General features: G+C 38.0%; 1 protein-coding gene, 2 long non-coding RNA genes and 1 pseudogene across 9 annotated transcripts; 2 read left to right on the top strand and 2 right to left on the bottom strand.

The window, feature by feature from the left end:
* Positions 1-20,198: 20,198 nt before the first annotated feature.
* LOC102127351 (large ribosomal subunit protein uL29 pseudogene) lies at positions 20,199-24,613 on the bottom strand (annotated as a pseudogene).
* Positions 23,049-925,683, top strand: GRM7 (glutamate metabotropic receptor 7). 7 transcript variants are annotated; one of them, XM_045384769.3, is made up of 11 exons: positions 23,049-23,841; positions 299,728-299,944; positions 461,725-461,866; positions 468,856-469,010; positions 580,568-580,708; positions 630,353-630,553; positions 639,301-639,440; positions 760,831-761,766; positions 864,836-865,082; positions 871,130-871,221; positions 924,518-925,683. In XM_045384769.3, exons 1-10 carry the CDS (start codon positions 23,323-23,325, stop codon positions 871,198-871,200), a joined length of 2,769 nt encoding a protein of 922 aa, XP_045240704.1. In that variant the 5' UTR covers positions 23,049-23,322; the 3' UTR covers positions 871,201-871,221; positions 924,518-925,683. The 7 variants fall into 7 exon arrangements, 6 of the variants coding, with proteins under 6 accessions (XP_045240704.1, XP_073888865.1, XP_045240705.1 ...); XM_074032764.1 differs by lacking the exon at positions 924,518-925,683 and adding an exon at positions 875,967-876,010; XM_045384770.3 differs by lacking the exon at positions 924,518-925,683 and adding an exon at positions 874,357-874,682.
* Positions 877,880-879,217, top strand: LOC141409703 (uncharacterized). The gene is made up of 3 exons (XR_012431375.1): positions 877,880-878,009; positions 878,384-878,443; positions 879,113-879,217. It is a non-coding gene; the product is annotated as an uncharacterized lncRNA (long non-coding RNA).
* Positions 925,684-1,105,147: 179,464 nt separating the features above from the next.
* On the bottom strand, positions 1,105,148-1,109,299 carry LOC123571648 (uncharacterized). Its single transcript, XR_006695829.3, has 2 exons — positions 1,109,028-1,109,299; positions 1,105,148-1,107,530 (listed from the first exon to the last, which is right to left on the bottom strand). It is a non-coding gene; the product is annotated as an uncharacterized lncRNA (long non-coding RNA).
* Between the last annotated feature and the right edge of the window lie 44,134 nt (positions 1,109,300-1,153,433).

Genomic DNA, 1,153,433 nt, shown 5'->3' on the forward strand with positions numbered 1-1,153,433 from the left:
CTTATGGAAGCTGTGGACTACATTTGGGGTGAGGGACTTGAAACTGCTACTTGAAAATATCAAGTGGCAGTTTATTTCCAAAATGTCTCCCTTCTTTCTCCATTTGAGTTGAATGCAAGAGTTATCTTCTTGGAAGTTTGCATTTCCAAAGAGATGGTAAGATTTGTATCTCCAAGTGAAACAGAAATGATGTAGGTTTTCTCCAAGAAGGAATTAAGAAACATGTTTGCTTATTATAGTGTCAGAAATCTAGGGTAATTATAAGATTTTTTCCCCCCATTGAGTAAATTTTTATGATTGAGGTCCAAAATACATTGGCAAAGTAATTTGAATGGGAAGGCCTAGAGCTGAAAAGGTTTGGTTATAGAGTCTCATGAAATAAGTGGACTTTATAAGGGACTGTAAAACAGCCTTGCTGGGTTCCTTGGGGCCTTTTTCAAAGCTATTTGCTGGCTATCCATTGTAACCTATGTCTCAGCCTGTCTGAATGCCTTTTGCAATTCATAACTTTTGTTCTAAGTCTGAGCTCTACCTCCTAATCTTTTTAAGGGAGTTTTTTGGCGTTTTCGTGTGTTTTTCTTAGACCAGTCAAGAAATTGTTTCTTTTTCATTTTTCCTTTCTTTCAACTTGATGTTTCTATAGATACTTAAGGGACATTTGTTTAGAATGAGAGCCCTCAAGAAAGAAAAATCCTTTGGATGTAAAAGTCCAAATCTTCAAAGTATACCTATTCCAATTGTGAATCAAATTCAAGCCCAATAAACCCTTTAAAGAATGTTTACCTTTGACCAACTTTGTCAAAGTTCCAGACCTCTTCTCTTCTCTTCTCTTCTCTTCTCTTCTCTTCTCTTCTCTTCTCTTCTCCTCTTTTTTTGAATTTTGCTTTGTCTCGCCCAGACTGGAGTGCAGTGGTGTGATCTCTGCTCACTGCATCCTCTGCCTCCTGGGTTCAAGTGATTCTCCTGTGTCAGCCTCCCAAGTAGCTTGGACCACAGGCATGTGCCCCCACACCCAGCTAATTTTGTGTTTTTAGTAGAGATAGGGTTTCACTATGTTGGCCAGGCTCTTCTTGAACTCCTGACCTCAGGTGATCCTCCTGCCTCCACCTCCCAAAGTGCTGGGATTATAGGCGTGAGCCACTGAACCTAGGCAAGTTTCCAGATTTCAGCTGCAGCTTCTGGACTGAGAAAGATGTCCTGGACAATGGTATCTTATCCTTATTACCAGAAACTGTAGGAAGAAAAATATTTTCCTTCAAACCTTCTTGGTTCTCCTCTGGGGACTGTAACAAAAGATGTATTAATGAAAAAAAGGCGTACAAATTTATTTAATATAGGTTTTATGTAACACTGGAGCTTCAAAAAGAAATGATGACCCAAATAAACAGCTAAACCTGAGTGTTTTTATACTAGGTTTGAAAAGCAAAGTAGTAAAACGACCTTTTCACAAATTATATCAGTGAGAAAATTATGGCAGTGGGGGAGATCTGATCTGGTCAATCCTCATCTTGCCTTTGGTCTTCAAGATACCTTTAATTATTTCTGAGATTAAGCCAAGCAAACTAATGAGAGACATCTAGTTTGTAGTTTAAATGATAATAGCCCTTCCCCAAAACTTAACTGCCTTTGTAAAGCTAATGAGAGACCTCCAGGCTAGGTGAATAGAGGAGCCTCAATTCCACTGAGGGGTAGACATAAACAATTGCCAGTCATTATTTTGTAGGTCACAAGATAGGCAATTTCCCTAATTACTCAAGCAGATAACATTACTATTGTAGAACCTAAGATTGGCCTTTTGAAACATCTTTTCAGGTTTTTGTTTGTTTGTTTTTTGCAAATCCTTCTACCAGTGGCTCCACCTGGACCCTGGACCTGCCAACTGCTCCTGAGTGGCCCAATCCAGAAGCCACTCAATGCACAAGAAGACCACTTCCTACCTGCACCCCTGCCCCTTCCCCCCAGCTACCTTTGAAACCTAGCCTCCAAATGATTGGAGAGGCTGATTTGAGTAACAATAAAACTCCAGCCTTCCATTTGGTCTGCTCAATGTGTGTAAAATTCTTTCTCTGTTGGAATTCTCCTGCCTTGGTAAATTGGCTCTATCTGGGCAATGGGCAATGAAAAACTCTTTGGGCAGTTACAGTAGAAAGCCATGAAAAAATGTGGTTGGACAAAGTGGTGGAAGCCATGAGTAGTGAGTTAGGGCTACATCCTCTGTCTTAAGGAGGGCACTTCTCAAATGAGGGTCTTCCAACTTCCTCCATGGGAAGGTGTAAAGGTCCTTACTGCACCTCTTGTTTCTCAAATTCCTTCAGCTTAAAACATTCAATATGCCAAAGCACCATGTTTTGGGTGTAGCATGTTGTGAACCCTATCACTTTTAATTCAGTCTAAATAAAGCACTTCTGAAGCCATACATACAGTCAAATGCTGCCAGGGCCATGCCACAGAATTTCTATTGATTTTCATTTTCCTCACCAAGACATCAAGGAAAGATGCAACAAAGGGAAAATCTAACAGGCACCCTTAAGTCAGATGTAATTGCTAAGGCTGATTAAGAGAAGAGAAAACATGGACAAAAAAAAACTTAGTAAATACTCTTGCTGGTCTTATACTGTTGCTCATTTTCTGGCATTCCAGAATCTCTGTTGCAGATTTTTGTGCAAACATTGTTAAAAGGATCCATTGGTTAACAAAGAAAATTTTGTTTTGTAATTTTAATTTTATTATTTTAGAATTTAGAAGGATTTTGTTTGATTTGCCAAATACATTTTTTCCTGTATCAAGTGATTACTGTTGGGAAAGATCTTCCATCTCTTTTCCCTGTCTCTGGAACCTGGTTTTCTCTGTGGCTTGGCATATTAGAACTGTCCCTTTTAGGCAAATCTTGAATAAGCCTTCTTCTCAAACAATTTGACAGAAGCAAAATGGTGCTCTCACCTAAAATCTCACTGTACTATATTGGCATTGTGCATGAGACTATAGGTCTTAGAATAATTTCTGAAGAAGCCCTTATGTATTTATCTCAGAAATGTAACCATATTATGGTATCTAAGACCATTTAGTTATTTTATTAGGTAAGACTTAGTTCTAAATAGAGAGCAAAGCATTATTGATAGAGACAGGAGGCAGGAAAATTCTGGGCAGAAGAGGGCAGGTCCCTGGTGAAGATCCCATGCTCAAGCCTGGAGCCACAGCCCAAAGCGAGAACAGGCATTCCTGTTTTCCTACTAGAACGTTGCCTTTTCTAAAACCGCCCATGCCCACCCCCCCCCCCCCCCCCAAATCTTGTAACCATAAAATCTCCAGGCTCCGTCAGCAGAGAAAAAGAGGCAGAGAAGAGGAGAAGCAGCTAGACGTTAGAAACTACAGTTTGACGTCAGAGACAAGCAGCTTGATTTCAGAGGGATGGCTTGATGGTGTTGCTTTGGAGAGGAGTCCAGCCAAGGACAGCTGGATGCTAGGGGAAGATCACCTTGCTGCTTCATTCCCTCTCCAGCTACTCTTCCCGCTGAGAGTCACTTTCATCAGCAATAAAATCCTCCACATTAACAACCCTTCGTTTCTTTTGTGTGACCTTATTTTTCTTGGACACCCAATAAGAGCTCGGGTGTCACGGACATGGACACTAAAGGCTGTTATCCGGACCCTCTGTCCTCATTGGTGGAGAACCACCACCTCACTTGAAAAGCCAGAGGGCCCGCTGAGTTGTTTAGCACCTAAGCCGTTGTGGATGGCAGAACTAAAAGAGCATTTTAACATATGCCCTCTGGGGCTTTGAGGATTGTGGGTATTCCCTGCTAGACACTGCCACAGGGCTTACATGGAATTTTTGCTCCTGCCGGTGCCTAAAAGCACTTGCCCTGGATCCTGCACCCCCTCACCTGCATGCTCTCTCCTGCAAGGGGTTGAGCGCAATGGGGCAATGGGTTCAAGTGAGTGGAGTTTGCCCCTGCTGGCACCAAAGCAGTCAGCTAGCCCCATTGCCGGCACTCCACTTCCCATCCACGAAGGGTTCAGGGGAAATTTCCTGCTTCATTATAAAAATGGAACCTACAATGAATGAATTTTGCTTTATTCATCAAACACTAGAACTCAAAGCAAAATAGAAGTCAATGAATTCGGTGATTAACAAAATGAATTCAGAAGAATCTCCCTTTTGGTGCCATTGCTGGGAAAGAGAGACAAGCTGAATCAGTAAAGGGTCCTGGCTTCTTGAATTTTTTTTTTTTTTTTCACCATTGTGTTTCTGTAGGTTTCTTTTCCCATTTTGTTCTTCTTTATTACATGAAAAAGTACTTAAAATAACGATTTAATCTAAATATTTTATTTTAAACAAGTGAAAACCATGTTTCTAAGGGAGTAAATTATTTTACCAAGTCATAACTCTAATACAAGATATAATTGGAACTAGTACCAGGGTTTCTTGAATTTTAGTGCACCATGTTTTTTATTTCACTTTTCTATTCTGTTGAAGATCTAAGAGCTCAACTGGAATGCTGTAATAGAACATGAAGGCTTGACAAAAATAGAAAAAATGAAAGAAATGAGCTATAAGGAAGGTTGAGATCATTAATGGTTATTATTTTCTACTGCATTTTGCCTTCATGTAATTATTCATCCACCTATTTGAGTATATTGTGCATATTAAATGAAGTGATAGAGATGTGATAATTTTGTTCATAATCCCTGGACAGTTATTAATCTAGACCAGGGTTTGTCAAACTCAGCACCAATAAAATTTGGGGCTGAATAATTTTTTGTTGTTGCTGTCCTTTGCTTTATAAGATGTTTAGCACCATCTCAGCCCTCAACCCACTAGAAAACAGGAAAGATATCAGTCATGACAATCAAAAATGTCTCCAGATAATGCCAGCTATCCTTGGGGGGGTGACATCATCTTAGCTGAGAATCACTAATCTTGATAATGTAAGATATAAATTAGAATTGAGAGACCTAACTGAAGGTATCTGACCATATGATAATTTTCGTTTATGGCCATTTGTTCCAGGGTTTAAGCAATACAGTGAGCTATTTTAGGAATTCTAAGGATTATAATTGGGACTGTAAGAAGTGAGGAAAGTGTGAGATCATAGTTTAATGCAAAGAGGTAAAGCAGGCTGAATGTGAGTTGACTATATGCCTAGTGGGTGTGGTGAGTCAAGAAAAATGTTTAATACTGTAATTTAATAGAACTCAGCTCTTGCTAATTTCTATATGTGACCCTAGAAATGTTGGGCAGAAAATAATTTTTTTTTTTTTTTTTTTTTTTTTTTTTTTTTTTTTTTGAGACGGAGTCTCGCTCTGCCGCCCAGGCTGGAGTGCAGTGGCCGGATCTCAGCTCACTGCAAGCTCCGCCTCCCGGGTTCACGCCATTCTCCTGCCTCAGCCTCCCGAGTAGTTGGGACTACAGGCGCCCGCCACCGCGCCTGGCTAGTTTTTTGTATTTTTTAGTAGAGACGGGGTTTCACCGTGTTAGCCAGGATGGTCTCGATCTCCTGACCTCGTGATCCGCCCGTCTCGGCCTCCCAAAGTGCTGGGATTACAGGCTTGAGCCACCGCGCCCGGCCAATAATTAAATATTTATCTTTGATGGTTTGGCAAGACATGTTTTATAGTGAAAAATGGAAAACGTCATGAAGAAAAGACTATTGTACAGAACGCTGTAGCATTCTATGTAGCTTCTGTCTCAAATCTATTCTTTTCCTACCTAAAACCAAAGAAATTCATGAGTTTCCCATAGTTATAATAAAAATGTTATTTGGCTTATTTATTTATTTTTAGTCACATTTTACTTTATATTGAGTAAACACCTGCTATTTTCAGTGTGGAATTGCTCCTCTATCGTGAGCATAGTTCTGGTGAGTGTCTCAACCACAATGGCTGATCACTGCCTGAAAGAAAACATGACTCAGTTTTGCCCAGTCAGATTATGTTTATGATATTTTTAATACTTGTTCTATGGACATTGGCATAGAGATCTCTATTACTTTGTATTTTAACTTTTAAGGATTCTGTAAGGCAGTTGGTACTATGCTTGTCTGTCTTGCGTGCAGGTGCAGAGAGCCTGGCCACACAGCAAGAAGGAATAAAGTGAACAAGCAAAGAAATGCAAAGGTAAGAGGACTCTGAAAGAAAAAAAGTCTCATGACTTTTTCAAGCACCTAGATCTAGCCATATCTGAAGCTGGATTTTTCCCTTGGCTATCTGGTAACATGAGTCAACAACATTCCATTTTTGTTTCATCTAGTTTGCACTAGGTTTCCATCACTTGCAGAGGAAAGAGATCTGCTGATTAAAGTGAATATTCTCATTGAGCAAGTGTGGACAAGAAATGAGAAATGCAAAGAGACAGCAAAGTGACAGATACACAGATAAAAGACAAACAGGTATAACAAGGAGGGGTAGAAAGCCCCTTGAATTTTAATGCAGGAATAAGGAACAAATAAAGAGGGAGTGTATGGTTTACCTTGCAAACTTTTTCTTCAAGGACAAACAAGGCATCAGAGAAAAATGACCTCATAGCAGATTGAAATAGAGACGATAATGGAGGAGGAAAATGTCCAGAATCAAACCGAAGACTTTGTCCTTCTGTTCACCTACTGTTTGCACATTCTTTTTTTTTTTTTTTTGAGATGGAGTCTTGCTCTGTCACCAGGCTGGAGTGCAGTGATGCCATCTCGGCTCACTGCAACCTCTGCCTCCTGGGTTCAAGCGATTCTCCTGCCTCAGCCTCCTGAGTAGCTGAGACTACAGGCACACGCCACCACGCCCAGCTAATTTTTGTATTTTTAGTAGAGACAGGGTTTCACCATGTTGACCAGGATGGTCTCGATTTGCTGACCTCGTGATCCGCCCGCCTCGGCCTCCCGAAGTGCTTGGCATTACCGGCATGAGTCACCGTGCCCGGCCCAACTCTATCTAATTCTCTTAACCTCTTAGTTTTACTTACTTCTGAATTGACTTCCTCCTCAGGAAATGTCTCTTCATACTGTGGCAAAGAAGACTATTGTCAGCCTGGGGTTAACATCATTACCAGTCATGAATCCAATCACAAGCGTTACCTCTCTTCCCTACATGAGTCTGACTGACTCTACTGTAGTCTTAGATCTATTTCTGAACCAATAATTTTATCTAAGAGGATGTGCTTCAGTCACATCCATGTGCTACATCTGCATCTAGGTGCTGGAACTCAGACTGTCAGACCCAGCAAGATCAGAAGACGTAACATAGGGAGAGTTACTCCAAGGAAAAAAGGCCATGTAACCAATATTATTTACTATTATTATTTTTTGTCTTAATTAGCATTATTGCAAATGTCCTTCAATCTCCTAACAAATACTGGGTGGAACATGTATGTTGTTGGTGACATCTATGCTAACTATTAAAGAGTAAGTGTTGGTATGACCACTGTTGGGTTAGGATGAAAATCAAGAGGATACATTAGTGTAGAATTCTGTGTAACTATGTAGGTACATTTTAACAAAATGTACTAAGGTCTAGATATGCATAAATGTCATCTATGATTTATTGAGCATTTATTATGTGCCAGTAATTGTGTTAACTAAACACTTTAATTATCTTATGTAATCCTCCCAAACTTTGTAAGGAAAGTATTACTGTCCTTCCCAAATTGGAAATAATGTTCAGTAAAGTAATTTATAAAAACAAGCAAGTGGCAGAGACTGGACTGAAACACAGGAAGTGTAAAACCAAAACTTGAATATTTAATATGCTTTTCACTTAGGGGGACCTATACTTTATCTTCCTATCCGTAAATGGTTATTAACAGCATCCACTTTAAAACATGTCTGGGTTTGGACAATAAATTATATGATCACCCTAATACTGCCTCCTCCATATACATATATGAATTTCCATATGTTTTACATATGTCTTATTCAAGTCAATTTTAATAAACTTTCTTTTTTTTTACTTTAAGAGAAGAGCTTAAGATTTATGGAGAAGTTGCAAAGATAGCACTGAGTTCCAATATACCCCACATTTAGATTTTTCTATTATTAACATTTTTATTAATGAATCATAATTAATGAACTAATATTGATACATTATTGTTAACTAAATTTTATATTTTATTCAAATTTTCTTGATTTTTCCCTAAGGAAATCAAAATCCTACCCAAACTATAACATTCCATTTAGTCGTCATGTCTCAGACTCCTCTTGACTGTGACAAATTATCAGGCTTTCCTTGTTTCTGGTGACATGAGCTCTTTTTATTTTTACTATTCTTTTTGAGACAGAATCTCACTCTGTCACCCAGGCTGGAGTAAAGTGGTGCGGTGGTAGAATTTTGGCTCACTGCTACCTCCACCTTCCAGGTTCAAGCTAGCCTCCTGCCTCAGCCCCTCAAATAGCTGGAATTACAGATGTGCACCAGCACGCCCCCAGCTAATTTTTGCATTTTTAGTAGAGATAGTGTTATGCCATGTTGCCCAGGCTGGTCTCAAACTCCTGGCCTCATTTGATCCACTTGCCTCGACCTCCCAAAGTGCTGAGGTTATAGGCGTAAGCCACTGCACCCAGCCGACATGGGCTCTTTTGAGAAGTACTGATCAGGTATTTTATAGAGCGTCCCTCAATTTGTATTTCACTGATGTTTTTTCTCATAATTAAAATAGCATTATGGTCTTGTAGGGGGAAGACCACAGAAGTAATGTGCCAATTTTATCACATTATATCAAGGATATGTACTATTGACCTGGTTTACCACTGTTGATGTTAACTTTAGTCACCTGATTGAGGTAAGTAGTATTTGACATGTTTCTCCACTGTTACTGTTTTAAAATGGTTACTAACCTATTCAAAGTGTAGTTTATATGAAGAAAATGCATACATTTTAAGTGTATGAAGACATTACTTTTGACAGATGGATTTACCCACGTAGCCACTATCCCAGTCAAAACGTAGAACATGTCTATCAACCCTCTAAAGTTGTTTTAACTCCCCTTAATTCAATCTTTTGATTTCATGAAGTCTCTAAAGAACCCTTTTAGTTATAATTGAGTCATAAGTGCCCAAACTCTGTCAGGCATATCACACATTTTGAGTTGCTCTGGAAATAAGTATTCTGGTTAACTACCTGATTCTGTTGGGTTACTTTCAACAGATTTATTGTTTCTCCATCTATTTTTCCTGCTTGGATTAACTAGGAAACTAGGAAATTAACCATCTCAGGGACTTCAAACTTTGTCCCATGTGTAAAAACTTGAGGATGGGCCAGGTGCAGTGACTTATGCCTCTAATCCCAGCACTGTGGGAGGCTTAGGTGAGAGGGTTGCTTGAGGTCAGGCATTCGAGTCCCGCATGGGCAACATAGACAGACACCATCTCTACAAAAAATTAAAAGAAATAAAAAAAGAAAAGAAAAATCAATTGATGATAAACAAAAGTTTAACTCTACTCAAAAAAAAAAAAAAAAAAAAAAAAAGATTAACCAAAGATGTTACAGGGACCAATAGCTTACCTCATAACTTCTGAGTGTGTGGCAAGATGTGAAGAAGCTGGCATGACTTTGGCAAATATGGCATAAAGCAAGCGATTTGGGATAGAATTATGGAATGTTACCTTTTAAAGAGTAAGGAAGGAGAATCGAATGATATTTTATATTCAAGGATTTCTGAGGTGTGCTCTTTACTGCAGCCACTCAAGTAGGAGCAAGACATATATGATCCTAACTTCCTAAGTAAGACTTTATCAATGTTGGAAAGAGATTTCTAAGCAGTTTTTATCAATGCCTTGTTGCAAGTTGTAGTTATAACATTAATCACTGTTAGATTTATGGGAAAATAATGTGTTTTACAAGAAGCAACACGAATACAAGTATAAAAGTTCATGAGGAGACATTATACAAGTTTATATTTTATCAATAGTTATAGAAGCATTGCATGTAATTAGAGCAGAAAGAGATGTTAAAACTCAGAAAAGTCCCTTTAGTTTATAGATGAGAGAAATGTATAAGACTACAAGATTTTTTAGCCTTTCGTATCAATTTTATTGAGGTATAATTTAGATAAACAAAAATGCACTTGTTAAGAATATAGGTTGATGAGTTTATAAATATATAAAGTAAACATAAAACTATATATCATAACAACTACCACAAACAAGGTACAGAATAATTCCTATAGAGGTATCTTATATCCTTATTTACTCATTCCACTTCTTAACCCCAGACCTGGGCTGATCAGCTATTATTTAACATTAATTTTGACTTTTATAATATTTCATATAAAAGGTGTCATATGGCATATACTCCTTTTTGTCTGTGTTCTTTTACTTGCTATAACATTTTTGAGATTTACCTATATTGTGTGAATCAATAGTTTGTTCCTTTCTTGTAGCTGAGTAATATGCCATTGTCAGGATATAACACAACATATTTATACTGTTGATGGCCATTTCGTTGTTTCCATTTTGTGGCTATTTCGAATAACATTACTATAAGCATTCAAATAGAAACCTGTGTGGACACACATTTTTATGTCCTTGAGTAAAATCAAAAATGTTGAGTTGTATAGCAAGTGTATGTTTAACCTTATAAGAAACTGATAAAAGGTTTTCTGAAGCGGTAATACCCTTTTACATTCTGACTAGTAGTATATAAAACTACCATTGCTTCCAAGTTCTGGCCAACTCTTGGAATGCTGAGTCCTTTTTTTCTAGATTTTGGCTATTCTAACTGGTAGCGATATCTCTTCATGGTTTTAATGTGCGTATCCCTGATAACTAATGATGTTGAACATCTCTTTGTGTGCCTATTATTATCTGCAAAGTAAACATATACATTCTTTTTCTCTGCATGTGTGCCTGTGTGTTATATAACTTAACTGTACACAATAATGAACAAATATATGTTTTGTGAAATGTTCTCTGTTCCTGCTCTCCGCTCTTCTATTTTTTTCTAAGAGTCTTGAGGATGGGCCAGGTGCAATAACTTACACCTGTAATGCCAGCACTGTGGGAGGCCCAGGTGGGAGGATTGCTTGAGGTCAGGCATTCAAGTCCAGGATTGATATTTTTTCCTTAAATGTTTGATGAAATTTATCCAGACCTGAAATTTTCTTTGTGGAACCAATATATATATATATTTATAATTTTACTTATCTTATTTTAAACAGTTTTTTTTTTAGATCTATTTCACTTATCATAAGCCCATCCATTTAAACAGTACAATTTAATTTTTACTAATGTTACCAAGTTGTGAAACCATCACCATAGTTCGTTTTAGAACATTTTCCTTTCCCTCATAAGATCTCTCATGCTCATTTACAGTTAATTCTAATTCCCACCGTCAGCCCCAGGCAACAGTGGGAAAAGGTTTCTCGTTTTAATGTACTTTATGATTACAAACAGTGGGTTTGTAATTAAGAGACATAAACATTTTCAGATTTGGTTTTTTTGGTGGCAGTTTTAACAAATTATGCCTTTTAATAAATTTGCTCATTTCATTTAGTTATCCATTTTTTGAACATAAAATTGCTTATAACATTTTCTTATTTATTTAGAGACAGAGTCTCGCTGTCACCCGGGCTGGTGTGTGGTGTTGTAATCTCGGCTCACTGCAACCTCCACCTCCCAGGTTCAAGTGAACCTCCCGCCTCAGCCCACCAAATAGTTGGGACTGCAGGCATGCACCACTATGCCTGGCTAGTTTTCGTATTTTTAGTAGAGATGGGGTTTTTCCATGTTGCCCAGGCTGGTCTCGAACTCCTGGCTTCATTTGATCTGCTCTCCTCGGCCCCAGCAAAGCGCTGAGATTACAGGCATGAGCCACCACACCTGCCTTCTTATGTTTTTAATGAGTATAGGGTCTAGAGTGATGTTCACTCATTTTATATCAGTCATTTCTCTCTTCTCTCTTTTCTTAATATGTCCAGCTATACATTGTCACTTTTACTAGTCTTTTCAAATAACAGCTTTGGTATTATTGATTTTTTTCTCTATTTTTACATGTTTTCTCTGATTGAGTTATGCTTTTTATTATTTATTTTTTCTACTTTGGGTTAAATTCATTATATTTTTCTAGTTCTTAATGCACAGGTTAGATAATCAAATTTAAATTTGTTTTTCTAATATAAGGATTTAAGCTTTCAATATCTTCCAAAGACCTATATTAGGCTACACACTATAAATTTCAACAGGTTGCTTTTGTTGCCAGTCATTTAAAATATTTTCTAGTATTTTTTAATAAAGTTTTTGTTTAGACTGTAGGTAATTTGAAAGTGTACTGTTTGATGTATAAATGCAAGGTGATTTTCAGACATTTTGTTATTTTTAATTTAATGTCCTCATTGTCAAAATGAGTTCAATATATTTTAATGTATTCAGACTTATTTTATGGAATACTATGAAGTCGATTTTGATCAGTGTTCCACGTATCTTCAAGTTCTTTGATGTTTTCTTTTGCAATGTGCAACTGTTGTTACATATAGGCAATGAATTTCAGATATTTTATTTCCTATATTGTATTTTTCAGCTCTAGACATTGCAATTGGTTCTTTTTTATGTTTTCCACTTTTCTCCTCATTATGCTCGTTTTCCTCAAATTCTTGAGAATATTTACATTAGCTGTTTATATTAGTTTTAGTGGCTTAAAACAATAGTCATTTATCTTACCATTCTGTAGGCTGAACTTACAGAGTGAAATCTCTCTCACGCTTCGAATTTCTCTGACTTCCTCTTTTGCAACCAACCAAAGAAAAGCCTCTACATTTAAAGGATTCATGTGATTAGGTTAGGCTCATCTGGAAAATCTCTCTATCTAAATCAACTGATTAATAACCTTAATTATGTCTGTACAAGCCCTATCATCATGTAATATAATAGAACCATTGGGGTTATTTTAGTATTCTGTCTGCCTTGCTGTTTTATTGTATTTGTCTGCTGATTCAAAAATATATAATTTGTTTTTATTCTTAAATAAAAATAAATAAATTAATAAATTTTATCCAAAATTTGTTTTTATTCTTCTCCTGCATTTTACATGCCTTATAATTTTCACTGGATTCTTCTGCCCAATGTAAATGTAACAGGGTTAAGTGTCAGTATTACACTGTCTACCTTTAAAAATTGTTATATTTTGTTTTAGCAGGCTTAAGTTACTTGCAGATCAGCGTGAAGCTTTCCAGACTTGTTTCTAAGATGTTTTAGGGTGGGTGTTTAGCCCTGCTATTAAAGTGTAATCTTTCTAGAGTCTCTACTAAATGCTCTGAGAGTTCAACAAGGGCTCTGCAAATGTCTCCTGGTCAACAAGGGTCAGAGCACAAATGTCTCCTGCCAATGCATGAGCTCTGATGCAGTTCCCAAAAAGTTGTTGTTTTCCTGGTGTCCCAGCTCCTCATCCTATGTTTTCACAGTTTAGTGTTCAGATAAACTTCAAGGGAACCTCATACAGGTTTCTGGTCCTCTTTTTGTGTGCAGCCTTCATCTTGTGTGTGTAGCCTTCATCAAGATGCAGGTGATAGCCTCCTTAACCTCTCTGAACTCTGATCTCTATCTCCTCAAATGTATCAATCTGTCATGGTCAGCTTGGGTCTGAATAGTGGCATGAAGCAGAAAGTCATGACATTCATAGAGCTCTCCTAATTTGTTCCCCTTCTTTGGGAATCATGGTCTGGAGCTGCTAATTACCCACTGGCTTAAACAAGTTCTTTCATATGTTCTGTCTGATTTTCTAATGATTGGGAGTAAGTGAGAGGGAAAGCCTGGGACCAATTAGTTCATCATGAGGAAGCAGAAGTTCTCAATCGAGATTGATTGGCTGAATGAATGTGCACAAGAGCTTACCTTCTACCATCTCCCACAGAAATGAGGCTAGATCCCAATTTTTGTGGTTTATAAGTACCCGTTTTTTGTTTTTTTTTCTTTTTTTGTGTGTGTGTGGGGTATCTGAGGGACTGAACAATCAAAGTTGTAAAATAAAGAACTGGTATGGCTAAGATACTAGCATCAACTTGTCTTACACAATTTCTATGTAGAAAGGATAATGAGAAATGGGCCAAAATCACAAAGAATCAATACTTGTAAGGAACATATATGAATAACTACAGAGATATTGTTTGACTCTTAAATGAGGTGAATATTAAACAATATAGTAGATGGTCTCATAAGACATATTAAAACATATTAAGACATTTCCCAGAGGGAATCGCCCAATATTTTGAACATTTTAGAAATAGATCTATAATATCCAAATTGACTACCCTGAAAGACACAAAACTTACTTGGATGGCCAAGTTTTGGTATTGTGAAAACAATGTTATTGTACTCAGTTAATATTTATTGAATCAAGTAATAGCCAGAAAGGAAAACATACCATCAACTCCCTTCAAGTAAGGCACTGAACTTGAGCTTGTTTCAGGTAGGCTTTGAACTTGGCAGTTTCAGGGTTTTAGGGGTGGTTGACAGTAGCATCTCAATAAGCTACAGCAGGACGTCACACAGAGAGAGGGTCCTAACAAAGCAAAGAAGCTTGTCCAGGACCTTAAGATACAGTAGAGGTATTCATAGCCATATGCAGGCCTAGAAGACAGATAGAGAACAGACATTCTCTGCCTCTTATATGGACCATGCATATGATGGTGGGAAGAGGAAAAAAAACAAAAACAGCAATTGAACAAGTGGGTGCCAGTGGTTCACTAGACATGCTGTGAAGGTGTCTTCCCAAAGAGTAAAAATTCAGGAACCCCCCCTGCTGATATAAATCAGTATCTACTAATAAACAGACAAGCAATAGAGTACAGTAGTTAAAAGCACGTCTGGGGAACACAGACGCAAGTGTGCTATGCTTCCGTACCCACAAGCTAGGAAGTATAGTGACTGAAACACAGACCTTGGAGATAGATTTTCTGGGTTCAAATCTGAGCTCTGGCACTTACTATATTTATGAGATTGGCAAGATTTTTAGTAACTTTGCAGCTCAATTTCTTTATCTGAAAAATAGAGGTAATTATAAAAGTACTTACCTTATGTATTTGAGGAATTAAATAAATCCCTAATTTACTATGAGGATTAAATATATCAGCATGTGTACATCATTGGAACAGTACCTGGATCAATGAAAGTACCAGAAAAGTGTTATTTACTATCAGTATTTCTGTTTAAATTAGGATAATATCAATAATAGCAAACACTTTCATAGATTCATTGCAGAGATTAAATGATGCATTGCATATAAACTGCCCATTTCAGTACCTAATACAGAGTAGGTCTTCAATAAACAGAATAAGCCTCACACATTAGTCAGAGTTGATTCAAGAAATACATGAGGTTCAACCAGCATATTCAAATGCCTCCATTTCCCATAGATAAGCAGGTCTTTAGAATGCAAGGGCTGTGTGGTTTGATTCTTACAATAAAGCAAACTGTACTACTTTACAATTACTACCAACTTTAAATAGGCAAAATATCATATCCTATATATCTAACACACACATATAAAAATCTACACTATTGCTGCCCCTCTCCTCCTCTCCTCCCCTCTCCTCCCCTCCCCTTCTCTCCTCTCCTCTTCTTTTATTTTGGCAGGGTCTGGCTCTTTCTCCCAGGTGAGAGTGCAGTGGCACAATCATGGCTCACTGCAACCTCTGCCTCCAGGGCTCAAGCCCTCCTCCTACTTCAGCATCTTGAGTAGCTGGGACTAAAGATACATGCCACTACATCTGGCTAATTTCGTATTGTTTTGTAGTATTGCTACATTTCTTATCATGAGACTAACATAAATTGTATTTTTAAGACAATTTAAAGGTCCATCAGTTATACTCAATCCTTTTTAAGTTTGAATTTTACTTCCCACTCAACTGGTCATTTAAAACCAGTATAGTGTGGAGTTTGATAGTATATCCACAAGGTCTGGAGTCAAATCAAGAACTGACTCCAGGGCTACTATGCTCTTATGTCATAGAGTTCTAAACTTTCCATAGTTCATTCTCAGAGGAGTATAAGAATCAGTAGCTACAAATTAATAGCTGCTTGTCTTGAAACAGTAACCATCTAAATTAGTACCCTCAATTTTGAGAGACTGGAGTCAAACTAGCTTAAGCAAAGCATAAAATATATTGGGTGACAAAAGGAAATGTTTGAAGGCAAGTACAGTTAGAGACATTACTGGATCCACTGTCTTGGGAGACTTTGTCAGAGCTTTTCTTTTCATATCGTGGATTTGCTTCCTTGTGTGGGTTGATTTATTTTTATTTTTTTTTTTTTTGAGATGGAGTCTCACTCCATTGCCCACGCTGGAGTGCAGTGGCACAATCTTGGCTCATTGCAACCTCTGCCTCCCTGGTTCAAACGATTCTCCTGCCTCAGTCTCCCAAGTAGCTGGGATTACAGGCATGCGCCATGACACCCAGCTAATTATTGCATTTTTAGTAGAGATGAGGTTTCACCATATTGGCCAGGCTGGTCTCAAACTCTTGACCTTAAGTGATCCACCCGACTCAGTCTCCCAAAGTGCTTGGATTACAGGCGTGAGCCACTGTGCCCCGCCGTGTAGGTTGTTTTTATTCTCAGACAAACTTTCTTCATGTTGTGGAAACAACACTTGCTAGAAGCACCAGGTCTCTGTCTTCATATATATTTAGCTAGGAGAAGAACATCTGACTTCCAGTATTCATACATAACATTTCAAGTTCTTTACCTATCTTTGGACTCATCAGCTCCACCAGGGGAAGAAAGAGCTCAGTTCAGCCAACCCTAGATGTGTGCCCATATCTGAATTTGGGTAGATGGAGCATTAGGATCCATCTCAACTCCTAAAAAAGGAGAAGGGTGCTTTCCCAAAGGAATGGCTGATGATGTTACCAAAAGGAGGGAAGGGATATTCATGCTCTACACACCTAAGAGGCACTGTAGGAAGATTGAAAGAATTATAGGGGTAGGGTGAGGTACAAGACCTTCTAGACAGGCCTTGTCCAGCAATTTTAAAGCAGAGAACAGTTTTTGCCTATTAAGTCAAAGCCATTTTGTTCTCTGAGTCACAGCTCTGGAAGGAACAATTGGTTTTTTTAAATTGTAGTACAAAATATGATGGAGAGAGATTTGTACCTGGAGAATCACTTACTGTATGAATGACTTGCCCCAAAGCTGTTGTTTCATATACCTACCCAAATGGCAGGACAAAACAGTCCTCCCTATGTACTGAGAGAATAAATGAGTGGAAACATTCAGACCTGAGAAGAAAGAAAACTGGGGAGTGAAGTTTCCTTTGGCCCTTAGGTGAGACTCTCCTTGTGGCTTCCCAGATACTACATCCAAAGGCCAATGAGATCTGAGGGATGTAACAAGTAAGGTCTTTCTGAATTGAGTGCAATTGATGAGACAGAGCACTCATAGAGCAGCTGGAGTCTGGACTTAAGATATGTAAGCTTCAACGCAACAAGATGGTAAGGAAGAGAAACTAAAGAGGCAGTAACAAATGGCAGCATATTGATTAAACTATACTTTTTACTTTCCTGGGCCTCGATTTTCAGATCTATGAAATAACAATAATAATGATGATATATATCAAATGAGATTATCTTGAGAATTGATATATATTGTGCCTGGTACCTAGTAAACGTGAAAAATATAAGCTCTTGGTAATATTCATTATTCATATAAAATGTACAACATTAATGTAAATTTATTCATATACTATTAATAATAATATAAATACTTTTAGTAACACTTAGCATTGCATTTGGCTGCAAGTAACAGAAAACGCAACTAATACTTTCCTATGCAATGAGCAGATTTCTTGGCTTATATAACTGGAAATCAAAAGAGGAAGCATTGGGGATAATTTGATCTAGTGGTGCCGGGACTCTGTGTATTGAACTCATCTTCAGGCAGCTAGTGAAAGAATTACAATAATCCTGGGTCTCATATCTACACACAATCATGCCAGACACAAGAAATGCTTTCAGAAACCCCCATCAAACCTTTCCCTAGGTGTCACTGCCTTGAATTCCTAAATGAACTACTAGAAAGGAAGATAGGATTACCAGTAGGGATCAATTTCAATCCACCCATTGAAAACTCTCTGGAGTGAATTTTTCTGTACAATACCAAGGTTTCTTAACAAAATGGGATCAGAAAATGGATGAACGGATGCTAGTTAAGTGACAAAAGGTGTCTATTACAAATAGATACAGCAAAAAAGTGGAACAGACAAAAATGGAATATTCTCTCTCTCTCTCTCTCCAAGATAAAGTGAACACCCATTCAAAAGTACAATAAAATGTGAAATTGTGTTTTGAAAAGTTACAGATGAAGAACTATATAAAGGATAGAAGAATAGCCAAAGTGCATTCGTGGCCATAGCAGAAGTAGCAGTGGTTAAGGAAAACACACTTGTAGATTACAAATTGGATTTAAATAAATATAGTGGGAACTGGAAGTGCAAATATTATTTCCTGCAGAAGATGTTGAAGAGTAGAACATCTTCTGGCAGCAAAACAACAAATAAAATAAGTAAAATTAAGATATTCAAGAAAACAAACAAATATAAAGTAAGACTGAGACCTTAAGTTTAGTTAGTTACTTTTCATTAACCCCTCAGTGAGGACAGATTGATTACTAAATAGAACCAAGCCTGTGAATACATTTTACAGCTTACAATCTTTGTACCTAAAACTAGGTTCTCCTCCAATTAAATCAGACATTAGAACACTGGCCCAATTTTACATAAACCTGTCTTTTTTTTTTTTTTTTTTTTTTTTTTTGAGACGGAGTCTCGCTCTGTCGCCCAGGCTGGAGTGCAGTGGCGCGATCTCGGCTCACTGCAAGCTCCACCTCCCGGGTTCACGCCATTCTCCTGCCTCAGCCTCCCGAGTAGCTGGGACTACAGGCGCCCACAACCGCGCCCGGCTAATTTTTTGTATTTTTAGTAGAGACGGGGTTTCACCGTGGTCTCGATCTCCTGACCTTGTGATCCGCCCGCCTCGGCCTCCCAAAGTGCTGGGATTACAGGCGTGAGCCACCGCGCCCGGCCTAAACCTGTCTTACACAGAGATTTTCTGTCTGTATAATCTCAGAAAACCAAACAAAACAAATACTGTGTTCATAATCAAGTGCCAGATCCTTTGCCACGGTTAAAGGTATAAAGGTGAATTATAAATCATATGTACTAGATATGTAGTGATTTTGCAAGCTCAGCATCACTTTCCAGTTTCTCTGGTAGCGGACTTCTCTTTCCATGTAGTAAGTGGTGCTGGTGCCTGGCTAGAAAAATAGGTCTATGCTTCTGAGCTCCTCTAACCAGCCTATGGGCATGGCCACAATTATTAATTTCTAAATGAGCATTTGACTCAGGAAGGACCAATCAAAGCTTTACCTGAGAGTTAAGTTCTTTAAAGTTAGAATATTTTAGTCCTGCACATTTTTTAAAAAACAAAATTACTTCAAAATTTACTAATTATCTTTTAAGTTCTAGAAACTGTCTATAGCGACTGAGAGGAAAATGATTTATCTGTCAGCATTCCTGCCCTGCCCACTTTAAGTTTTGGTCACTGTCAAATAAAGGCAGTGGAGAATGGCAAAACCAGTTCTGAATCATTCAACACCTGAGTGCTTCTTAGGCACAAAACATCATTTGAAACATGGTCCTGGATAAAAAGATAAATAATATCCAGCCCTTACCCTCAAGGATCTTACAACTTGGCAAGGGAAATATGACATGCACACAGATGACGGCAATAAAGGAAAGATAATGATTACTGCCAGATGTTTGGGGAGAAGGAGCAGAGCAAAGAGAAAATGCAGAATAAGGCAGCATTCAACAGTCAGCCAAGAAATATTTATTGAGCAATCATTGGATGGGAAATGAAAATGGAAGCACAGGGCATGAACCGAGACATGTGCAGGTGAAAAATCAAGTGACATTACTTGTTACTCCAACTCTCCAAATATTTTTGTCAACAAGTTTGTAATAAATAGCCTGAACTTAAAAATGAAATAAGGATATAGTAGTCTCTGTCAAAGACAACCTGAGGTGCTAATGCTTAAACACTAGGATCGTAGTATGTGTGTTCCTAAGTATGCCTCTCTATTACTTTATTTATATCTTGTTCCAAATGAGTTGATGCTGCTCTAACGGAGTATCTGTTCAGCTATTTCACCTTTTCGGTCTTGTGTACTAGAACAGGTGAATTAGAAGAGGATTCTTTTGTCTTCAAACAGAAAGAAAGTGCTATATAATTTATTTTTTATTTATTTTTTTTTTTCTCAGCCAGCTGTGCTTTATTGACAACGCGCCACTCAGGCCTTGACCGCGTACTTCCGCAGCGGGTACAGCCGCTCCTTCCGCTGCTGCTTCTTGGTCTTCAAGTTCTCCTCGTGCTTGTTGAGCCGGCGGCGCATGGCGCGTGTCTTCTTAGGCCGCAGGTCCAGGGGCTTGTACTTCTTGCCCTTGTAGAATTTCCTGAGGTTTTCTTTCTGAGTCTGGTTAATGACTGTGAGAACACGGGCGATGGATTTGCGGACGACTCGTATCTTAGAGAGCTTGGAGGTCGCACCGCCTGTCACTTTGGCGACGCGCAGCTGGGACAGTTCCACCTTCAGGTCGTCCAGCTGTTTCAGCAGCTCCTCCTTCTTCTTCCCGCGAAGATCTCGAGCCTTGATCTTGGCCATTGCTGCACAGGCCGCCGATGCCGATGCCGCCGCCGCCGCCCGCTCCGAGGGAAAGAGAGCAAGTGCTATATAATTTAAAAAGTCCAGAGGCAATTCTTCAAGCATGCTTGGATCCAGGAATGCAAATGTTTTAATTAAGCCTCAATCTCTCTCTCTCGTTCTTTATTTATCTATATCTCTATCTCTATGTATTTGTCTCTCTTACTTTGGGGTTCAAATATCTCCCTGTTCTTGTGGAAGTCCCTGGCACAGCTTTAGGCTTATATTCTCATAGCTCCACAACTTGCAGGAAGGAACAGGGGCCATCATGGCATTCGGTAATTCAACTTGTGCATTTGTGTAGCAAGGCATTGAGTCTGAAGGTGATTCACAGGCACATTGTGCACAGAGTAGATTTGTATATTAATTACAGCACTGTTTTCTGGAAGGTGACAGAAAATATCTTCTTTTGACAAACTCAGAATAGCACGACAATTTTCCAAAAGAGAAACAAAGTATTTTGTGGAAGGGGCCCCTTTTTATCTGACTTATACAGAGATTGCCTGTGTGATAGTGATAACCCTATGTCTCCATCCTGGCTGCCCCAGCAAAAGTCCAGGGATTATCCCTGAATGGCTCTGGTTGGACTTTCTGCCCATCCTGGAACAGCACTACAGCCAGAAGGATCTGATGTTCTGATTAGCCAAGACTTGATCACAGGCAGTGGGATCAGTTCTCCTGAAACCATAAACACTGAAACAAGCAAGAGGGGCATATCCAAAAAAAAAAAAAAAAAAAAAAAAATTGATGGGATGTCCCTGACAGGAAATAACAACAACAACAAAAACCCTCTATATCAGGAAACCTTCGTAGTGTTCTTTGGATATACAAAAACTGGTGTGCACATAATACAATAGAAAATATTGGCCTAAAAAGAGCACCATGGCCAAAGGGACATGACCTATTTTAACAGATGATTTGAGAGTTAAAAGATAACTTGGAGGGCATCCAATTCAATCTCATCATTTTCCAGATGGGGAAACTAAAACCCAGACAGAGGAACAGAAGTGCTGAGAGCACACAAGTATTTGGTGGCAGAGACAACCAACTAGGTGCCTTTTGACTTTTTTTTTCCCCCTACAATGATAAGTTTCTTCATTACATCATCAACAAAAACAATAAGTATAGTCTTGTTTCTGGTTTTCTCTCCACCCTCAAATCTGTATAATATGATTTTGCTGCACTCCAACAGAAAGCCTCAGGAAGAGTTGGTTTAACCTCCTTAAGTTCACTCCCATCCCCAAGGACAGACATTCGCTTTCCTTGAATTGGAAGTAGAGCCACTTGTTGCTTTAATGGGCCAAACGTGGTCTGGACCTGCAGGAGGAGACACCGTTCATAAAGAGGTTCTCAATTGCACTGCAACCTGTTCTGGCATCCTGACTTTGCCCCCTAACCCCAGCCAGAGAAAGAGAAAGGCATTCCCAATCAATGGGGACACTTCTGCCTGCCCCCTCTTTTTTCTTCCTGCCATCACCTCTTTCCTGCTGTTTCTTACTGGCAAAAACTATCACCAGGTGCACCAGATGCATCTCTGGAAATAGGTAGGAGGGAGACTTACACCTGTCAGTGCTAGAGAAGAAAGTGCTGTCTGCGGAGTTCTCAGTTGTTACATCTCCGCAGCGAAGTAAAGAGAAGGGATGCGTCCGAGGTTTTTGACACAGACGTGCTGGGGAAACGCGTCAGTTCACGGAGCTCTGACTCTAGTGACTACTGAAGACCAAGGATGCACTCCTATGCCTAGCGTCTCCTCTTGACTTCTGTTTCCCTTCAGCCAAGCTCAGCGCCTGGCCCTGGAGACCCCTTTGGGTAAAGCGTCTTTAAGTCATGAATCAGGCTCCTGTGTGCATGTGTGGCTTTCTTAGCAAGAACTAGCACAGGCGGCTCAGGAGTAGAGTCTAGCTAGGGTCTTCCCGCGCCCCTCCCTCACTGGTTTCTCTGCCTCTCCCTCGTGTTCTCCCAGGTCTAAGAGCCTAGGCTCCGGACCTAGGGTTTGGGAGCAGTCAGCACGACGTCCTCGCCCCATCCCGCGGCTGATGACTCCCGTGCCCAGAACGTGGGTGTGGGTAGGGAGGCTTCCACAGTGAGTTGGGGGCGAGGGCTAGGCTCTTGCTTGCTCCGCGCAATCCCTAGATTCCCTGGGGACCACGAAACTCCCATTCTGAGGAAACCTCCCCCGATTCCCCAGCCGCCCACCCATTTCCCCCCCTTACCTCAGCACGCAGCCCCTCCCTGCGTGATGATGCAAACCAGTGGGGAGGGCTGGCGCTGGGAAGGGTAGGGAGAGAAGGAGAGCCAGCGAGGGAGGGAGGGAGTGGGAGGAGGAGGAGAGGGAGCCGAACGACCATTTAAAGCGATAGCAATCCCTGCCCTCTCCCCAGTGCTGGGCTGTTGGAGAGAGCGAGCGGCAAGCCGGTGAGCGCGAGCGCGGCGCGCCGGCCGGCTAACCCGAGAGCGCGAGGCGCCCCAGGCTGGCAGGCAGCGCGGGACCCCTCACCCACTCTGGTCGCCCCTCCCCGGACTCCCCCACCCTCCGTGCCTGCAGGAGCCCCTGGGCTTTCCCGGAGGAGCTCGCCCTGAGGGGCCCGGACCTCGGCGAGCCCACCACCGTCCCTTCCAGCGCTGCCGCCGCCACCGCAGCAGCCGGAGCAGCATGGTCCAGCTGAGGAAGCTGCTCCGCGTCCTGACTTTGATGAAGTTCCCCTGCTGCGTGCTGGAGGTGCTCCTGTGCGCGCTGGCGGCGGCGGCGCGCGGCCAGGAGATGTACGCCCCGCACTCAATCCGGATCGAGGGGGACGTCACCCTCGGGGGGCTGTTCCCAGTGCACGCCAAGGGTCCCAGCGGAATGCCCTGCGGTGACATCAAGAGGGAGAACGGGATCCACAGGCTGGAAGCGATGCTTTACGCCCTGGACCAGATCAACAGTGATCCCAACCTACTGCCCAACGTGACGCTGGGCGCGCGGATCCTGGACACTTGTTCCAGGGACACTTACGCGCTCGAACAGTCGCTCACTTTCGTCCAGGCGCTCATCCAGAAGGACACCTCCGACGTGCGCTGCACCAACGGCGAACCCCCGGTTTTCGTCAAGCCGGAGAAAGTAGTTGGAGTGATTGGGGCTTCGGGGAGTTCGGTCTCCATCATGGTAGCCAACATCCTGAGGCTCTTCCAGGTAGGGGGGCGCTCCCTCCGGGGCGGAGCACACCGTGGCTACCTGAGCCCTTAACCCTAAAAGCTGGCTTGGACTCCGGTGGTTCGGGTCAGGTCAGCCTTCTCTCATTTCCACCCTGGAGATCCTGCCGAATCCCTCCCACCCCGCCCGAGGAGATACCTTCCCTGCTTGATTTATTTCCCTTCCATCTCCCCCCTGTCCACGCTCCACTCCATGCGGCTTGACATCCTGGATTTATGGCCCCATTTACAAGAAGCAATCTGCGAAAAACAAGGCGATGATTTAAATGGGTTTGCATTAGGGTGAAATATGGTCCGAAAACAGGCTCGTAAAAGTGCCGGGCTCCTAGGAGAGCTGGTTAGGCGAATGGAATAGGAAAGATGAGACGATGCCTCGAAACCGGGCATTTCCCAACTCCCCAGCTTCCCACCCCCAAGCCAGCCTGCCAACCTGCACTCCCTTGGAAAATTTGGAGACAACCTTAAGGAGGCACTTCTTAAATCGAGGGCTCGGTCTTAACCTAGATATGGATGTTAAGTCCCCATCTCCCTCGGGTCGATTTCCCGACCTGTAGCCAGCCTCCGCAAGAGCCCAGGGCGCGAGGTACTGGGACCTTCCTCAGGTGGAGAGATGCTGCCTGCAGACGTGACCCCCAGTTGGTTTGCTCCAGGCAATATTTTGCACCGTCTAAATTACATTTGCGATCCTGCCACTGGCCGGAGCTGGGCGATCAGCTTTCCACTCCTGCCACTTCAGACCTCAGCCCAGGGATGAGCTCATGCTAACTGCGAAACAAAATCGCTCTCCCTGCCTCCTCCCTCCTCCCCCCCATCACCCACTATCTCCCTGACGCAGACCCCAAGCCAAATCCTCGGCTTGGAGGACGATTCCCGGAGCGAGGCATGAAGGCGCCCGTTGGGAGGCAGAGGGGTGCGTGGAGCAGGGCTCCGTGGTCCTCCTGCTCCGGTGCCCGGAGGGAGACAGAGAAAAAATGGGAGGAAGGCGGATCCGGGGCCGCTGAGCGGTGGGTTCTACCGCAGTGTTCTCTCGCCTCCTGCTCCAGCAGTCTCTGCCCCATGGCTCCTGAGCTGCATTGGGTAGGAATTAGTGGCTTTGGGGTTTGGAAATTGAGTTTCAGGGTCTCTGTGATTGTAGGTTCCCTCCTGTCTGTCTTTCCCTATATGTGCATCACTCTCTCTTTCTGTCTCTGTCTCCTTGCTGGTTTTTTTGTTTTTTTTTTTTCTCTCTCTCTCTCTCTATTTTTTCTCTCCCTTTCAACCTCTGTCTCCTTTCCTCCTCTGTCTTCACTCCCAAGTTCTTGGTTCATCTCAGTATTAAAATGACCCTTTCCCAATGCATAGCGGCTCTCTACCTGGCTAGTGGTACCCAAACCCAGCTAATCTCTTCCGCAGATGTACATGCCGATCCTGGCACCTTTATGCTCCTCATATCTAGAGAACTGGCCCCTCTCAAGTGCTTACCCTAAAGGTGTTGGGCTTCAGAAGGGGACTCTGTGAGACCCAGGCTGTCACCACATCACCTCCAGGAGTGTGAAGTTTGCATTCAGGAAAGAGGAGTGCCCATCCAAGGCTGCAGCTTGCATAGCCCCTCTGACACTTCCTGAGTGCCATCATGGAAATCCTTGGAGGCTTGCAAACCCAAAAGTGTTCTGGGGCTAGCCATCACTCTGAGTTCCTTGCTTTTGGGAAGAACCTGGCTTGTAGCTGAAACCCAGAGTGCTTCCTTCATCATTGAGCTTAAAGCTAGACAAGTTGCAGTAGCAGTGCAGGTGGGAAAGGATGTCAGAGACATTACCTGAGAACCACTGGGAGCTGGGGGAGGTGACAGTGTTTTCCCTGTTAGCCCCTGGGATTAAAGGCACAAAATATTTTGTGTTTAGCATTGTAAAATTATTTTGCCTGTTTGTTCACTCACCTGGGCAGTACTGCAGATGAGCCTGTCTCTGTCTGAAAAAAGAGTGAAATGTTAAAGTCAAGAAAGGGATTACAGACTAGGCTAAGGGACTGTGTTTCCTGAAAAAGATTCCAGGGGGAGCTGATTCCTCCTCTGGTGTGTGAACCTGAGGCAACTTGCTAGGGGTTAAAAAGTTGGCGGGGGAGGCGGAGGGCTGGTCTTACATTATTTTTCTCCATTCCCTGAGCTGAGGAGGAAGGAACCCAATGTTAGCGTTAGCATTATGGCTTGGGAGTAAAACCATTCGGAGAAAATACTGTCATTTGCCTCTAATTTGTAAATTGCAGCTATTCATGTTGGATTGAATAGCTGAGGGAGAAAGAGCCCCTGGTTTTCACCTGCACTTATTGAGAAGAGGCTGGTAGTCTGAGGAATGCACCAACTTGTAGCTTGGGATGCGTGCAAGCTAGATAAAACAGTTGATTTGTATGTGTCCTGGTTAATCACTGCCCATGTTGGAATATGTATTTCATATACCAACAATCTCTTCCAGTAACCCTTTTTGCGTGTGATCTTAGAAGCTCCTGTCGTGTAATTCCAGTCCCCAGTTTTCTAGTTTCTATAAGCCTGCAAAATGAGTAAGAGAGAATAATGATACACATACCCATTGTTCAAAGCACACTTAGAGGGAGAGAAAAAGGACATAGTGAATCTCCTGTGAGATCGCAAGGTTCAGTTCAATTAAGATTGTCCTATTTAAAAGAAACTCCTCCAAATGATTGAATTCCTAGCTTTCCGGTGGTTTGAGTTTTCTTTTTTCCTCTGGTCCCTGCAGGTTGCTGTAGGGACCATGCCAAACTGATCACTTGAGATATACATTTATAGTGAGATAAGCCTGTAGGCTAGGAGAGGGAATACTTAGGGACTTAAATGGGAGGTGCTGAGCACTGCAGAGAAGGAGCGAGAAATGAAATGGTCATAGATGTAACAAATGCTGCTGCCCCCAGCAAAGTCAGGAATAAAGTTCCTTCCTGAAAATTTGGACCTGGGCAAGAATGGACTACTCAAATGTAAATGGTGTCTCTGACTTCGAATTTTCATTTGACTGCTGGGGTACCAGATTGAAGATATGAGCTTAGCAAGTCCTCTTTCTCTCCTCTCTTTACACACTGAGTGGGTTAGTAAATGACATGTCTGAGGACGGGAATCACATCCAGTGGGTCTTCAAATCAATCCAGGAATTCGAGGCTAATGAAATTAGTGTGTGGCCAGGGCTCTGCCAACTAGAATTAAATCACTGCAACTGCCCTGCAATGCATTTTCAGCCTCAAAGAAACATCAGGGAGGAATTTCTGGAGATTTGTTCCTAAGCTTGTGCAAAATAATACTTTTCTAAAGCTAAGAAAGATTAAAGATAAATTAATATTGACTATAAGTAACATATTTTTAAAAAATCATCACAGAGTTGGGATGGCTTAAAGTGGAGAGGTTATATAATATGGTGACCAATAGATAAATCTCCTCTGACCACTGTTTTATGGGCAATAAGTAAGATATATTATAGCAGAAAGTAATGGGAACACTTTTATTCAAGGCTTCTCTGTTATTGACTTGAGAGCAAACACTCCCAGAGTATAAATTACTCTTGCTACATCCTAACTCTGAATGAATAATATTTCATGTGTAGTGACATGGCCTATGCTGTAGACTTGGAATTGAATGGCATCTGATTCAGGCAGGTGGATTTTTTTTTCTCCCAAAGCAAGTAGCTGGAAAAAGTGGTCAACTCTACCCTTGTTGGAGCATAACGCAAATCTAAGTCTGTGGACCTTATACCATAAATGAAATGCTTTAGTAAATGTGTCAATGTTTTCCTTCTGTTAATTGAAATTTGAATGTAATATCAAACTTTTGGGATAATATTTTATACATAAATACCTAGATTTTTTTTTTCATTTTCTCTCTCTCCATCTTATGTAATCCCATCGCGCTGAGCACATAGGGTGGTGTGGTATTACTACAGTGGTGAAATTTATTAAAAAAACAACTTTAACCTACGCTTTTTTATAATTTCCTAAGTATAGGTGTCACTGCCGTTTGAAATAGTCTCTATAACAATCTCTGCCTCCACATTTACTGTGTTTTAGGAAATTTACCTAACAGATGGTGAGTGGGAAACTTTTAAAGGGGCATTTTTTAAAAGAGCAGAGGGAAGGAATGAAGACATGCACATATTATATTTGAAGACATCTCCACGTGTATTTCGTGTATACACACCCATGCAATTAAGATGTCTTCGGGCATTCTTCTCTTTAAGAATACTTGAAACAGTAAATACATTTGCTTCAACTTCATGAACATTTGGAGATTAACAAATGACAAGTGCTGTATTTCTTACATATATACAGGTTATATCATAGGTTTAAAAGACCATACTTGGATTATACGGTGTGTTTTAGTCTCAATCCTGCCGTTAACTGGCTAAGTTACCCTAAATAAATCTCTTACTTTTTCTAGGCCTCATTTTCCTTATCTGATTTTTTTTTTTCTTTAAAAATGTGGTTTCTAAAAGTCTGTAATCTTTTTTGTTTAGCTTGGAAAAAAACTTTCTCTTGTCAAAACTGTCTTTGCATTTCCAGCTCCCACTTTTGGTGAGTTTGTAGGAACTTTTAAAATATATTTTCATACAGCTGTCTTGGTCATTACTAGTCAAGTTAATTTCTATATTCAGACTGCTTCTATATTATTTTACAATTAACTTCTCAATAATATATATCAAGGCTGCTGGTAGGGAAAATGATCTCTCAGGTCAGCTTACTGCATGTTCATAAGACACAAGGCAGGGAGTGAGAACTGTGGAATTTACAGTAGCAGCAAGCTACAGCTTTTGTATCTCCATGTAGTATTCTCATTCATCTTGGAAAAATATCAGACCTTTCTCTCCCCAAACTGAGAAATGATGACATCCCGCCTATCTTCCTGGTCCCAGGGATGAAGTATGTGGCCCAGGTCAAGCAAAGCAGGTGATTGGTTCCTTTGTCATCATTTGACCTCATCCAGGCCAATTAGAATCTTCCCCAAGATGTTTCTCTCAGAGATGAACGAGAACATTATCTCCTCTCTCTGGAATTTTTAAGCTGGGGAGATGTGATTCTGGGGCTCCCAGTGGCCATCCAACACAAGGAGCAACTTTCTGTAGCGTATAGTCAAGGAGACGTGAGTAGGGCTGAGTGGTGGGAGAGAGGGGGAGCCCTGATGATATTCTGGAACTCCTACATTCAACTATATCCAAATCTAGATGTGTCTGTGAGTTTCTAGGACGTGTTATTCTTTGAAATACATTTCTTTTTACTATTTTGAGTTTGATTTTAGCCATGTGCAGTTGAAAGCATTATAGCAAAAACAGCTGATTTTCTACATTAATGTAAGGTTCACTGACTGGCATTCATTGAGTGAAAAACCTTGCTGTAGATAACACTTTCTTTACTTTAAACATAATTCTTTTAGCTCAGCTTTGGGACATTCAAAACTCGATGTCCTTCTCTTCCCAACATTTACTGTAATTGCTTTCAGCCTTTGTGATCACATCTTCCCTGTCTTGATGCAGTTGAGAGAGAAGGCGGACACTTCTTATGTAAACTGCAGGATATATAGGCCTCCTATTTGAAAGCTTTGGACCCATACTTGGTTCCTTTCATTAAAGCAAATCTTTTGTTGATATCCCTAGGGCACAGAAACATTTTCATAGTATAATGGAATACAAAGTACATTAAACTCCTGGGTCACTCTACAGTAAGCAACAAGCCTAACTCTGCTTCTTGTTCCTTTTTACATTAAGTAGACAATTAAAAACAGCTGCAAACATTTCCCAACCACTAAAATGCATATATGATCTCTATGTAAAATGATATTTATGCAACATATAGTCAGTCTGGTTAATTAATGGACCTTTTGTGAATTGACATAGTCAATATATATGTTTTCTGCAATTAAAAAATCAAAACAATAAAATCTATGTACAGGTAAATATCTGTCTGAAAGAGTGTTGAGTCAACCTTCTTCATATTATATTTCCATGTTTGACAAGTAACCTGCTTTCAACTATATTTACGACTAAATGTTTTCTGAATCACATTATTAGATTATAAAGTCAAAAATCAAATATATGAAATTTCAATGATATAGGATATATATCACATTTTATGCAAACAGACTTTCTAATCTTTTTTCAATAAAAGTAGTAGTAACCATAATAATAATTTGAGTCCTTACTATGAGCCACTGTGCCATGTGCTAAAAGTACTTCATTTCATTTAGTTCTCACAGTAGTCCTGCAATGTACATATTCTTATCCCTGTTGTTCAGCTAAGAAAAGTTATTTTCGTAGCCTGAAGTCACATAGCTGGTAAGTGGCAAAGTCTGGATTCAAACTTAATTTTGTCTGACAACAAACCACTATGTATACTGCTCAATTGTTGCACAAATGCATAAATGCTTAAAGTAATTGCAGATATTCCTATCCTGAATTTATAGTGGTTTAAAGACATTACAGTTGCTGATTGCTTAACCGTATCTATTTACAGAAATGTATGTTTTATTTTAATCCTAAAACAAGATTAACTTTGTAGGCCCATAGAAACTTGAGCACACAAACCCTTACCTCCAAATAAAAAAATGCTTGTTCTCCATTATGCAACAAGTAGCCCCGTAGGCAGGAAATAAATATACAGTAGACTTTTCATTCAAATAAATGAGAAAAGATGTTTCATTTTGTCTTGATTCAGTACCCACCATTACAGATCATGATGGCTCTTTCTAAACTTTATTTCATTCACTCCACTCTTTCTACAAACCTCAAGTGAGGAAATCCATCATTCAGATATATGTGCAGAGTGAGAGGACTGTATTAATACAATTGCTAAAAGTCAGCTTGATAGAGCACAGGAAATACATCCTAATAAATGCAACGTTAATGTTTGTGTGGCCCGTGGAGGGAAGGGTAGGAGAGTTTTCAGTTTAATGGGTTATTTTGCCTCTTGCTGTAAAAGAGCTGAAGCTTAATAGTTTTATAATTGGTCATTTGCAGAATTCTCCATCTTTGGGTGTTGTGCTTTTGTCATTCCATGGCTGCTGACTCTTTCTTTTATTCTTGATGGAAAGTAGCAAGAAAGTCACTTAAAGGGCTCAGTGTAGTCTTCTGCATTATTGTGTAAATAAAAATATTTCCATTTTTAAAGTGCTCTTTAGTTCATGGTTTAAACTTGACTATGTTCTGAAGGTGCTAGCTCATGCAGACATCGGGGGAAGGTTTCCCAGGAGAAAACACACACTCTATCAAAGGAATTATCAGAGTTTCCATGTAGGGGTTAAGAATCAAATTCTGAAGTAAGACAGGCCCGGATTGAAATCCATAGCCTCCACTTACTGCCTGTCTGACGTTGATCAAAAAGGTACCACATCTTTCACCAATTTTCTTACCTTTGGAATGGGTATAAGAAAAATGTACCTGTCTGATAGAGTAATTGCAAGGATTGCATGAAATATGCATGGAAATATTTTAGCACTGAGATTAGCATGTTTAATAAATTTACAAGCTATGTTAAAGTTACTAGATGGACATCAAGTGTCAATATTGCTTAAATAATCATTATTGCTAATTTTGAATTTTGCTGTTAAATTACCAAAATAGTTATGCTGTATTACACTCTTCTCTGTTTCTTCTGCTAAATTGAAAATTTACATATATATATAATTTACATCTATATATATAGAGAGAGAGAGAAAGAGCAAAAAAGAACAGTGACAGAGATAGAGAGTGAGAGATACACACACACACACACACAGAACATTTTAGTGACATTGCTCAGTGGAGTTAAAATTTTTATAGAACTAATTAAAGGAAATAACGAATTCCATGGACTTCACAGAAAGGCTAAGAGCAGTGGAAGTCTGGCAGCCTCAAGCCTGAATTCCATTGCGGACCCTTTCTATCTGCAGAGCTTTGGGAAAGTTACTTACACTTACAAGCTTTCCTCCTTCTTTCCTTATCTTTATTTTTCTTAGAAATATTTATTAAGCACCTTCCATGTGCACTTTTCTAAGTGCTTGGACACCTCAGTAAAAAAGTGAAAGCTTTCTCTGTCTCTCCTTTCCTCTTTTTTTTTTCCTTCTCCCTCTCTTCTCTCCCTTTTCCCCCCCTTCCTCCCTCCTCTCTGTCTCAGCTTACACTGTCATGTGTGAAAACAGATGGATGTTATAAATACATCCTATAGATGTTACAAGTTGGTGAACATTATGGGATAAGGAAAAGAGTGTGGAACTTGCTGAAGATTGTTGGGTTGGTAGTGCTAGGGGCTGTAAATGTGACCTCTACTTTTAAGTACGGTAATAGGGTAGATTTGATGAGGTGACAATTGAGCAAAGACCTGAAGTGAGGGAGTTGGCACAGTGTATTTAGGGGAAGACCACTCCCTGGGAGTAGGAATGACCAGTGCCAAAACTCCAAGGCAAAAAATGGGCCTGGCATGTTTGAGGAATATTGTGGAAGCCATTGTGGCTGAGTAGAGTCAAGGAGGAAGAAGGGACAGCAGGAGGTCTTGAGGTCACAGATGTGATGGGGCTAGTTCACGCAGGGCTGTCGCAGGCATTTTGTCATTTACTCTGTAGGCAGCTAGTGGTAGGATTTTAGCAGAGGTATGAGATGAACTATCTCTTGTTTGAAAAGGATAACCCTCTGTGGTATTGACGGTAAGGGCAAAGAGTAGAATCACAGAGAACAGAGAGGAGGCATTTCCAGGTAGGATCGATGGTTTGGTGGCTTGAGCTTCTAAGAAGGAGTACATTTTGAAGGTTGAAACAGGATTTCCAGGCAGACAGAATGTGGGCTGTGAAAGAAAGAATGAGATCGCGACCCCTTAACCCAAGATTTTGGGCCTGGGCAACTGGAAAGGTGAGATTATTATCATCTGAAATTGAAAAGATTGAGGTGGAACAGGGTTAGGGGTTAAGGATGAGTTTTGGAGACAGAAGTTTCCAGAAGTCTGCAGGTCTGAAGAAAGATCTGAACTAGAGCTACATTGTGTAAAATGGAGATATTAAGAATAATGATCAGAAAGGGTTATTTTAAAGATTAAATGAGGAAATGGAATTAGCACTGTAGGTTCTAAAAACACTGAGCAATTAGTGAAAAATAATTATCTGAAATGAAAAGAAATTCCTGTCGTTTGTTTCTGCAGTAAAGCTGAACAAAACGATATCTTATTATTTTAATAATATTTGTGACACAATTATTCTGGTCACACACCATAACTATAAACATTTAGAAGAAACATTTCAGTTTCCTATGTTTCTCCCTCATGTTGTAATTGCAACCATATTTTGTAAGGTTTAAGTTAGTTGTGATAGGGTGGCTCTTTAATGAGAATCAATTCTGAACTACTTAGTTAATGCAATAATACACTATTATTATTATTTTATGCTCTTCATTAAACTTAGTTGAAAATTTGTCATCACTGATACACATGATGAAATTTAGGTAGTTACACAGGTATTTAAGAAAAAAATAAGGGGCTTATCTTAAAATGTGCATATGCATACTTACTTTCAACAATTTCTCCAGGTATTTCATGTATTTCCTTGAATTTTTTTTTTTTTTTTTGTTCTCACTGCAAGCTCCGCCTCTCGGGTTTACGCCATTCTCCTGCCTCAGCCTCCCAAGTAGCTGGGACTACAGGCGCCCGCCACCTCGCCCGGCTAGTTTTTTGTATTTTTTAGTAGAGACGGGGTTTCACCATGTTAGCCAGGATGGTCTCGATCTCCTGACCTCGTGATCCGCCCGTCTCGGCCTCCCAAAGTGCTGGGATTACAGGCTTGAGCCACCGCGCCCGGCCTCCTTGAATTTTTAAATTAAAAATATGATGGGGAAATTTTATCTCATAGATTGTAAGCTCCCTTTAGTTATTTGAAAACCATTAAACAGCTTTTGTGGCTTAACCAAAATTCTGTTCCCTTTTCCTTTGGTTACCAGATATTGGTCTAAGCATGTACTTACAATAAAAATGCATGACCATGTTGTCTCGACACATCTATAATTTTATTTTAACACTATCATTATGTAAGCTATATTTTAATTGTAATTATAACACATTTTATATCAACACACATCCATTTCTAGTGTTCAGGGGGAAAGCAGCGTGTAGTAAATTTTATCAAAATATAGCTTCTGAAGAACGGAACAGAGGGTAATTGTGTAATTCTGTATTTACCATAATTAAGTTCAGTAGAGTTGGCATAATAAAATTAAGACTAAAAAAACAAATCCCCAAACCATTGAGGCACCATAGCTCCCACTCCTCCACCCCTTTCCATATCAGAGAACCCAGACTTAGCATCTTTCTGTATAGAAATCAAGAAAAAACAGGCAGGTAAATGAATGATAGGCATGAGAAGAGTGGAACTATAGAAAGAGACATGGAAATGAAATGTTACTTTTGGATTTGGGAGGCGTGAAAGACCCACTAGTTTGTATGTCTACTGGGACCACACTTTCTGAAACAGTTGAGCTAAAGGTAAAAAATGCTGTCCTGCCATCCTTATGAGGAGGGACATACTTAGATGCTAATCATTGCAACCTGTTTCATTGAGAAGATTATCACAAAAACTCTATTATATGAGGCAAAGTACATTGTTTTGAAATGATGCCATTTCCTCAACTTCCACTCTCCAAGCTTGCATGCTCACATTCTCTCTCTCTCTCTCTCTCTCTCATTCTCAATCTTGCTCTTTGTCTGCCTTGATCTCACTCTCTCTCTGTTTCATGGATTATTTAAGTCTGGAGTGCCAGAATGGCTTATGGGAAAAGATCGTTGTAATTTTTTAAAAAATTATACTTTAAATGCTGGGATACATGTGCAGAATGTTCAGGTTTGTTACAAAGGTATACACGTGCCATGGTGGTTTGCCGCATCCATCAGCTCTTCATCTACATTAGGTATTTCTCCTAATGCTATCCCTCCCCTAGGCCCCCCACCCCCTAACAGGCCCCAGTGTGTGATGTTCCCCTCCCTGTGTCCCTATGTTCTTATTGTTCAACTCCCACTTATGAGTGAGAACATGTGGTGTTTGGTTTCCTGTTCCTGTGTTAGTTTGCTGAGAATGATGGTTTCCAACTTCATCCATGTCCCTGCAAAGGACATGAACTCATCCTTTTTTATGGCTATATAGTGTTCTATGGTGTATATGTGGCACATTTTCTTTATCCAGTCTATCATTGATGGGCATTTGGGTTGTTGCAAGTCTTTGCTATTGTAAACAGTGCTGCAATAAACATATGTGTGCATGTGTCTTTACAGTAGAATGATTTATAATCCTTTGTGTATATACCCAGTAATGGGATTGCTGGGTCAGATGGTATTTCTGCTTCTAGATCCTTGAGGAATCACCTTGCTGTCTTCCACAATGGTTGAACTAATTTATACTCCCACCAACATTTTTTTGAGATGACGGAGTCTTGCTGCGTCATACCCTAGAGTGCAGTGGTGCAATCTCAGCTCACTGCAACCTCCACTTCCCAGGTTCAAGCGATTCTCCCACCTCAGTCTCCTGAGTAGCTGGGATTACAGGCACCCACCACCAGGCCTGGCTAATTTTTTGTATTTTTAGTGGAGATGGGATTTCACCATATTGGCCAGGCTGGTCCCGAACTCCCAACCTCAGGTGATACATCGGTCTTGGCCTCCCAAAGTGCTGGGATTACAGGCTTGAGCCACCGTGACTGGCCGGTAATATAACTATATATACAATATAGCATAGTGGTTAAGAGTGCAGGTGCTGAACATAGTTCAAATTCCTGCTTTCCACTTGCTAACCATGTGAGCTTGAGCAATTTACCTGATTATCAGGACCTCACTATCCCCAATAGTGAAATAATGATAACAATAGATTCGTCCGCATAGGCCTGTTTTCAGTGTTAAATGAGGTTCTTCATGTCAAGCGCTTAATACAATGCCTACAGCACAGTGAGTTCTGTTATTTATTATTAATAGTATTAGTGTCAGTATTTTTGGCATGTCAGGTACTGTCTTTCCTAGCCTTATTCCATTATCCCCTAACTCCCATTCCTGTCATGCACCCTGTACAAGGGCAGGGTTGTCACAGAGCTTTTGCCTATGGTAGTACCTGACCCCTAGTCATCTCTGAGGTTGGTCCAGTCCCTGGCATTTGTTGCTGCCCATTGAAACAATTCCTGTTTGGAGAAGGGAAGTTGGATGTTAAGGCAAAGCAGGGTGAAAGAGAGATTATTTTATCTCTTGTTCACCTAGGGGATTGAGTGAAATAGTCACACATCAGAAGGAAAATCAGGCAATGGCAAAATGCTTAATTACATAGTTTAGTAATTGAGACCAAGCTGGACAGACTGAATTTTAACTCCTTTCCAGCACATACTGACAGGGAAACTTAGGTGTTTATTGTAACCTCTCTAAGCTTGTGTCTACCTCTGAAAGAAAGAAATAAAGATATTAGGACATACTGCATACTGTTGTTGTGAACAATGAATAAGTCCTTCTAAAGTACTAGGCACATGCAAGTGCTCAATAAATGTGAGCTGCCATAACTGCTTATAATAACTCATATTATTAGTAAGTAGTTGAACAACTCTGAGATCCTTCCTTTTCTTAAATTGCACATGAACTTTTGGACAACCTGTTTACATTTGTCAAGTGTCACTTATATGAAAAGCCTCAGGAGCCCAGAAGTCTTTAATCTGTCCTCCCAGTCAGAGCTAGCTCTGGGCAGGCCACATCAATACCAACACTACCACCATCATCATTGCCATCATCATTGACCAACTGGTCATATTCAGTACTTTCTGTGTGCCAGATACCAAGCGTGTCCCTATAAATGGATTACGTCATTTTCTTCTCCCACTCAGGTAGGAAAAATTCTTATCATTTTACTGATAGAGACACTGAGGTGTTAAAAGGATAAGCAACTTGACCCTTAGTGAGAGAGACGGAGCTGGGATATTCAAGCCTTTGTCTCTCTGACTTCATGAACCCTTAAATGTTATTATATTACATCCTGGTAAGAAAATCTTCTTTCAGCCAATCCTATAAGAGTAGAGAAGATTCTTGATCTCCATATCTTTCTATTTCCTGTGACACCCTAGCCTCAGTACTAGGACGTAGTGAAGGGAACTCTTCAAAGACCATTCAAGGAAAACTTACTCCTTTCAGCCTTTCCTGAGTCAACTAATATTTTATTTCCTTCTTAAGAATCCCCACATGTTCCTTTTTGTTAGTTACCTTGACCTTTTAGCATTCTTACATTCTGCACGTGACTCATCCACTCTATTTAAAGTTAATTTATTTGAGGTCAAGTGTGGGTCCTTACTCATCCTGAAGTACAATTATCCTCTATAGCATCTAACTCTATGCTTTTCATCTTGCAGGACTTCTGCAAATATTTATCTCAGTTTTGTTGAATTGTGCTCATCAACAGTACATTAAAAGTTATGCAGAAAATGCTTTCTCAAAAGGGAAACATTGTAACTAAAATTGTAACTGTTTTTTAAAATAGGATTATCACAGAGGTCTTGGTGCTGCATTTTTTTTTAAGATTGAGTATTTCATATTACCTTATTTTAACATGTACTGATGAGCCTGATGATGTGGTTTGGCTGTATCCCCACCACCCAAATCTCACCTTGAATTATAATCCCCATGTGCCGAGGGCGGGGCCAGGTAGAGGTAAATTGAATCATGGGGATGGTTTCCCCATACTGTTCTCATGGTAGAGAATAAGTCTCAGGAGATCTGATGCTTTTATAAACGAGAGTTTCTCTGCACAAGCTCTCTTGCCTGCTGTCATGTAAGGTGTGGCTTTGCTCTTCATTCGCCTTCTGCCATGATTGTGAGGTCTCCCCAGCCATGTGGAACTGTGAGTCCATTAAACCTCTTTTCTTTATAAATTACCCAGTCTTGGGTATGTCTTTATTAGCAGTGTGAGAACAGATCAATCACCTGAGATTTTTTTATCAAGCCTACAAATTTTCACCTGCTTATAACTTAGCTTATTGATTATGTCGTTGACTTATCCATTTACAAAAATATTATTTGATCATGCCAGGGGAGAATTAGGGTGGAGGGGTACATCTTAGAACCATAACTTGGTTTTCTAGAAGAGTAACATGAAGAACTGGAGTTCTCTCATATTTCTGCAGAACTTATTAATTGCTAAATTTTTATAATTTTCTTCATTCAGGAATTACAAAACTATCTTAAAAGGGTTTAATCTCAATTTGTTCATCTTTCTCTACTCAGTCTTGATGGAAAGCTAGTAGGATGAATGGAAGAAAGTTATGGCATGGCCGGGCGTGGTGGCTCACGCATGTAACCACAGCACTTTGGGAGGCCAAGGCAGGTGGATCACCTGAGGTCAGGAGTTCAAAACCAGCCTGACCAACATGGTGAAACCCTGTCTCTACTAAAAATACAAAAATTATCTGGCTGTGGTGGTGGTTACCTGTAATCCCAGCTACTTAGGAGGCTGAAACACAAGAATTACTTGAACCCAGGAGGTGGAGGTTGCAGTGAGCTGAGATCGCTCCACTGCACTCCAGTCTGGGTGACAGAGCGAGGCTCCATATCAAAAAAAAAAAAAGAGTTATTATGGCATGAATCAAGGGCCACTGAGTAGGAGTCAGGGCTTTGGGCTTTCCTGCTTGTTTGTTTCTCCCCTGTTAATATTAGCTAATGCCTTGAGTGCTTGTTAGCTGCAAGACACTTTGCTGGCCATGGCAAATGGATTGTTTCATCCAAGTTTTTTGAGAGTCATACAGTGAAAATGCATGTTATTATGACCCCCACACTGCACACATGGAGCAGAGTCTTTGAAATGTATATATACTCATGTTAAAATATGATGATGGTGGAACTTGAACTCAGGTCCATGTGACGTACAAGTCAGAGGTCTTTACTAGTAAATTTTCTTTTTCTTTCTTTCTTTTTTTTTTTTGAGAAGGAGTCTCGCTCTATCGCCCAGGCTGGAATGCAGTGGCACCATCTCAGCTCACTGCAACCTCTGCCTCCCGGGTTCAAGCAATTCTCCTGCCTCAGCCTCTGGAGAAGCTGGAATTACAGGCACCCATCACCACGCCCAGCTAATTTTTGTTCTTTTAATGGAGACAGAGTTTCGCCATGTTGGCCAGGCTGATCTCAAACTCCTGACCTCAGGTGATCCACCAGCTTCAGCCTTCCCAAGTGCTGAGATTACAGGCCTGAGGCACTCACCCCGGCCTACCACTAAATTAAAGTTGTGTAATCCTATGAAGGTAACACAATTTTAGGTAGCTTCTATAATTTCCTCAGCTCTTTTTTGTAATTAAGTCTTTGTCTGATTGCAAGCTTACAGGAGGTGAGGAGTGTGCGGAGGAATTTCAGCCACTTGAATGGAATTTTCCACAATATGGGTGAGGGCTGTTTTATGACATTAATAAATAAATCCATTTATTCAAAATATATTGAGTATCTATTCTACCCACTTCTCAGGTGCTGCTGATGTGACTGTTCCAATGACCATACTTTAAAAACGCATTGCTTACAGAAAATACCTTCAGTATGGGATGTGTGTTTCATGAAAGATGAGTTTACAGAGACCCATAGGAGTACAAAGGGCCTCTACCCTAAATTGGCCAAAGGTAATCTAAAAACTAGCTAGATTTTTATTGAACCAAGCAAGATTATAAGAACTTTAATTGAATTACCTCATTTAATATTTTCAATAAGATATGTAAGTCCTACTTAATGTCCCCAATTTACAGATAAATTTATTTACCAAAGTCATATAACCAGTAGGTAGTAGATTAAAAATTCAAATCTAGAAAGTCTGATTCCAGAGCCCACACACTTTTTAATACTTGTATTATTTTCAATTGACAAATTATAATTGTATTACATTTATAGAATACAGTGTGATGTTTTTGATACATGAACACAGTGGAGTGATTAGATCTAGCGAATCACACTTACTTGACATTGTTTTGTGGCGATACATTTGAAATTTATTGTCTTAGTTGTTTTGAAAGATATAACACAGTACACACTTACCCGTTCTGTTTTATTTATTTTGCTTAATCATTCTGCTTATATACAGGGGTAAAATGTTGTCAGCCACGGCTTTCTGGAGGAACTGACCTCTGAGTGTAATTAGAAAGATGAGTGGACATAAAAGTTTTACCATTTTTTAAAAAAGATGTTGTGAATAGTATCAGGACTTCTAAAAGAGCCAGACCTCGCCACACAGTTACCTCAAGCAAGTCTGACAATTAATAGTCTAGAATAGGAGGATAACTATTAGATGCTAGGAAGAATTCTGGAAAACTGAGGTTAGAATTCAGTATCTATTTGTAATGAGTTTGGCTGAAATAATAGAACCTGAATAAGAGTTACTTACCTAACTCTGTTTCCTCATGTAACAGTTTGGAGATTGTTTTTGTGTTAATTCAGCCCCTAAGTGGTGTCCATAAGGGACTAGGTTCTTTTATCTTCCTGTCCTGTCACCTCTGGTGTGTCACTGTGTTGCAAGATAGTTGCAAGATGGCTACTGAATCTGCAGCTGCATTCACAATGTTTAACGCAGAAGAAAGAACATTTAAAAGGGGATCAGCATCTAAATCCTGGAGCAAAGAAGTATTTACCAAAACTCATCATCAGACTTTCACTTAGATCTCATTAGCTGGGGCTTTAAACTGGACACCTTAGTTTTGAGGATGTTAGGGATTTGGCAATCAGGGTTTTGATAGCAGGAAATGAGGGGAGCGTGGGTTATTAATCAGATGGCTCACAGAGTCTGCGCAGACTTCCTTCCCAGTCTCCCCGACAAATAACCCCAAATTCTACTTTATTTTATGCATTTTACTTTGAAGAATAGTGGGGAAAAATTACTTATCTGTAAATAGCCTCCTACAAAGGGTACAATTATATAATTATACAACCCCCTAGAGAGCCTCTTTCTTCTAAAAACTCTTTGAAAAATGTTCAAGGTTGAGGATATTTTGATCTTAATTTAGTAACTTGCAGTTGATTATCCTGGAATGACATTCTCTTTCTCTGCAGATGTCCTGGCGGGCTTTAGAAAATTCTGGAAGAAGTGGACAGAGAATTCTTATGGTTTACATATAAACAATATGAATCTTTTGGAAGAAAAATTCATTTAGGGACCAAAATGCCCTCTATGTCTGATTTTTTTTTTTCTCTCACCAAATTTTCACAAATTTTCTTTTCCGAAATGCCTTTGGGCAAATCTTTTTGATATCATCCCATCCACTTCTCCTGTCTGAATTCTTTATTACTAAGAATTCCTCAGCATTCCATCTCTCATTCCTCTTTGTCAAAAGCATTTCTCAGTGTCTTTATTCCTTCTCATCTCATATTTGGACTCATCTCTCAAACTGAAAAAGGAGATTGCTATGGTTTCTCCAGAAGCTTGGAGAACTTCCCTTTGCAAAAAAAGGTAGAGTTGTTAATTAACTTGAAAGGTAAGCAATGTGCGTAATGCTTCTAATTATTTATTAAAAGTTTATTATATTTAGTATAAGTTATTATAATTTATTTTAAGTTTGTATCTCAGTTACTCTGTAGTTCAGTTTGGACTTCGCTGGCTTGGCAGTCACTTTTCTGCTCAGTGATTCAAGAGCCTACCATTTCCATTATGTGCCTATACATTGTCTCAAAAGGGAAAGGAGAGAGGAAATTGCAAGCTCAATTATAAACTCATTATTCCTCAAATATACGTTCTTTTTTTCTTTTAATTTTTATTTTTAGTTCTGGGGTACATGTGCAGAATGTGCAGGTTTCTTACATGGGTAAACATGTGCCATAGTGGTTTGCTGCACCTATTAACCCATCACATAGGTATCAAGCCCAGCATGCATTAGCTATGTTTCCTAATGTTCTCCCTTTCCCCACTCCACCCCCTGACAGTCCCCAGTGTGTGTTGTTTCCCTCCCTGTGTCCATGTGTTCTCATTGTTCAGCTCCCGTATATAAGTGAGAACATGTGGTGTTTGGTTCTGTTTCTGCATTAGTTTGCTGAGGATAATGTCTTCCAGTTTTATCCACATCCCTGCAAAGGACATTATGTCATTCATTTTATGGCTGCATAGTATTCCATGGTTTGTATGTACCACATTTTCTTTATCCAGTCTATTATTGATGGGTATTTGGTCTAATACTCAGAATCTACAAGGAACTCAAACAAATTTACAAGAAAAAATAAAAAAAAAAAACCAACCTCATTAAAGATGGGCAAAGGACATGAACAGATACTTCTCAAAAGAAGACATTCATGCAGCCAGCAAGCATGAAAAAAAAAAAAAAAAAAAACTCAACATCACTGATCATTAGAGAAATGCAAATCAAATATTCATTCTTATAAAATTTCTGGTAGCACTCTGTGGGCCAGTAAGCAGTAATGTGGCAACACTCAGATGCATGGAGATGGGGAATACTATCCTAGGCCTTATTGCAACACCTCTACAATCTGGAGTGGTTAAAAATTTTTAGTCGGCCGGGCGCGTTGGCTCAAGCCTGTAATCCCAGCACTTTGGGAGGCCGAGACGGGCGGATCACGAGGTCAGGAGATCGAGACCATACTGGCTAACCCAGTGAAACCCCGTCTCTACTAAAAAATACAAAAAACTAGCCGCATGTGGTGGCGGGCACCTGTAGTCCCAGCTACTCGGGAGGCTGAGGCAGGAGCCTGCAGTGAGCTGAGTCTGGCCACTGCACTCCAGCCTGGGAGACAGAGTGAGACTCCATCTCAAAAAAAAAAAAAATTTTTTTTAGTCAATAGGTGGCCATTTCTGCCACAATTATCGATTAGTCTAAGACAATTGAATTGTGTGTGTGTGTGTGTGTGTGTGTGTATTAGTATGAGCTGAAACTTGTGGAAGTACCCATTAAAAATATATATAAATCCAATTGTCATTCACTGTTATCTTTCCTGGTCGCAGATGAGTTCTGTTTTCCTTCATCCTCTACCTCCCATCCACCTTAGTATCACTGTGGTAAAAAATGAAAGAAATTATTCTAAGATCTCCAATTCTTTGAAAGGTATAGCATACCCAGACCATAACAGTTTTACTCTGTACAACTTTTACCAATTCCAAATGATTATTTGTGGAAAATTAATGCAGAAAAAAAGACTGATTTTCTTTTGCACAAACACTGTGAGCCATGGTGCAGGGTAATTGGAAAATTTGGGAAATCTAAAGCTTCTTGTTGAAAATTAAAATACTTTTAATTATAAAAGTAGCATAAACTCATTGTGGAAACTACAAAAATTAGAAAGGCATAAAGAAAAAAATGTAAGCCAGGCATGGTAGCATTAGCCTGTAGTCCCAGCTACTCCAGAGCCTAAGGCTGGATGTATGCTTGAGCCCACAAGTTCCAGACTGCAGTGGGCTATAGTTGCACCACTGCCCTCCAGCCTGGGCAACACAGCAAGACCCTATTTCCAAAAAAAATAAAAAGTATAAATAAGTTAAAATCTCATTATCCCATTTCCAATAAATGATCTTCATAACATTCCTGAGATATTTTTGTTTGTGGGGGTTCACACAGACACAATGCAAGCAAATACATATGACTTTTAATTATTAGGTCAAACGATAAAAATGTTTTGTATCATTTTTTCCTTATTAGTATATAATGAGCATGATTCCATGTCATTTAATAAGGCTATATCACAAATTTCAATAGTTCAGCAGAATTTCATTCTTAATGTAACCAGTTTTCTACCACTCAAAATTTAGGTTTGCCTCTCTCTTTTCTTTGGTACTTCAGAAACATGAGAAAAACATCTTTTTTTCATGTGCCTTCCTCCGTTTATTCATTTTCTTAGAATGAATTTTTAGAAATTGAGTGGACACTTTTCAGTTTGGATACATATTGACATATGAGCTTACAGAAGAGTTGCACTACCCTACCTTTCTATCAGCAATTTAACATCATGTGTAGATTCTCACACCCTCTCCAGTACCAGCATTAGCCATTTATTTCATTTGTGCCACTCTGATGAGTAAAACATGAGACCTACATGATTCTAACTATATTTCTTTGGCTAATAAGAGTAAGATTAAACTTATTTTAATATATGTATTGGCTGTTTATATTTCTTCTTTTGTGACTTTATGACCTTTATCCATTTATTCACATTGATTTACAATAACTTTTTATATATTATAATGTTTGTTATTTTGTTACAGTTTTCAATGTAATTTTTCTTTTTAATTTATAAATTGTAGTCTTATGTTTATAGAAATTCTTTAATATTGTCCAGTTTATTCAAACACACTTTAATAGTGCAGATACAGGGAGAAATCATCAGTCACTCTTTTACATTTTATAATCAATTTTTTTCCTTTGCCAGTATGTGAATATAACTCCCTATTTTATATTATGGTTCAAAATGATTTATTCCCTCTGAAAGGGATTATAGCCTCTATGAAGCTGTAAAGCCAGATTTTATAGGGCACATAGGGCGTATAGGAAAAATGAAAGGCCATAAATCACACTCCATTGATGATTGCCTTATTTATAAAGATGGCATTTTAGGTTGTATACTTGTCATCAGATAAGCATAATTAATTTTGTTAGTATTAGCAAGAACAGCCTAGGAAAGCTTCGAGGTAAGAAGTGAGTGGTTATGGGAGCAAGAAATAGCCTCTGTCTCATCCAAAACAGCAAGGACTTTAAACCATGAGGATCCTGCTTATAGAATCTTGATCCAGGCAGCCCAGCCAACATGTGTTGTCAAGTAGGGCAAGTAGATTTGAGAAGTCTGAAAAGTTATCCTTGGTCTCCTTTGGAAATGAGCAGAAAAGTACTGTGTAGGGCAGAGATGATCAACACAAGGTCTGGAGACTTGGAGCTCCCCCTGTAGCCCTTAAAGTCAGTGTGAGACAAAAATGCCAATGTAAGTTATATTGATGACAGTATCAGTGAGATGACATTTAGTCCTCTAAAATTCCAACATGTTTTTGCAGTTTGCTATCCATTGGTAAATGGGCAAAGCCATTTGACAGATCTATTCAGTACAGTGAATGAATCTGGCACTCACATTTGGAAAAAATGAAATTATATCCATTTGTCAAGAACAGTGGCCACTTGTTCTGTTTTATTTCTCCAGGTAGAACTAGATGACATTGCAGGCACTGAAATGTTATCATATTTGATCCCTGGAGCTGTCCAAAAATGGAAGAAGCTGCCTCATCAGGTAGTTAATTCCTTGTCATTGGGAGTATTAAGTAGGTTTGTATGATCAGCAAGTTAAAGAACTATTTATCATCTCTAAAATATTGTACTCACTGGTGCATTGAGGTTAGTATAAAGAATTCCTCACAATGTATTAGGACAGTTTTAAATATTTTTATTTGGTTAGATACAGTCTTTTAGTTATAAATACATCATCATTTTGACCATTTAAATATACCTTTTCTCTTGTAACCTAGCTGTATAGTCTTCGGTAAGTCACTAAACTGCCTTGTACACATTTTTCTTTTCTTCTTTGTTTTTTTTCCAAGACAGAGTCTTGCTCTGTCACCCAGGCTGGAGTGCAGTGTCACAATCTCGGCTCACTGCAACACTCGCCTTTGGGGTTCAAGCAATTCTGCTGCCTCAGCCTTCTGAGTAGCTGGGATTACAGATACCTGCCACCACACCTGGCTAATTTTTGTATTTTTAGTAGAGACGGGGTTTCATCATGTTATCTAGGCTGGTGTCAAACTCCTGACCTCGTGATCCACCCACCTCAGCCTCCCAAAGTGCTGGGATTACAGGCGTGAGCCACCATGCCCTTTGTGTGAGTAGAAATAACACATGCCTTTGAGGACTATACAATGATAAGTGGTGATGTTCTTGAACTCCTCCAATACTCTACATATATACCTTATTTCTATCCCTGGACAATTTGCATTAATGGAATAAAGCATTCTTAGTATAATAAGTCTGAGTAGATGAGAATTTAAGTGAAGATTCTATACACACCTGATGCAGGACAGGCAAATCCCCAAATTGAGGCTTAGCTCAAGAGGGTTCTTAGCTTCACCCAGGAAAGAATTTCAAAGGCAACTTTGAAATATATAATTTGAAATTTAAATTTTTAAATTTTTAAATTTAATTTAATTTTAAATTTTTAAATTTTTAAATTTTAATTTATATATTTTGAAATATATAATTTGAAATATATAATTTCAAAGGCAACTTTTATTGAAGCAGTAGCCTACAGCAGCTGCAGAGGTACTGCTTCTTGCAGAGCAGGGCTGCCCCATAGGCAGTGTGCCCAGCTTAGGTACCTTAGAAGCAGTTCTGCAGTCATACTTAGACCCACTTTTAATTATATGCAAATTAAGGGGCAACTTATGCAGACATTTCTAGGATGAAGGTGGTAACTTCTGGGTTGTCCAGGTTGTTGCCATGAAAAAGGGCAGTAATTTGCGGGTATTGCCATGGCAATGATAAACCAAGATGGCATACTGGTGGGAGTGTCTTACGCAGAGGTGTTTCCACCCTGACCTGTTTTAGCTAGTCTTTCATTTGGTCAGGTATCCAAGCCCCACCCCCAAAACCTAGTCCTGCCTTCTACCTCGCACCCAGAAATATGGATCGATTCCCATGCCCAGTGCAAATGTAGGAAAAGCATTATTTTCTTATTATAAAGGAGGTATTATGAAGACCAACCAACTTAGAATTTCTGTGTCGGAAATTGAGAGACCTCATTTCCTGCTGTGTTTACCCCACAAATGCCCACAGGGGCTCTGAAGTTATATAGCAGCAACCCCTATCTTATATCCTTGTCATTAGAAGTAGACTATGGCACACAACTAGTAACTAATAGTAGTTATAGTTAAAAGAAATATCACTTATTGAAGGTCTCCAATCTATTAAGTATTTTATAATTATTAACACATTGAGGGATGCTATATTTTGTTTTCAAGTTAGTTTGAGTTTCTTTCCGGCTTTATTGACATATAATTGACAGTTAAAATTTATATATATTCAACATGTACCACAAGATGATTTGATATATATATACATTGTGGAATGTTTACCACAAACTAAGTAATTAGCACATCTATTGCCACACATAGTTACCATTGTGTGTGTGTGTGTGTGTGTGTGTGTGTGTGTGTATGGTGAGGACACTAAGATTTTCTGTCTTGGCAAATTTCAAGTAAACAGTGCTGTATTATTAACTATAGTCACAATGTTGTACATTCGATCTGAAGGGTACTACATTGTTATAGTTAAGAGTGTAGTCCCACATGTTGTCACCATAAGTGAGAGTTAAACAATGAGAACACATGGACACAGGGAGGGGAGTATCACACACCCACACACCGGGGCCTATTCGGGAGTGAGGGGCTGGGGTAGGGATAGCATTAGGAGAAATACCTAATATAAATGGCGAGTTGATAGGTGCAGAAAACCAACATGGCACATGTAACAAACTTGCACATTATGCACATATACCCTAGAACTTAAAGTATAATCATAATTTAAAAAAGAGTGGAGTTTCTCAAGCTCAATAATTCTGGGTTGGAATCTCACCTCTATTATGTCTTAATTGAGTGACTTTAGGTCCATTGTTTATGCTTCATATTCCTCATGATTTTTTTTCTGTAAAAAAAATACTAATGAATTATTGTCTGATATATAGAATATTTGTTGAATCAACACATGCTTAGCTGAGATGGTAAATGTGATGTTTAGCACTGTGTTACATATATCATGACTCTGTTAATTCTTGCACTCATTTAAGTGGTCAGTAACAACAATAAGAAGAATAATACACAGTTTAGTAAAGTGCTTAGGATGTGCTAAGCACTTTGTATGTATAATCTCATTTAATCTATACTACACTATTTTATATAGATATTATCTTCCAAATTCTTTTTCAGAGGACATTGAGGATCAGCAAGATTGAGTACTTTGCTTAACATATGAACGCAGGTCAGAATTACTCCAAACATATTTTTTAATTACAAAATGTCTATAATTCTACCTCTGAATTTGTTGTTGTTTTTAACTTCCAAACATCTGATTTGAAATTCCTTTATATATTTGGGGAACTTTTCACTTTATGGGTCTTGATAAGGGACAGTGCCTTTCTCCCACTGTGTAAACTGAAAATACCAGACACGTGTATATGTAAACAATGTAAAGTAAACTTGACTTTTTTTATCAGTCTTCCTTACAACTGGAAGACAGTCAGATGACCTAGGATTGGCCAATTACACTCACGTCCTAGATTTTGAATTAGAGACGAATGATATGAGGAAGGAAGGACCTCGGAGAAGCCCTTCCAGGAGTAATAGAGGAGGCAGCAGTGCCTGGGTCAGCATCCCGTATCCTGCTCCTGTGGGGTCAGCGAGGCAGGCCTGCACATACACTTCAATTTTACATGATTCTATAATTTTGATAGTGTGCCCTTGGGTCCGGTTCTTTAGTCTGCTTCCGGTTACTGAAACTTAATCAATAACCTTTCAAAAATTATTTTCTGCTCAAATCAGCTATATCTGGCTCCTATTGCTTGCAAATAAGCACTTTCTTGATATCCACCTACATATCCAGGAAGGTATAATATATTCCTGTCAGGGACAAGAGTAGGAAAACTTCCTGAGCATCTGAGAGTGGGGAAAAAGAAGGAAGAATTGAAGCCAATTCTGCTTGTTTTAGAATTGTATTTGTAGCTACCCGTTTTACATATCACACGGTAAGCTTCACCTCTCTTTACCCAATTACAGACACATGAGGAGTAAACTCTGTGTTGGCAACTCAGCAGCCCTCTGTGCTGGGCCACAGGCATCCCAGGATGTGAAAGACTTCACTCAGTGTCTTTGTCACTTGAGGCTACATCATTCTTCTTTTTGGAGATCAGCTTCTGTTGTGTGGGACAAAACTATGCTAAACCGGAACTCAAATGGAAAGATGCAAAAATTAGCTACAGAACAAAGCATAAAGACTTATATTTTCTGTCATCTGACAGTGTTAGAATCTGGCATATAAGTCTTTGAAGAGAAAGGTGTGCATGGCCCAGGGACGAAGTTGAGATTTCATGTGGTAATGTGTCCTCTTTCTGGCATGACCTTGACGATGATGATAATGATGATGATGATGACAATAGCATCAGTAACATTTATTGATGTTTCCTAGATGAAAGGCATATCATCTTAATAACATTTAATCTCCACTATGACCAAATGAAGTAAGCATTATCATTATTCCAATATCTTCGAGGGACCAAAAATTAAGGAATTTATTCTAGCTCACAACTGAGTGGTAGAACAGCAATGACTGGACACTGGATCAGCCTGAATTATATTGTATGAGCAGAGCCATTTACCTAATTCTGGCATATTGTAACTCAGAAGCCCTGGGGTTATTGCAGAGCAGCTGAGTGTGGTTGAACTAAGATGTCTTAATAGATAATATTAATATAAAGTAAATTACTTTAAAGTATCTTGGCATATATTGCACTACACTCTCGTATCTGTCATTGGTTCTATTGATAACTGTTGAGAAACTCATAACGTGAATCCTAATTCAGCCTCTAACTCATCTCTTATATAACATTTGACCTGATTGAGGCAATTATCTTTGTGTTGTTTTCTTTCCTCCAGACATAAACTGAGCATCCAAAACATGCCCACCATCCTGTAAATATATGCCTTTAGTTATATAGGTGCTGAATAAGATTGAGAAAGAGAAAAAGACACACAAATACACCTCTTAGCATTTGAAATACAATCATCAATTTTTGTGCCTTTTTTTTTTTTTTTTTTTTTTGAGACGGAGTCTCCCTGTGTCGCCCAGGCTGGAGTGCAGTGGCTGGATCTCAGCTCAGGGCAAGCTCTGCCTCCCGGGTTTTTACGCCGTTCTCCTGCCTCAGCCTCCCGAGTAGCTGGGACTACAGGCGCCCACCACCTCGCCCGGCTAGTTTTTTGTATTTTTTAGTAGAGACGGGGTTTCACCGTGTTAGCCAGGATGGTCTCGAACTCCTGACCTCGTGATCTGCCCGTCTCGGCCTCCCAAAGTGCTGGGATTACAGGTTTAAGCCACTGCGCCTGGCAATTTTTGTGCCTTTTATATTGTCAATTCCTTTTAACATTTACTAACATCCACCCAATTTATATTTTTAATAAAGCAATTTCATCAACAAACATTTTACATTTGGTTGTTAGTTATACTCTGATATTCTAACAATAGCACTAATAATTATAAGCTGTTGAAAAGTTCATTAGACCCTACATTTTTTATCCCCACATCCTGAAAATGAGGTGGGAAATAAGGTAGAGAGTAGAAAATCTGCATATGTTTTTCTTCGGATGATATGAGATGCTAACCTAATATCACTCCTTTAGCATTTTCTATCAAATTGTTCATTCTTTCCTGGGGGCACCTGAACAGCTTCCATTAAGGTAAATGGCAGTCTTGAGTGCAAACCTAGAAGAGGACAAATGGAACACTTTTAGACAATAGGTCAAATTTTCTTCAAAAGTTCAACCACTATACGTTCCATGGTGAAAATATTTCTATGTAAAGATGAAACCTCTCAGATTTGGGGAAATTTCAACAGCAGAGAGTGATCCTGAGTACACCTAGTTCATTTGTCTCTGCTTTCCCCCCTTGTTACATTGAGATTAAAATCTGTAGCAGAATTACATATTAAGCAGTCTAGGAAATTGATAATGACATTTGGTCTGAATCTCTAAAGTAAATTTTAGATGAAGATGCTATGAAATTCACATAAGAAAAAATAATCAGAAATATTTTTATATTATCAAATGTACTGCAATAATGAAAGCAAATCCTATTTCTAGCTAATAAAACACGATTCTTTAGGTGGTATTATATTGTGGCAGAAAAGGGATTTATGTCATCTATTGTTTCTAGCCTAAAAATACTAGAATGGGAACAAACGAGCCAAATTAATTGCAGTATATACATTGTAACTGTAATATATACATACACCTCTATAGGTGTATGTGTATATATATGTGTATATTTGTATATACAAATATGTACACATATACATTGCATATACACATATACACATGTCTAAGTAAAATTTCAACTTGCATCCTCAGAGCAGAGTTTGAAGAGAAGATAGGATGTAAACTGGGTAGGCTTTCAGCAACTTTACTTGATTCTGACTTTAGGATAAAATCAAGCATTTCAACTGGTCAATCTGATCTTGATGGGAAAACATTCATCTGAATGGAACAGTATAATTAAACATGCACTTTTATCACTCTTGGTCTAGCAGGGAAGGGAAAGAAAGGCATTGCTGGAGTGTGGGGGCCTCCCCATAGAAGCTGTGGCCTTAAGTTGAGAGATGCAGCCATCCATCCCTCAGCAACTTGGCAGGGAGGAAACCAATCATGTAGAGATGCCCTGGCTGTATTATTCCAGTGCCTGGAAGGTGTTGAAACATCTGTTTTCTTTAAGGGATGGAAAGGTATCTCAAGTGAAATCTAAGTGTAATAAACAGAGGCCAATGCTCTTTTTTGGGACATTGCTTTGGTCCTATAACAAGCAGCAATCTCATAATCTGTTTAAGATTGTCTTTATCCAAGAGAGTTCTTAGCAATAGGAGTAGAAAAGAAAGGCCTCTCTTTCTGGATTCCTGCTCTTTTCCTATGAACCACAGAAGGTGCCAATAGTTGAACCAGGTCACAGCTATCCACAGCGGGAGACAGGATGATTATTAACACTCAATCTACTGGAAAGTAAATAGAAGTCTAAAGAAAGACTCCAAAGATTTCTATGCCTTATATACTTGATACACCAAAAGTGTCACCTCAGTAGATCCCTTCCCCAAAAATGCCAGTGTGTTTTTGCCAGTGTGTGACAGAATCTTAGGGGTGAAATCAAGGAAAAGAATGGAAAGCTGCCTTAAAATTCTAGGTCTTTGAACAGGGAGCAAACAATAGGTTGTCAGTAATCTTAGCAACCACACTTGTAATAATGACCATCAGAACAACTGCTCTTTTCTGCCATACAGTAAACACATTACAAAACTTTTTTTCCTCAACTTTACAACTAGAATTCTATTATTATTTTCATTTTACAAATTAGGAAAGTGAAGCTCAAAGATACTGTCATTTGACCAAGGTCACACAGCTAGAAGAGAGAAGTCTGAACCCTTTCTGTTGGATACCAAAGACCACAATTTTAGTCCTTCAGAATCTACCTTAGAGCATTTGAGTAAATTAATTTTAAAAAGTCTTCCTAATCAGATTGATCAGGCCATTATATTAGGTTAAGCAAAGTGGGAAAATGGCATAAGAATATTTGAATTGTAAATACAAGAATTTGCTTGCATCTAAGTTATCCAAATAATATTTAGCTGATAGCTTCATGATTACAACAACTGAGTGGAAATGAACATGTTTTGCTGTTTGGAATAAAATTGCCCATTGAGTAAAAATATATATTTATTCCTAGCCCAATATGACATGAGGCGCAGACGACATTGAGATGCCATCTAGTAGTACTCTTATGTAGTTCATTATGTCAGCCCAGCCAATAATTTTAAAATGTTTTGAGTCTATAATGAATGCACCCATAAAGCATATTTCTAATCAATGCAAATAATATTTTCCTATGCTAAACCCGAGTTAAATTATAACATGCAGCATGAGATTAATGGGCCATTTTTTCTTCATCAGTTTGTTAAATTACTTAGTTTGGAAGCCATTCCGAAGGATGTGAATTGGAGCTGTGCTGAGCCGTTGCATTGAGGTTCTGCTTTTTTAATGAAAGTATTCCCATGCCTGCCCTTTACTTCTAGCTTATTAGGAAGGAAGGGAAAGTTTCTTCTGGTAAAAAGTAACATGTTTATGGGCTGGATCAGATAGTATGAATGGAAGAATTGTGTGTCTTCTATGTCAAGCCTGTTTTGGCATATAAAATAATTTTTACCTACCATTTCATAAAACGAACATATGATTTTCAGGTGAAGTCTTAGGTCATTTGACTCCTGGATCACTTTCATGAATAGATTTTGCTTGAGATAAATTGTAACTCAATATATTAACTGCCATTCAGTCTGCCTAGTTGATATGCGTCATCTAAAATGCAAGTACCTGCAGGGCAAGCATGGCACCTGCGTCATCAACGTGGCCTGATTTTGAGCTCAACGTCTAGCATTTAGGAGATGTTCAATAAGTAGTAGGGAGGTTTGCTTTCCACTTTAGAGAGGGGCAGGGTATTCACTCACCCTTGTAGCTGGTGAACACTGGATACAAGAATCTTGCTACATTATTTTTCATTTCCCTTTGTGTGCAGGCTGAAGGGTTTTTTTTTCCTCCTTAAAATGCCTATCTCCACTTGTTTTCCTAGAAAATAACTCTTCTTTCTTGAATTCTTAGTCCCATTATTGACTGCTTGCGATTGCATTTATTACCTCCTCACAAAGAATTTATTTCCTCTTCAACTGCGCTCCACCGATTGTGTGTGCATGTAAATGTATGTATGTGCTCTATTACAACAGCTATCATATTGTATCATGGTTATTTGTTTGCCTAAGTGTTTGGATGATAAGAAAGAATTCTTGAGTGCGGTGTATTTCTGTTTGACAGTTATCCTGAGCAAATTACTCCAACACATAGTCGTTGCTCCTAGGACACTGGCTGAATTGAATTACATTTTATTGCCTACATATAGACAATAATATCTCATTGTTCTTTTGACTTCCAGCTGGGAAATCAGCTGGAAATGAGCCCTAAAAGTTTTGTTCCTTATACTGTTGAGCGGCTTCTTTAGTTATTGTGTATGGGAAGCAGTACTGCTTGTTCTATTAGTTCTCAAAGTGTAGTACCCAGACCAGCACCTCAGCCTCACCAGGGAATTACAAATTCTTGGGCCTTGCCCTAGACGGAAAGAGTCAGGGACTCTGGGATTGAGCTCCAATGTCTGTGTTTTAACAAATGCTTCAGGTGACTTCAATGCCTACTCAAGTTTAAGAATCGCCAGTTTAGATCTAAAGCTTAAGCTTTAAGCTTGGAGCAGACCTGACCCTTAAACTCCACTCAGCCCCTAGAGTGACCTTGAGCAAGTTACTTCTGGTACCTTCTCACCATTTTTGTGCCTTGCTTAGCTTATAGGGATAATTACATTAGATTAGTGCATTCAGGAGAGTACCTGAAACATAGTACGTGTTCAGCAAATGCTAGCTGTTACCATTATCATCATTCAGAATGTATTAACTCATCCTGAAGACACATTTCACATAAAGGTAATAATGTCATTTGTAAAATTAGCAGCTTAGAAGAAATATATTAAGAAGTTCATCAAACAAGATTTTGGCAGGAAGTCTGTAGTACCCTGAAAAGGACAATTTGAGCAGGATGTAGGGAAACAGAGATAGTGTAGCATTAGTGGGTCAGTAAAAGCTTGGCCACTTTTTATCACTCTTGGACTAGCAGGGAAGGAGAAGAAAGGCATTACTGGAGAGTGGGGGCCTCCCCATAGAGGCTGTGGCCTTAAGTTGAGAGATGCAGCCATCCATCCCTCAGCAACTTGGCAGGCAGGAAACCAAAGGAATAAACACCCTGATCTCACTCTTCTTTCACCTTTTCTCTAATCTCCCATGGGTGTTCTCCATTAGTGAACCCAATGAGAAGCTAGAAGGCAAGGACATTCATCAAGTTAGGCCATGTGAGAGACATCCAGGGCAAAAGATGGATGGAGAAAGAATTTGGAAGGGCTGATAAGATATATATTGTCAGCTGTAAAATCACTTGTCATTCTCGTGGGATGGCCATTATAGAAGCATAGAGAGACCAGTAGTTAGTGCTTATTTGGTAGACCCAGAAAGCTTCAGGGTAGAACTGGCATTTGAATTGGGCATCAAAGGGAGATTTGGATTTTAATGATGACTATGAAATAGGGATTGGTGAGAGACCGAGGACGAAAGAGTGTCATTCCAATTAGAGATAAAGCAATGGCACAAAGACAAAGAAAAGGCAGGGCAGAGCACGTGGTAGAAACAGTGAATGTTCTGTGTGTGACTGAGCAGAAATGGAGCAGGCAGAGGCTGGAAGTTAAGATAAAGTCAATATTTGAATAACATCAGAGTTCCCTCCTTTAACCTCAATTTCCACCTTCTCCTCTCTTCACTAAGACTAGGAAAATAGAAGTGAACTTAAATTGGGGGCCAAGGATGGCAGAGTCAAGAAAAAGATACCCTCAAAAAATAGGTTGGCTGAGGTTATCTATTTTGGCTATTTTTTTTTTTTGGAGGGGTACCAGGTGTGGTGGTACCAACTTCCCAGCTACTCTGGAGGTAAAGGCAGGAAGATCACTTGGGCCCAGGAGCTATGATTGCACCTCTGCACTACAGGGCAGCAGTATGAGATTCTATCTCAAAACAAAACAAAAATGAAGAAAGAAAAGAAAAGAGAGCACTGGAGCACTGATAAGATCTTGGTGAAACTGGGTGCATGACCAGTGGTATTGCCACAGTAGAGTATGGGCAAGTGGTTGTGACAAATTCAGGCTGGGTTCTTGACTCTTGACTTCCGTCAATTTACTTAAATGCTCTAGGCTTCCATATCACAATCAGTAAAATAGGGACAAACTCAATTTTCCTCAAGTGTTGCTGTGAGGATCTAATAAGAAATAGAGGTAAGAGTAGAGTCCAGTATGAAGTCAGAAAACACATGAGCTAAGGTGATGATCATAATAAGAATAACAGCTATCATCCATTGAATGCTTGTTATATCTGTGATACTGTGCTAGTTCTTTTACGTATCTTTTCTCACTTAGTTTTATCTATTTCTATAGGCAAGACACAACTGATGACTCATTAATGAGGAAAGTATCAAAGTGAAAATGTACTAGGAAATTAATTCTTAATGAATCTCTCAGCTTTTTATTACAGGGCATGTAAAATATCTGACACAGAGCTGGGCATAAAATACTCAGTTGGACAACTTTTGATAAAATATTAACTTAATAAATAGGCAGAAATAGGTTGAAGGTTTTTGGAGGGCATGTGATAATAATAACATTAGTATGATGTCTTTTGGAAGTGCTAAGTTCTCTAGAGGTCAAAAGGAGAACCAGGAAAAGGTGAAAAGTTTTCTCTGTTATGGGGAAACCAGGTTGTTAAGATAACAAAATGGGAAGTCGTAAAAGGTCAAGTTACTCATAGGCCTTCTTAAAATAGATCCATGAGAAATGTTTCCAGTGATTGGATGCCAGAGAAAAAGAAAATCTCTGGCTTCATAAACCGTAATTTATTTTAAACAAACTGACTAATGATACAAATAAAGACAGGATGATGGACTTTTGAGAGTTTCATTGACCATACTAAGACTGAAAAGCCTAAACATCAAGATGTTCATACTTTTAATCAACTTTGGAGGTGAGCAAAGAGAGCATCTGGAAAGTTATGGTGCTTTTATCCAAGGTCACACATTTAATTAGAGGTGTGTGTGACACACACCCATTTCTAAAATTCTCAAATCGGTATCTTTACAGAAGTCAAATATGTCCTTGTCAAAAATAGCATGAACTTACTTCCAGGAAAAAGGCAAAACAAAATAATTGGAGCAATAATGGATACAGATAGAAGAGCTAATTCAAGAATGCCAAAATAGAGGTTGAAAAGTAAGGCAATTATTGGTTAAGATAATCTGAAAGTCTACTAGAAGGGGAATATTGTTAGAGATGGCAATTTGGAAACAATGTGTCCTCAAAAGTAAAAGATCAAATTACAAGCAGTTTGGGGACCTTTAAGAGAGATTTTATAGATTAAACAACAACAACAGTTTAAGAATGAAACACGGGACTGACGTGTGAACAGCAGCCTGGAAAGTGTTGCAGAAAAGTCACATCACTCTAAAGTTCTCTTTCTGTATATTTGGACTGATTGGAGGGCATGAAATCAGTTGTTTTAAAAGCATGAGAATTTCCAACCGTCTGGCAAATAATACAAGCTATTCTTTGCACAGACATTAATTTATGCACTTAGACACCACTTAAAACTAAAATTGAACAAAGTACATAATCTTGATATTATTATATAAAAAAAGGAAAGATAACCTTTGCCCTGAATAGGCAGGATAAAGATGAGGGCATAGATATTCAGAAGGAGAGTATTCTTGAAAAAAATTATATTAATATCTGTTAGCTACATCAGATTTGAAATGTGATGATATAAAGAAAGAGAAGTCTACTATTGATTTTTAAAAGGTAATGTGTTCGCTGAAAGAGAGAAGAAGCTTATAGAGAGACTGAAAGTGTTCTTTTAAGGATATATTTGAATGTCATTTCAAAAAATAAACACATTTCCCATAACAATGCAGTGAGGTTAAAAGAATAGTGCAGGTGAAAGCTTTTTGGCCCAAATAAGTTCCATCAAGGCTAGGTATTATTGTTTAACACACCACGACCCAGCCCTGCAAGCGCCAGGCTGTGGCTATTTTTACAAGATCCAGTGCAACATTCACAGTATTTCTGGCATTAGAACCTGGCAAAGATCATTTTGTTTACATTTTTGTGATGCCTGCTCTACTCAGATCAAATAACCCCTCATTTAAAAAGCTGGAAAATAGTTTTCTTCATTTAGTAAAACTAAAGTTTATTCTCCAGGTTGAGTTTTCCTAAGTCTTAGAGCTCTAAAATTAATGATGGGATGTATATTACATTTACATTTGTTTTTATTTAGGAGTTAGCCAGGGGTGCAATGTAATTAAATAAGAGTTAATGACAGATGCTAAAATATGAATAATTAACAGACAAGTTATTTTAATCATACATATTAGACAACAAGATCCATCTGAGAAGTACAAATATTAATAGGTATAACTCGGTTGTTTAAAGAGAATTTTTCTTCCTACTAGTTTAGCAATAAGATGTATGTAGGCTGGGCACAATGGCTCACGCCTGTAATCCCAGCACTCTGGGAGGCCGAGGTGGGCGGATCATGAGGTCAAGAGATCAAGACCATCCTGGCCAACATGGTGAAACCCCATCTCTACTAAAAGTACAAAAATTAGCTGGGTGTGGTGGTGCACACCTGTAGTCCCAGCTACTCAGGAGGCTGAGGCAGGAGAATCGCTTCAACCTGGTAGGTGGAGGTTGCAGTGAGTCGAGATTGCACCACTGCACTTCAGCCTGGTGAAAGAGCAAGACTCAGTCTAAACAAAAAAAGAAAAAGAAAAAAAAGAAGATATATGTAGAATAATTTGAAGAGAGAAATCTTTTTGTTTTTGTTTCTTTGTTTTGTTTTGTAATATATGTGAAGTATTTTATGAGGCTTTTGGTAATATACCAAAATTAATGAGTTTTTAATTTTGTGTTAACTAGTATTTTTGTTATTTTTAAATTTTTATTTTAGCTTTGATCTTTTTTGCTTCCGTTTATCTTTTTATTTAGGAATAATGTATTTTTCTAAGCTTTGTAATATCAGTGAAGGCCTCTTAAGTTTCTATTTGTTGAACTTTCCTTAGACTATACATTTGTGTGTGTTTTTAATTTTCTACATGTTTCATAAGAACTTGTCTAAGAACTTTTTTTTATTTGCCCTGTGGAGATAAAATGTATGGGAATTTCCTTGAGCTTAAACTGAGAAAAACAAAAAACTAATTTTTATATGAAACGACAAAGACTTTATTACGAAGTGAGTTAATGTTATATGTACATTTGAAATAATTTATTCACTTCAACCAGACCACCCTGTTCTTAACCTAACCTCCAGATTATTGTCTACCATGAAGCACATACTTCCAATACATGGCATTGCCTTGTTATTACTTCAAGTCCACGGGAATTTGTTTTGTCTTTTGGTAAAAAAGCATTAGCTTTTTGCACAATTTAAAAAAATGACAGTTATCCAAATTGCAAGCTGGAAGATTGTGTATGAATACAGAAAATGAAAAATTTTAGGCAACCCTAACGTCTGGGTTAAAACTTTTTATCATTTGGAGAAAGAATTTGGAACCCAAAGTCCAAATTTGTAGATTTTTTTATGTTATTGAAGTATATACCTCCATTTTATAGATAGAAATTTGAGTTACAGAAAATCTAAGTTAAATAAGTTTAATATTTAGAACTAACAGTCAACTTGCCCCAGACACCTGAATGAACTTGTTCTATAAACTCTTAGATTACTATTGTGTCATGTAGTCTATTAATTACAAATGCTTCTAAGATTTAGTCTTTCAACAACTTTTATGAGAAAATAAACATATATTATTTCTGAAAGCAAAACATGATTGTCTAGCCAGATCTGCAGACTATTAAGATAATTTGGAGTGTCATTTAAGCAGCATCTACCTGTTTATTCTTGACCTTCAGTTTGACTTGCTCAAGAGTTGTTAAGACTGTAGTAAGGTATAGTATGTACCTGTGAGTTTATTAAACAACACCCTCACAAACACACTCCTACACACACACACACACACACACACACACACACACCCCTACTCTAGAGCCTAGAATTTTAAGGGTTAGAACTTTTTATGTGTTTTGGATACAGATGGACTATTATTTACTTGGCATGCTAACTAAATGATTCTAAAACAATTAAAAAACCAGTCTCTATCTTAAAAGCTGATTTCTATTTGCTTTCTTTGCATGGGTGACATGAGAACAATGATGATATATTTAATCAGTATTGCAGCAGTTTAAATTGAGAGGTTATATATTACGCATTTCTCCTGTGTTCTGCAATCATGTTAAACATTTTTATAAAGCTTTTAAGTCTTAACATATTGTGTATCTTTCGTTTGTTTTTAGGATACTTAGCCAAATTGGATTACGTACCATATACCTTAGTTAATGTACCCTAAAAACAATGTATATGATCCCTCTATTCCCAATATTTTATAGGTTTTTTTTCTTTTTTTTTGGTCTTCACATTCCTCTGCCAGCTTAATTCCTTTTTTCTCTGCTATGTAGTTATTGCATTCTTTGAGTCATTTGACATGCAATCTCCCAACTCATCTTTAATAGTTATTTTGTATAGATTTTTGAAAAACTAACTGGATTGTTTTGTGATTACTAATTTGTACCAAATAGTATTGACTACAAATCACATCCTAGGTCTTAATTTTTCATGACATAATTATAGTTTTAAGATATATCTCTGTTGCTCCATATGAATTTAATTTATTGCTTCTGGCACCATCTCACATTTTCACATAAGTTAATACCAAGTTTTACTTATCCATTACCCTAATGATGAGAACGTAGGCCAATCTCAACACTTCATTTCCATTATAAAGCAATAATCAACTCTTTTTACATGTCCCCTTGAGGAACAGGGCATAGTTTCTCTCTAGTTTATACTCAGATATAGAATGGCTAAGGTGGAAGTTGTATATGTACTTTAATTCACAGATTATTCCCCAGAATAGCTTCACCATTTATCTCTCACCAGCAGTTTCTCTTTAACTGTATCCTTAACCAGTGAATAATATTAGTTCACGTTTTAACCTTTGGAAATCTGGCATATAGAAATTCACAGGTAATTTTTGTTTTAATTCCACATTTTTGTGATTCTAATGAGATTGAGTCTTTTTATACAATATTGCCATTTGTGTTTTCCCATCTATGAACTGCTCATCCATGACCTGTGCCCATTTTTCTAATAAATGTTCTGTGTTTTCAATTAGATTTGTAGGTGTTCATTTATGTTCAGATATAAATCCATTATTGATTTTTAGATTTTGTATATATCGTCTACAGGTCATGTCTTTTTAAATCTGACTTTGGCTCCATTTGTTGTACATAAATCCATAATTTTAATGTAGCCAAATTCATCCATTTTGCTTATACATGTTTTTGTTTGTTTTTTAAAAATCTATTTTATTCCTTACTCTGAAGTCACAAAGATGTTCTTTTGTAGTTTTTTATTCTCTCTAAATTTTGTCTTTGACATTTAGATATTAAACTCATTGAATTTTAGTTTTGGACAGTGTGCAGGATTGTATTTATAGTATTTAGTAGAATGATAAACTGTATGGGTTTAAGTCTCAGCTCTGCCACATATTTCTTAGGTTAGTCATTCTACTGTCATACTTCAGTTTTCTCACCTGTAAACTAGGATATTAGTTTATGTCTCATAAGATTTCTTGGTGAAAATTCAGCAAGCTTTATAAGACAGCGCAATATAAGTTATATCGTTAGGTTAGGATTCAGTTGTGTCTCTTTGTATAATGAACCTCTTTCCCCAAAGTTGATAATTCAACGTTCTCAACAGGACTATGATGCTACCTCTTTCGTGTACTTCCTATCTTTATATGGTTCTACTTCTAGACCATCTGTTTAGTTGCATTTTCCATTTCTCACAACAGCATCGCAATGTTTTTAATCATCGTGACTTCCTTATGTGTGTTTTTTCTTTTGAGATTAGGTCTCACTATGTTGCCCAGGCTGTAGTGCAGTAATACCATCTTGGTTCACTGCAGCCTTTATCTTCTGAGCTCAAGTTATCCTCCACCCTCAGTCTCCCAAGTAGTTGGGACTACAGGCCCACACAACACCCTGCCTGGATAATTTGTGTATTTTTTTTTCTGTAGAGACTGGGTCTTGCTATGCTGCCCGGGCTGTTCTTCAACTCCTGGCCTGAATTCTCCTGTCCTGGATGCCCAAATTGCTGGGACTACAGGCACAAGCCATCACACTTGGCTCCTAATATATTTTAATATCCGGCAGGGCAAGTTCTCCCTCTTGGTTTTGCTTTCCCAAACTGCCTTAGTTGTATGGAGAACTTCATTCTTCCAGAATTAATTTCAAAATCGCTTTTTCATGCTGTCCTGAAAAAAAGGTTGGATTTGTATTGGAATTGCATTTAACTTATAGATTAATATAAGGAGATTCATATTATTAGTGTTACATCATCTCATCCATAACTAGTGTATATTTCCTTTACGCGTGTGTCCTTTCATAGAGAGTTAAAGTTTTTGCTAGGAAGATGTTCTGTACTATTTGTTATAGGAAGCTCTATATTCTCTATAGTTTTTGTTGATATTACAAATGTATCTTATATTCTATCTGGTTATTGATGCTATTGGAAAATATTATTGATTTCAGTATATGGATCTTTAGTCACCATGTTAAGATTTTTTTTAATCAGATTTAATAGCTTGTTTTCTTGGGTTTCCAAATAAATGAATGATCAAACATCTATAAAATGACATTTTAATGTATATTCTTTGATATCTTATCCCTCCCTCTTTCTCTGTCTCTCCCTCTCTATCTTATGTTGGCCAACTCCAACAGATAATGTTAAACAGAGACAGTATTTTGAAAATCTTTATTTTGTTTCTCCCCTTCAGGGAAGTAATAAGATTTTAAAAAAATATTAGCATGGTAATTTTAGTTAGTGTTGTACATATGCCACATAATTTTGGTATATGGCTTTTGTCAAAAAAGATAATTTTTATCTGGATCTATGTTTATAAAATGTATCCTGTCCAAAACGTTTTGAGCTTCATTGGATGGTTCTTATTCCCTATATCTAATAAAATGATGGTATGATTTTCTTCCTTGATTTAACCAATGTAGTGAATCATAGTAATGATTTCCTGATATTGAACTGAACTTGCATTCTGAGGGATAAACCTAAGTGGCCATACTGTTTTATTGTGTAAGTTAGCTTTTGTTGCATTATAAGCCACCTCTCCTTTATTTGGCTTAAGATAGCAATCACTTGACATTTTGGGGTGGGTTTAACTGGGAACGTTTTTGTCCTGGTTTCTCCCAGGTTCATTCATACAGCTTCAGTTAACTGATGAATCAGCAGGGTGGGGTCTTGTCAGCTGAAGCCTCACTTACATCTTTGGTGGTTGACTTGCGCGATGGGGGCCCTTGGTTCATGTATAATATCATTAGGATCTGACAGGCTAGTCCAGGGCAACTGGGTTCCAACAGCAGCAAGACAGGTCAAGCTCCTTTGCTGTTATCTCACTGGGCAGCTGGAACAAGTTAAGTTACAGGGTGAAGCTGAGTCAGTACTGAAGTGGCTGACCCAGGGACGAGGATGCAGGAGGGGGGGATTATGCCATTATTTTTGAAACATCCTATCACATTATATTTAATATTCTTCAAAATTCTTTGAAATAATATTATACTCAGATTTTTGGCTTCTATCTTATAAGAAAAATTTGACTTTAAAGAAATATTATTCTTATTGAGTTTGATGCCCTTCTTCCACCTCCAATTCTCTCATTCCAGCCTGGGGGCATTTAAAATAATTGAAGGGAATAGAAATGAGTATTACATCTTATATCACATAGACTTAGACAAATGGGTCCCATCATGCACTGAGGATGTTCAGAAGGCTCTGACCTCCCAGTTGACTCTTGAACCCATATGTGCATGAAGCATTTTCAAGGAGCATAATTCACAATGTGTCTCATTTATACCATGACAGCAGTTTTCTTATGATTTTAGCTGCTCTACAAATAATTAAATTTGAAAGTATCTCCAGGGTTGAAAAAAAAAAGTTTCTGTAAATACGAATTAAATTTTTACCTTGATGCATTTTTTTTTTAACATCCTTACTTAGGTATAATTGATATACAAAGAACTGCATATATTTAGCATGTGCAATCTGATGAATTTGGACATATGCAAACACACATTATACCATCACCACAATCAAGGTAATAGATAAATTCTACACCTCCCAATATTCCCTTAATGCATTTTTTATAATTAATAGTATGAAAAGTAAACTAAAGATGGTACATTTCTTGAGATGTATTCTTTTATTATTATTATAGGTACAGTGTCTTGCCATATTTCCTAGGCTGTCTTGAACTCCTGGGCTCAAGCGATGCACCCACCTCAGCCTTTCAATGTGCTAGAAATACAGGCATGAGCCACTATGCCCAGGCTGTTTTTTAATTAAAAAATATTAAATTCTTGAAAAAATAAAAATACAAAATAAAAAGGCGAAATTTTTCATTGTTCCTGTCTCGCACCTTCACAGGTGAAAGTACTGAAAAGTTAGGATATCAACTGTAAAACGTACATGAGATGAAAATGGTTTGAAAAAGGACCATGGAGAAGTGTGATCATTAAAGGGTTATACTGAACAAGATAAGTAACAGTCTGATCTCTAGTTCAAAAATTATTGGCAAGAAGCTGTGCTCTAACAGCAAGGTCTAAAATCAAAGAACTGTAGTTAAAACTAAAGAAAAAGAGATTATTGGTTCTAAATTCACATTTTTCATACTGGGAACCTGAAAATCATAAATCATCAAGTGATTTCTACTTATTTCTAAGTAATTACACAATGCTATTTTCCCCTAGGTTGGCCATGATAAAGAGTGGAGGTAGAGAGAAGAATGAAAAGAAATAAGGCCATTTTTATTTTAAGGAACTATGGAGAGAGAAAAATTATTGATTTTATCATTTCTGGGAGATAAAGCTCTTTTAGAAATAAATGTCTCATTGGAGTAGGGAAATACAGGACATTATCTAGAAAACCACAACAGTCCTCTTTCATTCAATCTTCTTTAGGGCAAACTCACTTTTAAGTTTATTTGTATTATATAATATTTTAGGTTATAAAATTGCTTTGTCTTTAGAAATCAGTTCTTTTAGCCATATGGGTTTATTCTTAATATATTGGTCTCTCTCTCCCTCTCTGCTTTCCCTCCCTTACTCTCTTACTATTAGCCAAAAGGAAAGAAGGTTACATATACCATACATACACTAAACTATGCAATAACAAAACCCAAAAAACAGCTGATATCATTTTGTTAAAGAAGACAAAGAAAATAAAAAGACAAAGTGACCAAGAAAATATTCCAGCTAAGGAACTTTGAGAAAGTAGAAAGAATGTCTGGGTCCTTTCTGTCTTTGAGCAGATGTGAAAAGTAGATACCAAGGTGGCAGCTCTCTTTCTAATGTAGGGATGCTGGTTGAGCCTTTATTTTGATTCCAAGACAACAGTCTGTTTCCGTGGTTCTTTCACAGTTATCTTCACCTTTGAAAATTAATAATGATGAAAAGAATACTGTGTACTTAGATGACGTCTTCTTTCCTTTTCGTCTCATGGACTCAATGCACTTAAGCTTGCAGCAATGATCTGTTTAATTCTCCAGCAATCCTGAGAAAGTGTCCTGAAAGGGCAGATATGTTTTTCCCTCATTTCACAGATGAAAAAACTGAGGTTCAGAGAGACTAAATGACTCAGTCAAGGTCATTCATTGTGGTGATGCCAACACCAGAAATAACTCCCCTATTCACTTGCCTTTTCACAGGTGATTATCCACTGGTTCACTCTGACTGCTAAAATTCACTGTACCTGTCCTTGCATAGAGTCCTTGAAGTGTCCCTTTATGAGGACACTAAGACTATGGCAAGAGTAATCAGACACAAAGAATACTATATAAAAAGAGTGGTCTTTTTTATTGACTCTATCTCATAAAATTTCTCAACCACACTGTATGAGAAACATGAAATATCCATTAAGATCACGTTCCTATTAGAACTAGCAAAAACTAGATTGTGCAGAAATTAAAGATATGTCTTGTGGCCTGACTGCCGAAATGAGTGCTTTGGGAGTCAGAGATGGATTTTTGGTTAGGTAAGTTCAAGAATGCCCTTTTGCTAATTGTTTCTCCCCATTTCTTAGAGACTTTAAATTCATGATCGACATCATATATTATAATTCAGTACCATTCATCATCCATCTTGCGTGTATTTCCAGGAAAGAAAGTTGCCTAAGTCATTAAATCCTTCCCTGGGTTCAAAAACTTACGACCTTAGGTTTTGCTTAGCAGGTAGTTTACTAGAATTATTAAATTATCCCTGTTATGAATGTACAAGAACATGTTATCTGATTAACCTGTCTCTTCATAAAATGAAAATAGAACTGAGAGGTTAGGGAAAACTTTTGCATCCAACTCTTGTAGTCATCTAAGGAGGTGATCATTTATGACTGCTAAGCCTGCCCTTTGATTGGTGGTTACTCCAAAATCAATAATAATAAAACTGTCCAACTCTTTGAAGATGTTTTTCTCTCTGCCTTCTATCCCTCAAGTATACAATAAAGCAAACGACCCATTTGCCTTTCCAATTATCTGGTGTCAGTTACTAATTGGAGTAAGCTAAGTCTTCCTCTATAAACTCCTTCAGGACAGACTGAGACCTTATTTTTCACTATCTTTCCAGCAGACAGCATATTCCTTGGCTCAGATTAAGATCTCAGATTAAGATCTCAGAAATGTTAGTTAGATGGGTGGATCAATTGTTGGTGTCTCAAAGCATAGAAATTAACTAAAAGTACTGAGATTGCCACTGTATATAAAAAAGAAATGATTTAAGTCAGGGAAATATGCAACTACTTTTCCTTCCCATGTTCATTACAGTAATTACCCCAATCTATCATGACGTTATTTCCCTTTGGGTCTAGGCTTGATATCAGGATCCTTCTGCACAATATAAATCACATATTCCAGTTTGATTTTGAATTAAAAAATCTTGTTTTCCATCCATGACATATAAATTAAGGAAAATAGTAAATTTTTATGTAAAAATTTAGATTTATAGAATAGAAAAAGTAGTTTTCAAGAACTGACCTAATACAGACTTTAGGGGGCAAATGTATGTCTAAATGAGAGCCCTTCTAGATATGATTCCTTCATGGACAGATCCTCCATATATAGAAATTCTATATTAAGTCCTTATGTGGGATTTTATCTATATAAGATACATGATGTCAGCTTCCTCATTGGGAAGTTGGGCTGAAGGAAAAAATCAAGAGGTACATGGGATAATTAAAAACTGGTGTTGTCATCAATAAATAGTATGTGAAAAATAATACTTAGTAGGTAGGGTAAATAGACAACGAGAAATGGAGAGGGCTCACATTGAGTAGACTCATCACTAATCCATAGGTATCACCAGTGTGCCAATGTAGCAATGAATTAGGGTATTCATTGCTAGATACTGTAACAAACCCTCCTTAAATCCAGGTGATATAACTTAATACATGTTTATTTCACATGGTGGAGGCAAATGTGGTTCAGGCAATTATTTCTTAACAGATCATCTTCAAGTAGTCAATCAGGAACCTATGTCTTTTCCATCTTGGAATGTTGATGTCTTAAACGCATGGCCTCCTGAGTTACAACAGAAGGGGACACAGGCAGTGTGCAAGGTTTCCTGACCAAGTCTGGAAGTGGAGGACCTATATCCTTTTGGCGAGAATGCAAAATCATGACCTCCACCTAAATACAGTGAGCCTGTAAAAGGAGTGTTCTCTTTAGTTGGGCTTAGCGTTCTGTTTTGTTTGCATACATGTAGCCCTGGCTTCATGGAGGCTGAGGCAAGAGAATTGCTTGAGGCCAGCCTGGGGGCAACATAGCAAGAACCCACCTCTTAACAAACAAAAGGATTGTTCTCTGCCCAGGAGGAGGAAAATAAAGCATTTCATTCTCTAGGACACAGGTGAAGATGGGTAATCTGTGACAGAGAAGAGCAATGTTTGCAGATGGTGATGAGTGAAAATTGAGAAAGACTGATTTCTTATTCATGGAGGAGCACTGTCCCATCGAACAGAGTTCTATATTGCAATAAATTAAGTCATCCACTAGAAACCACCAATCCAGTACAAGTATTTGTATCTACCAAGCACTGTAATAGCAACTGCAGCCTACCACTATTTTTTTCCTGGGCCCTGGGTGATTTCTAGTATTTGATATCAAGACATGAGCAATTAACTTGATGTGGGCATTAGCCCCTTCATAGGAGCTTCTAATCATTCTTAACCAAAAACAACAGGAAAGAGGGCAGATTTATTTCTCTGCTTGTGAGAAAGCACCTTCTATAATCTGGCACTTTTTTTTGCCACATTCAAATAGTGTTTTTCTTCATGTTTCTTGGCCTACTTAACACTATTATCAAATTCTCCCTCAGCCTTTATTTGGCCAAAATATATAACCACATTTTATTTTGCCATTCCCTTAAAAGAATCTTTTTGCTTATTTACTTTTTAGAATATCTAATGAGAATTTGAAAATCATGTAATATAAAAAGATAAATAGTAGAAATTTCTTCTGGGATTTCTGTTCCTTCATCCAACCATTTTAAGAGCCCTTCCCCTTGACAACTGTTATTAATTTCTTACGTGTCCATCAGAGATTTTTTGTGTATATATGCAAATACACATATATATGTTTCAGAGGTTATTATATAATAAAATTCCAGAAGCGGGAAACGGGAACAAGTCATCTCAGTAAATGTTTGTACTATAAGACAAGTGGTAGGCACTAGGGAAAGTAACCAAATAACCCATCTTTGCTATTTATTTTTCAAATCGGATTTAAGAAGGGATTTTTCATGGCTAATGAAAACTTCTACTTTAGCTCTTGCTTATTTCCACTCATTTATGTTTTAAAAGTTTTTTGTTTAGTTTTGAAAATTTTTTTTAGTTTTATTTAAGAGAAGACTAAATCTTCCAAAGTTAAAAAATATGATTCTTAAAAGGGAGATTATTTTAGGCTTAGTGGAGTTGATATGAAGCTAGGAACATATGATAATCATATACATTAGACCTTTTTAAAATGGTTTGCATCATGTCAGCCACATTCAAGTCCATCAACTGTAAGAAAAATAATCCAGTAAGTAAGTTGGTTTTGAAGATTGATTACACTTGGTTACTAAATAAGATCTCAGTATTAACCCAGATTCTCCCTCTCCCAACTATGTTCCAAAGAACACTAGTTGTATCAGACAAGCCATCTGATTGTTTAGTGTTTTCTTCTTAAGGTTATTAAATATTTTGAATATCACCTATGCTTCCACAGGATATTAATTGATATCAAGTAAAGGAAAGTAATAAAAAAGAATTCTATAATTAGTGAAATATGTTTGGGAAATGCTGCGTTAGATAAAATTAAATACATTTCTTCACTACAGGATGTCTAAGATTTAGAATGAGCTATAATATGCCCTGTGAATTTCCATGTGAAGTAGGTGTTGGTGTGAAGAATTTTTAAACTTCATTTGGCTGTGCAAACCTTTGTTGGTGGAACATTTTAAAGGACTCTTGTTTCTAGCAACTTTGGGAAATGCTGTCCTACTTTCAGTTGTGCCATTGAAATCTTAGCAGTTGGAGGGAGGCCCACCAACAAGCTCATCCAATTTCCAATATAGAAATCTTCACTATATCCATGCTATCCTCTCATTTGGCTGTGGATGAATATTTTGATAACAGAATGTTCAATGCCATACAGATCAGCTGATTCTATAGTTGGAATGCTTCTCTGTTAGGAAGCTTTAACTTCAATGTCTTTTTTACAGTTAGAAAATTTTAACTTTTAAGAGTTCACTTATTGGACATAGATCTGATCTCTGGATTTAAAAAATCCCACTTAAGGAATCTATATTAATCATAGACAGATTCTACCTAGAAAAAATGCTAAAATAAGTTATAAATAGTGCTCAAAGATTGATTTAAAACAATTTTTAAAAATAAATTGTGATTTGAAATTTATGTAAAAATTGGTTGTTATTAAGTGAATAAAACCAGCACATTTTCTCTTGTGTTTCATAAATTCAAGCTAAATAGCACTTATGCACAATTGTAATAATTTAAAAAAGAATTGCATGTTGTTTTGAGTGATTATTCCAACAAAATTGGATTATAGCATTATTCACTTCCATCTTCTGAATATTCAACATTAGTAGTTCAAATCAAAGAGAACTCTTCTGGTAAAAATTCACTGAAGGAGTTCATCAGTTTTCCTAAGCCCTCTTCTAATCATTTGATACTCAAAGAAATATCTTTTGTAACCCCTATTATGTCCATATATCTTTTAAAATACGTAGCTATATATCTTTGCCAGACCCCCATTTAGCAATGGCTTTGTTTATTTATTCTGGAAGATTTTTGATATTATTTACATTGGCTTTATCAGTGTAAATAGATAGATGATATCCAATCTGCAAAAGTTAGGATTTCACATTGCACTTGATTTGCATTTTATTTCTTTTGTGTGATATGATGTTCATATCTTGCATTCATCAATGAGTAATCAACTAAAAGTAAATGGGTAGGTTATCAAATTAGAAAATTTGAAATTTTGGGGCAATTTAAAATTGCGAGCATGTGAATAATGAACATTTGAATGACAAGACATCCGTTATGTGAAAATACTTACCAATGAACTTTGCCAATTTGATATACTCTATTCTTATCTTTTTCTAGTTCTTGGTTACGAAGTTCTTAACTTTCCAGTAACACTGAATTTCTGACTATTTGCAGAACTCCTTATTTCTGGTTCTAGTTATAATAAACCTTTTGTTTTCATTCTTTATTTATAAAGTGATGTTTCTAGTCCAGAGGTTGTTCTGTTCAAGGTTTACAGTACTCACAGTTTTAGTAGCAAGAGTAGGTATGGGTTGTTTGCAACCACTCAGTCTTCCATTTAACCCTACTTCTGATCAGCTTGATGCAACAGATAGATAGATAACCAGACTGAATGATAGAGTCCATAACTTCGACTAACAATTTGTGGCCTTGGCCTTCTTGGCATGCCATCCCTTCTCACAAGCAGTCTGCCAGATAAAATACCAATTTTTCTTGATATTCAAGATACGGCATACTCCTGTCTTAAAAAACTCCCTCCCATTCTTACTCCTCATTTATTTCTTTCACACACTGAACATCCATTCACCTGAACTACAGTTAATTACCTGGGGTATGAATTGTTTTCTTCTTTTGTGTTCCAATGTATCCCTGTTTCTCTGCCTAGAAAATTCCTTCATGTTATTCACAGGACTGAGTCCTCCTTTGCCTTCAAGTACTTTAGAAAATGCTATTCTTTCCAGGATCAACACGTCAATTAATCAATAAACCATTAGTAGGTTCATAAGTTGCTTCAATAAAGTTCCTCACCCACTAAAAATAAAGTTGCCAATCTTTACTAGTGATGGTTGTATTGCTTCCACAGTCATGTATTCTAAAAATAACTTGACTTTATGCTATCTAAAATGTTATTACAATATTCTTCATTGTTTTAGCTATTTTCAAAGCTATTTTAGCTTTCAAAATAGCTATTTAGCTTTTTTTTTTTTTTTTTTTTTTGAGACCAAGTCTCACTCTGTCACCCAGGCTGGAGTGAAATGGCACTATCTCAGCTCACTGCAACCTTGCAACCTCTGCCTCCCAAGTTCAAGTGATTCTCCTGTCTCAGCCTCCTGGGTAGCTGGGATTATAGGCGTGCACCACCACAACTGGCTAATTTTTGTATTTTTAGTATAGACAGGGTTTCACCATGTTGGTCAGGCTGTTCTCGAACTCCTGACCTTGTGATCCGCCTGCCTCAGTCTCCCAAAGTACTGAGATAACAGGTGTGAGCCACCGTGCCTGGCCTTATTTTCATATTTTGATATGTCTATGATACCAGTTTCTTGAAGACATAAAGTATTTATTAACAAGTTTTTTCAGTCTTGTAGTATCTTGCCATGTTTTTCACTTAGTGGATGTTCGATAAAGTTGACTTTAAAATTTTAGAAAGCAAAGACAATTTCCCTCAATCCTCCCCATCTCTATTCAAGACCAGTGTGGCCCCTATCATTCTTTGCACAACATTATTTGGTTATAACAGCTAGGAAAATATTTTTGACAGGAACTCAAGAGGACAAAAAAAAATTCTTCGTGTGTTGAGACTGAAGCCAATGTATGCATTTGCTTCAAGACTTACTCCTTATTGCTCCAGGACTAAATATTCCTTACTTAGGACTTACTGCTTCAGGTCCTTATTGCTCCCAGACTGCGTGGTCCTTATTCATCATTATAAATGTATTCTTAAACATATGTAATGAAGAATCATGCTTTTATGATTTTTTTTTTTTTTTTTTTTGAGACGGAGTCTCACGCTGTTGCCCAGGCTGGAGTGCAGTGGCGCGATCTCGGCTCACTGCAAGCTCCGCTTCCTGGGTTCACGCCATTCTCCTGCCTCAGCCTCCTGAGTAGCTAGGACTACAGGCTCCCGCCACCGCGCCCAGCTAATTTTTTGTATTTTTAGTAGAGACGGGGTTTCACTGTGGTCTCGATCTCCTGACCTTGTGATCCGCCCGCCTCGGCCTCCCAAAGTGCTGGGATTACAGGCTTGAGCCACCGCGCCCGGCCTGCTTTTATGATTTTTTGATGAATCACATATAAAATAGTCATCCATATTTACAAATGCTTTTCAGAGTACAATTCTTTTGAAAGTTTTATTTTTACCCCTCTGTATACAACAATCATTTCACCATTAAAAAGAGCCAAAATGTAACAGTTTTTGGTTGTTGTTGTTGTTGCTGTTGTGCTCTGTTATGTTTTTGTTTTATCCCATATTGTACCTTGGAGATGATGGGCTTTTAAAATCTCACGTATAAATATTGATTTTTTATAGTCACTTGGATGGCAGATATAAAGAAGTGTGAATCCTTAAACTATTTCTAAATTCTTGATTTTAAAATAGGAAGCACATTCATTCTCAACGTTCATCTTTTCATACTGTCATCAGATTTCTTACTTTAACAAAAATCACTTGGTTCTATGCATACCAATGAGCCTACGTGTTACATTTTCAAGCTCATGCTAATATGTTCTTTGCAAAATATGGAAACTTTCTTTCTCTGTATTCATTAATATTTCACTATTCATCAAGGTGTTATAAATGCTTAGGTGAGATTGACCAAAAGGCATCCAAATTCATGGAAATGAATGTGAAAATGGAACAACAGAATTCAATATCACAACTAATGGGCTTGATACTCTTATTTTATCTTTCACCCAAACATAGTAACAGTAAATTTTTTTTTACCAAAGACTGAGTTCTATGTGTAGTTCCAAGAAGAAATAGTATGGTGAATCTATCTTTTGTTTCCTAGCCCATGAGCTTCAGCCTCTGTGGATAATGACAAAGTCAGAGTTTGATTGTTTTTTGTCTGTTCTAATCAGTGGTATAGACAACAAATAAGAACTCAGTTTGAGAAGAATTCTGGGAGTAGACTCAGAGTAAACTTTCAGCAAGGCACTGTCTTTGTTGATGTTACAGCCAACCAAAATCATTGATCTGGTTACATATTTATTTGGTTTTACAAAGTCCTGTTTTTGTCCATTCAGCAAATTTCCTGAAGGCTACTGTGTGTCAGATACTAAAGATACAATAATGGGCAAAACAGACAGACCTCATGTAGTCATGAATCTTATATTTTGGAAAGCTTGATGGTGCTGCAGGTACCCACAGGAAGGAGGGATTCAGACATTAATGAAACAGTCACACAAATATATATAAAATGTACAATAAATGTGTGATGCCATAAAAGCAAGTGAAAGGAGAACCAACATTATCAGGCGTTCCAAGAAAGACTTTTCTAAGTGCTATTTGAACTGAGAGCAGAGGAATGCATTAATTAAGCTGTGGCAGTACAGGGGGAGTCACAGAAATGAGCAATAAAGGGATACCTTTGACTAAATAACTTATAAACAACAAAAAGTCTTTTCTTAGAGTTCCAGAGGCTGGGAAGTCCACGATCAAGGCGCCAGCAGATTCAGTGTCTGGTGAGGGCTCTCAGCGTCTTGGGCACCTTCTATGTGTCTTCACATGGAAGGGGGGACAAGCTCCCTCAGTCCTCTTATAAGGACACTAATCCCATTCATGAGAACTCTGCCCTGATTGTTTAATTACATCCTAAAGACCCTACCTATTGGACTGGTGATTCGATTTCGACATATAAATCTTGGGGAGACACAAGCATTCAGATCATAGCACAGGTAAAACTTTATTAATTCATTTTTTTTTTCATTCGGAACCTACAATGTGTCTATACTATTCTCAATCCTGATATGTAAGAAGAAAAGAATGTTTCTAAAACACTGAAGTGGTAGCTGGGTGGGGACAGAAAATGTTGCAGGTTGAGATGGATTCAAAACAATCACTGTTAAGTAACCCTTAGGAGTTTCCCAAATTCAGTTATAGATGTTTCCTTTCTCTTTGGAGGGGGAGGTGCAGATACCTCCTATCAATTCTATTCAGAAGAATCCCAGCCATGTGGGCCACTACTTGTGTGACCTCAGGCAAGTTACTTAAACTCTTTGTGCCTCAGTTTCCTCAACAGTCCACTGATAATGTTGATAATACCTACATTATAGATTTGGGTGAGGATTTGATAAGAGGTTAGAACTATACCCAGCATTTAGCCTCTATATAAATATTATATATTGTAGTTATGTGGTATTTTTGCTCAGTTTGCTAAACTAGATGTAGATTGAGAAAAATAAATGTAATTAAATAATGGTGAATGTTGACTGTAGATTTACTTAAGTAAATTGTAAGTGATAAAACTTTTCATATAAGGTTAAAATAAAATTTAGATGGGGAGACAAGAAAAATGTTGAAAGAGGTAAAATGATGATGCAAATTTATTGAAATACGTGTATTAAAAAATGGCACCTAGGGAAACTGGAAATCAATGAAGTTTTGTTAATTGCTTTTTTTTTTTTTTTTGGGAAGAGAAGATGGATGTTTGTAATACACTTAAATGAAAGAGTTTTAAAAATGGTTCCCTGGGAACGCAGAGGCACAAACAAATGCTCATAATTTTGTGGCTTGGGCTAAAGCATTTCTCAAATGTCCTTGAAAGTTCCCAAAGACAATCTTTCCTCAGGAAAGTATTTCTCCTGTGAGTAAATAATGTTCTTGCCTAGAAATGAAATGCGGTAATATATTACATTGCGACTGAACTGATAGCAAGACTGGCAGATGAAGTTCAGAAAAAAATGTCACATTGCAAACTAGAGTTTGAGGCTCATATCTATATTTTCATAACTCCTTAAGGGGCTCCCTCCAAAGTAAATCAAAATAGTACAGAAAGAAGTTTTGACTGCTCTTTACCTATTCATTAAAGGCATCAATTTGGAATTATTATTGCACCAATACCATCCTGCCTTAAATTTTGTATGGTTTAGCTGCACAATTGGTAAGCTAAGGTTTCTTTCCACCATATAAAAGGTTCCTTTTAAGCAGTCATATAACAATGACATTTAAAATATTTGCTTGCTTTTAATGAAAGCTTCGTACGTTCCAAAGTGCTTTCTAAATGCATCTTTATGAGTCAGGTAAAACAAGTCGTGTCAATAGTATTTTGCAGAAGAGGAAACAAAGGCTGTAAAAGACAGCTGCTTGCTCAAGGTCATTCTGTGAGCTAGACAAGGATTTCATCACAGCAATGACTCAAAGTTCAGGAGGGAATACGGCAGGGAAAGCTTAAGCCTTCAGTTCATTTTTACACGAGAATTTTTGCCTATCACCTTGTAGGACGACATAGGGAATAAAGTGTATTAGGTACCCATTGCCTGCTTCATGTTACTTAGAGTTTTGTGAGGTATTTAGGTTGGACATATTCTGTTCTAATGAAGATAAATTTGATATCCTGATGACTGATCCCATGTGCTTTAGAATTTGAATTCCAGCTCCATCACTTACTAGTTGTGTATCTTTGGAGAAAGTTTCTTAACCTCTTGATGCCTATTTCCCCTTCCATTAAGTGTTAATTTTAATATTATCTTCTATGTTTATTATTTTCATTCATCCAACAAATGTTGGTTAAGAGCTCACTACATGTCAAGTACTCTGCCAAGAATAGTTAAGTTCCCTAGAGTGCCAGAAACACTTTTCAGTGGATAGCAGAAGTCAGTAGAGGTGAGAAGTAAGATTGAAACTGACTTCAGGAGAAGGTGAAAGGCTCAGATAATAGGAGAAATGACTCTCACACACTTCCAAGAGGTAGACCTCGAGGTATCTGGCGCCAAAGTGTGTTGTGATTTTGGACATAGTGCACTTCCAGTCTCAGTTTCCAAATCTGGAGAATGGATTGATTAAACATATCTCACAGAGTTCATTTGGTAGGGATTAAATGAGGGAACATATGGCATGTGACACAGGAAGCAGTGGATAAATTACTACATATGAGTATGTTTGTAAACAAAATCAATCTTTATGACATAGCAAGTGATCACAGCACTCTAATCTTCTGGTTGAGCCTGACATTGATGTATCGGGCAGATCTTACTTTTGGAATCAATGGAGAATTCTTGCCTCCATGGTCTAATATCACTTAATTTTGATTCTTTATGTATGGAGACATAAATAAAGGAAATCTTAAAATTAATGTATTTTATTTTATTATTTTATTTTATTTTTTTGAGACAGAGTCTCACTCTGTCACCCTGGCTGGAGTGCAGTGGTGCTATCTCAGCTCACTATAACCTCTAACTCCTGGGTTCAAGCAATTCTTCTGCCCCAGCCTCCTAAGCAACTGGGATTACAAGTTCCCACCACCACGCCCAGTTATTTTATTTTTAATTTTTTTTGTAGAGACGGGGTTTCCATCATGTTGACCAGGCTGCTCTCGAACTCCTGACCTCAGGTGATCCACCCGCATTGGCCTCCCAAAGTGTTGGGATTACAGGCGTGAGCCACCATGCTCGGTCAGAAATATATTTTAAATCTTATACTTCAAAACGTAAAAAAACATTGTATTATTCATCTTTTTTTTTGATATGCTGATCAAAGCAGAGTCTGAATAAAACGCTTTAAAATTTTGATTTCAGGTATAAGATCATGGGGTGCTCTCCCTACTCAACTTAGATTAATGGTAATCATCAACTTTAGGGTTTTAACATGGATAAAGGTAACTATCGAAGTTTCTAAATTATTTAATTTTTGCTATTATATTTAACCATGGTAGGAAATTAGGATTTAACTAAAACATCCTCCTTCTTTTGCCTGTACCTTAGCTTTTTCATACAGGAATGTGCCTGTTCCATTTTGAGATGCTCAACCAGTTGAGGTGCTAAAACCAAAGGTGAAGCTTAGTTTCTGCTTATTCATTCTATCTGAATTAGATGGCAATTATTAAGCAAATGTTTGCCATAACAATTTTTATAGAGTTGAGTATAACACAATGGTTAAGACTTAGGGAGACAAAGCTATCTTTTATTCTTTTGCTCTGCCAATTGATTAATATATAATACATATAGCCAGCAGAAGCTGTAAAATATGATTTAAATGTAAGGCATAGTTTTCTCATTTATTTCATCTTAAATACATGTATACTTTTTGTTATTTATAGAAGAGTTTTGAGATTGCTAAGCTTTAATTAGTGACATAGCAATAATAAATTTTTATCAATCCCTAAATTAACAAAAATGATGATTGATGGACCAGGCACAGTGGCCCACGCTCATAATCCCACCACTTTGGGAGGCCGAGATGGGAGGATTACTTGAGGTCAGAAGTTCAAGACAACCTGGCCAATATGGTGAAACCCCATCTCTACAAAAATACAAAAAATTAGCTGGGCATGGTGGCATGCACATATAATCCCAGCTGCTCAGGAGGCTGAGGCACAAGAATCACTTGAACCTGGGAGGCGGAGGCTGCATGAGCTGAGATTGTGCCACTGCACTGCAGCCTGGGCAAGAGAGCAAGACTCTATCTCAAAAAAAAAAAAAAAAAAAAAAAAAAAGATGATTGATAACTTGTCCCACAAATTTTGGATAATACCTCTGTAGATCAAGTCAAATTAGTTTAGTGTCTATATTTTGCTCTCATGAGTTGTCCACTTTAATCCCCAGCCTGTTTTCATTCACTCTAATACCCATGATTTCCACTGCTTGAGGCTGGGTCTACTTCTCCTTTTGGATGGCTGGATCTGACTGAGTTGTACTTCATGAGCTGTTCATAGTTATCTGAGCAGTGGCTTCTATCTGAGCTTCTTGTATTTCATATATTATTTCATTTTGCTTCAGTGGACCCAGACATGCTCTCAGAATTGTATATTTCCAAAAATATCACCAGCATGTCTCTAGCCAATAGGAAGATAATGATCTAAAGATACATCTTAGATGATCAGAACCTTAGAAAAATCTAAAGAGGCAAATAATTTTAAAATAGCAGCATATGGCCCTGGAGACTGGCTGACACTGTTATGTGAACCAGCATGAAAATGACTTCCGAAGGCATCCGTCACATTGGCTTAGAGAAGTCTGTTCCTTCAGCAAATGTATGAGTCCATGCTGCATCCCTACACTCGCTTATCTGCGCGGTTTGGTTCTAGCTCCCGGCAGGAACAAAAGCTGCCGAGAGGCAACTTGTTTGGCTTGGGAGCATGCCCAATGTGAAAAGTTTGCAGGCAGAATCCGAAAGAGCAGCTGCAAGAGGAGAAATGGGGGTAGGTGACAGCTAATGATTCAGAAAGCAATTTCCATGAGAGCCTTCTGCTGAACAGGAGGCAGCAGTGCCCGGGAGATAGTTTACCATCTAATGCTGGGCTGGTTTCAATAAGCCGAGCCCTTCTTCTGTCAGTGCCAGTGTCCCGAGGGAATACCCAGCCAACAGTTTCTACTTACCTGAAATAGTAGGACAGACTAATTAGAATTTCAAAGAGCTCATGTCTATTAAAACATGTGGATCCATTTTATCCTAAGGCTCAGGATGCCTAACCTCATATAAACTGATTTAACAACAAACGTTTAAGTACAAATCCAAAGCCATCTATCTAGTATTCCTTCACAGCTTATTGTGTACCAGGCTCTGCACTGTGTTGCTTTCTATACTGTTTCTTATTGAGTAACAGACCTCTGAAATGGGTGTTGAAGGTTCCTGCCAAGAGATCTGTGTACAAGAAACCATAGCCAGAGAAGACCAAATTATTATTTGTTAAAAGTGAGCATGGCCCTGTTACCTCATTTTGGAATTCAGAACAGCTTCTCTCTCTCTCCTCTCCCCCTGAATCACGGATGACTGGAACACAGGACAAGTCTAAGCTAGTATGATTTACTCTGAATCACAGACTGAGATGCTGGGACTGACTGTGTAACACACTTGCCACTTTCTAATACAGTAACTCCTCTCACTGCTCAATAGATAATCATGGTTGTTGGCCAATAAAGTTCACCATTCTTCTTCCAGTAACAGGAGGGAGGGCAATGGGGTTGGGTTTTCTATTCCCTCACACAAATATGATGACTAAGCTGGTCTGAGCACATCTCTTTCTGACATGTTTTATTCCTTTTTTTATAGATGTGCAACTAAAGCAGAAGCTGAGTAACATCCCCAGATCACAGAGCCCATGCTTTTAACCTAGTATACTACTTAAACTTCCTCACCTGCCAGTTTACTTTTTCTCCTGCAGTCTGAGAAACTGACCACAGTTCCAGATAGAAATGAACAACCGTGAAGACACTTGAAATGCACTTATATTACTTATATTTCCATTACTGAAGATATTCACTTCTTTAAGCAAAGTCTTCTACCTTTTTAGTGGCCATAAGTAACTAATGATGTGCTTCAATGGATTAAAATGGCCAAGCGTTCTCCAACTGTAATACTCCATAGAAAGTTGACTGTTATATTTCCCTAAGCCCTATGCATGTTTCTGGAGTTTAGATTCTGTCAAATAGCTTTCTTGAAATGAATACAAAAGATTTTGGTTTTTAAATTTATCACCTTTTTTACTCTTGTAGTGGCTTTTTTTGAATTGTTGGACGTGATAGATATGGGAAATACTTCATTAGATCACAAGTTTTAGAAACTGTAACATGCATGTAGATCAGAACTTTAAACAGAGATTAGAGGAAGCTAAGGTACTAGAAAATGTAGTATAAATCAATATTGAAACAGAGCTTAACACATTATAATTCATCTGAAAAGAAGCTCAGATTATGATTGTCAGTTATTTAATGTTCTGTTCAAACACTGTTAAAGGTATGGTATTTTGACTGCTGTTGGAATGGTCTGATTTCAAACAGCAGTGCATTAGTTGTGCTTAAATGGATAAAGAATGTTGAATAATTAAGTAAAGAGAAAACAGGAGAACTGCATTCTAATCTTATCTTGGCCACTGACAGGAATAAAGTTGACTTTTAGATTATCAAACATTTTCTTTTCTTTTCTTCTATTTTCTTTTTCTTTTTTTGAAACGGAGTCTTGCTCTGTTGCTCAGGCTGAAGTACAGTCGCGTGATCTCGGCTCACTGCAACCTCTGCCTCCAGGATTCAAGCGATTCTCCTGCCTCAGCCTGCTGAGTAGCTGGGACTACTGGTGTGTGCCATCATACCCGGCTAATTTTTGTATTTTTAGTAGAGACGGGGTTTCACTGTGTTGGCCAGGCTGGTCTCAAACTCCTGACATCAGATGATCCACCTGTCTCGGTCTCCCAAAGTGCTGGAATTACAGGTGTGAGCTACCACGCCTAGCCACATGAACATTTTCTAGCCCAGTTTTCTCACCTGTAACATGAAGAAGTGGTCATTTAAAAAATAATACTTGATTATCTTTAGTTCTATAATTCTAGAAGCATCTTGGTTTGATTTATGCATAAACTCTAGCAAGAAAAAAAGTTATTTTATTTCAAAAATGCCTGTAACATTGGATTAACATAGCAAATGAAATCTTTCAGGATTGTTCAAAGGATCACCAATTTAGAATTCATCTCCTCTGTTGGTTTTTATTTTTTGTTTTAACTTTTACTAGATCTATGATAGTTTTTTTCCCCCCTGCACCTGGACTGGCAGATAGAGTGGTTAAATAAGCATATCAACACTTATTTTAGATACTTTGTTATCAGACCCATTCTGTGAACTTTGCTCTATCCATGAATTAATTATTTCATTTGGTGTGTTTTTCCCTGGATTCATAAAATTTCCTTTTGTCATGATGTTTCTTCCCGTTTATGGGACTACAAATGCAGCTGACTAAAACTCTTTAATGTCTGAACACATATATGTCTTTTGAATGAAGGATGTGATTTCTCTTTCTGTTCACAGGCCTGTTCACATTTTCATTTATTTGCTTTTCTTCTGTTCACTCATGACAATACTGTCAGTGGAGAAATAAAATGATGACATCTGATACTTATTTAAGTTGGAGTCAGAAGACTTGACCTTTCTCTAACTTTTTACATTTGCTAGCTTTATAGCAATGTGTACTTCACTTATTTTCTCTGAAACTCAGTTCCTCTTCTATAAAATGTGAGTAATTATGCCTATAACACAATGTAGTTAGAATGGTAAACAGAAAAGAAATTCTTCCCATCTGCTCTCATGTTGGAGAAAAATAATTGAATTGACTTTCATCATATTTGGAAGTTTGCAATGGTCCGTCTGAAAATATTAGCTAAATGGGATACTAAGAAGACCCTCTGAAGGCACTTCAAAGAGATAGACAAATATCTCCAAGATCATCAAAGGCAAAGATAAAATGAGAAGCATTTTGACCTTCCATCAGGAGACAGGCGATCTATAATTTCAGTGGTTCTTAACTTTGGCTATAGATGGAGAATCTCTTGGGGAACTTTTAAAAATCTTAAAGCCCAGACAGTTACTTACACCAATTAAATATGAATTTCTGGGGCTAGAGAGTTACACCAAGACACTGGTGTATTTTAAGACGCACAACATGGTTCCTATATGCAGTAAAGATTGAGAACTACTACATATGTTAAGAGACTGTGGTCAAAGTATCACAAACGTGGATGTTGTGACAGGGTAGTTCTGCTTCTTTCGTGGGCAACTCTATGCCAATGAGCAGCAACATGAATTATTTAAAAATTTTAAATAGAAGCCAATTTTATAGATATATATAAACACTGTAAGAGGCTACGAGACATTAAAGAAGCTCAGAGTATGTTAACATTAAAAGCACATCTCCAACACAATGTTAGTAGAAGGAATTCTAGGGCTGTGATATGGATGCCTCCATACCTGGATCATTGAGAGAGAGAGACAGCAAATACCCCCGAATCACTGAAATTTTCAGAAAAGCCTGTGATTCTTTTGGGAGTCATGATATTAGGGCTCATGACCCTTGACTGTTGTTTCATAATATAGGGACCCACAGTTACATAAGAAATCTATACCTGAGGCTTCTTATATGATAGAAGTGGAAAGGACAAATATTTTCTACTGAAGAAGGAAATAGAGGAAATAGAGGTATGAGTGGGGAGAATGGAGTAAAGAAAGAGAAAAGCAAAAATAATCCATCTAGAGAAGGCTTACTCTTGGGCAAGCCCTCATCATGTAATCATCTGTATTTCTTCCTTCCATTTCATGCTTTACTCTATATATGCATTAATAGTTTGTCTTCCACATATTTTAAGTTCCATTAAGGAGATTGATGACTGCTGGCATTTTGTTTTCTGGATTCCAGGCACTTAGCAAAGTCCCTTAATAAGCGTTTGTTGAATGAATGCATGAATTAATGAATCAATCAATCGATTTAACATCAAACTCAGCACCCTTCTCAAATGAGTTACCTGCTTTATACCATACTTGAGAAGGTTATGTTGTCGTATCATTAGGCCAAAATCGAATCAATCAATCGATTTAACTTCAAACTCAGCACTCTTCTCAAATGAGTTACCTGCTTTATACCATACTTGAGAAGGTTACGTTGTCATATCATTAGATCTAAAAGAGAAACCATAATCTTGATTTTAGAACTTGAAGTCATCTCTTCTATCATCTCATTCAATGTAGGAATTTATTCTATAAATCAGGTAGTGGTCATCTAGTCTCATTTTGAGAGCTCTTATGATCTGAATGCTCTATTTGATGATTTAACTCATCCTATATATAAATAGCTATAGCTGCTATGAAGTCCTTCCTTATATCTGCCTCCCTGAAGCATCTCACCCATTGATCCTACCTTGTCCTGGAGGAACTGGAATGAAAAATATTCCAGTCTCACATACACACATTTGCACTTCAGATATTTGTAGCCCACAATGCATCCCTAAAGTCTTCTCTTCAGGTCAGATATTCTGGTGTTTTTCCTATAAATCATGTGAGAGTATGTCTAGGCTCCTTACCATCTTGTTTACCCCTGTTTTCACTTGCTTTTGTTTTCTAAAGTTACTTACCCCAAATTGTGCTCAGACTGGGCTTTTGTGCTTCAAATGTGGTTCATCTGAGACAGAGGGACCCTCCAAAACCTTCCCCACACAGGCACGTACACCCAAGGAAAACCATATTTCTATTAAATGTAATTCTTATATCATAAAATCTATATATGTTTGTTTCAAAAATAAAAACGATATAGAATAGCATAAAGAAAAACACAAAAATCATTCTGAATAGCTCATTATCTTAAGATAAGCCCTTTCAGATTCTTTCAATATCTTTCAGATCAATACCCATTGATCTATCTGCTTTTTTCTACCTATGTCATGTGTGCATTCATTTGTGTAAACATCACATAAACGCACATGCAAACATATACACATAATTTTACCTAAGTAAAAATATAGTGCTTTAGTCCTGTTTTAAGACTGATTTTAAGTACTGAGCATTATTACCTGGCAATAATTTTAGTTCCACATTAAAATTTGCAAAGTCATGAATGTTAGCTAAAATGCAGCCCACAGGTATTTTCTTTCCACCCCCCCCAAGACCTGCACAACATTTTAGAAGCCAGGACATTTTGCAGCTTCTCCTGCAAAGAGGAAAATGTGGTGATATTGAGTCTGTAGTCTTACAAGGATGTGATGGAAATTGAAAGGCAGGTGTCTCCTCTACAATGAGCAGGTGCTCTCCAAACAGCTTAGCCATTAACTTGGCCTGTTTCTTGCAAAAAGCCAACGCAAATCCCCGTAGGGTTGAGTAGTGTCCCCTGAACATCACCACTTCATTAACTGTAGAACTACAGTTAAACCAGGATTCATGTCATAATCTCCTTTTGACAGGCATTAATGTTGGTTCCATAGTTTTCCTTTTGTAAACAGAGTTGCAGCAAACATGTTTGTACAACATATTCACCGAGATATCTGATAATTTCTTATAATGAAATTCTAAACCGGATGTGAAATCATTGAGCCAAAGTAGACTTTTAGAACTACTTTTATTCTTTTTATCACAGTCAGGCCCACAAAAGCAGCCTGCATCTTTCACTTGCACTGTGTTAAGCAAACTTTGCCCACTGTATATGTAGACATAGGTAAAACATAGAATTGCTCAAACTTCATGTTATACAATTTAAATATGTACAATAAAATAAGTAAATAGAATTGTCAGAAAAATGAAGCTGGGTGTGGTGGCTCATTCCTGTCATCCCAGCACTTTGGGAGGCTGAGGTAGATGGATCACTTGAGGCCAGGAGTTTGAGACCACCTTGGCCAACATGGTGAAACCTTGTCTTTACTGAAAACACAAAAATTAGCCAGGTGTGGTGGCGCATGCTTGTAATCCCAGCTATTCCGGAGGCAGAGGCATGAGAAGTGCTTAAGCTCAGGAGGCAGAGGTTACAGGGAGCCGAGATCATGCCACTATACTTCAGCCTGGGTGACAGAGCTAGACTCTTGTCAAAAAGAAAGAAGAAAGAAAGAGAAAGAGAAAAAGGAAGGAAGGAAGGAAGGAAGGAAGGAAGGAAGGAAGGAAGGAAGGAAGGAAGGAAGGAAGGAAGGAAGGAAGGAAGGAAGGAAGGAAGGAAGGAAAAAAAAAACAGGAAAGCAAAAAAGCAAGAAAGAAAGAAAGAGAAAAGAAAAGAAGGAAAGAGAGAAAAGAAGGAAGGAAGGAGAGAAAAAGAGAAAGAAAGAAATCTAGTAGTTAAATTAGGAAAATTATTAAATACAGAAAAATTTAGAGAAAAATATACTTTAGAGAGAATAAATACCATCATTTCTATTTTTCCACTATTACATGCATTTATGTTCATATGCATATGCAAATGTACTCATTTTATACACAATTTAATAATGTTAAGGTATGCTGTTTATGTCATTTTTATCTATATTACATTTTCATTTAACATCATAACATGGCTGTTTCCCATGTGATCTAGTGTTCTTCATTTAGATAATTTGTAAGTTGCTGAATATTCCAATATATGGGATAACTTATTTAAATAATCTCCTATTATTGGGCACTTAAGTTGTTTCCAAGTTTTTCCTTTTACAAACAATGCTCCAGTTAGTGCCATTGTACATGGATTTCTGTTACTTCTTCTAGTTGCACACTTAGAACACATTTCTAAATATGTAATCACTAGGTCACAAGTCCACTTGTAACTCACATACACAATTTTTCAAAAATCTAAATCTGGACCTTCACATTTGAAATTATTTCAGTTATATTCCTTTTATCTGTTTTGCTCCTTTTTTTTCTACACTGCTGAGGTAGGTATTTCAACACATCCCTCATTGATCCTGTTGCCTCTTCCAAGCACTTTGTATGGTTTGCATTAACTGGGCATTTTCCCAAAATGTCCCTTGGAATTCCCCCAAAGATAGTTGCTCAATACCACTCTCTCTCTCAGGTACTAAAAAATGCAGTTGTAATGATTTGTTAATGTATAGATATGATTAAGTCCCACAGTTTTCCCATGAAAGCTTACTATTTGGCACTGGTCCTGCAGGAAGATGGCAATGTTACTTACATAGTGAATTTGCATTGATATTCGATATATGCATCATGGCATATGAGGAAGCAAAATCTGTGAAAGGATTTAAATGTGAAAATCATTATGCAAATGATACATATTATTTATTATTAAGTGTAATTAATAGTTGCCAAGCAGATGTTTTTTCTAACAAAGTGCCATATACCTTTTAAAATAAATGTTTGTAATTAATAATATTTAGATAGGGGGAAAATGAGTTTTTCTCAACTTTTTCATTATAGCCCAGATTTTGCCAGGCAAACAACTTGATAGAATCAATGGAAACTTACTTAAGCAGGTGATAATCTTCTCTTGCCCTCCAATTTATCACTAAATGGCTTTTCCATGGATTGCAATCATTGAAAGGTTGTAATTGTAGCCTTCTGCTATATTTACTGTTAGAAAATGTTCTTTTAAATTGAGCATGCTGTGCTAATAAGTAGTGGGTTTGTGAACACTTGTTTGTCATTCACAATGATTAGGTTCTCCCATATTTGCACTGGTACATAAAATGCCAGTCATAGTGTTTTAAAGTGATTTTTCTCTCTGCAGTTTTGATTAGATGCCTTGGGTTGGTGCTTAGTTAATATCTTGCACCACTTAGCTTCTGCAAGCAAATGAGAGAGCTGAACATTCCACCCACGACCTGCTTGGAAAGCTGATGAATAATTGGACAAGGACAGTAATATCTGTAAGACTTTCAATCTGTTCCATTCAGTGTGATATTGGCATTATAACACATGCCGAGTTGTCAGTAAAAAATCACAGTCAAAGCATCCTGAGTAGTTAAGGGAGGTGTGAGAAAGGAGTATTTCAGTTTTATAAAGATGGTGTCTCTAGCTGGCAAGAGGGCACATATTCATTTTTAATAATACACAGAGCATCCACCTCTGCTCCTTGTCCCCATGACTATTCTGTTTAGACCTCCATGGCTTCCTGACTGCCTAAACCTTCTTAGCAACTGCTCATCTCAGGACTTGCTTTGGAATATCTACTGGAGACAGCACTGAGATGCCCAAAATGAACTGAGAATCCAGAAACTAGTGAAAGGTATGGGAGCTAAAATTGAATAGTTATGAGGTGGTACCTTGTTCATTAAGACGATACAGTAGCAGACTGCCTGCTGTGTATCACACAATAGGTGTGCTGTCTTTTTATTTTATTTTTTATTTTTTCCCAAGGAAAAGAGAATAGAATTATGACTATCTGCTTATGCTTGGGATTACCAGTGCATATTGTCTACAATTGTAAGATAAAACTAGGGGACAGGTATTGATGCAGTCTTTGACTGCCAATAAGGTGGATATAAGAGAAAAATTGGGCCCTACACCCAGCCCTTTTACAATAACAGACTTGTTAAAATGAGCTTCTGTCAGAACATTAAAAATTGATTACAATCCAAGGTGGCCTGAAGGTGTGTAAGGAAGGTGAAAGATGCTGACGGCACACACTGTCCAGGTGCTGTCAGAATATTTAGGGGCTGATAGAGAGTACATACCCTGCCATGGATCTTTTCCACATCAGATGGGAACAACGCTTCTCTTTCCCAGAGATCAATACCTCATACAAATTTTTACGAGGCAGGCCCCACAAATGTGGTGTCTGGAGTAATCATCTGATTTTCCCCAACCCATATGTGGCTGTGGAATGAAATAAAGCTAAGGTTCAGGCAAAGGGTAGTGAAAATGATACATGCTGTGGAGTGAGACACACTGTGTGGCAATCCCAACCCTACTGTTGACTTAGTTAAGTAAATTGAACAAGCTCTTTAAATTCTCTGAACTGCAGTTGCATTGTCTATAGGTGGAAATAGGGTCAGTCCTTGCTGGGTTAATATAGTATTAGAGATAATATATGTAAAAAGCCAAGCATAGCACTGATATCTAAAAAGACAGTAAAAGTGCTAGCTATTTCTATAATTCTGGAAAAATATTATATCTAACATAGACCATCCTAAAGTGAAACAATATTTAATAAAACTTACCGGAATAACATAGAGTAGGCAAGAGGTCAAATGATTGTATGTCTATATCCTGTGATTATAACACATCAAATTATAATGCATCTAATTATATCCAAATAGGTTCTCAATATATAGTATAGGCAACACATTTCCAATTAATTATAAGAACTAAGCCTTTATAATTTTTCAGTGTCTTAGTATTTGGTTTTTTAATCTTAGTAATGTATTAGAGTAACCCTGAATTTAGCTCTTACTAAATTATAAAGGCACTCATTTTATACCTAAATATATGGTTTACCCAATGCAGGTGGGGAAAAAAACAAACTTTTTTGACAGATTTACTCTGGCTTGCTGGGGTTCTGTTCTCAGTTCAGAGATCAAGGAGTGTAGTCAGCTAAACTGATAGGTTGATCATTTCTAAGTATACTTGGGTTAGATCAAGATGCCAATTTCCAACAGCAATAGGCACTTGCAGGTAGTCTCATTTTCTTGAGTATAAGCATGCTTCTTTTCCTATATTTTTGATAATATACTAGCTGCTGGCCCATGTAAAAACTATGAATTCATTAAAGGACACTCAATACTTCCCACCTGGTCATTTTTCTCACCTTCAGGAGTAGCCTCAAATGTGAACTGCCACCAGTTACTGGGATGCCCCATGCTTTTCCACCATCATTACCTTCACACTCATAATCGCTTCTATCAACTCCAGCACCTAAACGGAGCCAGGCTTGGTATCCATTTATATTGTTCACTTTATATTAGCTGAAATTTCACTAGCTCTTGTCTTGTCAAACAGATATCAATCTTTCATTCATTAGTTAAAAATATGAACCACTTAAGTAGGAAGTGCAAGACAGTATCATCTTGAGGGGCCTTTTTGAATGATTAGTGGTGGCTGCCCAGAAACACTCATAAGAGAAGAGTTCAGAAGATGTCAAGGCTTTGTCTAGCCATAGTGGAGAATGCCATGACTTATTAGCAATGTCTGCCCTGAGTGACAGAGAAAATAATAGAAATAGGAAGAGTGACATAGAGGACTGAAAGGATGGCCACTATCGGGCTTCTCATCTTTGTTCTTAGCGCCCTTCTTGGAGACTGGGATCATGCTCCCACCTTCCATTATGTTGCTGTACAGTTCATTTCCAAACTATTCATTTCTTCTTTCAATTCCCCGTTAATTCCTGCCCATCCTCCTGACTCAGAAACTTCATGCATGCTGTTCCCTCAGCCTGGATGCTTTGCTGAGGATCCCTTGCTCCAAAGTGCCCCCTGCAAGAAGGCTCTACCCTATTTACTCTAAGAAACGACACCAAGTTGTTGTATGTTGTAGCACTCCCCTCTTTTGTGCCTTAGAAATTATGTACATTTTTAATTATTCCTTGATATGTTTATTTGTGTATTTATTATCCCCTGCACCAAATGCTAAACTCAGTGAGCTCAAGAACTCTGTCTCTCTTTTTCACTATTCCCTTATACTCAGCACAGATGCCTGGAAGGGAGCAGGCATTTGAAACACTGGAAAAAATGAATGCACTCAAGTTTAGGGACTCTAACATAATAAAATAAGGTTCTTGACTTCACAGATCTCATATTCTAGTGAAGAAGAAAGTTGATTAAGTTAATTATTATGATGCAATGAGACAAAAGCAATCCAGGCATAAGGGAATATTGCTGCATGTGTAGGGTGACAGGTGTAAAGGTAGCATCACAGATGTAATATAGGGTTGGGTTTTGAAGAGTAAGAATTAGAAATAAACCTCAATAAAATTTCTATGTAAGAGAAGTTAAACACTGCAACAACTGCTCTCTATTTGAATGTTATGTTCTACCATTGAAGTTTTATTTGTGAATCGAATGACTAGATATTTTAACATGTACCTATAGTATCATCCTAAACGCATTTTAAAATAAATATAATGGGGACTTTGCCTACCAAGGGCCCACAACTAGGCTTTTTCTTTAAGGATATTCTTAGTCTAAACCCTTTATCCTGCTTTGTACTTGATATATCCCCATTTGTTCTGATCGAGTAGCCCAGATGGAAGCTTTTTGTCCATTTGCAAAGGTCTGTGGGGGTTATGTGAGCATGAGTCTGCTGAAATTTTAAGCAAAAAATGGCCTAAGCATCTCTTACAGTTTGGGGACATGTAGTTATAGTGAAATAATTTAGATAAATAAAATTGGACTTGTCTTTTAGATTTAAAAACATAATTTGGGGATAAGAAAGGACACATCATTACTAGTCTAGCAAGGGATATTTAAAATAAAAGGTGGTTTTATGTATGCCACTAACTTTCTTACAGCTTCAATGATAAATTATTAGATATTATATTCATCATAGCAGGAGGTCACATATAACTTTCCAGTTGAAGTTTTTTAGAAATTGGCTGGAATTTTTTGGTTTATTTATTTATTTATTTATTTATTTTTTATTTTTCGAGATGGAGTCTCGCCCTGTCACCCAGGCTGGAGTGCAGTGGCGTGATCTTGGCTCACCACAACCTTCGACTCCTGGGTTCATTTGATTCTCTTGCCTCAGCCTCCTGAGTAGTGGGATCACAGGTGCCTACCACCACGCCTAGCTAATTTTTGTATTTTTAATAGAGATGGAGTTTCACCATGTTGGCCAGGCTGGTCTCAGACTCCTGGCCTCAGGTAATCCATCCGCCTTGACCTTCCAAAGTGCAGGGATTACAGGCGTGAGCCACCGTGCCTAGCCTTTGACGTTTTTATAAGTTAGAAAGAAAGAGAGGAAGGGATGAATGAAGAAAGAATAAAGCAAAACATTTCCTTAAATCACATTTAAAATCAGGTGGAGTTTAATAAAATGCAGGAAGGAAGGCTGAAAGACAATAGCTATTATAAGCCAAAAGCTTTTACAATTATATTATATCACTTGAGAGAGATGTAGTGCTTTGTGTAGGACCCTATCATTTCCCCAAAACATGTTCATTCTCCTTGATTCAATCATGTTCAAAGGAGAGTTTCCTTGTTAGGTTGGTAAAACAGGATCATATCCAGGCTTAATTGGACTCTAAACTGATTGTAGTTCTGTATAAACCTACACATCGTGTATACATAGAAGCAGAAACAGTATTTAAATCCAATAGATGCTACTTACTTTAAGATGAAAGCCATCTAGTGAATTTTAAAGTGGAAAAATTTATGCAAAGTCAACCCCTATTTTATTTGAAATACAGGCGAACATTGATATGAAATGCATCTTGCAACTTGTTTAAGATAAAACTAAAATAGAAGCAAGGGTAACTGCAAACCATGACTTGCAAGATCAAACCAGAAGTTTTAAGTCCTCTTCTTGAAAGAATAAAGATCAATTATGTGCCTAATACTTGTTTTGTAATCAGGCCACATTTTACCAAATCTGGCAAGAAAATAAAACGAAAACAAAAACAAAAACAAAAACAGAAAACATTGCCAGTTATTCTGAGTTAGGTACAAAACTGTGCTGGAATGGTAATCAGGGCTTGATCCTTCTATTCAGAAAAGAATAAACCAGAATAGTAACTTTCTTTCTTTTTTAGTTAGCTATACAAATAGTAGGAATTATTGACTTACAAACTTTTGTTCAACTAAGTGATTCTCTAGAGAAGGAACCTCCAGGATCAGGAGGTTGGAAAGTTAAATGAGGACAAGGTTGGGCTAAGTGAGGGAAAGGAAGGAGCTTTCCGAGCTAAGCCAGTTCCGATGTGTAACTGGCAAACTCACTCGTGAGTATGGGGAGGATCATTCTTCATATCTACCAGTATATACCATGGGTCCATTAAAGAAAACCAGGGCAGAATTGACCACTGAGTATGTCTAGCCTAATTATAATCTATTGTTCATGCATTCACTAGGGATTGAAGGCCTTGAAAATTCTAGCGTGGTATTTAGGTACACTGTAAATATCTCTTGCATGAATAGATGAACCATAAGAAAATCTGTTTACTGGGAGACGCAGAGTGGTATTTTCTATTTATTTTCTTCATTCATCTTTTTTTTTATCATTTCTGTACCAGGGCTGTACTGGGCACAGATACAATAGTAAGGTACCATGGAAACTGCCCCCCACCCCGCCCCATCTCTTCATAACATTAGGAAAGAACAATATTGGAAAACAAAACCCACTAGAGAATATATCATTACGAGTCAAAGTTAGTTTATCTTAAAGATTTGGGTGCTCAAAGTTACCATGAAGACATTAGAATGAGTGTACATGAATATTTGTATGTCTCTATAGGAGGGTATAACTGCATATATTTTTGGAAGAGATTTGACAGACCATAGTAGTGGAGAACAGATATAGAGGAGAGAAGAGTAGAGGTGGAGATCACTAGGTAGTCATAGTGCAGGTGAAACATGATCTACTTTAAATGAGGATGGTGGCAGGGCAAAGTGAGATACTTTTCAGTTCAGAAACAGATTTAGGATGGAAATATCAATAGAACTAGATGAAGTTTGGATTGGTAGGGGAATTTTGAGAAGGACTCCTAGATTTTTGCCTCACATGATGTTTACATTATGCCCTGAGAAAAAAAATAATAATATTGGAAGATGACAGTCTTCCCCCAAACAGAATTATGTTGCAAAAACAATAATGGGCTAATCATCCCTCTTCAAGGTTCTCAGTGAACACCAGCATTTTAGAAGTTCTGAGAAACTCAGTAACATTTAATTTGTTCCCTTTTGGTTCACCAATCATTACCAAAACTTATTTCATCTTGCATCCCTTGCCCCCAGCACCAACCCTAGAACAAACATTAAAACACAGTTGATGTGGAGAACTAGACATGATTCATATTATGCCTTTAGTTAGGGGGAGAGTTTTATGTAGTAGGATGAAAGAGAAATTGTTAGGGACAATTAAATGATTCCTTCTACTTGATTCCACAAAATGAGTAAGACTTATTGATTATGCCTTAAATGTGTAGTATCCACATTGTACTTATGTTTACTTTATGACTAATTAAATGTAAAATAAAATTCACTGAATGAAAATTAAGTTTATTGTAAAGCTGCTAGGTTTTTTTTTCTTTACAAAGAAAGTCTATTTTTTAACATTTACATTGTAGAAATACGGCAAAGCTCAAAGAATAATGTAAAATTAACCTGAAATCTCCCACCCTAAGAGAAACATTGATAGCATTTTAATATATATTATTTGTGACAGTTTGTTTTATTGCCCTTCAAGCTCTAAATTCACCCTTTTTACCTGCTCTGTGAAAACAGATCTGAGCCTTTTACAGTGTTTCCTTTGCCAGCTGACATGATATTATGGTTTGCCAACAGATGGCACTGGAGAGGCATTGCAGAAGGAAAGGCTTTGATTTCTGTCTAGTATTATTATTATTATTATTATTATTATTATTAAGACAGAGTCCTGCTCTGTCACCCAGGCTGGAGGGCAATGGTGCGATCTTGGCTCACTGCAACCTCCACCTCCTGAGTTCAAGTGATTCTCCTGCCTCAGCCTCCCAAGTAGCTTGGATTACAGGAGTGTGCCACCATGCCCAGCTAATTTTTGTATTTTTAGTAGAGACGGGGTTTCACCATGTTGGCCAGCCATGTTGACCAGGCTGTTCTCGAACTCCTGACCTCAGGTGATCCACCCACCTCGGACTCCCTGATTGCTGGAATTACAGGTGTGAGCCACCACACCCAGCCTTTGCTTTCTGTTTCTAATGTGCTTGATTGGAAGTCTCTCGGAGGCCTCTCGAGTGTCCAGCTCATAAAGCCCGGTCACTTTCCCAGCACCCAGCTCTGCAACACGTGCAATTTCTCTAGCATTCAAGGTTCCTCCAGCACCCAGCTGTCCCAACTCTGAGGTCTCTCCCTCAGTGTTCTACTCTTGCAGTGCACACAGCTCTCATCGCTGGCTTCAGCAGTACAGGGCAGCCAGCAGCTTCTCTCACAGGTCCCATCAAGAGGTTCTGTAATAGAGTGTCTTTGGTAAGACACCTCCCCATAAATAGCTTTTCCTGGAAGCCTAAGGGTGGTTTTCCAATAATTTCCAAAGAGCCTATTTCTGGATCCCAGTTTTACCGGTGTGGCACCACAGGAACTTCTGTGTTATCCAAGGAGCCACAGTCATGCTCTCTCCAACCAGGTCTGGATTTCTTCTTAGCCTGAGGGGAACTTGTTATTCTTCATATCTGCTACTCCTCTACTTTTTTGAGTTCTCTTTACTCATCATCATTCATTCTCTCATTACTCTAATTCCTGGCTGTACTTAAGAATTCTTTTTTATTAAATTTTTATGCTGGAGTTATTATGTGGTTTTTCTCTCCTGATTGGACCCAGAATGATAATTAGTCTTCTAATCTTTGTGTGTGTTATTTTAATGTTTGAAAGAATCACAAGCCCACTTTCCATGACATTCTGTGAGTTTCTACATTATTATTTTAATGACAGCATAGTAATCCATGATAGTAGTAGACACTTCATCATTTGTTCCATCCCTTATTATTAGACATATAAAATGTGTTATTTTTATTTTATATATATATATATATATATATATATATATATATATATATACTGTTTTCAAATTGTGAACAATGCTCGGGTGTACACCCTTGAACCTAAATCTTTGTTGACATCCGTAATGATTTCCTTGCAATTAACTCTTAGTCATTTGGACATTTTAGTCAATGGCAAATGATGAACACACTATGTAAAGTGCTTTATGTAATTCCAGGAGAATTTTGAACATATTATTTAGTGGTATAATATAACATCAGACAGAAGTATAAGAAGAAAGAAAGTCATGGTATTTATTCTGTCCTACCAAACTTTCATAGCAGGAATTAGAAAAATCTCTCCTGTAACACAAGAACTGAAACAAAATTTGAGATTGAGCCATTAAATATCAATTATCATAAATCACTTCTTGCTGCTTCTTTGATTAAATGTTTTCGTTGTGTTTTACAATTGGGAAATCCATCTCATCAGAAGAATGGAAAATGGGAAAGGATTAAATGATTTAGCGTATCTTGGTTATTCTTAGAAGCAAGTGCTTTGAGAAAGAAAACAAATTGTTCACCTCAACATCTTAAACAAATTGAGTGGCTGATTTCCTGTGCTTAGAGAAAAGATCCCCATAGCTTCATCTGGAAGGCCTAATCCACTGGCCCATTTGTTGTTTTCTTGACATGAATGCATCCCTAGTATAAATAATCTTGAATATTGAGTTAAACATTTCTGAATTGCTGAGGATGTTTCAGGTTAATTTGAACAAATGAGGAAATGATTCTGATTGGTAACCACTGAAAATTCTTTCCCACTGGGAAGGAACCCAACAGCTTTAGAGACTCTTCCTGAAAGTGGTCATCTTAATTCAACAATGTTTGTGATTTGTTTACAGGGGTTTTCTGAATGAGCTGGTAGAAACACCAGTCTTTAGTGAGCCTCTGGAAGATTTGCAAGAAATGCTGTTCTAATCTCAGAACAAGGAGGTGTAACTTCTATTATCTATTATCATGATATAATCATAAAAACAGGCACGTGGCAAGCTTGTTGTTGTGGTCATGATCATTATCATCAATTACACGCTGCCACTTACTGAGCACTTACCTCTTGTCTATGATTAATTTAGTTAATCTCACAAGTCTCTTAATAAGTAAATACCAATGACATCCCCATTTTACAGACAAAGACGCTGAGAGGGGAAAAGTTAAGAATTTGGCTATGATGACACAATTACCCATCTGTTCAGCCAGTGAACAAGTTAGGTTGTCTGACTCGAATGACGTTAGTCTGACTCCAATGACAGCAGCCTGAGCACCTTCATTCAACTTCTTTAGGCCTTTGTTCCAATAGAGTCTCTAAGAAACAATGTATTATGGATTATTATCAAGTCAAATGATTAGATTGTTCACCTTAATTCACTATTTTGAACGGAAATTGCTTGGATTTCTCAGATGTATTATAGTTCTATATGGTCTAACATTGTTATTATCAACTTCTTTCCCATCATAAACACATTTGACAAATAAAATTCATTTGTATCATATTCTACCATGTGCTTTTCCAGATTATTTTACAAAGTCAAAGTCTGTAGTTTTTGCATAGTGTCTTCCAGGCCAGCTGTAACTCCACTCCTCTGTCTCTCACTGATCCTAGAGTCTTCAGTTGAGGAGCTACAGTCTGGTAAAATTGAGAAAGACGTGCTGGCTTGACTAATGTATCTTGAGCACCATTAACGTGCAAAAGGCTGGATCACTGCGGTAGGCTTAGAGGGGGTTTAAAAATAATAAGACAGCCTAAGAGAGACAGGCATTGACACCATTGACAAAATCACTTCAATCTTAAGGCAGTGAAGAAAGGAGGGGAGCGAGGAGAGGGACGTGTTAGCAGGGCCCATTCTCACGTTTCTTAATTGGAATTTTGCTCTTAAAAGGTGAGCCACTTCTGGGAAATTCTGGACCATGAAGGTTTTGTTCAGAGCTTAAAAAGTCTGACAAAAAAATGAAGGAGACTGGATGTAATGAAGGTAGACAGGTGGAAAATCATGAAGTTGTATCTCATCAGCAAGGGAAGGTCAGTCTCACATCTGAACCCCCAAACTTGGGATATCTATTGATATTCCTTCATATTATAAAATCCCTGTTAAGGCACTTGCTGTTTATTTATTAGTAGACATTGTGGCATAAAATCAAATTAATTCAGTGCATAAACTAACCCCTTTCGATCTCTTGCTTAAATGTATAAGCGGAATACCTACTGCTAGAGTTTTATATATTTCATTTTGTTTTTTCTGCACAAGTTATACAGGATAACAAAATCACAAGATGTTCAACAGAACTCAATAAATATTTAATGTAACCTTTTTTTAGATATGAGAAAACTCCAGCTCAGTTAAGAAAAGTTGCTTGATCTATACATACACAACCAAAAAAAGAATCTGTTAAGGCTTTAGGCTTTAGTTGTAATAAGAAATATCCAGTTGTACTCCCTCCCAATTTTGTGAGTTATGTGATAGTGATTCACCTCATTATCAATCAATAAATCCAATTCTTCAAATACAGAATACTTTGTCTTGACATCATAGGATAACACCTCCTACCACCCCCAAACCTGTGGGTGAGGGAAAAGACAATCAAAGATTTTAAATAAATCTGGATTAAAAAATAAAACAGTTATTCACATTGTTATTTTGGGCACAGAGGAATAGTTAAATGCCACATTTAAATAGAAAGCATATATATTTCACATTTATAAATCTTTAGATTCTGTATGTGTCATGAAAAACGTAAGTTTTAGATAGTGAGACGTATGAAATTAATTTCAACTCTGTGTCAAAAAGCTTGACAGTAGGCAATTAATGCATAAAATACCAGGGATTGCTGCCTTAAAGTCTCCATTGCCAGATGAAATGACAGACCTCAAATCCCATCATTATCCTGGTATTTATTTTTTGTTTGTGTGGTCTAGGGAAGACACAATCTTAAATTGAATATTTACATGATCAGCAGGCTAAGGATGTTTTCTGGTTTCTATCCCCTTCAAATCTAGAGCAAAGTTTCTGGCCGTGAGTGTTAACACATTACTCATATTCTGGGCTACTTCTGCTTACTGTTTTCATTTTGTGGCATAGAAAATGATAATATTTATATGCCACACTGGGGTAAACCAGAGGGGATTTAAATGAAGCTTGGTGAAAATCTTATTATACCTTTTAAAGTTAAACAACTATAATAAGAATACAATTAGGGTATTTGGAAATATATTAAATATTTAATTTACATAGAACTTTTGAAATATATTTTAAATTTTATTTATTTATTTATTTATTTATTTATTTATTTATTGAGATGGAGTCTCCCTCTGTCACCAGGCTGAAGTGCAGTGGTGCAATCTTGGCTCACTGCAGACTCTGCCTCCTGGGTTCAAGCAATACTCCTGCCTCAGCCTCCCAAGTAGCTGAGACTACAGGTGCCCACCACCATGCCCAACTAATTTTTATATTTTTAGTAGAGATGGGGTTTCACCATGTTGGCCAGGATGGTCTCGGTCTCTTGACCTCATGTTCTGCCCATCTCGGCCTCCCAAAGTGCTGGGATTACAGGAGTGAGCCACCACACCTGGCCCGTTTTTAATTTTTTAAGTGAGAAATTTGTTCTTACTCAACAAACATGTTTTTCTCTCAGATCTTATGCTTTAACTCTCATATATAATTCTGGTCAATATGCTTCAATAGTGCTATTTTCCAATTTTTGATACTCATATTCAATAAGAAATTTTTTATCATTTTTACAACCATTGAGAAATGTATGAGTTCATTTTTTCAAAAGAACCTACAATTTAGTCTTTCTTTCACATACATAGACAATTGAAATATCTTCTGATAATGTGTATGAAATTAAATTCAATCCAAGTTTGTTTTTACAATTATGTCACAATAATGATGGTGCTCTATTTTGTAGAAGGAACAAGGCTATGTTTGAACCCCCATTTCCTATGTAGCTTAGACATCCATTTAACAGTCATGTCATCTTCATGTGAAGATAGAGTTATGGAATAACCACCTAAGTTCTCCCTCACCTACTCTACCTGCAATATGAGTTTTCCTAGAAATTCCTGCAGTCACTTCTTCACAGTGAGCATTGGCACACACTGTAGCTGGTTGCTGGAGAAATTGATGTCCACATGGTTGAACGTTGAGCAAATTATGGTAAACCCATGGGTGTAGATGTTGCTCATTGTGTTTGCCATCTGTGGCTACTTAAGCCTCCATCAGTCCCTACCTCTCTTGAGTCACCTTCCCAGAAGACTCTGGAGTTGCTACTCATGGCTGGATGTTAATAGCGCCAGGATTCCAGGTAAACTAGCCTCCCTGCCTGAGAGCCCCGGAGGCTAAGGGAGTCATTATCTTATGTACCACTTACACACATTAGTTTCCAAACTGTGTACCTCAGCAGACTGGCTGGAACCCTCTGCTCTAGGTATATGACTTAGAACTGTCTTGAAGAATGTTTAAAGTAATACGAAATGGCGAACTTCTGTTTTTATCCTTATCTTTATCTACACTGAACCTGAAGTCTTTGGGAGCTGAAAACATTGACTTTTTTATATTGAATAGATATTTATTGTCTTTTATTCAAAACAATCAGCAGGAAGGTAACAAACTTTGGATGAAAAGGTCAAGTTAGGTTGGTGCTTTGCCTTAGTCAGAAAGGTTTATGAAGAGAAACTGAGGATGAAGAACAAAATAGATGAGCTTTATCTCCTAGATCTAACTTCTAATCTTGTGACTTAATCCTACTATTTGAATGATTTTCAACTGATTTAGACACAACCACATTTAAATATAGATCAAAAAGGCATTCTAAAGTCAAATGGAAATTATTTTATTTTGAGTGGTCTTGATGTAGAAATAATGGTTTTATTCTTTGTATATTTCAGTCTTCATTCATTAATTCATTTGTACTTGCATTCATATATTCATTCATTTAAGTATTAATTCATATATTCATGAAGCATTTGTTGGTGTGGACTCTATACCTGGTATTGATCTAGGTGCTGGGCTAGATAGGTGAATGAGTCATTACCTTTACTTTGGAGCCCCGTCAGTCTTGTGCGGAATCCTGTAGGTTAACACATAACTATTGTAAAATTTGACAAATACCATTTTAGTCATATGAACAGAATAGAATATCAGCAACAACAATTTCATTCAGACTTGTTATATATTTGACTATTTACTTGCTAAACATGCAAAACTTTCCAATAAAGGTTGTGATATTGAGGGGTAAATCCAAGTGTTAATCACTTTTATTTCAAGCATGTTGTATTATCACATGCTTTGGATACAAGTCACTATACCTTATTGAATGTATTTTCAGCTATTTTTTTTATTATCCCTCCCTACCTTCCCCTTCCCTGTAAGTATGCATTTTGTTTTTGTAAAGTGGCAATACTACTATAATTACTACCAGTAAGATTATGAGGATTAAAATATATATCTAAAAGCCTTATTTTTAACACCTTTTTGAGGTATAATTGACATGAAATAAGCTGCATGTAATTAAAATGCAAAATATAAGTTTTGACTTACGTGTAAATCTGTAAAACCCATCACCACAATATGTGATGTACACAAAAACTTCCTCCTGTGACTTATTTTTGTTAATTAAGCTTCCATCAGATTTGTTTACATTCTCTAAAATGTTATTGAAAAGAGCTCAGATAGTTACTATTGGCTTCCATTATTCAGCATAATGATTTTGAGATTTATCCATGTTATTGACTATATTAATAGTGTATTCCTTTTAACTGCTAAATGCTATTCCATTGTATAGTTCGTACGACGGTTTGTTCCATATACTTGTTGATGGGAATTTAGGTTATTGCTAATTACTTTAGCTATTAAAAAATTAAAGCTACTATGAATATTTGTGTACAAGCTTTTGTGTGGGTGCCTGCTTTTATTTCTCTTCAGTAATATACCTGGATGGATCATATGGTAAGGATACGCTTAATTTTTTAAGAAATTGCCAAACTGTTTTCCAAAGCGGTTGTACCAGTCTACATTTTCATCAACATTGTATGAGATTTCCAGTTATTCTTTATCTCCAACCAACTGTATAGGCAATCTGTTTAAAGTTTAGCCATTTGAATATGCATGGAGTGATATCTCATTGTGATTTTGATTTGAATTTTCTGGTGATTAATGATTTTTATTATATCATTAGATTATTTTGCCATCTTTATGCTTTTGTTGATAAAGTGTCTGTTCAAATCCACTTTTTGGTAAGTTGGTTCCTTATTGTCAAGTTTTAAAAAATACTTCATATATTTTAGAGACAAGTTCTTTTTTTTTTTTTTTTTTTTTTTTTTTTTTTTGAGACAGAGTCTTGCTCTGTCGCCCAGGCTGGAGTGCAGTGGCCGGATCTCAGCTCACTGCAAGCTCCGCCTCCCAGGTTTACGCCATTCTCCTGCCTCAGCCTCCCGAGTAGCTGGAACTACAGGCGCCCGCCACCTCGCCCGGCTAGTTTTTTGTATTTTTTTTAGTAGAGACGGGGTTTCACCGTGTTAGCCAGGATGCTCTCGATCTCCTGACCTCGTGATCCGCCCGTCTCGGCCTCCCAAAGTGCTGGGATTACAGGCTTGAGCCACCGCGCCCGGCCCAGAGACAAGTTCTTTATCAGACACATACATTGAAGTTGTTTTTCAGATGGCAGCATATCTTTTTGTTTTCTTACCAGAGTCTTTCAGAAAACTGAAGGTTTTAATTTTGATAAAGTCCAATTTATATATATTTTTTCCTTTATGGACCATAAAAGAAAATATTTTTGTGTGGTATCTAAAAATTCTTTGCCCAATATTTTCTTCTATGTTTTGATTTAGATGTTTTGTAGTTTTATACAATTTACGGTTAGGTCTATATTCTGTTTTTGATTACTTTTTGTATACAGTGTGTGTTGTGAATTAAAGTTGATTATTTGCATATGAAAATCCAATTTTTTCAGCCCCAACATCTCCATTGAATTGCCTTTGTTAAAAATCTTCTGCCAAAAAAATAAAATCTGTTGCCATTGTATGTATAGGTCAATTTATAGATTCTATTCTGCTTCATTTGTACATTTATGCTGATACCCTACTTTGTCAATTAGTGTAGCCTTCTAACACATATTGAAGTTGAGTAATATGAATCATTTAGCTTTGTTTGTTAAAGTTTTGTTGCCTCGTCTAAATACTTTGCATGTCCACATTCATTTTAGACGCAGCTTGTCAATTTTAACAAAATAACCTGCTGGGTTATGTTTGGGGTTTCATTGAATGTATTGATCAATTTGACCAAAATTGTCTTTTAAACAGTTCTGAGCTTACTGATTAATGAAAAAGATAACTCTATTTATTTAGGTAATTTTTAATTTCCTCAGCAATATTTGTTCATTAAGTACAGGTGTTGTACATCTTTTGTTGCTTTTTGTATCTAAATATTTTAAATTTCTGATGCTATAGGAAATGGTATTTTTGAAAAATTATTTCAACTCTTTATTTCTAGCATATAGAAATATTGTACATTTGGTTTTGTATATTGACCTTTTGCAATTCTCATAAACTCATTTTTTAGTTTATAATTTTTGTTTGTGAATTCCATCTAATTTTCCGTATATGTGACTATACCATCTTCAAATAAAGACAAATTAATATCTGTTTTTCATTTGCATGCTTTTCTTTCTTCTTTTAGCTGCATTGCATGGGCTAGAATCTCTAGTACAAGAATGAATAGAAGTGGCAAGAAAAGATATTCTTGTATTGTTCCTGGTCTTAGAGAAAAGACTTTCAATCTTTCATTACTAAATATGCTGTTAACCAGAGATTTTTCATAGATACCCTTTATGAGACTGAGGAAGTTCCCTTTTTCTTCTGGTTTTCTGGTAAATTTTATCAGAAAGGGATGTTGGTTTTAACTGATTTTCTGCATCTACAGAGATGACTTATATGGCTTTTCTTTTTAAAGTTTGTCAATATGTTCAATTATCTTGATTGCTTTTCAAATGCTAAGCCAGCCTTACATTCTTAGGGTGAACCTACTTGGTCATGACAAATGATCATTTTTATATGTTGCTGGATTTGGTTTCCTTAAATTTTGTTGAGTTTTTGCATATATATTCCTGAGAGGTATTGTTCTGTTCTTTTCTTTTCTTATAATGTCTTTCCCCCTCTAATTTTGGTATCTGGGTAAATTTAGCCTCATGGAATGAGCTGGGAAGCATTTGCCCCTCCTCAAGTTTTTGAACTTTTTGTTGAATTGGTATTATTTCTGTCTTAACATTTGGTAGAATTTACTAGTAAATATATCTGGGCCTGGAGTTTTCATTGTGAGAAGGTTTTGCGTCACAAATTCAATTTCAGCCTACTCAGATTCTCTATTTATTAAGTGAGCCCTTTTAACATGTCTTTGATCTAAAATACCAATTTGTTGACACAAAGTGTTTATAAGTGTCTTATCATCCTTTTAATGTCTGCAGAATCTGTAGTTATGTTGCTTCTTTCATTTCTGATATTGGTAATTTGTGTCTTTCTTGTTTTTCTTGATCAGTCTGACTAGAAGTTTATGAATGTTATTAATTTTTTGAAAAAACAGCTTTGTGCCTGAATTATTTTCTTCTTTTTTAAATTTTTATACTATCATTTCAGGCTGATTTTTATTATATTTTTCTTCAGCTTACTTTGGATATAGTTTTCTCTTTTTATTCTAGTCTTTCAGTGTGAAATCTGGGGTCATTGTTTTGAGGTCTTTCTTCTTTTTCTAATATAGGCATTTAATGCTATAAATTTCCCCTTAAGTACTGCTTTAGTGGTATTCTACAAATACTGATGTGTTGTGTTTTCATTAACATTTAGTTTAAAACGGTTTTAATTTCCCTTGTGATTTCTTCTTTGATTCCTGGGTTATTTTGCAGTACATTATTTAGTTTACAAGTATTTGGGATATTTCAAGAGATCTTTCTGTTATTGATTTCTAATTTGCTGAACTTGCATCTTTTAAAGTTTATTGAGGCTTATTTTATGGTCCAGAGCATGCCCTATCTTTGTAAAGGTTCCAAGTGCCCTTTCAGAAACAAATATATGTGTGTTCCATTATTGTTCCGTGGAAGGTTCTATAAATGTCAGTTAGGTCAAGTTAGTTGATAGTGGGGTAAAAGTCCAGTGTACCCTTACTGACTTTTCTATCTACTTATTCTCTTAATTATTGTGCTTCATATATTTTTAGCTCTGTTATTTTTTGCCTAGAGATTGAGAGCTATTACGTCCTCTCGATAAATTGTCCCCTTTATCATTATGAAATGATTTTTTTTTTTTTTTTTATCCCTGGTAGTATTTTGTTTTCTGAAATCCACTTTGCCTGATTTCAATGTAACCACTTAGCTTTTTTTAGAAAAACTGGTGATTATTGATACTGTTAGGTTTACATCTATCATCTTACCATTTGTTTTCTATTTGTTTCAGATTTCAAATATTCATGAGCTTTGTTTGAGGATGTAGTGATATTACTTGGGAAATGGTTTCATTCATTCTGGTGTTGCTTCTAAGAGTTGTTAGGAAGGAACAGAATCGTATTTAGTCTAAGGTTATGTCCTACAACCTAGGCCAGACCCTTCTGAGTCCTCCACCCACTATCCCATGAATTATGAGGTTTTCCTGTCTGGGTAGTGGAAACAGGCACAATTTCAGGGCCTGTGTGCGCCTGGCTCTGTTACCTCTAAACCTTGTTTTTCTGATTTCTGATCCAGGAATTTATTTACCTGCATGCACCAAGCAGCACTCTGCCACATGCTTGAGGGAGAACCCCTTTGTAGATCTCTGGAGGTCTCTCTGTGTGCAGCTCTATTCTTTCTGGTATTCTGTCCTATTAACTCTGGCTACAGTAATCTCTCCAGTCTCCACTGTGACTCTTCAACTCAAGAAGTCTGCTGGGCTCTTCCTTATTTCCCCTCCTGCATTTTGGCTTAAAATCTCTATGAATGCAATAAGCTGGGGCAGTCATAGGACTCATTTTGTTTGTTTCCAATCTCTCAGGGGAAAACTGACCTTAAATATCTAATTTCTTTTTTTTCTTTTTTTTCTTTTTTTTTTTTTTTTTTGAGACAGAGTCTCGCTCTGTCGCCCAGGCTGGAGTGCAGTGGCCGCATCTCAGCTCACTGCAAGCTCCGCCTCCCGGGTCTACGCCATTCTCCTGCCTCAGCCTCCCGAGTAGCTGGGACTACAGGCGCCCGCCAACTCACCCGGCTAGTTTTTTGTATTTTTTTAGTAGAGACGGGGTTTCACCGTATTAGCCAGTCTGGTCTCGATCTCCTGACCTTGTGATCCGCCCGTCTCGGCCTCCCAAAGTGCTGGGATTACAGGCTTGAGCCACCGCACCCGGCCAATATCTAATTTCTTAAACATTTGTTTCATATATATGTTTGCTTATTGTTTTGTTTTTTTGTTTTGTTTTGTTTTTGAGCGTTTCAGGTAAGAAGGTAAATCCAGCCCGTATTACTCTAATTTAGCTAGAATAGGGAGTACCAGAGGAGGCAAAATTGAATTAATAGTACCATATGACTTTCTTTCCTATATTAGTTTGTTACCAACATCCTCACGGTTAAAATGAAGCTTTAGGTTTCCCTGTGGATTTTTCTAATGTAGTAATGAAGCAAAATTCCAATGACAATGGATAATTGACTGCACAATACAACATCTGTTCTTAATGAAATAAAGAAGATTCACATTCCTACATTATATTAGTGAGGGCAATACGAGCTGGTGTAACAACAATTCTCTATATTTTAGTGACTGAACATGAAGAAAAGTTTCATTTCTTGTTCACATTAGAGTAGAACATGGTGTTTCCAATTTGCTGCAGACTTTTTTTTTAATCAAATAACTTGGGGACCCAGATTCTTTCATCCCCTGGCTCTGTCATTTCCCAGTGTCTCAGAGTTTTTGTTTTGTTTTTGTTTTAAATATAGTTAGAAGACAGAGAAGAGGGTGCAGAAGCCACAATGTTCTCAGTCACCTAAATCCAGGTATGATACTCATTACTTCAACTCACATGCCTTGGCAAGATCTAAATGCAGGAGGTTCTGGCAACTGTAGCCCTGACAAGCCAACACACAGCAACAGATGTACCCCAAAAAGGCAAGCAAGCTCTTTGCTGAATTGCTCACCATCTCTTGACAAACATAAGGAACTCTGTGGTCTTTTAACCCCTTCTAAAATATATGCTTCATTTTTTACCCCGTGCCTCCAACTCTGATGCTGTGCAGTAGCCTCAATGTCTCTTTCATCCACTCATGCTCTTAAAGGAGCCTTCTTCTTTTATATAACTAAAAAAGCACACTAGGTTTCTTTTCATAGCACATTCCCCACATTTGTATCAAAACCACACATCACATCTCACCAGGAGATTGCTAAATAATCTCAAGGACTGTGGAGTCCATACAAAAGGAAGCCATGATTAGCTTCAAAGCATTTGTGAAGTAGACTTGCTTGGCTCCTTTTTAGCCAGGTAGGCTAGTACCTGTTGGACTTCTTTGGGATTAGTAGGCCGCTCCCTCCAGTGACATAAAAAAATCATAAGCCAAATAGGGAGGTTATGAGAATTAAATGAGATAATTCATGTGAGGTGCTAAACATGGTCCCAGGCACATATAGAAAGCAATTCATAATCAAAGCTCTTGTAATTATTAGTTAATGGTAGGATTTTAAGGAAATATTTAAGTGCCCTTCTTGTAGATGGCGATAATATATTGGAAAAGTTAAGCTTGTATTGTTTTCTTCAATGAAAACGTTTTGATATATTATGTTTGTAAGTATTTGTGGGGTACATTCTATGCATATTATATAATATATATAATATAATATATATAATATAATATATTATATATAATATATAATATAATACAATATATTATGCATATTATATGCATTATATTATGCATATACATTCTATGCATATTATATAATATATTTACAAACATAATATATGCATATTTGTTATGTGTATAGAATGTGTAATGATCAAGTCAGGGTATTCAGGGTATACATCACTAAAGTATTTATCCTATTTATGTGTTATATATTTGTCAAGTCCTTTATTCTAGCTATTTTGAAAGATACAGTACCTGGTTGTTAACTATAGTCACCCTACTCTTCTATTAACCAGTAGAACTTATGCTGCAGTGAAAGCACAATAAGCTTTCATTGTATGCTTGCTGTCTGATTCTTCAGGAAAATGGGTTATCCCGCTTGACTTCTCATATATCCCTAAAATAAGGTCTGAACAGCTGTAACTGAATCCCCTTATAAGTTTTCACCACCCAGAAAGAGGCAACAAAGAATACCAATAGCTTTGGTTCTGAATTCTGAATTCAAGGCCCAGCTCCACTACTTACTATCCCTGTGAGCTCTAATTCAGAATTCAAGGCCCAAGTCTATTACTTACTATCTATGTGAGCTCCAGCAACCTCTTTGCAGGTCTGAAATTTACTCAATGATATTCCTTCATAGAAATGTTATCATGGGAGTGAGATAATATATGTAAAGTACTTAGCAGAGAAGATGGCGTATAGTAAGTGCCTAATAAATGTTATTATAATGAATATGATTATAAAGAAGAGGCAGTAAAATGTAGTAGATAGAATATTGGGATTGGAGGGAGATGACTCAAATTTATGTCCAGGTTTTGTTGCTTTTAACTGCTGAACCTCAGTATTCTCACCAATAAAATGGGGTTAATAATATTCCCGTCAAGGGGTTGAAAGAGCAATTGTATTATAAAGTATGTGAAAGTAAATAAAACCTTGCCTCAAACCTATAAAAAGTTAATTGCATGTAAAAATTCTTTACTTCATTTATAGTATCTGTCACCCTTGGCAAGTTGACCTTTCTTTCACATAAATTATGCCTTTTATTTGGCCTTCTGTAGTTAGTATTAAAACAAGATAAAACAAAACAAGATTTTAAACAATTGTAAAGAATAATACTGCATACAGCATCATTATTTAAGAATAGAATGACGGCTGGGGCCGGTGGCTCACGCCTGTAATCCCAGCACTTTAGGATACTGAGATGGGCAGATTGTGAGGTCAGGAGTTTGAGACCAGCCTGGCCAACATGGTGAAACTCCTTCTTTACTAAAAAATACGAAAGTATCCGGGTGTCATGGAACATGGCTGTAATCCCAGCCACCTGGGAGACTAACACATGAGAATCACATGAACTCATGAGGCAGAGGTTGCAGTGAGTTGAGATCGTGCCACTGCACTCTAGCCTGGGCGACAGAGTAAGACTCTGTCTAAAAAAAAAAAAAAGGAAGAAAATGAAATCACATTCTTTTTCTGAAAGAATATGACCATCAAAATTATGAAGAAAGACAATTGCTGGATTTGTACAGTGACATTTCTGAAACACATTGTATATGGCATAAATTGTTTTAATCACAAAGGAGAGAAATATTAATATCTATGCTCCTGTAAGCCCTACCCCAAGTTAATTTTAAAGTTATTAGTAAAGACAAATTCCACTGGGATATTTAGAGCCTTGCTAGAGAATCTCAACACAGAGGTTTAGAGAAGTATACCCATGAATTCAGTAACACATACAACTAGTTTATGCCATGAAACACAATTATTTCCAGGCAGTTCAGCAGGGAAAGTGACTCTCTAAGACAGGGATCACACGAGTTTTGCCATATGGGCCAACTCTCATGCATCGCATTGTGGTGGGGAAGATTCTGAGGTCAAGTCTGAAGTCAACAGTAGAAACGGGTTTTGATCTACAAATAATATTCTTCTATGGGTGTTAGTGGGGAGAGATGACAGTGTGCTGCCTGTTCACCCTCCCTCTGCTCTGATGTGGTTTCTGATTCACATTAGAGGATTGCATCATTACAGAGAAGCCCTGCTCCTCTCAGACCTTTCCCTCTAAGACTTTGGGCAAACGCGGGCACCATGTTTTTCATTCATTTTTTTATTTTATTTTGTTATTGTATGAGAAGAAAACCAGAGAGTTTTCTGTGGCAAAATTTTCACACTCTCTCTTCTATTCTCCCAGGTAGATGCCCTTCTATCCTGTCTCACTTTCCCAATCCTAAACGTCTTTCCAAAGTAAGCTCAAGCTCATCTTGTCTGTGCATGTTCACCTGCCCAGTGCTGCTCACATGAATCTCTCTCATCTCCAAATGCCTGAAAAAAAGTTTATATCTCACAGTTGAGTGTTCCATTGTAGAATGTCTTTCATATACCTTTAGAGTGTTACTATGTCTTGTTCAAGTAGCACAGGGACCAGGAAATGCAATCTGAAGGGAGAGGCTAATCTTTGAGGGCAGTCATTGATTGTATTTTAAATTACAATTTACAACCCCATGGTAATGAACACATAGGCTAAACAAATATAAACTCAGTTAAAATAACATGCAATGATACTTCACAAAAATGCTGCTGAGAACATCAAGTTTACATCACGCTGAATATCTAAAAATAGCTAGATGACTATTTAACCTTCTATTTATATGTATATATATAGCATAATAATTTTCCCACTAGAATTTAATTTTATATGATAGACCCTTTCAGTGCCTTCAGTGACCCTATGAGTGTCTTTTTAAGATTGCCTTTGGACCCTGGTGTTGTTTTGGGACTGCCACTAAGTGCAATCCTAAAATTTTCCATATTCACTCTTGCTTTTATTTCACAAGCTGTTTCCATTTAGTTAAAATTAATCTCTCTGTTGGAGGAATTTCCCCCAGGACTCAGAGCTTTCCATTCTTGATTAGGTGTCTCACTTCTGAGCTTGCTGAGGGCAGGGAGCTCAGAGCATAGCTCAATGGCAGCCGAAGCCATGGTGTGATGTGTGGCATTGCTTCCTTCCAGAACGAGTGTTCCCTGAAGGCTGCATTTGACATTTGCAAAACTCTCCCTCTGCACTTGCACTCTCAACACTGATACAAAAATGTAAGCCTTGATTTTTAGTGTCCCACAGGCAACACATCTTGCATAAAATATTTTAAATTGTATTTCACCTTCCTGTAGGTTTGTTACTGGTTTCTGCATATGTCCCAAGTTAAAGCATTGCTGCAGACCTGTCTCATTCCCACTCTGACTTACCCTCCTCTCATTTGCACATTGTAACACAGCAAGGGGATACCTTTCCTCATATCCACCATCAACCCATCCCCTACTGCTCTATTCTCAAAGATCTTTACTTGAAAAGAAAGATTAATTCCAAGATATTTACCAGCACGAGTAATACTTTCAATGTTTCATCCATTCATTCAATGTGCTAAGTGGTGAGAAAGCACAATGAAAAAGAGAGACATATTTCTGGTCCACTTGGCGTTGACAATCCAGAGAGGAAGGACATTATATAAACAGGTATTCCACTAACTCTAAAAGACAATTGGATGCATTTTACAAACATGAAGTATAGACTGTTATAATATGACATAGAATGGCAAACAAGAACTCACCTAGTTTGGAAGCAGGTGATCGGGGAGCACAGAAGCATGTTTTAAATAACTCTGTTGTGGTAAAATTTACATGCAATACTCTGCACACATGTACACAAACTATTTGATTATATGTATATACGTGTGTGTGTGTATGTGTATATATACATATATACATATATGTATATATACACATACACACACACACGTATATACACATACATATACACACATATACACATACACACACACACATATATATATATATACGCCTAATTGCCAATACCCACTAGCCATCATCGTAATCAAAACATCAAATTTGCCACCCGCAAAGTTTTCTTGTGCCCCTGTGCAATCTTTCTTCCTCTCTATATATTAGTTTACATTTTCTAGAATTTTATACAAATGGCATCAGGCTTTTTTTTTGAAGGAGTGTGACTTATTTTACTCAGCATAATGATTTGAGATACATCTGTACTATTTCGTGTTATCAATAGTTTACTCTTCTTATTGGTTGATTCATTGACGAATTATTTACTTGTTTGTTGCTGAATAGTAATCCACTCTGAGGATGTACTACAATTTATTTATCTGTTCACCTGCTGATGGACATTTGATAAATTTTCAGACTTGTCTTTTGTAAATAAAGCTGTTATGAATATTTGTCTGCAAATATTTGTGTGGACGTTATTCTTTCATTTTCCCTGGGTAAATATCTAGGAGTGGAATTTCTAGGACATAATTTCATTTTCTAAGACATTTGGTCATTGAATAAATGGCAGTGACAGTGGTCTAGACCTTACATAACAGATGTCTGACATGTATCTGAGAGTTGAAGCTGAGTTAGACTAAATACAAAAAAGCTTTCCCAAGAACTAATATGGATGTTACCAATTTCATACCCTAAAATCCATGACTTTGGATTATAAGAGAGTCCTTCTAGCTCTCATTCGAAAATCTATTTTATACCTATTTTATACAATTCAAGTAAATCCCGGTACCAAGTTTCTCATACCAGAGGATATTAGAAGCAGAAAATCCTGTGGTTGAAGAGAAGAATTAATGCAGATAAGTGAAAGCACATACCACAGCAAAAAAAGTGATAAGATTGAAAAACAAAATTATAACTCAAAACCCATAAATCAAAATGGTACTTTAGGGCCATCATGTCCAGGGGCATATGGCCCTGTAGACATCATTTGATTAAAGTGGAGGAAATTTTTGATGGTGAAAATTAAAATGCTTATCTGATCATGATAGCTATGCTTGATTGTGTAGTATGTGTCAGAATTAAGGCTAAGCTCTCTCTATGCGCGATCTCATTTCATTCACGTTAATGACCCTATGAAGTAGGTATTGATACATTTTACAGAGGAAGAAAGGAAAGCTTAGAGAACTTAAGTATCTTTGCTTTGGTTATATGGCTCATGGCTATGACTCTAGCCTGCCTACTCTAAGTAATCAAGAAAAGATTAAATTATGTTATTTTTTCCTATGTAAAAAAACAATAAATTTTAAAAGAATTCCATCAAAACTAGATTTTTTTCCTTCAAATTTCAAATTCTCCAGGAAGATGGTTAAGGTATGTAAAATAGCAGTTAAAGTAGAAACATCTATTCCACAATCATGGAAAATAAATGAGGTTTTTCTATAAATGCTTTCTAATAATTACATTACCCTTTGTGATGCTCTGTGAGGCTATGAAAAGACTCTAGGAAAGGGGGCTTCCTGAAAAGTGGCAAGAGTTTAATGCTAATACCAGACAATATATTACCCCATCTGAGCTCATTGAGGGTTGCAGTTAGCATCTTTAGTTACAAAGCACATGTATCCCTCAAATGAGTCCATAGTTTTTTGAAATAGGAAGTACCAGACATGTAAATAGCATCTATCACCAGATTCATTTAGAATCCATTTATCTTTATGACTATATGTATTATGGATCATCAGCCCATGATCATGCAGACTCTATTAACACTCATTGTCCGTATGGTGAGTTTAAAATGTGGTGTCTCTACTGGCAGGTTAATTTTCTCACATTTGTGAGTAACAAATGAAAACTCATGGAGAGGTATGGTTTCTCTCTGTCTCTTGGACTCTTAATCTGAAGCTGTTTCATTCAGTAGCACCAGAAAAGAGGCTGAGCATCTAAAAACTGGAGGAGGTCACACTAATAGAAGATTAGATTTAGGAAGTTTCTGCTTGTATCAGTAGGTTCCCCAAACTAATGACTACTACAATCCTAAACATCTACTTTGCTTAAAGACTAATTCTAGTGTTAAATCAGGCAAACATCAACTAACCAGACCTCTCTTTTAAGGGATGCCTCCAGCACCAATGTGTATTCCAGGCAATGACTCAAGCTGAGCCACCGCCAATCCATTCCTCTGCTCTTCCCAACCTCTTTCCCGTGTGCCTACTCTTTTGTATTTCACTGTCTTGGATTTAAGGAATGTGCAAAGAATTCTCTGTGGTACTAATAAAGATTCTCTCTTTTCCAGTTATGACATCACTTTAGCACTTTTGAAGCCCACTAATCAATGCTCACCAACCCCCAACCCAATCCAAATCGCCATCTCTCCACACTTCCTATGCTTCTGCCACTAATTTATCTCCCACCAAAAATACTGCCAGTCTAATCCCATCATACCTTTATTCTCATTTTCCTCTGTAACCACCAAAAATCTAAGCATCCCATGGTTTTTAAATACCCAGAGTTTATCCCTATAACCCATTACATCCCTTAACTAACATAATCTTCCATTTCTTTCCAATTCCTCACTCCCCAAAAACCTTTCAATGTTATTCCCCGGAACATGCAGTCTGTCATTAGCAAAATTCCCAATCTCTAATATTTTCTCTTATTGCTTCCTTCCTCTTCTGACTTGAATAGAAAGCTGACGTCCCTTGATGACCCAGGTTCCCTTATTGTCCCCTAAGAGGAGAACGCCTTTTTCTGCTCCTTCTACCTATGGTGGGGCCCGGGGGCTGGATTGTCATTCTCTTTCTCTCTTATTGCTGTTTCTGAGACATTTCTAATTCAAAAAACTCACTGTGTTAAAAGCACAGGCCAACAAAATGTACTATCCTGGTTGTCATAGTTGTCTGCTAAATTTTACTCATTTCTCCTTATTTTCTGAATATTTTTGCTTGCAGCCTTCTGTTTTTCTCTCACTATGTTTGCCATTATTTCTGGTGATTTCAAAATTTACACTGATCATCTGCCCAAAATCACAGTCTCTCTCACTTCCTTGACCTGTGTACATATGAGATCTTCTTTTCCATCTGACTTCAGCCACTCATTCCTTTCGACATATCCTATAACTTGTTATCAGTAAGAGTGCAATTTGTCAAATCTCAATCACTAGCATCTCATGTTCTCACAGTCACCTCCTTCTCTCTATAATATCACACTAAAGATCCCAGTCTGACAGTTTGCAGGCCTCTTTCAGATCTCTGAAAACCCTGTCAATTCCACCTTACCCAGTTTAACTGCTACTCTTCTTGTCATCATCATTCCCTTGCTCATACCTTCAACTCCTTTGCCTCTTCTTCATTTGTTGACTTTCCTGGCAAACTCTCTCATAACTCTCCACCCATTAGACCACTGAATTCAGGAGGTAGAATATGGCTTGAGAAAAATGCACAAGCAGTACTGACTGGTCATTCCTGAGTGTCTCCGTGGTCCTTCACACCGACCAGAAATTCTACTCCATACCCTCCATCAATCATACTTTCTCCTCTCCACTTAACCATTCATCCTATCTGTCTTCTTTTTACTCCCATTGATTCTACTTATTTCATTTAAAAGTAGCATAAACACAATCAAAAAAAAAATGCCTTACCTTCCTACAACCAAATCTACTGACCCAGCTGCATTTTCCCATGGATAATACCTGCTTGTTCTTAACTAGGGCAAAACCATCCACTCATGTCCTGTAGACCCTCCCTTCTGTCCCACTGGAGCCCTGTCCTCATGCACTTATTTCTTCTGTTTTCTGTATGCTCAATGTATGCATCTATACTAGATTATCCCTGCTGAGGTATAAACATACTACTCTACACCATCCCATCTCAAAACAATAAACTAACTACAAACTTCCTGCAGTCAGGCTTCCATATCTCTTTTCTCTCTTTATAGAAAAACTCCTTGAAAAAAATTGTCCAAACTACTTCAAGTTTTTCCTTAATTCATTGCAATTGAGGTTCCATCTCCACATCTTCCATCTTGCTAAATTTTATGGATCATCCTCATTCATTACCTTATGCATACTTTTGATACCATATGAGCTAGATATCCCTTAGCATTTATTTTACTGTATTGTAATTCTTTGTCTACTCCCACCTAAATTTAGGAAACATGAACACTATCATTTTTGTCTCTGCACTTGCATAGCCTTGAATAATCCTGGTATATAGTAGAAGCTGAATAATTTTTTTGTTGAATAATTGCATGACAAAATTCATCATGGTTAGTGATATCTGAGGAAATTATATCTACTGACACTAGAGCTATGAATCCAGGGAACAGAGAATATAGCAAAATGAAGAAAGCTAAGCAGAAACAGTATGTTAGAATCAGTCAAAAGGAGAAAAAAAGGTGGTCCACATAAAGAAACAGAAAGGAAAACTCACTAGCATTACAAAGATAAAACCTGAGGAACATGAATATAATGAGCTATTCTTCAACAGTCAATGAGGACAAAAATGATATGAAAGTGACTAATAATGATGACGTACACTTATTCCTATTAGTGACACAAATAATGCAGGTGAGAAGTGGTCAAACATGACAAGGTTCAGTTAGTGTCAGAAGTTTGTCAAAGTCACACAACTAGTAGTGTCAAGAGTGGGATTCAAACCCAGAACTGACTAAAACTCTTGCTCTTAACTACTATGCTACATTGCAGTGTGAATTTTATCACCAAAGTAGGGAAGGAGGGGGATAGTTCCAGGTTTCATCAAGAAGACTAATAGCCCAATAGGAGAAAAGTGGAGATAATTTTTCTTAAAAAAGAAAAGGAACAAATGCTGTAATCATGTTACATTTCAAGTTTTAAGCTGTTTACTTGTCTCTGGCTATCATCAATCACGAAGTGATTGTGAGGAAGTACACTTCAAGGTTAAATGCAAGGGGAAACTGCCTTCATTTCTGGAAAACTGCCAAAGGGCCCGTGTATAGTTCATTTCTCTGCAGAGTGTAATTGCAGCTTTTATAAATAAGATTAAAAAAGAGCCTTGATAGTCTCTGGGAACCCTTATTTTCTTTGGAGATGTTTTTCAGGTGGCCAGTGTTCTGCAAAGTGGGTATAACTGCTGCTTCAGCATAAACACAAAGCTCTGCAATTTTGCCAGGAGAGAGGTGAATTATTTGCCAAAATAGAACCATGTGGAAAACTCAGAAGTTGTAGGTTCTTAAGAACTTTTACGGGCTGATTTTTCTGCATTCTTTAGCTCAGCAATCCCAAATATCTACTATATAATTAAAAACATTTGAGTAATACTGCTGCCAGAATCTGGATGTTTATGGAGTTCTATCATGGACAGAGATGTATAGATTACTGCATAAACAATATATCTCTGCTCATGATGTAAACCAACCCTAACTGAAGAAAAGAATGCACTAATAACCTGAGCATGGTGGTGCAACCTGTAGTCCCAGCAACTCTGGGGGCTGAAACAGGAGAATTGCTTGAGCCCAGGAGTTTCAGTTTACAGTGAGTACTCCAGCCTGGGTGACAGAGCAAGACCTTCCCTCTAAATAAATAAAGAAAATTTTATCCCAATACATATCATTCATTTCAAAATGTGTGTGTATGTTTAGCATTTTTACAATCATGGTACAGTTTGCAATGAATATGGGTCCTAGTTTAATTGGTAACCTTTTATTCCTTTCTTACGTAAAATAATGGTGTGACTTACATGAATGGCATCCTAGCTTCAAAGAAATAAACACAAATATTAAGGGTACTCAGTATGAGTACAAAATATATGCTTTTTTTTCATCTCTACTCTGCACATCAGATTTGCCACGCTGAAGTTTTGTTGGAATTTTCTCTACTTGATAAAAGCTTGTTTTTGACACTTTAATGCCTTCAAGCTACTGCCTTCATTTCACCACTTAATTTCCATACAAGACCATCTACATTTGCTGCCTCCATATTCTCACCGCTGATTCACCACCACCCACCACCCCTATTTCCTTACACAATGCTTAATTGAAATTGTTCTTTTGAAGATCAGCAGTAGCCCCTTAATCAACAAATTTAAAGGCCTCTTGATAGCTTTTGACCCTGTTAAACATCCCTCCTGTCTCAGTCAGCGGGGCTGCTCTAACAAAGTACTATTGACTGGGTGGCTTATAAACAACAGAAATTTTCTCACAGTTCTGTAGTCTAGAAGTCCCAGATTAGACTGCCAATCTGGTTGGGGTTCTGGTGAGGGCCCTTTTCTGAGTTGCAAACTGTGAACTTATCATTGTATCCTCACTTGGTGGAAAGAGAGTTAGTTAGGGAGCTCTCTGGGGTCCCTTTTATGAGGGCACTAATCTCATTCATGAGGATTATGCATTGTGTAGGGACTTAAACAGTAAGTCCATAACACTGCTCCTCTTCAAACTCTCTTGCCTCCCATGGTGACTTGTCCTACTTCTCAAACATATCCAGTCCCTTTCTTGCTCACTCTACTTCTTCCACATGCCTTCATAATATAAACATTGTTTAAGATTCAGCCTTCAATTCTTTGCACTTCCTCCAGTAATCAACAAATCTCCCATCTGCAATTATAGTCTCTATGTATGTAAGTAATCCTAAAAGGTTAATTTCTATCAGTTTCCTCTCCTCAAAGATAGTTTCTCTCAGACCACCATTTTGACATGTTTGCAATTTTTTTTTTCTACTGTCACATCAGCAGAAAACGAAACTCATGATTGTTCTTTGGTACCAGCTGCCCCTCCAGACTTCTTGGTATCCGAAAGCAATGCTGTTAGCCTTCTCCCTGTCTTCTGTGTTCAGTATCTCAGTGTCACTTTTGCTTGTCTCTTTTTTCTGTCCCTTGAATTTATGTTTGATAATTGACTGGGTACTTTCTTCCAAATGTCTGTTTTATCCGGCCTTCATTTTCTACTTTCCTTGCCACCACTCTGGCCCAGATCCATGCTTCTCACCAATTAACCATTGTGGGAAATGTGGGTACCAGGGAAGCAGCAAGTAAAGGTCAAGAGCTGGGTGACATCATGCTGCTTCCCTGGTACTCAAAAATAAATGATGAGCAAAAAGACCCTAGGTGGGAGAAAGCCTGCCACATCCCCCTGGAGAGGAACTGCTGGAAAACTAGTGTAGCTGAAGCACAGAGAGGACAGAGAAAAGTTATTCAAAAACAATCCAGTCTTCTGTGTTGGATGACATTCGCTTAACAATGTCACCTTCTCTCCTTTCATTTTTCCTCGTTTTTTATTTTTTATTTTTTGGAGACAGAGTTTTGCTCTGTCACCCAGGCTGGAGTGCAGTGATGTGATCATGGCTCACTGTAGCCTCAACCTCCCAGGCTCAAGCAATCCTCCTACCTTAGCCTCCCCAGTAGCTAGGACCTGTGGAAGTATGGGCATGTGCCACCATGCCTGGCTAATTTTTTTATTTTTGTAGAGATGGGGGTCTCACTATGTTGCCCAGGCTGGTCTTGCAGTTCTGGACTCAAGTGATCTTCCTGCCTCAGCCTCCCAAAGTGCTAGGATTACAAGTGTGAGCCACCATACCTGGTCTCTCCTCTTAATTGTCTCCAACTCAATTTCTGCCTACAGATGAATAAATGACTTTTCGATGCTCTCCAGGGAATAAATGAGCAAGGTTCTGCTTGCATCCATCTGAGTGGTGCTACCGAGGGGTCTGCTGATTACAGATAGGCAGGAGAAGAAAGTTCAGCAACCTCCCAACAGTTCCACAAACAAGGCACACTCAACTTGAGAAATATCCACACCAAAAAGAAACAGTGTTTTGGTTATCCCTGTCACCACACCCTATCCTTTGCACCAAGGTGATCTGAAAGATTTTTAGATCTGGGGTGGATAATTACTTTGCAGGAATGTTTCAGAGGGAATGCACATATCACGAGTGGTATATGAAATGCCCTTGGGGCTCTCTCCCAGCCCAGGTCCTTGCCATGTTAACAATGAATTTACTGTGACTCCATCAGTATGAGCTAGATTCATGGAATTTTTTTAAATTTCTAGAATTCATTTTATGTATTTTGGTGGCATCATTTTAATTTCCTTCCTTATCAGTCCACATAATTGGTGTAGGCAGGAGGTGAGAGAGTTGTGACAATATAATCGTTCTTCACATTTGGTTGTTCTCTTTTGGAGATGAAAACAGGATAATCTTAAGTAGGAGTAGAAAAATGTAAGGATGCAAGGTTGGACTAGTACTTCTGAGACCTTCTAAGCTGAGGATTTTCTGGGGTCTCCAGCTAACAAACAGAAGGTGTTATATTTTTGCAGTTTATATTTCTTGCAATGAATACATATTCTTAGAGAGCAGAAACAGTGTTTACCAAAAGGTGAACTTTCCTAAGATTGCCCATTAACTCTCATTCAGGCATGAATTCCTATAACCATTTCCTTGTCTTCTTATCCTTACCTTGCAAATACACTTTAAAAAATGGAAAGCCCTATGTTTAATATATATGATGAATCAGTATATCTTTTAGAAAGTTCCAAATGTTCCATAATGAAAAATACGTCAAAGAGGACGGAGGCTTCAAGTCAGTTGCTTAACGTCAGCTATAAAAACTTTGGCAATAAATGACTAGTAAAACAAAAGGGTTTCTGTAATTGCTAATAAACTCAATTTATTGAGCCCAGATGTGGAGGTAAGAACAAGAGTTTTGGATTAGATATCTGGGAGTATAAATCTTGGCCCTACCATTTAAAATGTATGTAATCTCTGGCCATGATGAGGCTTAACCTCTTTCATCTTCAGGTATTTCTCCTATAAGGGGGAATAATAATAATATCTTACAAAATGATGATGAGGATTAGAGTTGATTAAATAATATCAGGTATGTGACTCTATTACAGCATAGTGACTGCTGAAGTATTTTATTGACTTTCAAACTCCTGGCCTCAAACTTTCAAACTTCCCACTTCAGTATTTTATTGGCTTTCAACCAGTGTCGATAAGCATTATGGAATTTGCTTTGAGTTGCCAAACTATAATAAGGCCTTAATAAGACTTCCTTTTTTATTTTTAATTATTTTTTGGAGACAGAGTCTTGCTCTGCCGCCCAGGTTGGAATGCAGTGGCACAATCACAGCTCACTCACTGCAGCCTCAGTCTCCTGGGCACAGGTGATCCTTCCAGCTCAGCCTCCCGAGCAGCTGGGACTACAGGCATGCCCCGCCAAGCCTAGCTACTCCTTTTTGTGTGTTTTGTAGAGACAGGATTTTGCCATGTTGCCCAGGCTGATCTCCAACTCCTGGACTCAAATGATTGGCTCACTTTGGCCTCCTAAAGTGTTGGGATACAGGCGTGAGCCACCACACCTGGCTAGGCCTTACTGATTTACCCTAATCAGCTCTATTGTTTCACACAATATCTTCTCACTGTATCATTAAAGTTGGGATGAGTTTATGTAATATACATCATAAGTTATCATATATTTTCAGTCTTTATGAAGAAGAATACAGTGTTTGGAGGGTATTTTACCTATACAGTCAATAAGGATGAACAACATTATATATTGTTATAGAACAAATGTAAAACAAAAACTCATGTGAAATGCTGAACCTCAGTGCTTTATTTCAATACAGGGCTGGGAACCAGGCACACATGAGCTGGAATCCTCATTCTGCCACTTGACACAGTGGTTCTCAAACCTGGCTTCCCATCAAAATGCCCTGTGGCTGTCCTTCCAATTAAATCAGCCTCTGGGGTATGGAGAGGAGGAGGGCAAGGAGATCTGGGCATTGATATTTGTTAAAAACAAAAACAAACAAGCTTGTTGCAACCAAGTTGAGAGTTTAGTAGCTGTGTGAATGAGGGACATTGATTTACCCTGAGACTTGTGTATTCGGTTCCTAGGGCTGCCATAACAAAGCACTACAAACTGGGTGGGCTTGAACAAAAACAAACATATTGTCTGCACATATCTGGAGGCTAGAAGTTCAAAATCAAGGTGCCAGTAGGGCCTTTCTCCTTTTGAAGACTCTAGGGAAAGTATCTGTTTCATGCCTATCTCTTAGCTTGTGATAGTCTCATGGATTCCTTGGTTTTTAGATGGTCACGTCTTCTCCATTGTTTCTTCACATCATCTTCCCTCTGTGCATGTCTGTCTCTGTGTCCAAATTTCTTCTTCTTATAAGAACACTAGTCTCATTAGAGTCCACCCTAATGAACTCATTTATTTTGATTACCTCTGTAAGGACTGCATTCTTAAGAAAAGTCGCATTCTGAGATATTGGTGCTTAGGACTTCAAATATATTTTCGGAAGGACATAATTCAACCCATAACACTTACTATATGCATCTGGAAAATGGGAATAATAATCACACCTCTTTCATTTTATTGAGAGAATGAAGTGGGATCATTTACTTAAAATGCTTATTGCAATATTAAGTTGGAAATAAGCTATTTTAATATTTGCTGTGTATCAGGATCATTTATTTTAATATTTTGTTCTCATTATCATTATTTATTTTATGATCTTTTATTTTTCCCATCCTTTTCAGAGAAATACCCAAGACTTTTGTGCTCCTTTGGCTCAGGAGAGGTTTTTATTGTAGGGTCAAGAAGTAGAAGCTGACTCAAAACAGTTCCCCTCCATATCTTTCAAGACATCATGAAAAGCGTCTCAAAGCAAGGCACTTAACCATTGTTACCCATTCCATACATTTACCAGAATTACCACATATGTGCCACTCTGTAGAATATGAGCCCAGGGTTGTCAGATTTTCTAATTCTTTGAGTACACCAGAAATTCAATTTGTGTGTGAAATCTACCAAAAATTGAATGTTGACAACTAATTTCATTCCTGCCTAATTCACTCTAATTTCAATGATGTCATGTTAGTAGCACAAAATTGGTTATATGGGGAGTAGTTACACTACCAAAATCAGGAAGCTCTACAAACCAGGGTGTTTTCTTTCTTTTCTTTCTTGTGAGGCAGTAACTTAAAAATTACCATCACATCTTTTTTTTTTTCCTTGCTTTTTTTGTTAATTTTTGTAATTTATAGTTTTAAAAGTTGGCCCCATCAGGGCAGGTTAGGTAGTATGACTTAATAATGTCCTGAAAATTATATATCTTTGCCTGACTAATATAGGTCGTTTTACATACATAAGTTGTTTTTTTACATTTCAAAGAAATATGTTTAGCTATAATATCTGTTTCCATCTTCAAAATAGCAATGGAAGGTACTTATCATTACCCCCATTACATAAATGAAGACACTAACTACTCAGAGAAGCTAATTAAACTTTCTGAGGTCACATAGTGAATCAGTGAATGGTTAATGAATCAGTCAATAGATTTGAATCCAACTCCACTAATGCTCAGTTCACTATTTGCCCCCACTGTGGCTCCTTCATATTTAGGGCACTATAAAGAACTCTGTCATAGGTTGCAAAATCTGTTTCGTGACCTAGCACAGTAGAACCTTAATGAATAGTTAATGAATGAATGGGTCAGGATAAAGCAAATCCATCAGTTCTTGAGAGTTCATGGGAAATTTCCATCACACGATCTCCACGGTTTTGCCCTGCCTACTCCTTCTCTTAGGAAGGTAACAATTCCACCCATATCCAAGGCCCAGCCCTTTGAAGACAGGGAGTGGTGCCAGTTTGGTAAGGGGTACAAGGAATCTCCATCCCCAGACAGACTTGACACACATTGTATGTTCCCAGAGTACAGGGGACTCACCAGGAAAAGCAGAGTACTGGGTGTGACTGGAATTGTCAACTCTTGTTTCCCCACTGCCACCTTCAGAGTGCGTAAAGCAGAAGTGCATGTGCCTTCTCCTATGACCTAGAGGCAATTTTCTCCGGCCTGAGGTGTGAAAGAGCACAAGAAACATTTAACCCCACACACCACCCGACTGCCTGCACTAAGTGAACTGGGCCACAGGGTACACCTTTTTTGTAAAATTACATTTCTAGGTACACCTTTCAAAAAAGAAGTGTACTCTGATTAACCTGGTTCCCAGCCAAGAGTGACTCGAGACATCTTCCGGTACAAAAAGTTGGCCTCTCCTGAAAACTGCTCCAAGATTTTCCTTTCCGATCTACAGGTTGCAGCTAATGTTTCAGTGTCTGCAGTATAATTAGAGGCTGCTAACCTATCAACCCACAGCTTGCCAGGCCTCTCAGCTAAATCACTGTGTTCAAACTTACTATTGTGTCTTTAGAGCTAATTGATGTGTTTAAATGGTTCAGGAAGAAAAGTTCTTTGGACTGTGCTTACAACATTTGTATAAGGTTGTAAATGTTTCAAAATAATTTTAAAAAGTTGAAATACTCACCTAGTTGTTGACTTTTTAAAAATTAAAATATTTTAAACATTAAAATATACACCTAGCCTTAGCGGTTGTGGTAAAGACTTGGATTTTGGTTGGTAAGAGGGAAAGCCATGGTAGGAATTTGAGCGTAGCTGGACATTATCTGATAGGCTGGTGTGTTAAGAGTTGATTGTATGAAAGGGAAAACTGAACAGAGAGACCAGTTACGCAGCTCCTACAAAAAACCAAGAGAGAGGCCGGGTGCTGTGGCTCAGTCTTGTAATCCCAGCACTTTGGGAGGCCGAGGCAGGCGGATCATGAGGTCAGGAAATCGAGACCATCCTGGCTAACACGGTGAAACCTTGTCTCTACTAAACAAAATACAAAAAATTAGCTGGGCTTGGTGGTTGGCGCCTATAGTCCCAGCTACTCGGAAAGCTGAGGCAGGAGAATGGCGTGAACCCTGGAGGGAGAGGTTGCAGTGAGCTGAGATCGCACCACTGCTCTCCAGCCTGGGTGACAGAGCAAGACTCCGTCTCAAAAAAAAAAAAAAACAAAACAAAAAAAAAAAAGAGAGAGATGATGGCAACTCAGACCACAGTGCAAACTTTAAATTTGAAATGAAGTGATTGGACATTGGACTCTGGAGACATGTTTAAGGTAAGGCTTACAGTATTTACCGAAGGAAAGGATGCAAAACATGAAAGTAAAACAGCAGCAAAGATAGTTCCACAAAAAAAAAAAAAGAAAAATAACAACAAAGCACTTTACTAATTGATTCTAATCAGAATGCATATTTTAAAACCAGTAGCTTAAAAGCCATACATACCAATAAAAGTCAACAACTAGGTGACTATTTTAACTTTCAAAAATTATTTGGAAACAATTACAACCTCACAGAAATGTTGCAAGTACAGTCCAAAGAACTTTTCTTCCTGAACAATTTCCCAATGAGTTGCCTACCTAATACCCATCACCCCCTGCATATTTTAGAGCGCAGCTCTTATGAACATGGATAGTGCTCCTACAAAACTCCAATATAACCATCAAAATCAGGAAACTAATATTGCTAGATTACTACTGTCTAAATCCCAGACCCAATTCCAGTTTCACCAATTGTTCCAAAGGTGTTTTTTATAGTAAAAGAGTGTAATTTAGGATAATGCGTTGCTAAATGTTTGACATTGACACCCTTTATCCAGATGAATATCAACTACTATTCGGGTTTGTATGGGTTTATATTTAGCCTCAAATTTTTCCTTTTTTTCTTCCTATACAGTTTATTTATATTCATTGTTTTATTTACTCTATCGAGGTAGATAATGTGGGTTAAGAAATTCCTTGTAAGCAATGGAGAAAGTCACATTGACTAAAATAAAAGAAGTGGTACTTAACTAATTTTTTGCAGAGCTCATCACAGTTGTTTTATTAAAACTAAAAGTAAAGCTTAGAAATAAATATGACTTTTAAAAGGTAATATTTATTGCATTTCTTTTAAAGAAATGATTAATAATAGCATTTTAGAAATGATTAATAATAGCAAATAATATTAATTGAGCATTTTACTCTTTATAATGTATCTAACTTAATTTTCACACAACTTAGCAGACATCATTATTATTTTCTCTGTTTTGCAGTTGCGATACCTGAATGTCTATCATGATTTCCAGTTAAATATGTGAAAAGGGGATTTGTAGTATCAGCACAAATTTCTGAGAGATATATGAGTTGTGTTGTGGCATTTTCTCACTTCATTGATGTCAGAACACACAGTGCCATTCACTTTTGAAATGCAGGACAGGAAGGCACTCAATTTATTAAAAAAGACTCCTGTGACTTTTCTTGGAGTTAGATTTTGAATACACAGGCCCTTCCTCAAACCTTGGCAGTACTGGGTTTTCCATTGAGAGAGTTCTGATTGTCCGTGTTTCTTCATCTTCTGATAGAGTACAGAAGGTAAGGGTAAAGGATGAGAAAATGTCTTTCTTGCGGGGTGGCTCAGAAATACATAATGATACAAATCATGTGAGGTTCCTTGCTTTTACTTTCTTTTCATCCAGGGCCATCTCTAGTGTGCCTTGTGTATCATCCATTGCTGGTTTGGATTTTCTGGAGGGTGAAAGCTGAAACTTATATAATACTGTCAGAAGTCCTATTGGCGAGAACCTGTAAAAGGAAAAGAAAGGAAGCAGGACTGGGGTGAATAGGGCATTAGACTGTGCTTTAGGACTGACAGAGTCTCTGCCAGGCCAATGGAGAGCTCTGCAGCAAGGATGGTCCCTTAGAATCATCTTGTGTCAGGCACAGATGGTTAGGCAAGGTAGGTGCCACTATCTCGCTCAGTTATGGACCCCTAAAATCACTTGACTTTATCTCAAACGCTGAGGGGAATCCTGCTAGGGCTAACAGCTGAGGCCACTAGCAAACTACACTCTTGCAGCTGCGCAGCAAGGCATTTCTTGAGGAATCTCAGTGGCACATTTCTGTGTCTGATACGGAATGATATATTCATGGAATATTTCACGGGGACATGAGAACTGGAATTAGAGTCAAGTAATATGAGTATCAGTTTTGATTTCTCTGTTTACTAGGTATGGCACTTTGGGCATTTTAAGGCTTACTGTCTTCCTCTGTAAACAGGGAACAAAATGTATATCAACCATAAAGACTGGTGGTAAGGCAAAAAAATAAGGTATTGTGTATGCAGATGTTTTGATCGGTTTTACAAGTACTTTGAGTTTTTATTATGATTTTGTTATTATTATTATCACCATCATCATCATTATTAATGTTATTATGCCCTAACGGCACTCATTAATTAATTCATTCCTTCTTTCTTTCATTGAACAACTCTTAATTGAACATCTACTATGTACCATGTTCCTTTTTAGTACCGATCTCAGTACTAAAGATTAGTGAAATAATTGGCATCCCTATTTACAAGGAGCTGGCATGCCAGTAGTAGGGAAAATATATACGCACACACACATACAAACACACACATATAAATGTGTATATATGTGTACACATATATGTATATGTGTGTATTTATATATATAGTAAAATAATAAACTTATGCTATATCAAGCGATGATAAGTGCCTGGAAAGAAATAAAGCAAGATAAAGGCGGAATGCGGGTTTCATGATCAAGGCAAAACTCACTGGTAGGGTTATAGTTTGGTCAGATAGGAAGAAAGTAAAAGTGATTCATGAGACTTACTGGAGGAGGAACCATTAGGCAGAGAGACTAGCAGGTGCAAAGGCCCTGAGTGTGAATGTGCCTAGAATATTCAAGGAGCAGCAAGGAATAAAATGTGGTTTGAGTGCTTGAGCAAAGGGAATGTGAAAGGGGATGGAGTCAGAGAGGCAGTCAAGGTGCAGTTCACATGGGGCCTTAGCAGCTATGGTAAGGACTTGAGTTTTGTTTGACAAGAGGGAAAGCCGTGGTAGAAATTTGAGCATAGCTGGGCATTATCTGATAGGCTGGTGTGTTAAGAGTTGATTGTACGAGAGGGAAAACTGAACAGAGAGACCAGCTACCGAGCTCCTACAAAAAGCCAGGAGAGAAATGATTGTAGCTCAGACCAGAGTACAGACTTTAAATTTGAAATGAAGTGATTGGATTCTGGACACATGTTTGAGGTAAGGTTTACAGTACTTACCAAAGGAGAAGATGCAAAGCATGAAAGTAAAAGAGCAGCAAAGATGATTCCACAAAGCCGTAAGCCTGAACAACAGAAAGAAAGCCACTAGCATATATGGAGAAAGCCGAAATGTATAGCATGTTGAGGGGCCAGTTGGGGTAGCACTGAGGAAAGATCAGGGTCTGAGTTTTGAAGAAAAAATCTTGACATGTTCTGTTTGACATCCTAGTGCTGATGTTGAGTAGACAGTTGAGAGAAACGGCTCTGGGGGTCCAGTTGAGGATATCAGTTTGGGAGCTGTCAGCCTAGAAATAACATTTAATGACTAGAGAATGCTTTTGTTGAGATGTTGTTGAGATTATCAAGGGAGTGAGTCTGGGGTGAAAATAGAAGACACCTGAGAACTGAACTTAGGCACTCAACGTTTAGCAGCCTGTAGAATGTGAGGGTATCAGGGAAGGCTGCTGAAGAGGAGCCTCTGGTGAGGTAGGAAGATAGAAAAGAGAAAGTAGTCTCCTGGAGTCCAGCTGCATGAGATGTTTCAAGGAAGAGGCTGTGATCAACTGTGATAACAGCTGCTGCCCAATGGGGTAAGATAAGGACTGAGGATGGCCCATCAGACATATCAAGGGAAAATTATTTTGTGACCATAGCAAGGGCTGCTGGGGAGAAGTGTAAGGCAGAGGTGGAAACCTGATTGAACTGTGATTTTTAGAAAAGTAGAAGAAAAATTTGGGAATCGTGTAGAAAAATTATTCACAGAGTTTTTCTGGAAAGAGGGTGGAATGAAAGCATGGTGCATGAGATATAGAATAAATAGATTGTGCTTTGGGGGTATATTGGGAAATATGAGAATATTCTTAGGTATTGATGTGTTTGATCCAGTGGAGGCAGATACCATGATTCAGGAGAGACTGGGCACAGTTTTAGCAGAGGAATTACTGAACAAGCAAAGGGTGTGGGATAGAATATACAGAGAAGGGTTGGCATTAGGAGCAAGGGTAGAACATCTGTAGAAACACATGCTTTGAGCATGCAGATGCGTGGGGGTAAGTAGATGCAATGGGAAAATATGTGGAGAATCTCCTGAGGTCTGCTGTGTGTGTGTGTTTTGTTTTTTTTTTTTTTTTTTTTTTTTAGTAAAAATTCACCATCGGATCATGAGGTTTTAGAAGAGGAACTTGGGGTTAAAGAAGAAGTGAGAAATGGTCAGATTAAAATCTACCAGGAGTTGTCAAATCCTTCCCTGAAAGATCACAAAGCAACTGCTCTTATTATAATTCCTTTCCAAAGGAAGGCTCTATCTAATAAGAAAATTTTAACAAGGGAAACCTGAATTTTAACTTGAGTTTCAAGTTTCCTACTTTCTACTTGTACAAGATTTGGAAAAACATTTCACTTCTCTAGGTTTCCATTTACTTGTCTTATAGGAATTAGACAAAATCAGGGCATGCACATTTATTTGAGAATGAGTCTCCTTAAAACATTTTATATCATGACCCACCAAACACACAGAATGAAGTACACACCTATGTATTTGCAAACTTGAAGTTTAAAAAACAATGCTTATCTTTATTTTATATGTACTTATGATGCTGTCTGACGTTTTCTATTCTAGGCGAATACATTTATTCTAATATATTTTATTTTGTTGTTGTTTATTTACTTGTTTGTTTTAAGCCTGGCTGATCTGATTATGAAGAAGGTTCACAACCCACAAATAGGTCATGATCTACAATTTGAAAAGCACTCACAGTTTGAAAAGTCACTTCCTTAAGTGCCTCTTATTATTTAATTATGAGATTCTGTGAACTCTTAGCAAGCACATTAGGGATAAAATGACCTCAGTCACAGAAGGCACATTATGAACATGTGACCAGAATCAAGAGCTGGACCATACACTGATTTTGTTTAAAAAAATAAACAGGCTAGTTACCAAGATTTTAAGATGGAGTGATTCCACAATTTGGATTTCTAGTGCCTCTGAAAAAAATCGGAAGAATTGGCATGGTTGGCCTGGTCTCTCACTGAGCTTTCCAGTTTATTTACTCTCCCCATACCTGGCCCACTTCATTCATTTTGGTCACCAGCTCTGCCCCTATAGCCATAGGAGTTAGGAACCCATGCTGTAGTTTAAGAACAATACCAATTTTGAGGCACCTCCTTAACCAAATTACGATATGTAAATGTTTATTGAGCATTTGCAAAAGTCCCAACATTTTACTAGATGTTGTAGAGAAAATAAACATTTTTAGTGACTTCATTCTGCAAGATTCCAGTTCATTTAGAATATTTTAATAAAAGCATAGACTTCTCACAGATGACTGGAAATCAGACACGCATGTACAAGTCTAATGTCAGAAAAAGAAAGCTGTCTATAAGTGGGGAGGCCCTGCATCTACTTTTCCAGGGACAGTGTCAGTTTGCACTTTATTGTCAAGTGTTACCTGGTTTCTGCAATAACTTATACAGGCATTGTAACTAAGGATTAATTAATCTTTTTATTTATTTTTTGTTTGTTTGAGCGCCAATTCTGAAAACAGCATTTGTGGCTTTAGTCCCTCTATTATGCAGTTGGCCATAGGAGCTTCCATCATGCTTACCACCATTTCTCTATTTACAGCCTAACTGAAAAAAAAAAAAAAAATGGGGTCCTAATTTGATTATTTGACCAGAATTTTTGTCTTTATAACCGATGAGTTCACTTTTTCTTACAAGTGTGCTGAAATAAAATCTACTATCTGCACTGACAAATACTTAAATAAGATATGTTACAACACTATTTAAAAAGACATTCTTGACAGCAGGAAAAAAATCCAGCCTGGGACAGCCTCAGGGTCTCAGGGTCCTCTCCTTTTAACTCATACTTCTACCCCATTGTTGCTTTCAAAGGTAAATAATCCAGTCCCTAGAATGCAGTGAAGAGAATCAATGCAGAGGCTCGGGTTATGATATGAAGTGATCAGAATTGATGGTTACTGACTGGGCAACTGCTACTCAGAATGACTGCTGGCCATTTATTGATTAATCTGTCCAAGCAACATGACATATTTCCTCCTCTAATTGCTGGCAAGCCAGGAAGTTGTGGTGAAACCAAGTGTTGGCCAGATATGAAGCTACAGGGAGGATTGGGGGTTAGTTGATGCCATTTGCCACTTTAGTTGGCATCACAAGCAAGCACGGCAGATTAGATGTTATCTTTACCAAAAACGAGAGTGCTTAAGTGTACAATTTATCCTTGTTTTTAATATCCTGTACTGAGACACTTAGTATTCCCATATCTATAATGGCAGATGTTAAGCTGGTGTGTGTGTGTGTGTGTGTGTGTGTGTGTTGGTGTGTTGTTTTGTTTTAGATCCACGATTGAAATAAGTCATTATCCCCTAGGGTATTAGTATAACTCCCTAAACTGTTCTTTTCTTCAGTGTCAGAGGTCACAAAAGATGGGACATCTAAATTTAGATTCAGCAATGCCAACCCACCACTAAGTGGCGGGACCCTGCCATCCCTATAACCGAAAACAAAACAAGCAAGAAAGCTAACTCTCCAATCAGAAATATTATTTAAAACAATCTAAGTTGTATCCCTTATATTGTGGATCAGTACCTTGTGGATTTTACTAGAATGGGCCAATGTGTACACTGACAGAGGAGACATTAATAGCACTGAAATATATGGGTATTGCCAAATGTTGGGCTTAACATGACTTCAGTGGGTTCAGGAGCCATCATAAATTCTGGGAAAAGTGTTTCTTAAAGTAGTCCTACCTGATAGTATTTTGGCCGATCGTGGAGTGATTCCAGAAAAATAAGAACGTTTCTCTAAAAATGAACTGGGAAAATAAAATTCGTTTTTGCCCTATGTTAATACATTTATTACATTTTACTTTAAAGATCTCAAGTGAGCAAGAGTAGTGGACTGAATGGTGGTCCCTCAAAATCTCTGTTCATGTCTTAACCCCCAGAACCTGTAAATGTGAGCTTATTTGACTCACAGAAGAGTTTTTGCAGAAATAATTAAGGATTTTGAAATGAGAACATCATAGTTTATATGGATAGACTCTTAAGTCCAATGACGAGTGTACCTGGAAGAGAAAATCAAGGAGAAATATTTACAGCAGAAGATACACAGAGAAAAGGAGAAGGCGATGTGTAAATGGAGGCAAGATGGTGTAGTTATGCAGCGGAAGCCGGGGAACTCCTGGAGCCGCCAGAAACTGGAAGAGTCAAGGAAGAACCTCCCTTAGAGATTCTGGAGGGAGTGATGCCCCCAACACCTTGATTATAAACTTCCAGCTTGTAGACCTATTGGAGAACACATCTCTGTTGTCTTAAGCCACTAAGTTTATGGTAATTTTTTAAATGGCTGCAACAGTAAGAAATGAATACAGCAAGGGCACTGGAAATTATTGTTTTAGTACTTCCCCCCCATTTGATCCAAACAATTAAATTGCTTTGGGCACTGATCGCCATTATTTTCCAGAATAATTTACTATAAAAAGAGAAATTATTTAGTCAAATGAATGCTGGGTTAGGCAAAATTGCACTGCAAAATGAGGATTTGTTTTATCCTACCACTTTTCTTGATGGGAGTGAGTGGGGGAGAGGGTGACCTATCTACATTATTTCTATTAAAGGAGAACATAGTGGCATAACAGGAAAGGAAAGGACCTCTTAGAACATTTTTCCTTACTAAGAATAATGGGGAAGACTTTGTTAACAAGTGGAGACATATTAACCCGGGGACGTGTGTCTGCTCTTCCAAGTTGAGAAGGCAGACTTCCAAATACTTCCAGAATAATCATTCATCCTTGATAGTGGTTTAAAATAAAGGTGGCCCTAGAGAGAAGAGATATGGACATTCATACAATTGTTTTTCATTCTTTCCAAGTTGTAATAGAAAGAAGTGGCTGGAAGAGTATATACATGTTTCAGAGTAACCCTCAGCCAAATAGTGAGTAAGGAGATAAAGACAAAATCAGATCCTTCCAAAAAACCTATTGTGTTCTTGAAAAACCTCTTTCATTGGTTAGTAAGTATCAGCACTAAAATACTTCCCAGTAAAATTAATTGAAAGACCCACCATTTGATTTAAGATTTTCTAGCTTCAACAAATTCTCTCTTTTCAGATAATAAGGAAATTAATCTAAACATTAACAAGGGAGTAATTTCTACAGCAGGGTAGATCAGCCATGATCATCTCAAGCCACCCTACATTCAGTAAAATCTTCAAGGGAAGAAGAATGCCCTGGACTATCCTGCAAGCCAAGGTCTTTCTGCCAATGGGTAGAGGAGGACATTTGGTATCTCTGGTGTTCACCATGACCCTTAGAAACATAGAAACAAACATACCCATAGACATGTGCTTTGCAGACATTTTGACCCAACAACCACATCTCTAGTACTCATGGCAATCATAGTAATGCATGTAGATTTATCTATGAGGATGTTCATCTCAGTGGTATTTATTAATAGCTAAAAAAGTCAAACAATATCCAAATGTATAAATTAATTAAAATTGCCCATGGGGATCACAGAATAACAGTACTTTTACAAGATTACAAAGATCTATTATTGATATATCAAAAGGACAGATTACAACTCATTATTTATTGCATTATCTTATTTTGTAAAAAATTAAAAAAAAAAAAAGGTTGGTGCAAAAGTAATTGTGGTTTTCACCATTACTTTTAATTGCAAATCTGCAATCACTTTTGCATCAACATAATACATGCAGAGAAAATTTAAAAAGTTATATAATAGGTTACTATATGTGATTATCAATCTGGCCAATTTCAGGTGATTGCCATTTTCTTCTTTTTATCCAATATATATTGATGTGAATGTCATTCTGTGAGGGGTAACATTCCACTTTAAAAAGACATATGAATAAAACATGTAATTGTTAATTCTTGTTGAAAAATCCCCAAATCTCAACTGGAATTTTTTTTGTTTACCATCTGCCTTCTAATATGTTATAATCAATGGCCTTTAAGGTTAAATGTTTAAAAAGCATATATTTTTCTAACTTCAACTTCATATATTTCCTTCCTTTCTTCCTTCCATTCTTTTGTTCTTTCATTATTTCTTTCTTGAGCTCTAATGAAGAGGCCTTGGGAAGGAAAAGCAAATAAAACTTACCTGAATAATCAGAGCATAATGTTAATGATTACACAATGCTTAGTGATTATATAATACTTAATATTTTTGAGGTCATAGACCTTTACAGAATTTGCTGAAAACTGTTGATCTTCTCTCCAAAAAATCTACATATGCAACATTTTGTATATAATTTTGGGGAGAAGGTGCTAATGGAGCCATGGGTGAATTTGTTCTTTGTATTCCCAACAATTTTTTATAATGAATGAAAGACTCCAGTGATAAGTTTCGCTGTTTACTGCATACTTGGGAAGCCTAGATCTCTAGCTCTCCTCTGTGAAATCCAATTAAACTAGTTTGTTAAAGAGATCAGATCTTTATACTTGAGAACTTCTATTGTTTTCTTATAAAGATATGTATTAAATTAATTTTATAACTGCAGTATGAACACATAACTTTGAATACCATAAGTGGTAAGCAAATACACACCTGATATACATGTAATGAGATGTTAACAGGTCTCTTAGCCACTCGTGTGCAAGTTCTTACTAGAGTGAAATTAGGAAAACTATTTACTCACTGGAACTTGAGTGAGCTTCCCTGCTAGATAAAGAAGAAAATAACTTGCTTATTAACCCAACGAGAAGATGACAGAAGATGGAGAGTAAAATGTGAAGCTAGAGAAATAGGAAAAGGCTATAGAATAGGTAAGAGGAACCCTCCTCATGACCCATCCAATGTAAATTGGTGAAATTACTGAAGTTACAAAATGCTAAACTAGAAGGGATGTTTGTTTTTTTTTTTTTTTTTTTTTTTTTTTTTTTTTTTTTTCCCCAGTACAAAGCCTTGAAGGAACTAAACTTTATCTTTAACCTACCTTGGGGAAGAACCAAGATAGAGGAAATGGATGAAGAGGTGAAAACAAGGGTTCTGCCAAGAATTTTCAGACGTTTGTAAAATTCGCAAAGGCCGTGGGAGTGAAGTTCAGATAAAGTTTAACCAAAACCCTGAATGATGTTGAAACACAACTGATTTCTGGGTTTCATATTTTTGATATTTAAATTATAAATGTTTGATTCATTTATAATTTAGATGTGCTCTTTTAAAGAAAAAAATATCTTGGCTTTAAGAACTCTACTATAGTTATATACACTGTCTAAAATTAGACGTATTATATAATTCACCATGACTTGTGGGCTTTCTTTGGTGTAGATGTTTTTCACCAGCAGTTGAAGGTGAACAAAGGACTTTGAAAAGGACAATGGAATCTTCGACCCCTACTAAAAAATACTGAAATGAGGCTCCATGAGTATCTTTGTTTCATTTTCTGAATAATTGTCTTCTATCCAGAGGCTATTGTTGGCATAGGTTGTCTACCTTGAGCACAAAACTTGTATTGCAGGATACTAACTTAGTGTCCTACCATTCCTCTTAATGGAGGGAAGGCATCTTCCTCACAGGCGAAGCTCTGGCTGCATGATCATCCTCAAATTGATAGCCTCTGAGTCTGAGTTTTCTAGCTTGAGGGAGACAACTGCTTGGTTTCTATTGAAATCACTATTTGCTCAACATTATTAATTATCAGAGAAATGCAAATCAAAATCATAATGAGATACCCTCTTATACCAATCAGAATGGCTATTATTAAAAATCAAAAAACAACAGATGCTGTCGAGGCTGCAGGAAAAAAAAAAAAAAAAAAGAACACTTATACACTACCGGTTGGAATGTAAATTAGTTCAGCCACCGTGGAAAGCAATTTGTAGATTTCTCAAAGAACTCAGAACTACCGTTTAATCCAGTAGTCTCTTTACTGGGTGTGTAAACAAAGGAATATAAATCATTCTGTTAAAAACACACATGCACTTGTATGCCCATCCCAACACTATTCACAATAGCAGAGACATGGACTGAACCCAGATACCCATCAACAGTGGAGTGGATAAAGAAAATGTGGTACATATACACCATGGAATACTACACAGCCATAAAAAAGAACAAAATCATGTGCTTTGTGGCAACACAGCTTCAGCTGGAGGTCATTGTCCTAAGCAAATTAATGCAGGAACAGAAAACCAAATACTTCATGCTCTCATTTGTAAGTGGGAGCTAAACATTGGGTATAATGGCTATAAAGATGACAACAGTAGACACTGAGGACCACAAGAGGGAGAAGGGTAGGAGGGGTGCAAGAGTTGTAAAAGTACCTGTGCAAAACTATGCTCAGCAACTGGGTGACAGGATTATTGCTACAGCAAACCTCAGTGACATTTTGATCAGTCATAATATATGTTACAAAGAAGCCAGTGGGGAGAAAATAGAAGATAGAATTTAAAAATCAACTATGAGACACATAGGATTTTTTTCTAATTTTACTTTTTAAGTTGCCTTTAAAGCATACAGTTCTATAAGTTTTAATACATGTATAGATCCATGTAAACATCACCAGAATCAGGATACAGAGCAGTTTCATCGACTCAAAAGAAAAAATAACCTCCCTTATGTTATTACTCTATAGTCAGAGTCTCCCCCAGCTGGTAATTTCTACAAACCACTGATCTGTTCACCCTCACTATAGTCTTGTCCTTTTGAGACTATCATGTAAATGGAAGCATATAGTATAAAACTAGCTTTTTTTACTCGGCTTAATACCTTTGAGATTTATTCAAATTGTCATGTATATTAATACCTTATTTTTTATTATTGTCAAATGGTATTTTATTTTAAAGATACATCAGTTTTTGTTTATTCATTTTCCTAGAGAAGGACATTTGGGCTGGTCCCAGTTTTTGGATATCACAAATGCAACTATTAAAAGCATTCATGTAGAGAATTTTGTATGAACATAGATTTTCATTTTTTAGAGTAAATGCCAAATAATGGAATTGCTTACCATGGCTTTTGAAGAAAAAAATATGTAGTAGGTGAAGATATTTTTGAATTATCTATAATTATAAAATCCTCTCTGCTTTTCCTTTAGAAACATAATTTTTATTGATTTTTTGTATTCAATAAGCAAAATGAAGGATTGCAAAAGCAAGATAGGCCGGAAAATTTAGGCACAACCACAAATCACTAAAAGGCCACACATCTCTGACTATCCAAGATTGTTTGGAGTGAAAATTTGCCAAGTTAGTTAATGCAGGGAAGCTAAATAGAAAGGAAGCAATGGCAATAATTGGTAAACAGTTCATATGCAGGAAAAATTAGGCCTGGTATTTTCAGCCTGGAGGTAGAGTAGGAACTGTCATAAACCCACTGAGGAAAGCTCAGGTCTCTGTGGAAAGGAAACTGTAAGGGATGAATGGGAAAAATGGTCACTATCCTTAATGATTTCAGGAAGTTAATTGATTTTTTTAAGGGTCAGAAAGGGATACATCAATGACATTGGGTGAATTATATGTTTACTGAGGGTCTAGTTACTGTTCCTCATAATTTTCTTTCTTTTTTTTTGAGACGGAGTCTCGCTCTGCCGCCCAGGCTAGAGTGCAGTGGCCGGATCTCAGCTCACTGCAAGCTCCGCCTCCCGGGTTTACGCCATTCTCCTGCCTCAGCTCCGGAGTGGCTGGGACTACAGGCGCCCGCCACCTCGCCCGGCTAGTTTTTTTTTTTTTTTTTTTTGTATTTTTTTAGTAGAGACGGGGTTTCCCCGTGTTAGCCAGGATGGTCTCGATCTCCTGACCTCGTGATCCGCCCGTCTCGGCCTCCCGAAGTGCTGGGATTACAGGCTTGAGCCACCGCGCCCGGCCGTTCCTCATAATTTTCATACATAAAATGAACTCAAGGTTAATTAAGAAACATAAACTTTCATGCTTTGCCAGAGCCCTACAAACTTATAAGTTATTATGAGATATTTCTGTTTTCTGGCTCGACATTGAACCATGCAGTTCATCTATAAGTTAAACATTATAGTAGAACCCGGCTTTTGTAATAATATTATTTACAAACTTAAGCACATTGTTTTTTTTCTACAATCCAACCTCAGATGACCTTTTGTTTTGGTATTTTTTTGTTTTCAGTTTTTTGAGTGCCAGAATATTGATAGATTTTGCTAAAGACATCTAACAATATCTTTATAGCTAACAATTAGCTATTTAACAATATCTAACAATCTTTCTATGTTTTTAAGCCACAAAACAATCAAAATAACCCTCCATGTGGTATGTTTTCTTCTGTCATCATAAAACAAAGAGCTTATGCCAGTCATAGGACTTTGGTAGGTGGCCACTTCCATGGAATGACTTGAAGAACAAATCAAAGGTCACCTACTCAAAAACATTTTTTTCACTACCCTGCCACTTTTAATATTTGAGGACTTTTACGTATTCCCTGAATTAAGACATTTTCAGTTAGCCCTGCTTAAATATACCTAAATTTATTGGCACATCATCTTGGAGGTAGTAGAACCTTGTGGTTAAGAAGATGAGCTGTAAAGTCATGAGTTCAATGAATGTTGTTTATTATTATTATCTGTATTATTTTACTAGCCAGCACCTATCTTGTGAGAAAAAGTAGAGTGCAAAAGTGTTGGGGAGAAGAAATAATATTTCATCAAACTCTCTCCAATTGCTGTTTAATATGTCAACCCCAACTCTTGAAAGCTGATGCATTACCATAGCAGACCTTAGTAATAATTACATAGACTTTATTCCATCAATGGTTACTGGATTTATGCATTATCTATTTTTGTCAATAATTATTCATTGGCAGGCATTTAATAGTAATCACAGCAAAAGGTGATATACATTTGCTACCAGAAATTAATTTTTATTATGAATCCCTTTTTTTCTCTACCCTGTGAACATTGTAGAGTTTATCTGAACATGACTGACATCTACATGTGTCTTTTAGTGATACAAATATTTTTCTGGATCTTGCACTCACCCTGAATGTTTTCTTTAGCCTTTATGAAGGGGAATTGACTGACTATCCTTCAGTTACACTGATACATCCAATGATACGAGGTCAAAGTTTCCTGAAAAATTAGGTTTAAGGAAAGTAAGGTCCAAGATTGTAAAGGAAGCATTCTTGAGGTAGAATAAAGCCTTTCCCATTGGAACTGAGAGAGGAGGGTGCTGACTTATTCCAATGGGGTATGCGTATGCCAAAACAGTTTGTGTATCAGTGCAGATCGAAAAAGCAGTCCATTTCAGTTCCTCAGCTTTTTCTTTGGCATCAGACAGAGCACCGAGGCTGAGATCACCTTTATAAACAAGGCTCACACCTCCAGGTGTTTCCACCATTTATCACATTTTCTTTCTTTTTTTTCATTTTTTAATTTTTTGTGGGTACATAGTAGGCATATATACTTATGAGGTATGTGAGATGTCTTGATACACACATGAACTGTGAAATAAACATATCATAGAGAATGGAGTATGCATCCCTCAAGCATTTATCCTTTGGGTTACAAACGATCCAATTATACTATTTTAAAATATATAATTATTAATTGTAGTCACTCTGTTTTACTATCAAGTAGTAGGTCTTATTCATTCTTTCTATTTTTTTTTTTTTTTTGTACCCATTAACCATCTCCACCCACCCTCCACTACCCATCGCAGCTTCTGGTAATCATTCTATTCTCTGTATCAATGAGTTCATTGTTTTGATTTTCAGGTCCCACAAATATGTGAGAACGTGTGATATTTGTCTCTCGGTGCCATTTATCACATTTTCAATGTGTGGTTATCAAGCCATTTTCACAAATATGTTGTTTCATTGCTGCCACAGGCTTACAGGTATGCCTGATGGATCTCGTGTTATAGATGAAGAAACTGAAGCTCAAAGTGGCCAAATAGCCCAATGTCACATGGCTGATATGAGATAGACACTGGATGCGAATCCATATTTTCCAAATAAGCTCCTATTCTCTTTTCGCTATTCCACATCTGCTGGTGCTGAGGTGGTAAGAAAAGGATGATAATACTGGCTGAAGCAGTTGGGCGTAGCAGGAACAAAGACATGTTACTAAATCTGGAAACGGGCTTGACTGGAAACTATAGAGACCTATATTAAGGTATTAATGTTTGTCTAACATAATGTATAAAAAGACCCCCCGAGGATGTTTTCAAGACTTAAATTCACTTATTCGAAGTCTTTAAAAATTCCCGCTAATATTTTTGGGTTTTTTGAGAATAACCATCCTAACACATGTGAGGTGACAGCTCATTGTCGTTTTGATTTGCCTTTCCCTGGTGATTAGTGATGACGAGCACCTTTGCATGTACCTGGTGGCCACAATGGGTGTGATGATTCAGTTATGAAGGACAAGTACGTTCTAGAGATCTGCTGTGCAATATAGTACCTATTCTTAGTAACACAGTATTATGCACTTACAAATTTGCTAAGAGGATAAATCAGTCATTAAGTGTTCTTACCACAAAAACAAAAATGAAAATGAAAAAACCCGAAAAACATAAATGGACCTTTGGAAGTGATGGATATGTTTATCACCTTTATTATGGTGATGGTATAACAAGTACATGCATATGTCCAAACTCATCAAATTGTGCAAATTAAATATGTGCAGTGTTTTTGGTATATCAATTATGCCTCAATAAAACGGTTGAAAAAACTTCACCTCCTAGTAATTCCACTGTAAACATTCATTTAGTTCCAGTTCCACATCTTGAAATGGATTGTTTGTTTTCCTAACTTCTAATGCTCACTCTGTTAATGCTCATACCTGGTCTTCTGCCTCACACCCCCATGTATTTCATAATCTTGGAATTAACTGTGATGATTTTCTAAGCTCTCTCTACTTCTCTCCCTTTTAGCTCTCTATATGGAATAGGCTGCTGTGTTTTTTGACTTAGCTAACTTCTACCTGATCATTTGAATGCCATTGTTTTAATTCTGCCCTGGCTTCCCCTGTATCTAAGCAGTGGCTTCTCATTCTAAGTTCCACAGCCATCCTTTCATGTTTCTGTCTTAGCACCACCAGCACTCTGCCACTCACTTTTTCTTCTCTCCTCTGAGCAAGCGAGCTGCATGAAAGGAGGTATGAACCTTGTCATCTCCATACCTTCAGCTATCAACATAGCACCTGATACTTAGTAAGCACGTAAATGCTAAATGAATGAATGAAGGAAGGAAGAAATGATGCATTTTTTTCCAAAATTGGATCTTGCCCTCTGTTACTCAGTTAATTCATACTATTCAAAAATAGTTCTACCTACTGCTCTTCTATCCTAATCCCTTTCTTTCCTAGTTTCTTTTCTCCTCTGTTCTTTCCTTTCCTTCTAATCCCCTTCCCCTTTACCTCCCTCCTTGTTTACCTTTTCTCTTTTTTCTTCTAGCCTTCTGTGTTGCTTTATTGACCACTGTTTCTTGTGCACTTACTGTGGCTCAAGATACAGGCATGCACTTCTTGGCATGTACTGCTATCTTGGCAGAGACTATTAAGTGTTGCAAGAATAAAATAATGAAAAAATGCAGACAATTTTCCTGCTTTCAGAGCACCTAACATTCTTGTGGTGGGGAAAGAAAGATAACAAACAAGTAGTAAATTTAGAAATTATTAGTGCTGAAGATTTAGAAATTATTAGTGCTGAAGGAAAAAAAAAAAACACCTGATAAACTTACAGAAAATATCTGGTACTGCTCTAAACAAAGTGGTCAGAGAAGACCTCTCGAAGACATGAGTTGTGACATCAGTAATGAGAGGAAACAGTATTGCCTGGCACAGGTAAGAGCAAGTGCAAAACACTTCAAAGCAGGAGTGAACGTGAGCATTCAAGGAGCAGATAGGAAGGAAATGTGCTGAGGTGGAGGTTGAGAGCTATTCAAGCTAGATCATGCTAGCTCCTTGTAGGCCACTAGTTCCTGAGTCACATGGAAGCTAGCAGAAAGATTTTGACTGGAAAGTTACATGACCTGGTTACTATATGTAAGAGGTCACAGTGGCTGCTGTATGAAGAGAGGAGTATCGAGGACCAAGATTCCTGGAAACAGAGAGACCAGGAAGGTGGCTCTGGACCTAGCCCAGGGGAAATCTGACAGTCGTCTAGGCCGGGATGGTAGCCACGGAGGCAGAGATTATCTCTTTGATAATGTTACTCTCATTCCAGAAGAAGAGCAAATTCTTTAAAAAGAAACTCAGGCCCATGGAGCTAGACTCTCTCTGTATGAAATGTCCCTGAAAATCAGTATGACATCTAGGGAGGTCACATCACCTCCAGCTTTTGCAGGTCATCATGGACCGCTCCTTTGGGACTTCACAGCTCATCTATTGGGTGTCTCTCAGGAGTTCCAGCAGATACCAGATGCATCCAGTGTTCTTCAAGAATGCTGCTCAGTCACTAAGGGCATTACCTTTCTCAGCCTAATGCATTTGTTTTTCTACTGATGGTCCCATAGTGGCAGGTCTTAATGTTATCCTTGTGATTACTAACACTGCAAGTTGTATCAGTGCTTCTCAGCTCTGAAGTATCCACTGTGAACCAAGCTTACTGGTTATTGTTGTTTCCCCCTATTAAAATTGTGTGATATTTCACATCGTTGTTTTCTCTTGTTTCACACCACAGCAATAGAAATTGAAGTCTTCAAATTTACTTTTCATTTGCAAATATTCAGAAGTACATGTACTCTGACTATGCCAAAATTTTCATAAGGAGTATAATTTCCAAATCATTTTTATTTTATATTTTTGAATTTCAAACCCTTATGAAAGTTGGCTATTTCTTCACTCCATATACACCAAAGGTAGCATTATTTGTAGGCCACATAAATTAATATTCTTAAGGTGATGTTTCTCAAAGTCTCATTTTGATTTGTGAGAAATTAGTCGGTATTATTGCCAGAAAAAAAAAAAAAAAAAAAAAAAAAAACCCTCCTATTTTCTATCACTTTTAAATGCTAGGTCAAACAAAATCAGTTTTCTTTAGGGTAGGATTTCTTAAATCTTTCAGCATAAAAATGTGCCATCAAGCTCTTTAAGTGGCCAAGGGTGAGCAGGATATATCACATTTCTGAAAGCAACTGTAAACTGACAACAGAACCTTTTTACACAGAGCATTTAGAAGTAGTGTTCTGTGGAATACATATCAAGAGATTTCCTTTAAAGGTATTTTGGTGTTCATACAGCAGTCTGGAACGCCATTCTTTCATCTGAAAGAAATAATGTACTTTTTTCCTTTCATATATTTTATGTATGTCAACACTTTAGCTAATGCTATTAGGAAAACACAGATCAACAAAGAATAGAAGATTTATAAAATCTGCATTTTTTTTAAAGGTTATCCTCAGCTTATACATGAGAAAACTCAGAGGCTTTAGGACAGTGAATTCCTTAAGATGACATAGTTAGGGGATGGATCCAGTCTTTTTTGTATTCTGTATTTTTACCATATATGTTTATGGCTATCACATATAAATAGAAAACTTAGTCTTATCTCAGACTTTCTTCCTTCACAATCTTTCCTTCTTTTTCCAAATTATCAATCCTGATCATACCACTATGAGCAATCATAATGACAAATATATAAGATATCTGAATCCAGATTGAAAGAGTGTCGTAAAATAAACTGATAAACCTAAGAAGCCAAGACTACATGGGAGTAACGGGAAAATACAACCTTTGGGGCCAAAGAGCTGATAATTCACATGACTTGAGCAGTGTTATTGGTTAGAGGGTTGTAGTGTCTTCATTGATCTCTCAGTGTGAATCATCAGTATAACATCTGTGTGAAAAGAGCTAGTGTTATCTTGGGATCCATGAAGAGAAATATAATCTCCAGAGTGAAAGAGGCAGCAGCCTCTCTCTACTATGTGCTAACGGTTCTTTTCTTGGATGTTGACAAAACATTCAGAAATGTGAACAGCTGTTGCTTCCCTTTATCTTCAGGGCTCCTCTTTCCTCAGTTGCTTTGGTGACTTTCAAGAACAGGGGATGCTAGCTGACTCTGCATTTTCTTTCTGAGTTACCTATATTCCTCCCTTCCTGAAGGGCTGTGCCTAAGAGGGCTGCTTACTATTTGTGCCAGCCAGGGCTCCCTGTGGATATTAGAGACAGGCAGCCCTTCCCAACTTCCTCCTTTTATCTTGAATTATATGAAAATGGAATTCCAAGTATGATAGCTATTTTTTCCCAAATCTCAGAAAGATGTTGGTCCTCCAGTCTTGTATTTTAGTCCATTGCTTCCTTAATATTTGAAAATTCCATGAGAAGAAAATAAAAACTTTGAAAGGAAGCAAATAAACAAATCTGATGGCAGTACTTCATGGACTCTTAAAGGGGAGTTAGAAAATGGTATCTTTTTATTTCTCTAAGTCCATTAATACTGGGTTGGGAGATGGGTGTTAGAAATCACATGTAAATACAAAATAAACCTTTTTCATTCATTTTCCTTCTCCTTAGCGAATCACCAGGCATCCAGGCTTTTTAGTTATTATTATTGACATGGTTCCGTGGAGGGAGAGGGTTTCATGGAAGGGGGCAGAGTTGGCTTGGGGTGAGATGTCTGACTATGAATTTTTAACAAATGCTGGGTTTTCAATATCTGTCAATCCCGATTTTTCATTTTTCTTTACATAGATGTATTCATTCTCTTCACACTCTCCAGTCGTACCTCGTTCTCTTCATGATCTGCCATAAAATACGGGTTCTTTCTGTGGGATTTCCTTATTTCTCCCCAACATTCCTCTTTTCCTGGAGAGATGGGCTTTCTCTTTAGTTTTTAATGTTCAACAAAGCTAATGAACTCCAAAGTCTTCATTGAATCTCCTTGAGCGACTGATTGGGATTCTTCCTTGGAGCTTTATATTCCTGTGGCCCAGGACTGTTTAAAGTTCACAAGAGGCCAGGAGTGGTGGCAGGAGCCTATAGTCCCAGCACTTTGAGAGGCAGAGATAGGAGGATTGCTTTAGCCCAGTAGTTCCAGGCTGCAGTGAGACATGATCACACCACTGCACTCCAGCCTGGTTGACAGAGCCAGACTCTGTCTTAATACATGCATGCATATATGCGCGCGCACACACACACACACACACACAGATACACACACACAAATGGCCTTTTACCAACCTGCACCCTTAGTTAACTCCCATTGTGCAAGAGATTACTTATTCCCTGCCTGCTACTCTAGATTTGAAATTCCATAAGAGCAGCCAATGTGTAAGTGCTGATAAAGAATGAGTGAACCTATGAATGAGACTTTCACAGCACCTAAACTTGCTCTTCCTCTTTACTTGCAGATGGGTTGGGGGAACCTCTTTTCCCACCCTTTCCTGCCAGACTAATTGCTTTCAGGAACCTTTGGACCTAATCGCTAGAGCTAAGGAGAAATGCTTGACTGCAAGCAAAACAATGTAAAGGTTGCAAGAACAAATTTAATATTCGAACCAAATGAGGACATAAGATTGTAGGGGGGGTGATATGTAAGGTGAGGAGAGAAGACTAAAAATCACTGAAATACAGCTAAAGTTAAGAGTCAGTGAAGAAGAGGCACAAACAAGATTTGAGAAAGAGGAAGAAAAGAGGGTCATATCCCACAAGCCAGAGAATGGAGTTAAAAAATTATTTTTCCAACTTTATTGAGGAATAATTGACAAAAATTATCTTTATTTAAGATATAGAAAGTGATGATTTGATATAAATATATATCATGAAATGATTATCACAACCAAGCTAATTAACACATCCATTCTGTTAGTTACCATTTGTGCGTGCACATGTGTGTGTGGTGAAAATACTTAAAATCTATTCTCAGAAATTTCAAGTATATAATACAGAATTACTAATTATAGTCACTATGCTGTACATTAGGTCTCTAGAACATATTCCTCTTTTAACCAAAATTTTGTACCCTTTGACCAATATTTCCCTATTCCCTACCTCCCAGCTCCTCACAACCAGTTTGTTTTATGTTCAAAAAAGAAAAAAAAAAAAAAACTATCAATGCCATCTGCCACAGACAAGTCACGTAAGGACAGAAAAGACTAATTTACACGTTACAGTCACAGAAAGAAAGGCAGAAGTGGAAAGAGAAAGAGAGGATGAGGTGTAGCTGTAGGCTGAGGGTGCTGTAATCTCAAAAGCGGGCGTTTGTCCAGGAAAACGACTCTTAGTATTCATTTCTTTCCCTGTCTATTGTGCTACATGCTCTTTGACATGATTTACTACTATTCAATACACTCAATTCAACAAGTACTTATTGCATCTCTACATAAGCCAGCCTGTGCTTTGATTTTCTGAAGTCCTCAAAGATGAATATTTAACCTGAAATCACTTACAGTCAAGTAGAAGAGATAATATGCACATACATTTAACTGAAATGTAATGCAGAATTGGACACAAATCACAAAAACAAGAACAAATTCCCTTTGTGAGCTGATAAGTGGGTGAGGCCACTCCTTCATATCAATAATGCTGCCTGCAGGGAACAGAATCCAATTTAGATGATTCAGAAAATGTTAATAAAGGAACTATTTACAGAGCTGTGGATAGGTTCAAGGGAGATAACATGGAATGAGGTTGATGAGACTAGCAATTTAAGAAAGCTGTTAGCAACCTTGGCTTTACAGGGGCCAGAAGAGGAAATAGGGTGCCTGAAATCCAGTAAGGGATAGAGACATGGAAGAGTGCTGCCCCACAGGAGCTGTAACCATGAAGAAAAGCAGCCACTGCCAGAAAAAAATGGCTTAGAACAACAGATGGAGGAAGCGTTACCTCCAGTTATTTCTCCTCCCACCCTCTCATCTCTTACTGCTAGGTCCCATTGGTCAAGCCAAATGTGAAGTCAGCTCCTTTGAGAAGCTGGATAGCCCAGTCAAGGAGATAATGCAGCACCCTGCAACACAGATCAGGGCAGAGAAAGATAGGAGGGAGACTTGAGGATAAGCCAGTAGAGACCCTGTATTGGTCCTTTTTCATGCTGTTAATAAATACATAACAAAGACTGGGTAATTTGTAAAGGAAAGAGGTTTAATTGACTCAGTTCAGCCTGGCTAGGGAAGCCTCAGGAAACTTACAATCATGGCAGAAGGGGAAGCAAACATGTCTTTCTTCAGATGGCAGCAGGAAGGAAAACAAGAATGAGAACTGAGTGAAGGAGAAGCCCCTTATAAAAGCATCAGATCTTGTAAGAACTTACTCTCATGAGAATCGCATGGGGGAAACTGCCCTCATGATTCAATTACCTCCCACCAGGTCCCTCCACAACATGTGGGAATTATGGGAACTACAATTCAAGATGAGATTTGGGTGGGGACAGAGCCAAACCATATTAGACCCCTTCTTGGAGATATCAAAAAGGAGCAGGTATGATACAAACCTTGGAACAAGCATAACATACCATGTTATGGCATTCCCAGAGGTGTAGACAGATTGAGGAAAAGCAATGAAGTAGAAACTCAAAGACAGTATTTCAGATTAGCTCAAATACATGGTGTGGGTCTGATAAGTGGTCTTAAGAGAGAGCAGAAGAAAGCATTAGATGCCCAGTTGGGTGGCTTGTACTGTAGTTGGTGATTTAATGGTCTTAACTTGAAAAGAAAAGCATATTGAAACAACTAATCTGGGTGTCAGAAGAGACAGCCTGGAGGTGGTAGAGACTCTATGCAGAGAAGCCAGTCAGGAGCATATTGCAGCATTCAAGCTAAGCAACTATGTTGGTCTGAAAAGGATGTTGGCAATGGAAAGAAATCATGAAATTATGGTTTTAAAGCAAACAGGGCTTAACGGTGGATTACATATAGAAAGAGATGTAAAAATAAGGGCTTTAATTTGTGTTCTTCCATGGCACACAGAAGGAAGTCAGCAAAAAATAGAACTGAGGGAAGAAGGGATGAATTCATTTTCAGCTACTTGTGCTGGGAGGTGCAGGGTTTGGGAATGGAGCATGGGCTGAAGTTGTACATTTGGGACTCAATGGCATAGAGATGACAGCTGCCTAAAAGAGATTACAGTTGCCAAAAATAGAAAACAATAAGTGACTTATTAGTGGAAATTTGGCAAATAACATCTTAGTAATGTGATTATATAAAGGGATCGATTCAATATATAAAAAACGGATACTGAAGTGGGAGAAGAAAGTAAGAAAATATTGAGCCAATAGAGGCCATCGAAAGAGGCAGTTTCAAGGTAAAATATTTCTAAAAAGAATCACAACAGAGAAAGATCATTGGATTGTGCAATTATGTAAATTACTATTTCAGAGACTTTGATGGTGAAGGAACAATGTGAGTAGAGACCTACAGTCCCTATGCAGGGACGTGACAGGGGAAGGGATGTGGTTTTGTTTCTCTGATAAAGGAAACCTGAGCATGTCAGCTGGGAGAGGGGAAACAATTCTCTTACTGTCATATTTTCTCCCTGTTTTCCTTTTAATGAAACATAGTCTTAGTTGTCCTTAATAAACTGTAGTAACAATGTTCTAAGAGTCCACAGGAGGGAGACACTACTTTCTAAACTGACCCAGTGAGTAGTTAAATTGCCATAATACCTCAACGCTTAAGGCAGAAAGCTGAAGCTCTTTTTTGTTGTTGAATTTTTTTAAAAAGAACATTGGTCAGATGTTTATTCTGGACAAGGTGATTCCTTAAACTATTACAGCTTTTTTTTTTCTTAGAGACAATTTATTGCTTGATGAACAGGTTTTATTTTTCCTTTGTGGACTTTAGCCAGTGATATAAATAAAATCTTTTCCAATACCTTTTTAGTAATTGTAGCACCTGACCATATAGTAGGTGCTTTAAAAATAATTGTTATTGTTTTTCTGAAGTCTTTCATGATGAAATTGTGCATTTGGATGATTAGGTCAAATTGGGTTTTGTATTTCTTTGTTGAAAGGGAGATTTTATTTATGGATATACCACAGCTATTTCCAGTTCTTCACAGGCTACGCTTTCACATCACAGGTTACTCTTTACTATCCTGCAATTAGTCAGAATTACATGACTGGCTTTGACTAGCAAAAAGTAAGTGGAAGAGATGCATTTCAGAGTTGGTACACTACTTTCCACGTGCTCTTATTCATTGGTAAATGCTTGCTGGCATCATAAAAGGATGGTGACTCATTTATCCCTGATCCCTAAGGAACATAATCTTTCTCAGCCAATCTATGTTTGTCACGAGACATGAGCGATAAATACGTTTTATTTGTATAAGCAATAGTCACCAGACTTTTTTTGTAAAAGGCAGGATATTAAACATTTTTGGCTTTGTAGGCAACATGATCTCTATTATAACTACTCAATTTTGTCATTTTAGCTAGGATAACACAAATAATGGTCATAGACAAAAATTAAATTAATTAAATTAAATTAAATTAACGGACATGTCTGTGTTGCAATAATACTTTTCTTATAAAAGCAGACAGCAGTCAGATGGAGCCCATGAGCCACAATGTATTGACACCTGTGTTAAACCTCTGAGGTATTGAGATTGTTACAGCAGTATAACCTAGACTATACTGCCTACCTACTATTACATTTTACAAAGGAAATTTATTGTAGTACTGAATGGATACAATGGCAATTTTGTACTTTACTATGAAAATATTTGTTAAAATAGGACGATGTGAAATTGATTTGGTTTTGGAGCTTTATTTAATCTAACTGAATCATATCAAGAATCAAAGAAATAATCACATAAAATTGAATTGGAACAGCTATTTTTAAAGCAGGATGAACATTTAGAAATTTTCCCAAAATTGAACACAGAAAAAAGAAAAGAAATTATTTTTGAAAGGCTATAGTGATCATCACAGAAGTAGTACCAAGAGAACACATAAAAGCAAGGGACCATGGGAAGAAGTTTCCTGACTTCTTATCACTTAAACCGTAATTTTAATAATAATTGAGTTCAAATTTTAATTATAGAGGTTTAAAAAATGTGAAAGGCAAGCTTCTATACACTACTGATTTTCTATTTTTTGAATTTGGTACTGTTGCATAGGTATGCTAACTTCATGAAAACGCATCCAGCCATACGCCTGATGACATGTCCTTTTCTGTGTATATAATTCTACAGTTTTTTTTTTTGAGACAGAGTCTTGCTCTGTCACCCAGGCTGGAGTGCAGTGGTGCAATCTCGGCTCACTGCAACCTCTGCCTCCTGGGTTCAAGCAATTCTCCTGCCTCAGCCTCCCAAGTAGCTGGGACTACAGGCACATGCCACCACTCCTGGCTAATGTTTTGTATTTTTAGTAGAGATGGGGTTTCACTGTGTTAGCCAGGATGATCTTGATTTCCTGACCTCATGATCCACCCGCGTTGACCTCCCAAAGTGCTGGGATTACAGGCATGAGCCACCGCCTAATTCTATAAATTTTTAATAGAATTCTCTCAAAAACCAAAATGAAGGAAATCATTTCTGAAATGTTCATAATAAATGAATGATTTGGTTTTAAGAGTAATTTGGAAAGTGCAATTGTTATGCCAATAAACTCCAGCATCCTGTGATCCAGCCAGGAGTTCTCTGGGCAATGTCATACTATTGGGAGTTTGCTCCTGGGCTCTGTTTTCTAGAAACATGCTTCTTTTGGGTAAAACCTCACAACTCATGGGTATCTCTTTGAAGATAAAATGCCCCAACTTCTCCCATGAGTAGTGAGAGCCATCTCAGCCAAATTTATTGCATCCCTCAAATTTTCTGTCACAAAAGCAAAGGGTATCTTCCTTTCCTTCAGTCTTTATTTCTTATCTGCCTTCTGTCATTCATGTTGCTGATTTCTTTCTTCCTGCAAACGGAAGGAAACCTGAGCCAAGGATTCCTTATGGGAGCTTGAGGGTCTTACTCACTAGAATCAAAATCCCTGACAAACCAATCCCTGCAGCTCAACAAAAAGCTAGGGAATTGACAAGCACAAAAGGAAGTCTGGAAGGAAAAACATCCATGTAATTCCCTGTCCTACCTACAAACATATGGAATCCAGATGAAATGCTGCAGAATGGAAAAGTATCAGGTACTTGCACGGTAGTAAGAAGTTATGATTAAAAAGCAAGAAAAATGTTAAGAATCTTAGAATCCTGTTTTTATTTTTTCTCTCTGTGAGAGAAGATAAACATTTAATATGGATACACTGAATTAATTGTTCCATAGCTCGTTTGGCCTCATTTCTTTTTTTTTTTTTTTTCATTTTTAAGCTGGTTTTTAACTACACTCAATAATTAATATTTTCTTGGTCAGGTGCCATTACAGAGGCCACTTTTCTAAATGATAATTTATTTTATTATCTTTAATAGAAACTTTGGCTTAATACTTGTGTTAATCTATTTTCACCCTTCTGTAAGGACATACCCGACTAGCTAATTTATAAAGGAAAGAGGTTTATTTGACTCACAGTTCTACAGGGCCGGGGACACCTTAGGAAGCTTACAATCTCAGTAGAAGTGGAAGCAACACGTCCTTCTTCACATCACAGTAGCAAGGAAAAGTGCAGAGCGAAATGGGAGAAAGCCCCTTATAAAACCATCAGATCTTGTGAGAACTTACTCACTATCATGAGAATAGCATGGAGGTAACTGCCCCCATGATTCAATTACCTCTCACCTGGTCCTTCCCACAACAAGTGGGGATTATGGGAACTACAATTCAAGATGAGAGGTGGGTGGGGACACCACCAAACCATATAATTCTGCTCTTGGCCCCTCCTAAATATCATGTCCTCATGTTTCAAAACACAAATACACCTTCCCAACAGTCCCCCAAAGACTTAATTCATTCCAGGATTAGTCTAAAAGTTCAAGTCCAAAGTCTAATCTGCGACAAGGCAAGTTCTTTCATCTCATGAGTCTATAAAACCAAAAGCAAGTTAGGGCCAGGCATCTGTAATCCCAGCTCTTTGGGAAGCTGAGGAGGGCAGATCACCTGAGGTCAGGAGTAGGAGACCATCCTGGCCAACATGGTGAAACCCCATCTCTACTAAAAATATAAAATTAGCTGGGCGTGGTGGCCTGCACCTGTAATACCAGCTATTGAGGTTGAGGCAGAAGAATAACTTGAACCCGCAAGGTGGAGGTTGCAGTGAGCCAAGATTGCATCATTGCTCTCCAGCCTGGGCAAAAAGAGCAAATCTCCATCTCAAAAGAAAAAAAGCAAGTTAGTTACCTCCTAGATACAATAAGGGTACAGGCATTGGTTAAATACACCCATTCCAAATGGGAGAAATTGACCAAAACAAAGGGGCTACAGGCCCCATTCAAGTCTGAAATCCAGTAGGGCAGTAATTAAATCTTAAAGCTTAGAAATAATCTCCTTTAACTTGATCATGCTGATGCAAGAGGTGGGCTCTCATGACCTTGGGCAGCTCTGACCCTGTGGCTTGGCAGGGTACAGTCCCCCTGCCCCAGTTGCTTTCATGGGCTGGTGCTGAATTTCTGTGACTTTTCCAAGCACACAGTGCAAGCTGTCAGTGGATCTACCATTCTGAGGTCTGGAAAATGGTGATCCTCTTCTCAGAGTTCCACTAGGCAGTGCCCCAGTGGGGACTCAGTTTGGGGGCTCCAACTAAACATTTTCCTTCTGCACTGCCCCAGCATAGGTTCTGCATGAGGGCTCTGCTCCTGCACCAAACTTCTGCGTGGACATCCAGGTGTTTCCATACATCCTCTGAAATCTAGGTGGAGGTTTCCAAACCTCGATTGTTTGCTTCTGTGTACCCGCAGTCTCAACACCACATGGAAGCTGCCAAGGCTTGTGGCTTGCACCCTCTGAAGCCATGGCCTGAGCTGTACATTGGCCCCTTTTAGCCAGAGGTAGAGCAGCTAGGATGCAGGGCACTATATCCCTAGGGTGCACAAAGCAGCAAGGCCCTGGACCCAGGCCATGAAACCACTTTTTCCTCCTAGGCTCTTGGCCTGTGATGGAGAAGCTGCCATGAAGGTCTCTGACATGCCCTAGAGACATTCTCCTCATTGCTTTGGTGATTAACATTTGGCTCCATGTTACTTATGCAAATTTAACAGGCTTGAAATTCTCCCCAGAAAATGCGTTTTCTTTTCTATTGCATTGTCAGGCTGCAAACTTTACAAATTTTTTGCTCTGCTTGCTCTTAAACACTTTGCCACTTAGAAATTTCTTCCACCAGATACCCTAAATCATCTCTCTCAAGTTCAAAGTTCCACAAATCTCTAGGGCAGGGGCAAAATGCTGCCAGTTTCTTTGCTAAATCATAGCAAGAATCACCTTCATTGCAGTCCCAACAAGTTCCTCATCTCCATGTGAGACCACCTCAGCATGAACTTCGTTGTCTATATCACTATCAGCATTTTGGCCAAAGTCATTCAAGAAGTCTCTAAGAAGTTTCAAACGTTCCCACATCTTCCTGTCTTCTGAGCCTTCCATGTCTCTAGGAAGTTCCAAACTTTCCATTTTCCTGTCTTATTTGGAGCCATCTAAACTGTTCCAACCTCTGCCTGTTTCCCAGTTCCAAAGGCGCTTCCACAATCAGGTATCTTTATAGGAGCAACACACTCTCTGCAGTACTAATTTACTTTATTAGTCCATTCGCATGGTGCTATAAGCACACACCAGAGACTGGGTAATTTATAAAGGAAAAAGGTTTAATTGACTCACAGTTTTGCAGGACTGGGAATGCCTCCAGAAACTTACAATCATGGTTGAAAGGGAAGCAAACACATCCTTCTTCACATGGCAGCAGCAAGGAGAAGTTCAGAGTGAAGGAGGGGAAAAGCCCCTTATAAAACCGTCAGATCTCATGAGAACTCACTCACTATCACGAGAACAGCATGGAGGTCACTGCCCCCATGATTCAATTACCTCCCATTGGATCCCTCTCAAGACAATTGGGGACTATGGGGACTATGGGAACTGCAATTCAAGATGAGATTTGTGTGGGGACATAGCCAAACCATACCAATATTTTAGTAAGTTAAGTGAATATAATTATTACATTTTAAATAAAAGATGTATTAATTTCATTTTCAAATTAAGATTTAGAACATAATATGTACTTTCAGTAATAAGTTGTATTGGATTCATTATATACTGCATGACTATAACGCAGGAGTTTACGTAATGTTTTTCAAGATTTGTTCTCTCATGCTAAAGTTTTTTGTAACTTTTTTTCATCAGTATAAATGCAACAACAGTAATGTCAGAGGATGTGACTCTTTTTTTGTTTGTTTTTTGAGACAGAATCCCACTCTGTCACCCAGGCTGGAGTGCAGTGGCACAGTCTTGGCTCACTGCAACCTCTGACTCCCAGGTTCAAGCAGTTCTCTTTCCTCAGCCTACTGAGTAGCTGGGATTACAGGCACCTGCAATTGCACCCAGCTAATTTATTTTATTTTATCTTATTTTATTTTATTTTAGTAGAGACAGGATTTCACCATGTTGGCCAGGCTGGTCTCGAACTCCTGACCTCAGGTGATCCACCTGCCTTGACCTCCCAAAGTGCTGGTATTACAGGCATAGCTACCTTGCCCGGGTGAGCATGTGGCATTTTTTAAAAGCACATTCTGAGGTTTCAAAGTGTGATAGGAAAAACATGAACTACAAGTAGAGTCCATTATAACTGATTTTAAATTCCATCTCTGTCTCTCATTTCCTCTGTGATTTGGGGAAACTCAATTCCTCTGAGACTTAGTTTTCTCATCTGTGTAGCAGGTATACAAATTCTTATGTGACTACTGTCTGTATTAAATGGGACAGTAGACCATTAATAAATGGTAACTTCCCTTTCAGAAACATTATCTTATTTACATTGTACAACATTCTTATTAAAGGATGGTTGTATCTGAAACAGCTTTAATGAAGAATCCCCAGATCTTAGTGTCTTACAACCACAAGCCTTTGTGAAATATGTCAGGATATCTGGACTGACTGATGCATTTTGGCATTTCTTTTCTTTCTGGGACTCAGGCTAAAGGAGTGGCTACTCTTTAGGACAGCCATTACTTTGGAGTGGGAAAAAGCAAGAGACATTATGGTGTATGTTACCTCTGCTCACATTCCATTGGCCAGAGCAAGTCAGAGGATAGAGCCAGACAATGGGACAGAGACGTGAATGAATTCTGACTATTGGAATCCTTCAAGGCATACATCAGTAAACAGAAAAAGGAGGAAACAAAGATTGGAAAAAATATAATATGCTTGAATGATATTGCCAATTGGAGGGTTACTCAGTAGTGTAAATAGCCTTTTGCTGAAAGTCATAGTCAGGGAATGGTGATAGCTGCTAACCTAGCCATCCAACATAACCCAAAATGAAGAAAACAATTTGAGAATTTATAATCATGCAAAGCCTTTTTAAATACAATAAGCCTGTGCAACATAGTGAGACCCCATATGCACAAAAATATAGTTTAAAAATTGTCTAGACAAGGTAGTAAATGCCTATTGTCCCAGCTACTTGGAAGGCTGAGGCAGGACGACCACTTGAGCCTGGAAGGTTGAGGCTACAGTGAGCTGTGATTTTGTCACTGCACTCCAACCTGGGTGATAGAGTGAGACCCTGTCTGCAAAATTTAAAAAAAAAAATTAAAAATAAAGGCTATCTTTTTGTGCATGTGAATATGCTGTAGTTGGTGGGAAACATAAATGTTAACTGTATTGTGTGGGTAATTTATAGATGAGCTACTTAATTATGAGCTTATTTGTAGATCTGTTAAAACCAAATGGAAAACACACCTATTTGTAAACTGGCAAATAAGCTCTTCCACATATGAATAACAGCTTGTTTCAGGGTTTAAAATATAGTACGATTAACTTTTAAATTGAGTTGAAAAAACAGCAAGTTACAGATAAATTGAGTTACTAAGGAAAGTGATTTCACTTTTAAAAACTGAATTAAGGGCGTTGAAATTAATTTATTTTTGAATGGAATATGCTCAATGTAAGTTTTGTTTATTAATTTGCCTTTGGACAAACTCTTTGGAATGAAAACCAAATCTATAATAAAACTTTGTTTTTCATATTGGCAGCCCTGCATCAAATTTTTATCTACAATAAACATGAATTATATACCACTTGCAGGTGGAAGTCCCATCTGCCCATCGATTCACTTCAGCAATGAGATGTGTGTGCATGGACTCTTACTGTAGTATGCATTAAGTCCCCTAAGCCAATTACTTAGTGGAGACATTTAATTCATTTTAATCTTTCATTATATGCTTTTGATTAATGGTTAAAATAACGATAAGTTATAGCTGCAACATTCCGTGTTAATTAGTGGGAAACTTTCTACACAATTTGGAAGAGTTTCTTATATCTCTCATTTTAGTTTTAAAAAATTGGGAAGTAGGAAAGAGACAAATAATCCTCTTGGAAGATTGAATTATTAGGAATTATTAAGGGAAGGTATTATCTAAGGGTATAGTGGTTAGCTACACAGGCTCTGAATCAAACAGACCTGCCACATTTTAAATCTCACTGCTAAGCTTTTTAGATTTGTGTTTGAGGAATTTTGTGTAATATTTATTAGACTTGGGTTCCTCAATTAAAAAACAGGATAACCATAGGGCTTCTCTGGTAATTAAACTAGAACTATGTGCCTAAGAGATAATACTATTCATTAAAGAATAGCTCTTATGTACCATTTAATAGATTGGATGATTTTCAAACATACATGTTACTGACAAAGAATCACTAATATATACATATGAAAAACTTAAATGCATATTAGAATACATAAATGAAAGGATATTATTGAATACCTGTTTTATCCTGAGCACTCTGCTAGCCCCTGGGGATATAGACATATGTAAAAATAGGGATGGTCCCTAGCCTAATGTAAGAGGCATTAAGAGTTATAATGCTACAGTACATTGTTGGTGAGAATGTAAATAGTATAGGATTTTTGGAAAATAGTATAGATAATCTTTTAAAAAATTTAAAAATAGAACAACACAATGATGCAGCAATCTCATTTCTGGGTATATATCCAGAGGAATTGAAAGCAGTATGCTGAAGAGTTGTCTCCACTCCCATGTTCATTTAAGTACTATTGATAATAGCCAAGGTATAGAATTAACCTAATTGTTTATCAACAGATGAGTAGGTAAAGAAAATGTGGTATATTACACAATGGAATACTATACAGCCTTTAAAAAGAAGAAAATTCTATCATTTGTGACAACATGGATAAACCTAGAAGATATTATGCTAAGTGAAATGAGCCAGGCACAGAAAGACAAATATCATATGATATCATTTATATGTTGAAGCTGAAAAAAGTAGATCTCAACAAAACTCAGAGCAGAAAGTGTTTACAGAGGCTGTGAGTTGAGGGGAAGTGGGATGGGGAATCTGGAGATGTCGATGAAAGAGTACTCGGTTAGACTAAAGGAACACAATTTAGTGATCTATTGCACTGCATGTTGACCACAGTTAATAATAACATATTGCATATTTCAAAATTGTTAAGAATAGATTTCTAATGTTCTGGCTGCAAAAAATAAAGGATAAGTCAGTGAGGTAAAGGATATGCTAATTCGCTTCATTTACTCTTTCTACAATATATGCAAATATCAAAACATCACATTGTGCCCCATAAATATATGCAATTAATGTTTGTCATTTTAAGAAAAATAAATATATATTTTTTTAAAACAAAAAAAGTTATAATGCTCTACAAGGAGCACATGCAATAGATTATCACAGCATAATGATTTAACATATTTGGGTGGTGCTCAAAGATTATACCATACAAAATTTGATGAGATGATGAGATGCTGCCGGTCTATAACTATGACTTTTGTCCACTCTAAGAGTGATAGGTGGAAATGAGTCACTGAGCTAGTGGATGAGTCTAGGTCTATGTTAAGCATATGCTTTAATTTTGTTTTACATTGCAATTTTAGCTAAGTGCAGAGTGGTTGCTGCTATCGTCGTAAGTAATGCAATGTATTACTATAATAGTGATATAATCCAAGGGTACATGCATCTATTCCTATGTAATAAGTTCCCTTTATAGGTAGCAGCTTAAAGCAACAATAAACACTTACTTCATATACTTTGTTTGAGTTAGGAATGATTAGAGCAGCCTAGCTAAATCAGGGTATCTCATGAGATTTTATTCAAGATGCCAGCTAGAGATGAAGTAATCAGAAGGCTTGTCTGGCATTGGAGGGTCTGCTTCCAAGATGATGCACTCACATATCTAGCAAGTTAGCTGTGGTTGCAGGAGGGAGGCCTCAGTTCCTTGCAATGTGAAACTTCTCATAGGGAAACTTGAGGGTTTTTGCATAATGGCTGCAGGCTTCCCCCAGAATAAGTGACCCCAAAGGGCTCAGAACAGAAGCCGTATGGTCTTTAATTATCTAACCTGATAAGGCATACTCCACCATTTATGCAGTATCTCATGATTATACATGTAAGCCAAACTCAGTGTGGTAAAGGAATAAATAATTAGCATGAATAACAGGAGGCAAGAATAATTTGAACCCATTTTAGGGACTGGCTACCATAGTAAAAATGTTTTAAACATAAGAATTACATGTATATGATGTATTGGGATGAACTGGAAAAATGTGGAAGTATACAAATGAGGTTTGGTGAAAACAATCTTTTTTATATATTATATAACTTTGGTTATAATTATATAAGTATTAGGACAAATATGAATTGGATAAAACTTTCAATTACAATCTATTTGGTTATGATTAGTGAGAAACGTGAACTTCCTATTGAGAACGAAACTATTTTTAAGAACTCATCTTATGCTTGAAAGGGTTACAATGAAATGTCTGATCAATACTTTTTTAATGACGATCTCTTCAAATTCTTGATAAACATCTTTAACAAGAAACTTCACTCACACAAGTAGATAATAAAATAATTTGAATCATTTTATAACAATTTAAAACATATACCAAATTATGTTCAAAGATTGTAACAGCTCTTTTCAATTTATTGTGAAAATGTGAATGGATTAAAAATTCAATCCATGCTTTTCCCGTCAAGTGTTTCAAAATAATAATGAAGCCCTAATTTACAAAATGCACTGCCTTATTGGATTAGAGGCCCTACAAGAAGCTTGGATGACTCCAAAAAAGCACATCCGACAAGTGCCTCAAAAAAAACCGCAGACAATAGGCAGGCAAATCAATATATGAGACTTAGATTTCAGGCTGCTGGCTGAACTTGTGCATGTCAGGAGTCCTTGCTTGTCATCGCCAGGCACAGCGCCCTCTACAAATTGCACCTTAGCTCTACATCACACACTGTAGGAAGCTCACTGGTGCACCTTATGAACAATGGGAAGGTCTGTATTTGGTTGCTGGCTCTTGAGACAGAAGGCCAGATGGTAGTTTTTGTCTTTGAACAAGTCAGGCGTCAAGGTGGAGTAGCAGATGCTGGGTACTGATCATCATTTTCACGGCCAGTAAGGACTGTGGGACTACTCAGTAGTTCCTCTTAGGGCTTGACTACCTTTTATGAAATCCCAGAGACTCTGCTCATAACTGGATGTGGCCATGCGGGGACTCTGGCCAATTAAGCATTGATTGGCTCTATCTCTATCCCCAACTACAAGGGATTCATATTTTTTGTCAAATCTCTAACTCATTCATATCATGAGTAACATTTTATTTTATATTTATTTATTTTTATTTTTATATTTATTTATTTATTTTGGTGAGACGGAGTCTCGCTCTGTCGCCCAGGCTGGAGTGCAGTGGCGCGATCTCAGCTCACTGCAAGCTCCGCCTCCTGGGTTCACATCTCCTCAGCCTCCTGAGTAGCTGGGACTACAGGCGCCTGCCACCATGCCTGGCTAATTTTTTTTTTTTTTTTTTGTATTTTTTAGTAGAGATGGGATTTCACCGTGTTAGCCAGGATGGTCTTGATCTCCTGACCTCGTGATCCACCCTCCTCTGGCCTCCTGAAGTGCTGGGATTACAGGCATGAGCCACTGTGCCCGGCCAACATTTTATTTTAAGAGTCTGATAAATCAATTTTAACCTATAATCCTGGCACCTTTAAAGTTCTGAAAGCATCTCAAAGTTTTCAGTAATACTGAATTCTATGAATAAACTTATGTGTTTTCATAGTACCATATGTTAATTTAGGTATTTGCAGATGTATTTTAAAACATACTTCATAAGAACATTTCATGCAGTGGTTTTCTAACTTGGCTCATCATGAAACTCCTCTGGGCAGAATTGTATGATTTTAAATACTGATAGTTAGCCGTTGTTAGTATGCCTCTTGCAATAGCAAGTATCAAAATTTTAATTTAAATTCAAAAATCCAGGCTTACCTCAGATACAGAAAAATCTAGATGCACCAAAAATGAGATCAAGTTATTTGCTGGCACTCTCTATATATTTCTGCTGCCTCTTTTTATAGGGAGTCAAAGCTGACTACCTATTTTTACACTATGTTTAGCATGGAGAGATTGCCTCTTTTTTCAATAGCTTCAACAAAAGGCTCAGTGTTGAGTCTCGTTGCCCTGTTGCTGAGGAATGCTCAGACTGGCCAGAACTGTGTCACATCCCTACTCAGGTAACAAAGGGGATATAGCCAACCTCATTCAAACCATATGGCTAAAATAGAGGAGAGGTATAATACCTCAAAAGAAAAATGGGATGCTGTAATCAAAAGGGAAATGGTTACTTAACACCCTTCCCTGCTCCTGGCTCTCCTCCAAATCCATTATGTTTGTTAATCTGAATTTCAAAGGAGTAGGACTTTCCATCTATATTTTGAAAGAGTCCCCCAGAAATTGAAGGACCGCTGGTCTACTTTATATCATAACCTTATCATTTTTAGATACATAGGAAAATGGATAGAAAACTAATTAGAATTCTATGCTTACTGAAACTCAGTTGATATTCTGAGCTTCATAGTCATACCACCAAGATTACTAGCAGAAAGTGTGTGAAAAACTGTCTTTACGTGAAGGGAGCTATAATCTAAGAAATGTAGTGTCACTCAATGGGAATGCCCACAGAATAAATTCTTGTTAATGTCATTTCTTAATAAGTTAATGTGCTTCCTTCCATCAGATTGTAAAGATTGTTAATCTAATTATCTTTCCTTTTTTACTCTGCTGCAGGGAAGCCCAGAGAAAAAGTTATTGTTTTGCCATAGTAACAACGTAAATGTCTGTGGCTATTAAATCCTTTTTGCCCTTTCTTATGACAGTTATTCAGTGTGTAACTTTGCAGTAGTAGTGTAAGCCACACTACATCATATTGGGAGGAGAAATCAGAAAATTTTAATGAGTTTTCATAATTGAAAAACAAATTCATACAAATAAAATATCATTACACATAGCTATGTGTATAACTGAAAAGGCAAAAGGAACACTGATTTCATTTTACAATCTTGAAGTATTTCTGATGAATTAAGTTAAACAAATCTTGCTAAGCACCTACTCTGTGTTAGAATCTGAAGGAAATATAGGAATGAAAAAGGTGACTTCCCTTCAAAGGGATTGACAAATAATAGCGATAAATAAAGCATATGAAAATAACTTCAAACAGTACGAAATATCTCAATGAGTATAAAATGATATGTTTATTAGACAAAACAACAAACGTTGGTAGACAACTTCCTAGAGATAATTTGGTTATGATTTCTGGATAGACTGAATATGTTGGTATTTCTACTTGGGTCTCCAGCTTCAATTAGCATTCTCAAATGATTAGTGATGGTGTGGCTAATGAAGAAAAAGCTCAGGATGTGGCATGGGCCCTACTCTTGATTTTTGGCCCTGCCATTTAACAACTGCTGTAGGTCATTCAGCAGTTCCTTTGGCCCTTCGAGCCTCTTTTTCCATCATTCAAATGGAGATGATGGCCACACCTAACCTGTATTGCAATGATAAAGATTAAGTGGAACAGTTTCTATAAAACAGTTTCTATAAAGGCATCAATAAGAATGTTTGTTATTCATATTTTTTTAGCCTCCAGGATCTTCCCTATAACTCTCCTGTAGCAGGTATTATATCGCAAAAGATAGAAATATTATGTTATCTCACTCTTTCTCAGAGATTTGGGGAAGCCTATGAGCAAATATCTCTCAATATCTGGAATAGCTCAGAGTCTCTGAGATCATATTATCTTACATTCCCTTTTCTTTCTCCATTCCCAGACACTGCACCAATGCCTGGATGTAGCCTCATGGCCTAAGATGGAAAGTTCTCAATTGCCAACTCCTGTCTGAGTTTGCTCTGCCCTGGAATATCTGGCTTGTATTTTCCTCTTATTATAAACTTTGATTTATTTATGAAAGAGTTTTAAATGATCTGATGCCCCACAAAATGTTCAAGTTCATCTATAGATTGTTTCTTGAAGAAGAAAATGCTAAATATGTGGCTTAAAATAGTCAGCAGTAGCTTCCAGTTTATCCCAAATTCTGAAACTGCACAGAGATTTGAGAGATTCCAGTACTGGGAAACAGGCCATTCGCCCATTAACTGACTGTTGACACCAAGGACATTTGGTTCTTGGCCCAACTGTACCTGCAGAACTAGCAACACAAGAAATGTTCAAAACATTCCCTCTCATTCTGTCTTATATTGAAATTAAGGTAAATTATACTCTTTTCTAAAGCAAATGTCTTAACATCTAACAAGCAAATAAAAGATGGTATAGACTTGCTATAGTGTTTTTTTGGATGCTGCCTGTAGATAACAATGAGAAAATGTACTCCTCTGTTGGTGTCCTTCGGCCTTTTTAACAGGGTCACCTACAATGGCTGAATTTTCTCATTGTGACAGTGCCTGTCTCTGACCTAGAAGGAGTTATAGAGCTAATTGGCTGTGCAGCATTTATGCGGCATCCTGGTGCATCAGTAGAAATTGTCAAGAATCGCCTTCTTAGTTTGTTGTTGATTCAAGCTCATCTTTTGTTTAGGACCTGGTTCTTAAGGAAATTATTTGGCATTCAAATCAAACACTCATAACTGATGGAAGAGTCTGATGACAATTCACATCATCCTAGGAGGCCTTTAGACACTTACTACACTGATTTGCTAAACGGGTTTACATTTAATTAAAGAAAACTCTCTTCAAGCAGGAGAAAGTTGCTGAGTGGGAAACTCAATTGTTTGGAAATTTGCATCTCTTCCAACAAACAAAAAGAAACAAAATTTAAATGCCATCTTCTTAAAAGAAAATTGGTTTGCAAAGAAAGAAAAAAACTACTTGATCATGATTTTGTGTCCCTCTCAAATTCAAGTTTATATCTACAATTCCAAATGAAGTACTCAGTTGTTTTTACCTCATTTTGCAGCCAGAAGTGGCTTTCAGAGCCTGAGTAGACTCACACAATAATCTTCTCTGTGGTTTTCTTCTTCCTTTCCTCCTCTTCTTTCTCCTTCCTTCTTTCTTTCTTGGAATGAGCTTAGAGCCAGTGAACGAGACTCGAATTCTGTTTGTGCTGCATATTAATAGCACAAATTTAAAACACTCCACTCCTGGCAAACTGTTTTTTTTTTTTTAATCTGAAAAATGCAGGTGATAATGACTATCTCATAAAAATGTATGTGAGGCTTAGATGAAATAATGAATATAAAAAGATCTTCTCCGAAAAGTTGACTCTTTATGATTAGAAACTAGTGACTTCCTTAAAGAAATAATTTCAAAATTATCAATTCTTGCTGTCATGGAGGCCTTTCTTTATCTCAAGACAAATAGATCCGCTTTATTCATTTAAGTCAGTTTCTACCAGTCTGTCCTCAGATATAAAACAACTGGTGCCTAAACTTCTTCTCATCTTTGCCTTGGATTTAGTAAGTTTTTTGTTGTTGTTGTCTCTTTTTTTCATATCACAGTGATAATAAGGATATCTGCATCACTGTATCTTCACATCAATACATTTTGAAAACATGTACTGAGTACATGTGCTAAATATTGCACTACTTCATATAATTAACTCCTCCAACAATTATAATACAAGAACTATTCATAAACCCATTTTAAAAATGAGGAAATTGGAGTTTGTAGCACTGACCAAGGTCACACAGCTGGTAAGTGAGACTGAGTTTCAGTAAGAATAGGATTCTAATTAGTTTTCTATCCATTTTTTATGTATCTAAAAAATGATAAGGCTATGATATAAAGTAGACCAGTGGTTCTTCCATTTCTGGGGGACTCTTTCAAAATATAGGTAGAAAGTCCTACTCCTATGAAATTCAGCTTAACAAACATAATGGATTTGGAGGAGAGCCAGGAGGGAGGAAGGTTGTTAAGGGCCCAGGTCAATATGCAGTTTTATTTGTCTGATTCTGTGCGCACTGCCTGCCTTCAGTTGCTAGAAATAGCTGTCACCTTTCGGATGCTTGTCTATTGGATAGTTATCACAGAAAGAGACCTTAACGAGGGTCCATTAGCCTCCAGGAGATCCTTGAGTTGGGCTTTGGGAGTCTGAGAAAGCCCTGGAATTGAGTGCAATACATTGTAGTAGGTGAGTATCTTTTACAGATTCTCAAATCAGACTCCAAAATGTTAAGACCCAAGAAGATACTCTGAAGTACATTTAGCAACTTTGATCTTTATCAAAAGCAACCTTTTCCTTAAATTGGGCTTTAATAACAATTGGCTTTTCAGCTATACCTTCAAACTCAGACCTTATACCTTATACCTGTTAATATATTACAGGTATAACAAGAAAGCTGGAAATGTGCAGCTAAGGAGCAGAGTGTGGGCCAGTAGATAGAAAATTACTAAAAGGAAACATCACAGATAAAGGGAGATTCTGGGCCGGGCCAGTGGCTCAGAACGGGCATGGTGGCTTACGACTGTAATCCTAGCACTTTGGGAGGCCAAGGCGGGCGGATTGCCTGAGCTCTGGAGTTGGAACCCAGCCTGGGCAACATGGTGAAACCCCATGTCTACTAAAACTACAAAAAAAAAAAAAAAAAAAAAAAAAGAAAGAAAAAATTAGCCAGGCATGGCAGTGTGTGCCTGTAGTCCCAGCTACTCAGGAGGCCGGGGCACAAGAATTGCTTGAACCCGAGAGGCAGAGGTTGCAGTGAACCGAGATCACACTACTGCACTCCAGCCTCCTTTTAGAGAGAGACTCCCTCTCTCTAAAAAGAAAAGGGGGAGGGGGTGATTCTGGCTAAACTGATCTAATAGGATTCTTGCTGAAGGCAAGTCCAAGGTGATCAGACATTGCCTGGGGACAGTGAAAGATAAACAACCCAATGAGTTACTGAGGGTGATAAGACATAGAAGATGGGAGATCAAGGCTAAACTGATTTAGCAGGATTTTTGCTTAAGTAGGATAAGTTAGAGACAAACACAGAAACCTAAAAATCAGGGGTTAGTTGAGAAGAGTGTTCAGAGGAGGCCGATGAGGATTTGGTCCAGGAGAGGATCTTTGTCACTTGCAGCATGGGGTGGAGAGCCAGAGTGTAGAAACTATCCTCCAAGGTTCAGTCCCTTTTGTGGGAAACTTTCTGGACAAGATCAGGGATAGCTTGATACCATGGAACTGCCAGAAAATGGGAAAAAAGCAAACAAAGCATTTTTCTCCTGTAGCATTGACCAGTCCAGAAAAGAACTGCAGAGGCAGAGTCAGGGGGAAGAGTAGGGACTTCCAGGTCCCTCAAATGAGTTGAGAGCTAGCTTGAGAAACAGTGGATCCAGGCCAAGACGCTGCTAACTCTACAACATATGAAGGTTTTGTCCTCTCATAGCCTTTGATCTCTTACCTGATAAAAATGCTGGGGGACAGGGGACAAAAATCATAACTAATGTTTAAAATTGTTATGTAAATTAAATGAGCTGACTCATATACACATCAGAATGGCACCTGGCACATACATTAATGTTACCAATAATAATGACAATCAATATTATTAATGTAGACATAAATTGAAACTTTATATGTGGAAGAGCTCTCTGTAAATAAAAGAAAATAACCTTTATTACCATTAGTGACTTGGTAAATCTCTGCCTTGATGTTTTTAATGCCAACTTTTATTTTTAATAACATTTTTAAGTTTATATGCTCGTGTTTCACCAAATGCCTTAACTTTAAATGAGCGTTTTATGTCTTTGGTGGTATCTTACCATCAGGAGGCAATTATGGGGGCCGTTTTTTATTCTTGACATACATTTTTTATACTCAGTTTAATGCAGAGAACAGAGCCAGAGTAATTATCTACTATTTTTCATTTACATAGCTATCACTCAATGCCAGTGGTTTTAGCAGTACAAAATCTGTTTTATCTGAAATGGAATCCATTTAATAACACCAAGAACTTATTTGTATAATTGACTAACAATTGAAAGCAAACCTGGGAAGAGAAAGAGGCAGAGTTACCTATACCGAGAGCCATGTGTATGATAATGGAAGTCTCTTTTTTTCAGTCTTGAAGGATTAAAAAGAGATTTTAAAATGTTAAGTGAATTTGTAATAGAAACAGTGGGAAAGGTATCATTTTATATTTGAGCTCCCACAAAAGCCTTAGGAAATAGCAAATCAGCCATTTGGGTTTAGGTGGTTCATTTTTATTCTGTTCTTTGTCTTGCAAATGAAGGTTCCTAGAAGAGAACGTTCTTCTAAAATAAAATAAGCTTTGGAATTAACCTCACAAAGAGGTTAAACTGCTGAATCAGATTAACCCTGCCTTTGAGCTGTTTCTTGGGCTCCATTTTCTTTCCCTGTCACTAGAGTACCCTGACTCTTGGTTTTCTAGTTGGTACTTGGGAAAAGTCTGTTTCCCTAGAGATCAAATGTATTGAGTGCCCAGGAGAATCCTGTACATAAGTGACACCAGCCAAGTAAAGAGGATAGGAAGGAGTGAGGATCCTAGTTCACCCAAGACAGCATGGTTTATCCGAAGGAGACAATCTTGGCTCTCAGCTCCAAATCCTTCTCTGATACTTTGGTTTTTAAAACACATTTGAAAACCTGGAAATCTTTTTTCAATTATGTAAAGTCTTCGACTTTTAAAAACTGTTCTTTAGAATTTCAAACATATTTAAAAGCAGAAAACAGTGTTCAATGAAACCTCACATACCTATGATGGGGCTCAGGAAACCCTACCCCAAAATAGCCCTCTTTGACATATTTAATATTTTAAACTGAAACTATTTGAGAAAAAGGCAGAAGCAGGAAGGCCTTTCTGACCTTCCCCCATCCTTGTCCCCTGAAGAGGTCCTAGAAACTAGGAAGAATTTTCTGACCTTTCCCTGGAGGACCACAGGACTCCTATTAAGTAAGAGGTGCCTTCCCAGAGAAAAGGAATGTCCTTAGCTCCAAAGATGCAGAGACACAGACAAAGAAGAATCTGAGCAAACAGGCCTTGCTAAGTTTCCCCAGTTTATTTGTGTGTTTGTTTACTGAGACAGGTTCTCACTCTCTCACCCAGGTGGAGTGCAGTGTCACTATCAAAGCTTACAGCAGCCTCAACTTTCTGGGCTCAAGTGATCATCCTATCTCAGCCCCTTGAGTAACTAGGACTGCAGGTGCACATCACCATACCCAGCTAATTTGTTATTTTTTGTAGAGACAGGGTCTCCGTATGTTGTCCAGGCTAGTCTTGAACTTCTGGCTTTGAGCAATTTTCCTGCGTCTTCCTTCCAATACGTTGGGATTACAGGTATGAGCAATGGCACCTGACCTTCCTGACAACCCCCAGTTTTTTACCATTAGACCACACCTCTTTTGCCCTACCATATTTCTGGATGACAATCTATTCTTTATCAACCCTACCATTACAAAAAAAATGTTCAGAAACAGTAAGAAAAAGAAACTTAAATAAATGTCCTTATAAAGGCCCCTGTGACATGTCAAAATTATATTGCAAAAAGCAACCGTGTATGCTCTTCTCTTGTTAATCTGTCATTTTTTATAAGGACCTTAGCCATGAGGTAAGGGTGTAAGAAAAAATATTTTTTCTCCCCATCCCTCATCACCCAGCTTCAAAACTTGTTAACTCGTGGTTTTTCCTGTCTCCCTCCTCCCCTCTGCCTTGATTATTTTGAAGCAAACTCCAGATATCATATTATTTTATCCATAATAATTTCAGTAGATTTCTCTAAATGTCAGAGACTCTCTTCATGAAAAAACAACAATCAAAACACTGTATTTTTTAATTATTAAATTTTTAGTCAATGTTTACATTTTCTTAATACTTTCATAATGTTCTTTAAGTACATATCTATTTCTCCCTTTATCCTCTCTCTTATATGAGTTTGTTTGAATTAAGATCCAAATAAACTAGTGTGGTGGTGCATGCCTATGAGTGCCTGCAGTCCCAGCGACTCAGGAGGCTGAAGCAGGAGGATTGCTTGAGCCTAGGAGTTCTTCCAGTCTAGCCTGAGCAAAATAGTGAGAACCCTATCTCTTACAATTTTTTGAAAAATTCAAATGGAAGCAATTGCAATTGTTTGCTATATCTTTTGGGTCTTTTATTTTTAATCTATTAATATGTCCTATGTTTTCTCATTTATTTCTCTTTTTTTTTGGTAATTAATTTGTTAAAGAATCTGCATCATTTTGTGTATATATTTTCACAACTTGGATTTTGCTTCTTCTGGTGTTAGCTGACGTATCTGCCCCTCCCTTGATTTGCAATATATAAAAACAATTAGATATAAAGGCTTAATTAATTCTGGTAGATTTTTTGGTGGGGGGCAAGAATATGTGTATAGCTGTCAGTGCTTTTGTATACTTCTATCTGGATGCATGTGGGCTGTGGATACCTGTCTTAAAGTAATGTTACCTCTACTGATGATCATTGTCTGTTAATTTACTAGGGAATGAAAAACCAAACCAAAACAAATGTCTGTGGATAGCATCATCACAAGCTTATGACTCTATCCTAGACTTTCTTGCTTTGAGCTCAGGGAGGGAGTAGGCAAAGTTTGATTCAGTGGCATTAAATCAGCAAAATTAGTAATATTTTATTTATTTATTCATTTTATTTATTTTTTAATAATTTTTTGAGATAGAGCTTTACTCTGTCACCCAGGCCAAAGTTCAGTGGTGCAATATCAGCTCACTGCAACCTCCGCCTCCAGAATTCAAGGGATTCTTCTGCCTCGGCCTCAGAGAGTAGCTACGATTACAGATGTGCACCACCATACTCGGCTAATTTTTGTATTTTTAGTAGGCTGGTCTTGAACTCCTGGCCTCAAGTGATTTGCCCACCTCAGCTTCCCAAAATGCTGGGATTACAGATGTAAGCCACTACACCTGGCCAAAATTAGCATATTTTGAAAATAATAATAATTAAGATTTCACCGTATTTACTGTGTTCTGCCTCAAGTCATTTGTCATTTATTGACTATGTATTTGTCTCCTTGATTGTAAATTTCTTAAGAATAGAGACTGTATCATGTTTCACCATTGTATCCCCAACATCTAGAAGCATCAGCTGAGATATTGTAGTGAGAGGTGAAGCCAGCTGAACTTCTGGGTTGGGTGGGGACTTGGAGAACTTTTCTGTCTCACAAGAGGATTGTAAAATGCACCAATCACACGCTGTAGCTAGGATTGTAAAACACACCAATCAGTGCTCCGTGGCTAGCTAGAGGTTTGTAAAATGCACCAATCAGTGCTCTGTAAAAACACACCAATCAGCGCTCTGTGGCTGGCTAGAGGTTTGTAAAGTGGACCAATCAGCACTCTGTAGAATGGACCAATCAGCACTCTGTAAAATGGACCAATCAATGCTCTGTAAAATGGACCAATCAGTGCACTGTAAAATGGACCAACCAGCAGGATGTGGGCGGGGACAAATAAGGGAATAAAAGCTCCCCCCACTCCGGTAACAGTCAGCAGTGGCACCCTGCTTGGGTATGTTTCCATGTGGTGGAAGCTTTGTTCTTTCGTAGTAAATCTTGCTGCTGCTCACTGTTTGGGTCCCTGCCACTTTTAAGAGCTGTAACACTGACGGTGAAGGTCCATGGCTTCATTCTTGAATTCAGCGAGACCAAGAATGCACCGGAAGGAACCAACTCCGGAAACAGTAGGATATCAATAGATGCTTGATGGGTAGATGAATGAATGTGAGAGTGAATGAGTAATTTAATGAGTAAATGGATTAATACATGCTATGACAGATGTTGTGCTTTCAATCTTTTGGAGTACAGAGATAAGTAAATAACACACTAGTCACCTCTTGCTGCATAACAAATTAACACAAAAATTAGCAGCTTAAAACAATGAAAACTTATTGTCTCAGTTTCTACGGACAAGAAATTCAGGAGAAGCTTAACTAGCTGGTTCTGGCTTAAGGTTCATCAGGTGGCAGTTGAGATGTCTGCTGGGTTTGTCGTGATTTTCAGGCTTCAGTAGAGCAAGAGAATAGATTTCCAACATTCCTCCTTCTTGTGGCTACTGGCAGAAAGCCCCCTTTCCCTGCCAGCCGTTCTTTGACAGGTCAACCGCTGCATAGGCATACTTGAATGTCCTTAAAACATGGCTTCTCCCATTGTAAGTGATGTAAGAGAGAGCAAGGAGGCCAAAGTGTCTTTGATGACTGAGTCTCAGAAGTCATGCATCGTTACTCCTACCTTACTGTGTTCATTAGAAATGAGTCACTAATTCCAGCCTACACTCAATGGGAGGGTAGTCAGGCTACACCCTTTGAAGGGAGTTCTAAAGGATTTTTTGATATATTTTAAAACACCACAGGTAATAATTACCACAAAGTACAACAAAGATTACAGTAAAGAATTGTACAAAGTTATTTTGCTGTAAATGGAATGCTACTGTAGAGGAATATGCAGTTTATTAAGGGTTTTGAAACCTGGGCTGAAATCCTGACTAGCTCTATTGTTAGCTAAACGCATGGCCTTAAGTAAATTATTTTCTTTCTTTGGGTCACATTTTTGACAACTGAAAAAGTGTTACCAAAACACCAGGAAGGCTGTCAAGGTTCCCTTGCTCACTACACAGAAAACTAATTACTGAGACAATAAGTATTGCCAGAGAAGAAGGCTTTTTATTCAGGTGAAGTCACACACACAGACAGGAGATCAGTTTCAAATCCGTCTTTCCCAGCTGACTGAAATTCGCGGTTTATATAACTAGGGAAGGGATGTAGCTGCGTGCGGGGAAGACAGAAATTGAGGAATCAATCATGATGGATGAGGGGTCTGCCTCTTGCTGTCTGTGTGCTGTGATCTGGTGAGTTTCAGCAGCTCCTTGCCTGAGGAAGGAGCTCAGATAAGGCAAGTGTAAGTTGCAAATTGTAAGATTATGGAGGGTCAATTTCTTGTTTATTTAAAACACTGTAAATATTGAGTCTATGGAACAGTTGGGCCAGTTTTAAAGGTAAAGGATTAAACTTGTCCGTGATGGTAGTAATAATAAAATAAAACCACCTTTATTAAATACATGCTATAGCACCAACATTCGAAGTACAATATATGAAGTATTCATTTTAATCCTCATCATGGCCACTATGGTATTGTTTTAGAGACAAAGAAACTGAGACCTAAGGAGATTAAGTAACTTGCCCAACGTCACCCACTGGTGGCGACAGAATCTAGACTCTGGCAGTTGCAATTTCATTTTATAGTTCAGTTTTAAACCTTTGCTCCTTAATTTGTTGTTTGGGGCTGGTAGCATGAGCATCGCCTGGGAGCCTGGAGGGAAAACAGACTCTTAGGTCACACTCCAGGCCTCTTGAAGCAGAGTCTGTATTTTAACATGAGCCCCAGCTGATTCAGAGGCACTTAAAACCTGGGATCCATTGCTCTAATGAAACATGCTATTGCTGTCTCTTAACGAGCCTTCCAGTCATAGAATAATTCTAAATTCTGTACATTTAATTACCACGTGCAAGCTATGCACATAAAAGACAAGGGAACTTTGGGCTCATTAATATAATGAGATTGTTGGTGTTTCCACACCTCCCTTTTCCTGACAATTTTCAACAAAATTAAGAACCAGTCAGACTTTAAAAAGGAAACGGTTTTATATTGTGCTTTTAATAATTATACTAATAAGCAACTAAGCTGGGCCACAAGGACCGAGATTTGGGAAGAGTTGTCTTCTCCACATGCAGAAGAAAACAAGTTTCATTGTTAAAACTGACAGAATATCAATAAGCTATAAGCTGGGCAAGCGAGCCAATTTTGCTAATCAGTATTGAACAGAATAATGCAGAAACTGAGGTAAAGTTTATAGTCTTAGATGCTCAACAGCAAGTATGTAAAAAGTAATGCTATGGCCATCATTTTTCATTAATAGATATATTTTCCCAAATCTGAGGTTGAGAAGATGTGCTAATAATTCTCCACCTGCTGTACATTATTATCACCTGGGAAGGTCCTAAAATATACTGACACCTGGGCCTAACCCCCTAGAGATCCTGATTTCATGGTACGCAGTGAAGCCCCATCCTCACAAGCTTTTAAAAAGCTGCCCCTATGGTTCTCGTTTACAACTGGAGTTGAGAACCACTGACCTAGAGAATTACTGTGAGCTGTGGTTTGTCTTTGTACTTCTTGATTTCTCAGTTAATGTGAACTGAATGAGCATAGTGACGATAAAATGAGACATTATATATAATCACCTGTTACCTATTGTCCTGGTAGACTTACTGGTTAGGTCCTTTAGTTCCGAGCACCTAATTACTTGTAAGTCAAATAAAAGGGAAAGATAATTTATTGCAAGAATGTATGCTATTCCATAAAGTTGAAGAAAATACTATCCCATAGAAATGTGAACCATTGATCTAATTTTAAATTTCTAGTAACCATGATAAGAAAAAAGGTACCAAGAAACAGGTGAAATTTTAATTTTAATAGTACATTTTATTTGAATGTATCCTTATATTTAACGTGTTCAATATAACAAATAAGTACTGTATTTACATTCTTTTTTTCATACAAAGTCTTTGAAATCTGGTGAATGCTTTGTTTACAGCACAATTAAATTCAGACTAGCCAATTTCATGCCAGTTTACTTTGGAAGTGATTCCAGAGATTTGGAATGAAGAGTAGAATTACAGAGAAGTGGGCAGAGATGTGTTGTCACATTGTCCACACCTGCAGGTGTCTGGTGTTTGACCCCATGGAACCTTCTAAGTATGTCTGAGAACATACCTAGGGATGAACAGAGAAAACTTTTATCTGTCACTCTTTGTGCAAAGGTGGCCCTACGGCCCTAACTGCCCCATACTGCACTTTTTGTTGCTCATTCTAAGGACCAAACAAGTCCCATGGGGGTCCCTTGTAGAGGCATCAAAGAAGTCTGAGGGTAGGAAGTGAGTGGGGAAATATTGCAGCCACAAATCTCGGAGCTGTTAACGTGCACCTGAGGAAAGCTAGTCAGAGCAAAGGGGAAATACTTGCTGCCGCAGTAACTGGAATAGGAGTGGAACTGTGAGGATCTGAGTGGCACAAGAGACGTCCTATATACTAGGCAATGCCAATTCTGTAGGAAGCTAATAGCGTTGCTTAAAAAGTAAGTTTTGTGGGCCAGCCGCGGTGTCTCACACCTATAATCTTAGCATTTTGGGAGGCCAAGGCTGGTGGATCACTTGAGGTCAGAAGTTCGAGACCAGCGTGGCCAATATGGTGAAACCCCATCTCTACTAAAAATACAAAAATTAGCAAGGCGTCATGGCTCTTGCCTGTAATCCCAGCTACACTTGGTAGGCTGAGGCAGGAGAATTGCTTGAACCCTGGAGGCGGAGGTTGGAGTGAGCTGAGACTGTGCCACTGCACTCCAGCCTCCCTCTCCAGAGGGAGACTCCGTCTCAGAGAAACAGAAAAGAAAGTTTTGTTTGTGAAAATGTATAGTTTCTTTATTTCATGAGTTGTCACAATTTTTTGAAGACTTTACTTTTGAGAACAATTTCGTTTCTCAGCAAAATACATGTACAGCCTCCCCCACTATCATCATCCCTCATCAGAGTCGCACAATGTATGAACCTGTATCAACAAACCATTATCACCCAAAGTCAATACTTGACGTTAGGGTTCGCTCTTGGTGTCATACATTCTATGGGTTTAGACAAATGTATGATGACGTGTCCGCCATTGTAGTCTCATACAGAGTATTTTCACTGCTGTAAAAATCCCCCATGCTCTGTCTATCCATCCCTCTCTCTCCCCTAATTCCAAGCAATCCTTGATCTTTTTACTGTCTTTGTAGCATTGCCTTTTCTAAAATGTCATATAGTTGGAATCATACAGTATACAGCCGTTTCAGATTAGCTTCTTTCACTTAGTCATATGCATTTTCATCCCACCTTTTAATATATTATCCTATAGGGCATTGGGAGATTTGCAAGAGTGAACTGTAACATGTAGTCTTGAAAATGTTTATTTGTTCAAGGGATACTTTTGGCGAGTTATACCTTGTAAGACTTGTGTATCAGAATTTGGGAAGAGATGTGGTATATTATTGTTATGCAGTTCAAAGTGTTTTCTGTGGACTAGCAGCATCAGCATCAAAATGTAGAGTCACAGGCCTACTTCAGATTTACAGGGTGAGAATCTGCATTTTAACAAGATCCCTAGTGATTCATATGTACACCGATGTTTCAGAAGTACTCCACTACACCGTAATTTATTCAATTAAGTTGTTTATTTAAGATGCTCTGGTGATCATTTGTTGCTCTCTCTATATATATTATTTAATGTGTGTGTGTGTGTGTGTATATATGTATATATATATTTATTTGAGATGGAATCACACTCTGTCACCCAGTCTGAGTGCAGTGGCGTGATCTTGGCTCACTGCAACCTCCGCTTCCCAGGTTCAAGCAATTCTTCTGCCTCAGTCTCCTGAGTAGCTGGGACTACAGGCACATGCTGCCACACCCAGCTAATTTTTGTAGTTTTTTTAGTAGAGATGGGTTTCACCGTATGGGCCAGGATGGTCTCAATATCTTGACCTCATGATCCTCCTGCCTCAGTATCCCAAAGTGCTGGGATTACAGGCATGAGCCTCTGAGCCTGGCCAAAGTAGATTTTTTTCTAAAAAATGTGCAAATCTCCCAAAGCCCTGTAGGATACTATATTAAAAGGTGGGATGAAAATGCATATGACTAAGCAAAAGAAGCCAATCTGAAAGGGCTGTATACTGTATGATTCTAACTATGTGACATTCTGGAAAAGGCAACGCTATAGAGACAGTAAAAAGATCAAGGATTGTTTAGAGTTAGAGGGGAGAGAGGGACAAATAGGCAGAGCATGGGGGATTTTTATAGCGGTGAAAAGGTAAATCATAACCCAGATGTTCAATCAAATGCACAATAGCGGAACCTGCTATTTACAGCAGTGTTTCTCAATCGTTCATCAAACATTGGGCTTCATTGTTCAAATGCAGATTCCTGGAGTCCAACCCATACCTACTGACATAATGTTTGAGAATCTGGGAGTCTTAATTTTATACAAGGTACCCACACAATTAGTGTACTTAATAAAGATTGAATACCACAATTCAAAGGAATATAATTGCAAAATCTGTTGCAGAAGAGCTCTTTTTATAGGGTAACTACAACACTATAAATATCATCTTAGTAATATGTATATTTGCAATTTTAATTTATGATTCATTTATGCATTTATTTTTTAGAGTGCCTACTGTGCACAATCTTCTGCTTAGATACTGGGCAATTCATTATAAAATAAGATGCAATTTCTTATCTTAAGAATGCTCAGTCCAGTTGAGAGAATGTAGTTATAAGTCAGCTTGATGACAGTCAAGTTACATAACGTAAAACAGTTGAGGAGGACATCCCTAACTATGACTGTACATAGGATCTCTTAGGAAGGAAGTAGGCCAAATCTATTTTTAATATAATACATGCAAAGAAGTTAGATCACCTTAATAAACTCTGCCAGATTGTTTCCTATACACATTATTTTTAATGATTCATGATACTTTATTATTTTTGAGCTATTAAATGTACTTTCTCTCTCCTCCCCAGCAAATGATGCCCCTTAAATTGATCAAGCCTTTATTTCCCTTGTGTGTTCCCAGTGACATTCAGGCAACATATATAAATGCAGTAATTGTTCAACTGACTCAAGTATGTGATCCTGTATATGCAGTAGAACCGTTTTATCTTAATGGAGCAGAAACAATTGATTTGAATTGATTCTATACCCTCCCCTCACCCTGCCCTAGGGTGAGAAAAGATGTAACTTGCTCATAACTGTCCACTTAATACATGGAAGAGAAGGTTACGTGAAAGAACTTTAAGTTATACTGGACTTTGAGGGATTTAAGTGCTTTCCTCACCTAGAAAAGGTCACTTATGTGTAATTGCTAGAGGAATGTGAAACTGAACATCTAGAAACTGTGGTTCATAATTCTCACATCTCAGTTCGCCAAGGACTCACTTGAGAAAAGAACATTTCTGATGAACGAGCTAAAGAGGTGAACCCTACCTAGAATATCTTAGAGCACACCTTGCTTTAAAAACGATACTAATAAAAAGTAGTTTTTAATTGTACAGTAGTCTTATCTTTGCTTCTTCATATGGTTAGCAATGACCATTTGTTGATGGTCTTGTCTATAAATTAGGAATGTTTATTCATGCTCCATTTATGCATTTGCTTATTTATCTGACATTTTCCAAATGTTTACTATGTACAAGACTGCTTAGCTACTGAGCAATTCATATAAAATAAGATTTATGGCATTTATTGTTTCAGTAGCACATAGCACAGCTTGACACTCGGTGTGAAAGTGTTGCCTAATGCGTTACTACACTAAGGGCTTTTTCATATAGAAATAAATTACACACAGTATGAACTGCATAATCACTAAAGATGATATAAAAGAAGACTAAAATAGACATACAAACATATATGCACTCTAGGCCGGGGACAGTGGCTCACACCTATAATCCCAGCACTTTGGAAGCTGAGTTGGGAGAATTGCTTGAGCACAGGAGTTTGAGCCCAGCCTGTACAACATGGTGATACCCAGTCTCTACAGAAAATACAAAAATTAGCTGGGTATGGTGCTGTGCACCTGTAGTTCCAGCTACTCAGGAGCTGAGCTGGGATGATTGCTTGAGCCTGGGAGTTGGAGGTTGCAGTGAGCTGAGATCGTGCCACTGTACCGCACCTGGGTGACAGAGTGAGACTGTTTCAGAAAAAAAAATACACACACACACACACACACACCCCCCATATCCTAGTGGTCAATGGTATCTCCATATAGTGTCTATGTATATCCACCTCAGGGAGCTTCAGTCTTTCTGCCTCTGTAGCAGCCAGTACTGACTAACTCATAGGGTATAGAGGCCCCCTATGTACAGCCTGCAATACTTCTAGTACCCCTCAAAATATTTTAATTTCTTTAAAAATCAGCAAAAAACTGATCTTTTAGGTTCGATAAAATGTTTATAGATACTAATATGTACATTCTTATATTTATACTGTTGTAAATGCATTGTAAATGCAACTGTAAAATGTAATTTTTAACTTTTTTTATGGAAGAAGAGGCCCATGAAAGCAAGTGTCTTGAGCCCATGAGGGTCCTGTTATAGCCAGGGCACCAGACACGGGGATCTTCTTGGTCTCTGTTGTAGGGGTGAAGGAAAACTTCCCCTTTGTCCTATGAAGGTTTGCTGAAAAATCCGCTGACAAAAGTTAGATTAATAGGAGAAAAAGCATACAAAATGTATTAATGTACATGGAGGGAGCGGGTAGTGGTCAGAGTAATTATACAATAACCCAGTGTATTATAGAAGGTAGCTTATATACCCTTTTTCATAGGGGAGAGTGGAGATGGGGAGTGTAGAAAATTCTTTTAGGGGCAGTAAGTAATGAGGGAGAATGGATGAATATGGGAGGTGGGAGGCAGGTATCATGGGAAGGTGAAGGGTGGAGTCCCATAGAAGCAAAAGTTGTCTCATTATGCAGATAGAGTCCTCCAGGTCATCTCTTGTAGTTGCCCTCAGAAAAATAAATGAAAAGTCTGTCTGGGCCTGGTGATGACTAATCCTAGTCTCTTCTCTAGTGATTGATCTTTCCTGGTTATTTGATGAGACCCCAAGGGAAGAGATCTTAAGACAATTGCATTTCTTTTGGAAAGAAGATTTGCTGGTCAGATAAAAAGAATTCCAGAGAGTCCCTCCTGATGCTTCTGGAAAGATCAGAGAGTCAGGTAGAGGGGAATAGGTCAGAAAGAGACCTTGGTTCTGAGGCTTATTTCTTAAAGGCTTTCGATTTTCAAAGGTACTTAGCATGCCCAGGTGCCTTGTGTCGGGGCATCGTTTTCTGTGCCCCCATATAAGGGGCAACTGTGTGAGTCTTCTAGGACTGCAGTAACAAAGTACCATACACTGGTAGCTTACAACAGTGGAAGTTTATTTCCTTACAGTTCTGGAGGTTAAAAGTCCAGATTCAAGGAGTAAACCATGCTGGTTCCTTCTGAGGGAGGGTCAGCTTTCTGGGATGGCCAGAGGCCCTTGGTGTTCCTGGGCTTGCACCTGTACCTTTGCAGTCCTGCCTGTCATCACACGGTGTTCTCCGTCTGTCTCTAAAGACCCATCTTGATTACCTCTGTAAAGACCCTATTTCCAAGTAAGGTCACATTCACAGGTCCTGGGGCTTAAGATTTCAACTTATCTTGGAGTTGGGGGGACATCATGCAATTTACAACAGATTGTTTACGTAAGGTCATCAGGAGAGGACTAAACAAAGTGTGATGGCATGGAACTATCGCTCTTGAGGGCAGATAGCGCGCGATGCTAATGCAAGTCTTCCTAGGTGGGTGATGGAGACCAGGCCTGTTCTCTCCAGGCAGGCTCTGAAATCTTACGGAAGAGGCACAAACCAGGGCAGCACACCCACTCCCTTACAGGACAACTCCGTTCAAGTGGCTCCGGTAACTTCTCTATCTCTTCCAGTCTCCTCAGTTTTGGGGAAATCTCATCTCCCGCCTTGTTTCTTTCAGGCAGCGTTTCTTTCAGGCAGCGGTGGTTTCTCTTCAAATCCTCCTTTCATCTTATTTACAACAGACCTATTTAACTCAAAGCCAGAATCTTTAACAGAGAAACTAATTTCCTCTTATCTAGGTCAGGGAAGGCTTAATGTCTAAACCTTCTGCAAGAGGGAGGGGTGACATATGCCATCCCACTATGCAGTGAAGGAAAGGAAATCAGACCAAACCCAGTCAAACCAACCAAAGGCAGTTGCTACATCCAAGTGAAGCAAATGGATGACGTATACTTTGACATTTGCATCATGCCATAGAGGAAAGAAAGTTAATTTTTTTCCAAGATGAAAAATGGTAAACATAGTGGGAGGTGGTGTTTGAACTGGGCCTTCAAGAACAAATAGAAGATTGCTGGGCACAGAGAGGTAACTGCTGGGGCAGGTGCGTGAGGAGAGCCTTCCAGGCAGACTGCAGCATGCACGGAGATGCCGAGTGTGACAACACATGACTTGGTCACAAAATTGCAGTCTAGTGTAGCCATAGGACTAGGGTGTGTGGGACAGCAGAACAAGAGTTGAGCCTAGAAGGGACTGTTTGTTAGAGATCATTTTCCTGTGACTCTATACAAGGGCTTACTGAAAATCTTCTAGAACTGTCTCTGTCCCAGAAAACTCACCAGGTTAAATTGATATTATAATGCAGATTTTTCACAGGTGAAAGTAGGAGCCTATTAGTTTTCTATGACTGTTGTAACAAATCACCACAACCTTAGTGGCCTAAAACGACGTAAATGTATTATCTCACTGGAGGTTAGAAGTTGAAATGGTTCTCATTGTGCTAAATCAACATGATGGCAGGGCAGTGTTTCAATCTGGACACTCTAGAGGAGAATCTGTTTTCTTGCCCTTTTCAAGTTTTAGAGACTGCTCCATTCCTTAGCTCATGGGCCCCTGTTTGTCATCAAAACCAGCAATGGATGGTTCATTCTTCCTCTCTTTGCATCACTCAGACGCTCTCTCCTGCCTCACTTTTCCACTTAAGGGAATCCGTATTATTTCACCGAGTCTGGCTGCATCATCTAGAATAATCTCTCCATCTCAAGGTGAGCTAAGTAGCAATCGTACCTCCACCTATACCTAGTTCTCCCTTGCCATATAATGAACAAACTCATGGGTTCCAGGAATTAGGATGTGGACATCTCTGGGGATGAAGCATTACTCTGTCTGCCAGGAAGAGATAGTAAAATAGAGACTCCAGGCCAATGCATATCTGCCATGTGAAGATGTTAAGGGGTAGTTTGTTTTAGGATTTAATATATAGTGTGAGTAGGTGACTATAGAAATTTCATTATACAGATCTGGGAACAGATCTGCAGAAGTGTCTTCAAAGTATAACTTCTCAGCTTTCCCAGAATTCTTCTCAGTCATCTCTGTAAAGGCTGGGACATCAAATCCCTGAGTCATGCATGCAGACATGTGCAGGTTTTTAAAGAACAGGATTATTGGTGCACTCCTCTACCCTATCTTTCTTGTGTCTTCCCTGGTATTTTCTGTTAATAGCCTTCTGACATGTGTGTTTTGCTTTGCCTACATCTTACTCTAACACTGGCCTCCTGTGTTCTTTTAGAAGCCTCATTACCCAAAGATCTCAGAGGGGAGTAGCGAGTGACCACAATTGAGAGAATGACACTGGCAGCATCTTGATTTGAAAGGTAAATTCCACTGTGCATGGGGAGCTACCATTTAGTTACAAGTAGTAGGAGTGTCTGGCATCAGAAGCAATGCACCAATATATTTATAGCCTTTATGGCTCATGACACCTACCCAGCAAAGCCATACATGGCTAATAGAATGCAGCTAGGTGACTACCTGTGACTGTCATCCCCCAACACCCCCGACAGTGACTCAATTGCAGCTTCTCAGAGCCAGTCACTTAATTTACATCCTAAGCAAGGGGTTCAGGGAAGAGGAGTGGATTGTGGCAGTGTCATACCAGTCATATTGGAGAGCATGGTGGGACCTGACATAACCCAGCGGTTTTGGAACCATGACTCATGCAGCCTCACTGTCTAGGACAAACTGGGTTGTACCTTAGGCAGCAGTCAAGGTTGTTAATGATCGGTGCCACCTACAAGTTGTCCAGCACCCTGTGGGCACTAGGACCAGTAGTAAGGATTCTGCTCAACAGATCTATGCCGTTTAGAAGAAATGCCATCATATGAATAGCTTTCATCATCACATTCAAGGGAGAATGACCGAATCGTTAATAAAATGCCTCTATGAGGTCCCCATCACTTACTCTTGCTTATAAATGCTGCGGGGATAAGAGAATTTGCCGTGTTGAAGATTCAAGGACTTTTCTATCCCTGGGAGTTTTCTCTGCTGTGTTTGTAAAAAGAGGATTAAATTTGTCTTTAATAAAGCACTCTGGAATACTTATCACGGCACCAACATAAAAGAGAAACATCTTCCTGGCACACGAGAGAGGGGAAAATGCTCAATTATGTAAATACATGCCCAGAAATTTTGCCCGTGTAAGAATAATATCTGATGATGTCAACTCAATTTTTCTACAGTCTTAGGTTCTCTCTTACTCTTCACTCTGCTAGTGTAAATACCTAATGTACTGACTCACAATAAAACAGTTGTTGAGCCACTTCTCCCTGACTGTTTCACACCAGAAAATATGGGGTTTTTAGTGCAGTAATTCTGAACTGAATTTCAAAGCTACCTAAATTAACATAGTTGACCACAGTGACCTTTCCGTCTTGATTTTCTTCTGTTCCATTACCAAATTTCTGGCGCTGGCCAATCAACTCATCTTCTCCCATCTCTTGAGCTTTCGAGCCTCATTGCTTTGGCTCATGCCGTCCTCTTGCCCTAAAATGCCCTTCCCACTGCGTTCTGCCTGTATAGATCACATAGCTTTCAAGGGTCACCACAAATTCCACCTCTTATTGAAGTAATTCTTGACGCCTGTCTTCTTGTGGCAAGTTTTTAATCTGTGAAAATCACAACACTTCACGTCCAGTCTTTTTCCAGGTACCTACATCCTGCATTCAACCTCTTTTGTATTGTTAGCTGTTGCTAGGGACCACAAACTGCTGGCTCACAGATTAAACCTATCTCAGACGTTTTGAGGCATCCCATGCAGGACTGTAAAATTAGAATATCTTAAAAATCTAAACATCTAGACCTTTGAAAGATGACAACAGCTAGCAAAATTGTGTGTATGATTAATGGGGTAACAATTGGCTAAAACTGAGTAGTAGCCATTTCTATATTTAGGAAATATATTCTGCAGTTTGCTAACAATCTCATTGTGCCTTTTGATTGCATCCAACAAGCTTTACTCATATATGTCATTTTGTTATTGTTTCTTGGGGGACACTGCAATTACTTACAAATTTGCCTTTACCTTTTTTGTTTTACTTATTAGTTTTGCCTCTCTTCTGCTGGCTCTCTATATGTATGCTGGAATGATCTTAAATAAAGAAATCAAGAAGGGCAAAAAACCTTATAAGAGGTTTTTGTCACTTCATTGGTTAAAACTCTCTAAATACTTTTTCTTGAATTTAGAGAAATTCCATATTTCTATGCTAGCCTCCCTCATCTGAGACTTCTCTCCCAGTTATGTGTTGTATTTCAACCATTGTTCTTTTTCTTGATCATGCCAAGTTTTCCACTTCTTAGTCATTCATTTTTTTTTGTTAGACATTAGTTTTCTTTCTGAATCTTCATGTGGCTAGTTCTTTCCATCATTTAGGTCTTAGGACTTATTTGACCACCCCATATAAAATCACCAGATACTTAGACTCAAAAAAATTTTTTTGTCCCATCAGCCTAATTACACACCTAATGTAATGACTGATAGTAAATCTTATTTTCTTCTACTGCTTATCTAACATGATTCTATTTATGTATTTGACTACCTGTTTTTCCTATTTCCTTCCACTAGAGTGGAAGCTCCACGATGGCAGAAACATTGTCTTTTTCACCAGTTTCCCAGTGCTCAGCCTGGTGCAGAACAACCCTAAGTGGACACGTACAAAGTCAGCTTACTATTTAATAAATGTGTGCATCTCCCTGACTATTGGTTTATAATGTCATATAATAGACATTTGTACTTTTTCGCCCAATGAGTTTATAAGCATGTTGTAAATCAATACCTGGATTTGCACATTTAAATAAACCCATTTACAGTACAAAACAGTTAGCTTTTTATAGGTGTATAGTAGAGATCTGACAATATCTTTATTGGATGGTTCAAGAGTGGATTTAAAAAGCCAGGATAAGGGAATCTGTGTTTTAAAACTTTCAGATAATAACCTTGGCTCAAAAACAGGAAATCTAAACTCACTTCTAGCCAAGATACAGTAACCAATACCAGATTTGTCCTCTTGCCTAAAACTGTCATTTTTTAAAAAACAGATAAACTATGTGAAACAATGATTTTCAGTACACTGGATATAAGGCAATTAAGGACATAAGTTTCTGAGGGATGGGAAACAGTGTGATCCCTATGATTCTGTGAGTTTACTACACAAATAAATGCATGAAAAGATGATCAACATGTTCAGTCACTAGGAAATAATTAAAACCACCCTGAAATACCACTATGGACCTATTAGAATTGCTGAAATAAAAAGACTGACCACACCAAGTGTTTACATTGACACAAACAAATTAAGATGTGCTAAGAAAAATGTATAATACAACCACTTTAGAAAACAGCTTGACAGTTCCTTTGAAGTGAGACATTTAGGAAAAACTGGAACCCTGTGTGCTGCTGGTGGGAATGTAAAATGGTACAGCTGCTGTGGAAAACAGTGTGTTGCTTCCTCTAAAAGTAAACATCAAATTACCACATGATTAGGGTTGGGCACGGTGGTGGCTCACGCCTGTAATCCCAGTATTTTGGGAGGCCAAGGAGGGCGGATCACCTGAGGTTGGGAGTTCAAGACAAGCCTGGCTAACATGGTGAAACCCTGTCTCAACTGAAAATACAAAAATTAGTTTGTTGTGGTGGCACATGCTTGTAATTCTAGCTACTTGGGAGGCTGAGGCAGGAGAATCGCTTGAACCTGGGAGGCAGAGGTTGCAGTGAGCTGGGATCTCGCCATTGCACTCCAGCCTGGGCAACAGTGAGACTCTGTCTCAAAAAAAGAAAAAACAAAACAAAACAAAAAACCATGATTAAGCAGTTACACTTCTGGATACATATCCAAAAGAATTGATGGCAGGGACTCAAGCAGGTATTTGTACAACAGTGTTGATGGCAGCAATATTCACAATAGTCAAAGGATAAAAACAATAAAAATGTCAATTGATGGATAGACAAAATGTGTTCTATGCAATGAAATATTCTTCAGTCTAAAAAGGAATGAAATTCAGAGACATGCTACAACACAAATGAACCTTGAAATACCCTGCAAAGGGAAATAAGCCAGCTACAAAAGGACAAATGTTGTATGATTCCACTTATATGTAATACCTAGAGTGGTCAAATTCATAGTGACAGAAAGTTGAATGATAGTTGCCAGAGGCTGGAGGTAGGAAGAGAGGAATGAGGAGTTATTTTTAATGAGCACAGCATTTCAGTTCAGGAAGATGAAAAAGTTATGTAGATAGATGCTGTGATGGTTACACAATAGTGCTAACATGCTTAATACTACTGAACTATACTCTTTAAGGAATTACAATTATAAATGTTATATATATTTTACTGCAATTAGAAAACATTATACCTTTACATATAATGATATCCAAGCATTCATTCCACTTCTAGGTTTTTATCCTAGAGGAAAGAAAGTATACATGTAAATAAAAACTTGTACACAAATCTCATAGCAGTTTTACTTGCAGTAGCCAAATACTGGAGACAATCGAAATATCCACCAACGGGTAAATGAATAAACATATGGTGGTGTGTCCATAGATAAAATATACCCAGCAATGAAAAAGAATAGACTCTCAAGGCAAACATCAGCATTGAGGAATATTAAGATAATACTGAATGAAAAAAAATACATATGAAAAAGGAGTACACTCTATCATGCCATTTCTATAAAACTTTAGAAAATGCAATCTAATCTATAGTGACAGAAAGCAGATTAATGGTGGCTTATGGGTTTGTATGTGTGTGTCAGAAGGTTGCAGGAAGTGATGACGTAAGACATGGTGGGATGTGAGTATTCCAAAGAGCCCCTAGAAACCTTTGGGGGTGGGAGATATATTCATTATCTTGATTTTGGTGATTTTCTCACAGATATTCATATAAATCAAAATTCACTGGATTGAATAGTTTAAATATGTGAAGTTTGTTGGATTTCAATTATACCTGAGTAACAGTGTTTAAAAATAGTGAACTAACAGAGTACCAATGTAACAATGTAAGTATAGGCTGGCCTTCTGATCCAAAAGCTGTTATTTATGAAGGGCACAATCTGAGACCTGGCTCGTTATTCACAGTAATTTGATCAAGTGGATCCTGGAAATCGCTGGCTTTAGGAGATGGAATGCATTTATTTGGTGTCCATGTATCTTAATGAAAATGAATGATAATGATTTGGAATTTAATGGATTCCTTGCGGTCTTATTGAAATGTAATAGAAAATTATATAGTATAACTTTTCATTTAAATTATCTGAATGAATAATTAATATGTCTGTCATAAAATTTTCTAACATCTATTATTTAAAAGCAAATGATTCAGAATTAAGTTTACTAAAACTTTGGCTCTCTGAAGTGTAATGTTAAAGCATCCTCCTGTCTTGCTCCTCCTTAGACAAATCTTGGAATAGCTGAGAGAATAAAGTATGTGCTCTACTTATTGAAAAAATACGTTTGTAGCAAGAAATACTTTGACAATTGTATAAATCATATTCATAAACACTGTCACATTATTCCTTAGGTAGAAAAAAGTGTGAAATAAATACCGCTCTCCTCATTTTACAAATGTAAAGCTTTCAATATTTGCCAATTATAACTCAGGATAAAATCCAGTCCCTTCATCTCATGCCTTTCTCTCCTTGTTTTATACTCAGTATGTTTGCTGTCTTTTACTACAATCAAAATACTAAGTCTCTTCACACCTAAAATTCCCTTGAAATTCTCTTTTGTGGGCTTAGGGTTCATTTCCCTTGATTTAGTTCAGATGCTGCCTTCATGTCCCCACAGTGACCTTCCTTGAATCTCATTAAAACCTGGCCTGCAAATACTTTTTCATGACGTTACTCCAGATACATTTTTTTATTACACTTGTCATTGCTACTGTTGTGTGTTGATTGTATGTTCAGGTGTTAACAACATATTCGTAGATGACTTGTGTAATTTCTATGTCCCATGTAGAACATATGCTGTGATTTGATTTTGTTCACTACTTTGTCTCTGCTATGTAGCACAAGGCCAAGCACAAACAGGCATTTAGTAAATATATATGAAAATAAATCACACCAACACAGAGAACTTCGTGACTTGGCCAAGAAAACTCAACTATGAATGCTAACACAGTCTTCTGACCTGTGCCCTATTCATTAACCTACCTGTCCTCTAACATTGATCAGGCATTAAGGGAAATGACAGTCAATGCTTTTATGTCCAAGGGAAGGATTTGTAGATTAATATTACATTTGAAGTGCCTAATATCCTAAAACATGTCAAAGACATCTCACACAGATATCAGCCCCTATGGAAGTTAATTTGGTAAGCCAGCTTGTGGAACAATATGCTGTCATACTTTCAGTGATGATTTTGCTATCTAAAACGTATGTAAGCCTTCTGCTGGAGAGGAACGTAGAATCTATACTTCTTCCCCAAATGCATAACTGATTAAGTAGCTGTGGGAAAGTGTGGCTTTCAGCCCGAACTGTTCTTATATGCTCTGAAATTTATCCTGTGAGTAATTTGGCTAGATGTGAGAAGTATAGGTAGACAACTTTATATTTAACTATAATTTCATAAGGTTATGTGAGGATTAAAGGAAATAATATATAAAAAGCACTTAGCGTAGGACCTAATACGTGTCCAATAAATGTTAGTTGTTATTGTTTTTGTGCTTAGGAGAAAATCAGCCAGAAGTATACTTGGAGACAGATCCTCTCTTCACATCAAGCAAAGATAATTTCCTTAACCATGTTTTACATCTAATTTCCCGGGGTATTTTTTTTTCCCCCCCAGATAGGATCTAATAAGTCTTTAGGGCCTCAAATTGCTGGAAGATACTATGGCATGAGTTTGTCCTAGGAAGTGACTAGTAAAACAATACACACAATGATAATACACAAATAAGAAAAGTACATTAATTTTTACTCAGACCATAGATTATGGGAGGGAAGGGGATTCTCTGACAATCTTCTAGTTCTAGTTCATTCTCTAACTTCTCAAGGAAATTAGAATCTACTATGTAACATATTCCAAGACACCAATTGAGTCAAAGACAAACCTGGGATTAGAATTTAGACTTCTGACCTCTTACTCCAGGAGCCTTTCTAATGTCCTTTAACTTACCCAATTCTAAGGTTTATTAGTGCTCAAGGACTGCCATAACAAATCACCAAAAACTGAGTGGAACTGTATTTTCTGTAAATTCTTGAGGCTGGAAGTCTGAAATCAAGTCACCAATAGGGATGGGTCCTTTGGAGGCTCTCAGGGAGAATCTGTTTCATACCTCTCCTTGGCTTCTGGAGGTTGCCACAGTCTTTGGTGTTCCTTGATTTGTAAATGCATCGCTCCAATTTCTGCCTCTGTCTTCACTTCACTTTCACCCTTCAGTGTGTCTATATATCTGTGTCTTCTCTTCTAAGGACAGCAGTGCTTGAATTTAAGGCCCACCTTAATTTAGTATAACCTCATCATAACGGATTATATCTGCAAAGACCCAATATTCAAATAGGGTCACAATCTAAATGGAGTCCAGGTGGACATGAATTCAGGATTATGCTATTCAACTCACAATATATAGAAAATTATTTTGATTTATTAAAATATAATATGAAAAACCTAAAATCAAGTTTTCTCTGTTTTGTGTTACTATTAAGGGATAAACATCAAAAACATTTATAAAAACACGTTCAAAATATAACTGTAAAACTTCTTCTCATGCTCAACATCTATATTCCCAAGTTCATTCTTCTTGAAACCTGCTTCCTTCCAAACCTAGCCACTTACAAAATGTTTATGAAAGGTGTTTTCCCCCTAAAGCTGCAAGTGGCCTTCTTATGGTCAAACTAATTTCTTCTTACTTTCCCAAGTCTCTTAGTCTCCTTTCTCTATGCCTAAAAAACAATAAGCAGAATAGGGTGGCTAACCATCCCAGTTTGAACAGGATGTCTTGACTTTATCATTCAAAATCCCACATCCTGGGAAACTCCCCAATTCCAGGAAACTGGGGACAGTTGGTCACCCTAGTAGAAGGTCTCAGGGGAAAGTGACTCAAGGGTGTGAAAGTGAAGAAGAGGACTAAGGTAGTATTCATTTGCTGATTTATTATGTTTCTGGGATTCTTTCCTTCTGGGAATTGCCTTATGTTACAGGTACAATAGAACATTAGTTCAAATATTGAAGTGCAATTGCCTGCAGCTGTGCCTGAGCACCAATTACAGGTCTTGTGGTATGAATCTTTCGTTTAATGGCCATCATGGAACTGATTATAGACACCTTTCAAATCTGAAGAGCCATACAAAGAATATAGAAACTGGTCAAGAGTAGGCTAAGGGAAAAAATATCCTCTGGGTAAGATTATACTAGGTTCCTTGAATGATCTCATTCCATCATTAATCTTTTGTTCCTAAATTGCTCTCATTGCCCAAGTCACTTTAAACATTTTGAGGAAACACAGCTTTTCTGATCCCATCCCTAGAAGTTTAATAGGTCTCTGATGGGGATTAAAAAATCTGTGTTTATCAGAAGCTACCCCAGGTGATTCTGATAATTAACCAACTTTGGGAGGAACAGTTTTAAACTACTGAAATATTTGGGCTACATCTGAATTATCAAAAAGAACCACTCCTCCCAAAGCATTTACTAGAGGGTAACTCCCACCAATAGAAGTATTGCTACTTGATTTACAGCTACCTTATGATAAAGCAATTTCATACATATGTTTGTGTATATATACATACATACATATATACATGTACACATATACATGTGAACTTCATTATTACTTTTTTCCAGACTGTAGTAGTCATGTAATTTGAGAACTATAAGTCACATCAAAAATTATGATTTTTTCTCAGCTTTGGCAAGTAGAGACTCAGGAACCAAGAACAGATATTTGTGATAAAGATCAGTAAGGCGTCACATGAGCTGTGTATTGTTACTGGAACCCAAAGCAATTAAAGAGTGACTGGTGCAATCTATGTCAGCTGGACACAGTTAGAGTTGTGTCAATTCCCTGTCCTTCCAGGCTCCACTAGCTCAGGAGGGAAAGTGTTGCAATGGTAGTTCCAGGACAGGGTGGCAGTGTGGAGAAGGATGTCTCAGACTTTCAGAAAGGGTCAGACCCTAGAGAAAGAAGAAGGATCCCGAAATGAAGGCCTAGATGAGTCAGGCTTGCACAAAGAACATGGCTTCATGAGATTTGACCTTTTCTAGGTTCTTGGGGAAGCCTGTGGATATGGGGTGGGCCAGGTCTGGAAGAACAGGTGGAGGTATACATCTTTGCACTGGCTACCTCTTTGGGACTAAGCAGCTGCACCCCCAAGCACTGTTGGTTTACCCTGTGGTAGGAAAGGGAGGGCTGCTTCTTGACAAAGTATTTCTCTGTGAAATCAGAGATGTGCACTGCCTGAGACACCAGCGCTCTTGTCTACTGAAATGGCTGCAGCAAAAATGGAAGCAAAGAAGCCAAATTAGGGTTTCTTGCTGCTCAATTAGGAAAGAGAATATTTCAGGTGATTTAGTCAGTACTTTAGAATTTTTTTGCTGAAATAAAATATAGTCATGTGAGAGTAGGGAAAGTATAAAAGGCACAAGGGAAAATAGAGAATAGAGAATGCTATTTCAATACAGAAGGAGCAAGACTGAAATTTTAAAAAGTGAGAATACTATTTTGAGGTCTCTACAAAGAGCTGCACATGAGGGGTGGCTATCTGAAATAAACAATTTGAATGACATACTTCCTTTTACATACAATTTAAAGAGATATCAGACCATAATGATGATCTGTCTTCCATTGAGCCTATAGACAAGTGAAAATGGGAATGTATCAAAGATTTGGGTACATTTCAGAGACAAGTCCCAGAGTTACCTTCTCAGCCCCCATGTCTTAGAAATATTCATGGGCACGTTTAGCCCAGCTAAGACACAAATGTGGCTTATATGAGAATGTATCAAAGATTTGGGAACATCTCAAAGACAAATCCCAGAGTTACCTTCTCAGCCCCCACGTTTTCTAAATATTAACAGGCACTTTTAACCCAGCTAAGACACAAATGTGGCTTATATGAGAATGTATCAAAGATTTGGGGACATCTCAGAGACAAGTCTCAGAGTTACCTTCCCTTCTCAGCCCCTACATCTTAGAAATATTTATGGGCACCTTTAGCGCAGCTAAGACACAAATGCGGCTTAAACTTAAATTGGTATTTTATCTTTGCTAACCTTTATTGAGCATATACTATGTGCCAGGCTCTGTTGCTAAAGTTATGGCATGCAGCATTTTGTTTATTATTGACAACAAATGATAGTGTTTGTATTACTCCCATTTTGCCAATGAGAATAAGACTGAGACTGAGAGAGATAAATTAACTTGCTTAAGGTCAGGGAACTGGAGAAGGACAAAGCAGAGACATAAATGTATATCTTGCAGACTTCAAACCAATTGTTCTTACAGCCTACACTATAGAGGTTATGACATTATGAGTCATTAATTGTATAATAAAAATTCTGTAAAGGAGAGATAAAAGAGAGGCTGATAAATGAATCATGGCCAATAATTTGAAGTAGACAGAAGAAAAGAGGAAAGAATAAGAAACATCCTACAGAATAAGGAAATTAAAATATAACTTCTACAGCTAATTTGACTTACGGGAGTGAGCTTACTCTACTGGCTTTGTGGGGTGGGGATGTGCCTCATATGTCTCTGTTTGACGATGGCATGAACAGTAATTTTGAAAATGGAGAAAGATATGGAGGGTCATCATCTTGAGAATCACATCTAGACAACCAAGCTCACATGGGATTATAGAATCTCCAGTACTTACATCTGATTCATTAAAAATATCGTCTAAGGAGGGGGAAAGATGGTGTATGATGCAACTATAATTCAATGAATAGCTAATTTAACTGTGAAATTGACATTTTATTTGGTGTGGGTTTTTTTGGTTAAAATTATATATGCTTCAGTTTCACTGATTGAATAGAAAGGGTCCCCAGTTTAACACAGAAATTATATAAAATTTTATTTTCTTTGCTAGTGCATGACAGTTTTGCAGTTTTAAAGCACTGGTTTTCTAAAAACTTAGGAATGTCTTTCTTGCTTTATATCCCCCTAACTATTGTAGCAGTTAGAAACTCAGTCACAACTTCTGAATAAGATTCAAGCAAATCATGAACTATTAGCCTGTGTTTCAAGTTGCTCCATCTTCAAAATGGTTCTGGCCACCCTGTCCCGGCAATTTGTGCAAAGAAGAGGGCATGACATAATGAGTGATTAATGGATGAGTAGTCTGTCTTGAATCTTCGATTTCTCCATTTGTGTCAAGAGATGAGTGTCTTAGGACATTGAAATATTTATTAATGTTTCTAATAATACTTCATCAAATACTTAGGAATACCTTTGGCCTTGGGTTAATTTTTAGAAATATTTAAACAGCTATATGAGTTTTTCAGTGATTTTATTTGTAGTATACCAGCTGACCCAACCGACTGACTGCCTGCTAATGGGCTTTCCATTAGCTTCATTTAGAAAAAAGACATGTTTGTCAGTTTGGAAGAAATACACATTATATTAGGTCAGTGCAAAAGTAATTTTGGCTTTTGTTGTTACTTTTAATACATTAAATACATTCCAAAGTTAGGAAAGAATCAGGATGCTAGATTACATAGGATTAGAACCTAGCTGTATCACTTATTAGCAGTATACCTGTGGACACAGTACTTAATCTGCTTGTGGCTCTGTTTCCTCATCTTAAAAACAAGAATAATGACACTGCATCCAGAATTGTTTTAAGAATTAAGTGAGTGAATGTATGTAAAGGGCACATAGGAAGTGCTCCTCGAACATTAGTCATTACTTTTCTCACTTTAATTGGACTGAGGTGCTTTTCTACAGAGATACAAAATATTTTTCCACACCTCTTGAGGAACTGCAAAGAACTTTAAATATACCATGTCTGATTGAAGGAAGGAACCAACAAGCATGTGATGGATTTGATAGTGTGCTAAATGCCTGTAGGAACAAGGAAAATGTATTTGGTACAAATATTTTAATTTCCTCAAGAAATAGAACCTGTTACTGCAGCAACAGACACACATCTGACTACAATGTGTTCATAAAATAAAAGGAGAGAGTAGTCATAGAAACCACAAAGGGGAAATTATACTCTGAGCAGATTTCCAAGTCTCTAGTTATTAAATAATAAGCTGAGAGCTCATAAACATGGAAATGTATTCTAAACATAAAGTACTCAACTTCTATAATAATTTAAATAGTCTAATTGCTTTCCATATTAAAGAGGTAGCTTTTTTCTTCTGATGAATTATAATAAATAGCATCATTTCAGTCAATAAAAAGGACATTCAAATGAATAAAAGTTTTCTTCTCATGTATAGAGACCCCTCTATTGACTGAAGAAAGGTTAGTCCATTGCAGTGGAATCGTAGCTCCAACCTCAGAGACCAAGCTGATGCCTAGTACCCTTACAAAGTGATTGAAGGTATTCTTTTTAAAGTCGTAAACTCTCTTGAAGTATATTCAGGAAAGATCTCTGTTCAAGCACCTTCTCTTCTACAGCTAACCAAGAAGGCAGCTTCCAAGATACTCATTAACACATAGCCTTATTAACCAGACTTCTTAAGAATCAGGATTCTTGCTCTACCCTGAAAATCCCTGGTATCCTACAAATTATCCACAGACTTGCCTGATTCCACTTTCCCTTTCTCTTGGATCCGAACTCAGGCAGATTTTATCAACAGATGAGAGACAGCAAAGGCAAAGTTCATTGACTTAGCGGCTGCCCACGAAAATCCTTAGCTTTAAGGATCAGAGGTCATGGATAAGGAAGGAAGAGCCAGGAAAATACTCACTGGATAACAAGACCTAGGATACCCTTTCCAAAAGGATGCTACCTACATGAGTCTATTACTGCAATTACTTTCATGATGATGTGTTCGGCAATGTTTATTTGGTGCCTGGAGCCTGCCACACAAATGGTACATTTGTTACAAGCATTGTTCTAATGCTGTGAATGGTAAAAAGAGATTGATACAATTATTTTATTTTACCGATGAGAAAGCTGAGGCAGGTGAGACTTAGAATTTTAATAAGTTTTTCAAGGGGCTTGTAAACAACTCATAAGTTAGTAAATAAAGATTCCAACCCTTTTTAAAAAAAATTATAATACCCGTGTACTTAACCTTTATGCTGATGGGTTTTTCAAAGTGGGGTCATCAGAGGGCAGCAACGTAATTATCTCCTGGAAACTACATATGCAAATTCTCAGGCTCCATCCCAGACCTACTGAATTTGAAACTTGGGGAGTGGAACCCTGGGGTTCAATAAGTTATTCAGGCCATCCTGATGGATGGTCAAGTTTGAGGACCACTCTTTTATACCTACTACCTCATGTTTAAAAAATAATAATAAAGCAAAAACTTTTAGTTTGAGACTCAGAAAATGATCTCAAACAACCTAGCTGAGCTTGCTGAGTTTCTTACAAGCCTGTGATTGTGGAGTGTGCACGGTTCCTTTCAAGAAAGAATAAGTTGTCAAGAAAAACTTGGAGAAAACCTGACTTCTGAATTCCTGTCACTAGCCTAACCATATAGCAAGGCAGATGATATGGAGAAAATTGGCTTAGTCTTAAATGAGAAAGTTTAAAAAAAATTTTTAATGTTTTGTGGCAGGTATCACGGATTAAGAAATTCTATTTATGTCTTTATTCTTCTAATGAAGTGCACAGGGGTAAAAAGTAACCTCCCTTATCCTGAGCATTTGTGACAGCTTATTCCCTTTCAAGGGATTAGAGCAATGCATATGCTAATAAGCCTGTAGTGGCATCATTTTGCTTATGAATATGACAGTGTATCAAATGCATGTTACATGTACAATATTGGATGTGCCCTGATAAGAAAAATCAAAGGACCCATAATTTCCATCTAGGGAGTGTCAATCAATACAAAGCTAAAATGCGGTTCAGGGAAAATATCATTCTTACAATATTCTGGCAGAGTAACTGAGAAAAAAAAAAGTCTCTCAGAATCCCTAGATTAATGAGACTCTGCTCCACCAACGATGGATTTGATCTGTTATTGCCGATCAGTTTTTTGTAGCTATGTGGCTCTTGTGAATGGTAGACTGGTTATTTCCCATTTCAATGTTTTAGAATGTTTATGAGTAGGAGCACGTATCTAATTTCCTTAGCATTTTTAAAACAAAACAATGGCATTTTAAAAATGATGACTTTTGCCGAGTTCAAAACTGTATCTTTTGTACCCCGCACCTAGCAATTGCTTGACAATTATCTGTTGGAGAAATGGTCAGTATTTTTCTCATTAGTTAGGTTATACCATAGCCCACAGCCTTTGTGTAGTTCTCGCTAAGCCAGCATACCCTTTGCAGGGCCCCATTCCAAGACTGCCAGTTTATATAACACATTTACTTGAAGTTCAAATTTAGTGAATCATCAGATTTTAGCTTAGAAATGTTCTAGTTCCAGCCCCTCTACAACATAGCTGAACACTGATAACACCTCTTGTTAACAGAAACCTCACTGCTCCATGGCGGAGTGTGTTTCATGATGAGACCCTTGCCTATCTCTGTAAACCTTTTTTTTTTTTTTTTTTTTTTTTTTTTTTTTTTGAGATGGAGTCTCACTCTGTCCCTCAGGCTGGAGTGCAGTGGCACGATATCAGCTCACTACGACCTCTGCCTCCTGGGTTCAAACGATTCTCCTACCTCAGCCTCCCGAGTAGGTGAGACTACAGGTGCCTGCCACCACGCCCGGCTAATTTTTTTGTATTTTTAGTAGAGATGGAGTTTTACCGTGTTAGCCAGGATGGTCTCCATCTCCTGACTTCGTGATCCGCTCGCCTCAGCCTCCCCAAGTGCTAGGATTACAGGCGTGAGCCACCACGCCTGGCCTGTCTCTGTAAATTCTTAAATGTATTGCCTACTCCTGTTGTCTAGGAGTCCAAGTACGAATCTGGTCCTTTGCTACTTACAGGTATGTCTTGGGACCAGCAGGATGGGCCTTGCTGGCAGCATGTTAGAAATGTAGATCCTTAAGTGCCACTCCAAGTTCCTGACTCAGAATATTCATTTAAAAAAATGATGAGGTCAGGCCAGGTGCAGAGGCTCATGCCTGTAATCCCAGCACTTTGGGAGGCCAAGGTCGGTGGATTACATGAGCTCAGGACTTCAAGAACAGCCTGGGCAAAACGGTGAAACCCAGTATCTACAAAAACAAACAAACAAAATTACCTAGGTGTGGTGGTGTGCACCTGTAGTCCCAGCTACTCAAGACGCTGATGTGGGAGGATCAGCTGTACCTGAGAGGTTAAGGCTGAGAGCCATGATCCAGCCACTGCACTTCAGCCTGGGTGACAGAGTAAGACCCTGTCTCAAAAAACAAACAAACAAAAAATTGATGTAGTGATTGCATGTTAAAAATTTTCAACCAGTTTTATCAAGTCCATGTAAAATTAAGCACAAATAAAGTTAACACTTTAATAAAGGTTTATCTTGATTCTTAGGTGTATGCATATCACCACAATCAAGATAACAAGCATATCATCACTGCCAAGTGCTTCCTCCTGTCTCCCTCTAATTCTCCTGACTCCTTCCACCTTCCCATTCCCAGGCAACCACTGATCCATATTCTGCTACAAATTAATTTGCATCTTCTAGTTTTAAAAATAAATGAAATTACACAACACGTACTTTCAAAAAATAATGTTGGTTCTTTCGCTTTTGAGTGTGACCTTTGCTGATGCATGTATTAATAGCTAATTTCTTTTTATTGTTAATAGTATTCCATTGTATGAACATACCACGATATGTTTATTCTTTCAGTGCTTGCTGAACATTTGTATTGTTTGTATATTTCTATTACAAGTGAAGCTGTTATAAATATTTATGTCCAGGTCTTCTTAAGAACATATGTTTTCATTTCTTTTGTGGAAACAACTACAGTAGAATACTCAATTGTGATATTGTGAAATATATATTTGGTCTTCCTCCCTGATTCCTGGAATATAACACTTAAAATCCTCAGAATCTCCAAAGTGCTTTTTTGGAATGCTAATGTGTTGACTGATGGCTGGCAGTCCCTAGGTAGATTGAGGTGGGGGCTGGTCACCATGGAAAACACAAGACAAGTGGAACTTTAAACCCCTTCCGCTAGCCTCTAAGGAGGGGGCAGAAGGGTTAGCTGATTACCAGTGGCCGATGACTTAACCAATCTTGCCTACATAATGAAGCTTCCATGAAAAACACAAAAGGACTGCATTCAGAGAGCTTTCAGACAGCTGAGCCCATGGAGTTTCCTGAAGGGTGGTATGCCTGGAAAGAATGTGGAAACTGCCCTTCCCTACCTCCCATACCTCGCCCTATGCATCCCTTGATCTGTATCCTTTGTAATATCTTTTATAATAAACCAGCAAATGAAACTGTTTCCCTGACTTCTGTGAGCTGCTCCAGAAAATTAATCCAATCCAAGGAGGGGGTTGTGGGAGCTCTGATTTATAGCCAGTCAGTCAGAAACACAGGTAAAAGCACGGGAATTGAATTGGAGGAGGGGTGGGAGCAACAAGCTTGTGTCCACTGCAGAATTAAAGGCTTGCTTGCTAGTGGGGAGAAATCCCCACACACTTCGTGGTGATCACACGTATACTTTGTTGATTGATGTTGAATGAGAGAATAGAAAATAAGCTTTGGTTTTATTCCGACGTCATCAGACCAGACCATATAATAGTCTTAGCTTTATAAGAGGCTGCCTGACCTTTGTTCCATACCTCACTCATTCCGTTTGCTTATTTCCCCCATTCTTTCTTTTTCTCTGTGTTTTCTTGGACCGTTTCTAGAGTTATATCTTCAAATTCAGCAATATTCTCTTCTGGAATGCCTAATACACTTTTAATCTGGAGTATTTTTTTTTTCCTTTGGCATTTTAGTTCTGCTCTCTAAAAGTTATATTTTCATCTTTTAAACACTTTTTTGTATCTCTCCTTAACATAATTTTGTTTCTAGCTTCTTGATCATATGGAATGCAGTTCTGACTGTTCTAATATCTATATTTCTCCTGGATTTATTTCAAATGATTTATTTTCCTCCCAAATATTGGTCATTTTTTATGTCTGATAATTTTTTTTTGTTGAGCATTATGAGTTTTACCTTGTTGATTACTAAATATTTTTATATTTTTGCAAGTATTTTTGAGCTTTATTCTAGGATATACTTAAGTTACTTAAAGACAGTTTCATCCTTTTTCATCTTTTAAGATTTGACGGGTGAACTAGATCAGTGTTAAACAAAGAACTAAGTTTTGCTCCACTTCAGAGGAAAACAGTTTCGAGTACTATCTCCAATGCTCCGTACATTATGAGGTTTTCCACTTGGGCTATGGGGAACAGGAACTAGTTTCAGCTTTGTGAGACCTGCTATTGTTCTCTCAAATACTTTCAAGTGATTCTTTCTTGGCTTCAGGCAGTTACCCCACACTCAGGAGCTGACCAGTGCTCAACCATATATTGAAGTGGGGGGCATCCTAATGAAGATCTTCAGAGTTCTCTCTTGGACTTCCCTTTGTGTATGGCATTCTGCCCTGTGAACTCTAGCTGCCTTGGTCTTTGTGAACTTTCAGCTCTGTCTCCCCAATGCATGTAGTTTCTGAGCTCCACCTGCGTTTCCTCTTTGTGTCACAGCTCAGACAGTCTTTCCATGTAGCAAACTGGGGACAACCATAGGACTCACCCCATTCATTCTTGACTTTTAGAGTTCACTGTCCTTCATTGCCTGATATCTAAAGTCTTGAAAATGTTCTCTCAGATATTTTTTCCAGCTTTTAATTGTTTCATTTGAAAGTGTAACTAGTATAGTCTGGTGTTTGTTGCTCCACCTTGGCCAGAAGCAGAAATAGTGCATATTAAAATGTTAGAAGCAGTGCTCTGCCATGGAGCATCTCTCCTGACCTCTCTGAATCTTTTTGTCTTCAGACTGATCATCCCCCAGATAATGCACCTGATGTTCTCTTGGCATGATTCCTATGCCTTTGTGCATCAATTTTTAAAAAATGAATGAATGCTTAACCACATCCCCTCTTCAGTAGTTCTGCAGTTGGTTTTCAGAATTCAAATATAAGCCTTTGCTCCCTAGCCACCACCCTGCTCCACCTCCCAGAGGAGTCTTACTGTGTTGCCCAGGCAGGTCTCAAAATCCAGGGCTCAAGTGATCTTCCCGCCTCAGTCTCCTGAGTAGCTGGGAATACAGGCATGCACCACCACCCTGGATCAAGCTTTTGCATTTTATATGTTGATTAACTGTCATCTCATTTACTTTAGCTCATCACTCAAAGCAGTCAATACATTTTGGAAAAATATGACATCATCTTATTTTAGAAATTACTTATAAGCAGCCACCAATTCATATCATCATCCAAGTCACTGATAAAAATACTGATCACAGTGATACAGGGGACATTCTTCTCAGTTTTTCTTCCAGACTGACATGGATCCATGAATCAATATTTTGCAGAGAGTCATTTAACCAAATCATGCATCCACTTACTGTATGACCATTCAATTTGTATTTGTATGGAGAGATACCTAAACTCTGTACCAAAAGCTTTCGTGATATTCAGAAATGCTTTGTGTTTCACATGCTGAAAAATATGGATTGAAGGAAAATGCTAATGGAATTGTTCCCTGGTGGTGGAATGAGAGATGATCTTTATGTTTTATTATTGCTTATCATTGAGATTATTTTTACATCAGATTATATTTTTATAATATGAGAAAATAAGTTTAAATATTGTGTCTCAGCTTTCAACACTTCCCAATCTACTTATTAGATGGTTCTTTCAGAATAATAGAAAAGAAAGCCACAGTGACGATTTATTAGTTACTTCTTGCTAATTCCAAATGATCATATTTTCAATTTAAGAGACTTACAACTTAGCTCTTAGCCATTTCAGTATCTTTTCTATGGCTTTTTTCCTCCTATGGAAATTTTTGCCAATTTTTCATCTCTTCATTTAGTATTCTTTCTTAAGTTGCACTGACTGAGGCTGGGCAATTTCAACAGTAAGTTCCAAATATTCTCAGAGTGGACTTCACCTGGTAAAGTTTACCCACACTCACAGAGATCCTTATTTCTTCCCACTTAGTCCCTGAACTTTCTTTGGTGTTTATTTTATCCTGCTCAATTTGCAGGTCATTTTTAAAATCGCTATTTTTTGACAGAAACTTTACAGGTGAAATTAGTTAAAGCATTTCATTTCTATTCTGTTGATAGGTACTGCTGAATGATTGGCACAGAGACCTGTTTCTATTGCTGTTTCTTGCTTTTACCGTAGAAGATTCTGTGTTAATGTGAGGAAAGGTGGTGTGCTTTTGAACTGTAGCCTGACGTTGCTCATGACTATGAAATGTTACAAGGTTGAATTTCGTAAGTTGACATGTTAGGGCTGTTAGTATCAGCTGTAATAAATTGTACAAAATCTCCATGGTATAACATTAAAGTGTATGTAGTCTAATCAGATGTTTGGCAGACAGCCTTCCATTGGAAGTTCCGTTTATGTTGTGGTATGGGCACTTAATAAGACCTGTTGCTGAATCCTCTGCATTTGCCTGGGCCACAGACAAAGATAGAATAGGTCAAATTGCAAGGTCTCACTTTGCATAGAAGAGCATCTAGTATTTCTTTCTTTAAGGATAAGAAGAGGAAAGAGGAAGCAATGACCCTAAAGTATTTTTAACTGTGGTAATAATGCTGTGCATTAAATCTCCAGGACTCATTGTATTGTAAAACTAAGCCTTTGTACCCTTTGACTAATATCTTCCAATTTCCTTCTCCAAACCTCTGTTAAGCACGATTTTACTCTTGGCTTCTATGAGCTTTACTATTTTACATTTGGCATATAAGTGATACCACAAACTATTTGTCTTTCTGTGTCTAGTTTATTTCACTCAACATAATGTCTCTAGGTTTATCCATGTTGTCACAGATAGCAAGATCTCCATTTTTAAGGTTGAATAATATTCCATTATTTGTGTATGTCACATATTCATTATTCATCTGTCAGTGGACATTTAGGTTGTTTCCATATTTTGGTTATTATGAATAATGCTACAATGCACACAGAATCATAGATATTTCTTTGAATTTCAGATTTCATTTTCTATGGATATATACCCAGAAGTGGATTTGCTGGATCACATGATAGTTCTATATGTCATTTTTTGGGAGAAACTTTGCTATTTTCTACCATAACTTTACCAATTTGCATTTTTATCAACAGTGTACAAGGGTTCTCTTTTCTTCATATCTTTGCCAGCACTTAACCTTTTGTTGATAATAGTCATTCTAATAGGTATGAGGTAATATCTCATATTGGCTTGGATTGACTTTCCCTGATAAGTGATGATGTTGAATGCCTTTTCATATTCTGTTGTCCATTGTTATGCTTTTTTGGGAAATGTTCATTCAGGTTCTGTGTCCATTCAGTAATCAGATTATTTGTGTGTTTTTGTTTGTTTGCTGTTGAGTCAAATGAGTGTTTTATATATTTCTAAACAGGGCTGTCAGGTATGTGTAAAGTAACAAATGTGAGTAGTTGGCAAGGTTAAAGAGTCTGCTGAGCTTCAGCTAGACTTGTGCCAAAGTCTTACATATTGTTTATGGCTTCTAAACAAAATACCAACATTTCTTCAATATGGGAAACCACACAAAGTTGTTAGCATTTGGCTTGCAATTGAATGTTACGATAGTGAGACAATGAACTCATCATTTTCAGAACTTCCTTTTGTTTCCTGTCTTTTTGAGAATTTGGCAACAGCCAGTTGTGTTGTATTTTCTGGTTTGTAGTTTTGTTACTTCCAGGCTATTTACAGGAGGCATCCCCCTTCAAGAGGCATTAGACAGTTCATGTGGATAACTAGCTGTCGTCTCTGAGAGGTTTACTCTGAGAGTTAAGTGAGTGAGTGGTACTAGAAGCAGTGAGATAAATGAAGAGAAGAAGAATGGATGCAATTTTGAGGGTCCAGAGGGTCTTCTCTGATGGATAACACTTTAGTTTCTGGAAAAGAGAATCTCACATGAAAGCCTTGGCATCAGCCCTTCTCAACAAGTATTACATTTTTGCCATGAACTGTGTTCTAAATAGATTCTGGAGAGTCAAAGCTGAAGATCAATAGAGTAGTTCTTATAAAGAAAGAAGGCAGAGCTGTACATGAATAAAGAATAAATGAAGGATAAGAAAATAAACACTGAAAACAGGAAGGGGGTTATTTGTTAAATACACGTGAGCCATTTAGCCAGGTCCAGGGATGGAGTTGGGAGGTTTCTTATCCAAAATCTATAGTCATAGTTGCAATGGTATATGCCAACGGTCAGAAGAATTTAGTGTATGAGTCAAATCTGGCCCATGACCTGTTTTTTCTTTTTTAAATAAAGTTTGTTGGAAAATAGTTTATTGTTGTATTGTCTATGTCTGCTTTTGCTGTGTAGTGACAGAATTGAGCTGTTGTAATGCAGACTGTATGGCCTGAAAGCTGAAAATATTTTGCAATCTTACAATCTGGCTTTTCTACAGAAAAAGTTTGTCAACGCTTGCTATACATAGTAAACATATTACTAGACTAGAATTGTTACCCAAATGCAGTGTGAATGGTTAGAGCTACCATGCCACTAGGAAATATGTGTTTGCTTTCAAAATTGAGCTTAATGGTTTAATGGAGTCATATAGTCCAACTGCCATCTCTCTCACCAGTGGGAACCAAGAGAAAGAGGTGAAGTGACTTGCCCCAGGCCACGCAGCAAATTAATGACAAAGTCAAAATAAAATTCTAGGACTCTGTAGTTCCAGCCAGTCCTATTTTCAGAATTGGATTTAAAAAGGCTTATGTTATAAATGGATAAGTGGTCCCTGTTGTCTAGTGTTTGACATGAATTCCTTACACTCCAGGAAGCTGCTGCACTGTGGAATGTTCAAATGTCCTGGATTCTACTCAGAGTTAAATCCCTACTAGTAACATAAAGACCTCAATAGAACATTCACTCATTGTTTAATGCAGATCCTAGCAGAGATTTTTGGGTCAGCATTATCCTAAAGCTTGAGTAATCTTTCAAAGAGTTTTGTTACTGATTCCAAGAATGGTTTTGCCCTCAAAAATCTCTTTATTTTGAAAATTACTGTGAGACCTCAACTTCACAATTCTACTAATGTCATTAGATGCCTGGTGCTTTATTATAATTCTGTTTAGCTACACTTTTGTAATGTTAGGTATTGACAATGTGAAGATTTTGGTGTTAAATAACTTCCTCTGACATGCATATAATTAATAATTCTTAGTTTCAGTTCAACATTGTGATGAAATGGAACAGGTCAAATTTGCACATTGAATTTTTAAAACATTACAGTTCTCTAAAAGTTTGATTTCCTATATTTTTAATTATTTCTGACATACATTGGAAAGCATAGGAGATAAGCAAAGTAACAGATTGTATTCAAAATTGTCTTTGTCCTTATCCAAGCATAACTGAGTCATGGCCTTTTAATAAGTTGGAGTACCTAGTTCAGAGTTGGGTTATCATCTGACATTGGAGAATTAAATATTTAGATTTTTTATTTTTTCTTGTTTGTTGCAATTCTGTCTGTTAATACAATGTACACAAGCAGTACTTTGTCATTAAAATTAGTGTCTGAAGTGTTCATATTAAATAATAGTAAATTAAAATGTATGCTAAATTGATATTTATATTTTTGCTTTGCTGACCAAAGAAAGTGTACGTTGTCATGTTTAAAGAAAAAAAAAAAAAAGAAGCATTACTGGGGCCTATTAGCTTAATTCAAAGTAATAGATTTATAGCTTTAGAGAGACAAGCTTTACTTCCCCATTTTTCCCATAATTTATTTTTAATTGACAAGAATTATTTATATTGTGCAACACGAATGTTTTGATATGTTATATACGGACACATATATGCATTGTGGAATGGTTAAATCAAGCTAAAAACATACGCACTACCTGACATACTTATTGTTTATGGTATGAAGGCTTAAAATCTGTCTTGGCAATTTTCAAGATTATAATACCTTAACTATAGTCACCATGCTGTACAATAGATCTTTTGAACTTATTCTTCCTACGTGAAATTTCATATGTTTTTGATGAACACTTCCTTAGCCCCTGGTAACCACCATTCTATTCTCTGCTTCAATCAATTCTGCTTCTATTTTCTTGTGTTTATGCCATCTCTTTCCTTTAAGAATTTGTTCCTTGGTTAAAAATAAAGCATTTCTAGAAGTTACATAAGTGAATTGTCATAGTGTTATTTATCATTCAGAGATTAAATGAATTATATTCAATCAATATTAAAATGTTGAAACAAAACATCTCACTCACGTCCATTCTTTCCTCTCACGTTAGTTCATTAAGCAAATGTTTACTGAGTGTTCACTATATTCCTGTGCTCTCCTTGAAATAAATGTAGAGCCAAACCACATACTATAATTGGGCTCATGTAGCACGTTGTACGAGTCTATTATGCTGCTGCTGAATACCCAAGACTGAGTCATTTATAAAGGAAAGAATTTAATGGACTCACAATTCTGCATGATTGGGGAAGCCTCACAATCATGGCAGAAGTCAAATGAGGAGCAAAGTCACATCTTACATGGCAGGCAAGAGACCTTGTGCAGGGAAACTCCCATTTATAAAACCATCAGATCTTGTAAGATTTATTCACTACCACGAGAGCAGTATGGTGGAGACTGCCCCTATGAATCAATTATTTCCACCTGGCCCTACCCTTGACATGTGGAGATTATTAGAATTCAAGGTGAGATTTGGGTGGGGAGACAAATCCAAACCATATCACATGCAGTATATATAATGAGGGAGGCAGCTATTAATAAAATAATTCCACAAAAATAAAACTAGAATTGTATCCTGAGAAAAGTGTTCATGAGGAAGGAATCATGGTTCTATGGTTCTATGAAAAATTATGCAAAAGAAGGCCAACATAGACACAGGATTCAGGGTAAATTTATGTTTTCAGAGTGTATTTGAGCTGAGACCTAACAGATTAACAGTAAAGAGTTAATTAGGGATGGATCGGGGAGAAGATGGAGAGTACCCAAACAAAGTAAACTGCTAGTACAAAGATCCTGTCATGGAGGGGTGGAGAGCAAGGCTTATTCAAGGAACTGGAACCTAGTTTATTATCAGAGGAAGTTGACAGACAAAGCAAAAACCATGCCGTATTAAAGAGTTTTGTTTCTACTCCAGGAGCAATAGACAGCCATTGTAAAGTTCTAATCAGGAAAGTGTCATGGCTATATTTGAGAACAGAAAATACCACGCCTGTTGCTGGGGCAGTAATGAATGGAGGGGTAAGACTGGAAGGATACAAGGCTACAAGGAGGTCTGTGGAAAGTCACATATTCAATGGAATATGTACAAATTACATGTTCCACACATTCATAATTTTGAGATTTCCCATTGAGCTCATGAACTTTTGTAAAATAGAAGACTTGTTTTAATGGAGGGGGAATAAAATCACTAACATGAAAGTCTGTTCTGAAGCAAAAGCTTTACAGACATCAAACTGTTCAGTGTTGACTTCGTAAACACCCTATAAGAATCTCATTTTTGCAGGTGAAGAAATCAGGCTTTGCAAAGCTTGAGTGACTCTCCAAGTCATACAGCTTCCTAGCATAGAAACAAAATTTAAATCTGTGACAGTTTCACTTCTAAACCATGTTATATCAACTGTAGTCACCCTAGACTTGGGGTTACTTCTCTTGATGTAAACAATTTAATTATGTAATTGATCAAGTAGATTGCATATTTAATAAAATCTAAAGTGCTGAAAAATAAATCCATGCATTTACTTTCAAAGGTCACAATCCTCAGTTAAACCATAATTACACAAATGCTACAAAAGCAGGGAAGTGGGAGCCACAAAAGTTTACTCCAATTGACAATACAGGTAATTTTACAGGAATGTTTCTGCATTGAATACTGTTGGTTGATGTGGTCATCAGTCAGGATTTGGAAATGCACATATTGAGAAGTACTTGCAATGTCTTGATGTAATAGTTAGGTTCAACTTTTAAATTATTCCTCCTTTCCCCACAGTGTTTGATTCAAAACCAATTAGATGCCAGTTGAATAAAATTTGTGGTTGTCTTGAAATCAGAAGTCTACTTGTTTTATACTTGGTTAAATATGCTTACATTGTGTAAGCTCCACAGGACTGTGGGTAACAGTATTATAATTTTAGTTTGCTCATGATTTTTAATTTATATTTTAAAATAGGTATTATAATATATTTAATACATTAATTAAACACACACACATTTTCTTTAGAGTTTGGAGATCGCTGCTTGAATTAAACGTAAAAATCCTAGAGATATTTGCAATTGAGGAAACCAGGATTTACAATATAAGCTGTGCAGAATCAAATGCTTCATCTTGTAAAGAAAGGTCTCTTAGGAATGGCGCTTTAATTTTACAAAAATGCTCGAACTCTTTTCTCGTTTGATCCTCACCACAACCTGTGAGAATAATTGGTTGGTTGAAAATAATGGTTGGCCTGAGGTGGTGGGTGTCTAATGAATAGAAGAATAACAATTCCTGCTCAACTAGGCAGGACAGCAGAGTTCCTCACAAACTGTAAGAAAAAAAAATTGTGAAACTGAATCCAAATGACAATCTATGAGAACCATCACTTCTGTCTTTCTGTTTCTTAGGTAGCTTTTTCTCCAGCCTAAAGAGAATCCAGCTGTGGAACATATGTTATCAATTGAATCTTGAACTGCCTTTTCTTTTTAACTCAAATTACTGATGAAGGAATCCTTAGGAAAAGTTGACTTGATTATAAAGTGTCCAAAGGAATTGGGTAACCAGGATGTTTTCTTCTTTTCTCCCACCTCCCCATGTTTGTAATTTAAAATATTGGTTTTAGGGTTTTAGAGATCTAAATGAAGTCAGCAACTTAAAATGCCTTTTAAAGTGCAAAATATTTCTTGTATTCTGCAGTAGTACCTATTGATTTTAGACAGAACAATATTTTTAAATGATTTCCACATAGATAAAGAAAATGGGAAGAGAAGCTGACCTAGTAGATCAACCTATAATCTCTACATCAATGGGTGACTTTAATAGTTTAAAAACTAAAGCTAATCTAATTAATTATCTTAGCTGTAAAATATATTTACATTAATTAATTTTTAATTGTGCCATAAGATAAGATGATGCCTGTCTTCACAGAACTGGGGAGTCATAACATAATAAAATAACAAATTATGTTAGGAAAAAGTCATCTCATTGGTTCAGAAATTCTCATTTTGCTTATACTTTGTTCCAGGAGTTTAATTGTAAAGCTTTCGAATGACAGAGAAGTAACATTTGATGTTTGGACTGAAAATGTATTTATGAATCAGTGATTATTTGTCTTTGAGCTTGATCATTTTCGTTTTTTAAAGATGCCATGCTGGTAAAAACTATTTTTCCCTTCTCCCCTGTCCTCTGCTTCACAGTAGTATCAGAAAAAGTTCCATACAATAGTTTGTTGATTGAACTCCTTGAGAATTGCCCAAATGTAAGCATTTCAGAACAATTAACTTTTAGGCATTGATTTTTTTTCTTCTGTTTTTGTTAGAGGTATAATTTATATATAAAATTTATCAATTTAAGTGTACAATCCTCTTGTTTTAAAAATCTAATTTACCACTCACCAAAATCAAGATAGAGAACTCTTACGTTATACCCCAATTTTATTTGTGTTGTACCTCTTTGAATTTAATCCTCCCACCTCCATATATACACACAGACCTTTGTGACCACTAGTTAACTTTCTATTGCTATAGTTTTGCCTTCTCAATGAATAGATTTTAAAAGAGTATGTAATCTTTGTGTCTGGCTTCTTTTATTCAGTTTATTGCTCTTGATATGTATGCATGTGATTGCAGGTATCAGTAGTTTTTTGTTTTTTTTTTATTGTTGAGTAGTATGTTTTTGTTTGGATACATCACAGTTTGTCTGTTTCCTAGATTATGGGCATTTGGGTTCTTCCCACTGAGGGTTATTAAGAATAAAACGGTTATAAACACTTACGAACAAGGCTTTCAGTGGGCATAAGCCTTAAATTTCTCTTGGGTAACTGCTAGTAGTGTGTTACTGGGTTTTATGGTAAATGTGTATTTAACTTCATAAGAAACTGCTGAATTCTTTTCCAAAGTGACTGTATTATTTTATATATTTCAACCAGTGTATTTTAGCATTCCAATTGGTCAGTATTCTCAAAGACACTTAATCTTTTGTTTTTCTTGTTTTTATTTTTATTTTTATTTTTATTTTTTTTAATGATTCTAGTTGGAGTGTATTGCTATTTCATTGTCATTTTAATTTACATTTTTCTTAGACTTAATGTTAAAAATATTTTCATGCATTTACATTTATGTATTTTTTTGGTAAAATGTCTATTCAAATCCTTTTGTTTTACTTTAGTTATCTTATTATTGAATTATAAGAGCTCTTTATATTAATATATTCTCCATATAAATCATTTATTGGTTAAATATTTTACAAAATGTTTTCTGCCAGGGTGTAGCTGTTATTTTCAGTTTTTCAATGCTGTACAAAAAGCATTTTTAAAAATGCTGAAGTCTAATTTATCCCTGTTTGTCTTTTATTCTTTTTTGTCCTATTTAGGAAATCATTATCTAGCTTAATGTTCTTCTTTTCTCTAGAAATTTTCTGTTTAAATTTTACATTAATGTCTATAATTCAGTATGTCAATTTTTATGTATGTTGTACAGTGAGGGCTGAAGTTAATTTTTTTCTATATTGATACCAAGTTGTTTCAGCATCATTTGTTACAAATGTTATCCTTGTTTTGCTTTATTGCCTTCTTTTAAAATGAATTGACCTCGTATAAAGGCTTTATTTGTGTATTGTCTTGTTCCTTTGATCTATATGTCTGTTTCTACATGAATATCACATTGTCTTGATTACTACATCTTTAAAATAAGTTTTGAAGTAAGCTAATGTAAGTCCTTCAATTTTATTTTTCTTTTTCAAAATTGTTATGGCTATTATAGGCCCTTCACTTTCCCATATACATTTTAGAATGAGCTTTTCAATTTCTATAGAATTCTTTCTTAAATTTTGATTGGGATTACAATGAACGTGTAAATCATTTAAGCAAACTCTTATTGTGACAATATTGAGCATGGTATATTGGATTTATGTAATTTTATCTATATTTTATAACTTACTCTATAGTTCTTTCATATACTTCAAGCTACAACTATCTTATATTTTGCTGCTATTATAATTATTTTCATTTTAATTTTCAATTTTTTAATTACTAGCATGTATAAGTTCATTTGATTTTTCTATATGATCTTATATCATTTGCTATAATAAACTTATAGTTTTTTTTCTAGGTTTCTTAAGATTTTCAAAACAGACCATCTTCAAATAAAGCCATTTTAATCTTATCTTTTATGATATATATGATTTATGATATGTATATATCATAAAAGACAAAACTCATATCTTTTATGATATATACTATATATCTTTTATGATATATATGCTATATATATTTTTATGATATATATGTTATATATCGTAAAAGATAAAATTAAAATGGCTATATATGTATCTCTAATTTTTTTGTTTACTTGTCCGAGTGCACTGGGATACAATGGTAAGTACAACGTTAAACTGAAATAATGACAGTAGTCATCCTTGCCTTGGTCCCTATCTAAGTGGGAGAGATTTTAGTCTTTCACCATTAACTATTATTATTTCTTACAAGTCCTTTATTAGGTTGACGAAATTCACTTCTGTTCCTTCTATTTTTAGTCATAATTGAATATTAAATTTTCGTCAAAAACTTTTCTGCATATATGGAATTAATCAAGTATTTTTCTTACTGGTTTTCTCTCATCTCTCTCTCTCTCTCTCTCTGTCTGCCTCTCTCTTTCTCTCTCTCTCTCCCTGCCATTCTTCTTCTCTTAACAGCAAAGCTGCTGTTTTCTGTCCTCAAAATTAGGGTCACCTTGGGTTCCCTGAAACTCAAATTCTGACTCTTCATTTCAACAAGATCACCAGGCTCTGCTTAGTTTTCTCTTACTTGTGGTATGCCCTAGAATCTCTCCAGGCAGTGGCAATGAACTGGGGAAATTGCAAGGCTCATCTAATTTGTTTTCCTAGAATATATATATGTTCCAGTTTTCCTGTTTATTAAGATGAGTGTGTAAATCTTATCATAACCCCAAAGTACAAGTTCAGTTATTGGTTTTTGTATCCGTCTTTTTTTGTGTGTCCTTTTGCTATTTATTTGTTTTTGCTTAGATAAAATGCAAATGTATTGCCTTTGGGTGATGTCTTAATTTACTTTCTAGGGTTCTAGTTAATGTACCGAACAATCTATTGGGATTTTCTTCCTTCATTTTCTTCTTCTTCTTCTCTCTCTCTCTCTTTTATTATTTATTTTAAAGTAGGACAGGGCTGCTGCTTGAAATCAGCTTTTTCAAGACTGTTAATACCAATAACTACTCTTAAGTTTCCAAACAAGCTGGGTGAGGAAAAGTTGCTACAGCATCCTTCTTCAAATAAGTTCTTTTTCAAATCAGTTCTTTCATAGGTGGAAGACCATTTTGTGGGACTCAGGCTAACAATTTTCTCTCTTATGAAAATCAAGAATTAAAACATTTTGCGCATATATATATTTAAAATATGTATATTTAAGACAGAGTCTCACTCTGTCACCCAGGCTGGAGTGTAGTGGCATGCTCTTGGCTCACTGCAACCTCTGCCTCCCGGGATCAAGCACTTCTTGTGCCTCAGCCTCTCAAGAAGCTGGGATTACAGGCATGCACCACCACACCCAGCAAATTTTTGTATTTCTGGTAGAGACAGGATTTCGCCATGTTGACCAGGCTGATCTCAAACTCCTGGCCTCAAACAATCTGCCTACCTTGTCCTCCCAAAGTGCTGAGATTACAGGCATGAACCACTGCACTCAGCCTAAAGATAAATATTTTAAATATATACTGAATATATACACACTCATGGCCCTCTCAGTATTGATCAGAAGAAATATTAGGCTTTTCCTATGTCAAGTTTGAGTCAACCTAGTTGTGCTAACTCCACAGGGTTAGTAGAAGATATGGGGACATGGGAGGTTTCCCTATGACTCAGTAGCCAATTAAATGCTTCCAAATTCACAGTTTATTGTGAGGCCTTCACACATCAACAATCATGCAAATATATTCAATAACACAGGCAGTAATAAGATAGAGGGAGAAAAAAAACACAGCAAGTAGTTTAGGAGACCAACACACTGACTGAAAAACCAGCAGGTCTGATTTTCCATTGGAACTCCAGCCAGGGCGGAGGTCCCTTCTCTTCTCCCCAAGCACGGCTTCTGGCAGCAACAGTTTCTGGAAAGGAGGCCTCGGAGTTCTCAGTGGCAGAGCTTCTACAATCGTCGTGGCCATGGTCAGTTTCTTTGCAGTTTTTAATGGCTGGGAGTGTCCATAGCTATTATCCTCAGCTGCCTCTTAGCTTCACTTTCTCATCAGGTTTCAGGGTGCCTAGCCACAGCCGGTGTTGGCTTATCACCTTAGTCCACCATATATACGCTTCTCACTCTGAGGTCAACAATTTCACTGTAAGCTGAATTACCTGTCATAAGTGACTCCATTTTGAGACATTTAGGACCACGAAACATTATATATCATCTTTGTTAAATAAAGTTCCACTTTGTGGAATAAGTATATGCAGTTGTGCAAGCGAGAAGCAGCTCAGAGGTGAATCAGGTGTTGTAGCTACTGTGGAAGATAACTACTCATTTCTCTGAGGTCTGTTTACCATCGTGATCATTATGAGGTCTTCAAAAACTCTAGGTACCGTATTACCTATATTTATTATACCATCCAAATTTGGTTAAACTCTTGTACCCATTTTCAAATAGCGGAATAACAGAAAAATCTTAAGTATTTCCTTTTTAATAGTAGTATAATATTTTGTCACATTATTAACTTGAATTTGGATTGTAATATTAATGTAACTTAGTGCTTGATTTTGCTGTAGTCCTCATAGATGTCCTCATTAATTTTACAGATTTTAAAAATCTCATTTTCTTTTTCTTATTTGCTTTAATTTTCTAAATCATTCTGCAGTACAACTAAACATACTAATTTGGACTTTGTAGGGGAAGTCTGTATATGTATGTGGTGTGAATTAATGCAAATATTGAAAGAAATTAAATTAGGTTCATTTCAAGAGAATTTAGTATGAAAAGCTAGGCTAACAAAGCAAGTGTTATCTGTGATAGATTCCTAGGAAACTTATTGAAATTAGTAGATTGTAATGGTTTCAATTAACATATGGGTTGTTTCTATGCAAATAAAGGTTTCCAGAGTGCTTAAGGGAATGTTTGAGAAGTTAGTTCATTTAATTACAATAGTTATGAGTATTACCTCTGAAATCTGTTTACCCCTGTATTTATACATATCTTTTGTTTTATAGATGATCCTTTTTTTCAACTAACCTATTCTAAATTAGTAGATACAAAGTAATGCAATGGTGATCTCTAGGTTGTAAAAATATGAGACATTTAAGTTTTCATCTTCATATGTTACTTCACTTTTTTTATGCATCTAGTAGTATTTTCCCAAACAAATAATTTTCATGTGAATCTCAGATAAAAATACCCAACAGCTGCCTTTTCAACAAATCAATGTTTTTTCTTCAAAATTGAATTGTGGCAAATCATTGCATTTAAAAAATAAAAAAAATCCATACTTCTAAAAAATGAAAGATCTAGAGTATATCTACTTTAGAATATCTTAATGTTTGAGTTAGATGAGCTAAGCTCTGAAATATTTTCCAAATCTTATTTTCCAGCTGGAGAAATGGAGGCTCAATGTTTTAGGATGATCGATGTAGTTTAATGCTTTACTATCTTGGGACTTGACACCTCTTCATATGTCAGGATGATCTCTTGATCTAGAGCACACTCTATCTCTATTGTTTATTTGCAAATTACAAATCTACTTAGGCAAATGATCTACTTAGGCAAATGAAGCATATATAGCAAGAAGATGGATTCATCAAGTATCTATAGACAGGTTATATTTTGTATAATATGTAGCTTTCAGTTCTTAGGCATTCAGTTAGTCTTTGGTCAGTTTTCTCTCTCTGATCCAATAAAATTTCTTGGAGCTATCTTTGACAATCTCTAACTTACACGTGTATAAACACGTGCAGAATTTTATCATTTATAAATTCAGATGCCTTTTTATTGAAATCCAGAAACAGCCTTTTGGCCTATGTGAGATGATTGGTCATATTACATTTTCTTTTCCTAGGCTATCTATAGTTCTAGGAAACTAGCTCCATAAAGTTCTATAAAATGACCAAATAATTAGATAGAATTCCCTCTCTAAGTCAACCAAATATGAAGTCTCAAACAAATATTTTTAATTTACATATTTATGCTCTGTGTATTCAAAATTGAAAGTATTTAACACAAATATTGTTCTAAAGTTTTTTTTTACTATGTTAATTGGTTAATATGGAATATCACGTTGATTATGTTTAGGTTTGGAAGAGTTAGCTCAATTTTTTCTACAGAGAGGAACAAATTACTTATGCTTCTAGATGTTGATGTCAATTTTTGATTGTTGGCAATATTGTCATTCATCTGGTTCGAGTTTGTGTTCATGAATATATTAATGGTGTTTATTTTATATAATAAGTAATTGTGTTTTATTTATATATGTTAGAAATGCTTGTTCCTTAGTGCCATAAAAAATAGCACTTGAACATAAATTTAATTTCCTCAGCAAGGCCATTTTTACTTTCTGCAGAAATGGTACTCTTGCCAGCCGTTTTGCCACGAGACTACACCGAACAAAGGAGACAGGGTCATTTATAACCTGGCCTGTCACCTTACTGCTGTGTCAGATTTCCATTGACTGGAATGGGACTTCACATTCTGTCCTTGTTCTGACTAGCAACTTAGAACTTTCTTTTTTCTTTTTTTTAAATTATACTTTAAGTTCTAGGGTACATGTGTACAACGTGCAGGTTTGTTACATATGTATACATGTGCCATGTTGGTGTTCTGCACCCATTAACTCGTCATTTACATTAGGTATATCTCCTAATGCTATCCCTCCCCACTCCCCCCACCCCATGACAGGCCCCGGTGTGCGATGTTCCCCTTCCTGTGTCCAAGTGTTCTTTGAATACATTTTGCTTCTAAGAGAAGTTACTATTTATTCCTAATTAGATGGGGAGGAAAGTCTTTGAAGAGGAACCTCTACTTTACTTTTTACATATATATACGTATATGTAGTAGTGTTTCATCAATATACTTTTTCAGTAGGACAAAGTAAACCTACACAGGACTGAGAAACTGATTTACTTTTTGAAAGTTCCAAAGCAAAATTATCTTTTTCTATCAATGAACCACATCTAAAGAGCCAATATTTACTACTTGTTTATACACTGTCTCTCCTTCTCCTTTCCCCCTACCATTGTTTAAGTCACAGATTTTTTTAACTAGAAAGGTCTTTATAAAAGTTTCTATTCAATACTTCATTGTATATAAAATCAAAAAGGTATCTGAACACATTAAAAGATTTGCTCGTATTTGTTCTATTGATCATTATTAGTCTAAATCTTCCAAAGAAAATTGCTAGAGGTCTTGAAAGGTAACCTAACTCTTTCTAAAATCATTTTTTAAAAATCTCATTTCCTATGGTCTGCATGCTTGCATCTCCCCCAAATTTGTATGTTACTATCTTAACCCTACATAGGACCTAAAATACCTAGGTGATAGTATTAAGAGGTTTGATTTTTGGGAGGTAATTGAGTCATAAGGATGAGACCCTCATGAATGGGATTAGTGCCCTTATAAAAGTGACCCTAGAGAGTTACCTAACCTCTTCTGCCACGTGAGAACTCAGCATTAAGATGTCTTCTAAGAACCAAAACATTGGCCTTCTCCAGACACAGAATCTGCTAGTTCTTTGATCTTGAACTTCCCAGCCTCCAGAACTATGAGAAAGATATTTCTGTTGTTTATAAGCTACCCAGTTTATGGTATTTTGTTACAGCAGCCCAGCTGGACTGCAGCATGATTCTTAGAATGGAGTAGAGTATACATATTCCAGGTGAAGTCCAAAGGCTATTCCCTCTCTGTATCCTATAATGATGTGGGGTGGAGTACAGAGGAGCAGAAGTTTTTGGAAGATAGACCAAAGTTTTTTAGGGGATTCCATCTACTTGCTCTTTGTTTCTGTCCATTAGAACTAATATCTTTAAATAATTGGCAAGGCCCTTGAGTTCATTTTGCAGGTATCTCCTTCAGTGTATCCAGTCAAATTAAATATGACAGAAGGAGCCCAGATCCCACCTATCTTTGCATTCCGTTTGCTGTGGTTTGGTATAAAGCTATTGGAAATAGCTTTCTAAGAGGATATTGAATTCATAGCATCCACCACCACCTCCTTGCATTTGGGTGGGGCTATATGACTAGTTTTCACTGAGTGAGTAGGGGCAGAAAGATTAAACCATTGTAGGAACAAGATGGTGAAGAAAAGATGTGCTGTCTCTACCATTCTCTACGTTCCCTTTTTCTCTTTATTGAAGGCAGTGCAGGGAAATCTGTGGCTATGGGGATACCATCATACAGTAGAAGGAAACATCGGGGAAGAGAGCTGATCATGAGTCAGGAACATCATTAATGAACTATTACAAGAATGGTGAATTAACTACTGTTATGTTAAGCCACCCAAGTTTGGGCATTTATTTTATATAGCTACCAACATTATGCTGACTCAAATAGCTTTTTGGATTAATCATGTCTAATAAAAATAAATGCTTATTTCTTTAACTGCCTAGAAATGTTTTCTTGTGCCTATAAATGAAGAAATAGTCTTATTTTTGTTGAGAAAGGTATGAAATAATAAAATATCATGGGGAAAGGAAAGACAATGTCTTTGAAGCATATGTTGATATTTATGTGGCCTATCATTGTTTATCTCTCAGATAGTTTTCCTACCTCACATTAGATGCATCTTCCGCTTTCACAGTCATACTGGGTGATTGATTTATAGAACACACTGCCATTGAATCCGTAAGCCTTTTCCCAAGCTATTTCTGTGAATGTAGTTTAATGCCCTTTTAGGTTTATTTGCAATTACTCTCATGTTAGTACAGGCATTTTGTGATGTGCTTTCATAAAATGATTAAGATTTATATGTGGGCAGACTCTTGACGATCATACTCCTTGTGTTTACATTTGGGATATGTAAGATAAATCTCAATAAGGCTGTTCATACAATTCAGCATAACATGCATGCATTTCTTTTATATTGGTTGAATTGTTCTTATGTAGTTGCAGTGTAACTGTTGGTTATAAACATGGCTGGAATAGTATTACTAACAATGACAATGGTAATAGCCAGCATATTTTTTAGACTTTACTATGTGCTGGATAATGTTAAAGTTCATAACTCATTTTATCTTCACAGAAAACATATGAGTTAGGATATTAACTTTGCCCTCATTTACAGATGAGTAAAAGAGACACAGGCGAGTTAAGAACCATGCCTAAGTTTCCATGGTAGTAGCTGCTATTCAAACCCGGAGTTGACTGTTCGTAGCCATTGTACCTAGCAATTAATATCTGGAAATTGTAATAGGAAAGAATGAAATGTTCTTATATTGCCCTTTGTTTTTGGAAACAACTAGGCATATACATGAAATAAATTTCTCAACAAAGAAAATAATGAAAGAGCAAATTAAGGAGAAATAGTGACACTTGACCTGGGTACCAGAGAGGATAAGAAAGGACTCACAGGAAAGTAAGAACAGAAGCTTGCATATTGAGTCCTTTTCGTACACGACCTCATTTAATAACCTCCAAGCCATCCAGCAAAATTGTTTCTATCATTGAGTTTTAAAGCAAGGCAGATAAAGTTCAAGGAATTTAAGTAACTTTCTCCAAAAAAGTAGATGTAAGCACTGGGAATTGAACCACGTCTTTAAAATACAAAATAGCATATTCCCTGCCCCTAACTTGTTATCTAACCAACATGCTAAAAGAACCTTCCAGGAGAGAGAGTAATATGGGAATATGGGAGAGATTTTGCTTGTGTTTCACCATGAGAAAATCAGCTTCCTGTTTGGATACCCACTAGACATTTCAAGTTCTACAATGAACTCATTGGAGACACAAAGTAAGCCCACTCCTCTAGAAACTGTTAAAAAATTTTCAAGAAAAGAAAAATAAAAGGGAATACCTACAGAAATTGGCATGGTAAGCGTTAAGCATCTTGGATTGTTTGGAGTACAAGGATCATAGGAGATGAAGCGAGAGACAAATGGGAGTAAGGAGATGAGTAGTGAATGGAAGGGATAAAGCATTACACTGAGGAGTTTGTATCTGTTCAAAGAACATGAAGGAGATGGTGGACAATCGTAGTGTGTGGAACTGAGTTTTGTAAAAGGAGCACCCATCTGCAACTGAAGGAAGAAACAAGGAGCCAAGACAAAAGGGGGAGTTGCATTCCAGGAATTAAGAATATAAAAAATATAGCGCCTAATATATGTGTAGTTAGCTATAAGGGAACAGTAAATACAAATAAATATAAGAAGTGGTCACTGCAATTTAATACCTTTAATTTTGCCAATAACCTCCAGGGAGTTTGCCATTTTGAAAAACTGTGACTCTCAAAATGGGTCAACCCAAGGCATAATTTGACAGTGATAATGAGCAGTGGAAACTTCCATGTAAAAGTTGACTTTTAGCATATTTGTCCAACCCTCTCTGTCCACATCTGTACTCTATTAAATTGTTAATTCATGCAAAAATGGTGATAACCCATTATCAATATTAGATGGTTGTCATCAACACACTTAAAAATTTGGGCAATTCTGGCCAAATATAGTGCACAAGAGACTGAATTTTACACAGTATTTATCTTAGCTGTGCCTGTTCATAGAATAGCTATATCAGAGAAGTAGCTTATCCTTGGCTGGCTATGTTCCTAGAAGAACTACAATAAAACTCCTAGTTGAAGGATATAATAATGTTCCAAGGGACTGTCTTATTCCCATTGGTGTTTGAGGGAACTTTGGTAGAAACCAGAAAGTCATACTGTAAGAAAACCATTTAGCAGCATTTGTTTCCTGTCTTTCCTTCCCCAAGTAGCACAAGCCAAAGGTTAACTCAGCTGAATGTCATATTTCTAAACATGCCCAATGTTGCCTAATGTTAAAGATATACTCCCCGATGCATGAGTATGGGTCTTGTGATACAGCCTTCTCTAGCCCAAACTCATCAGCCTAGAAGATACGACAACAGCAATCCAAAGACAATCAAGACACAAGTAAGGGTTGGTATACAAGGCTCCAGTGAATCAGCAGTTACCTTAATTTTATCAGATTCATTCATTTTCATTCTATCTAGAATTTGAGCTCAGAGACTGCTGTTCCCTGATGGTGACTGTTGAGTTATTGGACCATGAAGACTAAGCAGGTGAAGCTGGGGTGAGAGAGAGGATAAGCTGGACATGCAGAAACAACATACTAGCTACACCTCTACACTTCAGAGGCGGCAGCTTAATTTTTTATTTAACTAACTTTCAATTAATTTCCCAGTTCTTGAAGGATCCTAATTACTTTGTACAAAGCTCATTTTCTTGCCCAAGAATTTGATGAAAATCTATAAGCTCTCAGATAATTACTTTTTTTACATGAAACAATTTGGCTAGGTTTATAATCCTCACACCTGAAAGTATCTTGGCTAACACATTCACTAACTGGAAAAAGAAACTAGTTGACTCCTAGGTGAAACTCCCAGTTGGGACATACCCAAGGTCACCCCCTATTCCAACGGAGTATTGTATTACTTGGTAAAGTAACACAAGAAAAATTATTAAATAGCCCTTTTCTCCCCATCTGAGTCTGCACATTTTTCATAAGATCCTATGTGTGTAATATCCAACAAAACCTGTCCATAGTGGTTAAGGCAACACAAGCTAATATAATAGGCAAATCTAGAAATCTCTGTAGGTTAACACAATGAAAATTTAATTCACATAGAGAAAAAGGTGGTGGGCATGCAGCATGGGATCTTCTGATCCACACAGTCATTTAGGGATCTAAACTGACAAGAGGATTTACTGTTTTTATTTATTTACTTATTTTACTTTATAATTTATTTTATGCTTTTTTTTCGTAAGTTATTGGGGGCACAGCTGGTGTCTGGTTACATGTGTAAGTTCTTTAGTGGTGATTCGTGAGACTTTGGTGCACCTATCACCCATGTATACACTATACTATATTTATAGTCTTTTATTGCTCGCCCCTTCCCACTCTTCTCTCCAAGTCCCCAAAGTCCATTGTATTATTCTTATGCCTTTGTGTACTCATAACTTAGCTCCCACATATCAGTGTGAACATATGATGTTTTGTTTTCCATTCCTGAGTTATATCACTTAGAATAATAGTCTACAGTTGCATCCAGATCACTGCAAATGCTGTTAAATCACTCTTTTTTATGGCTGAATAGTATTCCATCATGTATATACACACCACAGTTTCTTTATCCACTCATTGATTGATGGGCATTTGGGTTGGTTCCATGATTTTGCAATTGTGAATTGTGTTGCTATAAACATGTGTGTGCAAGTATCTTTTTTGAAATAATGTCTTCTTTTCTTCTTGGTAGATACCCAGTAGTGTGATTGCTGGATCAAATGGTAGTTATACTTTTCATCCTTTAAGGAATCTCCACACTGTTTTCCATAGTGGCTGTACTAGTTTACATTCCCACCAGCAGTGTAGAAGTGTTCCGTGTTCACTGCATCCACGCCAACATCTACTGTTTTTTGATTATGGCCATTTTTGCAGGAGTAAGGTGGTATTACATTGTGGTTTTGATTTACATTTCCCTGATCGCTAATGATGTTGAACATTTTTTTATATGCTCATTGGCCATTTGTATATCTTCTTTTGAGAGTTGTCTGTTCATGTCCTTAGCCCTCTTTTTGATAGGATTGATTGGTTTTTCCTTACTGATTGAGGTGGTTGTAGATTCTGGTTATTAGTCCTTTGTCAGATGTACAGATTGTGAAGATTTTCTCCTACTCTGTGGGTTGTCTATTTACTCTGCTGACTGTTACTTTTGCTGTGCAAAAACTCTTTAGTTTAATTAGGTCCCAGCTATTTATCTTTGTTTTTATTGCATTTGCTTTTGGGTTCTTGGTCATGAAGTCCTTGCCTAAGCCAATGTCTAAAAGGGTTTTTTCAATGTTATCTTCTAGAATTTTTGTAGTTTCAGATCTTAGGTTTAAGTACTTAATCCAGCTTGAATTGATTTTTGTATAAGGTGAGAGATGAGGATCCAGTTTCATTTTGCTACATGTAGCTAGCTAATTATCCCAGCACCATTTGTTGAAAGGGTATCCTTTCCCCACTTTATGTTTTTGTTTGCTTTGTCAAAGATCAGTTGGCTGTAAATATTTCGGATTATTTCTGGGTTCTCTATTCTGTTCCATTGGTCTATGTGCTTATTTTTATACCAGAACCACACCATTTTGGTGACTATAGCCTTATAGTATAGTTTGAAACAGGTAGTGTGATGCCTCCAGATTTGTTCTGTTTCCTTAGTCTTGCTTTGGCTATGTGGGCTCCTTTTTGGTTCCATATGAATTTTAGAATTGTTTTTTCTAATTCTTTGAAGAATGATGGTGGTATTCTGATGGAGATTGCATTGAATTTGTAGATTCCTTTTGGCAGTATGGTCATTTTCACAATATTGATTCTACCCATCTATGTATCAGCACTCTCTCAGACCACAGTGTAATAAAACTGGAAATCAACTCTGAAATGAACCTTCAAAATCATGTAAATACATAGAAATTAAATAACCTGCTCCTGAATGAGCACTGGATCAAAAATGAAATCAAGATGGAAATTTAAACATTCTTTGAACTGAATGACAATAATGACACAACCTATCAAAACGTCTGGGATACAGCAAAGGTGGTGCTAACAGGAAAGTTCATAGCCCTAAATGCCTAAATCAAAAAGTCTGAAAGAGCACAAACAGACAATCTAAGGTCACACTTCAAGAAACTAGAGAAATAAGAGCAAACCAAACCCAGACCCAGCAGAAGAAAGGAAATAACCAAGATGAGAGCAGAACTAAATGAAATGGAAACAAACAAAATTGACAAAAGATAAATGAAACAAAAAGCTGGTTCCTTGAAAAGATAAAATTGATAGACCATTAGCAAGATTAACTAAGAAAAGAAGAGAGAAAATCCAACCTCACTAAGAAATGAAACAGGAGATATTACAACTGACACCACTGAAATACAAAAGATAATTCCAGGCTAGTATGAATACGTTTATGCACATAAATAAGAAAACCTAGAGGAGATCGATAAATTCCTGGAAAAATACAACACTCTTAGCTTAAATCAGGAAGAATTAGATACCCTGAATGGACCAATAACAAGCAGCGAGGCATTAAAAAATTACCAACAAAAAAAGTCCAGGACCAGATGGATTCACAACAGCATGCTACCAGACATTCAAAGAACTGATACCAATCCTTTTGACACTATTCCACAAGATAGAGAAAGAAGGAACTCTTCCTAATTCATTCTATGGAGCCAGCATCACCCTAATACCAAAAACCTGGAAAGGACACAACCAAAAAAGAAAACTACAGACCGATACCCTTGGTGAACATAGATGCTAAAATCCTTAACAAAATACTAGCTAACTGAATACAAAGCATATCAAAAAGATAATCCACCATGATCAAGTGGGTTTCATACCAGGGATGCAGGGATAGTTTAACATATGCAAGTCAGTAAATATGATACACCACATAAATAGAATTAAAAACAAAAATCACATGATCATCTCAATAGATGCAGAAAAAGCTTTCAACAAAATCTAGCATTTCTTTATGATTGAAACTCTCAGCAAAACTGGCATACAAGGGACATACTTTAATGTAATGAAAGCCATCTGTGATAAACCCAGAGCCAACATAATACCAAATGGGGAAAAGTTAAAAGCATCCCCTCTGAGAACTGAAACAAGACAAGGAGGCCCACTCTCACCACTCCTCTTCAGCATAGTACTAGAAGTCCTAGCCATAGCAATCAGACAGGAGAAAGAAATAAAGGGTATCCAAATTAGTAAAGGGGAAGTCAAACTGTCACTGTTTGCCAATGATATGATCGTTTACCTTGTAAACCCTAAGGACTCCCCCAGAAAGCTCCTAGAACTGATCAAGGAATTCAGCAAAGTTCCTGGATACAAGAATAATGTACACAAATCAGTAGCTCTTCTATTACATCAACAGTGACCAAGCAGAGAATCAAATCAAGAACTCAACCCTTTTTACAATGGCTGCAAAAAATAAAAATAAAATACTTAGGAATATACCTAACAAAGGAGTCAAAAGATCTCTACAAGGAAAACTACAAAGCACTGCTGAAAGAAATTATAGCTGACACTAACAAATGGAAACACATCCCATGCTCATGGATTTGCTGTTTTTAATGCACGATTCCCAGGAATTCTCTGGTTGTTGGCAGGCAGCCAAGAGTCAAGGGGAGGAGAGAACTGGGATACTACAAAGAAGGCTCCATGGGTCAAGTCTGGGAAGACTGTAAACCAATTATGTCTAAAGACTGTTGGCCAGAATTTAGTTGTAAAGTCATCCTGACTTGAATAAGGCTGGGGAATATAGTCTAGCTATGTGCCCATGAGGAAGGAAAAAATGTTTGGAGAACAGCTAGCCAATTTGTTCCATAATACCTCAACTTTTAGTATTGGATTACCTTAAAATATCCTCTCTGTTAACCTGAACTATATTGCTGCCCATATAAATATATTATTCATGCATTCTCTTTCAATTAAACATAAAGAACTCACCTTGCATCCCAGCCAAATATTCAGAACAACTATTCAGAACAACTGCCATCCTGTAATGTAGTTATTACAAGAAATGAAAACATTTTAGATAATTCATGGTGTTTAAAGATATTCCATCATGATGCTGGAACAAGAAGTCTTTAGGTCAAACCATCTGAGACTGGGAGATTGCATGGAAATGAAAAATAGACTTAGATGTGTTTTAAAATACTTAAAAGTGATTAGTAGTAGAATAAATGCAACATGTACACCTTTCTAAATCACCAGTGGAACAACTGAGCAAAGGAAGAATGATAGCTGTATAGGACTACAGTCTGTTTTAGTACAATGCATACTTCTACGATGTGAATTAACTCACAGGTTATTTATAAATAGGGTAATGATGTCAGCATAATGTGGGCATCACATCGGTTTAAGCATTGTTTTTCTCAGGTCAATAAAGGCCCACACCATCAAGTAATAGTTACACACAAAGTACGCTACCCAGCTAATTTCAACCAACTGTTATTCTACTGTCTGCAATACCCATGTACTTCATGATCTTATACAAGAACCAGTTTTGATTTTAAACTCTATCTTGAGCGTGCTGTGTATAACATTGTTTACCGTGGTTGATTTCCACTGGAGATGTAAAGTTTTGGCTTGTGCGTTAAACTGAGATAGTATATTAGGATTATTTTTGCTAGTAAGATGCAGAGTTGAATAGGGTTTGCATGTTCTGTTCTCAATCCTAGTTTTCTCCTAAACCTATTATTTTTAATATTGTTTCAGAATTTGAAATTCTTAGCAATGCATATATTTCATTCAATAAGGTATGCCTTTCTTTTCAGTTTCAACTGTTAAAAACCCAATACAAGTTGCCTCAAAAAAACTCCTGAAATATATTGAATTATATAACTAGAATGTCTAGTGGCTTCATTGGCATCAGCATAGTTTTACTCATGAATAAAAGACAGTGTTTATGTAACTATTTCTTTTCTTTTAGTTATGCTTTTCTTAATGGACTTCAGTTTGAATTGCAGGCTCTCTCTATGAGGTAGGTAAGTGGGTAATATCAGCCTAAGGCCTTTTCTCATTATATATATGATGATATATATATAATGATATATATATGTATATATATAATATATCGATCTGGAATACATTGCAAGAAAAAAGCATAATCAAAAAGGATAATTAAAGAACCCTTAATATTGAAACTATTTGCAAGTTTCAGGTAGGTTGAAACAGCTACATGGGGTGATGAAGCACTCTCGGCTAGTTGAAGGGAGATTGTTTGCACTCCTAGGCTGAAGGAGTAAGTGGATTGACAGGTTACCAGAACCAATGAGTAGTGCAGTTGAGCTGTGGCCTTCAGTAGAAAAACATAGCTACTGCCAACCTGGAGCCCAGAAGGGAGAGAACTGGGAGAATAAATACTCTGCCCTTTCTTCTTTTGCTTTGATCTTAATAGTGCCTCCCATGGGCCAAACCTAATTGAATGTAAGAGAATTGAGTTCAGGCAGTCCATAGAGGTTAGCTTCAACAGAGCAAAGTCAGAATTAAGGATGGAGGGGAAAAGGGAGAATATCCAATGCCGTCAACATATCCACTTCCAATGGCCTCTTTTTTTTTTTTTTTTTTTTTTGAGACAGAGTCTCGCTCTGCCGCCCAGGCTAGAGTGCAGTGGCCGGATCTCAGCTCACTGCAAGCTCCGCCTCCGGGGTTCACGCCATTCTCCTGCCTCAGCCTCCCGAGTAGCTGAGACTACAGGCACCCGCCACCTCGCCCGGCTAGTTTTTTGTATTTTTTAGTAGAGACGGGGTTTCACCGTGTTAGCCAGGATGGTCTCGATCTCCTGACCTCGTGATCCGCCCGTCTCGGCCTCCCAAAGTGCTGGGATTACAGGCTTGAGCCACCGCGCCCGGCCCCAATGGCCCCTTAACGATTTTTAGAGAAAGTGTTCATTGGCTTGGATCGTATGTCCATACACAGTAGGCAGGGAAAGTTGGTGTTCTGGTTGTGTAACTCTGGTTGTACAGTGTGGATGTCTGAATAGCGTGATTAACAACCCTGACCAGGAGCACATGGGTTGGGGAGTAGTCAAACAAAATACTTTTATAAATGTGTGTGGCTGACAAAGTGAAGAGCAACATGGTGTACTCTGGTCTTTCAGGCACAAATTTTCTCCTAGTGGTGACTTAACCCAGTAGATTTTTAAGTGCTTTACACTCATCCCAGTCAAGTGATTCACTTTCCACAGAGTTGGAGGAGGAATAAATAGTGAGGGTGCAACTACCTATTTACTATAGTATTTTCCTTTGAGAAAATAAACCAAGTCCCCTTTTAGGGAAGCAGATGGATAAGGTGAAGGAGGAGAATTCATCCTCATCCTTTGACAAATATTTATATCCTCTAAGTCTAACCCCAAATCTGGAAAAGGATGGCTGCTCAGTAGATATTTAATGGAATGGATAATTATCAGAATAACAGTTTTCAAAGTGTATTTTATTTAGAATATTTAAGGAAGTGAATATCAGAATAACAGTTTCCAAAGTGTATTTTATTTAGAATATTTAATGAAATGGATAATTATCAGAATAACAGTTTCCAAAGTGTGTTTTGTTTAAAATTTTCCAGGTAGCTGAGGAAAATAAAAAAATAACCTGCTCTCAATGTTGTAGTCTCATAATCCATACTCCATATGCTTAACACTTTTCTTCCGATTGAATGATTTGCATTAATTACAAATGAAGGCTAAAAACAAAATTTTTTCATTCCTAATAAACTTATTTTTATTTAATGGATTTTGCTTTGGAAATATGTAATGGCAGTTTTCAAATACTATTCTAATGTGAGTGCATTACACACTATTGTTCACGTAGGATTTGTTCCTTTGATTTGATGGAAATAGCCACATGGTAATTTTTTTTAAGTCACTACAGGAATATAATGGATGTCAAGCTCATTCCTCTTCCTGTCCCTTCCCTTTTCCCACAAGAATTTGTACTGTGAGAGGGTTTTGAATATCTTAGTACAGTTGGTTGCTCATATGACTTTTTTTTCTTTATCTTTGTGACAATGCAAGTTGAAATGATTGAGGGGCGGAATAACTGAGAACTATAGACAGAACTAATGCAAATTTAGCACATCAAATAGAAGCTAGAAGCTTATTCATTTAAGAAGCATTTCTAAGAGTTCTCTAACAACTGGCTCATGAGTGGTCAACTGGTTCAAATTCACTAAGAAGAGTTCTTTTTACTTTAATTTGCTTTTTAAAATTGTTATGTAAGACTTTTCAAGAGCACACTGGGGGTTTTCCATTTCAGATCCTCTGGAGAGACACAATGTTTATTTTCCATAAAAGAAGTGAACACAGTGTGTTCCTTTGAAAAGCTCAGCCTCCCTTTCTGAGGTGAACAAAACTCCTTTAGTAGGTTTCACTAGAGTCAAGCTCATCAGGGGATGGTGGCTTTCTTCTGTTTGATTCTAACCTAACCCAGTTTTTCTGTGAATAGGTGGTATTGGTTTTTTAGTTGCTTTCTACTTTGGAGTAGACTATTTCAGTCATAGAAAGGGTGTAGAAAGAGTTGATGGGAATGAAATAGGTAGCATTTTTTGGTCACTCTTAGAATAACTTTTGACTTCTTTCAAAGGAACTTCTGAGCCTGAGGGATTCAACTAGTTTTATTGGGACAAAACTTCCAGGCTTCATCCCTGTTATCAAGAAGGAAAAATATTCTAGCCATTCCAGAGGTGAAGAAACGCTGTCCTCCACTTTCTAAACATTCTGACCCAGCTTCCTTCATGTTTTCTCCTCACTGTTGACATGCTTTAAGAACTTGCTGTCTGCATTCTCAAGTGAGCCATGTCTAAGAGATAGATTAACAGCTACTGTCCCCCAAACTGAGGATAGAAAGATGTGTCACCAAAGGAACCTAAAACAAGAAAGAATCTTTTAGTGAGGCTAATTTGAGTGAGGCTAAATTATTTTCAGTAAGTATATAGAATATTTATTGATTCAGAGTCACTGCAAATTTACTTTCTTCACAATCACTGTGTAAAATATTATTTTTGGTATTAATCAATATTTTTAAAAGATATAATAAGCTCATCGGTGAAGTTATTGTTGAAGCCCTATAAAAATAGAACTTGTTTTGTCTATACTAGCATTAAGCCTTCACTAGTAGTATTACTGATTTACAATAATATCTAATATTTACTCAATTTTTCTTAATCTCAGAGAACTGTCTACCTTTCTTAATCTCAGAGAACTGTCTACCAAAAAAATAAATGCTTGAGTAAAATGTTAAATTCAGTTTCCTTATTACCATGGCAATGGCAAGGAAGCAGAGAAATCTGTCTTCCCTTTCGTGGATGGATTCACATTATCTCTTAGCATTTGTCCCCCTGGTAGTCCTGGATTACTCCAGGTGACCGTAATATGCCCAGTCCATACTTAGGAGGGATTTTTACTATGGGCATAACCTGCAGCATCTCTTGTAGCTGAGTATGGTGTAGGTGTATAATCCCTTCCCCTCACGCTGCATTAGTTATCCCAAACTCTTGATGGTGTAACTAGAAAGGACATCTGTCATACATGGGGTTCTGCGAACCTCTGAGCCCTTAAATACTTTTGGTAAGTTATTCTGTTTAAATAGTTGAGTAAGGTATTGTCAGTGTGCTCATTTATCTGCTGTATATGTCATATCTAAACTTCTCACTTTGGCCATGTGTGGTGGCTCATGCCTGTTATCCCAGCACTTTAGGAGGCTGAGGCAGGAGGATTGCTTGAGCCCAGGAGTTTGAGACTAGCCTTGGCAACATAGTGAGACCCTGTCTCTACAAAAAAAAAAAGATAATAAAATTAACTGGGTGTGTGGTGGTGCATACCTGCAGTCCCAGCTATTCAGAGGCTGAGGTGAGAGAATGACTTGAGAGTGGGAGACTGAGGCTGCAGTGAGCTGTGAGCACACTGCTGTACTCCAGACTGTAAGACAGACTGAGACCCTGTCTCAAAAATAATAAATAATAAGATAAAGGTCTCACTTCAAGGTATTGAAGTTGTGTAATATCCCTCAACATTGCAGATCATTACAGAACACAGTAATGTGTTTGCAAAAGGGTATTGATAGAAAGGATATTGATGTTTGCTGTAGGATTTTAAAATGCATTTCTTTGTTTGAGGGGCTGCTGTCTTTCTGAATCATAGCACCCAGGCTAAAGCCTGAGTACACTGAGATCATGATATTGAGCACTCCTCAAGCTCCATGCCATCTTACTGCTTTTGTGGACAATCTGTAAGGATTTGTGGGTTAAAAAGTGGAAATTAGTGGACCCTATATTAAGTAACCTTTAAGGAAGTTAGCCTAGTGAAATGAGATGTATTTTCATGTGATACCAGGGCTACAGAAAATCTTTTCATTTTTTATGTTTCATTTTTTTTTCCTGCAACAAATGGTCAAGTAGTACTAATTTAATTTTAAGGGCAAATATTCAAAATTCATTGCCAGGGAGGTAGAGATCCTTTCAGATTGATATGGTGATAAAATAGTTGAATACATCCAAGATACAAAAAAAAAAAAAAAGCAGTTTGAATACCTTACTTCTAATATCTCAACATAATTCCTCTTTGTGCCATACCCGTTGCCTTGTTAAAATGGATGTGATTAGCTAATGGCAGTATAACTTGAAAATAATGGTTCACGTACTCCCTGAAATCCTTCAAGCTGGAAGACACTCAGTGTCTGATTAGGTCCCTTGTTTCAAGGCAGCACTGTTCCTTAGTATTATATTACAGACAAGCAGACAGTCTGCTTTATATTTGAAGGAAAAACATGTCAGGGAAGGTACTCTTTCCCTGATAGGTTGATTTTCAGATCAGATTTCAAAATTCTTTGATTCCTAAATGACTATTGGAGTTAGGGTTCATTTTAGAAAAAGAAACACTACATCTGTCAAACATAGAAATACTGTTGCTGTCAATGAGTACTGTTGATAATTTATGCTAAAAATTTTAGTTTTGATTTTTATTGGGACTTTACCGGGTATTTATAGAGATCTGACTATGTTTATAATATGGTACTTCTGATTAAGGTGAAGAAGTTGCAGTCAGAGTTTCTGGTCCTCATGTACAAAGAACTGGAGAAATAGATAATGTTTATGGTCTTAGAGTAGAGCTACCGAGGCATCCTGAGGGAGGTGGAAACAAATATCATGGAGATTGATCATTTCGTAAATATTCCCTTATTGCTGGATTTTTAAAATCACAAAGATATAAATGAGGATACTAATTGTGGGGAGGGTGAAATAAAAAACATCACTGAATATAATTTACTTGCAAAACATTGCTGAAAATCTTTCAAGCAATGCACATTATAGTAAGAGGATAAGAAAAGAGATATGAACAAGAATAAAATGTTAATGATTTATAAATATTAATATTAACAAGAGTAGCAAAAACAAATATCTAAATATTTTTCATGTGTTCTCAGGAGTTTACATGTGTTGTCTTATTCAGTCCTCAAAATAACACTGTGGAGTTGGTCCTGTCATTATTCTAGTTGTGTAGCCAAGGAAAATAAGGCTTAGATGTTGCACTAGTGGTGAGTGATAGAGTTCAGTTTCCAACTCAGTAAATCCTGTAAGCATCAACACAGAGTTAAGTTCATTTAGCTTGAACCATGAGACATTGCAAGATTACCAACAGGAGGTAGGAATGGAAACATTCTGTGTGGTCTGTGCTCTGTGCAACACTGCTCTCAGAAGACTTGTGTGTATAGAAGGGCATTACTTAAAGTGTGGTCCATGAATTTCTTGTAGTCTGTGAATTATTTATGTTACTGTTTTGCAACTTTATAAATACAAAATTTAAGAATCGGCACCACAAAATTCTTACAGCAATTTGATAGTGTTTTTTTTTTTTTCTGTTGAAACTAATAACCACAAAAAAGGGACTGTATTTTGTATGTTTTACATTTAGTATTTTTAGAATTGTATTTTTACCTTATTCTATAGTAATTAGTGATAGGCTGGAGAATTTAAAACAAGAACAAAAATCTGGTGTTTTCCAACAAAGAGTTTGAGAAATACCGATGTAGAATAAAGACCATCCTGATTCTATTAGTTGCAGTTACTATTTTTGGAATGGTTTTAATATCTACCTAGTAGGATGGTTGCCAAGTTTAAATGTAGGAACATATTATCTAGCATCTCCCACTGTGCTTAGCACATGGTAGATTTTTCAATCAAAGCTAGCTGAACTTGTAACCATGAGAATAAAAACCAAGAGTAGGTTAATAGCATTTTCACTGCATCTCACTTCAGTGATCACTTTAGTCTGAGGAACAGTACTGAAGTCGAACCTTCTCTTCTGTCAGGGTCTCTTTCGGTCAGTCTGTCTTTGTAATTCAATTCTAGAATAAGGAGGCCAAGTTAGATGAAAAAAGGTGCAGGTCAGGGGATTTATGCAAAAAAGAATTTGCTGAGAAGGTCTTGGAGTCTATATGGACTCAGATGAATCTTCTGCAGTAGTTTGCAGTGAAAACTAATGCTTTAGAATGATGATTCAGACACTCAGAGGGTTACAACTGTCAAAGTAAAGACCTTGGTGCTGAACACCCAGAGGGGGGATTTGAACAACTGGGAAGCAGCCTGAGCTGCTGCCTGATGCTTGCAGCTGTGTGCTGCTTTCAGCTTGCTGTGTGGCTTTGCCAGGCTCTTCTCTGGAGCCTTTCTTCCTTCTCTCTAACATCTGTACCTCCCAGACTTCTTCACTGCCTTCCTTCAACTCCACGTGGATAAGTACCTCTTCAACTCTTTTCACTATCCAAAACTTCTTGCTTCTCAGACGTGTGTGTGTGTCTGTCTGTGTGTGTGTGTGTGTGTGTGTGTGTGTGTTTGGAGATGGAGTCTCGCTCTGTCGCCCAGGCTAGAGTGCCGTGATCGCAGCTTACTGCAACCTCCAGCTCCTGGGTTCAAGTGATTCCTGTGCCTCAGCCTCCTGAGTAGCTGGGATTACAGGTGCCCACTACCACGCCCAGCCAATTTTTGTATTTTTAGTAGAGACAGTGTTTCACCATGTTGGCCAGGCTGGTTTCGAACTCCTGACCTCAGGTGATCTGCCTGCCTCAGCCTGCCAAAGTCCTGGGATTACAGGCCTGAGCCACTGTGCCTGGCAAGATGTACATATATTTGTCGTAGAATATTCTAGAAGGAATCTTTCATAGAATATTCTGGTTCAGATGCCAGCCTATTCAGCAATCCTCTGTGCCACAAAACTGACGTTTAATTTCTTTTTTTTTTTTTTTTTTTTTACTGTATCCCTCCATCCCAAATTCTGAAACCTTATTGAAAGTTATCTTATCTAGGTTTTTGGGGGGAAAAAAGAAGAAAACATTTTTACTAAATGAACAAATACTTTGTAAAGATTTACTGTGTTCCTGCCATGTATGGGCCCTCTGCTGGGCATGGGGAGAGTGCAAACATGGGTTATTTCCTCATTCAATATTTATTGGGGAGGTCACTATAATACACGTTAAGAATAATCCTAGAGCACATACAAATACACAATTTAAACAGACTAATGTAAAGTTAAATAAAAATAGTAGTTCCATTGTTTTCTTCCTGCACCTGATATGATTTGGCTCTGTGTCTCCACCTGAATCTCATCTTGAATTGTAATCCGAATTGTAATCCCCACATGTTGAGGGAAGGGCCTTGGGGGGAGGTGATTGGATGATGAGGACGGTTTCCCCTATGCTGTTCTTGTGAAAGTGAGTTCTCAGCAGAGCTGATGTGTTTATAAGTAGAAGTTTTTTCCCTGCTCTCCTGTCTCTTGCCTGCTGCCCTGTAAGATGTGCTTGCTTCTCCTTCACCTTCCATCATGGCTGTCAGTTTCCTGAGGCCTCCTAGCTATGCCGAACTTTGAGTCAATTAAACTTCTTTCCTTTGTAAATTCCTCAGTCTTGGGTATCCTTATAGCACTGTGACAAACTAATACAGCACCCCAATGGAGCACTGTAAACATTCCTTAGGCAAGTATGTTCCACTCTAAAGATCACTGTTCAAAGGTGAGATCATAAAGATATTAGGTAAATATATCATAAATAGAAAATTGTGTTATATAGCAAAAGAAACTATCATCAGAGTGAATAGGCAACTTACAGAATGGGAGAAAATTTTTGCAATCTATCCATCTGACAAAGGGCTAATATGCAGAATCTACAAGGGACTTAAACAAATTTACAAGAAAAAGCAACCCCCTCAAAAAGTGGGAGAAGGATATGGACAGACACTTCTCAAAAGAAGACATTTATGTGGCCAAAAAACATATGAAAAAAAGCTCATCATCACTGGTCATTAGAGAAATGCAAATCAAAACCACAATGAGATACCATCTCATGACAATTAGAATTGGGATCATTAAAAAGTCAGGAAACAACAGATGGCTGGAGAGTCTGTGAAGAAATAGGAACGCTTTTACACTGTTGGTGGGAGTGTAAATTAGTTCAACTATTGTAGAAGACATTGTGGCGATTCCTCAAAGATCTGGAACCAGAAATACCATTTGACCTGCAATCCCATTACTGGGAATATACCCAAAGGATCATAAATCATTCTACCATAAAGACACATGTGTCCACATATGTTTACTGCAGCACTGTTCACAATAGCAAAGACTTGGAACCAACCCAAATGCCCATCAATGATAGACTGGATAAAGAAAATATGGCATATATATACCATGGAATATTATGCAGCCACAAAAAAGGATGAGTTCATGTCCTTTGCAGGGACGTGGATGAAGCTGGAAACCATCATTCTCAGCAAACTAACAAAGTAACAAAAGCAAACACCGCGTGTTCTCACTCATAAGTGGGAGTTGAACAATGAGAACACATTGACACAGGGAGAGGAACATCACACACTGGGGGCTGTCAGGGCAGGGGACTAGGGAAGGGAGAGCATTAAGAGAAATACCTAGTGTAGGTGATGGGTTGATGGGTGCACCAAACCACCATGACACGTGTATACCTATGTGACAAATCTGCATGTTCTGCACATGTACCCCAGAACTTAAAGTATAATAATAAAAAAATGATTTTATGCATCAAAAAGAAAATTGTGTTATAAAAGTTGTAGATGAAATGACAGGAAGTGACAAATGGGAGCTATTATTTTAAACATTTGTTCCATACCACTTTATATATGGCTCTGGGGATTTAAAACAAATTAATATGACAATACAGTGCTGTGATTTAAAGCAGAGTTTGGCAAATTTTTCTGCAAAGAACCAGATAATAAATATATTAGGCTTTTCTGGTCACATTGTTTCTGTGGTAATCAACTCAACTCTGCCCTCAGGTAGCGTGAACAAATAACAGCACAGGCATTGGGTAAATGAATGGGCCTGACAGTGTTTCTGTGTTGTCTGCAGGCCCTAGCTTGCTGAACCCTGATGAAAAGTGAAGACTTTGCAATTAAAGCTGGTGATGAATTCTGGTATTGATATCAGTTCTGTGGTCAGCCATGTACCAGGTATACAAACTCTCCTAGCCTTGATTTCCTCAGTGACGCCTACATAGACCAAGTGCACTTTGTGGTCTACACATCATCATCACCCAGAAACTTGTTAGAAATGCAGAACCACAGGCCCTGCCTTAGGCCTATTGATTCAAGAATCTGCATTCTAACAAGCCCCTTGGGGTATTTGCATATTATAGTTGGAGAAGCATGGGACAGATGCTGCTGCTGCTGCTGCTGATGTTGTTAGTACATCAGTGTATAGGGTTACTGAATTGTGTGATTAATTGAGATGCTGTCCTCAAAGCACTTACGTACTGGAACTATAATAATCACTCCCTCATGTTTTGGCTCACCCATGTCTGTATTAGGATTTGTCAGAAAACTCAGAATTTAGTGGAATCTAGGAAGGTTTTACATGAAATTAAAACCAAACCACATCATATTTAATTAAAATTAAAGCCAAACCATATGGAATGATGAATAGGATTTATTCATGGAGTGACAGGAGCTACGGCATACTAGGGTCATTGCAAATTGTTTAACTTGTAAGGTGTAGCCACATTCTGAATAATGAATGACTTAGTAAAGGAATTTTGTGAAATCAAATAGGGAGGAAATGTAGGCTTCTCTCATATATAGGCATTTTCTGAGTCCTTTTGGAGCTCCGAGATTTTTTTTTTTTTTTTTTTTTCATTTCTTGGCTGTGATAAGTAGAGTAAATAGATGCTATTAGAATGAAGTAGTGACTAGCTTCGCAGTGAGAAAGGTATAAGAAATACCATATCATTTTTGAGAAAATTTCATTTTAAAGACCTAAGGCACAAAAACATATTCTTTGTTAATCAGAAATTTAAGAAAACATAAATGCTGCATTCTTTTAATATTTGTTATATAATGTATAATATTAATAGTAAACTGAATTATGTTCTCTATGTTCATTTACCCTTCCCTTTTATGTTAAAGCGATGGCCAGACCCCAAGGTTTTGGTTGTTAACCATAATTAGAACACCTCTTTTCCCTAAAAGGCGCATATTGTGTAAAGAATTTTACAGTGTAAGGTCACTGCTTAGCAAGAGTAAAGGAACACATTCTAACAGAGTCATTTCATCTTCTGTATCTATTTTGTCAGCTGTTAAATGAGAATAATGCTGGTTCTTCTACAGATATTGTAAGGACAGACGACAAAGGTCACTGCGCTCTTTAGAAGAATGATACTTAATAAGTCCAAGATAGGATTAAAATCAAAATATCTTATTTCAACCTTGTAAGCAGGTAGCAATGACTGTTAGAATAAAAAATGGAGAACTGTACAAATGATTGGTAGGTTTGAAACAGTTCATTTTTTTTTTAATCTAAAAATAATTCAAATTGACTCTGGAGTACTTTGAATCAGAGATGGGTAACTAAACACCATGCCTACTAGGCAGACAGTAGTTGAATAGAAGTATCAAGGAAAGGACTGGAATGGGCAGAAAAATTTAACTGGAATAGAGAACTGGATAAGGATGAGTTAACCTGTGATGGTGGGATATTTAGCAGGGTTGATTGAATAGACTGAATAGGAATTTTGAGATATATGTTGAATTGAGGCCCTGGACCATAATTTCTAGAAAAGTGATTTTAGTTACGTTATTTAATGGTTTTGATAACTGCACACATGTTGGTGTCTTGTGTGAATCTCAGGTGGTCATGCCTAAGACAGAGCCTTGTATAATTCCTGACATGGAGCAAGTGCTCAAAAAGTGTTTATTCATTTGTTTTTCTAGCTGGAAATTCCGATGCCAGAGTTTACTTAATGAATGACATTTACGTGAAACAAAGAGTTAATGGTTTTCCTTGATATAGTCACCTCAATTCTTTTGCTCATTACCATTCTAAAAAGAATTTATCTGCAACTTCCTTGAGCTGTCCCTTTATCATCTTTTTTGTAGTGTCTTTATTTCTCTCCTTCCCTCTCACTCCACAAACCTCTCTGAACTGTCTTTCCCCCAGAAAACTCCTCCCAAAATATGTGGTCATCAATTGCTGAAGGGTTTTTAAGTTTCCAAAGTCTCAATCTTATTATTAAGCACTTCTAAGACTGTTACATACTTTTCATGAAACACATTTCCTTTGGACTCTATATCCCTAGAGTTTCCCTTTGCCACATTTGGTCCAGTCTCCTCACTGTGTACACTTCGCTTTGGTGAGGTGATTCATAGTCATGAAATTATTGACCAGCTCTCCTACCACAAGCCCAAAATGTGGACCTTCAAGTGAGTTTTTCATTCTGAGCTTCAAAGTGGTAGGAAAAGTGCTTTACTCAGCATATTTTCTTAGATGTTCCATAGTCAGCCAATAGGAAAGAAGTCCAAACTGAATTTCCCAATCTAGCATGATGCCCTTTCTTATACACTGTATTCTTCTAGGACTGTTATATCTAAGCTTCACCTCATCTCATAAGTAGACATATATGTATATATGTGTGTATGCATATATATAAACACATATATGTGTATTTGTATATATAAACAATGTATATATTTATTTATGTATACATACATGTTATGTATACATAAATTAAAAAGACAATACAATTGCCACACATGTATTTTTCCTTTTTCCTCTGCCAGATTATAGATAAGGACTTTTTAAAAAAAATTATCCTTGTGTGTCCTATACTTGGATCTTGATATGTCATGCTCAAAATATTTAGCAAATGAATTAATCTAGTTTAATTCATTCATTCATTGTGTAATGGAGTAAGAAACAACATAGGCTTAAGCTACACAATCACAAAGACTTCAGGTGGTTTCCTATGCATCTCCTTATACCTGTGTTGTTTAAAGTTACTTTGTTTAGCTTTTCCCCCCTTGTTGTTTCCCCTTGTCACCACACCATTTATAAAAAGTTATGGTACAAAGTCCTTGTAGGATATAAGTACAAGCATACCTTGTTTTATTAGGCTTCACTTTATTGCATTTTCTGATACTATTTTTTATAAATTGAAGGTCTCTGGCAACCCTGTGTCAAGCAAGTCCATTTCCTAACACCATTTTTATAATAGCACATGCTCATTTCATGTCTCTATGTCACACTTTGGTAATTGTCACAATATTTAACATTTTCTCATTTTTATTATACCTGTTATGATTCTCCACGAACAGTGTCCATGTGAGACAACAAACTTAATCAATCAATCTTGTTTGTGTTCTGACTATTACATTGACTGGTTTTGCCTGTATTTCTCCCCATCCTTGGGCCTTCCTGTTTTCGAGACACAACAATAATGCAGACAGACCAGTTAATAACCCTACAATGACCTCTAATTGTTCAATTGAAAGGAAGAATCACACTTCTCTCACTTTAAATCAAAAACTAGAAATGATTAAGCTTAGTGAGGAAGACATGTCAAAAGCTGAGATAGGCCAAAAGCTAGGTCTCTTGTACTAAACAGTCAAGTAATGAATGCAAAGGAAAAGTTCTTGAGGGAAATTAAAACTACTACTGCAGCGAACACACAAATGATATATAAGTGAAACTGCTTTATTGCTGAAATGGAGAATATTTGAGTGGTGTGGATAGAAGATCCAACCAGCCACAACACTCTCTTAAGCCAAAGCCTAATTCAGAGCAAGTTCCTAATTCTCTTCAGTTCTACAAAGGCTGAATAGTGAGAGAGCTGTGGAAGAGAAGTTTGGAGCTAGCAGGAGTTGGTTCCTAAAGTTTAAGAAAAAAATCTTGGCCGGGCGCGGTGGCTCACGCCTGTAATCCCAGCACTTTGGGAGGCCGAGACGGGCGGATCACGAGGTCAGGAGATTGAGACCATCCTGGCTAACACGGTGAAACCCCGTCTCTACTAAAAAATACAAAAAACTAGCCGGGCGAGGTGGCGGGCGCCTATAGTCCCAGCTACTCGGGAGGCTGAGGCAGGAGAATGGCGTGAACCCGGGAGGCGGAGCTTGCAGTGAGCTGAGATCCGGCCACTGCACTCCAACCTGGGTGACAGAGCGAGACTCCGTCTCAAAAAAAAAAAAAAAAAAAAAAGAAAAAAGAAAAAAATCTTAAAAATGTGTCGCCATCACATAAAAATGCAAGGTGAAACAGCAAGTACTGATACAGAAGCAGTAGCAATTTATCCCGAAAACCTAAGATAATAAAGGAAGATGACTACACTAAACAACATATTTTCAATGTAGATAAAAGAGCCTCCTGTTGGAAGAAGATTTCATCTAGGACTTTCATAGGTATAGAGAAATCAATGCCTGACTTCAAAGCTTCAAAAGACAGGTTGACTCTTGTTAGGAGCTAATACAGCTGCTGACTTTAAGTTGAAGACAATGCTCATTTACCATTTTGAAAATCTTTAGGTCCTTAAGAATTATGATAAATCTACTGTGTCTGTGCTCTAGAAATAAAACAACAAAACCTAGATGACAGCACAATTGTTTACAGCATTTTAAGCCCACTATTGAGACCTACTACTCAGTAAAAAAAGATTACCTTCAAGACATTATTGCTGACAATGCACTTGTTACCCAAAAGCTCTCATGAAGATGTACAAGAAAATTCATGTTTTCATGGCTGCTAACACAGCATCCATTTTGCAGCCTATGGACCAAGGAGTAATTTTGACTTTGAAATCTTATTATTTAAGACTTATATTTAAGAAGTGCATACAGCTATAGCTGCCATAGGTAGTGCTTCCTTCAATGGATCTAGGCAAGGTAAATTGAAAACCCTCTAGAAATAAATTTGTCATTCTAGATGCCATTAAGAACATTCATACTTCATGAGAGGAAGTCAAAATATCAACACGAACAGGAATTTGGAAGAAATTGATACCAACCCTCATGCATGACTTTGAGGGGTTCAAAACACCAATGGAAAAAGTTAACTGCAGATGTGGTGGAAATTGCAAGAGAGCTAGAATTAAAAGTGGAGCCTGAAGATGTGGCTGATCTTCTTTGCTGCAATCTCATAATAAACTTGAATGAATGAAGAATTGCTTCTTACGGATGAGCAAAAAAAGTGATTTTTTGAGATGGAATGCTGTGAACATTGTTGAAATGACAACAAAGGATTTAGAATAGGTCATAAACTTAGCAAAACAGTGACAGGGTTTGAGAGGATTGACTCCACTTTTGAAAGAAATTCTGATGATAAAATGCTATTAAACAGCATTGCATGCTACAGAGAAATCTTTTGTGAAAGGAAGACTTCATTGTTGCCTTAATTTAAGAAACTGGCATTACCACCCCAACCTTCAGCAACCACCACCCTGATCAGTCAGCAAAAAGATTACAACTTGCTAAAGGCTCAGATGATTGTTAGCATTATTTAGCAATAAAGTATTTTTAAATTAAGGTATGCACATTTTTTAATATATTGTACTATTGCACACTTAATATACTACAATACAGTGTAAACACAATTTTCCTGTGCACTGGGAAACCAAAAAAAAAACTCATGTGACTCACTTTACAGTGGTGATCTGGAGCCAAACCTGCGATATCTCGTAGGCATGCTTACAATGCCATATAGTAAGTATCTAACAGAGTTGTTGATACATAAACACAGTAGGTACTCTTGCTAAATCATCACTCTTTCTGTAGGCCTACATTCATTTATTTTTTCACTGATTCATCCAATAATGTATAAACAGCTGCTTTGTGTGAAATCCTGTTCCAGGTGCTGAGAATCTAGTGATGATCAAACAGGGCCAAGTCTCTGTTCTTGGGATGAGTTATATTTTCATAGGAGGAGACAAGCAAGAAATAAATAGCACATACATTTATTAAAGTTTAAATGTATTCTCTGTGAGTGCTGTGAAGAAAATCAAAGGTCTTTCTGATGAGATGTCACTTGAGCATGCTGAGGGAATGCACCCTTCCGAAATCTGGAGGCTGAGTGTTACGAGGTAGAAGCACCAGCAACCTGAGCAGCAGTGAAGTGGGAATGTGTTTGAATGCTCACGAAGCATCCTTCATTGTAGCTAGAGAAAAATGAGAAATTTTAGAGAAATAAAAGTTGAAGTTGATTTTGTCAGGTCATGTAGATGGTTATATAGACTTCAGTTTCTTCTCTGGGTAAGATGGGAACCATAAGGGCAGGGGGCAGGGGCCTGAGCAGAGGAGTAACAAAATTTAACTTAGATTTAAAGCAAATCATTTGGGCTACTCTCTGGAAAACAGACTCCAAGGGAGCAAGGGCTGAAAAAGAGAAGTCGGAAAGACATATGTGAAATAGTATAGGCAACAGGCAATGGTGACTTAGTATAGGATAGCAGTTCTCAAGCATGGTTCCTGGGGCAGCTATAGCAACATCACCTGGACTCTACCTTAGACCTGAATCAGAGACTGTAGAGGTAGGTAGGGCCCAGGAATCTGTGTTGCAACAAGCCTCCCAGAAAGTTCTGATGCCCATCAAAGTTTGAGAATCATGCCTTGGGTCATCAATAGCTTGGAAGGCAATAAGAAGTAGTCGTATTAGGGACATATGTTGAAGTTAGAACTCATCGGATTGACCAATGGTTATGTGTGAGTATGTGTGAGAAAAGGGATAACAGGGAGGATTTTGAACTAAGAAACTGGTGGAATCCAGTTGCTGTGTGCTGAGAGAAGATCCTGGGAGGAGCTGCTGAAATGGGAACCAGGTTAGTTCTAGGTGTACTTATTGTGATGTGTGTATTAGTCACTCAAGTAGAGCTGTTGGGTAGGTGATTGGATATTTAAGTCTGGAGTCACTCGTTAATAAATCTGTTTCAGTTATTGTATGTAGACTTACATATTGTTTTTCAAGATTTCTTTATTCAGGAAATGAAATTAGAAGAGATTAAGGAACTATTTAGGACAGCATTTAAAAAATTAGCTCAAGAAGAAAAGTGAATTGTTAATTTTTTCCCAAGACTAAATCCTTCAACTTGTCATATGCTGTGGATCACCTAATAGAATCTCTTAAATGACTAAGTGTATTTTAATGAGCCCAGAAATTAAAAATCATTCCATTATTACCTTGAAAGACAAAGGTGTCATGAGCATTTCATATCCTCAGGTAGTATTCCATATCTGATTTAATAGCTTGCTGAGGGACTGGGTTGCTTTAGAAGTCCATTGAGTGGCATTTTAATGGCAATGGTACCAAGGATCCTCATAGTCTGTGAAATCTGTTTCATATCAGACCTTTTTGGAATTGGCTCAGCCTAATTTGCACCAATTAATTTAATTTTGAACAGCCTAGGCTGAAAGTTATATTGGCTGCTGACATATAACTTCATCTTTTATAAAAATCCAGATACGCGAGTTATATATCATGTTATCTATTTCTCCATTGTTTGAAATATAATACATCTTTCTATTTAAAGAATCAAAATGTTCTTTATTTTTCAAATAACAATATGCCTGAATTTATAATGGGATAAGTAGTTTTATTCGACTTGGTATAGAATTAAGAATGTAAGTAATGACATTATTCTCTACCTAATTATTAACAATTGTAGTTGTATAGCTCTGTCTTGAATTATGGTTTTGGTATGTTTTGATGATCTAGAGCTTCCATACTGGCAAACTAAGAAGGAAGACTTGGAAACTGGAATAACTTTAGAGATAATTACTCTTAGTATCTTCAAAAGTGAACAAAGATCTGTTCAGTTCAATTAACTTTTACTCGAAAGTTAAGAAGGAATTGAGTGGTTGGCATAGTAGGTAACTATCAAGTTAAACATACCTGGAGGGCTTCAGTGGCTCCTTCAGCCTCTTACTGGGGAAATGTAGCTAGAAAAATATGCATACCCTTTCAGCTAGATGTGGAACCTACCCCCATCCTCTTGGAATATGGATCTTATTCAGTTATTGGAAAATATGGGCTATTCAAACCCAATAGAAATGTCAACATATTTTAAAGAGGAAAAGTTGTGAATAGCTATAAAAACAATTGGTGATATATAGTTAATAAAATAAAATGTGGTATAAATAATTATGGCAAACTTTGAGTACTAATGACTTGGCTTTGAATTGATAAGGACAGTAAAAGTTCTTTCCTGGTTTAAAATTTGAAAAAAAATTATTTTCTTTGAAGAAAAATTCAGTGGTACTAATATGTCTAATGATTGCTAGGCACACCCACAGACACTAGCAGTCATTAGACACATTAGTATCACTGGATTGATTCTAGTTATGTTCACTGGAGCTATATTGAGTCTATAGAATCACTGTCTTATATTTGCAGTTGCTTGTGTTTTGAATTTATCTAGCATGACCATGTCAAATAACCCTTTATCATAATAAATAAATATGCATGAGGGTATATATGTGCATAAATCTGTATCTGCTTATAAATACATATTTTAAAATAAAATCCTATAGAAATACAAGTTAGTATTTCTTTTAAACATACTTTTTTGTTGTTGTTAAACCACAGGTCAGTCAAGTTTAGTTAAATTTGAGTATTCAGAAGTTTTGTTATATTAAAGTAGTAAGTGAGAACGTTGGGTTTCTAGAAGGCAAAAGTGAAGAATGTATGAAAAAGAAAAATATTTCCAAAGATATCTTTCACATACTTTGTGATAGTTGCTTAATACCCTGGTGACTTCTGTGCAACTTGATGTTTGCCAGCCCCTAGAGCTCCACATCTATGTAACCTGCTCAGTGCTTTGTTCGTTTTTTTTCCCAAGAGGAGCTCTGAAAGATTCCAGCGAGTTGGAAGAGCAGAAAGCAGCAAGACTTTAGCACGTGTCCATGAAATGAAGAAAATAAAGGGCTAGTCTCATTTTTGTCCTTTCTTGTTACAGTTGTTTAAGACAAAGATAACAGATTAAAAAGAGTAGAGATCCAGACTCAAAATCTCAGGAGTGGAAATTTTGATTTCACTTAGAGGTCACTCTTTGGCTGTTGGCTATAGTCAAATGGAGAAGCCAATGCTATTGTTTCTGTGGCTAATTTGGATTTCAGTTTGTGTAGCTGTCATTCTCATACTTCCTTCCAGCAGTAAATAAGGACGTGGAACTGATACATTTCCTGGATAAGGCTAGGAATGCCAAATAAAAGAAGACATTTCAGGGGGCCACAATAAAAATAAACAGAAGAAAGTGAAAAACTCTCACTTTTTTTAGGGGTAAATTTTCAAAAAAACCTCCAAATGATTGATAAGCATGCCCTTTCTTCTTATGATTAAGAAATTTATTTGGTGGTTAAGATATTTGGTTATTATTCTTGGATTGCTAGATTAAGTAATATTCCTGGAATATTAAACTTAGTGGAACATATCACTCCCCTCCTGCAAATAAATGTTTATCTTAATTATATTATAGTACTTAAAGTTTTTGGATGCAACTAATGATTATGTCTGATTATATTTGATTTGTGCCAAGTTCTCTGCTAAGTTATTGTGTATCTTCTATTGTAGAATGTGCTCATTTTTTTTTTTTACCCCAACTGAAAAATTACTTACAGGTCTCATGGCCTTTGTTTAGGGGATAGCTAGGGAAAAGACAAGTTTATTTATAGCTGAAAGAAAGTAACTTTCAGGATCTAGGGACTTGAGAGGCAGTTGAAGGAAAAGAAAGACATAGACTTTTAAATATCTTTATTCCCTGATAAAATTGCTCCCCAGAACTAACATTTTAAGCACTATTACAAGTCAATACTCTGTGTTCTAAAGTCTTCAGTACAGAGATGAAAGAGAGGAAGTAAATGAGTACATGTTCTGAGAGCTGAAGCTCTCTAGGGCAGGTGTTTTATAGTTGTGGTACAATGACTCTGTAGCACAAGGGTTTATACAATTAATTCCTTTATCTATAACATACCAATGATACCTTGCTACCTATCTCAAAGGTAGTGAGAATTAAGTCATTATGTAGATGTGTAACAACTTTATTAGTTTTGTTATGAAAACACCAGCATTGCCAACTTTGTCTAATACTTAGAAGAGAGACAATGTGGGTTAGAGGGCAAAACAATGGAATAAACAAGTAAGTTTTGCAGCCAGACAGGCCTGGGTTCTCTACTGCTTATAAATGTGTCATTGGGCAAAGTAGCCAACATTTCTGAACCTCACTTTTCGTATCCATAAAATGACAATGACCATCCTTAGTTAACAGTTATACCAAGAAAATTACTGTGAAGTATTTAGCAATGAACCTGTGGATGATCCATAGGTGTTAGTTGTTAACTAATGTCCAGTCCAGCCGTCCAGGCTTCAGCACCTTTTCTCCATTCCTAGAGCATGTGATTGAGCTGTCCCACAGAGGACACTCCTGCTGGAAGAAAAAGTCAGTCCTTCCTTTCTTCATGGTTGCCAGAATCAGGGAAGTAAATGTGAAACCGATTGCAAAAAGGGGCAGTGAACTCAAATATGCCTTGAAGGAGGAGCTAAGAGAATCTACCAATCAAAACATCTGTAAGCAAGAATCTAAAATAGACTATGAAGTTAAGAATTTGGGTTGTAAGTGGAATTTTTAAATAACAAAAATAGTGTATCAACTGTAAATGGGATATTATCTAAAACATTTTTTTTTCTTCTAAAATGGCTATATTTGTAGTGCCAGGGATGAGAAATAGGGGCCAGAGATCACCTAAATGTGTGGCCTCAGGAAACACTTGGTTACAACCTCTCCACTTTAAAAACAAACATGGACTGTTGAATGAATCCTTTTATTCATTCTTGCTACCTCTAAAATTATCTGAAGCCACAAGGACCCTGGAGATTCACTGAGTTCTCATTCATCGAAGCACCAGTGGTGCGAGTTGGAACAGCAGGAGTAAGAGGCTTGTGTGACAGTGCCCTCCACCTCTTGACCCAAAGATTTAAGGATTGAAAACTACTACATGGAGGAACGCATAAAGCATGACACAGGAATTTGTAAGAAGAATTGAGTTATAATTTTTCTAAATAGTCTAAACTGACTACTTTGGCAAAGAGGACATCCTGTGAGGGTATACGTACAGCTGTCCTCTTAAAAACACAGATCTCTTCAGTTCCCAATTTGTTATTGCTCAAGCTGAGAAGAGAAAAGCCCAGTTTCGTCCAACCAAAAGCAAATGTCGATTACCAAACAACAACAACAAAAGGTCTGGACACTTCCCATTACTTTTGTTTTAATCTCTCTGTTTTCTAATCATTTTTGTTAAAAGTATCTCTTCTGGAAAATTCCAACTTTATTGGGTAGAGTTTATTTTATTTAAAAGAGCATGCACCCAGTGCCTTACAGAATTCAGTAGCACCAGGGATAGCATAAAATCTATAGGAGAGAAAATAGGATAAAGAAATGTTATAAATAAAATATCAAGTCATAAAATCAATGAGAAAGGTATAAAAGTAGAGACAATAATATTATGTAATTTTCTTGCATCAGCTGTAGTTCCATATAATAGAGTTGTTTTGTATATCCAGTTTCTTTTAGGGCTGCTTGTGTTTCTTCCATAATTCTCCAAACATACTGTAAAGGGATATTGTTTCTCATTTAATTGTGTTCATTCAGCCAAAATGCTGACTATGAGCTGTGGGAGAAGCAGAAGGATTGTATATATTTCATCTGCTGCTCTTCAAGCAGAAATGTGGCAGAACATGCATTGGAAAATTAAAATTGAAGGCAGTAAGTGACTAAGCACCATGACAGTTAACATAAGCATGGAATTATATAGACATTCAGGAAAAACAGTAACATGTGAATTGTCTTAAAAATGTTGTTCAAGAGTTTGTAAACTAAGCTACAATCTTTGACAATCTTACATTTTTAGTTGTCAGAGAAAGAGAAAGATACCAAGAAGGCAGGAGCTTGTAGTTAGGGAATAACTACATTTCAAGAGAAGTTGTAAGATAGCCCTGACTAGAATAATGCTAGAGGACCACATTAAATTCTCAAATTGTTATTATTCTTATTATTTTGAGATGGAGTCTCCCTCTGTCACCCAGGTTGGAATGCAGTGGCACGATCTCGACTCACTGCAACCTCTGCTCCCTGGCTTCAAGTAATTCTCCTGCCTCAGCCTCCCAGGTAGCTGGGATTACAGGCACATACCACCACGTCTGGGTAATTTTTGTATTTTTAGCAGAGACATGGTTTCACCATGTTGGCCAGGCCAGTCTTGAACTCCTGACCTCAGGTGATCCACCAGCCTCAGCCTCCTAAAATACGGGGATTACAGGCATGAGCCACTGTGCCCAGCCTTAAATTAATACTTGATTAAAAATAGATGGATTAAAAGAAGGGTAAAATATTTTTAAAATGAATAAGCATGTGGTAAGTAGAATTTGAGAACAGTGATGTGAAAGTGAGGATTTGGGTGTGTGTTTGTGACAATGGGAAGCCACTGAGAAAGATTAGTGTGAAAAATATGAACTGGGGGAAACACCTTTCTGTAGATAGACACCTATTAGGAGGCTGTAAGTGTGTGATCTTGTCTAGAATAAGTGACATTGAGAATGAGATAGTGGGATGAATGGATGAAAGAAGGAAGAGTTTCTTATGCATAGCATTCTTTCAACATGCAAGAATATTCCCACACAGTGATGCCACTAGAGGCCTCCAAACCCCCTCCCCAAATTGAAGATTTCTTACCTAACACTCAGCCCTGATAACTGCCTAATTCATTGTTATTGCGTGAGTTATTCTTAAAATGTCAATAGACAAAACTTCTGATTAGTTGATAGTATAGAGATAGATAGTATAGAGATAGCCATAGAGAGTTGATAGTATTCCTGGCCAAAGAAAAAGAATTAGATTCTGTGAGCATATATACAGAAAACTCTGTTTCTGCCATTGATTATATTTAAGGAACTCAAACAAGAAACCAAAGATAGGTAATAAAATTAAAAAGATACAGAAGAGAGAGCAGAAACTCAAAGATTTAGAAAGTGATCCTCCATCATACATTGGTTGGTAACTCAAGGTCAGCCACGAGTCTTTGAAGTGCTTAAGAAAATGAATTTAGCCTCTTAAAAAATATCTTAAACTGTTAGGGAATTCTATTACAGAGCTTTTTAAAAACAGCCATTTAAGAAAATTACATAAAGAGAAAGAAATAGAATAGAGAAGACATGCTGTGATGAACATTAGAAATTTATTTCTAAATAATTAACATATTAAATGTATCTGTCATGATTTATTTGTCCCAACAAACTGATATCGTATACTTTCTACTTTGGAACATTGTTTCGAATTTGCATTCTGTACAAATTGAGTGATATAAATTCTTCAGCTCTGCAGAAGAATAGAGGAATTTTATAGGTTAATAGGTGTCGAAAGGATTGATTTGTAGGCCTGGCTGTGAAGTACCAAAAAAAAAAAAAAAAAGAAAAATTTTATGCAAAGCAACCCATGAATTTGCCAAATGTTGATAACTAAAGGCCTTCTTTTGGGACTTAAATATCCTCTAGGTTTCTCCAGTGACTTAAAGTGATGCCACAGCAGGTAGCAGAACCATAAGACATCATTTCTACCATTTGATATAAGATGTTTATTGTTTTCATCAAGCACAACACATAAAATACCTTGTAAATGGCTGCAAAGCACATTATGAAGTGCCTCCTGGTGTGTTTATGCTAGTCCATTTTGAACATTTCCCTTTGCTACAGGCATCAAGAAATGACCTTTTTGGCAGTGTCTACTCCCTTTTGGATTTGTACTCCCTTCCAGAGTCCCATTATCTCATTAAATCATTTATGTGCAGGAGGAGAGATGCTGTAGTGAATAGCAAAATCCCACAATTTGTTTTTGATATGCTTTACCTTTTCTACAAATACATTTGGAGTAAAATCTATATAAATAACTTAATTAAAGCCAGACATTGAATGTCAGAAATGAGTGTTTTTGACAGTGTGGTGCAGACTGAGTTTTAAAACTCCAGATAATTTTAGAAGCCCTGAATTATACAGTAGCTACTTTATGCTACATAGTACCTTATGTGAAGTTTTTGCCTTAGCACAATGTAGGACAGTTCTTTCCTGAGTGATACTACAATTATCAGACTGTAAGTAATCACATGGTATCACTTAGCTGCTTGCAACCTCAGTTTTCTCATTTGTAAAATGGAAGGATGTATTCAGTTTTAATTTTATTTATTTATTGTTTGTTTGTTTATTTATTTTGAGACAGAATCTCACTCTGTCACCCAGGCTGGAATGAAGTGGCATGATCTCAGCTCCCTGCAACTTCCACTTTCAGGATTCAAGCCATTCTCCTGCCTCAGCCTCTGGAGTAGCTGGGACTATAAACATTCACCATTTTTAAAGTTTCTAATAATCCATGAAATAAAGAAATTAATGGTGTGTCAGAACAGAATGTAGTTAGAAGCCCCTGAATTAACTTTTTCCATGCCTGACTAGCTATCTTCAGGATAGAACTTCTAAATAGAGATAGTTCCTTATTTGATCATAATTCTGACACATTTCTTATTTTATCTATTATATTAAGAGCAAACATTTTAGTTACCACTTCTTGGTTTAATCCATGAAACCGTACTTGGTACTTTAATGAGTCTTGGGCAATTGACAATCATTTTGTACCTCAGTTTGCTTTTCTACGAAATGGTTTATTGGAAGGTTTAAATAAGCGAATCGATGTTAAATCATCAAATGCTGACTGACAGTGAGTATTCAGAGTTAGGTCTTAGTGTTTGTTCTTTATGTTGATGTTTTCAGTTGTAAAAATGTTCTTTGAATGTGGGTGTCTAATTAGATTAAAAGTCACTTGAGATCCTGAAGCAGTATTGGGCTCTGGTATGCTCAGGTCAGAAGACCTGATGCTATTTTTGAGAAGGAGGAGGTCATATTTATTAGAATCTCACTGAGATATTTGGGGTTGGTCAGAAGGTGGACCCTCCCCCACTCTCTGCCAATGTTAGACTTCAGAGAGATTACCAACTGGGCACCTTGGCTCATGCCTCTAATCCCAGCACTTTGGGAAGCCAAGGCAGAAGGATTGCTTGAGGCCAAGAGGTCAGGCCAGTCTGGGCACCATAGTGATGCCCCATCTCTACATGTAATACAAAATTTAGCTAGGCGTGGTGGTATGCACCTGTAGTCCTAGCTGCTTTGGAGGCTGAGGTAGGAGGATTCCTTGAGCCCAGGAAGTTAAGGCTGCAGTGAGCCATGATTGGGTAACAGAACAAGACCCTGTCTCAATTAAAACAACAACAACAATAAAAGGAAATTATTGAATCATTAAACTCTGATTTAGGAAAGATGCAGAGACCTTTGCTATTCACTCTTTTCCACTTGGAGACCTCAGGGAATTAAAATATGTACTTTAAATTTTCCAGTGAGGCAACTAAGGCCCAGTTTGATTAACTGACTTTTCAAAGTCATACTGGCTGACTGTGATGGAGGGGGCAGGTATTACTGGCTTCATGATGTGTACTTGTGAGTGTGTGTGTGTGCTGGAGGGAAAGAGGGAATTTTTATACTATTCAATAAAAGTAGTTAGTAGCTGGCCAGCCGTGGTGGCTCATACCTGTAATCGCAGCACTTTGGGAGGCCGAGGTGGGTGGATCAGGAGGTCAGGAGTTCGAGACCAGCCTTGCCAGTATGGTGAAACCCCGTCTCTACTAAAAATACAAAAATTAGTTGGGCATGGTAATACATGCCCGTAGTTCCAGCTACTTGGGAGGCTGAGGGAGAAGAATTGCTTGAACCTGGGAGGCGGAGGTTGCAGTGAGCCGAGATCAATATCGCACCACTGCACTCCAGCCTGGGCAATAGAGTGAGACTCTGTCTCAAAAAAAAAAAAAAAAAAAAAAAAAAAGGGTAGTTAATGACCTTTGCTCTTTTACATTTAAGATATTGGAAGCAAGCAGAGAGTTCTGTTAAACTTCAATTGAGTACTTAAGCTTCCCTATTGATTCAACAACTATTTATTGAACATCTAGTGGGCACCATTCTAGGTAGTAGAAATACAGCAGAAAATAATGTAAATATGTCGTTTGTTCTCAAAGAGTTTATATTTCAGTGGAAGAGACAGACAATAAACAGAGAACTGATTTAATTTTAGGTAGTGGGAATGTCTCTGAAGCTGAGCGAAGCAAGCTAAAAATAAACCACAATTTTATAAAAACAGAGAATGAGTATAAGAGATTATCTTGTTTAATTTTGTACATCCAACCTACATAATTGGCCGTAATAAATTAGTTCATGCATTCCAGGATTTTGTCAGATTATGGCACAATATCATTTCACATGGGAACTGGCTATTGACCTCTAGAAGAATGAGGCCAGAACAAAGAATAACAGTAAGTTTTCCAGGCCATTCTTCTTAGTTTGCACACAGAAAGCTAAGAATAACTTGATCAAAACCAGAAATGTAAAAAACAGCAGAACTGGGCTTGAGATACGTTACCTGCTGCCAGATTTAATACTCTTTTCCCTGTATAGTTGCACTCCCAATGGGCAATACTTTTGCCTAAAATTTACTTATAACATGAAAATATATAGCATTCATAGGCAATATAACTATGATGATAGGCTACAGAGTTTGTATTTTGGCTTGGCTACCCCTTAGTTATATAACCTGGGGAAAAGTAATTAAACTTGCTGAGTCTCCATTTCCTAATTTGCAAAATGTGAATAATAAAATGTATTCAATAATTATAACTTTAGAAATTAAGTTAATGCATGTAAGTCACTTAGCATATAGCCTAGTATAAAGTAAATGCTAAAAAAATTACATCTTTATTTAATCAAGGACATTTAACTAATACATTACAGTATTGAGCACATAGAAGACATTCATTAGTGTTTGATGAAAAATATATAAAAGTACTACTTGAACTGGGGACTGATAGACTTTTTTTTTTTTTTAATCTGGGGAGTCTGGTGACCCATCCCTGTTGCGTTAATTTCTTATCCATCTCCTACAACATGTTTTTGGGTTGCTGTAATAGAATCTCTTGGTCTCTGGTGTTGATTTACAGCAATGCCCAACCTAGTAAATGTAAGAAAGAGACTTGGTGAAAGTAAAAGGACTTTTCACTTTCAACATACTTCAGGAAATCAACTAATCTTCCCTAAACCTCTGAAAAGAAGGTAAATAGCTTTCAATATCTGACAGATGGAGAAACGGAAGCAATGAGTCTCCAGTTCCACTCGTTTGCTCAGATTACTAAGTGGCTTGACTATATCTGTAAATTCATTAACTTGATACTTCCTACTTTCTTTTTCAAGCATCCCTCTATGGAATGACTCAGTGAGCAATTCATCACCGAATTAATGCCCTTTCTTTAAGGAATGATTGGGTTTCGTGTGTCATGTTGCTTTTCCTTCCGTTGCTTTGAATGTTTATTCTGTACAAGAAAAACCCATTGACATTGATATTACACATTCTGGAGGACCTGGAGCTGTGGAATATGAGAACAACATTCTTTCCCAACGATTGCTTAAAAAAATAAGTCAATGTTTTCTGTTATATCAGGGATAGACATTTTCATATTTTATAACTATAGTTTTTTGGGTAAAATATTGTGTGTTATCTTCATGGAATACAGAGATGACATAAAACATCATAGAGAATGGGATCAGTATTTTGTTTTTAAAAAATTATGACTTCTGTGCCCATGGAGCCATATTTTTTCTAGTCTGCTGGTTAAGTTTCTTCAGCTCTTATTTTGATTCTCTAAGATACTCAATTTCTCAAGAAAAAGTAGCAGCCTTGTTGAAAATGCAAATTACTAGTCAAAGAAGCCTATGAGAAAAAAGTGCACACACTTTACACACATACATAATATGTAAAATATATATCATATATATTTTAGATATACATTGTGTGTGTAGATACACATATTCACACAGTTTACTGCTTTTATTGTTTAAAGCTGAAAATATTGAATATACAAGATTAACTTTACAGTTATGTGAATCAATTGTTTTATGTATATATATTTCAAATATCTTCTCTGTGAAGTTCTATCATGCCAATAAAAATATTCTGCTCTCCCCTATCCTAAAGCTAATGCAAGCCAGTTGGCTCCTTAAAGCCTTACCCTGTCCAAACTCCACTAATCTGACACCAGCTGGGTGTACGGTAGTACACCCAGTGATGCTAACCACCTGGAGTTAGTGCAGACCCCACAAGTTAAGGACTGAGTCTTCTACAAGACTGTCTTGAATTCAGACAATAGCCATACTTTGAGGGTCCCCAGGACACCGGTACTTCCGATAGACTGGCTATAAGTTTTGAGGTTCTTATAATCTCACCAGGTTTGACAATCCTCTGGAATGATTCCAGAACTCAAGAAAGTGCTACCCTTGTAATTTTAGTATAAAGGATTTACTTACGGTGAAGTCTAAGAGGGATCACAGAACTTCCATGCCCTCTCCCCACATTGTGATGATGCGTCACTCTCCAGTGCATCAATGTGTTCACCAAGTAGGAACTTCACTGAGCCTTAGTGTCCAGAGTTTTTATGGGGGTTTTAATACATAGACATGGCTGGTGAAATCATTGGCCGCATGCTTCAACTCAACTTCCAGCCCTGGTCCCCTCTGAGGAGGTCCGAATGGCTCAAAATTCCAGTGCTCTATTCATGGTTGTTCTTTCTGTTGACCAATCCCATATGAAAGCTGTTTAGAGGCCTATCAGAAGTTACTTCATTAAGATAACAGACACTCCTATCAATCAGGAAATTCCAGTGGTTTTTGAAGCTCTGTGGTAGGAACCAAGGACAAAAACCAGATATATTCTTTATTTTGCTATAGATACTCATCATCAAAATCATTATGTCATTGTGAAATGAAGGAAAAAACAAGTGAACATTAATAGTAGAAACGTGAAACATCAGTCTCTCACTTTTTCTTCCAACTGAATTGTAACTGATTAACAATAAACAGAAAATGCCTAAATATGAAACAGTTGAGGATACAATATGAGTCTGGGGCCCAATTTAATTTCCCACACTTTTCTGTTGACACTGAAGTTACCCATGCATGCTGATCAACACTGAATTGATCACTTACCCAGGAGCAGGTAAAGCAGATGGAGAGTGGTAGACTGACCTCACCCAGATGGGGAGCCCTATCCCCCTCACCACTTAAATTGATAATCTAGGTGAATATTGTGCCTACACATAGGTGTGTGTAAGAGGATGTGAGACAACCAGCAAATGGCTAGTGCTGTGTTTTTTAATACAATAACTATCCACTCAGGAACAAAAAATATGAGTCCATGGATACTAGTTTCTTGTAACAGTTAGCTGAATTGATTATAGACAATTAGGTGAATTGATTATAAACCTTGGCCTGAAAGAAGTATTATATGGAGATCCATAAATAGTACCTGAAACATTTTATTCTGTGGGGTGGAATCTAAATGTCTCGTCTCTATTAAAACTTGAAGATAGCATTGAACTTTTCCACTAACAGAATAATATAAAATATAAAAGAATTAGAATTTCCAAAATGAATGCTGGAATAAAGAATCTTTAATTTTACTAAATGTGACTAATAAATAGAACTCTCTCTACTGTCTCCATTTTTCCATCACTCTTACAAGTTTGGTCTATCTACTCTTGACACTACTGAAAACTTCGCTGTGAGGTCACCAGAACTTCCAGATTGGCAAATTCAATAGTTTTGTCTCACATATCAAAATTCTTGACTCCTTTATCTCATTTAACATTCGAAGCCATGCTTTTTTAATTGGAACGTTTCCTCTTTTAATTATTAACCAACAATGTTTACATTTGCCATGACTTTGACTTGCAGAAAGCAATAGGAATCCCCTGAATCTTGTTGAGGAGATGGGTATCTAAAAAAATCCAATATACTATGTATTTTCAGCTGATGACAAACCCTAAAATGACAAAGGGACAAAAGTAAAATAAATCCTAAAACATATGGATTTTATGTTTTCAAAGCAGCTGTTAATTTCTAAAATTGAAACTGATTACCCAGAATGGTTTTTAAATTCCTTACAGTGTTCCCTTATTTCCCTAGTAACAGCTGTTTCTCTCTTCCAATCATTCAACTTTGTGTGTTATGAATGTTGAAATAATCGGCCAGGAAATGTAATCTGTAGCATTTTGAATAACTTGATAAATGAATTAACCATTTGAAATCCAGTAGACAGTTATTTGTTGGGTCCTTGCATGTTAAAGTATTTACAATAAACCTAGATCTAGGAATCCAGAAATAGGGGTTAGGGTAGCTTGATAGCATTTTAATTCACTACAATTATATGACACAATTCCATGGATAAACTGGTGGCTTGTAGGGTCACTTTGGAGTTATCAAACAAATGAAAATAATGCTATTAAGAAATGTCCAACATCAGCAAACTATAGAATCAGATTATGAGATTTTTTTTCCTCATCTGTGGATTCGTTTCATATATTACATGTCCCACATATTTATGTGTTCTACCAAACAGTAAGGAAGACATTATCTTAAATAAAAAAAAAACAAAAAAAACAAAAAAAACAACTTCAGGGTGAAAATATATGTCCTTAATTTTTTATTTTACTCTTCAGTAGGACTATAATTATAGCTCAAGCAGAGAAAGCTGTTAAGAAATATTTTTAGGTGCCATTTATAAAAAACATCGATGATGGATAATAACCATACGAGGGACTCCATTTGTTTCTGCTGCAAGGTGGTGTCACAATCTGTTCTGGTTCATTAGAATGTCAGGCTACGCATCTGATGCATTTTCCATTTAAGGATGAGATGAGACTTGGTGTGCATATGTATTAGATAAATAATTCTTTTTCCCATTGAGAAATAATATATATGCATAAGCATACTTCAGTGGCTATCAAATATACTCTTTGATGCCTGGGGGTTTTTCTTTATTTCAGCACTTAGGAAGTTTTAACATTATCTTTTTAATTATTCTTAACCACTGTTAGATTAAGTTCCTTAAAGCCAAGACCTGTATCTTACTTGTGCTTGAACTTGTTTCAGGCATAATGTTCTTTAACTGTTAATGATTGAATCAATGATTGAATGACTGCACAAGAAATGAAGGAAAACATTAGACCTAAAGAAGTTCACTGGTTTAATTGCATATATATAAATATTATACATATGTAATTGCATATATACATGTATACACATATAATTGCATATACACATATATGTAGTATACATGTAATATACATATATATGGAGATATATATTACATATATATGTAATTTACTTTCCCCACAGAAGATCATAGGCACTGACGCACCTCTTAAATCTTCGAAGTAGATATGAAAGTGCAATAGAAAAATGGCACAGAAACAAAGAGCCTAAATTTTTATAACATGCTGACTTCATGAACTTTTATGTTTTTTGTGCACTTCTCATTTGTTTTAGATGACTGTTGAAATGTAGCCTTTATGAAACAACATGGTGTTTCATGGGCTGTGTACTTGGTAATGTAGGATTGTCTCTCTGGGATTTCAGTTTAGGCACTTCCTGAAACTGTGTTAATTGGCACCCCTGCAGTTTTAAAGAGTTTGCTGCAATGCCCCAAGAGGCTCACTTATTTTTCCCCCACAGAAAGAAAATGGTACAAAGGGAAGATGTTGCTATTAGAAAAACAAAAATTGGGTAGTTTTCATAGGCAAAATACCAGCCTAAATCATAGACTAAAATCCCTGCCACAGTTTAATGTTAATGAGTGTACTGTGGAATACCGCAAAAGTACGGGGCTTGAATTTTTATGAGCTTTAAAATTTCAGTCATTTATTTGGAAATGCAACTTCTCTTAATTGAAGAAAAATTTACATACAGTGAAATGCTCAGATTTTAAGAGAGGAATTTTATGAGTTTTGGTAAATGTATACACCTGTATAATCATTACTCTATCAGGCTATAGAATTATTTCCATCTATACAAAAAAGCTTTCCTGTGTGTCCCTTCTGATCACCCCTTTCTCCTAAAAAGGCCAATCGTGTTCTGACACTTCCTGTGATAGATTTTGTTTGCCTAGTCTTGCAATCTATACTATAAAGAGAATAATGTATACTGTACTCTTGTATCTGGCTTCTTTTGCTTAACATGTTTTCGAGATTAATCTATGTTGTTGTGTGCGTTAGTAGTTTGTTTCCTCCATTGCTGAATCACATTCTGTCTTATTAATACACCACAGAATTTTTATCCATTCTCCAGTTGATGAACATTTGTGTGGTTGACAGTTTTTGTTTATTGTGAATAAAGCCATTGTGAATATCCCTTTACAACTCTTTTTGTAGAGATATGTTTTCATTTTTCTTGGAAAATTCTTAGACGTGAAATTGCTGGGTTATAGGGTAGCTTTTATGTTTAACTTTATTAAAAACTCCCACACTGTTATTCAAAGTAGTTGTACCATGTTGTATTCCCGCAAACAATCCATGACAGTTTCGTTTGCACCAGATTATCCAACTTTTGATGTTGCCAGTATTTTTTGACATTTAGCCTTTTCAGTGGATGGATAATTGTATTTCATTTGGGTGTGTATTTTTATCTCATTTTTGTTATAACTTGCATTTCTCTGTTTGAAGACTTGGTTGTCATATATCAATATATTGCTACCAGCTTTCTTACGCTTATTGGTTGTGTGCTATATCTTTTTCCACTTTTTTTACTGTTTTTATATTTAAAGTGCATATCTTGTAAATGGGATATAATTATGTATTTCTTTTGTACTCAGTTCATTTGAACGTCTTGTAGATTTACATGTAATACAATCATGGTTAGGTCTGCCATTTTCTTATTAGTATATTTATTCTATTTGACTTTTAAAAATTCCACTTTCCTCCTTCTTATCCCTTCTTTTGGATCAATTAGATATTTAACTGTTTTCATGGCTTTTGACTAAATTGTTTTCATAGTTTTTGCTTTATATATCTATAGAGAACTTTATATGTACATGTAAATGTATAATTAATTAAAATATATAAATATATGTCAAGCTTTATATATAAATGCATATTTATATTTGCTTTATATATAAAGGTATATGTATATGTACACATTTTAGTGGTGTTTCCAAAGATGACAGTCGGCATCCTTAATTTATCACAGTTCATTCATAAACGGCATTGTACTACCTCCCTTTAAATGTAAGAGAATTGCAAAATTATAAATTCATTTAATTTACTCCTGTCCTTTGTGATATTGTTGTCACTATTTTACATTTATGTATATTATACATCCCATAATATAATGTTAAAATTTTTTCTTTCAAAATTTTAGTTGTGTTTTACAGCAACTAAGATAAAAGAACAGTTTACCTACTTTTTTTTTTTTTTTTTACCATTTCCACTTCTGTTCAGTCCTCACATTGTCTTCAGCCTAAAAAACTGGTTTTAGCATTTCTTGCATACAGTTCTGCTGCCAGCCTTCTCAGCTTTTGTCTGATGATATTTTATTTTCAGTGTTGTTGTTTGTGTGATTATTTTGCCTTTGTGTATTTTTCCCTAGATGTGGGATTTTGGTTAATAATTTAGTAACAACATTGCTCTATTGTATGCTGGCTGCCATCGCTTCTGAAGAGAAGTCAGTGTATCTACAAATCATTGTTAATTGGTATAGACAGTGCTGTTTTTCTCTGGCTGCTTCCAAGGTTTTCTCTTTGTCTTTGGTTTTCAGGAGTTCGGCTATGATGTGCCCTCATACCTAAGGTATGATGTGCCTAAGTGTGGTTTTCTTTGTATTTATCCGGCTTAGAGTTTGTTGAGCTCCCTGGATCTGCAAGTTGAGCTATTGTCCTTGAATTGGATAATATTTATCTAGTTTTTCTTCACTTTTTTTTTCTATACCATTCTGTTTCTCCTCCATCTGAAACTTCAATTAAACACATACTTGACTGTTTTAGATTGTCCCATGGGTCACTAAGGCTCTGCTCAGTCATTCTTCTCTCTTTTGGTCTTGTTTTACATTGAATAAAGTCTATTTATCTGCCTTTCATTTCAATGGCCCTTTCTTTGGCTATCTGCAATGTTCTGTTAAGCCAGTCCAGTAAATTTGTTTATTTTGGTTTTGTTTTGTTTTCAGTTCTAAAATTTTTGTTCCATTCTTTTATTCTTTTACATAGTTTCATCTGCTGATATTCTCCATCTCTTCTCTTATTTGACCATCTTTTCCTTTAAGGCTTCAGTATACACTTTTCTTGCTAATGCCAACGACTGGGTAATTTAGAAGCCTGTTTCCATTGATTTTCTTTCCCTCTTGATAATGTAACCGTTTTCATCTTATATGTCTCATATTTTATTATGCTAAAAACTAAGAGTAATATGCTGTAGGGGTTCCAGATTCTATTATCTTTCTTTTAAGAATGTTGGTTTTTGTCCTGGTATGCTCTTAAAAATCCTGGGTGATTAGATTAGAATTGTGGAGACTTTATTTCATGCATTGTTTCTGTATTTTAGTTTGAGAGTGAGACCTTAGTATTTGTTTCTAAAGTCTGGTCCAAAAGTGGCTACCAAGCCTCTCTAATTTGGTAGGATTCAGATTCTAAATTCTGCCTCCCTGGTAGTGGGCAGAAGCTGAAATCTCTGCTCAGCTTTTTCAGACTTCGAGCTGTTGCTTTCTGCTGGAATCATTGGCGTTCCCCCCACACAAATTTAGGTTAGGAATCAGCCAGGATTTGAGATTGCCAAAATAAAATTGTTTTGGGCCAATGTTTCCATTGCACTCACACGTTGCATCATTCTGTTCTGATTGCTGTAGGCTTTTAATTTCAACATTGGGTCTTATGTTTGTCTAACAGCTTCTTATATTTTCCTCTCTCTTCCATAATTAATTATATACTAACATGTAATTGCATGACCCTTTACAGTGTTACTGTGTACTGATCCTTAGTCTTGTTTTGTTTTGTTTTCTGTCTCTTTCTTCCTTCCTTTTCTGAGAAGTGACCATCATTATATTTAGGTCTGTAAATCCAGAACCCAGCAATTAAGAATGTTTGTAGACAATATTTTTAATCATTCATTCATTGCATCATTGTGAATTTGTCCCCACCAGATTTTTATGTTGAAGCCCTAACCCCCAATGTGAAGACATTTGGAGATAGAGTCTTTGGGAGATAATTAGGTTTGAATGAGGTCATGAGGGTAGTCCTTTTATGATGGGATTAGCGCCCTTATAAGAAGGTATATGAGAAATTTCTCTCTCTCTCTCTGTCTCTCTTTCTCTCTCTCTCTCTCTCTCTCTCACTTTCCATGTGAAGACACACCAAGTGTTTATTGGGAAAAGAAGACACACCAAAAAGTGCCTCTTTTCTGTTCCGTTCTGTTCTTTTTTTTTTTTTTGAGACGGAGTCTTGCTCTGTCGCCTAGGCTGGAGTAGAGTGGCGCAATCTCGGCTCACTGCAAGCTCCGCCTCCTGGGTTCACGGCATTCTCCTGCCTCAGTCTCCTCAGTAGCTGGGACTACAGGCGCCCGCCACCTCGCCCGGCTAATTTTTTTTGTATTTTTAGTAGAGACGGGGTTTCACCGTGTAAGCCAGGATGGTCTCAATCTCCTGACCTTGTGATCCGCCCGCCTTGGCCTTCCAAAGTGCTGGGATTACAGGTGTGAGCCACCACACCCGGCCTCTGTTCTCTTTTATGTGAGTAAAGACCAAAAAGGTTGACCTCTGCACACCAAGCGGAGGCCTTAACAGAACCTGACCATGTTGGCACCATGATCTCAGTGTTTTAGTTTCTAGACTGTGAAAAAATAAATTTTTGATTTGTAAGTCACCAATTTTAGGGTATTTTGTCTTAGACTGAACTAAGACACTCCACTTCCACAATCTGGTTGCTTATGAATATTTTCTTTTTATAAAATATTACTCTATCAATCAGGATCCATTATCTGCACTACAGAAACGACTCTCAAATCTTGGTGACTTCACATCATAAGGTGGTACAATTTATCTCTAGCAAAAGTGATTGCTAGTCTTTTTTGTTAAACATTTTTGATGTTTGTTTTGTATTATGCCTGGAACTCATCAAACATCTCATATTGTTAGCTGTTACCATCATTATCATTTTTATCAGTCATCAAGCTCTGAAAAACATTAATTAATTTAATTCTTCTACAACCCCAGGAGGTAAGAGCTAGTGTTATCCCTGTTTTACAGAGAAAACTTCTCAGGCTTACAAAATAAAGCAACTTTTACAAAAATACATAGATAAAAATTGGCATATCTAAGATTCAAAGTCATGTCTCTCTGGTCCAGCATCCAGGATGTTAATCAACATAATACAATAAAAAATATATATATTAATATATACATGGCATTAATTATGTTTTAAACACTGTTGTAAATATTTAACATATTTTCATTTAGTAATACATGGTTGAATAGTGCCCTGAGCCTGAAGGCATTATCTTATTCTCCTTTACTAGTGGGTACAAAATATTCCCAATAAATACTTACATATTTCATTTTAGGCCCATATCTGAAATATTCCGATGGCAAATCCTATTACATTCTTGACTTCATTCCTAATATTCTTTGTCATAATGTGGTAATGAAATTTTTTTAAAAACATAAAGTGTAGAAAGTGAAGACTTTTCCTGTTTTAAGATGACCAAAAAATGTTGACCAGGAACAATCCAGCAAACGTGTTCCAGAGGTTGTTTATCCAAAATGAATGAAAAATAACTCATGTTCTTTGCCTACAATCATCTATCCAGGGATCCAGCTGCAAAGTTGCAAGACATCAGAAGCTTTGCCTGTTGTTAAGTACAATGGTAGCAAGTTCTTTAAGTCTTTCCTATAGAAGTTTTTGTTTTAGCAGTGTTAGATCTCATGAATTTTGGTGTTCTTTCCTGCCTACCTTAGTAGACTAAGTTGATCAGACACTACAGTGCTGGGGAACAATAGCTTCACTCTTAAATCTTTCTAAGATTAATATTGTATAAACTATTCCCTTGCTTACTTATTTAACAATTGTTGTGGGATGTTGGAAATTTTAATGATTCTTATTTATTGTTTTTGTTAGTTACCATACTCACTTTCCCTTCATTTCCTTTCTTTGTTTTGAGTTCTTTCAGGTATTTTGTGAGATAGGTAGAATTATTAATATATAGTTATGTCCAAAAATTAAAATTAAGTGGAAAAGATAAATTAAAATTATTTTCTATATATAGTATTTGAGATTTTTAAGATGAAAGAGTTGGGCTATTATTGAATATACACAATAATATGCAAATTCTTTCCTATTTAGAAAAATAATTTAAATTTTGAATAATTTAAACTTTCTTTCAAATATCCCCATTTGGAATTTATATTGGTATTTATTGATACTTGCTTCCTCACAATTCAAATTAAATAGTATAATATAATCTCACCTGGAGAAGTATTAACTTCTCAAAAACCCTGTTTAAAAAATGTACATAGACTTTATTTAACCATTCAACTTCAGTCCATTTTCTTCTTTGTTTATTCATTCACTTAACTAATGTTTACAAAGTAGCAAGCTTTTAAATTGCTAATAGTGTCAATTTCTATCTAAAATAAAAATATTAGATATTTTCTTTAAAACGAAAATTTCTGAGAAATTTAAATTAGAAGCAAAATTGGAAAAGGTCAGGAACAACTTCAATAAGGCAATTCATTTTGTTTTTTTTCTTCTTCTTCTTTTCTGGGACCATTCTGCTTCCTTATAGACCCAATTCATGTTCCAGTCCCCCCTATATTTTAATCACATGCCGGGTTTTTAAACATCTTGGATTGCTATCTTGGGCAGCCAAAAAGGAAAAAAAAAAATCAAATGTGAATGATAATTTTTAAGAAAACAGCTTCAAATGAATGGGATGCCTATGCACTTCCAAGAATGGGGCAGCAATCAACAAATGAATAATGACAACAGCTGAGCTCTAACAAACACGGGATGATCCAGCTGAAGCAAAGGCTACAATTGGACTAATTTGGCAGTAGGTCCATTTTAGTCCTGGCATTAGGACCACATTTTATTTCTGCTAGTGACCTAGTTCCACCTGCATTTGTCACTGCTGCTTTCAGTTGCTGGACAAACTGTTTGTGGGATAAACTTGGAACAGTGATCTGAACTAAGGCAAATGCATATTGTGTTTTCTATTTACAATGGCTATGAGGAGACAGATCATCTGACAGGTGAGGAAGCCCTGCCCAGTTTTGCCTGCCCAAAATAACATCTAGCAAATGAGAAAAACAAATCATGCCATTCACTATACAAATGTATTGAGTGCATAGTGCCATGCCAGGTGATATGCTAGTGATACAATGATGACCAAAACATTGTAAGATACTGACTTAGAAAAAACATACCTTTTTAAACATACATGAAACCTATGGGGCTATGATACATGAGGGACAGGATAGCCTGACTTGAGATTAACAGGCTAGCAAAGACTCAAAACATGTAGCATTTATTTTCTTTCATCCAACAAACTGTAACTGAGCACTCGTTAGGATAGAGATACTCGGCCAAGCCTTGGGAAAACAGTGGAGAGCAAAACAGACATGCATGGTTTCTGTTCACCTCTGGAGTATACCGTCTAGTTTTTTTTTTTCCCAGTTAAATAGGTGCCTGATGCCTAGTAGTAGCCTAATGTTTGCTGAGTGGATATTTATGTAATACATTCTACAGTAAAGTCTAGACTGATTTTCTCAAGTGGTCCTGTCCCATAAATCTATTATATGGATGAACATTCTTTAAGGGGGAATCTTCTTAAGAATCACAAAGTTGACAATCACCATGTGCTTTTCTATGAGTAATATAACAAAGATGTGTACCAGATAGGACATGAGCCCCAGCAGAATCCAACCCTGGAAAAACACAAAGTAAAATAGCACCGATCACAACTAAATATTACAAAACAGATGCTGGGATAAAAGTTCCAGTAGAGCCAGTGGTTTTGAGGATTTATATTTCAAGAAGAGACACCTGTAAAATTAGTTGCTGGTAAAGTTTAGTTCATAATGTACTTGATTAAAAATAGATTGGCAAGAGGTGTTTTTCAAGAAGTTAACTATTATTTAAAGAGCTTTAGAGAAGAAAGAGTAGTCATTTTCACCATGCTACATAAAGGTCAGGTAAGATGGAAACTAAAGAAAGGAAAATTAGATTTGTTAATTAGAAGTTACTTGGCCTTTTACTATCCTGGTTTAAGGCGTAGGACATTGCCAAAGACCCAATTTCAGATAACTGGAAAAAAAGACAAAAAAGGAGACAGGCCGATGTTGGAGCATTCATAAAATGTTTGAGAGTAAAAGCAAGATGGGGAGAGAGAGCAGCAGTTTGAGTGTAAGTAGAAAAGGGTAGTATGTGAGCCTTTACAGAGTAGTACTAACTGTAATTCGCTGTACTAAGCAATGGGGTTGTTTGCCTATGTTGTGCCATTTTTAGTGAAAATGGTGTCTGTGCTATGATTGGAGATCATTTAACTTCGTAAGTGCTGCACGATAGAGTGTTCAAGTATTTAACAAACCATAGAGCCTTCTACATTACATATTTGAGAGTCAAAATGAACACCATCATCCATGTAAGGGAACTATGTTAGGCTCTGTGTGATTGCAAGAAGAAGTGATATGGTTGCATGGCCTTAGGCAAGACAGATGTTGAAAGAGTCTGGGCACACGTATGGACAGGTTTTGTGGAGAATTGGAATGGTACTGATTTGTTACTGAACACAGGTCTGCTACCATGTCTCTGAAGAACCAGTGATCTTGTATTTCCTTAAAAGCAGGTGCTTGTTTCTACTGTGACTTTACCGTACCTTGGACTCACCCATTTTTATTTGCTGCTTTTCTCTTTGATTCTTGCCCTCTTGAGTTTTCTGCTGCTCTGTCATCGTACAGTCTTTTCTCTGTGTCTCATGTTCAAGACCACGTGAGAGGAAAGAATGGTTCAGTCAGTCCCCATTCATTATGGACCATCTCATTTGACATCTTAACACCACATCATATTAGAGGCCACTGGTTACTGACAGCTACTTTGGGGAAGTAAGTAGCCTCCTGGATCAACCCATGAGAGCCAAAATAATAAATCACATAACATACAAAAAGACCACTTATGTGAAAGAAACAACCAGGAGTGGTTTTTACAGAAGGAGGTTGCAGTCATAGAGGCACTTGGTTTCAATGCAGATAAAGTTTCCAGTTTTCTCCTGTGTGATAAGATTCAGCATACCAGCAGGATTTATAAGCAGATATGTCTCAGAGATAGCATGCAATTGGAGGTTTCAAAATGTATTTTTTCCCAGAGTAACGTTAAGTTTTTATTTTTATTTTTTCTTAATTTAGAGAATTCTTTCGGGATGGAGTAAGTAATGAAAATCTGAGTAGACAGAATCCTCAGGGAAGTGTCCATGGCCGAGTGCTGAGCATAAAAGAGGCTGATACGAAATAAGAAGAAAGATACACTCCTTCTTTTCCCTCATTCCTTTTGTTTTAGCTGAGCTACAGTTCATTTTTTGGTTGATCATTATGTCTAATTGGAACCATAACTCAGATGAAAGGTTGAATTCAAGGAAGAGGGTATTGTGAACTTGATCATCAAGAAATCTACAAAGATAAATAAGTATAAAAAGAATCAGAAGCCAAAAGATTAGTCTTTGTTTTAATTTTTACAGGTTATTTTAATGTTGCTATAAGACTATAGCTTTTACCAAATTCTGTGTCAACTCTGACAAATGTTTTGTGCTCCTCCCTCCACCCTTTACCAATCCATTGTTCTCAGTATGGGCTTAAATTAATTCTCACCATTTTTACCCTTTGCTGTTTTGTGCTAAGACATGCGATACCTGTAGGAAAAGTAATCATTGCCAGCAGACTTACTGTCCAGGAATGGGTAAATGATGGCCCAAAATGGTACAGCTTAATTAGGAGATTCTCTAGCATTTTCCTCCATTGTTCAAGTTCAGCATGGAAGAAGCTGGACTCCTTTTCATTTAATCCTCCATAGTGAGTTCTGTGTGCTAAAAATAAAAGATGGTATCAAATGAATCACCTCACTTGCCAGTAAAAGAAAATTTCCATCTGTATATTTCTTTTTAAAAAATTATGTGCAGGTAATAAATTTAGAGAACAGCAATACCACTGCAAGTAATTATTACAGTTTCTCCATTATATCCATTGTTGTGAAGAGTACGTTCATGATTCTGTCATAAATCCAATCTTCTCATTTAGAATTGATTTTTCTTTTTATATGTTTTAATCTTATATTTTTAAATTAAATATGTTTAGCTTCCCTTAAATTACATGAACACAAATCAAAGCCAAATCATTTTAACCTACAAATGTACTTCAGTACATTTCTAACTATAAATAACAATTTTAAAAATATATATATACACAACATGAAATTTTGCCTCAAAATACAATTTCATTATTTATTTTAAAAATTGAAGATATAAAACCTCGATCTGCCTATTATGGAAAATCATTTAGCAGCCAAGTGATTTAATATACCACCTAAATCTTCAAGAAGTTTTAATTTCTGTGAAAACTTTTTAAAGTCTTTAATGCCACATGTCTAACCCAATCATGTTGTATAAACATTGATTATGTATCTTTCCTTATAGGAAACTATAATGTAAAATATAATACGGATTCAGGCCAGGCATACTGGTGCATGCCAGCAACCCCAGCACTTTGGGAGGCCAAGGTGGGCGTATCACTTGAGGTTAGAAGTTTGAGACCAGCCTGGCCAACGTGGTGAAAACCCATTTCTACTAAAAATAAAAAAAAACTAGGCACGTGTGATGGCTAGTAATCCCAGCTACTCAGGAGGCTGAGACAGGAGAATCACTTGAACTTGAGAGGTGGAGATTGCAGTGAGCCAAGATTGCACCACTGTACTCCAGCCTGGACAAGAGAGCGATACTCTGTCTCAAAAAAAAAAAAAAAAAAAATATATATATATATATATACACATATATATACATATATATGTATATATGTGTGTGTATAACTAATTCATAGAAATAAAAGGAAAATATGCCAAAAATCTCACACACAGATGCAGTGAAATTAACTGTATTAGCTTACTTAGCCTCAGGTTAAATACTACAATTAGGTTTTTGCTAGAGGTGCCTTCCCATTCCGAGTCCTTTGGCATTCATTTCCATTCATAAAACTTTAATGGATTACCTACTAAGTTCCAGATGCTAGGTTGAAAGGGTCAGAATGGATAAAGCATAGAGAAATATTTGATGAGTGGTCTGGGAGGGGAGAAGAATGTGTAAATTAGCAACATCAAGATTTGACAAGATCTGCAGTGGAGGTGTGTATACCAAGCAGATGAACACAGATGAGGAATGTTCAACACAACATGCATGCAGGGAGTCCTGGAAAGATTGTTGCAGAAGATGATGTCTGAGATACAAGTGGAAGTACAAGTTGTGAGCCAGGGGAAGATGGAATGGGTGGAGGAGATATAGCACAAGGGAAAGAGCTGTGTTTCAAGTCATTATGACAACTTGGACAGAGGCACAGAATGGAGAAATGGACTGATGTGGGGTCAACCACAGGTGTCAGAGTTTAAACCCTGAAGCGGGAAGTGACGAGAGATAGGCTGCAGGGGTTGATCATAGCCCCTCATGGAGGGTGCTGGTATGTGCATACTCAGGTGCAGAGCCTGCCACGAGGATGGATTCCTAAATTAGAATGTTAAGCAGGATGATATATGGCCTCACATGCATTTGAATTGGTTAGTTGAGGATGTACATGATGAAGAAATGAATTGAAATTAGGCATGGCTACAGGCCAGCATCGTTCTTAATGGTATTATACCGCAGAGGTTCAGATAAGGATTTGTGAGGGCCTTCTACTAGGAGTATGTTACATGTAAGAGGACCAGGTCAAGAGGCATTTAGGAAGTAAAATCAGTAAGCCTTCGTATTTTATTCAAATTAGGGAGAGGCAGGAGAATGGAAGAAAGCATCAGGAACCCATTTCTAGCATGAGAGGTTAAGAGACCGTCTTGCCTCTGTTTCTGAGGAGCAGAGGTCCAGCTGAATAACTTGAGCTGTGATTCTGTGATTAAAACATGGGATAATTGGATAAACTCATTATCTGATTATTGCCATTTGTTTTCAACTGCATTTTCTTCACATTTTATTTTTAACTATTAATTGAATTATAGTATGCTTGCAGTAAAGTACATGTATCATAGCTTAGCTACATGGTTGTTTTCATTTTGGGAAAAAAATAATTTCTCTGTAAACTTAAGATTTGTACATAGCCTCATTTTTTTTCTCCAAAGTGAACATACCTATATAACCAACACCCCCCGCCATATTATTAGCACCCCCCTCACCCCCAGAGAGTCCCATTTCAGGGGCTTGTAAAATTAAGCCTGAGATTGACTATGAAAATTATATTCCTCAGCTGCCCATTATTTTGGCAAAAGGCAATAATTAATGAAGTTGGAATTTAAGTTGGTTGAAGTAGAAAAGGCAGGAGATTTTTCGGAGCTGTTAACACTGCACGTGGTAAACATTGCTTCTCAAAGAAAGCAGGGGTTATGCATTAATTCGTGAATTCCTACCAGAAGGGACCTGGTTAGCTATTTTTATGAAAGAGGGTATGTTTTTCCTTAATAATTAGTCAATTGAGATTTCATATTTTATGATTCTTTTTTTTTTTTTGAGATGGAGTCTCACTCTGTCATCCAGGCTGGAGTACAATGGCGCGATCTCGGCTCACTGCAACCTCCACCTCCCAGGTTCCAGCGATTCTCCTACCTCAGCCTCCCGAGTAGCTGGGACTACAGGCGCCCACCACCACGCCTGGCTTTTTTTTTTTGTTTTTTCAGTAGAAACTGGGTTTCACCATGTTAGTCAGGGTGGTCTCAATCTCCTGACCTCGTAATCCGCCTGCCTCAGCCTCTCAAAGTGCTGGGATTACAGGCGTGAGCCACTGCACCCAGCCTTATGATTCTTAAAATGCATTTGCTTCACATTTTTATATCTGACTTAGAGAATTATCTTGCGATGGATGCTGATCTGCAGTTGCGATCAGCCTGGTGTGTGGCAGCCCTCACTCAGCCGTTTTTGTCCTCACTTGGCTTGCACTCGATCATGGCCATGACTGTCATCACTTCAATTAAGCCATGTGCATGACTGGTGGTAAATGCATTGATGCCACATGCCAAGCCTTGCTCCCAACGGCAGGAGAAAATTTTCCTATCCCTCAGAATAGAAGAAAGGAATTTCAAAGTCATGAGTGACTGGTATGACTGATTCAGCAGAGGTATTGACCACACATCAAGCAATAGGAATACCGCTTCCTGTTAACTTTGAACGGAAGCTCCTTCCCTCTCAGCAGCCTGTGACTCCACAGAGAAAGAAACAAAACTGAGTTGGTTCAGGTAAGACGGCACTAGCATCAAACCTTTCAAAATGAGCTTAGATGAAAACTCTGTAGAAAAATAATGAAACATAGACTGATGATTCTAAGGGAAAAAAAGTGATTGAGAAGAGTTGGGTCCTGAATGTGATGAAGTTTTAGGAATACCATTACTGCTTCTTTTTTTTTAACACTATAAAACACACTTAAAAATCATTGTGTAACTGAAATGTTTCTTTCAAAATACATGAAAAAATTAAAAAATATGTACAAAACAATTCTAAGTGGTAAGCATGCATTGTCATAGTAACTTTATTTATTTTATTTTTATTAATACTTTGTTTTAGAGCAGGTTTGGGTTCACAGAAAAATTGAGCAGGAAGTATAGAGAATTATCATATATCCCCTGCTTCAACAAATATGTAGCCCCCTTCCTCATCTACATCCTGCACCTCAGTGATATATTTGTTCCAATGTATTATTTTTTCTAGAAACAAGGTTTGCACAAATTGCCCAGGCTGGTCTCCAACTCCTAGGCTCAATTAATTCTCCTGCCTGAGCATCCCAAAGAGCTGGGATTACAGGCGTGACTGTTGATGAACCTACAATGACACATCACCATCACCCAGAATTCATAGTTTATTTTAGGGTTTGCTCTTGGTGTTGCCTATTCTATGGCTTTGGGCAAATTTATATTTGCAGTGTTTTTTATTTTTATGTTTTGTCATTGTCATTCTTCATGGCATATTAAATAATGGTGCATCTTGTAGTAGATGGTGTAAGATATGATGAAATATGGTATCTGTCTCCACTCCCAACTAATGAGCCGTCACCAGAATTCTGGTGCAAGCCCTCAACAGTACGGTTTTCTATGGCCATAGCTAAAGTGAAAATAGCAATTGTCATTTGAGTATTTAGTGTGTATCTGGTATTCTGATAAGTGATTTACTTGTATTGTTGTTAGTGCTAATATCTCTATAAATTATCTCATTTTGTAGATTAAGTTTTTAAAGATGACACAAGACTTCAGTGACAAAGTTAGATTTTTGAACACATATTTATCTGGTTTCAAATACCCTAAATATAGCTCCTACGCATTTTGCCTCTCAGATAATAGATAATGAAATTTTTAAAATCAGCTGTGTCCTGGCAAGTAAAGATGTGTGACTTAATGGAAATAAAGCTTAACATTTTTGGGAAAATGTATAAGTTCAATGACTTTTATAATGCTTGGGTACTCTAGCACAGATATGAGCAGTAGCACATACTTACTATAAGTGGAACTTGCTGTCAGGCTGCTTAACGTTTTAATGGTTTAATGAACAATGAGGTTATTACACAAATGCAACCCATTCTGAAGATGCTCAGTCCTTTTATATACCTTACTTCAAAGCCTACTTTGTTAAAAAAATAATAATCATTATAAAATAGAGTCAACATTTCAGTAAAGTCTATTCTCCAACTATTTAACTCTGGTTTATACATTCACATCTGGTGACCCCCTGATAAACTTAGGAGCTTTGTTCTAAAACAACAGAATACATTTTTTAATACATAAAATTTACTAAGGATTAAACATGCACATCTAGAAAATGCAGTCTCCTCTTTCCTCTAATACAGCCACAAAAGGATCAATAAAGCTAATGAATCTGCTGCTTTGAAATAAACACACAGATCCAATTGAGAAAACTTTTCCCCCCTACATACCTGGTTCTGTTGAAATCACCACAAAACTTGTGTTTCTTAGCACTATCCAAATGCTGCACTTTTGGAAAGCTTGGAGTATACAGCTAATTAGAGTAAATTGGGAGTATAACAGAGTAGGTCTGGGATAAAAGTCAGAAACAGGTTTGGACCAAGTTTTTCCAGTTTCTAATGACCAGTTTCCTGGTGTTTTCCTTTCATTGCTGAACTCAGGACCAATTGGAGATCATCACAGATGCCCACCCCATGTTTTGCCCTCTCCTGGTGGCAGCATGGCATGCTGTCACCCCTTGCTCCTCTGCAAGTGGCTGTCATGAGAAGGAGCTCGGATGAGGTAGTGAAAGCTACTATTTGATGAAGACTTGCTGTGTGCCGATCCCTGAATGAAGATCATTTTCATGCGTCATTTTTGCTATTCTGTGATTCAATCTTTTCACTTCAATCCACAGATATAGATTCTAAGTCACAGAGAAGCTATGCCACTTATCTAAGGTCAGAAGGCTCAATACTTGGGTAGGAGATGCCTTAAATCTAATGATTTTAGATTCCAGAGCACATGATCTGAACCACAATGCTGTATTTTAATAAGTACAAACTTTCGGACAATGTTGGTTCTTCATCTGCTTAAACTCACTCTGCTTCTGTGTGCGATTTTCCTAGCTTCTATTTGCCAGTGATAACAGACTTGCTGAAGGTGTCTCAGCAAGACGCAAAATAACATATGCCAAGCAACTGAACCAGCACCTGAAAAAATCCTAGGTGCTCTGAACATGCTGATTTCTTTTTCAAATTCCCCTTTTCCTGTGTTGCTGTGAGTGCCAGTATCTCCTTGCTGCTCCTGCCAATGAGATAGATATACAGATAGATGCTATAAGAATATTGACAAGAGCCTTTTTCTCAAGTTAAGGTCTATAAAAGGCTGATGGGTGATAACTCCATCTTTGCTTTCCAAATCAAGGGAAGGGCTAATCTATTACAAATGTTAGTCTTCCCTGGAGACTTCTATGGGAAGTCATTCAGGACAGGTAGCTGTAATGGTGTCACTCAGATCATCTAATTAAATGCCTGCCCTCACTAATCATGGAGAGGGCCTAGAGGGGAAGGCAATACATTATTCCAGATTAATTCCTGATTATTCTGTACAAATAGAAGATTTAGTAAGAGAGAACGTGAATCAGCACATATGTGTCAGAGCACATATGCACAGATGAAATGAATGTTTCATCCTCCTAGAACAGTCTAGCTTTCACAAATCAGCAACCTGGAAGTACTGCATTTGGGTACAAAACAAGGACCAGAAAATTACCTTTTCTAGACATTTGCCTTTCAGATGTCTCATTACTGTCACTCTCAATACTTAGATTCTTCCAGAAGGCTGTTATGCAAAGACCCTGGCAATACAACTGCAAACTTTACAAGGAAGATGCCATAAATTGGGAGGTTTGTTTTCCTGGATTCATTATCAGCATATTTCAGGGGTGCATACCTGTTGTGTTTGATGGGGATACTCAGACTGTACCAACAGAGTCTGATGATGGTGGCAAAAATAATTTCTTCCTTTGAGAGTTGGTAATTTGGCTTGGTGACCACAGAAACAATTGTCTAATGCCATTTCTCTCCAGGCATTACTGGTTTTACCATAAGCTGAAAGTCATAAATTATAACAACTGAGGTGCAGCTAACATGGATCCAAGTGTATTACTTCCAAGCACCACTGTAGACACTTCTATTTGCATATTGAATATATAAAACCATCTGTCATTATGCCCACAGATGAGGAAACTGATGCCCAGAGAAATCTGGTTGATCAGTAAGTCACATATTTTCATCCAAGTGGTTTGCCTCTGGGACTTCAGTCCCCTCACCAGAGTCACATACTGTCTGTCTCTACTGATGCCCTTATTAAAAAGTGTACTGTTATTATAGTTGTAAAAAAAAAAAAAAACCCATACGATTACTTTACTGTTATAAGAAGGCAGCAGGTTCTGTACCAAACAAATAAATGACTGGAGTGGTGCCATGAAGAAATAATTCTCCCACAGTTATTGTACTATGAAGATTTTGCTCAAAATCTAAACCTTCCCTTTTTAGATGATGCTCTATTTTATTTCTTCCTTTAAAAAACTTCAAGGTTTATTTTGTTGCAAAATAACTTCATCCACATAACTTAATACTCATATTTGTTGGTGTGTTTTGAGAAAGGAATCAGGCATTAGATGAGTTCTCTCTCAGTGTTCAAGTTTCAGTTGCTATAGATTGTGGAAATGAATCCTTTGCTCTACTTGGCAATATTTGACCACTTAATGTATAAAATTTGAGCTTAAACTTGGATTACAGGTGTAAGCCTGTAATCTTTGGGAGGGCTTTGTGGGAGGGCTTTGGGAGGGCAAGGTGGGAGGATCACTTGAGCCCAGGAGTTAGAGAGCAACCTGGGCATCATAGTGAGAAAAAAACTTTGACTTAGGCAGTTTGATTTTGTGTTTTAAAGGTGAAAGTATATGAAAGAATTAGGAGTAGATTGGTAAGTGTTCGGGGTAAGCACTGACTTCATCCAGGAATACATAGAGAAATAAACTCCAGTCCTCAAAGAGTGGAGGAGCTGGGAAAACCCCACAGTGGCAGCCTTGCAAGGAAAAGAGCCAGGCTGTTTAATCTGGTGCTGTGTTGTGTCCTGGCAGTAAGATTCCCACCACCTCATGAGTCAGATGTTGAAGAAAAAAAGTCCAAGTCAAGATACCCAATCTTTCTCCTTTCCCTTTCTTTTCTGAAAAGAATCTGAAAAGAACAAATAATACAGGTTTGCCTAAGTAGGCCCTTGGCCTCCGCAACATTCTAAACCAAGACTTTCACCTTGTGTTCTTCCCCTTGGAACCATAGACTAACCCACATGTATCTCTGAAGCTGTGGATGACTTAAGTGATCATCTTTTCCTTGTGCAACGTGCTCCAGTTGGAAGGGGACATTGGATTCCTGCATCAAGTGGTCTAAGCTATCCCCTGACTCTGGGGCCCTCCTGGGCATCAGAAGACTTGCACTTGAGTTCAATGCCTACTATCAGTTATCCTCATGCTCTCCCAGTCAGTTCTTCAGTTATCTCAGAGTGCAAAGAAGAAAGAACATGACAGTTTAGATAAAAAGTCTCATTTAAAATCCAGAATGCTACCCTTATGGGCTATGTGAGGTTGAGCAAATCCTTAGTCAATCGAGGCCTCCGTGTAATCGTTGTAAGATGTGGCAGTAACTACTTACACGTTTGTGGTAAAGATTAAATGATGTTTCTCAAAATTCCAGCCTCATAGAAGTTCCTCAGCAATGAATGCTTCCCTTGTTTTATTCGTAAAATGAAAATCCCAGTTTCTTGCCATCTAAAGATCTATAGGACCATTTTGGTTTATCTTTTATCAAGTTCCAGGGGAGCGGTGGGGGTGGGGGGGGCGTGGGCCTTGTAAAAAATTATTTATGGAGTACAGAAAACTCCTCAACTATTATTGGGAATTACAAAAATAGAATAATAATTTATGTCAAAGGGAAAAATATTTTTCATATGCGTGATTATTTATAAAAACCCGTAAGAAGGCTGGGTGTGGTGGCCTATACCTGTAATCCGAGTACTTTGGGAGGGCAAAGTGGGAGGATCACTTGAGCCCAGGAGTTAGAGACCAATCTGGGCATCATAGTGAGACCCTGTCTCTACAAAAAATAAAAAATAAAAATTAGCTGGGCATGGTGGTATGCATCTGTAGTCCCAGTTACTCCAGAGGCTGAGGTAGGAAGATCCTTTTGGCCGGGAGGTTGAGTCTATAGTGAGCTGTGGTCATACCACTACCCTTCAGCCTGGGCAACAACATGAGACCCTGTCCCCGAAATAAATAAGTATTAATGGAAAAATTAAAAAAAGTAAGAAACTTCACCATCATCTAAAATCCTTTTTAGATAAAGAATAAAATTTAGTATGTCCTTTAGTACTTTCCTCTAAAAAAAAAGTTACAGAAAGTAATAGTTTGCTGTTGATACAGCAGAAAGTAGCATTATATGTGGTTAATTTGAAAATTGGAGGCTCAATCTTTCCAATTTCTGCCAAAAAAAGACCCAAAGAAAGTAATTAAAAACTGATCTGCTTCCTCCTTTCTAGTAGTGAGATAAAATTCACCCCTTTTCACATGGTTTTGATGTTATCTTAGAAGACAATGAGCTGGTGCCTTTGGAAACTTCCTACAGAATGTTTTTTGTCTTTTTAGATCTGAAAACACTGAGAATCAAAAAACTGAATGAGGTTTTATTTTGTTTTTTCAATCACAAGAATGTCAATATCCTCACCTTCCAAAATCTTTCCACATTTACACTGTGTCCTACCTAGGTGGTTCCACTTACATTTTGGAAATGTGACGTTTATAAAGCATATCTTGACTTGCCTTAAAATAGTAATTAATCTCTATTTTCTCTCTTTTAATTAACTAGGAGCATTCTAATTTCTTGGGTTTAAAACGTAGCAACAAATTTCCTACAGAATTCTCATTTTCAAAATCAGTTAAATTTTCCAGTTCTTTTCTTTCCTTTATTCCTTTTACCCCTTTTTAGAAACTATGAGTGCATGTGTGTGTGTGTGTGACCAATCAGATTATTCTGGCATTCCAATACTCTGTTTGCTTTTCCTTCCAGATTTTATTGAACGTTCATCAGTATTGTTTTCCCATATGATACATTCGTATTTTTATGAGATGGGTTTTTGTCTGCAATTTCTTTTTACCTCCCTGGGCCTTTTCAAAACTGATCCCTTGAAAAAAAATTGCATGATGATTTTACTGAACATGCTGTACTGGAAATTGTATACCTGCTGGGTATCAATGATCTATTCTTTCTGGGTCATTGCAGTTCATGATGCCTTCTTGAGATTTCACATACATGACTAGACTCGTAGTCCATGTACCTTGTAAACCTCACAAAGTGCTTGTGATAACATTAGCAGAACAAACAAACTTAACACAATTACACTCTCAAATATATGACTTGACACTTTTCATCATTAGATGTTTAAGCTGTAAAGTGAGTACTTTGAATGAATTGTTTGAAATGTGCTCTAACATTCATAATCTAGGACTGGATATTTCCTTGTAGTAACTCACATTATGCCAAATCCTGTATATTAAAGGATTAACCTAATTGTTTCTGTGAGCTCTTCCTCTGTTCCAGTTAGAATTGGAAATTAGGCATCTATATACAAACCCTGTTGATTATTTTATAGATGAATTCATATTAGGTTTATTCAACATAGAACAAAATCAGGTCAATATCTTAGAAGATGACTTCAGCTCATATTTCAAAATTGAGGGTGCTTCTGATTTACATAGCTCATTTCCTCCCATTGTAATATGTGTTTGCATGGTATTTGTCTTGCTTTGATTTAATATGGCTTTTCCTTGTAAGGTTTTCTAGAGATGACAATCTTTCATTAATGTAGCAGATGATGACTTTTTTTTTCTCGCAGTCCTACAAATAAATCCTAGGAGATTGAGAGATAAAATAAACAAGCACAAAAAGTCTCAGAATATTAAGAAAACTGAAGACATTTGAGACATTTGTCTTCAGGAGGAAAATTAGAAAAATGAGGCAATCCTGAGTATTACAAAAAGCTGGTTTACACAGTGACTGAAATATTCATGTACCAGAAAGCCTAAAACAAAAGCAAAAACTTATTAGTGAAGTATGGAAAAATAGAGATGTATAGGAGACTAAAGTTTCCTATCTAAAATTTGTCTCCCAAATCCACATTAGATGTAATTGTGTAACTCTACCTTAATTTACATAATATTTTTGGGGAGTGAGAAGCTGGGAAAATTTGGGGTACCCGCTGTTTATCCTAAGTGTAGCCAATGTTAATTTTAATGTTTTCTAAAGGATTGAACAATAAACTTGTTATAGAAATAATCCCTTTAGGTAGATACAAAAACATTTTGTATCAGGCATTTATACTTTCTTGTGAACATGGTAAGATCTATGTAATAATCAGCTCCATGAACAAATTATACAAGATTATACCCCAATTTTACTGCATATAGTTATATATATTGCCAAAAATATATTCTACATTAAATATGCAGTCATTTTAAATAACAAATGTGGATCAAAGGCCATTTCCCATTTGTGAAACCAATAAAAATCACAAATCCTTAAATTACTTGGATTGAAAGTGACCCATAACAATTTTAAAAATCTCATAACATTCTGCCTGTCTGGAGACAGTTTTACACATGGAACATAGCAAGGTTACTTTATAATTTTCTAGAGAAGAGTTTTTATTTGTTAGAGGGGTTGGAATTATGAAATTCAAGTTAAAGGGAATCCTAAGTTGTCACCAAGCTCTGTCACAGCTTACACATGTCCCCACTAGCATCCTGCACTTATCTGTATCCCATCACTTACCGCACTTCATTATTGTGGGTTTTTTTTTTTTCTTCTAACTTCTTTCTCCAAATCCAGTCAATAATCTCCTTATTCATCATGGTGCCACTGGCCCTAGCAGGATTCTTGACATATATAGATTTCAATAATTGTTTGTTGAACTATAATTGAAAGAGTATTCTCATGAGAACTTTCTGTGACTGCCAGGAACACTCATTTAAAGTTGGTCCAATAACTCAATGTATCCTCCTATGACAGATTCCATTAAAAGAAAGTGACTAATTGACCATGAGTCCCATATTCACTGATAGAGAGCAGAACCATTGACTTTTGCTGTGGTTTTAGATTCTCTGAGATGTTTTTTCAGCCATCCTTCCATCCATCCATTCATCCATCCATCCATCCATTCATCCATCCATCCATCCATCTACCCCTTTATTCATTGTAAGGCATTGTATTTATGGTACTTTACCTGCCACATGAATTTGTTAATGAATGTATAAATACATTCATAACTCATGAACTTATGAGATATCTATGCTTCAGTGAAACTTATGCCCCATTCTAATGTATTCATGAACCAAATTCCACCATAGATTCTTACAACCAAGGTTTCAACATTATCCCCCCTTCCTCCTAATTTAGATTTTCTATCTCCCTCTTGGTCTAACTGAAAGATTAACTCATTCTCAAAGAAGAACTGAACATATATTACACATATGTAGATGTAAAGCCACTGGGGGTTACTATAGTGCAAATATCAATGAGGAAGCAGAGATGGATATTAGGGATAAAGCTGAAAACAGTGCCAATACATAGTGACGGCTATGGTTTGAATGTGGACCCCAAATCCATGTGTTGGAAACTTAATCCCCAATGCAACATATTGCAAGGCGAGGCCTCATAAGAGGTGATTAGGTCATGAGAGCAGAGCTCTCGTGAATGCGGGAAAGTCATTATGGAAGGAGTGGGCTAGTTATCATGAGAACATATTACAAAAGAGAGTTCACCCCTCGTGCTCTCTCTGTCTCACATGCTCACTTTCACCGTCCATCGTTTTGCCAAGGGTTGCCGTGACCAAATGCTGGCACTATGCTGTGTTACTTTCTAGCCTCCAAAACTGAGGACCAAATAAATCTATTTTCTTTATAAATTACTCAGTCTGTGGTGTTCTGTTAATAGCAGCAGAAGATGGACTAAGACAGTGACCAAACCTAAGCTTGATAAGCAGTGGTTCACCTGTAGCTGTGGCTGTGCCTGGCTGGAAAGGTGGCTGATAGCAGCCTATTTGCAGACGTCTTGGCAGGCATCCTGATGTATTTACTGCATTTTGCCCAAAACCTGTGTTTATTTGTCATGACAAAAGAGGTAAAAAGCTCTAAGAATGAATGTATTACATACATTTTGAAGATTAATGATTAGAAATGCCATGAAAACTGTATGTAATAAAGTTATAGGTTGTCAAAAAAAGATTTTTAAGAAACCCTAATTCTGAAAGATAAAATGACTGCTAAGACAAATATTAAAATTAATTAAAATATTTTTATCTGTGTTTTAATATGATGAGCTCTTCAAATGGTATGAACTAATTTTATAAAACTGTGGCTTTTACCAGGTTGGCTCTCTTTTGCAAAAAATGGTGATAAAATGCTCTGAAAAATTTGGCTGACTTACCTACACAGTAATTACCTAAGTTTATTCTACTTTGAAAATACTTGTTAGCAAAAGATATTTCAGTGCTAACATTTGAAATTGTTGAAAATAGGAAAAGAACATTTTCTGCCTCTAGCACATATTATTTAACAAACATCTGTCGGGGTAGATACCTCCCATCAGACACAAGTAACTTTTCAAAAAGAATAGTTCGCTTTTATGTCTAAGAAAAAGCAAATGGTGAAAGCAACTAATAAGCTCTTAACAGGCACTTTATTATGGGGAGGGGAATCTATTTAACCTTGAATATCAGGGTAGGAACAACCTGGCAGCTATAAAATAAGCATTCCCGAGAATTTTTGAAAAGGTCTCCTTTTCCCTGTTGAGACACATATGGAAATTATGCACCCTTACTTACAGTGAAATTGGTAAATTAGAATCACTATAATCAGAAACATTTCATCTTTGAACATGTCAGTAGTAAATGCATGGTTCATGCAAATAATGTATCCATCTTCTGCTCCTTTCATTTCTTCCCTTCTCCATTAAAATTCACCTCTATTTTCACAGTAATGTGTGTTGAGAATGTTTAAATGCATTCTGCAGTTCTTTAAGTTGCCTTGATTAGGATGACCAATGACAGGGTGGTCAGAGTACTGGAATCGTGGCTTGCAATTGACTACCCATCCTGACTGGCTTCTGTGTACTCTCTTTAAGAAAGTGGGGCCGGGCACGGTGGCTCACGCCTGTAATCTCAGCACTTTGGGAGGCCGAGGTGGGTGGATCACCAATGTGGTGAAACCCCGTCTCTACTAAAAATACAAAAATTAGACGGGCATGGTGGCTCGCGCTTGTAATCCCAGCTACTCAGGAAGTTGAGGCAGGAGAATCGCTTGAACCCGGGAGGCAGAGGTTGCAGTGAACCGAGATTGCCCCACTACAGTACAGCCTGGGCAAGAGCGTAGCTCTGTCTCAGAAAAAAATAAAAATAAAAATGTGGGATGCATTGTTCAGGAATGCACTGCAGCAGAGATTACCTTCCTAACTCATTCCCTGCTTGCTCCAGTGGGGGCTTCTCAATTATTTCTATCATCAGCCTTGGAGGTCAACACTTCCTGGATTTGCCTGCACTTCTAAAAGAACAATATAAGTGTGCTTGTGTTGAAGTCTCACTTTGCCTCATTGGTGAAATCTTTCTTGACCTGCAGATCAATTTGCTCTGCTGCTTCTCCACTCCTGAGTTTGGGGTCTCCATTGTGTTCAGTTGTATTTTGAATACATGTCTGGCCCTTTCAAAATAAATTTTGTTCTTTGCCTAATTATATTCCCTTGCCAGCCTGCCCTTATCTTGATCTAGTGCCTGTTCTAGTCTAGAAATTTTAAGTCCCTTTCTTCCCTTTCTTCATACTCCTTACCTTGCTTAGACTTCGGTGTGATCCAGAATCATCTTTGATGGAACTGTAACTGCTATGTTTATTTTTATTTTTATTTTTTTTTAAGGATACAGTCAAAGCAAAAGACATTAAATCAGAAGTTCTATATTCTGACCAATAATGGTACTCGCTGATTCTGATACTTTAGTTGAAGAAACATCCCAGTTTCAGGAAAGTTCAAATGTGGAGCATAGCATGCTTAGATTTAAAGATACTGTTAGAGCAGGTCCTTTTCTCTCACAGAGTAGAGCTACTAAAAATACAAAAATTAGATAGGCGTGGTGGCTCACACTTGTAATCCCAGCTACTGAGGAGGCTGAGGCAAGAGAATCGCTTAAACCCAGGAGGCGGAGGTTGCAGTGAACGGAGATTGCCCCACTGCACTCCAGCCTGGAGTGATATCCAGAGTGATATAGAAAATATCACTTAGGTGGTGGGAATGATTGAAAACCAGATGTGGAACCTGGCAAACCCAGAATATAAAGTTTCCTAATAATTGGTAAAATATTCATTGTTTTGCCAGGATAGATACAAAATTTAGCTTTTCAAGAAATTTCTCAGATTATAACAATGATCCTGTGTTTTTTTTTTTTTTTTTTTTTTTTAATTAACAGAGAGGTGATTCAGTTGTTTATTAATAGACCTACTTCTATCCAGAGCTTTTTCCCCATCACAATGAGAACTTTTTGTGGAGAGAAAGAAAATGGACCCAAGAAAGAGATATCGTGAAATATAATGTCTTCTATTCATAATATATTTCATGATTTAAAACATTAATGAAATATAGCCATATTCCAGTCCCACATACTCATCTAATGTTGCCTTTTGCATCTGAAACATTACTATGCTAGTCTAAGATTAATAGTTTTTTGGTTTTTTTTTTAGGCAGAGTCTCACTCTGTTACCCAGGCTAGAGTGCAGTAGCGCAGATCTCAGCTCACTGCAACCTCCGCCACCTGGGTTCAAGTGATTCTCCTGCCTCAGTCTCCTGAGTAGCTGGGATTACAGGCACCCGCCACCATGCCCAGCTAAGTTTTGTATTTTTAGTAGATACGGGCTTTTGCCGTGTTGGCCAGGCTGGTCTTGAACTCCTGACCTCAGGTGTTCCACCTGTCTTGGCCTCCTAAGTGCTGGGATTACAGGCGTGAGTCATCGCGCCCAGCCTAATAGTTTTTGATTAGCTGCACATGGAGGCTAAACACAATCACTCAGTAGGCTGAAGCAGGAGGATCACCTAAGCCCAAGAGATGGAGGCCAGTTTGGGAAACATAGCAAGAAGAGTCTCAAAAACAAAACAAAAACAAACCAAAACAAAACTTAGAACATTTTCCTTATTTTTGGTTTCATCCCACTCCCCTCATATGTCTTTTATAGAGGTATGCATAAAATCAAGATTGCTTGTTTGGGGAAAAAATAATCTGAGATTTAAAAACATCCTTTTGCATAACAAATTTTTAGAGCTTGCATCCAAATGACGAAAGATAAGGTTATAATGTCTTCTTAATCCATTCTGAGTTAATCCGTTCTCACCACAAGCTGCACATTTATTTATTTTCTACCTTTTGAACACTTACACTCATTTATCTCTGGGTACCCTGTTGGGCTACATTCCATATTGTGACATGACAGCTTTTCATCAGCTTTAGAAGGGATATTTTGCAAAATGACTGTTTCACATCACTCTATACCCATATTAAAGACCTGTTGGCAGTAAAAATATTTACAGTGAGAGGGCTCTCTTTTTTGTTCACATTTTCTGTTGTAGTTGCTGTCATCTTTGTGATTGCTTTTCTTCTCAGGGCAGTGAACCAGCTAACTACAGCATCTCCTGAGTGTCTATTTTGAGGGTGAGAGGCTTGCTTTGCTTCTGTTGATAGAAATGGGATTTATCCATGAAAATTGACAACTGAATTGTCACCTTCCCCTCAGGTGGTTTCCTAATTATAATTTGTTCTGTGCGGTGTCAGGAAACAGAATAGAGAATCAGAATCTTTTTTACTGCTGCAAAGCAAACAGGAGCAGGACAGCCCGGGAGCTAAGGAAAATCACACTGGAAATAGCTCAGAGGTACTGGTGGGTTGTGAAGATGGGCTATTTGGGAAGGTTACTCAGGTGGTTCAAACAGCCTAGGGCCTTAAGTGAACTTGAATAATAATAGGCCCAGTGACTTCTCTCCCAAAATAGGCTGCTGCTCTGGTACTTTGTTAAGATTCAAAATTACCTTTCTGAAAGTACCATCTATTACCATAACTCTGCACAGAAACACCGATTTGTAAGTAGATCAACAGAGGTCAAATGTGTGGCACTCAGGCATAGAGCAGTACATTGAAAATCCCCCCTATTGTGTTAATTGCCATGCTCCAGAAAGCATGCTGCGATAAACCCTACTCATGTATGAAACCCCGAAGGTTTGTCAACTTCCATGGGAGTATGAACTGGTGGTTGAATGAATGATAATGCTTGGAAATGCCTGGGCATTTTGCTTCTCATTGTGTTGTTTTATGTATGAGCTTTTACTATTTCCTGGGCTATGTGGGGTGAGGGAAAGGACTGAGTTAGCTACTACCACTCATATTATGAGGAATTTTAAGTGTTCTTATTAACAAAAATTTAAATATCTCAAGATAAACGTGTTGTTGTTGTGAGAAACCATTTGGGTTGCCCCCTCTTCTCTGCTTCTCCTTCCTCCTCTTTAGTCTCTTTTGCTTCTACTTCTTTCACTTTGTTAATCTCTTCATGGCCCATCATATATCTCTATCTCCCTGTCTCACTGCTGTGATGTTTCTCCATTTATTCTCATAGCCAATGAACTACATTTGTTAAGAAATCATTCGGACACCATGTCCCTGAGATATTGAGAACAAGGTACACACAAATCTATTTTTAAAAGTTGAGTAAATTTCAATTATTTAAATGTTCTACTTTATGGAAATTCTGCAAAGGTGGCCAGTGGCCAGAATCATGAGCTCTTGACTAGTAGCTGAAAATGTCCCCAAACTGGCATGATGTCTTTCTTAAAAACAGCTCATTCTACTAAAAAGTAATGTCTAACACTTCTTCCAGAAAGGTGGAAGGATATATATGGAGAGAGAGTCTTCCATTCACAGTTCTAGACAGCAACCTCATTTACTCTGTATTGACAGGGTCACACCTTTCTCTCCCCTAAACACCTGGAGAAGAGAGATTACATCTCTTAGAGTTTCTAACATCTTCCACAAGATGACTCCAACGAAGTGTTCAGGAAACAGACTGATCAGAGAAAAGATCAGACGAGTGAATGTGGATAGATTCCCCACCACTACAAAGAAAATGATTGATAGCATCTAACCCTAATAACCCGAATGACAGAGCTGTATCTTATGTAAATTCAAGTTAATAGTTGAGCATCCACTTTTCTATTTAGCAATATCTGCTAAATTCAAAGTAGCTGCTTTCTACTCCTTGTTAGTATTTAGCAAAACTTCTAGTTAGGATAGTCCTTAGGATATATAAACGTTTTGGTTTTATTTTTTCTCTTAATACTAACTGGGAAGGTGCGTTTTAAAAGTTATACATAACATATACAATATTTTTGTAATTAGTAATACACAGAGTATAACTGTAAATTTTATGTGTATACTGCACGCCCATAAATGAGACATGTACAAATGCATTGGTTTCAAATCTAAAAGAAACTAGTTTGGGATCTTTTGACTTTTTTTGTTTGTTTTACTTTCAATACTCTTTGCCTAACCCCAATGATCAATTTTCAAATTTGGAAAATTTTAAGTGAATTATCTATGAGAAGTGAAGTCAAAGCTTTTTAATATGCTTATTGATTTGTTTGGTAATAGATTAAGATCAGAATGAAAAGTAGACCTTTTCTGTGGCATAATACTGCCAGCCTGGGGAAATTATTTCAAGCAGGAAACACACACTATAATTTTAGAGAGATAAAGGGAAAAGATGGCCAATAAAAGACTAGAAGAGTTCAAAATTAAATATATATGTATTATATATATTACTCATAATATATATAATACTTATAATAATATTTATATGGGTCCCTTTACTTTAAAAAACTGGTGGATATAAAGTATTGATCTTCCAGAGTCCATTTAAAATTTGATTGCAACGCTTGTTTTTCAGAATGTAGCCATTCATGTAAAAAATAAAATGCATCTCATCATTTTGCTTGATATTTTAGCTGGGAAATTATCTTTTTATTCTTCCTATTCATTTTCTATGCATGAACATAAACATGACTCAAGTTTGACTGCTGGAAGCCAGATACCTAACACACTTAGTTCATTGCTCCAGGATGCAAGGTCTGATCATGATGACATTTAGAATCTCATGGGTTCTTATTTGAGATTATGCTTTACAGCTCTAGGTATTTTTCTGCCCTTAGTAGCAGAAAAATTTTAAAAATCAGACTTCCTTTTTCTTTTTTTTTTTTTTTCTGAGATGGAATCTTGCTCTGTCACCTAGGCTAGACTGCAGTGGCGTGATCTGTGTTCACTGCAACCTCTGCCTCCCATGTTCAGTGATTCTCTTGCCTCAGCCTCCCAATTAGCTGGGATTATAGGCACCCACCACCACGCCCAGCTAATTTTTTCATGTTTTAGTAAAGATGGGGTTTTGCCATGTTGGCCAGGCTGGTCTTGAACTCCTGACCTTAGGTGATCTGCCTGCCTTCACCTCCCAAAGTGCTGGGATTACAGGCGTGAGCCACCACACCTGACCCAGACTTCTTAATTGCTCAAACTGGAGCAGGTTAAGGGATCTATCTTTCCAATCCATGGAGAAACATATGGCAGAAAAGAGCATAGGAACCTCAATAAACTATCATAGAGTTGCTTTTAAGCTGAAGTTGGGAGAAAATGTTGCTTTCTGAAAGATTCTTAAACTTGCTTATGTTAAAAATTCAAGTGAGTCTTTGGTAGGAGAAAGTTGAACATGTTTAGTACGTGTTCACGGATGTTCATAGCAGAGTTGGTATGTTATAAAGACAGTACCATTAGGAGTGTACCAGTTTAGTAGCTGGGATGCTTTCATGGAAACAGAAGCAGTTTTTGGGGTCATTGCTAGGTGACCCTAACGGAATTGTATTTTTGACATCATTTGCTGCCTGTGGTCAACATAAAATTGATATCCTACTAGAGAATTATTGCCTGCTTACTTTGTCTTCTTTGCCTTCTACACAAGTACTTCAAAAATTGATTTAGCCACACACAAATGGTCAGCTATATCTGTTTACAAGTTCTGTAGCCTAGAGCTGCACATGATCAACTCTTATCCATCCTTCATGATTGTGGCAGATAGTGTCCATTCCTTTTCTATCCCTTAGTCTTTCTTAGTCAAAGAACTAAGCTTGATTCAAGGTAACAATATACTGGCTAAAAAATTACATTTTTCAAAAATCTGTTCTTGCAACTAGGTGTGATTCATGAGACTATTTTGGACAATGATATATAGGTGGAAGTGTTGTATGCCAAGCTGGGAAGGTAACATGGAAAGACTTCACCCAACAAAAACAACTGCCCATTTGTCTTTTTCCATATCCCCTTTCTTTCTGCTTGAGATGAGCTCATGATTGCTGGAGCTTCAGCAGACATCTGAAACTATGAACAACATTGATAATGGAATTGACATTCTAGGACAGTGCTGCAGAAGTAGCCTGGGTCCTTGGTGGCTGGAACTTCCATACCAGCTCTGAATTCTTTATTTGTCAACTTACTTTATGTGAGAAAGACAAAAACATATTTTCAAGCAATTGTTATTTTTATTTTCTATTTTTGCAATCAAACCAGTAAATAATTGGTATAGCTTAATCATCAAAATGAGTCATTTTAAAATTTTGAAATCGAATATACAGAGGGGCAAAACATTTTGGCAGAGCAGTGTAGATTTTTGGTAACATCACACGACCTAGTAAAGAGATGTGATTCGAGTTGTTTCTCATTAACTCTATGGCAATGTGGCTTTTGGTAAATTACTTTTCCTCTCTGAGCATTGTTTTCTTCCATAAAAGTAGAGCTCTGACTCTGTTATGTTAGCGTTACCATTCCATCTTTGACCCATTGAGATACCTTGTCCTGACTAAAACATCCCTCATAACCTTGAGTCTAAAGGCCACAATCAGGAAGAGAACAAAATTCCCAAGTCCAGTCAAGATTTACCGTTAATAAGAACTCATGGCTTATGGGCTGGACATGGTGGCTCACGCCTGTAATCCCAGCACTTTGGGAGGCTGAGGCAGGCGAATCATGAGGTCAGGAGTTTGAGACCAGCCTGGCCAACATAGTGAAACCCCGTCTCTACTAAAAATACAGAATATTAGCCGGGTGTGGTGGTGTGCACCTGTAATCCCAGCTACTTGGGAGGCTGAGGCAGGAGAGTCACGTAAACCTGGGAGGCAGAGGTTGCAGTGAGCTGAGATTGCGCCATTGCACTCCAGCCCGGGTGACAGTGTGAGCCTCTGTCTCAAAAGATTAATGGCCAATGGAGAGGATTAGTAGCTCTATCTCAAAATCTTCCCTGAAGCAAACTTGTTAAAATACAGCTAGTAGTGTTGGCATTGATGACATTCTCTCTCTCTCCCTCAATCTCCCCAGGAAGCAGTCAACCTAAAATGCAATTACATGCAAAAAAGATTCAATCATGGTAATTGGAAGATGATATGGTGGCAGGTGATGTGATAGCAAAAGTCAGTTTCTGGATGTAGGGAAGGAATATTGAAAATGTTAGATTCTAGAACAAATCAGTATTTCCAACAATGTGCAATGAAGGGAACCTACCAGGCTACCCCAGCCTGAACATACCTTGGAAATTTTACAGGAAGTATTTCTTCATACACACACATGCGCGCACATGGAATTATATCAAGATCTATTAGTCCTGAGTAAACTTCACTAGCATTGTGAATCTAAGGCTAAGACTTTCCCTTCCAAAGCTTTATTATTTATTTTCCATTTTCTATTCTCATATATTCATCCAGGAGCTAGTAAGAAGGACTGAGAAAAAAATATAGAAAGACAAATGCTCAGCTTTGCTTCTTCCACCAAGATCTGTGATCTGTAGGCAGGAGTGATTTTTATTACCAAAGTGAGCAAAGCTCTTACTCCCTCTAACAGCAGGGAGTGAACTGCTTCAAATGTCAGATGGAACCATGAAAACCTTTTGTCAAAAGGCCCTTGTTGAACAATCAACGACACTTTGTCTGATAGAATCCTTGGGGAGTGATGCCAGTATCCTCATCGAAGGGCCTCTTAGATATTACGTTAGAGGTATTTGGGTCTCAGTAGTTGTTGAGGTGTCTGTGCATCTCCTATCTGTTCTTCTAAGAGTGCAGTAACATATGTTATAAATATTCTGTATATTTTATTTATTTTTTGAGATGGAGACTTGCTGTGTCGCCCAGGCTGGAGTGCAGTGGCCCGATCTCAGCTCACTGCAAGCTCTGCCTCCCGGGTTTACGCCATTCTCAGCCTCCCCAGTAGCTGGGACTACTGGTGTGTGCCACCATGCCCAGCTAATTTTTGTATTTTTAGTAAAGACGGGGTTTTACCATGTTGACCAGGATGGTCTTGATCTCTTGACCTCATGATCCACCCATCTCAGCCCCCTGACATGCTGGGATTACAGGTGTGAGCCACTGCGCCTGGCCTATTCTGTATATTTTATTAGTCCAGAAAAGTAATTAGTATAATAGGAGAAGAACCAAAGTAAATTTAGACGGGGATTAATTTTGTTTATCATGTTGCCACATCCTTTTCTCCAGCTATAAATCAGGTGGGACAATGGACTCTACCCTCAAGCTAAGAAAGTGTCCCTCATTTCTGCAAAGGACGCCTACTTCATTACTTTATGAATTTGCTTTTACCATCTCTCTTCATTGGGAAAGGCTTTCATTTGCTCTTTTGCTAAAGGAAATCAGCCTCCTCTCTCCTAATTAGCTTAAACAACACCTCTTGCTCACAAGTTTCCTAAACTTCCCAGTTTTAAAGAGCTGTTCTTTCTTCAATGACCTTTTAGTGTTTTATTTAGACTGGTGCCCCTCCAACAATGTGTTTACTGAGAAACAATAACCATATGAAATTAAAATATATATTCTGGGGGAAAGGGATTATGCGCCAAATAAGCTTTGTTCACGCTAATATTGTATTCCTTACTTGGTGAGTAACAAAACATAAATACACTCATGAAGTTATTGATTCATTATTTAAATATTTCCTGGGTACCCACAAGCATGTGTAGAGCTGGCCTAACTCATTAATTACTGTATCTGCAGTGCCTCAAATATATAAATTTTAAAAAGAAAAAAAAGGTTATCATATGCTACTGATGGGGTATTGTATTATCTGAATTAAATGGTAAGGAATTATTTACCATGCAGAAATCATATAAATCTTTGATAGTAAGAAACGCTAAATGCTCATTTTCTTAGACTATGAGGCATATCAAAGGTTGAAAAAAGCATAGCTTACCTCCTTTTTATACGAATAAAAGAACTAAATAAAAATGTTTTGTCAAGTAAGCCTCTTTCAGGGAATCAAAGGATCAACACAGATTTAATTTCACCTTCTGGAACATCTACATCTGTGGTCTTTTACAATGAGAATGAACGTGTCCAAGGCTCGCTTGATGCTGAAAGTGGCTTCTGAATCATTAAGTGAAGATTTCATCATGTTCTGTAGCACTTCTGTGAAGTGCACTTTATTGTTCACTAACTTGTTGAAAATTGGAACTGCCATACAGCATACCATGTAGTTTACTTGAATATTCAATAAACCATAACTCTCCATTTTCAACCTTTCTGAATAATCAATTTTTTTTTTTTTTTAACTAAACATACAAGTGGTGAAGGTTCTCAGAAAATCAGGTGGATTTAATTTCATTCTCTCCTGGAAAAGTGCCTTTTCACTTTAAGAAGTTCCTGGCTGTATCCATGTAATGGACTCAGCACTGCAGCGGTGTTGTCATTGTGCATTCTACTGAGACAGCAGATGATTGAAGGTGGCTAGGAAACACAGGGAGCTCTGATAATGGGGAAAGTTTGGCAAGTAGAAAGTAAAATGTGAAAAGTATAGAGAGAATACAAAATGTTAAAAATAGCTTTTTCTTTTATTTTCATTTTGTGACTACAGAGTGATGGTTGAGATTCCCCTTTTGCACAGACAGACCTCCAGTCTGGTAGTCCCCAACTGTGACAATGTTCCTCCACCCCCAATACCATGCGCACATGAGGTGATATTTTGCCTTGCTGGGAGAACTATTTGGTTTTGACAACTGGGGAATATGCTACTGGCATCTAGTAGACAGAGGCCAGGGTACTGCTTCAGAGCCTACATTGCCCTGGATGGCTCTTGTAGCCCCCACAACAAAGCATTACCTAGCCCAAAGGTCAACATCACCGAGTTTGAGAAATCCTGCTCTACAGAGATTTGACATTTATATTGCTAGCAAAATGCCTCAAAATTCAACCTTTAGTGTTTGGTAAGCCAAACTTCTATGTATGAGATGCTGGCCCTTGAGGCCTGGAAGTCTAGGATCGTATTTAATCAATATAAAAAATATTAATAGAAATCTTTAGTCTGTTTGGTTTTTGTTTCATAATATATGGTTATCTATAGGGATTAATCCTAGGTTACTGACCAGTGAGAGGTCATAGACAATTAAGCTTAGGAAGGAGGCTGAGAGGTCGTAAAATTTACATTTCTCCTTTGCTTTTCTCTGCTTCTTTAGGTAAGTGTATGCTGATGGTTTCTGGGATACCATCTTGGGATGGAAAGGCCTCCATTGTACTGTGTCATTGAATGCTGTGGGAATACAGAAGAAAGTATTTCTCTAATCTACAGTTGGTCTCAGAAAGCCTCGTTACATACCGCACACACACACACAACCCCTCCCGTACTTATAACTAGGATTTCTATTTAAGCAAATAGCACCAGACAAAATAGCAATGTATATCAGTATGGCATATGCAACGTGTATATTAGTATGGCATGTGCAATGTTCATTTTGTAGGTATTTCATCTTAACCCTGTGATGTATCTTGGGATCATAAGATTAGCCTCATTTTTCTGGTTAAAGAAACAGTCCTGGGGAGTTTGTCTAGCTTGATGAGATCCACATGTTATTGCTATTTTAGCAGCTATTAACCATAAGACAAAAGTTGCAGCTTTTTCCTTATTTTCTATGTTCCATAAAAAAACAGGATGAGACAAGTTCTAAGTGATATTCTCTCTCTAATCCTGAGCCTAATATTTTCAAACTATGAGGTGTGTAAGATAACTAGGTTTCCCCACTGTCACTTGGCAAAATCATCATCATGATCATCATCATCATCAACCGTAGACTTATATGGTTTTCTCTCAGACATTTTATTTTTAAAAAAGTTTCTTTCATCTAGAAATTCTGACCACACCTTGATATTGCAATTCACTTGTTCATATTGGTCTGGATCAGGCCATATAACTTCTCTTGAGGCTAAAGGAATCCTGTGTTCTGATTGGTCAACTTTGTGTCACATGGACCAACATCTGGATTCTGAAGTACAACCATGTCTCCCTAAACCACAGGAATTCAGGGATGAGAAAAGATTTCTCCTCAGGCAAACGTAATAACTGTAACCAAGAGAAAAGTACATGTATGCTAGATAGGCACAAACAGTGAATATGAAAATAATATTTCTACCTATAACAGGTTGTTGCAAAAATTTGATATTGTATATATAAAATACCACATATAACAATACCTACTACATATAAAGATTTAGTAAAGCAATAAGCATTCTTTTTTGGATTTCAAGAAAATGGTTACAAACCACTCACAGAATGTTTGAAGGTGTTTGGCGTTATGTAATTAGATGAAAAGTGAAGGAAAAAAGAAGTTGCAATAATTGATGATAATTTCCATCATGAGTAAGTTAAAGTTGTGTAAAACTCCAGATTTTAAGCTAATTCAAGCTTATTAGTTATCCCTCAGTAGTTTGGAATAAATTAATAAAAATTAAATTACCCCCAAATTAGAATTGCTGCCCAACCATCCTATGTGAACAGAGATGATATCTAGAGAGGAGATAAGTATAAATTGAAGGGAGTGATGTTTCAAAGAATGAGCCTGAAATGGTTCTTCAATGATTTTCCCTTTTGGGGATCCATATCAATAAAGCTTAATAAGAACTAAGAGTGAAATTATTGCTAACTGTGAACTTAATAATGCCCCACTGGGAGTTCATTAATATCTCAACAGGTACACTGAAGCATTATCTTAATTGCACATGATACTTTCAAAAATTCGCCTTTTACAAGTTTTGTGGAAACTACCCTCTCGAACTAACATTAAGGAATTTTGTTTTGCCTTTCTATATTTGCAGTTTTGTACTGCCCACATATGCAAATCCCCCAGGAAAAAATGAACCACATTTGCCTTCCAGAAAGTAAGATACTCCTTAGGTGACTGTCCTTGCTACAGGCACTGCGCTTATAATGCAAAGCAGAATACAATAAAGAGAGGAAGAATATAATATAAGAAAGAATAATACACTAAGAAAGAATGTAATATAGAGAAAAAATATAATATACAGAGGAATAATACAAAAAGGAAAAAAATTAACATGCATGAAAACAATTTCCGAACTTTCATTGTGTTCTAAATAAAATAATTTCCTTTATGTAAATATTTAGAAATTTATTTTTATGAGAAGTTAGCTTGCAATGGAGCAGTGGTAGAAATTTGGATTTTTAAACATTTGTATTAATGTCTTCTAGAAGACATCTGTACTTTGAGTCTTCAGTGACAAATATTGACAGTAAGATGCCTAAGGGAGTATGTTTCCAAGCCTAGGAGATCCTTCTGCCTAGTAGCAGTTTACTGGTTCCTGAGGGGAGAGGAGCTAAGGAAAATGCAGGGCAGAATCTGCCTCTTTAAAATGACAAATCCTAGTTGTGTCTTGCAAAGTTTGAATCCTGGGGCATCATAGTTTATGTTGCCTAGGTTGTCAGGAACTAAGGCCTAAGGAAAAAAAAAACACAGCAGCTTCCTAAATGACTTTCTTGGTCCCTTTACCTTTGATTTTCCATCCAAATGATAGCTTGCTTTCTCCTACATTCCAGTATTGAGGAAAGAAATCCCCAAAAAAATGTGCCAAGGAAAAGAAAAGGTGAGAAAAAGTATTTACCCTGGTGCTTAAAGCAGCCCATCACAGACCTACCCAAGACAAGAAAAACTCCCAAATACTGTGAATCTCTCTGGCCACACTAACTTTGTGGATGAGGAGCGGGTCAAATAAATCTGTTCACTTAGTTTATTCCATTTTATCCATTTCCTGGCATCCCCATTTCTTCAGTGAATACTGATGAGTTCCTGTTCTGTTCCCAATAGAGTGGTATCCAGTGGTGAAACAATGATGAGCAAGGTCTTTGTCTTCCATAAGGGTAAATAATCATAAGGAATGGGGAGAACAAGAAACAGATAATGATTCAGATAATTGTTTAATTAGAACTGTGGCACTTGTTACGAAAGAAAACTACCGTGTTCTGGAAGTACCCATCAATTGACCTTCCTATAAGTTCACTGTACTTTCTAGGGCAAGCATTGTAGAGGTTAGGGCAGAGCCTTAAGTACCTTTTAGAGATTAATGTGTGCTGTTTATTGAATGTATCTTAACTTTTGATCATTCTTTCAGTCTACCAAAATAATTCAACCACCACAACACATTTTATTGATGAGACATGAATATTTGTGTCTCAAAAGTATGTATAGGGTGTATATGATATAAGTTATTTATGTGTCCATTTCAACTATTCTTGAAATTGTTTTTTCCCCTAGCATTGTTTCTCTTAGATTTACAGGAATTCTTAGAACCCTAAATTTACATAAATATTTTAAAGGTAAAATTAGAAACAGAGAATTGGGCATTATTTTTTTTCTATCTTGAGAGTAAAATCTGAATTTGGGAAACATCACATCTGATGACTTGAAAGACTATGATTTTTATTGCTGTTTTTATTCCTTGTTTGCTTGTTTATTTTTAACAATGGCCAGGAAAGTTGACTTCAACATAAAATTTATATGATAATTTTGAGGCATGAGAATTGCTCTCAAACCTTGATTACTTGAAATGACTTTTCTGTCTTGTCATCAGTGTCACCTGACTAGTGTCTTGAGAGAAATAATTGGAGACATTGAGATTTGAGTTGAGAAAAAAACTTGGAGAAGAGAGGTTCTTTACAACTAGTTGGAGACCCACATAGAGAAGTGAAATTAGTCCTGCATATAACTGTGAAAGGCAGAAAACGCATAGAGGATTATGGGCATGCAGGTGTTGGTGGCCCAATATTTGGAACGGTGGCCATTCGGGACCAGAAAAATCCACATAATGTCTACTCTTCATTGGAACATCATTAAGAGGGAGTGTGAATGCCCTATAGTCTCCTGGAGAAACAAATACGTGCCATTTTATCTAATAAGACAAATTATTGTCAGTTCATTCAAACTGAGAAATAGCATAGTAACTTGAAGACAAATCAGAGAAGACTGAGCTTTTTTAAGAAATGGAAATGTATTATTTCTGAGGACTCTGTTCTGTTCTATTGCTCTATATCTCTGTTTTGGTACCAGTACCATGCTGTTTTGGTTACTATAGCCTTGTAGTATAGTTTGAAGTCAGGTAGCGTGATGCCTCCAGCTTTGTTCTTTTGACTTAGGATTGTCTTGGCAATGCGGGCTCTTTTTTGGTTCCATATGAACTTTAAAGCAGTTTTTTCCAATTCTGTGATGAAACTCACTGGTAGCTTGATGGGGATGGCAATGAATCTATAAATTGCCTTGGGCAGTATGGCCATTTTCACGATATTGATTCTTCCTATCCATGAGCATGGTATGTTCTTCTATTTGTTTATGTCCTCTTTTATTTCACTGAGCATTGGTTTGTAGTTCTCCTTGAAGAGGTCCTTTACATACCTTGTAAGTTGGATTCCTAGGTATTTTATTCTCTTTGAAGCGATTGTGAATGGAAGTTCATTCATGATTTGGCTGTCTGTTACTGCTGTATAAGAATGCTTGTGATTTTTGCACATTAATTTTGTATCCTGAGACTTTGCTGAAGTTTCTTATCAGCTTAAGGAGATTTTGGGCTGAGACAATGGGGTTTTCTAAATATACAATCATGTCATCTGCAAACAGGGACAATTTGACTTCTTCTTTTCCTAACTGAATACCCTTGATTTCTTTCTCTTGACTGATTGCCCTAGCCAGAACTTCCAACACTATGTTGAATAGGAGTGGTGAGAGAGGGCATCCCTGTCTAGTGCCAGTTTCCAAAGGGAATTTTTCCAGTTTTTGCCCATTCAGTATGATATTGGCTGTGGGTTTGTCATAAATAGCTCTTATGATTTTGAGATATGTTCCATCAATACCGAATTTATTGAGAGTTTTTAGCATGAAGGGCTGTTGAATTTTGTCAAAAGCCTTTTCTACATCTATTGAGATAATCATGTGGTTTTTGTCTTTGGTTCTGTTTATATGCTGGATTACGTTTATTGATTTGCGTATGTTGAACCAGCCTTGCATCCCAGGGATGAAGCCAACTTGATCATGGTGGATACGCTTTTTGATGTGCTGCTGGATCTGGTATACCACACATCTACAGCCGTCTGATCTTTGATAAACCTGAGAAAAACAAGAAATGGGGAAAGGATTCCCTATTTAATAAATCGTGCTGGGAAAATTGGCTAGCCATTAAGTAGAAAGCTGAAACTGGATCCTTTCCTTACTCCTTATACGACAATTAATTCAAGATGGATTAGAGACTTAAATGTTAGACCTAATACCGTAAAAACCCTAGAAGAAAACCTAGGGAATACCATTCAGGACATAGGCATGGGCAAGGACTTCATGTCTAAAACACCAAAGGCAATGGCAACAAAAGCCAAAATGGACAAATGGGATCTAATTAAACTAAAGAGCTTCTGCACAGCAAAAGAAACTACCATCAGAGTGAACAGGCAACCTACAGAATGGGAGAAAATGTTTGCAATCTACTCATCAGACAAAGGGCTAGTATCCAGAACCTACAAAGAACTTAAACAAATTTACAAGAAAAAAACAACCCCATCAAAAAGTGGGCAAAGGATATGAACAGACATTTCTCAAAAGAAGACATTCATACAGCCAACAGACACATGAAAAAATGCTCATCATCACTGGCCATCAGAGAAATGCAAATCAAAACCACAATGAGATACCATCTCACACCAGTTAGAATGGCGATCATTAAAAAGTCAGGAAACAACCGGTGCTGGAGAGGATGTGGAGAAATAGGAACACTTTTACACTGTTGGTGGGATTGTAAACTAGTTCAACCATTATGGAAAACAGTATGGCGATTCCTCAAGGATCTAGAACTAGAAGTACCATATGACCCAGCCATCCCATTACTGGGGATATACCCAAAGGATTATAAATCATGCTGCTATAAAGACACATGCACACATATGTTTATTGCGGCACTATTCACAGTAGCAAAGACTTGGAATCAACCCAAATGTCCATCAGTGACAGACTGGATTAAGAAAATGTGGCACATATACACCATGGAATACTATGCAGCCATAAAAAGGGATGAGTGTGTGTCCTTTGTAGGGAAATGGATGCAGCTGGAAACCATCATTCTCAGCAAACTATCACAAGAACAGAAAACCAAACACCGCATGTTCTCACTCATAGGTGGGAACTGAACAATGAGATCACTTGGACTCGGGAAGGGGAACATCACACACCGGGGCCTATCACGGGGAGGGGGGATGGGGGAGGAATTATATTGGGAGTTATACCTGATGTAAATGACGAGTTGATGGGTGCTGACGAGTTGATGGGTGCAGCACACCAACATGGCACAAGTATACATATGTAACAAACCTGCACGTTATGCACATGTACCCTAGAACTTAAAGTATAATAACAAAAAATTTAAAAAAGAAATGGAAATGTAAATATTTTATACATTAATAGTGAATTTCATAAGACATCCAAGAGCATGAGATAACATCTATGTAGTGCTTTAATTTTAAATATTTCTGTTTGTATAGATATAAATTTATATAAAAATGCATAAAAGTGATAATGACATGCAAGTAAATATTTTTTGTTCTTAAAACACTGGCTATTCACTTGGCTATCCACTCAAAAACAAAAAACAAAATTGAAGTCCTAGTCTATAATAGATAATATATATTAAATAGATCCTGGATGCATTAAAATGTTTAAATGTAAAAATCAGTTATGTAAATATGTAATCATAAACTGTAGGTGACAATATGTCCAATCAATATGACATTAGACCAGTTTTATCACTGAGAGCTAAGAAGCTGTAAAATAAAATATAGATATAGTAGATCAGAAGAAAATGTTTTTGTATATCAAAGATACCACGAATAATACTAATAGTTACATATTCCTCTTTCACATTAAACTAAATACATAATCCCTCTATAGGCATACTGGTAGACATGAAAAGAAGGTTCTTTGTACTTTATTTAAGCAAATAAGAGTGAGAAGTTAAAATGTTAAGTAAATAATGGATTCAGTAGTATGAATATATTGTCATGTTCATGAATGTGGTATAGCATGTGGGTAGAAAACATGAGACACATTTGCAGATGACCGAAGATTGAAAAATACTGGTATAAAATTTAGGGTTTTTTTTTTTGACAATTTCTTTAAATCAGCAAAAGGAAAATTAATTTAGATATACACTACATTAGTAGTAAACTGTAAATATATGTTACCATATATCTATATGGAAAGCCTTCATTTATAAAAGCAATGGAGACATTTATTAAATTCAGTGAAAAAAATCATGGGATGTGCAGAATAGATTCCTAAGATGTGTTCTGTGGTTCATACACATTTAGACTTGCCTGCTTGTTAAGACCCAAAAAGTTATTAAAGGCATGCAATGACAAGTGTAGGCACGTTATAGAGAATCAACTACTACTGTTAAGTTTGACCAAAATTTCACCTTTACTATATTTTTTAGGTGTGTGTGTATATACCTAAATACATATGTATGTGTATATATATGTATAAATAATATATATATTATTTTTAACCTCTTAAAGGATTAAGGGCTACAGGTATTTGATTTTCTTAATTGGCGAAGAGATAAAGAATACCACAGATATTTGGGCATTTTGTCATATTTTCTTTTTACTGTACTGAACACCTCAAGCATGCTAGAAATAGTTGGTCCCACAGTGATATTAGAATGATCATAACATCTAGCATAACACAGCAATGTGCAGCATTCAGAATTTTAAGTTAATCTGAAGCATCAATATAAAAATGAAAAACTTAGTTTTAATTACTGCTTAAAGTTATTTAGTTACAGAAGCAAAAAAGGTCTGTAGCATTTCCAAAAGTACTGATTTAAAAAACGCCTAGGGGAAAATTTGATTTTTGTAGAGGAGACACCTTGGATGTTTGGAAATGTATTGCAGATATGAGAGCATGAATTCATGCATAGATCTTTACTCTGAAAGAATGGAATACCTTATAATAAAGTATCTTCAAGGAAATAAATACATTTTCTTCTCCAAAAAGGATTCTAGATCAATGTATAGTTTAGAGTGATGTGTCGATATAGCTGATTATAAAGATACTTTCATAGGTGATGAGTCAGCAGAGATTTAGAAAAGAAAAAGCTCCTTGATACTGGCCCTGGGAATGATTTTTTTGGACATCACACCAAAAGCTCAGGCTACAAAAGCAAAAGAAAAATGAAGCTACATTAAGCTAAAAAGTTTCTGTATAGCAAAGAAAACAATCGATGTAAAGAGACACCTCCTAAATAAAAGAAAATATTTGGAAACCAATATCTGATAAGGAGATAATATCCAAAATATATAAAGAACTCACTCAAATCAAAAGCAGAAAGATAACTCAATTTAAAAATGGGGAAAGGACCTGAATATACATTCCCTCAAAGGAGATTTACAAATGGCCAACAGGTACATGGAAAGGTGCATAACACCAAGGAAATGCAAATCAAGACCACAACGTGATAGCACCCCACATCTGTTATGATGGCTATTATCAAAAAGACAAAATATGACAAGCCTTGGTGAGGATGTGGAGAGAAGGTTCCTCATGAATAGGTGAAAAAGGGTTTTGGGTGTCTCATTATCTTTCTCATGAGAGAGAATGAGAAGTTATAAGACTAAAGGTAGGTAGTATGTCAGAAAGAACATGAAGTGGTTGACTATTCCAAGTAAGGGGAGAGAAAGGCTTAACTAGTATCACACAATACCAGAGGAAGAACGTGTTATAAAGGAAGGGAAAAAAATGAATTGTAAGCCATTCTAACCGGAATGATGTTCTCTTAAAGGGGAATTGTAGCACAGGGCTTAGGAGTAAAGGATTTAGAGATGTGCTTAAAATGAATTCCAGATCTGCCACTTACTTATATGTAACCTTCAGAGTGGTTCTTGATCTCTCTGTGTCATAGGTTCTTTATTTGTAAAATCAGAAAAACAGAAATTGTGTAAATGTGCTGTTGTGAGGATTAAAATAATGTATTACAGCTCTTAGCATGATGTGTCACACATGGGAAGACACTAAATGATAATGTATAATGTTATCATTTTGTTACTGTTCATAAATAGTTTTACCTAGATATCCTGATGAAGTACAGTTCTGTGTCCCAAGTAAAAATAAGAGCATCCTGTATCAATAGCAAATATAAAGAAAATGCTTTCAAGAAATGTGGCGGTAGATGGTGGCACAGATTGTGTGAGGGTCTCCGCAGTATTTTTGAAGCGAGTCATAAACTTACAGAGAGAGGGAGACTTTGGGCCATATGATCTAGGAGTTCCCTTTCAATTCTAAAAGTGTCTTTCTAAATCTAAAGAAATGTCCGACAAATTCTAGCTAAGACTTTATATTGACAAAATAAAAAATTTAAATATAAACTTCTTAATTTAACTGTACATATTTTTTCAAGGTAAGACATCAGAATAATTCTAGTTGGTTTTTAACTGCTCACTGTTCAGAAATAACAAAAGGGAAAGGAATTTTTCCCATTATCACTCTTGTTTTTCTGGAAACTCTAACTGATGTAATTAGACAACTAACTGAATCATTATAACTTGCCTACATGGAAATCCCAAGAAAATAAACTGACAGCTATTAGAACTAATAAGAATTATAACAAGGGTAGAAGACACAAAGAAAATCTACAGAAATTAATAGATTCCTATATGGCAACAATAAATAGATAACAAAATGAATATTTTGTCTCATACATAATGCAATGAAAATAATTATTTAGAAACAAAGTTAAGGAATGTGCAAGTTTTAATGGAGACAATTTTAAGATTTTAGGAAGAGCAAGAATGAACAACCAAATAGATAAAAATAGATAATTTCCCCTGGGGGGAGATAAAATGTTGTAAATATTTAAATTCTACCCAAATTTATTTATAGCTATAGTATAATTCTCATCAAAATCTTAATGGAATTTTATTGTTAACCTAAAAATAATTATCCTAAGGCTTATAAAGAAAATTAAAAACGTGATTATCCATGATCATTTTTAAAAGAACAGCTATGAAGAGTATGTTGCAACTAAGATAGCCTCAAAGTACTCTAAGTTCATAACAGCTAAAATAGTAAAACACTATTTTCAAGCCCAAAACTTGAAAAAAAAAATGAAATAGTAGAAGATACACCCTGAAGACCTAAGAATGTTTAAGAATTTAATATAGAACAAAAGGTGTGCTTTTCTGTCATTAAAGAATGATTAATTCATAAATGGTGCTAAATCAAGTAGTTAACCATTTGGAAGGGAAAAAAGTATAGATTACTGTTCCTCTGTATTTAACAGCCCAAAGTAATTTCCATGTAGAGAAAGATGTAAATGCAAACCTCAAATATTTCTGTTATGTTGAGGTAGAGTGACTTAAACATTATTGTGAGGAAATACTCATGAGTATGTATAAAGACTTGCATTAGCTCTGAGGATTTTGTTTTGACTTATAATGACAGTGAAAACTTGAAAAGGTTTAAATTATTTAACAATGAATGTTAAGTTTAGGTTAGGTCAAATATTCATACAGCAGAATATTATGCAACCAGAAAGAAAGAGAAAAAAAGAAGGGAGGATGGAAGGAAGGGAAGGGGAGACTAAGGTCCATATTTTAATAATAAATAATATTTATAAGCTCATAACAATAATTATATATGTGTAGTAGTCTCTTTTCACACTGCTATAAAGACTGCTTGAGACTGGGTAATTTATAAAGGAAAGAGGTTTAATTGACTCACAGTTCAGCATGGTTGGGGAGGTCTCAGGAAACTTACAATCATGGTGGAAGGAGAATGCGAAGCAAGGCACCTTCTTCACAAGGCGGCAGGAAGAAGTGCCAAGCAAAGGAGGAGGAGCCCCTTATAAAACCATCAGATCTTGTGAGAACTCAATCACTATCATGAGAAGAGCATGAGGGAAACTGCTCTCATGATCCAATTACCTCCACCTAGTCTCTGGACATGTGGAAATTACGGGGATTATGTAGATTATAATTCTTGATGAAATTTGGGTGGGGACACAAAGCCTAACTATATCAGTATGTGTGCATAACGAAATATACACACAAAACAGTAAAGAGATACAGCAAAATGTTGACAGGGATCAAGGCATTAAAATTAACCTGCTTTCTTGTGTTTATTTCTCTAATATATGTTGTTAATTTTCATTAAAAAGCATACACTTATTTTAAATAGAATATAGGTGTTTTAAAATCCTATTTGATACTCATAACAAAACCATTCCTGTGCAACAGGCAAATTTTTATGAAGAGAAAATAATAATAAGATGACAGTGTGGTCCTGTGATAAAAATTAAAAGTATTTTAGTTTTCTAAGTTCAAGAAAAAAGGCCTAAGAAGAGATGGAATATCTCGTTTTATATAGCTGGAATGTTATCGCACTAAATTGTCTTTGTCAAAAGATCAAGTCTCCATTTCCAAAGAACACTGGCAAGAGAGAAAAGGTCCAACAGCAGCAAGAGAAAGTATATCTAGATATTTGGGTGAAAATAGAAATTAATTGCTAAAGATGCCTAATTATCATTTGATCAGTTGTAGGTACCAGTAGTAGCACTCAACATAATTACTATGTAGGCTTTAACGTTAACTTGAAAGCAAGTAACTAAACATGAAGCATAATAGCTAGGAAAATAGGCAACATCATATTTCATAGGTTACATAAATTCTTCCAGTCCTTCATCTCTATTGCTACAAGGGATATCCTTATAAAGCTACATTTTTATCTCAGAATAAAATCCATTTTGTATTTCATTCCTTATGCTTGCATCATTATATTCATAGTGTCAAAATAAGTACCATTGGATAGAGGGTATATGCATGATCCTAAAGAAAAATATGGGTCTTAAGCCAGGAGATATTCCTTATTTACACTGGAAGGGATAGACCACAGATACTGACCATTTTCAAAGGTGCACAGTAATGAGGAAAGAAATCTGTTTCCTCAGGATTTTCGTTAGTAAAATTTGGGGCACAGTGTAGAAAATGCATTGCATTGGGGCACCTCACAATTCTGAGGTTTTACAGCAGCTACATAAATGAAAATTCAAGTAGAGGGCTGGATGTATCTTTATTAGCACCCTTTCAAAGGTACAGAGGGATTTTGGCAGGAAAGACATCTGTGCAACAGCATGAAGCTTTTACATTCCCACAAGTTGAAATTGATGGAAATGTATTGACATGCCTGGCTTCTTTCCTTTTTATTTCTTGTGAGGGAAAGTCTCTCTCTTTCTCCCTCTTTTCCTCCCTCTTCTCTATTTCTGTCCAAAGCCTTTATTCAGTTGATATTTTTGTTACCTAAAACTTATAACCTCCAAACTACAATCGACACATAGGTAACTCATTCTATTAAGATATTTGTGTAAGCTTTGCTGAGGCACTTATATAAGGAGTTTGAACAGCAGTCTAAGAGTGACCAGTAAAATAACTTTTAGTGGCTATGTAGTCAGTGATGTGAACAGAAGTCAGCCTGGATTCCATTAATCTACTGGCCTTCCTATTTAATGCTTATTTAAAAAATATTTTAGTAATAATTCATCAAAGCATCATAGTTGTGAGTGTTTTATAGCTTTGTGACCTGAGGCAAGGTAATATTCTTCCAAGCCTCAATTTTCTCCCTTGTAAAACAAGTTATAATACTATAATATAGTCTCATGTAATATTGTATAGTACGGGTCACAGAATTTGCTGACGATTAGATAAAGCAATGCATATAAAACTTTTAGAACATGACTGGTACAAAATAAAGAGTTGGATAAACAGTACATATTATTTTGAAATCAGTAATGATAGGAATATGTAAAAATATTTTATTGCCATGGGCAATGTGAAGAATGTTCGTGATGACGTACAGCAGAGAACTTGGAAGTCAAATTGGGGAATCGATAACTTTAGTAAGGAAAAATATACCATTCTTTATTTTGGATGATTATAACCCCATATATTAAGCACCCACTCTGTTGCAGGCATCATGCAAAGCAATGCACATTCATTTTCCCTGTTTCTCAGAACAACTTGTTATTAGTGATGTCACCAACTCATTCAAGTGAAATAGCTTCATCAAATTAAACACTAGCAAACAGAAATGCCAAACTCTGATCCTATGTCTTGTCAATACCAAATCCTATTTTACTTTGCACTAAACCTCACTGTAATTGAGAAGTTGGTCAGGTAAAAAGACCCATCAGGAGACATGCAGGCTTTCTCTCACTGGCTTTGAATTAAGTCAGGGCAGAAAGCCTGCCCTCCAATGGTCATAGAGCAGAACTGCATCATGAAAAGGCTGCATGGAAAATGGCGGGTCGTCTGATTTCAGGGCCACAGGACTTAACTCTAATGCTGACCTAGAAATGTTGGTGGAGAAACGATCTTTACGGAGGCGATAACTAGCCTTAAATGATGGCAAATGGGTACACTTTAGGCAAACTACAAAGGAAGGAAATAAATAGGTTAATAGTAGAATTTTCAGGGCTCGATGAATCAACTTGAGCGTGGCTTTACCATATTTGAGCTACACTGGACTTTTGGGCTTGGTCTGAGAAAGGATCAACTGGCCTTTGGACACCCGAGAAACCTTTTGTGATAATGCAGGGATAAGTCCTGGGAGAGTTTGTAAGCAGAATGTCGTCAGAGTTGATCATTCTTACGTGAAAATTAATTGTGCCACTCATTATCTATTGCTTGATAGAATTAAGACAAAGAAGGGGACAAATGTTACCATGCTTTGAAGAGGTAACTAGCATAAGAGTTCTGAAGTTAGGATCTTAGCCAGATTTCTCATCTGTGATTACTTTGGGCTGGCCTTAGGCTACCTGAGACCCCAGGTAGACATGTTTTTGCAGCTCTTTTCATATATATAATTTAATTTAGCAAAGTAGATGTGTTAGGACTATTCACATAGCCCAATTTCCAATGATCCTAAGAAATAAATACTACAGCAGCTGAGGGAGATAATTTGATTTTTTTCAAGGGGTCTGTGGAGTCCTAAGATGATCCTTATAGGCAAAAGTTCTAGAGCTCTTCAGGACATTTGGTGAATGCCATGTGGGGTAGAGGTCAGAGAGTCCTCTGAAGGAAAAAGATAGAAATCAGAGGCCCTTGTGGACTCTACTCAGACAGTACTGCCAGCTCTCTCCCAGAATCCAATAGAAAATTCGGAAAATTTTGAGGAAAGCCTGTCAATGTGCAAAGACCACTAGAGTAAATGCCTCGGGGGTGGGGAATTTCCCTTGCCTGGGGCCAAGGGTATTACTGAGCTACTTTAAAATGTTCTTGTGAAGAATAAATTAGATAATGCTTGTGACTTACTTAGATATTTCCTTGGAGACCACCGCAATCAATCAATGTTAGATGACTAATGATATCCACCCAGTATTCACAAGCTGTGTCAACTATACCAATCTTTATATACACTCCAGCCAGGTTGTTGTATTTTTATTTCCATTGGTGTATAAGTAGTAAAGCATGATTCACCATGTTTGGTACAATGGTCATAAATCTTTTTCTTCTCAACAACCATGACCCGGACCTTGGAATTCCCATGCTAACCTCCTTCCCTTATTCCTAAGAGAAGGAAATAAAAAGGCAAGACGCTAAAGTCAATATCAATACTTTCGTGCTGCTAAGAAGTAGATGATTGCATTTAGGTGGTCTAAAATTACATGGTGGTGTTTGGCAATACATATATCCCCTTTGCAGCCCTGTATTTTAAGTAAATTGTCAAAATATAAGTGAGTCTCTTATATCCTGATGGCGTACTCTCATGTGGTGCTTTCTTGTCTTTACAGATCCCCCAGATTAGTTATGCATCAACGGCACCTGAGCTAAGTGATGACCGGCGCTACGACTTCTTCTCTCGCGTGGTGCCACCCGATTCCTTCCAAGCCCAGGCCATGGTAGACATTGTAAAGGCCCTAGGCTGGAATTATGTGTCTACTCTCGCATCTGAAGGAAGTTATGGAGAGAAAGGTGTGGAGTCCTTCACGCAGATTTCCAAAGAGGCAGGTAGGATGAGATTGCTCTGATCAAGTTGGCTCTCTTCAAATGTCTGTGGCTTGTAGAGTTCTCTTCAGACTTTATTAAATGAACACTACAGACTCTTACATTCCCAGAGTCCTGTGAGTTACACCTGTAACGTCTTCATTTGTAAGACTTTGTTGTTTTTGGAGAGATTTTCGAAGTTGTGAAACTGAGATCCCTTGAGTACTAATAGAATAAATGAAGAAAAAAAGTGTATATCTTACTTCTGCCTAATGGGTAATAGGGTGGATTCTAGCCTGTGTATGAAAACATGGGAAAATGTGGCTGGATGTACCTCCCCATGAAGACTCTTCCTCTCTGCCTCTCTCCAAAATGGAGAGAATAATTTAGAATTATGTGAATGCAATCACGGTGCCACTTTGATTTGAAGAATACCTGCAATTCCTCTGAATGACTTGGCCAAAACAAAAGTAAATAAGTTATCCAGGCAGTAGAATGTATTTAGACAAACAGTCTTTCAAACTTGAGATTATTTTGAGACAGTTCTCTTTAGCAGCACTTGGAGAGGATTCTCTTAACGTTTGTTTATTTAGCTCAGATTGGAGGTAATGGGTTCAAATATTTGGCCAGCTGTCTTCCAGTGGGCAGATTTTGAAAAATGAGACAAAATTCTCTCACTTAAAAATTTTGACAGTAAGTATTTGGGTTTCCCCATATGGATGTATTGGATATGGTAAATACATACAAATATGTATGCTTAGATATTCCCATACTGTTCTTATGTTAAAATTTGGGGTGCTCAGTGTTGTAAGCATTTCATGCAATTTAAATTGTTATTTACCAGAACAGTTTACTGACCATAAAAGCAAACAAACAAGCAAAGAAATAGAAAGAGAGCTCCATGTTAGGAGGAAAGATGTCATAAATTGTGAAGATACAGCTTTGAGTATTTGACTGTCAGATTACAGATATACTCTGAAATATAGTGCTTCCGGATATGGATGATGCTAAAATAAAGAAACTAGGGCTTGTTTGTAAATCTCATGTTTTTAATTCAGTGCATTGTTAGCTGTAATTTCAGAACTTCACAGGAGATCTGGGAAGATCTGTGAGATTCTTATTCTCTTCCTTCTGACTTAACACAGCTGACTAGATAGCTTCTAATCATTGTCAAGTCTCGCTCTAACCACCATTTCTGGGTTCAGATGCAACACTCACAAAAACTTCCTTTGCTTTGCTGGGTTGGTCTTACATTTCTAGTGTCTTCTCCCACAGCACCTATCACAGGTTAGTATAATTTCTTGTTTGTTAGTTTGTTTGTTTTTCTATCTAATCTTCATGACTATAGGAGACCATGTCTGTCTCATTTTCTACTATGGCCCCAGGTGCTACATTCCTAAGGGACACATTTATGCTACAATTCAGTTAGAAACTTTCTGATTAGGAAAGAAATCTTAACTCTGGCCTTGTGGTATGCTGTGATTTATAGGACTCATTAACAATTGACTTCATAAATCCCCAAAGAGGTATCTAATCATTTTTGATGCCTATGTTTTTCTTTCTTTCTTTGTTTTTCTGAATCCTGCCTTGATCAAACTAAGGCTGGAGGCTGACTTAGAAAAATATCTAAAATATCAGGATAGAATAAAATAGACAAAATAAGATGAAAAGAAAATATGGGTAAAATAGTAAGATAAAGCTTAGAGATAAAGGGCAGATGCCATTTTGCACTATATCGTTGTTAAAAGTGAGCCTCAAATTTAACACTCAAGTTTAAAGTGGATGAAGCAAAGGAAGAACACTGCCCATTCTGTTACAGGATTTACAGTGTTCGTGAGGTCAAAATCATGTTGATTATTCCTTGCCTTGGGATCAAGACAGATGTCTGCTCTGGGTCTGTATAAAAAACTATATTCTATAGATAGGTCAACAGTGACTTTCACATGGTTGTTTATTCCTGGTGTCATTTGGTGGAAACTTAAGACATTAATATCTGAGTTTGCTATTATATATAATGACTCTTCTAAAAGGAGAAGCTCTTATAATATGATCTGAACTCCCTAGCTCATCTTTTTCGCTAATCTTATGTTGAAAAGCCCCAGCTAAAAAATAAAGATTCTATCAGTGGCAGCCATTTTGGATGAAATCTTTCCATCCTAGAGCCTTTCCCCTTGAGGATGGGAGTAGCTAAAAAGCCAGCTGGTGCTACAGAAATGCAAGGAAACAGTGAATGTTTAGGTGATGTCTTGAAAATTAATACCTCTTCAAGGTATTAATAATAAGTAGTATGGTATTTGTTGTGTATATATAGTAAGTATTTAATAAGTATTCTTCTTTTATACATATTATAGTATTTGGCATGTATTTATAAAAAGTATTTAATAAGTATCCTTTTATATGTATTATGATATCTGGTATGTATTTATAATAAAATGCATTGGAACTATATCACATGTGCAAGTGATTTAGACATATGAACTTATGTGCTTAGCAAATACCCCTCCTTTTCAATTAGAAGAAAGGAAGAAAGAAAGGAAAGAAAGAGAGGAAATTAGTTTAAATGATGTGGAGTAAGTCTACTCAGTGTTTGTATGGCCTAGAGCAAACATGAAATACATTCAGTGAGTTTCATTTCTGTGGGCCTCTCGTAATGCGTGCATCTTGCTGCTGCAAGGGTGATTCTGGTATTTAAAGACACACATCCCATGACCTCTAAAAAGAATCCATCTCCTTCTTCTGATGTTCACTTGAAGAAATAATCTATATTCCAGTTCCAAAAAAATAACAATATAAAAGAAAAACTTATCTATTGGAATTTCTGGACAGTATACATGGTTAGGGAATTCTCCAGGGTAATTTTGAATGTTCACTTTTTTCTTTACCTGCAAACTCACCCTCACAAAAGATACAAACCCAATGTTTATGGGTACGTGAGGTGATGTGGCACAAAAATAAATAAGCACACTGGTTATGGTGTCAGAAAGACCTGGATTTGAATAATGGACTCCATCACTCTCTTATTTTAGCTATTTTGACACAGGTTTTAACTTTTCAAGCCTAAACTTCCTCATAGAAAGAATGAAATTAATGATTTCTGCTTCACCAGGTTGGTAGAATATATAAGATGGTGCATGGGGAAGCATTTAATACCCAGCAATATCTGATTACAGTGCATCACACTGGCTCCCTATAAATAAGGAGACTGGTTGGTTGAGTCTGAAAACTTTGAAAACAATTTGAGTAATAGATGTTATCTGCCTTGAGTTGTAATTAGAGGGTTATTTTTAAAGCTCTTTCTATTCTTATTAACATGCTGTCACGATGTAAGATGGATATGAAGAAAAGGAAGTGAGCTATTTGCATTGTCCTATGTATGTAGAATATGTGTATGTGTGTGTATATGTGTGTGTGTGTGTGTGAGAGAGAGAGCAAAAAGAGAGAGAGGGTGCATAGACTCAGTGGTGTTGTTTCTGTGTACTGCTGGCAGGTTGGAAGCATTTACTTCCATTGTTTCTGAACAGTTTGACTTTGCAGATTGTGATTCTTTTCCTCTATAAAGGGCCTCACCCTTTTAAAAGGCTTTAGCTTCAAAATGTACTTTAGACTTAAATCCTGAGGCAGAGGCTACTTATAAACCAGAGCCTAAAGCATCTCCACCATGCACACAGTCACAGTGCACGGATGAGCGCCTCTTCATTATTTACTGGTAGAACAAACCAAGACAATGATGTCAGAGAAAATAAGCCATCCTTTAACAGAGGCCATGTAATTGTTTAAAACATGGAAGTCTAGGCACATTTTCACTAAGCTGTGAAAGAAAACCTCAATACTTATTCTTTCAAGTATAGTCCGGCAGATTTAAATATGCATGGATGCTGTTCCTTGTTGAACTTTCAAAGAGAACTGTAACATGATTTTCTCAGATGATGAGGTTTTGTAAAACAGTTATATTTGCATAAATTGCCCTGTTTATTTGAATGAATGCACATGCAATAGCAACAAAGGCAATTTATTTTTTAATATTGCAGGGAATGAAGGAAAATCCACTCTCAATGAGCTTTAAAATTCAAGTCAACAAAAACGACCTAAATTAGACATTAAAAACTCCTTTATCTAAGTGAGGGTCAAGGTAAATGTTTATGATAGCATGTGGCACTAATAAATTCCAGATTCTTTTAACCAAATCTGATTCAAACACTGTAAAACTAAGGACTACATATGTGACTCTTACAGTCCATCAGACTATTTCCAGGAAAATCTCGTGAATACTGCTTGACAATATAGCACAAATAGTAACAATTGTTACTGCTATGCTGCCATCATACATGTCGATTTCTCAAAACCTGAAAGAACTATCTTTTTGGTATTTTACGGTGATCACTTGACATAGTTAGTTGTATTTCAATTGTTCTTATAAAGTGGTTATTATTATTCAGGTAAATTCTAGAATTTATTTTTAATTAATACTTTATCATAGCCTAGCATATTCTTTCCCAAAATACTTAGAGGAAGATTTGATTAACTGTTATTAACTATTATTCAGTCTTCAGTTCTTTAGATCTCAAGCTCTATTAAAAATACAAAAATTATTTTTTTTTTTTTGTATTTTTACGCCAGACGTGATGGCGTGCGCCTGTAATCCCAGCTACTGGGGAAGCCAAGGCAGGGGAACTGCTTGAACCCAGGAGGCGGAGGTTGTAGTGAGTCGAAATTGCGCCACTGCACTTCAGCCTGGGAGACAGAGCAAGACTCCACCTCTAAAAAAAAAAAAAAAAAAAAAGAGCTAGATGGATTTTCCTACTATGGAATTTCAGAGCACTGTATGCCTCTCTCTTTCACAGATACAATGTTCTATGTTGTTGTGTGCATTTGCCCATTGTCAGTCTTTGCCAATTTACTTTAAGCTCCATGAGGGCAAGGACATTTTCCTGTGTTTCATTATCAAAGATAATTTCTAGTACATAGAAGGCAGTCAGTTATTATTTCTTAACGGAAGGAATAATTGTATTTTTCCCCTTTGCCCTTTAGGAAAAAAGGAAGCATGTAGAGAAAGAGCTTATGATATGTAATTTTGCTAGAAGGCCATAAAATATTATATCCTAGATCTGAATTCACACCATTATTTCTTCTCACTATTCCTATATAAAACTGATAGCAGTATGGGGCAACCAGGCTGTAATTCCTAATACCATCATCTATATTGAATTCTGGTTTTGTTTTTTTTTTTTCCTTTCTGTCTATGTCAGGGTGATTATGGAAAACTGACACATTTTAAAACTAGGTAGATTATTTTCCTAATGAGGTGTTTGGTTAATTCAGCTTAAATATAGATATTAAACATTTGAGAACTCAATTTTAAGACACAAAATCACAAAATTCTTATAATGTCATTTATCTTTAGGTACATTTAAAACTAAACTGTAAGTTCCTCAAGAAAGACTGCATTTTATTTGTTTTGGGAACCTCAGTGGTTAGCACAACATTTTAGCTTTTAACTCGTGCTTCATTTGTTAGCACCTCTTGAGTATGTCCCCTTCCCCCATCATTACAGTGACCTCTGAGACCCTCTTAATTCACCTTGATTTATAGCTATTATTATCCATTCTTCCAGAATAATCCCTCCAAGACCTTGGTGTAAGAATGTCTCGTTTCTTTCAAAGAAAGTATCTCATTATGTGGAATAATTTAGTTGAAGTCATGCTTATGCCCCATTCTTTAAAAAGTTTCTTTGATCCCTTTTTAAAATGTGTTTTGAATCTTTGAAAGAAAATGCTAATTCCTGAGGTACTAATCTAACCTCATTTCCAGTGTTCAAGTCATCTTGCCATCATCCCTATCAGAGAACTTTTGTAAAGCCCCTGTGATAAGTATGCAAGTGGCCATCTCACAGATTATTCCATCCATGGTTTCTAGGTTTATCAAAAATTAAAATCATAGCCATGCGCACTGGCTCACAACTGTAATCCCAGCACTTTGGGAGGCTGAGGTGGGCAGAACACTTGAGGCCAGGAATTCGAGACCAGCCTGACCAACATGGTGAAACCCCGTCCCTACTAAAAATATAAAAATCAGGCAGGTGTGATGGCATGAGCCTGTGGTCCCAGCGACTTGGAAGTCTTCCCTCTTTTAGAAGAAACTGCCGCAGTTCCCAGTAAGCTTTGTACTGTGGAATTTTTTTTTTTTGACTTTGATTCTGACAACTGAGCCCCGTTTGTTTCTGCTTATTTTCTGATTTTGTTTCCCTTTCCTTCCAACGGATTCTGTTTATTATCCCTTATAAATTAAATTATTTTTTCTGCTTAATCTAGACATTATTGACTTCTGTTGTCTGCCTTCAACCTTCATGAATATAACCAGGGGTGTCTGTGAGTTCCACAGCACCCTATTTAAACTCTTATCATGGACTTTGTTGTATTTCATTGTAATCATCTGCCTAGTTATCCTCTCTCATTAGAGAGTAAAATTCTTGAGGCTAGATGGTATGCTACATTTGATTTTCAGCACTCGATATCCAGAGCCGTGCCCAACAGAGACTGGGTTCAATAAATGCATGTTGAATTTAAAAATAATGTGTTAGTCATATAAGTGGTGATATCTTTGAGGCTGTAGTGGGTACAGTAAAGCTGTTGAAAGTTTTTCTAATTTGAATTTTCTGAAGTGATCATCGATCTGCTATAATTAACTTTATAGGAGGGAAAAATGGGAGAAGAAATCTGGTGACATGACTTGTACTTATGCAATATGTATCAGAATACCTTCTTTATGGTAGGTACTATTTCAGGGTAATAATGATAAATAATAATTCTAGTAGAGACAACAACAGGACAAAAACCTCTCTGTTTTCAAATAGTAGAATTACATATTTAGAGCAATGAACACAGCCTGGTTAGGGCATACTACAAGGAAAGATTCTGAAAGAAGGTAGATCTTAACTAAATCCCAAAGGTAAGTAGATGTTAACCAGTCAAAGCTGACCTAAAGAGGTTTGTGGATGACATGCTTGGAAGAGAGAAGCGTGTTAAAAGTCCAAAATAAAATTGCTTGATAATATTTAAATACTTGAATGTTGTAAAAGAAATACTATTGCTTTGAAAAATTGTGTGAATCTTGAATTAATATGATGGAAAACTCTCTTCCAAGCAATGTAGCCATTCCAAAAAAATTTCTGGCTTTTGAACCAAGAGCATCGGGTTGTGGCCCTAATGCCTCCAGTAACGCATTGGGAACTACCATATTGTTTCTCTGGGTTGGAAAGTCATCACATATTAATTGAGAAAACTAGTCTTTCTTGGGTCAGACAATTCTCACATGTTTATCTTCCTAATTAGAAAGGATGGGTTTCTCCCAAGCTATGGATTGTCATTGTTGCCATGGGACTAGAAATAGATAGTGACAGGGTATTTTTGCTAGATGAGAAAATAGACAGTGAAAACTCATATCTCAGCAATTCCTTCTCATCTCCTCTGCCTGCCATCATTGCACTTGATACATTTGAGGGGATATGAAAAGATCTGGAGGTGAAGTGAACTCTTCCTTTACTTGCCTATTTTAAGCACTGCCATCGGATGCATGTGCTAAGGAGAAAAAGGTGATGGGATTCTGGCAGAGAGGTTAAAGATGCAGTGTAAGGTAACATAGGTCATCTTTATATAGAGGGGTAGAGACTCAAATATGGAGAATTTTATTAAGCCATGGAATTTCTTGGTTAATTGGCTGAGGGGGAAGAGCACTATTGTTCTATGACAGTTTACATTGGGAAGTAGTCACACTTTTGTAATAATATCATTATAATCAATAAACTTTAGGGGCAAAATGTTGAGTCTTCCCTATTTAAGGAAGATGCATTCAGCCTTCAAGGTGAAGCTTTCTCTTCCTAGTCTTCACAAAAATATTCATTGAGGCCGGGCGCGGTGGCTCACGCCTGTAATCCCAGCACTTTGGGAGGCCGAGGCGGGCGGATCATGAGGTCAGGAGATCGAGACCACGGTGAAACCCCGTCTCTACTAAAAATACAAAAAATTAGCCGGGCGCGGTTGTGGGCGCCTGTAGTCCCAGCTACTCGGGAGGCTGAGGCAGGAGAATGGCGTGAACCCGGGAGGCGGAGCTTGCAGTGAGCCGAGATCGCGCCACTGCACTCCAGCCTGGGCTGGGCGACAGAGCGAGACTCCGTCTCAAAAAAAAAAAAAAAAAAAAAAAATATTCATTGAAAGAGATTGCTACTTCTGTATCTCATAGGTTTTGGGAGATGTCAGCAAGAAAGAGAAATTTCAGTAGGAAAATTTTATATGTATATTGGAAGGATACTGATTAGTTTATAGAACTGGAGGAAAGTACCCAGAAAAAGTTTCAAGGATAGCCAGATCTAGAGTAGCTAAAAATTTCAGAGTAGTAAAATTTACTTAAATGCTTAGTGTCATTACTGAAGTTTAGCATATCCAATATGTCCTCGACTCATATCATGGTGCTCAAATTTCAGTATCTTATCAGAGAAAGTGGACTAGTGACTCATGGAACTTGCCTATGTTTGAGTTTTGGGAAAATAGGACGCCTTGGTTTTGAGTCTCTCCAAGGCCATAAACAATAGGGAAAATATATTTCCCAATGTAATTTTAGTGTTGTAACCAAAAGTTGGGTAGTCACAGTGTAAAAAAAATGCTATCTTTTTGGTTGCCCTTACCAAAGGCTCCCCACTGTTCCACCCCCACCCCTGGAATACACAAGTAAAAAGGAGTAGCCCTAAACTGGCCACACACACAAAAAGAAGTATTCATTAAAACCGAGGCATGAAAGTGGGCACCGGAATTAGTCAAATGGAGAGTTCTGAAAAACAAGTAAATACTCCAATCCAAGAAACATTAAATTAATAAATGGTTGCTTGCAAAATATCTATTTATTGGACTTCAACTGCTTCCTAAATTGTTTTGTATTTTGAACAACCTGATATGTGTAAATGCAGCCTGTTTGAGACCTGCACAAAGGGATCTGTTTTCCTTTAATTTGGCAAATGGATTCCTGCTGTTAAATCTTTCAAGAGATTATAGAAAATTCTACAAAGCTCCACATCAATTGCATTAGCACTCTCAGTCAAGCTGAAGGGGAGCAGATGATAAACATTTCTGGGAGTAATGGTAGCCATTCCAAACACACTGCATTGACTGACTTTGAAATAATAGTTTGACCTTATGTAGCTCCAAGTTTGTCTATTTCCAGTTATTCATATTGCTTGTTACTCTTTTGCCTAGATTACTTAAAAGCAAACACTTACACCATATTGTCCATAATCACTGGACAGTATTATTCCATTGCATTAATATTTTTACATTTGGCATTAGTTGTCAAACAAGCTCCTGTTTAAATAGGCAATCCTCAAGTATCATTACACTCTAAAAGCAATGATATTAGGATGTACCTTTGAGGAACTAGTATATAGGTTGTGAGAAGGCAGAAGAGCAGACAGAAGATGCTGGTAGGAGACTAAGTATTACAAAAAGATCATGAGAGTAGAGTCTCAATCACAGGATGCTAAGTATGGGGGGAAAGCCATGGGGCAAAGGTACAGTCAGGAGAGGATGGCCCTGGTAATCAGTTGCTTTATGTGTTTTCTTTATATTGCAATGTTTTCAATATTTTCTGGAATATTCCCTTAATGTTACTGAACAAAAAGTTTCCATTTCCTCATGCAATGTGGGTAAAGTTTAGATGGAGCTTATTTTCTCTGAACAAATTCACTCAGCCTTAGATGATTGCATTCAGATAGAGTAATGGCTTTGGGTGGCAACCGGATCAATAGCATAAGACACTTCTATTGAGCTGTCTGATTCCCACTTTGACTGGCTTTTGACTGATAATTATTATTTGCTCCCTGGCTTGTGTTCGCTTCCTTCACAGGGAAAACACATCCCCATATCTATTATATGAAAACATAAAAACTTGTTTACAGTTGACTGTGTATAAAAAAACAACTTCAGCCTTGAAGTCAGCCTCCTAAGTGTAAACTGCATGGATTAGTTCCCAGTGAAATAATGAGGACCTGACCATTTATATCATGACCTTGTCTTATGCTCCAGAAGGGAAGAACTGGTACCATGCATCATGACAATAAAATTTCTAGTTATTTGGAAAGTTCTTTTTAATCTATGTGAGTTTTTTTTTCCCATTGTTGTTTTCACTTGTTTATTTAGTCTTCATTGGATATTGAAATCACTTTTTCAAAACATTTTTGAGAATTAACCTCTCCCCCAAAAGTGTAAGTGAGATATACCAACATGGGATACTTAAGCAGAAAAAAAAAAAAAAAGTCAGAATTCTTTGAAAGAGTATTAGGCAATGCAAAAAACCTGAGGAAGATGTAAGGAATCAAGAAGCTTGGAATGGATGGGAAAAGAGACTACTCTAGTGATGCAAGCAGCAGAAGATGACAGACTGTGTCTTCAAGGTATCACCAGAGGGATGAGTCAGCTCCAACTCCACAGAGGCCTTCAATTCTGGGCTTCAAACTCAGCATCAAGTAAGAAAGCACCCCATTGTCTGCTGTTGATCATGTGGTCATCCATTGGCTATAGGAAGGTGGGGTGGTTGACTGACGACAATTCCATAGAATGGTGATTTTAGGTATCTCAGGATAAACATAGAATCTTGATACCCAAAGAGTAAATAGTAAGGGAGAAATGATAAACGCAAAGGATGAAATGTGATAAAATAGATTTTCTTCTCTGTTCTTGTAGAGCACATTTGGAAAAAAAGAAAAAAATTAATAGTGATATAAATTTTTCTACTTAAAGTTGTTCTGTTAAAATTTTGAAATTTGAAATGAAGGGATTTTTTTTCCTTCTTCTTTTATTTTTCCCCTCTAACTAGATCCTCAAAAGAAACCATCACAACTTAAAATGCATGTAGAGGATTGTTCAAGCTACTAGCTTTCTAAAAAGATACAAAATGTAATTTTCCAAGGTTTACATCTGTGATACCGTTAAGAGTTTTTTACAGGATAAGAATGACTTTTGCTTCTTTGTGCTGGACAGTTTGTATAAACAAATGCTATTTCTTTTTTTTTTTTTTTTTTTTTTTTTTACAATCCCTGAATTCCTCCAAGCAACCTGTGGAGTTTTGATAATGGCAGTAAACAAACATTCCTTGAAATGTAGAAGAGTCAGAAGACAGGCCTTGTTACTGCACTCTTCCCTACAGGGACATGGACTTAATAAGGTGGCTGAACAATCAGTGCTGAAGCCCAGGAGAACCAAGACTCCTTAAGAAAGAAAATGACAGGGGCTCGTCACATGCCGGGAAAAGGATGAGAATCTCCTGGTGGTGCTTGCCGTGCAGTCTAATAAAACTCTTTTCAAAAACTGGGTGGGAGAGCATTGCAGAAAGAGAAGTTTTTAGTAAAAATAGCTTTATAGAGCCTACCATTTGTTGTTCAGTTGGGAAAATGCAAACTGTAGGAAGAGGAGTTATTTAACACACATCTTCATTGTTCTGAGATGTGAATAGGTAAAAGAATGCAAAGGATAGAATTGAAATGCAAACTTAGGTAAGGGTTGGTATTCTGTCGTAAAACACACTTCCACAAATAGGCTGACACAGAGAAAGAGGATTGAAGACCTCTGCTTTAAATCTCTTCCCCCCTCTCTCAGCTTCTGTTTGGCCATTTAGTTATTCTCCTTTGTCTTTTATTTTTCCTGGACAAGCCAATCCCCACCCAACAAACTTTGCATCTCTATAGGCTTTTACTCAAGCAGTGTCTTCTGCTTAGAACATCCCCTCTGAAGCTCAGTTGCCTGGTAAACCCTCCCCTTAGTGAAGTTTCTCCAATGTGTCCCCTTCTCCCCACCCTACTCCTTGTAGTGTTCCTGCCATCAATACATGTATCCATGGCCATGCATTTAATTTTGTCACTGTTATAATATTAAAGATTATGCACTCCTTCAGGGTAACTACAGGTATTAAAAATAGGGAAGATGAACTAAACATTATCGGGCATCTCTCCCAGTCCAGGTGCTGATCAGAGCTTATAACACAGTCCCCTGGAAATATTAAATACTAAATAAACATTTGTTGATGTAGTAAAATTCTGGCATCTCCAGTCCCTAAATCTACTTGCCTTTTTAATTTAAATTTTATTGTAAATCTCACCTCTCTAGGGAGTCTTTTAGTCTACCCTGTGTTATATTAGAGACAAACTGCTATAGTAACCTGGTAGAGAAACATGTATTTCCCAATTCCTTAAAGGTAGTTTAGCTACCAGTTTATGACAGATTATAAATGTATATAATGTTAATGCTAGGTTTCAGATTGCAATAGTAGTGATTTTCTTGTTGTCAGTGCTGTTGAGCTTGTTAAAGAAAGACCTAATGTAATTATGTTTTAAAATTGAAGCTTACACTAATTCTGCCCATATATTAAAGGGTTTCTTTTATGTGTCCAATACATGAAGTAGATTTTTAAGATTAGTTATGTGTGTATGAGAAAGATTAAGATTAAAATAGAGAGATGAGACATAGTTTGAACCACAACATAATGAAATGTTGATTTTAATGAATTGGGAGATGAAAAATGAGTATTTTCCCCCTAAATTTTAAAGATCTGTTAACATGAAGTACAATAAAACATGAAGATTCAGGTGAGATATATATTCTAAAGGGCAAGAATATTACCTGGCTCAAGATCAATTTGCTTTATTTAGCTTTTGCAGCATTCAAGGACTAAGTTCATCAGATAGGGAAAGAGGGTGAGACTAACTTCCTTATTCTTATTTTCCTCAAAAGTGAAAGAGATGAGTCTGGGAGGGAGCTCAAGCTTCATTCGGTTTTATGGAGAAAGACAGAGATTGCTAGCAGGAGGTGGATAGATGTTCAATACCTGTTATTCATTCTCTCCACCTTCCCTCTCTTTCATTCTTCAGCCCATTTTCATCATCTCGACAAACATCAATCGAACATCTGAATATGACTATTTCCTAATGGTTGGTAAACATAATTGAAGCCAGATATACCTAGGTTTAAATACTAGCTCTACTCACATTAGAAATGTATGAGTCACTTACTCTAATCTAGTTTCCATTTTCGTGTTTATACTACAGAAATAAAACCAGTTCCTTCCTTAGAAGGCTTTTTTGACAAATAAGTAAGATACCTAATGCATGCAAATGCTCAACATGGTACCCATCGTAGATTAAATCTATAAACATTAGCTACTGTGATGATTATTATAATGATTACTATTACCCTAATTATGTGAATATATTAGTAACAATATTAATAGTCCTTCCTTGCTCATTACTTCTATTATTTATTCAACAAATATCTGTTCAGTGCCTACTGGTGTCAAGCACAATTCTAGATCCTAGGGGTGAACAAAATAGGCCCAGACATTGCCTGTGAATTTAGGTGAGATGAACGGAGAGTAAACGAGAGTAAACAAATAACCATATAGTGTTAGGTATATATCTGTGCCCAATAAAAACGATGTCCTTTTATTTGTGTTGCTTACATTATATTGGCAGATCCAGATGGCTTAGAAACAGGGCGAATGGAGCTGAGATGGCAACAAGCATTTGATGATATTGCCAACATAATGCCAACAGAGCTTGCTAATTACTTGGCTGCAGAGGTTGAAGGAGATGTATAGATTTATGTTGGATGGTGATGGCTGTTACGAGCAGATTTGAAGAATGGGGTAGGGATTGAGAGCCCTATTTTAGACTTGTGAAGCCTGAAATGCCTACAGTATATCCAAGTGAAGCTGTTGAGCAGGTAGTAAGATGTATAAATCTAAAGTTAAGAGGGGAAGGCCACAATAGAGACCTAAATTTGAGATCTGTGACAAAAATGCTGTGAGATGGAATGTGATCACTTCATTGGAGAAGATGCCTGGGAACTGAACCAACAGAGTTTTTCAAACTCTAAAATTGATGATCTAGTGAGATGAACTAAGGCATGCCTGAAGAGGTAGAAAGAAAACCAGGAGTTGAGGTGTTCCAGAGACCAAGTGAAAAAGTGTTTAAAAAAGCAGGGAAGATGAAATGAAGGTCCAGTGAGGCCTGAGAACTAATTATTGAGTTTTGCAACATGGAGATGATCAATGGCTTTGACAGATAATTTTCGGGGGAATGTTAAGGCCAAAAACCTCAATAGAGTAGGCTTAAGAAAGAATGGGAGGTGAGAAATTGGTCATAGTGAATAGACAATTTAATAGGAGAATATACTTATAGAGATAAGAGAAATGGAACTGTCAGAGATGTGAGGGCCTTAAAAAGGCAATTTGAGGATGTTTGTTTGTTTTCTACATCTACTTCCAGTCTCCCATTACTCCCATTTTTCATCTTCTCACTCTTCTAACTTTTTCTCTTTTTTTTTTTTTTGAGATGGAGTCTCACTCTGTCGCCCAGGCTGGAGTGCAGTGGTGTGATCTCAGCTCACTGCAACCTCCACCTCCTGGGTTCAAGCAATTCTCCCACCTCAGCCTCCCAAGTAGCGGAGATTACAGGAGGGCACCACGGTACCGGACCAATTTTTGTATTTTTAGTAGAGACAGGGTTTCACCATGTTGGCCAGGCTGATCTTTAACGCCTGACCTTTGGTGGTCCTCCCACCTTGGCCTCTCAAAGTGCTGAGATTACAGGTGTGAGCCACCATGCCCAACTTACTCTTCTAGTTTTTTCTATTCCTTTCATGCCTATTCTTCATCTTCCTCCTCCTCCAAACTTCCGTTGCTCTGGACTATATCAGACTAAGAATACAAACATGCAAAGACTCAGGCCTATCTTGCACAGAGCTCATTGTCTAGAGCCAGACCATGTGAATGGTATAACAACATATTGTGCTTTCGAAAACACAGAAATATCAGAAGAGGTAGCAAGACTGGGTCCCCCAAATGACATCCAGGGTGTTTGTCTCAGTGAATTCTGAGGAATGCTAGCTTCCTGATACCAATTCAATGGAAAAGGGAAAGAATCTTGCTCAGTGGGTGTAACCAGAAGCGCTGCCTTTCTCTTGAAGAAAACATGTGCACAACCCTAAAAAGAGAGAAATTTGTATTGATTCATTCATCAAGTACTTCGTGAGTACCTACTCTGTCTTCATCGCAGCTAGCGGTTTTGAGTAATCAATAGTGAATAGTTTGTATCCTCTTGGAGTTTATACTAACAGGCAAAGACAATAAACAAGTAAATTAATAAAGCAGGTTAAGGGGAAACTGTAGAAGTGCTGTGTGTTGGATGTTATTTTAGACAGGGTGGTTGGGAACACCTCTTTGAGGAGGGAATATTTAAATAAAGAGATGAATTAAATGAGGAACTGAACTATGTGAAGAACTGGGAGAAGTTACTCCAGATAGAAGGAAAAGCAATGTTCCAAGACCTTAATATAAGAATGTCTTGTTACTTTCAAAGAAAGTATCTCATTGTGTGGAATGATTTAGTTGAAGTCATGCTTATGCCCCATTCTTTAAAAAGTTTCTTTGATCCCTTTTTAAAATGTGTTTTGAATCTTTGAAAGAAAATGCTAATTCCTGAGGTACTAATCTAACCTCATTTTCAGTGTTCAAGTCATCTTGCCATCATCCCTATCAGAGAACTTTTGTAAAGCCCCTGTGATAAGTATGCAAGTGGCCATCTCACAGATTATTCCATCCATGGTTTCTATGTTTATCAAAAATTGAAATCATAGCCACGTGCAGTGGCTCACAGCTGTAATCCCAGCACTTTGAAAGGCTGAGGTGTGCAGAACACTTGAGGCCAGGAATTTGAGACCAGCCTGACCAACATGGTGAAACCCCGTCCCTACTAAAAATATAAAAATTAGGCAGGTGTGATGACATGAGTCTGTAGTCCCAGCTACTTGGGAGGCTGAGGCAGGAGAATCCCTTGAACCCGGGAGGCAGATGTTGCAGTGAGCCAAGATCATATCACTGCACTCCAGCCTGGACGACAGAGCGAGGCTCCCTCTCAAAAAATTTAAAAAAAAAAACATAAAAATCACAACCTAGAGTCAAACTTAGCCTATTTCTAGCTGTGGACACTTGCATTGGTGAAGGAACAAAGAATGCTAAGACTTCTCAAAGTTGCACTTCTTCAGAGTTGTCACTCATACCTTGAACCATCTGTCCCACATGACATCCCCCCTATGTCTCTAACTTCACCATTAACTTGGAGTCACATTCACTTCTCCCTTTCAAGTCCAGTGAGTTGCTGGATTATCCTATCTTCTTTTCTCTGATGCTTCCATAAGAATCAGAGAGTATATTCTGGTGGTAAGTAACAGAAACCAAATAACTTAAATATAAAGTAATGAACTGGAAATTAAAAGAGTGAAATAGCTGAAAGAATCAGATAGCTCCTGAAAGATTTCGTAAGTCACCCACTTCCTGCTGACCTTGCATTTGGGATGAATAAATTCAAGCATTTCTTCAGTTCCTGTAATGATAGACTCAAAGGCAGAGTCTAGGAAAGAAGATCTGCTTAGGTCCACCAGATCCCTTGCCCATCTCTGGGTTGACACTGGTGTGATATATGAAGACGTTGAGAACAGAAACTGAAAAGGAGTCTTTGGGGTTCATACAGCTTCCATAGTGGAAAAATCAACATCTATGTTTACTGCCCAGCAGTACTGTAGATTTCACCATGAAGAGAGAAGAATGCTATGAGATATGGAATGAATCCAGAAAGCCACACATAACTGATACCCATTTTAGACCTTTATTATTCCTCACTTGAGATATTGTGGGAGCATTTTCCAAGATTGTCTATTTTCACTCCTCTTAACTTCCTTACCACCCACAACTCTGTTTCTGGTTAACCACCCCATGGTGCATCCCAGTGACTGCATTTCTTGTGTAGACACCTTCAATTATTCCAGAATTAAAGTATACAGTACAGGACAATCACAAGCTAGATTTGCTCATACAAGGCCAGCCTCTGGTCCCCTGGTGGGCTATGTGTGATACAGGAAGAAAAAAATTGAAGAAAAATTAAACTATCAGAGTAATTTAGAATAAAATGTTTTATCACTTGGTGTCTATTCACTTTACTGTTTGAAAATATATTTTATGTAGTTGGGTCAGGTTTGGTTTAAATGTTTGGTTCAAATTTCTATATGGTTTTCTCCTTTCTGTTAGAAAAGAAGAAAAATTTCCACTAACAAAATGTAACATTGGTATTGCCATATATTTGGAATAATCCCAGTGGGGTACACTTAGCCATTTCAATATCTATACTGCTAATCAAAATATTAGGACTTAAATACTTACTATAATGACATTAGGGAAAAAATTTTAGCTAGGACAAGACTCTTCAGGAGATTTTATTTGAAAACATTTACCTTTTAACCATATATTGCTGATGCACTTTTTTAAAGCTCTATTTACATATTTGTAATTTCAGTTGTACTATCTGGCTTTCATCATTTACATTCTAATAACAATACTTATATTATTTATTTGGCATTGACAATCCATTTTTTATTCTCAATAAATTAGTTCAGCAATTCTAAATTAAATTTTGCTTTTAAAATAGTTTTAAATTCTCAAGTACTTCAAAATATATTATTTAATGTTAAAGAGAAAAACTTGACTTTCATCAATATGAATGTCATCTTTTCTTTATCTTACTATTACTCATAATATGTTATCCTGAAAGTTCACTGATTTTGCTAAGGGTTATAGTGTCAGTCTCAGAATTAAAGAAACTGGGACAGAGAGATATGTATAATTTTATAACTAGTAGTCTCTCCTCTTTGCACTGAGGGCAAAGTATTTGAGCCGGTATTTAAATTATGAACTTTCTTTAGGAAAATGAGCTATTTCCAGGTTTAAATAAAGTTTTTTTTGAATTTCTGATAGTGGCATCTATGAATTCTTTTCCCTAATCTTATACCTGTAACATTGTGATATTTTTCAGAACAGAAAAATTATGTACCAAATTTAGCCAATAGGCTAAATACACATTTTGGATAATAGCTGTTGACCTTTATCCCTGATAGAATTGTTTCCCTCTGTCCCAATAAGCTGATGAATCAATAATCCACTCGTTAAAAGGAGATATTCTCTCTGAGATGTCAAACTCATGTGAACCCTCCCTCACCCTTCCCCAGCCATTGCCTCTACCGCAATTGGGAGATTGTTTTGGTGTCATATAGACTGAACTTCATTCCAAGACAGGAGTGACAGACCTGGGACTCTAGCCCAGAAATGTGGATGCTCAGTCTGCTGTTCTAACCACTAGACCATGTACATCAAATCCCTGCATTGTCTAAGCCAATTCCAGGGCAGCTGCTTATTAACGAACAGATGTCACTTGATGGCACTGACATCCGTCAGAGAAAATGATTCTGCTTGAATCAGTCCCTGGGCAGAGCAGAAGTCACCACTGTAAGCCTTGTCCCAGGATTCCTGCTTACTTCTTTATTAATAATAAATTCCCATGTTGCCTTAGCATTTATCTGGCTTTAGTAAATGAATAAAATTTGACTATTTGTGTTTAAATAAAATGTCTTGTAAATCATGACAACCTTTGTATTTTATTATATTTCAGTTATTATGAAATAGGGTAAGCTTTGCCCAGCTGAATGAAATGGAAACTCATTATACCTCAAATGAGGTGATAAAAGATAGAATAGTATTTTAATAACATAGACCACATGGCTTTTTGTATTTTAATATTCACTGTTCTATTGGTAATGGAGCCTTAACAAAGTGATTTTGTTTTCAATCAATCAAATATTTCCTCATCAGCACTCTAAGCAAAAATACTATGGCAGCTTCTCTTGTTTTTATTATTGCCAAAATAAGAAGCACCATCTCTAATAAGTGTAATTTGCATTAGGCACACGCTGTAAGCATTCAATTTGGAAGCTTGCTGGTTTATTATGGAGCCTGTGACACAGGGTCCTCATCAGTATGTTGTGACAATAGCCTCACTTTTCCCAGCCCTACTCTAGATTGACAGTTGACGTGCATGTCCACACATCCCTGTATGTGCCATTGCAGAGGGCCATTTTGTAGTTAGGCTAGAGTCATTTGGTTGCCAAATAAGAGATTAATTCTTCCTAGCTTAAGGGAAACATTGAATTTATTTAAAAGGTGTTGGCCTGTGTCAGTGTTCAAGGCAGACTAGAACAAGTAAGCCTCGGAAAATGCAAAACACATCAGATCCTTTAGCAATGGGTCCTTAGGAATCTTCTTTCTAGGTTCCAGTCATTAAATGGCTTAACTCCAATGACTCCAAAAGTCAATTTGTCTCTTTAAAAAAAAGAATCCAAATTTCTGAGAAAATCTGTCCCAATTAAAGTCTGAGACTCAGTCTTTCATGAGTTCATAGTGGCAGTTCTCAGAGAAAGGGGATCACTGTGTGCTGAGCAGTCAACCCAAGAGCTGCCTCCCACATTCCACCCCTTTAGGTTCTCAGCATTTACAAGCACTGCCTTTTCGTAGAAAACACCGAGCACAGTGCCTGGTACTTTGCAAATGTGCAATTGTGTTTCAACTATTATTTCAGTGATTGCAAATATAATTCCCATTTTTGAGGTTCTTCATGCCTTCTGTGGACTGAATTCTTTCCCCTCCAATTTCATGTGGAAATTCTTGTCCCAGTGTGGTGGTATTTGAAGGTGAGGCATTTGGGAAATGATTAAGTTTAGATGAGGTCATGAAGGTGGGACTTCCTGATGACATTAATGCCCTGATCACAAGAAACAGCAGAGATCTGTCTTTCCACCATGCGAAGCCACACCAAGAAGGTGGGACCTGAAAACCAGGAAAAGAGTCCTCACAGGACACTGAATCTGCCAGCACTTTGATCTGACACTCTCCAGCCTCCAGAACTATGAGAAATAAATAGCAGTTCTTTAAGCCCTTCAAGGTATGACGTTTTGTTATAGCAGCCCAAGCAGAGATGACCCCATTCAAATATATTTCTGTTAATATAATCTAAATATCCCATACAACACTAACAATTTAGCTGCCATTTTCCAGTGGAAGAAAATACATAGTTATACCCAGAGACTGCATTCAGCATTCAGAAGTGTTGTTGAGTAACTAGCAAGACTAGTCCCAGGGTAATGGCCAGCTTCTCTATGAAAGGATTTCACCTTGTCTTGATATTCATCATATAGTGGATAAATCTCCAATTTAATCACCTCTACATTACTCATATAAAGGAAGAAAAGAATGAGAACAGACCAGAAAAAGTATCTGCATACTTATATGTGCATAAATATGCACACATACTATTTTTGTCTAAATGTATGTATGCATTTAGAAACTTTATAAACTGTTCATAAACCATAAAGTCAAACTTGTATTTAGCCTCCCTCACCTGACACAATCTATGTGTCCTTTGCTGTTAATTAATATTCCAGCTGTTTCAATATTTTTGCCTGGAATTGCTTTCATTCAAAGCTTCCTAGACTGAAATCATCTTGTCTGTGGTCATCAAATGTATAGGGGTGCATTTTTTTTGGAATTTTTCATCTCTGAAGATGGAAACAAGAGAATATCAAAGGTTTCCCTAATTTCATTCTATACCACAGTGTATCCATTTTGTAGAAATATCATTTGTCCCCCTGTTAATAAAGGTTACTCTCTCCAGTCAACACTATGGCTCTGACTATTTGCCCAGCTAATCCTGTAGTGCTAAGAGGAGCTGGGGTAGCCAGTTAACACTCTAATCTTCAATTCAGAGGTGCCATCATGGGACTCACATAAATTTTAAATGTCAAGACCATGTAAAAACACAGAAGGGATGTGGGATAGTGGGAAACACTGTGAAAATTATATCATTGAATGAAATGTATAATTTTATCTGAAATGGGATAAAAGGGTAGCACATAGTGATGAAGGAAGCTAGAATCCCAGGTAAGATGATAAGTTAGCTTCATCTTATGAATACTCCTTGGGGAGAGAGCTTCTTTGTTTTCATCCCCTTATGACATAAACATGGTAGACAAGGTTTGGGGGCAATGGTTTGCTTATTTTGATAAATAGGAGACATTATTATTTTGATAAATAGGAGATAGAGAAATATTTTTGCCAATAATTAAGCAATTGTACCAGCCTGAGCTGAGCATTGAAGATCTAAATAAGATATAATAGTTCCCATAAGAAGCCTCAGGAGAGGTCTTGTAGGGAGACAAACATTTTTAACACCTGTTAAAATATTAACAGTAGAGGTATATATAGATCAATGGTTCTCAAACTTTAATCTGCATCAGAGTCACCTAAAGAACTTGCCAAAAGATTCCTGGGCCTCATCTCGAGAGTTTCTGATTCAGTTAGTTTGAGGCAGAGCCTAATAATTGGCTTTTCTAACTCATTCCTGGGTGTTGCTGAGGCTGATGTTCTGGGGACCACACTTTGAGAGCCACTGACATAGCAACCTGTGAAGTCATGACAGAAGCGTGTACTCTCCATCCAGGGTAGAATTGGGGAAGTAAATTGACTGTTAGGGCTCTTAATTACAAAAGGCAGCTCTTAGCCATTTAAGAAGAATGGGAATATATTAAGTGGGGTAGAATGGGGAAATCATGGAGGTCTGTTTTCCAGAAACAGTGCAGAAAGCCACGTACAAGTGGCCTGATGGCTAAAGGGCCACCAAGACTTGAGTAAGGCATACTTAGCACAGTTTCAGAGCTGCCAGGGACATAACTTTGCTGCAGTTGTGATTGTGCCAATATTGATGCCACTTCATAGGATGACTATCTTCCCTGAATACCAGATTGTTTTTCTCCACTCTTGGGTTCGATCTGGAGCCTTCTACTTCAAGTGGTTTAATTTTGAAGCAAATTGTCATATGGTGAAATTTGGTGGGTGGATTCCTATCACATAAATTAGATGTGAAGGAAGCTGGGGAAGTGATACTAAAAGACTTAACATATCCTTATACATAGCGAGATTATTCAAAAGGGACTGTGCATGCAGGAGATGTGCCTGTTGCAGGAGGTTTTACACATATTTGAATGCTTCCATTCAGAACAAAAGGGTAAGGGTGGTCTGTCCGATTAGGAGAAGATATGAGAAGAAGATTGAGTTACAAAGGAAATACTCGATGAAACCTGCATGATTCTATATGACCTGGCTTCGCTACAAAATCTCTTTCCAGCCTCATCTTGCCCTTCATTTCCTCCTGGTCCTTCAACTCCGGATGTGCAGGCCATCTTTCAAAGCATCATACATGCAGACACATGTCTTGTATACATGCTGCTTACCACATCTGGAGCTCTTATCCTCCTTTTTTTCTAGGTTAATTCTCAGCTCAATTTTTACCTCCTCCTCCAGACGTTCCCTTACCTACCTCACTGCTATCACAAAGTACTGTAGACTGCAAGGCTTAGAAAACAGAAATTTATTGACTCACATTCCTGAAGTCTGGAAGTCTGAGATCAAGGTGTCTGCAGAATTGGTTCCTTCTGAGGACCAAGACGGGAGGATCTGCTCTGGGCCTCTTCTTAGCTTCTAGATGGCCTTCATCTCCCTGTGTTTCTTCACTTATCTTCCCTCTGCTTGTCTGTGTTTGTGTCCAAATGTGCCCCTTTTTATAAGGATATCATGCATACCGGATTAGAGCCCAGTCTAATAATCTTATGTTAACTTACCTCTCCAAAGATGCTATCTCTAAATAAGATCACATTCGGAGATATTGGGGGTTAGGACTTCAATGTATCTTTATTTAGGAGTCACAATTCAACTCACAGCTATAGATTTTATAGCACCACACACTTCGACTTTCAGAATATACTACAGCTATAACTTTACTCTTATTTATGCAGTGATGTCTATCTGCGTAAATAAATATGGAAGGATATCTTCCTCTGTTAAATCACTCTCTAAGAAGGCAAGGTCAGCATCTTAGAGGTGCCACTGTATGTGTATTAAGCAAACAAAAGGTAAACCATCCTGCATACCTGCCTAAGTTGTTTGGTCTTTGTCATGTGGGCCATGAGACATACAGGCATGACTTGATGAGAAAACCGATTTAGAAAATGAGAACACCACCTCCTCCCTAAACATCAGCACCAAGTAAATGCCAAGTGCATCACATGCTGTTGGGTGAGGGTTATGTGCAGTCAAGAAAGCTTCACAGTTTAAAGCGTTTTCTCTACAGCTTCCCCTAGGAAAATAATACATCGGCAGTGAAATGAAAACAGCATGCAGTTTCCCAGTGCATTTATTCTCTGGCTGCAGAAGTAGGTTTAGAACATAATCTCACTAGAAATATGTGTGTCTGTCAGTGCTTATGTGGGAAAAGGACTTCCATGCTGGTATTTGAAATTGTCAGTGTGTTCTATTTCCATGTACATTGTTTTAGCACATGATTTTCAAAATAATACAGTGTCAGTAAGACATGAGCTGTTAAACACCCAAAGGATTTGCCAAAAGACTATATGAGATGCCCTCTGGGGTTTTATATGATAATTTTTTTTTTTTAAAGTAACAAAATTGAGAGCTAAATCTGGGAGGCAGGGAATTAGCAAAGTGATTTGGTGAACACTTAAAATTGTTAAATAAAATAGCTGGATTCACATTCCTCTAGGTTTTATATGATTGCAACAGTTCTAAAGATAAGGAAGTGAACTGGATGATTTTCTAGCCATGTATCTATGACACTGTGGCCTTAAATCTGACATTAGCAATCCCAATCATTGCCCATTTTCAAGAGCTGGACTCGTCTATTTCTTTTTGCTAGAAGCTTCCCAGACAGTGTTCATATCTTTTAGAGCTCACCAACCCCAGGACATCCATGAAAGACCATATGTAATCTTCCACCATACACACACACACACACACACACACACACACACACACACACATAAAATTATATATAAACATTACATATTTGTCCTAAAAATTACATCTGTGTACATTGTGTCAATGGCTATAAACTCAAATTCTGATGTTGAATTTCGGAAAAGAAGAATTTTTGAGTATTTGTTGGCAAGATAAAAAACTTTGGAGTTCTACTTGAAAACTGATACTTTCTTTGAAGGATGACATCCAGTGGTACCATGAAACTGAACCTTTAAAAATTGATGAATGATGTAAGTAGTGAACTATGGATGTTTAATAGACATATATTGAGTCTCTAATGGATATAGATACTATGCTCTATGTCAGTCCCACTGTTAAGAATATTATTTACCAGAGGAGGATACATATATACATATCTATGCTATTATAATAATAACAGATGCATATAATTCATTATATGTATGTGTATGTGTATATACAGATATACATCTATATATTACTGTTTATGTGTATTTAACTTCAGAAGAATCTTGTAGGGTAAGTACTATTAATTTCTCCATTGTCCAGATAAGGACATTGAGGTATAGGGACTTGTCCAAGGTCACCAAGCTGGAAAGCAACAGAGCCAGTATTTAAACACTGGCAGATAATTTGACTTCATAATTCATGTTTTAATCACAATGCCCCTCTAAGGCATGACTAAACTCCTTGAGAATGAAGTTAACTACATTCAAATTCATCACTAAGTTCTCTCATCTTTACTACTTACAATCCTGAATTTCACCACTTCTCTCCATTTCTGCTGCCACTCCGCTTGTCCAGACCAATGTAATGTCTTACAGGGATAAAAGCAAAAGCTCACCAACTGCTCTCCCCACCTCTCTCCGACTCCACCTCATCCTCCTTTTGATGGCCCTCACAGTCTTATAAAATGCATTTCATATGTTACATTTTTCTAAAGTTGTCCAATGGTTTGTCATTTATCACTGGATGAGGAACAAGATCTTGAATATTTCTTCAAGGTTTTAAGTAAACTGGCCCTGCTTGGATCAACATTGCTTCTTAGAAGGCCACTCTCCACATTGCCTATTTTGGGTCCCACACATACTGTTCTTTGCTGTTCCTCAAATACATGCTGATGTTGTAGACTCATGGTTCAAACACATCCTATTCCTTCTGCCTAAAATATTATCCTAGGTGTCCCCAGCCCCACCCTACATTCATTGATTCAGGTAACTCCTGGACCTCAGAGCTTGGCTCAGATTTCACTGCTTCATAGAAGCCTAACCTCCTCCATCAGAGTGAGATAGTTTCCTCTTTAATAGCTTATTTTAACAGCTTATACTTTTCTGTGTAGTCTTTATCCCAATTACCATTAAGGCATTATTTATTTTGCTTTTGATTATCTATCTCCTCTAAATTGCAAGCTCATTAGAGTAGGAATTTTATTTCATTTTTTTCCCACATAAAATCATGCATGGTTAAATTGCTGAATTTCTATTGAATGCCCAGAATAAGAGAAATATTTCTTTTGAAGCAGAAAGTGAGGCCACCTTGAGAAGGTGGTATTTAATCTCTATTTTGAAGAGTGGCTAGTTACTAAATAAGACTAGGGGTGGGAGTATGGACAACATCTTTCCAGGTAGCAGAAATCACTTAAAAAACTTAGTGATGGAAAAAAATAATGTTTGTAGCTGGTGAAGAGTGTGGATTCATTTGAATACAGATTAGAGGATGGGGAGTTTCAGAAGATAATTTTGAATAATTATGCTTAGATAAAACTGGAGAGCCAGGAGTCATATTTTTATTCCATAAAGAAATATAAACCACTAAAAACATATTAAAGATAAGAGTGACATCATAGTGATTTAGAATTATTTGACAGAGACACATTTAAAATAGAATTTTTTTTTAGAATCAACATGTTAGGTTTCAATCCCAGCTCTCATCTTTAATTGCTGTTTGTCCTTGTACATTTTATTTAAGCACTGTATTATTTAGGGCAGTCCTTTTTATAACAAACAAATCCTGAAGTTTCAGTGGCTCACTACAATAAAAGTTTATTTCTAGTTGTTGTCCAATATGGGAGGCCTTGGTCAGTAGTCCTTGGTCTTTATTCCCTGTATCTTGTTCTACAGTCACCCTAAAGCTTCAGAGTCCACTGTGTTTGACTGGCAAATAGGAGAGGAGGTAGGGAGGTGCTACCTGCTTCACAAAAACTCCAATTTCATCTTCTATGGGTGAAAACTAGTCATGTGGCTTTGCCTAGAGGCAAAGGGTGCTGATATAATTTTTGGCTGGGTAGCTGACTTCCAGGGCAACTTTACTCAATGGAAAGAGAAGTTTGAATTTCTGGTAGGTAGTCAGCCAATTTTGTGACATACTCTAAGCTTTAATTTATTTTTCAGTAAAATGAGAATGACAATAGCAGCTAATATATGGACTGATTATGATGAATAATGGTGTAATACATTAAATGTCCCAGCACAATGTCAAGAATATAAGAGATCCCTCCTTGGGATTAAGGAGCGAGATCAGACCCAAACTCCATTGAGGGTAATAGAAAAGGAGATGGATGGAGAAAAACCAAGAAAAGTATGTGTTATACTTGGTTCTAAATTGATGTTTTCAGTTTTGCTTTTGGAACATGTATTTAAACTCTTGAAGACTTGAATGGAAATGATAACTTTCCTATATTCAGCTAGAGACAGCTCTCTGCAATGCAGCCAGCAGCTGCTCCCAGCAGTCCTGTTCTGTGCAAATACCATACTCTCCATCCATCAACTGAGCACCGTCAAGTTATCAAAGCTTGCCTTGATTTTATAATCTTTAACAATTTTACATTGAGTTATTTATTCATGTTTTAAGGTTGGCTGACTCCATTGTCATGTCTCCATGAAACAAAGAAAAATATCAGACTTTGTTTAGAATGTGGAAGAGATTATTGTGTCACTTCTTCATCTGGTACCTAAAACAGAGTATAGAGCATGTATGAAAACTATTTAATGATGAATAACAACTGAATCAACTTGAAAATTTGCTTTTTGTTTTGTCTTTTTTGAGACAAAGTGTCACTCTACTGCCCAGGCTTGAGTGCAGTGGTGTGATCTCAGCTCACTACAACCTCTGCCTCCAGAGTTCAAGCGATTCTTCTGCCTCAGCTTCCTAGGTAGCTGGGACTACAGGCACGCGCCATTACCCCCAGCTAATTTTTGTATTTTTCGTAGAGACTTAGTTTCACAATGTTGGCCAGGCTGATCTTGAACTCCTGACCTCAACTGATCTGCCTGCCTCAGCCTCCCAAAGTACTGTGATTATAGGTGTGAGCCACGGCACCCATCCAAAATTTTGCATTTTATCAATAAGCATCATCAAAAGTAAGACAAAAATTCTGCTAGAGGAGTCAGTACAAACCCACCAAATCTGAGGTGATATCTTCATTGTTGGCTAATCTTTATCTATCTGCGTGTGGGTGGGTATATAAATGTTAAAGAGCTCAAACCACCTGCATCATGACATACAATAGTTTCATGTGATTTCTAACTTTGACTACTTTGTCCAGATCAAAATAATACTGTGTGATATAGAACTGTAAAGAGAGCTACACTTATATTTGTAGAACAGGCCAAGGAAGCATGCTCGTGCCTATAAGGCAGAGGTGGGAGGATCTCTTGAGCCCTCGGTTTCAGAACCAGTCTGGGCAACATAAGGAGACCTCATCTCTACAAAAAGTAAAAAAAAATTAGCTGGGTGTGGTGGTGCCAAGGTGGGAGGATTGATTGAGCCTGCCAGGAGGTCGATGCTGCAGTGACCTGTGGTGATTGCGCCACTTCCCTTTGGTCTAGGTGACAGAGGAAGACCCTGTCTAAAAAAAAAAAAAAGCAAATAAATCCCAAGATGTGACACTTTATATTATGATTTTGCAAACTCATCCTTTCATTTTTATTCTTTCAAAGCAGAAAATATATGCAATTGACCTGCTACATTTATCTGCAAAAACTGAATAATCTGATCCTCTTTTTTAAAGAGTTGGCATATATTAAGTAATTTTTAATATTGCCTAGAAAGGTAAACTAAGTAGATGAATTTTACCCTTCCAGGCACCCATACTGGAAACTTTGTGGTGGCTTTTTCATTCATGTCTCTTCCTTGTCTCTTAGAAGTCTTGTTGGACATGGCTTTGAGTTAATTACATCTTGGTTACATTCCATTCTTCCATCCTCTTAGTTTCTATCTTGACTTAGGTCACACCTGAACTATTATTATAGCCAGAAAACTCATCCATCTTCTATTTTATACCTGTGACTTCATGAATCAGCTTTATTCATGTCACACAAAGTCTTAGGAGTCACCATTACCTGTAAAAGAGTGTAAGTTAACCTTCATGTGAAGGGGAATTGAAGAACCGCAAGATACAAGTAGTATAATCAGTGCCATTCGGTACAAGCTAAGTTCCAGCCAGAGTGAGCTTGTCACTCTTTTCACATGGACTCCAATTTTTTCTGAATCCTTCTCTTTGCTCATTTTGTTCCCATTCTCTATCACTTTTACAGAATTCTGATCCTAACTCTGCATTTTTGTTTTAAACCAAAGTATTAAGCAAGTGATTTAAACTCTGGAGCCTCAGTCTTCTAATTATCAAAAAAGGCTCCAAAATTCAGAGCCTTTATGACTCTTAGAGGTTGAAATATCAAAGTGAAAATAACATCTTTTTGCTCCATGCAACCATGGCACTTATTCTGTTTGTCTAGTATGACAGGCACCACTTTATACTTATTTTACACACTGGTGTTATTTCTACTACCTGAACATGAGCTCTTCGAGGAATTAGTAATTATGTTGAAGTCATCTTCTATCTCTTTTGCTGCTGCACTTAATGATGAAAGAGCAGTGTTTGATTCATCCAGGTAACCAGTTGATATCTTGTAGTTATTAGCCACAATAAACTTAAGAAGAAAAGGAAGGAATGAAGGAGGGAAATAAGGAGGGAGGAAGGGAGGAAGGGAGGAAAGGAAGGAAGACGGGTGACAGAGTGAGACATGGAGGAGACAGGGAAGTTAGATGGGGAGGGAGAAAAGAAGGATATAGAAAGAAGGGAACAAAATGCAGGGAGGAAGGGAGGGAGGGAGGAAAGAAGGAAGGGAGGGAGGACATAATTTTTATTTGGTTTTTAAATATCAAGAATCATGACATATAATTTGTTTTTAATGCTATAACTGATTAAACCTCTTTCTTTATGTGCTTAGGACGAAGAGTAACACTTTCTTATCATTACTTATAACTTGCTATTTCTTAATTAAGACCTCAAGTCTGATAAAATCCTATCACAAGTGAAAATACTTTTATAATAAATTTGTAAAATGTCAATCCAGAAATAACTCCTCTTATATTTTGTTCAAAATACCCAGTCCTATGTTAGATGTTTGGAGAGCTTGTTTTCTTGCTTATTTTTCTTCTTGCTTTTGCTCAGATTTGTTGATTAATAGACTTTTATATCAGCAGATGACTCCTTAATGAATTTAAAGTGTTGGGTAAGCACATCTATTGGCCAATATGAAAGCAAGACTCCTTAAAGAATCATTTCTCCATGTTTTATTAAAGCCAAGGTCTTATCATGGCTTGAGAAAGTCTAGACAAAACATCTAAGAATATATACACATTAATTAAATTACTCTGAAAGCAACATCTCCAATATATTAGGCATAAGACATGAGATAAAAATTGACTTAGAATTTTTTTTAGGTCTTCTTCATTGCCTTGTTTCTGCCACTCTCTTCCTGACTTATATTTCATTATTCATTTTACATTGTATAATCAGATTTTTTTTCCCACTCTGTATTATAAATGACCCAATGAGTTGCTCTTCTATTAAACACTTGGCATCCGTGTAGATCCCTGTCAATACTGTGTGATTAGCAGAGGTCACTGCTTAGATTCTTGCACACCTCATCTCAGCTCTAATTTCTGTCTTCTAGGCTGTTTGGTTTGTATAGGTTTATAAGCTGGATGTGATGGCTGGGTTCATGAATTGACCCATAAAGCAGAAATTGAACAGCATCAAAATTAATCTTGAAAATTGTAGGAAAGGCAAAGTTGCAGATGGATGTCCCTCTCAACGGGCCTACCACAGTTGGGTTTTCTCCCCAATATTGATGTAGATCTACTTATTCAGTAGTGATAAACCAGATAAATGTGTTGAGTTTATATGTCAATTATATCATATGAAAAAAAAAAGTTAGGCTGGACACGATGGCTCATGCCTGTAATCCCAGCACGTTGGGAGGCCGAGGTGGGTGGATCACTTGAGGTCAGGAGTTTTGAGACCAGTCTGGCCAATATGGTGAAACCCCATCTCTACTAAAAATACGAAAATACAAAAAAAATACAAAAAAAATTAAAATAAAATAAAATACAAGCTGGGTGTGGTGGCCTGTGCCTGTAATCCCAGTTACTTGGGAGGCCGAGGCAGAAGAATTGCTTGAGCCCGGGAGGTGGAAGTTGCAGTGAGCAGATATTGCACCACTGCACTCTAGCCTGAGTGACAGAGCAAGACTCTGTTAAAAAAAAAAAAAATGTTATCTTACTACTCTAGAAACATAGTACAGTGCAAACTTCACTATGAGCAGAGATCCTTGCTATCTAAAATCTCTGTAGGTATTGTCAGGTCCCTGTCTCCTTGACTCCTTAATTCCCAACTGCACTGACTCAAAACACCACAGGGCATGAGCAAGTGGAAGCATCTAAAATATTTAATTTTTCCCCTCCCAATCATTTCTGTTTGTTTCCAAAAATAAACCTTTAATATATGCAAGTGACTCTACTACTGCATATTTGTAAAGGAAAACAACATCCAGGATTTCTCTCGATAGTCACAACTTGCTTTGGTGTTGATTTTTTTTCAATGTTTTCTCATTTAGATTATAGACATCAACCACTGGTTCACTTTTCTACTCTATATTTTAGATTCAAAATAGTCACATATGCAGCAGAAGGAGCCACATATGCGTTCCTTAAAAAAGGTGGTTGATTTGATCCACCTACTGGTTTATACTGGAGTGACTTGTTTGAACTAACAGGAGTCAGTTGACCTCTCCTACCCTGTAGACACATAGTAACTTGCCTCCTACCTGATTCATTCAGCTTGTTGATGTGGGAGTTGTAATATATATAGCGTTGAGTAAGAAGCTCAATGCTTGTCTTAAACTTTGTACATGCCACTGTGTCATATTTAAGGGAGAGCAATCTGGCCAGGAATTAAGTGCATTTGATATAGGAATAATTGAAAAATAGTGTAGAGGAAACACTCAATTTACCTTGGCTTGTAAAATTTTACACAAAAGTGAAAGTTTGAGAAATCTCCCAGACTTCTTTCCCTTTCCAGAGATTTACTTCCATTAGCATATCAATGTCCTTAAGAAGTCCAGAGTTAGAAACCCTTTAAACTGGTTAACAAGGAATTTCCAAATTTAATTGACCTTAGAATCTGCCACCTTCCAATTTTCTTTTAACTTTCTTTTATTAGCATCTGACATTCACAGAACATTGTTTGAAAAGTGATGATATAGAAACAGTGAAAATAACATCAATCAATTTAAGACAAATTATCACAGAAATTAGTTGGTACAACTTGCTAAGTAACAAGCCACACTAGAATCTGGTGGCCACCACTTTCTTTTTGGACTGTTGACAAATCATCCTCTTGTTAATTTGTGCTAAAATTTTGGCTGGGATTGATATTAATAGCTACTGTGTTGCTGTCTGCAAAGAATATGGTAGAATCACTGTGCGTTGCATTGTTTGGTGCAAGAGGCTCATACTTCTTACATCTTTTACTTTTCATGAGAGCCTAGCACCCCCCAAACAGCAATCTGTGGACCTGCAGTATTAGACTGGCTGCTTAAGAGTACAGACTAGGGTGGTGCTCAGAAAGACCTACTTTTTAATATCCCTGGCAACTGCAGCAGTCACCTTTAATGGGTGTCATTGACTCATATCACAGCTTCTAACTTGAAGAGCTGGGTTCGAATCTAGTGTGTTTTAACCTCAAAATTCATACTATTTTTTGAATAGACCCCAAGTTAAGGAAGAATTTACCAGATACGCTTTTTAGCAAAGAAGCACTTTAGCAGATGATTGACAAACTTACATCTTTCCTCTCTCTTAAGTCCCAAAATCTTGTCTCTATGCCGATTATAAAGACCTCTGTAAATTAAATGCAGCAAAGAAATGTTCCATCTGACCGGTAAGTTGCTGCTAACACCTACCATTGTATTCCTTTTGTTCCTACTTTTTATTTCTAGTGAGCTCTTCTATCATAGTTTGCAATCCTTGAGTTTTCAAATTTTAAGCCAGTCCTTTTTATCCTTAATGCACACACCAATTTACCTCCCTTTCTAGAAAGTCATTTTACTTTGGAATTAGGTAAAACATCCCATGATCATTTTTGCAATAATGACTTTCACTCAACTAAATCTTGGTGACTTCTGAGATTATTTCCCTCTCTGCTACAGGCTCAGTGTCCACTCATTAACCGTGTTTTTATCATAGATATACAGATGGAGAAGATTTCAAATGCTTCTCCCAGTTCTCCCCAATCTTCTGTTATATGTTACAATTAAGCTCTTAAACCATTACCCTTCTCTTCTTTCCATACCCAATGGCCTTCATAATGAGGGAACACATGGCATCCCATCACTTATAATGCCATATCTCCCATACTGTTTTTTAGGTTTCTATTAGAGGTCTTTCAGTTAGATGTGTCTCCCTTCAATGCAGATTCATTCTTACCAGTCTATAAGGGTTCTCTTTTCCTCTCTGTAGTCTACTATTTTGGAACCTTCCCTAGGGTTTAAAAATCCAGGCACCATCTCTTGACATTAACTTGTTGGTCAATTGTTAGTATTCTATATTCTCATTTTCTTTAAGGCATTAAAAGTAACAAAGAAAACAAATCTCCATATTTTACAAGCTGTGCCATTTATTAAAGAAGAAGTATCCTTTCCTCCAGCTTTCAAAATAATATTTGAGAAACATTATTGAATAATGTTTTAAAATATTTATTTATTTATTTTTGAGACAGCGTCTTGCTGTGACACCCAGGCTGGAGTGCAGTGGTGTGATATCGGCTCACTGCAGCCCTGATCTCCCAGGCTCAAGTCATCCTCTTGTCTCAGCCTCCCCAGTAGCTGGAACCACAGGCATGCACCAGCACACCCAATTATTTTATTTTTTTTGTGGAGATGAGGTGACAGTGTTGGCCAGGCTGGTCTCAAACTTCTGAGCTCAAGTGATCCTCCCTCCCCGGCCTCCTGAAGTGCTGGGATTACAGGTTTGAGCCACCTTTCTCAGCTAAAATAATATGAAATCACATAGAACTTGAAAACGAAGTAGAATTTTAGTTTAATGCCTAAAAGTGTACATAAATCTAATTAACAATGGCCTTGGTACAATATCAGTCTCTTACTTTCTTTTTCAAGTTCAAGGCTAAAGAATAGTACAAACCAAAAGTAGTGTGATCTTGTTCCTCTTATAACTGGTTTCTTTTTTGACTCCTTTTCTCACTTACTTCATTGTCCTTGTTCTTACCTACCTGCAACATTCAAGTTCAGAGAATTGTGCAGGTTATTAAAAAAATCTTTCCTCAGAATTTACTGATAATGCAAAAAATTACTATTAAAAGAGTATCCTAATATCTTTTAACCTTGAGATAGCCTTAAGCATTTCACTCACTAATATGCCAGTATTCAAGCATTTTGTAATATCAGCTGCCCTGTAATTAGCTATTTTGAATAGTTTGCAAATTTTTCTCCCTCTGATATCTTTTGCATATTTTTAAAACATTATTGCTTCAATAAAAATCTTTGGGAGAGGATTACTTTTCATTCTCCTTAGTTTCTTTTTTTAACCGTTCCTTTCTCTCAATAATAAAGGAAGAAAGATCTCAGTTAAAAAAAAAAAAAAAAAGATGAAGTTACAACGCAGTAAATCTGGCAGTTTATGTTTCTGCACTTAGTTCTTGTTAAACATTAGGTTCAAAAATCACAACAACTCCATCAAAGTGGCTTTGTGTGTTTTATTTCTTCTCCCAAGTCTTCAAGTAGGAAAGGTTCAATTAATCATAACAAGAATTTCTTCTGAAGAAAAACCTTTCCTAATCTCACCAATAGTAACAAGCCATGTCTAGGGTAAACAAATTCTCCTTGAAGTTGGTTGGAAGTCTTTCTTTGATGATTTCTCCCATTACTGAAGTCCACAAAGGAAATAGACTATTTCATGAATTCATATACAGTTTTATCTTGAAGATTTTCTTGTGACCTTATGTGCTAAGTCTTAGGCGTAACGTGAAAGGGATTTTTTTTTTTTTTTTTTTAATGAAAGAGACAGTAGACTGGAATTTTTAGTAGTTTTTGAGCAGACGATACTCATAATGCAACTCATCACAGCATAGTGGGGTGGCTTTTAAACAGGCTGGGCATCAAAATGAATTATGAACACTTCATAAAGTATATCCTTGCCCTTGTCTTGTTTCAAGATATTCTGATTTTCTATTTCCAGGTTGTGCCTAAGTATACGTATTTTTCAAAGTTTCACATATATAACAAATTACAAAAGATAAATTTCCATATCATGGGCATTAACTTTAAAGACTAGGAAGTTAAGGAAGAACCCACAATTGTGTCCTAACTATTACACTAGATATTACATTATCTAACTGTGTACAGGGGAGCAAAATAACTCATGCCTCTAGCACTTGGTCACTTATATTTAATAAGGATAGAAAAAATAATGAGGCCGGGCATGGTGGTTCACGCCTGTAATCCCAGCACTTTGGGAGACTGAGGCGGGTGGATTGCTGGAGGTCAGCAGTTTGAGACCAGCTTGGATAACATGGTGAAACCCTGTCTCTACTAAAAATACAAAAATTAGCTGGGTGTGGTGGCACATGCCTATAGTCCCAGCTACTCGGGAGGCTGAGGCAGGAGAATTGCTTGAATCTAGGAGGTAGAGGTTGCAGTGGGCTGAGATCATGCCACTGCACTCCAGCCTATGTGACAGAGCAAGACTCCATCTCCAATAAATAAATAAATAAATAAATAATAAAATGAAAAAATAATGATGCATTAAGAGCTCTTTCCATGGGCCTGGTAAGTAAGTGCTCAGTAAATATTCATTTATGTTTGTACTGTTGGTTTCACTGTGGTTGCTGTTGGAGCAATTAGCAAAGCAGACAATCATAAATACTATACCAGATATATGCATACACAGTGTTGTAAAACTCAAAGAAACAAAACATATCAACGTGAAAAAATTGAGGAAATCTTCAGAGAAGAAGAGAGATTTAAGGTGGAACATTAGGGTGCATTAGAAGTTGAACAAATAGAAAAATGACACTTTGAAGACAAAGTCATCCTGAATGCCATGTTCATATATGTAGTAGCCCTGGTGGAAGATGCCATTTCAGAAAGGTGACATGAAATGTATGTTTTGGAATTCTTTGGTCTTATGACAAAGGAGAAGATGATTAAAGAGGAGAAAGAGAGAATGTAAATGGGGGAAGAAAGAGAGAGAGAATGAGAAGACTGGAGAGAGCTGTTTTATTAGGTACATAATATACTACGTGGCATACTTTTATAGCAGAAAATGCAGCTTATATGAAAGATAAGCTATTCCCTTCTCTGAAAAAGTAAAAAATTTGTGAGATTAGTCTCCATTTATCCTTTCCTAGACAATTGCCCCTACTGTGATCTGGTTTTAAATATAGCTCCTTGCATTAAGTGTATTAATCAAATTTATTTATCAATTTTTAAAGTAGTACTAGTTTTATATTTCTAAATAAAGACAAATATGTTAAAATTTTTCCATATATATGAGACAAATATATACAAAATATATTGATAAAATATATTAACTATTCCACTGCTTAATGATAAATACTATTAACATTGTGGTATGTAGATCTATTCAGATATAATTCTCTGTTCTCTATCCCTCAACTTGTATCTTTTCCTCTATTTTATAAACTGCTTTCTCTTTCCACGAGTGTATCATGGTATCTTCCATGTACATGAATTAGAACTATATTATTATTTTTAAGGACCAGACGATATTCTGTCACATGAACTCTTAACGTATTTAAGCAGTCTGCTTATAATAAATATTTATATATTCAAATGTGTTTTACTGTTATGAACCATGTTGTGGCGGATACTCCTTACATTACTCATGTGACATCCGTTTGCTGACTTCATATCACTATTGTTGATATATTTCCATTTCACTCTTGCGTTTATAATGATTGTTGTTCTATGCTCACCTAATTGCCAGTAATAGTAATACTGATCAGAAGAAAAAGAAAATATTAACATTATTAGTGGCAAATTTTATTATTTACTGTGTATTAGCCACTATGCCGAGTATTTTTACACATTATGTAACTATCTCAAAAGTGATATAAGTTAAGTGGCATTACTAGCATTTTATAGGTAAGAAAACAGAGGTTTGAAAAGTCAAAATGGCTTGCTCCAGGTAATATATATAGTAAATGCAGAAGCCAATATTTAAACCCTAATCTCTGTAAATGCAACCACTATGGCCTTAATTACTAGGTCATGTTATATGAGGGCAGAGAAAGCAGCTTATACTTGTGACCCCCGACATTCACCTCTTCCAGAAAAGACCTCAACACCTTCGTAGGGAGTTTGGAAGAACTGGTTGTGTGCTCCAGTGCCACTGTCAGTGGGAGTTGAGAAGTGATGAGTTTTTGTTGGCTTTGGTTGTGTTATTTATTATTTATTATTATGTCCAGAGGTTCACGTGCACCTATTGACTTATTACAAACCTCAAAGAGCAACTCGAGACAATCTATGCCCAAGTCTAAATAACCATTTTGGCCAAGTTTTCTCAATTCTCAGATGGACCCCACTATGTAACTTTATGTGGACCTATTACTTAGATTTATAAGGCCATTTTGCTGCCAACCAGTGATGGTGAACCCATTAGAAAGTAGTGACGTTCAATATTAGGTGTTGTCTAGGCACCCTCCTCTTCCATTATTGAAGTAGTTCTTAAGATGTGATGCCCAGAGCATCTGCATCACCTGAGATCCTATAAGTGATGCAAATGCTTGAGCCTCCCATCCTGTGCACTAACTCAGAAACTCTGGGAAGGGGATCCAGCAGTCTGTTTCAAAAAACTGTTGAGGAGATTCTGGTACTGGTCAACATGTGAGAACTAATACCTGATGCTTTGCATAGCTAATTGGGAACTCTTGCCCTTCAAAGTCTCCAAATCATGCCCAGGTTTAAATATCTGTGGTTAGATCCAAATACTTTACCCAGAAATTGAGCAGATTTTGTTTGTAAGGCCCATTTTACTCCTGCTTTCTCTAAGCCATCTTCAGGTGGAAATTATATGGCCTCCTGCTTAACTAAAATTGCATGTCAAGATCTTCAGTCTTCATAACAAAATGTCAGATTCACCATGGGCATGTCTGGCTGCTTAGCATGGATGTCTTCCATCATCAGCAGACAAAGCCTACTCTCCCAACACTCTACTATAGTAAGCTGACTGTCTGAACACTGGCTACTTAGCACCTGCTTCTTATATCCATTGCCATTAAAGGGAAACAGTGCAATGAACTAAGTAATCACCCATATTTCAAGTTTTGTGTATTTTTTTTCTTTTGGTTGTAACCCTGTATCAACATAAATCAATAAAATTTGAGTGCTTAGCACAAGTGCATAGTTCTTCTTTCTTCTCCCCTTAAGATGTTAAAATATAGACCTATACTTTAAATTTGTTTTTTCATAGAGTGGATTAAAAAGTGTTACAAATGAACATTTTATATTTCCTGTACAAGAACTCAGGAAATAAATTATGTTTAAAGTTTACTGCTGGGAAAAAAAATTGTTTGCACTGATTACCCTGGCTTTAATCCTGATTGTTCATTAGCACGAGTAAGGCCAGGGTATAATTATTTGTCAAAATAACTATCTCACCAGATAATTCAACTGTGCTGGTTAACTGATTCCCTGTTTTTATCAGACAATAATGTCTATCTGTCTATCTATATGTCAATATAATCTATCCATCTTGTATGATTTTGTGTTATCATGTAGCTCTGAGACACAGTTAATGTGTCATTGTCATGACCATCTTTAGCTTGTCTTTGTGGTATAATTATAGTCTCCCTTGTACTATATTACTTTTCAATTTTTATTTTTATCTTAATGATCCCAATGTTAATGAGTCTTCTTTTGTCAGTAATTTCAAAGTTCTCTTGGGACTAGTATAATTACAAATAAGGTTTTATTTTTGTTTAGTAACTCTAAGTATCTAAGACAATACCTTTCATATATGTATGTCAAAGTTAATAATCGGAGTCTGATGTGGTGGCACATGGCTGTAGTCTCAGCTGTTTGGGAGGCTGAGGCAGGAGGATAGCTGGAGCCCAGGCAGAGGACTCCAGAGGTTGGAGAGCTCTTTGATCATGCCAATGTGAATAGCCACTATGCTACAGCCTGGGCAACGTAGTGAGACCCTTGTCTCTTAAAAAAATTAACAATTGATTTGATCTGAATTTTCACATCTTCATCAATTAAATGCTTTTCTGAAATATGCTCATACTGCTGCAGGAGGTGAGAACACACACATACACACACAAAATCTTGTCCTTTTCTCTAGTTAGCAACAAGATGTGCCTTTGAAACAAAATTTAAAATGTCATGAGACACAATATTCCCTATTACTTCTCATTCCTGTCTCGTATTTCCATAAGTAGCACATGTAACCTTATATTATCATCACTTGTTTGTCTCTCTCACCCTCCATAAGTTAGGTAAGGACTAGGACATATTTATTGTAGTTGTGATGCAGGACAGGTGAGCCCCAAAGGAGGGCTTAGCCTTTGAGGGTTCTTGGCTTTGCCTGGGAAAGAATTCAAGGGCAAGTCAGTGGTAGAATAGCAGAAAACATCTTTATTGAAGCAACAGTGTTAAAGCTCGGATGGCGCTGCAGCTCCATGACTGCTCCTGCAGAGCAGGGCTACCCCATAGACAGAGAGTAGCAGCTCAGGTCAATTGCAATCATATTTAAGCCCACTGTTAATTACATGCAGATTAAGGGGCAGTTTATGCAGAACTTTCTAGGGAAGGAGTAGTAATTTTGGGGTCATTGAGTCATTGACATGGAAAAGGGCAGTAACTCCCAAGTGGTGTCATGACAATGGTAAACTGACATGGCACACTGGTAGGTGTGTCTTATGGAAATCTTCCTTCCCAGCCCTGTTTTAGCTGGTCTTCAGTGTGGTCCGGTGTCAAAGCCCCAGCTTCGGAGCTGAGTCCCACCTCCTACCTCAGTTGTCTCAATGCCTAGTACTGTAGCTGGGAGTTGATGTCAAAGGATATCATTAAAAGCCAAATAATGTGATTTAAAAATTCCCTTTGGGAGCTCAAAAGAAAGGCAAACCTAGAAGGATTCGAGTTCCCTGGTGAGTTTAATAGAGGAGGAATGATGTGGGGTGGGTATTGGCTGACTGGCCTTATACTTAGCATTATGCTTGGGCAAGAGGATAGAGAAGGGCTATGACGTGAGAAAGGGACATGTGGGAAGTGAGGAATGAAGAGATGCTCTTATTTTAGAGAATCACTGGCAGCAAGGGGAAGATCAGCATTATCAGCCTGCAGAAGAGCCAAAACTCCAGGCAGAGAACTTTACAGCTTATAAAGTAGAAATTATGGATCCAAAGAGCTTTGTAGGTAGGTATGTGATATAATATAATCTGTAATTAAAACTTTAGTCTGACAATAAGATTCTAGGTGTTGGCAAACTATGATCTACATGGCATATCCAGCTCATATCTTGTTTTTCTACAGTGCTCCAGTGAAAATATTTTTAAAGCATTTTAAAGAAAGTAATTTGAAAAGTAAAGTAAAATACACATCGGAGGCCTCAAAACCTAAAATATTTACTATCTAGAAATTTACAGAAAAAGTTGCCTGATCCCTGCAGGTGAAAGATGTGGGGAATAATGAGAAAAGATATTGGAATAAAGGATCTACTTGAGTGTATAAGGGTAGAGGAGACAGTGGTGACACATAGATCTCTCAGTTTCAACAGTTTAGCAGAGGAGTTTATTTCTCATTCCTGTACTGTTCAAGGCATCTGTTTTCTGTTGGTGGACAGCTTTCTCCCACGTGGCAATTTTGAGATTCAGGCTCCTTCTCTCCTGTGGCCTTGACGTTCCGTAGTGACTCATCATCATTGCATCCAAGCAGTGAAGGGAGAGACAGAGTAAAAGACACACCTGCTTCTTAACATGTATGGTTTAAAGAAATGCACAAATCCTCTGTTCACTTTCTATTGGCAATAGCTGGATGGATGAATGTGGCCTCATCTAGGAACAAAGAGCCTAGGAGCTGTACTTTCTGACTGAGTGGTCTCTGACCTGTTGCAGCCTTACTGTATGGCCACCAGTTCTACGCAAGCCATTGCTGCCAGAGTGAGAGGTAGTTGTGGCAATTAACTCAGCTGGTAGCAGATTGCTTCCCATAGCAGAGACAGGAGAAGCCATGTATTTATGTATTGACATATAAATGTATGTATGCATGTGGACATGTATGCATGTATCTCAATATATCCTGTATATGTATACATATATGCATATGTGTATATACACACATAAACGCCTATACCATGCGCACACAAATGCACATGAGAAAGCAATAAATCAAGATAATTTATGGACCGAGAGCTTGGGTACAACTCCTGGGTCTCTTATCTTCTAGCTATGATATTGAACAAATAATTATCCTTTCCAACGAATGTACTTTTGTTTTTCTCATCTATCAAATGAAGATGATCTGGCTTTGGGTTTATAATGAAGATTAATGCTGTAAATATTTTAGGTCATTGCCTGGCATATAGCAAATGCTCAATAAAAAGTGTCAGCTACAGCTGCTGTTATCACTATTACTGTTGTTATACTCTTAAAATATTGTAAGAGATATTTATGGGGCTTAGCAACAGCTGATTATAGATAGAAAGAAGAGAGACCCAAAGCAAGGTGACCTCAACCTTTTGTCTTACATGATGGGATAATAGACCCAGGGAAGATGGGAAGAGCTGGTTTGCAGGAAAAATTTAAAATACGTACCTATAAGCAAGGAGCAACAATAATAAAAATTATTCTTGTCACCTATATTTTTTTCAGAGACTTGGCAATTTAATGGTGACAGATCATCTTGCAAACATAGAGCATCACAGAGATGTCACATTGCAACATGAGGAATAGTGATTCTTCCAGCACTATATTAGAATGACTAAACATTGCCTCTTTTGCTGAGACTATTGCATGATCTACACACTCAGAACTATACACACATATATAAAAGCAATGTAGGCACACACACACACAGACCCACACAGAGAAACATACACACGTACATATTCCACAAACAACTTTCATGATAAGCAAATTGTTCTTTTCTGCAAGGTGGTTGAACAATTATAAAGTTCTCCTATCTGTGTTGATTCTGTCTCGTGTCCTAAACCAGGAGTCATGGTGAAGGTGGTGATTATGCGCTAGTCAAGTAACACATCCGTTGACTGTCTGTAAATATCCTCTCTCTGTACTTTCTTACTGGTCTTATTTAGTATGCACAGTTTCAGAAGCACGGTGATCAGAATAAGGCAGGCATTTGGCATTCGTTTTATATTAGTAAGTCTAGTTATTCCTTAAACAACTTAAACTTATCTGTTAGTTATTCTCAGCATACAGTGTTTCTTCTGGTAATGTGCCCAAACGGATGTTGTCTTAGTCAAAAATAAGACTCAGAGGCAGATTTCAAAACAGATGTGTGTTGATTTTAGACTCATGGGCTTTCTGACCTATTTTTAAAGCTAAGGGAGATTCTAAAGTCCTCTGTTTGAAGATTAGACAAATCTTGATCTTTTATTCTTTCTTTAGCTTTATTCTGTCAAGTTGTTCATGGACACTTCAACTCCTACTAATGAGGCACTTTGCTTTTTCCAATTCTTTTGATTTCTGACTTGGAACAAGGTTCTAGGGGCCATCATTTTGCAAGCACATTACTGTTTTCAGACTGTCCTTCCTACAAGCAGTTTAATACTTTTTATTTCTTAAAATCATGGGGTCCTTAAGCAGAGAGCCCCCAGTGTAGCTGAACCCTCAATTAATTCACACCATTGAGTTGAGTTGTTAGACATGGAGAACAGCAGGTGCCCCTCCAGGCATTCTCTAGCCAGAGACAAGGTAGGCATCAGATAAAAGCTGTCCCAGGTATGAGAAATCCGTTTTCCATCATCTAAAACCATTTCCTATGGTACTACTAACCACCAACCCTTTGGCCCCCACCTTACATAAATATATATAGATAATTCTTCCTTTATTTCTTCACCAAGCATTTATTGACTACATAATATATGCTACTCTTTGAATGTAACAGGGGACAATAATATCAATATAAGCTTTTAAAAATTTTATTTAGATTGCCCATTGCTTTTGAGTCCACAGGATTCTATAATATTAGCCATTGCAATGAGAGGAGAATTGAAATTGAAGATGTTAATATTCAAGCTGCAATCAGTGCTTCCTCCATGAGTCTCTGCCTTTTACCTCATCCTTCACTCCTTTGTAATAACTGTGAATACGTCCATCTCTTGTACTTCATGTTGAAACCCATTATGCATCTTATTCAATTTTGTGACAATTCCTTTATACCGAGACAACCAAAACTCCCCTTTATATCCAATGGCTGATCAATAACTATTTGTTAATGAATTAAGAAATCATAGTTTGTAGAAATCCCACTCTTGGGTGTTTATGCTAAAGAAATGAAGGCTTATGTTTATACAAAATTCTATGCACATATTTATTGCAGTGTTTTTATAATAGTAAAAACTGGAAATAACCCATGTGTTTTTCAATGGATAAATGAACAAGCAAACTTGGAATACTGCTGGCAATAAAGAGGAACACAATATTGGTACAAGCTACAACTTGGATAAATCACAAATGCATTATGCTGAATGAAACAAGCCAGTCTCAGAAGGTTGCACACTACATGAATCCATTTATATGACATTCTTGAAAGGACAAGGCATGATGGAAAATAGATCAGATGTGGCCAGAATTTACTGATCGGAGTAAAGTAGACTTTAAAGGACACAGGAGTTTTTCTGGATGAGGAACTGTGCTGATTGTGGTAGTGATTCTACAAATCTTTCTGTGTACTAAAATTCATACAACTATACATGCACAAATAAGTGTGACTATATATTTAAAAATAAATTTTATAAACCTATCTCTGGTGAACTCATATACCCCTATTAATATTTCTTACCAGGTACATCCGAATTTTACATCAGTATTCTTAAACTTTACTGATCACCAGATACACCCAGGCCTCTTATGAACACAGTACAGATTCTCAGAACTCTCTACTGAGGATGTTCATTTCATAGATTGGCTGAAGTTTAACAATATAAATTGTAACGCGAGCTAGGGCTGGATGATGTGGGGGATAGAGAAAGTTTGAGAAACTGCTCTGGGTCAGTAGTTTCAGACTTCAGCGTGAGCCAGAATCAGTTGAGAAGACCTGGTAAGGCCTGGGATGGGGTCCAGAAATTGGCATTATTACCAAGGACCCGAAGAACATCTAATTCAGGTGGTACAAGGAATAAATTTTGAGAAATGCCACTCTACCTCATCAAATAAAGAGCAGAGTCAGTTTGCTCTTTGTATCCACCCAGTAATTCTACATGTCCTGGATTAGCTTCCTCTCCAATTCTCCAACATCGGTTTTATCCCTGAACCAACTTCCTCAAATTTTCTACTGCACTCCCCTAGAAGTTGGTTGACCTCGACTTTGTCACCTAGAAAAATAGCATTTTTAGATGTACTTACCTTCAACTTGCTGTTCTTATACTTTAAAAATATGGCATTGCCTTGAGTTTTGTTCTCTTTTTCCAGCTTCTGAGGAAGAAGCTACGCCTAAGTGGCTGTTGATACTCTATTCTTTCCTTCATTTCTGATTTCTCCCTCTATCTTGGTTCCTTCCACGCATCCTGTAAATGTGTTCCAGCCACCTCCATCTTATGCTATCAACTCTCCTTTAACTTACAATATTCTTTTATTTCTCACCTTTTCTGCTTTTCTTCACAGCCAGATTCCTGAAGTAGGTAATCTTTGATGACATCTTGTACCTAGTGCCTATTTTTCACTTTTCAATCCAATGTAGTGAGGCCTGTACCTCTGACCCTGCAATGAGATGTAACTGGTGAATCTTGCCAGTTGGGTACTAATCCCCTGGATCCATCCAAATTTTCTGATCATTTCTTCTAAGTTTCCATTTTCTACGTTACATTCCTCCCCTTCAATGCCTGCATTCTCCATGGGTTTATCCTTGGCCTTCATTTCTTTTTACTTTTTTTGTTGTTGTTGGTTTGGTGGGGGGAATCTCTTTCATGTCTATGACTTGAACTACTACCTTTAGACTCATAATTCCTATACCTGTGCCTCTGGTTAGAGTTATAGGCCTCAAATAAGATCATAGGTGCTCAGTAGCTGTTTCTTTAAAGGATACATGGGTGGGTGCGTGGATAGGTAGATAGCTGAATGAATGGCAGTGAACTAGAAAAACACCACAGCAAAAGGAAATAGATTGTTGATTTCTGATTGTATGGATTAATTTATAGGTAGAGACATCTATATAGTTGCTTATTGGATTTCATTTTTTCATCTTCTACCAAGCACTTAGGGGTAATCAGAATACTCAATTGTGTTTAGCTTAGAAATTCCGGGATGAAACATGGAACCTTATTGGCCATTGGACCTCTGTGGGAGGCCTAAGAATTTCATGAACCTCTCACTCCCTCTGTTTCTTGTGAGAATCTGATTTCCATTGTGCAAGTTCAAAACAATAAAGCTCAAAATTAATGGGATAATAAATAGTAATCATTAATGCATGAGTATCACATCCTTTAAAACATCTACAATGTCTAAGATGTTTCATGATATACTCATTCATGGTCGTATCTCTGTTTCCCAACCCCCCCCTCTGTTTCTCCCTCCCTCCCTTTTCCCATCTTTCACTCACGTACACATAAGGACAGATATTAGGGTAATTTATTAAATTACAAACAGTATTTTCAGAAGCACTTTAAAATATAAGCTCAAGCTACAACATATAGAAAATTTTTCACACAAATAAACCACCAGAGACAACACCAACAACTGGAAGAAACCTTGTAGCACCAGAGGTCAGTGAGATGACATCCATTAGTGTGGCTACCACCTCCAGACCTGGAGCTGCCAACAGATATCTTGATTACTTCAAGATTAAAAATTATAATCCACTGACTCTAAAATTACTGATGACAGTGCCTAATACGTAATAGACAATAAATGTCAGTTATTTTCTCATTACTTTTCAAAGAGACACGTTCTCTCTGCTTTACACATCCTCTAGTAAGCCAAATATTTTATCTCCATTAATTAATAGAAAAAAAATTATTGTATAAAATGCATTTTCTCTTATATGACTCACCTTCCCTCCTCCAGTTTGTAGTTTCCAGTTTACTCACCTAAACAGTCACCAAACTTTCCCAGAGATCTGTGCGCAGAGTCAATCCTTTCTTCTGCTGATCCAAGGCAAGGACTCTATTACCTCCAAGTTCCTAATTTCCCCTCATTGAAATAGAGATCTATGGCATGATCTCATGGGAATGTTGTGATAACTAAATGAGGTGAAGCATAAACAGTGTGTTAACACAGTGTTTGACATACAGGAGTCATTACTAAAACATTAAATGATACATGATTGTTGTTGTTTTTGTTTCAAGTATCTTATTCCTACCTACAGTTTAAGTCTTTGGAGTTTGGGAATATTTTAAATCCTTGTCTCCCCTGTATTAGTCATGTCTCAGATCTAATGTTAATACTTAGAAAGGTCTTTCTCACAGTCTCATCTAAAGTGGACCCTTCACGCCTTCCTCTCACAGCAACCAGTATAGCACGGGAAGTAAGAAGCAGAGACACTGCAGTCAGGATGCCTTAAGGCAATCCTGACTCTACCGACTTTCAGCCAAGTTACTTAACCTCTTGGTGACTCAATGTCTTGATCTATTAAACAGAGGTAATGTTAGTAACTGTCTTACAGGGTTGTTGTAAGGGTAAAATGAGTTAATATGAGTAAAATACTTAGTAGAGTTTCTGGCACAAAATATATATTAAGCATTTGTTTTTTTCATGATTACAGTCACAGCACTTACTCCTTTGTGAAATTGTCTTGCTACTATGATAGTCTGTCTTACCTCAACGGAATGGAAGATGGTCTGAGGAAAGAGGGAAGGATTCTTCCTTCTTGGTTCCTAATTCGCTGCTATATCCCAGAGGCCAGAACAGGGCTTGACGTTTATCATGTTATTGTTAAATAAGTGATTGATGTATGCAATCAGTCATTCGGTCCCTAATACCTGGCCTAGTACATTATGCATAGTAGGTTACCAAAATATATGTGATGATGATAAAACCCCAATATTGTTCATGCTATTTTTAAACAAAAGTCTTGCAGGCATTGCATAGTGAGAAAAATGAGCACTTACAATTGCTCTCTGAATTGTGTAAATTTCTTGAGAAGGATTCTGACTTCCCTTCATGCTTCAGTAGGCCAGCAAGACTGCCTCTGTCTCACTTGATTTAGTTTGGTGGCTTCTCGTGGATGGGAGCCATGAAAACAAATTGCAACAAAACTCCTTATCGTGCACCCCAATTCAAAGAAAGGTTGACACAGATTTATTTCTGAAAAGGGAAAGGAAGAGAAATGAATGATTTTCCTAACTTCAGAATCTGGACTGAATTTTTCTTGTCATTCAACTCTACTCTTCATGCAAGTTCTAAAGTAAGAGAAAATTGGGATTTTGGACTATATGTAGTTGGTATGCTGGTAGCAATGGAATTAAATTGGCTTGAAAGGTGTTTTATTTTAGTGATTTCTCCAGTAAAATCTTTAAAGCAGGAGTCTGTTGAACTTTTGAGATTGAAATTGAATAAATAATGGGAGGAAAAGATCTAAAATATATAACAGAGAATATTAAAGAGATAGACTTTGGGGAAGCTGTGAATCTGATAGTCCATTTTAGAAGTCTATACTGAGATACAAGGGTTTAAAAAAGTATAAGAACTAAATACATAATAATTAATATTTGCTAAAGGCACTTACCTGCAGTAGCTTCCCATTTTAACCTTGGGAAAAATAAAATGTATAAACTTTCTAAGGTCTGTTGTATTAGTCAGGGTTCTCCAGAGAACAGAACCGATAGGATGTGTAGACATAAAGATAAATACACAGGTACACTTGTATATCTATCTCTATGGCTATCTCTTATCTAGCTAGCTAGTTAACTATCTACCTACCTACCTACGTACCTACCTACTTACCCACCTACAGACAAAAAGATATTTATTTTAATGAATTAGCTCATGCATTGTGGAGACTAACAAGTTCAAACCTGTAGAGTGGGTCAGCCAATTATAGATCCAGAGAAAGGCTATGTTGCAGTTCAAAGGTGAAGGCCATCTTCTAGCAGAATTCCCTTTTGCTCCAGAGAAGCGTTTTTTTGTGCTATTCAGGTCTTTAACTGATTAGGCAAGCCACACCCCATTGTGGAGGAGAGTTTGCTCTACTCAAAATCCACCTATTTAAATGTTAATCTCATCCAAAGACACCCCCATAAAAAACATCCAGAGTAATGTTTGGCCACTCATCTGGACATCATGGCCCAGCCAACTTGACACATAAAGTGAGCTATGCCACTGGGCATAGTCTGGCCCCTGCCTAACTCTCAACTTCATCTTGGACCACTTACCTGCTTCAAACACAGGGACTGTCTTTCCAGTCCTAACAAACACGAATTTCTGCTTCCTACTTTTAGACCTTTAAAGATACTGTTCCCTCTACCCGAAATGGCCTTTTTCCTACTGCTGGCCTGGAAAGTTTCTTCTCATCCTTCAATCTTAGCTTAGATGGCATTTCTTTAGTGAAGATGTTCCTGATTTCCAGTCTTGATCAGGCCCCCTTAGCATTTTTGCATCAAGTACCATTATTTCTCTCATAGTACTTGTCACAATTATATGGCTTGGCATATTTATAATTTCAAATTTGTCTTCTGTCTTTATTAGTTTAATATCTGCATTCTTTTTTAATGTGAATACTCCATGAGTTCAGGGACCTGACTCACTGTGTTCACTTTACGTCAGTACACATGAAAGTTACCCAATGAATACTGAATAAATAAACAAATAAACAAATGAAGCTTACGATAATTGAAAACATTCTTTTTAGTCAGGGGCAATTTGAAACACTTTAATACATGGTTTTCTACCAAAGGTAGACTTTTCTTGAATTAAAGGAGGTCTTAGAGCTTGACCAGGCACTTCTTACAAATGTACATTCTTAGCCACAATGTCCCATAAGATTCAGCAGATTAGGAAGTAGGACAAGATGATTTTGCTTTGTATTAATAACAAGTGCTCTGGTGACACTGATGCTTTTGGTTAATCAACCAATAGCTGGAAACCACTTATATTAGCCCACACTTTTGCTTAAGACCGAATTCCCAACTCCAGTGATATTGTCATTGGGTGCTCATTGTATATTGATGTTGTTTATGCCCCTTGGACACTCACCAGTTAGATGCAGTAAAGATGCAAATAACATTGTTTTCAATATTTAAAGACATCTTTTATTCTCACTATTCTTTCGTGTTCAAAATAATTCCAATTCTCTCAATGTTACTTATTTGTAGACCTTTATCCTTCTCTGCTGCCTTTAGGTCCTTAATAGATGGTTTCTCCAAAGCTGTGATCATTGGATTCAAGCAATACTCTTTATCCTGACATATTCCTAATGCTAAAAGATTGTTAATTGTTCCAGATAATATAGTCTATTCATACACACCTCTGTTCAATTGTTTTTCTACTCCCTTTATCTTACTTTTTTCTAATCAGTTTGTGTTTTAGAGAGTTCAATTAGATTTCTCCTAAGTGAATTAACATCCCATGGAAAAAAATACTTTTTACCACAAGTTTCTTCTTTCTTTTTTTTCTAGTTTAGCCAGAAACAACTTCAAGTTTGTGGTGTTAGAGAATATCTTATAGGCCAGTTAGTGGTGTATATAGTTACTGTTGTGCTTAACAATTCGTAATTAAAAGTCCAGCCAACTCATGTCAGCAAGTAAAACAAAAAACAAAACATAGTACCTTGGAATAAGACGCATTTCTTCATTCCAGGGCCCCAGTAAAGTTGATTGAAAATATAGTGGAAGTTAAAGATTAAGTGGGACCCAGTTGGGTACTCTGGATGGAGAATAATTTAAGATTTGAAGATAGATTTGTATCAGATTGTGGAGGCTATCCATTTAGGTTTTGTTTTGAAAGTGCTGGAGAACCAAGAGCTGATGATGAGTTTTAATCAAAAATGCTGTAGAATCAGCTTTTAAAGAAGATTAATGAAGTTAAGGAATAAAGGATAAAATGTTAAAAAAAAAAAAAAAGAGAGAGAGAGAGAGATGGAAAACAGGCACACCAGTTAAAGGGAGAAATAATGGGTCTGGCTATATATGAAACAGCACATATGAATCTTCCAGACATGATGGTGTGCAAAATAAGCCATACACAAAGGGGTAATATTCCGATTTCATTTATGTGAAATTGAAAAGTGGGAAAATCTAATTTATAGTGATAGAATGCAGTGTGATTACTTTTGGAGAGATTTAATGACTGGGAGGCTTCTAGCATACTGATAACCTTCTATATCCTGATTCAGGATGTAAAAACTCAGATAGCTTTACAATTGAGACATGCACAGATGCTCCTTGACTTAAAATGGGGTTATGTCATGATAAATCCATTATAAGTTTGAAAATATCTTAAGTCAAAATACATTTAATAAACCTTACCTACTGGACATCATAGTTTAGCCTAGCCTACCTTAAACATGCACAGAACACTTACATTAGCCTATGTTGGGCAAAATTATGGAACACAAAACCTATTGTGTAATAAAGTGTTGAATACCTTGTAATTTATTAAATACTGTACACAAAGTGAAAAACAGAATGGTCGTATGGGTAGTTGGAGTACAGTTTTTACAGACTGCATAAGGCTTTCACACCATCATAAAGTCGAAAATTATAAGTTGAGCCATCATAAGTTGGGAACTGCCTGTACATTTAGATTGTTATGTTTAACTCAAAAAGTTTACTCCTCAAAAGGGTGGTGAGGTTGAATAGAGGCCATGAAATCAGAAAGACAGAAAAAATGATTTCCATGATGTGTCTTTAAAAATTTTTTAATGGGATTCTTAAACAAGGTATGGCCCTTTCTGTTATTAAGGTGGACTATATCTGCAAGGCTCATTGTTATAAGTAGTCTTCAAAAGCTACTGCTATCAATTTCTCCCTTCCTGTAAGTGGGTAGTGTCCATTGATATGCTCCTTAAATTTAGGCTGACCTTAGACTTCCTTTGATTCATAGAAGGTTGTGGAAATAGCACTGATATTTCCAGGTCTAGCCATTAAGAGGCCTGGTAGCCTCTGCTTCCTCTCTTGGGAATCTGTTCACCATGCCATAAAGAATCTTGAGATGGATGCCAAATGCTGAGACATGACGTGGATGAAGAGAGATCTGGGTGACCAGATATATGAGTGAGGTCTTCATGGGCCTTCCAGCTCGGTTGCTAATGGAAGAAAACAGAGTGAGTGTTGAGGGCTGATGCTACTTGAAGCAGAAGAACTGCTTAGCCAGTCTTTCCCTGAATCCCTGACCCACAAAAAAATTCCGTAAGATTATTTATTTAAACTGCTAAGCTCTGGAGTACCATGTTACGCAGCAATCAATCACTGCAACAGTTGTCTTCTAGAACAGTGGATTTTATGGAGGATGAAGAGATTTTGCTGACTCCCACCAGCCCAGGGTCTTTGTTAATGTCTGGAGACATTTTTAATTGTCACTACTGGAGAGGCTTCCACTGGCATCTAGTTGGAAGAGGCCAGAGATATTAGTAAACATCCTACACTGTACCTCCATGAATAATTTCTGGCCTAAAATGTTAATAGTCCCAAGGTTGAGGAACCCTGACATAGAGCAATGATTTATAACTTAGGTGGTACCCAAGAATTTTTTGCTAAAGCCATATTTCCTAAACTTTCCTGATCATATTAGTCACCTAGGATTCATGTCATATATATGGAATCTTAACATCTTGCCAAACATTCTGTCTTGGTCCATTTTGTATTGCTATAACAAAATACTTGAGGCTGAGTAATTTATAAAAAGGAAAGAGGTTTATTTAGCTCACAATTCTACAGGCTCTGAAGTTCAAGTGCATAGTGCTGCACCTGGTTGGTTCCTGGTGAGGGCACATGCTGGGTCACAACATGGTAAAATGGAAAAGTGAATGGGCATATGCCAAGGGATCACATGATGAGAGGGGTGGCAGAGAAACTGAGGAAGCCACATTCTTTTTAACAACATGCTCTTGGAAAATCAAGAAATCACTCACCCTGGCAGGAGGGCATTAATATATTCTTGAGGGATTTTCCCCCATGATGCAAACACCTCCCACTGGGTCCTACCTCCTAACACTGCCACATCAAATTTCAGCATGACTTTTGGTGGGAACAAACCACATTCAAATCATAGCAGTTTTAAAGAAATCAGAATATCCAGGGAAGGGGGTTGGGAGGTTATGTTTTTACTCTCATGAAAGTTTGGAAAACTGCGTCCTACCCAGGGTTTCTCAGATTTTAATGTGCATAGTAATAATGTGGGCATCTTGATAAAGTCTGTAGAATGTGATTCACTTAGATTGGGGTGAAGCCCAAGTTTCTGGTTTCTGATAGCTCCCAGATGATGCCAAAGCATTGCTCCTTGGATCATTCTTGGCTCTTGAGCAGTAGTTCTCAAGTTTTAGCATGCATCTGTATCACCTGAAAAGGACAGATTGCTGCACTCACCCTCAGAATTGGAGTCTGTGGGTCTGAGGTGGAGCATGAGAATTCATATTTCCAATAAGTTCACAGGTGATACTGCTGCTACTAGTTTAGAGGCCACACTTTGTGGATCACTGCCTTAGATTATGATTTTGTACATCTAAATGCACATAGAAATGCATCTCAAGTGATTGCAACAATTGCAGGTTCTCAAACCTCTCCCTCCTCCTCACCGTATTTCTTCCTTTAGTCTGGTCTGGGAACCTAGCAGTTTTTATTTTGATAAATTGCCTCACCTGAGGTGGTTCTTTTATCAGGGGCCCAGGACTGCACTTTAGGAAACACCATCCTGGAGGAAACATTTTAGAATATTGAGTTTCAGGGAGGACCTTCCGTCATTTAGAAAAAAACACATTTAATTTTTTCATCAGTTTAATTTGCTTCTAATGGTCATCTGAATTTATTTTCAAATATCATATAACATGAAAATAGTGGAAGAGAGTTTTACGCTTATCAAAGGTGTTGATGGGTTATCTAATAGAATCAGAAGTACTGTTTTTAAAAGTGGTGTTTTCTTCCTGGGCCAGTCACTCAGTTCTTTTTGAGTTTGTGTTATTACATTCTCTATAGAAGCCACAAGTTGGATTCTGTTGCCAATTTAGACAAAACATTGATAGTAATGGCCATTGCTATACTGTCTTGAAGGTTTGCTATGTACCAGGTATTATGTAAATATTTTCCCAATTCAATCTCCTGTAATACACTAAGTAATCCCTTCAGAAGCAGGTAGTATTATCCTCAACACATAGATGAGGAAATTATGGCATACTCCATTTAAGATACTTAACCAAGACCATATAGCTAGTTAATATCACAGCCAGAATTTTCACGCTGTCTGATTAGATGAGCAATTGATTCCTCAGAAATAGGATGTGGGCATCTGTATATAATTAAGCTTTATAAAACTAATTCTTAGCAAAATCAATAGTTCAAATGGAGTGCCCTCTTTATATAGTGAATAAAGGGAATGTGGGAATGTTTTGAAACAAGATTTAATGTATTGCCTTGACAGGAAGTGGCCATGACTGACCGTTTTTGCTATCTGTCTAGTATTAATTACATCACCAACTTTTTTTTTAACCTTACTGGAACTTTAATGCATTATTTTTATCCTTGTATTAGGATCTGGTGCTCTTGATGCTGCTATCTATTTTCCAGTAGCATTTTTGGCTAGCCAAAAAAGTCTACAGTTATCTTGTCTCAAGTCAACTATTTTCAGGGTTATCTGGTTTTCTGTTCCATGGTATATGTAGAAGATAAGCATTTTCCCTATTATCTATTATCTAGTGTCATTAAAAACTACATTTAAGTAAAGTTTCAAGTGGCCTGTTTATTGCCATTCCTCAATTTCCTATTCCTAAGTCACAGCACAAAATCTTTTTTTTTTTTTTTTTTTTTTTTTTTTGAGACAGTTTCACTCTGTTGCCCAGACTGGAGTACAGTGGTGCAATCTCAGCTTACTGCAACAACTGCCTCCTGGGTTCAAGTGATTCTCCTGCCTCAGCCTTCCAAGTGGCTGGGATTACAGGCGCCTGCCACCACACCCAGCTAATTTTTGTAATTTTAGTGGAGGTGGGGTTTCACCATGTTAGCTGGGCTGGTCTGGAACTCCTGACATCAAGTGATCTGCCTGCCTCAGCCTCCCAAAGTGGGAGCACCTGGCCAGCACAAAATCTTCAAAAACAAATAGCATTCATGCAAAAATTTGCTGATTTAAAAATTTCATCGTTTATTTTCAACTTTATTGAAGATATAATCATTAACTCAAACACATCCTAGATCTTCAGAGCCAAAATCTCCAGAGAAGGGGTATAGAAAACTGTCTTTTTACCTTTATGAAACTTTGAGCCTCTACATTCACCTCTGCTTTCACAATCTGGACTTTGAGCTACAATTGTCTAAAAGCCCACCGGCATTTTTCAAAATGATTCTTATTGAAGTCTTCTTTCAAAATATATTCCTTCATTGACACATAACATTTTATATATTTATGGCGTACATATGAGCGTGTGTTAGATGCATAGAATGTGTTACAGCCAAGTCAGGGTACTGGGGTTATCCATCGCCTTTTATGATTTCTGTGTGTTGGTATCATTTCAAGTCCCCTCTTAGAGTTACTTTGAAATACACAAAATATCATTGCTAAGTATCATCACGCTATTCTGTTGTCAGACCTTGGAACTTATTTCTTCTATCTGACTGTATGTTTGTACCCATTAACCAGCCTCTCTTCATGTCTCCTTCCATTTACACATCCTTCCTAGCCTTTGGTATCCATCATTCTATTCTCTATGTCCATGAGAAAAAGTTTAGCTCTCACATATGCATGAGAATATGTAGTATTTGTCTTTCTGTATCTGACTCATTTCACTTAACATAATGACCTACAGTTTAATCCATGTGGCTACAAATGACATGTATGCATTGTTTTTTTATGGCTGAATAGTATTCCATATTGTGTGTGTGTTTGTATGTGTGTGTATATAGATATATATTCATAGAGAGAGAGATCTCATATTTTCTTTGTCCTTTTACCCACCCATTGATGGGCATTTAGCTCTTAGGTTGATTCCATATCTTGGCTATTGTGAATAATGCTGCTCTAAACATGTGAGTGTGGGCATCACTTTTATATACAGCTTTTTTTTTTTTTCTTGGAATAAATATGCAGTAGTGGGATTTCTGGATCGTATGTTAGTTCTATTTATAGTTTTTTGAGAAATCTGCATACTGTTTTCCATAGTGGTTGCACTAATTTATATTCCCACCAAATGTGTGTATGTGTGTTTTGCCTTGACTTTAATAAGATTATGAAACTTCTGAATATATTGAACATCTTATGCTATATAAAACATTTTGTTCTCAGAGACACAGCAAATAAATATTCCTTTGTGTTCATATTCTTATCACTACAAATTTAGATATTTGATGTCAAATTGATTCCAGGCTAACCAGGAAAGACTCTCTAGAGAATATGAAAATTTAGCTATGTTAAGAGCACAGAAATAGTCAGTTATAAGGGAACAGGTTTTTTAATGTCTAGAGGAAGCTGTGATAGCTGAGATATAATATTTGTGATTGGAAACATTTCAAATATCATTTTCTATAAATATTAGAAAAGTAAATTCAAACTCAAGCAATATAGGCATAGTATTGCTTCAGTTAAAAGAAAAAGCTCAGGTGTGGACAGAAGTCAGACCTGTTTTGACAAGGACTCTGGCCCTGTCCACCTGCGTCACCACTCGAACATGTGGCAGCTTAATCATCATACAGAAAGACAGTGGTTGTGGGAAATCTAGGCCTCGTGTCAGTATTTAAAGTTCCGAGGAGGAGAGATGATCTCTTCCCGTGGTTCTCTCTTAGGAACTGAGATTATCTCTTCCAGAGATTCTCTTTTAGGAGGAAGAATATCTCTTTTTCATGCCCAGAGCAAAAAATCTACTGAGTTTTATCAGCTAATATTGGGTTATCCATCAATTATTTAACCAGTCTCTTTGGTCAAGAAAATGTCATGAAATCTATTGGCTTAGCCTTGCATTCCTGAATCCATTGTGGACAAAGGGAAAATGATTCCCTTAGCCTAGTCAGGTCCGGAGGTTAGGCTGGTTCTCCCTGAAGCACACAGGCTACCTTGTGGGGAAGGATGCGTACATACATGAAAACATAGCGGAAATGAATGCTGGGTGGGCAAATAACCACTGCAGAAATAGGAAGACGTGGGTAAAGTGTTAGAAGTGTTCTCTGCAGTACCATCACATTCTGACTTCCCCATTGGGACTGCCAGACAGACCTTTGTTTTTGACGGAAGTGGAAAAATACTGGATCGAGTACTGTATTAATTTGTAGAACAATTTTTTTTGCCTCCATGCATTTCTGATTACTCATATTAAAAATAACTTTGTAAGAGAAAAAAGATGTGAAATTTATGTTCTAGGTCTGTCTCTTGGGATTTCCAAGCTGATTTTCATTTGTAAGTAAGTAATTCAATGAAAACTAAAAAGGGTTGGCTCCAGATATGTAAATAATTAATCACTAGCTTGCTTTATGGGTGATTTATTTAAATATTGTCTCTAAAAATAACTATAGAAGGAGGGTAGCAGTGCGAAAGAATGACTGTTCTGTACATTGGGATTGAAGCATGAGCATATGAAGACTATGAAGCATATGAAGCATGAGCATATGAAGGCTTCGGACAGCGTCAGTTTTCTTTTGTTCTTTCATAATTTAAGATAGGTGTTTCCAAACATCATGTGCAGTCTGCAGAAGTTAACAGCAGCATTCATATGAACTGGGTAAATTGGTCTTGGCTTTCAGAAACTTACTGAAAATCTTAACTGCTAAAGGCTGAAGATCTGGTCATGGAAGGTGCATTGGATTTAATGTCACATTGTCTAGTGCAATTTATAACTGTGAATTAATTTGGGAAAGATCTTTAGGTGGGACCATGAAATTGTTTACTTCAACTCAGTCAACCGAGTAACATAGGCTTCTGGTGGTGCCAGGGAACAGAGTCTGCCTTCAAGGGCTGGCCTTAATTCAGAAGCACATAATTCATTCAGAACCATACACAAAGTGTGATTATTAGGCTGTGCCATTTTTGTTTAATACTCTTATATAATGTTTCCTTTTGATATTGCTTTCCAATAATAAGAATCACTGATTTCAGTGTTTCTCTGAGATGGCAAGTCTCTATTTGAGGATGAATTTAGCATTTGAAAGTACAACAGAGCTGTTCAGTATAGTGTCTGGGTAATTATGTGGTATGGTGATTCACCGCGGGGAAGTAGGGAAGGTAACACCCAGACATGAGTGCAGCATAATAAAACTCATTTTCACGTGTGACTGATAAACTGGCCATAAAGGGGATTTCAAAAGAGAAATGTATATTGGTAATATGCTAATCGTAACCACATGGAGGGAAGACTCCTTTGAACCATCTAAGTGTTAACGTTTATTTAAACACCCTGGCTACAATTAGAAATTAATAGAATTGAGCTATGTGTCTTTAAGTCATTCTTAAAATTTCCCTCAAGTACCTCAGTGTATTAGACATAATTCTTTTTGTTCATGACATTGTATCAATACTCTGGTTGTAACTCAAATATACACTAAAGTCTTATATTCAGGAGAGGAGCCTCTGTCATGCCATTACTGTTGTGTTGTGGTAAGACGGGATGAAAATGCACTTGCTTCTATGTTCGTTAGTCTTTTTGCTTTCATTTCCTCTTTCTCTTTTTCACTGCCTGCTCCTGGCTACTTCCTTGCTTATTAGATCGTTCATTAGAAGGCAGATAGGGAAATCAGAAGGTAATGAAACTTAAATCTGCTAATTCTGCAACTTGTTAGCAGTTCCTATTAAATGTTCAGTGGGAGGAGGAGCTATTACTACTAACTAAAATGAAGCTGAGGGATAATCTATGGAATTTATTTAACTGTTGCTAATTCATTAATAATTGATAATTAGGCAAACCAATTTATTGCACAACTAAATTATGTCAGAGGTTCCTTTTTTGGAGATACTGATGGTTAAAAAATTTCTGGAAAGGAAATCAAGTATTGTATGTTTGATAAACCTCAGATTTAATAAAGAAATGTCCATGATCTCACAAAGCCAACCTCCTTTATTCCCTGGGACATTTGACAGTGCTTGCAATGGCTACATTGTGTCATCTTGGACCAGGGAAAAATAACCCTGTTGTTTCTGAGGTGCAAGACAGGAAAGTCTATGTTTATATCTGCTAAATCTTTGCAAGGAAAGCAAAAAAAGAGATGGCACCTGAGAAAAGTTAGAGGTGTTGGTAGCATTCAGGGCCCAGCTCATTATCGTGTGACTATAATTGGTCTTAAGAACAAGGTGATGTAAAGGAAACGAGAAGCCACTTCAGTCTTCCCTCATTATTCGATGGGTTCTAATGGATGCTTTCTTCTGAAGAGCTGGCTTTACGATAGACTCAGAACCCCCAGGTGTTGGGGGATGCTTGTGTGGATGGAGTGTCAGAGTTTTTGTTGAAAATATGGATAAGATATATATGTAAAATGAAGTCAGAGTGATGGTTAAAGATGATTTGCATACAGCCAGTTTGGATAGAAATAAGTAACAATAAAGAAAGCTAGCATGAGAAGTTGAATGTAATCTGAAAGAGAAATAGAAGAAAACAGAAGGGAAACAATGTTCGCTGGGAAGCATGCAAAAGATGAAGGAATGCATTCACTACTGCCCAAGTGAGCTTCTGTAATGCTTTCTAACAGCCTTCTGCATTAGAGACATGGGGACAGTGGCTCTTTTCCTTGACTGAGTGTTGGCAATGCCTGAGGAGTTTGGAAATATACTCGTGCCTGCATCCCATTCCTGGAGATTCTGAGTTGACGGAGACAGGGCGGGGCTTCTTCATCAGGAGCTTGCAAAATGGCCCAGGTGGCTCTCAAAAACGACTGAGCTTGCCAACTGTTTCTGTGAAATATGCAAATTTCATTTAATGCCATCTTCTCTCACTGTGTCTTACTTTCCTTTTCATCTATAGGCTGACTTTTCCTATCCTTCCCAACACCTTATCCCCTTCACATACGCTGTCTTAACCTCAACAGAAACCTGAATAGCATGATATAATACCCTAACACCCAATACTCACCCTAACATGTATCTCCTCTCTCAGATACAAGCGGAGACAGAAGTGAAGGGCTAGAAGCAAATTCCTAATAGTAGTGCCTTCATAAACTGAGATTTCTATATCAAGTGGAGGATTCTCTCTCCTGAGCTTCGGCTTAGGACACTAATTGTGTAGGATGTTAGACTCTGGAATAAGAAATAGTAGAACGATAGTAGATATATCAGATTTTTAAAGCACTATTAGCACAACTTTCAGAATCATTTTACTTTCTTTCCAAATCATACTAGTTTTGCTACATCTGTTCAAAAGCAAAATGAAAATGGCACATTTTATCTTTCACATGCCTCTGTAATTATAACCATGAAAGTGGAATATATTTATTCAAACTTGTTTCTTTTCAAAAGAAATGTTGGAGGCACAAAGGAGAAATGCTATTAAATAGGTCATTTAGAGATACCAGGCCTTCTATATTTAGTACAGCTGCCTTAAGATTGAATGTGGCAAGATAAATTGAAAAAGTGCTTTGAAAAAGACATTAGTACTTTTTACAGCAGCATATTCAGCCATTGTTATTCTTCAAAATCAGAGAGGATAAACATTTCAGACACCCATTTGATCCCTCTCCAAAAGTCTCATTCATTTATTCATTCATTCATTCACTCATTTATTTAATCAAACAATTTTTTGAGTAGCAATAATACTAAAAGAGAGTGCAGAATAGATATGGCCCTGGCCTTCACTGACCTCAATATCTTCTTTAGCAAGGACTGGCCATAAGGAGACAGAAAAGTGAGCTCAGTGCAGTGTGCTTGGGGCTAGATAGCCTGGAGCTACAGTTCTCAGTTTGGTAATGCTGCTGTTCTCCTTGCTGGTGCGTGACCTTAGTCAAGTTATCTCGCTTCTCTCAGTCTTGGTTTTCTCGTCTGTGGGATACAGATTTATTTTAAAAAATCTATATTGAGTCCCTTCTGCATATCAGGTACTGTGCTGAGTGGCTGAGGTAAAGAAGCAAGCAAGATGGGAGGGAGGTTTGCTTAGAGGGCATATATATATTCCCAGTACCAGGTATAGTAAACACTAGCTGATAACATAGTATTATCACGGGACTGTGTTGGGTCCTGTGGAGGTTCAGACCATCATGGGTGCTTACTAATACATCTGATTGTAGTTCCATAAAACACAATCTTTCATTTAACCAAATCGTGGTATTACTCCACACTGCTCTACAATTTACTTTCTCTAGCAAGTATCTGAGTGTAAGAGCAAAGGTGGTGAACATCTAATATGATCCTGGATAGAATTTTTCCGAGAGGGTATAATAGATAAGCAATCATGTGATTTCAGGGTTCAGCAAGAGCACACACGGTTGAATGTACCTTCCACAAGTTCAGTAATATTGTCTGTGCAGATGCTCCTTGACTCACGATGGGATTATGTCCTCATAAAACCATCATAAGTTGAAAATATCATGAATTAAAAATGCATACATCTAACTTACTGAATCGCATAGCCTTGCCTAGTCTACTTTACACATGTTAGTACACTTGCATTAGCCTACAGTTGAGCAGAATTATCTAACACAAACCCTATTGTAAAATGAAGTATTGAATATCTCATGTAATTTATTGAATGCTGTACTGAAAGTACAAATTAGAATGGTTTTAGGGTGACTCAAAGTGTAGTTTCTCCTGAATATGTCATGCTTTCACATCATCATAAAGTTGACAAATCCTAAGTCAAAATATTGTAACTCAAATACTGTTTGTATTGTTTATCGCTGTATTTCCAAGGACAACCAATGCTTGGAAAAACCCTAGGAACTTGAGATATATTTGAGTGGAGAAACGAATGAAGTGGAGGATCTAAGTTTGATAGATAAGTGAATAAGGACATAAGAGAAGAAGACCCACAGAGAGAGAAAATAGAGAAGTTAAACATCCAGAGACAATGTGCTCTGAGTAATGGAGGTCATTGCCAGAAGATCAGGCCTTTGATTGAAAGCTTTAAAAGAAGATGCAATTCAGAAAACGTTAAGAGCCAGGTAGAGACTGCACTATGGCAGGCATAGAGAATGTGGAATGTATGAGAAAAACGTGTGGAACTAAAAAGCTGTCTGTTGACGAGGTAGCTCAAAGGCATATGGAGGAAGGGCTTAAGATTGAAGAGAAGGCATACAAACCGGATACAAGGTATTCAACAAAAGTAGAGCGGACCAGATTAGCCAAGAGCCATAAGAAAGGATGAGAGATGAGGTGGGTAGAAGTGGAGAAGGCCTTAAAGGGTAATTTTTATTTATTTTGTTTTTTTACATGAGGATAAAGGATCAACAGTCTTGGCCGGAGAGAGGCCTATGTCACCTCTCAGATACAATGGGAGATGGAAGTAAAGGCAAGAAGTGAAAAGACGCAGGCAGTAAAACATTTAAGCAGGATTATCTGGCAGCATGTACTAACTCATTACCATTCTAGCAGAGAGGATCCTTTAGGCATGATAATAAAATGTTTCTGTTCAGTCTATCTAGGAGCCTCATCTTCATCAGCTGTTCACAGTTCAATCCCATAAAGTATCTCTTTGTGTTCAACTACTGCCACATTCTTCATGGTAATGGGTAATGGCTTGGATGCTGAGTTAAGAAATCTTAGCTAAGAAACTTCACACACAGCATTTGTTTCACAAAGCTGGCAAAAATATTATCAGCTTAAACAAATGGAGGATTTACTCAGTTCTCACCTATTAGCTACTGTGGCTTCACAGCCATTAGAAACATACCCTAAGAAGCTTTCCTACCACTTTCTTATAAAGCCTTAGTCTTCCATTCAGCATACTGATAAGGCTTGGAATATCTTTGAAAGATTTTTTTATCCTTAAAGAAAACCCTTAATATTAGTTCAAACAAATCTGATAAACTCTAGGGAGAAGAGGGATGTGAAAGTATAAGGCCAGGTGTTACAGAAGGTATGTGTTTTTAAGAATCAAGTGAAGAACAGAAATGCCAAAAGCACCACAGATGGCATTCTAATGGAATTTTTTTTAAATATAATTTAAGATCCTGCACCCTTCAAAAATAAAAGAAATGTTCAAGAAATATATAAAAGAAAATATCTGACTGTGTCAACATCTAACCTGTTCACCAAGAAAGCCTCTGTGACTACCCTGTCCTTTCCTCACATGCTCTGGGCATGTGATAGGGAAGACAGAAAGATACAGCAATAAAGACAATTATGAACATGCTGTGTATTGGGTTTTTTTTTTTTGAGGAATTGCAATGTTGTGTTTCGTGCCTTGTAAATTTTAAACTGATGTTACTCTGGTGGAAGGCTGGCATGATGAATAATTCATAAAATGGGGACTACCCAATATTAGAAATGAAAATCACTTATTAAATGAAGAAGTCTTTATCCCTGGTGGTGCTAAGTCATGGGAAGTAATATTATCCACCAGTTTCATCCCCAGGTGAAAAGGCAAGTCCATAAATAAAAAACCAACCAATCAGGTTTTTATTATTGTCTTTATTACTGACATATTCAGACCTCTTGACAGTATGATATTTGGCATATCTTTAAAAAGTAGACTTTTCTTCTTCACCTTTGACTAAAGTACCCCACCTTTGATTAAAATATATGTATCATTTAAACAAGTCTTCTAAATGCCAAGTGCAAAAAGATGAATTCTGCATAAACTCTAAGAGAATTTTGAAAACTACAATGTGCATCCAGAACACCTGAGCTGCTTATTAAATTTGTAGAAACTCCTCTTGGACTTCAAATCAGATTTCTTACAGGTAAGACACCAAAATGTGTACTTTTAATAGTACCCTCTGGGATTCTGATGCAGGCAGGAAGAGAGCCAGATGATGATAAACATGGGATTTATTGATGGATCATCTAGGGTTCCCAAGTGGGAGTGTTGTAGCCTGAAACTCTGATTGGTAAAGCCTTGCTCTGGTTTTTACCAGGTAAAATAAAGTAAACCCATTATCTTTTGAGTATCAGCAGATAAGATCTATTTTGGGGATTGAATTTTATATAAACCTATTAAAAAGGGCCAAATAGTTCCCAGCTTTCAAAATTAGCTTTCTGTACTCCCAAACAAACAAACAAACAAAAAAACAGTTCACCCTGAAGAGAAAAAATTCTTTGTTGTAGATGTCAACAGGAATAGCTATAAAAGGCAAGCACAAGAAGAAATTCATTTTGCACTTCAGGTTTCACATCGGACTTAATAGCTCAAATTATTAATGAGCAATGTAAGGGAGCCAGCTCTTTTTCCTGACCCCTCTGCTGCGGCTGACAGTACTAATCGCAGCCACCTTCATTAAACTTTTTCAGTTTTGACTTCCCTGACTTAGTATTCTTCAGTCACCCTAACTCCATGGCCATTTCTGGCTGGCACCTTTTTTTCCCCCAATTAACTGATGCAATTCCCTCAGGCTTAGCTCTTTCTTTAAATAGGATCAACTAGCATAGGCCTGTACATCCCTTACCAAACCACCTCCTCAGCCTTTACTTCGCTGACACCAAAATTCTACACAATTTCCAGTTGAAGTACCACATTCATATGTCAAAAAAGTATTAATCCCGCTTCTAAATGAGGCATAGTTTTTCAAGCTTTTTGGTTTCTGTCATTCCTTTGAGTCTTTTTTTTTTTTTTCTTTTTCTTTTTTGACTGAGATTTAGATCCAGTCCTCGTATTTCATTTCCACTGAATGGTAAGGAAACGAAAAAATCTACCTGGCTTTCCTAATTCTTCTCTCACTCTCATTTATCTCTTTTTCTCCATTCATCCATTCATTCATTCAATATCCATTCATTCATCCATCAATTCATCAATCCAATAAATGGATATTAAGTGCAAGCTGTGTGTCAGGCATTGTACTAAAGTCCAGTGGTAATTAAAACAAAACAAAATAGCAAGAGTCCAGCCTGTGGGAAACTTTGAAGAGACATTAGTGAAATAATCACAAAAAAAATGTGTAGTTGCAAACTGATATGAGCCCTGAGAAAGAAATGTCCAGGATATTGCAGAATAAATAACCGGAAAACCTGGTCTCTTGGGAATACAGGAAGAGATGAAGGAAGGTGATTTTGTACAATGTAGCTTCCAGCTGAAAGAGAAAGAAAACTTTATCTGGCTAAAGCTGAGTGGAGCAAGAAAATAACAAAGTTTTATTTATGTTTTTATTCATTCATCCATTCATCCACTACCCAATCAGCAAATATTTGAGTGATTACTTTGTGCCTGGTACTGTACTAAAAAGGAGACTTTATGGTAAACAATACCTTCAACAAATATTTATCGCATCCTCATCACCTGTCAGGCACTGAGAAGATACTGCATGCTGAGTTTCCATTGCTCAAGTACACCTGTGTGCCCCAGTAAAGCCCAGTGAATAGTGGTTGGGGTGGAGGGGGGTGTTAATAGCATTATTGTAGCTGCAGCTGTTACTGCATGTTGTTTTGGTTTTGTAAAACGTGGTTCGAAATGCACAACTGTTTGGAGGCCCTTTTGGATTTTTACCATCCTGATTCTGTTCTATTTTTATGCGTTTACCTCCCCCATGCTATCACTGAGCTCCAAGTTAAATACTACTGTTTCCTTCAATCCCTGCTCAAGGCAACAGAGACTGTACTTTAGATACCAACTCAACCAGTCAAAAACAAAATTCTCAGACAATTCTTTTCCAGAGGTCTAAGAAAGAAGGTATTGTTTTATCATCTTGATATGAAAATTGGATTTGAACAGTATTATCCAAATCCTTCTCTTCAAGATTGATGATTATCATGCCTTTCTTTCTTTCAAGTATCTAAGGAATATACCACCTATTTATCTCATAATAAGATTATTGAGTAGCAAATCATACAACTTAAGAGGTAGTAAGGCCCTTGGAAATCACCCACTTTAATCTCTTAATGTTACAGATTGAATGAAAATGAAGCTCGGGGATGTTAATTGACTTGATCATAGTTATGCAAATACAGCATAGGCATTCATATAGGGTGTCTGAAGTTAGGTTCTCTGGAGAACAGGCTATGAGACAGATGTATATACAGGAGGTTTACTGGGGAGAACTCTGGAAAACATTTGTGAGGGAATGGCAGGAACAGGAGGATAGAGGAAGACGATGAACTTCTATGCAGTCACAACACAGGCCTCAAATGAACCCATAGTGGATTTTGGATTGGGTTCATTTCCCCAGAGCTGCTCTGCCTTGAGGCACTTGGACAAGTCACTAGATATGGACTGCCCCTGGAGAAGGAGCATGGCTTTGGACAGGGGCAATTCTAGGAGAAACACCAGCTGCCAGTACTCCCAGCAGCTGGGAGAGTTAGGGCCTTGGTGCTGAAGGGGGTCTGGGCAGCTCACCACAGCATCTACCATATCAGATGAGGATACTTTCGTAAAAAGCGTGTCCCAGTAAAGAAAAGCAAAGGGCTTTATATTTGACTTCTTGCTAAGTATCTTATTACTGGATTTTTAAAAATTCTCTTATTCTAAACAAAAAGTGTTACTTGAAAAAGATACATTTGCCTGAAAATTTTTATTTAATGTTACTTTCAGATGCTCACAGAGCTCATCTGAACTAATCAACCAAAAAAAAAAAAAAAGAAAAAGACAACACAGTGACGATTCTTGGGGATAAGAACTCATAAACGAAGCATCTTATATTGCCGTTTTGGAAGGTCACCTATGATGCAATATAATGAATGTAGAAGTTGCGAATATGCATCTACAGGAAAGTGAGAAAACAACATTTCTAGAACGAGCCTGTTAATTGGATTAACAAAAACCTAGTTTCTCAAATTCTTAATTTACCAAATGTTTATTGAGCTTCTCATGTGTTCCAAACAATGTTCTGGGTGTTCGAGATTCAGAATCTAACAAGACAAAGTCCCTAAGGCTTGACCCCTTAGAGTTCATTCTGTTGGTTTTCTTCACATATTTAGCATCTTATTGTGGATTTCTGGAGAATGGAGCTATGTTCTATTTTTCTTTATATCTCTAGTGCTTTGCTTCATGCCTGGCATATAAATGTTTGTTGAATGAAAAACGTAATAAACTCTTTTACACATGTAGACAAGAACTTGAGCTACAGCCATCACACCTCTAAATATTTAATTGCTGAACAAATGTTTGTTTTGTCTCCAGCCAGATTTCAGAGATGTCATAAATCTTCCTGAGGTAGACTATAAGGGAAGGACAATGCTGGCAGGTTTGAAAAATATGTACAGAAAAAAGAATACAATTGGGTAGTGAATGGAAGAAATAATACTGGGTTTGATATTTTGTTGTTGTTCTCATTATCTGTGCATGGTTATTCAGACACCTAGAGATGTTTCCTAAGAAGGCTGTAGAGTTTGTAACATTGGATTCTTTATATATTCCAGGGTTTTTCCAAGGTTAGTATTTAGAAAGACCTAAAAGACTCATTTGCAAATAATGGCATGTCTTTATTTAAACCTCTTTCAAATTGAGAAATATATTTTATTTCTGTTTAATGAAATTATATACTTGTTACATATTTGAAAAAGTGACCTCTACAACACTGGGTGAATGATATGACAAGGTGGTGACATACTTAGTTGTGTACAAGCATCACATAAGGAGTTTGCTATAACATATATTTCCCTAAAAGTTATCCCCTGGAACTCTGCTTTAGAAAATATGGGGCAAGACCTAGTAATGTATCATTTCCAATCATTACAAATTGGTTAATATGTTGGAAAGAATAGATATTTAGGAGGTAAAAGATAAATTTCTGTTCTGATGCTGGCCCTTACTTTGTGACTTGGGTAAATTCCATAGCTTATCTGTGACTCTGTTTCTTCACATGTTTGAAGTGATATTAAAAACAAATTTCTTAGAGGCTGGGCACAGTGGCTCAAGCCTGCAATCCCAGCACTTTGGGAGGCTGAGGCGGGTGGATCACGAGGTCAGGAGATCGAGACCATCCTGGCTAACATGGTGAAACCCCATCTCTACTAAAAATACAAAAAAATTTGCCAGGCATGGTGGCGGGCGCCTGTAGTCCCAGCTACTCGGGAGGGTGAGGCAGGAGAATGGCGTGAACCCGGGAGGCGGAGCTTACAGTGACCTGAGATCACGCCACTGCACTCCAGTCTGAGCGACAGAGCGAGACTCTGTCTCAAAATAAATAAATAAATAAATAAATAAATAAATAAATAAATAAATAAAATAAATACAATAAAAAATAAATGAATAAATTTCTTTTCTTCTCTGAAAGGTTGTAATGTTTATTTTAAAAGTGAATATGCACAAAAATGTCTTATAGGTCTTAAAGGCTAGACAAATGTATTGTGAATGAAATTTTTAAGAACTAAACATTACATTCTCCCTCTTAGTCACTATCTTCAACACTGCCTCTTAGAAAATTGGACAAAACTCAACTTTCCCACCAAGTGAATACTTGGCATCTCCTGAGGGATTCCCATCCAGTCGTCTCTATTTGGGAAACCTTCCTGGCAAAGATATCCCAAGTCAGAGGACAGGAATAAGAATTGTAAAATATTCACTATTTTCAAAAGCAATATATAGTCTCATCTTTATGTAAAAGTTTCAATTTTTCTAATGTTTTAAAAATAATAAAGTGAGTTTATTTTCTAGCTCTGATTCTATTTTTATTTCCAAATGCTTTTGAAAATGCCTCAGAAAGTTATGTCTGTCTGCTATTTCTGTCACTTCAGTAGGAGTATGCCTAATTGAACAGGTGATTTTATGCCTGTATTTTTGGAATTTAGAAGCTGCAGAAAGCAAAATATGTAAATATCTCATGTCTTTGTTACATCCTCATCATCATCAGCATCATGTTAGTATAATTACATAAACAATGAGAGAACTCTACTGATAATTGATGAAAGGCAAGTATATGTACCTATATGTATTCGTGTTTATGTATCTGTGATAGGCTTTGAGGGGAGATTTTTTAAAACATATTTTGTAATTCTCATTTCCTCAAAATAAAGTAGTACATTCCCAAACTGATGACTGAATATTTTAATGGTGATTTGCCATCAAGTGAAGATATGAGATTTTATATGATCCACAACAATTTGAGATTGCTTTAGAGATTTATTCAAAACTGGAAAATAACACATCTTTTGTGGCCACATCTTTCAATATGTAGGTTACTAGTACTGCCACCCTCACTCTCCCTAAAAATTCCCCAAATAAACTGTTCTCTATTGTTGCCTACATGTATTATTTAGCAAATGTTTCTGTTATTCAAATTGACAATATTTCATATACATCTGAAGCCTGTTTGGGGTTTGTTTTTGCTTGTTTGTTTTTGCTCTCCCTGTTGATGTTGCTCTCATTAGAAACATAGTGACCCAAATGATTGTTTAATGGATGGTGTTGGATGTGCCTACATTAAATTCTGCTGTGTCAACATGTTTGCGTGTATTTGTGTAATGACAGACATCCATCTTTAATGTGATGTTATGCAGGCATTCCTGTAACCAGCTAAAGGGAAGTTTTGTAGTAATTTAAGTAATCACATCATTTAGTTTTTTTCATCCCAAGGAAATGGTTTTCTTCCTTTAGGTGAGCTGGCATACCTTGAAGGTAGTTTGCCTGCTTGCCTTTTGCTGAAATTGAAAGACGGGGAAAATAAGCAAAAAAAACCAAAATGCCTTTCTAAATAAAAAAAGGAGCTAATGTGAAAGAGGAGTGAGGGATTAGGATGCCCATATTCAGAGAGGAAGTGACAAAACTTTACGATTTACAAATGGGCCACCAGTGAGTCTGCTGATGTGATTCAGGCAAATTATAATTTTGCCCCAAGTGGCACGTTCACTAAAGTGTGTACTGACTGACCTAATTCCCACTCAAGTACAGAGTTGTTATAGTTTCCCTATGGCATGTTGATGTCTTCTTCAACTTTATTACCTACAACTGATTTTCCATTCTGGTTCAGATTCTTACTATGGACTTTTAAAATAGAAGTGATTATCCAAATCTGGAGTCTAAAGGAAAAAAAAATTACCAAGGTTCTTATACCTTCTATTTCACTTAGAATGCATTTCAATAATAATTTTTAAAATCGTGAAAATAGTAGTTACCTAAAATTCTTTTTTCATGTTTTATTGTGTTTTTCTCATCTGTCCACACACATCCATGTGCTAATTGCAAAAGTAGTAAAAATGCATTATAAAATATTTCCAATTTCTGTAAGAAGGCATTTATAAAATAAAATATTGTATTTACTAATTATCATAATATAAAATTATTTTAAAACATTTAAAAAATCTTACGCTGAAAAACAACCATTGTTCATATTTACATAGGGATAGGCATATAGTTATAGATGTATAGATGTGTGTATATAGTGTTTAAAAAATAAATTCTACCTTTTACAATTTTGTTATTTTCTTGTAACACTGTGGTTGTCCTCCCATATCCTTATTAGTCAAGATGTTGATTTCTCTCAATATTATGATTTCAGTATATGAGAGTGTTACATGTATTATATGGCTGTGTCAAAATATATTTAGCCAACCCTGTTAAATAACAAGGTTATCTTTTATTGTGAGTCTGTAGTGACTGAGATATAACTAACACTGTAGCAATCAATCTTACGGTTAAACCAAAAATCCTAGATTATTTCTTTAGCTTCAGTTGTTAGAACTTCCATTGTTGACTAAAAAATATGCATGTGTAAATATTTCATACATATTTGAAAGTTACTATAAAAAGCTTCTACTAACTTACTGACTAAATGGTATAGGTCACATCTGTTTACTATTTTCAATATTTTTCAGAACTGAAAACCTGTTAGGCAATAAAGGGCATTGCCTTAATTTATAGTGCCTTTATCTCAGGTAAAATTAAAAATGTTTTATATATTTATTTTCAATTTGTGTTTTTCTTTTTTGAATTACAGGTGCCCATGTTTTATTTTTATTTCTAATTTTTTAAATAAAAATAACTCTGCTTGTCTGATATGTAAATAATACATGTTTATTGTGGGGTGGGAACAGATGACACATAAAATCTTAAGAGGAATGGTAAAATTTACCCATAATTTCGCAGAATAAGATAGTTGTATAAATATTTCAATTTCTGCCCATTCTTTTAGTGTAAAGTGATAATTCATTTTAATGCATTTTTCTGATTAATTGGGAAGGTTGATGTTTTCCGATGTTTATTAGCTACTTGAATGTGCCCTTCCTTTAATATTCTGTTCATAATTTCTACATTTCTATTTCATCGTCTTTTCATATCAATTTATTAGCTTTATTTTAATATTATAGATATTGATATGTCATGTGCATTACAAATATATATATTTTCTTTTAACGTTAATTTTATTTATTATTATTTTTAGCATTTTTCTTTCAATAGCTTTTGGGGTACAAGTAGTTCATGATTACATGGATAAATTTAAATACGCATTTTTCAAAACTACCCATCATTTATTGATAATATATTGGTTATTTTTGCCACTGAATGAAATTAATGGTGTTTATGCTATTGATTGTATGGTGTTTTGCCACTAGTGGTATGAATTATGTTTTATTTTGATCATTAAACATATGTATAAGGTCACGCAGGTTTTTTCCCATTTAGTCTTTAACTCCTCTGAAGTTAATTGTTGCATACAGTGTGAGGAGATGCTTTATTTTTTTCCCAACTGCTAAATTTCCTACCTTAGTTAAAAGGTCTTTCTAAATCTAGATTTTTCACATAATGTTCTATATTTTTTCTTTGATTTCTGTTATTCGTCTTTGGTTCACATGTCTAGCTATTCATTCATTTACTGAATGCTACACCTGGGAGATCTTTTCCAAACAGACTAGACAGAGCTTATATTATGGCTGCATCTGGAATAAATTTATTTAGTTAGTCACCTATTGATGATAACGTTATTTTTGTATCTTGACTTTTCATTCACGTTACTACAGTGAATACCCTTGTATATGTATAAATATGTCTGTTAGGTGAAAGTGTTGAGTGTATTCTTTATTTAAAAGACATTGCCTTCACTGTTGGAGTGGGAATTTACAGGTAAGTAATGGGAGGCACCTTCATGATCTATGTGGTTATGGATTGGAATTAGGGACATTAATATGAGCTCAAGTTCAGTTTAATATACCTACAGATAGATACATATAGAAATATTTATAGGTACTTTTGTGTGCATGGATTAGTGTTCACCTGTTTCCTTGCCGTTCGTGTCAGCTTAGCAGGCCTAAAGCAGGTATACATCAGTAGCAGCAAGCACACCTGGCATGCAGGTCTTGGTTTCTAATACCATTATCCAATGAGTGGAACTCCTTGAAGATCTCCTTGAAGAAATGGCTGATTTTATGGATTGGCGCAGGAAATACTCAAGATGATTCTGGAGTATCTTATGGTGCTAGAAAGTTAAAAAGTGCTTAACAAAAACCCATGATGGTAAAAGTATGTCAAAGGGATGCAGGGCCAACTAAAGGTTCTTAATGTCCAAAGCAGAGCTAATATGAACCAAAAATAAATAAAGTAGTATTGGACTATAATTTAAACTATAACATGGATATCCATAAGACCCTGCTGATATAAATAAATGACTTAATAAATAAATGAAAGCTAGACAAATCTCTTATACAGAAGAATTTCAAATGCTTGATATATATACTCTTCTCTCACAAAGTTATAGCATCATTCCTCAATTCCTTAATTGTGGGCTATACACGATGACTTCTTTTCAAAGAAGACTGCCTGGAAAAAGTGGATAAAGTAACTTTACAGTGGAGAAACCTGACAAACACTATCTCAGTGAGGTGAATGAGGTTAATATCCATATGATAAGTTATGTTCATACTACATTCTCTTGATATGTTGTAATGAGAATGGCACTTTATTCTGTGTCCTTTCTCCTCAAAATGCCAGACCAGGCAAATCATGAGAAATATATCAGACAAATCCTAATTGAAGGACTTCTCCAAAATACCTGGCCAGTACTCCTCAAAGCTACCAAAGGCATAGAAAACAAGGAAAGTTGGAAAACTGTCATAGCCAAGAGGAGCCTAAGGAGACAAGATCTCTAACTGTAACCTTTTTACCTGGATGGATCTTGGATTAGAAACAGGGTATTAGGTAAAAAAAAAAAAAAAGAAATACCAATCAAGTATGAATTTAGTTAATGATACATCAACATTGGTTCATTAATTGTGACAAATGCTGCATATTAATACATGTTAGATGTTAATAGTAGGGGAGACTGGTTGGTGTGATGTACCTGTAATTGTGTTCATAATTTTTCTTTAATCCCAAAACTTCTAAAATATAGTTTATTTAAAAAAAGAGACTTTTGCAGCTGGACACAGTGGCTCACACTTGTAATCCCAGCATTTTCCACCTCAGGCTCATTGCATGAGCTCAGGAGTTTGACACCAGTCTGGGTAACATGGTGAAACCCCGTCTCTACCAAAGCAAAAAAAAATTAGCAGGGAATGCTGGCGCACACCTGTGTTCCCAGCTACTTAGGAGGTTAAGGTGGGAGAAGGATGGCTGGAGCCCAGGACACAGAGGTGGCAATGAGCTGAGATCACACCACTGCACTCCAGCCTGGGTGAAAGAGTGAGACTCTGTCAAAAAAAAAAAACAAAAAACTTTTCTACATCACCCTCCAGTGAGGTTATGTGCATCTTTACTCTCATCTGCAGTGTAAGAAATGTTTTCTTTACCAAATGTTTATTAAACATTTGGTTTTTTGCTACTCTGATAGGTTAAAATAAGATTTTTAGTGTAATTTTTATTCTTATTTTTCTTGCTATGAGTTGAGCAGCTGTTCAGATATTTTTAAAAATTATTTGTGTGTTTTTCTTTCAATTCTCAATCCTGATTGTTTGCTATTTTTCCATTGGATTGTTTTTCTTCCATTTATAGCAGCCATGCAGCACATAGTTTTCTACTTTATTTATATTCTGACTTTGTTGTTTTTTGATATGTAAAAATATTTGCTTTTTGTTTAGTTGACTTAGTCAATCTCTTCTATGGATTCTGAATTTTATATTGTAAGGGTGTTATCCTGCTTTTATTTTTTAATCTCAGATTGTATAGTTTCTTTTTTATACTTCTTTTCATTTATTGTCTCTACTGATATAATTATTAATTTTAAATTTAGCTATTTCCTTCTGTTTTATGTTTCCTTCCATTTTCCTTTTCTGTATATCTTTTGCTACATCGTTTGTTTTATTTTCTCTTTTGAGGTACTTAGAAATGACACATTGTATTTTTAAATTTCTTTTTTTTAATTATACTTTATGTTCTAGGGTACATGTGCACAACGTGCAGGTTTGTTACATATTTATACATGTGCCATGTTGGCCAGGCTGGTCTCAAACTCCGGACCTCAAGTGATCCACCCACCTCAGCCTCCCAAAGTGCTGGGATTACAGGCGTGAGCCACTGCATCCAGCCAATATTATATATCTTTTTTCTTTTTTATTATACTTTATGTTCTAGGGTACATGTGCACAATGTGCAGGTTTGTTACATATGTATACATGTGCCATGTTGGTGTGCTGCACCCATTAACTCATAATTTACATTAGGTGTATCTCCTAATGCTATCCCTCCCCCCTCCCCCACCCCACAACAGGCCCCAGTGTGTGATGTTCCCCTTCCTGTGTCCAAGTGATATCATTGTTCAGTTCCCACCTATGAGTGAGAACATGCGGTGTTTGGTTTTCTGTTCTTGGGAGAGTTTGCTGAGAATGATGGTTTCCAGCTGCATCCATGTCCCTGCAAAGGACACGAACTCATCCTTTTTTGTGGCTGTGTAGTAGTCAATGATGTATATGTGCCACATTTGCTTAATCCAGTCTGTCATTGATGGACTTTTGGGTTGGTTCCAAGTCTTTGCTATTGTGAATAGTGCTGCAATAAACATACGTGTGCATGTGTCTTTATAGCAGCATGATTTATAATCCTTTGGGTATATACCCAGTAATGGGATGGCTGGGTCAAATGGTATTTCTAGTTCTAGATCCTTGAGGAATCACCACACTGTCTTCCACATTGGCTGAGCTAGCTTACAGTCCCACCAACAGTGTAAAAGTATTCCTATTTTTCCACATCCTCTCCAGCACCTGTTGTTTCCTGACTCTTTAATGATCGCCATTCTGACTGGTGTGAGATGGTATCTCATTGTGGTTTTAATTTGCATTTCTCCAGTGGCTAGTGATGACGAACATTTTTTCATGTGTCTGTTGGCTGTGTAAATGTATTCTTTTGAGAAGTGTCTGTTCATATGCTTTGCCCATTTTTTGATGGGATTGTTCGTTATTTTCATGTAAATCTGTTTGAGTTCTTTGTAGGTTCTGGATATTAGCCCTTTGTCAGCTCCAGCCTCCAGCTCCCAGCATGAGTGACACAGAAGATGGGTGATTTCTGCATTTCCAACTGAGGTACCGGGTTCATCTCACTGGGGCACGTTGGACAGTGGGTGCAGGACAGTGGATGCTGCACAACGATTGAGAGATGAAGCAGGGAGAGGCATTGCCTCACTTGGGAAGCGCAAGGGGGAAGGGAATTCCCTTTCCTAGCCAAGGAAAATCATGACACACAACAACTGGAAAATAGGGTCACTCCCACCCTTTACTGGTAAAGTAAAATACTGCACTTTACCAAGGGTCTTAGCAAATGGCATACCAGGAGATTATATCCTGTGCCTGACTTGGAGGGTCCCACACCCACGGGGCCTCCCTCATTGCTAGCACAGCAGTCTGAGATTGACCTGCAAGGTGGCAGTGACGCTGGGGGAGAGGCGCCCGCCATTGCTGAGGCTTACGTAGGTAAGCAAAGTGGCTGGCAAGCTTGAACTGGGTGGAGCCCACTGCAGCTCAAGGAGGCCTGCCTGCCTCTGTAGACTCCTCCTCTGAGGACAGGGCATAGCCAAACAAAAGGCAGCAGAAATCTCTGCAGATGTAAATGTCCCTGTCTGACAGCTTTGAAGAGAGTAGTGGTTCTCCCAACATGGAGTTTGAGATCTGAGAACGGACAGACTGCCTACTCAAATGGGTCCCTGACCCCCGAGAAGCCTAACTGGGAGACATCGCCCACTAGGGGCAGACTGACACCTCACACCTCACAGGGCAGGGTACACGTCTGAGATGAAGCTTCCAGAGGAACGATCAGACAGCAACATTTACCGTTCAGCAATATTCACTCTTCTGCAGCCTCCGCTGTTGATACCCAGGGAAACAGGGTCTGGAGTGGACCTCAAGCAAACTCCAAAAGTCCTGCAGCTGAGGGTCCTGACTGTTAGAAAGAAAACTGACAAACAGAAAGGACATGCACACCAAAACCCCATCTGTATGTCACCGTCATCAAAGACCAAAGGTAGATAAAACCACGAAGATGGGGAAAAGCAGTGCAGAAAAGCTGAAAATTCTAAAAATCAGAGTGCCTCTGCCCCTCCAAAGTAATGCAGCTCCTCACCAGCAACAGAATAAAGCTAGATGGAGAATGACTTTGATGAATTGAGAGAAGAAGGCTTCAGACGATCAAACTTCTCTGAGCTAAAGGAGGAAGTATGAACCCAGTGCAAAGAAGCTAAAAACCTTGAAAAAAGATTTGATGAATGACTAACTAGAATAGCCAATGTAGAGAAGTGCTTAAATGGTCTGATAGAGATGAAAACCATGACAAGAAAACTACGTGGCAAATGCACAAGCTTCAGTAACCGACTCGATCAACTAGAAGAAAGGGCATCAGTGATTCAAGATCAAATGAATGAAATGAAGCGAGAAGAGAAGTTTAGAGAAAAAAGAGTAAAAAAGAAATGAACAAAGCCTCGAAGAAATATGGAACTATGTGAAAAGACCAAATCTATGTCTGATTGGCATACCTGAAAGTGATGGGGAGAATGGAACGAAGTTGGAAAACACTCCGCAGGATATAATCCAGGAGAACTTCCCCAACCTAGCAAGGCAGGCCAACATTCAAATTCAGGAAATACGGAGAATGCCACAAAGATACTCCTGGAGAAGAGAAACTCCAAGAGACATAATCTTCAGATTCACCAAAGTTGAAATGAAGGAAAAAATGTTAAGGGCAGCCAGAGAGAAAGGTCGGGTTACCCACAAAGGGAAGCCCATCAGACTAACAGCGGTTCTCTTGGCAGAAACTCTACGAGCCAGAAGAGAGTGGGGGCTAATATTCAACATTCTTAAAGAAAAGAATTTTCAACCCAGAATTTCATATCCAGCCAAGCTAAGTTTCATAAGTGAAGGAGAAATAAAATCCTTTACAGACAAGCAAATGCTGAGAGATTTTGTCACCACTGGGCCTGCCCTACAAGAGCTCCTGAAGGAAGCACTAAACATGGAGAGGAACAACTGGTACCAGCCACTGCAAAAACATGCCAAAATGTAAAGACCCAATGGATGCTAGGAAGAAACTGTATCAACTAACAAGCAAAATAACCAGCTAATATCATAATGACAGGATCAAGTTCACATAGAACAATATTAACCTTAAATGTAAATGGGTTAAATGTTCCAATTAAAAGACACAGACTGGCAAATTGGATAAAGAGTCAAGACCCATTAGTTTAGTGTATTCAGGAGACCCATCTCACATGCAAAGACACACACAGGCTCAAAATAAAGGGATGGAGGAGGATCTACCAAGCAAATGGAAAACAAAAAAAAGGCAGGGGTTGCAATCCTAGTCTCTGATAAAACAGACTTTAAACCAACAAAGATCAAAAGAGACAAAGAAGGCCATTACATAATGGTAAAGGGATCAATTCAACAAGAAGAGCTAACTATACTAAATATGTATGCATCCAATACAGGAGCACCCAGATTCATAAAGCAAGTCCTCAGAGAAACACAAAGAGACTTAGACTCCCACACAATAATCATGGGAGACTTTAACACCCCACTGGCAACATTAAGACAGATCAACAAGACAGAAAATTAGCAAGGATATCCAGGAATTGAGCTCAACTCTGCACCAAGCAGACCTAATAGACATCTACAGAACTCTCCACCCCAGATCAACAGAATATACATTCTTCTCAGCACCACATCACACTTAGTCCAAAATTGACCACATAGTTGGAAGTAAAGCACTCCTCAGCAAATGTACAAGAACAGAAATTATAACAAACTGTCTCTCAGACCACAGTGCAATCAAACTAGAACTCAGGATTAAGAAACTCACTCAAAACCGCTCAACTACATCAAAACTGAACAACCTGCTCCTAAATGACTACTGGTACATAATGAAATGAAGGCAGAAATAAAGATGTTCTTTGAAACCAATGAGAACAAAGATACAACATACCAGAATCTCTGGGACACATTTAAAGCAGTGTGTAGAGGGAAATTTATAGCACTAAATTCCCACAAGAGAAAGCAGGAAAGATCTAAAATTGATACCCTAACATCACAATTAAAAGAACTAGAGAAGCAAGAGCAAACACATTTAAATTTCTTAATAATTAACTGGTTTTTTTCTTCGAGACAGAGTCTTGCCCTGTCTCCCAGCCTGAAGTACAGTGGCGCAATCTCGGCTCACTGCAACATCCACCTCCCGGGTTCAAGCAATTCTCCTGGCTCAGCCTCCCAAGTAGCTGGGATTACAGGCACCCGCTACCACACCTGGCTAATTTTTTTTTTTTAATGTTTTTAGTAGACACAGAGTTTCACCATGTTGGCCAAGCTGGTTTTGAACTCCCGACCTCAAGTGATCCACCTACCTCAGCCTCCCAAAGTGCTAGGATTACTGGCACCCAGCAAGTAATTACCTTTAAGTCTTAAAATAACAGCCCTCTTCCTTGAAAATATATTTGTGAATCATCATCAACAAAATGACAATATGTCTGAATGCTTTCTTTGCCAGGTGTGGTGGGCTGGATTCTCAATATGTCACCCCAAGATTCCATCCACTGATCATTCAATCAAACACTACCTAGAATGAGGTAGTGCTGCGAAGAAAATTTTCAGATTATGGGAAGATATTAAAATAATCCCTATATTATCTGAGGAGGCCCTATGCAATCAGAAGAGCTCATGTAAGTGGAAGAAGAAAGCAGAAGCATTAATCAAAGAGATAGGATGACAAGAGAAGGCATAGGAGAGATGAGGCAGAAGGGAGATCAGAGAGATTTGAAGGGTGAAAAGGACCTGACCCTAGTAACTGGCTTTGAGGATGGAAGGAGGGTTCCATGTACCAAGGAATGCTGGTTGCTCCAGAGACTGAGAATATCCCCCAGTTGACATCAGCAAGGAAATGGAGCCTCAGTCCTACAACCACAGAGAACTGAAGTCAGCCAATGGCCTGAATGAGTTTAGAAGTAAATTCATTTTCAGAGCCTTCAGAAGGGAAAACTGCCCTGCTGACAACTTGATTTCAGCCTTGTGCAATCCCTCAGCAGAGAAAGTAGCTGAGTCTGACAGCCTTCTGACCTACAGAACTATGAAATAATAAATGTTTGGTTTTTTAAGCTTCTAAATTTGTGATGGTTTGTGGCAGCAGGAAATTAATTTAAAAGGCAATGAAATTAGCTCAGTCTCGGTTTCCCTTATACACAATCCTAGATTTGTTGGTTTAATCTTGAGATTTGCATTACATTTCAAGTGTTAGTTTGGAATAATTGTATCTTTAAATTGTTTCTTTTTTAATGCCAGTCTTTTCAGTATTTCCAGTTTGTTTTTTTTCAATGTCAGTGTTTTCAGCAATTCCAGTTTATTTTCCTAACACTTGACTGTATAAGAATATTTATCTCTTGCCATCAACATAAATGACAGCATATCTGGATAGTGAGTTTTGAAATTATACATTTTCTTTCCCATAATTTGATTCATGTTGCTAAACTAATGTTGGAGGGAAAAGATATTTTTCCCTTATATATAGGTGCTTTTTTCCCCTATTAACCTTGCCAATCATTTAGTAAGATCTTTGCATGAGCATTCAGGAAATTTTCTTATATTAGACTTTAAATATTTGGTTTCCTTTCATTCTGGTCTTTGGGGATTACAAATTATCTGGTTTTGTTTTGTCTTATTATACATCCTATAATTTCATAACTTTGATTTTTTTTTTAATCTTTGTCTTTTCTCCCCTGAATGCTGAAACAGGTTTTCAGCAGCCTCAATCTCTTACTACTACAATATTATTTTTTTCTTCAGTTTCTGAGGCTACTTTTAGTTCTGCAATGTCATCAGTAGATTTCGTCTTCTAGTTCATCTCTCATTTTATACCTATATTTAATTTTATGGAAATCACCAGAAATAACTTCTCTAATATTTTTTTTTCTTTGCCTAAAGAGTTATTTATGAAAAAAGCTTCTCTTTCCTCTCCTGAATTATGTGTTCTCATTTTTCCTTTTTTATAGAAATGTTTTATGTTTTATTTTGGGTATTTTCTATATACTCATCTGTATATGTGAGAGTCTACCCTTGGCCTGATCTTGTCTACAAACATGACAATAAAAACCTCCTATATATCCTTCTCACAGGGATACTCTTAAAATTATCTTAAAATCTCAAATCTTAATCTGGAGAGCTGAATAATAGAAATAGATATGGCCAGTCTAGAGATTTTCTAGATGGAAAACTGTGGGGCAGAAGGTATAGTTGCAGGCTGCTATACAAAGCAACTTGATCTCTTTGTGGTTTCTTAATGTTGGTGAAGCTCTTCTATCACTTACTTTTCTTGTCCACTTGGTCTCTGTTTCTGAATATACAGCATTGCTATTTATGGACTCTTTCTTGTTGCTTTTATCTGTTGACTAAGGGATTATCTAAAATACCTATTGGAAGTCTCTCTGATGTCTTTCTTGCCATTAATCATCCTAGAGAAGCTATATCCAACTTCGTATTAGTCCATTCTCACACTCCTATAAAGAAATACATGACACCTGGCAGTTTATAAGGAAAAAAGGTTTATTGACTCACAGTTCTGCAGGCTGTACAGGAAGCACAGGAGCATCTGCTCACTTCTGGGGAAGCCTCAGGAAACGTACAGTCATGGCAGAAAGGAAAGGGGAGCATATATGTCACATGACCAGAGTCAGGAAAAGAGAGAGGAGGGAGGTACTATACACTTTTAAACAACCAGATCTCATAAGAACTTGCTTATTATCATGAGGATAGAATCAAAGAGGGATGGTGCTAACCCATTCATGAGAAACTGCCCCCAGGATTCAATTACCTCCCGCAGGCCCCACTTCCAGCTTTGAGGATTACAATTGAACATAAGATTTGGGTGACGACACAGGTCCAAACCATATTATTGTTGTTCTAGAATAGAACACAGTTCCACAGTCATGGCCCTTGTAGATGCCACTGCTAACTGCTGACCCATGTTTTATGTCCTATTTAAGAAATGTAAGAGAAATGAGGAACTTAGTGGATGGTGTTCACTGAGAAAATTGTATTCTTTCAAATTAATCTTCCAAACCACTACGCATAGCAAAATATCTTAAACTTTGGGGATAATCGTGGCATATGCTTTCATTTCAAGAAATTATGGAGAACAGTTCTGTCTCTTTATAGTCTTTTGATTGTGTTGGTAAAGACTGACAGATTGGTGGATGTGTGTTTGATGGGTCATGTGTAATGGGAAGGGTGCAAGGTCATACAAAAAGTTGGATGTTTGCACCTAAGTCACTATCCACCCCCAATATGAAGCATTTCATGAATCTCATGACCAAGAGTTTTGCTTATGCTGCATGTACCCTTGTGTCATGCCTTGTGTCTTTTCATATTTTTGATAGTAAGAATTGTTAATATTTTTCTTTAGTTTTTACAGCTCTAGTTTTATAGCTATTTAATATAATATTTAGTTTGTGCAGCATAATATACTAAACTACTTCCTTGCTGACTCCATTTTGATTGTTTACTCTCTTTGATGCTACAAAGGATATTAAAATATATGTCTTACTTTTAATATCTCCTGACTTTTAAAAATTCATATCTATTCCTAGAAGGAGTAGGATTAATGCATTATAGATTATGGATGTATCCTTCACTCATACTTTTCAAATTGCTTTTTTAAAGACTGATACCAATTTATAATATTTTAGCAATATGTGACTATATCATTTTCACCTCAAACTTAGCAGCATTGGGTTATAATATATAATTTATTATATATATACTTTCTTAGTATATGTATAATTTCTTAAAATATTATAGATATTTATATATGTATAATAAATACATATAAATATAGTTATATCTGTAATTTTTGATATATGAAAGAAATTATATAATTATAATAAATATAAATAATTTATTTGGCATTTTAAGAAACTAGATATAATAAATTACATATGATATATAAATATATTTATATATATAATATTAAAGAAATTAATATGTACTTTCTAAATTAACATACAATTTTTAAAATATTTTAAATGAACTAAATTAATTGGAAATGGGCATCTCCAAGTTGCCAAGGTGATTATTTTTATCAGGTGTTGTGAGTTTGCTTGAACATTAAGTAGAAGTACATTAAGTAAAACAATAGTTTTAATAAATCAATACATATATTTTATCTCTCAATTACAAGTTAATAATGTGCCCTAAACTATTTCAGCGGTGATTCTGAATCTTTGAAATTCAAATGCTAGTGTGCAAATGGTACCTGAAATATCAACCTCATTTAATAATCTACTTATAATGACTTTTGATCTGGATTTTTATGAGAATAGCAAAACCAGTTGTGAACAGTTAAATATTTTTATATTATATCCTCAGATCATCATGGTCTTCTGTGAAATAAAGAACATTAGTCCCTTTCATTGCTAAGGGAGTATTCACAATTCTGTCTTTATAAAAAATGATTTTCACTTATTTTAGTTAATTAATATTTACTATATGCCTATTCTCTGATAGGTCCTGAGTCTCATCAAGTATATAGCAGAACATGAATTTTAGAGCAGAAAGTCTATTCATTTTCTATTGCTGTGTAACAAATCACTGCACATTTAGCAACTTAAAACAACACATATGGATTATCTAACAGTTATAGGTCAGAATTCTAGGCAAAACTGTAAGTTTGCTGTCATGGTGTCAGCCTGAGCTGGGATCTCATCTGAGATTTGACTGAGGAAGAATTCACTTTCAGGCTTGTCCAGGTTGCTGGCAAAATTTATTTCCTTGTGACTGTTTGACTAAGGGCTCTGGCTTTTTACTGCATGTTGACTGGAGTTCCTATACGTCCTAGAGGCCCTGACAGTTCCCTATCATGTTGTCTTCCCACTGGTTTTTGCTTCTCAAAGCCAGCAGAAAGTGTCTAACTCCAGTCAAAGACAGAGTTCTGTATAAAATAACACAATCATAGGAGTGACAGCACATTCACTTTGCCACATTCTATTGGTTAGAAGCAAGTCACCTACCTGCACAACAGGAAGAGATTATACTAGGGTGGGACTTATTGGGCCACCTTAGGTGTGTCCACCACAAAAGATAAGGAGAAAAGTCTAAATTTCCTTTTCGAAACTGTATAAATCAAGCTTCCTTCTCTATTCTTTCTTATGTTTAGTTGCTTTCCCCATTTAGTTACTTTGTTATTTTGAATGTACTCATGCTGTGTTGCACTCCATAGTCGGCTCCTGGTGAATTTGCATAAAAATAAAACTCTATTTTAGGAGTTTTTATTATTTCGTTACAAACATTTGTTTCAGAATTGAACCATACAGAGCCTAAGAATGGCATTGCTCTGATTTGCTCCCATAAATAAATGTCACTTATCATTAAGCATATTTAAAGGGCATTTCCAAGGACATTCTGATTTTGCTAAGACTTACTGGAGGTTAAAAAAATTATCTAGAGATTAGAAGAAAAGAGAATTCAACTGGAATACCTGGTTGTAATTTTTATTTAAATTATTTTAATATGAATTAAGGTACCTCTCTTGCAATATTCAGCCTGTTAAACTGTAGAAGTCTTAACTTGAATGTAATATAGTAACCATTTTCTATAGTAGATATAATTTCTTTTTGGATTACCATTGACCATTTATGATTTCATCATTTATATAAATCAATGGCAAATTGCAAGACGTTCATAGTTTAGGCATTTAGAAAATAAAGGACAATCTATTCTAGAAGAAATTGGCATCTGTATACTATATGTTTATTAGAGGTCTAGCAGATAGTGGAGTAACTGTTGCCTTGGGAGTGTCTACCCTACCCCACTGTGTTTAATGTTTTTATTCCAGTTTATTCACCATATTGTTCCATAGAAGGTAGCCACAGTGAGTTCACAGAGACCTAGTATTGTATCTGTTTCTTTTTTCAGTACATCTTTGTACAAACACTTGACCATTTTCTTTTTATTCATCTGCAAAATGGAAATAAAAACACTACCTACCTCATGTGGCTGTTACTGTTGAAATGGTAAACATAAAGTGCTTGTCATCGTAAAAATCACATAATAAGAAATCAACAAATGAAAGGTTTCTTCTAAAAAATATATTACAGCTATTCTTTTAAAGCATAAAAGGGCAGCATTATCTCCACATGTTGGTTAGTGCTAGAACCAAATTGTGAGAGGATTTTCACTGGGTATGATATTGACTAAGACTTCTCTGGCTGCAAGTGACAGGAATAAAACATAAAAAAGAGAGAGGAAGGCAACATAATGGCTTAGATTATTGTAATTCCAGGGGTAGTTCCTAGGTTAGGGATAGTTGGATCCCTGGGCCCAAACACTTGTCAGAATTAGGTCTCTTCCATTGTCATATGTCTATTTTAATGGTTTTTGTTCAAGTACTCTTCTCTCTGAATATAATCAGAATGTTATTTCTTTTCAATTAGTTCTAATAAAATATCTGTGATTAGCTCTAATGTTATCAATGTATGTCACATACCCATTACTGAGCCCATAAATCTGGCGAGTGAAGTTTCCTGCTAGGATTGCCCAACATTCAGACCTGTGGGTAAGGTGAATCCAAATTGAGGCACATGAACTGAGAATGGATAAGGGAAAGTGCTGATGTCATAGGGACTGGGCAAAGCTAGGCATTGCATCAATAAATAAAACAGCACATTTTCAGTACTGATATGTTTAAGGTAAATGGCCATGCATTTTTTTAGTTATAGTTCATTGGTAGTAAGAAATAGATATCAATTCTGAATAGCATTAATAAAAATCAAATTTATCAGAAGAATAAAGGATTGGAAACAAAATCCGATAAAACAGGTGGAGAAACAGGATTCAGGAATTTCAGTACACAACATCTTCTGAAATCCAAGAAGATGCTCCTGGGTCCTTGCTTAAAGAACCTTTGAGAATCTGTTCCAGATCTTGTATTGTTTGAATGAAAAATCACATCCTAAAAGAGTGAATGATTATCCTTGCTTGGATCATGTTTATATCCCTTGCATATGGGTAAAGAGAATCGTGGGGTTATCTTCTGTGACAGTCCTACTAAGAATAAAAGTCTCCTTCACAAGAGACTCTACTATGAGATTTGGTAGAGATTCACAAGATTTGGAATCAAGTGTTGTGGGTTTTAATTATAGTTCTACTACCAGATGTGTGATATTAGGCACATTACCAAACATTTCCATTTATGTGCTTTTCAATGTGGATAAAATTGGTTCCTATATTTTAGGTATCTCAAATGGGAAAGAAGAATAGCTTTGATAATGATGTGATGAAGATGTGGTCAACCACCAGTTGATTGGGTGAAACATTAATAGTCTTATTAAATAACCTGAGAAATGTTGACATAGTAATGAATGTATGTTTTTACACAAAATAAAAATATCAAGCTTTTTCTTTCAAGACTTCATATTATCACAAAGTGGAAAGAATCATAAAGTGAAATCAGTAGACTTCAGTGCTTATTTCTAATGTCCATTGTGATCAACTATATGACAAATTAGAAGGGGTCACTTAATCTTCTTAATGTTAGCTATTTATTTGAGGGGTAGGGGTGGAGGTAGTTGTTGGAGTAACTTTACAATTAACATTTCCAGTGTTAACATTCATGACAATAAAACAGAAGAAACAAAAACAAAATACTTGCGCTATAGAAATATTCTTATCATTCGATGACTTTTTCAGCATTTACCATTTAACAAGCACCAAGTTATTTCCACATATTAATTAATTTAATCCTCACAATGACCCTATGAGGCTCTGTTATTATTTCCTCATTATAGCTGAGGAAGATGAGGCACAGAGAGTTAAATAACAGGTCCAATGCCTCACCTAGAAGTAGCAGAAGGGGGCCTCAAACCCAAGCACTTTATGAGTATTATGTTAAATTACCTCTCATCTGCATATGAAGATATTAGTCATTTATCCATTATTTGTTTAGAAGGCTCAACAGGAGTTTGCAAACGTTGAGCCAGTTTAACTATTCTGCAAGAATAATTGAAGGGTAAATGGATTTCCCTAGGAAATACTCTCTGGAGAGGAAAACAATGGTAGGAGAGACAGAAAACAAATGAGCTGTTTTCCTTCCCCAACCTGCTCACCATAGACACATTTTTTTTTTTTGGTTGACAGGTGTTGAGTGTTTTCATATGTTTCCAGACTTTATGGGTCATCTATCTTCCATCTTCTAATTGAACTCTTATATCAGAGAGAAATTACCTCCTCAAACAGATTCAATTAATAGTGAAATAAACACATCTTATGTTTACAACCATTTTAGAATTAAAACAGACAAAATTGTATACCCTACACTTGGAAGGAGTGAAAAACTCTAATATACTAGACATCATGGAGATGCTTATTGTTTTGTAGGAATGTGAATATCAAGAGCAAGCAAGGTCACATACTACTGAGTTTTCATCTCATCTTTCAAGGAGCTGCAGATTGCTATTGAGTAGAAAGTGCCTTGAATTCTCGTCATCTGATTAGGAATATGCCCATAACTGTTTCTTAGTGTTCAGCTCTGAGTGAAGGTTCATTTTTTAAAGAAAGTGGCATTGGGTATAGCTTTAATTCTTCTCTTGCAAATGTCTAAGATTCCTTGGACGTCAAAGAGAACAGTGTAAAAAGTAAGTAGAAACTAGGGCATAGATTAGAAGTTGGGTATGGGTCAGTGGCTTAACGCAGCTTTCAAAGAGATTTTGTTCGTATCAGAATGAATTTTCTTGTGAGGAGCATTTGTGAATTGACCATGATCTGGAAAGACTTTAAAATCTGATGCAGTAAGACATTTTTGCAAACAGCATTAAGCGTGCCTTAGGGAAGAAATAATGGAGCGAACCAGGGTTGTGAAGATACGGGTAATTCTGGGAAGCAACTATTGCATAAAACCCTTTTAGTATATTTATGAATCTTGATGGATTGAGGGGGAAGATAATGTTATAGGTCATTACCATCTCAATTGGACCACCAGAAACAGCATTCATACTCACCCATCCAGCCACTTTTTCACAGGAGCACTGAAAAACCACCTGCCCAATAGGGTTACATTTGGAGCTATTATTGCTTGTGTGTGTTCGTGTTATGGGGAAGGAATTGGGTGGTAGGGAGTTAGCTAGAGAAAGAGAAGAGGGCTCTGTCTGGCAAAACTACAGAAAAACAGTTTAGGTGTCACTCCTCTCTTAGAAGGCTCTGGGAGTGAGCTGTGTACACTGAATTAGGCATTTGACATATGAGATTGTGATTCCTGGACTTCAATCAGTTTTCCTGTTGCACATGTAACCCAACCAAAGAACATGTGCCCTACAAAAACGATTTGAATAAACTCAGTACCCAATCACAACGTGTCTTTGATAGTGAGATGTTGGCATTTACATATGTTTCTTTGAAATTTAATCAAACTGGCCACCTCCAACAGATGAACATATGGCATACTAAAATATTTTTATCTGAAATCATTATTTTTAAAATTTGGAGCATATATATACACATACATAATCTCCAGAAACACAATCTATATTGGTCAAGTCTCGAAGGTAGCCAACAAATGCATCTCTGCTAGAATGTCCTTGAACTATGTCTTGACAGTTGTGTGAAGGAAAACCACTTCAACAGTAACAACAATTATCAAAACAGCTGACCTTTACTGGCTTACACTGTCTGAGGCGTTGATCTAAGGACTTTGCATGCAGTGATTTAATTAATTCTCACAACATCTCTATGAGATGGATAAGATTGCCCATAAATGTACAGATGAGGAAACCAAGGCATTTAGTGTTTAGGTGATTGTCCGGTCTCTAAATTGGGAAGAGGCAGAACTAGGTTTAAAACGTAAGCAGTCCAGCTGCAAAGGTGTTCCCTCACTGCCCTCCAGCTGGTCAGTTTTTCATTTCAACATTTATCCAGACCCAGTCTATGCTGGACACTGTGCTAGGTGCTGGAGATACAAAAGAATCCAATTTCAGCCCATGGGAAGCTGCTGAGGGAGAGAGATGTGAACAGATAACTGTAGCAGTATGCTGAACCGAAGTACGCAGATCATTGAGAAGAACATTGAAATAAGTGATTAATTCCCGGTGGAGAAGCAGGAAGTAGAAGACTTCCTGGATGCAGTTATATCTGAGATGACTTTTGATGCATTAGTAGGAGTTTTGACAAATGATGGGAAGAAATATTCCAAGTGAGAGAAATAGCACACGTGTATGCTAGGGGCCTGACACAGTTCTGTCCTATGTATACGGGTGAACTCTCTTCCAAAAATTTTTTGCTCACTCATATCTTGTAAAAACAAAAAAGCTGAATTCACTCTGTTGGTTCTATGTTGAATCAAAATATAGATTAACTTTTGACAAAACATAGGTCAATGTTTCAAAGTGGAAATGAGACTGTTGTCATGGGAGTTGAGATACCATAAACAGCTGGAGAGACCCTAATCATTTATATTCCATTTTGCCCATCAAAGGCTCCCTTCTGGATCAGATCAAGTTAGAAAAATCTAGATGGAAGTGGGAGAAAATGGGCTGAAGTATCAGACGATAGGAGAAATGTGAAAGAGAGGAAACTGTTTCTTAAGGTCAATTTGTGTGATAGGGATGCAAGTCAATCAACATCATTTTGAACTTCTGAGAGACAGAAGAGGACTCCTGCAGTTTGTAATGAAAGGCTATTTCACATTTTGGGACATTATCATGTGTCGAGCACTGTGTCTGGTGCTTTACAAGCTTTGATTTAACTTATTGATTCAATAGCCTGGTTGCAATAGTTACTTTTATTAGCGATATCTTGCAGATGAAATTCACACAGCTAGTAAGTAGCAGAGCTAAGATTCTAACTCAGATCCAATGCACTAAATTTAGGGTTGCTTAAGATGAGCTTGCAGGTCTACTAACATAGTCTTCTTAGGATTTTTTCCAGGTGACTTCTTTCTTCGAATCGTTAGATGTTAATGAAATGTAGACTTATGGGTACCCTGAAGGGAACACTTAGTAGAGAGCTTGTCTGAATACAGACTTTTTAATATTTGCATGACCATATGAAGAGTGGTATTAAAATAGTTATTTGTGTTGAATACATTTAAAGCTATTACCAAGTTTTATTTGGACCATTATATCAAATACTTTTTTTCTAAACTTCAAAAACTGATTATATGTTCTCGAAATAGAGAATAGAATATATATGTCCTAGTTTAGAATTCTGGGCAACTTTGTAATTGAAGTTACAGAATCACATTTTGAACAGAGGAAGCCCAATTTATGTAATCTGCTTATTGCAGCTTTCCAAGATAAGAATTGTCAGAAGGCTAAAAAGACTTCTTGATCACTGGTAAGTTTTTCTAAATGGGCATTTTGATTAATTATGATCCTTTCACTGATTAAATATCAATGACTAATCCTCTAACAGAGTGAGAAGTAACCACTGCTATAATTGGTTGAAAATAAAGGGATAAGAATGCAGAGATTAATTTGAATCATATAAAGTTATGATTATGATATCAGATTGTACCAGCTATTGTAACTTTGAGGTTTCTTAAAGCCTTGCAGCTTATTTAATCTGAGGAGATATAATAAAAGTCTATAACAGCTATTTTGAAAGACTATATAGGTTTTTTTGTAATTGCACCATCTATGAATGATATAGAAATAGTCATTTATTCAATACCTGCTCTGTGCAAGACCCCTTGTTTGAGTGAAGAAAAGTGTCAGATGACTAGAACTGCTCTATTTAGTTTGCACAGAGTGTGACTTTTGAACAGCTAAAAATTTTTCTTTTACAAAATGGCTCCAAACTGCAAATAAATAAACCCAATTTTTGGATACCCATGGAATGTCCAGGTTGGAAAAGAGGACATCTGATCCACCCCCTCCCCAAGTTTTGCTTTAAGACCTCTAATCTAAAGCACTATTTCAGAGTGGCAACCTAGGCTTTTCTTGAATGCATTCCATAATGAGTAACTTCTTATATCCTAAAGCAGTTCATGGCATTTTTAAATCATTTGGAACATTAAAAACTTCCTTCCTATAATTGCTACTCATTGGTCCTAATTTTATTGCCCTAGGCTTTAATGTTTTTAATATAGCTTTAAATGAATAAAATGTAAATCTTTATAATAACCCAAAAAGGAATGCTCAAGGAATTGTAATAGGATTTAAGAAAACAAAATTATGTTTCATATTTACCTAGAAACAATGTTTTAATAAAATGCTTAAAAAATAAGGTGACTTTTGGAATTAAAAAACAAACTTGACTTTTTAATGTAGTTTCTGAGGTTCATTAGAAAACAGGTACCTGTCTCTTTAGTGTTAATTATTAGATTCAATTAGGTAAAGGAAGATAGTGGTTAATTCACAGATGTGGATTCTGATTGCGTTGTTTGGATTTCCATTTATTTCTATTAGCACTGTGACTCTGTCAAGTTAGTTCCCTCTCCTAGGCTTCTGATTCCTAACCAGTAATAAAGTATCTGCCTCATAGAATTGTGTGATTGTAATAAGATAATGTTTATGAAGTACTTAGCCCTGGATCTGGTCCATAAAATACCTTCAATAAAATCTCCATTCAACAAATATTTATTGATAGCACATGTATCGTCTATCTTACGTAAGAAGTGGTTCTAGAGGTCATACTGCATGGTTAAACGTTTTGAGAAAATAAAAAAGTTGCATTTTTTTCACATATTTTTGTGGCAATACCCAAAGGTAATTATTTCTTTATGTTTTGAGAGAGTGATCATTAGTTTAAAAAAAGACTTAATTGCAAAACACTGTTATGGAGAGATAATTTGTTAATGTAATGGTCAAGATATGGAAAAGATTTCTGATATTTTCCAGAATATACTCTCCATTAGAGATTATGTTTTGCTTTACTATTTAATATTCTTGAAAGGTGCCAGATCAAAAAGTCCTTCACTCAACTCATTAAAGTTTTTCCTTTGACCCATTTTACAACAGGCTTCTGCAAAATAATGTTCATCCATCATTTTCTTGCCTGTACTGGAACTTAATTCTTCATAATATTTATGTTTGTCATCCCTCTGTACATCCCTTTTGATACCTCATTATTATCTAAGCATCTCCCTCATTAGAATAAAAAGGTAAACTACCTATCTTGAACTTAGAAACCAAGTTTTACAGCTTTTCACATTAAACCTATGTTATCTTACTAGTTATTGTGCATCAACTAGACAGTAAAGTGCAGGATCTGCCAGTGCTTTCCTTCCTTTGTATTTCCATGTGGATGTCCTGAGTGTTTGTACAGAACCCTTCATGCATTGTGCCTCTGCAATTTTCTGCTCCTGTAAATAGCATTTTTCAGCTCTTGATATGTATGCTGAGTCATTCCTTGTATTTGGTACAGCATTTTCTATACATGGGTGAGTACAGAGTCTTTCACTTCTTAAGCATCTCAGAAACGATCTATTTCTCCTAGTAACTTGGCCACCACCAATAAGGAATTTTCTATGGTACATGATAAGCACCCCTGAGTTCCCCATTATGCCCACGTATTGATTGGGCATTGTCTCGAAACTTTAAGGAGCTATGATAGAGCTGAGTTACTCCAACACCTCCTGACAATTTGATCTAAGCCACCAAGGCTTTTACAGAGAGTGGCAGCACATTCCTCATCCATCATACATTTATATCTTGCCTCTCTATTTAACACATTGCAGAATAAATGCAAATGCATTCAACTCACAACGGAAACACATCTTATTTTTGAGCTGCCTACATGGATAATATTCATCATTTCTAAACGAGATGTGAGGAATATAACGTACATATAATTTTTTCTTTATCCAGAATTAAGTCTATCTGTTTTTCACTTTTCTTGTGAGAGAAATAAAACAAGCTTTGAAGAAAATGTTTGGTTAAATGATAGTATGTACAGTAGATCAATACAGCAAAGGTACTCTCTTGGTTTGTGTCTGCTGCTATAACTAAATACCTTAGACTAGGTAATTTATGAACATCAGGCATTTATTTCTCACAGTTCTGGAGGCTGGGAAGTTCAAGATCAAGGTGCTTATCGATTCTGCATCTGGTGGGAGTTGCTATCTGCTTCCAAGATGGTGCCTTCTTGCTGCATCCTCACATGGTAGAAGGGGCAAGGGGACTAATTGGTTCCCTCAAGTCCTTTTATAAGGTCACTAATACCATTTATAAAACAGAGGCCTCATGACCTGATCATCTCCCCAAAACCCCATCTATTAATACTATTGCATTGAGGGTTAAATTTCAACATGAATGTTAGAGAGAAACATACATTCAAACCATAGCAGGCGGTAACATTTGCCTGGTGCCTAAGGTGTGCCAAACAATATTCTAAATCTTTTCAGTGCTTTGTCTTATTTTATGTTTACCACAAACCCGAAAAAAATGTTCCTATTTTCTCCTATTTTTTAGAAAAGGGAAGTAGCAGATTGGTTATGGTCCTAATTTTGCATAGCTTCCTATATCCATGCCTTATGCAATGTGACTTGACAGCTCCTCCCATCAAAAGCTGAAGTTTTTCCCTTCATCAAAAGCTGAAGTTTCCCTCCCATCAAAAGCTGAAGTTTTTCACATTGTGAATGTGGGCTGGCCTTGTGACTTACTAGGCCAATAGAATGTGGTTGAAGTAGACAACAGGCCAGTTTCCAATCTAGCCCTCCAGTGATCTTGCCCTCTTTTATTTTCTGTCTTTGAATCCTGCCCAAAGCAACAAGCTTAGGCTAGCAGGTAGATAATAAGTGATCCCGGGCCAGGTTAATACCCTCACCACAGCCAAGAGCCATCCAATCACAAGATATGTGAGTGATATCTTTTCCAGAACACCCAGCCCCCAGCCTCTGTGCCCGCTGACCACAGACATACGCTTTAGCCCTAAAAGATCAACCAAACCTGGTTCAGATCAGCAAAACCACCCATGGATTCCTGAGCAACAATAAATGTATACCGAGTTTGGAGTCATTTGTTATGTAGCAATAGCTCTCAGATATAGGAGGAATTCTTCCTTTTATTTACTCGTTCTTTCTCAGTCATCCTGCGTACTGATGTGGTTATTGAAAAAAGGAAATAAATTATTAATACTAAATACTTCTGTGTGTACAGCCCTGTCATCAGTACTTGTATATATGTAAACCCATTTTGTCCTCAGTGAATTTCAGGGGGAATTTCTTATCTCCATTCACAGGTAAGAAAACTGAAGCTCAGAAGAGGTGCCTGCCAGTGAGCCAGTCAGTCATTGTGGAAGTGCCAGAATTTGAGCACAAGTCAAAAGTCTATGTTCTTTCCCTTTTTCCATTTCTCTTACCTCTACCCTTTCTGATGTTGAATTTCTGATGTTGCCTTGAGAAGCCCCTCAACTTTAAGCAGTCTTTCTATTAGGTGTTCTTGGAAATCCTATAGAATAGCTAGTGAATAATCATTATGTTTTATATCCCTTGCATTTGGACCTATCCCAGATGGTAGAAAGAACACTAAACCCCATGTCTTCCCTTTATAATCAAAGTGTGTCTGGAATTGGTTCCTTTCAGTGGGTTCTTGGTCTTGCTGACTTCAAGCATGAAGCCACAGACCCTTGTGGTGAGTGTTACAGTTCTTAAAGATGGTGTGTCTGGAGTTTGTCCCTTCTGATGTTCAGATGTGTCCAAAGTTTCTTCCTTCTGGTGGGTTCAGGGTCTTGCTGACTTCAGGAGTGAAGCCGCAGACCTTCGCAGTGAGTGTTACAGCTCTCGAAGGTGGTATGTCCAGAGTTGTTTCTTCCTTCTGGTGGGTTTGTGGTCTCGCTGACTTCAGGAATGAAACTGCAGACCCTCGCAGTCAGTGTTACAGCTCATTAAGGTAGTGTGGACCCAAAGAGTGAGTAGCAGCAAGATTTATTGTGAAGAGCGAAAGAAGAAAGCTTCCACAGAAGGGGACCTGAGTGGGTTGCTGCTGCTGGCTTGGGTGGCCAGCTTTTATCCCCTTATTTGGTCCTGCACATGTCCTGCTGATTGTTACATTTTACAGAGCACTGATTGGTCCATTTTACAGAGTGCTGATTGGTCCATTTTTACAGTGCTGATTGGTGCGTTTACAAACCTTTAGCTAGACACAGAGTGCTGATTGGTGTGTGTTCAATCCTTTAGCTAGACAGACAGGTTCTCCAAGTCCCCACCCAACCCAGAGGCCCAGCCTGCTTCACCTCTCAAAAGCCCATAGCATTAAGGGATATATTGCATGCACCATAGTATTGAATCAAAATTATATCAGCAACAGTACTTTTCAAATTATGTGACCACCATTGTAAATAGCACTTCTCATTACAGCTCATATCTTATCCAAACTCCTTGGTTGTCCTCTCCAGCATCAACTCCACCTCTTCCTCCCCTGTCCAACAAGCCCAGGCCACACTGATTCATTGCTTTCCTCAGATATTTCTGTTTTAGGTTCATCACATTTGCTTCTGCTCTGCATGTCATTTTCTAATGCCAGATCCTTGCAGAGCTAATGCTTCCAGTTACTCAGGACCAGTCTGAATCCACCTTTTCAGAGAAGGTTTCTCTCTTTAAAATTGAGCCTACAAAGATATTTTTCACCACTCCCCACTGTTTTATTTTCTTTGTATTAGTTCTCATGTTTTCTAATAAGCCCTTTTTTTTTTTTGTCTTCTGCCACTAACATGTAAACTCCTTTAGGATGAGGACCTTTTCTCCTTTCAAGGCTGTGTCCTCAGGCTTAGCATGCAGAAGAAACTCAATAAATATTTGTTAAAGGAATTGTCTAAAGGCATTTAACATATTCTAAAGTAAGGTGGGACTTTGGCCAGCATTGCTCACACTCCCCTTCTCCCTGACCCTTCACAACACACATCTAGCTTTTTCTTTTCTTTTCTTTTTTTCTCTCCTCTTCTCTCCTCTCTTCTCCTCTCCCCTCCCTTCCCCTTCTCTCCCCTCCCTTCCCCTTCTTTCTCCTCCCTTCCCCTCTTCCCCCTCCCCTCTCCTCTTTCCCCTCCCCTCTCCTCCCCCTCCCCTCTGCTCCCCCTCCCCTCCCCTCTTCCCTTCACTTTTTCTCTTCTCTTCCCCTCTCTTCTCCTTTCCTTTCCTTTTTCTTTTTTTCTTTTCCTTTTCCTTTACTTTTTCTTTTTCTCTTTTCCTTTTCCTTTCTTTTTCTTTTATTATCCTTTCCTTTTCTTTTTTTTTTTTTTTTTCTTGACACAGGGTCTCATTCTGTAACGCAGGCTGGAGAACACAGGCTCACTGAAGCCTGCAGCCTTGACCCCTGTGGGCTCAAGTGATCTTTCTGCCTCAGCCTCCTGGATAACTGGGACTACAGGCATGTGCCACCATGTGCAGTTTAATTTTGTATTTTTTGGTAGAGATGGTGTTTTACCATATTGCCCAGGCTGGTCTCTAACTGCTGGGTTCCAGATATTCACTCATCTTGGCTTCCCAAAGTGCTGGGTTTATATACATGAGCCACTGAGCCCGGTCTCACATCCACATTTCCAATGCAGAGTCCAAATGTGATGTAGTAAAAGCACCGTGGGCTTTGAGGAAAGACCAAACTGGCCTTATCAGTCACTATCCTGGAGGCTCTGGGATCATAGTTTGCTCATCTATATCACTAATCCTACCTACTTTATGGACTAACCATGAACATAAAATGGGTATATAGCACCGTACCCAGCTGTGAGGCTTAGTTTTGTGTGACTGACCATGGAGTGCCCAGACTGAACATTTTTTCTCAGTGCGTCTGTGAATGTTTCCGGATGGGATTAGGATTTGGATTGGTGGACTCAGTAAAGCAGATGGCTCTCCTCAATGTGGGTGGGCATCATCCAGTCTATTGAAGGCCTAGAGGGGGACATTTTTGATCTGGGAAAATTTTCTGAAGACTCTCAAACATTCTGTTTGGTTAACCAGCTTTCTGAAAGCAGACGTCTGCAAACAAGAAGCATTAAGAGTTAAGGCCTTGTGCTCCTTCTTTGAGCATCAGAGTTTTTCTATGAAGGCTTTGATTCTTCACAAGTTAGTTCTGCCCTTCTCCTGAAATCAGAGAATCACACACTGTACCAAGTGGTCTGGCTGTAACTTTTGATCATATTTTTAATTACTTTTGACTGCTAGCATTACTCTGCATTTTAAAAAGCATCCTAAGAGTAAAAGGACTCTATCATTTTATCAATTAATTCTCTATACCCTTCTAGAGATAATGTCCAACAAAAGCAGATATCCATTTTCCCCTGTGGAATACCATCAAATGTGCCATGAGTAAGGAGTACCAGTAATCTTTTAGCATGTGAGGTGTTTTTTGTTTTTTTTTTTTTTCCAGTGGCTTAATTTCATTCTGGTTTGGCAATCTGATGGAGAAAGCAGAGGTCTATCTAGGTGGTGTGGGGTTGAAACACACTGTGCAGTGGTGAAGCCTCTTGAAAAATAAGAATATAAAAATTTAAAATTAAGTACAGGGCTTGCATGGAGTTGTGATAGTGAGGGGCCCTGAACTTAAGCTTCATCATCTCTGCAGCACATCCTAATCAAGCAGGGATATATTAGAACTCTATGGATTTAGGGCAGAAGTCATGCATTCCAATGCCTCAAGGGGCTAAGCATGTGATTTGGGAAGTGAAAGGAACTAAGTGCATGCACATTCATAGGGTGAGAGGAGGGATCCTGAAACCATGGAGAGGTCAAACTTTTCCTAAAGAAAGCAGCTGCTATTTCTCTCCAGCCTCCAGCTGACTGTGGTCATGCAAGAATGAGGGCACCACATTGCCACATGTTGCAGTATTTTAAATCCTCTAGATATATGGAATTGTTGTCTTTTTTAAATCAGAAATCTCCTAATTTTAAAATACACCAAATAAACTTGTAGTATTCGACATAAATATGTCTGTTGGGCATAATTTTAGCCAAATGACTTACAGTTTGTGACCTCTAAGATAGTTTTTATTTTTGCAATATGTTTAGAGTAATTTAAAATATGAATGAGGAAATTATACAACTACTAAGATACAGTTGAATATTGGCATATATCAAAGATCTAACTTGTTGGAAGAGGCATGTGTCTCAGGCTTCAAACCTGAAATATTCATCTCCCACTTTTAATACAGATGTAGGATTTTAAAATCTGTTTCTTTTTTCCATTGCTTTTCAGGAAGATTTCAGTCTCTCTCCTAACTGTCAATCCCTTCCCTCCCCCTCTTCCACATGAAGGTAGCATGGTTTTTAGCATAGTGCCTGGCACATAAATAAGCACAAATGTAGTCACGTGTAGCATAACAATGTTTCAGTCATCTGCAGACCTCAAATACAATGGTGGTCCCATAAAATTATAATATTGTATTTTTACCGTACATTTTCTATGTTTAGATACACAAATACCTACCGCTGTGTTTTAATTGCCTACAGTATTCAGGACAGTAGCATGCTGTATGGGTTTGTAGCCTTGGAGTAATAGGCTATACTATGTAGCCTATGTCTATAATAGACTGTGCCATCTAGGGTTGTGTAACTGTACTCTGTGATGTTTGACAAAATCACCTCATGGTGCGGCACTCAGAACATAACTCCATTGTTAAGGCATGCGTTGACTGTGTGTGGTTGCTGAATTAATTAAAATATGACTAAGCCAAAGTTTATTTTAAAGTTAACCTCTCTTTGCTTGATCTCCAATTTGAGGCAGCCTTATTCAATGGATCAAACATAACTTCCTTTGATCGAAAGTATTTGATGTAAATTTCTGTATGGAATGTTAGTAAGGGTGTCTATATGGACTACAAACGTCTGTATAGTAGTAGTGGTGGTGGTCACTATCTGCGTCATCTTCATCATCATCATCATAGTTAATGCTATGTACATGCCATACACTGCTTTGAATGTTTTATACATATTAATATAATAGTCATCATTAGCATTATTTTTTATCCTTAGAACTTACTTTTTTAAAGTTTAAATTAGGAATTGAAAATATATAACATAATTAAGACCATCTCATCAATCTGAGGTCACACCAGGAAAAGTCTAATTTAAACAAAGATGATTTACTTCTGTATTAAATAAATTAAATCAAGAAATATCAGATATGACCCTATGCTAGATACTCTGCTAAATGCTAGGCTACCTGCTTGGGTGGGCTAATGAGTACAGAAGTGAACAGAAGAGAGGCTGACCATTGATTTCCAAAGCCGTTCCAATATTCTATCAGCATAAAAAATAGGAGAATTAGGAAGCTGGTGCATACTTCAGGTTTGCCAGCAAAGTCCCGTGATTTCTCCAACCAACTTTCCAGGGCACATCTCCAGGTTTTTATTTATGCACAGATGTGTGTGTTGGTTGATCAAACATTTCAGAGATCTGCCAGCTTTCAAGGGTCCCAGTTCTGTTATCATGCCCCAGGAGCAAGTTTCTCAGCAGAGCTGGCACAGAGGGACCACAGCTACAGCTGTTTTTTTAAATATCCCCTGCTGAAATTCTTGGTTTTTACCTATAGAACTTCTTTTATAGCTTCAATGAAATGGGATGGAAACAACATCTTTATCTCTGAGGAAACTGAACAGTCACTGTTACCACCAACTGAGGCGTTAACTTATAACCCCTTTTTGTGCCAGATCTTTTTATCTGATTCTCTGCAGGATAGATCTAGGCATCAGGACAAGATTAAACAAAGATGTCAACTTAAATAATGATTCTGTGACTGGCTAGAGTTAAATGGTCCAGAGAAATAGCACATGCTGTTTACTTCCCAGGGAGCCGATGGATTCATAATATGAGATCTTTTACAGGGTATGTACCTTAAATTAGATGATTGTGGTTGAGTGTAATGTAGCAAAATAGCCCGTTTGGTTCATCAGAAAATGATCATATTTGGAATGGTCTTTCTCATCTTTAAATTGGCAGAGTTGGACTAGAGGTTGTGCAAGATCTCTTGCAGTGTAGTGCATCTTGCTTTGAAAAATATGGCCTGCCCACATTCAACTATGCTTTGTCTTATGCAATAGACTGGACAGCATTGTCTTTTTAACTTTGGACAATTATGTTGTACATATGAATATAATTGTTGAAATTGATGGGTATCAGTCAAGTGATGGAGATTTTAATATTGTTAGGGCGTTTAGGCTCAATCTCTCTATCAATTGTGGCATGTGTGGAGTTTTGAGTGTAAGATTTTCTTAAAGTTTTGTGCTTCCACAGACCACACAGATTTCAGATGAAGAGACATAGTCAATTTTCAGATTATTTGCCTCTGATCTATTCCAGGGCTATGTGTTAAGTGTCTCTCCGTTTGTTAATTATGCCTTTCCATTTGTTTCTTTCAGCACTGACACAGCCCGTTTCCCCTCCTGGCTGAACAGTATGGTTTTGAACTTTGTTATTGTAATTCTGAAGCCAAAATTGACAATGTGGAGCCATAAAATAGTGTAGATTAAAAATCCCTTAGGGGTAACCTATTATAGCTTTCTCATTTTTCAAATGATAAAAACGAAGTCCAGAAATATTAAGTGGTGTGCTGAAGGCAATGCTTTCCAAATGTTTTCATGTCATGGCAAAGATAGAAGGTGATGATCATTCTAAGACACACTGGGCTAACATTTTGAGGTTGTTAGTGGCTACAGCTGAACAGCCCAAGGGCTCCAGTGGCTGTAGACCTTTTCCTAGCCCTTCTACACGCTAAAAAAAATTAAGATTTAAGCACACATTTTAACTCATTTATAGTACATTCTATAATATGCCATTTGCGAAGCTCTGACCTAAATTCAACTGGTGGCAGAGCTACCAGTAGCCCAGTCTCTACTGGCTTAAGGTAAAACAGTATTTATTGCCTTATACGATATAGGTAGGGTTGAGGCTTCATTCAGTGGATCAAACTTCACCTTGAACTTTATTTCCTAGCTCAAATTGGTTCTCATCTCTCACATATGTTGGCTTCATTCTCAGGAAGATGACGATCTCCTGCTGGCAAAATGGTTTCAGCAGTTCCAGACTGTTCAGCCTTCTGGGTTAAAATCCTACAGTAATGAGAGAGTTTTTATAAAACTTTCCTAGAGTTTCTATAAAAATTCTTCTGACATCTCATTGATTCTGAATGGGACATGAATCCATTCTAAACTCATCACTATTCTCAGGAGAATGTAGTTCATTGCCTTAGATTAAGGTCATGTGCTCTACCTTTGTGTCAGTGTAAGCCCAAATAACACTCATATATCACTTCGTGACAGGAATACATTCGTTCTAAGAGACACATCATTAGACAATGTCATCATTGTGTGAACATCATACTGTGTGCTTACATACCCCTAGATGACATGCCTACTATAGGCTATATGGTATAGCCCATTCCACTGCTCCTAGGCTACAAACCTCTGTTGCATGTTATTGTACTGAATACTGTAGGCAATTGTAATTCAATGTTAAGCATTTTTGTATTTAAACAAAAGTAAGCATGGGAAAGGTACAGCGAAAATATAACATAAAAAATAACAGTACACCTGTATGGGGCACTTACCATACATGGAGTTTCAGGATTGGAAGTTGCTCTGGGTGAGTCAGTGAGTGGTGAGTGAATGTGAAGGCTTAGGATGTTACTGTACACCACTGTAGACTTTATAAATATTGTACACTTAGGCTACACTAAATTTATGAAAATTATGTTTTCTTCACTAATAAGTTTACCTTAGCTTACAATAACTTTCTTATTTTATAAACTTTTAACTTTTTGATTTCTGGGTAATAACACTTTATCTTAAAACACAGACATACTGTACAGCTATGTACAACTCTGTCAACATTTCTCAAATTACTTCATAAAACTGTTGATACTTCACCCAATCAACTGGTGGTGACCTCATCTTCATGACATTATTATTAGAACATGGAGCAACAAAAATCTTTCTAAATTACATGCTGATCACTAAAATGTAATGTTTGAGACAAGATCCTAAAATGTTCAATAGAAAACAACAGCTGAAAAACTTCAAAGTCTCAGCAGATATTTCAGAAACTGTCCACTTTTTTTTGAAGACAGGGCTTAGAGCTCAAATCCCACCAAGTTAGAAGGATTTGGTAAACACCTTATCTTAAACTCCAGAAGTAACATCATGCCTTAGAACTAATATGCCCAGAAATAAGGGTAAAATGAACTCTGAACCAAGCTCCCACAAGATTAAGATGATCTGTTAATTATTTCACCACTGCTGGAACAAAACAATAGTCTTCAAAAAAATACAAATGATTTGCCGGCTTTGACAACATATTATTCATAATTTCCAGTAGATAATCAAAAAATATCCATCATTAGAAGTGAGAAAAATTCGACTCGAAAACAAATGAAGGAACAGTCAATAGAAGCAAACCGAGACATACTGCACATGTTAGAATGAGCTTTAAATGACTTAAACATAATCATAATAACTATGTTTAAGAACTTACAGGGGAAGAAAGTATACAATGAATTAAGGGGTACAAATTTCAGTAGGTATGTAAAAAGCAACTTAAAATGACTAAATGTAAATGTAGACCTAAAACATGTAGTATTTAATATCATAAATTTATTGGATTCCATTAATGGCATACTGGATATAACATCTTTTGATCAGTGAGTTTGAGGAAGGGTAAACAGAAATCTCAACTGAAACCCAAATTGATTGAAAAATTTTAAAAAAACAAATAACCTGTGAGATAATATCAAGTAGCATGACATACCTAGACTCCCTAAAGGGTAGGAAAGATAAAAGGGACAGAAAATCTATTAAAATAAATAATAACAAAATGTTTTAAAATGACAAAAAACAAGAACTTGTAGATCAAAGAAGCCGAACGAATCTCAGGCAAGATAATAAAAATAAAATCATATCTAGGGACATCATGGTCAAACTAGGGGAAAGCTATGAAAATGAAACTTATTGAAGGTAGGCAAGAAAAGAGACAGAAAAATGAAAAAGAGTTGACGACAACAAGCAATGCTGGACTTCATATGAGAAACAAAGCCATAAGATAAAGATACATCCTTAAAATGGAAAATTATGGAGAAAAAAGGGAAGGAAACAGAAAGTAAAAGTAAAATCATCGATCTAGAGTTCTATATCCACAGAGAATATCCTTCAAAAATAAAGTTGAAATGAAGACACTGTCAAATATGAAAGTTGGAAGAATTAATCTCAACAAACCTACACTAAAACATGACAAATGGAATTTGATAAACATAAGGGGAATGGTGCCTAATGATGACTTGGATCCATGAAAAGGAATGGAGTTTAGAAATGTAAGTATACGGTCAAATAGAAATCCTTGTCTATTTTTTTCTATTCGTATATTATTTAAATTACAACTGACTGCATAAATAATAGTAATGCATTTTGGGGCTTATATGAAGAAATTGTTCATTTGTAGGATTTTTTATATGCCATTTGAAATAGCATCAAATTAGTAAATCATTTAGTAATAAATGAGCAAAATATGAACTTGATTATTACCCTAAACATTTCAAAACATTAATTAGAGGAATTTAAAATAATGTAAATAACTGAAGAAATAGAATACATTCATAGTTTGAAAAGCATAATATTACTAATTTTTCTTTGCATCTTTAACGAAATTTTTTTTCTTTGACATGAGAAGCTGAACTTCATCTAAACACAGAGTATGGTATCTTATTACAATGGAACTTTGGTAGAAGTCACAATTACTAAATTTTTATAATCCTTTTCTAAGTCTTTTCCCCTGGAAATGTAAAGACAGATAAAACATCAGCTATATGGCAAATGTGGATCCAGATTAGCCTATTGCATCTACTTAGGAAGTACTATAAGTGCCTGGTGGGGAGCCTTAAATTTAGACTTTCCTTAGTGAATGAGTTCTGTACATTGGCACATCTTTTACAGGAGCCCTGGAAACTTTGTCTGTGAAGTTTTTACAAGAGAGATTGGCTCCTGTGTGCATAGGGCTTCTAAAGAGGGTAGACCTCATATTCACAGTGGGGATCTTGTCCTTTTTCACCTCAGTTGTCATCACTTGGTAGATCAAAGATGAAAATTCCTGGATGGTTCTCAGATGTATGTAAGTACTACTTTGAGCAGAAACACCTGATTCTACCCTGTTGCCAAGTTCTTGCCTGGATCTAAATCCTTCTAAATAGACTGGCACTGGGTGTCATCCATATGGGCCTTGTGTGTCTGAGTGAGACATGAATAGACCTGAGAAGTCTCTCTAGTAGGCATTGCTATGCCAGTTCTCTCCCAATTAATCTGTAGATTTAATGAAATCTCCAAACTTCCATCCGAATTTTCTTTGTGAAGATTGTAAAGCTGATTCTGAAATGTATATGGAAATGGAAATGAGCTATAACAGCCACCAGCCAAAAGAGTATTGAAAAGGACAAACACTATTGTAGGATTTACAGTAATAGATTTCAAAACTTAACATAAATCTATAGTAATCAAAAGAGTATTACGTTGGCGTAAGGATGAAAAAAAGATCAATGCACCACGGTAGAATTCAGAAATAGACCAATATATATCAACTGATCTGCTGCAAAGGCACCAAGATAATCCAATAGGGTTAGAAAAATCTTTTCAATCTATATTGCTTGAACAATGGCATACTACATATTTAAAAAAATAAATCTTAAACCTTACCTCTGTACATATTAACCAGAGTCATAATTTAAATTTGAGTTCAACCTATGAAGTTTTAGGAAAAAAACACATAAGAGTATATATTCATGACTTTGGATAAGCAAAAAATTTTCAAGACACAAATAGCACAAAGTACAAATGAAAAAATTCGTAGGCTAGACACCATAGCTCACGCCTGTGATCCCAGCACTTTGAGAGGCCGAGGCACAAAGATTGCTTGAGCTCAGGAGTTTGAGACCAGCTTGGGCAAAAGTGTGAGACCTCCATCTCTACAAAATATTTAAAACAATTTGTTGGGCAAAATATTTAAAACAATTAGGACTACAGGTGGCTCACCTGTAGTTTTTTTTTTTTTTTTCTTAAAAAGAAGAAAGAAAAAATAATAGTAAAAAAAACAAACAAACAAACAAACAAGAAAACACTTTGCCAAAACTAAAAGTTCTGCTTTTCAGAAAGGCAAGCCACACATTAGGAGGAAAAAATATGTATTCCCATCTCCATAATGTTTTATATATTAAAATACCTACAAATAAAAACTACAAACACAAATCAGTAAGGAAAGGTCAAAGACCTTGTGAACACTTCACACAAGAAAAGATACAAAAAGTAAATAAGCATTTCAAAAAGTGATAAAGTGCCAAATAAAATGATAATGAGATACCACATTATACTCACTAGAATGGCTAAAACTACAACTACAGACAACAGCTACAGAAGCAACAATAACGAGAAACCAAGAATAGTATTGTTGTTCACAGATCAGAACTCTTACACTTTACTGGTAAGAGTGTAAATTGTGCAGCCATTTTAGAAATATGTTTGATAGTTTTTATAAAGTTAATCATATATCTGGTTGGTAACCCAGCAAATTATACTGCTAGTATTTATTTTAAAATAATGAAAGCATGTCCACTTACAGACTTGTACTCAACGCTTATAGCAGCTCTATTTATTATGGCGCAAACTAAGAAGAGCCTCAAATGTTTATTAAGAGGAGGAAGGCTCTACCTCAAACAAAGCTGGAGGCATCACGCTACCTGACTTCAAACTATACTACAAGGCTACAGTAACCAAAACAGCATGGTACTGGTACCAAAACAGAGATATAGACCAATGGAACAGAACAGAGTCCTCAGAAATAATACCACACATCTACAGCCATTTGATCTTTGACAAACCTGAGAGAAACAAGAAATGGGGAAAGGATTCCCTATTTAATAAATGGTGCTGGGAAAATTGGCTAGCCATAAGTAGAAAGCTGAAACTGGATCCTTTCCTTACTCCTTATACGAAAATTAATTCAAGATGGATTAGAGACTTAAATGTTAGACCTAATACCATAAAAATCCTAGAGGAAAACCTAGGTAGTACCATTCAGGACATAGGCATGGGCAAAGATTTCATGTCTAAAACACCAAAAGCAACGGCAGCAAAAGCCAAAATTGACAAATGGGATCTCATTAAACTAAAGAGCTTCTGCACAGCAAAAGACACTACCATCAGAGTGAACAGGCAACCTACAGAATGGGAGAAAATTTTTGCAATCTACTCATCTGACAATGGGCTAATATCCAGAACCTACAAAGAACTCAAACAAATTTACAAGAAAAAAACAAACAACCCCATCAAAAAGTGGGCAAAGGACATGAACAGACATTTCTCAAAAGAAGACATTCATACAGCCAACAGACACATGAAAAAATGCTCATCATCACTGGCCATCAGAGAAATGCAAATCAAAACCACAATGAGATACCATCTCACACCAGTTAGAATGGCGATCATTAAAAAGTCAGGAAACAACAGGTGCTGGAGAGGATGTGGAGAAATAGGAACACTTTTACACTGTTGGTGGGATTGTAAACTAGTTCAACCATTATGGAAAACAGTATGGCGATTCCTCAAGGATCTAGAACTAGATGTACCATATGACCCAGCCATCCCATTACTGGGTATATACCCAAAGGATTATAAATTATGCTGCTATAAAGACACATGCACACGTATGTTTATTGCAGCACTATTCACAATAGCAAAGACTTGGAATCAACCCAAATGTCCATCAGTGACAGATTGGATTAAGAAAATGTGGCACATATACACCATGGAATACTATGCAGCCATAAAAAAGGATGAGTTTGAGTCCTTTGTAGGGACTTGGATGCAGCTGGAATCCATCATTCTTAGCAAACTATCACAAGAACAGAAAACCAAACACCGCATGTTCTCACTCATAGGTGGGAACTGAACAATGAGATCACTCGGACTCAGGAAGGGGAACATCACACACCGGGGCCTATCATGGGGAGGGGGGAGGGGGGAGGGATTGCATTGGGAGTTATACCTGATGTAAATGACGAGTTGATGGGTGCAGCACAGCAACATGGCACAAGTATACATATGTAACAAACCTGCACGTTATGCACATGTACCCTACAACTTAAAGTATAATAATAATAAATAAATTAAAAAAAAAAAAAAAAAAAAAAAAAAAAAAAAGAGGAGGAAGGCTAATACGATTGTGCTGTGTTCATACAAGGGAATACTACCCAACAGTAGAAAGGAATGAACTACTAATGCACACAACTGTATAGATGAATCTTAAACATATGTCGGATATAGGAAGCCAAATGCAAAAGAGAACATAGTTAATAATTTCATTTCTATGACATTCTTGAGCAGCTAAAGCTAATATGTATGATGAGTATCAGAATAATACTTGCCTTTGGAAGGGGTGGGTTAACTAAGAAAGGAACTTTTAGGATGACAGAAATGCTTTTTGTCTTGATTATGTTGGTGATTTCACATTTGTCAAAGCTTATTGAACATTTTACTTAAAATGTGTGCATTTTATGACACGCAAATTTTTCTTTTATTTGAAAGAAAAGAGTGTTGGGATTGAAATTAGATTGTAAGGATTCATTTCTTTCCAGCATAATAATGTGGCTTTGAGTTCTGGCTCCATATTTTAAAATATTATTGCCACATAATGGCCCTGTTACTTTCTGTGGGGATACAAACTCTCTATGCTTCAGATATGCCACTTGCAAATCACCTATATAAGAGACTTATTTAGAAGACTAACTGAGACAATAAGCATGTGGTACCAGGGCAATAGCAGGTCATCAGTACAGGTAGCTGCTCCTGTGATTGTTCTTATTATCACTTTTATCATCACTCATACTGAGATCAGTTAGAGAACAGAATAGTTTGTTAAAGAATAAACATATTTAAAATCCAGGAGAAAATATAGATCAGTAGATAGCCATAGATATGAACATGGATATAGATATTTACATTAACTCGAGGTTTTTACCCTGAAATTCACATATAATCCTCTAGAAGTTTCTGTGAAGTGACCTTGTTGAATTATATGTTAAATGTATATGTATATTTATATGCTAATTGTTTGGGATAAAACTTCCATGGCTTTCTTGAGAATGTCAAAGAGGTTTTGTGACCTCCCCCAAAAGATTAATTATACCTCTTCAGGGATTACCTTTCACAATTTACTTATATTCCAAGTAGTTTACTTAGCTATTGAAAATAAAGCCAAAAGCACCCTAGAGTATATACGTAAATGCTAGTGTACCATCTGCAAATTTCTTTGCATTTTTTATTGTGCTTTCTTTGGCCTTTATAATTTCTTCACCATTTCTTGTTGAAAGTAAATAAGAAGGAAGAGTTGAAGATTTCTCAGTGTTACTTTGGACAGAGTAATTCTTTGTGTTATCAGCCACAAACTTAGAGACAACATGGAAATGTGGGTAGGAAATATTTTGAATGCTTATATTAAAAGCTATAGTGGTATATGATTTTTTGAAAATTCATATAGTTTAATGACAGAAACTGTCTCTGATAAGGGAAACAAAATTGGATGTAGAAGTAAAAAGAGCATGACTAAACAAATGACTGAATCAGCAAAATGAAATGTATTGAAGCAGACAAATCATCACATCAGAATGAAGTTGCTTCCTGAATTTACCACATGAAAAAAACCTGTGGAAATTAACAAGAAATTAGCCATCTGTATTTGTTACAATATAGATATAGCTGCATGTGAGAGAGACCATAAATAGCTTGATAAACTGGCTTATCTGTCTTGTCTGAGTGGCTCTGCCTGCAAATCATCAGGGGCCTGCATTAACACTATCTTCTCTGCAATCTCCAGGGTGTTCCCTGGAGATTGGTACCAGGTGTTATCAGGCCTGCATTCAAACAAGAAAAGACAAAATGAGAAGGGAGGAGAATATACTTTCCTTTCAAGCACATGGTCAGAGGACATGGGCATCCTTATTCTCCATCTCTTGGCTAGAAGTTAGTCACATGGTCCCCACCCCTCATGTGAGGCTAGGAAATGTAGGCTTTATTATTTTGGCCAGGTGCTTATCTAAATATTCTGCTGAGAAAGAGAAGAGTGGATATTGGCAGAACAACATATTTTAAACCATATATCCCTAAATAATCAGAGCTGCAAAAATCCAGAAATAAAAAATAAAAAACCAAAATGCCTCAGAAGATTTCTTGTCCTGTATGCAATTTCCTTGAAAGGATTACATCATTCCTTATAATTAGTAATAATCATTATTGGAAGCCAGAGGTTATAATTGTTCTCTTCAATTTTGGCTGGAAGTATGTGAAAGTAGTTTAAAGTAGAGTAAAGTGGACTTTGCCATGTTGGCCAGGCTGGTCTCAAACTCCTAAGCTCAAGTGATCCACCCACCTCAGCCTCTCAAAGTGCTGGGATTACAGGCATGAGCCACTGCATCCAGCCAAATTATATATATTTTTCTTTTTTATAATATTTTGTGTTCTAGGGTACATGTGCACAACGTGCAGGTTTGTTGCATATGTATACATGTGCCATGTTGGTGTGCTGCACCCATTAACTCGCCATTTACATTAGGTATATCTCCTAATGCCACCCCTCCCCCCTCCCCCCTCACCCCACCCATAACAGGCCCTGGTGTGTTGTTCCCCACCCTGTGTCCAAGTGATCTCGTTGTTCAATTCGCACTTATGAGTGAGAACATGTGGTGTTTGGTTTTCTGTTCTTGCGATAGTTTGCTGAGAATGATGGTTTCCAGCTGCATCCATGTCCCTACAAAGGACATGAACTCATTCTTTTTTATGGCTGTATAGTGTTCCATGGTGTATATGTGCCACATTTTCTTAATTCAGTCTGTCATTGATGGACATTTGGGTTGGTTCCAAGTCTTTGCTATTGTGAATAGTGCCACAATAAACATACGTGTGCATGTGTCTTTATAGCAGCATGATTTATAATCCTTTGGGTATATACCCAGTAATGGGATGGCTGGGTCAAATGGTATTTCTAATCCTAGATCCTTGAGGAATCACCACACTGTCTTCCACAATGGTTGAACTAGTTTACAGTGCCACCAACAGTGTAAAAGTATTCCTATTTCTCCACATCCTCTCCAGCACCTGTTGTTTCCTGACTTTTTAATGATCGCCATTCTAACTGGTATGAGATGGTATCTCATTGTGGTTTTGATTTGCATTTTTCTGATGGCCAGTGATGATGAGCATTTTTTCATGTGTCTGTTGGCTACATAAATGTCTTCTTTTGAGAAGTGACTGTTCATATCCTTTGCCCACTTTTTGATGGGGTTGTTTTTTTCTTGTAAATTTGTTTGAGTTCTTTGTAGGTTCTGGATATTAGCCCTTTGTCAGATGAGTAGATTGCAAAAATTTTCTCCCATTCTGTAGGTTTCCCGTTTACTCTGATGGTAGTTTCTTTTGCTGTGCAGAAGCTCTTTAGTTTAATTAGATTATATATATATTTTTTAATGGCCAACTGGTGAGAATTTTTAAAGCCTTTGCATGGTAGGTACTTGAAAAGTTGAGAGTAGAGCTTGTTCACCTGAGTGCATTGGATAAGGTACTTGATTATTAGCTAGAGAAACCAAGTAGGAAAGCTTAAGGAAAGGAAAGATGGAGAAAAGATCAATATGACTAGAATGGAGGTACAGAGTGAAAGGTGGAAGATTCTAACAGTGGAGGGGTTGACTTGGTTAGATTGTGAAGTGTCTTCTAAGACTTAGTAAGGCATTGGACTATTATTCTGTGGGCAATTGGGAGATACAATATGAATGAATATTACATGGTTAGGTATTCACTAATGAGCACCAAAGGGGATGTAGCCAGGGTTGATGCAGTTCAACAAGAGGCTCTTAAAAGTGTGAATAACCAGAAAGAATTTTAATGCTTTCAATGCAGGGCAACGGGAAGTGGTTCGGTTACTTAAAAAAAAAAAAAAAAAAAAAAAAAGTAATGGGCTAAGAGTGAAGATGATTAAGTTATTCTCCTAAGTGACTAACCTTAAATTATTTTAGGTTTCATAGTTTCAGTATGACTGTGAAGGTATTGTTCTTTTTTTCACAAAAAGTAGTATTGGAATATAATGAAAATATGCATAAAAATACAAAATGCCATTCAAATTTCATATGCATGAATCATTTGAATTAGTTCTATGATATCACTATAATAGAATAGATAGTAGACCATTACATTAAAGTACTATGTTGGGCTATTATGATCCTTGTATTTTTACTGCGATGCTTGTGAGACAGATCTGTCATAGACCACTGACTATTTGGTTCAGATGGTGGCAGTGCAAAAACACCCAAAGCACATTAGCTACCAGTCGGTTCAGTTCCAAGACATTCAGTCCGCTCTGTGAAGTCAGTCTGTGTGCCCAACCCTGTGACAGATCCTGCAGACACAGTGACTCCCCCAAAATGTTCTCTGGCAACTGGGATTTAAGGTATGTAAATCTCTTGTATGAATTAAAAATCATAAGTATAATCTGATGTTGAGAGCAAACTATCAAAGATAGTTATTACTATTCCATTTTTGTTACTGGAAATGAGGCCAGAAATGGGTAAGTCAACTCCATTAGCCAGAAAACAAAGCCTTTTTTCCAATTATTAGAAGTAATATTTAAAGTGGGGATTGGGACATAGGGAATCCATTCTCTGTCTCCCTCACCCACCTTCCCCCACTAAACAAAAAATCCTCGTGAAGTAGAATTTATCCAACTTCCATTCACATTAAATTATAACTCTTCCCTGGGGTAGTTTTTGATAGTGCAAGAAGGAGGAGAAGATCCCAATAGAAAGGCAGACAGAGAGAATAGAATTTGTTACTGAGAGGCAAGTGCTTTAATTCTAAGCTCATTGCGCTGTAAGGTGGTCGGAAAAGGCTCTGATATGGGGAATTAAGAGGCTGCCTTGAGGAGGACAAGTTTTATTTCCCTGTCTGCCTGTTCCCCCCATAGCCCTCAAGCCCTTCCAGATGCAGAGCCCCAAAACTTCTTAGAAAACCATCCAAAATAGAATGGTCTGCACATGGTCTGGGGATGTTGATGGCCTATTGATTCTCTAAAGTGGAAGTTTCCACCCTTTTCTGATGCTCATGGTCCTTTGAGAATCTGATGGGTGCCACAGAGCAAAGCTTATAATATGCTTGATTGGAGGATTTAGTTAGGGATTGTTTGACCAGACAGAATATTTATTTTTTTATGTTGTTTTTGCATTTTATATTTTTATGTATTTGTTTTACATTTTATTTTATTTTATTTTATTTTAATTTAATTTTATTTTATTTTATTGTATTTTTGAGACACAGTCACACTCTGTCACCCAGGCTAGAGTGCAGTGGCACTATCTCAGCTCACTGCAAGCTCCACCTCCCGAGTTCACGCCATTCTCCCGCCTCAGCCTCCCGAGTAGCTGGGACTACAGGTGCCCACCACCACTCTGGGCTAATTTTGTATTTTCAGTAGAGATGGCGTTTCAACCAGGATGGTCTCGATCTCCTGACCTCGTGATCCACCCACCTCGACCTCCCAAAGTGTGGGGATTACAGGCGTGAGCCACTAGGCCAGGACTTTTTTTTTTTTTCCCCAATACTTTAAGTTCTAGGGTATATATACACAACGTGCAGGTATATTACATACGTATATGTGTGCCATGTTGTTTTGCTGCATCCATTAACTCGTCATTTACATTAGGTATATCTCCTAATGCCACCCCTCCCCCCTCGCCCCTCACCCCACCCATAACAGGCCCTGGTGTGTTGTTCCCCACCCTGTGTCCAAGTGTTCTCATTGTTCATTTCCCACCTATGAGTGAGAACATGTGGTGTTTGGTTTTCCAGACAGAATATTTAAAGAAAGTTTGAATTAGTTGTCGACATAGAAAACTTGGGAGATTTCCTACCAAAATCTAGATTTCTGGCTTTCCTTTTCTCTTTCCCTCTCCTTCCCTCCCCTCCCCTCCCTTCCCCTCCCTTTTCTTTTCTTTTCTTTTTTCTTTTCTTTTCTTTTCTTTTTTCTTCTTTTTTCTTTTCTTTTCTTTTCTTTTCTTTTCGTGAGATGGAGTTTCATTCTGGCTGGCATGCAGTGGCATGATCTTGGCTCACAGCAACCTCTGTCTCCCAGATTCAACTGTTTCTCCTGCCTCAGCCTCCGGAGTAGCTGCGACTATAGGTGACCGCCACCATGCCCAGCAATTTTTTTTTGTATTTTTAGTAGAGATGGGGTTTTACCATGTAGTCCAATATGGTCTTAATCTCTTGACCTTGTGATTCACCTGCCTCAGCCTCCCAAAGTGCTGGGATTACAGACATGAGCCACTGCCCCCGGCCAATTTCTGGCTCTAATTAAACAAACAAACAAACAAAAAACGGAAGAGAGTTGATTTCACAGGAATAATGGTGGACATGGCAGCAAGGAGCTAAAGTTGAGGGGTAGATAGCTGTATGGATACACCATGCACTCCTCAGTTCACATGCTCCCCAGCACTCTCTATTTTAAAATACCAACTTCGTTCATTTACATCAACCCCTTGTCAACTTACATTGTTTTCAGTAGTTTACCATCTCTTCCTTATACCCTCTCCACATAATAAAAATACTAACAATGATAATATTCCAATGTATGCCTTTAACATTTTCCAGACATTATTCTAAGCATTTTACACATTTAAATTCACTTAATTCTCACCTGTAATCGCAGTACTTTGGGAGGCCGAGGTGGGCAGATCATCTGAGGTCAGGACTTTGAGACCAGCCTGGCCAATATGGTGAAACCCCGTCTCTACTAAAAATACGAAAAAAATTAGCTGGGCGTGGTGGTGGGCTCCTGTAATCCCAGCTACTGGGGCGGCTGAGGCAGGAGAATTGCTTGAACTCAGGAGGCGGAGGTTGTAGTGAGCCAAGATCATGCCATTGCACTCCAGCCTGGGCAACAAAAGTGAAACTCCGTCTCAAAAAAATAAATAAATAAAAATAAAAATCACTAAATTCTCACAGCATCCTTATGAGGTAGGTACTATTTCTTTTCCCACTTTACAGCTCAGGAAACTGAGGCACAGAGAAATTTAAGAGCTTTCCCAAGCTCACAGTGCTAGAGTATGGCGTAGGAAGTCTTCTGATGCAAGCATGTAGAATGCAGAGGTGGGGCTTTTAAACTGTATGCATATATGCATGGATTTTGCCCATCATTTCAGAGTTAATTGATGAGACATCCCCTTTCCTGAAGCCTTGACAGGAGAGTTAGTGCTGCCAAGTGTAAGGAGCACAGCTTTGAGTATTGAGTATTGTGAGTCCCTGTGGGATGTATTCCAGGTGGATGGCTTCACAGCCTTCCCCCTCCAACCCTGGAGGTCACCCAGGACTAGAAGTACAAGGAGAGGTAGGGTGTCCTCTTTATACATCAGGATTACCATTTCAGGCTTTCTTGGACACTATTGTTTCACAGCCAACTTCAGCAAGGTCATATCAGAAGCAGAGCAAGTTTCATGGGTTTGCAGCCTGTCCAGTTAAACAGGCCCTGTGTTTTAAAAAGGCCCTGTGCTTAGTTTAGGCTCTGCTCTTACCACCTTGAAAGTATCAATATTTTTTTCAAACAAACAGCCCCCATTTTCACTTTGCACTGGGTCCCACCAATTTTGTAACCAGTCCTAATCAGGAAGCAACATGTCTTAGTGTATTGTTTCAGAAAGGCAGAGAACTTTACCTCTTCTGTTTACTGAACGCTCATAACTGTGGCTCCCACATTGTAAGCATTCAGTAAACATTTGTTAAAGAATGTTCAGCATACAAGCTGTAGGTCAGCAAAGTTTCCCGTACAGGGCCATGTAGCAAATATTTCCTCTTGGCTGGTAGGTGTCTGTTGTAATTACCCGACTCTATCATTGAAGCTCAAAAACAGCAATAACTGTAGAGAAAGGAATGAGTGTCACTTTGTTCTGATAAAACTTTATTGATATACATAGGTAGTGGTCTGGATCTGGCCAACATGCTGAAGTTTGCTCACCTCTGCTGTAGAGTCATACTGCTGAGATTCAACCCTGGCTCTACCATTTTCTTTGACTTCAGGCAAGTTGCTTAACTTCTCTGAGCTTCAGTTTATTTTTCTGGAAAACTGGGATAATAGAAGTGCTTTCCTAATAGGGCAATGGTGGCGATTAAATGAGATAATACATAAAAGACATCTAGAACAGCTGAACACATTATAACCCTTTCAACTGCCGTTGGTACTACTTCTATAATCACTAAGAACGGCTTGACTTTCAGAGGTCTGCAGATAATAAACATATACAAGACAATTTCATCAGCTCTTTTGCTAGACAGGTTTTGAGGGATGAGCAAAGATTTTGTTAAGTATCCCAAATGACTTTTTTATTTTCCTTTGCAAATATTTCATGGTAAGGAAGTACTGGTTTTTTTTCTGTATACAGGATCTATATTCACTGAAATTAATCAACAAGGAGTCAAAAGATCCAGTAGATTCTCTTCAAGGAATCTATCATCTTTGACCTCAGTTTCCCATCTATAAAATAAAGAGGTTGTACTAGAATAATGATCAAGTCCTTTTACAAATTGGAAAGGCCACATATAGTGTAAATGTTGTGCTGTTAGACTCTGGAACTGCATTTGGTTTTAAATCTCATCTCGAGTAGTCAATAGCTTTGTGACGCTCAGTGGATCTCACAAAGGTTGTTGTCTTTCTACATTTTAAAGTAAATGGACTCTCCACTTCCATTTCAGTTGTTGGATCCTTCATGCATAAAATAAGGAATGAGCACATTGCTTTGACAATCCAAACATGACTTTGAATTAAAGCTGATGTGTTACAAAAGACTGCTCAGAAATATTCCCATTTTAATCATATGCTTTGGCAACAACATTTATTTGCTTCCAAATTTTCAGATAAGAACAAAATCCAAAATGACCTAAAAACAATCATTCTGCTCATTCAAGGTGTTTAAACCATGTTCCTATTTATAGAAGGGATGGAGGAGAGAAGTGAGTTGGGTGAAATTTCTAGTGGCAACAGCTTGCTTTCTGCTTTTGAAGACAATGTTGATGAGAACTGTGTAATTTCCTTATAATTGACACGAGTTCTATCTGGATTCCACAAAGCACACTAACCAGCAATAACATGTCATACCCAAATGGATTACTGTAATAGCCTCCTCAGGGGTTTCTGTGCCTCTACTCTTGAATATCCAATACAGTCTTTCTCCATGAAGCAGCACAGCTTATACAACTATTCATCAAACCATGCCACTCTCTGCTTAAATTGCTCCATTAACACTTAGATAAAATACATGCCTTTCACCAGCCCACAGTCCTGATGCAGATGTCCCTGCCTGACTCTCGTAGGACCTCTTACCCCTCTGCCCCTTATTTATAATGCTGGCCTTTTGGTCCACACACCACACTTACCTTCTTCCAGAGCCCTTGTCTGGCGTTTCCTCTGGGAATGCAATGAACTTTCCCCAGAGCTTTGCTTACTTGTCTCCTTCTTCTTCAGGGCTCTGCTCAACTATGACATAGCACTTACTACTCTAGGAAATTCTCTATTTTATTTATAAGTTCATAGTTTCCCCTACTTGAAGGAAATCACTATAGAGGATTGTCTTTTTCATTCTGACATCTAGAACATTGTCTAACGTCTGTTAGGTGTTCAATAAGTAAACATTGATTGAATAAATAAGTGAATGAATGAAATTAATTTTTGGTTTGTAGTTTGTTTGAAGGAACATATTTAAACAAGCAGCATAGCATGGCAGCCCACAATTTTATCACTTACGTATTAGAATAATTTTGTATGGATGCTGACTGGAATATCTGTGTAGCTGTCTGTTATGCTCCAGTAAGACATTCAGGGAGTTGATATAGTGAAGGAACCACTTCGAAGTAGTAGTACGTCTGTTTTATCTGTGAAACTGTAGACTTCCTAACTGCATATGCACACACACACACATACACACACACACATAATGAGACCAAGTCCCTAAAGGGAAATGCTCAAGGCACTATTTATTGAACATCTGCTATATTCTAGGCCTTGGAAATGCAAAGATGAATAAGTATGGTGTATATCCTGTAGGAATTTTATCATCTAGTAGGGAAACAGAGATAGTTTAATAAAGAAGCTGTAATTTAATCCACTTTCCAATAGAGACTGTTAAAAATTGCTGAGTGAACCTAAGATAAAGTGACTCAATTTTTCAGAGGTATTTGAGAAGCCTTGGCTAAGTAGCCAGGTCTCAAAAGATTACTAGAATTTGCTAGGTAGAAAAGATGAGAATTTCATTTCAGACAGAGGTATCTGCTTAAGTAAAGGCTTAGAAATGAAAGTGGGGGTTATATATGGGATTCTGTCTCCCATTTCCTGCCTCCAATTTTAAGGTTCAGTCCACTGACTAAAGTAGGTCAACCCTTAGTTAATCCTCAGAGTCTCCCTTTTTAGGGAGCACTAATCCTAGGAGGCTTTTCAAGTAAAGGTAAGTTAGGTGAGGGACCTTATAGGAAGGGTGTTTTCTATGGAAGACTTCCCTGCTCATAGGTGTGTGTTTCTAGAAGGAAGTATCCTTTTTATGACATCATTGTCTACATGTTGTCCATTATATCCTCCAACATCACCCAGAAAAGTATTCTTGGAGGATATCGTGATCATTCAAGATCAAAAGAGTTATTTTAATAAAAAGCAATTTAGAGTTTTAAGAAGCAGGCCAAATCTTTCTGAATAGCCATTACAATCTGCTCACCCCATACTAAATTCCTTAAGAAGCTCAATTTCTCACCAGATGGCAGTATTCAGAGATGGAAGCTGATTTTGCTCTGATTTGGCTTCTGTTCCCTTCTCTTTCTCCCCACAAGTGTATTGTAAGGGCAAAACCATGAATATGAATATAAACTCTTCAAATCTATCACAGGATGCAATTTATTCATATCCAACTAACCTTGGATAGAAACCCAGCAGTAGCAAGTAAATTTTATTTCCACCTCATAATGAACAAAATAATTATTGCTTTTGCTAAGCCTTTCCTAACAGTATGGATCAGACGTTGAGCATCTTACTTTTCCACCTGTAGCATCTTCCAGTTTACACATTATCTTGTGAATCTTAACTTTTATTCCTTGGTCCTTCTGAGATATTCCCACACTGAGCAAATAATGTTTGTAAAATTTTTATTCCTTGTTTTATAGGAACAAGGGTGATTAGCCTCAAGAAATTCCAGGGAGTATTTCCCAGTCACTTTCATGTTACTTATATGTATGAGTTTTGATTGATTGAGCCATCCATGCATGGGCCACAATGCTAAGCACTTATTCTCATCCTTATACCCCAGCTCCAAAAGTGAGGTAGTATTTGCGTCATATTTTTTTCAGTTCAGGCTACTCAGGCCCAGGGAAGTACAATAGCACCCAGTGACACAGCCTGATTTCAAAGTCTGTGATTTAACTGTCACACTATAGTGTTTCCTTACAGCTTTTTTTCTTTAAGTTTAAACCTTATTTTCTCTCTTGATCTTTCAGTGTTCTATCACTGCCCCATTTCTTGGCTAGTTCCTTTTTTCTCACTTCGTTTGTATCATGTCTTCTAGAGTGATTGGAGACTAGACAGAAGCATTCTTAAATCTAGAGTGTAGGGGTCTATGGAATGGGTGATCAGGTTGAGAAAGTAGGCTTTATGCCAACGTTTGAAAATCCTAAGGCTTGGGATGTAAAGAGGTAACATTACTGAAGAAAACATATAGGCTATAAGACGGGAAGGGAGTGGTAGGAATAAGGGTACCAGAGAGCACACATCTTTGTTAAAGAGATATACAGCCTTCTGAAAGTGGTAGCCGCAGACATATGGTTTCATTGGGGTTATATTTGATCCTCCGAGGTAAGCCAGAAATCTTGATTCTTATGAGGTATTTCCAATTTTAAAACAGTAGATACTAATTTAAATCTTTTTAAACAAAGTATAAAAAAGATTCCTGAAGGCTGAGTTTGGACCATGGGCCACAAGTTTATGCCTTTGGTTTAAATAGTAGGCCTAGGAATATTTTCCACAATCCATCATCTCCTTCTGATTTGGTTCAAGGAAAGCTGTGTTGTGAACTCTGAGGACACTGATGCCACCCTAATAACTTGTGAGGAATCAGAAGGAAAGGAAGATAGCAAAGGTGAGGACCTTGAGCAGGCATACAAATCTTCAAGGAAAGGACAGGTAAATGTGGCAATCCAAGATGAGCTTGGAAAACAGCAAGGGTTTTGTAAACTACTTTACAAGACTAACTTAAGATGCATGTGATAATCAAGGTGTGCATTCTGCAGTATGTTCCAAATTAATACACTGGCATTGCCCTACTGCTAGACTGGAGCCAGGCAGAGCACGTAAAGGCTGGTATAAATGATCCTTTTGTAATCACAGCCTTTCATAGACTCATTTGGAATCTCTTTTCTATCCATTTTGATAGACCATTTGGCCAGCATGCCAAACACTGGTAAATTGGCATTCCAAAGCTCACATTGGCTGCTTGATAAATCCACTCCTTTGGGCCCAGTTTTCCCATCTGTAAAGTGATGGTGATCAAATGAGCAAATATATTTATTTATTTATTTTAAAAATACTTTTATTTTAGATTTTGGGATACATGTGCAAGTTTGTTATATAGGTAAACTCATGTCCTGGGAGTTTATTGTAAAGATTATTTCATCATCCAGGTACTAAGCCTAGTATATAATAGTTATTTTTTTCTGATTATTTTCCTCCTCCCAACTTCAACCCAGTGGAGGTAGGTCCCAGTGTCTGTTGTTCCCCTCTTTGTGTCCATGTGTTTCTGTCATTTAGCTCCCACTTATAAGTAAGAATATGTGGTATTTGGTTTTCTATTTCTATGTTAGTTTGCTAAGAATAATGACCTCCAGCTCCATCCATGTTCCTGCAAAGGACATGATCCCATTCTTTTTATGGCTGCACAATATTAGATGGTGTATATGTACAACAGTTTCTTTATTCAGTATACCATCAATGGGCATATAAGTTGATTCCATGTCTTTGCTATTGTGAATAGTGCTGCAGTGAACATATGCAGCATGCTTGTGCCTTTATGATAGAATGATTTATGTATTTTTTGGATATATACCCAGTAATGGGATTTTTGGATTGAATGGTAGTTCTGTTTTAGCTCTTGGAGGAATCACCACAGTGCTTTCCATAATGGTTGAACTAACTTACATGCCCACCAACAGTGTATAAGCATTCCCTTTTCTCTGCAACTTTACCAGCATCTGTTGTTTTTTTTGACATTTTAATAATAGCCATCTGGACCGGTGTGAGATGGTATCTCATTGTGGTTTTTATTTGCATTTCTCCAGTGATCAGTGATATTGAGCTTTGTTCCATGTGCTTGTTGGCCACATGTATGTCTTCTTTTGAAAAGTGTCTGTTCATGTCCTCTGCCCACTTTTTAATGTTTTTTTCCTTGTAAAATTATGTACGTTCCTTATAGATGCTGGATATTAGACCTTTGTCAAGTGCATAGTTTGCACATATTTTCTCCCATTCTGTAGGTCTGTTCACTCTGTTGATAGTTCATTTTGCTGTGTAAGCTCTTTCATTTAATTAGATTCAATTTGTCAATTTTTGCTTTTGTTGCAATTGTTTTTGGGGTCTTTGTCATGAAATCTTCGTCAATTCCTATGTCCAGAACGGTATTACCTAGGTTGCCTTCCAGGGATTCGATTTCTTACAGGTTCAGTCTTGGGAGGATGTGCGTGTACAGGAATTTACCCATTTTTTCTAGGTTTTCTAGTTTGTGTGCATAAAGGTGTTCACAGTAGTCTCTGATGACTATTTGTATTTCTGGGGTCAGTAGTAACATCCCCTTTCTTATTTCTAATTGTGTTTATTTAGATCTTTTCTGTTTTCTTCTGTATTAGTCTAGCTAGTGGTCTATTTTATAAATTTTTCAAAAAACAAACTCCTGGATTTGTTGATCTTTTGAGTGTGTGTGTGTGTGTGTGTGTGTGTGTGTGTGTCTCAGTCTCATTCAGTTCAGCTCTGATTTTTGTTATTTCTTGTCTTCTGCTAGCTTTGCGGTTGGTTTGCTCTTGCTTCTCTAGTTCTTTTTGTTGTGATGGTAGGTTGCTAATTTGAGATCTTTCTAACTTTTTAATGTGGGTGTTTAATGCTATAATGCTTGGTAGATTTTTCTCCATCCCTTTACTCTCAACCTATGGGTGTCATTGCATGTGAGATGGGTCTCTTGAGGACAGCATACTATGGAGTTTTGCTTCCTTATTCAGCTTGCCACTGTGTGTCTTTGAATTGGGGCATTTAGGCTATTTACATTCAAGGTTATTATTGATATCTGTGGATTTGATCCTGTCATTATGTTAGCTGGTTAGTATACAGACTTGTTTGTGTAGTTGCTTTATAGTGTCACTGGTCTGTGTACCTAAGTGTGTCTTGCAGTTGTTGGTAATGGTCTTTCCTTTCCATACTTAGTAGTTCTTTCAGGATCTCTTTCAAGGCAAGTCTTTGGTAACAAATTCCCTCAGCATTTGCTTGTCAGAAAAGGATCTTATTTCTCCTTCATTTATGAAGGTTAGTTTGGCCAGATACAAAGTTATCTGTCAGAATTTCTTTCTTTCTTTCTTTCTTTCTTTCTTTCTTTCTTTCTTTCTTTCTTTCTTTCTTTCTTTCTTTCTTTCCTTCTTTCTTTCTTTCATTCTTTCTTTCTTTTCCTTCTTTCTTTCTTTTCTTTTTCCTCCCTTCCTTCCTTCCTTCTTTCCTTCCTTCCCTTCCTTCCTTCCTTCCTTCCTTCTTTCCTTCCTTCCCTCCCTCCCTCCATTCTTTCCTTCCCTCTTTTTTTTTCTCTGAATATAGGCCCCCAATCCCTTGTGGCTTGTAGGGTTTCTGTTGAGAGGTCCACTGTTAGTCTGATGGGCTTCCCTTTGTAGTTTACTTGACCTTTCTCTCTTATTGCCTTTGACTTTTTTTTTTTCTCATTTTGATCTTAGAGAATCTGATGGTTATGTGTCTTAGGGATCATCTTGTAAAATAATGTTGGGAAAGTTCTCATGAATGATATCCTGAAAGATATTTTCCAAGTTGATTCATTCTCCCCATTTCTTTCAGTGACATAATTACATAATCCCACATTTCTCAGAAGTTTTCTTTGTTCCTTTTCATTCTTTTTTTTTTTTTTTTTAATTCTTGTCTGACTGTCTTATTTCAGAAACCCAGTCTTCAAGCTTTGAGATTATTTCCTCAGCTTGGTCTATTCTATTGTTAATACTTGTGATCGCATTATGAAATTCTTGTAGTGTGTTTTTCAGCTCTATCAGGTCAGTTACATTCCTTTCTGTACTGGCTTTTTTGTCTGTCAGTTTCTGTATCATTTTATTGCAATTCTTAGCTCCCCTGGATTGAGTTTCAGTGTTCTCCTGAATCTCAGTGATCTTTGTACATAATCACATTCTGAATTCTATTTCTGTCATGTCAGCCATCTGAGCCTGGTTAAGAATGCTTACTAACGAACTGGTGTAGTTGTTTGAAGGAAAGATGGCATTCTGGCTTTTTGGTTTGTTCGTTTGTTTTTTTTTGAGATGGAGTCTTGCTTTGTCGCCCAGGCTGGAGTGCAGTGGCACGGCCTTGGCTCACTGCAGCCTCCACCTCCTGGGTTCAAGCAACTGTCCTGCCTCGGCCTCCTGAGTAGCTGGGACTACAGGTTTGTGCCACTGCACCCAGCTAATTTTTGTATTTTTAGTAGAGATGGGGTTTCACCATGTTGGCCAGACTGGTCTTGAACTCCTGGCCTCAGGTGATCCACCCGCCTTGGCCTCTCAAAGTGCTGGAATTACAGGCCTGAGCCACTGCACCTGGCCTGGGCTTTTTGAGTTGTCAGAGTTCTTGTTCTAGTTATTTCTCGTTTTTGTGGGATGATTTTCCATCAATGTTTGAAGTTGCTGTCTTTTAGATGGGCTATTTTATTTTATTCTATTTTATGTCCTTGGAGGTTAGTTGTATAAGGTGGGTTCAGTCAACTGGCTCTGTTTCTGGAAGATTTTAGGAGACCGAGCCTCAGCTCAGAGCTCCTGGACTGCCTGTTCTAACTCTGTCGGACTGGAATTGGGCCCTGGCTTTGTTTTTTGATTCCTCAAGGTTGGTAACCTGCTGCACTGGAGAGGGAGAGGTGCAACAGGACCACTAGTCACAACACTCAGATGGGTGGTGCCAGACAAAGCACTTCATAGGGCAGTAGCAGTGGGATATGTCATTTTTCACACGTGCCAGCAGCAGTGGCAGCAGCAGCATGGCAGGGTGCACCCTCATTGGCTGTGACAGGGTGCTAGCAGGTGATGTGGTACCAGCCTCTATGTGGGCATTTGCAGCAGCGTTGGTGGCAATATGGGTCAGGGGTGGCGCCACCTCCACCTCACCAGCTACTGTGCATGGTCATGTTAGCATGAGGGTGGGGCGCTGGGGGGCACAGGCCTGTGTGTGACCTCTGCTGTGCACCCTCTGTGTGCCTTCATGTGGGTAGTAGTGGCTGCTCAGAGCAGGGTAGGGTCTGCTGTTCTCCATGCCTAGTTTCATGCTGGTAGTAGTGTGATGGCAGGGGTGGGGCACTGCCAGGGACAGGGCTGGTGCTCTCCATGCCCACCAATAGTCCCACAGCAATGGCGGTAGGGTGGGTTGGGGGGTTCACTCGTGCTGGCAGCAGTGGCACAGCAGGATGCATGCTACAGGCATGTTGGTGGGGAAGGTAAGGCAAGGTCTGCCTGCATACACATGTGCCAGCAAAGTGATGTAGGGGGTGGCCCTGGGCGAGTGCATGCAGGCAAAATGGCATGAGAAAGGCTGCATTATGGGGAGGTCACAGGCAGGCTGGTGTGTCTGGGGGGCTGCTCTACTGGAGCTGTCCACAGTTTAGCCATAATTCACCAGCGCAGGAGCTATGATGCAGGCCCTCAGGAGTTGACCCCTCTGAGTACCCCAGGCTGCACTGCAAGCAGGTGCAGCCAGGCTGGGGTCCTGGAAAAGGCCAACATACCGAGGGGTGTTCAGGCCAGACCAGTCCCGTCTCATGGGCAAGACCGCCCTGCAGAATTCAGATCCAACACCTTCCCTAGGGCTAAAGTCTCCTATGGGAGCAAGTGGAACCAAGGGGATGTGATTTCCTGGCTGTGCTCCACTACAGACACTCCTATGCCAAATCCTCTGGGCTCCATACCAGCCTGAAGTTCTGCCCCTACCACTTCTCTAAGCAGTTCTCCCTGCCAACTCAAGTGTCTGTGGTAGTCATGGGGTCTCCTCCTGCCAGGATTCCAGAGGCCTGTAGTAACAGCAGGTTGCTTCTTGCCTGTTCAACTCACCCTTTCCCCAACAGTCATTCGGGGCCAGGAACAAGACCCCATACATGGTAGCCCCATGCAGAGTTCCCAGCTTCTTCCCCTTCAGCCCAGCATCTGTATCTTCCCTCCATCTACTCTCAGTGTCTTCCCTCTGAATATCTGCTAGGAGTGCACCAGTCTTCCATACATCCCAGTCCCTTGGTGCCAGATGTTCCTCCTGGTTGTGTCTAGTTGGCCATCTTGCCTACCTCTCCACATCTGCTTTCATTTCCTAGCTTCCAGCGTGTCCTGGCATCTCCCTATGGATATTCCAGTACCTGCGGTACTTCCAGTACAGGGCCACAAAGACTACAGCAGAGTTACCTCGGGTCTGCTAGAGAGAGCAAATATGTTTAAAGCAGCTTGCATTACACCTTCCTGCTACAGATTTGAGAGTCAATGATTGTTGCATTACTAGTTTGCTTTGAATAAGTCTATTTTCATTGGATCTATATGCATCTTTCTCAATAAAGGTTGTATTTACTGGTTGGTGGAAGAACAGATATTCAAAGTTAAATTTCAAATCACTCATATACCCCTTAGCTGGCACATTTTCTGTTCAAAGAGGGCAGCTAGATTTTTGTGAATTCTTCCCGAAGGACTAGGGACACATTCAAATACATACTATGTTAGCAGGGTTTCAGAAATTATACAGCCCCGCAACCTCCCTACTTCCATCTAATGTTCTAGCTATCTCTGGACATATTTGGAATGGAAAACTTTCAGTTCAGACTTTTGATCTGACTTGACTTTAAAGTAATTGTAGAAATCTGAAGAACGTCTTTATGTAATTTTCTTACTTGAAAATGCATATATTGCCTACCATATGTCAGGTTCATTTCTAAGAGCTTTATTCATTATAATTCATAATAATTCTGTAAGTTGGATAATATTATTATCCACATCTTGCCCCGAGTGGTGGTGACAAATGTTAAATAACTTTGTTTTCTGTCGTAGAGAAAGCAATTCTGTCTCATGACCTTGAGAGAGGGCTATAAGTGATGTCACAATTCTGTCATCCAGAGGTATTTAGTCCCAAGAGAAAGCAGCAATCCGTAACTTAAAATTTCATCCACAAAAATGCAAGTAAAGGAAATGGAGAGAGAATAGTTTGAGCTGAAGATTCTACCAAGTCTGGTGCTGTGCAGAATGAATGTGGGGAGGGTGGACAGAGATGAAAGAGTACGAGGGGAGCCTGTGCTCTAATCTGTTTCCTGTCCTGTTAGGGCTGCACTTTGCTCTCCTATTGCAGTGCAAAACATGACAGGCCACCTCTCTTTGTTCCTTTCTAAGTAGCCTCAACCCTCTCCTTTTTCAGTTTCCACAAATGGCCTTGCTGAGAAGATTCAAGTCTTTTGATGGCATTATCCTCCTAATCCTCCTAAATGTCCTGGGAGGCCTGGTGGGGTTACATGGAAGGGTATCCAGCCATCTAATGCTTCTTTGGGAGCTCAGCAAGACTGTGGTTAGTGCTGGGCACAGGCAGTGTCTTAATCCTGATTTCAGGGGAGATGTATGAGCCTGTAAGTCCCCGGTGCATCTCTACAACAATGAAGGAGGAAAGTGATTTAAAGGAACAAAAGAGAGTGAGAGAGAAAACCTCTGATATTTTCTCACCGTGATGAAATGAACAAATGAAGGTACAATAATACAGTAGGGGAAAAAATACTAGTTCATTGTTCAAGAGAAAAAATATCCCAAGTACAGGTTCAAGTCAGTGCTATTAAAACCCACTTTTTATTGCTAGAAATTGAAGGATTCAGTCTAGTAAAGTGTTACTGTTCAAAAGAAAGCATTTAGTTTGAATATACCATGCTTGACAATCACCTAAATTACTGCATGAAATTACAAGAGCTGGTCCTGAAAAGTAAAATCAACATCATGGTATGTGGAGTTACTCAGTGTAGGTAGAGGTTGCTAGAAATTACTTTTTGCAAGGCCACCCAAGTGACATCTGAAAGAATTGTTTGTGTGTGACTAGAGTTGTACCCAGAAATTACGTGCAACAAACAAATCTCTGTGAATTAGCAGTGCTTGAATACTGTTATTACTCACCCTTGAAAACCTTATATAGGGAAAACAAAATGCCGTTTTTTAACCAAACAAAATGTTTTCTCTTTTATTTTTCAACTCAAAGCATTCAGCTCACAATTTTTGATATAAATTTAACATAACCCAGAAAAACATTTATTTTATGGCAATCCAAACAGAAACTGGGCATTGTATCAAATTTTGAGTTGCTGAATGTACTTGAACCTAAACTTACAAAATCACATTTGCTTTTTAAATTTGGATAATTAATATTTTTCAACAGGTTTCTGGTTTTCTCCCAAGTATTCTAAAATAAGTTTTACTCTATATTTAAACGTAACTTTAACTTATTTTACATCCACTGAACTTGCCCTTTGACTTCAGGGTTGGAAGGAGACCCCTTTACTGTCTTAAAGTGCCCTTTATCTTAATTTGCAACAGTGGGTGGCAGTTTCCTTACAGAGTAAAGATAATTGCTGATCTTCCTATCTGGTGCTTTTGTATGTTGCTTTGAAGAAACTTGCCATAACTATTACTGTATATTTGGAATTTGTAGTTAACTGTTTTTTTGAGTCAAAAAAACAAAAGAATGTGGAAATTGCTTCTCTGTAGGAAACTGAAGTTCACTGATTGATACTGATTACAGGAAATCAAAAGCTCCAAATAGAAAGTGTTATATATTTTGGCAACTATTGATTAGGCCCAACTTACTGTCTTTGGTTTGCAAGAACAGAAAGCTGAAGATATGTGAATGAGGATCTCCAATAACAAAAAAGCTCATAAGAAAAACAGTATTTTTCCTAGTGAAATCACATAATTTTTACCCCAAGACCCTCTTGAACTGTTGTTTTATTGGAATGGATTAATGAGAAAGTTGTAGCGATTGGTATTCTAATCAGGAGTTGGGAAGCAGGGATTAGAATTGTACCTTTGTGAGGTCTTAGTTTTGGAGATTCAGGGAAAGAATAGAGAATAGAATAGAGGTTTTACTGAAACACCAGGGGTTGGGTCTAGGTCCTGCTCCTTGCAGCCCGGAGTGCCAGTCACTGAGATGAGCATAACCAGGGAAGAAGGCTGATGCTAAGGAGGATAGGAGATAAAGTCTCGAATTCGTCTTTCCCACTGACTGAAATTGGGGATTTCATATAGTGGGGAAAGAGGGAAAACAGGCACTAGGGAGGAATAAGAAAGCAATCATGAGGGATGAGGGGCTGGTGTCTCATTGTCTGGATGCAACAACATGGTGAGTTTTGGCTCTTTGCCTGAGGGTTGGTTTCCTGAGGAGGAACTCAGATGTGACAAATCTAAGTTTCAAGTTTTAAGACAGAGGATCAAGTTTCATTTAACAGATGTAGAATTGTTTTGGGGAGGGAGAGAGTAGTCAGTCGACCCTTCATCAGAAAGAATGTGTTTACATGTCTTTAGACAAGAATAATTTCCCTTTGCTGTCCATGATCTACAATTAGAGAGTTATAAAATAGCTCAAAGGCAATAAAAAAAAAAGAGACCCACAGAATCAGAACCACATGACCTGGAAGGCTGTGCTCAAAGCAAGGCATCTTTTCCATCAAAGCACATTGCTTTGCCCATCATTATGTGGTGGGAATCCATAATTCGTTCTACCCATGAAAACACATATGTAATTTAACAGATACCCTTTCCAGGGTGAACAGAAGAAATTTAAACAAGAAAGCCAAAATAATCACTCTCTTGTTCTTTCCTGCCTGAAACATCATCAGAGAAATTCCACCTGAACTATGACCTCACTATACCTTATTTTCCAAACTGAGTGGTGCTCAAGCAACCCTTGCTACACATTAGAATCGCCTGGAGAGGTTTAAAAAATTTTGATGCCGGAACCCCACACCAGAGAGCATGTTTAATTGCTCTGGGTTGGCTTCCTGCATCTTAAGTTTTCAGAGCTCTCCAGATGATTCTAATATGCAGCCAAGGGTGAGAACTATTGCTGTAAAGAGCTGTGTACTACCTCCCAGCTACGTCTCCTCTGATGATTTAGCAAAGGATGCAAAACCAAAGGACTTAGGGTGCCGGGCTGGTGATGTAAATGCATGAAGATTCTGCTCCTTCTACTCATTCAAATTAAAGTTTATTTTTCTGCTGGCTAAGGAAGACGGGACTATGAGCAAATCCAGTCTTTGGACTTTCATTTGGCAACTGTCATTTTGAAGGCTATCTGGTGTTACTTTCTTCTTTTATATTTGTCTCACCCTTTGACTCTGAGGGTTTCTGCAACTCCCTCTTTCCCTACTGGCGTTTTTACTCCTGCTGTTTTCTTAACTAGAAACACTTTTTCACCTCTGTCATTCTAACCCTCCCTGTCCCCTAATCTTTTGTGTTTTAACTCCAACACTTCCTTTAAATTAATATTTCTCAAACTTTAGCATGCATCAGAATCATATGTAAGGCTTGTTAACACACCCATTGCTAGGTCCCACGCCCAGAGTTTCTGACTCAGTAGATGTTGCAGAAAGGCCATAGCACTTACATTTCTAAGATGTTCTCATGGGATGCTGATGTTGCTGATCTGAGAAAGCCACACTTTGAGAATCAATGCTTTAAATCTCAGCATGTTGTCATTTCTTTTTTGAAGCATGTCTGTGTTCTCTTTACAGTTTTTTATCGCACCAGGGACCTTTGATCTGTGCACTTACAATTATGCTACCACTTACATGTTTGATGGTTTTGATAACTGACTAGTGCTACACTAGCGTCTAGCTAGACTGTAACTTCATTGACGACAAAGATTTTCTGTCTTTTGTATACCGTAGTATCTTTAGTATATGGTATTGATGATGGGCCATAAGTATTGAATCGTCAATAAACTTTTTCTTGTTAAGCATTCATCTTAAAATGTATAATTTTTTAGCCTTTCCCCCTTTTCTTTGAATTACTAATTTTTTTCCTCAATATTCAATGTATTCTTTTGCTTCTTACTATCCAGGGATCTTCTCCATGATACCTTCGATTGGCTTTAAAAATGGCTTCCTGTCCCAGTTACATATTCTCATCCTCAAAGTGTAGTTTGAAGACCAGCAGCTTTAGCATAACTGTAAACAAACGAAGGTACAGATGCTCACTACTTGCAGAACCCATTAACAAGAGTGAGATTTAGCAGAAAGAAAATGACTTTATTAATCAAAAGAAGTGAAGAGGAAATGGTCAATTTGTATCCAAAGTAAGGGCTTCAGTTTTGGAGGGGGAAGGCAGTGGTTTAAAAAGGGAAAAGTTGATGAGAAAGGCATACGACAATCAGGCTGAATACAATGTGTGTTCTGATAGCTATTTTGGTTCCAGTCCACCTGGATCTTGGGCTGGTGTCATCTCAACAATGGCCTACTTGTTAACTAGCTGCCTTGAAGTAATCTCTGGAATTTTGCAGCTAGGTCTCTAGACTTGGCTGTCTGTCTCAAGATTAGCCCCTGAAACTTCTAAGAGGACACATAATTAGATACTAGTATACAGTTAAAGAAATGTGAAGGCAGTATGTACGGTGAGAAAGGGAGGGACATGAAGTCTCTTTTAGGCTAACAATAGAGGCTTCTGCAGTTTGCCTCAAGGTTATGTGTTGAAACCCAATAGGACGAGGAAAAAAAAGGTTTTAAAATGCATTTTGAAGTTAAGCTGCTTGGTTACATAACCTGGAACTTGTTAAGAAATGCAGAATGTCAGCCGGGCGCGGTGGCTCACACCTGTAATCCCAGCACTTTGAGAGGTGGAGGCAGGCAGACCACGAGGTCAGGAGATCGAGACCATCCTGGCTAACATGGTGAAACCCCGTCCCTACTAAAAATACATTAAAAAGAAAAATTAGCCAGGCGTGGTGGCGGGCACCTGTAGTCCCAGCTACTTGGGAGGCTGAGGCAGGATAATGGTGTGAACCCAGGAGGCAGAGCTTGCAGTGTACCGAGATCGTGCCACTGCACTCCAGCCTCTGTGACAGAGTGACTCCATCACAAAAAACAAAAAAAAAGAAATGCAGAATCTCAGGTCCTACTCCAGACTCACTGGATCAGAACTTAGATTTTAACACGGTCCCTAGCTGATTCCTGTGCATTTTAAAGTTCAATAAAAACTCTTCTCTTCATCAGCCTAAGTGGGTCCTCAGGCTGATATCTTTGGATTTAAAAACAATTGTAGGAAGAAAAGACAAAATACAAACAAAAGCCACTTGAGAAAGCTACTTCCTGTTTCCTCAAGCAAGGTCTTCTCAGCTGAGTGACTATTGAATCTATCAACACATTTGTGTCGCACACTTGACAGCTGATAACTGCTTAGTGCGCCCTTTCTCCAAGATCCGTGTTTCTGTTTTAACAGGGTCTTTCTAAGACCAATCTGAAAGAATTAAGGAAACAGAAATCTGAAACATTGTGACAGATTCTTGGAGGAAAAGACCTATCAGGGAGCTTTAAATCATACACATATTTTATTGAAAATAATCCATTTCTGTGTGGTTAAGATACAATTATATTTTTACTTTTCAACTTCATCTTATTTCTCAGTTGCTATCTTTTGGGTCCATCTATTATATGTTTTTCCTCTCTCCCCTCCGTATCTCCATTCCTTTATGTCATATTCTTCGACATTTTTACAGCCTTATTTTGTAATACACACTATCTCCTTTGGGATCTCACCTGCCATGCAATGCAGATAAAAGAATATGCATGCTCATTTTCCACAAGAGTAACTGAGGCTTCTAACGCTCAATTTAGTGATCTTTTCTCTATAAATAAAGAGTTTATCTAACCTCCCTATGAGTCAGTGCTGAGGATGTGTCATGAGTTAGTACATGGAACACATGGGAAACAGGAATACGTGTTTTAGGTGATTGCAGAAAATTACACATCATTGGTAAACCCATCTAGGCTTGGTGCTTTCTGTTTTGTAAGGCTATTAATTATTGTTTCAATTTCCTTAATGTATACATATTCAAATTGTCTATTTCCTCTTGTGGGAGTTTTGGCAGATTGTGTCTTCCAAGGAATTGGTAGATTCCCCTTATATTATTAAATTTGTAGAAACAAACTTGTTCATAGAATTTCTCTATTACTATTTTAATGTTCTTGGGATTCGTAGTAATGTGCTCTTTTTTATTTCGGATGCTAGCAATTTCTGTTCTTTGTCTTTTTTTTTTCTTAGTCAATTAGAGGTTAATTAATTTTGTTTGTCTTTTCAAAGAACCACGTTTTGGTTTTGTTGATTTTTCTCTAGCTATGATACGTTTTCAATGTCATTGATTTCTGCTCTAATTTTTATTATTTTCCTTCTTCTATGTACTTTGGAATTAATTGCCTCTTTTTTCCAGTTTCCTAGGATACGATTTTAGATAATTGCTTTTAGATATTTATTTTTTAATACATGCATTAAATGCTGTTAATGTTCCTCTATATACTGTGTTAGCTTCATCCCACAAGTTTTGATAAGTTGTGTTTTCATTTTCATTTATGTCAAAATATGTTTAAGTTTCTCCTGAGATTTCTCCTTTGACCCACGTGTTATTTGGAGTGTGTTATATGATAGGCATGCATGTTGGTATTTTCCAGCTATTTTTCTGTTATTGATTTCAAGTTTGATTCTATTGTGGTCTAAAAGCAGACATCGTATGATTTCTATTTTAAAATAACATGTTGAGATGTGTTTTATAGCCAAGAATATGATCTATTTTAGTAAAAGTCCTTTGTGAGCTTGAGAAGAATGTATATTTTGCTCGTAATGAATAAAGTAGCCCAAAGATGCCTATTCTATTTAGTTGACTGATGGCATTGTTGAGTTCAACTATGTCCTTACTAATTTTCTGCCTGCTAGATATGTCCATTTCTAATAGACAGTTCTTGAGATCTTCAACTATAATTGTGAATTTACCTATCCATACTTGTAGTTTTATCAATTTTTGCCTCACATGAATTGATACTCTGTTATTAGGTACATACACATTAAGGATTATTATGTCTTTATGGAGAGCTGATTCCTTTATCATGAAATATCCTTTTTATCCTTGATAACTTTCCTTGCTCTGAAGTCTTTTCTGTCTGAAATTAATATAACTACTTCTTTTTTTTGATTAGTGTTAGTATGGTGTATCTTTCTTCATGGACTTTTTAATCTATATGAGTCTTTAAAGTGGGGGTGTGTGTGTGTGTGTGTATGTGTGTGGACAACATATAGTTGAATCTTGCTTTTGATCTATTCTGACAACCTCTGGCTTTTAGTTGGTACACTTAGACCATTGATGTTTAAAGTGAATATTGATATAATTGGAGTAATAGCTACCATATTTGCCCCTGTTTTTTATTTGTTGCCCTTGTTTTTTATTCCTATTTTTGTCTTCTTTTTTTTTTTGTCTTTTGTGGCGTTAATTGAATGTTTTATATTATTCCATTTTCTTTCTTAGTATATTGATTATATTATTTTTGACTTTTACTTGGTTTTAGTCATTGCCCTAGAATTTTCAAAATACATTTTCGACTAATCCAAGTTGATTTTCAAATAACACTATTACTATCAATATTTCTTCATAGGTAGTGCAAGTACCTCATAGTATCACAATAATTCTAATTCCTTCTTGTAGTCCCTTGTATCATTTTTGTCATTCATTTTACTTATACAAAACCATAAATAAATATTTGAATACATTGTTGCTATTATTTTGAACTGTCATCTGTTAGATCAATAAAGAATAAGAAAAATAAAAGTTTTTATTTTAACTTCAATTAGTCCTTCTCCAGTGCTCTTTTTTCCTCCATGTAGATCTGAGTTTCTGACCTATATCACCTTTATTCTCTCTAAAAAAAACTTTTTAACATTTTTTACAAGGCAGGCCTACTGGCAGTAAATTCCCTTTGTTTTTATCTGAGAAAGTCTTCATTTGCCCCTCACTTTTGAAGAGTAATTTCACAGGTTATAGAGTTCTAGGTTGATGGTTGATGTTTTATTTTTGTTTTTATCTCAACAAATTAAGTACTTAACTCTGTTCTTCTTGCTTATATGGTTTCTGAGGAGAGACTGTAATCCTTATCATTATTTCTCTACAGGTAAAGTGTTTTCACCGATGGATTCTTTCATAATTTGTTATTTATTTTTAATTTTTTGTGGTTTGAAAATAGTATGTTTAGTTGTAGTTTTGTTGTTGTTGTTGTTGTTGTTTCTATTGTCATTTTTTCTGGTTGGTGTTTAAGCTTCCTGAATCTGTGGTTTTGTGTCTGATATTAAATTGAGGAAATTCTCAATAGTTATATATTGTTTTAAATATTTCTTGTGTTCCTGTTTCTCTTTCTTCTTTTGGTATTTGCATTGTGTGTATATCATATCTCATGTAGTTTTCCTGTGATTCCTGGATATTCTATTTTGTTCTTTTCAGTCTATTTTTTCTGTTTGCTTTTCCATTTTGGAAGTCTCTGTTGAGATATGCTCACACTCAAAGATTCTTTCCTCAGCCACTTCCAGTCTACTAGTGAGCCCATCAAAGGTATTCTTCATATCCTATATAGTGTTTTTGATCTCTAACATAAAAGTTCTTAAAATTCCCATCTATTTACATTACCCATCTGTTATATATGCTGTTTAAATTATCCATTAGTACCTTTAGTTAATTATAGTTGTTTTAAATATGTGCTTCAATAATTCCAATGTCAGTGAAATACCTGAGTCTTGTTCTGATAGTTACTCTGTGTCTCCAGACTGTGCTTTTTGTTTTTCAGTATGTATTATAATTCTTTCTCCTGATCGCCAGGCATGATGTACCTGGTAAGAGAAACAGCTGTAAATAGGCCTTTACTATTATGTTGGTAAGCTGTGAGGGGAGGGAAAGAATTTTATAATCCTATGATTATGTCTCAATTTTTCAGGAAGCCTGTGCTTCTGCACTGTGAACTTCACACGTGCATCTCCATCATCTCCTGCCCTTCCTCATTAAGTAGAAGAAGACTAGCATGAGCTACAGTTGGGTATTTCCCAAGGCTAGAGCTGGTGGTAGTTGGGGATTTTCCTTCCCCAACTAGGTGAGTTAGGTTCTAATAAAACCTAACTTCTAATAAAACAGAGGTTCTAATAAAACAGAGTTAGGTTCTGTTTAGCTAGTTTCTTTTGAGAATAGATTTAAGAGTAACAGAATGCTCTGTGGGTATTTCCAAATACCCACAGTGGGGTATTTCCTTTCCCCCACTCCTGGATGGAGACATGAGGGGATTTTTCTGACAGATATTCACTGGAAGAACCAAACAGCTCCAGAAGGTAAAACCCACAAAGGTAGGGGCTGTGTGGGTAGATAGCAAGGCCCCCCTGAGTGTCTGTCTCTAGATTTATCCACACTGACCCTCCAGCAGTTCAGTAACTACACTTTAGGTTTTCCTACCCCAGCATCGATTCCCTCAGAAGGTTTAGCTCATGAGTTTTCACTCTGGTAAGCTGTGATTCTCTGTATTCACCTGTTGGTCCCCCCATGTCCCCATGTTAGGGGCAGTGGTTTGTCCCATGACCTTACTTCTCTATGGATCTAAAAACAGTCAGTGGTATTTCTTTTTTTTTTTTTTAAACTTGTTATTAGGGTAGAATGAATGCCGGAGAAGAAATCAGAAATCTTAATCACTATTTTTTATATATATATATATATATATATATATATATATATATATATATATTCTTTCAATGTAGACACATTGCTTTGATCTAAGAGAAAATCAATGTTTTGATTTTAGTATTCCAAAATCATGAGTTCCATCCCCAATCTAGTTAATTGCAAAAGGCTAATTTGTTTTCTTTATCCCTTGATACCCTGCCAAAATTTGAAGAGGCATTGCATGGCAGTCCCCACTACCCTAGGAACTCTATACGGTACAAATTAGGAATTATTCTTTAGGTTACTTTCATTTCTAGCCTAGGATTTAGTACTATAGCATTTTTCATGATCTTAGATGAAAATGGCTGTGGTGTCAATGGCTAATAAAAAAAATAAGGGATATACTTTCAAAATACTAATTGTGAGATTCTTTGTGGGTTATTTCTCAGACCATCCCAAACCAAGAGTGATGTCAAATGATTACTAACTCATGTTTTTACCTAAGTGAAATATAGCCTTAGCATTTAGGGATCAGCAACTCCTGTTTCTTTCTCTGTTTCTTTCTTTCTTTCTCTCTTTCTCTCTTGCTTTCTTCCTTTCTTGCTTTCTTGCCTGCCTGCTTTCTTGCTTTCTTGCTTTCTTGCTTTCTTTCTTTCTTTCTTTCTTTCTTTCTTTCTTTCTTTCTTTCTTTCTTTCTTTCTTTCTGGTGGTGGCATTGCTTGTTGTACAGTAAGACATATTAGTCTTATTACAACCACATGCCAATAAGACATATTAGTTGTTATTACTATCATTTTGCTTAACAAAAGTTGATTTGTTGTGAAAGTCCAAGTGTTTTCCACCTTATAGTCAGATACAGCATTGAGGGTTGGTTGTTTTCAACCAATTAAAAGCAGTGTTATAATTGGTAGTTAGTTCAGTCAAAGCAAGTATTCTATTCATCACATGATCAAACTATTGCACATAGCCACCATTTAAATGGTTTCAGCATGGAAGAATTTGGAGGTACTTAGGAACTCATCTCTGATCTACTTTACCCTGGAGTCCAGTTTTAACTTCAGATTGCTTTCTCACAAAGACTTTATCCTTTCACACTAAACTGGGTAAGTTATTTCTAGACTTTTGAATTTCATGGACCAAAAAATCTTCTAAGAAAATGAAAATATATGGACTAACATAAGATTAATAATGCTTTTTTTTTTTTTTTTTTTTTTACCAAGTAAGACAGTTTTTGAAAAAAACAATTTTATCCTCATTATTTCATAAAAGGGGACTGTCTCTTAATGACTAAACTTTATCAAGAGGTCTATTTTGAACCAATCAGTAGTGGCATGGGGTACAGCTTCAGATGATGTAAATCTGGTTGTTTGGAGCTACCACACTATACATTAAGAAGAAACAGTTTCACCATGTTAGCCAGGATAGTCTCGATCTCCTGACCTCGTGATCCACCCGCCTCGGGAGAATGGCGTGAACCCGGGAGGCGGAGCTTGCAGTGAGCCGAGATCGCGCCACTGCACTCCAGCCTGGGAGACACAGTGAGACTCTGTCTCAAAAAAAAAAAAAAAAAAAAAAAAAAAAGAAGAAACAGTTGTTCCTGTACATTTTGAATATTTTATTGCATTATCTGTGTTTGTACAGGTTGCTTTTGGATTATGGTATGTTAAAATGGAAACAGAAGATAGAGAATAAAGTGAAGACAAAGGAAAAACAAACAGGAAAGTGTACTATGGCACGTTTAACTTTTTTTTATAGGTATTAGCTAAGAAAGATGTTTATTGTACCTATTTATATTTTGAATATATTTCTTCCTTAGGCCACTATGAGACTAAATAATAGTTGATAATTTTCTAAGATGCTAAGAATTCTAAAGTCATACATTATTGCCGAGGACAAATACTTACTGAATTGATATGCTCTCTTTTCAATATTGGCTTTCCAATTGCTGTTGAATATTATATTAATTCTTATTTTAAGTCTACAGTAGCATTTCTTCTATTTTACGGGGAGTTTGATTTAGTTAGCATAATAAAAATACTCTTAGCAGTGATAAGATGCACAAAGACTTTACCTAAGCTATACTCAAAACTAAAGACATGTTTAATAGAAGATGCCTTGAAGCAATTTCTGAACTCAAAAATCTTAATTTATTAAGCATTAGTATTAGGTCCTAAGTTTTATTTTGTCCTTGAGTTTATCATTGTTAAATTGAATCTAATATAAAAATAAAAAATTTAGAAAACCCAAACTCTAGAATCTGTTTTATTTATTTATTTGTTATTTATTTTTATTTTTATTTTTTATTTTGTTTGAAACGGAGTCTCACTCTGTCGCCCGGGCTGGAGTGCAGTGGCCAGATCTCAGCTCACTGCAAGCTCTGCCTCCTGGGTTTACACCATTCTCCTGCCTCAGCCTCCCGAGTAGCTGGGACTACAGGCACTCACCACCTCGCCCAGCTAGTTTTTTGTATTTTTTTTTTCTCTCTCTCTTTTTTTTTTTTTAATTATACTTTAAGTTCTAGGGTACATGTGCATAACGTGCAGGTTTGTTACATATGTATACTTGTGCCATGTTGGTGTGCTGCACCCATCAACTCGTCAGCACCCATCAACTCGTCATTTACATCAGGTATAACTCCCAATGCAATCCCTCCCCCCTCCCCCCTACCCATGATAAGCCCCGGTGTGTGATGTTCCCCTTCCCGAGTCCAAGTGATCTCATTGCTCAGTTCCCACCTATGAGTGAGAACATGTGGTGTTTGGTTTTCTGTTCTTGTGATAGTTTGCTAAGAAAGATGGTTTCCAGCTGCATCCATGTCCCTACAAAGGACACAAACTCATCCTTTTTTATGGCTGCATAGTATTCCATGGTGTATATGTGCCACATTTTCTTAATCCAATCTGTCACTGATGGACATTTGGGTTGATTCCAAGTCTTTGCTATTGTGAATAGTGCCGCAATAAATATACGTGTGCATGTGTCTTTATAGCAGCATGATTTATAATCCTTTGGGTATATACCCAGTAATGGGATGGCTGGGTCATATGGTACTTCTAGTTCTAGATCCTTGAGGAATCGCCATACTGTTTTCCATAATGGTTGAACTAGTTTACAATCCCACCAACAGTGTAAAAGTGTTCCTATTTCTCCACATCCTCTCCAGCACCTGTTGTTTCCTGACTTTTTAATGATCGCCATTCTAACTGCTGTGAGATGGTATCTCATTGTGGTTTTGATTTGCATTTCTCTGATGGCCAGTGATGATGAGCATTTTTTCATGTGTCTGTTGGCTGTATGAATGTCTTCTTTTGAGAAATGTCGGTTCATATCCTTTGCCCACTTTTTGATGGGGTGGTTTGTTTTTTTCTTGTAAATTTGTTTGAATTCTTTGTAGGTTCTGGATATTAGCCCTTTGTCAGATGAGTAGATTGCAAAAATGTTCTCCCATTCTGTAGGTTGCCTGTTCACTCTGACAATAGTTGCTTTTGCTGTGCAGAAGCTCTTTAGTTTAATGAGATCCCATTTGTCAATTTTGGCTTTTGCTGCCGTTGCTTTTGGTGTTTTAGACATGAAGTCTTTGCCCATGCCTGTGTCCTGAATGGTACTACCTAGGTTTTCCTCTAGGGTTTTTATGGTATTAGGTCTAACATTTAAGTCTCTAATCCATCTTGAATTAATTTTCGTATAAGGAGTAAGGAAAGGATCCAGTTTCAGCTTTCTACTTATGGCTAGCCAATTTTCCCAGCACCATTTATTAAATAGGGAATCCTTCCCCCATTTCTTGTTTCTCTCAGGTTTGTCAAAGATCAGATGGCTGTAGATGTGTGGTATTATTTCTGAGGAGTCTGTTTTGTTCCATTGGTCTATATCTCTGTTTTGGTACCAGTACCATGCTGTTTTGGTTACTGTAGCCTTGTAGTATAGTTTGAAGTCAGGTAGCGTGATGCCTCCAGCTTTGTTCTTTTGACTTAGGATTGTCTTGGAGATGCGGGCTCTTTTTTGGTTCCATATGAACTTTAAAGCAGTTTTTTCCAATTCTGTGAAGAAACTCATTGGTAGCTTGATGGGGATGGCATTGAATCTATAAATAACCTTGGGCAGTATGGCCATTTTCACGATATTGATTCTTCCTATCCATGAGCATGGTATGTTCTTCCATTTGTTTGTGTCCTCTTTTATTTCACTGAGCAAGGTTTGTAGTTCTCCTTGAAGAGGTCCTTTACATCCCTTGTAAGTTGGATTCCTAGGTATTTTATTCTCTTTGAAGCGATTGTGAATGGAAGTTCATTCATGATTTGGCTCTCTGTTTGTCTGTTACTGGTGTATAAGAATGCTTGTGATTTTTGCACATTAATTTTGTATCCTGAGACTTTGCTGAAGTTTCTTATCAGCTTAAGGAGATTTTGGGCTGAGAAAATGGGGTTTTCTAAATATACAATCATGTCATCTGCAAACAGGGACAATTTGACTTCTTCTTTTCCTAACTGAATACCCTTGATTTCTTTCTCTTGCCTAATTGCCCTAGCCAGAACTTCCAACACTATGGTGAATAAGAGTGGTGAGAGAGGGCATCCCTGTCTTGTGCCAGTTTTCAAAGGGAATTTTTCCAGTTTTTGCCCATTCAGTATGATATTGGCTGTGGATTTGTCATAAATAGCTCTTACTATTTTGAGGTACGTTCCATCAATACCGAATTTATTGAGCGTTTTTAGCATGAAGGGCTGTTGAATTTTGTCAAAAGCCTTTTCTGCATCTATTGAGATAATCATGTGGTTCTTGTCTTTGGTTCTGTTTATATGCTGGATTACGTTTATTGATTTGCGAATGTTGAACCAGCCTTGCATCCCAGGGATGAAGCCCACTTGATCATGGTGGATAAGCTTTTTGATGTGCTGCTGAATCCAGTTTACCAGTATTTTACTGAGGATTTTTGCATCGATGTTCATCAGGGATATTGGTCTAAAATTCTCTTTTTTTGTTGTGTCTCTGCCAGGCTTTGGTATCAGGGTGATGTTGGCCTCATAAAATGAGTTAGGGAGGAGTCCCTCTTTTTCTATTGATTGGAATAGTTTCAGAAGGAATGGTACCAGCTCCTCCTTGTACCTCTGGTAGAATTCAGCTGTGAATCCATCTGGTCCTGGACTTTTTTTCATTGGTAGGCTATTAATTATTGCCTCAATTTCAGAGCCTGCTATTGGTCTATTCAGGGATTCAACTTCTTCCTGGTTCAGTCTTGGAAGAGTGTAAGTGTCCAGGAAATTATCCATTTCTTCTAGATTTCTAGTATATTTGCGTAGAGGTGTTTATAGTATTCTCTGATGGTAGTTTGTATTTCTGTGGGGTCGGTGGTGATATCCCCTTTATCATTTTTTATTGCATCGATTTGATTCTTCCCTCTTTTCCTCTTTATTAGTCTTGCTAGCGGTCTGTCAATTTTGTTGATCTTTTCAAAAAACCAACTCCTGTATTCTTTGATTTTTTGGAGGGATTTTTGTGTCTCTATCTCCTTCAGTTCTGCTCTGATCTTAGTTATTTCTTGCCTTCTGCTAGCTTTCGAATGTGTTTGCTCTTGCTCCTCTAGTTCTTTTAATTGCGATGTTAGAGTGTCAATTTTAGATCTTTCCTGCTTTCTCTTGTGGGCATTTAGTGCTATAAATTTCCCTCTACACACTGCTTTAAATGTGTCCCAGAGATTCTGGTATGTTGTATCTTTGTTCTCATTGGTTTCAAAGAACATCTTTATTTCTGCCTTCATTTCGTTATGTACCCAGTAGTCATTCAGGAGCAGGTTGTTCAGTTTCCATGTAGTTGAGCAGTTTTGATTGAGTTTCTTAGTCCTGAGTTCTAGTTTGATTGCACTGTGGTCTGAGAGACAGTTTGTTATAATTTCTGTTCTTGTACATTTGCTGAGGAGTGCTTTACTTCCAATTATGTGGGCAATTTTGGAATAAGTGCAATGTGGTGCTGAGAAAAATGTATATTCTGTTGATTTGGGGTGGAGAGTTCTATAGATGTCTATTAGGTCTGCTTGCTGCAGAGATGAGTTCAATTCCTGGATATCCTTGTTAACTTTCTGTCTCGTTGATCTGTCTAATGTTGACAGTGGAGTGTTGAAGTCTCCCATGATTATTGTATTGGAGTCTAAGTCTCTTTGTAAGTCTCTAAGGACTTGCTTTATGAATCTGGGTGCTCCTGTATTGGGTGCATATATATTTAGGATAGTTAGCTCTTCCTGTTGAATTGATACCTTTACCATTATGTAATGGCCTTCTTTGTCTCTTTTGATCTTTGATGGTTTAAAGTCTATTTTATCAGAGACTAGGATTGCAACCCCCGCTTTTTTTTGTTCTCCATTTGCTTGGTAAATCTTCCTCCATCCCTTTATTTTGAGCCTATGTATGTCTCTGCATGTGAGATGGGTCTCCTGAATACAGCAGACTGATGGGTCTTGTCTCTTTATCCAGTTTGCCAGTCTGTGTCTTTTAATTGGAGCATTTAGTCCATTTACATTGAAGGTTAAGATTGTTATGTGTGAACTTGATCCTGCCATTATGATATTAACTGGTTATTTTGCTCGTTAGTTGATGCAGTTTCTTCCTAGCCTCGATGGTCTTTACATTTTTGCATGTTTTTGTAATGGCTGGTACCGGTTGTTCCTTTCCAGGTTTAGTGCTTCTGTTAGGGTCTCTTGTAAGGCAGGCCTAGTGGTGACAAAATCTCTAAGCATTTGCTTATCTGTAAAGGATTTTATTTCTCCTTCACTTATGAAACAGTTTGGCTGGATATGAAATTCTGGGTTTAAAATTCTTTTCTTTAAGAATGTTGAATATTGGCCCCCACTCTCTTCTGGCTTGGAGAGTTTCTGCCGAGAGATCTGCTGTTAGTCTGATGGGCTTCCCTTTGTGGGTAACCCGACCTTTCTCTCTGGCTGCCCTTAAGATTTTTTCCTTCATTTCAACTTTGGTGAATCTGGCAATTATGTGTCTTGGAGTTGCTCTTCTCGAGGAGTATCTTTGTGGCATTCTCTGTATTTCCTGGATTTGAATGTTGGCCTGCCCTACTAGGTTGGGGAAGTTCTCCTGGATGATATCCTGAAGAGTGTTTTCCAACTTGCTTCCATTTTCCCCCTCACTTTCAGGCACCCCAATCAGACATAGATTTGGTCTTTTTACATAATCTCATACTTCTTGCAGGCTTTGTTCATTTCTTTTTCTTCTTTTTTCTTTTGGTTTCTCTTCTCGCTTCATTTCATTCATTTGATCCTCAATCGCTGATACTCTTTCTTCCAGTTGATCGAGTCAGTTACTGAAGCTTGTGCATTTGTCACGTATTTCTCGTGTCATGGTTTTCATCTCTTTCATTTTGTTTATGACCTTCTCTGCGTTAATTACTCTAGCTATCAATTCTTCCACTTTTTTTTTCAAGATTTTTAGTTTGTTTGCCCTGGGTACGTAATTCCTCTTTTAGCTCTGAGAAGTTTGATGGACTGAAGCCTTCTTCTCTCAACTTATCAAAGTCATTCTCCATCCAGCTTTGTTCCGTTGCTGGCGAAGAGCTGCGCTCCTTTGCCGGGGGAGATGCGCTCTTATTTTTTGAATTTCCAGCTTTTCTGCCCTGCTTTCTCCCCATCTTTGTGATTTTATCTGCCTCTGGTCTTTGATGATGGTGACGTAGTGATGGGGTTTTGGTGTAGGTGTCCTTCCTGTTTGATAGTTCTCCTTCTAACAGTCAGGACCCTCAGCTGTAGGTCTGTTGGAGATTGCTTGAGGTCCACTCCAGACCCTGTTTGCCTGGGTATCAGCAGCAGAGGCTGCAGAAGATAGAATATTGCTGAACAGCGAGTGTACCTGTCTGATTCTTACTTTGGAAGCTTCCTCTCAGGGGTGTACTCCACCCTGTGAGGTGTGGGGTGTCAGACTGCCCCTAGTGGGGGATGCCTCCCAGTTAGGCTACTCAGGGGTCAGGGACCCACTTGAGCAGGGAGTCTGTCCCTTCTCAGATCTCAACCTCCGTGTTGGGAGATCCACTGCTCTCTTCAAAGCTGTCAGACAGAGTCGTTTGCGTCTGCAGAGGTTTCTGCTGCTTTTTTTGTTGTTTAGTTGTGCCCTGTCCCCAGAGGTGGAGTCTACAGAGACAGGCAGGTTTCCTTGAGCTGCTGTGAGCTCCACCCAGTTCGAGCTTCCCAGCAGCTTTGTTTACCTACTGAAGCCTCAGCAATGGCGGGTGCCCCTCCCCCAGCCTCACTGCTGCCTTGCGGTTAGATGGCAGACTGCTGTGCTAGCAATGAGGGAGGCTCCGTGGGCGTGGGACCCTCCCGGCCAGGTGTGGGATACAATCTCCTGGTGTGCCCATTTGCTTAAAGCGCAGTATTGGGGTGGGAGTTACCCGATTTTCCAGGTGTTGTGTGTCTCAGTTCCCCTGGCTAGGAAAGGGGATTCCCTTCCCCCTTGCGCTTCCCAGGTGAGGCGATGCCTCACCCTGCTTCAGCTCTCGCTGGTCGGGCTGCAGCAGCTGACCAGCACCAATTGTCCGGCACTCCCCAGTGAGATGAACCCAGTACCTCAGTTGAAAATGCAGAAATCACCGGTCTTCTGTGTCGCTCGCGCTGGGAGTTGGAGACTGGAGCTGTTCCTATTCGGCCATCTTGCTCTGCCCCCCGTATTTTTTTTTTTTTAGTAGAGACGGGGTTTCACCGTGTTACCCAGGATGGTCTAGATCTCCTGACCTTGTGATCCGCCCGTCTTGGCCTCCCAAAGTGCTGGGATTACAGGCTTGAGCCACCGGGCCCGGCCTAGAATCTGTTTTATTTGAGCAAATCACTGCTCAGACAAATGAAAGAAAACATGTTATTAAATTAATAACTGTGCAGCATACCCATGTTTTTTAAAAGATGTCATTGTTTTATTAATTCATGTTGTTATCCTTAAGAGCAAAGACCATCTTGTTTCCTTTCTTATACATTTTCTTCTTTTTAATTTATTCATTCATCATTTAATTAATAGATGTTGAAATTGATCCATTGATCTAAAAAACATATGTTGAGTATCTGTTTATGCTTGGTATTTACCTTGTGTTAAGGCAATAATCATGCATAAGATGTGATTCTTAGAATCAGGTACTCAATGTCAAGAAGCAAGCATATGAGCAAGTTCAGAAATTATGATAAGAACCATGATCAAGTATAGGAGTGAATCTGCAACAACATTGAAGACCTGAGTTCTAACATTGTGCTTGGAATACAGAGACTTCTCAGGTCTTCACTGAATGGTTAAATACAAAGTAAGTCATTTGAAAGTGGAGAAGAAACATCAAACACAATCATCATTTAGCTTTTTGGTAGGTTGGAGATTATAAATTTAAATGTTATTGAAATCTTATTGCTTTGTTCTCAGGGGAAAACAGTGACAGGTCCAATATAGATGATTTCTGTAATTCCTTTTCAACCTTGAGAATTTATGACTCTAATATCCACTTTGGGATGAATATTAAATAAAATATAAGATAATGCAAAATATAAGATAATGCTTTAGTTTTTCGACATAGGTACGAAAACGGTATATTACAGATTTACTCACAGTTGACATAAGGGATGTGTTGATGTTCACCAAATACTGGAGTGATTTGTTAAGTAGAGGTATCAAAATCTTATTCTCTGAAAGCCTTAAAATCTAAGCAAACCTCCATTTATTTTACATAATAAAGGTGTGAACATGCGTGGATGCATTTCAGCGTGGTGGGGGTAATTTCAGCATGACTGTACTCCTCACATCTCCTCTCGCTTCATCCGTAATTCCAACTATAGAAAGTCAAGATACCAATATCTATTGAAAATAATGTGTACAGAGAGGAAATGATCTCTGTACAACTGATTGCATGAAGACTGGACATTTGACCAAACCATATGGAGAAGATGAGAACCTGAGCCAGTTAGCCATGGAGTCAGCTCTGAGAGTTGGCACCGCATCCACCAGTAGATGTGGGCAAGCTAAGGTTATGAGGGAGCAGAATCCATGAGTAACCAGAGGAAGTTATCTGTGGATAGTAGAATTCAATAGATGTGTGCAAGTAAGCAGAGGCAAGAGACCAAAGAGCCCTACAATAAAAGAGTCGGTGAAGAGCTACCTGAGACTTTCATGCCTTCTCAGCTCTACTTCCGTAAGACACAGCTGAACTCTGTTTCCATTCATTGCATGCTCTTCAAGGACTCATATCTATTTTGTGTGTGTGCTTGTGGACATGGTCGTGTTTAAGTCTGTGTGTGTGAGAAAGAGATACTTATAGTCGTTGAAACCAAAAGAACTGCTATTCTGAAATGCCAGTCCAGTTATGGTTAAGATTTTTCCTGCTGTGGTCATATTCAGCTATTGCCTGGTTTTGAAAACAGTAGCCTATGCATTTTCCTTACAAAACTTTGCCATGTGTGCTGGGTGTCAGGAAGGGAGACTGGTGACCACAGGAGAGTCTTTCTAGCCAGTGTGATTTCCAATGTCTAGATTCATTACTATCAGAAACAGGCGTATTTGCCTTGTTATAATTAAAGTGACATTACTGCTTAATTGAAAAGCCAGGGATATTTAGCATTTCATACCCTCATTCATCATAAAAAGGCCTTACCCCTTCTTTATATTTGGGGGCAAAGTTTAATTTATCTACATTAGCAAAACTCAGTAAAAGGTAGCATGCTGAGCTGGAATACCAGAACCAGTTGGAAAGTCCTTGGTCTCTGAAAACAGTACAGCTGAGTTACAATATGACTTCTTGTCATACTTTTTGTGTGACATTTGGCATATCACGTTCCCTGGTAACAGTTTTCTCATTTGGTAAATGCAGTTTTCAACTTCTTAAAATTATGATGAGAAATGTGTCACACAATTTTTAGAGCGAGTTCTGGAACCAGGGTTGTGATTCAAATCCCAGCTCCTCTACTTATTAGCCGTGTGACCCTAGGCAACATGTGCAATGTATGTGACGACTTTGCACTTTAGCTCATGCATCTGCAAGACTGAAATCACAGTACTACCTATTTCATAGGCTGTCACGGGAAGTAAATATCATTAAACACATAAAGCACTGGATACAAAGCCCAGTAGTGCTGGCATGTAGTACAAGCTCAGAAAAGTGTTTGCAATAAGTGTTTGCAATCATAAAGTGCTTTGTAAAATTCTGTAGCACTATACACGCATGATCCTGTTTAAACAAAAGTTTCTTGAGGCACAAAATGATGTTTCAAGTTAATCCTCAAAGTGCTTACAAATGATAACTTGCTAATGGCTTAGTCTGTAATTTGTATCTCCTTCTATAAAGACCAGATAAGTAGAAATGGTGGAGAAAAATGCTGTCCTGTGGCACTGAACAGGTATATGAAAAAGCTTTTATCATCATCCCCAGACTTTCTGGTCAGGAGAAATGCATGTATTTCTAGGGATTTTAACTTGACACCTTCCACGGACACTAAATTTACTCTGAAAAGAAAAAAAATAAAAAGTGTCTGTTCTTTTTGTGCTGGCAGAGGTAATTAGGAATGGTTCTCTTTGGCATTCTCAAGTTTTCTTAAGCTTTTTCTCCTTCTCCAAGCAGGTAAGAAATAAGATAATTGATGAGGCTTTCTGATTCCATGCACTCAGGTATTTCTAAAATAAGTATGAAACATAGGAAATAAAGTATATTTTAAAATATCATTTGAAAGAGAGAACAAGGCAGAAATTTCCAGATTCTTTTTTTAAATCTTGTATTTTAATCTATGTAAATCTAATTTATTTTGCAGTGCTAAAACAGGTATTTTACATGACTTCGTGATTATATTGAAAATATTTCATAAAATCTCCATTTGTGTTTCATATGTCTTCTGTCTTATTAGTGAGGGAGATTGTGCCTAAAATGTTAGAGATGGAAGATCTCAATAAATTGTGAATTTTCCTTCTATTCTCGTTTCCCTAGAAATTTATCTGTGTCACATTGACAGATGGGACGATACTTGCTAATCTATTTCAATGATCATTTATCTGCAGCTAATTCTTTTCCTTTTGTAACTTCATGGGATTCCTTTTACCAAAGTTTTCCTAAGAAAGCAGATTTTTTAAAAAAATATTCCCTTTAAATTTTGTCATACTAAATATAAACATCAGACCAGCAGCATCAGCATCTTCTAGGAGGTTGTTAGAAATGTAAATTTCAGCCCCCACCCCAGACCTACTGAATCAGAGTCTGTACTTTAAAAACAGTGGGGTGTGGTGGCTCACACCTGTAATCTTAGCACTCTGGGAGGCCGAATCAGGCGGATTGCCTGAGCTCAGGAGTTCGAGAGAAGCCTGGGCAACAGGGTGAAACCCCGTCTCTACTGTCTCTACTAAAATACAAAAGAAATTAGCCGGGCATGGCAGCGTATGCCTGTAGTCCCAGCTACTTGGGAGGCTGAGACAGGATAATTGCTTGAACTCGGGAGATGGGGGTTGCAGTGAGCAGAGATTGCGCCACTGCTCTCCAGCCTAGGCAACAGAGTGAGACTCCAACTCTACGAAAAAAAAAAAAAAGGTACTTACATAATTCCTATGCACATTACAATCTCAGAAATGCTATGTTAAAACATTAGAATTCCATGTTCTTCAAACTGTCAAGATGTATCTTGAAATAACAGATTAATTTATGGTCAATGGATTAAAATAATACAGATCCATTATCTTACTGTACTGGAGGTCAAAAGTCTAAAATATGCCTCAGTGGTCTAAAATCAACATGTTGGTGGAGATACATTCCTCCTGGAAACTCTTGAGAATTATGATTTTTTGCCTTTTCCAGATTGTAGAAGCTGCTGCTATGCCTTGGCTCATGGCTCTCGTCTATCCACAAAGTTGGCAGTGCAGCATCTTCAAATCTGTCTCTCCGATTGTGACTCTCTTGCTTCTGTCTTTCACTTGTAATGACCCTCATCATCACTAGATCATCCAGAATACTCTCCTGTGTCAAAGTAGGCTGATTAGCAACCTTAATTTCATTTGCAACCTTATTTCCCCTTTGTCATGTAAGGTAACACACTTATAGATTCTGAGGAGTAAGGGGCAGGCATCATTAGGGTGCCATTATTCTGCCTACCACAAATAGGATCTGTGACTTAATAAATGTAGGTATTGTTGATTAGACCTAATTAAGATTGTGTCTTTTTTGCAGTGCTTCTCAAAATGTTTAATATATTAAAAATGTTTTATGAAACGTCAACAGTGATATATATTGTGGGATGTTCCCCAGATGTGTTTGATCACAGTACCTTTCTATTAAGATCTCCCAGAAGAGGGAAACTCATTTGAAAAATGTGGACCAGAGGAATTTACATTTATCCTTTCCATTCTATCCAAGGATTAACCAACAATGTAGACCCGGGCTTTGAGATTTATGACTAAGTTTTTATCATTGGACCTAATACTAAGTAACTTTAATTTAGGCAGATCAGATTACTCTTCTGTTTCAGTTCTGCTTGGTTTAGTGGGAAACCTACTTTCACATCTTGAGTCTACTGCTAGTTACATGACCTTGATTTTAATCTCTCCAACATTACTTTCGAAGTTCTGAGTTGTAGGGAATGGTGAAGACCATGGGTCTAGAGTCAGACAGTCTAGGTTAGAATGCGGGTGCTGGAAACTTCCTAGCTGTGTGGCTCAGAGAGAAAGGTATTTAACCTCCTTGTGCGTGGGTTTTCTCATTCTTAAAATGAAGGCAAGAGTAGTTTCAACCTTGTAAATATTTTTGTGAGTTTAAGTTAAATAATGCTTATAAAGTAGCTGATGCAAAGCCTGGCACACCCTAAATGCTCATTAAAGGTTTTGATGCAGGTTGCTGTTATTATTATTATTATTATTATTATTATTATTATTATTAAAAATAACTGCAAGCACCAAAGCTCTGTTCAAACAAATAAGTAGTATAAAAAGATAGGACCTCTCATGGGAATGTTGATTTAATGGATATGAAAGACTGCTTTTGAAATAGACTCTAAACAATTAATTATAAGTTAAGATTTTCTGTTCAATGTAAACCAAGGAGAAAGATTTGGAGAGGGATTTGGTTGGATAAAGAAGAGCTGAATTTAAAGACTTTGGAGGCATTATATAGCACAAAACTGCTTTCATCAAGAATATCATTTCAGAGGAATCACTATACAATTATTATCTACTTGAGCCAAATCATTGAAAAATTCTTTAAAGTTCTACACATGGACTTTACGGGCAGTTAAAAAATTCACAAAGAAGAATTATTGACATACATAAAACACTTAAGCAGGCTTTGAAAAAGAAAATAAATGGAGTTTCTGGCCCGATATTTTATTTTAAAATTCTAATAAATCCAATTTCATTTGAAAGCTGATTCAAGCAACATATAAATCAAACCAATTCAGAAGATTAGGTGTTTTAATTAAAAGTGCTGTCTATAACTTTGCAAAGTGACTGTTCAAATATAACTGGAACAGCAGTGTCAATATCTTTACTGAGAGAGGAAAACATCATCAAGAATCTTAATTTGTCTCGATTGCAGCCTAATAACTCAATTAAATTGTGATAGAAAAATAAGCTTTGAAGGAAATTGAGAGAAACACACTAATTTTTCAGATTTAATTAGCTAAGTAGAAATTACAATACTCATAATCACAGATACATGCATAGTTACAAATGCTGATTACCAAAGTACCAGAGTGTTTGGCTTCAGGAGTTAGGGGTGTGTGGGGTGTGCATGCTCACCCGTGTATGTGTGTGTGTGTGTATATACATGAGCTCTCTTGGATCTGCACACTAGTACAATCAATACTAACAATCAAGATAAATAGATCAATTCAAAATGTCAACAGAATATCACATAATTAATAGGATGAAATATGTAATCTGCTTTGAATGGAGAGATCTATTAATAGTTTGGGAAATTTAGATGGGATGAATTATAGATTTATCTTGCCTCTTTATCACAATGTAGATTTAATCAACGTTCAATAGAGCACTGGGTAAGAAACTGAAGGCTAAATTTTCATTCTCTGACTCGGGTTTACTCCAAGCCATGGCTGTTGTGACATCTTGTTTATCTGAGGGAGTTAAATATTTTTGTTTCATTATTGAAACTAGTTTTGAAATTGGGCTTAATTTATCTACTGGTTGGTCTTGGCAAATCATTTTTCACTTTACTATGTTCATTTATAAAACAAAACTGTTGTTTACTTAGGGGCATACTATGAACTAAAATCATTTTATATCAGCTTCCTCCTCTGTATTACAAAAGTATTTTCAATAATAATCATGAAATGGAACAGTTTTGAGTTCTCTGAGTTCACTTCCTTATAAAATATAATGCTTATTAAAGGATACCCAATAAAAATGATGGTAATTTGAAGCTTATGCATATATTACTAAGACGTAATAGTTATGGCAGCAGTTATTTAGAACTTGTATTAGAGATGAGCAGACTTTGACCAGCAAGTTACATGTGTCCGGCTACTTATCATTGTAAATTTTATTTTTTTGAAATGACCATTTGCTTCTGTGTTGTCAAGAGCAGTTGGCTGATTTGGGCTACAACAGAGTTCAGTAGCTGTGAGAGAGACCATATAACCTGCAAAGTCTCAAATATTCAGTATCTGGCACTTTACAGAAAAAGTTTGCTGACTCCTAACTTAGACCAACAAAAGATTTTTAGAAGAATAGTATTTTTCCCTGACTTTGTTTAGAATTATTATTATATGATTAAGATAAAAGGCAGGTGGCTTTTAGTTGTTTCTTTTTAAAACCCCCTATGGAGAGTGCACTTCATATTGCCTGGTCATTCTAACCACCCCCATCCTAGTGTGTCTCCCATCAAACCTGTGGTGTTATTGTGTGTTTTATTGAATGAAGATCATACATGACAATCAAATAGGGCCTAATACATAGTAAACATCCCATAGTTATTATTAGTGTGCCTTCTCTTTCAAGAGCACAAAACGGTAAATTATAAGGGGTTGTTGTCCAAAAAAATACAAGTAAGAGAGGAACTCCAGACTGGGGATAAAATATTGTATGTTACAGTGTGCATATACTCTCAACATCCATGTAAACTCCTCTGTTCCTTGAGGGCCAGGCCAGACTGTATGCTTTCTAGGATGCCTCCACCTACGAAATAGTTTTTTGTCCTCTTTGTTGCACTGTGATGCCAATTGTCTATTGGTAAGTCACCTCTAACCTTAGTTTGAGAGGAAAAGAAGGTTCTTGGTTCTTTATGCCTTTCCACTGTTTTACTTATCATATTTATTTATGATTTTTTCCTTCTAATTTATCTCTTAATTTCTGAAGCCCAACGTGATTTTAGTGTGGATGGATAGAGTTTTTGGAGCTGAAGTTCATGGGGCATCATTAGCAGACAATGTGGGTTGAGTCCACACACCACATATGAATATAGCAAATCACTTTAAATCTGGATGATTATGTACATTCCTTTGATTTCTTTAACTCACAGCATTGTCAAACAGGTAGTAACCCAGCTGTGATCCTAGTCTCTAATTAAGATATTTGAATGAGAAGAAACCTGTACTTTCATTCATGGGAAGGAAATTTGCCAGAGCTCGCTTAATGCTCAAAACTCATAATCATAAAGGTGATTGCTTAGTGTAACCTAAATTAAAACCCATATTCATTGTTACAAGATTACATGTTTTTCTTAATATTTTGCATTAAACATTTAACATACGGTTTTGAGTAATTACATTTCAAAATGTAATTTGGTATTTGTCAGGCCAATTGGTAAACCTGAGGTTCATGCAATTTCTGACTTGTTATACTCTGGAGATAAATTATATGATATCCACAAATATTTACCTCTCACATTCTTTTCTTGTGGGTGTTGCTCTGATGCTAATGTGAAATGCTGTTTATCAAAATGATTTGCAGATTCAGCTGCTTCAAAAGCTTTGATTTCATTTTTATGCATAGAACATAGCCTTCTCATTAATTTTTTATTTCATTTACTAAATTTCAATAACCCTTTGAATATGTAATGACAGAGGTGAAAATAATCTCTTATCCTCTCTTATTCTTTCTTTTTGAATTTTTTTGTGACCCCAAACATAAGGCCTTAAAAACTGGTCGTGTTTTATTCGATCACTTGTGTCTCTTTCTAGAATTTAAGGATATCTGCATGCATGTCTCTTCCTCTCTTTTTTTAAGACTGTCGCAAATGGTTGATCAAATTTATATTGAGGTCATTAAAGGTAGGATTTTATTTATTCCTCTTTTGAGTACACTCTGTTTTTCAGAATGAAAAATCTTTCATTTCTATTATCAAAACATAATATCATTGAATATGCCACAAAAGACAAATGTATTTGCAAATCCTGTGGCAAAAATAATGTTACATTGGCTTAAAATGAACAGTTAGCATCATCTTAGATAGGACTTTGGCTTTGTCGGGCACAGTTTTGGGTAAATTACTTGGGCAATGGCTGTAGCTGAATCTGTTTCCTGATTCCTGGACAGAAAAATTGCTCCCCTTCTACCCCTAAAACTGGCGTGGTTGATCCCATAGATAGAGATAAATAAAGCTATTTTCAGAATAATTCTGCCAGTAAGCTCACATCTATTTTGCAAATAAGTATACTGATATCATCTGGAGACATTCACTGCAGAAAAATCTTTCAAACTCTTAGGTGTGACCTAAGAACCTAAGTATTGAATTCTTAAGCTTGGGTAGCCCCTTTTGTGACTTGACTTCTGTTGGAATTCTCTAAAGAAAATAAAGAGGGTGAGCAAGACTTCAAGAGAAGGCCAGTAAATTGGAAGATGGAAAATCGGCTTCAAATGTCTTGTTTTATTTCATACACTGAGAAAACTCAATGAACTCTTTGCCTTCTCTTGTTAACAAGTCAATCGATCTTCTGGGACTTGGGAAGCTTTTACCCAAAGTCATCTGCTTTGATCACAAAGATGAAGAATGTGATGTTAACTAGCATCTTTGTTTACCTATTGTACTTAAGAAGCATAACTGATAAAAATCTTAAATATTTCACTCCTAAGTAAGAAGGGGAATAATTTTCTCTGGGCTTTCTGAAAAATGATAAGAGTGACACATTTTTTTAAGCCACTAAAAGCTGGATTTATTTGTTTCCACTTATTTGCTTTGGGACATACATCCTGATAAATAGCAAGGTTTCCTTACAATGATAAATCTCACATTAAAAAAGTGCTCTAATTGATATGTGTACTCTTTCAAGTCTTAAGAGAGGTGATAGTTTGCTGCAGGACTAATATATCTTAGCAGAGACACTAAAGGTAAGGGGAACAAGAGCTGCAGATAAAGATGCTGAAAAATAGCACAATTCTTAAAGCTCAATTTATCATTTAGCATTCAGAGGTCCCCAAATCAATGAAGACTAATCATATTTTATAACTCTAATTTTGATATCTAATGTGGCAAGCTGTTATCCTAATTGATAGTATAATCTATGACAGTAGTGTTTTCTTTATATTTCTTTACAAAGTTAAATTCTGTGTATTTAAACATTACATTTACCATATGTAACAAGCCTAGAGATCTGAATATATGTTATGCCCATTCCTATTGACAGGACAAAGACTCAATCGTTCTCCTTTAAGGATACACAAAGGGAGATGTATTTGTTTGTCTGGATGAGTTGGGGTAAAATATCTGGCACTAATTCACCAAATGAAAAGATGCTATTACAAAAGAGTTATTTATTTATTTATTTTTTTTTACCATTTACATGACTTTGATAGCCTAGAAGACCACACTGGAGTTACAAGCTTTCCATTTATTCTGTTTTATTGACTCATTGATAGGAATGTGATGCAGGAAAGAGTGAGGGGTAGGAAGTGAAGGAAATCCTATCAGAATGTATAAGAACTGGTAGGAACATAGCTCTAGTCAAGGGTCATGTTTCTCAATTTTTGCCCTGGTCCTGCGTTTAGCTATATAGCATTGGACAAACCTATGTTCCAAGCTCCAGTCATCTCATCTGTAAAGTGGACCCATAACCCCACTTCTGTCCATCTCTGGTATTATGTGGCAGTGTTCAAAAAAGAATGGAGGCATTAAAAATGCTTTGGAACCAATAAAAGCAGTTATTATTGGGGAGAGATATGACTTTAGTGAAAGAAGCAACAAAGAATGACACAAGTACTTATTACATTATTAATGGAAAGTAGTAGTATATAGATAATTTTAAAAACTACTATAGTATAGTACTGTAAGAAATGTACACACAGATTACTAGAAAATTCACAAAGGTCCGATAATATCCTGAGAACCACTGTCTTAGAAGTGTAATGAAATAGTGTACATATATGCCTGCTCTAAAATCCCATTGATTTGAAGTTTTCTAGATGAATCCCACATGGACAAGTTATTCTATTATCCCCTACTTTTCGTGACTTAAAATGAATAACAAAAATGCCTGCTTCTTTTTCCCCATATACATCCAGGTGAGACTGAAGAAATGAGAACTGTCACTTGTAAATACCTGCCATGTTTTAACCTCATGAATTGACCTTCTTTTTATTGTCCAGGGATGAATAGTGGGACATTCTTACAGAGAATCTGCGTGGAGACCAGTGACAATTGATTCTGACTGCCAAGCCTGTTCAAATCACAGGGAAAACCAGTGACTGTAAAAAATCAACCAATTTTTAGTTCTGTTCAGGGAAAGGAACAGCTTGCTTTCCAAAGACTTCTTGAATTGGAGCACAAACTTGATTAACCCGCTCATGACCTGCCAAGATACCAGCTGTTGAAAAAAATGTGGTGTTCCTTATTGGGATTTTGTTTGTCATCTAAGCTTAGATCATTTGCAGAGGTCATTATAGTCTTGAGAGGGAATTAAAAAGAAAAGTAAACTGGTTCAACCATTGTGGAAGACAGTGTGGTGATTCCTCAAGGATCTAGAACTAGAAATACCATTTGACTCAGCCATCCCATTACTGGGTATATACCCAAAAGATTATAAACCATGCTGCTATAAAGACACATGCACACATATGTTTATTGCAGCACTATTCACAATAGTGACTTGGAACCAACCCAAAGACTTGGAACCAACCCAGATGTCCATCAGTGGTAGATTGGATTAAGAAAATGTGGCACACATACACCATGGAATACTATGCAGCCATAAAAAAGATGAGTTCATGTCCTTTGTAGGGACATGGATGAAGCTGGAAATCATCATTCTCAGCAAACTGTCGCAGGGACAAAAACCCAATTATCGCATGTTCTCACTCATAAGTGGAAATTGAACAATGAGAACACTTGGACACAGGAAGGGGAACATCACACACGGTGGCCTGTCGTGGGGTTGGAGGAGGGGGGAGGGATAGCATTAGGAGATATACCTAATGTAAATGAGGAGTTAATGGGTGCAGTACACCAACATGGCACATGTATACATATGTAACAAACCTGCACATTGTGCACATGTACCCTAGAACTTAAAGTATAATAAAAAAATAAAAATAATAAAAAAAGAAAAGTTGTCTTATTAGTATATATTCCTGTGAGAGCAAGATCTTTGTATCTTATGTTAATTTCTATATTCCCCTCATAGTAACTAAAAGAATGCCTGAAATATGAAAGTTGGTTAATAAATATTTTTAAATGAATACATGAATCTAAAAATGGCAAAGAAAGTATCACAAAGTATCAACACAAAGGAAAGGAATATGACATCAGAAATCTGTAAAACTTAATTGCAGCCTCAGCTGTGATGCAGAGTTTCTCAATCATTTCCCCTTTCTGGAACAATTTCACCATCTGTAAAATGGAAGCGTTGTTCTAAGTGTTGTTTTAGTTCCTAGATTTTAAGGTTAAGTCAGCTAGCGTACATATAGCTGTGTCCAAGATTGCTTTAAACCTCAGCATGTCCTCAAGTATAATGCAAATGTTTCTCAGGCAATATTTTGCCTGAGATAAAATGATAAAATTCCTGAATACATTTTATAGAGACTTGCTGTTCAACATTTCTTGGCTGAAAGATATGATGGATTCATTCCTCATTAGCATGTGCAGATAAAACATGCATTCTGCTCAGAATGAGAGGTGTGGTCCTCACTGGCAGGGAACAGAGAGTTTTTTATCTAAGCGTTCAGTTTCCTGTGGTTTGTCTTAGGAAGTCTTGTGTACTTCCACCCCAACCCCACCAGCCTAACCTCTGCTTTTTATTATACTTTACTGCAACCATGCTTATCTATCTGTTCCTCAAAATGTTCCCTAGATTCTGGCTGCTGAAGGCTTTTGGGGGTGTTCATCTGTCCTTGCTTCCTGTCTTCTTTCTTTCCTCTCTCTCCCTTGGCAATCCAGAAAGGGGTATGGACGTGTCAAAGATCACACAGAGAGCTAGAGGCTAAGAAAGATCAAGAACCCTGTACTCTTAACTCTCAATGCCTCTATCACCAAAATCTTTGTCCACCCCTCCCCACCCCCAGGTGCTCTTTCCAGTTTCTTTGTGGCCATTTACACTGTTCCACTGTCTCCCTCTCTCACCTAACAATCTTGTCCACAAATCCATGCAGGTGCCAGCCACACCCTCTTCCCAGCATCCTCACTGCCGCAGTGATTCCTTGGGACTCTTAACTTTGTAATTTTCTTGACTTTTTTTTTTTTTATATTCAAGAATTTTCTTTTCTATACTGAGCTTGGAATGTTTTGAGGTAAAGATCATTTAGGACTGTGTTCAGTTGCAAATAAGAGAAAACTGACTGCTGTGAGTTGACACGAAAAGGTGTTTCATTTTCTCTCATATCAGGAAGTAGGTGGGTGCTAACAGTATTTATTCTGTTCAATGGTGCATGATGTTAGGGACTCTGGTTCTCTCTCTTTTTCTGGTTTACCAGTTTTAAGGAATTGGTCATCCTTTTGCTGTGTCCTAGTGGTGCCAAGAGGACAGTAATAGTGCAGACATCATAATATATAGAGGGTTAGAGGAAAAGTCATGCCAGCTTTCTCTCTCTCTCTCTCTCTTTCCCCCTCCCTCTGTTTTTACCATGGGAGTAAAACTTTTCCCAGAACTGACTCTAGGAAATTTCTCCCTCTTTTGTGGGTCACGTGATTATTTGTAGTTGAAAAGAGGCTGGGAGATTGGGAAACATACTTGACCCCTTTTGACTGTGATCAGTGATGAGCGGTTGTGTGGGACTGGATGCCTCACCACCCTAAAACCAGGAATCTCTCAGCAAAGATGGGAGGGGAAATGGAGGTGATATGATTTGACTGTGTTCCCACCCAAATCTCCTCTTGAATTGTAGCTCCCATAATTCCCACATGCTGTGGGAGGGCCCCAGTGGGGGATAACTGAATCATGAGGGCAGTTCCCCCATACTGTTCTGGTGGTGGTGAATAAGTCTCAGGAGATCTGATGGTTTTTTAAAGGGAAACCCATTTCGCTTGGTTCTCATGTTTTCTCTTGTGTGCTGCCATGTAATATGTGCTTTCTGCCTTCTGCCATGATCGTGAGGTCTCCCCAGCCATGTGGAACTGTGAGTTCATTAAAGCTCTTTTTCTTTATAAATTACCCAGTCTTGGGTATGTTTTTATCAGCAGCATGAAAACACACTAATGCGGGAGGGTTGGACTGTCTTATTCACAATGACCTTGACCTTTCAAAGTTAACCCCTCTCTTCCCTCCATTAAGTATCCTACCTTTCACAGACATGTAACATCTCATTTGAAATTGAATTTCTTTTATAAAACCTTTGGTGATTCCTCTAACAAGACGTGTTCTATGTATGTTTATCTCCTTTTATAATATGTATTCTCTTCTCCTCTTAATCTGTGGAGTATGTGAGGACAGATCACTGTCTTGTCATTTAGCTTAAAGTATTGAAAGATTAAAACCTCAGTACTACTCTGCCATTCAGTTGTGATTTGAGGTGAGTTATTTTATTTCAGAATGCCTCTTTTTTTCTCCCCACTCATAAGGTGGTATAATCATTGAATGTGTTAATAGATAAGAAGTACTTAGAATAGCATCAGCACACAGACAGAACTCATGGGACCCAGTCCTTCAACTATGATTAATTTTATCTCTGTTAAACTCTTTGGATCTCAGTTTCTCCATGTGTAATGGAGATTTGGATGTGGGTATTCTAAGGCTTCTTCTGCTTCCATGTATTACTTCTTTAAAAACAAACAAACACCATTGAGGCTGGGCATGGTGGCTCACGCCTGTAATCCCAGCACTTTTGGGAGGCCAAGGTGGGCGGATCACCTGAGGTCAGGGGTCCTAGACCAGTCTGGCCAACATAGTGAAACCCCATCTCTACTAAAAATGCAAGAATTAGCCGGGCATGGTGGTGTGCACCTGTAATCCCAGCTACTCAGGGGGCGGAGGCAGGAGAATTGCTTGAACCCAGGAGGCGGAGTTTGCAGTGAGCTGAGATCGCGCCATTGCACTCCAGCCTGGGGGACAAGGGCGAGACTTGGTCTCAAAAAAAAAAAAAAAAAAAAAAAAATGAGCTTTTCTTATAATAGTCTCAATAAATATTTACTAAATTAAATTGGGATATCTAAATAATAGATCATCAATAGAACTGTATTGTATATCAGCTCTCTCAGGATTGAGTTGCAGGCTTTAAATTGTTTTCTGTTATTTCTGCTTATTAGATCAAAAATAATTCATAATCATTTGGGAGAGAAAAGTATTTTATTGGAAAGCATCTGTGGTGTGATTCCTGAGATTCTTCTTGCTGTTAAAGATTGCTAGCTACCAAGTGTAGACAGAAAACTGACCAGTTTTCAGCTCTGAATCAAGAAGCAGATTGATTTCTGGGACTCTGAAATTCTTTTCATTACTTCAGTGGCTTGTATGTATCTCTCTTGTATGTATCACTCTCTTAAGGTTTTGACAGTGGACTTTCTCAGTGAAAGCTGAGGTGCTATGAATGGAGTTGTCCTATCTCTCATGGCTCTTCAATTGCCACATTTACGATGAAACTTTCCAGTTCTCCCTACTTGTTGGCTCCCCACAGAAGTGTGAATTAATTTGACAATTGCAATACCAACTGGCAGCATCAAACTCTGATTATATTTTTTGTGTGTCCGAGGAGAATGTAGTGTGCTGACTTATCACCATTACTGAGAAATAAGCTAAGTGATATTCAGATACCAGATATATGTGTGTGTGTGTGTGTGTGTGTGTGTGTGTGTGTGTGTGTGTATGCAATGCACGATTCCATTTTTTGCTGGTAGGTACATGGGACCATCATTGTTGTCTCACAGTGACATTCTTGGTATGGCTTCAATGTTTGTGTTGATGTCATCTACTCACAATATAAGTGTATTTTTAAACCTACCACATTCTCTTATGGATCTGAGGCAAATAAGGGGTGGATTGTCTTTCCAGCAGGTACAATTCAAGCCTTCCAAGAACTGATTTTCAAAACAGTATGTTTATTTCTCTTTCTCTGTTTTCCAGTTTTCTTTCGTTTTTACATTTTAGCTTTGCGAACAGGTTTATTCCCATTACCATGTTAATAGCCAATCTCTTCTGTTGAGGTGTTTAATTTTGCTCACCTGCGGGCAATTCCCTGTAAGAGGGGATGAGCATCTCAATTCTGCAATCATGAAACTCTGCACATCAGTTCCCCCAGTGTACACCGGGTGAGCCCTCAATCTATGTGTGCAGACTGCTCCTCTACTAGACATGTTGCCAAATGGAGTTTGCTCCAATTTGCTTAATCATTCAGCTGTAATTGAATCCTGATGGGAAGCTGGGTTTCCGTACAAAATTATACCCCTTCTCTTGCTGAGAAGGTGGTAAAGTAACCATTTCTTCTCCCCAGGAAGTTTGCAGATGGTTTCATCCCACCATTCTCCATAATGCTTTCCAGACTTGGAGGAATCATGGTATTGAGACTGTAGTCGCCATTGCCCAGGGATATATCTGTTGCTGGCTCTCTGTACCATTGTAAGCTTTATAACAAAGCACAATGATTTACCCTTTCCTTCCTTTTCGCTATGCCACCTTCCTAAGAGCTCCTCAAAAAATGTTTGGCAAAAATATCATTGAACAAATTTTACTTCTACCCAAGTAGGCTACAACCAGTATGGAGACACCCAGGTGAACATGTCTCAAAATCTGACCACCTGCAGCAGTTTCACGTAGAGCAGTGTGGGCCCAAAGCTAGCGGCATCAGCATCACCTGGGAAGCTGTTCCAACTACAAATTCACAGGCTTTACTCAAACTGACTAAGAATCTCTAGAAGTGGGGATCAGAAATGTGCTTCACAAGCTCTTCTGTAAGTGTGAATTCTGGTATTTTGTTTGATTGTTTGTGTTTTTATTGCTGAGTGTAAGAGTTATTTATATATTCTGGATACATTCTTTTATCAAACATATACTTTTAACCAAGTCTCTGACTTGTGCTTTCGTTTTCTCAATGCTGTCTTTCACGGAACAAAAGATTTAAATTTTCATAAAATCCAATTTATCATGTTTTTCTTTGTAGATTGTGCTTTGGATGTTATGTTCAAAAACTCATTGGCAAAATCCAAGGTCATATTGATTTTCCCTTTGTTTTATTCTAAAAGTTTTCTAGCTTTATATTTTACACTTGAGTCTATTATCCATTTAGAGTTAATTTCTGTATAAGATATAAGGCAAGGTTTATTATTTCTGCATAAGAAAATCCAATTATTTTGGCATCATTTGTTGAAAAGACTATTCTTTTTCCTTTGATTGCCTTTGCATGTTAGCCAACAATCAGTTGACTATATTTGTGTTGGCGTACTTCTGAGGCTGTATTTTCTTCCCTTTGTTCAACTATCAATACTTTTTACCAACATTATACACTGCTTGATTCCTGTAGCTTCAAAGTAAGTCTTAAACTTAGGTGGTGTGAGTCTCCAATTTTTTTATTTTTCAGAATTGTTTTGACTATTCCATTTCCTTTGCCCTTCCATATAAATGTTGTTAGATGTTGAAATCTACAAAAATAAAAAAAAATATTTACGGAAAGTTTGATATAGATAGCATTGAATCTATAGATAGATTTGGGAAGAATTTACTTACATGTTTAAAAATATATTTTAGCCATGTTTTATAGTTTTCAGCACACGGACCTTGTACATATTTTGTTGCCTAAGTAGGACTTGTTTTTTGGTGATACTATTAAATGGCATTGTGTTTCAATGTAAAATTCCAGTAGTTCCTTGCTGATACATGATTCACTGTTGCTTATTGAGTTTCATATCCTGCAACCTCGTTTAAGGAACTTATTCCAGGAGATTTTTTGATAGTTTTTTTTTGGGGAGTGGGGGATTTCTATGTCATATGTAAATAGAACTGATTTTACTTTTTCCTTTGAAACATGTATATAGTTTGTTTCTTTTTCCCCCCTCATTTTGGCAAGAGTTTATAGTACAGTATTGAACAGGATAGGGCAACTTGCCTTGTGGTGTCTTACTATTAAATGTGACGCTAGCTGTAGGCTTTTTGTAGATGCCTATTCTTGGGCTAAAGAAATTATCTTCTAATTCTAGTTTACAGAGTTTATTATTGTTATTATAAATATATATAGAGATAATTTTGTTAAGTACTTTCTCTGCATGTATTAAGGTGCTCATGTTTTTTCTTAGTCTGACAATATGTAAATAATGATTGATTTTTCAAATAATTAATTAGCCTTTTGTTCTTTGAATAAAACCCACTCAGTCTTAATCTTTTTAAAAATGTGTTGGATTTGTTTAGTTAAAATATTTTTAAGAATATTTGCAAATATGTTCCAAGTAATATTGTCTGTATTGCTTTTTTTTTGGTAATTTTTGTTTAGTAATGTCTTTTCCTGGTTTAGGTATTAGGTAATACTGATCTCATAAAATGAGTTATGTTCTCTCTTCTTCCATTCTCTGGAAGAGATTGTGTAGATTATGTTTTATGTATTCATTCACTGATAGAATTCATCAGTTAAACCATCTGAGCCTGAATCTTTATTTTCTGAAAGATTTTTAAATGACGAATTTGGCATTTTTAATTTACATAGGACTATTCAGATTATTATGCATTCAGTTTTGGTACTTTGTATCTTTCAAGGAATTCTTTCATATCATTTACATAGCTGAACTTATTGATGTAGAGTTATTACTAATATCCTCATATTGTGTTTGGATATCCATGAGATCATCAGGGTTACCCTTCTTTCATTCCTAAATAGGGTCATTTGTTAGTTCTCCATTTTTGTCTCAGTCTGCATTTCATATCTATCAATTTTATTTATATTTTGAAAAAAAGCAACTTAAAAAATAATAATAAAAGAGCTGGGATCTTGCTATGTTGCCCAGACTGGTCTCCAACTCCTGGGCTTAAGTGACTCTCCCTCCTCAGTCTCCTGAGTAGCGAATCTGTAGGTTTTCACAATCATGCTCTGCTAAAAATGCAGCTTTTGATTTCATTGTTTTTCTCTGTTATATTTCTGTTTTTAAACTCATTGATTTTTTTGCTTTACCTTTTATTATGTCCTTTCTGTTTTTTTTTTTTTTTTCCTTTGGTATTTACTCAGTTATTTTCTCTTAAAGTGAAAGTTTAGGTTGCTGATTTTAGATGTTTCTTCTTTTCTAATATAAACATAATGCCATGTTTCTATCTAAACACTGCTTTAGCTGTAACTTACAAATTTTGATATATTGTACTTTCATTTATATTTAGCTCAAAATATTTTTAAATTTACCTTGACACTTCTCTTTGACCCATGGGTTATTTTGTAGTATATTGTTTAATTTCCAAGTGTTTGGAGATATTCCTGTTATCTTTCTGTTATTGATTTCTACTTTGATTCTGTTATACTCTGAGAAAATACTTTGTATTATTTCTATGCTTTAAAAATGTTTTTTGTATGGCTCAAAGTATGGTCTGTCTTAATAAATGTTGCATTTGTGCTTGAAAAGAATAAGTGCGTTTCTGTTGTGTGGGTTGTCAGTTAGGTCAAGATGATTGATAGTTTTGTTGGGTGTTTATATGTTAAAGAAGGACCACAGGTGATTCCATGTATGCTGAAAGTTGAGAGCCGCTTGGAGTGAGCTAACACTAATTGGGATTCCAGTGTAATGAAGGCTTAATTTTGTATTTGATTTTATATTTGTCCATGTTTGTGGAAGTCTAGAAGCTTCCACCCAGTTGTCCATGTTCTAGGTTTGAGCTTATTGATTACAAATATCTCCTAAACACATTACACATTAGAGTAAGGTTTTTTACCTGTCTCTGTCCCTGGATCTTGTGCCCCTTGCATGGCCATTAGGGTTTTTCTATAAATATTTCCTCCATCCTTTTCATCGATACTGGCTTTTAAGTGTGTTTTATAAAATGCTAGATTGAGGAGCAGCTGCTAAGCAAGAAGCAGGGAAGTAAGATGTACACACATTGCTTAGTAAACTGATGAGTATTTCTCCATCTTGAAATTCATAATGCCAGTGAATACCATACTGGCTCTGACAAGTTTGGAGTTAACACATCTCTATTCCTCCCTTTCCCTAACATAAAATGAGCAATATTAAATACTTTATCAGATTTTTGAGAAGACTAAATGAGATAACATCTGTAAAACACTTGATGACTTGGGCACATAGTATGTTGTCAATAAGTGTTTGTTACCATGATTTACTGTAGTTGGTGTTCTTGATTTTAGTTTATTCCATTTATTCCACTGGAATTGATCTTTAAAAATAGAGATGGGTGAAAAGGGAAAAAAAATTCTGGGAATGCAAACACCACAAAAGTCACAGATACACAGAACTTTACCTGTTCCAATTTCTTTATTGTAGTTTCCTTTTTGTAGTGTTAGTAAGGGGTATTGCATTCAATTCAAAAACCTTCTTCAACCTAGCCACTTTTTCTTCCTACCTAAACCTGCCTCCTCTGAAGTAATATCATTGGTATTGCTGGGAATCATTAGATATTTGTAAGTGTACTATAAGGAGAATGTCATGCAATACCATGGAAAGTGCATTAGGTATGAACAACATCTCAGGACTCAGCATGATGTCTTATGCCATCCTCGCTTAGCAACAGCATCAAGGAAGTATTGTGTATCCAGGATTCAGAATCTCCTCATCTACCTTCCTTGGCTGCTTTGACATCCCTGTGGAAGCATTCTTGACACTATGTTTTCTTTTCTTAAACAGGTGGACTCTGCATTGCCCAGTCCGTGAGAATCCCCCAGGAACGCAAAGACAGGACCATTGACTTTGATAGAATTATCAAACAACTCCTGGACACCCCCAACTCCAGGGCCGTCGTGATTTTTGCCAACGACGAGGATATAAAGTAAGAATAACTGGTGACATTTGTTAATATGCATGTTGCAACTTTAGGATAAAGATGAGGCTGCTGGCTGTGACAGGAAAAGATAGCATAAGATCAAAGCTGTAATCATACAGCGGCAAAGTCTGTGCTTGCCTCTACCCCGACACATATAGTAGTAGCATGGTATGGTCACGTATTTTCCCTCTGTTAGCAAAATAAGTATTCAATTATTTGTAAAAACAGAAAACTCTAGATGTTTTAAAGGTGTTTTATTTAACATTTTTTCCAAATATATTAATAACAGACTTTTATCCAAAGAATGGTTCTCTTAATGTAAAAGAAAATGTCTTAACATTCTGGTTTTATCGCTAGTGCTTTAACTTCACTATGTTCAAATCAAAAATTTGTCCTACCTCTACATTCTCCAATCCACTTTTTCTTTTTTCTTTTCAGACCTTGATCCTTCTTGGACTCAAAAATCTGCTTGTAATCTTGACTTTCCTTTTGTCCTGGTTCCTTGTATTTTTGGCCAAGCCACGTACAAGCAAGCTTTGACTTGTTTCCACAATGTAAATGTCTCTTGCTTTTTTTTCTGATCACGAACCAACCTGGTCCACAGTCCTCATTTTTAGAATTTTTAGAATATTTGCTTTTATAATCTTTATTTTTAGAATAAACAGTAAACAAACCTGATTAGAAAATTTAAAATAAAGGTATAATTTCCATCTTGTCCCACAGCTAACAAGTTCTCTCCAGGTACAATAGCTAATTAAAAGTTTCTTATATATCCTTGTGGAGACATTCTGTATATATGCTAGAGGGATGTGCTGCTTGTTTTTACACAAATGGTAGCATATTATGTGTATTCCTGTTCAGTATTTTGTTTATCGTTTTATCATGGAGATCACTGAATATCAGTACCTATACATCTATTCAGTCTTTTCAATAGCCAGGCAGAATTTCATTTTACATAGGTACTGTAATTTATCTAACTGCTCCCTGATTGACATTTAATTTGGATTACAGACTATTGAAATTATAAATAATGCTGCAATTAACTTCCTTTTGCACAAATCTGTGTGTATAAATATAAATAGAAAAATATGTTAATCTAGAATGTATTATGCAATATATAAATTTGTAATGCAATAAAACATAACATGCAAATATGCTTTATGTAGATATCATAAATATTTATAAAATACATTTCTATTAAAAAATTTCTAAGACAAAGGTATGTCCCTTCTTAAAAATATATAAATATTGTCTCCCAGAGGAGTCATGCCAATTTATATGTCCATTGATGTGAAAGAGTTATTTGTGTGTGTTTTAAATCTTCGTCTATCTAATAGTTCAAAATAATATATCATTGACTTTGAGGTGAATATCTTTTATTCAGGGTAAAGGTTTAATGGCCTGGACCCTTAAATTCCTGCTTGGATTTTTCAGTGTCTTTACCACCAGTGTCTCCAACCTGTCTCTCTCCCTGCTTTGTGTATTCTGGACCCTGCCCCTGAATCCATCCATCTCCTAGTATAAAGCTCTGACCACAGGTGTGGTGGCAGGGCTGTTAAATGGAAAGAGTTTTGAAGTTTCAAATGAGGTTTATTTGCTCCTTAGATAATGAGCACTGTCTGACCTTGGGCAAGTTCCTCCCACTGCCTTCCAGGTTATTTGGGCCTCAAGTCTCCTACCAATAAAATCAACATCCTTTTAGAGTTCTTTTTCGGGTGATCTGGCTATTTCACCTTTCTAGTCTTATTCTACTCCAAATTCCCTCACATTTTGCTACTGAAGGCACATTGCTGTGGTATGATCTCCCTCCCAATTCTGCATGCATTCTTTCACCCTCTCTGGCCCATGTTTCCTTCCCTGCTTCATCAACTCAATGTTATCTCTAGTGCTGTCCTCTCAGGGAAGATTTATCTGATCAGTATCACTTTGGAAAATTCTTCGTACTAACTCAGTTTCATTGTTATGTGAATGGTGTCATTTTTATTGTTGGATTAATTAATGTCTGTATTCTTCACTAGTTTGTAAACATTTGGGCAGAAATGATGCCTCTTTCAACTTGCTTTTGTATTCTCAATAACTCAGAGGCTCAGGACATAGTAGAAGCTCAATAAATGGCGTTGAACAAGTGAGTGAAATTCCTAACCTAATGCTTCATATTTAATAATTTAACAGTAAGCTTCTTTTTTTCCTGAACTTCGTGGTGATTTAATATGTGAGCTTATTTTCACAGTTTAGGACTCATCAACATTCATCCAGTTCTCCATCCAAAATGCATAACTCTGACCCTCCGATTTGTTCTGATTACTTCTCCATCATGGTCTTTGCTCATGATGTTTTTTCTCTCTTTATCTGTCTAACTTATGTCTCTTCTTCAAGGTCTATTTCAAGCATTCCATTCTCCAGTTTGGGAGAACTGATCCCGATTCTGATCATCCCTTAAATGTATTATTTCTCTCCTTACAAAATTATCTTATGGCATTTTTCGCTCACTTTGTATTTTAGGTATCTATGAGATTTTGTTTTCATAATATTAGTCTTTCTGTTCCGGTACTTAAAAAAAAAATCTGCTAATACCCTTCTTATTAATCTTATAAGTCCTTTTAACACCTATTTGACACTTTTGCTAAATATGTAATACATTGGTAAGATACGGCCTCATGTTTATTTTTAAATAGATTGCACAAGGCACATAAAAGATGTACGGCAAATAGTTCTGGTAACTAATTGGTTATAATACTCTTGACTTGCAAGTAGTGTGAGTTTTTCATATTTGGATGTAAACTGTATATAAGATATTCAATAATTATGCCCATTCTTTTTGCATTAGACTTGTGTGTTAAACATTATTATATATTGTCATTCATAATAGGGATGACAATAATTATTCTTGAGCACAGTACTAAAAGCCAACAGCATATAAAAATTTCTTCTAAAACGTCATCTTAAACACAGTGTCTGAATTGTACTGATAACCCGTAATGTTACATTATTTCTTTCTTCAGAAGATTTACATTGTAGATGGGAAAATTTGAGGTTTCTTGGAACATTAACTTCAAATACTTTGTCAGAGGGATAGCAGTGAGAAGATATTAATATCTAGATTTTAAAGCTAAGTGCTAAATCAGTCATGGTTATTGATAATTTGGATTTTAGACAAGAGTGGATTCTTTTTCTGAAATAATTTATTCTGATTATAAAAGGAACACATGCTCACTGTAAATCCACTGGGAAATAAAGATTTTATTTATTTATTTATTTATTTTATAAAAGGAACTGTTACATTTTACTTTGCCCCCAATCTGCTAGAAAAATTAAAGGTTAAGGAGAATAATCACAAACAATAATTTTAAATAATCTTCTATAAAATCTGCAATTCCAACACTCAGAGATAATTACAAATAAATTTCTAGTTTAATTTTTGCAATAAGTTTTTTTATACATACACAAATTTTCTCCAACAGAATAAAGATCACATAGAATTTTGTCATTTTTTGCAATTCATATTATAGATTAATCATTTCATATCACAAGTACTTTTAAATGCTTTAATTATATTCTTATAACCTCCACATTTTATGTTAATATATTAAACTGAACATACTTTTGTGTTTGTATCAGTTTTGACTTTCTTTTCCTGTTTTACTTGGCTTATCCCTACCTTTCTTATCCTCTTCAAACTTCATCAGCACCTCCCCAAACTTGTTAATAAAAATTGTATGTCATTCTATATTTTTTGTGCCTTGATATGATTCTATGCTTTTAACTATGCATATATACACACATACAAGCAATTTTTGGCCAGCTTTTATTTTGTGAGAATTAGATATTTTATCATGTGTTTCATTTTAATTTTCTTTTTTAATGTGTAGTATCTAGTTTGATACCTTGTGGAAATCAAACTAAGTACATTTGTAATTGCTCTAGAATTCATCCTTTTTTTTTTTTTAAACCAGTTTCCCATTGCTCTGTATGTAGGTTAACCCAGTAATGAACAAACATTTTGACAGCATATTTGATCATTTTGGATACGTTATCAAAGTGGTATCTCTAGGCCAAAAGCATAAATATTTGATCTATTTTTATGAAAATAATACATTAAAAAACCAAACTATGACTAAAGTACTTTTGATGCAAAATATTAGTCTCCTGTTCCGTCTCACTATACTTTCTGGTTCTGTTCTCTTTTGGCAGTTACTTTAACTCTTTGAACTGTTTCTTCTGGTTTTATCTGCATAATGTGTACATGTTGCAATTTTTGAATTATTAATTTTAAATATCTAATTCTTATGTTAAATATAACTTATTTCTATAGTCAATATTCTATCAGGTTTTAATTTAACAAAAATCAGTATTTACATTACTGTGATGATATAAATATGATGCACTACAGCATCAAGTATGTTTTCTATGGTAGTTGTTTTTCTGGAAAACATTTTGTTGTTTTTTGAAGTTAATATGACAATCTTCATACTTTGATGGTTATCTTTAATATTTTTTCTATTGTTGTTTTAGGCCTTTCACTTTTCTCCGTATATTCATATATAAGATTATCTGAGTTGCCTTGTTTTTCCTGAATACTTCCTTCCTGAAATCTCCATCATTCTGTTTCAATCTTGATCAGTTATTATCATTTGAAGAGTTTCTTCTTCTCAATCTCTTTGTTTTACCACTTCCTTTTTTTCTGGACCCTAACTGAATTTTATTCTTGATTTATTTCCTCATTTTGCTGAAGCATATCCTGTAGCTTTTTTTTTTTTTTTTTAAAAAAAGAGTAAGGGAAAACTTGTTCATGTTTTTTATGTATAAAAATGTTCTCATTCTGCCTCTACCCTTAATTAGTAGTTAGGGTGGTAGCGTGTGGCGTCATATTTATTTTTATTAATAAATGCATCATACCTAGTAAAGAAGTGATTTACCACAAATAGCTGTGGTGACTAATGAGTTGCAGAACTCTTAACTTATAGGGAATTTAGGGTTCTAATTGTGGATGGAAAAATCTAAAAGAGCTACTGAACAAATATGCAAATTCTATTTGTGTTGGGATTCTTTGTGTGTTAAATATTAACATTTTAAAGTCTTTTTGTCAGAATTTTGAAGCCATTGTGCCATCATCCATCTTTTTTTTTTTTTTTTTTTTTTTTTTTCCGGCCTCTTGAGAGGTTAATAATATCATTTCTTATTTTTTTTCATGTCTTCTCATTTTCTCTTGAAGAGCTTTTAAAACATTCTCATTATTTCCAGGGATCTTATATTTCATGACATGCTTGATTTTCCTCCCATTATGCAGCTGGGTTTTTAAATTTGAAAACTTGTATTTTCAATTTTTTGGATTTTTATTTATTAAAAATTATATTTAAAGATTTTCTCTATTTTCTCTGTACATTTTTTGTTCTCTAAATGTTAGCTGGATATAGGTCTTCCTGGGTTGATTATTGATAAGAGGAAAAATAATTTTATTTCTTCTTATTTATTTTCCAACTTTTTGTTGTTTTGCTTTCTAGAGAATTTTCTGCACTTTATGCTAATGTAATTTTCATTTCATATTTTTAATAAGAGCTGTTTCTTGTTTTTTTTTCCTTATTATCTTGTTCTTGATTACAGATATGATCATTCTCATTTAAATGTGTTTATTACTTTGGTTTTTTTCCGTATGTTATCTCTGCTCCACCCGACACATTTCCTTTTCCTTGTTAATTTTTCTATTTGACCATGGAGATTTTCCTCAATAATGAGTGTCTTCTGGCAATTCACATATGAGTAAGGCAGTAAAAAGTTCTGTGCCCATGGGCAGTGCATGACAACTGATGGGGTTGCCAGGGAGTCAGACTGACCATTCCATTAGAGGACTTCTTTATAACAATATCGAGAGTCTACTTTCTGATACGCATCAGATTTTTACAGAAAAATTGTTTTCTATTTGGGGTAACATACCCCTAGTTCCCAGCATTTTGTGAGCAGAAGTTTAAGATTCCTAGAGTGTCTTAACATTTCAATTTCTATTATACTGACTTAGTCATTTCCCTCCCAGCCCCATCTCCAGGTTTAACACACCATCTCTTATCCACTTTTTACCATTTTGGTGTTTACAATATCAGAACCTATTCCCTATGCTGCCTTTTTTTTTTTTTTTTTTTTTTTTAAGAAAACTGTCATTTCCTGCCTGGAAGAAAAAGAAATAGAACTGGCCTTTGTCACCTTATTTACAATCTTTCACCCAATGTTCCTGCATTTTGCCCTGTAGCTCTGTAGTACCTGATACTCCCAAGTCTCGAGAGACAGACAAACCCCTTACCCTGCGGTCTTACCCACCAAAGGGGCTTCATTTGTAGCTTTTTCTGTTCTACAAATGGAATTACATCTCATTAATCCTCAATCCCCTCTTCCAAAAATACTATTGCAATAACTTTTTCATTAATAACTATTTCCCTTTTTTCTTTTATTTGCCCTCATTGTCCTGATATGTATATATAATATTTTCAATCATACACAAGTTATAAATTTTTCATGTTTAACATGGAGTTCTGTTTATTTAAATAAATAACGTGTTTAATTCATAATCATATTGATTTTCAGAGATAATATATACCATCAGCAGTAAATGAGAGTGCTCATTTCTCCAGTCCCAAGCCAAAACTCTTAAAGCAAACATTTTGGCCAATATGAGAAATGAATTTGGTACCTTGGTCTAACTTGCATTTCCATCATTTCTAACATATGTAAATATGTGTCTTTACCTTACTGGACATTTGTAGTTCTCTTTTTATCTTTTAACGTTTACTATTACTTGATCATGTTTCTCAAGATGCTTTATCTTTTTTTATTATTGATTTACAAAATATCTTTATATATTAGGGATATAAATTCTTTATCATGTCTTTTGCAATTATTTACTTTTTGAGAAATAATAGTACCTTTCTTTTTGCTGACTGTTAATATACATGGATTCAGCTGATGTTCTTTATCATTAACATAACCTTCCATATTTCTTTCCACAGGCAGATCCTTGCAGCAGCCAAAAGAGCTGACCAAGTTGGCCATTTTCTTTGGGTGGGATCAGACAGCTGGGGATCCAAAATAAACCCACTGCACCAGCATGAAGATATCGCAGAAGGAGCCATCACCATTCAGCCCAAGCGAGCCACGGTGGAAGGTATGGGTTTAATCAGCAGTAGGTTTGCTGAGAGAGGTTCTGGTGCCATGCTGAAGGTCCAAGCATGTGATTTTTTGAGGGTTTGGGTTTTTTACCAAACTCATGTGGGGTTGTTTCAAACTTATAGCCATGAAATACAAATGAGGCCACACACCTGGTTTGTTCTTTTAGTTGAAATTCCTCTTTTGAGGAGATCATATTATTTTCATAATATCATGATTAGCAAACATTCTTTCTTTTTCATTCATGCCACGGGAGCTTTCTGAGAGGAGAGCGTTATCGTTAATAAGTAAAATAATAACACATCCAAGTGTGTATAAGTGAGCTACGTTTTCCAAGAGAACACTTTCTCTTTGCAATGCATCCATTATTTCCTTAGCAGAAGAACAACAGAATCCTTTTCCCCCCTTAACTGTCAGGGTCCCTTCCAGCTCAGGGAGGCTGTAATGCAGTACACCACCTCTCTCAGGCACCAGCCTCCCCTCACCTTCCTAGGTCGCTTTTGTTTTCATTCTGTCTTCTTGCCTTTCTAAATTTATGCCTCTTTCTATGCCTTCCTTGCTACTGCAAAGATACTTAGAGAGACAGAAGTAGGAAAGGGTGTCTGTTGCCACCCTGTAATCTAACAAAATTTGCTGATTGTTATTCTTTAATTTGGAAAGAAAAGTTATTTCTAAAAGTAGACACTGTGTAAAGAAAAAGGGACTCCTCTGCTGATAGCCTGCTTTGTGTTGCTTTTCTGATGCGCCATGTCTCCAAAGATTCTCCAAAACATGCTTTGCACATTAAAAAGAACTCTATCCTCTCACTCAAAAAGGGATCAAATATTTGCATTTTCTATTCTCTCTCCACTGAAATCTAATTAATTATTCTTCTCAGAAGGCTGCATGTTCTGTGTAGGCTTTTTAGACAAATCAGGTTGTGGTTGTCACTGTTTCCTTTCTGTTATCTGGAGAAGATAAAGATCCCATGAGTCACCCATGTTTTCACTGGGAGGCTTTGAATTAATTTCATTCCCCAATACATATCCAGAAAAGGTTGCCTATCTTACAACCCAGAGCAATGCATTTGCAGATGAGTTGCAAGAATAAAGGACAATATTTTAACCTTCTCCACTCCTTGCTGTGGAAAAGCTGTGTATTTTCTCTGTGCCTTGCTCAGTGCTAGGAGTCAGGAAAACAAAAGATGAGGACTCAAAATTCTCACCCTCAAAGCACACAGACCTGAGTGCAGGTGTCAGAACAAGCAGAGACTACATGGGAACCATTGTGAGTACAGTATGGAGGGCACAAAGAGAGAGTTACCATGGAGGCTTTCCTAGGGTGGTGATGTAGTTGGGGAAGATATCCTTGGATGCAAGAAGTGATAACTGGGACAAAAGTTCCGTGGGAGATGCAGAGAAATGAAGGAACAGAACACATTGGGGAATATACAAATAATTCATTCTGCAGCACTATCCTGCACTCCTGCCTTCTTGAAATCCTTCCAGTTCTTTAAGAATGTTCCTATTTACAAGACACTGGGGAGACCTTTTCCTCTTTTAGAGTACTAATCGTTGCTACACTGTTGGGCTGATTGACTTCTATTTATTTTGGGGATCTCATCTTAGATGTTAATTTTTCATGGGAGTGATCTGTGACCATCTCACCCCAACCAAGCCTGGGTTAGAAGCCCCTTCCATTCCTTCTATGGCATCCCACAAATCTCCTACTGTTGGAACTCCTACTGTTGACTTGTCTCTGTCTAGAAATGTCTCTATTATGCACCATCTTACCCCAGCACGTGGCTCTTTGCTGAAAGTTGTAGGTGCTCAAACACATTCTTAAGTGATTATGTATCTGGAGGGATGGAGGAATCCCAGATCTTATAAGGACCTGGCACAAAATCTATTTGAAAGTGGGCCAGAAGTTGCATTGCAAAGGGTCTTGAAAACTATACTAAGGAGTTTGTGCTTTATGCTGAAAATCTGAAGAGCATCTGAGTGTGTCAGATGTGATTGTGGGGGCGTTGGAAGGATTACAAGCTCACTCGGGTGACTGTAAGGAGGGGTGAAGGGCAAGCGTTGGGTGATATTCAAGGCAAAGGAAGAACTTTCAGGGCTTCAACTGAAGTCCTCTCTTCCTAGGCTGTAGATGCCATGTAGACACAATGCACATATTCCATGACCATTAACCCCTGATGCCTGACATTTTGGAGAACTTACTGGGTTATCTCAAAGGTTTTATAAATTATTGAGAGAAAATACTATTTTCATGTAGATATAGAAATAAACAACTTTACAAAATCAAGGAACAGCATCATGAACTAGCAAAATAAAAATTAAGATTCCAAACAATGAAATTAGAGAGCAATGTTAAGAAAAACAATATTAGAATGTGATGGAATCGCAACAGTTCATATGAAATTTTCTAATCTCACCCAGAGAAGAGTGAAGATTTTTTTGTGGCCATGTACAAAAATGGTGTGGCTTCCATCTGGCCATATTGCCTAGGTGCATTTCTTACAAAGAGCAACCAAGTTTTGTTCACTTTCATAGCAGACAGAACATTAAGATAGTGGCTATGCATTTACAGTGTCACTTCTATGAAAGTAAAAATAAAAAAATAAAAAGAAGAAGAAATGCATTCAGTTGTGCTAAAGCTTCTGGACAAAACTGTGAAATATCTAAAATAAAACTATAAATGGAGTATAGCCTGTGTGGGCAAGTAAGTTTTCCTATCCTTCCCTACAGTCATTTGCTTGTTTTCTTGTCTGTTTCTTTTTATCTTTTTCCTGTTTTGCAGATGTTTACATGGAATTATGCTGGGCTTATTTTTCAAATATTCATGATACTGCTACATTCCTATATCTTTGACTGTATTGTATAATGCTATACCCTCAGATGTAAGGGAAAAGCTGATCAGCAATCTACCTTTTTTTTCCCCCTTTAGATCCATGTCATGACTATGTTCAGCAAACATCTGGATTTTTGGCTGGCATTTTTCTGAGTATGCATCAAAATAACCAGAAATTGTGTGAGACCAAAATGTTGGCAGATTTATTGCGTCTTTGAAAGTGGCCTTTCTCTTCTATCTGTACTTATTCTCCATTTATGGAAAAAGGGAACTTCAATGTTTCTTAAACAAAGGTGTAATTTTCCCCCTTTCGATTTAATGATGAAAAGATCCAGTTTCCTGGAGGGGTGGCTGCGGTCCCGCTGGCTGCCCAGTGTTTATGGGAAATCTGGGGAATGTCTCTAGAACTTGGCAGCACTCCTCCAGCTCCTGAGCCAAAACACTTCTGTAATTTTTAGTTTGTCTGCATTGTCTGATGAGCCAAGGAATCCCTGGCATTTCCTCACTCATGTGTTGCCCCATTAACTAGACTCTTAATAATCCTCTCCAGCCTCCAAGGAATCTGCAGAGTACTAATGGCCCACATCGCCTTCAACTCTTCATCCTCCAAAGTGCTCTGCTTCTCTGAGAGTAGGCTGTCCTAGGCATCCTCTAATTATGGCCAACAAGGGTCATGGACCAGCATCTTTTCATTTCTTCCATACTCATTAACACTAGGAAGCTAGTATAATGAAGGGTAGATTTTCAAAGCTAACTATAATGACTCTTACAATTGGTGATGATTTTCAAATGGGACTGTAGAACAGCTTGGTTCATGAGTTAAATCTGCAATGTATATAGGAGTAGACAAAAAATACCCTGGACCCAGCATTAAAGAGCTAGCTTTTTTTAAAATAGTAATGATTTTTACTTTATGATTGAATGAATTTTTTATTTTTCCTAAAACTGGAAAGATCAAAGCTGTGAAGATCTGAACTAAAATATTTCTGGCTCCAATTTAGATATGCCCTACTTTAGCTTCCCTTGATTACCTGCAATGGTCCACCTGTGTCACAGGGTTTTTCTGGGTGAATGAGAAAAAAAAAAGAAAATATTGCCTTGAACCACAGTGTTGCTTCTAAACAATGCATATGCCTTTTGGCCCTATCACCTTGTTTGATAAGAGAGTGGTGAGATACTACATGACAAACCTACACTCCTGCTATTTGTGGCAGAGTGAATTTCTGTCTCGTGCAACTACTTGAAAAAATATGGTTGAACCAAAACTACTTGAAAACATGGCTGAAGACTTCTTCAGGGCCTTTTGTTCAACTTTTTATGGTTTCTGAGTTATATCCTATCCAAGTGCCATTGATTCTGCATCATTGCCACTCTCTTTTTTCTCCCTTCCCTTATCCCTCTCTCATGAGATCTCTGCATTCTCCGAGCCTCATTATACATCTCATCTACCCTTCCCTGCTTTCCTTCCCTCATCATGTCAGCCTTGTTCCACATCTCATCCCTTCAGGCATGCTGTGTCGATTCCACTTGGAAGCATCTGTCACATATAATTAGTAACTCTTTGTATACATCAAGGTTATTAAGTAGGATCTAAATGATATATTTATCCTTTATGAACAAGTCCTAGGGGTCAAGAATAAAATAGTAAAGAGAAAAAGCTTTTTAAAAAAGATAGATTCAAATATACCTGGGAAATGTTGATGAACTATGTGGTCATTCTCCAGAAATCTAATTGAGAATTGAGAAGAGCTTTGAGAGAGAACTTCTTCTACAGGAAGAATGATAAAATGAGCCAGACCCAATAAGTAAGTTTTCATTGTCAAAAGGAAAAGACAAACTTCCCTCTTCCAAGGCCAGCATCCATTGGACTCACAAGTGAAATCCCACAGGGAACAGGCAGACAGACCATACATAAGAAAGGATCTCAGTCTGACAGGCTAAGCTACATGGTGGCAACAGATAGGCTCTCAATGGACTAACAGAATGCGTGAATATTTCTCACCCAGGTAAAGTCTTCTGTGGTTCTAGGAGACTTCCCAGGGCATTTATCCTCCCTGTATTTGTTCCAAAATCTAGGCCATCTCAATCTTATGGCACTTGTGTTTCAATATTTTTTTTTTTTTTTTTTGAGATGGAGTCTCGCTCTGTCACCCAAGCTGGAATGCAGTGGTGCAGTCTTGGCTCATTGCAACTTCCGCCTCTCGAGTTTAAGTGATTCTCCTGCCTCAGCCTCCATGAGTAGCTGGAACTGCAGGCATGTCACGACACTTGGCTAATTTTTGTATTTTTAGAAGAGACAGGATTTTACCATGTTGGCCAGGCTATGCTTGAACTCCTGACCTCAAGTCATCCACCCACCTCAGCTTCCCAAATTGTTAGGATTACAGGCATGTGCCACTGCACCCAGCTTCAACACATTCTTCTTTCACCACTGTACAGCTTTGGAAAGAGAATAGTAGATTCACATACACTACTCACAAATGCCTTTGCCTATAAGAAATGTCCATGATTTCTCCTCCTCTATCATTAACCAATAACAAAGTCATAGCAAATTTTCTTTTCAAGGAGTTTGTTTATGAAAATAAAGGAGAGCTGAATATTGATAAATCTCAAGTCCTATCTCCCTCCAGCTCTGTTTAATGGAAATCTTTGGTAGCATTTAGGACACTAGTAGCAGTGCTTTGGAACTTTCTAACAGAGGGCAATCAATGATGAGAGATGCCCTGTCCCCTACCTTGCCACAGATGTCTGAACAGCTTTGACACCATATGTGGTGTCTTGGCAGCAGTGCAAAGGAGGGGCTTCCAGGTTCAGTAGAAAACATGCTACTTGGCAATGTCTTGGCAGTGCTACTGTGGCCAGAAGATCCCAGGGGAAGAAAGCAGTTCCTCAAAAGGAAGGGAGATAACCAGTGGACTCATTCGAGAGAAGTATGTGGACACCCTTTGGGGACATACTGCAAGAGCCATGTGGGAAAGTGTCCCTGGGGCTTGGTAGGGTATAGTGATATTATTAGATTATTCCTGCAGAGTGTGGCTTGGTGAAATTCCAGTTACCTCAAGGAGGCTGTGGATTTGTCATTTGTGACTGATGTTCTTGACATTCTCTTGGCCTTTTTGATAAGCAGAAAACTTCTCCCAATATGTTGGTTTAAAATGTCAAATGCTGACTTACCCAGCCTTCCCTGCAGTTAGAGGATGAACAGGTGACTTAATCCTGACTATTGGGATGCATGATGACATTATCTGAGGGAACTTCATAGAGATATTTCCCTCCCTTAGAAAAAAAAAAAGTCATGTTAATAGGACAACTATATAACATTTTATACAAACCAGAACACCTTAGAAGTAAAAGGGCCATAAACTGTGATTGTCCCAGCCAAACCAGGGCATGCAGTGACCCTTCTCACATGGGAAACTCCTGCCTTCTCCTCCTGTTTTTTTGTTTTTGTTTTTGTTTTGCTTTATTTTTTATTTATTATTATTATTATTATTTTATTTTCTGAGTCTCTGTCACCCAGGCTGGAATGCAGTGATGTGATCTCGGCTCACTGCAACCTCCATCTCCCGGGTTCAAACAATTCTTCTCCCTCAGCCTCCCCAAGTAACTGGGATTGTAGGCGCCTGCCACCACGCCCAGCTAGTTTTTGTATTTTTAGTAGAAATGGGGTTTCACCATGTTGGTCAGGCTGGTCTCGAACTCCTGACCTCAGGCAATCCACCCTCCTCAGCCCCCCAAAGTGCTGGGATTACAGGTGTGAGCCCCCCAAAGTGCTGGGATTACAGGTGTGAGCCACCGCACCCCGCCTGTCCTCCTATTTTTAATGTTATCACGTGAGGACAGGACACTTGGAGCTTCTGTAGCCATCTTCACAGAAAGGAAATATTAATACCGGAGGAAGGCAGAAAAGACAGACGGAAAAAGCAAAAAGCCTAAGCCCATGATGGCTTACTTAAGCTATTGAACCAATCCTGGAATTCTCTACATTAGTATTTGTTCTTATGTTAGAAAAATCACTGTTATCTTTAAGGCACTTTTAAGCTATTTTGTTATATGTAACCTAAGGTATTCTTAATAAAATACCCGTCTTATTCACCTCTGTATACCCAGCACTTGAATAATACCTGTAAATTAATGAACTCTCACAAAATAGCTGTTGAATAAATGGGCTTTACAAAATAATGATTTTTTAAAAATATGAACTATAAGTCTTATTACTATAGAGTGAAAGTTCAGATAGCTTCAAGATAGATTGTTACCTTTATTATTAATATATATCCCTATATTTATCACCACAGGAAATATTATTTTGGTAAATTTCTATTATAAAGTGAAGCTATTTCACATGCCTTTTTTATAGAAATTATGAACTATGTGAAAATATCCATGCAAGAGTTGTCCCTAAGGGAAAATATAAACTAATGAATGCTCTTAAAATCATGAAGTCAGTATAGCTTGTAGTTCATGAGTGGCAACAAAGTTGTAAAATGGAGAGAGAGAGGCAGAGAGATTTAATATTTTAAACAAATACCCTTTGTATTGAAATTAGAAATGTATAAATATTGATATCCTAAATTTTAATTCTAAAGAAGAAAAGCAGAATGCCAGTGTCTTGATAAAACATTTCTCAGGTCTAGGAAATTTGACACCAATAATATTATTGGAGGATTTCATTGAATAAGCACATCTGACACTGAGTAGATTTTTCCCATAAAATCATTTAATACCTCGCAGCTTAAAACCATGAGTTTCATGTGACCCTTGCCCAATTGAGAACTGATTGTGTGGATAATGTGTGCTCAAGAGTTCAACTATGTCAGCAGCAACTTTCTCCCTAAGTTATCATATCCACATTGTAATATTGTATCCCTCGTCTTTCTCCCTCCCCCTAAAAATTGATTTCACTGTCATCACATCATCATTAGCATCTCTATATATTGCAAAGTTATAAGTAATGGGCTGTCGGATAGGGAAGATAACATTCATCCAGCTTTCAAATGTTAACTGTCAGACCTGACTATAGTCAATTGCTGGTGACCATAAAACAGAGATCTTTGCTAAGTTATAAATTTACACTCTAGCAGAAGTAGACAGATGATAATCAATAGGTACAATAAATAAGTAAATTATGTACAATAATAGGAGGTGGTAAAAGCTATAATTTCTATTCTTTATTGATATTTTTTATTTTGGTCATATCTTTTTTTCCTGTTTTCCCTTAGTTCTTTGTCCATGGTTTCCTGTTGCTCTTTGAGATATTTAAGATAATTGATTGAAATTCTTTGTTTAGTAAGTCCAGTGTCTGGGCTTCTTAATGAACAGTTTCTGTCCATTTTTCCTCCCTTTTAATAAGTTGTATCTTCCTATTTATTTGTGTTTTTAAATTTTTCTGTTGTGAAATCCTTGGCATTGGAATCTTACGATGTGTAGCTCTAGAAATAGGATTTTCCACCTTCCCTTTAGTGTAATGTTCTTGATTGTTGAAGGCTACATTCATGTTTGTTTAGTGACTTTTCCAAATTATTTCTGCAAAGATTTTATTCTTTGTCATGTGTGATTACTGAAATCTGTTTTTTTACCTTATACTCAACCAGTGTCTCGTCAGAGATTTCTCTAAATGTCAGGACTATTAGAAAGAAAACAAAACAACAACAACAACAACAACAAAACAAAACAAATCATTCCCAGTTTTTGCTGATTGGCCTTGTGCTGGGACACTCCATCAACCCTTAGTTAGGCCCCTCATAACTCTGCCTTATCTTTCACTTCCTGCTTGCACTGACCTAGGTCAAGCTTAAGGTCTTCTCAGGTCTTTTCTGAGTGCACATCCTGCCCTGGACATGCACATGGGTTTCTAAATTCTCTATTATATGTAGGTAATTTTCAATGCCCTCATTTTTCAAAAGAACTCTTTCCAGCTTTTTCTCCTAGGCTTAATGCTGTACATTGCATGCGTCAACTCTAATTCTTTGCACCAGGTGGCTATGGGTTTTTCATTCACCTCACAGTGTTTTCAAGCAATGCCTCCCTATTCTCCAACCTGGGAAGTTCTGAGTTAGATGAAAAAGAAACAAATAAACTTTGTCCAGCCTTCAGGTATCCCCCAGACAAATTAGAACAGACAAATAGAATAATTTGTGAATAAATTCATCTTTATTCCCTCTGGAACCCTATATGAGGATCCCACAATGGACACATTGACCTCTGTTCTCAGGGCTACTGCTAAGCCTTGGTAGGAGGTGGGATAAAGACAAGTAAAAATGTCACAAAGCTTTCCCATCCTATTTGTCTTTTTCTTGATTTAATGTTCACTTGGTTGCTGTAAACCTTTGACTTTTCAGCATTCTGACAAAATTGGTTTTGACACTTTCTACTTGTTTTTCAATATTTCTGTGGCAGGACAGGAGCTTAGAGCTGCCTACTCTGCCATTTTGCTAACATTACACCTGACAAGTGCTATAAAGTAAGAAAAAATAGAGCAGGAAAAGGGAAATCATCAGTGGTCAGGGGTGCTGCAATTTTAAATGCAGTGATCAAGATACTCTCATCAAGATGTCTTTTGATAAGTGATTTGAATAAATAAAGGAATTATCCAAGTATCTATCAGGGAAAGAGTGTATTGGGCATAGAAAATAGTGCAAGGGTCCTAATGAAGGAGTATACTAGGCATGGGTGAGAAACAGAACAGAAACTGATGAGCTGGAGCAGAGTGAGGAAGAGGGAGACGAAGTCAGGATATAATAGGAGGGTCAGATCTCATGGACCATGCAGGCAATTGCATGTACTTTGCTATTCCATTAGGAGACCATTGTAGGGTTTGAGCACAGGAATAACCTGATCTGTCTTATGTACTTAAAGGATCATATTGGCAGTTAGGCTGAATATACAACATAGGGTAAGAAGGATAATATCTAGGAGACTGGTATGAGGTTATTGCCCCCAAAACAAAGAAACAACAACAACCACAACAAAAAACAAATGAGAGATGATCGTAGGGTGAACCAGGGTGGTAATGCTGAAGATAAAGAGATATGTATGGATTTAAAATATAGTTTGAAGCTAAAGTCAGCAGAAGTTTAGAGCAGGAAAAAACATATAAGAATGATTGCAAGGTTTTTTACTTGCATAACTAGAGAGATGGAATTATGATCAACTGAGATGGAGAATACTATCATTAGAGCAGGTTTTAAGGGAACAAACAGCAATGCCAATTTTGAATATGTTGAGTTTGAGATACTTATTAGACATCCAAGTATCTATCCAAGTATCTCAATATCTGAAGGTAGGCAAATAAGTAAGCAACTGGGTACATAAGTCTGGAATTTATGGGAGACATCTGGAAACAAAATTCAATTTTATGGAGTCATTGAAATGTAGATGGTATTTAAGTAATATAGAAAATAGGGGACCAAAGGACACTTGCTAGAATATTCTGTCATCACGAGGAGAAGAAAAAGAGAAGCCAAACTGGCCAGTAAGGGAAAACAAAAATAACATGAGTATAATTTATTGGAAACCAGGTGATGTAACTCTTTTTAGACTGGAGCGATTTCATCAACTTCGTCATGTACTGCTGTGAAGTCAGGTAGAAGTAGTGAGAAATGACCATTCAACTTGACAATGTCTCTACATCATTGGTGATTTTTAATGTAGGCTTATTACATCTTAGTGATTGGAAAAAGTCTGGTGAAGTGGATATAAAAACGAATGGGGTGATGTGTCTATAGTGAATATCATCCTCTAGAACTCCCACCAACCTCTTCCCAATTTTTATATGAGCACACCACAGACCTTAAGGAAGGAGAACTACAGTCATATAGAACTTTTGAGTATCTCTGAAGAATAGGCCATTGTCAATGACAAAAGTCATAATTACATAGAATAAATAATAATACTGCCCTCTAGAATACCAAGTTAATTTTGCATATGAGGTCATGTTGAGACATACAGATTGAGCAAAAACTTAAGAGAAACTTAAATGAGGCAGGTATTTTGCTATCTTAACAGCATGATTCAGTTTACTTGTAGTCCTATAATCACCACCAATTACTCTGTATTGCTAAGAACAGAGAAAACAGATTGGTTCTGGAGTTAACCCACATCAGTTCCAGTGTTGGTTGTGACAAGAAGTAGCTAGAGTGCTAAGTAGGCATGGATAGATGTTTTGGACAGTCTATTCTAGTGCTGTCAAATAGAAAACGAGTGGACAGGATTAAGAGGTTATTGAGAATGTTTTTAGCCCTAGAATTCTCTGATTTTCTACGGAAAAAAACAACTGTGCAAGGTAGATAAAAAGAACTTGAAAGACTGCTGTCAAGAAGAGGTGAGGGAATAAAGAGAAGGGATTACGGCTTCTTGAAGTTATGGGTACAAAAGTTAAAATGATTAAACAACAAATTTAAGATCTTAAAATACCTCTCTTGATTTTATTCATGTAGAGGATAAACAACAATGGCATTATTAGAGGAGAGGTTGAAGAAGAACAAGAAAGGGAGCCAACTAAAGGTAAAGTCTAAAATCTAAATCTGAAAAGAAGAAATCTACAAACCAAGTAAGAAAAAGGGGAAAAATATCACAGGCATCTTAACATTTTGAAATGTCCTATCTTTGGAATCAGCTGCTGCTAAAACGAATTGTTGTGAAACTTGTCCACAATGTACCTTTTTCCCCTTTTAAGGACATCAGCAATTTGTTTGTTTGTTTGTTTTTTTAATCACAAGGACAAGAAAACAGTTTTTATCTGTTTTTACCATTTAGGAAAGCAGGAACTTGGTCCGTCACTGAGGAGAAGGAATTAAATAAAGACTGGGGCTAAGACTTCTCTTCCTTGCATGGTCATGCCATGAGCTCACAAACTTACCTATGGGCTGTGAAGAACTGTACCTAGTGCAGCAAGAAAGTATAATTAGTTTGGATTGAGTGACAACAATAAGAAAGAAGTGCTTGAAACTATTAAATCCAGGGCTTAATATGAAAGCAAATCAGTAGAGGGAATTGAAAGGGCCATTAAGTTAGCCAAATGGACAGCTGGAAGAAAAGTCATTTATAAATTCGGGAGGTTGAAGGGGTTTTTTAATGTTCTTTAACAAAAATTAGATGCTGGTTAATCTCTTCTCATTTGGAAAAGGGAAGAAAAAAAACATCTAAATAAGGTGAGTGTCTTTTAGGCTCAGTATGTTCCCGATATTAGGTGTGTGCTATAGGTTAATTGAAATTTTAAAGTTAAAATGACCTTCTTCTAACTTTAAGTAGAAACTGTTTTTTACTTAGTCAATTGTCAAAGGGGGATGTTTTGCAGACTGTTTCCAAAGACTAAATTTACTGTACTATTTGTAATTTGTCTGAGAAAATTACTTTGCTAACCTCTTAATACTCCATCCTCTTTCATATTGCAAAAAGAGCTGACTGCTTTTTTCTTTGAATTCACATTTCAGACAAAAGTGCCAAATTGTCTTGTTGGATTTTAGGAGGTTTTGGCAAGAGACATAGGGTGGTCCAACTTGTGAGTTTTTGAGGTTGTTTCATTGAACGTGTCTTCAATAAACTTTAATTGAGTTCAACCTAGACATACCAGTAGGTCCTAGCAATAAAGAAATAAGATACTGTCCCTATTTTAAAGGAACCCATGATTAATTTGGGAAGTCAAACAAAAATAATCAAACTATTATAATGTCAAGGGATGGATTGTGATAATAGAGATAAGCTTAGGGGGTTGTGTGTACACCAGTAGATAGAGGGGGTATTAGCTGAAAAAAGTAGGCAACATCAGAGTGACGCCTTAAAGAACACATACTAGTTGAACTAAGAAATAAGGGCGGAAGGGTTCATTTAAGGGGGACAGAATTTACAAAGAGCCAAAAGTATCAGTGTGTCAACATGTTTGTTAGGATAAGCTGGAGAACATGAAAGACTTCAGATATGTGATGGAGATATTGACAGAAACCACATCATGGTCTGTATTCATGCCCTCTTGAGACCTATAGCAAAATGGACCACTCTGAGTCTTTGGGATATGGGTTCTAGCATTTGATATCAACCTAGAGCTGAGACTAGTCTTTCTGAGATATCTAGTGGAGTTGAGAATTTATCCTAGACTGCCTAGAAACCAGAATGTCTACAGTATGGCAAAAGAGTCTAGGACTTATTTACCGTTTGAATGTATCTACTTAGGTTCAGCCTGCCTGATGCCATTAGTAAACTTTACACAAAAGCCAACAAGTTCCTTAACTTATTAGGACTAAAGAAAAAAACTGACAAAAGATACCATTTGTTTTTCTTAACTGTTCTTAGACACATTTCTTTATTAAAGACACTTATTTTTGTATGTTGTTGCCTTTGATTATTGTTATTGTTAAACTTTTTCTTGGAGTGTAATTAGCATAGACTAAGATAAGCAAGTCTTAAGTGTACCACTCGATGACATTTGATGTACGTATTTGCCAAGGTAACCACTACACAAAGCAAGACATAAAGTATTTCTATCACACCAGATAGATTCTCAGGGTTCCATTTCCTGTCACTGATAGAGGTTACTGTTGACTTATCTTTCACTTTATATAAATATAATTATTTATATATCATACAGTAAATACATTTTTTTTCTATTGCACTTCAAATAATTATGTATGCATGGAATTTTACAGTATCTCTCTCTCTCTCTCTGTGTGTGTGCGTGTGTGTGTGTGTGTGTGTGTATGTGTGTATCTATGTGCATAGTAGGGGAGTAAAGACTTTTTTCTCATCTATTGCTGGACTCATGGCTGAAACTCCAATAACAACAGACAAATTAACAAGAGAAAAGCATACACATATATTTAATACAAGTTTTATGTGACACACAAGCCTTTAGCAATAAAAACCAAAAGAAAAAGGGAAACCTGTATATTTTATGCTCAGTATGATGAAGAGGTGGACAGTTGTGGAGAAGTATGACTGGACAAAGGGGGTATGATCTAATAGTAATAAACTGGGAAAACATAGCAAGGTCTGTTTGTTCAGATTCTTCTCTCTATCCCTGTCTTTGGAGATAAGGGCAGTTGTGTCCTCCAGATATAGGGAGGATCCTTCTTGAGTGAGAGTTGTGTGACATGTTTCAGAGCAGAAGAACAGGAAAAGGCCAGAGAGTAACCTTCCTGCTTCTTCTGTTTCCTCAAATGACAAGGTGCCATATTTTGGGGTAGCATGTCCTGAACCTCATCAGTGCATGATCAGTGCATGTGTGTGTGTGTGCATGCAACTTCTTTCACCCAACATAATGTTTTGGAAATGGATCCTTACTGTTGCATATAATAGTAGTTCTTTTTATTGCTGTGTAATATTCCATTGTACAAATATACCACGATGCATTTATCCATTGATACATCATAAACATTTGTTTTATGAGAGCTCTCTAGATGTAATTTCTGATACTTTCTATTTTAAACTGAAAGATTGTATTAAGACACAAATACTCCTATCTGATGTCTTACTGAGTAAATTCACATTTTTGCACATATTTTTCAGCTAATGTACAATTGTGGCAAAGTACCCTAGTGCTTTTTTCCATCTTCTTTAAGCCTCACTGCTGTTGAGTCCCCTAGATGAGCTTTTCATACAGACATACAGAAAAGTAACAAAGAAAAATAATATATATGGATAAAAGGCAGTGGAAAAGTTAGATAATGCAGAAAGATATAGCTATATAATGCAGCCAGTGTTAGAAATGAATTATTTTTGTTCTGAGTTGTCACACAAATACAGAGTTCATAAGGTTCTGATACTAATAATGATACTAGCAAGTTTTAAATTTAGATGAGAATCTTATTTGTACTTCTACCTATAAACTTAAATGCCTTACGACCTATGTGTAGACATGGCATTATGTGTAAGCAAAGAGTTCAATTATTTGATGAATTTAATGAATATAGAAACTAACCTCTGATCAGTCCCAAAAAGTAGTGTAATTAATCATATAAATTTCCTCTTAAGGAAATAGTGTCTTAGCTATTTCTGATCTCTCTGCTACGTGTTTTTTCCCTGTTCTTATACAACAAATCACAGTGGAACAAAATTTCTCTTTTTCTATTTTAGCTCATAGTTTAACACTCTTGGGTTTGTGGCAGTTGTGTTTTTTTTTTTTCTCCTAGTCAAATACCAGTTTTCCTAAAGTCAGTCACTCTGACACTGACATTTGGAGCACTAATTCATTCTAACCTCAGGGAATTTGCTTTTTAGGAATAAATTGAGCATTAAACATTTCTGTCTGATGATTTTAAAAAAGTTTAACAGAATTTATTCTACATAGGCCAAGTGAAGCATAGCATATTGGCACTTACTTTTAAGTACCATGAAATTCTAAAAAATGTTCTTGTCTCAAATTGATTATTTCAGCTATCAACATCATTCATGCAGATGCTTGTGACTTATGCTATGATGCTATGGTTGGGTTATATCTGGCCTCCATATGTCAACATCAATGTGAATGGCCTCTGGCAAATTAGTGTGTGATTCCAAGAAAAACCCCAGAATATCATGAACATAGTCAATGGTAAAATAAAAACAGGATTCCCTTGAAATTAGTTGTGAAAAAATAAAAATGGAACATATGAAGTTTTTAATTATTTTTCCTCCATGAGTAGAGTTGTTGGATATCTACATGGAGACATTTCCATAAAATGTTAATGATGACAATAGCAATGATATTAGTAGTGAACTTCTAGTGGATACTTATGATATGCCAGATATAATAAATACCATCTTTAAAGTAAAAACTACTTTATTGATATTCTTTAGATTAAAAAATGAATACTTGGGTTAAACAATTTGCCCAAAGTTACATAAGAATATATTTGCTGAAATTTGGATTTCATTATAAGAGCTATCTGATCTCTACCACTTTTTTATTTTTAAAAACGTTTATGTGTGTATTTATCTTATTTCAGTAGTTTTTGGGGAACAGGTGTTTTTGTTGTTGTTACATGGATACATCCTTTAGTGGTAATTTCTGAGATTTTGGTGTACCCATCACACCAACAGTGTACACTGTACCCAATGTGTATTCTTTTATCCCTTAGCCCTCACCCCTCTTCCCCCACCCAGTCCCCAAAGTCCATTAAATCATTCCTATGTCTTTGTGTCCTCATAGCTTAGCTCTCACAAGTGAGAACGTATGATGTTTGCTTTTCCATTCCTGAGTTGCTTCACTTAGAATAATGGTCTTCAACTCCATTCAGGTTGCTGCCAATGATATTATTTCATTCCTTTTTATGGCTGAATTGTATGCCACCTACCACTACATTCTTAACTACTACTTTGTGCTCTATTTAGAGAGTGGGAGATTTACGAGTAGAAGCGCAAAATTCGTTATCCTCTTTTGAAAATGAGCTAGAGAAAGTACTGGAAGTGGTATATGGTCATTAGAAATGTACCTTTTGTAATGGCATCAATGTCTCTGATTGACTTCCTTAGAAGCAGAGTTGAACTCAGGGATTCTGGGCCATACCTTATTGAGGCATTGCTTATGGGACAAAGGAAACAAGTAAGCAAGAACATGTTTGCCACTGGAGTCTCACTTCCCCCTGAACACATCGTGATCTCTGGAGCATGAACTGCACAAGAGAATTGGTCACCGAAAGGCAAGAGGGATGGATATGTGTATTCCAGAGTCAATCATTCATTAGCCACAGGCTGTCTCTAGGAATGAGATATAAATAATTCTGGAGTCAGCTCCTGTTTGGCCAAAGGAGAGGGAGATAGTTATGAATCATTAGCAGCCTATCACACATAGTGCATCTTTTTTAGGAGTAAGAGGGGAAAGGCACAATAACTACTTTTACTTTGAAAAGTTAGTCTTGACATGTCCCAGGCTAGCAGTCCCTCTCCACCCCATAACTCCACCAAAAACTAAAAACAAACTGTGACTGACATAGCAGGATCCTAAATCTTTGTAATGTGTATTTCTCACCTTCTGGTGCACATCTGTCTTACAAAGACATCTGGAGAACTTGCTGTTTATCGTTCAACATGTCTGATTAATATGATATCATCAATATAGTGGTTTCATCTGATTTTCTGCCGAATTGCCACAATGTTAAAATATACTGTAGCTTACATATACTGTTGTTCCTCTCATATGAAAGCAAGCTGCTTCTTAAACCCTTTTCTTTTAGATATTAGAAAAATCCAAAAAACTAATTTGCCAAGTCAGTGTTCACATAACATGTAATGGTTTTGTTAATATTCTCTATAAAATGTAATCACATTGTTATGGAAATATTTCTGTAACAATGTTAATGATTATAACAACAGTAACAGTAGTGAACTTCTAGTGGGCACTTATACTATGCCTGGTGTTATGAAATATAATCTTGAAAGTAAGAACTACTTTATAGCTATAATTTGATCTACTACTTGGTTTAGTTTGCAGCAGTCCACTATAATCTACCAAAATTAAGCTTTTTTTTTTTTGTAAGGATCAAGCTAGTAAGATCGTGGATATGATGGGGTGTCACCACCCTTGCTTCCTTTACATCTTTATGGGTGACACCAATTCATCATGCCTTCCCTCAAAGGTGTAATATAGTTCATTCTAATTATATACCAGGGCCCAAGGAAACCAGTAGTGTGTGAATCCATGGACCACCTGTGAAACAAACCTGGACCAGGACTCCATTTATTTTCTGATCCAGAGCTTCCATTCTCATGCATGTTTTCAGGCAATGGTGGTCAGCATCATGATTTTCATCCCTGTGTGTGAGCTTCAACTCAGGTGTATGAGAGTCCTTGAAAAATCTAGTTACTCTCCTTTCCTTAGTGTATAGTTTTCAAAATTAATGTCATAGGTACATTTAAGGAAGAAGTGAAGGAATCACTTCTCTATTTACTTATAATGTTGCAAGATCCTACCTCATGGGGAACTTCAGTCAATGCGTTCTGAATCTGGAAACTGGACAGAGAATTGTAACTTTTCCCTGGAACTGCTGACCTCAGCCCAGTTCTATAATAGTATCTTCTGTTAGTCACAACTTACAAAGAACAGCCTCCCCTGGCCTTTTCAGTGAGTATGGATTCCCCTTATGCCAGAGTAAAAGGTGTGCCTACAGGTCCCCTCAAGTGATCTAGTTTGCCTCTGTTTTCCTTTCTCACATAATAGTCACATACCATCAATTTTTTTTTCTTTTTAACTCTTGAGCACTTTTATTTCTTCCTTCACTTTCTGCTAGGCAATTTTGGCATCTCTACTTCATTTAAAGCCATTGCTTTTTTTCAAGTCCCGAGGAAGCATCTCAACCCTTCATAGAGGGGCCCTCAGAATCCTTGTCAAAGTGTTGAGTCATAGACGAATCTCCAATATCAGCAAATTCTCTTGTATCCAGCTTTATAGTCTGGCCTCTCCTAACCTTGGCCCAGCCCTGTAGAATCTATTTTATTTTTATTTATTTATTTATTAGACGGAGTTTTGCTCTTTCACCCAGGCTGGAGTGCAGTCATGCCATCTCGGCTCACTGCAAGCTCCACCTCTTGGGTTCACACCATTCTCCTGCCTCAGCCTCCCAAGTAGCTGGAACTACAGGCGCCCGCCACCACGCCCTGCTAATTTTTTGTATTTTTAGTAGAGATGGGGTTTCACTGTGTTATCCAGGATGGTCTTGATCTCCTGACCTCGTGATCCATGCACCTCACCCTCCCAAAGTGCTGGGATTACAGGCGTGAGCCATCGCACCTGGCCTATAGAATATATTTTTAAACACACTCTCCTAGTATATGTCAGCCAGGTCCTGCAGCTTTTCCAATGTATAATTTATCTCCTCACTTGGCAGGCCAGCACTTTCTCAGTTGGGCCACACAGAGATTTAAACCCAGTGGATTTTTTCAGTTGCCAGGATGGGAGAAGAGGCAGAGCCTCACTGCCTTGTAGACCACCGGCTTCCTTCTGAGGTGTTCCAGTATCTTCAAGCAAGAGCCCCCGAACTGTCTTTTAACATGGACAGTGGGCCAGAGGTTTCAGGGGAATCTGGGTATTGAAAGTTCTCAAATATATTTACCAAGCTGTCACCATGCTAAGTGAGGTGAGGGGAAATGGTTACTTCCTTTGTTAGGTCTTGTTTTACCTAAAGGGAATTCTTTTGTGAACAAAAATACAAAGACATTTTGAGCAAAGGACCAAAGATTCTCTAGAGCAAAGTTTCTCAAATGTTTGCATTTATCGAATCACTTGCTGGGTGAGTTTACTAAAACACAGATTGCTAGGCCTCAATCCAGAGTTTCTGATTTGGTATGTCTGGAGTGGGATGAAACTCTTGCATTCAAGTTCCCAGGTGATGCTGATGCAGCTGGCTCAGGGACCACACTTTGAGAACCTCTGCTCTGGAGAAAGGGGCAGCCCTGAGCCATTTAGCAGCCAACATACTCAGCAACTGAGGGATAGATATCCCAGTTGGGAAAGGAGAACAGTGGAGTACCAAACTCTCCAGCACAATCAGTGCCACATAAATCTAAATGGTGTTGACATAACCATTCTGATCAAATGTAATTCATTTCAGAACAGCATGTTTATATGCATCTCTATCTATTGAGTCTTTTAAATATTTGTAATGTTAACAAAATTAATATGAATAATTGTATTCTTCCAATTGATGTACCAGTTGAAACATTGGGTATTTATGAGCTTCCTCCCAAATTCATTAGTTTACAGTTTTGTTTTCTGTCTCTTGACAATGAAGAAATACATGCCTACATCACATCATGAGCGAGAAACAGCACCAAAGCCAGACCTGAATGTGTGTTTCATTGTAATGAGTAACTGCTTAAAGAAACATCTATAGTAAAAATAAATCTAACTTGTCTAAGAAAATAAACTACCCCTTCTACATGCCCGCCCCCCACCTCCGGCCCCAAAGCATGAACACTACTTGATTCTTGGCAAAGTGAAAAGAGCTTTGAAATTAGATTTAAGTGACAACCACAGTAATTAAAGGTATCAACATCTGTTGAACAACAGTAGGCAATAAAAGAAAAAAAAAAACACACCTTATTTTGAGAGAAAAACAACACCCTAATTGTGGTTATCCAAGGAGGCCTCTTTAAAGTTCAAATTATAATTATTGAATAGGTGTCTCACTTCTGTCAGTGTTGGGCTAATTTTGTCTTGAGAACATCTTAGGTGGGACGGCAGGTGAGTTACTATTATGTTCTTTTAAACTGCAGATGGTGACGCATCATAGTAAGTGATTATAGCATTTTTTCTTTAAAGAACTGTAAGTTAAAAGTGTTCCCAGGTGGTATTTGTTGCTAATGGCCATATCATTAGTTAATGGGGTTTAATTAAGCACCCTGTGTATCAAGAGAAAGGAAAAGACATGGAGCAGAAGCAAAGGACATTTAGAAAAGGAGATTGGGGGCTGGGCCCAGTAGCTCACACCTGTAATCCCAGCACTTTGGGGGGCCGAGGCAGGTGGATCATCTGAGGTCAGGAGTTTGAGACCAGCCTGACCAACATGGCAAAACCCCATCTCTACTAAAAATATAAAATTAGCCAGGTGTGGTGGCACATGCCTGTAATTCCAGCTACTCAGAAGGCTGAGGCAGGAGAATCACCCATTGCACTCCAGCCTGAGCAACACAGTGAAACTCCATCTCAAAAAAAAAAAAAGTTTCTCCCAATTATTTTGCCACCAGTCCACCCTCACCACTATAATTCCTTAAAGATACTTGTATTTTCTCCTCACTACACTTATCAAAATTATATTTAAACACATAAATATTTGTTTAACATCTGTGTTCCTAGAATATAAGCTTTATGAGAACACAGATGGCATCTCTCTTGTTCATCACTAGCATGGTGCCTGGCACATAACAGCTGCTTGAAGAAACTATTGAAGACATTAATTGGTTAATTAATTAAAGTGCTTCTCTGCATTGCCCAATATCTCTGGAGCCAAAACTCATCCTGAGCATGTCTGCAAAGTTATTGTTTATTGCTCAAATTGCATTTTATCAAACAATTATAACTCATTGAGGAAAAAATATTCTTATATTGAGTATTTTAGACATGGACTCCAACTGAATATTCATGAATTTCCTTCTTCATTGCCAGATCTCAGGGTGTACCTTTCCAAGTTATTATTCTACGAATCTAAAATATTGCGACTCCCCTCTGCCTCCTATCGGAAGGAAGGAAAAGGAGAGGAGGAGAGAAGAAATAAAGCATAAGAAAGAAAATAACTATTGCTATTTTTTTCCTCAATTTAAATTCTATTATGTAATCCAGTTGGGGTCAACGAAGAAATACTGGTTCTAAACTCCAGTTAACATATTCATATTTATGTATTTGTATTTATTCATATATTTAACATTTTGACCTTTATAGTGTTATCTAAGTGCAAAATTATCTTTCCACATTTGCCTTCAAAAATTCCATTGCTACTCCCTACTATAAAGTATTCCTAAAATTGGAAGGCAGTTGGGCCTCTTGATTTTCACACCAGGTTTTGCTCTTTAATCTCTAATGAAGCTTGTTAAGAAATAAGCATTCCTGAGCCCTAGTATGTGAGGTGGACCAGGTGGGAAGAGATAGCATAATATTTGCGTTGTTAACAAATCCTTCAGGTGATCCTGATGTATAATCAAAGCTGACCTTAAACTCACCTAATTTCAAAAGCAACCATTTATTGAACATCTGTGTTGAGCAGGATGCTATTCTAAATAATGTGTAAGAACACTATAAGTCCTACAAAAAACTTACGAAAATATAAGTGTTATTTATTCTTTGTGTAGATGAGGAAAACAACACTTCGAGAGTTGATGATTTTGGTCAGGGCTACTAGCTTCCATGTCCAAAGCCAGGAATTGAACACAGGGCCCTCTAATGCTGAAATTCCTGCTTTTTTCATTCCACTGCAAAACCAACTGTGGCACTAAAATTCAGTGACTGCAGCTTATCTCAACTTTAGAATTAGCAAAGATTTTTCCCATGACAAGACATATTGTAAAAGGCTGATTTACCAAGGTAACAGATTAGGAAAAATTTTCTAACTCATCGTCATGGCTTTTGTGTCCTATACCATTTGATTAAAAAGTTTTTGACACTGTGGATACCCTGATAATGTAGTCTGGTTTAGAATCTTTGAAGAAAGGTTTGATGTAAGAGAAACTATTGATTTGTGTGCTCCCAAACCATTTCTGACCAATTCGTCACTGCTGGGTACCTAACAATTAGTATTTTAACTTTCCTGCTGCTTTGAGATGGCCAGGTCACTGAGTTCTGGCCCATAGGATGCTAGCAATAGCACAGTCCTTTGAACCTCGAACCCTTCTCTGTACCTTACTGGTAGATATGATGCCTGGAGCTGCTTTGCCTGTGAGTCACTAAGTCAACCTGGCAAGGACGATAGAGCAGAAACTCAGAATGCGCCTGTGTCTCCGGTAACTGCTGAACCTTGGTGCCAGACCTAGACTTTGTGTTTTCAGAATACTTGTTGGGCAAGACAGATGTACCTCTTTAAGTTTAAGGTCTATGACTCACTAATTCTATTTCTTGTAGCAAAATGCATTCCTCTCTGACATGAACTTTGCTAGATATAGCAAACTGCGCTATAAACCCCTCACAGGTGATTTTTTTCCTTTATTTCTGTGGTACCTAGGACCGAGTTTTGCAGACAGTAGAAAGCCTGGGAAGTTTGTATGGTGATGAGTATATGTGGGATGGATCTTGATGGATTTCGGTATGTCTACCTTTTGCTCTATGAGACTTATTAGTCTCTTTGCAGGTGCTCTTCCTTTCCAACATAACTTAAAGTTTTCTAAGAGTTAGCTTTTATAAAGAACTGTAAGTGAAAGCAAATCTCAGCCCCCACCCCCACCGGCCCTTATGTTTAAAACCTGGACTGTGTTAAGGATATTCGTTCTCTGACGTTAGTATTAATCATAACCTGCCTTCTGCTCTATGAGACTTGTTAGTCTCTTTGCAGGTGCTCTTCCTTTCCAACATAACTTAAAGTTTTCTGAGAGTTAGCTTTGATAAAGAGCCGTAAGTAAAAGCAAATCTCAGCCCCCACCCCCACCCCCACCGCCTCTTATATTTAAAACCTGGCCTGTGTTAAGGATGTTAGTTCTGTGACGTTAGTATTAATCATAACCTGCCTTCTGCCATGAAAGACATCATCAAAGTATTTGAACCAAGGCCACAAAATCACTAGAGGAACATTATGATGACAAATTTGCTCCTAAACCTTGTTACTTCTCTACTGCTTCCAGGAGGAGAGAGACAGGTTCCCAAGTTGCTCATTCTAGTAGGACAGCTAGACTGAAAACTGTTCTATCCATCATTTAACAAGCAGGGTCCTTTCAATCATGCCTCACCATAAATTACTTCACTCTTCCACCTACTTACATGGGTCCTTGGATAAGCTACTTAGTCCACAATGAGCAAGACTGCATTGCCAGTTATTGAGAAGTTGTAGCCTGGTTTATTCTTTGTGAATGGGTGCGTGGAGCTGCCCAGTAATGGGCTGCACTTCTCCTTGCCCTGCTTTGAGGAGTGGAGACTCACCCTTTTCAGAGCAAAGCCAGGTGAATGGATTCGACTGGAGTTTCTGAAAGAGTGATACGTGTACTATAAATGAGCTGATTTTTAGGTATACATATATGAATATTTAAAAATTTTTAATAGTCTTATATTTTTGTGTGTAACTTAAAAGTATACCTAGTATGTCACATCTATGATTTCATGGGTGTTCAGTAGCATTGTGTGTGCATACGTGTGTGTGTTTATATTTCCTTTTAACTTATATATCTGTGAGTAGGGGTATATATGCATGCATGTATGTATACTTATGCATAATATGTAAGCATCTATTTCCTTTTAAAATATACTTATTTGAGTAAACAGTGTTTTATTATAGAGAAATACATTATCCAGTCATATAGATGGCATATGGATTGAACAAACATTTTGAGGATGTTACATGAATAACTAGTGTTTGGGAGTCACTCAATAGTATCATTTGCTCAACTCTTAAGAATGCCACTGAGAAGAAGGAAGGTAATTAAACAACACAGAAGGTAATATTCATGTTACCTAATCACTGAGGTTGAAGCATGGGGTATCCACTTCAAAAGATAAAAGAAATTCTCCCTAAATGAACCCAAAAGATCTCATAAAAGCACACTTCAGTCAGTTTGTCAAGTATATATTGAATTCCTACTGTTTTTAAGGCATCATCTTGATATGTTAGAGGCACAGACATGTTCAAGATACACTTGATGTTTTCAGTGATTCTATGATGATATAAGGAAGAACCTCTCACAAAACGCTCCGGTGACTTTCTGTCCCACCTAGAAGAAAATCTGTTTCTGTGTTGATTTACAGGGGATGCAAGCTGACCTCCATCCTCAAGCCTTAGCCCTCTTCTATCTGTCCCTCTTGCACCAACCACACAGGCTTTCTTCCTTTCTTTTCCCTTCTAATATGGTTTGGCTGTGTCCCCACTCAAATCTCATCTTGAATTGTAGCTCCCATAATTCCCACATGTTGGGTGAGGGGCCTGGTGGGAGATAATTGAATCATGGGGCCAGTTCCCCCATACTGTTCTCGTGGTAGTGAATAAGTATCACAAGATCTGAAGGGCTTTCCCCTTTCACTTGGCTGTCATTATCTCCTGTCCGCTGCCATGCAAGATGTGCATTTCACCTTCCACCATGATTGTGAGGCCTCCCCAGCCACGTGGAACTGTGAGTTCATTAAACCTCTTTTTCTTTATAAATTACCCAGTCTTGGGTATGTCTTTACCAGCAGTGTGAAAACAGACTAATACCCCTTCTTTCAGGGCACCATGTTTGTTCCTACTTTCAGACCTAGAGACAAGATGGTCTTTCTATCTGGAATCTTCTTTCTCTTTATTTTCATAGGGCTGATTTCTTCCAATTATCCTTATCTTACCTGAATTGTCACCCTTCTGAGAGGCATCTCATGAACACCACATCCTCTCACCCTGAGCCCCTGTAAAAGCTTGCTGTCTTATTTATTTTGTTGATTTTTATTTACAACACTTATGAATATCTGAAAATAACCTTATATATTACCTGTGTTCCCCAGGAGAACAAAACCTCCACAAGATCGGGGATCCATGTCTCTTTTAGTTAATACTATATTCCCTCTATACTAAAGTTTATCAGATAAAGCCTGGCATACACTAGATACTAAATAAATATGTTTAAATGAATGAATAAAGAGGAGGCATGAAGGTTTATGGCCAAATCTCAAAAACAGTATAGAGTAGAGTGAGTGTGTCTGAAGGGGCAATCAAAAGAGTGTCATGATAGAGAAGGAACTTGGTGGAATCCTGACAGACAGAGCTGGAAGATGGGATAATTTCCTTGAAGAGTAGAGTTAAATGATCAAAAGCTTAGATAAAATAATCTGACAATTTGAGAGATATTTTTAAAATGCAACAGAAGCAGAGACTCCAACTGGACATACCACAGCTCAAATTATTGTGTAAGACACAAAATATTCCTCTCTGAAAGCATAATTCAATTTTTCTTCTCTAGTCATCTAGCTAATCTCTGTGAGATAGCAGCATGGATCCTATAGCCAAAAGCACCTGAACACCTGAAGTTTGAGTCATGGACATGCAGTCCTCATTATTCCACATCTTTCCAGGAGCTTTTGGGAAAACCTGTACCATAGCACAGCAACCCATGTGTTGGGGCCCTGTCTTCTGCTTCATAATTGTTGTATGGCATAAAAGGAGTCTCTTTTCTTTCTGAGCCTCAGTTTCCCCATAGGTAAACAGCACAGAGGTAGCTCTCTAAGGGCTCTACCATTATTACATAATTAGAGAAGAATCAAGGGATTCAATGTCAATGATACTTTTTAAAGATTCCCATGCAATTTGACACTGAGAAGTAGAAAAACATGAAGCAATTCTATTGAGTGTGTCTGGAAAAGGATGTTGAAACTTGAAGGAGGTGAGAGAGGATTGTGACTCATACTATGGTGGGAGAAGAAGTAATAGTAGGAAATGGTCAAGTTGTAGGTATATTTTACAGGTGTATACAAGAGGAATTTTCCTTTTGTCTAGAGTAGACTTGACATCCTTGTAGCACTAAGTAAAATAACAGTGCCACCACACCTGAGCAGGATATTCAGTGAGGAAAGTAAACATCAGCCTAGCATCCCATGGGTTACTGCTTTTCTGAGTTTGCACAAATGTTTGGAACTTACGTAACTAATTCCCCCTCATTATCTAATATGATTCTCCCAACAACTTTGTGTGGGAAGAGGAGGAGAATAGACGGTCTATCTTAGGGAAAGAAATAGAACTAAGATTATATACCTGGTTAATAATGAGGGTTGGACTTTGGCTGCAGCCTTCTGTTTCCATACAGCTATGGTCAAAGAAAATTTGTGTTGCGCAAGGCAATGAACTATATTCACTGTATCAAATTGTCTTTCCAAGTAGCATGCATACATAAGCTTTGAAATCATGGAGTATGTCTTTGCCTAATTCTCCTCTGGTATATATATATGAATCAGTATCAGAATCGATGGCCAGGCGTGGTAGCTAATGCCTGTAATCCCAGCACTTTGGGAGGCTGAGGCGGGCGGATCACAAGGTCAGGAGATCGAGAACATCTTGGCTAACACGGTGAAACCCTGCCTCTACTAAAAAAAAAAAAAAAAAAAAAAATTAGCCAGGCATGGTGACGGGCACCTGTAGTCCCAGCTACTCGGGAGGCTGAGGCAGGAGAATGGCATGAACCCAGGAGGCGGAGCTTGCAGTGAGCCCAGATCATGCCACTGCACTCCAGCCTGGATGACAGAGCGAGACTCTGTCTCAAAAAAAAAAAAAAAAAAAAAAAAAAAAAAAAAAAAAAATCAGAATCAATAACAAGTCTTGAAAGATCTTTTCCTTCCATTAAAGTCATGTTCCTCTAAGGGGGAAAATGGTGGATAAGAGATAGGGCTAACATGCAGCTCCCACTTGGATGAATAGAAACAGCATGTGGAGACTCACATTGTGAACTTTTACTCCAAGAACCACCACAGGAACATACCAGGAAAACTGAAAAGAATTCACAGACCTTTTGAAAGAAGCGGCTTACTGCTGCAGACTATGAGACAGTTGAAAAACTTGACCTCAGCAAGCCCTACCCAATGAGAGTCTGAGCTCAGAACTGCCTAACCCTGCCCCCACCGGATGGTTTATTCTACCAGCCCTGGTAGCCAAAGACAACAGACATAAACTCTTGGAAGCTCTCTGGCTCTTCCCATCACTTGAGAAACACAGGTGCTTATCCTAGCCAATGCAGGGCAAGCTTATAACCCCCTTATACTACCATAGCTGGTGCTTTCTTGAAAGTGCCACCTCCTGGTTGGAGGCCAATCAAGTCAAGCCATTATAGCAACTCATAACAAAACAGCCCTGCTCCAAAGAATGAAAAAAAAAAAAAAAAAAAAAAAAAAAACAGCTAATTCCACTGCCTGCAACACCCTGGCTAACCAGAGTTCCTGAGTCTGCCCACATGACAACTTCGCTGCTATGATAACCAGCATTTGAGACAACCAGTGCACTAAGCAAAACTACACCCAAAGACTCCCACAGAGTCCACTTCATTCCCCTGCTACCTCCACCTGAGCAGGTGCTGGTATCCACAGCAGGAAGACCTGAAGATGGATCACGTTACAAGTCTCTTTGCAGACATTCGCCAGCACCAGCCCAGAGCCCAGTAGTCCCACTGTAGGGCTAGCCCCCAGAAGGGCAATAACAATCACCGCAGTCTGCCTCTTAAGAAGCACCATTCCTAGGGGAAGGAGCACCACATCAATGGATCGCCCCATGGGGCTAAAGAATCTGAACAGCAGTCCTTGAGTTACAGAACTTACCACCAAAACAAAGGAACCAGAAAAGTAATTCTGTTAATATGACAAAATAAGGTTCTGTAACACCCCCAAAAGATCACACTAGCTCTCTAGCAGTGGATCCAAACCAAGAAGAAATGTCAGATAAAGAATTCAGAAGGTTGATTATTAAGCTACTCAAGGATATACCAGAGCAAGTTGAAAACCAACATAAAGAAATTTTTAAAAATACAGGATATGGATGAAAAAGTCTCCAGAGAAATAGATATTATAAAGAAAAAACAATCAAAACTTCTGGAAAATAAAGACAAACTTAGAGAAATGCAAAATACACTGGAAAGTTTCAACCATAGAATTGAACAGCCAGAAGAAAGAACTTCAGAGCTCAAAGACAAGGCTTTCAAATTAAGCCAATCAGACAAAGACAAAGAAAAAAGCATTTAAAAAGTGAACAAAGCCGCTAAGAAGTTTGGGATTATGTTAAATGACAAAACATAAGAATAATTGTGTTCCTTAAGAAGAAGAGAAATCTGCAAGTTTGGAAAATTTATTTAAGGGAATAATCAAGGAAAACTTCCTTGGTCTTGCTAGAGATCTGGACATCCAAATACAAGTAGCTCAAACACCACCCAGGAAATTCACTGCAAAAAGATAATTACCTAGGCACATAGTCAATAGTCACAGGATTATCTAAATTCAAGGTAAAAGAAAGCATCTTAAGGACTGTTATAAAAAAGTGTCACCTACAAAACAAAACCTATCAGATTAACAGAAGATTTCTAGGCAGAAACCCTCCAGGTAAGAAGGGATTGGGGTCCTATCTTTAGCCTCCTTAAACAAAGTAATTATCAGCCTGTCAGCTCAGACAAACAAATACTGAAAGATTTTACCCACTACCAAGCCAGCACTACAAGATTTACTAAAAAGAGTTCTAAATCTTAAAACAAAACCTTGAAATGCACCAAAGTAGAACCCCCATAAAGCATAAAACTCACAGGGCCTATAAAACAATAGAAAAATGAAAAAAAAAAAAAAAAAAAGAAAAACACAAGGTACATAAGCAACAACTAGCATGATGAACAGAACAGTACCTCATATCTCAATACTAACATCGAATGTAAATGGCCTAAATGCTCCACTTAAAAGAGATACAGAATGGCAGAACAGGTAATAATCTACCAACCAAGTATCTGCTGTCTTCAAGAGACTTACTGAGCACATAAGGACTCACATAAACTTAAGATAAATGGGTTAAAAAAAGATATTCCATGCAAATGGAAACCAAAAGCAAGCAAAAGTAGCTATTCTTATATCAGACAAAACAGACTTTAAAGCAACAAGAGTTAAAGAGCAACATTATTTAATGACAAAGGGACTAGTCTAACAGGAAAATATCACAATAATAAATATATATGCACCTAACACTAGAGCGCCCAAATTTTTGAAAATATTACTACTAGACCTAAGAAATGAGATAGACAGCAACACAGTAATAGTGGAGGACTTCAATACATCATTGACAGCACTAGACAGGTCATCAAGATAGAAAGTCAACAAAGAAACAATGGGCTTAAACTGTATACTAGAATGAATGGACTTAACAGATGTTTACAGAACATTCTACCTGACAACTACAGAATATACATTCTTTTCATCAGCACATGAAACATTCTCCAAGATAGACCATCTCATAGGCCACAAAACAAGTCTCAATAAGTGTAAGATATTCTAAATTTTATCGAGTACTCTCTCAGACCACAGTGAAATAAAATTGGAAATTAACTCCAAGAGGAACCCTTAAAACTATGCAAATTATGAAAATTAAATAATCTGCTCCTGAATGATCTTTGAGTAAACAGTGAAATTAAGATGGAAATTTAAAAATTATTTGAACTGAGTGACAATAATGATACAACCTATCAAAACCTCTGGGATATAGTAAAAGCAGTGCTAACAAGAAAGTTTATAGCATTAAATACTTACATTGAAAGAGTACAAATAGACAATCTAAGTTCATACCTCAAGGAACTAGAGAAACAAGAAAAAACCAAAACCCAACCCAGCAGAAGAAAAGAAATAACAAAGATCAAAGCAGAACTAAATGAAATTGAAACAAAAAAATACAAAAGATAAATGAAACAAAAACCTATTTCTTTGAAAAGATAAGCAAAATCAATAGACCATTAGTGAAATCAACCACAAAAAGAGAGAGGATCCAAAGAAGCTCAATTAGAAATGAAATGGGAGATATTACAACAAATACTGCAGAAATACTAAAGATCATTCAAGGCTACTATGAACACCTTTATGCACACAAACTAGAAAACCTAGAGGGCATTCGATACATTCCTAGAAATATACAACCCTCCAAGATTAAATCAGAAGGAAAAAGAAACTGAGCAGACCAATAACAAGCAGCGAGATTGAAATGGTAATTTAAAAATTGCCTCCAAAAAAAGCCTAGGACCACATGGATTCACTGCTGAATTCTATCTGACATTCAAAGATGAATTGGTACCAATCCTATTGAAACTATTCCAAATGATAAAGAGGAAATTCTCCTAAATCATTCTATGAAACCAGTATCACCATAAAACCAAAACCAGGAAAGAACATAACAAAAACAAATACAGACCAATATCCCTGATGAAGGTAGATGCAAAAATTATCAACAAAATACTTGCGAACTGAATCCAACAGCATCTCAAAAAGATAATGCCCCATGATCAAATGGGTTTTATACCTGGGATGCAGGGTTGGTTTAACATACACAAGTCAATAAATTTGATATACCACATAAACAGAATTAAAAACAAAATTTATAAGGTCATCTCAATTGCAGAAGAAGCATTTGGCAAAATCCAGTATTTCTTTATAACTAAAACCCTCAGCAAAATTGGCATAGAAGGGACATCCCTTAAGGTAATAAAAGCCATCTGTGATGAACCCACAGCCAGCAGTATATGGAATGGGGAAAAGTTGAAACCATTTCCCCTGAGAACTGAAACAAGACAAGGATGTCCACTTTCACCACTTCTATTCAACTTAATACTGGAAGTCCTCACCAGAGCAATCAGACAAGAGAAGGAAATAAAGGGCATCCAAGTCAGTAAAGAGGAAGTCAAACTGTCTCCGTTCACTGATGATATGATTGTATACCTAGAAAACCCTAAAGACTCATCCAAAAATCTCCTAGATCTGATAAATGAATTCAGTAAAGTTTCGGGATACAAAATCAATGTACACAAATCAGTAGCACTGCTATATAACAACAGCGACCAAGCTGAGAATGAAATCAAGAACTGAACCCCTTTCACAACAGCTGCAAATACACACACACATATATATATATATTTATTTATTTATTTATAAATATATATGTATATAATATTTAGGAATATGCCTAACCAAGGAGGCGAAAAATCTCTGCAAGAAAAACTACAAAACAGTGCTGAAAAAAATCATAGACAACACACATAAATGGAAACATATTCCATGATAATGAATGGGTAGAATCAATATTGTGAAAATGACCAAACTGCCAAAAGCAATCTATAAATTCAATGCAATTCCCATCAAAATGCCATCATCATTATTCACAGAACTAGAAAAAACAATAGCATGATACTGGTATAAAAAAAAGGCACATAGACCAATGGAACAGAATAGAGAATTAAGAAATAAACCCACTTACTTACAGCTGACTGATATTTGACAAAGCAAACAAACATATGAAATGGGGAAAGGACACCCTATTCAACAAATGGTGCTGGGATAATTGGCAAGCCACATGTAGAAGAATAAAGCTGAATCCTTCTCTCTTGCCTTATACAAAAATCAAGATGAATCAAAGACTTAAATCTAAGACTTCTAATAGTAAAATTATAGAAGATAACATAAGAAAAACTCTTCTAGATATTAACTTAGGCAAATAGTTCATGATCAAGAACCCAAAACCAAATGCAACAAAGACAAAGATAAATAGATGGGACTTAATTTAGCTAAAAAGCTTCTGCACAGCAAAAGAAATAATCACCAGAGTAAACAGACACCTCACAGAGTGGGAGAAAATACTTGCAAACTATGCATCCAACAAAGGAGTAATATCCAAAAATCTATAAGGAACTCAAATCAACAAGAAAAAAAAATCCCATTAAAAAGTGGGCTAAGGACATGAACAAATAATTCTCAAAAGAAGATACACAAATGGCCAATAAACATGAAAAAAATGCTAAACATCATTAATTATCAGGGAAATGCAAATCAAAACCACAATGCGATACCACCTTACTCCTACGAAAATGACCATAATTAAAAAAAAAAAAAAAAGATACTGACATGGATGTGGTGAAAAGGGAACACATTTACACTGCTGGTGGGAATGTAAATTAGTACAACCAGTATAGAAAACTGTATGGAGATTTCTTAAAGGACTAAAAGTAGAACTATCATTTGATCCAGCAATCCCACTACTGGGTGTCTACTCAGAAGAAAGAAGTCATTATATGAAAAAGACAGTTACACATGCATGTTTATAGTAGCACAATTTGCAATTGCAAAAATATGAAACCAGTTTAAATGTCCATCAACCAATGAGAAAATAAAGAAAATGTGGGATATATATAAATATATATCCCCCTTAAAACATAAATTTATATAAATTTATATATTATAGGTCATACATGTATACACACACACACACACACACACACTCACCATGGAATATTATTCAGCCATTAAGATGAATAATGGCATTTGCAACAAATGGAGTCGGAGACCATTATTCTACGTGAAGTAACTCAGAAATGGAAAACCAAACATTATATGCTCTCACCTATAAGAGGGAACTAAGTTATGAGGACACAAAGGCCTAAGAATGATATAACGGACTCTGGACTTGGAGGGAAGTGTGAGAGGGTAGTGAGGGGTAAAGACTACACATTGGGTGCAGTGTACACTGTTGGAGTGATAGGTGCATCAAAATCTTAGAAATTACCACTAAAGAACTTATCCATGTAGCTGAACACCACCTGTTCCCCCAAAACTATTGAAATAAACAAAAATAAAAATATACTAACCTTAAAAAAAGTTCCTCTTACATGAATCTTTAAGTACAATAAGCAACTGTACCTGGTTCTCAGGAAGTCCAAACAGCATTTCATGATCACATGGGGGACATTTGCCCTTTGAATTTCACTACCATGGATGCTCTGTGAAAATGTCTGTATTGAGATCATTGGCCCACTGGTATTGAAACTGGAAAATTCTCTTCATTTGATGTCATGATTGTAGAAATGAAGGTAGCTTATTGTCTCCTAAACAAGCATATAAATTTGGGGTTTACTAGTATTGAAACCAGCCAATTATCTCCCTTTGGTTTCATGATAATAGAAATAAATTGAGGCCTATAAACTTGGCCTTTCATCATGTAAATTCTGGGATAGCTGTAATTTGATAAACAGAGACTACTTTCTAGGCTGGGAAAAAAGAAAAAAAAAAAAAAACTCCTACCTGGCATCAGCACCTGACAAGATCACCTTTTCATATCTGTGTCTTTCATAAAAATGTCAGACTTTTAAAACCAGGAATCATCAAGTCACAAAGTATTATATTTAGCAATAGTTTGATAATTCAAATTGGATTAAAGGGTCATGTCTCAAATATGTTCCAGGGAGGGATATGATTGCATACTTAGAATCTCTTTGAAGAAAATCTCTAGAGAAATCTATTTTATCCTCTATAAATTGCTGAAGTAGCAGTGGCCATTCAAAGTCCGCTTGGATGAAATATATACCTGCAAGAGACTGGAAAGCAAAAAAAAAAAAATAATAAATAAATAAAAAAGTTAGTAGGTGCCAGCTCTTTTGTTTCATTGCTGGTTTGCACCCCTTTTTCTTTCTCAAGCAAGCTGGAGACATGGGCAAATACATCTTGTTGACTAATACAGCAATTGGCCACAGGGTTCAAACTTTCACTTTAACATAATGGGCATCCTATGTTAATTCAGCAGTTGAGTTTCTGCTCTCTGATAGAGTCTATAACACTCCCTGTGGAGTATGGACAGTGTTCCTTTGCACAGGGCATTGACACAATTTTGGGGTAGCCTCCTAGGATCTCTGAGCTCCACCGTCCATTAAAATTGGCTTAGAGCAATAGTTAAGCAGAAGTTACTAGGAAGATCAGCATGCCTGGTGTGTAGGTTCCCTGTTTCAAAGGAATTGATCCAAGGCAAATCCCGTTTCTTCATGGCAAGGAACAAAGTTAATCATATCTAAGTATGGAAGAGGTGAATTGAAGAGCTTTGCTGAATGCTCTCTGTGTGTTTGGAGGAATGAACTTTGTGATTTTTTCCTAAATGGATGGTCAAATTGTTTCAACTACTGCAAAAAACACATTCGACCAAGTATAAAAGGATTCTAGTGACTGCTGACTGTCCATTTAGAGAGCAGAAGAAGAAAAACACAACTAATCCAGGTAACAATAAATTCTTGGCTTTAAATATAATTATCTAGGAGTCTGAATCCTTGCAGAGCCGAGAAATAACTTTCCTAAAAATCATTTTAAATATTCAGGGTATGGTAATATTATTATATTTCTTCTAACACTCAAAAGTTCAAGTGATCTTGTATGTTGAATATTTGATCTCATATCACAGTCGCTAGGATAGTTTATTTAATATTTCTGTGAAATAATAAGGTTCTTTTGAACAAGAATTGTGTCATATTTATCTTCTTTGAATGTCTTATGGTGTCCAGGGTCAGTGTGTCCATGAATATAGTACATTTTCCATAAACATTGTGTATTAGTTCATTCTCACACTGCTATAAAGAACTGCTTGAGACTGGGTAATTTATAAAGAAAAGAGGTTTAATTGATTCACAGTTCCACATGGCCAGTAAGGCCTCAGGAAACTTACAATCATGGCAGAATGGGAAGCAGATACATCTTACATGGCAGCAGGTGAGAGAGGGTGTATGGGAAGCAAGAGAGGAGAGCACATTATAAAACCATCAGATCTTGTGAGAACACACACCCTACCATGAGAACAGCATGGGAGAAACAGCCTTTGTGATCTAATCACCTCCCAACACGTGTCTCCTTCAACACCTGGGGATTACAATTCAAGATGAGATTTGGGTGAAGACACGAAGCCTAACCATATCACAACTATTACTGGGTTTCCATGATATCCAGTCTTGCTTAGACAGAGGGCATCCCCAGAAGAAAGTGCCCTTGCCTTCAACCATTATCTCAGCTTTGCATTAATCACTCATGCCACTTTATTCTAGAGAAAGGAACAAATATCCATGAGAAGCAAAAGAATTAGAAATTGTAAATCTCTGACCAGGAGCCTTAAGTAAAATCAATGTTCTTTCACAAAAGCCAGTCTGAATTATCTTTGCAATGTGTTCTGGCAGTGCAAGGGTAGGAGTTATGTGTCTGCATCAAGTCTAGAACTGGTAGTGAGGGCTGGTATTTATTGCTTCCCCTGCTTGTATCTGGGACCTGCAGAAAGACAGGCTCTGCCTCTCACAGCATCCTGTAGCTAAGAGGAAACATGATCAAACACATCTTAAGGCTGTAAGTGAAGAAAGGCCATCCAGACGGTGCTTCTCTTTGTTCTTTAGCATTGTTAATTTTCGCACAACTTTTGGCTCAGAGAAGAGAAGAGAGCTTAGAGAAGAATCACTTACCCAAAAGATATGAAATATTTCTGAGTGAAAGTCAAAGGCCACAGTCAACTGATGCTGTGGAAAAGAATAATTCTCAGATTTCAGAGTACTTTCTAGAGATTGTGTGAGGATGAAAATTCAACAAATGTAACTTTAAGCAATGACAGGCGACTATTATTTCAAGGAGATTGTGTGTGTGTGTGTGTGTGTGTGTGTGTGTGTGTGTGTGTGCAGAGATTGAGAAGATAATATTACAAATAACGGTAAAACTCAACTCATGTTTTCTTGTTTAACAAACACCTGTTCAATGTTTGTTGAATAAATGCTTGTTAAATAAAGAAGAAATCATGTACTGCTAGATTGAGTACTACTATATTATGAGCGTTTGCAATCCCAGCACATGGCCTGACTCAGTACCACTGAGAAAATTGTCCTTCTCTTACAAGATCTTGCAATCTGGTAGATAGAGGTAAACTTTGTAAGCGGTGCACTCTGCATGTTGATTAGATAAGCAAAAACTGCCTTTACCAAAATCTTTTTGTCTTTTATAAACTGTTCTTTTCCAATAGCACTTAGCAAGTTACAGAAGATACTTACAGTTTGTCCCAGTAATGAACTATTATTGGATATTTACTATGTGTTTTACATGTGTTTAATTCTAGACAAAACTATTTGGATAGGACCCCACATTAAGGAAACTAAAACTTAGAAGAAGTTTAATAACTTGCTCAAGTTTGCATGCTAAGTTGAAAAACGAGCTGGAACCTGAACTCAGTCTGAGTTCAGAACCAGTGGTCTGAACCATTAATGTATTGCTGCTGTCGTTCATAAGACAAGGCTATACCAATTATAGATCATATAATAGGATAATTTTAGGAAAGGTAAATGATACCAGACAAGTTCTCCTAAAAAATAAGTATTCATGAGTATATGATGTAACAGACACAGCATTCCATTCATGTACCCCATTCTCCATAATTCATAGCTCCCAAGTGAATTCCCTGCTAAGTCTGTGCCTTACTTTCTTGAGGGACACTGGAATTAATTGTTTTATGTCCCAGTGACTCAAGGACCCAGAGATAATATTTTCCCTGACTCCACTGCATGGTGATTTTCAAGACAAAACTATGAGTTTTACTCAGTCTGGCTTCAACTGCCTTTCCTAGCTGTACCCTCATCTCAATCCAGACCTCAAAACTTGCCAAGAAACATCAAATAGGTCTAGGTTTTAGATTCTGTGATGTCTCTACAGGGTGGAAAGCATGCAGTTGGCACACTACCCATTCATTCTTCCAAGCCCATGCTAGACATGACCAATCGATTACTGTGCTGTTTCCTGCTGCATCTAGATTTGGCCTCAGGATTCCTCTCAACACAATTTTTACCATCAGCATAAAAAATGAAACTTATTTTTTATCTCCAGAGCACACCGAGGGAAGAACCTATCCTATTCAAATCTGTCTACGATCATTTCCAAACTTTAGCATACTTCAAAATCACCCACAGAATGTTAAGTTAAAGCAGATTGCTAGGTTCCGTCCCAGAGAATCTGACTCAACATATCTGGGCTGGAGCCATGGAATTTTTGTTTCTAAAGTGTTTCTAGGTGATGCTGATTTGACTGGACCAGGTACCATACTTTGAGAACCACTGCTGTTTGATTAGTACTATTGTGGTTGAGATAATAGAATCAGGATCCAGGCAGCCTGCTGACATACCAGCTCTACCACCCATGAGGTCTGTGGCTTTGGACAAGTTATTGAAATTTTGGGTGACTGCAATCCCTCATCTGTAAACTGTGGTATAGTTAACCTCTCTCAGGAGATCCTTGTGAGGACCAAGTGAGTTCATAGATGTTAAATACTGTAAAAAGGACCTAGAACTTAGAAGGTTCACCCAAAAATGTTTACTAATATTACTTATTTAACTAATATTACTTATTGACTCAGTTTAGAGCTATGTACATGGCAGCTACCCAAATGCTCAGTGTATTGGAATTCAACTTGCAGTATTGGAATTCAACATTAGAATAACATGTCTGACATGTGGCCCCCTTTAGCAGCAGAAGAGGATAAGATTAAAGAGGTTATAGCAGTTTACAGCCCTTTTAAGAGGCTTTTTTTCCCCTTTCTTTCTGAGACAGTGTCTCACTCTGTTGCCCAGACTGGAGTGCGGTAGCACAGTCATGGCTCACTGCAGCCTTAACCTCCTGGGCTTAAGCAATCCTCCTGCCTCAATCTCCTGAGTAGCTGGGACTACAGGGATGTATTTTTATTTTTGTGTGCCCAGGCTGGTCTCAAACTCCTGAGCTCAAGCAATCCTCACACCTTGGCATCCCAAAGTGCTGGGATTACTGGCATAAGCCACTGCACCTGGCCTATAAAAATATTTATTTGCATACTATGGTACAATTTGCTTGATTTTTTATTATCAAATTAATGCACAAACAGAGGTCGACTGTTACACAGTTATTGATGCTGAGAAAAGCCAACACTTGTCATAGAGAAGAAAGACTAAACAGCTGAATCTCCTTCAGCAAGGTTTTTTTAACTTTGCAATAAAATGGTTCCTTTTAGAAATACTGAGAAAGCTTTGAATTAATTGTGTTGTCACCAGATAGTGGCTTGGTTTTATGACTGGTGTTTCTCCTGATGATGATTGAAATCTGTCATTTGAATTACTTTGCTCTTTTTATTGTTCTTTCACGTGTCCACAGTCATGCAGTTGCCACGATATTCCTTCACATTTCTTCTGAGCCCTTCAGCTAGCAACTCCTTGCAGCAAGCAGGGAATGAGTCCCAGGAATTTGGTGCCTGGATGTAGCGGCTAGAGCTAAAAGGTTGACTATTTGTCTGAATTTAAAATCAGAACTCTCAAATCAGCAAAAACTTCTTTTATCTGACTTGTAAAATTATTCATATAAAAAGATATACATACCTTTAATTGTATATTTATCAAATCATGTGGTTTTTTTTTTTTTTTTTAACTTATAAGTTCAGGGGTACCAGTACAGGTTTATTACATAGGTAAACTTGTGACATGGGGGCTTGTTATATAGATTATTCCATCACCTAGTATCCATTAGTTATTTTTTCTGATGTTCTCCCTCTTCCCACCCTCCACCCTCTGACAGGACGCAGTGTATGTTGTTACCCTCTATGTGTCCATGCGTTCTCATTGTTTAGTTCCCACATATAAGCGAGAATATGTGGTATTTGGTTTTCTGTTCCCGTGTTAGTTTGCTAAAGATAATGGTCTCCAGCTACATCCATGTCTCAGCAAAGGACATGATCTCATTTTTTATGGTTGCAGAGTATTCCATGGTGTGTATGTACCACATTTTCTTTGTCTAGTCTATTATTGATGGGTATTTAATTTTTAAAAAAATAATAAAAATTCATGAAAAGAGTAATGTCTGCTTTTCAGAAATGTCTATTCAGATAATTTGCCCATTTAGTTGTAAAAAATATATAAAAGCCTGTTATTCGTGCAACATGAAAGAGCCTGGAGTGCATTATGTTAAGTGAAATGAGCCAGATACAGAAAGATAAATATCACATGTCCTCACTCATATGTGAAACCTAAACATGTTGATTTGACTGAAGGGAGTAGAATAGTGGTTACTTGAGGCTGAGAAGTTTAGGGGAGGATAGAATAGGGAAGAGGATGGTTAATGGATTCAAAATTAAAGCTAGAGAGGAGGAACAAGTTCTGTTGTTCTGTTGCACTGTAGGGTTATTATAGTTAAGAATTCATTGTATATTTTCAAAAACAACTAGACGAGAGGATTTTGAATGTTCCCAATACAAATGATAAATGTTTGAGGTGATGGGTATGCTAATTATTCTGATTTGATCATTACACATTATATACATGTATTAAAGTATAGTGTACCCCATAAATATGTGCAGTTATGTATCAATTAAAACTAATTTTTAAATGTTTTTTTTTTTAAAGGTAAGATGAAAAATCTAAAATGTGTGATTTTTGTAGAAAGAAGTTGACCTGTTACAGAAATGACATTTGAATTTTACATTATAAATATCCTGGTCTGAACTTGATCTGAACTCACATTATATGGGTTTGTTTATAAATACTGTTAATGATTTTAACTCTGTCTCATATCTTTAACAATTATTCTTTTTTTTTTTTTTTTTTTTTTTTTTTTGAGACAGAGTCTCACTCTGTCACCCAGGCTGGAGTGCAATGGTGGGATCTTGGCTCACTGCAACCTCCACCTCCTGGGTGTTTAAGTAATTCTCCTGTCTTAACCTCCCAAATAGTAGCTGAGATTACAGGCACCCATCACCATGCCTGACTTATTTATTTATTTGTTTGTTTGTTTGTTTTTAGTAGAGACAGGGTTTCACCATGTTGGCCAGGCTGGTCTCAAACTCCTGACCTCAAGTGATATGCCAACCTCGGCCTCCCAAAGTGCTGGGATGACAGGCATGAGACACTGTGCCCAGCCCTCTTAACAATTATTCTGACTTTCTGATGCCTGGCAGAAATTGTTTGCTGCCTGTTTTAGTCACCTATAATAAATACATATTTGAATAAATGTCAACTGTCTGATTATCGTGTGCTTGGCCAGTCACTAGAACGGGTGGAGATTAACCCTGTTTTCAGATGCTCCCCATTTTTCATTCCTGTAGTCTTCGAGTAAACTTGAGACCTGTAGGGAGCTGAGGTTAAAATGTGTTCATGCTCAAAGAGCCTCAAAAAAAAAAAAAAAAAAATCAAAATCAATTTGGAAGATGTTTTTAAGCTTTAAAAATGTGGATGTAGTAACATAAGTTAGGTATGGTTGCAGCTTTCAAGCAGAGTATAAGGACATTATGATTAACAATATCAATACAGAAAAGTAATTATAAACTATGAATCAAACTATATTTCTTTCCCCCAAATATATTGACTTCAAATTGTAAATGATACAAATTAAGAGTGAGCCTCTAATTAAGCTATTTATATATTTAGGAGACCTGTGCTAAATACTGTCATTGTGTTTTATTTGAATTAGGCAATGGCAACCATAGTTGAGAAGGAAAATGCTTCTTATATGGTTTCATTATTTATGGGCACTTGTCTACTGTGTACCTAGGTAATTTTAATACTGTAAAAGTACTGATCTCAGATTTTAACAACATTAGCCAAGTGGTTACCAGCACATCAATTTGATGTGTTCCATTAGGACTTATATCGATTTTAATAACCCACCTCAGTTTTCCAAATGCTGGAATTTGTGATTTTCAAAAGTCATTCGAAGGTCTTCATGTTTTCAGTCTGCTTACAAAGCTGATGGCATGAATTTCTTCTTCTTCTTCAGAGTTAACCTAGCTATTGAAATACAGAGGAAAACCCAATGAATTTCATTGGGATCAATCACTTCTGTGATTTTTCCAGTGACTCATTTCCCTTTTGAGAAGAATCATATTCCAGGGAGATGCAAAGAGAACAATTACTCCCAGGGATGGCTAGCTATAACTGCAATGGTGTGGGAGAAATGAGAGAACCATGTTTTCATGTGTGTTTCCTCTGGAAATGACTAATTATAAGATTCATGTTTTCTTTGTTCTGTTGTTGTACAATTAAGTGAAAAATTAAAGCACCCACTGGAAAATGTACTACCAGTGAACTCAGGTCACAGAATATACATGTTTTTAAAAAATATTTTACCAATTCTTTGTGATCTCATCATTTGAAGTGCACCCATTAGATCTACTCTGATCCTTTATGATAAGATGAGAATTCTAAGTGAGCCAAGAAATACCATAAGTCTATAACACGAGATTATGTATCTATAAGACAGCTTCTAATACTTACTTTGGGACTTCTGACTTAACTTCAGATCAAGTGAGATCATGTGCTATACCTACACTTTCTAAAAGAAGTCAGACAGGTAAAATGGTAAGGAATATTGCTTATGGAGTGAAAATGCTGTATTAAAAATAAACAGAACGTCCACCAAGAAAAAAATGCCCTTGAGGAACTTTTAGTGTTTTAAGCTTCTCCAAGTTTTCAATCAATCCAGGTCACTTAGTGAAATCGATAAAATATCATCACAGTTCCAAAGAGGCCCTCAAGCATGTTTAGAGAGAAAGATGGCTCTGAAATTTTTTAGAGTGTTGTTACTACAGTGCTTACACAACATGCTTAAAACAATTTCAAGGCTACTCCTTATAATGCCTTAGAGTTTGAGAAAACGTGCTTAAACCTCGGTTATATGTTTTATGTTCTTGAGCAAAAGGGTATTTGGAACTTACTCTCCAGCCATAGATAAATCCAACAAGATCAACTTTCTGAATGCTTCTTAGTTCACCTGTGGTATTTGCAGATACACCAATAAGATTTTCCTGAGAGTGAGCCATTTTAACTAGAAAATTGTATTTTCAGTGCTGCAAATTAAATTTAGGGTAAAATGTTTCTATCATAGGACCCGTGCAGATTGTCAGGCTGTGAGGTTTTTCAAATAAGTATGCCGACCATAGCATATTTTTGCCATAATTGTTTGGAGATCTGCAGTAATCAGTATCTCAATACTCCATTTTGTTCTAAGGCTTTCCCAAGTCTGCCTTTGACCAAATGTAAGGCACACATAAATTAAAAAGAAAAACTTTATTGTCTTCATTATTCTTTCCATGTTCACCATTTCTCTCTCCTATTCCAATCTTTTTAGGCATCCTAGGTTAGAAATATAATTTTAGTTCCTTGTTTCTTCTCTAGCACATGTAATTGTTCTTCAAAGTGCTTTTTGACATTGTCCCTTGGACTTTAGTTGGTTCTCTGGATTCCCTCCACCTCAATTCTGATCTTTTAGCTAATAGTTACTATGAGTTTACAGCAAATCATTGTGCTGAATGCACCCTTGTGTTTAATTATTACACTAACTCTGAAAGGCCATTATTTATAGAAGGGGAAACTGAGGCTCTGATCAGATGACTTGTCCCAAGGCCAGCCTAGTGGTAAAATCTGTGTGCTTCTGAGTTATGGTAATGGACTTCTTCCATATCCTTAGCCCTCAAACATAAGCAGTGACTTTTATCAGCCTGGGTCATCTGTTGCTTAGAAACTGCCTTTTTGGTTAAATTTTCTACTCAATCGGGCATTCCAGGCCATATATCTATGGACTTCACTTTATATCTTGACACTTTGATCTCCCTTATTTGCTAATACAATTTTTTTTTCTCGCACTAAGTCTGTTTCTGTATTGGCATGCCCCAACAGCTCCAGCATCCTCATTTCCATTGTCACATCTCATTTACTCCTTTTCCCGCTTCCTACTGATTCCCTGCTTATATTTGTTCCTCTACATCACCAGGAAAATTTCTTTTATTTTTCTCTCAAGTACCAGTTAAATGCTCATATTATCCCAGAATATTCTTTATTCACTTTCTCTCTTATTTGGAGCAATGATAGATGCTTTACCAAGTAGACCCCAAAATGCATAAAGTTGCAGTATAGTAGAAGTGTACATCCATGATTAGCAGGTGGTATTTGTCCACGCAAATGATTCAAGGACCCAGACTCATCTGATCACATGGCTCCTCCATCCCTCAAAGAGTGGTTCAGTCTCATATCAGCAACATCAGGATCACCTGGGAACTTATCAGATCAAGAGATGCAAATTTTGAGGCTACATCTCAGATCTACTGAATCAGAAACTATAATAATAGGGCCTGGCAGTCTGTGTTTGCACAAGCCCTCCAAGTGATTCTGATGCACACTAAAGTTTAAGAGTTGCTATTCTGTTGCCTCCTAGTCCCCTATATCCAACCTATAGAAATTCAAAAAGAACATGAACAACATACATGTAATTCTTTAAGCATTGATCAAGAGGGATGTACATCATTTTCATTCATAATTTATTGATGCATACTAATTAGATGGGCCATGACTTCATGCAAGGGAGGGGTTGTAAAACACAGTCCCTGTGGTCCTGCTTTCAATAATATATAGATACACAAATGTGAGCATTGTCCTCTTAAACTGTCTTCCATCCCTAGTTTTCGTAAAGTTCTTTAGAGTGCAGTCTGACAGGCTCTTACAGTCTATTTCTGTGTTTCTGTCAGCTTAGTTCTTCACAATGAACATTTTTATTCCTTTTCCCTCCTCGTTCTAGTATGATTTTCCTCATCCTTTTAACTTATTTACAGCTTGACATATATTTCTTTCTCTGTTGATTAAGAGGCTGGCCACTGCAAACTTTCCATTTCAGGTTGCTGTAACATGTCAGCTTATTTTCTATTAGCAGGAAGCGGCCCAGCTGATGGGCTTGTCATGCAGAACTCAAGATATGATGGCTAGCTGTTCCTCAAGCACAGTATGAGTATTTCTAATTTGGAATTTGTCTTCTCCACATGTATTTTTCCCTGATATTCACTGGTACTCAATCTCGAAGGTACTCATAGATGGAAGAGAATATATATATATATTTTTTAATTTATTTATTTATTATTATTATTATACTTTAAGTTCTAGGGTACATGTGCATAATGTGGTTTGTTACATATGTATACTTGTGCCATGTTGCTGTGCTGCACCCATCAACTCGTCAGCACCCATCAACTGGTCATTTACATCAGGTATAACTCCCAATGCAATCCCTCCCCCCTCCCCCCTCCCCATGATAGGCCCCGGTGTGTGATGTTCCCCTTCCCGAGTCCAAGTGATCTCATTGTTCAGTTCCCACCTATGAGTGAGAACATGCGGTGTTTGGTTTTCTGTTCTTGTGATAGTTTGCTAAGAATGATGGTTTCCAGCTGCATCCATGTCCCTACAAAGGACACAAACTCATCCTTTTTGATGGCTGCATAGTATTCCATGGTGTATATGTGCCACATTTTCTTAATCCAGTCTGTCACTGATGGACATTTGGGTTGATTCCAAGTCTTTGCTATTGTGAATAGTGCCGCAATAAACATACGTGTGCATGTGTCTTTATAGCAGCATGATTTATAATCCTTTGGGTATATACCCAGTAATGGGATGGCTGGGTCATATGGTACATCTAGTTCTAGATCCTTGAGGAATCGCCATACTGTTTTCCATAATGGTTGAACTAGTTTACAATCCCACCAACAGTGTAAAAGTGTTCCTGTTTCTCCACATCCTCTCCAGCACCTGTTGTTTCCTGACTTTTTAATGATCGCCATTCTAACTGGTGTGAGATGGTATCTCCTTGTGGTTTTGATTTGCATTGGAAGAGAATATATTTTAACTTGTGGTGTTGAAGTAGATAAAGTACAACATCCCTGGGTGTCCTAGTCCTGTAAAATTGTAAAGTTAAGTTCATTACCATGACTGGGCCCAGCCCCTGGGGAACTTCAGATAGTACAAGGCATGGCCAAATCATTCTGGAACCATGTGTATTATTTATTACATGATATAAAGCAATCTTCCCTTTTACTGATAACAAGATTCAAATAAGTTTATATTTGAGCAATTTCTTATGTAATTGTCAAGGGTATAGATGAAATGATTAAATATCTATTGATGAAGTTTAAACTACTGTTTATTCCATATATGTATTTACTCATATATGGAATCGTATATTTGGTTAGATTCCTCCTCTTTTTTCTTTTCATGAAGTAATTATATGCAAATGCTTCATAAGCATCTTTAAGCCCAATTCCTTTGTTTTTCTCTAGCACCAGTTTTGAATCATCTTGTAGTTTTCCAGAGCATATTTTCTTTTTTTTTTTTTTTTTTTTTTTAGACGGAGTCTCGCTCTGCCGCCCGGGCTGGAGTGCAGTGGCCAGATCTCAGCTCACTGCAAGCTCCGCCTCCCGGGTTCCCGCCATTCTCCTGCCTCAGCCTCCCGAGTAGCTGGGACTACAGGCGCCGCCACCTCGCCCGGCTAGTTTTTTTGTATTTTTAGTAGAGACGGGGTTTCACCGTGTTAGCCAGGATGGTCTCGATCTCCTGACCTCGTGATCCGCCCGTCTCGGCCTCCCAAAGTGCTGGGATTACAGGCTTGAGCCACCGCGCCCGGCCCCAGAGCATATTTTCTTTACTTTCACCTGTGTTGTTGGAAATACAGGTCTCACTTGATCTGTGTAGGAGGTCATTGCTGGGGTTATTGACACTTGTGTACAAAACATAAGGACAATGTTGTTTTGTATTGTTTGAAGTTTTACTTCATCCTTTAAGTATTTAGGGTGATTCTCCACAATATGACCATGTACTGCATTGTTTTCTAAAATTACTGAGAAAAAGTTTTTGAGCTTGTTAATTGATATGGTTTGGATCTGTGTCCCCACCCAAATTTCATGATCAATTGTAATTCCTAATATTGGAGGTGGGGCCTGGTAGGAGGTGATTGGATCATGATGGTGGTTTCTCATGATTTAACACCATCCTTCTTGGTGCTATCATAGTGATAGTGAGTTCTTGTGAGATTTGGTTGTTTAATAATGTGTGGTACCTCTCACTTCTCTTCCTCCTGGTCTGGCCATGTAAAACGTGCCTGCTTCCCCTTTGCCTTCTGCCATGATTGTAAGTTTCCTGAGTCCTCCCCAGAAGCAGAAGCCACTATACTTCTTGTACAGCCTGCAAAACTGTGAGCCAATTAAACCTCTTTTCTTTATAATGTACCCATTCTTAGTTATTTCTTTATAGCAGTGTGAGAATAGACTAATGCACTAATACTTATAAAATTTAGGTCATACCACCAAGGATAATCCCTAACTATATATTTCTTTGGCTCTTTTTTTCTCCTTCTTTTAATGAAACTTGATAATACCCCAAACCAGTATTGAGGTTGTTTTGGGTTACAGTCTTCTCCGATGGTGCTCTGATATTCCAAACAAAGTAAACCAGAGAATGTCCTGTCACATGGACAGTTTCATGAGGATTAAATCATAACAAGCTTTCTCTATTATGAGGCATAAAAGAGCAACACAATTTGACCAAATGTTACAACTGGAGGGGTGATCTCAGGTCTATAGAAGATCAGAGTAAATGTCCTTTCATCATTGAAACTTGTTTATTCTTAGATCAAAACTTCTGTGAGAAGGGCATTTGTTGAGGATGCTAAAACCCTAAAACATTAGTGAGTTTCCCAGAGTGCTTTGCCAGTAAAGGATACAGTCAGGTCTCACTCTAAAGCCAGTTATATTTGTCTTTTCTCATAGAAAGGAGATCTTCATGCAAACAGGTTCTTTGTTTCCATCAGACAAAAGTGATGTGCCCTCCAATTGCCAATGGATATCAGAGTAGATAGAAGACATGCATCTTGTGTCCCAGAGAACACAGACATAGCAGGGGCTACATGCTGCCCTCTCTCCACTTTCAGGCTATTTTCTCCCAATGTTTATTCAGTTGTCTTACTCCCACAGGCAAAAATACTGATTTATAAACTGACCCAACCCTCCTCCATCATTGTAAAACTATCATCTTCATATCCTTGCAGCCTTATAAAAGCTGTAAGTCGCATTGTCTGTGATGGTTAATTTCAGGTATCAACTTGACTGGATTGAAGGTTGCATGGAGCATTGCTTTTGGGTATGTCTGTGAGGGTGTCTCCAGAGGAGATTGACTTATGAATCAGTGGACCAAGAAAGGAAGACATGACCTCAATATGAGTGGATACCATCCTATGGGCTGTGGGTATGGCTAGAACAAAGCAGGCAGAAGAAGTGGGGCATTCAGCTTTCTTGGCTTTCTATTTTGCACTACTATTCTCTCTTCAGGAGCAGAATACCTTTTTTTTTTTTCTCCTTCTTAGTCATCAGACTCTTTCATGTTGCTTTTTGGTGTTTGGACTCTGAGACTTGCACCAGCAGACTCCCAGGGACTCTCAGGTCTTTGGCCTCAGACTGAGGGCTGGGTTCCTTGGTTTTGAGGCTTTCAAACTTGGATTGAGTTGTATTAACAGCTTTCCAGGGAGACACATTACTGGCTTCTCATTCTGTAGCTTGTGAATGGCCTACCATGAGACTTTGCTTTTGCGATTATGTGAGTCAATTCCCCCAATAAATGTATTCATTCTTATTCTCTCTCTCTGTCTCCTCTGTCTCTCTCTCTCTCTCTCTCACACACACACACACACACACACAATTGATTTTGTCTGTCTGAAGAACCCTGACTAATATTTGGGGTTTCTGGAATTGGTTTTATAATCTGATTAGACCTAACATGCAAAACGTTCTACTCTTTATAGTACTGAGAGCACTGATAGTTCTTGTTATGAACTCTTTATAGAAATACACAAAACAAATGCAGTTGATATTCCTAATCATCACTTAGTAAGGAGTTCAGTGACTCTATACACGGTATTTTTAAACATTTGTAGAAAACCAAGGAATATAATGAAATTAGTTGGTTGCTTCTAACATCACTGGACAAAGTAATAAAATAAAACGGTAAGCTCTGGGATTTGAACTCCAGGCTCCAGATGCACATACATAGCCTAAATGTTTCTACGTATGCTCTGAAGGAGAGACTTTGCTCCTGTAACTATATGGTTGAAATTACTGAAAATCAGACATAAGCCTTATCATGCAATTGGCTGATTACAAGGAAAGGTGAACTCTTTGCCCCAAAGGGTGTCTGCTGTTAAAGAGAGGACATTGATTGGGAAAGAATGAACTCTTCTAAGAGAATAGAGATGTATGTGAGGACCTTGATGAAGCCATGAATACTGAGCTCTTAAATTCTGATAAGTCGTTTTTGCCTGGGGAAGTGACTTCCCCACCCCTAATAGCAGCAGCACCTCCACCCACATGATATCAGTCTTTTCACCTCTGTCTGAGGGGATTAACTTTGTGTTGCCTGAACCTAATATTCCTGGCTTCATCAGGGTCCTCCCACATGTCCCTATCCTAACTTATAGGATCCCATCCTTTCTCAATATCCTCACTTTAACAGTAGACACCCTGCAGGGCTGAGAGTTCACCTTTTGTTGTAAGCCAGCCAATGGCATGATAAAGACTTGTGTTTGATTTTCAGAAATTTCCATCATATGGCTACAGGAGAGAAGGTCATCTTCAGCACATACTTAGCAGCTTTTAGGTTGTGTATGTGCAGTAGTGGTTGCCTCTGAGGCAGTCACTAGGCAAGACACTGCTGATTCTTCCCTGCAGCCACCTCCACCAGCCTTTTTTCCTTCCAGACCTGTAACTAGACTCAAGATGCAGTGGGTCCCTAAAGGTAAGACACCAAGAGTGACTCATGAGGAAGTGCACTATACTGTAATAGAACTACTTGATTTTTCTAATTTATACAGGTAGAAATCCAGGAAACATGTAACCTGTGTGGGAATGGTAGGAATGAATATTAAGGGTGTGGGATAATAGTGGAAGGAACAAAAGTTGGATCAGGCAAAATTTATTGGTATGGGCTCACTAAACAGAGATTCTGGATCAGTGTTACAGCTGGGGAAGTTAAAGAAAACTTAGTTTATTTAATGGGTTGGCTGAAACATGGATCAAAAGATGTCCCACCATGAATGAGCTGGGGATGCCTGATCTCCCTTGGTTTACTGTAGAAAAAGGGATTCACAGGCTTACGAAGATTGGAATTACAGTGTTGATATGTAACATAAAACCACACATACTAGGAGGCTCCAGAAAACATACCTTTCACCAATACATTGAGAAATAGATTTGAATAGGGAGCACAAACATTCTCGAAGAGCTCTGTGATTGCTCTTGTCTGCATTCCAGACCTTATGCTGGGAACCACAGTCACTCAATTGGAAAACATAAATGCGATAAAAATAATTGGATCCTGGGGTGACAGGCACCAAGTGGTGGCACTCCACCACCAAAAGCAAGGTGTACGTAGTTATTATAATGGACAGCAGAGACAAAGCAACAATCAGAATAGTGTGACTTGTGTAGACCTATGGCATTGGCTAATTAATCATGGTGTTTCTCTAAGTGAAAAAGATAGGAAGCCTATTATGTTATTTCTTGATCTATATATGCAGAAAACTTCCAGGTCAAGTGAACAAAAGTCTAATTGAAATCATAAAAACAGAGAATGATGGCCCCTCAATCAATTTTTAGTCTTGAGTCAGCTTACAGACCCAGAATCCCTGGAACAAAAGAGAAGCTGGTTTCCCTTGAGAAAAGTCCTTTGTATAATATTAAAAAGTTGTACTGTTAATCCTCCTGTCATCGTTCCTCAAAGGACCCCCTTGCCTTTTACCAGGATAGCTGTACTGGGGAAAGGAAATAATCAGACATTTGGGGACTACCAGACACTGGATCTGAACTGACATTGATTTCAGGAGACCTGAAAAGTCAGTATGGCAATCTAATTAGTGTAGAGCTTATGGGGTTCAGGTGATTAATGAAGTGTTACCTCATATCTGACTTACAATGGGCCCATGGGTCCCTAAATCCACCCTATGTTTATTCTCCCGGGTCCAGATGCATAATTGGAATAGGCGTTCTTAGCTGCTGGCAGCATCCCCACATTGGTCACCTAACAGTGAGGGCTGTTATAATGGGAAAGGCCAAATGAAAGTCATTAGAGCTGCTTCTACTTAGGAAAATCATAAGACAAAAACAATATTGTACCCCTGGAGGGATAGTAGAGATTAGTGTCACCATCAAGGACTTGACAGATGTAGGGGTGGTGATTCCCACATCCCCATTCTATTTTCCTATTTGGCCTGTGAAGAAGACAGATGGATCCTGAAGAATGGCAGTGAATTGTCAAAGCTTTACCACATGGCAACTCCAATTGCAACTTCTGTACCAGATGTGGTTTTATGGCTTGAAAAAATTAACACATCTTCTGGTACCTGGTATGCAGCTATTGATTTAACAAATGCCTTTTGCTCCATATCTGCCTATAAGGCCCATCAGGAGAAGTTTCCTTTAAACTGACAAGACCAGCAATATGCTTTCACTGTCCTGCATAGGGGTATGTCAACTCTTCAGCTCTCTGTCGTAGTCCAGTTTTCAGGGATTGCTTTTTCCTTCCACAAGATATCTCAACAGTCTATTACATTGATGGCATGCTGACTGGACCCAGTGAGTAAGAAGTAGCAGCCACTCTGGACTTATTGGTAAAACATTTGCTTATGAGAAGGTGGTAAATAAATCAGGCTAAAAATCAGGGGTTTTTTACTGAAATTTCTAGGGGTCCGGTTGTGTGGAGCCTGCCTAGATATTTCCTATAAAGTGAAGAATAAAGTGTTGTATTTGGCCCCTCCTACACACAAGACAGAGGCACAACGCCTAGTAGGCCTATTTGGATTTTAGAGGAAACACATTGCTTTTTTGAGGGTGTCACTTAAGCCTATTTATTGAGTGACCTGAAAAGCTGCTAGTTTATAGTGGGGCCCAGAACAGAAAAATCTCTGCAATAGGTCCGGGCTCCTGTGCAAACTGTTCTGCCCCTTGGTCCATATGATTCACCAGACTCCATGGTGCTTGCAGTGTCAGTGCCAGATAGACGTGCTGCTTGGAGCATTTGGAAGGCTTCTATAGGTGAATCAAAGCAGAGGCTGTTATAATTTTGTAGCAAACAACTTCCGTCATTTGCACATAACTACTCTCCTTTTGAGAGACACCTTTCTGCACACTACTAAGTCTTAGTATAGACTGAACTCATGACTGTGGGCCAACAAGTTACCATGACACCTGAGCTGTCTGTTATGAGCTGAGTGTTATCTGACCCACCCAAGACATAAAGTTGGGTGTGTACAGCAGGACTCCATCATCAAATGGAAGTGGTGTATTTGTGATCAGGCCTGAGCAGGTTCTGAAGGCACAAGCAAGTTATATGAAGAAGTGGCCCAAATGCCCATAGTTCCTATTCCTGTTATGTTGCCTTCTCTCTCCCCATCTGCACCTGTGGCTTCATGGGGATTCCTAGATCGGCTGACAGGGAAAGAGAAGACTCAGTTCTTGTTTACTCGGGATGGTTCTGCATGTGAAGCAGGTGCCACCCAGCAGTCAATGCTGCAGCACTATAGCCCCTTTCTGTGGCATCCCCTAAGGATGTTGGTGAAGGGAAATCTTCACCATAGGCAGAACTTCAGCCAGTGCACCTGGCTGTGCACTTTTCTTAGCAGGAGAAATGATCAGACATGTGACTTTGTACTGATTTATGGACTGTAGCTAATGCTTTAGCTGGATGGTCAGGGACTTGCAAGGAGCACGATGGGCAAATTGGTGACAAGGAAATTGGGGGAAGAAGTATATGAATAAACTTCTCTGAATGGACAAAAGATGTGAAGGTATTTGTGTCCACATGAATGTTCATCAAAAGGTGACATCAGCAGAGGAGGAATTTTTTTTTTTTTTTTTTTTTTTTTAGACAGGGTCTTACTCTGTTGCCTAGTCTGGTGTACAGTGGTGTGATCTCATCTCACTGCAGCCTCCACCTCCCAAATTCAAGCGGTTCTCCTGCCTCAGCCTTCCGAGTATCTGGGATTACAGGCATGCGCCACCACACCTGGCTAATTTTTGCATTTTTAGTAGAGATGAGGTTTCACTATGTTGCCCAGGCTGGTCTCAAACTCCTGAGCTCAAAACCATCTGCCCACTTCAGCCTCCCAAAGTGCTAGGATTACATGCATGAGCCACCACTCCCAGCCAGCAGAGGAAGATTTTAATAATCAAGTAGATAGGCTGACCCTTTTTTAGATGCCACTCAGCTTCTTTCCCCAGCCACCTGTGTTATCAGAGTCTTTGACATTGTTCTTTGGCCTTCAGAATCTGGAATTTGTGCCAGCAGCTTTTTGGAGGCTTTGAGGTCTTTGGCCTCACACTAGAGGCTGTATTGTCAGCTTTCCTGGTTTTAAGGCTTTAGAACTTACATTTAGCTATGCCACTGACTTTCCCAAAACTGCCCTCCTGGCTTCTCTCATCCTCCAGCTTGCAGACAGCCTATCATGGAACTTTGTCTTTTTGATCTCACACACACACACTCACACAATTATATGTAATATACTTCAAATGTAACATTTTATATATTATATAAATATATGTTTGATATAATATAAGTTATATGATATACATGTTCATTTTCATATGTATAATATTGTTTCTATCCCTCTAGAGAACCCTGACTTATACACTGTCCAAGGAAGCAAAAATAAATAACAAAAAAATTTGTTTTTTGCTCTGACCTTAAAGGATATACAAGGAAAAGCAGCTTGTAAGGCTCCATGACACCACTCTCTCTCCCTTCTTGCCAATTTTGTTTCTGCCCAATAATTCAGAACCTCTTAATTACAATCACTTTTCCAGGAATGTCCTGCCTACCCAACACCATAAAACTCATTTCTCCTGTTACCCCCTTCAGTTGTCATGCCTGTGTCTCAAGCTTGCAGTTCCTACAGACATATTTTTCCCCAGGTTGTTATAAAAATATTGAGACAATATTTAAAAGTAAGAGATACCCTGTATAATCTAAATAGCTGGGCTATTTTAAAACAAAATCAGAATGTCTTACTACACTGCCACCTTCCTAGCTGGTGACACACCTGAATAGCTTCCTTCATCAGGGATTACCCTGCTTAGCCAGGGCATGCCCCTTGCAGCTCATCACAGTCCCTGTCCTTTATGGCCTCCCTGATGCTCAGGCTGACAGGTCACCCTGTGTCATAGCTTTTGCATTCTCTATTTCCACTGTAATTTTCTTTAAAAAAAAAAAAAAAAGCTTTCTCTGTGTTCATGTCTTTATCAAAAGTGGGAAATGGAAAGACTGGCCAAGAAGATTGCCTGTAATAAATAAGCAATTATTTGTAGCTATGAAAAAAAAAAAAAAAAAAACACTTCCAATCCGATAGCCCAAAACTCAGACCTCATGAGCTTAACTCATGTCAGTTACCTGCCTGGTCTCTGCAGGCATGTGACATTATGACCCTGAATATAGAGCAACATAACATTTTGCTACTATCCTGTCATCCCCTCTTTTCCTCCATTGTTCCATTCTTCGTCCAACCCATTCTAAGAATACACATGACAACTTTCCTGAGGGGTTGGAAGTTGAAAATTAGGTTAGCAATGTAGGGATGCTATGTGGAGGCTGGAGGAAGGAAGCAAGTCTATAGAGATCTCAGACGTAAGAATAGGAGACCTTTAATATGTGGAAAATTATAATTGTAGAGTCCAAGTTATGTGGAGAAGGCAAGAAAAGGCAGACTTTAGATTAATACAAAAATCCAGTTAATTAGGTCCAGCAAACGTCAAGGCGTGGACTGAGTACTGGGAGATCATCAACCATAGTCATTTGACAAATAACAATATTCATAAAAGTTGAAAAAATTCAATGGTCATGTGAAACAGAATTTCCTAAGAATGTTTCATGGAACACTAATGTTAAAATGCTTGCGTTAAAAGTATCACATGGCCAAATATATTTGGGAACTGTATTCTATCATTTTTTCTGAAAAATTCACAATATATTTTAATATTATAAAGGTTCTGAGAAGTCCTGAAATAAGTAAACCAATTTAACTTTATTTTTATTATTTATATATATATATTTTTTATTATACTTGATGTTCTAGGGTACATGTGCACAATATGCAGGTTTGTTACATATGTATACATGTGCCATGTTGGTGTGCTGCACCCATTAACTCGTCATTTACATTATATATATCTCCTAATGCTATCCTTCCCCACTCCCCTGACCCCACAACAGGCCCTGGTGTGTGATGTTCTCCTTCCTGTGTCCAAGTGTTTTCATTGTTCAATTTCCACCTATGAGTGAGAACATACAAACTAATTTAACTTTAATCCAGTGCTTCCAAACTTTATTTTACTGTCAGTTACAAATAAAACTGTTTAACTTCCTGTGGAATTAATATTCCACTGAATGCCTTTTGGGATAAGCTTCTCTATTGAATACATATTATTTTTTATAGGTGACTGCCCCTTTTTATAATTTATTTTTTAGGATCCTGTGCCTCACTATAGTGTATAAGTATTTTATAAACTTAGAGAATTTCCTGGATGGGTTATAGTGGCTCACGCCTGTAATCCCAGCACTTTGGGAAGCTGAGGCAGGCAGATAAATTGAGGTCAGGGGTTTGAGACCAGCCTGGGCAACATGGTGAAACCCCGTCTCTACTAAAAATACCAAAAATTACCTGGCGAGGTGGCACAGGCCTGTAATCCCAGCTACTATGGAAGCTGAGACAGGAGAATTGCTTGAACCAGGAAGTTGTGGTGAACTGAGATCATGCCACTGCACTCCAGCCTGAGTGAATCTCACTGAGCGGTACAGTGAGATTCCATCTCCAAAAAAAAAAAAAAAAAAAAAAAAAAATTGCCTTAGGTCTATGTATTTTATTTTAAAATAACTTCTTTGCCTTTACCATTTGGTAGGGTGTGTGTGGGGGTGTGTGTGTGTGTGTGTGTGTGTGTGGTGGTGTGGTTTTATACTCAGGTTTTCCCTTTCATTAGGCACTTCACAAAAAATAACTGAATTCTATTCCCCCCGCCCTTTTTTTTTTTTTTTTGAGACAGTTTCGCTCTGTTGCCCATGGCTGGAGTGCAGTGGCACAATTTTGGCTCACTGCAGCCTCTGCCTCCTGGGTTCAAGCGATTCTCCTGCCTCAGTCTCCTGAATATCTGGGATTACAGGTGTGCGCCAGAATGTCCGGATAAATTTTGTATTTTCAGTAGAGATGGGGTTTCACCATGTTGGCCAGGCTGGTCTCGAACTCCTGACCTCAAGTGATCCACCTGCTTGGACTCCCAAAGTGCTGGGATTACCCAAAGTGCTGAGCCACCATGCCAGGTCAATTCTATTCCCTTTAAATGTCTCTATCTAGGGAACAGAGATTTCTGTTCTCTTTCATTTTTGTAATCCAATTATTAAAAGTTTACTCTGTGTTATTGTAAATGAGTATAGCACATGGCACATGATAGGTGTGCAGAAAACGTTTGTGGAATTGTATTGAGCAAAGTATAAACTTAATGTTAAGCAAAGTACTTACCCCAACAATTCTTATTTTCTCATTATTGGTCGTTTCATTTTAGGAATTGGGTCTCAAACAGATTGTTCTTGAGGTTTCTAATTACTGAGAAGCAAATTAGTCAGCAGGATAAGTAAAGACTATTAGTTACTAAGCTTTTTAGCAGACATAAGTTACCAGCAAAAGTTTGCTATTGATAGAGAAATGCTTTACCATTATTGTTTCACTCTGATTTTAGGGAAAACTCATTTTTATACTGAAATCTCAAATTTGTAATTTGGCAAGCATGAGGTTATCTCTTTCTCTTTTTTTTTTTTTTTTTAATCTCTCTGTGTGTGTGTGTGTGTGTAAGAGAGAATGTGTGTAGAGAGAATAGATTAATGACTAAATATGTCTTTGGATAAACCTAAATTTGTTTATTTGCAAGTCATTTTTAGGAAATAGAGTATCAGCAAATATTCAGAAAATAAAGTCTGAAATATATAAAAGGTCTTTTTTATTTGGACTTTTAAAGAAGAAAGACAATTCAAATTAGCAAAAAGTCATAAAAACATATACTCTAAGGAAATGAAATTTGACAGATAATTGCCTTTTGAACTATAATGCATCAGGTAAAAAATAATTGGGGTTACCATAACAATTAAGATTATGTGGATTATCCGCAAGGTTCTATAACACAGTATTTTTTGGTTATAGATGGAAAATATTTTTCTAGTATTGTTCTCATCAATGTCTTTATTATTCATTTCTCAACTTCAGGAATTCCAGTCCAGCTGTGACCAATAATATTCTAGCCAAATAAGTGAAGTTTGTTTAACCATTTCTCCACAGAAATGAGCAAGATTTGGACTGTATTTCAGGCTGATTTTATCAATTTGTGAGGTTTCCTGTTGGGAAACATGTCATGGCTAGATGATGTAGCCTGATTACGGGCAAATAATCATCAAAATGTGATAAAGAATGTTCAAGCAGAGTATACTGAGTTGAACTAAATCGTTAGTCCCCACAAGTTTGATTTTCTTTTCCTCCTTTCTTCCTTTGTTCTCTTTTTCTCCAGTCCCACGAAATCTTGTGTTTTGAAAGATCAGGTCTTCCTGCATTCATGTTTAATGACAGTCCCATCTTGGACATGCTTTTTCAGGGGTTCTGAAATTCTCTGCCTAATCTGAGGCTCTTGTCCTGATGCCTAATTCCAAAAATTATCTCCTGAAAAGAAAATCCCTTTGAATTATTGTAGTGATTAATTAGGACTTCTAAGTGCCATTATCTAACCAGTGTTAATGATTATTTATGTTTGTGTTTCTTTTCTTATTCATTTATTTATTTATTTATTTATTTTTATTTTTATTTTTTTTGAGACGGAGTCTCGCTGTGTCGCCCAGGCTGGAGTGCAGTGGCCGGATCTCAGCTCACTGCGAGTTCTGCCTCCCGGGTTTTTACGCCATTCTCCTGCCTCAGCCTCCCGAGTAGCCGGGACTACAGGCGCCCGCCACCTCGCCCGGCTAGTTTTTTGTATTTTTTAGTAGAGACGGGGTTTCACCGTGTTAGCCAGGATGGTCTCGAACTCCTGACCTCGTGATCCGCCCGTCTCGGCCTCCCAAAGTGCTGGGATTACAGGCTTGAGCCACCGCGCCCGGCCTATTCATTTATTTATTATCTGTCTTCTGGATCCAAGAAGAGAGTTGACATTCCAAAAAGCCACATTAGATTTTTAAACAATAAGTGTTTTTTTTTTTTTAAACTAGATTAACGTTGAAACTAGCTTCTCAGAATTTTATCTGTAGTCACCTCTACCCTATGCATTTACATTATCCTGAATTCTGAACACCAGCCTGCAAAAAAGAACAAAGCAAGTCTAGACACAAGGTCACTCAGGATCATCTTTGCTTTACATCCTAACCATATTTTGTTGCAAACTAGTGTCCTCATGAGCCTACTGCCTATTTTCTGCACATAGTTTCATTCCTGTTCTTTTTACATGGCATAGTATTTGCTTTTCCAGTTTCCTGAACGGTTCTTGCTAAGACTCACATTTCTGTTTTGTTACTTGTGTTTTCCTGTGGTTCAGAAGACCCCCTGTAGGTTACCTTGTCCTGTTTCTGGAAGTTGGAGCCACTTCAGGAATACTATATCATTCAGGATTCTTTGGTTGAAAGCAACAGAAACAAGTACATGCTAATTTAAGGAAATGAATTATATAGAAAATATATGGCTCACAGAAGTGAGAGAAAAACTCCACAAACACAGAAAGCGAAGCAGCTCTTGAATTTAGGAACTAATGGATATTTTCTCCTGGCTGCTGACACATTCCTGGCCCCAAGGTGCTCCTCAAAACCTTTTGTCTAAGGAAGTAGAAAAGAGTTAGATAGCTCTTACTTAGGTGCAGTCTTAGAAGTGTACAATTAATTCAAGATTGGGAACCACAGAACTGGAGGCTCTCTAGGGATAATTTCTGCTGATTCTAAAGGATAAGAAAGCTTTGATCAATGTCGATTCATCAGGCACATCTTAGACCAATGTTTAATAACTGGATTATTCAAGTCTTAAGTCTCAGCCTTGTCAGTACTATTGTGTTCAACACTTTTGTGCCTCATAGTGACCTGGGAAATGAAAAGTGGAAACCAGAAATGAAGAGTTATATCATGTCATTGTGATTGAAATGCTGCTTTATAATAGTCATTTTTTGAGTCATTTGTAACAGCATAATTAATGTACATGGGAACATGGATGAGTGAAAGTTGAACTACATCATCAGCACTCCAGTAAGAGAGGAGAAACAAAGTAATGATAGTGTGAACATTTTAAAGCACAGCATAGCAGATTTCCATCATTAAAACTGTATTCATGTTTTAAAGAATACACACACACACACACATATACTTTTGTCAAAATTCAAAATGAGACAAAATGATCATGCTTGAAAATAATTATTATTTGGTCAATATCTCAGCAGAATTCAAAAGTAATATTAATATGAGATGTAAATTTTTAAAGATACATTAGAAAAATCTTTTCTTTTTTTTCCCACAGCCAATTATTTTAAATTAAGTATGATTCCTACATGCACTGCCTTTCATGTGTAGCTTATGCATCTGGTCTACTTGATAGGTGTTGGTGAGATCCACAGCTACTGATCTGTCACAACTGCTCTTTGGCTGTACAATTCATTAAAAACATAGCTTATGTGTGTTTCTTTTGAAACTGTGTGTAATAAGCATAACAACTTAGACTTATACTTTCAAGTTTATGTGTGGTGTAGTGCAAAGAAGTGTTAGTTCAGATATCAGTCCTACTGCTTGATACTTGAGTAATATTATGCCACTTCATTCCAAGCTTTAGTTCCTGTACTTAAAAGTAGGGATAACAGTTGGGCATGATGGCTCACAGCTCTAATCCCAGCAATTTGGGAGGGCAGGGTGGAAGGATTGTTTGAAGCCAGAGTCTGGGCAACATAGCAAGACCTCGTGTCTGCAAAAAAATAAAAATGAAAAATTACCCAGGCATGGTGGTACATGCCTATAGTCCCAGCTATTCAGAAGGCTGAGGCAGGGATGATCTCTTGAGCCCAGGCATTTGAGGCAGTGAGCTATATGATTATGCCACTGCACTTCAACCTGGGCTATAGAGTAAGATTCTGTCTCTAAAATAAATAAAATATAATAAATAATACATAATTTTAAAATAAAGTATATAAATATAAATATAAAAATTAAGTATAGTGATAAAATGTATCATTCAGAATTTTGTGGTATTTACTAACAGTCTAAGTGAATCACAAAAGCCATGGTTGCTATGTTTTAAGATGATTTGTTCTGCATTAACCGTTGAAAAGATCATGAGCTCACAAGAAGTCACCTGACAATAGTCAATCTAGAGATCAAGACAAAACAAAGTTAGAGAAAAATCTATGTTATTTACCATTTGACTCAGCACCACCAAAAGAGCAGGCCATGCAGTATAACGAACACTATTTAATAACCAAAATCATGGTAGACCTTAGGAAACCTGACCATTTATTTTATTTTACTCATTTTAATTATTGCTCATGATTATATACAAGTTTATATCCTTAATGGAAGAATATTTAATGTATTCCCCAATATTTCATTTTAACACTTATAAAGATGATGAACATCGGTGTATATACATGTGACAGTTTCTCTAGGGTAAGTCTCATAAAAGGGGAATTACTGGGTCTCATCCAATACAAGCGTTTTCACCAATATGAGCATCTTCAACTTAATTGACCCTGTCAGATGATTCACTCCACTGGCAGTTAACAAGAGCTCCTCGAATTCTACATCTTCAACACTTGATATCGTTAGATTTTTACATTTTTACCATTCTGATGGGTAAAATTATTACTATTTTAGTTTGTATTGCTTGATCAGTTTCCATCTTCATTTGTTATTCTAGTTTTCTCTTCTGCAAACTTACTGTTTACATTCTTTGTCAATTTTTCTGTTGATGGATCAGCTATTCCTGATTTAAAAGAAAGTTTATTCTCCAACTGTTAAAAGTTTGGTGCTGTGTATATTATGGATAAATCCTGTAAACTGTGCCACTTTTTTACCCTTAATAGATATAACTCTATTTAATCTGCATGTTTTTAAGAAAGGTGTATTAAAATGTTCTAACTTGATTCTGTTTGTTTTGTGTTTTGTTTCTCTATGTAATTTTATCAAGTTTTGATAAAAAGAATTTCCTTGTTAGATGTATGTATCACATTCAGAACTGATATCTTTCTTCCTGAATTTTCCCTTTCTTAACGTTTCAATGACTCCTTTACCCCATTAACAACTTTTGTTTTAAATTTCATTTTGTTTTATATACAGACTCTCACAGTTTTGGTCTGAGGCATTTACAAATATGTTTGTTTTTTTTTAAGTTTATGATGAGTGTCTTATAAGCAATGCCTATCTGGATGTCTAGAAATGTATTTGAGAATCTCCGTTCTTTTAGTAGTGAGTTTAATCATGTTCTCTTTGTTACAAAACTTGAGATATTCTTATTTATTTATATGATTTGCTTTTGTTTTTTCTATATTTTAATATTTTGATTTAGCTTGTTACTCCTTCCTCCTCCTATCACACTGACTTTTTGTTTTTATTCCTTTTCTTCTCTGTACCTGGAAGCTATACGTTTTATTTCCTCTTTTTTACTGATAATTATGAAATTTTAATATCCGTGTTTGACTTAAAAATTAAAAGTTGTTTGGTGTTATTCTCCTTTCAGAGAATACCAGATTTTGTGGAACGCTGTAACCCTGCTCACTAAATTCCAAATTCCACAGTTTTATCTACTTATTTTTAATGCAAGTGCTTATAAATCCCTTACTATTTGTCCTTATTGTGGTTAGCGTTTATAGCCGTGTTAATTTAAATTAACCCACATGATAATAAATTTCCTTGCTGATGATACCTTTTTGCATCCTATTCACTCACATGGTTTACTCTCTTTTCTCCTGAAGTAAAACTTTTAGCATCAATTTAAATAAGGGTACATAGGTGGCAACTTTTGTTTAAAATTGCTCTTGTTTTGCCCTTACTCTTGATTGTCAGTTAAGTTAGACATATAAATTAGTATTAACAGATGACAGCATTTGCCTCTCAATACCTTTCAAGATACTTTTCCACAGTTTTCTGGTTCTTCTGTTGCCAATAATTGATTTGCTGTCAAACAATTTTTTTTAAGATTTATTTTAGAGTAACTTGCTCTTCTTTCTGATTTTTGAAGGCACTCCCTCTTCCCCTTTTGTTCTTTGTGATTTCTCTATAAGAAAGACACATATAGTTGAAATTGAAATTGGCATGTTGTGTAAATTTAACAGTAAGGCTCAACTATGTTCTCTTTGAATGTTAATTCACACTCTTCTCTTTCATCTGTTCTTCAGGAAGTCCTCACAGGCTCTCCATCTCCATGCCTAGTTACATAACTTTCATTTTCTCTTCTGTTTGCCACCTTGTGCTAAATTCTACGAAGTGTTCTCAAATGGTCTTCTAGTTCACTGATTGTCTCTTTATGTATATCCAATCTGATTTTTAATTCTCTTTAATAGATTCTTTCATTCAAATAAACTTTATTTCCTATATTTGTCATTTCAGATAATCAAAAAAATCTGTATTTCATGGTCCGTACAGTAGTCTGATTTAATATGTGTGTGTTTGTGTATATATAGATAATGTGTGTGTGTGTGTATAATTTATACTTTATCTCTTTAATCATTTTAGTTCAATAATTTATAGCCTCTTTCACAATATTTTATAGCTTCTTTCACACTCACGGTTTATAATCTGGCTTGCAAACTTCTCTTTGGAGGAGGTAGCTCTTTCTGTAAAGGATCTGGATGCCCTTCTTATGGAATTGGAATTGTGGCTACAGAGCAGATTAATATCTGATTTTCTAAGAGACTGGAAGTTTCACCATTCTGGGGTCAGCTTTATGTTAAATTTTCAGTGAGACCCTCCCATACTATACTAATAGAGTGCATTTAGGCTATAAAACCATGTATGGTCCATTTTTCCATTCCTACTTTTGTGGACTGTGAGATCAAATTGTTTTTGTTTCATTGGAATGGAGGGAGCTAGCTTTCCTGAGTCCTAGGTTTATGCAGAGATCTCCTTACTTCCTATAGATCTAAAGTCATATCTTCCATCCCCAAAAGGATTTTAACAGCCAACGCTCACCTATTATAGCCTAGATCTGGATTCTGCTATCTTCTGTAACTCTTTTCTGTCCTCTGCAGAATTACAAGCCTCTCTTTAATTTTCCTCTTTATTTTTAACACCTTGACACTTTCCATTTATTCTCTGAAGATTATGTATGTATTTAAAGAATGTTAAATTTTTTGTCATCCACACTTTCCAAGTTTTTAAAATTATAATCATTGGAAAGTTTGCATTTCCTCAGTCCACCATGTTGCTGCAAATAGAAGCAGAGGTCCTTTCAATGTCTTTATACTTTTTGAGTGAAGTATATTAGTACCTTTAATTAAGATTTAAGCAATAAATTGGAAATTGATATTTTCCTATTAATTTCTACTACTTAATATGGTTGGAAATTATTTAAATGATTCTCTTTATTTTTCTCTAAGTGCATACCATTTAATAACATGACTCTTTCTCTGATATTGAAAGTTCTTACAGTGTCTCATATACACCATTTGCAATATCTCACTGTATTAAAAGAAAGAAGAGATTGAGAAAACTGTGTGAGAGATGGCTGTATGAATTCTGAATTACAGAAACCAGGATTTTTGTATGTTAATTATCACTCTACTCTTATTTAGTTTTTCTTATAAAAGTAATATGAAAAGGCACGGGTCATTGAAATTTCTATTTAATAAAAATAAATTTTAATAGGAACTGGTAAGATAAATTATAATTCTTGGTTATGTTATACTTTTTAATGAATTATTTAATGAATCTTAAAATTATCTTGGAAGTGCTTTTTCTTACTCTTACTATAAATTACCCTAAGGATTCTTGTTGGAATATAATAAAGTTCTGTTCTCAATGGCTTACAGGTCTTCTCTGCAGTTGTGCTCCTTAAGGTTTTTTTGGAGTTGGTTTGTCAATTTTTACATCATATTTATCTCTTTACTTCAAAATGTTGATACTTGTTTTCCATATTCTTTCTAGATGAGAATCCTAAAATCATCTAAAATTGTGTTAGAGAAGGATCAAGAATAAAATGTAGTGGTTTTTTTTCCTTCACACTTTTTTTCTCAACCTACTTATTCTGTATGTATGACACCATTGCTGTATTTCCAGTGATTTTTTTGCCCTTAGTTTATGTTGGAAATGGATTTTAATAATCATTGAATTCTTTTTGTCGAGGGTATTTTGTTTGTAAGAATGGTAATGGTCTAAAACCTAAATAAATCCAACAAGAAGCAATATTTCTTTTATTCCAACTCCCTTGATAAACAAAATATAGTTAGAATTATTGACAAGATATTAGAAAGGAAATTTTTGGATTTTTAGTAAAATATGAATATTATTTGTTATTTCCCTTTTCCTCTTATTTTCTTTACACCAAGTTGAACTGCTGTATGAGAATAAATGTGGGAGGGATGAGGACCCTGCATAATAATAATATCTGACCTTCCAAAAATAATTCTTCCAATATCTTATTAAGAAACTCATATGTTTTAACAATGTAGTATGGAATGGTAGTTCTAGGAGAGAAGGAGAAAAAAAAAGGAAAAACTAGTACTCACCATTGAAAAATGTTCTGGAAAGAGTCCAGAGAATAAAATTCCCTTGTGATCTTGCTGTCAACCATCTAGATGGGGTCCTGTGGACTGCTGATCCAAGCATTCATCTGAAACCTTACATTCCACATTCTTCCCTTTGCCATAAGTATTCCCCAAACCTGACTATTCTGACTATTAAGGGAAAAGAAACATTAATCCAAAACAAACAAACAAACAAACAAAAAAACAGAGAAATGAAAAATACAATGATACAAATCCTTAAGAAAAACTTATAAGAAGTCTTGGCCCGGAGCGGTGGCTCACGCCTGTAATCCCAGCACTTTGGGAGGCTGAGGCGGGTGGATCACGAGGTCAGGAAATCGAGACCATCCTGGCTAACACGGTGAAACCCCGTCTCTACTAAAAATACAAAAAATTAGCCGGGCGTGGTGGCGGGTGCCTGTAGTCTCAGCTACTCCGGAGGCTGAGGCAGGAGAATGGCGTGAACCAGGGAGATGGAGCTTGCAGTGAGCCGAGATCGCGCCACTGCACTCCAGCCTGGATGAGAGCGAGACTCCGTCTCAAAAAAAAAAAGAAGTCTTAGGAGAAGAATCCAAGAAATGTCTATTTGGATGACATAGAAGAAGTGTAACAGATGCATATAAAGTGTAAGACCATCACACCTTAAGAAAATATTTAAGCTGTGTGGGCTTCTTATCTGCCCGGGAGATTGGTTTACAAAGACTACGAAGGCATTTCTGGAACTTGTTTCCTGGGTTACAGAGGTGAGATCGTGAAGCTAGAACTGATAATTGTGCCACTAATTAAAAAATGAAGATAATTTGAAAAACTGGAATGATATGTTATTATCTTTCCTCACCACATCACAAAATGTGTCATTTTTTTCTTTAAACACCGTTTAAATATCAAGTTTATTTTTTATTGTAAGTATTTTTCAGTAGTAAAATTCTTAGAGATTATGCCTTAGGCAATAGGTAAAATGAGACCCACATAATAATTTCATTGATGGTAATGGATAATTTACTTTATATAATTCATTTTTTTTCTACTTAAAATGTAATTCATGCCTTGGGATTGTTTTAGCATTCACTGTTGAAAATAGGAAGTATGTGTTTTATTTGTTTTATGTTATTCCCCAGAGAGCTGCATGATTTAGTTGAGAGAGCATGAGTTTTAACAACAGACAAGCCAGATTTAGATCAAGTTACTTATAATTATCTGAGCCTTGGTCTCCTAATATGTAAATGTGTTATTGCAGTGAACACTACTGTTTGGTTGTGGTGAAGATCAGACAGACAGTGCAGAGGGCCGAACTGTTAGTGGTGTAGTAGTCCCTTAATCTCCTAGCCTATATCATCAGGGACTACATCTGTTCTTGATCCCCACTGTATCTCTAACATCAAATATAGTGCTTAGCACATAATAGTGGCCTATTACAAACATGTTGAATTTTTTAAAATGAGTGATGGTAATCAGTGTTGTTCATGTACACTCTAACTCCAACTATTTGATCTCATTACTTTTCAAAAATTTTATTAAGTTCCATTCACCTTTAATTCTTCAGTTTGTTGTTGCTATCACACCGTTCTCCCTCCCTATGGCACATCACAACCTATAAATCTTTATTTTTCTTTTTTAAGAGACAGGCTCTTTCTCTGTCACCCTGGAGTATGGTGGCATGATCATAGTTCACTACAACCTTGAACTCCTGGGCTCAAGTGATCCTACTGACGCAGCCTCTGGAGTAGCCAGGACTACAGGTGCATGCTACTACGCCACCTACTTTTTAAATTTTTCATACAGACAGGGTCTCATTATGTTTCCCAAGCTGTTCTTGAACTCGTGGCCTCAAGCGATCCTAAAGAGAATGACTCTGATGTTGTCACCGTGTGTCTTCCATATCTAGGCAGGTCTCATGGTGAGTCAGGAGGAGGGAGAACAGAGGCCTAGGCCAGGGAGGTGTGGGCACACATGCTTTTTTTCCTCCCAAAAAGATGAGTCACACTTCTCCTCATGTTCCTTTGGCTATAACTTTGGCAAGTGGACACAATCAGTTCCAACGGAAGCTGAGAACTGTAACTTTTAGCAGGTTAGACATGTCTCTAGCTAAAACTTTGGAGTTCTATTATGAAAGAAGGGGAATCGGTAGTAGAGAACAATTAGCAATTATTGTCATATGAGTTTTCATAATTTTTCCTTGTAAAACTGTTCTCCCAGAAGAGTCATTGTCAATTTCTTTTGTTCTCTTTTTCCAACTAAAGTCTGAAGTTTTTGAAGGCAGTAAATATGTTTCATTCATCATTCTATTACTAATGCTGATCATACTCCCTGACACAGAGCAGGTTTTCAGTTAATAATTGTTAAATGCATGAAAAACCCCAGAATCCATGTGGATCACTTGGAAATACATGGCAAAGTAAGATTTTTTTGAATAGCATAACAGTATTCTGGTTTACAATATTTTTCTTTTTTTTTTCTTCTATTGATTCCGATCTAGTCAAGGATCCCACAGATAACAGAAATAGCTAAGAAGAGGCAAGCATGCCTCATGGGAAATTTCTCTGGGAAAAAAGTAACAGCAAGGCAAGTGTTAATTCCAGCCACTTTGCCTCACCCAGGTCATTGGGTAACTGCATAATGTATGAAATGAATCCTGTCAAAAGCACCTACTTTCCAGGGTTAAAAATTAAAATTTCCAATTAACTTTCTCAGAATACTAAAAGTTTTTTTTTTTTTTTTTTGGTATCTGAAGCCAAGACTTAAATAAATGATACTGAGAATATTGTTAATACAAACTAGTAAATTAAGTATTTTCATAAGATTCCCAATGCCCATGAGTATCAAGTGTTGATGGAATTCCTCCTTAGACCCTTTTCTCTTATCCATGTACCCCACGGGCTTGGATGATATGGATCCAGGTTGGAGAAAAGGTGATATGATTTGGTTGTGTCTCCACCCAAATCTCATCTTGAATTGTAGCTCCTGTAATTCCCACATGTTGTGTGAGGGACTTGGCTGTCATTCTGTGTTGTCTGCTGCCATGTAAGACGTGCCTTTCACCTTCTGCCATGATTGTGAGGCCTCCACAGCCATGCGGAACTATGAGTCCATTAAACCTCTTTTTCTTTATAAAGTACCCAGGAAGGTTCAAGTATGTCTTTATCAGCAGCATGAAAATGGACTAATACAAAAGGAAATGGACAAAGATGTCTCTAGAAATGTCCAGAAACTGAAGGACAAAAAGAAGAATGTCTAAAAACTATGACTAGAAATGACTCCCCTCCTTCCCTGCCTTCAACCCTCACCCTCTCTCATAGAAGAAATCGTGTGCATCAGTGTCAGGGTTGGTACTTTAATATGTTTGGTGCAAGAGAAATTAAAAATCAGAACTTACGTTTCCTCTTCCATTCCTCAGGCAGCAGTGTGATAATGTGTCTGAACTGTGGTAGATAATGTTTTAAAACTACTTAACATTTTCTGAAATTCAGGATTCAGTAATTTAATCTATGCTTACATTTCCTCAAGTCTTGAATTTGATTTTAGGAGCCTGATTTGTTGGTTATCTATATATGTTGCTAACTTGAACAAGTGCAAAAGTTCCCAGTAAAACACTATTTTCATTATTTTTTCTTTGTACAGAGACTATTGAATATTCAGTGGGCATCTACTGTAGATCACTGCACAGGCTATATATTCTAGGATAGTGTAACTCAAATTCTGTAGTAAGGGACTATTTTAAAAAAACAGTTTAATAGATTGCAGACCGAAATAAAGTGACATAGAAGAAAAATGTTGTAGCCATGGCAGATTGCTATGGAAGCTTCTGAAAACTGACCCAAATTCTGAAGTGACCTGGTCATGGACACTTGTAGCAGGCAGTTTGCAGACAGGACACACTTAGAAAGCACTAACCTAGGAGATGTAAAAAGTAAAATATTTCACCTCTCGAATAGATTATAGTTTGGTGAGAGACTTAGGCATAATTAATTCATAGCCAAAATAGATAATAATCGTAATAGATAGTTTACAACACTTAAGATAAAAGAAGCATGAGGATGAAAAAAGGCAACAAAATGGAGGTTGGTTAATCTAGATATTATTAATAGTTATAGCTAATAATTCTTGATTTTATAATGTGCTAGGGTCAATACTGAGTGCTTTCTATGTGTATAAAGTAATTTAATTCTGAGCAATGCACAATGATGTACGTTCTGTGAATAGACACTTTGCTCAGTCTCTCTTTTCTGTTTCTGTCTCTCTTACACCCGCTTTGTCCTCCTCTATGGATGTGTTAATTAGGTAGTAGAGCTGGGATTTGCACCCAGGTTTGTGACTTGAACAGCCCCAGCCCATGAGTTTAATCCCTTTCTTTGCTATAATGATTTGAAAGAAGAATCCAATCGTAAAAAGAGGAAACTTTTCTAACAGGGACAGCAAACAGAATGAGCAGAGGTGTGAGTCAGTGAGTGGGTGGGCTTGGTGGGTGTAGACTAGTGTTCCGGAACAGAGGACCCTAAAGACACAGTTGCAGATAATCTTAAAGCGGTAAAAGATTCTCAAAGGGAGAGAGATGGATTAAGTTTGCTGGAGGAGGAGCTGTGTGCAGAGACAGCAGGGCCTTATAGAAGAGAGGTCCAGTCAGACATTCTGTACCTACAGATGAAAGCGTCAACTATTGCTACATTCTAAGTTATGGAAGTAGGGCAGGAGAGATGGGTGGAAGTCTGGGCACTGTGGGAAGGAGCTCCTGCCAACTAGTTAAGAAATAGCTAGGGAAGGAGGAATGGTTTGTGGCAGAAGATGGCGTTCACATTGGGATTTCTTGAGTTTTAGATGTTAGCAAAACAATCATGTAAAGAAGTTTGTGTGTGTTTTCTGGAACCCTTAATTGTGGCAAACAGTGCTAGGTGCTGGCAGTACCCATTTTGTGTCCTCAGGTTGTGTACAATCTTATAACACTGAGCAAACACTGGAAAACTCAGGTGTGAAGTCTTAAGGGAAGAACACTTAAGACATGCCGGATTTTAGAACCAGAATTGTAGAGAGCAGTCTGTATGCATAAAATATTCTCCCAATTAGCCTTGGGTCTACAGATGTACAGACAACTTTGTAGGCCTTAATCGTACGCCATTCACTTTGGCCACAGTTTAAACTCTGTGATATTTCAACATCTGATCATCTTTATAGTCTGTTGCAGGAGGACTCGGAATAAAAGATCCCTAGAAGTAGCAGGTGTTTTAGAATTTTGCACTTTAGCACCAAACAAGTGACAGACTGAAACTTATCATCTTTGTCAAGGACAATGAAGAATTCATCATTTTATTTTAAGCCATGTTATATCTTATCACAGGAATTTGAACAACATCACATTTTATATGTGGTGTATGTGACAGGGGTGTGTCAAGGGAGAGAAAAGAGGGGGTAAGGGAAGAAAAAAGCAGAAAGCTTTTTTTAAAAAATTTTTTACAGGAATGTCATGCTCATTAAAATAGCTCACACCGGCCGGGCATGGTGGCTCAAACCTGTAATCTCAGCACTTTGGTAGGTCGAGGCAGGCCTCCCAATTTCAATTTCAATTTAAATTTTTTACAGGAATCTTACCTTTGGTAGTGGAAAGCAATATACTTTCTCTTTTATTTATTTTTTCTTGAAAAATGAGAAACCTCATATAATATACCACTAAGCCAGCATAGTTCAAGTTACCACTTAGAAAGCATAATTAGAACAGCATATTTGAAATCTTTTTGAAATTTGGAATTATGATCCACTTACTGAAAATTTTGAAGGCACTCAAACTGTTTTATTCTCTTTCAAGGACACTCGGCATGACGTTACATAGTTCAGAGGAAAGCTACCACTATCTGCTTAATACCTTAATTATTTGTGGTACCTTATCTTGGTTACCACTGATACACGCTGCTCTCTAATTCCTATTTACTAAGTTTTTCTTTTAGAATCACAAGTTTATTTTATAATCAGTACCCAATAGTTGGGTTAGTAATTTTCTAGAACTGCCTAATTGAGTTAGCCCAAGTTTATTTGTGATATTATTCCAAATGATTTTAATCTTGGCTAATTTTATTTCTGTACATGTGGACATATAAATAAATCAGATTATGTGGATGCTTAGGCTAAGTTTTAATCCCCCTTCTGGTGCCTGCTAGGTCTAGCTTCTTTATCAGTCTTCTCCAGTTAATCTCCAGTTAAACTACATTAATAAACACAGCACCAAGAAGCCAGTCCTCCACAAGGAAAAGCAAGCCCTTATTTATTTCTCCCATGCTTTCTCCTTGTTTTAAGGTGGAACTTTTGTATCCACAATGGTTCCTTATGCCACTGGGGCACAAAGAGAAAGAAAATAAAATGACAGCTGATCTCCATTGCTCTGCGCTTGTGATAGAAAATCCTGCCGCAGGTTTCTACTTTGATAGTTTTGGAATGTGGCCAGCATCTCTGGGGTTTAATATTCTGAAGTAGCCACACTGTTCAATAGACCTTTCTGTGATGATGAATAGTCAATATCTGTGCTGCGCAATATGGTAGCTACCAGCCATGTGTAGCTATCAAACCTTGGAAATGTCGCTTGTATGATAGAGGAGCTGCATTTTTATTTAACCTTAATTTTAATTAGATTTAAATAACCATCTGTGTGACTAGTGGCTACCATGTTGGGGAAATACAGTTCTGAATAGTGATTATGTCAAGTTCATGTTCCATGAGGAGAGGCAGCATAGTGTCATGGAAATCCAACCTCTTCCATTATGATCTCTGGGACCTTAAGTATGTTAGATAAGTCTCTGTGCCTCAGTTTCCACACAAAACGAAGTCCAAGTAACAAAACTTACTTGCATGAAATATTAGTAAGATATAACATGAGTGAAACCGGCTTTGTTAAGGTCTAGCATTTACAGATACTCTATGAATATTAGTTAAACTTATATATGTACATATATATTTTATTAATTAATATGTTTTATGCTGTTCAAGCGATTCTCCCACCGCAGTCTCTACTCTAGCTGGATCTACAGGCCCATGCACCATCCCTGGCTAATATTAGTATTTTTATTGAGACCGTACCTCGCTTTGATGCCCAGGCTATTCTAGAACTCCTGGCCTCTGGCAGTTGTCCCACCTCAGCCTCCCAGAGTGCTGGGAGTACAGATGTGAGCTTTATTATTATTGTTATTATTATTATCATTATTATTATTTTGAGATGGAATTTTGTTCTTGTTGCCCAGGCTAGAGTACAATGGCATGATCTCGGCTCACTGCAACCTCTGCCTCCGGGGTTCAAGCGATTCTCCTGCCTCAGTCTCCCAAGTAGCTACGATTACAGGTGCCTACCACCATACCTGATTACTTTTTTGTTTGTTTGTTTTTCCCAGTAGAGACGGGGTTTCACCATATTGGCCAGGGTGGTCTCGAACTCCTAACCCCAGGTGATCTGCCTGCCTTGGCCTCCCGAAGTGCTGGGATTACAGGCTTGAGCCACCATGCCCGGCCGGTGTGAGCTATTTTAATGAGCATGACATAGAGAATTGGGAGTAAACGTAAGATTCATTAAGTGAGATAGTGAACTAATGATTTCAGCTTTCTGAGTTTCTGGCCTCATTTGTAAAATGGAGATTATAATTCCTGTCCTGCCTATTTTAGAAAGTTGCCAAACTCTGAAACCATGACCTCCTAAGTGTTTCTTGAGTTCATTTCCTCTTCTTCACCCACAATGACTGCCTCATCTTTCACGTGGATGATACATCAGCTTCCTAGCTGATCTCCTTGCCTTCACTCTTCTCAAATATGAACTTTGCATCTTGACTTGAATTTGAAATTTGACTTCCATATTCTCTGTCACTAAACAATCAAATCCATACTGCTCAGAATGATAACCAAGGCCAAACCATAAACTGGCTCTCATTTAAACATCCCCTCCACCCCGTTTATTTATTTATTTATTTGAGATGAAGTCTCACTCTGGTCGCCCAGGCCAAACTGCAGTGGTACGATCTCGGCTCACTGAAACCTCTGTCTCCCAGGTTCAAGCTATTCTCCTGCCACAGCCTCCCGAGTGACTGGGACTACAGGCATGCCCCTCCATGCCCCACTAATTTTTGTGTTTTTTAGTAGAGACAGGGTTTTACCATATTGGCCAGGCTGGTCTCGAACTCCTGACCTTGTGATCCACCCACCTCAGCCTCCCAAAGTGCTGGGATTACAGGCGTGAGCCACCGTGCCTGGCCTCTTCTTTACATATGTTTCCTTCTCTGAATTTACTCTTGGGCTTCCCCAGACTTCATGTCATTCCCCTGTCACATGCCCATGCCCTGCTATTTCTCACCTCCATGGGCTTTGCTGTTCCTGTGCCTGCACTTTTCTCTTTCTCTCCACCTCCATCCAACCCCATCTCTCGATTGACTAATTCTTCATATGCCCCTCCCTGCAAAACTACACCCTTGCCCCTAATTCTACGTTCATCCTCCTCTATTTTAACACTCACTCAAGCAAAATAACCTCAGAAAAATGTCCTTGCCTATGACTTCCTTTAGCCTAATTCCCAAACCAGGGTGAGTCTCCAACCTCTTCCAGGTGCAGCTCTTTTACTGAACACATGCTGATGTTGGGCTTTTCTGCTTCCTTATATCTGTGTTCCCCACTAGACCAACATCTCCCTGAGAGGAAGGCATATATTTCACTTGCTTTATAACCCAAGCGCCTATGAGTTATAGCTCAGAGAGGCTTATTGAGTAGACGATATTGTCCCAGGTATACCATCAAATCATGTAGGTGAAAGCATTTTCAAAATGGCAAAGTACTCCCAAGATGTAAGGTGACGATGTTTTAATTAAATTTTTCTGCTGACTTAGTGTCTGCATCATGCTGACCAACTTTATGACAAGCAGTGTTCTTACACCCCTGGTTCTTGCTGCATGTTTCTCACCATGTGGGCCAGACATCTTCATTTCAAGCTGGATGTTGCCTCTCCTCTCTGTATTCTCACTTGCTAGTTTCTGCTCTGTGGCTGCAGGTACTCTGCTGACTGTCCACTCTTATAGATGCTATAATCCTCACATCGAGCTGTTCTCCTAGTTAATGCTATGCACCTACCCCACACCCATGCAAAATAGCTTTGAGTTCCTTAAGGAAAGCAGTTGAGGAACAAGCTAGGAGCCCTGCTCCATAGAGACTATCTGGTTATTTACCACAAAATGTAAGTCTTCCTGAGAACACATATATAGAGCCTTCAACAACCTGTGGTTGAGGTTAAGCAACTTCAGGGGCACTCTAGACCAGAAGTTTGCAGTGTACAGCTCTCAGGATGGATGTGACCCACTGCCCTGCATGCATGTGTATGTCAGTAAAGTTTTATTGAACCATGCTCATTTGTTTATGTATTGCTTATGGCTGCTTTTGCCCTGCAATCTTGTACAAGAGATTGTGTGGCTTGTAACACCTAAAATATTTACTATGCGGCTCTTTACAGAAAAAAAATTGCTGACCTCTGTTCTGAGGCAGAACCGTTGCCATTAGGAGCAGGAGAATTCTTTGCTGGGTAAGGGGGCAAAGAGGGTTTTTCTGTACAATATGGGATATCTGGCAGCATCCCTTGCCTCTGCCCACTACTGCATCTACAGCAGTACCATCTCCCCGTTTGTGACAACCAAAAATGTCACTAGACATTGCCAAGTGTCCCCTAGGGGACAAAATCACTTTCAGTTGAGAAGCACTACTCGAGACAAAGTAGACCCAAATACATTTTAGAAGAAAGTGAGGAAAAAAAAAAAAAAAACAATTATTGAGAAGCATGAAGATGTCAGATGCACCAACTACTTATTTTCCTTTGGCAAACTCATTGCACACATTTCACTGACCTCAATGCAGTACTGTTCAATCTGTCTGGTCAGGAGGGGAGAACATATTGAGATTTGCTGGCTGGGTTCCTAATATTTTTTTCCCACCATAAATTCAAGTCAAATATGTATAGTGGCAGTGTGACCACAGGGGTGTTGAGCACAGCCTGTGTGACACCTGCCTGAACTAAGCTTAAGTCTGAGCCTTGTCAACATTACTACTCTATAAATGTGGGCACATTATTTTGTGTCTTTGAACCTGAATCTTTTTTAAAATGTTAGAATTAAGTGAGAGCATGTTCTTCTAAACTACTTAAGACAGCGTCTGGCATCAATAGTGAGTGCTTATGGGATAGCAGTGATGAGAGTGGTGGTAATGGAGGTGGGAAGGAAGAAAAAAGAGGAGAGAAATAAGAAACTGATATTCATAAGCACCCTGTGGAGTGATAGAAAGAAACATTAAAATAATAATGTGTTAAGGTTGACAAAACATTGAGGGGACCTCAGATGTTGATATCTTTGCTGTCTTCTGTAGGGATTGCTGGGCTTCTATTCCCACCAAGATGTGAACTAGATCTATTAGTAAAAGACACCACTTCTTCAAGTAGCAACGTGAAGAGAACAAATAAAAATATTTACAAAACAGGAAATTATATGAGTTCAAAATACTGAATACTAGTGTTCATAGAACATAAAAATCATGTATTTAGTCTTAAAGTTATTGGAGGTTGCCACTTAGTTAACTAAGCAATGCTAAAAGGTCTTTGCATAAAGATCCTTGATCTTTCCATGTATCTGTGGAAGCTGACACAGTGGTTCTCAGTCACATGAAACTACTGTGCCTTTCATTTCCCAGAAGCTAGTCACCAACATCTGTCTTCTGCTAGGAAGTCCCCCCGACCCCATCCCAATTCATGTAGTTTTATTGGAGCTGACTGTAATCTCAATTATAGACAAAATCATATGACTTCAAAGCTAAGCCATTCCACACAGCCTCTTGGTGACCGGGTGTGGGATGGCTGCACAACCCAGGAAGAGACAATACACTCCTAGATTTCTAGAAAAAAATACTCTTATCTTCTAATCCTCAAACAAGAAGTTGTAGGGGCTGGAATGGCTACCTTGATTTTGGTACCACATGATGTCTGAGTCTGAAATTCCAAAGCAAAAGGCAGAGATAAAAAATCAACACTGATTTTTTATGATATTTTGTGTCTGGAATCTACCAAGCCTGAAAATAATTGGACATCTAGATATATGTACTAATACGAAGTAATATTTTTCTATTTGTATAAGCTAAACTGGGTCAGATTTTCTACTACTTGAAAGAAAGAAGTCCTAAGCACTACAACAGTCTTGGGAGTTAAGGGAGTCCTCTGTCATTCAAAGGGATCAACTACTAAGATGGCCTCTTCTTGAACTTCTCTTTACACAAAATGCCATGAGAAAATTCATTTATGTTAGAATACTTTTTGTGACAAGAGAGTTTATATTTTAGTGACTTTTAAAAACCAGTTGTATGTTTGGATAATGTATTAATTAACATTAAATATTAATAGAAAATATTAAAATATACATTAATATCTAAACTTCTGATTTTTATTATGAAGACTTATGAAGACCCCCATGTATACAATGCCTGCTTTCAACACTTACCAGGATTTTGCCACATTTGATTCATCTATCTTTTAAAATTTTCTTCAGGTATTTGAAGGAGAATCCCAGATATCCTACTTTTTCTCCCACACATGTTTCAGTCAGCTTCTCCAAGAATTAGCAAGGTCATGCAATGCATGACTGCAATGCCATTATCACATCCAACAGAAACACTATCCTGTCCATTATCAAATTTCCTTGATTGGCTAGAAAATATCTTTATAATATCAGCTTTAAATAATGCATATTATGTACCAGGCACCTTCTGGGCATTTTATTTTATTTTTTCTTTTTCTTTTTACATTTTTTGGAGACAGAGTCTCGCTCTGTTGCTCAGGCTGGAGTGCAGTGGCACGATCTCGGCTGACTGAAACCTCCGCCTCTCAGGTTCAAGCAGTTCTTCTGCCTCAGCCTCCCAAGTAGCTGGAACTACAGGCACCTGCTGCCACGCCCAACTAATTTTTTGTATTTTAGTAGAGACTGGGTTTCACCATGTTGCCCAGGCTGGTCTCAAACTCCTGAACTCTGACAATTTGACCTCCTTGGCCTCCCAAAGTGCTAGGATTACAGGTGCGAGCCACCACGCCCAGCCTCTTCTGTGAATTTTACAAGTGACATCATAACAAACTCTAAAGATCAGAGATGTTTAATGACTTGCTTAAGACTTACCAAACTCAATATCCTGAGCCTTAGTATGCTAAAAATAACATCTCATTTCTTCCTAAATCTTTATTAGTAAAATCTTTATTCTTTAATTTCTTAAATATTATGAAACAGAATATTCTGTTTTCCTTATATATTTTTTTCATATCTTTTTGGTGTAAAATTGACAGATGTTTTTATAAATATGTAAATAATGCAAGTATGTTAATTTTCAAGGGAAAAAATATACCCTTAGTGGAGATTTTAAATATAAAACCAACCACTTTTGGGAACATGTTTTACATATGTTCCTTCTGTATGTAGGAATATGAGGTTGTCCTACATCTTTGCTTGACTCCTTCTTGCCATCTGTATTTTTAGTTGCACAGGGTGCAGTATTCCCACAGAGGCTGAAGCCGATTCTTCTTCCTTACCTGCTTGCTCAGGATCACCTCAAACTCTGCGGCCTTCCCTCCATCATCACCCTGGGTCTCCAATTCTCCAAACCTTCTTACTACCTTTATTTTCCACTGACAGATAACCCTGTACCAAGGCAACTTGGATGTGTTTTTGTTGGTTCTACTCCATCTCTAAATGATATTTCAAAACTATTCAAAGCCACTGGAACAAGGAGCAGTTGTAGAATGGCTTGGCTTGACTTGAAATATGGGAGGTCCATATTTACTTAGTAGAAAAAAAATGCTGGTGACATTTCAGGAGAAATAAAGAATTGTTCAGAGAAGTCTTGAATGTGTCTTTCAGGAATGCATAAAACGGTTTAAGTGACCTAGTTTGGCCATGCCCTCAAGAAGTTTTAACATTCCATTTTGGAATATCTGTGTTATTAAAGCAATGAGATTAATTTGGCACAATAAGAAAACACAGAAGTTGTCCTCTGCACATTATATTTAGTTCAAAGGGCATTGTTTTCTGTTCATAAGATATTTTGTGACACAAATATATTGTGTCACCACAGTATTTCAACTAGAGTTGAAATGTTGCGTTTCCTGGTGGAGAATGAATGAGTGCATCATTGGTTGATTCTGTGCATATTTATTCTCTCTCAACCTTAGTCTTTGGCTTGAGATTGAGCACATATTGGAAGCATAAACAACTTCTTTGGAAATCAATGAATTAACTGTTTGGCTAAGACAGACTGAAGCAAGGTGAGCAAGAAGGAGGTGATGAGGGTTCCAGCCTCTCCTAACCTACCAGGTGGTAAAATACAACCTTTTAAGACGTGCCCAATTTTGAACATACTAACTATCCTGAAGGTAGCAAAGTTAAAACTAAATGAAGATATCCTCTGCACTCTTCCAGGCCATGAAGATTCAGCACTGAGAAAAGAATTCCCTAAACCCCATTAGAACTGCTTAGCCAAATCAATTTCTCCTTCTCTGTTTACATATTCCTTCCAGTATATAATCCTGGGGAAACTGGTGTTTTTCCATTGTAACATCCATGTCTCTGAAAAATTTATATTAAAATGGAGACTATAAAAGGAAGACCGTCTGCTTTGAAGTCATAAGACGAGCAAAAATAAAGAATTGTGATAAGAGAGGCATTATGGGGTGGAGGAACTCAAATTTGGAAGCAGAAGAAATTTATCATTTTTCTCTTAGTTTGGTCAGTAGAGGGCTCGAAGCCAATGCTACCTTTCGCAAGTACATTTGAGTATCATCTACTTCCTTGACTTCATGCTATTATTTAGGTTTTTTTTTGATGTTCAACTTTATTACTTTTAAAATATTTTTGTTGTTTTTATTTGTTTTGTAACTTCATTTGCAGTGTGTGGGGCTCTGAAGGCATGCAAATCTAGATAAAAATCCAGGCTTTTCTACTCAAAAGCCACACAATTTTGCACAGTTTATTCATAATTCATTCATTCTTTCCCCTACTCATTAATATATTCTGCCAGTATTTATTGAGTGAAAACTAAGTCCTATATCATGTGCAGGTAATAGGGGTTACATTGGTGAATGAAACTCATTAAGGTCTCTATTCTTGGGGTTTATGGATCTTTGGGGAGGCAAGCATTAAACACTTATACTAAGGTGTATATAAATACAAACTGAGATAAGTTTTCTAGAAAAAAGCAAAATATGATACATCAGTTGGTTGTACGAAAAGACATATATCCAAAGAGCCTGACCATACTGAAGTATGGGATTACTTGACCTCTTTGAGCCTCCATTTCCTCATCTATACAGTGAGAATAATAATAGTGACTACACTATTAGTTTGTTGTGAACATTAAATGTGATAATGTAAATAACGTGCTTAGCAGAGTGCCTTGAAAATTGTAGGATCTCATTAATTTCAACATTTATTATTTTGGTTTTGATTATATCCTACCAATGTGATCTTAAAGTGATAATAATGGGAGAATCAATCATTTTAGAGTTGAAGGCACATTTAAGGTTATCTAGCTCAGGGTAAGTGGGTTTCGTGTGTTAGGCAACCACTCATACACCACAGTATTTTATGCGTGTGTTTATTTCTAGGATAATGACCCATGGGTTGCATAAAAATCATGTTTATTTTATTTGAAGTCCATGACCCAAAATGAGTTAAGTCACTATCAAATGCTGCACCAGACAAGAAAACCAACAGCCATTCATCAATAATGTTTTATGCAATTCTTTATAATGATTCTTCTTTTCTCTCTCTCTTAAAAAAAAAAATTCTGGTTAACTTACGGCTTTTTTATTGGATCTTTTGGCTGATTTAGAGTGTTCTTACTACGAGTGAAAGCTGTTTATTTCTGCACCAAGTTGATGATAATTATCAAGTAATCTTATGAGCTCTGATTGCCTTTAGATTATCAAAGATTTTCTATGTATATAGGCTTGTTAAATGTGAAGCATGAAGATTTTGTATCTTCATTTCTATTCCATGTCTCTTGTTACCTTTTCTTCTTTTGTTTTGATAGAGAAGCTCTTCATCATTGCGCAGAACAGGGCTGTGATGGTGTGTATCTTGGCTTTATTCCTGAAATTTACTGGGAATGCTCCTAAAGCATCAGAGTTTTATTATAGCAAGTAACAAAACCCGTTTCTGGCTCATTATGGAAATGTAAACTCTGCAAGACATAAATGTTCAAGTTCTCTTCACTCATATTTGAGTTCACTCTGAACAATAACTGGAACATTCAAGACACTTCATAAAAGCTTGTTGAATAAAAAGGGGAAACAATAGAATAAATAGAAAGGAAGAGTAGAGATTGAAAGGAAAAAAATAAATTAGTCTGATAGTGTGTTTATATATCTTGTTTAATTAGTTTAGATATGGGTAACCTAAAACAACATTTGAAGAAACTTGGGCAAACTACCCTCTTAGTTATATTAAGGAAGCAGACCTTGGAGATGGCAGAAATTAATGAATCTGCGTGTGAAACTACAACGCACAATCTCAGTTGGCTCTGGATTTTGGAGAAGATCATTTACATCTCACTTCACACATACTTTGCCTTAATACACTGGATGCCGTAGCCTTGCTATCCACAGACTGTGACTTCAAGGAGAGAAAATTGAGATTTTTTCCAACCATTCCAAGTGGGCAATGTGTTTGTATTGATTTTTCTTGTGCTACTTACTGAGTGATCTTGAATATCAGTACAACCCAGATCCATCCTGTAGCCCCCACCTCCAAATTTCAGAGTGAAGCTGTTGGGTGTCAAGACACTGATCCTGCAGGAAATATCATATTCTCTTCTTTTTTGTAGGTTCTCATGGAAAATGATTTAAGATGTTTCATTTAGGTATAATAAATATCTGGATCCCTACAATTGCTGTTGCAGTTCCTTACACCTAAGAAGTGCTCAGACTATTGAGTAGGTACCTGTGTTTCATCTTTTATGTGTTTCATCTTTTATTCTGGCTTTTTGGTTTATAGAACTGTGGTATCTGAGAGGAGATAATGAAAGTGGGGATTGACATAAAGATGGTTTATGGTGGGATAGAAATTAAGCTTTGTGATCCAAACAGATTTTTTAAAATGAACTTGAAGAGCATTTTCATGTTATTAGGAAATAATACCTTGTATACCTAGTCATGCCAAAAAATGACACAAAATCAGTTCTGATTATATACATACTTCTCTATTGAATTATTACAGAGTAATATTTACCTATCAAATAAGATGCTCTAAAGACTAACAAACTTTAGTATATAACATTGAGATACACCATTAAGTGGTCCTTCAATGTGAAATGTCATAGATTCCCCCTGACAGTCCACTTAAACTAATCTCCTGACTTTCCCTACTACACTGGAAGGCAAAGATATAAAAACAGAAACATCTGCATTCAAGTCATCCAAATATTAACCCAATGAAATATATAAAAATTTATCCATACCACCCTGGGATATATGAAATCTATCTTAAGGTTTATTTTAATTAACTTTAATGTTTACCTTTTTAAGTAGAATTATAATTTCTCTCGTCCCTCTTTACCTTCGTGGAGTTTACCTTTTTAACTTAAGTATATTTAAAATTCTCGCTAGGTATAAACAAGCCATCTAAGTCATCTGGACCCTACTTTAAGGGTAATATGAAATTTTAATGATATTTTAGGCCAAAAATAAGTAATACATTTATTTATTTATTTATTTGTTTAGGAGACAGAGTCTCACTCTGTTGCCCAGGTTGGAGTGCAGTGGCACAATTTTGGCTCACTACAACCTCCGCCTCCTGGGTTCTAGTGATTCTCATGCTTCAGCCTCTGAGTAGCTGGAACAGTAGGCACATGCCACTGCACCTGGATAATTTTTACATTTTTAGTAGAGACAGGATTTCGCCATGTCAGCCAGGCTGGTCTCGAACTTCTGACCTCTGGTGACCTGCCCACTTCGACCTCCCAAAGTGCTGGGATTACAGACATGAGGTATTGCACCTGGCCATATAATACATTTATATCAATTTTTGGAGTAATATAAATTAAATATTTGGATAACTGAAAAAACATCCACCAACATTTGGAATATTTTAATTGTTAAAGTTTGTGCCAATGCTGTCCAATAGAAATGTAATCCAATAATACATGCAAATTAGTATTTTCTAGTAGCCATATTTTAAAAAGATAAAAATAAATAGGTGAAATTAAGTTTATAATACATTTTATTTAACCAAATGTATCCAAAATATTATCATCTCAACGTATAATCAAATAAAATTATGAATGAGATATTTTGCATTCTTTTTTTCATACTAAGTCTTCAAAATCTTGGATGTCTTCGACATTTAGAGCACCTTAAGTTGATCAAGACACATTTCAGTTGTTCAGTAGCCACACGGGGCTGGTGGCTATCAAGTCGAATACAGTAGGTGTACACAGAGTCACAAAACAGTTTAGCTCTACCTGGCTACAGAGAGATTGGGGAGCTTTTACAAAGGAATCTATCAGCTTTGCCTGATCAAAAAAACTGCTTGGCCACACTTCCCTTCTCTCTTTCCTCCAATAAGTGACAGAAACTTAAGAAATATGCTATGGAGATCAAATATCTTACAAATACATTTTAAACAATAGATGTAATACTGGAAAATAGATAACATTTTTACTTTCCTTTGTAAACTGACTTTAAATGAAATGTATTTCATGTGAAAAAGCTCCGAATAATATCCAGTGTTCACATTTCCCCTTGTGGCTAAAGAGGGAAATTAAAGCCTCCTTTTAAAATATGCAAACAATACCTTGATAAACCTTTCTCATCAAGATAAGGGAAAATGCATTTCCAGGAAATTAAATCATTATATTTGACCATATAGAATGTGACTTATTTCTTTTAATATAATTTATATTTATTAAAAGGAATATTTTAGACATATTGATAAAAAGCACTTATTTGTGGAATCTTATTTCTATATGGACATATATATATATATATATATATATTTTTTTTTTTTTTTTTTTTGAGACGGAGTCTCGCTCTGTCGCACAGGCTGGAGTGCAGTGGTGTGATCTCGGCTCACCGCAAACTCCGCCTCCTGGGTTCACTCCATTCTCCTGCCTCAGCCTCCCGAGTAGCTGGGATTACAGGTGCTCACCACCACGCCCAGCTAATTTTTTGTATTTTTAGTAGAAACAAGGTTTCACCATGTTAGCCAGGATGGTCTCCATCTCCTGACCTTGTGATCCGCATACCTTGGCCTCCCAAAGTGCTGGGGTTACAGACGTGAGCCATGGCGCCCGACACCTCTATGTGGATTTTTAAATACAGAAGTATCAAAGCAATAGATTTAACTTGTATAAATTAAATTATATGTTCTTGGCAAAGTGAAATATAGAAAAATAAGTAGTAACTTTAATATATTTTGAGAATACTCTTCCATGTGTACACAAATGCATTACAAGACATGAATAAAGACATAAATAAAGCATTCTTGTTGGCAGAAGCCACACATTAACAATAACCTAATATTTTATCAGTGAAAGCATGGGTAAAGACATTGTGGTATATTCATATCTTGCAAACTACCAGCAATGACAATGAATGAATTCTAATGGAATGCATTCATAGGAATGATGCTTCATAGTGAAACAAAATGTTGACCAAAAGATACAAAGCAAAATGTGCATACAGTCTGATTGCATTTACACTAAGTCAACAAAATGTATTATACTGTTTAGCAATGTATACAATGGGCTTAAAGTATAAACGAAAAAACAAAACGAAACAAAATGTGGAGCTGATTACGATGCAAGTCAAAATAATGATTGAGGCAGGAATTTGATGGTAAAGGGGATAGCTCTTGTGTGGAAATCTATTTTTTGATCAGATGTTTGTTACATGGATGCTTTTAAAAATGTATTAATTATACCAGCAACTAAGTTCTCTGAAATTTTCAATTTTTAAAGTTCTTTTTAAATTTTTTTTAAATTTTATATTCAGGAGTACTGCCTGTGCAGGTTTGTTGCATGGGTATATTACGTGATGCTTAGGTTTGGGCTTCTAATGTACCTATTGCCAAAGTAGCAAACATAGTAGACAGTTGTTAGATTTTCAACCCTTTTCCCGTTTCCATCCTCCCCGCTTTTGGAATCTCCAGTGTCCATTGTTCTTGTCTTTCTGTTCATGTTTACCCAATGTTTAACTCCCACTTATATGTGAGAATATGTGGTATTTGGTTTTCTGTTCCTGTATTAATTTGCTTAGGATACTAGCCTCCAACTGCATCCATGTTACTGCAAAGGACATGATTCCATTCTTCTTTATGGCTACATAGTATTCCATAGTGTATATGTACCACATTATCCAATTCACCATTAATGGGGACCTATACTGATTTCATAACTCTGCTGTTGTTAATAATGCTGTAATAAACATTCAAGTGCAGGTGTCTTTTGGGTAGAATGATTTATTTTCCTTTGGGCATACATCCAGTAATTGGGACTGTTTGGTCAAATGGTAACTATTTCTTGTTCTTTGAGACTTTCAAGCTACTTTCCACAGTGGCTGAACTAATTTACATTCCCACTAATGGTGTGTAAATGTTCCCTTTTCTCTGCAACCTTGCTAACATGTGTTATGTTTTGATTTTTCAACAATAGTCATTCTGATGGGTGTGAGATTGTATTTCATTGTGGTTTTTATTTGCATTTATCTAATGATTAGTGATTTTCAGCATTTTTTATTAGTTTGTTGGCCATGTTTATATCTTCTTTGGAGAAATAGAGATTTCTCCAAAGAAGTCCTCTGACTTCTTTTTAATGGTCACCATTTAATGGTTATTTGTTTTTTTCTTGTTGATTTAAGTTCCTCATACATTCTGGATATTAGTCTTTTGTTGGATGCATAGTTTGCAAATAATTTCTCCCATTTTGTAGGTTGCCTGTTGACTCTGTTCATAGTTTCTTTTGTGGGGCAGAAGCTCTTCAGTTTAATTAAGTCTCATTTGTCTATTTTTAAATTTCGTTCCATTTCATTTTGGGGTTTTCATAATGAATTCTTGGCCTAGGCCAATGCCAGAAGAGTTTTCCCTAGGTTACTGTCTAAGATTTTTATAGATTTAGGTCTTACTTTTAAGTCTTTAATTCATCTTGAGTTAATTTTTGTGATGGTGAGAGATAGGGATCAAGTTTCATTCTGCTACATATGGTTATCTACTTTCCCTTGTACCATTAATTGACTAGGATATATTTTCTATATTGTTTATTTGCTGACGTTGTCAAAGATCACTTAGTTGTAGGTGTGTAGCTTTATTTCAGGGGTCTGTATTCTGTTCCATTGGTCTATGTGTTTAGTTTTGTACCAGTTCCATGCTGTTTTGGTTACTGTAGCCTTGTAGTATAGCTTGAAGCCAGTTAAGGTGATGCCTACAACTTTATTCTTTTTGCTTAGCATTGCCTTAGCTATTCAGGCTCTTTTTTGGTTTTATATGAATTTTAGGATAGTTTTTTTCCTAATTCTGTGAAAAATTAAGGTTGATATATTGGTAGGAATGATGGTTAATTTGTAGATTGCTTTGGGCAATTAGGAGATTTTAACAATATTGATTCTTACAACCTATGAGCATGGAATGATTTTCCATTTGTGTCATCTATGATTTCTTTAAGCAGTGTTTTATAGTTTTCCTCATATAGATATTTTATCTCCTTTCTTAGATATATTCCTAGGTATCTTATTGTTTGTGGCCATTATAAATGGAATTGTGTTCTTGATGTCTTTCTCAGCTTGAATGTTATTGGTGGATAGAGATTCTACTTTTTGTATGTTGATGTTGTATTCTGAGAGATTGCTGAAATCATTTATCAGGTCTAAGAGCCTTTTGGCAGAGTCTTTAAGGTTTTCTAGGCATAGAATCATATCAGTCAACAGAAAGAGTTTGACTCCCTCTTTTCCTACTTGGATGCCTTTTATTTCTTTCTCTTACCTGATCGCTCTGGCTAGGACTTCCAGATGTGCTGCTGGGTTCAGTTTGCTAGTATTTTGTTAAGGATTTTGGGGTTTATGTTCATCAGTGATATTGGCCTGTAGTTTAACTTTTTGTTGTTTCTTTGTCAAATTTTGGTATCAGGATGACACCAGTTTTGTAGAATGAGTTAGGGAGAAGTCTCTCCTCCTCAATTTTTTGGAGTATTTTCAGTAGTACTAACTCTTCTATGGACATCTCATAGAATTTGTCTATGGATCTGTCTGGTTCAGGGCTTTTTTTGGTTCATGGATTTTTCAGTACTGTTTCAATTTTATTACTTGTTGTTGATCTGTTCAGGATTTCTGTTTATTCCTGGTTCAATTTTAGGAAGTTGTATGTTTCCAGATATTTACCTATTTCCTTTATATTTCCTACTTTGTGTACATAGAGATGTTCACAGTAGTCTTTAATGACCTTTTATATTTGGGATTCGTTGTAATGTTACCTTTGTCATTTCTGACTGTGCTCTTTGGGTATTCTTTTTTTCTTTGTTAATCTAGCCAGCAGTCTATCAATCTTGTTTATACTTTTAAAGAAGCAATTTTTCATTTTTTTGATCCTGTGTATGGTCACAATTCCATTTAGTTCTCTTCTGATTGTAGTTATTTCTTGTCTTCTGCTAGCTTTGAGATTAGTTTGTTATTTTTCTAGTTCCTTTAAGTGTGAATTTAGGTTGTCAATTTGAGATCTTTCTATATTCTTAATGTAGGCTTTTAGTGCTGTAAACTTTCCTCTTAATGCCACTTTTGCCATATACCAGAGGTTTCGGTGTGTTGTGTCTCTGTTTTCATTTGTTACAAACAATTTTTATCTCTGCCTTAATTTCCTTATTTACCAATAAGTCATTTAGTAGCAATCTATTTAGTTTCCATTAATTTGTGTGGTTTTTGAGAGTTCCTCTTGGCGTCGATTTTGATATTTATTGCATTGTGGTCTGAGAAGATGCTTGATATGACTTTGATTTTTTTGAACTTATTGAGAATTGCTTTATGATTGAGAAAATGGTCAATATTAGAATATGTTTTGTGTGTGGATGAGAAGGTATATTCTGGTCGTTGGGTGGAATATTCTGTAGGTATTTATTAGGTTCAATTGGTCAAGTGAGGAATTTAAGTCCAGAATTTGTTAGTTCTCTGCTTTGATTATTTGTCTAATGCTTTCATGGGTGTGCTGAAGTTTCCTACTCTTATTTTGTGGCTATGGAAGTCTTTTCTTAGGTATAGACATAATTGTTTTATAAATCCAGGTGCTCCAATGTTGGATGTGTGTACATTTTGGATAGTTAACTCTTCTTGTTGAATTACAGAGTTTATTATAATATAATGCCCTTCTTTGTCCTTTTTCTGTTATTGGTTTAAAGTCTATTTTATATGATACAAGAATAACAACCCTACTGTTTTTGTTTTATATTTGCATGATAAATCTTCATCCCTTTGCTTTGAGCATATGAGTGTCATTATATGTGAGATGGATGTCTTGAAGAAGCATGAATCTTGTTTTTTAATACAATTTGCCACTCTATTTTTTAAGGGGAGTGTTTTGACCATTTACATTTAAGATTAATATTGATATGTGAGGCCTTTGTTCTTGTCATGGTGTTGTTAGTACTTGTTTCATAATATTGATTGTGTAGTTACATTTTAGTATTGATTGCTCATGCAATTGGGTTCCATGAGCTATGTGCTTGCATGTAGCTAGTACTGTTTTTATATTTTCATGTTTATAAGTTCCTTAAGCATCTCTTGTTGGATGGGTCTAGTAGTGATTAATTCCCCTAGTGATTGCTTGTCTGGGAAATATTTTATTTCTCCTTCATTTATGAAGCTTTATTTGGTGGGATATTAAATTCTTGGCTGACATTTTTTTCTTTAAGAATGCTGAAAATGGGCCCCCAGTCTCTTCTGGATTGTAAGGTTTCTGTTGAGAAGTTTACCGTTATTCTGATGTGTTTATGTTTATAGGTAACATGACCATTTTCTCCAGCTGCTTTAAGATTTTTCTGTGTTGACCTTGGATAGTTTGATGATTATGTGCCTTGGTGTTGATTGTCTTGTGTCTCACAGGGGTTCTCTGGATATTTTATATCTGCATATTGACTTCTATAGCAAGATTGGAGAAATTTTCTTAAATTATATCCTCACATATGGCTTCTAAGTTGTTTCTCTTCTCTCTCAGGAATGCCAGTAAATCATAGATTTGGTCATCTTATATAATCTCATATTTCTTGAAGGCTTTACTCATCTTTTAAAATTCTTTTCTCTTTTTCTTTTTTTAAATTTTTTAATTTTTATTTTTCGGTCTAATTGGGTTCATTTGAATGACTGGTCTTTGCGCTCTAAAATTCTTTCTTCTGCTTCACTTAGTCTGTTAAGGCGTCCGATTGTATTTTTAAATTCCTGTAGTGAATTTTTTAATTCCAGAAGTTCTGTTTAGCTCTTTCTTAATATAGCTATGTCATCTCAAATCTTGGATCTTTTTCTGTCCTCTTTGTGTTAGATTTCAACTTTTTCTTGGGTCTGGTTGATTTTTTTTTTGCCTTCCAAATTCTAAGTTCTATATCTGTCATTCCAGACATTTTATTTTGATTAGGATCCATTACTTGAGAGCTACTGGGATCCTTTGGAGGTGACAAAACACTGTTTTTTTTTTAAATGCCAGCATTCTTGTGCTGGTTTCTTTTCATCTGAGTGAGCTGACACTTTTTGTTATTGTTGTTTTGAATTGGCTATCATTTGGATGGGGCTTCTTGATTTTTTATTCTTTTTTTTTCCCTTGGAGGTATGATTGTGGTGTATGTTGTATATGATCTATTGGCTTCAATTCTGGGTGCTTTCAGGGTGCCAAGACTCTGTATAGGTTCCTTGCTTGCAGATAGGTTTGGCAGTGGCTTTCTCAGGTGTTGCTTGTTGTGATTTAATTTTGTTTGGTGATATAATTCAGGCTGCAGTCCAGTAGATGGCACGTAAGTGTAAGAGCTGGCAGCTAGGGGTCAGGGGAGAGGTAATGAAGAAAGGTGAAAAGCACCCTCCCCCAGAGCATGCTCACCTTCATTGGGGGTGGAGTCTCTGGAGAAGCTGGAAAAGCAAACTCAACCATCTTAGCCCAGGCTCCCCAGGCCCTGATGGGAAGAGACACTACTAAGTCTGTGACAATGCACTGAGGGGGATAGGCAAGAGATGACCCCCTCTCTACATCTATTCTTGAGTTTTGATGGTGCCACCTTCATGAGCTGGGGCAGGTTCACATTTTCTTTGACCCAGGAGGGCCTTTAGTAGACTGTGCTCTCCCCTCCTTTGGGGTGGTTTGCACTGAGGATTAGATCTCCAGGTGAGTGAACTGTCTTTGCCTTCTCCCCCTCAGAGCTGGTGGGCATTGTCCCTCAACTGACCAAGGGAGAAGACTACAGCACTGAGCAATGACACTCACAGACCAGTTCCAGGTCCCAAAGCTGTCTGGCTGCATGTCTGGCCACACAGAAGGAACCTTGGCTTCAGCAACTCTCCTCCCACTCTAGTCCTGAGACAGGGAAGAGTCTAATTCCAGCACCTACTGCTGTGGGTGTTCTCCATACTTGCTGCTCAGTTTTGGCTATGGGGGCCCTTCCCACGCTCCAGAGCAAGCCCTTCAATATCTGATCTAAGACTAAAATGCCTGCTGTGGCCTCTGCTGCCAGTTTTCTAAATAATGTCTCTAAACTCCCAAAATGGTGCCAGTTGTGGGCTTGTGACCAGAGGTGGGTGGAATCCCTCTCAGGTGAGAAACATGGGCAAGTCACTGTGACGAGTACATTCTGCCTGACTCTTGGTCTCCCAGCAGCTGGTAGCAAGATGTCAGGTATTGTCCTAGATATGTTTAGAAAAGCCTGGTTTCTCCACTCCTTTTTGGTTGAGTGGTGGCTGCATCTGTATCAGTCTGACTCAGGCCAAGGATAAGAGGAACTTAGCATTAAACTATATGAGCTTTAGGTGGCTCTGTATACCAGGCATGAGTCCCTAGTGAGTCGAGGGTTTCTCCCATTGCCAAGATCGTAAAAGCCCATGTTGGAGTTCTGGATGTTTCTCTCTTACTGTTTCCCTATGTCTAGGGGTCTCTCCCAGCTTTCAGATCAGTTTCTGACTGGACAAGCTGCCTGGAACCTCTCGTTACTTATTTCTGGTGCTTTCTGTCTTTTCTCTGGTGAATCTGAGCATTCTCTCCTATATAACGTGTTCGAAATATGAGTATCTACTTACATTCTGGCTCTTTTCTGTGGAGGAGGCACATACTACTTGCGTGTAGTCGGCCATCTTGATTGTCTCTTTACTTCACAATAAAAATGGTTTTATGTATGTACACAGTTGCTCCAATAAATTTCATCTCATTTATTTCAGACTGTTATGTGTCTCTTATCACACTAGTAGCTTTCTTCCCAAATTTTGAGTTGTGTAGGAAACTAGTAAGTATATCAACTAAGTCTTCATTCAATAAGCTGTTGATTAGCATCTTGAAGAGACTAGCACCACTGTGGTCCTTGTAGCGACTTCCTATCAGATTCTTGTTGAAGTGGTAGTGTTACCAGTAGTAATTATAACAATTAGGTAGTACAATTTTCTCACCTTAGGCACTCTGTATGTATTTTACCTATGTCATCTTTTATAATCTTTACCATAGCATTATTATGTTAAATTCTTTTAAAGTGATTATCATTCTTCACATCTTAGAAATTAACCTCAGCTTAGAAAATTTGAATAACATGCCCAAGTACACAGCTATAAGAGACTAGAACCTGAAAGTGAACCCAGATATGTCTGATTCCAAAAACTGTTCTCCTTCCTCTCTCTTGTCCTAACTTCTTGCTCTGTTTTGAACCATTATTCAGCAATCTTCAGTTAGGTCTGCTATAAATCCACCTACTCACATATCTCCAAATGGTAGATTCACACAACATTTCTTCTGCTCGTTCACAAAAATACTGTAAAAGTTTGCAGAGAAGTAAACATACAGAGGGACAAGTAAAGTGTTCTAAATCTTTTGTGAGATGATCTGGCCTGGCCACTGAAAGAGAAACTTGATGTCACCTTGTTTTTCTAAAGACATATAGTTCTCTCTGAGTGATTATTACATACTTTACTTGTGCTCATATACTAATTGTCACACAAATATATATAGAAATTTTTTGAGGGTGATATAAAGATTTTTCCATATTTCATCTTCTTTATTCCTCCCCTTTTTAAACTAGGGAAAATACTCTTCCACGTGGGATCTTGCAGCCTCACTCAAATTCTTAAGATTTTCAGCAACGTCTTATTGTCTTGTTCATAGTATAATTAGTCTGTACCTGAGTTTGAACTCATTAAAAATTATAAGGATAGCAGGCATGGTGGCTCATGGTTGTAATCCCAGCACTTTGAGAGGCCAAGGTGGGCGGATCACCTGAGGTCAGGAGTTCAAGACCAGTCTGACCAATCTTGTGCCACCCTGTCTCTACTAAAAATACAAAAATTAGCTGGGCATGGTGTTGGGCACCCATAATCCCAGCTACTCAGGAGGCTGAGGCAGGAGAGTCGCTTGAACCCAGGAGGTGGAGGTTGCAGTGAGCTGAAATTGTGCCATTGCACTCCAGCCTGAGCAACAAGAGTGAAACTCCATCTCAAAAAAAAAAAAAAAAAAAAGTTATAAGGGCGTCTTATGACTTACAAATTATAGCTGGAGATTCAGTTCCCATGTTATGATTATTTTCTTCTTTTCCACTTTAAATATGTTTATTGAGCCAAAATATGGAGCCAAAATAGACTTTGAACAGCTCCATTTACTCTGTCATCCATTTGAGTTACAATTTGGTGAACACATCGTAGATGTATCTATGTATTCACATGTATCTATGATGATGTATCTATGATGATTCACATGTATCTACATTCACATGTATCTATGATCATGTATTCAAATTGGATAGGCATTTTTTCTCATAATAAATTTAGCATAACTGTTTTACTTTAATAGTTTGCTTTTCCAAATCTAGTATGGAGTTCCACTTCAGATAATATGTCATCTCACCATTTCTACTAGAGAGGAGGAATAATTTCTAGTGTTGTATAATAATACAGTTTGACTGTGTCCCCACCCAAATCTCACCTTGAATTGTAATAATCCCCACATGTCAAAGGTAGGGCCAGGTGGAGATAATTGAATCCTAGGGGCAATTTTCTTCATACTGTTCTCATGGTAATGAATAAGTCTCACAGGATCTGATGGTTTTATAAATGGGAATTCCCTTTACAAGCTCTCTTGCCTGCTGCCATGTAAGATATGACTTTGCTTCTTATTCGCTTTCCACCATGATTATGAGGCCTCCCCAGCCATATGGAATTGTGAGTCAATTAAACTTCTTTCCTTTATTAATTACCTACTCTCAGGTATGTTTTTATCAGCAGCACGAAAATGATATACATATCATTGATATGTATGATATACATATGGTATAATACATATGGTATAATACATATACCATTGTAGGATGACTGTAGTTAACGTTAATATATTTTCACAGTTTCAAATAGCTAGGAGGAGGATATTCAATCTTCTCACACAGATAAATGATACATGTTTGGGATGATGGATATGCCAATTACCCTGATCTGATGATTATATATTACATGTATCAAAACATCACTATGGGCCCCGTGAATCTGTATAATTATTATTTGCCGATTTTTTAAATTGAAAAAAATAAAATCAATATTTTATATTTTCTCTTAATTCATTATTTTTATCTCCGAGAAGGTTCATTTTGTCAAATTTATATCAAAATCATCAATGAGACCCAAGTACACCTGGGAGAAAATTTTGGACAAAACGAAAAATTTCCCAGTAAGAACCTTTAAAAAATCCTCATAATGACATCTTGGGTTTAACATGACCTATATTTTCAAGCTGTAATAAATAAAGTGAAAGTGCAACTACACACACTAAAAAGGTGAATCTGAAGAGAGATTTCTGAGGTAGCAAAAAAAAAAAAAAAAAAAAAAAGTGTCCCTTTAACTCCCTTGCTGTTTTATTTTTACTTCCTTTTTAAGAAATACTTTACAAACTAAAAAAGACATCTGTTAAATCCTCTCCAGTTAGCCTACCCTAAAATTCAGTAAGTTTTCATTTTCTGCATCTTAAATTAACATATGTTGGAAACATTGTGATTCGCCCATATTTTATATTTTTATTGCTATTATTTTAGTATGAATGCCTATAGGAAGCTTTGGGATGTGCATGAATAGTATTTCATTCAATTTTTCTCTTCTTTGTATCATTAAGACTGGAAATAATAGTTATTTAAAAATTGCATTTGGGATGGATGGGTAGCTGGGAGTATAAAATGAGCTCAGTCTGGTGGTCTGTTTCATGAGGAATGCATAAACCCTCTTTGTGCGTGTTATCTGATGCAAGTGGTGCCATCATTATTCTTCCTTAGGAATAACTGTGCTTGGTTTTAGCCATTTCATTTTAAAGTTCTACCTCTAGCTTATGTGGTGTATTAAAATAGTTTTTTATCATAAAATAGAAGAACTTTATGGCATCTAATATTATTCTCCTTTCCTATAAATTATAAGATATGGGTTTTTGAGGAAGAAAACAAAAGTACCCTAAGAGCCTTTCTTGTGAATCTTTCGTGAATGTGTCCATGCCCATGGGTTCCATTTCCTTACCACTCACATGTGCATTGTTTGATTTCAGAATGAAAGCACCATTTTACTCTGATTATAAAAATACTCATTCTGATTGTTGATAATGGAAAGAGTTGGAAAAGTGTGAATGAGTAACTAAGTAAACAAAACAAGATAAAGAAGAAACAAACTTATCCCCCAGGGAAGTTTATCATATTGAAATTTTGGTGACTCGTCATCCAGACATCTTAATACTGTGTCGTACAATATACATGAATTTTTGCATTAATTTTTCACCATTGGAAGAAAGTTCTATAATTCAGTAAAGGAAACATCATCCCTTGACTTAAAGCCATTATGTAGAGTTGCTTTACTAGAGGATGAGAAGGATAGTGGGGAAGGGGAGATGAAGTGGGGATCATTATGGGTATAAAAATACAAATAAAACGAACAAGACCTGATTTTCAGTAGCATAATAGAGTGACCATAGTTAATAATTTGTTGTGTATTTTGAAATAACTAAAACAGTAGAATTTAGTGTTCTTAATATGCACCAAAAATGATAAATGCTTAAAATAATGGACATTCCAATTACCCTAATTTGATCATTACATATTGCATGCCCATATCACAATCACATGTACCCCATAAATATATTCAACTATTATGCACTCATAATAATTAAAGATTTAAAAACATTAAATCAGTTGTTCTCACTTAAGGGAGATTTTCCTCTAAGTAGACACTTGGCAGTGTATGAAGATATTTTTTCATTGTCAAAACTTGGGGGCCGGTGGTGGTACAGTTAGGGAATTTTGTGGGTGGAGGCCAGCAATGCTACTAAGCATCCTTAATGCATCCCCAGAACATAGTTTTCTGGCCACAATGTTAATAGTGCTGAGGTTGAGAAACACTGCTTTAAAGGGAGCCAAAACGTGGATGCACCCGAGTTACAATTGACCCATGTGATATAAACCAAAAACAACCCCCCCCCACAAAGAAAACTTATAATTTTAGGAAAAGATGAAAAGAAAGAAGGTTCAGTGTAGGCATAACTTCTAAAAGTTTTCATGGTTGCCATGTGGGAATGACTTTAAAAATGACTACATAGACAGAATTATTGAGTTGAGGGACTTAGACTATAAATAAATTTTAAAATGTCTTTTCTGAAAGTGAGAAAGAACTTAGGAAATATGGTTCAGAATTGCTTCAACACATCAGTATTTACTGACTGCCTACTATGTGCTAACCACATTTTTGGCAGTTGGCGGTGAAGACTTTATCAGTTCCATGGAATGAAAAGTTTGAAATCAGATAATTTATGGAAGTTGTAGAGAACATAGCAGTACAATTATACTTAGCTCTTTTTTATCATCAAGAGGGGAACCAGGATGAATGCACAGAAATTACAGAGAAACAAATCTTAGCTTACTATAGAAAGAGCTTCCTAAAGTTTAGATCTGATAATGCAATGGGCTATCCCTAAGATATGGCAAGTTTCTTGTAATAGATACACATATAGAGAAATTTGGTAGGCTATGTATGGAAAAATTTTAAAGACAATTGGAAAAAAGGTGACTCCTAAATCTTGCCAGGACTGGCTATACACACACACACACACACACACACACACACACACACACACTCTTTTGTATATGTGTGTGTGTGTGTATATATACACACTTGTTTTTGTGTCGGGGGGACCAGTGCAAGAGAAAAGCATGAGGGTATTTGATTTGTTCAAAAATTAAGAGTTTCAAGAGTGACATAAAAGCCTTAAACCTACATCCAGGAAATTTTCTGAACTTGGGGCCCTGTGTGAGTGCTCAGGTCCCGTGACCATGAAGCCAACCCTGGTTGTTACTAAGTTCTGAGATTCTACAATTCTGTATCCTCTACCCTTTCTACTTCTCTGACAATTCCTTTCTGTCTCCATTAATAGCTCCTTTGTTTGTCTTTGACATCCTCAAATGTGGGCATTTCTCAATAGCTCTTCCTTTCACACACCATTCTTTCTTTATACATTTTCCATTGATGATTTCATCCTTTTAATACCCAGCATCATAGGCATTTGCTTGACTTCTGAATCTGCAGCTTTACCCTTCAGAGCATTTTCCTTCATGCTCCACCTTCCACTTAAGCTTAGTGAGTTGGAAATCACACATCTTCCTATTTAAACAACAACAACAATAATAAAAATAATAATAATAAATGTCCTCAACTTTTTCTAGAATCCACCCTCTACCTTGTTCTCTAAGCTCTAGATCCAATCACCCCATCTTACTTTTTTTCTTTATCAAGGTTCTTGTTTTTGGTCTGTTCTGTAAAACTTTCAACTAGACTGTAGATGTCACACTTACTACTACTTTGTCAACTGCTGCTATAATTGAGGGCCTCACAGCAGAACCATGAGCCCAGGCTCTGGAGCCAAAGATCTGAATGAAATCTCATTTCCTCTGGTAATGAGCAAATGACCCATACTGTTTCTGCCTCATTTTTCTCATCTGTGAAATGGGGATAAGATAGTACTGCTATAGTTTGGATATGGTTTGTTTGGCTCCACCAAGTCTCATGTTGAAATTTGATCCTCAGTGTTGGAGATGGGGCCTAATGGGAGGTGTTTAGGTCACAGAGGCGGGTCCCCCATGAGTGGCTTAGTATCGTTCTTACTGTAATGAATGAATTCTTGCTCTATTAGTTCCCTCAGAATTCTCACAAGAGCTGGTTGTTAAAAAGAGCCAGGCACCTTCCACTGCCCCTCCCCTCAACTTGCTCTCACCGTGCGATCTCTGCATACCAGCTTCCCCTCCCTTTCTGCTGTGAGTAGAAGCAGACCAAAGCCATCACCAGTAGTAAATGGTGTGAGCCATGCTTTTTGTACAGGCTGAAGAACCATGAGCCAAATAAACCTTTATTATTTTCTATTTATTTTTTATTGTTTATTTATTTATTTATTTTTTGAGATGGAGTCTCTCTATGTCGCCCAGGCTGGAGTGCAGTGATGGCGATCTCTGCTTACTGCAAGCTCTGCCTCCTGGGTTCACACCATTCTCCTGCCTCAGTCTCCCGAGTAGCTGGGACTACAGGTGCCTGCTACCATGCCCGGCTAATTTTTTTGTTTTTGTTTTTGTTTTTGTTTTAATAGAGACAGGGTTTCACCATGTTAGCCAGGATGGTCTCAATCTCCTGACCTCATGATCTGCCCGCCTCGGCCTCCCAACGTGCTGGGATTACAGGCGTGAGCCACAGTGCCCAGCCCACCTTTTTTCTTTATAACTTACACAGCCTCAGGTGTTCCTTTATAGCAACACAAAAACACACAAAGACAAGTACCTATCTCAGGGGTTATTAGAAGGTTTACATAAGTTATTGCATGCAGATTACTTAGAACTAGAAATAGTTAAGGCTCAATATTTGCAACATCTGTTTACTGCTTTTGTTTTTCACATTGAATTGTTAAGAGCGTGGGCTTTGAAGTAAACAGACTAGGACAAAATATTGTGTCCATCTTTTCCATATGGTGAACTTGAGACAGGCATCTTCCCTGACAGAACCTTAGCTCCTTCATCTAAGCATGGACATGGTAGTTCTACATTTCCAAGTGTCGTAAGGATTATGAAAAGCTTCATTCATAAACACTTCTATAGCAATGTCACTCAACAAATAGGAACCTTCCTCCCAGTCTTGCTAGTATATTCTTCCTCAAATGCAGCTATTATCACAGTTTCCATTCTAAGAACCAACCCTCAATTATTTCACAATGCCTGTTAGATAACATCCTGACCCTTTATACTGCAGACCCTCTACAGTCTGGTTCCATTATACCTTTCCATAAAGATGTTCTGTATCAGACATAAGGTGAGTTCAGAAATCAAACATCCATTGTAGTCAAATCAGTCTGTTCATCACCTGGAAACACAAGTGATACAACCACCTCACCCTTTGTGCTTGCTATCATGCTCCACTCTCTCCAATCCTTCCTATCTGTATGAACTCTGCATTTTCTAGGTTGAACTCAAATCACAGCCCTTCAGTGGCATAAATGCATATCATTCTATCCTGGTATTTTTCTTCATCCCTGAAATCCTGTAACATTCATAGGCTACCTTTGAATTTTTAAATGGCTTTGTTATTTATTCTTGCATTGTGGTTTACCATTTGGAATCAGGTAGACTGTGTTCAGATTCTGCTTTTTAGCTATGAGCCCTTGGGCAAATTACTTATTCTATATGAGTTTCAGTGTGCACATTCACCAAATGTGGATAATAATAATGGTCAACTCCTAGGATGTTTGTGAGAATTGAAATAACATATCATTCTTAGCCCAGTATAATCATTTAATTTTTTTTTTAGTAAGCATTAGCCAGAATCATTGGTATTGTTTTTGTTTTTCTTATCTAACCTCAAATATTGAAAGTGTCTTGGAGCAGAAGTTGTATATTATATACTTTCAGAATCTCTCTACCATGGAGCCTTTCGCTTTAATTAATTTCTGCTATAATTAATTGCTCTATTGTGCCATTTTCTGATTTCATCCAATCAGATGCAATCTGATTACTTCTTTTGTGTATGACAAAGAAGTAATCCCTGGTGACTAAAATGAGACTGCATTTTCTTTCTATATTGTTGCTAACCCAGGTAGCAAGCACAGGCCCTGCCAGTAACTGTCATAAAACTCTCATCTGGGACTCAGTGCGCTGCCTGCTCCTTAGAGGAACAGAAAGTTGTCAGTAGGGCTATAGTGCAAACAGTGTTGACCGCTTTTTGTTATTGGAAACATCATGTCCGCGGCAAGACCATATTTATGATGTTGCCATATGGCTTGAATTCCAAGTCCATCCCATTGCTCTCTCTAAAATACAGAGCATGAAGCACTCCTACTAATAACACTCCCCATTGAGATAAAAGCAAGGATTTCTGTGTCTGAACCAATCTGGCAGCAGATTGAAGTTATAGTTCTGTAACACCAATTACCTAGAAAAAAACTTTGAAAGAAAGAAAAAGTGTTAGTCATCATTTTAAACATTTCCAAATATACTGAATATCACTGCCTCCAGAAGCTTTCTGAACTCACCTTATTCAGAGTCAGGAATGTTTGCTTCTTAATATGAAACTTCCATCATTGCATCTCTATAACTTCTGAATCTCTTCCCTCTCTTAAAATTATATGTGTATGTCCTACTTCTTGGCCATCTCCCTGAGAGCAGGATCCATATTTGACTTATCCCCACATCAGTATTAGTTATGACCCTTACAGTTGCCAATGACAGACAAACATTGGGATTTGCCTAAGGTAAAAACGGAGGGGTGTTGATTTATTATAAGAATAAGTAGATGTCTTATAGAATCCAAAAGCAAGGAATATATCAGGGCCTTAGAAACAGATTGGAACCAGGTACTTGAACATTGTTAAAAATGTAAGACTCCTTTTTCCCTCCATGTCTTTTCATTCTAGGATTCTAATTGACTCATCTCTCCATGCAAACTGAATTTTTCTACTTCTCAGTCTATGTGGCTGCTATCAGCAACTCCTGAGTTTAATAACTCTTCTATTAAAGTGGGCAGTCCTGGTTGATAGGAATTCACTATTTTTAGTTTCAGGTTACCAAGGAAGAGAATCTGTTGGCACAGATAAGCTTAGGTGCTCACTCCCAACCCAGTCAGTTGGTACCCATTACAAGCCTATAAACGTGTAAGTGATTTCCTAGAAAACAAGATGTAGTTGTCTAAAAGTGTAAGAGGTCAGAGGTGAGGGCAATTCACCTTTCCTATTATTGCACCTAATGCAATGTCTCCCTCTCAGAAATGTCTTAGTAACTCAGGTGGTGAGAGAATGAATATAATCTGAGTTTGCTGCTTGAACTTGATCCTGCATGAAGATATTTACATGAGCCATCTATTCTCATCTTATTTTTACACTTCTGCAAATATGATGTCTTAATCAATATGCCAGAAAGACATGGAGAAATAACATACACCAAAATAGCATGTTTTAGAATGTTGGACAGTTCTTCTCAAACCTGAAAATACCTGCAAATAAAAGTGACCTTTGACGTGAAATTGTAAAATATTGTAAACATGAAGTTTTTCTAGGTGTCCGAAACATTTCTTTTGATTTATATTTTCATGGGAATTCAAATACTAAGTGGTCACGCATTTGGGACACTGGTGTCATTTTCTTTGAGTTTTATTTTCCTTTTTTTTTTTCTTTAAGATTCTTTTTCCCCTCTCAGACCTGCATAGGAAAAGTCTTTCCTTCAAAAACTTGCTTTATTTTCCCCTCAATCATTAGGTGCTAGCTGAATCTGTGATTAGGAAGAAAATGAAATATCATTTTGATAAAATTCCTTCTGAATTGTTATAGAGGTTTGATTATATAAGTTTAGATGTCGAGCTCACTGAAAACTTCTGGCTGCTGAGACATTTTTAGATCAGAGTACAAAATGAAGACGGTAACCAGGCAACATGGCCCTTCTATAGTTATTAAAAATAAAATGTGAAGCTTCCACGATGCAGAATAATTCTCTGACAAGTTTGTCTGGCTTTCTTTCTGTCATTGCCTGGAAAAATGGGTAGGTCCCATTTGCTGAATTGATTGATAATTTGTATGCATTAAATACATTATTCTGTAAGATTATGATTCTTGGACAGTTATATACACATGAAAGTGATTAGGATAATTTATTATAATTCCTAAAAATATTCCTCCTTAGACATTTCTAAAAAAATTATATATTACAAATGTATAATTGTATGTATTGTAATAGACACAATATCCACAATCTATGGAAACATAAATTTCACCCTACATTCATTAGGATGACATCAAGCTGAAATAATCATATGTATAATCTCTATATAGCAGAATATTACTCATTAAATCTTGGAAAGCTTTCATATAATAAATGGCGATATTCAAAGATTGGCAACAAGATTCAGCCAACTGTGGCAAATATATGTCCATTATTTGATGTTTTCAAAGACATCTGAACGTGTGATATTATCTGAGTAATTCCGATATATATAGACACACACATTTTTACATATATCACACATATAAGAATGCATAGATGAGATTATATGTGTATATATGTGTGTTATATATGGGTATATATGTGAATATATTTGTAAATATAAGAATATACATATGTGTATATATGTGAATATATGTGTATATATATAAGAATATGTGTGTATGTGTAGATAGATACATACATAGATAGATAGATACACTCAAATTAAGGGGACTTTGTCTCTCATGTTTCTGGTACTCCTCAGATGGCTCTTCCAAGGCTGTGTGTAAAATGGATATATGAGTGATGAAATTGCATAATCATATACAGTAGATATTCTTAACCCTAACAGCGTGTCTGAATCACCTGGGAAGCTAAAAACATGGATGCTCAGGCCCAGCAGTAGAATCTTTGATTTAGCTGGTCTGGTTTGGAGTCCAAGCAAAAGTAATTTAAAAAATTCTATACCTAATTCCAGTGTGTAGACCAGGGTGTATAACTGTTGTGGACATAAGTATTCAGGGTGTATAACTGTTGTGGACATAGAGTATACTTCCTCTATGTCAGGGATAAGTTCCTGGAAAGAGAGGCTCTATACAAATCAGTAGTTGTGGATTGTTATAGCACTCTCCTGGAGGGGAGCATTTGTAGGTAGGCATCAGGTCTTGGCAAGCACTCCTCTTGTAATCTGAACGCTGTCTTCTAAGAAAGGCAGATCTCACTTGGGAATTTTCTGGTATATTCTTGGTGATTGGTTTAGATTTCCCATGATTTTCTCCAACTAGTTAATTAGGCTGACAGCCTTTCTGGGAACTAACCATCAGGCTTCTTCCTGGAAGTTGAGAAAGAAATAGAAATTAAGATGAGGCATTGGAGTTCAGGGAACAGAGAAAAGAAATTCTAGTGGATGACTGATCCTTTGAGGTGTGGCTTTTATAAAAAGTATTTAAAAAATATAGTGCCTTGGAATCTACCAATCCTACTGTAAGTTTTCAACCATCGTTGGCAGCAGGAGTACAATACCAAGATGTGTGCTCCGTGGAATTTAGCATAGAGAAATAACTCTTTGTTCCAGATACTCTCCCTTTAAGATCTTGTCCATCTCTTCCACCAGGAAGCCTCTTGTTGGCCCAGTTAGAGATCATAGAAAGTTCTGAACTCTTTTGAGTCCTACATAAAACAAAAAATTAATGCGAACAAGATTAAGCCAAAGACACTCTATATATAATCAATAAAAAATGTTCGCAACACACGCTGTTGGTCTTGGTTTTCTTGATAGACAATCTCTAACACCTACCATATTTCTTTTATGAAGATACTGAACATATGATATCAAGCTAAAGCACCATGTGTTTTTCTTTGGTGTCTTCCAAGAGAGCATATTGAACTGGAACTTCTACGAGAGCCAGAGAACGGTACATTTATGTTCAATAGCTAAAATCCATGCGAAGCATTTAGACCGAAGCTCTGGGCATAGTAGTCACCTACACGGTAGGAGATTGTGTTGCCATTAATTAATTTAAATGTTTCGATCTGAAAATACCACTTTATATGTAGTAAATTTTCAGGAATAATTTCTTGAAAATATGTTATATCAAGGATAGTATATAAGTAGTATATTTTAAAAAGTCAGAAGAATATTAGCTTTTTAAGACACTAAGCTAGAAAGAGGCTGAAGACTAGGTTTGTTAAGACTGATTATCATGATTGATTGTTATTATTTATTTGTATAATTGACACATAATACTTGTACATATTTTGGGGTACATAGTGATATTTTGGTACACATTATATTTAGTGATCAATCTGTAATTAGCATATTCATCAACTCAAACATGTATCATTTCTTTGTATTGGGAAGATTCAAAATTGATTATTGATGTCTGCTATGGTTGTAGATGTAGGGGGTGGTGACATGAGTATATTTACTATACCTTTCATGCACGTCCATGTGAAAAGACCACCAAACAGACTTTGTGTGAGCAGTAAAGCTTTTTAATCACCTGGGTGCAGGCGAGCTGAGTCTGAAAAGAGAGTCTGCAAAGGGAGATAGGGGTGGGGCCGTTTTAAAGGATTTGGGTGGAGAGTGGAAAATTACAGTCAAAGGGGGTTGTTCTCTAGGTGGCAGGGGCGGGGAGTCACAAGGTGCTCAGTGGGGGAGCTTCTGAGCCAGGAGAAGGAATTTCACAAGGTTAATCGCTCAGGTAAGGTGGGGTAGGAACAAATCACAGTGGTGGAATGTCATCAGTTAAGCCAGGAAACAGCCATTTTCACTTCCTTTGTGATTCTTCACTTGCTTCAGGCCATCTGGATGTATACATGCAGGTCATGGGGGATATGACGGTTTAGCTTGGGCTCCGAGGCCTGACATCCCTGCCTTCTTATATTAATAAGAAAAATAACATAAACTAGTATTGAAGTGTTGGGGCAGCGAAACTTTTTGGGGAGTGGCATGGATTGATAATGGACGATATTTCTCAGGGCTGCTTCGAGCAGGATTAGGGGCGGCGTGGGAACCTAGAGTGGGAGAGATTAAACTGAAGGAAGATTTTGTGGTAAGGGGTGATATTGTAGGGTTGTTAGAAGGAGCATTTGTCACATAGAATGATTGGTGATGGCCTGGATATGGTTTTGGATGAATTGAGAAACTAAACGGAAGACCCAAGGTCCAAATAAGAGAAGGAGAAAAACAGGTATTAAAGGACTAAGAATTGGGAGGACCCAGGACATCCAACTAGAGGGTTCCCAAGGGGATTCAGCATAATTACTTGCTTGGTTGGTGAGTTTTGGGGCTCTATCCTTGAGTTTTTTTATGTTGTCATACACCAGGCCAGATTGATTTAGGTAAAAATAACGCTCTTCATTTAAAAATATACAGAGTCCTCCTTTTCCAGCAGTGAGTAACTCAAGGCCTTGGCGGTTTTGGAGGACAACTGCAGCTTAAAGAGTCAACTTGGGCCTGGAGGACAGATAAAGTTTGTGATATGTCTGTGATGCTAGCAGAGAAGTCATTAGAGAGGCTATGGAAGGTCGTGACAGAGGTTGAAATGCCTGCTATTCCTGTACGGAGAGCAATAGTGGAGGCAGAAAGTCCTAAACTGACAAGCAAGGGAATTAGTGGAATAACTTTTTTTGTTGCATCAGTGTCATGAGAGGAACAGGAAGCTCTTCGGTCCCATTTGCAAATTGAATTTTGGGAGTAAGGAAAACTAGTGTGCATGTGCCTGTCCAATTAGCAGGTAGACACACATAGGTAGAGGATCCACAGAGGAAGAATAGACCTTGTGCGAGACAAAACTGGAAATGCAAAGTAAAAAGATGAGAAGGAGTGCTGAAAGGGGTGTCCTGTACCTAGACTCCTAGGGATCCAGCTAGGGTGGCAGCCGTCAGAGGTTGTAATGGGGACTGATGGGGTAACCGCGCAGAGGGGGAGGTTCAGTTTTCATGGTGTATGAGGAGACGTTGAGTGAGTACAAGCAACCTTTCAGTGTTATTTACAGGGCTGGGTATAAGTAAACAAGAAGAGGGCCTGGGAGGAGAGTCTGATGAGCAAGGGGAAACTAGCCAAGGATGGAGTGAAATACAGGGTAAGTGTCTTCCTAAGCAATAATTCTAATGTTTTTAAGTTTGCCTGTATTGATAAAGGGTTTATCTGTAATACGGAGCTGGAAGTCTCCAATTGTTTCAGTGATGTGTATAGTCGGGCTTTGGAGATGAAGAGTGAAGGAACATCAAGAAGGTGAAAGGTTACCTAGGGGAATTCCAGTGGGTCTTTGCCAAGAGATACATAAAGGAGCGGCCACAGGAATAGTAGTTTGTGTTGTGAGGGATCCAACTATGGGGGGAGTAGAGTTGATATAAGGAGAAAGGTTTTTTAAGTAAGTGTGGAGAAGGGCGGCAGCTTGCTGATGTGAAATGTCTGGGGAGGTCTTGCTGGACCTGTCTAGAAAGTAAAGAAGGTCTTCAGGAGGGTAAAGGTGAAGGCTGTTAGAGGAAGTTCGGAGGTGTAGGGAGACAGGAGATGTTGCCCAGTCTGCATGTAAGGCAGGGACAGCTGCTTAGGCACAGGAAGAAAGGGAAATACAAAGCCAGCAATTGTTCACTAAGGAGGGCTTAGAAACGGCTAGGAGAGAGTGAGTAAGGTTGATAGTGTGGCAGAGATAACTGGGGAGAGGTAGAGGGTAGCATAAGAATGGGAATGAGAATAAGTGTGAGTATAAAAGTAAACAATAGAACTTCATCAGGGTGCAAGTATTGGAGGGTGCCCTGCCAGCAAAGATCATCTATCCACGCTAAGAGGGAGTTAAGAGTGGCAGTTTGGGGATAGCACCAGGAGATATCAGCTGTGATGGCTTGGAGAAACAGTGTAAACTGGCAGTGTAAACAACAGCAGGGCATTTATGAGTAGTTGAGAACGGCGAATAGGAGTATGACTAGACAGAAGACAGTAGGGATGACAAGTTTTTTGGGGCACAGTCCAAGTTGGTCTGTTGTCTGGAATGAGACTGGGGCCTAATAAAAAGGAGCGTCCATACAGGAGCTCAAATGGGCTATACCCTGTAACATTCTGAGGACACGTCCGATAGATTACATTTGTAAAAATTAGATTTGTTTAGAAATAGGAATTAACTTATCTTGGAGAATAATTGCTCTTCTACAAAATTTTACTATTTACAAAAGACTGAATATTGTATCAAATGGGCATTTATTTTGGAGAGATATATATTTCATATACATATTTTTTGTTTTATGTTGCATGTGTCTGTGTTTTGCTTTATAGATGTATAAGGAATTAAAAAACATGAAGGAGCTAAAAATAAAATATCACTCATCATTTATTCATCACATCATCTAATATCAACAGTAGGTTATCACATCATCTAATATGTCAACAATGGGTTATTACTATTGACATATTGACATTATTGACATTCATTGTTACTATTGACTTTGGTATTAGATAATGTAATGAATATTATATATGTAATATTATAATAGTCATACTATCAAAGTATTTTTAATTTTTAAAATATAACATACAAACATAAATTATTTTGGCTCCTAGCATACACTTTTGAAAACTTTCTGTAGTCTGATGGCTGCATACTACCTCAAAACGTGTATTAAATCTTGTGTTTTGGGGACATTTGCAGTGGTTTTACATTTTCATTGTTCTAAAAAGTGCTCAAATGATTATCCTTATAACTACTTTTGAAAGAATATATCATAAAAATTACTAAACATACATAAAAATAGAATCATATAATCAACTCATGTGAATTGAAAACCCAGTTTCAAGCATTATCAATATTTTGCTATCAGGCTTTAACTTTCTCTCCTGATTTTTTGTTGTGATGGGGCATTTTAGATCAAATCTGAGACATTATGTCTTCTTAACTAAAATATTTTAGAATGTATCTCTAACTGATGGGAACCTATTCTTTACATCACCATGCTATTCCCATATCTGGTAAACTTAATGATTTTTAAAATCCCCATTTTATCAGTTGAGGAACTTAGACTGGTTAGCCCATTTGCTCAAGGTCGTCTAGCTAGCAAGTGTTGAAGCTTGGAATTGAACCCTAGAATTCTAGTTTCAGAATCTGCTTTTAGCCATTAAACTATCAATTTAATAGGTATTATTTATATCTATATTTATTCCCATATAAGTATATTCAGATTACATAAATATCCTTCTGTTTCCCAAGCAGTTTAAAGGAATAAAAAATGACAGGCACTCTGATATTATATAATATGCAACAGCCCTTTGGAGACATTTTGTGCAATAACATTGCAGACATTATTTCCTGTACCTCATCCATAAACACTTCCCGTGAGATTTTTGTTCTTTGTGGAATAATTTTTGTTGCAATAATTCTTATTTGTTTTCTCAAAAATAATGGCTGGTTTCCACCTCTCTCATCAATAGACACACCAAATAATTTGTGAGTGCATCTGAGAGCCTAGACTCCTCTCATTAGATCAGTAATGATCTTCTAGCCAAGCTGATTTACATGTCTTTAACTTCCATTTACATCAGTTAATATTGATAGGAACTGGAATGGGGAAGGAGAGCTGAGTGACACACAGTCTCTGGCCTCCAGGACCTCAAAGATTCTCAAGAGAGGCAGACAAAAAACTAACACCTGTAACACTGCACAAATGCTAGCGGGGCTACCTGTGGAACATGTCCTGAGAACACAGCACATGGCATAGAGTCAAGGGTGCAGAACAGCCAATTTCTACAATCATACAAAACTCCCCATTTTGCAGACAGAAAATCCAAATGCGCTTGCTGTGGTTGAATCCATGCAATGCTTCCTCATATTTCTTGTGGGATTATATGTTAAATTCCTAGCTAAGATTCAACTTGATCATTTTCTAAATATCCAACTGGTTGCTGTTTATTAGACGATTATTAAAAGCTCATTGTTTCGCTAATTATTTGAAATACTACCTTTACTCTGCACTACATTAAATTCCCATGTGTAATTGGGTCTAGTTCTGGACTTTCTGTTCTGTTCCAATGATAAATTTATCTCTTTATGTGCCAGGACTACTCTTTTTCAATAATAGTGAATTTAAATCTGAATTTAAAATCATCTGGAGCTTGCTCTCCTTTTTTTCACTTCCTTCCCCCAAACTACTTGCTTTTCTTTTTCAGCATTCTCTTGGTTCTGATATTTTTCCATATGAACTTTAAAAGCAACTTGTCTATCTCTAGGCAAGAAAAGTTTGTATTTTTATTGAGATCACATAAAATCTATAAATTAACTTGAAGGGAATTGACATATGTGAAACCTTCAACTTTTCCTGAAAGACAAAAGCCCTGATAAATGGAAAGGTATCACTTGTTCTTGGATAGATATTGGGCTAACCAGTATAAGTTTCTCAAAATTTACACAGAGAGATCGTCTGTCTTTATATACACCAACAATAACCACTTAGAGACACAGTGAAAAAGCGCAAAATTAAATAGCTAACCGCACCTCTCCCCAAAAAAGAGAGAGAATATCCTGCTACTTTCCTAACTTCTCTGTTTTTGTTTGTTTGTTTGTTTTGTTCTGTTTTTTTTGTTTTTATTAAGATGGAGTTTTGCTCTGTTGCCCAGGCTAGAGTGCAATGGCAGGATCTCGGCTCACTGCAACCTCTGCCTCCTGGGTTCAAGCAATTCTCCTCCCAAGTAGCTGGGATTACAGGCACATGCCCCCATGCCTGGCTAATTTTTTCTATTTTTAGTAGAGACAGGGTTTCACCATGTTGGATAGGATGATCTCGATCTCCTGACCTTGTGATCTGCCCACCTCAGCCTCCCAAAGTGTTGGGATTACAGGCATGAGCCACCGCGCCTGGCCAACTTCTCTGTTTTTAGTAGCTTTTTCAAGGATATATTCTTATGGGCCTGAAATAGTATTTCTCATTTCAGTGAAGTTTTTAGATTACTCAAATTGCAGCAAAGGAACATTAGAGAGATGCGTTTCTCAGTGGTGGGAAGCTCGTGTCTACCCTGACAACTACGTACATCTCAAAAATGAGAAATGTAGCCCAGGTTAAAGGCAGTCGGATGGTGAGGAAATAGTGTAAGCAGAAGAGCTCAGGCCTACCTAAAGGGAATAGCTATTTTTTGAACACATGGAGTTGGGGGACAGTGTTACTAAATCTTCTAACTTCATAAGCAAAACTAGGAATCTGGATTTTCAAGTAAAATCTTCTGGCTTTAAAGTTGGTTTTAAAAATATTTTGGGGCTGGACATGGTGGCTCACACCTGTAATCCCAATACTTTGGGAGGCTGAAACAGGTGGATCGTTTGAGCCCAAGGATGTGAAACTAGCCTGCAAAACATAGTGAGACCTTATATCTACAAAAAAACAAAAATTACAAAAATTATCCAGGCATGGTGGTGCCTACCTGTGGTCCCGGCTACCCAGGAGGCTGAGGTGGGAGGATCACTTGAGCCTGGCGGATTGAAGCTGCAGTGTACCATGTTTGAGCCATTGCACTCCAGCCTGGGGACAGAAAAAGACCCTGCCTCAAAAAAAAAAAAAAAAAAAAAAAGTATATATACACACACACACACACAAATACACACACATAAAATCACCACACACACACACACACATTTTGTGGCAAAACAGAAAGGACAAGTCTATATGTTAAATATGCCCTATAAACCACCACTTTGTGACCTCTGAGAACAGTGTTATCATTTGGACCAAAGAGAAGCTAGTAAGGTATACCACAACAGGATATTTTATTTACTAAGGTGTATTCCTTTCCTAAGGATAACATGAAAAATGACTACAAATTTGGTTCTTTAAAACAACAGAAATGTATTATCTTATGGTTCTGGGGGCCAGAAATCCAAAGTCAAAGTTTCAACTGGGGCCACCACCCTCTGAAGATTCTAGGCGGAGTAGCGTTTCCTGGTTCCAAGCATTCCTGGGCTTGTGGCTGCAATACTCCATCTGTGTTCATCTTCACATCTCCTTCTCACATTCTGTGTGTCTCTCTTCTGTATGTATCTTATAAGGATTCTTGTCATTGGATTTACAGCCCTCATGAATAATCCAGGATCATCCCATCAAGAAATCCCTAAATTAATTTTATTTGTGATGTAACTTATTGCTATACAATATTAATATATTTTCCAAATAATGTCATATTCACAAGTTTGGGGGGTTAGGACATGGACTTTTTTTAAGAGCCAAATTTAAATCACTGCCACAGGTTATGTTATAGAAATATATAAGGGCATGAAACAACTATGTAGGGTTTAAAAATAGTTATAACGTTACCACCCAGTCAAGAATACTAGCAGAATGATAGATGCCCCAGCACTGTTTCTGTCCACCATATGTCTGTCTCCTCTCTTGTACCTCCAGAAATAATCTATTTTTTTTAGAATATCCTACTTTTACTGTAATAGTTTCAATGTTTCTCTTTGTAGTTGAACCACATATGACTGCCTCATTAAACAATGTAGCTTATTTTTGCCCAATTTTGAACTTTATGTGACATAAATGATACTGAATGCATTCTTTCGTTCCTGGTTTGTACATTTGTTATGAGATTCATACGTGTTTTTGTGAACAGCACTTTTTTTCCTGTGTATTTCATAGGCATTTGGGTTGTTTCGGATTTAGTTATTACAGATATTACCACGCTACACATTCTTGAATGTATATTGTGGTGCATGTGTGTGAACTTTCTAGTGCATGTACCTAGCAGTAGAATGGCTGGTCTTTAAGAATGCATATTAATAATGTTAATAGATAATGCTGACCTATTTTTCAAAATTTTTCTAGTTATTTGCACTCTCAGCAACAGGGAATTCCCTGTTTCTCACCCTAATCAATGCCTCTTTCTTCTCTCTTCTCTCCCCTCCTCTCCCCTTCCCTCCCTTTCCCTACATCACCTCTTTTCCTTTTCTTTTTCTCCCTCTCTCTCCCCCGTTGTCATTTCCTTTTGTTCTTTTTATTAATTGCTTCATTCACTGATTCTATTAGTGTCATATGCCTATGATGTGGTAGAAGCTTTATTTTTCTGAATCATTGGGCCATTCTTCCTAAGAAGAAAGCAGACTTTCTGTTTATAGGCTGGTAAAATGAAGCCTTGGGTACCCCCTGGCACCTACGCTAACAGGGGTGTTCTAATCTCCAACACATGAATAGTGTTGAGAAGGCAGCCGTCAGAACTCCTGGTCACTTTCTGATGTCACAGGAAGCGCCATCAGTATCTCTCAGCTCCCATTATCCTGGCAGAGCAGGCAACTGGGTCCTCTGACCCCCTCTTGACATTCTGATAGGCTTCCCTTCATACCACACACTTGCAAGAGCTTTTTCTCTCTCTCACCTGGAAAGGTCACTTACCAAACACGATGCCTGGGATAAATGATGTTTCGATTGTTTTGTACTCTCTTGTCTCAACCACCAATTTCAAGGGTTGTTTGAGGGCAGCAACCCAGTTAAAAGAGGAAAGAACCAGACTGGTATGGTCCTAACACCAGCTAAAATCCATTTCATTTTCTCTGTGTTGTTCTAAGTTTACTTTCAAGATTACAGGAATATTGCTCAACATGTAACCGATGGGGCATTTGCTTCAGAGGCACCTGGAGATTAATTTTTGAAATTAAATTTATCTGTCTAATAAAAGGAACAATTTCATAATAAAAATACCATCTGCCCTGCATAAAAGAATGATCTCCTTTTACATGACTCTGATTCTCTTTCCAGTGACCTAAAACTCTGGTCTTGGTGCCTTGGTTTATATTTAAATACTCTGACAATTTAATAGTAATGGGATATGTGTTCAGATTACTTTTCTTCTTGGCTCTAGTAGAAAGTTTGGAAGAAAATATCAATTCACTATGACACACACACACACATATATAATAATATTAATAGAGTCATTCTAATTTTTGCTTCTACCCCTGACATTCCCTCTGCTCCACCTTGGTAACTGTATATCTTGTATTGGACAGTCTATTCCTCAAACAAGATAGGTAGAATCTTTAGGTTGCAGGAACTATAATGACAGACCAAGAGTGATGGCTTGGTGACTTCAGCCAGAGGGAAAACTTTAAACCATTCTGTATCAGAAGCTCCATAACCATTAGTAAAGAAAAGCTATAGTGTATGCCTAACCCAGAGAGCTGCCAAGTATATTCCAAGGCATTGTAAATACATGGCTACAACAAGATCTCTCTTAAAACTTAAGTCTCTCGTGGACAATTTTATTCTTTGTGAGCAAAATTGAATAGAAGCAAACTTCAAGACTTAATTTATGTTTTTCCCTAGCTAGAAGAATAAACAGACTCTTAGATCCTGAAAGAATCTGACTCAGCTAAGAAGAGGCAAGTCAGCAAGAAGTAACTAAATGGAATAATATCCATTTGACCTCTGCTTCTGCTGCTTTGAATTGTCTGAAAGGAGCTTCATTTTTTGAAAGTGGCTTTGGCTCAGGACTGTCAGACTGTGTAGTGGGTTTTGCCGTTTTGATTGACTTATCCATTCCAATAGCTGAACACATGATTGTTTTTGCTCTTCTACCTGTCGAACCACCCAGTTGCCCTATGGAATCAATAGCTGATACAGTAAGTTGGTGATGGGGCATCTAGTAGAGAAAGAGAGGAAGTGGCTTGGTAAGTGGGCCATGGAAGAGCTTCATAGCAGTAGTTGTTGACCATTGGTGGCTAAGAGAATTTGCGGGGGAACTTGAAAAAAAAAAATAACAAGACTCAGATACTGCCTACCTCAATGAGCTGGACTCTGTATTCTTTATCAGCTCTCCAAATGATTGCAATGCCCACCAAAATGTGAGACTCACTGCCCCATAGCATGGGTGTCAGAAACCAGGGTCTGGAATTAGGCAGATGTGGGTCTAAATTCTTCTCTAAGCCTTCATTTTAAACTTTAGAGTATGGATCTGAGACTACCACTTCCTTTGGCTGATGTGACATTTTATGAGAAAATGTACATAAAATACTTCTTATTTTTGTAATTGTAATTATTCCTTTTTTATGGCCTTACAGGTAAGGGAAAACTTTGAATAATTTAAGTGTTCTGAAAGTAGGTCCATTTTTTTCCCTATGGTTCTTGATCATAGAACTCAACTTTGTAAGTTTCCAAAGTTTTTCCATGGCCACAAACAAGATGCTGTGGGGGAAGGAGATGGTGTAGTCTTCATTGCTGCTAGTGGATTGAAGGAAAATCAGATAGGTTAAGTGTGTACCCGCTCATGGGTCCATGACTCAGTGAGATTCATAGATTTGGGATTTGAGCCTAGGGACACTGAATCCAATCTCTTTTTCCACTATGACTCTTGCAAGATCTTGTGACCCCATACGAATATTTAAAGTCACACTGTCCTAAAGAGGAAGCTAGAGAGTTCCCTGGCCTCCTCATTCCTGCTTATCTGGATACTCTTTATACATTGGATTGAGATTTATATTGGAGTCAGTTCACCTACAACCTCTTCAAAAACTTTTCCTTCTAATTTGACTAGAAAGTCAATTACATAATGGGATATTGCTAAGTGAAAGGAGGTTCTTAAAATAATATTCATGGATCAGGAGCTAACACGATTAGGGATGCAGAATGTGGCATAATGGTTGACTTTAGGCATGTTACTATTTCTTATAACTCTCTGTTTTCTCACCTACAAATGGAAATTATGCTAGTAACTACCTACCTGTCAGATTGAACTAGGAATTTAGTCATAGATTAATGCAATTAGAATATTTTTCCTCCTTCTGTTAATTTTTTTTTTTTTTTTGGTTGGCACACAAGAGGATCCAGTTCACTAAAACAAAGAGAAAAAGTCACTTTTATTTTTATTTCTGAATGTGCCAGCAGTGCCCTGCAAGCACTGACCTTTTCATTTAACTCTGTTTAGGGTTTGATGCCTACTTTACATCCCGTACACTTGAAAATAACAGAAGAAATGTATGGTTTGCTGAATACTGGGAGGAAAACTTCAACTGCAAGTTGACGATTAGTGGGTCAAAAAAAGAAGACACAGATCGCAAATGCACAGGTAATTTAATTCTCATTGTCCTTCTCCTATTACTCTACGTGGCTAGCCCCGAAATGTCTGCATAGCTGACAGAAGGAAGCTTGGCTGGAGACAAATTGAAAAAGTAAATTAAATTTTACTAGACTGTTCAGAAAATGGAACAGGAGCATACATCTTGCAGGACAAAAGATGTACAGACAAGAATGTATTCTTTTCTGCCTGTCTATCTAGCAGTAATTGACATTTTCAGTGATTCCTTGAATTCAGAAGGGGTCATGTTGCTTTGAATTCTCTTGTTCAGTTTCAGCCAGGGGTATGAAGTAATTTTCACATAGACAAAAATCTCTGACAAATCCCATACCATTGCCAGATTTAACTGTTACCATGGACAGTATACTTGATTAAGGAAACAGAGTGATTGGGTTTAGAATAATGAAAATCCCAAATGATTTTCATTAATGTCTAAGTTAATGAGTTACCCACTGTTTAAAATATTCACAGCTCCTTATATATAACCTTGCAAATGAAAAATATCTGTGAATAAGTCAGAGGAAAAATCACACATTCATTTGTTTATTCACTCACTAATATTTACTGAGTGACTCCTTTCTGCTATGCACTGTGCTAGACACTGGGGATCCGGTGGTGAGCAAACTAAGTGAGAATCCTCCTTCTATGTCGTCCAGAGTCTGGTGGAAGGAATTTGACTTTATTCAGTGATCTCGCGAACGAATTCTTAATTACAAACTGCAATCCATGTTCTGAGTGTTATGAGGGCCTGTACCTAAGTAAGTTTACTCATGTTGAAGGTAGAAGCTGTCTCAAAAGACCCTTTTGAGAGAATGATGCTTGAGTCAAGATAAAATGAAGTAATGGACATTGGCTGGTTAGGGAAGGAAAATAAGTTGGAGAATTCTGATTAAACATGGCAAATGGCTTGCAGGAGGAGGAATTTTTGTGTTTCTGAGGATGTGAAAAACAGAAAAAAACATGACTGAAGTACATGGAACAGAGAGAATGTGTGAGCCAAGGCTGCAGGTATAGAGAGATGGTCCAGAACTAAGTCATTTTAGGATGTATGTGGGACTTGACTTTTATCCTTAGAGCAGTGGTAACCATGGAAGGGTGTTACACAAGGGTATGACATGATCTACTGTCTTATCAACTAGACCTCTTTAAATAGCAGCTTTTACAATTCGTAATGATGACCTTCAAGTATAATAAGGTAATAAGGCTAAAATATCTTATGCATGATCAAGAAGGACACATTCATGTGGGACACAGTTCTGTCTCTAGTCTGTCTTTATAACATAGCTGTTTGAATACCGGTCACCCACATGTTGTAGATTAATCCACTCAACAAGCATCTATTAATCATGTAATACATAGTATCAGGAACATCATGAAGTCTTTGAGGGTGCTTAAATGTAGTTGCAAGGAGTTTTCTGTGAAAAAGGAGAAATGAACAAGATATGACCAGAAACATGAATAAAAATAACACTACAAAATCGGTATGATGCATATATTAAAGGCATCATTCAGTCAACTGGAATATCAGATTAACCATGTTCTCCAGATCATGCTGTATAACAATAATCCAGAAATATGGTCCCTAGAATAGTGGGGGAAAAGGGAAAATATTAATTTAATATTGACTCGACCTAGGCAACACAAAGCTTTCAAGTGGAAACTGAAAAAATTAGCTTGACATCTGGGTAATTTATCTATATGACAGGGTACATTCAAGTGCACCAGAAGTATGCAGATGATTGATGAAAGTTTTCCCGGGTTCTTTCTGATGTTTGATGTTCTGTAGAGTGTCTGGAAGGTGGAATCGATTGATGGACGTTAGGATTGTCCCAATCTGAGGCCATACCTCTGACTTTTATGAGCTTAAACACAGGCTGTTTTATCTGGAGCCATGCTTCAGGCTGATCATTCAGAATCTGGGTTTATACAAACTAGTAAGGTCATTATGCAAGCCTCTACCTTACAAAAATGGAAATAGAAGTGTTTGTGTCTTCCTAACTAACATGCTTCTTCCATGTGAGTATTTGTAATCACATTAACTAAATTATCAGTGTACCCAAATTATTTGTATATTCTCACCTTCCTTTTCCTTCCTCGTCACTTTTCTTTGTGATGATCTGTACCATACGGGACACAGGTAGATATTGTTACCATTATCATATCTGTTACTCTTCCACCTATTGATATGGTGGTCATATTTTGTTTGTTTTTCTTGTCCTTCCTTTTTCCAAATCCAACCATACGTACATCTTTCTTTGATAGTATTCCAAAAAATACTATTTAAAAAATCTTTACATTTAAGTATTCTTCAATTTGGAAGTGAAGAATCAGTGGGAAAGGTAACCTGGTTACATGCTTTGGTAACTAGATTTTAAAACACTAGGACAGGCGTGTTAGAAAGGGCACCCAGATGAGCAGAATGTCTGAGTAGTCTGGCACTGAAGATCTGCGCTGTGAATACAATGAGTGTTTTTATCTGAGGACTGTAGAACATAGCCCCCTTCACAGAGCTCTCTCTGTGACTTGGCTCTGCTAAGGAAAAAGGAAGTCTTATTCATATAACATTCACTCTTAAGATGTGAGCAGGGGGCGGAGCAAGATGGCCGAATAGGAACAGCTCCAGTCTCCAACTCCCAGCGCGAGCGACACAGAAGACCGGTGATTTCTGCATTTTCAACTGAGGTACTGGGTTCATCTCACTGGGGAGTGCCGGACGATCGGTGCTGGTCAGCTGCTGCAGCCCCACCAGCGAGAGCTGAAGCAGGGCAAGGCATTGCCTCACCTGGGAAGCGCAAGGGGGAAGGGAATCCCTTTTCCTAGCCAGGGGAACTGAGACACACAACACCTGGAAAATCGGGTAACTCCCACCCCAATACTGCGCTTTAAGCAAACAGGCACACCAGGAGACCATATCCCACACCTGGCCAGGAGGGTCCCACACCCACGGAGCCTTCCTCATTGCTAGCACAGCAGTCTGCCATCTAACCGCAAGGCAGCAGTGAGGCTGGGGGAGGGGCGCCCACCATTGCTGAGGCTTAAGTAGGTAAACAAAGCTGCTGGGAAGCTCGAACTGGGTGGAGCTCACAGCAGCTCAAGGAAACCTGCCTGTCTCTGTAGACTCCACCTCTGGGGACAGGGCAATAACAAACACAGCCGAAACCTCTGCAGACGCAAACGACTCTGTCTGACAGCTTTGAAGAGAGCAGTGGATCTCCCAACACGGAGGTTGAGATCTGAGAAGGGACAGACTCCCTGCTCAAGTGGGTCCCTGACCCCTGAGTAGCCTAACTGGGAGACATCCCCCACTAGGGGCAGTCTGACACCCCACACCTCACAGGGTGGAGTACACCCCTGAGAGGAAGCTTCCAAAGCAAGAATCAGACAGGTACACTCGCTGTTCAGAAATATTCTATCTTCTGCAACCTCTGCTGCGGATACCCAGGCAAACAGGGTCTGGAGTGGACCTCAAGCAATCTCCAACAGACCTACAGCTGAGGGTCCTGACTGTTAGAAGGAAAACTATCAAACAGGAAGGACACCTACACCAAAACCCCATCAGTACATCACCATCATCAAAGACCAGAGGCAGATAAAACCACAAAGATGGGGAAAAAGCAGGGCAGAAAAGCTGGAAATTCCAAAAATAAGAGCGCATCTCCCCCGGCAAAGGAGCGCAGCTCATCGCCAGCAACGGATCAAAGCTGGACGGAGAATGACTTTGACGAGATGAGAGAAGAAGGCTTCAGTCCATCAAATTTCTCAGAGCTAAAGGAGGAATTATGTACCCAGCGCAAAGAAATTAAAATCTTGAAAAAAAAGTGGAAGAATTGATGGCTAGAGTAATTAATGCAGAGAAGGTCATAAACGAAATGAAAGAGATGAAAACCATGACACGAGAAATACGTGACAAATGCACAAGCTTCAGTAACCGACTCAATCAACTGGAAGAAAGAGTATCTGCGATTGAGGATCAAATGAATGAAATGAAGCGAGAAGAGAAACCAAAAGAAAAAAGAAGAAAAAGAAATGAACAAAGCCTGCAAGAAGTATGGGATGATGTAAAAAGACCAAATCTACGTCTGATTGGGGTGCCTGAAAGTGAGGGGGAAAATGGAACCAAGTTGGAAAACACTCTTCAGGATATCATCCAGGAGAACTTCCCCAACCTAGTAGGGCAGGCCAACATTCAAATCCAGGAAATACAGAGAACGCCACAAAGATACTCCTCGAGAAGAGCAACGCCAAGACACATAATTGCCAGATTCACCAAAGTGGAAATGAAGGAAAAAATCTTAAGGGCAGCCAGAGAGAAAGGTCGGGTTACCCACAAAGGGAAGCCCATCAGACTAACAGCAGATCTCTCGGCAGAAACTCTCCAAGCCAGAAGAGAGTGGGGGCCAATATTCAACATTCTTAAAGAAAAGAATTTTAAACCCAGAATTTCATATCCAGCCAAACTAAGTTTCATAAGTGAAGGAGAAATAAAATCCTTTACAGATAAGCAAATGCTTAGAGATTTTGTCACCACTAGGCCTCCCTTACAAGAGACCCTGAAGGAAGCACTAAACATGGAAAGGAACAACCGGTACCAGCCATTGCAAAAACATGCCAAAATGTAAAGACCATCGAGGCTAGGAAGAAACAGCATCAACTAACGAGCAAAATAACCAGTTAATATCATAATGGCAGGATCAAGTTCACACATAACAATCTTAACCTTAAATGTAAATGGACTAAATGCTCCAATTAAAAGACACAGACTGGCAAACTGGATAAAGAGTCAAGACCCATCAGTCTGCTGTATTCAGGAGACCCATCTCACACGCAGAGACATACATAGGCTCAAAATAAAGGGATGGAGGAAGATTTACCAAGCAAATGGAGAACAAAAAAAAGCGGGGGTTGCAATCCTAGTCTCTGATAAAACAGACTTTAAACCATCAAAGATCAAAAGAGACAAAGAAGGCCATTACACAATGGTAAAGGGATCAACGCAGTAAGAAGAGCTAACTATCCTAAATATATATGCACCCAATACAGGAGCACCCAGATTCATCAAGCAAGTCCTTAGAGACTTACAAAGAGACTTAGACTCCCATACAATAATCATGGGAGACTTCAACACTCCACTGTCAACATTAGACAGATCAACGAGACAGAAAGTTAACAAGGATATCCAGGAATTGAACTCATCTCTGCAGCAAGCAGACCTAATAGACATCTATAGAACTCTCCACCCCAAATCAACAGAATATACATTCTTCTCAGCACCACATCGTACTTACTCCAAAATCGACCACGTAATTGGAAGTAAAGCACTCCTCAGCAAATGTACAAGAACAGAAATTATAACAAACTGTCTCTCAGACCACAGTGCAATCAAACTAGAACTCAGGACTAAGAAACTCAATCAAAACCACTCAACTACATGGAAACTGAACAACCTGCTCCTGAATGACTACTGGGTACATAACGAAATGAAGGCAGAAATAAAGATGTTCTTTGAAACCAATGAGAACAAAGATACAACATACCAGAATCTCTGGGATACATTTAAAGCAGTGTGTAGAGGGAAATTTATAGCACTAAATGCCCACAAGAGAAAGCAGGAAAGATCTAAAATTGACACTCTAACATCGCAATTAAAAGAACTAGAGAAGCAAGAGCAAACACATTCGAAAGCTAGCAGAAGGCAAGAAATAACTAAGATCAGAGCAGAACTGAAGGAGATAGAGACACAAAAAACTCTCCAAGCAATCAATGAATCCAGGAGTTGGTTTTTTGAAAAGATCAACAAAATTGACAGACCACTAACAAGAATAATAAAGAAGAAAAGAGAGAAGAATCAAATCGACGCAATTAAAAATGATAAAGGGGATATCACCACCGACCCCACAGAAATACAAACTACCATCAGAGAATACTATAAACACCTGTACGCAAATAAACTGGAAAATCTAGAAGAAATGGATAATTTCCTGGACACTTACACTCTTCCAAGACTAAACCAGGAAGAAGTTGAATCCCTGAATAGACCAATAGCAGGCTCTGAAATTGAGGCAATAATTAATAGCCTACCAACCAAAAAAAGTGCAGGACCAGATGGATTCACAGCTGAATTCTACCAGAGGTACAAGGAGGAGTTGGTACCATTCCTTCTGAAACTATTCCAATCAATAGAAAAAGAGGGAATCCTCCCTAACTCATTTTATGAGGCCAACATCATCCTGATACCAAAGCCTGGCAGAGACACAACAAAAAAAGAGAATTTTAGACCAATATCCCTGATGAACATCGATGCAAAAATCCTCAATAAAATACTGGTAAACCGGATTCAGCAGCACATCAAAAAGCTTATCCACCATGATCAAGTGGGCTTCATCCCTGGGATGCAAGGCTGGTTCAACATTCGCAAATCAATAAACATAATCCAGCATATAAACAGAACCAAAGACAAGAACCACATGATTATCTCAATAGATGCAGAAAAGGCTTTTGACAAAATTCAACAGCCCTTCATGCTAAAAACGCTCAATAAATTCGGTATTGATGGAACGTACCTCAAAATAATAAGAGCTATTTATGACAAACCCACAGCCAATATCATACTGAATGGGCAAAAACTGGAAATATTCCCTTTGAAAACTGGCACAAGACAGGGATGCCCTATCTCACCACTCCTATTCAACATAGTGTTGGAAGTTCTGGCTAGGGCAATTAGGCAAGAGAAAAAAATCAAGGGTATTCAGTTAGGAAAAGAAGAAGTCAAATTGTCCCTGTTTGCAGATGACATGATTGTATATTTAGAAAACCCCATTGTCTCAGCCCAAAATCTCCTTAAGCTGATAAGCAACTTCAGCAAAGTCTCAGGATACAAAATTAATGTGCAAAAATCACAAGCATTCTTACACACCAGTAACAGACAAACAGAGAGCCAAATCAGGAATGAACTTCCATTCACAATTGCTTCAAAGAGAATAAAATACCTAGGAATCCAACTTACAAGGGATGTAAAGGACCTCTTCAAGGAGAACTACAAACCACTGCTCAGTGAAATCAAAGAGGACACAAACAAATGGAAGAACATACCATGCTCATGGATAGGAAGAATGAATATAGTGAAAATGGCCATACTGCCCAAGGTAATTTATAGATTCAATGCCATCCCCATTAAGCTACCAAAGAGTTTCTTCACAGAATTGGAAAAAACTGCTTTAAAGTTCATATGGAACCAAAAAAGAGCCCGCATCTCCAAGACAATCCTAAGTCAAAAGAACAAAGCTGGAGGCATCACGCTACCTGACTTCAAACTATACTACAAGGCTACAGTAACCAAAACAGCATGGTACTGGTACCAAAACAGAGATATAGACCAATGGAACAGAACAGAGTCCTCAGAAATAATACCACACATCTACAGCCATCTGGTCTTTGACAAACCTGAGAGAAACAAGAAATGGGGAAAGGATTCCCTATTTAATAAATGGTGCTGGGAAAATTGGCTAGCCATAAGTAGAAAGCTGAAACTGGATCCTTTCCTTACTCCTTATACGAAAATTAATTCAAGATGGATTAGAGACTTAAATGTTAGACCTAGTACCATAAAAATCCTAGAGGAAAACCTAGGTAGTACCATTCAGGACATAGGCATGGGCAAAGACTTCATGTCTAAAACACCAAAAGCAACGGCAGCAAAGGCTAAAATTGACAAATGGGATCTCATTAAACTAAAGAGCTTCTGCACAGCAAAAGCAACTATTGTCAGAGTGAACAGGCAACCTACAGAATGGGAGAACATTTTTGCAATCTACTCATCTGACAAAGGGCTAATATCCAGAACCTACAAAGAACTCCAACAAATTTACAAGAAAAAAACAAACCACCCCATCAAAAAGTGGGCAAAGGATATGAACCGACATTTCTCAAAAGAAGACATTCATACAGCCAACAGACACATGAAAAAATGCTCATCATCACTGGCCATCAGAGAAATGCAAATCAAAACCACAATGAGATACCATCTCACACCAGTTAGAATGGCGATCATTAAAAAGTCAGGAAACAACAGGTGCTGGAGAGGATGTGGAGAAATAGGAACATTTTTACACTGTTGGTGGGATTGTAAACTAGTTCAACCATTATGGAAAACAGTATGGCGATTCCTCAAGGATCTAGAACTAGATGTACCATATGACCCAGCCATCCCATTACTGGGTATATACCCAAAGGATTATAAATTATGCTGCTATAAAGACACATGCACATGTATGTTTATTGCAGCAGTATTCACAATAGCAAAGACTTGGAATCAACCCAAATGTCCATCAGTGACAGAGTGGATTAAGAAAATGTGGCACATATACACCATGGAATACTATGCAGCCATCAAAAAGGATGAGTTTGTTTCCTTTGTAGAGACATGGATGCAGCTGGAAACCATCATTCTTAGCAAACTATCACAAGAACAGAAAACCAAACATCGCATGTTCTCACTCATAGGTGGGAACTGAACAATGAGATCATTTGGACTCAGAAAGGGGAACATCACACACCGGGGCCTATCATGGGGAGGGGGGCGGGGGGAGGGATTGCACTGGGAGTTATACCTGATGTAAATGACGAGTTGATGGGTGCAGCACACCAACATGGCAGAAGTATACATATGTAACAAACCTGCACGTTATGCACATGTACCCTACAACTTAAAGTATAATAATAATAAATAAATTTTTTAAAAAAAGGAGGAACAAGAAAAAAAAAATACTCGGTTTTCCGCCATGAAAAAAAAAAAAAAATGTGAGCACAAATTAAAATGTAAACCTTTTTTTTTCTTTTGGACTGGGTAGCCTCCTTAGCCATACTAAAGTATATTTGTTATATATTAGCTGCAAGTACACCAACACCGAATCAGCCTTTTGACAAATTTTAAAGATGAGGAATGAGACCCATACTATTTGGAGAGAGCAAATTCCTGAGGTCAGAGTATAACCATGAGTTCTAAAATCACAAGAAAATGCAAAGTCGTGAGAGGAATAGTAATTATTGAAAAATATTCATTAAGAAACATGAGATAGGCTGTTCATACTTCATAATTTTACTTGGGGCTAGATGTGCATGAATTCTTACAGAAAATGACCTGAACAACTATGTAATCTTTATTTCTGTAAATTATCCATGTTCACTTAAAGTCTCCTCCAAGCAAGGGATTTTATCACATTCTTTAGTATTTCAAGATCATCCCCACTTTCCTTGATACCAAATCCCAGGATGTGACAATCAGAGAGCTAGACATTCTTCCTCTTACCTTCCTTCAGAGTAGCCTAATAACCATTGATATAGATCAAGTATTCACAGTGAGCCATCCTGCTCATGGGATATGTTGGCTGTCACCACTCAGTGCAAAAGCAGTTCAGTAAGTATGTGGTTGTCCAAGCTATCACAGAAAACACAACTTCCATTTGACAGGCATTAATGCTGTTCATACTACTTCATAGAAGAGCTACGTTTTCTCATGGAGACAGTGCTAGCTATACACACAGTCATCTCTGCTGGAGAGTTTGCCATGTACCATTTATCATTTGCAGGCAGAAGGATCAGATGTGATTTTTTTTCTGGGTTGTATTTATGTTCTCGTACCCACAGCCCACCAGCTGACTGTGTTCACCCTTGAGACTTGCCAGGATGCTGCTGGCACAAATACCAGTTTAGAGTATGACCTCTTTGTGAATAATAAGTTTCAGTGGAAATACTAAGGGTCAACGAAATAAGGAACATTACACAAATGAAGTGATATCGCTGCAAAAAGAGATTGAGGCCATCTCGGGGTCAGGAACATTATACCACAGTGGTTAAGGAACCATTGGTTTTGGAATCAAAAAGGTCTAAGCTTCTTTTCTAAGGACATCCCTAACCACACATGCCTGTGATAGCTTAGATAACGTGTTTCTAACCTCTCAAAGTCATTTCTTATTTTTGAAGTGAGACTAGTAAAACTTTACATTCAAAATTGTTGAGTGGATTAAATGAGATAATTTAAATGAAGGGTCTGAAATTTTACTAGCACATAGTAGTAGCTAACAATGGAAATTTTCTGCTGTTCTGGGTTGAATTCAGTGACCTGTGAGGAATACATGAAGATCTTTTTGTCTGTGTCACTCCTTAGAGATCAGGATATATATCAACTCCAATAAGAAAACAAGTACATAAATATAGACAAGAATTTTTACTGGGGTGCACACTATAGAGTGGAGTATTGAGTATCAAAGAGTTTGCAGACAGGCATCATACCATGTTATGCTATGAGTGAAACATGAAACTCAAGGCTTAAGGAATTTCGGTGCTTTAACACAGAGTGTGTGTCCAAGGCACAGTGACACTTGGACACACGCTGCATTATAGAGAGCATCATATCCCAAAGTTTGCTCATTTTCTTCTGAAGAGCTGTATCCTTACATAGCTCATGGCACCCCCAAGATTGTAACACTCAACATCTCATATCCCAAAGTTTGCTCATCTTCTGGGAAGCTGTATTCTTACATGTCTAATAGCATCGAATATTTTAGCTCCCAAATTCATGTTTTAAACTCAGAAGGAGGTTCTGAGAACCTGAATGTTTGCCTATGACTGAGCAACATCTTATGACTTATCAGTCATAACTCATGACTTACCCAGAATATTTGTCTAACTAATATCACCGTTCTATGAAATGCCACTTGGTGAATAGTGATTCATTAGAGTTACCTCCTTGCTGAAAAGCAGGAACTCAGCATTTACAAATCCATCATCTGATGATGGGACAATTTAACGTTCAGAGATTTGTTTTTCTTTTGAGATGACAGAAGATGAATAAATTGGTGACATACATTTTTTGTAACAAGCCTTCATATTTCATTGCTACTGCTTTCACGTCACACAATAAGCAAATTCAGTTTTGATTTGTGTCCCTAATCAACCCCTGCTTACTGTGGAAAGATATCAAGGGCTAAAGAGCATACTCTGATAAATGTCTGCATTTCGGAAGGTCAGAATTCTTAAGCTGTGTTTTTCTTTACACTTCACTTCTCAGAGCTAATAGTTTAAGTCCTCTTTTCAGTGGAGCTACCAAAAAGCCTGTTGATAAATGCTGTTAATGAATAAACCACGTATTTCTTAAGTCTTTCATTTTCACCAGGACCCAGGCTCATTAGAGCCTATATAATTCGTTAACAACACTATCAAGACAAAGGAATTACACTTAAAGTGCTCAGAATATATGTGCAGAAATAATTGATGATTATGTGATTCGTTTTTATGCTCACTGTCATTTTATTATTCTATTCTGAGTTGACCTTTAATTGTCACAAAGATGTTTTATTGCAGCACCTAATTTACTTAACATGATTGAGGAATCCACAACACAATGTTATAGATAACTAATGTCTAACCCTTTGGTACTCAAAGACTTTTTTGAAACATTTTTGATGAGAAGCAATGTCAAATGTATTTTTACACCTTTGTGCTTTCTTAAATAGAGGCTTGCCACAGATTAATTATGATTTAATCTCTGTGAGCATGCATAGGATGATGTGTTTTTTTTTTAATTTATTATTATTATTATCCTTTAAGTTCTAGGGTACATGTGCATAACATGCAGGTTTGTTACATATGTATACTTGTGCCATGTTGGTGTGCTGCACCCATCAACTCATCAGCACCCATCAACTCGTTAGCACCCATCAACTTGTCCTTTACATCAGGTATAACTCCCAATGCAGTCCCTCCCCCCTCCACCCTCCCCATAATAAGCCCCGATGTGTGATGTCCCCCTTCCCGAGTCCAAGTGACTCATTGTTCAGTTCCCACCTATGAGTGAGAACATGCGGTGTTTGGTTTTCTGTTGCGATAGTTTGCTGAGAATGATGGTTTCCAGCTGCATCCATGTCCCTGCAAAGGACACGAATTCATCCTTTTTTATGGTGTTAATGTGGTTCTTTGTTAAATTTTTGGTTCTCTGACTCATCTCCAAATATCGGAGTCTTGGTTGACATCTCTCTTGCTACCATCACCCTTAAATCTTCCCCTACCTACCTCCATAAATGGCTTCTTTCTAATTGTGGGAACTGGAAATGTGTCAAATTATTAAGAATTTTTGCTTGTTAATTAATTTATTTAAAAATGAGTGTTAAATAATAAATCCTCACAGAAAGGCTAAGGTCTATAGCTTTGAGGATTTAGTAAGGCATTCTACAGCAACTGATTGGGTAAGTTTGTTAATAACATTTAGATACATGGAATACCAATTAACATAGGATTCTTCAAGTTAAAATGGTCTGAATGTCACATCTACAATCCTCATTGTTTTTGGGAAACCTCTTTAAATCCTTTTTGTAATGTAAGGTATTGAATAAAAATTCCATGCCCATAAAAGGTAATTATATTTCTAGACTTTAATTTTTCATGTGTAATTGTTAAAAATAGACTTTAGTGTAACATTAAGTCATAGTAAGTGTCATGCTAACTCTCTGGGTTTGCTTTTAAGTCACTAAAATATGAAAGTTTATCTTCTTGTATTATTTAAAAATCAATAAATTTTTTAAAGGCATTTAAGAACAAAAATGTAACCTCTTTTCAAGGGAAGCATATCGCCACCTATGTTAATTGCCAATTATTCCACTGGATAATTCTGAGCGAAGATAAGCAAGATGATTAGACAATGCTTGATTCTGAGGGCAGTAATTAGCATAGCCTTCTGTATGGCTTTGTATTGTAATAGGTACAAATATCAAATCATAAAATTACTAGTGCAAAAAATTGAACTTTTGGTTATTTTCTATAACTTCACGTTGTTTTTTGAATCTCCATCCCAGTGTTTTGTAGAAATTTAATCTTTTTAAAACCCCTTATTCCACATGGTCCACAGGCCTAGACCTTAGTTACAAAGAGATTCTTTTAAAGTCCAGGACTTGAAAATTATTTGTGAGGCTTTGCTCTGAGCCTTTGGCATGCATGATTTTTCACTAGCCATGAATCCATCTCCGGGAATGCACCTTGTCCACTCCTGCCCTTAGGAGTGAAGATGTGAGGGCTACTGCCACATGGATTCTTGGTCCTGACCTCAGGGCTTCTCCAGGTACAACCATGGTTTCGATGACCTCCAGGTCGTTCCTGTGACAATGGTTACTGGAGGTTCTAGAGCCTAGGAGCTCTTCAGTTTTTTGTTTTTGTTTTAAAGGAGTAAAATACATTTTTTAATACTGTATTTTTAAAAAATAAGGCCAAATCCTGGGCAACATAGCAAGACTCTGTCTCTACAGACAGTAAAAAAAATAGCCAGAAGTGGTGACACATATCTGTGGTCCCAGCTACTTACATTGGGAGGCTGAGATGGAAGGATCACTTGAGCCTACGTAGTTGAGGCTGCAGTGAGCTGTGATCACGCCACTGCCTGCACTCTAGCCTGGGTGACAGAGTGAGACCTTGTCTCAACCTCCCCCCCAAAATAGGGCCATAGCAGTACAACTTTTGCTCAGTAACTATCCCTTTAGATCAGGTCAGTGAACTTTCCCTCTCAAGGGCAGGTAGTAAATATTTGAGGCATTATGGGTCAGGCTATTTCTGACACAACTACTCTGTTCCCATAACCCAAGGCAACCACAATATATAAACAAATGGACAGTAAACAAATGGTCCCTTGCTTTAGACCAGCCTTACCCAACAGAACCTTTTACAATGACAGAAATATTTTATTATCCAACTACTGAGCATTTGAAACATGACTAATGCAATTAAGGAACAGACTTTTTAAATTATTTAAAATGTAAACAGCCACATGTGCCTAGTGGCAACTGTACTGACTGGCTCTGCAGAGCCTAGGAGCTCTTCAGGAGCTTATACCAGCATTTAACTTTTACATACCCTGTTAGTTTCTCCCTTCTCATCTGTCGCTCCTGAATGTCTTGTTAATAGGCTGGGAGAGGAGACTAATTTAGATCCATTCAAATCCTTCCATTTTTTTTTTTTTTTTTTTGTATATGGCATACACTTCATGTCCTGAATACTTCAGTATTTTTGAAGCAGAGAGCCAAGTACTGACCATGTAACAATGGCTTTTAGAGCACAAATGTCAGTCGTTTATTTATTATTATTATTTTCTTTTTGCTTCCATTGTTCTTCTGTGTTTTATTGTAACCATCCTTCCCAAAAGCAATGAAGAAGAGTTCTGAAACTACCATGGTTAGAAAATAAATGGTGGGGGAGAAATAAAAGGCACATTTGTTGATATATTAATATGTTAGAATATTACCATATGACACTAACCGAAGTACAAGCAAAGTAGATGGATGGCAAGCCAGATCGTTGATTTTACTCACAAACCTCATTTTCCCAAATCTTGACCAGATGCCCAAATGGAGACTGGATATCTTCAGCCTTATGAAATAGAGGTTTGTAGATGGACCCTGCAGTAAATAAATTTTTCCTTCAGCCACCAACTCTTCAAAGCATAAAAAGGGGTCTCTACTGAATGCCATTTTAATTCAGAGCGCATTCCCTCAGTTTGTTTCTTGCCACACAGCTCTTTACGTCACCCACGGCAACTGTGTTTAATTCTGTGCCGAAGCAAGCCAAGCAGTGGAACACCAACTAGAAAGCCCGGGAGTATTCAGGCAAAGCTCTTTCCATAAATGCTAGAAGCCATAATTATTTGAGCTGTGTGTCATTTCTTTCTCAGTAACTCCAACAGGCAACATCTTTAAAATTGGGAGTTATGGCCTTTCCATATTCAGAAAGTCTGTCAGGCTTGGCTGTTAATGAGAAGGAATTCCTGAACTAGGGAAATTAATGCATATGCGTCTTCTCGGCAACAGTTCTTGTAAACAAAGTGCCTCTTATAAGCAATAGAAGTATTATAAATTGGATGCTTAGAGTCATTTTATTAGATATAAGAAAGGGTTGTGGAATGACTTATCAAGTATCATCAAGCAAGTTAGAGTAGAATATAGCCTTCCTTAGAAGAGTTTCTAGCAATGGAGGCTTTCTCCCCACCACCACCACCCACCAAAGAGAAATATGGATACTAAAAGCATTTTAGGTTTTTATGGTATATGCAGCATCATATTTATTTTTCTACAGAATAAAATGTTATCACAAAATAAATATCAAATATATATATATACATACAGATAAAACTTTCTAGAGCTATTCTAACTTTGTCTCCCTGATTCTGTGAAGAGGAGATCCAGGTATGTGGGCGAACACATATGGAGGCTGCTAATTTTTGCATTCTCGTCCTCAAATAGTATTTATTGTTTACCATCCTGGGCACTGAAAGCTGGGTGCTGGCTTTAAATACAGCCTCACTGGTGTAGAAACACAGTATTCAAGCTGCCTGCTTCAGTCTCACTAGTTTGTTCATGAAAGAAGTTAAGACTTGAGTCAGATTCCCTGGGTTTGAATCCCAGCTGTTTCTGTTACTGTGTCACCATGGGCAAGTTACTCAGACATTCCCAATGGTCTTTCCCATCCCCTCATCTGTAAAGCAGGGTCCCTACTATATGGGCTCATTCACAAGAATTAAATAGAGCAATACCTGGTAGGGATAGAGGGCGCCCAATGCGTTTAGGTGCCATTGTTGTGGTTGTCTTTGTTGATAGTGGTGACTGATCCTACTTTTGGCCTTCGTTTAAAAAAAAAGAAAAAAGAAAGAAAAGTCAGGCTCCTCCATGATTTAAATAGTCCATCTTTCCTTTATTTTCATACAAAGCATTATTCTTCCTTTACCTTAAATACCTATTGCCTTATATCATGCTAGGCACATAACAAAACACTTGTATATGTTTATGTTATTCTACTTGATCCCCATATCAGCCTTGTGAGATAGTCAGGGTAAGTAATGCCCTCTTTTTACAGGTTAATAAAAAAGATAACAACCTTGGAGATACTTTGTGACTTCTCTAAGAGTGTAGCTACCAACGAGAAAAATTTAATAATGCCAACAACTAAGTGCATGCACTCATGTACTCATGTACTCTGTCACTCATTTATTTACTCAACAAGTGAATGACAAGTGAGCTGCACTGGGCCAGTGTCTGTGCTGAGCCAGAGAACACAGGCAAGGTCTTTGCTTTCAGGGAGCTTTTATTCCAGTACAGGAGGCAGAAAGAAAAACCAAAAGCAGATATGGAAAATAATCACAAGTTGTGATTAGTGCTGTGAAAGAAACAAGAGGCTGAGCTAGAACATAACAGTAGACAATTTTTCCAGGAATATATAGTCAGCAGAGATGATCACAGCAGCCCTGACTGTCCATGAGAGGTTATTATTTCCATTATACACATGATGAAATTGTGCTTCAGATGGATCAACCCAGTGGTACATAGAGCTTATTTATCCCTATGCTGTTTCTCCTCTCATGCCTAGTTGTCTCCCAAGACCCTTGGAAAACTGAACACAAATAGATACTTTGTCATTTTTTGATAACTTCGTAGTTTTGCTTCTATAGCAATTTCCTCAGTCTGTGACACCCAGGCACACAAGGGCTCGTAGTAGAACATGTTTGATAATGATCCTGGATTGATCCCTTTTGGTCCGCACTGATAAACAGCTATAGTGGAGAAGTGAGCTGACCTTGTTTCTTTTCTCCTTTCTTGAAATTAAAATAGGGCAGTATTTTCCAGTTTATGTTCAAACTTTGTTATAATGATAAAAAGCTAGCCGTTTGTACAAAGAGAAAAGAGAGCTCAAACCCGTTGTCTCAAAGGCAGCATGGTTATACAAGAGGGAACTGTAGCCCTGACTATAAAATTCTCTCTGAATATATCTCATTTGCTTGGGACCTTCTGTCCATTTAGGGTAGGGCAGACACAAGCCGGCAGTCTTGTTAAAGCAGATGGTGGAGACTGAAATTGTGTGAAACCAAGGTGGTACAAAATAATACCTTTAAGAAACTCAAAGGACTTTTGGAGCAGCAGTTGTAAATTGAGCTACCAAAGTGGTCCAATGCACTGACAGAAGTGGGCAATTTACTATGGAAGGAAAATGTTGGATTACAAGATGTGATTGCTTTTATATTAGAGAAAAAATGGAACTATTACACACAGGTTCTGGTCAAGTTTATAATAAATAGTTAACGTTTTAAAATTAAATTTAAAAAAAAAAAGGAATACAAAGAAAAAGATGCCAAGAACCAAGCTGAAACAGTTCTCTTTTTGTGCTGAAGTGTACAGAAATCACTACGACAAGCAGTTATTGGACTTCTAATGTCTGCCTGTGTGGCTGTTAACGTGACTATAAATCATGCTTCCAGCACACACTTTATATCAATAGATTCTTTCTTTCCTTGGATGGGTTTTGAGATTGCCAAATAAGTGTTAGTGAGTTTTAAGAAGCACAAAATGTCTAGATTGGTGCTATTTTTAACATGTAAAACTAATTCCTCAATATTTAAGACATTTCTTTGGCTATACCATACGTTGTTTCTTTCTTTTCTTTTCTTTTTTTTTAAATTGAGATGGAGTTTTGCTCTTGTTGCCCAGGCTGGAGTGCAATGGTGCGATCACGGCTCATCACAACCTACATCTCCTGGGTTCAAGCAAATCTCCTGCCTCAGCCTCCCGAGTAGCTGGGATTACAGGCATGTGCCACCATGCCCGGTTAATTTTGTATTTTTAGTAGAGACAGGGTTTCTCCATGTTGGTCAGGTTTCTACAAGACTAAAACCTCAGCATGGTCTGTGGGGCACCTGGTAGCAAGGCCCTATCTCATACTCCTGGGACTCTGATGTTCTAGTTCTCTAGAGGTGTCTGCATTTTTCTTGCTACAGGGCCTTCGTATATGCTATTTCTCTGCCTATATTTTTTTCTTCCCAATACAACTTTTGACAGTCACTCATCCTTCACATCTCAGTGTCAACTCTTTAAGGAAGTCTCCAATGAAGTTCCCACCACGATCTAGGGCAGGTTCCTTGCCATCTGCTCTGCCACCTTCCTGTCCTGAGAAACACACGCCTGTTTGTGACACTGTGCTCCTCAGTGTGCATATGAGGTGAACGTCTCTCTCATACTCGGCTTCAAGCTCCATCAAGCAAGCTGCTCACATATCTGTTGATCCCCATCTTCACATCCCCAGCCCTAGGCCAGTATCAGGCTTAGAGTAGGAGTTTAACAAGTAGTTGTTGAGGAACTACTTGTTTTGGAACTACAAGTGGTTGTTGAGAAACCACTAATTTTACTTTCCAGGCTTAAAAACAAAAATCTGCTTTGCATAAAACATTTCAATGCAATTGATCAGACTGGAGGAGGAGGAGGAGACGATTTGTGCTTGTGTTTTCCTAAAGGTGCTCAGCTTGCTACACTTACAACACTGAAGCAGCGTCTTTTGTTGCAAGACTATTCCGCACAAATAGATTGAATCGCAGGCTGTGTAGGATCTTTTGGGCTGCATGTGATAAATGTTTCAGAAGCCCATTATGTTGTTTTCCACAAGACACAAAAAGAAATTAGCAACATCTGCATATATTTGAGTTGACAAGTGCTCTCACTTTAAGGGAAAATGTGAAAATCACAAAATTCAATAAACCGTAATATATTAGCCATTTGTTCCTTTAAAATGAATTTACAGGAATAGAGGACTAAGAAATGTTATCAGCCTCTCAGCTTTGACCACATCTTTTCTGCATTGGTCATCGTTACGTTCAATTCTCTTCTATGATGCTCTTATGCTCTTATGTTATGAAGAATTATTGTATTTCATGTGTTATGAAGAAGAAATTACATAAATAGTTAAAACCCTAATAGTAAAAAAAATAAAATAACCCATGCTGACTGGGTACTTTCTTAAATGATGATGTCTCTTCCTGCAAACGCCTATTCCTGTAGGTGAATTCAAATCGACAAATGAAAAAATGTTATGTTTTTGGAAGTTTTACCCTGAAGATTTTAATTTTGTGCATCTTTTGAAAAATAAGTACAGTAAGCAATATTGAACACTTTGCTGTGCGTTGGTCACTCACTTAAGCACTTTGCACAGATGATAGTGATCTTCAAAAGTCCCATTTTTATCCACAGTTTTTAGTTGAGAAGGGTTGATCTGTTTTACTCCCCTCTGAGATTATTTTTGCTATTTTATAAATGAGTAAATGGAAGCGCAGGAAGACAGCAATCTGCACAAGGTCACACAGCAGAAAATGGCAGCTCAGGCTCAGCGAGGTTAATGACATGACATGCTCATGATCAGTCGCCGGTTAGAAAGTGGCAGAGCCAGAATCCAAAACAAGGTCTGGCAGGCTTCAAAGCCTTATGTTTTTTTTTCTTTGTTTTTGTTTTGAGACAAGAGTCTCGCTCTGTCGCACAGGTTGGAGTGCAGTGGGGCAATCTCGGCTCACTGCAAGCTCTGCCTCCCGGGTTCATGTCATTCTCCTGCCTCAGCCTCCCAGGTAGCTGGGACTACAGCTGCCACCATGCCTGGCTAATTTTTGTATTTTTAGTAGAGACAGTGTTTCACCGTGTTAGCCAGGATGGTCTTGATCTCCTGACCTCATGATCCACCTGCCTTGGCCTCCCAAAGTGCTGGGATTACAGACCCGCTCCTGGCCGTTTCTTTTTGTTTCTTTTGTTCCGAGCTGTCCACCTGGGTTGAGATCTCTCATAGGGAAAATGATGTGCAAAACATTTAGTACCCAGCTTCAGCCACTACAGCAGCAAAGAAAAGATACGGAGTGACATATATGTCTACAGGCTTCTGTGTTTTGGGACAGAAAACACGGGTTTCTGAAAGGAGCTCATACCATCATTTCTAAAAGGAGCTCATTACTCTAGGCTTTGTGCTCTTTTGAGTTGGTCCACCAAGGAGTGCGTCTCTGCCATTCAATGGCTAGTTATTTTGTTATCCAAGAGTAGGGAAAGAATATGGGCAAAGAAAAGACTGTCCTTGAAAAAGAGCTGTCACTTCTCTGATGGAGAAAATCTACAGAGGTCATAAGTCTGGGAGAGTGCCTAACTCTGGCTCAACTTTTTTTCTCCTGGGACAGCCTGTGTGATTGTTACCTGTTTTTAATGTTCTTGTGATTTTAACACAATAGTGTGTGTTCTTTCATTAAAATGGTGAATGATATCTCATTCGCTCTGTACTATTAACGAGTACTTACTCATGAAAAGTGTGCATTCATGAGTGCTTGCTCATGAAAAGACAGAACTGCTCATGATAACACTCGAGTTTGTGGCTGGTCTTGTCACTCATGGGAAGATGTTTGCCTACCACTTATGGTCCTGTGTGGTCCCTAACAGCCACACAGTCAGACATTAGGTGTCTAGTAACTACTTGTCCTAATGATTTCTATATAGCTCAGCACAAAAGGGGGAAACTTACAATGCTAGCACAGGCAAAACCCCCAACTCTGGTAATTCTGTGACCCCAGAATAATAATAAGAAATTCGGGTACCTTTAAAATGTATTTTTAATTTTATAAAACATACATATTATATCTGTTGTTAATTTTCTTGATTAAAGTGTTATATAATAACCCAGTGACTTCATATACTATCGTTTGCAGAAATTGCACTAAAATTATTTACGAAGTTTGCAGGTATGTTTAAAACACATCAGGATATAACTCAACTCTTGCTTCTTCTTTTTGAGGGAGATTGCTTTCTTGGGATGCATTTCTAGAAGTGTTTTTTTTTTTTTTTTGAGATGGAGTCTCGCTGTGTCACCCAGGCTGGAGTGCAGTGGCGCGATCTCGACTCACTGTAAGCTCCGCTGTCTCCGAGGTTCATGCCATTCTTCTGCCTCAGCCTCCCGAGAAGCTGGGACTACAGGCGCCCGCCACCACGCCCGGCTAATTTTTTTTGTATTTTTAGTAGAGACGGGGTTTACACCGTGTTTGCCAGGATGGTCTCGATCTCCTGACCTCGTGATCCACCCGCCTCCGCCTCCCAAAGTGCTGGGATTACAGACGTGAGCCACCGCGCCCGGCCCATTTCTAGAAGTTGTTAAATGGAGTAGTAAAGAACAAAGACTTGGAAGCTAAATTGCCTTAAATCAATTTCAGTTCCTGCCTCATTAGCTATGAAGCCTAACACAAGTGACTTTGCATCTCTGTGCCTGTTTTCTAATTTCTAAAACGTTGATGATAATAATTATCTGATAGGGTTTTATTTTGTTTTGTTTTGTGTTTTAAATAGAAGCACTAAATGAGTTAATACATGTGAAGTGCTTGGTCCAATGCCTGACATAGGAAGCCTGTGGTAAATGACAATAAAATGCACATTACCTATTTTTATCATTACTGATTCAGAGTACAAACGTTTTTGGACAATTGAAATATATTGCTAAGCCGTTTTCTGAAAGCACTCTACTAATTTATTCAGCCATTGGCAAAACTACTAAAACGTTATCTCTATTTTGATTTGTATTTCTTGGAAAACTTGCAAGGTTGAATATTTTTCCATATGTTTGGGTACAGATTTGTCTTTTTTATGAGATGCACTTTAGAGACTTTAAATTGTTTTAATACTCCTGTGTCATTTGATCCTCCCTACAACTCAGTAGAGTTGACAGAGCTGGTAATATTTACAATCTACTACAGAGAAAGATAAAAGCAAAGTTCTCAGAGGTTTGTTAAGTGGCTTGCTGAAAAGTCACTTGGCTAGCATCTGGCAGCGCTGGAATTTGAACCAAAGTATTTTGCTCTACTCTTGTAAACCATAAACAATGATACAAAGAAGTGGTATCTCCCTGGCATTAAAGAGTTAACACAATTTAAAAATAAAACATAAGCAATGCCTAATTTTTCCATGTAAAAAGTTTAAACCCTTAGGGAAATATAATTTAAACATCTTACAAGCTGTTTCCTTTAGCTCATTTGGAAACCACAAACGAAAAAGTGTGCTCTAACTGGCTCCTTAAAGTATGTATTAAATGGCACAGAATTAGCTGCAGTTTACAACTTGGAAGTAGTGAGATGGGCATGATGATGCATGTCTGTAGTTGCAGCTACTCAAAGGCTGAGGCAGGATTACTTTGAGCCCAGAAATTCAAGGCCAGCCTGGATGCTATAGAGAGACCTCATCTCAAATAAATAAGTAAATATAAAATTAAGAATGAAAAACTACTTGGAAGTAGTTGTGATCTTATAAAGTATAGTTTAATGGTTGCAGCCTATATAATCTTTTCTTAATAAATAATTAAATTTTGGCCCTATTCCTGTGGCCTTCTGAACTACTGTGTTCTTCCAGTAGAAAATTTAGGTAATCTGGGATGTTTAGCTTCTAAGATGTTTGGCAAGGAAAGTTGTTAGATTTCATACAGTGGGCCAGTAGGCATACAAGAAAAATTCTCTTTGTCATAATTCACCAGAGAAATGCAAATTAAACCATAATGAAATTCTACTACACAGAAATAAAATGAAAAAGATTGATAAGATCTAACATCAGAGAAGATATGGAGGAGCCGGCACTTTCTGTGTTGCTGTTAGAATGCAAATGCTACAACTACTTTAGAACACTTCTTTAAAAGTTAAGCACATACCGACCTGTCCTGTACAACTCTACTCCTAAGCATTTATCCAAGAGAAATGAAAACATATGTCTACAAAACTCTGGTGCAGAAATATTCACATCGACTTATTCATGATAGCCCAGTTGGGGGGCAGTTCTCCATTGGCCTCTCTTGTTTCTGCTTATTTTGCAAATAGAAGCACTGATTACCTTTTCAAGATGTTTCCATAGCAAATAGTCCCAGATGATACAGATACGGTATCCCCTTGGAGTATAGGGAACTTTGCTTACTGGCAAATATAATATAGATAATATCTCTCTCTGGAGTGAAGGTCAGATCGGCTTGCTTAAAGTCCTTTATAAAAGATTTGAGTTCCTAAAGCTCAGAGTTTGACTGATGTAACACAAACCCATTGTGCCTTCTGCATCCACATAGACCACTCTGCATTACCCCCACTGGATTTCAGGGGGTTGTGGGGAGGGGCCCAGTGCAAACATAATGATTGTGCTTGTTGCCATGCCTTGGCTCTGAACCAGGGGTTCCACATCTTCAGCCAGCACTCATGAAACTATGTCGGACTAACTTGACACACGTACCCCAAACTGGAAATCACCCAGATGTGCATCTAAAAGTGAATTATCAAACTCTGGTCTATACAATCAGTCAAATAATGTCTATCATTTGAAAATAGAATGGATTGTGATATATGCAGCAAAATGAATCTCAAAATTTTGTGTCTGAGTGAAAGAACCCAGACCCCCAAACTACATATTGTATGATCCTATTTATTTGAAAGCCTTGAATAGACAAAACTAATTTATGGTGCTAGATTACAAAGCAATAGTTCCTTCTTAGTCGGGGGAGATTTCTGGGGGATGAAATATTCTTCATATTGATATGTATTTATCAAAACTGATTAAACAGTTCACTTACAACTGTATGCAGAATGTATTTCTATTAAAAATATTCACACATTGGACCGAGAGCCAAACAGCTGGAGTTCGGTAACTTGACTAGCCACTTGTTATCTGTATAACTTTGGGTAAGTTATTTAAGTTAAGTCTCAGTTTTCTTGCCCATAAAGTGTCAATAATAATAATAGCAAACACCTCATTGGATGGTTATTTCATTAAGTGAGATAATGAATGTAAAGTGCTGAGGACAGTTTTGGGAGTGTAGAAAACATTGCATGAATGTTAACTGTTGTTCACCGCAGTACACTCTATGAATATTGGACAACCTGAATTTGGTAGTTATGGGAGTAACAACAGATGTATGTGGAGCAATAGACTCCATTTTAGAGAAATAAATATGCATCCAAATGTTAATTGTTAAGGTTTAAATACCTGGCACAATGTTTTTTATTCTTTAGTCCTGAGAAGAAGCCTGATGGGCCATAAAGTTAGGTTAGGGACTAACTTTACTTTGAGCAGTGCGGCTTCCCAGGTACTCCAAAGGGCCCCAAACAAGCTACAAAGGTAGAGCTGCTAAATCTGAGACTCAAGCATGAAGCTGGAACTGCTTTGGGAGGAATAAAGTAGTAGCAGGTAGGTTTTGCCTTGGATTCCAGCAGGAATTATTTTCAAGAAAAGTATGTCTTCTTTAGGCCTGTCAAAATTTTAAATTAAAATTAATTAACCATTATTATCTGATAATTAAAGCTGATAAATCACAAAGAAAACACTAGTAGTGAAAGCCAACATAAACAAAGATAATATATATATGTAAGTAAACCAAGGCATCTAGTTTTTATTTTTTTCCCCCCTTTGGAATGGAGTCTTGCTCTGTTGCCCAGACTGGAGTGCAGTGGCACAATCTCGGCTCACTGCAACCTCTGCCTCCTGGGTTCAAGCGATTCTCCTGCCTCAGCCTTCCAAGTAGCTGGGACTACAGGCATGGGCCACCACACTCTGCTAACTTTTTGTATTTTTAGTAGAGATGAGGTTTTACCATGTTAGCCAGGCTGGTCTCAAACTCCTGACCTCAGGCAATCTGCTCGCCTCTGCCTCCCAAAGTGCTGGGACTACAGGCGTGAGACACCACACCCAGACCGGCATCTAGTTTTTTTTTTTTGTTTTTTTTTTTTTCTAATTAGAAATAATAGATTTAGAATAAAACCATGCATAAAATAGATGAATAAATGTGGAATCCTGCCAATGTGTACTATCAACCAAAGGCTATCAAAAATGATAAAACACTGAATGGATTGGTTAAAAAAGATTAGACACAGTCAAAGAGAGAATGCTTGAGCTAGAACATACATCTGAAAGAAAATGCAGCACAGGACAATGAAGGATAGCAAATATGGAAGTGTATGGAGGAACACTAATCAGCCCTGGGTCCCAGAAGTGAATAATGAGAATGGAAAAGAGGGAATTTATAAACAGATAATGACTGAAGAATTGTCACAGCTGAAGAAAAACAATAATCTGTAGATCAAGGAAATCTAGACTATGCCAACCAGAATAAAAAAATAAAGAAGGAAAGTAGAGAGTAAAAGAAGAGATCAAGGAAGGAAGAAACCTTCCATGGATACAATAATGGTGAAAATGCATGATTTCGAAGACAAAGAGAATATTTTATGATGGCCAGGTGGCAGTCTCAGCTTCCAGTTCACTGGAATCATTTTCATGTACCCTGGTGCAAACATTCTTATTTCTACATAAACAGAGATCAAATGTGCACCCATGGAAAACATTGTGTTTGCACATGAGTTATTTGGCATAATAGTGATGCACGTGTTTACACTTCCATTCCTTCCTAGAGCTCAGTGTTCTGATGGAGAAACAGCACTATATATTGGTTCCTGTTAAAAGCATATACCAAGTCTTGTGGGATGTTGTCCCCACCTTGCAATGTGTTGTCTACAAGCTGGCACAATAACTGAGTCTTCAGTAAGCTATTCTGTCATTTTTGTTAGGCCAAGTAGAAGGGTATGTGGTAAGACAGACCAGTGAATCCTGTCATATTGCCTTACTGTGTTTCAGTATGAAGGGTTATGTGGTGAAAAATAATGTGAGTGATGCCATGGAAGTGAATGAGGCATAAGTAATTCTACAGGTCATGGTCCAAGTATCTTTTCAAATCTCTTCTGATGAGCAGTTTTCTTCCAGGACTATTCTAGATAAAAGATACTCATGCCAAATTCATTGACATAACTAAAATATATTCCCTAAGGAATGTTGAATATTTGTAGAAGGCTTATGAAAAATGGGATTGAAAATAGAATTTTGTCTTTATCATGATAAAAATGCTCTCATCCTGTCTCATCTGTGAATTCTTTAGTACACACCCAAATGAGAGAAGCAGCAGTTTTATTTCAATTGCATCCAATCTGTATACCAATATGGAGAAAATGGACATCTCAATATTGAGCGTTTAAATTCATCAACATTGTATACCACTCTGTTTATTTAAATCTTTGATTTCTCTCTTGTTTTGTTATTTTCATTATATAGATTTTGTATATATTTTTGTTAAATTCAACCCTCAGTTTTTCATATTGTCATGCCATTAAAAAATAGTATCTTTGTAATTCCTTTTCAAGTGTTAATGCTACCATTACTGAAATAGAATTAACTCTGTATGTAGACGTTGAATATTATACATTTTCATTGTTTATTACTTATAGTTGCTCATTTGTAGATTTTTAGGATTTTTTATATAGATGATCACATCATCTGTGACACAATGCTTTCTTATTTCAATGCATTTTGTCTTGCTTTATTGCACTGATCAGGACTTCCTAATACAATATTGAGTAGAAGTAATAATGGGAGTACCTTACCTTGTTCCCAATCTCAGGGTAAATCAGCCTGGCATCAGTGAATATGATCACAGCTGCGGAGAATTTTTTTTTTTTGTATTTTTAGTAGAGACAGGGTTTTGCCGTGTTAGCCAGGATGGTCTCGATCTCCTGACATTGTGATCCACCCGCCTCAGCATCCTAAAGTGCTGGGATTACAGGCGTGAGCCACCGCGCCCAGCCACGCCTGGCTAATTTTTTTATTTTTAGTAGAGACAAAGTTTCACCATGTTTGCCAGGCTGGTCTCGAACTCCTGACCTCAGGTGATCCACCTGCCTTGGCCTCCCAAAGTGCTGGGATTACAGGCGTGAGCCACTGAGTCTGGCCTTATCAATTTTATTAACCTTATAAAAATAACTTTTGTTTTCTTTATTGTCTCTGTTGTTTTCTATTTCATCTATTTCTACTGTTGTCTTTATATCCCTCTTTCTGGTAACTTTTTGTTTAGTTTTTTTCTCCTCCTTTTCTTTCTTCTTTTCTAGGTTGTTAAGAAGAGGCTTAGATTAGGGTTCAGCAACGTTTTTCTGAAGTAGATAATAAATATTTTAAGATTAGGGTCACATAGAGTCTGTGTCTTACATTATTTTCTTTTTCTTCTATTTTTTTAACCATATTGTTTAAAATTTAAAAGCCATTATTAGTTTGTGGGACATAGAAAAACATGTCATGGGTCATACTTTGTCTACCCCTGGCTTAGCTCATTGATTTACAGCCTTCATTTTTTCATTATGTAACAACTAATGCTACAAATTTTCCTGTTTTCATTATCAAAAGATATGGGATGTGGCTAAAGCAACTCTGAGTTCTGTCATGCTCCTCTGAAGATTGTGCTGTTTTCTAAAAGATGGTTACCTACAGTCAAACTGCAAACTTGCCTCTCCTGCAGTCTACAGCTACTTATATCTCTCTCCAACTCTTGCCATTTTGCACTTCTGCTTTTTTCAGCCTGGACTTCTCTGGGCCTCCCCTGTGCCTATGAACTTTGCAGTCAGTCAAGTATTTGGGCACACGTGGGACTCACCTTCTGTGTTGTTTCCTTGCTTGCAGAAATACCCCTTATTTCTAGTTTCTCTATTGACTTTGGAATCTATATTCTGGCCTCAGGTCTTTTATCATCATCATCATTTCACTCTTTATATGTGTCATTTGCTTTAGTTTTTGGAGATCACTTAATGGTTTCATTGGATACAACAGAGATCAAGTCCAATGTATACTCCTTACAACTGTTATTTCCTTTCACACCAACCCTGTAGCATGACTTTTATTATTCATTTTTGTTTCCTAGCATAACTAGTCACACAGCTGGTAAGTGGCAGAACCAAGATTTGAGACTAACTGCAAAGCCTATCTCTTCTGCTTTAAGCTTTTATCTTCTATTTTTAAAAGAGTGAAGTAATGCAGTCTATTTCATAGTGCTGTTGTATGAGTTAAGTGAGTTCAGTTTTAAAGTTCCAAATCTGGTGACTTCTCTTAGTAGAGTTTTAAAAATGTTTTTGCACCTTCCTTTTTTCCCATGCTTTCTCTATCCACTTCTCTCCCTTATCCACTCAGTCACTAAGTCCTACTTAGCTTTCTACAAAATAAACTAACTCATAAATCAATTATTTATTGTGCTAGACTCTGTGGGGAACAGATAATCCTCACTGCTACCACTGCAGTCCAAGACATCCTTACCACGTGCCTCAGTTTTGTAAATAGTCCTAACTGGAGTCATTGCCTCCAGTCCTAGACCCTAAATTAATTGACTATGTAAATTTATGGTATTCTTCCTCTCTTAATTCATAATGTTTATTGTCTCTATTATTTTTTCTAAAATTGCATCTTGCCTGGCTTTATGTTCTTATTTATAACTGATTCATGTCTGCCTGGTTTCCTTCTTTTACTTTTTCTTTCCTTTTCTTTCTTTTCCTGTATTCCCCACCCTACACCCTGCCCACCTCTCTCAACATCCATAATATAACTATAATTTTTGTGTCTTTGCATAGCCTAATGCCAGGCTAGGGGCACGTAGGGAAACTGTACAGAGAGACCAAACTTTGAGAATTAGTAGAAGTCTCTTAAATATAACATTTAAACTAGAATCTGAGAGTAGTAGTTATCCAGAATGAGAATTTTTCAAATAGAAGAAAGAGGAAATTAGAATGTGCTTGAAATTTGTTTAAAAAAAAAAAAGGTAACAGAACGTGAAATATAATGAGAAGGAATGTGGCTCTAAGATGTGACTGGAGGGAGTCAGATCACACTGAGCCTCGTAGACTATGTTGAGGTTCTGATTTCCAAGTAAATGAAGTGGGGAACAGGTGAGGGGTTTCAATTGGGAGTGGCATGGCCTAGTTTGCAATTTAATGGTAAGTTGACTACTGTATGAAAATTGTGTTAAAGAGGTGCCAGGATAGACATTGTGAGACCAGTGAGGAGGCCATACAGCAGTCCAGGTGAGATAGGATGATGACTTGGAGAAGGGCAGTGGTTGTGGAGATGGAGGGAAGGAGACAATTGTGCTAAGTATTTGGGAATCCAAATCTCTGTAATTTGGTCATGGATGAGATATGGGGAAATGAGAGCAATCATGACACCCCCATTTCTGGCATACTCAGCTGAATGTATCAGTGAGAATCCAAGCAGAAACGATGAGTCATTCAAAGGGAATTACTTAAACAGAGTCTCACAAAGGCATAATGTCCAAAAGTGCCAGAAGAGTTTCTTAAGAAGGCAGCGAAGGACAATGCAGTACCTCTGGGCGAATAACATAGAGAAACACCACTCCAAACCAGAAAGGGCAAGCAGACAGAGTGGTTACCAGAAGCCTGGGAGAACAAATGTAAGGACAGGCTACCTGACAGGGAGGTAGCCAGACCAATAAACAGCAACATCAAACCACCCTCCTGCCCTTTAGTCTTCTGCCTGCGGCTCCCATTGACCAAATTAACCAGATGTCAAAAGGTAAGAGAGCTCTGTATTTGTTCATCAAAGAAAGTTTCTCAAGGTGTAGAGAATGGTACCAGGTTCATCTGGGGAACACACAGAATATATACAGCACAGAAGCTGTCATGTATGTACGTGACCAAGAGCTGGCGGGTAGAAGGGGCAAGAGTTTAATTGTAGACATGTTGAATCCAAGACACCCATAAGACATACAACTAGAAGGGTTATGAAGACAACTCAATGTATAGGTGTAGAACTCAGGAGTCTACACCACAGATACAAAGTATAACTTCATCAGTGGTTCATAGTTAATGTCATTAAAATGAATAAAATTGTCCAGGAAGGAGTGAGTGTGAGGAGAAGGAAAAGATGGATACCAAACCCTGAGACTCATATTATAAGGAGGGACATGAACACTGTTGGAAGAAAATTGTCCATTGGTCTCTCATGTTTCTGCACATGTTGTGGGCAGGGACAGCGACCACTTTTGTTCCAGACTACTTTTCCAACAGCACTTGTATAGCAAACAACTTTGGAAGTTGGAGATAGTGTTTCTTTTCAGAGCAAAGGTCAGCAATATTTACTGTCTGGGATCAAAGACCAGGCTCTCTAAGCTCAGAGTCCTCTCCTGTAATGTAGTCCATGGTGTCACCTGGCTCTTTTTCTGTCAGCCTATGTGAATTGGGGCTCGAGGAACCAGAGCCAGAAAAGGCTGATACTCTGGCTACTACTGTTTCTGTGAAAAATAACACCTTTCATCCCTGCCCTTTGATTCTTATGTCTTCCGCCAGCACCCAAAACTGTGGCAGGCTAACTTGTAGGCTTGCAGATATGGTGAAATCCCAGACCCTTCACAGTTTGTGACAAACAAGTCAAGACGCACAGGGGTTAGGAAAAAAAGGAACAGGAGTTTTTTTCTGTCGTACACAGGGAGAAACAAATTTGAGAATGCAAGTGGCATTGGGAAATAAGAAGGACATTGAGATACATGGGGCTATGCAAGGGAGAAAAATACTTCTACTTAATAGAGCCCTAGGGGAAGCAGTGTTCTCAGCAAACCTCCAGGTTTTAGTTAAGGAACTACTTGAAAACTAGGATAAGGTTGCATTGAGGAGTGCTCAGTGTGGATTTGGAGTTCCAGAGAGCACAAAATATTTGGAAAGATGGAGGGAGCTGGTTGTTAAACAATAGAGAATTGGCATACAGGGATGAGAGCTTAGCAGACGTATGATCAGAGAGGCATGTCCAGTGGGCAGTAAAGCTTCAAAGGGAGGCATGAACGATTTATTTCTGAGAATGTTCTAGAGGAGGGCAGTCACTTGAGCCTAGGAAAATGCAGGTGAACTTTGGAAATGAAATTTAAGTGTAAAGCAATCAACGGTAGCAATACTGAGATACATTCTGGCCCTTATTTTGGTAATTTATTTCTGACTGTGGGCTTGGAGACATTGGAAGTAACACAATGTTCCTTACAGCATCTAGCCACACAAAGAATATAATGTTTCTCTTTGGGGATGACTACCTTTTATACATGAAGAAATGATGAGCTTGGGGATGCTATATAACTTGATTTTAGTCACAAATATAATACATGCAGAGGTAGAGTTTCAACCCAGGTTTCTCTCTACCAGCCTGCAAGCTCCTAACTCTTTTACAATGGTTGGATTGATTATAAGAAAGATGGAAGTACCATCACACTAGTTTCAAAATGTTAAGATTTTTGAAGGACTCCTTCCCCATTAAACCATAGTAGTGACATGAAAGTATTTTAAACTGAGCCTGGATTTTAAGACAGTGTTCTCAATACTGCTCTACTGAGCATGGCCTTTACATTGCTATTAAATGACTTTCCTTCTGTGGGTAGCAGGGAGTGGTTAGTTGCTCGTCAAGCAAATCGTCAAGTTTGTTCTAATGGTGAACGGTCCATTTCAACCTTCTGGTTAGCAGATGGTTACAAATATTTCCTTGTCAGGTCAGCTGTTCTGTTTTTCTTGGGACAAGTGAAATATGACATACATAATTAGCTCAGAGCCCTCAGAACCTCTGTGTTGGGAAATATACAGACTCTTTTTCCTCAGTTATGAATATCGTTAGGACTCATGATGAAGAAACCCATCTATTTCATTCTTGAATGATCATGACTACATGGTCAAAAGTATATGTGAAGAGGTAAATGTTTATATGTAATTGTCTTAATATAAAATTAATCATTAAAAAAAGCTCACAGGGTATTTATATCATCTTTACTTGAATAAATTAATTGAAAAAAGTGAAAGCAGTGACAGGTAGAGAAGTAGGGTCTTTAGCCATTTGAGAAGCCAATTCATGATAAAGAGCTCAAATATCAAGGCTTAATGTACTGCTATTTTTTTCTTCATCTTTGTCGGAAATTCCCTGGTCTCTGGAATTATATTCTTCATCCAAACTATCAGCTATCTAAGGTGAAGCATTGTAACTTTCCTTTTTCACATTTTTACAGATGTTACTTTCTCATTATTTTATTTCCCTTTTCAGTGCATTCACTTATTCCTTTATCCTCTATTAAACATACCTTTACTGGATGTCCACTGTATGCCAGACCTGGTTTTAGATTCTGGGTATGTAGAAATTTTAAAGACCTAGACTTGCCTTTAGGGTGTTCAGTGTATGTGCATGTATATTTTTCTTTCCTATTTACAGTTGCAATCACTAGAGGTAATCCAATATACCCATAAGACATAACAACTAGAGATTAAATGGGTGAAATCATGGCTTTTTAATTTTAATTTTAGCTTAGTTTCAAGTGTACATATGCAGCTTGGTTCTATAGATAAACTGAGTGTCGTGGGGGTTTGGTGTACATATTATGTTGTCATGCAAGTAATAAGCATAGTGTCCAATAGATAGTTTTTCAGTTCTTATCCTCTAGCCTCAAATAGGCCCCAACCTGTACTGTCCCCTTCTTTGTGTCTATGTGTGCTCAATGTGTAGCTCCCCATTGTAAGTGAGAAAGTTTAATGTTTGGCTTTCTGTTCCTGCATTAGTGTGCTTAGAATAGTGGCCTTTGGTTCCATCCATGTTGCTGCTAAAGGACGTTATCTCATTCTTGTTTTTATGGATGTACAGTATTCCATGGTGTATATGTACCACATTTTCTTTATCCAGTCTACCATTGATGAGAATCCAGGTCAATGCCATGTCTTTACTATTGGGAATAGTGCTGCCATGAACATGTATGTGCATGTATCTTTATGTTAGAACAATTTATGTTCCTTTGGGTATATACCCGGTAATGGGATTATTCGGTCAAATGGTAATTCTGTTTTAAGCTCTTTGAGAAATGACCAAACTGCTTTCCACAGTGGCTGAACTAATTTACATTCACACCAGAAGTGTGTAAACATTACCTTTTTTTCTGCAACCTCACCAGCATCTGGCCATTTAATAATAGCCATTCTGACTGGTATGAGATGGTATCTAATTGTGGTTTTGATTTACATTTCTCTAATGATTAGTGATGTTGAGCATTTTTTCATGTGTTTTGACCACGAATATGTCTTCTTTCGAAAAGTGTCTGTTCATGTCCTTTGCCCACTTTTTAATAAGATTATTTGGTTTTTGCTTGTTAATTTGTTTAAGTTCATTATAGATTCTGGATATTAGATCTTTATTGGATGTGTACATTGAAAATATTTTCTCCAATTTTTTGGGTTGTCTGTTTACTCCATTGATGGTTTCTTTTGCTGTGCAGAAGCTCTTTAGTTTAAATAGGTCACATTTGTCAATTTTTGTTGCAATTACGTTTGTTATCTTCATAAAATTTTTGACAGGGCCTATATCTAGAATGGCATTTCCAAATTTTCTTAAAGAGCTTTTATAGTTTTAAGTTTTACATTTAAGTTTTTATATATCTTGGGTTAATTTTTGTATATAGTATAAGGAGGTGGTACAATTTCAATCTTCTGCAATCTTCTGCAGTTATCCCAGCACCATTTATTGAATGAATCCTTTCCCCATTGGTCATTTTTGTCACCTTTGTCAAAGATCAGATGTCTGTAAGTGTGCAGCTTTATTTTTGGGCTCTCTATGCTATTCCATTGGTCTATGTGTCTGTTTTGTGCCAGTACCATGCTGTTTGGTTTACTGTAGCCTTATAGTATAGCTTGAAGTTGTGTAATGTAATGTGTTCAGTTTTGTTCTTTTTGCTTAGGATTGCCTTGGCTATTTGGGCTCTTTTTGGTTCCATATGATTTTTAGATTAGTTTTGTTTTTTTTTTTCTAATTCTGTGAAGAATATTGATTATTCCTATTCATGGACATAGAATGTTTTTCTATTTGTTTGTGTCATCTTTCATTTCTTTCAGCAGTGTTTTGTAATTGTTGTTTTAGAGATCTTTCACCTGGTTAGCTATATTCCTCAGTACTTTTTGTGACTATTGTGAATGAGATTACATTCTTCATTTGGTACTGAGCTTGGATGCTATTGGCATATAGAAATGCTACTAATTTTTGTATATTGATTTTGTATCCAGAAACGTTGCTGAAATTGTTCTGGAAGCTTTTGGGCTGAGACTATAGAGTCTTGTAGGAATGAATTCACAGCATCTTCAAACAAAGATAGTTTGACTTCGTTTCCTTTAAATGCCTTTTGTATCTTTCTCTTGCCTGGTTGCTCTAACTAGGACTTTCAAGTATGACTTTTCTAAAAATAAACTTTGATGAAACTGATGATTCTGAAATATCCTTTCAAATTCTGAAGTGAGATGAATTCCCTTGTGTTTTATCTGTGTGCTTAAGGAGGTGAAGGGGCATGCTACCAGTGAGATGCAATCATTCTATCCCCACAACATGCCTAGGTTTCATCCAGGAAGGGGCTTAGAGTTAGATGAACCTTCCCATATGCCATAGCTTCTGCAATATGTGTGCCCCTTAATTAGATACATGGGAAGCACATTAATCCAAGAGCATCTGTAAGACCTGACATGAGAGTGGAAACCCTGGTTTTCAGCAGAAGTATTTGAGTAGAACTGTGAAAGCTGACAACATGTTGTATTATTATTTATATCTGTATCCCTCATCTTTAGGAGAGTGTCTGGTACATGGTAGATATCCTTAGATGCAACTAACTTCATCTCCTCTCTTGCCTCCTCCGCACACCCTCCCTATTTCCCCCTTATGTCATCTTGATCTTCTTTTTTTTTCTTCCTCCTTTTCATTTCTGTCCTCCTCCTCCTCCTCCTCTTCTTTTTATTCTACTTCCTCCTCCTCTTTTTCTGGTCTTCTCCGTCTTTTATTTTTATTTTCATGAGCATCATCTGATCCTTCAGACCAACACAAAAGCAGAAAGAGTAGTGTAATGAATCACCATGTATCCATCACTGAACCCCAACAGCTGTCAATATCTGGCCAATTTATTTTTACATATACCCTATACATATTTTTTCCCTCACCATTGGCCAGTTCATAGTAAACCTTTACATATGATTTTATTTTAAATACTACAGCATGCAACTTTAAGAGATAATTGCTCTCAAAAAATGTATAATACACACAAAAGACAATAGTTCATTATCATCATTGAATAGCTAGTCTCTCCCTTCTCTCATAAATGTCTTTATAAAATTGTTTTTTTCACATCAGGATCTAAATACATTGTACATCTCACATTTATTTGATACGTTTCTCAATTTTTTCTGTAATCTAAATATGTTTCCTTCTTTTCTTTTTACTTCTTGCCATTTGTCAGAACAGTCCTGTGAGAATTGAATTTTACTTTTGATGTATATTTTCTTTATTTTCTGTAAATTAATGCATAGATCCAGAGCTTAATCAGGTTTATATCTCTTGCTTTCTTTCTTTCTGTGTTTATATGGTTATGTATTTGACAGAATTTCTACAAGGTGGTGGTATACATTTAGTATTGCATCACATTAGAAAACACATAAAATCTGTTTCTTAATTTTGTGTGTCATTAACATAAGGAATGAGAGTAGTTATATTTAGAAAAGGGAATATCCTAGGCACAAGACGACAAGGTGACATTTTCCTTTCTACTCTGAAAATTTATGTTTTTGTGAAGGTTTTTTGTTGTTGTTGGTTTACATGGCTACATATGTATATAATGCCGTTTTCCAAACTAACAAACAAAAAAACTGGCTAATGTCAAGAACAAAACAGGAGGAGGAAAAAAGATTAAGCTAGGATTCCAGGGTTGTCACCCTGATCTATTCACTGCAAAGTTCCCATCATCCTTTTATCTCATGCTTTTAGCAACTATTGGTGATAATTGAACAGATCCACTATTTCATCTGGCTTCTTAATGCTTTTGTGAATAAACAGATACATGAATGTCCTAAAAGTTCAACCTGAATACAACTCCTGGGATGGCATAAACAGAGTTTCAGAGTGATACAACCTCCTTATTGAAGGAGGTTTGGTTGAGGAATGAGTTAAGAGGACAGGCATCTATAGAGACGTTTCTTTAAGTCAATTCTAGAAAGAATACTTTTTCAATGATTCTATGGCTTGTAGAAGAGGAACAATCAAAATTGTTGAAGTAGAAAATTGGCTTAAGAAAGCTTAGGAGAAGGAAATCTATGTAAGACATTGAAACTGAATCTATATGCTTCTTTAGGAAACCATATCGTTTTGTTTGTTTGTCTGGTAACAATGTATATTAAGTTTTCTTATGTTAGTTTTAGTAGCAAACAGTGTTTTTACCTTTACTGAACTGATTAGCATTACCCACAACAAATTGCTCTTGGCCATAAAGTCCTTGGTGGAGTCTCTCAGGACATCTTTCACATGTTTGGAGTGTGTAAACATGAGATGGAAACATTCCTCCATTCAACCTCAGTCTCTGTGTGCATTGTACCTAAACACATCCTCATTATCCACCCCCTACTCCCAACACACGTTTATTCACTGCATGTATCTTTTCTTGTACTTACCTGGAAATTGAAAACGGAATTGCAGAAGAAAACACAGTTTTAAGTGAAAATGAATAGCTCTCAAGGAAGCATCCTAGTTGAAAAATGCTTAGAAATAATGGGTTTTAGCTAGACTTTTTTTTTCCTTTGCTGTAATTCTTTTTGAATCTTTAGCAGAGCACTCAGTACTTCTACTGTAGAACATTAGGATGTTAATGGTTCAATTGCAATCGAATTTTGGTCATTTAAGCTGGAAGATCAATGAGTAAGTCATCTGGCCTTTTTGCGCTGTTTTCTTCATTTCTCTGCCAGCCTTTTGTCAGTTGTTCTGGGCATTAACTTTTCCACCCAAAGAGAAGTCAAGCAAGAATACAGTGGTGGTTGTCAAAACCATCCTCCTTGCAGGAAATTCTGCTGAAACATTCAGTAGGTATAAGAGGATGTAAATAAAAATAGTGGCCAGCATGAACTTTTAGATTACTTATGACCCTAAACTAATATTGAAAATGAAAAGAATTAAAGGGGGGTGGGGGTGGGAGGACAAGTGTGTCGCTTTTTCCTGTGTGGATAGGGAAGAAACCATTTGGCTCTTTTTTTATAATGTGCAACGAAGTAACACAGAGGCAAGAAATGGAAGGCAAATGGAGAAAATATTATTAATAGTACTTGTCTCAGAAGGGTGCTGTGAGGGTTAAAAAGTCAAACCATGAAAAGTGCTTCCACAGAGCCTGGTGCACCGAAAGTTCTCAATGAACACGTGCTGCCGGTGGTGCTATGACCCACTGTGAACCCCAGCATTCTTTTCAGGAGTCGTTCATCACATTCAATTCTCACTCATCTTCACCTGCAAATAGAGGCACAGCAATACTGCAGACATTTTGTCTCATTCCAGACCTTTTGACTTTGCTTCTATTGATAATTCTCACAAGGCCATAGGATTTTACTCTGGGATTCTCTAAATGTGGATACTATGAAAGATGGCACTAAAGTAAACTTCAATATAACACAGAATCTTAGTTTTCCATTAATATTCATTTTATAAAGAGAAATGCCTACCCTTGAGGAGGAATAGTACCCAGTCGACAGAGTTATTTATCTATTTATCTTTAAATTTATTTTTAAATATTACAAAGCTGCAGCAGCTTTGTAATGAGACTTGCTAGGTTACTGTAGCACTTTTAGAACCCAGCAACATTCTGTAACACTCCAGGATATCCACCCTGCTGTCCCTGTGTCCCCTTCATCCAGAATATAGCAGTTTGTCGCAAATGAAATATGCCCTGGATGGGGGGCGGAGCGAGATGGCTGAATAGGAACAGCTCCAGTCTCCAACTCCCAGCGCGAGCGACACAGAAGACCTGTGATTTCTGCATTTTCAACTGAGGTACTGGGTTCATCTCACTGGGGAGTGCCGGACGATCTGTGCTGGTCAGCTGCTGCAGCCCCACCAGCGAGAGCTGAAGCAGGGCGAGGCATTGCCTCACCTGGGAAGCGCAAGGGGGAAGGGAATCCCTTTTCCTAGCCAGGGGAACTGAGACACACAACACCTGGAAAATCGGGTAACTCCCACCCCAATACTGCGCTTTAAGCAAACAGGCACACCAGGAGATCATATCCCACACCTGGCCAGGAGGGTCCCACACCCACGGAGCCTCCCTCATTGCTAGCACAGCAGTCTGTGATCTACCGGCAAGGCAGCAGCAAGGCTGGGGGAGGGGCGCCTGCCATTGCTGAGGCTTAAGTAGGTAAACAAAGCTGCTGGGAAGCTCGAACTGGGTGGAGTTCACAGCAGCTCAAGGAAACCTGCCTGTCTCTGTAGACTCCACCTCTGGGGACAGGGCACAGTAAACAATAACAAACCAACAAGAAACGCAGCCGAAACCTCTGCAGATGCAAACGACTCTGTCTGACAGCTTTGAAGAGAGCAGTGGATCTCCCAACACGGAGGTTGCGATCTGAGAAGGGACAGACTCCCTGCTCAAGTGGGTCCCTGACCCCTGAGTAGCCTAACTGGGAGACATCCCCCACTAGGGGCAGTCTGACACCCCACACCTCACAGGGTGGAGTACACCCCTGAGAGGAAGCTTCCAAAGCAAGAATCAGACAGGTACACTCGCTGTTCAGAAATATTCTATCTTCTGCAGCCTCTGCTGCTGATACCCAGGCAAACAGGGTCTGGAGTGGACCTCAAGCAATTTCAAACAGACCTACAGCTGAGAGTCCTGACTGTTAGAAGGAAAACTATCAAGCAGGAAGGACACCTACACCAAAACCCCATCAGTACATCACCATCATCAAAGACCAGAGGCAGATAAAACCACAAAGATGGGGAAAAAGCAGGGCAGAAAAGCTGGAAATTCCAAAAATAAGAGCGCATCTCCCCCGGCAAAGGAGCGCAGCTCATCGCCAGCAATGGATCAAAGCTGGACGGGGAATGACTTTGACGAGATGAGAGAAGAAGGCTTCAGTCCATCAAATTTCTCAGAGCTAAAGGAGGAATTACATACCCAGCGCAAAGAAACTAAAAATCTTGAAAAAAAAGTGGAAGAATTGATGGCTAGAGTAATTAATGCAGAGAAGGTCATAAACGAAATGAAAGAGATGAAAACCATGACACGAGAAATACGTGACAAATGCACAAGCTTCAGTAACCGACTCCATCAACTGGAAGAAAGAGTATCTGCGATTGAGGATCAAATGAATGAAATGAAGCGAGAAGAGAAACCAAAAGAAAAAAGAAGAAAAAGAAATGAACAAAGCCTGCAAGAAGTATGGGATTATGTAAAAAGACCAAATCTGCGTCTGATTGGGGTGCCTGAAAGTGAGGGGGAAAATGGAACCAAGTTGGAAAACACTCTTCAGGATATCATCCAGGAGAACTTCCCCAACCTAGTAGGGCAGGCCAACATTCAAATCCAGGAAATACAGAGAACGCCACAAAGATACTCCTCGAGAAGAGCAACTCCAAGACACATAATTGCCAGATTCACCAAAGTGGAAATGAAGGAAAAAATCTTAAAGGCAGTCAGAGAGAAAGGTCGGGTTACCCACAAAGGGAAGCCCATCAGACTAACAGCAGATCTCTCGGCAGAAACTCTCCAAGCCAGAAGAGAGTGGGGGCCAATATTCAACATTCTTAAAGAAAAGAATTTTAAACCCAGAATTTCATATCCAGCCAAACTAAGTTTCATAAGTGAAGGAGAAATAAAATCCTTTACAGATAAGCAAATGCTTAGAGATTTTGTCACCACCAGGCCTGCCTTACAAGAGACCCTGAAGGAAGCACTAAACATGGAAAGGAACAACCGGTACCAGCCATTGCAAAAACATGCCAAAATGTAAAGACCATCGAGGCTAGGAAGAAACTGCATCAACTAACGAGCAAAATAACCAGTTAATATCATAATGGCAGGATCAAGTTCACACATAACAATCTTAACCTTCAATGTAAATGGACTAAATGCTCCAATTAAAAGACACAGACTGGCAAACTGGATAAAGAGTCAAGACCCATCAGTCTGCTGTATTCAGGAGACCCATCTCACACGCAGAGACATACATAGGCTCAAAATAAAGGGATGGAGGAAGATTTACCAAGCAAATGGAGAACAAAAAAAAGCGGGGGTTGCAATCCTAGTCTCTGATAAAATAGACTTTAAACCATCAAAGATCAAAAGAGACAAAGAAGGCCATTACATAATGGTAAAGGGATCAATTCAACAGGAAGAGCTAACTATCCTAAATATATATGCACCCAATACAGGAGCACCCAGATTCATCAAGCAAGTCCTTAGAGACTTACAAAGAGACTTAGACTCCAATACAATAATAATGGGAGACTTCAACACTCCACTGTCAACATTAGACAGATCAACGAGACAGAAAGTTAACAAGGATATCCAGGAATTGAACTCATCTCTGCAGCAAGCAGACCTAATAGACATCTATAGAACTCTTCACCCCAAATCAACAGAATATACATTCTTCTCAGCACCACATCGTATTTACTCCAAAATCAACCACGTAATTGGAAGTAAAGCACTCCTCAGCAAATGTACAAGAACAGAAATTATAACAAACTGTCTCTCAGACCACAGTGCAATCAAACTAGAACTCAGGACTAAGAAACTCAATCAAAACCGCTCAACTACATGGAAACTGAACAACCTGCTCCTGAATGACTACTGGGTACATAACGAAATGAAGGCAGAAATAAAGATGTTCTTTGAAACCAATGAGAACAAAGATACAACATACCAGAATCTCTGGGACACATTTAAAGCAGTGTGTAGAGGGAAATTTATAGCACTAAATGCCCACAAGAGAAAGCATGAAAGATCTAAATTGACACTCTAACATCGCAATTAAAAGAACTAGAGAAGCAAGAGCAAACACATTCGAAAGCTAGCAGAAGGCAAGAAATAACTAAGATCAGAGCAGAACTGAAGGAGATAGAGACACAAAAAACTCTCCAAACAATCAATGAATCCAGGAGTTGGTTTTTTGAAAAGATCAACAAAATTGACAGACCACTAACAAGAATAATAAAGAAGAAAAGAGAGAAGAATCAAATCGACGCAATTAAAAATGATAAAGGGGATATCACCACCGACCCCACAGAAATACAAACTACCATCAGAGAATACTATAAACACCTCTACGCAAATAAACTGGAAAATCTAGAAAATGGATAATTTCCTGGACACTTACACTCTTCCAAAACTAAACCAGGAAGAAGTTGAATCCCTGAATAGACCAATAGCAGGCTCTGAAATTGAGGCAATAATTAATAGCCTACCAACCAAAAAAAGTCCAGGACCAGATGCATTCACAGCTGAATTCTACCAGAGGTACAAGGAGGAGTTGGTATCATTCCTTCTGAAACTATTCCAATCAATAGAAAAAGAGGGAATCCTCCCTAACTCATTGTATGAGGCCAACATCATCCTGATACCAAAGCCTGGCAGAGACACAACAAAAAAAGAGAATTTTAGACCAATATCCCTGATGAACATCGATGCAAAAATCCTCAATAAAATACTGGCAAACCGGATTCAGCATCACATCAAAAAGCTTATCCACCATGATCAAGTGGGCTTCATCCCTGGGATGCAAGGCTGGTTCAACATTCGCAAATCAATAAACATAATCCAGCATATAAACAGAACCAAAGACAAGAACCACATGATTATCTCAATAGATGCAGAAAAGGCTTTTGACAAAATTCAACAGCCCTTCATGCTAAAAACGCTCAATAAATTCGGTATTGATGGAACGTACCTCAAAATAATAAGAGCTATTTATGACAAACCCACAGCCAATATCATACTGAATGGGCAAAAACTGGAAAAATTCCCTTTGAAAACTGGCACAAGACAGGGATGCCCTCTCTCACCACTCTTATTCAACATAGTGTTGGAAGTTCTGGCTAGGGCAATTAGGCAAGAGAAGGAAATCAAGGGTATTCAGTTAGGAAAAGAAGAAGTCAAATTGTCCCTGTTTGCAGATGACATGATTGTATATTTAGAAAACCCCATTGTCTCAGCCCAAAATCTCCTTAAGCTGATAAGCAACTTCAGCAAAGTCTCAGGATACAGAATTAATGTGCAAAAATCACAAGCATTCTTACACACCAGTAACAGACAAACAGAGAGCCAAATCAGGAATGAACTTCCATTCACAATTGCTTCAAAGAGAATAAAATACCTAGGAATCCAACTTACAAGGGATGTAAAGGACCTCTTCAAGGAGAACTACAAACCACTGCTCAGTGAAATCAAAGAGGACACAAACAAATGGAAGAACATACCATGCTCATGGATAGGAAGAATCAATATCGTGAAAATGGCCATACTGCCCAAGGTAATTTATAGATTCAATGCCATCCCCATCAAGCTACCAATGAGTTTCTTCACAGAATTGGAAAAAACTGCTTTAAAGTTCATATGGAACCAAAAAAGAGCCCGCATCTCCAAGACAATCCTAAGTCAAAAGAACAAAGCTGGAGGCATCACGCTACCTGACTTCAAACTATACTACAAGGCTACAGTAACCAAAACAGCATGGTACTGGTACCAAAACAGAGATATAGACCAATGGAACAGAACAGAGTCCTCAGAAATAATACCACACATCTACAGCCATCTGATCTTTGACAAACCTGAGAGAAACAAGAAATGGGGAAAGGATTCCCTATTTAATAAATGGTGCTGGGAAAATTGGCTAGCCATAAGTAGAAAGCTGAAACTGGATCCTTTCCTTACTCCTTACACGAAAATTAATTCAAGATGGATTAGAGACTTAAATGTTAGACCTAGTACCATAAAAATCCTAGAGGAAAACCTAGGTAGTACCATTCAGGACATAGGCATGGGCAAAGACTTCATGTCTAAAACACCAAAAGCAATGGCAACAAAAGCCAAAATTGACAAATGGGATCTCATTAAACTAAAGAGCTTCTGCACAGCAAAAGAAACTACCATCAGAGTGAACAGGCAACCTACAGAATGGGAGAAAATTTTTGCAATCTACTCATCTGACAAAGGGCTAATATCCAGAACCTACAAAGAACTCCAACAAATTTACAAGAAAAAAACAAACAACCCCATCAAAAAGTGGGCAAAGGATATGAACAGACATTTCTCAAAAGAAGACATTCATACAGCCAACAGACACATGAAAAAATGCTCATCATCACTGGCCATCAGAGAAATGCAAATCAAAACCACAATGAGATACCATCTCACACCAGTTAGAATGGCGATCATTAAAAAGTCAGGAAACAACAGGTGCTGGAGAGGATGTGGAGAAATAGGAACACTTTTACACTGTTGGTGGGATTGTAAACTAGTTCAACCATTATGGAAAACAGTATGGCGATTCCTCAAGGATCTAGAACTAGATGTACCATATGACCCAGCCATCCCATTACTGGGTATATACCCAAAGGATTATAAATTATGCTGCTATAAAGACACATGCGCACGTATGTTTATTGCAGCAGTATTCACAATAGCAAAGACTTGGAATCAACCCAAATGTCCATCAGTGACAGACTGGATTAAGAAAATGTGGCACATATACACCATGGAATAGTATGCAGCCATCAAAAAGGATGAGTTTGTGTCCTTTGTAGGGACGTGGATGCAGCTGGAAACCATCATTCTTAGCAAACTATCACAACAACAGAAAACCAAACACCGCATGTTCTCACTCATAGGTGGGGACTGAACAATGAGATCACTTGGACTCAGGAAGGGGAACATCACACACTGGGGCCTATCATGGGGAGGGGGGAGGGGGGAGGGATTGCATTGGGAGTTATACCTGATGTAAATGATGAGTTGATGGGTGCAGCACACCAACATGGCACAAGTATACATATGTAACAAACCTGCACGTTATGCACATGTACCCTACAACTTAAAGTATAATAATAATAAATAAATTAAAAAAAAATGAAATATGCCCTGACTTTCTTTTCAAAGCTCTTGTAATATATTCATTTACTATTTATTAAGGCATTTATCATTTACAATAGATCCAAACGGTAATATTTAAGTTAATTATATGCTGTTACTACTCAGGACTTCATCCTCAAGAAATATTTAAGTTTGAGGCTTTACATTCAATAAAATTATGTAATGCAAAGTCTAAAAGCACTGCCAGCACAAGGGTACACAGCTTCAGATCAGAGTTTCCAAAGAAATCACTTCAATTAATATTTGAAATAAAAATTTCAATTATTCATTGCCTTAAAAACACATGAGGAGCCTTATGCCAGTTTTTCAAATCTGCTGAATCTTTCTAGCATCTGTGTGTCTCAGTGTACATTAGTAAACATCTTTGATTTGTTTTCTCACCTAACAATAACTCCATCTCTCTTTCTTTTGGTTTTCCTTTTGAAACACGACTTTTTTTTTTTTTTTTTTGAGACGGAATCTCATTCTGTAGCCCAGGCTGAAGTGCAGTGGCACAATCTCAGCTCACTGCAGCCTCTGCCTCCTGGGTTCAAGGCAATTCTCCTGTTTCAGCCTCTTGAGTAGCTGTGATTTCAGGCACGCGCCACCAGCCCGGCTAATTTTTGTATTTTTGGCACAGATGGGGTTTTGCCATGTTGGCCAGGCTGGTCTCGAACTCCTGACCTCAGGTGATCCACCCACTTCAGCCTCCCAAAGTGCTGGGATTACTGGCTACCGTGCCCGGCCAGGATTTTTTTTTTTTTAATTAACAATTTCAAATCCATTATATCTTTCATTTTCCATATCTTTTTTATCTTAATAATTTGCTGATACATTTTATCTAAGGCATATATTCTGAGGAAGCAGTAAGCTGAAATGGGCAAATTAAACAGGTATTTCAAAGAAAAGATCTTCCCCATGGCGTGACCATTAGAAATTCTGAAAGTGAAAGAATTTATGGGTTATTCTTATGTAATGCAACTGACAATTAATTCAACAGAAGGTTAAAAGAGTGTGCCTTTTAAAGATAAATACTGGACTCTTTGGGCAAAAGTAATAACAGAGGAGAAAATCAGGAGACTTGAAAAGGTAAGCTTTGCATACCAGAGAGGAAAAGGATAATGCTTCAGAGTTCTCATTTTATCTAAACTGCAGACTCTTTCCTAGAAAACGTGATGAAAAGGACGAACTTCCTCCAAATAAAGAATATAATAATGTCTCATTAAATCACAGAGATCAAAACAATGTCCTGTTAATGGAGCATTAATTGAAAAAAAGCTGCTTTTTCTTTGGTCCACTTCAAGCTATGTTTTTGAAAATATTTCTTAACACTGTATTTCAGTGTGTGTGTGGGTGTGTTTAATGCTAGTCCCTTAGAATTTTGTAAATGGATATATGAATAAGAAGTGTTGTAGTTAAATAAACCTGGAAAATATTGACGATCAAGCTTTAGTAAGTGGCTGAACCATTTCATGTATTACTTGGAAGACCTAGTGGAGGGTGATTTCAAGCTTGGCTAACTCACAGTTCAGTTGCATTTTCACTTCCCTATCAAGTATTTACCCTGTTGTCGTGGTTTGCTATCATTTCTTCAGGACAACAAAATAACTAGAGTAGTTGCAGGGTGTGTGGACAGGGTGTGGTGTGGGAGATTTTTGATACAATTGACTAATCTCTTCATAAGAATAAATAAACTTTCTCAGAAGTTCTCCAGCAAACTCTTTCTTTATATCTCATTGGCTAGAATTGTATCCTATCCCATGTTCCTACAACAGTCCTTGCAGAGGAGATTGGATTGGCTTCGACAAATCAGGATTAACTCAGTGAAAAGTCCAGAAATCCTCACTCCCATTGGTGGCCTCCGATATCTGAACAGAATCAGATTTCAGTTGGGAGACAAGGAGTAGGGATGGTATATGAGCAGTCAAAGACTCTGAGATTGGCAAATAATTGTGACTGCCATACTAAGGAAAATAAAGCTTAAATCCTTTTTATGAAACATAAACTTGTCACTTCTGATTTTGTTGATATAAGGCTACATTTTCAAGTCCTATTAGCTCCAAAGACAAATTTAATGCATAAGTCTTCTCAGAGCCTTTAATACGTTAACATACCTGGAGACTCTCTGAGAAAGGGATAAAGCCTGCAATGTTTCACAGATAATAAAATATTTTATTATGTAAAATAATGCAATTATTTTTCAAGGCATTCTTTCCAGGATGATTGTCTTTATTAGTATAGTTTGGAAATGGCTCCCCTCAATTATTAGTCTGAACCTATTTCATAGTGTATATTTTATAATGGTCAAAATGCCTCCAAGATTGCCTTTTCTAAGTTCTATAAAAAATAAGAGAAATTTATAAAGTAGCAGGTTATAAAATTAATACTAAAAATGAATAGCCTTATAAAATAAATATAGTAAAATGGTAATATTAGAATTTAGTTAGTGGGTTCACTCTAAAGTTCTTTTAACCTTGCTCTATGTTTGAAATTTTTCATAACAGAAGGTTGGAAAACAGTAAAACAGCCACAACGTAGCAAAGAGTAGCTTTTATATATACGATGAAATACCAATAAAACGATTCATGAAAAATAACACCACACTTATAATAGCAAAAATGAATAAAACATCGTGGCTAACTTTGCAAGAAACATTCAAAACCTGTATGAGAAAACTTTAAACACTATTGGGAGAAGCAAAACTAGACTTGAGCAAATGAAGGTACAGATAGGAAGATTCAACCTCAGCAAGGCTTCTGTTCTAGGCGAGTTTATTTTTAAATACAACGAAAACCCGATAAATGGACCACCACGTTGCTAGATTTTCTTTCTGAAGATAATGGTTAATAAATTTTATTGGAGGAAATAAATTATTCAGAAAAATCTTTAAAAATCAACAAATCTGGCACAGAGGGGCTTGCTGTATCAGTTATTAAAATATGTTATAAAGCCTTTATAAGTGAAACTCTGGTTTGGTGCATGGATTGAGAAAGTAAACCATGAAGCAGATTTTAAAAATCCGTAAAGGGACCCAGTCACATGGAAATTTAACATATAGTAAAGGCAGAACCTCAAATCAGCAAGAGAAGGTGAACTGTCATATATTGCAATAACTGCATAGCTATATGGTAAAAGATAAAATTTTGATTAGTTTCTCACATTGCATAACAAAATACATTCCAAGTGTGTCAAATATTTAACTTAAAAAATTATATGAGTACTAAGAGAAAACGTGGATGAAAACTTCTGTACTCTGGAAGTGGGCTCACTTTTTCTAACCATGATTCAAAATCCAGATGTATTAAGAGAAAACTAAATCAATACATTTTATTAGAAAAAAAGAATAAATTTTTTTTTGAAAAAAGATACCTAATAGAGGTAAAAGAATAATGACAAACTGGGAAAAATATTTGCAACTTAATCTCAAAGAGTTAATATATCTAATTAATTTTAAATACAGAAGAAAATGGCCAGTAATTTTTTATCAGAATTGACTTGTTTATGAACAGTTTACAAAAACAAGAAACAAGTTGCATCTTTCCTTATGAAAGAAACTCAATTTCCTTTATAACAAGAAAAATGCAAATAAAAACACAATGGGGTAGCATTTCTCACGTACCTGATTGACGCAAATTAAAGTTCAACAGCATACTCTGTTGCTGAGGTTGCAGAGAAACAAATATTTTCATCCATTGCTGGTGGGACGGCAAAATGATGCAATCCTTTTAGAGTGCAATTTGCCAATATATATATAAAAAAAATACACATGAATTTACCCTTTGACAAAGCTCCTCTACTTCTCAAAATTCTTCCCCAAAATACTCAGGCAAAAACTGAAAAACACATACAGGTATATGCAGAAGGCTGTTCTATACTTTTCAGACTATTAGTTAGACATGATTGTTATTCTAAGAGTGTTATCTGTATATTATGGGATAAAGCAAATGAATAATCGTAGCGATATCATTGAGAACCAAGATTTTCCTTATGAGAGAAAGGAAGTAGAGATTTAAGAGTGTCAAGGTTAAGCAAAAACTCTGTAGTCCTGAATATGAATGGGAAGTAGCTGCATAAATTCATGATAAATTTTATCTTTTTTTAAAAAAAAATCCTATACTATATACACTGAAAAACCCTAGATCCGGTGACAGGCAGTGAGCATAAAGTTGATTTGGTATTTAAATGAGATACATATAAAACACAGCTCTCTGGCATATGAGATATTAATGGTGCTCTGAAATGGAAAAATACAAATTCAAGTAAATTTGGGAAATTCTAAATTTCCCTCTTGGAGACTACATTTTATGTATAATGTTAAATGTTCTGGAAAAGTCTCTCCGTGAAGAAACCTAAAACTTTTTAGCACAGTGGCTGTTGGGAAACCTTCGTGTGTTTTGCAGGAAAAGGGGTTGAGGTTGTAGAGCTCTTATTGTTTCTTCACTACACAAATGTGCCATAGAAAACAATTTGGAAAATACTGATGTGAAAGTGAAATGCAATTTGTGGATAATTATTCTTCATAGAGGGACAGAGGTCTGGAGAGAGCTGCTGGTGTCATGTACTTAATGAATGCATGATTTAATGCAACAAGTGTTATTTAATATCTGCTAGATGCTAAATGCTATGTTCAATGGTGGGGATCCAAGGGTAAAAACAAGAAAAATGTCTTGGACACCTGGTAGAGCATTAAAATATGATTCTATTGACAATGCTATAAGCAAGTTTTGAAATGTTTTATGGGAATGTTGAATTGCAATTGAGTGCCTCAGTGTGACAAACAGTTGGGAATTAAGTATGATGGTGGAAGCAAAGAGGAAGGATCTCCCTGGCAAAGTAAACAGCATGAGGAAAGATAGTTTAACAGCAACAATAGTCACACCTATGTGGAAGAATAAAGGAAAATACCCGGGAGGCAGAGCTTGCAGTGAGCTGAGATCTGGCCACTGCACTCCAGCCTGGGCGACAGAGCGAGACTACGTCTCAAAAAAAAATAAAAAAATAAAAGAAAAGGAAAATAAATGTGAGAGGGTAGGCAGGGCCCAGGTAATGAGAAGAATGTGGGCTTTGGGGTCTGACAAGTCTGGGCCATCATCATTGCTCTACTTGTAAATGACCTTTGGAAGGTGATTTAATCTCTATAAGGCTCAGCTTTCCCATCAGTATCATAAGGATAAAAAAAATTACCTCACAAAGTGATGATGACATAAAAATCCCACATCCACAGCTTTCAACACAGTGTGGGGACTTAGTCAATATCAGTTGTTACCATTATTAGGCAGATGGGAGCAAAATGATAAATATCCGCTGTTACCAGTAAAAGGGATCTGGATTTAATCTGTAGGCAGTAGAGAGCCATTGAAGGATTATTAGTGTGGGAATGGTGGGACTAACTTGATCGTTTGTAAAGGTGAATATGGAGGAATGAATGGATGAAAGGAGACATGAGCTTTGCACCTGATGGAAAATGGTAGGAGGCATAAATAGGCCATTGGTGGAGTGTTTGAAACTCTTCAGTATTTCACAGGTAGAACTGCTAGAATTTATTAGACTTACATATGTGAGAGCAGGGATTGTGAAAGAGAAGAGAAAGAAAACTGACATCAGTGTTTCTAGCCTGAGCATCTGAATCTCCAGTAATATTAACAATTGAGACAGGCGACAGTTGAGACGGTACAATAGGTATGTAGAAAGTAATGAGTTCAGGTGTGGAATTTAGTTTGTTTTCTGTCATTATCCATTTGGTCTTTCTAGAATAAGCAAGCTTTTCAGACTTGAGTGTGGCAACCCAGCTTCTAATCTCAAAGATCCTTTTATTCTAAGTGACCACTATATTTTGAATAGCAGGTAAGGTGTCACAAAGTACAATACTACAAACTATTAGAGAAATCTAACGTGGTAGCTGGATATGGATACCAGCTGGCTATCACATGGTAGGCAAATGTGGCTTGAATTACTGTAGTTGTCGAAGCAGTGTTTTCTTTAAGCATAATTGAAAATTTACTTTTAAATTTAGACATTCTACTCAATGCCAATTTGTGTGTGTGTGTTTCTTGTTTTAATGTGCAGGACAGGAGAGAATTGGAAAAGATTCCAACTATGAGCAGGAGGGTAAAGTCCAGTTTGTGATTGACGCGGTCTATGCTATGGCTCATGCCCTTCACCACATGAACAAGGATCTCTGTGCTGACTACCGGGGTGTCTGTCCAGAGATGGAGCAAGCTGGAGGCAAGAAGTTGCTGAAGTATATCCGCAATGTTAACTTCAATGGTGAGTCTCCAAAAATCCATCCTTTTTGGAATCCTAAGTGTTGGCATTCTGTTTCATAAGTTTTAAATTTTTATTATGATTTGCTTTAAAATATGTGTCAAAACTTGCTTGATTATAAAACTTTAAATGACTGAATCAATGCATGAATGAGCAAATGAATGGAAGAATGAATTACAATATATTTGGGGGTTTATGGTTTGGTCTCGTTTTCTTGAAATAGAGATTTTTTTTTTTTTGCACACAGCCAAATTCTTCTTTGGTGAATTCAGGTGGGTATGGGATGGAAGAGGAAGGGAAAGGAGCAGTTGCTGTAGGTACCTCTGAATATGGAAAAACTGAAGCCATTTTTCCTCTGCTCACATACCACAACAAGAATTCACATAGAAGACTTCCATGACCAAATGTCAGGGGAGAGGTTTCCCCCACACACCAAGCTAGCAATACATTCTGCAATGGACATAAGCTGAGTGTCCTCTACTTCAATTCCTACATGATGTATCTGGCATGCTGTCAAGCCCCACAAGTTGGAGGCTTGGTTCCCAAGACTCCTCCCCTTGCCACTTCCAATGACAGTGGCAAACCCTAGGTTGCTTTGTCTGTGCTTCCAATGGGCTGGCTATAAACTGGAGTTTTGACAATCCTCTCATCAGGTTTGATTAATTTCCTAGAGCAACTCACAGAACTCAGTAAAACACTTACTTAAATCTATGACAAAGGGTATTTTAAAGGATACAAATAAACCTCCAGATGAAGAGATCCATAGGACAAGGTCTGAAGGGGTCCTGAGAGTGGGAGCTTCTGTCCCCATGGAGTTGGGGTGTGCTGGCCTCCCCTGCACGCGGATGAGTTATTGCTTACCTTCCTGTCAGGCTCCCTGTGTTCAGCTCTCTGAACTTTGTCCTCTTGGGCCTTTTATGAAGATTTCATTGAATAGGCATGATCGACAACCGTGAAGAAATGTGATTGGACACAAAGGATATACTCTAATACTAATAGGCTAAGCAGTGATACCCAGCAAGGCCTGTCTGTCCACATCTTTCTTGGTCTATCTGTGCAGCATTTTTTCCTCCAGGATATGGGACAGGACCGTTCTAAAATGAGGGTCTGATGGCCTGTTAACAGAAAGGTGGAGGAAGGTTAGTATCCTACCTTAGGTTGGTAGAAGGAGGGCAGGAGAAATTCGGAAAGAGAAATTGTTTTCTGAGGCCTAAAGTGCACCAACATTATAACAAAGGTTATGGTAATTATGAGCCGAGAACCGTAAATGAAAAGCTACGCACACACACACACACTTATAAAGTAACATCAGAATACTCAAGTTAATAGAAGTAATGTTTGTAATTTGCCACATCAACCATGTTTCAAGTTCTAAACTTATTTCTCAAAGTACAAAACTCTTTTATAAATTAATAGGTTACCTAAAATATGTGGGTAGAGATAGGTGAAAAAATGCGCCAGTAGGATAAAAGGAATAGGAGGAAGCACATTCCGATAATATCTATTTGAATAGTCTCGACTCTTACATCTTAATGTTTCACATGCCAAGAATTAAATAAGTATACTTGAATGTATGAGCAATGCAACATTCAACACAGACAGTAACAAATTATCTTATAAATTACATAACTAAAGTGAAGGAGGGTGAGGAATAAATCATGAATGCAAGTAATTTTGGAAAATAGTATTTGACTATATAAGGCTGAAGACAAAAATAGCTGTACACGTTCATTGGACAATATCTAGTAAATCTGTGTTTTTTTCACAATTCTGAAGCTAATCTATGTATATAATAAGACTGAGAAAATAATTATATATATTGTGAATAATGAGAGCCAGTTTTCTCATTATCTAAGATAGAAACCACCAATAAGGATTGAGGGAAATCTAGAATGAACCCTGTTGTGTTGGATTATAATATGTATGGTTTTTAATAAACATGCAATGGGTGAATATAGAAGTAAATTTTATATGTGTATTATATATACCAATTCTGCCTGGCTCTGTTCCCTGAGAGGGCCTGAGAGCAATGATACACAGGTAAAAATGAACACATCTAGCACACAGATATTATTTATAAATACCATTGTTAAATTAAAAAGGTAGAAGAACCCTTAAAGAATGGTTGGGACCATTCTTTAAGGTCCTGGGTCAGGGAAAACCCAAAATAAGCTTGAAGCATGCTGTGCCAGAATACAAGAAAATTCTCAAAAACTGAAGGGGTCATGTTGAAAGGGCACAGAAACCAAATTGGAAGAGATCCCATTGGCCAACTCTGGGATCCCAGTGGATTATAACTCATAAAATAACATAAGTAACCATGAGTCCATACTGATATCAATAAACTTGAACTAATTAAACAAATGCAAGAGAATAGGCAGCATGATGGAATAAAGTTAAGATGGAAATACAGAGTGGCCTTTTAGTAGAGACCTAAGTAGTAATTTTTTTAGGCAAGAATCATGGGATGCTAAAAGTATGGGGTTACGGTATGATGAGAAACAAGATATTTGCATAGCGTCAAAAGTACCTTCCATCAAGATATATATGAATAACCAAAAAGAAAATAGTAGCTCTGTAGTGAAGAAAACTGGGAGATAGCACGTAAAACAGGTGATCAAGGTGGACATCATCACTAATGAGACTTACGAACATTGTGTGTCTTTTGATACGATACAGTGGCACGATTACAGCATCACTTCTGAGGTTTTACTGTCAAAGTATACCTTAAACCTAATTTTAAGGAAACATCAAACAAATCCAAATTAAAAGATGTTTTATGAAATCACTGGCAAGTACTTTTCTAAAGTGCCCAGGAGAATAATAGATAAATGAACTGTTTCTGACTCAAAGAGACCAAGGAAGTATTACTATCAAATGTAATGTGGAAATATTGATTAATCCTATGCTAGAAAAAAACACTAATGGGAAGGTGGAGGAATTTTAATAACATTTGCAGATTAGTTTTAATAGTATTCTATCAGTGTTAATTTCCTGGTTTGGATATAGTATGGTTTTAAAAAACTCTTTACTTTTTTTCTCTTAATAACAACTCATTTAAAACCACAACATGGTATCAATCTTTCAGGAGTTACCTAGTATCTGAATGAAGAGGAGCCACATTCAATATGGGGATCAATAGTTTCCTAGTTTAGATAGAGAGAAAGAAGATCAACTACAAGTTATGTTCTTTCTGTATTTTTTTCTTGATGTTACAGAATCTCCTAATATTTGTATAACCAATTTTCCCAGAGTCAAACAAATATAAATTTTATTTTTTTCAATCATCATATTTTATATGCTGAGGTCAATTTCTGGATTTTTTATTCTGGTTCATGGATATGTGTGACCATTCTTACACTAGCGACAAAAATAAAATTTGTTTGGTAAGTTTTCTTGATGGTTCTTCCCTGATTCTTCTTTTAGAGAATGATTATAGACCCATTTTGTCAAGAGGGGATTGTCTATTGACAAGCCAAAATAGCTGAGCTATTCATAGGGCTTATGTGTATTAAGTGGTTATTGTGTGCCCGAAACTGCTAAACGTTTTATGCATTGGCTTATTTTATCTTTAAAACATCATAATGGTTTAGGATGCTATTTTTTTCTTTTTCTTTTTTTCTTTTTTTTTTTTTTTTTTTTTTACAGATAAGGAAACTGATTCATGGGGAACTTAAGAATTACGATGTTCAAATCCATACAGCTAGGTAGCGATGATGTTATACTTGAGACACAGGACGACTAAGTCCACAATCTGCTTCCTTGAATGTTATTCAAGTTGCTGAGAGCAAGGGCTTCCTGCATCATTCCTGCTGCCTCCTCTTAGATCTGAGGTCGCATGGGAATTTCAGGAAGGGCTAATTTTTTCTCTTTTGGTTTTTTTTTTTTTTTTTTTTTTTGGTCATCATTGTAATCATACTCTATGGTCAACAAAATCTTCTTTCTCTGAGGATATCTTTTTCTTCCATATGATAGCTAAGAGACTTCTGGCTCCTAAGACACTGCAGTACTCATGGATGACAAGGCTCAAAAGTTTTGTAAAGCAAAGAAACTGAGCTAAATTTAATCAGTGGGTCCTGTGTCACTTTAAGTGAGCAAAGATTAGAGGGGAAAAGAACTTGACATGTTTTACTCATTCAATTTTCTGACTTTTGGTTAAAAAATCAAATCTTAGAGAAAAAATATTTGTCCAAGACTCCATAGCTAGCAAAGGACAGAGACAGATCTAGAACTCAAGTCTTTTTCCAATCCATTGTGAAAAATTTAAACTTTATTTTGAATATTTTAGGAGGATTTTGATTTTTCTTTGTCTCAGGAAGCTTGAGATTATGTTTCACGGTTACTTTAGTACAAAGTTTGCTGTATAGATACGAGTTTTGTTAACAGCAGAGTATAATTTAACAGTTCTGGTCTTCGTATTTGCCAAAGTAGCAATTTAAAAAATGATAATATCGTACCCTAAAGGTGTTTGATACAGTTTCATCAAGTATTTAGCCTCCTCTTACGCATTGAGGAAAGAAATGGGTAATTTATCATGCCTAGATATTTTTCCTGCAACCCAAATCCATGCAAAGTCCCAAGCCTAAATTCATTTTAGTTACCTTTATGTTGGCCCATCCAACCATATGGCAATACTTACAAATATAAACTTAACAAATTTGATGTCTTGATTATAAAAATCTCAAATAATAGCTATAGAATGAAGGATTTCATCTGAAGCATGTCTGTACTTCAATTTACTAGTTTCTAGAAAACAAATTGGAGTAGGTTATATTTTGTAGACATGGCAGATCTCACATGCTCTTTTTGCAATATGATGTTAGCTTTCCTTCATCAAGAGGTGAGATCTATTTTTCCTCCCTTTGAGTGAGCCTGTGATTAATTTGGAAGTAGCACTGCGACTTCTAAGGCAAAATAGTTCTGTCTAGTTTTTTTGGAACATTTGGACTATGAGCATGGGTACCATGCTGGGAGGAAGCCTAGATGCCCCACTGACAGGCCACGTGTAGCCACATGTTCTAGCTACAACCCCAGCTGAGGGTCCCACCTGTTAGCTAATATCAACTGTCAGACATGAGAGCCTCAAGTTGCCCCAGCTGACATGAGTGGACCAGAGAGCTGCTGTCCCCACAGAGCTCTGACCAAATTACGAAATAAGTGTTGTCACTGTTTTGAGTACTAATATTCAGAGTGGTTTCTTGGGCAGAAAGAGATAACAGGAACCCCGAACGAATGTCACGTTCCTGGAATCTGTGCATGGTTTGGTAAAATGAGAACAGAAAATGTGTCAGGTAAATACGTTGACGCAGAAGACTGTTTTATTATCTGGGCTATCTGAGTCTCTATTCCTTCTCTGTCCAAGAAGAAAGAAATTCAGAGACTCTCATCCAGTAGGGGAGATTTCAGACTTCAGTACAATCCGTTATCTGTCCTTTACTGTCTGTTACCCATCTTGTCAGGTGACTCTATTTCTTTTGCCCTGGTGTACCTGCATCTTGGCTCTAATGCCTTGTGGGCATCTCTGTGGGGAATCATTTCCCCATTGGTGAATTCTTTATCTCCTCTGGACCTTTTTAAAATATAGAGTTCATTGAACACAATGCTTCTTATTCTCTTTTGAGAAGTTCATGGATGCTGTTAAAAAGGAGATGTGGGGATTAAAAAACTGGAAATAATAAGACAGCTGCATTAGGGAATCCATCAAAAAGGTCAAAGCCACACAATGTGCTATTACAAGTCATCACTTAGATAAAGTATTCAGCTCTTCTGCCTTATTTTTTTTAAACCGGAACTTTAATGAGAATGGAAAGGGCATGACAAGACCATTTCTTCTAACAAAAGATTGCAAGAAGGGAGAAAGATTCGGTGATGGGGCCCATTCTGATGAATATGTAGCTGGTGCACTTGAGTTCCTCTGGAGCCCCACACCTGCAATATTCTTCCTCTCTCTTCTCAAAGACTATGAAAAACTCAAATCGTACTGTTTAATGAATAGAAGCTGTAGAATTACAGCAAAGCACAACATGAATCCTACTATCCAATGTGAAAGAAAAAGGTGAGTATCTGAATAATAATGTCTTCGTGCAAACTGACAGGATTCTCATTTCTTTGCTAACAACATGTGAAATCCAGATTTTATTTCTTTTTCTTAGATACTCGCAAGGCTTGTTGAAATCAGAAATCCATTATTAAAAATCTTTTGTTGTTATTGATGTTTTTGTTGTCATTATTTTCTCCCTATATTGGAAAGACTAGTGTAGGTTCTTACACACAGCAGGTTTAAGGGATCCCTATTATGATAAAGTGGGTGTCGTTGTGGTCTATGGGGGTAGTGTCTAGGTAAAAGACAGAAAAAAAATTGAAATGGTGATTTGGCCACACACAGATTCAGCTGTTGACTCAAATTGGCTGGACCAAAGCAGTGTTGCTCATAGGAGATCAGTGTCCACTCCCAGAGCTCCAGCTTGCTGTTTGGAAAATAAAAAATGTTTATAGTGATGGAGAAATTTAAATTAGATGCCAGTTAGGTATGAGCACTTAGCCAGCAGGTGGGGAGCAGCGAGGGAGGAAGGAGCTAGTGTGCCAAAGTCTTTGTTGGGGTTCAGGGCTTGTATTAATCCAAGACATGCCCAATACTGTGTAATTTATAAAGAAAAAGAAGTTTAATGTACTCACAGTCCCATGAAGCTGGGGAAGCCTCACAATTATGGTGGAAGACGAAAGGCATGTCTTTACATGGTGGCAGGCAAGAGAGAATGAGAGCCAAGCAAAAGGGGAACCCCTCTTAGAGTCATCAGATCTGATGAGACTCATTCACCACCACAAGAACAGTACGGGCGAAACTGCCCGCATGATTCAATTATGTCCCACTGAGTCCCTCCCACAACACATGAGAATTATGGGAGCTACTTGTCAAGATGAGATTTGAGTGGGGACACAGCCAAACCATATCAGGGAATTACCTAGGTATGTTTCCTGTGACAGAGTTGGATTTGTTAACTTGAAGAGTGTGTGAGTATAAGCAAGGGAACTCTGTAAGCTCATTCTTGGTAGTTCCAGGAGCAGAGTAAGCCACTCAAGTTGTTCAGGTTATAGAGCCTTGTTTGTCTAGAACACAAAAACAGGAAATGAGTGAAGACTATCTTCAAATATGTGGAGCAAGGGTGACAAGACAGAGACAGGATGAGATAGATACCGAGGCAATTTGAATATTCATATTCAAATGAGAGTTATGACAGCATCTTAACCAGATAGGGAAAAATACGCTTAAAATAGTAAAAAAAAAAAAAAAAAAAAAAAGCCAAACCTTGAGGAAGCAGCCATGATGTTGAGAATATCCCCACACAAACAACTAACTCAACACAAGAATGACACTAAAATATGTGTTCAATAGATGGTAATGATTTTTAATAGTTTTTATAATTGTTTCATTTGCTTATGCCTCAAAACCAGACATAACAATACTTTCAGCTCCCCAGACAAATGTATTTTTCATTGCACCAAAGTTGCCCTCTTCTAACTGGTGTCTAATTTTAATTTCTCTGTCACTATAATTTTTTTTTTTTTTCCCCCAAACAGCAAGCTGGGTCTCACATTGGGAGAGGACACTGATATTCTCGGAGCAGCATTGCTTTGGTGCCGCCAAATTTGGGTCAATGGCTGAAACTGTGTGTGGCCAAAGAACCGTTTCAGTTTGTACATGGCAGGAAATAGAGCATTGTTTTCTGCTGGGAATATTGGTCCAGTATTAGCCTATAGACAGATAGCAGTCATGTATCATGTTATCATGTGGCCAGTGGTATTTTTTCCCAGTTCCAGAGGATCAGGAAAGAAGCAGAACTCAGTTACTGAATGTTTTGTGATTCTTTTGTAACTATTGCTGAAACTAACCAAAACTCATGTCTTGCATTATTTGTATACTGTTTTCCAGTTGTTCTATGTGGTTAATATTAAGTAATCTTTACTCATCCAACCATATACACTTATATATTGAGTATGGATGGATAGATACAGATGTAGATATAGGTATATATGCTTAATAAATATATTGGTTCTTTAAAATTAACTCCAAAGTCTAATTCTGCCAAAATAATTGATTGTGTCTTTTAGACATTTTAAGAAGATCCAAATGAGAAATTGAGAAAGAAACCAATATTTATTTTAAATAAATAAACATGGCCTGCCAAACACACTGCTAGACGTTTTACCCTGTTAATTATATAAATTAGAAATAACCAGCAAAAATATTTAAAATAGAATGTGTAGAAAAATACATTTAAATATATTTTTCTGATTTACTTCTTGTTTTCTAAATAGCATTTCTCTTTTAATATTAATTTGTTATTTTTGAAATTGTTTGACCACAATTTAGTGTTAGATGGAAACTAAAATAATAGTCAAAATCATCATCATCAGAAGCATAGTAAACTTAAGGCTGTCTCTTAAAAATAATGCATATAGTTTTTATTCCTCAGAAAGGGGAAAATACTAGAATAAAATTTTAAGAAATATTGAGAAACAGTGAAACTATTCAAAAGGGGAAGTAGTCTTTCACCTTCTATAATTAAAATTCATAGGCCATAGTGATAAATTGCCTATGAATTCCAGGCGCCGTTTTGGGGGACCTATTAAAGGGGATATCTACTAACTACCTTGCTCCTCAGCAAGTCTCTAGCCTGTCACCCATAGTACAAGAGATATAAGGAACCTTGTTTAACTTTAGAATCTTTCATTTTTTCTGTCTTCCTTAGGTAGTGCTGGCACTCCAGTGATGTTTAACAAGAACGGGGATGCACCTGGCCGTTATGACATCTTTCAGTACCAGACCACAAACACCAGCAACCCGGGTTACCGTCTGATCGGGCAGTGGACAGACGAACTTCAGCTCAATGTGAGTTCTGCCTGCTTCCCTTCTTCCCTTGTTGAGATGAATGAACAGACTTTTAATTTGCTCAGTTATACAAATGATTCTTGTTTAATGGTTGTGTGCATATACAAGTGGGCATGCAATTTGTTGTGGGCATCAAGAGGAACTGATATCCAATAATAATGATGGTGATGATGATGATGGGAAATGTGCACTGAGTTTTGTGTATTATATTCATCACTTGTGCGAATTATCTCATTTAATCTGAGATGGAGTTATTTAGCAAACAGGTTACTACTTAACAATTTCACAAGATCTTTCTCTTGGTTAAACTTTTTATTTCTTCTGCCTCCCCCAATTCCTTGCTTGCTTTTTCTTCTTTATTTGGTGGTACTGATTTTTTAAATAGTATTTTGAGTCATTTGAGTGTATCACTTTATGTGAGATTTATAATGGGATTATCTGAGTAATTGCAGTGCTTCCCTTTTCTGTAACCTCTCCCACTTTCTTTAAAACGTGACCTTAAGTAAGCAGCCACTTCCTTTCACGAGATTATATCAAATCCATCAGCCAATGCCCCAGCTCCAAAACAATAAAAAAATTCTCTCTTAGCCTTTTTGTTCTATTCAGACCTTGAAATAATTGGATAAGACTCATCCACATTGGGGAGGGTAATTTGCTTTACTCACCTCCTGATTCAAATCTTCATCTAATCCAGAAACCTCACAGACACACTTAGAATGTTTGACCAACTATCAGGGCACTCCATGGCAAAGTAGAACATAAGATTAACCATCACAGTCTCTATCCTAGAAAATTCCTTTAATGTCTTTTGTAAAGCAATAAATTATGCCATTAGCCTTTATTAGTCTATAACTCAGGAAGTACTTTTTGAATTATTGAGAACAAGGCTTCTTGGGTGTGGAAAGCAAACCCATTTCTTGGGAAGTGGAAGGTTATGTCGTGGTTTCTAAGAAGAAAGGGTTGTTCACATAGGGAGGGCTGAAGCCACTACAGGTCAATGACCTCATTTACACATAGCCTTAGCCTAGACCTGCTTTTGCACCTGTCCGGTTCTCCCCATCGTGAGGTGCACCATACACATGAACTGGCACTACAATTGGGTCCAAAGGATTATGCTCTGCCATCCAGGAATGGTTGGAATCAACAGGTACCATCCATGGCTTACATAAATGCAAATGGCCAAGATCAAAAGAGAAGCTAAGGTTATTCTGAATCCAAGGCACACTAAATTTGCAAGTAAAAGGAGAAAATAAAAACAACACAAACAAAAACCTAAAAGGCAAACTCAAGGGGTAGTTATCAAAAGTAGAATTAAAACAGTATAACCTGGATGACACACTCAAAGTGTGTTTTTTTGGGTGCTGCCATGTGATATGAAGATGGTTCTGCCAAAACTAAAGGTAGAGAATCAAGGTCTTTGGTGCATAGGTGAAGTGCTCAGGGCTTATTATAAGACCCAGTGGATTAAATAGGTTCATTAATCTTTGCCAGCATAAACCCTGCACTCTTGTTAAATTTCTGGCACATATAATTTGTCCAATATCCATAAGAGTTCCCAAGTAGCATTCACCAACTTCAGATGGGATCTTACATGGGTGTTCTTAAGCACACTATTTTAAGAACAAACATTAACACTGGTTTATTTTTATTTGTTTGGTTTGTATTTTATCCTTTATAAGAATTGCATTTGATTAGCTATTCAGCAAGTTTTTGTTGCTTCTTTGGTTTTGGTTTTAAATAGCTATCAAGTTAGAAGCACTGCACGAGTCATATGCGTAGGTACACAGTGAAGATGAAACAAATGTGGTCCCTGTTCTTGCACAATTCAGCATCTAGGATGGAGTTACATGGTATACAGCAAGCAGATATGTACATGGAAATACTGAAGTATGATAATGGAAAAGGTGGTAGATAGGATAATGGAGGTAGAAAAGGAAGGACCTACTACAAGAGAAGCCAGCAATGTGAAAACTAGAGTGACCAGCAGGTCAGATGGCTGATGTGGTGATGATTTAATCAGCAAGGGAAATGAGAGGAAGGGGAAGAGGAGATGATAGAGCAATAGGTAAGAGCCATATTCATGCAACCCCTTGTGTGTCATGATACATTTTAAACATTTTATTCTGAGTGCATTTAAAAGCCACTAAGAAGTACTAAGCAAGGAAGTGAGGGAGTGGCTGCATCAAATTTAGGAATAAAATTACTTTGGCTGCTGGGAAGATAATGGAGGGGGCAAAAGTAGCAGCAGAAAGACCAATTATGAGTGTATTGCAGGTGTCTAGCTAGAATAGGGTGGCTAAGTGAGGTGGTTCTCAAACTTGAGTGTGCATCAGAGCCATCTGGAAGGCTTGCACCAGCACATATTACCCAGCCCTGCTCTCAGGTAACTTGATTCAGAAGAACTAGAGGTGTGGGAAACCTCAATATTTGCTTTTTATCAGAAGTCATTGGGCAATGTTGATGTCCCTTTGAGGACCCCTGGCTCAGGGACATGTGTGATAGTGAAGATGAAGCCAAATGAACGGGATACGTATGTAACATGAGGCACTGTGTGGATGAAGGCAACACATGAGATGAGGGAGGCTGCTGGGAGTAGAAGGGAGAAAATCAAGCATCCCAATTGGGATTCTTATATATATGAGACTTCTTAAATATACTACAGCCAAAATGAAATTGATATAGGTCTGAAGCTCAGACAACAGTTGTGAGTCATAATTATAAAACAATGTAAACTGTTAACCTATAAATGGTCTTTAAATCCATTACGAAGAGAGTAAGAAAAAAACAGAGACCCCAAGCCTTTGAAAACCTCATAGAAAATGACACAATTCCAGCCAGGCACAGTGGCTCATGCCTGTAATGCCAACACTTTGGGAGGCTGAGGTGGGCAGATCATGAGGTCAGGAGTTTGAGACCAGCCTGGTCAACATAATGAAATCCCGTCTCTACTAAAAATACAAAAAAAAAATTAACTGAGCGTGGTGGTGCACGCCTGTAATCCCAGCTACTTGGGAGACTGAGGCAGGAGAATCGCTTGAACCCAGGAAGCAGAGGTTGCAGTGAGCCGAGGTCATGCCACTGCACTCCAGCCCTGGCAAGAGTGTGAGACTCCATCTCAAAAAAAAAGGAAGAAAGAAAAGAAAAGAAAATGACACAATTCCATTCCAACTGCTCTAAATACTCAGTTTAAAATATTCTGTTTAATTGGCCCAGAGATTTGGACTAACCATATATTTTCGATTTTTGTTTGGGTTTATGCTAGCTAAAACAGGGGTTCGTTCTTGGCTTGGAACTAAGTGAGAGCATTCTTTATTCTACTTTGTCATGCTAAGAGTGTTGTGTTAGGAAAAACAGGCACCCTCAGGTGGATGCAGTAGTTTATACTTGGTATTGCATGGGACCTAAAGGAGTGAATGACAACCATGAAGGGGGTCACTTTTAGGGGGATAAGAGGCTGGGTTTAATTCAACTAATGTGGCTACTAAGATAACTGGACTTGGTAGGATGTCACCCTGTTGATACCTTTTATTGTGAAATTTAATTTAAATTGTGTTCAGGGGGATAAGAAAATAAAAGTTAAGTAGAGTACCCAGAGGGCGCCCTACCCCTCTCACCTGGGGACCCAGAATCACAGCCCAGTTGTCGTATCCAATGGTTGGTTCCTCTCCGACATCATCCTGCCCTTGATGTTCCTTTTTCTGTAATTATTCTATTAAAGATTCTGTGAGAGTGGAATTTGGGCAAACAGTTTTGTAGGTTTGCTTTCCTCTAGTCAACAGAACAAAATAAAGTATTTCAAGTAAAAAGTGTATGTCTCCTCACAAAGATTCATGGGTACTTTTTCAATTCTCAGTTTCATCATCCCAAGCAAATGAAATTTTCAAGGGCGGCTTTCTCTGTGGTCAGTAATTGCAAATGAATTTCTGAGCCAAGAAATCAGAGTTTTAGGTTCTTAGAATCTCAGCTCTGTAGATCAGACTGCTCTGCTGTTCCGTATGCAATTTCTGGAATTTAAGTGCTTAGCAGTGTGCTGTCTGCTGTAAAATGTCTCATGTACCCTCACTATACTCTGTCTCCTATGTGGCCCAAGAGATGAATGCATGGTTAGCCACCAGGATATTTCTGCTGAACAAGAATTCTGTGGAAGGGAATCATAACCAACAAAACCATTCACTCTTCTGATTGTAACCTCTGTAGAAACAACCCTAATTTAATTTCTTAAGTTTGTATTCTGCTCTCTAGAGATTGTATAAAATACTCTTCGTGGGGGAAAGAAGAAGGGACAATGCAACAAACGTGATTGCTTATCTGCAGTGTGTCAGGAGAGATGATAGCTCATGGAGATGTTAGAATAAATAAGGGGCAGATCCATGCACTCCAAGTTCACAGTCTAGGGTAAGGACTCTGTAGTAGATATATGGCATTTTAGGGCCACAGACAGGCACTGGTTTAGAGACACCCACCACAAAGTTATGTTTGAACTGGATCTTTTGAAGGTTAAGTAGTAGTTCCTCAGATGAAGTAGAAAAAAAATTGCTTTATAATAAATAATGCGGTAATATTTAAAAATTAGGGTAGGGAAATATTTCTGAAAAAAGGCAAGAAATGGAATGTGGATGCTTAAAAAAATTCTAAATTTATGTTGTAAGTAAAATATATTATGTGTGATAGAAACCATGATGGTTACTTTGTTGTCTTTTATTTATCTGAAATTAGGAAGTTCAGATATGTTAAAAATCTTAATTTTCCAAATAACTAAAATTGTCTAATATACCAAAATGTTAAAACATTTTTAGAAAGGAACTATTCTTAATAGTAGCTTCCTGCAGTGAACTGCATATTCTCTTAAATAGAAGACTGAATGAATGCTGCTTCCTCTTTTCTGGATAACTGAAGTTCTACAAACCTCAATTTTCTGCCATTTGTTAAGATAGACCAACCTTCTGATCTTCTGAGGTATATGGGGTTTCTTAACTTTTTCTGGTGATTTTGTTTTCTCTGTCGAACTTACACTTCATACCTAGAGACTAAAAGCTCCTTGAAGGTAGAATTCATGTTTTAGTGATGCTTGGGTGCCTGTAAACACAGTACCTAGCACACAGTAGGCATTTGTTAGTTTTTGTTAATATATTTTTTGTTTATATATTAACAGAAATATATAAAATCACATATAATGAACATGTACTTTTTAAAATGATGGACATTATCTGCAGCCACTCTTCCTCCTTCTGAGAAGAGCACCCAAGTTTCTCTCTGTCACCTGGGCTGGAGTGCAGTGGTGCGATATTGGCTCACTGCAACCTCCGCATCCCTCCTGCCTCAGCCTCCTGATTATCTGGGACTACAGGCGTGCGCCGCTACACCCAGCTAAATTTTTGTATTTTTAGTAGAGATGGGGTTTCACTGTGTTAGGCAGGATGGTCTTGATCTCCTGACCTCGTGATCAGTCCTCCTTGGCCTCCCAAAGTGCTGTGATTACAGGCGTGAGCCACTGTGCCTGGCCCCAAGTTTCTCTTTTCAGCCATGTGGTTTGCCCTGGGTGTTTCCCAAGTCCAGGGGAATCAACTAATTCAGTCTAAGCCAATCACTGTGGCCATAGTGATGGGGATGGGCACCCATACTACGGCTCTCTAATCAAGACATCACTGGATGTCTGCTGGCCAATCTGAGACACCAACATGCTCTTCTTGGAGGCGAGACCACCATGTAGGAACTTCAGGGAAGAGAAGTCAAAACTTGAAAACAAAAACTAGATTTAGGTCGTATTGTTTGTGCCCTAGGAAATCCTTACCAGAAGCCATTCATAATGTTCTCTGGATTGTTTAGTTATCAATAAATTAAGACAATTTATGTGAGATACTCTTTGTTTACAATCTGATTCACCATAGTAATGAAAAATGGAAAAAATAAAATAGAATTGTTTTTTGTTTTAGTGTGCCTGGGATGGAAAAGAAAAAAAAAAAAAAAACTATCTGCCACCCCTTATTAAGCAGAAATGTTTCAGTTTTTATTAAACTGAGGTGATTAAATTAATTTCAAAAGTTGTAATGTTCGTTCCATATTGAATTTTTCACGCTCGCTAGAATTTTGGCTGTCACAGACACTTAGGACATAAGACAAATAGTTGATTGCCGAAATCTGTTTAATACAATTAAATATTTCCAAATCAATATGGACTTATACCTGCACCTGCCTATAAAACTGCTAATTGCTCTATTGTTTCATAATTGCAACAGTAAAAATCTTACTGTACTCATAATTTACAATGTATTAGATGAGGTATGTAATAGCAGTAATCAAGGCAATGTTGACAAAGAGAAAAATATGTAAGGTGTCAAAATCTAGCACTTCCTCAGCTTCAATTTGAAGTCTTCTTTTATGGAACCACCTTTTTGCCCATCATAATTAACAGCTCTTTTCTTGTAATTTATAGTTCTATTGTTAGTAATTAGGACAATAGGCTTTAAAGCTGAACTGATTAAATGGATCTGAGTCTCAGTTCCACCATTACTGGCTGTAAAGCAGGCTTATGGTAGTACCTATTTCACTGAGTTATGGTCAGCATTACATGTAATAAAAAATATATGTAACATGCTAAAAACAGTGCCTGGCACGTGGTAAATGTTCAACAAATGTTAGCCACAATAGCAACAAAAATAACAATAATTCCACGTCCTTAGTTTGTCACATGATGATATGGTTTGCCTGTGTCCCCACTCAAATCTCATGGGGGAGGGACCTGTAATACCCACATGTTGAGGGAGGGAGGTGACTGGGTCATTGGGGTGGTTTCCCACATGCTGTTCTCATGGCAGTCAGTTTTCATGAGATCTGATAGTTTTATACGTGTCTGGCATTTCCGCTGCTTTCACTTCTCTCTCCTGCCACCATGCAAAGAAGGTCCTTGCTACCCTTTCATGACTGTAAATTTTCTGAGGCATCTCTAGCCATGTGGAACTGTGAGTCCATTAAGCCTCTTTCCCTTATAAATTACCCAGTGTCAGGTATTTCTTTATAGCAGTGTGAAAACAGGCTAATACACATGATCCATAATTGCTCAAAACATCAATTACTAGCATTTAGCTGGGTTATTTTTCTGTATCCCCCAGCACCAAGCATAGTGCTGAGCATATAGAAACGGCTTGTTAAATATTAAATGTATAACTAGATAAACAGACAAACAGTTGAATTATACAAATTACTTAATGACAAGGACTAGGTCATTGTTGACTTAGCATCCCAGTGCCTATTGGATGAATGGATCAGAGGATTCAACCAGACTTCTACCCGAGTCAGCAATTCTACATGATTCAGGGATTCATTTGAGAACTTGGTTTACCAAATAGGTTCCTCAAGGGTTCCCTAAGTGCTCTGTAAGCTTGTTCCAAGTGCAAAGATGAACAATTTTGGTTTTAAATTTTAAAGTCATTCAGAAGAAAAGGAGGGAAAGAGATAGAAGAATTAGTTTTTGTTTTGTAACAATTGATTTTTGTTTGTTTGTTTTTAGACACCTATCAGTGGCTATTTGAGGGCATGAGGTGAAATTGCTGCTCTTGAGGAATCAAGTTGAGGAGACATTGGCCATTTGTTTTGCTAAAGTTAACTAATCATCAAACCATTGAAGCTGGTTGCATCTGCCACTTGCTTCTCTACACTTTAATGCTACATTACAGGAAGCATCAAAACAGGAAAGTATTTAGGATCTGGTCTCTTAATCATGCTCTGCCTGATACTGATCATATCTGTGAACCAGGACAAGGAAGGTCTGTCTGAAAAGATAGCATTTAACCTGACACCACAGTAACAAGAATTATTTTTATTTGTCAGCATCTCTGAATCTGTGATATTTTATAAAATATATTTATAAATCAAAAATAGTACTGTTATTTTGATTTATAAGTCAAAATTAAGTACTGCTTCCCATTTGTTAGTTAACTTTAGATGAGAGACCCCAAATTGATTACAGACAGCAGGTGTGGTTCAAAAATTAATTACTTGCCAATATTTTAAGTGTCAGGAAATGACATAAGAATGTTTTTGACTTCTCTTTAAAAGATCGGATCTGGGAGTGATGTGCCCTTACTTCTCATGCAACAAAAGCTGGCTAAATCAAAGGAACAGCTTTCCACTTGATACAAGGTGTGTGCTCTCTACATTACAACAGACCCCCGGCCTCCTACCACTCCACTCTCTTACATAATCCCCCTAACTTCCACTAGCATTTTATTTCATTCACCTAATCTAGACTTAGAGTAGATTCTAACTTATTTTCACTAATTCAGAAATTAGTTTGAATGTATGCTTAACTTTTTATTGATAGTCTCTGGAAATTGGTTTCTAAAAATCAATAATATATCAATACTGTTAATATCCAAAAACATTCCATAATATGTAATAGTACTTTCTTAAAAGGGTTGACAAATGCAGTCTGAGAGGACTGCCTTAGTAAAGAAAATGCTTTTGTTTGGAAACATGTATTTGTGTGTATTCAGAAACATATTGGAAATGAAAGAAACAGATACTCCTTCTTTTGTCAGCATCTCTCCTAGGAATCAATGGTGTATAACTGTGTTCTTTCTATGAATGTCTGGAAGATTAATAATATTTATAATTTTCAATATGGTTCCACAAACATGTACATTAGAGAGCCTAAACCCCCATAAATTCTTGTTTGCATTCTAGGCATTCAAGCAAATCACTTTATGTTTATTAATAGACTTCAGATTCTCTGTGGAAATTGTTGAATGCCATTACTATCTGCGTTTTGGGCTCAGGCAAAATATATATGAAAAAAGAAATACAACAAGATGAATGAGTTTAGAGAGCTAGACTCTTATAACAGGGACTCAACTCGTTATCACCAACCCAAAATTATGAAAGGAAAGAAAGTCAACAAATGTATGGTCTGCCTCACTTTTTTGCTTTGGGAAGCCAAAAAATTCTAGAACGACCTGGTTATGTTCAAATGAATATACAGGAAGTAGATTTAAAGTGCTTCCCTCCAACTGGGAGAAACTCTCATAAAATGAGGCATCATCAGAAGGCCCCCGTTTGAGTCCTGCCTTTTCTGCTTGTTGCTTGAGGAAATCATTTAACATTCCTGAACGACAATTCTCTTTTGTATTTAAAGAAAGTAAAATAAAATAAAGTCAAATCAAGCAAAATACGCACCTCATAAGAACACTTTGAAAATGAATAGTGAAAACTTCCCTGATGCAAGAATGCATATGAGATTTGTGGTCGTGTTTCTTGTATTAGTTTTTTATTGCTGCTGTACAAAAAATTACCACCAATTTTGTGGCTTAAAATGGTACACGTTTATTATCTCATAGTAAAGAAGTCCAACATAGGTCTCACAGGACTAATATCAAGGCAGAACCAGGGCTATGCTTCTTTCTTTGTTTCCCTTTTCTTAGGAAGAATCTATTTCTGCTCATTCAGGTTGTTGGAAAAATTTAGTCCCTTTTGGTTTCAGGACTGAGGTCCCTGTTTCTCTGCTGGCAGTGGTGGGTGGACCCCAGCTTCTGGCACCTTGACTTGTGACCCCTTTCCTCTATCCTCAAAGCTGGCAATGGCAGGTCAAGTTTCTCTGAGCATCCAGTCTCTTCTGCCTCTTTTTCTGTCAATGCATTTCTTTCATTGATTCTCCTGTCTTCCTCTTCCACTTTGAAAGGCCCATTTGATTGTATTGGGTCCACCCAGATAATTCAAGATAATCTCTCTACTTTAAGGTAGGTAACCATATTCCAACTGCAAAGTCCTTTTTGCCATGTAATGTAACATATTTACAGGTTCCAAAAATTAGAACATAGACATCTTTGTGGGGAGTTGAGAGGAATGGATTATTTTGCCTACCATAGTTCTTTACTGTACTTAATAACTTTGTTTTTCTGGGAAGTCTGTAACATCCATATTAAATTCCCATTTTTCTTAAATGGAGAGTGCTGTAGTTTGAATGCTTGCCCCCTCTAAACCTCATGTTGCTATTTAATTCCCTGTGTGGTGGTGTTGGGAGAGGGACCTAAAGGTGAGGTCTTTGAGTCATGGGTGCAAACCCCTCATGAATAGATTCATGCCCTACCTCGGAGGTGAGTGAGTTTTTACTCTGTTAGTTCCCAAAAGAGCTGGGTGTTAAAAAGCCTAACACCTCCCTCCCCTCTCCCTCTCTCTTGCTTCCTCTCTCACTGTGTGATCTCCGCACACACTGTCTTCTCTTCACCTTCTGCCATTAGTGGAAGTAGCCTGAGGCTCTTGCCACATGCCCAATCTTGATTTTTTCCATATATCAGAATCATGAGCCAAATCTTTCTTCTTTATAAATTACTCAGTCTCAGGTATTCCTGTATAGAAACATAAAACGGACTAAGAGAGTTCACATAATTGTGTAAATAGAAATGTTATGAAGCTTTTATACTTAAACATTTTTGATCTGTAATTGAGCTAGTCTGTTTGATAAATGTGTCACTCACATTTCTGGGAAGCTTGGAAAGAACCCTAGATTTAATGATAAACATATAGAACCCCCTTAAGTAGCAGGGCAAGATTGAAGATTAATAGGAAGGGTAAGTGATGCCAACATCATAGGCGAGTTAGATGAGCTCAAGGAGAGAGGACTGTTGACTCCAGCTGTTTTTCAGGGTCCCTGCAGATGGCATAGCCCCATCCACTGAAACAGAGTAGAACTCCCAACAGGGGAGTGAGACATGAGGCAACAAAGTCACCACTTCCAGAAACCTGGTCAAAATCAGGAAGACAGTGTAACACTACTCACTCATCTCTCTTCCTGATCCCACCTTAATGTTAACTCATTTCCTTCTTCCATTTAAAGTAGAATAATAACTTAGTCATGCCAACTAATGTTTTTCAATCGCCCTGCCCCCAGTTAAGATCTTTTATTTCTGTTTTAGTCCCTAGATTTCTCAATATTTTATTTTTGTTGCATTAGATCTCTTTCGATGACAAAGCATACATGCAGACCGTTTTCTCAAAAAGGTAAACATAAAGTGACCATATGAGTTAGCAGTTCCACTTCTAAGTATATACCCAGCTCTCATATTCTCTGGCTGCAAAGGCAATGAAGCAGTAACACACAGTAGTTAATAGCTTGGGATGTGGAGTTTCAATTACTGACTCCCTGAGAAAGCTACCAAAATATCCTATTGATAAAACAAAGTCACATTTATTGCTTACTTCAATAAAAGAGACCACTAGGCCCAGGGAAGTGGCTCACACCTGTAATCCTAGGACTTTGGGAGGCCAAGACAGGAAGATCACTTGAGGCCAGGAGTACGAGACCAGCCTGAACAACAAAGCAAGACCCCATCTATACAAAAATTTTAAAAACTAAAAATATAGACGGGTGTGATGGCACATGTTTGTAGTCCTAGCTACTCCGGAGGCTGAGGCAGGAGGATTATTTGAGCCCAGGAGTTCAAGAAAGCAATGAGCTATGACTGCACTGCTGCACTCCAACCTACGTAACAGAGCAAGACCCTGTCTCTTAAAAACAAAAGAGAGAGAGAGAGAGAGAAAACCACCTTGACAGAGTTTTTGTAACATCTCAGAAAAGGGAGATCAAGGACAGATATTTTTTAAGATTTGGGGATTTAAATTAAGGCACTTCTTTCAGTGAGGGAATCTTGATCAGAATTGTGCAAAGCATGTGATCTTATAGTTTTGTATTGGTGAATACAGCAAAGAGGATTTTGAAACAAGTCGTTTTGAGTAAACCATTGTTTGATTAGAGGGCTTGGCCCAGTTGTGTGGTCTGTATTTCAGAAAAGAGACTATTTATCCCTATGGTAACTTATTTTCCTGGCTGATTATTCAAATAGATGGATTTTCAGGAAGTTCCAACAACAAACCATACAACTATTTGTAACTTTATCTTCCTGGGTAAGAATTTCTTGCAATAGTAAAATCCTATTAGTGCAGACAGTTTTAGTTTCCTTGATCCTAGTTAGCTGGGTGATTGCAGGGGATTTGTTCTGAGGATAAGGACCAAGTTAGAATCTTTTAATCTATGATATCAGCTCTGTGCAGGGTCAGCTTCTACAGAGTTCTCTGACACCTAACGAGGGGCTGTTTGGTGTCATCGTTTATGGCCATGATAAAAAGTCAAATTTATCTATCTTTTCTACTATAACTTTTAGAACCAAAATAGTATGGCCACTGAGCTGCATGTCATCCTAATATACTGTTGTTACTTAAGCAAGACAATTCCATAATTGGTGCTATCAGCATTCTTCTGTTGAAATTACAGTGTTCATATCCTAAGTGGGGGCTTTAGTCTGAAAGAATTCATTTTTCTGATTACTGTTGCTGGAATCCCCTACCCTATACCCTGTGCTCTCAAGTAGACCCTCCTATTCTTAGGAATGTTTGATCAGCCCACCTTTCTTTCTACCATTTTATGGTAGAAAGAAACCCAGGCTGCCTGGGTTTAAATCCATGATGCCTGGGTAGCATCATGTGTACAAATAGCTTCTCAAAAAAAAATCGACAGTTGAGAGTAGTAACCCCCGACCAAAAACAACTGAAATGAGAAAAGCCCCCCTTGATCCCTCAGTTGTGCACATACATAAATGAGTCTCCCATTCCTGGAAACAAGTTCCAGCTAATCTTTGCACAGCTGTACAGCTAACTTCCCTTTGCTAAGCATAAAAGTGGTATCAGAGTTTTTTTAAGCTAAATCTTAAACTCTTACATTTAACTGATTGTGGATCCCAAGATGTAATATCTGTCCTGCTTGGAAAATGGGTTCACATATACTTTTGAGTGCTATGATGTCACATTTACAGTGTTCTAGGGACATGAGTAGGGACCAATTGGGAATCTGGAAAGATTTTACAGAGTAAGTGAAATAAGGGCTGCTCCTTAAAAGATGTATAGACAATTATATGCCTGCAGGAAAGCAGGCAGAGATAGAACTGATAACCAGTCATATACTTAGGAATGATTTTGTAAATTGTTAAATGCAAAGTGGTGACTTGGTCTTGTATGTTGAAGTTAGTCCCACATTTAAACACAGCTCTTTGGCCAATAGGTGTGGATGCCTTACAAACTCCTCAACAAACACACAACTATTCAGTTGTAGGGACCTGTTTTCAATTGCTCTACTTGAAAGTCTTCCTGAGGATGACAATGAGAAAGAAGTAACAAGCTCAGAACAATGAAGACAGAAAGGATGTGGTGGGAAAATACAAAGAAGTCTACGTTTCTCATCAATAACAAATGTGTTCTTGATTTATTGTGTGGTGATACTGTAAGGGAGCCTTCACAATGACTGAATAGGAGACCAGCACCTTTATCTTAGCAGGGAGCTTGATGCCTGCCATTTGAAATCACACTCTGAAAGCGAGCTTCAACACATTGATGGATATGCATTGGAAAGGTAAGTGGCTTTTGGAAATTGCCCTGAAATCATTTATGCTTCAGTAAGAAGTTATCACTGATGTTGGTAAAGAGTCGGTTACATGATTCGTGTGCATATTTCTTGATAGTTAATTTTTTTTTCATTAACAGTATAGATCACCTTGGCTGTTAGTGCCAGTTTACAGGATTCAATCAAGGATGGCAGATTACAATGTCAGGAGTCTGGGAAGAAGGGGTGGAATTCACAGCTCTTCACTTTCTCATCACTGTTATTGTTACACAAATGACTGTCATCACCACTTGAGGTGATTGTCTATAATGAAAGGAGGCTTGAGCAGAAGACTAACTGATTTGCTTTATAGTCATTACCTGACAACATTATGGCAAAACCATTGAAGATTTTCTGAATGCCTTGCGAATTTCACTGTCAAGCATCTTATTAGGCATATCCAGTATTGTGGGCATTTCTATCATGGAGTATTCAAGATTTAGGCACCCTGTTGAAATGCCTTCTTTCACTGGTCTCTGCTCTATATTTAAATTGGTTTTTAAACCATCTGGAGCTACTATGGGGCTGGCAGGATTATTTTAAAACAGACAATACTATTGATCCCTCTGTGAAAATGTCCCGAGTCAAATCTGCTTTCTTTGCCTACATTTTACTTTCTGAGAAATGGAGAGGAATTAGTAGATCAGTATTCACAGGTGTGGACTGACACTTATTTCAGAAGAGGTGATATGGGGGTATTACAAAGCATGGGCTGTGGAGGCAGGCTGCCTGTGTTTAAATCCTGTGTTTCACTGCCTATTGGTTCTACCACTTAACTTGCTTCCCTTCTCCATGCCTCATTCCCCTATCTGCAAAATGGGACTAATATTGGGAACTAACCCACAGGATTGTTGTGAGAGTTAATGACATGAAAAGTGACTGGGGGCTGAGCACCATGGCTCACACCTGTAATCCCAGCATTTCGGGAGGCTGAAGCGGGAGGATCACAAGGTCAGGAGATCGACACCATCCTGGCTAACACAATGAAACCCCATCTCTACTCAAAATACAAAAAATTAGCCGGTGTGGTGGCACACACCTGTAGTCCCAGCTACTTGGGAAGCTGAGGCAGGAGAATCACTTGAACCCAGGAGGCAGAGGTTGCAGTGATATGAGATCACGCCACTGCACTCTAGCCTGGGTGATAGAGTGAGACTCTATCTCAAAAAAATAAGAAAAATTTAAAAAAAAGAAAAGTGGCTAAGACAGTGGCTGGTACAATAAATATTTGCCAGGACTACTATTATTGTTGTTGCTACTTTTTCTGAAACACAAATAAGACCATGTCACTCTTCTATGTCAAAACTTCCCAGCAGTTTTCCCTCCTTCCAGGATCAGATGGTTACTCCCAGCTCCTGCTTCTCATACCTCTCTGCCCTTGTTCTGCCACTCACACCCACACTTCTGTCTCAAAGACCTCTCTGACGGTCTTGAATCTGTCACATTCTCTCTGACATTTCTGTGTCTTGTACACACCGTCTGAAATGCCATATTCCACCACCAAACTGAACATTGGCCACTGGACACATTTCACCTTACTTGTGAAGACTCACATAAAGCATTGCCTCTTCCTTAACCCCTCTAGTGGAAATTTCTATCTTGCTAGGTCAACATTATTTTTTAACCACTTCCATGAAGCGCTTCAGAGCACTGTCTCTTCCAGGGCCTAGCAAAGTGTTAGACATCAAACTGATGCTTGAAAATGAAAGTGTAAAGTGGTAAAAACTTGAATCTCTTATTTGGTACTAACTTTCCTTTTCCAGAGAGCTCTGCAACTACAATTTAGAAAGAAAGAGACATTATTGGAGATTTCAAAAGCGTCTCTGGTGGAAATTTTTTTCAAATGCACTCAAAAGAGCAAGATACTCAGCTGCCTAGGGTGCATTCATTCATCAGGACCTCACAGCTAAATCTTACTAAAGTCTTACTAAATCTTACTATATCTTACGAAAGCTCAATCTTGTCTAAAGTCTTCTTTAGACAGATACTAAGGAAGCACTAACCACACCTCTCTCACCCTTCCCAACTCTGGTGTATACTTAAGAAATCTTAGCTCTTCAACGCTGATGCAAACTGGCTTCCAGAATGAATAGGTAAAGATCAATTACTACCCAAGATAATTGTTTTCAAAAAGACATTCATGAGTATGTGACCAGAGGTAACACATTTAGCTGTGTGAGGTAACCTTCAAGAGTGAGGCCTCCACCAAGTACCAGACTTTGGGGCTGCATCTCACTTTGATTGTTTCTGAGATATACGTCTTTATTCCCTTGTTTCTCTTCGCTGTCATCAACACAAAGAAACATCACCATAGGTTTCTTTTTAAAATGTCTTTTGAAATATCATTTGAATGTTTTTGTACCCTTTCTTTTAGCCATTTCTCATGGGATTGCTAATTTCCCTCTCTCCTTGCGAAGCCTGCATCTCCAGTTAAAAAGTAAAATCACACACAAATGTATTCAGCATACCTTGGTCCATGTCAATTTCTGTTCTAAAGCACGGTATCAAAGACCCTTTGAAATTGGCATGTTATAAGGACCAGTTATAAGTGGCACTGTCTTTGTCCTTTGTCATGATCCAATGTTCCTGCCCTTCCTGAAGAGCAAGTTCAATAAGATAACTTTATTAATTAATGTGAGTGGGTTTTTAAAAAATTTCTACCAGAGGTGCTTTTGAAAGCTCTAATAATGACCCTTCTGTCTCCCAGCTTGAAATATGAACTTGGCTGTCCTTGATTCTCTGTGGTGACTGTGCCTGCCTTATAGGGATTTTTCTTTCTTTTGCTCATTGAACCTCACGCTGACAGCACATCTCAGGAACCATGAATTTACAGGCTTAGGCTTTCTCATGCCAACTGGAGGGAAATCTGGGGACCCACTGACCTGTTGAAAAACCATATGTTTCTGCCGTCTTAGGTGGAAGTCTTTCTCACTAAGCACTGGAATCTGTTTTAACACTTCTTATGATATGGCAAGGTCCTCACTGGGTAATTGCTTATGCCATTAAAAATTTATATTGGCCCACGTATCAAGTAGACATTTATTTTTCAGCTGAGAGATGACTGGGGCATTTTGCAAAGAAAGGGGGGAGAAAAAAGCATGGAATTTAATCAGCAAATATTTTTGCTAGTCCTCTTTCTTTTTGCCAAGAGCATTACATTTCAAATATTTAATAATCAGTCAGATCTGGGGAGCAATCAGTGAGTATAGTCAACACCTCTTGCTGAAATAGGGTCCTGAAGCCTCCTATCTTATTAACACATAAGTTACTGGATCATGAGCAGGCCATGGGCATCCCTGGGAAATTTTGGGAATGTAGAACAGTAGGGAACACTGGAGAGGGATGAGAAGTCCTACTTATCAACTAGTGTGATGGCATTTTAGTACTCAAAGGTCATTCTTGTGTACATGACTAGTTACTATTCCTGTCTTGGCCCATCTCCCCGCAGGCGTGCAGTCACCTGCACATCTTTGACAGGTTAGCTTTTGTTTTACTCCATAAAACCTCCCCTCATTCTCAATTGGTCTCTATGCAGTGTGCCCAGAGCACTCTAAACATGACTTTATAGTACTCAAGAGTACAAGCTGAGAACCAGAAGACAATTATAGTACAGAGATGGAAAGAGTGTGGCCTCAGAAGTCCAGCTTGGAAGTCTCTGGACCTCAGTGTACCCATATGTAAAGTGGGGACATTTATACTGTCCTAGTCTGCTTTTCCCCAAAAGAAGATTCCAAGGCAAGAATTTGGGAGATGGTCCTGCCAAACATGTAAGGGAGTAGGCAAGTCAGGCAAGGAAGGCCAGGACAGAGTGTGGGGATGAGGAGGCTATCACTCTGTGCGCCTCAAGCTACATCTCACTGGTGACTCACAGGGAATGGCTAGAAAAACCTCAAAATGGTGGTGAGGAAGCTGGGGTACTTATCTACAACTCTCATGCCTCACTGTTTGACGGATACTCCTTGGAGGTTATCTCCCACCACTTATACCTAACAATAGCCAGAGACCACTCTCAAGCAGAGAGGCAAAGAGTGTGCCACGGTAGCAAGTATGCTGAGTATGTTGACCTGTACGGAAAATGCCTGCCAGATGACAGCACCTGCTACAGATACCTCCCTCCCAGAATTTCTGTATTAATCTATGCAAAGGAGCTAGCTGAATGTCTAACCTATAGGGCCTTCTAAATATATATTGATGAACAATAAATGAAAAGAGTTAACTTTTTAATCACCCACTATATGCCAGTCACTATGCTATCTCACAGCTTACTTATTAGGTCACTCTCACAGCTCACTTATTAGTAGGTGCTGTTGTTATTCCCATTTTACAGATGATAAACCTGAGGCCCCCAACTATGCTATTGGTCAAGGTTTATAGGCAATAAATAAGTGGAGTGGTGAATAAACCCAGGTTGTCTAGCTCTGTAGTTCACAGTTGTAACTGATATGTATGCTGACTCTCCATCTGTAACAGAAAAAAAAAAAAAAAAAGGCTGGAAATATTTTTAAATTCACATAAAAGTTAACTAACTAACTCTTGTTTTTACCCTGCTACTGCGGCAACTTATATGACCCCAGGAACAACCTGACACTTTTCTTAATTTAAATCAACTCATTCATTTTTAGTGCACAATGGATACCGTACTTGTCAGACACAGATGCAGTCATTAGTCAAGAACAGTTAGTGAAGATCTCCTGTGTGCACTGCTTTGTTCTCAGAGCTGTTGAGAGACGCAGAAGTGGGGGAGACAGTCCTATCCATCACAGAGTCTAACCAGACAAGAAAGATGCTCACAATTATCTACCTAGGTGGCAAAAATGAGAAATAAGCATACACAACTCAGCTAGGCCCCTCAAGATAGAGGAGTTGGGGACTTCCTTCTCTCCGGCAATGTATTTTCCAGGTTCTAGCTGGTAGAAATGCAGATTTAGAGCAACATCTTAGGAAAAAGAAGTCTTAAGGGGAGTGGTATATAGAAAAAGGAAGGGACCAAGCTCCCCACTTACAGAAGGGAAAGTTAGTTATATGTAAACTAGCCTCAAAGCAATTGGAATAAAATTGAGACTTTGGGTTTAGAACTGTGTTAAAGTTGACTTAAGCACTCTGAGATTTACTGTCAAAGTCTGGAATCGGTCCCATAATATCCATCCCACCAATGTGTTGCAACATTAAATAAAAAGCAAATGAGTAAAATGGTATACAATATTTATACATATTATATCTCTGCATGCACTTAGGAGTAGTAATTCATCGTGAGTATTGCAGAGTGAAATTGTTGAGTATTACTATTACAGATTCGAATTGTGGGTATTGGTAGTGTTTAATGTAGGGCTCGAACTATGGGTTTCAAACTTTGCTGTGCATTCAGATCATTGGGATATGTGTTGAAATGGAAGTTACCAGAGCCTAGCATCACCACTAAAATTCTGATTCTGTTGAAACCTTGTTCAGATGAGTTGTGGACCATGCTTTGAGAATTAAGCTACACACAGCTAATAATCATGAAATAAGTGTTTGTCCATGGAAAAACAAAATATATTTAAAAGGAGACATTTAAAAATGGGAGTATATTAGAGTCCAACATGACTACCCGGAGAAGAGTAATATGAAAGTATGCAAGTGGGTAGGCAAACATGGGCAGGGCCATTGGGCTACAAGATTTTATTGCAAATACAAAGTCTTTAATGTTTGTTTCTTTTTTGAGATGGGATCTTGCTCTATTACCCAGGCTGGAATGCAGTGGTATAGTCACAGCTCATTGCAGCTTCAATCTCCCAGGCTGAAGTGATCCTCCTGCCTCAACCCCTTAAGTAGCTGGGACTACAGGCATGTGCCACCATGCCTGATTTTTTAATTTTTTGTAGAGACAGTATCTCCCTATGTTGCCCAGGCTAGTCTTGAACTCCCGTGCTCAAGTGGGCTCTTGAACTCCTGGGGTCCTGCCTCAGCCTCCCAAAGGGCTGGGATTATATGCATGAAACACTGCACCTGGCCAACGAAGTCTTTATATATCAGCATCTGTAATTCTCAAAGCAAGTTCAATGCATCCTTTAATCTGAAGCAAATGGTAGGCAGCAAGTAAGATAAGCTTGAGTTGAATTCCAGGTTTGTCAAACAATGACTATTAGACCTTGAGCAAATTATGTGGCCTCTCTGGGCCTCAGTTTCCTCTGTTGAGAAAGGAGAAATAAGACCTAGCTGGCAGGATTGTTTTAAGGATTAATTTAAGGATTGTTTTAAGGATTAATGATAACTCTTATTGCTATGTGTGGCCAAGCCCTCAGTACATTTTATGATAATTTGGGGGAAGAATCCTGTCTCAGGAAAGGAAAAGAACTCTTGCCTATTAATGTGGATATTAAATGTACACAATGCCTATGGAAAGTTCTTAGTGAACATGGAGGAGATATTCTCACTGTAGCTGGGCATCTATCCTCAACAAGGCATACTGTCCTGCTGTGCGCTGCAGAAAGCATAGAAAGTGCAAATGCACTTCAGAAGTCAAAGCATTTTGCTAATTAGAAATGACTATTCTGGCCAGGCGCAGTGACTCACGCCTGTAATCCCAGCATTTTGGGAGGTGGATCACGAGGTCAGGAGATAGAGACCATCCTGGCTAACACAGTGAAACCCCGTCTCTATTAAAAATACAAAAAATCAGCCAGGCATGATGGTGGGCACCTGTAATCTCAGCTACTTGGGAGACTGAGGCAGGAGAATGGCATGAACTCGGGAGGCGGAGGTTGCAGTGAGCCAAGATTGCACCACTGTACTCCAGCCTGGGCAATAGAGCAAGACTCCATCTCAAAAAAAAAAAACAAAAAACAAACAACAAGAAATGAATATTTCACACCATGATAGGCAAGTCAGATTCTATAAACCCTGTAAGTTTGATTACATGTATCTCAATCCCATAGACACTAACCCTACTCTAGACAAAGAATCTGCCACTTGATTGCTTCCAAATAAACTCACATAACCTGAAGAAAGGTACCTACCTCAGTGTAGCTGTAGATAGTAGGAAAAATTGATATGTAGGTAACCATGTCCCATTAAGGTACCAGTAATTTAACTCTGGTGGACCTAGGGGAGGTTCATAGCAAGTCAATGTGAGAGATATTTTTGAAGGGAGACAATGCCAGGGGCCATGTCCTTAGAGAGGGAGTTATAAAGCACCCCCGGATTGTGGCAAAGCCAGTGGTATGAGAGGCTAGAAGATATAAAGGAGGCAATGCTATGTATAGGCCAGCTCTGAGCCCAAGTGTGAAAGACCCTCTAGAGCAAATGTGGTTGCCTGTTCTTTCCTGGAAGAAAGTTGATCTAGAGATAAAGGTTTTTTAAGAAAAATTTTAAGTAGGAAAAGTGAGAGAATGAGCTGCCTTTACTAGTGTGAAGTTAAGCAAGTATCCTTCAGAAGTGTTCTAAAGACCGAGGATGGGGTTCTTCTGATTCTGAGGATTCATGTGCTGTGTTGCGTCATTTGGTGAATTTTAAAATAAGTGACATTAAATAAATTCCACATTCCTTGGGGAGAGAAAAGAAAGTGCTAACATTTATTTTCCTACTATTTAAAATTACTTATATCATCTTGTTCAATATTCCTAACAATTCTAAGCAGTATGTTTTTCTGGAATTCTCATTTTGCAAATAAGGAAAGAAGCAACAAGAGGTAAAGAATGAGTCTCTTTTCAGCATATCCAATGAGTCATCCATTCACCCAACGGACATTAATTGAATAACTACTCTATGCCAAGTCATATTGTAAATACTGATGATGCAACCTTGGACATGAGGGAGAAGGTTTCTGATCATATGGAGGATAATATTTGAGTGTACAAAACAGTGATAAACTAACAAATAAATAAAGAGATAGCCATAGCTGCTATGAGGAAAATAAAATAAGGTGATGTGTTACCAAAGGATACTTTGGATTGGAAGGCTTCTTTATGAACATGACAGTTGAGTTGACATGTGGGTAACAAGAAGCAATATTGATCTGGGGACAGAATGGACTTGTTGGAAGGAACAGAAAACAACAGAGGAGCAGAGCCCTCGGGGCCTGGCATGTCCTGGGAAGTGGAAGTGAAAGAAGCCAATGTGATTGACAGTAGAAGGTGAATAGGAGGTAGGAGGACAGGTCACAAATTCAGAGATAGACAAAGGCCGGTCTGTCTTGGGCCTGGAGAAGAGTTTGCGTTTTCTTAAAAGTACACTAGAAAGCCATGTAATGATTGTAATTAGGGAAGCAATATGATCTCAGTTAAATCTGTGGTTTGAGGATGGAGGTTGAGCTGTGGGGGTAAAAGCAACTGCAAGTTAGGCCAGTTAGTTTTATTATTCCAGATGAGAGATAGATATAGATAGATATGCTTATGTGTCTATATCTATGTATATATGTTATATATCTTATTATATATCATATATGGAATACTATATTATTTCGGAATATTATAAAACATGCAAAATGGACATTAAAAATTGTCAACTAAAGAGAAAACACACTCTACGTGATTAATCATATTAAAAGAAAAAAGTGTGCTTAATGTGTTACTATTGTAAGTGCTATTAATATTTTAGTGAGATTAATATAATTGAATATACTTTTGTTAAAAAAAAAAAACATTTGGCTTCACACTTTTTGATGCAAAGATTCAAAGATCTGATTCTATAATTGGTTTATTTCCAGAATAGTTTTGAATAGTTGTCACAACTGAGAAAGCACCTCCTAAGGAAACAATCTGTAAATATTAAATAAAGACGTATGGTAAGGTGCATTTAACAAGAGTGGAGCAATCTGTATTTCCCATTTCTGATACATAGATGGGTTTGTTTTCTGATAGACTTTGTCCGGTCTTGTTAGACGGAAAATACTCTTCAATGAGGCTAGAGAAGAAATGAGAGAAGTGGAGACTCTGCCACTTCTAATTGTTCACTTGTGCCAGTAGTAATATTTTCTTATTTCCAAGGTTCCATTGTGGCTATCTTCTAAAAATTCATTCCTTCATACTGTGGGGATTAATTTATACTGGATAATATCAATACTGTGAGTAGAATATGTGTTAATACCCATAAAGTGTGAGAGTATGTTTCTTCCAATGCTCAGAGCTGTAAGAACCATGGAGTAGAAATTACATCACTTCAAATCCCTGACTATAAAGATAATCAAAGAAAGGGAGGCTAGATAGGGGATATGGCTTGGTACATCTTCCATGCATTCCTTTATTCAGTTATGTGCCAGGCACAGTTCTTAGAACTGGAACGCAAGAGTAAATAAAACAGAAAATAAAATATGCCTGGTATTAGTATGTGTGTATAATTTCCTCATTAAACTCCTTTTCTGATTTAGCCTCTAAAATGGTGTTGAGTGCTCTTACCTGCTGGGATCCATGCCCATGTGCATTCCCTTCTTTTTGTGTGTCTGCCAAAGCTAGTGACTCATTCTTAACAAATGAAATAGACAAATGTGGTAGGATGTTCCTTTCTGAAATTAGGTTACAAAAAGACTGTGGTGTCTGTCTTTGGTGTTTTCTCTTAAACTGTTTCTTGCTTGCTTTGAAAGAAGTTAGCTGCCAGATTGTGAATTGCCCTATGGAGAGACCCACATGGCAAGAAACTGAGGCACTTATTCCAATAGACGTGGGAAACTATATCCTGCCAACAACCACACGGTGAGCTTGCAAGTGAATTTTTCCCCATTTGTTCCATGAAATGAAACTTAGACCTCACTGACACCTTGACTATAGCTGTAAAAGAGACTCTGAACCAGAGAACCCAACTAAGATGTGTCCAGATTTTTAATCTACAGAAAATGAGAGAAGATAAGTGCTTGTTGGTTTGAGTCACTAAGTTGTTGGGGTAATTTGTTACACAGCAGCCAATAACTAATATGCCTTCATTTAAGTTAACTGTCTTTAATTCATATACTCTCAGGAGAATTGGACCTTATCAGTGAAATGTTCCTTAAGGAGTTTCTTGACTCATGTACTGAAAACACCTGGCCATATGTAACAGAGTCATCAAGTTGGAGAAGTATGCGGTGTAAATAGGTTAAGGGACCTCATCAGTTCTAATACCACAAGTCCCTGAGTTTCTCGGAGATAGATCTGTTCATAATAGCTTTACTCTGTCATTCATGTTATACATACCTTTTCCCTTTCAAATAAGTTGGAAAAAATAATTTCAAGAAATTTAAACACAGAAGATTTAAATTCAAGCTCAAAGGCAAGATAAACATCAGATCCTCCCAAAATATCAGAAGGTACTTAAGGAAGTTCAGGAATTTCTGATTCTTCCAATAGATATGGCAGTAGCCCTTGTTTTCTCAGAGGGCCTTTCTGCTGTCTTAATTTTTGCCTTTACAGAGATCATAGAAAACATTTATATTGCTTGTCTTTTGGAGCAAACCAAGAGAATCACTGATGCCACTGCATGGCAGTTAATGGCACGGATTATTAACTCATGTTCACAAACTCTGTTCACATGTAAGAGTCAAGCTGAAAAGTTGAAGTACTTAAATACTGAATTTTTCCCCAGCAATTAAAAAATAGCTGACAGAAGCTATAACTTAAGGTGCCTTTAACATATTAAGACATAAATGAATGTGTAAGGGCACATATATAAACAAATATGGTAAATGTGATAAAATCCTCCAGAAATAGGCACCACATCTTATAGAAGTTGAGATAAACTTTAAAGTTCTGCAAAGAGTCAAAGGATGAGATAAAATACGGATTTTAAATACTGCTTCTTGAACTGACTCTGATCTTAGAATATATTTCATTTTGCTCTAAAAATAGAAAAGAACAAGTAAAATATCATGAGTTTTCATACTTTTTTGGTTCCTTCTATTTGCCCTTGTTTTATTTGTATTTAAGTGTCTATGCTTCCCAAGAAATGATGGTAATAATAATGGTGATGATAGTGATAAAGGGTAGGGAGACTTTTTTTATTTGTTTCTATCTCTGCTATGATTTGAATATGACTTGTCCTCAGCAAAACTTGTGTTGAGGCTTGGTCCCCAATGTGGCAGTGTTGGGAGATGATACCATTGAAAGTCAATTGGGTTATAAAGGGTCCTCCTTTATGAAGGGATTAATGCAGTCACTGGGAGAGTGAATGAGTTTTTTCTTTGCTGGACTGGATTATTTGCCAGAAAAGTGGGGTGCTATACAGCAAGGCTGCCTCACAAGTTTGGTCTCTTTGCACACGCCTGCTTCTTTCACTTCTTTGCCATGTTGACACAGCACAAGACCCTCCCCAGAAGCAGAGCAGATGTTAGCATCATGCTTCTTGGACTTCCCAGCCACCAGGATCATGAGACAAATAAGGCTGTTTTTAAAAATAACTTACACAGCCCCGGGTATTCTACTACAGCAACACCAAACACACTAAGATGGAAAATGGCTGCTGGGAAGTGGAGTTGTTGCTATACCTGAAAATGTAGAAGTAGCTCTGGAACTGGGTAACTGGCAGATATTTAAAGAGTTTGAAGGAGCAGACTAGAAAAAGCCTGGATTCTTGTGAGGACATAGAAGATGAGAATACTAGGGAAAGTTTGGAATTTCTTAGAGATTAGTTAAGTCGTGGTGACTGAAATGTAGATAGAAATATAGACAGAGAAGGCCATTCTGATGAAGTCTCAGATAAAAATAAGGAGTATTTTATTGGGATTTGAAGTAAAATACACTTGTAAATAACTTGGCACCATTGTCTCCCTGTCCTAGGGCTTTACGGGAGGCAGAATGTAAGAGTGATGAATTAGGATTTCTGGAAGAGATTTCTAAGCAAAATATAGAAGGAACTGTGTGGTTACTTTTGGCTGCTTAAACTGAGATTCAGGAGCAAAAGAGTAATTTAAAGACAAAGTTTATGATTAAAAGGAAAGCAGAGTGTGCAAATTTGGAAAATTTGCAGAGTTACCATGTAAATAGTAAAAAGGCTTGTTATGAAGAGAATGCTGAGGGTGGGTGTGGCCCACCAAAAAGTTGCTAGATATTAACATGGATAAAAGGGATTCAAGTGTTGTGCATCAGTACAATGGGGAAAAGCCCCAGAGTCCTAGGAGAACAAAATGGTTTCAGAGGACAGGTTTGGAATATTCTCCATGAATTTGTTACCCAGGGCTACCTCTAGTTGCTGCTCCTCATATCCAACTCACATCCAAGACACTTCAGTCTTGGCTCAAGTGGTCACAGGTGTGACTCAGGCCACTGCTCCAGAGGGCACAAGTGTAGGCCTTGTTGCCATTAGCTACCAGCTGGTGCTAACTCTGCACATGTGCAGAATGCAAGAGAAGTAGAGGCATAGCACTTCCATCCAAATTTCAAAGGATGTATCCAGAAGACTGGGGGCCCAGGCAGAGACTTGTGGCTGGGGCAGAGCCACCCCAGAGAGCCTTCACTAAAGCAATACTGAGTGCATATGCGAGGCTGGAGCCAGAGGCACCCTCACTACCCCAGAGTTGTAGAGCTCTTAACAGCCTGTAATACTAGTCTGAGAAAAACCACAGGCTCCAGTGTACAATCCTAACCTTTGAGAGCAGCCATGTGGGCTGCACCCAGCAAAGCCACAGGGGAGGAACTGTCTGATTCCTAGGGGGTCCACACTTGTAGCAATGTGTCCAGAAGGTGGCATATGGAGTGAAAGATTATTCTGGAGCTTTAAGAGCTAATGTTCGCCCTGCTGGGTTTCGAACTTACTATGTTCTAGTTGCTCCTTTCTTTATTCCTATCTTTCCCTTTTGAAATGGGAATATTTACCCTATGCCTGTCTCATTATCATATTTTGGAATTAGATACTTTATTTTTTATTTCACAGGCCCACACCTGGACTTTGGACCCTTTGGGTTGATGCTAGACCATGTTAAGACTTTGAGGACTATTAAGATGGAATAACGTATTTTGCACTATGAGGAGAATGAATTTCCTCAGAGTGGAGGGCAAAGGGCAGAATGCAGTGGTTTGGATATGGTTTGTCTTCATCAAAACTCATGCTAAAGTTTGCTCCCCAATGTGACAGTGTTGAGAGGTGGTGCCTTTAAAAGATGTTTGAGTCATGAGGGATCTACTCTCATGAAGGGATTAACAGTCTCACAGGAGTGAGCGAGTCCTCACTTTTACAGGACTGAACTCATTTCTGCAGAGAAAATTGAGGCTGGCCCTCATACTTGCTCTCTTTACACATTCCTGCTTCACCTTCCACTTCTCCATGATATTGTAATGCAGCATGAGGCCCCCGCCAACAGGCAATCTGGTGCTGGTGTGTTACTTCCAGAATCATGACAGAAATTATCTCTTTTCTTTATGAATTACCCAGCCTCAGATATTCTGTTATTACAACATTAAGCAGACTAAGACAGTGTTCTTGGCCAGATAAAAAGTTGGTTGTCTTATTTCAGATGCTCTTCCTCACTTTTTGTTTTTTCTTTTTTTTTTTTTTTAATTTATTTATTATTATTATACTTTAAGTTGTAGGGTACATGTGCATAACGTGCACGTTTGTTACATATGTATACTTGTGCCATGTTGGTGTGCTGCACCCATCAACTCGTCATTTACATCAGGTATAACTCCCAGTGTAATCCCTCCCCCCCCCCCCCTCCCCATGATAGGCCCTGGTGTGTGATGTTCCCCTTCCTGAGTCCAAGTGATCTCATTGTTCAGTTCCCACCTATGAGTGAGAACATGCGGTGTTTGGTTTTCTGTTCTTATGATAGTTTGCTAAGAATGATGGTTTCCAGCTGCATCCATGTCCCTACAAAGGAAACAAACTCATCCTTTTTGATGGCTGCATAGTATTCCATGGTGTATATGTGCCACATTTTCTTAATCCAATCTGTCACTGATGGACATTTGGGTTGATTCCAAGTCTTTGCTATTGTGAATAGTGCTGCAATAAACATACGTGTACATGTGTCTTTATAGCAGCATAATTTATAATCCTTTGGGTATATACCCAGTAATGGGATGGCTGGGTCATATGGTACATCTAGTTCTAGATCCTTGAGGAATCGCCATACGGTTTTCCATAATGGTTGAACTAGTTTACAATCCCACCAACAGTGTAAAAGTGTTCCTATTTCTCCACATCCTCTCCAGCACCTGTTACTTCCTGACTTTTTAATGATCGCCATTCTAACTGGTGTGAGATGGTATCTCATTGTGGTTTGGATTTGCATTTCTCTGATGGTCAGTGATGATGAGCATTTTTTCATGTGTCTGTTGGCTGTATGAATGTCTTCTTTTGAGAAATGTCTGTTCATATCCTTTGCCCACTTTTTGATGGGGTGGTTTGTTTTTTTCTTGTAAATTTGTTGGAGTTCTTTGTAGGTTCTGGATATTAGCCCTTTGTCAGATGAGTAGATTGCAAAAATTTTCTCCCATTCTGTAGGTTGCCTGTTCACTCTGATGGTAGTTTCTTTTGCTGTGCAGAAGCTCTTTAGTTTAATGAGATCCCATTTGTCAATTTTGGCTTTTGCTGCCGTTGCTTTTGGTGTTTTAGACATGAAGTCTTTGCCCATGCCTATGTCCTGAATGGTACTACCTAGGTTTTCCTCTAGGATTTTTATGGTACTAGGTCTAACATTTAAGTCTCTAATCCATCTTGAATTAATTTTCGTATAAGGAGTAAGGAAAGGATCCAGTTTCAGCTTTCTACTTATGGCTAGCCAATTTTCCCAGCACCATTTATTAAATAGGGAATCCTTTCCCCTTTTCTTGTTTCTCTCAGGTTTGTCAAAGATCAGGTGGCTGTAGATGTGTGGTATTATTTCTGAGGACTCTGTTCTGTTCCATTGGTCTATATCTCTGTTTTGGTACCAGTACCATGCTGTTTTGGTTACTGTAGCCTTGTAGTATAGTTTGAAGTCAGATAGCGTGATGCCTCCAGGTTTGTTCTTTTGACTTAGGATTGTCTTGGAGATGCGGGCTCTTTTTTGGTTCCATATGAACTTTAAAGCAGTTTTTTCCAATTCTGTGAAGAAACTCATTGGTAGCTTGATGGGGATGGCATTGAATCTATAAATTACCTTGGGCAGTATGGCCATTTTCACGATATTGATTCTTCCTATCCATGAGCATGGTATGTTCTTCCATTTGTTTGTGTCCTCTTTGATTTCACTGAGCAGTGGTTTGTAGTTCTCCTTGAAGAGGTCCTTTACATCCCTTGTAAGTTGGATTCCTAGGTATTTTATTCTCTTTGAAGCAATTGTGAATGGAAGTTCATTCCTGATTTGGCTCTCTGTTTGTCTGTTACTGGTGTATAAGAATGCTTGTGATTTTTGCACATTAATTTTGTATCCTGAGACTTTGCTGAAGTTGCTTATCAGCTTAAGGAGATTTTGGGCTGAGACAATGGGGTTTTCTAAATATACAATCATGTCATCTGCAAACAGGGACAATTTGACTTCTTCTTTTCCTAACTGAATACCCTTGATTTCTTTCTCTTGCCTAATTGCCCTAGCCAGAACTTCCAACACTATGTTGAATAGGAGTGGTGAGAGAGGGCATCCCTGTCTTGTGCCAGTTTTCAAAGGGAATTTTTCCAGTTTTTGCCCATTCATTATGATATTGGCTGTGGGTTTGTCATAAATAGCTCTTATTATTTTGAAGTACGTTCCATCAATACCGAATTTATTGAGCGTTTTTAGCATGAAGGGCTGTTGATTTTGTCAAAAGCCTTTTCTGCATCTATTGAGATAATCATGTGGTTCTTGTCTTTGGTTCTGTTTATATGCTGGATTATGTTTATTGATTTGCGAATGTTGAACCAGCCTTGCATCCCAGGGATGAAGCCCACTTGATCATGGTGGATAAGCTTTTTGATGTGCTGCTGAATCCAGTTTGCCAGTATTTTATTGAGGATTTTTGCATCGATGTTCATCAGGGATATTGGTCTAAAATTCTCTTTTTTTGTTGTGTCTCTGCCAGGCTTTGGTATCAGGATGATGTTGGCCTCATAAAATGAGTTAGGGAGGATTCCCTCTTTTTCTATTGATTGGAATAGTTTCAGAAGGAATGGTACCAACTCCTCCTTGTACCTCTGGTAGAATTCAGCTGTGAATCCATCTGGTCCTGCACTTTTTTTGGTTGGTAGGCTATTAATTATTGCCTCAATTTCAGAGCCTGCTATTGGTCTATTCAGGGATTCAACTTCTTCCTGGTTTAGTCTTGGAAGAGTGTAAGTGTCCAGGAAATTATCCATTTCTTCTAGATTTTCCAGTTTATTTGCGTACAGGTGTTTATAGTATTCTCTGATGGTAGTTTGTATTTCTGTGGGGTCGGTGGTGATATCCCCTTTATCATTTTTAATTGCGTCGATTTGATTCTTCTCTCTTTTCTTCTTTATTAGTCTTGCTAGTGGTCTGTCAATTTTGTTGATCTTTTCAAAAAACCAACTCCTGGATTCATTGATTTTTTGGAGAGTTTTTTGTGTCTCTATCTCCTTCAGTTCTGCTCTGATCTTAGTTATTTCCTGCCTTCTGCTAGCTTTCGAATGTGTTTGCTCTTGCTTCTCTAGTTCTTTTAATTGCGATGTTAGAGTGTCAATTTTAGATCTTTCCTGCTTTCTCTTGTGGGCATTTAGTGCTATAAATTTCCCTCTACACACTGCTTTAAATGTGTCCCAGAGATTCTGGTATGTTGTATCTTTGTTCTCATTGGTTTCAAAGAACATCTTTATTTCTGCCTTCATTTCGTTATGTACCCAGTAGTCATTCAGGAGCAGGTTGTTCAGTTTCCATGTAGTTGAGCGGTTTTGATTGAGTTTCTTAGTCCTGAGTTCTAGTTTGATTGCACTGTGGTCTGAGAGACAGTTTGTTATAATTTCTGTTCTTGTACATTTGCTGAGGAGTGCTTTACTTCCAATTACGTGGTCGATTTTGGAGTAAGTACGATGTGGTGCTGAGAAGAATGGATATTCTGTTGATTTGGGGTGGAGAGTTCTATAGATGTCTATTAGGTCTGCTTGCTGCAGAGATGAGTTCAATTCCTGGATATCCTTGTTAACTTTCTGTCTCGTTGATCTGTCTAATGTTGACAGTGGAGTGTTGAAGTCTCCCATTATTATTGTATGGGAGTCTAAGTCTCTTTGTAAGTCTCTAAGGACTTGCTTGATGAATCTGGGTGCTCCTGTATTGGGTGCATATATATTTAGGATAGTTAGCTCTTCCTGTTGAATTGATCCCTTTACCATTATGTAATGGCCTTCTTTGTCTCTTTTGATCTTTGATGGTTTAAAGTCTGTTTTATCAGAGACTAGGATTGCAACCCCCGCTTTTTTTTGTTCTCCATTTGCTTGGTAAATCTTCCTCCATCCCTTTATTTTGAGCCTATGTATGTCTCTGCGTGTGAGATGGGTCTCCTGAATACAGCAGACTGATGGGTCTTGACTCTTTATCCAGTTTGCCAGTCTGTGTCTTTTAATTGGAGCATTTAGTCCATTTACATTGAAGGTTAAGATTGTTATGTGTGAACTTGATCATGCCATTATGATATTAACTGGTTATTTTGCTCGTTAGTTGATGCAGTTTCTTCCTAGCCTCGATAGTCTTTACATTTTGGCATGTTTTTGCAATGGCTGGTACCGGTTGTTCCTTTCCATGTTTAGTGCTTCCTTCAGGGTCTCTTGTAAGGCAGGCCTAGTGGTGACAAAATCTCTAAGCATTTGCTTATCTGTAAAGGATTTTATTTCTCCTTCACTTATGAAACTTAGTTTGGCTGGATATGAAATTCTGGGTTTAAAATTCTTTTCTTTAAGAATGTTGAATATTGGCCCCCACTCTCTTCTGGCTTGGAGAGTTTCTGCCGAGAGATCTGCTGTTAGTCTGATGGGCTTCCCTTTGTGGGTAACCCGACCTTTCTCTCTGACTGCCCTTAAGATTTTTTCCTTCATTTCCACTTTGGTGAATCTGGCAATTATGTGTCTTGGAGTTGCTCTTCTCGAGGAGTATCTTTGTGGCGTTCTCTGTATTTCCTGGATTTGAATGTTGGCCTGCCCTACTAGGTTGGGGAAGTTCTCCTGGATGATATCCTGAAGAGTGTTTTCCAACTTGGTTCCATTTTCCCCCTCACTTTCAGGCACCCCAATCAGACGTAGATTTGGTCTTTTTACATAATCCCATACTTCTTGCAGGCTTTGTTCATTTCTTTTTCTTCTTTTTTCTTTTGGTTTCTCTTCTCGCTTCATTTCATTCATTTGATCCTCAATCGCAGATACTCTTTCTTCCAGTTGATCGAGTCGGTTACTGAAGCTTGTGCATTTGTCACGTATTTCTCGTGTCATGGTTTTCATTTCTTTCATTTCGTTTATGACCGTCTCTGCATTAATTACTCTAGCCATCAATTCTTCCCCTTTTTTTTCAAGATTTTTAGTTTCTTTGCGCTGGGTACGTAATTCCTCCTTTAGCTCTGAGAAATTTGATGGACTGAAGCCTTCTTCTCTCATCTCGTCAAAGTCATTCTCCGTCCAGCTTTGATCCGTTGCTGGCGATGAGCTGCGCTCCTTTGCCGGGGGAGATGCACTCTTATTTTTTGAATTTCCAGCTTTTCTGCCCTGCTTTTTCCCCATCTTTGTGGTTTTATCTGCCTCTGGTCTTTGATGATGGTGATGTACTGATGGGGTTTTGGTGTAGGTGTCCTTCCTGCTTGATAATTTTCCTTCTAACAGTCAGGACCCTCAGCTGTAGGTCTGTTGGAGATTGCTTGAGGTCCACTCCAGACCCTGTTTGCCTGGGTATCAGCAGCAGAGGCTGCAGAAGGTAGAATATTTCTGAACAGCGAGTGTACCTGTCTGATTCTTGCTTTGGAAGCTTCCTCTCAGGGGTGTACTCCACCCTGTGAGGTGTGGGGTGTCAGACTGCCCCTAGTGGGGGATGTCTCCCAGTTAGGCTACTCAGGGGTCAGGGACCCACTTGAGCAGGGAGTCTGTCCCTTCTCAGATCTCAACCTCCGTGTTGGGAGATCCACTGCTCTCTTCAAAGCTGTCAGACAGAGTCGTTTGAGTCTGCAGAGGTTTCGGCTGCGTTTGTTATTGCCCTGTCCCCAGAGGTGGAGTCTACAGAGACAGGCAGGTTTCCTTGAGCTGCTGTGAGCTCCACCCAGTTCGAGCTTCCCAGCAGCTTTGTTTACCTACTTAAGCCTCAGCAATGGTGGGCGCCCCTCCCCCAGCCTCGTTGCTGCCTTGCCGGTAGATCACAGACTGCTGTGCTAGCAATGAGGAAGGCTCCGTGGGTGTGGGACCCTCCCGCCCAGGTGTGGGATATGATCTCCTGGTGTGCCTGTTTGCTTAAAGCGCAGTATTGGGGTGGGAGTTACCCGATTTTCCAGGTGTTGTGTGTCTCAATTCCCCTGGCTAGGAAAAGGGATTCCCTTCCCCCTTGCGCTTCCCAGGTGAGGCAATGCCTTGCCCTGCTTCAGCTCTCGCTGGTCGGGCTGCAGCAGCTGACCAGCACCGATCGTCCGGCACTCCCCAGTGAGATGAACCCAGTACCTCAGTTGAAAATGCAGAAATCACCGGTCTTCTGTGTCGTTCGCGCTGGGAGTTGGAGACTGGAGCTGTTCCTATTCGGCCATCTTGCTCCGAAGCCTCTTCCTCACTTTTTATTGTTCCACATTCTGGAAACCTCTGATCTAGAAAGGTATTTATTTATTTATTTATTTTTGGAAGAAGGCATCTACTACATAGAGTGTGTATCAAATGACACTTTTTACATAGATGGTGACAGGGTGATAGATGTCACTAATACCAACAGTGTCCACAACAAGTAGTAATACTTACTTCACTCTTTTTGGTTGTCTGCCCTGTGCAGGTGTTGCTTTGAATACTTTAACTGGTTAAATTCATTTACTAACCACTCTTTGAGGGAGATACATCTACCATCCTCAGAGTATTAAAGTGCCTCCATGGATATATATTTTTAAAAAGGTATCTGACTGTGGTTCACCATAAGAAATATATTTTACAACATGACCCAAATACACACATCAGAAGAAAAGTATTTTCTGTTCTTTTTCATTTAAAAAAAAATTGGTTATGAACTAGAAAATGTTATCCCTTTCTTCTCCTTCCGTTTCCTCCCCCTCCACAGATACCACCATATGTTGAAACCACTTTACATCATCTAATTTAGTATCCACAGTATCCTTGGGATACACATGTTGTTATTCCCATTTTACAAGTGTAGCTGTGAAAACTAATTTAAATCACACTCAAGTGCTGACCAGCTAATAGGAGGCAGTGTTAGGATTTGGACCCAGTTTCAAAACTGTCAATTTCAAAACACTGGTTCTTTCACCCTGCATTTTAAAGCCATGATGGACATGACATCTGTCTGTAAGGGTGGTGCTTCAGGTGACTATGTAGCTTGCTGTGTAATGTTCCTGTGATTTAGTCAGATTGTTTAAGTAGAAGATATGGATGCACAGTAGCATGAATCATAATTTCATGTGTATGCATAATATTGCCTACAATGCAATATTATAAGTGGATTAATTTATTAGATATTATAATATATAGTATGAATATATTTAGGTCATAGCTTTCTTAAATTTAAGCTTTACTTAAAGTTAAGCAAAAATATACAACCTTCAGGACAAAACACAGGCAGCACAAAAAAGCATATTATAAATAATAAATATATGACATATAACAGATTCATTAATTTATTATATATGCCATATAATAGTAAATGGAGCATAACACTCAATACTGTATATTATTACTTAAAATATGTATATACCCTATAATATTAACAGATGAAAGTCTGACAAAAATTGCTGAAATCCATCCTAACTAAAAATTCTCAAACGCTTATACAATTATAACAGAAAATGATATCAACTGAATTTTAAAAACCAAGTTTATATAACTGATAAACTGCCAATTGGTATTTAGTTTACAAAAGTTATACATAAAATATAATATAATACAAATTGATTATGTTTCTTTCTTCTGAACCATTTTATTTTCCAGTGTTTTTTTACTTTTGGGGTAACATAGCCATCTTGCACTTAAACTTCACTTAAAAATAAAGTTATAGCACAAAATGTATAGGCTTTAGGGCAAAATACAAGCTACACACAAGAACAGTCTGAAATATATGAACTGAAGAGGCACACATTATTCTCCTTTAAACCTCCCCCGGGGCATACATAAGCAAAGCACCATTTCAGATTCATCCAGAACGGGATGCAATTCAAATGTTCTCCATGTGATATTCTGTAACTGGAAACTGACTTTTTGAGTAAATGGTTGCACTTGTGTTAGCCTGAAACTATAATGTTGAAATATCACTTGTGGTAGCATATTTATTGTGATTCGAGTGGGGAAAATGGTATCCCCCTAGTGCCCCTCAATATAAAAGAAATCGTTCAAAAAGTGCTATTAATCGTATAAGGAGTAAGGAAAGGACCCAGTTTCAGCTTTCTGCTTATGGCTAGCCAATTTTCTCAGCACCGTTTATTAAATAGGGAATGCTTTCCCCATTTCTTGTTTTTCTCAGGTTTGTCAAAGATCAGATGGCTGTAGATGTGTGGTATTATTTCTGAGGGCTCTGTTCTGTTCCATTGGTCTATATCTCTGTTTTGGTACCAGTACCATGCTGTTTTGGTTACTGTAGCCTTGTAGTATACTTTGAAGTCAGGTAGCATGATGCCTCCAGCTTTGTTCTTTTGACTTATGATTGTCTTGGCAATGTGGACTCTAGAGACTTAAATGTTAGACCTAATACCATAAAAACCCTAGAAGAAAACCTAGGTAGTACCATTCAGGACAAAGGCATGGGTAAGGACTTCATGTCTAAAACACCAAAAGCAACGGCAACAAAAGCCAAAATTGACAAATGGGATCTCATTAAACTAAAGAGCTTCTGCACAGCAAAAGAAACTACCATCAGAGTGAACAGGCAACCTACAGAATGGGAGAAAATTTTTGCAATCTACTCATCTGACAAAGGTCTAATATCCAGAACCTTCAAAGAACTGAAACAAATTTACGAGAAAAAAACAACCCCATCAAAAAGTGGGCAAAGGATATGAGGAGACATTTCTCAAAAGAAGACATTCATACAGCCAACAGACACATGAAAAAATGCTCATCATCACTGGCCATCAGAGAAATGCAAATCAAAACCACAATGAGATACCATCTCACACCAGTTAGAATGGCAATCATTAAAAAGTCAGGAAACAACAGGTGCTGGAGAGGATGTGGAGAAATAGGAACACTTTTACACTGTTTGTGGGATTGTAAACTAGTTCAACCATTGTGGAAAACAGTATGGTGATTCCTCAAGGAACTAGAACTAGAAATACCATATGACCCAGTCATCGCATTACTGGGTATATACCCAAAGGATTATAAATCATGCTGCTATAAAGACACATGCACACGTATGTTTATTGCAGCACTATTCACAATAGCAAAGACTTGGAATCAACCCAAATGTCCATCAGTGACAGACTGGATTAAGAAAATGTGGCACATATATACCATGGAATACTATGCAGCCGTAAAAAAGGATGAGTTTGTGTCCTTTGTAGGGACATGGGTGCAGCTGGAAACCATCATTCTCAGCAAACTATCGCAAGAACAGAAAGCCAAACACTGCATGTTCTCACTCATAGGTGGGAATTGAACAATGAGATCACTTGGACATGGGAAGGGGAACATCACACACTGGGGCCTATTTTAGGGATGGGGGGAGGGATGGCATTGGGAGTTATACCTGATGTAAATGACGAGTTGATGGGTGCAGCACACCAACATGGCACATGTATACATATGTAACAAACCTGCACGTTGTGCACATGTACCCTAGAACTTAAAGTAAAATAAAAATATGTATATATATAAATTTTTTAAAAAGTACTGTTATTCATTGTGGAAGTTGAATGTCTTATACATGAGGATCTATTAGATGATCTATTTTTGTTTATGTTTTAAAAAGTACTGTTAAAAAAGTTTTGAAAAATTTCAAAACTACCAAAAGTTGCTACAGATATTATAAGACTCGATGTATCTTCCTGGTAGCTGTGTGAAGTATGAACAAGTATTGCAGAAATAAACTTGGCAATATATGTAAATGCCATAAAGATACTGCTAGTCTTGAAATTCCACAGCCTTACTCCTTGGAGTCTAAGGTAAATAAATAATGTAAAACAAAAGAAAAACAAGCAAAAACTTGCATGATCTAAAGTAGAAAATATCTGAAAATAATTAAAATATTTTATGTTACAAATAAGTAAGAAAATTGTTTTACCTGAATGGAATATGTTTTGATGCTTCAAAATTAATCATGTATACAAATAAAAACATTTCTATAATATAATAGTAAAAATCTACTTATCACTAAGCTTCATGAGGGTAGAGGTTATCTAGTTTTGCTTTTTATTATATTCCCAAAGTCCAGCAAATTATTTGCTTATAATAGGTATTCAATTAAAATGTATCAAATGAGCAAAAATTTTTATAAAAATGGTACAGTTAGGTAAATCATGAGTGGAAATAAACATAAAAAAGAGAGATGATTTGTTAGCTGTTTGTTGGAGCTCTCAACGGATGGATTATTTCATATTTTTCAATTTATCTAGTTCTTATGGTTCTATTTGCATAATAAAATATTAAAGAAAATGATTTAGATGGGAAATATATAGTGAGATTATTAGGACATTGGCCTTTAAAAGTAAGTCCCTCTGGTTTGTAATTTGCATAAAATATTTGTTCATTCTGTGTGTATGGCATTGCCCTGGGCTCCCAGGAAGGAAGCCATGGGACTTTGCTTCCGCCTCTCATAGACAAGGTGAGGGAGGTGGGCTTCTTAAACTCTACATGTCCTTTCAGCTTTTAAACTTACCAGATGATGTGTTAGCTTGTGATTCGTGTGGCAGTTGGAGATGGATGCCAGCTCCTCTACACAACAGCTGTATGTCCTTAGGCAAATCATTTTCTCCTCTTTGAATTGTTTTCTTCACTTGAAAAGACAGTAGGAAGGATTAAATAAGATGAAGCATGGAAACACTGGATATGGTGCTTAGTACATGGGAAGTATATAATAAATGCCTGAAGGAGAAGCAGCATTTCACAGATTCTGGTACATATATAAGAGAACATGCCCTTTTCCAGCAAGTCTCTTGAGTTGCCCTGTTTTACCTGGCAAGGACCCAGGCACCAAGAAGTGACAATGAAATCATATGGTTTTTCTTCTGTGGATTATTGATATGGTAGATTGCATTGATTGATTTTTTAAAGCTGAACCAGCCTTGCATACCTAGAAGGAATCCCACATAGTCATGGTGTAGAATTCTTTTTGTATATTGTTAGATTTCATTTATAAATATGTACTGAGGATTTTTTATGTAAACTAATAAGAGATACTTGTCTGTGGTTATTGTTTTGTGTACTCTCTTTGCTGGGTTTTAGTATCAGAGTAAAACTAGCTTTCATAAAATGAGGTAGGGAGTGCTTCCCTGTCTTCCACTTTCTAAAACAGACAAAATTGGTATTAATTCTTATTTATATCTTTGGTAGAATTTCCCCATGAAGCCATCTGTGCCTAAAAGTTTACTTTTTGTGTGGTTTTTAATTGCATATTTAATTTATTTGATAGTTATAGAACTGTTCAGTTTGTCTACTTAATCTTGATTGAGTTTAGGCTGTCTATGACTTTCAGGGAATTGGTGTGTTTCTTTTCAGTTGCTGTATTTATGAGTATAAAGTTGTTGGTTGGTTCCATTCACCTATCTTTTAATGACTGCAGAGTCTATAGCAATATATTAAATTATTGATGTTGGTGATTTGGTGTGTCTTTTCTATATGAGTTTTGTGATAATTTTATCTATTTTTTTTTAAGAGTCAACTTTTTATTTCATTGATTTTTTTCCTATAGATATTTATTTTCAGCTGATTTGATTTTTGCTCTTAATATTTCTTATGTTTGCTTTAGGTTTATTCTCTTCTTCCTTTTCCCATTTCTTGAGGTAGCAACTCAGAGTGTTATTTTGACAACTTTCCTCATTTTAATGTAGTCATTTAATCATGTAAATATCCCTCTCAGCTGGGCTTTAGCTGCATCCCACAAATTTTGATATGCCATTTGTTTTCAGTCACTTCCATGATATTTTATTTTTTTCTTTAAGAATCTTCTTTAATTCATTATTGATAAGTGTATTTTTTTAATTTCTACACATTGATTTTCCTGTTTCCTTTTTGTTATCGATTTTTCTGTTTGATTTTGTTGCTATTCTAGAGCACTCTGCATGATGTTATTTCTTTTAAATTTGATGAAGTATGTTTATGACAAACATATTCTGTCATGGTGAATGTTCTATGAGCACTTGGGTAAAAATGTGTATGTTTCTCTTATTGGGTGAAGTGTCAATTAGATGTCAATTAGATCTTTTTGGTTGACTATATTGTTCATATTGTTTATATTCTTGCTGAATTCTGTCTAGTTGTTTAATACTGATCAGGGAATGTTGAACTCTTCAGCTGTAATCGTGGATTTGTCTATTATTGTTTTCAGTTCCATTGGTGTTTGTTTCATGTATTCTGAGGTTCTGTGTTTTAGTGCATACACATTTAAGATCATAATGTTTCCTGGTTGATTCTTTTTTTCCCTCATTATTGTAACATTTTTCTGTGTCTCTAGTAATTGTCTTTGCTCTGAAGTCTATTTTATCAAATATTAATATACCCACTCTTGCTGTTTTTAAAAAATAATATTTACATGGTATATCTTTTTGCATCTTGTTTACTTTCAACCTAACTAGTAAGTTGAATTTGAAGTGAGTTTCCATTTTTTTAAGAAGCATATAAGTGGGTCATATTTTTTATCCACTTTACTAAGCTCTGTCTTTTGATTGGCATATTTAGACCTTTTAAATTTCAGGTAATTAATATATTAGTGCTTTATTCTGCCATTTTATTATGAATTTATATTGTTTTCTCTGGTACTTGCTCTTGTGTTTCTTTTATGTCATCCTTTGTGTTACTTGAACATTTTTTAGGATTCCTTCTTGATTTATTTATAGTGTTTGTGAGTGTATCTGTGTTTTTCATAATAGTTGTTCTGGGTATTAAAATGTATGTACATGACCTATAATAGTCCACTAAAGTCTACATTTTATTATTTTTGCGAAACTTGGAAACCTTCCATTTAGATCCCTTTCTTTTCTCCACTTTATAAGTATCATTATCTTGGGTGTCAGATGGTGTTATAATTTTGTCTCAGTCATCAAATGTGATTTAGAAACTTATGAGAAAAACGATAGACTATTTTATGTGCCCATATTTCTACTTTGTTGTTACTTATTTCCTGATGCTCCAAGATTCCTTCTTTTGTCATTTCCTTTCTGTTTAAAGAGGTCTCTTTCAGAGATATACCAGCAGGACGTTATTATTATTATTTATCTTAAAAGGTTTCCATGTCTCCTTTATCCTTGGAGGGTAGTTGCACTGGATATAGAATTTACAGTGAGCAGTTATCTTCTTTCAGAATTTGAAAAGTGTTGTCCTTCTAGCCTGTGTGGTTTCAATGAGAAATATACTGTCAAGAAAATAGATATTCCCTACAGGTTGCATCATTTCTCTTTGCTTTCAAGATACTTCCTTTATTAGTTTTCTGAAGTTTAATTGTGATATGTCTTGACGTGTTTCTTTAGATTTATCCTTCTGGAGATTGGTTCAGCTTCTTAGTCTATAGGTTTGTGTCTGTCAAATTTGGAAAGTGTCCAGCCATTATTTCTTCCAATACCCTTTAGCTTCACTCCCTTTCTCTTCTCCTTCTGGGATTCCAATAATACAAATATTGAATCTTTTGTTATTACACAGGTGACTGAAGCTGTGTTCATTTTTTTCAGTCTTTTGTCTGTTTTTACACTGGGTAAGTTCTACTGATGTGTCTTCTAGTTTACAGATTCTAATCTCTGTCATCTCTACTCTTGAGCCCATCCAGTCAGTATTTTTATTGTTATCATTGTAATTTTAAGCAATATTGTTTTCATTGGGTTCTTTTTTATAACATTATATCCCTTGATGAAAGTTTGCAATTTGTTCATTTGTACAAGAGAACTCATAATTGTTGAATCATTTTTATGATGGCTGTTTTAAAACCTTGGTCAAATAATTCCAACATCTGATTTGTTTTGTATTGGCATCAGTTGGTTATCTGTTCTCAATCAAGTTGTGATTTTCTTGGTTATTAGTATGACAGGTGATTTTCACTTGTATTCTTGAAATTTTATTTATTGTGTTGGGAGGCACTGTGTCTTATATGTATGTTTTATTTTAGCAGCAGGTAGCCACTGTTAAAATTTGTCATGTGGATGTTGGCTTGCTTCTGTGGACTGCCATTCCAATGGCAGTTTAATTTCTGGAGTCTTTGCAGAGCTATTTTTGCTGGCTTTGTTTATAAGTTGCTGCTCAGGCTCCCATGGGTTCCTGATGGTGCTACCCGAGACAAAAGAAGAGCAGTTTCCCAGGTCAGCCTGCTTGGTGGAAGAGCACTGTTATGGTATCTTCCTATTTCTTCTCAAACCCTGGTTTCTGTAGGTAATGGAGCAAAGAAGTAGAAGAGTCATGGGCCTGCAGGGGCAAAGAAGCTAAAAGAGGCTCAGGGACAAAGGGGCCAGGCTCCTTGCTATTGTTGGGCCCCTCACTCACCCTTCTCAGTGTCCCTGGTTTGGGGAGAAAAGGCTCAGACCCGTGGTGACAGAGAGGCTTCCTGGATCAAACTCTTGTACATCTGGGTCTCTGTTACTGGTTTGGTCTTCCCTGCCCATCTCAGAATCTCTCAAGAGAAAAAGAGAATCTCAGGGCCAGCAGGGGAAGAAAAGTCCGTCTCCTGATTGCTTACTTCTGATGTAAAACCTGGTAGGTCTTCCTTGACAGATGTTAGTCTCACTTGATGTTATCAGAGGGATTCCTGCATGAGGAAAGAATAAACCTACCTTGAATGTCTTCTGTTGCTAGGTTGTGAGTCTAGAAATACTGAGCCTGGGTCACCTTCTGGTGGATAGGGGGACACAAGTAGCCTTCCCTTTGGCTGTTCCTCTAGTCCTTGGTTCCCACAACAGATCACCTTCTTTTACCACCCTTTAAAGTTATTTGATTGCACTTATCGCAGGGTTTATAGCTGTGCTTAATGAGGAAGAGCTGAGAAAAATGGGTCTATGTCTGCTTGTCCAGAGAGAAAGTATAAAACATATTTTTATGGCCACCTTTTTCCTCTATCAAGTGATGCCCAATATTTTATCCATGAAACTCATCTTGCGTCCCTCTTATCAGTAGTAGAATATTGAAGCTTCTGGGCAGCGACCTGTAAGCAGCTGATGTGTATATTGTGGGGAGGTGATGTGACCTTTAATCTTGTACTCAAAAGTGAGCACTACTAAAGTTATCTCTCCATAATCCATTTATTCATTGCATGAGCAAAACATCATCTACCTAGTGAAGAAACCCAACAACATCTTGATTCAGTTATCATCATCAGTGGGGACAACTGGACACTGTGAGCCTCTGGACATGATATGCTGAGAATACCTGCATAGTACTCTAGTCAGGAATGCTTAACTGTAATCTTATCATCAGAAAACACTAAAACAAAGTCAAAATGAGGCACAAATGATTCTTTTAGACATGAGCCTATATATATATTTTAAAAATGACAAGCTGAGGAACTTTTCCTGAGTGAAAGAGACTGAAGAGGCATGACATCTAAAAGCTAAACATAGTCCTGAATTAGATCTCATAATGAAAAAAAAAATGCTAAGAAGTACATCATTGCATTATTGGGACAAATAAAATATTTGTAACATGGACGTAGATTGACATGGAGTGTCACTGTTGAAGTTTCTGATTTAGTAACTTTACTGCAGTTATGTAATAGAATGCCCTTGTTTCCAAGAAAAATACACTGAAATATAAAGGGATAAAGAGAAGCAACTGCATTGAATTAAGAAAAATATAATTATAGATATAAAAATATATAGATATAGATGTATGTGTGTGTGATTATACCCACACACACTCGGAAAGAGACAGAGAGAGAAGGAGAATGTGTTAAAAAATGTGACAGAATGTTAATTGGTGAAAGGATATATGAAGTTTTCTGTATTTTTACAACTTTTATGTAAGTTTTAAAATATTAAAAAATAAAAATTAAAGATTAAAAATATGGTCAATACTAATACATCTATTCTCATAGATACTATAGAAAAATCTAGGAATAGAAATTCTGGCCCTTGCTTTGTCCATTTCAGATTTACCAGTCACTAGAGAAAGCCATCACATTCTTTAGAACTTGTAGCCATGTCTAGCATGGTCATGAAGTGGCTCTCTTGGTCATGAAGTGGTCATCATGATTAGGTCCAGGCTTTGAAAGTCTGAGAGCCCTGGATAGGGATGTGAGCTACTTTCAGTCATGTGTAAATGTACAATTTATGTCACCTCAATACATAAGCAGTGAGATGCTTTAGAGGTGACCAAATCATAGCCAAGCTGTCACATGAGGCCATAACTAAAAGTGGCAACATTTCCCATGGGGTTTGGAAACCACATATAGTTCTCTCATGGAGTATAAGCCCACCTATTATATTCCATGAATCCCTCCTTCCATGATCAAAACCAACTGGTTTTGATCCTAGAATTCTCTAGATTTACTGTGGTCTCTACCAACATGGGAGGTTTCAGTGCTTGGCTCGATTTATTTTTCTTTCTCTCAGATTTATGTTTTCTTATAGATTACATGTTAGCAGTTCCACTTTGCAAAGAATGTCTGCATGTTCTTTTTCATGTAATTTGTTTGTTCCCTTTAGTAAGAGGAGATAGGAGAGTTGGGTGTTTTTGGCATATACATGAGCCTCATTTGTATAATTAAATAGAGATAATCTCACTCTTGGTGTCTAAGGAAAGAGCATACATTTGAAATCAGTCATTGAATCTTGAATTTAAGTCCTGGCTTCACCATTTATTAGCTCTGTAGCCTGGGCAAAGGTTTAACTTTTCTGAGCCTCAGTTTCCTCTTGTACATAATGCAAATACTAATGCCCATATCATAGGGTGACTGTAAAGATTCAAGATCATATATTTAAAACTGTAAGACATGATGGGAACTCAACAGATATTACTAACAATCAATAATAATTGTATTATTGATTCTTCTTCCAGGAAGTCCAATCTTTTGAAAACAATCAATAGGGAAATTTTGTTCAAAAAACTTTTCTAATTCTATTAGTCCCAGATTTCCTCATCATCTAGTTCCTTCTACACAAAAGAAGTATCCTCTCTTCAAGTATATACAAAAATAGCCTGTTTGGGGTTCTATAGCTTGCTCAGAGAAAATACTTCCCTAGCATTTCCCACAGGTAAACTTTGCCTGCCTTTTTAAACTTATTATCGAAGTCCTCACAGATAATTGTTTGTCCACTAGAGAAGTTAATATATGAAAGTGACTTAATGACCTCTCCCAAGGGGCAATAGCCTGCAATGCATTTACCCTACAGGGTTTAGAGTTGGGGACAGTAATTTGTGTTGGGCAATGTTTTAAAAGCCGATTGTGCCATGTGGCTGACACTCAACTTACAAGTAGACTGGACCCTCATTCACAACTGTCCTCGAGAAGCATGAAAATGTATTTTGTTAAGCAAAATAGCTTAGTTTAGCTCTTGTATTCTATTTAGGAGTGTGAGCTCTGAGGCCAGACTCCCTAGGGTTGAATCCTGACTCTGCTATTTCACATTTGGTTGATATTAGGTTGATGGGACATGATGAGGATTTAAAGATTCATTGTACATAAAGCACTTGATCAGTGTGTGTGGCTAGCAGTAGATTCTCAGTGTTTTTAACATAAACTTGTTTTATGAAACTGTGGCTCTAGAAGGCATCTGAGACATCGCCTAGTTCAGTGGTTTCAAACATTTCCTTTTAGCTATAAAAATTTTTTTGCCCCGTATAAAAATGTATATAAAATTTCAATCTGTAAAAGAGAGCTGTTCTGATTAACTTAAAGCAGGTGAGGCCAGAGCCCTCCACTTTCTGTTGTCCTTGGCTGCCTCCTTCCACTGGGGTGGATGCAGAGTCACCTATGCAGAATTGCTGCAATCTGGTTATTTACTGCTATATAACAAATAATGGTAACACTAAAAATTGCTGATTTTGCCCTAAATCTGGGAGTTGACTAGGCTCTGCTAGGCAGTTCTTGCTCAGATTTTGCCATGTAGTTGCAATCACTTGGTGGTGGGGACTGGAGATCTCAAAGGCTTCTTTGCTCCATGTCTGTGTCTGGATGGGAAGAACTGGGATGCCTTGGATATCTCTAACTTCCCATACATAGTCTTTCTGCATGGTGGCCTCAAAATCCCTGGGCTTCTTTTATGGCACTTGCAGGCACCCAGAAAGTGTCCCAGCAGAAACCAGCAGAAGATTCAGGCCTTTCATAACCTAGTCTTGGGAGACACATGGAGTTTCCACAGTGTTCTGTTCCTCTGGGTAGTCTCAAAGGCCCACCCAGTTTTAAAGGGAGATGGCGCAGATACTGCTTCCTGATGGTCAATGAAGTTGCAGACCTTTACAAAACCATCAAATGCTGTAATCTAGAGATCCCTGATAGAGTAAATCAATTTATAATCCTTAATGATGATAATGCTGCCAACATCAATAAAAGCTAATGTTTACTTGGAGATTACTTTCTGGTAGGCTCTATTTTAAATGCTTTATATGTTTATTCTCACAAAATTCTCTGAGTAGGTACTTATTTTCAGATGAGGAAACTGGGTCACAGAAGATGAAAATGCTTCCAGATTACACAGAGTATAAAGGCAGAGTTGGCAATTAAAGTTCAACTCTTGAACACTCCCAAGATAAAACTGTTGAAGTGGAAAAAGCAGTGATCCAACAAAAACCTCACAGTTTAATTGTAGAGCTGGCCTAGACACCATTCTTTCTTTCTTTCTTTCTTTTTTTTTTTTTTTGAGATGGAGTCTCGCTCTCTCACCCAGGCTGGAGTGTAGTGGCGTAATCTCGGCTCACTGCAAGCTCCACCTCCCGGGTTCACGCCATTCTCCTGCCTCAGCCTCCTGAGTAGCTGGGACAACAGGCACCCGCCACCACGCCTGGCTAATTTTTTTGTATTTTTAGTAGAGACAGGGTTTCACCGTGTTAGCCAGGATGCTCTCGATCTCCTGACCTCGTGATCCACCCACCTCAGCCTCCCAAAGTGCTGGGATTACAGGCATGGACACCATACTTTCTAATTATCCTCCACCATAGCATCCTTTTGTCTTTAACTGTACATTATTACTTATGAGCTATTTTTACGAATTTTTTTTGACATACCAGGTTAAGGTATCTTCTTGAATTCACTATGAAGCTCATAAACGCTCTTGTCTCGTTGGTTTTTAGCTTCCTTTTGGTTCACTGTATATAAAATAGTCTATTGCATCAAATGCATTCTATTCATATAGAATCAACCACCATCAAATTTGGAAGAAAATTATTTTTGTTTGAGATTTATTAGAGGTGTCATCCCCTTCAATGATGATAAGAATTCAGAGTTGGTATTTGCTTCACGATGCATTGCCCTAAGCTGTAGCTTTCTTTACTTGGAATTCCAAATTCAGTTTTTCTGCCAGAGGGCCAGTTTCTTCAACTTGGTCTGTAGGGAAAGATCTTGAAGGAGAATTGAACCTGACCTTATCCAGTCATCTCCATTCCTAATGGTTTTGTTGTCCAGAGGCCTGGAGGGAACTTCAAATGATATTGGATGATACTGATTAAATTTGTTTATCTAGCTCATGAACACTTGGAATCCAACTGTGATGGATTGGATTGTTGTTGTCAAATCTTCACTCACATCCCTCAGCGTCTTGGGCAGATGTACTTCACTTCCTGCTGACATGGATTGAGCCATATGACTTATTTTGGTCAATGAACCCTTATCAATCATGACTAGAGCAGAGGCATAGTTTGGCTGAAGCCTCCTCTCCTGACATTCACCATGCAACAGATATGCACTGGGGATACAAGGAGGATGAGAAATACTTGGTACAGACTCAAGCCCAACCTGTAGCCTACTTCCGAATCCAGACATCCCACTTCATGAAGCAGTTGTCCCATTGAGCAACCTGCCTCAACCAAATCAGTCAAGCTGAAGATCTGTAAGGGTGAGAAGAAATGTTCATCTATGCAAGACACTGAGGATTTTAGGCCTTTGTTTCACAGTATCAATGAAGTAAAAAGATAACTAATGTAACAGCTGACCTTTATTGACTATATAGAGTGTTGACTTTATTTTTATTAAGTACCTAAAATATAATACCAGATACTTTCTAAGCATGTTGCATGCATTACCTCTTTTGATTCTAAAACAAGCCCATAAAATAGATAATATCATTATCCTCATTTCAGAGGCTTAAGTTTTTGCCTTTGATGAAAATGATTCAAATAATTTATCAAAACTCACCCTTTTGAACATGGCACAAAAGTGGAATTTGGATATTCTTATTAAGATCAGCAAAGCAGATGTTTCTGAAATTCTTGAGGAACACTTACAACTTCTGCTTTTTAAGAATTTATTTTGCCAGTGTCATGTAGGCATGGCATGATTAAGGCTGTCATTTTTTGACTACTTAAGTCAGACTCTATGCTTTGATCATGTCATTTAGTGGACAATAGCCATCTGAGTTTGGCACTAGTTTTATCAGCTTATATTATAGGACAGCTGATGTTTGGAGAGGTTAAGCTATGTGTTTAAGGTCACAAAGATTGCAGCTGATTCATCTAGAATTCTAACACAGGACTTGACTTCTTATCTATTACACTAAGCTACCTATTATGGTACTTATTTCTTTGCAGCACAATTTACCATGATTCCTATAGGTCGTTTGTAACCATTTTCTTTCTAGGAAGCATATATTTCATAGTTGAGTGATTTGAACAACTTTTGCAATTACAGACGGACAGATTGACACAAGGCACTATGTTCAAGGCACTGTGCAATGCAATGGAAATAAATAATTGGAAACAGTTTAGAACTGGGTATCAGAAAATCCAGGTTCTGCTGTCCCACGGTCATAAGAGCATAAGGGACCTCATATAAAACCTCCAGTTGAGCTTTCTATCCTATGCACTTACTGTATCAAATGAACTTACTGCCTCATTTGATGAATAATGTAGCCTTACATAGTGGTTCTTTTTCACTTTGTAAAAAAAGTTGGCTTTGGAGTCAATCAAAACTGTACTGAAATTCTGGCCCTGCTGCCTGCTGCATATACATTTCACTTAGCTATGTCACCTTGCTAAGCTTCACTATCCTTATCTGTAAAATCCTAAGTGTAGAGCTAACATCGCACTCTTGCAGAGAGTAGAGAGTGAAATGTATTAAAGCTCTCATCTCAGTGACTGCCACAATAAAGTCAATAAGTCATATAACAACAACAACTCTTATAAGGAATTATGTCCGGTTCCCTCAACATTATATTCATTTGCATTTGGATATATTACTGTTTGAAAATATTGCTCCTAAAAATATTACACTTAGAATTGAACACCTTCTTCTAGTTGACTTTCGATACCAGTTGAAAGTACACAAGACACAAAATAAGTCTGTTTTCTCTCCTTAGGTCTCAGTTTCCTAACATTAAAATGAGACATTTGGGTATCAGAAACTTTTGATTTCTTCCAAGTCTAAGAACAAAACCAGCCGGCAAAACTGGAAAAAAATAAAATAAAAGCATAATTCAAAGATGAAAAATCTGGGCAAATGTTAATTCTTATGTGTGTATGTGTGTGTGTGTCCATATGCACGTGCAGATGTATGATTGCCCTACTTAATACATTTACTATTTTTTTTGTCCCACAGAATGTTCTGTGTGTTCTGTGTCCTGAGAAGCTCAGAGAAAATGGATGGTAATTTGGCAAATAACCAGCATACACTAAAAGACTTCTCTACTGGTCAATAAATAGCTACTGTTTCCTAAGTGGATGAGGATATTAGTGGTCATAGATTGTAGTTTATGTTGTTTCTGTTGTTTGCATATTCATCAACGTCATTTTAATTCTAAGGCAACCCTGAAGTGTGATAAATTCCATTTTACAGATGAAGAAACTGTGAGTCCAAGTGCCTAGATGATTTCCATTGAGTGTTAAAATGTGACTTAGGATTCTCAGTTTAAATTTCTGCCCCACTTCTTTGTGTGTATAATAGACTTAGTAATAACTTATGCATGTAGTTTGCTCTATGGTATATGACTGTCCCTGTCACTATACTGTGTCTACTTACAATCACAAAGAGTGTCTAGAAAGCTGGCAGAGGAAAACCATGTAGGATGATGTGATTGCTTTCCCAGAAGCAAGCAAATCCCCCATATCAGTATTTCTGGCAAAATCATGTGTTCTAAAGAATTTCAAAATTTATTGAAATTAAAAATTCCTGATAAAAGAGAGACCAGATAATGTTTTTCTTCTTTATTTTCCTCTGTCATATCTCTCCTTTCCAGATTCTTAGTGTCGTGGGAACAAATCCAGGGAATGGCTCTTTTCTAGATGACAGTGGCCTTTCCACCAAGAGAATAAAACATGCGCACACACACACACACACACACACACACAATTTCTCAGGATTTGCCTGAGTCCTCCCTATGTATCGCATCAAATGCAACATATTTCAGTTCTTTTGTCTTCTAGAATTATTCCAGGCAAATTGCATACCCACTATTTGGCACTTCTCTGGTGATTATTCCTTCTTTTCAAATCAATTCTGCTGAAAACATTATCTTTTAATCATTCACTACAGAGTGGATCTCCCACTCTGTACATGCACTCTCTGTAGATGGTGCTAATGTGGTGTATTATAGATGATTGCTTCTGTGTGTTAGAAGGGATTGGAAATGTTGGCATGTTTGTCATTGTTTGTTAAATCCTCTGAGGCCAATTGCTAATTATGAAAGCTTGTAACTTTAGGGACTTAGCCAATGACTCCAATTGAACTGTCAGCTTTTTCAGGCCAGACGAGATATATAAAAATTCTTCATTCTAATTGCTTTAATTAATGAATGGAGAGATAAGGCAACTCATAGGGCAAAATGCTGCAACATTGTTATAGCATTATTGCCTCACATGGTACCAAACTAACAAAAATCTGTTCTCCATGGATGGACACTGGGAATATCAACGGATGCACTTTTATAGGATACCTACCCATTTACCTAATATATGAGAATATCAACAAAATATCTGACATGTTTGCAACTCTGGAAAGATTTAAAATTATCTTAGGTAACAAGCCTCAAATGCATGAAAAAAAGTTGAGACTCAATAAAAATTTTGTGGTAAAATACTTTTAGAGAAAGATAATATCATTTTTGGAGTAGTATTTATTACCTCATAAGGATTTTATTACCACAAGTGACTGAGAAGAATGAGAGTAAGGAGAGACCAGGGCACATTAATAGGTCAGATGACTGAACCACTTTCCTTGAAATTGCCAAGCTTTTTCCTGCTTCTTTGTACTTATTCTTCCCTCTGGGTAGCATATTCATGCTTCAGCTCTCCAATCAGCTGCCTCCTTCTCTTTAGATAGATCTGAGCTGTAAGATTACACCCCCCCACCTTAGAGTAATTCCTCTATCAACATATATCTTGGTTTACTTTCTCTTACTATAAAAGAATACCACAGACTGAGTAGTTTATAAAGATAAGAAGTTTATTTAGCTCACAGTTCTGGAGACTGGGAAGTTCAATAGCATGGTGTCTGCATCTGGTAAGGGCCTTCTTGCTTGCCATAACATGGCAGAGAGTATCACATGATGAGAAAAGGCAAGAGCAAAAGAACCAGAAAGAAGTTGCTTTTTATAATAAAGGCACTCCCACGATAATGAATTCAATCACATGATAGCAACATTAATCCATTCATGAGGGCAGAGCCTCATTAATTCATTAATTTATTAATTCATTCATGAGAATAGAGGGATTCACTTTTCAACACATAAACTTTGGAATACACATTTTAGCCATAGCATTCTGTCTCTGGCCGCCAAAATTTATGTCCTTCTTACATGCAAAATACATTAATTCCATCCTAATAACCCCACAGTCTTAAGCATTCCAATATCAACTCAAAGTCCAAAGTCCAGAGTCTCCTTTAAATCAGATATGAGTGACTCAGGCGTGATTCATGCCATGGCAAATTTCCTCCAGCTGTGAACCTTTGAAATCAAAACAAGTTATCTACTTTCAAAATACAATGGTGGGACAGACACAAGATAAACATTTACATTCCAGAAGAGGGAAAGGAAGCAAGAAAAAAGGTGTAACTGGTTCCAAGTAAGTCAACAATGTAACAGGAGAAACAATATTATTCATTGAAGCTTCAGAATGATTTTTCACTCTCTGTTGCCTCTAGGACACAGTGGGGATTTGGACCCCTTCCTCCACAAAGCTTCTGGCAACCCCACCCCTATGACTTTGGAGGGCTCTGCCTATGTAGCGGTTCTCACAGACTGAGTCCCTTGCCTGCAGCTATCATGGGTTGGTGTTACACACTGGTGGCTGCACAATTCCTGAGTCTTGAGGGTGACCCTGACCCTGTGGCTTTACTAGGCATTGCTCTAGAGGGAGCTCTTTGTGGCAGCCTTGACTCCAATCTCAAATTTTAGCTCAGCTTGGCCTGAGTATGGTCTCTCTGCAGTAACTCTACTTCTGTGACAACCACTGTATGGTCTATGTCTAGGCCCCTAGGCTTTTGTGATATCCTTTGAAATCTCGGTGGAGGAAGCTGTGTGTTCCCAGCTCTTGCTTTCCGCATGCCTGCAGAATTAGAGCCACATGAACACTGCCAAGGCATATGACCTATGCCTTCCAGGACTTACACCTTCTACAATTTATACCTTCGGAAGCACTGGGGCCATTTGAGCCACAGCTGGAGAGCTCAACATGTGCTGAAATGCAGAGAGCAGAGACCTGAGGCAGCCCTTGGCAGCTGCCCATCCCCCTAACCATTCTGCCTTCTTGGAGCTCTGGGCCTGTGTTGGGAAAGGCAGCCTCAATGATCTCTAAAATATCTTTCAAGTTTATCACCCAAATGTCTTGATGAATAGCCTCTGGCTTTCTTTGATCCATACTAATTTCCTTTTCAATTGGTCCCATGTTCTTTCATTCTCTACCACATCGCCAGGCTGCTAGTTTTCCAAATCTTTGCACGCTACTTCCCTTTTAATTATAAATTCTGTCTTTAAATCCACTCCTTCCTCTATATTTTACTGTAAGTGGTTAAAAATAGCCATTAAGCAGCCTGCATGGTTTGTAGCTTAGCTATTTTCTTTGACCAGATATCCTAATTTATCACTCTTAAATTTTGCCTTCTATAAAACCCTCAGGCACAGGCACAGTTCATCCAAGTTCTTTGTTACCTAATAACAAGGTGGGGGAGGGGGTCTTAATTCCAGTTTCCAACACCTTCTTTCACATTTCCTTCTGAGACCTTATCAGAATAGCCTTTTCTGTCCATATTTCTATCAACATTCTAGTCATAGCTACTTAAGTAATCTCTAAGGTCCAGACTTTCCCTAGTCTTCTCTTATTCCAGCTTTCACTCGAATCACTCTTAATGCTCCATTCATGATAATAAAGACTTTCTCTAGCCTACTCCTCCAAATTCTTGTAGCTTCTGCCCATTATCCAGTTCCAAAGCCATTTCCACATTTCTAGGTATTAGTTATACCAACAATCGCACTTCTTGGTAGAATTTTCTGTCTTAATTTGTTTTCTGTTGCTATAAGAAATTAAAGAATGGGTAATTTATAAAGAAAAAAAGTTTATTTAGCTCACAATTCTGGAGGCTGAGAAGTCTAAGAACATAGTACCTGTACCTCATAAGGGCCTTCTTATTGTGTTATAACATGTCAGAGGGCATAAGGCTCTTGGCAAAAAGGCAGGAGCAAGACAGTCAGATACAGTTTATTTTTACAACAAATCTATTCTCCAGATAATAAACCCTCTCCTGTGATAACATAAATGAGGGCAGAACCCTCATTAATCTACTAATCTACTCATGAGGGCAGAGCCAACATTAATCCATTAGTGAGAGATGAGGGATTAAGTTTCCAGTACATGAGCTTTTGGGGGAAACATTCAAACCATCGTAACATATTTAAAGAAACATACCATAGCTCCCACAACTACCATCTTTTATCAGACAGCCTTCATATCACCATTTTTATAATTATGTCTTCTACTGTGTGAGCTTCTACAAGCAGAGACCTATTGTTTACCCAACAGTGAAACGCAAATGCCTGACAGATTGTGGGCATTTAGAAAACATTAGTTGGATAAATGCTTTTCAGATAGGGATATTTTATTTTAAGCAGCAGAAATTGACTCTGGTTAATTTCAGAAAAGGGGATTAAATGGAATTTTCCCTTTTGAGCCTAGAGAACCAGGCTGAGAAAGAGGCAGGGAAAAATCCAGTCTAGACCACTTGGAAAGAGGAGCCACAGCAGTGGGCTCATAGCAGAGTGTCTGGTGAGGACACAGCTACTAGGACAAGTAAATACCAACTATATATTTTGGAAACTTCTAGAATTGTTTCCACATACAGAAGTGTGAACAAATGGGAGTCAAACTGAGTCCTGAGAAGGAGAGAAGCTATAGCATTTTGTAACTAATGGAAAAAGTTACTTACAAAAAGTATTCACTATGCTCCAAAGATTTAGCAGACTAAAGAAACTATTTTGGTTCTGATAAGGTATGCAAGCTAATTAAAACCAATTAACCTATCAGCAGATAAAAGCCGAGGCCAAGTCCTCTCTTACTGCATAGTCCAATTTTAGAACAGGTATAGTTCTTCTAACTTTTGATATGCAAGACATAGTGAATAGACCTGAGTTGATTATTAATTGGTAGTTATGATTGAGGAAGCACTAGATTATTCTAGTTGTTGTGCTTTTAAAAATTACTGCTTATTTTTATAATTCAGTGTATTTTATTTCTCTCTTAAATAATTTGTACTGTAAAATATGGGGCTCAGTTTTGTTTCAAACAGTATAGAATGCTTACATATTTTTATGCCTTAGTGTGGTCTGAAAATATACACAAGTTTTGGTTAGCTTTTGCTTGCTCAACACTTATTTCCCTTGTTCTGATAACCGTACCTTGAGTTTTTCCTTTGGGCAATCAATCCTCTTCCCCTATGCTTACTCCAAGAATAAATGCGTGGCTTCTGAGAGCAGAAAAAGATAATCTATAATATTGTTTCTTTAACCTGGAGAATTAAAAACTAAAGTCACATTTTGAATGTCTGTGTGCTGAAAGCTCTGGTCTAGATAGTTTTCTTCAGATACTTGCCAGTTTTTTAGTGCTGGTTGGTTCTGTGAATAGAGATGATGAAGGTAATAGCTGTAGTGAACCTATCAAAACCAGAATATATGGGCTAGGGTTTAGTGATAAAATACCATTAGAGGTGAAAATCAGATTTATAATTAGCCATGTGAGAAAAAATAGAAAATAAAGATTAAACCAGGGAGTGGTAAATAATAGTTGAGATTTTTGAGAGAAGGCACCAAACCGTGCCTTAAAGTTAAGTTTCTTAATGCTACTTCAAGTGATATTTTACCTTATATTTAAAAACACAAAGAATTTTTATCAATAAATATTTATAGAGTAATAATAGTGTATAATTATATACATAGGCACACACATGTGAATATATATGTCATAATAAAAAATGAGGTTAATTGGTTATATGATCTGCTAAATACTCATGAATGATTTTCTTACAGCTGTGTAGTTCCATTAATGAACAATATCATGGTGAGTCTGGAATATATTCCCAAGGGTGTCTTTAGCCATCATTTTAGCTAGTTTGTTTTCATTTTAGGACATTGAAAAATTGTTTTGGGAAAAATGGTTCTATGGCATTTCCTGCAAGATAATTAAGGGAGATAAAATGAAATAAGAGGTTCAGCATTCATAAAAAGTTTGGGAAGGTATCAATGTCATATTAGAGTCAGCTCAAAATATTTTTATTTACCATGTGTTTCTTGAGCTCTTGCTGTGAGTCCAGCACCATCTCTATTTGATGAAATAGGCATTCCTAAGTTCATCTCCATTGGCAAGCCAAGACTAGAAGAGACAGAAGTTTGGAACTCTCTGCTCCATATGACAGTCGTTTCTCCTTATCTGTGGTTTCACCTTTCAAAGGTTCGGTGACCCATGGAAAATTTCAGAAATAAAAAGTTTTAGGTTGCACACATTCTGAATATTATGCCAAATCTTGGGCTGTACTACTTCATCCCATCCAGGATGTGAATCATTCCTTTGTGCAATGTACCACGCTGTGTATTTTACCCACCCATTCATCATTTAGTAACTATCTCAGTTATCAGATCAACAAATCACAGGGAAAAGAGGGTGAGTACAGTCTAATAAGATATTTTGGGAGAGAGAAAGAGAGAACCAAAGAGAGACCACATTCATGTCACTTTTGTTACAGCATTTTGTCATAATTGTTCTATTTTATGATTAGTTGTTATTAATCTCTGCACCTAGTTTATAAATTAAACATCATCTTAGGTATTCACATACAGTTTGAAAAAACATAGTAGACATTTGCCAGTCCCTAACATGGAATCTAACAGGGCTACATAGGATGGGTACTATCTGGGGTTTCAGGTGTCTCCTGGGGTCTTGGAATGTATCCTCTGCAGATAAGGAGGAACTAATAATGTATCGTAAGTATGTATATATCCTCTACAAATATATGTATCCCCTGAAGATAAAGAGGAACTAAGTAAGATTCAATCTGATAAGCCACTTCATAATGGACTTTCACTCTAATTCTTCTAGGAAGAGTTGCATTCACCCAAGTGAATCAAGCCTAGAAAATGACAGTCTTAGGGTCAACCTAGTAACAATTTTTCTTTAGTGGCACTTTAGAAAGGCATGGTAGAGAAGGCAGCCCCAACTCATTTTCTCCGAGTACATGACAAGCGAGGCCAAGGCTTATATTTTCAGCTGGGGAGATTTTTTTTTTTTTTAATATTAGGACAGACCTCTAAAATCTAAGTATCAGGGTATTAAATAAATAACAGAGGAGAGGAAGAATATAGAATCACCAATGAGGACTTGAAAAGTAAGAACTCTGATTTTGCCTTTCTAATTACCTGTCATCTTGGAAAAAGAGCTAAACCTGGAAAATGTGGAACATAAGCCAGTGTCATCTGTAATATTTGTTTGTTTCTATTTTTAAGCAACAAAAATTGCCTTAAATCAAGTGCATCATGTGTACATTGGTTTTTAGATTTTAATAGCTTATTCCTCTTCCTTCTCTACAAACTAGAGCTTTAAACCCCCCACTTTGATAGTCCTATCTTTCCCCCAATAAGTTTCAGCTTATTTTTGAGTCAAACTTCTCTGGTCCTCTTTTACATGTTTGTGGTCACCCTATTATAACCATCTTGGACTCCGTCACTTTTTCTTTTTCTGTAGAATATGTCTTTTGAACATTCAAGCTCCCCAGAGAACATTCTGTAAAGCCACAGATGATTCTTTAAATACCTTCCTTTGTCTCTCATCAGGATTGTCTGTGCCTGTTACAGAGAAAGCTCCCTCAGGAAGGCAGAACTGTATTAGCCTAAATTATAGCTGTATTCTCAGTGCCTATTACACTCGCCTGAGTATAAAAGGTGCTCAACACGGATTGAATGCATGAATGAACAAATAAGGAATGAATAGTGTTGGGGAATCTTGTAGCCAATCTCCTTTAGATACAAACAAATTTAAGACACATTATAGTCAGTCTTCGGTGGCAGGCAACAAAAATTGGCCTGGGTAAGATTAGGTAAAATAAAGGAAGTTATTGGAAGGAGATGGGTCAGTTCAAGGATATAGCTCTGAGGTCAGATCAAATCTGTCCTGCTGTCTATCATTGTGCAGCCCACACGCTAAGAATCGTTTTTATACTTACAAATAGTTGAAAAAATCAGAACAAGAATAACATATCATGACATAAAGATTATATGAAATTCAAATTCCGGTGTCCATAAATAAGATTTATTGGAACACAGCCATGCCCATTTGTTTACACATTTCTGTGGCTGTTTTGCACTGCAGTGGCAGAGGGAAATAGCTGTGACTGAGAATGCACATCCAGAAAAGTCTAAAATATTTACTCCCGGGTCCTTTTCAGAACTTCGCCAATCCCTAAGTTAGCACATGGAATCCAACTGGGCAACAAGACCTTAGGGTGGTCATAATTCCTTAGGGAATTAAGGAAGCAAGGTAAGGCTTGGAATCCAGGTAGCAGAAAGGAAGAGACAGGTACTTGGGGTGTCACCAGAGAGTGAATCTGGTTACCCACATCCTAATTTCATTCAACTCAGTTTCCAAATTCCAGAAAAAGTGAGCTTAAGGAGCTTGACTTAGTTTGCATGCCTGGCCCTTGACTATAGGAGTTGTGGGGAAGGAACCTTGATTAATGTCTGCATTATCTAGAAACTTAGAAAAAGGAACAGTTATTCATTCTAGTACTTGAACAGTGATGCCAAGTTAAAATCACACCTGAGCTTATTCCCTTCTCCCTTCAAAGATAAACAGAAGCCATTTGCTACCTGGTCACATACAGAGGCTGCTGCACAGTGGTGAGTGCACCACAGACATTGTGACTGCTTGTCATTAAGACTGAGTGGACCCCTCATTACAGACTGTGTTTGCATTCATCAGACTGTTACCTCTCATCTCTTCAGCTGCATTTTGTCCCAGATGATCACACCCAGATGTGCGCCATCTCATGCCAAAGTGACTGAACACCTGGGAGCCTCAGGGATTTTTTTAAGGATTTACTTTGATTTTCTCAATCTAGTTTCAAAAGTGGTAAACTACCTATTAATAAAGCTATCCTGGAGATTTTTCAATGAGACTACAAAGGCATTAGTGCTTGTCCAAATAGGTGTAAGAAGATGAAGAACAGGATGTCTTGGTATCATATCAGCAGCGTATATCCAGTCTTTATCCTCAGGAGCTATTGCCTAAAATTAAAAATGACCATTCAGGGCTGGGCACAGTGGCTCATGCCTATAATCTCAGTACTTTGGGAGGCTGTGGTGGGAGGATTGTTTGAAGCTAGGCTGGGCACAGTGACTCATGCCCATAATCTCAGCACTTTGGGAGGCTGTGGTGGGAGGATTGTTTGAGGCCAGGACTTTGAGAGAAGCCTGGGCCACATAGTGAGACACTGTCTCCACAAAAATAATAAAAAATATTAACCAGTCATGGTGGCACACTCCTGAAGTCCCAGCTACTTTGGAAGTCTGAGGTGGGAGGATCACTTGAACCCAGGAAGGAATTGGAGACTACAGTGAGATATGAGTGCACCACTGCACTCCAGCCTGAGTGATAGAGGCCCTGTCTCTGGAAATAAAAAATAAAAAAAGAAAAGAAAAGAAATGACTATTCAGTGACCATGAGAAAGTCTAAGAGCAACAGTTTCAGTGGCAAGCCTGTTTTACTTTTGCTTCTGCAGGAGGCTCATGCTAAGCAGAATGAGGAGATAGAGATAATTTCCAAGCTTGAAAAAAGATGGAATTCAGTTATTACTTTTTAAGTTAAGTGTAATAGATAGATAAGAGCTTGGTAAATTACCTTCCAGTGTGAGAGTCCAAGTGCCCCTGCATAAAAGGCAGTTTCTGGAGAGCCCAGACACAGTGGGCAAAGGCAGTGAGTCTGTGTGGGTGTGTGCAATGATAAAATATTCTTCTTTATTTTTGAGTTCCAGAGAAAATGGATATGTAGGGATCCTGTTTATCTTTTTGTTTTTGATTTTTTTTTTCTTTTTTTTTTTTTTGAGCAGAATAGAGACTTTGGGGAATTTGAGGGATTGGTGCGAAAGTGTTTGTGGGTGTTCTTTCTTTATGTCAAGCTATGAAATAAAGTCATTTTATCTCAAAAAGCCCTTAGTTGATGCTGGGGAAAACATTTCTATCCAACCTGGAGGACACGGGAAAGGATCTAGCAGCCAGTGCTTTGAGAAGGAAAAGACAGATGTTCTTGGGGGAGTGGAGGAGGGGGAATGAGGAGAGACATATGAGGTGACCAGTCTGGACTCTGATGGCATCTTTCCCCTGCCCAGACACCCGATGCCATGTTTAAAAAATTCATCAATGTGGAGACGGCAGGAATACCAATTAAGTTAGTTTAGCATAATAGAAAATCAATTTTAATTGTCCCAAATGGAACTATTGTTTACAGTTACAGATGGCTGCCAGGCAGTACCTGGAGAAAATAAATGAGTCCAGGGAGTAGGGAATTGCTTTCAATTCCTAGGAGTATTGCAGGAAAGACATTGGAGAATTCAGTCTAAGAAAGTTTTTGCAAAGAAAACAGATTCCCTGTAAAGGCTGAAAAATGTTTCCCTTTAGGACTATGCAGTTAGTAGTGTCGTCAATTTCCACCTCTCACCTTTCTCCTGGTGTTTTCATAGGAGGAATGGACCCTCAAAATAGTTGTTATTGCATGGATTAAAATCATTGGCAAAGAAGAGGGGAACCTTGATGAATGTCTTCATTATTCAGAACTTAGAAAAAGGAATAGATATTCATTACAGTACTTAACAGTGTTACCAAGATAAAATCTTTTTTTCCTCTGTTTTTTTCTTTTCTATCTATTATGCTAAACTCACTTAATTGGTATTTCTGCCTTCTCCACATTGAAGAAGAGGGGATGGCTAATGAGTACAAAAATATGGTTACACAGAAGGAATCAGACCTAGTGTTTGATAGCACAATAGGATGACTATAGTTAACAATAATTCATTGTATATTTCAAAATAATTAGAAGAGTGGACTTGTGATATTCTTAGTGCAAATAAATAATAAATGCTTGAGGTGATGGATATTCTAATTACCCTGATTTGATCATTATACATTGTATGCACATATCAAAACATAATGTTTCCTGTAAATATCCATAACTCTGATATACCCATAATAATTAAAAATTTAAAAAAAACTAAAGAGAGAAGAACATCAGCAACCACAAACCAAAACTACCTCCTACCTGATCACTTTACCGTGTCTTCTCTTTTGCTTCTCTGAACTTCTAGTGCAAAGGAAGTATTTATTTTATTGCACTTCATCTTTCCTATCTATAGCTATTTGCATATTTGCCTTTCAACTAGTATAAAAATTCCTCAAAGGCAGTATTTCACTTTAGCAGAGCTAAACCCATCACTTCACTACTAACTGTGTATGCCTTGAGTGACTTAATCTATTTCCTTAGCTGTAAGCTGGGGCCATGATGACATCTGATTTATAGTTCTGTGGTGAGTATCAAGTTAATAAGAATGAACCTTCCAGAAAAAATTCTGGTGTGTAGTTTGAACTCAGACATTGACTGTTAATATGATTTTTATTTCCTTTTTGTCTCTTAAGAAATAATTGAAACACATCCTATACAAAAATATGTAATTCTCCTATTGAGAAATCCTAGACAGGAACAAAAAGAAAAAGTTGGAGATAGATGCTCACTCTAGGTAACTTTCAGCATAGATTGGCTTAAGACCCATTGCAACAAAAGTACATGAAATTCTTATTAATATTGCAAATTCCTGATGAATGAGAATCTCTGGGATTCTTATTCGTATCTTCAGTAAGCTTGCCAGATTATTCCATTACAAGCTACATTTTCAGAAGTTTGGTCAAAGGAAAGTGGTCAACTCTGGATGTATCAATTGGTAAAACCCAGATGTAGGCTCTAAAATGCCCATGTGGAATGTTTCATTCATTTTGTCATGAAAGATGACTTGCTTGGAGTGGCTGCAATCCCACTCCTGTTTCTATCCACTACCGTGAGGATAACTGATTTCTCAGACAGTCTCTTAAAGTTCATGGGCATGGCTCCTTGGACCTCCCTTGTAAAAACTATGGGGCTATTTCATTTGCAGAATTGAATAATTAACATAAATCATTGCATGGTGCAATATAAATCCACTGTGAGCCTGACCTTGATCTAAGTGTCTGCCATGATTAAAGGCACCAGCATGACCCTTCACCCACTGTGGAGCTCAGTAGAACACTTTCCATAAAGTGCAGGCATAGGATTTTATCCTCCAGAGTCTGCTTTGATGAAACTTTGCTCAGATTTTAATTTCTCTAAAACCTAATCGTGTTTGGGAGTTAGCTGGGTTTTTGTTTTCCGAATTTGAGTTATGACTGTTGAGTCACAGAAGATATCTAGTGCTTCAAACAGAACTGGATTTGACTTTTGGTTCTGTGTGACCTTAGGCAAGCCATTCAACCTTTGTGTCCCTAGGTTTTTCCATGTGTAAAATGGAGATATTGATAAACACCTCGAAGAGAGTTGTGAGAATTAGGAATACACTTGAGAGCCCCTGTTACACATGTGAAATGCTCAATAGATGCCAGTTTCCTATTCCTTTAAAACACAAGTGCAGTGTTAAATGTAGAAGGAAAAAAAAGACATCAAATATTTTCTCTTAACTCAGTTTCTCAACTTAAGGACTACTGACATTTTGAGCCTGATAATTTTTGTTTTTGAGGGAGGAAGGGAGACAGGTGCCCCATGCATTGTAGCACGTTTAGTTTTAGCAGCATCCCTGGCCTCTGTCCATTAAATATCAGTAGCACCGCCCAGTTCTGACAATCAAAAATGTCACCAGACATTGACCATGTTCCCTCGAGGACAGAAATCACCCCATTGAGGAGCACTGTCCTGGTTCTTGGCCTAGAATTTTAAGCCTATAAGTTGTAAAATCAAACTAAGAAATCAAACTGTCAGTTTTACCAAGCCAATATCAAAAAGGGAACTAACCTAGCTATGATGGTTATCCTTTTGACAGCTCCCCAGCCTTATGAAGGGGAACTCTCACAGTGCTATTAGGGTGTAGCAAAGGAAGGTGCCTGTCACCTTGAGGACTCACAAGTAATCCATGAGCCACAACTAAGGTTAGATTCTTAGACTTTAAAACGCTGTAACCTCAGGCTGGCTTATGTCACAGATTTTACTAAACTAGGGCCAGTGACTCTTGCTGTGTAAACTAGAGGACAATGACTTTTGCATGAGGCTGCTATAAAAATGAAATGGTAAGGCCAAGCATGACGGCTCACACCTGTAATCCCAGCACTTTGGGAGACAGAGACAGGAGAATCCTTTGAGTCCAGTTGTTCAAGGCCAGCCTGGGCAAAATAGGGAGACCCTGTCTCAATAAATAAATAAATCAAGTAACAAATAAAAAAATTAACTTGACATGGTGGTACATGCCTGTGGTCTCACCTACTTGGGATGCTGAGGTGGGAGGACCTTGAGACTGGAAAGCAAAGCCCGCAGTGAGCGTGTGTCACACCACTGCACTCCAGTCTGGGCAACAGAGTTGACACCATATCTCAAAAAAAAAAAAAAAAGAAAGAAAAAGAAAGAAAGAAGGAAGGAAGGAAGGAAAGAAAGATCAAGAAAGAAAGAAAAAAGGAAGAAAGGAAAGGAAGAAAGAAAGAAATGGTTAGTTCATTAATTCTTAAAGAGAAATGGAACGTCAGGGGTATTTCCATTCAAATTGGTATAACCAGCACTTGAGATTCTTAAAACAACTGCAGGGGAAGCCAGATCACTGAAGATCCTTGGTGAGCATTCAGTGAGAACTAGAGGCATGAGCTGGAGCACTGAATGGCATCAAGCTGTCAGAGCCTGCTGTGTCTTTCCAAATAGGGATGTAGACCAGTGAGGCACACTGGCTAGTTCTTTGAAGGGTATTGACAACATTTGCCTCTGCAACCTGACTCTTTGCCTCTGTTGATGACCAAGCATTTTAGTATTTTTTCATTTAAGTTTAATCAGGTCCCATTAGAGCTTTGATCTTTGCCTTGGGAAGGCTTTGTGAATTATTATAGGAATCTAACTGGTGGTGTTTTTATAGAGGTACCATAAATCTAGGTTCCTGAGATGCACCTTCCTGTAGACCCCACCTATCCACTAGACTGTCAGTCTCTCTGCTGCCAGCCTCCCCTCAGCACACTTGATCTTTCAACTATTCTTTTCACAAGCAGGGCTATGGCATGCTTTCTTTCACACTCTGCATCTCTCTTGGAATCATGTTCACGAGGTAAGAAAGTGGACAAGTCAAGGCTACACAAATCACACTGAGACCCCAAATATCTTGTTTCCTTTCCTCCTGGTAAAATTGAGGTAGATGCAGAGAAGTTTTTGGTCATTTATTTTGTATTAATTTCTTAGAAATTGCTTTGTCCTCGCTTTATACATAATTAGCATTTAATAAACATTTGTCAAACAGCAAATGTTTGTATGAATAAACAAATGTGTGTTATTGTAATAAGTTATTATTATTATTATTATTATTGTTTGAGACAGAGTCTCGCTCTGTCGCCCAAGCTGGAGTGCAGTTGCATGATCTTGGCTTACTGCAACCTCTACCTCCCAGGTTCAAGCGATTCCCGTGCCTCCGCCTCTCGAGTAGTTGGGATTACAGGCACCTGCTACCATACCTAGCTAATTTTTGTATTTTTTGTAGAGACAAGGTTTCACAATGTTGGTCGGGTTGGTCTTGAACTCCTGACCTCAAGCAATCACCTGTCTTGGCCTCCCAAAGTGCTGGGATTACAGGCATGAGCCCCCATGCCTGGCTGGTTATTATTTTTCTGATACCAGCTGCTGATTGCCTTTTAGGGCTTATACGGGCCAGGTATTAACACTGTTTAGGGATTATCCTAGTTCATCTTCATAATGGTTCAATCCATTTTGACCTTCTTTTATCACCAGATTTTAACTTAAGTAGTTTTCCCAAGCTCATCCAACTGACATGTGACAGAGGTGGGATTTGAACTGCTGCCCAAAGTGCATATTTACTATGGCTCAGGACCCTTACATCTAATTGGTAAAACCCAGAGGTAGCCTCTAAAATGCCAACGTGTGATGTTTCACTCATTTTGTCATAAAAGAGGTCTTGGTTGGGGTGGCTGCAGTCTGCTGAGATCCCACTCCTGCTTCTATCCACTATGGTGAGGATAATTGATTTCTCAGACAGTCTTGTAAAGCTCATAGGCATGGCTTCTGGACCTCCCTTGTAAGAACTGTGGGGCTTTAGTTCCCACGAGAGCACAAGCCCCAAGAGAACTGTGGTGTGATTCCTTTTTCAGCAACAGGCTTCAGTGTCTTCAACCAGGAAGGCCTTGGCAGCATTTCCAAGGGGTCAGGGAATTGTAACTATGACAATGGAAGTTCTGCAAAATTAAGGCCAGGGTGAAGGCAGCTGCAAGTTAATGCCATTTGATGGTTCTTGCGTAAAGTGCATTAGAAAGCATCACAGAATAAGCTTCCTCATTCTGTCCGCCATGACACCTTATTTAATTCAGGTATGATAGGTTTTAAACAAGAGTATAAAAAGGTTTCAGTTACTGTGATCTTTCCTCTCTTCCTAGGAAAAGGTTTCATATCAAGGTTTCTCTCTCTGATTCTACCTTGTTACTGACATTAAGCTGTTAATTCACTGATATTAAAATGCTTTTTTAAAAAACCTTCTAAACTGACTGGGTTTTTCAAACATCAAAAACATAATACCAGAGCTGCCAGCTCTTGTTCCCTGTAGCTTATGTTTTGGCTAACAGCCAAACATCGGCTGATCAAACTCTAAGAAGCCAGACAAATTTAAAACCATAGCTGCCCAAATAGAAATTAATAAGATGGTTATCAGTAAATGGAAAATAACTTTCATGTAATACCTCTAAATATCGGTTAATGAAATAAGTCCTCAATTTTCCTAAGTGAAAACTAGACCTCTGATTAATGTTAAGATTTAGCCGGCAGTTTTATCATTTAAGATTTAGCTGGTCCTTTTTAAAAATATTTAAATAATTCTCATTCATTATTTTCTTTCATGTAACAATCTAGAGCACTTTTCCATCTGTTAATCCATTGAATTAAATCTTCACAAGAACTGTGACAATCTGGCATTATTCTCCACTCAGTTTTGCATTTGAGGAAACTGAGGCCTGGATAAATTAAGTGACTTGCTCAGCTAGAAAATGACAGTGTGAAAATATCAATCCAGTTTTTTTCACTATACATTTACTGTTCTTTTCACTCAAGTAAACCATTTCTTGGTAGAACTGAACAGCTTTTACTTTCACTATAAAATATACTTAGCTAGCCAGGCATGCCTGTAATCCCAACTATTTGGGAGACTGAGGCAGGAGAATTGCTTAAACTCAGGAGGTAGAGGCTGCAGTGAGCTGAGATAGCACAATTGCACTCCAGGCTGGTTGACAGAGAGACCCTGTCTAAAAAAAAAAAAAAGAAAGAAAGAACCAAACATATTTAGCCATTATATTTTCTTTCCTGCTAGAGCTCTGTCTGTTGATCTGGGACACAGGCTGGGTCTAGAACTTTTGCTGTTACATGGGACTTCTCAGTTAACCTTAATATTCAATTCACATAATACCATTCATTTATTTGCAATTTACTGGGGCAGAAGGCATGGAGTGAAAGAGGTCATAGATAATTCCAAGTTAACAATGAAGCAAAATTAGAGTCACTTTTTGATGATCTCAAAATAAATTTGTATCATTTTGTGTGAGTAATGTCAGGCACCTGAGACCTGTTTCTCAGTAACAGTTACCTTTAGTATAAAAAAATTGTTCTGATGCTTAGTAACTTCCAACAAGACAAATTGGTTTTGCTCATTAATCTGTAATTTGGGCAGGATTTAGTGGGGATAACCTGTCTTAGCTCTACATTGCAACAGCTGAAGTGGATGAAAGGCTGAGCGGTAGAATCATTTGACGCTTCGTTCACTCACTGGGCTGGTGGTTGAGGCTGGCTGCTGGCTGAGGACCTCAATTCCACCCCATGTGAGCCTATGCGTGTCATCTGTCTGTCTAGGCTGCTTTATGCTTCTTCACAGCATGGTTGCTGGTTGCTTAGGGACGACATTTCTAAGAATGCAATCAAGAGAGACAGGTGGAAGATATAGCCCAAGGATTCAGCCTTGGAAAACAATATGGCATCATTTCTACCGTAGTCTGTTGGATGAAATAATCTTAATCCCCCACCCAGATCAAAGGAGAGGTACATAGATCTCACTTGTGGATAGACAGGAGTGTCACTCATATAAAGAACGCATGTGGAATGGGCCATCGTTGGAACACATTGTCTTCCCAGAAGAGCTTGGTAATCTCATTATCCTTGGTTGCTGGAGTCCTAAAGGAAAGGCAGGAAGACAAGAAAGAGGCAGGCAAGTTCTTGTTGAATTAATAGGTTTAAGAGCCACTTTTGTGGTCAGCCAGCTTAGGCATATAAAAGTCCTATCCTGCCCTTACTAATTCTCCTAACTTCTGGTCTTTCTTGCATCATTTAATTCTCCTATATTTTGGCTTCTTTATGTTCTAAATTCAAATGACTCTCTAGACCTGAAAAAAAAAAAAAAAAACGACCACCATGGGACTTTTAATCTTTTTTAATCTTGTTCATCATGATAAAATACCTAAAACTCAGAACTAACTCTAACACAAGTTCACATTCTACTAGTTAGTTGCTTAGCTACTTAGCTAGCCAGGCGTGCTATGCTCTTTAGATAGCAAAAAGAATACCAAACCCTTTTATTTTGTAAGGTGGATCAGGGTGTAGAAGACAGGTTCCCTGGGGCCTGATTCACATCGTGCCCTTGTTTAAGACTCATAATGTTGTTACACAGACAACTGAGCTGTAATTGTAGCATTCAGATTCCCATTTAAAATAGATCCCATTTCCCTGAGGGAAATAATCCAACTCGTGTATTTTCCTGAGTGGGGCATCAGAAATGCTTCTGTCAGCTCTGAAGTGTCACAATGACACTTCATTGTGAAGGCAACTCTAGTTTTCACATCCTTGCTGCACACCCTGCAATACATTTAAAGCTTGAGGATCTCCCTTTCTAACGTATCCCAGATTCTTTCCATTTTCCTTTGATGCCTACTATGCCTTCCCTGACCCCCAACTCAAATTCTGAGCTGTAGATGCATTCTGACCCAGGTTTTATTGTTCCTTATGGGTCAAACTGATAATAATTGTTCAGTTGTAGTACGTAGAAGTATCAGTCCAAAAACTCAGGTGTGCAAATAATTATTTTGAATGAATAAATGTATATTTGTAGTTTGAGCTTCCTGTTTCACTGGGTGGTGGAACCTGATGTTGAGCAGGCCAGTCTCCCGGCTTACCATCTTTTCCCAGGTTCCTGGTGCCGTAGATGTTCCCCTGACCTTGGTACACGGCCAGGTAAAGCCACAGTTCTTGGTCATTGCTGTGGTCTAAATGTTTGTGTCACCTTAAAATTCACATGTTGAAATCCTAATCCCCAAGGTGATGGTAGTAGAAGGTGAGGCCTTCGGGGAGATGGTTAGGTCTGAAGGCAAGCCCTTGTGAATGTGATTAATGCCCTTAGAAAAGAGATGCAAGGAAGATCCCTTGCCCCTTCCACCATGTGAGGTCACAGTGAGAAGGCAACATCTAGGAATCAGAAAGCAGACTCTCACCAGACACTGAATCTGCCAGCAACTTGATTTGGGACTTCCCAACCTTCGGAATTATGAGAACTACATTACCACTGAGTTAATAGTATTGTGTGATGGCAGCTCTAATGGACTAAGTCAATCATTTTCCCTCCACATGAAATACTGGAGATGTATAATACCTCTTTCTAGACATGAATTCATGTCTGATGAACCTCACCAAACGATATTCTGAGGTCTGCCTCTCAGGTATTGCTATGCTCTTTAGATAACAAAAAGAATACTGAGTAGCTTTCCCAAGTAGACACATAGAAACTCAGTGGGGACAAATTATTTCACCAGTTTCTGCAGGCAAAATCGTTTATAGCTCCCCAATTCTGAATGGAGGGAAGGGAGGCAGAAGAAGTCCCTTGAGCCCTGTCTCCACATGCCACATGGACAGTTCTATTCTGTTGTTCCTTCTCTGTGTTGGAGTGTGGAACTCAGAATCTCACTCTCCCTTGGGCTTTACCCTGGAAAGTGACTGATATATGGTTCCAGCTGCCATTTCTCCCAGCTCATTTTGGAGGTTCATAGGCCTGTTCAGGTTTGTGTTAGACCGTAGCCTCTGAAATCTTTGTCTAACCCGGAAAGAAGGGGAAAATGTGGAATAGGCTGGCTCTTTCTGATCAAAATCATTGCAGTATGACTGGACCTTGCCTTTTTAAATCTAGTAATTTGAATCCTGTGTCATTCTATATCATCTTTTCTCTAAGTACAAATGCAGTCAACTCAGGGTAGAGGGAGGAAGTCTACAGTTTGAATAAACTAAAAACAGGCAATGAACAGCAGTCAAAGGTTCCTGCTCTTCTTTTTCTGTTTCAACAATTCTCCCAGGAACTTAAGATGTTTCTTTGTACTTCCACATGTACCATCTTCTCTATGCTTACGTTTCCATTTACAGACCCATTGCTACTGCCTTGTAGGGCTATGACACCTGCCCTCCCCCCCACCTCCAGAGGTCAGTTTATGCCTCTACCCGCTGACATTCTCCCCACATCCACACTTATATTTGGTTGCCAGAAAATTTCTTTCCACAAATTTATGATGTAGTTACATCTGTGTCTACATCCCAAGACTTCCAGAACACTTTCACTTCATCTCAAGTTCATTTCTCCAGATTTGTAGAAGACTGAAAGAATTAAGTAACATGTCAAGGTCACAGACTGGTAGGTGGCAGAATGGCCTGTTGAATTCATGGCTATGAACTGAGCTGTGTCTCTGAAATTTGTACGTCAAAGCCCTAACCCCCAATGTATACTGTTTTTGAGATGAGGTCTTTGGGAGGTACTTAGGGTTTGATGAGGTAATAAAGCTGTGCCCCTTATGATGGGATTAGTATTCTTAAAAGAAGGGAAACAATCGAGAGCTAGTGCTCTCTCTTCTCCTCTCTCCTTTTCTTCCTCTCTGCATGTAAGGATGCAGCAAGAAGGCAGCTGTCCTCCAGACAGAAAGACTCTTGTATGGATAGGCCAGCACCTTGATCTTAGACTTCTCAGTCTTCAGAACTAGGAAAAAGAAATTTCTGTTGTTCAAGCAATTTCTGTTGTATTTAGTCTATGGTATTTTATTACAGCAGGCTGAGCTAATGAAGACATTCATGTTTCTTTTCTTTTTTCTCCAACTTACTGTATTTCCTTCTTATAGTCTCCCTTGACTCCATGATAATGTACTATCATCAGTTGTCTCCCATTGTGCCTTTCAACAAAAAGATCAGAAAAGGAGAAGGGTCAATTGATATACAGAAAAATTTTTTCCTTAGTGAAATTGCCTATTTCCTCTCCCCAGGTCCCTAATTAATCCTTGAAACCAGGCTTCCTGGTTGCTTGTAACAAACGGAACCTACAAGAAATATGGAAGTAAGTTTTGCTAGCAATGTGCACTCTGATTTGCTAGGCTGGACTTTAATGCAGACTGGTAAGCAGGCATCTCTGAGCTGGTAGAAGTGTACACTCCTGCTGTATTCCATCATGTGGCTCAAAGGCCAGGGCTAATAGCACTTAAATAATAAATGCACTTTTTTAAAGTATGCATCATTTAAATTTGAGGGAAATGAGCAAACCTGGGAAGACTACAAGGGATGTACTTTCCTGACAATGATATCATCAAAAAAAGACATTAAGAAACGAGAGGAAATCTTCAAGATCTCAACAAGAGACTGTTTTAGAAAAACTAGTCATCAAATTTTACCTTTGTGACTGGCATGGTCACTGTTGTACTAGCATATAGGTGGGTCGGGATATAGTAGGGATTAAGGACAGATATGGAAATGCAGGGATGGGGAGAAGAAGGATTCCAGGAAATAGGACTTTGAGAAAAATTGAGGACGTTATGCAAGTTCAAGACTTTGAGGATAACTATGGTTTAATCTCTCAACATAGGTTTCTGGGTTTTGTTGTTAATGCTTTTTCAAGGTAATAAGTTCCAGTGGGTGCCACAAAAAGCCCCTCTTCTTCTATCTTGCTCCTAGAGAGATCATGGAGACTAGGAGGGTGCTGGATCTGAGAATTCAGCATGAGCCCTAAGTGAATTCAGATGATACTCTCAATCACTATTCACTGATCCTCAAAGAAAGTCTATGGGACACAGGTGTCAGAATTCTCTGGTGTTAAAAATACAGTGTATTGGGTTCCAGTCCAGGTGAACTGAATCCAAATCTTTAGGAATGGAGTATAGGATACTGATTTGTTTTGCGGGGCATGGGGTCTCCCTGTATTACTCAGGCTGGTTTCAAACTCCTAGACTCAAGTGATCCTCCTGCTTCAGGTAGCTCCTGTTCTCAAGTAGCTGGGATTATAGACATCCATCACAGAGCCTAGCTGGGAATGGAATTTTTACATTTTTATGTTCATATGTATGCATGTATGAATGAATTATTTAGTGGGTACATGTGCAGGTTTGTTACAGGGGTATATTGAATGATGCTGAGGTTGGGGTTTCTACTGACTCCATCACCCAAATAAGGAACACAGTACCCTGTGGGAAGTTTTTCAGTCCTTTTCCTCCTCTCGTCCTCCCCACTTTTTGATTCCTCAGTGACTATTGTTTTCATCTTTATGTCCATGTGTATCCATGATTAGCTCCCACTTATAAGTGAGAACATGTGATATTTGGTTTTTTATTTCTGTATTAATTCACTTAGGATAATAGCCTCCAGATGCATCCATGTTTCTACAAAAGAAATGATTTTGTTCTTTTTTATGGCTGCATAGTATTCCATGGCATATATGTACTGTATTTTTTAATCCAATCCACCACTGATGGGCACCAGAATTAATTTAAGTCTGTGCTTCTGTGAATAATACTGTGATAAACATATGCATACATGTGTCTTTTTGATAGCATGATTTATTTTTCTTTGGGTAGATACCCAGTAATGGGATTACTGGGTTGAATGGTAGTTCTATCTTTAGTTCTTTGAGAAATCTCCAAACTACTTTCCACAATGTCTGAACTAATCATGCCAACAGTGTATAAGTGTCCCCTTTTCTCTGCAATCTTGCCAACATCTGTTATTTTTTGACCTTTTAATAACAGCCATCTGACTGGTGTGAGAAGGTATCACATAGTGGTTTTGATTAGTGTCTCCCCACTAACTGGTGATATAAAGCTTTTTTTCCTGTACTTATTGGCTGCTTGCATGCCTTATTTTAAGAAGTGTCTGTTCATGTTCTTTGCCCACTTTTTAATATTTTTTTTCTTGTTGATTTAAGTTTCTTCTAGATTGTGGATATCAGTCCATTGTTGAATGCTTAGTTTACAAATACTTTCTCCAATTTTGTAAGTTGTCTGTTTAATCCATTGGTAGTTTCTTTTGCTGGGCAAAAGCTCTTTAGTTTAATTAGTTCTTAACTGACAGTTTTTGTTTTTGTTTGCTTTTGAGGACTTAGTCATAAATTCATTGCCTAAGCTGATGTCCAGGAGAGTATTTCCTAGATTTTCTTCTGAGATTTTTATAGTTGGAGGTTTTAACATTTCGGTTTTTAATTTATCTTGAGTTAACTTTTGTATGTGGTGAGAGGTAGAGGTCTAGTTTTACGCTTCTGCATATGGTTAGCTAATTTTCTCAGCACCATTTATTGAATAGGAAGTCCTTTCCCTATTGTTTATTTTTATCAACATTGTCAAAGATAAGTTGATTGTAGGTGTGTGGCTTTTCCTCTGAATTTCTTATATTTTATTGGTTTATGTGCCTTTTTTTTTTTTTCTTAACAGTACCATGTTGTTTTGGTTACTGTGGCCTTATAGTTTGAAGTCAGGTGATGTGATGCATCTGGCTTTGTTCTTTTTACTTCAGATTTCTTTGTCTGTTGTGACTCTTTTTAGTTCTATAAAAATTTTAGAATTGTTTTTTCTAATTCTGTGAAAAATGATGTTGGTAATTTGATAGGAATAGCATTGAATCCATACATTGCTTTGAGCAGTATGAACATTTTAACAATATCCATTCTTCCAATCCATAAAAATTGGACATTTTTTCATTTGTTTTTGTTTTCTATGATTTATTTCAGCAATTTTTTATAATCCTCTTTCTAGAGATCTTTCACCTCCTTGGTTACAAGTATTCGTAGGTATTTTATTCTTTTGTGGCTATTGTAAATGGGATTATATTCTTGATTTTGCTTTCAGCTTGAATGTTATTGGTGTATAGAAATGCTACTGATTTTTTTACATTGATTTTGTATCCTAAAACTTTACTGAAGTTGTTTGTTCGATCTAGGAGTCTTTTTTATGGCGTCTATACAGTTTCCAACATGTAGAATCATATCATCAGTGAAGAGAAATGATTTGATTTCCTCTTTTCCTGTTTGGATACCTTTTATTTCTTTGTCTTTCCTGATGGCTCTGCCTAGGACTTCCAGTGTTAAATTGAATGGGAGTGAGAGAGTAGACATCCTTGTCTTGTTCCAGTTCTTAGGGGGAATACTTCAATCTGTTGCTGTTTTAGTATGATATTGGCTATGGGTTTGTCATAAAAGACTCATTATTTTGAGGAGTGTTCCTTTGAAGCCTAGTTTTTTAGAGTTTTTATCATGAAAAGATGTTAAATATTATCAAATGTGTTTCCTGCGTCTATTGAGATGATTGCATGTTTTTTTGTTGTTGTTGTTCTGTTTATGTGGTAAATCACATTTATTGACTTGTGTATGTTGAACTAAACTTGCATGCCAGAAATAAAGCCCATTTTATTGTGTTGAATTAACTTTTTGATGTGCTGCTGGTTTCAGTTTGCTGGTAGTTTGTTGATAATTGCTACATATATGTTAATCAGGGATACTGACCCATTGTTTTATTTTTTTGTTGCATCTTTGCCAGATTTTAGTATAAGTATACTACTGGTTTCACAGAATAAGTTAGAGAGAAATCCCTCCTCCTTAGTTTTGTGGTACAGTTTCAGTAGGATTGGTACCAGCTCTTCTTTGTACATCTGGTGGGATTCAGCTGTTAATCCATATGGTCCAGGGCCTTTTTCGGTTGGTAGATTTTTTATTACTAATTCAATTATAGAACTCATTATTGGTCTGTTCAGGATTTCAGTTTCTTCCTGATTAAATCTTGGAAGGTTGTGTATTTTCAGGAACTTATTAATTTTCTCTAGATTTTCTTGTTTGCGTTTATAAAGGTGTTCATAATAGTCTCTGAGGATCTTTTGTATTTCTGTGGAATTGGTTGTCATGTCCCTTTCACTATTTCTGATTTTGCTCATTTGAGTCTTCTTTTTACCTTGTTAATCCAACTAGTGATCTATTGTTTACACTTTCAAAGAACCAACTTTTCAAAACTTCATTGATCCTATGTATGATTTTTGGGATCTCGGTTTTATTTATTTCTGCTCTGCTTTTAGTTATTTTTTTTTCTTCCGCTAGCTTTGTGTTTAGTTTGTTCTGGTTTTTATAGTCTCTTTAGATGCAAGGGTAAATTGTCAGTTTGAGATCTTTCTTTTTGATGTAGGCATTTAGCACTATAAACTTTCCTCTAAACACTGCTTTTGCCACGTATCAGAGGTTTTGGTATGTTGTGTCTGCATTTTCATTTTTTTCAAATAATTTTTTTTATTTCTGCCCTAATTTTGTTGTTCACTCAAAATTTATTCAGGACAATTCGTGTAATTGTGTGGTTTTGAGAGTTCCTCTAGTATTGATTTCTATTTTTATTCCACTGTGATCTGAGAATATGCTTGTTATGATAAATTTTTTTTAATTTATTGAGACTTGCTTAATGACATTGCACATGGTCAATCTTAGAGTATTGGGGTGGGAAGAACCCACATTCTGTAATTGTTGGGTAGCATGTTGTGTAGATATCTAATTAGTCAGGTGTCAAACTTAAGAACTTTTTTGTTAGTTATCTGTCTCGATCTGTCTAATGTTGTCAGTGGGGTGTGGAAGTCTGGAAACTGAATATTTGACAAGAATCTTTCAAAAATATTTTGTGGTAAAGTTTGAGAGCCCTGTATTATAAGCGTCTTATTGTCTAGAATGGTGCCAAGCTCCTATTAGTCATCAAATGATTATTGCAGTGAATTAATACATCTCCAGTGTGTAGCCTAATTACTGACACATGATAGGTTTCAGTTAATGTTTGTTGAAGGAAACTTTATGATAGCTTCTGGTTCTTAAGAGGCACTTTGAAATGAAAGAATCCATCTATTCACCTACCAAGCTAACTGTCTATTCACACATCCATTCAAGTTTTGGGGTTTGGCATAGCAAGGAGATACTGCAAGGGAAGTTTGTTATACAGGCAGAAATTCTTTATTTGTTTAGGAGAGAGTCTCAAGTAGAATTATTAGGTCCAGGTCATTAACATTATAGAGACTCTTAATGAACACTTATTGTCAAATATTCTTGCTCCATAGCTTTTTCACAGACTCTCCTTAGTTCTCATAACTTGGTTCCTAGCCCACTGCCTGTATGATTCCCTGAATGCATAAACACCTTTGCATTTTGCTCAAGGTTGATCAACCTGCCTTAAGATATTGTTTTTATTGTTTCTACTCTCGATCCTCAATGTCTAATCAAACCCTTGATCCTGGCACCCCTACCAGCCCTGTCCAAAGAATGACCACTCCTGGCATGACTGAAAAATTATGGCCATTCTCAAAAGACTCAACCTGGTGAACAAATAAGCTGTTGTTGTTGTTGTTGTTTTAACTCAGAAGACCACTGGCTGTTAGGTTCTTTTCTTTTTTTTTTTTTGTCAGTTCAACATTTTATATATTTAATTTTATACTTTAAGTTTTGGGACGTGCAGAACATGTAGGTTTGTGACATAGGTATACATGTGCCATGGTGGTTTGCTGCACACATCAACTCGTCATCTACATTAGGTATTTCTCCTAATGCTATCCCTCCTCTAGCTCCCCACCCCACAACAGGCCCCGGTGTGTGATGTTCCCTTCCCTGTGTCCATGTGTTCTCATTGTTCAACTCCCAATTATAAGTGATAACATGCGGTGTTTAGTTTTCTGTTCCTGTGTTAGTTTGCTGAGAATGATGGTTTCCAGCTTCATCCATGTCCCTGCAAGGGACATGAACTCATCCTTTATATGGCTGCATAGTGTTCCCTATGGTGTATATGTGCCACATTTTCTCTATCTAGTCTATCATTGATGGGCATTTGGGTGGGTTCCAAGACTTTGCTATTGTGAACAGTGCTGAAATAAACATATATGTGCATGTGTCTTTATAGTAGAATGATTTATAATCCTTTGGGTATATACCTAGCAATGGGGTTGCTGGGTCAAATGGTATTTCTGGTTATAGATCCTTGAGGAATTGCCACACTGTCTTCCAAAAAGGTTGAACTAGTTTATACTCCTACCAACAGTGTAAAAGTGTTCCTATTTCTCCACATTCTCTCCAGCATCTGTTGTTGGCTAACTTTTTAATGATCACCATTATAACTGGTGTAAGATGGTAGCTCATTGTGGTTTTGATTTGCATTTCTCTAATGATCAGTGTTGATGGGCTTTTTTTTTTTCACATGTTTGTTGGCCACATAAATGTCTTCTTTTGAGAAGTGTCTGTTCTTATCTTTCACCTACTTTTTGGTGGGGCTATTTGTTTTTTTCTTGTACAATTGTTTCTTTGTAGATTCTGGATAGTAGCCCTTTGTCAGATGGATAGGTTACAAAAATTTTCTCCCATTCTGTAGGTTGCCTGTTCACTCTGATGATAGTTTCTTCTGCTGTGCAGAAGCTCTTTAGTTTAATTAGATCTGATTTGTCAATTTTGGCTTTTGTTGCAATTGCTTTTGTTGTTTTAGTCATGAAGCCTTTGCCCATGCCTATGTCCTAAATGGTATTGACTAGGTTTTCTTCTAGGGTTTTTATGTTTCAGGTCTTATGTTTAAGTCTTTAATCCATCTTGAGTTAATTTTTGTATAAGGTGTAAGGAAGAGGTCCAGTTTCAGTTTTCTGCAACTGGCTAGCCAGTTTTCCCAACACCATTTATTAAATAGGGAATCTTTTCCCCGTTGCTTGTTTTTATCAGGTTTGTCAAATATCAGATGGTTGTAGATGTGTGACATTATATTTGAGGCCTTTTTTTTCTGTTCCATTGGTCTATATCTCTGTTTTGGCACCAGTACCATACTGTTTTGGTTACTGTAGCCTTGTAGTATAGTTTGAAGTCAGGTAGCATGATGCCTCCAGCTGTGTTCTTTTTGCTTAGGATTGTCTTGGCTCTGAGGGCTCTATTTTGGTTCCATGTGAAATTTAAAGTAATTTTTTCTTATTCTGTGAAGAAAGTCATTGGTAGCTTGATGGGGATAGCAATGAATCTGTAGATTAGTTTGGGCAGTATGGTCATTTTCACAATATTGATTCTTCTTATCCATGAGCATGGGATGTTTTTCCATTTGTTTGTGTCCTCTCTTATTTTTTTGAGCAGCGGTTTGTAGTTCTCCTTCAAGGGGTCCTTCACATCCCTTGTAAGTTGTATTCCTAGGTATTTAATTCTCTTATAGCAATTGTCAATGGGAGTTCACTATGATTTGGCTCTCTGTCTATTATAGGTATATAGGAATGCTTGTGATTTTTGCATATTGATTTTGTATCCTGAGACTTTGCTGAAGTTGCTTATCAGCTTAAGGAGATTTTAGGCTGAGAAGATGAGGTTTTCTAAATAGAGGATCATGTAATCTGCAAACAGAGACAATTTGACTTCCTCTCTTCCTGTTTGAATACCCTTTGTTTCTTTCTCTTGCCTGATTGCCCTGGGTAGAACCTCCAATACTACCTTGAATAGGAGTGGGGAGAGAGGGCGTCCTTGTCTTGTGCTAGTTTTCAAAGGGAATGCTTCCAACTTTTACCCATTCAGTATGTTATTATCTGTGGGTTTGCCATAAATAGCTCTTATTATTTTGAGACATGTTCCATCAATACCTAGTTTACTGAGTGTGCTGCTGGATTTGGTTTGCCAGTATTTTATTGAGGATTTTTGTGTAGATGTTCATCAGGGATGTTGGACTGAAATTTTCCTTTTTTGTTATGTCTCTTCCAGGTTTTGGTATCAGGATAATGCTGGCCTCGTAAAATGAGTTAGGGAGGAGTCCTTCTTTTTCTATTGTTCGGAAGAGTTTCAGAAGGAATGGTACCAGCACCTCTTTGTACCTCTGGTAGAATTAATTTGGCTGTGAATCTCTCTGGTTATGGGCTTTTTTCGGTTGGTAGCTTATTAATTACTGCCTCAATTTTAGAACTTGTTATTGGTCTATTCAGGGATTCAACTTTTTCCTGGTTTAGTTTCAAAGGGTGTATGTGTCCAGGAGTTTATCCATTTCTTCTAGACTTTCTGGTTTATTTGCGTAGAGATATTTATAGTATTATCTGATGGTAGTTTGTATTTCTGTGGGATCAGTGGTGGATATCCCCTTTATCATTTTTTATTGTGTCTATTTGATTCTTCTCTCTTGTCTTCTTTATTATTCTGGCTAGCAGTTTATCTATTTTATTAATCTTTTCAAAAAACCAACTCCTAGATTCATTGATTTTTTGAAGGGATTTTTGTGTCTCTATCTCCTTCAGTTCTGCTCTTCGTTATTTCTTGTCTTCCGCTAGCTTTTGAATTTGTTTGCTCTTGTTTCTCTAGTTCTTTCAGTTGTGATGTTAGGGTGTCAATTTTAGATCTTTCCTGATTTATCCTGTGGGCATTTCGTGCTATAAGGGCATGGGGGAATATTTACCAAGCAAATGGAAAGAAAAAAAAAAAAAACAGAGGTTGCCATCCTAGTGTCTGATAAAACAGACTTTAAACCAACGAAGATTTAAAAACAACAACAACAACAACAAAAAAAGACAAAGAAGGGCATTACATAATGGTAAAGGGATCAATGCAACAAGAAGAGCTGACTCCCCTAAATACATATGCACCCAATACAGGAGCACCCAGATTCATAAAGCACGTTCTTAGAGACGTACAAAGAGACTTGGATTCCCACACAATAATAATGGGAGACTTTAACACCCCACTGTCAGTATTAGACAGATCAACAGGACAGAAAATTAACAAGGATATTCAGGACTCAAACTCCACTCTGGTCCCAGCAGACCTAATAGATATCTACAGAACTCTCCATCACACATCAGCAGAATATACATTCTTCTCAGGACCACATCGCACTTATTCTAAAATTGACCACATCGTCTGAAGTGAAACATTCCTCAGCAAATGCAAAAGAACAGAAATCATAACAAACATTCTCTTAGACCACAGTGCAATCAAATTGGAACTCGGAATTAAGAAACTCACTCAAAACCGCACAAATACATGGAAACTGAACAACCTGCTCCTGAATGACTACTGGGTAAATAACAAAATTAAGGCAGAAATAAATAAGTTCTTTGAAACCAATGAAAACGGGGACCACAATGCACCAGAATCTCTGGGACACAACTAAAGCAGTGTTTAGAGAATCTTAGGTCCTTCAGGACAACTATGATGGCTAATTCATCTCTATGCCTGTGGTCCCAAGGAGCAAGCCAGGATCTCCAATATGCTGTGTAGCCTCACAAAAGGGCTCTGGCAATCCAGAGGAAACCCCAATCCTGAAGGAAAAGCAAACTTTCCTGTTATTTACTGAGTGTCTGTTTAGTGTTTGACTGTCATCTTCCTTGTTGAAATCAATAGGAGACTCAATGAAGTGAAAATGAAATCAATATTTAATTCCCACTGGTAAGAGATACTGCCATGGCCTACGTTCAACTGCCAACTTTCCCTAATTCCAAAGGGTAATAGGAGCTGTGCCATCTCAGCCTCATAGCCAAGACTCATATCTGCAATTTTTTGCTTACTGATTTACTACATTCCTACCACATGGTAGATGTTATGTTGTACATTTTACCATGCTCATACAGCAAACCAACCAGTGATTTATCAGTTGAGTATTTAAAATGTGACATAGAAAAGGCTAAATATTTTTTTTTGTTTTTTTGTTTGTTTGTTTGTTTTTTGAGATGGAGTCTCACTCTTTTACCAAGGCTGGAGTGCAGTGGCACAACCTTGGCTTACTACAACCTCTGCCTCCCAGGTCAAGTGATTCTCCTGTCTCAGCCCCCCCGAGTAGCTGGGACCACAGGCACACACCACCACACCTGGCTAATTTTTTGTATTTTTAGTAGAGACAGAGTTTCAACATATTAGCCAGGCTGGTCTTGAACTCCTGATTTCAAGTAATCTGCCTTCTTCAGCCTTCCAAAATGGTGGGATTACAGGTGTGAGTCACGGCGCCCAGCCAAAAGTGTGAATACTTTAAATATACAATCTCACTGAAGCCTTACAAGCACATTTTGAGATATGTACTATTGCCTAATTCTACACATGAGAAAACTGTGGCATGGAGAAGTGAAGAAACTTGCCCTGTTACAGTATTATAGAATCAAGATTTGAACCCATGTCTGGGTAATTCCGTATCTTGTGTTTTTAACCACTGTGTTTACTGTCTCCTATTTCTTAGATGAGGAAACAGAGACTCAAAAATAACATTTCCAAGGTCCCACCTAGAATTCAACTGTTTCATTTCACCTGAAAAAGTCCCTTTAAAGTGTGAGTTAGAATTCAGTGGTTGTGGTTATTCCACTTATTCAGGAGCTCTAATGAACAGGGCCCTTAATTTTATAGGGAACATATAGTTGAAGACCCACTCCTTGTCTTTACAGAGTATATATCTAGTTGTTGGCAGTATGACAAGTAAGTAAAAATAGAATACAATATGTGGAAATCCAGGGGTGTCACAGCTGGTGACTCTGTCGATAAATCTTTGGCAATAGGAAAACACAGCTATTAAGGAAATGCATTTTCTTATGTAATGGGAACATCATAGGGTGTTCTGGGGGGTGGTTGATTCCACATTCCAATGTCATGAGAATGCATATGCAGGTTATTGCCCTCTTTCCACTCTTCCACTGCTATGTGTCCTTCAGCTAACTTCTCTTACTGTTGGGTATTTGTGGGAGTATCAGGTGTTACATCCAGAAATGACCATGAACTGACGGATCCATTGACATTTCTACCTATGTGTCTTTTTAAAGTGAGAAAACTTTCCCAAATATTCTCTGCATGTTTAAGGGAGTCTTTTGTTAGAATCTTGTATATACCAATCCCCCAAACTAATAATGTCTCAGGAAATGAGACAATCATAACTGACTTAGAGAACCCTCCTGACAGGGCTGATGCAACTGCAGGAGAATGGATACCTGGAAAAAAGAAAAAAGAAAAAAAAACAGGGTTTCATTTGGAACAGATAGGGGAAATAATGAACATTAGGACGATAACCAAGAGGATTGATTGCTTTAGTAAAATATATATATATATAATATAGTTATAAAGTAGTCCTAGGCACTGGCGGAAGTGACCACTACTGGGCGTGCAGAAGGCTTAGAAATCATGGTAGGCCCAAGGGAAGCTCAGAACCATAGACACAGGAGGCACCTCCGTTCACCTGGCTTCCTCCATAATTCAACTGACAGCTCTTCCAATTACTGCCTTTGCAGTAAGGGGAAGAACACTTAACTTCCATATGCTCTAATTTCCTTCCTTTCATAGTAGGCGTCTCTGTCAGGCATTGAAGAACTGGACTCTTTACTCTTCATGCACGGGGGGACTAACAATTAATATTGCTCTAACCATAGAATAGTGCAGAAAACATACCTGGGGAATTTTACTCAATGAAGATACTGTGTAAGTTACCCAAACTACAGAGTCCAAAGGGGATTTCAATCCAGCCCATGTTTTACTTGTCCAATCATGCACCTTGGCAGATACTTGTGTCCACCCCGAGTAAAGCATCATCCCACAAGGACATTATCCACCTGCAAGTCACAAATCCAGGGGTCTACAACTGTGGAAGGTGGAAAGTGCCTTTTAAACATCTACATGTGGGTTCATAGGAGCCCTGCTCCTCAGGATGTTTAAGGAGAGAAACTGGTGCTCCTCTAACAGGACTTCTTGGGAGACAGTGCACAAGAATGGTAGGCATATGTTTCTAACTCTTTTTAACCCACTCCTAGTACCAAAAGTGTGTGGTGGCTCAGATAATGGGCTTTAGAATCAGAATGTGGGACTTGGTTTCTGAAGTCTGCTCCTTTTTAGCTATCTTACTTTGTGTTTCTGAATAAGTTTGAGATCACTTATCAGTTGTTAGATAATCCCAGGAAGCATGGTAAGATAATGGGGAACAGAAGATAACCAATAACTATTACCACTATTGGTAGCTCGGACTTCAGTTCACCAGGATCTACATGAAGGGCTTTGTAGGACACAACTTGGAATTGTCTCAGTAAAGAACAAAATCTGGGATATTATCCAATGACTCCTATTTCTCATTACATAAGGACTAATTCTGGGGACATGTGGAAGCCAGCCAACAAGATAACCCTTAAAAATCTCTGCCTCATAGTATTTGGTATTTAAGCCCTTGTGTAATCTGTTCCCCTAATGTATCAGGATTGGTCTGTGCAACCAACAGAATATGGCAGAGGTGATAGGATGTCACTGCTGAGGCTAGGTTGTAACAGACAGCATGACTTCTACATTTCTTTCTCTCTTGGATCACTAGCTTGGGGGCCTGCCAGCTGCCATTGAGGAAGCCAAATGCAGAGGCTCATTTGGCTCATATTGGCCTCCTGCCCACAGTCTTGAGTCAGTGATCTTGGAAGTGGATCCTTCAGCCCCAGTCCAACATTCAGATAACTGTAGCTGTGACCAGCCCTTCAAGGTGCAGTCTCATGAGAGAATTTGAGATAGAATCATTTGACTATGTTTCTCCCAGATTTCCCACCCTCATAAATAGTGTGAGATAATAAATATTTGTTAAGTTACTATGATTGGGGTAATTTTTATGGAATAATAGATAATTCATACATGGTGTTAACTTTCCAACATTTCTGAAATGTTGCTCCCATGGGCAAGACAAGCTCCTGTGGCCAGAGAAAATCATCAGGAAAGGGGCACAGATGCTTGAGGAAAGAAATTTATAGCACACACCAGAATGGCTCTTCAGAGCTGCAGGTAATGTCTGGAGGAGTATGTGAGGACAGGGCACCAGGCCAGCTGTGTAATCTTAAGCATGATTATTCATACCTCTCAACTTGAGTTCTCTCCTCTTTTGGCCCACTCTTCTTCACTTCCTGATTTTAATCTCTTCTTCTTTCCTCCCTTTTATTTATTTATTGATGGATTAACTTTTGAAGGCAGCTACCCTCTTAACTAAAACTAGGGTTCTAAACTCTCAGTTCAGGCTAACCCAAAAGGGCTACTTTAGCAAAGTGACAATGAATCTTTGGTTCTACTAAGAAGCTGTTTTAGAACCTCAATGTGTCTGATTGCGCAGCTTGAGACAGAAGGGGGTGTCTACCATAACAGATTCAAGGAACTTGGCAGAAACTCTTCCAAAAATAAATCTATCCATTAGTCAATCAATAAGGCAAATGACTAGGTTTAACTACTAAACCAGTCTCAATGTAAAGGTCCGCAAGCACTTGTTTTTCATGTTGTGTTTACCAGAACAATTGCTGCATGGATTAGACTTTAGGTCAGTTCCATAAAATACTTAGAATCTGTGCAGTAGGAGGTCCTGTTCTACCGAGATGGAATGCACAAGCTTACTCTCCTTTGGAACTGAGGTTGGCAGGGAAGGTAGCCCAGGAACTGAGTGTTTTAGTGTAGATTATTCAACTAGGCATGCAGATGTATATCTTTAGAAGAGAAAGTCTATTGCTTTTGACTAATAGGCCCCCCAATTTGCAAGAACTACTGATGTAGGCCAATATGGTCTGCAGTTTGAATCAACATGGCAAAAATTTGAGCTTCAGCAGAGTTATGTTTTGCTTTTCCCCCCCTCCCCACACCAGAATAGTCTGGGCAAGATGAAAATAGTATTTGGAAGGAATGTTCCCAGCAGCAGTATCCAAAATTTAACTGGTTGGAGCTTATCATCTACTTGTTTATGCTGATTCCACGATTAAACAAGAGTTTCTGCCTAGGTCATTACTCCATTTTATTTTATTTTATTTTTATTTTTTGAGACGAAGTTTCACTCTTGTTGCCCAGGCTGGAGTGCAGTGGCACGATCTCAGCTCACTGCAGACTCTGCCTCCTGGGTTCAAGTGATTCTCCTGCCTCAGCCTCCTGAGAAGCTGAGATTACAAGGGTGCGCAACCACGCCCAGCTAATTTTTGTATTTTTTTATTAGAGACGGGGTTTCACCATGTTGGCCAGGCTGGTCTCAAACTCCTGACCTCAGGTGATCTGTGCGCCTCATCCTCCCAAAGTGCTGGGATTACCGGCATGAGCCACCATGTCCAGCCCATACTGTATTTTGATACACAGGACTTTGTCTATATCTTGCTTTAGCTGTTCCTGCTCCTGGGCTACGAGCAACCATACCAGGCTAGGGAATCTGCATCAGCAAAACTCTCCCTTTTCACAAGGATAAAAAATACCAAAGTTTAATTTAACCAGAAGTCTTATTTGGAAAAAGCTTATAGACATGTTGGCAGTTTTAAAATATTGGTAAAATTGTATTCAAATCAGTAAACATCATTGAGTGCCTGCAGGTTGTCTGAGTGCTGTAGCAATATGCTGTGCCACAGCAAAAAAAAAAAAAAAAAAAAAAAAAAAAAAAGATAAAAGCATGTACAACAAAACACAGTGTAATCGGTTTTTGAAGATTCAGAAGGCATACTGGCTGTTCGGAGGTGCTACCTATCATGGATCTTGTTATTTCTGTTTTTGTTCTTTTTGTAACAAAATCAAGTGAACAAATGCCACATAAACTCACATTGTTAAGCAGGTTATCAGAATAGAGACTTGGTAGAGAGGATGTGATTTTTGTGCTTGACTGCAACTAGTAAGAGAAAATCCAAATTCTTACTGCACTGTGCGTTCATGTTTCTGAGAGGAACTCTCAGCTGCCCCCACCCCAAAATTAACTGTCCCTTTGCCAAATGATGCAAAATTTGGTTCCTCTTCATGGACCTCTAAAATTAACTTTCAGATGGTTGATTCTTATAGATGAGATCTGGGATTCTAAATACTCAAAGGCCATAGACTATGTCTGTTGAGGTGATTTATTGTACCCAGAACAGCAGAGAACAGTGAGACTACAATAGCTGGGTAGACTATACCACTCTCCACTAAACCCTCATCCTGGCATTTATTCCCCAGCCTCTGGCAAGGCTTTATGTGAGTTTCTGAAAAAATGTCACTAGAACAGTGTGCAGAATTCCATGAAAAAGATGTGCTTTTCACCTTACGATCAGGAAGTTCTTCTAAACGTCTTGATGAAGTTCTCCGTGCTTTCTTTAAAACCAGTCTCTTGGCCGGGTGTGGTGGCTCACGCCTGTAATCCCAGGACTTTGGGAGGCCAAGACGACTGGATCACGAGGTCAGGAGTTCAAGACCAGCCTGGCCAACATGGTGAAACCCCATCTCTACTAAAAATAGAAAAATTAGCCAGGCATGGTGGCGGGTGCCTGTAATCCCAGCTACTCGGTAGACTGAGTCAGAGAATTGCTTGAACCTGGGAGGCGGAGGTTGCAGTGAGTTGAGATCATGCCACTGCACTCCAGCCTGGGCAACAGAACAAGATTCTGTCTTAAAAAAAAAAAAAAAAAAAGTCTCACCCATCACAGAGAACCTGGTAAAAGCAGACCACTGAAATGCAGAAGGAGGAGTTAAAGTCTTTAAACACTAGGGTTCTTTTAACTTCAAGAGTTCATGGGAATTGTAAATGATATTGGCACTGAATTGAATTTCAAAGGGGCTTGTCTTACTGAATCATTAAAATATTTTGTGTATGTCTGTGGCACACTAAAGAAATACTGTCTGTATGGACTTTCCTTGATTTCATCAGTATAACAAGGCTAACCAGTAATTTAGAAAGTACTTTTATTTCTATTATCTTAAATGCTCCTTTTAATAACTTTGCAAAATAGATTTTATTATAATTCCATTATAAAAATAAGATCATGTTTATAATCAAAAGACAGATAATAACAAGTATTGACAAGAATGTGGAGAAATCATAATTCACATATGTCACTGTGGGAATGCCACATGGAACGGTTGCTTTAGAAAACAGTTTTATATTTTTTCAAAAGGTTAAAAATGGGATAACCAGATGACCCAGCAAATCTATTCTTAGGTATCTACCCAAGAGAATCAAAAGCATATGTCCACACAAGACTTGTTCATAAGTGTTCACAGCACCATTATTTATAATAGCCAAAGAGTGAAAATTACCCAATTATTCATCAACTAATGAGTGAACAAGTAAAATGTAATATATTCATACAATGAAATACTTGATGGTAAAAAAGGAATGATGTAATGATGCATGCTACAGTAGGAATTATACTTGAAAACATTTTGCTAAGTGAAAGTAGCTAGATACTAAAAAAAAATTCACATAAAATGTCCAAATAGGCAAGTCCATAAAGACAGTAGATTAGTGGTTGGCAGGACTAAGGTGAAATGAAAATGGGAAGTGACTGCTAATGAATCTGGGGTTTTCTTTGCAGCGAGGCAATGTTCTAAAATTAGATAGTAGTGATGGTGCATAACTTTGGAAATACTAAAAGCCACTGACTTACAGATTTTAAAATGGCAAATTTGATGTATGTGATTTATATATCAATTACAAAAAGATATGTAAAAAAGACAAAATAGAATCCTTGAGGAATTATTTAATTCATCCAGCAAACGATATCCATTGGCAGAAGAATGGATTATTTAAAATTTGCAGTATATTCAGACACTGGAATAATACACAGCAGTAAAAGGAAAGAATTACAGATATAGGCAAGGGCATAGATGAATCTTCAAAACATAATATTCAGTAGAAGAAAAAGCAAGTTGAAGAAGTACATATAGATCATTCAATATGTTAATAAAGATTGAAAACAAATTCACAGATATGTTTGTGTGTAAAAAAATATGTATATTTAAAATAAAACCAAGGATTAGTGATTACAGTGATATGGGGTCCAGGAAAAGTCAGGAGTTTGGCAAAATTCAGGTTCTTAAATTAAGTGTAAATATGCCAGAGATCAACATTTATCATACTTCATTTCATAGTGTACTTTTTTTTTGCATGCAGATGTAATATAGCATTAGGTGAAACCATGTAAAAATGCTATTTTTCTTAGTCAAAATAGTCAAATACCAGAAATTACATATTATTCAAACTTTTTTTAAAGTAAGAAGAATAGAGATTTGGAGCCAAACAGACACTAAATTCAACTCGGGGCATGCTTTTGGGGCCATATTTTATAACATGCCTTGTTAGATTTTGGTGGGAGTGAGATTAAAATAGTAGTAATATTTGCAAGAATGGCTCATTTTTATTAGATGTGAATTATGTACCAGGCATGATGTAAATTTTTACAACAACTCTGTACGATTCATAGTTTACAGAGAAAATCTAAGGTTCAGTTTTAATAACTTACCCAAAGTGACTGTGAGTGGGTTAGTGGTAGTTTACATGTATTTTCCACTGTCTTCTGTAGAAAACTGACTCCAATATAAAAAACCTAACTAGCCCTTTCGCTCCATTTGTACTGTGACAACCTAAATCCAATCGACCATCTTTGTTTCTCTCAGCTACTACAAATCTCCAGTGTTCCCTTAGCTGCCTTGGCTTGCCTTCAATCACTTAGAATGAAATCTGCATTTCTTACTGGTGTCTTCAAGACTGTAATAATTTCCTGGAGCTGCTGTAACACAGTTTCACAAACTGGAAGGGCTTACAGCATATACATGTATTATTTCACAGTCCTTAAGGCTAGAAGTCCCAAATCAAGAGCATGGCCATACTCTATCTGAAACTCAGGGGTAGAAACTTTCCTTGCCTCTTCCTTGCTTTTGGGGTGGCTGAAAATTCTTGGCATTCTTTGGCTCACAGCTGCATCCTGGCACCCACTGTCTCCAGCATCTTACGGCGTTCTCCCTGTGTCCATCTCTTTGTCTCTGTTTTCTCTTTTCATGAGGACACTAGTCACATTGCATTAGAACCTACCCTAATCAAGTATGACCTCATTGTAACTGCGTTAATCCTGCAAATACCCTATTTCCAAATAAAGTCACATTCTGAAGTACTGGGAGTTAGTACTTCAACATGTCTTTTCAAAGGACACAATTCAACCCATAACAAATACCTCTCAAGACCTTCTCAGCTGTCTATGATTCAGTGTTTTTCTCCCCCGCTACACCATTATGCTGATCTTCTTTCAGTTTCTGGAGCAGCCTTGTTAGTTTTTACCACATGGTCTTTGAACCTGCTGCTCTCAGCCTGGAATAATGCACTCCCAAGGCCTTCCTACAGCCTGCTCCTTCTCTGTCTTTAGGTCTTAATTTAAGATAGCACCTCCTCTTAGATGTGTTTTCTATTCCACCCTCTCTTAAGCATGCTGTTATTCTACTTTTTCATTCTTTTTCTTTTTAATTCCCTGAGTTTCATGCCTAGCATTTAAAAAAAAAATTTTTTTCATTTATGTATGTATATATGTATGTATGTATGTATTTATTTATTTTTAGACAGAGTCTCACTCTGTCACCAGGCTGGAGTGCAGTCACGCAATCTTGGCTCATTGCAACCTCTACCTCCCAGATTCAAGTGATTCTCCTGCCTCAGCCTCCCAAGTAGCTGGGACTACAGGTGTGTGCCACCATGCCAGGCTAATTTTTTGTATTTTTAGTAGAGACGGGGTTTCACCATGTTGGCCAGGATGGTCTCTATCTTCTGACCTCGTGATCTGCCTACCTCGGCCTCCCAAAACGCTGGGATTACAGGCATGAGCCACTGCGCCCAGTCCATGCATAGCAATATATATTTATAAATAAATTATAAATTTGTTTGTAAATATTTCATTATTCACTTGACTGTTTTCTACTCCCCATCCTCCCACCGTGGCCATACCCCCAAACATAAACTCTATGAAGGGCTGGTATCCTGATTCTTTGGTTCACAATTGCAGCACAGTACTTGTCACACAGTGCTTGTCACAATAAGCTTTTATTTGAATGGACGAATGAATGAACAAATGAATAAATGAATAAGCCAGAAGCCATTATGGTGTGTCCTATCTGAAATCTACATCCCTGTTAGGGAGTCAGTTTTACATAAATGGTTCAGAGCAGAGACGTTAGTAGGAGACAGAACTTTAAATTCCACCACTTACTGTGTGCCTACTGCAAGGTACTTGACTCTTCTAAGTCTTGATTATATTGTCTATAAAACAGGGTTCATCACAGTACCAATTTGGCTCAGTAAATTAGGAGAAGGTGAAGTAGCCAGGGCATGAGTGGTGGTGGAGGTGACAATGAGAGGAAAATTTGGGAATGTATCCAAAAGCAAAGATATAAGATGGGCTGGCCAGGAAGTTCCCAAAGGACCAATCCTGTCTTATGCAGCTTCCATACCTGCTCTGAAAACATGGAGGACAGCATCATCCTGAGGCCACGTTTTCACTTTCCAGCCACGCATTCAGCTAATTGCTTTGGCAGCAATTCTGCCACCAGACTGCAGGCCTGGAAACCCACCCCTTTCAGATAATAGTTCACATCCTTGAAGTGAAAAGACAGCAGTCCATGAACTGCGAAAGATCCACACTTCTGATTTTATGGAGTAAAACTTAGCAAGAGATTGTGAAGGAAGATTTTGCCAGAATTTAATAGGAGGAGAGAATTCTATAGATACACCTTTCCAAAGTGATAAATCAACATCAAAACCTGTAGCCATGGTGAGCGCTTGCCTCAAGGGACAGAAGACAAAAGTCTCGTGCTGCACTTGAGTTACCTTTAAATGAGAGGCACAGTTTCATCCCGGGGCTTATACTGACCCAATAAAAGCTGAGTCTGAGCATACTCCCTGGGCAAGAAAAATAGATTTTCCTTAATCAGAGCTTTTCACTATTACAAGGCAGTTGTATAAATTCCACAATTATGTCAGGAAATCTAGACATAAAGCTCTTGATTGATTTAAAGCCAGGAGGGACCTAGTTCATTGTTTGGTGCCCAGAGAGGACAAATGAGATAGGATCCTAGTACTATTGCTTCTAAGAAGAAAGAGCACACTCACACTTAGGCATAAATCATGTGATAAGAGCCCTGGGTTTATTTTAGTTTTACTTTTTTTTTTTTTTTTTTTTTTTTTAAGAGACAGGGTCTCACTCTGTCACCCAAGTGGAATGCTGTGGCAGGTAGCTCACTGCAAACTCGAACTCCAGGACTCAAGCGAACGTCCTGCCTTAGCCTCTTGAGTAACTGGAACTACAGTGTGCACCACCATGCCTGGCTAATTTTTAAATTTCTTGAGAGATGAGGTCTCACTATGTTATCTTGTCTCAAACTCCTGGCTTCAAGTGATCCTCCCTCCTCAGCCTCGTGAAGCACTGGGATTATAAATTAGGAGGAGGTGGAGTAGCACCCAACCTCCAGGGCCCTGGATTTGAAGTCAGATTTGCCTCTGACTTACTGGATAGAAGATCCTGGGTAGTTCCGAACCTGGCTAAGCCCTATTTCCCATCTGTAAATCGAAGTTGCTGTTACTCCAAGAATTCCTTCAGGTGGCAAGGTAAGATCACTCCCAAGTCTCAACTTATACAGGACTCACAGTTACCTGTTTTCATTGGTTACTGTACCTCTTTGAGTCTAATAATCATGACATTTTTATGTTGTTTCTTTCCTCCTTAGACAAGTATTTCTTTTTTCAATACTGCCCCTAAGGAGTATTTTTGACACTTTTTTCTCTAATTGTTCTCCCCTCCCATTATGATTTAAATACCACAGATATCAATTTGTATATCAATTTCTGCAATGTGATTCCTTGAAAGGGCATAAAGCATTGTAAATTCTAAAAATTTTTGCCCCTGTAAAATCAATTTTTGCCCCCTTAGGGGCATTATCACTCCTTGTTAAAAAATGCATGCTTAATACTGCAAGTTATATGTCAACAGGAAATACGTGTCTTGTTTGAACAGTATCCTTAGCACATGGCACATAAGAAATGCAGTGATATTTATTGGATGGGTGAGTGAGTGAGTCAGTTGATGGATTGAGGATTAACAGAGTCATGTAAAAAAATTGCTCAGTCTTATTCCTGCTACAGAGCAAGTAGAAAATGTATATTTGCTTCCACTTCTGAAACTTGTCAAAACATTCCAGTAGCATTGATCAAAATGATATCAGATCTTTATTTTCCTCTTTTTATCTCTAACCTGACTGTTGACATACTGAGTACACATGCGAATTGCCTGACGCTCTGTGTACTCTGTACTATGTTAAGTATTTAATGAATGAATAAACAAAAGGAAGAATTAAAATGTAGGGTTAAGTATTTAATGAATGAATAAACGAAAGGAAGAATTAAAATGTAGGGTTTAACTCATCCTTGATCGGAACAATTCCAAGAGTCTGGTGCTTGCCCCACTAGCGAAGGAGACATGATACCTTTGCTCACAGGCACCATTTCTGTCTCATTACAGTGATTTTATTCTGCTACCTGAAAGCCCTCTGTAGGCAAAGGAGAAAGCAACCTTGCACAATATAGTAGTGGCTTATTCAACTTGTTCTTTAACCAGAAAGTCTTTGGGATGAGAATGCTATTACTTTACAGAAAGAGAGCTTTGCCTCAAGAATGTGAACACAAGAAGAATGAGGTCTAGAAAATTGAATATATGGAGGTAGAAGTCAGCCAAGGAGATGACTTGGGGCAAGGAGGGTAGTGATTGGGAGAAAGAAGGGAATTTTCAGGGTCTGGAAAGATTCAGTTTCCTGATCTGGATGCTGATTATATGGGTGTGCTCACTTTGTAATAATTCACAAGCTGCTATACAATTAAAATGTGTGTATCTTTCTAGAGGCACAATTAAAAGAATAATGAGGTCAACAAACTTAACCTTTTGAAAATCAGACACTCAGGCAAGTCAATTTCCTTCTCTGAGCCTCAATTTCTTCCTAATAATAGCACTTACTTCTCAGGTTTGATGTGAGGATTAAATACAGTAAATTAATCACTTAGTGTAGTACCTGGTTCATTATTTATCAGTTATTACTAATTAGTTATCATTATTAACTCAGCCCAAATTTATTAAAACCGTACTAAAAGTGTCCATTGCTTTTAATTCATATGCAAGGAGTCTAAATTCAGAAAACAGGGTAAGATGAGGACACTCCCCTATCCTCTCATATTTCATCTAAAAGTTTTCAGATATACGGAAAATTTGAACGAATGGTAGAGTCAGTGCTCCTAGACTCACCATCTGCATTCTATGCCTAACATTTTGCTAGATTTTCTTCATTGTATAGCCATCCATCTATCCATCCCTCAGAGACTTTTGTATAGACACTTGACCATGGCCCTAGGATGGGGATTACTAAGGAAACAGTAAGGAAAACAGTTGTGCTAGTTTCAGGAAGTCTCTGGCTGAACTTACCCAATGGAGTCACCTTCTGTTGAATAATTCAGGTCTTCATATTCATACTTCTCAGGAGCCCGGAAACAAGATAACTTGCTATGGGAGAAGGGGGTAATACGGCATCAAGGCTGCTATGCACTGCAGAGAAGCAAGTGAAAAACAAAGCCTTTTCCTGACCTTGGCTTGCCCAAGAGTATAGGCAGCAGATGTAAATTCCTCCCAAGAGTTTTTAAATTCATAAATTAATGCTGACCTTGAATTAGTCATATTTTCCACTGAATGGATACAGAAAAGCCTAGAGGTTTTTTTTTTTTTTTTTTTTCTTTTCTTGCAGACAAGCTGAGTTTCCATATTCTAGTTTTTCTGTAACAACTGTGTAGCATTTGCACAATAAGATCATTTGTTTTGGTTCCCGCTTTAATAAATCGTGGTTCTGCTTTAATGAATACAACCAAATAATTTGTAATTGGTCCATTAATTATTTGCATGTAAATGCCGATGTTAGAGTAACTTAATAAGCCATTGAAAAAACATTCTTGTTTGCCAGTTGAGTTACACTCTATTTAGTAAACAGCTCTTTTTTGGGAGGTGGGATGCTTGTTTTCTTCTGTTTTGAAGCAGAGAGACCTTGGGAAACTAAATCAGAATGCAATCTGAATCCTACAGAGCCCTGGAGGCCTAAACTAGGAAGGGAGGGCTCAATGAAAATTCAATTAATTGAAGTGTTAATTAATGAACCCATCCTATGCCAGATCCATGAGAAAGCCCCTGGCACAGTGACCTTTCTCAGCACAGCCCCCAGAGAGTGAATTCTTGATAGCTAGAAGAATGTTTGCTAAACTTCGGGGCACATAAAAAATGCCATGGTGCTTCCAAAAAAAATCCTAATGCCCAGGTCCAATGCCTTATCAATTAAATCAGAAAGTCCGAGTCAGGGTGTGTGCCAGATATCAGTAGTTTTTAAAGATCCCCAGATAATTCCAGTATGTAGCAAAATTTGGATAATGGTCACCTATAAAATTATGCTTTTACCTATCTGACTCTTCCATGTACAAAAGGAAAAAATAACCAAGCAAAATAACAAAAGCAAATAAACAGGTAAAAGAATAAATTCCCCCCTAACCTATCATTGTAAGAAGTATCATTCCTTTGGATATTTAAAATACAGTGGACTTAATAGCAAGTGAATCATTTCACTAACTGGAGATCCTTTCCAGAAGAACTTGTTTGGAAAAGAGAGAGGACTGACTATGGATTCTGAAATGAAGCCCAAAAAAGGCAGAGTGGTGGCCATGAATGGGGAAAGAAGACAAGGCAGGCAAGGACAGGTTTTGGATCTTGAACAATTGGCCAGCACTGCTGGCACACAAGAGTATAACTGCTATAGTTTGGTTGTTTGTCTCCTCCAAATCTGGTGTTGAAATCTGATCCCAAACACTGGAAGTGAGGCCTAATGGGAAGCATTTGGGTCATAGGGGAAGGTTCCTCATGAATGTCTTGGTGCCATCCTCCAGGTAATGAGTGAATGTCAGCTCTATTAGATCCCATGAGAGCTGGTTGTTAAGAAAAACCTGGCACCTCCTAAGTCTCTCTCTTGCTCCCTCTGTCACCATGGGACCTCTGCACACTCCAGCTCCCCTTTGCCTTCCACCCTGAGTGGAAGCAGCCTGAGGCCTTCACCAGAAGCCAACCAAGTGGCAGCGCCCTGCTTCTTGTATAGCCTACAGGATCACAAGCTAAATAAAACTCTTTATAAATTGCCCAGCCTCAGGTATTTCTCTATAGCAACACAAACAGACTAAGACAATGTCTGAAAGAAATATTTCTGAGCAAAAATCCAGACTATATTTTAATGGAAAATCTCAGGCAAAATGCCTCTTCTAGAAATAGGAAAAAATGTGTTTACTGGGGAGGGTGGGAGGCAGAGCCATCTGTTATACAGTCTAAAGACGTTTTTGGTTCTTCTTCCAATTGTGATCCCCTAGGACTACCTCTCATTTATCTAACTTAATGTAAATCATCTCTTAAAGCCATTTTGAAGCAATAGTCTTTGAGCATTCAGGAAAAGGCAAGTGTATGGCTTTGGTTGCAGTTCTGGGTGTGCCCCTTTTCTAAGAACTTCGAGCCTCACTCTCTGCATTTTGTGATGGGCACCAATATTTGAAGCTTTTCAAAGTGAATGCAAAGATTAAATAAAATCCGGACACTTTTCACAGTGCCTAGAACTCTGCAGGACTCAATACATGTTGGTTGTTATTACTCACTGTACCTGTATGGGGTGTCTTATTCAATTTTCCCAAAGTTTTCTTGGTAAACAGAGTAGAGAGAGAGAGAGTATGTATCCTTGAGGAGAGATTAGGATCTGGCAGTAGCAGGCTGGACCCAGCTCTTGCCATCACATGCCAGCCTAACAGAGAGCTAACTACTATTCGAATTTTAGAAATTTTGTGAGTCCGTTTATAAAAACAACCATTATTAAAATTAAATATCAACTTACATTCAATACATTAAATTAAAAGCAAAAGCAATAAATACCTAACACTCATCACTTCCTAATTATTTTACTACATTTTACTATTTTCTCTTCACCTGAGTTTATTAGTATCTGTTGAGTCTGTATGGTAGAAATACTGTATAATTGTATGCTACATTGCCTCATGATATCACATGGATGCCTTTAAATCAATCATAGTGTTTATAGCACGGAAATCAAGAAATGCTACAAATCAAGGTGTTTTTATTTTTGTATTTTCTCTTAGAGAACTGATTGTAAACATCTACCACAATATCTCTGAGCCAGTGTGTGGGGAGAGGGAGAAGGGATGAGTGCAATTGAAGCACTTTAACTCTTATCATCAGGAAAGACATCAATAGGTTATGACTTGGCAGATTTTCCCAAAAGTTACCTAGAAAATCACGTGGGAAGAAAAACTTCTCCCCATATCTTTTTCAAAATAGGCAAGATGTTGAGAAAGAAAATCCAGCAACTAGCCAGAGTCTGTGCTCTACTTTCTTTTATTTTTATTTTATTATTATTATTATTATTATTTTGAGATGGAGTCTCGCTCTGTTGCGCAGGCTAGAGTGCAGTGGTGCGATCTCGGCTCACTGCAAGCTCCGCCTCCCGGGTTCACACCATTCTTCTGCCTCAGTCTCTCGAGTAGCTGGGACTACAGGCACCCACCACCACGCCCGGCTAAGTTTTTGTATTTTTAGTAGAGACGGAGTTTCACCGTGTTAGCCAGGATGGTCTCGATCTCCTGACCTTGTGATCCGCCCACCTCGGCCCCCCAAAATGCTGGGATTACACATACTCTACTTTCTAAAGGCAAAATCAATTCTGTTTTCACAAGTGACAGTTATGCCAGAAGATTTTGAAATTGCCTGTGAAAATATGAGAAGAAAAACTTTCCCAATCCTGAAAATTGACCTTGTAGAAAAAACATGCATCTGCAGTGCTTGTGTTTTATAAATTTAATTTCTAAAGGAAATGTATTCAAGTGATCCAAAAAACCAGAAGTTATAGAAAGCTATGAAATGAACATATCTGTCTGCTTTCTGATACCCACACCACCATCACTGCTGCTCTTTTTGTATATCCTTCCAGTTTCTTTTTGGATATCCAAGTAAATATAAATATGGATTTTTACCATCATCCTCCCCCTTTTTACATAAAGTGTTATTGTCCTTTACCTTCGTTTCCCCAACCCCCGCTTAGTAATAGATTTAAGTGCTGTCCATGTAAGTGCATAGAGAGCTTTTTCATTTTTTAAGAATTGGGTAACTGCCCAGAGGCCAAAACCTACAAGGTAGAAAGCAACCTCCAAACTATTTCTAGCTGCTTTCTCTCCTCCTCCTCTTCCTCCTCCTCTCCTAATCCCCCTCCTCTTCTTCGTCTCCCTCCTCCCTCCCCTCCTCTTTTTCCTCTCCCTCCCTCCCTCCTTCCTTCCTTTCTCTCTCTCTTTCTTTCTGTCTCTCTTCCTTTCTTCCTCTCTTTCTTTCCTTTCTCTACCTCTCTTCCTCCTCTTTATTCTTTTTCTTCCTTTTTTCTCTTCCCCCTTTTCTTCTCTCTCTCTCTCTCTCGCTGTGAGTGTGTGTGTGTGTGTGTGTGTGTGTGTGTATTTTCTACTTCCACCACATTGAGGCTTCCTCACCTCACTTGAGCCAACTGGGCTTCCTGCTTTCTCCAGACCTTTCTTTGCTCTGTATGCTTTTCTTGAAATGCCCTGGATCACCCAGCAAACTCAGGTACACTGATGTTTGATCAATAGCTGTGGTGTGGTGGCAAGACTACCAGATCCGTAGTTGGATGGTGTGTACTCAAATCCCAGTTCCCTTGCTTACAAGCTCCTTCAGTCTCAATTGACTTAATCTTTAATTTCTCTAAGCCCCATTCTCCTGCTCAATGAAATATGGAAGCAGTATTTCACAGTGGATATTAGTGTGAGTTTTGGAGTTAGATACATCAGGGTTAGAATCCCCATTCATCTTCCTATGGGTTAGTTAACTAGGTAAATTACTTAGTGATTCTTAGCTTTGCTATCACATTTATAAAATATGAAAAATTATTCATCAATTTTTCACATTTCTGCATGTCTTATGAATAAAGAAATTCAGTTTTTGTTTCAAAACTCCATCTTTCCAAGAATATTTACATAGTACACACTGGAAAATAGAGATAAGTTTCTCCTTAGGGAGCAGAGGAAAATTTGTTTTGTGCTCAAGATAATAAAAATAATGCTCACATTAAAGATTGAAGAGTTGTTTTGCATACAGGCCCCTTATAAAATAATGGGGTTTCCTAAACTCAGGATTTTTCATGTGTAAAACAACCTACAGCTTGTATAGCATGCATCTGGACCTTTTTCACACCCTATGGGAATTGAGACTTTGGAAACCAAGACAAATGATATGACTGGCTATTGCTATTCCTGTGAGTAGTAAATTGTGCTTTGTCTCTGACCTAAGAGTCTTGTGTCTTCTTCCAACATTCATGAGACTGTGCAAGCTAACTTGTTAGTGTGAAAGTAGGGTAAAATCTCACATCCTTTACAATTCTTGACATTTACCTCATATATTTGTTGTCATAATTAAATATAACATATTAATATATAAAATTGTATATATTTATATATATAAAGCACATATGACAATGCTTATGCCTAGTTCATAATAGTTGCACAATAAATGGGATCTATAAATACCAATTTTTCTTATTTATTTCCTGGGTCAGAGGACTGCCCAGGCAGTCAATAAAAGTATAAATGTGAATGATACTATCATAGTGCCTGGTACATGGTAGGCTCGTGTATTAGTCTATTTTCTTACTGCTATAAAGAACTCCCTGAGAATGGGTAATTTATTAAGGAAAGAAGTTTAATTGACTCACCATTCAGCATGGCTGGGGAGACCCCAGGAGACTTACAATAATGTCAGATGGTAAAGAGGAAGCAAGGAACTTTCTTCACAAGGTGGCAGGAAAGAGAAGTGCTGAGTGAAGTGGGGAAGAGCCCCATATAAAACCATCAGATCTCATGAGAACTCACCCACTATTATGGGAACAACATGAAAGAAACCACTCCCATATTTCAATTACCTCCACCTGGTCTCTCCCTTGAAACCTTTTGCCAAAATGAAGGGACTACAGGCCCCATGTAAGTCTGAAATCCAGCCAGGCAGTCAAATCTTAAAGCTCCAGAATGATCTCCTTTGACTCCATGTCTCACATTCACGTAACACTGATGCAAGAAGTGGGTTCCCATGGTCTTGGGCAGCTCCACACCTCTGTGGCTTTGTAGGGTACAGCCCCACTCCTGGTTGCTTTCATTGGCTGGTATTGAGTGTCTGTGGCTTTTTCCAGGCACACAATGCAAATTGTTGGTTGATCTACCATTCTGGGCTCTGGAAGACAGCGACCCTCTTCTCACAGCTCCACTAGGAAGTGCCACAATGGGGACTCTTTGTGGGGGCTCTGACCCCACATTTCTCTTCTGCACTGCCCTAGCAGAGGTTATGTATGAGGGCTCCACTCCTACAGCAAACTTCTGCCTGGACTTCCAGGTGTTTCTGTACATCCTCTGAAATCTAGGTGAAGGATCCCAAACCTCAGTTCTTGACTACTGTGCACCCACAGGCCCAGCACCATGTGGAAGCTGCCAAGGCTTGGGGCTTGCACCCTCTGAAGCAACAGTGTGAGTTGTACATTGGACCCTTTTAGTCACAGCTGGGATGCAGGGCACCAAGTCCCGAGACTGTGCAAAGCAGCAAGACGCTGGGCCTAGCCCAGAAAACTGTTTTTCCTTTTAGGCCTCTGGGCCAGTGATGGGAGAAGCTGCTGTGAAGACCTCTGACATGCCCTGGAGACATTTTCCACATTGTCTTGCTGATTTACAATTGGTTTCTAGTTACTTATGCAAATTTCTGTAGCTGCCTTGAACTTCTCCTCAGAAAATGGGATTTTCTTTCCTTGTCATCAGGCTGCAAAATTTTCAAACTTTTATGCTCTGCCTCCCTTTTAAACATAAGTTCCAATTCCAAACCATCTCTTGAATGCATAGAACCAAATGCTTTTAAGAGCACCCAAGTCACCTCTTGAATGCTTTGCTGCTTATAAATTTATTCTGCCAGATAGTCTAAGTCATCTCTCTCAAGTGCAAAATTCCACAGATCTCTAGGACAGGGACAAAATGCTGCCAGTCTCTTTGCTAAAGCATAGCAAGAGTCACCTTTGATCCAGTTCCCAACAAGTTCCTCATCTCCATCTGAGACCATTTCAGCCTGGACTTCATCGTCCATATCACTATCAGCATCTTTGTCAAAGCTATTCAACAAGTCTCTAGGAAGTTCCAAACTTTCCCACATCTTCCCATCTTCTCCTGAACCCTCCAAACTGTTCCAAACTCTGCCTGTTATCCAGTTCCAAAGTTGCTTCCACAATTTCAAGTGTCTGTATAGCAGCACCCCACTCCTGGTACCATTTTACTGTATTAGTTCATTTTCAAATGGCCATAAAGAACTTCCTGAGACTGGGTAATTAATATAGGAAGGAGGATTAATTGACTTACAGTTCAGCATGGCTGGCGAGGCCTCAAGAGACTTTCAATTATGGTGGAAGGTGAAGAGGAAGCACAAGGAACCTTCTTCACAAGGTGTCAGGAGGGAGAAGTGTCGAGAGAAAGGGAGAAAAGCCTCTTATAAAACCATCAGATCTCATGAGAACTTACTCACTCTCCTGAGAACAGCATGGGGGAAATCACCCTCTGATTCATTTACCTCCACCTGGTCTCTCCCTTGACACGTGAGGATTATGGGGATTATTGGGATTACAATTTAAGATGAGATTTGAATGGGGACACAAAGCCTAACCCATATCAGTTCTTACCTAGGAGATCTTTCTTTTCATTTATTGTATCTTCTTGAAGAAGCTGTGATAGCAGGAAGGGACCATGGACATATTGTAAATGTAGATTAAGTTCCCAATTTGTTTTCAAGAACTCAACTAATGGAGGGTAGCCCCGTAGGGCAGGGGTAAGGGGTCTCATGTCTCAGTGCAGTGTTCTAGTGCCCCACCCTCTGTGCAAAGCTATGATGCAAAGCTATGATGAAGCCATGCAAAGTAGAATGTTGCTAGATACATAAACATAATTTGGTCCTGCATTATAATTCATAGAAATACTTGGAGAAGAATATCTTTAGTCCTTGAACCTAAAGCTTTTATTTAATAATATGCTTGTAGATGCTGGCACTCTTGATTCTTGAACATAAACCCTGTTTAAAGTAGCCACATTGCACTGGGGAGGAAACGCTTTGTATATGCCCATTTATTTTGTTGCATTGGCTTCCATCTTCCCAACAATCATGTAACAAATATCACTATGTGTGTGCTTCAGGCTGGACTCTTGCTAGTTGCTAGATATGGTGGTAGATGAAACAGACTCAGTCACTCCCCTCAGAAGCTTACAGTTGAGCAAATGTGATAACATTGAATGAGTAATATACAATAAAGTACAAATGTAATTGTAATCAATGCTATGGAGGAAACCAACAGTGAGAAATTAGCTAGGGTAAGTAATCCACCCCCAAATATCAGCTGCTTAGCCTAATAAAAGTTGATTTATCACTCATACTCATGTCACAGTCTAGTGTGGACAGACAGTGGGGATTGGAGTTGGTGTGGGGATAGTAGGACCTGGGCTCCATTCAATCTTTCAAGGATCCATACTCTCTCCATTAGTTGGTGCTGCCATTTTGAGGGCCTCCTCCCTTCTCTGTAATCAGCAGGTTGATAGCCATAAGGCAGGGTATTGATGGAGAAAGTCCTATGCATGGCCTGCCAGTGGCCCTTGTCAGTACTGCTTACAACATAAATCCATGATGGGCTTGGAAATGCAGTTCAGCTGGATGTCTAAAAGACTCCCAAGTTGCCTCCTGCCCCAAGGGAGAGTAGCAGTGGATAGGGAGAGTGATCACTTAGGGTGGTCAGAAAAGGCACCGCCCAGGAATCAGCTTAGATTAGTAGCACAGATACTGAAGTCAGACAGCCAGAGTCTCCTCCTGATTCTGCTCCTTACCAGCTGGGGACTTTGGGTTAAGTTGCCTGGTCTCTCCATGTCTCATTCTTCTCAGTTGTAAAATGTGGATGACACCTGTGAGAAATCAAATGAAATAACTGGTAAAATCCTTAAGCAACATTTAGCATAGATCTGGTTGGTTCACTCTAAGTGTACCATTACTGTTAAACTATAATTGTAGCTGTCACTAGTAATAATAAGGTGAGATCTGAAGGAATTAGAATTTTAAAATTTTGAAACACTGTTGTCTAAGTTCTGTTACTATTCCCCACAAGCCATCTCAATATAAAATTTCACCTGATCCTTTGTAACTGGCACTATAGAATCTCTTCCCCTCCCTGTCTGTCTTAGAGTCCCCATGACAGCCTACAAACAAGGAATCCAATGGGGTAGATACACGATTTTCATTTTAACTTACATTTTGCAGTAGCTGTTGTTGTTTTTCTCTCTTGTCAAATGATGTGTTCAACTACAAGCTATTCTTCAAGACTCTTTTTAGTCCTAACAATCCGTGTACCTTTCAATGGCAAATTAAAACATTGTTACGACTGCCTGAATTTTAGGATGTGGGTTTGGCAGTAGGAATCTTGAATTGGCAAATATTTTTACCCACTGACACTTATATTTAAGGCAGATGCTTACAGTTAAGGAGTAACTCATAAAACATTACTCATAACAGTAGAACACTCAGCAGCACCTCAAGTCATTACTCCACTAACTTTTTTCTTGCATGTGCAGTAGTCCCAGCTCATACTCCTGCCATCTGTGTAGATATCTCACTATGCAGTGAGAAGCCACCATATCTACATACTTAAAAGACACCCTATAGGAAGGGCCAAAAGCATGGCTAATCTTCGTAAAACTTATTTTTTAACTTAAAAGTTTAAAGTGGAACCAGCATTTTAGATGACTAGCATAGATTACCCTCTGAATTAACCTGTCTTATCTGATTTGGGGTGCTGTAACAAAACATTATAAACTGAGTGGCTTATAAACAACAGAAATTTATTTCTCACAGAAGTCCAAGATCAAGGTGTTGGCAGATTTGGAGTCTGGAGAAGACTGGCTTCCTGGTTCATACATGATGCCTTATCTTTGCATGCTCACATGGTGGAAAGGACAAGGCACCTCTCTGGGACCTTTTTTTTATCAGGGCAGTAATTTCACTCATGAAGGCTTTGTCCTCATTATTTAATCACCCCCAAAGGTTCTACCTCCTAATAACATATTGGTGATTGGGTTTCAACATGTGAATTTTACGGGATATAAACATTCAGACCATAGCAACCTCTATGTTTTCATAATTTTCACCTCTGTAAAGTGGGGCTTAAAAGATATAATATTTAGTGCAAAGATTCATTGTGAGACTGCATGTTTCAAGTGCCCAAAAAATTGCATGGCACATAGTAAACTATACTACCTTCTATTAGAAGTCATTGCTATCCTCTGTTGTAAATAACCATTATTTTGATATGTATTTGACTGATACTTATTAGTTGTCTGTTTGATGCCAGGCATTGTACTAGCTGATGAGGACTCAACTGGTGAACCAAAGCATTGTCTCTGCCCTCACTGAACTTGGCACTCGGCAAGGAGACTAGATGATAATATGATGTTCTCTCATGTACAGTATGAAACTGCATCATTGACAATGATAGTATGAGACTCCATTTAAGGGAATTTCACCTAAATGAGAGATTAGGAATGGTATCCTTGCAGAAGTGACTGAGGCATTGAGGGCTGTAGGATGGAGGAGGAGCTAACTTGGGCAAAAGAAAGAAAAGCCATCCATGAGAGAGAGCAGAATATGGTTGTAGAGCTCAGCTATGGGTGAACTTTGGAGAATACTCATAGGATTGCAGCATATGAGGCATAAAAAGCAGGTCTTATAGGCCATGCCAAGAATTAGGGTTTTTAACTTATGAGCAATGAAAACCCATTTAATGAATTTTAAACAGAGAAGAGTAGGGTTACTATGACTAGATTAGATGATTAGATTTGCCTTCTGAAAAGACCGCTGTGTCTGGAGGATGAAATCTAGTGGATGTGTGTGAACCAGAATGGAGGGTCTTCTAAGACTCTGGGCCTACATGAGGAATCCACTGGGCTCAATCTGTGGGAGGTAATGGTGCAAAATGAGAAATATAGGTGGCTATGCTAAGTGCTTAGAGGATAAAATCAGTAAGACTTGGTCTTGAGTTGGACATGGAAGATGAGAAGAGGAAATGTTAAAAGAGACGCTCTAAAATTCTGATTTTCTAAATGGCACATGGAGATATTGACCGATCTAGGAAGAAACATCATGATGTAGTTTTGCAGTTCGAATATATTTTGAAATTAATGTTAATTTCAAATTAGAATATCAATATTTGTCAAGTCAAAAACATGTATTGAGCAAGGAAGAATAGAAAAATTAATTGCCATGTATTTATCATCCTCCATGTTTTGAATGCTTTTAGTTTTTCAGAGTTTATCCTTCTGATCAACTTCCAAGTCAGACACTGTCCTTATGGATCACATCAAAAAATGATTATAAAGATTTAGTGACTGGCCTAAGAACATACATAGGGAAGATATGTATTTCATTACAGGCTTGTATAAAACAAAAACCTACTTGGCAATTGTAAAAAACTTAAGCTCATTAACAATCTTCAAATAATTTGTAACTAAAATTATTAAAAATAATTCTGAATGGAGGCATGAAAATGTAAATCCCCTCCTTGTTCTCTTAAGCCAGTCTCTTGCAAATAAGGCAGGATCACCCTAGAGTACTTTAGAGCTGAACAACGTGGGGAGTGACCCTCAGAAATAAGCAGGATCAGTATTAAATCACTGATGTTTCAAATGCCCTTGGAGCTCTTTTATTTCCTCCTCTCTCTCCTCAAGAGACAGTGGAGGGAGTGACATTAAAATTAACATAAGCAATGCAATTAGTGACGATGTTGTCACAAATGCATTAAAACATGCATAGAAAACTGGTAAAAGCATTTGCTTTTGGACAACCTGTTTCCAAGGATGGAAAGGAGGCTAACTTTCCGTGATATATGACTATGTATCTCTTGAAATCTTATAAGATGTATGACTTGGATACATCTTTTAAATTTACATTTAATACTTGAGCCTGGGTTTGCTCATTCCAAGTTCAGGGGAATAATTCTTACCATACATAGTTTTTAATGAGGATTAGAGGTAGTATATATTTAATACCTGACATAGAGTAAAAGTTTAATAATTATTATTGAAAAGCAAATCCTTTTTCGATATACTATGGTGAAACAAACTGCTATGGCTAAGTTTTCGTTCTGAAGAAGTTTTCCAAGTAAAACACTAACCTAGTATTCAAAAAGGAAAAGAAAAGAAGGGCCTGTAGATTTGATGTAGCGCTTCTAGGCTTCAGGAGAGTTCTGCAAGTATAGCAAATTTATCCTAGTAGGAGGGAAGGGAACAAAATAATAAATAATAATGGTTCATTATTATGCTCAGAAAGTTTATTTGACCTAGGCCCATGCCAATTTCATTTTTACCCCATGTATTTAATAAGACAATTAGGGGTCCACATATTTTAGTAAATATTATTGCCTAAAAGTTATTGACATAGTCTAGGCATTAAACTCTTATCATTTTCAAGCTCTAGATTAAGAAACTAATTATAAGGCTTTAATAGTTAAATTCTAGCTGCCAAGTCTTATGAATATTGCAGTGCTATCCATAAGGCTGAATAATGGTTTGAACTGTTGACATGGTAACTGTTTTGTTAATTGTTTGAACTGTTGACATAGTAACTGTAAGGTTATATTCAATCTTCAAGCAGTCCTCAAGAATTGTGTTCAAATATGGCCATTGAAATCTGGGAAGCTTGTTATTAAAAGCATGACCAGCAAAGTGGTTAATTTTCCTGTGAGAAGATGTCAATTAACCCTAATAGAATTATTTTGGTGTTGATTTTGTTTAATCAAACATCAGAAAATAATTGAGCTTTGAACAAATGACTTATTATAGAAATATGCAGGTTGGCAAGAAAGATTGGAGAGTGCATTTCAATAATGCACATATATTAACAGTAGCTTTTTTTTCATTAAAATGAGTAATTACCAAGGAGCCTGGCATTGAGGGCATCAACAGGATATGTGGCCCAAGACAACTGCTTGGCTTCCCATCCAAGATAAAGTCAGATGCTCTAGAAATGTGTGCGTGTTGAGGACTGAAGGGAGGGGAACTTTGCTTCTTATTTATCACCTATCAGGCCTGAAGAAGCACAGATACCAAGGTGTGTACCCTATATTTATTTACAAGCACATCATCTACTATTGCTGCCTCTAGGGTGGCCAGAAGTATCTTTCAAAGCATAATATCCTCCACTGTTTCTCAGCTCTGGGTGCACATACAAACCACATAGGAAGGCTGGAAACACCAATGCCCAGGCTCCATCACTGACCAATGAAATGATAACCCTTCTGAGAGAATCTTGGTATGGATGTGTTTCAGAGTCTTCCAACATGTTTCTAATAGATATCCTGGCCAAAGGAGCATTGCTTTAAGCCATCAATCACTCTACAGTATTATTTCTCAACTCTGCAAAGGTGAATGAACACAAAGAGTTTGATTGTCAAGTCTGATTTGTACAAATCAGTGGTCTTACCTTGTACACGGATAGGCTAGGGCTGCCATAACAGAGTACCTCAGACTGGGTTACTTAACCCCAGAAATTTATTTTCTCTCACTTCTGAAGGTTTTATGTCCAACAACAAAGTGCCATCAGCATTGGTATTTGGTGAGGGCTCTCCTCTGGGCTTGCAGATGGCCTCCTTCTCATGTTGTCCCCACATGGCCTTTCCTGTCTCCTCACCTTCTTTTGTGGACACCAGTTCTATTGGATTAGGGCCCCACCTATATGAACCTCATTTAACCTTACTCAGCTCCTTAAAAGCGACATTTCCAAATACAGTCATATTGGGGGTTAGGGATTTAACCTATGACTTTGCAGTAGGAGGACACAACTGAATCCATAATCCCCACTATCAGGTTTTACCCTTAATTACAGAGTTTCAAATAATTGTGAGACACAGGCAAAGTAGGGAGAGGCAAGGAAGTACCATACCACGCCTAGGTCTTTACTTCCTTTTTGGTCTACTCTGGGATAATAAATTAGATCTGTAAGTAATGTATCTAATACAAAAAAGGAAATGCACTCAAGCTACCTTTCTTCTGTTTTTCTGGAGGATGCTCCCGTATCATCCTCACTCACAGCCCCTGTGGAGAAGGGGAATGAATTGCAAGCCTGTTGCTAATCATATATTTCCCAATGGCATATGTGATAGTTCTCAGCTCACCTTTCTTTCTCCCCACTCTCATGTAGAGTGTTTTATCTTTACCACTGAGTTCTGGATGCATTCTCTGATTTTTGTGTCTCTAACACAGTACTATTATGTTGATTAATGTTGTTGCTTCTCAGACCAACAACATTACCTGAGAGCTTGCTAAAAATTCAGAGTCTCAAGCCCACTGCAGGCCAACTGAATCCAAATCTGCATTTTAACAAGGTTCACAGTAGATTTGTTGGTACATTCAAGTTTGAGAAGCCCTGTTCTAATATCTGGAGCTTTTCCTGCTTTCAGGATCTTTGCATACATGCCCTGTTACTTCCCATGCTTGTGTTTTCACCTTTCAGATCACAGCTTAAAAATCACCTTTGCTACTTCTCTCATCTTCTATTGGAAAGGTTGCCTTCATGTAATTCTATCAGCACATTATTTATTTCCTGTTTAACACTTATTATAATACATTTTATTGTTAAATTATTTTTGCCTTGGCCATCTCTTCTACTCTAAGCTCAGGAGGTCATATCCAGTTTGTTCAACAATTGTATCCTAATGGATATAATGTGGCAAATACTGCATAGATGGCAGATAGTCCTTGAATGAATAATTAGCAAATTGTTTTTCCATAATCTGTTGCCTGTCTGTGTCTTAGTCTCCAACATTTTCTTTCTTCCTCCCTTGCTTGCCCTTTATATTGCAGTTCAACTGAAACTACTTACAGACCTTCATCCTCATCACCATCTGTGAATCTAGTGCATTCATGCTTTCTTGCATTTTCTTAAGCTACTCACTGTTTCTGAATGTCTTTTTGCCATCTTGTTTCACTAAAGCACTCATATTCATCCTCAGAGTCTCTGCTCCAATATTCTAGAAAAGGATGCTTAAGGACCAACTGGGTCCCACTTATGTCTTAAATTACATTGAATTTAGTGTGATTTATATGTAAATTTATATTGTGACACTGAGATCCTATTGAGGAAAAGAAAATAGGTGTTTCTCATATCTGTATTTTTATTGTTTAATACAGTGCATGGAACACAGAAGCTGCTCAGTGAATGGCCTTTGATTATGAGGTAGGAGAATTACAAGATGATGTTAGAAGGATGGGATAAAAACCACTTGTTCCTGCTACAGAATGTTGGCATGGAAGGTCTTTCCAGGACATTGTAGTACCCTTAGTAAGCATATTTTTGAGGAAAAAGCAACTTTTTATATTCTGTTAGTCCTCCAGCAGTCTTGGAAGTTAATGTGAATCAGATAAAAACTTTATTTGTCTCATTCTCTGAAGCTGACCTAACTTCTCAATGCAAAAAAATAAGCAGATATGCATGTTTGGTTTAGAAGCCACTTCTCTCTTAGCTTTGTGGACTTAAAAGTTTTTGAGATAGTAGATTCTGTTTGTTAAATAGTCTAAATATATTCATGTAAAATAGACATCAGTACCAATGAACATACATTTCAGCAGCCTTCTGCCAAACTCCACAGGGCATGGGACAGAATTCAGTGGCAGTGGGTGCTGACTTACATCGAAGTGACATGAAAGATACCAGAAAGCCTCTTACGCAAATATATCATGCCACATCCCCTGAACGGGCAACTGAGTTTGAAATTCCAACTGTTTGAGTTGTTTTCTCGGGTTATCTGTTAAAGAACTGATTGTCCAATTCATCACTGGATAGCACATGCTTGAAAACGTTTTTGATTCATGCTTTTTGTAGGAAGCATTAACCCATTGCTCTATAAGATAGAGGTTGACTTTTTAGTTTTTCTTGCCAAGTGTTCACCAGGAGAAAGTATTTGGCTCAGTCTTGCTAACTTTAGCTGGAGAGAGAGTATGCCAGTCAGCAGGAGGTGCATGAACAAAGGCATGGACACAATGAGCCAGAAAAAAAGCTAAAACCCATGAGAAATAATAGTTTATTTTCCCCCTTATATTTTTTTAAAAAGAAAAAATAAAAATACTAGTTGTAATTGAGTATTACCCCTTTAAAATACTCTCATATATAGAGTCATATTTGGTTTTTCTGTAACTCCATTTTACTGGTGAGGAAATTGACCACACAGAAGTTAAGTGAGTCGATCAAGATGATCTAGCTAGAATTGAGCGTTTGCAACCCAGTTCATGTTCTGTAAGTTTTGCAATGACCCCACCAGTTCTTCTAGCCCAAGAACAAAGAAAGCCTGAAAGTTGATGCTAGAATCCCAACCAAAGTATTAGTTAAGCAACATCACTGTTTTCTACAGTGTTATTGAAGGAATACAGATTCCAGAGAATGTTGAGAGATAGATATTCCAGGAAGAAAAAGAATGGTTTGTTCCATACGCAAATGGATTAGAAAGCACTAGATTAAATCAAGGAGGCCTCGTTTTTCCTTAAGAGCAAAACATCTCAAAGTCTTCAATACACTAATATGCATCCTGCCTCCCGTGATATGTCTGTTTGGATAGAGTGGTTTCTTTGTCTCAAAAGATTATGTTGCAGGGCTGGTTTTCATTATAATGAAATGTGAGATAACTATCCTAAATAACCTGTATAAAAACAGTTTCTATCCTTTAGTTTAGAAAAGGAAAACAAGAGATTCAAGACTTATAAAAATAGAAAGTAGGGGAATAACAGAAAAAATAATCAAAAGCCTTTCTTGCCCTAGTAAGCCATTCTTCTCCACTTACCTGGCAGAGAGCATGACTCACCCCAGGTGAGTGGGTGAAAAGCAATTTGCAAGTTGTCTTGAGTGTGAAAATCTAAGATGAATGGCTGAGCTGGTTAGAAAAGAAGATTTAGTTTCAGTGATTTAAGGATTTCTATTGTTCTTTCTTGTATAGTTTGTCATGTTTAAAGCTAGTCAGATACAGAAGGCTCAAGCACAAAAGAAGAATAACAAGTGTTCAAAGGCATAAAAGAAGACATTTTTTTTCCTCTAAGGATTTATCCTTTTATATCCTAATCCTAAAAGTTCTTTCTTAGGATAGAATATGCCCCAGGTTCCATATTACTTTTCAGCTCTGTAGGGGATTATACAAAATAGATAATAGCCCCACTTTTGAAAGTGTAAGTACAGGGAAGAGAAAGATAGCACAAATGAAATGCTAAGAGATTTCAAACAAGGGAAAGGCCATTTCTAACTTGAAGGCATCAGGAAAGATTTGGGACATTTAAGATCATGGCAGAAGAATTAAGGGGAAAAATGACAGCCGAAAGGTTACGTGTATATAAAATAATATAAATAGGGACTCTGGTATTAAAGGGAAGCCCAATCACTGCCCTTTGTTAGAAGAGGCCAGTGAAACTGGAGTGGAAGTTCCGGGGTCTGCTTTGGAGTAACGTGAACAATCAAAGGAAAAGTCTGCACTGTCTCAGGTGGGCAATGGAGACATTGAAGGTTTTAATCCAGGATGTAGTAAACTCACACTTGCCTTCCAAGAAGGCACTCTGGCAACTTCAGACAAACAGTCCTTGTGAGCTGCTGTTTTTAGGTACAGATGAACATTAGGAAACACCACTGATGTGGTCTCTGACCTCCTGGGCTTACATTCAGGTGGAGAGAGATGGACACAGAAGTCAACACCCATATGTTTGATTTAAGCCAGCCATTATTATGAAGAGAAATAAAGCAGAGTAAAGGAGTAAGAAACAAGGAGGGGAAGACCCCAAATCAGAGAGAGCAATTAAGTGGACCCAGTAAGGATGACTTTAATAGATGGTCATCATTGGGGACAAAGAAGAAAAGGGTTTGTGGGAGAAAACGGGAACAAACTTTCACAATTGTTATTCTCCGAAGGGAGCAAGGCATAGAGTTAAAGATGACTGTATTGTCATTAGTAATAATTTTAATAGACAGAACTCATCAAACTTTTACCATGTGTCAGACAACATGCTTCCATCCATGTCCTTTTTCAATAAGTGTAGGAAGTAATTATTACTGTCTCCATTTCAAGGATGAAAAAGTGAGGTTTCAAGAGCTTAAATAACTTGGCCAAGATCACCCTGCTAGGATTTGAACCCATGATCATCTGATTCCAATGCTCATGTTATTATCTACTCTAATCCATCAAGACAGGCTGAAGTGTATATGGAGAGATCTAGTAAAAGGGAAGGAAGTTGATGTGTTCAGTTTTACATCTCCAGGGTCTGAAAAGCCACGATGACATTAAATACTGGCAATATTCAGCTGGAAAAATTGAAGCTCAAGAGAGAGAGGAGAGATGGGAATATTCATCTTAAAGTTCTTTGCATGAAATATATTGATCATTGGAGCCATAATTAATCATTTAGGTAACTGCCATGTCTCAGGCATCATGCTGTTCCTTATACATGTCGTCTTATTTAGTATTCCTACCTAATAAACTAAGGGAACTGAGATTCCATATCTTCTACTTGCTTATAGCCATACTTTCTGGAGGTGATGGAACTAGGCTTTGAACCCAGGACAGCCTGACTTCCTAACTCATACTCTTTCTATTTTGAGCTGTACCTAAGCCTACTGAAGGAGAGTATTCAGAGAGGTAAGGGACTATTGAAATCATGTTCTGTCCTTGGCTGCAGGTTGCACATGACTTGTTTTCCTCCTGTTTCATAATGTGCTAATTGTGTTCATTTGTCCTCTACCTAGCAATTGAGTGCTCCATATTTAATTCTCTTTCTTCCTTTAAGAAAATGCCAAGGACATTTCAACTGCAAACATTCATTTTATACATAGATATGCATTAAATGACCAGAAAACTGATGAGACTCACAAAAGTAATTATGGATCTTTTCATCACTTCTAATTACACTTCAACTCAAATTTTGAGTATAGAAAAATCACTTCTAAAAGAGCGGTCAGTCTGTTCTTTCCTTCACACCATCATTTATCCATTTAATCCAACAATGCTATTGCATTTCTTCCCAGATACTGAATTGCAATAGTGGATAAAGAGATTGGAGGCTGTGCTCTCATGCAGCATACACACATTAGTTGGGAAAATAGACTTGAATCGAGTATCATCTTTGCATAATTACAAATTGTAATGACAAAGTGCTGTGAAGAGGTATCTTTATGAATTAATGAAACAGTGTTCATTCCAGTAGGTATAGGCACTTCCTGAACAAAACTTAGGTAAGCCTAAGGGTTATTGAGCAGTATATTGCGACATGAAAGCCACTGTGGGACAGGAAACTTCACAGAATTCAGATAAAGCCAGGACAGTGAAGCCAGCTGCTGGATGTCTCTGCCAGACTGTGCACAGTTACATGGGAGGTGTGAGAGCAATGAAAAGTCATTGATGATATTAACCAAAAGGATGACATGATTAGACCTGCATGAAAAGTCACTGATGATATTAACCAAAAGGATGACATGATTAGACCTGCACATTAAAAGGATAGTGCTGGATATTGTGCAATAATTTTCTTAGGAGAAGACCAGCAGGAAAGGGAGGTGAGGAAACTGGACAGAAAGCTTTCGCTGAAGAGGGTATGGTAGCAAAGATCAGACAGGAGGATTCAACTCTCTAAGGAAGTAACCTTTATCTGTTTTGTTCCTGGCAACTCAATCAGGTCCAGAACTCAGTAAGTACTTCGTATGTAGTTTTTTGGATGATATAAATCATTTATTGCATGACATAAAACGGACATTAGTTTTTTTGGTAATTTAAATATGTGTGGTTAAGGGAAAGGGAAATATCAAAGATGACCCTAACTTCTGGCTTATGAATAGATAAAGCTACCATACACTAAGGATTTGTATTTCTGCTTTCTTTGGATCTGAATCAGCTGCTTTTTTTCTGTAAAAGACCAGATAGTAAATACTTTAGGCTTTTCTGGCTACGGATTCCCAATTATTCAATTCTACCATTGTTTCAGCATAAAAGCAGCCAAAAATAATATGTACATCAGTGAATGTGGATGTGTTTCCATAAAACTATTTTCAGAATAGGCCATGGATGGGTTCTGACCCATAGGCCAGCTTGGCAGCCCCTGATACAGATTATATGTCCAGTTTTGAACACATTTAATTTGAAATAAATTTAAAATAAGAACCCAACTCATTCTTTTTCATTGAGAGATTCATGTGAATTATGTTTACATTATAATTATTCTTAAATTCAGGCTTTTAAAAAAGTATTTTCAAATGTATTTAATAATTAGAATAAAACATGTCTATCCTTGATTGTTAAACATCTTTTAGGAAACCATCACAGAGCAAGAAGAAATAGGAGGTCATTTGCAGTTAGCAAATAAATTGTTTACAAGGAGATGGCTTCTCTACTGGCAGAACTATTTCAGAAAGGGATAACTTGTGACACTGAATTTAAAAAAAAGATAGCTAACTGGTATCAGCAGATGCATATTGTTTGGCAATCTGAGAATATGGTATTTTTTAAAAAGGCATAGAAGTTGTTAAAAAAAATTCTGAAGATTTCCCATAAGGCTGTTCTGATTCTTCCAGAAAAAAAGAAAAAAAAAGTTCTGAAATCAAGTAAAATGGGTCTGTTTTACTTAAGGGTATAGAAAGATTTCACAAAGACAGACCTAGATTTACTTTTGTGGCCAACTATTCAATTTGGGAGTTTTGAAATCTGCAAATTTAAGATAAGAACCTCCCTCATAATTTTTTTGTTTTTGAGGATAATGCAAGCATTGAAATAGTAAATACAGGTCATTTAGGGAGAAATACAATGAAATCCGTTCTTGATGTATAACTTAATAAACTTGTGTTCCATTAGACTTGGTTGTTTGGGGTGGGGAAAAAAATGTTTCTTACACCCACTAACTTCATTTGTTTATATGTCCAGCTTCTGCAGGCATTTTAAGTTGTTTAACCAATGACATTATGAAACTTAAGCCTAAAGACCTTCCTGACTGTGAAAATTTGTGATTCCACTACAACATTGTATGTTTCCATTATAATATCATAATAGAGTATAACTAAGCATTTTAGGTGCCCCATTCAGACCTTTAAAAAGAGGCAGTGTTACTGAACCAACCTTGGGGCTTCCCACCCAGTGCAGCAAAGCCAAACAATGACATTGTGGTTTGCATAGAAAGTAAGGTGTGTATTGCTGGGCACCAAGCGAGGAGAAGTTTCAGCAAATGTTTTGAGACCCAAACTTGATCAGGGGCGGGAGCAGGAGCTCATGCCTTTAATCCCAGCACTTTGGAAGGCCAAGGTGGGTGGATTGCTTGAGGCCAGGAGTTCCAGACCAGCCTTGCCAACATGGTGAAAACCCATCTCTCCTAAAAATACAAAAATTAGCTGGGCATGGTGGAGCATGCCTGTACTCCCAGCTACTGGGGAGGGCTGAGGCACAAGAATTGCTTGAACCTGGGAGGCAGAGGTTGCAGTGAGCCCAGATCATGCCACAGCACTCCAGCCTGGGTGGCAGAGTGAGACTCCATCTCAAAAAAAAAAAAAAAAAAAAAAAAAAAAAAAAAAAAAAGACCCAACTCCAGGATGACTTATATGCAAGGGTTTTTAAGGGCAGGGGTGAGAGGGTTTTCAAAATGAGTTGAGGGCGGGGGCATTCTGGGAACTTTCGTGTTCATTTTCCAGTTCCAGTTTGTGTGAGGTCTGCATGACAGCAATCAGCATTTTTCACCTAGCAGGGGGTCCCAGTTTATGAAAACAAATCAGGAGCATACGTCAAGATGTTATCTTTAGTTTATATCGGGAACCAAACATCTCATGACCCTGACTTACTCGGGTGGTTATTGTTATCTTCTTGCTTAGTAAGTTATTCATTCACTTCCCTAATTGCTGGTGGCAGGGCTAGCTAGGTACCTGGAATTTCCCTTGATGGGGCTCAGAATTTTTCTTTATTTCTATGCTGGGAAACTGGGGGCCTTGTGTCATCTCAATAGTGCATCACAAGATAAAGAATTAAAGACCAGATACATTAGTCTGTTTTCACACTGCTGACAAAGACATACCTGAGACTGGGCAATTTACAAAAGAAAGAGCTTTATTGGATTTACACTTCCATGTGGCCGAGGAGGCCTCACGATCATGGCAGAAGGTGAAAGGCGAGGAAGAGTAAGTCACATCTTACAAAGGTGGCGGCAGGCAAAGAGAGAGCTTGTGCAGGGGAAGTTTCATTTGTAAAGCCATCAGATCTCATGAGACTAATTCACTGTCACAAGAACAGCACAGGAAAGAACCCCAACCAAAATTCAATCACCTCCCACCAAGTTTGTCCCACAAGACATGGAAATTGTGGGGGTTACAATTCAAAATGAGATTTGGGTGGGGATACAGCCAAACCATATAATTCCACCCCTGGTCCCTACCAAATCTCATGTGCTCACATTCCAAAACCAATCATGCCTTCCCAACAGTCCCCTAAGGTCTTAAATCATTTCAGCATTAACTCAAAAGTCCACAGTCCAACATTTCATCTGAGACAAGACAAGTCTCTTCTGTTTATGAGCCTGTAAAATGAAATTTTAAAAAGTTAGTTACTTCTTAGATACAATGGGGATACAGCCATTGGGTAAATACAGCCATTCCACATGGGAGAAATTGGTCGAAACAAGGGCCCCATGCAAGTCCAAAATCCAGCAGGGCAGTGAAATCTTAAAGTTCCAAAATGAGCTCCTTTTACTACATGTCTCACATCCAGGTCATGCTGATGCAAAAGGTCGGTTCCCACGGCCTTAGGCAGCTCCACCCCTGTGGCTTTGCAGGGTACAGCCTTCCTCCCGGCTGCTTTCATGGGCTGGCATTGAGGGTCTGTGGCTTTTGCAGGCACATGGTACAAGTTGTCAGGGGATCTACTATTCTGGGGTCTGAAGGATGCTGGTGGCCCTTTTCTCACAGCCCCACTAGGTGGTGCCTCAATAGGGAATCTGTTTGGGGGCTCTCACCTCACATTTCCCTTCCGCACTGCTCTAGCAGATGTTCTCTGTGAGAGCCCTGCCTCTGCAGCAAACTTCTGTCTGGACATCCAGGAGTTTCCATACATCCTCTGAAATCTAGGCAGAGGTTCCCAAACCTCAGTTCTTGACTTCTGTGCACCCACAGGCTCAATACCCCATGGAAGCTACCAAGGCTTGGGGCTTGCACCCTTTGAAGCCATGGCCTGAACCGTACCTTGGTACCTTTTAGTCATGGCTGGAAAAGCTGGGACTGCAGTGCTCCAATTCCCTAGGCTTCACACAGCATGGGGATCTTGGACCTTGCCCACGAAACCACTTTTTCCTCCTAGGCCTCCAGTCCTGTGATGGGAAGGTCTGCTATGAAGACCTCTGACATGCTCTGGAGACATTTTCCCCATTGTCTTGGGGATTAATGTTCGGCTCCTTGTTACTTATGAAAATTTCTTCAGCTGGCTTGGATTTTTTCCTCAGAAAATGCGATTTTCTTTTTTATTGCATTGCCAGGCTGCAAATTTTCCACACTTCTGTGCTCTGCTTCCCCTATAAAACTGAATGCCTTTAACAGCACCCAAGTCACTTCTTGAATGCTTTGTGGCTTAGAAATTTCTTCTGCCAGATACCCTAAATCATCTCTCTCAAGTTCAAAGTTCCACAAATCTCTAGGACAGCGGAAAAATGCCACCATTCTATTTGGTAAACCATAAGAATCACCCTTGCTCCAGTTCCCAACAAGTTCCTCATCTCCATCTGAGACCTGCTCAGCCTGGATTTCATTGCCCGTGTCATTATCATCATTTTGATCAAAGTCATTCAACAAGTCTCTAGGGAGTTCCAAACTGTCCCACATTTTTCTGTCTTCTTCTGAGCCCTCCAAACTGTTCCAACCTCTGCCTATTACCCAGTTCTGAAGTCACTTCCACATTTTTGGATATCTTTTCAGCAGTGCCCCACTCTACTGGTACCAGTTTACTGTATTAGTTTGTTTTCATGTTACTGATAGAGACATACCTGAGACTGGGCAATTTACAAAAGAAAGAGGTTTATTGAACTTACAGTTTCACATGGCTGAGGAGGCCTCGCAATCATGGCTGACTGTGAAATGCAAGGAGGAGCAAGTCATTTCTTACATGGATGGTAGTAGGCAAAGAGAGAGCTTGTGTAGGGAAACTTCCACTTTTAAAACCATCAGATCTCATGAGACTCATTCACTATCATGAGAACAGTGCAGGAAAGACTTCCCCCCCAATAATTCAATCACCTCCCACCAAGTTCCTCCCGTGACTCATGGGAACTGTGGGAGTTACAATTCACGATGAGATCTGGGTGGGGGCACAGCCAAATCATATCACCAGATAAGTGGTTTTGTAGTCACTATTTCACTTAACAGCACAAAGATTTTCTTCTGCATCCTAGCCTTTTGGAGATTTTAGTTCAGTGGTTCCCAAATTTGTCCACATACTGAAATCACCTGAGAAACTTTGAAACACACTAATGCCTATTTCTTGCCCCTTATAGATTGTAATTTAATTTATCCAGGGTATGGTACAGGTTCTGAAATTTTTAGAAGATCCCCAAGTAATTCGAATGTATAATCAAATTAGGAATTACTGCTTCAATTCAAAGTTGAGCCTCAGAAACCTTAGGGAAATCTCCCGTCTAGGATCCCCTGGGGCTTTGCAGTGAAATACAGTTCTGGATCCTTCCATGGAAGCCCAGGGTCTGCTGCAGTTAAAAAAATTCTAATAATGCTGGCTGGGCACAGTGTCTCATGCCTGTAATCCCAGCACTTTGGGAGGCCAAGGCGGGCGAATCATGAGGTCAAGAGATTGAGACCATCCTGGCTAACACAGTGAAACCCTGTCTCTACTAAAAAAATGCAAAAAAATTAGCTGGGTATGGTGGCGGGTACCTGTAGTCCTAGCTACTCAGGAGGCTGAGGCAGGAGAATGGTGTCAACCCAGGAGGCATAGCTTGCAGTGAGCTGAGATCGTGCCACTGCACTCCAGCCTGGGTGACAGAGTGAGACTCCATCTCAAAGAAAAAACAAAAAAAAATTATAATAATGCTGTGTACAATTCTTTCTACCTGGAGTACATTTAAAAAATGATGATTTTTATCATTATAAATTTTGAATAAGTAGAATGTGAATTGGCAATGTTTTTAATTGTAATATAGAGTCCCTAAATTCTGTTCACTGTCTAGTCATGCTACTTAATGTTCAAAATATGGGCTGAGGTTAAAAATGTCTTGAGGTGCTGCAGAACTCCTTGTCAAGCACTTGCTAACTCCTCTACCTCACTCCTCTTCATCAGAACCAAAACCTGGCTCTTTCCTAGTATTGAAAATTCAACATTCCTATGAATTTTTCCTAAAAAGCTTTTTTTCTATAAATTAGACAGGACAAAATGTATTTTAATGAACAAATGGCATTTTAATAAGAAAGTTCTTTTTTTAAATTAGCTCATTCTATTAAGGTTCTAACAAGTAAAAATAATATTGCAGAGAATTATGCAATAAAAGCACCAGCCAGCTTGGTCTATGGAGTAAGCTTTGGAAATATGCAAATGGAATTTCACCAAGAAATATATCCCTGAAGTGATAAAATTTTCTTTTAGATAGAGTGTGTCTGCGTGGGGAAAGGAACAGATCTCTTCTCCATAAAAATGGATGCCCTGAATGGTGTTTATAACTATCTCTTTGGTTTTTGTGTTTGGCAGTAAGACAGCAACTAATTTAGTTTTATTTTAAAATTCCAGTGATTATAAGGTCTGCACATTCCTTGTGGAGTAGCTTTGTCTCTCTACTAGAGCCAGACACCATTTTTTCCCCTAACATGTGTGCTAGAAAACTTTAGCTGGTGGTGCTTTTTCTGTATTCTGTCTGAGTCAGAAGCAATGGAGTCAAAACTTATTTTCTGAATTCAGTACTTTACCACACCTTTTTCTGAGCATTCTCAGGAGACAAAGACAAAAACTTCCATTTCTTTCTAGAGTTGCCTACTATCCATGTAAGAACTTGAATTATTGGTGAATTTTTCTGATACACTCAGAAGGTTTGCATGTACCAAATGCATAAATAAGAGAAAATGTATTAGATGGAATGCTTGACAACAATTAGTAGATGGCCCATGGAGAACTGGTTAACCATTAAAGACAGTTGGTGACATAATTTTGCCTTCAGAGGTGTAAATTATTTTTAGTCTGTCTTTCTGTCTTCTTTATTTTTTGCCATCCTCAGCATATGAGCTGTGTGTCTTAGGCTTTTTTTTTTTTTTTCTTTTTGAGACGGAGTCTTGCTATGTTGCCCAGGTTGGAGTGCAGAGGTGCAATATCGGCTTACTACAACCTCTGCCTCCCAGGTTCAAGCAATTCTCCTGCCTCAGCCTCCTGACCGGCTGAGATTACAGGCGCCTGCCACCATGCCAGGCTAATTTTTGTAGTTTTAGTAGAGACAGGGTTTCACCATGTTGGCCAGGCTGGTCTTGAATTCCTGACCTCGTGATCCACCTGCCCCAGCCTCCCAAAGTGCTGGGATTACAGGCATGAGCCACTGTGCCCAGCCAGCTTGTCTTTTTCTTGTTGATAAATGGCTACTATAGCTCCAAACATCATGTATGCACAAATCAAAGTTCAAAGGCTGAAGGCAGTGTGGAAATGAGAAGTACAAAATAGAGTCACATGTCAAAACACTAACCAAAATAGAGTTAGTGAGGGCCATAACAAAGAAGTTGACATACTTGCATCCCTGAATGTCTTGCTCATAGCTTGCAAACAGCAAGAAGAGCTTCTCACAGGAATTTTCTCTGGCCTACAGTATTTCAGATAAGAACCTCAGATCAGGACAGTTGCCTACCAATGACTACCTCCCCCAGTAAACTAATGACAACTCCTGTAGTGAGCTTCTGAGACCAGTGACCTTTCTTTCAAAGCGATTTGTGTGGGTGTCTTTCCTTTGTCTTAATTTTGCTTGGGTGTGCTGCACACCCCGGGTTACAACCCTTTGCTCTTCCCAAATGAAATCTTTTGTTCCAGACAGCGTGTCTGTCTGAGTTTCTTTTTTTAAGTTAACAATAGCATATTCGTTCTTTGTTCCACTTGTATAAGAATGAAAAACACTTTCCTAGGACTCTACAAGCAGCTTATTTTTGCTTTCTTTGACCAGAACTGCATAATTTGCTCTTTGCCTAAACTATTGATCCATTTATCTGTGCAATCTATTTGCCATGTATAGTGTCAGTTTTTGCTATGAGATGGAGATGTAAAGTTCTGTTCTCTTGCCAAAAGCTAGGATCTCAAGAGCCCTTCCCCAGGAGCCACCTACTAAGCAGACCAGGTACCCTAAAGCCATAAACCTTGGATGTCCAGGGGGAAAATGCATCTTTATGGAGAAATGTAAACTTGCATCTTCTAATGAAGAAGATGATAAACACGTCAGTCTTTTTCTTAATCTTTCTGCACCTTACATCTGGCTTTCCAGCTAACTGAAACACAGTTTTTTTGCAGAGTTTAGGAGAAACTTGAAATTTACATTCCTGTTAGCCTTCTTGAAAAGTAAACTGACATTAGACTTGATTTTCATAGCATTAAATAATTATCTTCCTTTAAAATAGATACCCATGGGCATTTGCAGCTGATTATTTCTTATGAAACAAGGCAGCGTATCTGTGTGGATGGGTGTAGATATATACAAATGATACACATCATATTAACAAAATTCTCATTTACTAGAGCTTTTAAAGGTTAATCAGTACCTTCGTGGAACACAGATTATATTTGCAATAATGATTTTTGTTAGCAAAGGGAGTAAATGAGACTTTTATCCATCTGGAGCGGGAGGAATCTTTGTTGGTTTAACATATACAATTAAATTGAGTTGAAACCTGCTTTAAACGAAAAATGAAAACAAATGAAGTGATCAGTCAGTGTGATGTCCATGGTTACAGCTCTTGTATATATTTGGATAAGTTGAGAAAATAAAAAGCTGTGCAGCATTGCCAGGTATTTTGTTTTATTCCAACAGAAAAATAATGAGTTGGCAGCATTTGAAACTGGCTGTAAGGTATTACATATGATAATAATTTGTTTATATATTTGTAGGAGCCCTACATTTATTCCTGTAAAGTTTAATTATGTGGCACATTAGTAACCACTAATGTTGAAATCAAGCAAATGTATATATCTTTGTTGTATTAATACCAGCAATTTTTTTAGTTTCCAATTCTTGAAATTTGACATTTGTAAAGTCAATGCATATCTTTCTCTCCTGTCATAAGTTATTTCCCTAATTTTATGACTTTGAGATGGCTTCCAGTGACTTATTGTCTCAAAAATTATCATATTGAGAAAGAGAAGATTGTGCTTTATAGTTAGTGATTTATTAGTGCTGACTTGGGTTTTATGCTTGGTAAAATAAGTTCACACTAGAGTCATCTGAAGATACTTGGGTCTCTGGTTAAAGTTTAAATTCAACCATTAAAAGGTTATGCTGTTTTACCAAGTTTAACTCCTGAGCCATTTATTTTTCTGAGTTAACTACATCCAATTCAGAATTTGAATGTAGTTCACATTCAAGCATTGATGGAAGAATCACTCTCTGCTATGCATTTCATTCAGTATATTAACACAACACTGAAATTCCAATATGCAATATATTATTTATCTTTTGCCTTTATGTCTTAAAATTATGCACTTGAAAACATGTCTCAGACTTTCCAGTATCTTTCTAGTCTATTGTTTAGTTCAATTGTATTAAAAATTCAATTAACTACTTATGGGGAAAATCAGCCTTAATTGTTAATTGGAATTATTCTGTTTAACTTGCAGAGGTAGTACATCTTTTGTGACTTGTGAATACTAAAACTATTTCATGCATATATTGCTCAGGACTCTTGGTTGCAAGGATTAATAATAAAGTTCAAAGTATTTTAAAATAGATAAATTTATTGGCTTAAATAATGTCATAGTCTAGGAAAATTCTTGCTTCGGGGATAACTATATCCAGGAACTCAAACAAGCTCACCAGTGATCTTTGTCTTTCCACTTAACTTCCCTCTATGTTGGCTTCTGTCTCTAATAAACTCCTTCTTTTAGCCATCAGCACTAGCCACCTTATATCCTAGAAACTCTGAGTCCAATGAAAACAAATATTTTTATCCTATGGGACCTCAGAAAAAGTCATGACATTAAATTCTATGACCTGGGACATAATTATGCCATCTCTGACCCAATCTCTGTGGCCAGGAGGTTGGAATGTATCAGTAGTTGACTAATGTGGTTCCTGAACAATCCTCAGCAGCATCACCTGGGATCTTGTTAAAAATGCATATTCCTGGCCGGGCGCGGTGGCTGATGCCTGTAATCCCAGCACTTTGGGAGGCCGAGGCAGGCGGATCACGAGGTCAGGAGATCGAGACCATCCTGGCTAACACGGTGAAACCCCGTCTCTACTAAAAATACAAAAACTTAGCCAGGCGTGGTGGCGGGCGCCTGTAGTCCCAGCTACTCGGGAGGCTGAGGCAGGAGAATGGCGTGAACCTGGGTGTTGGAGCTTGCAGTGAGCCGAGATCGCGCCACTGCCCTCCAGCCTGGGCGACAGAGTGAGACTCAGTCTCAAACAAACAAACAAAAAATGCGTATTCCTCAGGCCACATCCCAGATCCAATGAATCAGAAAATCTTGCAGACTTTATTGTAACAAGTCCATATAATTGTGATGCATTCTTAATTTTGAGAACCACTACAATATACTAATTGGTTAGGCCTGGGTCATGTGCACAACCCAAGAGCTTCAGTGTAAGTTCAACTGCACAGAAAGCATATGGAAAAGGAATCTGAGGAACTGATACCAGGGAAGAGAAAGAGCAGATGCTGTGCTGGCAAAGAGGAGAGATGCCTACTCTAATGAGATTTCCACCCAATAGTAAAGTTTCCTGTTGTATCTAATGCCATTATTTCTCAGAACACTGCTGGTTATGTTGCCCTCCAGAAAACCAGTGTTTCAATTAAGCAAATACATTCTCCTCTAGGATAGTCTAAATGTCATCTGCAAATGGGGGATGGCCAACCTTGAAACGTTTCCAGACCATATTATTTTCTTATCAAATAATTCCTGAATTCATAGGAAATAGTCTAATACAATTAAAGCCTTCAGTAGTAAGCCCCACTTCTCCCCTGTGATAATAGATTCACATTGCTGCAAAAGTTCTCAGTGAAAATGACAGTAATGCTTACAGAATTTTAGGGAAGATAGCCAGCACTACAGTATTATCCAAAATAATTTTAGAACATTTTTAAAAAATAAAACACCTAACAAAGGAGGTGAGTGTAGCTTTTCGTACTGCCGTAGTTTCTTGTTTTTGTTTTTTACTTGATTGGGGACATTTACACTTATTACCCAGGGGAAGACAGTAGACTGCATGCCAGTTTTTCTCAATTTATCTGCTCACAAGAATCCTCTGGGCACTTGTTATAAATACAGCCCCTCAGGTTCTTTTTCAGGATGTTCATATTTGGAAAGTCAGGAATGGGAAGAGGGAATTTGTATCGCCTCAGGGAATTCTTAAGATCTGGCATGTTGAGAACACACTAATGGTGAAGAGCGAGGATGCTGGAGTCCTATGGTATGGGCTCAAATCATACTTGTAACTCTTGCAAGCTGAGGGAAAGCTAATTCAACCTCATCACAGCTGAAATGTCACTTGCCATGAGTACTGTTTGTTGCTGGTGTTCTTCTTCTACTCTCTTGAAGAATCTGCCTGATTCACCTTCTTCTTTCTTATGTTACAGATAGAAGACATGCAGTGGGGTAAAGGAGTCCGAGAGATACCTCCCTCAGTGTGCACACTACCATGTAAGCCTGGACAGAGAAAGAAGACACAGAAAGGAACTCCTTGCTGTTGGACCTGTGAGCCTTGCGATGGTTACCAGTACCAGTTTGATGAGATGACATGCCAGCATTGTCCCTATGACCAGAGGCCCAATGAAAATCGAACCGGATGCCAAGATATTCCCATCATCAAACTGGAGTGGCACTCCCCCTGGGCTGTGATTCCTGTCTTCCTGGCAATGTTGGGGATCATTGCCACCATCTTTGTTATGGCCACTTTCATCCGCTACAATGACACGCCCATTGTCCGGGCATCTGGGCGGGAACTCAGCTATGTTCTTTTGACGGGCATCTTTCTTTGCTACATCATCACTTTCCTGATGATTGCCAAACCTGATGTGGCAGTGTGTTCTTTCCGGCGTGTTTTCTTGGGCTTGGGTATGTGCATCAGTTATGCAGCCCTCTTGACGAAAACAAATCGGATTTATCGCATATTTGAGCAGGGCAAGAAATCGGTAACAGCTCCCAGACTCATAAGCCCAACATCACAACTGGCAATCACTTCCAGTTTAATATCAGTTCAGCTTCTAGGGGTTTTCATTTGGTTTGGTGTTGATCCACCCAACATCATCATAGACTATGATGAACATAAGACGATGAACCCTGAGCAAGCCAGAGGAGTTCTCAAGTGTGACATTACAGATCTCCAAATCATTTGCTCCTTGGGATATAGCATTCTTCTCATGGTCACATGTACTGTGTATGCCATCAAGACTCGGGGTGTACCAGAGAATTTTAATGAAGCCAAGCCCATTGGATTCACTATGTACACGACATGTATAGTATGGCTTGCCTTCATTCCAATTTTTTTTGGCACCGCTCAATCAGCGGAAAAGGTAAGTGAAAATGCACATCATAACATGTTTTTTTGAAAATGTGTTGATTTTTGTAAGTACTGAAACCAAATTGATTGTATAAAGTAAGAAGTTCTCTATATGCAGAATGGTATTCCCAAGAGTAGAGAACCAATTCAAGGTCTAGTAGACTTCAGTGCTCTAAGAATCTAAAACTGAGCCACATTCATTCCACTGGAAACCAACCAGATGTAGCATTTTCAAATTAATTAAATTATAGAATTATTAAATGTAATGAGAGATTATCTAGTATAAAATTATCTAATCTATCTAAAATAACCCTTCATACTCATTTATTCCCCACCTTCTCCACTTACCCACATATTTTTGGGGGATAGGAAAAGAGGAGCATAGTACCTTCTCCTCCAGGTGGGGGAGTGTGTGATGGTCATTATTATCACCAGTGTAAATGCTCTCTCTCTCTTCCTAGTGGCTACCTAGGCTATTGCTGTCCATTGCATCTAGTACTCAAGCTTTACAACAGAATAGAGTTGCCCAGTTGTATATGCACAATATATACCCAGGTGGGTGACTATAGGAAAGATTTGGTTAGCATTTCACTGTAGTCTCCCTACAACTAGATGGACATTAATCACATCCAGCAATTCATAGTGAGATCAGAGACATGACTTTCTGAAAGAGGAAGAGTCAATATTTGGTGCAGAGCTAGTGTCATCAAGCTGTGAAACTTTGAGGCCAACATATTTGCTAGTTCACACGCACCTTCCAGGTAGTTATAAGTCTTGTGAATCTTTGATTTAGACAATTCTATGGCAGATTCCGACATGATTCTTATACATCTGACTCCTATACTCACCCACGTGGCTATAGTTTCATGTAATATCAACCCTAATATATTGATACTGATAAGATATGGTGTCTTTCACTGGATGTAGGCAGCTCTGGCAGGTTAGTACAACTGTGACCTAGAGTTCTAACTGACATACTCAGCACAAGAGGGTCTAGGGATAGCTTGATTAGATGTTAGCACATCGGGGGTCTAGTCTGCTTCCATGTTACTTTGGACAAATCTCTGAAACATTCAGGGACTTAAGTGGGAAAAACAAGGATTGACTCAGAATGTCTAAAAATTTACAACAACCTGTGTATCCCAGAATTAGATTACTCTAGTTTTTCTTTGTTACCTCTGTTCTCCATATAATCATACAAAGGATTAATGGCTTCTAGTTTTCCAGCTGAAAAGATGTATTTTACCTAAATTGTGTAATTCAGAGGGGCTATAATTTTGAACTGTGTTTTTAAAAAAGTAAATATTTCATGAAGCCACACAGAATCTAAAATCAAGGAGAGTGAATAGTTCCAGATTATGGTTTTAGTCATAAAGTATTTTAGAGAAAGTTCTTCTAAAATATATGCTCAATAAGCGTAGCATGTTTCAATTTCATAATGTATGTTTACTGTCTGTGAAACCAACTTGAATATCATTTTATTTCTTCTGTGTATTCCTGGGCCAAGGGAATAGTAAAATATGAGTTAGAGTGGTAAAATACAATAGAGAGAAGAAAAAAAAATCCCCAAATATATGCTGGTAAGTTAATAACTATTGAACTTTTTATAGGGAATGATGAGTATCATAAAAGCCTATGGAGATAATAATTATTTTGTTATTAAAACAACTCAATACCTCATGCAACAGGTTAAAGACATAAAACCTTTCCCATAAGTTTATTCTTGAGGAATATAAAAAGGAAAAATAATTATAGTGGTTTTATAGATGAGTCTGATTGTAATGCCTGTTTGACAATATATGTCTCTACCATTTCATTTTTCATTTCTTGTCATGATTATGGATCTTTTCAGTAAGGTCACAGGTATAATTTATACATTCATTTAAAAATCTGAAATTAAAACAAGGTTTCAGGAATTAAATTCTAATTGTTCTAGAGAACAATGTGTTGGTAGAATTGGAGTGTGGGGAAATTTAAGCTGTCTTCAAGCAAAAGGCACGTATTTTTCTTTGGGTATTCTCAATAGGTTATGAAATTTTACGTGGTTGATTGACACAATTAAAGGCACAGAATTGCCAAATGGGAACAGTAAGTTATTATATGAAAATGCACATCCACTTATAGGCATATGGCTAGAGAAGCATGCACAACCAATGAGAAAATACCAGCGTGTATACATGAATCTATGGCATTTAAAATGTGGAAAGTGGCACATTATCAAAGAGATCACATCAGAAGGGATTTTTGCCAAGCCAGCAACCTACAAAATCACAGCTTTTTCATTTTTCTTTAGATCTAACAGTTTAAGTGTTTTAAATCAAAGAGTTATAACAGGAAAAATAAGATTAGGCAGTGAGTTCAGTAATAACAATTTACTGTTTCAAGAAATTGAATTTATATTGATTATGCTAGGAATATCTGTAAAAACTTCTGTCAAATTTATTAGCACAACATTAAGAGCAAGCAGTGTTCTTTTCCTTATTTATTTATTTTTATTTTTTTTGCAAAATATTAACCCCCATGAAGTTTATTTTTGCTTTTATTAAGGAGGATATGGAAGACACTGCTATCTTGTTTTATCATTGTTAACCCCATGACTTCTAGAATGAGCATCTTACCACGTGGCCAGGGATGGAAGTGGTGAACTGTAACCACAAGGGAATGATTCAGGAATTATATTTAGGTGATGTAATGATGCAAGAACACACTAAAACTGGTACATCAATAGCACAGTGGAAGCTGGCTGGCCCAGTGTGATGTGATAACATCCCATTATTTTGTTCTGGCACTATCTGTTGAGTACTAGAATATTTTCTATAAAAAGCAAAAGCTTGCCTTGTGTTTGTATCTATACAGAGAGTTGCACATCTAGGAAAAGAAGTATGCTTCAGGTAGGGAACATGCAGCCTACCCTGTCAAAATCTGAAAAATTCTATAGATATGTTCATCTGGAGCTTTGTAGCCAGTTATTGCCTGAAGAGTTTTCTAGGTAAGTCAGCATATCCTTATACACAGGCAGGGAGACATGCTTTGTGCAATGTCACTCTACAAAGGGAAAATGATCTTGATACACAAGGAATGGGATCATAGGTTCTCAAAGGTCTTCCTTTGTGTACAAGTGTGTTTGTTTAGATAGGAGGATGGTAAGAAGAGGAAAAAGAAAAAGATTGAGGCAATTGAAGGACAGAGAAAATTGCTAAAAAGGAAAGTGGCTTGAAGAAAGAATTGTGTCCTCTAAAATGGCACCCACAGGCCACTTTTCTGTGCATATTATAACAGAACCAGAGTACATTACAAAACTTAAGTAACTTGATTTGCACTGGAGCCTTTGGTCACTAAATGACCGAATTGGGGCAACTATAGGCAAACTTTGAGCCAGTTCAGGGTTCTTATCTCAGTGGTTCTTCAAATTGTGTTCATGTTCATGATCATCCCCTGAGGAATTTAACAAATTATCACATATCTCCCCAACCCTGTAATCCCCTACTGGTTTGACAGGTCTAGAATGGGGCATAGAACTATTCACTTTTCAAGTTTGCTGGAAAAATGCCAGTAGATACCAACCATACTTTTTAAAAGCCTTACTACTTTCTTCCCATTTACAGAAGACATCCTGTAAATATTTACTTGATTCTTAACTTCAGAACCTTTGGGAATCAATTAACTCTCATTTCAAGCAAAGTGAAGGTCCAGAAATCAAGGAACCAGGAGATCAGAAAGACACTAATCCACAGTCAAAGACAAAGTCAAAGATTAGAATGTCTAAATGAAGCATCAGTCCCAAGACTTGGGCCAGAGACCATTAAAAAGTCAGAACCAAGTCCCTGGTCTTGGGACCAGAGATACCAATAGAATAGGTAGACAGTGGTGTTCCCCAGCAGTATTTCTTGTGAGGCTGAGAATATAGACCAAGACCTTTTGATCTTCTACATGTAACAGATAGCGCCTCAGAATCTAAACACAAACTAAAATCTGCCCAGAACTAATACAGGGATCAGAAATATTTGGCAGGTAGATAAATGTTTCTCCATCCATACCCAAGGCAGACATCACTAATCAATTATGACACACTTCCCCTGTACTCTGGTATGGTCTTGAAATCTTTTTTTATACAGTTTAAGACAAGGACTATTAACAAATCAGAACTGGAATTTGAAATCCATTGCTATTTCTGATTTAGTTTCGGATTCTTGATGCTTCTTCCCATTCAGCTGTTTGCTGTCATTGTGTGAAAACCAATGATAGTTTTCGTAAAGATTAATCTACTTAAAGAATAGTCAGGGAATTGGGGTGTGCTTTAATTCTTGTTGGTTTTGTCTCTGATTACAAACCTTTTTTGTTAAATTGCCAAATGCCATACAGCAAGGAGCAGCCCTGGTTCTCTTAGGAAGCTATGTATTAGTTTATGCTTCTGTACTATTTCATTTGCTTAAATTTTTCTCATGGTATTTCAGTAGTTAAACTTACAATGCATGTACTGTGCCCCTGGTACTCTGTTAAGGACTGTGATGCAGAGATAAAACAGTGGCATTTTCCATTAGGAACTCATACACTAATGGTCAACGTAGGTCTTCAAACAAACACTGAATAAGCGTGAGAAATATGACAGTTGTAGCACAAAGAATGAAGGACAGACACATGGAGAAGGAGCTTCACAGAAAATATGACAAGTGGACTAAAATTTAGAGGCAGAAAAAGTGGCATGACAACGTATAAGAAATTATATTACATGTTAAAAAGTGAGGGACAGTGTTTTCAATACATAGCACATAGAGAAGAGACAGATTGCACTTACATGGACTTTGACTCATAAAATGTGAGAGTATAATCAGAATTAATGAAACATCATTTTATGTGCAAATTTTGGAATAATGTGAATTCCAAATTAACTTTTGGCAAGAGGCCCATCTTTTCCACATAGTGGGTCAAGTTAATTTAAAATATTGTAGCTTGTAAGCTGAAATACCTGTTCTACCTTAAGAGGAATTATTGCCTTATGTGCCTGTTGAATTCTGCATGATCTTTCCTCTGATGCAATTCCACCACCCTCTCGTTTTGTAGGGCTGGACTCTATAGCAGAGGCAAAGATATGGTAAAAAGCAGCAAAGCCAAATTGTGAAAGGCTCTGTTTGAATTTTCTCCTTGAAGCTATGAAGAGTCAGCAGAAATTTCTAAATGTAGGAGAAATGTGAGCATAGGGTATTTTGAATTGAGAATTTTAGAAATAGTGCTTGAGGGTGAAAAGCAGCTAGAGGTAAGAAAACTAGTTGAGTATCTATTATAATAATTTGACAAAAGATGGCACTGGTTTGAAGAAAGCTTAAGGGACTGAAAAAGATGGAGCAGGTTTGAAAGCTATTTTGGACTTTTTAAGCATTAAGAAAATATGTGAGTAGAGTAAGTCTTATCTTTTATTTTGTGTTATGTTGTTAATAGAAATACAGTTTTCAAAATGTTTAATTTAGAAAATAACATTGCCCACTATTTAATTTTTTTTTTTTTTTTTTTTTTTTTTTTTTTTGGAGACAGAGTCTTACTCTGTTGCCCAGGCTGGAGTGCAGTGGCATGATCTCGGCTCACTGCAAGCTCTGCCTCCCAGGTCCATGCCATTCTCCTGCCTCAGCCTCCAGAGTAGTTGGAACTACAGGCGCCTGTCACCACGCCTGACTTATTTTTTGTATTTTTAGTGGAGACGGGGTTTCATCGTGTTAGCCAGGATGGTCTCGATCTCCTGACCTCGTAATATGCCCACCTCAGCCTCCCAAAGTAATCTCTATTATCAACAACAACTAGCCAAAGAAAGAGAACTCTCATTATCCCACATCCTAGAGACAATCATTGTCCAATCATCTGGTTGTAACTTCCAGTCATATAAACATAAACATATTTACACACATACCCAAACTTATTTTAAAACAAAAATCCATATTTTCTCTTCTAGCATGCTTGGTAAGAATCTTCACCTTGCTTTGGAACACAGGAGAGAGAGGTGTCCCAGTACATAGTTTTTGCTGATGCCATTTGTGCACTCATGCTGTGATAGGAACTCATACTGGTTGCTGAGGTCTTGCCTCTACTGTTTGGTTTTGTCTGTTCGTGTTTCTATCAGAAGCCTATGAAACTATTTTCTTTCTGTTGCCTGCTGTGACCTTGGTGATAACTGAGTTTCTCTCTAAACAGCTGTCAGAAACCAGCTGTTTGCAAGGCTGATGTTAGCAGTGGCTTGGAGTGGTGCAGTCCTTTTTCTTCCTGCCATAATGAATCAACTATTTTCAGATGCAGTCACCTAGGATAATTGGAGTCTCAACCATCTTAGACCCTTGCTTTAGCTAGAATAGCTACTTCAGCAGGTAAATATCAAGGGCCTGTATAAAACTGAACTGAGCTAAAACAAATACGGGAATAGCTTACAACATTAAAAGAAAGGTTTTAATCACTGAAAGTTTGAACAGAGAGATACTCAGAAAGAGAAATTCCTTCTAAAAGGGAAGACTCAACAACAGACCTTGAATCTTCCTGCCACCTCCCATGGAGAACTCCCTGGAGCTCACTTCTCCCCCTAGGTTTCTTGCACTTTGAGGCCTCAGCCACTAAGAGACACAGCCATAGGGACCCAGGCCTCACCTTTATAAGCAGAACTGGGATAAACTGACACATGTTCGTTCCCTAGCTTTTCTCAAAGCATCAGAGACCATCTCTCATTTTCAGAAAGAACCTTTCTCAAAGCACAGGAAACCATAACAGAGCATGGTGTGCTGATGGGCACTCAGGGGACTGCCAAATCCTCGGCTCCATAGACTATAGGTCACAATACTGGCCCAATTGTGAATTCTTTCCAGTCTCATTTACCCTCTTTTCTTGCGGTCCTAGAAGCTGGTTTATTTGGGCATTTTCTTCTACTCCACCATCCTATACTGCTTTGAGCCTAATCATTGTACATTCTGGATGTATCACTTAACTTATTTGGTCTTCACTTCTTTCCTCTTTACCATAGGTCTAATTATTCCTACATCTAGTTTTAAGTAAAATAAAATATTTAAATTGCTTAGCGTACAAACTCAAAAGAGTGATGATGCAAGATGCTAATGAAGATAAAGAACAACTAGAATGCTCATATACTCCCAGTGGGAATATAAAACATGGTACAAGCGCTTTGGAAAACAGCTTGGCAGGTATTTTTAAAAATTAAACATATACCTACCATACTGCTCCAGCCATTCCTCTTACGTATTTTACCCAAGAGAAAGGAAATAGTGTATTCATGTAAAGACTTGTACATGAGGATTTTTTTTTTGTAGCTTCATTTCTAATAGCCCCACCATGAAAACAACCCAAGTGTTCCTGAAAAGGTAAAATGGATAAACAAATTGGGATGGATTTATCTACAAAATGGAATACTACTCTGCAGTAAAAAGCAATGGACCAGGCTGGGTGCAGTGGCTCACACCTGTAATTCCAGCACTTTAGGAGGCTGGGGTGGGTGGATCACTTGTGGTCAGGAGTTCAAGAGCAGCCTGGCCAACATGGTGAAACCCTGTCTCTAGCTAAAATACAAAAATTAGCCAGGCATGGTGGTGTGCATCTGTAAACCCAGCTACTTGGGAGGTGGAGGCATGAGAATTGCTTGAACCCAGGAGGCAGAGGTTGCAGTGAGCCAAGATCACACTACTGCACTCCAGCCTGGGCAACAGAGCCAGACTCTGTCTCAAAAAAACTGCAATGGACAATTGATGCATTGAGCAGCATGGATAAATCTCCAAATAATGCTGATTAAAAGACCCTGAACATAAAAGAATATATACTGTGTGATTCAATTTATATCAATTTTTAAATATCCAAATTAATCTGTAGTGACAGAAATCAGATGTTGTCTGTGAATAATCAGGGAAGGGCTGAAAAATTACAAAGGGGCATGAGAAAATTTTGGGGGTAATACATGTTCACTCTCCTGACTGTGGAGGTGGATTCACAGATATATAAGTCAAAATTGATCAATTTGCATACTTCAACATGAATAGTTTATTATATATTAATTATACCTCCACAAACCCATGACAAATTGCTTTGTACAGAAACCCTTCTCTTTCTCTCCTCTTCCTCTTTTTTTCTTGAAATGTAATCATTAAGTTGCCTTATGTCTACTGGCCTATTTGCACAGTACTGAACCTAGAAATATATTTGTAATGATATTAGAATTGTGCAAATTAGAGCATGTAAAGCTCTTTAAACACTCTCTACCACATGGTAAATACTCAGTAAAGGATAACTTTATTCTTCTACCCTAGGTTCCACATAGCAAAATATGTCTATCTAGGCATTGGCTGGAAGGTCCCCAGAAGGTAAAATAGTCACATATCTGGGGGAACTGTCAGGAGAGGCTGTAGTATAAATTAGCAGGATTGTAAGAGCGGACACTGGAGAGACAGGTAGAGGTAAAGCCCTAGAAGATCCTGTGTGCCCTATTAAGGAGCTTGGACTTTGTTCTTTAAACAAGGGGAGAAGTATTTCAATGATTTATAGGATAGTAGTGTGACTTGCCTGGGCTTACGCTTTAGAAAATTACTCATTGCTTATAAGTAATGGATTGCATGACAGTTAAGATGTGAAATTTTACCCTGGAAAGACAGGCACTGGCTACCAATCATGATTTAAATGGACTTTCCTAATGCTCATATTTTTAGACCCAGGTTAGCACACAACCTATAGAGTGCGGAAGAATGAGAAGAATCCCTTAGAGCAAAAATTGGATCAGAACTGGCAGTCACTTATAGTACCTTTACATCCCCCTTCAGAAAGAGGCCAGTAAACCCCTCATACCAAAGAACGTTAGATGAGTACTCAGCATATGATTCTCCTCCCATCTCTGCTTCATAGGATATTTGGTGGAGAGGAAAGTTGAACACTGACTTCAATCTATGGCCTCCCTCCCCAAGTAAAGCATGAGACGTTGGAATGAGACTGCAACACCATCATAATGGATGTATATTATGGGTAATCACAAGAACTGTTGTTGAAAAATATCCATATACTAGAAATACTGCCCATATACAGCCTTCCTTGTTTTGGTATATTCTCAGTACGTTACCACAACACTAGTTTCTTCTGAGTATAATGGATCTCTGGCTATTGAACTGTAAGCAGTTCCTAATGAATAAAGCTATCCTCCAATGACTGGCACTTGGGGCATAAGAGTTCAGGGCACATGCCACCTGCTGTGGAGTTGTGCACCTTCAGATGGCTCAGCTTGTTACCTATTATAATACATTTGGTTGCTCTCTACCCACCCAGCTCAGGACCACATTTGGCTCTATTGGTCTGACTGGGTTTGGCCATAAAGTTTTTGAGTCATAAAGCATTGAGAAGTGAACAACCTCAAATAAATAGGTATCCAATTGCAGGCTTCAAAGAGGACCCCTGTGGAATATCCCAACTCAACAAAAGCCACATTTTCCCATCTAAGTCACATGTACATGATGGTGTTGGGGAAGAAAACAGGTCACAAATAGTCAATAGAGAGATCATAGAGCAAGGTATACTGTGGCAAGGAATGTAAAAGACAAGTTAATGCCACTAAACTAGCACTTCCTTGAAGCTCTCGATGTCTCTATATACCTGCAGGAGGAAACTCACACTCAGTAAGTAATCAGTAGAAATCTATTGGTGGACAAATGAATGACTGAAACAAAACATCTCATTTTCCTTTTCATATTGCAGGCTCTTCATCCTCACTTTCAACTTAGATGTGATCTCATGTTAGTGATTTATCGCTTGCAAAGGACTTAGATTGTTTCCAAAAAAGGCTTGATTTATATATAAGGAGTCAGTTGTTCATACTTGGAAGATTCTGGCTAACAGACCCAAAGCCCTAGATCAGCTTGTAATGATTGGGTTTTAGCATCAAGGTCAGATATTTAGGCTGGCGAAATCTGCCTTCCAATTCTGTCAATTCCGTTGTGTTTCTCTGGTAACCTTCCCAGTTCCCTGTCAAAGTTACTGGGTTGAGGCATCATGGCCAAATTAAATTGTTGATGAGGTGAAGGCTGCTGCCTGGTGTGACACCAAATGCCGGGTGAATGGAGCCCTTGGTTTTAACCCAGCAATCAGATCATTCTCTTTTATTTTCATGTTCTAGATCTTGAGGTATGGAAATACCTTGTGCATTATTTTTTTAAAGAAATTAACTGAAGAGTAAAGAACCACATAGATGTTTCTACTGCCATATACTGAGGTTCAACTTAAATGCTGATCTTTTTTTCCCAAATCTTTAGTGACTGGACAGCATAGGGATAAGTGGTTTTTTTTTTTTTTGGTTGTTGTTTTTTTTGAGATGGAGTCTCACTCTGTCGCCCAGGCTGGAGTACAGTGGCCAGATCTCAGCTCACTGCAAGCTCCGTCTCCCGGGTTCACGCCATTCTCCTGCCTCAGCCTCCAGAGTAGCTGGGACTACAGGCGCCCGCCACCTCGCCCGGCTAGTTTTTTGTATTTTTTAGTAGAGACGGCGTTTCACCAGGATGGTCTCGATCTCCTGACCTCGTGATCTGCCCGTCTCAGCCTCCCAAAGTGCTGGGATTACAGGCTTGAGCCACCGCGCCTGGCTGGGATAAGTGTTTTATAAGGCCTTGGAACCTTTGTATTAGTTTCTAAATTGGGACATTACCCAGTTACAGTTTACTAAGAATGGGTCAGAATCTTAAGATGCTTCATTGTTGACAATATGGCAACAGTAAATAAACAGTAGAGGCAAGTTAATGGCACAGTCCTTGGACTGAAATCTCTAGAAATGGCCAGGTAAGAGGAGACATCCCATATTATTCCAGGGTTGAGAGCTGTGTGGATGATTGGTAAGCAAGCTTATTGAATTTTAGATCCTAATAAAGGGGTTTGGGAAATGAAAGGAATCATCATTTGATTTTCTCATAGAAATCCAGCTTCCTACTGCAGTTGTTAGGAAAAGAAAATGTAAGGAAATGATTTCTTAATGGTGACACTGACAATCAGTCTAGCTGATGCAGAAGCACTGGTGTCTATAACAGGTCCTCTGATGCCTCAAATTGAAAATTGTCTCTCTAATGTGCCTGTGTGCTCCCATTCAGCTTTATGTTCCAATTCATTGCTTGACTTATAACCAACGGTGATTTTTTGATCCAAGGCCTCCCTTCATACAGGTCTAAAAAAAAACCCTGACTAGTAGATGTTCTGAAACAGCAACTAAGAAAGGTTTTTGTTCCCTGTAGTGATACTATCTTTATTCCTTCAGTGCCTACCACCCCTGAGCTAGATATTCTAGGAGATCGAGTTTTAAAATAATTTCCTTTTCATTCAGAATGTCCCCCTGTTATTTAACAATCCATTTTAAAGCACCTGTAACATGACCTGCAACCCCAACCAGTGAGGATCACATCTCTTGCTTTTTAGAAAACCTTCCAGCGGTTTCTTACTGTTACTATTATTATCATTGCCTCCCTGCCACCATTACAATTAGGACAGTATTCAAACTCTTTCTTAGAGCCCAGGAGGTTTAGCTCAAGATCACAAAATACAGCCCATGGGCCTGTCCAATGAGCAACTTGTTTTTATAAATAAGGTTTATTGGAATACGGCTGCATCCATTCATCTACGTACTGCCTATCATTGCTTTTATTGCTACAAAGACAGAGTTGAATAGCTGTGACAGCGATTATATGACCTGCAAAGCTAAAAATATTTATAAACCAGAATTTTACCAGAAAAGCTTACCAGACCTGCCTTAGATAATCTATTGCTTTCTTAGCTTTCTGACCTTCATTTCCAATTTCTTCTCATCCTTGCTGACTTCTCTTCAGTCTTGCTGATAGTATTTCTGCTCTTCAAAACCCCAGGGCCATTTCCTTTCCAGGACCTTGGTTCAGGATGTGCCTTCTTTATAGGAGGCTGTCACACAGACCTTCTCATGCTGTGTTCTTCTCAAAGAACTTAAAGCTCAGCCTACAGACACATATCATGGCTTCCTTAACTCTCCTCCACCCCAGCTAAAGTGAGCTCCACCCCAGTCATATTCTGTTTCTTCCTATTCATCAGTAACTTATGTCACTTATTGGTTTGTTCATGTGTACCTGTATCTCCTCATTAAAATGAAAGTACCTTAAATGCAAGGCCTTGGTCTGTCTCCAGTTCTACTTTGTATCCCTAGAGTGCTGAGCAGTGACTGGTACATAGTAAGTGCTCAATAAATCCCTGTGGATTAGATGGAAGAATGAATGAATGAATCTGTTGTGGAGTATGATACAGTTTCTACCCTCAATAAACTATTTAGAGAGAGCCATGTACATTAATGTCTGAGAAAATAAGAAAGTAGGTTTATAGCAAGAACAGCCTGTGCAAGATCAATCTTGCTAAGGGAGTATGTCATGAAGATTGCGTAGACAAAGCTAATGGTCAAGGATGACCAAGCACTGTTAAACATAAAAAAGACTTTCTAAAATGGTAATCAATTTCAATAAATAACTTCAAAATCAATTCCTTCAATGAATATATTAAAATGTCCAATCTCATATATAATTTTTAGTCTTCAGAACAGTAAAGATGAAAACATACAGTAATACACAGTGATGGTGAGGATGTGGGAAAAATGAATATTCTTATCTATTACAAATCAATGTCCAAACTGATCAGATATTTTAAGGAGGGTAGTTTTATGCTATATATCAAAAGCTTTTAGAGTACGAACAACTTTTGACCCAGTAGTTCCATTTCTAGGATTTTTGGAAAGGGGAGAAATTAGAAACTTCCTCAAAGACAGAAGTACCAGAATGTTCACCAGAATATAAGTAGCTAACAAAAGGGAAGTGACAGTGCATTATAGAACTTCTACAAAATATACTACTTAGAATTGTTAAAAATGATGGTGCAAATCAGAGTCCAGAACACCAATTGTTGAACATTCTCTGTGTGTCAATCACCAGTCTGAACATTTCATATAGATTACCTCTTTGAAACTCCACACCAAACTCTAAATAGGGACTGATATCATCCCCATTTACAGAGTAGAAAATAGAGGCTTACAAAAGCCTCTAAGGTCTTTGTTCTAAGGTCCCAGAGCCAGAAAGGGACAAAGAAAGTTGCTTATCAGGACCTGACTCACATAATGCTCTGGGATACGGACAATAAAAATGACCAATTATTTTACCCTGGACAAATTACTTGATCTTTCTGGGTTTCAGTTTCCTTGTTTGTAAAATGAGAATAACAGCAGTATTTGTCTCACAAGGTTTTCGTGAGGATTGAATGAGTTAATTCATTCTGTATGTATCTATATTAAAATATGCATATACATATGTGTGGGTAGCTATATCCTAGCCACTGTTGTGCATGCAGAGGAGGCATGAGCAGGTAAAAGAGATAAATTCCCAAGTCTGCATTCTAGTGGATAGAGACAGACTTTAAATGAATAAATGAAATATAAAGAGAAAATCAGACTGTGGCAAATATTTTTTTAAAAGTAGATAAGAAATACCAGGATGGGGCACACAGTCTGCTATTAGGAATAGGGACTCAGAGCAGGGCTCACTGAGAAGACGACCTTTGCACAAAGATGTAAAGAAGCAAACCCTGAGGAGATCTAAGAGAAGAGCATTCCAGGTAGAAAGACCAGCAAGTGCTGAGGCAGAAGCATGCCAAGGCTATTTGAGAAACGACTAGAAGAGTAGTGTGAGCTAGGATAGGCATGGTAGGAGATGAACCTGGAGGATAAGGTGGCAGGGCGACTTGTGTATATGCCATTTGTCCACTGCTGGAGAGAAGCTAGTTTGTGTTGGAAAACATGGGGAAACTGAATTCCAGCACCAATCCTACCCTTGCACTCAGCCTAGGAACAGTTTAAACCTGAGAAGACCTGAGTGGACTGGTAACCTCTTCCATGGATAAGAGAATGGGGCTTCCACACATAACTACACAATAATGTAACAATATTTAGTAAGAGCACTTCCATGCATGGAAATGTTCTTGCTAGGTAAAGTATCTTCTCAAATGCATCCTTCTATGCAGCTCTGACTCGACAATAACACTTTTGCATTTAAAATACTATTTTGATGAGATCATTGCTTCTGGCAGTTGCCTCACCAAATGTCTCCTTTTGGTATCATTAAATTACGATTTTATCAGGTAGCAGATGGTGAAAGAATGGCCCCATATCCATAGCCTTATATTCCAGTGATTTTGTGGTTATATCCAGTTTGCTGGGTTTTGGCACTTTCCAATTTCAAACATTTATTCATGCATCCCACTAATGTCTACAAAAAGCCACCCTGTGCCACGTACGTGTTTAGGTGCCAGGGGATGGAAAGGGGAACAAAACAAATTCATTGCCCTCATGAAAATGATATTCTATGGAAAAGTGAGACAATGTGCAAACAAACAAATAGAAAATGATAGAAAGACAGGAAAAGTAGAGGAAGATGGGAGATAGATCTTACTGAGACTCCTATATGAGATGTGAATGGTCAGGAGGGCTTCTTGGAGGAGGTGCTCTTCAAGCATAAACCTGCATGAAATGAAATAGCAAAAGGAAAAGCAAGGGAAAAGGTGCTCAGAGGAGAGTGTGAGTGACTTGAGAAACAGAAGCTGGAGTGTAAAGGATGGAAGTAGAAAATGGAATGGGGTGGGGGTAGCCAGTGGCTATATATGTAGGGCTTAGGAATTTATTCTGAGCAAGACGGGAAAAAGTGGGAAGCTTTAGAAACTGATTTATGTTTTAGAATGACAACTTGGACTGTTGGTAAGAAGAAAACTGTGGAGGAGCAAGAGTAGGGTCAGGGAGGCCAGATAGAAGTTTCCCAAGCATCTGCACATTTGATAGAGCTTCCAAAATTACACCCTTGACACAATCCACAGAAGGGGAAGCAAACCACTGAAAGTGATTTACTCACAATACAAGCATCCTACTTTCCTAGCTTTGGGGAACTCATTTTATCAAATCAATTATGTAGGCAAGTTCTACAACTTCCAGAAAGTGAGCAAATCTTGCAGGCAATGTCCCAAGGCTACTGACCCCAGTTCTTTCTTCCTTTCTTCTGAAATGATGTGACTATTCCAAGTCTCATTCACCTGTCCAGTGGCCATCTGAGATAGTTCCCAGACAGCAAATTAGCCCCCTAGGCTTTGTTTAAAAAAATCCCTCATTGATTCAGCAAATTTTATTCAGCACCTTGTTGTGTCCACGTGCCATGCATCATAACCACAGTGTAGGTCCATGCAGGTTGTATTTTGCATCCTGTGTAATGCCAGGGACTGTTATTCACATAGGTTATGATGAGAATGCCACCCCATGGAGTTGTGCGATGTGTTGCCTGCATAACTGCACCCTGTAGCCCTGCCAGTGTGCTAGGCACTGGGGATAGGAACAAGCAAGACATAATATTTTTGGTTCACCATGTTCCCAGGTTAGAGTGATTGCCCTTTTACTTGGCATCCTAATGAATTCATTTGTTTTTCACCATCCTCTATGTAAATACAAACATGGGGTTACTGACAGCAGGGTGCATTTCCAAAAATGCAAAACTTCCAAACCTGTCTTCCCGACAGGCCTCAGCAGTATTCATTCTGGAAACCCATCAGAAGCATTTCAGATCAAAGCAGGTTACAGAGGTGAGCCGCAGCCAGGGATGATTTGAGATTCCAGACACATCCTGACCACCATCTGGGCCTCTGCAAAAGCATCTGCAGGCTCTTCTCAAAGCTCAGGGCCCCCACACAGAGCGCAAGAAGAGATATGTGGTCTAGGAGAAACCAGCAGATGGTGAGTTACCCAACTTCTTATGAGGTTAAAAGTGTCAACTCATCATTGTGGAAGGGTGGGTAAATGCCTTCTATTCCCGTCTTCCTTTCTGTGTGTGTGTGTGTGTGTGTGTGTATACATGTGTATTTCTGATACAATCCTCATTTTCTTATCCTGTGTCCTCTTGTGCCTTCTATTGCAAAGAAATATTTTATTCAGTCAATTGTTGATTGATGCATTCATTCAATATGTATTTACAAATACCAACTTTCTGCCTGGCACAGTCTAGGCCTTGGGGACAGTGAACAACATTGAAAAAGTTAGTGCTTCATGAAATCTACATAGTAACTGGATAAAGCTACACATCATTTTGGATAATGATATGTGCTCTGAAGAGACAAAGACAGGTGCATGGGAATAGAGAATGACTGGAGAGAGCAGGGCTACTTCTGATTGGTAGTCATGAAAGGCTTCAGTGAGGAGGTAATACATGAGCTGAAGTAGTAATGAGAAGAATCTAGAAGCAAACATAATTGGTTAAACTCCTTTACATGGGTCTGCTAGATACTTTCCTCTTCTTTTTGTCAAATATTTGTTGAATGTGTACATTATGGGATAAAGTAGACAATTCAAATATGAGTATGTAATATATCGGTTGCTTGAATGCTGTGATATGATGGGAGGGAGAGTGAGAGAGTGGTTAAATTAATCAAATATTAGCATATAATATATAAATTGCTTAAATGCTGTGATGTGGTGGGAGGGAGAGTAAGAGGGTGGTCAGGGACACCATCTTGGAGGTGGGAGTATTCTTGAATAGAGAACAAAGCAAGAGAAGGAGTCATGAATATAACTGGAGATGGGAGTAGGGAAAAGTGCCCAGGCCAGAGATGAGCAAATGCAAGGACAGGTAGGCGCCAAGGCAGGGGTAAGACTGGCAAGAGGAGCAGTAAGGAAACTCTTGGGTCTGCAGTGAACAGGCAGGAAAGAGTCCAGGAGGGGGCAGGATCCTGATCCCTTGACATTATATAGGCCATGAGGGGAAATTTCAGTTCTATTTTGCATTGTGTGGGAAGTCATTGGATGATTTTGAGCATGATCTGACTAAACATTTTAAAGGGACCACTCTGTCTTGGAGAAGAACAGACTCTAGGGGTGAAAGTGGAAGCAGGAAGATAAGCCAGGGCACTGTTCACTGTTACAGTAATCAAGGCAAAAGACCATGGTAGCCTGGGCTGGAGGAATGAGTTAGAGGTGTTCAAAAACAGTTTGATTAGGGAGATGTGAAGATGAGCTAGACTTAATCTGGTGATTGATGCTATATGAGTTATAAACAAAAGGGACAAATCCAGATGACTCCACAGGTGGTGTGCGTACAGCTGTGTCAACAGTAGAGTTATTTCTGAAAAGGCAAGACTAGAGGAGAGGGCAGGTTTGGCAGGAAAAAGGCAACTTTGGACGTGGTAACATAGAGATGCTTATGAATGGTGGTAAAGATGTCAGCTGGGAGTTGAATACACAATTCTGGAATTCAGGAGAGATGCTGGGAATTATCAGACTGCAAATGATACAGGGAACCTGGAGACTAGATGAGATCATGTGGGCATAATTGTAGATACAAAAGTAAGAATGATGCCCAAGATACTCCAATATTTAAACTAGGAAAGAAGAGGAAGTAGCAAAGGAGCTGAAAAAGAATATCGCAATAGAGAGGAGGGCAACTGTGAGGGAACAGTCACCCAAAAAGTGATTGAGGAAAGGGTGAGGAGAAAGAGGGAATGAACCATTGTTTTTCAAATGCTGCTTAGAAGTACTAGAGCATCACACTGAGCTTATTACTGCAGAATTCAAGAGTGATTTGATGGACTGGTATTGGTGAAAGCCTGGCTAGAGTGGTGCTAGGGAGAATGGGAGGAGAGAGAGCTTCTGTGAGCATAATAAAGGCTTTCAAGGGGTTTCACTGTCATGATTTCGTAAAGCACATGCACAGCTGTGAGGACCCGGCTAGTAGCTGGAGAGGGTTATAGGATCAAGGGAGGGTGTCTTTAAGTGTTTGTCTGGTGAAGACAGTAATCTTCCAAGAAAAGGAAACTTTAAAGTTCAGAAGAGTGAGGAGATCATTATTACAGTGATGTGCTTGTTGTTTGTTTGCTTGGTTGGTTTTGTAACATTTTCTGTATTAGGCCATTCTTGCACTGCTATGAAGAAATACCTGAGACTGGGTAATTTATAAAGAAAAGAGGTTTAATTGGCTCATGGTTCTGCAGGCTTTCCAGGAAGCATGGCAACATCTGCTTCTGGGAGGGTCTCAGGAAGTTTTCAATCATGGTGGAAGACGAAGGGGATGTATGCATCTCACATGGCAGGAGGAGGAGCCAAAAAGAGAGTTTGGGGAGGTGTCATGCACTTTTAAATGACCAGATCTTGTGAGAACCCACTCACTATTGCAAAGACAGCACCAAGCCATGAGGGATCTGCCTCAGTGACCCAAACACCTCTCACCAGGCTCCATCTCCCACACTGGGGATTACACTTCAACATGAGATTTGGGAGGAGACAAATATCCAAACTATATCCCCTTTTAAAAATGTGAAAGCCATTCTTAGCTTGTAGACCACACAAAAACAGGCTATAAATTGCCCATGGACCATAGTTTGCTGACCCTTGCAGTCCAGCAGACTGTTCCATGATCTTCCATTACCAGACTCGAATATACTGGATTTAGCACATCAATCCTGGGGTCATTGTGCACATGAAGGATATAAGGTTTCTATCTATTAGACAGTGCACATAAAAAGACTTCTGATCCAGGGTACCTTTGTTTCTTGGAGTGGGTCATTTTTGGTTTGTTTCCATGAGGATGAGATCTTAAAGTATGTTTTTTGCTAGGACCATGGATGACATTAGAAGTTAGAATTACAAGTTTCAACAAATAGATCCTATAGTGCTGGCAGATACCAAGAATGCAAGAAGGCTCTTCTAGGAAATAGCATAGACCTGGGTTGACCAAGACACATCATAAATGAGGAATATGGGAAGTTGGTGATGGACAACAGATCTCTTATTACATTTGAGGCAGTTTTTTCTCCTCATCCCATTTTCTACTTCCCTAAGCAGAGAATGAGGGAAAGCTTCATTCTCTGGAAGACCAAAGGAACAAATTCCTTGACCCTAGGATACAGTTGTTTGTTTCCTGGCAATCAGCAAAATCTGCATGCAAATTAGAAGCATCTCTGGATCTTAGGACTCTCTTCTTCAGTCATCATAATCTGACATATTGCAGATAAGGAACGTAGAGCTGCACAGGTGTGATGCAGTAAGAGATAAATCCCCACATCCCAGTGGTGGGTAACAAAGTAAAGTTTCATGAAAGTTGGGCAGTTCTTCTCTATCCTCTAGCTGTGCTATTTGGACACATGTCCTTTGAGGTTGCAGGAGTAGGGGAACAGTGGGAGAATACCTGGGGGAGGTTGAGGAGCACATGGATATTTGATGAGCACTATCTTTGCCGCAGTGAACGCTGACACCAACAACCTGTCCTTTGATAACACAGGCAGACTCAGCTTTCATATGTAACCCATTCATCCAGCATTCTCCCCAGCAAAGATACAATGACTCTGAACCCTATAATAGAGCAAAGAAACTTTCTTTAAAATATTTTTACCAGTTATCATGAAAGGAATATCTTGCTTGTGAGGGTTGATTGCAAGGATCTTGAAGTTGTCCTTTATAAGAAAATAAAGTAGGACTTTATAATCCTTGGAACAATTATAAAATTATTATTTTTTTAATTTCCATCTTTGCTTAAGCTTTTGAAAATCCTATTGGCAATTCTGTTTTTAATGAGGTACACTTCAAAGTGGGCTGGGTACAGATACTTCTTGACAGCACAGAAGGGCTTCTCCATGATGAAAAAATAAGAGTTTGCGCCAATAGTGAAATAATCAATAATTGACTTTGGTGGATTAAAAATGGACCATTGATGACTTGAGACATGAATTTCTTTCCAGAAGGACTACAAGCTTGAATATAATGATATAAAGATATCTTGATATCCATAGTTAATGAGACCATAGGGCAAGGATGCAGGGACTTAAATCCTTTTCTTAAATCTCCATAAATTCCTCTTGAAAGATAATTTCTACTCAGATATTTCAACTGGAAGGGACTGTAGAAATGATATAGTTAAGCCCTTTTATTATACAGATCTGAGAACAGAGACTCCTATCTCAGTGACCTTCCTAGGAGCCTATCATCAGTGGCAGCAACTGATTTCATTTGATGGGCTATATGCAAATTATGTTTCCCATAATGCACTGAGAGTACCTTGATGTCTTTACATATTGACATTTCCATTATTTTTAGTTCTTGATTTTTTATTGTAAAATTAATGTTTGCCATACAAAATTCAACACTGTGAATTTTAATGTCTTTTTGTTAGTCTGTTTCTTTTCATAAAACTGAAATACATTTACTTCACCCTCGCTATTGTAGGTCCCCAAAGAGGTTCAGATCGCTTGATGATATATTGTGGAAATATTTTTAAGCTTTAGTCCCTGTATCCTGAGTGATGAGAAATCATAGTCCTCAAAACATTTGTATCCAGTTTTCACATTAACCCCTGGGGTGTGGTTTTCAGAAGTAGGTGTTTGTCTCTGGTCTTATATCCAGAGGTTGTTGTCTCTGGTCTTATATCCAGAGCTTGACATAGGGACATCTGTGCCTGCTTCAGCATCCAAAGAAAGATGTCTACTCTATAGCTAGTAAAACATTGCAGAAAGAGGCAATGTTTATATGACTGATAAAGTATTTTACAGCTTTATTATGGAGGGGGGATTGTCAGAAGGACAGATAAGATTAACTGACAAAGAATCTTATACTCTTGAAAATCAGGTGACTTAATGACAACCTGAAATCATGAAGCCCTAAGTAAGGCTGTCAATTACCTGCTGTTGATTCGGGAGCACAAAATGGAATGCTTGGTTTTTGGACTCAGCTGTACATGGTCGTGGGAGGAGGACATAGGCTATTGAGGCCCTTTGAAAGTTCCTCTTTTTTGAGTGATACAGTGGTTTATTTCATTAGCTATCTTATCACCTTAGCAACAATTCAACCAAACAGGTCATTTAGCATCATTCTGCAAAATATCTGAGAGACTGAAGTTTTTACTGAGGCTACTAAACTGCCCAAAGATGTTGCCATCATAGACACAATTGCTATCTGCAGAATAGGAATCCATTTTCCTAGCTAAATTGTTCAGAAGGCACACAGAGGCACCATGATTTTTATGCTTCTTATTGTTTTTTGTTGTTGTTGTTGTTTTCAGTGGATACTTAAAAATCAATTTATTTTTATTCTGGTGTGTACCAGGGGTATAGTGTTTGTTAGGATGAAAAAGCAATTTTAATTTAGTGGGAAATGGATTTTCTTTATCACAGAGAAATGTGGAATAAATGAGAGACACACCAAATAAAATTCTCATTCTAGATCCCAGGGGTTGAGGTGGTGAGATGGGGCTGGCAGAGGGACAAGTTTAGAATTTGATAATTCTATTTGGATTACTCCTTAGAGCTCTTAGTTGTCAATAAAAACTCTTGGTAAGCAACACAAATGACCTAGTTATGCCTGTCCTGTTGAACGGGGTATTTAGAAGCAACAGAGTGTAGTGAAATAGAGTTAAAGAGCCAGGGCTGCGGTAAGTTCTGCCTGTCTACCTGTGTGCCCTCTGGTGTTCTTCTCCTCTCTGGGCATCAGTTTCCCCATCATAAAATGAATTTTTAACAGTTCGTCCTTAATGTATGATTTTAAGTTACCTATTAAAATGCCTTATAATTTGCCCATATCACCTTAACCAAAGTTTATTATAATTGAGAGTATAACATCTCTGGGGAAATTTATGTTTAACTGAATCGATGGATAGGCACATTCATTTCAAAAGCGACATCTGTGATTTCTTTTGTACAGTTATTTTATTGCTATTTTGCATGCAGTTCTCTTGCTAAAGTTATTTTAGGGGTGGGAGGTGTGAGAGAGAGAAAGACAGACAGAAATAAAACAGATAGCCAATGTCTACCAATGCAACTTTATTCATATTCCTCATTGCCACTCTCTGTGATACAGCCACACAGGCTTCAATGCCTAACACTTGCCATGATTTGCCCTGCCATGGAGTCTTTGCACATGTTAAAACTCACAGATTCCCATCACATTACTCTTGTTGCAGCTATCTCAAAATATCATTTATGTTCATCATTATAATTGCATTATAATTGCATTATAAATGCTGGTTATTAAACCAGCTGCCTTGATCTTGTTACTTAAGGCATTAATAGAGAAGCATGTATACTTAACAGTGTCAAAATTCTTAAAGCATTTTGATTACTGTCATTCAACATGTCTGACTTCTGACTTCCTTTGTAATGCTGTGCATTTTGTCTTATGCATCTAAAGGCATTCTAAGAAGGGGTGCACAGGTTTCACCACATTTCCAAAGAGGTCTTTGGCACCACAAACCTTAAGAACCTCTACATTCGACCATAAGTGAGAGAGACAGGGGTTCTATCTGGCTGTGTTAATCAAGGTTCTTGGTAAACTTCAGGTAGTAAATAAGTACATGTTGAATGAATAAATGAAAAAAACCTCCACAAGATTGGAATACATAACCCTTAAATCAGAGGTCTAGTTACTCGACATAACCTTCTGAGGCTCGATGCTTAGAAGAAAAGATGCACCAAATCTTGTATCTATTTAAAATATTTTGGGCTGCAAAGATCAAAAACCTGGCTCTAGGCGGCTTGAATACCAAGGAGATGTGTGTGTTCTCATGTATAGGAAGTCGGGATTCAGGTTCTTTGTGGTCAGTGTCTCCAGGAGTCTTCAAGAATTCATGCTCAAAATATGCTACTGGAGCAACTGGGGCCATGTACCTCTTTGTTTCTGTCTCACAGGAAAGAGAGACCCTAACTCTCAAGCATGAGGAAATAAATTTTTCCTGTCAGTTTCCTTGAGACGAATTGGAAGAAGTGTCTCTTTGACCAATAGTAGTTGTCAGGGTGATGCCATGTGTTCATTGGATAGGACTAATCAGTGTCCATCTCTGCAGCCAAAGAGAGGAAGAATAACGAACAATAAGCCATGCTGAAAAGAAGGAAGGGAGAAATGTTGCAAAGAAAACCAGCAGAGTGAATGGCACACAACTTGTCAGGAAAACTCATCAGGGAACACATATTAGCAGGGGAAAAAAAAAAGTCATTTTGTTTGTTAAACAAACACTTATCTTTGGAAAATAGGATAAGGGGAGAGCATGTAAATAAAGGGATAATGCCTATGAGCAGCCCTGGCTTTGATGCCCTTGGAATGAAATTGCACACGGAAGAGGCAGGGAAAGTACAGGCATCCCATTCTTCTGAAGAAAGCTTCCCCCTCCCACCCCTAATCAGGTGACACTTTGTGAATCAGGTTTTACACCCTGTGAAATAAAGGCTGTAGAATGAGCACCAAAATTTAACACAGCTCTTTTCTGTTTTCTCGTGTTTTATTCTTCATATTAATTTAGTATCCATCTTTCCGATTATCATCTACAGAGATGAAAGAACTGAAAGTCAGAATGCTTCTCTCTATAATTACTTACAGATGCATATGCCTACCACCAAAAGGAGAGGAGAGATACCATCTCACGAGGAAACAATCCACATCTCCTCTGTGCTCTCCCCTGCACCCAGGCTTTCAGCATCAGGGACTACTCGGGCATAATTAGCCTTCCATTGATTTCCAGAAAATGTAGTTCTCAGAATAGAAATCTTTATGAAGATGTGATTGTAGGTAATTTGCCTGTTACTGTTTCATAATAAAGAAAGTTATTTCAGAAGAAATTACTTTTTTAGAAGTTAGAATTCTCTAAGGTAGGCTGATAGTCAATGAGGAATTCTTTGAAGCTTACACGTTTTGTGCTTTGATGTGTCTTGTATAAAAGCAGGAGATTCTGCCATCACTACCACCGATTCGTAATTATTTTGGCCATTTATACTATTTCCAGAGACTTTCTGGCATGTGGGGTATGAGTTTGGTAAGTTAAGCTTTTCAAAGTTGTGGGTTATTCTGGTTGGCAAAGCATCTACTGACAGAATGAGTGATATTTTATAAACTCATTTTATTAGGAGAAATGGTAAAGAAAATCACAGGCTTCTGATTTCCTACAAATATGTAATGTAGACTGTACTTAAAAAATAAATTCTGCCCAGTTAGAGCCACCACATTGAATATTGCACTAATGCCCAGATACGTGCCCTTTGATCAAACTTGCCTATTTTCAGTTGATACAGTGAACTTAGATTTCTTTCCCAAAGAGCTAGGCACACATGGTGAAGTATAAATCTTTACTGATTTAATGAAGAAAAAAAAAATCAGTCCGTCAAATAAACACTCAAGTCCACATGCCTGAGACTGTCTTTTGTAACCTAAGGGAGGAAGGTTATCACTAGGTGGTACAGTATGTCACTTATTGAAAGTTGTTGTTGCTGTTGTCTTAGTACCCTTAGACCCCAAATTTCTACTGTTTTATGACATAAGTCACAGAGATCACGACCCTTGATAGGCCATAAATAGCACTGAGGATTTCCAAGAGTTATTGTTCTAGGTTTTGTTACATCCCACGGAAAAATTGTACAAGCGAGTTACATTTCCAGAACAGCAGCTCACAGAGTTGGTGACTTATATTTATCTCTATAACACTATCACCTTCGAATACACTGTACAACTTGTGTGCTTATTTTTTCCACCATTTTTCTCCTAACATCTGGAATGTTAGGATTTTTGTTTGTTTCCCTCCTACTGTTGTATTTGTCATAGGTTTCAATCATATGGGGAGGTGGGATTCAAGTTAATTTGACAATTTGAAAGGAAACTTTGGAGGTAATTTTTTAAAATGTTAATACATGTTTAAGATTTTATTATATAACTAATTTTTAATGAGAACACAAGGAAGATGTTACAGCCAATTCAAAGGAGAAATAAGAGCAGCACACATTTACATGGAATAAAGAATGCTGAAACAAATGTGTAAATAGACACAAAATTGGCTTTTGCCTTGGGATAGGGGACAGAGAAGTCAATTGGACTTTCTAAATATACTGGGCAGAATTCATCTGTTTGTCTATAGGCAAGACTTATTTTTCATTGCTGTAAATTAGTTATAAGTTACAGAGTCATAAAACTGTTCAAAGGTAATGAAAGAGAACAGGTAACTTAGAAGGGTTTGTTCTATTAAAAAAAATAGCATAACTTTCCATTGGAGATACTAATCATTAGTTTGCTTATTACAGTCTTCCGCCTTTTGACCAAAAATAATCTCAAAAAAGGTTATTTGTGATCATAAGACTGGTCTCAGGCCTAGCCTGATCATTTAAGTAGGTGAAGCAAACATTCATTTACTATGGAGGATAGCTTAAGTTTGTTTTGCTGGAAGTTTTCATGAGGATTCTCAGATTAGATTTTTAAGGGCTCTGTCATTTGCTATTCAAAGGCCAGGAGGCCAAGCCCAAGAAATTTTACCAGGTTTCTCCTGCATTATCTATGAATTGGGGCAAATTTCTCCCTTCTCAAGGTTCTCAAATTACCTCAACACTCTTGACCTACTAGAAAATGACATTCCATACCCACAATAATGAGATCCTGTAAAGCCAGGTACCTGGTCAGTTTTCTTGCAAAGACTTCCTAAAAGGCCATCTTACTTTCTTATGTGTGGCTTAGTATACCTGATTAACAGAACATCATCCTAAAATATGATATACCAGGCAAGGCTTTGGAGGCATACCAATATTTCCTGTTATGTTCTGGTAGAAAAGGAAGACAGATACATTGAAACCATGCAAATACATATACTGTCATGTAAAGTAAGGGGATTCAATAAGAGTTTCTGAATTGAAGGTAGGAGAGTCCATGAAAAAGAAATCAGATGTCCTTTGCAAATGTCTCATTTCAGTTTACAAAAACAGAGCCTACCAAATTGTTATGAATTATCAAAAGCTTAAGAAGATAGAAAAGTGCTTCCTTATCTAATCAAAATATAAGATATTAGGCTAACATCAACAAATATTGCAAACAAATAATGCAATATAATCTCTTTCATTAGTTAATTCAGTCCTAGGTCGTCAATTCTTGCTCCACTGGAGTTTTGAGTAGCAATATCATGGAGCAGAGTTTTTGATTAAAAAGAAATCTGAAAATTTTTCTATCATCTGAAAAATTGCCCAGATGATGCCTTCTGATTCAATCCTTTTCCTCAGGGCCATAAGAGGGTTTATACCTGATTGCAGAGCTTTCAGGGAAGAGTCACAGAAAAACAAAAGCTATCGGTAGATGACAGAGACTCAAAAGGCTGTGGTTATTTTATTATTGGCAATTTGCAAATGTGAAAGACCTAATGAGAGTTCATGTCAAGAATAATCCAGCTGACAAGGAAATCTGGTTGTTTCTGTGGCATGCAAAACAAGATAATAAAGATAATCAAAAATGTTTTTGATAAAATGTCTCTAAGAATAATGATTAAGGCTATTTTCAAAGAAGAGAGGGAATGCTGTATATGATTTATACAAATAATGAACATAATTTTCACAGCAGAAAAAAATATTGATACATAGCACGTAATAATCCTGAGGCATAATATACCTAGCATACTAAGAATATAGCAAGAATATCAAGTAAAAAGATTATGTAAGTCTGCAGTAGATTCTAGATAATTGCAGTTTTATAAAACTCCATGGGTAACGTTGATGTGCATCCCCGGTTGAAATCTATTGGTCTAAAAATTGCTAGATTTAAATTTAGAGAGTGAGGTTGTAGCCAAGTAAGCATTTTAATAACTAAACTTATGTATGATAACACTATATGGGATATCAGCAAAATGTTTCTGTAAAAGGCCAATTAGTAAATATTTTAGGCTTGTGAGGCATAACATCTCCATCACAACTACTGAACTTTGCTATTGTAGTGCAAATGCAGCCATAGATAAATCTATGGGCTTGTCCGTGTTCCAATAACACTTTATAAAAACAGGTAATGGGCCTTATTTGGCTGATGGGCCATGTTGACCGATGTCTGAGGTATACTGTTGTTACCTACATCATCAGACAAAGCATAACCAAGACTTTGACAAATGGAAACACGTCATGTGCAGTGAAGACAGTGACAGATCTCTTGGAACTTCCCCTAAGGATTATAATTTCTGAATATTTACTTTAATAATATTCTTCAGTGCAAATTTTATCTAGGGAAGGCTGAGAAACTCTTCTTATTTGACTTTTCCCATACAACTCATAGTAGTCTTATTTGACTTTTCCCATACAACTCATAGTAGTAACAGAGCAAATGAACCAGATGACTTCTAGCTCCTCTTTTTTTATAAGACTAAAGAACAAATCCTTGTGAATTTCCAGGAACCTTCTATGAAATTTCAAAGACAGTTTTAGGTGTAACAGATGTCCTGAAAGCTTTATGATTTTTTGTACATTAAAAATCTGATTAGGTGAAAGCAAAATTAAAAAAAAAAACTAAACTCAGAGGTGAGTGATTTGGACTAAGATATGACAATAAAACACACAAATAAGCATAGAAAATTATACAATTGTGGAAAACCTTATCTGTTTTATAAGTGAGGAAACTTTGCTTGTTTTCTTTTTCTTTTTCCGGGGACAAGGTCTCTCTTTGTCACCCAGGCTGGAGTGTGCAGTGCTGCAATCTCGGCTCCACTGCAACCTCTGCCTCCTGGGTTCAAGTGATTCTCCTGCCTCAGCCTCCTGAGTAGCTGGGATCATAAGCATGTACCACCACACCTGGTTAATTTTTGTATTTTTAGTAGAGACAGGATTTTGCCATGTTGGTCAGGCTGGTCTCGAACTCCTGACCTCAGGTGATTCACTAGCCTTGACTTCCCAAAGTGCTGTGATTACAGGTGTGAGCCTCTGCACCCGGCATTGTTTTCTTAATAATCAAGGACATCATGATGTCAATTCAAAGTGTAGAAGTCACTCTGGTGAGAACAAAATCTTCATTATCTGGACAGATTAACCACAACAAAAATGATAACACTTTATATTGCAGATGACGATATTAGTAAACAAGGAAAATAAGCTCATCAAAATTGAGAAAGCTTTGCTAGTATCTTAATAGGTTTTATAGATTTCCAGATTCAGGTATTATAAAAACGAAGGCAAATAAGTTTTACTTTCTGAGTTGTGTCTTTGGTTCTGCTCTTTCACATTCTGGAACAAACTGACACTTGATTTTAGGACAGATCTCAGGGGTCCATGAGGCCAGAACTAACTTTGTCCTATTACCGAGATGTTATTAATTTGCAATGCTTTTATCTTTGCTATCTTCCTTTGCATCATTATATAAGCATCATAGTAGTGGTTCTGTTTCAGTTTCCAGCAGTGACCACTGATATTTACAACCTAGAAGTAAAACCTCTTTGAAGTCTTCAATAAGTTTTAAGAGTATAAGGGATGTGAAAGGTATAAAGTAGTTAAAGAGTGTAAAGAAGACCAAAACAAAACAGAAGCAAAAAATACTGATTACTGTTGTCTTAGGACAAAACTACTCTTGGCCTTGGAAGAAAAAACACAGAAATATATATAGTTTCATTTTTTCTGAAACTAGTGCTCCTAAGTCTAGGCTCAACCACTTACATAAATTTTTATCTTGTAACCAAAGTAAATAGCCACTCTTGCACAGAGAAATTTGGCCCAGGGTGGGGAGTGGTGGTGAATGATTGACGACAGTCTGTCATGTGCCATCATTTCAGCAGATTCACAGAGCTCGTAAGCACACTTAACTTTTTTTTCAGGTTTGTGGTATATGGAAGCTTTTGTACATACATTAACAAGTGTCACAGGGGTTTGCGGTATGTATCATTTCATCACCCAGGTATTAAGCCCAGTAACTAATAGTTACCTTTCCTGCTCTTCTCCCTCCTCTCACCCTCCCTCAAGTAGACCACAGTGTCTGTTGTTTCCTTTTTTGTGTTCATAAGTTCTTATTATTTAGCTTCCATTTATAAGTGAGAACACCCCATATTTTGTTTTCTGTTTCAGCATTAATTTGCTAAGGATAACAGCCTCCAGCTCCATCTATGTTCCTGCGAAAGACATGATCTCATGCTTTTTTATGACTGCATAGTATTCCATGGTGTGTATGTACCACGTTTTCTTTATCCACTCTGTCACTGATGGGCATTTAGGTTGGTTCCATGTCATTGCTACTGTGAATAGTGCTGCAATGAATATTCACGTACATATGTCTTTATGGTAAAATGAGTTCTATTCCTCCATGTATAAACCCAGTAATGGAATTACTGGGGCAAATAGTAATTCCACTTTTAGCTTTTTGAGGAATCACTTTCCACTAAGGTTGAGCTAATTTACACGCCCACCAACAGTGTATAAGCATTCTCTTTTTTCTGCAATCTTGCTAGCATCTGTTATTTGTTGACTTTTTAATAATAGCCATTCTGACTGGTGTGAGATGGTATCTCATTGTGGTTTTGATTTGCATTTATCTAATAATCAGTGATATTGAGCTTTTTTCCATATGGTTGTTGGTTGTACTTAGGTCTTCTTTTGAGAAGTGTCTGTTCATGTCCTTTGTCCACTTTATAATGGGGTTTTTTCTTGTAAATTTAAGTTCCTTGTAGGAGCTGGATATTAGACCTTTGTCACATTCATAGTTTGCAAATATTTTCTTCCATTTTGTAGGTTTTCTGTTTACTCTGTTGATAGTTTCTTTTGCTGTGCAGAAGCTTTTCAGTTTAATTAGATCCCAATTGTCAGTTTTTGCTTTTGTTGTGCTTGCTTTTTGGAGTCTTTGTCATGAAATCTTTGCCAGTTCCTATGTCCAGGATGGTAATGCCTAGGTTGTCTTCCAGGGTTTTTATAGTTCGGAGTTTTACATTTAAGTCATTAATCTATCTTGAGTTGATTTTTGTATATGATGTAAGGAAGGGGTCCAGCTTCAATTTTCTGCACATGCTAGCCAGTTATCCCAGCACCATCTATTAAATAGGGAGTCTTTTCCCCATTCCTTGTTTCTGTCAGCTTTGCCAAAGATTAGATGGTCGTACATGTACAGCCTTATTTCTGGGCTCTCTATTCTGCTTCATTGGTCTATGTGCCTATTTTTGTACCAGGATCATGCTATTTTAGTTACTGTAGCATTTTATACACTTAACTTTCTACTGCTATATGCATTCCTCATAAAACTCCTCAAAGTGGCAAGAAAGAACACATTCATTTACAGGGACCAAAGATAGAGCCTCTAAATGAGGAACAAAAGCACTTAAGTCAGTAATTCACTGTTCTTAGAAATGATGTAGACATCCAACACTATAGGGAAGCAGGCAAGTCACATTTTAGATCATGAGGAAAGTGGGGTCCAAAAATGAAATTTAATGCTGGGAGAAATAACAGCACTTTAGTATATAGATAAGGATATCCAGTAGAGAGGCATAAATGTTGCCGCAGGATGGGCTTGGAGATGGCTGGAACGATATTCTTGAACAGGGCAGAGTAAAGGAGCTCTAGATCACAAGTGAAACTTGAAGAGCTCATGGAACAGAAGATGAGCCTTTCCTCCACATTAGCAGGAGGAAAAACAGAGCAGGCACAGGTATGGGTAGGTGGGTGAATGTGGGGTTAGAAGCTGATGGAGAAACTTCTGTTTTGTGAAATATAAATGGAGTAAATGAAGACCAGGGAAGGAGATGTTGAGCTTTTGAGGAGAGAGGCCAGTGGATGAAATCATCACCTAGAGAATAAAAGCATGCAGGACTAGAAATATAGGATGATCATGGAATGACATCAGAAGACCACTTGGAGTGAGTGGTAAATTTAAAGTAAAACCAGCCAACATTGGAAACCTACTTTGAGAACCACTCCCTTAAAGAAGGAAAAATAAAACAAGTGACACCAGAAAGAATTAAGTTCTGGATATAGCCCATTCATAGCTGGGTATTTTTGACAAATAGATTCCCAAGCTTTTGATGCTGGTTCTTAGTTGACGTGGTTTTACTTAAATAAAATAGACTTGAGTGCCTTTTTATGCTTGATGTTTACGTTTTAACCTTCTTTTTTCCATTTTGGAAAGAGGGATGGTCATTCAACAAGTGCTTTTGAGCGTCTGTCTTATTGAAGGTAGGGCACTTGGAAGAATTCTTGGTTAACTGCCTTGGACTAAAAGGTGCTTAAACTTTTAAGTCTAAAGCAGCGTAGGATTTTAATCCCTAGTGGTGGCAGTTATCTCTTGGAATCATTTCTTTAAAAAGGTGCAAAGCCACTCATGAATTGTCTGCTGAATAAAGAATTGGCCATAATAGAGATGCTTTTTAAAGTAATTAGACCCCCCCCCCCAACATCAATTGACATGACAGCTCATTACCAGGCATTGCCAGCAGCCCTGCTGTCATTGGTTCCAGTCTAGTTAAACAAAGTAATTACTCTATCAATGAAACAACCAGATAGGATTTTTTAATCGCTGTGGTGTCATAAGGTGTTTTCATTTCTTTTAAAATACATAGCCATGGCCCTGAAATCACTACTTAGAATTAAATGACCTACTATGTGTTTGGAGGGATTTTTTAGTTTTCCATGGATAATTCACCTAACAAAAAGAAGTACACCAGGAAAAACATCAGCTATTGCAAAGGTGGCAAAATGGATTAGGTATGAGGTATATCCGAGGTATATCCAAAGGAAGCATCTTGGGATTTTGTTTCTTATTTTCATGATCCAGGGAATTATATCTAAATTTTAGGCTTCCACAGCCTCCTGATAATCCCCAAGGCCACATGTTCTTAGAGGTGAAAGATGTTTGTTTTTGTTTTTTTGGTTTTCCCTGTAGTCATCACACTATGCATTGGAGTGAAAAATTACAACCAACAGGATATGGTTAGCAAAAACATTACTTTGGCCATCCTGGGCTGACCAACTGAAAAACAAGAACAAATAACAACAAAAAGATAGTTAATGTATAATAATTTTTTTGGTTCCCTAGGCATAGCTAAGCCAACAGTATTCTTTCTGTCCTTAAATATTTAGATAGCATTTATATGCTAAGTGATGTTAGAGAATATATTGAAAAGCCTTGGGTCTTACCTGATGGATCACATCCAGTTTAATTCTAATGTATATGAGTATTTCAAATCTTCTGCACATTAGTTAAGTTTGCTGAGCCTCATATTCCTCATAGAAGAAAATATACTTATCTTCTTGGATTATTATAAGAGATTTGAGGAATCTGTCCCCTAAATGCCTTGGAACAGTGCCTGGCCACTAATAATTATTATATGAAAATGTTGCCTTATTATATCAAGGGGCCTATAATTTGGTAGAGAAATAAACTATGTGCAGTGAGAAACAAGGAATTTAGGGAGGAAACATAGGGATGCAGAAGACTCCCTTATGAAATAAGAAATGGCTTGGTATCAAGTGCTTCCTCCAAGATATCTGTCATCGCTCTGTTCTCCCTGTCTCCACTGCTGCCACCTATCATATCATGCCTAGCAATCAGCCAAGAAGATATAGAAGACAGAGGCCAGAGAGAAACAGGGACAGTCGTTATAGACTTACTAGAGCTGAAATGGACTTTTGTGATTATTGAGGTCAAGCTTCCCAAGAACTGGATAAAGAAACTGGAGACCAATTAGAATAGCTCTGTTCTTGTTCAGAAAAGTTGCCCCATGGATTGAAAGCATTAGCATCAAGTGGGAGCATCATAGAAATGCAGACTCTCAGGCCCCACCCAGACCTACCAGACCAGAATCTGCATATCAGCAAGATCCCCAGGTGATCTACATATGCCCATTAAAGGTAGAAATGCACAGTTCCATCTTGCAAAGAGAAATCTCGAGATGGGGAACATTGAAGTTAATTCATAGTATGAGAATATAAAAATCATACATGTTTTTAAGAATCTATGAACAAATCTCATGACGAATACAATAGGAAAAGCTATGGACTTAAAACCAATAGCCCAGAATTTTGATTCTGACTTTTGTTACCTTGAGGTCCTTTTACCTCTCAGACTTCTCCTGTATCTCTGTGGTTTTACTAGACGCCTTCTCACAAACTTCTGAAAGTCTTGGTTACTAATTCTATTGTCATGGTATTAATAATATAGCATGGTAGAATGGCTAGAAAGTAGCCCAGCAGTTAGGAGCATGAATGCCAGAGCCAGATTCCAAAGGCATCAATACCAGCTCACCACTTTTGGGTTACGTGTCCTTAGTCACTTTTCTTTAACCTCTCTGTGTCTCATCTATAAGATAGGTGTGGCAACAGTAGTAACTACTTCTTGGAGTTTATGTTCAGAATTAAACTGAGATACCATAAAGTGCTTAAAACCACTGGACAACATGCATTTCCTATGCCAGGCTCTGGGCTAGGATGTGGAGAAGTCAAAGATGAGTCTCTGCCTTTGAGGAGGAAACTCTGAGCTGAACCTCCTAGGAATGGGTGGAATCAGGGTAGGTCTGGATTTAGAGTGCACAGCCATATTCAGGAGGGTCAGGAAAATACCAAGCTCTAAGTCACAGAGGAAATGGAAAAGACAAAGAAGCTCAAGAGACCTGATAGCTGTCTTCAAACACTGGGCTGGCATGAAGTTGAGGTTCAGACTTCTCTGCATGGCATCAGAGGGAAGAATTAGCATGAAGGTTAAAAGGGATTTTGGAAGGATAACTAGTAAAGATTTTGGAAATGGCCATCCAGATTTGTTAATATCTGGGAAGAATTAGATTTAGAGAAGAAAAAGTAATTTGGTCACCAAGGAAGAATTCTTGAAAACAGCTTCAGTAAAACTGCATGAATTTGAATTAGTTTGTAAAGAGGACCAATTAGATTCAGTGAAAGATCCATTGCTTATCTTTAAAGAAGCAGGATTTCATTTCTTTCAACTCTGCATAGTAAGTTGAACCAATTACTTTTGCAGAGTAAACTAATGAGCTGCTCTAATGAGCAGATAATATGAACATATAATTATCAGCAACATGAATATATAGTGTTTCCAAGTCTTTTTTTGAACATACTTATGTTATGTAAAGTCATTAAAAACTATCTCCCAACATATTTACCCTTCGAGTTTTCCTGGGAAACACTTTCTGTGAGTTAAGTTAAATTCTACTTGTCTCACTTAGTCTTAATGGACATGAATTTGGGGTCAGTGGCTACCAGATTAATAAGGTTTTACTTAGAGAGTAAACATATAAATAGTGAAAGTGTTTGGTTTAGTTTATCAATAAGACAGTTCCCTCCATTGCTGTTCTCAAACTGCTAGATAGGATTTAGTCTATGCATTCAAAATTCCAGCCCTAACGTACATATGTCATGCATATTTCAACAAGATTCAATTATAGCTGACAAAGCATTTGTAAAGGCGGCTAGATTCTAGCCCAGATGGTGGCTGGGCTTTTGATGAACACTCTAAATATGTGGTATTATTCATCCCTGACGCTCAGAAAATAAACATAAGGTACCACTTCTCCCAGGGCAGGGAAGTAGAGAAGAAAATGCTCACATCTTCCCAATGTACAGAGTTGTTTTCCCCTAGAAGTTTCAGAATGTTTACATTTTGCTTTAACAACAAGGGAAGATATCTCTGAGCATTCTCCCGAACACATATGAGCCCTTCTTGTGGAAGTTAGATAATTTGGGCCTTATTTTCCTCTCTAAGGCCCCTTCCAGATTAGCATCTTATGATAGCATTTTCTGAACTATTTCCGAAGATACTGTCTCAATTTCTGACATCAAGACCTCACGTTGTAATATTTTGACTGATATACATACTGTGTCTTGTACATACTGTATCTTGTAAGTCGTGGTATAGGGAAACTCTGCAAAAACATTTTTAGTAGAAGTTTTGATACTACTGTTGAATGAAAGTGCCTGCACCCATAAAGGCAGTCACTGGATTTTTTAAAAATAAAAATGTCAGCTGGGTGCAGTGGCTCACACTTGCAATCCGAGCACTTTGGGAGGCCAAGGCAGACTGATCATCTGAGGTCAGGAGTTCGAGACCAGCCTGGCCAACATGGTGAAACTCTGTCTCTATTAAAAACTACAAAAATTGGCCGGGCATGGTGGTACATACCTGTAATCCCAGCTACTCGGGAGGCTGAGGCTGGAGAATTGCTTGAACCCAAGAGGTAGAGGTTGCAGTGAACCGAGTTCATGCCACTGCACTCCAGCTTTGGTGACAGAGTGAGACTCTGTCTCTAAATAAATAAATAAATAAAAAGTAATATCCTGATAAGCAGCACCCAGATAAATAATCAGAACATCACTAACATCCCAGAGATGCCCTTTTCCCCCACTTCCAGTCACCATCCCTCTGTAGTTTGGAGAAGAATGTGCTTGCAAAGAACAACCCCGAATCTTCCATTTTGGCCCATTCCTCAAATGGATTTATAGGAAAAGGCCAAGTTCAAGAAGAATATCTTTCTAGCATTTTCCTTTCAACTGTGTTCTTATTCTTAAAACAGATAGTTGGGTTTGATTTTACAATCTAGTCAGTAAACTTAATGTTTTGCTTTGATTTTGAGTTTGTTATTCTGATCCATCTAATAGAAAGCAAGAAACAAACATTCAACAAATATATAATTTGTTCATTTTTCTCTTACACATGAACCTGTTAGATACTTTAGTTACTTTGACAATTACAATTTACAGGCATTCTTGAATTAAATTCTAATAAAAATTACTACTTTCACCAATTTTCTGATAATGCTAGTAATTTAGTCAACCTCCTTCCTTATTTGTTTGTCATTGTGCAATACACTTTAAACCCCAAAGTCAGTATTATTGCAAAGTAGATTCATTTGTATTAACCCACCTATTTATTCTTTCTGACTCTCCATTTCTTCTTGAATCTTTGAACTATGATCTCAATTCAGCTTTTATTCTATCTGTCTCATACCCTTTGGGCAGTGTTTGTTTGTAAATTTAGTTACATTTTAAAGGTGGCATCTTGCAGTCTTTGACTTCGTTGTTTTTACTGTGAAGTCAGTTTCTTTTTTATTTGAAAGTAATATGCCTTTTTTTACTGTTTTCAAGATTTCATCTTTTTTCTGTATGCATACATGAGTATATATGTACGTATGCATGAATATGTGTGTATATGTGTGTATTCTTCCTCCCTTAGAGTTTGTAACACTTTTTTAAATCTGGGTGCCACTGTCTTTCATCATCTTTTATGAGTTTTGGAAATTCTCAGCCATTATCTATTTAAATATCACTTCTCCATTCCCACTTTGAGTTTCTACTGGGACTCGAAGTTTAGATAAATTAAAATGTCTTACTTATTTTCCCTATACAGTTCCACACATTTCTGGTTTTGGTCATTTTCTCTTGAGCTCTGTTTTACTCTGCCATTAAAACCTCTACACTAAATTCTAAATTTGTTGCCATTTCTTTTTAATCACATCACCTTGAATACCTAAGAATATCTGCTGAATACTGTATAAAATTGGTTATATGGATAGTTTGAAGCAGTGGATAATATTTTTCCTGTGGAAGACTGACTTCTGCTTCTGCATAAGGCTGGTTTTTATGAGGGTGGGTATATTTCTATGTAGTCTTCCTAGCTTATGGCCCTTTGAGGTCTCAAACCAAAGCCTGAATTTTATAAGGTTTTCCAGAATAAGCAGATGGCTCTTAGGGAAAAATAAAATAGAAAGAGGAGGAGGAGGGACTACTGAAAATACCAGACTTGCCTCTCTCTGATTTTTCTTTTGGCTTGGTATCCTTTCCCTGTAATTATTTTCTGTCTTGTTAACTCTTCAATGCCTTGAAGAAGGTTTTATGTGTGTGTGTGTGTGTGTGTGTGTGTATGTATACATATATATAGTATATATTACGTATAAGCATATATATGTACTTGTATATTTATAAATATATTACATAAACACACACACATATATAGTAAATAAGTAGATACATAGTGATATATTTTTAATTTTATTCAGGTTTCTAGTTGTCCTCAGTAGAAAGGTAGATCTGAAGTAGGTAGTATGCTACTAGGAGGAGTGTCCTGAATTACAATGTTCAATAATGATCTATTTAGAAATTATTTTATTTGAAGGTCAAATGATAAAGCAAGTTTCCTTTCCAAGTAGACAAAACAGTGTCTCACGCTAATATACTTTATTGCCGGCATCATTGTGCACACATTTTTGAAGCTTCTTAAATGAAAACTGTACAATTCTTTAAACACTAAATGCACCCGTTTGCCCCCCAACAAAGAAATTTGCTTTACCATTAGAATAATTTCAAGTACATGAATCTATGTTTCATATACTTCCTATACCTAACTTAGACCTATCCTTCATGAGATGTGAAATCTGAGGATGCTAATCTGGAATGCATGTTGTGTCTGGTCCAGCTAATATTTAGATGGTTTCACTCATTGCTCAAAACTTTCCCTAGGTCCATCAGGACCCAGCTAATTTCTTCATTGTCTATGCAGCTATCTTTCATGACTCCAGACACACTGAACTTTCCTGATACAACCCTCAAGTGTTTGTTCATTCACTAGTGAATCATGCAGTTGTTTTTTGTATGTTTTGCTTTTTAAAAACATCAAATATATATAGCTGATCTTTTCTTTGGATTTATAATAAATTTCGAAAAGGCCTCACAAATCTTTAGATCACAACAATAGAAAATCCTAAAATTACAAACTAATTAAAAGAAATTCTACCTCAAATAATACATTTACTTCAGTTTTACTGTGATAAATGACTTCAGGATGAAAAACCTAAAAATTTTTAATTAATTGAAAGTTGTGCTTTCTGGATGGAAAGAAGATTATTAGTTCTAAATTAAATACATAGATTCAATGTAATTCTGATAAGAATTGTAATGGAATTAAACTAATTCTAAAGTTAATTGGGAAAAAGAAAATAAATAATAAAGACAAGTTTGAAAAAATACTGTTAGTGACTTACTGTATTCCATAGCAAGATATATCAAAGCTAACATAATTAAAATGCTAGTGATGTTGGTGTAAGGATGGATAAATGGCTTAACCTATTTATTGCCAGAGATTGCAAATTGTGTGTGTGTGTGTGTGTGTGTGTGTGTGTGTGCGTGAAAAATCAGACCTTGGCAATGACCTTGAGCATTAGGATATAAATAACTCCCACAAGCTTAGTGTTCCAATAATGGAACACTCGGCATAAATAGGTTAATGGGACAGAACATAGGGTATAGAAACAGACTCATGCATATGAGAAAGTTTTGTTTATAATAAAAGTCTCTTTGAAAATCATGAGGATAAGATGTTTTTCTTATTTTCATGCATAATGTTGGGTGTGCTAGATATCCATTATGGAAGAGAGAAAAATTTCAACCCATACTTCATGTCTTGCAGAAGAGGGAAACTACAGCTAGATAAAACAGCTAAAAGTAAAGAGAAAAATCTCATAAATATAACACAAATTTGGAAAGCATTGGAATCAGAAGAACTTTCTAAGAAAAACAGTAACCCAGAAGCCAGAAAGCGAAAGATCGACAGAATGAACAAAAATATTGTTAGCAAACAAAAGAAACAAGAAAATACAAAGAATTCCTGCAAGGAAAGGAAGCAAAATACAGTATGGAAGGTAAATAAATGAAACAGAAAACTCCAAGACAGAGAGAACAGCATTGATATAGCCTTATGAATAAAACAACAGCACAAGTATCAAGACATTTAATATCTTATCAGAGATAGGAAAGAGTTTGAAGGGGACTTGGGGAAGTCTCTATAACAAACTATTCCAAATGTTGACCTTTATTAAAGAATAAGGTTTGTTTTAAAGTCAATCAAAACAACTTCAATCCGTTAATAAATAGCTCAGGACAATGTGGAGGAAGGGGCTTCAAATACTGCAATTAAAAGTGCTAGTCTTGGATTCTTGTGCCCAGATGCAAATTTAGACTCTGGGAAAATCTTTTAAACCCTCTTGTGCCTTAGAGTTTTCATACACAGTTGGAGTGGCAGTGGTTAGCAATACCTATAGCACAGAATTATTGAAGATAAGAGCTAACAATGCTTAGCTCAGAGGCAGACAACAAGTGCATAATAACTGTTGGCTGATATAATTATTACTTTCATTTTTTATTTCATTTTATTTAGAGCCAAAAACCAAAACTCCTCCTGCATGAAGAAACTGGGGGTTTGAGTAAACCACTTCATCATTCTGGGCTTCAGTTTCTTCATTTGTAACATGGAGAAATAATGTTAGGTAGGGTTAGCATGATCATTAAATGAGTTAATATTTATAAGTTATTTTACCTTTGGCATTTGCATGGTATTCAGTAAGTGCAATTATGTGTTTGTTAAAAGAAAAATACTGTGTTCAGCCAGCCAAAAATATGTCGAGCAATCAAAAATATGAGCTTAAATGCCAAAAGGAACATTTAGAAAATGTGACCACTCTCGAAGTGCTTAAAGGAATAGGACAACTTGGGTTTCTTTTTTTTTTTAATCTGTGTTTAATGGTAGTTTATTTTCTGTTGCCATTTGTGACTTTAAAGAACCCAATCATCACATATTGAGTAAGAGTGGACTCTATTAAATTGAGTCTGGATGAATGTCCTTTTGACTGTAACCTAAAATTCCCCGCATGACTAGCCAACGCAAAGGCACATCTCTTTCCCAGAAGCTGTCAAGCAAGTGCTCAATCTGCTCAATCCTTTAGGAGATATACCTTGAAGGTTGACAATTACAATGGACTGGAGGTGCCAACAACGGCTTCCTGATGATAATACAGAAAAGCTGTTAGAAGGTCCCGTTCTGTTGACCTTAGGCATTGACCTGCATGTAGAAACTGCCAACTGCTAGACTGTTAGAAGAATGTAAATATTTAATGAGTGATGCTTTGTAAAAAGTCTGTATCACCAGAGGTTCAGAGATCAAAAAAAGAATTTATTTTCAGAAAATAGTTCTATCTTCCCCTGGAGGGAATGTAGGTGGCTTTTCCTTTGACCATCATGTAGAGAGGACAAGGATAGACACAGATGGGACAGGAGAGGAAGGGAGCCTGAGATGTTCAGGAAATTAGATGCACTCGGCTTGTTTTAGTCGGCCCATTTTGCAAATATGTGTCACGAAATGCTGTAGTACTTAATGAAGGTAATTAAATGTAATTTGAAGACAAGTTTCTCCTCTCTAGTGGTGACACAGCTCCTGCCAACAATTTAGGTTATCAACATAATGTGAAGACTAAATTGGCCCTAACTGATGAAATTGAAGAATTGGGATGTTACTCAACTGCCAGGTGTCAATAAAAGTTTAAATTGGACAACACAATGGCTCCAAGTCAGACTGTGTACACTTACAAGTTAGGGAGAAATGGGTGGATTTCAGAAAAAGGTCAACTTTGGCATAGAAGGATCTGCCTCGTCTCAGGGGATTAAGCGAAGGGCCAACCCAAGACATTCCAGGCCTATGTACTAAACTGTAGAATGTAACAGTTGATTTTTCGAACAAAATGCAAACTTTAGAGGTGACTTCAAAAGCTGTAGAGGGGATGGTCCTGCAAGGATGGTTGTCAACTGCCCTGTTTTCCTCATGTCTTCTGAGCAAGAGCAGTGAACGTGGAATTATCCAGAGATCTATTTTGAAGGAAGCAAATCTACTTATGGCTAGATTCAGTGTGGGGTGCTTACTGAAGGTAGATTTAAAGAACCAATGGATTTAAAGAACCAATGGAATGCATATCCGATAAAGAAGTTGGGACAAGGAAGGCATATTGAAGCTTTGTGTTTTGTCAACAGTCCCACAACCTTTTGTGTCTTCTATTCTAAGTTCACCTTTCTCAGTAGTCATTGGATCTGGCCTTAATTCGGCATGATGACTGAGAGAGCTCTTGGCAAAATACTTCTACAGTCCAATGACATTTTTCTTAAAATTCTACCTTTGCCTTATTTTAGAAGTGACGGTCTGTGAACTGAATATAGACCAAAAATCCTGACCACTCCTTAGACTTTCCTACCAAGTCTAACTGTCCATGTGCTTACTTGCCTGGCCTCTGGGTAGCGCTGAGTATTCACCAGTCGTATGAAGAATTAGAAGATAAGAAAGAAGATTAAGACTCATTAGCAGTATTTCAGGACTGAAAGAAACATTATCTGAACAAAAATGTTGCTTCCAGCATTGCCAGATTTAGCAAATAAAACTATAAAGGATGTTTTAGTGTGAAATATGCACTATTTGTGGGCACACTTATACTGAAAATTCATCCATTGTTTATCTGGAATTTAGTGGAATGTTCACTATTTTATCTGACAAATAAAATAAGAATTTTATCTATTCGCTCAACTAAATACAATTTATGTTGGGGAAAGAGAGTTATGTTTTAGGATTTTAGAAAGATTAAATATTAAGTGAATGTCTTGGTGAATTGTGACTTATAGCCATAGCTATATTACTTTCAGAAAGAGAGCTACACTGAGGAGAATGAAATGAGAAGAATGGCAGTCCTCATTTTATATTTGAAGCAGTCTTAATTTATAGTTACACCATACCAGGCAGTGCAGCACTTGGGCCCAGAACCAATATTATATATGTGGTATAGATAAATACACATGTGTGGCTTTATTTCCAAAATGACTTTTATATGCTGGTAGAGATGTGGCCTGTGTTACTTTTCTCTTCATTTTTATGTCTGGTTATAGAGTACAGAAATTGCTCTAAAATGACTCAAATTGTAAACTACCATTAGCAACTCTTATTTGGGAGCACCAAACTCCATCTTCTTGCCTGTTATGCTAGAGCAGCCTTGTCCAGAATTTCAATAGTGTACCTCTTTTTCCCAGTGGTGGAGCAGATCCTGGTGATGGTAAAAACCACAGTTACTTTTGCACCAACCTAACTAATATTCTTGCCACAGGAGAGTGGGGAGAAAAGCCTGTCATAGAGGAGGGGGTGAATAATTAATTTCCAGGTTGTCATAGTCTTAACCCAACACAGATTTTCATCTCCTCCTTTTTATACTGTAGAAATGGGATGCATTTCCCACCCCACATGAATTCATACCTATTTTTATAGACTGCAATATCTCCCTAATTGAACATAACTACCAGGGATATGGGAATGATTGGAACTTGGCAAACATTAGTGAAATGGCAGACTCCTTATAATGACATTTGTTTGAAATGAGGAGCTACGTATTACATTCCAAAGTGACCAAATCCCAATTTAGCAATAACCGTAAACGTATGCTATGGAGAGTCGAGAATTTCATGGGCTCAGAAGTAAGCCATCCTTGTTTTAGGAATTATGATGAAGCCAATGGTTTCCATGGCTACCGTTTGCACTAATTGTGATACATTCGTAGCAACAAGAATTGGATGGCTCAAGTCATTTAGTGAATTAAACACAAACGTGGACTCTGCCAAAAGAAGTGTGGATGAAATTAGCATCTACCAGAATGCACCTGTAAAATGTGAATTGCATTAGTCCTGTCAGCTGGGGGAGCGGACGCACGAAGGAGCTGAAATGCTTGTGCATCCTAAACATATCTTTCTTACCCATATCTGGTTACAGAACTATTTTATAATTTATTTTTAAGATGCATCCTCAAATGAAATACAACAGCACTGATCAAAGCAACATATTTTTTGTTGTTGCTATGACCAGTAGAATATATGAAATTTCACATGGAGGGAGGTGGTAGCTCACAGCAATTACAGAAAATGATGAAACCACAGAGTTGCCACTAACACACTGAGTTCCTGAAAATAGGAGTTTATAATGGAAAAAGCTGACACAGGCATAACTGTGGCAGCCAGCTATGTTTTGACATCATTGAAAGCTGGGTGGGCTTTACATCAAGAGTAGCAAGAATATGATAGATTGGATTGAGATAAACGAAGATGGGGTTGTTAAATTCAACTTATGAATCTGGGCAAATGCTAGAACAACAACTCTATCCTCATCAGACTTTATAAGTGTATGTCTACATCCATTATCTCTCAGCATTCGCAGTCCTGGGAAAAAAGATGTCATGGGCTCAATTTTTCAGATGACGGAGCTGAGACTTGGAAAGGCAAAATGATTTACCCAAATCACCATGCCAGGGCTATTTCTGTCCCAAAAGCTGCAGACCAGAGTTTGTAAAGAGCAAGGGGTGGATGTTAGATGTGTCAGTTTGTTCAGTCATTCAACAAACTTTTGCATTAAGCACCCACTCTGTGGTAGGCACATGGGATATTAAGGTGAGCAAAACTCCAGTCCTGAGCCTTCCCTTCATATTGTCTCTATGTTGTGATGCCTTTTCTTTCAAACACTTTACAGATGTCAGTTGGACGCATTATCACGTGGGAAGGCTACAATGCTGGGTGAAATAGACATGGCCCTCATTTCAAGAAGCTGTAGTCAGATGAGGGAGACAGCTGTTCTTTATATAATCCCACAAATAGAAAATTGCAACTGTGTTAAGTGCCATAAAGGAGAGGCATGTGACACTGTGACGTAGAGAATAGGGTGAAATTGACATACTTTCAAGCAGGGATGGAGCCGAAATCCCAAAGAAGGCTTAGCCAGGGTTCAGTAAGGGAGGCAGAACCTGTAGGTGGTTGCAGGAACTGGTTAAACAGTATGTGTAAGGCTGCCTTGGTGTCTGACACTGGAACTTGAAGCCCACAAGTCAGCCAGTGAAGTTTAGAAGAGGGATGTGAAGTGAAAGAGAGCATGGACAAACCAGAGTCCATGAGGGCAGACTGAAACCCGTGTCCATGTTATTTCCTCTGACCTTGATGGTATGTCATGGTGCTAATCACACACCCTGCTGCCTGTAAGTCAAAGAAGCTGAAGGAGGTTCCAGGGGAAAGGGGGGCGGGGTTGCAGGCCCAAAAGATAAGGTAACTATGGGCATCAACTAAGAAACAGTGAATGCTTCACTCCTGCTCTCCAAATGCCATGTAGCAGTCTTTCTCGTGATCTACCTTAACTGGAAACATCCAGGGAAGGGAAATCTGGGAAATATAATTCAGCCGAGCTAAGTTGACATGTTATAAAGGCACACACGAGAAGTAGAGGTAATGATTTGTTCGAGGCTCTGCCCTGAAGGATGATGCAGCCATGGAAGGAATGAAGGAGACCAGTGTGCAGAATTAAGGAGGGCAGAGGCTGCTGGTTCTCATAAGTAATTTCTTCTACCAATCCAATGTCTTTTCAATGAAGATTTTGGAGAATGAACTCTGCTTCATGTATCTTAAATTTTTAACTACAAACAAAATACTGCAATTTATTCAGTTGCTGTCTTAGAATCCCTCTAGCAAAATTTTAATAAAGCTAGGCCAAAGTGAAATTGAATCAGAACTCATTTAAGCTGAATGGCACCAAATTCACGTTTACTAAATGCACACAATGAAGCAATGAAGTTTGACTCTGAGACCAGTGAATCTGTCTGATGAGCTCAACCTGCTCACTTGGCTGACTACAGATCAGGCCAACTATCTGTCCTGAAGCATCTCCTACACCCAGGACATGCATAGGAGGGGGCACCAGGCATGACATGGGAGTTCAGCCCTCAAGGTGTTAGTTATCAACTTGCCAGCACAATCAGATGTGCACTAGTGAAACTATTACATACAGTACAGTATCTATGATAGAATAACATACATAATCCACAAGTCCCAATAGAACTGAGGGTCCTACAAGACGGACAGGAGTTTATTCACAGGGAAAAGAAGGGGAAATCTCATGACCTAGAAGGGCAATGTACAGAATTTCCTAGGTGGGTATGTGTAGCTCCAGTCAAGAACCTGGCTAGCATTCCGGAGAGTAGAGCCTGTTGACTTTTCAAAGTGTTATATGGTACAGTGGATGAGCATCTGTGGCCTAGTTTATCAGACTGAGCTTAGAATCTTGGCACAAGTCACTAAAACCCTTTGAACGTAGGCCCTCTATAATAGAGAGGAACTAATTTCTATCTGATAAGGTTGTTTTGAGAATTAGATATAAAAATTAACCAAAGTCGATAGTCTTAGAGGTTACATTCAGAAAATGATGTAGAAGGTAAGCTGATGATGACTATTCTGAAGAAAAATAAACCAGGTTGGAGGATCAGAGTGGGGTGGTTACAGTGTTGTACATGGAGTTGGGAAGGCCTCTCCAAAAAGATGCTATCTTGGCATGAGGGATGCCATGTGGACATCAGAGGTTAAGGATTTAAAGTAGGATTCTACAGAGAAAACCATAATTGCACCTCTAACATACTGAGAAACTCCAAAACTACAGGTCATTTACATTTAACTTTGCATTAGCTACGTAATTATACACAGATATAAATAATCAAGTATCTGATAATACAGGAATTTCCAATACTTTTAAAAACCCATATATTGTTTCCAGGATGTACAACACTTCCCAGACACTACAAAATTGTAATGTAATGGTACATGCTAGAACAGTTTATGAATTCTACAAATTTAGTTATCATAATTTTCTGTCATAACTCTGATAAAATCTACCATCTCCGAGTTGTTATGAAAATTTAATAATATATGGGAAGTGCCTAAATTAGGGTATGAAGCATCTTAGGGGTTCAATAAACATTAGTTTATCTTAGAAATCTTACTGTAGGTGAGCTTAGTGTTAATCTTCCGACTTCTGGCTGTTCCTTTTTGTCTTTTCAAAGGTTAGACTTCACATGGTTGGGAACATTAGGAGGATTTGAGCAGGAAAGGAAAGCAAAGCTTTAGAAAGAGCTATTTACACATATCAAGCCTTCCTGGAGAAGGAGACATTTGAGAGTCATCTCCAAGAATAAGTGAGAGTTGGGAGAGGGGCACTGTTGGCAGTAGAAGGATAAGAAGTGATAGCAATGCTAATGTGCTTCCAGAACTTGGCCCAGGTCTCACTAGCCGTGTTAGTATTTGAATCCAAGACTTCTCACCTCCAGGAAAATGCAGAGGCAATACTCATACTATGCAATGTCTGTTTAGCTGTGTATCACAACTGGCCCTTTAGATCGCTGGCAATGGAATCAAGGAAAGAAACTCTTTAGAAACCTCTGGTAGCTGTCATGTCGTAGTAAGGCCAGCAATGCCGTGGTGCATTTGGAATGTTGAGTCCAATGCATGCAAAGGGCCTTTCAAAGCAGTAACAAACAAGATTCACTTGAGGAAGCAGGAATGGAAAGAATTTAAAGTTCACACTCTAGAGGGCAAGAAAAAATGGTGAAATGCTAACAAAAAGCAAGCAACTCATACAGGGGATATATTTTTCTAATGAAAAAATTTTACGAGCCCTTATACACTATTTGCTTATTGCATAGATGGGAAAATTGAGTCTCAGAAGTGGTTTGCTAAGAATTGCCCAACTCATGAGGTCAAAAAACAGGGACATTGCCTGGGCATGGTGGCACACATCTGTAATCCTAGCTAGGTGGGAGGCTGAGGTAGGAGGATCCTTTGAGCCCAGGAATTTGAAGCTGCAGTAAGCTATGATGGTGCTATCACATTCTAGCCTGGATGACAGAGCAAGACCTCTCTAAAATAAATAAATTTTAAAAAGAATCAGGGACAGAAAAATATTCCTTGTCTGCTTCTGCTCTGACTTCTGCACAGCCTGGCTTTATAAGTGCAGGTTGCAGTGATGATGAGATATCCAAGTAGAAAAGTATCATGTGCAGTTCAAAGGTAGGACTTCTAAAGAGAGACCATGGCTGGAGAGGGACATTTGTATCAAGCCATTTTGCTGAAGAGATCAGCAAAGGGAGAAAGTACAGAAAAGGGTGAGAAAGGACTTAGAGTTAAAAGAGAACAACAATTGAGCCAAGAAAGGAGAAAACATTCAAGTTACAGATTGTCTTTATAGCTGAGAAAGGAACTGTTTCAAAAACATGGGAAGCATGTTCTTAGGCATGAGAGAGCCATTTCTCTGGGAGCTGTCTTAGCACATTAGTATGTCCAGAGGTCAGACTGCAAAAGGTAAAGACAGTATATCAGGAACTGGTTTCTGCAGGCAGCACTTCCTACTCTGAGGGTCATCCAGCCTGAGCCCTCATTCCTCCTTCCCAGAATCTCACTTTGACAATGTGACTCACTAATTGCTACTGTGTAGAAGCTAACCATTCTAGAAATAGCAGTTCTATGGAGTAAGTAGATACATTAAACTTTCTAACATGAAATGTCCGGAAGGCAACTAGAGTTACTCAGTCACAGGCTGGACAATTCTGTCGGCTCTGAAATCACCATGTGGGCATCCTTTGTAAAGACTGTATTCATTTGCTAGGGCTACTGTGGCAAAATACCACAAACTGTGTGGTATAAACAACAGAAATGTATTGTCTCACAGTTCTGGAAGCTGGAAGTCTGAAATCCAGGTGTCAGCAGGGTTGGCTCCTTCTGAGAGCTGTGAAAAAGAGCATGCGCCATGCCTCTGCCTAGCTGCAGACAGCAATGCTTGGTGTTTCTTATGAAAAGCATGACTCTATCATCTGCCTTCACATAGTGGTGATCCTTCTGTGTGTGTCCAAATTTTTCCTTTGTATAAGGATACTAGCCATATTGGATTAGAGGCTCACCCTAATCATCTCATTTTAACTAATTATGTAGTCACTGACCCTATTTATAAATAAGGTCACATTCTGCAGCACGAGGGGTTAGGACTTTAACACAGGAATTTGGGGCAACACAATTCAACCCATTAAAAAAATCAAATATTTTGTTATATCAAAGACCGAACATTATTAATGTTTGCATTAGCCCAGGTCCAAAAGCCTACATGAGCACTCTTTTTTTTTTTTTTTTCATGTTCTAGAAACATTTACATAATGACTACATTGCCTTCTTTTGGCCACCTTAAAAGGGCTGATTGTTGGGTAGAAAAGAAATATCACTGGACTGAAGCCTTAATTCAGTCATAATCAGGCTGTTGAGCTTTGGGTCTCGGCTTCCATATCTATACACTGGAAATTCTTCCTTCCAACTCAAAGTATTGTGGTCCAAACCAAATAAAATGCAAACAGAGATTGGACGAACTATAAAGCAATGTGTTTTTTAAGTCACTTTTTTTTAAACAAATTTTTAAGTTTTTTACAAATTCTGTAACTTTTTAAGTTTACAAATACAAAAACAAGAAGAAACTTCGTGATTTTTATTTCTCCTCTTATTGATCAGCACATGTTTGAGATCACACTCATGTCTTAGGTGGCAAATTAATCTCAAAAATGTTACCTGGAGTACAAATTAGCACTCTATCTTTCTGCAGATGTAGAACAGAGATCATGTCCCCTGTTTCAGAGGTTCTCATTAGCTTATTAAAGTTAGATATTTTCGGAAATAATGATTCTTATATAAAATAGTAACATTTCATATTCCTAGAAAATGGTAAGACATTTTCCTTTGTAGGTGCAAAAAGGTCAGTATGACAGACATTCACATGGTGTTAAAACCATGAACTCTCAACTAGCCAGAGTTGAAAGCTTATTGTAGTTCACTGGAAAAACACTTGAACTTTAATCTCAAAGTATATTTTCCTTATTATATTAGTTTGCTAGGGCTGCCTTCACAAAGTATTATGAACTGGGTGGTGTAAACAACAGAAATTTATTTGCTCACAGTTCTGGAAGCTGGAAGTCTGAGATATAGGTGTGAACAGAATTGGTTACTTCTGAGCCTTCTCTTCTTGGCTTGAAGATGGCTGCCTCCACCTGTGTTTTTACATGGTCTTTTTCCTGTGTGTATCTGCGTTCAAATTTCTTTTTATAAGGCTACCAGTTATATTAGATGAGGGCCAACCCTAGTAACTTTAACTCAATTATCTTTTAAAAGTTTCAGTCACCAAATACAATGGCATTCTGGTGAAGTACTAGGGGTTAGGACTTCAACATATGAATTGTATGAGAGACAAATCAGCCTGTGACGCTCCACCCCCTGCCACCCATGCAAAGTAGTGCCCCTTTCGTCATCACACACAAAATATATTTACCATTTACTTTGAACTTCAAAGCACAGCTCTCAAAATCGTTAAAAAACTTGAGGCATTTTTTTTCTTAGAAATAAAGATATTTAGAGTCTTCTTCTACTTAAAATAGGTAACACACACTTTAATTATGTTATTAACAGTAGCTAATTGATTTGACACACTTTTCCTGAGGGCCTACTCTGTGCCCAACCTGGGGAATGCAGCACTGTCCTCAGGTAAAATCTTTGTTCTGACAGCCTCCGTTATATTTCAGTTTGCCCAGGTCACGACTTCAGAAAGAACTGGAACCATTTCTCATTCATCTCTGTATCCTCAGTGCCTGGAACTTACTTAGCAATCATTGCAAACTAATCTCCTGCCTTCTCTCAGTTACATATTTAAAACTGTTTTGGGTGTAAATATGTCAATGTATTAAGAGAAAGAACATGTTGAACTGTGAGTCCTGGTTCTATATTATATTGCCAACATCATCACTTACCTTTGTTTCTTCATTGTAAAATAATATGCATTTCGGCCAGAAATCCCTAAGGTTACTTCCAATTCAATAATTCTATGTCTAACTCAAGTTTGGGAGTTCAAAAAGCCTGCCTAGAGGACAAGGCATTTGAGAGTCATCTCCAAGAATAAGTGAGAGTTGAGAGAGGGGCGCTATTTGCAGTGGAAGGATAAGAAGTGATAGCAATGCTAGTGAGCTCCCAGCACTTGGCCCAGGTCTCGGCAGCCGTATTGGTATTTGAACATAAGATTGCTCACCTCCAGGAAAATGCAGAGGTAACACTGCACAATGACTGCTTAGCCGTGCATCACAATTGGCCCTGTAGATCACTGGCCTTAGGTGGTATTCATTGTTTTGTTCACCCTCTACTACTGTCCTGGTTAGAGTAGGCATGAGGATACATATTGCAAATCTACCTAGCCCATCCTCAAACTTTGCAATAACCTAGAAAAGGCACAATAATTATAATAGCCTAGCAGGTAATATTATTATGAAGGCTCTGTTAAAAAAAGGAGATAACTTGACTGCTACAGCTTAAAAAGCATGGGCTTTGGGATAGCTGTCTTCATCATTTAATATCGGGTTTTCCTGGTAGATTGAATTGCCCAAGAAAATGATCATATACATGAGATTTTACTGTAATAGACAGTACTATATAACCAAAGCAAAGAGGTAGGTAGAGTTGTATATTAGTCAGCTCAGGCTGACATAGCAAAATATCACAGACTGGATGGCTTAAACAGTAGGCATTTTTTTTTCTTCCACTAAATCAGGATGCCAGCAGGGTTGGTTTCTGGTGAGGACTCTCCTCCTGGCTTGCAAATAGCGGCCTTCTCACTATGTCCTCACATGACCTTTCCCCAGTGCAGAAGGAGAGGGCACTCTGGTATCTCCTCCTCTTCTTATATGGACACCAGCCACATTGGATCAGGGTCCTACCCTTTTGATCCCATTTATCCCATTATAGGCTCTGTGTTCAAATATATTTGCATTTGGGGGTTGGGCCTGCCACATACAAATGGTGTGGGGACAATTTCATCCATAGCAATTTGATACAAAGCTTTAAGCACTGCCTTATGCTAAGTATCATATGGACCAGGTAGCCAGAGCTTGCCATCTAAACTGGAACACAGTATCTTAAAAGCAAGCACAATTCTGAAAATGTGACCAAGTTTCTTAACTTTGCTTCAAAGATAAGAAAGTTGTTTTACATTCCAATTTTTTTTTTAAATCTCTTAGCCTAGTACATTTAAAAATAGATTTGAAACCCAGGAAATTAGCACCTTCGATTTATTCCCAGAACAGATAGCTAATAAGTAGGGAAAATTAAAATTTTTCAGCCAGCTTGCTTTCGTGTTTCGTAACACATACCACTTTGGCTTTGGAGTAGTTTAATTTGAATTAATCACTAGACTCTCTTCAGAGTTGGAAATGAGGTGGTATTTAAAGCAAGTTACGTTGTTGGTAAAATCCGACACCTAAAATTTAGCCTGAGGCACACGGCCATACTTAAGTTTGATACTCTGCATATATTTTTTATTAAAACTTCAGATGACAAGAATGATTTCCAAGCTCAAGGTTAAATAATTTGGGCTGGGGGTGTTGGGGGGGGTGGTACTCATGAAATAAGGCCCCCTTGGGAGACAGATCATAGGATAGGAGAAGAAGAATTTCTACCCATTCTATTAAGCTCAGTAATCTTCCCTGAGATGTCTGATTACACACAAACAAGCATGACAAAAGAATCATCCCAGCTGTCACAGTATTTTCAACACCTGGCAACAATGTTGTGCAAATGTACAAATGACTGTGATTGTCAACTCAGGTGTCAGTGGTGACCTGTATCTCTGTTGAGCTCAACCCCTATGTTGCCAGCCCTGCCAGACTCACCTCTTCCTTGATCAGAGGAAATATAACAAGGGAAAAGAAACTGCTACTACCCCAAAAGGTTTTCTCTCACTTGGGCTTTTGGAAATCACTTGGAATGGGGAAGACAGGTTTGGCTTGTCCTGAGGATCCATTAGAAGGTGACGTCATCCTGCCTGTTTCCAATGAGAGCATTTAACGTTATCAGCAAAGCCAAGTAATCTCCAAGCATGACACTGTCTCAAAAACAGTTAAGCATGTGACACACTTCCCTAGATCATAGACAAAAGGATTTGGGAGAATACTGTTGACCCCCAGGAAGTAGGTACACAATGAGCATTAGTCAGTATTCAGAGGCATTTGGTGGGTGTTACATAGTTTAAATTTCTGTCTGATAAGCTGCATTGCTGTTAAGTGTTAAACCCAATGAATACAGGATGAATTTTTTGTATGTTGATGTGACCTTTTTAAAAGTGCCAACTATAATTATCACTGTAACCCTTGGATGTTAACAAAAGAAAATTACTGTGAAGCGATCACTTCAGTGCTCTCTGGATCTGTGTTCTGATTCCTAGCAGACTGCTTGCCAAACACTCTGGCCGCAGGGTCACAGAACATTTGTCATTTCAGCTGTGGGGATCAGACAGCAGGAGTACAATCACCCTTCCAGTGACACTGCTGCTCCAGACCACCAGTGGGCAGCCAGCCAGCTGGGCTCTTTGTACTTTCTCTTTATGCCCTGCGGTTTCACTTCAGGGGAAGCCTGTTTCTGCTGCAAATCTTTGTAAAAGATAAAGATTCCAACAGAGGAACACCTGGTGCCTCAGGTAGAAGTAGCCTGGCAGTGGGGAGTATTCAGGAGCCACACAGAAGGATGTGTATTTCTACAGAGACCACCACAGGGAAGTGGAAGCCATGGTAGACTCCAAGACCCCTAGAGATCCTTTATTTTTCCTCCTTTATCCCATTCACTCATTCATTCAGTAGACTCTTTTCTAGGTTCTGGAATCATGCTGTTTAAGGAACCAGTGAAGAGACTTGCCTTCGTGAAGCTTTAAGTATAATGGTGGAAGTGGTGGAATAAACAAGGCTTTTTCAACTTTTTTGCACTACTGACATTTTGCTCCAGATAATTCATGGGAGGGAAGGAGAACTGTCCTGTGCATTGTAGGACATATAACAACATCCCAGGTCTTTACCCACTAGATGCTAGTAGCAACCCCCGTTTCCCAGGTGTGACAACTAAAAATGCCTCCAGGCTTTGCCAAATGTTCCCCAGGGTGCGAGTAGGGTCAACATTGCCCTGAGTTGAGCTAGGCTATAATATAGAGAAACTAACAAACAGAATGTGTGTGTGTGTGTGTGTATCTGTAACTTATAACAAGTGTCACTAGGGAAACAAACAAGAAAATAGGTGAGAGAGAGTCAGAGAATGGAACTAATTTACATTAGGTGGTTAGAAATAATCTCTTTAAGGGGATGATATTTACAAGGAGGCCTAAGGGAAGATAACTGAATATAGGAGTGTTCCAGAACAAAGAAAGAACAGTACACAGGCCCTGCAGGAGGACAGAGTTTGATCCACTCAGGAAAGTAATGCAGGCCTGTGTAAGTGGAGGTGCTAGAGGCAGGTGAAGATCATATCATGCAGGGCCTTAGAAACTGTGATAGGGAGTGTGGATTTTATCATAAGCATGGTGGGAAGGCACTGAACAATTTCAAGCAAGGAAGATACACGACTTGACTTACTTTACCCAGTGGTATAGAGAATATATTGGCGAGAATGGAATGGAGTGGGCATGAGTAGCCGTTATTATTCTCAGTCTGTTGTGTGATGGCACTTTGCATGTTTGCGTATGTACTAAGGACTCATAGGGGAACATAAAAAGTAAAGGAATAAAGGATAATGTTGAAGAGCCCCATCAATATGGGAAAATTAATGTGCAGCAAAATCTAATCTTAAATACTGTTATTTAAAAGGAAATGCTGATGGTACAAAATCAAAGCGGCAAAGTGACAAGAGCCATCTGAATATTGCTTTGGGGCTGTTTTCCAATCTGTAAAATGAAGATCAAAATAGAATGTATTACACATGGATTAAGGAAGGCTGAGATAATTAAGTGAAGCCTTATTGTAATGATGGGAGCAAATCCCTAAAATGGTAGTTATGAATATAGTTATTTTAATTGTTTTTATCCATAACAATAGCATGAACTTTTTACATGTAAATATCACGTTTTACTTCCTATATGTCTTCCTGAGCACTGTCATCCTACAATCTATTTCCCAGCTGGGCTTTGCAATGAAAATTTGCATTTAATTATTTTAAACATTAAAAAAAGATTTCAGTGCATCTTTAAAAAGTAGTCATAGAGCAAAGAATCCCTTCAATGGAATAATTTTACTTCTTAATATAATCTATAGTGTTGATGGCCAGCTTTAAAGAGCCATAAAAGAAAACATGATTATATTTTTGATAGAAACAGAATCTAAATGAAATTTGTCCGAAGCAATCATTGATCCACAAATGTGGATTGATGCTTACTATGAAAAAGTTACATATTTGGTGCTGGGACGCAATGGGTATAAAACTCTACAAATGGCCTGGGCCAGTGCAAGGGTAGAGGAGACATACATTCTTATAATCATCACAGGACGAAAATGTGAATTTGTGGGCAGATGCTGCCACAAATTAAGAGTGGTAGACACTCTTAAGGCACTTAACCATGTGCCAGGAACTAGTCATGATACTAACTCATTCCGTGCTCATAATGAGGTAGGTATTATTATCCTCACTTTATAGCAATGAAGCTGAGGAACTAGAGAAGTTTAGTAACTTGTCCCGAAACACATAGCTAGCAAGTGATGGAGCTGGAGTTTGAAATTAGGAACTTTTTTCCCAGAGTCTGGGTCTTAACCATTAACATACAGTGCTGCAAAAGAGGAAAATAGGAGGGAGAAGAACAAACTGGGACTGGAAGAAGCCCAGTGGGGCTGGTGTGCATAGCAGGGTGTGTATGGACAAGGAGGGGTGTTTAGGAAGAGGGAGGAATGAAACTGGAATTAGGGTAGCCCTAAATACTGAAGCCCTTCCATCCTCCACTACTCCTGAAGCTTCTAATTCCAAGCCAAACTGGTTCCATTTTGTCTGCTATGAACAATAGCCTATTAGAAGATTCTAACAAAAATTTCCAAAGTGATCATTGATGTTCATTCCCCACAATGCATTACTGTTACTTAATTTCTTTGTATGTACTGCCAGATTTATCAACAGGAGCCATTCAAGCTGATCTTTTAATTTTTTTCTTCTATGGTTACTTCTCATTTTCATTAACTTAATTACATCCCAATAAATAGAGCTTTTTCTTAATTAGCAGCATTCTAATCCTTGACCTTGGGGTGTACAAATAGCAACAGACATCGTTCAGCAGTTTAAGAGGAAATATCCCAATTTATCTTGTGTTATGCTTGCCTTTTGTTCACAACATGCTTCTATTAATTTAGTATTCAAAAAGCATTGTAGATCTCATTTCATCTGGAATAAAATCCCATATGTGGAAATTCTAACATTGTGCTTAGCACATGGTATTTCGTCCAAATGTCCATTTCCTGCTTCCCTTCTTTCCATGCTCAGAATTATGCTTGGATGACTTGGCTGATAAAGTAATTCAAAACTGGGTTTGAGCTCAGAACTGTATAACTAATATTATCCTAGTAAAGTTAGCTAAAGCAAGTAGTTTGCCAAAACTCCTCATCTATTTACCCCAACCAACTGCTTGTTGATCAACTAAATTGTCACATATCATCTCATTCTTTTCTAGCTCAATTAGGAACCTATTTCTTGAACAAACAGCAACAAAAACATCGACAAGTGTTTTTCCCATTGGAAACTAAAAGCATACACCATTAAACACACTGTCAAATTTCCACTAAGGGTAGGAATGATGGAAATCCAACTTTGCACTTTTTTTCCAAAAAAAAAAAAAAGCCGGGCTCAGTGGCTCACATCTGTAATCCCAGCACTTTGGGAGGCCGAGGTGGGCAGATCACAAGGTCAGGAGATTAAGACCATCCTGGCTAACACGTTGAAACCCCGTCTCTATTAAAAATACAAAAAATTAGCCAGGCATGGCAGCATGCACCTGTAGTCTCAGCTACTTGGGAGGCTGAGGCAGGAGAATGGCACGAACCTGGGAGGCAGAGCTTGCAGTGAGCCGAGATCACTCCACTGCACTCCAGCCTGGGTGACAGAGCGAGACTCCATCTCAAAAAAAAAAAAAAAAAGAAAAGAAAAAGAAAAAAGAAAAAAGAAATCCACAGATCTTTCAAGGCTATGATACTTTGGCCAGATTTTGAATATTTTAGCCACAATAGCCAATAGAGGCTATAAAGGCTTTCTCAAAGATCATCAAATAATGATACCAAAAACCTATTCTTACATATGGGGACAGGTGGTATTAACCACAAGGGTACTTAGATCAGCACTGCCCAGTAGAATTTTCTGCAATTATGGAAATGTTCTCTGAATTGCCCCATGTAGCAGCCATAGCCTCATGTGGGCATTGAGCACTTGAAGTGAGATTGGTGGGGCTGAAGAATGAGGTACTTAATTTTAATCAATGTAAATCTAAACTTAAACAGCAACATGTGGCTAATGGCTACCATCTGGAACAGCACAGCTAAAGTTTCCTGGAATAAAAGTAAGAGGAAGAAAACAGGAACTTCTAACTTTAAGGAAATAACTACCAGAGAGTAGATGGGACTTTGAAAAATCTCAAAAAGTGGATTTGGAAATGAATGTGGATTAAATCTCTCCTATGACTAAAGAACACTTAGGCTGAAGTCAGGCAGAACTTGAGGGATGTTCAACACTGTGTCCTTTTCATGAAGAACTTTGAAGCATGGAGTTGTCAAACCAACCTAACTCCTAAATAAAATGGCATCTTTAATTAACTGTTCAAGATATTGTCATTCATGTTTAAGATGAAATTCAGCATTTGTCCACTGAAAGCTATAGTCTGCCCTGCTGCTTTTGCATGTAGTATCTTCAGTAGATAATTGCTTCAACCCTTGTTGGGAGTTGTTCCACTGATCTGACGCCCACAGTCCTCTGTCAAACACTACTCTGAGCCAAAGCCAATGTGGCTGCAAATCTTTTTAACTTTATTTTTTAGGGACAAGGTCTTGCTGTGTTGCCCAGGCTAGAGTGCAGTGGCATAATCATAGTTCACTGCAGCCTCAAACTTGGGGACTCAAGTGATCTTCCTGCCTCACCTTCCTGAGCATCTGGGACTACAGGCATATGCCACCACAAACAGCTAACTTTTTAGAATATTTTTTACAGATAGGGCCTCACTATGTTGCCCAGGCTTATGTCAGACTCCTGGCCTCAAGCAATCCTCCTGCTTCAGCCTCCAAAAGAACTGAGATTACAGGTGTGCGCCATTGCAGCTGGCCATTTCAAATCTTTACAAGCTAATTTACTTTGCTTCAAAAAAGCACATCTAAATTATTCATCAACTTGAAAATATGTTATTTTATCAAAACTACCCAATTTTAGAACAGAAATTTCTTGAAAATAGGTTTATGGTGAATTCTAACTAAAGGTTGTTCTTCTTTTGCCTAAACTGTGTCCACTAGGCTAACTTCTATTCATTTTTCAAGATTTAACTTGAGCCTCAATTTCTTTGTAATGTCTTCTCTTACCCCACTTCCCAGGTCTCAGGCTTTCCCTGAATCATTGTGAGATAATGAAGACTCAGCAATGACTGTTCTTGTTATCTTCCCTAACTGAACTTCAACTAAATGAAGACAGGGACTCCATCCTATTTATTTTCCTGAGAATCTAATGGTGTCTGGACACACAGTGTCATTGTTTGAAAAATGAGTACATGTTCACTCTAAAGTTATGAGAACATTGATTGAGAATAATTCCATGAGAACATGGTAGAAAAATTCCAAGCGTCGGGTAATGAGAGTTCTGTTAGTCTACATCAGGAAAATGACTTGGGAGATAGACCATGCAGGTTCCTATAAATCTTTTTTTTTTTTTTCTCCTGCCTTAGCTTCTCGAGTAGCTGGGTGGGACTGCAGGCGCCCGCCACCACGCCCGGCTAATTTTTTTTTTTTTTCGTATTTTTAGTAGAGACTGTGTTTCACCATGTTAGCCAGGATGGTCTCAATCTCCTGACCTTGTGATCCGCCTGTCTCAGCCTCCCAAAGTGCTGGGATTACAGGCGTGAGCCACCGCGCCAGACCAGGTTCCTATAAATCTTATTCAAGAATTTTTATTTTAAAAATGTAATTGATCACTGGCATTCAAGACAGAAATGTTCAGATTCTTTAGAAAAAAAAAGCTCATGCCCTAACTGATCATGCCCAAAGCTCTCAGTGCCCAAGATTCAACGTTACGTGGTGGCAAAATGACAAGCCCCGTCGCATGTTGCAGACCTGTCAGGGTTACTGGCAAATTATAAATACAGGCATTCTATTTACTAACAGTGGTTTCCATAAGATGCAATTATTTCCTCAAAAGCATACCCTGAAATGGTCTTTTCTCTTTATTATGGAAATAGCCTTTAACTTCGTGGTCATGGCATGAGAATACTCTAGATGATGTGAGGCATTCTAAATTTTTGCCCCATTTTTTAAAAGAGTGGTTGATAGAAATGCATGGGAAGATGCTGCAATTAGGAAGAAGAAAATTTGCAGACATGTCCCTTTTATTTTGTATTTACTTATTTAATTTTAGAGACAAAGTCTCATACTGTCACCAGGCTAGAGTGCAGTGGCACAACCATAGCTCACTGTAACCTTGAATTCCTGGGGTCAAATGATCCTCCCTTGTTGGCCTCACAAAGTGTTGGGACTTTAGACATGAGCCACCATGCTCACTTTAAACAGCATCCAAACCCCTGAAAGATGTGTATTGGAAGGTGGCTTGAACATATGTTTCCTTACAAAGAATGAATCACAGTAAGCCAGCCATTGAGTCAAAGGAACAAATTACTTTTTTGTTGACATTCAGGACGGATAGCAATTCTGAGATGCCAGGCACAACCCTCTGTTAAAAAATCCATCAGACACAAAGCCTTCCTAAATTTCCAGAAGAAATCAATGGAAAAATAAAATTTGGTTTTCAGAATTTATCTCCAACATGGCTTTGTGGGAGCCTATCGCCTGTTAGGTAAAGAGGAAGCACACCTGTTTGAAACATGAAGTCATTTTACACAAACACACCTACCTGGGGACATGCTCATGGCAGACCACTGGCTGTAGTGACAGGTCGGTCAACCTGAACAGTGGGGTTGCCCTGTCACTGAGGCATGTGAACTTGATGCAAGAATGACAGCAACAGCTAGTGCAATATTAGCCGTGAAATGCAAAGACACAGACTGGCAGGCTGTGTTTCTAAGCAGCCTCTCCCACAGGAGCCTCTTCGGCATGCTTTAGTCACAGGCAGCAGTCACAGAATCTGATCTGACAATTCCGACATCATTCTCAGCCGACTCAGTAAGCTGTGTTTGCCCATTACAGGAATGGCAGTGTCCAGGGACTGAGTATTCCCTTGAGCAAAGTTCTATAATTTCTCTCTGGCATATCTAAGAGAATCGAGGCACCAGATAAGAATCCAGGAGAAAGAAAATCTTCCTGGGTTACAAGTTATGATCGGTTATGAGTTCAACAATTATCTACTTCTTCCTCATTTATTTCCACACTTCCTCTAATAGGCCCACACTGTTTGAGGGGAGGGTAAGGTCAAGTTCCAGAATCATAAATTAATCTTTGCAAAGATTAATCTATCTTTGAAATGTCCTGGGAATGCATCCAATGATAAAGTAGAAGCTCCACAACATATAAGGACTGCATCATTATAAAATGGAATACTCACTATTCAATTTCACTCAGTAATTTACAGTTTGTAATGCATTTTGACATCAATTAATTTACTTGATACTCAAAATAAGTCTCTAAGGAAGACATCAGTATCCCCTTTTATGAAAGAGGAAGCTAAATCATTGACTGTAAAAGATTGCTCAAGATCCAGTTTGATGATAATAAAAGTGGGATGCCCATTAAGGTCTCCACATTCCTACTGTCAGTCACACCCACTCACCCTAATGCAATAACGCCTTCCCGTAAGATCACCTCTTTTCTTTCTAAGTGAAAAATGGACCTAGTGTTTGGATATATCAATTTTTTTTCTAAAATTGGCATGCTGTTGCCAATGAGTTTGGACTGTTGCCATAATCCAGATGGAAGGCCATTTCAGGATAAGCTCTTAGAAGAAATATTTGCATTGCCCTGAAGAGTTTGAAAGATGGGTCATCATAATATCAACAGGGATCATAGCACAAGGAAGACAATGTGGAAACAAAGACACCACTATTGTGTTCTCCCTGCATTAGTTGTATCTAAAGGCTCGGTCAAGGATTGGAAGTCAAGGGAAATCAAGGGGAATAGACAGCTAATGATTTGGCAGAGTCTCCCAGAAGCTTTCGGTCTGAGCTTCTCAGCTTTGCCAGCTGTTGAATATGTGTCCAAAATGTGCTTGTCTTCCCAGGTTTTCCTCTAATTTAGGATGTCCAACACCCTCTCACAGACCTGTTGTTATTTTCCACTGTATTTCCTAATTTGCTGACCCCCTCTTGACAGCCAAACTTAAAACCTTCCACCTCTGTCTCCCTCACCTCCAACATCCAGACAACTCAAAGACAATCCTACATGGTGTGTATTAAATGTGTTACATCTCCCCATTTCTTCACTGTCATTCAGTATGTCCAGCACCAATTTTGCTTCTTCAGAAACTCCAGCACCTCTCTAGAGTTTCATACATTTCTGTCACACTCCTCTCTCTCTATGAGTATCTGTGGACACAGTGTGGCCAGACCCATCTTGCCCAAGCACAGCTGCAATCACACTTCCCCCTTACCCGAAAACATCTACTGGCTCCCATTTACCTGATGATCTAAGTGTCATTCCCCAAGCTGCCCTTCCATCTCTCCCATTAATGTGTTGCAAGTATTTCCTTTCACAACTGCCCTGTAAGTGCAAGGCTTACAGAGTTACCGACCCTTCAGTGAACACTCTCTAGTTTGTTTTCTTTATTCCCATAGATCTGTTCTTTATTAAGTGTTATTCACTCTTCAAGGCCTATTTTATTATTACCACCTTTTTAAAGTCTTTACAACTTCCCCTAAAATTTCTCCTTCCTTTAAACTCCCACTACCTTTTTAAATTAGTGATGCTACATATGTAGCATCACTAATGAAAAATACATGCAATGTATGTATGCAGTATATGTATATTGTATATTGTATATATATGTATATGTATGTATATTTTATTTATATGTCATAAAGTAGTGAAATGTACAAGTCTTAAATGTGTTTGGCATACATTTTGACAAATGTGTACACTTATGTAACTGTTGCTCACAACAAGATATAGATTTCCATCATTCAGAAAGTTTCCTATGTCCCTTTCTAGTCAGGACCCATCTTCAGATAACCATTATTCCGATTTGACCATCATAGATTAGTTCTGCTTATGCTTGAATATCATATGAATGAAATCATATAGTATATACTCTTATGTGACTGTATAATTATACTCAATTTATTTTTTGAGATTCAATCATGTCATAATATATATACAGCCCTGTACTCCTGAAATACTTTGTTTCCACATTTTATAAGACATCCTTGCCTAACGAATGACCTCTTTTGGGCAAGGTTCCACACCAGTTTATCTTCCTGTCCCCCACAATGCCCTACACAGGGTTCTACATATAGTTGATGACCAACACATGTTGGGCAAATGATCAATTTCATTCTTAGCTCACCAGATGACTTCAGCTAGAAAGATCACATGGAAGCAAGATAACATGATCTGTGTAAAACTATATGCTACTGGGACAGGTGTTCTATAGCAATGAGGGTTTATTGAGCATGATGTGAAGAGAAAGACGGTGCAATATCTATGGCACTTTATATTCTGTGAGAATTGATAGCAAAGGCTCAGTGCCTTGTGTGATAAAATTCTGCATTTTGACATGCCCACATGCCTGGAATTGGTTACCATGCTCTGAATTCTGTGGATTTTATAAGCACAAATTTTAAACTAAAATGTCAAAAATTCTACTTGTTCTCCAATAATAATGGAATGTGATCCATGTTGAAAATTTAAAATCTGAATGATGCCAGTCAAGCATATAGAAGGAAAATATATTCCATTCGCTCTTTGAGTTTGTGTGTAAAGAGAGTTTAAGGAAAGTCTGAGAAATACTATTTATAGCAATAACTATAGCCTGGTACTTTAAGCTTGTAAAGTCTTAGAACTGAGTGGCAATCTAATGGGATTTGGAAAACTATAAAAATTATGAAGATGATGTGAAGCTTTCTGGAGTGATATCATCTGCATTTTTGGGTAAAGGACGAATTGCTTTGTCTCCTAACTGAAGTCAGGACTATATAATACAATGTCAAGACCTCTGACTTTCAACTAAGCCATGACAATGACTAACCACTAGATGTGTCTGCCTCTGACAGCTATTTTGTCCATTCACAAAACACTCAGTAAAGGAGTCAAAATTATAGAGCAACTATTAAAGAGTAAAGTTTTAGAGCCCTAGAAGTTTCCGCTTTGTCTCTCTGGTGATTATTGTTAAGATGGTTGTTGACTCAATCGAAACTGAATAAATTAATCGTTAAGCAATTTAGTCAGTGAAAGGAAAAGTTTCCTAGTGATTGTTCACAAATGAAGCAGTAAACTCAATTTCTTCCTACTTCTTCCAAAAACTCTGACTCCAGAAATGTCTAGAACTTTTTACTTCTGGAATGTTACTTTCTGACTCTCTGCCATTGTAGTAGTAAGTCATCTGAAATTTGATTCTGAGACCAATTACCTGCTGGAACTAAAAGGAAAAGATAAAATAGGAATTACAGACAGTAAGAAGAACTAACAATATATTATTCAAAGGGCTCAAATGTGTCCTGGGTTTAATCCAAATTCATATTATATAACAAACTAAGAAGCAGGTGAAGAATAAAACCATGGAATATTTAGAAGCACTTGTGGCTGAATATTATCTAATCTTGCTATACAGAAGGACTTTCTAGGGCAGTGGTTTTTAACACTGGTGGCACAATAGCATCACTTTGGGAATATTTGAAAATCTTGATACCAAATTAATCAAACTGGGATGTCCAGGGGAGGGGAGGATGGGAGAATCCGAGCATCAGTGGTTTTCAAAGCTCCCAGATGATTCCCATGTACAGCCAAGGCTAATAATTATTGATCTTAAAAGCAAAAGAAGAAATAATAAAGAAAATAATGCCCAATGATGTGACTACATAACAACATGAAATTCTGATAAACATTACAAACAATATAAAAACAGGGACAATACTGGAAATACATATAAAAGACAAGGACTTAATGTCTAATACATGAGAAACCCTTATAAATTCATAAGATCACATTTTCTACATTGTCGTTTTGTTTTGTTTTGGTATTTTCTATGAGCTCACTCTCTCCTACCATGTTTACTTTGAAATCTAGATGGGGAAAACAGTAATTTAAAAAACATCAACATTTTCCAGACAGTTCAGTGTGTAAATACATCATACCATCTATTTCCTACTGCCTAGCTTTTCTGCATCTAAAAGTCCTTATAAAATAAGTCTGTGTACCAAAACAACCACATCTAGTGAACTGTTAACAAGGAACTTAACCCAGGGCTTGCTTTTCTGACTTTAGTGTACATAAAAATTACCTGGGGGTCTTGGTAAATGTACGTTTTTGCCTAGGAATCTACATTCCTAGCAAACTTCCAGGAGCTACCAATACACCTTATCCTGGGACTACATTTTGAGTATCAAATACTTAGTCAACTTTCAAAACTTTAGAGAGGGGTAGAGTTTGTATTTGCCTTTTATTTTCCTAAGAATCGCAAAAAAAAAAAAAGGGGGGGGGGTAGAGGGAGAGGTAAGACATAATTTAGACATACATATTGTGCACTCTCAGACAAAATATTTCAACTATTCTCATTCTCATACAAACAAATGAAATATTGAGAGTTAAAATCTGGTGTTTTGAGTGTGTTCCTGCTTTCATCATGCATTGTCTAGAAAATGAAATACTTAAGTTGCTTTTGTAAAAGACATTCGGTCAAGTAAGTCTAAATACAGTGGCCACCAGGAAAGAAATAAGGTCATAGGACTGTATTAACCATGTGAGTTCCGTGCATGCTCTAAATAAGGCTGTGCTTACCAACGTAAGGTAAGTATCAAAGTACTTTTGGGGTAATCCAGGCCGACAGCTCAGTCTCACTTGAATTTATTAGTTTGAGAACTCAAACAATCACATCTTAACTGGCATGTTGATCCTCACAGTCAAACATAATGCAAATTACAAGGTAGACATTCAGTAAATATTTGATGAATAAATGAGAAAAATCTGTTTCTCATGTATGAGAACAGGAAAATAAATGAGCACATGGCATGCACTCATATTATAGATCATGAATGGATCTATGCTGCCTAACAATTATTATCCACGAGCAGAGAACACAGAACTCTGTAAGTGCCCAAATACTTGATGACTCAATACTGAGAGACAGGCTAGCTTAGTAAGAGAATCAATGAGATTCCCAAGTCTCCTGAGTCCTTAGGATGGGGCTTTTTGCAGTTTGTCACAGACTGCAAGGATTTTAATCACATCACATCCTAGGTGCTTGTTAAACATGCAGATTCCTATACCCCATACTTGGGATTTCAGCATCCAGTTCAAGCCATTCTCTTTGAGAGTCACTGTCAGAGACAGAAGCCTGGTACCAGAGCTCTGGCTTCAATTTCTCCTCCTGCCATTTATTGGCTGCATGATCGTAAGCATACTGCTTATGCTTTCTGAGAATTGGTTGCAACTTCAGTATCCACAAGCCCAGTGAAAAACAAACAAAGCAGGGCACTAACGGGTGATAGGGCACAGTGGGACTCTGGGAAACTGAAGTATTCATGCCCTGCTTTAAAAGAGTCATTCCTCTAAAATAAAGGTGGCCAGGCCTTGAGAATTTTAAAGAGAAGTTGGAAATCGAGAGTTTTACATAAAAAGTTGAGACTTGAAAATGCTAGTCATTTATCCACAATTTTTAAAACACCGCGCATACTGTTGTATAAGTCATAAGCTGTCCACTGGCCAGCAGGTTAGGGACTCTATCTTAAATCCCTGCTTTTTATTTAACTGTCAAATGAGGCTAATAACACCTACCATACAGGATTGTGTGGCAGGGGTCAGAGACAATGTCATTGAAAAGCACTTTATAAATCATCAAGCATCCAAGTAAGAGGTTATTAATATCATTATCATCATCAGAATTATTGTCCCACAGTGCCTAAGTGTTTTACATGTGGAGGAGGAGAGAAAGGAGGATATTTCTTTCTAAAATCCATTTACCCATTCACAGTAGAAGCAGTATGTTCTTTCCCTTAACATGTCTTTTGTATGTGAGATATGAATAATGGTCATCTAAGGGGCTGGGCCATTCCATGGTCTTGCTTTTCTACATGTGGTCTTGAAACAAAATCATCAGATGGTGTATGTACATGTATGTGCACTATATATATCTATATCTATATATCTATATAGATATATATATTTCCCTTGTCATTTATCCACAATTTTTAAAACACTGTGCATATTGTGTGTGTATATATATGCCTGTACATATATATATGGCAGGATTTAAAGCATGTGTGATTAACAAGATGCCAAAAGAATACAAAAAAGAATGGAGAGGAAGTTGTGGACATGCATAAACATATCTCTGCAACCACAGACCTTCTGATAATATAATTCGCAGAAATAGTTTTAATAGCACAGGCTTAACTCCTCAGTTATCTCCTGGTTGCCATTTGATGTATATTATGTTAGAGAGTAACATGATTTTTCTTTGTTCTGTCAAGTTACTTAAATAATTCAATTCCCTCCCAGATAAGTTCTTAGAATATTAAAAGATGCAGAAACAAAGGAAAAAATGTTATTCCTAAATCTTTATTCCTCACCATACTGAACACCGTAACATGGTATCTCACTTCTCAGTCTTTGAAAGGGTAGTCCTGGGAATGTTAGCTGGGGAAAATGAGAATGTGAACTATCATCCTGACAAATTACCATAGAAAAGTTTTTAGCCTCAATTATCTGGATTTTTCCATGTAGATTTTTAAGGCCAACTTTTTCTGGAAAGTTGTCCCCAAGACTTTACAGTCTTAGGGACAATTTTCCAGACTATGTGGACAGTCTACATAAATTCTGCATTGACTTCACTCTCCCGTTCCGGGTCAGGACCAGAGCATACAGCCCTCTGCTTGGTCCTAGTGGAGGCTCCCTGCCCATCAGCCCCCATCTGGTTCTCCACTGAGACTCACAGACTGCCCTTGAAGCTTCAGTGACCAGGAACATCTTTCCACAGATGCCCCTTCAGCTTGCGCGTTGAGCATGCAAACAGGGGATAGAAAAGAACTAGGTTTCACATCCCTACCCAAAGCTCTGGCTTTCCTGCCCATTTTCCCCAAAATGAGCCTTGCCTACCACTAGACAGGAGGAATAACTGAGACCTTGCCTCAGAAACCACTAATTACTTCCCTGTACCTCACATTTTCCTAAACTGAGGTAGATGGATCAAAGAGATCATGGACAGCAAACTTCAAAGAGGCTGAATTTTCTACTGTCAATTGGCCGGGCGCGGTGGCTCACGCCTGTAATCCTAGCACTTTGGGAGGCCGAGGCGGGCAGATCACGAGGTCAGGAGATCAAGACCATCCTGGCTAACATGGTGAAACCCCGTCACTACTAAAAATACAAAAATTAGCTGGGTGTTGTGGTGCGTGACCGAAATCGCAGCTACTCAGGATGCTAAGGCGTGAGAATCGCTTGAACCCAGGAGGCAGAGGTTGCAGTGAGCTGAGGTTGCCCCACTGCACTCCAGCCTGGGTGACAGAGGAAGACTCTGTCTCAAAAAAAAGAAAGAAAGAAAGAAAGAAAATTTAAAAGGCTACATTCCCTATCTCCCTAGACCCACCAAACCTAATTGACAAGCTAATCTCTACGAGCCACAGAGTCATAAGATAGAAAATCTTAACTTGGCTCCCGGAGTGCAGTGTTGGAAGCGGCAGTGTGGTTCTGTGTGCTACTGGGAGGAAGTGTTGAAAATAAGCTTTTGTGGACCTGTTTATGACTGAGCTATCAGCCTTTGCATTTAGCCTCTGCAGGTGGTCATCTTCCCCAATCTGACCCTGGTTTTCCTTTCTATGTCCAAAGTCTCCTGCTATTTGGGAGTACACTGAGATAGAATTTATCACACCCATTCCTTGCATAAATAAGCTATTTTATTTTATCATTACTTGGGGAGCACCTGTTTGGTTGTTTTAAATCAGAAGGACTTTTTGCTAAGCCCTCATTAACAAGTTTAAAGATCTATCAGAATATTGCATCTCTTCATTTGTCTTTCTCTTGGTTTTGAACTTAAATCTAACGAGCAGCTCACAATCTAATGCAAAAGAGAAATCTTCTGTCCATGCAGGGTCCGTGCAGCATGGCGGTCACACTGGTTTTCTCCTTTTTCTGATGTGTTTGCCTGGGTGGACCACAGTCAATAATTATTTTTATTTATTATTATTATTTGAGACGGAGTCTCACTCTGTTGCCCAGGCTGGAGTATGGTGGTGCAATCTTAGCTCACTGCAACCTCTGCCTCCCAGGTTCATGCAATTATCCTGCCTCAGCCTCCTGTGTAGCTGGGATTACAGGCATGTGCCACCACGCCTGGTTTTTTTTTTAGTATTTTTAGTAGAGAGGGGGTTTCCCCATGTTGGTCAGGTTGGTCTCGAACTCCTGACCTGATGATCCACCCACCTTGGCCTCCCAAAGTGCTGGGATTACAGGCATGAGCCACCATGCCTGGCTGATCAGTCAATTTTTAAGCCATCATGGTGCAGTTAGTCCTGTCAGGTCCAATAATGAACTTCTAGAAGGTCCTTGTTAGTGCCATGCAGTACACGTGGGCCCAAAGATATGCTTGTAATTTTTTGTCAACAGCTTTTGCCTGGTTTCTCATGTCCAAAAAAAGACAGCCACAAGTCTTCCTGCATTTCATGGTGATTCTGGGGGAAGGTTATGTGTATATGTGTGCATGTATGAGAAGTTGAAGGATGGAGTTAGCATCTTTGATGATAATGAATGGTTCTGGATTGCAATTCCTCTTCAGGCCAAAAAAGACTTTCCTAGTCTAAAAGAAGTAATTCCACAGCTGGGCTGTTTCATTAATCAGAATAGCATTGCTCAGGGAGCCATGTGAAGTCTGTATTCTGGAGGTCATTCTCAGGCACTGAGGCAGGAAAAGGGTATGCATCACAAGGCTGCATGACCAGGTATACTTGTAGAGGTGAACTGGGTCAAGGACCGAAGTTCGATCCGTTTGTATCCATTCTGTCCTAATAATGTTCCCTTGGCATTTTATCCTATTGGCCCATAGTCCATGCTTGATGAAAGTTTGCTTGATGAAATAGATAACAGATGATTACATAGATGGAAGTAAAGAACCCATGTGGGTATGAGGATGTGGGTGTGGACCCTCAGCCAGTAAGAATCAGCCTGGAAAACCTTTTTTTCATCATGCTTCCAAGCCAAACAATTAGAGCTTAACTCTGGCTTCCTTTTTGGTTAGCTTCACAGTGGCCCCTGCCTTGCTCTTACAAAGAATGGGTACAGACACTTCCCTTTTCTTCCCATTCCTGAGAAAGCAGCTTTCTTTTTTGCTGTAGCCCACCTTGCCCATAAATGACACACATTTACCTTGACCAACTAACTCAACTGGGAAAGAGATTGAACTGTTAAAGAAACTACAAGGAGGCTGGTATACTAGGACGGAGCAGGTATGAAAGCACCTGAGGAGGCTAAGGTCAGATTGTGCAGAAGCAACGTGGACTATATTGAGGAGGTTGGAATTTAAGGCAACTACAATAGAAAGCCAATGGAGAGTTGGAAGTATGAGGGCTACATAATTTTATTTAAAGTAAAAAAAAAATTGCTCTGAATTATAGAGGGGACAGGAGTAATAATGGAGACCACTAGGAGTCTTCTAGGTGACAAGTGATGGTGGCAGTGAAGGTTAAGTAGACAGACTCAAGAGATGCGGATTTGGAATCAACAAACAACAGATGTGCTACAGGCTAGGGGTAGGGAGAAGAATGGAGGATGGAAAGAGTCACTTGAGCAGATGATCTTGCTTTGTAAAGAGATGGGGTAGACCAAGGGAGAAATGGATTTGAGGTTAGCAGGAAAGAAAATAAAAAGCGTCCAAATCTACTTGAGATGCTATCCATTATTAATATTATCTGTATTTTCATTGTTGTTGTTGTTGTTGTTGTTGTTTTATATAGCCCTACAAACACAGTATTCCACCGGAGGAGAGTTTTTTGCCTTTGAAGCTCACTAGGCCTAACCGCATTTTACAACTATGCTCCCAATGCTCAGTAGAGGCCCCAGATGTAAACTAGGACACAACTTATTTGTGTGGCAGTGACTTCCAGAGCAGTATCTAAAGCTTTCATTCTCCTTTAAGAGTTTTGGGGGCTCCCAAAAAAGATTCTGAGAAAGAAATGAGTACCGCTTAACTTCCTTCTCTTAATATGGCTATTATTTTAATTAGTAGCTATAAATAGGGTTTTTTGTTTGTTTGTAAAAGAAATAAATAAATGGTCATGAGGAGGAAGGAAAATAAAAAACATCTTGATAATCAAAGCAAGACTTGAAGATCTGGGACACAAGAAGGATCAAGGCCGGGTGCAGTTGCTCACATCTGTAATCCTAGCACTTTAGGAGGCTGAGGCGGGCAGATCACCTGAGGTCAGGAGTTCGAGACCAGCCTGGCCAACATGGTGAAATCCCGTCTCTACTAAAAAATACAAAAAGTTAGCCGGGTGTGGTGGCAGGCGCCTGTAACCCCAGCTACTCAGGAGGCTGAGACAGGAGAATCGCTTGAACCTAGGAGGTGGAGACTGCAGTGAGCTGAAATTGTACCACTGCATTCCAGCTTGGGTAACAGAGTAAGACTCTGTCTCAAAAGGGAAAAAAAAAAAAAAAAAAAAGGATCAAGAGAGGCCAACTTCCCCTAGCACCTGGGCAGAGAAGTCAAATGTTGTGAAAATATCAAAAGGTCTTCAGATGCAGCAAAGTCAAACGTTACATAAAGTGTGCTGTTTTCCAAGGTGACAGCCATGGTAAGACTACAAAAGTAGGTCTTCTAGGACTTGGCGGAAGTCAGACTTCCTTTTGACTAGTGGTGTTCCTTTTGACTAGTGGATTTAGTCAATACTAATATTTAGCTAATACTCAGGCCCGTGTCTCCTGCAATTCAGTCTTGGTTAAAGGAACAAACTGAAGGAAGCACTCATTGTTTCTGCCCAGGCCCCTTAGCACTGTGTGTCTGCCAGGTAGTACCAACTTCATGCCACAGGGAAAATGACACCCTCAGATTTTAAGTTACTGTGTGTTTCATTCAGCCAGGATGGTAAAATAAACCTTTCTGATAAAGGTTTCAAAAAAAATTAAATGTATTGACTTCTTGTTGATAGTGGTTATTTTTGTCTCTTAGTTTTTTTGTTTGTTTGTTTGTTTTGTTGTTGTTTTTTTTCCTCAGTGGTTCAATGTGGCAGAGATATAAAAATAAAATTGGTATATATTACAGTGTCACACATACCCCCTTGCTAACTTGCGTGAGTTGACTATTTTTATACCATCACATTTGTAACACAGTCTCTTTGTCTTTCGGTGGGGGAGTTACTGATGTTTAGGTAAAGAATGATTGTTGGCTGAATTCAGCTATTTACCATCCTCCTTCCCAAATCTATTCCTAATCATATAACATGGCCTATATAATTTTCCACCCAAATTTATTTCTACTGCTGGTAAAAGGAAAAAAAAAAATAGGAAACAGGTTTGGAGGAGGGGTACTTCTTTAACAAGAAGAGATGTTGGAATTCCAAGCCAATATGAATTCTGTAATAACAGCTAATTTCATAGTGGTGATAATAGATTGTTATTTTTATAATAATTACAGTACATCATTATCTAGGCTTCAAATGGAAAATTTGAGGACTTAATTATAGGGTGACTTATTTGTTTTTATGTTCTTTTCTGCATTATTTGTATTTGAATGCTTGTGTCTAGATATTCAGCTTATTCAGCAAAGGAAGAAAATCTTTTATCCTACGCAAGGAAAATACGATGATTTAAAAAATGACTTAATGATGTTTTGAGGTCAATGCTATTAAGTAACATTAGTGTTTCTCAAAAGCTTGCTTGCTATAAGCCCATGAGCTACAGAGTGAAAACACTCTGGGATATGAATTCTGGCTCTCCCCCTTCCCAGCTTTATAGCCTTGAATGAGGAGGTAAGTCCTCTGCGCCTCCCTTTCTGATCTGAACCCTGGTGATAATAATGGTACTCATCTACCTATCCCTTATGCTGTGCAGGAATTAAGTGAGATGCTGTGTATAAGCCACTGTGTACAGAACCCACTACTAGTTACTATACTTAAAAAGATGGTACTTTATGTCAAGCCAAATGGAAGTTTCTAAATAATTCTTGCTGCTGGCTAAAAAGGGTTATTTTTGTTTTGTTTTGTTTTGTTTTGTTTTTTTTTTTTGAGACGGAGTCTCGCTCTGTCACCCAGGCTGGAGTGCTGTGGCCGGATCTCAGCTCACTGCAAGCTCCGCCTCCCGGGTTCACGCCATTCTCCTGCCTCAGCCTCCCGAGTAGCTGGGACTACAGGCGCCCGCCACCTCACCCGGCTAGTTTTTTTGTATTTTTTAGTAGAGACAGGGTTTCACCGTGTTAGCCAGGATGGTCTCGATCTCCTGACCTCATGATCCGCCCGTCTCGGCCTCCCAAAGTGCTGGGATTACAGGCTTGAGCCACCGCGCCCGGCCTTTTGTTTTTAAATTTACCTTGCAGAAGGAAATCTGTTACCTGTTGAGACTGGTTCTAATTCTGTTTCAGATAAGTGAAATTATTGATTACAATAGCACTATGAAGTGTGGCATTCCTTTCTGTCTACAGAAGCCAAGCAGAGATCATTTTCTGGGAATAGATTGAGAAAATTCAAAGTCCATAACAATATTTTGCATTCATTCATTCATTCATTCGTTCATTCATTCATTTTAGAGATGGAATCTCCCTCTGTCGCCCAGGCTGGAGTGCAGTGGCATAATCTTGGCTGACTGCAACCTCAGCTTCCTGGCTCCAAGAGATTCTCCTGCCTCAGCCTCCTGAGTAGCTGGGATTACAGGCACAAGCCACCGCGTCTGGCCTGCCTCATTTTAAAAAAGGAAGAGTCAGAGGGTTCTTAAAACATTATAGTGAGGGCACTAATGAAAATTGATGAAGACTGCCTCCTGATCCTGCCCCCAAACCCCAGCTCTGACTGTAATTTTGGGATTTGAAGGAAAATTGGGGGGAAAGAAGGCAGCCTCTGCCTTATTCAACATATGAAGCTTAAATAGCACAGGGTGTTTATCGAGTTTACGTCTTCTCCTGATAAATGACAGGATCCCAGAGTTCAGGGACCCAAAGGGTTTCTTTCTCCTTTCTCATGTTTAGCGTCAGCATCTCAAAGACAGAAACCGAGCTGTGGACCTTATCCTGGGAAAAGAAAGCTACAAGATAGGTGGGAGTGAAGGGGAATTGCTTTTGATCCTCCTTGGGGGAAAAAAGTGCTGCTTTTACTTCCAAATGCATCCTGTAAGCTTCCCCCTTCAATATTCATTTAAGTTGTCTATGAACTGCCAATTCATTTGTTTGCAGTACCAGCCTTCCTGCTGTTGCAGAGATGTGAGAATAAGATGATTATTTATAGGCTTCTTAATGCTTGTTTTGCTGGACCGAAGAGGTGAATTTCTAGAACTCGGGCAAACTGGCAAAGCTCTTGCTCTATAATTGAGGAGGCTAAAGGCAGAAAGAACAAGAAGGAGAGAGCTATTTACATACATCTCATTATATCTCCTTGGCAAAGAATCCTCTGTCCTGGCTCTGTGAGAAGAATTGCTGCTCAGTTCCAGAAATTTCAACTAAATCTCAACATTTGGTCCAAAGAGGTCCTCACCTCCGTCTCGCTGCAATTGTAAGTACGCAGCACTATGGGGTTTTGAGATAACAGAGTCCCATCCCTCATTTTGCAGAAGAAATAGCAATTCATAGACAGGAGGAAGTTTAATGGATATGGTCCGATGGCAGGTCCATAGCAAAAAGCTCCAGCCAATAGGAGAAAGATTGGAGGTGGGGAATGGAATTTCTTCCTTCCCCCAGCCAAGTCTAGCTGCACACATACAGCTCAAGCTCTCAGCCCCTGACAAGGTTGGCAAATATCTTGAATATTGTCCCTGCCTTCTCCTACCTCATATTCCTTTGGTATTGTACAAGTTCTCAACAGGACATTTTGACCAACATTTGAGGGAAAAATAAATGGAACATTAACTCCTGAAGGGTAGTACATTTACCTGAGCAAACCACGCTTTAAACCAAGGCACCAAATCAGTGAATGGCAGCTGGCTCGTTCTGAATAGCATACAGATATTTTATCCAGAATGACTATGAAGTTAGCCCTCCAAACTGGTACATATTTGAGAGTGAAGGGGGAAACCAGTAATAATCAAGCCAAGACACGGGTAGAAATAGGACTGTCCCTAGCAAAAAGGGACATGTGGTCATTCTACTTACGTTCCATGAATCCAATTGCTCAGGCTAAGGACTGGGCAGGGGAGAAGAGATAGGAAAGGTTCTCAGAAGGAAAGAGAGGGCCACTTTGGGTGGATTTAGAACAGTACCTGGTGAAGAACATTTGTTCAATAAATGGACTCATGGAAGGACTCTGAGTAGGTGTGTGTTTGCTTAGCTCTGCCACATTCTAGTGGGGCAAGTCAATCCCTTCACCTCTGTCAGCCTCAGTTTCCTCATCTGTCAAGTGAGGGGAACAAACATGGCTCCCTTCACAAGGCTGTTGTTTGCCATCAGAAATACTCAGTGCCGAACCTAGATGGGACTCCACCCAGCCTGCAGTTTGCACCCTGTGGCTCTTTTGCAGGGTTATGCTTTCATAAGGAATTAAGTTGACTGAAACCACCCATTATGATTGGCCATACCAGTCAAAATAAACAAAACCCATTTCAGTAAATTTACAGAAATTATAAGATGACAATAAGGGCCAGATCATTAAAAATTAGAGTGTTTTCTGAGACCAGCTGTATGCATAACATCTTCTAATTCTTTTTGAAACCTTTCCATAAGGCAAGGACCAGGGCTAAGTATGTAGCATTTATGATCCCATTTCATCCTCACCACAGGACAATGGAGTTTTTCACATCAGGCACATCCCTGGTTCAGGCTGAACTCAACATCCCTGTTGAACCATAGGGTCTCTCTGGAATGTCCTGCTTCCAGCTCCCCACCTGGCTAACAATCTCACCACCACATCGTTGCCTTCATTTCCCCTTTGCAATGAACTCCTACTCTTACTGAATACTGCAAACCACTCCTCTGCTCTCCAGCATCTCCTTAGCCTGCTTCCCTTTGTCTTATATTCTATAGCACTTTCCATTGTAACATACTATATACTTATTTATCTTTTTTTGCTTTGCATCTTTCTCCCCTCTTACTCTACCTAACTGTAAATGCTTTTAGGACAAGGACTCAATAAATGGCATCATTTATGACTATTATGATCAGTTTTTTAAAAGCCTCTCTGCTAGTCTTCAGAAAATATGTAATTCTGATGTTGAGATCCAGGTAGGAATATTGTGTTAAAATATGGTCCAGGGTCAGATACTTGTGAAATCCACAAAGTAACAGATCTGAGAACCCACTGGATTTCTCTGAGGAAGGTCTGTTTCTGAGGGTCATGTCCACTCTTGCCTAGCACTTTAGGCTATCTCAAAGTCCAGTCCCCAGAATCAGCCTGCCTCTAACCCCTGCCCCGCAAGTCTCTCCGTGGCCAACAGATGTAAACAGATTAATATGCTCATATTACATGGCTGGCTAGTCTCATTAAACCAAAGGTTTTGAGTGCACAAGCTAAAATTCCTGAAGCAGCAGGATGTAAAACAAGATGAGTGCTGAATATTAAGTGGATGGTGCATGTTCCAAAGAAAGGCATCCAAATTCAAATTTACAGACTGCACTGGCCAAATAAAACCTGCCTGAGAGCAGGGCTTTCACAAATACTGACTTCTTTGAGCATCACCTTGATTCTGTGGAGTAGGCAGGGTAGGTAAAGTTACACCCATTTTACAGATGTAGAAAGAAACAGGACAAATAATTCACCTAAAAGATGCAGCCAGGGTTCTAAGACCAGTGCTGCTTCCAAATCCTGCTGGCACCCCCACTGCTCCCTTACCCCCTTCCTTAAATCATTTTGATGTGACATTGCTTCTGCCTTCTCTCATTTTTTGCCAGAAAACTTATAATCATGCCCTAATGCTAATAGCTAATAGCTGTCCTATCTTAGGTTCCTCTTCAAATTCTCCCCCGACTTCCTCTATATTGCTGATTTCTGGTCTCTTTCTCTGAGCTCATATAGTCTTATAGCAAGCCCCTTCAAAACACCTTTGAAAAAGACCTCTGTGCAAGTAGAGAGTGAGAGGTGACAATGTGCTAGCAACCCTCGCTCTCAGCACCTCCTCAGCCTCGGCGTCCACTCTGGCGGCACTTGAGGAGCCCTTCAGCCCACCACAGCACCGTGGAAGCCCCTCTCTGGGCTGGCTGAGGCCAGAGCTGCCTCCCTCTGCTTGGCGGGGAGGCGTGGAGGGAGAGGCGCAGGCGGGAACCCGGGCTGCGCGCGGGGCTTGCCAGCCAGTGCGAGTTCCAGCGGGCGCGGGCTCAGCAGGACCCGCACACGGAGCGGCCGGCGGGCGCCGCAGGCCCAGAGCAGAGAGGGGCTTAGTACGCGGGCCTGCAGCTGCAGAGGATACACCGGGTCCCTCAGCAGTGCCGTCTCGCAGGCGCTGTGCTCGAATTCTCGCGGAGCCTCAGCCGCCTCCCAGCGGGGCAGGGCTCAGAACCTGCAGCCCGCCATGTCTGAGCTCCCCTGCGTGGTGGGCTCCTGCGCCGCCCGTGCTTCCCCGGGCGCTGCCCCCTGCTCCTGCTCTGTGGTGCTGGGTCCCATCAATGGCCCAAGGGCTGAGGAGGGCAGGCACGGCTCAGAACTGGCGGGCAGCTCCGCCTGCAGCCCTGGTGCAGGATCCACTAGATGAAGCCAGCTGGGCTCCTGAGCTGGATGGGGACTTGGAGAACTTTTATATCTAGCCGAAGGATTGTATGTGCACCAATCAGCACTCTGTATCTAGCTATTCTGGTGGGGACTTGGAGAACTTTACTGTCTAACTAGAGAATCATAAATATACCAATCAGCACTCTGTGCCTAGCTCAAGGTTTGTAAATACACCAATCAGTACTCTGTCTAGCTCAAGGTTTATAAATACACCAATCGGTACTCTGTATCTAGCAAACTCTGTGTCTAGCTAACCTAGTGGGGACTTGGAAAACTTTTATGTCTAGCACTCTGTGTCTAGCTCAAGGATTGTAACGCACCAATCAGCACTCTGTCAAAACAGACCAATCAGCTCTCTGTAAAATGGACCAATCAGGATGTGGGTGGGGTCAGATAAGGGAATAAAAGCAGGCTACTGGCCTAGCCAGCAGCAACCCCTTGGGGTTCTTTTCCACGCTGTGGAAGGTTTGTTCTTTCTCTTTTTGCAATAAATCTTGCTGCTGCTCACTGTTTGGGTCCAGGCTGCCTTTATGAGCTGTAACACTCAAACGTCTGCAGCTTTACTCCTGAAGCCAGCCAGATCACGAACCCACCTGGAAGAACGAACAACTCCGCGCTGCCTTTAAGAGCTATAAGAGTCACCACGAAGGTCTGCAGCTTCACTCCTGTCAGTGAGACCACGAACCCACCAGAAGGAAGAAACTCCAGACACATCTGAACGTCTAAAGGAACAGACTCCGGACATACCATCTTTAAGAACTGTAACACTCACCGCGAGGGTCCGCGGCTTCATTCTTGAAGTCAGTGAGACCAAGAACCCACGAAGGACACAAGAGGATTCATAAATAAGTTGCAAGGTAATGGATACTGTGAAAATGCCACAGAACTTGGACATGAGTTTGTTCTTTCAGTAAACTTGTCTCCTCAACATAATAATGACAAAGCACAGTTTAACTAGCCTTATCTGTCACTCCTGTATCTGTTGGGTGACATCTTTAGCCCCTGTGCTATCTTTATAATTAAAGCGTCACCCACTCCAATCACCATTCTACACCTTACTTTGTCTTTTGTTTATAAATCAGTGGCCCTAGAAACTTTTCTCTTAAATTAATAAGGTATCAAATGGAGGGAATCAGAAGCTGTCCTTTCTAGATTTGTTACTACTGCTGCACTGTTTCATAAAGAACACTTCTATTTTATTATTTTTGACTGTTTCCAGTCCAGTTAAGAGGTTAAGACATAGGCTTTGGAACTAGGAAGCTCTGGGTTTGAAGCCCAGCTTCTCCACTAATCAGCTCTCTGAACTTGATTCTACTGTCTTAATCTATGGGTCTATCTGAAAAAATGAGAATCACCTGAGACTGATATCATAGCACTGAAATGAGTTGCTCAATAAAGTACATTACACAAAGCACAGTGCCTGGCTCATACATAGTAAATGTTTAAGCATAGTAGACACAAATTTTTGTTCTCATTAAATACTATCCATAACTTAACTCTGAATTCTGTATTAGGAAATAATTGCAAAGGGTGGCCCACACTTAACATTTGACTTCTGAGCAGCTCTGCTACCTAAGAAGACTGGAAATTTACCACCACTTCTTAACTTCCTCTCTTCCCTTTCCCTCTTACACTGGAGTGGGAAGTCAAGGCACTTACATGAGGACTCTTAACAGGGGCCTCAACTGTCTGTGGTTCTAGTTCTGTGAGCAGATTCCTTTTAACAAGAGAAGTCAGCTAAGTACAAGCCCAGCTCAGGCGTGGTTGTGACCTGCCAACCACAGGGATATCTGTGGTAGTTTATTTCAAAGAGAAGTAGAAAAAGAGGTAAATTGATGCCAAAATTTCACCAGGAAATTGAATTTGCTTTACCTTGTTGTCAAAGACCTAAATGAGATGTATAGTCGAATTTGTGGCAAAAGAGAAAATAATTTCTTGCAAAATCTTCAAAGCTGGAAAGAGCAACTTTGTATTGCCGTCAAGATAGCCATGTCTAATAACCCAGGGTTCAAAGTTATCACCTCTTCACCCAATAACAAGATGAAGCATGTGGCTCTATCCTTTGGGATGGCTATGGAGGATTGGAGGTATAAAACCCATCCCAGAAATACAAATTAAACCCATGAAACCAAATTATATCTGCAAAGTCCCTTTTTCTAATAAGGTCACTTTCAAAGATTCAGGAATGAAGTTGAGGGTCACTGTTTAATCCACTATACCTCCAAATGACTTCTTGGTTTGAGAATGCACTTATATGCCTTGGAGGTATCTTTGAAAAAGTGCATTGCCCATAGACAGGGATCTGAGGGTGAGGCATCTATCTCCCTTACTATCACCTTCACATAGGTTTACCAATTGTCATGGCTCCTAGACACTGAGGGTTTCATAACAGGAAAGAAACTTCCTATGATCTTTTGCTTCCCCAGAGCACCATTTGGCTTCTATCTGGAGAAACAACTTCTCACCCTGAATAGAAATCTGTTCACCCATGCACTCCTCAAGAATTTTGGATGTGTGGAAAAATCCAAAATAAATACGTCAATTTTCATAATTTCTTTATGAAGGAACTATGTGTAAGAAAGATCTGGGTCCTACCACTTACATGCTATGTGATCATATTCATGTAATATAAAGAACCTCAGCATCCCAACCCATAAAATGAGAATAATGACATTATTTCAGGTGATTAAGAGTAATAATAAATGTAAATGCATCTGGCACTGTGCTTGGCATATAATAGCAACTTGAAGAGTGAACTTTTGGGGGTTCTGTCTAGTGCATGGGTATGTATCTTTACTTCAGATGTTCTTTCTATCCTGTCCACAAATCAAAACCTGTGGGTGAGTGTGTGCGGTTAAATGTGCATTTCCGGGTTGCAGTGGCTCACTCCTGTAATCCTAGCACTTTGGGAGGCCGAGGCGGGTGGATCACCTGAGGTCAAAAGTTCAAGACCATCCTGGCCAATATGGTAAAACCTTGTCTCTACCAAAAATATAAATATTAGCCAGGTATGGTGGCATGCACCTGTAGTCCCAGCTGCTTGGGAGACTGAGGCAGAAGAATCACTTGAACCCAGGAGGTAGAGATTGCAGTGAGCTGAGATCATGCCACTGCACTCCAGTCTGGGAGACAGAGCAAGTATGTATATGTATACACACACACACACACACACACACACACACACACACACACACACACACACAGTGTGCTGTGGCAGACAGAGGAAAATCAGGTAGTGTTTTATGTCCCTAGGGGCAGGGAGGTTAAAGTCTCTCTCTGGGAACATCAGCATTCATTTATACCTGAGTCAAGCTACTTGATGGCTCCATTAAAAGTGTCAATTACCACCTACCTCAGGAATGTCATTTGAAAAGTGAAGCACGTTTTTAAAAATGGTCAAAGAGAGGTCCTAGAAAAACAAAATAATAGGGGTTTTCACACGGAGACTTGAAATATCAGGATATTTTTATCAACTGAAGTATGAGATTACCTAAAATGGGCATAATTCCTTAGCAATGGGGGAGGTACGTGAATTCACATTGACAACTGCCACTTGAACACTTATGCTAATGAAAACATAGTATTTACTTTGACTGAAGTACAAAGATACTTTAAAATCGACAGAGGAAAAATCTACAATGTTTTTCTACACACTAATGTGACTAATAACCAGAAAATGAGTCCCAAGAGAATGGCAAGTTTGTGCCCAGGAAAGAAAAGCCAATTTTCCACACTCCCGAGGTTCTTCAGCGGAAATGATGACCTGAGTATTGTTGCAGAACCCAAAATACCCTTGTTTTAGTGGTGGCGTTATTCTAGAGTTCCTGCCTTCTAGTATCATTGCCATTCCCCAAGTGAGAAAAAAAAATGTTAAGCAGAAACAGTCTAAATTGGGGAAAAATAAGGAGATAAATGGTAATTATTTGAGTCATGCCTGTCATGTCAGAACATGTTGGTTAGAAACCAAAGGAAATTGTATTATCAGATACAAACCCTGATATAAACATCTGGGCAGGGTTCATGTGGGATGTGCATGTGTTGCTATTTACCCAATCCAATTAATTCAACCCCCCAAAAAAGTATTGAAGCAGCTACAACATGTTTTGGGAAGAGGAGAAAGAGTTTCATTTAATCTTAGTTACCACTGAAGAAGAAAAGAGTTATGAAATATCATGGCAAAGAGAACAAGAATTCCCTTCATTTTTTTGCAATAGGAATTTATTTCCATTTTTTTGAAAATAAACATTCAGTCCCCATCACTTTGCTAGTCATGAATATGGAAGGGTTAAGCTCTCAGAATGAATCGCACATTTTTGGAGAGCCTCATAGTTAAGTGTAGTGGTGGCTGGGAGGGGAGCAGAAACAGGTACATCAATTATGAATTTTGGTAATGATAATAGAGGGAAAACCTTACTCTTCCTGGGAAAGTCAAGAAAATTTGACCTTTAGTTGGCTTTTAAGTTTCAGTCCTGGCCTATGAGAGTAGGAGCACTGGTCTCAATATACAGACCAGGCTGGCTGCTAAAGGAAACCCTCACTTCTCCAGGAATCTCTCCAAGCAATTAAGTGAGGCTTAGAGAGAGCATTGTTCTCCTGGGTATGTGTCTCCACTTTTTTTTTCTTTTTTTTGAGACAGAGTCTCGCTCTGTTACCCAAGCTGGAGTGCAGTGGTGAGATCTCAGCTCACTGCAAGCCCCGCCTCGCGGGTTCATGCCATTCTCCTGCCTCAGCCTCCCGAGTAGCTGGGACTACAGGTGCCTGCCACCACACCCGGCTATTTTTTTTGTATTTTTTTTAGTAGAGACGGGGTTTCACCGTGTTAGCCAGGGTGGTCTTGATCTCCTTACCTCATGATCCACCCGCCTCGGCCTCCCAAAGTGCTGGGATTACAGGCGTGATGTGTCTCCAAAATCACTGAAGATCATAACCATAGATTAATTACTAAACCAGAATTGATAAGAATGAAGAACACTATTGTGAATGCTTCTCTCTTTAATTCCCAAGTTTATGTGCATCAAAAGGTATTCCTTATGGCTGCATGGAGGAAGAATGGGTATGTGTGTATATGTCAATATAAACACTCTAAAATCTGAATGAATCTTTGAAGCATCAAGTCTTGATGGATATCATGGTTAATTTTATAAGACAAATTCAATGCATTGCTAATGAATTTAGAGCATACAGTATTAAAACTCCAAATAAATGCTCACTATATAGCTTTTGAGTATGGAATGTTCTAAAAAGTCAGCGGAGGAAAATAGATGATTGTGTGAAACTTGAACCATTTAGTTTTGGGAAAATGAAAATTGGTTCCATTACCATTTTTTTGGTAGCCTTTCGCCTGGACAAAAGTTGGCAATAATTTTAGTTTGCTTCATCTTATCTTTCCCACTCATGCAGTCTCTGACATTTAATGAAAGCTAGCTGCAGCAAGAATTCCCAGGAGCAAGCATGTACAAAATCCAGTGAAATTGACTCATAGTCAATTTTTAGAGAGATAGCTGATATAAAGCGAGTTAACGATACCCTCTGTGAAAAATGCTGCCTAGGCAATTTAAAGCGACTATTTGGGGGGCATAAAGGATTCTGTAAGTAGGAATAACATGTTAGGAAAATCCATACCATTGTTTATAGAATGGTCCACAGAATGTCAAACACCAAATAAAATGAAATCATCAGATAGTGACTGTAAATGCATGACCTATATTGAATTTGAATCTTTTAACTCTTCTAACAATTTTCCACCCAGTTCTTGTTTATATACCTTTCAGCTTTTTTTTTACTTTTGCAATTCTAATTTATAAAAAGATAATAAAACATGAAAGTTTTTGAAAGGTGAATACTATCATTTTACATAAATATAATATCGAGAGTTTATATACCAAAGATTTCTTGGCATTTTTCACAAAGATTTTAAGATTTCTGCAAACCAGGATTTTAAAATAGTGGAAGCAATTCCTATTAATGAACTCAGTAACTGAATATTCCTTTGTCTGAATTGCTCATATTTCTGTTGAGCTGTCTCCCTTCAAGACCTGCTCTGATTTAAGCCAAATGAAATGAACATTAGCTGTAACTTACTGAATCTTGGAAAATGAATATTACTGCTTTCATACAATGTGCAGAATACCTGTTTACTCCTGTTTTCATGGACACTGAGGGATGGGGACACAATGCATCATGAAGTATAGGAGATAGCCTGTGAGTTGGAGGGAATGTTATTGAACAGAAATATGCTTTATAGCTATGAGAGATGAGTTACTGGGAAAGAGAAAGAGGCTTCCATTGGATTAATCTAGTGGGGGCCCAATGATCATTTAAGGGCATCTCTTTTAATTTCAGTAATGGTCAGACTACTTTAAAGCAATCACATATGTAAGTCGAACAGCACCAAGCCTGACACATAGTAGAATCTCAGTAGATATGAATTCTCCTCACAGGGTATAAAATACATCCTATGTGAAAAAGAAAAAGTAATCACCAATTGGAAGCCCCATCTGTTCACAGGTATTACACACCATTATGTAAGTGAGACATCTGGTTTAGTTTAATGTTGATTGAAGGCCTATAAACAGGTTGGTTCATAGTTTATAAATCTATAAAACTGATCAAACTCTGGCTGGCTCCACAGCAACAAGGTCTCACTGAACTAGGAAGAGAATGTGTATTTTCAACATGGTGAGATGTTTTAAAAAGGGTGAGGATTTTGTTTTCCTATTCTAATGTCTTGGAAGCTCATCCCACATTTTCTTCAGACTAACTCCACCTTTAATAGTATAATCACTGGTCATTTGGTACTGGGGCTAGGCAAGCATTTCCTAGTGGCATATTATTTCTAGTGGTACATTATTTCATGGGAGTGAGGGTCAGGGAAGTAGTAGCATCTGCTTTCTAATCTACAGAGAAAACTGAAGTTCTGTTTACCAAGACAGAATAGATGAAAACAAAATATGTAGATAAAAGATAGAATGTAAGCTAAAAGAAGCAAAGTATTAAATATAACCTTATGGTTTAACTTTTCAAAATATATTTTGTCTGAATGTATCAGCCCTAGATTAGCTCCCGGTTGCAAAGGTAAAACTGTAACTTTTTAATGGTGACATCTGGCAGTCACTGCTTTAACCACATGATCAAATTTAGCATCACCAGTAGCAGGGCAGCCTAATAATTGGTGCCTCTTGACAGGAGAGGCATTCACATGCCTATAGTACCACTCATGAAGCTTTCTTTGCAAAAACATTTGACCTGAATTTAATTAGGAAAGAACAAAGGAATGCAGAAGGCAGGACATTTTATAAGACATTGGCATGGGCCTGAGATCTTCCAAAAAGTCAAATGTTTTGAGAAATGACAAAATATTATAGATGTATACATATGAAAAATTACAAAATATTTCTGAAATAAATTAAAGTAGACCTAAATAAATAGAGAAATATGGTTTGTTGATGGTTTGGAAGATTCAATATTGTTAAGATATCAATTCCCCAAATTATAATATAAATTCAAATCAATACCAATCAAAATCCCAACAGGCTTCTTACAGAAACTGACATACATTTTCTAAAATTTATACAAAAATATAGAAAACCAAGCTAAAACAACTCTGAATAAAATGGAGGGCTAATATAATCTGATTTCAAGAATCATTATAAGGCTCTAGAAATCGGAACAACAGAGTATAAGAAAAATAGACCATTAGAACTGAGTAGAGTCCAGAACTAAACCCACAAATGTATGAACAACTGGTCTTGGCAAAGGTGGAAGGACAATACAATGGAGCAAGAATAGCCTTTTCAACAAATGATTCTAGAGTGATAGTAATATCCAAAATAAATAAACATGCACAGACCCATGCCTAGTGCCATATATAAAAAATCAACATAAAGTAGATTATAGATTTAAACATAAAACCTAAACTATAAAACTTCTAGAATAGAAGAAAATCTTTGTGACATTGGGTTGGGCAAAGATTTCTTCGGTATCACACCAAACACACAATTTATACGTGAACAGATTAATTGGACTTCATTGAAATAAGAAACTTCTGTTTTTCAGAAGATACTGTTAAGTGAATCAAAAGACAAGATACAGACAGAAAATTTTTTGCAAAGCATGTATCTGATAAAGGGCCTATATTTGAATCAAAAAAACCCTCAAATTTTAGCAAGAGGCAAACAACCCAATAAAAAACAACTGGGCCAAAATATTTGAACAGATATGTCACCAAAGAAAATACTACAAATACCAACAGGGAATTTTCTCAACATCGCTAGTCATTAGAAAAACATAAATTAAAATCACAATTGAATTTTCCTGCACACCTATTAGAAAGGCTGAAGTTAAAAAAGATTGACCATATCCAATGTTAGAAGGGATTTGGAGGAACTGAAACTCTCATACATTGCTGATAAGAATGTAAAATGCGGCCGAGCGCGGTGGCTCACACCTGTAATCCCAGCAATTTGGGAGGCCGAGGCGGGCAGATCATGAAGTCAGGAGATAGAGACTATCCTGGCTAATACAGTGAAACCCCATCTTTATTAAAAATACAAAACAAAAAAAAAAAAAAAATGAGCTGGGTGTGGTGGCGGGCGCCTGTAGTCCCAGCTACTCAGGAGGCTGAGGCAGGAGAATGGCGTGAACCCGGGAGGTGGAGCTTGCAGTGAGCCGAAATCATGCCACTGCACTCCAGGCTGGGCCACAGAGCGAGTCTCCATCTAAAAAACATAAGAAAAAAAAAAAAAAAAGAATGTAAAATGCTGCTATCAGTTTGGAAAATACTTTGGCAGGTTTTTAACAAGTTAAGCATATACCTACCATGTGATCCAGCCATTCCTCTCCAAAGTATTTATCCGCCCCCCCACCAATGAAAAATATGTATATAGTCTTACACATGAATATCAGTGACAGTAACTGCCAAAACTGGAAGCGACCCAAATGTCTATAACAGATGAAAGGAAAAACAAATCGTAGTATATCTTTGCAATGGAAAACTACCCAGCAATAAAAATTAATGAAATATTGATACATGCAATAATATGGTTGAATCTCAGAATAATTATGTTGAATGAAAGATGCCAGACAAAAAATAGTAGATATCATAGAATTTTATCTATATAAAACTCTAGAAAACAGAAAAGAATTTGCAGCGAGCAAAAGCAAATGAATGGTTGCTTGGGGATGGGGGAAGTTGAAAGGAGTGAGGGAGAATTACAAAGAGGAATGAGGAACTTTTGGAGGTGATGCTGATAACTGTCTTGACTGTAGTGATTTCTCTGGTGTACATCTGTCAAAATGTATCAGATTCTAGTCTTTATGCACAGTTTACTGAGCATACTTCAACAAATCTGTTTAAAAACCAAACGCAGGGAGAGTGTTCTTAATTACAAGTCTAATAAGACATAACCAAATGCAATGTATGAACCTCGATTGTATTTTGGATTGAGGAAAAATCATATGAGACATTTTTGGAACAAATGGAGAAATTTGACTTTGTTTCATATGTTAAATGATATGAAATTACTGTAAAATTTCTTAGGTGTGATAATGGTACTGTGGTTATATACAAAAGTGTCTATTTCTTAGGTGATGCATACAGAAATAAAGTGTGAAGTATTATAATGTACATGACTTTTAAATAGTTCAGCAAAAAGAGTAAAGATAAAACAATTTTAGCAGGAAATGAACAGATGGTGAATCTGCATGAAGAGTATACAGATGTTCTTTGTCCTATGTCAAATTTTCTGAAAAATTGTAAAGTATTCAAAATAAAAATTTAGGGAAAATATATGTATTGTATATGCTTACATGTATCTAGGCACAAAAAGTGAGATGGGGGGCCGGGCATGGTGGCTCACGCCTGTAATCCCAGCACTTTGGGAGGCCAAGGTGAGTGGATCACAAGGTCAGGAGATTGAGACCATGGTAAAACCCCATCTCTACTAAAAATACAAAAAATTAGCCAGGCGCGGTGGCAGGCACCTGTAGTCCCAGCTACTCGGGAGGCTGAGGCAGGAGAATGGCGTGAACCCGGGAGGCGGAGCTTGCAGTGAGCCGAGATCGTGCCACCGCACTCCAGCCCGGGCGACAGAGAGAGACTCCGTCTCAAAAAAAAAAAAAAAGTGAGATGGGGATGTTTCAGTTCATAGTCATAGGAATGCAGGAACAAGTTCTGGGGAGAGGATGTGGCTTTTCTGAGAGATGCTGATGTGACTTAGTACTTGCTGTAAATGTTGTAGGGTGCTCAGCTGATCATTGAGGTAAGTGCTTGGAAGGGGAGTTACAGAATAAATTATATTTAGAATATTCTTGATTCTAATTAGAACTGAGATGCCCATGAGGGTTCTAAGTGATACTCTGATTCTGGCTAAACTCCCAGGGAGCACAAGTGCAGGAGGTGTATTTGGAAATGCCCTTAGTTTCAGTACCAGTAGGCAGAAGGGAGAGAATCAGGATTGGGCTGATGGAGAAGTTGGGCTGGGATGCAGACTCAACAGTTCTCAGCTGGCATCCCTCAGGGAACTCAGAAGCTGCCTTACAGAGGTGTCTCACTTGGGACAAAGAACCGGGCCTTTATGTACCAGTATCTCCCAGTCATTATTTGCAGGATGCCCAGGGGAAGGGGGCATACACTTAAGCAAGCTGAATCTCTTTAGTCAAGGCAATTCCCAGAGAGAGCTGTCAGCTGATGAATTTTCCAGCGTCTGCACCAGTAGAACCCTCGGTCCTCAAGGTGGAATGCCTCTGGAGGGTACGGCACAACATTCATAACACACTGCTTCTGTGTTTCTTTCATATATTGTTAATGCTTTTTAGACAAGGCATGCATAAATAATTGCCTATAATAATTGACATATAATCATTTATAAATGTTGTACATTGTTAACATATTATTTCAAAATTCTAATTTTCTTCAGCATGTGTCTTAACTTTCTTCAATTCATGGCATGTTATGGAGGCCATGGATTTTATCAAAAAGAAACAAGTTAGCTTGAGAAAGAAGACATGCTTCTGAGACTCAAAGGCAAAGTGAAGATAATACATTGGGACGTAAGGATTTCTAAACGCCTTTATACGAATTCCCACAAATACTAAGTGAAAGAGAGGAAACTGGAATTTAGGATTTCTGACACCTGAATCCAGGGGTTTCATCTCTACACCAGGGATATATGTGTTAAGACTACGCCTTAATGCAAACTTTGGTCTCACTTTTATGACCACAGGACAAGAAAAGCTTGTCTCAAACATCTCAAATGGGTGCAAAGCCTGTGCCACAGGGTTATAGTGGAAGAAACAGAATGGATAGTTCATTATTAGATACCCTATAATTATCCAGCCAAACTTTCCAGAATCTACAAGGATGTGTAAAGTGGTCATTTCTTTTAAGGTTACAACCACAATTCTCAACCCAAGATTGGAGTAAGATCAACTAATTCCCTCAATTCCTGGACAGGCCTGGGTCTTCTCATTTGAGGTCACCCCTCAGGCTGCCACTTTTGTTGTCACTGTGGAAAAAATTCTCTTTTGTCCTCTTCATAATCCCCTTGATACCACTTCACAGGATTCCAACAACTTGTCCTCATTCTGATATGGGTATTTCATGACTCAGATCTATTTTGTATGTCTGTAAAGGGGTCAGACTTTTCTCACGGGAGATCTGGGGCACCTTTCTGAGTATCTCATGCATTATTATGGGCAAAGTCTCTGCTTTGGAATTACCAAATGTCTTCTAGTTTTGTTTTGTTTTTGTTTTGTTTTATTATACTTTAAGTTCTGGGATACATGTGCAGAACGTGAAGGTTTGTTACATAGGTATACACGTGCCATGGTGGTTTGCTGCACCCATCAACCCATCACCTACATTAGGTATTTCTCCTAATGCTATCCTTCCCCTAACCCCCATGTCTTCTATTTTTATTCCATCTTATATGTAAGCAAAACAGCTAGAAAATAAATAGAGACAGGTAGTACTGTTCTACCATAGAAAGAAAATTATAAAGCTACTGGGGCACTCAATGCTTACTTGAAACTCAGATAATTCCAATTCATCTTCCTTATGTGGCTTAAGCTCCTCCCTCCTGCCTTATGGCTAGTTTTCTTAGTCTACTCTTGATTTTCTCAAATTACTAAATTTCATATTATAACCACATATCAGCAGAATCATCAGACATTGCAACCTGTTCATGTTTCAGACAATGTTTAGTTTGTATATTATTTATTTTTCATTCTTTTTTCTTTCTGCCTGCTCAAGCACACCTTTTATCATTTGGGACATCTGCCTGGGTGTGTTTATACTATTGGTGGAAAAGATAGCAATGACACATTCTCTTGACAAAAGGTTGTATTTGGTAAGGGAATTGGACACAGTTTCAACTGCATACGGAGAATGTTTGCCCATGATTCTTAATAGGAAATATGAATTTAAATATAAAACACATATATAAATATGCACTCCATGGTAAAGAATCAGAATTTTCTTGTCAGTTGCCTTTAGAAATACTTAGAGCTGTTTGTTTTTCCAAGTACTGGCAATTAAAACTGTGGAGAATGAAAAATTAAACAGTTTTACAATCTAGTCTTTCATTAAATAGGCTTTTTAGTTGAAAGTGACTATCTGTATAGTAGAGTGAGCTTTAGAGTCCCAGAGACCTCAACTTTCTTCTTAGCTTTGCTCCTGATTACTGTGTCTCTTCCCAAGTCATGTAACCTCTCTGCAAACTTAGGATTTTTAATGTATATTCTCTATGTGTATTTACTTTAAGATTCTAAATCCACTCATTATATATTTACACCTCAAAAAGAGGGTCGGTTTTACTCATTAGGACTTTTATATGTGCACCATACTTTGGGATTATTATACTCTTTATTCATTCAAAAATTATTTTTTGAAGCCTTCGTTTTTGATAGGTGTACCCCCTGGCCATCACAGAGCTTAAATTCTAGTGGGAGAGTAGGACTTGAGATAACTGAATCTATGACTGCAATGATAATTACTGATAATTATATATACTGTGAATGAAAAGAGAAGGCTGCTGTCAGGGAGCATCACAGGAGAAAATTCAAATTGGTGGCGTGTGGTCATTCAAGTTACATTTCTTCATCAGAGAAAATGCAAGAAGGTTGAACCTGAAGAATGAGTTAGGAGAACTGAGGCAAAACAAACAAACAGAAAACATTCTGGGCAGAGAGAATAATTCCTTTTGCTGGAATTAAGTTTGAATCCCCCAAGAATGCCAGGATAGATAAGTCATATTCAAGAGAAACTAGCTAAAAAATTTGAAACATAGCCAGGCCAGATACTATAGGGCCATGGGAAGTCTTTGAAGGATGTTTGACATCAGACCACATGATCTGCTTTGCAGCTTTTACAAAGATCATTCTGGTTGCTCTGTGCAGAATTATTTGAAAGGAGGCAAAAAAATGGATGTCGCGAAACCAGTTGGGATGCTACCATAGCATTGCCTGCATGATGCGAGTGCATTAGAACAATAATAACAATGATAATAGCCAAAACTTCAGAACTTAAAAATGGTAGCCACTGGTCTCTGTGCTTTAGGTGTATTAACTGGTTAAACATATTTGAGACAGGTGAGGGCACTGGAATGAGAAGGGAACAAATTCCAGAAATATTACAGGTATTATTAATTTTATTGTTATTACTTCTTATTACATATATTATATATTGCATTACTTATATTACAGGTAACATTAGCCAACCAGAAAACAAACCTGATATGAAGTATAAAAAGTGAGGGAAATACAAGTGTTAAAGAATAACACTTAAGGTTCCAATTTGTGCAGCCGGGTAGAGGTAACAGTTCCCAAGAAAAGGAAAATTTGTGGAGAGGCATGTTGTACAGCGAATGCCCTATTTTTGACATCATTTGAGATGCCTGTTTGATTGTCTCAGCAGACCTATGAGGTTGGAGATGATCATCTCTACACTAGAGATGATAAACATCAGAGTTTGAAGCCACCTGGGTAACATAGCAAGACTCTGTCTCTACAAAAACAAACAAACAAACAAAAAAATAGCCAGAGGTGGTGGCACATGCCTGTAGTTGCAGCTACTTGGGAGGCTGAGACAGGAGGACCACTTGAGCCCAAGACTGCAGTGATCTATGATCCTACTACTTCACTCCAGCCTGGGTGACAGAGTGAGACCCTGTCTGTTAAAAAAAAAAAAAAAAAAAAAAAAAAAAAAAAAAAAAAAAAAAAAAAAACAGAGAAAGAGAAAAGATAAGCAAAGAGAAAGAGACAAGATAAGCATCTAGTTGCATGGAAATGAGAATAACATTTTCAGGCACTTCTGCAGGCAGTCTGATGGGTAGGCCTGACATCCCTATTGACATTTCTGAGTACACTATGTAGGAGACTTCTGTATCTTATTTCTCTTCCTCCCCCAATCAGCAACACACAACAAGTATGGTGATCCCATAAGCTAAACTTGAATAGGGAAATTGCCATTAAAATTACTTATTTTAAAAAAAACTCATCAATTTTTTAATAATTATATCAAAGTTTCATATAGTTTCATTTCAGGAGTCAGATGAAACAATAGAACTTTTTCTAACATTTTTTTTTCCCTAAATTATACACATGGGCCTAGATATTATGGAGAGATCTGAGTTGTGGAAAGACAGCAATTTACTCACATTCTTATTAATTATTTTGTAGATCACTTTTATATTATCTAAAGAAGGCGGGTTTTAAAAATATTTATTGATGATTTCTTTAAAACTCTAGGAGAAATTAGCATGACAAAGACAAAACACATATAGGGTCTCAGTTAAGTCAAAGTCAGCAAACTTCAATGCCTGAACTCATCACTGAGTTGTCATGGCAACCATTTCATTTTTCTATTGTGAGGAGACAATTAGGTGCTAACCTGGGTGTTAGCTCAAGCTGTTTGAAAGATAAGCTCCCATCTTTACAAAAGAGGTAGGGTTGTTGGATTTTCATTTTTGTCACAGGCTCTATAGAAGTCATTATTGATAATTATGCTTTATTGTTTAGTGAATATATCAAAGATGAGTTAGAGAAAATGTAGGTGGCCACCCTCGGGACAGCAGAGTCCACTCCTCCTCTCTTGAGCTGGTTTGGGAAATACTGCAGGGAAAGTGTGTGCCCTGGGAGCCTCGGGCTCTTTCCCCTTCCCACCAACTACCTTTTGTCTCTCTGTTTTCTGTGATTATGCCAGGTATGGAGCCAACGATTGGAAATGGAATCTCTATGTTTGTGTGTCCAAGATTTGCTTCTTTAACATTACCAATTAAGTCCCCTCTATTTGCCACCCGCAGTGGCAGACACTGGAGATAAAATGGTGAGCTAACCAGATATGCTTCCTGGTGGAGGAGATACAGTATTCACTCTCTCTCCTCCTCCTCCCTCTCTTTCTTTTATGCACACATACACATTTAAATATGGAGGCAAAATTTGCTTTGAGAACTTGCCTAACAGAACAGTATTCCCTAGTCTTGGTTAGAAAAATCTCCTCTGAGGAAGTGAAGTTTAAGTGGCTCTCGGAAGGATGAATAGAAGATAACAAAGTGGGTGGGGTAGAAGAACATACCAGGGGAAGAAGAAAGCACAGGCAAAGGCCTTGTGGCAGAAGGAAATATAGCATATTTAGGAATATGAAAGAGGACAGAGTGACTGTGGGAGACATCATGAACTGAGAGATAGAAATTGAGTGACTTCGAATTTTGCATGGATTGCTCAAATGAGTGAGGACCACTTCATTCATCAAACATACATTGAACTTGTTTCTTGTGCCAGGTACTAAGATGCAAGAGAATTTAAGTATGTCCCATGCCTTTGATTTCATCACTTCTAGATGCTCCCTCAATCCCTGATTTCCACGATGTATTCTGGTTCTGTACCTATTACATGTTACTACTTTCCATTTTGTATTCAACCCCAGACTTACAGGATTAAATAAAATGTTGGAGATGACACAGTTAGCAAGTGGCATAAGCCTGCATCCAAATCTGGCACGCTTGATGCCAATTCTGTTGCACTTGTCCTGTCTTTTGCTGTGCAATATATAGAACATATGGAATGTTCAGTCTAGCAAGGAGACATGTATAAAAGAAACATGCAATGGATTAATAATCACAAATTGTGATTAGCGAAACAAAGGGAAATGATACATCCTATAAGCAAGTAAAACAAGATGGGCATAATTTAGACATGAAGGCCAGAAAAGGCTTCCCCAGGAAAGTAAGGCTGAGTCCTGAAAGACAAGTAGGAGGTAGCTAGGTAAAGATGGCTGGGAATAGCATCTAAGGCAGAAGGAACAGCATGTGCAGAGGGCTTCAGGATGGATGGAGCATGACTCATTTTAGGGATTTAGAGAAGGTGAGGGAAATCAGAAGGGGGACCCCACAGAGTTCTTTGGGCCATGTGAAGGAATTTTCTCTTCATTCAAAGTGTAGTAGAAATCTAAGGTAATGCAGCAGGACAGAGTTTTAAAGAAGAAAAGAATGAGACCTAGAAGAATCCTGCCTCTCAGGTTCTCCAAGGAGTCAAAGAACATGTCTAAGACAAACTCAGAGGAGGTCAGGGGATAGAAACCTGACTGCAGGCCCTAAAGAGTGAGTGGTCAGGAAATCTCCGATCCAACACCTTGGTAACAAGAGGAAAGGGAAATGGGTCTTGGGAAGGCAAGATCAAAGTAAGATCAAAGTCAAAGGCAAGATCAAAGATCAAACTGCTCAGCCCCTATGCCTGACCAGGCTTACTCTCTTCTCACCGCATCTGCCTTGGCAGGATGGGCATCATTTTCCTGCCCAATCTCAAAGCTCTCAATGTTCCATTTAGAGGCATGGACTGAGTGACTCCTTGTTTACACTTTTGTCAACAGTGCAACAGTGTCATTTCAATTATTTGCTCTTCTTGGGCTTCAACCATTAAACAGCAGAGAGGCATAATGAGGGGTTTTGAGTGCATAGTCACCCCAATGGGGCAATTCAACTAGCGTAGGTTCCAGTTGTTGAAGTGATTTGCCCATCAGCCAGGGACACCATATGGCACATTACCTAGGGGTGTTTCAGTGTGCCAGGCACTCAGAGTGGAGAATGGGGAAGCCTGCCTCTACCCACAACCATGTTGCCACAATGGTGGTCATGGAAAGGCAGGAAAACGAAGACATGTACAGAGAAAAGTGTGGACTAGTGCAAGGTGAAAAGAGGAAGCTGAAGGGCAGGAAGGGAGCTATCATAGCTTGGTGGCAAGACAGGAAAGATGCAGACCAAAAACAACAGAGGAAGATCAGCAAATAGAAGAACCAGAACTAACAAGAGGAAAGAGAAGGCCAGGATGAATCCAATTATCAAAACCTGTCAAAGTTCATCAGAAAGCCATTGTCAATGGCTTTGAAAACTGAGATAAGAATATATTTTGTTTCTGTAAGAATCTGACATTGTCTTCTTGTCAATGACACTGTTGGATCTAGTTTTAATGAACCCTTTACAAGTTTGAATAGGCCCAAGAAATGCTTAGGACATTTGCTTTTTAACTATTTATTTGATGTCAGTGTTTTCCATTTGATTCTTCTCTTTTTATGTTCATTAGCACTATAAAGATTACTTTAAAATTTGCCAAGATTTGACAGCATTGTACTAATACAAATGGAGTATTTCACATCTTTAGAAACTGACTAAGCTCAGATTTAATGTCTTTTAAACTTACTGGTTGACTTGTAAAGTAATACAGAACTTAATGGTATATTACCCAATATATTCCCCAGTGAGGTACAAGACAGCATTTTCACATTATAAGACAGAATCTGACATAGCTTCCTACAAAAAGGCTGTTAGGTTCCATTTTCATGAATATGGCAGAGGATTAAAGGGAGCCCATGGATTCTGGCAGGAGTTGTCTCTCCAGGCTAACTATAGGGAAAATGCTGTGCCTTTGTACATTAAATCCCTGCAAGCCAGAGATCTAACATTTTTAGTGCTCTCAAGCCAGCAGGAATGGTCAATAACCTTTTAGATAACACAACAGGGCAAATAGTACCCAATATTGTCTACATAAGAGAGTAAAATTCCTACCTTGCAACTGGAGAGGGAAAACATCTTGAAATCAAAATTGAGGAGTCAGAGAGCTGCTAGGGAAGAGAAATTCTGTGTACCACTGAGTGCGTAGGCTGTGCTTGCACATGCCCAGCAAAATCAGAAGTGACTTTCCTGGAAAACTTGGCCATCAAGATGGTTTGCAGCTTATTAGGATGGCATGGGGTGGGGATGAATGCTAAACTTTTCCAAGGATGTGGTCAATTGGAATAACATCATTTCTCTGATTACAGTATTTGGGAATAGACACCGCATCAGGCTTCCAGTCAGGAGAGCAAAGCACTGAGATGCAGGTGATTTCAAGCATGAACATAATCACTTATCTCATGCTCCAGAAACTGATTTGCATTCACCTGGAGCGCTCACCTTACGTCTATCCAAATAAAGAATGCAATTGTGTGTAGCCTTAATATCATGTCTGCCTGGAGATATTAAATGAGAAAACAAAACACAGTGAAACTGGGTCTTGTCCAATACTCATCTAGTTGCCTCCATTAATCATACATCATTCTATGACCAGATGCCTGTCCCACACTATTTGGTGTGTGAGTATATCTCTATCTACCTATCTGGCATCCATTCAAAGTTAGGAGATCTAAGTAGAATAGCATAAAAATTATCTGCAGAGTATGAGGCCATCTAATAATGACACTTGCAATTTCTGGCACCACTATGTGACAGGGACTGTGTTACCTACTCTTTACACATGATTTCTTTTAATATTCAGAACAGTGAGGAAGTCTTTGTGGTAATGGTAAATGAGGTAGGAGTTTATATCAGACATTCTAGTAACAAACATCTTGGCATTGAATCTTGATTTTATCATTTGCCTGAAGTAAAGTAACTTGCCCAAAGTCACCACTAATAATCCAAGGCCAACATTTGAAAATAGTTTTAACAACAAAAATATTTTTCCTCCCTTGAATCATCATTCTAAAGGATGCAAACTCTTGCCCCTGCCCCACAGGGGGAAAAACAGTATTTTTATTTTCCATTATATACTGGGTTCTTCCATCATCATGTATTATTTCATACTTAAGCAAAAACCCTCAGGGCACTGACCTTCAGGATGGCTGAAAGAATCCCAATTGCAAACATTCTGGCTCATTCTCAGCTATGCGACATTTATTTCACAAATATGTGAGCACTCTAATTAGGAAGCAATGGATATAGGTAGTGAAGACAGAAAACATTGGTCTTAACTGCCAGGAACTTTCATTTCAATGTAATAATGTGAATGTTTCAAACATCTGTCAGATAATAATGTACCCTTCCTCTTTACTGTGACAACATTGGCTACATTTTTCATTTTTATTACATAGTCACTGAGATTTCATGAGAATTGTGAAACGTCTCCGATCCCACTGATAGACTCCATTAAAGCCTTTTTGTCCTAATTCTCAACTGTCACCTGGGAACATACAAAACTGGTTATTTCTCATAAAATAGTCAATGAGAGATGAAATAGGAGTTTGAATATACTTTCAAACAAAATGGAAGCAAACTAAACGAGATTTTTCCCCTAAAACAGGCTGTTGTTTTTCAGTGGATTTCATAAGAAGAAAATCATTTTAAAATGTATTAAGATTGAATGGAAAAAAACAGTGTAGAAAATAAATTATTTCATGTTATAGCCAATAAATAAATCAATAACACTAACATCCTTGATGAGTGATTATTACATGCTAGTAACAGTTCTGTGTATTTATAGAGACCATTTTTTGATCCCAACAATGTTATGAGATAGCTATTACTGTTATCTCCAGTCTAGTAATGAGGAAACAGAAGCACACAAATAGAAAAAAATGCTACTAACAGACTACAAATAATAGCTTTTCTTGAAACAATGCTAAATGCCAAGAATACTGATCATACCTAATACTTGCTTCAAGTGTAGAACTTCCTGATTTACCAGAATTTAATAAGTGGATACCCTGCAGCAGACATCGTGTTTATTTTCCAGTCATTTCTTCTGAAACATGACATAGGTGTTCTTAAAAGATCACCATGCCATTCAAAAGTTTCCCAGGAGAAAACACAGGACTTACAGGAAACCGGATTAGAGACACAACACTGAGAAACATCATCAGTGACACTTAAAAAAAAAAAAAAAAAAAAAAGACAGAACCTAATAAAAATAGTGGCATGATTTTGCATATGTTTAATGGCTAAGAAACCCATGAATACTACAATAAATGTGTCACTTTACCTGATAAAAAGTGACCTAAAGTTTGTTCATGGAAGTGGATGCCAGAAGGATTGCTGCATGAGGTTGATTGTACAACTATGGAAGGGTCAGGCTTGCAGGCAGATGCTTGAAGCCTGGGCGTGAGTGTGCATTTTGTGTATTCCCACATAGCTGACTTCTGCAAGAAGCAGCTTACCATGTTTACCTAGTGTTTCTTGCAGAGGAAATCACATGTTTACAAACATGAACTTTGTGGTATACTCAAATTACTCCCTAAGAGGTCAGTGTATTCAGGATGAATCTGCAGTTTCAAAGCAACTTCACAGCACACAGACTGACCTCTCCTAAGCAGACCAGGTTAAGTACTATATGAGCCATAACTTCAGAAAGGAGCACATAAAGGAATTGTCCTGACTGGGGAGATGGGGAATGGTTTATGTAGAGGATGCCTGTGGATTGAGCATCAAATATAACAAGAGTATCAGGGGCAGAACAGTGAGCAGAGGGCACTACAAGAGGAAGGAAAAGCAAGAGACAATATACATTATGAAGAAATGATTTAGTGAGCAATTATTGCATCATGAATTCTTTAGTAGTTGAATTTTTTTATTTTTTCTTTTTTGGAGATGGGGTTTCACTCTTGTCACCCAGGCTGGAATGCAGTGGGACGATCTTGACTTGCTGCAACCTCTGCCTTCTGGGTTGAAGCAATTCTCCTGCCTCGACCTCCTAAGTAGCTGGGATTACAGGCACCCACCACCCCACCTGGCTAACTTTTGTATTTTTAATAGAGATGGGGTTTCACTGTGTTGGCCAGGCTGGTATTGAACTCCTGACCTCACGTGATCTGCCTGCCGCGGCCTCCCAAAGTGCTGGGATTACAGGAGTGAGCTAAAGCACCCGGCTGAATATTTATGTTTTAATTGATAAATACAAATTGTATAGTATGTGTACATTGTGGGATGGCTAAATAAAACTAACATACTCATTTATCTCACATATTTGTGTGTGTGTGGTAAGGAAACTTAAAAACGACTCTCTTAGCAATTTGCCAATATATAATGCATTGTTATTAATTATAGTCACCATGTTGTACAACAGATGTCTTTCTTGCCTTCCTCCTGCAACTAGAATGTAGCTCTCTGATGGCAGGAAGCATGCCTGGCGTGTTCACCCTTGTGTGCACAGCACATGGGCCAGTCCAGGCACTTGTATCTCAATAAAAATGGTGAACTTAGTGTGGTTTAAGTTTGATCAGATTTAAAAAGATAAAAATACTAAAAAAAAAAAAAGGTAAACCCATAAATGGATGAATGTACAAGTAGTGAAAGAGTAAGGTATTTCATTTACAGCCTATCTGAAAACTACAGCTAACAGTGATCTAACAAATATGGTCAAGCATTAATCATCCCCTAAACCAGTGGTCTGACACCATGAAATAGCTACATAACACTTTTCTGAGTAAATTAAATTTTTATATAGATAAAAGTGGTGATTCATTAGTATTCATATATTGTTACATCATTTTTATGGAATATAATAATTATTAAAGACATCAGTAGTAACAAGACGATTTCTCAAAAATGTGAAATTGGGTTTTTCCTGATAGTTCTAGTCTTATATCTATCTCTGTGCCCTGTGAATTTTTTTCTTGACTTCCTTTTGTTTTTTTGAACAGTACTGAGAATACTCTGGTTTTCAAAGTTGAAGACCCATGATTATTACAATTATTAACAGATTTCCTTGAAATCTCTCAGAATATTCTTCAATTAAACTGATTCTGAAACCTACACAGGAGAGTTGGCAAATTCCAGAGTTGGTTGTAAGCACTATCTAACAAGTTTTCAAATTTCTTAACATCCTAGCAATTGAAAATTAGACAAGGAACTCAGCTAGCACTAAATGTTACACGATTTTATAAAGCAATAAAGGCATCTTGTGATATGCATTCATATTTTATCCAACAATGAACTATTTAGGCCAAGATGAAAAAATGGCATGGAACATGTTCAAATGAGCTTTGCCTGGCATTGAATTCACCACATCCTTGTGCACTTTAATAGAATATTTGCTGGTACATTTCCATCTGACTAGACATGAATAGGAGTGGATTTTATAAACACTATTACTTAATAACCTATACATGAAAAGTTTAAAATATATAAAGTGGTTACAGTGAAAGCCTTATCCTTAGATCTAAACCCCAGAAACCTAAGCTGGCAGAAAATAAATATTAACAGATAACATTTCATGGGTACTTATTTTCTAGGCACTCTGCTAAACAATTTTCATATATTAATTGGCTACTTATTCACAGTGACCATATGAGGTACAAACTATTATGGTTTTCATTTTATAATTCATAAAACTGAAAGACAAACTAGTTATAGCTGTGGGTTCTGCACATCAGACTTTTAAGAAAAGTATTTTAGAATACTGTACATAACTTTTGCTGGCTTGACTCTGAATTCCTTACCTAAATGCTGTTCAGTTATTTGACCTAAATTATACATAGTGGGTGTTAGAAAAGCCACATTTAACCCAGGAGTGGAAATTCATTTAGGTTGATGATAAAATTAAGGCTTAATTATCAAGATATGGAAATCTCAAGGCAGTCTATGTCCTCCCCGCAGGCCTGGGCCATCCATAATTGGCCAGGGTGGGGAAGCTCTTTTTTTCCTTTGGGGATGATCCTCCAACATCCAAAATCAGATTAGGCTCAGTTGGAGGACAGCCCTTGGTCTCAGTAAAACTCTGTACATAAGAACTCCTTTACCTCTACTTTGACAAAAGGAACTGATAATGATCATCAACTGTTACATTTCTAAAGAAATTACAAATAAAGGAAAGTGATGTGAAATGCCTAACCTTAAACAGGGTAGTGCATTATACAATAAGCATCAGGTAAAATAAGAACAACCATGGGACTAAATATAGATATGCCATAATTTACTAAAGAATGTACTAAAGAAGATGGTGGGATGAAAACTCATAACTTCAATGTGAGCCTCCCACCTCACCAAAAGCCAAAGAGTCAGCAGCCTAGCTTCCCTTCTAGGCTTAGTGGGAGCAGGTCCCTGTGGACCAATACCTCTGAGATCTCTGTAGACTAAAGCCTTCTTAGCCTTCATACCTACATATAGTCATGTGCCACATAATGAGATTTTGATAAACAGATTATATTTAATCATGCTTATTCTTTTTATTTATTTATTTATTTATTTATTTATTTATTTATTTGATGGAGTCTCACTCTGTCCCCCAGGCTGGAGTGCAGTGGTGCGATCTCTGCTCTCTGCGACCTCTGCCTCCCAGCGACCTCTGCCTCCCAGCTTCAAGTGATTCTCCTGGCTCAGCCTCCTGAGTAGCTGGGATGACAGGCACCTGCCACCACACCTGGTGGGGTTTTGCCATGTTGGCCAGACTGATCTTGAACGCCTGACCTCAGGTGATCTGCCCACTTCGGCCTCCGAAGTGCTGGGATTACAGGCGTGAGCCACCGCACCTGGCCTATGTTTAACTATATTTAGATACATAAATACCATTGTATTACAATTGCCTACAGTATTCAGGATTGTAACATGCTGTAAAGGTTTGTCGCCTAGGAGCAGTAGGTTAAACTGTATAGCCTAGGACTTTAGTAGACTATGCCACCAAGATTTGTGTCAGTACACTGTGATGGTTACACAATAACAAATTACCTAATAATGCATTTCTTAGAGCACATTTCTGTCATTAAGTGATGCATGACTATACTTATTTAAAAATACAGCTGAGTGTGGTGGCTCACACCTGTAATCCCAGCACTTTGGGAGGCTGAGGTGGGAGGATCACGAGGTCAGGAGATCAAGACCATCCTGGCTAACATGGTGAAATCCCATCTCTACTAAAAATTATCTGGGCATGGTGGCACATGCCTGTAGTCACAGCTACTCGGGAGGCTGAGGCAGGAGAATCACTTGAACCCACGAGGCAGAGGTTGCAGTGAGGTAAGATCACGCCACTGCACTCCAACCTGGGCAACAAAGGGAGACTTTGTCTTACCAAAAAAAAAAGCTTACTTATTACTTATTAATACTATGTGCTAGGCTCTATACTAAACACGTTATAAATACTTATTTAATCATCAAGCAAGACAGCATTATGAGGTAGGTACTATTATACCCATTTTGCAGATGCAGAAGCTGAGGGGAAGTAATTTGTCCAAGGTCACAAAACTAGTAAATGGGAATTGAACTCAGGCTAGCTCTAGAATCTGCATTCTTATCCACTATGCAGAAGCTGAGGGGAAGTAATTTGTCCAAGGTCACAAAACTAGTAAATGGGAATTGAACTCAGGCTAGCTCTAGAATCTGCATTCTTATCCACTATGCAGAAGCTGAGGGGAAGTAATTTGTCCAAGGTCACAAAACTAGTAAATGGGAATTGAACTCAGGCTAGCTCTAGAATCTGCATTCTTATCCACTATGTGTGTAAAGAGGATTCAGGGGTGGAGGGGCTGTAGAAAAAATATGATTAGTGAAGTTTATTTCAGTTTTCACATACTTTTGAAGTGTTACCAGAGACTGTAAAAATTTTTTAAATGAAAAAGTCTTGATGGTCTCTAGTTTAAAAATGATGAAAATAAACACTTCATAAAATAAACATCATAGTTGTAGAGTCCTAAATTGCTAAGTAGTCTTTGTTAAGAAAAAGTATGTATGTTGCTGGGTACATATTCAAAAGACAACAAGTTGTTCTACCAAAAGACGCACGTCCTCACGGCACTATTCAAAATAGCAAAGACATGGAATCAACCTAGGTGCATCAACAGTGGGCTGGATAAAGAAAATGTGGTACATCTATACCATGAAATGTTATACATCCATAAAAAAGAACAAAACCATGTCGAACTGTAGGCCATTTTTCTAGGTGAATTAACACAAACAGAAAATCACATCCCTCATATGTTCTTACTTATAAGGAAGAGCTACACATTGGGTAGTCATGGAGATAAAGATGACAATAGACACTATGGGCTAATAGAAGAGTGAGTAAGGGTTGAAAAACTAAACATTAGGTACTATCTTCAGTACCTGGGTGTGGAATTATTCATACCCCAAACCTCAGCATCACGTAACATACCCACGTAATAAACCTGCACATGTACCCCTGAATCTAAAAGTTGAAAAAAGAAAACATATGTATACACACATACAAATATACATAAGCATATATGCTTGTATAATTTATAATTACATTAATAAGTCTGAATAATTTCATAAACTGCAAAATTCACTCATGAGCAGAAAAACAGAAACAAAACTTAAGATCCCATAGGTTTGTTGACATCCCTTTCCTTTTTCATCTAAGCCATGATTTGCAAATCTCTCATAAGTACAGTGATAGTGGTGACAAAAATTGCCTATGTCTATAACGCCCTATGACCATGTTAAGCCTTTCTTGAACAGTGTAGGCTGGCAGGGTGGAATGACATTAAAAGTCTAAGGGTATGCTAGTAGGGAAATATGAGCTTTAAAAATATGAACTAATTCACACTTTAAAGAGTCATTAATTCAACATTGTTTTGTCTTTCTGTGTTACATTCATTATGTATTATAGTCAGCAGCTGGTAGCTCCTTTTAACCATTTGGAGACATCCATATTCAAATTAATGTTGGCTAGAAAACTGTATTTTTTTCCAGCCAAGATGGCAAAGTTGTCTTTGATTTCAGTATGGCCTCAGTTTGAAGAATTAAGATCAGAAATGTCCAGGCAGCCAATATGTCTAATGGAAATTTTTGTATATTTAGAGATAGGCTGTTTAACCAGTGAGTTATAGGTAGGAAAAAGGTGTCCATTAGACAAACACATGAGCCTATCCATTGTATATTTATCAAGTGCCTTCTTCGCAGACATAATAATGTCCCAGAGAGACAGATCCTGCCTTCATGGAACTTAAGACCTAGCCGGAAAATGGGCAGAAAAATGATCAAGGTACTGAGTGCATAATTGCAATGGAGACAAATGATCTAAAGAAGTCCTTTGAGAGCGTATCAGTAAAGAAGCTGGCCTAGACTTGAGGCTGTGAGGGCAGCCTAGGATGGGTGTGCTAAGAAGAAAAGAAGGAAAATTCCATACATAGGAAAACAAAAATAAAGAAAAGGGGCATGGAGAAAAGTTATTCGAATGAGTACAGTTCATTCACGAACTAAAGGACGGCACAAATGGATGGGACCCTGGGAAGGCAAGACAGGGGATCAGGGGGTCAGGGAGGTGGGAAGTAGTGGACAATTAGTCTAAAAAAGTAGACCAGCACAAACCATGAGGGGCCTTGTGAACTCCCTTAAGAATGGGGGTTTTATCATCAATCAATAAGAAGGCATAGTTGTGGAATACCATAGTTGAATCCATTGTCAAGGAACTAGGCTTTCCATGGACAGAAAAGGCAATGGTTGCTGGTTGTTCCATTTAAATAGCCTTTAGAAGTCATGCAAAACACAAGTATGACTGAACACATTGTGGGTGGGGTGGTGGAGTCCTAGATCATGGTAGGGCATATTGTAGACAACTAGACCAAGGCAAGTTGCCTATAGCTTTACTCTTATGGATCACACACTTCCCTACGTTCTTCTACCATCAATTGTTCATATTTACACTGGACAGCAAGCAATTAGTTGATCTGATTTCTTGAGGAAACAATAGGAGACAAGGACAGAAATAGGGGCACCATCCAAACTGCAAATAACCCAACTCCAGAATACAATTTTGCATCTCATTAGTAATTTGACAATATAAAGAGTGGACAAGCCAACATCACTAGGTCTTGTTCACTTGTCATTTGTGGTTTGTAAGACAGAATTAAACAAGAAGGTCTTAGTTTTCAGAGAAACTCAACTCACTATTCAGCAAATAGGGAAAAGGTATGCCTTTCTAGAAAACAATATAAAAAGAGACATATATTAAGATAAAGACTTCTCAAAAGGCCTCAGAATCTCAATGTAGGAAGAAATCATGGAGCGTGAACCTTCTTTTACACGTATGAAAGATAAAACTTAACTACACCTTAATCAAGATTACAGATTTCTGTGGTCTTCATGTCTTTATATTTAGCTGACACTCTGATTAGAAGTCCTTCAACTATGATTAAAGGTCTACTCTGAACTTTAATATAGGAGACTTCTCTAGGGCAAGACTACTCTGAACTTTAATATAGGAGACTTCTCTAGTGCATGGATTGACCCAACAGCATTCAATCAATTAATATATGCATATACTCTCCAATAACTGTGCAGAGTCATTGTCCTTTCCTTTATTTATCAAAATTCCTGAAGATTGCTTTTTATCTTAGCCATAGTCATTCTTGACATCACTTTAAGTGTTCAGACTCCCTCTGCAGTCATTTTATTTGTAATAGTGCCTTGTGTGTTGTGTCTCCTAGCTCTACATACAAACTACCACACTTACAATCTCCATGAACCTAAGTGCGTCAGTGGCGCTGGGGATGCTATACATGCCGAAAGTATACATCATCATTTTCCACCCTGAACTCAATGTCCAGAAACGGAAGCGAAGCTTCAAGGCGGTAGTCACAGCAGCCACCATGTCATCGAGGCTGTCACACAAACCCAGTGACAGACCCAACGGTGAGGCAAAGACAGAGCTCTGTGAAAATGTAGACCCAAACAGTAAGTAACTCTCCTTTTCTTTCATCTTCCCATCCTGCATCAAGAAACTTTAGAAGACGTGGGGTGGGTGTGCTTGCCTCTCTGGAGAACTACTGTGATCGTTCTTGTCATATGGACTGGGTTGCCTTGGTGAATGCTAACTTCTGCTCTTTTGAGTTTGACTCATTCCTGCCACCATTTTCTTTTTGTTCCTTGTTGGAAAGGAGCTTTTGGAGGCTCTGCTTCAGAAGTGTGAAGCCTCCCCATTCCCTTGCTTCTTGTCCTCTGGTACTGAAACCTCCAACTGACAAATGCACCTGTCAGGTTGTTCTTTCTTGCACCCTTCCTGTTAAGGCAACAACTTTTTTGTCAGGGAAACTTCCATACCTAATGAACTGTACTGGTAGGAATAAAACTGGAATAAATTAGAATTTTGGAAGCATAACTTTTTTCCTTTAGCATGTGAATGTTGAAAAAGTTATTTTTTACTCATCAGGTCTTCTAGAAACATATAAAAATTGGAAAAAGTTGTCAAACTTTAATCCAAGTACACAGGACCAGATACTACCATGACAATGGCATCGTCCTGTGGGAAAAACAATGTCTACCATACCACTGGAGAAGAGTTTTATTCTATGCAAGACAAACCTTAGGGAAGAAATTAAGGAAAAAAACGTTCGATTTAAGATGCTATTATATGGCATATCTGCAAAACTCTAGGACCCTTTAGTCATGCCTGCAAATGTCCCCAGGTAAAATAGGCATATAGCTATCACTTTGTAAATAACACAAGACCAGCTCAAAGGTTAAATGCTTAGAATTCCTAATTGCTAGCTTTACTAACAATATGGTGGTAAGAGTACATTTCAGATTTAAAATACTAGTTTTAAGATTTGTTTTCCAGGAATATTTTGGCTAGTTGCATGTAGAATGAGGCAGATTCAAATATTTGTGATACTTATTCTGTTTAAGGCAGAAGGGATTTCAGGTTATCCATTAAGTCATTCATGACATATTATATTTCAGTTAGAAGCTGATCTTGTTGTCAAAGGCTTAATGCCAAACAGAAGGAAGTCTCAATTTTAAATACTCTTGAGGAAATCCTTTTTGCTCTGGAAATAAGAGAGATATCTTTAATAAAAACCAAGAAGCCAACTGGGTTTGCTCCTGACAAACACTACACACAAAGAACTGTGATTTTGACCTATCTCTATTTACGAATAGTTGAGTGAAAGTTGTGAAATATTTTGAATATATGTAGACAAAGTAACATGATTAATTAACAACATTGTGGGCCCCACTTTGACTTTTGACAGAAAACATCCTAGGACAAGGCTAAAGGAACATACTGAGAGAAGGGAGGAACAGAATGAATGATAGGCTGTGTTGTGTCTCCAGAGCAAGTGGCCAGTTGAGAGGAGGGCAAGTAGATGGTGACTTGCTGTGACATTCAGTGTGATGTAGGAAGAGGCTTTGGGTTGAGACATACCTGGGTTCAAATCTAAACCACTCCATTTACTAGCCATGTGGCTTTAAGAATCACTGAGCTTTTTCTAAAACTCAATAAAATTATGTATAAAAGAGAGAATGACTTTGTCATAAGTGTGTCATAAAATATGATGTCTAGAAAATACTATATCAGCTAAATGTCAGTGTCCTTCCATTCCTGAAGAGGCAAAAAGCTTTGCTTAGAAATAAATTTCAGCATAATTTATTAAGATATAGTAGATATAAAGGTGCAGTTAAATGTACATTAAACATCACAGGGTAGATAAAACTAAATCCTCAAAAGAAGAATTTACGGCTGGGTGCGGTGGCTCACTCCTATAATCCCAGCATTTTGGGAGGACAAGGTGGGTGGATCACCTGAGGTCGGGAGTTCGAGACTAGCCTGACCAACATGAAGAAACCCCATCTCTACTAAAAATACAAAATTAGCCAGGCGTGGTTGTGCCTGCCTGTAATCCCAGCTACTCAGGAGGCTGAGGCAGGGGAATCACTTGAACCCAGGAGGCACAGGTTGCAGTGAGCTGAGATTGCACCATTGCACTCCAGCCTGGGCAACAAGAGAAAAACTCTGTCTCAAAAAAAAAAAAAAAAAGAAGAAGAAGAAGAATTTACATGAACATATGTGTGCATTTATTATACCTATACCTGTGTTGTTAAATATATATATGTATATTTATAATTAGTGGCTTTTAATTATAGTTTGTTTTGTCAAATTTGCATTCCATAAAACCTTTATCTTGCAAATATTCCAATAACAGCTTTATTTTTGTACACACACACACAATTTAACTAGATACTGTTCAAAGTCAATAAACAGCAAACATAATTGGAAGTAATTGTACTGGGGAAAAAAAGATGAAATTAGAAGTTTTGAGTTTAGACAATTCGATACTATGCTATTTAAGAATTATTAACTTTCAAAAAACATTACTACTGTTGCTATTTAATGATAAGGTGAAATCCTTGTTGAGGCTTTTTTTGGGTATGACATTGGTTGTCAAAATGCTAACACTGACATTAATGCTAATGCTAGCATAAAATACTCTTTGAAATAGGCATTATGCGGAATGCTTTGTGTGGAATATCTCACTTACTCCTCACAGTACATCTATAGAATAGATGTTGTTATTCTCATTTTACTGAGGAAACCTTGGCTTCACAAGATTAAGTAACATTACCAAAGCCACACATGTAGTTAACAGCAGAAGTTGGACTAAAACCCAGGTCTGACTCTTCAGCCCACGCTTGTTCCTCTTTGCTCCTCTGTTTCTTAGAATATGAATGGCATGTCAAAATTCCAATGCAGGAATTACTCTTTTGGTTTCGTTATTTTGGTTATATAGTTTGTATATGCTGAATATAATGATGTTTGGTGAGAGATTCTTTAAACATACTGTAACGTATTATTGCTTGTTTTGTCTACAAAAACAGGAGTAACCTGAGCTCAAAGAAGGCTGCCCAGGTAGAGGCCTCATCTAATTAATTCAAAAATTATATTCCAGTGATTCCATTTGGAATTCATTTGGTATCTCTTTCCTTGAAAAAGTTTCATAGGGTTTTTGTTGTTGCTCTAAGTGTCTACATAGAGCCAAGGTAAACAATACAGAAAAATAAAATGAAATAGAGCCTTTTTCTCACTACCAGTTGGAAAGATTTTTTTAATTGCTTTAGCTCTTTTGTTATTGTGTAGACACACCCTAAAACACCATGAAAACTTAACTAGATATTTGCTAAACCATAGGAGGAGATTCATGTACCTCCAAACATTGGGGTTTCTGATGACCCAGCTCTGAAAGGTCCCAAAAAAGAATCCAAAGAGCTTATCTGCACAAAAGCTGTCCACTAGTACTTTCTGCAGTGATGGTCATGTTTTGTGTGTGTGATGTCTAATAGAGTAAGCAAATATGGCTACTCAACTGAAGAAATACATTTGTTATTTTACTTAGTTTTTAATTAAGTAAACTTTATTTACATTGCATTTAAATTTAAACACACACTTGTGGCTGTGGCTACTGTATTGGACAGTGTAGCTCTAGAAATTGAGAAGGATTTTATTCTAGGAAACTCAAGTTGAGTCCACATTGGATATAGCTTCCAAAGTTTTAGCGTTGATACTGATCTAGGACAAAGTCAACTCAAAGAAATAAAACATTTGAGATAAGACAAACATACAAACAAAGAGTCATTTAAAATGATCTCAAAATGAGCCACTAATAGGGAAAAAGTAACATCATAGACAGCAATGACGTTTGAAAAACCAGTCCCCAGCAAGGCAAAAATACATGTAATAGGAAAAGAACAATAGTGAAAAATTCAATTAATAAAAACAGACATGACTATGCTATGCTAGGTAACATTATAATATTCTGTTTAATGCCAAATATAGCTAAAATTATCTCCAGTATCTTAACTGTCATAACAGAGACAAATGACATTATTTTCTGAATTTAAGCTGACTGGTTAAAAAAAAACAAAAACAGCTCATGCACTTGAAAAAGGAATTTGTCTCTCCAATAGGCAAATTCTGTACAATTTTTTTCTGAGGGAGGATGTCTGAGAGGAAGCAGAGTTTATACTATGAGCTGCAAAGTAAATAGTAGAACAGAAATGTCCTCTTATTCATTGTTGCTCTAAACACTTAGTCTCGATGTATTTCAATCTTCAGTGTTTTCATTTTTAACAGCTCTGCTCCATCACTGCAGTTTGCCATCTGGTGCATGCATGCTTCTACTCATCCAACTCCACACTGCAACTACATGTCTACATAAAATGAATTTGCTTGCTGTCTTAATATAGGAAGACATTTATACTACCATATTTTTTTCCTGAAGAAATACAATTATCCTGTTAGTTTGCTTCCTTAGCTAACAGTCCATTGTATGAAAGAAAAACTCCATTATGTGTGGAATAAACGAAAAGTAAATCTCAAAATTTCAATGTATTTGTGCACTGCTGGCATATTAGATATTCACAGTTGGGCCAATTCTTGCTGGTCTCTGCACTTAGATTGAAAAACAGCAAGCTCAGAGGGCATAGGGCTGTAGCTCAGCTACTTACTGAATTTTATTTATGCAAATAAGACTTCCATTGCTAAAAGTTTAAAAGAACCTGGCCTCATTTGGATAGCTGTATATCTGGCCAAGATGATGCCTTCTCACATTCCTGTCTAAGAAGAAGGGTACCTCACACTGTTTCTCCCACCTGCATCCTGAATTTGGAATGTTTCCCTGCACTCTCTGCAGTTCACTTGGCAGATGTATGTTCATGGCAAACTTGTAGATGCCAGATAAACAAGATGCCATGGTTGTGCTTGGGCTATGGCTTACTGATGGCCACGACGATCCTTTTCAAGTTGGATGGATAATATTAACTAAGAGGCAGCATGGCTTTATTGGGATGGGTGGATAAGAACCACAGCCTTCTTCACCTGGACTGGTATCAACCAGAAGATATTCTGTAAATTGTCTTTGGCTTTCATGCTTTCTTTGGTAAAAGATCACAGTGCATAGTGAAGAGAGGCCTGGCCCTAAGCTACCTTTCTTTTAAGCTACCATCCATTTTCTAAGCTAATGCCCTGCAAGCAGTGCAGAGAAATACTTCAGGGATCTTAGCTAGATACAGAGAGTTTATTCTGGCAGGTCAGCAGCAACTAGAGATGGCAGGCAGGTGGACAGCGAGGGACAACCCTTTTTTTGGATGTGGAGATGTATGACTGATGAACTCACTCTGGGATAGAAAATGGACATAGACTACATAAAAGACTGGTTTAAGCCAATTAACACGTTGTATGATGAAGCACATGTTAGAAGAATAACAATTTGCACCTAAAATACGAAATAAGGTATGGAATTGTATTCTGATGGTGTTTTTCTTGTGCTACCATTTTTGCATCTACAATAAGGAAAATACATAAATAACAACTTGTGCTGTTCTCAACAAAATAAATTTATTACATAAAATAGGACTGTCAACATAAGGAGGTATGTTATTTAAAAAAAAAAAAGAAAAGAAAGAAAACTCAGGCTGCTGGAAAATGGATGTGGGCACCAAAACTCTACACAAATAATGGTTCCTAGAAAATTCTAGAACACACTTCTGTGCTGTGTTAATTTGTTATGGTTCTTGTTTTGTTTTGCTTCTCCATTTGTTTGGATCCCTAACATTCTCAACATTATGTTACTTGTTTCATCCTCTTGGACTAACCACACAGGCTGGACAGCATGACTGGACTAGGCTGAGAAAAAAGGGCTGGCAAGAAGAAGAAAATAATGCTCTAAGCAGATAGATAAATTATGTTTGGGCTGGTTCCCTCAGCTGTTTCAACTCAAGCAAGTAAAAACCAACTCCCTTAACTCAAGAGGCACCAGTACTCCCATGTTCAGAGGTACCTGAATTGAGGTGACCTGGTCTACCAAAGGCTACTGAACCCACCAAAAGTGTGGGCATAATGTGTATGGTCTCTATCGCAGCCTTTTCCCAAAAGGAAAATAATAATAATAAAACATAATATCATGTGCACATTTATTTTATACATACCTATATATTTACTTTTCCTGTAGACTGTATACCACCAGTAAGAAAGAGTGTACAAAAGTCTGTTACTTGGTACACTATCCCACCAACAGTATAGCTTTTGACTGCTTTCCAAAAGGTAAGAAAACAATCTAATTCTTATTTATTTATGTGTTCTTGTCTCCAATGAGAATTAGAAATGTTTCCATGGAAACTGTGCATGATTACCTGAAAATATATCTATAGGAAGAAATAAATTTTCAAATATGATCTATTTGATAAGCTTAGTGCCAGCAGCTGCCATTGGTCGTATGCCTGCTTAATTTTCTAAAGAATGTGTTTATGAGTATGTACACATTTGTCTTCCTGAACAGCTAGCCAGTAATTGCAGAGAGCTGTTGCTGGTCATTCTGACACATGCTCTACTTTAAAACTACCAGTGGTGAGAAACTATTTCACAGTATTTCTCAATGTATGATTTCCTACTGTGGGTTTAGAAGGCAATGTGGAAAACCTACAAGGAAAGAAGAGGGATGCTTAGTAAAGGCAAACCTAGTGAAATATTTATTCTGGTTTATTTTTACTAAATACCTTCAAAGAAGTGTACACTAAAATGTATCCATTGAAATAGCAACAGATGGCCTTACCATCTTTAACTCAAAATTGTCTTGGTTCCTTCTCTGCAGAAAATAAATGGGTTTACTGGCTGAATTGTCTTGGTTCTTTCTCTGCAGAAAATAAATAGATTTACTGGTAGGGATTGATAATATGTTGATGATTTGTGGCTCATAGTTCTTTGAGAAATACTGAACCAACTTTACTCATCACACAAAAGCAGAGAAAGGGTCAGTGAAAGACCACAAAGATCTAAAGATTAATTTCAATGCTGGTTATACCCAAGAATACCAATAAATGCCAAAGGTATTCAAATAAATAGATTAGATAAAATGATGATGTATTGTGTGATGTGTGAACCAACCACATGAGTGGGGTGGCATAAGAATAATAATGGATTCACCACAGAGGCTTTTGTATTGCTTTAGGCTCTCACTAAAGAAAATGTACTTTGAAAGAATATTATCATCTCCCTGTTTCAGCCTAAGCAACATTACAAGACAGTGGAAAACAACACTTGCTATGGCAAGCATCCTCATCCATGTGGAACAGGGCATTCCAAACTATGGAAAAATATACAGTAGAGAACATGGAATACGTTATTCAAGTCATGTGGTGGCTTTGAGTAAAACATTATCTTTTGAGTTTCTCTGAACCTCCTATTGTATTTATAAAATAGAGAGACCTCTCTCTAGAGAGATCCCAAGAGAGTAAGCAGTGAGGTCATACCACGGGAGGGGGAAACTATTGCTTAATAATGTAGACTGGTCTTTCTCTTTCCTACACTGATAACATGGGACTTAGATAACTGTTCTGTTTCTTCCCATCTTTGTTTGTGTAATAGAATTCTGAATACGAATAATGTCTTGTGCTCTCTCTCTCTTTTATCCATTTATTGTAAGACAGGATAAGAGTACTTCCAAAGAGTAATGACATTTTCTGTTGACTTTAGACGGATGCCAGCAACTCGGTCTTTAATTTAGGGTATATTGTTCACATAGTTATTTCCTTTTTCCCTATCAACATGATCTGTCCTAGTTTTTAAATAGGGCATTCTTTCCTCCCAGTGAATATGTAACTGTATTCCAGTGAGATTTCAAGTTTTTTGTAGTACAAGTGCTTGTCAAAACACTGGAGCTCATCACTTTAATAGTCTTTTTACGTGAGACTGACTAAGAATAAATAAGAAGGAATTTTCCCTGGGTAAAAATGATAGATTTAATATCAATCCATTAAAAATTCTCTTTTGTTCCTTTCTAAGTTGATGCCTTTGGTTTTAAAGGGAGTCAGATGAAAATATTTTAAGTCAACCTTTTGGTTAAAAAATACTTTTAGGATATACAGGTTAGAAGTAAATTCGAACTTGTAGCAAGAACTGTCTTACTTCAAAGATTTTGATGAGAGAACGTAGTGAGGTCACATCATGAGAGGGGAATAATTGCTTAATAATGTGGACTGGTCTGTTTCCTATGTCAATATCATAGGGCTTTTATTAGTTTATTATTCTATTTCTTCCCGTCTTTGTTTTCACAATGGTATTCCAAATGCAAATAATAATTATATTTGGTCTCCTTTTCTGACCAACTTAAATGTGACTTTAAATATTAAAGATAAACATTTTGTAGAACTGCTTCAAAATAATTGGGGATATAAGTTGGTTTAAGTTACATTAATTCAAAGAACAGGTGATTTACTTTTTCAGGTCAATAATGAGACTAGTAAACTTGGAAGGTCAATGAAAGAAGTCTCTTAATGTTATGTGTTCAAATCCATTTCTAAGTGATTGCTTTCAGGGAGACAAGACAGTAAAAAGAAAATCACAGATTCAAGAGTAAACTTTCACACTACTGTGCTATTAAAACTTAGTGTCAGGCATCATGTCCCAACAAAGCCTAGTAAAATGTTTACAGCAAAGTAAATATTTGCTTATAGGGATTTGAATGAAGTAGGTTCAAATTCAGATGGAACATAACCTAAGCCTGGTTTGAAAATGCATTCCATAACATGCCTCTGTTTAAAAGCACTCTCATGTGACGACCACTCTCAGCCAGGCATCTGCAGAATCAATACTTTCTGCATTCTTTACATGAATATTTATAAATTTTAAAACTCTGCAAAGTGTTATCAACCTAATGACATTTATGTCGAAATGCAATTAGGCACAAAATGAAAAGCACAATTAATCTGGCATCATCACCATGGCTGGGTCAAGAAATAAGTTTTGTTAGGAGGTAAATTTTCACACCCTAGGATGATATTTTGATAAAAAAAACTTTGAGAGTATAATTAAGCCTTGCGAGAATGCCAAACACATGAATTATATTATTGACATCCATTATTGAATATTATAAAAATCATATTTGATTTCTTGTAATGAATGGGATTATTTGGCAATTTTAAGCTTTTTGCAACTGTGCAGTGCAAGTTTTCGTATCATGTTGGGACTCTCCCTCTTTAACACTCAATGTGATATCTCTGCTGTAACTGGAGACCACCTCCTCTTAAAACTCACTTTGAAACACTATAAATATAGCAAAGAATATATGTTATCTGACCTTTGACACTGAATCACCTTGGGAGTAAATGCAGCTATAAATCATTTTGGCATATTTCTCTCTGCCTATGAGGTCTGTGAGACACCATCATTTTTCTCGCCAAGGTTTGATATCTCAGCATATCTTCAAAATCCAATTAATATCTGCCGTCTTGGTTCTGCAACTTGACTTCAACTTAAAGAACTGGATGAATGTTTACATGGCTGCTACTTCTCTCATTTCTTGCATAAAGAAATGTACACATCATACCTCAAAGTCACAAAAACTATGTCAAGTTTTACATATATGCATTGCACTGCCCTATCTGGTCAAGATTTTTTACTGAGTATCCTTAAATTGGGTCAATCAAAGAAATATTTGCCAAGCACCTCTCCTCTGGGCCATCCATGAACTGCCTTCAGGGAGCTCAGATCTGATGGAAGACTCAAAGGTAAGTAATAGACTCAAAGGTGACAAGGGCTCTTCCTCAAGGTATATACCAAGTGCCATCAAGCTGCAGGTGGAGGCCATCACCCAGGATGTTTTGCTTGAGCTGCTCTTAAAAGATAAAGGGCTCCAGGCAGCCATAAAAGGAAAGGCACTCAAGGTAGGGGAAAGTATACACAAAGAACCTGGAGTACAAGAGAATATGACACGTTCTGGTACTAGAAAGCAGTTCTGTGAGGCTATTGGGTTTTGAGGCAGATAGTTTTAGGGAATGAAATGCAGGAAGCAGCCTGAGGATAGTAATACTGAATATCCTTTGTCTTTGTGCCTTTAAGTACAAGGGCTAGTAAGTACTAGGCTGTGAGAAAATGTGCTTGGAATGAGTGGAGCACAATACCTCCCATACCAAAGGCTCCTACTACCTAGAACTCGGTAGATGCACAGTAAACATTTATAAGTGAATATTTATTAGCAATAATAAATATTATAAAAGCAATAATAAGTCTACAGCCTCAGTAGGTGGAATTATATTCTCCCAGATAAAGCCTCTAAGGTCACAAAGACCACCTAAAAAGACAATGTACAAACCTGATGTCACAGGTTTCAAAAATATGGTGTAGTTCTAAGGTACCGCTCCTAAAATGGGTGTCAGTGCTACATCTGGGCTTGTGTAATTAATTTCTTTTGTTGTGCTAAACCCATTTATAAACCAACAAAGTTTTATGCCTATATTATTTCACGGACCACAGATATCTATACTTTCAAAGTGCACATGAACTTGAAAGATTCCATTGGACATGGATCCTAAGGGATTTGCTTTAAATAGTTACAGATTCTAATTTGGTAAACACAAAAACATAAGCAATCAAATTGGTGGTTTTCTGACTATTGAGTGCATTTCCTTAGAGACTGTCATTCAGGACAGATTTTGCCTTTTATCATGATACCAAATATCATTTGCATTGAAAAAACACTGTGTATCCTAAACCAAGGTCAGTTAATCTCCAAAATCTTTCTTTCCCCCAATTATTGTGAATGAGCATCTTCCCAATATTCAAGAGAGGTGACCCTTGTGACTTGTTTCCATCTACTAAAGATGTATCTCAACTTTGCAGATTTTTTTTTTTTTTTGGCTGTACAGTGGAACTCGGATTACACTTTAAATTAACTTTCTCTAGGAATCAAAGGTAATCATTATTTCTCTCTATGATCTACATGACTATTCTCATTTTTTTTCAAGTTGAAGATTAGTTTTCAATTCCCTTTATATCTCTGCCCTCTTTCATAGTAACCTCTGAGGACCTCAGCTTGCACAAAGAGGATTGAGATAACATTTCCAAAGCTTGTTCTTCCTGAGCTGACCCAACACTTAGAAAAACGTGACATGGATCAGCAACCCCATTTTCTGTAAGTGTTGGTCCAAGTATTGGTTATAACCTTGCATGTGCTATCCTTTTCTCTGGCCAAGAATAAGAAAAACTGGACTGGAAGTCCCACCCTGACTCTGATACTTGGGGTAGCAAAAGCTTCATCACTTAATGGATCTCTGATTGTGGATAAGTTCCAATCCTCAGTTTCCTCTTTAATAAGATGGAAATAAGCTAATCTTGATGAGGTACCATGGAGGTCGCATGAGATTCTGTATATGAAAGCTCTCTTTTGTAAGGGCTGACTGTGCATATGTCAGGGTACATAAGATAACATTGTTGGTCTCTGCTCATCTGTGTTACTTTATTTTATTTTGTTTATTTATTTGAGATGGAGTCTCACCCTGTCACCCAGCCTGGAGTGCAGTGGCGCAATCTCGGCTCACTGCAATGTCCGCCTCCCAGGTTCAAGTGATTCACCTGCCTCAGTCTCCCAAGTAGCTGGGATTACAGGCATGTACCACCACGCCTGGCTAATTTTTGTATTTTTAGTAGAGAGGGGGTTTCATCATGTTGGTCAGGCTGGTCTCGAACTCCTGACCTTGTGATCCACCCACCTCGGCCTCCCAAAGTGCTGGGATTACAGGTATGAGCCACCTTGCCCGGCCCTGTGTTTTATTTTAATTGGCTTTCTTTTTTCTTTTTTGTTTTAGTTACATTTTTGTCTATCATAAACTCTTAGAGTTGGAAGTCATGATATCTAGGATTGCCAATAAAGTCAGGCAAGCTTTTCTCTAGGTACAACAATTTCTATTTTCAAGACAGTTTACTGTGGCCTTTTGATGCATCATTAGTAGTCTTTTGGCTTGGTGAAATTGAGAGAGAAGGCTATCAGTCACTCAGCAAAGCTGCTGTGAGCCAGATAGGCTCATACCACCTGATATATGAACCACTACCTGTGATTAACTTTGACAGGTAGCTCCTGGCCAGCTGGCAAGCTGAAGAGCATTTTAAGTACAAATAATAGTTCTGGGGTATGTCTTGAGTGATAGAATAATGACTGAGTGGAACAGATTCCCTCAATTTTAGCTCGTGAAAACACATTTGGTTTCCTTTAGAAGCTAGGATCCTACCAAAAAATCAATTAACAAAACTTCTCAGAGATCTTCCTTGATACTTTGAAGTTTGGCTTTTATTGCACTTATATTAAATATGGGACCACCCTGGAGGGCCAGACTCCTTCATCTCAGTCTTCAAAGGGCCTATCATGATCATTTGCAGCAATTTAATAATAATATGCTGAAATTTTCATCATATTTTCACTATTGCTGCAAAGTTTAGAATGTACCCAACTATCTGTTGAGGCAGGTCTTATTGAAAGTTGTGAAAACTGATGTAGAGCAGTGAATTGACTTCCTAGTAACACACATTAATGAGTGGCAGAGTAGACACCTGTACTCAGATCTTGCGGCCAGAGGTCTTTCTAATGAATTTTTCTGAAATGGAATGGAATAGGGTGAAATGTCTCAGTCTACATCATCTATCTCGCCATCATTTCTTGTTCTCATAAGTTGATTCTAGAGGCCCTCAGTTTGCTAAAAATTAGATAGGTCCTCCAGGGTTTCAAGGAGGGAAACATAATCTGACTTCAGGGCCATTGTGGAGTGAGATGCATCTTACTTTTTTTTTTTCTTTATGGTATTGCAAAGACCACTGGATATAATTTCACTTCCTCTTGGATTTTTTTTTTTTTTTGATGGTCTAAAAAATTAAACACTGTAGTTCCTGTTACAAAGAACGTGATCTGCTGGAACTGGAAATGTTTAATTCTCAGAATTCATTGAAATCCATTGATGATCATATTTGACATCTACTGGTCATCCTGAGTGAAGTTTAGCCATTCAGAGTTCAAGCCATGGGTCTTCATATACAGATGGTTATAAGCAGACTCACCTCTGCTTAAGGTAATCAAGTTTGGCATGGAAACATGAGCAAAGGTAATTAAACTCAGAAGATTTGCTAGCATTAAAAAATGGCAAATCCCTGGAACAAAAATGTGAAAAGCTAATTCCCCCACCCCTTCATCACCTGCTTTTCTCTCTGCTTTTGCCATGGCAAAGCTCTATAAAGAAACTGGCCACCAGGGTCATTATCAGTCTGAGCTGAAAATTTGATTAAGTTGGCCTCCTAGGGTTAGCATGAAAAATGCTACATTTTTGTTCTTGGAACTTAATTCCTCTTGCCCTCATTTTTGTCATGCTTGCAAATTTCATTTGCATTTAATTTCCCATGGTTTGCCAAAGTCCAGACTGAGACTTGAGCTGTTGTTTTTATTCAGGTGAGAAATGCAACTGCAATTGACCATCTGCACTGGCATCTAGTCAAGTGATTGTCCGAGGCAAGTATCTGTCCTTCTAAGTGTCCTAAGGAAGCTTTGCTACCCAGCCCACCAATGAACTTATTGAATGAAAGAGACCTTATCCTGTTTGCATGAGTTTAGTCATGGGCAGTTCTCATCACATGCCAGCAACATCCTCTTAATATTCCAGCATAATTAAGGAAATTGCACCAGAGATGTCTTGAGATCATGGCCCACTAGAATCTTGTCTAGGAGTTTTATTTAAGGAAGACATCAGTGACATCAAATGAAGAAGAGATCCCTACTGTGATCTATTGTGATCTACTGTGATGCAATACTGAAAAGCCAGTCTCTTCCTGGGTACTGGATTCTCAGTTTATTCTGGGTCAAGTCAGCAGGAAGAGTAGCATTCATAGGGGGTTCTGACCCATTCCCATTTACAGGAAAAGAAAATCAAATAAGGTATCAGTAGGTTAAACTTTATCATTAGTGCCAAGCAAGAAAATGCTGATTCTTTAGAAAAGATCATCTCTTTGTGTCTAAATTTCCTTATCTGCAAAATATCAACTCATATGGTAGTAGTGAGAAATAAATAAAGGTAAAGGACTTAGATCAGAATTTAGCATAATGGCAATTCAAATGTTAACCATCAGTGTTTTGATGGTATCATCTCAAATTAACTGGATTTTCTGTTTCTATTTCCTCTAGGAAAGGATTTTGGAGATTCCCATCTGATATTCTTCTATTTGGTCTCTTGTACCCATTGTCTTCCTGTACCACACACATAATAAAGTTTAAGAATGTCAAGCAATCCATCTGCATCTAATTTTTGTTTGGAATAACCTGCAGGATTTTCTAATACATCTTGAAATATCAATACATCTCCAGTCTTGTCTTCAACCTATTTAGTATTGATCATTTTTGGAGCAATGGTGCCTTAAAGTCAAAATTTTGCTGTATTGTCAAATGAGCTATCTGGGAAATCACATTTAAACACACTTAGTTTTCATTTAATTTCATAACACAACACATATTTCCTAACTCTAGGCATAAATACATTCAACATTTTCACCATCATGGTTTAAAAATTAGTACCTGTTAGTACTCAGATATTTAAGGAAACGCCAATGACCAATTTTTTAAAATCCTTTGTATGGCAGAAAATTTGCCAAAAGCAAACCTTCTGAAGTACATTTCAGTTTATACTTCAGTCTAATTTAAATCATTTGTTCCCCTAACCTTGTGGGCATCAAAAGGTCACCTGTATTTAACAAGCTTCTCAGTGATTCTGATGCACATCCAGGTTTGGGAAACAGTTTTATTTTTTAAATTATCCTTGATAAGAAACACATGCAATATGGCATTGATGTGATGGTGATCACTTACAGAGCAAAGTGTTTTTCATGGTATTAAAATGATTGATTTTTGAAAAGTTATTTGGGTTTATTGCACAAGTGGGATCTACCATGTACCCAAGAATTCACCCCTCTGTAGGCTAGTACTGTGAGAAGCTATGTCAAGGTCCTCTCTCAAGAGACTCTCCAATCTGGTGTTGCAGACTAAATAAAACTAAAGTTAATTGCTGAGCTCTGTTACTGGAGCACAAAAACATAGCATCACCTTTGTTTAAAGCTGAATCACCATGACAACACTCAATAAGAAGCTGGGTCAACATTCCTTTTTTCTGCACTCAGTCGGCCACAAGGCCTGGCCTTTTGTAGGCAAAGTGTGTTGATACATCTTATGCAATCATTTCAAGGCACTTAGCCAAGGAAGTCTACATATTTTTTTTTAGCCCTGAAGTCCTCAAAGAGAATATGATTTTTAAATCTTCATTTATGCTTTCTATGCTTTTCTGCGCAATCAGATAGTGAAAATGATCAGGATAGTCTTCAATAACTATTGCTGTTAATAAATCAACCATGATTTTATGGAGAAGCAGTCTAGTGCCCAGGTTAAGACTGAAGATGCTGGAGCCCCATATACCTGGATTCTAAATCCAACTTTGTCATTCTCCAGATTGTGATGTGGCCATGTTGCCTACTCTGCGCATCAGTTTTCTCATCTGTAAAATTGGTATAATCTTAGTAACTACCACATGGGGCAGTTATTAGGATTAAATTAGTTAATATATATGACATGATGCTTAAAACAGTGATTGGCATGTAATAGAATGCTAAATAATTTGTTGTTACTCCTTAATGACTATCACCAACTGAAGTATAGTTGTCAATCCATACAGTAGCCACTGGATACTTGTGGCTACTTAAATTAATTAGAATTAAATAATCTTGCGCAAGTCACATTTCAGGTTCTTAACAGGCACATATAGCTAGCAGCTCCCATATTGGACTACAAAGTTAGAGAACATTTCCATTATCACAAAAATTAAATAGCACTGAGCCACAACTTAAGAGAAGGTAAAAAGAGGGATAAGAATGTCCTTTATAAAAGAGTTCCTTTTGTTCCTAATGCTCTCCATTGCTTATAAGAATTATCTATACATCTCTCAAGAGTGTTTGGACCCATTTCTTTTGTAGCTTCTAGTAAAAAGCCATTTACGTTGTAGAGTGCACAGTATATACTGTGAGTTAACAAAAATAGTTTATCAGAAATGATGTTCTCTTAGTTGAGAAGGTTTCCCCAATTCCTTTCACAAGCTATTTATAACGCTTTCTATTCATTCATTCTATAGTTGAACCTAGTTCTTGAAAAGGAGGCAAGATGGCAAGTTTGTTTGTGGTCAGTACATAGAGAATGACTACAGTAAGGCTTTGTATGTAAGGGAGAATGGTTTTCTTAGTCACCACCTGAATGGAAGTAATGTGCATATTCACTCATCATGCCATGTTTCCTCAGTAACAGAAAAGCCAAATTAAATATTCCAGGATATGAACAGAGGCTTCACCCAACCTTAAACAGAATATTTCCAAGCACTTTTCACTTGGATTGGCCAACTTTGAGATTCTGGTGTCAGCTGGAAAATTCTCTTTTTCTAAAAAGTCAAAATTGACGTGTCTTATTTTTTTCTGTGCATGGTTAGCCCTTGGCTACATTGTCTGGCAGTTGCTTTGTAAATGTTTCAGAAGGAAAAAACAATACAGGCAAGGGACTGAAGATGGCTATTTTTCAGCTATCAGAAGTTTTATGTGAATCATGAATAGTTAATAATATTTTACATTAGCTAGAGGAGTTTCTGCTATCAGTTTATATGTTGGGAGAGCTTTTATTTAAAACTAGCATGGAAAGCTAGTAAGAAGAGCCAGTAAAAGATATTTAATCCCAGTTCCAGGCCAGTTCTATCAATCGGGTTGAGTACAGCTAAAGATAAACCTCCTTCAGTATCTCAGGTGCTCACTCCAGACAGAACTCAAGCTGTTAAATGGCCAGATAAGGGATTGAGAAAGAAAGAACCATGTCGTTCTTTCCATGAACTTGCATACAAGCTATACATTTAAATAAATATTGACTTCCCAATCTCCTCAATAAAACAGCATCAATGAATTTGTGTCCAGAAGGACAAAATAGGCAAAAAAGAAAACTATACCTAATTTTTAAAAATTACATCATCATCAATTAACTATTGTATTCAACTTGCCCTTGTGTAACATTTTGTAGTTTTGTTTTATTATGTGCTTGCAAATTCAGCATCTTATTTTATCTTCAGGGTATCTCACTGAGGTAGGTGTCATTATCCTCATTCATAGAAGCGTAAAGTAAGGCTCAGAGAGGTGAAGAAAATGATCCAAGGTATTAGTGACAGAAGTTTTAGAACCCATTCTGATCCCTTTGTGCATCAGCATTTCTTCATTAAAGAGCTGTAATATTTTTGAACTGAAAAAATTAATTTTAAGCCAAGGAGAGAACAACAAATGTTATCTCATGATAGAAGATTCAGATTTACAATGCAGGATACAAATTTATTTTGGTTTCTTCTACTCATAGATGATCAGCAGCAGCGAGGAGCCACTTCTTGCCTTATCTAGCTCAGGCCAGAATAAAGAATCAAGATAGACAGCTTTAAAAGAGGAGTGAATTATTAACTCCACATAGCACTTCATGGTGTATGTCTCCCCAAAGCCAGAAGGCTGGCATAGCTGAAGATGAGTGTCTGTCTTGTGTCTGAGGGAGGAAACAGCATGACACTCTGCACTGTCACTCAGCTTTCGGCTTCCAGTGCCAACTGTTAAGGAGGTTCCACCATTACTCTAGGAGTTATAAAGAAATTGCAAATGTCCAATTAAAACCAGGCTTGTTGTGTTCGAACAAATAGCCCTGTGAGGCTTACTAAACAGGTTATATTAAGTCTGAAAAGAAAGAAAAGTTTGCTATTAATTTACGGAGTGGTTACTCTTGTTAGGGACTCTGCATGGAAGGCCAAGATAGAACAAGCTGCAGCTCCTCCAAGAGTTTGCAATTAAAAGCAGAAGGGAGAACAAATTACTCCTTGCCAGGTACTATACATTGACTTATACTAGAGGTATGTAAAGAGGACTGAAGGGGGCCATTTGCAAGGGGAAAGTCTAACTATGGCTTAAAGGATGAGGCAATATGGGAGAGGGTGTTCTGGGCAGAGGGATCATCCTAAATAAAGTCCAAATGCATTAAGTGGCAGCAGTAGTGGCAGCCATGCTGTGTGGCACATATTGGGTTCTTCCCATGCACCAGCCACTATTCTGTGTACTTAATATGTATTAACTCATTTAATTACACAACTGTATGTGATAGACATCATTAGGCTACTTTTACAGATAAGGAAACTGAGGTACAGAGATTTTAAATAATTTTCTCCAAGTCACACAGCTGATAACTAGAGGATCTTGGAGATAAGCCCAGGCCATCTGGGCCCAGAAATCATGCTCTAAACAATGGACTACTTCCCAGTGGTAGGTAAATACATGGTGTGTTTGTGGAAGGTCTGTTTTCCAGTATAGCTAAACCACAGGCCTTTTCAACCATGGCACTACTGACATGTGGGCCTAGACAATTCTTGTTGCAGTGGGCTGTCCACTGCATCGTAGGATGTTTAGCAACATCTTTGACTTCCATCCCAATGTTGAGCATCAAAGACATCTCCAGAAATTGCCTACTGTTTTCTGAGGGCACAATTACTCCCAGTTAAGTACCACTGGGCTCCTATATGATGGGTAAGCCTGGAGAAGAGCAGAAGAAAACAATTAGAACTCAGCTGTGAATATTCCCAAATTCTCTTCTGAAGGCTATGGGAATGTACTCTATATAGAGAAAAATGTCAACGGGTTACAACCGAGGAGTAGCAGAAAAGATAATATGCAGAAGCACTAGGGCAGGAAGTATTGTCAGAGACAATACTTTGAGATCTCAGCTTAGGAGCAGGATTATCTGCAGACTTTATAGAAATCTATGCTCAAAAATTCCAAAGCTACAGATGGCAAAGGGTAATCTCTCAGAACAGTGCAAAAGTTCAGGCAACCACTTCACCTTAGTAGTCCCTGGGTTACATTCAATCCTGACCTGAAAGCTCAAAACTCCAAGTTTGATTTCAGGTAAGGAAGATTCTACATCTATGGAAAAACTGACCACCTAGTTTTCTGAAAAAGCTCTATCATCAGACCCCAGGTCACCGTGTAAATGTGAACATAATTACATAAACTTTAGAGAGGACATCTCTACAGGAATATTTACTAGACAGTCGGTGACAATGGGAAAAAATAGAAGTATTCTTCCTTCAACTCTCTACATACACATTTCAAACCAAGGGGATATGTATTTAGAGTAGCTCTTAGGAAAGGAAAAGCCTATGTACTTTCTAAATTCTATAACAAACAAGTTACTTTTATCAAACAATTTTTTAAATTTGAAAATGTATGGTTCAAATGGATCTAATTTGAACTGTACCTCTGTTGGTGAGTAGACAACACTGAACTAATCATGACATTCATCCATTTTCAAAAATTAGTATTTTTTTTTTCTTTTCTACTACTTACTTTGGCTCCTAATGTTTTTTTCTTTATCAACTCATTGGGAAGGATTACAAAGAGTTATTTTCTTAGCTCTCTTTATAAGACTGCTATGAGCATTTTGAATCTAGTGCAGTTCCAAGCTTCTAGCTAACTTTATAGTTTTGAAGATAGATTTTTTTTTCTTAAAAAAAGGTAACTCGATTGCCTGAGAAAAGTTTTCTGATCCCAGAGGAAGCAAGTGAGGCATCTTTGACTGGAGAGCCAGTCTAGGGTCAGAGTTATAGGCTTTGGAGTTGGACCTGGCATAAGTCTGAAACAAACATCTTCCCATCTAAACTGCCTCATCTGTCAACACAGGGATACAGGACCCTCTGTAAGCAAGTTATTTCAAGACTGGGTGAGATGGCACAAGCTAAAGTCCTGGGATGTGATCTGATACATAGCTGATACTCAGAAATTGGCATCCCTTCTCAACTAGCATTTAGCAGAATCATCTAGGACTTTTAGGAGATCAGGTCTCCTTTGGAACCTCTTAGAAATTTCTTCTGTGTTCAGATAAGACAACAACCTGCTTTCAACAAGGGCACATCCCTGCGACTCAGTGGATGTCCCTGAACTAAAGGCAGAAACCTGCCTTCCTCTCCCAACAACACATCTCTCTGGTCTCAGTGACAGCCAGAAGGACTGTGGAAACTGGAATTGTAGGATTCAAGCATCTCAACATCAGCAGTTCTCCTGGGAACACCACCAAGCTCTCAGCTTGTGTTGTAGTAAAGACAATACATAACAGAAAATTGTCTTCAACAGCTTTGTTTAAAAAAAGATACTCAAATAGAATGCCTCAGTCTAGATCAGTCGTTCTGCTAAGGATTTGAAATCTCAAACAGCTGGAGGTTTTTTCAAACTTGACAGTTTGTCTTTGAAGGAGATTGCTAAGCTTTTAGATTCTTCATAAATAGTAAATAGATTTAGTCATAAATATCCTGTAATATGTGCTTTGTTCCTTTTATTCAGAAGCAAGTTGTAATTTCTGATTAAACACGATAAATCATTATACAACAGCCATTGTATGGGGATAACAGCCACCAGGAAATGCAGTTTCTGCACTGATGAAAGGCATTTAAAGACATGAAACCCCAAACATCTGCCACACATTGTTAGGAAAATAAAGGACACTTACAAGTATCTTGCAGCATTTTAAGGACAGCCAGCAGCTGGCAGGAATGTAAATAGTTTTAAGAGGTGATCAGTTCTCATCTCACAAGTCATTCTTTCCTTCCCTTCATAAGTGAAAAGCTTTCTTTTTCAAGATAGTTAACAGAAAGCAAGCATCCAGAAAGTGGAAACAATAAAATCTCATGAGGGCAGTGAAAAATGAAGCCCTTTTTCCCCTTTCCCCCAGGGAACAGATGCATGAAATTGTTCAGAATATTTGGAGACTGCCGATATAAGATGTGGAATTGGCACCGCCAGCATCCTGAGACATGCTTGGGATTGGGCATGAGTGAGAAGCTTTGGCATAACAATAGAGGGGACCTTGTTGGCATGCTGCCCAGTCTTCTCCAAAGATGCTTTTCTTTCCCAATGCCATTAATTCTCCTTGGCCACTGGAGGCCTGGTTTTGGAAGCTCATACAGAAGATACCAGTGGTTGCCTTTATTTCGAGTCATTCCTTCAGGCCTCAGTAAGAATTGAAGGAGGGTAGTTAAACTGGTGGTAGGATGCTTTACTCAGAAAACTCCCTGTGGATGGTCAGTTCACAGGGATTCCTAACAGAAGATATTCTTCACTAGAGGTATTTGGAAACTGAACACTAAGTTGAACAGAACACAGTATTCTTCGTGCATTGAAGGCCTGCTAATCACTAATGATCTTCAATGAGACATTTTAGACACTAAGCTCTATGACAGTGGGAACCGTTTTTTCCTCTTTGCCATTGCATCTTCGTCACCAAGCCTATGGTAGATGGGCAATCCATTTTTTACACTATCATATAAAAGACAATGGAGTTTCAATGCATGCATTTTCAGCTAACATGCATTGGACCACATGAAGTCTATATAGAAGAAAAGGGAGGGAGCAGGGAAGGATGTAAAGAAAATAATTCTTCTTCCTACTTTCCTTGTTCAACCTAGAGGGAGGCCTCCACTTCAAAAGGAAGAATGAAGCCTCAACAAAACTGCAAAGAGAAACTGAGTAAATAATTGTGGGCTCTTCAGCTACTGAAGTCTCAGGCCTTAGTGATTAATGAATAATTTAAGGCAATACTTCTCAAATTTTAATGTCCATACCATCACCCAAGAATCTTGTTAAACTGTGGGTGTAGATTCAATAAGTTATGGAGACTGCACATTTTTCACAGTCTCCTGGGTGATGCCCATGCTGCTGGTCTTTGGAGCACAGTCTGGATAATGTAGATTTAAAGGATTCTGAAAGAAAATTTTGACGATGTACAACCTTTGCCATGCATGCTGATTTAAAAACCTAACCCCTATGGCAGATGTGAGTCCACTAGTCATAAGCATTTTAATCTGGCTTCAAAGAGCTATTATATAACTACACTAAAATTTAAATATGAAAACTTGGTGCAATTCAATTGGCTATTGTTATCTAAAGGTGTTTCTGTCTTAGGAAACAAAATATACTGCAAGTTACAATTTCACTTAAAAGATGCTTTAAGTTATTCTTATTAGTACAATGATTTAAAACACTTAAAGTATTACAAGCATAAATAATAAAATATTCAAAGTCCATTTGCACTGTCATATATACTGATCTTAATTGCAGGCTACAGATTTTCATCTAATTGCTAACAGTAAGTCGGCTCTTGAATAATTAGGAAGAGGATGGGATGCAACTTATTGGAACAGTCTCAGAGTACAAAAACACTTTTTTCAAATGTCACTGTGACATTTTAAAAAATACACTGAAATACAGAAGAGAAAGACAGTCATAACAAAAACTAATGAAAAAATTAATCCAACATTAGGATCTAGTAGCAAGACAATCACTAGCTAAAATATGGATATTCTCTCTCTGTGGTTCTCAGTACTGACTGCTCATTTGAATCACTTGGACACCTCTTAACATACAACCATGCCTGGGCTCTGTCACCCAGGATTCTATGTAATGGGTTTAGGGTAAGTTTCCATACAGCTATAAGTTTAAATATCTCCCCAAGTGAATCTAATGTCAGCTAGAACTGAGAAGCATTGCTCCAATGTAGCATTGCTCTAATGTTCTCAACTCTGATCTTAGGACCAGAAGTCTTGGCAATGTCTGGAAACTTATTAATAATGCAAATTTTGGGGCCCACTCCAGACCTAGTGAATCAGAAACTCTGGGGATGAGATCCATTAATGTGTGTTTTAACAACCCCCCCCCAAGTAAGTCCAATGCATGCTACTGTAAGTTCTTTCTTAAGAAAGACAAGGGTCCTCATCAACATTCTTACTAAAAAATTCTTATGAGGGTTCATTGAAAGATTTCACATTAAGACTTTTTTTTTTTAATCTGGTGGATGGCTGTGGTGTTTATTCTAGACATGGCTCTGCCACTTCCAATCTGGGAGTTTCAGCTACACAGGGGATCTTAGGGTTATTAAAGATTTTATTGTAATTGTGTCAGTCTAAAACTGTGATCTTCCATAATATGCTTGAATACTTCTAGTGATAGGGAACCTACTACCACTGGGCCCATCTGGCCCAGTCCTTCCCATTTGCTTACTAGGTATAGGTGCTATACTAAGCATTTTACAAAGATAATTCATCCATGCTTGACAATTACCCTTGAGCTAGTTGTTATAATATACATTTGGCACCTGCAGAAATGGAGGCTTAGAGAGGTTGTATGAGTTACTAAGGTCACATGGATTTCACAAAGCTTGCACCAAGTTCTGTATCTTGAGGCCACATACAAAATGCATTTTCAAAAATGATTACCTATAAGCAGTTGTCAAAATGAAACTGTCCCTTCATACTATCTGGTCTCCAAAATAAGAAGCCCTTGTTCCTTGCAGCCAATTTCTAAACTCATCCATCATTTCTGCTGAGTTCTACTGACCAGCACACAAAACAGACTTAATAGATTGTCCATTCTACGCATCTATTTAAACAGTGATTTTTCATGTCTTAGTGCATATAAAACATGATAACATTGGTAAAGCACACTGGGTAAACTGAAGAGGATTTGGGGAAATGTATGTAAAGCTTGCTGAAAAAAAAATCACTTGTTTTTTAAGTATGATTACTAAATCCAAAAGTTTTAAAGAAGAGGTTGAACGTTTATTTTGTATCAAACTTCAAAACCTAATATTTTCAACGTTTTAAAAGAAAACTCAGGATTGCTTTCATGAACAGCTATTTCACATCAATTTATATGCATAAAAGAGTTATAAAAAATTTCCTGGTCAAGACTTTTTGATGATACTCTCTTCAAATTCTTTATAGAGAACATAAATGAAAAACACTGAGTGAATGATAAAAAGTTTGAGAGTATTTTTTTCTACAATTCAGAAATGTGTAACAGTTGAATTTATATTTGGACAATCCAGTAGCTTCTCTTTTACTGAAAAAATGTTATATCAAAATGTCTTTTGATAATATGAATTAATTTTGAATCCTATCCAAGCTTTTTTTCTTTCAAGTTTTTAAAATAATGATATTTTAATTTGCTGAATACATTGCACTGTTGTCATGCAGATAGCCAGGATGCTACTGAAAGGGTACATCAGTTACAATAGAAAGAAGTATTCAATATATACGTGAACACAAATATATGGACCTGCAGCTGGACCTAGACCCGTCAGAATACCCATCCAGCTATCTTTCCCTAATGTCCTCAGCTGCCTGGCTCTCTGGGCATATCCTAGAGCTCCATAGGGCTCTTGTCCACCGTGGGCAGTAGAACATATGTACTGAACCTCATGTCCAGGTGGATAGAGAAACTCCTTGACCACGCTTTATGGCAGAATGGCAAGAGCTGGACATCATTAATTGTTCTGCTTAGCTATAGAAACCCTGGGACAAATTGCCAGTTCCTTTTCTGTTTGAGAAGCCTTCAAGACCCCATACAAGGCTTGTGGTGGCTAGACATGATGCGCAAGGTTACCCCAGGCCTTGACTTGCTGTGCCAAGGTCTAGAGGTATCAGTATCTCATATACTCTACACATTACTGAAGCCCAAAATGGCACCACCTTGGCCAACTCTCCTACCCATGTCATTCTTGGAATGTCAAGGGCTCTTTGTTGAAAGAAATGATCAGGACAAATCAACCAGGGCAAACAACATCTGAAAGAACTTCTTAGATACAAATGATGATTCTGGGTGGCAATGTTTACTCTACAATTACTCATTCTAATTAAAATTTCAGAGTGTCAGCTGCTAGCATCCTACCCCACTATCATTATCTAAACAAAGTTTAGTCTGAAGCCTACCTGCATCAAAATGACATGAGGTCATTGTGAAAAGTGCAGAACCATGGATCCACCCAAATCCAAACCACTCATTCTAGCTGGGGACACAGGTTACCAATTGATAACAAATACAAAACTGCAACTGTGAAAAACCTCTGAATAAGAAGTAGAAGGAATTATGAAACAAAGCTACAGAGATCAAAAGCAACTTTCTTAAAAGAAAGGTTTGTGTGAACAATGTGTAGGCATTAATAAACACAAAGTGGGTGGGAAAGCTAGACAAAGAGAACTTGTGCAAAGACCATGCTGTAGGAGTATGCTAAATGTGAAAGATCAAAGAAAGGCCAGTGTGACAAGAGAGCCTCAGGAAGTGTGGTTCAAGAAAAAGCCTGGGAAATTAATATGCATCAAGTGGCACCAATATTTGCAGACCAATTCAGGAATGTTTTGACTTTATTCTAAGAGCACTGGGAGGACATTTAAGAGTTTTAATCACAGAAGATGAGAAGATAAAGAGCACTATGATCTAAATTATGTATCTAAATCACTTTAGCTGCCACATGGAACAATTCAGCTTGGAAATATTTCATAAGTTGAGGTATCAATGTTGGCTTTGACTATGGAGGCGTTGGTAGAGAAGGACAGAAGTGGAAGGAGATAAACAATGTATCAGAGGTAAAAGCAACAACACTGGCGATGAATTAACTTTCAATTCCACTTTACCACCCATAATAAATCCCTCTGACTTGAACTTCAGAGCTTACCTACATACTCAGATTGACTTCTATAGCCCTAGACATAGAAAAAACAAGTAGGTTGGTTGTATCTTTGTAAAGCCGTATTGCCCAAATTCAGTTGATTGTCTTTTTGCTCATTTATCTGTACTATGGAGTACAGGGAAATTTCTCCAATACACAAGGCCAATTATTTTGAGATCTTTACAAAGATATCTCCAGCTGTCTATATATTATATGTATGACCCTATGCAGAAGGTTGTAGTTTGTATGTATGTGAAGAATTTAGGCAAGCTACAAACTTTAAAAGTAACACACCCTAAGACCATCCCCAGTTGCAAGTTTGGGGAGGAGATTTTTCAAAACTACCCTAAGTTTTGGTAATTTGCTTAGAAGGACTCACAAAATTCAACGAAAGCTGTTATACTAACAATACAATCTATTACAGGGAAAGGATATAGATTAAAATCTACCAAGGGAAGTGCATGGGACAGGGTCCAAGCGAAGTATCAAATGTGGAGTCCTCTCATATGGAGTCATAGACATGTTACTTTTCTGTATCTTTGTGTGACAGTATGCACAGAGTATTGCTAATCAGGGAAGCTCACTGAGTCTCAGTATTCTGAGTGTTTATTGGTGCTCCATTATATTTGCATGATTGATTAATTGCCTATGTGGTTGAACTCAGTCTTTAGGCTGACTGACACCATGTGAACCAAAGCTTCTGCCATAACTCACAATGCGGTATTTTTTGCATGACCAACCACCACCCTAAATCGCATTGTCACTATCTGGCTAGGAGGAGGCACCCAGACCAGCAAAGATCGTCTCCAAGGAGCCAGACCTCTCTTTGGGAAAGGTTAAATTCTTTATGTATAATATACCAATAACATCAAAAATAAATGATTTATGTGACTAGTAGTGGAAATGAAGTTAAAAATCAATACTGCATTGAAATGAGAGTATAAGCTTATAAAAACGATGCTACTTTCCTCATAATAAGCAGCTTAAATTAACTGAGGTTACATATGACCTTGCCCAGAACTAAGTTTTGCACCACTTAGATAGAAAACTACTTTCTCTATCTTTCCTTCCTTGCTAGCCTCAAAAATCCTACTTCCTGTGACCACCTAGGAGAAAAATGCATTTCTTGAGAAGATTGATAAAAAAGGAAGTTGGGCTACATTTCAGCATTTTAACCTTTCTCCATATTCTGAGTTTCTTGGTTTAGTCATTTCTTGCCCACTGAGTCAGTTAATGGGCCAGATTCTAAGGTCTTCCCTTCCTGTATCTGAGGAAAACTCACCAGGGAACTGACAGGCAGGATGATTTCCTGTTTAGCATGACTGCCCACGTACGCTTTGCCATTTATTACAATCGGGTAGTTTCCATGGAGACTGACTCTTGAATAATGCTTAAGTGACAACACAATCATCAAGAGCACCATGTTAAGTTGGTACAGTCACTGGCCTGGCATCTACTATTCTAAATAATTGAAACCATTTATTTTAAAGACAAATGAAAATATTATTTACAAAACACCAGCAGATGGTGGAGTCTTTAGGATCACCAGAAATTTCCAAAATATCTTACACCAGATGCCTCCAAAACATCCCCAGGAACTAGTCTACTACTTGTTGTCTCTGCCACAAAAATTCCAAGCTCTCTTGGTCTTTTCTTTAACTATGGCTTCTCTGGCCAAGCCGGAACCATTGCACATGTCTACTTACCGTGCTCTCCTGTGCTGTATGCTCATAGTTTGCCCCGTTTGCCATTTAACTTCATTCTTACCAGAGTTCACTTTTGTGGCACCACAATAGAACATATTGCTGTAAAGCTTTCCTTTTTTTTTTTTTTTTTTTTTTTTTTTAACTTTCCATGCTCTATAAAGCAAGGGTTTTTTTAACTTCCAAATTCAGAGATTGAATTTTGAGTACTTATAAAATTGGGAATATCATGGAACACTCATCTTGGTTAATTTCATATAATAATAGGATTTTACAGGATATAACTGGTTTCTGTCATTTTATTTGCCTCACCAAATCTTTTTTTTTTTTTTTTTCAAACCTTCAATCCCAATACCATCTAGCTAGGTTTTGGCTTTGTGAGGTTTTTGTCTCGTTTATTTTATTTTTGAACATGTGCTTTCATGTACTTTGTTATATAAAGCCTAGTTTCCTTAAAACTATGAGTTGATTTAAGGTTAATATACAGAAAACAGTCATCAAATAATAGCATAGAAAAGCAAACATGGCAAAAAAAACAATATCACAAATGTGGTAGACTGACCGGTTGCACGGAAAGCACAGAGTGCTGTAGGCCCAGGGAGAAGAAAGGTCCTCATTCTGCCTGAGGGAGTCAGAGGAGGCTTCCTGAGAGAGGTGACACCTGATCCGTGTCTCGAAGTGATCAGGGGTTGCCAGAGAGGAAGATCATGGTCTGTTGGAGAACACAAAGGGTAAGGTGTATTTAACCTTATGCAGGTACAGGGACAGGAAGGTAATAGGGTTTGGAGAGCGAACCTAAACTTTCATTTATAAGAGCAAAGGAATTTGCCAGGAAGAGGGACAGGCACCAATCGGGATGGAGAGTTTGAAGGCAGTAGTAGAAGTTGGTAACCAGTCACTCGTATAGCATGACATCTCGACATCCTATGGTTGATATTCCCTAGCTCTCTCAGCAGCCTGGTAGGATCCCAGGGAAGTACCTCAGATGAGATGTGAGTTGGCTTGGGGTTAGGGTAGAATTTCTTTATCAGAAAAAATAAATGTAATTTATACATAAATATAAACAAATATAAAAATAGAAATATTACATAAAATATATATAATTTAAAAATTGTGTGTATGCACACACAATTGAGACTTCGAAGACTGTGGAAAAGTAGAATTGAAAGTCAATTCAATCACCACGTCTTATGGCTTGTACCTCTGATACATTGTTTATCTCCTTCCACTTCCTTCCACCACCTCTGTAGTCAAAGGCAACATCCATCCTCTGAAAAAATCTCAACTTTTTGTGATTGTCCTGTTTCACTTATTGAATCCATCTTTGGCAAGTGGTCCCTAAGTATTGGACAGGATGGTGTCCATGATAAGTCCTTACTCATGTGGCATTTATGTTTTAGTCAAAATTAAACAATTTATACATACACAAATGTAAAAAATAATTATATAAAATATGTTATATATAATTTTAAAATTATGTGTATGCATGCAGGCATGTATTTCTTGTTTACAAACTTTGATAGAAAAATGGCATAGGGTCACCAGGAAGTGGACCAGAGAGTGAGGGGATGTGGGTGGCTGAGTGGGCTCCTCCTCTCTGTGTCAACCACAAGTTCCCCATCATTCACTGTATATTTTAGTTTTCCTAGTAGGCCTCCTTTGAGTAAGGTTTCCAAACAATTGTGAAGATTTCTGCTTTCAATAAGCAGTTCAGTGTTCTCAAACTCGAGGAAAAATAAACACAGCCCAAAACTCCTTGCATTGGTTTGGAAGAACTTGTGTTTCTAGAGTTGGGGAGCAGGGAATGTGCCCGATTATTTCTAGACCCCTTATCTCCATTACAGGAAGCTGCCTTCCACAGAAGACAATGAGTATCAGTGGAGACAGATGATTAGGCTACCCAGGTCCACCTTTCATTCCCCATATTTCAGCCTTGGAATGCACATTAGGCGTCCTCCTGACCCAAGCTCCCTTTTTTCCTGTGACTTGTGGTTGCTCCAAGAGTTCAGACAGGCCGTGGGTGGGACTTCTGGAATCTGAACGCTGTCCCACTGCTTGGTATTATAAATATAGTATATAAGTACTATGCATAAGTATGTATATAGAGAGAGTGTGTATGTATTATTATATATAAACATAATACTATAGTATAAAATGTATACTGTTCTTAATAGTATAAGAATTATGCTATTGCTTTCATTTTAACTTGGGTTTATATTTTTAAAGACTTACACACATATCTCTTCAAAAAGTACATTAGATATCTGTAATCAGACTCATTATGAAGGCAAAAGAATGCATAATGCTAAAGATCTGAAGCTATTTTCATTAAAAACAAAACTCCAAAAACCTCAACTTGAAAATGCCACAGGACCTGTTTTTGCTGTAGCAAAAGATTTTGCACAAAGTGCAGCCCTGTCACTCACAAACACAGTAATCGCTGGAGATTACCAGTCATTTTCATTATAGGTAATTTCAGGGTGCCTTGTTTTGCCTTGTCGCTCACATTCCTGGAACCTTGCCAGACGGTGCACAAGGAGCATATCAGGAAACCAACCTGAGCCCCATACCAGAGGATAAATCTGAGGCTCCACCGAGTATTTCTGAAAATACAGCCTGATTGTCTGTCTCCACTGACCCTCATTTCTCAGCTTCTAACTAAGAAATGACAGGGTGGAGGAAAGTTGAGGCATTAGTTCTGCCCCAGTAAACTTCACAAACCAGAAGATGCTGGGCTTTTTCCTTCACTGCATAGAATATATTGACCCAAACTCATCAACACAGGGTATAAAACTCTTGAAAGATCTTGCCCTAGTCTTATCTCCCCAATTCTTAATGCCATAATCTCCACCCCATCATGTGAAATAGCATTTATCCCTGCGAATGTACCACTCTCTCTGCCAAGATCCTCCCCACCTTTTTCACCTGTCTCAAGCTCACGTTGCCTTCAGCACTCTGCTTAGAGTCACCTTCTCTGGGCATGTCTTTGATCTTAACTACCTAAGACAGGAATGTCCCTCCTATGCACTCACACAGCCGTGAACCTACCTCTCTCACACTTTTATTCTGGTTGCTCTGTTTCATTTATTCAACCCATCATTGGCAAGTGGTCCCTAAGTATTAGACACAGTGGTATCCACGATAAATCCTTACCCAAGTGGCACTTACATTTTAATGAGAAAGAAAGATAAATAAAGCATGTGTATGCAGAAAATCATAAGGGCAGTGTATCAAGATAGACTGTGAGTGGGGGTTGCTATTTTAGATAAGATGTCACCAAGGAAGTGACATTTGAGATGAGACTGAATGATGAGAAGGCACAAACACAAACCGTGGGAAGATACCTGGGAAGGTATTTCGGGCAGTGAAGATAGGATTCACGTACACCAAGTGCAAAGGCCCTGAGGCAGGTACAGATTTAGTGGGCACCCAAATGGCAAGGAGGCTAGTGTAGTGAGCGAGCAGGAAAGTGGAACAAAATGAGGTCAGAGTTGCAGGTAGAAACCGGCCCACTTGGCAGTGAGAAGAATTCAGTCTCTGTTCCAAAGATTAAGGCAAAGCCATCGGAGCCTTGTAATCCAAAGTGTAATGTGACCTAAGTCACCTCTAACTCCAGTTATAGCATTTCTCAAAGGCGTGGTGCCTGGAACTCAGAGGGCACCAAAGCTTTGTACTCTGAATCAATGAATCAACCACCGATCTTGGGCCATGGCTCCCTATCCGCGTTCTTTTAGTTCTCCCGATGCCTCGCCTGTGTGTTTCACATGCGGCCCCATGCGCGCCTTTCAAAGATGAGCTCCTTCCAAACGGGGAATGCCTGTGAAGAGCAGAACCTGACAAGCCACTCCAAGGTGTTTCATATGCTCCCAAAACGGTGAGCACAAAGACAGTCAGCTTACCTCCTGTTCTGCCTGTACCCACTTGAGCTACATTGTAACTAAACCAATGAATAGGCCCAAGAAGATATTTCAAGGTTTCTGCAGTTAGTGACTGTCATAAAAGGAGCATTTCTGTCATCATGACATATGACTGAGCCGTAGCAGACTGCACTGTACCCACCACAGGTCTTTTGCCTTTGACTTATGAGCACTCCAGGAGAAACTCAATCTCATTAGCGGGGCATGCCTTCCTGTTCCCCGTGCCAGGGGCAGTGGAGGGGTGTGCTAGACAGAAGGGACCCAGCTCCATCTTCTGCCATTTAGGAAGCTTTGGGCAAGTAAACCTTTCTAGGCCTCACTTTTCACATTTATAAAAATGAATGAAAGTAAACCACACCTTTCTCATAATGTGTAATATAGAAATAAGACCTATGAAGTGTATGCCTTTATTAGATACCTTGTTAACATAGATTGGGTGGGGGCTGTAGGACTGTGCTGGGGCCCTGACCTGGTGGCATCCTAGGCTGCACCCAGCAGAAAGGCCTATTGTGTAAAGATGACTTTCTCTCTCTCCCTCCTCCCTCTCCTTCTCTTATCCTTGCACTTTTTCATTGGATCCTTCCCTCTTCTCCCACCCTCAACTAAATTTTCTCTCCTTCCTACTTTCCTGAATTGCTGTAGATCTAAGTACTTTTTCACTTAATAACAGGCCCCACCGCCACTGGTTTCCTTAAATCTCATCCTCGTTAAGTATTTGGTTTTGTTTTGATTTTTGTTTAATTTTTTGTTAATTTTTTTGTGGTAAGAACACTTAACCTAAGATCTACACACTTAACAAAGGTTTGCATGTATAATCCTGGCCTCTATTACTTTCCCTGTGTTACTTAAAGAAAGTGTAATGAACTGGATACAGTTCCGAAGGCTAGAAGTCTGAAATCAAGGGGGCAGCAGGGCTGTGCCTCCTCTGAAGCCTCTAGTAGAGATCCTTCTTGTTCTTTCGATTCTTGGCTTGTAGCTGCATCATTCCCATCTCTGCTTCTGTCTTCATTCACATGGCCTTCCCACTCTGTGCCCATCTGCCTGTGTCCAAGTTTTCCTCTTATAAGGATGTCAATCACTAGATTAGGGCCCACCCTCATCCAGTATGATTTCATTTTAACTTGGTTATATCTGCAAAGATTCTACTTCTGAATAAGGTCATATTCACAGATAGAGGAATAGAAATGGTTTTTTTGTTTTTTTTGTTTTTTTTTTGAGACAGTCTTGCTTTGTCACCCAGGCTGGAGTGCAAGTGGTGAGATCTTGGCTCACTGCAACCTCTGCCTCCAGGTTCAAGCAATTCTTCTTCCTCAACCTCCCGAGTAGCTGAGATTACAGGCGCCCGCTACCATGCCTGGCTAATTTTTGTATTTTCAGTAGACATGGAGTTTCACCAGGTTGGTCAGGCTGGTCTCGAACTCCTGACCTCAAGTGATCCCACCTGCCTTGGCCTCCCAAAGTGCTGAGATTACAGATGTTAGCCACCATGCCTGGCCAGGATTCATTATATCTTTTCAGGGGACACAATTCAATCTATAATGTGGCCCCTGTCAAACTCCAAGTAGTAGTAAGAGTTTAGAGCTCTAGAGCAGATATGAGTGTAAATCCAGGTTCTACCTCCACTTTCTACAGCACTCTTGAATGAATTCTCTGATCAGAATTTGGGTTTTCTCATTTTAAAAGAGGGACATTAATAGCCAGCTCAGAGAGTAGTTCAGGGATTAGTATCAAATAAAATTATTTGAATAATGCATGTTAACAGCATAATAATTGTAAAACTGCAAAAGAAAGAAAGGTATAAAACAGAGTTTGCTCCTGGGTTGCTCTCAATTGGAAGAGCCATGGATTTTTTTTTTTAAAGCAATGGGTTGAGTTCACCTTGAGACATCCACCCACACATTGCCTGAGAAGTGGAAGCACACATTTAGTCAAGTAGCTGATGAGAATAAAAAGAAGGGCATTCCTAAGAACCATCCACAGAGTCTCTTCTTTACTGAAAGTAAGCAGAGGGAACCACTTGCATCAGGCCTTGTGATGCAAAATTGAAAGGCAAAACCAATCTCAGCTAAGCATGCATTTCTGTTTTTGTGTTTTGAGTTGTTTAAATCCCATTTCAATGAATATGTATTGCCAAGGTTATCTAGTGGAAGAAACTGGGATGGAGAACAAAACACTCCACAGATCTGTGCCATCCTGAAGGCTTGGAATTAATTGAAGGTTTTATTAAACAAATCAAAGTGAGGGAGAAGATATTTGCACAAGGCCTTTTCACACATATGTAGTAAAGAGTAGGACAACTGAGGTAACTCTTTCCAATCTCAAAACAAAGAATAAAATCCAACTGGTTCTCTTCAGTTATCTCAAATTTCCAGATTTAAACAGTCATGTGAAAAGTGCCAGTTCTCTTCTAAATTGTGTGTGCCAACAAGGCCAAGAGTGATAAACAGAACTTGACAATGACGTGAATTTCTAGAAATGTCCCCTATTACCTCGCTACATTGAATGTTTGGATTGTTGACCAGCAGCATCAGTATCACCAGGGGCTTGTCAGAAATGCATTCATTTAGGCTCCATTGCAGATTGAGTCAGAATCTGCATTCCAGCAAGATCCCCAGGTGACTTCTCTACACATTACAGTTTGAAACGTGCTCTTTGGCACAAGTTTTCTCTCCCAATCTGCCTAACGCTGACTTTGTGTGCATATATCTACTCAGCAGCCTGGTTGTATCAGCCAAGAGCTCACCAGCACATAACTTCCTCTGTGGATAAATCCTCTATCCAAGAACAGTTTGGGTCCTGTAACAGAGTCCATTTCCTTCCAAGTCCAAAGGACACCATCACAGACCAGAGGTCTATTGGTGCAACAGTGTTGAACTGGAACATAGCTTTGTTCCCACCTATGAAGGTTTGCAGGTGCAAAATGCTAAATTGATCTTGTTCTCATGCCAATGGCAATGAACAGTCACCCATCTGGTAGCTTCTCCTCCCAGCCAAAGCAATGGCTGAACCGAGGCTTCTCCTTGCCAAAAGCATGGCATTCAAGGCTCTTGCAGGAACATAAACATGCCTTTCAATTTGGGAGATAAATAGTTGATTCTTCTCACTTTCAGCTTTAGTAAGGATTAAAGGAATTCTCACTGCATGACCCAATAGGAAATTATCTGTACCACATCTTCTACTCTATCTATGACAAAAAGAAAGCAATGGTGGCTGGGTGCAGTGGCTCACACCTGCAATCCCAATACTTTGTGGGGGCAAGGGAGGAGGATTACTTGAGGCCAGGAGTTCAAAAACAGCCTGGTCAACATAGCAAGACCCCATCTCTACAAAAATAAAAAATAAATGAATAAAAATTTAGTCAGACATGGAGGCATGTGCCTGTAGTCCCAACTACTTAGGAGGCTGAGGCAAAAGGATCGCTTGAACCCAGGAGTTCAAGGCTTCAGTGAGCCATCATCGTGCCCCTGCACTCCACACCATAGCATGACCCTGTCTCAAAACAAATTAAAAACAAAAAGCAACGGAGGAAAGAGATGGTAACATATATTTATCAAGGACTGACATACTAATAGCAAGTGCTTACTAAATGTCTGCTAAGTGTCTGTGTTTACTAAGTACTTTACTTATATAATCCTCAGAACCACTCGATAAGTAGGTTCCATTGTTATTCTTATTAAAGAGTTAAATAAACTCTTATTGAATATACAGAGAGGTTAACCAGCCTGCCAAAGGTCACACAGTTAAATGGCAGAACAGGGATCCAGACCCCCTACATTTGGGTTCCTGAATCTCACATATGAACACTCCACTCATATATCTGGCATACACAGGGAGAAAAAAATGTAACATAAAGGTTTCAAATTCAGCCTTCTTTAGTTTTTGAAGCATTTGTCTCTCTCTTATTTCTTCTTCACTTCCCACTGTGGGTTTTTGTCTCTTCTCCCGCTCTGCTCATCTCCACCTCCTCCTAAAAAGAGGTTGCAGGGATTCAGCAGCCATTCCCTAACCCAAGCCAGGTTCTCCTCCCCAGTGTTATCCTCACCCCCATCTAATTCCTTGCCAGCCTTCTCTCCTGCACCACCAGGCTCTCCCCTCCCAAGGAACCTATCACCTGTCTTAAATGCAGGGGTATCTGAGAAAAGCCAATGTCTAATTCAAAGATCTGGAGCTTTGGCCAAAAGAGAGCTTTCTAATCATGCTGTGGGGGATGTTTTCCTTGTTTGGAGACACTTGGGATGGCTGTATCTACGTCCATTTGCATTCTGCTACTGGCACACAACCTGTCTCCTTCTTACAATCCATTACAAAGCATCCACTCCTTTGGCCAGCAATTCCCCACAGTCATTCCATAACTAACTTGTTCCATAACCTAAGGGCTGGGATACATTTATTGCCCTCATTTTCCTTTCTTTCTGCCTACAGGGAAAATAATACTTTTCAGAATATAGATTAGAGTTTGTAAATTGAACATTATCCAATACTATTTCCAGCAAAAGTGATACCAATATTTAGTACTTTACTTGTCAACATTTCAAAGCCAGGGGCATATATTAAGAAATGGGAAAGCATCTATAGGTTTTTATGAAAAAGAAAATATGGCACGGACAAAGCAGTAGTTGAGTTTTTTCATAGAGTGTCACAGATGATGCAAAAATAGAATGAAATAAACAGCCCCAGTCTAGCCTGAATACATAACATTTGGACATCCTACTCCCATGGGTTGAATGATGCTGCTGATTTTGTTTTTATGGTTGGCTCTGTTATAGAAATTGATATTTGGGCTGTATTTACAGGACATCAGTATAGTCAGTTGAAAAGTAAGCAGATTCATTCAAACCAATTCCAATAACACTTTAAGGAGTGAGCAAGGGAAATTGTGTGTTTGAGATTTATTGAATTTTCTGGTTGACCTGGGGTTTCCTGAATCCTCCCATTGTTTCATTTCACATGATTGAAATCCTTATTTTCAAAAATATATCACTCTACTCTGTTTACTTGATGAGGCAGGCTGAGTGTTATTTAACCTATTTTTGCTCAGGTGGGAATTCTGAAAGGGCCTCTGGTTCACTTTTCTGACCACTGGTGCTAACTGTACAAAGACTCTAAGTGTGGAAGGATGGAATACTGCACATCTTCCTGGGATTGTCTTAATTTCTTCAAACTAGATAGTTTTTCCCTTCCTTTTTTTTTTTTTTTTTTTTCCAAAATGGTGACTTTGATACATTTTCTTCTTTCCCATCTAAAAATGGATGAATTATAGATGGGTCAATTTTAGTTTTCATTTTGAAATCACCAAAAAACAGACAGAAAAGACTTCCAAAACTTACTTCTTAAAAAAAAACTAAATCACACACAAACTTATTTTCCAGTAGACAGAACCACAGCACAACCTTCTTGCTGACTGAAATTTTAGAAAACTAAAATTAGGTTGATTTTTAAAAAAATTCCACAGGTGGTTGTGGAAGGTCTAGAAAATGCTGGTATATATTTTTTCTCCACCAGGAAACAGAGTCAGCCATCCAGCCATAGAGTTTTCATATTATGATTGTTTCAATCCATCATCTCTCTGAACTGGTATTTAGAGAGGCAATGGATATACTATTTCAAAAGCAGAAATTAGAAGTTATAACCAGCTAAATGGTAACCTGGATTCAAATACAAGGTGGCCAAAGATAAATAAAACTCCTGTCCCATCAACTGATATGTCTTTGTTTCTTGATATCTGTTGGCAACCTCTAGCTAGCCAGGTGCAATGGCCCACCAGCAACAGGAAGGGAGAGTCTCTAGTACTAGATGGAAATGAGATTCTATGCCCCAGTATGAGGTCTCTTAGAGGCAGGGAGGAAGGAGAGAGTATTCAAGATAGGAAATTCTGCCAAGGATGCTTACTATGGACAAACTCTGTTATCTGCTTTTCAAACCCATTCCTGTGTTTTATCAGAATCACTCACTGTGGCATCAGAGGTATGGTAGTACATTTCAGAAGAAAGGACCTTACATGTCATTTAACCTGCTCAGTTCCTTCACCCTTCTGCCTTACAATATTTCCATTTTCCAAGATGATGTGGACTAGCAAGACTGACATCTCTTATTAAAAGAAGAGGTTTGCAGGGTTCAGACATGAACTCTGGAGTCAGATGGCCTAGCTCAGCCAACCTTGGGGCCTTGGGAGTTATACTTAATCTCTCTGTGCCTCTCTTTTCCCATCTGCAAAATGAGAGAATGAAAGCATCTTCTCAGGGAGTTGATGAGGCAGTCTGTGCATAGCACTTAATACCATGTCTGCGCATAGGACGCACTCTATAAATGTTAACTATCACTATTATTAAGGAAACTCTCTTTCATCAACCATGTAATATAATGCCTTTCCTTTCCATTTCAAATAGTCCTTGAGACCTGTACAGCTTCATCCCATTCTTCCCTCCCCTGTATATTTTTCTCACAATAAACAAATGAACCCTATAACTCACTGACTGTTTATAAAGGGTTTAGGTATAACAAAAGAGAAGGCCTTGGACCCAGGCAGCATTAAAAAGATTGCAGAAAAATAATCCCCAGCCTCTAGGAGAGCTCAGACTTGGAAATATGGCATTAATAGAATACAACCAAAAAAGAGAAAATTATTCACTTAGATACCAGGGAGTTGGAAATTGAGACACCTCACCCACAGCACAGCAAGAGTAGAATCAGACATAAAAATAGAAATTTAAAAAGCCAAAAGCTACCCATCCAGAAGACCAGGCCTACCTGGGGAGGAGACTTGTCCAAAGACCGTCTGCCAAGTTAACAGTCCAGACTTCCTAGTTGGGAGGTGGTTGACATATTGGCCTCTAAGTCTGCTTCAGGAAAACAACTCCCTGGGCATAAGGTCATTTTTCAGATGTCACTCCCTCTAGAACAGCAGGGTCTTTGGTGATAATCTTGCTGACATTGGAGACCTTGGTATGCTCATAGGTGGTTTAGTTCTTGTCCCAGCTTAGAAGTCCCTTGAAGGCTGATGCTATGCCTCATATATTTGTGCATCTATCACAGCACTAGAACTTGGTATAATATGATTCATATTGGAGATCTTGTAAATATTTATTGCCTGATATTTTACCTCATTCTCCCAATGAGATGGGTGGTTGTGGTAATGGTGTGAACTTTATGATGGCTTGAGGTGACAGACCCCAGGGTATGGTGACTATCCCAGGGAACGCTATTTGGAAGTACTTGCAGAAACGATAGTGTTTTTCTCCCAAGTAACACAACAACCCTGCTTCTCCTAGACAGCCTGGATATTAAGAATTACCCATGTTGCTGCCACCAAAAACTGGAAGTTTCTCCAAAAGTAAAAGGTTTCTTTATCCAAACTCAATAATCTAGAGATAGATGAAGTGATATGAAGATCTACTATGTAACTGTGCTCCTGTGTTTTCTCTGCAAAAATATAGTCTTCTTACATACTATCACAGTTTGGGAAAACTCCTCCTCACTAAAGGCCTAAGGGACTGTATTGAAGATCAGTTTCAGAGTTTAGACCTCTCTCGTAAGGAATAGCAAAAGCTGGCAATCCCGTCTTACATCAATTTCATGTTAAAATGATGAACTATGGCCGGGCGTGGTGGCTCACGCCTGTAATCCCAGCACTTTGGGAGGCTGAGACGGGTGGATCACGAGGTCAGAGATTGAGACCATCCTGACTAACACAGTGAAACCCCGTCTCTACTAAAAATACAAAATATTAGCCGGGCATGGTGGCAGGCACCTGTAGTCCCAGCTGCTCGGGAGACTAAGGCAGGAGAATGGCGTGAACCCGGGAGGCAGAGCTTACAGTGAGCCGAGATTCTGCCACTGCACTCCAACCTGGGTGACACACACACACACACACACACACACACACACACACACACACACACAAAAGAAAGAAAGAAAAAAAGAAATGATAACCTACAAAAGGAGTTCAGCCTATAAAAGAGGGACTTCCAGTTGAGTTTTCATATGGTCACTCTTCTGAATTCCATTGTCTCATACAGATGACTAACTTTTGATAATAATTATGATGGTGGAATCGTAAAGTAAATAAAGATAACGGTAGTAGTAGTAGTGGTGGTGGTGATGATGGTCATAATAAGAGTATATTCTTAAATGTCCAGCACTATACTACACACTTCACATACAGCATCACAATGGATCCTCCCAACAATCACTATTATCATTTTCCTCATCTTATAGACAGTTTAAAGGCAAGAAACCTGAGACTTGATGATCTCTCACAAGATCACAGCAAAGCTGGGATTTAAATCCAGGAACTTTGACATGAGCAGCCTCACCTTAACTATGACTTCATACTGCCTCTCACATCGTGACCTAGGCAATACCATCTTCTTTTTTTGATAAATGTAAAGGTTTGGCAATCTTCAAATTTTTTTTTTCCTCCAGCCATAACCATTTCTCAAAATTTCAAGAGAAATTTAAATTTGGCCTGTGATTATATTCTTTATTTCAGATCTTCCCTCCAAACCCAAACAAATCCTGCATTTATGTTTCAAAGTGTGTCCTGCACTGGTCCTCTCAGGGAGAAGGAAGGTGATGTTGAACAGTGGAATCTTACCTGCCAGGCTTTGCTGCCAGGGGATATCACTGCCTAAAAAGGGCTCCTCAGTCTCCCGGAATCTAAATATCCATGCTAACAATTCTACCACCAATACTCCCTGAGTACTTCACAGCATTTGCAGCTTCCTGCAACAACTTGAACATTCATGGAAGCTGGGGAGATAGAATTTCAGAAAAGAAATCAAGAGGTGATAGGTGCTAAAGATAAAAAGAACTGAGCAACAATGATGTTGTCCATGACTTTTTGGCACTTACTATCCACCCGTGTCTGGCCCATAGTAGACAGCTGGAAAATGTTTGTTGAATGAGAATTACCTCTGTCTCCTGATGTCAGTCCCTCCTCTCATAGCCCTCTCTTGTTTTACCAAAACCGTGATTCAGAAAAGGTGGGGATATCTGAAATTGCATTGGATGTGTTCTTTAACCTCTCTTAGGCTCAGATCTACTTTGGTAAAGTAGAGATAATGCTGGTACCTGCTGCACAGAGCTTGCTGGAAGGATTAAAAGGGCCCGTGAATATGAAATGCTTAGCACTATGTCTAGCACATAATAAATGCTCAACAGATGCTACTACATTCAGAGCACAACTGTTTGTACTGTTTATTGCATCATCTAGGGCTCATGCTTAAGTTCTTCACAGGATCCATATTTAACCTCTTAATTTCTAAGAACAAAAACTATCAAGAGAAAATATTTTTGGTGTTTCATTATTTTGGCAATATTGGTTTTTTTCATGAAGATTCATCCCACACAGTTTTCAGGTTTTGGTCAAATTGTATAAGGTAGATTCCTTTTTGAGATGTAACAAGTTGTTTTGGGTGTTGGATACATAAAGTTTCCGGGGGAATGTGGGATTCTGAGTGATAACTGCTGAGTCTTTTTGATAACCAACCTGGGCCATATGGGCTCAATGTGTAGGTGCAGACATATGCCAGAGATGTGCATGGATAGCTTTGGTTGTAGTCATTTCAACAGAATCAGCTTGGTAGTTGTCCCGGTCTTCACTTTATCAATGCAGACACAGATCAATTCTTCACTGCAAAATTGAGTAGTGAATAAACTTACTTCAGCTAATCTAACTGATATTCTTCCAGCACTAATCAGTAGATATCCAATTTATTAAACTAAAATGGAGAAAATAGATAAACAAATGCTCATTTATAGTCTCCAGTGACTGATTTTGCAAATGGTGTAACATCACCACAGTGAGGTTCTCAAACTCAATGATTCCGAGTTCCAATATTGCACAGGGTTGACATAGTTGTATGAGAGACTAGCAGGGGCCATTGATTATGTGTGCAATACTATTCCATAGAATAAGAAACTGTCATTTTTGCCAATTCCCTGCTTTCCCCTTTGAGTCCACTTAAACAATACAACCTCTCAAAGCACAGGATTTTGACTTCACACTTTCACAGAGGTGGAACAGTGGCTAATGATGGCAGTATGCGTGGATGGAAGTGGAAACATGTTGACAATAATTTGACAGGTTCCTGTTTCAATGAATGGATGAAAGGCACTAGGTGCTCTGACATCTCCTTAAACCTTCTCAAGGACAGTTGCTGGCACCCTAACAGTGTCCAAAAACCAAACAACAAATTTAGTTTCATTTTATAGGCAGGCTGACCTGCTTTAGAAGGACACCTTTCTGTCAAGGGAAAAGTACTTGCAAACACGTGTCAGTGTTATATGCATGTGCAGAGAAATTCTCCAAATGCATTCAGAATATTAAGCATAGCTAAAATATATTGATTACAAATTTTACCAAGCCCTGTTCTAAGTTCCTTAAATACGATAAGTCCTTCAATCCTTAGAACAACCTAGAGTTGTTATACTATAGTACTATTACTTTGTCCATTTTTCAGATGAGAAAATCAAGGCATGAAGAGATAAAGTAACTTGGCCAGGATCATACAGCTGAATGTTGACAATCTTTGTGTCTCTTTGTCTTGCTCCGTTGCCTAGGCTGAAGTGCAATGGTGATCTTGGCTCACTGCAATCTCTGCCTCCTGGGTTTAAGAGATTGTTCTGCCTTAGACTCCCAAGTAGCTGGGCCCACACCCATGCACCACCATGCCTGGCTAAGTTTTGTATTTTTAGTAGAGACAGGGGTTCACCATGTTGGCCAGGCTGGTCTCAAACTCCTGAGCTCAAATGATCTGCCACCTCGGCCTCCCAAAATGTTGGGATTACAGGTGTGAGCCACCATGCCTGGCCCCTTGTGTTTTCCCATTGCTCTTTCATCCTGGTGGCTATTTTGATGATCACTCCTGAATTAGAGACAGGATCTCACTCTGTCACCCAGGCTGGAGTGCAGTGGCACTCAAGATACATAGAGAAGACTGCCTTGACAGTATTAATTCTTGGTCGTAGATGTTAGGAGATAAAAGTGAGACAAGCTCCAGAAAAGTTGTGAAGCATAAATTTTGCTTTGGAGACAGGAAGTTTCAAATTTTTTTATCATAAGACTTCAAACATTCAGAAAAGTAGAAAGGACAGTAGTATCGTCCACCACCAAGATTTAACTAAGGTTTTACCATGTTTGCTTCATCTATACCTATGTATTTTTGTCTTTAAACATTTTAGAGTTACCTACAGATACCAGTACTCCAAATTATTTTAGCTTATCACAAAATACAGCAATTCTCCAACATAATCATAATACCATTATCATATCCAACCTAATTAACAGTAATTCTCTAATATCATTCAATACCCAGCTTGTGGTCTCATCCTCAAGATCTCTTTATTGCTCCTAATGGAAGGAACTCCTAAGCTTCCTCAATCTAGTCTTTCCAGACTCATTGCCTTCAGTTCAGCTAAGTGATCACTTCTGTAAGACCCTTGCTAAATTCTAGTGATGGGAATTCCAGGCTCCTATTAGATCCCTCAAATTACGTCACAAGTTGTCTGGCCCTAAGTGCAAAGAGGAATGGACAGTGTGGGCAGGTCCACTAGACATCACCACAGCAAGCAGAATATGTTTAAGGCAAGGCTATAACCCCATCAATCTGAAATAAGGAATTTAGGTAGGACACGATGGCACACGTGGCTCACACCAGTAATCCCGGCACTTTGGGGGCTGACATGGGAGGATGACTTGAGACCAAGATTTCAACAAGAGCCTAGGCAACATATCCCATCTCTACAACAAATTTAAAAATGAGTCAGGCATGGTGGCATGCATCTGTAGTCTCAGTTACTTGGGAAGCTGTGGTGGAAGGATGGCTTGAACCCAGGAGTTTGAGGTTGTAGTGAACTATAATTGGGCCACTGCACTCCAGCCTGGACAACAGAGTGAGAGCGCCCCACTCCAAAAAACTTTTTTTTTAAATAAAAAATAAGGAACTTGATATATATCCCTAAAATATTTTAAGTAGTCTGCAACTCCTTGAATCTAATATACTTATTGGAGAGCCAATATCAATCAACCATCTCCTACCTGGAATTTAAGCTAGCTTCAAAGCAACAGACTGGCACCATGCATGAGAAATGAAGAGGACAGAAAGCATGTCCATAGAGAACAGTGAAGATGGAAAATACGGAACTGTTGTGAGCCTAATATGTCTGGGTACAGGCTGTGTCGCTCTGATCAGCCATAGGTGCCCAGAGTTGCAGAACCATGCCTGCCTGTATTAACCACTGTGTCAAATGCTCTGTCCATGAGAAAGCAACAACGGAGCAAGGACATTTTGGTTAGTGAGGCCCACGCCACAGATGCCCTCAATTTCTTCCCTCAACTAACCATGCTTGAAACATCCACAGCCATAACCGATTTCTAGTGTACTCTTTCATTTGTCCAGTAGAAGCCACTCTCCTAATTCAGGCATGGAATTCTTAGGGACCTGTCCCATCCATACTTTATCAGAATACAGTCTCTTTTCTATTTCCCTCAGTCAATAATTTTAGATACTCTTCATTATTCCCTGCAATAAATAACTATTTTTTCCCTTGATTGGGTAACTAGAAGAATTGCTCAACGGCTAGGAGGATCAGAGACTGTCCCTACTAATGGAAGCAGATAAGGACAGCATTGTCAGTTTTCCTCGCCACTTTGCATCTATCTCAAAAAGGAGATGAAAATCCCAGCTGAAAGCATACAGTCAAAGGCACCAGTTTTAAGGAATATAAGACAGAATGTTGAGTTGGGGCCTGTTTGTCATTATTTCCTACTAATCCCAAACCAAGGATCTCTCACCTTTTACGCATTCCATTATTTTTGTCTTTTTGTTTCTTTAGAGACAGGGTCTCACTCTGTCGCCAGGCTAGAGCGCAGTGGCACAATCAAAGCTCACTCACGGCAGCCTTGAATTCTTGAGCTCACTCGATCCTCCTGCCTCATCCTCCCCAAGTAGCTGGGACCACAGGCACTTGACACCATGTCCAGCTGTGGTTTTTTGTTTGTTGTTGTTGTTGTTGTTATTATTATTATTATTATTATTATTACAGAGATGGGGTCTTACTTTAGTGCCCAGGCTATTCTCAAACTCCTAGCTTCAGGCAATAACCCACAGTTCTAACTCTGTGGATATAATTTTCATCAAGACAAGACACGAGCAGTTTACATTCCAGAGGGCAGACAAGAAAATACATTGAAATATAAACAAATTAGAACACTTCAGAGAGTGATAGTGATGTGATGAAAAATAAGCTGTAGTTAACTAGGGAGCAATTGGGGGTTGGCAAGTGCTGTTTTACGGAGGGTATAAAGGAGGGCCTCTCCAAGGAGGAGAAATTTAATCCTGAAGAAAGAGAAACAGCCATCTTTGGGGATATCTTGGGGAAGAACATTCCAGAACAGATAGTTAGAGGGTATCACTGCCTCCACAGCCTCTTTTCCTCTCTTGTGGATACTTTTGGCCTGGGTTTTATGTAGAAGTAACTTTGTCTGTATGAACCCTGGGGCCAGACTCAGAATTCTCTTCCACTTCTTCCTTCCATTTCTATATTTTCTCCATCCTTTAAATAAATCAACTCCTGAGACATCACACAGGCACACACACACACAGAAGTAAAGGCCTTGGCTTGGAAGAGCTAGGAAAGGTCATAGGTATTGATTATCCTTCTGACCCAGGGCACGGTGTTTACATTTTCACTTCTACTTATCACTGCATCTCAATGATACTCCTCTGTGGGAAGGAAGCCAACCCTCTGTAGAAAGGTGTGCCCACCAGGGTTTCTTCTGAGGATAAGCCAAGCCAACGAGTTCCAGTGTACTGAGAGATACATGACTTAGTCCAGATTAGTCCATTACCTGGCTAGTGCTGTCCACTTCCTACTTTCAACAGACATTACCAATCCATTCCAGCACTTTCTCCTTCTGGGATATGACATCATGATTTACATAGTTTAAAAGCTAAAGTTATAAAACAGCTAAATAGAGATACTTTATTGGAAAAACAAAATTCCACTCTGACGTTAGGGGGAGAAGTCTCTCATAAGTGTATTCAACATATGAATGCCTCAGAAAATATTTTAGGAGGCCATTTATTACATAAGGTAGGTACACGTTGTATGGGGGGATAAAAATGAAGACTAGACAAAATTCTTAGAGCTATTTTCCCAAAAGCCTGGAAGAAAGGGTCATTTTATAATTAATAATGAGTCAGAATTTATAACAGTGGTTTTAAATTATTGGTCAATCTAACAAAAACAGTGACAGAAAACAAAATGGGGGGATTACATTGTGTAGGAGAGTCACCCCTTAGAGGCCTCTTCAGAGATTACTTTGCAGGAGCCCATAGGACAAAATTTGCAGAACAAGAAATTCCCTTCATTCTAAAGCAACCCTAGAAAAAGAAGAAAAGGGATGTGGCTATTCAGGCCTCGGAGATGGTCACTGTCATCTACCTATATCTTGTCATTAAAAAAAAAATTAATTTACTTTCAATATAAAAATATAGCATTATAGAAAATGTAGTTAAAAAAGTAAAATGTACAAAGTAAAATGTAAAAAAAAGTGTAATTCAACTACCCTAATAGAGCTTTATAAGTCATTTCTCCCTATGTTTTATTTTGAGAAGTTTAGAACTTACAAATACATTGAAATGAGGAACAACATGTAATCACCATTCACTAACATTTTGCTATATTCATTTTCTCCTCTCTCTCTCTATAGATATATATATGTGTATATATATATACACACACACACACACACACAGAGGTTTTCCCCATATAGCTGTTTATAAGCAAGTTGCAGACATCATGACTCTAACACTCCTGAATACTTCAGCATGTTCCTCCTAGGAACAACGTTGTCCTACAAAACCTCAATACCATTTCTCATCTAATAAATTTAATATTGATGTATTATTTTTGCTATAAAGTCAATATATTATTTTCCCAATATGGCTGTTTCCTTTAAAAAAAATCTGTGTTGTAATCAAGGATCAGGCATTTTTAATCTTTTTGTTTCTTCAGTCTCCTGTAATCTGAAACAGTCTCACAACGTTTTATTTTGTCTTTTACAGTGTTGAAATATTTGAAAAGGTCACCCATTTTCTTATGGCTTTTAAAAATTTGTTTTATTTTCTTTAATATTTTTGATGCAGATTTAATTACAGAATACTTGCAATTTTCAAACCTGTCCTTTTGTATTAAATGTTATTAACAATATAGCATAAGCATTGTCCATGTTGCTCCCTAGTCTTAATCATCATTATCACCTTTGGCAGGTTTAAAATGCTCCATCAAAAGAATGTATTAGAATTTAATCACCCTCTAATGTTAGGCATTTGGGTTATTTAAAATTGCAAATTATATTGTACATCATCATGAACATCTTAATGCAGATAACAGGGTCCTTTTTTTAACATTCTTAATACTTTTTTTCAAATGCATGTTGCTTGTACTAAATCATAGACTATTTAAATTTTTTAAAATGATTCTTGTTCACATTAAAACAAAAAACAATAAGACACCCTGAAATTCACTGTTGTTTTAATTTTAGTTTCTTTGACTCAGAGGAGTAGCTATTAAATAAATTAACAAATATATATGAAATGTAAGCAGAACACAAAAGGAACTGTAACTCCAGAGTTCTAGTGTTGAGACTGACACATTGTATTCCAGTGTGAGTGTGAGCTGGTCAGTTTCATACACAGGAGAAGCCTATGTATGAGAAGTGACTTACATTCTCAAACTTCACAGTCTGTGCCAACCCAGTTTAACCATACAGGCTTCTGGTCTGTTAAATCTTTGAGTACAAAGACATCTTACTCCCTCTGTATCCCCAGCAACCTGTACTTAAAACTTAGTAGATATTTGTTTTATATTGGTTGAGCTTTGTCTGACTTCTATCTGTCCTAGGTCCCAACCTTTCCATCTCCCATGGCCAGGATCCCAAAATACACAATCCTTGCGACATTCCAGCCATCTTTAATCCTAGACAGAGCTGCAACTCTGAGGTTCTGTCTTTTGCCTGTCAGGTTAAGCCTAGTTGGATTTCAAGAAAGGAAAAATAGTTAAGGTTCCCTTCATCTCTTCTCTTTTCCTAGCCAGGAAGCTTTCTGGTTTCCTCTCCTTTGAGCCCTCTTGGTCCTCTGAGATCTGCAGTCAAAACAAGAAGCCACTGAACCTAACAGGACTTGACTGTGATGGCACACACATGCCCTTCTCACATTGACAACAAAGAAAAGAAAAAGTAGCTCCAGCCTCAAAGATGCTTTCATAAAAGGACATTGTTCCCAGACCAAACCGGGTCTGGCTGTGTGTTCTTGTGGCCCAATAACAAGATGCAGACAAACTGGGAAAGAGGAGAGTTTATGTCTGTAACCAGGTTCAGAGAGAAGGTCAGAGATAATTCACCAGACCAACTCACAATTGTAAAGTTTTTCCAGTGCTTATATATATTTCAAACTATATGCCTACGTGCAGTATCGTACTCGCCGTTGTCTATGCCTGATTGATTTTGTTGTAACTAAAAGGTCAGAGGCCAGAATTATCCCCTAAATCTACTTAACCTATGAGGGCCCTGGTAATGGAGTGATTACTTCTATCTTATGTTACCTACAACTTGGGTCTGGAAAGTTACTTCAAGCACCCCAGCAATGTATTCAACCCAAGATGGGTCCTGGTACAAGGAGCATAGGACTATCTTTATTATCTTGACTTACCCCAGGTCTCAGGAGAAGCCTGAGCAAGGCTCTTACCAAACATGTTTCATTTCTGGCTTTGGTGCCCGGGCATCGATTTCCCTAGGTTTAATTATTAACTTAGTGTGAAGGCAGGTGCTGTGGAAGTTTGCCTGTATAACCAGAGTGCTATGGAGGCCTGTCTGTATGACTGTTAGGAAGAACTGGCCTGCCACATCACATGGTGTTGCTGAAAGCAGCGGCGTCTCTATATGCTTATTTAGAACCGCCCTGTAGTACTGACTTGGAATTTCACTTAACATATAGTCCTAATTATTCCATCCGTTCCTAGCTGGTCTTCTTTCTTGTAATTGGCACCTCCTACCTATGGAGATAAGTAAGAAAGAGTCATCCTCTCTGTACCTTGGACAGCAACCTCAGCATAATGCCCTCGGGCTGTTTTTTTCATAGTTTTGGGGATTCTATGACATTATAATGCAGTTGATTCTCAGTATTAGTAAGTTTTATATTTGCAAATTCACCTACACGCTGAAATTGATTGGTAACGTCAACCTCAATACTTACAGCATTTTCACAGTCATTCACAGGAATGTGCAGTGCACCAACTATTTGAAACACCCAATGCACACATTTGCAGTTGAGGTCAAAAAGGATGATGCCCTACCTTCTGGTTTCAGCTCTCATATTTGAACAAGTGTCCTTTTCTCAGTCTATTTAACACCTGTGATTTTGGTTGGTGGTTTTGCAGTTTAAAATAACTCCCGTACAAATACTAAAGTGCTGTGTTACATTCCTAAGTGCAAGAAGGCTATGATGTGTCATGCCTTCAGGAGAAAGTACCTGTGTTAGAGAAACTTTTTATAGGCATTCGTCAGCTCTGATTTCAATATTAATGAGTCAACAATATGTAATAATAAAGTGTTTTTAACCGAACATATACATAAAATAAGGTTATGTTGCGAATGGAGGGGTATAGGTAACTAACGCCGTATTTTGCTCTAGAAGCAGTGGTTCAGTATTCAGTAATTCAATGTTTGTGGTGACTTTATAGAATATCAGTGCCGTGAATAAAGAGAATTGGCTGCATCTACTTTTGTTTTTTGTTTGTTTGTTTGTTTTTGAGACGGAGTCTCGCTCTGTTGCCAAGCTGGAGTGCAATGCAGCAATCTCAGCTCACTGCAACCTCCACCTCCTAGATTCAAGGGATTCTCCTGCCTCAGCCTCCTGAGTAGCTGGGACTACAGGTGCATGCCACCACACCTGACTGATTTTTTTGTTTTTTTGGCATTTTTTCTTTTTAGATGAAGTCTTGCTCTGTCACCCAGGCTGGAGTGCAGTGGCACGATCTCAGCTCACTGCAACCTCCACCTCCCAGGTTCAAGCAATTCTCCTGCCTTGGCCCCCTGAATAGCTGGGATTACAGGTGCCCACCACCACACCTGGCTAATTTTTGTATTTTTAGTAGAGATGGGGTTTCACCATATTGGACAGGCTGGTTTCGATCTGTTGACTTTGTGATCCGACCACCTTGGCCTCCCAAAGTGCTGGGATTACAGGCGTGAGCCACTGCACCTGGCCTGTTATTTTGTTGTTGTTGTTGTTGTTGTTTGTTTGTTTGTTTAAGATCTGTCTTTCCAAGTTGAATTTAAGCTCCATGAAAGCAGGGACTGAACCTGCCCAGTAACATGGCTACATCCCTATTGCCTAAAACAGTATCTGACAAATAGTAGGTGCTCAACAGATACACGTTGAATTGTACTGAACCAGAAACTGTTCAAGGATACAGACTATTTTCCCTTACCTCTGTGCCACTAGTTTATAGCCAGGCTATACTAGTACACTGTGAGCTCTTAGTAAAAGTTCAATAAATGTATTAAGGAATGAATGAAGAGACTATGAATGCCCCATCCAAAAATAGCAAGACCTGGATTTCAGCAGGAGCTTTTCATCCAGGAACACTAAGTACTACTCTGCTGCTATTTTGTCACTATTGCCTTATTTGTAACATTAGCCTTAAGACCGACTTTGGTTCACAGCTTCGATCTTTGATGTATGATTGCACTGCATTCATAATATGCTCCAGATTGCTCACATCTATAATATATTGAAATTGTAAAATGCACAAAAGCTTTTCAATGCCCAAAGTGCATAAGAAAAAGTAGAAATCTGATGTGGTAATTTAATGCATATCTGTTTTTTTCCAAAATAAAACATATACAGCAGCAAATTACCTAGATTTTAACTTAGCCAAGCTTAAAGATGTTTTAAGACAGAGACTTTGTCCATTTGTTTCAAATATGCCATTTAAGAACGATGTAAACCTCTGTTTGATGCTTTACATCTTAAAGTACAAATTAGGTTTTTTTGTTTGTTTGTTTTTAAGGAAACACTAGAATGTTCATGTACTCTTTTCATGACAGAACTGAACATTGATTTCTCAATTTAGCCAGGCTGTTTTGGCCATGTTTAGATGCAAACAGAAGGGGGAAAAAAAAAAAGAATACTGTGGTTTAAAAGTTCCAAAGGAAATCTGAGGAGTTATAATAATGGTTAGCTTTGAATACAAAAACCCATAGGAGAATACTGAGAAAAGGGATGGAAAAAAAGGATGGCAAAGCTCATGAAGTTCCCACATATATTTTTTTGTTCTATTCATCTCTAAGACCCTCCTAGAGCTGACAATGACTTCAGAGAGCAAAGTGAAACTGCATTTGCAAAAGTTATATCAGTGAGAAAATTCTAACAGTAAGCGAGCTAATTCAACCCCATCTGGCCTTTGCCTTAATTATTGCTGGGCTATTGGGCCAAGCTAACTTTGGAAGACATTTAGGCTACAATTTAAATGATAATAAGCCTTGCCCAAAACTCAACCACTTTTGTAAAGCTAACGGGAGACCACCAGGCTAGGAGGAGGAGAGGGAGAGGAGGCTGAGTCCTGCTAAGGCTCAGACATGCATGATTGTCAGTCATTATTCCAGAGTTCTAAGACATGCAACTTCCCCCAATTACATCTGCAAATAACATCACGATTGTAGACTGGCCTTTTGAGATATCTTTTCTGTTTGTTTTGCATGTCTGACACTCATGGCTCCCCCTCGATCACCAGCCCCTTCACTCCCCACCCAGAAGCAATTTAGTCCTCACGAAGACAGCTTTGGCCCACTATTTCATCTCTGTCCCAACCAATCAGCGGCAAGCACCTGTTACCTTGCCACTCCCACCCCTTTCCTTAAACTGTCTCTGAAAAATCCCTAACCTGTGAGCTTTGCATGAGATGATATGAGTGTAAACTCCATCTCGTATGTTTTTCGTTTGCTTGTTTTTGAGACGGAGTCTCGCTTTGTCGCCCAGGCTGGAGTGCAGTGGCACGATCTCGGCTCACTGCAAGCTCCGCCTTCCAGGTTCACGCCATTCTCCTGCCTCAGCCTCCCGTATTAAGCTCTTTCTCTACTACCATGCCATGGCCTTTCTTTATGCAGTGGGCAGGAAGGGCAGTTACAAAAGGCTCCTCTATGGTAACACATCCCAAAAATATTGAGCACCAACTATATATTGCACACTTCCCAAGCACTAGAACACTGTGTCTACCATCCTGATACTTAAAGTTCTAATGTTGGAGACACATATGAGAAATTAGTACTTCACCCTGGTTGTATAAGAGGAAGGAATAGTAGAGAGGTCATGAGAGGGTAGAGCAGGAACATCTCACTTGTCTGGAGGGATAGGAAAGGCCACTTGGAGCAAGTGAGTAGAAACTAAAACCAACCAGAGCGAAGAACAGGAAACCAATTAAGGAAAAAGGGCAGAGAAGGACATTACAGAGAGGGAAAAGCAAGTGTGAAGATCCTCTTCAAAATCGTTAATATTTCCCTGTGGCTTCTCAAGTACCACTGCTTTAGCATTAAAGGCTTTTTATGAGAACCTCCATTAGAAAGCTAAATAATCACAGAAATTTTGCCTTGTTCATTCTTCTGTTTCTGGCACTGGTACTGAACCAGACTGTTACTGATACTCTCTGATCCAGACCCCAAGAGAGGGTTCTTGGCTTTCACACAAGAAAGAATTCAGGGTGAGTCCACAGTGCAAAGAGAAAGCAAGTTTACTAAGAAAGTAAAATGAAGAATGGCTATTCCATAGGCAGAGCAGCCTGGTTGCCCATTTTTATGGTTATTTCTTGATTATCTGCTAAACAAGGAGTGGATTATTCATTCCTCCCCTTTTTAGACCATATAGAGTAACCTCCTGATGTTGTCATGGCATTTGTAAACTGGTGGGAGGGCAGCAGCGAGGATGACCAGAGGTCACTTTCGTCACCGTCTTTGTTTTGGTGGGATTTGGCCTTACTGTATGCTATTTTATCAGCAAGGTCTTTATGATGTGTATCTTGTGCCAACCTCCTATCTCATCCTGTGACTTAGTGATGTAGGATTTTTGCTCCTTAGTTCAGCTAAGGTTCTTATCTCACAACCAGGAAGAATTAGGCACATGAACACACTGAAGGGTGAGAAGGGCAGAATTTATTAAGTGAAAGGAAAGCTCTCAAAAAAGAGAGGGGTCCTGCACGTGGGTTTCCACCTCACAAACTGAATACCAGGGTCACCACACAGGAGCCGAAAAGGCTAGGCTCTTCCCCTGAATAAGATATTTGTTTCTGGTGGCTCCACCCCATTCCCCCAGTGCACGTGGGTCTCCAGTCCACTGCCCCCTTGTCTGCACGAAACATCTGTTGTAAACACCTGTGGGGCGGGTCAGATTTTCCGGGAACCTTTCCCTATCTGCCTAGGCATTTCTCTGCCTCCTGCCTCTATCATTAGAGTAACTTAACCTCCTGGGAATGCAGCCCAGAAGGACTCGGCCTTATTTTACCCAGTCCCTATGCAAGGTGGAGTTGCTCTGGTTCAGATGCCTCTGACAGTACCCTGAATTTGTTATGACAATCTGCAGGTTTATTGAAGTTTTATATATTGAAGTAATTTATGTGGCCCTGTGTACCTTTCCAACCTTGACTTCCAGCACTCTCTGACCCTCCTCTCCATGTACCTTTGGAAACGAAGTGTACCTTTATATTGCCCTACCCTCTTCTTAAATTGTCTCACACTGCATGGTCCAAATCAATGCCCCTTCCACTGAAAAGCCTTCCTGGGCTTAGCACAGTGTATCCTCTTCCAAGACAAAATTAGTCTTTGTAAAATATCTTTTAAGTACTCATCACAGATATGTAATAGTTTTTTGCATTATCATATAAGTTCTATAACAATAAAGACTGTATCTGACTCATTTCTCTGTCCCTGGTACAAATGGGGCAAACACTTCACACATTTTCTCTAAGGTTATCTAGGCTGATGCTTCTCCATTCTTTTGAACTGGATCACTATTGTCTCCAAATATGGTAACAGATTTGCTGCCTCGCCATCCACTGACCTTATCTCCCTTATTCAGCATTAGGGAGGCGTGCCAATTTGCTTTGGGGGGGTTCCTCTCAGTGTGAGTTTAGTTTATAAATTCATGACTTATCTTTATCTCATTGAGTAGAAAAAAAAGGATATGCCAATCCCTTGCTGATGACACACAGCAGCTTCATATAAATATTTGTTAAATAATCTGAATATACGATGAATGAGAAGTGAGTAAATGTTAAACAGCTTGCAGATTCCCATGTCTGCTTTTAATGTTAGCATGTATTAAAGTTCCTGGTATTTAATATGTGTGAAATAATATTTTGTTAGATGAATGGCTGAGTAGATCAACAGAAATCCAAATTTGGGAGTTTTTGCCACTGGATTGGAAATTATGGTGATTTGAAATACTGAGTTATTTTTCTGACTGATCATGTTTTTATCCCTGACAAGTTTCTTGTGTCAACAAATCCAGGTACCAAACATATGAGCAATAGCCTCACCTTCTCTTGGGAGATGTAGAAAGTCTCCATTGTTTTATAGTTCAGAGTTGAACTGGTATAATTGGGAATGTCTCAATTTTTTGGTAGTCATGTTCTTCATTCTTGTGCAGCTTTGTATCTTCTCAAGTAGAGTAATGTGCTACACTGAGTAGTAAATTTAAAAAAGGATTTAAGGGAGATCATTATAAAATGAAATGCTTCTTTGTAAAATACAGGAAGTTTAGTAGCTTTTTTGAAATCTCAAATGAGAATTGAGATGTTGAAGATAACATCTACTCTTTTGCTATTAAGTGATGGGCTAAGGGCAATTTACTAATAAAATGAACAGGCAGGAAACAGGCCATTGACTACAGAAGTAATTACCAAAAAGTATTTCCTTTTTGTTTTAGAAACTGCAAACCATAATATAAAGAATCCCTCCCAGTTGAAATATTTATAAGAAAATAACAACTATGAATCCCGTTTGATAGGAAAGCGTTAGTTAGCAGAGTTGGTGAGGGAAGAGGCACAGACAGTGCTTTGAATGAGTTCATAGAAAAGTTAGTTTGAACAAAGTTCTATCAGGCAATAAACCAATATTCAGAAGTTGAGTGAGGTTTACAAATGACTGAAGTGATAGACAGGGTTAAGGTTTAAGAAGTATCCCCATGTATTTCCAAAAGTATGTTCTTATAGAATGCAAAATGATCCACTAAAAAGGCGAGCAGGAGAGGGTGCTTTATAATCAAGCACATTTGAGGAACTGAGTGCAGACAGGATCACAGAGTTGAAAACAAGCAGCCTAGCAATGTTGTCTAGCCTCTGGTCTCTATTTCTTTTTTGACTTGCTAAATGGTTTTAATATGATATTAAAACTTTTATTAAAAACTGAGGTATTTCTAATGCTTCGAATAGAGCCCAACACATAATACCTGCTCAATAAATATTTGTTGGATGGCTGAGTGAAAAATTGAACTTTTACATAAAATTATACAGTCAAGCTTCTCCTCAAAAAATGTACTATCTTCCTATTGTGGTAACATCCCACATAATTATGCCTTTTTGATGGGGCAGGTGATTTCTAGTTCACTATGGTCTGCATCTTTCCTGAATATCTTATACCTGGCCCACTTTGCTCCTTTATGTGCCTAGCTTCTATAAAAGAATTTTTTCTTGGAGAATCACAGAGAAAATTGTTATGTTAAAGGCTTTTGAAATCCTAAGCATGTGTATGTGTACATGTGAAAGTGTCTCAGGTCTAGATCTAGAAGTGAAATTGCTGACTCAGTGGCATGCATAGCTTTAGGTTTTCTAGATATTTCCAAATGGCTCTCCCATATAAATTTACCAACTTATATTTATACCTGAGTGTTGTCTGAGAGTTCTCACTTTTTCACACCCACCAATGCTTGGTATTAGCTCACTTTTTCTTTTGTAATGGTACAGGCATGAAATGCTATCTTATTAATGTTTTAATTTGCATTTCTCTAGTTGATGAGGTTGAACATTTTTTATTTATATTTCTTCATCTACAAATTGTCTATTTATCTTGAATCTATGTTTTTAAAAATTAGATTGTCTCTTATTTATTCCTTCGCATAAGTTAAAAATTTTAGATATCAATCCTTTGTCAGTTAAATACATGACAAATATTTTATCTTGCCCTACAGCATTGTCATTCAACTCTGTTAAAAATATTGTTTTGCAGGTATCATCCACTCTAGCATTGCTTATTTCAAAAACATTACAAAGTAGAGTCTATCAATAGGAAAAGAGTTACAGAAAATCTGTTATGCTAACATTAATATATAGAAAGCTATATAGTTACTATGATTATTAAATCAATGTAAGTAAATCTTAAAAACACAATGTTATATGAAACCAGATTTCAAGTGGATATGCATGGAATAATTTGCACAACTTAAAACACAGAAATCAATACTATCTATAATTTATGGACAACTACTGTAGTAGCTATAGGACACATCCCAAGTTCAGTATAGTAGATACTATGGGGGACGGGGAGGAACGTGGAGTGTCAAGGGCTTTGATTGCATTGTATTTCCTATGAGCGGATGGAGGGGCACCTAAATCAAGATGTCAGTATGTTAATGTGTTATATTCAGGGCTTATATAATATTTTGTTATATTTTGTTTTTATCCTTTTTGGATGTTTAAATCACTTCATACATGTTCTTATTCACATACACATCTATGCACACATTCTTCAAAAAGAGCTGAGGAGAACACATAGTATACAGTTAATGAGCTACAATATTTCTTATTACTTAAAATATAAAAAAACTAAATATGGGGTGGAAACAGGAAAGAGTACTGTTTAATATCACTTATTCAGTGTTTCCCAACATAATATCTATGAGGCTTTCTTTTCTATTTTTTTCTTCACTTCCTTGAATCTGGGTTATGCATGTTCAATAGAATGCATTTCAAGGAATGAAATTTTTGTAAGACAAAAAAACTCAGAGGAAAGCAAAGAGAAAATAAGAAGTTCAATAAAGTTAATGTCATATTGAGTGTAGATTTTGACGAGACATCAAGAATGAGTTGGAATGTCTCACCTTTCTTAAGTAGCAATGGTATATTAGTAATTCATTTCACAAACCAGTATTCTTAACACTACCTCACTGTAAATATTGGCTCTTCAAGATACCTTGTTTTGAGAACTACTTATGTAGATAAGCAGATATAACCAAAAGTTAATTAGGACAATGCCATATACTATAATTCTTCTTTAAAATCTGTAACTTTATAAGAGAAAAACATATTATTTTAAAATAAAAAGTATATTTCCTCAGCAAGTGCTTCATTGCACAACTATTTTGAGCTCAGTAATTTTCTTTCCTGACCATAAACTACATTGCTAGTCAAATAAATGGAATTACCAGACACCACAGGCACTTATTTTATTTACTCACAGGACTAGAATGGTTTAAAAATAAACATAATACACTGGACATTGCTGTGAAAAGTACACAAATTGCCCTTCTAGGACCTGCATAAACTTCATTATAATTTTGGGGCAATGTTCGTAGCAATTCTGCAAAGAAAGCATGTACTGAGGCTTATCATTTGCATAGAACTTTGTAATTTAAAAATACATTTATACATTATATTCCCAGATGAGAAACTGGGGTATTGTGTACATTGGTGATATCAACAGTACACCAGGTAACAATTATTCTCCCCAATTTTTTTTTTTTGAGACAAAGTTTCACTCTTGTTGTGCAGGCTGGAGCTCAATCTCAGCTCACTGCAACCTCTGCCTCATGGGTTCAAGTGATTCTCCTGCTTCAGCCTCCCGAGTAGCTGGGATTACAGGTGTCCACCACCACGCCTGGTTAATTTTATGTATATTTAGTAGAGACAAGGTTTCACCATGTTGACCAGGCTGGTCTTGAACTTCTGGCCTCAGGTGATCCACCCATCTCGGCCTCCCAAGTGCTGGGATTACAGGCGTGAGCCACCGCACCTGGCCTCTCCCAGTTTTACAAAGGCTACAAGGAGTTCATTATGAAGACACTGGGCAAGGTCACATTCAAGTAAGTGACACAGCCGAATCAGAACCCAGGTCAGGTGAGTCCAACTGCAGTACTGTCTTCCTACTATAGTATGAAGACAGAAATAAAGATTCAACCATCAGGCAGCCTAGTTTTGGAATGCTTGTTCCTCTGAGGCTCAGACCCTTCCTATGTAAAATGGCGATCATAAACAGTGCTCATCTCAAGGCTACACAGAACACAAGAAGATAATCCAAGCAAAGCATCAATGGAATGCCTTTATTTTTATATCCAATTTTTTTAAACATAACCTGATCATGATTTTAATTTAATCCTAGCTCAGCTTGATAGTTCTAACCTACTTATTCTTTTGGTAAAAACTCTTCCTGAGAAATTAGTGTTTTATAGTAACCAATGTAAGGAAATTCACTTTTGTTTTCACTAGAGTGTTATGCTACAGAAAACAGTCTTAATTATTCACACAATAAAGGTGGTCTCAGGTATTCAGATCAGCTTCTGGGTTTTCGGGGGTTTTTTTCCCCCTTCTTTTGTCCTAAGGATAATTAGTGGTTGGCATTTGACAAGGCATGCTGTGACTATTGCTTACAACTGTCAGCTGAGGTCTTCTAGTTATGACACTGAAAATAAGATTCAGAGGCAAGAAACATCTTTTGAAAGTTTTCCTCCTTGTACCCAAACCAAGAATATTGTTGAAGACAACACTGGGATAATGGGAAACTTCTTGGAAGATCTGAGCATTATTGAGGCTATGTGTTCATCAAATGAGGACATATCATGACCCAATTCTCATCACCAGATTTTCCAGGAGGCCCTGGATTTCATAAAATTCTATTCTTATTTATCTTTTTGTATTTTAGTTAATAAATGCAATATGGTTTAATATAGAAATGAGTTTCAAATAAAAATGAGTCTTCAAGTCAAAGTTTGTCAGAGAGTCCCAATTTTTAATCCAGGAAAGAAGACCAGGCTTGTTGTATAGTGTACAGTATTCTGTGTAATATCTATAATCATGCAAGCACCTGTAACATACTACTTGTATTATTCAAAGTTTAAAGACAAACTCTCTCTTAGTATGTTAATATGACTTCTCTGTTCCTCCAAAATTGTATATGCATCGCTACTTAAGAGTTCTTGAAGAGCTCTTGACATTTCTGTCTTGAGTGAACACTTCTATTTAGAATTTAAAAACAGTAAGCAAAATAAGCCATCAGTAAATGCTACACAAAAGTTACTTTGTGCCCAACAGAAACTGATGCAAAACTACCAAGATTTAGTGAATACAGAACATATCACATCATTGCAACTGTATGACTTGGTATTGAGGACCAGAACCTAAAGCAAAGGCACACTCTGGGATCCTGGTGTCTTTATTTCCAGCATGAGGACATGAAATCTGCTGTGCTCATTGGCTGGTCATCAGTGCCTAGCCCTGTGGCTGCAATACGGTAGATACATATTTACTGCCTGAGTGAGTGAGTGAAGGTGAGTCCTGAAATTACCCTACCAAGTAGAAAAATAATTTCTACATTTAAGGAAAACAAATGTAGAGTGTGTATGTGTCAGACACCTGACAGGTTTAAGTGGGCTTTACATCTTAATGGAAATAGTTCTGCAAACGACCATTTACAACTTACTGTTAACACTCTATAAGTCAATCTGTAGTCATTTGATTGTGTGAATCAGCACTGAAGAAGACACTCTGACCTAATCTGCATTCAACCTCAATTAATTTCAGTGACCCAAGCAACTTGGCCTTTTCCAAGCAAAGGCCAGTTATTATTAAAAGGTCTGTGAGAAGAGCACACAAAGAAATATACCACAATGTGAGTGAACCCTTTAAGGGTTGGTTGATTAGAAAGCATAACAACAAATAAACAAATAAATTTATTAATAAACATTTATTAAACATTTGTTTAAGCCACATATTGTTATTGTTTAATACATATTGTTTATTAATAAACATTTGTTTATTATTATTAAGCATTGCTAACACATTTATTTGTTAACAAATAAATTTATTAATAGATTATAAAGAGGGAAGCTGGAGACATATCAGAGAAGAGAACACAGATGATTTGAGACTCACTGGGAACCACAAATTTTGGTGGCCAAAGCCTTACAGTCAGAGGAATCCAAAGTTGTCTGTGTGTGTTCTTCAGAGCTGTATCACCCCACTTTGACTCTGTACCTCAAGTGAAAAGTTCTAATTCTATTTCTACCTTTGCAAACAGGGTTATTACTGCAACTCACATTTTCTAATTTTTCTTTCAGGCCCTGCTGCAAAAAAGAAGTATGTCAGTTATAATAACCTGGTTATCTAACCTGTTCCATTCCATGGAACCATGGAGGAAGAAGACCCTCAGTTATTTTGTCACCCAACCTGGCACAGGACTCTTTGGTCCTACCCGCTTCCCATCACCGGAGGAGCTTCCCCGGCTGGGAGACCAATGTTAGAGGATCCAAGTGACCTAAACAGCTGCTTTATGAAATATCCTTACTTTATCTTGGCTTAATAAGTCACTGACATCAGCACTGCCAACTCGGCTGCAATTTTGGACCTTCCCTACCAAAGGGAGTGTTGAAACTCAAGTCCCGCCCCGGCTCTTTAGAATGGACCGTGAGAGCCACAGGACCGTTTTGGGGCTGACCTGTCTTATTACGTATGTACTTCTAGGTTGCAAGGTTTTGAAATTTTCTGTACAGTTTGTGAGGACTTTTGCACTTTGCCATCTGATGTCGTACCTTGGTTCACTGTTTGTTTTCGAATGCCTTGTTTTCATAGAGCCCTATTCTCTCAGACGGTGGAATATTTGGAAAAATTTTAAAATGATTAAAATTTTAAAGCAATCTTGGCAGATTAAAAAAGTACATCTGTACATGACTGTATAATTATTATAGTACCACTGCACATCATGTTTTTTTTTTTTAAGACAAAAAAGATGTTTAAAGACCAAAAACTGTGCTGAGAAAGTATGCCCTACCTATCTTTGGTACATGATAGGTTACATAAAAGGAAGTTATTGGCTGAACTGAATAGAGGTCTTGATCTTTGGAATGCATGCCAGTAATGTATTTTACAGTACATGTTTATTATGTTCAATATTTGTATTTGTGTTCTCTTTTGTTATTTTAATTAGGGTATATGAATATTTTGTAATAATTTTAATAATTATTAAGCTGTTTGAAGGAAAGAATATGGATTTTTCATGTCTTGAGGTTTTGTTCATGCCCCCTTTGACTGATCAGTGTGATAAGGACTTTAGAAAAAAGCATGTATGTTTTTTACTGTTTGTAACAAGTACTTTCGTTAATCTTGCTGCTTATGTGCCAATTTAGTGGAAAAAACAACCCTTGCTGAAAAATTCCTCTTTCCATTCTCTTTCAATTCTGTGATATTGTCCAAGAATGTATCAATAAAATAATTTGGTTAACTTTTTTATTTTCTGCAATAAATATTTTCAGTTGTTTTTCCCCTTTTAGATACAGTGTATTTCATAAAGTCCTAAGTGAGAGGGCCATATGGACAGCCCAACTTTTTGAAGTAACATGCTTTACCTCACAACTACAGCCATTTCTGAAAGGCATATTAAAAACCCAGAGATGCTATGTTGTCTCATAGAAAAAGTACTATCACAAAGTCCATGCAATTTTTTTTCTTCATAATTGAAGTTGAGACCTGATAACTCCAGGTGTTTCTCAGCAAGTTATCAAAAACATCAGAAGGGAAGAGGAAAATGAAGAGGAAATATTAGCTTAAGCAAATAATAGTGTGGGGGCAATTTAGTGAAGAGATCATTATTTCTGCAGAATTTATCCAAAGGACATAAGTAAATATAGCTATTATGGTGCCTTTGTATTTGCAAACAAATATGCTGACCATGTTGTCATTAGTGAGATTAAGACTTGGGATTCTCAAAACTCAACTGCAGGAAGTATCCTCAGTATGAATTCATCGCACCTTGGGTCATCAGGAACTCAGAAGATTCTCTATTTGCAGAGGCGAACATTGGTTCCTAATACTCAGGACTGGGCCCCAAACAGTAAAATGTATTTAAAGGTTCTATGGTGGATCTAGCTTTGACTTATTTTCTGCTGTGACTAATAAAACTCATACCTGCATCTCATCTTTGGCATTGACCAAACTCTTCCCTACTGTCCCTTAGCTCCCACAGCTCAAGCAATGTGCTTAGAGACACTAGAAATTCTTTCTTTTCAACATCCTACTAAAGAAAATCAAATGTATTTCCCCATTTTCCATACTCCTTAAATACCCTTCAACCAATAGACCATAGGAAAATAGAAATCAAAGCAGAAATGAGTTTTGGGTGATCCACATTTCCAAGTCATAGGCCAAACTGGTGTAAAACCAGGCTCCTTCTCCTGCTAACTCTCCTTGGAGAAGTGTTATGTAAACATTCTGAATCCTCCATTTCCTCAGGCAGATGACAGGTTAATCATGCTACCTGTCTCATAGTATTATGAGGGCTAAGAGAAAATCCATTAATGGGACATAGCACCAGTGCCTGGCAAATGGTTAACTCTCCATACATGTTAGCTATTATGACCACCATAGCTATGATTGCCAGCATCAACATCATTACGGTTGCTATATTTTGTTTTAAAAATAAAATCAAGTGTGCTATGCTTTCCATTCCAGACATGGAAACAGAATCTAAAAGAGTACATGGGCAAGCCAGGCTATGTTGTGGCATGTGGTAGAAATCATTTCTTTCAAAAAGAAATTACGTTATTTCCCAAGTACTCAAATGTACAACCATGCATTCAGGCAGTAGCAAAAGCAATTCCATTTAGAATTGGAAAGTGTTACTTTCAAAGACCTTTGCTTTTCCTCTGGATTCCCGGGGCAAATTGAGATAATGATCTTGATAGCAACAATGATTAAAACTTCTGCAGCACTATTTATAAGGAATTGTTATTCATATATATATAATATACTTTACATACTTTATGCATACTACATATATTACAATGTATACCTTATATATCAATGTATTTTGTCCTCAAAATGCAGTTCTAATCATCTTCCACAACGCTAATCTCCAACCCAGTAGTTAAGGTGTGGCTGTAGCCGTAGAACAGATAGATTGGGTAACATTATCAATACCAGGCAGCACAACAAATACCCACTTCCCTCAAGTACGCAGGTCTCCTTGCTCTACAACTATACCAGGTATACCCCACCTCAAAGTCTTGACATTTCATCATTCTCTTGCCTAACACACTCTCCCCCAAAATATCTGCATGATTCAATATCCTCATTTATTTCCAGTTTCTGCTTAAACATCACATCTAAGGTCTTTCCTGACCATATCTAAAAGTACAGTCCTCCACCCAGGATCCCAGTGAATCCATTAACCTGCTTCATTTTTCTTTACAACACTTAACGATTATCTGACTTTTCAGATTTGCTTTCTTGTTTTCATCAGTCTCCTTCTGCAGTATTCACCAGGAGATCAGATATTCCGTTTTGCTCACCGTAATATCCAAGCACTTAAAACAATGCTTAACACGTGTTAGGGGTGGAAGGTATCTGAATTACCAGCAGCGAATTCATACATGTCGGCAGCAACTTCAGTTCTTGCCTCCTCAGAATAAAGAATTCCACTGGGGGGCATAAGGTAGAGAAAGAGACCGAAGCAAGTTTCAGAGCAGAAATGGACATTTAGTTTTAAAAGCTTTACAGCAGGAAAGAAAGGAAAGTACACTTGGAAAAAGGGACCATGAAGGTCAAGTGCAGCGTTTAACCTGGATCCTAAGACTTTACAGGATGATCTACTCCCAGTGTCTTGAGACCCTTTCCCGTAATACTTCCCTTAGGGTGGGCTCCCCGCATGCACAGTGCCCTCCTTGCCCCTGGGAAGTGAGCATGTGCACTAAGTTAGAAAGTTGTATGCATGCTCTTCTGAGGCTTGCTTCCCTTTTCTGGTGGAGTGCCCCCAGAAGGTTATACTCCAACATTTTGTCTTTTAATGTGCATACCGGGAAGTTGCCTCTCCCTGGTGTCTGCATTTAATTAACACTTTACTGTGACAGCTGTGGACCATCAGGAGATAGTCTTTCACAGGTGCCAGCTACCAAATTATCATTTTTAGAGAGGCAATGGGATAACTATTGAACCATAACCTGATAACTGCCTGACATTCCTGGTAGGTGGGGGGAAAGCCCTCTCCTGCCCCCTCTCCCCTGGCCCATGCCTGTCTAATTACCTGTAACACAAGTAGTCGGCACTCCATAAATATTTGCAAATAAATCTGTGCAAGCAAGAATGAACAGATGAAGTGAAAGAGCTCAAGAATATCGAGGGAGGGCTGAAGGAGCCTGTGCTGCCAAATAGTTGTAGCCAGCCCCACATCAGGAAGGACTACAGCTGGGACATTAAGGGCCAAAAAGACTCAGGTAACCAAGAGGAAAGAAAAGGTATGCACATTTTACACTCAGCCTCAGTAGTAAGGGAGAAGCTACTGCTGTTGGATGGGGTTTCTTTTAATTGGAAAATGAATAAGTCTTCTTGAGAAGTGAAGTGGGAACTTGATAGACAGATATTCTGAATCACAAACACTTTCATCTGAAGGAAGAAGGGAGAGGACAGGGAGGTGTTACAGTAGGAAGGCACATGGATTCAGGATCAGAATGCCTGCGTTAGAGCACTAAGCTCCACTACTTACCAGCTCTGCAGTATTGGTTAATCCATGCACCCTTGGGATTCTCTGTATATTCACCTCTACAGTGGCAGTAGGAAATGAATTCAAGTACTTTCATTAACCAACTGACTCTATGGACTTGTTCCAGAATGCTAGCTTTGCTTTCAATGTGTGCTAATCAAGACTAAACATAATAATGTAAAGCATGTTGGAGGTAGGAACTGAAGCTCCATGTAGAGGGAAGAATCACTCTATTGCTGTGAACACAGTTAAGGCAGCCTAAGGTATCCATCAGTGCATTTGGGAGCTGCACAAATGAACTAACCAGGCTCCAGTGGACTAAAATCCCATAATCCCTCTGCCAATTGTTACTGCCATATCATTCCCCATTTGACATTTTTCCTCTATAATTTATCCTTTCATGAAACTTGCTTTATCATATCCTGTCTTCAGTGTCTGTTTAGATCCTAATATGCATATACGTTTTCCACTCTTCCAACTTCTGTTCCAGTGATAATCCCACCTTGCCAATCATCAGCTAAGGTACTGATAACATTCTGGAAGATGATGGTGCATAGAATAGGACCCTGGAAATTTCTGTCAGAGACCAGTGACTTTGGTGTATTCATCATCATTAGATAGGTATAGGTTTAGTTATTTTGCCATTTACAATACCCAAAATACTACAGGAACAACCAGTCTATTATTTTCTTTTGTACATAGTAATAGTAAAATATGCCAAGACAAGGGGCATCTATCATATGTTGTGAAACTGAAGACACCTGTATATACAACATTTCTCTGACTTTCCATCACAAAAGGAAAGAAATCAGGCCAATAATATTATCAATTAACCTTGAAATGCTCAGGGTTCCCTTTTATTCTCTCCAAGTGTTGACAGGATAATCTGCCTGATACTCTTCACTGGAATCCTGCCAGAGAATCAAATCAAGTTCATACATTATTCCCAAGGCTTTTCCCCCTTTGAAGTCTTGTACCCACCTCCAGACTGAGCAAAGTTCCCATTCTACAAGACTTCTCAAGGGGAGAGGACAGGGTATATCTCACAGCATACATGGCAAACTTATCTTCATACTTACAAACTTACCAATGCCTGAAATCACAAATTGGTTGCTGGCTCTGAATTTTACCCGGTGCATTTATTTTGTTTGCATATTGCTTAGCTATCTGGTAACGTGAGTAATGGCCAAAGACTTGTAGGCAACTCCACTAACTAAGTCAGTTGTACAGAGCACCCAGTTCTCTCATTCATGCGCTCTACCTGGTACTTGCCTACTTACCTGGAACCTTCACTCCTTTGTGACTTATACACCACTGAGTTTGTCTTTCCTTTTCCTGTCTAGTACCTTTCCTCTTTAAAAGAAGTCAGTAAATCCACCAATAGAGAGAAGGTGGAGGGAAAATACAAATTCTAATTTCTTCCCTATAACTTTTATCATATACAAATGCTTTTGAAATTTTAATGTGTCTGTGAATCACCTGGAGATCTTGGTAAAAATGTAGATTCTGATGCAGCAAGAAGGGCCCAGGATTTTGCATTTTTAATAAACTCTCTGGGATGATCACACTGCTTCTCCCTGAACTAGAGTTTGACTTTCGACCTGGATTGTACATTAGATTCACCTTGAAGTTTTAAAATATGCCTGTGGCTAGACCCTACTCCAAAGAATCAATTTAATTGGTCTGGGATAAGGCCTGGACATTTTTTTCTCTGCAAGCTTCCCAGGTGATTTTAATGTGTAGAGGGATGAGGATTAATATTCCACACTAGTGGGTCTCAAACTTCAATGAGCATTAAGATTTCCTAGGGGGGTTATAATAACAGTGTTGGTCCCATTCCCAGAGTTTGACTCAATTTCTCTAGGATGGGGCTGATAATTTGCATTCCTAACAATCTCCCAGATGATGGCGATGCTGCTTGTGGTCCAGAGATCATACTTTGGAAAAATCCAAGCAACCAAACTGCTCTTCCAACATATACCTTGCACACAAGGTTAAAAAAAAATCAAGAAAAAAAAGAAAAAGAAAAAGAAAACCAAAACCCAAACCTAATATTATCATTGACTCAAATATCTTGCAAACCTCCACTCCTGGACTTTAGGCTTCCTGACACTACCCCAGTAGTCTCTTGTCACTGTTTTACAGGAATCTGCATTTACTCCTGCCCCCTCTCCACCAGCTTTTGTAGCATGTGGTTCAAACCTGGCTCCATGGAAAGTTTGCTATGTATTTACATTTATCTCTTTAAATCATTTCTCTGTTCTTCATCCCTGGGGTCACGACCAGAGATTGAGAATTCTACTCCTAAGTGCCTTCTCTTTCCCTTGGATCTGCTGTCTTCCTGTTTCTGCTCTCAAGTTCATTACCACAGTTACTTTTGCCTTTTTAAAATCTGTCTCTCCAAAGCATCACCTGCCCATTTGGCTATGTCCAGGCCACTATCCCGTGGCTAAGGAGTGCTGATAACATTGGTCTTTTCTTCCAAGATTCCTCCTCTCTAGGTCCTCCTTGCTGGTTCAAATAAGATTCAGAAAAGCAATTATTTTCTCTTAACTGGCCCTTGGTTATAGTAATAGAAAGTGGCAGGACATTTAATCAACAAATGTGTTGAGCACTTACAATATATCAGGCACCATTCTTCATTCCTGAAGACACAGAGGTTACATAAGAAACCAAATCCCCTGCCATAGGGAGCTGGCATTCTAAAGGATATGGCCAGCATTTCTCAGATTCTCCACTTTTATCCAGTGGTGACTGCTGCTAGATGTACAATCAGATCCACTGAAGAACACTCCAACGCAGGGTTGTACTTTCCTTACTGTATTTCTTCTGTTTCTCTACTGTGCCCTCACTTCTATTTAAAAAACTTGGATGTTCCAATGCTTTATTTTGTTTGATATTACTTTATGCTTTAGCCCACCATCCTGAGGGCTCCAGAAAGACATGAAGATCCAAGCAGGCAGATTCCCAGCTGTCCACACACCTGGCTCCACAGTTGAGAAATTGCTTTCTCTCAACTGCAGAAAACTATTCACTATGAGAAAGGGAACTAGTGTTTTCCTAGGGAGCAATTATTCTAACTTTGAGTCAGCCAGCCAGCTAGCAGCATCCATTGTTGGAGTAATTGGCATATTTTTTTAACCTTCTTCTTCTAACAAACAGGGTTATCCTGCAAAATCTGCATCTGGCTACTGAGCTGAACAATGACCGAGTGCATCTTAGTAATGGCCATCCTCCCAGTGAGCATTTTTAACTAAGTAAAACTGGGTCAGGCAAATCAGACTGGTCTTTGAGCCAATGAGGCAGAGCTGCCTTTGGAACTACCCAGACATTTGGTTCATAGAGACAGTATAGAGAGAAATGTACTCAGCACTGTGCCGAACAATTCATATCCATCACCCCATTTAAACCTGAAAGAAAACAGTTCTATTTGGGGACTAATATTATCCTAATTTTAATGAAAGGACAGAGTGGCATAATAATTTTCATGTCACACAGTTGATAAATGGCAAAGCTGGAATTTGAACTCATATGTCATTGGCCCAGAACTCTATACTATTAATCACTAAATTAAAATGCCTAGAACATGATTTCTTATTTGCTCAAGAGTAGCAATCACAGTCAACATATATAAAGTAATAAAACCCTAACCAGAATGAAATCAGACTTTTTTTTTTTTAACAAGAGAAGCTTATGTGTGGACAGAACATAATAATTATGCTAAGATTGACTATTAAACAGCACTGAAAGTGATTCAGAAGAATGAATGTTATAGAGAAGAACTCAGTTATTTTCAAGATGATCTCAACTACATAAATGCACATATACATGCCAAGAAAAAGCTTGAAAGAAATAAACAAAATGGTTTATGCAATTATGAATTATTATTTACTCAATTTTATCCCTTTACTTTCCATTTCCTTTGCAACATGCATGTGCTATATTTATGCTCAGAGGGAAAAGTTAGTTTTAAAGCCATTCACTGGATTTCTGCTAAAATGGCAAATAGCACACAAAGGATGCTAGCTCCCAACTCAAAGTCATCTCTGGACACAAACTCGAGAGCAGCTGTTCTGAACCCTGCAGCTACAATCAAATTGCCTGAGGGCTTTTGAAAAATGCTGATGTACAGGCTTCATGCCAGACAAACTAAAGCAGAAATCTGGGGGGAAGACCTAGGTATTAATATATGTTTATATGTCCCCAGGGCATATTATTGAGATAAACATGGTTACTGGGGACTAAGAATTGCATGAAAGCTGCAAATTAGGAACCAGAGCCACTCCCAACCACTCTAGGTTAGAGTTCTAGCTCTTACCTGTTCCCAGCACATATTCCCAGAGAAGCTAATACCCCCAGTGGGTCAGAATGAGACCCACGGAGGAAGTTATACACACGAATCTTTGTTATATGATAGAAATTTCAGAAAGCACTTAATCATGTGAAAAAAAATTGGAATTTTTGCTCTTATGATACACAAAACCCATCAATTCCAGACGGACTGAGAATAAAAATGTCAAAAGAGAAACAAAAAGCCTTTCATAAGAAATTTGGGGAAGTATCTTTCTGACATTGAACATATAAAGTAATAAACCCCTAACCAGAATAAGATTTTTATATATATTTTCCTTTGAAAAGACAAAAAGAGAGTTAACCATAAAAGGAACAATTGAAAATTTTGATTACATTAAAAACAAGGCTAGTGTTCATCAAAAACTATTTTGGAGAAAGTGGAAATAAAGATACAACCCACGAGAAGATGCTATGGTTTGGCTGTGTCCCTACTCGAGTCCCATCTCGAATTGTAATCCTCACACTCTCCACGTGTCAAGGGAGAAACCCGGTGGGAGGTGATTGGATCATGGGGCCAGTTCCCCCATGCTGTTCTTGTGATAGTGAGTGAGTTCTCATGAGATCGAATGGTTTTATAAAGGGTTCTTCTCCGGTGACTCTTTTTCCTTCTTCCACCACGTGAGAAGGTCCAAGCTTGCTTCCCCTTTGCCTTCTGCCATGATTGTAAGTTTCCTGAAATCCTCAAGTCATGCAGAACTGTGAATCAATTAAATCTCTTTCCTTCACAAATTACCCAGCCTCAGGTATTTCTTTATAGCCATATGAAAATGAACTAATACAGAAGATATTTGCAATACCTCTACCAATAAAGGATTACATTAGGGATATATGGTAGGACTAAACATACCTATGCTCATGGAACATATGCTTTAGGAGTGTGTGTTGCATATATGTATGTGTGCCCACCTAAAATTCATGTGTTGAACCTCTACCCTCCAACATGATGTTATTAGGAGGCAGGTCCTCCAGGACATGATTAGGATTAGATGCAGTCATGAGGGTCCTTTAGATATCAGAGAGCTTACTTGCTCTATTCTGCTCTCTGCCATGTGAGGGTACGATAAGTAGGCAATCTGCATCTGGGAAGAGGTCCTCACCAGAACCCCTCCATGCCAACACCCTAATTGCAGACTTCCTGTCTCTAGAACTGTGAGAAATAAATTTCTGTTGTTTATAAGTCACCCTGTTTACGCACCTTTTTATAGCACCCCCAGGCTAAAAAGACACTATATGTGTATATGGAATGTACACACACACACACGCAAATAACATATTGGAAATATATACCTACATATCCCCTACAAATCAGGAAGATAAAGACAAATAACTCGATAGAAAAAAGGACAGGCACTTCACAGAAAAGGAAATTATATGACTAATGAACATATAAAGAGATGCTCAACTTCATTAGAAAGCAGGGAAATGTAAATCAAGATGAGAGTAAAAGAATATTTGATACTGGTTTAACTGGCAATGTTAAAAAAAAAAAAATGGAGCCAGGCACAGTGTCTCACACCTGTAATCCCAGCACTTTGGGAGGCCAAGGAGATCACCTGAGGCCAGGAGTTCGAGACTAGCTGGGCCAACATGGGGAAACTCTGTATCTATTAAAAAAAAAAAAAAATTTGTTGGATTTGGTGGCACTTGCTTGTATTCCCAGCTACTTGAGAGGCTGAGGTGGAAAAATCTCTGGAACCCGGGAGGCAAAGGTTGCAGTGAGCCAAGATTGTGCCACTGCACTCCAGCCTGGGTAACAGAGCAAGCTCTATCTCATATAAATAAATAAATAAATAAATAAATAAATAAATAAATAAAAGGAATCTCATATAGTGTTTATCTGAGTATTCATTAGTACCACCACTGGCAAGCAATTTCCATCTCATAAAGTTGAACATTTATGTTCTCTAAGCCCCAGCAACTCAGCTCTCCTGCTCAGCATTGACCCAAGAGATGCTTTTTCTAAGTGCCCCAGGAGACATGTCTAAGTGTATTTGTAATAGTACTGTTTGTAATGACAAAAACCTGCAAACAGCCTAAAATTCATCGACAGGAAAGTAGATAAGCCACAGTGCAGTCATGCAATAGAATACTATGCAGGAGTGGAACAATGCAATCATTGCATAAATCATAATAACATAGTATTGGGTGAAATCCAGTACTATAAATTGGATTTCCTAAAAGACTATCTGTAAGTCCTAAAAGACTATAAAATTCAGGACCATAGTTACCTCTTGGAAAAAAAAAAAAAAAGAAGATGGTATAAGAAAGAAGTACACAGATGGATATGAATTACTGGTACTATTATAGTTATTGGGCTGGGGATAGGTTAGCAAGTTCTAATTATATTATTAAAACATAAAGAAGAGTGCATGTGGACCAGGCATGACAGTGCTTCACATAAGAAATGTCTACCTCAAATGCCTTTCAGGCAACACACAAAATACGTACATAATAATTACAACTAAGATTCTAATTTTCCTCCTCTACATCTATAAATAATGATTATTGTGCTTCTCAGATCATTTACTGAGCCATTCTCCTACAAACGACTTAGGAGTTAACAAATCTCCATCATAGCCACTGTCTCTGTCCCATCAATTCTGTTAAAAATGTGGTTCTATTCCCACTTGACCAGAAGAGAAAACTGAGGAACTATGGAGTTAATTATGCCAATCACCCTGTATTTACAGCTTGTAAGTAGAAGAGCCAAAGCTTGAATGCAGGACTCGCAAATCAAAATAAACTTTCTTTTCTAAGGCACCCCAGAAGCTCTAGGCGGGTGGAGGAGGGGTGCTCGGAGTCTGTGTGTATTTATGAAAGAGGGTCAGAGCCACCAGGTCAACAATAGGCAGATCACCTGGATCTCTTTTATCTTTAGTATCATTTTCATTCTCATGATTAAGAAGCCATGAATAGTGAAAGCTATAGCTTTTCTCCATGAAAGAGAGAAAATTATGACCCTTTATAAGCCTCAGTCCTTTGTTTCATCAGCCTGACATTGTGGTTTGTCCTATACAGAAACATGAATCCTGTGCTTCTATCTGGTGATCCCTAAAAGATTAAAATTACGAGATTGTGGTGTAAAAGGAACACTTATACACTGTTGGTGAGATTGTAAATAGTTCAGCCATTGTGGAAGACAGTGCAGTGATTCCTCAGACACCTAAAAACAGCAATACCATTCGACCCGGCAATCCCACTACTGGGTGTATACCCAAAGGAATATAAATTATTCTGTTTTAAAGAGATATGTGTGTTCATTGCAGCACTATTCACAATAGCTCAGACATGGAATCAACCCACATGCCCATAAATAACAGACTGGATAAAGAAAATGTGGTACATATACACCAAGGAATACTACATAGCCATAAAAGAGATCATGCCCTTTTCAGGGACATGGATAGAGTTGGAGGTCATCATTCTTAGTGAACTAACACAGGAACAGAAAACCAAGTGTTACTTGCTCTCACTTAAAAGTGGGAGCTAAATGATGAAAATAAATGGACACATAGAGGGAACAACACACACTGGGGCCTCTTGGAGGGTGAGAGGAGGAAGAGAATCAGAAAAAATAACAGGTACTAGGCTTCATACCTGGATGATGAAATAATCTGTACAGCAAGCCCCCATGACATAAGTTTACATATGTGATAAACCTGCTATTGTATCCCTGAATTTAAAATAAATGTTAAAAAAAAAAAATTAAAGTCAGACATCCAGGCTACTGGCAGGACCTCAGGTCTGCAACAATAACCTACCATAGAGAAATGAAAGATCCAGGAAACATTCATTGTTATGTAGATCAGGCTCCTCCTCTGACCCTCACAAAGGTGACCTACGTTCTAGTTTCACCCGGGATTATCCTGGTGTGGGTAGTGGAAGTTCAGCTTTTCAGTAATCCCCTAATCCTAGGCACACTGCAATGGTCAGTTCCCCTAACCTGGACCCCTTCAATTATCCCATTCTGAAATACTAGCCTGGTGCAAAAGTAACTGCTTCTTTTGCCATTACTTTTGATGAAATTAATGCCATTACTTTTAAAGAAGCCATGAATAATGAAAGCTATAGCTTTTCTCCATGAAAGAGAAAAATGGCAAGAGAAGCAATTACTTTTGCACTAACCTAATAATAGACCTTTTTCTTTTTCTCATGAATGGAAGAAATTTAGGATAGGTCAAAATTAAGCCCAGGGCTTTCATATGTGAACAAGTTTATATCTACATCTCTGGAGAGAACTTGCAGATATGAGCATAAATTTTTCTTAAAGATTTCTTAATACTTCTCATTTCCCCATGCTCATCTATGTGTTGTCCTTCTGAAAATTCTCGTTCACATTGACAATGACATGCATGACTCACTAGGGTGTATGTACATTTATTTGGAACAAAAAGCTTTCAGACCAAGATTTCTGACATTCGAATAACTGGAATCTAAATGTTACCATATCCTAGAATTACATACACTTCATTTTCTCACTCTTTGCACAGAGGCTCAAAAGTAAAAATGACTAATGATATACAAGCAGGAATTCCCCCTAAATTGTCATATGTGGAAAATAAGGCCACGCCTGTCCCCAGCTCATTTGCAATTCAGAAGGAGTGGCTGATATATTTACCAGCCCGTTGCTTTACATTTTACACAGACAACCAGATCAATTACACTAATGAAGATAATCAATATCCAGGAAGATTTTGCAATAGGGATGTACCTGATCTACAAAAGCCATACAGGCAGAGAATCCAGTGGAACCAATAGGATTGTACTTTCTTTTTCTTATTATGTTAACAAGCTCTCTGACATGATGATGTTTATAAGGAAAAAACTGTGTAGCATATTTCAAAGACTATTAATTATAGAAGGAATGGGTAATACAAGCCGTCCATTTACCTCCAACCACCTACCATGGCACAGTTGATTTCTAATATTCAGCCTTTAAGGAACATCAGAATCCCCTTGGAAGATGCTATGATATGAATATTTGTGTTTTCCCCAAATTAATACGTTGAAATCCTAATTCCCAGGGTGATGGTATTAGGACATGGGGCCTTTTGGAAAGTGATTAGGTCATGAGATGAGTGCCTTCATGACTGGGATTATGACCTTATAAAAGAGGCCCCAGAGAGCTGTCATGGCCTTTTAACTACATAAGGACACAGAGAGAAGGTACCTTCTTAAGCCAGGAAGTGAGCCCTCACCAGACACCAAATCTGCTAATGCCGTGATCTTAGACTGCCCAGTCTCCAGAACTGTAAGAAATACATTTCTGCTGTTTATAAGCTAACTAGTCTACTGTTTTTCATTATTGCAGCCCAAATGGACTAAGATAGAAGGCTTGTTCAAAGACAAGTTGCTGGGCCCATGCACAGTGCTTCTAATTTCGTAGCAGTGGAATGGAACCCAACATTTGCATTTTAGCAAGTACCTATTGCTGATCCTGTTCAGGAAGGATCACACTTTGAAAATTGTGCTCTTGAAGGGGTAGGAAAGTAATGTTTTACCCCAAGGTCAGTGGTCTTACATCTAAACAAGTCCAAGTATATATCTCTGGAAGGTAGAACTCCAAATACTTTTTAAAGATTCCTTGATACTTACAAACATGAAGTTCTACCCATCTATTGCGAGTGGCACTTAGATGATCAACTCTCCTGTGATGATAGTTTAAGTGAGAGTCATGCAGTAACACAAATACAGTGACATGCAAACTGTGGAAATTATGTGTCATGTATGAGTATTCACTGTATAGTTTTTCTACATTTATATGCTTCAAACCCTTATATGAAAATATGAGAGAGAGAAAAGTCCAACCTCTAATGAGCTATTTTTTTTTCAGGCATATTTGGAGTTACACAGAAATATCTTCATTTTAAATGAATTCTATTTTTCCTCCCATGTTTTTAAAGGAATCATGTAGTTGAAATAATATATGCCAGACACGCATGAAAATGTTAAAAATTTTAAACACTGGGGGTTATGGGGTTGGGGATGCGCACGTCAGTGGGTCAGTATGGTGATGTGAGGTGGGATGTGTAGGGGAGAACTGGGTGAGGAGCTGTTATTGAGGAAGCATCTGCATGGAAGAGTAAAAATCTGAAAAGAAGTTTAAAATATTCAACAAAGTGTACCAAATAGGATTGCATTTGGCTGCAAGCAACAGAAAACTCAGTGAACATACAAGGATTTATTTTTCAGAAACAAGGTAAAGTCTGCAGACAAACAGTTGAGGTCTGTTGTAGCTGGTTAAGGAAGATGTCAAGAACCTGGATTATTTTTATTTTCCTGCTTTGCTCTCCCTTTGATGCATGTGACTTTCATCCTCACATTCATGAAATGACTGTTGCACTTCCAGACTTCACACTCATGATCCAAGCAAAAAAACATTTTAAAAAAGCTACAGACCTCCCTCTTCCTGAGGCTTTATAATTTTTGGCCCCAAGCACATCACCTAGCCCCTTCTGAATGTTGGCTGCTTCCAACTGTAGAGTAGATAAAAGAAGTAAGTTACTGAAAATGCATTTGGCTAAGAAAACTCTCAAACTAAATATCCCAGGAGATGTCATACTCCTAGCAACTTCTTTAAACTGGCAGGTAACAAGGACTTAGTACATAGTCACTAATGACAATAAGAAAAATCTTGGAGATCTCTAAACAACATATTAAATTCTGTAATACTTGCTCAGAATTTAAATGTTTAAACAGAGGGCAAAGAGAGGCTCATGTGCGGACTCTGAAGGAAATCTCAATGAGAATTCCACAGAGCGGATGGTCTGGGCAGGGTATTTTCCACAGAGCTGTCTTTGGAAGGCTGCTTAAGTGTATACCATCCCCAGAGTTGTTTAACTAAAACTCAGCACAGGAAAACATCAGGGTTGGCAAGGACCACTCCAATCCATGTTGCACAGATCATTAGGTTGTTTCAGAAGCCTGCCTGCTCTCTGGGTAGCAGCAACTGTCCCCACATTCACTCCCATTCTGGATTGTATTTTAAGGCAAATTTTCTATTCAGCTTCTATTGCTAGCACATGAGGAACCACAATGAGATGTTCCATTTCAGGCTGTGATTTCTGTGCCAAACTGTCTTGGAAAAGAACTGAACATGGATCTAATTCTGCCACTTCCTGCTGCAATCCACTCTCATCTGCTTTATAACCAAAATTAAAATTAGGTATAATCCTAAATTGAGGTGATATGTTTTCATCCAAAGTGAAGGCAGAACTAAAGATATGATAAAGAAATTGTATTTTCATCTTCATCCAAGCAGATGCCTAGACCTCAGTCTTTGTGTAGATCATCTGATTGAAAGTGTTTTACATTTATTTTACTGATCTCTGTTCTCATTTTTAATCACCTTATTAGACTTTTTGATAGTCCTTCAAAGTCAAAACAGAAGCCATGCAATCATTTTCCCAGTTCATTTCACTCTGCAAACCACTGAAGAATTATGAAAATAAAAAGATTTCCTGATGCTTCTGTCTACCTATCACCAAGTTCAATGCCTGGGCTTATATGTATCCATCTAAGTCCCTGAAGCTGTGTATTCTGTACTGGAAAGCTTGGAAACACACAGTGTGACTCATGCTATGTAATGATGGCAGGGGTAAGTGGGAAAAGTCACAGCACTGTTCACTCACTATGTGTGTTGGCTGCTGTGAAATGCCTCTCAACTACATTTCATGCTTCCTCTGACTGGCAGGCTAGAAAAGTTAAATGATACATTTCCCAGATGCCTTTGCAGCTAAGATTCTGCATGTGAATTAGTCTTCATAATTTAAAAGCACACATATAGAACTTGGGGAAGTGTGGTACATAATAAAAAATATTTTATTCATCCAAAAGAAGGCAAGAAAAGAGAAGGGAAAAGTACCATAAAATGGTAGGACAAAAAGAAGACAATTAGTAAGATGATTGACTTAAACCTAAGTAAATCAGTAATTTTGATAAATGTAAATGAGTTAAGTATGCCAATTGAAAGAAGAGATGGCCAGATGTTTTTTTTTTTTTTTTTTCTTTTTTTAAAGAAAAACAACTAAGTTGCTTGCAAGAGATGGTCCTTAAATACAGGGCACAGAACAGCTGCAAGTAAAAGAATGGTGTGATAGGTTGAACAATGGCTCCAAAGATATTGGGTCTTAATCCTGGAATCTGTAAATGTTATCTTATTTGCAAAAGGTGTCTGTGCAGATGTGAGTAAATTAAAGCTCTTAAAATGGGGAAATTATCTTAGATTATCTGGGTGGGCTATAAATGCTGTCACATGTGTCTTTATGTATCCGTCCATTTTCACGCTGCTGATAAAGACATACCTAAGACTGGGTAATTTATGTTAGATATGAGTTCTAAATTTCTCTTCAAATAATTAATGTCAGTATGTTCAATTCTTTGTCTTCTACTTTTAAACTTAACTTTCTTGTAAGGCAACCTTTTTCCATTACCTATTCCACCCTGACTCATTCTGATCAGCTACCCCACCCTCACTCATTCCGATTACCAGCTACCTGCTCTGCCCCGATTCCCGCCAAAGCACTCACCCCATCATAATTAGCCAATTGGAATTAGTTTAGCCTGTGCAGTCTAATCCTAGCCAATAGGGGAACCACATGCAGCAGGGCCATGTGCATCAGGGATAAGAATCCCTTCTCCTCCCTTGTTCAAGTGTGCGCTCACCATTGCTCCATCTGTAAGAGCACACCCTTCTATAGAGGTAACTTGTCTTGCTGAGAATTAAAAAGAAAATTTTATATTCGAGTGCTATTTCTTTTGCGGCACCAAAACTTTTTATATAACATTTATAAAGAAAAAGAGGTTTAATGGACTCACAGTTCCACGTGGCTGGGAAGGCCTCACAATCATGATGAAAGGTGAAAGGCATGTCTTACATGGCAGCAGGCAAACAGAATGAGAACCAAGCAATAGGGATTTCCCCTTACAAAACCATCAGATCTCTTGTGATGTATTCACTACTACAAGAACAGTATGGGGTAACGGTCCCCATGATTCAATTATCTCTCACCAGGTCCCTCCCACAACATGTGGGAATTATGGGAGCTACAAGTCAAGATGAGATTTGCGTGAGGACACAGCCAAACCATATCATTCTGTGATACGCCACAAACGCCATCACATGTGTCTTTATAAGAGGGTGGCTGAAGGACATTTGCTGTGTATAGACAGATGAAGAGGAGGCAGTGTGACTATGGTGACAGAGATTGGAGTGATGCAGCCACAAGTCAAATGCCAGAAGCCAGTAGGAGCCAGAAGAGGCAAGGACCCAATTCTCCCCTAGAGCCTCTGAAGGGAACACAGCCAGGCCAACACCTTGATTTTTCAACCCTGTGATTTCAGACTTCCAGACTTCAGAACTGTCAGAGAATAAGTGTGCTGTGTTAAGTCACCAAGTTTGTGTCAATTTGTCACAGCAGCCTTAAGAAACCAATACAAAGGGAAAATAATAGACCTTGCAAACCAACCAAAAGAAAGCTGGAATAACTATATATTCATATCTCTAGTATTGCTTCTTACCTGAGAAGCAGTCATTTCAAAATGATAAAAGGAAAAGAAAGTATAGCTGTTTTTCTGCTCTGTTTGTCTTTTCTCCTAGAAAATAAGGTCATGGGATCACAAAGTTATCTGTAAGCAGCATTTTAGGGTTCATTCTTCTCCTTCTTGGGGGCCAAGAGCCAGCCTTAATAGCAGCAGAGGGCACTCTTTAGTTCTGGAGACTTCATTTCTGTGTCCTAGTTATTATGGAGGAGATATCTTAAGCTCCTAAGTTCAGTTGTGGCTCCAGACATAGTAGCAAGATGACTGACTCTTTATTGTCCTGGGGCAGGGTCCAGGCCATAGTTTCGGAGGCTAATGCTTACTTGTATAATTCTCTTTAAGCAAAAAAATACATATACATTTTCAATAGAAAACTGCCAGGGCACCTCCCAGAACCCAGGAAGGGGGCCATGAACGTGAAGGGCCCCTCACCTACAGTTCACTGGTTCATAGTGAGGGTATCTTTCTTGAGGCACAGTCTCAAACCATTCCTGTAGCCTAACAGATGAGTCTGTAAGCATCTAAGCCCTTGGATTAAATCTTTTCCTGCTGAAATACCTAGAGGAATTTTCACACCAAAGCCAAACTGATATGCCTTTAAAAATACACTTCTCCTTCTAAGGTTACCACTTCTCTTTTTTTCAATCAAAGAGCACTGCCATTTTTACATTCTAGGAAACTAAAGATTAACTATTTGATTATGCTTTGCCTACCTGAAACAAAAGGGCTATTTATCATTTTTGTTTGTCATTTCACCTCACTACATTCCTTTAATACAATGTACTCCAATAACTTCTTCAGGGAATTGTGTCATTAACAGGCTACATATACCATGTTTCTTTTTTTTACTTATTTATTTTTGTTATGCTTTAAGTTCTAGGGTACATGTGCACACCTGCAGGTTTGTTATATATGTATACATCTGCCATGTTGGTGTGCTGCACCCATTAACTCATCATTTACATTAGGTATATCTCCTAATGGTATCTCTCCCCCTCCCCCCACCCCACGACAGGCCCTGGTGTGTGACATTCCCCACCCTGTGTCCAAGTGAATTCAGATAAATGCAAATCAAAACCACAATGAGATAACACCTCATACCAGTTAGAATGGCAATCATTAAAAAGTCAGGAAACAATAGGTGCTGGAGAGGATGTGGAGAAATAGGAATACTTTTACACTGTTGGTGGGACTGTAAACTAGTTCAACCATTGTGGAAGACAATGTGGCGATTCCTCAAGGATCTAGAACTAGCAATACCATTTGATCCAGCCATCCCATTACTGAGAATATACCCAAAGGATTATAAAATCACGCTGCTATAAAGATGCATGCACACGTATGTTTATTGCAGCACTATTCACAATAGCAAAGACTTAGAACCAACCCAAATGTCCATCAATGATAGACTAGATTAAGAAAATGTGGCACATATATACCACAGAATACTATGCAGCCATAAAAAAGGATGAGTTTATGTCCTTTGCAGGGACATGGATATAGCTGGAAACCATCATTCTGAGCAAACTATCTCAAGGACAGAAAACCAAACACTGCATGTTCTCATTCATAGGTGGGAATTGAACAATGAGAACACTTGGATACACATCCCTTGTTTCTAAAGGGGGAGAATTACTCTACTGCGTTTATAATTCCTCCATGGGAGAGCTTCCTGAGATGACATTGTCAATTCTGCCAACCTATGGGCTCTGTGAATGTTACTGACAATGATACAACTTGAATGCATGATCACGAAGTCACCATACAGCACAGTACAAACAGGATATAAAACTTAGAAATTTTGGCCAGAGTGGTCTTAATCCCATGGCTCACTAGGAAAGAATAGGAATCTGGAAACACATGACCACAATGAACAATGCCAAAAGTTACGTAAGCCTGGCTCCTTCTGTGAGAGTAAGTTTCTTTCCCACTAAACTTCCACCATGGGTCTTTCTGAAAGACCCACGTGAATCCCTCCTGTGCAATGTGTTGTTTTGTTAAATAAGAGGGCACACAGGCCTTATTTTCCATGAGAAAATATTTTACACTACAGCATTACAAGAATCATAAAAGGCTCATGGGAAGGCTTAATGAATACCTGATGAACGAATAATCCTAATCAATATAGCAGTGGCCCCCACCAAGTTGCCTTACGGTCCACACAAAGAAATGATCAGTCACTCATAACTTAGACCTATATTAGAGAATAATGGTCTGTCAGGACTAAGGGTCATATTGGAGACCAACCAAGTCCCACCATTCAATGGAACTTTGAAGCACAACTACCAGATTCTAGATGGGTGGTCACTCAGATGATGTACAAGCTCTTCTCGTCAGTCTCCCTTTGAGGAAGCTGGCACTTTTTGAAGCAGCTCAATTCACTTTCACAGAATTCAACTTGTAAATGGAATGAGTGAAACAATGAATTAGTATGATGGCTTGCACCAGCAATCCTTATAGAGAGGTAATATTCTCTTTAGGCAAACCTTGAGAAGCTCCTCACCTGAGGAAGCAGGCGAGATCCTGGGCACAAGGATTGACAAGAAATAAGACAAGAAGAGACACCACCAGGTATCTCTACATGGAAGAGCGAGGGGACAGAGAAAAGGGAAGCAGGGGAGAGAGGGAGATTGAGGAACTGTGTAGATCCTGACCCTGGAAGTGACTGAGGAGTACTTGGAAGAGGGAAATAGAGCACTGAACTTCAAGTATTATTTTTTAATTGTGTGCTTTAAACTTCTTCATCTTTTTAGGTCTTTGGTAAAGTATCTTATGTACACCAAGGCCTTGTAAGTGAATTGTCTGAAACCAAACAGGAGGGAGTCTACACCTTCTGGGGAGAACATGACGTTTCTCATGGCAAGAGAAACAGGCTTCTGATACACTAAGCTGGCAGAAAAATCTTTGTCGATACACAGGTTGCCTTTAAACCATTGCTCTCTAAGCTAAAGTCTACTTTTACTAGATCATCTCTTATTGGTACTAATTCTTCACTCTGAATTTGCATCAAGCCAGACTGCATGACCCTGGACCAAACATCTGATGGTCTTTTATTCTTGGGCCAAGCCATCCTCTCTACACACAGACGGTTTTGTCTCTACCACTTACTTAGAATGCTCTCCACCAAAGAAGCTCAGCTTTGTACATGTTTCTCTTCAAGCACAACAAAGAGAATTAAACAAAATACTCTGGAAGTAGCTGGTTCATTCTGTGAGCATCAACAACATCTCAGATAACATTTACATTTGTTCTCCATAACCCTGATGAAGGAATATTAGTGGACCAACAGCAAATCAAAACTCCATGTCATTGTTCCCTTGGATGCTTCCAAATTATGTCTTCTACCCTCATTCTTGGATTTGTTAGTTAGAATTTTCTCTGGGCTTATACTCAAGAAATTATACTCATCCCTCTTGAATTTATTCTTCTTACGTTGAACTTGTTTTCCAGCCAGTAGAAATCATTTTAAAAACTGATTCTAGAATCTGATCATTTTACGATTCCTTCAAAACTTGTGTCATTCATAAATTTGCAATTCATGAAGTCTCTGACTTCACTTAAGACCCTGTGGCACAAACCCAAAGAACATCCCTTCATGTTACATTCTGAATCTTAGGTACAGTGCTGCACCTAGCCTCAATAGTTGCTTCTGATGTCATGCTGCTCTGAGCTAGCTCAAAGGGCTGGCATACCCAGGAGGCTCAGGGAACTCACTGTGCCCTCAAGCCTCAGACTTGACAGGAGTGATGCCAGTATACAAAGTCTCTGGACATCCTCAGTGATTATCACAGTGCCTTGCATGGAGAAAATATGCCAACGGCCACCAAATTGATGCTCCACAGATGCCTGTTTCCAGCCTCCTGGCAAATGAGCAAGGCAGAAACATGAATCAAGCTTAACATCGTCTGCAGTCCAGCATAATTCCCTATTATATGTGAGGAAGCAAAGCAACTGCAATTATTCCCCACACACCCTTTCCTTCTCCTGACTCAAAAGGTTTGTGGATTTTGCCTAATTTGTTTCTTATCATCCAGGACTTTTACTTAGGACTCTATCATTGTTAGGTTGGATGTTTGAGAATCTGTGATGTAGAAAATGAAGAATCAAGAGAAAGCAACAAAACCGAAGAGGCAACAGTGAAGGAACAAGAGGCATCAGGCTAGCCCCTGGGGAGGAAATGATGATGGAGTTTAGAAGAGAAAGGAGCAAAGGGGCTTGGGGCATGAGGGAAATAAATGGAAAATGGAAGGAGATTCTAGGAAATAATGCAATGGACTCTTTTTTCCTTCATGATAATTTAGAAATGCAGGAGAATAATTTACTTTGAAATTACCTTTTGATGGCTGGACCATATTTCCTTGGCCATGACATCATGCTTAAACTGGTCACACACATTCTTGGCTTTTACATGTTTCCTCTTGTTGGAATGTCTACATCTACATTTTTTCATATGGTCAAAGAAAAGTGTTCATATCTTTGTTTTTTCTTTTTAACTTTACAAAGAGAGTTGCTGAAGAAGATGGAAGAAATGGGCTTGCACTCAATAGTTACAGTGTTTTAAGCTACTCAGTTGAAAGAAAGATCAAACAGGTCATTCCTTCCTGGTGCCATTACATTTTAAGGGGATCAAAAATCTCCATGTCCAAAAATGTTTCCCTATTGGCCAGCCACCATGCCTCCAATTCTTACCTTTTGAATACATATTTTGGATTAACACATTATCTCCTAAGATAATCTTATTGGAAAAATTAGCATTTCCCAAGTTCTGCTGCCTACCAGGTACTTTACATCCATTACTTCATTTCTTTCTCATGGCAGCCCTGAAAGCACTCATTTCAAGAGGCTGTACTCTAAGAATTGTGTCTCTCAAAAAGATATGGAGTCTTAAGTCCCAGCACCTCAGAATGGAATGTTATTTGAAAATAGGATTGTTGCAGGCAAAAATTAGCTAAAAAGAAGTCATACTAGGGTAGAATGGGCCCTTAATCCAATATGACTCATGTCTTTATAAGAAGAGAAAAATTTGGACACAAAAGGAGAGGATGGGTAGGCAGTGATAGCATCAGAGACTGGAATTATGCATCAATAAGTCAATGAACCCAAAGATTGTCTGCAAACCCTAAAAACTAAGAGAGACCAGAGATTCTCCCCCACATATTTTAGAGGGAGCATGGGCCTGATTTTGGACTTCTGGTCCCCAGAATTGCGAGGTGATAAATTTCTCATGTTTGAGCCAGTTTGTGGTACTCTGTTAAGGCAGCCCCAGGAAACTCACACAACAACCAAACTCAGATGGTACTGGCTTTCAGTTGTTGCTTTGCCATTGTTTGGACAGTCTTATATAAATTACTTAAGTATGGTAAACCTCAAGTTTTTCCATCTGCAAAATGCAGGTAATGCCGTCAACTGTGACACAGATTTTGTTTTAATGAATTAAAAGAAAATCTCTATACTCTGCTTACTACAATTCCTTGCATCAAGTAATCATTTAATAAATGGTATCTTCTGCTATGATCACTCTCATAGTTATCACTTCTTCTCCTTATGAATGAAGAAGACTAGAAAACAGGTTGAAAAACATTCTTAGGGATATGGCAGAGCTAGAGTTTCAAAATCAGGTCTGCCTAACTCCAAATCAAGTGTCATATTTCACCATAGCTGTTAGGAGACAGATGATACTTGCTCAAGAATCTGGGGGTGTTCTGAGAAGCTGTATATCAAGAGATAACATCTTGAATATGAGGCAAGAGAAGAAATGAATTTCTAACATAGCACACAGGGTGATATCTGGGTGGGCATCTCTATAAGGGAGTGGGAATCAGGAATGCTAAGGTCACAAATTTGCTCTACCAGCTCCAGCTGGTGCTCTCTCCTGTGTTACCCTCACTCCCCCCAGGTTATGTTAACAGCTGCCATTTCTTCAAGGGGCAATGTTTCATCCTTCCATGTCACCAAGTTTCTAGAAGGCATCCAACTGCACAAAAGCCTTCTGGTTCCTTGGGAAGTCCAGCAGGCTGGCTTCTTTCCATCTGTGTGCACAGTCCCTGCCTGTGGCAGTGCCCTGGGCAGTGTGAAGAGACTCCCAGAGCCATGGGCCAGCCACACTCTCCTAATCCAAGTCACCTTCATTTCACACACAAAAGCTGTCTTGGCTCCTCAGCCAGAAGCCCCAGTAATGCTGGAGCAATGATGCAAGTCAGATACGATTTTAAAACCCTTCCAAAAGCAAAAAGATTGAGTTCCATGAATAATAGCTCATAGATTCTGCATATATTATATTTACTTTGAAGAAAGGATAGATTAAAAGAAGAGACTAAAGACAGGGAAATGAAAGATTACTCCAATAAGTATTCAAGACCCCTGGTTGGATCCAACCCCCACTAAAATTGATGCATTTTCCATATGGCTCAAAAGAACCTAATTGTGGTTCTGTCACTAACAATTTGTATATCTCCAGCCCTAGGCCCTAGACATCTAGTTAGTGACAGACCAGATCTAAGAATCAGTCCTCTACCTCCCCCACTGTGCATTCCAATTCTTCCATAGTGGAGAATTGCACACAAAAATGAACATATGCAGCAAAAATGAAATTTTAGCACTTGCTTCGGTAAGCACCAAATTTATAATTTTCTGGTTCCTGTTCTTCCTTAATCACAGTGTAGTCAATGGGATTTTTGTATTTATCTAGAGGAGGCTTTGCACTCATGAATACTGTATCCCATTAGTTGTACTCATTGCAAAGTTATATAAAAAATGGAAAAATTTTATATCTCCCTTTAATGCTATAAATACCAGTTAATGCAATTTCTGAGGCAATTTTTAAGTGTTACATCCCATATACCTTGATGTGAAAAGTACCAATAGGCTGTGAGAGTGAGAAACCAAGCAAACTGCACTAGCACTTCCCCAAATGGAGTGAAGAAAGGGTGCCCAACAGATCACAAAATTCCATGAAAATATAATATGCTATGTAGATGATGACTAAATTTGCACGTAAGTTCGACAATTTAATCAAATTTGAAAACAATAGCTTTTAAACAACTGAAAATTTGTTACTTACATTAAAAGAAAGTTAAAAACAAAAAAACAAAAAAACAAAGCAAAAAAAACAAAATAAAACAAAACAAAACAACAAACAACAAAAAAACCCACACCCTTCCCAAGGTTGTCTATTATAAAGGAGGTTTAGAATTTAAGTGATAATGAAACTTTTATGACAGACTCAAGGCATCATTCTCCTTCTAGACTCAAACAGGAGTTTGCTACTTAATAACACAAGGCAAAATCTGCTCCTTGCTCTTTTCTTCTTTTCCTTTTTTCCCTCTCCCTGAGACACTTGTGTATATAGAATGCTCTGGGTCATTTCCAGGGCTTCTTTCTCCAAGGAGACCTAGCAAGCCCTTGCGTGGATGGTGTGCATGCCTTGCACTTCTGTCAAATTCTGTCCTAAAATCCAAGAGTCCTTACACATCTTACAGAGCCCGGTCTGATGCACCAAGGTATGGAGACCATAATAAACCAGACATATCTAAAAGTCCTGCTGGGATGGAAAGGTACGACCTGGATCAGTGAATCCAGGAGTCATGAGGCCCAGCAGGGAAAGGATGACAGGAGGCAACTCCAAACTTCACACTTGGCTGTTACAGTGACAAAGATGACAGGGAGCACTTGAGTGGAGACTTTCTTGAGGCTACGAGAGTAATATGAAAATAATGCATGCTGAAGTACTATAGATAGAAAAGTGTCATGGACCCAGAAACTCGGAGCCTTGATTCAGAGCACCCATTTTCTCACCTGTATCTATCTCATGAGGTCAGGCAACCTCCTTACCTGTTCATGATTGAGTTTCCTAACCTAAAAGGAGGAGGAGGGAAAGTCTATACCTATTGCAAGAGGTTATTAGAAGGACAATCACCTTATTCAACAGCTTACTCAATGGTGATTTGCAGATCCTGATTCTCTGTCACTTGACTTATAGGGAATTTGAGACGGAATGAAACACTGGGCTGAATAAAAATCCAAGAAGGAAACTCAACACTCAGATTTATATATTCTGGGTGTATGAACAGAGGCATTTTCATAGTTGTGATTAATTTGGAGTCACAGGAAGAAGGGAGACAGACAAGACAGAGAACAATAGGAAGATGAAGCAGTAAAACCCAGGATTCCTCACACATCTCACAGAACCCAGTCTGGTGCACTAAGGTGCGAAGACAGACAAATGAGTCATTTTCACTGTCCTCAAAACATTGATAGCCTAGCAGTAGATCATAATGCACTCTTAAGAATAATACAATAAGATAAAAGTGAAAGTATGGCCAAAGGTTTGAGGAGACACAGATAGGGAGCAATGGGTTCTTCCCGGAGGTGGGGATAGCAGTAGAAATTTAAATATAGGGGAAGTGGCATTTCTGCTAGGAAATGAAAGCTAAGTTGGTGCACATGAGGGGAGAAAGGGGAAGAAAGGCATGCTATGGTAGGCAGAATCATCTCACCAACCACATACCCATGCCCGAATCTCTAGAACTTGCAAATGTCACCCAATTTGTCAAAAGGGGTGCTGTAAATTTTTTATTAGATCTTTAAATAGAGATATTATTTCAGATTTTAGATTACCTTAGATAGCCTAATTGAGCCATAAAAACCCTTAAAAGCGAGAGCTTTTCTTTGGCTTGACTCCAAGAGAGAAGGGAGAAGAAGTTAGACAGATTTGAAGCCAGAGAGAGACTCAAGCTGATATTTTTGGGTGACTGGGGTAGGGGGGCACGAAAAGCATGAGAAAGAATGTGGGCAGCATCTGGGAGCAAAAGTTGGTCTACAACTAAAAGCCGACAAGAGAATGAAGATCTCAGCCCTGCAACTGTAAGAGGCAGAATTTGAGCAACCCCCTGAATGAACTTGGAAGTGATTCATTCCCAGAGTCTCCAGAAATAAATGGACCCTTTCCAATGCCTCAATTTTAGCCTGAGGCATTTGTGAGACTCTAAACTGAGGACCCAGTTGTGGTACACTGTATCTAGACTTCTGATCTACAGAACTGTGAGATAAAAGGTTTTTATAATTTTAAGCATTAAATTTATGGCAATTTGTTACAGCAGCAATGCAAAAATTACTGCACATTGATATGGTTTGGTTGTGTCCCCACCCAAATCTTGAATTGTAGTTCCCATAATCCCCACATATCATGGTAGGGACCCAGTGAGAGGTAACTGAATCATGGGGGTGGTTTTTCCCATGCTGTTCTTGTGATAGTGAATAAATATCATGAGATCTGATGGTTTTATAAAAGGGGAGTTCCCCTGCATAAGCTCTTTTGCCTGCTGCCATGTAAGGCATGACTTTGCTCCTCCTTTACCTTCTACCATGATTGTGAGACCTCCCAAGTCATGTGGAACTGTGACTCAATTAAACCTTTTTCCTTTATAAATTATCCAGTCTCAGGAGTGTCTTTATTAGCAGCATGAGAACAGACTAATACATGTGTACCTTGCAAAAGGAATAGAAGAGCAAATGCATGGGGTCATGAGAAAGTGTGGTATGGCTCCATAGAGGGGATCTGGGGAACTACTGTGAATAAGGCAAGGAAGGTGAATAGCAGCTTACAAAATCTATATAAAACAAAGCTGTACCATAATCAAAAGTGAGGCTTAGGAGGCTTCTGAGCAAAGGAATGACTAACGTGATTTGGGAAAGTTAGCTAGAAAATTTATAAATTCCTGAACTCACCAGAATTCATAATTAACAAAAGCCTCTTTGCCTTCAAATAAGGCAGAGTACTTTGCATTTTGATTCAAATGGTGTTGCCATGGTCTGAATATCCAGAAGAGTTCTCTGTGGGATTTGATTTTAGAGCCAGTTTTAGAACTCCAGTAGTTTACATACATAAACACCAAAGCTTGGAATTTTTTATTCACTTCCAAGAATGACCTTACTTAGCTGATCAAAGACTTCCTTACCACTAAATTTGAAGGGCATTCTCTGAAGCTCTATCTTGGTTTCTCAGGGATATTCATTAGTACTGATCAGTCCCTTTTATTTTATTTTATTTTATTTATTTATTTATTTATTTATTTATTTATTTATTTAAGATGGAGTCTTACTCTGTTGCCACGCTGGAGTGCAATGGCACAATCTCAGCTCACTGCAACCTCTGCCTCCTGGGTTCAAAGATTTTCCTGCCTCAGCCTCCCAAGTAGCTGAGACTACAGGCGTGTACCACCACACTCAGCTAATCTTTGTATTTTTAGTAGAGACAGGGCTTCACCATGTTGGCCAGGGGGGTCTCCATCTCTCAACCTCATGATCTGCCCACCCCAGCCTCCCAAAGTGCTGGGATTACAGGTGTTAGCCACCATGCCGGGCCTCAGTTCCTTATTTTTAAAATAATCTTTTATTTTATTTGTTGTGATATAGAAATCTCGTGGAGTTCCTTCTACTTCTCTGGCTGATATTTCTCATTTTAAAAATAAATTCATTTTTCTCTACCCAGAAAATAAATGTAAGATTTCATCAAGGCCTGGACTAAGGACCTCTGCCCTTCTTACTCTTATATACTGTATGCCTCAATTATCATACTTATCACCTATTTGCAGATGATTTATAAATGTCTCTCTTCAATTGAGATCTCTCCTCTAAAGTTCAGGATTAATATATCCAAATACATTTGTCGTATTTCTTCTTGGATCTCTCCAAGACATCTCAAATCCAACCTCTCCAAAACCAAACTCATCAAAGTCATGCCCAGACTTGGTCTTCCTTCAGTGTTCTCTATCCCTGTGAATGGTTCCATCACCTTTAATCCAGAGCCCCAGCATCATTCGTGGCCTTTTCCACTCTACTTAATACCTGGAGCTATACTTTAAGGGCAATTAAGTATGGAGAGATATGTTCAGAGAGATGTGGCAAAAATGATTCATGAGCAAGTCACTTGATGAACAGCTAAAAGATTAGTGGATGTGTTTCTTAGAAAACAGATTAAAGGGATGTCACTGAAGGATGGAGCTGTACTGAATTCTCTGATTTAGGATCCTAAGTAGTAGAATTAGGATGAATTAATTGAAGCCACAGGAGAGCAAAAGGAAAGATTACTGATTACCATACGTGGGGATGGAGACCATTGTCCTGGAAGGGAGCCAACTCTCAATTATGGACTTTGTTCAAGCTTGTCAGAAGGACACTTAATTCAAATAGACACTTAGAGAATGTTTAATAATTACCTAGTATGTAACAGTCCATCAGAGAGGTATGAAGGTACAAGATGAGGCTTTGGGCTAGAAGAGCCTCCATATCCCTCCTAAAGCTGAGTTTCTGTAATTGTGTATCCCTAGTATTAGGTTCAAATGCCAAAATACAAGTCATGTTATTTAACTTTTTCCAATAGTGGCCATGTAGTCTCTTTAAAAGTGGTTTGTTGTACTTTTCTTCCACTACCATATGTGACTTGAAAACAAGAGGAGAAGAGGAATAAGAAAGAATGTACAAGCTCTGGGGTAGCTCTGAGCCTTCTTAATGCTGGGAAAGCAGTATGTTTTCCCACCCACTCCCAACACTAGGGGACATAAAAGATCCAGATTTTATAGGCTGTGAATCAGATCCTAGAAAGGAATCTATCTGCAAAGCTGCTCCATTTGAGTAGTTCCAGTTTCTCTTCTCTTCACAATTGGGTGTATTTGGGGTGCATTGGTACCATCAGTCTGTGTTCATAGATTTCCTCTTAAGGTTGGTATTTCAGTTACTTTGTCTTTTCACGGGACCACACCACTCAATATTTTTTAGGTTCTAGACTCTCCTTCAAGGCACATGGGCTCTTAAATATAATTTTTCACTAAGTATATTTTGGTTTGGTTTCCCTCAGAGCCAGAACCTCAGGAAATAATAAGAGAACTAATACTTTAGTTGAGAGGGAATGTCATGAAACACCAGTAGTAAAGGGAGAGATGAGAAAAACAAGAGCAGCCAGAAAGCAGAGCGTGTTGTCAAGAAGCTCATCACTGGGAGTGAATGGAGCATAATCTTATTTGTGATCTCTGAGAACCACATAGATTTGTACCTCAAAATTATCCCACCAGAGGCAAGGGAGTCTCTGCTACTTATTTATTGAGAGCTTCTCTTAGAACGCATTAATTTTCTACTGCGTCAGTCTGCCATGCGCAGATGCAGAATGGGCTTGCCCAGCAGAAAAAATTCTTTATGCAGAGAAGCAGATGCTGATATATGAAGTTTAAGTTAGGCAGAAAACACTATTGTATTAGTCAGGGTACTCTAGAGGGACAGAACTAATAGGATAGATGTATATAAGAAGGAGAGTTTATTAGGAGAATTGACTCCTATTACAAGGTGATAGGAGTCATATCACAAGGTGACATCCCACAATAGGCCTTCTGCAAGCTGATGAACAAGGAAGCTAGTCCAAGTCCCAAAACCTCAAAAGTAGGAAAGCCAACAGTGCAACCTTCAGTCTGTGGCTGAAGACCCGAGAGACCCTGGCAAACCGCTGGTGTGAGTCCAAGTGTCCAAAAGCTGAAGAACTTGCAGTCCCATGTTTGAAGTCAGGAAGCATCCAGCATGGGAAAAAGATGATGGCCAGATGACTCAGTGAGTCTGCTCTTTCCACGTTCTTCTGCCTACTTTATTCTAGCCATGCTGGCAGGTGATTAGACGGTGACCACCCATATTGAGGGTGGGTCTGCTCTCCCAGTCCACTGACTCAAATGTTAATCTCCTTTGGCAACATCCTCACAGACATACCCAAGAACAATATTTTGCATCCTTCAAGCCAATCAAGTTGACACTCAATATTAACCATCACAACTATGATGCCAGGGCCCAGAGAACATGGGTCAAGCACCAGTCCCTTCTGCTCCTGGGTACTAGATTTACAGTTAACACTCTTTCTGACAGTGCCTTAGCTTATTTACAGATGTCAGTAAGTGATGTCACAGTAAATGTTCTACTACTACAAATAATATCCAACTTTATAATATATGAACTCAGAAATCCATATTGATTATCCTGTCAACATCATGGAAATTGAAGGTAATACAATAACCACGGACAGTGAAATTTAAAAACAAGAAAATTGGAGAGAGGGCTTTAAAAATTGGAGTTTCTCCTGCAAATTCATCTCCATTACACCTACCCTTTGTGGTATCTGCTCAGCTTTAAAATATTAACATTCTCACTTGTATTCACCTGTGTATAAGCTATTTAAGCTCTGGCTCTTATGATATATGTTTACAGGACCAGATTTTTAGAGACTCACTTGTTTTGGATTTATATATACAAATGGTGGAGTACAACAACAGAAATTCATATGGAGACAAGCAGGATTCTCCAATGAACGACCCCAGGTCCTTTCTCTGAGATTCTTGGCAACAAGCTCTTTGGGATGTTCACTACCCTACCTTAAACTAGAGGGGCCATGGCCACACTCAACTTCTTGTGGGATTGCAGCCCCTCAAGCATCCATCTTGCTTTAATGGGTCTCCCTGCTGCAGAATACTTTGGCCTAGGTTCTCTGGTGTTTTGCAGCTGGTGTCTCCTAGCACTCACTTACACTTCTGCCACCTAAGCTGAGGCTGCCTGGAGTTCAAACAATTTTGTTGTCTCTGGCCCTGTGAGAAAAGGGAAAGCAACAAGGAGTAGGTCCTTCTGCTTTTGCAGCCACTTGACTCACCCAGCTGCTCTGCAGCTCAACCACCCATCTACTCTGAAGGATACTGAAGGACCAGAAAGCCCATGTGAACTATCTGCCTTCTGCCCACAAAGCCAACTGGCACCAGGTGACTCTCTCAGTGTTCACTCCAAGTCATTTCACAAGATAATGAAGAACAAAATTTCATGAGTAAAACCTCAGCTGAATTTACAGTAAATTACATTAATAAAACAGACAAAGTTCAAAATCAATTCGTAGGGAAGGCAAGAACATCTAAATGAAGCTGAACCTCCATCTATTCTTCTAATATATACCCTGTGTAGGTGGGAGTGACACAACAAGAAAGGATAAATCACAATGAAGATCCTTCAATTGGACTCCTGCAAACAATGTGAGTGTGAAATGTCTCACAGCTGCTTTTCCATTGCAAGGAGTGCAATGAGTCATTTTTGGGAATTCGGACTGAGCCCAGATTTGTCTTTGGCCCTCCAACAGGAAAAAACTTACAACCAAAATGGTGTTGTGCATGGTTGCCACCAATGGGGATGGACAAATGACCACATCTGCCATGGTGTTTCCCTACATTATAATGCCCCTGAACTAAATGGAAGACTTTTAGTGAGGGTTTTTCTTTTTTTTTCTCTCTCTCTCTCTCTTTAAATACTTTCCTCCACAGGTAGCTGGCTGTCCTAAACAATACAGTAACTAGTCAGGATAAGTAAAAAGACTAGAAGGAACAATACATTCAACACCTACCTACCAAGCACGTGGTCTTTGCCAGGCACTGTGGATAGGACAATACCAGAGGTGTCTTGTCTGCTCCTGAGCAGCTCAGATGTGATGGAGGAGGTGGGGAAGGGAAAGATTGTCATCCATAAATAGAAAGTGAAGACAGCAAAGATTTGTAAAGGGCCTTTTCCTTAGCAGATGCTAGGTGCTTAAATATTTATTACGTTAGGTTTAATTCTCACAACAAGCTTGCAGGCAAGTCATAGGATACCCATTTCATGGATAAAATAATTAGAGCCCAGATAAGCAAAGCTTACGTCGGGAAAATAAATTTTAACCAACTGTGGTAAACACTGTAAAAGAGGTATAACAGAGGTATACATACATACCTAGACAGACTTCCTGCAGAGGAGTCTAAAAAACTTTCAAGATAGAGTAGGAGATGGTAGTGCCTTGGTGAGAAGACATGGATTATGTGGAAAAGCAGGACTTGCATTCGGGGAAGAGGGAATAGCATGTGCAAAGCCATGGAGTTATGAGAGGACATGGTGCATTTTAGAAACAATAAAAAATTCAATGACATTTTTTAGGCAGCAGATGGGGAAGCAAGCTGGGGCTAGATTGTAGAGGGGCACATGTGCACAGCTGGAGAAATGAGGGGTTCTCCGCCAGTGGGGATGTTAAAGATTTGTAATCAGGAGTGTGACAAGTTGAAGCAAGCCATCAGGGTACCTTGTGGCTTATGCAGGGCTTATGTAGCAGAACTGTCAACTACGGGAGAAAGTATCAACCATCTAGGAGTGAAGGAAGATGCTCTTCTGAATTTTAAATTAACCTCGACATGATACTACCATTGAACATCTGTAATGTGCTGGACTTTGGTGCATATGAAGAGATCTTTTTCTCCTGATGTTGTGATCTTGTAACCCCCTAAAGAGATTTTACTACAGCTGGATAGCAGAGGTTTCACTTTTTGAAATCCTCCACTTTGAGGATGTAAGAAATGGTTGGAGATATGAGATGAAGGGGTTCAGATGTTTGGGCTGCTATCTTATCTCTGCAGGTGTATCACACCTGACATAGTCCCCTGCATAAGATGGTATTTGACAAAATGACTATTACTAGGCCAACCTATTCCAATTTAGACCTTTCATGGAATAGTCTATGTAAATTAATAAAAACACCAAATTTTGAAGACAGCACTGTACTCTCAAAATCAGATTTTTCTCCAAGTGAGTGCCATGGGATACTAGCCTAGAGATTCTCTGCAAAATGATGATGAAGCCAGTGATGAGAAGGAACATAAGGACTGCTTCAGTTACTGCTATGTAACAAATTATGCCCAAATTTAGTATCTTTAAATATCATCTTATTCATCATATCTCACAATCGTGGAGGTCTGTTCAGGCAGGACTAGTTGGGTGATAGCTTTTGGCATCTGCACTGGTCTTTAAGGTCTAGGCTAGTTTCACTAATACAGTTGGTACCTTGATGGGAATGGCTGGAAGGCTGATTTGGTCCGGGGTATTCTCCCTCTCCAATAGCTTTAAAAAGCTATTGTGTATAATTGAGGTTTATAACATAATGTTATGTATATATACACACACATAGTAAAATGGTTACTAGAGTGAAACAGATGAACATATTTATCATCTTAAGTAGTTACTTGTTTTTTGCAACAACAATATTTTTTTAAAAAGCTCAAATTCACAGAGAATGAAATAGTGGTTACTATGGGTAGAGGGCAGGGAGAGGAAATGGGGAATGTAGGTTAAAATATATAAAATAGCAGATATGTAGGAGAGTTAATCGAATTGTATTGTACTAGGGCTTTTTGTTGCTTAAGTAGATTTTACTCACTCTTGGCCAAGTGACATTTTCACATGGTGACTAAGAATGACAACAAACCAAGGTGAAAACTGTAGTTTCTTTATGGCCACATCCAAAACTGCCATAGTGTCACTCTTCTACTTTGTCAAAGAACATACAGGCCAGTCCAGATTGAAGGGGTGGAAGGATAGCCACCACCTGTTGATGGAAGATTCACATGCATGTTTAAGAGAGGGTGGATTGATGGCCATTTTAGAGTCAAGCTAGCGTGATGGGGGCAACAGTGATGATATTGTCATTCCAGGGTAGAGTTCAGTTTGACAAATTTTTTCAATGAAAGACCATACAGTACATATTTTAGACTTTATTGACCATATACAGTCTGTTGTATATTCTTTGTTTAAATAAACTGATTAGATAATAAAGTTATTTTGTTCAGCTCACAGACTAAACAAAAGCAGGCATTAGACTGGATTTGGCCCACACACTACAGTTTGCCAATCCCCATCCCAGGGGTTTTTATGGTCTTTATAAACTTGTGAGGTTTTATAAACTTGTGAGGCCATACGCTTTCTTCCTAGAGCATCACAGCACACATTAACATAGAAAATGTTCTTAAAGGTACTAAGACATTTGTTTAGTACCATATCTGAACAAGTTATATTAATTTTTTCCCATCTAAAGTCTATGTTAACCAGCCTTTGAGAAAACATGTCTTTGTAGCATATGAAATTACACTGTGACAACCAAGAAATAAACTTAGGACCTAGTTAATGATTTTACTTCATTAACAGATTTTAAAAATGGACTCCTATAAAATGTTAGCTAGATAAAGAAAATATGTTATCTAAAGTATCTCAAAATATTTTGTACTTCTCAGGTTAAACCCCTCTTTAGAGTGATATTTTAAGCCTGTATGCATTTCAGGAATGTCTGCTGTCCTAATTATAAAACTGTATTCCAGCATATGCTCCTACTCTCACAGATTGAAAAAGAAACTCAAACAAAATAGCCACCCGTAGTATATTAGCGTAGCATATCATCATCAAAAGAGGGTAGGGCTTGGATGTAGGGCCTCCAGATTATGATCAAAATGTTATCAGTTGATGGCTAGGGAATTAAAGTGACTGAGTTTCTCCTGCCCTCAGTTCCTTCTGTTTTGAAAATGTGGACTGATTTACTTTCTATACTGCTGTGAGGACTGGAGTGAATGACACAGCACATGTGGAAACATTTCACAAACTGCAAAGTCCTATGTAAAGGTAAACGACCAGCATTCTACAGAAACAGCATCGTCAGTAAGACGGGTCTCTTATGTGAGGTGGTTTCTACCTTAATATATTTTATTTCCATTATGGGTAGCCAGAAGTAGGTAGGATTGGGTGGTGTATTGAGTCAGACTGCCTAGGCTGGAATCCTGTCTGACTGTCTGGGTGAACTGGGGCAAGGTTCTTTAGCCCATCTGAGCCTTGATTGTCTCATATGTAAAAGGACAAGAATCCTGTCTACCTCATGTGATTGTGAAAAGGATCAAGTGGGTAGAAATATAAAGTGCTTCAGCCCCCAGTCTATTACAGGGTAAGCAGACAGCAAATGTAATTATTATCACTATTAAAAGTAATCATAATTAATGGCCCCACTATAGGAATGTGGTCATCAACTTTAGATTCTAAGATTGATTTTCCAATTCTGACCAAATTATTCCTTAGGAATAAGACTGATAAGGAATGCCAATAAAAATAATATCATCAGTTAATACTTACATAGTATTTACTATATTCCTAGTCTCTAGTTTAGGAGATTTACATATATTAGATTATTTTATTTTAATTTTATTTTATTTTGAGATGGAGTCTGGCTCAGTCACCCAGGCTGGAGTGCTGTGGCACAGTCTTGGCTCACTGCAAGCTCCGCCTGCCGGGTTCACGCTATTCTCCTGCCTCAGCCTCCCAAGTAGCTGGGACTACAGGCGCCTGCCGCCACACCCAGCTAATTTTTTGCATTTTTAGTAGTGACGGGGTTTCACTGTGTTAGCCAGGATGGTCTCGATCTCCTGACCTCGTGATCCGCCTGCCTCGGATTGTTTATTTTTATAATATCCTATAAGGTAGGTACTCTTACCCCACTGGAGCCCAGAAATGCTGTCATTTGCCTGAGGTCAGACAGTAAGCAGTGGCCTATGTTAACTTTGGAAATCAGCTTCCAGAGTAAAGTGCAGGCCCTCAACCATTATACTATCTCAGGTCTGGAAGAAGAAAGATTGGGAAGAGAAGGCGAGAGAGTCATGTATCCCAGAGAAGAGACACACTGTCAGATATATGTAGCCAGCAGAAAAGGGCTTAATCAGACCCAATGTTTAATGTACTTGCCAAGGATAAGTCATGTCATGAGATTTTCTGCTCAATGCACGGAAAACAAATAATATAATGTTTGGAGATAGTATCACTGACAATGAGTTTCTTGGAACACATAAAGCTCTGGATTTAATATCTTTTAAACATTTTCTCAACTTCTGAAGAATCAATAGAAGCCAATGCAGCAGAATTTAGGATTAAAACAAAATACGGCAGGACCTGCTTGGGATACTAGGTAAGCATGTATGTTTCAGTTGGGGGCTTTGTGCATTGAGGGTAGCCTACTTCGTTTCCCAAAGTGACATTTCTTTTGCATATATCTACATATGTACTATATAATATATATACACATACACATTCTTTGAGACAGGGTCTCACCCTGTCTCCCAGACTGGAGTGCAGTGGCGCGATCATAGCTCACAGCAGCCTTAAACTCCTGGGCTCAAGTAATCCTCCCGCCTTAACCTCCTAAGTAGCTCGGACTACAGGTGTGCACCACCACACCTGGCTCCTAAACTGGCATTTCTTAGCAACCCAATATACATACTAGATTAAAACCTCCCATTAGCTCCCATTATAGACCCCACAAGAGTAAATTCAACATAAGTCATAGGAATAGAGAATTAGGAAGCTGAATCTGCCAGGGATGCCTAAATGAAAGCATTTATTGATTCAATAAGTATTTTCTGAGTGTCTGCTATCAGCCAGACACTGTTTTAGGCACTGGAAGTTTATCAGCAAACAAGCTAGAGACTATCCTTAATACCTTTATATCCTTATAGAGTGAGTCAGGCAAAAAAACGGACAAAATAATCTCCAATAATGAAAGGAAAGTAGAGAACTATATATAGGTGGTAATGCAATGAGGTGAAGCCTTTTGAAAAGATAGTTGTATTAGCTTTTGCTGTGCAACAAAGCACCCCCATGATATAGTGGCTTAAAATAACAACTATTATTTTTCATGAGCTAGGTATAAGCTAAGAAGTTCTGTCATTCTGGACCACACACGACCAAATGGTATAAAATGGCTTCAGCTTCTGTGTCTGGAGGTTGGCTTACTGTCAGCTGGGATAAGATGACTGGGCATGTATGTCTTATCATTCAGCTGGCTAGCCTAGACTTGTTTGTATAGTGCCACAGGGTTCCGAGAGATTAAGACAGACATGTATCTTTTGAGGTCTGTAGCTAGTACCTTGGAAGTCTGGTTGCTCATTGGTCAAAGTAATTTTACATGGCCAGCCTAGATTCCAGAGGAGGGGACACTGACTTCACCCCTTGAGGAAAGAAACTGCAGAGTCACACTGCAAAAGGCATAGATACCAGGAGGAATGAAGATTAAGGTTCTGTTTGCAATAAATCTATCACAATAGTCAAGATAAGCCTTTCTGTGGAAGTGACAATTGAGCTGAGACTTGAATAAGATGAGTCAGGTATACAAAGAGCTTGTTCTAGGCAGACGGAGGTACAGTGCAAATGTATGAGCATATTTGTGCTTGACCACATGAAATATACTCATGTGTGGGCCGGCACGGTGACTCACGCCTGTAATCCCAGCACTTTGGGAGGCCGAGGTGGGTGGACCACCTGAGGTCAGGAGTTAGAGACCAGCTGGCCAACATGGCGAAACCCCGTCTCTACTAAAAATATAAAAATTAGCCAGGCATGGTGGTGGGTGCCTGTAATCCCAGCTAGTTGGGAGGCTGAGGCAGGAGAATCACTTGAAACCAGGAGGCAGAGGTTGTAGTGAGCCGAAATCGCACCATTGCACTCCAGCCTGAGCAACAGAGTGAGATTGTTTCAAAAAGAAAAAAAAAAGTGTGTGTGTATATATATATACACACACACATATATATACACATACTTGTGCATGCATGCAGATGCATGTGTAAGTAATGTGTATGTGCAAATACGTAACACATGATACATATGAATGGAACATTTTGTGAGCTGAATATACCTGTGTGCTCTTCTTACCTTCCCTCTTTCAACACAGAAACATTCACACAGCAATAGAAACTTATGTCTTGCTATATTCCATTCTCACAACTTAGTATGTATAAGAACTACCTTTATAGTATTTAAAAAATATAGCTCCCCAGGCCCCCTCCCTAGAAATTCTAATTCAGTAAATCTGGAGTAGGGCCCAGGAATCTGCAATTTAACCAGGACGCCTAGTAATTTAGAAGCAGCTGCTCTCTATCTAATAAATTAAGAAACAATGTTTTAGCTTTCCTCGGGTTTTGGATTATTCACTTCTTCTCCACCCACCGCCCCCATAACTAGTATCTGACTGTGTCTAATTTACATTCCCAATCTATACTATGTAGTCCTTTTTCCTAAAGACTGTCAAGTGAATGTGGACCAGGTGATAAGAAAAAGTAGAAATGGATGTACAGAGTGGGAAATAAAAACTTCAGGACAATGTGTGAAATTCCCTGACTGCTTATTCATGTAAGAAACTGTTAACTTGCCTGCTGCCAAGGGGACCATAACCCCAGGGGTGCAGGACTTCAAATATGTCATTGCTAAAAGCATTCTTTTCTTTTCTTTTTTTTTTTTTTTTTTTTTTTTGAGACAGAGTCTAGCTCTGTCACCCAGGCTGGAGTGCAGTGGCGCAATCTCAGCTCACTGCAACCTCCGCCTCCCAGGTTCAAGCAATCCTCCCGCCTCAGCCTCCTGAGTAACTGGGATTACAGGTGCACACCACACCACCTGACTAATTTTTTGTATTTTTAGTAGAGACAGGGTTTCACTATGTTGGCCAGACTGGTATCGAACTCCTGACCTTGTGATCTGCCCACCTCAGACTCCCAAAGTGCTGGGATTACAGGCGTAAGCCAACGCGCCCAGCCTAAAACATTCTTTATAGTGTTTCTCAGCACTGGTCTCACATTGAAATATATATATATATATATTTTTTTTTTTTTTAAGTAAAGCATTCTTATATGATGGCGAAGTAACATAAAGATGGAAATTCCCTGAATTAAAAGATCAAGCTAGAAATTTTTAAAGTAACACAGAACACCTGCTTGAATGAGGTAATTAGCACCAGCTACAGCTACAAGCTACAAGCATACAGCTACTGAGGCGAATCAGGCCTCAGGGCTCAAATTCCCTCTCGGCAATCAGTTATTTCATTGGGCACCAGTCAAGGCTCAGGTGCCCTGCAAAAAACCTATGATAATAAAATCCACTTAGTTGGTAGTATGATAATTTCATTAACTTAACAACCACCATAAAATATAATTTACTTTTAAAAGTAAATATGCCAATGTGATGTGATTATCCTGCAGAGACCAGTTCTTGTTATTTGGTTTTAAAATGTCACTTTATTTTGTTCAAAGGAGAAAAAAATGTCACCACATTATAATCCATTATATTACTACAATAAGATATGGTCCACACAATTAGCCAAATTCATCAGGGATTGTGCAGAAATACAGGAAACAAATTTTGGACATTGATGAACTTTAATTTGGATCCCATCTCCATGATGTTTGTAATCTGAGGGCAAGTTTCTCTTTGATTTTCTATCTCTTCATTAGCAAAACAGCATAGTAATGCTGACTCTATAGGCTGATGTCAGAAATGACTCAGAGCAGGAGTCAGATCATTTTTTTCCATAAACAGCCAGGCAGTAGATATTTCAGGCTTTGTGGGCCAGACAGTCTCCACTGCAACTGCACAACCCTGCCACGGTAGCACAAAATCAGCAAAGGACAATACACAAACACATGAATGTGGTCATGTGCCACTTGAAGATTCATTTACCAAAACGGGACACAGACATTGTTTTCCGGCCCCTGACCTACAGAATATATGTTAAGTACTTAACATAATCTGGCAAACTGTAAACTCAGTAAATGGTAACCACCACTGCTATTGTGCCCCATACGAATGCTAACAGTGGCAACAGTGATCACACCGCCATTGCTGTTACCGCCATCATCGTCAAAGCTGGGAACCAGGGATGTGAAATCCTGCTGTACTTCTAACCTTTACTGTGATCTTTGGTCAAGTTATGATGTTGTCTAGATATTTGCCCCACTGAATCTCATGTTGAAAAGTGATTCCCCAATGTTAAAGGTGGGACGTGGTGGAAAGTATTTAGGTCATGGGGGATGGATCCCTCATAAATAGCTTGGTGCCCTCCCCATGGTAACGAGTGAGTTTTTGCTCTGTGAGTTCATGTGACAGCTGGTTGTTTAAAGGAGCCTGGCACCTTACACTCTCCTTTTTCCTTCCCTTCTGACCATGTGACATGTCTGCTCTCCTGTTGCCTTCCGCCATGACTGTAAGCTTCCTGAGACCTCATCAGAAGCACATGCCGGCATCATGCTTCCTGTGTAGCCTGCAGAACCCTGAGCCAAATACTCCACTTTTCCTTATAAATTATCCAGTCAGGTAATTTTTAGCAAATGCAAAACAAATGAACACAAGTTACTTTTCCTCTCCGGACATTATCTTCAAAAAGATGATGTCACCAGAGCACCTTCAGCAATCCTTCCTGGGCCATGAACATCTTCTATAAATCAAGCGATCTATTAGAGATTCACTAAAATTTGCAGCACTTTCAACTTCATTTACTTTTCCTCTTTCTATGAGCAAAGGCAAATAATCTGTATGGTTAAGAGATATTTTTCAGATGTTAAGACTTTTTTTTTCAAGAGAATAAGCCCCTGCCAAAATATTTTTAGGAACAAATTCCCTCAGTCCTCTGAAGTTATTTGGAGTTTAACTGTAGCTGTCAAAATAGATAGACTTTAACACACCCGAGGACTTGATTTTCATCATAACTTTTAACATGGACCTTAAAGCTGAGTAAAAACAAAGGCATCTTCTCAAGAAGATTAGGCGAGCTATATTCAAAGAAAATTTAAAAGACACCCACCCATTACCACTAACAAGCACTAACAAGTAAAAGATGGAGTTAAAAACTGTTGAGCTACAATAAGGAAAAGAGATTAAATTTCTTCCAAGCACAAACATTGATACATTATTCCTAGGAATTTTTTTTAACTAAAATTCTGAAAAAGAATACAATGTGTACAAGATAGTGAGTCTCAAAGTCTGTGCCTCCGACCAGCCAAATCAGTATCATTTTAAGAATTTCCTAGAAGTGCAGAATCTCAGGTCCTCACCCCAGGGCAACTGCATCAGAATGGAGGTGAGAAGCCCAGGCATCTGTGTTGTGACAAGCCCTCCAGGCCACCCTGAGGCATAGTAAAGTTTGAGAAATGCTGATTTAACTGACACAAGTATCCCTGAACGTGGCCCCTGTGCAATCAGGCAGAGGTTTATCACTGACAATTCTTCTTCTGTGCATCCTCCTCCTTCCCTTCTTTTGGTAGTCATGGCAAAATTTCTTTTGGCTAACCATCCTTCCTCCACTGCAAATGATTTTGGAGAGTCTATCCATCAAAGCTCTGCCTTCATATGTAACCCCAGGCCTCTCTTCCTTTGGGAATTTGAATTTTGAGCAGAGACACAAGGGAACAAGAAGGCTAGGGTGGCTTCAACATCTGGATCCTAAATAGTATGTCTGTTAATTCTTGCTCACTAATCCTTGAGAGCTTCCAGAATCCTGCCCTTTCCTAGCTGTAGTGATGATCCAGCTTTTCTCTCCATCATATGAGCTACCCAGTATCCTTCCATAATAAAGCCTTTTTTTTCTTCCTGAAAACTGCTAGTGTCAGTTGCTGCTCCTTAGAACCAAAGGATACTTACCAAAGATGTTTTAATTGGATGAAAAGACCAAGTACCTGAACAGTGAAGGCTGTTGCTAAGCTGTCCAATAAGACCAACCTGCAGGAGGAACATGTATTGACGAAAATAAACCCCACCGTGGCACAGAGGCCAGAAGCAATTCCGAGCGACATGCAGGGATGGAGGCCAAAGCAGACAGTAGAGGGCTGAGCCCAGGAAAAGCCCTGTGAGGAAGGCTCTCACAAGTTCCCCCGCTACGCACTGGTGAGGGGATGGGGCTCCCCCAGTGGCACTACTAAGGTAAACTGAGATGTATCTATGCTAGATGTATCCACGTTAGTCATTTAAGACTCACTTTAACTGCCCAGTGGGTTCACTTTGCCCACTGCCTAGACAAAGTTGATTTTTCAAGACAGGGGAATTGCAATGAAGAAAGAGTAATTCACACACAACTGGCTGTGCGGGAGACCGGAGTTTTATTATTGCTCAAATCAGTTTCCTGAGTATTCAGGGATCAGAGTTTTTAAAGATACATTGGTGGGTAGGGGCTTGGGAAGTGGAGAGTACTGATTGGTCAGGTTGGAGATGGAATCATAGCGAGGGGTCAAAGTGAGGTTTTCTTGCTGTCTTCTGTTTCTGGGTGGGATGGCAGAACTGACTGAGCCAGACTGCTGGTCTGGGTGGGGTCAGCTGATCCATTGAGTGCAGGGTCTGCAAAATATCTCAAGCACTGATCCTAGGTTTTACAATAGTGACGTTATCTCTAGGAGAAATTTGGGAAGGTTCAGACACTTGAAGCCAGAGGCTCCGTGACCCCTAAACTGTAATTTCTAATCTTGTAGCTAATTTGTTAGTCCTGCCAAGGCAGACACATCCCTAGGCAAGAAGGGGGTCTTGTCAGGAAAAGACTGTTACCAATTTTCTTTCAGAGTTAAACCATAAACTGATTTCCTTCGCAAAGTTAGTTTGGCCTATGTCCAGTAATGAACAAGGACAGTTTAAAGTTAGAAGCAAGATGGAGGTGGTTAGGTCTGATTTCTTTCACTGTCATAACTCCCTCAGTTATAATTTTGCAAAGGTGGTTTCAACATTATATGGCCTGTCGCTGGATACCTAGTCCAAATTGAATGAAATGATGAAGGATGTTATTTATTCCCATAACCATAACCATGAAGCCCAGAAGTTGGGCAGGATTCAGGTTGATCTGAGGTGTCTGATGGTTTAGGAATCATGGCTCAATCTCCCTAACATTCTCCTGGTGCTTTCCTGACCGATTCTGAGTCTGGGCTCTCTCAGCAGCTCCTGGGGCTAAACCCTTTGATATGCACATACGTGGGAAGACAGAATGTTTCTCTCCTCTCCTCAAACTGAATCTCACCCTGAAGGGTCAAGAGCTGACTCTAAATTAGTAACAATGGAAAGATCACAGGATCAATCCCACCCAAGTAGGGAAAACATGAGTGAAGGCTGAGGGGCAGCCACTTGCTCCACACACGCAGGTTGAGGGACTTAGTCGGCATAAAATTGTAAATAAGATTGTATACAGGAAGTTTGTCAGACCCACGGCCCGCAGGCCGTATGCAGCCCAGGACAGCTTTGAATGTGTCCCAACACAAATTTGTAAACTTTCTTAAAACATTATGAGATTTCTTGGTGATTTTTTTTTTAGTTCATCAGCTATTGATAATGTATTTTATGTATGGCCCAGCACAATTCTTCTTTCAGTGTGGCCCAGGAAAGCCAAAAGATTGAACAACCCTAGTATAGGAAAATAATCTGGTGGGCAGGAATGAACAGATGAATATAGTATTGGGGTAATTGATGGTGGAGGTGACTGGTAATGTTGAAGACTCTCTAAGCCACATACTGGAGTAGACACCAATGAACTAGCGGAGAGGCCAGCAAACATTTTCCGCAAAGGGCCAGATAGTAAATGTTTTAGGTTTTGCGGCTCATATGGTCTCTGTCACATCTCTTCAACTTCTGTTGTAGCACAAAAGTAGCCACACACAATATGTAAATGAGCAGGCACAGCTGTGTTACAATAACAATTTACCAAAAACATGGGGTGAGCTGGATTTGGCATATCTGCAGTACTCTGCCAACCCCTGAACTTGAACACCAAAACTTGTGATTTGCAGTAATGAGTAAGGGTGGGTAGCAGAAGCAGCATAAGCCAGCTCCCTCCCCTGCCACCTCTAATGGGCATCCAGAGTTCTTCAGCATTTGCCCTAATGTATTCATGGAAGACCTCCACTGCAAATGACTACCTCTGGTTTTGTTTGCTTCAGCATCTGCCATCCTGCAACTGCTCAGAAGTCTGCTAGCAAAGCCTCATCCTTGCTAATCTTGGTGAATCGAGCCTCCTCTATTTCATGTTGTGTTAGAGCAACACTCAACACAAGGAGCAAACACGATGTTCAACCTGGGTGCTTCTGGTGCTTGGCCATTGCCCTGAGGACACCCTTTGGCCACCCCCCCATGCCTCCTCTCTCTAGCTGTCATCCTGAATGGGCACCTTCAGGTCTCTCCCCCACCACCACCTCCAACTAACACATCACAAACCAAACTCTTCTATTGTCCTGCCGAACCTACCCCCATCCTACTTCCTGTTTTTCTGTGCTCTTGCCATGGTTCTATGTCCTTTTGGCTCTTGGCCTCCTTCCCATGGCTCTCCACTTTCAATCAGCCATCTGGTCCTGTTGATTTTTCCCTTATAATTCCACTTGTAATTACCCCTTTCCTTCCAGTCTCACTGCTATCCCTCTAATTCTGGCCCATAATGACTCCACACCTTGCTATTATAATTAGCCTCCTTGCAGTTCTCATCACTTTCACTTTCCCTTTTCTAATTATCCTCCTTCCATTCCTTGGGGCACCCTACCTCTTAACAAGCCATACTAATAGAATATTTTCACCCTGCTGTGTCCTCTTCTTGTTGATTTTAGGGAAAGCTATAGGATCAAGACTCCCTAGTCACATTCTAAGTCCCCTAACACACTTGTCTTGGCCACTGGCTGTAGAGTTCAGGCCTCAGTGGCGCATCCTGGTCCCTTTCCTTTGATTCTGGACTTTGCAAGTCACAGACTCCAATGAGTCTTTCTGATTCTCTTTCTGATTGATTTATTAAGCTTCACTTTTAACTTCAGAATCGTTCTCCTTTAACTTCCAGTCTCCTCCGAAGTGTCAGAACACGTGGGTCTCAAAAACTGTTCTTCTGCAGTCTCATGCCAGTCAATTACTACATCACGTCAGTCATAAAAATTAAAAACCCACATATCTATCTCTACTCTCATTTTGCTTTTGCAAGACATCATCACTCCCTAGATTACCTTAATGGCCTCCTAGTTCATTCTTTGTTCTCGCTCTGTATTCCATTTTCTTGTTATACCCAGAGTGACGTTCAAACAAAAATCTGATCAAGACACATCCCTGGTTAAACCTTACTGTGGCTTTCCATTACTCTTCACAATGGCTCTCAACTCTGGATCAATATTAGAATGACCTGGGATATTAAAAAATATGATACCCCAGCTCCACTCCACGCTAACTCCCAAATCTCCAGGGAGAAGATCTGTCCACGGGATTCTTTTTAAGCTCTCATTCAGATTTTTCCAGTTGTATTTGTCCTAAAGTGTATGTATGCATGTGTGTTTCATGCTCTACAATGTTATCATCTGAGTAGCTTTGTGTACCCACTGCCACAGTTAAGATTCTGATCAGCTCCAACACCTCAATAATCCTGTGGCCTTTTTAGATGAGTCACTGTCAGGAGTTAGCAACTGGAGGTGTGGGCATTTGCACTGGAGGAAGTCAGTCCTTTGCATTTCTAACAAGTATTCTAGGAGATTCTGCCACTCATCAAAGGTAAACAGCAACTGACCTAGCATTTCTCATTTACTTTCCAATACTGTTTTCTAAAGTTTAAGTCACTTTCAGACTCTGATTTATTTTCCCATTGCAATCCCATAGCAGCCTCACTTTTTAAAAACACCCTGTATACCTATAATTCTTTGCCCAGCCTCTGTCTTTCCTGAATAAGTGACCGCAAACAGTATCCCAAATTCTTAGCACTGTGTCTGATATATAGGCTCTCAATAAGTTTTTTTTTCCCTGTAAGTGCTAACTAGTGGCTGCTACCATGAACACATAAACACACAAACACACACACACAGAGTTTCAAAAATTTCATATTAGTCTAGTTTTACCAATGATGTAGTTAAGTTACTTGTTCCAAACTCAAATAGCCTTCAAAGAGAAGCAAGAGGTAAATCCTGGATATCTGAATCCAAAGCACCCAATGTCAACTACTATGCAATACCGCACTCTGGCTGTAAGCAGCCAGTGTCAATGTGCTCTTGTCAAGCCTCCCAATTCACATGCTAGTCTGATTTTGAGATTTTGTCAGCACTCTTATTCTGTACCCTGAAACATTTTCTGTCTTGAAGAGTTTACATCAACTGCTCATGGTTCTTATAGCACATTCCACATGCTTCCCCGCCACACACACATTTTACATACACCATATATTTATATGAATGCATATTTGTTATGTGTGTGAGCATGATCTTGTGTACGTGTGTGTATTTAACCTGGGAAATGAATATACTGAAACTATGGAGTCTGGGATATACATTTCCATATCACTTTTCTTTTTAATGCTCTAACCACAGTCGCTCTCCTTCCCTTCCCTTCGTAGTTCAAGTAGCTGAAATGGTAGCGGTCTTCCTGCAGATCTTGCACTGGGCTAATTTAATAGGCTTTTTGAGATGCAAATAGCGGAGGTGGGATCTGAACAAATTAAAGTGCCAGCACTTCAGTACAGCTTTCTCTGACTTGGATTTCAAACTGGATTTAAAGGGGAGGAACTGTCTTTCCTGAAACTCCGTATTTCCACAAACTCGTAGCTCAGTTGAAGTTTGACGTTGTGATGATATTTTGTTCTTTCATTGGTTGCCTCTACTACTATGGAAGCAAGAAGAACATGATAAAATGATAAATGATAAAAAATCCAGTGGTTCTCAAACTTCAGTGGGCATCAGCGTTACCTAGACGGTTGACAGAAATGCAGGCTCTGGGCCTCACTCCCGGAGTGGGAGTGTCTGTTTCAGTGGGTCTGGGCTGGGGTCTGAGAATTTCCCTTTCTAACAACCTCCCAGGTGACCCTGATGCTGTTGCTCCATGTTCCATGCTTTGAGAACCACTGTTCTAATCTAATCAGGGAGCCAACTGGTCTCCACAATTTAACTTCAAATATATTGCTTGGCAAGTATCAGTCCCATATTGAGCTTCCAGAATTCTGCATTGTTAAAAATAAGGTTTGAGACAACTTCAAGTTAGGAAATTTCTCATTGTGATTCAAATTTTCAGCTTCTGTTTTGGAAATAAATAAGTAAATCTGGCAAGATTAGTCCTTCCTTCCTCATGGCACCAATGGGATGAGGTGACCAACATACCTTTTAGTGCTGTGCTTCTCCATTTTAGCTATCCATTTGAATTTTCTGAGCAGCTTTCAAAAATTGCAATGCCTAGGGTATATCTCAGCCCAATTCTAACAGACCCTGGGGGGTGGTACCTCTCCTACAAATGGCAGATAGAGAACTCTATCTCCTAGAGTCACTGTGAGGAATAAATGATATAATAAGAACAACAGACAGCACTTCCATTATTTATTGATCACTTACTTTGTGTCAGGTACTGGGTTAAGTGATTTAAAACATTATATTTAATGCTTACTAGAAAACAGCATTGACTAGGCATTAATGACCACAAGAAGAATTACTGCAGTTAATCTAGTGCATGGAAAACAGGGAATGTATTTGGGGCACTTAGTAAAAGGAAATAAATTTAATTAATTTAAAGCCTGACTCTGCCACTGACTATTGTGCCATTGTGTCCAGATTTAGTTCCTTCCAATGGGTTTGTGGTCTTACTGACTTCAAGAATGGAGCCACAGACCTTCATGGTGAGTGTTACAGCTCTTAAAGATGGCATGGACCCAAAGATTGAGCAGCAACAAGATTTATTGCAAGAGCAAAGAACAAAGCTTCCACAGCATGAAAGAAGACCCAAGCGGGTTGCCGCTGCTGGCTGGGGTGGCCAGCTTTTATTCTCTTATTTGTCCCCACCCACATCTTGCTGATTGTCCCATTTTACAGAGTGCTGATTGGTTCATTTTATAGAGTACTGATTGGTCCGTTTTACAAACCTCTAATTAGCTACAGAGAGCTGATTGGTACGTTTTTACAGAGTGCTGATTGGAACATTTTACAAACCTCTAGCTAGCCACAGAGCACTGATTTGTGCGTTTTACAATCCTAGCTACAGAGTGCTGATTGATGCATTTTGGTCCATTTTACAGAGTGCTGATTGGTCAATTTTACAATCCTCATAAGACAGAAAAGTTCTCCAAGTCCCCACCCGACCCAGAAGTCCAGCTGGCTTCACCTCTCACCATCATGGGCAAAATCCCAATCTCTCTGCACTCAGATTCCACAGTTGTAAAATGGGGAGAGTAACATTATCTACCTTCTTGGGTTTGAGGACAAAAATGTATATGTGGGTTCTCAGTTTCAACTCTGATATGAAAAGAACTTGGAAGTAAACATTTCCATCTTTCTAACAGGAGAAAGCTGGATATATGGAAAACTAGTGTCCTATTTTGGACCTGTTGAGAAACAGAGGTCACAGAGCAAACCACCATCCTGAAATCCAGAGAGTCAGGTGCACATAGAGGATCACAGCTAAGATCTGCCTGTCTGGAGCAGGAGTCCTCAGAGACACAAACTGGTAGAAACACTCAAATAGTCATATTGATTAATGGCTAGAGGTCTATTGTGGACCAGCATATATCACAGTGATCCTGGCATTATTTAAAAAAAAAAAAAAAAAAAAAAAGTTGGGGGCTGGGCATGGTGCCTCATGCCTGTAATCCCAGCACCTTGGGAGGCCACAGTGGGTGGATCACCTGAGGTTAAGAGTTCGAGATCAGGCTGGCCAATATGGTGAAACCTCATCTCTACTAAAAATACAAAAAAAATTATCTGGGCATGGTGGTGCATGCCTGTAGTCCCAGCTCCTTGGGAGACTGAAGTAGGAGAATCACTTGAATCCAGGAGGCAGAGGTTTCAGTGAGCCAAGATCATGCCACTGCACTCCAGCCTGGGTGACACAGCAAGGCTCCATTTCGAAAAACAAAAAAAAAAAGTAAGTTGGGGAGTGGTCTTCATTGTTTTTTGTTTGTTTGTTTGTTTGTTTGTTTTGAAAGAGTTTGTGTAGGATTCATATTATTTCTTCCTCAATAGAATTCACCAGTGAAACTATCTGAACCTAGACATTTTTGTGTGAAAATTTCCTTTATGTTTTTAATTGCTTGAGGGCTGCAGTCTGGGTTGGCAGAAAGAACCTTTCTGGACTTTATTTCCAGGAACGCTATGAGATTCTCAAGCTAAAGATCCAAGAAAGCTCTTCTCTGAGCTCCGTCAGAAGCAGGAGAAGAGTAACCATTATGAAATCCATAGAAAAGGCCTTCTCTACAGCAGAAAAGATATTGGAGGCTTTATCTCAGCTTGGAGAAGCGCATTTCTTTTATGTTAAGTATCATCTAACCATCCTGTTTCACCGAAAGGAGTAAATAGCTAGTCAACTTGGGTCAGGGCTGCAAGGAAATTCATTCAGAATATTGCAGTCAGGGAAGGGGTACAGGATGGGGGCAGAAGTGCTGGAGAGACTTCTGTTACTGTCACACCCCTCAGTGTCAGGCTCACTAAAAGACTGAGATTTAATCAGAAGGTTAAAAAACATTCTCCTTCCCCATTCCTTACCACTGCATCAACAGGGCTCCCATATTACAGGTAAATAGAGCACAGTGCCAACTCTGTCTGAGGTAGTAAACGTAAGGAGGCTCAAAGTCAATAGGGAAGACAGAAACAAAGACATCTCAAAAGGAATGTCAAGCCTCTAGCATTTATAGTTAACAAAAAAGATTAAACACAGCCTGACTCCTAGCCCGGTTAACATGAAATCTCACACTAAAGCCTATTTACCTTAATTCCTAGTACTCAATACAATGTATCTGACTTTCAAGAAAAAAATTACAAGGCATGCCAACAAACAAACAACAACAACAAAAGTCTTAAGAGACAAAGCAAGCCTCAGAATCAGATGTCGGTGTGACACAGGAAATTTTAAATAACTGTGATTCATATAGTAAGGGCCTACTAAGGTTTAAACGTTTTGTCCCCTCCAAAATTAATGTTAAAACTTAATCTTTAGTGTAATAGTATTAAGGGGTAGGGCCTTTAGGAAGTCATTAGGTCATGAGAGCTTCTCCCTCATACATGGGATTAAGGCCCTTATAAAAGAGACTTCACACAGCATTCAGCCTTTTTTTGCCCTTCCATCTCTTCTGCTACATGAGGACACAGCTTTTATCCCTTCCAAGGGACACAGCATTCAATGACACATCTTGAAGCAGAGAGAGCAGCCCACAGCAGACACTGAGCCTCCTGACACCTTGATCTTGGACTTTTCAGCCCCAGAACTGTGGGAAATAAATATTGTTTCCAATTACCCAGTCTCCATTTTTACAGCATCATGGACAGACTAAGACAGGGCCCCAATAAAAAAAGTAAGTAACATGCAAGAACAGATGGGGAATGAAAACAGAGATGGAAAAGCTAAGGAAAAATTCTAAAGGAAGCTGGGCGTGGTTGCTCACACCTCTAATCCCAGCTCCTAGAGAGGCTGAGTCGGGCAGATCGGGAGTCAGGAGTTCGAGACCAGCCTGGCCCATGTGATGAAATGTCTCTACTAAAATTACAAAAATTAGCTGAATGTGCTTGCTTGAACCCAGGAGGTGGAGGTTGCGGTGAACTGAGATCATGCCACTGCACTCCAGCCTAGTTGACAGAGAGAGACTCTGTCTCAAAAAAAAAAAAAAAAAAAAAGGAAAGAAAAAAATCTAAAGGAAGTGGTAGAAACCAAAACCATGGTAACAAATGATCTAACATATGGGAATATTGATAATGTTTCAAGCAGTACCTGACACACAATCATAATAAAAGCAGCATGTTAGCTACTTGAGGAAAAACTGAGGTGCCCTTACATGGAATAACAAGGGAAGGAGAGCCAGTTGAAGGCTCCATTGATCACAGAAGGGGAGTCATGAACACACTGAGGCTTTCATCAGAAAACACTTACGTTCAGTGTTATGGACTGATTTGTCTTCCTCCAAAACTCATATGTTAAGTCCCTAACCCGCAACGTGACTAGATTTGGAGATACAAGATTTAATGGGTAATTAAGGTTACATAAGGTCATAAGGATGAAACCCTAATCCAGTAGAAGTTGTGTCTTCAGAAGAAGAGGAAGAGACACCAGGAAACTCACACAGGGAAAAGGGCTAGGTTAGAACACAGGGAGACGGCAGTTGTCTGCCAGCCAGAGAGAGGGTTTCAGGAGAAACCATCCTCACCAACACCTTGATTTAGGACTCCCTGCCTTCAAAACTGTTAAACAATAAATTCCTGGTGTTAAAGCCACCTAGTCTGTGGTATTTTGTTATGGTAGCCCAAGCTGACTAATACATTCAAGAAAGGTTATAAATGCCATTTCCAGTTTCCTGGATCCTTTCTTTGGGATAATCATTTACCAATAAGAAATAACACAAATGAAACCAAGAAATATTGGTGACTGATCCACAATTATTCTAGCCAGCTCTACATAGCAGGAATATTTGAGAGGAGGAGACTAGGTGATATGCTGAGAAAAAACATGAAGTTATAAGAAGCTGAAAAATAGTTAAATTGAGCTTGAAATAGAAAACATAATGAAGATTGGGAACCCAATGAATATTTAAAGCTACAAGAAACTTTTCCACAGATAAGAAAATTTGAATCCGTGTATTAAGAGGGCCCGTAGAGACATGGTGGCTCATACCTGTAATCCCAGCACTTTGGAAGGCCGAGGTGGGAGGAAACTTGAGGCCAGGAGTTTGAGAACAGCCTGACCAACATGGCAAAAAACCGTCTCCACTAAAAATAAAAAAAAAAAAAAAAAAAAAAATAGCTAGGCATGGTGGCAGGCACCTGTAGTCCTAGCTACTTGGTAGGCTGAAGCAGAAGAATTACTTGAACCAGGGAGGCAGAGGTTGCAGTGAGCCAAGATCGTGCCACTGCACTCCAGCCTGAGTGACAGAGACTCTGTCTAAAATAAGTCCCTACGGAACACCTATTAAATGTAACCAAAACTTATCCTAGTCAGAAATAGCCTGTTAGGATTTTGATAGATATTGTACTGAATCTAGTGACAAATTTGAGAAATGTTATCTTAAAAATATCTAGTATTTCAATCCATAAACATGGTATGTCTCCCTATTCAAATCTTAACTTTCTTCTGCAGTGTTTTATAATTTTCACTGTACAGGTCTTGCATCTATTTTGTTAAATTTATTCTTGTTTATTTTATCCTTGTTTATATTATTGTGAATTGAATTGTGTTTTTTTTGGGGGGGGTGTGTGTGAGAACTACTCGTTTTTTTATTATACTTTAAATTCTAGGGTACATGTGCACAATGTGGAGGTTTGTTACATATGTACACACAGAACTGTTTTATTTTCAGACTTTTTTTTTAGTATGTAGAAACACAACTGATTTTTATTTATTTTGAATCCTATCTTACTAAACTTAACTATTAATTATAGCCATTTTATAGATTCCTTAGTATTTTTTTACATGTAAGATTAGGTCATCTAAGAATACTGATAGTTTTTAAATTTGCCATCTGTATGACTTTATTTTCTTGCCTTTTTGCACTGACCAGAGCCTCCTATACATTGTTGAGTAGAAGTCATGAGAGAGGACAGCTTTGTTTGGTTTCTAATCAAAGGGGAATGATTCATTTTTTCATCATTAAAAATGACATTAGCTGCATTATTTTCATAGATACCCTTTATTAGGTTGAGGAAATTTCCTTCTAAGATTGTTTAGATTTTTTTTCTCTTATCATGAATAAGAATCAGATTTTTTCAAGAGTTGTTTTTTACATGTATTGACAAGGCATTTTGTCCTTTAGTTTGTCCATAAGGTATATTACATTAATTGATTTTCAAATGTTACACCAACATCGAACTCCTGAGATGAACTCATTTGGTCATGGTAAATTTTTTCATATATATTTCTGGACTTGATTTTCTAATTTTGTTAAGAACTTTTGTGTCCAGTTTTAATTTCATGGCAATACAGGCATCATAAAATTAGTTGAGGAATGTTTCCTTTTTCTTTTTCTGAAAATGTTTGCATATAATTAGTATTATTTTTTTCTTAAATGTTTAACAGAATTCACTAGGGAAGCAATCTGAGCCTAGACTTTTATTTGTGAACAGTTTTTTTTTTCTTTACTTGATATGAGTATGAATAGATTTGTTTTTTCTTGAGATGTTTTTGGTAATTTGTATATTTCAAGGAATTTGTCTATTTTGTCTAAATGGTCTAATTTGCTAGCATCAAATTTTTCATAAAACTTCCTCTTCATCCTATAATTACTGTAGAATTGGAAGTAATGTCCCTGATTTCATTCCTAATTTTGTTGTGCCATCTCTTTTCATAAAAACAAAAATAACTGTCTAGAAATTGTAATAATTTGGGTGAAAACAGAGAAGTTTATGAAGTTTCTGGCAGTTAGATATAGAAGGCATCTTGGGGGAGGAACAGACCTGCAGAACCTGTGTAGCTATCAGGGTCTCTGCCTGCCCTCTTAGCCATTCCTCTACATCTCCACTATTGATACCCAGTTTGTGGCCTTTTACACTGCTCATCGTTGAACAACTTATATCCTTCACAGAAGGGCAAAAAACGTAATACGTGGATTCCTGAGACCAAGACACACCTAGGGAAATATCCCCTAGAGAATATCATTGATTTTTTTTCTGTATTCTGATGCCTTGACATCTGGGACCTTGCTGGCCTTTGAGGAATAGCCTCTCCCAGGGTTAGGCAATTCCTAGAAATAGCAAACAGCTCACTTGAAAGTTTACCTGTCATGTGCAAACCAACCAATCCACACCCCACATCCCCACCACCTCCTTGATTAGGCTTTCACACTCTAGGCCTCTATTCCCTGACTTTAATCACCCCAGGGCCAGGTACCAGAAAACTAGAGACAACCTCTATACTCCACAGCCCAGTGGAATTATTCAGACTAGCCAATCCTAATCCTGCATACCTGGCCTTGCCCATTCCTTCCCATAGAAATTACAATAAAATCTCTCACCCGCATTTTCCCTTCAATCTCCCCTGTCTCCTGAAGGACCTTGGGGTTCCTGAACGACCTTGGTGCTTTCCTATGTGGCCGGTTTGGTGTGGTGCACTCTTCCTCTTGGGATCTGTGGGTAAGGAGCTATATTTTCAATGGCATGATCTTCTCTTGCCATACCAAAATAAAAATAAAGATTTTAAAATAATCAATGAGCAATCTCTCCCATGCTGTGTGAATAAGTTAGGACTATGAGTGCAGGAAGCACAGAAGAACATTCCTATTCTTGTTCAGGAGACTTTTTTCCTCCATCACTAACACCTCACCAAGGCTGCTTCTTGGGGCTTTCATAGAAAATGTTCCCTACAACAGCAAGTGAAAAATGGCCTTTAAAAAGGTGATAGAAAGTCATGTACCTTTAGTTCTAGCTACTCAGGAGGCCAAGGTAGAAGGATCACCTGAGCCTAGGAGTTCAAGACCAGCCTGGGCAACATAGCAGGACACTGTATCTTAAAAAAGGTGTTTGTGACCAAATTATTTCCATCAAGTCCCAGGGAGTTAGGATATCAATTACAGAAGAGCTGGCCTATTGCCATGTTTGCTTGATTCGGCCTCCTCCTTCTCTCTCAGTGGGAGCAAAGAGATCGGGCAGGAAGGAGGAGGTGTTTGCCTGTGTTGTGCTGATGATCAGGGAGGCCACATCACAAAGCAGACTGAGTACTGGAAAGTGCGTGTGTGCGTGTGTGCCTGTGTGTGTGTGTGTTTTGGGATGTAGGGGTGAAAAATGGGACTTTGCACTTTAGATAGTTCAAGTGATTCCTTCTCCTTCAGTCAGCAAGCGTAAGTATCCCTACAGGAAGACAAGATGGGTGTTTGTCTGCTGTATGCACTGTCAGTTTTATTTCCTGCATGCCTCTCCTAATAGGTGTATTAGGAATACATGTGAACTGTGTTTACAAATTACAGGATGTATTTATCACACATAGGGTCTATCACCTTTATATGTTAATTAACTGCATTGACTCAGTGCAATGCTACAGGAAAAAGTGCCAAGTGGTGAATTTAGATACAAAATATTACAGGTATTTTTAAAATTGAGAATTATTTTCGCTATATTGGATGTTCACCTTTCAATTGGCCATAAACCTAAATTTCAAGCAACACTAGGCTTTGCTGTACTTGGCACTCACTGTGGTTTAGAGATTAGGCTAGGCTCTGTGGAATACAAAGGAGCATGCAGCCTGTATGCTTTCTAAGCTTAGTTACTCACCTGGAGAGAGACATAAACAAGTAAAATAAAAATAGTCAAAATCTAGAGTTAATGTCCAGTGAGAGGAATATACAACAAATGTTATCTCTATTTAGAGGCTTTTGTGAACAAGCACCAAATCTTTTTGACCCCTTCTTCTAAAATTCCCTCCATGATGTTCTGCTCAAATTATGCTCCCTCACTGACCTCCAGCTAGGTTCTATGTTTTCGAATTTTAATTACATTTATTGGTCAGGGACAGACAGTTTTAATTGTTGAAAAAGAAATCTAAAAAGTACAAAACAAAAGATGACATTCATAACTCTACTATTTGGAATTAATCTTTGTTGGTAGTTAGCCAATCACTTCCTGTTTTTTAAAATACATAAGTCTATGTATAATTTCTATGGTTATAATTTTTTATTGTAAAAATGATATTGAATATAGATAATCCAAAAGAGAAGACTATCATAGATAAAGTTTTGTTTAATTACCGTTTCCAATCCTGATTGCCTCTCACATTCCCCTGAAACAGCCCCTATATTAGTTTTGTTGTATATTTTTCCAGTTCATGTTTAGAGCAAATAACTGATACTCTAATAATTTAAGATTCTCTAAATTGCATCTTAAAAAACAGTTTCCACGAGAGAGAAAAATAAAGGAAATCTCAGGCTGGGGAAATTTGAGGGAAGAAAGAAGGAATAGCCTGAGAAATCTCTGCCTCTGCCCACTCTATATGGGCATGTAAGCTAGCAAAGGGACAGGAAAACTTAGCAACATCCATGCACACTGAGATGTGCAGACACCATGACCGCACAATACCCCTTTGATGCATACTGTAGAAATATTTGCACATCTGCATAAAAATCATCACATAAATTTTTCTGCATCTTTGCAAAAATGTGGAAACGGCCCAAATACCCATCAGTAGGCAAATGGATAAACAGAACATACGATGGTCAGTAATAATTCTAGACAAGGGGTATCCAATCTTTTGGCTTCCCTGGGCCACACTGGAAGAAAAAGAATTGTCTTGGACCATACAGAAAATACACTAACACTAACAATAGCTGATGAGCTAAAGAAAGAAAAAAGTCACACAAAATCTCAATGTTTTAAGAAAGTTTACAAATTTGTGTTGGGCTGCATTCAAAGCCATCCTGGGCTGCATGTGGTCCATGGGTGATGGGTTGGACAAGCTTGTTCTAGACATATAAACAGATTTTGAATAAAAAAAGCAAATTACGGAAGGATGCACACATTATGAGACAATCTATGTGAGCCAAAATAAACATAGAATAATATCATCAATTATTTGCTCTAAACACGAACTAGAAAAATATACAACAAAACTAATATAGGGGCTGTTTCAGGGGAATGTGAGAGGGAATTGGGATTGGAAACGGTAATTAAACAAAACTTTATCTATGATAATCTTCTCTTTTGGATTATCTATTTTCAATATCATTTTTGCAATAAAAAATTATAACCATAGAAATTATACATAGACTTATTTTTAAAAACAGGAAGTGATTGGGTAACTACCAACAAAGATTAATTCCAAATAGTAGAAGTATGAATGTCATCTTCTGTTTTGTACTTTTTAGATTTCTTTTCCAACAATTAAAACTATCTGCAAAATTAAACAAAAAGAAGTTGGAAAAAAAAAAACAAAAAAAAACAAAAAAAGCAAAACAAAAAAAACCTATCTGTCCCTGACCAATAAATGTAATTAAAATTCTAAAACACAGAGCCTAGCTGGAGGTCAGTGAGGGAGCATAATTTGAGCAGAACATCATGGAGGGAAGTTTAGAAGAGGGGGTCAAAAAGATTTGGTGCTTGTTCACAAAAAGCCTCTAAATTCAAGGTTAAGAAGTTTGGACTTCATCTCTACCCACTGGGAAGCATTACTTGTTTCAGAGCTGGAGACCGTCATGGATCAAAAGGATAAATCAATATCCATTCTTTACCACTACTTCTCAAAGGGTATCTTTTCACTATCATTGCCAAATTGATAGAACTCTAAGGGTTTTTAGATGTTGAGTAGAAACTTAAAGACACATTCTCTTCTCTCCAGGAGTGTTACAGTGTAAGGAAGGATTTGGACACTTAAGACCTTAAAAAACACATGAAGAGCTGCTCCCTTCCTTTCTTCACTCCCCTTTACACCATAGCATGAACACTCCTAAAAAGCACTTGAAAATGATGCTTTTTCAACTCTAAGTAGCAACATGTTCATCCATCAGCAAGCAAAAGTGCTATTGCATTTCTTTCACCTCTACAGCCTCCTGGGTCCTGCTTTTCAAAGTTGAAGTGAGTAATAAACCCGTGGTGAAAGGAACAAAACACTTATGAACGGGGTGACTAAAAAGAGAAAAAATGTGAGTATCCTTCCTAAAAACCCAGGGTGTTGCTGAATTAAGGGACACTGACCAGTGAACAGCTATAAGACAGATTTAGTAGATTTTCAGAATCCAGCATGTGTGTATAATTTAGCACAAAAGCACATCATGAAGAAAAATAGCCTACTGGAATGGGCTAAATTTGAAATGTCATCAGCTGGAAGGAAAGGTTAGCAAACTGTCTACCTGCTTTTCAAACCTAAAAAAAAAAAAAAATCCAGCCTCATCCTTGACTCCCTCTTGTCTCTTTCAAACTGTGGCTCACCATAGTTTAACAAAACAACAACAGCAACAACAACAACAACAACAACAACAAACACAGCAAAACAAAACGAACAGCCCAGAGGGAAATAAACCTAACTGATACAAAATTGAAAAAACAAAGTGACAAAAGCCAGGGAAAAGAGGACATCCTCATGTAGTAAAGCATCCACTAACTGCTTGACCACACTCCAGCAATTTCCATAACTCATGTTTTTCAATATTCATACTTGTCATTGTTCATTTTTCTTACATCACATGCATTATGTGCCAGCTACAAGCCCGGCACTGTTCTGTGCACTAGGGGATCAGTAGAAAACAAAATCCCTGTGATCGTGCTCACAAAGCTTGCATTGTTGCCTTCTAATAGGCATAACAGCAAAGTAAATACACAGCATTCTGGCTAACTCGTTTCAGAGGTGAGGAGATCATATCCCTGAGTAACTTGTTCAAAGTTACTTGCTCAATAATTTGCCCAAAGTTTCATGAGTAAGCAGCCTAGAAGTGACCACAATAGGCTACCACAAAGATACTTGCAAGAGGTTACAGTGTTCTACTTCTTTTATAGAGCATTATCTACACAGGATGAGCCTCTGTCTTTTAAAAAGAAAATCACATTGTTGGAGGAGCTAGCGCGCAGCTTATTTTCTGAACCTCAGTGAAATACAAAATATTGTCACTAGAGGGCAAGTTGACATATACTTTATTTATTTTATTGGAAGAAAAGACAGTGCTACATTTGGGGAAACAGAAAGCCTTTGAATCAGCTTATATTTAGTATGATTCTCATCTTGATTAAAACCATATGCAGAACAGTGACTGGTAAGCAGTACTTTTACAAAGTAGTGTCCAAATTTTAGACATTCAATTACAATGTGTAGCACCTTTTTACCAAAATCACAGGTGCATTTGTTCCTCACACTTAATTTTCATAACAAGGACTATCTTGCATTAGGCTTGAGAGAAATATAATTTTTGTCGTCCTCCTCCTTGTCTGCCTGGGGAATGCCCACTGTTCTTTCAAGATTCAGTTCCCTCCCCTCTTCCAAGCCTTTCCTGTCTCTCCTTTCCCAGAGGATCTTGCCGCCTCTCGTTGGCCATGTTCACTGTAAGCAGGCTTCGATCAGAGCACCATCAAGACCTTCCTAATAACCCCCAGTGAGTGAGACTCTACCCGGCCCAGGCACTTGTTGCCTGTTGATTCTTCTCATCTTCACCATCACCTGCAATGGGGAAATTATGACTTCCCCACTGGAGTAAAGAGAAGCCCAGAGTGGCTAAAAGCTGAAGCCAGGGCATAGAGCTGCTAGCATGACCCTTGGTTACTAGACGTTTTTATTACGCTGTGTGCTCCCTAAGAACAGGGATCATCTTTCTAGGATCTAGCATTTTGCCTCAAGAAGAGAGAACATGATCTAAAAATGTAAGAGTAAACAGATGCTCTAAGACAACTCCAAATCTCTACCTCCCAAAGTGGGGGGAGAAAATGACATGATGTGTGAGAAGTATCTGGTTACATGATAGGCATACAGTAGGCATAATAAATTCTTCTCATGAGCATGTTGTTGGTCTTACAATAGATGTCATCTGTTAACATAAGTTAAAATTCAAATTTTCCTCCATGGCACCGCAAGATCTGACCCCTACCTAAATCTTCAACCGTGTCTCTCTTGCCTGACTCCAACTCCCAGGTCACACTGGCCACTTTCCTGCTCCTCAAAGGTACCAAGCTGGTTCCTGCCTCAGGGCCTTAGCACTTGCTATTCCCTTGGCCTATGGAACTATTTTCCAGGCCTCCATGGACATCACTTCTCATCCTTTAAGTCTCATTTCAGCTTTTACCTCCTCAAAGATACCCTAATTGGCTACTCTTAAGTATCCCTTCATCACTCCTTCCCTATCTCAACCTCTTGTTTCCTTCCTTCATCATACTAAGTACAGTTTGTGACCCTTTCATCCATCTGTTTGCTTACTTTGTCTCTCATTCCCTCGGCTAGAAGGTTCATCAGGGTCGGGTCTCTGTCCACTCTCAGGCACCATTACAGGCTCAGTGCCTGGCACACAGCAAGCTAAGCACGAAATATTTTGGTTGAAATTATGGATGGATGTGTAGATAAAGGAACAAAGAATTAGGATGAAATGCTAAAAATCTGAATCCTGGAAAGTAAGAGGGAGCCTGAAGGAAAAAAAAAATGAGTTACTAGGATATGATTGGGAGACACACACAGGCTTTGGAATCAAACACACACTGGGTTTAAGGCTCAGCACTGATAACATGAGATGCTGGGGCTTCGAAAATGATAATCCAGAGTATGGCACTTCGGCATGCTTGGGCATCCTTTGTTTCCTTTTCTTCAAACCCAGGATCTCTTGTTTATGCTGAATATGTTGAATTGAAAGACTGGAAGGGCCTCAAAGATTGAAAGATTGAAAGGGCCTCAGAACAGTCTCTTTGTGACCTTCTCCTGCTCTCCTTTCTCTACTAAGGTAGGTCATAGATACTGGAATTTCTCTTCCCCATGGTGAGTCATAGAAACTAGAAATTATACTCTAACCTACCCCTATCTCTCTGTGTAGGAGCTGACCATAAAGAAATTCTCTAACCCACCTTGTCTGACAGTAGATCCTAAGATTTCGTCCCAGAGGGGTCCTGCTCTATGCTGGAGGCTAAGGAATACTGTGCGGAGAGGTCAAGAAGAATCTGACCAGAGGTGCTTGCTGGGTCCTCTCAGTCTATTACCACTGGATTATTCCATTTTTGTCCAATCACATTTCCACCTGGCTATCCTTTCTACACTGAACTTAAGCATAAAAATAGATGGTTTTCCCTGAGCCTTTGGGTTTTTTTATTTCTGAAGACATGCCATGTAAAAACTTTGGTTACATAAATTTGTTATGCTTTTCTCATGCTAACCTGCTTTCTGTTATAGGAGTGCTGGCCATGACTCTTATGGTAGGTGAGAAAAGGTATCAATCAAACCTTTCCTACCCTACAAACATATTCTGCTATTGTCTATGCACAATCGCACTCTCTCCTGGAAAAAGAAAATACATCTGTTCCCTGGCCCCAAAACTCTGATTAAACAAGCAACAGAGTTCTACGAGCCAGGATATGAGCAGGCTTCCCTTCCATCACAATGATATCCACTGACCTTCAACTTGATGGGTAGGTGTGGTGGGGACTCACGCAACCCAGAAATCACCCTCTGTGCTTCTCTAGCCCTGGTGCCAACTCTGCTAAGGCTCCCCGGGCTCTTCACATGGCTTCAGGGCCACAGTGTACACAGTATTCTCTGCACTTCATACAAATTAACTGATTTACTGCTTTTAACAACTCTAAGAGATTGGTATTATTACTGTTAGCATTGTACAGATGAAAGGAATAAGGTACAATCTACAAAATGATTATAAAGTCCTCACTCTTAACCCCCACTCAACACTGTCTCTTTTATAACAACAACTATGAATTTCTGAGCACCTATCCTGTGCCTGGCACCAGGCTAGCCATGCTCATCACTCACCTCCCTGAGGTAACTTATGAGAAGATGGCACTAAACTATCTGATTAGGTTGAAGCAGTGGTCAAAAGCATCTATTTCAAACTGCTTCATAGCCATCAAGTTTCTTACAAATGCTGTCACTGGGAAGACATTTGAAAATACAAAAACAATTACTGGGTTATCTGCCATGGTCTACCATGCAATGTTTAGAGCATACTTTTCTAAATTACCTGCTTCTAGCCTTTCATTTCCATAGAGCTCTGTTACAACTCTAAGTTGTAAATAACTAAAAATAATCCAAAATAAATTTGTCTATAGATTTATAAACAAATTACATCTGGTAGAGGGTTCAGTTGACTTCAACCCTTTTCCCAGTGGGGGAAGAAACAGTTTGGCCTCCATTTGCACATTCATTTCAACCTCCCTGTACACGATATCATTTTGTGCTTCTTAGACTTCTCCTATGAACCTGTTATAATATCTTTCTGATTTCCTCATTAATAATGAGTTAAGTAAAATCTTTAACACGTGTTCATTTTATATCTGTAAGAGAGTCATGATTTTACATCTTGGTGTGTGAAAATTATCCTTTAATGATGCTGATTATTACTATGAAAGAATAAAAAAAACTCACTTTGTTTGGCTCACTCCCTCTGTCAGCACATGAGGCATCAAAGGCTCTGATTTCCCTTTTCATTACATTCAACTACCTTTATTATAGTGGATGCAAACTGGTAGAATGATGCTTTGATTTACTTTCATAGGCAGGTGGCCTGCATCGTATAATATTGCAGAGTTGCTGCAACTTTGGTTGAAAAAAAGTGGGTCAACTGCTGAGACCTGTGAGAATGTAGAAACATATTCACTCTAAACGGCTTTGTCCTGCAAATCTGAACAAAAAGAAATTCAGTGTAACTGTCAGGACAGATGTTGCAGAAACAATTTTGAGAGTGGGCATCTCAGCGAATCTGTACCGACCAGCTGGAGAAAAAAGGAAAATACAAAAACCTGTGAGAACAAAGACTCCACTCTACACACAGGATGGCCAGATGATATTGAAAACAAATCCTCTAATAAAACACAGCTTGAAACAGAAGACAAGGTAAGTGAGACAGACGAGTGTACACTATCAGGAGATAGCTGATAAAACCCAGAAAGGGCAAAATTCGCAAGACATGTTCTACAAAAAAATCAACTTGGAAATGAAATACAGAATTGAAAACCATGGTGGTAATAATCTGGCCTAGCAAGATGGAACAAATAGGTGGCAGAGAGAAGTTGCACTTGGTTGGAAAAAAATATACAAAGAGATGGATGGAAGATGATCTATTTTACTTGCAAGGCATATTGAAGCTGAAATCTATTTTGGGAAGGCACTAGAAGACATACATAATTCCCAATAGGGTACAAAAACTAGGCATATGATCAAACAAATACACATTATGGATCCTTCTACAAGATAATTAGCAAGACAAATGTCAATGTGATTCAATGAAAGGGGAGGAGGACAGTTCAAGTTTAACAAAAACTAGGCAAGGGTCTTCAGTCTTGGCTGTGCAGTGAAATCACCTGGGATGCTTTAGAAATATCCAGCACTTTGGAATACCAAGGAAGGTGGATCACCTGAGGTCTGGAGCTCAAGGCCAGCCAGGCCAACATGGTGAAACTCCGTCTCTACTAAAAATACAAAAAAGTAGCCAGATGCATTGGCATGCACCTGTAATCCCAGCTACTCAGGAGGCTGGGGCAGGACAATCTCTTGAACCAGGAGACAGAGGTTACAGTGAGCCAAGATTGTGTCACTTCACTCCAGTGTGGGCAACAGAGCAAAAATTCATCTCAAAAAAAAAAAAAAAAAAAAAGAAAAGAAAAAGAAAGAAAGAAAGAAATACTGATGCATGCCTGAGTTTCACACTCAGAAATTCTCGTCTAACTGGTCTGGTGTACACTTGATACTGAGTCTTCTTAAAATAACTAGGTAATTCTATTAAGCAGCTGAGACTAGGAGTCAAGATTGCACTAAAGCAGTGTTTCTTAAACTTTAGCTTCCCGAGTCAGCTGGAGGGCTTGTTAAACCACAGATGCTTGGCTGAGTCTCCAGAGTTTCTGATTCAGTAGATCTAGGGTAGAATTTGAGAATTTGTATTTCTAATAAGTTTCCAGAAGATGCTGATGCTGCTGGTCCAGTGATTAACTTCTGAGAACACTGCACTAAAAAGACATAACAACCAGATATAATACATGAAATTTGAGAAGATCCTTATTTTAAAATACACAAACTTTAAGATTTTATAGGACTTCTTGGGAAAATCTGAAGAAAAAAATGGAAGTTAAATATTACGGGATTTTTAATTTTCATGGGGTAGATGGTAGTATTCAAGCATGGAGAAGTATGTCATTTTTTTGAACTGAAATCTGAAGTAAGTAGCAATGTCTCCTAAATTTTTAACTTCAGGACTAGTATTCAGTGATACTCAATTGGGGAAACACTGCATTGCAACGTAAGTCAATCCTCTATTACTCAACTTGAAGATAGTTATCTTACACTCACTCCCTACAAAGACCCTAAATTTCTCCAGTTTGGGGCATGTCTGCAAAGTTTATCTTTTAAATCATAAGCACCTACTACAGAAACACAATAAATACTTCATGCTTGTTTTGAATATACCTTATCACCTACCAGAAGTCCCTGAACCGAAGAACTGTTATTTAACATCTACCATAAATCGTTGAATTTTAAAACCTGCAGTTAATGTAGAAAACAAATCTGTTCATATTACAGTAGAAAGATAACAAAATTGAAATGATTTTTTTTTTTCTCCTGAAACCTCATATTAAGCATTTTCCAATTCTGTGTCATTAATGGGAACATAAAGCTCTCTGGGTTTTAGTAAATCCAGAAGAATGTCAGTAACAATAGTTGTCCAATTCTGGAAGCAACAGACCAAAAACTGATCCCCAAAAAATGTGCCCAGGAAAATTCATGCTTTATTTTATTACTTGAGGATCCCAAAATAATCTAAGATTGAAGTCAGCTCTGCGTATTTTGTCCATCCCTTTCATGTCCTATCAATTATTTCACTATTTCCCATCTTTCTGCCTTAGTCTATAAGTATTTATAGACTATTCCTTCCCTTAAGTAGGCTATATGTCTCCAATCCCCACTCCATCCCTCCAATTCATTTACATAATACCAACCGAATGACATTTCTAAACCAGTGATTGACAAACTATGGCCTGCAGGCTGAATCCAGCCTTCTGCCCATGTCTTTTTTTTTTTTTTTTTAATTGTGTTGGAACACAGCCATGTCCATTCATTTACATATTGTCTAATGCTGCTTTCATGCTATAATGGCAAGCAGTAACAACAGAAACAATATGATCCAGAAATCTGGAAATATTTACTATCTGGACCTTTCCAGAGAAGTTTGAAGATCCCTAAACTCTTGGTATTCAAAAGTGTGCTCCATGTACCAGAAACATCACCAGCACCTGAAAGTTTACTAAAACTGCAAAATATCAGGCTCCATTTCAGGACTGCCAAATCCAATTATGTATGTTAATAAAAACCTCAGTAGATTCATGGGGGCATCGAGGTAGCACAAACATTGCCCTAAAGTACACATCATACCACTCTCCTGTTCAAAAACTCTCCTGAAATTTATCTTAACAGACAATATACAAAGTGATATGCCTATGGGTGTGCCAATTCATTTTATTGTGTACCTTACAGACAGACCATCAATATATGAAGCACCAGGACATCACTCTCCAGGGGCAGCCATGGAAAGGGCTTCAAATATCTCTAACTAAATTGGCAACAAAGGGTTTGAGAAGTAGCACAAGGGACGAAAGTTGGAACTTTCAGTGAAATGAGTAGTGCTAGAACAAAAGAGGTTAGAAAGACTGAAGGAGAACGTCTGCCCTCAATGAGCAATGTGTAAGGATTTGGTGAGCCCAGTAGTTTAACTCTGGAGAAATATCCTAGGTTAGAATAATCTATATGTTCCTCTCTCCCTTCTCCTTGTTGCCACATGCTACCATTTGGACATTTGTCTGTCTCACACTTCATGTTAAAATCTGTTCCCCAGTGTTGAAGATGGGGCCTGATGGGAGGTGTTTGGGTCATGGGGACACATTCCTCATGAATCACATGGTGCTATCTTCGTGGCAATGAGTGAGTTCTCACTCTATGAGTTCCCACAAGAGCTGGTTGTTAAAGAGCCTAGCATATCCCCTCTCCATTGCTTTCTCTCTTACTTTGTGATTTCTGCACTTGCTGACTCCTCTTCATCTTCCACCAAAGTAGCCTGAGGCTTTCACCACATGCCTGATCTCTTCGCCAGCAGAATCAAGAGCCAAATAAACTTCTGTTTCATTAATTACTCAGCCTCAGATATTCCTTTATAGCAACACGAATCATCAAATTCAACCAAAAGGCCAATTGATTCAGTTTTGAGAATATTGGTTCATCTGCTTCAATGTGAAACTATCTTGCAAGGTGCTTGACCAAGTGAGTACTTCACTGAGTTTCCAGGAACTGGCTATTCCTTCTTGAGTCTGTTTTCCAACAACACTTGTATACGTGGCATAGTCTCTTTGGGACTGGTTGTCATTAACCATTATCTCTAGTAGTTAGGCTGTAAGGAAAGAGGTAAGCTACTCCTTGCATATAATTGTTGGGGACAATTAGACATACTCCCAAAGAACATGACATTCAAGTGGGTGAAGTAAGGTTGAAACAGGAACAGCCTCCCTTGTGAAATACCACCTAAACACACTAGCTGTATCATGCCACCATCCTGTTAAATAATAAATTTAAGAAAAGGTAAAATCATGACTTTACCAATTAAACTGATATAAAATGAAGGCATGGTAAAGATTTTATTTAATCCATTATTAATGAGGGGATTAGGAAGCTGTTACAAGTTCAAAGGAGAAGTCAAAGAAGCATACATTTATATAGAGCAAGGGAATTTTGAAGTCAATTTACAAATAGATGCAGGGATGGGAAGAGAAGTCAATAGATCTCCCACTGGACAGAATTTATTTGCATGCATATAGAAAAGTTTTTGCATTACTATTTATTATCTACAACTTGGAAAATAGCTCAAAAGCAATTGAAGTCCGGAATCATCTAACCTGGACAATTTATATGCATTGTTTCCCTTTGGAGTCACCCAGAGCTCTTTTTTGCTCATTCCAAATTTTCTTCATTGTGGAGACTTGTGTATCTGCTTAGAGCAATGTCAGGGAGCAGGTCATGGGTCCTCAAGGCCCATAGGCATAGTAGACTCCTATTCCCTCCTCTCTCTGGGAACATCTATCCTCTTAGCGGGTATCTCCCTTGGTCATACCTAATTTTTAAATAATTTTTAAAATTATGTTACTGAAATAATAATATACATTACATGCTAGTATGTTCCCTTTGGAACTTTAGGAAAACAAAAGCCTCAAAGAGAACGTAATAGCATGTAACATATGTTAATATTTCACTAACATAATGTTTAACACAAAAAAATTATTTAAAAGTCCATTAAGAAGGAGGATGACACAGGGAGGGAAAACAAACTGAAATCCCAGTAAATTACCAAGCCACACCGTGAGATGTCCATGGATGAAAAGCAACTGGAAACAGGGTCTCACTAGAATCCACCTAATGGCTTTACCTCTTGGTCCCCTTAGTTCCTGTTGACCAATATGATCAATAACCTGAGAGGGATTTAAGAGGCCTTGCTCAATGGCTCAACATAAATATCCATTCTGATCTGGCAACACATAGATAATAACTGAGTCGCTACCATTTCCCATGAACACGAGTCTCACCTTGAATCTGAACTCCAGTAACAGGTCCGAACTCTATGTTCCCTGCTTCATGTCCTACAAATTCCTTCAATAATCACGTGCCATTATTAAGGAGGACTGGAGGGTTGCTCACTGTCCTGCTTGTCTGATTCCTCCCCAGATAGACTAAATTATCCTGATGTAGTTCTGGGTCCCACTGCAGCCTTACTTGATATTTGTCTTACAGCCTGATCTATGCACACCCTTACTGGCCCCAATCTTGCTCCCTTCTTGCAAAGCTTCACTTTCCACACAATTCTAAACTTCTTTCAGCCTCCACCATCCTTGTCCATCATGGTGTGCTATTCTCTACTCTGGGACCACCAGCCACCCACTCCCCTCCCTCGTGCCCCCGCTACCTTGACCACAGCATCCTGATTCCTCAAGGTTAACTCCTCCACAGTTAGCCTTCCCATTCTCAGCATTGCTTTTGAGAACTGGCATAAGCCAATGTGAACACAATTATGATGTCCTTTCTGGTGGTTAATGCTACCACTGGAAAGCTCACAGTGGACAAGTATTAGCTATGACAGAGGAGGAAAAATAGCTTTCATTCTACCCATTCTGATTTCATGACTGAAGCCCCTATAAGAAAAGATAGATTAGTAAGAGAAAAGCATACACATTTATCTAATACAATTTTTATGTGACACAGGAACCTTCATAAAAAAATAAAGATGTAAAGAAACAGGTAAACCTGAATATCTTATGCTAGGCTTGATGAAGAATGGATAGAGGGAAGAAACATTGCTAGGGAAAAAAAGGTCTGAAACAGAAAATTTTCTAGAGAATTGTTCACCATCCACATCTCACCAAGTGTCACCAAGTCCTGCCGAGTTCTACCATCCAAATCCAGACATAAGAAAATTTGCAGATCAAAAAGGAGAGAGCTGATGTTTATGGAGCTGCAGCTCTGTGCCACATGCTGTTTAAGAACATTATGTGCACGGCCTATTGAACTCTCACCACAGTCCTGCCAGACAGATGCTATTTTCAGATAAGAATTATTCTCTCCATTTTTCAGATGAGGAAACCAATGTCAGGAGTTTAAGTAGCTGATTCCAAGTCACTTAGATAACAGGTGCTAAAACAAGGTTTAGATTTATAAACACAAAAGGACTCAACTGTTTATTTTTCCTGAACTTCATCGTAGGTTTGATCTAGACTAACATGCAGTAGGAGGCTGCTCCCCAAATCACACAGCTGTGACTCTCCTTGCATCCTGCCCTTGCCCTGATTCCAAATCTGCTCTTATTTTCTGTAGACTCCCTTTCCTTTCACAGAAATTACTGAGGGTTCTGAACCTTCACGAGGCCACAGATTCAATATCATGCCTGGTTTAATCCTGTTTAAACTGAAAACTCTTGTTTTCCCATCCGCCCTTAATGCTTCTACTGATTCCAACCAATAATTTGCAAATCAGAAAAGTAATAGCAACTATTTATTGACACAGCAATGTTGTTTTTGAGGACAACAAAATATTCATCAAAAAAGGTTCATCTGTGGGAGTTTTCTTGAAACATTAATTATTGGTGTTGTTTTTCTCCCTGAAAGTGTGTAATGAGCGTAAACTGTCAATAATTAATTACAGAAGGAAAAGCCTCAAATACCAGTTTGCAGTCACTTTATAGAGCTGATTTTCCTCCATTAACATGGTACTGGCATTAAAAGAAGTAGCAAAAGATTTATATACTTAACCTCTATTTTTGTAGTTAATTCTGTTTAATAATCTGCATCTCTGTGAGGCATTAGAAGACTACTTGCTAAGAGGACTGAATCTTTGGTCTGACTCTAAGACAGTATGTCTAACTGTAAGAGTTAAGAGCACACTCATTCTACCAACAGAATTTTATTCAACACTCATTTAGTGAAAAGCACTGCTAGACACGGAACTCATTTATCTAAATATTTGACGGGTGCCCACTATCTGCCAGACACTGTTACAGGCATCTGGAATAGAGAGCTTTCTATGTAATAAAATATTTGTTTGGCTATGGCTTTTGTTCCCAGTTCCTGGGAAGAAGGTTAAATCCTTGAACTTTCCTAAGTGATAGAAGGATCTTTGTTATTCATGATAAGCCTGTCTTTATGCTAACAAGGTGACTTGTAGTGGGCCTCTGGATAGTTTAAGCTAAGGAGATGACTCAGGATGGGAATGATGGGCAGACTGGGGCTTTGAGCCATGTAGTATCAGTCAACCTGGAGGCTCTAAGGAAGAAAGGGGCTAAAGACTAAGTTGAATCTCATGGCCATTGATTGAATTCATCATGCCCACATAATAAAACCTCAATAAAATCTCTGGACACTAAAGCTCAAGAGAACTTCCCTAGTTGGCAATATTCTGTTGAGTGTTGTCACACATTGGTACGACAGGAGCATGACATGTTCCTGATGAAACAGAAGCTTCACATTTGGGATTCTCCCAGACTTTACTCATGTGTCTGTTTTGGCTGGTTCTAATTTGTATCCTTTTGCTGTAACACAACTGTCATAGAACTCAGGAAAGTGCTATGGTTACTACAAGCCATTTGAGCAGTGTCGAACCTGAGGGGATAGTGGGAACCCCCCAAATATGGGGTCAGCTGGTCAGAAGTGAAGTGGCCTAGGGACCCCCAAACTTGCAGCTGGTATCTGAAGGGAGGGTAGTTTATAGGGACTATACCCATAAGCTATGCCCTAAGTTGGGGTAGCCTCAGGAGTCATTGCAGGGATGAGCAAGAAAAAGCCCTTGACTTCATGAAACTTCTATTCTAGTAGACAAAGAAGGCAAGCATGTAAAGAAATAATAAGAATTTCAGCAAGAGAGAAGTGCTTTGAAGCTAAGACAGGTTAATGGGATGTGAAGTGACAGGGTAGCGGGAAAGAGAAGGTGTGGTCAGGGAAGGCCTTTTAGACATGAGTTGAAACTCAAAAGATGAAAGGGATGAACAAGGATACCTGAGCCCTGCCTTATTTGGATAGCCATCAAACAGGACAATCCCGAAAAAGCAAGTCAAAATCAGCAACAGAAAAATTCTGCTTTCTGAAAGAGCTACTCTTAAAAAGTTGGCCATAAAGTTCATTTTATGCTACTTGAGCCTCATTTTTTTCCCATTGATTTCCATCATAAAATTGTGAACGGGGTTTCATGGAAGATCTCTGTGGACAAGGCTGGACATACCTAGAAGAAACTGGAAGTAAGAATGACATTGCAGAGGAAACAAGGACACAGAAATTGATGCTCAGGAGGCCCTCTCTTCTCAATTCACAGTAGCCCCACTACACTCTGACCCAGTGATTCTCACATGCATGCTTATGAATCAACTAGTGATCTTGTTAAAATGAAGATTCTGATTCCATAGTTCTGAAGCAGGGCCTGAGTGTCTGTTTTTCTAATAAGCTCCCGGGGGATGCTGAGACCACTGATCTGAGGGCCCCTTATTGAGTAATGAAGCTCTAGCCCAGCACCGTGTCATAGAAATCAAACATGCGTCACTAATGCAAACCAAATATGTATCTTCTGGTAGCCACATGTTTTTAAAAAAGAAACTATTGAAATATAATCAGTATTTTATTTAACCTAACATATTCAAAATAGTGTCACTTCAACATTAACATAAGAAAATTAGTGAGATATTTTGCCATCTTGTTTTTGTGCTAAGTCTACAATATCTAGCATACATTATATGCATAAAGGTAAATCTCAGTTTGAAATACGACATTCAGGTGCACAGTGGCTATCTATGGCTAGAGGATACCACTTTGGTCAGTGCAGCAGTATCATTGTGGCTCTCGCTAGTATGCAGCCTTAGAACTAAGACTTCACACTTATAAAATCCAAGCTTTTGACTGCTCTTATTCAAGCAATTCAACTTGAGTGTTATTTCTTATAAGCAACCTTTAGGACAATATAACAATTATGCTCTTACTGTAGCATCTTTTGTAAATTGATGACTACTCTATTTTTCATATATACACACACACATATATGTAATGTGTATATATGTATATATGATACACGCACACACCCCCCCCCCCCAGAATAGCAGCTGCTATTCAAAGTCTTGCTATGGTATTTTTCTGGCTGGTATGAAGTGAAAATTTTCACAGGAGTTTTCTTTAAGCAGAGTAGGCTGGATTCAGGAAATGGATTTTTTCCTGCAACTGAATTCTCCTGATTGCTGGCCTACATTAACAAAAGTCAGCAGGTGATCACTCACATGCCCTGGCCTGCCCAGTAATGCTATTAGCATCTTTCATCCAAGTCCCCCAAGCACATTAAGAGCACAGCTGAAGCTCTGCAATGTCCTGTGACTCAAATAGCCCCAATTTACAAACAAACTGACAAGGCAGCCATTGGCTGAATAATCTTTTTCCATCCCAAGGCCCACTCTAGCAGATTGGTAATCAGAAGCCATTGCTCTGGGCACTATCCACCGTTACTCTGTTCTCCTATAGACACTGCATTCTCTCCTTCGAATTGATTTTTCTAAGTCACCTAAAGCAATGGTCTGGTGAAGAATGATGTTGGCAAAAAGGAAGAAAATGTTATGATCATTAAAATAATGATTTTTTATATAAAGTCAGGGTTGGTAGTAGGTATCTTTGCACACTAGGAATTATCGATTATTCCAACAAGAGGAAATACAGTTCAGCCCATAGTAATTAGACTTGGACCAAAATAATAATAATGTATTTTTATAGAAGGAAAGGAAAGCAGGTTTTTATTGAGTTTCCAGGGGCAATTGCAACAGTGTAGGAGAAAATCTTCAATAACATAGACAGATGTCATTTGCCCAGGAAACACGAAAGTGCTAGTATTGTTGACTGCCTGGTACTTCACTTACTCTGCATTGTTTGCAGAAGCTTTAGTCAATTTTAGGTATGTAGATATTTTTGTTAACTATTAAGCATTATTGAGCACTTATGTTGCCAATGACTACAGTGAGGATTGCCATATACATAATCATTGAGTCCCCATAATAATACTAGAAGGTACAAACACTTATTAGGCCCATTTTAAAGATAATGGATGTTAATCAGCATGACCAATATCACACCTAAGGAGCACAAAGACTTGAGCCTAGATCAATCTGACTCCAGGCTTATCATGATTTTAACTAATGCTGATACCATCCTTTTCAGTTCTGAAAAATACTAATTGTTTAAAGTAAACACTCAGCATAATAAGCCAAAACCTGACTCTCGTTATTTCTGCTACTTGGTACTAGCTCAGTATTTTGGGACCAAATAAAACCAATTTACACCTTGCCTAATTTATGTCTTGGGATATCTGTGTTTACCCTGATACCTCTTTTCCCTGAACTACTAGCTCCTAGGTTCCTTCAACTGCCCTTCACATCTCATGGGCCCCAATTCCTTTGCCATGTTAAGAACTCATCTTCCATAGAGTGCCAATTATGTTTTGAAACAGTGCTCTTCTACACTCTGTTAGCTACCCTGGTAGATTGAAGGAAAAGGTTGAATTTAAGATAGAATTACTTGTAGTGATCATGTAATCATTGACACCATCAGGTACCAAGGCATTGTAGAAAGGGTTGTCCATTTGAGAAACTTGTCTTTATGTTTTTCAACCCTTTCTTCCCACCACTCCCCCTGCCCAATAGACACAAATCTCATAGTAGGTGGTTGTGTAGAATAAACGCACGAATGGTACCAAGAAAGAACAGGACAAATGAAAGGTTAAGTGTGGTACAATGCAAAAATGGCCATTCGTCTCTATCTCCCTGTATCCATTTTGTGCAAATGTGTGTTTGAAGCTCTACCAATTAAAATGGAGTCTATTTACCTTCCTTTTGAATATGGGCTGGCACTGTGACTTGTTCTAGCCAAAGCAATGTGACAGAAATGACATTTTTTTTTCTAGTTCTGAGCACGAGCCTAAAAAAGCTTACAAGCTTACACTCAATATCTTAGAAATTGGCTCAGTTGAAATGTGAAGACTGCGGGCTAACCTGCTAGAACCTGAGAGACTCCATGGAACAGAGGTGAGCTATTATAGTTGAGGTCATCTAAGATAAGCCAATCCGTGGTCAAACCCAACAACAGACCACAGGTACGTAAGTGAACTCAACTGAAACCAGAATAACTATCCAGCAAAGGCTAGCCCAAATTGTCAGTCTGCAGAGCCATGAACTAAATAAATAGGTATTGTTTCAAAGTCATTAAGTTTTAGGGTGGTTTATTACAGTTTTAAAAGCTAACAAATATATACTATGTCTGTAGCTAACATAATATCTCAAGGAACTCTATGCAGTATTAATAAAATCTACCATGAGGTACAAAGTAACAAAACAATTGAAAAAACAAACATCATAAACATTCTCTTGCTGTAATAATATACAACTGGTATTTTAACTTTTGTCTGTAAATAGCTAAGAAAATGGAAACAATAGGCTACCCAAAATAAAAGAAAAAAATTTTTTTCTCTTTAAAGACCTCATAAATGGCTATGGTCCAGAGTATTATCTCAATAAATCATATGAGTTAATGAGCAGTCTTACATGCAAGATGGCTCCTACAAGTGGTCATTTCAACAGTACTTGCTGCTGACATGATTACATTCTATTCTGCCATACGCTCCCTCTGCCTCGTTGTCTTGATTAGTTGTTTAAAGCCAAGAAATTCCTAACAAAAAGGAAGCATCAAAGACTTTGCAATAAATTGTAACCTTTCCTTTTGTCCTCATTAACAGATGCTGAGTTTTGACATTTATCACCCTTGGAAATTCTCCAGTGTGTCTTTAAGATCTGTGTTCCAACCATGGAAGGCTGTTCTGAATCTCTTTTGCAAGCAATATTCACTCCATTGGTTTCTCAAACTGAAATATCTAAAGAAGGAAATGACAGTGGACCCCATTATTATAAATTAATCACTGGTGAAGACAGAAAATTTGCCATCACATTATGGATAGAGAAGAACTCAATTCCCAGTTGTACCTTCTGAGACTCAATGTGTTTCATGCACTTGTTAATCTTCCACAGTCTTAAGATGACATAGTGGAAGTATTTGGTAAGAATGGAAGGGGGATGTTAATCAGAGCTCAAACCAAGTTAGTATGTAACTGCTGAGCTTTAAAGATTTGGTTCTTATCATTGATAAATTTTAATTTGTACATTATTGACACTATGTTGTAGGTATTACAGTTGTATTGGTGAGAGCCGGGGTTTTCTAATTCAACTGCCTAAGTTGAAATCATGACCTTACTACTCATTGACTGTTTGCCCTTGGGAAGTTCAATGTCATCTCTATGCCTCAGTTTCCATATTTCAGATTGGGGATCATATGTAATTCTCAAAGGACTGACGTAAGGATTAATGATTTACTAAATTTCTTTGAATCTAATATGCTAGAGGCACTGCTATTTTATGTACCAGGTGTGTGTGTGGGTGGGGGTGACAGGAGGCACTGAATCACATACTGATTTGGGAGAGGTTAAATGTGGGAAAAATGTATGTCTCTGAATTGATGGGGTAAATAGAATCCACTTCCCAAGTTCGTAGAACCAAGTGCTCAATACAGGACTAAGAAAAAAAGCATCAAGGCTGTGGATGTCATATTTTAAGGACTCTCAGGAGGCTACTGCCTCTGTCATGTCAGAGGGAACTGGGTTCAAATGCTGGCTACAACATTTACTATCAGCATGACATTGGATAACTGCTCAACATGTCCAGTCGTCAGTTTTCCCATCAGTAATAACTTAGGTTGTGTTGTATATTATTAATAGATTTAATAAAGTATGTTAGCTATTAATGATAATAAGGGTCAAATAATGAACACTCAATAAATACTAAGAGACAGTAGTGTTGGAATTACTAACCCCTCCCTCCTACTCTATTACAGTGTCTTCTGCTGAGATTTTTTCCCCTTAATTTCTACAAAACCATGGGGAACAATACTACTAATCTAATAAAGTTTCTAGCATAGTGCCCGGCTATAGCAGATGCTCAATAAATTGTAGCTGTTTTACACATGGTACTACAGTGCTCTGATGATCAATCTTATTAAATGCATTCCTCCTCCTATTTTGAGAATAAGCCTTATTGATATTAGGATCAGCTTTATGATAATTACCACAACACACTTTAACGTAAATGCAACATCATCAGTTCTGTTCCAAGACCCTCGCTAGATTTGTTCGTTCAACTAGCATTGTAGATACTGAACTTGAACTCAAGGATCTGAAAGCAATAGGAATTCAACAGACTTCTGGAGCACAGGGAGGCCACCCCAAGTTAAGCACCTCCAATAGGGTTAACACATATCTGTTAAGCATCCTTGACATGCCTGGTGCTGCATTACCTTATCCATTCCTTGCAGCACAAACTAGAGTCCATACATTGATTTCCCGATTTGACATATAAGGAAATCAAGGCTATGAGAGTTTAAGTAACCCATCTGGGGTCACACATGTGAAGGGCTGATATTTAAATCAAGATTGAGTCAAAGGCCCATGCAATCAGCTACTGGGCATGGAACTGTTATGATATACCATTTCCTTATACAAATGTTCTAATTTAACTTGTTTGAACTTCAGTTTCTTCTTGAAAGTTATGGGAATGAAAGTATTAAAGCAGGAATCTTTTAGTTTTATTATCTCATGGGACTTGGAAAAATATCATATAATGATTAAATACTGAATGCAGTCCTTATTGCTGCAGATCAAGCAACCTATAAAAAAGAAAAAAAAAATCTTCAGAAGCTAAATTGTAATCAAGAAAGCCTGAGGTCTGTCCTGCTAGTACAGGATGAAAAAAATTAAGGCTTTTTTGACCAAAGTCTATATAATCATGAACCCATTATAATTTTCTAAATCCTGGCCAACTTAGAGCAGACAGCCTGTGCATGCATGAGAAGAGTGGTTTTAGAGAATGAAATGACCACTTTGCACAATGGAGAGCAAAATGCACAAGGCTATCTCAGAAAGCTGAAAATAGAGATAATTCTGCACGTATTGAGTGTCTGTTATGTGCCAGGGTATTCTAGGTGCTTTGTGTGGAACCTTAGTTCCCCTAACTGGTAAAGACAACTTGATGTTCACTTTATGGATCAGAAAACTGAGTTTCATGAATAGTCAATAACTTGCCTAAGATTAAAAAACCAAAAAATGGTCAAGTCTGAGGGCAGGGAGAAGGGGAGAATAGGGAGAGATTTGTTAAAGGATACAATATTGCTGCTACATTGGAAGAATAAGCTCCAGTGTTATATACCACTGTAGGGTGACTATAGTTAACAACAACATATATGTTTCAAATAGCTAGGAGGACAATGAGTGTTCCCAACACAAAGGAACAATAAATCAGATGATGGATAGGCTAATTACATTGAAACATCATTATGTATCCCAGGAATAAGTACAATTATTATTTGTCAATTTTTTTAAAGTTAAAAAAACTGAAAAAACATGGTAAAGTCTGGATTTAAGTCCAGGTTTCTAATATTCAATTCTGTGCTAATGCCAGCCAGAGGAGGTTAGATTAGTGTCTTTTAGTGTGTTCCTATTAGCAGGGGTTAGAGTTTTTTTTTTTTAATTTGAGAAATGTTGGGTTAAATAAGACAGGTTTTCACACTGTGGGACTTATCAGAGGCTTTGTTAAATTTAAGAAGAAGGATATTGCAAGTATCATTTCCCAGGTGGAATTTATTTTTCAGAGGAAATCTTCAGACTGTTGTTATAAACTATACGTTTGGGGAATCGCTGGCTAAATATATTTCCAGATAAAATATTTGCTATGACTACAGAGATAAATTGTGTTATCAGGCAGAACGAAGGCCAGCAATGCCTAACTATTTGTACAACAATGAGAGATGTGATAATGCATTTCCAACCAGGAAAGCGTGCTTGGGAAAAGAAGTGGTCTTCTGTTAAAAATGGCATTCTGATTGTTGGTCATGGGGATGTGGGTTGGGGGTCTTGAAAGCTTCTTATACTGGTAAGCCATGCTTTAGTGAATATGTAAGGAAATGAGAAATCGTACAGTGATAGGAGTAAGAATTTACACAACCACGTTAGAGAGCATGTTAGCAATTTCTAATTGAATTCTTTCTCTAGGTAAATAGCCTAGAGAAGCTCTTGCAAATGTTCATAAGGAGATTTGTGAAAGTATATTCATTACAATGTTTGAAACATCAAAAAGTGTAAATGATCTAATTGCCCATGATTAGGAGAAGATAAAAATAAACAGGCTTATTCATAAATTCAATCTTATGTGGCAACAAATTAATGAGATACATGCATCTACATAAATCAATCTCAAAAATAAAATGGAAGAATGAACAAGTTGCATACAGCATCATGCCATTTACATAATTTTAAGCTATGCAACATAATACCGTATCTTGTGCACAGCTACCTGCCTGTAGTAAAAGTACAATAATATACTGTTTATGTAATATATACAATATATAAAATTCACTTGATTTTATTTATAACTTATGGTCACCAACCTTAATAGGTTCTATCTAGGGAAGCAAAAAAGGCAGACATAATGGAAAGAATAGCTGTATTTGTAAAGTTTTACTTCATAAAACAGTTGTAAAGAAAACTTGGAAAATAGCAGTTTAACCGCTTGTGGGTAAGTGATACATGCCTTCCTTTGTGCATTTTTGTGTACAAACTTTTTAATAAAATAAAAATGTATTGGACTTAAAAGTCCTAAAAAGATAACCTAAAGGCTTATGAACAAAATTAAATGATTTTTAAAGGGAAGAACCAAAAGCTTCCCTCTTATTCTTTTATTATATCGATTTATTCCATCTGTGGGGCAGAATTTACTTCACAGCTTTTGTTTCTAAAGAATGACAGAAGAGACACTGTCTTAGTTCACCCAGGCTGCTATAAAAACTATACCATAGACTGGGTGGCTCACATACAACACATTTATTTCTCACAGTCCTGGAGGCCAGGAAGTTTAAGAGCAAGATGCCAACAGATCAAGTGTCTTCCTTGTTGTTTGTCATCTTCTCACTGTGTCCTCACATAGTGGAAGGGGAAAGGCAGCTCTCAGGGGTCTCTTCTATAAGGGCTCTATTCCCATTCATGAGGTCTCTGCCCTCAGGGTCAAATCTCACAAATACCTCACCTTCTAATATCATATTGGTGACAAGTTTTCAATATATGAATTCGGATCACAGCAGATATAAATACATGTACTAATTTAACAGATGACAAAAATATGGAAAAATATGTACCTTAGAACAGAAAAAATATGATATATTTGATATTTTTAAAGCATTTAGGTAGGTATTATATCCCGGGAATTATTCAGAAATTTCCCAAAGACTATATTTTTGATTAATATATAACTTAATAATATAACAATATTATGTATTGGCTTTTTTTAAAAAACCATTCTAGGAACCTGTAAAGTTTACTACAAATATCTAATATGACAAGATTAGCTCAATAACTGATTCTAGCTATCAGTGATAAACTTTTGTCTTGTAGTTTTAAAGGGGTGGTCACATTTTATTCTAACCTCTTGGCTCTGTGTCCTCTTCTCACCTCAGCAATTTCATATTTACGTGGGTTTAGATTGAAGTTATAGCACAAGATACATCATTGCTAGCTTTAAAAACAAAAGATCGATAACAGCTCAGCTGTCAGCACCATTGCTAAATATGTCCCTTCTCTATCAGACTGTGGTACCTAGCAGTAGACTATGTAATTACAATTCTTCACAGCTCTACAAACTTCCCTGACATCAACATGATTATTTCCTAGGAAGCTATAACTTTAAGCAATTCCCTGAACTTCAAACTGCATGAATCAGCACCTTGGATTCAAGATCTGAAGTGTCAGCAAATCATCTTTTAAAAATGGATCTTTCCTGGAACACTTGATTTGAAAAAATAAAGTCATGTGGTTCTTCAATATTTTCACAGGCCTGAGTGGGTTTTGTTGCTTTAAATCAGGTTCTCCTCTTAAATTCAAAAGGATTTTAAAATCTCTAATGGTACCAACAAGAGGTAGAGAAATAACTAGTGTGTCTCACATAAGAAAATATAAAGTCTCAAAGTTTATTAAAATAAGAGGATGCTGAATCACATAAAAAAATTCACCTTATAAAGGCTTTAAAATCCTTGTTTTAATGAAAAACATTGCTTGTGAATTAAAATGCAACATGACTATCTGTGAATGCTTCTAGCTGATCTTGGGTCTCAGCTTATACCCCAAATTTAGTCAGCCTTATCTTTTCCAAAATGATAATCTGATAAGTGTCACATACATAAGTGATATCCAGTTCTGCTTCCAGCTTTAGCAAACTAGATCAATTCTTCCAACTGACAGAAACAAAATTCAATCTTATCTCAAAGAAGATAATGTTATCAGACCATTAAATTATCTCTATAATTCTTCATACAAAATATCTGAAATTAAATAAAAAGTTTTAAAAATGTATATTATTTAACTTATTAGTAATCAAGACTAAGTGTTGAACAGTCAATAGGATAATAAAGCAAACAGCTATATATAAAAAAAAGACTCACAGGAGACTCAGATATTGGAGCTATCAGGTATCTGAAAATAACTGTGATGCCAGATAGAAGATATGAGGAGGAATTTCAGGAAAACCTGGAATCTATTTAAAAGGTTCAAATGGAAATCATGGAATTAAAAATACAATAACTGAAATTATATTTGATAAAGCTGAAGAGAGAATATGTAAATTAGAAGATCAATGAATAGAAAATAAAGACTAAAGCAAAAAGCTTTTTAACAAAGAAAAATATAAAAGACATAAGGGATTTAGCCAAAAAATTATATGTTATTAGGGTTTACAGAAAGTGTAAAAAAGAATGAAGAATGATTGCAGCAATCACTACAACCATTAAGCTGATAAATATATAGAAAATTATACTTTGAGACCTCATAGTAAAGATTCTGGAAACAAAAAAAAAAAAAAAAGAAAGAAAAATCTTAAAAGTACTAGTGCCAATATATCGTCTTCAATAGAGAAACAATATAAAAAAATACATGAAAAAAGATAAATGAATTCTGAAAAGAGATTCCAGAAACCAAAAAGCAAAGATGTTCAAAGATTACATTAAAAGAAGTAAAAGTAAATAACTGCCGAACTAGAATTGTGTACCCCACAAAAGCATCCTTCAAAAATAGAGGATATACGACATCAGAAATATGACTGACTAGAGATCCCCAGCACTCATTTTCTTCACACAAGAAAGGACCAAGACAATGAATAAGTAGTTAAGATTTGACTGGAGTGCTGAAGGGAGGGTGCTGAAGTACAGTGGGTAAGTGGAGATACACCTGTGGTGATCAGAAGCCAGGAAGACAATGTGGAGGCACCTAGACCCTACAACCCTACCTCTTCCATCCAGATCAAATCTACCCAGAGTCAAGAGAGACTTCCTGTTGCAGAGAATAGTTAATCAGAAGACCCCCACCAGCCCTCACTGTCACTGCAAACACTTACAGTTCTTATAGTGCACAAGAATCCCACAGTCCTCATGGGCTCTGGACCCAGTTTAGGGGAGATGCCAGGAATTCACAAAGCTGTATTGCTCTGGGTTGGTAGCACAAGGTGTGCACTCCCACTCCCTACCCATCCCCTATGAGCCAAGCTGCTACAATATGGTGTGACCTTGAGATGAGATCCACTTCTAGAGCACACTCTCCTCTGGGGTCAAGTAGTCACTGCACCTCTCCAACACTGTGGGGAAAGGGGCCTCCATCTTCATTCTACCAATCCTACACAGGTGGATGAAAGCCACAACCCCAGCTATGTGAAACCTGTAACCACAATCAGCTGTGACTGTGATTTCACACAAGAGGGAAGCTAATCTATGTCACCTACACTTCCAGCCAGAGAAACAGTTTGGCAGGTGAACCTGCCTTCAACCAGCTGAACCACTGTGTACTCACCCCAAAGCAGGAATGTTTCTTGAGTCACTAAGCACTTGATATGCCCCAGACTGGCACAGCCACTATGCCCCCAGCCCTTGAGAAACAGCTTTGTGTCACCCAGCTGTACCACCAGGCACATACCCCTGGCCTGCCCAAAGGCCCTGGGCCTGCAATTAGGTCTTGAGAAACAGCTTTGTGGGCTGTTGCTGTCAGACATGCCCCCAACCAAACAGAAATGCACCTTCATCTCAGTTCTGAGAAACAACCCCATGGGCTGACTCCAACAGATATGACCCCAGGCCAGCCAAACAGCTGTACACCCATGTCCTAGTCCTGAAAATCATCCCTGTGAATCACCCCTGGCAAGTGGACCCCTAGGCCTGCTGAACAACCACATACCCATGCCCCTCATCAGAGAACAGTCTTATGATCCTAATCCCAGCAAGCCAGACCTCCAAGTTGGCTGACCCACATTGTGCACAGAAGTGCCCCTGACCTGAAAAACACAGAAAACAATTCTTCCAGGAAAGCTACACTATCACCACCACAAAATCTCTCAGCCTAGGGCACTGAGACACTCACAAATGTCACTAGTACAAATTACAGCTGAAGATACTATATGTAGATACACTATTACATCCACTTAGAACCAAAGCAAACACACTCCACCAAATCAACACCCCAAGATCCATCTATATGAAGTCCTTCCCTACAAAATCTACTTCATAAAATTGGAAGAGGCAGATGTCCTACTCAATGTGTAGAAGTCAATGTAGGAACAAATTAAACATGAAAAACTAAAGAACCATAACACCTCCAGAGGAACACAATTCTCCAGTAATAGATTTCAGTGGAAAGGAGATATACTAAGTGCCAGAAATATAATTAAAAATAGTCCTAAGAAAACAGTGAGATAGCAGAGAATAGAGATAGAAAATTCAATGAAATAAGGAAAATAGTCTATGATTTGAATGAGAAATTCAACAAAAGAAATAGATATAAAAGAACAAAGCAGACATTCTGGAGTTGAATAATTCAGTGAAGGAAATAAAAAATACAAGTGAGACCTTCAACAACAGAGTAGATCAAGTCGAAGAAATAATTTCTAAACTTGAAGACAAGTCTTTGAAAAAAACACAAGTAGACAAGAAAAGAGCAAAAATGCATACAGGATATAGGAAATACCATAAAGCTTACAGAAATTCACACTATGGGTGTTCCAGAAGAAGATGAGGGAAAGGTATAGAAATCATATTTAATAAAATATGAACATCCAGACATAGGAATCTCAAAGACTCTCCAAATAAATTCAACCCAGAGAGGTCCTCTCCAAATGACATTATTGTCAGATTGTCAAAAGACAAGGAAAGAATTCTGAAAACAGCCATAGAGAGGTGTCACATCAAATATCAAGGAATCCCAATTAGAGTAACAGCAGATTTCTCAGCAGAAAGCTTACAGGTCAGGAGAGAATGGGATGATATATTTAAAGTGCTCAAAAATAAACAAAACCAAAAATGGCCAGACAAGAATATTATACCAAGCAAAGTTATCCTTCAGAAATGAAGGGAAAATAAATTTTTTCACAGACGAGCAAAAACAAATGAAATTCATCATGACAAAATGAGCCTTATAAGAAATGCTCAAAATATTCTTTCATCTGGAAGTGACAAGATGGTAACTGCCATCATAAAAACATGTAAAACTATAAAACTTGCTGGTAGAACTGATACACAAAAAGAAGAAAGAGAAAGAATCATTACTACAGAAAACTACTCAATTGCAAAAATAAACAATAAGATAGGACTTAAGGAAAAAATGATATACCTAAACAACCACAAAACAGTCATTAAAATGCCAGGAGTAAGTCCTCACCTATCAATAATAACTTTGAATGTAAGCAGATTACACTCTTCATTTAAAAGATATAAATTGGCTGAATAGATGAAAAAACACAACTATATGCTACCTATAAAAAACTCAGCTTACTTGTGAAGACACACAGATTGAAAGTGAAGGGATGGAAAATACATTCTATGTGGATAGAAAACAAAAGCCACCAGGAGTAGCTATACTTATATCAGACAATACAGACTTAAAGTCAAGAACTGTTACAAAGAGCCAGCGAAGGACATTATATAATGATATAATAGTAAATGGATCAACTCACAAGAGAATATAATGATTACATTCATTCAACACTGGAGCACCCAGGTATATAAAGCAAATATTATTAGACCTAAAGGGAGAAATATAAATATACCTCAATATGATAATACTTGGGTACTTCAAATATTTTTTCCTTTTTTTTTTTTTTTTTTTTTTGAGACAGAGTCTTACTCTATCACCCAAGCTGTAATGCAGTGGTACAATTCTGGATTTTGGCTCACTGTAGCCTCAACCTCCCAGGCTCAAGCAATTCTCCCACCTCAGCCTCCCAAGTAGCTGGGACTGCAGGCACATACCACCATGTCTGGCTAATTTTTATATTTTTTGTAGCGATAGGGTTTCATCATGTTTCCCAGGCTGGTCTTGAACTCCTGAGCTCAAGTAATTCTCCCACCTCACCCTCCCAATGTGCTAGGAATATAGGCATTTGCCACCATGTCTGGACTTTTTAATTAATTAATTAATTACTTTTGAGATAGAGTCTAGCACTGTCAACTGGGCTAGAGTGCAGTGGCACAATTTTGGCTCACTGCAACCTCCACCTTTCAGTTTCAAGCGATTCTTCTGCCTCAGCATCCCAAATAGCTGGGATTACAGGGGCACTCCACACACAGCTAATTTTTTGTATTTTTAGTAGAGACGGAGTTTTACTATGTTGGTCAGGCTGGTCTCAAACTCCTGACCTTGTGATCTGCCCGCCTCGGCCTCCTAAAGTGTTGGGATTACAGGCTTGAGCCCCGCACCCGGCCAATTATTTATTTTTTGAGCTCACACTTTCACCATCGGACAAATCATCTAGACAGTAAATTAACAACAACAGCAACAACAACCAGCCTTAAACTGCACCAGAGGACAGAACTAACACAACATTTACAGAGCATTTTCCCCACCAGCTGAAGAATACACATTTATTTTTCATCAGCGCATGAAACATTCTCCAGGATTGACCATATGCTCAGATATAAAACAAGTCTCAAAAATTTTTAAAAAATCAAGTATTTCATCTGACCACAATGGAATAAAACTAAAAATTAATACCAAGAGAAACATTCAAAACTATACAAATATTATTCATGGAAATTAAACAACATGCTCCTAAGTGACCAATGGTTGAAGGTAAAAACTAAGAATGGAACTTAATAATTCCTTGAAATAAATGTAATACAACATGCCAAAAACTATGGGTCAGAGCAAAGGCAGTATTTAAGAGTCAATTTTATAGCAATAGATGCCTACCTCAAAAAACTAGAAAGACTTCATATAAAAAAGTCAATGATGCATCTCAAGGAAGTAGGAAAGCAAGAACAAACCAAACCCAAGATTAGTAAAATGAAATAAATAATAAAGATCGGGACAGAAACAAAACTGAGAAAAAAAAGTATAAAAATCAAGGAAAAAAAGGTTTTTTTTTAAAAAGATAAACCAAACCAATAAACTACTACCTAGACTAATAAGAATAAAAGTGAGAAAACATAAATAGAAACACAACAGGAAATGCCACAATAAATATGAAAGAAACACAAAGAATCATTAGAAACCACAATGAACAATATATGCCAATGAGTTGGAAAACAGAGAAAGTGGATGAATTCTTGGATATATATAATTTACCAAGATTGAACCAATAAGAAACAGAAAACACAGACAGACCTATAACAAGACCAAGTCAGTAATAAAAACTCTACCAACAAATAAATGTCCAGGACTGGATAACTTCACCAATGAATTCTACTATACCTTTAAAAAAGAATACATACAAATTCATCTCAGGCTATTCCCAAAAAATGAAGTAGAAGGAACTCTAACTAATTCTATGAGGCCAGTATAACCACAGAATTATCTACATGAATGCAGAAAAGTAATAAAATTCACCATCATTTTATAATACAACTCTCAATAAATTAGGTATAGAAGGAAAGTACCTCAACACAATAAAGGCCAAATATGACAAACCCACAGCTAACATCATACTTACTGAGGAAAAACTGAAAGCTTCTCCCCTAAGAACTGGAACAAGAAAAGGATGCTCACTGTCACCACTTTTATTAAACATATTTCTGGAAGTACTGGCCCAGAGTAAACAGGCAAGGGAGAGAAACAGCCTCACATCAGAAGGGAGGAAGTCAAATGATTCCTGTTTGGAGGGAAAATGGTATTATATAGAGAGAAATGTAAAAATCTATCAAAAATCCCTCTTAGATCTGATAAATATTCAGTAAAGTTGCAGGATACAAAAATCAACATGCAACAATCAGTTGTGATTCTATACATGAACAACAAACTATATTTAAAAAATTAAGAAGGTAATTCCATTTACCCTAGCTACAAAAGAAAATACATAGAAAGAAATTTAACCAGGGAGGTGAAAGACTTCTGGGGGGGGGGAAAAAAAAAAAACTCCTGATGAAAGAACTGAAGATAATACAATGGAAAAACATCCCATGTTCGTGGACTGAAATAGTTAATATTGTTAAAATTACTATATTGCTCAAAGCAATCCACAGATTCAAGGTAATCCCTATCAAAATACCAGCATCATTTTTACAGAAATAGAAGAAACAATTCAAAATTTGCATGTGACCAAAAAAGAGCAAGAATAGCTAAAGCAACCCTGAGTGAAAAAACAAAGCTGGGGACATCATACTCCCTGACTTCAAAGTTTACCACAAATCTATAGTAACCAAAACAGCATGGTATTGGTATAAAAATAACACAGACTTATGGAACAGAAGAGATAACTGAAAGATAAACCCATATGTTCACAGCCAACTGATTTTCATCACAGCTGCCACGTATGTATATTGGAGAAAGGACACCTGTTTCCATAAATGGTGCTGGGAAAAACCAAATAACCAATGTAGAAGAATAAAACAGGACCCTATCTCTATATCTCACCATATAAAAAAATCAACTCAACATAGATTAATGACACAAATGATAAAACTACTGGAAGAAAACAGGGAAAATTCTTTAGGACACTAGGCAAAAATGTTATGGCTAAGAATTAAAAGCAAAAGCAGACAAATGAAACTATATTAAACTGAAAGACTTCTTTACAGCAAAATAAATAATCAGAATAACGAGAACACCTCTGGAATGAGAGAAAATATTTGCAAACTATTCATCTGCAAAAGGACTAATATCATAAATATACAAAGAACTCAACAATAAAAAAGTAAATAATTCCATTAAAAATGGGCAAAGCACATGAATAGACATTTCTCAGAAGATGATATATAAATGGCCAACCAGATATGTGAAAAAAATAAACATTACTAATCACCAGGGAAATGCAAATTAAAACCACAATGAGATAATGTACTCCAGTTAGAATGGCTATTAAAAAGACAAAAAGTAACAGAGGCTGATAAGGATGTAGAGAAAAGGGAACTCATATATGTAAGCAGAAATGTAAATTAGTATAACCACTATGGAATATAGCATGGTGGTTTCTCAAAAATCTAAAAATATAACTACCATGTGATCCTGCATTCCCACTACTGGGTATTTATCCAATGAAAAAGAAATCAGCGTATCAAAAAGGGATATCTGCACACACGAGTTTATCATAACACTATTCATAATAGCAAATATATGAAATTGACCTGTCTATTAACCAATGAATGGAGGATAAAGAAAATGTGGTATACACAACAAAATACTATCCGCCCCTATGAAAGAATGAAACAACATTATTTGCAGCAACATTGATAGAACTGGAGGTCATTAGATTAAGTGAAGTAAGTGAGGCACAGAAATACAGATACTGCATGTTCTTATCCATATGTGTTAGCTAAAAACCTTGATCCCATGGACATAAAGAATTGAATGATACATACCAGAAACTGAGAAGGGTGGGTGCGTAGGGGCCTAAAGAGAGGTAGATTAATGTGGACAAACATACAATGATACAGAATAAATAGTTTCATGTGTTTAGAGTGAATATACTTAGCAACAATATTTTGTACATTTCAAAGTAACTAGAAGAGATAACTTGAAATGATACCAAAACATAGGAATAAATACTCAGTGTTATATATCTGAAATACTCTGACTTGACCATTACATTTTCTATGCATGTGACACTTACATGTATCCCAAAACTATGATGTGTCAATAGAAGAAAAAAGGAAAAATTATTAACTACAGACATTAGAAGGGATATATCACTATGGATCCTAATGATATTACAAAGATAATCAGAAATGACTTTGAAAAATACTTTGTGTTTTGACTATATATTTGAACATTTTTATTAAAAGACAAAATCTTAGAAAAAAGTTTACTAAAATTGACACATGAAACAGATTATCTGAATAGACCTATGTTTAGAAAAGAGATTAAATCAGAAAATTAAAAACAAATATACAACAACAAAAACCCCTATCAAAATTAAACTCCAGAGTTCAAATAACGGCTTCATTGGATAGTATATCTCCTTGACTTCATTACAATTATATACCAAAAGCCTACAAGATACTTTATAATTAATGAAGAAATATTTATATCTTTCTTATCCTTTTCTTTCTTTAAGAGAAAGAGTCTTGTTCTGTCACCCAGGCTGGAGTGTGGTGGCGTGTTCTTGGCACACTGCAGCCTTGAACTCCTGGTCTCGAGCAATCTTCCCACCTCAGCCTTCCAAAGTGCTGCGAATATAGGTGTGAACCACCATGTCTGGCCTACATCTTCTTTTTAGAGGTTGTGAAAGAAATGAGATGAAGGCATCTGATACTGTTTTTAGTTAACAATATTATCTGAAATATAGCATAGTAAGAAAATAAATGGATTAAACTTGAAAAATAAAACTACTGGAAATATTTCAAATGTTGGACATACAAATTTGTAGAAAATGGCAGCAACTTGATTTGGAAACTGCCTTACACCCTTCCATAATGAATCTTAAAATCAAGGAGAACACAAACCACACATGGGCTTTGCCTTCGATTTTACTAAAAAGATGTCTTAATAATAACTACCTATAAGTAGAGAAGAAATCCAACAGAGTTCCCCTTCTTGCTTGCCGCATAGCAAGCTTGTGGATGTACAGAGAAAACAGTACAGGATAGGAAGAATTTAAAATACAGTTTTCAGATATCCCCTGGCCAAATTTGGGATAATTTGAGTATCAAAATAATTAAATACTGTAATATATTTTAAGCCAATGAGAGAATTGGAATCTTCAAGTCCATAATGATAATGCCTAAATATATAAATTAAAAAGGAGGAAGAAGGACTCCTTCATATACTAGAATGCTCAGCACCAACTGGCAAATACAGACACAATGCTAAGTTAATGTTATCATTTTGCAGTTTTCATAGGAAAGCCTGCTTTAGGCAAAAATCAATGGATAGACCCCAAGGAAAATTTGTGACAAGGAACAGATTCTTTGAATGGCCTTAATGTGTCTCCCTAAAGTATGCTTATTAGTTAAAAGGGAAGAAATAACAATTATACAGTAGAGAAATTGGATTCCTTGGCAGTGATAAAGTTAACATCACCAATAAGAGGCAGATGAACATCATGTGCTTCCTAATATGATGCTCTGAGGATATAACTTCCCTCATGTAACATGAATCTAATCATGAGAAAACATAAGCAAACCAAGAATCCTATTACCAAAAAATAGGAACTATATAGTCTTCGAAAATGTCAGTGTTCTAAAAGACAAAGAAATTATATGGAAATATTCCACATTAAAGAATAACAAGACATGGAAATCAAAAATATTTTTCATTTTATATTGCATCTTATACTAGAGGGAAAAACAAGTGTTACAAATTATACAGTTGGTTCAATCAACAAAACTGAAATCATTTGGTAAATTAAAATATTCTGTCAATGTTAACTTAACTAAAGATGATTATTACACTGTGGTTATATAAGACAATAATGCCTACTCTTAGGAAATATGCACTGAACTTAGAGGTCAAATCCTATTATGTGTGCAACTTGCTCTCAGTTTGATTAGAAAGAAACATGCCCATATTAGAGAAAGGGAGAGAGAGAATGAGCAAATAAAATAGGATAAATATTAACAAGAAATGAATTTGTATAGAGAATTATTATTTGCACTCATTATTCCAATTTCTATGTAAGTTTAAAATTATTTCCAATTAAAAAGTTAAAAAATTGGTAAAATTGTAATTATTTGGAGATAATAGTCTTGTGTACCTAGAAATTTTGAGACACTAAAAATAAACTTGTGGAATAATGGAATTTAGCAAGGTTGTTGAAGGCAAGAGAGTGTGTGTGTGAGTGTATAATTTCTATATACCAGCAACAAAAATGTAGAACTTTTAATACCATAGAGCTTTTTAATCAAATAGCTAGGAATGAAGATATGCAGAGTCTCTACATAGAAAGCCAAACCAAATTGAACCAAATCAAAAAGTAAAACATCAAGAGATTTAAATATCTGAATAAATGGAGGGTTATGCCACATCATGTTTATTGACTGAAACAGTCACTACTGTTATATCGATTCTCAAGCTGCTATATAGTTACAATGCAATTACCGTCAAATTTTGGCAGAGTTGTGATTCTGCATGCAAATTGAAAAGGTGACTCCATTAGTGGATATGCAAAAGGCCAAGATGATTCAAAACCAGTTTCAAGAATAAAGCTGGTGATTTTTACTAACTGATAACTAGACTTACATAGCTTCAGTAATTAGATACAACAGAATTTGTACAAGCCATTAAGAATAAATCCATACATATCGATAGGTTCAATTTATGACAGAAGTAACACTGATATAGAGATGTGAAAAAAGGATGGAACTTTAGACAAATATGACTGAGTCAACTGGATATTCTTATGGAAATAAAAAAATCTTGATTGATAGTTTTCAATCTCCATATGCAAAAGTTAATTCAAGATGAGTTGTAATACATACATGTTTATTTGATGCTTTTGGCAAAGATGTCTTACTCAGGACACAGAAGGCAATAGTCATCCAGATAAAAAAAGTAGATAAACTTTCCGACATTAACGTTAAGAACTTGTATCTATCAAAAACATATTGATAGTAAAAAGGCAAGCCAAAGAGAAAATAAAAGGTGTTTTTAATTCATATCGATGAAGATATTATATCAAAATGCTTATGAGCAACAAGAAAAATATTACACCTAAAAAAATTGACAATAGATGGCACAAAAGTAGATATCCAAATGGCAACTAAAGAGCTAAAGAGATCCTTAAGCTCATTAGTCATCAGAGAAATGAAAAAAAAAGAAAAGATGTCATTGCATGACAACCAGACTGCCTAAAAATAAAATAAATGAACAATGGCTACTTTTGGCATCTATAGAGCAACTTGAACTCTTACACATTGCTCATGGGAATGAAATTTGTACAACCACATGGGAAAATTATTTTGCCGTATCTACTAAAGTTGAAGATAGGCATACTGTATGGTACTCCTTAGTATATTCACAATAGAAATGCCTACATAAGTTCACCAAAAATCACATAAGGATATTCATAACAGCACTATTTTAAATAATCACAACTGGAAACAATCACGAATAGTAGCAGAAATGTGATACAATAAAATGAAAAAAAATGAAAAACCATGTATGAACAAAATGAACTATGTACCCTACATACAATAACCTAAATCTCATAAATGTTTGTGAAAGTATCCAGACAGAGAATAGATAATCTGTTTTATATTTATCGAAAGTTGAAATTAGTCTATAACATAGAAGTTAGGACAATGGTTATCCTTAGGGAACAGGTGGTTAATGTAAAGGAGAGGGTGTGTGTAACATTTGCAGACTTCTGGTAACATTCCACTTTTTATTTAAACCAGGATGGACATCATATAAATACGTTTCCTGCATAATTCCTCAGTCTGGACACTCAAATTCTGCACATTGCTGTATCTCGATAAAAGCATAATAGATATGGCCAGGCACGGTGGCTCACGCCTATAATCCCAGCACTTTGGGAGGTTGAGGTAGGTGGATCACCAGAGGTCGGGAGTTCAAGATCAGCCTGGCTAACATGATGAAACTCCATCTCTACTAAATAAACAAAATTGGCTGGGCATGCTGGCACATGCCTATAATCCCAGCTATTCGGGAGGCTGAGGCAGGAGAATCACTTGAACCCGGGAGGCTCAGATTGCAGTGAGCCAGGATTGTGCCACTGCACTCCAACCTGGGCGACAGAATTGGTCTCCAAAAAGAAAAGTGTAATAGATACAATCTCTACATTGCCCAACAGAGTCTAATAGTCTAATATTACTATAATAGTCAGCTTAGATCAACTTTTGCTATATTGACAAATGGCCCCACAAATCTCAGAGGCTTACAACAGCAAACATTTCATTTTCATTCGTGTATATGCTAATTGTGGGTTGCCTTCTGATTTTATGCATGTAAAAAAGAGCAATGACAGGATTATAGAATGGCTCTTAATTTTCCACCCAGGTTTGGCACACCTCACTTCTTGCTCACATTCTCACTGGCCAAAACAGTTCATATAGACAAACTTGGCATCAACAAAATAGCGTAAACATGGGAAAGGACACCAGAGGCAATGACTCACAAGGACATTCATTGTCTTGCCCTGATTACATTAGCAACCTTATCATATGCATCTAATTCTTCAATCTTCAGTAAGAATGATTTATAATTCTCTATACCACTCTTGCTGCCTCTGACTCCGAGCCTTTGCTCACTCCATTTCCTTGATTTCAAATGCCCTTCTACTCCACTTTTTTACCTGACTAAATCTTACTCAAAGTTCTTTAAGATTTAGTCCATAAAATTTAATCTGTGATATTCAAATTATTTCAAGTTTCATGTGGCATAGGCAGACATGCACCATTATGTATAGATCTGTAAACAACAGGTAACCCTAACAGCGTACACTGAATATCATTTCTGGGCTTCCTCTCCACTCTGCAACTACCTTTGACCACTTCAGGACAAGTTAGGTGTTCCTACTCCTGATAAGCTCTCTGTCCATCTCTGTCACTACACTTTCCTTAGTGTTCTGTAATTTCTGCTTATAACTTTGTCACCACCACTATATTATGTGACACTTAAATACAAAGATAATGTTTCAATATTCATGATTTATTCACATAATTCATGTATATTGATTATACATGTCATACTGGGTGCTCAATATTGATTGAATTACTTCATGTGTCAATTTACAATTGATTTTGGACAAAGCATGTCCTGTATGGGAGGCAAAAGTGACTATTATTGCCCCAATGCTATCATCTATTATTCCTATTTTATTATTTTCTCACTTTCCTAAAGCACTATTCTTTTTAGGTCAAGCTATTTTCTACTAGGTTCTAGGTACAGTAGGCATAACAATCTGTGAACCAGTATAGAAGTTTACTATAATAACAGCATACATTTATAGTCATAAAATATAGGAGACAGTTGTGCAGAGATATCTCATATCAGCTGGTTCCTGCCCTACCCCCCAGTATCACTGCTAAGAAAAATCACTCACATCGGAATATTTTAAATGTTTAACATGGGAAGTATGAGATAAATGTAACTTGCTTTACTATTAAATGGATGGCAAATAACCAATATAAATATTTTTTTCAACTCTCCTTTGAGAGTTAGTGAATCATTTATGTATTCCAATATATCTTCCTACGTTTACCTCTTAAGATAACAGAGAAATGATCTTTAGAAAATACCATTGCACACATCTTGAAGGCATTAAAATGTTTATTACAGCAAAATGTTTTTTACAGCCACCATAATTATACAGTTACGACTTTTTCAAATGGTTCTGATAAAAGCAAATGAATGGTGAAATGTTGTGGGTTGTCCATGGTGACACTACTCCTGGAAAGGCATCCAGTGCTACCTTCTGAGAAGTTGAAATGTTCCTCACTTTCTCCTACCTACTTCAAGAAATGATTGAATTTTCTCACCTCATTTTTTTCACTTGAGCATTTCACTTTCTGTATGTAGCAATTCATGTACACAATGCTCCTGTTGCCCTGTTTATATATCTCTGAATAAGTATATTTACTCCTTTAAGACTTATCTTCCCTTCTACCTTTTTTCTCAACTACTTTCCTTGAGGTCTAAGGATTCATTAAAGCCAAAATGATCAACAACAGTGTCAACAAAAAAAGCAGCTAAGATATACTATGTGCTTTTTATGTACTACATACTGTGTGATACGTTTTGAATCTGTGTCCCCGCCCAAATCTCAAGTCAAACCATAGTCCCCAGTGTGAGAAGTCGGGCATGGTGGGAGGTTATTGGATCCCCGGGGCAGAGTTCTTGTGAATGAGTTATCACCATCCTTTCTGTGCTGTTCTCCTGATAATGAGTAATCTTGAGATCCGGTTGTTTACAAGTGTGTGGCACTGCCCCTGCCTCCCTTTCCCCGCTTCCTCCTGGCTCCAGCCAGGTGAAGCTCTTTTCTCCTCCTTTTGCCTTCTGCCATGATTGAAAGCTCCCTGAGGCATCCCCAGAAACTGAGCAGAAGCTGCTAAGCTTCCTGTACAGCCTGCAGAACGATGAGCCAATTAAAGCTCTTTTATTTATAAATTACCCAGTCTTAAGCTATCTCTTTATAGCAGCATGAAAACAGATTAATACACTGTGCTATGTGCATTAAACATATAGAGCCACATTTAATGCTTATAGAAACCTACGAAGTCAGGGATCTTATAATCCCCATTTTCAGATGTGGAAACAGACTTGGAGAATGTTAAGCCACTGACCTAAAGGCATCCAGCTACCAAATGGAAGTTCAAGATTAGATTTTGGTTCTGAAATCAGACTTTGTCCTCTTATCTACTACACCATAATAACCATTGATTCTTTTAAGGGAGTCCCTGAGTAAACATCTTTAGGGACTTGCCTTAATAAATTTAGAATACAAATGCCTAACAGTGCTATAACAATGTCAGCTTGCACACCAGAACAATCTAGTGACTAGGAATGGACTTTGTTCTTAATGCAGGACTTTCTGCCCACCATTTATTTAAGTCCTTCATGAATGAGACTTTTTTTTTTAATCTTGTAAGTTTCCTGGATTCTATAAAGGATAGTTGTAAATCAGTGGTTGTTTTTGTTAAGTATGTCCTTTCCTATCCCCAACACCTCCCCCAACAGCCAATCTTCCTGTGCCCACACTTAGGACTGCCACTACTAAGCCTAATTTTGCCTTTGAAGATTCTGAGATTTGAGCCTGTCTCCAGTCATCTTTAAAGATGAAAGAAGTCTATAATTTGTGCTCATAACTACTTCATGTGAATTTTTTCTAAATAGCAAATAATTTTTCATAAGTAGATGGTTCTATTGAATTCTAGGAAACAAACAGAATTCTATCAAATTCTAGGAAACAAACCTTCTCACATGAGAAGGTTAACCACTTCCCCAGCACAATTATTTTCACTATTCATTTTACAAAAGCAGCAGCAAGAGGAACTACAGCCTAGTGATTTATAAATAAATATTTTCTTAATAAGAGGAATTAATAACATTCTCTTGATGAGTCTACGCACCAGGTACTTTGCTACAGATATTTATATGTATTATCTTAATCACCACCTTATAAAGTGGGAGCTATTAATATATTACAGTTATTTATCATTTTTAAAGACAAATTCAAGGCTTCAAATCTATTTCTTTTGCATTTTACATTATTGCATATACCTCATTGCTTTAGCTACTTGAGAACATTTTGGATTCGGACTTTTCTATTTCCGAGCATTAGGCCAACATGTGCGTCATTATCGATTTTTGTTCTGTTTTGTATGTATGTTCATGTGTTTAACAAAAACCAATTTGTTTTTAAAACAGAAATAAAGAGCATTCTGCACTTATTTACTGACATGTTGAGCACAGTCCTCACTCAGATATTGCTTTCATACAAAGTCATACCAGGATAATGTGGAATTCAAACTGAAGGGAAGATAGAAGAAGAGTTTTGAAAGTTTTAAATGCATTCAATTTAAGATTTATTGGGTCTTCACAAGGGACACATTCTTTAGAACATCCTAAGAGTTGAAAAATGTGTTCACATTCTGTTTAAGCTCATAAGCTGTTTCCCTGTTTCCAGTTTCTTTTCAGGGTCATTATGACTGACACCATAAGGAATAACAATGTCAAAAAAAAAGTCTACCTGTCCATTTCAAGCTCCTCTTCTAACTCAGGATATATTAGTGTGCGTGGAACGAGAACATTGGTGTTGTCAAAAATATGACATTCGGCTAACCTTAAAGAACATTGTTACTTCCGAAAACAGTGATTCTTACCCCTCCTTTCATGGATATTCTTCAAAGCTTTCTAACTTCCAGATATCAAATATAGAACTGTATGTGAAAGAATATATACATTTGAATTTTGGGGGAGATAATGTCCATGGATTTTACTTCATTCTCAAAGGCATCTGTGATACAACCTATATTCTGTGATATAACCTATGATTCTTAAAGAAAAAGATTACAAAATATGTAATAGTTATTTAGATTTTTGACAATTTTTCCTTTGCTACATAAAATATATATGCACAGGCAGAGAAAAGACCTCTCTTTACTCACTCCTACAAATTTAGTTAGATTACTTACAAAATAAGTACTGTTAAAAAATGTACATGATCAATTTTTACTGTCAAATAAATGTTAGCATGCTGTAATAGCAGAAATTATATCATAGTAGGTAGAGGAATAACATTTTCTGAGCACCTACTCTATGAAGGGTATGGTAATTGTCACCTAATTTTAGTCTTACAAGAAACATGTAAAATTAGCTGTATTCTCATTTTACAGATGAGGAAACAGCCTGAAGGAGTGAAACTCGATCTATGACATACAACTTGTGAATTGCTGAAAATGAGATTCTATTTAACCTGCTTCTGAATAAGTAAAAACCTTCGTTGCACATTAGCTGTATCTGGAGTGCTTTTAAAAGAGACAAAATAAAACGGAACACAGACAGTTATTGTTGGTGGACTGGACAACTAATCTGTAAGTAGCTATGTGAAGGACATAAGAAAGTAGTATTGTCTCAAATCACCCCTCTCAAAAGGTGAAAGAACAAAAACTAAAAACGTAAAATATTTATATTATTTAAAATTATACAAGTAGCTATTAGCATAACTAAAAACAAAGCAGAATGAAAAAGGAGGAGGTAATACCAATGAGCTAAACCTTCATGGAGTCAGTTAAGATATGAAGTAGCAGACAAACCAAAGTTAAAATGTCCTGAAAAGTAAATAAATGAATTAAAATGAACAACTAAATCAAGAACCACCAAAAAGGCATCACTAGAGACATAGCAGGAACCTTACAGAAGTCCTATGACCAATTCAATGTTAGCAAATTTGAAAACCAAAAAAAAGACAATCTATTTAACAAATGAAATTAAAAAGGAAAACAATCTCAACAGTTCTTCATCTGTTACAAAAATTGAGCAAATATTTAAACATCTTCACTACATACACACACACACACACACACACACACATACGCACACACAGCCTCAGATTGTTTTATAGGCAAGTTCTAATGAAAGTCAATAGATCAATAATCTCAATGCTATACAAAACTTTTCAAAGAATAAAAAGGGAAAATCCCATCAATTATTTTTGGTAGTATGATCTTGATTGCAAAATCAGTCATTAACAACAAGATGAAGAAAAAGTATAAGCCAATATCATTCAGGAACATGTTGCAAAGTTCTTTTTTAATTGGCAAGAAACAAACCAACAATGCCTATGAAAAAGTAATATGGGCTGGGCGTAGTGGCTCACGCTTGTAATCCCAGCATTTTGGGAGGCCAAGGCAGGCAGATCATGAGGTCAGGAGTTCGAGACCAGCCCAGCCAACATGGTGAAACCCCATCTCTACTAAAAATACAAAAATCAGCAGAAATGGTGGTGTGCACCTGTAATCCCAGCTACTCCAGAAGCTGACCAGGAGAACTACTTAAAACCTGGGAGGCAGAAGTTACAGTGAGCTGAGATCACCCCACTGTACTCCAGCCTGGATGAGAAAGACTCTGTCTTGGAGAAAAAGAAAAAAGTAATACATTACAACCAAGTGGGGCTCACCAAAGGAATGCAAAGCTAGTTTAAAATCAAAATGTTTATTAACGAATTTTACTCTATTAACAAACCAAGGGAGAAAAATCACATAACCTCAAAAGAAGAAGAGAAAAACATTCAGTAAAACTCAACATCTACTCATGATTAAAAGGGAAAACAAAACAAAAAAAAATTGTTAAAAGAAATAACAGGATTTGGGGGTGGCGCCAAGATGGCCGAATAGGAACAGCTCCAGCCTCCAGCTCCCAACATGAGTGACACACAAGACAGGTGATTTCTGCATTTCCAACTGAGGTACCGGGTTCATCTCACTGGGGCATGTCGGACAGTGGGTGCAGCCCAACAGGTGAGAGCTGAAGCAGGGAAAGGCATCGCCTCACCCAGAAAGCACAAGGGGGAAGGGAATTCCCTTTCCTAGGCACGGAAACCTTGACACACAACACCTGGAAAATCAGGTCTCTCCCAAACTAATACTGCGCTTTACCAAGGGTCTTAGCAAATGGCACACCAGGAGATTATATCCTGCGCCTGGCTCGGAGGGTCCCACACCCACAGAGCCTCCCTCATTGCTAGCACAGCAGTCTCAGAGCTAATGGCAAGGCAGCAGCAAGGCTGGGGGAGGGGTGCCCACCATTGCTGAGGCTGAAGTAGGTAAACAAAGCAGTCAGTAAGCTCAAACTGGGTGGAGCCCACCACAGCTCAAAGAGGCCTGCCTGACTCGGTAGACTCCACCTCTGGAGACAGGACATAGCCAAAAAAAGACAGCAGACACCTCCGCAGATGTAAATGTCCCTGTCTGGCAGCATTGAAGAGAGTAGTGGTTCTCCCACTATGGAGTTTGAGATCTGAGATCAGACAGACTGCCTGCTCAAGTGGGTCCCTGACCCCCAGTAGCCTAACTGGGAGACATCCCCCAATAGGGGCAGACTGACACCTCATACCTTGCATGGCTGGGTGCACCTCTGAGATGAAGCTTCCAGAAGAACGATCAGGCAGCAACATTTGCTGTTCAGCAATATTCACTCTTCTGCAGCCTCCACTGCTGATACCCAGGCAAACAGGGTCTGGAGTGGGCCTCAGGCAAACTCCAACAGACCTGCAGCTGAGGGTCCTGACTGTTAGAAGCAAAACTAACAAACAGAAAGAACATCCACACCAAAACCCCATCTGTACGTCACCATCATCAAACACCAAAGATGGATAAAACCACAAAGATGGGGAAAAAGCAGTGCAGAAAAGCTGAAAATTCTAAACCTCAGAGTGCCTCTCCCCATCCAAAGAAATGCAGCTCCCCACCAGCAATGGAACAAAGCTGGATGGAGAATGATTCTGATGAGTTAAAAGAAGACTTCAGATGATCAAACTTCTCCAAGCTAAAGGAGGAAGTACGAACCCAGAGCAAAGAAACTAAAAACCTTGAAAAAAGATTTGACAAATGGCTAATTATAATAACCAATGTAGAGAAGTCCTTAAATGACCTGATAGAGATGAAAACCATGACACAAGAACTACGCGACAAATGCACAAGCTTCAGTAACTGACTCGATCAACTGGAAGAAAGGGTATCAGTGATTGAAGATCAAATGAATGAAATGAAGCAAGAAGGGAAGTTTAGAGAAAAAAGAGTAAAAAGAAATGAACGAAGCCTCCAAGAAATATAGGACTATGTGAAAAGACCAAATCTATGTCTGATTGGTGTACCTGAAAGTGATGGGTAGAATGGAACCAAGTTGGAAAACACTCTGCAAGATATTATCCAGGAGAATTTCCCCAACTAGCAAGGCAGGCCAACATTCAAATTCAGGAAATACAGAGAACACCACAAAGATAATCCTCGAGAACAGCAACTCCAAGATCCATAATTGTCAGATTCACCAAAATTGAAATGAAGGAAAAAATGTGAAGGGCAGCCAGAGAGAAAGCTCAGGTTACCCACAAAAGGAAGCCCATCAGACTAACAGTGGATCGCTCGGCAGAAGAGAGTGGGGGCCAATATTTAACATTCTTAAAGAAAAAAATTTTCAACCCAGAATTTCATATCCAGCCAAACTATGCTTCATAAGTCAAGGAGAAATAGAATCCTTTACAGACAAGCAAATGCGGAGTGATTTTATCACCACCAGGCCTACCCTACAAGAGCTCCTGAAGGAACCACTAAACACGGAAAGGAATAACCGGTACCAGCCACTGCAAAAACATGCCAAATTGGAAAGACCGTTGATGCTAGGAAGAAACTGCATCAAATAACAAGTAAAATAACCAGCTAACATTGTAAGGACAGGATCAAGTTCACACATAACAATATTAACCTTAATTTTAAATGGGCTAAATGCTCCAATTAAAAGACACAGACTGGCAAATTGGATAAAGAGTCAAGACCCATCAGTTTGCTGTATTCAGGAGACCCATTGCATGCAAAGACACACATAGGCTCAAAATAAAGGGATGGAGGAAGATCTACCAAGCAAATGGAAAACAAAAAAAGGCAGGGGTTGCAATCCTAGTCTCTGATAAAACAGACTTTAAACCATCAAAGATCAAAAGAGACAAAGAAAGCCATTACATAATGGCAAAGGGATCAATTCAACAAGAAGAGCTAACTATCCTAAATATATATGCACCCAATACAGCACCCAGATTCATAAAGCAAGTCCTTAGAGACTACAAAGAGACTTAGGCTCCCACACAATAATAATGGGAGATTTTAACACCCCACTGTCAACATTAGACAGATCAACAAGAAAGAAAGTTAACAAGGATATCCAGGAATTGAACTCAACTCTGCACCAAGCAGACCTAATCTACAGAACTCTCCACCCCAAATCAACAGAATATACAAGTTCTTCTAAGCACCACATCACACTTCCTCCAAAACTGACCACATAGTCGGAAGTAAAGCACTCCTCAGCAAATGTAAAATAACAGAAATTATAACAAACCATCTCTCAGACCACAGTGCAATCAAACTAGAACTCAGGATTAAGAAACTCACTCAAAACTGCTCAATTACATGGAAACTGAACAACCTGCTCCTGAATGACTACTGGGTACATAATGAAATGAAGGCAGAAATAAAGATGTTCTTTGAAACCAATGAGAACAAGGATACAATATACCAGAATCTCTGGGACACATTTAAAGCAGTGTGTAGAGGGAAATTGGCAGCACTAAATGCCCACAAGAGAAAGCAGGAAATATCTAAAATTGACACCCTAACATCACAATTAAAAAAACTAGAGAAGCAAGAGCAAACACATTCAAAAGCTAGCAGAAGGCAAGAAATAACTAAGATCAGAGAAGAACTGAAGGAGATACACAAAAAACACTTCAAAAAAATCAATGAATCCAGGAGCTGTTTTTTTTTAAAAGGTCGACAAAATTGATAGACCACTAGCAAGACTAATAAAGAAGAAAAGAGAGAAGAATCAAATAGATTCAATAAAAAATTATAAAGGGGATATCACCACCAACCCCACAGAAATACAAACGACCATCAGAGAATACCATAAACACCTCTACGCAAATAAACAAGAAAATCTAGAAGAAATGGATAATATCCTGGAAACATATACTCTCCCAAGACTAAACCAGGAAGAAGTTGAATCCCTGAAAAGACCAAAAACAGGCTCTGAAATTGAGGCAATAATTAATAGCCTACCAATCAAAAAAAGTCCAGGACCAGAGAGATTCACAGTCAAATTCTACCAGAGGTACAAGGAGGAGCTGGTACCATTCCTTCTGAAACTATTCCAATCAATAGAAAAAGAGGGAATCCTCCCTAACTCATTTTATGAGGCCAACATCATCCTGATACCAAAGCCTGGCAGAGACACAACAAAAAAAGAGACTTTTAGACCAAGATCCCTGATGAACATCGATGCAAAAATCCTCAATAAAATACTGGCAAACTGAATCCAACAGCACATCAAAAAGCTTATCCATCATGATCAAGTGGGCTTTATCCCTGGGATGCAAGGCTGCAACATACACAAATCAATAAACATAATCCAGCAAATAAACAGAACCAAAGACAAAAACCACATGATTATCTCAATAGATGCAGAAAAGGCCTTTGACAAAATTCAACAGTCCTTCATGACAAAAACTCTCAATAAATTTGATATTGATGGAACATATCTCAAAATAATAAGAGCTATTTATGACAAAACCACAGCCAGTATCATACTGAATGGGCAAAAACTGAAAGCATTCCCCTTGAAAACTGGCACAAGACAGGGATGCCCTCTCTCACCACTCCTATTCAACATAGTGTTGGAAGTTCGGGCCAGGGAAATCAGGCAAGAGAAAGAAATAAAGGAATTCAATTAGGAAAAGAGGAAGTCAAATTGTCCCTGTTTGCAGATGACATGATTGTGTATTTAGAAAACCCCATCGTCTCAGCCCAAAATCTTCTTAAACTGATAAGCAACTTCAGAAAAGGCTCAGGATACAAAATCAATGTGCAAAAGTCACAAGCATTCTTATACACCAATAACAGATAAGCAGAGAGCCAAATCATGAATGAACTTCCATTCACAATTGCTTCAAAGAGAATAAACTACCTAGGAATCCAACTTACAAGGGATGTGAAGGACTTCAAGAACTACAAACCACTGCTCAATGAAATAAAAGAGGACACAAACAAATAGAAGAACATTCCATGCTCATGGGTAGGAAGAATCAATACCATGAAAATGGCCATACTGCCCAAGGTGATGTATAGATTGAATGCCATCCCCATTAAGCTACCAATGACTTTCTTCACAGAATTGGAAAAAATCACTTTAAAGTTCACATGGAACCAAAAAGCGCCCACATTGCCATGACAATCTTAAGCCAAAAGAACAAAGCTGGAGGCATCACACTACCTGACTTCAAACTATACTACAAGGTTACAGTAACCAAAACAGCATGGTACTGGTACTAAAACAGAGCTATAGAACAATGGAACAGAACAGAGCCCTCAGAAATAATACTACACATCTACAGCATCTGATCTTTGACAAACCTGACAAAACAAGAAATGGGGAAAGGATTCCCTATTTAATAAATGTTGCTGGGAAAACTGGCTAGCCCTATGGAGAAAGCTGAAACTGGATCACTTCCTTACACCTTATAGAAAAATTAATTCAAGATGGATTAGACTTAAATGTTAGACCTAAAACCATAAAAAACCGTAGAAGAAAACCTAGGTAATACCATTCAGGACATAGGCATGGGCAAGGACTTCATGTCTAAAACACCAAAAGCAAGGCAACAAAAGCCAATATTGACAAATGAGATCTACTTAAACTAAAGAGTTTCTGCACAGCAAAAGAAACTACCATCAGAGTGAACAGGCAACCTACAGAATGGCAGAAAATTTTTGCAATCTACTCATCTGACAAAGGGCTAATATCCAGAACCTACAAAGAACTCAAACAAATTTACAAGGAAAAATCAAACAACTCCATCAAAAAGTGGGCAAAGGGTATGAACAGACACCTCTCAAAAGAAGACATTTATGCAGCCAACAGACACATGAAAAAATGCTCATCATCACTGGTCATCAGAGAAATGCAAATCAAAACCACAATGAGATAACATCTCACACTGGTTAGAATGCTGATCATTAAAATGTCAGGAAACAACAGGTACTAGAGAGGATGTGGAGAAATAGGTACACTTTTACACTGTTGGTGGGACTGTAAACTAGTTCAACCATTGTGGAAGACAGTGTGGCAATTCCTCAAGGATCTAGAACTAGCAATACCATTTGACCCAGCCATCCCATTACTGGGTATATACCCAAAGGATTATAAATCATGCTGCTATAAAGTCCCATGCACATGTATGTTTATTGTGGCACTATTCACAATAGCAAAGACTTGGAACCAACTCAAATGTCCATCAGTGACATACTGGATTAAGAAACTGTAGGCCAGGCGCAGTGGCTCAAGCCTGTAATCCCAGCACTTTGGGAGGCCGAGACGGGCGGATCACGAGGTCAGGAGATCGAGACCATCCTGGCTAACACGGTGAAACCCCATCTCTACTAAAAATACAAAAAAAGAAAACTAGCTGGGCGAGGTGGTGGGCGCCTGTAGTCCCAGCTACTCGGGAGGCTGAGGCAGGAGAATGGCGTGAACCCGGGAGGCGGAGCTTGCAGTGAGCTGAGATCCGGCCACTGCACTCCAGCCTGGGTGGCAGAGCGAGACTGCGTGTCAAAAAAAAAAAAAAAAGGAAAATGTGGCACATATACACCATGGAATACTATGCAGCCATAGAAAAGGATGAGTTCTTGTCCTTTGTAGGGACATGGATGAAGCTGGAAACCATCATTCTCAGCAAAGTATCGCAAGAACAGAAAACCAAACACCGCATGTTCTTACTAATAGGTGGGAATTGAACAATGAGAACACTTGGATATAGGAAGGGGAACATCACTCACCGGGGCCTGTTGTGGTGTGGGGGGAGAGGGGAGGGACAGCATTAGGAGATATACCTAACGTAAATGATGAGTTAATGGGTGCAGCACACCAACATGGCACATGTATACATATGTAACAAAGCTGCACGTTGTGCACATGTACCCTAGAACATAAAGTATAATAAAAAAAGAAGAAATACAGAAGGAGACTTCTTGATCTACTAAATTTACAGAAAAACTAACTGTATTATATTAAATCTAAGGTACCACTTATAAAACATACCACAAAGAAAGAAAAAAAATGCTCCCAATTAAACTGTGGTAATCTCTGATGAGAATTCTTAAGATACTCTTCAGAGTTGTTGAAATGGGCAAAATCATGTTTCTTAGAATCCACAAACTATGGTAACTGTAGAATAGTAAAAGCATTCTCTTAAGATTTATGACTAAGCCTGGTGCAGTGGCTCATGCCAATAATGTCAGCACTTCGGGAGGCAGACGCAGGAAGACTGCTCGAGCCCAGGAATTCAAGATCAGCCTGGACAACAGAGGGAGACCCCATCTCTACAAAAAAATTGCAAAAATTAGCTGGATATGGTGGTATGTGCGTGTTGCTCCAGCTGCTTGAGATGCTGAGGCAAGAAGATGGCTTCAGCCCGGGAGGTTGAGGGTCCAGTGACCTGTGATGGTCCCAATAAAAACAAAAACAAAAAACATAAAAATAAAAGATTTATAAGTAAGATAAGTATGCCCACTCCAAACCCTCTTATTTTTCACCTTAAGTTCTTCTTGGTAAATGGACTGAATAATATCTCCTAAAATGCATGTCTACCCAGAACCTCAGAACGTGGCCTTACTTAGAAATAGGGTCTTTGTAGATGTAATTAGTTAAGGATCTCAAGATGGAATCATCCAGGATTTGGATTGGTTGCTAAATCCAATGACTGGCAACTTTATCAGAAAATGAGAAGGCAGAGAACGAGAAGGTCATGTAAAGATAGAGGCAAAATTGTCAATGGCGGCCCTAGACAACTAATACAAATTTATTTATTTAAAAATAGAGATGGGGTCTCAATGTGTTACCCAGTCTGTTCTTGAACTCCTGGACTCAAGTCATCCTTCTACCTCAGCCTCCCAAAGTGCTGGGATTACAGGCAAGGGTCAGCACCCAACACTGCAACAGTATTTTAACACACTTGCAATAAGAAAATAAATTTAAATACCAAGATTGGAAAGAAACAGATTGTTATTATTCACAAATTACAACTATATGAAGGACAAAGCACCTAGGGAAAAGTTGTCATTTTATTTGAAGATGAATTGGGCAGAATTGGATACAAAATTAATTTACCAAAATCAATTGCAAACTCATTAAATTTCCACAAAATTAGTGTATTTTCTAACAATTTTTATAAATACAGCATTTGTAATAGCAATAAAATTATAAGTGACCTAAGAATAAACAACATACATGCAAGGGCTTTTTAAAAGAAAGAATAAAACTTTATGAAAGTTTCACTAACTAGAAAATTAACTATGTTTATAGATAAGAAAACATTAAAAATATCAAAACTCTCCTCAAATTGATAAAGAAATTCCAGTGTAAATCATATCAAGGTTCTTTGTGAAATGTGACATGCTAATTCCACATTTCACATAGATAAGACAAAGAAAAAACTGATTATTCCTGAAAAACGCTGGCTAGGAGGAGAGGAAGCTTGTCTTAGCAGATCTTAAGCCTCATAATAAAATTAATGAAGACAGTGTAATATCAGTACAGACAGACAAATAGACCAGCAGAATAGAATTAGAGAATCCAAAAACAGATCCATGCATATAAGTAGAAAATATACCAAATTGAGAGGAAGCATTTAGAAAGATTTATAGCAATTTGGCACTGCTACAACATCCAAATGAAAGATTTCGTAAGTATAGGTCCATAATAGATTGAAAATTGAAACAAAAACAACCAAAAACCCAGTCCTTCACTATTTTTGTAAGTATTGACTTAGATAGAAAGACTGGAATTAAAAGTAATCTTGAATAATAAGGCAAAATGATGCTTCCCAGATACAATAAAATAGACTGCATGTTGCAAATCACAATGAGCAAAGGTGGAAGATGACCAGTTTTGAGTAAATGGGTCAGGCTGGAGAGGAATTCAGAGGTCAGAGTGTATTGTAAGCTAAACTCAGTCCAACGTTCATTGACCAGGATTGGATTTGTGCCCTTACAATCTAATCATAGTGTGAAATATAGACATGGAGTCACTGCCACTCTAAGACCCATTGTGGAAAAGCCAGTAACCATGTTGTAACAATGCCCTGTATATGCACTGTATGTTGTACAGCTCCAGGGAAATCAGTGCATATTCATAGATTTTGTAGATTCATACAGTGTTAAAGCTGAAAGGGATCTCACAAGCCATGAATCTGTACCTTGACTCTCTCTCTTTTTTAAACACAGCAGAGACAAACACTGTGAGGTTGTAGATCTAGTCCCAAGATCACACAGTCATTCAGTGGGCTGGTAAAACTAGGACTTGGATTTCCTGAGACATAAAAGGCTTCTGTTTTCAGCTTGAAGAAAGCAGTCTCTAGACAAAGTAAGTAGTTCTATTTACTTAGTATGAAACAAAACTGCCAGTTGCCATAGAGGATATAGAACCATATTTTGCAGGACCATCAAGTCAAAACGGACTGTCCCACCAACTGGGGAAAATACCACCATCTCCAGTCTATCCACAGATTCTCCATCTTCAAGATAAATGTTGGTACTTAGGACAACATGCATTGAAAGTGATGAACAAGGCTGCTGTAAATCTACTGATGTCTATCAATATGAAACAACTTACCTCATAAGAGTTAACAACATGAATTATGATGGTCTATGCTTCCATGAACTTGGCTCATTTCTTTCATCAGTTATGTGCACTTTCTTATCTCCTCTGTAGTGGCAATCAAAAGATGCAGCAATCCTAACTTAGATCATGAAAACCATGAAATCAAGCCCAGAAAAAACACTTTTTTTTTTTTTTTTTTAGACAGTCTCTCTGTCTGTTGCCAGGCTGGAATGCAGTGGCATGATCTCAGCTCACTGCAAGCTCCACCTCCCAGATTCAAGCGATTCTTGTGCCTCATCCTCCCGAGTAGCTGGGATTACAGGCATTTAATTTTTTGTAATTTTAGTAGAGACAGGGTTTCACCACGTTGGCCAGGCTGGTCTCAAACTCCTGGCCTCAAGTAATCTGCCTGCCTCGGCTTCCCAAAGTGCTGGGATTACAGCGTGAGCCACCACACCCCACTGGCATACACATTTCTATTACATCACAGTGAACACAATTTTGAGATCTGCTTTTCTCATTTTACACGATATCAAAATTTTTAAAAATTACTTTATCATACCTTGTTCATAGCCATCAGTTCTAACATCTGAAGAACATTCCAACCCAGGTACATATCATCCTTGTCTGATTCCCCTACTAGTGTACACTTAGGTTGTTTCCAAAGCACTGATGCTATTTCAAGTTTTGATGACCTCTTTTATTTTCCTGCCTATTGCTTCTTTCTATTCAGAAAATATGTAGTTCTGATTAGGGCTTCCAAGCATCGGACTTGCCACAGGTGGTATGGCACGGACCATAACAGTGCACGTTTTCTCTGGCCTTTGAAGTCCAGAAATAAACATGTGATCCAAGGAAGGCTAATCAGAAACATTCCCCAGGATTTGTGTTTTGGATCAGAGCTGATGAAGACTGAAGGTAAGGCGCGGTGGCTCACACCTGTAATCCCAACACTTTGGGAGGCAGAGATGGGTGAATCATCTGAGGTCAGGGGTTTGAGACCAGCCTGGCCAACATGGCAAAACTTCATCTCTACTAAAAATAAATAACAATAATGATAATAAAATTGGCCAGGCATGCTGGTGGGTGCTTGTAATCCCAGCTATTCTGGAGGCTGAGGCAGGAGAGTCACTTGAACCCAGGAAGTGGAGGTTGCAGTGAGCCAAGATAGCACCATTGCACTCCAACCTGGGCAGCAGCAGGAGACTCCATCTCAAAAAAAAGACTGAGAAATGTGAACCTGGTGATTGTGTTTGCAGTCTTCTCCACTTAAACGAAAATACATCTCTGCAGTAGAAGAAAAAGGAAAACAACATAGAGCAGCAGAACTGGGGGATGATTGGAAGAAGAGTGTCCTGAGAATCTTGAACTGGACCCAGCCAGCTCAAAGCTATCTCTGACTACATAAATTCCTATTTATGTAGTTTCAACTAGGTTTATATAGCCTATATAGCCTCTCAACTTCTTTGGGGAAGTACAATGATACTCTACCAGGAAGAGGAACATTATCCAGAATATTTTACATACCATGTTTTATTAATCTAACTGTTTCAGGCATTTGTCCCAGAATCTTAAATGTCTATTCTAGTCTTGATAACTGTTATAAATGTGTTCCAGGCATTCATTTCTAAGTAATAATGAAGTCATTTATAAACACCCAACTAAGAAGGAGTTAAAGTTTTCAAAGATGACTTGCATCAAAACCACTTGTACACCTTGTTAAAATCATTCCATCTGTGTTCATTCTGGGTCTGAAATAGAATCTGTGGGAACGATATACTCAGCAATCTACACTTCATAATTACCTTCGTTTATCTTATGTACAATAAAATTTGAGAACCATGCAGCTAAAGATTGCCCACCTTTCTCATTCAGTCCAGAACACTATTTTGACTTACAGGAAATAATTGAAAAGTACTTTTCAACCTTTAATATGATACAAATCATCTGGAGATCTTGTAAAAAACAAATGCAGATTCTGATTCAGAAGGTCTGGGGTACAGCTCAAGGTTCTGCAATTTAAAAAAATCTTCCGGGCAATGTTGATTCTGACAGATCTGAAGACCATCCTTAGAGTAGCAAATTGCTGGATTACATACTGTAAGATAAAGATATATTGAATTTGAAATAAATTAAAATAAATTGAAGCAGAAATGTACTAAAACATAGTGACCTGTGTAATAAGAAACAATGTAAGGGTAGAAGAAAAATATAATGTTGGGAGGAGAATCCCCAGTCCAAGTTCTGCCACTACTGCTACTGACAACTAGTTGTGTGATACAAGATGGGTCACTTCACATTGCTGGGCCTTTTTATTCCTGCTCATGAATACAGAAAATCAATGGGATTATCATTGGGTATTTATCCAGTTCTGATTCTATGAGTCCAAGATTCTGGTTTATATCTGACGTTGATCAATAATTTTACTAAAAAATTATTCAAGACTCAGAAGATACAATTTTAATATAAAGTAGAGGCAAGTGTCAATAAACTGACTAATCACTTAACCTTTGGTGGCAAATGTACAACTTCATGATTCATCCCATCCTAGTACTATTCAATGTCACACTTTTTTAACATGGACTTATTTTATAGGTATAGTCAATTGTCACAAGAAACTGTCATCCCCTGGTCTATTCACAGCAACTATCAATTCTGCCAATTTGGATTGAACTGGACCCAACTGTCTCTACTATAGCATCTCTATTTTTAGTGTTGCCCTGGGTCAAACAGACTCAGAACTCCACCCTACATAGAAGTCAGTGTGCTGAAAGTTTTCATTGTCCTTCTTATCTAGTTCAAGATGGCATAAGCGCATGGCATTGAGTGACAATGAGGCATGGCCAGGGAGGAAGAGGCCAGAGATGAGAGGGCTTAGTTCTGCCTCTAAAAGTACCTTCTAGGTGGCTAACGGATCCTGAGTGGATGAGACAGTTTCTGCTCTCAATGAGCATGTACATGTGTGTGTAATTAATGTACAAGACAGCAAAATATAATTCTAGGGAATGGTGTATACGACATGTGCTTTGAGATGTTCAAGGAGGGGGATTTTCAGGGATAATATGGGAAATGATTAAATGAACAATCCCTATCTTTCCTAGACCAGTTCAAACTTTATCCACTCATGAACCACTGTCCAATTTTTGCCACATCTATTAAGCAACTATATTATTGGCTCAATATTTTTCTTTAATTCACCTCACAAATCGCCACAAATGTTTTCAAAAGGAAACTTTACATCACTGTTATAAGTGGAAAACCAGTATCAAAGGCCACAATGGGTAATTATTTAAAAATGAAAATAAATAAACTTTATCAATTTACAGTCAAATGTTTTGCTCACTAAAGAGAGCTTGAGGCTGGCTCTCTTGGCTACAAAAAGATTGAGTCTTAAAGTTGTTAAAGAAATATTAGCATCAGAGTCTTGCCCCTTAAAGCAATTAGGAATATGGAAAGAGAATGGAAAAAAATGATATTGCAATGTGAGTTAGTGTTATATAATCTGTTTGCATAGATATCCTTAGTAGTTTATGCCCCCAGTCCATAGAAACCCTTAACAAGAAAAATTAAGGACAACATATTTTAATTGGTTTCATCACATGCATGGCTACAAATCAGATTATATACTTAACACCATGCCCTATAAAAACAAATGAAAAGAAAAACTAACCCAAATCTATATTTGGAGGAGACATTCATTCCTTCTTCCTAAGACTATTCTTACATCAGAAGCAGGGGTTTTATTTTTCTTCATTTTCTTAGATCTTATTTCTTCTTAGAATCTGCTTTAAGTTTATGGAACTTCAATTATTGAGTTTAATGTACAAACCTAAGAAAATATAGCTGAAAAAATAACGTAGATATCAAAAAGTTCTTGAGTTGGGCATGGTGGCTCATACCTGTAATCCCAGCACTTTGGGAGGCTGAGGTGGATGGATCACTTGAGGTCAGGAGTTTGAGACCAGCCTGGCTAACATGATGAAACCCCCATCTCCACCAAAAATACAAAAATTAGCCGGGCATGGTGGTGTGCACCTGTAATCCCAGCTACTCAGGAGGCTGAGGCACGAGAATTGCTCTAACACAGGAAGCGGAGGTTGCAGTGAGCCGAGATTGTGCTACTGTATTCCAGCCTTGGTGACAGACTGAGATTCCATCTCAGAAAGAAAAAAAAAAAAAGAAAATCTTAAGGCTAGGTTATACTAACTAGAATAAGATGATCTGCCTTTCACATCAAGTTATAAATCGAAGCATACTTCCCCACTCATCCCAAACATATTCAGCAATACCTCAGTGATCATTTTATTAGTACATTCTCCATACTCTCACTTGTAATACCTGCTGTTCTTTCCACATCTCGCAAAAGGAGGCAATCAAACAAAACTTAAAATTTCCACTAGAAAATCTTCCCTGGGGGAATAGAGGTGATAATGGAGAAGGATTGAAAAAGGTGCTATATGGCCATGTGGACACATCTGCAAAGGGCACAAGCAAAGCCACAGAGACTGCTAGGTCTACCGCATACACTGGGAGAAGTCAGAGCTGAGGTAAGAGCAGCATTTGGGCATGCCGCATGCATGCTGTGCAGAGAAGCCTGGATGTCTCATAACAGGCAATGAGCAAGTCAGTGAAGCAAATGCAGGAAAGGTCACTCTGAGTACTTGTGCTAAAAACCCATAAAGAACATCATCAGGAATTCCTGCTGGACATTGATTTCTCATCTATGCAGCAAGAGAGGAATCTGGGAGGTGCTTAATCAGCTGCCAATGGCAAGATTTACTCTCATTTAGAATTGGAAACAACAACAGTTAGATTTTCTGTCTTTCCCTCTTTTTTTTTTTTTTTTTTACTGTCTGGTCTGTTTTGGAAATGTAATAAAGCTAAGAATAAAAAATAAAAAAATAACAAAAATTAAAAATAACCTTCAGGCAGTTTCAGTCTGAAGTAAATGCATTGTTTCTTCCTCCAAACTACAAACATTCCAGAACGGGCATGGGTCAAAGACAGTAAGACAGGTTCAGGTTTATGCTCTTCTTCACCAGACTGACCTTGAGAGGAGGCACACTAAGCCCTTGAACAGCCCTCTTTTCCTCTAGAAACTTCCCTTCTCTCAGCTGGAGGCAGATAGCACCGAGTGCAGACTCTAGAATGAGAAAAACCTGAATTCATATCCTATTTTCAATGCTAACCAGCTGGGTCATTCGGGGCCAAGGACTAAATGCCTTTGTATCATTCTTCTCAGCTGTAAAATGGGGATAGTAGTAACTCCAGGCCCTCAAGTTTGTATGGGATGGGGGTAATACATTTCAAAAAACATTCGTAAAATCTTAGGAAGTGCTTGCGTTGTAAACTGTCAATGGGATAATCAGGTTGAGGGATCAAATAAGTTACAGTGCTCTGTGAACTAAGTGCCAACCGTTATCCCACACAGCAACTATCAGATTTTAATGCAATTTTCTTCACGTTTAACTTCTCAGACTACGAGCTGCCCAACAAAAGGTCTTTGTTTTCTGCAATCTAGTACCAAGTGTCCTGCTCCATCAACGTACATTCTTGGGAGAGGTTCATCTCACTCATTTATAACGGCAGCAGCATCTCAATGATACTTCTCTACCGACATCCAAACTAGGTACACTGTGAAATTTTAGCATCTCTTCTTTAAAGCCTACTAGTCTTCTTCCTTAAAAATTGTCATGATTTATTTTTTAAAAAAAGAATCAATGTTAATAGATTTCCTCAGCAGCCTTTGACAGCCTCCACAGTATTCCAAAGGAGAGAAAGAAATCTTCACTGTTAAGTGCCTTTTGACAGGTGACTTCACACACACAAGCACAGCCATCCTTGCAAAGGCTTGTTCCTGCTCAAAAGGCAGTACTGGGTCAGAGTGGATACATAGAGGCCCAATGTGATTGTGTCACTTGTGGCCACTTCCTTGGTCCTCTGTAGGCATAAGTACAGCGGCTTGTTTTATTACTGTCAGACTTTATTTGTAAAAACACATTTGCATTTTGTGACTATAAAAGAATTTTTTCTTATTGCAGACAATCTGGCAAATAAAAATAAGGAAAAGCCATTTAAAACTGCCTACAATCTCTGAACACAGAGGAAACCCTTGCTAACAGTTTGCTCTTTCCCCACAGTCTTTTTAAGGTATATAGAAAGACAGTTTCTTTTTCATTCGTTTGCAACTTTGGTTCATTTTTTTAAAAATTATTTGCCTTATGTGTATTAGATAGGAATTTTTTCCGTGTATGGAATAATAGTTTTTTTCAACCTCTGGACAGGGAAGTCATGTAGCACTCAGTCTTCCAAGGGATGTAAACTCTGATTTATCCCTACGTTTGATTCCAGTAGCTCTTGGGAGCTACTGGTGCAGGCAAATCTCTTGCAGTTGGAGGAAGTTCATTTCATCAAGAGGGTTTGGCTCTGCTGATGTTTCCAATAGTGACCAGTTTCCTCCTGGATACATCCTCAGCACATGCACGCTTCCCTTAGGAGTAGATGCTATGGAGGTAGGAGTTGGGACAAACCTGTGGCTGTGACTTTTTTTAAAAAAAACCACATGGAGCAGATGGAGCTCCACAGGGCAAGATGGAGTAAGAGAGATTTTGGCCTTCTTTGGAATTTAGCAGCTGATAAGTTTGTCTCTGACACTCAGATACTACACTCTCTTTTGAGGAAACCAATCTCATCAATTCTCCGAAATAAGTAGTGCCACAAATTCTTAAAAGAATAGAGTTTATACTCCTCAAAGTTAAGCAGGTCTACTTTGTAGGGACATTGATGCTGCCTATGACTCAAACTGTATCTTTGACACAGTATTAAATTATTTTCTCTTGAGGTTATTTACTTGGCTTTTGGCAGAGAGGTTTTAGCTTTCTCCATGGGATGTATTCAGTGACACAAATTCAAACCCTTCACAGATGTTTTCAGCAACCCCTGAATGTGAACATGTAGAGGTAAGTATCGCTGCTATTGTTGAACAATTAGCTAGTCTCCGACAGAGCTGGGTGCAAATGATGTGTGTTGAAGTAGGAAGAGGAATTAAGCTAGGTAGGCGAAGCCATGCAAAGATTGCTCCTGTGTGTGAGAAGGTTCTACCCTTGAAGACTCAGAATAATCCCCAGAGGTACATGCTCAGTTGGAATTCTGTCACTATAGTGGAGGATGGAAGGAGAGAGGAATGAGCACAAATGAAGCATATTAGCATTGACTCTATTATTGCACACAAGGCACCATATGCCAGGAATGTATGGTCACATTTATCCTTCTATGCTTTAAACAGTAGGGAGAAATGTGATGGAGAATAGTACGTTATAGCTTAGGCTTTGAGGTCAGAAGGAGCTGGATATTTGTCCAAACTCTACCTGTGTGGTATTGGGCAATTACCTACACAATCTAAGCCTCAGTTTTCCATCTATAAAATTGACTTTTTTTTTTTTTTAGCATTTATCTCTCACAGAACTTTTGTGAAGATTACTGAAATAAGCAAAGCACTTAGCAGGTGTTTAGGATTCATAGGAGATAGTTACAAAATTGTGGCTGTTATGACCATCTGCACTTTAGAGATGAAGACCTCAGTCTCAGAGAGAGTAACTTGATCTGGTCACATCCTATGCCCTTGATCTGATATCCTCGCAGAAGTGAAGTTTTTGTTGAAGCCCTATTACACCTTGACTTTGTAGCCTAATTTTTCCAAGTCTTACCAATTGATGCTATTTTGATGCTTGTTCTGAAACTATTAAGGACAAGACAGAACTTCCTGTCTTGTTCTTAATCATTTCACACCATTATAGAAGGCTTGACATTAAAGGCTGTATATTTAAAGGAAAAATTTGCATGTTGAACCCATTGTTCCAAGCTGCCACAATCTTTTTGTCTTCTGCTTTTATCATTCCAACATTATCCACACCTTCCAGCTCCACATCCTCTGCAGTGTTTATTAGAATGCCTTCCATATCCTCATGGCTCATAAAAATGTTGAGCAGATAGAGCTCCACAGGGTATCTCTAGAGACCAACTTGCCTCTCATACAATACTAAGCTTTACCACCTTACTTTATAAATGAGTAAACAGGTCCATTTGTAAATAGATTAGATGTCTATATAAATCTGCATGGCTAGTGAGTGAGGTTAAATCTCTAAAAAATGTTTCATAATAATCAACCTTGCATCTGGATTTTTTATTAAATATTTTTTAAGTAAAAAAGTAAAAGTATCAGTAAGCAATCCTGTTGGGGATAATATGTAATAGAAAAAAAAATCAGGTAGTATTTGAGTAGGCACCATGCTAAATGCTGGATCAAATAAAAAGATGTACACATGAATGGTTCCTTGTCCTCAAAGAGATTATCACCCAGTCTGGGGCAGTGGTAATTCTTTGTTTTTTAATAGCTCTTAACAAGCCAAAACAATGCGCCTTTAAAAATTAAGAGTGCCAGGAGTTCAAAGAGGGAGGGACGATTCCTTACAATGTCCTGCTGTCTACTGGTCTCTCCCAGCATGAAACACAGTTGGGTGAAGTAGCATTGGATTCACAGCGGGTGCTTGCAAACTGTGTAGGAAGTCTGGCTCTTCCCTAGCATTTTGCAGACAACTTTATATCAGAAGATCTATGCAAGAAACATATCTTAGGAAGAGAATGAATGGTCACAGTCCATGAACATTTTCATAATAGACATCTGAGTTTTATATGCAAGGATTATAGAGCCACACATTTATTAGCTTCTCCTTGGCAGAGAGGCTACCTGGGGGAAAGCTCCAAAATTCCTACCGAGTAACAGAGTGGTCCCTATGAGGCACAGCACTGCCACTTGACAAAACTACGTAGTGGTCACAACCTGAACCATGCATTCCCCAGGATCTCGCATAACCTACAACTCTAATTCAAAATTAATATTTGTTATTAAATAATAGTTTAATTAGGTAAAATTAGGGACACATTTTCCCAGAGCATAAATCTGTAACCATGATTGCTTTTTTGTCTAATTCTGTTTGTGTGTGTGTGTGTGTGTGTGTGTGTGTGTGTTTTTTAAGCATAATCTCTTATACTGTGCAGACTGTTTGCTCTTCAGGTAACGCCATGGCATACTGATTTATCAAATTCAACTTCCAGGCTAGGGTTGCTAGTTCTATGGATGTATTGTCTAATGCTGAAATGAATACTACTACATACATGACATTGTTATTACATAAAACAAAGACCAGGTTAATAGTTGCTGCAGTTTTAACTTACACATCATTATTGCTTGCAGAATATTTAGAGCCTATAAACCACGGTGTGATACATAGAATTCCAACAAAGGAAAATGAGTTATTTCCACTTCAATGGCTCAAGTGGCACACCCATGGGATAATAACATTAACATGATTTATACTTTCTGTGTCCTGATGGCTTTAAAATTTTAAAACCACATTTAAAAAATAAACTTAGGAATTTGTTTCGTTTGAAATTTGAGGCACAAGCATCTTTAAAAACTTTTTGTCTTAATTTCAAATGTATATCATTCACATCTGCATAAAAAGCAACTCCGTGAAAATGAAGATTTTGGTTGAAAGTGATGCTGCAAATCTGAGCAAAGTGATTGACAGGAAAACATAAAAGGCCAATGCTTAGAGGGGCTTGCCCTGGGTGGATATCACTACCTCGTCCATAGTTCAACTAGAGAAGCTGAAGGTCTCACCCTCCCACCCATTTAAGATCCTAAATGACATGTCCTTCTGTTGAATGGGTTTCTCGGTAGACTCTTCTTTCCAAGCCATTCTCTATTCCAGGTCAGTATGATCTTACTGTCTCCTAAACATCTCCCACTGGCTCATGACTCTGCACCTGGCACACCCTTTCTACCTCCCTAAAGGTCTCCCATTGTTCACTCCAAGACTAACCAAGTCAGTTCACACCAATATTACCCAACTACATGACACTGAAGCATATTCTGTCTCACCTAGCATATTGAAGCACTAACCAAATTGATAAATTTCCCTAATAAGTCATTATAGTACATATCTCTGGTGTGGTGCAGAGCCAGTTAAGGCAGGATCCTAAGAGCAGATTGCTAAATTTTGGGGTTTACTGTGAGCCAGTGATATTATAGTTATAGCTGGAAATTAGCCATGTTGGGAATATTTATACCATAGAAGTTGGTAAGTGCTACAAGTTTCCCTCCCTCGAAAAAAAAGTGTTAGTTGATAAACATATAACAGCATATCTTTGTTTAACAGATAATAAAGTTAAAGACTAAAGCCTATCAGCCCTCATGATCATATTCCACTTGATCAAAAGAGCGAGCATTAAAGGATAAAAATGAAAATAAAAATTAAGCATCCATATAACATCATTGGCAGGGTGCCTACACAGTGTATCATTCAATAAAAGTCAACTGTTATCACCATCATCATCATCATCATCACTTCCTAGTGGAGAACAAGTGAAGGACCCAAATACTTAAAATTATAGTCACTGCTAACTGAATTTACTTTAGTCAGTTTTGATTGATATATATTTTTAAAAAGAAAATTTAACAAAAACCAAGTAAATATATAAATTCAATAAAAACAAGATATTTTTCACGATTAGAATCTGTGTTTTATATGCCACAAGAGGATGAGAAATAAAAGTTAGATCTGGATAGTAGTACCATGATTCACTAGCTATGTGATACTTGGCAAGGTGACTTAAACTCTGAGACTTGGCTTTCTCATTAAATGATAAAAATTATCAAAGTATTATTGGAAGGATTATGGGTACTTTGTTGAAAAAGTGGCTGGCACAGAATTAAGCTCATTGTAGGTACCTGTTCAAGGTCAATTTCCTTTCCTCCTTGTTTCTTCCTTAGGAAAAAATTTTTTTAAAAGGTCTGTATATCAGGTAAGCTCTGTGAACGTTTTACAAAGTTTTGCCCTTCATTATTTTTAGTTAGATTCTGATTAAAGCTAGATTTGTTTTTCAGGACCAGCAGGTAAAATTTGAAACAAATATGATCATTATTACTAGTGAGTGAGATCTCAAAGTGGGAGACTGATGTTACCAATAACAGAAAATTGAAAAGTCTTGAGTATGAGTTGCTTGGAGGGAAATGATGATGAATTGGTTTCAGACATACTGAGCGCTCAGAGGGCCCTCTGATCTAGGTAACCACAAGTGTAGGGAGGAAATTCTGAAAAGAGGGTTAAATGTGCAGTTATGAGACATCAACAAGGAATAGTTTAATACCAGGAGGGTAGAAGATGACATATGAAATGCCAAGGAGAATTGTGGAAGACAGACAACAGGCTGCTGGGCAACATTCACCCTAGAAAGTAGTGGGCTAGGGAGGAGAAGCTGCTGAAGGAAAAATCAAAGGCAGATATGGAGAATTCAGAGAACCACTGCACAGAAAGAATATGCGCAGTGGAGGTCTGCAGGCATGAGGCTGTATGCATGCCAACAGATACACACCTGTGGATCTACTCACTCAAAATACTTTGGGATGGGGCTCCCAGACCTGGAATGTTAAGCAGGAGTTGGAAAACTTTTTCTCTAAAGGGCCAAATATTATATAAATAAATTATGCTGTGCGGGCGCTATGCTTTCTGTCTTGATTCAACTCTGCTGTTGTATTGCAAAAGCAGCCATAAAAATACATAAACAAAGGGTTTGGTTTTGTATTATTCTGGCTATGCTCCAGTAAAATTCAGTTACAAAAACAGAAGCCATCTGGACTTGACCCAGAGGTTCTAGCTTGCTGACTCGTTTTAAAGGATCATGAAAGCATTGAAATAGAAGGGCTTATGAAGTCAGGGGGCACACTTGTTTGGTTCTTTACATATTCCCAAGTGCCTATTAAGGTATCTTGGCACAGATCAATATGTACTTTTCAAATGAGGGTTCACTGACATGGAGAAGTGTTATGAAGCACATTTACACTATAGTATAAAGAACTGATAGGGAGCTTTCCATCCAAAGCCATGGCACATATTCATGTTCACTATGACCAAAGCCTTGAGTGAGAATATTGAAGATAAGTTAATGGAATTCGAGTCAGCCAGCAGATTTGTGGAGGGGTAAAGGTAGTTTTCTTGGTAACCCTGCAAAAACATCAAGTAGGCAATTGCCCACTTCAAGATGTTGTATGGGGTCCTGGGGCTCTGAACACGTTAAAACACTGAAGAGGTCATAGTCACTGTGCTATCTGCAAGACCCAAACCCTGGAGTCAGATTTGTCCTGATTTAGAAACCTCTGGAGCTGCCTTCTCCCCAGCACTCACTGGGCATCAGAAGACGGCATTATTCCAAATCTCAGCAGGACACAGAAGTGTTAACCGCTCAGCAAGAGCTAAATTCTTTGGAGAGGGCTAATTTGATTAATATACACAGTTCAAGTTATAATAACCTAATCAAAAAAGTAATGACAAAACACAATTGATTCTAGAGGCAGTATGTCGTTTTACAGGAGATGAAGATCCTGGACCACGAGGGTCCCACTCTTCTCATTCTTGAGGCAGAGTAGAGTTGCCCTTGGTTAACCAGACTTTGGGTGAATATGAGGGAGTTTTGCTTTAGCCCCTAGAGTGGACAATTGGGTTCAGGTTTGGGCCAGTTGGAACAATCCCTATTTACTGATTTAAGCTCATAACAATGAAGTTTCACATGTATTGCATTTTGCAAGCCTTCAGTCCTCACTTTCAGGTTTATTGCTACCAAACTATCAGCTTGAAAACATTTCATTTCAAGAATCAATATGCATGTCTCTTTTCAGGGTTTGCTATCTGGGAGCTGAGTTTTCTAACGGATATGGAAATTCATTCCTTTGTCACCCTTACATGCAGTTCTTACTCACCTGGACAGGGTAAGGGGCTCCAGCCTTTGTGCTATTATCTGACATGCACAGATAAACAACAATAAATGCTGGGAACTTATGCCCCGAGTTTCTCTCTGGCTCCTTTTCACTTCCCTGCTGAGTTCAGCTTGCTGGGCAACAGAAAGCCTCAAGCTCTGTTATTTGGGCAAGGGCTGGGTTTTCATCACCTTCACACCCCCAGGATCTGGCTCTTAAATTGCTCATGGAACACCACTGAGACTAGAGGTAGTCCCTGGCTGCCCGCCCTCCCTCCAGGCCCACCCAACTCAGAGTTCCACTGCCAATAGTGCTTGCAATAAGGTATCTCTATTCTAAATTTACATAATAACAACAACAACAACAACAACACCACCACCACCACCTTAATATTCTCAGGGAACAAAAGTCCATAACCAGACAGATTCTACAAAAGAGAAGTCCTGAATACCATGAAGATTAGGCCCAGTTTTGTTTCCTAACTTTCTTTTACCTCTTCTCTACCCCCACAACAAGTCATCTCAACCCCTTGCGCAGGGTCCGTCATAGTTTATTGAACAAAATTTGTTGGATGGATGGACATATGGATGGACGAATGTATGAATGGATGCATGGATGCATAGACGGATAGATAGACAGAACTAGGAGAAGGAAAACAAATTAGAAGGCAGTCCATTTTATCCATTCCCAAACATTTCATGGCAAGTTAAAATTATCCAGGGATATATTACAGCATTACCCAAAGCCGCTTCCTAGCAACACTGGTCTCACAAGATGTTTGGCACATGCATTCTAAGAAGCTTCGAATGTTTTGGAAAACCCTAAATTCCTTTTTGAGAGCCACCATTTACATTAACATATTAAGGGCTCTCTAGAGGTCTTTCAGCAAAGCTTTCTAGTAAGCTATGTTTAACCCAGTATTTCTCAAACTCACTTGTTTACACACTCTCCTTCACATAACTTTTTAATCTCTTGGAACTAGTGTTCATGTGTTGTATTTTAGAAATTGCTGATTTCCAGGTTTTTTCCACATTCGTGGTAATTTTCTCTCCAGCGTTCTACTGAGATAGGGACTAAGGGACGAAGGGTGGTATAGAAAACCATGAGACAATAAAAACAAATAAAAAACTGTTATGTTTCCCAAAGATATATGCATAGTACATTAACTGCACAGCCATATGGTGAAAAGAGTCAACAATTGACCCCCAGTGTGAACTCAGGCCCTGGAGATCTGGCTGATATCAAGTTCACATTTGAATACTGTTTCTTCCATATTTTAGGGCCAGTTTATTAGTCCTGGAGAGCTTGTTAGTCCTGGAAATGCTTATATCTCGTTCTGACACCATGCACTTGTTTTGTCTTTCAAGCAAACTAAGTACTAATTGGTTTTTCAAATGCTAATCAATCAACAACTTTATTTTTCTTCAACAATTCAAACCAAATACAGTGTGAAAATTGCAGGCCAATTGCCTCTGTGCTACTGGGGAGAAATCAATCAGGCTCTCACCAAAACAAGCTGGTATTTATATTTCTTGATTGAGCGTTCCTTGCTCCTGTTTTGAAAGTCTGTGTTTGCTCATTTATAACTGCTTCTCAGTCCTCCACAGTTAGGGACTAGCGTCTTAGTGCTCTCCAGATACTTTTAACCTGCCAAAGAGATCTTATGCCCCTGCTGCAAATCATGGTTACTCAAAAGCATAACCAATGTACTTCATCCATAAGAAACCTATAAGCAAGGTGAAAAACCTGAAATTAGGTTGAGATTTCACAGTACTAGACTATTCTAGAAATGCGTAGAGAGAGGCATCTGTGGAGGACAAAAATCCATTGGAAAGACCAGTATCTCAACAGATAATATTCCATGACCTATGTTAATGATGGTGTCTTGGATATGTAAGTCAAAGCAGTAGTGATGAAATTTGTGAATCTGTATGTGTGTTTCAGTTTGACATTACAGCTTTGAAGAGATATGACAGTCATTCTCAAATATTTGAAGTACGATCATGTGGAAGAGAAAGCTTCGAATAGGTCACTCTCCTGCTCATAAACCTTTGACAAGCAGAGTTTGCAGGAGAAAATACCTAGATTTTTTATTTTACTATCCTGATATTGACAGTTTTAAGTTAAATTCATGCTTCATATATCAATAATCTGCCTTGACTGCCTGGTTAGTTTACGGTCTTGGAAAAAATAGACTTAGAAAAATAAACTGATTCTTGTGAAATGAACTATCAAAATTATGTCAGTTTGGGGTTTTTTTAAAGTCTCATTTAAATATAAATTAATTCTATAGTGGTATTTCCAGAAAGATCAACCATAAAACAAATTGTTTTACCAATGACAAATTAATATAGAACTTTGCCTATTTGAACATATACTTGAAATACAAAACCACAAATATTCATGTTATGCAAATATGCCTAAATTAATGCATATGCTATTGTTTAAGAATAAAATGTAATTACTTAGACAGTTGTCAAAAATGATCTGCTAATTTCAATCTAAGAGCAAGAAAATGCCTGTGTTACAATTTCCATGACTTATTATATTAAAAATACTGATACTATTAATAACAATTTAAAAATAGAGAACCTCCAATGATTCTCACAGCATTCGAGACTCTTCAAAATCCACTCCCAACCAGTCAGTTTAGTCCTAATTCCCTTTTCCTTTCTTTACATTTTTATTTCACGTTGTAAACACATCTTTTTGCTTCCACTAGAAGTATACCAAACATAGTCCCATCAACCTGCCCTGTATTTCTCCAAGGTTAAGGCTGTTTCACATCCACATTAATGTAAGCTCCATGAAAAGAGAGACTCATTTGCCCCTGCATGGCCCTATCACATATAACAAAGCCTGGCACAAAGCAGACGCTTAATTTATATAACAGATATTTGTGGGCCAAATTGCTAATTTTCTGTAACCATCACAAATGAGTAGATACTTGCCAAATATCAGAAAATCTTTCTCTATATGTGTGTGTGTGTATATATATATTACATACGTACGTGTGTATACATATATATACACACATTTATGGGCATGCAAACACACACTTGATCACAAGTCCATGTGTGGTATAAAAGACACTGGGCACCAGGACTGCAGGGTAGCCAACTCCAGGTAGTGCCATTATCAATACATGTGGATCTTTGATAGGTATGCGATACTTGCAGTAAATTACAGCCTCCAGATAGGATGATAATATGTCATGTTTTTCCTGGTGCTCTTGCTTTTGCCCAGTGAGGGGATTAACACATTTGCAGCCCAGATCCAATTTCAAGCCAACTCCAGATAGTGCCATTATCAATACATGTGGATCTGTGATGGGCATGCAATGGTTACAGTAAATTACAGCCACAGATAGAATGATAATACGCCATGTGTTTCCTGGTGCTCTTGCTTTTGCCCAGTGAGGGGGGAAACACATTTGCAGCTTAGACCCAATTTCAACTTACTCTTTTCACCACAATAAACGGGTGCATAACCATTCCTTTAATGGGAGTACCTTGAACAACTCATGGGGTAGGGGTGTGGTGTGATGGTTAATATTGAATGACAACTTGATTGGCTCTAAAGATGCAAAGTATTGTTCCTGGGTGTGTCTGTGAGGGTGTTGCCAAAGGAGATTAACATTTGAGTCAGTGGACCAAGAAAGGCAGACCCACCCTCAATATGGGTGGCACAATCTAACCAGCTGCCAGCATGGCCAGAATAAAAGCAGGCAGAAGAACACGAAAAGACTAAACTGGTTTAGTCTTCTGGCCTACATCTTTCTCCCGTGCTGGATGCTTCCTGCTCTGGAACATCGGACTTCAAGTTCTTTAGCACTGGGACTCAGACTGGCTTCCCTGCTACTCAGTTTGCAAATGGCCTATTGTGGGACCTCATCCTGTGATCACGTGAGTCAATACTCCTTAATCAACTCCCCTTTATATATACATCTATCCTATTAGTTCTGTCCCTTTAGAGAATCCTAATACACGTGGAGAAAAAAGAGTACAAAGTTTCAGTTTTATGAGGTAAATAAACCTAAAGATTTAACATACAGCATGAACACTATAATTAATAATGTACACTAAAAATCTGATAAAAGTATATTTTAGGAATGTATTAGTCTGTTCTCATGCTGCTGATAAATACATACCATAGACTGGGTAATTTATAAAGAAAAAGAGGTTTAATGGACTCACAGCTCCACGTGGCTGGGGAGGCCTCACAATCATAGTGGAAGGCAGAAGACACATCTTACATGGTGGCAGGCAAGAGAGAATGAGAGCCAAGCGAAAGGGGAAACCCCTATCAAACCATCAGATAAGGTGAGACTTACTACCATGAGAACAGTATGGGGGAAACCACCCCCATGATTCAAATATCTCCCACCAGGTGCCCCCAACAGCATGTGGAAATTATGGGAGCTACAATTCAAGATGAGGTTTGGGTGGGGACACAGCCAAACCATATCAAGGTACTTTTACCACAAAAAAACAGGTAATTACATGAGAGTATGGATATGTTCATTTCACTACATATATATTAAAAGATGTCATATACCTGAAATATATCCAATATTATATAAAGAAAAATAAAAATAAAATTAAAAATCAAGATTAAAAATGAAAGAGAAGTCATTTCCACAGAATAGGTACATACTCGGGAGCACTTCTCAGGATACAACTGGAAAAAAACAAACCTATCTAGCAATATAAACAAGTAGAATATTTGCTTTAAAATGAGCTGTGAGCAAATAAACAATGAGATTAAGAAAGTGGGGATTGCCATTGTGGAAGATAGTATGGTGATTCCTCAAGGATCTAGAACCAGAAATACCATTTGATCCATCAATCCCATTACTGGGTATATACCCAAAGGAATATAAATCATTCTACTGTAAAGACACATGCACACGTATGTTTCTTGCAGCACTCTTTACAATAGCACAGACATGGAACCAACCCAAATGCCCATCAATGATAGACTGGATAAAGAAAATGTGGTACATATACACCATGGAATACTATGCAGTCATAAAAAGGAATGAGATCATATCCTTTGCAGGGACATGGACGAAGATGGAAGCCATTATCCTCAGCAAACTAACGCAGGAACAGAAAACCAAACACCACATGTTCTCACTCACAAGTGGGAGTTGAACAATGAGAACTCATGGACAGAGAGAGGGGAACAACATACACTAGGAACTTTTGGGGGCTTGGGGGTGAGGGGAGGGAACGTAGAGGATAGGTCAATAGGTGCAGCAAAACACCATGGCACACGTATTCCTATGCAACAAACCTGCACTTTCTCTACATGTATCACTTTTTTTTTTTAAGAAGAAAAACAAGAGGGGAGGTTTGCAAGAATGTGGCTCCAGAATGGAAGACAGGGCAAGGATGACACGATGTCACAGAAAAGGAGCAGCAGAGGGACAACAATGGAAAACAAAAATCTGGCCAAGAGAGTTTGATTGGTGTATGCCAAAGGTTTTCCCCACCTTTTATTGAAAAGGAAATTGTAAAAATGTTGTTTCTTGAATAGCTAAATAATTATTATAATCACATAATGCAAATGCACAGCAACAGTTGCTAAGGGTTTGGTCACTTGCAACTAGTCCTTTCATTACCTTTAAAAAGTCCGAGGGTTAAAGAACTCTTCCTGGCCATGCCATATGGAGGACTTGGTGAATCTCTAATTTGATCACTCGAACACAGATTCTGGTACCTACCCTGGGAAAATAATTTAGACACCTCAAAAATGCTGTTAACATGTTTATTAAGGAAAAGTAAAGTGCTGTTGTAACAATGTACTGTTCAATGGAGAATGAATGTTTTGGTGACAAGAACAAAATGTCCAGAATACAGACTGTTCACTGAGAGCAAGCATTTGATTCATTTCAGAGCTGGCACAGAGGCTGGCAAACTCCACCTGCTCACTATATCAAAAAATATATGTATACAGTTATATTTCATTCACAAAGGATGAATACAACTGAGCAATTGTACCAAGGAAGATGCTAACTAATATTGCCTAATAAATGTCAGCTAGCACCTGTAAAGCCAAATCAGTTTAAAAAATTAAGATGACATTCAAGAGTGTCATGAATTATACGTTAAAATGTAGGATGAAAGACTTATTAGAAAATCAAGGATGTCCCTCTCTTCTCTCAAATGGAATATGTCATTTAAGTTTATCTTTCTGTTTCAAAGCTATCATTGAAGTTCCATTATTGTGACACCTGAGGGTTACAGGTAGACAAGTAATGACATGTAGAACTATATCATCTACTCAAAGAGAATATTTTGCATCACTTCATGCTTAGCCTGATGCTTCTTTCTAGAAATAGATGATACATGAGACCAGAATTCCCTTTGCAGGGTGTTAATGCCTGCTATGAAATGAGATAAAGATTTACAGGTCTTACCAAAATTACAAAAATTTTCTCCCATACTATTTGTATATGTACACATTTTTATTTAGACCATTAATACAACCAATTTTTTCCAGGTCCATTTTTCGGGTATGAGAAATGGATTATAATTGGATTTAGTCATAAATCCAATGTTGTATATCATACCACACCAGACAGGTCTGGACTTTGGATTGGATATTGATGGGGTTACATGTGGTCAATTAAGTGTTCAGAGTCCATTGTTCCTCCTCCTGAATTTGAAATTGTATTCATCAGGAAATCCAGGCAGGAAAGCAAAACCCACCCAAGGAACAGTAGAGAGGTTATATACAAGGATACTGCGATGTTTGACAGAGCAAGAAGAACAGACATAGAAAGGGATTGTGACCTACAGATCAGCATCTGGAGCAAGCCATCACTAGATCTGGGACTGCAGAGACAAAGGAAGTAACTGTGTTAGAGGAGTCAAGGAACAGGCATCTCTAGTGGGCTCTAGAAATCACACTGGAGCTTGGAAGGCATCAACCCTTAGAGGGAGCGGCTGGCTGGTGGGAGCTGAAACCAAGGTATCTGAGCAGCTATTGCTACAAGCTCTGACCTAGGCAGTGAGAGAGAAAAAGGAAAAAAAATACCATGGCTTCTCCCTTCCTGTCCTCCTACATCCCGCTGGTTCTATCTTTGGCTGGTATCTATCTTCTTGCTGACAAGAAGGCAGTCAGTAGCCACAAAGCTGAAAGGGTAGCTTGAAGGGTCGGGTCCCTTATAATGAAGCTGGGAGAATGCACAAGAGAAGGAACTGAGGAAAGAAGCAAGTGACCAGGGCAGGAATCAAATAAGGATTAAGACACAGGAGATGCACAGAAGGAGATCAGAATATCTCATGTATTACTGACAAAGATCTTTGGAGACTGTCGCTTTAATCTGCGGGCCAGCTTGTTCCTTGTAATGTCCCTCTCAGTTAGATAGATTTACCTATGCTGTACCAGGGCAGAACAGGACAGCAAAGGCCACCCCCTCAGAGGTGGGCAGCTCATTTTGTTGATGTTAGTCAGAAAGATACAGTTCATAAGGTTCCTGACTAATGAATGGAAATTAATTCACTATCTTTGCCAATATCACAGAAATCACTTTCGAGGAACTGTAAATATAAAATGATTAGACATTCAGTCATAGGTTATAATGTCTGCCACATCAAGACAAAGTGCAACCAAAGCTCCTCTTTAGAAATAAAAGAAAATTAGATAATGATTTTTATAAGGCTTGCTTGACTTAATGTTTCTATGGTGACTCGGGTGGTTGGGGGAAGATGCTCAGAAGCAGCCAATGTCTGAAGAACTTACTAGAGAATTACATTTCACAGTGAAAGAGAAGAGAGCCACAGATTCATTTCATAAGATTGAAGTCCAGGTTTTAGTCAATGGGAAGTGAAATGGTCAAAACGGTGCTTTTTTTGTTCGTTTGTTTTGAGATGAAGTCTCACTCTGCTGCCCAGGCTAGAGTGCAGTGGTGTGATTTCAGCTCACTGCAACCTCCGACTCCCGGGTTCAAGCGATTCACCTGCCTCAGTCTCCCAAGTAGCTAGGATTACAGGCATGTGCCATTGCGTGCCTGGTTAATTTTTGTACTTTTTAGTAGAGATGGGGTTTTGTTATGTTGGCCAGGCTGGTCTTGAACTCCCAGCCTCAAGTGATCCACCTACCTCGGCCTCCCAAAGTGCTGGGATTACAGGCATGAGCCATTGTGCCTGGCCAAAGCAGTACTTTTCAAAGAATGAGCTGGTGGAGATATGGAGAATGTATTGGAGAAGAAGATGGAGGGCAGGGGGATTTGCTGGTGGATGAAGAGAAATGTGGGCATGAAATGGTCAGGCCTGAAAGAGGTGTTAGCTCATGGGAGGTTCCGTTCTTCCAGCTTCTCATGGGAGGTTTGTTCCTCATGGTTCTTACATGAGCCATTCACGGTGTCATTTTTCTCTGGGATGATACACCATTTACGCTGTTACTCTTTACTCCCCAAACTGAGAGTAATTATGGCATCCCTTCCTAGAGAACTGGATGCAGCCTCACCATGCCTCTCAATATAGGATTCCAGAAGCTATTCCCATTCAATCATATCAACTGTCTAGTTACACAGATTTTAGCTTCTTGACACCACCCACGTGTCTCCTTTTTGAAAGGACACCTTTGGATTATCTTATTTAATCCTCACTTTCTTCTTCAGACATTGGGTGTGCTGCTAGCTACCTGATATGGCCTGGATATTTGTCCCCTCAAAATCCTATGTTAAAATGTGATCCCCAGTGTTGGATATGGGGCCTGGTAGGGGGTATTTGGGTCATGGTGATGGATCCATCATGATGGTTTGGTGGCCTTTTCATGGTAATGAGTACAGAGGCTATCAGGTTGTTTAAAGGCAGCTGGGACCTCCTCCTCTCCGTCTTGCCCCCTCTTTTACCATGTAACATTCCTGTTCCCTCTCTACCTTCTTCCATGAGTAAAAGCTTCCTGAGGCCTCACCAGAAGCCAAGCATAGGTTGGTGCCATGCTTGTACAGCCTGTAGAACTGTGAGCCAAATAAACTTTTCTATATAAATTATTCAACCTCAGGTATTCCTTTATAGCAATGCACACTGGGCTAACATACTACCCCACAGTAGTTCAAGTCTTAAATGAGGTAAAGAATGTGATGTACCTAGGGCCAGGTTAGAAGAGTAGTAGATATTCAACAAATAGCTGTTATCAGCATGATTGTGGCTATGGGACACAGAAAGTCAATTTGTACTTTTGCTGCTTGTCCTTTTCTCTTTACCTGATCCACTATCTTCTCTCAAGATCAAGTTCAAATTTGGCTTCCTTTGTCAAATTATACCCAAGCAGTATTGTGATGGATCTGTTTATTTTCCTGTGTCTTGGAACAGCAGAGTCGTCTCTGAGAGTTTGGTTTCAGGACTTGTCTGTTTCCCCAGCCCACTTGCACTTAGCAAGTGTTTAATAAACTATTTAGTGAGAGCCCATATGCGGGTCATGGGTGAATTCCTAGGACAGAATCTAGGAATGGTAGTCATGATCTAAGTGTAACAATATGGTTTTTTTTGGGGGGGGAAAAAGGAAAGACAGTATGAGTAAGCGGATCGTTGATTTCCACTGCTATAAATTAAGAATAGAGGTCTCATAAGTACATTGAGAGGATTATGCAAGACAACATGCGCCAAGTGCTCACCTCTGAGCATGGTGACCAGTAAAGCACTCCAGAAATTATAGCTACATGGGCTTTATTAGAAATTGTATCTTGTCCAGTCACAGTGGCTCATGCCTGTAATCTCAGCACTTTGGGAGGCTGAGGCAGGTGGATCACCTAAGGTCAGGAGTTTGAGACCAGCCTGACCAATATGGTGAAACCCCATCTCTACTAAAAATACAAAAAAAGAAAAAAAAATAGCCAGGTGTGGTGGTGGGTATTTGTAATCCCAGCTACTTGGGAGGCTGAGGGAGGAGAGTCACTTGAACTCGGGAGGTGGAGGTTACAGTGAGCTGAGATTGTGCCATTGCACTCCAGCCTGGGTGACAAGAATGAAACGTCGTCTAAATAAATAAATAAATAAACAAACAAACAAATAAATAAATAAAAGTTGTACCTTGGTGCTGCCACCATCATAGGGGCCAACCTAAAACTCTGTTCTTATCAAACACAGATGAGCAGCTCCCTATTTCCTAGGGGCTGAGTAAGTATTACTGAAAGCTTCAGGGAAGTCAGGCAGAGTTTCATACTGGGAACACCATTCATTTCAGTCATCCTTCACAATGGAACCATCTAATGAAAGAGCTACTAAGAGGTGGCAGGCCTAAAGTTATACAAATGCAGATCTTGGGAAATAAAGTTCTCACAAAATTTTCTTTTCTCTACATTCCAATGAACATACACGTTTTTAAGTAGGCAAAACCATCCTAAACCAAGGTTATTGGGCTTCTTTGTTGGTTTGCTTGCTTATGTATTTGCTTGAAGTTTCTCCTGCATTACATATGAGAGTTGCCTTGAGGTTGCCATGCAAAGTAGCAAAGCCTGGATGAAACTCATCCAATCAGGAAAAAATTGGGGCTGTGGCCTGAGAAAGTTTTAATAAACCCATATATCTTTATAGCTATATATAGATAGACATAATGGTAAGGACTAATAGCCAATTATTTATGAAGTCTATTTAAAGAACAATATAGTAACACTCTGTGTTTCCTGAACTTGAGCCCTGAGGAAACTAAACTGTTACCATCCCACATTTTCAGGCTACCTCTACTTCTTAATGTTTTTCTTTAAATCAACTTGCTTTATTTTAAGATAACTAAAGTTTATCTTATTTAAAATTATTTTTATTTTAAAATTTCAATAGCATTATTTGGCTATTGAAAATAAAAAGCAGTATTGTCCATACAGAGAACATACCTGAGAATAAATAGAAACAAAGTTATATTGTTTAACTAGCAGAATTTAATGAGTCTCGCTGTCTCTGTTATATGAAGATTGGTAAATATTCACAAAAAGATAAAGTATGACCGTGAACTAAGATCATTCTTGGTGGAGTCTGAAAGGCTGAAAGAACTGAAAAGAAAATGCCTCTTTTGGCACGGAACCCTCTAAATCCACAGGATTACCAGTACTGGGAACCCCACACTTCGGGGAATATTGGTGCAGCAGAAAGAAGAGACAAAATAACTGGATACCTACACCAGCTCCACCATTACTAAGTCACAGGTCTACCTCACACAGGTACTTCCTCCCTCTAGACCTTAGTTTCCTTATGTATAAAATAAAGTACATGGAATTATTAGACTGTTTTCCATTGTGCACAAAAACCTGTCTTACCACATATGTGATCTCCAAGGAAAATAAAATAAGTTGAAATATGGCACAGTCCAAGAAGAAATTTAGCTCCCATATGGATTGAACATAAATGTCAGTAAGAACAGAAAATACAATGCCATCGTTTAATTTTTCCATCCCATCCCTTTTGTGAGCACTTGTGGGCCCACCTGGCTTTAAGAGGAACAAGCTCCAGACTACATATAGGAAGGTAGTAAGGACTCTGTGCCATTCAATCACCTCTGCTTAAGAATAGGCTTGACTCTGCTAGGAAAACAGACCTATCTTATATACATTGGGCTAAATTGCAGGGAAAAAAAAGCCTAAATTTACATTTTACCAACAATAATCCAATTCAGGTTTAAAATCCCAAAGGCAACTCCCAAGGAAATGCATTTGTTAGACTTAAGGCTCCAACGATACAAAATAGCAGTTGATATTCATTTAGTCCTATGCCACAAGGGCCATTAAAAATGGTGTTTTCAATAGGGTTAGCATACGATTTCTCCCTGACCACAAATGCCAGCATAAACTCGTGGCCCCACATCAGTCTGGCAGTCTTCTATAAAGCACAATTGTTTGAAGGAATGTTTGCCACAGAGGCAAGGTGGTCATAAATATGCACACACTCCCTCCTCAAGGTGGGCCCAGTCTCGGGGCTTCCTCAAGGTAAAGGCACACTCGGGACAGGGTACAAGCAGGGTTATATTTATGAAGGTGAGGGGAAGAATCCACAAATTTTAAATTTTGTTTTCTTTGAGGTTGAAGCTTTATCTTTTATCAAGCCTTCTGGGAACTGAAATGGGGAATGAAGATCCTGTTTATAAAGAAGATGAGAAGATGAAACGGTCACTTAGTCTTTGATGTAAATCAGAAAGTGAAACATAGGATAGCTCTGGCCTCCTGAAAGAGAGGGAACAAATAAACTTTTGCCTTTTTAACACAGGATAGGCCAACCCCAAACAAAATAGTATTTATCTTTCTATTCCCAAAAAACCCTTTTCAGCGACAATCTGTTCACGACCCTTTGTGAATAGGTAGAGAGAAACTAGCAACTCTGAGAGGTAAAGGTGAGAATTTTTCGGAATTTTTGAGACGGGTCTTGCTCTTGTCACCCAGGCTGGAGTGCAGTGGTGCGATAGCTCACTGAAACCTCTGCTTCCTGGGCTCAAGCTTTTCTCCTGCCTCAGCCTCCTGAGTAGCTGGGATTACAGGTGCCTGCCACCACACTGGGTTAATTTTTGTACTTTTAGTAGAGAGGGGGTTTTGCCATGTTGGCCAAACTGATCTCGAACTCCTGATCTCGGGTGATCTGCCCACCTCGCCCTCCCAAAGTGCTGGGAGTACAGGCGTGACCCACTGCACCTGGCCTGGAATTTTAAATATGAGAAAGGAAGAACTTCTAGTGGATACATGTTTTTAGCCACTAATGCTTCCTTTCCCATTGAGAACCTTATAACTTCCCTCCTCGATCAATAAAGTTCTGCTGCTGTCAATAGAACACTTCCACCTCCCACCCACAACTAAAGCTTTCCTCATTGGTGAAAGGAATCTACATGTGTTCTCCTGAGCTGGCCAATTATTTTCTGCTACTTTTCAATGACGGTGATTGATTCAAGGTCTGGACAGCAGAGCCAACAGTGTTATTCTATGAGTTTAATATAGAATGGTTTGAAAAAAGAAGTTGTCTCTATCAGTCAACTTAGGCTCAGTTATGATGCTGTAACAAACTACCAAATCCCAATGGCTTTCAACAATCAAGATTTTTTTCTTGATCCAAATCTGATATCAATGAAGTAAAAAATTATAATTCTTCCACAGAAAAAGGTACAAGTCAAATGGCCAAACTTGATATTAATGGATTTTAAAAAATGTATAATCTTCTCAGAGTTAATACCTTGAACTAGCATTACAGGTACTCCATTAAAGTGTGATGGGATGATACACTTTGAGAATGTAAATACAGAACTATTGACAGACACATTACCCACCAGGAAAGAAACTATAAAGTATCGCTTTAATGGAGCAGTCAATCATAAAATACTTCACCCACACATCCCCAAGGAAGACATGTGATCCAGGTAGAGCTACTTGATGTTTGCCATTTCCTGGTAGCAGTGATTGAACTGGATGGGCATATAACTCAAGTAGGGTTCATCAGAGTGCTTCCCTGGGATTGAAATGCAGTTTACAGAGAAAGAGGTACTCTTTCCTATAGCGTGTCTAAGCTGGGAAATGTGAGTTCCAGGATGGTAGATGCCATCTAATGTTTCATGTGAAGGAAGCCTGTCTTTAGAATGAAGCCAAGTAGGAACAAATAGAGATGAGAGTGAAAGAAAAAAGAGGAAGGGTTTGGGGGATTGGGGGGCAGATCAGAATCTGTCCTAGAGATCCTGAATCCCAGGTCCAGTTCCAAAGGTTGCTTACTATTCTTCATCCTCAGATTCTATGAGATATCTTAGTACCTTTTCCAACCTACATAATAAATCCTCTTTGTTCTGTTTTTGCTTTTTAAGCTGGTTGAATTCAGTGTTGTAATTAATACAAAAGTTAGCTCTAGAAGAAGCTAGATAGTTGATATAGAATGAACTCTATAGCCTGACACACAAAGGTCCCTTCTGAACTGAACTTACTGCCTTGCCAGACTCATCTCCTGACACCCTAGCCCACTGCACACCAGCCACATGCATGTGCTGGCCTTTCCCCAAAACATTGTTTTTCTCAACATTGGGCGGGCATCTGTATATGCTATTTCCAATCTCTTGGGACCCTCTCTTCTACTCTGTCAGAGAGCCATAGTATGTAACAAAGCCCATTGTTGCTTAGCTTCTGTTGAACCTTGATACTTGGGGTTTTTTGCAGCTTAGATATAACTTCCAGCAGAGTCAGAAAATCTTTCCTGGAACCCAAAACCTGCACAAGCTTTATCTCCTGCATAGCTCTATACCATCAAACTTATTCTAGGCTTTAACATATATCACAGTGACACATAATTACTTATTCACTCTACCAGTACACACAAACTTATGTTCATTTGCATATGTCTAATGGTGATTCCTGGTAAAATATCTCAAATATTTGTTGAATAAATGGATGTCAAATATCAGCAGCTAGAAAGTAACATATTTGGGTCTAGAACTGATGAGTTCTAAGAAGTTAGCATTTTACCTACACTTTCTCCCACTCATGCATTTAGAAATGCACCCAAAGTATATTAGGTACCATAAAACTCAACATTAGGAAATTTCTTCCTTTTCCCTTGACCAGTTTTCTGATTTTGGAAAGAGGTCCTGAAGGTGGAGGAAGGTGTGAGAATAGGTGAACAGCATGCTGAAGCTACTCCCTTCTGGCAGGTAGGCACCTACTGCTCCCACTCTCATCAGAAACACCTTCCTGAACAGAGAGGACTGCATTTCCCAGTCTCCCTTGCAGAGAGTTATGTGGGTGACCAATGGGCCACCAGACAGACACACACCTGCAGGATACTTGGAAGTTTGGTATGAGCCCTACAAGGAGGTGTCCCCAAAGAGAGAGAGTAGAACTTTGGCCAAGCATGATGGGAAAGGTGGAGAGTTCTTCCAGGGGCAGTTCAGGAAGAAGTCTCAACATCACTGGTACCAAGTGACATGAAGGTCACGAGTGGGGTTTCATTCAGAACATTTCATACGATGGTTGGGCATTTCTCTTGACCACATGTTCTTAGTTATATAGATCTCAGCTTGATTCCTGGTCCTCCAGAAAATTTGGTAAGCTACCTAATTCTCTGTGGTAATTTTCTTTCTGCTCAATCAGCATAAGTAGATTTTATGATCTGCAAGAAATCGGACTTCCTAATTACTTTTCACAAAATAATCTTAGCCTTACCACCTACAGAGTTAATCTGTGAAGTATCAGTATCTTCTCTGAAATAACCATGTTTCTTGGGGTAGGAAAGTCAGTTTGGGGAACAGAACCAATCCCCAGTGATTAATGTCAAGTAGAAAAACAATGTTAATAAGGTGCTATAGTATAGATCCCCAACGCCAGTTCAACATCAAGAAAGAGATTCACAAAATCTGTAATTTCTAGTATATATTTTATTCATGAAAAGATTTTCCCCCCTAAATTATTATAAAGAATGCTTCATGTTTTATTTTTTGAAGGAATTATGTTGGAATCAACAGTGAGTAAATAAACAGATGGGGAGATTTATACTATGAGAGGTGAAGCATTAAATTACATCTGAGTTAACACGAATGGATAGAGAATGTCAACATTCTTTATTAAGAGCTTGCAGGCATTCATCTCACTTCCCAGGGAATGCAGGCAAATGCATATTTATATCTTCTTTGAGCAGTCTAGATTATTTAAATTTGTCTAATTTGGGGCTTCCTTTTACCTCTGAACATATGCTATTTATCTTAGGACCCTGACAGCAACCCTTTGTTTAAGAATTAATGCCTAAATAGCAGTCTTTATGTAGCTTCAAATTAAAAATATGCACTTATCTACTTAATTTAGTTTTATGCTTCAGTGAATTTCAAATACAACCTGTCTTGTTTATTACATCATTGCAGGAGGATTTTTTAAGCCTAATTGTTTTAATGTTAGATATTTAATAAACGCTCATCTGACTTTTATTCTAACTGAGAAGGACTGAGGAGGGCGGACCAATCAAGAAAGTGAGCTTGGTTTGGCTATTTGGAAGTAAATATTTAATTTAGTGTAACTAATGACTATCTAAGATTCCTAGGCCCTTGTTGCATAATGCAAGTGTTTATGTACACCCATTTTCTGTAGTTCGCGACATCACGGGAAGAATTGTAAGAGGTGGAGTGCCTTAGATATCAGCTAGACTGGCCTCTTCTCATAGATTAGTGTCTTCAATACCAGAGGACGGGGAAACAGTTCATCTCACTAAAGTCACTCCATAGACAGGTACCATGTTCTTTTCGCCCTGTGTGATGACTTCTGAGGACAGATGCACTTTCCACACCTGTCTGTCTCCAAAATCTGCATTCTTTTCCTTCCAGAATCATGACCACCACCTCTGCTCTCATATCCCTTCCTATTTCTTCTCAAATTCTGCATAAAAGAACGAGGAAGCTACTGACGTCATCCATCTGGGACTGGGCATTATTAACAGACCGTTGCTCAGGTTTGGGGCCCGGTTTGTTCCCCAAGGGCAGGAATTTTTATGTTTTTTTTTCTCTGTGCTGTATTCCCAGCACCTAGAAGTGTGTTTATTACCTACTAAATACTGAATGAATGACTGAATTATTAAATGAATAAATTAGTGAGTGAATAAATTTTAAAAATGAATGAAGTTATTCAGGTATTTAAGACCCAATCCCCAATGTGACTGTATTTGGAGATAGGAACTTGAAGGAGGTGATTCAGGCTAAACAATCCATCAGGGTGGGGGCCTAATCCAACAGGGACTGCTGTCCTTACAAGAAGAATAAGGAGATACCAGGAGTGTGTGCACATAGAGGAAAGGCCTTGTGAAGACACAGCAAGAAGAGAGTCATTTACAAGCCAGGAGAAAGAAAACCATCATCAGAAACTAACCATGCCAACATGGTGACCTTGGACTTCCTGCCCTGAGGACTGTAAGAAAATAAATTTCCATTATTTGTGACAGTCTGTGGTATTCTGTTATGGCAGCCTGAGCAGACTAACACAAAGGCCTCTCATATTTCTTATGCTAACATCCAAACTCCTTAATTCGACCCACAAGGCCCTACATAGTCTGGACCTCCAACTCCTGTAAGACCTCATAAAATAATCCCCCTCACTGTCACCTACCAGAAACAGTCATGCTTTTCCATTCTCTCGCGAGCTCCTGATTTTGCTGTCTGGGTCAAATTCCCCCATTACAAGTCTTCAGCACTAGATTTCCATCCCTTTCTATTGAACAGCGTGGTAAAATGGATTAATGCTCATTTTACCCACTGGTGTGCAAGCTGCATGAGAGCAGGCATGCATTGCTTTCTGCTATTATTGTATCTCACACCTATCCAGTACTGGATATGATGTTTCTACTCAAATATTTGCAGGAAGAATAAATAAATAAGTATATTGAGTTAGTTGAATCAAAGAACAGGTTGACTAATTACAGCATAGGATTAGGAATATAAATTGTCATGCTGAAGAATATTGACAAAAATGCAGAAGTCTGGCAAAACTAAGTGTCACAGAGAATACAGATACATAGGATACACTCACATTCCTGGCAAGTGTATCAACCGATACAACCACTTTGTAATTGCCTCAGTTTTATCCTTTAAAGAAGTGTTTCTCCCCGTCTCTACTAAAAAAATACAAAAAACTAGCCGGGCAAGGTGGCAGGTGCCTGTAGTCCCAGCTACTCGGGAGGCTGAGGCAGGAGAATGGCGTGAACCCGGGAGGTGGAACTTGCAGTGAACTGAGATCTGGCCACTGCACTCCAGCCTGGGTGACAGAGCAAGACTCCGTCTCAAAAAAAAAAAAAAAAAAAAAAAAGAAGTGTTTCTCAGCCAGGTGTGATTTGTGTACCCCCTGCCCCAGAATATTTGGCAATGTCTGGAGTAATTTTTGGTTGTCACAACTTGGAGGTGGTACTACCAGCACCAAGTGTATAGACACCAGCCATGCAGCTAAACATCCTATGCTGCACACAACAGCCCCCAGGACAAAGAATTATCTGCCCCAGATTTCAGCAGTGCCAAGTTTGAGAAACTTGTACTAAAGTAGACTAGTTATATATCTTATAGTGTGGCAATTGCATGCCTAAATAAGTACCCAGCACATGCTTGCACATTTACAAGAGGAGACATCACAAATGTTTATAAAAGCACTGCTCACAAGAGAAAAGGCTAGAAATAAGTCAAATACCTCTCAATGGCAGAATAAATTGTGGTGTATTCACCCAATAGAATACTATGTCACAGTCAAAACAAATGAACGAGTGATATACAACAAGCTGGATAAATCTTAGCTACATAATATTAACTGAATAAAGTTATATACCTTGTTTAATAAAGTTAAAAGAAATTACAATAAAAGAATACTTTATAATCATACATATAGAATCATTAAAGCTATTAAAAAATAAGGCAAACAACTGACAAGCATAAGATTCAGGATAGTGATTTTTTTAGGTTAGGAATAAAAAAAGGATGCAGTGGGGTAAGAGACTGAGGTTAATGTAGTTAAGGTGTTAGCTTTTGTTTAGGGTGGTGGGTTTGTAGGTGCTTAATCATTTTTAAAAAGCAATAAATGAGTAGATAAATGAATGAATGCAGGCCATGTATAGACTAATGATACAAGTGTGTTGTGAGCCAATTGTTAAGATTAAACAAATTCCATGCAACTGAGGACCAATGTAAAAGCAAAACGTTTTGTCACATAGATGGCAGTTTTCATAGAATGGTCTGAAAGACTGCCTTGCTATGAAAAGGACTTTGTTTTAAACTGGTCTTCTACCTGTGATGTCATTTGAAAAACAACACCCAGGCCGAGCGCGGTGGCTCAAGTCTGTAATCCCAGCATTTTGGGAGGCCAAGACGGGCGGATCACTAGGTCAGGAGATCGAGACCATCCTGGCTAACACGGTGAAACCCCCTCTCTACTAAAAAAAATACAAAAAACTAGCCGGGCGAGGTGGCGGGCGCCTGTAGTCCCAGCTACTCGGGAGGCTGAGGCAGGAGAATGGCGTAAACCCGGGAGGCGGAGCTTGCAGTGAGCTGAGATCCGGCCACTGCACTCCAGCCTGGGCGACAGAGCGAGACTCCGTCTCAAAAAAAAAAAGAAAAAAAGAAAAGAAAAACAACACCTGCTTCTAAAAGAAAACTTTGAAAACCCTAAATGAGTAGTTATTAAATGTTTTAAGAGGGATGTTGCAATATCATATGATCTATGACATGAAAGATGAATGAGATACTGCATAAAGGAAACCCTTCTCAGGAATGTCCGCCTATCAAAGAAGAGAGCAACATTAGATTCCCAAGAAATGACTCATGCATGGTATAAATCCAAAAGCCAATATCAAGAAGGAAAAGGGAAGAAGATACTATAAGGTGCTTCTATCCCAATCATAGCATGGAAGTAAAAAATAGATGGAAAGTGCCAGATGTATACATATAGTCAAATCTGCCATAGTGCAGTGCTTCAAAATACATACAAATGCACTAGAAGCCAGCTAGCCTGCTTACTTTCTGTCTTTTCTTTCAAAAGTAATTAGGGTCAAAGTCTGTGCCAGGGAAGTGAGAAAGGTGGTGCTCCAGAAGATTTGGAAGACTGGCTCCAAGAAGGAAGACTAAGTAAAGAAAATAGAGGAGAGGATCACAGCAGCCAGGTTTCTCACTGTTGAAGGAGGGAGTTACAAACATAGAGAAAACACTAGAATGAACACTGTGTTGTTAGATTGAAACTGAATAATATTAACTCATAGTTTGATAGATTAGAAAGACAGGGAAACATAGAAGTTAATGTGGGTATTCACACATATATCCACATATAAATTCTGTCCACAATGAGAACCCAACAGCAATAAGCATACCTTACACCTATATCTTGGTTTAGAAAAACAATTATGTGCTAAAAAGAACCAGCATTTCTTAGATAGTTAATTCTAGACCTGGGACAGGAAAAGTACACAAAGAACCTGAAACGTCTTGCTGTGACACAATATAAGGATGTGTTCAAAGAATGGTGGAGTCATGTTAGACACTGGAGCTAACAAAGGGATGCCCATTGACCAAATCTGGCATAATCTGAGCATCAAAGTAAATTATAGTAATGGTTTATAATCCACTGAAAATAAAATTGGAATCCACAAGTCTATATGGATATGAGAAAGTTAATACATTAAGAAACTAAGGGAAAAAACCAACTACCTCAGAGTAGAATTCTAACTAATATAGAAATGAATGCCAGTGGTAGTTGGTAAAAGGGTAATGGGTAACAGGGTATTTATATAGTCTCAATATATTTTGCCAAACACAGTCAGTTCTCTGGATCCATAGGTTCCACATCTGTGTATTTGACCGACCACAAGTTGAAAATATTCAGGAAAATAACGGAGGGTTGCATTTGTACTAAATACACACAAACTTTTAAAATATTGTCATTATTCCCTAAGCAATAAAATATAACTATTTATATAGCCTTGGCATTATATTAGGTATTATAAGTAATCTAGATATGATTTCAAGTATATAGGAAGATGTGTACAGCTTATAAGCCAGGAGTGTCCAATCTTTGGTCTTCCCTGGGCCACTTTGGAAGAATAATTGCCCTGGGCCACATATAAAATATATTAACACTAATGATAACTGATAAGCTAAAAAATTTCAAAAAACTGCAAAAAAAAATCAATGTTTTAAGAAAGTGTACGAATTTGTATTGGGGTGCATTCAAAGCCATCCTGGGCCACTGGTTGGACAAGCTTATGAGCAAACACTCCACTATTGTACATTAGGGAATAGAGTACCAGTGGATTTTGGTACTCACAGGTGGTCCTGGAGCCAATAACCCAAGGTTACTGAAGAATGATTGTATTTATAAATACACAAGGGAAAAAACATTGTAGTGAAGAAACCTGGGAAACACCAACCTTAAGTGATTAGAGTGAACATCATTATTGACGAGTCAAATTGAAATCAGGCACTCCCTGATAAGATGCAAGAAGAATGTGGAGTCATTTGTGTGATATTGCTGCCAAACAGGCATAGCCTGAATTCAATCATGAAATAAACATCAGATAAACTTGAAGGACTTTCTTTAAAAAATAACTCTCCTACAATCTTCAAAAAGTTTCAAAGAAAGACTAGGAACTGTTCCAAATTGAAGGAGCCTAAAATAATATGAAACTGTGGGCTAAATGTGACTCTTATTGGTTCGTTTGGCTATAAAAGACATTACTGGGATATTTGGCAAAACTTGAATGGCTGTTAGTAATGTAGCAATGTTGATTTCTTGATTTTGATGGTAATTCTATGATTATTCTATAAATAAGGAGAATGTTCATGGAGAATATGGGTTGAAATATTCAACATAGTCCATGGAACATCGCATGTAGCTTATTCTCAGATGGTTCAAAAAATGTTTGTGGTTTTTTCATTTTTTCTCTTAAATTGCACTTATTTCAAAAAATAAAGACTCACAAATCCTATCACTTTTGTAGAAATAAATCATATGGAACTTGAGAGAAAACAATGTGTAAGCAGTAAATTTGTGATATGTGGGTATTTAAGAACAGGTTAGCTTTAATGAAGATGCATGGGGTGGTGGGAGAACAAATGACAAGAAATAGATTAAGAAATCTGTATTAGTCTGTTTTCACACTGCTGTACATGACCTGAGACTGGGTCATTTATAAAGAAAAGAGATTTAATTGACCCACAGTTCCACTTGGTTAGGTGGACTTCCTGAAACTTACAATCGTGGCAGAAGGCAAAGGAGAAGCAAGCATCTTCTTACATGGTGGCAGGAGAGAGAGGAAGCAAGCGGGGAAGTGCCATACTTTGAAACCATCAGATCTCATGAGAAGTTATTCACTATCATGATAACAGCAAAAGGGAAATCCACCCCCATAATCTAATCACTTCCCACCACTTCCCTCCCTCAACATGTGGGGGATTACAATTTGAGATGAGATTTGGGTGGAAACAGAGCCAAACCAGATCAACGTCTCTTCACAAAATAGCAACAGGAAATTGTGTGGAGCCTGGGTATAGGGGGGAAGTTATTGAATTATGTCTTTCATGCCATTTTAAGCTGATGGAGGGAGATGTCATTAAATTGCCTTGAGTTTATTTACACAAGAAAATGAAAGTGCCAATAGTAACCTATGAAAAATGCCAGAACTCAGGGCTTGTTATATATGACTAGTTGAGGGGTTTTGTAATCACAAATGTCTAAGCCTAATGCGCAAACACAGAAAGATAATTTTTCAGTTAGGAAGAGTATAACAGGAGATGTGAAAAAATAGTGGTGAAATAGATAAACAGCCCATTTTTATTTTTACACCTGATTGTTCTCCCTTCATGGAGTTTACCTTAAAAGAATTTGTTAATAATACTGAGAGCTGTTATTTCTATCTGTAAACAGCTTACTAGAGACAGGTCATTCCTATAAAGTTTGGGAAGGAAGGACTAGGCACGGTGACTCATACCTGTAATCCTAGTACTTTGGGAGGCCGAGGTGGGCAGATCTCTTGAGCTCAGAAGTTCAAGACCATCCTGGGAAACATGGCAAAACCCCATCTCTACTAAAAATACAAAAATTAGCTGGGTGTAGTGGCACACACCTGTAGTCCCAGCTACTTGGGAACCCTGAGGTGGGAGAATCATTTGAACCCAGGAGGTAGAGGTTGCAGTGAGCTGAGATTGTGCCACTGCACCCCAGCCTGGGTGACAGTCTGACCTCATCTCAAAAAAACTACAAAAAAAAAAAAAAGAAAAAATTGGGAAGGAGAAAGATGAGGTGATGAGGTGGGGGTTAGGCCAAGGTGGTGAACTAGAAGAAGTTATGTATGATACTCTGACAGAGAAGAAACAAGAGTGAACATTGCTAGTGAACATTGACCCTGCAGGACAGTCATCTGAGAAACTACATCAGGTTCCATCAAGGCAGCAAGGGAACAGAGAGAGCAGAGAGGAGTGAGGCTGGAAACCAGCTTGTATTAGTTTAGTGCAGAGCTGGGAGGACCTCTCAAAAGTGGGAAAGAGTGGGTGAATGAGAGAGCCCCACTCTCCACAGGGACCTGTCTGGGAACCTCTCCTGGGAATGAGAGATTCCGCCTATTCCTCCTGCAGCCTTCCTTCTAAACTGGGGTAGAGAGCCATCTGGACATTCTGTGGGGGCAACTCTTTAAGTTCAAGGAAATCTCTACAAGCCTTGGGCCCCAGAGTAGACCAGCACTGGCACCACAGCCTCACTAGAGTCTGCAATCTTAGTGCCTGGGAACAATAGGATTGCTCCACCCCATTCCTTTACCAAAAATAATTGGTGCCAGCTTCCAGCCCATCTGTCCTACTTTGGCCTGAACTCAGCTGGCAGCCACAGCCTCCTGTTGTTCCTGGGTGGCAAGGTAGGAGACCCCTACACACTGGTAGCCAGGCAGGCAAAACTTGCTAGAACTTCTAGCCTAATGGTACTGCTGCTGTGTGGATTCTGCCAGATGATACATTTCTCCAGTGGCTCTGAGAAATGCTCAGATAGCAGGGTGGGTGATGCCACCTACTCCTGCCACGGTAGCCAAGCAGGTAATGTCTCCTAGAGCTTCCAGTGTAGTGGTCCAAATTTTATGTGAATTCAACAGGTGGGTGCAGCCTCCTGTGTCCCAAGAAGCAACTGGATGGCAGGGTGGGCAACCCCCAACCACCTCTGCTGCTGATATCCAGGCAAGCCACAACTGCTAGAGCTTCCAGTTCAGTAATTCTACTTCTGCCTGAACTCTGGGCAGGCACAACCCTGTATTCCCTGGAAAGCACTTGGACAGCAGATTAGCACTGACCTGGCAAGGATATAGCCCATCTACCAACCATGGCCCCTAGCCTGAGGGAGCCCTGTGGACCAGAACAACGCCCCCACCAAAACAATAACAAAAACAAAAACAAACAAACAAACAAAAACAGTGGCATGGAGACAGTAATCAAAGAGAACTCCCCCAAGACCCAGGAACAGACTAGAATTGAAGCCAGTTGACTAAACCCACGTTATACCATAATCAAACCCCCAAGGGCACCAAAGAAGATAAAAGCAAGAAGATCCATTCAAAGGAAAGCAATTTCAAAGACCAAAGGAACATCAGCCTGCACAGATAATAAGCCAGCACAAGAGCTCTGGCAACTCAAAAAGTCAGAGTGTCTTCTGACCTCTAAATAATTGAACTACTTCACCAAAAATGGTTCTTACTCAGGCTGAAATGGCTGAAATGTCAGAAATAGAATTCAGAATATGAATAGGAACAAAGATCAACATTCTGGAGAAAATCAAAACCCAATGCAAGGAATCTAAGGAATAAAATAAAAATGCAAAGATAAAAGATGAAATAGTCATTTTAAGAACAAAATGAAACTGATCTGACGGAGCTGAAAAACTCACTTAAGAATTGCATAATACAACAGCAATATTAACAACAGAACTGACTAATCTGAGGAAATAATCTTAGAGCTTAAAGACTGGTTCTCTGAAATAACTCAGACAAAAATAAAAAATAAGGCATGAATAAATCCTCCAAGAAATAAGGGATTAGGTGAAGAGACCAAGTCTATGACACATTGGCATCCCTGAAAGAGAGAGAGAGAAAGCAAATAACTTGCCAAACATATTTGAGGATATCGTCCCCCCAAATTTCCCCAACCTTGCTAGAGAAGCCAACACTCAATTCTAGAAAATGCAAAGAATCTCTGTGTGGTACTATATAAGGTAACCATCCCCAAGACACATAGTCATCAGATTCTCTAAATCTAAATGAAAGAAAAAATGTTAAAGCAGCTAGAGAGAAGGGGCATGTCATCTACAAAAGAAACCTCATCAGGCTAACAGTGGACCTTTCAGCAGAAACCCTATAAGCCAGAAGAGACTGGGGCCTATATTCAGCATTATTAATGAAAATAAATTCCAACTAAGACTCTCATATTCAGCCAAACTAAGCTTCATAAGCAAAGAAATATGATCCTTTTCAGCCAAGCATATGCTAAGGGAATTTGTTACCACTAGAATGTCCTTACATGAGGTCCTAAACAGAGCGCTAAATATGGAAAGGAAAGATGATTTTCAGCCCCACTTAAGTACATAGACACACTTAAGCACATAGACTATTCATAATATAAAGTAACCACACAATCAATTCTGCAGAATAACCAGGTAACAACACAATGACAGGATCACACCTGCACAGTATTAACTTTGAATGTAAATAAGTTAAATGCCCCAATTAAAAGGCACAGAGTGGAAAGTTGGATAAAGAAGCAAGACACAACCATATGCTGTATACAAGAAACCCATTTCACTTGCAACAACACCCATAGGTTCAAAGTAAAGGGACGGAGAAAAATCTACCAAGCAAATGAAAAACAGAGAAGAAAACAAGGATTTCTATTTTAATTTCAGACAGAACAGATTTTAAACCAACAATAAAAAAGGCAAAGAAGGGCATTACATAATGGTAAAGGGTTCAATTCAACAAGAAGATCTAACTATCCTAAATATATATGCACCAACACAGGAGAACTCAGATTCATAAAGTTCTTAGAGACCCACAAAGAGACTTAGGTAATCAATCAATAATAGTGGGAGACTTCAACACCCAACGAACAGTATTAGTTTTCTGCCTTGATGACCTAACAAAGATATCCAGGACCTGAACTTGATATTTGACCAAATGAGCCCAACAGACATCTATAGACCTCTCCATCCCCAAACAACAGAATATATACATTCTTCTCGTTTTCACATTGCACATACTCTAAAATTGACAACACTATCAGTCATAAAAGAATCCTCAGCAAATTTTTAAAAAATGAAATCAAACCATTTATACTCTTGGACCACAGCACAGTAAAATAAAAACAAATAATAAATGATTAAAAACCATACAATTCCATGAAAATTAAACAAGTTGCACCAAATGACATTTAGGTAAACAATGAAATTAAGGCAGAAATCAAGAAGCTTTTTGAAACTAATGAGAAAAAAGGAACAATATACCAGAATCTCTGGGTCACAGCTAAAGCCACCTTAAAAGGGTTGTTCACAGCACTAAATTCTCACATAATAAAATTAGAACAATCTCAAATTAACAACCTAACATCACACCTAGAGGAACTAGAGAAACAAGAGTAAACCAACCACAAAGACAGCAGAAGAAAATAAATAACCAAAAACAGAGCTGAAACAAAGGAAATTGAGATGTAAAAAACCATACGAAAGATCAATAAAGCCAGTTTTTTGAAAGAATACATGATTGGCACACTGCTGGCTAGACTAATAAAGAAAAAAGAGAAGATCCATATAAATACAATCAGAAGTGACAGAGGGGACATTACCACTGACCACATAGAAATACAAAAACAAAACAAAACAAAAAACCCTAAGAGATTGCTATGAATACCTCTATGCACACAAACCAGAAAACCTAGAAGAAATGGATAAATTCCTGGAAACATACAACCTCCCTGCAAGATTGAACCAGGAAGAAATTGAATCCCTGTACAGACTAATAATGAGTTTCAAAATTGAGTCAGTAATAGAAAGCCTACCAATAAGAAAAAGCCCAGGACCAGATGAAATCAGCCAAATTCCACCAGCTGTACAAAGAAAAGCTGATACTAGATTTACTAAAACTACTCCAAAAACTGAAAAGGAGAGTCCTCCCTAACTCATTCTATGATGACAGCATCATCCTGACACCAAAACCTGGCAGAAACACAGCAACAAAAAAGAAAACTTCAGGCCAATATCCTTGATGAACACAAATGCAAAAATCCTCAACAGAATACCAGCAAACCAAATTCAGCAGCACATCAAAAAGCTATTCCACCACAATCAAGTATGTTTTAACCCTGGGATGCAAAGTTGATTCAACATACACAAATCAATAAATATGATTCATCATATAAACAGAACAAAAAGGACATGATCATCTCAAAAGATGCATAAAGGGCCTTTGATAAAATTCAAAGTGTTAACAACACTCAACAAACTAGGCATTGAAGGAACATATCTCAAAATAATAAGAGCTGTCTATGACAAACCCACAGCCAACATCATTCTAAATGGGTAAAAGCTCACAGCAGTCCCCTCGAGAACCAGAACAAGACAAGAATGCCCATTCTCCTCACTCCCATTCAACACAATACTGGAAGTCCTGGCCAGAACAATAAGGCAAGAGAAAACTAAGAGGCATCCAAATAAGAAGAGAGGAAGGCAAACTACCTGTTTGCATATGATATGATATTATACCTAGAAAACCCCAGTCTCTGCCCAAAAGCTCCTTGATCTAGCAACTTCAGCAAAGTTTGAGGACACAAAAAAAATCAATGTACAAAAAACAGTAGCATTCCCATACAACAACATTCAACCTGAAAGCCAAATAAGAAGCAAAACCCCATTCACTGTAGCCACAAAAAAAGAATACCTAGAAATGCAGCTAACTAAGGAAGTGAAAGATCTCTCCGACAAAAATTACAACACTATTCAAGGAAATCAAAGATGACACAAACAAGTGAAAAAATACTTCATGCTTATGGATAGGAAGAATCAATATTGTTAAAATGGCCATACTTCCCTAAGCAATTTAAAGATTTAATACTATTTCTATCAAACTACAAGTGACTTTCCTCACAGAACTATTTTAAGATTCATGTAGAACAAAAAAAAAAAAAAAAAAAAGAGAGAGAGAGAACTCAAATAGTGCAAAAACAAAAAAGCTGGAGGCATCATGTGATATGATTTTAAGCTATACTACAAGGCTGTAGTATAGCTACAACCTTGTGATCTTCCACAAACCATCTGATCCACAACCATCTGATCATCCACAAACAGAAATGCAAATCAAACCCACAATAAGATATCATCACACACTAGTCAGAATGCCTGTTACTAAAAAGTCATCAACAGATGTTGTCAAGGTTGTGGAGAAGGGGGAATACTTTACACACCGCTGGTGGGAATGAAAATTAGTTCAGCCATTGTGGAAAGGAATGTGTCAATTTCTCAAAGAACTTAGAATTACCATTTGACCCAACAATCCCATTGTTGGATATATATCCCAAGAGATAGAAATCATACTACCATAAACATACATCCACATATATGTTCATTGCAGCACTATTCACAATAGCAAAGACATGGAATCAACCTAAAGTCCCATCAATGGTAGACTAGTTAAAAAAAAAAAAAGTGGTATATATGCATCAAGGAATAATACTACACAGCCATAAAAATGAATGAAATCATATCCTTTTCAGCAACATGGATGGAGCTGTAGGCCATTTTCCTAAGTGAATTAACACAGGGAAAGAAAACCGAATACCACATGTTTTCACTTACAAGTAGGAACTAAACATTCAGTACACATGGACACAAACAAAGGAACAACAGACACTGTGCCTACTTGAGGGTGGAATGTGGGAAGAGGGTAAGGAAAACCTACATACTGGATACTATGCTTATTGCTGGAGTGATGACATGCTCTGTACACCAAATCCTGACAACATATAATTCACCTATATAACAAACCTGCATATGTACCCCAAAACTAAAATAAAAGTTAAAAAATAAGATAAGATGAGGTTATATGTCTACCTCTGCTATGATCACTCAAAACTCTGGGAATGCTTTTCCCTCTGATAAATAAAACTGAAGGGTAAACATACTTTATATTTATTAAAATTCTATTCTAGGCCAGATATATTCTGTGAATTATCTTGGTTAGTTCTTTCAACAGCAAGTAACAGTAGATATTCCGCTCCTCCTCCTTGTTTAAATGAGAAAAAGAGGGGAGAGTGGTAGATAGGAGGCAGGACGAACTTGTAGCTTCTACTCAGAGGGACAGAGCAGCATGTGGAGATCCACATTGTGAGCTTTTTCTCCAAGAACTATCACAGGTACATACCAGGAAAGCCGAGATAATCCACAGACACTTTGAAGGCAGTTGATTGCCACTGCAGGCAGCTTTCTCAGCTGGGAGGCTTGTAGCCTGAGGCAAGTTCTCAGCCCTGCTCATCAGCTGCCTAGAAATAAACTCAGTGCTTTTGGGTGGGACTGGGGGCATGGTGGGAGTGAGACTGTCCTTTCAGGCCATGGACTGAGTGGGAGGTGGATGAGGTCTGTGGCTGCCAGCTTTCTCCTATTTCCCTGGCAACCTGTGTGAGGCAGAACAGACAGCCAACATCCCCCAAGGAACATAAGTGCACTGGCCTGTGAACCACACCCCCATCTGCCACAGAAGCCACAGCAAGTCCTGCCCAAGGAGAGACTCAGCTCAGACATGCCTAACACTGCTCCCACCTGATGGTCTTTCTCTAGTCCCCTGGTAGCCAGAATACAAAGAACATAATCTTTTGGGAGCTCTATGACCCTGCCCACTGTCTGAGAAACCTGAATACTTATCCAAGGGTGACCCTAGGGCAAGCTTCTGTCTTCCCTATACAATGGCAGCTGATGTGCTCTTGAAAGTGGTGTGGCAGGACAAGCCACAGACAAAACCTCTCAGACACCGAGTTGTAGAAGGAAGGGCTTTATTCAGCTGGGAGCATCGGCAAGCTACTGCCTTAAAATCTGAGCTCCCCAAATGCACAATTTCTGTCCCTTTTAAGGGCTCACAACACTAAAGATTTCATATGAAAGGGTCGTGATTGATTGAGCAATCTAGGGGATACATGACAGGGGTTTCATGCACTGTAGTCAGAGAGAAACAGAACAGGGCAGGGAGTTTCACAATGTTCTTCTATACAATGTCTGGAATCTATGAATAACTTCAGTTTTTAAGTTATGGGTTGATTTTTAACTGCTACGTTTAGGCCAGGCAGGCCCAGGCCTGGTTTTGGGCCTGGCGCTGGGCTGCCTGTCTTTGGTTTTACTTCCCTGTTTTTTCTTAAAACAGGTACTGAGTATAAAACAATATAAAACAATATGAGAGGGTCTGTCTCTTTCCTCAGTGCCACCTCCTTCCTGGAGACCAACCAACACAAAACCAACACACACAAAAATACAAAAAACCAACACATATAAAAATATAATCAAAGACTCTCACAGAGTCCTCTTCATTCTCCTGCTACCTCCACCAGAGTAGGTGTTGGTATCCAAAGCTGAGAGACCTGAAGATGAGTCACATCACAAGACTCTTTACAGACACTCCCCAGTACCAGCCCAAAACCCAGTAGCTCCACTGGGTGACTAGATCCAGAAGAGAACAATCACTGCAGTTTGGCTCTCAGGAAGCCCCATCCCTAGGGCAATGGGGAGAGCACCAGGTCAAGGGAGCACCCCCATGGGACACAAGCAGCCCTTGAGTTCCAGATCTTCCCTCTGACATAGCCTCCTTATTATCAGCCAAGAATTTTGTACTCAGCAAAACTAAGCTTCATAAATGAAGGAAGGATACAGTCTTTATCGAACATGCTGAGAGAATTTGCCACTACCAAGCAAGCCAACACTATAAGAATGGCTAAAAGGAACTGTAAATCTTGAAACAAATCCTCTAAATACACCAAGATAGAATATCCTTTAAGCATAAATTTCACAGGCCCTATAATACAATAACACAATGAAAAAAAAAAGGGTATTAAGGCAACAAAGAGCTTGATGAATAGAATAGTACCTCACATCTCAATACTAACATTGAACGTAAATGGCCTAAATGCTCCACTTAAAAGATACAGAATGGCAGAATGGATAAGAACTCACCAACGAAGTATCTGCTGTCTTCAAGAGACTCAGCTGACACATAAGGACTCACATAAGCTTAAGGTAAAGGGTTGGAAAAAATTATTCCATGAAAATGGACACTAAAAGTGAACAGGAGTAGCTATTCTCACATTAGACAAAACAAACATTAAAACAAAAGTGTTTTTAAAAGACAAAGATAGACATTATATAATGATAAAAGAATTTTTCCAGCTGGAAAATATCCCAATTCTAAATATATACACACCTAACACTGGAACTCCCAAATTTACAAAACAATTACTACTATACCTAAGAAATGAGATGAACAGCAACACAATAATAATGGGGGACTTCAATACTCCACTGACAGCACCTAGAGAGGGCCTCAAGACAGAAAGTCAATAAAGAAACAGTGGAAACTGTACCCTAGAACAAATAAACTTAAAAGATATTTACATAACATTCTACCCAACAACTACAGAATATACATTCTACTCATCAGCACGTGGAATATTCTCCAAGATAGACCATATGATAGGTCACAAAACAAGTCTCACCAAATTTAAGAAAATGAAAATTATATTGAGAACTCTCAGACCATAGTGAAATAAAATTGTAAATGAACTCCAAAACAAACACTCAAAACCAGGCAAATACATGAATATTAAATAACCTGATCCTGAGTGATCATTGGGTAAACAATGAAATCAAGACGGAAATTTAAAAATTCTTTGAACTGAACGATAATAGTGACACAACGTACAAAACTTCTGGGATACAGCAAAGGTGGTGCTAAGAGGAAAGTTCATAGCATTAAATGCCTACATCAAAAAGTCTGAAAGCACACACCCAGACAATCTAAGGTCACACCTCAAGGAGCTAAAGAAACAAACAAACAAACAAAAACCCAAGAGAAGGAAAGAAATAACCAAGATCAGAGCAGAGCTAAGTGAAATTGAAACAAAAAGAAAATACAAAAGATAAATGAAACAAAAAGCTGGTTCCTTAAAAAGATAAATAAAATTGATAGAGCAATATTAAGATTAACCAAGAAGAGAGAAGACTAAGCTCAATTAGAAACCAAAAGGGAAATATTAATACAACCAATATCACAGAAATATAAAAGATCATTCAAAGCTACTAGGAACACCTTTGCATACACAGACTAGAAAACCTAGAGGAGATGGGTAAATTCCTGGAAATACACAACCCTCCTAGATTAAACCAGGAAGAAATAGAAACTCTGAACAGACCAACGAGCAGTGATTGAAATGGTAATTAAGTTACCAACAACAAAAAGTTCAGGACCAGATGTATTCACAGCTGAATTCTATCAGACATTCAAAGAAGAATTGGTGCCAATCTCTATTCCAAAAGAGAAAGAGGGAATCCTCCCTACATCATTATATGAAACCAGCATCACCCTAATATCAAAACCAGGAAAGGACATATCATAAAAGAATACTATAGACTAATATCCATGATGAACATAGATGCAAAAATTCTCAACAAAATGCTAGCTAACCAAATCCAACAGCATATCAAAAAAGATAATCCACCATGATCAAGTGGGTTTCATACCAGGGATGCAAGGACGGTTTTACATCTGCAAGTCAAATGTCAAACACAATTAAAAACAAAAATCACATGATCACAATAGACACAGGAAAAGCATTTGACAAAATCCAGCATTCCTTTACGAATAAAACCCTCAGCAAAATCAGCATAGAAGGGACATACTTTAAGGTAACAAAAGCCATCTATAACAAACCGACACACTCACAGCCAACATTACATTAAATGGGACAAAGTTGAAAGCATTCCCCCTGAGAACTGGAACAAGGCAAGGATGCTCACTTTCACCACTTCTATTCAACATAGTGCTGGAAGTCCTAGTCAGAGCAATTAGACAAGACAAAGAAATAAGAGGCATCAAAAAAGCAAAAAACAACAAAAAAAACAAAAACAACTTAGGAATATACTTAACCAAGGAGGTGAAAGACCTCTACAAGGAAAACTTCAAAACACTGTTGAAAGAAAACATAGATGATGGTCAGGCATGGTGGCTCATGCCTGTAATCCCAGCACTTTGGGAGGCCAAGGCAGGTGGGTCGCCTGAGGTCAGGAATTTGAGATCAGCCCGGCCAACATGGCAAAACCCGTCTCTAATAAAAATACAAAAATTAGCTGGGTGTGGTGGCACACACCTGTAATCCCGGCTACTGAGGGAGGCTGAGGCAGGAGAATCACTCTAGCCTCTGTGACAGAGTGAGACTCTATCTCAAACAACAGCAACAACAACATAAATGACACAAATAAATGGAAACACATCTCATGCTCATGAATGGGTAGCATCAATATGGCAAAAATGACCACACGGCCACAAGCAATCTACAAATTCAATGCAATTCCCATCAAAATACCACCATCATTCTTCACAGAACTAGAAAAAACAATCCTAAAATTCATATGGAACCAAGAATAAGCCCCCATAGCTAAAGCAAGACTAAGCAAAAAGAATACATTTGGAGGCATTACATTACCCAACTTCAAACTATAAGGACATAGTCACCAAACCAGCATGGTACTGGTATGAAAAGAGGCATATGGACCAATGGAACAGAATACAGAACCCAGAAATTAATGCCAAATACTTACAGTCAACTGTTCTTCAACAAAGCAAACAAAAACAAAGTGAGGAAAAGACATCCTATTCAACAAATGGTGCTGGGATAATTGGCAAGCCACATGTAGAAGAATGAAACTGGATTCTCATCTCTCACCCTAAAGATCAACTCAAGATGAATCAAAGACTTAAATCTAAGACCTGAAACCATAACAATTCTAGAAGATAACATCATAAAAATTCCTTCTAGACATTGGCTTAGGTAAAAACTTCATGACCAAGAACCCAAAAGCAAATGCAACAAAAACAAAGATAAATAGATGGGAGTTGATTAAATTTGAAAGCTTCTACACAAAAAAGTAATCAGCGAAGTAGACAGACAACCCACAGGTGGAAGAAAATCTTTACAATCCATACATCCAACAAACAACTAATATCCAGAATCTACAGGAACTCAAATCAGCAAGAAAAAAAAAAAAACAATTCCATCAAAAAGTGGGCTAAGGACATGAATAGATAATTCTCAAAAGAAGATAAACAAATGGCCAGCAAACATGAAAAATGCTTAACATCACTAATTATCAGGGAAATACAAATCAAAACCCTAATGCACTCCTGAAAGAATGGCCGTACTCAAATAATGAAAAAATAATAGACATTGGCAGGTATATTATGAAAAGGGAACACTTTTACATGGTTGATGAGAATGTACACTGGTACAATCACTATGGAGAACAGTATGGAGATTCCTTAAAGAGCTAAAAGTAGATATACTATTTGATCTAGTAATCCCAATCTTGGGTAACTACCCAGAAGAAAAGAAGTCATTGTACGAAGAAGAACTTGCACATGCATATTTATAGCAGTGCAATTTGCAATTGCAAAAATATGAAATCATCCCAAATGTCCATTGATCAACAACTGGATAAAGAAAATATGGTATATGCATACCATGGACTACTACTCAGCAATAAAAAGGAATGAAATAATGGCATTTGCAGCAATCTGGGTGGAATTGGAGACCATTATTCTAAGTGTAGTAACTCAGGAATAGAAAACCAAACATCGTGCATTCACATTCATTAGTGGGAGCTAAGCTATCAGGATGCAAAGGCATAACAATGATACAGTGGACTTTGGGGACTCAGAGGGAAGGTAGGAGGGAGGTGAGGGATAAAGGACCATACACTGGGTACAATGTATACTGCTCAGTTGATGGGTGCACCAAAATTTCAGAAATCACCACTAAAGAACTTATTCATGTAACCAAAAATTACCTGTTCCCCTAAAAATCTACTGAAATGAAAATAAACAAATGAGAAAAAGAAGTCTGAGAGTTTAAGTGACTCTTGTCCAGAGAAAGAGTTGACATGGGAGTAGACATTTTTGGTAGGTTTTAACCATAATCTCATCTAATACTCACATATAAACCCTGCGACCTCTGAGTAACCGTGTCACTCAGAATGGCCTAGATATCAACATCCCCATATTACAGAAAAGAAAACTAGCTAAGATGCATGCATACCTTAGAGCCCGGGTTTTTTTTTTTTTTTTTCACCTAAACAGTCTCCTTTAGTCATGTCATTTATAAATATCACCTTCATTGTAGATTAACAATAATACCTGCAACATGAATATTTGGAAAGCAGTTTATCATGTACGAATGCTTTTATGCATATTTAATTTCCATTTTCTCAATAGCCAATGACAAGGGTTTTTTTCTTCCAATTTTACAGATGTGGACACTGAAGTTCAGTGTACTGAAGTGAAGAGCTTAAATCAAATGACAACAATTGAGACTGAAATCATAACCAGAAGCAGTCAATAATGTTATAGAGAAAAATAATAGTTTATTATTAAGTCTTGTAGTACAGGTCCAGCAGAATAGGCAAGAGGCCAGGTTTAAAACAGAAGCTGCATGGTAATGCTGAGTTGTCAGGCATAAACAATGACTGACCAGTGGTTTGAGATTTAAATGCTTAGTTGGACCTCAGATGAGACAGGTATCAGAGATGCAGGGACAGCCAGGAGATCCGTTGCCAATAAATATGCCTAGCAGATACTGTGTTCTGGGCTCTGCAATTGCCATGGGCTTCTCGGATTCTGTTTATCCTTTCATTCTGCCTCAAGCTTGCCAAGTCGTGAGCCTACTTGCAGAGGACCAGAAATGAAAGAAAACCACTTTCGGACCTACTCCCATGGACTCTTCCTTATCCACATCCTCTGTTGGAGAGCACCAGAAAATATTCTACCTGGATATACTGCTGCTTAGACAAGAGCAACACCATGTTCAAAAACACCAGGCACATGTTCTGTGGCTGGCACATGCAGCTTAGGACCATCTGCCATGATGGCTTTTAGCCTGCTAAGAAGATAGTGAGCTACTTCCCTCACAGCAAAGGAGCCAAAAACGAGCTTCTAGAGTCTTTGACTAAATCTAATAACTTGTCTCCTGATCTTTTTTGAACAAAAAGTAATGAATTCCATTTTGTTAAACCAGTCATCTGAATTTCAGAACCCTCTACAGTCCACTGAGAGAGGCTTAACTGCTCTCTAATAAGCCTGCTTGATTTCTGATGGCTAACGAAGTTAACAGTGAACTTCATTGTTCATTGGTCCATATAAGCTCCGTGGAAACAGGGACACCATCTTTCCTTTCCACCAAGCATCTAGAGTCATGTGTAACACACAAGAGCTATTTGATATACAAGTAATAATGACAGGAGCATCTATTACAGTACAAGACCATGTCACTCAGAATGTACTGTTCCAGACTAAATACCTGGAGACTTAAGAATTGGTAGCAGTACAAAATTTCTTTCAATTCACCATTTTCTCTTTGCGAAGTTAGAAAATGCATGGTCTCCACCTACATATTTTGGTGGGCAGAGTGGGATGATCAGGCATCCAGATTATTTTTCTTTATTTGGAGAATCTTAAAACAGTGGCAGGTGGGATGTGGGAGGGGTGGACTAGGGCAGGGCAGTCATGAGAAATAGGGTGGCCAATCATATGAGCTTGAACAAAACAATGAATTTTAAAGAATCAACATAAATATCTATCTCCAATAAAGATTTTCAGGGTAATGGCAACAGGAGGTTAAAAAATCTTCTGATGACGCAGTCACATGAGTATCATATGGTGGACAAAAGTCAATGGAGAAGATGCCAGCAACAGCAGTTTTAAATGAATGAACACACTGGTCACTTAGAGGGGTAATATGCATACCTGTTTTCCCAGTATGTCTTGGTTCTGGCCTGTTTTGCAAACCTTCCCCTCCCATTGTCTCTAGGTACTGTTCAAAAGCCTTCTAAGAGGATCCCTTTGAGGATTCATTAAATCAAAGTTGGATTCATTGATTTTCCACTAAGAGCATATTTTGGTAGGGAAAAGAGTGCTAACACCATTAGAGTTGCTCGGTTTCCCATGGGACAATATGTGCTTTGGGAGGAAGCAAGAGGAAACTGTAGTATCTGGTGCTTAAGAATGTTTTACCTAGCAGCCTGGTAACACAAGAAGGCATCAGGCATGGTGTGCAGTAATTTTCTGTATGTAAATTCTGATGACTTGGACACTCTGCCCCAAACCATCACTCATTTATTCTTTAACTATGAATCAAGTTCCTACTATGTGCTTGCAGCCATGCTAGATACTGAGGAAGTGGCAAGAAGGTAGATGAGGCCCCAGTCTTTATTTTAATTATACTTTACATTCTAGGGTACATGTGCACAACGTGCTGGTTTGTTACATATGTATACATGTGCCGTGTTGGTCTGCTGCACCCATTAACTCGTCATTTACATTAGGTATTTATCCTAATGCTATCCCTCTCCCATCCCCCCACCCCATAACAGGCCCTGGTGTGTGAGATTCCCCACCCTGTGTCCAAGTGTTCTCATTGTTCAGTTCCCACCTATGAGTGAGAACGTGCGGTGTTTGGTTTTCTGTCCTTGGGATAGTTTGCTCAGAATGATGGTTTCCAGCTTCATCCATGTCCCTGCAAAGGACATGAACTCATCCTTTTTTATGGCTGCATAGTATTCCATGGTGTATATGTGCCATATTTTCCCAATCCAGTCTATCATTGATGGACATTTGGGTTGGTTCCAAGTCTTTGTTATTGTGAATAGTTCTGCAATAAACATACATGTACATGTGACTTTATAGTAGCATGATTTATAATCCTTTGGGTATATGCCCAGTAATGGGATTGCTGGGTCAAATGGTAGGTATTTCTAGTTCTAGATCCTTGAGGAATCACCATGCTGTCTTCCACAATGGTTGAACTACTTTACACTCCCACCAACAGTGTAAAGGTGTTCCTATTTCTCCACATCCTCTCCAGCATCTGTTGTTTCCTGACTTTTTAATGATCGCCATTCTAACTGATGGGAGATGGTATCTCATTGTGGTTTTGATTTTCACTTCTCTGATGACCAGTGATGATGAGCATTTTTTCATGTGTCTGTTGGCTGTATAAATGTCTTCTTTTGAAAAGTGTCTGTTCATATCCTTTACCCACTTTTTGATGGGGTCCTTTTCTTGTAAGTTTGTGTAAGTTCTTTGTAGATTCTGGATATTAGCCCTTTGTCAGATGGATAGACTGCAAAAATTTTCTCCATTCTCTAGGTTGCCTGTTCACTTTGATGGCAGTTTCTTTTGCTGTGCAGAAGCTCTTTAATTAGATCCCATTTGTCCATTCTGGCTTTTGTTGCCATTGCTTTTGGTGTTTTAGTCATGAAGTCCTTGCCCATGCCTATGTCCTGAATGGTATTGCCTAGGTTTTCTTCTAGGCTTTTATGGGTTTTAGATCTAACATTTAAGTCTTCAATCCATCTTAAATTGATTTTTGTATAAGGGATCCAGATTCAGCTTTCTACATATGGCTAGCCAGTTTTCCCAGCACCATTTATTAAATAGGGAATCCTTTCCCCATTTCTTGTTTTTGTCAGGTTTGTCAAAGATCAGATGGTTGTAGATGTGTAGTATTATTCCTGAGGGCTCCGTTCTGTTCCATTGGTCTATATCTCTGTTTTGGTACCAATACCATGCTGTTTTCGTTACTGTAGCCTTGTAGTATAGTTTGAAGTCAGGTAGTGTGATGCCTCAAGCTTTATTCTTTTGGCTTAGGATTGTCTTGGCAATGCAGGCTCTTTTTTGGTTCCATATGAACGTTAAAGTAGTTTTTTCCAAGAAAGTCATTGGTAGCTTGATGGGGATGGCACTGAGTCTATGAATTACCTTGAGCTGTATGGCCATTTTCATGATATTCATTCTTCTTATCCATGAGCATGGAATGTTCTTCCATTTGTTTGTGTCCTCTTTTATTTCATTGAGCAGTGCTTTGTAGTTCTCCTAGAAGAGGTCCTTCACATCCCTTGTAAGTTGGATTCCTAGGTAGTTTATTCTCTTTGTAGCAATTGTGGATGGGAGTTCACTCATGATTTGGCTGTCTGCTATTGGTGTATAAGAATGTTTGTGATTTTTGCCCATTGATTTTGCATCCTCAGACTTTGCTGAAGTTGCTTATCAGGTTAAGGAGATTTTGGGCTGAGACTATGGGGTTTTCTAAATATACAATCATGTCACCTGCAAACAGGGACAATTTGACTTCCTCTTTTCCTAATTGAATATCCTTTATTTCTTTCTCCTGCCTGATTGCCCTGACCAGAACTTCCAACACTATGTTGAATAGGAATGGTGAGAGAGGGCATCCCTGCCTTGTGCCTGTTTTCAAATGGAATGCTTCCAGTTTTTGCCCATTCAGTATGATACTGGCTGTGGGTTAGTCATAAATAGCTCTTATTCTGAGATACGTTCCATCAATACCTAGTTTATTGAGAGTTTTTAGCATGAAGTGCTGTTGAATTTTGCCGAAGGCCTTTTCTGCATCTATTGAGATAATCATGTGGTTTTTGTCTTTGGTTCTGTTTATACGATGGATTATGTTTATTGATTTGCATATGTTGAACCAGCCTTGCATCCCTGGGATGAAGCCAACTTGATTTTGGTGGAGAAGCTTTTTCATGTGCTGCTGGATTTGGTTTGCCAGTTTTTTAATTGAGGATTTTTGCATTCGTGTTCATCAGGGTTATTGGTCTAAAATTCTCTTTTTTTGCTGTATCTCTCCCAGGCTTTGGTATCAGAATGATGTTGGCCTCATAAAATGAGTTAGGGAGGATTCCCTCTTTTTCTATTGATTGGAATAGTTTCAGAAGGAATGGTACCAGTTCTTCTTTGTAATACCTCTGGTAGATTTCAGCTGTGAATCTGTCTGGTCCTGGACTTCCTTTGGTTGGTAGGATATTAATTATTGCCTCAATTTCAGAGCCTGTTATTGGTCTATTCCAAGATTCAGCTTCTTACTGGTTTAGTCTTGGGAGAGTGTATGGGCCCAGGAATTTACCCATTTCTTCTAGATTTTCTAGTTTATTTGCATAGAGGTGCTTACAGTATTCTCTGATGGTAGTTTGTATTTCTGTGGGATTATCATTTTTTATTGTGTCTACTTGATTATTCTCTCTTATTAGTCTTGCTAGCGGTCTATCAATTTTGCTGATCTTTTCAAAAAAACCAGCTCCTGGATTCACTGATTTTTTTGAAGGGTTTTTTGTGTCTCTACCTCCTTCAGTTCTGCTCTTAGGTATTTCTTGCCTTCTGTTAGCTTTTGAATTTGTTTGCTCTTGCTTCTCTAGTTCTTTTAATTGTGATGTTAGAGTGTCGATTTTGATCTTTCCTGCTTTCTTTTGTGGGCATTTAGTGCTATAAATTTCCCTCTACACAATGCTTTAAATTGTGTCCCAGAGATTCTGGTACATTGTGTCTTTGTTCTCATTGATTTCAAAAAACATCTTTATTTCAGGCTTCATTTCGTTATTAACCCAGTAGTCGTTTAGGAGCAGGTTGTTCAGTTTCCCTGTAGTTGTGCAGTTTTGAGTGAGTTTCTTAATCCTAAGTTCTAATTTGATTGCACTGTGGTCTGAGAGACAGTTTGTTGTGATTTCTGTTCTTTTACATTTGTTGAGGAGTATTTTACTTCCAACTATGTGGTCAATTTTGGAGTAAGTGTAATGTGTTGCTTAGAAGAATGTATATTCTGTTGATTTGGGGTGGAGAGTTCTGTAGATGTCTATTAGGTCTGCTTGGTGCAGAGCTGAGTTCCATTCCTGGATATCCTTGTTAACCTTCTGTGTCATTGATCTGTCTAATATTAACAGTGGGGTGTTAAAGTCTCCCATTATTATTGTGTGGGAGTCTAAGTCTCTTTGTAGTTCTCTAAGGACTTGCTTTATGAATCTGGGTGCTCCTGTATTGGGTGCATATATATTTAGAATAGTTAGCTCTTCTTCTTGAATTATTTAATGACCTACTTTGTCTCTTTTGGTCTTTGTTGGTTTAAAGTCTGCTTTATCAGAGGCTAGGATTGCAACCCCCTTTTTTTTTTCATTTTGCTTTCCATTTACTTGTTAGATTTTTCTCCATCCCTTTATTTTGGGCGTATATGTCTCTCTGCACGTGAGATGGAGGCCCTAGTCTTAAAACATGTCCTGAAGTCCAGCTGTCTGGGCATGAATACTGGTGTTACCACTTCTAGCTTTAAGACCCTAGGGAATTGACTTAATCACTCTGTGCTTGTTTCATTTGTACCACAATATTATTCACACTTGCCATGTACAGTTGTTATATTAATTCATTTAATCCTCACACATAAAGCACTGAGAACAGAGGCTTTTTTTGAAAGAAGCATTAAGTAAGCACTAATAGCAGTTGCCATCTTTAAATTTATTATCAATACAATGTTTGACTTAATGTTACACATAGACAAGGCAATGGGAAACATCAAACAATTTGATGTATTGTAAGCAAGGATATGCAGGAAAACATTGAAGAAATGCACCATGAGGATTCTGGTCCAAGATGGCTGACTAGAAACATGAGATACCTTCTCCAGAAAGAGGAACCAAAATTATAAATAGACAATCATACCTCAAATAGAACACGTAGGAGTGTACAATAAAGTATAACAGGAAACATCTGAGGCAGAGAAAAAGAAAGTGAGCATTCAGCTCAGCCTGAGAGTCCAGAGAGATTAAGTATTGCAAGGAGAGGGTAAGTGAGAGTGCTTTGGTGATCCACATCTCTGCTATACACTGCTATTCACTGTACCACAGGAGAACTCCTCTACCCCCATGAACCCTGACACTAGTTTGAGTGATGATTTGGAGACCCCATGAGAGCATGGCACCAGAGAGGGAACTTATCCTGAGCCACTCACCCCCATCCTGAGACCTGAGCAACTGGCAGGACACTATTTTGGGAGCACTGCTGTCACTGGACTACATCTTATTGTGGGAAACACAGCCCCTGTATCTCCATACCCTGGGAACTCCCACTGATATTCCCCAGCATCCACTGGGATGGCTTTAGCAGAATAGTGCTGGCCAGACCCAAAGTTGCTACTGGGTCCCCAGTGCTCTAGCACAGGTGTCCCCAAACTCCTGGCTGTGGACCGGTACTGGCCTGTTAGGAACTGGGCCGCACAACCCAGTTCACAGACTGGTAGGAACTGGACTGCACAGCAGGAGATGAATGACAGGCAAGGGAACAAAGTGTCATCTGTATTTATAGCCACTCCCCGTCACTCACATTACTGCTTGAGCTCCGCCTCCTGTCAGATTAGATTCTCATAGGAGCACAAACCCTATTGTGAACTGTGCATGCAAGAGATCTACGTTGCATGTTCCTTGTGAGAATCTAGCAAATGCCTGATGATCTGAGGTGGAATGGTTTCATCCTCAAACCACTCCACTACACTCTGTGAAAAACCTGTGTTCCATTAAAACCAGTCCAGTCTTTGGTTCCAAAAAGATTGGGGACTACTGCTCTAGCCCACAGCGAGTAATAATCCTTGAGAAAAGAATAGTCCAGTGAACCAACAAGGCAAGCTTCTGGGACAAAGGAACCCAAGACATGCACTTTGTGGAGTTAAAGAGCTCCCTGTCTGGAGCTATGAGAAGTGACCCTGCCACCACCAGCAGCAGAAGCTCTGTGCTAGGCTTTGCATGTAAAGAGCGAAATCCGCTCCCATGAGTGGAGCAGCCTCTGTGCTTGGTCTCAGATAGAGAATGGAACCCCCTCTTCTCTCTGTGCACACCAGCTCCTGCAGCTACTGGAGGCTGGGATGGGTGAGCCAGTGGGCTGTCTGGGGCTGTGAGTGGTGACTGCTACCCCACACCACAGCCACCAACAATACCAACCCACATCACTCAGAGGATCCTCCCACCACTGCCACTGATCTTGCTTACATCACACTGGCTGCTCAGAGACCCAAGAACCTGCTCAATTGCCTGGCCCACTGTTGCCACCACTCACATATGAGCAAACCACCTGGAGACCCAAGAACTGCCAATCCAAGTGCCAGTGTTCACCAACGTAGGGAACAAAGACAGTCATGCTCAGTCCACTGCTGCTGCCACTGAGGGCTGATAACTGGCCCACTTTTCTTCCTAGTGTCCAGTGTAGCTTCACCATAGCCTCTACCAATAACTTCACCCTAACCTTATGAGTAACTCACAGAAAGCATGAACGCTGTTTACAGCCAAATAAATCTTACAGAGGCTACACTACTGCACATACACAGAATCAAAAAGTTCCCTACCCAACCAACACCAAAGATATGTCTTCAGGAAAGTCCTCTACTGCAAAAGTAAATTCAAAACTAGGAAGAAGTAACTGTTAGACCAGTTGCACTGATATCAATATAAGGACCCAAGAAACATGAAAAAGCAAAGAAATACAACACCTCCAGAAAAACACAATTATTCTCCAGCAATAGATCTTATCAAAAGAAATCTTCAAAATCCCAGATAATTCAAAATATTGATTTTAAGAAGCTCAGTGAGCTACAAGAGAATTCTGAAAAATCCGAAAAAAAAGTCATCAAAGAGAGAGATTTTTTGTAAGAACCAAACAGAAATTCTGGAACTGAAGAATTCATAGAAGAAAATACAAAATACATTTGAAAAATGTTGACAAAGTTGAAAGCCTTTTCTCTAACAGCTGGAACAAGGCAAGGATGTCCACTTTCTCTCTTCCTATCTAACATAGTATTGAAAGTCCTAGACACAGCAATCAGACAAGAGAAAGAAAAGGCATCCGCATTGGCAAAGATGAAGTAAAATTATGTCTTTTCTGACAATAAAATCTTACATCTTGAAAAACCTAACAACTCCCCCAAAACCTCTTAGATTTTATATATTTGGTAATGTTGCAGTATACAAAAATCAGTAGTGCTTCTATACAACAATAGTAACCTAGCCAAGAAAGAAGCCAAGAAGGCCATTTCACTTACAATAGTGACAAAAAATAAAATACCTCTAAATGAATTTAACAAAGGAGATGAGAGATCCTTACAAGGAAAACTACAAAGCACTGATGAAAGAAATTGAAGATAAAGTAAACAAATGGAAAAACATCTTACACTTATGGATCAGAAGAATTTGATATTGTTAAAACCACCATATAGCCCAAATCAATCTACGGATTCAATGCAATCCCTATGAAAATGCCAAACTCATTCTTTGAAGAATTAGAAAAACCAATCCTAAAATTCATATGGCACTAAAAAGAGCCCAAATTGCCAAAGCAAGCCTGAAGAAAATGAACCAAGCTAGAGACATCACACTATCTGACTTCAAAATATATTATAAGGCTGGAGTAACCAAAATGCATGATATTGGTATAAAAATAGATGCATAGACCAATGGAACCAAATAGAGAAGCCAGAAATAAAGCCAGTATATTTACAGTCAATTGGTATTTGACAAAGCCGACAAGAATTTATACTTTAGCAATTGAGGAAACTATTCAATAAATGATGCTGTGACAGTTGGACAGCCACATACAGAAGAATGAAACTGAACCACTATTTCTTACCATATATAAAGATCATCTCAAAATGGATTGACCAGTTAAACATAACATGTCAAACTATAAAAATACTAGAAGAAAACTTAGGGAAAAAACCCTCCTGGATATTAGCCTAGACAAATAATTTATGACTAAGAGTTCAAAAGCACAGACAACTAAAACCAAAACAGGCAAATTGGAATAAAACTAAAAAGCTTCTGCACAGCTAAAGAAATAATCAATAGAGTAAAGTAACAACCTGTTGAATGAGAGAAAATGTTTGCAAACTATTTATTAGACAGGGACTAATATTCAGAATACACAAGGAAGTCAACTCACCAGGAAAAAAAAAAAAAAAACATTTAAAAGTGGTAAAATAACATACAAATTTTCCACAAGACAACATGCAAATGGTCAACAGGTGTATAAAAAAAATGTGTAACACATCATTAATTAGAGAAATGCAAATCAAAACCACAATGAGACATCTTACACTATTCAGAATGACTATTATTAGAAAAACAAAATAACAGATGTTGGCAAGAATGTGGAGAAAAGAAGAGAGAACTCATACAGCCACTATGGAAAACAGTATGAAGATTTCTCAAAAATCCTAAAAACAGAATTAGCATTTGATTCAGCAATCTCACTACTGGGAATATACCCAAAGGTAATCAAATCATCAGTGTATCAAAGGAATATGTGTACACTTGCATGTTTATTACAGCACTATTCACAATAGCAAAGATATGGAATCAAGCTAAACATCCATCCAAGTACAATACATTTTCACTAAGTAGAGTGCCACAATAAACATAAGTGTGCATGTGTCTTTATAGAATGATTTATAATCCTTTGGATACATACCAAGTAATGGGATTGCTGGGTCAAATGGTATTTCTGGCTCTAGATCCTTGAGGAATCACCACACTGTCTTCCACAATGGTTGAACTAATTTGTCAATTTGGCTTCTGTTGCCATTGCTTTTGGTGTTTTGGACATGCAGTCTTTGCCCATGCCTATGTCCTGAATGGTATTGCCTAGGTTTTCTTCTAGGGTTTCTATAGTTTTAGGTCTTATGTTTAAGTCTTTAATCCATCTTGAGTTAATTTTTGTATAAGGTACAAGGAAGGAGTCCAGTTTCAGTTTTTGTCTATGGCTAGCCAGTTTTACCAACGCCATTTATTAAATAGGGAATCTTTTCCCCATTGTTTGTTTTTGTCAGGTTTGTCAAAGATCAGATGGTTGTAGATGTGTGGCATTGTTTCTGAGGCATCCGTTCTGTTCCATTGGTATATATGTCTGTTTTGATACCAGTACCATGCTGTTTTGGTTACTCTAGCCTTGTAGTATAGTTTGAACACAGGTAGCATTATGCCTCAAGCTTTGTTCTTTTTGCTTAGGATTGCCATGGCTATACAGGCTCTTTTTTGGTTCCAGATGAAATTTAAAGCATTTTTTCCAATTCGGTGAAGAAAGTCAATGGTAGCTTGATGGGGATAGCATTGAATCTATAAATTACTTTGGGCAGTATGACCATTTTCATGATATTGATTCTTCCTATCCCTGAGTATGGAATGTTTTTCCATTTGTTTATGTCCTCTCTTATTTCCTTGAGAAGTGGTTTGTAGTTGTCTTTGAAGAGGTCCTTCACATCCCTTATAAGTTGTATTCCTAGGTATTTTATTCTCTTTGTAACAATTGTGAATGGGAGTCCACTCATAATTTGGCTCTCCATTTGTCGATTATTGGTATGTAGGAATGCTTGTGATTTTTGCACATTGATTTTGCATCCTGAGACTTAGATGCAGTTACTTATCAGCTTAAGGATATTTTGGGCTGAGATAATGGAGTTTTCTAAATATACAATCATGTCATCTGCATACAGAGACAATTTGACTTCCTCTCTTCCTATCTGAATACCCTTTATTTCTTTCTCTTGCCTGATTGCCCTGGCCAGACTTCCAATAATATGTTCAATAGGAGTGGGGAGAGAGGGCTTCCTTGTCTTGTGCTGGTTTTCAAAGGGAAAACTTCCAGCTTTTTCCCATTCAGTATAATGGCTGTGGGTCTGTCATAAAGAGTGCTTATTATTTTGAGATATATTCCATCAATATCTAGTTTGTTAAGAGTTTTTAGCATGAAGGGGTGAATTTTATTGAAGGTCTATTCTGCATCTATTGAGATAATCATGTGGTTTTAGTTGTTGGTTCTGTTTATGTGATAGATTATGTTTATTGATTTGCATATGTTAAACCAGCCTTGCATCCCAGGGATGAAGCTGACTTGACTGTGGTGAGTAAGCTTTTTGATGTGCTATTGCATTTGCCAGTATTTTATTGAGGATTTTCTCATTGATGTTCATCAGGGATATTGGCCTGAAATTTTCTTTTTTGGTTGTATCTCTGCCAGGTTTGGCATCAGGATGATGCTAGCCTTATAAAATGAGTTAAGGAGGAGTCCCTTTTTTTCTATTGTTTGGAATAGTTTCAGAAGGAATGTTACAAGCTCCTCTTTGTACCTCATACAATTCAGCTGTGAATCCGTCCAGTCCTGGGCTTTTTTTGGTTGGTAGGCCAACCAAAAAATTACTGCCTCAATTTCAGAACCTGTTGTTGGTCTTTTCAGGTATTCGACTTCTTCCTGGTTTAGTCTTGGGAGGGTATATGTGTCCAGGAATTTATCCATTTCTTCTAGATTTTCTAGCTTATTTATGTAGAGACGTTTATAGTATTCTCTGATGGTAGTTTGTATTTCTGTGGGATCAGTGGCAATATCCCCTTTATGATTTTATTATGTCTATTTGATTCTTCTCTTTTCTTCTTTGTCTGGCTAGCAGTCTATCTATTTTGTTGATCTTTAAAAAGAAAAAAAAAAACAGCTCCTGGATTCACTGATTTTTTACAGGTGGGTGCCTGTAGTCCCAGCTACTCAGGAGGTTGAGGCAGGAGAATCATTTGAACCAGGGAGGTGGAGGTTGCAGTGAGCTGAGATTGCACCACTACACTCCAGTCTGGATGACAGAGTGAGGCTCTGTCTCAAATATATATATATATTTGCCTCTGAACACTGCTTTAGCTATGTCTCAGAGATTTTGGTACATTGTGTCTGTGTTCTCATTGTTTCAAAGAACTTATTTATTCCTGCCTTAATTTTGTTATTTACCCAGCAGTCATTCAGGAGCAGGTTGTTCAGTTTCCATGTAGTTGTGCGGTTTTGAGCGAGTTTCTTAATCCTGAGTTCTAATTTGATTGCACTGTGGTCTGAGAAACTGTTACGATTTTTGTTCTTGTGCATTTTCTGAGGAGTATTTTACTTCAAATTATGTGATCAGTTTTAGAGTAAGTGTGATGTTGTGCTGAGAAGAATGTATATTCTGTTGATTTGGGGTGTCAAGTTCTGTAGATGTCTATTAGTTCTACTTGGTCCAGAGCTGAGTTCAAGTTCTGAATATCCTTATTAATTTTCTGTCTTGTTGATCTGTCTAATATTGACAGTGGGGTGTTCAATATCCCATTATTATTGTGTGGGAGTCTAAGTCTTTTTGTAGGTCTCTAAGAACCTGCTTTATGAATCTGGGTGCTCCTGTATTGGGAACATATATATTTAGGATAGTTAGCTCTTCTTGTTGAATTGATCCCTTTACCATTATGTAATGCTCTTCTCTGTCTTTTTTTTATCTTTGTTGATTTGAAGTCTGTTTTATCAGAGACTAGGATTGCAACCCCTGCTTTTTTTCTTGCTTTCCATTTTGCTTTGTAAGTATTCCTCCATCTCTTTAGTTTGAGCCTATGTGTGTCTTTGCATGAGATAGGTTTCCTGAATACAGCACACTGATGGGTCTTGACTCTTTATCAAGACCCATCTTTACCTGTCTATGTCTTTTAACTGGGGGCATTTATCCCATTTAAATTTAAGGTAAGTATTTTTATGTGTGACTTTGATCCTATCATTATGAGGCTAGCTGGTTATGTTGCCCATTAGTTAATGTAGTTTCTTCATAGTGTTGATGGTCTTTACAATTTAATATGTTTTTGCAGTGGCTGGTACTGGTTGTTCCTTTCCATATTTAGTGCTTTCTTCAGGAGCTCTTGTAAGGCAGGCCTCGTGGTGACAAAATCTCTTAGCATTTGCTAAAGGATTTTATTTCTCCTTCACTTATGAAACAGTTTGGCTAAATACGAAATTCTGGATAGAAAATTCTTTTCTTTAAGAATGTTGAATGTTGGCCCCCACTCTATTCTGGCTTGTAGGGTTTCTGCCAAGAGATCCGCTGTTAGTCTGATGGATTTCCCTTTGTGGGCAACCCTCTGGCTACTCTTAACATTTTTTCCTTCATCTCAACCTTGGTGAATCTGACAATTATGTGTATTGGGGTTGGCCTTCTCGAGGAGTATCTTTTTGGTGTTCTGTGTATTTCCTGAATTTGAATGTTGGCCTGTCTTGCTAGGTTGGGGAAGTTCTCCTGGATAATATCCTGAAGAGTGTTTTCCGGTTTGGTTCCATTCTCCCTGTCATTTTCAGGCACCAATCAAATGTAGATTTGGTCTTTTCATATAGTCCCAGATTTCTTGGAGGCTTTGTTCATTCCTTTTCATTCTTTCTTTCTCTAATCTTGTCATCTCGCTTTATTTTATTAAGTTGATCTTCAATCTCTGATATCTTTTCTTCCACATAATCAATTCAGCTATTGATAGTTGTGTATGCTTCACAAAATTCTTGTGCTTGTTTTTCAGTTCCATCAGGTCATTTATTTTCTTCTCTAAACTGGTTATTCTAGTTAGCAATTTGTCTAACCTTTTTTCAAGGTTCTTAGCTTCCTTGTATTAGGTTAGAACATGCTCCTTTAGCTGGGAGGAGTTTGTCATTACCCACTCTGAAGCCTACTTCTGTCAATTCATCAAACTTATTCTCCATCCAGTTTTGTTCCCTTGCTGGCAAGGAGTTGTGATCCTTTGAAGGAAAAAGAGAAGTTCCGTGTTTTTGGAATTTTCAGCCTTTTTGCACTGGTTTTTCCTCATCTATGTGGATTTATCTACCTTTGGTCTTTGATGTTGGTGACCTCAGGATGGGGTTTCTGTGTGGATGTCCTTTTTGTTCACATTGATGCTATCCCTTTCTGTTTTGTTTTTCCTTCTAACAGTCATGCCCCTCTGCTGCAGGTCTGCTGGAGATTGTCCATTCCAGACCCTGTTTACCAAGGTATCACCAGGGAGGCTGCAGAACAGCAAAGATTGCTGCCTGTTCCTTCCTCTGGAAGCTTCATCCCAGAGGGGCACTCGCCAGATGCCAGCCTAATCTCTCCTGTATGAAGTATCTGTTCACCCCTGTTGGGTGTTGTCTTCCAGTCAGGAGGCACAGGGATCAGTGACCCACTTGAGGAGGCAGTCTGTCCCTTAGTAGGGCTCGAACGTTCTGCTGGAAGATCTGCTGCTCTCTTCAGAGCCAGCTGGCAGGAACATTTAAGTCTGCTGAAGCTGTGCCCACAGCTACCCCTTCCCCCAGGTGCTCTGTCCCAGGGAGTCGGGAGTTTTATCTATAAGCCCCTGACTGGGGCTACTGCCTTTGTTTCAGAGAGCAGGATTCTAGACAGGCAGTCTGGCTACAGCGGCTTTGCCAAGCTGTTGTGGGCTCCACCCAGTTTGAACTTCCCGGGGGGCTTTGTTTACACTATGAGGGGAAAACTGCCTACTCAAGCCTCAGTAATGGCGGATGCCCCTCCCCCCAACCAAGCTCCAGCATCCCAGGTCAACTTCAGACTGCTGTGCTGGCAGTGAGAATTTCAAGCCAGTGGATCTTAGCTTGCTGGACTCCATGGGGGTGGAATCTGCTGAGCTAGACCACTTGGCTTCTTGGCTTCAGCCCCCATCCCAGGGGAGGAAACGGTTCTGTCTATCTGGTGTCCCACGTTTCACTGGGGTATGAAAAAAAAAACTCCTGCAGTTAGCTCCATGTTTGCTCAAACAGCTGCCCAGTTTTGTACTTGAAACCCAGGACCCTGGTGGCGTAGGTATCCGAGGGAATCTCCTGGTCTGCAGGTTGCAAAGACCATGGGAAAAGCATAGTATCTGGGCTGGAATGCACCGTTCCTCATGGCACAGTCCCTCATGACTTCCCTTGGCTAGGGGAGGGAGTTCCCTGACCCCTTGCACTTCCCAGGTGAGGTGATGCCCCACCCTGCTTCAGCTCACCCTCCATGGGCTGCACCCACTGTCTAACCAGTCCCAATGAGATGAGCCAGGTACCTCAGTTGGAAATGCAGAAATCATCTGCCTTCTACGTTGATCTTGCTGGGAGCTGCAGACTGTAGTTGTTCCTATTCAGCCATCTTGCCAGTGACCCAACCACCTCTTTTTGGGTAGAAATTATAAAAGCCTGAATGCACTTTTTCTTTTAGTTGGAAAAATGTTTAAGCACCATTGCAAAGAGTGGCAAATAAGATTTCATAACAGAATATCTTCATTGACAAAGTAAGTACAATAAAAAGTTAATTGTAGAATCTAGGTAGAGACTATACAGATGTGCACTATAAATTCTTTCAACTGGCCAGGCGCGGTGGCTCAAGCCTGTAATCCCAGCACTTTGGGAGGCCGAGACAGGTGGATCACGAGGTCAGGAGATCGAGACCATCCTGGCTAACACGGTGAAACCCCGTCTCTACTAAAAAAATACAAAAAAATAGCCGGGCGAGGTGGTGGGTGCCTGTAGTCCCAGCTACTCGGGAGGCTGAGGCAGGAGAATGGCGTGAACCCGGGAGGCGGAGCTTGCAGTGAGCTGAGATCCGGCCACTGCACTCCAGCCTGGGCGACAGAGCGAGACTCCGTCTCAAAAAAAAAAAAAAAAAAAAAAAAAAAAAAAAAAAAAAAAAAAAAAATTCTTTCAACTATACTATTTATGTCTAACAAATTTTCAAAATAAAATGTTAGAAAAAGGTTTTTAAGGAGTTTAAATATGACTTAAAATATAAAAGCACTAGCAAAATATACACTCTAGTTAAAATTCCATATTAGTAGATAATAAAAAGTACTAATCAACCTTATGAATGCAAAGATATGCTTGAAAAATGCAAAAATAAACATATGGGCCGGGCGCTGTGGCTCAAGCCTGTAATCCCAGCACTTTGGGAGGCCGAGATGGGTGGATCACAAGGTCAGGAGATCGAGACCATCCTGACTAACACGGTGAAACCCCGTCTCTACTTAAAAAAAATACAAAAAACTAGCCAGGCGAGGTGGCGGGCGCCTATAATCCCAGCTACTCGGGAGGCTGAGGCAGGAGAATCGTGTAAACCCGGGAGGCGGAGCTTGCAGTGAGCTGAGATCTGGCCACTGCACTCCAGCCTGGGCGACAGAGCAAGACTCTGTCTCAAAAATAAATAAATAAATAAACATATGAACAAAAATCCCTGTAATGTTGACTAGCCTTTTTATTGCATCCTTTTGTTAAGGATGGAATAATAATACCTAGCTATACGATACCTATAATAAGTACAACTAAAACAAAGCGTAAAGAAAGGTTAAAACAAAAGAAGGAACAAAGAAAATATAAAGAAATACCTTCAATAATTCTACAGAAACAGGAAATATCTACATATGTGGCCTTCCTTTGAATGAAAACCAAGAGGGAACGGTTCCCTTTGCCTCTACAAATGTTTCACTGTCGCTTTTTCCTTCTTCTTTAAGCATGTTAGGAATCCAATTGAGTAAGAAACCAAGAAGTAACTTAAAAGGCTGAAGTTAAAAGTATTGATTTGCACTGGAGTGAATTTTATGGGTTTTGTTGTTTTCTGAGGTTTCTCTGCAACCTTTACTCTTAAGTATTCTTTGTAAGCCTGAAGAGCAACAACATGCTAAATTTTCATTTCTTAAAGGACATCTCATTTTTTTGGATTTGGGATGTTAGCAATTTACATACCTAAAGCATACTGATCTTCCTAGTGCTTAATTCTTCCTAACAATCTAGAAGACTGGGATTATGCCAAATAATAGGACACCATAACAACCAGATGGCAGGTGGAAGATGCAGTCCCTCAGGTCTTTTGCCTACACAATATCACATCATTGCCTAAGGGCTCCCCAGCATAAGAGACAATCTCACCAACAACCTCAACAAAAGAAGCATCCTGCCTGCCTCTCATTCCTGACCTTGCCACTTGGATATTATAACAGCTGTGTGACATCAGGCAGGTCAGCCTCTCTCATTTGGCAGTGGGTGTCTGCAAAATATTTCACTTCTACAATAGGTGGGGGGTATTAAATAAAACCTAGTTCAGAGGTGAGGATAAATGTAACCTACATCTGCTCACAAATTTTGATGATGCACTGCTGGTAGGAAAAAGCACTAATCATGAACAGATATCATTTGTTGCTTAAAAATAGTCAAAGTATATATTTAAATAAAACAAGATGATTTCTTAAAACTTGTGAGGATTGAAGTAGTATACAAGTCTTAATAATTATTTTCTGGTCCCAAGCTAAAAATATCTCTGGTGAATTTTTTTTTTTTTAATGCTAGACACTATGCTAACTGATGTAGGGGGATTGTTTTATTTGGTTTTCATAACCTTCTTTGTAAGTCCCAATATTATCCCTTTTTACAAAAGAGGAGACTGAGGCTCAGTGAGCCATAAGAACTTACTGTCTCTGTGACCCTAGCATGTATTAGAGCTAGGGTTTTGATAGGTCTGATCTGACACCCAATCCAGTGATTTTCTCCACCCAGCAGTACAGACTCCAAGAATGTTGTATTGGGTTACTAAAGTCATATACGAAGTTGAGACAAATTTGTACCACATACGGAGTTTGGCAAATATTAAACTCTTCTTCTAAATTCTAAACCAGTTAAAGCTATTTCTGAAAGAAAATTATATAACATAGCATACTGCTCAAATTTCAGAACCTTGAAATGAGTCAAAATCAAGGTGGATGCCATATTTGCTTCCTGTTACAATTAAAATTAAAAATAACCTTCTATTATATATAACTATAAAAAATATACAGTATATAATTATATAAAATGAGAAGCACAGATGTTATATAATAATATTGTTATAATATCCCATTATTAAATCAGTGTTTCTCATTTTATTTTTCTTAATCTGTTAGGTTTTTCTCCTACCTGATGCTCTTTTTCCCCAACAATTATACTTTCCTAGGCTCCCTGAAGACAGAGAGCAGGAACGCAATACATTAGCAAATAGCAGTGAGCCCCAGCACTTCCCCCCACCCCTGCCCCGCCATTTTCTGTAAGTTATTTCTGATTCCTTTGATAATTTAAGAGAATGAAAGAAACTTGGATCTTATTGCAAAGTTACATCAAAACAATCATTTTAATGTGGAAACTCCAACATCATAAAAATTACAGATTTTTTAAAAGTACACTAAACCTAATTGAATCTTAAACAGGCATAGTTATGAAGACCAATATTACGTATATGGAAAAATTGTGAAAAGTTAATACAAGTGTTTTTTTAATCCAGAAATTGCTTCTCTGACAAACTCAGCCTATTCTTGAAGCAGCCAGGAAGGTAGAAACAGAGACTTTTGATCAATCAAAAAAAGAGTTCTGGAAGTCACCAACACACATGACCAAGGAGGCCAGGTTGATGTGGCACCTGAATTATATGAGTCAACGGGAATGGTGGTGACCAAGGATGCAGTACCTAAAGTGAGCAACAGCTACTCAGCACTAGTGGGATTTTGCTGAGTAGGACCAAGGTCATAGGATCTTCCAAGTTTCAAACAGAGGCAAAATTTCCAGATGTTTCATGTGACATTTCGTCTTATATGAAGCATTGCACAGGGCAAAAAAAAAAAAAAAAAAAAAAAGCTCTACCATCCAAGACCCAACACCCAGATGCCTCTGAACTCTGTGCTAGCTGTACCTCCCACCTATGCATGAATGCCTAGGAGATTTGAGTGACTCTCTCAAGGTCAGACAGTTAGAAAGGGACAGAACTGGAAAGAGAACCTAGGTCTACTGTCAACCTCATGCTCTCCTTATTTATATCACAGCCCCCAGAAGAGACAATCGAATTTTCTTGGCAGTTGTTCCTCCAGCACATCACAGCAAGCCCACCGGTGGGCCATCCTCCGGGAAATGGGTAGAAAGCAAGTAGTGAATGTGGATGACACTGCACCAAGCCCTTCTGGGTCCTTCAGTCAATCGTGCCTGCATTATTTTTCCCTTTGAAATGACAGTTTTTCCTCAGAAATAGGATTTTATCAACAATGAAGGGGATTCTACTTAGGTGTTTTTACCATTAAGCAAATTGAGAACTAGTCTCAGGAAAAAAATCTGTTTAGTGTCATTGAAACACTGCCCAAAGGGGGAAAAAACAAACAAACAAACAAACAAAAAAATAAAACTAAGATTAAGCTATAAAGATGGCATTTTTCTTCTCAAAGTTCCCTTCAAAATTGTTTTAAAATATTGAGTCTTCTCTGTAATCTCATTACAAGTCAATGAAAATTCATGGCTCTGTTGCATCTTGCATGACAGGATTTCTAAGCACTTACAGAGCCATAAATTCTCATCAAGAACATCTCACAACCTGAAATTCTCCAAAGGAAACTCTCCTGGTTCCTCACTCAAATTGGGCCTTATATTCCCACTACCAGACTTTGGCCTCGTCCAGGGCAAACCCATGAACTCATGGACTAGATATATTATTCTTCCAAGTACAATAAATTCAAAATTAAGAAAAACAGTCTGTGCTCATATCATCCAGAATAATCTTTTATAACATCTTTGAGAAATTCAAATAAAGCTTGTACAAACTCTACTTTGCCATAATTTTCTGATTCTTGATAATGTTACTATTATTGAAGTATCAAGAGTAATAGGGAAATAGGTTACCTTCTTTATGTTAGTGTAAATATTTAGTAGCAAAAGCACATGTTGTTTAACATATGTCAGACATTCTCATTGTGACCCTATGAGGGAGCTACCATTATCAGCATTGTACAGATGAGAAACTGAGGCACAGGGAAATGAAGTAAGTGGCCCAAGTGCAGCGCCAGGACTTGAATCCAGGAAGTCTGTCAGAGTTCAAATACTTGCTAGACCACACTGCCTTATGGTAAGGCATCAGTCCTTCTTCAGCAAGGGGATCTGGGCTTTCTCATATCTGCTGTGGTAAAAAGTTACCCTGCAAGGGTGTTAGAGTCCTAGAAGTCCACATAGATTTGTGTACTGTCTCTGAGGCTCTCCTCAGAGGTCACATCCACCATAAGGATGGGAGATTCAGGGTCACCTTTCATCAGGGCCCCGGAGAACTTCTTTTTTTTTTTTTTTTTTTTGAGATGGAGTCTTGCTCTGTCGCCCAGGCTAGAGCACAGTGGTGCGATCTTGGCTCACTGCAAGCTCCACCTCCTGGGTTCATGCCATTCTCCTGCCTCAGCCTCTTGAGTAGCTGGGACTACAGGCGCCCACCATCACGCCCGGCTAATTTTTGTATTTTTAGTAGAGACGGGGTTTCACCGTGTTAGTCAGGATGGATGGTCTCGATCTCCTGACCTCGTGATCAGTCTGCCTCAGCCTCCTGAAGTGCTGGGATTACAGGCATGAGCCACCACGCCAGGGTTAAGAGCTTTTTCTTAATCCCAAGGCCATTTAAAGCACTGGAGAAAGGTTTCAACAGTGGAAATAAGTCTGCTTCTGAACTAAAGAGGAGGAATTATCTACCTACTCTCAAGAATATTCCTTTCCTTCTATCAACAGGATCCTGCTGAGATGTGTGGGGAAAGGTTTGGAAATAAAAGAGTCAGGAGCAAGTGCAGGGCCCCCTCAGTCCAGCAGGTTGTCCAAGACCCCCTGTGTATTCCTGCTTATGGGCTTAGGAGAATGGGGGAAGGGGATGGTAAAACATCATTCTTAAAGGGTCAAGCCAGATTTAAGTCATCAACATTTATTTCAGCAGGCTCTTTCATTTTATCCTCCTGGTAATCCCTTGAGGTGAGTGTTATTATCATTTGACACATGAAGAAATTGAGGTTAAGAAGCTAAGCTACTTGCCCAAGATCAAGCCTGTTGGTTAAAGAGAGCCAGAAAGCAAAACCTCAGATCTATGTGAATGAGTCCAGTGCTCTGTATGAGCAGGAGGGAAAAACAGGAGCCCAAATGCCCTAGATGTCAACCATCAGTGAAAAATCAAAACTGATATTGAGTCTATGGGTTTAGCAGGTCTTGTCCCAGGACTCTGTTTATTTTGAAATATGCATTTACATTGCCTATATGGCTCTATGAAATGGTCTTCATCTGAATTCAGAGAGAAGCACAGAAAATAAAAATGTTGGCACAGAGTATGTTGGGACTAGAAACTATGGCATTAAGGGAGATAGGGTACTGGTTCTAGAGTTTCTCAGGGAACCTGCCCCTCACCCTCCAAGTTCTCAGATTTATAAACTGTTACTGATACAGGAGCTAAAAAGAAATTATTGAGAAAGATAGCGAGGACAACAGAATTCTCAGTGGAATTTCCCTTTTAACAAAAAGAAGCCCCAAAATCATTTCTTTTCTAACAAAGAGCAGCCTGAAAAATTGAGCTACAGACATGGATAAGCAAGCTGGAAGCTAACATGGGGGAATGCCGGCAGCTGTGCCAATAGAAAAGGGCTACCTGGAAGACAGGCATGTTCAACATGGAGGCTTCATCTTCTCTTTTCTTTGTCACCACATGTAGAGTAAGAAACAGGCAACATGGAGCTGGCCAGGTAGAGAACCCACCTGCATAAAACATTAGAGTGGGAGTGGCCAGATTTTCACACGCTACGCAAATTACACACCTGGTCCGACCAATCTCTCATGCCCTATATAAATCAGACACCGCCTCCTCAAGCTCACCTATAAAACCTTCTGCACTTCACTGCAGAAGTGGCAACCCATTTTCTCTGAGACCTCTCTCTGTAGCAAGAGAGCTTTTCTCCTTCTTTTGCCTGTTACATTTCTGCTCTGAACCTTACTCTTGTGTGTCTGCATCCTAGTTTTCCATGGTTGTGAGACAACAAATCTCGAGAATTTAACCCAGACAACAATGCTGCTTCCTTACCAACCCCAAAACCAGAGCAGAAGCCAAACTCAGGCATCAGATCACCAGTGACACAGCTCAAAGTGCCAGAGAGCATCTACTTCAACCTGTGCCCTGCCCAACAAAGTGAAAAGAGAAATCAGAGATTCAGAAGCTCAAGGTCAAATAGAAAGTCTCTGTAACAAAGACTAGAATGTACTCTGGCTATTAGTTTGGAATTCACTCCTCTGCTTTCTACTTTCTGGTTATAGTATAGGGATTGCAATTATGATTTACGGCTCTGGGTCAAATGGACGAGGGTTCAAGTTGCGATGCTAATTTGTGACCTTGAACAAGTTATTTAACCTGGTATGCACATTGGTTTCCTCATTAGCAAGATATGGATAGTAATAGTGCCTACCTAATAGAGTTATAAAGCATAGAAGCTAGAATTATTATGCATATAAACACTTTGTACAGAATCTGACCCAAGGATGTGTTCAATAAATGTTAGCAGTTGATTATGATGCTTAAGAAAGTACATTATAAACTGTGAAGTACCATTTGAATGTTATTTACTACTACAGCCTAATATTCCTAACAAGGTACTATCCTATATAAATCTATTCTCCCTTACATATCATAATAGCATTTAGGCAGTTACAAAATCTATAAAGCCATCTTGTTTCTCATCATTTTTAATATAAGAAATGCAAACTACACACATAATCCTTTCGAATATTCTTATGCATCACAGTCCAGACCCAGATAGTAAATGTGTCTTTGCACAAAGCTACAGATTAGCCAATAAGACAAATAGCCCTCTCTGACAACAGTATATATTCAAAATACAATTGAAAGATGTAGTATAATACAAATATATATTTGGTCTTTGTCCCAGAGTTCCTGGCACAGAGCTCCTAACACATTTGGAATTTCCTCAGTAGGAGGAGTATCTTTTGTGATTTACAATGAGCCACTTAGACCACACCTGCATTTATGCTAATGAGGTGACTCACGACAAGGCCCATCAATAGCTTCAGGATGAGGCTGATCACAGAAAGTCCAAACATGTTTAGAGAACTATCAGCCTTATCCTCCAGTCGCTGGGGATGAAAGACAAACTGGAAACTGAATTCAATCATACGGCCAGTGACTTCAAACATCATATTTACATTATGAAACCTCAATAAAGATTCAGAAAACAGAGGCTTGTAGAATGTCCTTCTTGGTGACCACACTGTTTGCAAGGCTGCAACACCTGGAGACGTCATGGAAGTGCTGAGCCTCTCCCACAGCCTCGTATCTTACACTTTGCATCTCTTCCACTTGGCTTTCCCTGAGTTATACCCTTTATAATAAAACTGTTATAACTACAGCTCTTTCTTGAGTTCTATGAGTTGTTGTAGCAAAGTATCAAACCTGACGGGGTAACTTCATGAAAACTTCCAAATTTGTCACCAACCGGGCAGAAGTGCAGAGGGCTTGGGGGCAACTGGGATTGAGAGCTGACATGTGAAGTAGGGGTGGTCTTGTGGAACTCAGCCCTTCAACCTGTGGGGTCTGTGCTAGCTCTGTCTGGATTAAATTGAACTGTAAGACTCCAGCTGGTATCAGAAAGCTGCTGTTGGGATGACACAGAAGACCGTTGCTTTGATTTTGAACCTTCATTCAAATGTTGGTAATTGAGCTGGTAAGAGCTCTCTAGCTCCCAACACACACACACACACACACACACGCCTCCCCCTGGAGCAAGAAAAGAAAGGTTGTCTGCACCTTCTATCCTCAGACTGTGTCTGAGGTTATGGAGATACAGAGCAGTCACCAAGATAAAAATCTAAAGCTGAATTTTAAAAGCAACCTCAATGACCTGCTAAACATTTGACTTGTTTTTGTCACCCTTGGTTAGGACAAACCCTTCCAATTGTAAATTGAGAAAGATGTGTTTGCTTCAAAGGCATTGTACAGAAATACAGGTTAGCTGCAGATCCAGGTAATTCTCAGGCAGCATGAGGGTGAGACACAATCCTTGAGTTCCAGTCTTGGTTCTGCCTCAGAGTTTAAGTGGCTTCACCAAGCTCACACAGACAAGGAGTTTCCATTTCTTCATTCATACAGTGAGGAAGTTGTATGAATTTTGAAAGTGTGTTCCAGGAGCCACTTGTGTCAAACTCACCTGGTATGCTTAGAAAGGCAGTTTATGTTGTCCCACATCTGATGACTCAAAATATCTGAGGTTTTGCACCCTGGAATCTGCATTATTGATAAGCCTTTTGGGCGATTCTGATACCCAGTAAAAGTAACAACTGCAAGACTTCCTTTCATTCTAATAAAGTATTTTACAGCACTATTTCTATCACATCATTTGTCTAAGTATAGAGTAAGTTCTGTTTGGTCAGGGCATCAAAAAGGCATGCATCATGTATTTCAGTATTAATAAGTCTTGCTAAGTACTGATATGGACAGGAGACAGGGAAATACTGGGTAGAAGAGGGTGGGTTCCCTGGCAAAGGCCCCACCCTCAAGCCTGGAAACCTGCAGCCCTAAATTAGATCAGGCATTCCTGTTTACATGCCCAAAAAGTTGCCTTTTGGCCTGCCATTCCCCATATTCTGTACCCAAACTCTAGGCTTCAGAAGGAGATGAGCAGGTGAACAGAAGAATGGCATGGCAGAGAAGGAGCCGCTGAATGTCAGGAGGAGTTCAGCTGGGGATGGTCAGAGAATCAGTTGCTGGATGGCCAAACTCCAGGGGAAGATCGTCTTCCCACTCTATCCCCTGTCCAGCTCCCCATCCCTCCCACTGAGAGCCACCTCCACCACCCAATAAAACCCAGCATTCACCATCCTTCAAGTCTGTGTGTGACCTGATTCTTCCAGTACACTGGACAAGAACTCGGGATATAGAAAGCTGTCACACTGGTCCTCTGCCCTTGCAAAAAGGCAGAGGGTCCACTGAGCTGGCTAACATTTAAGCCATTCACAGACAGTAAGGCTAAAAGAGCACACTGTAACACACGCGCACTTAGACTCCTTCACCTGTCTGTCTGCATGCTCCCTGTCCTGTAAGGGGTTTGAGCAGTGACAAACCACACCCCTGTCACACATCCTGTGAGGTGGGTCAGGGAACTCGCCCATTTCAGTATAGCTAGATAAAAATCAACACTTTTGCAATTTATGAATCTACACAATTCTCTGATAATCCCCAAAACCTCCTTGTACAACTTCATCTTTGTGTTAGTTTATTTTGTGTGAGTTTTTCACACAATGGCATTATCTTTCCATTTAATTGGTCTACATAGTTACAGCAGGCCTCAGAAGTAAATCTCCCCCAATTCTATACCAAGCCAGTTACAATCTTCTTGACTATTTACTAATTTCAGGTTAAGGGCACATGCACTTAGTTAATGCTATGATACAATATTTTAACCATCAAGGAAGTGCTCATTAAAGTAACAAAAGAATTTAAGTGATTCTGATACAGTTAACAATGCAAATGCTTCTGATTCTAAAGATTAGTACCGACCCCTCAAATCCATCTCCTTCAAAGGACATCAGCTATTGCAAAGTTTCAGAATCCTGCTTCTCCTTTTTAGTCGTCCTTCTTCCTTCTTTCATGTAATATTTGAGTTATTATGTGAAGCATCTAGCTGAGGTCTTTGGCTTTTTTATTTCCATTTCAAAGTGCCTGGCTTCTACACAGATCTCTTTACATTTTAAATAACATTTACATGTTTGCAACCTTCTTAAATTGCATGTTTGGAAAACACACGCTGACTTAAATCATTCCCACTTCCTTCATTTAAGTGGCTACTAAACTGATGCATCAATGCTCAGACCTAAGCCACTTATCATAGGTAAAGTGATTTAAGGTAATGGAAATTTGGCTAGGAAAATAAAGAATCGGGTTCTATAGAAGGATTGTAATGGGTAACTTAAAATAAAGGTTGTCTGGATGGTGAAACCACTTTTTGTTCTTATGAAAGATTCCAAGAGAATCCAAGAATCTTCAAAGCTCGATTTCATTTTTATAAACAATATCTTTCTACACACTAGTTGCATAGGATAAACTCTATGTATACGGGTCGTAACCCTTGGAGGGAATGGGCAGGGTAGAGGGCTTTACAACTTTTAGGCAACCTTTCTCCTACACTAAAAAAGATGGAACCTTCCTACATACACTCCCAACAAGAGCTTCTCCAAGTGCAGGCCATTGTGCTGGCCTATAAGTTGTTTATTACTGGTCTGCAGCAGGTACTGACATTGAGGAAAAAAAATCAGAATTTATAGAGATTGAAAGAACAATTTTATGCCTACTAAAAACAAGGAACTTGTATTTTGATTTTTGTATTATTGTCTTATAAGAGTGTTAGCCTTAGTGGACTAGAAATTTTTAAAACAAAAAGACCCTTTATCACAGTTTGAAAAATGTTACTCTGTGTGACAGCTTCCACTCAACTTTCATGAGAAATCTCAAAGACCACAGACACACTCCCCCAAGCCATGATGTGCTCGTTTGTACAAATTCTAATGGTCTATGCATCCCATATGCTTTAATATTTGCAACACAGAGATGGGAGGTTACTTCATGCTATTTGTGCCAAAATTTGGTCAAGAGCCAGAACTCAGAATCTCCAGTATGAAAGAAGTTGTCAAATAGCAGAAAACAGAACAGAGGTAGGTTTCGCCATTATGGAGCTCAGATATGAGCCTCAGTTCTTTGAGCTCAGCAAATCCCCAGAATCACAATAACTTGTACCTCTGGGGGATATGCAGGGTCCTTTTAGGAAATACAAAACACACTTATCAGTGTTGACTGCTATGGGGGGATGAGGAACGTAGGCTGCAGAGACTGTGGGTGCATCAGTGAGCACTTCAACATTCCCTTCCCCACAATTTCTCTAAATGAATTAACCTGCTGGGGGGTGGACATCCCAAGGGTGAGGAGACTCCTGATAGTACACCCAGAATATGGTATCCAGTCTAGGAAACTCATGGACTGAATCAGCCGGTGAGCTACTTTCTAGTCCTCTTGCTCAAAACCATCATTTTCTTGGCATGGGGGAAGCTATCAGGATTAACAAGGAGAGGGATAGGGTAGTAGCCTCCAGTCGATTGTATATTTGAATGTTTAGAGGTCATAGCCATTGCTTACTCCTACAGCTTTTGCAAATCAGTCAAAACACAGCTCTCTTAATGATGGGGGACTACCATATCTTTTATTAAAAATATAAAGTTCAGGAGAATCCTTGATATTCCTTCTCTAGAGATAATGTGCAATAATCAAAGAAACCGTGTACTGAGAAACAGGAGAGTAGGTTTCCATAATGCCCCCATCTTTCCATCTACCTCGCACACACAGAATTTCAATCACTTACTCCCTGTGTGACTCAAGGAAAGGATCACTTCCTCTCTTGAGCCTGCAAAGGCCACACAGCTACCTAGGAGTCTCTCCAGATGACAACCCAGGTCTTCCAACCTCAAGCCTCACATCCCTTCCGCTTCTTTGATCTATTTTAAAAATAAACAAATTCCGCACTTACTGAGTCCAATTGAAAGCAGAGATGTCTTTAATTATTTACACCCAGCAAATGCATTCCTTGTCTTCAGTCCTGAAAGAAATCCAAAGAAATGTCATCTTCAAAACCCCTTTTTAAAAAATATTAGAACTTGCTTTTGCCATTGACATTTGTGTGCCTACATAATTGGGCCAAATAGTTAATAATAGCTATAAATCCATGAAAACTGAGTGGTAAAAGAAAATCCACTCAAAAAACTACTCTGGAAAGCCAAGAATTTTCAAAGTGGTTTTAAGTACAGGGATACTTCAAGAAGGCATACCACTGATAGGGAAGGATTGATATTATCTTAAATCAGTACATTGGCCCCGGGAAAGTCAACTCTTGCATCCTTCCCAGAATCTTGCACTTCTGAGAGGCTCACTGCTGGGTGCGAATTGTGTTGGTATAATACAGTTAATACAATAAGGTATCTGATGCTTGCATATCCTTAACTTCTTCCCCACTGTTTCCTTCTTCCCCCAGCTCCCAAAGTTTGTGTTTGCTTTTTAGGTCTGACCCTACTGTTCACCTTTACTATGAAATTGTTTTTAGCATGACAGTTTTTGACCTTATGATCACTAGAAAGATCCAGAACAGCAGGGATTTTAAAAGTCTAAGGATCCTGTAAGAGTAACATTGGAAAGAGAAAGAACCACTGAGTTGGAAGGAGGCAGAGATAGGATCCAGTGAGATAAAGCAAGAAAGGTAGGAGTCTAAGCAGCCTAAAGATTTAAGTCTAGAGAAGTAGAAAAAGACAAATGGCATGCATGGGACTGGTGGGGCAGTTTTTGGTATTAGAGATAGAAAAATGTAGTGTAATTATACAGTCCTGCTGCTATTATGATCCAAAACTTTGAAATCTGCTTTGATAATCACCCAACACCTGGAAATAAGGTGCTGAGGAGGTAAGTGTGGGATGAAGGAGGGGGACATGTTTAATCAATAACATACTGAGGCCTCGCCTAAAAGGTTTACTCAAGGATTATTTAATTCTGTAGAAGCCCGTACATGTGTTTGACATAGCTATTTAGTATTTGACAGAAGCCCAGACAGTGTGAACTTACATGTTAATTTGTTGATTTATGTCTAGTAAAAGAGATGTCCCCAAATATCAGGGTTTTAAGTTTTATTGCTCTGTGAAACATTAACCAGTTTTGTATGTAACCAAGCAAACGTATGCTCACATTTTAAAAATGTCTATAAATTCCCGATTCTTCAAATACTTTTGCAACCAGCTTTATCATCTCATTTGTTCCCTTATCAATGAACTGAAACTGACCTATTTATACATTTGTATCAGGGTCATGTTTTTAACTTTTTGAAAATTATACTTTGACCAAGAATGTATAGTTCCCTCCACCATTATTGCTACCATTAGCTTTTGTATTAAACCCTCACATTTAGTTATTTTTTCAGCTGCTATACTATTTTCTTTGAACCAAACTGTTCTGAGCCTGACTTAAAAAGAAAAAAAAAAAAGGCTACCCTAGTTGCGCATGCATTTGTGTGTGTGTGTGTGTGTGTGTATGTGTGTGTGCGTGTGTTTACCTGAGTGACAGCTGTATTTGGGGATGTCTGCTGTCTTAGAGTCAGGAAGCCTGAATTCTGGTCCTTGCTTCGCCTAATATTCTAACCCAGGCTCCTTTCCTCAGTTTCTCCATTTGCAACACGAGAGGTGCAGCCTCCAGGCTATCTTCCCCAGTTCTGACAATGGTGCAGTCTATTCCAGGATGTTCTGTTTGTCTTAAGAGCTGTTGTGTGGCCCCTCTTGTCTATGTGGTAAAAATGTTCTCAAGCTCCACAGCCTCCTTTCTTGTTCCACGAAGAAGGAAGAAAAAGCACCCTTGTGGGTTGAGCTGAGTTACTTTAGACCAATTAGAAAAGGAAAGTCTGGGTCCTGTCCAGAGAAGAAATTCATCAGAGTGAAGGCCAGCAGAGAAAACCTTAGTGAACACACAGAAATGCAAAGCAAAGTAGCTGAAAGCTCTCCCAACCCAGCCAGTATGTAAATCCCTTAGCAGCTTGCAGATGATTTCATATTCCTATTTGGGAGGGGGGAATTAAAAGGAAAAACATTTCCATTGCCATCACCGATAAATATATTTAGGCATCAATATCAGCTTAAACATGAGGATCTGTTCGCATTTTCTAGCCATTTGAAGTGTTTATATCTGTTGAATATGTATTATTAAATTAATGCTGATTGGAGCTGGGAAGCAATTTAAATTGAAATGTCTTTCATTGTGCTGTAGGTAAGGCTGACTGTGGGAAGCAAATTATCTGGCAAATTGAACTTGCTACACTCCAAATACCCATTCCTGGTGAACGTATGGTTTTCTGATTATCTACTTGGTTTCCTTCCCAATGCTGACAAGCTTCTTCCAGAGCTGCCATCTGGGAGGAAACCAGTGTGAGGGTTGGTAGAGGACACAGGGGCTTGCTGGGGCCAGGGCTCTGAGACTGCCTGACCAGCCCAGGAGCACTCCTCATGGTCCTTTAATAAATAAGCAAATCATAAATGGAGTGATGGATATGTTGACCACTTATGAGTTCCATATGAGCTTATATAAAGCCAGGGTTGATTTTTATTTAAATTAATGCAAGGAAAAGTACATTCACTTAAGAATAAACATGGATTCAAATCAACCTGAAGGGAAGAGAAGGGTTGAGTCAGTTCAGGGGTATCAGTGCTCGAATAATCACAGTCCTGACTCAGCCTAACTAGGGAAAAAATGGGTAGGTTTTATCCTGTAAGATAGGTTCCTACGAGCTATTGGAGTTTAGAAGTGGTCTAAATGTCCCCATGCTCTTCTTACCCCATGCGTTCTCATATCACAGGAGGGCATTCCAGCTGCACAAAGCTTCATGAAGGGCTGTCCTCTGGCTCCATCCCTGCCAATACCTGTAGGGACCATGGGAACTGTCCAGGATAGCAGCAGGATAGAATGTGTGAGACAAGATGACACTTTACAAGCCCCAGAGTCAAGGATGCCCAAGCCCTCAGTCAGTCATCCCAGTGAGAAGAGTTCTCTGCACTGAGTTTCCCTATTCCATAAACACAGGTGCCTGGCACAGGAGGATCAGATTTGAGATAGGCAACACAATGGCCATTTCTCACCATGGTGTTGTCCCTGCCAAACAGTGAGAATAACAACTGGATTCAGGATTCATCTATTTTCATCGGACTCTGCCACATTTTTCTCCATTGGCCATCATCAGTGTGGTGGTTAGACAGACTCAACCCAACAAAAATTAAGGAATGTAAAGAGGATGACCATCTCAAATCCTATCCAATTACCTAGATTCTTGTGGCAAGTTAAAAACACAAAGTTTTCTACTTCCTTGGTGGAAATATCTACTTAGATTTCTAAAGGGAAATGTTAGGCTTTGCCTAATTTGGCTGTATGGTCTGACCACATTTTGGAAAGAAATAGAATGAGTCCCATTTCTATAAAGACCATCTTTGGCTACAGTAATGAAGCAGAAATAACAGATGTGAATGGCAACAGCTAAGACTTTTTGAATGCCTACACTCTGGCAAGTACTCTTCTAAATGTTTCATACAAATCAACCCATTTAATCTTCCCAGTTCTATGAGGTATCCTGCCTTTTCCTCTCAATTTTTACAGACGAGGAAACTGAGGCACTAAGGTAAATTTACTCATCCAACATCATATAACTGCCATTTTAGTCAAGAGGCTCACTGCAGTATGAGACAATCCTAAAATCTCAGTAACTTAACATATTAAACATGTATTTCTCTCTCCAATGAGGTCCATTTCAAACATTCCAGGTCATGCAAACTCCATCACTGTTGGGCAGCTCTTTTGCAAGCAATGACTCAGGGATGCATGTTTGGTGCATTTTATGAGGCTAAAGGTCATATGTCAAATATGGGCTATGAGACCACCACAGCTAAGCATTGAGTGTGGAGAAAACAAACCTAATTTTTAGACTTCCTAGGTTATGATGTGACACACATGACTGCCTCACATTTTATCGCCCAGCACAGATTACATGGTTTCCCCTAGATGCAAAAGAGCTTTAAAAAAACAAAATGTGACATCTGGCTGGGCAACCACTTTCCAGCAGTAACTCACCACTCTGAGCAGAAGCTACCACTTCTAGTGACACATCATCCTGTCTGCCAGAACTGGGGTATGTTATAGCTGAGATTTAAACCTTAGCCCTTTCAAGTCACTGCTAGATCAATTTCTGGCATCAAACTGTTTCAGATACTTTTAAAGATATGAATGTATGTGTTAAAAGAAATTTTTTTTGAGACAGAGTCTCACTCTGTCACCCAGGCTGGAGTTTAGTGGCATGATCTCAGCTCACTGCAACCTGTGCCTCCCGGGTTCAAGTGATTCTCCTGCCTCAGCCTCCCAAGTAGCTGGGACTACAGGTGTGCACCACCATGCCCAGCTAATTTTTGTATTTTTAGTAGAGATGGGGTTTCACCATGTTGGCCAGGATGGTCTCGATCTCTTGACCTTGTGATCTGCCCACCTTGGCCTCCCAAAGTGCTAGGATTATAGGCGTGAGCCACTATGCTGGGTCTAAAAGGAAAATTTCTAACAAAAAATACTGTATTAATTAAAGTGGCCAGGTAAATCATGTATTTAAGTAAAGCCAGCAAAAGAAAACATGATGCTTATCCTATGGCAACAGTCATTCAGGTTCAAGGCCAGAGAGAGTGAATATTTTGGAGGTAATGAAACTGTGAATAACAGAAATCTTATCTAATGAGAAATGCAGATTCAGTGTGATGGATCTTTCTTTTCTCAGAGAGAGAAACCAAAAATGTAAAATTTTATGAGTAAGCTCCAGGTTTTCAAATGTTAACCAAAAGAAACTAATTTGAGAGCTAGTTCTGGCAGGCATTTGGTTTTCAGATGGATTATTAATAGCATTCAAAAAAGAGAGGACTTCGTGAAATGGGCTGAAGGAATTGCAATTGGTAGGTTTTTGTTGTTGTTGTTGTTGTTGTTTTTTGAGACAGAGTCTAGCTCTGTCGCCCAGGCTACAGTACAATGGCATGATCATGACTCACTGGAACCTCTACCTCCTGGGTTCAAGCGATTCTTCTGCCTCAGTCTCCCAAATAGCTGGAATTACAGGCATCCACCACCACGCCTGGCTAATTTTTGTATTTTTAGTACAGATGGGGTTTCACCATCTTGGCCAGGCTGGTCTCGAACTCCTGATCTTGTGATCCACCCGCCTCAGCCTCCCAAAGTGCTGGGATTACAGGCGTGAGCCACCACGCCCGGCCAGTATCTTAAATTATCTGGTGAGGAGTCTTCCGGCTAAAGGCAATGGACTGCTCCCAGGCCCTGACAATTGCTATACCACAGTTTTTCTTTGAACTTTCCTTGGCTTTATCTAGATGCCCACCCTAACTTCTTCTGGGCACTCCACTTAAAATCCCATTTGCTATTAACCCCAATGCTTATCCAAGTTTTGTTTCTTTTTCTTCTTTCTTCTTCTCTGTACAGTAGAGGTATTTTTCTACTCATTCCGGTCTTAAATGTCATTCTAAGGATGACTTGTAAAAGTCTGTCTTTCCTCTCTTCTCAGCACTAGAGCTACCTTTCTAGGAAATGTCATCTAAATCAAACTCTTCACCCTGCCCCTCAGCAAACTGAGCTTCACATCTTGATTTTCTTCTGTCACTTACTCTAGTGCTCCTCAAACTACTTTGGAGTGGGACTTTTTTTTAATACTCTTGGGAGCTTCTTCTCCATGAATATTTTCACATTTATGTTTTGTCTGAACTTTCTGCAAACTGGTGAGCTTAAATAAAAGACGATTTAGTGGAATGTATACATTGGAAGCTAAAGATAGTATATTTCTCTGGAGAGATAGAGATTTACCTCTCCTAGAACCACTGACTTATATTCCAGGAAAGCTATGGACCACATTCCTCTTGCCTCCCTGGAGAATATTTGTTTATATTTGGGAGTAAGTGTTTCTCTCTCTAGATGGCGAGGATAGGTCAATATTCCAGTCACTCTATGTAAGCTCTAAGTCTCTTAATTTCAGGGTTCTTGCCCTGTTCTCATTGTATCATCCAAAAAGGACTGAGACTGAGAGAACTGAGTAATAAATAATCTGTTCTCTGATCCAGAGGTGTCATGTTTCCTGTCAAAATATCATATGCATATAAATAACAGATGCATGTGTGAAATGCCATAAAAATGAATGACATGAAACTTAAAATACAAAAACAAAAACATAAAACATAAGACAACATTTTTACTATTACATTCAACGGACATAAAGTCACTCCATCAACTTGCCATAAACGTTTCTAATGCTCACTTTCAGTTTCTGTGCAATGTCATGGATGAACGCAAACAGTTTACGGACCTACATTGATTTGTGGACCTTCTTTTGAGTGGCACTGACTTTTACCACCAGCTGGTTCAGGTTAAAACTTCAACATTAACCTATCTACAATTCCTTAATGAAGATAATATGGGCAGAAGTTGGAATAATGCCCAGCACATAAGTAAAAGTTCAATGATTGTTAAATATTATTGCTATCCAACTCCACCCTCTCCTTCACCCTTTCTTCATAATGAACTCTCAAGTCTCATTAAGTTTATCATTTAATTTATTTTCTGCACTTGTCCCTCCCTCTCCATTCCCACAGTCATGACTTCAGTTTAGACAGACTCTTATCCCACAGTGATGGTATTTCAGTCGCATGCTAATGAGAACGTAGACAGCTTTACTATTCACAGCTTGAGAAATTGGTTGGATGGTCAATGATTCCACTGACAACAATACGAAACGCACTTCAGAAGCCTAACAGGAAATAAAAGCATGAGTTTATTTAGAGGAATACCGAGTTAAAGCTGTGCATGGTTAGAGACCCATTGTATGACGACCATTTGTGTTCCCTGGGATCATGTCTATAAAGGCCAAGTTATCATGTATCGCATTCCAGCAAACTCAAATTTCCTTCATTCATAATGGGAGATACAGGAAAAGAGGAGATAAAGGAGTATTGTGTGACTTCTCTTATGCCTATACAGTCAGCCTGTCACTGGAAGTGGCTTGGGAAGATGAAGCAGGGAAAGAATGAAAGAACACATCCTATCAAGGGTGGGCCCAGATAAAATTGCTCCCTGCCTTGGGAGTACAATGATATATTCTTTGTGTGTGCCCAGAGTGTCATAATACATATATGCTTCTGTCTGACTCTCATTGGACAACTCCTGCAATCATTTCAGTGATTTTGCAGAATTTAGTCTAGAGAAAACTGTAGACGCTTCCAGAGATGAAGCTTCCAGGCCATGGTGCTTGGAGCCCTAAAATGTAAGCCACATGGCACTCCTCATGTACACATGAAGAGTCACAAATCTGCGACGTGGAATAGATTGCTTAGAGGGCTAGATCCATTTTAAGGCTAAACAGAGTGAGGTTTTGCAAGCCCCTAACAGGCACCAGAAGGACTTTTGGATGTAGAAATCTATTACAGGCAGCTAGAAATGCAGCCCCATTGAGACTTAAGATTGGAGATAAGAAGTGTCAACGTGGTATATACAGAAATGCCATATTATGAAATTGGTAGGTCAAATGTATAAAAATACAATCAAAGATAGATCCTAGAAGAATCCTTGTATTTAAGGATGAAAGAAGAGTCAGACAAGGAACATACAAAGATGAAGAAGAAAATCCAGAAAAGTAAACACAAAACAGCAGCAAAGCATTAGAGAAGCTATTGGCAGAAAATATTTTAAGAAAAGGATATCTGTAATGTCACATGTAAGACAAATGATGAGAAGTAAGGGATGGAACATTACCAAATTTTACTACTAGGAGGGCATGCTAGACCTTTGAGAAAGAAGTTGGAGTGAACAGGGAAAGTCAAGGAGTAAGTGGGTGGTGAGGCTGACAATTCAACTATGAGACAGGACAATTTCAAAACCGTAATAAGAGAAACGAAGCAATTATACATTAATGCAAAGTTACGTTGTAAATGACCTGATTTACTTTCAATGGTTATTCTAGTTCTTTTATTATATATATGTATACCTTGCTATCTGTTGTAATAATAAGTCAAAATCTGGAATATAGGATTAAACAACAACAGTAAGAGGGCAATTATTATCCGTATAACTCAACTCAAAGTGCCTATTGGTTACAATTACTTGAATAATACAAAGGAAAGCATTCAGTGACTTACATTATCCATAATCCCCTCAAATCCCAGTTTATGGTATAAAATTAAGAGCTGAGGTGAAGTCCAGGCACTGTGGCTCCTGTAATCCCAGCACTTTGGGAGGTCAAGGCGGGTGGATCACTTGAGGTCAAGAGTTCAAAACCAGCCTGGCCAACATGGTAAAACCCCATATCTACTAAAAATACAAAAATTAGCCAGGTGTGGTGGTGTGTGCCTGTAATCCCAGATACTCTGGAGGCTGAGGAACAAGAATCGCTTGAACCTGGGAAGCAGAGTGAGCAGTCAGCTGAGATGGTGCCACTGCACTCCAGCCTGGGTGATAGAATGAGACTCTGTTTTAAAAATAAATAAATAACTTAAAAAGACCTGAGGTAGAGAGGAGAATAAGAAATGGCATCAGAACCCTTACCTGGTACCATATTGGAATAAAAACTCTCATCAAGAGAAAGTGAAGCCTCTGGAGATTGTTCTATTAAGTTCAAACACAACTGAAAACAAAAAAATTCAAACGCAGAAAGAGAATAGAAAGATAATCTACACCATCCATTGAGCCCCTAATCATGCAGTGTGTGCAAGATAAGAGGCCATGCTCAGCAGCCACAGCCTTCTTAACAGTGAAGTTCAAAGCCAAGTCAGCCGAGTAAGCTTTCCACTGCCACTCTTAGACCTTTACGTTACTAGACATTATTACCCAATGCAGAACGGAACATGGGGCCAGTCTAATAAAATCTCCTCCATTTCTTGAGGAACAAGAATTTCGGTAGCTTGACCTTAATGTTGAAATCCTGTGTAGAAGAGAGAGAGACTTTTACACTCACTAAGGTTAAAAGAGAGATTAGTTTAACAAGACTGAGTCTCACTCCTAAAAAGCAACCTGAACCCCTTTGCCTACTCTTTCCTGATTCATATTGGCCTTGTTTCTCAAGACAGACGATCAACACCCTCTACTCAGCCCATTCCACCCACTCATAGCTCCTTTGTATGTAGCTTCTTCTAAGTGTTGACATTGTCACATAAATGTCACCTCCTTAACAAGATCTTCACAAACTACCATGTAAATAAAGGAAGCACAATCCCCATTTTCTCTCCCCGCTGTTTATTCCCTTCAAAGGGTCTGCAGAATACTTCCTGCCTTTTTATTGTCTAAATACTCTACTTTATTTACATACAAAGGTTTTGGTCTTGTTTTTTTCCACCATTATATATTTTAAGAAATTTTGGTAGAAGAAAGAGAGCAAGAGTAAGTGGGAAGGAAGAGGAAGGAGAGCAGAGGGTATAGGCTAGGAAACAGAAGGGAGGGTATTGAAATTGTATTAATAATTCTCTAATTGCTATAAACTTAGAGGCTAAAAACAATACATTTATCTTGCAATTCTATAGGTCAGAAGTCTAAAAGTGGCTGTCATAGCTAAAACCAAGCTGTTGGCAGGGCTGCATTCCTTCTGGAGCTGTAAGGGAGACCCTGTTCCTTGCCTTGTCCAGCTTCTAGAGGCCACCCACATCCCTTGGCTTCTTGCAATAGCCCACTCCACCCATTCCTCTTCTACTCTCCCCTTTCTTGAATGCTGACTCTCCTGCCTCCCTTTTACAAGAACGCTTATTGTAATCAAGTACCTCCAGTTTTCTAAGAGCTAGTTTTATTTTTTGCTCTCTTTTCTCTTTCTTCTTTTTCTCCTCTTCCTGACTTCCTACTTAGCTCTTTAGAAATGCAATTTTAACCTTTTACCTTCATCTCACCAGACACGCCCTACAGGGCAAGCTTATCTAACTGTGCTTACTTAAAAGCTCCACAGCAGAACTCTCTCCCACCAGGAGATTGCCTCGAAAGACAATAGTCAATTTACAACCAAAGCAAGTCACATGGTTCCTCACCTGTTCATTCCCTCTCCTACTGTCATTCATGCCACCTCCCTTTTTAAAAGCACCTGCTTTTTACTCCAAAAGGAAGGTGGCACACTTAAGGCAGGAAGCCTGTGCTACTTGTTTATACCAGACCTCACTCTTGTCAATCGGATTCTGCAAGCAGTGAGCCACTGAACCTGCATTTTGGTTACGTTGTGAGTGCAATGGGCCTGCCTCAATAATTCAGGATAATGTCTACATGTCAAGATTCTTAATTAAATCACATCTGCAAAGTCCCATTTGCCGGGTAAGGCAACATATTCACAGGTCTGGAGGTTAGAATGTGAACATCTTCAATGAGCCATTATTCATTCTCTACCACAGTCAGGAAGAGAAAGAGAAAGGAAGGGACAAAATAAATAATAATAATAATAATAATAATAAATTGTTTTCTCCTGATTTCTCTTTTTTTATACTAGGCTACTAGTAAAAACCTGAAAAATATTTTTACATTGCAACACTATTCCTATATGTATTGGTCACTTTTGTCTTCAACTAATTTGTTTTAAAATTCAAATTGAAGTTTAAAATTCAAACTGACCAAAACACTATGGTCAGTCCGAATTTTCCTTCATCATCTGTTAATTAAATATATTATATTTAGTTGTTAAGGATCTAAAGAACTATTTCCTTTTGTACATTCCAGGCAAAATAAGTAATTATCATCCATTCCAAATCAAGTAAAAAGTCATTATTTTAGGAGTCTTTGTGAAATTGACCAAAATAGCAATAACTGGCAAGTATTCTATTTCTAAAGGTTGGTAGCATCTACTTGTTTTAATGGAATCAATCAGCTCAATTCCTTTAGACAGTCCTTCAACACAGTTACTTAATAATTGTTCAACTGAGTCCAAATAGTCAATTCAGAAACTATTTAACAAGATGTTGCCTGTATAAGAAACATCAAATAATTACTCTTACTGCCTTTTCCCCTTTCATAATATTTTCTGTTTCTACATTATGTAGAACAAGCAATCAAAAGCAAAATTTTGGCAGATCACATAAACATGATTAAAAATGGCTACCATTTACTTAGAAAACAAGAGATTTTATTTATCCAGCATAATTGCTCAGTAAGTGTTAGCTGTTATTATTATAGCCATCCCTATGATTCTTATCTTGAAATCTGCCAACTTATATGTAATTAACAGTGAATTTGTTAAATATTCAGACTTCTTTCAAATTATCCTGATAATTTTTTTCTGAAGCCAAGATCCTCCTCTAAGCTTCACACTGGCTTTCAAATTAGGATGTATTCTACATTCATAAAGCATAACAAAACTGTCTCCTGCTTCTTCAGACCCTAGACTCCATAGTTGATGGAGTATTTCATTATGTTGCCTGCAGTTCTTGACAAGAGGTGGGAGAAAAAGGAGGAGGAAGACACTTCAGGAAATAATTGAAATGAGAAATGTCACCTTGAGTTTAGTGTCAGTGAGATTATACTCAGCCTTGACTGGAAACAGATGGTGGAAATAAAATGGCATTTACAAAAAATGCCAATCCTGTGCTTGAACAAATCCATCTTTCATTAATATTTGATTTTTTTTTTTGTTCTTATATTGATTGCCATGACATGGCTGTCAACCAGCTGAGTCCCATAACTTCTATTGCAGGCAATTTCCTTACAGAATTACTTTCCTGAAAGGGCTGGACATTATAGCAGCCTTGTCAAACTGCACACATCTACAGCAGCATTTGGTAGTGACTGTTCAATAATTAATTTACTAGGCTGGACTGTTGGTACCGTTTGAAAAGTCGCTGTTTACTGTCCACACTTCTTGAGACCAACAGCCAAGAGTAGAAGCATCATGATTGAACCATGTGTAGCAAAATACCAGGTTATGTGAGCTGTTACAATTGATTCCAAATGTCTTGAAGAAAGCGAGTTCAAAAATGAGACTAGAGCTGAGAAGAACCATTATCCATTAGTCATTTGATCAAATGATCCATTAACAACCTTTGTTAATACAGAATTTGTTGCATCCTCATTTGTAATTAGAAAATTTTCTTAGTTATGCCATTAAAATAATACAATTTATATACTATTCTTCACTGTATGAGAAGGAATCAACAGAACAGGAACTAGGGCTAGAAGGACTAAAATGTGCTGAAGACAGCTCCGTTTCAAGTTTGCTTTGCCTCACAGCAAATCTGCATGAAACTGAGAACAAGCTGCTCATTTTAAGTGGTCACTTCAGGGTAGTATTTCTGGTTGTATATAATTTCTCCAATCACAGCAGTTGTAAAACATGATTGCAAATTTGACTCCTCCCACTAAGAGTTCAACTCTCTTCCTCTTGAATCTGGGCAGACTCACAACTGCTTCAACTATATAGCACAGGGGAAGTGACGCAGTTTGCCTAACTCATGCGGCTTTTACCCTGGTCACTGGAACACTCAGAGTCCTGAGCTACTGCATCAGAAGTCCAACCACACATATACTATCATGCTGTGGGAAAGCCCAGGAAATTGAGGTCACATGTGGGCACTGTGTTTAATAGTGTTCCAGCTGAGATGAGCTGTTGAGTCATCCCAGATTTCATATGTAAATGAGAAAACTTCCAGATGATTCCATCACCAAGCCATTAAGCCTTCTCAGTTGAGGCTCCAGACGTTGTATGTAGAACACGGACTAGCCTTCCCTACTGCACTCTGTTCAAATTCTTGACCTGCACACACTGTGAGCATAATTAAATGGTTATTTTATGCCACTAACTATTAGAGTGATTTGCTTTACAGAAATAAATTGGAATATTTATCCCATCTCAATTTAAAAGTGCAAATTAAGGAGATCGTTTTTTCCAAATCTAGGCTATACTATCCTTCCCTTCCCTGGTGGTCTGCTGCTCATGTCGACCATCTCAGGGGAGGAATATACAGGGTGGAAGATCAGAAGAGAGATTAAAGGAACAGAAAGACAGTTTATACTCACTCCAAAATAGAATTAATTATGGGTATTCAGAACAATCATTGAAAGAGCTAAAAGTGCCTTGTGGTGGGACTAGAGGTAACAGTACATGGCATTCCACAATTGAGAACAAAATTGTACAAAATGTACAAAATTGAGAAGCTATCTCAAAGGACTCGAACTACTCACAACCAACTTCAAAAAGTCTACCTGGATTTTTTATTTTGAACTGAAACTTGTTTCTTATATCAGCTTTTCAATCAGCAATGCAAAAGTCCCTTTCAGTTTGGTATTTGCATAGGTTATGGGTACATGAATTGCTACACAATGTTAAATGGCTCCATAAAATATTACTTGTCTGTTACAAAGCCATGATGGAAATTCATGAAGACTTGCTGCCTACCTGCCATGTTTCCTATGCAAAGCACCTGGATCGATGACTGGAAAATCTCTGGAGGTGTTAAAAAATCATGTCCTAATTTGAATTATGTCACTGCCCTGCTGAAAATCTTCAGACATCTCACTGCCTAATTACTACAGTGTAATTCTTGTGTCTTACTGTTCTTGGCATTTTTTCATCTTCTCCTAACTTATCAGTTATAGTTATTTATTCTATTTAATATTTTAAAAATGACTATGTGTCAGGTACCATTGTGTCAGGTGACTAGGTGTCAGGACAACATTGGTAACTAGAGACAGAAGATCCCTGCCCTGATCAAGCTAACATTCTTAGTGGTGCGTGTCGGAATCCTCAGTAAATAAGAGATTTTCTAATTTTGATTAGTGCCATAAAGAAAATAAGGTGATGTGACAGGGTAATGGACAGGGTAATCAGAAAAGTTCTGAGGTTATAAGTGCAATTTTCAACTTTTTGTTAACAAAATTTTCAAGGATTTGGGAAAACAGGATATTTTGCTATGCATGTTCCTATTTTTATTAAATATTTTAAAGCAATTTACAGATATTTTACTCCTTAAATTCTGTAATCTTAGACAAGGGCATTTCCCCAACAGTTCTATTAACACATGGAACACAACTGATAATTTCTCACTGTCAAATTCTCACACCATATTCAATCTGGTAGTTCCCCCAAAATTTTTATAACCACTCTGTTCAAAGATCCAAATAAGATCCAATCTTTACAACAGGTTATGTCTTTTGCTCTTCAAGAATGCTGTTACTCTCTTTTCTCCCCATGATATGGACTAGTCAAAATACTGGGCTAGCTTTAGATTTGCCCAGTGGTTTCCCATGGTACCATTTAACCTGTTCTTTATTCTGTATTTTGTATACACGGGAAGTTAGGCATAGCAGCTTGATTTGACTCAAGTTAAAAATTTTTGGAAAGACTACTTGATAGGTAATTCTGTACACTTCATGTTGTATCACCTCATAAAGCATATCACATTCAAATGCTCCTCTACCAACCTTAAAACTTCCAGGTTAAGGTGTCACAGACTGATCCTGCCTTCAGCAAGTGACATTTCCTGACTTGAAAGCAGAAAGTATTACATATGGAGAAATATTATGACACCACACACGTATCCAATTCTTTATCAGTCTTTCATTGAAATGCTTTAGTTTATTTTTTGTTTTTGTTTTTTTGTTTTTGGAGACAGAGTCCTGCTCTCTCACTATGTTGGAGTACAGTGGCGTGATCTCAGCTCAGTGCAACCTCCACCTCCTGGGTTCAAGGGATTCCCCTGCCCCAGCCTCCCAAGAAGCTGGGGCTACAGGTGCCCACCACCATGCCCAGCTAATTTTTTGTATTTTAGTATAGATGGGGTTTCACCATATTGGTCAGGATGGTCTCAATCTCCTGACCTCGTAATTCACCCGCCTCAGTCTCCTAAAGTGCTGGTATTACATGCGTGAGCCACCGTACCCGGCCAGTTGATGACCTTTGATTGACTCAATTATTCCATTAGAGAATTCAAAGGGGCAATTTTTAATGCCTTTGTTTCTTCTATGTTTATTAGCCAACAGTCTGCTGTTAAAAACAAAAATCAAAAAAGAGCCTTCTCTCATCAAATGGGGTTATTTGATCACCCTATCACGCAGTTTGCAGAGAAAAGGCAGAATACTTACCTCTGCCTTTAAATCCCTGATGGATTTTTAAACTGTAATTATTTGCCTTTTTATTTTTTTTTTAGATGGAGTCTCACTCTGTCACCCAGGCTGGAGTACAGTGGTGCAACCTCAGCTCACTGCAAGCTCCACCTCCTGGGTTCATGCCATTCTCCTGCCTCAGCCTCCCAAGTAGCTGGGACTACAGGTGCTTGCCACCATGCCCAACGAATTTTTTGTATTTTTAGTAGAGACGGGGTTTCAACGTGTTAGCCAGGATGGTCTTGATCTCCTGAAATTGTCATTATTTGCTTTTAATGTGGATGGCTTTATGAGAATAACTATGAGCTCATGGAATTTTATATAGTAATTATGCTTTAATCAATTATAGTCATTCTTACTATTATTTGGATCATAACGACTGTGGATACTATGAGCATCTTCAAACTGGCTGTGTCTTTTTAAGTGACCATATTAGTCTTGAAGTATTCTTTGCTCTCTAGAACAACAGAATATCCCAACACCCAGGGCGTTTTCTTCATCAGACCTGAAATTAGCCATTTCTTTGAATCCAAATACTCTTCATGATAAATGATATTTAGAGAACAAAATCTAAATGTCAGGAGTGATCACTGGTCCTGGAAAGCTATTTTTCTTTGTTTTCTCAATGTGAATCTAAGATATTTATCTTTTAAAAATTATAAAGTTTTTTTTTTCCCATTCCAAGATGGCTGAATAGGAACAGCTCTGGACTGCAGCTCCCAGTGTGATCGACACAGAAGGTGGGTGATTTCTGCATTTCCAACTGAGGTACCTGGTTCATCTCATTGGGACTGGTTGGATAGTAGATGCAGCCCATGGAGGGCGAGCAGAAGCAGGGTGGGGCATCACCTCACCTGGGAAGCACAAGGGGTCAGGGGATTTCCTTTTCCTAACCAAGGGAAGCCATGACAGACTATACCTGGAAAAATGGGACATTCTCGCCCAAATACTGCACTTTTCCCAAGGTCTTAGCAACCAGCAGACCAGGAAATTCTCTCCCATGCCTGGCTCAGTGGGTCCCACACCCATGGACCCTTGCTCACTGCTAGTACAGCAGTCTGAGATCGACCTGCAAGGCTGCAGCCTGGCTGGGGGAGGGGCATCCACCATTGCTGAGGCTTGAGTAGGTAAACAAAGCCACAGGGAAGCTTGAACTGGGCGAAGCCCACTGTAGCTCAGCAAGGTCTACTGCCTCTATAGACGCCACCTCTGTGGGCAGGGCATAACTGAACAAAGGGCAGCAGAAACTTCTGCAGACTTAAACATCCCTGTCTGACAGCTCTGAAGAGAGCAGTGGTTCTCCCAGTACAGCAACTGAAATGTGAGAATGGACAGGCTGCCTCCTCAAGTGCATCTCTGATCCCCTTGTAGCCTAACTGGGAGACACCTCCCAGTAGGGGCCGACAGACATGTCATACAGGCGGGTACCCCTCTGGGATGAAGCTTCTGGATCAGGCGCAATATTTGCTATTTTGCAGCCTCTGCTAGTGATACCCAGGCAAACAGGGTCTGGAGTGGACCTCCAGCAAACTCCAACCGACCAGAGCTGAGGGACCTGAGTGTTAGAAAGGAAAACTAACAAACAGGAAGGAATATCAACAAAAAGGACATCCACACCAAAACCTCATCTGTAGGTTACCAACATAAAAGACCAAAAGTAGATAAACCACAAAGAAGAAAAGAAACCAGAGCAGAAAAGCTGAAAATTCTAAAAACCAGAGTGCCTCTTCTTCGCCAAAGGATTGCAGCTCCTCACCAGCACGGGAACAAAGCTGGACAGAGAATGACTTTGATGAATTGACAGAAGTAGAGTTCAGAAGGTCAGTAATAAACTTCTCTGAGCTAAAGGAACATGTTCTAACCCATCGCAAGAAAGCTAAAAACCTTGAAAAAAGGTTAATGAATGGCGAACTAGAATAAACAGGGTAGAGAAGACCTTAAATTACCTGATGGAGCTGAAAACTATGGCATGAGAACTTCATGACACATGCACAAGCTTCAATAGCTAATTCAATCAAGTGGAAGAAAGGGTATCAGTGATTGAAGATCAAATTAATGAAATAAAGTGAGAAGACAAGTTCAGAGAAAAAAGAGTAAAAAGAAACAAAGCCTCCAAGAAATATGGGACTATGTGAAAAGACCAAATCTATGACAGGTGTACCTGAAAGTGATGGGGAGAATGGAACCAAGTTGGAAAACACTCTTCAGGATATTATCCAGGAGAACTTCCCCAACTTAGGAAGACAGGTCAACATTCAAGTTAGGAAATACAGAGAACACTACTAAGATACTCCTCAAGAAGGGTAACCCCAAGACACATGATTGTCAGATTCACCAAGGTTGAAATGAAGAAAAAAATGTTAAGGGCAGACAGAGAGAAAGGTTGGGTTACCCACAAAGGGAGGCCCATCAGACTAACGGCAGATCTCTCTGCAAACACCCTACAAGCCAGAAGAGAGTGGGGGCCAATATTCAACATTCTTAAAGAATTTTCAACCCAGAATTTCAGCCAAAATAAGCTTCACAAATGAAGGAGAAATAAAGTCCTTTATAGACAAGCAAAGGCTGAGAGACTTTTATCACCACCAGGCCTGCCTTACAAGAGCTCCTGAAAGAAGCAATCAACATTGAAAGGAACAACAAGTACCAGCCACTGCAAAACCATGACAAATTATAAAGATCATCAATGCTATGAAGAAACTGCATCAATTAACGGGCAAAATAACTGGCTAACATCATAATGACAGGATCAAATACACACTAACAATATAACCCTTAAATATAAATGGGCTAAATGGACCAATTAAAAGACATAGACCAGCAAAGATGGGTCCTGAAAAAGCGTCAAGATCCGTCAGTGTGCTGTATTCCGAAGATCTATCTCATGTGCAAAGACACAAATAGGCTCAAAATAAAGGGATGGAGAAATACTTACCAAGAAATAGAAATCAAAAAAAAGCAGGGGTTGCAATCCTAGTCTCTGATAAAACAGACTTTAAACCATCAAAGATCAAAAGAGACAAAGAAGGCCATTACATAATGGTAAAGGGATCAATTCAACAAGAAGAGCTAACTATCCTAAATATATATGCACCCAATACAGCACCCAGATTCATAAAGCAAGTCCTGAGAGACCTACAAAGAGACTTAGACTCCCACACAATAATAATGGGAGATTTTACTCCCGACTGTCAACATTAGACAGATCAACAAGGTAGAAGGTTAACAAGGATATTCAGGACTCGAACTCAGCTCTGCACCAAGTGGACCTAAAAAAATCTACAGAGCTCTCCACCCCAAATAGAATATACATTCTTCTCAATACCACATCACACTTATTCCAAAATTGACCACAGAATTGGAAGTAAAGCACTCCTCAGCAAATGTAAAAGAACAGAAATCACAACAAACTGTCTCTCAGACCACAGTGCAATCAAACTAGAACTCAGGATTAAGAAACTCACTCAAAACCATATACAACTCATGGAAATTGAACCGCCTGCTCCTGATTACTACTGGGTAAATAATGAAATGAAAGGAGAAATAAAGATATTCTTTGAAACCAATAAGAACAAAGATAAAATGCACCAGAATCTCTGGGACACATTTAAAGCAATGTGAAGAGGGACATTTATAGCACTAAATGCTCACAAGAGAAAGCAGGAAAGATCTAAAATTGACACCCTAACATCACAATTAAAAGAACTAGAGAAGCAATAGCAAAGACATTCAAAAGCTAGTGGAAGAAATAACTAAGATCAGAGCAGAAGTGAAGGAGATAGTGACATAAACCACCCCCCCCCAAAAAAATTGATGAATCCAGGAGCTTATTTTATGAAAAGATCAACAAAATTGTTAGATCACTGGCAAAACTAATAAAGAAAAGAGAAAAAATCAAATAGATGCAATAACAAATGATAAAGGGGATATCACCACCGATCCCACAGAAATAGAAACTACCATTAGAAAATACTAAAAACACCTCTACACAAATAAACTAGGAAATCTAGAAGAAATGGATAAATTCCTGAACACATTCACTTTCCCAAGACTAAACCAGTAAGAAGTCGAATCACAGAATAAACAAAAAACAGGCTCTGAAACTGAGGCAATAATTAATAGCCTACCAATCAAAAAAAGTCCAGAACCAGACGGATTCACAGGTGAATTCTACCAGAGGCACAAAGACGAGATGGTACCATTCCTTCTAAAACTATTCCAATCAGTAGAAAAAGAGGAAATCCTCCCTAACTCATTTTATGAGGGAGCATCATCCTGATACTAAAGCCTGGCAGAGACACAACAAAAAAGAGAATTTCGTACCAATATCCCTGATCAACACCAATGCAAAAATCCTCAATAAAATACTGGCAAAACAAATTCAGCAGCACATCAAAAACTATCCACCATGATCAAGTCAGCTTCATCCCTGGAATGTAAGTCCAGCTCAACATGTGCAATCAATAAATGTAACCTACCACATAAACAGAACCAATGACAAAAACCACATGATCATCTCAATAGATGCAGAAGAGGCCTTCGACAAAATTCAACAGCCCTTCATGCTAAAAACTCTCAATAAACTAGGTATTGATGGAATGTATCTCAAAATAATAAGATCTACTTATGACAAACACACAGCCAATATCATACTGAATGGGCAAAAACCAGAAGCATCCCCTTTCAAAACCGGCACAAGACAGGGATGCCCTCTCTCACCACTCCTATTCAACATAGTGTTGGAAGTTCTGGCCAGGGCAGTCAGGCAAGAGAAAGAAATAAAGGGTATTCAGTTAGGAAAAGAGGAAGTCAAATTGTCCCTGTTTGCAGATGACATGATTGTATATTTAGAAAACCCCATCATCTCAGCCCAAAATCTCCTTAAACTGATAAGCAACTTAAGGCTCAGGATACAAAATGTGCAAAAATCACAAGCATTCCTATACACCAATAACAGAGAGCCAAATCATGAGTGAACTCCCATTCACAATAGCTACAAAGAGAATAAAATATCTAGGAATACAACTTACAGGAGATGTGAAGGACCTCTTCAAGGAGAACTACAAACCACTGCTCAATGCAATAGAAGAGGACACAAACAAATGGAAGAACATACCATACTCATAGATAAGAAGAATCGATATTGTGAAAATGGCCATACTGCCCAAGGTAATTTATAGATTCAATGCCATCCCCATCAAGCTACCAATGACTTTCTTCACAGAATTGGAAAAAACTACTTTAAAGTTCATATGGAACCAAAAAAGAGCCCGCATTGCCAAGTCAATCCTAAGCCAAAAGAATAAAGCTGGAGGCATCACGCTACCTGTTTTCAAACTATACTACAAGGCTGCAGTAATCAAAAACAGCATGGTACTGGTACCAAAACAGACATATAGACCAATGGAACAGAACAGAGGCCTCAGAAATAACACATCTACAATCATCTGATCTTTGAAAAACCTGACAAAAACAAGAAATGGGGAAAGGATTCCCTATTTTTTTTTTAATTTATTTATTATTATTATACTTTAAGTTGTAGGGTACATGTGCATAACGTGCAGGTTTGTTACATATGTATACTTGTGCCATGTTGGTGTGCTGCACCCATCAACTCGTCATTTACATCAGGTATAACTCCCAATGCAATCCCTCCCCCCTCCCCCCTCCCCATGATAGGCCCCGGTGTGTGATGTTCCCCTTCCTGAGTCCGAGTGATCTCATTGTTCAGTTCCCACCTATGAGTGAGAACATGCGGTGTTTGGTTTTCTGTTCTTGTGATAGTTTGCTAAGAATGATGGATTCCAGCTGCATCCAAGTCCCTACAAAGGACACAAACTCATCCTTTTTTATGGCTGCATAGTATTCCATGGTGTATATGTGCCACATTTTCTTAATCCAATCTGTCACTGATGGACATTTGGGTTGATTCCAAGTCTTTGCTATTGTGAATAGTGCTGCAATAAACATACGTGTGCATGTGTCTTTATAGCAGCATAATTTATAATCCTTTGGGTATATACCCAGTAATGGGATGGCTGGGTCATATGGTACATCTAGTTCTAGATCCTTGAGGAATCGCCATACTGTTTTCCATAATGGTTGAACTAGTTTACAATCCCACCAACAGTGTAAAAGTGTTCCTATTTCTCCACATCCTCTCCAGCACCTGTTGTTTCCTGACTTTTTAATGATCGCCATTCTAACTGGTGTGAGATGGTATCTCATTGTGGTTTTGATTTGCATTTCTCTGATGGCCAGTGATGATGAGCATTTTTTCATGTGTCTGTTGGCTACATGAATGTCTTCTTTTGAGAAATGTCTGTTCATATCCTTTGCCCACTTTTTGATGGGGTTGTTTGTTTTTTTCTTGTAAATTTGTTTGAGTTCTTTGTTTGAGTTCCTTTAAAGGGCTAATATCCAGAACCTACAAGGATTCCCTATTTAATAAATGGTGCTGGGAAAACTGGCTAGCCATAATTAGAAAGCTGAAACTGGATCCCTTCCTTACACAAAAATTAATTCAAGATAGATTAAAAACTTAAATGTTACACCTAAATCCATAAAAGCCTAGAAGAAAACCCAGGCAATACCATTCAGGACATAGGCATGGGCAAGGACTTCATGACTAAAACACCAAAAGCAATGGCAACAAAAGCCAGAATGGACAAATGGGATCTAATTAAAGAGCTTTGGCACAGCAAAAGAGATTACCATCAGAGTGAACAGGCAACCTACAGAATGGGAGAAAATTTTTGCAATCTACTCATCTGACAAAGGGCTAATATCCAGAACCTACAAAGAACTCAAACAAATTTACAAGAAAAAAGCAAACAACCCCATCAAAAAGTAGGCAAAGGATATGAACAGACATTTCTCAAAAGAAGACATTCATACAGCCAGCAGACACATGAAAAAATGCTCATCATCACTGGCCATCAGAGAAATGCAAATCAAAACCACAATGAGATACCATCTCACACCAGTTAGAATGGCAATCATTAAAAAGTCAGGAAACAACAGGTGCTGGAGAGGACGTGGGGAAATAGGAACACTTTTACACTGTTGGTGGGAGTGTAAATTAGTTCAACCATCGTGGAAGACAGTGTGGCGATTCCTCAAGGATCTAGAACTAGAAATGCCATTTGACCCAGCCATCCCATTACTGGGTATATACCCAAAGGATTATAGATCATTCTGCTATAAAGACACATGCACATGTATGTTTATTGTGGCCCTATTCACAACAGCAAAGACTTGGAACAAACCCAAATGTCCATCAGTGATAGACTGGATAAAGAAAATGTAGAACATATACACCATGGAATACTATGCAGCCATAAAAAAGGATGAGTAGTTTATGTCCTTTGCAGGGACATGGATGAAGCTGGAAACCATCATTCTGAGCAAATTATCCCAAGGACAGAAAACCCAACACCACATGTTCTCACTCATAGGTGGGAGTTGAATAACGGGAACACTTGGACACGGGGCAGGGAATATCGCATATCAGTGCCTGTCAGGGGCCGGGGGCTGGGGCAGGGATAGCACTGGGAGAAATGCCTAATGTAAATGACGAGTTGATGGGTACAGTGAACCAGCATGGCACATGTGTACATATGTGACAAGGCTGCATGTTGTGTACATGTACCCTAGAACTTAAAGTATAATAAAAAATTAAAGAAAAAAATAAAAATTAAGTTTATAACGAGACAAACTTTTAGTGTACAATTTGACTTAACATTTTATACTTATATTGCATTTCTCTTGCATTGGAAATCATGGTTTTTCATTACAATAACAATTGTTTATTTACTCTGTAGCTTAAATATAGCAACTTCTAGATAGCAAAACCAACATTATTCCTAAAATTAAATTTACCTCATGTGTTTAAATAATTGTGTAGTTATTTTTCTCTTTAGAATATTATTTCTCACTAAGGATGTAATCAGTAGTGCATCAATATCATTTGAATTAGCTCTTCCTTTATGGATATATTATATATACTTAGATTCATTTGCTCATATATTCCAGTTTGTTTTTAAGTTTGGAGACCTTAAAAATATCCTATTAATTTGTGATCTAGTTGATTTAAAGTTATCCCATAGAAGTTTTTTCTGTTTATTATACAGTTAGCTCTAATTGCTTCTATTTTCTAAATCAACATGAGATATAATTTGATAATAAAACCCATTGAAATTCACTCATTTGACATGTTTTAACAAATAGATAAAAACACTCCTGAAACCAGCACCATAATCAAGACACAGACTAATTTCATTAAGCAAGGTCACTCATGCTCCTTTGCAGGCACACTCCATCCTTCTCCACTTTGATCTGTTGTTAGGCTCTATAGTTTCTAGATATTTTTATAAAGAAAATTATACAATGTATATGAACGTACATAACTTATGGCAGGCACCCTTCAGTATCATCCATATTGTTCCTATATTAGCAGTTAATGTATCTTAATTAGTAGTATTTTATTGTATAGCTATTTGACAGTTTAACATCTGAGATTTCTTAGTTTTTGGTTGTTTTTGGTGTGTGTTTGTGTGTGTGTGTGTGTTTACTTTGTTTGCTTTGTTTTTATGGATAGTTTATAAATGTTTACATATAAGTGTTTGAATATATGTTTTTGTTCATTTGGACGAATGTGGGAGTATGGGGTTGTAGGTAGGTTTATATGCAGCTTCATAAGGAATGTTACCTTTTTCGGACACGAACAGACACTTCTCAAAAGGCATTCATGTGGCCAAAAAACTTGAAAAAAATGTTCAACATCACTGATTAGAGAAATGCAAATCAAAACCACAATGAGATATCATTTCATGCCAGTCAGAATGGTGATTATTAAAAAATCAAGAAACAATGATGTTGGTGAGGCTGTGGAGAAATAGGAACACTTTTACACTTTTGGTGGAAATGTAAAATAGTTTAACCATTGTGGAAGACAGTGTGGTGATTCCTCAAAGACCTAGAACCAGAAATAGCATTTGACCCAGCAATCCCATTATTAGGTATATACCCAAAGAAATATAAATCATTCTATTATAAAGATACATGCATGTGTCTGTTCATTGCAGCACTATTGACAATAGCAAAGACATGGAATCAACCCAAATACCCATCAATGATAGACTGGATACAGAAAATATGGTACATATATACCACGGAATACTATGCAGTCATAAAAAGGAAGGAGATCATCTCCTTTGCATGGGCATGGATGGAGCTGGAAGCCATTATCCTCAGCAAACTAACACAGGAATAGAAAACCAAACACCACATATTCTTGCTTATAAGTGGGAGCTGAACAATGAGAACACATGGACACAAGGAGGGGATCAACACACACTGGGGGCTGTGAGGTTGGAGGAGGGAGAGTATCAGGATAAATAGCTAATGCATGCTGGGCTTCATAGCTAGGTGATGAGTTGATAGGTATAGCAAACCACCACAGCACACATTTACCTATGTAACAAACCTGCATGTGTATCCTGGAACTTAAAAAAAACAACAAAAAGAAATGTTCCCTTTTCCCCCAAAGTAGCTATACAAAGTAGCTATTAACACACTCCCTGAAGAAATAAGAGCTCCAGTTGCTCCATATTTTTATCAACACTTGATATTTTCAGTATTTTTCAAAATCAAATTTGATTATATATAATTTACATGAAGTTTACTTTTTTGGATTCTGTTTACATTTGGCAAAGGTATAATCATGGGATTATCAAAATCGATAGAATAGTTCCATCACAATAAACCCCTCTTGGCTCCCTTATGGTCAAGCCCTCCCCTGTCCCCAGCTCCTGGTAACCACTGATTCCACTTGTGTTCCCGTAAGTTATTTTTTGTTTCATTTTTTCTTTTTCTGAATGTCATAGAAAAAATCGTATAATAAGTAGCCTTTTGAAATGGCTTATTTCATTGGGATGATCAGTTTGAGATTCATCCATGCTGTTGCATGTATATTATGTTCCTCGTAATTGCTGAGTACTATGCCATTGTATAGGTATGCCAGAGTTTACTTATTCCTTTATAAGTTGATGTATATTTACATTGTTACCAGGTTTTTTGGCTATTACAATGCAATCACTGAAAATTTGAGTACAGATTTTCGTGTCAACATAAATTTTCATTTATCTTGAAAATTTAAAATTTTCTCATTTCATGAGTAGGATTGATGTCATGGGATAAGTATATATTTAACATTTACATTTTTGTGTGTTTATTTGAATACATGAATCATAGTTTCTAACAGGTATTTTCACACTCTTGCCTGCTAATTTTGTTATCTGTTATGCCTGGGTCTGTTTCTGTTGAGTGTTTCTTATGGCTAGGAGTTATATTTTCCTGTTACTTTGGATGTCTGGTATTTCTTTAAAATTGAGATGGGGTCTCACTATGTTTCCCAGGCTGGTCTCAAACTTCTGGGTTCAAAAGATCCCCCAGTGACCAGGACGGGTGGCTCATGCCTGTAATTGCAACATTTTGGGAGACTGAGGTGGGAGGATCACTTGAGGCCAGAATTTAAGACCAGCATGGGCAACAAAGCAATGCTTGTCTCCACAATAAATTTTAAAAATTAGGCATGATAGCAATGTGCCTACTGTGCTGGCTGCTTGTGAGACTAAGGTAGGAGGATCACTTGAACCTGGGAGGTTGAGTCTGCAGTGAGCTGTGATTGCACCACTGCACTCCAGCCTGGGCAACAGCACGAGATCCTACCTTAAAAAATAATAAAAAGGCTGGGCGCGGTGGCTCAAGCCTGTAATCCCAGCACTTTGGGAGGCCGAGACAGGCCGATCACGAGGTCAGGAGATCAAGACCACCCTGACTAACACGGTGAAATCCCGTCTCTACCAAAAAATACAAAAAAAACTAGCCAGGTGATGTAGCAGGCGCCTGTAGTCCCAGCTACTTGGGAGGCTGAGGCAGGAGAATGGCGTAAACCCAGGAGGCGGAGCTTGCAGTGAGCTGATATCAGGTCACTGCACTCCAGCCTGGGCGACAGAGCAAGATTCCATCTCAAAAAAAAATAAATAAATAAAATAAAATAATAATAATAAGGCCCCCAGCTTCAGCCTCCCAATTTCCCAAGACTACAAGTGTGTACCACTGCACCTGACCTGGTAATTTTTTATTATTCCTTTAAATATTATGGGACTTCTATTTCTCTAGTACTCAGTTAAGTTACTCTGAAACAAGTTAATGCATTAAGGTTTGCATTTAAGCCTTGTTAGGACGGATCTAAGGCAGCTTTTGGTCTCAGGCTAACTTATCCCAAATACTGACATTGTAACTATGTGAGGACTTGAACCAATGCCCATGTATAAGGAGGCCTTTCCAAACTCATTAGAATAGAAAATATTCCCAGCTTGCAAGGAGCTTCTAGCATTATTAAACTGCTTCCCAAAAATTATATCCCTGGCCTTACCGAGTTCCCTTTCATACACTGTAAAACCAGTACTCAGCCAAAAACCAGAGGGAATGCTTCTGCAAATTACCAGAATGCCCTCTGTGAATTCCATCTTCTCTGGTGTTCTGCTCGAACGAATACCCGCCTTACTGTCTCTTGAATTCTGTCTCCTGTGTTTTTACTTGGAAACTCTCTGCAGGCTGACAGACTCTCTTCTGTTTCTTCTCTTTGCTCTGGGATTACATTCCTGTACTATGCTTTCCAATGATTGCATGTAAATCATTGTTTTATATGTTTTATCTATTTTGTTATTTAAAGCAAGAAGGAATCTGGTCTTACTCCATCATGTCTGGAAGTAGAAGTCCCTGAAATTGCTTTTCAATTTCCATTTCCCACTGTGTATTGCTAGTGGCTTCTGCTTGTTTTTAATTTTAGATTACATTTATCATTGACATAATTATATTTTTAAATTTATATTTTAAAAGTAAGAATATTAGAAATAAACTCAGTAATTGCATTCATGCTCTCATACCCTTATATCACTCCTTTGGCTAACCTTTATCATTTTATAATTTATTCTTCTGAGTTCTTTGGTAATGGTCTCATATGAAGAGAGAGATCTGCAAAGATCCACGGGGTGGGGACTTGAGCCAGAGACAAAATACAAATGCCTTGATGCTTTCAAGAGTGTTGCCTATTTAAAAAAAAAAAAAAAAAAAAAAAAGAAGAGAAATAAAAGAACAAAATGAAAGCCTGGAAGGTGTCCAGAACATTATAGTGAAGAGAGGAAAGATACCATTCATTTTCGGTTATAGAAGTCGCAGAAATCTTATCAGATAGGGCCTGATGTGCTAGAATAAAAAAAAAAAAAATTTAGCCATTATTCTCAATGTAATAACAGGCAACTGAAGAGTTTTAAGCAGGGGAATGATCGGAGAAGGTTTTCAATCTTAAAACTATCCCTCTAGTAGGAGGTATGGAGGGTGAGTTTTGTTAAGGGGACAGCAATAGCTATATGAAGACAAATTAAGAGGCCTGGTAAAAGTTTAGGGGAGAGATGATAACTTTGCCCATATGGGTGACCAGAGTAGAAACAGAAAGGTAAAAATGGCTTCAGATTACATTTTTTTCCATCAGAAATTGCTGATGAGTTTCATGTGATGGTAAAGGGAAGCAATAAATAAGAATGATTCTCTGGCTTTTGAGAAACTAGGTTTCCTGAATTACAAGCGAGAAACAGAGTTGATGGGAGGAGACTGGGGGACCAAGAATTCTGTTTTGGCCTTTTTCAACTTGAGGGACCTATTAGACGTTCATCTGCATATATCAAGTATGAGGTTGGATATATTGACCTGGAGCTCAGGGACTAGGGAGGGCAGAAAACCGAGAGGTAACGAACAAAGCGGTAGATCAAACCGTCCTGGGAAAACGTGTTTGGAGTATAACAGGGGTGAGATCCAAGCCCTTCGTACGTATAAACATGCAGGTCTGGCAGGTTTGGCAGAGGAAAAGAAAGCAGCAAGACAATACTGAGAAAATGAAGTCAGGTAGGAAAAAAATAATAGAAAAATGCTATGTCATAGAAAAGAAAAATGCAACTCAAGAAGGATATAAAGTTATGTCTAACTCAGATCTGTAAATAATAGAGCAATCTCAAAGAGAAATAGAGATGGAAGCACAGATAGCCCAGAAAAAGACAGCAAAAAAAAAAAAAAAAAAAAAGGGTGGGGGGTAGGGGACGGCTACCTGCTTCTTTTCAGTCCCTGTCATGTTGGGTAATATCTCCTATAACTGAGATCCATGCAGTTCCCAATGTGTCCTCCAAATTCTCTTCACATATTCCGGGCAGATCTCTCTCATACTTATGAATCCTATGACACTGCTTCAAGAGAAGGAAATAGAGAGCCGGAAGCAGTAATTCATGTTAAAAACAACTTTTTGAGAATCATGATTGATGACTACAGCCATCTGTGACTTTTTAAAGGGGTAACAACAAAAAAGGAAAGAACATTTGAACATGACCTGTATACCAGACATAAGATGTGCTTCACCATACATTAAGTCATTTAACCATATAGCAAACATGCAGAATTAGATTCTGTTATTCCTATTTGGATATAAAGAAATGAAAGCTTGGTCAAGTTAGCCAAGTCTCTATTCCTTGGATGCAAAGCTAATTCATGGCAGCCAAGTTTCAAATCAAAGTTTACTTCAAAGCTCACCATGATCACTCTCCCAAATAAGGCATTATTTTGAAGGACATGATATTTTTCCCCACCCTTAGCAGATTCCAGTTCATGCAGACAATGTTGCCATCAGTAAGCTATCTGCGGCACTGACTCCTGCCTCCACCACTGCAGTAGCATAGTCTACATGTACATTGCTGACATGATTAGGAAAGGCAAATGGCACAAAGAAAATGAAGTATGTTTTCTGAAAAGCATGCACATTGATCTGCATGAGGTATCCCTCCCCAAATTCCCAAAGTTAGTTAAGCAATGGTATAAAAATAATGAAAACAATGTATTGAGTTTAGGAGAGACTACATGTTAAATTATAGAGGAGATTCTGAGATATTTGTAATTTCAGCTTGGGGCAAAATTCACAGTTTTATATGTTGCACAAAAATAGTTATACAAAATAATGTGCTGCTCTTTAAACATTTAGCAATAAAATACAGCTGAAGAATGAAAGAGACAGGAAATGTCAACTATTTTATTTAACAGGTGTGGCTACTGAGACCAAGAATTAAGTTACTAACCCAAGTGAAGTTACTTGCCCAAGATCAAACGGTTAGTGACTAGTCAAAGACAAAAGTAGAAAGCAGATGTCTCTCATCCTAAGATTGAGCTCTAAGACTATATGGTGTATCAGTTGAATCCCATGTGTATGTATAGCTGATATTCACCTGTATGTGAATACTGTAGCTCAGATACAGCAAATACAAATTTAAGTAAATTAGAAAGTGAACTTTCTTAATTTCTGAACAATTCGTAATTTCAACTTCAAAAAGGCAGACAACAGTTTTCATATCCATGACGACAACCTTTAACAAAAAATAGCAAATGCCTCATTCAGGAAAGATTTTTAAAGTTTTTTCTTTTTTTAAATAGATGCAAAAAGAAATGGAGAATTTGAGAGAAATTTCTGCAGCGCTGTCAGTATGGAGGGGCTGAAAATCGACAGGACCTGCATTCTCAAAGGAGAAACATCAAAAGAGGTCAAGGGCCAAATGTGCATCTGGGTAGACTTTTCTCCTTCCTTTAAAGGAACACTTGGCCTTTGAACTGGATGGTTTTACACTACAAAGGTTTTGGAGTTATCCAACATCTTTGAAGCTGTAAGAGGAGTTGCTTAATGCTAAGGACTGAATATCCTGAACAAGTCACTAAAGCAGGGAAAACCAAAGGCTTTCCATGAATCCAGAACAATGGCTTTGATCCTACTGACCATGATGTTGAAACACAACTTTGAAAATCAGAAGTGGGAAAACTAGGAAACCCTCCAAAATCAATGAGACAAGGTCTGTGTAGCAACTAGATTACCACAGAGTCGAGCATCATGTACCTAAATCTATTCTCATACCTGCAATTACTAGCTGTGTGATCTTGACCAAGTCACTTTCTCTCTCCTAGTCTCAAATTCCTAATCACCAAATAAAAAGATTATAATCTGACTGGTAAACTGGTTACATCTTTTGGATCAATTTCAAATGACAGGTTGTCCCAAGCAAGATCAACTCTCAACTATATCCTGTTGGAAAGAAATGCACTTTAAATATAACACAATTAAGTTAAAAGTAAATGGATAAAAAAATTATAGCATGTAAACACTAATAATGAGAACATTGATTTGTATAAGACATAGACATATTAGACTTTGGGTTACATTAATTTCCAGATAAAAAGTATTTAATGGTATAAAGGGTCAGTTTATAAAAAGGACATAGAAGTCTTAAGTATATATGCACCTAATAATTTCAAAACACTGACAAAACTAAGAGGAAAATAGATCTATCTACAATTATAGTTGGAGATTAACACTCCTCTCAAAAATTGAGAGAAAAAGTCAGCCTGGCGCGGTGGCTCATGCCTGTAATCCCAGCACTTTGGGAGGCCAAGGAGGGTGGATGACGAGCTCGGGAGATCAAGATCATCCTGGCTAACACTGTGAAACCCCATCTCTACTAAAAATACAAAATATTAGCCGGGCATCCCAGCTACTCGGGAGGCTGAGGCAGGAGAATGGCATGAGTCCGGGAGGTGGAGCTTGCAGTGAGCCGAGATCGCGCCACTGTACTTCAGGCTGGGCGACAAAACGAGACTCCGTCTCAAAGAAAAAAAAAAAAAGAAAAAAAAAGAGAGAAAAAGTAGACAGAAACATTAGTAATCATTGAGTACTTGGACAACACTATCAAACAACTTAATCTAGCTGACATGTACAGAACATTACAACACACGTCAGACTGCATATTTTATTTCAACTGCACATGGATCATTCATCAAAATAATGGCAAAAAATAAAAAATTAAAAAAACATGAATTTTCCAATCCTGGAAGCACAAGGAGTTCTGAGAAAGTAAATCACAAATCAATAGCTAGAAATGTGTAGTGAAACTATAGAACACTAAAGAAAATGATCTTAAAAGCAGCTAAAAAATATTCATTTATAAAAGGAGTAATAATTAGAAGATTTCTTTAAAGTAACAATAGAAATCAGGAAACGTTCATCACAATGAGCCAGCCAGGCGGGAAGGGGGTCCCCAGAGAAACTCCAGGCAGCCTGCACACTTGGAGGAATACGCACCAAGACACAGAATTTCTGGCCCTTGCAGCAGGAAGGAGCCCGGCCCCTCCTCTTCCTGGGTGGAACTTGGGATTCAATCTGCAAGGGGGGAAGCATGTACTAGTACTAGCAGGGTTTTCACTCCCCTGAGTCCCTGTTTCTCCTTTTCAACACAATAAAAGCCTGCCTTACCCTTCAAGTTGTCTACAAGCCTAATTTTTCGTGGCTGTGTGATAAGGACCCTCATCTCTAGCTGAACTAAGGAAAAAGGCCCACAACAGCAACATAATGTTCAAAAAATATGCCCCAAGGTGTGAGAGAAAATAGCTGTCAATTAGAATAGAAATGTCTGTGACAAAAATCTCTTAAGGCCAAATGATATTTCTAGATAAACAAAAATATAGAGTTCAGCACAACAAACCTTTAAACAATCTTCTAAACTATGGAATTGAGGAAGGAATTTAGACATTCAGAATTTAAACATTCTAAGGTTGCAATATTGCTCAGGAAAAAAGTCAAGTTGTGATTGACTGGAGGCTTCAAAAAATTAAGAATACATAGGGAAATGTCAAGTTTGAGACTAAAAATGGATTATGTAATTTTCAAAATAGTAGAGAAAGAAATGGAATTTTCAAAAATAAAAGATGAAGCAAAGAAGGAGTCAGAAAAACTTCTAAAAACTAATACAAAAAGCAAGAACATTAAATGAGACAATAGCAATAAAGTTTAAAACAATAGTAATCACAGCTAAGATTGATCAACTATGTTGTCATTTGAAAGGCAGATTTAAATTCTGCTTTATGCAGCAAAGGAACACGCTAAAACATAGGAAAATCAAAAGGTTGATAGGAGAAAGGATGGAAAGCATATGCTAAAAAAACTAGCTAAAAAAAAAATTGGGGAGTTTGTATTTATATCAGTCCAAATAGTATTTAGGTAAAAAATATTAGGGACAAGGAAGATCATCACATAATCACAAAGTTTCAGTTAGCAAGATGATACATTAATGCTAAATGCGACTATAATTAAGAAATCGACAATTTACCAACATACCCTTAGGCTTTCACATAGCTCTCAGTAATTGAGAGATAAAGCTGACAAAAAGAATTAGTAAAGATAAACAACTTATTTGCATTATGCAAATTTTGTGTAACTAAATGAATTCATATTCATCCGAAGCCCACCAATAAAACATTTGCTAAGATTAACTACTATAACAAGTTTTAACAAATAATCAAAATATAATCTGCATTCTTGAATCTCAGTATAATTAAATTCAAAATCTGTAAGAAAGCATCTAGAACTACCCTTATACGGGAAAGTCTAGAACAAGTAGGTAATGAGTAGTTGCCATTTACCTCATTTTAAAAATTATTTTCTCTCCCATTTTAAAATTGATGTAAAATCTAAATTTTGCATGGGTAAGAAAGAAAGGAGACCAAAACTATGGGAAGATAATTGAGTCCCACAATCTGATGGATGGGGTCGAAGGCAGGAGAGAAGGAAAGGACAGAGGAATTAGGAGATTTGATTTTTATAAAGATTCAAATCATTCTTTGGGGTGAGTTAACTAGACAACTGAAGTGGGATAACCATAACCAGTTGGGTCTGTGGAGGTTAGGGGTGAGCAGGCAGGATGAGCTGGAAGAGTCAGCATGCACTGAATGAGGGGCGTGGATATTAGCTGACAAGCTAGGCCTTCCGCGGAGTGCTGTGGTTTCAGATGACAGGTGGAGACTCTAATGTTATTTGGTTTTGGAGGAGCAGCACCTTGAGTTCTACAGAAAATGGGGGACTAATACCAGCCAAGAGGCATGACCTCATTCATCCCTTTTCCTTCTGGAAGGGCATCTGTGGTAGGATTGTGTTTGTTCTGCTCCAGTTCTTAAACTCCATAACCATCATTTCAACAGAGCCAGGCCCAAAGCATGAAAATCAAGTTTTATTAAGAATATTAATAACAAAGGAGGAATTTCTGGTTCCTCCTCACCAAATCCCTGGGCATAGTGATGCACATTCACCCAGACTCTAGCACATATTTACGCAGAGTACAATTAGAAAACAACTGTGAAACAATTCTTGCTAGATATAATACACAAAAGACTTGGCTACCAAGATCTTTCAAAAACACTGATTAGATGTCAGCTTAGAATACTTCCCTGCACAGTTACCTAGATGCTCAATAATAGATTGGGGCTAGCATTAAAAGAAAACATTTTTGCTCTCTCTGGTCTAATTATTATACGAGTATTTTAAACCATTCTCCCTTACTCTGTCCACAGAAATCTGTCCTCCACTAACTTCCACGTATCACTGCTAGTTTAGATCCTTAAGATAACTTTAATAAGCCTCCCCCCTCTCTGAAATAAGTCTTGCCAATATTAGAAAATTTATGTGTGTAGAAACTGGGGGATAAAAAGGATTATAATTGACTTAAGTTGATACAAAAGGGTAGAGGATTACTAGGAAAGTTATATTTTTAGAACATGAGTTTCCATTTTATTTGTGCAAATTTTTATTTTTACCAAGAAAAAACTAAAAACAAAAACAAAAAAGGCAAGTGTTACCAGTATGGTAGAGACTAGAAGTTCCTTCACTGAAGTTCTTGACGCAGTTATGAGTCCATGTGACTGTCTTGTCGCGAGTTTAGCCTGCACCACTCTGAACCCAAGTCCTGCTTCTTGCCTTCCTGAAGCCCAGGCACACTGCGGAGGAGCCACTGCACAACTCTGTTGGGTGAGCAAGCCTTCCAAAGCTAGCCCAGTGGTACTGAGTAGTCTAGGTCCACTCACGCAAATATCTCCCAATGAAGTCTCTAATTCCCTATTTGTCTCTCATTTACTATTTCTTCCCCTCTGACTCTTCTCCATCAGTCTACACATATACTTAAGACTACTATTTACTACGTTAGATTTTGGACAAATTCCATAACCTCACCAAGTTATTATCAGGAATTGCATAGATAAAAATGAGATAAGCCAGATCTTTAAAACTGAGTCTGTAAGGGGGAAAGCCTGGGAAATCAGTGCCTTTTAACCAGCAGGTGGTTCTAATGATGGAGCAAGTTTGGAAAACACTTTCATTAATGTCACAATGCTTTGTTAATATGTAGCTGAATCACCTGAATGCATTTTAAACAGGCAGTTTCCCCTCATCTCTCCAGACCCACCTGAGACCCACTAACCAAGGCAGACTCTCTTCATGTGTGCATATTCTGATGCAAGGCACCCGCAGAAAGCACTTTGTGGAAGCCTGACTGAAAACTGATAGTGTGCTCCTTGTCCATCAGCATCAACATCACCTGGAAGTGTTTCAGAACTACAGAAAATCCTAGGCCCTACCTCTTCTAAATCAATGTGCATGTTAGCAAGACTCCATCCCCCTGCTCTGGGCAATTCTTATGCATGTTACCTTTGAGAATGGGTTTTAGTTAGGGTTCTCCCTAGAAACAGAAGCTACAGATGTATAGAGAGATATATGAAAAAGGATTTATTAGAGGTAATTGTCTTACTTGCTTATGGAGGCTGAGAAGTCCCACAACAGACCTTCTGCATGCTGGACAACCTGGAAAGCCTGTAGCGCGGCTCAGTCTGAGTTTGAAGGCTTCAGAACCATGGCATTATATGGTGTAATTCTCAGTCCAAAGCTGAAGGTCAGAGAGCCCGGTGGCGCCTTGGTGTGAGTCCTGGAGCCCAAAGGCTGGAGAACCTGGAGTTCTGATGTCTGTCTACAGGCCGGGCTCTTCTCCAGGGAGACTTTGCCCTTTATCTGCCTTTTTGTTCTATTTGGGGCCCCCAGCTGGTTGGATTGTGCCTGCTCATATGGAGGGCAGATCTTCTTCATTTAGTCCCAGTTTCCCTCAGAAGCACCCTCACCGACACACCTGGGGCAGCCCAATTATTTCTAATCAAACGCCAAATCACCTGGGTTTCCCTTTTGGCAGAAGAGGGAAGGGCTCAGTATCTACTGAAGCATGGAGAGTAAATAATGCTTTCCCAGATAAGTATCCCTTAATGCAGTCAAGTTCACACCCAAAACCAACCATCACAGAAGCAGTGACTTAAGCCCAACAGTGAATCTCAGAATCAAGATTCTAAAAATGATTCTGTTCTCAAATGTCCATGGGCTAATTTAAGATGTCACTTAACCTACTTAATATCTATCTCTAGATTTTAAAAATTAGTGCACAGGAAACTTTAACAGGTAAGTAGTTGTCTGTCTTTAGAGCTGAGGTCTATGTGGCCAGGTGATCTGTGTCTGTTCCACGTTTCCATTTGGAATGCCCAGAGCTCTGCCTACCAGCTGGTTTGGGATGTCTATGGCATGAATCATCAGCCATTTGGACCTTGACAATAAAGGATTTTTACGGGGAAATTGCTCCTCATGTTAGGCCTCAGTTTCTCTATTTGTAAAGGAAGATTACCACGCCCACTTCATTGTTTTGCAGAGAAGATCCAAATGATGTATGTAAAATGCAAGCTCAGAATGAAGCATGAGGCCATGTTTTATTTGTGAAAGGGAATGGGAAACCATGGAGGCAGGCAGTAGTGGTGAATGTCTCTGGAGCTATATTTGAAGCCCTCACTGGCAGGTTCATACTACCTTGCTATTGTCAAAGAAGGAATAAACAACAGTTGTATCACATTGGTACCACATCTGGAGAAATGCATGGGAGGACAAAAGGCAGGTAGGTATAAATGTGAAAATCATTTTCCCAGAGAAGTCAATTTTTATTTGCAGCTCCTTTGGCCTCTCAGTTTATTGTTCTACCTCCAAACCCAGAAGGGCCCTCACATTTACCAACAACCTGGAATAATACGTTTCTGACCCAAATTTTAACAATTGAGGATTTTTGAATCATAAATGCATACACCAGCAGGACTGTTTAGGATCCTTCTCTCTGTTTCCTTGCAAAGTTATTCATTCCTATGTTAATTTATACCTGCATTCCTCAAGTATTTACTATGTCTCAGGCAGTATGCTAAGCTTTGGCTACGCATGACTTTATTTAACCCTTATTATAACCCTATGAATGAGGAACTCATGCCTTTTCTGTAGAGAAGGAAACTGAACCACAGTTAAGTTATAAACATGAAGAGTTCACTCAGCTAGTAAGCGACAAAGACAGCCATTAAACCCAAGCAGCCTGACTCAGACTCCTTTGCTATTGGAGCAGCTACTGTGTGCCTGGCACTGGGGCTACAAAAATGAGAAACATATAGTTTTTGCTCTCAAAGGCTAATGGCCTAATAGAAGACTGCAAATTCTAATGCAAGGAGGGTAACCCCATCACAAGACTTGCTCATCGTAAGCATTGCTAATGGATCCTCACAGTCTTTCCCACTGAATCTGGACTTGTTATGTAGGGTTCCAGGAAATCACTGCAATTGCTTGAAAATGGCATTTCAGATGACACTTTTTTCCCATTCTTGCTACAGTGGAAATAAATCTAAAATTATTAATGTTTATTACATCTTGCCTTGGCCTGTGATAGAGGCAAAGGAGAGTATTGATATGTTGTACAATTAACAATATTAGGTATTAAAGATCTATTGCAAACAAGCACAAGCCTAAGACATGACAATATCACGATAGTCAAATAGCCAAGAATATTGCTCTAATTTGTACAATTTGTCAAGAAAGACAAGCCTTTTACCTTATCCAAATCATGTCACGTCTCCTAAATCTCATAGCTCATATGAGTAATTTGCTTGAATTTTATCTTTTCAGGAATTAAAAAAAGGTTAAAAACAGAGTCTAAATAAGATATAACTGCATTTAACATCAGATGAGGTGGGCTGACACGGCAGAAATCTACCTTAGCAAACCTAATATTTTTCACCTTTCTCCAGTTAATCGAAAATGCACAGGTGGGCTAGGCTAAAATTAGCATAAGAGAAAAACATTATTTCTGTTTATATAATTTGCATTCCTTTGTAATCAGTGAAATGACATATCAGACAAGAGGCTTACCTGCTGTGATGCAATCTTTAATCCCCATCATATATTAATTATCCCTCTGCAATATAATAAAGCTGCTTCTGTCAGGATGGCATTGAATGTAAACAGTCCCAATTACTGGTAATTCTCAACTGTTTTGCAGAAAGAACAGTGTGGTATGATCCGTGGGCTTTGTAAGGAAACAAAATAATAAAGTTAACTGAGTTTGTCATCTTAGTTGAAACTTTTCTGCAGACTTCCCAGGTCCTGTGCTTACTTTCTTGAATTATTTCTAAAAACTGAAGCAACATACAAGCAGACTCTTGGGAACAAAACATCTTTCCATTTATAAGTTTCAGGAAAATTTTAATAGGCTGAAAGTGAGTAAGCAAGTTGTGCTGCTAATTTCCCACAGGCATTTCCCAAGCTTTTACCCATCACACCATAAGACCTTTGAATAACAAGGTTCTGTTTGGGCTGGGTACGGTGGCTGGGTGGCTCACGCCTGTAATCCCAGCACTTTGGGAGGCCAAGGTGGGTGGATCACGAGGTCAGGAGATCGAGACCATCCTGGCTAACACGGTGAAACACCGCCTCTACTAAAAATACAAAAAAAAATTAGCCAGGCATGGTGGTGGGCGCCGTAGTCCCAGCTACTTGGGAGACTGAGGCAGGAGAATGTCGTGAACCCAGGAGGCGGAGCTTGCAGTGAGCCGAGGTTGCGCCACTGCACTCCAGCTTGGGCGACAGAGCGAGACTCTGTCTCAAAAAAAAAAAAAAAAAAGTTCTGTTTGAACCACAACATTGTTGTTACTCTTCTTCCACATAAGAGAGAAATAAAAATTTCCATCAGTGAAAGCAAATTATAAGACAGGGAATGAATGTCACACCTGTCTAGCATTATGATGCACTTTCTTTAAGCTTTATCAGCATTTAAACCTTTTGACACTCTCAGAAAGTAGTGGTCACTAGTATTTCTAATGGTTTTTGAGAGAAAGCTCTTCAAAGAAGATGATTCCTCCTATGTCAGAGAAAGGCTATCATCCAGGTTGGAGGGTTCAGATGATGGTGACAAAACCAGTCACTCTTCACTATTTTCTCACCAGTGGCAGACATTACTAAATAATTTCAATGCTTTTTTTCTGAGCCCCATTTAACCTTCTCACCTTAATCCTTTGAGAAGCCACTAACAATGAATTGAAATTGAAGCACAAAATGAAAGACATTGTCATTTCTTCTTTCACATTCAAACACCTAACTAGAGACTGTTTGAACCACTTCTTCATTAGGAAGGTACTCAGGAGATAAAAAGGAGTAGGAAATATTTGATGGGATTCCCTAAGCCTTCTCTTTCCTCTTACTTCTACCTGTCCACCAACCCATCTTCTCTTTAAGAAATAATAAAAGTAGTTGTAGAAATTCAAGGTAGGGAGTCTGATATGGATGACTGCCTCATCCCTGGGGAACTAGAATGTCACTTTATGCAGAATGCTTGCTTATACCATAGAGAGCTTTGTAGGCCTTGGTAAAAAATAAAATGAGAAACTATTAAAGGATATCATCCAAACAGAAGCTTAATGTCTAAGCTAAAAAAAATCACTATGGCTCCTATGTGAATAAAAGTTGGAGAAGAGCAGAATGAATACTGGGGTAACCAGTTGGGAGTTGCTGTAGTCTATGGAAAAAACGATTGTCCTTGATCAGGTTGGCCTGCCACAACAAAACACTACAGAATGGGTGTCTTAACAAGCAGACATTTATTTCTCAGAGTTCTGGAGGCTGGAAGCCCAAGAGTGCCAGACTGCTCAGGTTCTGGTGAGGGCTCCCTTCCTGACTTGCATTTGGCCACCTTCTTACTGTGTCCTTACATAGAGGATAGAGAGCTCTGGTGTATCTTTTTCTTTTTATTAGGACATTAATCCAGTCATGGTTACTCCACCCTTGTGACCTCATATAAATCTAGTTATCTCGCGAAGGTCCCATTTCCCCCTGAAAAAACCCCATCTCTCCCTGTCAGATTGGAAGTTAGGGCTTCAACACAGTCATTTGGAGTGGGAAGGAACACAAAAATTCAGTACATAACAATGATGGTAATGTGGAATAGGTGAGAGCAGTGGAGTGCAAAATTATTCATAAAGCGGAATTCACAGGACTTGGTGAATTGATTGAATTAGGGAGGTGAGGAAAGAGGGGCATCAAGGATAGTGCCAAAATTTCTAGCTTGAGTAAATGGGTAGGTGATGTCATTTACAGAAAAGAAGAAACAAATTTAGTGATTATGCAACTTATTCCAAATAAAATTAATCTGATCTTATATATGAAATACTTTTTGAAAGACCTAGAGTGATGCTACTCAATGTAATCATCTATCCTAAAGATAAATATTAATTCTAATAATAATAATAGTTAATTTTTTTGTTTTGTGACTATCAAGTATAATGCTAGGCTTTGTATATTCATTTTCCATTTCATAAATAGCTCTATGACATGGATATTATCATCCTCATTTTACAGATGAGTTAACAGAGACACAGAACAATTAATTTTCTATGTTTTGTAATACCAGTGTTTGCCAACATTCATTTCTCTTCTAATCAGGGACAAAGAGGACTACAATCCCCTGCCCACTTGAAGTGGAGTGTAACCTCATGATGTGCTTCAGCCAGTGGAAAGTGAGTGGATGAAAACTATCACTTTCAGGTGGAAGTATTTAAGAGCCTTTGTTTGATTTTCTGTGCCCCCTCTTCCTCTGCTGAGCTGACCAAAGCAGCCAGGGGTTCAGGTAGTATAGCTGTATGTTAATATAGATCATATAGGATCTGTAAAGTAATGACAATTACATCGGGCATGGAACATGAACAAGAAACAAAACATGGTTGCATTAAGATGTTGAGACTTGGGGAGGGATTCCTTATTACAGCGTAACAGCTTCTTCTGACTTACACGAATTCACTGTCAGTAAAAGACTGAATCTGTATTGGAAAACAGACCCTTTAACCACAACAGAGTGTTTATAAAAGACGGAAATTATCTCAAAAATGTGGCAGCTTATATTAGATCAGAGACTTGGCAAGTGGGGTGAGGGGAAGGCAGTGTTGAATATCTGTGACCTGTACAGACCTTTCCCTATGGGAGGTGTCGTCCTTTGTCTTCACTTTTTTTTTTCTACTTGCATTGGACCTCTTGCCTTATCGACAAAAAAACCCTGCTTATTGGTATAAATTCAAGTGTTTCAAATAAGCCTGTGAAGAACATCAGTGGTTGCAGTCAACTACTTCAGGTTTTGGCCAAGGGAAGAAGCTTAGTCACTGAATGATCAATTGGCCAAATATACCAAATTTGCTTGTAGTAATTTTGTAAACATTTAAAAAGACTTAACCAACTTAACTGAAATGTTCATCTTTGGGTACCAAATATAACATTCAGAAAAATAATTCTGAGTATTAATATGGACATTTTTCTTTAATCTTGATTTATTATATGTTATATTTTGGGTAATTCTGATTTATTTTATTTACTTTGGAGTTTAAATTAAAGCTCACAATTGGCTTTTCACAAATTGGCTATCAGTGAACTAGCCTTAGCAAATGAACATTTGGAAAATTAATTTTCAGAAAGTTGTCCACTTCCACTGTCCCAAAGAAAGTTCCAGGTCTCAGAAATAAAAGCAATTTTATGAATTTAGCTGAAGCTGCAGTGACAAAGAGACATGTTGAAATGGGAAAGTTTCCCCTGTTCCCTTCTCACGGCACGTGACAGGAAGTGGCTAGCTTCTTACGTGCCCCACTGCTCAAACCTCTAGGGGAGCATGCAGACGGAAAGGTTGTGGGGCTCCAAGCCCACAGCAATGAATAGGGGTGAATGTTTACAGCTGAAGCCCTAGTGGGCGTGTGTTATGGGGTACTCTTTTAGTTTAGCCGTTCGTAGGCAGCTTGCACTAGTCAGCTCAATTAGACCTTCTGCCTTATCGCAAGGACAGAGGGCTTTCTGTATCCTGGAGTTTCTTGCTTTGGTGTACCAGAAGAATTGGATCACATGTGGGCTTGGAGAATGAGTGCAAGGTTTTATTGAGTGTAAGTAGCTCTCAACAGATGTGGGAGCCAGAAGGGAGATGGAGTGGGAAGGTGGTTTTCCCCTGGAATCAGACCACTGAGTGTCCTGGGCTCTCCTCTGACTACCCCAGTCAAAGTCCACATTGTTCCGTCAGTCGGTGGCCTGCTGGCATCCATCCTGTGCTCTTCTGCCAGCGTGTTCCCCTAGACATCCTTTCAATATTCAGCCACTTGTGTCTTCTCCCACCGATGTGTTCCTCTCGATGTCCAGTGACTTGTGGGTCTGCCTGCTAGGGACTCAGGGTTTTTATAGGTATGATAGGTGCAGGATGGGGGCATGGCAGGCCAGGGTAGTCTTGGGAAATGCAACATTTGAGCATGAAGGCAGGAGTGCCCATCCTCACCTGGGTCTGTGGGTACAGGCAGGGTGTGGAGTCCTTGCCAGGGACCAAGCCCTTTCCTTCCCAGCACTTCCCTTCCCTCCTTTGGTATCAATGTCACATGGACAAAGTAGACACCTTGGCTTTATTTGCTTTTGTCTCCTGACATTCTTTCTCCATTTTCTTATACTGGAGTCTTCAGTGGTTTGGGTGGGAATAACTTCTCCCACCAAGAGCCACAGGGGTTGACATGAGACATCAAGTCAATCAACTATTACATTTCTCATTTCAAATCCTGTATTCACTATTTATTTGTAAATGACAAAAATCTCAATTTAAAAGAGCTGTAGCAGAAAGGACATTTGCTGACTCATAAACCTGGGAAGTCCAGAGGAGCTTCTGGGTTCAGATATGGCTGGATCAGAGAGCTCAGATGATCCTTTCTCTGCCTGTCCTCCTTCTGAAACATGAACCATGAATCTGGAAGTATCAATAACAAGCATGGTACCTGGGAACTCTCAGGTGCCACCTTTCCTTCTACATGGTTCCAGCCTGCCTGAGAGAGATGCTAACAAGGCTCACAAAAAAAAGGGTCAGAGAATTTAGAGAAGAAACACCACAAAAATGAGTACTCTAGGCCTCACAGCCTCACTTGTAAACCTGGAGGAAAACAAAACCAAACAACAACAAATCCTTAAATATGAGATGACAGGGCTCTTTGCAAAACAAGTCACGAGCAAAATAAAAGCCTTGCTTATAAAAAAGAAAGGCAGTTTTTATAGGAGTGACTGGGATAAAATGTTTATCCTCCACTAAATCTTCTAGTGATGGGGGCACCTCTGCCACATTTGACCCTGGTCAAATTTCTCTCTGCTTCTGATACCCTATGTTCCTTTCTTCATTTCTAGGTTTATCTGTTTATTCAAACTCTTTAAGAAACAATAGAGCTTCGCCTGTATAGTTAGTGTGCTGTAAGTAAGTTGGGATTATTTCAACAAACTTCAAGCAACTAGAAATCAATTAAAAATCAAGATATTTATGGAACACCTAGTGAGTACCAGGCAATATGCTAGGTGTGGAGGCAAAAATAGTGAACAAGATGGGGAAGATGGAAGAGTTGCATATTCTGAGAAATGTCAGCAACATTGATAAAGAACTCTAAATGCAATGAGAGGGTATTGAAGAGCATAAAGTAGGAGCATCAGATGTTGTTGGGGGCATCAAAGAAGGCTTCCCAGAGGAAGTAACAGCTGGAAAGATGGCAGGGAGTTAGCCAGGGGAGACGAATTTCAGGAAGTTGGAGCAGAGTGATGCAGACAGAGGGTGCAGCATGCACCAGATTCAATGGCAAGAGAGCTTGGTGCTGTTGAAAAATTGAGCAATGGTAGCTTCAAAAGTGAGGAGGAGGAGTAGTAAGAAATGCAGCTGGAGAGAAGTCTGATGCTAAACTCGGAGGGATTTTGAAAGTAACAGGAAAACTTTAGACTTTATTCCCGCCCTGCTGGAATGCTATTGAAGGATTTTAAGCAAGGGAGCAACATATTCAGAGGGTGCCTTTCAAAGATTACCATGTTACTGGGAGGGAAGTGGGTCAGACGAGGGCAAGGGCTGAGAGAGATCAGTTATCACAAAGATGGGTTTGCAGTGGCATGTTGAAAGCATGCAATTGTTTCAAATATTGTTGTAAAATGTATGCAAATTTTGCATTTTGACATGCTATGTATACTACTGTGTTTCAGTGCTTTAAAAATATTCCCAATTATTCACTGGTGCTAACCCCATTAATTGAGTAGCAAATAGACGTTTTATTCTTGTTGAAAGAGCCCTAATTTTGTTAAAGATGGCAATGTGATATAAGCGCCAGATACAGGGTCATCAGTGTCCTAAGCCCATTGAGGCAATTTTGATTTCTTTCTCTCTCTTTCTCTTTCTTTCCTTCTTTCTTTCTTTCTTTCTTTCTTTCTTTCTTTCTTTCTTTCTTTCTTTCTTTCTTTCTTTCTTTCTTTCTTTCCTTCTTTCCTTCTTTCCTTCTTTCCTTCTTTCTTTTTCTTTCTTTCTTTTTTTTTTTTTTGAAAATTCTGACTTCTGATGTGTAATGGTCCCTACAACTAAGAATAAAATATGATCTAATTCTGGAAACTGAAAGTGAAATGGAATTTTTATGGAGAGGATTCTGGAAAGTTTTTGTTTCCTTAAAAAGGGGATGGATGGAGACAGCAAGCACTACTCAACAATCTGTTCTCGGCCGAGCGCGGTGGCTCAAGCCTGTAATCCCAGCACTTTGGGAGGCCGAGACGGGCGGATCACAAGATCAGGAGATCGAGACCATCCTGGCTAACATGGTGAAACCCTGTCTCTACTAAAAATACAAAAAACTAGCCGGGCGAGGTGGCGGGTGCCTGTAGTCCCAGCTACTCGGGAGGCTGAGGCAGGAGAATGGTGTAAACCCGGGAGGCGGAGCTTGCAGTGAGCTGAGATCCGGCCACTGCACTCCAGCCTGGGCGACAGAGCGAGACTCCGTCTCAAAAAAAAAAAAAAAAAAAAAAAAATCTGTTCTCTTCTTTCCACCTTGTACACAGACTTGAGCCCTGAAAGTATAAAAGTCATAGAATAAAAGGACAAAAAATAGGGCAAAAGCTGATATGCTAAGGATGGTTAAAGACTGGCTGCTGAGAATGAAAAGATGGAATCTAGGTCCCTAAAAGCACCAGTTGCCTAACTCTGGAGATATTATGTGGTCAAATTAAAAGCCCCTATTTGTTTAAACCATTGTTTTTGTTACTTGCAGCCAAATGCATTTCTACTTGACATGCTAACCTTCAGGTAGAATAGATATTCCCCTGAAATAGATTTTCTTATCCTGAGATTTCACATATCACCAGACACACCAGGCCAGACCCTCCAGGGAGCATATGCACCTGAATTGGAGAAATATCCACCATTTTCAATAATCTTATTCTTGATTTCCAATCCAAGATTCTTTCTCTTTGCTTAGTTTCAACCTAGGAGCAGTTTAAACTCTAAAGACCGAGAAGGACAAGTGAGAGTCCTTTCATCCTGTGTGTCTGGGTTTACCTTGGCCCTCTGGTGGGAATGACAGTGACATTTTCTTAAACACGAAGCCCTTTTAAATTGCAGATGAAAGTAGTACATCAGTACAAAGAATATTTACTGTTCTTGGAGAGCTTTTCCATTTGTTTCCTTCTAGACTAATGTACTTTTTTCAAGAGCCCCTGAGTGGTCTGATCCTTTCAGTTTTCAATGTAAGTTATGCAGGGAAAGATGAAAAGAGGGATGGCTTTGCGATGTGGCTTCTCTCAAAATGTTGACAGTGAAATAGTACACTTTCAATTGCTGGATGGGCCCCAAGTTATAAGGAAGGCTGGGTCTTTTTCTGCACTTCTCTTGTTTGAACATCCTCCCACAGCCTAACAGTCCAATAAGCAAGTGCCAGTTGGACTGCACAAGCATTGTTCTTTGATAGCTGTTTATGAGCAAATGCAGGCTTTCCCCAGACTCTAGGCAGTGAATCTATTTCTCTGTATTTAAAGAGAGAAGCATGGCCATTAGGAGGAAAGGGACTATTTGTGTGATAAATGCAGAAATGCTGCAGCTTTGTGTGATTTATTGTAGATGAGTGTGAGAGGGAATATACAAACTATTCCATTAATTTCATTTCTATTTTAGTGGTTACGTGGGCTTAGCTGCTTTGAAAATTATCTTCTTCTCTCTGGAGGGAGATTTGCAAAACTACAGAATGGCTGGCTATGACTTGGCATAAGGAATGGAATCATCTTAGGAAGCTAGTTCTCCTCACTCTCCCAGCCCCAACCTCCTTTAATGATTTTTGGGCAATGAAAGAAAGTTGTCTGGAGCCTTTTCTAATTCTACATATCCCCAGTCTAATAAGAGTGTCATTGTGCCTTTCCACTAATTAGACTATCATTTCATTCATCCATATGTAAGTCCATCTGTTCCTTGAAGGGGCTCAGGAATGTCTATCCTTGGAAACTCTAATATTCTGGTTATGCTTTCATATCAAGAAGGTTCTTTTTACTGCCTTCATTGCATTTTCAAAACCTAGATTTCGAAAGTGGATATTTAGAAGGAATCATTTTAAATTCATATCGATTCTGCCAATGCCCAAAGATATCTTCAAGCTGGAAATTTCTTATCACAAGTTCTAGCTTCATTTTAGCTTAACTGGCAGAGAAGCATTTTGTATTAAGCAAACAGGTGATATTAGCTTAAATGTATTG

This window comes from Macaca fascicularis, chromosome 2 (assembly GCF_037993035.2).
Source record: "Macaca fascicularis isolate 582-1 chromosome 2, T2T-MFA8v1.1".
In the NCBI taxonomy this organism is placed as follows: domain Eukaryota; kingdom Metazoa; phylum Chordata; class Mammalia; order Primates; family Cercopithecidae; genus Macaca; species Macaca fascicularis.

Coding starts and splice junctions, on each gene's coding strand:
- GRM7 (XM_045384769.3), top strand. CDS start 23,323: ATGGTCCAGCTGAGGAAGCTGCTCCGCGTCCTGACTTTGATGAAGTTC. Junction 630,554..639,300: donor CCGCAATGTTAACTTCAATG/GTGAGTCTCCAA, acceptor TGTCTTCCTTAG/GTAGTGCTGGCACTCCAGTG. Junction 761,767..864,835: donor CCGCTCAATCAGCGGAAAAG/GTAAGTGAAAAT, acceptor TGTGTCTCCTAG/CTCTACATACAAACTACCAC.